General features: G+C 39.2%; 5 protein-coding genes and 3 long non-coding RNA genes across 41 annotated transcripts; 5 read left to right on the top strand and 3 right to left on the bottom strand.

The window, feature by feature from the left end:
* The first annotated feature begins 6,732 nt into the window (after positions 1–6,732).
* On the top strand, positions 6,733–7,302 carry LOC133220913 (uncharacterized). The gene is made up of 2 exons (XR_009727812.1): positions 6,733–6,869; positions 7,136–7,302. It is a non-coding gene; the product is annotated as an uncharacterized LOC133220913 (long non-coding RNA).
* A 1,932-nt stretch (positions 7,303–9,234) lies between these two features.
* SORCS2 (sortilin related VPS10 domain containing receptor 2) lies at positions 9,235–554,595 on the top strand. 9 transcript variants are annotated; one of them, XM_061369703.1, is made up of 28 exons: positions 9,235–9,592; positions 189,184–189,251; positions 316,772–316,871; positions 444,793–444,957; positions 449,072–449,145; positions 460,742–460,806; positions 462,937–463,055; positions 467,127–467,216; positions 478,553–478,732; positions 483,487–483,633; positions 484,993–485,095; positions 495,247–495,323; positions 503,020–503,111; positions 504,531–504,638; positions 517,650–517,770; positions 519,133–519,266; positions 519,894–520,022; positions 521,401–521,572; positions 525,008–525,194; positions 528,947–529,080; positions 530,242–530,365; positions 532,136–532,248; positions 534,467–534,592; positions 538,648–538,747; positions 539,608–539,710; positions 548,631–548,776; positions 550,942–551,021; positions 551,346–554,595. In XM_061369703.1, the coding sequence occupies exons 1-28, from the start codon at positions 9,257–9,259 to the stop codon at positions 551,367–551,369; spliced, it is 3,417 nt and encodes a 1,138-aa protein (XP_061225687.1). In that variant the 5' UTR covers positions 9,235–9,256; the 3' UTR covers positions 551,370–554,595. The 9 variants fall into 9 exon arrangements, with proteins under 9 accessions (XP_061225687.1, XP_061225677.1, XP_061225702.1 ...); XM_061369693.1 differs by having other exon boundaries at positions 548,631–548,788; XM_061369730.1 differs by lacking the exon at positions 9,235–9,592 and adding an exon at positions 99,546–99,759 and having other exon boundaries at positions 548,631–548,788.
* On the top strand, positions 122,898–123,752 carry LOC133220910 (uncharacterized). The gene is made up of 2 exons (XR_009727811.1): positions 122,898–123,098; positions 123,678–123,752. It is a non-coding gene; the product is annotated as an uncharacterized LOC133220910 (long non-coding RNA).
* Positions 554,596–567,107: 12,512 nt separating the features above from the next.
* On the bottom strand, positions 567,108–688,170 carry AFAP1 (actin filament associated protein 1). 4 transcript variants are annotated; one of them, XM_061369755.1, is made up of 18 exons: positions 688,046–688,170; positions 634,200–634,328; positions 629,019–629,116; positions 617,249–617,357; positions 608,765–608,976; positions 605,609–605,788; positions 596,235–596,327; positions 594,635–594,719; positions 591,078–591,227; positions 587,042–587,253; positions 585,275–585,420; positions 581,401–581,518; positions 579,592–579,852; positions 578,185–578,299; positions 576,509–576,673; positions 575,719–575,909; positions 574,849–575,010; positions 567,108–570,696 (listed from the first exon to the last, which is right to left on the bottom strand). In XM_061369755.1, exons 2-18 carry the CDS (start codon positions 634,324–634,326, stop codon positions 570,670–570,672), a joined length of 2,451 nt encoding a protein of 816 aa, XP_061225739.1. In that variant the 5' UTR covers positions 634,327–634,328; positions 688,046–688,170; the 3' UTR covers positions 567,108–570,669. The 4 variants fall into 4 exon arrangements, with proteins under 4 accessions (XP_061225739.1, XP_061225757.1, XP_061225749.1 ...); XM_061369773.1 differs by lacking the exon at positions 688,046–688,170 and adding an exon at positions 683,300–683,317; XM_061369765.1 differs by lacking the exon at positions 688,046–688,170 and adding an exon at positions 643,012–643,029.
* A 10,254-nt stretch (positions 688,171–698,424) lies between these two features.
* On the bottom strand, positions 698,425–835,758 carry ABLIM2 (actin binding LIM protein family member 2). Of its 17 annotated transcripts, none has more exons than XM_061369539.1 (22): positions 835,531–835,758; positions 796,383–796,526; positions 783,969–784,152; positions 775,122–775,237; positions 771,058–771,184; positions 769,336–769,429; positions 754,510–754,597; positions 751,238–751,296; positions 746,865–746,942; positions 742,073–742,219; positions 740,354–740,386; positions 737,854–737,974; positions 736,008–736,106; positions 730,552–730,653; positions 729,160–729,213; positions 725,158–725,210; positions 724,429–724,564; positions 716,712–716,770; positions 714,697–714,751; positions 713,285–713,349; positions 712,978–713,058; positions 698,425–700,185 (listed from the first exon to the last, which is right to left on the bottom strand). In XM_061369539.1, exons 1-22 carry the CDS (start codon positions 835,544–835,546, stop codon positions 700,072–700,074), a joined length of 2,025 nt encoding a protein of 674 aa, XP_061225523.1. In that variant the 5' UTR covers positions 835,547–835,758; the 3' UTR covers positions 698,425–700,071. The 17 variants fall into 17 exon arrangements, with proteins under 17 accessions (XP_061225523.1, XP_061225540.1, XP_061225531.1 ...); XM_061369556.1 differs by having other exon boundaries at positions 725,158–725,207; XM_061369547.1 differs by lacking the exon at positions 835,531–835,758 and adding an exon at positions 803,843–803,873.
* A 12,506-nt stretch (positions 835,759–848,264) lies between these two features.
* Positions 848,265–882,085, top strand: SH3TC1 (SH3 domain and tetratricopeptide repeats 1). Of its 7 annotated transcripts, XM_061369510.1 has the most exons (18): positions 848,265–848,421; positions 854,169–854,309; positions 856,867–856,941; positions 859,091–859,218; positions 862,016–862,121; positions 863,810–863,953; positions 864,605–864,767; positions 865,415–865,488; positions 866,340–866,535; positions 867,426–867,553; positions 871,130–871,171; positions 872,734–874,419; positions 875,092–875,272; positions 877,616–877,766; positions 879,888–880,010; positions 880,303–880,453; positions 881,230–881,426; positions 881,657–882,085. In XM_061369510.1, the coding sequence occupies exons 2-18, from the start codon at positions 854,285–854,287 to the stop codon at positions 881,885–881,887; spliced, it is 3,801 nt and encodes a 1,266-aa protein (XP_061225494.1). In that variant the 5' UTR covers positions 848,265–848,421; positions 854,169–854,284; the 3' UTR covers positions 881,888–882,085. The 7 variants fall into 7 exon arrangements, with proteins under 7 accessions (XP_061225494.1, XP_061225475.1, XP_061225516.1 ...); XM_061369491.1 differs by lacking the exon at positions 848,265–848,421 and having other exon boundaries at positions 854,097–854,309; positions 872,761–874,419; XM_061369532.1 differs by lacking the exon at positions 848,265–848,421 and having other exon boundaries at positions 854,097–854,309; positions 872,734–873,111.
* Positions 882,086–911,435: 29,350 nt separating this feature from the next.
* Positions 911,436–913,273, bottom strand: LOC133220908 (uncharacterized). Its single transcript, XR_009727810.1, has 2 exons — positions 913,127–913,273; positions 911,436–912,162 (listed from the first exon to the last, which is right to left on the bottom strand). It is a non-coding gene; the product is annotated as an uncharacterized LOC133220908 (long non-coding RNA).
* Positions 913,274–913,354: 81 nt separating this feature from the next.
* HTRA3 (HtrA serine peptidase 3) lies at positions 913,355–938,878 on the top strand. Its single transcript, XM_061369472.1, has 9 exons — positions 913,355–914,295; positions 923,610–923,709; positions 925,446–925,668; positions 926,311–926,505; positions 929,025–929,057; positions 929,713–929,827; positions 935,555–935,603; positions 937,308–937,403; positions 937,915–938,878. The coding sequence occupies exons 1-9, from the start codon at positions 913,872–913,874 to the stop codon at positions 938,078–938,080; spliced, it is 1,401 nt and encodes a 466-aa protein (XP_061225456.1). The 5' UTR covers positions 913,355–913,871; the 3' UTR covers positions 938,081–938,878.
* Positions 938,879–983,888: the final 45,010 nt, after the last annotated feature.

Raw genomic sequence — 983,888 nt, 5'->3', positions numbered from 1 at the left:
TGATTTCCCAAGTATCATTTCAAAACCAGAAGAAATCAGATTAGGTCCTGTAATCTTATAACCACCAAAAGCTTTTGCAAGTCTAGTCAGGAAGGAGAAGATGGTGAGAAACCTATGGGGCCTAGAGGGATGCCATAGAAGGACTCTTCGTCAGGGATGGTAGTGATAGGACAAGGGGTAATTGGTTTAAACTTAAGCAGGGTGAGTTCAGTTTGGATGTAAGGAAGAAGTTCTTTACTGTGAGGGTGGTGAGACACTGGAACAGGCTGCCCAAGGAATTTGTAAATGCTCCATCCCTGGCAGTGTTCGAGGTCAGGTGGGATAGAGACTTGGACAACCTGGTCTAAAGTGAGGTGTCTCTGCCCATGCCAGGGGGTTGAAACTGGATGATCCTTTGGTCCTTTTCAACCCAAACCATTCTGTGATTCTATGAAAATCTGCCACAGCACTGAAAAAGGAAAACTAAAATGTTGAAAAATCATGAGAATGTCCTTTAGAATAAGACATTACAATTAAATTCTTGAGTCTGTTTTGTCTTCCAATATCTTGAGCCTAGAGGATTAATTTATTTCGTCTTTTGGTCTTTCTTTGAAAACATGAGGACTGTCACACTCTAAATGCCAACACAGAGATTTTTATACATCTTCTGATGCTTACGGCTGGAGCTCTAAAAAAATATTGTGAATCTATAAACTGCTGTATATGCTATATATATTGTTTCCTACTGACACGCATTTGCTCTGATGTACCTCTCACACAGAACTTATTCCCAGTTTCCAAGTGAATGATACAGCAGGAATGGAAAAACACAGAAGTATCCCAGACTTCCCTGCTTTTTGATAATCCCGAAGAAAATTGAAATAGCCACTCGTGCCAGATTCCTAAAGGCAAATTCGTTTTCTAAAGTGTTTAGGCTCTTGGCTCCAATTGATCTTTGTGGAAGTTAGGAGCCAAGAGCACTGAAAATGCCTACCTGCATCTTTACAGATTGAGGCTCTTTCAAGATTCTGGATCAAAGGGAACTTCAGGCTGGCATTGTTTGGGATTGGAGAGAAAATATTGCATAGGAAAGAAAAAAAGATAAGAGAAAAAGTGCTTTTGTTTCGGATATTTTTTCATCCTGCATGTTTGTAAGAGGTACTGATAATGGGCTTCAGAGAGGCTGTGCAAAACAGTTTGATATTTATCCAGCAGTTTGTTTATTTCAAGTTAGTAAGGTCGTCCTGTATTCATAGGACAATACTAAAAGGGACCTTTTCTTTGGGGAAAGTGGTATTTTGTGTTGATACAAGTAACCTGGTTTAGTGCATAAAGTAAGACTTTAAGATGCTACAGAATGTGGGTGGTATTCTTGTTTTGCTAGCTCAATGCAGAGCAAGAATGATTTAAAGGAAATTGATGTTTAAATGTAGAAATAGAATGGATAAGGGGAGCCTTAGAAGTGTGAAGTCCTTTGCAAGTCCTTCAGCTTGTGATTCCAAAGCCCTCCAGCCTTTTACTTACACAAAACATCTGCCTTCAGCTGTTCCATTTTTCCAGGAACAATAGCTTGGAGAGGAATTGGTGCCAGTTTTCTTTCATGTTTCTATTAGTTTAATTTTCACTATTACCCATATGGCTTTGAAAACTGGCTTCTCCAAAATGCGTGCTGGTCAGGTTCCCTGGTATCTGATAGCACACATGTTTTCACAGTGCTACATTACTTATGATAGCTTGCTTTTTTGGGGGGGAAGGGGAGGAAGACTTATCTTTATCTGTTCATCTAGATCATGCAAATCTATATTGGAAAGAAACAAGGGGGGGAAATGACATGAAAAGGAATAAGCCAGCTCAGAAAAAAAGTACTACCTAAACAAAACTCAGGTGCTGTTCTGCTAATTATTTAAAGTGGTTTCTCCTGAAGGGTTTTTGTTTAAGTAAATCTATTTCACAGATTGAAATAGCATGACCTTCTATGAGTTTTAGTTGAGTATGTCTTCTACACAAAACCTTCTCATTTTTGTTGTTTTGGCTTTGCACCAGCCATTGCAGTATCTGCAAACCTCAGCCATGAGACAAAATTCAGCAAACTCCCTATAAAACTTACAGCAATCCCCTTCCCCATCCCTTGCCATAGGCACACAAGACCGTAAAGTTAATACCCAGTCCCACACAAACATAAGCTGACATGCTTGCAATAGAAAGGATTTGCTCTGCTGGTCAAAACCTATGAATTGGAGACTACTCACATCTGCATTCCCTGCTAAGCTCTTCCCATGAAGAGTTTGAGAGGGTTGACGTAGCTGTAAACATGTCACTCTGACTTCCCACTAAACGTTTACCAGATGGGAACATCTCCTCTTCGAGAAATGGTGCCTTCAGGGACCCCTTGCAAAAGACCAGAAGACTGATTTAGAATGGTTTGGGTTTAGTTGAACTTAGCATTGATTTATTTGTCTGCTACCATTTTCTCAGAAATGCATCCATATTAGCAAAGTGATGAATAAAATGACACTGGTAAAAATCCTGGTAAGGTTAGATCAGAATGTGAGTGGTTGGCAAGACATTAACAGTGTTCAAAATAAAAGGAACTGCATTCCTGTACCTAGATGAAGCTGACAGTAAACTTGAGAATTACATCCCTCACACCACAGTTCACTTACCTAAATACCCATTTTTTTACTCAGCCTTCCATATTTTCTCAAATAAATTTCTTGATATCTTAGGACAGCAAAAGCAGGAGTGCAAAGCTGTTCTGTGAAAAAACAAATTCCCACAGTCTGCCTTAGCCACGTGAAAGAAAAAGCTCTTGTTCTGTTGTGAGCTCTTAAGGTGTAGACAATTAATCCAACTCTCTCAGGTTTTCAGAACTCTCCTCATTAATTGTTGGTGAGAAATTATGAAGGCTGAAGGCAGATAATCTTACAACAGCCACCACAACGTTATGCCTCACCATATGTTTTCCATTCAGACTAAGCCACTCTTTCAGGCTCTGTGGCATAACAAATCTATACAGGTTAGTTGTGGGGCTTTTTTCCTGGTCAACGGAAGATCAAACTTGATGGGCTCAAGGCAGCCTGTATTCATTGTCAGCCTCTTTTGTAAGTGACAGTAATTTTACAAGTTTGCTTCTCTTGCGTTTTGTGAGCTAGAACTAGAGAAAATTATAGTAAGTATTTACCTACTTACTAGGAAAAGCCCTGCATAGTGCTGAGCTGTTCAGTTGCTTTCACTGAATGAGATGAAAGCCAATGGTGCTCGAAGGATGAGGTTTCTAGATAACCTCAGTAACCTGTTTTTTTAGGGGCTATTTGCCTATATAACCTATATAACCTATATAAGCACCTATAATGGATGGTTGTGCCATTTTTTTCCTGCATACATGCTGTCTGCTAACTTGATACTGATAAAATTAGAAGTTAGTTACTCCCTCAAATTTACAGCTCTTCCAATGTTTTTCTCATAGGTGTACGTCAGTTAGTGTACTCATACCTGAACACAGCTCTCCCTAATAATCAGAGATAATACACTATACTTAAATCCACTCTCTTTTCTATTGTTCAGATTCGAACAGGATAATTGAACGTGTACTTTGTCTCTTAGTCAGTCCTTCCTAGAACAAAAGCAGCTACTCACTTTTCTTCAGAACTGCCCACAGAAGTAGAGGCTGTTTTTTCTAGTGACAAGTACTGCTTCCTATTTATTGCTGCTTTCTTCTGTGAGCATCTGGGCTAGCTGCTGACAGCAATGTATCAGTGAATTAATGCGAACAAAACAATCTGACATCTGCTTGATTTTTTTATTCTCTCAAATGGAACAGCTATTGAGGAGAGTTTTAATACATCTACATTTGTTGGCTATGGAAAGATACATTTTTGTTTTTTGTCGTTGTAGTAATACAAATAGAAATTAGTTTGGACCCTGAGAGGCCTAGCTAAATAAAACCTCTGCTGATTGGCATGAGGGACATCAGGGTATATAGCATGTACAATAATTTACATGTAACACAGGAGAAAGCTTTTTTTGTTAATTGTGTTGCCATTTATTAATTTGTTAGTTTAGGCTGTGGTCAGAGGGAGTAAAGAGGCTGGTTTGGAGTCAGGCATTTTGATAAGACACATATCAGATTAAATTATTCAGAATAACTGATAATAATAACTAATAAGCTGTTCTGCAATAGCATAGCCAGCAGGGCCAGGGCAGTGATCATCCCCCTGTACTGTGCACTGGTGAGGCCACACCTTGAATCCTGTATTCAGTTCTGGCTCCCTCATTACAAGAAAAACACTGAGGTGCTGAAGTGGGTCCAGAGAAGGGCAACAGAGCTGGTGGAGGGTCTGAAGAATAGGTCTCATGAGGAACAGCTGAGGGACCTGGGGTTGTTCAGTCTGGAGAAGAGAAGGCTCAGTGGGGACCATATCGCTCTCTACAACTGCCTGAAAGGAGGTTGTAGTGAGGTGGGGGTCAGTCTCTTCTTCCAAGAAACAAGTGATAGGACAAGAGGAAATGGCCTCAAAGCGCAGCAGGGGAGGTTTAGGTTGGATATTAGGAAAAATTTCTTCACAGAGAGGGTGCTCAGGCATTGGAACAGGCTGCCCAGGGCAGTGGTGGAATCACCATCCCTGGAAGTGCTCAAAAACCATGTAGACAAGGCCTCAGTGATAGCTTTAGTGGTGGTCTTGGGAGTCCTGGGGTAATGGTTGGACTTGATGATCTTAAAGGTCTTTTCCAGTCTGGTTGAGTCCTGTTCTGATTCTAAGTTGCTCTCTTGCATGAGCATTTTGCTGAAAACTGCATGTCACTGTGCTCTTCATGATGTCGTTAACATAAGCACAATGTAAATTAGTTTGTATCTAATTAATAAAATAAGGTATTCTAAATATATTTTGATACAGTGATTTAAATCAACCTTAAAAAGAGGTAAACAGTCTATAAGGAGCATGCTTAAATGGGTAATCCTTCTGTGATTTTCTACCATATTGCACATCTTCAGTCATCTTGCATTACCAACCTAAGGCGGCTGTGTGAGACATGTAACAAATCAGTATCAATATCTTTATTTGCAAGTACCTCTTAGGGCCGGTAGCAAAAGGAGTATTAGCATTGCCTCTTGGTTTCTGCTTAAGCGAACTTGCAGCTTTCTGTAATACTTTCAGGGTTTAATCAGAAATGAACATGGTAAAATTAAGGTGCATTAACTGAAGCCTTTTTAATCTTAATCTAATCTGACAGTCAATAAAGATGGGGTAGAAGTTATTAATATATCACTAATAATTCTGCCATTAACAGGAATAAACTTGCCTTGGATTTACAACACGCATTCGTTTTCAAGTTTACTTCTGGGACTACAGGAGCTCAGAGGTATTTGATACTAGGTTATTTGGCTTTCTGTCTGCTGAGCCAGAGTTTATAGGAAACATAAAATGTGACAGAAATTTAGGGAAGCCTCTGTTTTAGCAATCCTTAAACTAACTTTTCAGCAAGCCTTAACAAGTTTCATTCAAACAACTTTGAAACTGGGAAAGCCCTTTGCTTCTCAGAGTCGTCTCTTACATTGCTCTTACATTTGCTTGGGTTTTCCAGACGAAATTATGCTACGTGGTCCGTAAATCAGCTTTCTTCCTTTAGTAACATACTCGATGTTAACAAACTTAGAAAAATCAGTAGCAGTTCTTTTCTGTTTGCATTTCAGCTGGAATAGTCACAACAGAATTAGAAGTAATTAAATATTCTGGTCACGCTTTGGACTAGAAGTATGTTATTTTGATTGTCCTTTGCATAACCAAATGTTTCCATGAGGCTGGATCAACCTTTGTTCTCTCTTTTTCTACAGAACCTACCTAACACAATTGGACCCTGACCCGTGATAGTCTGCTCAACACTCATATTTTGAACCTACACTGTCATTAAGCATACACAATAGTGATACAATGCAATACAGGTATTATTGCTACCATCTCCCTATTCTAGAGCTACAACATTGTATTATTGTGTATTAGATATAATAAATATGTGTTATTTATTTGATTGCAAAATTCTGTAAGTTTGTATTCATCTACTTGATGTAAAACTGGCTTCAACAACCACTGGAGAAGTGGTCAGGTAAAAGCCTTTCACTTAGTGGCAGAGCCAAGAGATGGGGCAATATTTTCATAGCATTGCCCATCCATCTGTCTTGGTTATGATTATCTCTAAAGGAGGGAAAATAGAGAAGTAACTTTTGGTTCCATTTAATCCTTGACCTCTTAAGAGCCTGATACTAAGGGATTCAATTAGCGACAAGCACAGTGGTAGGTTAAGTGATTCATCCCCATCTACTCAGGTCTCGCAATTCACACAGAGAAATAAGAATTACATCAATTTCTCTCTGTCTTAGCATCCTTCCGGTGAGATTTTTAATTGACTTGCCTAAGAATAAAAAGGCCTGTGCAATTATTCTTTGTCAGTGAGCAGTCAGTTGGGCTGGGTGTTTGTCCATCCACCTTGGTTAACATCTTCCGAACCTGTAAGACAATGTCAACTAAACTGGCAAATGGGGAGGTCACAAAAATAAATGGCAAGTTTTATGAGTGGGCAGACAAGGAGGACTTTGTTAGTGGATTTTTTAGGTTCCTGTGAAGATACATGGGAAAGATATTCTGGAAGTGGGAAAAGACTGAAACAGACTTTGTGCTTGACTATAAGATGCAAGGCTGGAGGAAACTAGACTTCATTAGTTCTAGAGTTACTTCTTGCTTTTCCTTCTCTTTTTAAGCCTCATCATAAGAAGTATCAGTTGCTGACATATATAAAGAGTTAGACTCTTAGGAATGTGGATGTTACCATCTCTTTTCTTAGCTGCTGCTCAGTGAGAGCCCTGCCTGTTGAAGACAGCGGTGAATGCAAAATGGGTAAGTATGACAAAGTCAAACTGTGTTCATTCAGGTGAAGCATGCAGATTTGTATGCCAGTTTTAACACGCAGGGACTTGGGCCCTTCCATCTATTCTTATGAAATATGTTGAGTAATCTTCACAGGACAGGCCATGATGTTAGAATAAAAACTATTGAATTTCTAATAATGGATAAATCACCCCTTCTCACTGGTTGATATTATTGTGGTCTGTCAGTGTTTGCTTAACACCTCAGCATTTTTTCCCTTGTTCCTTTTTGTGCAGAGATGCCAAAGACGGAAGATGACTCGCTCAACATGCAAGAGTTACCCCAGCAGGAATCACTTCCCACTCATGTGTCTTCTGTGAGCAGTTGAATCACTGCCCAATTTCTGTGCCCCTGAAGAACATGTCCAAACAGCAATGATTCAAACAAGCATTTGACCACCAGCTGTCACTGAGACCAGTTTGTGAGAGACAAGGGGGTTTTGTCTGGAAAACTAACTTTTCGACCGCTTAAAACCAGGTGGTTTTCCGCTTGCAAAGGATAGTGTTTCAGAGGGTAAGACACTGTGAGGAAACTAACTGCAGGCAAAGATCACTCTCATCTCATGCTCATGTTTCACTTCAGCTTCTGGTGGGCTGGGGCAGTTGGTGCTGCCTGCCCATGTTCCTGCTGGCTGCTGGGCTTGGGCTGGAAGGGTTTTGGGCAGAATCTCCACAACTGGCAGCTATAGATTGCCAGAGGAGGCACCATTTCATCTGTTAATTCAGAAGCTGTGCTGGAGGAATGAGGAGGAAGGCTGTGCAGAGGCAGTTGTGAAGCTATGGGGTGCACTTGGAACTCTGAAAGAGGACGTTGTTGGGAGCTGAGGGGAAAAAAGTGGGATTTTTTTCTGAATTATTTTTATGTTTAATCTTTATTCCTTTTGAAATGAGTGAGTCATCCTTAATTTGAAACTGCCCTATAGCTTGAGCCACGACAGTAATAACAGGGCAGGTTTCCATAGGTCTCCTAGCACTGAAGGTGTGCAGCTACGATGTAATCACATAGCTTGTTCAAAGTTGGTTTTATGTGAAGTTGGGATGACCAGGTTACTTGAGGTCATTATGGCAGTCATCACAGGCCTGTAAATGCTATAGTTAGACCTGTGGATACTATTTTTTCTATTAATCTTCCTAGAAAAAGCCTTTGTAATCCTAATTTTCTAGGCCATTAGGGTAAAGGCAGATTACAACTAAAGCTGGTTTACTAACTTCACTCACATTGGTTTTACACAGTACAGATCTCTCCTGTTAGGTGTCACCAAACTCGTCTGCCAGCAGCTGGAGTCTTTACTTCCCTCAGTGGTCTTCCACATGTATTTTCTGACATTCAGGCCTGAGCAACTTTATGTTACTGTCAAGTCAGATACAGGTTCAGAACTGGCCCTGGACTGTGCAGCAGGTTGGAGCAGGAGTCCTCGGGAGATCCCTGCCAACCTCAATTACCCTGCGATTCTAACCTGCTCCCTCTCGCAGCATCAGACCGCTTCACAAGCCCCAGTCTGTTCACAGTTACGCAGCACACTGCGGTGGAGTAGGAGGAGCACCCCATCCATGATGCCTAAAGCTTTGTCCACCACTTCACCTGCCTGCTGTGGGCTCCTGCACACTGCACTGACCCTGCTTTGCCCCCTCCTGGCCGTGACCACAGACGCTGCTCTGAGCAATGCCTCTATGGACCCCTCACAAGTTGCGAGTCCCAGGTACCCGCAGTGGTCAACGCTGCGTTAGCAGCTGGCTCTGAAATTTGCAGTGAGGAGCCTGGTGCCTCCCAGGAGCCGAGGGGCAGAGGGGCCGGCCGGGCTCCCAGGCTCCACGGAAACACTTCCCGTGTTAATCACAACAACCGTATTTCTGCACCTGCTTCATTCGTTCCTCTGCTACCAACTGCGCCTTACAGACCCCCTCTGACTTTACCACTGCAGCCTCCTGGGGCTGCCGGCTACGCCATGGCCATCTCCTGTGCCCAAAGGGGCCGCGACCCTCGGCCTGGAGCGCGGCCGCCCCGAGTGGCTCTGTGGGTTTTCCCGGAGCGCTCAGGAGAGCCCTTTCCGCGCAGCGCAGCGAGAAACTTCTCAAGCGCCCCGCTCTGCCGGTGCCCGTTCCCGCCGCGCCGGGAGGGCCCCGCCACCGCCGCCGCTCCCCGGTGTCGGCCCGTGGGTACCAGACCCACCGCATCCCGCGCCCCGCCGCCGCTCGGTGTTTCCGCGCGGGCCAGCAGATGGCGGCGCCGCCCCGGCTGGGCGCAGCCCCGCGCACGCCGCTGCCGCGCTCCGGTTACAGCCCTCCCCCGCGCCCGCCCTCCGCGCGGGGTGTCCCTCCGCCACCTCCCCGCTGTCACTGCCGCTCCGCACAGCCACCATGGCGTGCGGCGGGACACGCGTGTGCGCTGCCGGGGCTGCGCGCCTGCCGCTCCTCATGCTGCTGCTGCTGCTGCTCGGCGCCGCTGCCGCGCCGCGCTGCGCGGAGCCCTGCGGCCCCCCGCGCCCCGCCGGAGTGCTGACCCGCGGGACGCGCAGTCTGACAGAGCCAAAGCTGGGCGGTGGGGCGGCGGCGGCGACGGGGGACAGCCGCTCCAAGAGAGCATCCTCGGCGGCGGGCCGGGAGCAGGTCTCCCTCATCAGCACCTCCTTCGTGCTGAAAGGGGACGCGTCTCACAACCAGGCGATGGTGCACTGGACGGGAGAGAACAGCAGCGTGAGTGCGAGGGGCGGTGCGGGAGGGCTGGTGGGGTCCCTGCTGTACCCCTGCCCGTAGCCCTGTCCCTACCCTGCCCTTACTATTGCTTTGCACCCCCAACTCGCGGGGCGCACCCTGCCTCTGCCGCCTGCGGTCCGCCGCGCTCGGTGCGGCTGGAGAGCGCTGCTCCCGCCGCCCGGTCAGGGGCGAGGGGTTCCCCGTGGGCCGCGCTCGGGGCTAGCAGCGTCCGGTGAGGTGCCGGGGGGAGGCGAGGAGCCGCCGGGGTCGGGCCGGCCTCACTCACCCTCCGCTTGGAAAGTTTGAAAAGTTTGCGGGCGCGCATCTTGCGGAGGGGCCGGGTGCGCGGTGCGCGCCGCGCTGCGAGGAGGAGGACGAGGGGGGCGAGGAGGAAGGCTTGGCCCCGGCGCGGCGAGGCGGTGTCCGTGCGTGCCCCCGGGGCTGTGCAGGATGGAGCGGGGCGAGCGGCGGCGCGGGGATCAGCTCCTCCAGTCCCGCGTGAAGTCCCAGGTTAAACTGTAGGGGTTTAATCGATCCACCTCGACCCGCTCAGCCCCGTGTCATCTCCCCCGCGCCGCGCTCCGCTCCGCAAGCGTCTGGGGCGGGAGAAAACCCCAAACCAACCCCAGGATCAAATAAAGCGCAGCCCCAGGCTTGAGGTGGAGGTGAGCGGCAGGAGCGGGCGAATAGCGCTGCCCGCGGAGCTCCCGCACGGCGCGGACGGTGTCCGGGGGTGGGGCTGGGGCCGGTCGCTGGGTCCGGAGCAGCAGCAGCGCTCCGAGGCGTTTTACAGCCTCTTCGATGGATGGGAATCGCGCCTGAGACCAGTGTTATTGCGTTAGAGCATCCGTGGTCACAACTTCTCGCAGTTGAAGCAGCGTGCCTTTATTACTCAATTACCATTTTAGACAGCAGCGCTCATGGTGAGCACCTATAATCTGTGTATAGCTCACTTTCGATATCAGCTAGTCTTCATTTCTTCATATATTGAGCCATTACTGGTTGTGTATTTACACAGGCAGTTTCAGGGATTTGCTGCTTCTAATTTAGCCTTCACTGAAACACTATAGCATAACAGTGGGTGTCTTAGGTAAATCTTACATAGCACCTTGCACGTTCTGTGTAACTTCACAGGCAAGAAAATATCGTTATGAAGGGTCAAGATCAACTTTCTCCAGGAGGATTTTAGTGTTTCTGGAACACTCCCGAGTGTTTTTACTGCAGTTCAGCTAAGCTCCGACTCTGCTTGAACTTTGTGAATTTAGCATAAAGTTTACTTAAACTTGGCTCAGTTCAGGGAGCTTGCGTTACACTGCTCATATGTATGTGAATGATCGCCCTTTCTCTAGGATCTCCTGTCCTGGTTTCTGCCTGTTTGCTTCGGGGTCGACCCAGACATGGAGCCTCTGAGGCTCTGGTGGTGAGGGTGCAGGGATTCCCTTGATCACACCGAGTGCTTGCGTTAGTGCTCTTGTATAATCAGGTGTCAGAGTTGGAGTCAGCATCATAAAGCTTGACACTTGCAAAGGCAGTTCTTGATTTGCTCAGGGAGGAAGCGTAAGATGATGGACATTTTCTGTGAAAAGAAAATGTTGCAGACCAGCAACATCAGCTATTCTGATTTTGTCCTTCCTCCATTTCTCTGCGGTTAGAGTGCTGCTGGGTTTTGTGGACAGTGCTTGCAGGCTGTTAGGACGACTTCCTTGAAGAGTTCAGTATTAAAAAGTTGGCATAAGTTCATTTTTTAACATAAAAGGCAAGTAACAGCTTTCATGCAAAGCACTCAGCACTCTAAAAGGAATATAAGTAGAACCTTGCTAATCCACATTTATGACTAGTGGTCACTCCTCGCCTCTCTGCAAAGATTTAATAACAGATGCTGCAGTCAGGGCTTGTATTGCTAAAATGTTATTTTTTTCACAGTGTGCCACAGTTTACTTAGGAGAATACTAGCAAGCAGTCTCTTCAAAAGCAAAGATAAACAGTGACTGTCAGAATGAATGCAAGTGGTTACAGTCTTTGCTGCAACTTAGTTCTTTTTTGTTTGCTTAGTTGCTATCTGCTAATTCAGTTTTGCAGGGTAATACTCTCATCCTGAATGCCTGCAGACCTTCCCTGAAATATTTACACATTCAATAAAATATACTTTTGCAGAGTTATGTTAAAAGTTATGTTGCTTCCTCTGCCTGCCATCAGGTGATTACTGTCAAGCTCGACTGGATTTGAACCAGTGACCTGGTAATGAAAGACTCTTTGCTGCCTTACCCCAGATGACAGCAGCCAGTCTTTTGCACTGGATGTTTTACAGTACGACTGTCAGCATTTTTCTGCACTTTCTTTTCTTGTTAGCTTTGCTTTATTGCATGCTTCCTGAAGAAGAGCTGATTTTAACAAAGGCTTCCAGAGAAAACCGATTTGTAAAGACAGTCTGTGGCATCTTTCTTTTTTTAGAAGGAGGAAGAACTACACTAAGCCCAATGGAAGCAGGATGGGCTTAAAGGGTTTGGAGAGAGTTTTGCTGCCTGTATGTATGTGAGATTAAAACAGTTGAAGATAAGTACCTGATCCAAAACTTATTTAATGTAGTCTTGACTGTTTCTTTATATAGATATGTATGTATTTGTTTATTTACTTATTTTACTCAGTGTTAATTGTTTGGAGGTAGAAACACTAAAATGTGGTGCTTCTCAAATTTACCACCTTATGCTGTCTTCTTAAATCTGTGGTAGCTCTTGCCTTCCTGTTGAAGCACATGGTTGAGCTGTGAAGTGCTATTCTGTCCCACGCATGCTGCAGGCAAGGGGAGGACTGTCATTCATAACAGTGGGGTTTTGGATCAGGCCCTGCAAACCTCAGGAGGCACTAAGCAATCTTAAAGTGTCACCACGCACGTTTGGCACCTCATTGGAGGTACTCAGCACTTTGTAAACCAAGGAGCTAAACTAGTTCCTTTACCCTTTACAGCTGCGTGGCTGAAAATTTGACAGTGATGAGCTCCAGATGACCATACATCCTCTTAAACACCTCTCCTAGTAAAATAAATGAAGAAGAAATATTCAGTAGGATTATTCCTTTGAGCTCTGTGATGGAGAGACAAATAACCACAAAAATGGAGGGGGCATCTGCTTCTCTGAGAGATGCTCACCTGCATGAATAGCTCATTGGAAGTGCTATCATGGAGTAGTCATATGTGTGGATCAAGGGCAAATAAATAAATTTGAAAGGGGCAGAGGTTAGGCTGAATGGGGCTTAAAAAAATTATTTACATCTTGTAAATCCTCCTGTGCCACAGTAATAGGAGCGTGTGATTTTTCGGTTGCATGAGATGTCTTAAAAGAAATTAAGGAGACTATAAATTATATCATTCCTTTCTCCTCCCCTTTCTTTTCTGTACTGACATGTGCTTTATTATCCTGTCATGATGTTTGTGAATTAGAGAAATGGTGGTTTTAATAACACAGCAGAGTATATGGTCACACTGATTGTAAAGTGAGCTGGAATAACTGGGAAAGATCACAGTAAACTTCCTTTGTCAAGAGGCAGCTCTACAGGGAGGCATGCAAATTGCTTCCTGTTTTGTGTCCTCGTTACTTTTATTCTGTACTCTAATAACTATTTATAAATTCCACAAGTGATAAGCATGTCCCTGACCTTTCCTGACAGTGTGATGCATAGTTAAAACCATCACTGGCAATGCAAGCCTCGCAAAGCTGGTCCTTGTAACATCAGGAGTGTATCTGGTTACTGAACTCCTACAATTAGCATTTCTGCTCTCTGTCCCCTATGCCCACAGAAATCTGTTGTGTACTGTTACTTTCAAACAAAGGCTCATGCAAGTGGAACTAATTTCCTTTCCAGTCTTAAAATGTAAACTGAAGACATGACAGGTGGGTGGTGGAGCACACCATTTACTCTGGGAAGGGCTCGTGATTGACATTTGTGTAACTGATAAATAACATGGAGTTGTGCATCGGAATGTATACAGGTAACGTGCTTAAGAATAGCCTCTTACTGTGTTAAGCTGAATACGCACGTTCCCAGATTTACTAAAAATACACCACCCTTTCTGATTTGGGCTTTTAAAAACCCTACTTTTCCTTAGAAGAGAATTTACAGTCATTCTAGGAGCTTTTTTTTTTGGGGCTAGGTAAACAACTTTCTTTGCAAAACTATATTCTTTTTGATCCTCCTGGAGAATTCCCATTGTGCATTAATACTGGCTGATTTAAAAAAAAAAAAACAAAAATCAAAGCCAAAGCAGAACTACGGGGAAAGCGAGACTTGTATTCACAATTGATTTTGATTCATGGGCTGCTCTTCATGCTGTGTGCAGACTGCTAAAGTGTTGTGAACAGGACTTTGGCCAACTAGTTCCAAGTCTGCTGTTTCATGGTGCCAGCATTTCCTTTTTTTGTTTATTGTCAAAATACTCAGTCCATGCAGGCCGTTAGTTGTTCAGCGAGTTGATGTTGTGATCCCTCATAAATGTCTGTCTCTTTGTTATGGAAAATAAACATAAATACACAGTTTTTCCCAGGCTTAATATTTAGCGGCACCTTATCAGAGTGGAAGCTTTATTGCACATCTACAGAAATTGCTGCACACAAAAACTTCAGCTGATCCAGTCTTGCCTGTATTTGATATTACAGATACTTTGTTTAATTTAAAAAATATTACTCTTTGTGATACAGTTTCATGATCTATGGTTTGTGGAGCCTGGTGATCATTAAATGTATTCTTCTGGCACATACTGTATTTAATTGGTTTTCTGTTTTGTTCAGTTTGCAATAAATTGTGCTGAGGGGATCTATAAAAACCATTGACTTCAATATTACCGTAGCAGTATCTGTAATGGTAAATGTAATTATCTATCCAAACTGGGCAGAAGTCCATTTGTGGTAAAGTTTTGGTGCTGTTTTTCTGGAGTAGCCAGGCTACTTCTTATGAAACTAAAGCAGATCAAAAAACCTGATGGCTCAGATCTGTGATAAATGGCAGATATACTGCAAAGTGAAAGGCAAATTTCCCATAGGGAGTTTGTTTTTCCTTTTGAATTCCTTGAGATGATAGTGCGACAAAAAGCAAACAGAAACCAAACCCAGTAATCATATTGGAGTGGAACAGCGGAATCCCACATGGAAAGTGGAACGATTTAAATCTGACTGGAGTAACTTAGGAGTTTAACATCTTTTCCCCCTTTTTTTTATTTTTATTTCATGATGTAAAGTTTGTGCCTCACTTCGTTTATTTGCTTCTACCAGCCTGTTTCCCCTCTCTTCCAGTCCTGCAGCTTGCTTGTCATGTTGCTGCCTGCTGAGCTCTCTCCACATTTCAGGAAGTTCCAGCTGCTAGAGGGAAAGAGAGAGCACCTCTTCTCATCCCCTAAGTAGACAGTTAAAATTGATACATACTTCAATTAGTGTGTGTGTCAAACCTGCTTGAAAGTCTTCCTTCATGCTCAGCCCTCCACACCTGCATCCATACCTGGTTTTACCTGGTTTGCTGGTTTAACTGGTGTTACCTGGTTTACTTAGAAGTAAACTTCTGGCTGCCTTAGCTTGAGCAGGTGCTGCTGTGCCTGCACTGGGAAAAGCTCAGTTGAAATCTAGGAGGGAAATTAAGCAATGAACACTAAAGACAGACATGGGATTGAAATCCTGTCTCTGATACTGACGATGTATTACATGGGCATGATAAACCCAATCTGGCTTAATAACAGTCATTAGATACGTGTTTAGGGTGTTGACTTCAGGTTCACATATCACAGTGGAACCTAATACATTCTTCCCAAGGTTGACAATGTTAGGAATCTACTGGTAGAGATCTTTGGAGAAAGAAATGAGGGCACCCCTCCTGATTTTATTAAAATTCATTAGACCAGTAGATTCTTTTTTGAAAGAACAGAAGGGGAAAATGATGAGCTTTTCAGGAAAACTGTAATGGTTGTGCTAAAATGGGAAGTTCTGTAAGATATGTACCACTTTATGACTTTAAAGCATGAAACTGCCCATATTACAGGAGCTTTTATGCCAAGCTCTTTGTATGTCCAAATATGCATGTCCATGTCTTGTCAATTAAGACCGAAGGTTGTTAGCATAAGCACAGCTAATCTGCAGTGCAATGCAAGCAGGATCCTTTTCATTTCTGAAAACACAACTTTGAATGCTCCATCCCTGGCAGTGTTCAAGGCCAGGTTGGACGAGGCCTTGGGTGGTATGGTTTAGAGCGAGGTGTCCCTGCCCATGGCAGGGGGGGTTGGAACTTGATGATCTTAAGGTCCTTTCCAACCCTAACTATTCTATGATTCTATGATTAAGCAAAAGCTGGAAGTATAGGTTGAAAGCATTCTGCAGTATGTGACTGCTCGCCGTAGCTCAGGATGAAACTTGATGACGTGCAACATTCCTTCAGCATTTTTATTCTCATAGTCTTACATTCTTTACCAGACATTCCCATCCCCAACCCCCTGCCCCAGTAATAATAATTTTAAACTCTTAACAGATCACCAGCGACAAAACCACTTGTACCTTACTTCAGCCACCAGGTCTAACCTTGGACTTCTGCAGTAGGGTGGTGGAGATGGTCCCTGGGTTGATCTCTCTCTAGACAATCTTAACAGCCATACTTGAGAAAGCTTGGTGGCGTTGACTTCTGAAAACATGTATCTCTCTCTGCATATTGGAGAGGGGTCTAGATGACTATGATGAAACACATAATTCAGTTATCCCTGACCCAAATACCTGGAGTTTGTTGCTGCTGCAGTTCTTTCCTTCCTTCCTTCCTGTAACATGGCTGATGGAGGTTCAGTAAGACTCTTTTGTGGTGGGTATTGCACAACCCCAATGCAAAAATGCAGATGCAGCTATAAAGATTTTATAATTACAGTTTTATCTACATGCATACCCAAGAAACAGAATTGTATGCTTAAAGGATGTACACTGACAGAGATTACACAAGGTCTCAATTTCAGTGCAAGGGCTGCTCCAGCAGCTGTTTAAGCATTTTTTTCTTCCTAATGGCTTAGAATATTCATGCATAAGCAGTCATGGAGGCAGAGCCTGAAATTTTCCCTCTGCCTTGAGAGTTAATGAGGAGTTTAGAAACATGCCCCCTCTTCATGAATGTGCATATGTAGGTATGTTTTTCTCTCTCTTTTGTCCAAACCAGTAGATCTGCAATGTGCCAAGAAAAAATGGAACAGTTTTAGCAGTAAGTGTTGTGAGTCTGTGCTCTGGCAGGAGGTGTGTGTATATCGGCTCTCCCTTGCAGGAGGGGCAATGACACCCTTCTGCTGGGTGAGCCCTCTGACCCCAGTGCTGTTGTGCAGAGGTGGGGAGGGCAGTGTCACCTCCTGTGAGAAGCTGTGTTTCAAAGGATTTGCCACTGTGCGCTCTGAAATGCTCAATGTCATAGGTGTGTGATGACACATCTGCTTTGGTAAGGTGAGTGGAGAAGTGCTGTGCTTATGAATCCTATTGGATTTCAGCAACCCTGGGTGAGGCTATTGAGGAAAGAGAGATGCTGACTTGCTGCTGTCTTGCAGGACTCAGAGTGTGTGAACCTCAGCAGAGCTGGTACTCGCACAGCCCTGTCGCCGTGTCTGAGCTCTAGAGCAGTGCTGCAGTATTCACAGTGATACCTAAGGGAAATTGAGGTTTGGCCAGAGGTAGTGTGAGGTTCCAAATGAACAGCTGTTGGGTTAAATTGAAGCTGAGTAGGAGTACCAAGGAACTTTGCCAGTTACCTTGCCGCTATCCTCTGAAATAGCACTTGCACTGCATAGGTGATTTTGTGCCTCAGTTTCCTACCTGCAATAATAATGGTGCTTCCTATGTCTTAGGATTGCTGTTACTCTAAGTAAGCTGTGCACTTCAATATAAAAGTAATGCTTAATACCGTAACACCTAAAAGAGGCAGGACCATAGAAAATCACATCTATGGTTTCTTTGTTCCTTTGACTGCTTCACAGTACAGTCTAGGGATTAGAAAAGGCTTTCACAGGTCATGCAAACTTATCTGCTTATTCTGATGTTTGTTTTGATCAAGGCTCCTTTCAATGTGTAGTCCAGTTTAATTTAAATGCCTACACTCTGGCACTTCAAGATCGTTGGATAGACTTAAGATTATGTGACTAAAAACATTCTCAGTGAAACTTAACCTGTATTTAACATGAGTTTTTCTGCCATTGTTTACCAGTATAGTGAAATAACTGTGCTTCTGTCTCAGTGTTTGTACCCTTCCTACTCTTGCAGGCTAATGATAATTCACAGAATCCCAGAATCCCAAGGGTTGGAAGGGACCTCAGAAGATCATCCAACCCCCCTGCAAGAGCAGGGTAGCCTAGAGTACATCACACAGGAACTTGTCCAGGCGGGCCTTGAATATCTCCAATGTAGGAGACTCCACAACCCCCCTGGGCAACCTGTTCCAGTGCTCTGTCACTCTCACAGTAAAGAAGTTTTTCCTGATGTTCACATGGAACCTCCTATGCTCCAGTTTATACCCATTGCCCCTTGTCCTATCACTGGACATCACTGAAAAAAACCTAGCTCCATCATCCTGACACCCACCCGTTATATATTTGTAAACACTGATGAGGTCACCCCTCAGTCTCCTCTTCTCCAAGCTAAAAAGACCCAGCTCCTTCAGCCTCTCCTCATAAAGGAGATGTTCAACTCCCTTAATCATCTTTGTGGCTCTGCGCTGGACTCTTTCAAGCAATTCCCTGTCCTTTTTGAACTGAGAGACACAGAACTGCCTCTGAATAACATTTATTTTGGCCTTTAAAATTATGCTATGTTGTAGCTCTCTTATTCTAGCTCTTTAATTGCACCATCTGCATAGGACAGTACCTACACCTACATCTACACCGTGTATTTGACTGGTCCATTGTTAGAAATGTACATACACACAGAGGTTATTGTTCATTTCTGGCTTCCCTCTATTCTCTAATGTCATCATGATTATCTGTGTTTTCTAAAAAGAAAACCTCAGAACAGTAAATATTTCTTAAGTCATAAAAACACTTAAATAATCCCATCATTAGCAAAACAGCTCATTTCTGTGGTTTCTGTGCAATAACATTGTTAAAAGTTTTTCTACCAGATAAAGTAGATGCATTTAATGTTTAGGTTTTTGAGTTTTTTTTACCATTCTTTTTATGAACTTTGGTTCTAACATGGTCTTGGAAGCTCACAGGAGTTATGATAACTGCATGAAGTGTCACAGAAGCATATTTCCAAGCACCAGCTACTGCCATGTGTCCTTATTCCTACAGAGCAGTAGGTCCATGTTCCCTGGCCAATGTGTTCAGTTCTAGGAGATGGCAAGCTGTACTCTGAAAACACATTTTAATCACTGTTACTGCCTCTTCTCTGCTCCCCAGACTGGCAGTGCCACAGGGTGAGAGCAATCTTCCCCCCACATATATATGAGCAAGATGTGTACAGGGGCTGTGCTCTGAGTTGCTGGCATGAGGTGCTTGTGTAATGCCAATAAATAATGATGACTGCTGAGGACTGAGTTGCTCCACCTGTGAACTCTAGCAGTGTGCAGCACGCCCCCCCTAACCAAGCTGCAGCAAGAAAAAGTTGCTTTTCTCACGTATTGAAGAACAGCCTGTTCATGGTTAATGCATTCCCATGCTTGCCTCCACCAGCAATTGTCACTGCAAGACAGATGCCGAAGGGGAGGCAGCTGGAGGGTGAGAGGAATATGTTGGAATCACTCTTTGAGCTTTGGGCAGTGTTTCACAGTGTTAAATGTGACCGATTCTGAAGAAATAGTTGTTTCTTCATTGAAAACACAGTTGTATCAGGGGATGGTAGATTGCTGTAAAATCCTCCCGGGTCTAAATAGAGTAAGAGATTTTTCCTGTGTTTGCTAGCAGAAAATATACCTTGTAACTTGCTCTTTCCAGAAGATTAGAACCACCTGTGAGCATAAGGTGTCTGCATCTGCAGTAGGACTGGTTAAATCTTGCCATTTATAGAAAGCAGAATATTCCTTTCTTGGTCCTTCTTTTATGCTCCTAGGTATATTGTTGGGTGTTCAGTGTAAGTAGGCATCAGTGTGTAAGAGCATAACCCTGAGGGAACTTGTGAAGCTGTTTGTAGCGGCAGCTCATTTTTGTGCATGGTTTTTTAGTGGCTCCATGGAGGAGGCATAAACCCAGAAATAAACCATACAAAAGCAACGTGCCAGTGTGCACAGAGATCTTTGCCAGTCAGGTACCACCACTGGCAGTGAGCACCCATCAGGATGTAGTGCACATACACAGTGCTCCATTACAGAGCTTATTACAGAGATCATGAGGTGAACTCTGTAGAGATTTGTAGTAGCAAATGCCTGGAGATGTTTGGGGACGTGACTGGTGATACTGGAGACCCCATGCAGCTGGATGGCGTAGAAACACTAGTGCTCTTTTGCCCAACTCACCTCAACCTGCTGAGATCTGGCAAGTGGGAAAGGAAGTCAAAATCCAGTGACTGGGATTTTGATATGTGCTTTTGTATTTGAATTTACAGGCTTTAATCTCAATGATTATTAACTAAATAAATCCCAGTATCTTACTTCATGGTAGGTTGGTATTAATATACTCGTGTCTCTAAGTTCCCAGTGCTCTTTCTGAATACTTTATGGGGCCCTGTTGAGGCTAGTAAGGGTTCACATTAGATTTGGCTGCTACATACTGGTTTGTGGATATGCTATGTGAGCATCATTCCTTCAGGCCTCTCTCATTTTAGTCTTGTAAACCACACAAGTTTAATTGATATGTATAGGACTTTGGAGTACTTGAGTGTTGTAGTGTTTCATGTGGTTAGAGCATAGAAGCAAGCAGGCATATGAACTAAAAAGCTTTTCCAGGCTCAGTTACCCCCACAAAGGCAGTAGGACTTCATCAGAACTGCAGCTTTTGATTTAGAGGGCCATTTCTTATTTTGCTAATTTGTTTGGCTTTTAATCAGTGGTTTCCTCTGCTTCCCAACCACATAATGGCAAGCATGTCAAAAGGTCTCAGCTGCCTTTAGAGCAGTCTTGAAACATATTCTTTACCCTGAGTGAGTACAAACTGAACAGCAACGATGCAAAACATCTGTGTTGGGAGTATGGTGGCTTCAGAGTGCGTGCTGTGTCCCGAGCACCAGTGACAGACTATGGAGGACTGACAGTGAACTTGGTGGTGCTGATTCTAGGGGGTAGAGAATTGGAAAGCTGTTACTGTTGGTGGTTCTGAGCTTTTCTTTCCCCATGGCTGGGGGAGGCCAATGCTGTAAGAGTCAGCTGAGACCTGATCTTGTTCTTTTGAAGTTTCCCGGCTCCATAGGAAAGCCAAATATGAAATAATCCAGAGTAATTTTTTCCTCTCTTGTATGTGACTTAGACCAAGGTGCTGCTGAGCATGTGGAGGAGGGAGGAAGATGTGTGGATGAAGCAAGTGTGCCCATTTTTTGGAGCAAGGAGCCCTCTATCAATGTTTTATTTTTCTCTTGGTCACGGATATTATTAAACTCTGTCTAAAAGCTCTGTAAAGAAGAGAAGCAAGAAAGTACAGTGTGCATCAACTGGACATCATTTTTGTAGCTCCATGAAACCTACTTTGTGATTTGGTTCCCACCAGCTTCTGCAAAGGAAGATACAAAAGGGATGCATTCCCCTGCATATAGGCTGAATAGGGCACCTCTGCTTAAAACCTGTAAGATGTAGCTCAGCAAACACGTTTTCAGTTCATAATGAAATACATATGTTCATCTTCATGCGGCATCTCTCAAAGGCTACTGTGCAGAGCACTGAAGGCCACTAACAAAATCTCCTTTTCCTTCCTCTTCCAACAGCTTTAAAACAGATGTTTTTTTATAAAGTGAGCTACATTTAGCAGGCTTTAAACCCTGGTATTCATTTTAATAATCTCATTGCTCCTGAAGAGCTCTTAAGAGACAGAGTTGTTTAAATTCATTGTATATGCACCTTGTGCCCTGTGTTCCATTTCTTTATTTAGAAAACCCTTGGGGGAGAAGGTTGATACCAGGCTACCATATTTAATCAGTGTGAGAGCTAGGTTGCTGGCTGGTAAATTATCACTATAAAATGTTTTCTTTAGTTTAGCTAACTGCAGAAAAGCCACTTCCTAAACTGCCATGAAGTGGCACAACTTAAGAACTGAATGAAAGGCAAGCTTCTTTGTCAGCGGGTGGACTTGGTTTGGCTTGATCAGTCTGCAAGCACGCAGGAATGTTGGAGCTGCTTTTGTGTATGCTGCTGAGGCAAGAGATGTTTTATGAACACTGGAGCTACATGAAAAGAAGACCCTCCGCTTCCTGTTCGAATCAATGTCCATATTATTTTGAGGGATTACATCTTGGCTCTAATGTTTGTAACTGCAAAGAGGCTGTTCCTGAAGATGGGAATGTAAGGCTAGAGAAGGATATAATCTTTATCTTGTCTGCAGAAACTGCCAGCAAGTCTGGTTATTGCATTGCTGTATTTTGTGAAGTGTATTGAGGCTCCCTGAGGGAGCAGGGCTCAGTCCAGCGTGATGTTTCACAGGGGTCGGTAGCTCAGAAGTCAGGCCATTGAGATGAGAGCACTGAAATTCACTTTTAGGCATAGTCTGTGTGCCAGGAAATAATATAAAGAGTTCATAGTCTTTGATCCACAGCCTGTTGTATGTGGATGGTTTGCACAAAATACGCAAGCTTTGATATTTTTTTTTCTAGCAGCTAAATAGACTTGTATTTATTAGGTGAAACTGATTGTCACAGTCACTATTGCTCAGTGAGAAACTCTGCTCCCCTTTGGGCAACTTCTGTGTCTGTCCTTTGTTTCTGTTACTTTTCTGTCTGCCTGTTTTGTATGTCTCATTCCTCCTTTCTTTTCTCTGTCTCTGTATGCCTCCTTTGTTATTCTCTCTTCATTTCCTTCTCTGTATTAAATCACCTTTCTCACCCCTGAGGGCTTAAATAGCATCATCTTCCCAGTTCCATCTGGAAAAAAAAGATCTTCAAAGACATAGTTAGTAATGACACAGACTTGTCATCAGTTTGGGAGTTGCCACTCCACTGAATATAGATGTTCACACTTGGTCATGTGTTGTCTGCAGGCTTGGATAGACAGGGCAGCATTGCTAAAGGAAAACCTGTCCTTATGGCAGTAGCTATAGCTCTAGAGGACAGCAGTAGCAGATGATTAAAAAAGAACATTGCCCCCAAAATACACGATCTCAATTGAAACTGGCCTGGGAGCAGTGTACTTCACCTCATGCCCCCAGCCTAAAGCTCTGAAGTGATCTCTTAAATTTACCCAGGGTTAGTTTTGGATTGCCTACATGAAGTGAAGTACACTGATTTTGTGTCAGGCTTCACGGGTGAGTTTAAATGATCATTAGAAAGGAAAGACTCAAATACCCATTTCCAATCATCCATTTTGTAATCTCCGCATGCTATCTAATAAGAATTTGTATACTGCCCATCACTGGAATGACTCTGCTGCTCATCCAGGTTTAATTGAAAAATAATCATAATCTATTCAGTGTTAGATTTAATGCATAAAAGAGGTATTGTGAGGAAAACACAACTTCTGAAATGTCTGTTACTATGGATTTTATTGTCTGGATTGAGTTCAAATATTAGTGCATGTCATCCTGATATTTGGGTGATGTCATTCTGGTATGTGACTTTGCCAAGTATGCCTCAGTATTGCTATTTGCAACCTATAGGCAATTAATTCTTTCTTCCTTTAAATGAAATGAAATATTTACAAGCTGTTACTTATTGCAGGAATCCAAATGAATGAAGCTTCTTTTGAAAACAAACACAAGCTGAGGAAAGCAAAGACAGCAAACGAGTGGGAAGCTGTCACACGAGGGACCCTTTGCAGCTCTGTGGCTTTAGCTGAGCCTTGAAAACATGGGAGTCAAAAGCAGGAAAGTGCTAAGGTCCTGGTTTCTGGCATAGGTTGTTGGTTGTGCACTTGCTGTGCAGTCACTACAGTTCATGGACTGAAAGATGATGAGCAGATTTAAAGTGCTTTTATCTGACATGAAATTGATACTGTCTAACGGGAATGGCTTCTAAGAGGAACATAAAGAATGTCTGCGCCAGGCTAGACCCGTGGATGTCTAGGGAAAAGCACCAGGCTCAGATGAATCTTTTGTGATCCTTCACCAGACAGCTTTTCCGGCCAGCAGCAATTTATGGCTCAGGGGTAACTGTAAAAGCTTTTCAGGTGCAAGAAACATACCTTGTTTATAAACATGAAAATGAGAGGGAAGGGGAGCTTACAAACTTCAGTACAGCAGCTAGCCAAAATTGCTAGTACTGAATTCCTATCGATTACATCATCCTTTCCCCAAACCTAGATTTTGGGGTATGTTCTCTGAGTGAGGTAAATTTTGTGGACCCGTAGCTACATTTTAGAGTTTCAAAGCCATTTCTTAGTATATTGATTGTAGTAGTACTTCAATTCCAACAAATTACATTAAATAGCAAGCAGACCTATCAACACATAATTTAAAGAGCACTTGTTTCTACTGTAAGTCTCTCACCAGTTTGGGAAGTTTAAAGGGTATCATCTCTCTTGAGTGAAGGTTGTTTCTAGAAAGATGCATGGTAAAAGTAGTGTTTAGGTCTCTTTTTGTTTATGTGGAATTTATTAAAGCATCTTTTTAGAAGTGTTGGATGACACTACTATCATGTGGAAAAAGTAATAAGAATCCTGAATGTCTCTCTTGGTTATGTAAAGCTGAATAAATGTTCATTAAATGGACAGCCTCATCTGAGCCAGGATTAGTTTTGAATTCAAGCCATTATTCTCTTGGCACATAACCAAAATAGTAGATGTTCTTATCAACAAGTGAGTCTCATTTTTGATTTATGGAAGTTTACCTGGGACTATTCAAATGCCTTACCCTTTCCAAGTGTTAAAAATTGCCTTTGATGTCTCAGCATTTGACTTTAAACCAGCTGATCTTCTGATGTGCTGTATAATAAAGTTGTTCTGATGCATACAAGAAATTCTGCTTGTTCATTCCAAGTTTGCATGGCATCATTAAGCCAGGCTTTTCTGCAGTAAAAACTGGTGATTCTGTTAAAGCAAAAAACAATCCTTATCTCCTGAGTTACTTTGAGGCCAATTACTAAACAGGCATGGCCAAGTTACTTAGATTTTAAGAAGAGCTGAAGGTGAATTTTGGAAGTCTTGCTAATTCTTATGTACTCAGTTATTTACTTATTTAATTACTCAGTTATTTACTTATTTAAATAGTTATTTACTTATGTTGCTCAGTTCATGCTTTTTAAATAAAGATTTCTAATGTTCTCTTTTAATTTTTAGTATTGTATTGAAGGATATCAGTAAAAAGGTTCTGTTATAGTAGACTGTCTATAGGCTCCATGGGAATCCGTGCTGTGATCAGATTTCTTAGCTAGAGTAAAGCAGCACCATTTCACTGACTTAAATTTCACCCATTTTAGGATTCTTAGCTTTGATTTGTCTCACAGTTAGTGGAACGTTCACAGTAATAGAAAAGAAGAGGTGCAGGAACCTATAAAATGAGGAAAAGTAAACAGAAACAGGCAATATCACAGGAATTAGGTTTCAAATGTTGAATTCCATACTGTTCTTTCTTGCTGTTTTTCCTCCCTAAACATTCTATATTATTGAGCTTAACTAGAAAAACCAAGTTATTTAGCTTGAGCAGAGGTTTGTTGGCTTTTGCCTTTCTTTGTCTTTTTACTCTTTCTTAGTCCTTTACCTTCCTTTCTACAAATTGGTTAATTTAATCTTTCTAGCTGCTGCACTGGTTTGTTCAGTATCACTAGGGTCGGCATGATACATATGAAAGGCACATCAGCTGAAGGAAACTAATATCCCGATCAACTTACCATTGCTGCAGATAGTGAGAAACCAGCTGGCATGAGTGAATTGATTTCTGCATCAGTCTCCTTGCAAAGGTAATCAATTCAGCACTGAGAAATGAGATCTGAGTCCTTATCACTTTTCTCTTGTAGAAGACTCCCTATATCGGAGTCTCATTCTTCTGAATTCACTGATGCACTCTGCTGTCACTTAGCCATGAGGGCAGTGGCACTTCATACAGTGTTACCGAACACAAAGCCTGTGAGGGGCAACAGCAGGCTTCAGTGTGTTTTGGATCAGGTCCTTGGGCTGATGCTGCAACAACGCTAGTCACTATGAAAGGTATTTAAACCCCAGAGTATTAGGAAGGATCTTTCACGCCTTGTTGCTAACAGCGTGAGGTACATCCTTGTAACAAAGCAGGACCACCTCTATTTGTAGTTTTTTAGTATACCTAAAACTGGTATAAAACTAGTTTTCTAGTCTATGAACGATGTGCATGCAGATAATTCAGAGGAACAGAATTATCATAGTTTCAGCAGACATCACTATTGCATCCACGTGGGAAATACCATGGTGCTTTCCTTCTGCTGCCTCATTTTTTTTTGGAGAAGGAACTGTAGTGCATCAAAGCGGGTCTTCTCTGTAATAAAAACGTTCAGGGCGCTATTCTGTATAACTTAGGTAATGGCTTAAATAGTCAAGTTAAAGAGAAAATAATTAGAAAGCTAATTTGGATTCACCCTTCCCTATTATCCCTTAAAATAAGTTGACTGTAGAGTTCTGTTTCAGCTTCATTTAGCTTGACTGTTGCAATGCCCTAACTCCTTGTGTGTCAGACTGTTCTTGTTTGGCTATGAAGCAGGGCTTTTGTGCTGCTGGATCAGGGCATGGAGCACTTACGGCTTTTCCAGTACCATAGAACCAGGAGCAAATAAGCTGACATGGGCTTACACAAGGGAACAGACCTGCTCTACTTTGCTCCCAAAGGTGACCTTGTTTTTTTTTGCATTACACAGTCCAGTATTTGTATATGGTATCACCGAGGCTAACAAAAGGTTGTCATAGGGCAATGTTTATGTCAGAAATTGTGACATTTACTTGTTGATGGGATAGTATAATGTCAGCATGCCATGGTGCAAATGTCCTGATTTTGTGATGTTACAAATTGTTGTGAAGGATTAGACTTTTTGAGAGGCCTTAATGGATGTTGGAAAAATGAATAGGTTTAGACTGATTTTATTTATGTCATAGTTAGGAACAATCAGAAGTTTAGAAAACAAAGCTTGCAGCAATTTGTATCACTTTTCATTTTTGAAGGGTCTTTGCTAATGTCACAAACTTTAATCATTATATACATGATGCTTCCTTAGCAGGCAAATTTGTTGAGTCATCATGCTTCAAGGGTGCTCAGGAGATGACAATTCGTCAGTAGCTACTGTGTTTCATTGGACCATTCTCCTTTTGTAGCAGACTGGATTTTCCTATTTTATCCACCAAATAGAAGGAGAATTTGGAAAGTTTCCAGTCTGTCAAAGCATAAGTGCAATAGGAAGTAAGATAATTTGGTTTGTATTTGTTCTGTCGTTCATTCAAACCTTGTTAGAGGCAATTGTAAAGCATACTGAGCAGTGCTGCTTACACCTTATCTACAAGGCAAATTCAGCTGTCATGGTTGAGCTTTGTTAACACAACCACCCAACCAGGAGTATATTTGGTATTGCAGTGTATTCCTGGGCAGATCCCTGTGTATGCCTGAGACATACCATAAGAAATTGAAGGAAAAGATGTTCAGTAGTTTACAGAAGACATTTAAATAAAATTAAGACATGTAACTTGTGCTGTAATTGGAACCTCTGAGAATGTTGATTGAGTTTCTTAAATATGAAGGGAATATTCTAATGAGAACTGAAGGCTGCAGCTTTATCTTTGGAAACAGTGGATTTCTGCTTCTGTGGACATAGACTGAATGGAAAATGTATTTGACCCAAAATAGCCAAAGGGATATTCCATACCATAGAATGTCATCCTCAGTATATAAACTGGGGGAGTTGGCTGGAAGGGGCCAATCCCTTCTCAGGGATGGGATGGACATCAGTCAGTGGGTGGTGAGCAATTGTGTTGCTCATCACTGCTGTTTATTGGGGGGCAGGGTTTATCCCTTTTCTCTTTCCATAATAATAATTATTATTATTTTAATTTTATTTCAATTATTAAACTGTTCTTATCTCAACCCACAGGTTTTTACATTTTTCCAGTTTTGCTCCCCATCCCACTTCAGAGGGGTAGTGAGTGAGCAGCTAAGTGGTACTTCGTTGCCAGCTGGGGTTAAACCACAACACCAAGCACAGAAGAATTAAATCATAGATGTGCTCTTCAGGTGTGGTTTCTGGATTTAATGATGAAATTTGGTCTTAGACAGGCCTAGTCATACTTCAGGGTGGCAGTGGCATGCAGGCTTATTCTAACAAATGGGTCAGAAAGCAAGGTGTAATAGCACTAATGGGCAGTATCCTGCCCTCTCTTCCTGAAGAGCTGTGTGCTTCTAAGCTGCACTTCAGATGAGTGATTTTGTATGGAGCTGCTTGCCACTGGATTTGGAAGAAGGTCTGATGAAATCTGTGGTTTCTGTGTCTGTATGTTCTCAGCTTTGTGTTTGCACAGAAATACAGTTTTGTGTATGTGAAAGTATATACACAGGTGGTTTCAGGCAATTTATCTGTAGAATTTGTAGATTAAAGGCAGAAGTTTGAGTTGCTGTTCTTTGAAAACACAGGTAGATACAAATACAATATAGTGTGTTCTCTCAGAATATTTTCTAAGTGAGACCAGGATGGGCAGTCCTGGACAACTCGACCCCAGGAGCCAGGGGAAGCCGGTCCACTTATGTCAGCTTTAACTATGGCACTACTGTGAGAGAACTCATCCACACTCTTCTTGATATGCTTGGCCAATATTGCACTAGTGCTCTGTGATTACACCAGGCTGTAATTTGCTGCTAAGGAAGGGAAACTAAAGAAAACCCATACTGTTTGGTGGAAATGAAAAGTATTGAACAAACTTTGAACAGGTTTCTAATCAAGATATTTTGACATGAGATACTTTTTTAAAACCATTTGGTCTGGAACTGATCCAAAGCAAGTCTTTCTCCTGAGAGTATTCCTAAAGTAGAAAAAGGGTAAGCCTCTGTTTCCATAGTTTCTGTGTCAGTTCAGACTTAAGGTGAGCTGTGATTTCTCTACAGAGAACAGTCAGTGGTTGCAGTGTGACATGGTTCTTGCAGAAATGGGAAGTGAGGCAGGTCCTGTTGTTTTTGCATCTCTTGGGCTTCAGGAGAACCACTTTTGGTTTGCAGGGCTGCCAGAGGCGTTGTGTTCAACCTTGAGCAGGTAACTTGAATCTTTCTATATCTAAATGTCACATCCGGAAGTCTCGTTCCACCTCTTGGTTATAAGGGCAACATCAAAGATCAGGAAGTGTTTGGATACTTTGAAAATGTGTGTGATCATGTTACCATAGGTAAACAGAAGGGAAAAGAGAGGCAAGCTACACAGGAAAGTTATTTTTCTGATGTTAGTCTGATATAAGAGAATCTCATTTTACAGTCCCTTGTCCAGAGCTTTCATGTGGCTTTTCATCCTACGTGATACTGCTCTTTAAAGGGTGTCCTGTAAAAACAGTGTAATGACTTTTCATTTACGTATATTGAACCTTGCATTAGTGACATATACTTCTTAGCAAGCCACTTTTTATTTTGATACGTTATTTTTTTTAATAATAACATCTAATTAGAAAATCATTGGGAAATTTCACCTTCCTTAAAGAATGTTTGGGATTTTAAAAGTTTATTTTCTCAACCATGTATTTTTTAATTGTAATTTGATAAGAGTTATAAATTTCTTAGAATCATTGCATACATAATAATTTGAAATGTGTCTGGCATTAGTTCTGTAAAAACAATCTGGATGTTCTCTGATCTGGATCTACAGAGCCGTAAAATATATGTGGCACTGTATTAAGTTTTATAATGCTCATTACTTCAATGTTGTACCTGTTGAGTAGAGAATCACCGAAGCAGATGAAGAGTATTGCTCTTTGAGCAGCAGAAATATTAGGAGTGCTTTTAGATGGCCCCTTCTAGATAGGAGTTTCACTGCAGGGCTCAGCAAAGAAATAATTAGTATTTAAACTGTTTGTGAAGGAGTATGACTGATCCTCCAGAGCACAAGAATTACAGATCAGTGGAGTGCTGCAGAATTTTTCTTTGGGCAAAAAGAATTGCCATATGAGGACTACAGGATATAATAAGAGATATCCATGGTCTAGCAAAGTGAGCTTAAAACTTGACATAGTAGGAAGCTGTTTCACATGACTGTCATTGTAATTTGGGGCAATGCTCTTTGTTGCTGTTACAGTTGTTAGAGCTGTATTAGCAACATAATCTGTGTGTCTATAAAATTAACAGTGCCTTCATATTTAGTTACTTTCAGGGTCAACTGCTAAGCTACTTAAACAACAGATTTACCCTACCTGCTTTGTAATCACTGTAATTGGTACTCTGAAAGGCTGGGGATCTCCATCTGTGTTGTACAACATCAACCAATAATGAGCTCCAAAGGGTTAAACACTTAGGTAGTGCTAGCTTACCTTCTGCGTATAGATATAGCCCTAATAAACCTCAATATTTGTCTTGATGTCTTTCTATTTTTGAAAGGTAATTTTATTTATGATCTGTAGAAAATGTGTTTATTTAACAGGCATTGCATTAGCATGGTCATAAGGTGTTTAGTATCAAAGGATGACCTGCTTTGAAATGTACTTCAGAGTGGTAGAAGTGCCACTATCCACTTGGGAGGGTCTAGGAGAAAGTCATGTTAATGTTTTAAATTTAGAATATGCCATCATAGTGTTCCACTTCCATTACTGAAGTCCCAGTTGTTTGGTCTCAGTAGATATGTACAGGATATGAAACAGCCATAAGAAAACATGGATGTTTGTGGTGGGTGTATAATCTTCAGCTCAGCTTTGGATGTACAGTTTCTGAGTGTAAGAAGTCATATGCATTGCCTCATTTATGTGAGCAAGCCAGGTCCACCTGTCTGTTGCATGGGGTCAGATGCTTTGCAGTATGCTGATTTTGTGTACTCCCAGGTTATAGCCCTCTTAAAACAAACCCTCCAAACACAAGGTTGTTTTGAAATCAGCTCATTTCACTGTACTGCAGCTCTGCAACCATTGCACTGACACAGCTGAATGGGCATTGGACACAGGCAGCGGGCTGAGAACAAGTGGCCAGAGCAGTAGGGAAACAGAAACTTTGGGAACATATTGAAGGAATCAGTGTATTATGACACAGATTCCTTAACATGTAGTTTCCTACCTGTTTCTCTGGGTAGCAGTGCTGTCTTAAGCAGCCACAGTGTATTTCCAGGCCCATACAAATCCTCTCAGATGGTGTCAGTGTAGTTGTTTGTGGAGAACTGAACCGGAGAATTGATTGTGATAAGAAGAACCTGGACAGCTGCATTAGACTGTTTTCTTTAATGTCTGATTTAAATCTCCCTTGCTTCAGTTTACTTCTTTTCCTATGCACTAGGGACATGGGGAAAAGTTTATTCCCTGTCTCTTTTAATCAAGCTTTAATATATCTGGAAAAGTTTATTATGCTTCTCCAATGTCTTGTGTTCTTTAGATTTAAAAACCTCAGCTTCATTGTTCACTTGGTGCTCCTTTTCTAGACCTCTCATCATTTTTACTGCATTATTACAGGCTCTCTCCAATTACTCCATATCAGTCCTGTGATGCTGTGGCATGAACACAACTGAGATCTGCAGGCTGGAATAGAAGTTTCCTTTGTGAGACTCACAGTCTGCATGTCTTGCAGCCTCTTCATCCATTACCCTAGGGTGCCATACTGCTATGAAAAAGGGAGACATTACTGTCTTGTGATTCATTAACACTCCCAGCCATTCTTCTGCTGAGTGTACTTTGTTCTTGCCTGCTCTGATTAGGTGCACTTCAGTATTTATGCGCATTGACTGCCATCGTTCCTGCTGAACGGCACCCGGCCATTTCTGATCATTTTTCCAATTTGTGAAGATCAGTTTGAGCTCTCATCCTGTACCTCAGTCTGTGTGTTTCAGCTTGGTGTCATCTTCGGATTTAATAAGCATAGCCACTTCACGCAGATGTTAACTAATACCAAACTAAGGGTGTTTTCCCTTGCAAACCCACTTGAGAGAGTGGGTATCTGTTGCCTCTTTGCTATCCCTAGGGCCTGTTACTCTGCTATGTGAGGGAATTAGATAATTTTAATAGTATCTGCTTTTGGGAATTTCAAATTGGACTTCACTCATTGCTTGCACACAGTTTATTTAGTGATAGCTTCTAGAATTTTTCTGGGAATTGATGCTACACTGACTTCTTGGTGTATCCCAGACTCCTCCTACACCTCCTTTTTCTCTAAAAGTATGGCCAGTGTCTCCTTTTCTGGTCATAGGAAATGCAGCCCAATTTCCATTAGTTCTTTAAGGAGTGAAACAATCTCAAAAGTTGTGGCAGTGTTTGAGAATCTGAGGATGGAGTTCATCTCCACCTTATCTATGAGTATGCTTCTGTTGCCTTGCTCTTTGTCAGAATACTGCCTGAATTCTTTCACCTTTCTCCATCTCCAGGCTCCTGTTTCTTTTCAATGCATTTCACATTGCCATCACAACTCTTTGTGCAAGCTTGTGTAAACCAGCTGAGTGAACTGATTTGGGTATGAGTAGCCCTGTAGTAGTTCTCCACAATGTCTTTCCTTTTCATGCTTTGCATGACATCCTCCCACCCCATCCTTTAACACTCACCCCCACACTGGGAGAATCACACATGGAGAAGTCTGTACCCAGAAGCAACTACCAGGAAATTTTGGGAGATGCTGCATTCCATTTCCAATATATGTCTTCTGGGTAGCTTTGTTCACTGTCTTGATAAACCCCAGGAGTTGAATTATTTTCTCTAGCTGATTAAAGTGATGTACAAAGACCAGAATCTGTGAGAAAAACATGAATTTCCCTATTTCTGTGGCCTTTATTTCACAAGACAAACTCTGCTTTGAATTAGTGCATCTGCATAGTGCTGTTAGGTTTTGCATGCCACTGCTTGGATGTTCTTCCACACTGGCATATGGGCACGCAGCATATGTCCTCCCACGCTGCCTCCCACCTCTGCTTTACTGCACTTTTACTGCTGGGCAGTCTCCTGGTCTTTCATAATTTGTCTTTTTTCTTTATATCTTCTTTTTATTCCCCTGACACTTCTGGCATTTTGTTTCTCTCTCCCTCTGCATCCTTAATTCTTCAACCTGCATGGTTGCATTTCTGGATTATAGACATTTATAGGTAAATTTTTGTGTGAGCAAAATACACAGCTGGTAGAAACAAGTTCTGTTCAAATACAGAAGGATCAGAAGCTCTGTGTGCATGTATACAGACATACTTACATCTCAGTTGAAACACTTTGCAGGTTAACCTCATTTATTTTAGCCCCAGAAAATCATTGAAATGTTTACAGATAATGACCTCTATTGCCTTGGCTGTATGTTTACTTTCCTTATGGGTTTGCGCGTATGGCCAATATGAAATCTATGTTTCTGGAACTGTACCTTCAATGTTCCTTAGTGTGATTCTGATTTTGATCTTGGAATAGGGCATATAAGTGCTATGGCAAAGCAGGTAATAATATTCAGCAGATGATAATGCATTAAATATAGGAGTTCAGAAGCAGGCTTCTCACTTCTATTATTTTTACTGCACAGCTTTTAAGTGTCTCCGTGTCTTCCTAGGCAGGTATCTGGAATTTATTGAGAGGAGTAAATTCCTTCTGGGTGTTTACAGGAAGAAGTGACAAGTGTAATTTGATGGCATTGACAATTACGTGATTCCATTCCTGCTGGTGAATCCAAAACAACTTCTGAGAGCAATATGAAATTAAGTTACGACCAAGCACAGCCACTGTGAGTTACAGTGAAACCAAGAGTTTGGTTAAACCTTCTGAGCTGCAGAATTTCTTACAGAGACATTCAGACAGCAGGAGAAAAATAGCAGAATGTTAATGAACTTTATGTCTAAAAGAATTAAGCTGATTTTTCAGATAAATAAAAGTTCATAGCTGTCTGAACAGCGCAAGGAAGAAACTTTGCTGGTGCTCATACTAAAGCATAGCTGCTGACAGCATGATGAAGCTGTTGAGGAAAGCTTTTGAAGTGTAACCAGGGGCACAGGGGATACTAGTGAGCAAAGTGTGTCTGCCGTGCACACTGGAACACTGTGGTAATTACACACAACATTAGGTAACTGTTCCTTGTGTAGTTCATGTTGATGGTTAGGTGGTTGTGGTTCTAGTGTAGCAACAAAATGCCTCGCTCTCTTGCATTGGTTTACATTGCAGGTTGAATAGTTTTCACAGACAGCTAATGGTACCTATGAAGGTAAAAGACTGAAAATGGCAGGGCTTGCCCCTAAGCCTGAGGAAACTGAAAAGCTGAAGATTTGTATATTTCTGCATATTTCCGTACATTTCTACAGATGTCAGTGAAGCTTTATCAGCAGTTGTGTACAATGTGCTGGGGAACCTGTGTTAAGAAACACTGAGAGCTGTAATATGAGAATTACCACTGGTAGGATCCAAAGACTTCACTGAGGGCTGTACAAAGACAGCGCTCTTCAGGAGAGTGCAAAAGGAAGGCTTAGCATGCCAGAAAAAAGAGGTCTTGTGTCTTTAAAAGATCCTGAAATACTTGGCATTACGTAGTTTTGCTGCATATAAAGAAGGCTCAGAATTTGACATTGTCTGTTTCTTAATACAGTCAGCAGGTTTTTGGACCTCATGGTGCTCTTGCTGTAGGAAGAAACAAAGGTGAAGTTTCTAGATATCAGTTGAAGGCTCTGAAAATAATTTGGGAGAATGTTGGGGGAAAAAGAACAGAGGAGATACTGTGCCAGTGGGAGTTGCCATTGTGATTTTAAGTCTGCCACGTCTCTGAGTTGAGCTCTGAGGCAGTGTGGAGTCATGTTGAAAGTGTGTGTATATTTAGAGATGTGGGAGTTTTGTGATGGGGAGAAGTGATGCTGTGTTATGGCCACCAGGCTCAGTTTTTTGCTTTGGCTTTACTAGCTCCAGATTTGATTTTTCAACAAGTCCTGTAACCAGTCTCTTCCTTCACCTGGATAATCTACCTTATATTTTCTTTTTGATCCTTTTTTATCTATTCAGATAAAGCTTCAAGGAAAAGGCAGTTCCTTACCATGCATTTCTGCAGCACAGAGGGAAAAAGACTCCCAGTTTGGGCAGGGTTTTGAAGTTCTACAATGTGGAGAGGAGATTTTACCAAAAGCAAAATTGATGCAAATTATTTTGCCTGCTGAGCTGTAACAGATCTTTAGGAAAAGTTTACAGAAAGAGCACTGGCTCCACTTGTCTAATAATCTATGCTTCAGTAGTCTGTGTTCCCACATATGTTCAGCTTCAGGCTGGATAATTAGTGTTGCCAGTGGTTATCACTTTCTTGTAATAACTCATATCTGTCCTGGGCTAGAGGATGCTAAACTTTTGTTCCCTGTAAGGGTTGCTGTGCATCCTCATGCCACTGTATATATACACTACTTGAACAGTAACAATCTCCCTCTGGACTTCCTCACTCTTGCTTTTCCATGCCAGTGAGAATGTTTCAGGGTTTTTGAGAGAGTGAGTGGGTGATACACTTCACTGGGGAATGAGGACTGTTAAGAGGAGGTCATGCTACAGTATATCTTTAACTTGGGCAGACAGGACTTCCTGTCACCTACAGAGCATATTTTAAACCTCCAGGGTGGGAAAAAATGCCTGTGCCTTTATTTCCTGAGTTAGAGACATGTCACAGAGGGCAATGCAGCATATAGAGCTTAACAGGAGGGTTTAGCCATTGGTCCATATCTGCACGCAGCAGATCAGCCTGTGGAGCTGCAGAGAGCTTGTTTGAAGATGGTGCTCTCTGTGCCTGCACAGCAGCAGTGGCTTGGAGTATGGGCACAGGTATGGCTCCACACTGCCAGTTTTCTTGGGAGAAATGGCTAATATCACAGCATCCAGTTGTGACTGATGAAGGAGGAGAGGGAACAGCAGGAGGCTGTTATTATAAGTTCTAATTGTAAATATTCCTTCTGTTTGTCTTTGTTCTGAATCTGAGTCAATAAGGAGCAAGCAGTGAGGAACGAGCAGAAGTTACGAGGAAGATGTATGGTGTAAACTGGGCCCCAAAATGTTTACAAGATCACACTTTGATTTTTAAACAATTGCTTAAGCAGATAATTTATTGATAGAACGACATTCCTTGAGTTTGAAAGTGATTTACGATTTATACAGTAATTGAAATGGCAGTTACTTTATCACACTTAAGTTTATTGATTCCATTAGTACCTTGACCTCCTTTCTGCTGAACCACCAGTTTGAATGGTTGTGCTGTGTGGGATAAATTAAAAGGAAAAGATGCCATTTTCCTAACTATGCAGGACCCAATTTTCCACAATAAATAAAGAAATGAAAGCAAACATATCAGTGTAACATGAAAAATGGCAGGAGAAATGATGTCTTGAATCTCTTAACATTTAATGGATTTTTCAGAGTAACTTTGTGTTCATCAAAGGGTGCCTTTTCTGCAGGTCAGTGATGGATGCTGAGTTTGCTCATGCTGTTAAAGTAGCCAGCATCCATATTGCACCAGTTTGAATAACCAGAAATCCAGCAGAATATGGAAACTGTCATATGAATGGGAGAACAAAGCCAGCTGGAAAGTGATTTCTATATGATTCCATTTCATAGGGTCTACATGTTCCATAACAGTTTCTGCACTTTTATTTCCCCTCCAAAAGATCACTCATACTTGGGTGATGCTAAAAGCTGCAAAATGAAAACGTTAAGCATTGGTGTATAATGAGAGCAGAAAGGTAGAAATCACGGAAAGAAAGGAATCTCTTTTTGCTTATGTTCTGCTGGGGCAGCACCTCCCTCCTCCTCTGGCACCATTAGAGCAAGCTGCCTTCTGTAGTCTCACTCAGTCTTATCTCACCTTGTGGAAGATAGTGGCTTTCCACATGAAACACTGCCTGTAAGAGGGGAGCTGCTGCCTTGCCAGGAGCAAGTGATCCTCCATCTCTGTCTGCCTTCCCTGTGAGCTCCTGGCATCATTCAGCTTGCAGCACTTCCCCAGACGTGTGGTATGAAAGCTAGTGGCCTGCCATGGCACTGAGTGCTCACCAGGTCTAAGCAGGGCACTAAGGAGTGAACATTTTGGCTTCTGCTGCCTGTCCCTTAGATTGGATAGGTTTTCTGCTTTTTTCCCCTTAATCACTGATGAAAGTCAGCCAGACTGAAAGGACATGTTTTGCTCTTCGTAGCTGGGAAACAGAACAAAACAAAGTAAGGATTTGGCCCTTGGGATAATTGAAATGAGAATAACCCACCATTCTGTGCCTGGTGGGGTGGAAGGATAGTTAATATTTTTACCATCGATGGTATATGCTGTGCTAACGGATGTGAAGCTTTAACAGCACCTGTAGGATATTCTGATCATTTAATCATGCAGTTCTGAAAAATAAAGGGCTTTGATTACAACCAAGGCTCCATATAATGTTATCAAGCTAATATTCAAGGTCTCTTAGTAGCACTTGGGGTACTGGTAGAAGAGGTGTTTAGCAAAGTCATCCTAGGAGCACCATATTTTTAACAGCCTGATTTGTGCCTGGATTACCACAAAGTGAGTTTTGACATGATTCCAGGAGCACCTTTTCATGGGATTTGGCCCAGGCATGCTGTGCTTTCACTGGAGTCAGCCTGGAAAAGCTGAATGGGAGAAACTGGGAACTGTCATGCTCTTTCCAAAAGGTTTTTAAAGCAGATTTGTTTTCATCCTATTGCAAGATGGAAACTTTTGGATGCAGAGCTTGATTTAGAGACCAAAGGGACTGCGTAGACTCACATTTATTAAATTGTGATGTGAGTTGGGCCATATGGCACAGAAGCAGAACAGGGGTGTTGTGGAGGGTTTTCTGCGGGGATCCAACTCTCTTGCTGTGACTACAGTGGAGTTATTACCATTTTATGGTGCAGACATGCTCAGATGCTGTACTGAGAAGTTCAGTATAGTAATCTGAACTGGCCTGAGTTAATTTATTCTGTATGACAACAACCACTCTGGCCATATTACGAGGTTGGCCTCTTGTCATCTTTTTTGATTGTGGTACTCTAAATTTGGACCATCTGTGTGGAGTTGTATTAGTGTTGTTGCTCAGAAGTTTACAAGCTTTCTAACAGCCAAGTGGAAAGGGCATTTCTCATTATTGTACCGACGGCTGGGACATGAAATGCTTGTCGTTGTGTTCACAAATGAGCGTACAGATTTTTGGCAAAGCCAAGGAGTCAGATTCACTCATGCAGATTAAGGTTTTACAGTATGTCCAAGGGGGTTGTATAAAGCCAGGTGGAACCACTGGGTCTTCCATGCAAAACAGGGAGTAGGTTTTGGATAAATGATAGATTTGGCATAATATTTTATCAGCCTTTTTCTTTCCCCATCAGTTTGATTAAAGAAGAAAACAGGATCTAATTTAATTTCCTTTCCTCCTCCCTGTAAAAAGCTGTTTCACTGGCAAATTGGAGTGATGAGGATTTCTGAAAATTTTATCAAGCAAATACTTTCCATCTGACAAGGCTGAAACTCCAAAGTTGCCAGGAAACCAGGAAGCTAGTGTGACGTTAATTAGAGGAGATGGTCTGGCTCTTGCTTTTGCCATCTAACTCCATTTTTCTATCCTTGTATCATTTCACAGAGAAAGCCCAATAACTATTTTAGGTTCAGTAGCCAGCTGATTGTCTTGTATTTTATATTGCATAGCATGAATAAAAAAAGAGTTTATTTGCAGAAGTATCATGATGTATTTGGCTGTGCTAGCAATGAAAATACAGTAAACTTTTTAGTTTTGATATGCTCTGAGCTTAAATGAGAAAAGGGGGAATAGTGACCAAAAGAGTGGAAGAGAGCATAAAACTGGAAGAAATACCTTCCACAAGCTCACTGTTATTATTTTATTAGAATGATGATTAGGAACTAGTGTGAATACTCTGAATACAGAAAAGGTAATTTTTCCCACCTCCTGATTTAAGGAGATGCATAAGGATTTAATTAAATATGCCTGTAATTTACTGTATAGTGTGCATTCAGCATACTTGCTCTTTGACAAGTATCCAGCTCTGTTCACTGCCAGCTAATTCCTAATCAAGTAATAGAGGAGGCTGGAAGGAGGAGGCTGCTCAGCAACCTCTGGTTGAGCTTTTGACAGGCTTAAGGGGGGCAGATACAGAATAAGCAAGAGGAAGCAGGATGCTACAGGAGCATGGATGCTGGGAGGGTGGAGCATGCTTCAGTCACTTCTTGTGGGTATTACTTACACCTTTTTCCTTACAGGATCGTTGGTTAAATGCATAAACGCATAATTGGTTAAGAGCATAAATGGTGATAAAAGCAGTGGATTTAGTGTCTTTAGGTGGGGTGTTGATACCTGTCTCAAATGAAGTGATCCACTATTTCCCTGGCTCAAGACTGTAGGACAGACTTTTTAGAAGTGGTGGTTTTGGATTCATCCATGTTGTCTTTGTTGCTAGCCTGAATATTATTTACTTTTTCAGTCATTTAACAGTCACTGTGGTGACCTCCCACCTTTGTGGGGCTTGAAAACACCTGCTGTCAAAAAAGAAACCCAAAACCAAATTAAGTTGAATTTAAGCTGAAGCTTCTTTAGCCTTGGGATCACAGGGAGTGATTACATCCATTGATCTGCAGTGTGGATCTATTAGGACTGCATCTTCTAAAAGGAGAATTAAACCACATGTTAGAGAAGAGTTTAACCATTCTATGGAAAAAAAATCAGAGCAATCTAAGTTTAGAATGTGCCATAAAGTGTATAACTTTTCCTGAAGTATATATATATATATATATATATATGGAACTTCTTGAGAATTTTGGTTAGAAGCTTGACTTAAATGCAATCCTTGAAGTCATAGTAATAGCGATCCTTTGTGTTTGATGATGGCTGTCATAGTTTTAGATCAGTAGAAGCCAGATAAAGTGACTGATCTTTGGGAACTTGAGCTGCTTTTGCTTTGAATCTGTAAAATGGGAATAATGATGCTTCCTTATGTTTGTATATTATGTTTGTTATCCTAAGAATTAATTCTTTAACATCCAGTTGCTGGTGATGGGAGGCGTACAAGTAAGAGGTGGGAGTATTGGTGTCGCATATGTTACATATATACTATATACTATATGTTACATATACTATACTATATGTTACATATGTTATATATATGTTATATATGTATACTATATGTTACATATATACTATATCCAATTGGATTCCATGGAATGCATAGTGATTTTTTTGAGCTTTTCTAAAGTTTGGTACTTATGTATTATACCGAGATGAGGGCAGAAGTGGAATCTGAAGTTCTTGTTCTTCTTCAAGGCTCAAGTTAACACGACTCTTCTTTTGGAACCTGAGACATTGTTCTTTCCAACCACATTCCAAGTTAAAACAAAAGTGCAGTGTTTTCCATTGTCTCCCAGTAGGCATTGGACATGCATTGGATGTGTGCCTATGCCTTGATTATGTTATAAAATGCATGTAAGGGCAATAGCTCTGGTTTGTGTTAGACAGCTGAGTCCTGCAGTGTGCCGGACACTCCTGCCAGTTCTCAGTGCCCTTGCCATGGCTCAGGGTGTTCAACATGCCCCTTAGGACTATGTAACTAAGCTGAAATACATTGCAGTGCTCAATATTTATATCTTCATTATACTGGTTTTTCTTTCCCTCCCTCTTCCTTGTTAACTGTTCTGTTTGTCTGGCTTTGGGCTCTGAATATTCTCATGTCCATAACTGATTCTAGGTTGTTAACGAAGTTTTCCACTACCTGTCTGCTTTGTATTCCCTAATGGGAAGCCTTCTATGTGAGAGTAGAAAACATCAATCTGTGAAGATCAGGTGGGCCAAGAAGACTTTTTCCAGCCAAATTAATTTTTAATGGTGCATTGATTCAGTGTTTAGCAGTTTATATGCCAGACTGCATGAGACCCTTTGTCCCAACCCTAATGCATTTCCCCTTAGCAGTCACTGTTTGTGCACCTTTTTTTTGATGTTTTAATTTAGGACCTTGAAATGCAGTGCTGCTGCTTCATGACATTTTATTTAGTAAGAGTGGATTGTGTTGTTTATCAGTGAACACTGATATTTCAGTGAAACTACATACATCCCTGGTGTGCCATAATGTGCATGCTACTGCTCTTTCTTCTGCTAACATACCCTAAGCACAGGCAGTGTGCTCTGTACACATCATGTGGATTCAGAAGCACTTTACAAACTTGTGTGAATAAAATTAATCTTCTAAAATATATGCTTAAGTATTGAGATGAACTTTGCTCTTTTTTTTTCCTTCAGAAGCTATATTCTGCTTTTCACCCTTGCAAAGACCAAATTTCTCTTATGGAAATAAATTAAGACAGCAAAACAAAGAGTTTTTAAACTGATTAATTATAATAATATTTACAGCTATTGTTGTAAATATGTAAGGTTTTTTGGATACCCATTTTTATTTATTTTTTTTTTAAAGGATCGTTTGAAAGGACTGAGAACACAGTACTTTTGAACCTTAGCTCTAGGTACGGTTGCCTGAAATGGAGCTAGGTGTGAGTGAGTTCACCAGTCACTTTTAAAAATCTACTTCTGTCTGATGTTGAGAAGCTTTATTTGATGTCCTTGTTCAGTAATGCTGATGCCTTTTGCTTTTCTTAGCTTCATTTAATCTCTCTGAACAGGGGGCTAAAAGAGATACACCTTGTTGGGATTAATACTTTTGAAAGACTTCGAATACTTTACAAATGACACCACTAAAGTATTTATTTATTTATTATTGTGGCCGCTGGTGGAGACATACTTCACCTTTCTGTGTCTGTATCTCTCTAAAATGAGCACAGTGATATTATTTGGTATTAATCTATATTTTTCCTGTGGGGAATGGAAATACGTGAATGAAGGTAGAAAATTATGTTGAGCTCCCCCTTTGCAGGTTTTGTAGCATAAGAGTTCCCTCTGCCTCATTACTGTCCCCTTAAGATGAAATTTTAAGCTGTTTCCCTCCCTTGTTTGGAAGCTTCATAGCAAAATATTCCTATTAACATCACATTTGTGTTCTGCGTTATCTCTGGTGCTGCTGTGCAGCTGAGAGGTGCAGGCGTTTCAAGCCAGAGTGAGTTTGTGACTTGTATTCATATTCAAATTTTGGTATCAGCTATCTATGAAATTATTCATCAGATTCCTGTGTGAATGCTTTTAATGGTTTAATGTGTTCAGCTGATAACAAACTGCATGCTCAAACGTAATGTTGCTCTTTTTAGACTTGATTAGACTCTATCCTTGATTGTGATTTAATGGCTGTTCACAAGCTTGTTCGCTCTTGCTGTTGCATATTAAGTACCAAAGGATCCAGCCAGGTCTGCCAAAGTCTTTCAAGGGACCACAGTTCCTTAAGAGAGATGAAAAGCCCTAAGTAGGCTACTGTTTTGATTCAGGACTTGGATTGTATTTGACTGCTCTTGATCACCAAAGATTTTGTCCATAAATCCCTCTGGAAATGTTTAAGTGCCCAAAGACATGTCTCAGTGCTGGATTTTACTCTCCTAAAATGCTATTTAAACAATCAAACAAAATCCTTTTTAAATCAATTAGCACAAGCAATAGTAGCCAAAACAATTCCAAACATAAGTTGTATTCACTTTCTCCTTCTCATATCCTCAATGCCTGAGCTGTTGTGCCAGGAAAAGCAGCATATGACTAGAATTCAGCTATTTCTCATCTGCTTTGTGCATCATCTCTAACATCTTGTATTTGTGCATTGTGGGTACTTGCATGGCCCCAGTTACCGTAATGTCTGCTTCTTAGCATATGTTATTTTTCACTGTGCCCTTACAGAAGTACCAATAGACCTAACTCTCAAACAGAAAGATGCAGGGATTTCCATGATCTGAACTCCTATGCTAATGCCATTAGCAGTTGCTTTTCCCAGAAGTATCTAGTCTTTGCTTAAACTAGGAGATGATTAATAAAAGTATGACAGTGACGCACGAGTTAAGAGACTGTTTAAGCTTGGCTTGAAGTTACACTGTAGTGAACAGCACAGAAAGGGATAAAATGCCTTCAGTAGTTTTCTGGACAAAGGGTCAGATGAAAGAAGATGCTCACGAGGCAGTGGGAATGTGGGCCCACAGAAGTATGTTGATGTCTTCTAGTGATGTCCTCCTCACCTTTGGCTAATTTGTCTTTCATAACCCCTAGTGAACTCATGTTCTGTAAGAAAATATCTGTAAGTATAAATTAGCTTTTAAAGTGTAGGTTGAAGACACCTGACCCTCAGGTGACGTTGAGAGTTTCAAACAAGAGCTGATTTCCATAGCCTTCATTAAGTGTTGCTTTTACAAAGAAAGAAATGGTCTAAGGATTTTCCAGTGCTTCTTTTATGCCAGCAAGTTTGTATTGATTTCCCTGGAATTATTTCTGGTTTACTCCTACTAGCTGAGAGGAGTTTAGTTGCCAGTTCCTCTCTTTCCTTTCTCATGTCTGGCTGTGATTAATGTATCTGTCACAAGATTGCAAGATGATGGTTCCATTTTAGTTGAAATACGTGCCTCTGTAGATCAGCCAGGTAGGCTACACTAAGGCACCTGAAATTGCACTAAGTACTTATTTTAATTCCAGTTGTAATGCCTGAAACTCTACTGGCTCCATCTCTTAATGGTGTGAACTACAGTTAGCTCACACCTGGTTGCACACCTGTGCCTGGTAAACATACCAAGCTCGCTAGCCTTTAATTAAGCACATTTGAAAAGTAAATGAAGAAATTTGTACATGAAGGAATGATTTTGCTGTAATAAGTAATGTGGTGAATCACAGTTACAAGGGAAAAGCCATAGGAAAGATGCAATTCCAACCCCTGGTGAGGAGGTGCAATTGACTTGTTTTGAATGTAGCCTTAAAAAGAGTCAGGTACTTGTACCCTGCTTTAAAGCACTTGCAAAAATTAAAACCTCCAACATGCTGTTCCCATCCAAGTGGCTCTTTTGTGCTTGTATTCAGCCCCATGACTTCATCACTGCCTGCTAAAAGTCCTTCATTTTTCCATGGGGAAATAATCACCAGCTGAAGTGGATCAAGAATTACTTTTACGTGGATCATACTCAGCAACAAGTTTAATTACAGCTGAAGTGGCAGATATTCCCCTCGTGACACATCCTCCTTTATTGGCATCAGAAGAAACCTTTAGCAGTGGAGCAACCCCTGATTTCTGGGAGAGTGTTTTGCTTTGCTGCTGCTCTGACCAGCTAACTCTTATGCTAGCCCAGCTGCCCCTTTCATCTTCCTTTCAGGAGAGAAGCAATATATATATCTTGTGATTTAATTCATACCCAGCACAAGGAATGGTAGTTTAAAATCAGCAAAATATTCTGCAAGCTTAAATTGCATGATAATATTTTATTAAAGCGGTGACTGGATTTTGTTCAGATATGAGGTAGACATTTTTATTACTTATTAATCAAATCCCAGCTATATCAGGAACATGATTTAATTCCTACTTAATAATCCTCTAAATGCAAATATTGGAACTCTTTAAAACAAGCTAAATATTTTTTCACTTGAGCTTGATGAAGCTGATTAAGAAATACCTGCAATAAGTTGTTTTAGTTCTAGTGTCGACTGTTTGTTTAATAAAATAAATTACCACCTCGGGGGAGTATAGCAAGAAACACTGGAGTATGCTAAAGGTGAGATTTTCAGAAGCACTTTGCAGTGGCTTAGCTGTGAATTTTACCCTTCACTTCAAACTGTTACCCTTCAAAGAGGAAGGTGAGAGAAAACACCCAGTGTCCATCTTGGATAAACAGTACACGGAGAATGCAGAAGAGTTTTTTTCTCTGTGTTCTCTATAGAATCTTTGTTCAGCATTGCTATGAAATCCTCAATGTCTTGCTAAATTCAAAAGTCTTCTGCCAAAGGCAAGGACAGGTTAGACTAAGTGAGCTGAAAAACAGCTGTTCTACTCACTGGCAGTACTTTATTGTCTGTGTCTTGTTAGCTCTTTGTTGGATTTGGCTCAGTTCCTTGAGAAACAATCCCATCTCTTGAAGAAATAAACCTCATGTTACCACCTTAAAATAATATGAAAAGTACTTGATTCTTATTATTACATTCCTCCCATCTTCTTCTCTCTTTAAGCTGTGTTGTTAGGCAGTTTTTACGTTGGCCCCTTTTGGTACTGAACCGGATACCTGCAGTATTTTTCATTGCCTCATCCCCTAAAAGCTAAAGCATATCACAGTGCTTGCCAGAAGCCATTTGAGCAAAACTTTACCAGTTTATCCAATATCTTTAATTAATATGCATATGCTTATGTGGAATGGGTGGTGTTAAAAGATGCTTTGGCCAAACTAAGCATCGTGCCGTTGTTTTTCTCCACAGATCTCTCCTCCTTTGTGCGCTGAACCTCTGTTGAATCCTAGCATGAGTCTGTGAGTCCTTCAGAGGGTGGGGGATTCGGGTAGTTTGCCAGGGGCCTGAGCCACACCCCACCTTCTGGAGCCTGGGAAATAACAGGCCGTGCTAGGCAAACAATGTGGATCCAATTTGAAGTCCGGGAGGCAAGGATGTTCTGGGACATATCAGAAATGCATAGCTTTTAACCCCCTTTCTCATGCCTGGCTCTTGCTGATGTCCTCGAGAGCACAGTGATCAAACATGACACACAACGCGCACTACTTCAGCTGAGGATGGTGATGCCGGGGCTGGGATTTACTGCCTTAAATTTGAATTTTCCCTGGTTTTGTGATAGACGGGGCATAGCTCTGTATTGGTGCTGGTTCACTCGAGCGTATTATGCATGCTGAGAGGGAATACAGCAGCGCTTCCCAGATGCCCCACGTGGCTTCGGCCTCCCAGAGAGCAGGGCATGGCTGGCAAGCAGCGGTGTTTTGCAAGCTTATGTTCCAGCAGCTATTCACAGCCAATAATTCTGCACAGCACCCACGCTGCAGATTTATTAGTTCTGGTTGTAGATAAAATGCAGTGTGAAAAATATCCTGGACAGTAACTGTGGGTTCTTTTCTGTTGGGTGCATCTCCTAGTGTCACACACTGTAGGAGCATAGAGTGAGTAAACTACTTGCTAGAAGAAGTAAACTTCCTCTGGAAGTTCTTTGCTGGAGAAACATGATTTAATTGCCTTTGGGAAGTGGATATATTCATTTCAAGACCCTGCTTGTTAACTTTCCATGCAGAAAGAAAGAGTTTTCCACGCATGATCCTTTTCATGGAGATCGAAGAGCTCTCTCCACATCTGCTTTGGCTAACTCCTAGTTCTGTACTATAAACTCACAGATAACTCTGCATTTGCACACTGAGAAGGCTTTGGTTAGGCACAGGCACTACAAGTGAGGTCGTCTGGTTTCATGTCCAGTCCTTAACCTTGACTGTCTTTGCAGCCTTAAATAAATCACTTCTGCCAACATTTTTTGAATGTTGATGTCTGAAGTTAAACATCCAGGTTTGTAGTTAAGCAGGTATGTGGGACTGCTCTGATTTTTACAGACACCAACTCCTACAGTGTCTTTATGTGCTATATTGTGTGGGGGTTTGCAGCATTACTGAAAACTAAATGTGAATTTAGGAGCGTAACAGAAGACAGCCAAGTTTGAGAATGTCAGCCTTGACCTACACAGGCTTAATTTTTCACTTGTCTGTTAAGCTATCTATAAGGCTTACCTGGCTAAAGGGGAGGACAGGACTGATGGACAGTGAGCCTGCTGATTGTGGAAGTGTTTTGATCAATCAGTACCTGGTATTTTCTGGTTTATGATTAAAGGCAGTTATTGTTATCATACAAGGAGGGAGATTTCTTCAGACCCGTTGGCCAAACATAGCACAGTTGTTATGTGCAAATGTAGCAATCTAATGCATTTCTGAATATCAACATTGTGCTGTTAAGCACAGCCTGGTTTGATCGACCCTCCACCAAAACAGATTAACTGCAATTTCTGAATGAGCAGCAAGATATAGCTTCTTGGAGACGTGCAATATCATATTGATAAGGGCTCCTTTGTGGTAGCCTGGATTCATAAGCACGCTAGTTCCATGGGCTGGGGCAGAATGCTTGAGCATTTTATTAAAGAGAAGAAAAAACTTCCGTTGTTGTGGTGAAGTTTTGGGTTACATTCCAGTCTCAGTTTTGTCACGTTTCTCTGCCATAGAGAACAGCAGAGCTTACAGCTACACTGGGGGCTAACTTTGTTTTCATCACGTGGGGACCAAAACATAGAGCTCTCCTTTTAAATTCCTCTGGTCCAAGCTTACAGAGGCAAGGACACATTAATCTTGCTTCATAAAACAAAGGGAGTGAGTTCCATGGCATACTTTAAAGGTCTGTATTTGATTGTAAAAAGTACAGTTACAGCTTTCAGGTTGTTTCAGAGTTAAGCTCCAGAGCGTGCGTTGTAAAAAAGAAGTTCCCAGTGAATAGAATGCTGTTTGCAGGCAGAAGTTTCTTCAGTTCTAGTATCCCTCTTCCTTCCGTTTTGTGCGTGCTGTGAAAACTCTGCCACTTTTGGGGACAGACCAAAGTCTGCTGCAACTTTGTGGAACGTATCAAAGCCTGCTCTTGTCTTGCTGAATTCAATGGGAATTTTGTCTTTAAATGTAGTGGCAGCCCTGCTGGATTCCTTCTGTTATAATTTATTCTTTAGGGAGTTTATGTCCAGAAGTACTGACTGTGTCTTGCTCCTAGCGAGTTACACAAGCTGACTGCTTACCACCCTTGGAAGGTGGGGTTCTTTGCTGTAGAAGATTTCAGTTTAAACAGATAGACATAATTGCTCAGAAACAATTTTTCCCTTGGCTCCTGATAAGACTGTCTGAAGTCAGGCTTGGTTTGGTTTGGTGTGCTTTGATACAGAGGTGTGACAGTGCTTTTCACATAGTTAGGTTAACACTGGAAGTGGTGTCTATTTTGATTAACATGCTGCAGGTTTTGTTTAACAGGTAGAGAACCAGTACAGTCACAGAATCATTTTGACTGCTAGAAAAATGCTCTTCAAGCAAATGGGTTTATCAGATACTTGATCAATCTTTCAAAATCCAGCTGTTGAGCAGAACCACCACGGGCAGTTGTGTTTTCTGTGGCTTTAAATAATGTATCAGAAAGGATGATGACTTTAAATACATTCACTGTCTGTGGTGTTCTTTTTGCTCCAAAGCCATGAAGCTGCTTTGCTCCAGTTTTTATTCAAGCATCTTGTGCAGCAAAGGGCTGTGTGCGGTACACAACTGCTGGAATTGTTTCTTTTTTTAGCTAAGAGATTGGCAGCCACTTGGATGAGTCACAATCATGAGCCTAATTTTAGCTGGTATGTGTGTGTTGGGAGAATCTACCAGGGACAGTTGCATCTCAAGGGTTGAGAGAGGTGAAGTGAATTTAGTTTTGGGGCTTCTTAGAAATCGGCTTTTGTGTTTGAATTCTGTTTCTTTTCTTGTGGGTTTGTACAGTCATATTATATGACCTTTCTGTTGGAATTTACCTAGTTTCTTCACCTTCAAAGAGTCTGTCAGAAGGAGACAATCTAATGTGACAACATCAATACTTTGATTGATGCTTGTTTGATGTGTTTGACTTGTGTTTGTATTTTGATCATAATGAAGTCCAGAGTTTAAGCTGCCTGGTGTGTCCCAGTTCATTTATTAATTTATCCATACACAGCCTCAGTAGGCTTCCTTTAGCTGACCTGCGAAACAGTATCCTGGAAGGTGTGGTAAATTGCAGTTTGAGGGGAGTTCAGAACACACAGTCAGAGCCCTCCTGTCCTTCAGGCTGCATAATCTGGCTGTCAGCAATCATGCCACTGTTTGGTGGCTGCTACTGTCTTTTTAATGCAATAAAGGTTTTTTGTTGAGTACTGCATTTTGCTCTATTGGTCAACCTCCATCAAAGTAACGCAACCTCTGGCAGGAACTGCTTCCTACTTCTGGCAGCCCGTCAGGAAAGCAATGTGAGCAGTGATACCTGCCTTTGAATGCTGTGTATGTGAGAAAGAAAAGGTGTGTGCTTTTTATGGCATCTTGCTGATCTCTAATGGATTATCCCAATTTCCTGTGAGGCAAAGGTGTCAGACTGGATTGTGCAAGGGGATGGAGGCCAAGTTGTCATTTACTGTCTGTGTTCAGAAAAAGCCATTAGTACTAACCCAAGTCCCTCCTCTTCTTTGTGTTCTGCTTAGCCTCTGTGTGTGCCTAGGTAGTAAACTACCATATACTGTTTATAGAGAATGCAGAGGCAGTGTATCATTTTCCACTTAATCAGGATGTTCCTAATCGGGAAATTGCTCAGAGAACTAATAAAGCCAAATGTACTCAATAACTACTGTTTAAAAGACACAATAATTTTGCTTAGCAGGAGCATCCTCAGGTGATTTACAGGTACCTGGGCCATGTCTCATTTTTAAACTGAACGTGGTCTGGTTTATCCTAGGAGAGTTCTTACTTTTGTCTGAGTTACAATGCAGGGAATGTTTGTCCAAACAACCTCTCTCAATGTCTCTTCTGTACCACACAGTCAGTCTCCTCCAAGTCATTGCTGTGGCTTGTGGGCAAGCCCTGCTTCTGCTCCAGACAGAGCCACTTCTTTCTTTATCCCAAGGAGTCTCAAGGCTGTGGTCTGGTGGTGGTGATGGTCACACATAAGCAAAACTTATGCTGAGCGCAAACACCTTCTGGCCCTGGACACATGTTCCTGATTTGTGCTGCTTCTTGTGTTGTCCTGGCAAACTATTTGTTCAGCTGTGCAGCAGCTAAATCTGGATACTGATCTGGCTGAATAATAACCTGGGGGGGTGGGGAAGACAAGAAGAGAGGTGTCTCATCCAAATAGTTTCTCTAGCCTGGTTCATGATGTGGCTACACAAACAGCTGTACAAGCACAAAGAAGGGAGTGGTGGGAATAAATGGGTGAGGTTGGGATAAGGGAGGCTATTAAAGCCAGTACTGCTGCCAGAACGTTACTTGCCAAACTACTTCTCAGCTCCTCTGTTTTCTTGAACATTTCCTCACATCTGCTCTGTCACAGTGAACTCTGGACGTTACCACTTCTGTGTAATGACATGACAGCTGGACTGGTTCAGACAAAGATTGCACCTAGCCCAATATTCTGTCTCCAACAGTGGCCGTAATAAACAGACAAAGGGGGCAAGAAGGGGACAAACATATCTGATACCTCCATGAAAGTTCTGTCAGCCTCAAACAATGTTTAGCTCAGGGGATTTGTTGAACCTGACATAGCTCATTTACACAGTAACTCTCAATGGATCTTTTAAGTACTCCCCTGAAGGCCACATAAAATCACATTCATGACATCTTTTGCAAGAAGTCTTACAGTTTTCCTACTCGGGATAATCAAGAAGTCCATAGGCAAGGCAGACTCTAGTACCAACATGAATAGGCCTGAGATCACTCTGGCCTGGAGGGTGACAGTTTTGGGAGCAGCCTGAGACTATCACACAGCTGCTCAACAAGTGTGCCCTCCAAATGAGGGTAGCTCCAGCTGCTAGAGCGCATCATGGTTTTCAGGCTGTGTCTAGGGATGTGCTAGGATGTGTGTCTAGGATGTGCTGGCATAAGCCAAATGTGTGGGTGCCCTCAATAGCTTCCAGCACAGGCCAGTGAGTTCCAATGCTCAGACATGTTCTCTGGTGCTCTTTAATTTAAAGAAGGAGGTGCAGCCATGATGCCACCAGTGAAACACATGTGGACTATTGTCATTAGGATATTCCTAGGTCAGCATTCTTAGCCTCTGAGGGTTTCAGAAGGAGGGTGATTTCCTGGAGGAGGTGATAATGCTTACTCAGTGTGCTTAAATGGATAATTCCATTGAGTCAGGTGAATCCGCTGAGACAAGGCTGTGTAGACTAGGGCTCATTTTAAATGTTCAGTGACGTGTTTGATGGAGATTATAATTGTTGATAGAGCACATGTACCCATTTACTGGGATGAGGGAAAACTTTCCATCTCTTTTCACATGATGTTCATCATGTTTCTCACAGTAATCCGTGCTTGGCCTTGCGAGGTAGTCCTGGTCAGTGCAGTGCTGCCTGAGCCACCTGAGTTGTTTTGTCAAGGTGGAACACATGGGCAGAGAATAGAATTACCTAGTATTTATTTGCACATTAAAATCTTATTATGAATAGGCTGCATATTCCTTTTTCCTGCTCCCTTGGGATGCGATTCCCTCTTTGTAAGATACTCACAATTTATGTAAATTATTGTGATTGCCAAACTAATCAAACCAAGGACGAAAGCAATCACAGGCACTCATCTAGCATCCAGCTTCCTAACTCCAGCCCCCACATTAGCTTCAACTTCATTAAAATATATATGACCCAATTCAAGAGCTAATTTGGATGAAACCATTAGGCTTCTATCGTCATCACTGGTAGAAGTCTGAGGTTCATTTTCACACACGAGTGAGCAGCTGCAGCTTTAAGATGCATGAAGGTGATTGCTGTGTGTGTGCATATGAAAGTGAGAGGGAGGTGGCAGGCAGTGGACATACTCTTCCCATTTCTGTAACAGCATCATTTCATAAGGTCTTATTTGTTCTCCAGCTGTGGAATGCTGGGCAGGAGATAAAAATATATGGATGAGTTAAACATGTGAAAGGAATATTGAGGCTCTGAGAAGGGAGAGTGGCAAGATGCTCATATTGGATCGCTATTTTAAATGACTTAACTTCAAAAGAAGGCTTCAACAGGCAGTTTGAAAAAAAGATCTACACTTCAGAATCTCAAGACATGTTTTAATCCAGCAAATCCAAGTGATTTATCTCAGTAATTTCCCAGTCTTGGGAAGGATGCCATGACTAGATTGTGTCAGTAATCCCTACCGGCATGTGTGGCTGGCAGAGGATTTCTTCCCTGGAGGCACTCTCTGGAGTATCTCCGGCCTGATGGATGAGTCATTAGAATCTCAGTTTTGTTTGTGCATTTGATCAGAGATCATCAGGTAGCCGTCAGTGTGATTGACTAACTCCGTGCCAAGTGTCAGGCAAAAAGAGACAAAGTGAAGTAAAACAAGTGACAAGAATAAGCAACAACCTGTCTTTACAAATGAGTTGTTCTCTTGGCAGCTTGACAAATTGTACAGTGTAACTGAAAGTTGTAGTTAATGTGTTACATTATTTCAAAGTATTCTGTTATGAATTGCTTACATTTAAATTCTGCCAGATAGAATGCTTAATGATACCAGTACAAATACAATAAAATTGACATAAAAACGCTGAGGCAGTGCAAGTGTGTTGAGATTTATTTCCAAATAAACTTGCAAAGCCCTGTTTCAGCATTTTTAAAAGTAATTTGACATTTTTGTTTTCTACAAAATAGAATGTAATAGGAGAGTTTTCGATATAAATGGACAAGGAGGAGAAAGGGTGGGATTGGGAGCAATTTGTTTGCCCAGAGAAAACCTCCTCCAAACTTTGGCTCAGTAGATTTATTTGCGTGCCATACCAACTGATTGATCTAATATGTCTATCTTGAAACAGTCATGTTTTTCCCATCCTAAGAAAACCTGATTTCTTTTTTCTTTCAGTGTGATCAGAATTACTTTGGTTTTGTGATATTAGGAACGCGTTTTAATAGGACATTTAAATAAGGAGTATCTCCATGAACTCTGGTTTTGTTGCACAATTATACACCAGGAATGTTGGAAGAATTTTCTTCCAATCTTTTGTTTTTCCTGGCTGGTTAATGCCTTGGGAGGGCTCAGAGCTTTGGTGATTGTCAGGGTTTATCCATGGTTTTAGAAATTACTCTCATTCTATAAGGAAATGTGAATCATGGTTTATTGAGCAGGGGCTGTGTTCATTTATTATGACCGCATTTCAAGGTCTTATAATTTGTTTCTCACAGTCTGGCCAGTCAGTGTCTTGTACATGACTAGCTAAGGATATAGCTTGTAAGAAGCTTTGCTTGAAAAATTAAAGTATTATTTTAAACAATTGCAGTTTTACTGGTGGAAGTCCCTATGGCGATATCCTTGTTCTACAGTGATCTTCACCCTGCCTTTTTCTTCCTAGACAGACAAATGAAATTTGTGACTAAATTGCAATATTACCCTCTGATTCCAGAGTGAGCGTCCCCACATGAAGAGCTATTTGCAAGCAATCAAGTGGCTGTATTTTGAAAACTTGCTGTGAAGGTGCTTTAAATGCCCTTGTTTTGTTTTGCTTTACAAAGGACTCGGAGTGTACCTTGTCAGCTACCATGCCTGACCAAGAGTGCTAAGTCAATCACATGCCATCATTAAAAATGTCCACTGCCCATTAAGTTGCTAATATTCTATCTTGGGCTAAGGTTGGATGTTTGCAGCAGGTTACAGTATGTAGGTGCTTTAGGTTTCCTGTCACGCTTGTTAGTCTGGCACAGTGTGAAGGCACACCGTTTCTCTTGGCAGGTTCCGACTGTAGTTTAAGCACCAGTTGTATGGCAGTACGTCTGGGTTGTCTTCATCACTGCTCATGCTGTGGTGAAGTTTTGCCCAGGAATCTCTGTGAGAACGACAGCAGACAGCAGGACCAATTTCCATAGCTATCAATTCTTTTACAAGAACATGCAAACAGTAAAGGTGTTTTTTTGCACATGGCATTCTTCAAGTTTTAATCTCATCCCTCCTGATGATAACTGCACGGTTGTTGGTAAGAAGCATAGATTGCTGTTATCATCATTATGTTGAGGCTTGGGGGTAAGCTGCTTGCTAGTTGCTCTGCTGAAAACAAGGCAGCATCTTCTCGGTGTCACTCTGATGGGGCTGGTACTCTTCCTGCTGAAGTGAAGGCTCGACCTCATGTTTTGGTCTGATTTAAGCACCATTTTCATCAAAGGTCTGTGACTGTCCTAGTGTAGCTGATGTAACAAGTTTCTTTTTCAAAATGGGTTGATACTGGAGTTCAGGTAGGGGCTAAGTGATTATGGCCTAACAGAGATGAGAACGAGCAGAGACTATTTAAATAGAAGATTACCAGAAAGTTATTAAGAATATAGGCATTGCTTACCCTGAAGATATTTACCTGTTCTGCAGTAGATGAATTTGCAATAACATTTTAGTGCTTGTGGCAGCTAGCACCATGGGAACTTTTTCTTTCAGATACAGCCTTTGTATCTCAGATTTTAAAAGGCTGTGATACCCACAGAAGCCAGTGTGTGTGTGTGTGTGTGTGTGTGTGTGTGTGTGTGTGCTGGAAGCAGTAGAGCTGTGCTCCCTAGTACACCCCACCACAGCTGCAGTGAGGCTAGTCGGTTCCTGCACAGCCAGTGGCTGCATTGTCTGACGTGGGACTACCTGCTCTGCAGCTGGGGATGTGATTTCAGAGAGGAGAGGAAGGGAAGGGAGCTGTCTCAAGTGATTCCCTCTCCTGTAACCTCCAGCCAGCCCATTCCTGTACAGGGTCCTCCACTGATGAGAAGCTGGTTTTCTTTTGGAGAACATATACCCACTGGCTTCATTCCAGAAAGTATTAGACATGACAGCACTTCTGAGATCTTTCATAGAGAGCTGTAGGTGGAATCTCTTGGCAAGAGTTTAAAAAGGAAAAAAAGACAATTGCACTAACTTCATTCTCCTCCCCAATTTAAAAGAACTTGCATGTTGGCATTTTCTCTTCTAATTTCAGGATGAAAACTAATTCAGAGGTGATGATGATAATGGTTGATGGCTTTACTTTGTTATATAGTGAGTGTTGTGTTATCCCTTGGTTCTGTGATTTATGGTTAAAATAAAACTGCTGACAGTCCTGAGAATGCAGGGGAGGCTTGGCTAATGTACATATTGAAATAAAATATAAATAGATGAAAAAATATTACATTCTTTATTAGTGTTTTTCTTTCAGGCTAATTTTTCTGAGGCAGATAATAAAGTTATGTTATCTGAATTGAAACAACTGTATTTAGAATACTTTATTATGTTGTTGGCTCCCTTTTTTACTGGATGTGCCCAGACTTTTAAAACGCAGAGGTCATCTTAAAGAATCCCACCATTGCCTTAGTTTGCAGTTTAGCTCCTTGAAATACTGGCTGTGTGTATTTTGCATTTAGTAAATTAATCTGTTAAGGAAGCAAGTAATTGAGTATCCAATTACTATGGATCAGGCACCAAACATCCTAGTATGTTAGATGAAGCATCAATAACAATCTATTTCATCAGCATTTCTTAGTGGTGAACTAGCTGCTTGGAAGCAAACGAAAGCATACACATGCAAATCCCTCTCTCTAAATGTTTTCAGATGATGTGACTGAAACACAAATGTCTTGTGCAATAGATTTGTGTATAATCAGGGAATTTGTTACGTGGAAAAAAGCTATATACGTGTTTGTTTGTGTTATATGCGTCTGAATGAGATTTATGGATCCCATGAGTAAGAAACACGTTATAAAATCCACACACAGGAAAATTTTGTGTATCTTAACATTAAAGCTGTGCTGAACACTGGCAACAGTCCAGAATCAAAACTGTCATGGTTTGTATGTGTCTGCCTGTTCCCTTCTTAAAGATCCTTTAAATCTTTGCTTGAGAGCAGATTCTTGCACTCGTTTTATACAAGGTGCTGCCAAACTCTTCTCATAGTGATCATATTAGAGGCCATGCAAAACAAAACAAGTATTTTCACTGGGAATTTGCATACAGAGTGACTGCAGAACAATTTTCCTACTTTTCGTGTGTGTGTGTGTGTGTGAAAAATGTTCCTGTTGCAGTTGGTGAAATGGATCATGTCTTACTGTGTACTGCAGAAGAATGACAACATACATGTATTTTTGGATGAGGGCAATAAAATGTAATGACCTTGTCACATTAAGATCATCTTTCTTAATATTCCTTCATTTGATTCTAAATAAACATGCATCAGACAATTGTTTGCCATTGTAAGGATCTACAGAATATTTGTGCTGGGCATATTGTTTGCATATTTGTTTAATAAACTTCAATTTGGATTCTCCAGGACAAGTTCAACTCTTCTAGATTACTTTCAGACCTTTGATCTTTGACAAATCCTGAATGTGGTTTGTGTAGTGTACTGAGATAAAGAAGATGACATTGCTCTTATTCTGCTGTCTTCAGTGGAGTTCCTTTCCATTTACACCTCAAGAACTTAGATCAGAGTCAGGTCATTGGTGTTTGGAGCCCTGTTTTTAGTTTTTTCTTTACTAGAATCCATCTAATGATATTCAGCTGCTTGGAAATTTTCAAGGGAGCCAAAGTAATTATTGCTGGGTGGTTTGGGAGCCTTTGCTATCTTTGAACAGTTTTATTTTGAAAATAAAATTCTGCAAGCTAATTTTAATGGATTTCACACAGCTCTGCTTATGACCAAAGGTTTATATTACTTATACAGCCTGAGATCTCCCAGCTAGTCCTGGGAGGTGTTTAACAGAAGAAGAATCTATCCCTCTATGAACCTGTAAAAACTACTACCACCACAACTCTAAACAGATGAAGAAAGCAAAACAAGTTAAACTCAAGTCAGATTCATGTCCCTCTCCAGTCAAACCCTTCAGCATGTATTTGACTACAGACATAGGTTTATTCCAGTTTTAGTCAACAAGTCACTTACTTACTTACTTAAGTGCATGACTAAGTCCCACTGCATCACCATGAACGGTGAGCGTGGGCATTGTGCTTTGCTGACTTGGAGTCTAACATAAATGCAAGAGTCTGATAGTGTCGTGTGTGTGACGTTGGTGCCACAGTAGTTGGGTGTAAAGCCAAAGACTAAGGGTGAATCATCAATATCACCACAGCAACAAATTTCTTAATACTTAAAACCTTTGTCTCTCATGAGACAGAATCTCTTGTTGCACAGCTGTGGTAGAGTGGTAAGGAGGTTTTTATTGGAAGGAACCAAGCAGGGAGGCTTGCATGTGTTGAAGTTTCAACCAACAGCTCTGCTTTGCTTTGCACAGGAGATCTCAGTTTGGACTTCAAGTCCTGTGGTTACCTCCCAGGCGCTGCCCTGGAGCTCTCATGCAGTTGCAGAAAGCTGCAGCCATCCTTGCGCAGATGGATGTGTGAGGAGAGGGGCACCAAGTATCCTGCTGCTCCCTGGCACCCACCTGCAGTCCAGAAAGGATAAGACTTTGTTAAGCTCACAAACTTTTGTATCAGTGGCAGCTACATCTAAAGCACCATGTAGGTCCATGCATGAGATTAAATGGTTTGCTGTACCAGTTTCTCAAATGGTGAGATTCAGTACCTGAATTAATTACAATGTAAACCAGGAAGGGGAGGACTCATCTTCCTGTGTGTGTTTCCCACTCAGAGAGATGTTCACTGAAGCAGACATCTGAAGTACTTATTATTTTTGAAATAGCAAAATAAGTTGATTATTTTGAGAGAATACAACTGTTCAGAATGAGCCATATTTTGCCTGTGTTGGGATTTGGATGATTGTACCAAAAACTGAGGCTGGTATCCCTTCCAGTCTCCAACAGGGTGATGAACTTTTTAGAATGGGTTTGGTGTTGTCCTGTTCTCCTCACTAGCATGGGTACAAATGTTGCTTTGAAGACTCTAAAAACAAAAGATACTCTCTGATTCTTTGCATAGTGATCTGTAGTCAGTCAGAGATTCCTTATGGGGTATAGTTTGTCAAACACCTGTCAGTCATGAAATATTCTCTGCTTTGTTGAATTCTCAAAAAAGGCATAGGATTCTGCTTTCAACCTTGGGACTTTAAAGTGATTGAATAACTATGGTAAGTCAAGTGTTGTATGAGGCTTTTTGGCTACTGTATGCTTTTTGTGACATGGATGAAGGCACTTGAAGCTGAACTCAGACCAAGGGTCAGAAGAGGGGTTATGATGAGATGGACATCATTGGAGTCCTTTTTTCCCCCTGTAGTGTAGATTTTGGTAATAGAGCTCTTGATGGTGGCACAGAAGAGATTCATTGCTTCTTGTGAGCAGGAAGGCATTGCAGGTGTAGCAAGGTTGGGTGCCCATATGAAGAGTTGGTTAATATTCTTTCATCTGTTATGGTAATTATTCTTCGAGTTTTCTTCCTATTCCTGAAAAACAGCAAGAGGAGGAGAATATTAAAAGCTACGGTGACTATTCCTCAATTGTTGGCTTTTGCAGTATATGACTCATGTTGTTTTCTACCTCAACAAGTTTATGTGGAGGTAGTAAAGACATTTCTAAATAAATGTTGAATGGGGGAGAGAGAAGACAAATGACCACCACCCCAAGACAGTCTTTGTCCTGGTGGTTATCTTGTGGATCTAACTAGGCTCGTTTCCCCAAATTTATATGTGGCCAGCTCATCTCTCTCTTTGGTTAATGACAGTCTTTGTCCTGGTGGTTATCTTGTGGATCTAACTAGGCTCGTTTCCCCAAATTTATATCCATCTATAATTGGAAGTTATGTGGCAGAGTAATCCCAGTCTTGATTCTGTGCTCTCTCTCTGAATTAAATCACTTGAGACAGTTCGAGGTGAATAGGGGCAGTGCTATCTAGAAGCTGTAATCTTCTGCATCCTGCAGGAAATAAGTGCTCTTTCCTGGATGTCCCCATTGAGAATAAGAAGCTTCCTTCCTCAATGCATATAGTTCAGTTTTATGGTTTATGTTTACGTTAGTGTCTGTTAAACTAGGATTTTGTGCCAGAAGAGTGCCCGCTGGTGCTGAGAAGCCTTTCCAAATGCTCTGCCCAGCTCTTCCAAGCATATACTGTTTTTAATATCATACAGTCTTTGGAGTTCACTGGCTTAACAGGCTTCAGCTGACTTTGGCCTGGCAGTACTTCTACAGTATAAATGTTAAGCACATGTCAGCTCAGCATTTTAGTTCTGGGGATGAGATTTTATCCAGCTTGCAAATTCTTAGGGTTTGCTTACTGACTGTAGTTGATATTTTGAAGTGCTGGATGTGTTACACGGTGTGTTTGCCTTCCACGACTGAATATCTGTAAGATTTGCTATCATGCGTGTTTTTTTTTAACCAGTGAAAAAAAGAGAGAACACTCTCCTCTGTGTTAATGGGTGTGAAATAAAAGGTGGAAAAAGCTGTATGGCACAAATCTGTTAACACAGAAATGCATGGGAGAATTAGAGAACATGTAAGAGGACACTTTCCCTGGGTAATATAGCCTGTAGCTTATTGCTCTGCAAAGCAGATGATGTGTTAGCTGTGCAGCTCAAGAGACACACTTCGTTTGTAGTTTCTGATCATCTGAACCAGTCAAGACCCTTATGATTTCTTCATCTTGAAGAAATAATGACTTTTTTTTTTGTCTTGAATTAGCCATTACATTTGTAGCTCAGCAATATTTAAATAGTGCAAAAACTCTCAGAGCTTTTATTACTTTTTTGATGTACATTTTATAGTCGTTTTTTGAAGCAGAGTAGTCCTTTCCAGACACAACATAAGGGTTTGCTGAATAGTTCACTTTTAATTCCTGAAATGTACATTTCTAGATATATACCTGGAGATGAGGCAAATGTAATACAACATTATGGTTTTCTTTTCAGCCCACATGATTAATCTTTTCCTCATGATATGGATACAACATAAGATTTATTAGTTTCAATTTATCAGGTCAGTAATGGCCTTCTCTCCAGATGTAATATATTGAGCTGAACAGACAGCAGACTTTTAACATTTCTGTCTTCTAAATTGCTATTTATGTGGAGAAGACGAGTCAGTGGATTGTGCTGGATTCACATTTTTCCAGGTCTTTAGAATGGAAGACGCTAGAGGAAAATAAACTTATGAGTGCCTTCTGGGTCTAACTGGCAGAGGTGGGTTATTCTCTGCCTACACTAATATATCTTAAGATATTCTTTGCTGTCCACGAGCTAATAAATTGTACCATGTGCTATCAGGGGAGTGTAAAATATGACCTCGACAATTTGATATTCTTTTATATTTAGGGCTAGGTAAGACATGGCTTCTTTATTTACTGTGAGGATTCAGAAGTAGTCTCATATTTAATGGCAGGTATTGGTTTACTAGGTTTTTTATTCTACCCTGAGGGGTTGGAAGGAGGAGTGCTTTTGCTCATGCATGAAGTAACGGCAAACAAAATTCTCAAATCCCAGGAGCATCTACAAGTACATCTCTAAATCAGCATAATCTAATTGGTGGTCTTTGGGCTAGTTGTACAGCTTGCTTTCTGTTTCCCCAAAAGGAGCTGGAGGAGATAGGGATTAGCTCCTCCTGTGTGTGGAAATGCACTCAGGTGTGTCACCCCTGAATCATCTTGGTCTGTGAGAAGACTCACAAATCTAGGATGTGTAGCCTTTCTTATATATGAGGTTTTATTACTCTGTCTTAAATAACCATGTGACCTGATCGATATCAATGCCTCTCTAGCCTCTGATAACTTCCATTAAGCTTCACGGTGTTCATCATTTAGAAGCAAGTTACTTACATAAATGTTTTCCAGCTTTAGGATGAAGCTTCCAGTGTTTTAACCTTTATGCCAATGACTTGATTACAGGTGTCAGTGCAGTTTTTTGCAGTAGCCTTTTATCCACATCACCTCTTTGTCCACTCTGACCTTTGCTCCCTACTTCTATGATTCTCTATCCCTCTAGTCCCTGAGCAGTTATGGCTGCTGTTCTTGCACTCATCCAAGTCAGCCTTAGTGAATGCTGACGAATGAATATGTAACCATGATTCCTCTCTACCCCAGTATTTTACTCTGTATTCAAAGCTGCTTGAAGAGCAGGGATGATCTGAACATCCATGTGTAGGTGCAACTAGAAGCATGTATCACTATTTTCAGAGTTCCAGGAGCTCCACGTTATTGTGCCTCTACCTGTGCTTAGAGGTTGAGGCCATTATCTTGAAGTAATGTTAATTTTTAAGCTTCAAAATAAAGTGGGGTATTTGTTATATGGTTTGCTTCTTACCACGTAGATGGCTTGTGAGAATAACAGTACTTTTGATACTGTGGGGATTTCTGGTTGCAAGGTCACCTTTCCATAGACAACCTAGGTGGTTTGGTCTTTTAACAAAGAAAGCACAGGTTTTTAACATGCAAATCTGCTAACACAACATTTGTGTTGTACAAGTCACAGTGCAAGCCTGGCCTGATGCACTGAAGTAGCAGGTTTTGTGTGTTCTTTGTACATGGTAATGCTAAATATTTTCTACTTCCTTATCTTTTTATACTTCTAGTATGCAAAATGACAAGGCAAACAGAAAAAAATGAACTGATAAGAAATGTTAATTGTTTGAACAAATAATTTAGAGGACTCTTTCATTCTCAATCCAAAATGGAGAGGAGTATTTCAAATACTTTGTGAAACAGTTGAATTTCCTTCACAGCACTGAAGGTTTTCTCTGGCTTGACTTGTTGAAAGGATCTGCTTTGTGATGCACCTGAACTCTATAAGCCTCACTGGGAATTTGGTCCATTCATGGAAGACACTTCTAATTTATTAGCCTAGTGTATTCTTAGAAAGAAAACTTCAAGATGTCTATGAAGGATTTAGTATGTATTGAATGAGTACATGATTTGTGTACTGCAGAAAGAGAGGAACTGATTTATCTTGTGATCTCTTGCCTATACAAAAGCTTGTAGTATGTTAACAAGGTTGGGATACTGTTGCTAGCACATATTGGAGGAAAGCCAAGCTCTGCTCGTATTTGGCTTCAATTCTAGTAAGTAATTTTTGATTATTTCTATTAAATTATTTGGTTTCTGTAATTCCTTAATGCCTTGATAATGCAGAGGCTTGTGCAGCACACCTGCAATGTCAGCTTCACGTAATAGCTACTACTGGGAAGGAACATAAGAGAAAATAGTAGACTAAAAAGGAGTAGAATGTAAACTTGCTGGTTTCACCAGGTGGTTACATAGGGGTTTTGTGGTGTGCTTGTTCTCTAATATATTCCTGTGTTGCGCACTTTGCCAACACCTTCAAATAAAAATAATAACATTTTTGAAGAATAAATGATCAATTTTTACCAAAACAGCTCTTCAGGACTTCTCATATTGTTTAATTTCATGTTGGGAGTGCTGGCTGCACTTGAGTCAAGGCTGCAGCTCTTCCCCACACCATATCAGGTCTGTGTCTGAAATCCATTTGGGATTTGGTACCATCCAAATGAGAAGGGGTATGGCTAAAGATGAAGCGAGATTTAAATTGCCAGTTTCAGAGCATGAATGTGAGTTCTTTCTTTTATTTTTCTTCAGTATCATTGTAGACTTTCAGTGGCATCTGTTCATTCAAAATAACCCTTCTTAAAGGGACAGAATTATGCAATTGCTGTAATGCTTCTGCTGGGTTTGCTGACAGAGCTGGTGTATCTTTAAGGGTTGTGGCTGGGAATGAAGCTTCTTCTGTCTTGGGCAGAGAAGAAAGAAATTACACTTCTTAGTGGAGATACTGCATAGCTGTCCACAGTGGAAATCTTCAAAAGGGGGGAATTGTCTAGTGAATCATAGATATTAATGCAGATGCTGATTTCTTTTTCTGGCTGTCTCTACTAATTATCTAATAGGGAACTACCCAACCAGAAGGCCAGGCTGTTGCTTTCTAAGCTTAAGATACTTGCATTGTTGGGATCTATATATAAAGCTGCAATTGATAGGATGATCAGTTTTCTGCAAGCAAAGAGATCACAGGGTATGTAATAATCACTTTGTGTATATGTAGCTTGTTGAAGTCATTAGAAAAATGATGGCATCAGCCTTTTTATTGCAGCAGTTGGTTTAGTTAAGGCTTTGGCTTGCAATATTATCTCAGGCAGAGCAGATAAAGCAGCTGTTAGGGTAGGTTCACTTGTTCTCATTTGCAAGGAACTTGCCCCTGTACTTGTTTATTTTCCAGTGTGTGAGGGAAAGGCTGAGAGCATAAGACCACTAAGTGGCCGGAGATGGTACCAGTCCATTTCAGTTTTCATGGTTCATGGTTTTTTACTATGCTTTAAGTAGTTAATCTGAACCGCTGATGGACACACACATAAAGCATGTGCCTCCCATGCTATAGCAGATGCTACTGTTTGCATTCATCTTTCCCAGGTGGTATATTGGTCCTGATCCTGTAGCCTTCTCCCATGTTGAACAGCCCTTCCTGGCACAGCAGGACCTTCTCTGGAAATACAACTTTGTGCGTGGGAGAACCTGCAGAGTCAGGTTGTGATGTCTGCTTTAACTTCTCAGGTGCTTCGACTTCTCCTGCTTATTGTTCAAAGGCAGCAGGAATAAATATACGCATGCCAGGATAAAGACAGACATCGTGCAACTCTTCTTTTCTTTGGGCATGTATGATTTGAAGGGTAGATTCTCAAGTTTATTTGAGTTTTGGGTGTTTGTTTGCTTTTCGTTTTAATTAACTTCTTAAATCCTCTCTGGGTTTTGAAATACACATAGTTTCATTTTCAAAGGCACTGGATATTGGATCTCCTGATGTGAGACGTCGAGTACTTTCAAAGATTTATATAGGTAGAGATTTAGAAATCCAGTTTAGTTTCCAACAACATATGAAGCTCAAGATGTTTATTAAGCTTTATTTTTAAAGAACAATATCAGTGTGCATTTACATCAAGATCATTATTTCTTTGCGTTCATTAGCATATAAATGAAACATTCTTTTTTTCTGCTTGTGGTGGTGATTTTTATCAATGCTTCACCTAGAAAAAGTTTCCCCCAAATTGTAGTTTGTGTTTGGAGTTAAAAAACAGGCTTTGGCAGATTTCTTTTGACAAGGGCTGTAATATTTGGCATCCAGCCATTGAAAATACACAATCCTTGCTGCTTTGCTCAAAGCTGCATTGTTCCTCGAGAGCAGAACTATCGTGCAAGATCATGGAAAATGAGGGGATTGTAGAGGCAGCTTGGTTAAAGGCTTTGCAAATTTAAGACAAAGCTTTAAAATATTTCTGAAATTAAAAAGAAGTGTTCATATACTGGTGAGATGTGTTTGAGTAGACTCCTGTTTGCCATGGGTGTCTTCATAGTCCAATACCCTGCACTAAATGTGGACAGATAGAGCTGGATCAGATCTGTACAGGAACAATAGTCTGCTATCAAATTTGCTTCAACAAGACAGTTCTTCTGTTGGCATTATTAATTAAAACTTGGAGGCTTCCCTTAACAGTTATGACGTTCAGAGGGAGAAAAGTGATCTTAAAAATAGCTTGGCCCTAACTCATGTAGACTTTCATAGCTCAGCGTCAACATCTTGAACTGTATTAGAGTTAACAGGGCAGTCATATGGTCTGAGAAATTATGTTTTGTTCCTTGTAGATAGCTGCTTTCTCCCTTGCTTGCATCTCTTAAATGATCCACAGCTGCTCTGTGTAAAATCAATACAGTAATCCAGTCCGGAGGTCCTAAGGTGTAGCAGCAGTGGCAATTATGCTGTGACAATAGACTTCTAAAATGTGTGGTATGGCCTCATTACAATGAACAACTTTAAATATACTGCCAGTTTTCTGAGGTTCCTCTGATCAGGGCTGAGCTGGAGCGGAGAACTTAAATCATGACAGCTGCTCCATCTGAGTAGTCCAAGCAAATTGGTCTTAATGGTGGCAGCTAGAGTGGTAATGAAAATCTGTTACACCTATTGCTTGGTGTAGTGGGGCTTTGGATACCATGAAAGTTTGTCTTCAGATGAGAGAGGGGATTAGGATTAGTTTAAGGCAGACAGAGCAGATGGTTAAAGAAAATTAGCCACTCTGTTTCAGGGGAACAACAGAGATTTCAGATGACTTTGTGCTGCCTTTGTTGCTTTTTTTATTGTTGGCATTTGCAAAGATTGCTTTGGATGTGTGCATATCAATAAAGAAATTTGTAGTTTATGCAAACAAGGAGTCTAGTTTGCACATCTATCAAAGATAGAGAAGATATTTAAGCTGTTAATGAAATGAAAACACAAAGATAGAAATAAGACCATTTAGATATGTTATTATTGTTTGTGATTTTCTGCCAGAGACAGCCCTTGGAGTTGTAGCATTTTGCTGTCTTTAATATAGAGATGTAGCCACTGAGACAATTGGTCAGAGTTGGAAGGTACTTAAATCAGAATGCAGGATTGCCTGTTGAGGCTTGCAGTATTAGAGGACTCTACCTTCATCGATCAGATCAAGATGAATGGCTGCAAAACTGGATCTCCTGCCTCACTGAGCCACACTGGAGGGTGAAGGATGCAGGCAGAGGAATTGTGCTCTGGCTTGGCCATACCACTCTAGCTGTAGCCTTAGGGCTGCTGTGGCCATCCCGAGCCCTGTGTCTTTTGGCTGAAGCTAAACTGCCTCATACCTGAAGAATTCAAGATAAAGGAATGTGTGCTCTAGTCTGAAGTAAAAAAGTGTTTCTAGCTGTCAGTGCAGTGTATCAGGCATTTTTTCTGCTCTAAGTTAGCTTCAGGTTCACATGGGAATTAAAAAGGTCAATCTCTTGAAAAGCAACCGAGAAGGCGATGGTAAGTTGCTCAAACAGGCATCCCTCTGTTTCTCTGAAGCGTAATCTATCAATCATTTCCCAGCCTCTTTCTTTGCTGTCACAAGATGATGTACACGAGGTCTGTACATCAAACTTTTAAGTGCATCTGTGTGCTTCTCTGCAAAAATAGGTTTCAGATGGCTTGGAAAGTGTAATTTTAGTGAGCTCTCTCCTTCGCACGTGGCACTTTGTGTCTTTATAAAGTCATGACCAAGAATTTAACTTAGTTTTAAAACCTGTTTTTTTAAAAATGAACAATTGTTAACAGAGAAGGATGGCTTTTAAGCGGGCTTCTCTGCTAAAAATGCAACCACCCTCCTAATATCCCAGGCCTCTTTGTTGCCCATGTTTCTCTAGCAAACTGTCTTTGTCAATGGGTAGAAAGTTTCTATGGAATTGATTTGCTTGACAGCATAGCAGGGGTGTCCAAAATAGGTCAAAATACACTATTGCTTGCCATTTTTGAAAGGGCAACAGGCTACTGTAAGTTTGTATGTCTCACTGCAGCGAAAAGGGATCTTGACTGCCTCTGTACTTGCTGGAGGATTGACCTACAGAGCCCCATTATTCACAGCAAAGTGAGCCTTAAAAATCCCATTCTTTATTGCTTAAACTGATTAGAAGACCTGCACCTTTTGCAGAGCTTCTTGTAAATCCAGTTCTGTAAAGATAAGTATCTAGGTCAGATGCTAGAGGTACTGTCACCTGTTGTTTCAAAGCTATAGTATGTTTGAAAACTCTTATAAAGTGGGATTGATATAAGGAATACGGTCGGTTTCTAAAATACTCATTGAATTTAACCTGTAAAACTCAACTTCCCGCAGGTTAACTGATGATTGGCAGCTGGTACCTCCATCTCAATGTAGGCTGACATGAAAATCCTCAGAAAAGGCAAAGAAAAATTTCGGTGTTCTCTTTTATGCTATTCACATGCCTTCTGAGCTCTTCTCATTTACTTCACTTCCTTCGTTACATTACAATATCGAGCTTAGTGCTCTGTTATTCAGCAGTGCAGGGCACCTGGCTGTGTGGCCTCCTTCTGCTGCTAATGAGCGTATTGATTACTGTGCTGGTGAGATTGTGGCTGCTGGTGCAATTCCTGCATTGGGTACATCCAGCAGAGCAGGAACTGTGGGTAGCAAGGGAGAGAAAGATGTGGCGTGGCCAGAAATGATGTGAACTCCATAGAGCTTACTCCTGTGTACAGCAGCTTTGCCTGGGTTGTGCAGAAATAAGACAGCAGATGTGTGCTTGTTAGGACAGGAAACCTGTCCTCCTGCAAGAAGCACCTTTGCACCATATGTACTTTGCTGGTGACAATACCTTTTTTTGCTGTCATGAAGTGATATGTGTTGCTTTGGAAGTCAGTTTAATGAATCAGCTCTCTGTAGGACTCTCCAGATGATGCGTCCTACTGATATCGAAACACATGCATTCTGCCTCTTGCTTAGATGTTTCTTCTCTGACTTCAAGAAAAGAGTGTGTAGGCAGAGACCTTGTGAAATTTCAACAACCTGTTAATACAGGTGCTTAAATGCCTTTAAAATCTGCCCCGTGGCTATTCTACTCCAGGTATTCCTTCAGTAAAATGAAAAGATAATCGGGATTAATTCACTAATGGAAAATGAGTGGCAATTGAGCATTGTGTGAAGGACAAAAAGTAATTTTCAAGAATCCAAGAAATGTGAAATTCTCATAATGCCTTTATAAGACCAATGTGAAATCCGTGAGTCTGACCCAATGGAGGTTGTAAAGGAAGGAGGATTTCCACAAACTCTAAAGAAACAGTGTCCTCCTATTGGCAGAACTCTGAAGTCCTTCTTTGCAGAACCAATGTGAAATCCGTGAGTCTGACCCAGTGGAGGTTGTAAAGGAAGAAGAAGTTCCACAAACTCTCTAAAGAAACAGCATCCTCTTGATGGCAGAACTCTGAAGTCCTTCTTTGCAGAAAGCAGACTGACAGCATTTGTAGGTTAAATGAAATGAATTAGCAAACAAGTAATTATATTTGCATGTAACCTTGTTAAGATAATATCCTGTCCATCCTAAAGCTGTCATATTAGACGCATTTAATCTTTGTGACGCATGGAGTGGTATATTATGTTTGACAGCTACTAAAGGAAGAAGGACGAGAGCCTGTAATTGGAATGCTGCCGTTGGATAATAATGATGAGCACTTCTCATCTTCAAAGGGTTTTCAGCTTCTCTAGCTAATCCACGTATCTGCTGAGTGGGGAAGGTAAGTTTTATCCCTCTTTTACAGATGGGGAAACCAAGATGGAAGAAGAAACACCAGATTAGAACATGAAATGCCTAGATGCTAGTAGTGCCGTGTAAAAACAAAGTTAATTTGATTTGTGCACTCGTAATGAAATAAATGAATTGTTTAGATTTAGATTACATACATTGCATCAATCATCCTGATGTTTGACCCTTCAAATATAAAGTCAATCTCATGCACTACCAATATAATAGGTGTTCTCTAGTAATCATAGCACTATTGAGCTCAATATTCTTTATGTAAAATGTGCGGAGTTTCTGAATGTTTGCTTTGGAAGTGAAGATCAGATCCAGATATAGAATCTGTTTTGTAATCAGTGGAGACTCAAAAAACTAGGAAAACTATCACCCATTGCACTGGCAAAACTCTTGCTGGGGTGTGCAGCTTCCTGAACAGTTTTGCTTGCTGGATTTGCATGTCCAGTCAGTTTGAGGTTACTTGGTTATTAAAACTAAATCGGTTGCTGAAGTAGATATCTTCCTCTCCTGAAGTGATTGCTTTGGTGTTAAACAGATAGGTGGTTTAAAAATAACTTTTTTTTTTTTTGTTTGTTTTAAGCCTGTAACTTACTGGAAGGTGTTTAAAAAACCAGGTTTGCCTACCGCTGTTCATACTTTTGACTAGATTTTCTTTATAAACAACAAAAGGTGGGGCAGTTATTACACATACTATTCACCCCTGTGTGATTCTGTAGGCCCAGTAACTAGTACCATATACATTACATATTTTAATAAAAAGTTCTTATTTAACGAAAAAATAAATACTAAATTGTTTTCTCCTCATTTTCAGTGTAGGAAGGCTTCCCCAATGTCACCAAATTTTAATGTACAGATGATCTATAAACTGAGCTCTACTGCAGTCCCCATTGGAACCCAATGGCTGAACTTTATGTAGCTGGTGAACGGACATGAAAATACTGACTGATGGTGTTTCTAATTACTATCTAACTGAAAAATGTTTCATATGTACAAAAAAAAATGCAAGGAAAAGTTGAAACATTTAACAACCTTATTAATAAAACCAGAAATACGCCTTGTTTCTTTTCACTGCTAGTCTTCCCCTTCACTTCTTTTTACCTTGTAGCAGTAATTTTTTGTGTAGACACCCCTTCTCCTTTTGTTCCCTGTTGTATTTTATGGGGAAATTCCTACATGTATTTGTTCCCCAATAAAAGAAAACATTTTCACTTAGTCTTTACCTGAGTTCTATTGGCTGAAATGACACCACTGTTGAAAATCAATGTGCAGAAAGCCAGATCATTACTGAGGTTTTCTCTTGAACAGTTCATAGAGACAGCAAGCTCAGGAAAACAGCCCAAGTAAACTGCATTGTGATTGATTTCAAGTACATCTGATGGCGTATAATTGTCTACCCATTCATTTCTTTTCATTCTCCTCTCTACATGCTTCCTCTTTTGGGATCAAATATTCAGTAGCAATAATCACAAGCAGCAAGAATAAAAAAGGATGTATACATAGAAATGATCCCTTGTCAGTTTTGATTGCAAAAATAAATAGCAGTAACTTTATATTTCATATATATTTTGCCATATTCCATGATAGCATCAGCAGAATCCTTGGGAAAGCCCTGACTCCACTTTATGTTAACTTAATAAAAATGCGCACTTTGGCTTATATCAATGGTTTTGCTCGTAGTGGCATCGAGAGTAGATTTTCAAGTGTGTCAACATCATCACCAATATCTTCTCCCTCTTAATTTGTTTTAAAATGTGGCAACAGAATCAATACTGGAGGGGTTAGGAACCCAACACTTCTGGGTGGTTTTTTTTTCCCCCCTTCTTTTCTCTTTTTTCTTTCTTATTTTTTTGATTGTCTTTTGTGGAGCTCACCGAATCAGAAAATCCGACTGGCCTTTTTGAACAGAGCATTAATTGTGAAATGTGGTCTGATATTTACTCGATGTAAATCCAGACTATTAAATTGATATAAATAAACTTCCTTCAATAGGAGTCCAAGTTAAAATACATTTAGATTTCACTCATAAACTTGTAAATTTGCATTAGCACAAACTCTGCTGCAAACTCTTAATATGAGAAGAAATTGGTCTCTGGCTATCTGCCCCAAGCCATAAATCTGTTTTATAAAATCATAACTCTCCTTAAAATACTATTATGAAATTATTTAGCAGATTTAATTATTATATAGATCTATTAATTATCTATTAAATAGATTTAATAGTATTTTTGGTTTCATTCACAAACAAGTACTGTAAGGCTAGCGGAGCAATTGTTTTTGGAACGTTGGGGGTTATTTAATTAGATAACTGTTATCTTGCCTATACCTATACTATCGATAGGTATAACATGCCTTTAAATTGCTATCACTGTGCTGAAAGGATCTGTTGTCCTGAATGTGGACCTTTATTGTTTTATAGTATGGTCCTTGCTGGAAACTACTTTCATACCCTTGAGGAGATCATCTGAGCACTGTGATTTCTTGTCAGTGTTTATTCTAACATTGTATGTTACTTCTGAGTTTTGTTTAGTCCTAAATTCCTTTCTCAAATAATGCCTTTGTCAGTATGTTGTGTGGTTCTATACTTGCACCTTCTCATTGTGCTATAAGTGTTGAATTTACTAGTGAAAAACTCTGTTGGTTTTGTTTCTTGTCTTTTCTTGTTGTGCCAAGCCCATAAACTCAATTTGAAATGTGAGAATTAAGTTATGTTCCTCCTTTGTCTGTGTGGCATGCGCGTGTGCTTAAATCTGTCTCCAATAAGAGATAAGCTTCCGCAGGAGGAAGGTTCATTGACTGTCATCAGAAAAAAAATGTCCACGTTTTTCAGATTCTGCCTTCAGTGCCCACTGAGGGTGATGGGCCTGAGCAGTGAGAACAGGGTTATGAGAGATTAAAGCAGTAATATTTTGTTTTGCTCAGGTATGTCTCTGCAAGGAGCAGGTGCCATAGAATAGAAGGTGTTGTTTTACTTTGAAGCTCCTCAGAACAGAGCAGTACTTTCACATATCTAAAAAGTCATGTCTGCTGTTGATTTTATAGGAAGGTCATTATGCATTTTCTAGCTATTCAGTTTCTCCTTTTGCACTCAATTTTAGGTGTTCTAAATACCTCCCTTCAGTCCCTTTTGCTTTTCACATAGTGAATTGTTAACTATATTCATGTTTCCTTCTCCTTCCTTCAGCTCAACCCTCATAGGTTTAGTTTGCTGTGTTACTTCATTGCAGGTGAGTTGCTCCAGCTCTGATCAATTTTTGTTACTGTCTCTTAAATCTCTCTAGCTTATCTACATCTTTCAAATAATACTATGCAGTGAAGTGCTGGTTAGCCAGTGAGATTTGGGTCAATACAGCCTGTTAGTAAGTGGTTTAAATGTTTTCAGTTGTGTTAATATGTTGATACAAGTAAATTTGATCAGTGCATATTGGGAGTGCTATTCTGCCATTCTGGATGAATTCTTGAATCCATTTCACAAGGGCATAGGAGTACTTTGTGGTAGAGAAGGCCCTATCCACATTGACACCTTCACAGATAGCGAAGCTTTATGGAAAACAAGAATGAATTGGTTTCTGATAAGAATCATAATGGCATTAATTAATTATTTGTATTAATTTTTTATTACAAACTGACATTGTGAGTCTTTTTGTTGTCTCAAAATGCGTTCTCATCAATTAAGCAAAATAGCACAAAACAGAACTCATCTCTGGTTTAAAGTAAAGGAGACAATTTGAGTCTGATGTGTGGACCCGAGATCGATATCTACATTCTTGTATTCTCTCTCCTTGTGTTTCAGGGAAGTTCAGAGAAAAAAAACAACCTGTGGAATTTGACTCTGAATCCAAGATAAAATTCAAAACTCAATTCACTCCCTGTATTTGGTGAGCTTGCAGCCTCTTTTTCCTTGTATTTTGTTCATTATTACTAAGGTTTTTCTACAGGAAAGTCTCCTGGCATTAACCTTTTTTTTTAAGCTGTCACTATGTCAGAAATAAACATTCTGGCGTTACAGAAGGCACTTTGAGGTGTGGTTCTCAAAGTTAAGGTTTGGGGTCATGATAAACTCCTTATAGTTACATATCCATAATCAAATAGCCAGTTACATTCCTGGGAGAAAGGCTCTTACAATAAATGTAACAGCTGATATTGCACTGTGTGTGACTAACCCATAGCTCTGTTCCAATTGCATGTTAAAGCACAGGAACACACACTTCTGGCTTTATCCGCTTCCAGGCACAAAATTACATCTTGTTCCTCATTAATAATATTCTTTTAAAAACAGTGCAAGCATGAAGACAAATTCTGGACTTATAATGATATTCTGGAGCATTAAAGATACTACAGGCTTCTGATCCTGTTGTGAAAAGAGCAAGCAAATGGAGAATGTCTGTATCAAGAAGTCAGTGAGGTCTTCCTGGCTACTCTCACGCACGCTTTGTTTTGGTGCGTATGAGTCTGTACCACTGTGCTCTGCATTTTAACTCCTGTCCAACATAATGTATTAGTTTCTAATTACACTGCTCTTCAAACCAGCTTAGATCTCCAGGCTGTTTTTAGAGGTGATGGCTATTAAGCCATCACATGCATTAGCGCAGAATATCAATCACAACAGTTGTTTGTTGCTGAAAACACAGAATCTGTGCCATTCATAGAAAGGTTCCCTTGTTCCTGTGACTGCCTTGTACCTATGAAATTTGAGAGACAGACTCAATTTCTTTTTCCTCCACAGATTTTCTGTGCAACTGTGGGCAAGCCTTTCAGGCTCATAAAAGCACTTGGTGCCTAGGACTTGTTACTTGTGCAATTTCTTTCCACTTCCCCTATGTTTTTATTTATTTTTTAATTGTAAGATACCAAAGTAGTCCCTTACACGGACAGTAGTGTTGAGAAATGTCTCTGCCCCAGTCCTTTTAATGACCTGGTGACCAGGGGATCTTTTACCAAAGCAAGAGTTGCAAGTTTCACTGTAGGACCATTATCTACTGGATGAATGTTTTCTCCATTGTATTAATACACAGAACTGTGAAATAACGGTGAGAGCAGTGAATGACAGTAAAAAAAGCTGAGTATGATGTATGTAAGTGTATAACTGAATGCAGAATCAGCTCCTCTCTCAGGGAGCTTTGCATTTTGCTTGTTGCTTTCAGTGGTTTAAATATACCAAATAAAACTTGTTCTGCACAACTTCTAGTGAAAATAGGAAAGAAACTGGTTTGAATGGGAGCCTTTGCCATTGGGATAGAGTGCTCTCTTTTGAGTTCTTGGGAAAATGCTTTTGGGAAATCTGCATATTGATAGAGCCAAAAAGAAATCATAGAGAGGCCGTAACAACAGCAGTAATGTTGGAAGCAAACAGAAGATGTTCTTGAAAGGTAATGCAGGAGGACTGAAGTGCAAGATACCGGGCAACCTGTCACAAGAATTGTTCTCTTCCTGCCACAATGGTTGTATGTACTAGACAGAGGGATGAAAGACTAAAACTGAGTCACCTGTGGGGAAGACAAAAAGGCGTAAATCTGTCAGAGACGTCAGAGTTGATGTTTCTAAATTTAGCCTCTTACACTTGTCAGCTCCGAATGCTGCAGATCTGTCAGGGAGGTTGGCCAGGCTGGGACTAGCTGGACAGGTCTTTGTAGGGGAAATACGTGTGGTTCTTATACTTAGGAAACGACTACTATGAAAACTGCCTTCAAAAATGGGGCATCCCTACTACAAAGCCACTATGCTTGTCACCCGTTTCAAAGGATCTGCTCAAAACACCCAGATTTCGTCTTCAGTTCCTTTTTGGGTGTTTTGTTTTTCCCCTTCTCTGACAGAGTTGTTTACATTTCGTTGCTGTGTGTTCTTGCAGGCTGTTTGGACTGTGTAAAGGACCTGTAGCAGAAAAACGTCTAATAATGTGATGTGCTCAGTTCTTGTTAGTGCAGTTGCCATCTGTGTGAAGGGAATTCTGCATGGGTGGCTGTAGGTGTGAATTGAAAAAAATGAGGAGGAGGTGAAGAAATTGAAGATGTGGTGAATGTGAACAGAGAAATCAGATTGTCAAACATTCCTTGTCCTGTAGCATAAAATAATTATTGATGAAAGTTTTACTGTGCAGAAAATCTGTTTTGAGCTATGTGCACATGAGCTTTTCCTTTCGGTGTGCAGATTGAAATGATGTGAGAAATGCAGACTCTTTTAGAAAGTAGCTGTTGATGATAATGGCACTAGCCTGGAATTTGTTTCTGTTTTTTGTGAGTTTGGCAGAAAAGGCTAGAAGAGCACTGAGCATCCTTTGCTCTTCTCATGATGGAGAGGACTGATCTTTTGCACTGCGCTTGGGTTCCTTCGACTCTGCAGAATAGATTATCTGTTGCTTTTTCAGAAAGAAGTTACAATAATTGTATTGATTGTCTTTCATTTGACTCTTGACTGAGAGGAATAAAAAGCTTCAGGATTATTGATTTAGTTTTGCACTCAAGTATTTTACTTTTGTTTTCAATCCCCAGAGGACCTAATCCCAAGGCCATTTAGGCAGTTGCATAAAGCCTTAATGCAGTAGTGATAATGCAGTTTTGGTCTTCAGGAGCCTAAATCAGCACGCGGCCCATGCGTCTGTCTCCTTGCCCAGGCATTTATAACTATATCATCTGAGAATAAACCTAATATGAATTAAGAGAAGTTAAAACAAATAGATTTGTTTATTCTGCCTTTTCAGGAACTGTTTTTTATGCACCTGAATGACTTCTAGATAGATCCTTGCTGTATCTATCCCTGTCAGTCATCAGCAGCAGAAGAGCAGGAATTGAGGGCTAGGGATTTTCAAGTGCCAAGCACATCTCGATCTTGCTGCTACTTAAATGTTGTATCTGTCATAATAGAAACGATAAGTGTACTGTGCTTTGGAACATCCATGAGTAGGAGTTAGGCAATGTTGTCATAGTCAGCACTTAAATGTTAGTGTTTATATGTTATTTTCTTTTCCTTCCACCCTGTTGTGCATCCCCAAAGAAAGAACAGCTTTGACAATACCAATCCAGTTCTGCTGAACCCCATACTAACTACAGAGGTGATGCCTGGCTCAGAGGCTAGAACTGAGAATCCTTTTTTCAGTCTGTCAGTGCTTCATTGTTTGTGGAAAAATAGGATTTTATGTCTGATTCCTCCAGTTCCTTTACTTGGAAAAATAAACCTGTGAATGTAAACAAAATTTGGTTGAGCAGAAATATTTAGGCACAAAACACAGTAAAACAAACGTGTAGTGCAAGATGAGCACTGAAACATGCCATTAAATACATCAAGTCAAACTTATTTCATACATTAGGGTCTTTTGAGCCCTTGTGGATCAAAGACCCCACACAGAATTAACACAACTTCTGTATCTGGCAGCTTATGCACTGTGCCTCTATATGTAGTGCTGGTGTGTATAAGAGGAAAGGAGCGAACACATGAATTGATTGTTTATATAACAGGGTTCATGTGTTTGATGTCCCACTATTAAAATCACACAATCTTGTAATAAGGTGAGTTTGGCTTAGACTTCTTGGCAACATTTTTTTCCACCTCTTTCCACCATCTTTGCATGTGTTACATTGGTGCTGTATCCCTCTGCCACCTCATTTTCTCCATGTTGCAGGTAAGGCATATTAAAAACTAGGAAATGCTTTGAAACAAAAAGACATTTGCGTTTATAATTGTTTTATTATATTAAATTTAGCTTCCACTCCACTCTGAAATAGCCTTATGCACACCAGAATTTTGTGAAGGTTATAAAATGTGCATGTGTCCAGGTCAGCTTTGTTCTCTTGGACAAAGTTTCTTCTAGGATGGTTGGTAGCTAATAGTATTTGTAAGATATCAAAGTAGTCCCTTCCTAGGCAGTAGAAATGTTGGGAAGTGTCTCCGGTTCTCTCATTTTACTTTTGACTTTCTGGATGACCTTGGCAAACCTTTTCTTTTCCTCATTTTTAAGATAAGGAGGCATAGTTCCTGTGCACAATGCTTTCACATCTCTCCATGACAAATGCTGTGCCATTCCCAAGTTTTTATTGTCATCCAAGTGGTCAGTAGTATACTCTTTCCTTGAGAACGCTAAGCTCTCCCCAACCTGTTCTTTTTTTTTTTTCCTCCAGAAAAATTAAGTACATATATGTTATATCCAGGAACCTCCTAGTACTTTAAAAAGATCAGGGGATAACATTATCTCTGTTTTACAGATGTAGCAGTGGAGAATCTCTAAAGAGCAAGATTCTTCTTGGAGATTATACATCTTGCTCAGTGGTCCAGGTTCCTGTATCCCAGCAGCTTTAATAGCTACACTACTTTTCTACCCTTTGTAAGAGAGAGAGGGATGAAAAAGCCATCTGCTGCTTGTGGTTGCTAGGGAGTTGCATGCTGCCCTCAGGTTAGGCTTATCCACTTTCTTTCACATTTGTACTTGTTTGGGCCACTGCTCTGTGCTGAGCTAAAGTTGATTTGGCTCTTGTGTTTTTTCCTCCCCCTCCCAGTAGGATGGCAACTGGACAATTCAAGGTGGGCTGCATGAATTAAACCCCCTTAATACATACATGCAGAAAGGGAGAGTAAATGTTGATTTTGTAAAGGTTTACTCTACTACTTGTTTCTTGTCTGGGGCTTGCAGCACAGATGAGGAAGAAAACTGCTTTACTGAAGAATACGCACACCCGAGACACCGGCAGAATACTGAGGTTTATATAAATCTGCTCATTATGGCTCTGTGGGGAATTTCCAAGTGTATTAGCATTTTTAGGTCCTCTTATCAGCACTTCAAAGATAAAGTGGTGTGAGATGAACACTTCTCCCTTAGCGTGCCGGGTTTTACATGCACGGTGCACCCAAAATAGGTAGGGAAGTCTAAAAGGGGATTTATAAGTAGATGTTAAAAAATGTGCTGAATTATTTTCCTATGGTTTTTAATTATAGTTTGTCAGACGGATTCTCATAATCACAAGCCAGATAATCACTGGTGGTTTATTTAAAGAAAGAAGAAAAGACAAAAAGGCAGGCTGGGTAGTGTTTCCATGAGGTACTGCCGATGGGGGCTCTGTGTGGCTCCCTCATGTTTATCTCCCTGCTCACTGTCGTCATGGAAGCCCAGAGCTGACTGGGAGATCCTGCTCTGCACGGGACTGGATTACTGACCCTAACGCAGGGAAAATTGAATGTATTAAGCAGCAGCCACATTTTCAACCCTAAGAACTTCACAAGGAATTTGAAACAAAAGGCCAGAGCCCTCTGAGGAGATTTTCATCACCGGGGGGGGGCTCATTTTTAAAAAACAAATTAGCATCACCATAGAGAGGCAGCTCCCAATAACCAGAAATCAGAATACAAAATGAAAGATTTTTTTCCCTTCTCCTGGGTGCTGCTTTCCATCTTTTTTTTTTTGCCAGTCAAAGGAGCGCTCTTGTCTTAGACGTAGCTGAGGTGAGCTAAGCTCTGACCTCAATGCAGTTGATTGCACTCACATTGGAAGTGGGAAAACTAGCGACATCAGAATGTCTTGCCAATCCCTGGGTGAAAGATAAAAGAGCCTTATTCTTTTATAGGCAGTTAACAACAGCGGTCTCTTGATTTATATGTATATAAATTCACGAAAGGCCCATGAAAGGAGAAATCTACAGAAGTAGATCTGTCAGGGGTAGATAGGGTTTTCTCCCCCTCCCTTCTCCTTTTCCTCCTGGTAGCAAATAAAGTAATTCACAGACTTCTGATAAAACATAGAATTCTGTAAAGACCTGTGAAAGCAAGCTTATGAGCTATAACATCTTGACTTGCATGGACTTGCATGTGGAAAATGTGGATGTCATGTCCCTCAGGATAAGGAATCACAGGATCACAGTATCATTAAGGTTGGAAGGGACCTCTGGACATCATCTGGTCCAGCCCCCACCGGGAGCTGTAGGGAGAAGGTTAAAAGGTTTGCATTTGGAAATGCAGAGTGTGTAACCGACAGAGGTAAGGCATGGACTTGACTCCAATTTGCTGCTTTGTCCAGCAGATTTGTGTTGCAGCAACTGGGCGTTGGGTTGCACAGTGAGGTTAATGGCAGATGTGTGCCTGTGTGTGAGAGGTGGAGGGCACAGAGCAAGCCTGGGAAGCTTGTTTGGCCGTTCTGCCCTCTGGGGTTACAGCAGAATAGCTCCTGCCAAGGAAGTCTGTGGGGACTGTGAACTGAATTAATGCAAAATGCATTTCACCTTCCTTTTCCTACCATAGATGCTGTCCCCTGAGTTCAGCGTACATCTTTTGAGCTCCTCTAAGGAGCTGTTTTAGCCTCGTTGCAAACAGTAGCGGATTTATAAGTTAACAAGCTTATATTGATGAGTGTTTTCTCCTTAAGCCTGGCTATCCAAATGTAATAATACTCTGCAGATTTTTCCCTGAAGGGTGCCTGTCACTTTGGAGGATATGCACTAAACCTGAAACAACACAAAGAATTATCAGATTTTAATGATAGCTGTTGTCGTATGAGATTTTGTAAGTGAAGCATGCATTTTTGGTGCAACCGAACCAGGAGCAGCCCCAGCAGCACTGCCACTGCTTTTGACTTTTTACTGTGGAAAAGTATTAAAGACATCTACAGTTACTTTTTTTTTTTTTTATATGCAAACTGCTTTTTAAGCATTAAATAATTAGTCCTCCAACAAATTTATACTCAAAGCTGAATTTGTCCCAAGGCCTCTCCTACCTTTCAGATTGTTACTCAGTTTCTGTCATCCCAAAGTAATTAATGCAGAGTTCTATGTTGATCTGTTTTTGATGGTATAGTACCTGATAAATTGTAGTATAGAAATTAAATAGTTAACTGCTTCATTTACTTTAAAGGATTATATGCTACAGCATCCTTAAGTCTATTTGTGTGTTAAGTGGGGGCATGTGTCTGTACAATTAACAATACTGACAGTATTGTTTCCTCACCGAAAGCTCTGGTTTTGGACACTGGAGAACAATATAATAGGAACCTTTTACTGTAAAGTTGGTGGCAAAATACCCTTTTTCTGCTGTGTACATTGGACACTTAAAGGTCACGCTTGTCGAGAGCAGCAGCTTTGTTTTCCAACACAAGTGAGGTGTTTTGTCCTGGTTTATTCATTTTACTCTGAGGAGCGTATTGTGACACTTGTGATGTGACTTTGCACTGTTTCAGTTTGGCAAGTGTTGGGTGACATACTCTACAGCCGGCAGGGACTGAGGCAGAGAAGTGCAAAACACCCTGATGTGATTGTGATAAAGAATGATGCTGAATCACTGTCTACCCTGAAGAAATCTCCAGCAACACAGTTGAGATTAAATGACAGTAACTTCTCAACTGTTCACTTTCTTTTTAGCATCTACAAGCCTAAGCATAGGTTAATGATGGGAAGTGGGATAGCCAAAGCACTGCATAGGGGAAGATAATAATGGTAAATCATGACAGGAAAGAAAATGAAACAGATATTTTTTTCTCCAGTGCCAAAGCTATAAGGGAACATGGGGGAAAAAAGCCCCAACCCAAACAAAAACCCCAACAAAAATCTACACTGTGATTAACATGACAAAAAAAGCAGAGATGCTGGCATTCCTGTGTGTGAATCCGGAGAAGACAGTGGTGACAAATGGACAGGAGACAGCCCCCAGACATTTGCTGCTGATTAGGAGCACCACAGAAGAGCAGCTGTCATGCCAATGAAATATTGTGGAATTGAAATGAACTTACAGCTGGTTGGGGTGCCACCCCTCATACTACGCTTTTATCACTGCTGCTCCAGGCTCCTACTCTTTACCTAGTCAATGCCGTGCCTCTATCTCCCTGCATGCATCCCATTTAATTAGATTCACTTTAAATCAAAACGGGGCTCAGTTTCTGCAAGCCTGTGTTTTATATGGTGGCGAGGCCTGGAGCAGACTGGAACTGCTCTCCTCAAGCACAGCTGAGATTGGGTAGGTTATCACTGGTACAACTGTGATTCTAATCAGATAATAGCTATGAAAGTTTGGAGACCACTAGCTTTTAAAAGCTGCTGGTAACCCTTTGATTTCTGCTCTTTGCTTCTCTTGCCCTTCTTTTTCATGCCCTTTTCCCTCTAGTTCTGTACAGAAAGCTTGTTAATATTTTGTTCAGCTACCAGCTAGCAGGATGAGGCTACAAATAAGGGAAATAGTTCTCCTGAAGTAGCTGTATCCTTAAAAATATGTCCATATATACTTAAAATGCTGAACCTTTGTATAACGTGTAAAATATATTTGGAGATCATTTAGCTCAAGCTGTGGTGTGAAAGGTAATTCTAGTTGACTGCTGGGAAATAGGAAGTGTAGCCTCTCATTTTCTGCTTTCAGTGCTGAGCTATTCGTGGAATCTGCAACTTCTTTTTTTTTTTTTTTTCTCCTCTCTTTTTGGAATTATAATGGAATAATGGAATTATTTTCCATTATTCTCTAGATTCAGCTGCTTCGAAATCCAAAGGAATAGTCTGGATTTAAAATATTGCCTCCAGGAGCAGAAAGTCTGTTTTCCTGTAGGATGGATGTTTTGCTCTTGAGTCTATTAATTATGGCCTTTTCTTTCAACAGGAATAATTGTGTTATTAATAGTCTTTTCATGAACAGAAGAAAGGGCTCTTTGGAAGGAGAATGCTCTTGCTTCACAAAAGGTTTCTGATAGCCTTAAGGTGGATTTATCTGGTGAAGCCTTGGCTAACCTTCATATTAAACAGACAGAAGCAGTTTAGGGAATTTGGGGATGTGAAGCAAATTAGAAAATAAATTAAAAGCATTATAGCTCAATAGTAGAAATTAATGCAGCTGCCGTAAGCTTCATCCTGAGAGAGTTGTCAATATCTGCAAAGCCTGTGCTATGGGGAAGAAAATTAATGTGTATTTTAACATTTGTGTTTTGCCCCACAAGAAGCAATTTGAAAGAGTCGCCTGTAGCTTTGATGGCTTTCCTTATCTTAACTCCTTCCACACCAGTGCCCTGGGTGTCCTCTGGGGATTGCAGAGCAGAGGGGCTAGCAGCCCATCCCAGGCAAAGCATGTTGTGAATAAAAGCTGTGCAGAACAGATGCTGATGACAACACTGATGTCCAGGCTCCCCTCTGCAGCCGCTCCTTCAGGCTCCCGGCTGTGCAGGTTGTGGCAGGCTTGCTCCAGCAATTTCTCTGTCTTGCAGATGAATAGTTCGGGGATAGAGGCATCAGCTGAATCTGTACCCAAAGAACAACAGTCTCTTCTGTTCTGTTATGGTTTTGTTAGTGTTGGTGGGAGAAGAACACTAACTTCCCCCCCCAACACACACACATCCCAGCCTTCTGCAGTGCCATTCCCTCTGCAGTAGCTCTTTGTGTCTGCTCTTGTCAATGGAGATTTTAGTATTGCCTCTTTGCCCCCTGACACCTGGATGGAGGCTCTACCAAAAAAACAAAGAGGGCAGTGGCATGTCTCTTTACTTATGGACCAGAGAAGGGAGTGCTGCTCATCCTGAACCAACATGAGGCAAACTTCCTGAAGCAGGAAAGAGTAAGATAGAAGGAATGTTGTTATCAGCATGGATGGACTCATTCAGGGTGGTTACATCAGAATTGAAGATATTAGAAAAAAACATGTTAAATTGCTGATTGAAGACTGTATGGCATTTGTGTTCTCGGGTACTCTTAATGTAAACAGGAATTGATAACTGTTGTTGCTGTTGTTATATGTTATATTTTGATTGCACTGGACACTCTTAGTCAGATCTGGTCCATGGGGCTCTGACAACTGTGCAAACACATAGTAAATGAGAAATTACGTTCCAGGGAGTTTGTGATCAATGCAAGATGTTTCAAAGTGTATGAAGGGGTGGAAGCTGGTGAGGGCAACCATGATATGGCCTGTGGCTGCCTAGGTCAGACCCTACAAGGGTAAGCAGAAGGAGATGTTAACCTCAAGGAGAGTTAGGAATCTTTCAGCTGGTCCTGACAGCATTCACAGGGCTAGATGTGTCAGAGAGTTTGAGGAAACAGGACAAATGGCCATTTGAGGTTGCCATTACTTGTATGCTGGAGCATACTGGAGTTAGACAAGTAGTGGAAACGTAGGCTGTGCAAGTACTGCAGGGGACAAGGAAGGTATCCTGGAATGAAGGCCACTGGAGAGACTGCAACAATAAAAAAGATGTGTCAGGGCTTTACTATGTTTGTCATGGAGAAGAGCTGGGTGTTGTGAAAATGACAATGTGCCTGCTGGGTGCATACTCCTCCTCTGTGAGGAGGAGGTTGCCATCTGTGGCAGAATATGGCAGCAGAAGAGCTGGAGAAAATTGGTAAGTTTAGCTTGTTTGCTGGTATCTATCCTAGAAAGCTCATGCCGCAGTTGTAGATAGGATAGGAGATACTTTTCTAAATTTTAGCTTGCTGGATCCTTTCAAGGTTTTTTGTGTCTCTTAATTTTTAATAAAAAGAATTCCTTGCTGTCTTTAATACATGCTGCTACTCTTTAAACATGAATTCTTATCCTAACACTGTGAAATAGATTATAGCATGCTTCTGGCAGAACATGACTTGCCTCCAGAGTAAACAAGGAAACTCATAATCTTGAAAACCTGACCTTTGCTTAATTTCTTCTTACTTGCTCTCAGTATGTGTTTCTCCTGTAGTCTTCTCTTTATTTAAACCATGAGAGAGTACGAATGTTATCTTTGTCTTTCTGACTTCTGTAAGGTATTCGGTGAACTTTGGAGGCCTTATCATTGTCTGTGTGAGACAAAGAGTTTGGGCAGGGGAGATGAGGAATTGCACGTATGTGGAGAAAGGGGGAACAGAGTATTCAAAACAGTTGGACTGAAAAATTCTTATCAAATGAGAGCTCACTTAGGGATGGTAACTCTGCATCTCATAGGTAGCCTAAACTTGTTGCAGCCTATGCTATGAAACTGGGCAATTTGTTTGAGCTCTAAACATTATGGATGGGGTAAGGAGGCCTGACATCTGACAGTGGGTGCTAATGTCTTTATTCTGCTGCACCTGAGACCCTGACATTCGCCTTCTAGTGCTGCTGAAAATGCAGGTCAATTAATAGGAGCAGAGTTCTCATTTCTGATCCTGTATTTAATTCCCTGAAGCTATTACTGCCTTGAGGGAAGGGGGGGAAAGTGAAGAAGATAATTAGACTTGACCTTGCACTATGGACTCGTGCAAACTGTTGGATTAGCAATGAATGCTGTCAAAGCTTGGTTTGAATGCGGCGGGGGAACATGACGCACTGTAAAGCATGTTGCTGAATATGCAAGAGAGTAAAAATTGAAATGGAAAGGACAAGAGAAAAGCAGAAAACAAATACTGAGGCTGGCTCTGTAAGTGCGATGCTGTCAGGAGTCAATGTCTTTTTCTTTTTTTGTCAGAACATCAGTGATAATCCGACAAAATGGTGCTTAATGCAGAGAAACAATTAAGTTGGGCCTTCATAGCCTAAATGATTAAAAAGACAAAACAGGAAAATCTAGGAATTACACTAAGGGAACAAGTTATAACAGAACTTGTAATGACAAGCAGCAGCAGCAGCCGTTCATCAAATAGATGGAGCAAAGCAACTGATTCTGATCGGCTTTGCTTTTCCTTTCCGAGTTCTCGCTGCACATTCGCTCACATTATCCTACTATTAGAATTTCCAGCTTCCATTTTGGTGTGGATTACAATGGCTTGAATAAGTCTTTTTTGGAAACCATCTGGCCTTAGACATCAAAGAACAGCTGTAGATAGAGCTGGCTTTTAATGTAGCTAAAGTTCATGTCCCTGTATAAAATAAAATGGAGCAGTGCCCACATTGATGCTGACGTGGTGACATTGAGCCTTGGGGAATTCAATTTCTCATTTTCAGTTTCTTTGCCTTCAGCCTTTCCCCCCATTAAGGATTCTGGGCCAAATCCTGTTCACCCTGCTTGTGTGAGAATAGTTTTTGCTGTCAGTAGGATTCTTCGCTTGCATCTTCAGACTGTATAGTCTGTGTCCTAAATTTAGGCATTGTTCAGCAAGTGGGGGTGAAAGGAAAAGAAGGTGATATGAAACCCAGTGTAATTCAGAATTTTGCTATGATTTGAAATTTGCTAAATGCTTCTTTTTGTATAACTCTGTTTGAGGCTGGAGATCCACAATCTAAAGCAGTTCAGCAAAATGAAACATGCCAGAAAGCATTTCAAAGGGTGAAACCATAAGGCTGGATTCTGCTCTTGTTTGTAATGGTGTTAATCTGGAGTGATGTGCATGTGTTCCAGATTTATGTAGCTGTTGCAAGCAACTGTACCCAACGTAGGAAATGGAACGGATATTTTCAAGACCAAGGAGGGAAAATTTGAAAGTTTGACATGATTTATGAAAATGTATTAGTTTTCTGAATTCCTAGGACTTAGCAGTAGCATTATGGCTCAGCTGGAGCTGTAACGTGGAGTTAGAACATTTCAAAGGCAGCATTAACAGGCAGGCTGCTTCCAAGAACGAGCATGTGATTGTTGCTTTCCCTGTGTGTGGGTCCACAGAAAGGAGAGCAGTGCCAGGACCCTTTCCTTTTCTTCCCTTCCTAACCGGGGGCTTTGGAGCACTGAGTGATGCTGACCTGGCCCAGCCCCACTGTGCAGAGGAGGAGAGCAGATTATGAAAAGATTGGTTGTCTAAATAACCTCTTCTGGCTTTTGAGAATGCAAATAGAACCTGGGAATGACCTGGCTTACTGATCATCCCTTTCTACTTCAGTTCCTGTAAGTAAAAGTACCTGTAGTCCCTGTGTACTCTGAAGCAAGCAGAATTGTATTATTTGTGTTACTGCTTTAGTAATGGCCTGCACTGTCAAAACAGAGCAAATGGGAGTGAGCAGTGATGGAGAAAAGTAATCCCCTGTTTATACCAGGTCATCTTCCATAGCCCTCTGTGAAAGGAACAAAGAGAAAGTGAAGGCAAGGGAAGAGGGTGCTGCAGAAACATGTTTCAATTACTTTATGAAGGAGTAACTGTAAATGTTCCTCTTTAAAATTTGCTAAGCTTCATTGATTTAACACAGCAGTCAACATGGGAATTTTCCCCCTGAGCAGATAGGTTACATTACACCTGACCTCTTCCCTGCTCTTTCTTTTATTTTTCAAGAGTGACTTTTTAATAATGATTTGCAAACCAAAATGAGATTCACTTTTGCAAGTGCTCTCCCTACTTCCCTGTATTCTTTGGCCATTGAAGTAATTGCTTGTAGGAGTTAAATATATTAATGTTATGAAAAACCCCACCTGTATATCTAAACTCATGTCCTTATCCTGAGCAGATTTATTTTGAAGATAAAGTACCCTTGTGTACAGTCTCACATTTAACAAACTGCCTTGACCTACAAATATTCCAGTGAACATTAAATTAAATAGGTATTGGGCTGGATGAGTTGTAATATTTTGTACTTCCTCCATGCAGTTTCTGAAAGTTAATCCAAGCCCTGCTTCCCTTGGGCTGCCAAGGTAATGAGGACCAGGAAAAGAGGAAAAAAGAAGAAGAAAAAAAACCCCAGCAAACTGCAGGGTAAAAGATTATTACAGGAATGAAATGCTAAAAGGAGACGTTAAAGTCACTGCCCAGTTACACTGCAGACTTATACTTGGATTATCTAATGAAAGTGCAATGAGAGGGGTAGATGTGATGTATTTTAGGTGTGATGTAAATGTAAATTATGTGATTATCACCCTACATCTGAGGAGGTAACAGTGCTTTAGATATATTCAAGATGATATACAAGATATATTTTGTATTTGACATGCCATAGCTACTGGGCCAGTTGCGGAGCTGGAATTGACTTTCTGTAACCTCAGAGTGAGGGACTGCAGTGTTTGTGCCAACAGTGGAGCTGGGAATGGATACTCCCTACATGCACTGTTCATCAGGGTAAAATTACAGATGGCATACAATGTTCTGGTCAATTAGGGCTGAAAACAACCTTCTGACTGCTGAAGATTTTCTGCACTCTGTTTCAGTTCTGGCTTGTATCGGGAATATGGGTTGCCTGAAGGGGGGCTTTCTCTGGCCTCCTTGTTGTGACATTTCTCTGAATGTCTGTGCCTTGTGGTTAGACAGCAGTCAGCAAATTGTATTAAAGATGGATTCACGAGCTTAACTTGATCCTAAGGAGCCAGATTTCATATTTGTCTGCCTCTTTCAGAAAGAAACAGGTTGTGATTCTGAATTACCTTCTGGAGGCTAGGTTTCTCTTCTGGAGACTTTACTGTCTGTGGGTGCATTCAGAGTTGAGTTGTCTTCCAGTCCCGTAATTTGCTTTGTGGTTGTCTGCCCAGGAGCCTGTCTTCAGTGTGCAGGAAAGACACCTGCTCTAGCTATTCTAGGGTCTTTTGCTATTTAACCAGTGACTTTCCAGAGTTGGGCTTTCTGGCAACTGAGTCTAATTTTTCTTTGCTCTGTAGTTCTTCAGGGGACTCCAGTTCAGCACAGGTGTTGTTGCTTTACCAGTTCCTGTAAATCAGCTGAGCTATGGTGGCTTTCAGTGAGTGCTTGTCCGTGAGTCTCAGCCCTTAAGTATGCCCTAATTGCTTCACAGAGATCTTTGGTCTGATCTCAGTGATTTAACTGACTGCACTGGCTTGCTATCAGCTCTCTTTGTTTTTCAATGATGCATTAGTACTCAAAGGCTAGAAATACACTTGAAGTTTTAAACAGTTTAAATCAGTTGCTAGTCCTGGAGCAAGCTTGGGGTTTTTGTTCATCCTAAGATTCAGTTTACTGTCTTTCCTTATTTTCTTTCTTTTCTTTTTTTTTTCTTTTTTTTTTTTAAAGCCAGAATGTATATTACTTGATAATTTGATCAACCCTGCAGCAACAAAGGCCAGCCAGTGCCTCATTGCCTGTTGTGCCCCCTGGTTTGAATAGTAACAGCACATTTTCATGCTGAGTTTAGATGAATTGGCTCCTGCCTGTGTGTGCTGGGTAATGTCCTTTCATATTCTTGGCATTGGTAATGAATAGGATTTTGAACACAGCTTGCAGATGTTAAGGCTTATTGTAGGAAAAACCCTCACAAAAACTTTAAGCTTCTAATATGTGCCTAGAAGCCAAAAAGGGTATCAGAATTATGGTACTAATTCAGTTGCTACTGGTTGCTTGCTAGATCTCTAATTGCCCGTACAAGCACTTCAATGCCTTTGGTGATAGGTGACTTAACTTTATAGTTCCCAGATTTTTTTTTCCCCTGTCCTTTTGTCCGTACATAAGAGAACTTCACCAGTCTGCTTGCTTTTAGAACTGCGTTTGTTTTTTAAATCCCAGATACCTTCTTGAACATTAGGGGTGTTCTTGCACCTTCATTAAGATTGAAGTTTGACTTGTTTTTATTCTCCGGAAGTAGGAAAATAGCTCTGTTAATGATACCGTGGATTACTATAGAAAGCCTAAAAAGCCTCCACCAATCAACTCAAACCAAAAACCTGACCCCCCCCCAACCATACTAAAATGTCTGTTGCCTGAAGATAATTAAAGCATTTGTCACCTTATGATTTATTATGTATTTGGAAAACCAGAAACTGAAAACAAATTTGCATTGTCAAAAGTATGCACTACTTACTTTAACAGAGCGTATTTCTGAATAGTGACACCAATTACAAACAACTAACAACTAACAAATCTCCTTTTTTGAGGAATTACTGCAATTTGCAGATGCTGTTTGATTTTACAACAGAGAGTAATGCAATTGAAAAGCCGGATTTAACACAGACGGTTAAGGGGGAATCTTTGTGTTGGGGTGTTTTGGCTTTCTTTTTTCCTTCTTTTTCCAAGAGAGAGATGTTTATTTCAGCTGTGGATTTAATCCTTCCTTCAAAGGGAGCTGGGGGATAAAGTAAATGCCAGAGAAGCACTATGGGTTTCTACTGTACTTCTGCTCTTTGTTGCTGCAGTGCTAAACAAGTTTCTGTTAATATGGTGGTGCAGGTGAAAATGCTGGGACTTCATTAACAGTCCTGCTGATGAAGTGTGAGCTAGAATAAAATCCAGCTCCTCCTCTGTTTGCCGAGTTAGATTTGCAGGCCGAGCAGAAGCAGAAGGCAGCATGCCCTGCTCATGTTGTTCCGCTGAACAGATTTCACTGAGACTCTATGTGGGCAGTAGAGTAAAAGAAAAATAGCAATAAAAATGTGAAATCTTTACGCAGTCACATTTCTGAGTTAAACCAAACATCTGAGACCTTCAAAGTGAGACTTTGCAGGCAAATTACAATGGGTCATCTGTGCTTTAGCCAAAATATACTGAGAAAAATACCTTGAGAATGACACATTAACAAGGAAAAGGTAAGGAAATGAACACATCGTTTTACCTCATAGCCTCTGTAACCCGGCACGGTGCCAGAGAAGGGGTCAGGCTCTGACACAAGCGTGTGTGGTTGTACCACTGCCTGGTTTGCTACTTCCTTAACTCCTGCAAGGGTAAGATGGATGGTCTTGTGGCCAACGACCTCTTGTAGATCTTACAAGAAAATATGAATAAATTACAACGATTTTTCCAATTTCCTGACTAAAATGAGTTTTAAAAATTGGAGACCAAACAAAATATTTTAAACCAGGTTAAAACCACTGTTTGTTTTTTTTTCTGCCAACTGGTCCCTACTCTCGTGTGGGAGTAAATTCGGTGATGTGTGGGTGCTGCTGCAGTGAGATGGTACGAACAGACAGGGAGTGTCAAGAGAGCCCTATCTAATTAAAAAGTAGCCAGCTCACTGAAGAATTGCAGTAGGTTATAAAGAAAAACCTGTTTTTGTTCTGCCTTTCACAAGCTCTCTGGTAGAGCTCTTTTCTAAACGTTGTTTTACATAAAACAATTTAACTCATATCAAAAAGAATGGCCTAACATGTTTTTTAAGAGAGATGAACAAACAAAACCTTTCCCAAGAAAGAGAAACACGTCTAACCCTTCACTGTTCTTTAGTGTGACAACACACAGGAAAGTGAAAACCAAAAGAATATCAGTCAGAGGAAGGTGGTAACTACGGAAGGTCTTTAAAAGATGGTGTTTCTTGTCTCTTGGTAATACAGTCGATATAGTCTCTAAAAGCTTTAAGGCAATAAGAATTCCTTTAAATAGTGGAATAGCTTTGAAATTCCCTTTCATACCTGGGTAGAGCAATACTAAATCAAGAGACAGCATCATTTTGATGAAAGAAAAGGGGTGCCTGGGTGGTTGTCTGAGCCCAATCCTTTTTTCTTCTCTTCCAAGAGGTCTTGCTAGCTGGAAGTCATGTGAGACAAAAATCAGATTCTGCATCCATATTACCTTCCTAGAAAGATCTTTGCAGATCTGACCAACACCTTCCTTTTTCCCTAGGAGTCGCCAAATTCTTTATTGTTCTTCACGCAGTTGTATATACAGGAGGCTTTGCTTATTTCCCAGGCCAGACTTCATGATGCATGAAACTTAGGTCGTGAGCACTGGTGGTAATGAAAGACCCATGGTGTGTATGTTCTAGGTTGTTAACTTGGCTATCTGGGCAGAATTCCAGCTTGGGTAATTATGTGCTGTCTTACTGACTTCTGTCAGCGGCTTCTGTTGGGTAAGGTATTGTATTCAAGTCTTCCCCTACATGAGTGTGTGATATTAATTGCTCAGTCTCCTGGGCCTGCCATTCCAAGAGCTGATTGCTGATTTACCCTTTGAAAAATCACTGATGATTTTATCTGTCTGTCTTGTAGCCCCATAAAACCATCCAGTTCTGAGAGAGCACGTCCTCAACACTCACTGGAAGTCAAGTCCTTTCAGTATTTCTCATTAAATTAGGCATGTGAAATCATCAGTTATATTGCAGAAATGAAGCTTTCAGCAGAAGTTCAATGATTCCTGGGTGGGTTTTGTTCAGTGGGAAATTTCAATGCATTTATATAAAAAAAGAAGACTCCTTTTTGACAAAACACCTCCTCTTCCCCACCAGTAATGCTGAATTTGCCAGAGAATACATGTATCTTTCTGTCAGAGAAGAATCAGGGGGAACTGCAGTACATGCTAAGTCTTTATTGGAAAGGAGTCAGTTAGTAGGAGAGAATTCTCAGTGCTATCACTTTAATCTATTTATGTATTTATAAATATTGACATTATACTCCACTGTGTTGCCTGAGTGTTGAGAGCTTTTGAATATCTAAATCATTAATATTGTAACAGGTTCTAGTTTTAGGAAAATTATACTGCTTTTTATTCCATCAAATGCTTTGTGAGAGCTGTATTTTGTCATCTGCATGCTCTGCTGCAGATTACTGCTAAGTACCCAATTCCTGAAAACACTGGAGGTGTAGTTCTAACATCTTAAACTACTCAGAGCAGAGGGCTAAAATCCGGTCGAGTTTTATTGGAGAAAGGCACTTCAGGATGACCGTGATGAAGTTAATACAGCAGAGATTTTATATCTTATCATCTGCAGCAAGCTGTGTTGTCACCAAAACCATGCTGCTATTGTGGCAATAACGTCCTTGGGCATAATTGCTGTAGTTTCTTGAGGAACAAGGGTGGAATTTAAGAATGAATATTTCCAAACCCATAGGATAGGTATTAATGGGATTAGATATATAAATCTCATGCCTCTGGAAAGAGGGTACCTACAGACAGCTTCACCATCTGTACATCTGATGCTGGTATTGTTGACTGTTTACACAGACTTTGCTTTCTGGTTTTGAGAAGAATCACAGCAGTTAATGTCATGGATTCTGAGATGCCAAATAAACAGATTATTTCCTGGTTTTCAGCTGTGTTTTTACCTTTTAAAGTGAAAAAAGAGGAGAAGGTACAGTATGTCATCAGATCTCATTAGGAAACCTCTGTGCTATTGGGGTGGGACTAGCAACAATTCAGGAGCATTCTTAATCCTTTGCTGCTATAAAGAACATAAAAATTACATTAGGTGTTAGTGTAAACTTCTTCACTGTGACAGCCATTGGTGGCTAGGCATTTTAACAGGTGCCCAGACAAATTGGGGGATCCCACTTTTTGGCCAGGTACAACCCGCAGCAGCCTGCTCTAACTTGGAAGCTGACCCTGCTTTCAGCAGGGAATTGGACCTGATGACTTCTAGAGATTCTTTCCCTTATATTCTGTGGTTCTTCATAATACATCTTGCTATTTGGAGCTGGATTTATCAGTTGTTATTCCACTAAATTCACTGATCTGAAAGATCTGTCCGCATGCCATTACAGCAGGTGGAGATGTTAATTTTGACTTCAGTTGGAATTAGTACATGTTCTAAGTCTCTGTAGTCCTGTTCCAGTGCCCATTAAATCAGACCTTTTATGACTCTCATTCATTTCTCTAATTTCTCTGCTCCCTTTATACGTGTGACTTCTATATGTGTGTAGGAGGCAGTTCCATACTATGACTGTATGGAAAAAAACCCCACTATTTCTTAGCCTGAAAGTTTATCTACTTTTTTTATTTGTATTCCTTCTCATTGCCTTCCCTCTGCTGTTTGATACAAGTTTGTCAGACCATTTATATGAAGCAGAAACAGTAAAAAACCCATCTTGAATAAAAGAGCTTAGTACGTAACACCGGATTGGGAGCTGTCAACCATGACAGAAGATGAAAGTGTTGCAATTTAAATAGGCGTCCTGGGCAGTGTATTTGTACCTCATCCTGGATGCTAATGTGCCTCGGCTGTGACAGTAAAAGACATTCTGCATGCAGAAGTTACAGCCTCTTCCAAGAGCAGGACTGGTGTGCAGTGGATTATTTCTCAAAACTTGCTGACTAGCAGCAAGCCCTTGGCTGGCTTAACAGCATCCTTCAACCCAGCTGAGGAGCTTGCCCGGCGGTCTCATTGCTCCTGAGAGGAGCCAGATTTGAGCTAGTGACCTGGAGGTGAAAAGCTCTGTATTCCATTAGCTGTTCTCTGGGGGATGTTCTGTCTTTCCAACTTTAACTGTTTCAGGATTGCTGTGTTTTCTCTGATGGCTGCGTTTGGCAGAAGTGAACCATTGATAAAAAAGAAATCAGACCCAGTCCCCCAAGGTTTCCCCCCTCACCCTGTCTACTTGTATCTTGACAGTTTGGATAGTGAAGAAATCAGTTATTTACTATCATTTTACTGCAGCTGAGCAGTAAAATGTCACAACATCTCTCTAATATAATCTTTAGCTCCAAATTGTGCAAGACACTGCTTTAAAATGGCTGGAAATATGCATGACTGCAGCAAGCAGAAAAATTGTAGCTAACAGCCTTGCAATCAAGTCAAGATGACTATATATAAATATTTCCTAATATTTTCACCTCTTCTATTTTGAAAGCAGTATTTTTTCTACTTGTAGGCTGGATTCTTCTTGTGGGTTTTACTAGCATGAGGAGGAAAATTTGGCTGCTGAGGTCTGTCCTTTGCGGTTCTCACAGTTTTACAGTTGCTAGCTGTGTAACCGTTTTTATTGCTGGCAGGTGCTGCTGAGGTTTGTTAGCGCAGGGTTGAGTGGGACTAACCTCTGAACTGTCTGTAACAGCTAGAAATCTTATCAATTAACAAACAAGTGGAGTAATTATCTTAGCACTTTCTACTCTGCGACAGTGGTTATGGTTTCACTGCATCGATAAAGGCAACCCAGAAGCTGCCCTTCAAAGCAAACGCACAGGCAATACCAGCAGCAAGCTGGCACATGGAAGCACAGGTCTCCTCAGGGTGCATCTTCTTGAACCTGCTGGGTGCTGGGGCCTGCTCTGTCTTGCCTAGTGGAAGGGGGCGCATTGTGTTTGTAGCCACTTCACAGTCTCCTCTTTAGAGTACCTAGCCAATGACATGACCTCCCTGGGTGATGGAGATTGGAACATCTCTGAGTCTATACAAGAGATAGTTTGTTTCAATAAAGATAATGTTGGCTGTAAAAAGCAGATAGTGGACTTTCCCATGAGCCTAATTCTTTTTCCCTGGAGGGTATATACTATAGGAAATTAGTTTTATTCCTGGCATTTCTGACTTGAATGATGAGTGAGAATGGGTGATTCTACTTGAAAGAGCAGATGATAAAAAATGAGTGCTGATATTGATATATATATTTTTAACAAACCTGCTGAATCAATTCTGTTCAGGTGCTCCTGAGTATGGCCATATTCAGTAGCCTGTTAGAATGAATCCAAGCAAGACATCTCTTGCTGTGTATGGAGAATCGATTTGAGCGGATAGTGTGGAATGTGGGAGTCTGCCACTAGAGCCGTGATACCACCAGTGGAGCTGGATGGCATTCCCTGTGAAGCCTGACAGGGTGCCTCAGTACAGTATAGCTCTGCCAGCTGCCTCTCTTCCATGGAGTGTAGCACAGTCCATTTAGATTCAATTTTGTTTTTCTTCTTTGATGAGTATTTAATAACCATTTCCAAATCTCTGCACAGTTGGAAAGTGACATTGTCAAGAGCAGGTGCAGTCAGATGAAATTATGTGGTAATGCTTGCTTGTAACAGTGCTGGGAAGAAGTAAAGCGGAAAAGTTTTATTTCCTTCAGGGCAGAGCCGGCTAAATGGAATTGAGATATCCTGAGATAAAATAATTACCCTCTTGGTTTTGGCTCACTTGCCATCATAAGAGAAATGGGATGGCATTTTCAGCTAGGAATAAGTCATATATTCTCACCCCAACCTTGATACCAGCTTACTGCACCACATGGAAAAAGTCACTTGGACAGATGCTGAGTTTACTTGTTCTACAGCCAGGTGCTTATATATGCCACCTAGGTTCTTAAGGCAAACCCACAACTCTGCTTTTGATTCTGGACATTCAACATTTACAGCACTTGCTGTTTGGGTAAATAAGTTTATTCATACAGACATTAGGGACTGAACATTTTAGCTTTATTTTTGCTGTAGGAACTCTCTGGGCTGCTGCTAGGAAAATCAGTGGAACCTAGAGGTGTTCAGCATCTTCAGAAATGATTCCTTCGGTTTCTTAGTTTCTACCTGGTTAAACTGGAGGCAGTAATTCTTCTCTCAGTGTGTTGTTTTGAGGCTTTTAATCAATTAGAGCTGGGTACTGCAGGATATCGAACATCATGTGCTTTGATGGATATTAACAGATGAACAGGCAGAGCACCTGGTGCAAGAAGGGATCTTAATATCTGCAGTTGCTTTGAGGTCTTTTCTATGAGATGCTATGCAAGTGTTAAGGCTTATTAACATCTATCTTAATGCTAGCAATCCACTGCACTGTCAGTGGGGACTAGCTGTTTGTGGCAGTGTTCTTTTATTCATGATATATTTTACTGCCTTTTCTCTGATCTTTTCCACTGACTGTTTCATCTAAATGTTTTGATGAACTCTGTGAGTGCTCGAGAGCCTCCCTTCTTGCAACTCTCTGCTATCCTTTCTCTGTTTTCTTTTTCTGATACTCCACCTTTTAGCATTGCTTTGTGAGTGCAGCAAAACAGCAGGCACAGCAATCTCTGTCCTTCAGAGCAAAAGCATTACAGGGGTTAGGTGTTGCAAAAATACACATCAAATGAACAATTCCCATTAGAAAATCAGTTTGTTGACTGAGGGAAAGTAGCTGGGGAGGAAGGGAAGAAAAAGGCTTACTTAAAGTTGTCCCCTGTTAAGACCTTCTTAGTGTGAACAACTGATGTCTGTGGAAACTCTCTAACCTCCTTGCCTTAACCATGAACCTCTTATTCATTGCTTCAGCTCCCTTTTTGCTAATAGATGGGTTAACTCAGTAGATGGCAGTCTCTTTCCTCTGAGTCAGTGCAGAGAGGCAGTGAGCGGAGCTGTGAAGTGGTTCTGCAGATGCCCTCTTTGGGAGAAGATACGAAATCCACACCCTGGTGAACTTGGGTCAGGCAGGATTGCTGCCCAGATTTCATGAACATAGGTGTGTTCCAGCCCAATGGATGTAGCTTTCATAATTACATCTCATCTTTCCAAGTTAACAGTTACTATCTTTATTATACCATAAAGTCTGAAAACAATACAGACATGAGATACAGGCCTTGTCTCACTAAAGGTAGTGTTACACTGGAGCTCTCTTCATTCAGATATGGAAGTGGAAGGGGGGATTGATCCAAACCTTGTCTTTACCAGATGCTTGTCCAAAAATATGAGAAAAGGCCTGTGAAGGTAAGTAATGTGAGTAAAACCCTAGTGACAAATGACATATGAGGAGATGTGCTTCTGTGTGCAGCTTCTCACAGAGACAGCTATTCTCATGGAATAAAAGCTCTTCTTCTATTTCATTCATATTGTGGTAATTGCAGCAAAATCCTGCCCTGTGTTTAGTATAACACCAAACATAATTTACTTTGTGCTTTGTTGCTAATTGAATGCTTAACATTTTATTAAAGTATTTTGCAAAGAAATGAAATCTAGTGCATGTTGCTTGATTTCGTGTTAAAATATTGAAAAGTTTCACTCCTGAATTAATGAATTAAGCTTAAAAAGCCATTCATGAGATTTAAAAAGACTCTTAAATGTATTTTGAAGTTGGTTTATTTTTGGCTTTTGAGTGAGGTTTTGTATAGTTTGACTTATTCCAAGAGAAATCAGGGGTGCTTTTAAACACTGCTTTGTGTTGTCTTCATGTTAGCTTAAGGAAGCAAGTCAGTTTTAGCTGCAGACACCATCATACCATGAGAGAAACTCAGTGCTGGAATTTCCAGTTGATGGTCAAATCATACGATCCTAGAATGGTTTGTATTGGAAGGGACCTTAAACATCATGTAGCTCCAAACCCACTGCCATGGGCAGGGACACCTTCACTAGAGCAGGTTGCTCCAAGCCCTGTCCAGCCTGGCCTTGAACACTGCCAGGGATGGGGCAGCCACAGCTTCTCTGGGCAACTTGTGCCAGTGCCTCACCACCCTCACAAGGAAGAACTTCCTTCTCTGTAATCTAAATCTACCCTCTTTGAGCTTAAAACCATCCCCTCTTGCCCTGTCACTACATGCCCTTGTAAAAAGTCCCTCTTTTGATGCAGCCCAGGATACAGTTGGCTTTCTGGGCTGCAAGCACACATTGATGGGTCATGTTGAGCTTGTCAATCAACACCCCCAAGTCTGTTTCCTCAGGGCTGTTTTCAGTAATAGTAAGTAATAAATAAATGAATAGTAGGCTAGATTTGAAAACTGTGTGGGTTTTGTTTTCTTTCTTTTTTTTTATTCTCATTAGCAAGTACAGTGACCAGAGCATCAATGTGTCTGTGAGACAGTGAATCCATTACTAATCAGACAGCTGCCTGTTATACCAGCTGGAGTTTGTCTAGACCTCTAGCTTTCAGTCTTATGCAATGTGTGCTGCAGTAGTCAGGCTTGCAGGTCATATACATATGGATGATCCTTGTCTCTCTTCCATTAGTATAGAAGAACATACATGTCTGAATGGATTAGTTAGAGTTCACTCTAAAATGTCCTTGCTTATCATTTTTGCTCTCTGACCTTAAAAAATAATTATAATATAAAATTAGCTGTTAATAGCTCCAATTTTGGAGCCCCTGGATACATTTTGGTTAAGTATTTTGCACCCTGGATTTTGAGATACTGTACGCTGCGATGGTATTGCCTGCTTCAAATTCTTCTGTCTCGTACCTGTCAGTGCATCATTTTATGCTCCACTAAGTGGTGGGAATAGCAAAACCATCTGTTTGTTACTCCTGTAGCTGTTGTGTGAAATATGAATGAAATATCTCATGTCTAAAAGAGTCATTGTCAACTGAGTCCAGCTGGTACTCTGCTGGGTATTCTGCCCAGAGTCCGGTTTCTTCCTTCAGTTGCTATGCTTATTCTCAGCTCAATACTTCTGCAAGTAAATGTCTAACCTGTGATTCGAGATTTTCTGTTTATTCACTTTTCCCCTACATCTCAACTTTACGGTTGAGATCCTTGCTAAGACATTAGCTGTGCCACAAAGTCATTTGATTTTATCCTCGAGGCACAGCTAAGTGAATGTTGTATGCGCGTATACCTACAAATGAGGGAGAGGCATTTCTTATGTATTACAGGAAGTTAATGAATGTTTTAAAGAACTCTTTTTTTTTTCCCCACACTGTCTTTGCTGAAATAACTTCCATCAAAAGTTTTCTCCACCAGGTCTAGTGTTACATCTCCATCAAAGGTATTTGTATTGTTCTTTCTTTTGGCAGAAAGAATTGTTCCTTGGGAAGTCATCATTGTCAGTACCGCGCAGATCAGATGGCAATGGATTCTAAAATAGCAGGTTAATATCCCTGTCTGACAGGATTAAATGCTTAACAGTGATTCTTGCTTTTACAGCTATCAGCGTAAGAGATGCCATATGCAATGATAAAGATGTGACATTGTTCAGGTTGCCTTTTGGAGAATGATTAAATGACATGCTTAAATCCTTTGTGGCCTCACAGGTTTTATTGTACTGAGTGATACAGTGGAACAGAGCAGCTAAAGCTTATGTGAGGAACAACAGCTAAGCACGTATCTGAAATCCAGTTTATACTTGAAAGTTGCAGGAGGAAGGAACAGCACATGGAGTTTTCATTTGCAATGAAGAAACTGAAATGTTGTAAATCTGTTTCTGGTGTAAGCTTTCCCACAGTCCTCATGAAGGCACTTATCCCTTTGGGCTGAAAAAGACTGGATGAAAACACATTCAGTAAAACCTGAATCTGCATCATCTGTTTAGACTTCGGGGTAAGATTCTGTTTGTGAATGTAAGTATCTGAATAGAGTTGTCTACATGTGAAGTAGGAGTTTAAGCTTCTATTACAGAGTCAGTAAAGATCTCATTATAAGGATCAAAAGCTATTAAGCTTCTAAAGCAACACAATCTAGGGCTGTTCAGCTAACCAAATTTAAGTGCCTATTTTAGGATAAGCTGAACAGCTGACATGGACTCTGATGACTGTAATGAGTGCTCAGATGACTTCATGTCTGAATGCCTATGTGTGGCACCTACATATAGGTGTCTATCTGTGAGCTGGCTCCAAGTCTCTCTCTATGCAGTTTACAGTGACACAAACTGGAGCATTGCAACACAACAGAGGAAGGTTTGGCTTGTTGATAGAGCTGTCAGGGTTGGACAGACCCAGAGCTGAAGGTGGGTTGTTTTCTGAGTACAGTTGTGTGGGCTTTAATGTTGTACACCCGAGGTGCTGAAAGAACAGCTGAGCTGTAGGATTTTGAGACTATCATAGGCATGTAGGTACTGAAACAGATGTTGGTGTCTAAATATCCTGAGGATTCAGGCCTTGGCACTGGTCACTGGTCACTGACATTGTATTTAAAAGCAGTGTTTGGAGCGGTGTTTTGGTCCACTTATAGAATCATAGACTCATAGAATAGTTAGGTTTCGAAAGGACCTTAAGATCACCAAGTTCCAACCCCCCTGCCATGGGAAGGGACACCTCACACTAAACCATGTCACCCAAGGCTCTGTCCAACCTGGCCGTGAACACCGCCAGGGATGCAGCATTCACAAATTCCCTGGGCAACCCATTCCAGTGCCTCATCACCCTCACAGTAAAGAACCTCCGCCCTTATATCCAATCTAAACTTCCCCTGTTTCAGTTTTAACCCATTACCCCTTGTCCTATCACTACAGTCTCTAATGAATAGTCCCTCCCCAGCATCCTTATAGGTCTCCTTCAGATCCTGGAAGGCTGCTATGAGGTCTCCATGCAGCCTTCTCTTCTCCAGGCTGAACAGCCCCGACTTTCTCAGCCTATCTTCATACGGGAGGTGCTCCTCTCCCCTGATCAACCTTGTGGCCTCCTCTGGACTTGTTCCAACAGTTCCATGTCCTTTTTATGTTGAGACACCAGAACTGCACACAATACTCCAAGTGAGGTCCCACGAGAGCAGAGTAGAGGGGCAGGATCACCTCCTTCGACCTGCTGGTCATGCTTCTTTTGATGCAGCCCAGGATATGGTTGGCTTTCTGGGCTGTGAGTGCACACTGCCAGCTCATGTTAAGTTTCTATTGCTAGCATAGAATTAAATAGTCATGCTATATGATATTCATACTAGGACATTGCAGAAGACAGTGCTGGGAGAGATCTCAAGTACTAAGATGGCCATCATCTCTCCAAAGTCAAATCAGCTGAACCAGTATATTTGGAGAAGGCCTTGGAAGGGTGGAGCATGGTTCGTAAGTGCTTGGTGGCCTCATCTACCATTATCCTACTGATAGTGCTGTTGATCTGTTACAAGTGTTTAAGGAACTTCATGTCTGAGTTTTTCTCCAGTATGGAGGTAGGAAGAGTGCTTACTCTGGTGTTTCCAGCCGTTTGGCTGTTAATCTGTAATCCCTTAATATTTTTTAGTGTCATGTATTATTTCACATATAGAAATGACATCATTAACTAACAATATTAGGGATATGATAATTCTTAGATTAGATTTTAATATAAGATTATGTATTTTTTTTAAATGAGAAGTTGCAGCTGTCTGGCATAGGCCCTCTGCCATGAAGAGCAAAACCTGTGATACTTTTGTTGTGTAGCCTTAGGAGATCCCTGTAACGGGAAATTAACTCTTATATAATCAGGAGTCTAACACTTCACAGTAGGATAAAGTACAAACCTGTATTATGTGCAGTTTCCAATCCTGCAGGACTTGAGCAGGTTTGGGTCAGCCCTGATTCCAAAAAGCTGACTTAAAGTTCAGAACTCTGGAAAGCTGCTGATGTTTTCTTTGCTTAATAAAGCAAACTGTAAGTCAAGCATTTAATCACAGCATTCTGGTAACAGGGGGCCTGTTTTAATACAGCTCTTTTATTGGCCTCTTTGTAGTTCAGAAATAATAAAGGCGATCCTGGTGGATAAGGTGATTTCAATGCAAGTCTCATGTGGAACCTTTCTTTTCAGACCCAGGCCTTGTATAACAATATGAATCACCGTCACGAGAGCTGTTCTGATCTATGGTGGTTTTTCCAGTAGGGAAATAACCTGCTGAGTTTATTAATGTTTGTCTAATTTACATCGTTAGGGTCATTTTTTAAATAGCCCTGTCTGCTTGCTTTACTGCCGGCACGTGTTGGGAGGAGGGATGCCAGAGTGCAAGCTCTACTCATTTGTGAGTGGAGTGGAAAGCTGAGCCTTGCGTCCCCCCAGGTGCTCTCTGAGCAGAGAAAATCTTCCAGGCTTCAGTCTCTGAAGGCCTGCACACCACCATACGTGTATGTGCTTCAGCATGGTTTGTGAGCTCTGTAACAGCAGGCAGGGAGATGGGAGAATGGGACTTGTGTGCTCAGCAGGGAGATGACACAACACCCATCTCAATACTTCCATCCTTCTTCTTACAGGTGTTGCATATATCAATTAGTGAGGGGGATTTTTGCAGCAGGCTGGGCTGGTCATTTGGCAGTGCCTGTAGAATTCAGTGTGGTCTTCCTTGTGCTGCTTGGGGTGAAGAGGGAGCCCAGCAGTGGTGCTGCGGGATGCTCTGGTGTTTCTAAAGGGCTTGTCCAGCTTCTCTGAAATGCCTTCTCCTCTGAGTGACAGAAGATGTTTTTCTGTGTCATTGCAGGAGACTGTATCAGATCAATTACTACCATTCCTAGCAATAATACAGGTGAGACTATTTAGTTGAAAAGGCTGATGTAGAAGAGTGAAATTCTGGTGGGGACTTTTTTTTCCCTTGTTCATTTTCAAGGCAGAACAAATGAAAGGAAAAGGCAATACTACAACTGAAATCTAGCAGATCAAGTTATGATCTTTGTTTTCCAGTGAAAATCTGGACTCTCTCTTTAGTTTGCTAGCTACACTGGACTTACTACAGTGAGACAAGGATTTGATCAAACTGCTGTAAGTTTCTATGAACTGTTTTTAATTGATGTCTGTCTCTCTGTCTGTATATGCATGTTCAAATGATAAGTGGAAAGTTGCCTGTGTTTGTTTAAAATCATATTTCATTGTTGTAGTGACAGAACTAATTCAGTTCTGCAGTTTCTATTACTAAATCTTTTTACCTGAGATGGGCTGAGCTTATAGCATCTGTTGAGTTTACCAGCAAGGAGCAGTGAGGTGCAGTGTCCTGTAGTGCACCCAGCCAGGCAGGTACACCTGAGGCAGAGATCAGGAAAAATCTGGATCGCTACTGTTTCTGAGTTTATATTAAGTTTCTGAGTTAAACTTGACTCGTTCACTAGTACAGCATTATATATAGATTCCTCGGATAAGTGTGGTTAAATGACCAATTCTCCTTGTGTAAATATATTGCAGTATTTAAGGTTTTGAGGTTATTTGGATTTTGGATAAGAAGGAGCTCTGAAACAGCTGTTTAATCTGGTACACTGGCTGTCCTTAGTTCTATATTAGACCGTAAGGAAGAAATTACAGGCAACATATTTCTTCTTTTTCCTGGGCAGGGAATTTTTTGCCTTCTCTTTGTGTGGACAGCTGCTCAGCTGCAGGTAAAAAACATTATAGTTTATGGGGCTGCCAGCTGGAGCCAATTAAAATCTAATGGACCAGAGTTGGCACTAAAATATCTTATTCTGCCCTAGCAATGTAGAGGTTTTTTTCTGCTGCTTATACATGATTTAAAAGGTTTACAGTGTTGTTAAGAAAGAAATTTAGTTCCCATTTGCAAACCAAAGACATGTTTGAATTTAAAACCTGACACAGAAATGTTACAATTTGGGTCCTTTAATGAACTCGTGGTTCTACGGAGTGTGAAGAGTTGTGATTGAGGGACTTTCTGTGCCTAACGGTGTTATCCCCTAAATATATGGGATGGAAGCAGAGTATAACTTACTTTGGTCATACCTAGGAAAAAATGCAAGTCTTGAGAGAGGATCTGTCTTTTAGTCCTGACTGCCTCAAGCAAAAGAAAGCTAGGACAAGACTAGGAGCTTGAGTTACAGTATTGGAGAGTGAAAATCATTATTATTGAGAGTAGCATGGACAAAGAGATCTGGATGGGCTGTGCTGGAGGGACAGAAAAGAGAGTAAGAGCTCAGCAAAAAGATTTGATTTTTGGAAAAAGAATTTAGTTCATGTGAACTGGAAGAAGGTGTTGTTTGTTCTTGAGCTGTATGATTGAGGCTAGCCTCTCAGTGTAAACCTAAGGGCTTAAAAGGCGATTATTAATTTTTTTGTGTGTTTCCAAAAAGAATTATTTTCAAAGATTGAATTAAGAGGTTTTTTTTTAACTGAGTTTTGAAAGGGGGGAGATTAATTTTTCTTTTTTTTTTTTCCAAAACATAGAATTTCACCAACACTGCATAAAATGTGGCTCATGTAGGCAATTTTTCCATCTAGAAAGCCTATTTCTTTATATACTTTTATATTACACTATACTGTAATACTTATTTCTTTTTACTTAGGTGCATTTCACTCCATGTATTCAGTGAGAATATTTGATCAGTCAGCAACCAAGGTTTATATGATAAACAGGAACTCAATTGCTTATGATTGTTTCTCTACATTCTTAAAGGTTCTTCGGAGCACAAAAGATACCCTGATACCAGGTACAAAAGTAATCCTGTAGATGAATGAAAAAGGAAGGAGATGATGCTTAAGGTATAAGCTTGGAGCATAATGTCCCATGGTTTATGCAAACAAGCAGACTGTGCATTTGAAAGACTAGTGTGAATAGTGGTCATTTGAAAGTGGGCATTGAATAAGTGGTCAAACTTAGACTCTGTTTCTCTGTTTGCTGTTCATGGGGTACATATAAGCTGCTTTTAAACATTCTGCCATTTATTAAAAGAGTCCTGTACTCAAAGACTGGTCAACATGGCTGATTTTAATTCTGAACTGACCAGTTTTCACCCAGAAATGGGCTATTTTGTGTGTGTGTTCATGCTGTGGGTGGTCAAGTTGCTGTAGAAGGAAGTAAAGAGGATAGGGAACAGCATGAAAGAACATGAGAAATACTTGAGTTTAGAGATACTGGTATGAAACAGATTATAGAACAGAACTGTGTATTTGGATGAGATACTTCAGAATGTCAGAGGAGGGTCACAAAATCTAGGGTCCATTATCATGGTAATGGTAACCACAGACAGTTGACGTTTGCCTTGCTTTGACTTGTCATGGTGTTTCAGTGGTTCCTGGGTGACCAGCCTTCTTGCAAATGAAGTACTTTCCACTGCTGTTGGGATGTAGGTATTTACTTGCTGTCTTGACTTAATGCCAACCTCAGATCATCCTGAGGCACATTTACCGTCAGACCACTTGGAGGTGATGATGCAGCATTCAGAGAACTGTCCTAAGTGGAATGAGACTAGGGCCAGGCCTATTTTAGTCCTAATTTTCTACACAACCTGCCCCCCCCAGCCCCCAGTTTTCCTTTTCTAAAGCCTTTTGGAGCAATTTCCATCTCTTTTTGCAAAAAAAAAAAAAAAAAAAAGAAAAGGAATTGGAAGTAGTTTCATAGATCTTTACGCAGTTAAAACTATCTAGTTCTGCTCCTTATGATAAATTCAACTCCTCTCACTACAGAAACCAAGGGTTCAGACAGAACCGGAGATCATACCAGCTGTAGGGTGAACCTTGGGCACAGGACTATGATATGCTCTCAGGAAACCATTGGAAATCCTGCAGAGGTGGAGTTTTTATGCCTGTATCACAGCCAGAGCACTTCCCTCTCTGAACTTGTCAATGTGTCACTTACAATATGCATTAAATTTAATATTTGGAGGGACACACAACTTCATAATATTAATAAAAGCTTCATAATGTTAAAGAGAAAGCTATAACCTAATTGGAGGATGAATGTAGACTTTTTTGGCTGCTCTTCAGGCAGGAGATTTATTAGGAGACCTGTAGTACTCTAATTCCTAATCCATCTCCTTTCCCCAGCTTGCAGTAAGTTACTCCATTTGCCTCCCTCTTTAAGGAGTGCTCTTGAAATGGGATCTTTCTATGTACCTGGTTTTTAGAGAACATGGTGGAGCAAAAGGAAAAAGAAGCCAAACCAGAATATGGATGATTCATAGTAAGAACTGTTGAGGCTGTAAAAAAAGCCCTGGTCGGGATTCTGATGGGTTGGCATATCTCCTTCCACATCGATAAATTTGTCACTGGTGGAAGTGTTTATTCCTTCGCAGTTGTATGATTTATGCTGGACCTTTTGTACTGTATATGTGGACCTATAGCTCATCCTCGAACAGTAAAAGTTGAACCCTGACTAATAGAGCCCAGTGACTATCCTGCAATTTATGCAGGATTAGTATTTTAAAAGTGTAGTGTGCATGATTTAAGCAGGATTTGAGTCTATAGCCATGGTTTGTCCTTTGCTGTCAGCAAAGCCATCCTAAGTTCATTTCTTTAAAGGAGCTCCAGGCCAAATGTCAGGAAAAATTAAATCAAGCAGTGATGTAGTTCCTTAGGGAAAACGTATTTCAATTGTGAGGTATTCATGGATATAATATGTCATCCTGTAGTCTGTGACTGTTGGGTGTTCTTGCAGGCAACATGGCTTGGTAATTGCTATTTGTTAAGAAATTTGGCTCTGATAAAAAATGACCTGCCAGGGAGAGAGACAGTTTTGTTAATTTTATTTATGAGACTTTCATCAGAATTGGAAGGATGTGTGTGTGTGGTGGCAAATCCTCCATGATACAGCATCTTTTATTCAAGAACGTTGGTTTTGTCTTCTAGCAAGGAGACAGCACAGTGACTTAGAGCTTTGTCTTCTGCCATCTGAGAAACAAGTTGGACACAAGCCACTTATTTTGCACAGCCACCAACATTTTGCTACCAATTCGTCCCTTCCTGAAGGCAAGTGTAAGCAAATTCTCTGTCTTTCCAACAGATGTGGGACAAAGCTAGGCTTGTCGGATCAGCCTGGATCCAAACCTGGAAAGAATTAACTTTACCCTCTGTAGTTTTGTTTTCATAGAGAGTTTTTTTTTTTTTTTCTCCTTTTTTTTTTTTTTTCCCCTGGCATATTCTAAATAAAAAACTAGACCCTTACAGTTGAGGTTATTCTTTAGTGTGGATACCTGACCAAGGAGCAGGTCATAATTAGAGGTCTGGCAAATTGAGATGGAGCCATAAACTGCCTTTCCATGAGACACTTCCCTGCTCATGCTGTTCTATTAGCTTATTCTCCAAGCCTTTCTGGGGGCATAAGGGCTTGCAGTGGTTTTGTTCGTCGTCTTTAATTACAAATGATTTAACTTTGTGCTCTCAGTAGCTGTAAGTACTGATGTGTAGCATTCAAATGCCCACACCATTCTTAGCCACTTTATTTGATTACTGTGAAGCATTACACATGGAGTGCACACATAACTTAGGAAGAGAATTTTTTCAGGTGCAAATGGACATTTAAATCAGAAGAGGCTGATGCACATTTGATAGCAGCATCCTTCCAGAATGAAAAGATTTATCACCTATTGAATGGTTAAGGAACAATAACAGACCTGCTCCCTCAGCTGGCCAAAATCATTCTATTGCTTTGGGCTTTAGCTACCCTCTGACATTAATGATCTAACCCAGTATTGTTCCTATATCTGAGGAAGAGAGTAACGAAGCCACATTTCATGGATCTATTTTAAAGACGTGAGAAAGGACCAGATTCTGCTTCAGCTTGTGCCACTTTAAGTCTGGAAGAGATGAATTAAAAACCTGAAGTAATTTTAAGCAGAGCACTTGTGTTATTCCACAGTAACACTTCCTTAGCCGGAAGCTTAAAACCAATGACAGAAAAAGATTGAATCATAAGAATTTCTGAATAGTTTCATTGTATGCCAGCACAATGCATGAGATGTTCTGGGTAAGGAAATAGGTTGCATGGAGTTTTGAATAGGAAAAAGCCCTCTTGTAGTTAACTCTTTAGAGCCTGCACACAAGGGGCAGCTATAGGTAGGAAAATTAAGGATGGGCTGTCACTAGACAGGTTCTTCTGGCCCTTGAATGTCTTGCAAGCCAGTCGTTTTGGGGAACACTATTATTCATAGTCTATCTGCAAAATAGTTCTTTTCACATCAGACTTGGCTTTTTTATCTTATTTTTTTTGCTGCTGAATTAAAAGAGTCTAAAATTAAAAGATTTCTGATAAAAAGATTCAAATTAAAAGATTTCTGCTGTTGAATTAAGAGATCTAAAGGAAGATAAATTTTTTGTTGTATCCCTTAGTATTCATTCTTCTTGTATGTCTTGGAAGAATCATAAATACCTTGGAGTCTGTTGGAACTAAGGTACCTTGGGAGACAGTTAACCATTGCCTCTACTCTGAAAAGGAGGTTGGTTGACAGGTCAAAGTGCATCTTTCCCATAGCAGTGAGCAAAAGATTTTAATCAGGCTATCCATATGACCATAAGGAGATGATCTCTTTTCTGGGTGTCAAGGCTGGTTTTGAATTAATCAGATCTTTCCAGATTTCATTAATGGTGGCTTTCCTTTGTTATATTGCTGGAATATTTCACTTTCAGTTGTTTTAGTAGTTTTACCCAGGTCTGCGTCATACTGTGTCACCCACAGACATCAATTTAAACTCTAGATTTCAAATGAAGATGTTACATAAACCCTAGAGTTACTAAGAGCATGCGAGCCTCTCTGTTGATTAATTTCTTATATAAATGCTTTATATATTTCTGATATAAATGCTTTCCTAAACAGCGGTACTGTCTGTTTAGACCAGTACCTAGTGTTCACAGGTCTTGGGGGAATAAGCATTCACTTCAATCTTTTCTTCCACAGGCTCTTCTTAATTTTGTTTCCTACCAGTTTTTCTGTCTTCTTTGTTATTGCTGCCTGCAGTATTTTAATCCTTTGGTTTGTATCCTTTCCATATATTTCTGTCTTTCTGCATTGGAACCAGTAACGGGAATTACTCAGTTTTTCCTAGATAGTTAACTTCCTCAGCTTTTTTGTTAGTCCCCTCATTTATTTCCTATGTTCTCTCTCTTTTTATTCATTGAGAGATTCTTTCCTTTATCTCAGTTATATTTTATGCAGATATAATGGAGAAATATATTTTCGCTATCTTGGTTATATTGGACATGACATGGTGCTTGTAGTAGGTGTTACCTCCTGTGCAGTTGTTCAGCAATACCTGCAGGTATTTCCTTCCTTTTTAGAGACTCCTTCATTCCCTATTGGCCCTGGCTGAGGCTCTGAGAGATGGGAGCTCTCACTGAAGCTAGTAAGAAAAGGTTTAGAAGCAAAGAAAATCATGATCTGCAATTGGTAAACGAAGCAATTTGCTGAAGAAGGCTGAAGACAGTAGTTGGTAGTGATTCCTCCCCATTCTTTGACAAAGCAATTTATGCTGCTGTTGTCAAATGTTGTTCTAGGTAGACTGGCCTTCTTGGAGTCACAGGGAACTCCCATGTATGTGCCATCTGCTTCTGACCTGAATTTGCTTGTGGGAGCTGGGGAGAGCAGAACCCAGGCCCAGCTTATTCTGCAGATGGCAGTGGGAGCTGCACCATCTCCTCTCAGATCAGTGAGACCTATCTGCCCAGGCCTGCAGCTTCCTATTTCCTTGCGTGTATCCTTTGAAAAGTGCAGTTAAAAGTTTTTAGACTCATTTATGTAGTGTGGTGCATAATGATAAATACTTTTTTTTTTTTTACAGAAGCCATTTGTAGCACAATGGTTATGTTGCACTTTTATTTCTGAAGGCTTCAGAGATTCTTTCCGGGCCATATGACTCACAACTTTGAAGTCGCTGAGCAAAGGGTCAGGCCCTTCTTCACTCAATAGATGCTTTCAGCTCCAAGTGCTACTAGTACATTCAGGGCTAAAAATCTTCTCTATTGAAACAGCTGTAGCTTCAAAATGTCGGGAAGCTGCATTAACGGTTCATTTCCTGCAGTGAATCATTTTGGTTATGAAAGTAAAAGAGTTGGGGACATTTAGGGGGGAAAAAAGAGAATTAGAAAGAAATAAACCCTCTCTGGAATGGATCTTTTTTCCCCTTTCTCTTCTGTCCCTCTCCCCCTCTCCCTTGGATAACTTTATCCCATCACAGCAATAAAATGCAATGATATGGAATAATTATGTGTTCCTAAGCTTCTCCAATTGATCTACTGTTGTGAAAATACATTCAGTAAATTCACCTGAATGACTTTGGACAGCAAAACACAAGGGCATTATGAATAAAAGAAACACTTATTTATCTGATATAATGGAGTGTTGTGACCACAGGAACGTCATTGTCAACCTCTGTTCATGATTAGAGTAGGTTTGTTGTCAGAAAAGCGGATGTGTGGTTCAGAAGGTGACTGCAAAATTGACTTGTGAGGCTTCATGTTTATTCCCTCCCTCTACTTTCAAGGCCTTAAAATTGAATTTCGGGTTTGAAAATGAAGTGTTCTTCTGTTACTGTTAGCGGGAAGGTGATTTTGTTCTGAGAGAAACCAAATGGCAATTTTGCTAGGTGAAGAAAGAGGAAAAGTAAAGCCCAGCCCCCTTCCCTTGATTGGCTTTCTGTTACACTGATATTTAAGATAGAATTTAGGTGTAAGAGATGCTGAGATTTAAGGGAGCAGATACTTGGAAAGAAGAGTGTGCCATTATTAATGATTTGCTTCTATTAGTAGCTACATTTTGAAGCAGCGCTGTCTTCCCCAGGCTGTATTAGCACAGTAAGCAATGAAAAGAGAAAAATGCAGTGTCATAGACAAAAAGTGTAGTCATTAGTATTCCACTATTTTCCTGCAAGTGTTCATCTTCTGCATTTGTCAGCCATACTTTAAAATACGAGGTAAAAATTGCTTAAATGTTTGCCAAATGGGGATATAGGAGTTAGGAAATGCTATAATGAGACGTTATTTCAATCCATGAGATAATATATGTGCTATGTAAGACACAGTTTGATATTATTAAGGTATTTTTGCAGAATTAACGTATTTCACAAAGACACTGTGGAACAGCCAACAAATATGATATATTGCAAATAAGGTCCTATTGTTATACTGCTGGAAGTAATACATTTATACAGCTCGTGGTTGTTTTTCTGTATACATTTACCCTTCAGTGGCATTTGGATTTTTTTCCTTGTGTCTTTAAACAACAAAGGAACTTCCTGTAAAAGCTCAGAGACAATGGAAAAGAAGGAAAATCTAAGAAAAGAGAGGAGGCAACAGAACATTGCAGAGGGTGGGTAGCAGAGGGGAATGCTCCTTCAAATGTAGATTTCTATATATTTTAATTTCAAGAGTATAATTTAATGGGAGACTGTAACTGCCAAGATACAGAGTTGCCTGAACTAAGAGAAAAGGAAACTTTTTTTATGCTTTCAGTTTTTACACTATTGAAAACTTGGAAATTTCAGCAGAAAGCTTTGAATTTTGTGGGTTTCTAATGAAGTGTTTGAATTTCAATCTAGCTGCATCCCTCTTTTTGATTTCACTACTGAGAAATGAGAGGATGTGGAAAGATTTGGCAAAAGGAGGAAAAAACCCAACCCTTAAATAACTGTGGAGATTAAAAAAAAGAGACCTAAATGTTTGTCTAAGTAGCAAAATAAAATTTCCAAACCTCTCTTCCTTCCATATTTTTAATTACAGAGAAGTCCATTTTTGTCTGCAGACACCTACTTCGAAAAAAAGATTGACTAGCTCTGTTTGTTAGATCATTCTGGTAGAAGTGAGAACACTGAGCATGTTTCTGAATGGTGTGACATCTATAATTACCCACACAGGGAATAATTTTTGCGTAGAGGAATCTTCAGTCCAGGTGTAAAAGACATGGCAAGATCAAGTGGCTGGAAACCAAAGCCAGATGAATTAAAGCAGGAGGTAAAAGCAGAGGTTCATAACAAGGGTGTGTGTGTGTGTTATCCGTAGGAATGTCTCATCGGGGAGTTCTGCTCTGTCTCCATCACTTGATGTCTCACATTGTAGCTTTCTAAAAGACATACTGGAAGAAACTGAGAGATTCCTGGGGTTTATATGCTCCATTCTGTCAGAGGTGAAGTCAGATGAGAGATCACAGCAGTCCTTCTGGTCTTAAAGTCAGAATCTACGGAACATATTTCCAGGCAGCTTTGTGAGTCTGTCCTCTGTGGCTGTGAGATTCATCCTACATGCTGAGCTGGAGGAACCAGAAGTGTTGCAGAGAAAGGATTATCTGGCTGTTTTAAGGAGATAGTTCAGAAGACCTGCATAATCCAGTACAGCATGTGGTACAGTCAGGGCTGCCATGTCATCTGTGAACCGGTTGACAGCTGCCTGTGTTGGCTTATAAATGCATACAGCTGGGACACCCTCATGGCTGCTCTGCATGTGCTTCTCCCCTATCTGTTCTCATTCCCACCTCATCCCCAACAAGCTGGTGAACACACAGAAGTGTCTTCGTTTCCCCTCTTCCATGTGAAGAATGTACTGCTCGTGTTGCTGCAACCCACTTCTTGAAGAAACCTTCATTTGGGAAAAGGAATTTTTGAGCCCAGCAATACCCGTTCTCTTCTGTAGCTTTTACCAAAGATGCTAATTGTAAAGCCAGGGAGGGCAAGAAAAAGGTTATTTGTGAGGTGGGCAGCAATTTACTGATGAGTAAAGCTGTCCTGCTGAGATCTGAGGTCAGTGCTGGAGGATGTACATTTTCACCTGGTTTTAATGTTGTGTGGGGTTAGATGTGGTGTCACCAACACTTCTGTCCTTGAAGAAATGTATTGTGTGGGTCATATCCTGTGATTTCGGGTGAAGAATAGGTAGAAGAGTCAGACTTAGCTGCCGTCATTAGTTACTGAGTTGTTAGCAGCATCAAAAGGAAGATATTGAGCAGAGGGTGAAATTCCCTGAGTAAAAGAGGTTGTTACATGTGAACAGGAAGGTTTTATTTTAATAATAGGAGGATGACTGAAGAGTTAAAGTTATGTAAGATATTCAGGGCTAATATTCAGAGCAGCTGAAGGAGTGCAAGTGGGAGAAGAATTTTGCACAATTTTTCTTGGTTCTCTATCACTTTGAATGCAGGGACAAGAACCAGAATAGTAATACAGGTTTGTGGACTAGGATATGCAGTTCCCACTCATTAAATAACATGGCTTCACAGTTGTCCAGTGGATAAAGGAAAAGTAATTTTAGCTTCACATTGCATAGGGGGGAGATTGTGACACCTGAAATTTACCTTTGTTTCCCTCAGTATAATATTTGACCAAGAGAGGAGCCGGTCTTAGTCTCAGGTCAGCTGCAGGTGACTCTTGACTCTGGTTTGCCTGAAGTTATGCCTGTGTGATGGAGCAGCCAGGGTAATGTTCTGTCTGCCAGGGTCCAAGCCTTCCCAAAGGCAGGGGAAGGGACATTGAGTAGAGCAGAGGTGGTGACTTTGTGCCAACTCAAGACTTGCTTTTGGGGGGAGACCTCATAGTGGATTTTTGCTGTCTCAGTGATCAGATTAAATTGCATGCTTCAAGAGACTGTATTAGTTAAACCTTGATACATCAGAAAGTTTGTGCAAGATTAATCAGCATTAATACTGTGCCATTAAGAGTTAAATTATTTTCCCAGAGTCTCTGAAAGGAATGGAATCAGAGCCAAGATTTGAAGCCAGCGTTTGAAGTCAGGTCCTGCAGTTGGACAGTGAGGCTCGGTTCTCTTGTCCTGGGGTTCAGAGCAGCTAGGTAGCAGCATCTATTCTTTGTAATATATATATTCAGAATATCTGCACAATTAAATTGCAGCACTGATCCTTGAGCAGTTGCATTTGAGACCTCACTAGACTAGAGGATTCAGACGTTAGTAGATTTTATGCTTCCTAAATTGATTTTATAATTATGTTTTCACTATTTCACATTTTCCCCCTGAAATACCAATATTTGATATACTTTCTCCATCTGTCTCTGTCTGTATTCAAATGGCTCATGAGGTAAATTTAATCTCTCTGTTGCATCATTAGATTCAACAGCTTGTCAGCATTTCCATCCTGAGCAGTGTTATGGAGGTCTTTGTAGCTCATCTGTGTACTAGTGAAATTTGGGCTTAAATGACTAAGATGTGAGTGGTTTCCCCCCCTGTTGCTTATGGGTAATTAAAATAAATTGGTATGGAATGCATTTTTAAGTTTGAGGAAGACTTAATGTTTAGGCAGGGAATTGCTTAGGAGGTTGTTTTTTGCTGCTTACACTTAGATAAAGCCTGCCTCATTAGTGCAGTTTGCAGTTATTGTTAATTAGTGCATGCAAAACAAAGTAAGGAGATTCCCTAATTTTCTTCTAAATTTCAACTACTTTGAACTGGTGTTACTCCAGCACTTCTAATAGAGTTGCTGTAGATTTACCCTTAATGACTAGCATGGCATCCTAAGTAATGCTCTCCAAGTCATAGGTGTTTGTTGCTTAACTCTGCGATCTTTAGTTGCACTTAGTATCTTGGGTCAGACAAGGGTGTAGCTCATCCCCTGTGTGTACTTTGGGCACCTCCATTTTATTCCAGGTCTTTACTGCTGTAAGCACTCTATGCCTGGAGGGAGCAGATTTACACAGCTGTGTGTCCTCTTACATGCAATTAATTTAGGCTGTTCACCGCAACAACACATAGTGAGGCAAAGCGTTGACCCAGGGATTGTGGCAGTGTGAGGTCTGAACATTGTGCTGGTACCTAACTCAAGATACCCTCACTTGGAATAATTTCCAACTTCTGCTGTGATTGACCTTATTTGTGCCATCTCATTCCTCTTTTCAAAGCTAGCTATGCCCAGTGTATGTGTTAAGGAAATTAAATTAGCTGTTGAAGTTGCAGTTCAGCAGCCCTGCCTTGTGTATGTACTTCCACGCGTGCCTAAAGAGCAAGATACATGATTACTCAGTGCAAGATTAATTCTCCAGGAATAAGTAGGACAGATGTAAAGGTTATGAAGACAAACAAGCAAATGTGGCCACTTAAGGTGTTTTGAAATAAATTGTTGCCTACAATAAGTACGTCCGGGAGGGATCTGTGGTGTGCTGAGGTGGGCAGAGTTTTGGCACATTGGTGCAGATTGCATGATATCTATTACTAAGACTGACATGTGGGATCATTAGAGATTAAAAGTAGATGTAAAACTTTATATGGTTCCATTCACAATGCAGAAAGTAGAGACCTAAATGAACTTTACTTCTATTTCCCAGAGGGGTTTTAAATGAAAATAACATTAATGAGGATTAAAACCCCACACGTTTGCTGTATAAGAAGCTGAAGCCAGCTTGTAACATTTGTGCCGTTCTGCTGCAGTCACTGTCTCCATTTCGCCACTGCCTGTGCATCATGCAGTGGGTTATTCCAGTGTGGCTGCTGGAAGGAAAGAGTTACAAAATCTTCTTAACCTGATAATAGTCTTAACTCTGCTGGCTAACGATGCCCAGCATCCAGTGGCTCTCACTGTTGAGTTTATAGCAATGTATATTCTCATTAGTTCTTCTGGCAATTTGCTGGGAGTAGAATTTTGCACAATTTTTCTTGGTTCCCTATCACTTCAAATGAAGTGACAAGAACCACAATTTGCTGGGAGTTTCACTGAGAAGTGACGTGTGTTACACCAGTGCTGTATGTAGGACAGTCTTGGGCCCCTCTAGGTATTAGATGCTGGACTATCAAGGCTAATAAAACACCTTCTCTGAAGAATCCTGCAGGCTTGAGAGGTTGATTGTCAGCAGTCACATTCTGAAGCTGAATTTCTTTACTTGCTTTGTGCTTCCTTATAGAATCATAGAATGGTTTGGGTTGAAAGGGACCTTAAAGCTCATCCAGTTCCAACACCTTTGCCATGGGTAGGAACACCTTCCACTAGATCAGTTTGCTCAAAGTGCTGTCCAGCCTTGACTTGAACACTTAGTGTCTTAATAGGTGTGTTAGTAGCACAGGTAGGCACCAAATGGATTTCCAAAAGTGCATTTGCTTACAAAATAAATTTCCCATATTTGGTGTTGGATGAAATGCTGACTCATCTGAAATCATCAGGGCCAACATTTGAGTCCAGATGTTTCCAGTTCTTATGCTTGCCTCTGCTCTTGGAAGGATTAGGGATAGTTACTGGCTTCCGTACAAGAGCTGAAGATGAGCTCTCCCTTTCCACTCCAGTTCCATGGAACGCTTTTTTTCAGGAATTGTCCTGATCTTGTCAGAACCATTTACTGTATACACTTTTTGCTCTTACTCAAGCATAAATAATATTACTTTTCAGTCATCGGTTGCATACACATAGCGTAATTCAATATTCGGAGAAGTAGAAAAACTCTGAAGTGATCATGGCTTGTCAAGAATTTCAAGCTTTCAAAATGAACTTTTGGCAGAGGTCTAGGATGAAGGGTCTGAGTAGGAAAATAACAATTACTGCATATCTGCTGTCACTGTTTCTGTGTTTGTTCAGTGTTAGTTTAGCAGTAAGTAATGTGCTTGTTTCTGTAAACAATGTTTATTTTATTACACTGTGGTACACAGAATAGTTGCAAAAGTGCTTGTTTGGTTTTAATTTCAGAGGAGAGGTTCTTGCTTTATTAGTAGGTGGGATACTTGTCAAAATAAGGAACTAAAACCATTCATAGGCTGGCACCATGAACCCAATCTTCACCTTGTTTACAGTTATCAAACCATTGCTTTGTGTCTCTCTCTTAAGCTCACAGACATCTACTGAGTCAATGACATTGCATTTGTGTACAAAACTGGTGAAGGAAAAGGGTGCTGACTTCAGTGGTGGTCTTCCAGATTTGCTGAGGTATTGGTAGATTTGATTGCCACAGTCCTTTTATTGAACTCACTGAATATACAGATAACTATTCAGCAGGATACAGGGCACTGCATAGTAGCCTTGTGCTCAACTTGTTCTGTTTTATGAGGGAATGAAAACTAGTGCCTAAACTAAAACAAGGAAACCTGTAAAGACGTCTTCAGTAACTTAAAATGAGTAAATCTGCAGTAAAATTAGTAAATTGCAGTACAATTAGTAAAATTGTCTAGACTTGCTTTAATGTTGTGTGTTTTGCCAGTTGAATGAGCAGCATCTTTACATGATGTTTAACAAATAAACTGTATGAAAGAAGATGCCTCCTTAAGGTATGAAGCAGAGAAGCAGAAAACTGTATTGGTGGTGTTGTCTCAGTTCAGCTGCAATCTCTCTCTGCTGACTAAGGAACATTATTGTGTGATCTCCTGGTGAGAGTGGTTATCATTAAAACAGTTAAATTCAGTATGGCTCAAATCAAGATAGAGAATTTATGCAATAGTCACACAAAGGATCTCTGCTGCTGCTAGAAGTATCTATAACTAAGTAGCATTACATTTCAGATGATGACAAATCCAGCCATTCTGACCAAAAATCTTATAGAAATACAAAAACTATGGATATGATGTATTAAAAGTGTCCACTGGCTTCTATTTATGTAACTGAAATACAGCTTGTATGTAGAACAGACTGGTGCCAAGCCTTATCTCAGTTTCTTACTTGAATCATTTTCCTTTTTCATCTTAAAGGCTGACATATTTTTGTCATTAATATCTTTGTAGTACTAAAATATTTCAGATAACAATTCTAACTTGATTTGTGGAACTCAATTGTAGTTACTTCTTGGCTTTGCCACTTTGGGTGAAGCTTAAACTACAGATAAGTCAAAAATGAACGGAAAGAATTAATTGTCCATTAGTATTAGCTTTGCATATGGAGGTTACTGGGGAGTCCACTGACAGCCATGGCTTCTAGGGCTTGTGGTGGAATAGGAATCTCAATCCAAGAGATTCTCTACTTTGTTTTAGCCTAAGGGAAGGCAAAACCAGGCTTTGTTTTAGCCTAAGGCAGAAGGAAGTGGTAGCTGAGTTCTGCTGGATTGCCACAGGGAAGTGGAATTGGGCTCAGTGCAGCATTGGGAGTGACAGGCATCCTTGTCAAAATCCTCATTGAACACTCAAGAGAGGTTTCAAAGAGCTCAGAGACCAACAAAGAGGTGGACTCAGTAAAGGACTTGCCCATAGGGCAGTACAGGGAAGATTTTGCTTCATTTCTATGCACTTCTGATTTGTTCTACTTCATTTGTTGATATCAGTATGAGGTTACATTTATTTTGCATTTGATATGATAGAGCAACTCTTCTCAGCTTTTTAGGAATTTATTCAGCTTTCTCTAGGCATCTTGTTTCTAAATGTATGCTTTCTCTTGGTGACAGATGCTTGGAGCTGGCTTCCTAAAGGGAGAGGTAGCAGGAGGTGGGAGAGTTAATTAAAGACAAGAATTTGCCTTCTCTATAGAGAGGAAGATCAATAATACCTTTGATTATTGCATTTCTGTAAATGATTGAACACATTGGTGGCTGAAGCATGCTAAAGCCATGTGGTCACTTCACATGGACGATCAACACGTAATGCAGGGCAGACAAGAATGACATAAATAACTGGCTTTTTTGAACACGTGGCTGCTTCTTGCCAGATGCAATATATGGGTGGCTTTTAGGGATTGATGGATGAGCATAATTTTATGTGTGGGAGCTTGAGCTAGAATGATAAAATTGATTTTAAGGTTAGCTCTACTAGATCAAGTACCAACTGCAGCTGGGCTGGTATACTTCTAGCTCATCAGTGGTGAGAAATAGGAGGAAAATTCAATGTTTTCCATTCTTTTTTACCTCCTCCATTAGATTTATTTTGTGTTCAGTGATCTGTGAGTGCCATCCTTGCCACTTTTTAATCCCCCCCCCCCCCACATTCTTCTTTCTTATGTATTTTATTAATTCATCTATTTTCTGTTTATTAATTCTCCTTTCATTGCTTTTTGGAATTTGGTTAAAGAGGTATGGAGTCTGACATGGTGACTATGCAGACAAAATATGAGCATGTGGCTGACATTTCTTCTTCTATTGGTGAGCCCAGTTCCCAAGCTTTTGTATGCATCAGAAGTCCAAACTCAGACCTGATTTAGCAAAAAGCCCCTAACTCTGGAGTGGGCTGACTTACAACAACAGGACAGAAATATTCCTAGTTTCCTATCAGCTACAGCTTTGAAATGTAAATAAGTTGGTATTGATTTTGTGTGTGTGAATGTGTGCATACCTGCATACTTCCTTTCCCACCAACCAAGCGTTTTACAGTTCTCTTTTCTGTAATTTTTCTTCCCTTCTATTTTCTCCAAGGCCTTTCTGCCACTTTCAACACATGCTGGATGCTATGGAATAAAAATCCACGTAGACATAAGCACCTTAAACTAGCAGCCTGCCCTTTCCCTGTTGTGTGGGCAGATGCACAGACCATTTGAAGACAGTCTAGTTTGAGAAGGGCAGGTTCAGAGGCATGACAGAGTGTTTGAGAAATAAAGCTCCCACTTTCAAGGACTGGGGCAGAGGTTGGATGCCATCTGGATTTCTCTTCCAGTTATCCTTTCTAAAATTTCAAATTTGAGGTTGAAACCTTGTTCCAGCTACTTCAAAGTCATTCTGCCTGCAAAAGTTTCACAGCTTAGGCTGGAGTTACTGCTACGACGGAAACTGCTGTTGTTGGCTTTGAGATCCTGTGGGGTGTTCTAGCCAAAATGCTCTTGTTCCTTAAAAGCTGAAGTGGTGAGTTAAAAGCAAGCCATGGGAAAGAGTGTGTAATGCTTTTAAAAAGTCTAAGCATTTCATGCTTATTGAATTTTTAAAATCAGTGCATTTTGTTGTTTTTTCCCAATGTTTAAAAATGCCATGCAGCATCCAGAACCCATTTTGTAATTAGTTATGCTTATATTAGTTTATATTAGATGCTGGTGGCATTTACCTGTTCCACCATAAATTAGTACCTTGTTTGATACAGAAATGAACCAAGAAACCATTGTGATTTAGTAGGTTTGCTGCCTAAATATGCAAGTGTTAGTAGTAGGTGAAGAAAATATTCTTTATCACCCTTTTGCAAATAGGGAGTATAGGCAGTGATTTGGACTTAGGTATTCTTCATCCGCTTAAGGCCTGGATCCCCAGGAGCAGAGCCCAGATTAGCAAATATGAATGTTTCGTATGACTGGGACTGCTGCTGAACAGGTCAGAATTATTCAAAAATCATGCAGAAGGCAGCCTCCCCAAATACCTGCAATGTGAAGTTAATCATCAGTATTCTAGCCCCTGTTTTACTGGAAGGATAACTGACAGAGAAGTGAATCAGGCTTTCCAAGCCAGACATCCCCAAGATGGATTATAAAACTAATGTAGGAATTCTTTTGCTTTCACAGTATTTCCCTGCCCAACTTTCACCACTGAGAGATGAACAGAATCAGCCTTAAGTATTAAATGGCAGTGCTTAGTTAAAAGGCAGGTATGTGAAAGACTGCAAGCTGCTGTACGCTCTTACATGATCAAGCAGCAATAAGATTCCACCACTAAATAAAAAATGAATACATCTGTTAGTGTTGAGTTTTTCCAGGTTCAGACTGTGAAAACATTGGCATTTTGGTCCTGCATAGCCTTAGAACCTAAACCACATAGCGTGGGAATCTGGTAACATGGTATTTTAAATTGTAATTTCTCTTTCTATTTATTTAGTTTGTATTTGTTCCTATCTAGTTGCAAAACCCAATAATTTCTTTTACTGTTAGCTTTGTTAACACTTTAATTGATCTTGAAGTCAGATTTTTATACAGCAGCTTCTGCTTGCTAACGTTTCATTGAGTTGGTTTTAAGGCAAATGAAATCAACCTTTTTAAGAGTGGTTTTTCTTTTTTAGTTATCTTTGATTGTGGTACCTAGAATTGTCTGAATGCCGCTTTTGGCACTAAACATTTAGTTCATTTCCTTCCTTATTACAAAACCACTTTCTGTAACAGGATTGTCATTTATTTCAACTACAAAAAATGTTGTGTAGCATTATCAAAGTAACCACCTGGAGTGCTATAAGTAATGCACATACATGGAACAGAACTCTGCTCTTTATTACAGATTTTCAGATGCAAAGTAGATGCATGTCAATTTGAAATAACTGTTGACTTCAATAGAGTTGCTTAAGATTTATACTTGTGTAATTGAGAGTAAAATGCAGCTTCATGTATACCTCTTCTAATAGTGCAGCAGTATTGTGTGGTATTGTGTGAGAAGTAAATCTAAGCTTTATTACTGTCCAATAAATTATCTGGTAAGCACTATAATTAAACTACAAACCAGTTCATTAGACTCAGGCAGTATCACTGGATTAGTTCTAATATATGATAGGTAGTTGCAGAATGTGAGTGGCTGATTGTGAGTATTATTGCTGTGACAGCAACAGTTAATTCAAATAATGGTGGAACTTTTATAGATGAGGTTGTGTGACAGAATTAGTAAAGGCAGGTTTGCTGAATAATTGGTTCTTTCTTGCTACAGTAAGTCATTGATTTCTATTCTCTTCCTTCTCCTCCTTCCTCCTACAGGTGTAATAATCAATCTGATAATATGTGTATAACGCCTTGAGACTTTTCAACTACAGCTGTAGCATGAGTTGAGTGCCTATTGGTATAGAGCAGAAGAAAGGAAAAACCAAATCCTTCCCCAAGCTGGCAGGTGGGCGGTTTAGGAGGTGTGGGTTAGGGAATAAAGCAAGGGAATGTGCTCAGCTGGAAGCAGCAACCAACCACACTGGTGCAGGCAGAGCTGGGGCAAATGGGGGGTTCTGCTACAGGCCTGCTGAGCTGCTCAACCTGCTCCTGATTTTTTTCTTCAACAGAAGTTGCAGCTTAATGTAGTGCTTTCCGAGTGTAAATTGCTACAGTGTTTTACATCTGTAATGCCATAATTTCTCAGCACATGCTTTCAGAGTGTATATCATGATCTAGTACATAATCCTATTTAATGTATTCTTTTAATAGCACCAGACTCTCGGGTTGTACTGCCAGGTTCAAATTGATAACCCTTATTGTAATAGCCATTTTAAGGAGAAGTGAAAGATGTGAATCAAGCCACTGGTTAAAGTGGCTTGATAGGCAGTTGTCCAAAGATCAGATGTAGCTCCAGACTCTGAATTAGGATAAATCAATTTTCTTGTACAGTAACATTTCTCAGAAAGTTTAGAGTTGAAGCTATATTTAGTACCACGAGGGCCCCTGCTTTGATTTTGTTTTTGCATGCTGAAAGCTTTGATTGGACCTGTGTGTTAACTTGTCATCACTTCAAGGCAGTGTTACATAGATTCATCAATACTCATTTTCCTGTGCCTTGCCTGCCTGATGTGTTCTGCAGCAGATGGAGGGGATAACAGCTCCCTGCTGCTGATGTTACTGCAGTCCTATGCTTCTCTCACAGATTCCGTTTTTTGAATGCCATATAACTGTATTTAGGAGTTCAGTCACTTGGGACATCTACTTTGCAAACTCTGACGGTGCTAAAACAAGGCTTCTGAATAATTCTTAAAACCAACATTATTCATAGGTCTCTGTACACTGGAGTGACAGGTACAGACTGTGCAGATACAAAGAGAACTGTTTCTCTTTTACATGCTCTGTGTCATACCCTCACCATTGTTGTATCTTCTGGATTCAGGCATGATTCCACCTGGATTCTAGAATTCCTCTAATATTTGGCTAACCTTTTGAGTTCTGATTTCACAGAATAATGAAACATAGACCCAAACTCTGGTGTGTATGAGGTGTCCACACAGCTTGAGGAAAGTGAAAGCAATTATTTAGATTATATGCATGTTTTGGTTCCTCTGTTACCAGCATGTTATTTTGTATTGGATTCTTGAGAGTTGAGAAAGTCAAGCTTTTTAATTTGCACTCTGGAGGATTCTTGCAGATGCTTTTCAAACACTTTTATACTCCAGGAAGTCCAGACTGATCTTCTGCCAAAATCCAGGAGCTATTCCCCTAGTTTTCCTGATAAAGCAGACAGTCTTTGCTTGGTATCCAGTAACCAGGATGTAGATGAGTATAATGAAATATGTGCTGCTCTATTACAATCTATACTGATTGGATAACATTTAAAAAACTCAGTGGCAGTTCATCATTTTAGTCCTGGTCTTACAGAGGCACAAGTTTAGGTACAACAGATGACAGCTTAACACCCTGTTTAGATATATAAAATTCGAATATTTTCCAAATCTGTAACTTTATGCCTTGATTCTGAAAAAGAATTAGGCACATGTTAGTTTGATTGTGTACAGACTTCTGTCATTCTTCATTTAAATCTGGGTAAGGTTTTAGAATGACAATGTTTTTTGTTTCATAATTGTTTGTAATATGCCTAATGCAATCTGATATATACCTTTTACAGCATTTGGATGCTACTAGCTGAATTCAGCTTTGACTCTGGACGTTTGTGTTGCTAAAGCATCAGTTGCTGTTTACACAGGTGCTAAATAGCATTTCCTTTTCCAGGTGCTCCATTATAGACCTTTTCTTACCGTTGCTGACTGCAGCATCCAGTTACGAAGAGCTCCTGGGTACCACTGGCATGGTGCTTTGATAGTTTACATAGAGATGTTAGCGAGTTCTTGGCTCCAAATTCTCTTCATGTTTCCAGTTCTGCAGCTGATAAAAGCTCTTCTAGAAAAGAGCAAGTGTTCATTTTTTCTTGTGAAAGTCATGGATTTGGCTACGCTTTATCTGGGTTTAGACTTTTTCTTCTGAAAGGACAACAAATGTAGATTTATGGACAATTGACTCTGGCACCTGAAAAGAGGTTGTAGCGAGGTAGGGGCTGGTCTCCCAAGTAACAAGAGACAGAACAAGAGGAAACAGCCTCAAGCTGCACCAGGGTAGATTTAGCTTGGACATTAGGAAAAATTTCTTCACCAAAATGGTGGTCAAGCATAAGAACAGGCTGCCCAAGGCAGTGGTAGAGTCACCATCCCTAGAGTATCAAAAAAACATGTATATGAGGCCCCTGGTGACATGGTTTAGTGGTGGTCTTGGCAGTGCTTGATTAATGAATGGACTTGATGATCTTAAAGGTCTCTTCCAATGTAAATGATGCTATGATTCTATAAATTGTGGAACAGCATGCTACATCCAAACCTTAAATTGAATTAGTAATATTCAGTTCCTGCAGGATTTTTAAATATAATTCACCATTTCCTGGCTTGATTAGCCAGGATTTATCTCTTATGTTAGTAGAATGAAGGTTCCCCTAGAAAGATGCATATAAAATGATTTAACAAATAATGTGTATAGTTGCTGTTTGACTCTTTGATAATTGTTGTGGTTGTTAATCCTTAAAGATCCAAGAAGCTATGTGAAACTAATTGGGTATTTTAGAGCTCTGCTATGTTTATCTAACAGTTTAAGTACTCCTAAATTTAGTTTGACATTTACTTGTATTTAAGAACTGGCAAATAGAAACTGATGTAATTAAATGAATGTATATTCTTCCACGCACAACTGTATGTTGTTTTAAAAACAGTTATATCAGTTCAACTTGCATTTGAATGTTTACTTATGGAAATTAAACCTACCTGAGTCAGATTTATATTTTAAGGGCAACTGCATGGGGCCCAATAATGCAGAAATTACATTGTTTGTGATATGGACACAGTGGAGAATGGAATGACTCTAATTGGAAGGTAAAGCAAATTGATTTAAACTGCATGTAGTGATGCTTAATTCAAGTACACACGCAGTAGGGTTGGTAAGTGGTAACTTCTTAAGTGATTGTAACTCCATGACTCTCGGTGAAGTGTCCATATCTTCAGGAGAAACTTTAGGGCTCAGACTTGTAATCTGTTTATTACAGCTTAATAAATTACCATGCATCGTCTGAGGCACAGCAGTGAAAGCCCAGAAGCATAATCTACCTTAAATCTCTGTAAGAGGTTTGAGCTACATAGGATTACCTGGCTGTGGGCTAAGAGTGCACATAAGGATAACAGAATTGTGGTAACATGAATTTGAGATGATAATGAATAGTGTGTAGGGGTACGTGTTTCTGTGTTTTGCCTTGTGCATTAAAAAAAGTGGATTGCAGCCACCAGCTTGTAAATAAAGAAACTGTAGTAGAATTCATCCTGTGGTATTCTCCAAAGCCCATAAAATCTATCCAAAGGTATTTATTTGAATTTTCTTTGCAAATTCCATTAAACCTGTGTTTAGAAGCTGAAATTATAGACCTTGGTGGTTTTCAAATATGTTAAACTTTCAAATCATTGGAAGCTGCTACAGGTTGAGCACTTTTTGAAAACAAGCCACGTGTTTAGGATCTTAATAAGATGTGTGAGCCTAGTTTTAACACCCTCAGGATATGGTCCAAAGTCTATTACATTAATAAGATACCTTCCATCTATCTTAAAGATATTACCTCAGTTTGTAGTTGATTCTGAGCTATTACTGCATATTTAAAAATAACTTTTTTTGAAGACTACCTCATATTGCAATGGAAGGGCTCCTGGAGAGGTATTCATAGAGAGTGCTCACCTCTGTGTAGCTGTAGAAAACAAACCAGTGACTCAGGTTAGGAAGAATTGTTCAGGGACAGAAGTCTGTACAGTACAGGTCAGCAGGTGAAAATGCAGACTCTGTGTAACTGGTAGCTTTTCTGTTATTTACAGATGTAACATCTCCTCTGAATTATTAAAAAAGATGATAAATGGTAAACCCCAATATTTTGACTTGAGGTCCTCTCTGCAAGGTGACACAGTGCTACCAAGTCACCTTCTGGTTCCCAGCAGTATCAAAAAGTAGTCTAAAGTACGTTTGTTTTACAATAGTGCTGAAGTTGTGAAAGGAAAAGAAATCGGGACGTCAGGACTGCAGACATCCTCCCATTGACTTTAATCCAGTCTTTTTAGTTAGCACAGCTCAAGCTGTTGTAAAGAGTTGTTATTTTCCCAGTTGGCTGGATGGTGTGAAGTAGGTGTTAAGACCTTTGTATAAGTCTTCCTGCATGTGCATTTATCTTCCCTTACAAAACCATGGAACCTGATGGTGCCATATCAGCTTTGGGAGCCAAAACAAGCTCTCTCCCGCTGAAGACTCTTTAGGTGACTTCAGGGGCTCATGGTTGGTGATGCTGTACCTGGTCTGTTGTTACCCTGAGGAAGGCAGGCTTCACTCTGTCACTCTGTCATCTCTCTCCATCTGAATCTCTGGTGTCCTTTCTATCTGAGTGTATGGGGAAACAAGTAAGTAGAAATCTGGAGCAGTCTTTTGAGATTTTAGCAATTTAGGGCAATGCTCTGGTTTTCTGTTTCTTAGATTAAACTTCTTTCCAAATATAAGTACTGTGTGTTTAAAATTAAGGTACATAAATTCAAGACAAAGTAGTTGTCTGGAATTATGTGGGTTTTTTTTAGGAAATGAACCAAGATAGGATCTTTCCAGTCATGTAATAGAATATTTTTGATTAATGCATTTAAATAGTCAAACTCAGAAATGAGGAGACAAATGAGATAACATTTGATGTGCGTTTCAGTTCATTGCTGTCACCATGTTCGTAGACTTATAATCATGTCTATGTACTGGTGTACTGTGCTAGTTCAAAGGGATAGCTCTGCCATGGAATGCATTGAGTGAACACACGCAGTTGGGAAGTGTCTTGGAGTGAGTCAGAACTGTGTATTTAATATTGAAAGATTCCTGTAATGCCATAGTCATCTGTAAATACTAAGACTGATAATGAATGTAACTTCTTTGATGCACAACAGTTTAGGTAACAACATAGGCTGGGTAAAGAGAAGGTTTTGTTTATTTTTTCTTTCCAGGTTGCACTTATGTCCAATAATTACTGAGCAGAAATACCAGACTGAGCAAGCTTCATTGTAATCTTTCCAGAGATGAATATCATTTCAGGGAAAAAAAACCCCAACAATCCACATAAGCAATAGAACACGTTTCTTTTTCTGAAGCTAACAAATAAGGAAGAGATGGTAGAAGATTAAGGAACTAAGAGTTTCTAATCAACCCTTTACTCAGATTTTTCCTCTTTTCACTTATAAATTGATTTTAACTTGAGAAGCCTCCTTAGGTATTTCATGTCCAGCTCAGGTATTCTCTGGCTCTGTTTTAGAACACAGAAATGCGTTTGCATTGTCTTTTTGGTGTCATCTATTTTCCTGCCCTTCCAAGGGAAGCTGCTCATTGGCACTATACAGTGCTGCTGTTACAATGTTATCCAGGTATGAAAAGCCTTTGAACCCCTTTATCCATGTGGTCGAGTCTGACTTTTTCTCGTAATTCTTTTTCATGTTTTCTTATTCAGAAAGGGTGACAAATGTCTCTTTCCTAGAAGCTGAGATCTGAAACTGCGTAGCTTTTGTAGCTGTCCTTCATTATTCTGCTAGGAAGAAGAGGTCAGGCCACTTAAAGATGATAAAGACTGATGTATCACAGACAGGGTCAGAAGCAGAATTGCTTCATTCTCCTAGAATTATGTTAACTCTTGAGCTGGATTTTGCTTCAGCTTCTATTCTGTATGGCAGTATTTTATCTGACTTTCACAGAAAGTGTCTGCTGTCAAGCTGAATACATCACCTTAGTCACTGATTACATAAATCTGTTTTTTTTCCCACCTATCATCACTTTGTGAACAGCTATCTTACATTTCCCTTCTTCAGAGTTTCAGTTTTTGGTTCACTTTACTTCCCGAGTTGCATAAAAAGTCTTCCTTGTAGCCAAAATAGGAATTATAAAATTTCAATGAGTAAACTTTCCTACAGTGTATCACGTATCCATTGGTGTCAGCAAATTCAGTTATGTGAAGTACATGGCATGGAGACTGCTCTAAACCTGTACTGATGGGAGGTTTGTCAACATCCTCTTCTGAAATCCTTAGTGGAGAGAGAGCACTTAGCAAGGTCAGGGTCAGGTAGTGACTGTGGATAGTGACCTATATTACTGCTTAGTCCTTGCATGCTGAGTCTTTCGAAGCCAATGACTCGAAAAGGTAAGTCCTAGGATGTCCATGTGCAAGATCAGATGGAACCATATTCTGCTCTGATACAGAAAGACTGACATTGTTGCAATTTTCTCTACCAGTTCCAGGCCTGCTGAGGTATTGTTGGTCTTTATTGTTAATGTGCCACATTTAATAAAAATAACTACTTCTGTTCTGCTTTAATGCTTTGACCCAGATCTGACAATTTCAGAATCGTCTGTTGCGTAATAGTTTCTCCTCTCCTGTTGGCAGGTTCTGCACTTTTGTTCCAGGCAGAGATGTGCTCTGCTCTGATGTAGCACTTCCCAGATAGTGCCTCTATACCATAAATATATTAATTCCAGAAGTTCCTCTCCAGATTTAGTGACTCTCTTACCCAATTTGTACTGGCACCATCTTTTTTATCCATTTCCTTCTGAAAAGGTTCATAAACTACCAGTGTAGTTGCCAGTGAATTGACAGCAAATGCATAGAAAATTGAGTCAAAGTCTGGAAGGTCCTGATAGTGGCACAGTCTCCTTGTTGCAAAGATCTAGTTGTTGAAAACCAGCAGATAAAACTGAAGCTTTCAAACTGAATATGGCTGCTACCTGGAACAGTTTAATCCTTTGCTTTCTCTCATATGGTAGTGAAAGAGAATAGAAAGCTCATTTTTCATGTTCACTTCAGTGGTTCATAATGAACCATAGTGCAACAGATTTTGGGATTCTATCTGAAGTGGTAACTTCCATGAGTTTTTGGTCATTTTTATATCAGAGAATGTGTCTTGGTGATATGGAAATTGTTTGTTGTTAATCCCTATATATGTAGGATGGAGTTTTCAAAACTGTCTAGTATAGTCTGCTCCCATCAAAGGTAGTTTTACCTCTGGCTTCAGTGAGAATAGAATTATGTGCCTATTTTACATGCTTTTAGCAATCTAGTTCACTAATTGGTTTAGATTTAGATACATTTATCCCTGGCAAATGCACTTAATAAGCATCTTTTTACACATGTTCCTTGACTGTATCCCATGACCACTATAACCTTGCTAATAAGGAATTATGAACTTGTGATTTTATCTCACCTAACTTTCTGCTTTTACCATTTGATAACATTTCTGCCTTACTTGAGCAAAGACTTAAAACATCTCAAGTCTTAAAGGAAATTCAGTGTAAAGAATTCCTGAATATCCCATTATACAAAGAATACACAGAGGGAATAGTTATGGTACCATGAGGCTTAGTATGAGAGTAATTGAATGGAAGATAGTATTTCAATGGTAAGATTTATGCCGTATAAAAGACTTGACTGAGTATTGCCTGCATTGAATAAACCCGTAGGTGAGATCATCAGTTAGGTAGTCACAGAAATGACTGAACATATCTGTCTCTCTCCTTGTTATTCTCTCCTTCATTCTTTGCCATTCTTTTCCTCTAGGTCTTCCTATTCAAATTCACCATGCAGAACAGCTGCCCTGGGCCAGCTCCTGCTGAGCTTGCTGATGGGAGAACATGGATTCTTGTTGCTTTTCTGTGGCAGGTTGTGGGTGGATGTTGGACATAATGAACCCAGACAAATAAAAAATAACTTAAAAATATTCTAAAACCAAAACAGAGCCTCGAGCCCTTTTGGGAAGGGTGGGATGGTGTTCTGGGAAACTGCAGTTGCTGTGTATTGCATCCATGCTGGCATCCGAGAGGAACGGTTATTAGAGCAGGACCTAGAGCATCACACCTGCAGTCCAGTCTCTGTGGGACCAGTAATTACGTGTTAATTAACAAGTCTGGAATGAGTGAGAGTTTGCATGTCAGCAGATAATCTGTATAGTGACTAATAAGCTGCAGAATGTTTTCAATTAACAGGCTTGAAAAGGAAATCCCAGTGAGTGTTTTGCTTGGTTGGGAAAGGAGTGAATGAATGCGCTCTGTTGTTAGGACCCTCAGCATAGGAAAATGGCAGATTTAAAAACTACATTGTAAAGATTAAGATCTGTGAAACACAAATGCTCAAGTTACTTGCTACTGCTGTGCACTGATGGAATCATACAGAGTAAACCTCAGTGAAATGAATTTTTTCACTTGATTAAGTAAGAGCAAACATGGAAAAAATCCACTCTTGCATAGGTTTATTGAGGCATTTTAGTAGTCTAAAATGTACTTTTAATACAAGTTTTTTAATGGACTGAAGTAAGGACAGCTCCAGAATCTGTTCACTTGGGATGGAAACAATTGTTGCAATCTTTCTTTGACACAGATTCTGGGAATCATTGACTATCCTTTACCTCTTTTGGGCTTTTCACTGTGATCTCCAGGTGGCAGATTCATTACATGTTTACGTAGTAATGTAAGGAGAAAAGTTATTTCCCCGTGACCTGGATTGTCTGTTTTGCCTTGACTTTATTCCTGTTCTCTCCATGTTTGCACTCATGACCAACTCTTGGAGAGGTATTTTCCAGAGTTTTTTGAGCAATTTTGTAATCTTTTGTCTTTTCTTCCCAGAATGGTATCACAAGTGCAGGCAATCTGGGACTCTATTTTTTAAATAGCTACAAGTAAGGAGAGCTCATACAAAGGAAGAATGATTAAAACTTGTTTGGAATGTTACAATTTATAAAAGTGGACTGTAAAAGCTTTCTCTTAGATTGGACAATTTAAGAGCTTCAAGATATATGGTGTATAATTTTGAACAACTTTCAGGGACTGCAGATGGATCAGAACTGGTCAAATTAACCTAAAGGCATGGATTTCAAGTTAATTCTGGATAAGTGAATTGTATTCAAAACTACAGTCAGACAGAAGATAATACACTGTGATGGCCTTGATGTATTTAGTAGTATTGTTATGGTGATATGCTCAAAATATGAGTGATGTTTAGACTTGTGAATATCCAGAACTAACTGGTTCTGGATCCATGTTGTGCAGCTACTTACAATGTTTTCTCCAAGTGAGAATGCTTTTTGGTGAAGAAAGTCTGACAGAGACCTGCTTTGTCACATCCTCATCTGCTGTGGCTCATCTTCAGCTCCCCCCAGGCAGGATCTGAGTCATGCAGAGCCCACCCTGCCTGGGCTGAGGTACAGGAGCAGGAGTCCAAACTCACTCTTGAGCTATTGCCACATCATGTATCTCAGATAAATGAACATTTTGCAGCAAGTGAAAGGTTTTTTTATGATCTTGGAACAAGTGCAGCTTGGATATGAATAATTTCAACAGTTGTAGGTTTTCTTCTTAATAATCATCAGTCTTCAGGTTGGCAGTAAGCTGTTGGCTTGTCAGAACACAGAATCCCTCATTTTCATCCTGGGTGGTACCCCATATCCCATGGAAATCATTGAACTTCTGCTTGTAATGTTCAAGGCTTGAGTTGCCCTTTATGGACGTGTCAACCTCAAAGACACTGCTTCCCTCATCTTCCCTCATCCCACCCCATCCCTCAGAATGCTGCTGCTGCCACGCTTAGGGAGTAAGGCAAAAGCATATGGAAAGGTACTAGGTCATTTCCATGTGGTGAGAGGTAGCAGAGTTGGGCTGGTCACTTGTAAAGTCCAGACACTGCAAGAAATTCTTCCCAATTTCTTTCCTGTTTTTCTGCAGATCCCTTCCTGTCTGCTACACTAAACTGATGTTGGATCTAAGAGGTCTTGATCCCATCTAAGGCATCATCTCTTTCATCGAGTTAATTTTTTATTACCTTGTAATTAATTTGTTAAGCTCTCTATAGTACGTGGTAAGAAACTGAACTGGGTGTACAGATTTGGCCAAGCTTCACCTAGAGCAGTCAGGCAGGTGTTCTGCCATGGCAGATAAACTATGATCCTTGACTTCAAGCCTTTTTAATTATCATGGGGCTTATTAGTGCTAACCTCCATCAACTGCATACTAGCGGGTTGTTTTTAATTAAATTAATCTAGTTCAAGATCTTTCCCTCCTCCAGCAACTTCTGAAGGATACTTGGGCTTGTAATCACTCATAACAGCTTGCAGAACTTGTAGCCTTCTCCTGTCGTGTTAAAGACAGGATTGGTTGGAGCCTAAGAAATGGCTTATGTTTTTCATTCTGAAGACAGCATGCATCTAGAATTATGTCTTCATAGGTAATTCAAGTTGTGGCTGTTGTGTTAGGCACCTCTGCACACTGTCAGGCAATACAGGCACCGTGGAAGACTACGAGCATCTCAAATAAACAGTTGACGTTTCTAACACATGCAGACCATTATGTGTATAAACATGAAGATTTTTAAATACATTAGAGTGACTGTAAATCAGTTGACATCAGTGGTTTCTGTCAATAGAAAATGTCGTTGTGGTCATCTCATGTTAATCCTTCTGGTTTTCCATCAGTCTGACAGCTGTCCTTAGCTTATTGCTGAGGATGTTTGTAAGGTGATGACAAGTCATATTATTCCTCCCTAAACATGGTTTGTTCCAGATTCAATTAGTGTAATGTCATTATTTTAACAGTACGTGTAGTACCTCCTTTTGGGTACGTGTAGAAATGATCTAATTACTTGTGATTCCTCTTAGAAAGTACTGGGTGCATTCCTGCCTCCCCTGCAGTTTGACAGGTTATGCTATACAAAATGCTGAAATAAAGATGCCTTTGAAGCAATAGCAGCAGTTGCTCCACATTGTGTTTGACATTGCTGTACCACTGAATGAATGGACAGGATTTTCAAATTGCTATGAAATAAAAACACATGGAAGTGGAGCGTAAAGGACTTAGACTTTCAGATGACATTTAACTTCTCTGTACCTGTTTGTGTTGTTTGCCATCACCCATGTGACTTAAATTTTCTAGAAATCCCTCTCACAAATGTCTTTAAAATGCTGGGAGACACCTGGATCTCAAAGAACTGTAAAGATTAGCAAATACTCTTCCAAATCCTGGAGCATTCATACCACTGACTGAACTGGGGTCATCACTGTAACTTTAAAAACAGGCTCTCAAACTGTGCCATCTCAAAATAGAAGCAGTTTAGAAAAGCTGACGCTTTCCCAAGGTCTGTAAAACCAGCTAATCCCAGACAAAAGCTGGTGTCCTTAATTCATCTCTGTAATTTCTGCAATGTTAATGCCTCTTGTCCCGGCTGTCAGTGTGGCTCCACAATGAATCTGCCTGTATGCCGTTTGCAGAGGCAGTTGGGATGGTGAGGGATTCCCAAGCTGAGGTGGCTGGCCAAATCCCACCCTGCTGTCTGCTGCGTGAGAGTGCATTACCCCAGCCAGGCTGGGGTGGCATGCTGAACCTGCTGGGTTTATAACTAGGCATCATGAGTCAGACACTTTACTGTTAAAAGTGCAGAGTTTCAGCTATTTAATTATTTGTTAGCCATAAGAATCTGAGGATTCATGAACTGTCTCTTTTGAGGAATGCACTGATTTCATCAGATAAATGTTTAAAGTGGGGCTGCGATAGCAACCAACCACAGCAGAAAATATTTTTTCCTCTGAGATAAAATGCTTTTTAAATATGTATATATTTAAGAGGTTATCTTCTCTGTCTAATTCTGGGCACCCCTGTCAGCAGCAGGCAGAATTGTAAAGAGGAAACCCTCAGTGGATTCCTTTATTTTCTTGTGAAATGTGTCAGATGATAAGCAAAATGTAACTGGGTATTTATTTTACTTTTCGTCTGTCCTGCAAACTGTGGAAGGCAGTAAGAGGTAGATAGAGCAGCAACAGCCTGATAAGCATTGCTTTTCCTTTTTTGCCAGCTTTCTGTTTATACTGCTTTTGAGTGAATACTGGGATAGAGACCAAATGTCTTTACTCATCTGGGAGATTTCAGAGCTGCTGAGAATAAACTGGTGCAGAAAGCAACTCCTTGATTACAAGATCTGTAGGTAAATGTTACCCTTGCAATAACTGGCATTTCCCCTCCATCTCCTCTGCAGCACATTCTGTTCTAGCAGTGCCTAACAAACAATAATAGCAAAAATAAGGCATATATTTTACACTGGTTATTTTCTGTCTTCTTACTGAAGAGGACGCATAATGGAATGAATCTGGCTTCCCATCTGTTGCTAGGTGCAATTCAAAGTGGCAGTTTTGACCTATAAAGATTTGGCTGGTTTGCGTCATGCTTACCCTAGAGACAGCCTCTCCCCTTTAATTTCTCTGTGTCTCCATTTTCCATCTGTGAAAAATCAGGATAACACTACTTTTCTACTTCACAGAGATTTTACAAGGACACATTTATTAATGGACACAAAGCATAGGCTCTGCATTAGACATCACACAAATGTCTGCCTAAAAACTTGCTGCTACCTTCAGAAGCCAAGTTGGTTGACTTTCATTATGTGATAGAAGGTGTTGTTCTAGACTGTTATGGATTTCCAGCTCCTAATTTTGCCATTTTTATACATGTGTGTAGCATGATACTTGCAAGTCATCCAGCTGAATTTGGTGTATCCCATTAAATCGATTGGGACACCCTAGGGGTATAAAGTTAGAAATGGATTTAGATGTTGCAGTTTTGAGTCTCAAAATAAGAGATAGTGGGACCGCAAACTGTTGGATTGGAGAAGGTGTGTGTGAGATACTTATTTACCTGAGAATAATTTCCTCAGAGCACATATATCTGAAGTTGTGGTTGCCTGTTGTATTGGAAGTGAAGTAGTTCTTCAGTTAAGTTCATAAATCAATAGTTCTCTGATGCATTTTTGCAGTCACATGCAGGTCAGGTTTAAGCAGTTCAACATGCCTATTTGAGAGAAGATGTCTCCAGGGCATGTGGACTGATCAAAGCAATATTTTAGACCTGTACTAAATTATGGACTCAGTCGTGTAAGAGTTCAGGGAATGGGTAGGGGTATTTTAAGGAGTCTTGGCTTTATGGCAGCAAACCTTCAGTCCAGACTTATGGCATTTCATACCTGTTTTTTTCCCAATGTGATTGCTGGAATGACAGAATTTAAACTCAGCAGTGGTAGTAGTTTTGCAACTGAAGGGTGGACAGCGCAGCAGCGTTTCTTGCAGGTTACAAGACATGGTCCATGAAGCTAAATGGATTAATTTCCTCATTGGAGTGGCTTTTATCTTGGAAAAAGTGGTGTGTGTGCCTACTAAACTTCTATAACCCTTGAAAAGATGTGTGAGTCCTATTTCCCTGCTGTGCTAAGCATGGATAGCACATATACTATAATGCTAGAATTAGTGGGGATTTTGGTGGCTCTTCCTGGGCTTGCAGAGGCAGCAAGATGCAGCCTGTGCCACAAAGGCAGGTGGAAAACTGTTATAAGGTCTATTAAAAATCGTTGTCATATTTCATATTTTCCACGTTTTACAAACTCTGTTGCATTATGTAGGTATGCATGCACATGCTTTGCAGAAGATGCAGTCTTTTGTTGAGAGCTTCATTAGCTAAAAACCCACTAGAGCTACCACTCTACTTGAGTATCTCCCCTTAATTTTGTTCTCTGTGGCTTTGATTAATTGTAGGATTTTATCCTTTTCAGGCCTAGCTACCCTTTAGGCATCTTGTTGAGAGAATTTTTTTTTTTTTTTAAAGATAAAATGAAGCTGCAGCAGAGTTTGTGTTTTTTCCCCACCTGTGTTTAGGAGCATGATAACAAACTGCAAATAAGTGGCAAATTCAACTTTAATTTAAAGTGTATTCATTTTAGCTAATCAAAACCCACAAGCCCCTTCAGTGAACATCAGTAACGTGGAAGCTGCTGTTGTGAGGTTTGGCAGTGACACAGCTTTTGAGAACAGGAAATAGAAAGATAGAGACAAGGCCTCATCCTGCAAGGCTTCACTCATTTGAACAGCTCTTCTCATTTCCTTAGGGCATGTTTGCCTTTAGCACTGCCTTCCAGTGGAAGGGCTCTTCATTTTGCTCAAAGAATGGGGTCAGGAGGAGGTGACTTCTCCCTGTGTATGGGGGAGCAGCAGGTTGAGCCGCACTGAGCCTCCTTGCACTCCTGCTTAGCCTGAGAAACAGCGCTTAGGCTTGACCATGTGAGCTATCTCATGGCACCTCGTTAGCATGGGATGATGGTTTTATTGGGGGAACGAGTCATAAAAAAGCTTCCTTTGGTTAAAAATGAGCAGTTTCATTTTTGTGCGATGACAGCCTGATACTGAGGATTGAATTTTTGCATTAAAGCTATTTCTCTGTGTGCGTGCAGACAAGAGAAGGGAGCTGTGGATACACATGCCTAGAAAGCAGCTGCCGCAGGGGGTGAAATCAAAAGAAAGAAAACCTGCTGTGTTTTTTTTCTCTTTTACTTTTTAAACTGCTGATGTTTTCACTCTCTGTCAGCTCAGTGGGCATCTCTTCAAGGAGCAAAACCCTTGTGTGGTAGTCCTGTCCCTGAATCTCACTTAATAAGTGATTATTTGCAACTATGCATGAGTGAAGCCCCAAGGATGAAGGTATCAAATGTGGTTTTTTGACTGCTAGTTGTAAAGCAATTAATGCATTGCACAGTCCTGTATCTTGCCATCGTGGAAATAGAGTCCACAGAAAGTTTCCATCTTGCCTGTTCCAGTGGAAAAAGCTTATCTGGGAGTGTGAAAAACTGTATCTACACCGCCCTTCACATCCTTCCCCTCCAATCTAATACCAGTGCTTAAAAATCAGTGCTCACCTTTCATGTGAGCATCCCAAAGTGCTTTGAAATGGGGAAACTGGAGCAGAGAGTAATGACATAGTACTCCTGGCTCCTATTACAATGTACTTATTTCATTTTTCTTTTGTATCTTGTTAGATAGGAAGGCCAAGCTTGTTTTTTGTGGACAGTTCATGCTATAGTCATGCCCCCACCCTGCCCAGGTCCTGAGGCCTCGAGATACTACTGTAACGTAAATAATACATAACAGCAGGTTACCTGGTGAGGCGGGGCAGAGGGAACAGAATCCAGGCTCCAGGGCATGTTTTCCTAGCCATTAGAGCAGAATGCCTCCCTAGTGTTGGTTTTCATTATTGACATTATATTGACGTTTAGGGAAAAGCCACAGAGAAGCAGCCACGCATTTGCTGAAAACAGCGCCAGCATAACAGTTGTTAGATTTACAAGCATAGTGCATGCGCAGCTCACCCCAAAAAAACATGATTATCTACAGTCAGTCATGAGCTAATACGTCTGTCACTGGCTAACCACAGACATGCACGATGAAGAACATTATCTTCAATACTAAAATGACAAACTTCTACCTGACAAGTCAGCATAAATAAATACACGTGAGAAGAGATATGACTCAACCTCGTATTAATTGCAGTTTATTCTTTGCGGTGACAGCCAGTAGAGGGCACTGGTACAGAGTATATAGTGCAGAGCTAGGCATACGCTTTCTAAGAGCCCAAAGAAACCCACACAACTCGGTGTGACTCACTGCCGCAAATATGTTCCAATTCTCGCCACAGTGCTTTTTCCACCAATAGTTGAGGTCTGCTTGAGCTACCAGCAAGTGGATTTAGTTCTTCAGCACATCTTATAGAGCTCATGCTTTAGGTCGGGTCATCTGACTGACAACCAGAACCATAATTCTTGTGATAGAGGATTTTCTGCTGCAGTAGCAAGCATCTGCAGATGCATTGGGCTATCCATGCATCCATAACTGGGATATCCATATGTAGTATCCATATTTAGACATAAAGTGGAAAAGGAGGAAAAGTTTTACATATCATGTGCATTTTAGCTGCCTTGATTGGAGATGGACCTAACTGGAGATACCTACATTTCTGTCTTCATTGATTAAGATTTTAGGTGCAGCTATTCTCTGTGACATCCCTACTCACCTAGATGATGTGATGTCCATCTAACATATAGACATACTACCTGCAAGGGAGGACTAATTTAAAAGGGGTATTTGATGTCGTGGACAGGTTGGTAAATGAATTGATCTACTATATGGACCCAAATTTTCATATGAGACAGTATGGCCCTGAGGTCCTGGACCATTCTCAGCTGTGTATATATATTGAATATTGTATTTTTATGTGATGACTCTGTTTATGTCCCATTTGTAAAATAACTAGCACAGTAGTGTCCAGGTTGTCATCAGAGCCCCTGAGCATTGTCATGTCATGAATAACAGAAATGCCATTTTCACCTAGCAAGCCCATCTCATCATGTTCTTCTAGGAAATATCTATGTTTTAAGCAGTGTCCATTGTTAAGCCTCATAAAGACTGCAAGAGGAACATTGACTTGCCACTGAGAATATTGAATCTTAAAGCAAATAGATCAGTTATGGTCATTTTGGGGTGTTTTGGTGCCTTTGTATTCTTCAGGTTAAAGTGTTATTTATTGTTGGTGTTGTTGAACTGATTTTAATCATAGGTAATATCTTGCAGCCATTGGATGGAACATATTGAGTAGAAAAATAAATTCAGTCTTACAGAATGATACTATAAGAGCAGTTAAAAAAGGTCAAAGATGGAATTTATTTTCTCTCTGTTGCTGGAACTCCTGTGTTTGAGTGTTTAGAAACTTGATATGGCTTTAGAGCAAGTGAATAAATCAGAGAAAATCTGAAGTCTTATACTGGCAGTTCCTGAATACCTCACTGAATAGCTTCTCCTTGGAGGTACATCACTGAAAGGTAAAAGGTGTTGAGTATCTTCAGCTATTTGTGGATGTATAACAGACTGGAGCAGGATAGAATAGAATTCGTTCACAAATTAGTCACCACAAGTGGTTTTCAGTCAATCCACAGTTTCTGCACATACTAGAATAATAAAGAATGGGGATGTGTGTATCACAGGTCATAAGAAAAAACCTGAAGTGTGTTATATGTTCACATCTGTCAATCCTGCTCTTTATGGAGTGGATGGAAAATAGCTGAAGAGCTCATGATGCTGGTCCCAAATGACTCTATGCATGACCTTGGAAGTCTCTGAGGATGGTATTTGATTCTGAACATACATTATTTTTTCTCTTCAATCATCAGTTTGGCATTGCATACTTAAGTTATTACCCAGTTTATGTGAAATGCACAGACTCTTCATGACAAGACAAAGCCCTAAGTAAAAACCTCAGTGTCTCACAGCAAATACTTGTTAACAAAGCAAAGTTCATACTACATTTTCTGATGATGATGTTCTGGGGCATGTACATTTAATATCCTATCAATGCCTGTAATTAATATGAGTGCCCGTACTCAATATGAGGGTGATAGGAAGACTAAAGATATAAAAATATTTCATGAAACCTACTAATGAAAGTTAGGGTTTTGTAGATTGCTCCCTGGAACACGAAGATCTGTTGAGAAGTGGCATGCGATTCCTGTAACTTGATCAGGTGAAGCTACTCTTACAGGAGAAGGAAAAAGTCTTCCGAGTTGATAGAGTACAATTTGTTAAAATCATAATTGGTGATTACATTAATTTCTTGACAAATGCTTTCAACTGTGCCAAAATAGCAATTCACTTGTGGATTTAAACAAAATGCTGACAACTGCTGATGACTGATGGTAAGTATTTTATTGAAGACTTTAAAGACTGTAGGTTTAGTATAATCTGGCTGGGACTTCCACTGACTTTGGTGGAATAGGTCCAGAAAGTACTTCCCTATTTTAGGGAGAAAATACTTCGGCTTTTTCTCTAGTGTTTGTGATGTTAAAGTTACTAGAAATACTTTTACTTTCTTGTTTATCTTGTTCTGTTTTTTTTCTCTCAACTAAATGGAATTTTAGTTTTATCTGATCTCTTGAAGAGGTAACGTTTTAAATATGGAATTATTAATGGAATCTTAAAGTATCAGAAATACTTAATTTACACAAGATTTTAGAAAGCACTTGTTCTTTATTTCTTAAATACTATGTCTGCATTTCAGATTTATGATACCCATCCCTGTAGACGAGGAAGACAGGGAAATTATTCCAAGTATTCATTTATTTTTTACACTGAAGGATGTGAAAGATTGATTTGGTGTTAAATTTTCTACAGATGGTTTAGGGTGTATATTAATCTATGGTGGGTGCATGTGTGTGTAAACCTTCACTATTTGGAAACAAAATAAACCTTCTTATAATCTGTAAGAGTTTTTTTTTTTTTTAAAGGACCAAATTCTTTTCCTTGTTGTTCAGCAGAAAGGGCTGTGTTTGCAACAGGACAGCAGCAGTTCTAGCACAGTTTCACCAGATGTGCAGGACCGCCTTTGTTTCACTTTGGGGTGGTGACTGTTTTTAAATGGCTTTTCTATGTCAGGCTGTTTTGATATTCAATAAGTAATTTTAAAAGAGTCTAGATTAGGATGAATGCCCTTAGTAAATGTGTTTTAAATAGGATTGAAATGCTAATTCTTTTTTTCTGCATAGCTCCAGGTTGTCCATCAAGTCATATTTTTTGTTAGATTCAAATTCTTCCCTATGTAAAGTCACAGGGGTCAGCAGAGTTAATCCGTGCGAGTGTGTTCACCCAATGTCATTTTTGGTAGCTTAATTCATGCTTAATTGTTCAACATAATTACAAGGAGGGCTTTAGTGATAGTGTATGAGAAATAGTCTCAATGAGCCATTGCTAACACCATGGCTCCACAATTGAAGCACTATATCACAGGCTGCTAGATCTGGCATCAGAGTACTTTTTTGTTAACTAAATAAAATGTGATGTGAGTAGATTTGGTGCTGAGCTCAGCCTGCAACAATGAGTAACTTTTGGCATACCACGTTGAGATTTCTTGCTCCTTGTATCATTTCTCTTTGCCGTGAATAATGGGATTCTGTATAAGTCATCTCTACAGTAGAAAGAGTAGGCTGTCAAATAGGCTGGTGTATTTCTGCTTGGTATCTGTGTACTACAAATGGACTATAATACTATCACAGCACTGGGTACTGTTATAATTGCATTAGAGAGTCTGCTGCTTAAGGGTAGCATTTTCATAGTGTGTGTGTTTTGGGGGGTTGTATGATTTAACTTGGGCACCAGCATCTCTTAAAGAAGACTAGGCTGGCTTAAACTGTTACTGGAACTCAGAACACTAAAGAGAATGACACCACCAGCAGACCTGGATCTTTATAAACACTGACCTTCATGCTATTGTTAAAAATAACAAAACAAAAACTTGACACCAAATCCTAATGAATGAGATCTTTGCATTAATTTGGAGAATGTGATACGATTTTGTAGACCTTTGCCAGTGCTTAGAGTAATTCTCCACTGAGCTGTGAAAGGAAGAGTGCAGTTACTGGTGTAATAGTCCTTTTCTGAAGTGCCAAATACCTTTCAGTTCAGAGAAACATAGAATAGTTAGGGTTAGAAAAGACCATAAGATCATCTAGTTTCAACCCTCCTGCCATGGACTCCTGACACTAAACCATGTCGCCCAAGGCTCTGTCCAATCTGGCCTTGAACACCACCGGGGTTGGAGCACTCACAACTTCTCTGGGCAACCCATTCCAGTGCCTCATCACCCTCACAGTAAAGAACTTCTTCCTTATATCCAATCATTTAAATTTCCCCTGTTTAAGTTTTAACCCATTACCCCTTGTCCTATCACTACAGTCCCTAATGAAGAGTCTCTCCCCAGCATCCTTATAGGCCCCCTTCAGATACTGGAAGGCTGCTATGAGTTCCTTGATCATGGCCATTGTTGGCCCTTTGCTGTCCAGTGAAAGCAATATTAAAAAATATAAATATTTAATGTAAATGGTAGTATGTATTTGTAAAAAGAACAGGAAAAACTCATTCCTGCTCTGTAGGTTATCTGGAAATACAGGATATTGTGTATGTTATAATGTGTCTGTTAGGACGTAAACTTGCAGTAGATTTGTATTCTCTTGTCTTCAGCTGGTCATGATATTTTCATTCACTTCTCTGTACTGCGCACAGATTCCTGAGCTTCCCTTCAAGCTATTTCATTAAATGTTTGATCTAGTTAGTCTTACTTAAGCATGAGCAATCTAGGGTGAGTTTCTGGTGTATTTTCATTTGCCAAGGTCTGGAGTAAAACTGTGTTCAGCTGAATTAGTCTGGATTTGTGTGGTAAAGATCACAGCCTGGTCCCTACTAGTAAACAGGAATTGTAGTCTCCCACTTGATTCATGCACAATGTTCTCATTATCCTTAATGGATGTTGGACACATATATTAGGAGAATAGACCTTATTAGGAACTGTCTGAGAAGTGAAATGAAAATGGTAATCACTTTGTCTTGGATGACGTATTGTATTTATTCTATGGGATTTTAAAGGATATTTTAGTATTTAAATTATCCAGTGCATTAGAGAATAGTTTAGATGGGCTTTGGTTGATTGACAGTGCGGGGTACATTTTAGAGAATTATTATACACGTTGGGACGTTGGTTTTGCTGTGAATTATATTATTTTTTGAGATGTAAATTGCCATCTCTCCCAGGAGGCAGAAATAGTGTGCTGCTTATTTGGTTATTACCAATAATTAAAGTGATGTATGAAATTAGGCTCAGGTAATGCCATGAAACAGGACAAACCTGCTTGTGTCAGGGAGTTCAGAGTTCTTGACAAAGCTGCAATTCTTTGTAGTAAAATAAACTGGGTACCTTGTGGTTCATATCCTAGAAATCACCGTTTCTGCATAAGAAGGCCAAGTAGTTTGGCAGAGAGACAAGACAGCAGAGCCGTTCACTGAGATTGAGGGTGGATGTTCTCCAAATGGGAATTAAACTAATTGAAGAACAGATGAGTGGACTGGAGCTATTGCCTTGCCTTATTCTTAGCTGACACAGAAGACTGTAATTTTGAATGCTGTCAATCCTTTAATTTTACTCCCTTGCCATTCAGCTCAGACAAGGCTGTGACTGGAGCAGTGAGTACCTACCCGAGGGCTTCAAGGGAGAATTTGCTGCCAGCTGAATAGTGCAGAGATTTTCAGGTTACATCTCACTTTTCAGATCACTGGGCTTTGTGGTCAGGCTGTAGGAGGGAATAAGGTTAAAAGAAAGATCAGTGGGTCTCCTTGTTGTTTGGACTTCATGGCTTCCTACCAGCAGCCCCGTTTTAGTTAAGGTGGTATTTTTGTCCCCTGGAGAAGAGAAATCAAGGCAAAAGTAAAATGATGTTTGTTACAGCTGATGGGAAACAAATTGAGTGCAGTGGAGTGGGTGATCTTTATTGAGGACTAGGTGGCAATGTCACATATAACTCTATGTGCAGAGCCTGGCATGTGTAAAGATCCTCTTCCTAACGGGAGCAGGGGAGGGTTGTCACACTAGATGGATGGAGTGAATGTGAGAGGCCTGGGGATCTCTTTTGTGCCTGTAATTGAGAATCAGAAATAAACTATTGATCTACAAGGGACAGCAAAGAAAGTTTTGTCAATCAGCTGACAGCTCTGTTCAGGAAAAAAAAGACTTAAGTGTGAGTAAAGTGTGAGTACTATCATAGAACAGTTAGGGTTGGAAAGGACCCTAAGATCATCTAGTTCCAATCTCCCTGCCATGGGCAGGGACACCTCGCACTAAACCATGCCACTCAAGGCTCTGTCCAACCTGGCCTTGAACACTGCCAGGGATGGAGTGTCAGAGTAGAGTAAATTGTTTCTAAACAGAGGTGGGGGTGTTTGTGCATGTGCATCCTTAAATGCCCTAAGCACAATGTGTTGGCCAGAAGTACTGGGATGGGATTTGGAATAGGCTAAATTTCCTAAATTCCAAAAAAGACAAATATGAATCTACTGCAGAATAAAGACTTAAGTTAGTTTCTTTTGTAATAAATTGTCTGCAGATGTTTTATGTATAATGTTTTAAAAATGGAAATGCTCTGCAACATAACCATGCTACTTCTTACTGAGGTCACCCACTGGTTTGAGACCACTTATTATCCAAACAGTGGAAGGAGCATCAAAAATGGATTTCTAGCATTGATTTTTGAATTTCTTTTGGTTGTTGTCATGGGCCTTACAGGTATTATCTCAAAGTCTTGCATTTAACTATAATTACAAAGCATTTACATGTTCTTTAATCCTTTAATCTTTAAATCTTTAAATTTAAAATTTAAATTTAAAGATTTAAATTTTTAAATCTTTAATCTTTAATTTAATAAGTGACAATGTGTAGTCATAATTTAGGATGCTGCAATTGAGCTGTGGTAGGAACCTACAGGCTCTGGGGCCTCAGATTATAAATCTCAGTGTTTGGGGAGTGCAAGCTAAAGTTATCAATGTGGCATTCAAATTCTGTGGAATTAGGGACTATCCAACTAGTGATCTTTCTAGGTAAAACTCTGAACATAACTGTAAACCAAACACAGACAGGGAGAATGCAAAACGTGCAATACTGCATCAAAATGACTGTGATACCTAGAGTCTCTATTGCCAGGCAGTGATGTAAATTTATTTAACATCACAAATAAATTTGTGTTTATTTGGCAGTAACCGGTAACTGCCAAACAAATATAAATTTCAACATTATTGAGCCTTATCACGTGTAAACTGAAAAAAGAACAGTATTCTCTCCAAAGCGTTATTTATAGCATGAGCTGGTGTATTGATTGGATATCCTCTCAACCAGTGTTTTTATTGACTTTGTGTTCTTAGCTGTTCATCATAATACTTATTCCTTTCCTTGTTCCTTTTTCATACTTTGAGACAAAAATGACATTTCATCTCCATAACAATAGGACTTGATGACTTTTGCCTAAGAAAAAGATAAAAACCCTGAGAAGTTCCCCAATCCTTTAAATTCTTGATTTGTATTTTTCTGTATCACTTTCCCCAGCCTCCTGTGCCTGCATCTTGATGACCACTTCCTTGGCAAATCAAAAAGTCTTCCTGCTGTCAGAGAAACTCCTTATTTGTGACTTCTGTTGTTTGAAACAATTTCTTCACAGCTCTCCACCTCATCAGCTCATTGGTTATTGACTTATTGACTGTCCCTTGTCCTTCACATTTAATCTAAGAACCTATCTTTCTCCTTTGCCTCTTTCTGTGTCTTTATTTCATTGTCATTCTGCTCTGTCTTGGTATCACAGTCATTAATTGTGTAATCTGAAGGTATAAAACAGTAAGGGCTCAGTTTGTTTGGAAAAACCCACAAACAATGTCAGATGAAGTTTGTGTAATATTTGCTCTATTCTGTTAATTACCAAGGCTGCTTTTCTCCTGGCAAAAGTGAGGCTCTGTGTCTGGAAATGTTCCCTATCAGCCCCCAGTTCCATTGTGCAAAGCTGCATCTTGAGGTTGGCTTGTCTGTGTTGATTCTGAATATGTAGATAGGGAAGGTGGACAGCCTTATATTTCTATTTCTGTTAGATCAAATGAGGATCATTTCTTCTCCAAGGAAAAACCAAGCAAGTATTATGCAGCCGTTTGCTGCGTAATACTTGTATACATGTAAGGAGAAACCATCACAGGAAAATATCTTGATCAGGAAATATTTATAGCATTTTTCTAAGGCTGAAACTTTATTATAGTGCATTATTGGTATCTCTTGCAGCAGAACAGTGCTGATGAATGTTTTTAACTTAGTTTGACTGAAATCTTTGGGAATAATTTCAGAACCGAATGTAAACGGAATGAATTTAAGTGATTCTTGTGATTATTACCCATTTCCACAATACAAAATAGTGATTTGTGGGTTGTATCACCAGGTGCATGATTGGTTTACATCCCCTGTGGACAGATGTCGATGGCCATCAACAGCATATCCACACCAAGGTCTCTGTGACAAAGTGGAGGGGGGTTGGCAGCTAAGGCAGCTCTGCCAATAATGTGGGTGAAGAGCAAAAACTGTTTTTGCTTAAAGAGCCCATATAGAGTTGAAGGGAAATTTGAGCTGCAATGACCCCTGTTAACAATAAAACCAAGTCCCTTTGAACCACATTGCTGCCGTGAGCAATTTTTTTTTTTGCCGTCATACAGCAGTGTATCTGTAGTGGCAAAACTTCTCCTTATGCACATGTGGCCAAAGAGGCCAGGGTCAGCCCCAACCCTACTTGAGCTTGCTGTGCCTATTGGCACTCTCGCCTGTCCTATGTGCTATGTAAACAAGAGCATTACTTTTCTGTCACGTGAAATGGCTTTGGTATTAAGGGATTGTGCTGTCCTGTGGGCAGGCTGCATTTCAGACAGCATCTTGGCACAGAGGAACTATCTGATCTCAGGGAGTGATGTTTTCCTCTGCTTTTGAGTGTATCATATGTTTTTCTCAAATGAATTTCTTAGTCTGAAAGTGATGCCATGGTGTGTGGATCAATACTGTTCCTCTGTGGCATGGTGTATAGAATGCCAAATGTGTTTGGCAATGTGTTGTTATAAGGCAACTTAGCAGAGCCAAGAATCCTGCAACCACCACTTTCATTAAGGGTAATTATCCTTGAACAGCTGGGATAGGAGCAGGAGCCTGAATGGTAATTAGCTGCAATTGATAGGAGATGGATTTTCAGGCTCCTGCACCATTTCTCTCTCTGTTTAAAGAACAGTCTGAGGGAATTGTGATAAATCCTGAGCCCTTGCTGTTGGAGAAGAGCTATCTGCCTACTGATCAGCTCAAATAAGGATGTTTTTTGCATGACCATGTGGTCTTGTTGCAGTGAGAAATCATCTTGCCCTTGGATGGTTTGGGTCTTTGTGGCAAAATTAACATTTTCCTGTCTGTTTTCTCAACAGATGTATTGCTTTATTGTTGAGTTTTATGTTGTAATAAAGTGAAAACCACTGCAGGTCTGTTTTAATTCAGTAATGTTATACAGGTAGAGAGATGTGTATGCGTGTCACCAGTGAAAAGAATTACCAGACTTGTAGAACCAGGCAGATGCAACCTCAGTCACAGATAAGATTGATGTGTTTCTATTCATCATCAGCATCTTCAAAATATATAGTTTCAATAGAAGTTTGGTGCTAGATTTAAATGGAAGATAACTTCTTATTTTTTAAACATTTTTTCCCCACAACCTTCTTTGGTATCATGCTATGGTATCAGTAAATAGCATTGGAAGAGCTTGACAAGTATGTCCTTGCTGCAACATCTTTTCATTAAATGAGAGAATTTGTAAAGAGAAGAAAGAGAGAATTAGAAAAGCTCTTATCTTACAGCACAAATCTGATAGACACTTGATCACCCCCACTCTGTCCTTGGATAATAACAGTTGTCCTTACCTACTAATGCTTATCTTCAAAACTGTTTTCAAGTATGTGTTAATGAACTCTTGGAGCACTACTTAACCATTAAAAATTGTTGCGTGATGGAAAACTGAAGGTGTTAGCTAGCACATACTTTTCCTGTATTGTATCTCTTTGTAAAAAAATACTTCTTCATGTTAATTTGGAAGTAAAAATAAAGATGCTTCAGTGCTTTGCAAAGGACCCCTGAGGAATTGTGTCAGTAAGAACCAAGGGCATACAGCATGTCTGTGTTAGATGATGGATCTTGGATGGGTTTGTCATGGATGCACACTTAAGTTGTTTCCTGGTTGCCCAATTGTATTTTGCAAATGACTGGCATTTGTCGTGTACTATGTAGAAAAACTATTGACTCCTTTTCACATTGTTTGTGAGAATAAAGGATAACAATCTCTCTAAAGCAGGTATAAGTTTCATAATATTAGATTTGACTGTGTATACTTAGAAATGCCTTTTTTCTTGCTACTTCAAGCTTCTTTTCAGTGAGTTAAGGTTTTCCTGTTTTCTGTTGAAAATCTAAAACAATGGGTTCATTCCCTCCTCCAGTTCTAGCAGAATTTCAACATATGCTATTTATGATGCTATTGAGAATCACTGTTGCATTGTATTGGTGGGAGTGGAGAGGACTCCAGCAGAGACTGGGGTATTTGAGGAGACAGGCACAGGTCAGATTTTTGCTGTATGCCTTGAGGTGAGTTCTTCAACTTTCTGAACGCCTTTTTTTGAAGTTTCTGCTTCAAACCTCTCTAGAGGGGGGCCATGCTGATCTAGCTGCTAATCAGTAGCAGAAGTTTTCATCACCAGGTACATTTCTTTCTTTGATAATTTTCCTCTGCAAACCACAAATTCCAGTAGTTCATGCTGCTTCTTTGCACAGAGGAGAAGGCTGTATGAAGTCTCGGTTATAGTGAAGCCTATCAGAGAAGAGATGTCCTGAGCTGAAAATAATGATCCATTTATGAATAACATAATTTGTCCAAATACCTTCTTTGCAGCAACTCTTCTCCCTCCCCTCATCCTATTTTTTGGCTATTTTTCCTGTCCAGCAGGTATTTGCTTGTAGGTTGTATGAAGTTACAACTTAATAATTGAAATTCCTCCATTTGTTGCCTACATATAGACCCCCTGGTGCCTTGATAAGTGCTCCATTACCCGGGAATTGTCTTAATTATGTTCTGTAAGTCTTTGTTCAAGTCACAAGTCATTTAATCAGGGTTTGGGCCCAGCAGGTAAACATTTTCACATTAATTTAGGTTGCTAAACAGAAACCACGTAGGTCTCTTGAATGCTGATAACTTGCACTTCCTACTGAATTAAGCCGGAAAAGAGATTATTTCCAGCATTTTGAAATTTAACGTGATTGCTGGTTAAATGACAGGGTAGGCTTTTACTAGTCTCTCTGCTTGAAATATATGCAGTATTATTTGGATAGAGAGAGAAGTCTGTTAAGTGTCTGGTTTGCATATTTAGAAGGGACATTGGGCATGTGCTGATGAAAACACACCTGTAAATTACTAACGACCACATCTGATCAGAAATGACTAAACATGAAGGTTTGTTGTCCTTCTTACCTGTTTTATATAAAGTAAAATAATAAAGCTGTCTTAAGAATCTCTATTATTCCTTTGTGCATGCAGATATGTACTATAGCAAATGCTCAAAATACTGTAGATACTGAAGGTATTTACAGGTGAATGATTTTTCTTTTATCCTTTTATATAAGGGCATAACTTTGTATGTATCTTCATTTACTTTATTTTCCACCCTCCCCTTTCTTTGAAAGCCACAGAATCTTTCTAATTTCTTTGCTGTCATTATCATAAGCAGCTTTGTCCTTGTCCTTACTAACGAATGACAGCCATTAGAAACCCAGAGTTTGCAAAATCTGTGCAGGACTATATACAGCATGAATGGCTTGGCTCCCAGGGCTGCAGTGCTGATGGACTCAGAGCTTTACAACAACAGACTTGTATCTTGACCAAACTTGGATGCTCATATATAATAGAGGAAAGTGTTCCCCTGCCAACCCATATCCAGCTGTAAATCAGACAGTAAATAAAGCTAACATACAAACAAACTAAAAGATCTCTGAACATATATAAATGTCCTTTAGTGAGAAGAGCATGCCCACGTCCTGTTGACCGATTGAGAAGATGGTTGTGAGTTGGACATGAGCACAGCCTCAGTTTCTGATGATGTCCACATCGATTATGATGATGCCTGAATTTCTAGAATCTTAATTTCAACAGGGTCTGTCAGCAGAAGCATATCTTGTATTAAGAGTAGTTATGGTGGTTTATGTAGCAAACGTCAACCTTGGAATTGGGTTTTTTTTGTAGCTGGAACTGGGGACTCCTGTTTATTGTATCTTGAAGTATGTGCAGTTTTGTTTTATAGTCATTTCCACCATTGTTAACTGTCCACCTTTGGAAAATGTTAGCTGTTTTAATCTGAGCTAATAGTGGTGAATATCAATACTTTTTAGTGCAATACTTAGGTTTCCATTCTGTGACTTTGTTAGTATAGAGCTTGTGACTTCAGCACAGTGACCTTATTCATAGAAAACATTGAGCTTGCAGAAAAACTGTCAACAACAGAATCTGATTTTTGTTAAGATTTCTTTGGGAAGACATCACTTCAACATGCATCTGCATCCACCCATTGTAAAAAAAGATGATTTTTTTGTACCTAGGTAAAACCAAGACATTACTGCCGAATGTCATGCTACTTATTCTGTTAGGGTTTATGAATTGAAATCTATTTAACTGAATTTACAATTAAAATCTAGATTTTCATTGGTGAATCTAGCTCAAAATACTGTACACACAGGGGAGGGACTGGAGACATTGGACACTGTGGAAGTGTACAAGAAATGCAACCTCTGGCTGACATCTTCTGCAAGCCTGAGGCATCTGTCAGCAAAGCTGTACGTGGGTGGACTACTTAGTCACCAGAAGGTGGGTGGCACTGAAAATAGGTTTGTGAGACTGACTGTGTATGTGAATTATACAGATTGTGGGGGTATTTGTGGGAACTGAGGGGCCTCTGTTGTAAGGACACATAAATAATGGAGATCTGGGCTACATTGGATAGAAAAGAGAGTAAGTGCTTAGAAAAAGGGTACTGGGTGCTTCAGGGGTAGGTTGTACAGCTGGATTTGGAAGAACATAAGGTTGCTAAGTCAGCACAACAGATCCTCAGCCTGATGGTGGTGCTTCCATTTCCCTGTGGCCTTTGCTAGTAAGCACTAGGCAGCTCATCTGAAGTTCCGGTTGCTTCCAAGCAGCCAGCCATGATGTAGCTGGTTTCCAGATGGTTTCCTCTGTTGTTTTTTTCCTAAAGAATTCCCACTCCTTCTCTCTATTTGCTGGGATATGAGGGTATGCAAGCCATCTAGATCAAAAGGGGACAGAGCTGACAAGAGTTATGGCAGCTTTCTCTTCGGCCTGTTCGTCCTATTTGTGAGCTGATCTCCACATGCCTTCCTCTTCTGCATGTCTTTGTAGTCATTTCAATGGGACAGTGTTTCCTGTAGTAATCATACATTGATATCAAAGGGTTTACTGGAAGTCAAGAAGCATCAATTGTATCAGCAGTAATTAACATTCTTTAAATCCTTGATCCTCGTCCATAACAACAGAACATCAAAGACCCTGAAGATAAAGGAGCAATAACATCTAATGGTGCAGAGACTGCCATATATCTACATTTGTTTAGTAAGAGTTTGAAAGCAAAACTCGAAGTTCTATTATTTTTATTACTTACAGGAATCCAACTACTTTAATCTACCATACATACATAAGAAGTGTATACTTGCCCACTAGTATGAGGAAGAGCAAAGAGATCATGGTTAGGCAGCAAAAAGGCTTTCTAAAGACTCACACAAGTTGAGGATTTGGGTTTATTCTGCCAGTACTTCAGAACTGACACCACACTGTATAGTGAAGAATGCCAGAGTGTTACCATCTTTTCCTCCCTGCATCCCTGTGGGATGGTTCATTTTCCACTTCCTTTCAGGGAAACCAGAAATGGTTTTTGATGTATGGATTCCTCCATGTTTTTAATTACCAAGAATAATCTAGCTAGCATCCTAGTGCATATATGAAAGCTTCATGGCAGAAAAATAGAAAAAGGGAAAAAAAAAAAAAGAGGAGGATATATTCCATTCCCCCTGTTATTCGCATTTCAGTTACTGGGCCACTACTTGCTGGTAAGGCATGCTTTTGTTTCTTTAACAATTCTTTCATATTCAGGAGTGGTGTCCTTAAGCCACATGACATTGTTACGTTATTTACCTGTGTGCAGAAAGGATCATTCCCACCCTTGTTGCCTCCTGAATAGTTAAACCACAGTGGGCCATCTATTAAGGGAGGCCCAAAATAATCTATGAGGCAGGGGGGCAGACTGTTCAGTACTGGTGGGTGTCTGGAAGAGGTGGCAAAATCCTTCTGTGAACATCTTGTAGGTGTCATTCAGACTCAAAGCCTGGAATAAAGCTTTACTGTCTCCCATATCAAGCTTCTTACACTTGGAGGCAGTTCTAGTGTTGACCTTGGTTATTGAACAGGCACACTTCATACAGTAGTTCAAATTCCTCTTTTTTTTATTGTATGAAGGTTAGTGGACCAGGCTGAAATATTATGTTTCACTGCTGTATCCATGGTTGTTTTAACCCATTTATTCTTCTGCAGCTGTTCCACTGTGTACTTGGAGAAGATAGCCTTCCAGACCAGCTCACATGAATGGATAGGGCCTCAGGAAAGGTATTTTTCCTAAAAAGTACCAAAAGCCCACCTTCCCAAAGTCCCCATAACAACAAGAAAACCCACCTGATAGCCACATCTGAATAGCTACAGATACAGGGTTCTGCACTGAGTGTCTGCATGGAACTCTGCCCAGCAAAAAATGTCTGCTGTACTGTGGAAACTTCCCTCTACTGTTCTAGGTGACCTTATTGAGAGCACAGTCCTGCAAAACTTGCAAACAGAAGCAGATTGTTAACTAGATCAGTAGACTGAACTGCTATTGAACTACGTGAGGCTCAGCAGCCTTAGTTTCCTTTGGTAGATCTATTGATGAGCCAACACTAAAATTTCTCAAGCTGTTTATGCTTCATGTTGTCAGAAGACCAATCTTTTTCATTCACTTCAGATGGCAGAGCGAATTCTAACCTGCATTTTTCTTCCCAAGTTAGGATGACACTGAAAAACATGGATTCAGCTAGTTTCTGCTGCTGGCCTAGTGTTTCAACCCCTTTCTCTCCCCCTCCCAGCTGCACCTACTAATCACTTGCAGTAGTTTCGCTTACCCAGCCTTTATCTTTGTCCACCTGACATCAAAATCTTGTAGAAACAGCAGTCTCAGCTAGAGCTTTTTTGCTTAAAAGCACCCTTCCAGGTTCATTGCAACAATATCCTTAGGGACTTGGCTTGATTACACTACATGAAACTTGTTGGAACCACTATAGTGAGTAATTGATCACTTAGTAAGCATGCTTAAAGGTTTGAGAATGAAAGAGGACTTCTTTGGAGGGGCATCTGGTAGGATCACCTGAAACAAAAGTAAGGGGTGTTTTTTTTTTTTGTTAATATTCTGGGAATTCTTATGATGCTGTCATCAAAGGTGAACTTTCTTTTTTAATGCAGCAGTATTAGAAATAGTGGGTATTAAATGTCTATATGCATATATACAGTAAGCAGATCCTTCTCATTCTCCTGTGAGTAAATTCCTCTATTGCAGAGGCTGGTGATGAGTTATGGTTAATTTTTAACTTGTGGAAAGTAAAAATCTCAATTTATTCCTAATTCAGAAGTTTCCCCCCCATGCATAGACTTGCTTCAGGGCCTCATGTCAGAGCACACTGTAGTTTTGCCTTCCTGTGTCTGGCAACAGGTATCTGGGCAATTCCTCATGTAGGCTGCTCTACTAATTGCTTCTGGTTATCCTTCTGCACCAGCTACTTCTCAGTTCCCTGGTGTGATTTGTCTGCAGTTCAATCTCCAGTGTTCTTTGACTTCACATTATCTCTAATGTCAGCTGGTTGGGGACTTGCCTTGTAAATGATCTTTCTCATCTCATCTTCAGGATACCAGTGACTAGCTTGCACATGGACCTTTTCTGTTTTCTTAATCCACTTTCCTAGCAGTCATTTCTTCAATTGTTACTTCTGGTGTGAAGTAGTTGCCATGAGGCTAAGAATAAGAGCCGATGTCTTTAAGAAAACCCCAGCTTCAGCATCTACTTTATAAATCTGAGTATCCCTTGTCTGTAGGTTTGTGCGGTGTGTTTGCATTGCTCACCAGTGCATTAGGAAGCCCCCTTGCTAATTGTGAGCTGACTTTTCACAGGCAGTCTCTTATGTTTTACATCTGGGCACAGAACTCTGGCAGACATGCCCTTGCCAGATCTGGCACAGCTGGGTTTGCTTCACTTAAGCAGTCTCTTAAGACAACTGGCATGAGGAAAACTGCATGAAAGTATTTGGAGTGCATACAAATAGGCATTCAGAATTACTCCTCCTGTCTGCCTTCTGGCTTGCTATCCCTTTCAGTTTCAGAAAGCTGGTCTTTTCTGCCTCCTCCCCTGCTTGGAAGTGCTGTAAACTTGCACAGCTATCTCTAAGACCCACTGAGAAACTGAAAGCAAGAGATTTTGGTATCACTGCTGAAAATTCTGAGAAATACAATGCAGCTTTTTCTTTAGTATTTCCATGTATGGAAAGTGATAAGTCCAAAATTCAGGTGCAGACATGCTTGGTTTGATAAACATGATGAGTAAATTTAATCTCATGTGGAAATGCTTTTGTCCTCTAAATTTACTAGCAGTACTCAGTAGTTTGGAAAATCAGAATTCTTGAACACAAAACCATACCATTTCAGCATAGGTAGGATGCTACTATTTGTTATTTACTGTAATAGGTAACTACTGTCTTGTTACCCACCTGTAATGCTAAGATACAGGTCTGCTGGGGTTTTTGGCTGGGTAGGTATGGTTCCACTTGGCAAATGCATCTGGCTTTCTGGTTTAGATCACCCAGAAGTGACACAGCAGATTATACTGGTAATTGCAGCCAATCTGGTATGGAAAAAGTGAAGAATTTCAGAATGTAAAAGGAGTAAGAGGGAAGAAGAGTATTTTTTATAAAAGGTTACTCTTTACCCAAAATGATTTTATCTGTGTGTTGTATTGCAAAGTTGGAAAAAGCAAGGGCCCAAGTATGGCTGGGGCTCAATAGTGTAATTTTGAGGGAGAATAACAATATTTCCCATTACAAAAAGAGATCACAACCCAGTTGCACTGTTGTTACACTAGACATGTAGAACCATTTAATGTTGGAAACACTTTGCTTTAGAAACCTAGATTTAGCAATGAATGAATTAACGTTCAAGGCCAGGTTGAATAGAGCCTGGAGCTCTGTCTGGTCTAGTGTGAGAAGTCCCTGCCCATGGCAAGGGGATTGGCACTAGACAATTTTAAGGTGCCTTCTAACCCAAACCATTCTGTGAAATAGATAAGCCAGGAAAGGAGAAAACAGAAATCCAGGTATCATAGAATCATAGAATTGTTAGGGTTGGAAAGGACCTTAAGATCATCAAGTTCCAACCCCCCTGCCATGGGCAGGGACACCTCGCTCTAAACCATACCATCCAAGGCCTCGTATTGGTGGTAATTGCATCATTCGCAGTAATCCCAATTGCCCAGCCATTAGGACAGAGCTCTTGCCAGGCAGATGAGATAAATAAAGCAGTTTTGTAATGAGGGGTTTTTATGCTCCTAAAAACAAACTTGCTAAGGGTGGAGTGTAGCCTAGATAAATTGCATCATATGCTCGTGTGTTGTACTGAACCCCACAGCAAAAAAACCTGAAAGCTGAATGGGTTTCTGTGCCTCTTCAAAGGCAGAGTAGGTGTTTGGAGGGCAGGCTGATGGGGGTAACAAAATCACTGCAGTGTTCTACCAGGTGCCATCTCTAATGTGGCTCAGAGCCAAGCCTGAATGAGTTTCCTGGCCCTGTATCCCCATGCATAACTGTGGTTCCTGCTGCTTAAGGACCCAGCTTGTCTGCACAGCCTGCCAGCATCTCCTCACTGCCACAGTGGGCAGAGGCTGGTCAACAGAGGTTTCCCACAATGCTGGAGAGGAGCATGGGGCTGGAGCCAGTGCTGTTTGCCATCACTGTCTGCCATCACCCTGGTGAGTGGTTTAGGGAGGATGGGCATATGCTCCAAGTGCTATTGGAGGCAGGCACTGATTATGAGAGGCTGGAGGTTCCTCTCCTGCACAGCCAAATGCAATTTAGTCTATGCCTCCCAGAAGCTGAAATGTGACCCAGCTCTTCTGGAACAATTTAGCTTTGAAAGGCTGTACATCCTGCCCACAGTCGTTCAGCTTTAGACAGCAGGAGGTCTCATTGGGTCAGGATGCATTGAGAGTGTGCATGGCCTTGGACTTGGCTTAGTTTTCCTGGTTTTGAGAGCAATGCTGTGCATAGTTCATAATATACAGAGGGAAAAAAACTCAAATGTGAGCATGGTTTCAACGCTGCTTGTCTCAGTGAAATTCCTTTTCTCCTAAACTCAGAAGCTAGCTCCACATTGGAGGGTTAGCGATAGGGGAAAGAGGCAGCAGGAATAAGCGGAGGCACAAACCAAACTCCCGTGACTTAGAAGATCTCTCTTGACGTTGTTTGCCATCATCTTCACAAGGGGACTTGGCTCATATGTTGAGAAAACCCCTGTGTTGTCCATACCTACTGTTTTACTGTTTGTTTGAAAATTTCTCTTTAAATTGATTGATCCAGTGACGTGAATCAATCATAAGGTACAGGAGCACAGGGCAGTGGTCTGAAGAGCCTGCTGGCTTACAGAGCTGAAGGAGTTGTTGAGGTTGCTTTTGTTTTTTCACTCATCACGTGCTATAAGGACTAACTATATTTTTATTCATTAAAAAAAGACACTGTTGTTAGTATTGCATTGCCTGGAGCTGTTGCATACTCTTGCAGAGTCATTGGGCAGTCAGCCCTGATTTTTATTTCTTTGTGTATTTTTACAGTAGTGAGAATGGAGGCTGGAGTTGTCAGCCCTTTAGCTCTGAATCGAATTCTAAGTCCAACACTTAATACTGAAGGAGAAGGAAGAGCAAATCAGATTTTTGTAAATCAGTTTTTCTTTTAATAAAGCAGTGTACTATTTCTGTAGAGGAGAAGGTCTTCAAAAAGCTGTTCTTCCCAGGTAACAATACCTCCAGCTTGGCATGCTAAGATACAAGCACGAATGCCATCTCAATAGAAACAACCATTCATAAGAAGTACATAACATGTAGGTAGAGGAGTGATGTGAAAGCAGAGGTTGCAGTATTCTGCAAACTGAAGGTGTCCAAAAGTCAGGATATTAAACTTATTCAGAAATCAGTAAGCATCTTACTGAGTCCCTACATATATGTATATATTTTAATCAATGTATTATATACAATCAGTGTAAATATAAACATATAATCAGTGTACATTGTATTCCTGTCAGTGTTTACTTTCTGACCTATGAACACCTGGAGTTTACTTGCTGAAGTCTTTTGCACTTTGCTTTGAGATTAAATAGTATGACACAACCAGATAGAATTTATAAAATAAATGATTTTCTGCAATAGGTGTTTAATTGCAGTGAAACCCATAGGTCAAAAATAGTAGTTATAAACTACTGATGCTGAATTCTTTTCCATTTGGTAAGGTCACTTAAAACTTCTCTCTGATTCGCATTTTATTGATGGAGAACGGTAATATTTACAAGAACGTAGGTGAAATGGGAGGCAGAGAGGAGGAAAGTTGCCTTTATTTTATCTTTTAAAGTAAAGAGAGCTCGCTGTTCCCTCTCACTGCTTGGCTGAACAGTGTTTCCCACAGATGCGATGACCTCTTCCTACTGTTTCATTTTATGTTAGACACTGAGTGCGCATCAGCCGGAGTCAAGGTTATTGGCAACCACTGCCTTTTGAGATGGAATATAAATCTCATAATCTAGAACTCAGAGAAAATGTTCCCTGGATTTCCCTCGAGAGCACTAATCCCTATTTTTAATTGGGAAGCAAAGCTTTAAAAGTATTTTATTACGCCTCATGTTCCATGAAGTAGAAGAGTAATTTGCACAGAAGCAGCTTTGTATTCCAGTGGTAGTGAAGGAAATGCTTGAAATGGGCATAAAGCTTGAACAGAGATGCATTTCAAGTGTGCTAAACAGCTTTTAGGAAAACGCTGTTGCCTTGCTGTGGTGTTGGTTTGTTTGTGTGTGGATTTTCTTTATTTTTAAATGTACATATTCCTCAAGAAAGAATAGGTTGTATTTAAAGAAGAAATCTACTAGGTGCCTCACTAGGAGGCCTATTACCAGTTGCTGGCTTCTTCACATTTTGATTTAAAGCCTTAGAGCTTTCATATTCTGAGCATATCTGGAAATATTACCATGCAGTTCAGGGTCATTGCAGGATGTCTGGAGTTTAAATTTGTTCTGTGCTCCAGCATTTTTAAAATACTTTTTTAACAATGTTAATGCATTTCACTGGGAGAGAACTGTCAGAACCATCACTGTTTCTATTGAAGCTAGCATGCCTGCGTGATGCTGTGAACAAACTGATGCCCACAGTTCTCTTGCAGTACTAAGTTGTCTTGGGTAATGCTCTTCACTTTGCCCTCAATCCCCCTCCAGCAACACATGCTTTATAGCCCCTGTAGATGTGCATGGCTGCTGTAAGCTGGATGCAGGCAGGCTGTGCTGAGACCACAGACATGCTCTGATGGCTTTTTTTATGTAGAAGACACACGTCCCTGGAGGATTTTTGTGGGCAAAGAAGTTCAGTTGCTGGAAACCGAAGGATAGTTGTGCCAAAGACAAACTGAAGTAGTTTTGTCATCTTGCAGCATAGAGCTTTTTAATTGCAGAGGAGAATGCTATATTGTGGTTTAGGTTCTGCAAACTGGATCTGGATCTGCAGATTGGAAGGGTTGACTTGAATGTCTTCAGAGTCTGTGCTGTCAGTAAGTGTCCTTCTAAGGCTGGCATTTTTTCTGTAATTCCCCCTTTAATACAGAACTATTAACTTTGGAGCTTGCAGTCTCTCTGTCAGCTTCGGGTAGTGAACTTTCAGCTAAGAAATTTTGAATGCAGGCTGTTGCAGAAATACAAAAGCCTGAGCTAATTTCTTCTCATATACTTAAAAAAAAAAAGGATGAAAGGCTTTCCTTACAGCATCTCTAATAAGTTATTTGGATTCTACATCTCCCTCTGCACCTCACAATAGAGACTAAGCAGTCAAGTCAGGACTGATTTTACCTTAATAGGAAATATGTATGTTTCCAGTAGAAAAGAATCTTGAATTTACTTAAATTCCTTAGCAGCTCTTAAGTAATTCAAGGCATAGCACATCCCCTGTAGATCTGATAGCTGAACCAGCTAAAAACACAATTAAATTTAATAAAGTGTAGATTTGAATCACAGTTTGGCCTGAATGTAACCCTAAGGTAAGCGTCTTGTATTAATATTTACAATAGATATCAATCACTGCAATTAGTAATAACACTAATGAGACAGAAGCAAATAGTAACCTTATTAAAATTCTCATTTCAGTAATGTAGTGTGACTCAGATATTTGAAGTGAAAATGGATGCACACTGATTAAATTTGAAAACTCATGCTTTTGAGTCTTAATCTTAAATGTCCTTATAGTTTGATTTGACACTAAGTTTCACAGTTACCTACAGTGGAAATGCAGATTTCTATTAAAATAAATGGTGGTCATTCTTGGAGGTGTTCAGGGCCAGGCTGGGATGCGGCTTAGAGCAACCTGGTCTATTGGAAGGTGTCCCTGCACATGGCATTGGGGTTGGAACTAGATAGTTTCTGAGGCCCCTTCCAACCCAAACCACCTAATGATTCTATGATCAGGAGAAGGAAAGCTAGAAGATCTGGTCTTGTAGCAGACTCCTGCTGGAGCAGGTTTGGTTATCATTTCTCTCTGGGGTTGTCTAGCAATTCAAGTTTAATTTTGCATAACCTAAAGTAATTAGGAATTAGGAATATTTATGGTAACCATAAAACAGGTGATGATAGTATTAGATGTAGTATTCGTAGCATCAGGTGTGGTAAATATGTGGTGATAAAAATACTGAGTTTTCAGGTACTTTCCCTACTTTTCTAATCAAAACAACACTATAAAATAGAAGTGCTTGATTTTGTATTGCTGCTATGATCTTTCTCCTCACTCAGACAGTAAAAGTGTACAAATACTTCTCATATCTTAGCCAAGAAATGCACATTTGAAAATGGATTCTTAGTAGTTTCTACAGCATCTATTCTCCTGCCAGGAACCCTCTGTTCTGATCCTGATTATTTTCAAGCTGCAATCATGTAAACCATAATGATGATGAAAGATACTTGGTGCTGTAAGTAAGGATCGTAAACAAGAGTAGAAAATGATTTTCAGTGCTGTCTTGTGCTTTGCAAGCTTAACAGCATGAGCTGTTTCATGACTGCAGTATTTGCAAAAACAGTCTCACAGTTTCTTTTCTATCTTTTCATCTTAGACAATCTCTCCATCTTCTTTTTCTTCTCAATTTCAGACTTTCTTCCTTTCTACAAGACCTATAGCACAGAAGTCTCTTGTGAATGCATCATGCAGAACCTTCCTGACTGTAGCAGAAGTGTCTGTCCTGTTTGGGGTTTTTTTTATTGTTTGTTTGTTTTTATTTTAAACTATAGTAAGGAAAGGATCCCTTCTGTTTATATCGTATGGGTTGCATACAAAGAAATGAATCAGCTTCTGTCTGTCAGCTGTAAACCTGTCACTTCTGTTATTAAACACGTTTTCTGTAGCAGCAGATGCTGCAGTTGCTGCTGCAGCCAGCTCCTGTAGGCTGTCTATGTTTGGTAAGTATGGAGAAGTGCAGTTTGCAAAATTCTAAGTAAAATGCGGTTTCTGAGCCACTGCCTTTGGTACTTTGCCACCAAGAATCTCCATTATTCCTTGGTTTTGGAGATATTTCCCCTCCAGCTTCCTATTCAAGTGTTTACCGTCTTAGAGAATTTTCCCTTTTTTTTCCTCTCTTTCTGTTTTCCCTGTAATAATACACTCTCTTTGGCTGAGCAGACTTCGAGAAGGCCTGGTGAACACTGCTTTTCTGTCTCACCATTGGACAGAGTATTTGATGTTGAGGTAACCCTTTTAAAGGGGTGTTGTGTTTTGTTCAGGCCATTAACATGCTGAAATGATTGCTTATAGAATAAGAAAGAAACCTGTTCTTGGTCTTTGGGAGTTTCTGCCTCATGCTTGCAGTCGGATCTGTACAGGTAGAGATGTTTTCCTCCTAGAGGATAAATGATGTCCATTACTTCTGTGTGGATGTACAGGTTTGGTGGTTTCCCTGCATCTATGAATACAGTTGGTGAGAGCTGATGTCCCCTGGGTACCTATTTCATGGCCAGTAGGAGAAGGTTAGCTTGGCTTTTTAGCTGGAGAGGTAGCATCCAGAAAAGCACAACTTTTGACTAAGCAAAGACTGGGCAATCTGAAGGTATTTCTGTACATGTAAAATGAATTTCCTCTTCCCTCCTCTTCATTGCACCTCAGTTCATGGGTTAGGCACACTGGCTTTAGGGTCCTGCAATACTGTGAAATGTGCTGTATATACACTTTATATGGGATTATCTAGATTTGAAAGTTCTTTGGGGAAGGGATCTTTTGAGCTTAGTGTTTGTGAAGCATCTAGTACAGTGGGTTCAGTTAAAGACCTAAAGTGCAGTATCATCATGAAAACTAATGGCCTTTCAAAGCTCAGGGAACAGCTTAAGTAAAAACAAACTAAAATCTTTACCTGTCTTGTACCCACCTTTAGGCTCACCATCTTGTCAGAAAATCTTTGCATTTAAATAGCTCCAGATAAAAGCGGAATATACAGAACAATTATAGAGAAGATGCAGGGCTCCATACTACTTGGCTAGACCAACCATCATGACTGTCTTCCCTGTCACTCCTATTTATTTTCGCATGCTTTCAGATTGCTTTCATCCTTCCCCATCAATTTGAAAATAGGTTATTTCCTTTTTTTCTCATAACACTTCGGAACTCCCAACCTGTTGTTAGAGGCCCATCATTGTTCTCTTGAGTTTAGGACAATTTTCCTTACCCTTGATTGGACTTTCATTGCTAACTGGGAATTTGACTGACAGGAGGAAACTGCAATCGTGTTTTTGCCTTTCTTGCCAGTGGTTTGGAAGAGAAATTTCCAAGCCATTGCACAGTGTTAATACCTGTATGTACCTCTTACTGGGGTTCCATATAAATTTGGTCTTATTACTGCTGGCTTTCGTTTTGCTGATAGCTCCTGCAAGTCTTTCCTTCACAGGAGATGTTTTGGTACCTTAAAACTCATTTACATCTGGAAATCATGCCTGCAGACTTATGAAAGTAAGATGGTAATCTTAATCAGATGACTGATTAAAAGTAGTCTTTTTGTATTCCAGTTGAAGAATTCACCATCTGTGATCTTTAATTAGGCTTTACACTAATTAGATATAACAAAGCTGCATAGTGCCATGTTTGAGGAAAAATTTATTAGATATAATATATGGCTGATTTGGTTTTATGGCTCAACTGTAGATAAAATCCTCTTCGCATTTCCTGAACATCCATGTTTTCCCACTCCTGTAGGTTTAAAGAATTCCCTTTTGGTCATTAATGGCGTTATGTCGGTTGCTATAGTGATACCGATTTCCTGTCTCAGATTATTGTACTTCAGAGGTACATGAAGCCTTTTAATCTTCTGTATTTCTTCCTTTCCCATTTCAGTCTTTTATTTTACAGATGCACTTACTCAAGGACTGAATTCCTATATTGTTGGGGTTTTTTTCCACTATCTGGTGGAAACTAGAATTAATATATACCTTTCCCTCATAGGACTAATGAAGATTCCTGCTGCTTTATTCATACCCTTGTTCAACATTTCTCTATATCGAAGCCTTAAAAACCTTATATTTAGTTTTGTTATGGGTCACTAACCTAGTGAAGCACAGGCTGTTCACCTTGACCAAATCAAGAGCAGCTGCACCCAACCAAGTGGAATTCGCACATGGATGAAAAGCAGCTTGTCGGTCATGATAGATGTTATGTTGAATGAGATGCTACTGAAATTCAGTGTAATTCAAGGTGGGCCAAAGCTCCATAATAGAACTTAATGGGGACTGAACCCCAGCTGTGACTGTCTGCTGGTTTGGTGATACATGTAGTAGAAAGAAACCATAGAGCAGTATTAGCTGATCAGTGTTCCCTTTGTTTCTCACAAAGTTTGTGCAGTAGTTGAATTTCCTGTAAGAATCAAGCTGTTTATGGGGGGTTGTCACTGTTGGGTGTTGCTGTATTGCTTCTCATCCTCTATACATCCCTTTGAGGGCTGCTCTGCTGAGAGATGGGTATGCACTTGGAGTGTTAGTCTTTTGATGCAATATTCCCGTTGATTAGGTGGTCTGCATTTGAGCCTTCCTGCAGTGTGGCATTGCTAGTGTAACCTTGATCATCAGCATTTATGGAATTTGGTATGCTGTGTGCAGTGGGTAACCCTAAGCAGCCTCAGTTCAAAGGTCTCTATTGCTAAATGCCTTTCTGCTCAGGAATCACTCGTACAGATGAATGATGCTATTTCAGATCCTAAGAATTCTGTGGAATCAGGCAGACTGCTAGAGTTTCTAAGCAGCAGGAAAAAAATCATTACTGAATAAGGTTAAAAGGAAAAGATTCCAAGTGGATTACTGGATTTCTGAATGGGCAAAACGTGTTGGGGAAGGTGCATATAGAAAACATTCAGGAAAGTCAGGGAAAGAAAGAGATCTGTGTAGCCAGAAGCAAGTGATATGTTTTTATTTTAGCATGCTAAAACAGAAGGAGAAAAGAGAAACAAAGAGGACAGATGTGTGTGGATCCCAAGATGAATTCATATCCCATGGAATTATACAAGCATCATTGCCAGCCTACTAAACTGCTGTATAAGTGAGAAGGAATGCACAATATACTCTTCTTTATTAATGTCTTTCTCATTTCTATATATGTTGTTCTACCCCGTTTTCTTTATAATTTAGGTACTCTTCTGATTTCTGTCCCTTGATTGCCAGTCTAATGTGGTGGATTTATGCTGTTTGTTCAGCAAGATTCCTACTTTCCCAAATTCCGTCCCACGTGCATTTAGCATAATCTTCGTTGGCACTTCCACTTGCTGCCTGCTTGTTTAGCTTTTTCTCCCAGAAAATTAGTTCAGTTCTGTTTTCCTGTGGGGACAAAAAAAACTTATTTCAGAGGTGGAATTAATTAAGTCTTCTACGCTATAATAATCTTGTCCAGGATACTTCAGATGTAGTCTGTTGTCATTCCCTTGAAATCCATAAGTGATGCTATAGATTGGTGGTAGAAAAAAAATGGGCTTTCTCATGCTACTTTTCCAGACAATAGAAGTTTCTGTGGCTGAACCAGTTGGCAGCAGGTGGATCCCAAAGCAGTATCTGCACCACACCAATAACAACTATTTCCTTTGGCTGCCAGAAACTTACCCTATGGTGTTGTCTGGTTTATTATTTGTATTGGTGTTCTTGGGTAGCAGCTTGCTTGCTTCACTATCTGTTTTTAGCTGCCTGTGTGTGGGCATAAAACCCATGTGAGGATCACTCTACTGTGGTTGTAAAAGCAGAAAATAGATGTATTTTCATCTCTCAAAAGATCTTTAGATCTTTTCAAAGAGAAGTGAACTGTGATTGTGCAGGGTGAAAAGGGTCTTGTGCTTTTTAACTCCTCTATGATGACACAAGGGACAACTGTATTTCTTTCTACTTTTTCTGTTCATTTTATTGATGCTGGGAATTCAAGGCTTGTCTGGCTCAGGGGAATCCACAGGATTTATCTTTTCTATCTTTTATTTTTTACTTATTTGACTTCATCCCTATGATCGGTTTAGAAGTATTTTTATTAGCTTTTTAACTCTAACTGAATTGTGGTGCTGCCTCTCCACCTCAGCTGCAAGAGTATTCTGTAACCATTTCTCAGAACCTGGGAGAATATTGTAAAAGAAGCCAGGAAGAGCAGGTCAACCAGGGTATGAAAAACATTAAACTTTCAATTTTTTTCTTGCTTTTTAAATTTGAGGTAGGAGGAGAAGACCTAGATTAAAAATAATGTAAAATGAGTATTTCCCTAGTTACAGGCAAGGTAGTAAGTCAGATCCAAGGTCAATGCAGGAGCCTCAACTATGAGTTGATGATCCAGAGCAATGATCCAGAAACATCAGGGAATGGGAGTGGGAACAGGCACACCTATGATGCAGCTCAGGCAGGATCATGCGCTGGAGCTGAAATGAAGATACCAAGCTGTGGACAAGAGGGTGCATGGGTTGGGGTCTGAGGTGAGGCTGCCCAGAGCAAATAAAGCCTATTGGTGTCTGAGGACCCTGATAAATTTAACTTTCTTAAAGTGTTTGCTAGGAGAACCTCACAGCCAAAGTTACTGTGACAGGTTAGAAGTGCCCAGTAGAGCTGAAAGGTGGATAATATTGACTGTTGAGAATGAGTGAACACTTGCTTTCAAATGAAGCAATTATAAGGTGATAATATCATTGCAGCAGTGGGCTGGATGAAGCCTGTGGAGACCTATGATTCCAGTTCTTGCTCTCCTCTTACCGAAACCTCTTGTACAGTAGAGGAGCTGTGGAAGGGAAAAGATAGTTCTATTTCTTAGGAAAACTGAAAGAGATGATAATTGCAACTGAATTACTCTGAAAATAATCAATGGACTTATATCACACTTGCTACAAAAGCCTAGCTTTCCAAAATGTTTTTGTGCTTTTGATCTTGGAAAGGAACTGCAGGTGATATTCAGTTCGATTTCATACCAAAATACCCAATTTCAGATAGAAATCAAGTACTGCTGCTAATAAAGAACTTAAATTGCTGATGTTATAATTTCTGTAAAATATATGGATGCAAAAGGAGATGACAGTGAAGAACCGAGGTCAAAAAAATCAGGTTCCTTAATTCTATCAGACTAATCGTAAAAGTACCTGGTTTCCCAAGTCATTTGTCTTTCAAATAGAAGACTCTTGTGGTAGGGGTATCTCTTACACAATGCACTTGGCCTTCTGCCAACAGATGAGCGCTCCAGATTGATACTAATGAAAGAAATATTAATGCACCGTAGCATGTCAGTTATCTTGAAAAGGTCTCCAGCAACCATTTATCACTGAAATTTCACATCTTGTAACTGGGGACAAAATTGTGCTGCATGTTAGAATAGTTCTGCCAAATTTGATCCATCATTAACTTTCATTTGTTGATAATTTGAACATGAATTTTTATTTAAGTTATGCATCTTTGTCAACTTGATGGAAAAGTTCTGAACTGCCGTGTTGTCATTGATGATGAGTGATGCTGTTTCACAGCTGACACTCAACTGTATTCTGAAATGGTTTAAGGCATATAATTCCAAGGAAAAAAGCCTGAAACCAGGGAATTTATTTGTTGCATTTAGGGGGGAAGGAAGACCTTTATGGTGTAAATTGGATCTTCAATTACTGAATCATGCAAAGAAATAATGTACAGTAGGGTTTTTTTTTTCTTCTTTAACCTCATTGGTGTGGTGGCTTTCATTGCTAGGGTTACCAGGTTTCCAAGCAGAAAAGGAGAAAGTGGAAAGGTAACACCAGAGTAAATTCTGTTCATCTGCTAGCTGGGTTTGAGTGACTCGGATAACATACCTGAGATGCAAGAATGAAAATGAATCCATTGTAGGGGGTGTGAAGCAGTCACAAATCTTGGCACTAAGGAACATTGACATCAGTTGCCTAAGACTTCAGATAAAGGCAACATCCCACAGGGGTTTCACTAGGGAGGTTCAACACAGAAGCACCCCCCACCATAATATTGTGGGAAATCCTTTGGCTAAAGGACTTTGTTGGACTTGTGCAGTATAGGATGGCTACTCCTTTTTACTACTACTACAGGATAACATGTAGTAGTCTATGGAAGTATGTATCTTTCTGTGTAAGATTGGACCATTGCAAAGCTCATCTACTTCATTTCCTTGTGCAAGGCATGCTTTACACAACAGCTTAGACTTGTGGGTTATTTTTTGTGGTGATGTATCTTTTTTAAAGTTCTCAAGTAAAATTCTAGGTGGCATGTAGAACTCTGGTCAGAAGGAACTTGGAGAAGGCTCATACGTAGTAGACTTTAATCACAGTTCAATATATTTCTGTAATGTGCTCAGATACAGTTTTCAGGAGTGTGGTATAAGATGCCTGTGTTGAACAAACAGAATGGAAATCAAATTGAATGTACTTAAGCAACCATTAAATAATTTAACAAGCTCAGGTGACACTTTCAGATGATATGAATTAAAACCAGAATGAAAGAGACAAGAGGGTTAAACACTGACTATAGCTGTATGAAGTGCCTTGGAAATGAAAGCAAAGCCTTGGTATTGGGAAGAAACAAACATGTTTTCTTTGTGGAAAAGCTATGACTGACCTGTATTTAAATGGACAGTGCAGATGAATTCGCCATGCCAAGCTCAGGATTGTTGTATATGTTTTATGGCTGTGTTTGATATAATTTACTCTTCTGAGAATCTGTAGCTATATAAAGGCCACATGTAGCCTTTCTCATCACTTGGTATAGGGATTAGTCCCTTGCATCATAAGTCAAGAGGTCATGGTTGTCATCATTTCTCCATTATCCAGGGTACTGAGAGGTTGGCATAGGCTTTGGATAATGTACCTCATCCAGGATATGTTTGGCATGTCATTTAAAGACCCTTGAATCACTGTACTAGGCTCCCCAGGTTTTTGGAAAGGCCAGTTAGCTCTGGTTGTGAACATAAAATGCCTCTGTTCTGCTTCTAGACAAAACCTGGGCAAGAAGCAGCAAAAATGAATTGTTGAGTCTGAACTAATAAACCTTAGCGTGCCCTGCAGAGACCTGCTTCGATAACCCTGTACTGTTAATTGGCAGCTTCAATAATTTGACCATGTCTGAACATAATTGACAGAGTTGCCAGCATTTGCACCTCTGTCATCTTGTCCCAGCCTTATAGTGATTAACCTCTGGTTGTCACTATCACTAGGAGTTGTTCTGATCCCCACTGCAGCAAGCCTTGTGCAAAGAGGTGCTTTTTTGCCTTGAGCATGTGAAGTCCTGGTGTCTGTCAGAGGTTGTTGTACTGGGTGTAGGGTGGAGACAGTTCTGTTTCTCAACCATTGTGCTAAATGAAGACCTGGCTTTGTGTGGTCTTATGGTGGTATCTCTTTAGGGAACCATGATACTTCATGAGGGATTTCTTTCCTGTTACCCTTAGCTTTTAAAGCAGAGAGGCAGCGATACTACAGCAGGCTGGGTTTGGAAAGAGTGCTACTGAGGTTCAGTCTCAGTATGGGACTGTCACAAATGTATGATGTCAAGCTGCCTATGCTACCTGGTGTTAACATCCCTGGAGACGTAATTTATCTGTTCTTTTAAAAGCACCATGGTTCATTAGTGGTACATGAAGAAAGTCACCTAAGTAATATCTCAGTTTGCTTGGGTTTTGGCAAGTTGAGTATGGCTCTGATAATGGACATATGAATGCCTCTTCTTATCTAACAGCAGTATAAAGATCTCCAATGCATGTATCTTAGTAAATAGTAAGAAAAGCTTTCAAAGTTTCTTAATAGTTTATTATTTTCTAGGTAGTGTTTAAATGATTCTAAACCCCATCTTACAAGTTTTGTTTGTATTTCATGTATTTTTTTGTACATCATTTTGGATCTCTTGATATCTGCAGTTTATTGCTTCTTAATGTTAGCATATCATCTACTTAATCACCTCCCCTTATCTACTAATAGCATTTAGAGTTGTGCTTCATGTTCAGGTTTGTCAGCAAAACAAACGTGTGGGTCATGAAAAACAATAACCCAAACCAACTCCAGAAAAAAACCCAAACCATTTCTTCCCCTCTTTTGCAAGAATTAAAGAAATATAAACATCAGACAGTGTGTGTGTATTGCAGGACTCTGTGATATGTATAGCCTGAGGCACTATTTTGTTATTGTGTAGAGAATGAAGATGCTCCTTTACTTCACCTGTGTTGGAAACAGGATTTGAATCTGGCAGTCCCTGTTGAAGGAAGAAGTTTAGGATGTTTTTCTAATGATGATGCATATATTTCATTTAAAGTAACTAGCAAAGGTTTTGATGAAGCTTATAAACATAATATCAAAAAACCTATGTGATCTTAACATGAAAAACTCCATAGTAGGAATATGACCATTCATTAAGAAGCCACTCAGCTCATCAGTGATTAAGTGGTGTGATTTAGTCACCTTCATTCTTGCTGCACCATGGAAACCATCTGGATACAGAAACTTGTGTTTTTTGCAGGACAAGTCATGGTCAGTCATCTTAGCAGTGAGGCATAGGGGAATTGTGGAATTTATTTTGCTCCAAATGTTCTGTAAAAGGAACAATTTATGTTTCAGTTGTTACAAACTTTTTGCTTATTGATGGCATAATATAACTTTTGCAAGAGAAGTGATCCTTGGGGAAAACAAGAGTAACAGTAGACATTGTTATAACAAAATGTTGCTTTCTGTATTCAGCGTGGAGGTTCTACCTTCTCCCCTTACACACATTCACAGTTCACCTAAGTTTGTTATCAATTCGGAGTGTTGCTATTCTTGCCTTTGGGGGTTTAGAAAAGAGAAAATTAAATGGCAGGAATCTTTGTTACCCCTTAATAGCTGAATACACTAATGGGGTCCCAGGCTGACAGTGTGTCTGGACGTTTCCCACTGAAAAGCAGATAACCTGAATGGGGTCTGAAATACGCAGCTGGAAGGTGTAAAGCCAGGTCCCTGCTGGTGTGGTCAGAATTACACCTGTACAACTATGGTCAGTTGAGGATTGCTGGGGACTGAGTTCACCCATACTTGTGTCTCCTCAGTGTGAGCACATTGCTCTGAGGCTGTTGTTGCTCTGTCCTTGTGCCTCATTTAGGTAAGGGAAATTTGTCTGGAGCTTTTATTGCACTGGAGCTGCACAGCAGTGAACAGCCTCTGACTGCCTTTGGATGCTTGTGACAAGGTCATCTCGGTGCACAGCCCTGGGGAAGGCTTCCTGCAAGCTCCGGACACAGCCCTCTGTGCTCTCTTCCCCTTAGTCCCAGCGCTGTGTGATCCCTCAGCAAAGGATCGTGTTGGCCAGCACGCTGTTCCTCTGTCCCCTCCGGGAGCTTGTTGCTTCTCACAGGTCAGTGTGAGTCAGAAATGAGAGCCTGGCTCTGTGATCGTTAATCCCAGATCAGGGGCTCCTTCATCATCCAGCAGCCCAAGTGTGATCTGGAGCAGTGCTGTCAAATTAGCCAGGCAGTACAGCGTGAAATCCGTGCTGGCTTCGTGCCTGATGCTGGAAGACAGATGTTACCTGATCCATAGGGGTGATTGGAATGGTGCAGGCAGATAATACCTGAGACAACATAAAGCTTGACAATGGGAATTAACTTTTCAGCATTTACTCGTCAGATTTGAACTGTCAGGGTGACTTAATACTGGAGCAGTGCTTTGATGGAGGTTTTTTAGGAGCCTGAGGGGTAGCTCTGCTGTAGTGTCAAACTGCAGCCTAACTTCCTTCAACAGCTGTTTATGTAAAGCCGGTGGTGAAGGTTTGGAAGAAAATGAGTGGATAAATTTCCTTGACTGCTTTTGAAACCTTACCACGAGAGAGGTCTGTACGCAGTGGGTGCTGTAGCTCTACCTAACCAGCAATCAGACTCCACTCATCTCAATTAGTGGGCAGTCTGAGCCTGGCTACCAATGTGCCGCCTATATGCAGTGCCATTAAAAGAATCCAGTTGCAAATGAAGCACAACTTGGCATATTACTGAATACTTTGTTTTCTTAACTTTAATTTTTTAGGCAATTTACTGTAATTTTGAGTTTCTTCCCATTTCTTTTTCTTTCTCACAGCAGGAGAAGGAGATTACAGTAAAATAAGTTTTTCCTTCACATTATCAGCAACATGATTTGCCATTTTAAGTGCAATGTTTGTAGTCTAGCAATGTGTTAGATATGTTTGTAAAAGAAAGGAATGCTTGGAAATACCACCAAAAGAAAAATTAGCTGAAGTGTATATTTTACTGAGTTTTGTGAGGGAAATCTAGTTGTAAATTGGTGCAAATAATTTGCACAATTTGAAGAGCTGTTTAATACCTTATAGCTAGTTAATACTCTCCCTTCCAAATCCTGACCAGCTGCAATGGAGCATCATTTCAATAGATAATTTTACAGTCTGCAGAAGAAGGGGCTCAAAAGTAATCACTGAGGTAGATGTCACAAAATCACAGGATTGTTAGGGTTGGTCCACAGCAGGAACTCGCTGGTGCAGATAACTTGTGTAAATTTGAAGACTCATGCTTTACAAAATTATCTCATTTTGTAGGCTGAAACTACGGCAACTCTCAGAACATTGTCTTAAGGATATAAATTGGTCTTAAAGGATGAGTGGAGGAAGGGCTGCTTTTCAGCATACAGCGCGCTACTTCAAACTTACAAACATTAAGGGGAGACTTCTTGCTGTAACATATCTGGCATCATCCTCTTGAAGACAGGTTGTTTTTCTAGTGTGACTTGCTGTATGTTGTGATTACCAGGTGTTACAGCAGTAGGATGTATCATATTATTTGAGATTTTTTTTAAATATAATCTGTAGATATGCTAAATGTCTTGTGGACCGATGACTTCAAGAAGTTGGTGTAGTTTTCTTGTTTTTTTGGGTGCTTTTTTTTAAACCACCAGTACTTTCTTTTTAAAATTAAATGATCAAAAAAGAAGCTGCAGCTTTAACAAGGTATAGGGGTTTTGATAAATTCATGTAGAATCTAATAGGACTGACTGATGCATCACAATGGACTATATAAGTGATCACATTCATGTAACAGGATATATTAATGTACCACTGGCTGAGTCTGGAGAGAAGGAAAGAAAAAAGAATCAGAGCAGCCAATTTTGGTTTTGTGGGAGGAATTTTATACTAAGTGCAGCTGTCAGTCTTATCATTCACACTGAGACATTCTTAAAAGCAGAAACTAATCAGTGTAATGAACATATATTATGGGGGTGAGGATTAAATGCTGAAATAAAGTCTCTGTCTTGAGGTTTTTTGTGTTTTTTTTGGTGTTTGTTTGGTTTTATTCTGTTAAAAGAAGCCCATGACACCCCTGATAATTACAGAAGCATGACAGAACAACCTCACAGCATATCCAATTACACTTAGAAATATTGTGTGTTTCCAAGGTGCTACAGGCATGTAGGAGATCATTAAAAAAAAATCCTTGTGTGTGTTATAAAAGAAATCTTAGTTGAGCATCAGTTAAATGGTACTCTTCCTTATTACATCAAAACTCAGCCACATCCGAAGGATTGTCTCCTGCTGTAGGAATATCAGGATTTAAAAGTGGACTAGTAAAACCCCCTTGTTGCAATGCATTTTTTCTTTAGGTCTAAACTGCAGCTGATAAATGTTGTTTGTTAGCCCACATTTTGAATGGAATAAAAGTTGGTTTGGAAGGAATTGCTGCTGTCTAGGTCAGCAACACAGTTGTCCTTTAGAAAATGAATTGAGCCCTAATTTAATGAATACTTGATATGTGCCTGGATGCGTTGCTGAATCATGGTTTCTGTGCTGGAAGTACAGGCTTGGCTCCTCCTGACTCCCCTTTGGGATGTCAGAGTATTGGCTGGATGGGATTCCGATTCTGGGAATCTTGCACACTTAGACTGAGCTTTTTTTGTTGAGGGAATATCTTGTGCAGTAGCAGAACTATGTGAACTTGCCTTTCCCTTCTGTGGCACAACTAATATATTTGTTAAATAGAAGCCTCTGTTTCCGTGCTTCCTAAAGGTCAGATTTCTGTCCCCTTTGAGCACCCTGCACAGGGTGGTAAGGAGGGACATTTTAGAGTTTATTATGAATATTTGAGAAAGTCACCATTGAGGGTTGGAAAATGTTGCTCACAGAGCTGAACAAATCCATGCTTGTTGCAGAGAGTGTGGCCACTTGCAGCTGCATTGCTTTATTTCACTTTATTTTTTTCCAAAGCTATGGGTCCTTTTGCTCTGAACGGTTCTGAGGCCTTCTCTGTGTGTTTGTGTCAGTTTAACAATACTGACACTTTGTCAGTGCGTTTTGGTTTGCTTTTGTTATTTGTTTGGTTTAGTTTTTTTTGATGAGCAACTTTAGGACAGTGATTCATGACATTTTTGGCCATTAGCCTCCATTGTGGTTTTCACAATACACCATTATTTTCTTTCTTCTTCCTGTTGGGCTACTAGCCCAGATTCCTTCTACTTCAGTAGCAGGATGGATTTAACAGAAATCTCTCTGGGCTCAAAAAGAAAAGTGATGCATCTCCACTTGCTCTACACATGTACATCTTAATAAGAAGAAGTTTCTTTAATAACTTTGTTATGAGTGTGGGGGTATAGATTCAGTCTTGTCTTTTCAGTCTGTTAAATGTTTCATGTCGGTGAATGTGTTCAAAAGAGTTAATGTTATCTTACAGCCGAGTGACTGTTTGGGGTAGGTCCTGCTCACTCATTCTGCCATACGGCCCTGCTGCCCATTCTGGCTGCTCCACCTCATTGCAGTAGGAGATGTGAAAGACATGCTTTGCAGCTACAGCCATGGTTGCTCTGGGAAACCAGGCACCCTGTCTAAAAAGTGTCTCCTCTAAGTTAGCAGCTTTGCCTGTGAATATACAGGCATGAGAAGCTGATTTGGGTAATAAGAGATTCCCATGGTGGACTGGGAACCAGCGTTACCTAGGAAGAGACAGACCAGGAAGAAGACGGAGATCAGATGACAAAGATGTAGTGATTTTAGTCTTAGCATTGCTACTCTATGGAGTGCTTGATGTTGAATCCTTTAATTTTGCTAACCACTGTGTATTTCCTTAAGATCTTAGCTGAGGCCAGAATTTCATCACACTAAATGCATGTCTGCTAGAAAGCATTTGTCTCAAAACCCGTAATGTTTTAGCAAACCAAGCGGTATGTGTGGAAAACAAAGACTTATTGTATCTTTACTCTGCTCGTGGGGAGCTAAGGTGAAAGAGACTTCCCTAAGAGGCTGAAAATTTACCATGAGAGGAACTCGATCTGAATTTTGTGTGTTCAGGATGTGAGCCTCTGCATCAGTTCCCCTGTTCTCCTTATTCTGTTTGACCTGGCTTCTATCCCCTCCCTCCACAGAGCTTTCTGTACCCCGCTTCTTTCCACTTGTGCAGCTGAATTGAGCACATTCTGCTTCCAGGCGGAATTCCTGTGCTGTGGGGCAAAGCTCTACTCATCAGTGTTTTTATTTGCTGGTGGAACCGGCTCATTTTGTCAGCTATGGAAGATTTTGAGCTAGATCGTCTGTGGTATGAGGAGGAGAATAAAGATGGGGGCTGGGAAATGCCATAGATAAAGGCTTAAGTGGTCAGAATTTAAATCTTAAATTGCCAGTTGCATGGCTGGCTAGAAAAAGGAAATGTGGGAAGAAGGAAGCAGTAAACATGATGATTAAGTGGATCTTACTCAGAGTAAATTATAGCATTCATGAATGAGAGTCTTCTCTTTAACAGAGAAATCATTAAATGTTAAACTCACACTATTTGTGTTTCAGTGCGTTTCATTAGGTAGACTTGCATGCGCAGAAATATCCATTCTAATTAGTATTGAAAAGAAGTCTTGTGTACAAAGCGCTGCCTGGTAGGTATTTTTGCGCTCTCTCTCAGTGAACTCATTTTATATGATGATGATTTCCTGTAATTTTTAATTAACATGTCTAAGTTAGAGATGGGGAGAATGATCAGTGTTTCATTAACTGCCTCACACTTGGAGATCTATGCAAACCTGATTGATATGGTTGCTACAGGGTACTTTGTCAAATGAGCCATCCTGACACTACCTTTCTCCCCTTGCTTTCCAGTTACATGAATTTGAGTGAAAGGCAAGAATATTTCTTGTTCCCTCTCTGGGGAAAATGATTGGCTCAACTCTCAGCATCACGATTAAAATTATACTTGCTAGTCCATAACAGATACTCCTAAACTCATAATGTTTAATATGAAACATTACTAATGCCTATTGTTGATACTGATTTATTTGACCAAATATACAAATGGATTATAGTATCTCACTGGAAAAAGTGGTTGAGATATGTGAGTGCAGGACAGTCTAGTGGTAAAGGTGATGTACTTATAAGGCTCTGGTCCCACCTCTGCCCCTAACCTGCTTAATGACTGAGACCAAATCACTGGGTACAATATTAGTATACTAAAGAAAGTCACTCACTAATGAGTATGACTAATAACAGTTTCTTCCTCCCTCAGAATGACTGTGTTCATACTGAATGTTTTTCAAGTTTAGGTTAACTTGTAGTTATTGTAGCTATAGGGTTTCTTTTGCCATACTGTGATAATGAGAAAGGAAATGAAAAGAGCAAAGGTAAAAAGGAGCTGAAACCCAGCAATATACTCAGTATTCTGCCCACAAATTATGTCATGAAGCTGAGTTGGATATTGTGAAGTCTAAGTAGAAATGCTGTCTCTGAACTTCCTTTATCTAAAGGAAACCAAGACTTATAGTCTGCTTATCATAGTAGGAAGAGCTAACTGCAATAGCAGTGATAGAGTTGATACATTATAAATTAGCCAAATACGTTTTTATGAAGTCATTATTAAAAGGAAAATAAAAACTTTTTCTTTGTAAACTGCTGAAAATGGTTATGGTATTAAAATATACTTGGTTTCCTCCAAAATTTTGGGCTTAGAAATTTGATCAAGAAATCTTTTGTCTTAAAATATGATATTCACGTGAGATATTAAGGCACATGAAGTTAATTTAAAAGCAGTTCTTGTGATATAGAATTACAGAATAATTGAGGTTGGAAGGGACATCTGGAGGTCATCTGGCCTGCCTTCTGCTCAAAGCAGGACTTGTATCAAAAGTGAGATGAATTCATTACGGTTTGTAAGTTGTTAAATGTGCCTGGTCCAGGCACATTTTGAGATCTCCAAGGACCTCAGTCTCATTGGGCAAGTTGTTCTAGTACTTTCAGGGTGAAAGTGTTCGTCTTTTATATCCCACTGTCATTTACCTTATAGCTTATGTTTTTCCATCTCTTGTTCCCAGGTGTTGGGAAGAGTCTGTTTGTCTTCTGTTTATGTAGTGGAAAATACTGCTATAGTTGTTGTCATTAGACAAATGGAGTTCCCTTACTTTTCCTTATCTGTCAGTTTTTCAGCTCTGTAACCATGTTTCTCTACTGGACTCGCTCCAGTCTCTCAATTTTTGTTGCAGCTGGGTTCCCAAAACCAGGTGCAGTATTCTAGACTTGTTATGTAGTTGGTAGTGAGTTGCTGAATGATAAATATCAATGGTAGCATCCCTACAGCTATCTGGATGTAAGGGGACTTAGTTTATCTGCCGAGCTTGCCATGAGAAATTAAATGCAACCTGGAAGGATGAGTTCCACAAATCCTTGCCTTTGCACCTTGTATTCCAGTTCTGAGAGGAAAAAAGAAGCAGATGGGAGAAAAACCCAGTTTGAGGAAGGGAGGAGGGCAGACAGCGCTCAGTTGTAATGGTGGTATTAAGTACAAGTTCTAAAGCTTCATTTTCCTGGAGAGGTGATGAAGGAGTGAGTTATGGAGGGATGAGTGAGAGTATGTCTTCTGATTGGAGCAAGCACACTGCAGGCCCTTAAAGTTGATTGAAACACTGGGGCCACTTTAGTGCTAAGCATGATGTAATGCAATGAAGTTTCCTCTTTTAACTGTCTCCAGCTCTGTAATTAGGAACGTAACCCATTGCGTTATGAGAATAAAATTTATTTTTCCTGATAGGCTTTTCAGTGTTGGGTAAATATGACAGTCAGAACACATGGTGTTTTCTTAAAAGCTGTGAATTCAAATGATGGCTTGAAAAAAGGATCTTGAGTGTTTACAATCCAGGGGAGGTCTGTCAGCTACAGAAGTTGGAGCGTGTTTTCCACCAGCTAGAATAGCCCATTTGGGGCAAACGACAGAAAAAATGAAGAAATAAATCTCCCTTGAGGAATCAGGGGGGCCTTAATTCACAATTTAGTAAAACTCATCACCTTAGTTTCTAGGCTTCAATTCTGAGTCCAGCACTAGTCAGTATTTCCCTGCTGTCAATCACTGATGTGAATTTTGCTGTTAAGTTTGTAGAGAGCATAAAAATTGCTAAAATAATGAATGTTGTTGCAGGGATAATCTGAAATGGGTGATTGGATGACAAAGGTCCAGCAAAATTCATTTTAGTACCGCCAAATGAAGAGCTGTAGATCAGGGAGTAAAAAAAAAAATGCATAAAAGACTCAGGGTAGAAAGATGCTTTGGGAAGTAGCAACCCAGCAGTCAGTGTAAAGGTATTGAGGTGTAGCTTGCTCAACATATACTTAAATTGAATTGGTATGGCAAAGAGGGCTCATGAGGTTTGTTCTCAGTGCTGAAATCCCCATCTGTATTTATGAACTGAACTTGGAAGGTCGCTCTCTCTTTCATAACCCCCTCTCCCCTCCTTTTTCTTCCTCCCTCCTTGTCTCTGGCTGCAGACTTTATCTTGACAAACTTGCTCTTTCTTCTCCAGAAAATCAGTCCGATTCTACTGGCAATTAGCCCAGGGAAGCAGAGACTGGTTAGACTAATTATTGCTGGAGGTGTAGGTAGAGGTCTACGAAGCCTAAGGCTAAACAAGAGGAGACAGATTAGAAACAGCTCTTTGGAGTCTGAGAGATGAATAATGTCTGGGCTTGGAAAGTTGTTGGATTCTTGGGGAGAACCTGGTGGTGTGGATGAAAAAATGCTGATTATTTTTCTATGTATCTGCATTCCTTTAATCCCCCCTCCGCATGTCCTAATTTTATGAGGCACGCTTGCCAAGTGATCTTTCCCTTTTAGGAAAAGAACAAAATGTTTAACACAGCTCTCCAACAGCAGCACTGTGCTGGCTTATCCAGAATCGCTATTCATGGAAACCTGTGATGAGGCTCCTGTAAACTGTCTGTGGGCTGTCCATAAAGTTTATATCAAGTACGAGTTGTAAAATTAACTTGTCATTGCCCCTGGTAGCTGCTGTTGTTCAGATCTTGGTGCCACCCCTCAGAAGTGTCCTCAATTCTAGAGCACATACTCTGAAGATAAGGAGTGAAAGGTGGGGAGAGGACCCACAAAAATGATCCAGATGCTGGAAAATAAGCTTTATGAGGTGCACTGAGGGGAGGGGGGGGGGTGCGTGGGGCTAGTCATTAATCTTACCAAAGAGGTAATGCGATTGCTGTGTGTATTTCTATATGGAGAACATTTGTCAGCAGGGGCCTTTTAACCTCCTATACAAGAGCAAGAGAAGATCCCATAGCTCAGCATTAAAGGTAGACAAACTGACCAGTAAGGACTAGGTAATCACTTCTTTATTCAGACTTTGCATCTGGGATACCTTCATTTATTCCTTTCTTCCAAGGGCCATTTGAGTGTCTGTAATGGCCTGAAATGCCAAGCAGGATGATAATTACCTGACACCTCAGAGCATCAATCCCCAAGAGGTCAGGGGAGATCTCTTTTCCTCCTGGACACATGATCGGCTCTAGTTGCAGTCCTACCTGCCCAAGTGCACACACACATACCCCCCTCCCCCCTCCCAGCCTGGAATAAGACACTGCCTGAGATAATGGATGCAGAGAACCTAGATCTTTGGCTTATCACTTCTTTATAAGGACAGCCTTCAGGAAATACAATTGTGTTTTGTGCTTTGAGGGCTGTTTCCACTGTCCAGAATTGTTGCTTCCTCATTGCTCCATCAAAAGATCATCTTCTTACACCTGTGTCACAGGCAGTTGTGACTGGGAATTTTCACCCTATTCCCCCTTCCCAGTATAAGAGCAAAATATCAAATTAGTAATTTGGCATAAATCACATCATGCCTGTTTCTGATGCATAAACCTTCAGGAACAATCATAGGATCTTAGAACATGAACGATGTTAGGGTAAGTTAGACTAGGGATACCTGTTGGGACCTAGAACCTACATTTCAGTGAATGGAAAAGCTGGACAACAAAACGCCTTAGAAGCTCTCCAAGATGCCTAAATACGAAAATAATTCACTTCAGAGAAGAAAGGAGCCACTGATGGTTTTGTTTTGATTGTTCAATTTCTTTTTAGTTTAGGGAAGAATAACTTTGTCTGCCACCTTAGTAAACATTTACCTCATAGCCTCCATCCGCTTGGATTCAATATGAATTTAGGCAGAAAATATTTAGCTTTTGTGATCTTTATCTGCCATTGTTTGCTCTCAGGTCTGTTATACTTTACTGCATTTACTGGAATTAAGGTAGTAGTTGCAATTTCTCCAGGAAATACGAAATACCTATTTCCATGGATTTGCAGCTCAGTTCTAAGCATTTTGGATAGGAAACATTTAGCTACAGGCAGTTATTTAATTTTTATTTCTGTTCTTTTCCTTTGGAGTAAAAAAACCTTCTGAAACTATAAACTAAACAGGTTGTTTTGGAGGCTGATTTCCCCCTCCCCTTTTCATTTTTGGCCATGCCTCTACCCCTCTTCTAGTTCAGTGGGACAGACCCTTTTCTCTAGTCTGTCAGTGTGAAATAACTGAAAATCACTGCAAAGCTAAATGGTAATGAATTATTAAAGACAGATGCAGAGAAATGTATCTCTAATGCATTGTTTTGTGGGGAGAGGAGAAAGTTGCTTTTGGTTGGGTTTGTTTTGTTTTTTCTTAAGAAATACTTAGCAGCTGGTCTTGATTTTAGACAGATCCATTCCACAAACTTGCGACTAAGCCGCTTCTCAGTCACAATAGCACTCCTGGGTGTGGTGAGTTGGGTGTTCAGTCTGCGGATCTCAGCAGCCTTGTTCACATTAGCTGGCCCTGCACAGCCACAGACTCTTAGTACACTTTGCTCTGAGAAAATACAAGTAAAAAAGGAAGGGCAGCCCTAGGTACCAAAACAGAGACTTGCCTGGGCTGTGATCAAAGACCCTGCATGTTTTCCTAAGCTGTTTCTCTTAAGGCACTGGGGAGTAAATATTTCTTGGGGACTGACAGTTCTCCAAATAGCTTAACCTGGTGAGAAAATGGACACTGCTTGAGTTGGATAGGAACCAAGGAACTGAACTGATGTGTTTAAGCATCTGTTTTCCCCTTCCTGGTTGATGTGTTTCTCTGCTAGCACACTTAATGCCTTTTTATTTTATTCATGGGGTGTTCACATTATTTCCGGTATCTGATGGTTCTTATTTTTTTCACTGTCACTCTCGGTGTCCTTTACATCCATACTCTGGACCTCCTAGTTAGTTTGTTCAAAATATTTTTTGTGATCTTGTGCCTTAGTGCACTTGATTAAAAGTGGTATGTGTTACATCGCCTCCCTGAGAAATGCACTTGAGATGCTTCTGTCCTGACTTGGGGAAGGGAGAGGGAGGCTACAAAAAATATCAGTTCAGGTAAATTGCTGTCTGTTTATTGCCTCAGAGATTTAAGGCCCACCTTCTCTGTGTTAGGGAGTATGGAGGAGACTTGATTTCTTTCCCTGCTGCTAGAGAATCAATGCCCTTGAAATTGCACAGGTTTCTGAGCAGGGTGGTTTGTGATAGAAGTAGGAAATCTCTGGATTGAGCTAACAACTCTCAGCACTGAACTTCGACACCTGTAATTACTTTCCTCTTATAGCAATAATAATGATGCTGTATTAATTAACTAATACTGTAATGCTAGCTTATTTTAACTCTGAAAGAAAGCCTGAGCCATCTTGATCTGTATTTTTTCCTATATTGTGCACAAGAGTTTTCATTGGGATACCATTCACATGTTTGACTGTTGCTAGTCAGATTTTAGCTGAAACAAACTACTGTTTCCTTATTTTGACACTCTTCCTGAAGAAATGTCACTCTTTTTCCCACTGGGAGAAAGAGAGTGTATTGGAGTATTGGCAGGGAAAATAGATCTTCCTTGACTCCCCTTCCTCCCCCCCATAAACCTTGATCAGCTTTTGACATGCTTGTGTCTTCAGGAGATGGCTGAGTAATCTTGAGTGGATGTTTTATTCATTTTATTGTGCCTACAAAATGAACTTCTACAAGGCTATTTCTTGGGCTGGATTGAAAGCATCTTTTCCCCTACTGCTTGCTGCTGAAAACTACCGGCCTAATGCCCAATCTAAGATAATGGGATTGGGAGAGGTTGGAATATTATTTCTGAGCTGATGAAAAGATTTCCCCTCCTCCCCAAAGGGGGGGTTTTCAAGGAGTTGAATGTTTTGTTTTAGCTCTATGGGTGATATATTTTTGCTTGGGCTTTAATCTTGTAAAATTCTTGCAAAATACAGTATTTCTAAAAAAAACCCTCAAATATATGTATGTGGTCATGGGTTGACATAAGAGGTCTCAGGTCATTTCCAGTAGCTGACCTTCTCCTTTACACTGGGAGTGAACTTTTGCTTTAAGAAATGTCTATTCAGAGAGATCTTCAGAAGTGCAACTTCCTACTACAGGATAAAAAGCATTAAGTGTAACCCTAGCTGTTCTCTTTGAGTAGTCTCATGTCCCTTATAACCTGGCCTTTAATGTCATACATTTGTACAACTATGTGCGTTTTGTGGAATACATACTGCGGTTGTTTCTCCTGTGCGGGGAATATATGAGACTTTTGCAAATACCGGTTATATCAAAATCCGATCCTTCCCTTCAGGAAAGAAATTTCTAGATCTGATTTACTTTTAATATGTTTAGAATGGGCTTAATCCAAATTCCCATTAGTTTAAATAGGGTTTGGATCAGGCTCAAAATAAATGCATGGGTACGGAAGGGTGAGGAGGGAGCAAGAAAAATATCCGTCTGCTAATAACGTGGAACTGAAAAATTGCCATTGGTTTGGGCTGTAGCCTCTCGCTCTGGTTATTAGTGCCTTTCTGTCATAGCATCAGTTCAGCCCCAAACTCGAGAAAAACAATTTGCAAGAATTAAAGGTTCAGATTTTTTTTTCTTTATTTTTTTTGGGGGGGCGGGGGGATAAGTTAATTTCCATAAGAAAAAGACTCTTGAGTTGTAAACAGAGCAGCTACGCTGTAAGTTTCAGAAACAGAATATAAATAGAGACAGGCATTTACAGTACAAATATAGAACAAACTCATTAGAAGAAAACATTGGAAAATAAATATCATTTCCATAGAGATGCTCAGTATAATGGACAACAGTAAATGTTCTGTACACTGTACAGAAGTTTTAACTATTTAGTAGTATTAAGTTCTGTAATAAAGGACCTTGACATGAAATACATCAGTCAGACATGCCACTTTGAAGAAATTAAACAATCTGGGGTTTTCAGTGGTTACAAAAGTAGCCTGCTGCACCTTCTGAGATTAAATGTAGTTGCATGAGTTTCTTCTTTTTCCTCTAATTTCCATTTGTTCCTTGGCAGAAAGGCAAGTAAGGGAAAAACTTATTTTTCCCATGTTGAAAATGTTGACTCTTTGGCAGAGTTTATATTATGTGTCATATAGGACATCTGTGGTATAGAAGCACATAACTGTACTTAAGACCTAGCTCTGTGAAGTGTTGGTGCATTGCTCTGAGTTGTGGGTACCAGTGTTAGGGAAAGTGGTCTTGAACAGATGCAAGACATGGGTCTGGGAACATCATCTTTTGGAAAAGAAGATCCTTAAGCTGAGTGGCACACAGAATTTATGTCTGTTTGTCCTGCTTTTCTGTTTGCCCTCTTCTTATATGTTGTTTTTTGCTCTGTTTGGATTTCTTCCACAATTTATTTAAGCATGGATTCATCCAGTCATTCTAAGAGGGTCAAGCTTGAAGGGTAGGTCATCCAGCATGATAAATCAATAGGAGGAAAGAAAAACTTCTGAAGGACTATTCACATAGAGATAGGTAAAACTTATCTCCAGAAGTATGTCTCTAGAGGCTGGTACATCCTAAGTTAGGTGGGATAAATCAGAGGGATACATCTCTGCCTCCATTTCCCACCTGTAAAATAGATGGTACTACTATGCTATGTTTAGGGAATGTGAGAAGCCTGAAATTACTGCATTTCAGAAAAGAGCCATGGGAAGGTGGTGTAAGCATTAGAGTTCAGAAGTGCTGTAGGCATGAATTAAAAATGTTTTGCTTCCAAGTCTTCTGCTGATTAGCTGTTGTTACCTGTCCATGTATCTATGAAGACAAAAAAGTAACATGAAGAAAGACGTTCTTAATAGATATCTAAAACAATCTGGGATCACAGGGCGAGAGACTGAGCATGAGAAATACCAGTCTTCGAGGGGGAGAATTTCACATTAAGACTTTGTTATTGGAACTGCTTTGCAGCCGTTGCCACGGCCTGCTAAATGCTGACATACAGAAACTGTCTCCAAAGAATCTGTTGAATGCTCAACTCCTTGCTGGAGTAAAATAAAGAAATACAGATCTAATTTATCAGGATCTACAATCTTTTCCTGCTTGTATCTACTTCTTCTGGAGGTCATTTAAGATGTATTAGAGGTTTAAGATTGGAATGCGAGGCTAATTTGAAACCTGGCTCTAAGGTGACCCATTGTGTTAATATTCTCCATACTGGTTAAAATAAAGCATAGCGTCCTGTGTGACAGGATGGCATTAGGTAGGGATCCAAAATGACATGGCATTGCCTGATGAAATAGCTGTTTCTTTTCACAGGTAATGCTGTATAATTCCCCTAGCTTTACTGGCCCTGTGGCTCTTAAATTAATGAACACCTAGGGCAGAAGCGGGGTGAGGAAGTACAGAAAGCTGGCGAAAAGTCAGTGCTCACAGATTGGAAACCTCCTGGTTTGGCTTTGGACTGGATGTAGGGAACTCTCCAGCACTCCCCTGGCCCTTCAAATGTTTTCCTTGACATATTTGGCCCCTGACCAATTTTCCCAACTGCTCCCAAGCCCTTTCTAATAGTCTCCTAACCCAGTTGGATGTTCCCTCAGCTCTTTTGTGCTCTTTCCATTGGCACAGATACGAAGTTCTGCTGCTTCAGGGATAATGTTGAAGATAAATGTGCTTTCATCCTTCTTCCTCTCAGAGGGGGTCATTCCCAGTATTTTACAGTAGCTGAATTCTGTTAATGTCATTTGAGGTGTTCCAAATCTATGCTGAATGTGGCCACAGGGAGCAGACAGGCTTGGCATTTGAGAAGGAATGGTCCCTTGTCAGACCATACAGGGGACAGTGTGTGAATACTTCTGCTGAAATTAATTATTTTACCAAGACAAGTAGAGATTAAATGGTTAAAATGAAAGGCAGATGTAGATAGACCAACTTCCACCCAGTAAAAGGATGATGAGGAGGTGGCATTTGGCCTAGTCTGTCCCTGCATGAAGCTACAGAGCAAATGGTCCTTGTTTGGAGAGACACCTTGGCCCACCCCACTGGAGGGGGTGATTGTGTTGTGGGAATAAAGGACCTTTTGTTGGTGTGTTACTCCTGGGCAATCTCCTGAATATTTTTCTTTTGCTCCTTCTCCCTTGCCCCCTGCTGGTTTTGTATTGGTTTTTGTTTTTCTTTTGTCTTTGGAATAAGGGGTGTTAAAATACCCCTGAGTATGCTAATGCTGTTCAGTACAACACTCTCTATTGCAAAAGGTGTGAAACAAGTTTTGCAGCTGCCTCTGCTATGTCTCTGGTCTTCTGAATGATATTTTAATCAGCATCACTCTGCTATAATGTAACTGCCTTCATCTTCAGCATGTTTGCCCTGGCAGTATGCCTTTCAGGAAGGAGTATGCTTTTGTCCCCTTTGGTAGATCATGATGGCCATGTTTATCTTATTTATAAAGAATGAAGTCAGGTCCTATAATATTCAGGAAATATAAAGTCCAGTGCTTAGTCATAATTAGAAGGATATTAAGCATTGGCATTCTTTGGATGATCTTGATGCAGCTTTTAAGTCCCTGCTCCCATGTACAGTCTTATAAAGCCTCCTTATGATTTGCAATTAGGTCTTATTTGAGCACTGTGAACCATTCTCAGAAATAATTAAATGCAATTTTGAGGTCAGTGTAGGTTCATGCAACCTCTGATAAATATGTTATCTAATACAATGATATTTAATCCTGTGGTTCTGGTGAAGACAGAGCAGCTGTGAGGGAGAGTATCCAGTATGAGCATATCTGCCAACAGCCCTGCGTCAAATGAGCAGTCTTCCCAGCTTGTGGTATCCTCTGCAGATGTTTCCATGTGTCTTTCATAATAATTTCTTCTTTTTTGAAATAAAGAAAATTATTTTTATATGGTTATGTCAAAAATAATAATTAAAAAAATCTCTGACTTTGAAAAAGGATTTAGTGATGCAGATTGGATGCTTGCTCTGAATTTCTGTACTATTGGGCAGTAACGCTTCATGATAGACTGGGAATATTTCACAAACAGCATCTTAGATTTTATCTTTCTCTGGTAGTGAATAGCTATGTAACTGATGGCCAAGGTGATCTGCCTATCCATAGTGCTGGATTCCTGAAATATCCAGAAGAGAGTAAAGATGTTTTACATATGTCTTCTATGGACAACAGCAAAGTTTCCTCTTGAATTTTCATCAGAATGGAAAAGAATATTCAGACAATAGATTTGCTTCTGCAAGAATGATTGTTAGTTCAATTTAGAATACATTATTAGAGGAGATAAGTACTGCTAGTCTGTACTTCAGAAAAAAATTACAATTAGGAGTCAAGCCAGAGTAGGAAAACAAATATTCTTGCTTCATGCTTTAGAAATTTATCCTCTTGGCATGTTTGCATATGTGGTTTTAAGAGCTTGTCAAATGCTATGTTAAATATTTAAACCTAAAAAATATTCCAGTTATGTGGAAAAGGCAGTGGAGGAGAACGGGAGATTTTTGTGTCAGAGGTGACACTAATTTGGGCTCTTTGAAAAAGGACAGGAAGTTTAATAGAGCAAGTAGTTAACATGTTAGGCACTGCTTGCTAAGCTGCAGATTTAAGCTACAGTTTTGGGTCTGGTAATTCTGCAGCCTTCAGCTGAGTTCCTGTTTGCTTGAACGACCTTTGTATTTGCAGGGTGCCCCAAAATTTCAAAGCTATATCTAATGATTATAGAAATGAGCAACACCATGAATATGTTGGGGTAGCAGCATTCTACATTGGCTGAACAAGTTTACGTATGCTTTGATTTTTGAGGACTGACCATTAAAAGTTACAAACACAATAGCCTCTGTCATGCTGTACCACTGAGAAGCTTGTGCCTACCCAAGCAGCCAACTGCTACAAACTAAAGTAAAAGCCTAACTGCCTGCATTGCAAATTACTGAAGACTGGAAAATACATTTGGGAAGCATCTTCACGTATATACTTCCCCCATTATTATACTTCTGTGGATTTTGTTTGCCAGTGTTCTAGGTTGATCTGTGATAAGAACCAATGTGGGTACTTCAGCCATATGGCGTGCGCTCTCTCTTTATCTGTTAAATGCAATTGAAATCAGTCAGTGGATTTGGAATTATAAGGTAGGGATGAACAGCCAAAACCACACACACACACACACATATATACAGTGCATATACAGTGTCATTACATAAATGTAATATTCTTCGGAGCTTGCATTGAAAATCTGACGTCAGTTCATGATGTGAAAACTTCCTTTTTCTGAACTTGGACTATAGACTCTTAAAGGCAGTAGATCATATTTTTGTTCTGTGTTTGTACAGTGCTAACTCAATACAATCCTGTTCTGAGCTAGATAGTGGATTAACTGTACTGGATGTCTTAAAGTTACTCTTCTGTATAAATGTTTGCAGGGTCAACGTGTATAGTATTCCATTTCAGATGGTTTTGAATCCGGTAGCAATCACAGCTGCCACTTTCAAGACTATGCACTTACTGAACTCTTGTGGATAGAAATACCTCTTAGAGAAAAGGAATTGAGCCATTATTGTGTCTTACCTTGAATTATGAACAAATTTGCTGCACAGAATTATTACTAATGCTTAAGACAAGTGCATTGGTCCGGTCAGTGACTTCATACCCAGTAAGTTCTCTCTTCTCCCAATACAATTTAGTTGGAAGAACTATAAATCAAATTTTTAAGTCTTTCATGTTAAGTCATGGGTTGCTTTTATGAACTTTATTGCCAGAGAGGAGTAGAAGCTTATGTAGTGAATTCTTAATAGCTTTAGTAATGGTCTAAATGTCTCTTTTCACTTTTCATCATAATGCTGCAACAGAGTAAACCTAAATGCTCTTTTTTTTTTCACTTACAGTTCTCCCAGTGTAATCAAATTATTGCGAAGTAGTTAATAGTATTATGGCAGTTAGTCCATGTAATAGACTTGTGGTAATATAGCTTAATAGTAACAGTCTCTTGGTTTTACTTTTCTTGTAAGAGCCTTTGTTTTAAATAATGAATGTAAAAGCTAATGTTGACCTTAGCATGGTGATTGAAGAGCCTGCTGCTGCAAAAGGGGAAATGGCTTAAGGGATTGCAGCAGTATGTGGTTGCCTGTACTTTTCCAGGGAGTTTTTTGATTATTAGTTGTCAAGAATGCTTTGGAAGTATGGGGTGTGGTGGTGATGAATTTGTAGGCTGTGCTTAGAACATCTTGATCTCCCTGAAGTAGTTACAGTTTGCAATGAAATAGTTATAGTTTAAGAAGCTGAAAAGGTGACTTAGGTTGTGTTCTTGAACAAAACAGCAGCTTATGCTCCGGTCACAGACAGTATTAAGTACCTGCTCAAGTGACTCTCATAAACACTTCTCTTGATTTCAGTGGTTCATTCACATAAATTAAATTAAACTGATGTTAAAAACTTTGCAGGAACTTGAGTCTGTCTGAGCAGTGTATTTTCTACCTGGCTCTGGCTACCCACAAGTATTTACAGCATGCTCTCACCTTCTAATAAACTTGTGAAAACACAGAAACTTGCAATCAGAACTCGCAAACATACATTTGGAAGTACGAGTCTCTTGCTATTAAACTTCTGAATAGATGCCAAAAAAATTTACTTCAAATCACAAACGGCAAGGGTCAAATAATGCTTAATCCGTAAGATCTCCATGTAGACAGCGAAAGAGGGATCTCTGCTAAGGATGTCCATGAAAGAAAATATCATGGGGGGAGCATGGAGGAAAAAGGGGGGAATTTTTTTCCAGAAGGCAATGTTTAGGAAGAAAAAAAAAAAGGATTATGACAAAATCTTTACAGAAAAAGAAAAAAACCCCAAACCCCAAAGATAAAATATAAACGCCAGTGAAAGTGATTGATCTATAATTCGTTCCTTTTTCCTTTCTTGCCCTTCTTAGCTGACATGGTGATGAAAAGAGAGGATTAAAATGGGCTTCTTTAAAGCCAAATTTTTATTAGGAAATGATTAAAAGCACATTGTGTCTCTTAAAGTGAAGTTTTGCTCTTTTTTGGCCCAGCCTTCTGCAAAACATTTTCAGAAGAAAGCCAGAGAAAAGGAGAGGGGAAAAACGTAGATCCTTGTAACTTTTAATAATTCATGGATAATATCTGTGGAATTTTCTGTTCGTTTTCTATGTCCAGCGTTCACTGAAAACCCAGTGTACTCATGAAGACAGGTCTACATCCAGAGTGGATTTTTGGGTCAGAAACTGCTACAAATGTTTTGCTTGGAGAACTGTTTTGCACTATAGCTATCATAACAGTTGAGAATCCACCCAGGCAGGAACTAAACGATGGAAGCAGGGAAATAGCATGGGAGAACTAAGATAATCTTTGTGAACCACCACTTTCCCCACTGCCTTCCAAAAAAGAAAGGTACACAAAACAGAATTACAGTTATTACCTCCACTGAGATCTTCCAATGCACATTGCGTATGACTTTTTGGAATCCTACGGGCTTTATCTTCCATACCTTTACCTATCTGGAAAACTGCTGGCCATCTCTGGCTTTATAGAGGAGTCAAGGCCTTTAGCAGTGAAGCAAGTACTACAGCACTAATTTTGTGACAAAAGCTTTTCCCTTTTTGATTTTAAATGTGTGTGGTGTGATGCGGTTGGGGTATGCCTGCCATGTAGTAGCAAAATAAAACAATTTATTGGAAAGAAAAGGGTGAAAATACTGTCTCCTGAATTCTGTGCAGGGGACCTGGCAGAGAACTGGAGTAAGATGCTCTGTTTATTCTATTGTTCCTGAAGGCTCAGTGGTCTGTCACCTTGCTGCAAAGGGGCAGAAGATGCTGAGATCAAAGCAGGCGGTGGAAAAGTAAGCAGAAAGCTGTGAGGTGCAATACAGACTGCTCCTAAGAGAAGTCTGTGATTCTCAAATACAGAGCAGGGGATTTGTTCCAGGCATCCATGTCTTTATTTTCAATCAAAGTATGTATGTATTTTCATTTGTATTTACTGAAAACCCCAAACAACCAGAATTCTGTGAAGAAGTAATGCCTAGGGACTTTTATTTCAGGGCAATGAAAGCAGAATGGATACTATTCTTAAGTGTATTTGTCCAGAAGCACCATCAAGTGTTCATTGATCCCTAGCATACAACAATGACTTCCTGTTGCCACCTCCACTGACACACTCTGGGGACTAACTCAAAGAACTGTGGGTGAATTTAAGATGAAAAAGTTAAAAATGGCCTCACAAGTCTCCTCATAAAACAGGAATTTGGATGGACAGGGGGATCTCTAGGTAACCCTATAAATCCCTCTTTAAATAAAGAATCTGGTAAATCTAATTCTCCTCCACTTCCTGTGTTTATTCTAGCTATAAAATAAATCTAGCTTTGTGAAATTACTTTAGCTGTCCGTGTCTGATGGTAGTGTGAGCTGGTTAAGAATCATTGTTACTGTGATTATTGTTCTGTTGCTGTTGTGGTTCAAACCTCTCCCCATCTATAGGCCACCCAAGCGCTTTCACTAGGACAGCCATGTGTATGAACCATTGGCTTCCATCCAACCTGTAAAATGCTTGTAATGATGGAGTCCCATTGAAATGAAATCAGTGAAACAGGGCTGTGCTCTTAGAAATGATGCACAGAATCCAGAGATCCTGCAGATCGTTATTTCTTTATTATGAAATGATTCCTTCTGTTCTTTGGATCTGTTTATTAGTTGAGAAATACCCTGTTGTTGTTAGCAGAATCACCTGAAAAGATGCCCACAATCCAAAGGGCAGTACTGTAAAATCTGTTCAATAGCTGACCTACATTTTCTGGATACTGGGACGAAATCCACTGGCACAGCTGAAATAGTGGTCAGCCCCCAGGCAGCCTCATGCTTCTTACGTTGACACAGGATTCTGGTAACAGTGTTTAAGAATTAAAAGATGGCTCATTATGGTTTGGGGTTTTGTTTTTTTTTTTGTTTGTTTTCCCTACTAAGTAATTCTCCCTACTTGTGAAATGCAAAATAAAGAATTTTAATTTCTAAATGAATTTACCAGCCTAATTAGAAAATGCTGTCATGTGTTTTTTCAGAGCTGTGACACAGATTAAGGCACCAATCCTGCAGTATACATAAGGCATCTTACTGCACTGGCTCTCCCCAGTGAGAGGTAATCTGTAGTTACAAGAAAGCCCTTGATTTGAAGTGTGTGGAGCAGCAGCAGCAAAGAGGTGGTTCTACCCCTCTAGTCTGCTCTTGTGAGGCCCCACTTGGACCACTGTGTGCAGTTCTGGTGGTCTCAACATAAGAAGGACATGGAGCTATTGCAACAAGTCCAGAGGAGGGCCATGAGGATGATCAGGAACTGCAGCACCTCCTGTGTGAAGACAGGCTGAGAAAGTTGGGGCTGTTCAGCCTGGAGAAGAGAAGGCTGCGTGGAGACCTCGTAGCAGCCTTCCAGTATCTGAAGGGGTACTATAAGGATGCTGGAGAGGGACTCTTTATCAGGGACTCTAGTGGTAGGACAGGGGGCAGTGGGTTCAAACTTAAACAGGGGAAGTTCAGATTAGATATAAGTAAGAAGTTCTTTACTGTGAGGGTGGTGAGGCACTGGAATGGGTTGCCCAGGGAGGTTGTGAATGCTCCATGCCTGGCAGTGATCAAGGCCAGGCTGGACAGAGCCTTGAGTGACATGATTTAGTGTGAGGTGTCCCTTCCCATGGCAGGGGGGTTGGAACTGGATGATCTTAAGGTCCTTTCCAACCCAAACCATTCTGTGATGCCTAGATGAACTGTGGGTAGCAAGCAATACAGTGAGTCCTCCCCTGCTTCCTAAATGTCTTAGAAGAAGTGCTGAGGTACAGAAATGGTTTATCTGGAAGGTGCTTTGAAGCTGTTTTCATAGGGGTTAAGTTCAAGGCAGGTGGATTGAGAGTAACCAAGTAGGTGGTTTTGTGTGTGCTAGTAACCGGTTTAATTCAGGAATGTAACACCAGGCTTACCCTGTGGCAGGGTTGTTCCAACACACATTGCTGAAAATCATCTGAATTTTAAAAGTAGAATGTACAGGGATGAAAAAGTTGGCTCAGTAAGGTCAGGATTCAGTCTCCAGTTCTGCATGAATATAAGGAAACAAAGCGTAATCTCTTATATCTTTGGCTGTTTTCTTTAAAAAAACCCAAACCTCCCAGGTCAATTTTTGTGGCTTAAGAGGAATTGCAATTGTTCAGAACACCACAGTCTGAAACTTTTTTCCTTAATAATTGGAGCCAGTAGATGCTCCCAGTAGTGAAGTTTCTTTCTTTTTCTCCTTAATTGCAAGCACCAGCAGAAAGCTGTATTTAAGACACAGACAATAGAATAAATAGCTGACCTGATGGAGCGTGCTTGGGCTGTAGCCAGGAATCTCATCAGTGGATGCTCTTTCCTTTGGGAAATGGTTGTTTCTCTTGGCTTAGTAAGTCTTGTAGTAACCTATTTAAAAAGAAAAGATTTTTTTTCTTTTTTCTTGTTTTATTTTAAACCAAACCTTTATTTTTAGAAATTATCAAATTCCAACAGAGTGGTCTGGTAGGCTGTAACTCTTTTAAGAATAGGAGAAAATACTACTATTTGTGTGTTATAGATTGGTTCTGCTTTTAGTTATATCAATATGCATCCCAGAATATGTGTTCTGAATTTATTAGATTTAGATAACCCTGAGTGAGACTGATATTATAACTCGGTTCTATAAAATGTTGGGTTATTTCCAAAGTGCCATGTGTATAATACCCATAGTCTAGAATTCTCTCACAAGCTCCAGCATACAGAGGCTGAAGCATAAATTTATCCTCAGCATATTAATTATCTGAATAATCAAAGTGAATGCCTACAGTTGCTGTTCGCTGAGACTTCATCTGGTGGTCAGGGGCAGAGGAAGTGCCAGCTAAATAACAGCTTGCTCCAAACTGTTGGAGACTGACGTTGACCCCACATTAAAGAAAGCCAACAGCTGTGCAAGGAACCAGAGGCTCTTCCTTTTCTACCCCTGTGGGGTTGCTATGGGAATGTGGGTATAAGAACCATTAATATGGACTGGCAGCAAGTGAAGGAAATCTGTTTTAAATGATCTAAATATAAACCATAGCGTTCAGCTTGGCATACCAGTCATGGACTGGTGCTATACCCTGTTTGACCAGTGAATTTGTCATATGTAAAGCAAATGGAAAGTGTCTCTTCTTGACTCTTCTTAGTGACCCAAGATGTTTTATTTGTAAAAGTTCTTTATATATGTTGTTGACTGTGACATAGATGAGTAACTTAAGGAGCGCAGAGGGAAAAGAAAAAGAAAAGTGATTCTTCTAGGAACAAAAAATGACAGTTATGAAAGTTGCATTTCTGATCTTGGAGAGAGGACCAGAGCTCATTTTCTGCCTGAATTTCTTATCTGGATAATCAAAGTTAATCACTGTTTTTTTAACACTTTGGATTAAAAAAATTGTCTGTAGCTGTTCAAGACAGTTGCCTCCTAAATTTAAACTAGCAACCAGATTGGTCCTTCCTGCTGAGAAAGTTATACAAATTGCTTGGGGGCTGTCATGTGGTGGTGGGATTTATGTGGCTATTCCAACTCCACCGCTCATGTGAAACGGGCAATCTTTCACAAAGTCACCAGGTTTGCAGAAAACTTCAAGTGCAGAAATCACTCTTCTCGGAGAAAGGAAAAACCCCAGTCTCTGTAGGCTAAGAGGTAAAAAATAAAGTGAAATACAATTCAGATTTTTAGGAGACTCACTTTCGAGTTCACCAGAATAATGCTGCCCATGATCTACTTCTGTTTCTTACATTAGTTTGCATATATAAATATATTTATTCTCATTTTCTTTTAGGTGATCCTGATCCTTACCAAGTATTATCATACTGACATGGGGAAAGTGCTGGAGAGCTCTTTGTGGAGGTAAGTTCTCTGCTTTTCCTGTAGCCTTCCCCACTTTCTGTTCTCAGAACAGATCTGTATCTTTTTTTTCCTTTCTAAACTGCTGCTGAGTTGAGTTGGTAGCTTATTGATTTTAATAGATCAAGATTACTTATATTGTCATTAGCTTTTAGTCCTTCTCTTCCTTAAATGTGATTCCTGAAGTTCAGTAACAGCTTGAAGTGGGTCTTAACAGTGGAGACAAACAATGCTAGTATAAGGTAACTTCCTAATCCCACTTGGCAAGATGCCATTCTTTTTCTTTTCCTTAGAAATTTTGTATCAAAGTTACATAAAAACTAAGGAACACTTATTGTGTTGGGATGTGTCTGTTGGGAGATCTTGGTGCCTTTGAGTACTGTACTGAGGTTAGTAAATAATCCTGATTTGGAAGTGGTCACGATTGCCTGGATGAAATATATCACCGGTGCAGGTTATATTGTGTTTCACAAGAACTGGGAATATATAGTAATCCAAATAAATTTCTAAATTGATTATCATTTCCTTAACATTCATAAATTAGGAGATCAGTATGCCTGTTCCCTGTGTGTGCACAAATTGCACACTGAGGTGTGTAACAGCACAAATCCAGGGCTAGGATAAGCCTATATTATAGTAGTCATAGTGGTTACCTTCTCACGTGTTAATTTGGTTGTGCTAAGTAGACTTTTGTGCTCTTATTTTCTGTGCACCTGTATAAGTCTTCCACCAGAAATATTTGCTAGACCCATCAGGTGTGCTTCAAAAGTGACAGTATTTTACTGTTACTGATAAACATAATATTGCTCCAGTATTTGCTATGGTAGTTTTGCTGGGTTATCTGAAGCGGTAGAAACATTCTGTCTGGGTATCTTAGTAGCTGTTATAAATGACAGGAGACTTACTTAAGGAGTCTTACGTGAAATTCCTATGTAGCCCATAAGCTTCAGGCATAGAAACAAATAAGTTATCTAATACCTTGTGGCATAGGTATTTGTAAGTTTAATACTTCTCAAGAGCTTGTATGGGGACTCAACCTTCATCTGTGTGTAAGGAGCTTTACAGAAACAATCCAAGCAAAAGAACAGGCAAGGGAATAGGGAATAAAAGTCTGAGACCAGAGCATGCTGCATGCCAGCCTTGTTACTTGTGAAGGAGTCTGCGTTGTTTTAACTCTGTAGGATCTCTCATAGTGACAGTTTACTTTGCAATACCTTGTTGCAGTACTGGTGGCTGAAGAGTACAGTCTTGTCCAGGGGCAGTGGTCTGTGCAGCACAAGGGTATTTTCATGTAAAAAAGAAAGTTTTATTTATAAAAAAGGGGTGTTCAAAGGAAGTAAGAACAAATGGATACTGCCTGCTATTGACTCGGGATTAGCCTTTTCAGGGCTATGATGGTTCATTTGTAATTATCCTTTAAACTTACAAGATGCAGAATTAATTGCACATTTGTTCTGTTTTAATTTTTGGTCCAACATCTTGTGTAAAGAAGACAACCAAATGGCAATTTGGATACACCCATAATTGCGTAAACTCGCATTACTTTCCTGTTATATGTCCCTGGCCTATACAACATGTGCAATATGTTTCAAGTTTTGCTATCCACACTTCAGTGCAATCTATCATAGAAGTCTTTTAAACTTATTCAGTCAGACTCTTGAAAATAAACTCTCTGCTCTTTTGAAATAAACATAAAACAGGCTTCAGATAATGTTGCTTTCTTTTGAGAACATAAACACTTCAAACAAGGTCATTCAGACCTTGCTGACAGCTGGTGTAAAGAAGAACTGGTGTGAACTGCATTCAAATAAAATTGATGCTAGCATGCATCATAGGGAAATCAGGCCTTTTTACTTACAAGTAGTAGATGTACCAGATGCTCTGGCTGTTTATAAAACTAGGATGGAAAAGCTGAAAGGAAGTAAGTGCTAAAGAGTAGCACTTAGGGCAGGGGCAGTAGCTGATCCATGCCTAGTTATGCTCTGCTCTGGGCTCACCTCCCTTCCTGTTCCTCTGCCCACTGTGGTGTAAAAGTGGCACTTGTGGTTGCCAGATGGGGGGGAGTTACAAAGTGCCAAGATATGGAAAAGCACACATGAGACCAACTAATGCAAAAATATCAAATGTTGCCTCTCTCTGTTGATATGTAGCTCATTATTTATACTAAATCAAATGAAAATAAACACTGAGTGGAGCTGGCTGAGAATGCAAGGAGCTTCTGTGATTTTTTCTCCGGGTAAAACACTTGGGTGTGAATTGGTAAAGCTCCCTGTTTGCTGATGGAGCCAGGATGTTGCGCTCACATCGGCAGCCTGCCCAGAATGCACAGTGAATATAGTTTTAAACTTTGTTATTTGATTCTTTTTTGCATTCTTCTCATTTGCACCAGAACCAATGTACAGTAAAAGAGATATAAAAAATGGCATAGGCTTTTTTGTCAGTGAACAAAAGCCATTAATCTTTGTGAGGTTTCTGTGCCCTAGTGGGAATCCTGTCCAGTTACTTCCTGAATCAGCCCAAAGTTTTGGGCTTCTTTTTTTTCTATTTTTTTTTTCTATTTTTTTCTATGCTATTCTCTTTTTCTTTTTTTTTCCCCCCTTTTTCTTCTCCTATCTTGGCTGCCTAGATCATACCAGACACTTAAGGTTCTCTAAGTGAAAATAAACCTGTTCTAGAAACTGATCAATCCCCACCAGTTTAGTTTGTTAATGTTGCTCATCCCCTACTTTTATGTTGTCAGTCAATAAACATTATCCTACCTTGGCACTTATTGGTTATTTTGTTTCTAGTAACTGAATCTTTCTCTGAAACTCTTAATCTCTCTTTCGCCCATCACTCAGAAGAATTTTAGTTTTTATTTCCTTGCTTCATGGAACAGGGAATGAGAAGGGAAGGGTAACTCAGTGATCTGGTGATGCTTATTTGTTCTTAGTGACCTTGGAGTTAGACTTTCGACACTAATGCAAATGATGGGGAAAAACACCAGTTGGAGGCACATGCCGAGGGGGGCTGTATTCTTTTTTTGCTCATGATTTTCTGTGTCTCTGCAGAGCAGTGTTAATTTGTGTAGGTAATTTATGCCTGCCCACACAAGGCAGGTTACAGGACTGGGAGGCCGAAATTTTTATTACCTTGGAATTCTTTCACTGTTGAATAAACAGGGAAAATAGTGCTGGATAATGCAAGTTTGAACTTTTTGCTAGTAGCAGCCATGGGTGGTTACACTGAACAGGTGGAGGCATAAATCTTGGTGAAAGCATGTAGTTAGAAAACATCAGGGTGTTTCTGGTACTTTGTTAATTTGCTTATTAAGTAATTGTTAAGGTTGGGGTAAGCTGTATAGTTATTTGGCTCAAGAAAAGGTAGGGAAATAAACAGATAACATTGGTTGCCTCTTGAATGTTAATTAACTTACTGAGAAGGAGCAGAGGATTAGTTGCAGGTTTATTTTTAGAGGTTTCTAAACCCAGTACGTCTTGGGAATACAGTTTGGTTGTTCTGTTAGGCCTCATTAGCATAATGAAAAAAGATAGTGTGACCAAAACTTAACTTAAAATGTGGGTACTAAGATTATCTTCACATATTTGTACATATAGTGAAGATACTTTGCATGCTAACACTGTTCCTGTCAGAATCCACACACATCTTTCTCCAGCACACTTACAGTATGAAGGAACTGAATCAAACCATTTAGGATAACAGATACTTGAGTAGGTGTTTTCATATACTTTATGGACCAGTTTGTGCATAAATACATAGGTGCACATATTATGCAACCTCAGGTGCCTCTTGCATACGTTGCATGCCTGCAGAAGTATGCACTCGAATCTTAACTATTGTAACTTTGAATGGGTAGCCACTGAGAAATTAATGCTAGTACTTACCTGTGCAACTGAGTTAATCATAATAACATCTCTTGGAGATAATTATTATTATTACATTTTATACATGGGACAACCAAGTTGGTAACTGATTGCTGAAGGTTATGCAATGACTCGGCATTATGTGGCCGTAGAATTGGCTTAGGGTCCTGTTTCTGGTACGCATGCAGTCTTCCCCTTCTTAGCTTAATCTAAGCAATGAATAATAGATGCTGATGATGATTGCTAATAAAGTTTTGATTGCATATTATCAAGCTGTAATGATATGATAGTGCTAAAGTGACTTGCTGTGTAATTGCCATTGTTCCCAATGGCATCGCCATGTTGTTATTGCTTCACCACAGCAAAACAAATGGCATTATTTGATGTTAACTGCACTGTTAAGTCCTCTTAGCATTGTATGTTGAACCCTAGGAACTCCTATCATCAGAGATGTTGGAATATTTTGTCACATGTTGTCAATAATGAATTGCTAAATGAAGAAACAGACTTCCCTGCATGCTTAAATATGGTTGGATATCCTATCAGAATTTCCTGGGACCCTTTACTCCAAATGCAGCCTGAGGAAGGAGTGAAGTTGCACTGCTGTGTGAGCAGGTTATGAGTCCAGGTCAGTGGCTGGGCAGTAGGAAGTGGTAGCCATTGGTTGAGCCTCACTAACAGCATAAGAATTGGCAAACCTCAAGGAGTCAGGAAAATCCTGCCTTTGGCACAGCTGTTTTTACCTGCACCCACAGAAAGCCACAAATGCAGGGCAAGACCCATTTGTACAAGTCCACCGGCCATCGGTAGCAATGAGTGCGCAGTGACTGCATGGTGCTTTGGGCATTTAGCAAAGGTGTATGCCTACACTAAGGTTAAAATCCAGGCTACAAAGAGCATTAGATTCTTTTAAGGTAGTGAACAACATATACAACATATACAGTGAACAACATACCACTCAGGAAAGTAAAATTCCCATAGTGTGAGAAAGCAAGTGTGGGCATTTGTTTCCAAACTGTTTGGACTTGTAGGTGAAACTCATTTCACCTGTTTCCTGGAATTCTGTTAAAAAGTAAAATAAAGAACCCCAGTAAACAGTCTGGTGCCCCAGTGAAATTTTTTCTTGATGTGGAGTGCTGCTTAGTAAGTGAGCGACTGTGTTCTGCAACAACTTGCACTTCCAGATGGTCTCATATTGTGGTTCTGCTTTGAAAAGTGACTGCAGAAATGGCCCCAAGGGATAGAGTTACTGTGTCTGTGATTTCCATATCAAATTTGCTCTCTTTCAAAGTAAAAACAATAAAGAAATGACTTTCTGATTATTAACCCAGCAAACTCAGCTTGGGATCTAATGTCTAGCTGTGCTTTCTCTGGCTAATGTATCATCCTGAGTAATGCAGCTTCTACAATCAATAGGCTGCCATCCATTATACCTGTGTAGCTCTTTTGTCTTCCTATTAAATCCTTATTTACACCTCTTCCACTGTGAAAAGGTTTTGGACAATATTATAAAAAAGCAGTCTTACAATTAGGGTTTTATTTCTCTTACTAAACAACAGATTTTTCTGCTGTCTTTGATCATGTTTCCATATTCACCTAATAGCATTACAAATACCTTAATTATCTTTTCTGCAATTGCTAGTACTCTACAGGGCATCATTATGAGTTGATTTGTGCAGGAAAGTCTATTTTAATTTTATTTTGGACATTTAAAATGAGCTGTAAAACCATAGTTAGGCTGAAATCTACTATACTCACTTTCTATCAGCAATGTTTTAATATGGATGTCAGGTAAGAAAAATGTGTAAAGGACAAAGGAAATCAAAGTAACATGTCTTCACAAGCCTTGGAATGTACAAGATACTTAAGAGTTGATATTGATGTTTCTAATGGGCAGTGATATTGGTTTAGGGACGCAAAGGGTGGCTGCCGATGTTGCAGTGTTCTCTTGTAGCATATGCTGTAATAGATACACAATCCACCATAGTCTTTCCTAGGACCCGCCACATTGGCAATAGCCTTGCTGTTGCCTTGATGCTGCACTTATCCTTTCACATGTTATGGCTGTAGCTTTTGGCTGTTCAGTAAAGGAATGAACTTCAGTCATGGATGTTGGAAACCATTCTCTGAATCGTGTCCTGCAAAGCCCCCTGAAGGAGATGTCTTTTAAGTGACTCTCCAGGGTATGGGACTTAAGGAGGTCCGTTTATGTCTGTATTACCATAATAGCATTTTAGAAATATTTTCATGTCTAGTATGGATGAAGGTCTGAATTCAAAATAAATACCACAAGCAAGTAAAAACTATCAAAGAACTCTATCCAAAAAATCTTTACTGAATATCTATTGCTTACGTATGAGAGCTGTGTCCATAGCTATGCTTCCAAGTCTTCAGCAACTCAGAGTGGTTGATGGTAATTTTGAATGTTTGTGTGTTTCTACACTAGATTATGAATACACAAAGAATATATGACATAAGATCCATCTGGAAAACTGTGATTTATATAGTTAGGAAGGCTCTTGCTTGCATTATGTTTATGTTTGCTGGAGCTGTTTGCAGCATGGATAAATACATCTTGGAGCATGGGAGTTTTGCTACTTTGCAGGCTATTTCTTTTTTCTTTTCTTTAATCCTCCTGGAAAATGAATTAAATCATTGTGGGATATATTTCATAATGTGAGTCAATTTACTAAGAAAGAATAAGCATTTCTTTTAAATGGTTTAAGAAACCTGTCCTATTGTCTGAATAACTTGAACCTAAGTCATAGAATTTCTGATTGCTTTACCTGGAATTGGTGCCATCAACATTTTTTGTAGGCACAGAGTATGTGGGAATTGTACCACGGTTTCTCGTTATAAGTATTCATTTAGGCTGGGGCTGGTTATAGAATGAGAAATCCTTCCTACCCAAAATGCATCCAGATCGGTAGCAGTAGGAAGTTCAGGAAAACCGCTTCACTGGTGCTTTCTCAGATCTGTCATGGTATCTTATGCCATACAAGAAATGATTATCTTTGTTGCTAGGCTCGGCAGACAGGTTTAAGGTGAGGAGTAGAGAAACAGTGCATTAGTCATCTGTGAAGTTTATAACTTTGGAGGTGGTTGCTTTTGCCCTTCCTCCGAGCATAAGAAAGGGAAGCTTGCCTTGGCACTGCCCATGATCCACTTCTATATGATCAGAAAATTGCAGTCTCAGGGCTTTTATTGTGGCATGATTCCCCTGCACTAAATTCATATAAAAACAGTTGAGCCATCAGTTTTTGGCTAATCAGAAGTACTTTGCTGCATTGTCATCCATTAACTCCCACTGTCAGCAGACCAGCACAGCAGGGAAGTGGGGGCCCCATAACCTAGAGGCAGATAGAATGACACCATATATATATTAAGCAGTGTTTCTTTTGCCACTCTGCAAAATGGAATAAATAAGAAACCACAATCAAAGCAGCTAGTTGCATTGCTCATCACATTTTTATGATGATAAATGAGGTATAAAAACCTGAATAGAACATATTTTTAAAACCTGAAATGGGTGAAGTCATGGCTTAGGGTAGCATATTGTAAAGTAGATGTGACACTGCAGTCAGCAAATAGTGATGTTGCTGGTTCCACCTTCAGCCTACTATGTGACCTTGCTTGAAGAACCCAACGTTCCTGTGCTTTCCTTCACTTGGCCTTTGCCCATTTTGTCTCTTTGGAATATAAGCAATTTGAGGAGCGCACTGTGTAAGTGGAGTGGGACCATCTCAGTGCTGGAGTTGTAATGACGCATTAATACAGATAATAAGAAGGAGCTATAATGTTTAGGGATGTTTAACGTTTGTCTCCTGAAGGTTTTGGCTTGAGCCTGGGAAAGACAGGAAACCATCAGAGAGTGCTGACATACCATGAGACTTATCCGGAAACACATACTCGTAGTTTCACAACAAGGCACTTTGTCATTAGTTGCCTTTCTCAGCTGCTGTTTTGAAAATGCTGTTTTGCAACCCCCTGTTGCTTCTTTTAGTGTTGGGCACCTTGTGTCACTGGTGTGGTATGTGTCGTGCGAGCAGCTTTGCTTGCTTCTGTACTATGTGTGGTTTGCTCTAGCACATCCCCTGCGAGTGGATTGCAAATTAATTTGGTTGTTGGGACTGAATGAATGAACAGCTGCATAGTTAATTATGCAGAATGGTATAGAAAAATGTAGTGTTAATGTTTTATATTCTCATTATCCCTGCAGTGTGGAATATATTTTTCAGTGTGAAAATAACAAAGGCAATGCTTCCCACATGTTCTTTATTATGAACTTTGTATTGTTAGGCAGCTTTCTCTGCTTTAATTTGTTAGGGATTGGGACAATTAAGAACTCCATACAGGCCAGTTCTTAAAATGTAAAAATAATCTTATGTGCTGAAGAATTTGGGAGTGTAGGTAGTTTACAAGAATTAAACCAATTTAACAGTAAGATTTAAATGTGTTGATTCTTTTTGGTGCTCTCAGATATAGAAGGTTAGTTGAGAGGTTTTCCCTCTTCTCCCTGAAACCTCTCTTTGAACAAATGACTGATAATTAGTCAAATGAACCTCTGTTCCAGTTACCTTTGGATTTTTTTTTCTTTGCTCGATTTGTTTTCATATCATATTTGTTTTTTTCCCTTCCTACTTCTGCTCCCCCTTTTCCCTTTAGCATCACTTCCTCTTATTGCATATAAAGCAGGACTAGCAACTTACCTTGCTTCAACGAATAGCCATTCTTGACTAACCTTCAAAAAAGATAGTTCAGTTCCTCACCAGTTTTCTCTCTTGGCCTTTTTTTTCTTGCAAGCTGTTACCCTAGGTCTTAGGGTAAACAGCCTAGGCAGGCCTGACTTCTCCAGGCCAGATTGGAGAAGCTCCTTTTTGGGTGAGGTGTTAAGTGCCTACCAAAAGTCTTTGCATTTTTGCCTGTCATGTCAGCTTCAAGGCTTGCTTTTGAAGCTGTTCCAGAGCAAGCGTCCTTCTGATGACAGTACTTTTCCCTTTGACAGACTAGATATTTCCATGATGTTCGAGTGTATATTTTCTACCATAGCATAGAAATTGCAATTTCAGCTTGGGGGGATTGGTGGGGATACCTGTTATCACCCATTTGTCAGAAAATACCTATGTTAAATTGTATTTATTTTCTTTTTTCAAATGAGATATGCACTTTGCCAAATCATATAGTTTTTCTTGAAGAGGGTGCATGCAGTTCAAATTATTCCCCTTTGTTAAAAAGACGTTGCAGTATCGGTGAAATACAGACACCTCTGGGCAAAAGCCAGGGAAGCAAGTAAAGCAGATACACAGTAAAGTGTGCTTTCTTAATAAGCACAAAAAGACTAACAGTTCAGCTCAAAAGCATCTGCATCAGTCAACCTTTTGATATCCAGGCTTTCAAGCTTTGCTTTCTGGCAAGAAGAGGATGTATGCTCGTGCTTTCTGTATGATTCAGATAGTTTTCAGTAATGCTGATCTGTCGTTAGGATTACTGGTTGTTCTGAACACTTCAATGTAAAATGTTAACACATGGGAGACAAAATGATTTTAAAATTTACTCTCTTCCAAGAATTTAGACTTATCACTGTTTTATCTTAATTCTTACCATATGCTGTCCACTCCTTAATTCTCTAATGTCTCTTTGGGATTGAATTTAAAAATAAAGTTGTGCTGTTCCTAAGTACACTGGGCAGAGTTTGAGATTTCTCTCCTTTTACCCAACCCTTAGGCAGTGTCTGTGCTAAATTGTGGTCTCTCAAGTTTCAGTAGGTTTTAATTTGATTTTTCTTCAACCTGATGTAAAACTAGGAAAATAGTAATGTTTGACTTTGTAGCTTTATTTTAAAATAACTGAAAACAAAATATACATGTGATGGAGTTCTGCATGCGTGATGATTTTAGATGCATAATATATAAGCTCTCAGTACTATTTTGGTGCAATTTTCAGCTTAATTCAGACTGCTCTAATGTGAAGGATGCACCAGTAAAATGCTACTTCTCTGTGCTGTGAGAGGGCAGCACTTTCTTGCAAAGTGAATAAGCCCAGAGTGAAAACTCTCATGCCTTGGCTTTTGATATGGCCTCAGGTAAATATATGAATCTGTCGGTGTTCCAGAGTGGAAAGCATGCAAGAAGCACATTTAAATAAAATTAAAGAAGGGAAGAAAGTTAATTATTTAAAGATCAGAAAAGTGTGTTGCATATATGCTACATAAAGCACCGTGACCTATCACAGCATTACCATAGTCAGGTCACAGTTAGAGAAGGCCTTGACTCCTTGCTTAAATATACTTTTGCCACAACATCACTCAATATCAGTTAGACACTGGCACAGGTTGCCCAGAGAAGCTGTGGTTGCCTCATCCCTGGCAGTGTTCAAGGCCAGGTTGGATCTGGCTTTGAACAACCTGGTCTAGTGGAAGGTGTCCCTGACTGTGGCAGGGGGTTGGAACTGGATGAGCTTTAAGGTCCATTCCAACCCAAACCGTTCAATGACTGTATGATCTCTTAACGTGTTCTGGGATGTGAAATGCAGGGTTGGATTTCCAAGAACTTCACAGTGGTAATAGGACTTGGCTTCTCAAAAGGCATGTTAACATTTGTAATGTATTTCAATAAGTAAATATGAGTAAATACTTAAGTATCAAATCATATTTGATTTCCAGGTTATCTGGAAGTCTTGGTACTTCCAACTGCTTAAGTTTTTATAATTTTTTTTTTGAGTTTTCATCTTGGGAATTGATACACATTGGCATTATTATAATAAATATTATTTCCTTAGCATGTTTTGTAGGCCTGGGAATAGGACATAAATTTGCTGATTCCTGGTTAATCACTTCTGTAACTGCTTTACTGGGAATGTTCTTCCATGTTACATGCATTCTGGGAATGGTTTTGATTGCAAGGCAGCTCTGGTGGTCATCAAATACAACACCTGCTCAAAGCATGGCATGATGTAGAACTTAATCAGGTCATTCATGTCCTTGTCCTGTTCAGTTCTGAAAATCAGCTAGGTTGGAGATTGCACAGCTCCACTGAGCAACCTCTGCCCATGCTTTGCCACTCTCACTGCGAGGGGTTACATCAGCTGGAATTTCCCATTCTTGCAGCTTGTGCTTGCTGTCTATTTCCCTTTCACTATATATGCTGGTACTGTCTTATTTGTAACTTTCCTTTAGATACTGGAAGACTGAAATCAAATTCTCCATTAGCCTTACCTGCCAGACTAACCTAACCCAGCTCCCTCAGCTGTTCCTTGTACATCATGTGCTGCAGTTCCCTCACCATCTTAGTGACTTAGTGACTCACTCCAGATAGCTGATCTCTCTCTTCTGTGAAGTGACACAAAGTTATTTTATCCCATTTGTAGAAGTGGATTGATCTGTCCAATGGGCATCCCTCTCTGTTGCTCTTCTCACATAAAATAGACTGTGCTTGCGTGAATGGCTTAGAATAGTTACTTTATCTGAATTCAAAAATAGGTGTGAAAATCCTTAAATGCTGAAATAATTAACAGGAGAAATCCAGTTTCTTTCAGAATTACTTGGACACCCAAATGTTTTTGTTACCTCTTGAAAAAGAGAACATCGATCTTGTTTGTGCTGAACCTCTCGACGTAAGAACAGTGGGGATGCCACGTTAACTTTTTGTCCTCACTTTTGTTATGCAGTATGAATTCTTGATAGGTTTTGATTTAGTTGCTGGTACATTATTTATGACATCTCTTGGCTGCAGCTGCTGTAATCTACGAACCAAAGCCAAGGCTATTGTTTCTAGTCATAGAATTGTAGTTTGCTGTAGAGCAACTCCCAGGTAATTAGGCAGAATATGCTGTAATTGGTTGTAACGTGGGCTCTTCTAAATAAAATGTTTATCAGACTGCATGGCACATTTAAGTAATTTCTTTTTCTTTTGCAGATTTGTCTACCAGAGGTAAACATTACTGTGGCCACAATGTCAGGAACAAAAGGAGAATTTGTGCCTTTTAAAATTATTTTAAATGATCCTTCGCTTAGGGAGTTGTTTGGTTGTTTTTTAAGTGAGAATATTGAAATACGCAAAGCATGGTTTTTGAAGGCAAGAATTCACATACTAATCCTGTGGTGTTGGTGAAGCTAGTCTTACTCCAAGAATGTAGTTCATACAGCAGTTTTCACTGCTATTGGATTTACAAAATTTTGGGCAATTCTGAGTCATCTTTATCTTGACCTATACTTTTGTACATGTATATTCTTGATTGGCAGGGTTTTAAGGGTCAGATATAGACACCTGAAATTGCTGAAGTAAAAAATGCTGATTTCTTTATAAAGAGGTTCTGAAGTAAGAAGAACTTCTGAAATTTGGTGGATTTCTTGCTTCTTGGTATCTTCCCATCAAAGATGGATTCTTTTGTGGAATATGTGATGGACACAAGTTAACTGGAAACTTTGAAAAGGAAAAGGCATGGAATTCAGCATTAGCTCTGACAATCAGAATGTACAGTAGCCACCCCAAAACCTAGGAGAAGCGAATGGATTTGCCTCAATTCGTGCAGCAGGCTCTTGAAACAGTCTTTGCCACGTGAGGAGTCAGCTCTGGGGTTGGGAAACAAAAGACACTAAAATTGCATTTGTTTCATTGAAGGTTGTTCCCTTGAATGTGTTATTTTGCCATAAGGGAGTCAAATTGCATTCATTCCATTGAAGGTTGCTCCCGTGAACGTGTTATTTTGCCATAGCGTTTTGTTAGGAGAGAAATTAAAGAATGAAGGGTCAAAGCTTTTCTCTTTTATGACTCTACCCTGTTTTATGTCTGTATGTTGAGTTTGATTAGCTAATGGGAAAGAAGCACTGGTCCTCTTTCTCACAGGTGGTGAAACAAAGTGAATTGCCATGTTACACATAACAAAGCCAATGTTGGGATGACACTAAGGTAGTGCCTAGACCAGACAGGAATTGTTCCAAGTTTTGTTTTGCTCTATGGAATGCTGCATGTTCAGTATTTCATTTTCCTCTGCACTCTGTCTGTGAAATTCCTATGAGAAGTAGCAGCTGTTTTTGCTGCTGTGCTCACAGAAGGATTTCAGCAAGTCAGAGTAATTTCTCTAGCAGAAAACAGTCCCTCCAGAAGAACTGAACTGTGTGGTGTCACCCTTGGGGACAAGCTAAACTACATGGCCCTCTACCTTCTTTCCTTGAAAGCAAACTGTGTTTTACAGTACAGGTGCAGGTACCCTACCAGGGGACAAGGCAATAAATTGCTTTAATTGGTGTAAAGAGTGCTAGAACTTTTGGAGCCACTGGGGCTCTAATGATTTGCAGTTTGCAAGTCAGGTCCTGAAACTAGCACTGGACTTTAACTGCAGTTTGTACCAGTTGTGGATTTGTTTAGAGCAAACATTTGTGGGATGCAGTGCTATTTATTATGGAGGTAGTAGTCATCTCATCTGCTTCTTTTTTCCCTCTGCTTGGTAGGCTCCAAGGAGGCATTCCTTGGATCACTGCAGTATCTGTTCCACACATGAAGCCCTGCAGCAGAAAAAGAAATAAACTCAAGCTGAACAGCAGGAATTTTCTCATCTTGACAGTTTGCACAGCAGAAAGTGGGTGATCTTACTTGGGGTGGGAGGAAGACAATGTCAACTGTATACAGGTTAAATTATTCTGGGTAAAAACTGTAGGCTTGAAAGGCCTTGGGCTTCATGCATCTGATGGTGATTGTGCTGGTTTGGACATTGCAGTGTAGAGAGCTGGCTTGTTAGAATGAAGTCTCCTCATCCATTTGTTCTCAGCTCCCTGACCTGTTCTTTGTTCTGTCACAAGCAAGGATCTTTGACCTTCATGCCTTATCACTCATTTTGTCACTTAGTGAAATGGACAGAAGACTTTGAGGCACACTGGAGGCAAAGTGGCTCTGGAGTAGATTCTTGGCTCCTATTTCCTTCTGCATTTGATAGCAAAAGGCAAGAGTCCCAGTGCTGAATGGAGTCCTTCTCCCCCAACTAGGCTTAACTCAATCCTGCCTAGGCAGCTGAATGGCAGCGAGGCATGCTCTTGCAGAAAGGCAATCAGAGATCTGATTGCTTTCAGCTGTCTGGGGCCACTGCTCAGAATTTGGACAGTGGCATCTGGTGCTTTCATATTTTACTTTAAAATCATGACATGACTCACCCAGAGTCTTGTAAGACTCGCCAGCACTGCTATCATGTGCCTTAAGTTGGTCACTGTATTTGTTCACATGCTAAATAAGTTAGTGAAGTATTTCCATAAATGATAAACAACCTAATTTCCAGAGGGTGCATGTTCAATGCTTATTGGCTACCAAGTTCTTGCCTCTGAGTACTCACAACAGGAATTACCCAAAATTTTTATCATCTTTGAAATTAAATAGTGAGATATCCGTTAAAAAAAACAACAAATAAAGAATATGTACTGTTGGTCAAGTATTGTGTTTTAGTTACTGAGCACCTAGAACTCTTGGTATCTGGTAAGGATGACAACTTTATGCAATGGAACAAGAAGTATCACCAAGAAGAAATGTAGAAATTGGACTGGTTTTGTTGATTTCTAATTTGTTTTTCCACATCTTTACCAAAATTCTGCTTTTTTTTTTAGAAATTACTTGGGAGTCTTTGAACTGATACACTCCACTTCACTGATTCTTTTCTGTGTCATATTCTGGAAGTTCACTGTCTCTTAAAATTGATGTTTCCTGATACTCATTCCCTGTTAGAGAGGTTGGGGGTAAAGCACAATGCAATACAGATAAGGTACAGGTTAAATATATAAAAAAGTGGTTAATTCATGTATATTTTAAATTTAATTGGTGTTGAGTAATTTTAACTGCCTGGAATTTAGTAGTCATCAGTATCAGCCTCACTTCTTGTCAACTTTTTAACCACTTATTTGACAGTAAATGCAAGTTATTGCTGATTACAGTTATGTGTGACAAGAAAGAATTGGCAGTTATGAGGACTGGACTGTCAGAAGAGCTTTAAGGTGACCCTTTAAAACCAAATTCAGCTTAATGGAATGCTGTTTATCTGGAAACAAGAAATGTGGGGTATGTGAGGTACAAAATATGCTGGCATATGGTGGAAAATGTGATGGTAAAAAGGCTGAGGGGATCAAGGAGGTGACCTTCATCGTTGTGTCTTGGGTAATTATAAGCTTCATGTAAACTGTATTCATGAGTAGGGAGAAGAGCAGTATCTTGCTTTCTGTGCATTCCTCTGTGATGGTGATAATGAAATACACCAGGGCCTCTGTCTGTACATTCAGGTGTGTGTAGAAAAGTGGAAGAGAGTCACAGGAGCATTTGAAAGCTGCAGGAAATAGCCTGCTGTGAGAGATGTGCAGAGTTCAGTCTTTTTGCTTATCAATGGGAAGTAAAGGGGTCTTTAATGGTTAAGTTTACGAGAGGGCTTGATGTGTGCTCTGTTCAACCCTCGGTGACCCCAGCTGTAGCCAGTAGGCAGCAGGGAAAGGCCAGCCGTGTCTATTCATTTGTTTTCTCTTTCTGATATCCCCCATCTTATCTATTTTGACCAAAACCACCCCTCTGGCTTCTTGCTCCTTAGCCAAACAGATTTCTCTGTAAACTATTTTCTAGTGGTTCTCCCTAAAATAGGAAGGGAGACAGTAACTGCTCTGCTGGATGAATGTGTTGGCATGTTCATTCCTCCGTTTTTGCAGGGATAGGATAGAGGGAAGAAAGGGCAAAGAATACGAAGAGGCAAGCAAGTCATCACTATCCTGTACAAAAAGCTTTTTAACATCCTGACATGCCAAAAATGCTTCTTTTAAACAACATTAACTTAGTTTATAAATTTCATCCTACTTAAAAATGTAAATAACACCACGTTGGAAGAGTTGGTGATCTCTGTCTGATCACTCACAGCAAAGTTAAAAAGATCAGAAGACCCACCAGAGTCTATGCTGATTTATCTTCCCATAGGCAGCAGCTGCAGCAGAAGGACCAGGGAACTGATAGAAATGTAGGTATGAAATACATTCTTCTCCTTGGATGCTGAAAATTTGGATCAGAGCTTTGGCCATTAGCACGGTGATTGCTTTTATTTTCTTGTCTGTTTAGATTAATCAATATTAGTTTTTAAAACACTGAAATGTCATTAGTCAGTCATTTTAAAGCCCATGTGGGGTAAGAAAACATCATCATCTTTGTGTAATAGACAGGAAGGAATTCAGACTCAATCATGGGTAATGTTCACTGAAAACCTGAGTAACTAAGGTGTCTTAGCCAAGCACAGTGTGTATGGACCATTTCTATGTGCCTTCTGGCACTCCCAGGCTTTGGGATTTCCTTCTGACAGTAGAGGCAAGGTCATCATCCATGTAGTCTGTCACTTTGAATGGGAATGTTTTCCCAAGACAGCTTTAATTAAAAGGAAAAAAAGATATTTCAAATTGAAAGGTTACCAGCAAACACTGCATGAATGAAAACATTAAAAGGGTGAATCTCTCGCATGTCTTCCGTGTAACTGTTGCTTAAGAAACAATGCCAAGAAGGAGGTGAAACGCCCCAGCCTTAAATTGGTAGCATTTAACAGTTTGAAATACTTTAATTGACCATGTACTTGTTTGAATGGGTTGATGGCTGGGATGAGAACAGGTGACTTGCATGATTCTGAAAAACTTTAAATTAGTAACTGCAGATTTTGTTGAGGTTTAAACAGAGATGTTATAAAATGTTGTTAGCTCGGATGTGGGGCATTTATCTGACTGGAGATTGCATGGCATTGGTAGATTTTAATTGCCAATTTTTGGGTAACATCCATGCTGGGTAAGCAGTATTCTCTGATTTGAAAAATTACTCAAGTTTTGCTCTGAATTGCACAGTTGCATTTAGATGGTTTGAAAGTTATTATAATTTTAATGGGCGGGGGGGGGAGGGGAAGCAAATCAAGATGATTCCTGCGTTAGAGGACACGGTTCTGAAATCCCCTACTATAAATCCCCTCCAAAACCCTTGTGCATGCAGAGAAAGCTGTTTAGGAGGTTATTGTTTTATAAAATCTTTTACGTTTTTTCCTTCTATCAGATTAGGAGTGGGGGAAGGTGTGAATAGACTCACTGGGTATGGTGAGAGTCAGAGTGATGTAGTGCAAAGCAATATTAGTCTTCTCAACCACACATTCATCGTTTCCAGCCCTGTATTCTTTGAATTTGGGATAAGGAGACGTTGGGTCCTTATGAGTCAGCTCTGAGCACCTTCTCCTTTAGAAGGAAGATAAGGAGGAAAAATAGATTCTTCAAATAACATCCATTTAAATCCTTTGGAAGTTATATTAAAAAGCAGAATCACTCCCTGGAAAGCTTTTGCCATGTGAGAATTGAATTTAACAGGCTAAGCTTTTTGTGATAATAATTGCACAGCTAAGGATGATGCAAATTTAATGGCTCTAATCAGATGAGGTGAAAGAAAGCAAACATTAGGTTTATGCTTTAATTTGTGATTTGCTCTACTGTCGATTTTTCCATGAAAGAAGAAAGGTGTATTGTGTGCGTTCTTTCTTTTTTTTGCCTTTTTTTAACCTAGAAAGTTTTGGAAACTATTACTCAAATTGAGGGCTCTTTGTCAACATGAACTGATTCCAGTTTTAAATGATACATTTTACAACATTTAAATTAGTTTACTGAACATTATAATCTAGAAAATGAGAATGACCATGGTAGGTCTCAAGAGAGTAGTGAGCTGGACAGTCCTTGGTCTCTGCCAGTAGCTCATATCAGATACTTATGAATAGTAAGAAAACAACACAAGTCTGTAGTGGAGTTTTAAAGAATCACATATTTCTAATTTTTCCCTTGTGCCCTGTTTGAGGTTAAATAGAGCAGTACTGAACACAGTGTTAAAAGTAAGGGCACAATGAAGGGGCTAATAGAGGGCTGTAATAGCTTTTTCCTGTTTTGATCTCTGTAACCTTCTTAAAAATTTGTGAATGTATTTCTTGAATCACTGTTGCAGTTTGTGCAGATTGATGCTTTCATGGTTTCCTGTATTATAGCACTCAGGTACCTTTACAGAATGGTAGTAGGCTGTGCAAAAGCCTTTGATTTGTATGTAATGTTAGAGCATCCCTTTAAACTTTTCAGTTGTGGATTTCTTTTGCCATTTTAATGACCAGTCATTATCATGATGTTCATCCACAGCTTGTCATACTTACTACCTTACTTGATTATTTAGTTGTTGTCATGGTTTAAACTCAGTCAGCCACACAGTTTCTATTCCCCCTCCCCCCTTTCTTCCCCCCCCCCCCCCCCCCCCTTCCCTGGTCCCGGAGGGATGGGGAGGAGAATCTAAAGAATGCAACTCCCACGGGTTGAGATAAGAACAGTTTAGTAACTAAGGTATAACACAAATCACTACTGCTACCACCAATAATAATAATGATGAGGGAAATAACAAGGGAAGAGAATACAACACCTCAGCACCAGCCAACCGATAACTCCCCCAGCCCAACCAATCACCAACCAACCCTGCAGTGTCCTAGCCCTTCTGGGTAACTCTCAGTTACCTCCTGGGCATGACGTGCTGTGGTATGGAATACCTCTTTGGTCAGTTTGGGTCAGGTGTCCTGTCTCTGCTTCCTCCCGGCTTCCCCTCCTCCCCGGCAGAGCATGAGGCTCAGAAAGTCCTTGGCCAGACCAAACATTTGAGCAGTAACTAAAAACATAGGTGCTATCAGCACTATTCCCAGGCTGAAAGTCAAAACCACAGCACTGCACCAGCTACCAAGAAGGATCAAAAACGACTGCTACTGCTGAACCCAGGACACTTGTCTTTGTTTTACTCCTTTGGATGATGTAGTGTTATTGGCAGGGTTTTGTCACTTTCTGCCTGTTTCTACAATTATGAAGACGTTAAATAGGACTGACTGAAGTACCTTGTGGCACACATTTGACTTTTCTCAATAGCAAAAATGAACGAAACTTTATTTTTCCTGTTATTTAGAATTCCTTCAAATGAAGACTTCTTTTTTCCTTTATCCTCTAGCAGTATTGTTTTTTTAGCACATTTTTTGTGGGATCTTTCTGAAAGATTTTTAGAGTAGGCTATTTGGTTGAATTTTCCTTTTTATGTATTCACTGAGTCTGTCAAAAATGAGGATGTTGATGAGTCATGCATTGTCTATCAAAAGCCATGTTGGCTCTCACTTGGTATCTCTTATTCCTCTGTGTGTCAAATAATGGAATTGGAATAGCTCTTACTAATTTGCGTAGTGCTGACATCAAAGGTTACTGCCCTGAAGTACCTTTCTAATTGCTCATGGAGACCTTTCAGAAATTGGATTCCATATTTGCAATGTCCATTTCTCTAATACAAACACTCTGCAGTCAATGGCTTAGTGATTTTATCCTGTGTTCCTTTAGAACATTTGGATGAATACCATCTGGTTTGGGCAGATGAGTAGTGTTGATTTGTGTAAAATGACTTTCACTGACACTTTAATATGAGACATATCTTAATACAGCAACAGCAGAGAAGAGCTTTGACGTAGGAACTTTTCAAAGCAGCTTTGGGGTGAACAGAGATGCAGAACATCAGTTTACTTTCTCTGCTGTGGCCTGAGTGCTGGGTGCTGTTTTCTTACCTTGCTTATGTGGTGGCTCTGTAGATTGCTTTACGTATTTTAGTTAGTTGGCAGAAGATTTATTATTAGAGTGCCAACTTTTTCTAGTTTTTTCTAGGTTTTCTTATTTTGGCCTAGTGCGTTATAGCATTATCCTTCTGAGGAATTTTTTTCCCCTGTTATTTTCAGCTGGACAAAAATCCAGGTTGTTAAAGTTTTCTTTCATTCACCAAGTAATGTTTCTTTTTAATCATGCCCTTTTTTCCTGTGGTTCATTTTAGGTAGCAGGCACTTGCACTGACATTCTATTCCACTCCTTTAAAAGGACATTTCTGATATTTTACCTATATCATTACTTCTTTTAGCTTTCTTTTCTTTTTTTTTAATCAAGCTTCCTCCTTTTTATGCAAGAATCCTGTTGAACCCACTCCCATTGTGGATATTTTGGCTTCCTTACTTATGCACAGATGTTGACTCTACATCCGTGCTGATCACAGTTGCAGAGTGACTCACTGACAGCCCTGCTGAGACCCGGTGAAGAGTTGCTTCCCCTTGGAGTTAGTTTCCTGGCTGGCTGCTCATGAAGCAGGGTCTGAAAATTTGCTCTTGGCATCGTGCCCTGATACAACATTTAAGCAATCTACGTGGGGTCGTTGAAATCTCCAATTACTGCTGTGTTTCCTGATGGTGTAGTCGTTGAGCTCACGGAGCAAATCGGAATTGCTACTCCCATCCAGGCTGGCCACCACGGCGGTGGTATTCTAAATATTGCAAACTACGCTTCCAGCCCTCTGTGGGACTGAAATTTCAGTCCACAGGGATCACATGTTACTTCATACAGTTAAGTTATTTACTGGATTTAGCTTTAAGCATTTCCTGATGGATAGTACCACTGCTAGCTGTTCTTTTTCTGTGTTCCACCCCTGTCACCCTGTCCCCCAGTGTTTAAGCAATCTACTACTTTTTTAGATATTTAACATTTATATAGGAGGGCAGTTGTCTTCTGGTTTAATTTTCTAATTTTTTTCATTTTTGCTTAAATTGGAGTTTCTTTAATCTAACTGCTTTTAATTTGCTATTTCAGATTTGCCACCGTAGAATCATAGAATGGTTTGGGTTGGAAAGGACCTTAAGATCATCTAGTTCCAACCCCCCTGCCATGGGCAGGGACACCTCACACTAAACCATGTCTCCCAAGCCTCTATCCAACCTGACCATCTCTCCATATCTCCTATTTTTTTTTGCTTAAGAATATAGTGTTTGACTCCCTTCTCAGAAAGATGTATCGTGCCAAAGTGTATGTCCTTCCGTGCCTTTCAGCATTCTTTTGCAGTATATCTTTTCTTAATTTGCTTTCTCATCATGTGGCTTTCATCATTATTGACTTCCAATCTGCTAGTAAGTAGAAAGATAAGTAGAAAGCTGCATGATTTTTTCTGTAAAAGGAAAAAAAAAGGCAAGTGATGCTAAACATTATCAAAAACATTGGAGATGTCAAAACTGTGGCAGCACGACATTTCATTTTAGGGAAGATGGTCCTTAACTCAAAAGCATTCCTGCCTTTCTCCTTCATTCCAGCAGCTTCTCTGGGAAAATTCTCACCAAGAGTGAGGAAGCCTTTGTAAAATCCTTGGCCATGTGTTTTATGTACATTTGTCATCTGGCCTCTTCCTTTTCTCTTTATTCCTTTCTCTTTTTCTTTTTAATTATACATATCTAGTAAAAACCAAGTTGAAAATAACCAGAATTCAGTCTTTGACTTCTCTGGTGAATAAAAACAAAGGTAGTGCACATGAATAAAACAGACTTTGCATGTTTGCAGCAGCTTCCCACACTTTTTCCATCTAGCAGCCAACACTTTCTGTTGGCTTTTCAATTAAAGCTCTCTGTGTAGGGATGGGTTTGCATCATTTAAAATAAAACTGCTGTTTAATGCTTCACAGACATTACCTCTAAACCATTATTATTCTTTAACTTTTATGGCTAGCAGCAGCTTAGTCATCTGGATTGTAGTTTATCTCACTACCACTTGTGCCTGTAATAGATCCTGCCTGTCTATGATTAGAGCAGCGATGTTTCGTAGTCCTTTCCTCACTGTCTGTGCCTCTCGCTTCTGCCTTTCCCTGTATAGGGAGACATCTCTTAGGTTCTTTCATCCAAGAAGAAATTTCTTCTCCTGCTTATTTTTTTTCATGGTGTTTTAAAATATAAGTAGAAATATTAATAAAAGATCAGCATTTCTAAGAACAAATAAATTTCTTGATGCTTTCTAATAGGGTAATCATAGATCAAGTTTCCTAGAAATTTCTTATGGATTCCATGCACTGCCAAACATAATTTAAGATGTTTTTAAGAAAAGGGATTTTATTTGGTTTTGCAGTAGTAAAACTCTGTCGATGACCTTGCTGTACAGTGGAAGGTCCTTTCTTGCTGAGGAGCCCACTGCAAGAACAAGTCTTTGTATCCAACCTGTCAGGCAGAGAAAAGGAGGAAGCCTTGTCCCCTCATCCTTGCTTATCTTTTATCAGATGTACTCTATGTCTGAGGAAGACGAGAACATAGCAGGAGGTGAAAACTTTAGGGAGGGTGAAAGGGGGAAAAGAGGTGGGAAGAATTCCTAGGAGACTTATTTCGTATTTTCTCTTCTTTTGTTGCAGAAAATACTAATGCACAAAATATAAATAAATGCTATATGCCAGCTTAGCCTTATTTCAGCCTTAGCCTTGTATCAGCCTTAGCCTGATTAAGGCTTATAGCATCCTTAGATTGTTCGCTTGTGTATGTCACCTCAACTGTGTGTATTATGGGGTACATGGTTGCACTAAGAGGCTTTGTGCAAGTGTAAAGTGCTTTGTAAGCAAGGACTGATTGTCTTTCCTTTGAGGTTTTGCAGTGATCCTTATCATCAGGACCAAAACTAGGTCTGAGCACCAGAGTGCTTTTTAATTGGCTTCTACTGCCAGTGTCAGAGGCTTAGGATGGGACTTCTGGGTGTACCAGATATATACAGAAAATGTGTTTTTCTGACATGAAGTGGAAATCCATTATGTCATTAGCAAATCCATTCTGTTATTAGTGGTGGAGCTGTAATCACTTCAAGCTGTGATCTTGTTGGACCCCACCAAGCAAGCACAGCTGGACCAGACTTTTCTACTGCTATAGCAAACATGGAGATACGTGCTAACTGTAATAGGGAGAAGAAGTGGACACCAAGTAACTGATACTGCCCTTTGAGTGACAAAAATTGATGCCAGTGCCTTCTCTTTGGTAAGGTGCTAAATAATTATCTTTTGCTATTAGCAAGCCAGTCTTTATAAAATGAGAGGACTTAGCCCTGTTATCCTGGACAGACTTTGACTGCTACATGCACATTTTTGTGACTTTTTAGAGATGTTGATCACAGATAATGGTGATGTGATACTGTGTGTTTGTATTTGTACATTTCAGACATGTATACCACTTAGAAGTTCATTGTACTCTCAAACAGAAGAAATAGCACAGATTCAAGAGTTCTAAACTCTTAACAAGAAAAGGTATGAATAGAAGCAGTGGCTTCAAATTGAAGCAAAAAAAAAAAAAAAACTAGAAATCAGACACACATTTTTAATTAGAAGCATAATTACATGCTGAAACAAACCAATCAGAGTAAGTGATAGAATCCTCTAGTCAAGACTGAGTGTCCTTTAGAAAGGTGTGTGGTCAGAGAAAAGTTACTGCCCTCTTGTTTAGGCATGCTTGAGCAAAACACTCTGGCCAGCTCCTGCCCTGGCTGCTCCATCAGCCCTAACATCAGAAGGAAGAAGCAGCATGCCAACAGAGTAGGGATGGGGACTGCTGAAAGAGCTGAACTGTGCCAGCCTCTGAGGAAATTGCAGTGATTGTCCTTGTATTCTAGCACACTCTGACTCTGTGTGTATCAGAGAATGAAGGGAAATAAGGTTTGAACTGGCATTTTAAACTGTTTTTCTGTTCCTTGAAACACTCTATGTTCTGCCTGACATTATATTGGCAGCCAGGGACTGCCAGCATCCCTGGGAGGGGGAGGAAGAACCCTGCCTGGAGACTACGTGCGCACGACAACTTCCAGCAGTTGTAGGATCTCTCAAAGCTGCTGATGCTGTCCATCTTTTTTGTTTCAAAATTGTGCTTTGAATGCATTTCCTTAAAGCTCCAGGAAGACGTCTTAGAGCTCTTAGCACAATAGTGTGCAAGATTTTATGTGTATGGTACTGTGGGAGACTGTGAAATGTATAGGAGCTCTTGGGGGTGGGGGTGTGTGCCTGGTTTTGTCTCAATTATTTTTTCCTTCTTTTTTTTCTTGTGGTATAGAGATTACACAGGAAGTAAAAATACCCTTCCAGCTGTTTTCCCAACTTTTAAATAGATTTGGAAGCTTCCTATGAAGTCACCAGTCACCTGGTTACTTACACATAAATGTATTCCTAAACATAACAGGTTTCAGATTTCTGGCTGAATTCCTCTTTGCCTGTGTCAGAAAAGCCCCACAGACTACAGACAGCTGGAGCTAAACAGAAATAATCACTCTCTGGAAGTGCCTTTACTGCATATGGCAAATGGACCACAGTTAGTTAACTGCTTTTTAGGTTTGTCTGTGTAGTTTTTGAGAAGTCTGTACACAATAGTAAGACGTTATAAGTTTTAAATTACCCTTTTTGCTACTTTTCTTAGAATCAAAGAGTAATCTGGAGTTTTGGAACTTATTAGCAGGGATCTGAATCCATTTGTTCTGCTCAGCAGAAACTATCCAGAATGTTTAGCAGTACTACTAGAAACAGAAAAGCAAGGAAAATACAGATACTTAAGCTTCAGTGAAGAGAGTTGTAATTAACTCCATTTCCCTTTTCTCCACTTCACACGGTTTTCACTTTTTTTTAAGGGGGAGCTCTCCTCTAAATTCATCAAGTGACTTCAAGCTTCAGACATTCCTATTAGGATTAATGCCTAAATTAGGTAGGTGGTTGCCTGAGGTCATATGTATAGCTAATGGAGATGAGTAGAAGTCTCCAGAGGTTGATTGGGAGCATAGGAGTGATGAGCTGACCATGGCAGTTGCCTTTTTTTTGTCCACTGATTTCTGCAAGTTGAATGTTAAGTGGGATGGGTCTGAATCAGAAGAGTCCCATTGGGAAAGGAAAAGTCAGTAGGTACCAGCTCTCTAGTTCTTTTCTTTTGGAGATGGTGATCTAAGGTACATTTAGAGGAAAGAAGGAGACAAAAATAGAATATGAACAATTCTGGGGAAGTGGGATTAGTGAAGTTCAGCTTGGTGCTTTGTTGATCAAGAAACAGTAAAGAAGGTAGGAGGGATACAGTGGAGAATGACTCAATCATGGAGCAGATCAAATTAATATTTTCAGAATATGATGCTCATGTCTCGTTCACTCCCATGACTTAGTCCGTGCAGGACATTTCAAGAATAAGGGAAGATTTGCTGATTGTATATTGTATGCTCAGAGGTCTTGCTAGGTAGGTGATGATAACCATGACTGTAGTCTTTTTGATGCAACAGGGATGTTGCTGCCACTGCTTCCTGCCTTGTTCAGTGAGTTGCTAGATTTTTCCGTCCAAGAAGAAGTATCCAAAAGACATGGATGCTGCAGTCCTCTCCAACAAATTCCTGGCTGTCTGGTATGAAAGACCTCCTTTTCTTATGAAAGAAACAGCTTAGTGTGCCACCTCCATCTGCTGGTTGAGCAGATTGGCAACAGGAGTACCTGAAGTGTTTTCAGAAAGAATTAACACATTAAGAAATATGAGCAGGAGAGTAGAAAGCATAATATACACTTTAACCTTGCTGAAAAATGTAATTTAATCAACAGTTATTAAAAATTACAGCTTTCCCTTGGATGATTTAAATAATCATTTATATTTTTGTGGCGGGATATAATTACATATTGTTTGATTAATTGTATAAGATATTACTGTGGAATAACTCTTGACTGATACAGGCATATTGGTATATTTATACTACTGAAAATACGGTAAAATAGGCATCTTTACTTGGACAAGGTATCACGGTTTGTTTTAAAATTCAACCATGTGTAAAGCAATTCTATAAATTGTATATTTTACAGACTCTGTATGTTCAGTTTCTGACAGTTTAATAATTTCATTGTTATCCTTAGGCTGTAAAATTACTTAATTGCTAATGAAAATGTTCAGCCCACCTGAAAAAATTTATTACCTAAGTACTTCTATTAAACACTTTCTGTTCTGTACAGAGCAGAGGAAGTTCTCATTTTTAAACTGGTTGTCATTGAAATATTCATTTACTGTTGCTACACTTCATCATTTGAAATGTGCTCAAAGGAGGAACTTAGGAAATGTATTTTCCTTTTCAGACTTTAGTACATAAAATAGTCTTGAGTGGCATGCTGATAACCTTCAGGGCAAAGGGATTTCTTCTGTGCCCGAATAATGGAGGTGCATGTTCAAGGCTTTCCTGGAGCAAACTAGAAACCTTAAAAAGGGTAGAGGTGAGCTGTACCAGCTGGCAAGCTTTCTTGGCAGGTTGACTTCACTTAAATATCGTATTAATGAAGTCATGATCTATAACTTTGGAGTTCAAGCATTGAAAAGTGCATATTTACATATTTTAAAATTTATCTATGTGAGCATATTGCAAGCATGTTCCTGAAGTTTAGGGTTCAAATCTTCAGCATACTATTACATTGATGTAGTTTCTCTGCTGTTTTAATCTATATTCAAAGCAAAAAAAAAGGTAAAGCTTCTATGAGCACTATCCTTTCCTTATTTCTAGGTAATACGATTGATATTGATCTATACCTTTATTCAAACGTGGTCTTCTTGTATGCATGTGTGTATGGAACTACATAGAAAGGTAGAGATGTGAATTTCTTAGCTGCACATTTCAATGAAAACCAAAGTGATACAAGATTAATTACTGTCATCATCTTTGATGTCTCTCTTTAGGGTCACTGTTTTGCATCTGGATATCATAGTGACTTTTTTGATGGAAAAGCAGTGTGGCTTCATCTTTACTGAATCCATTGATTTAAAAACAGGGAGAGTCCAGCAAGTTTCAACTGTGGGCAATATATTTTAACCACACAATCAAGGATGCAGTTAATGTAATTAATTCTGTTGTGTTTTTATTTTTTTTTTAACTAGAGGACAAAATAATAAAAAAAACCCCAAACCAAAATAATACGAGTGCTTTAGTATTTTGAAAAACATTGGAGGTATAGGCAAGATTGTTTCTAATTGTAAGCAAGGAGCAAATGAGGAAGTTATTACAGTAAGAATAAATTGAAAGTGAACATAAAGCAAAGGACAAGGTTTCTCCTCTTCCAGAGTGGCAGACAATGTAGTTAGTATTATCTAATTGCCACATCAATCGTTTGGACTACAAAAACTTAATTCAGTAAGGAAATCTTTAGTGTTTGGACTTAAATGCACCGATGCTTAATTTTCAGCATAGTATGTGTGAATAGTTCTTCCAAAAGCAGCAGGATACAGGAAGGAATTGGGACAAGTGTGATTGACTATTCATTCTTTAAAAGCCATCCTTAAATAAAGTCCTCTGTCCAGTCTTCGTCAGTTTGCAGACTCTAACTGACAAGAATATGTATACACTATCAAAAGGAATTGCCCTTTTCATGAAGTCTCGTACAGGTGGTTGTCTGATACACATCCTGTTACCCCATTTGAGTTTTTCTCCTGTGAGAGGAGACAGGTTTGCCTTCATGGCAAGTATCTTCTCTCAGTAAGCACACCTTTGATTGAGACCATTTCTATCTTAAAAAAACTCAGCTCAAATAGAGATTGAATAAGCAGCAGCAGATGTGAAACATTCATCCTATTAGAATATGCAGTATGTGGTCTGGTACTGCAAGCAAGAAAATAGAATACATAAGTGCACTTTGAAGAGTAATAAGTCAACCTTTTGACAGAACAGTTGATTGTATATTCCCTGGTAACATACCACTACTAAGAACTTCAAAACCTATTATTTGTTGCTGTCTGTATTGGTAAGAAATATTTTAGCAATGATAAATCCTGTGAATGTTGGGTCAGTGGGCCTACTAATGGTGCTTTATGCTAGCTCACACTTCAGAGGCACTCACTGGTATTCCTTCTTCAACCTTGCCTATGGGAAACTTAATTTAAAAAATGGGATCCTGTTTCACTGCTCCAAGATTTCAAATCCAAAGAGCAGAAAATTATACTCAAAGGGATCTGAAAGGATATTCTGGTATGTCTGACACAGAAATGTCTGGTTTTGATGTCTTTTCCTGGAAAGTAAAACTCATTCTTGTGATACTCCTCAGGCTTTTGAACCTTTAAGCCATTCTTCAAGCCATAGATTATTTGAACAAATGACCCATATGTCTGTAGTAGGTCCTTCCTACAAGGGTGATAGCACTGAAGATTTTTTTCTTTTGTCTTCATTTTGTTTCAAGTGAGAGTATAGAGTTATGTGGATGTCCAAAAGAGGCTAACCATGCATCATGTACCAGGTGCTTTTTGAAAACTCTGAAGGGGAAGATCTACCCCAAGTCTGAATTGCAGCTGTAGTTGGCGACTCATGGGATATCTGGTGTCATCTTGGCTGAGCAAGCCAGAGGCAGGATTCCTACCTTTGAAAATAGTGCCTAGAATGAAGCCTTTAGCTCCAAGAATGAGATCACCAGAGGATAACTGTGTTACATGACTAAGTTGAGGAGATGATGTAAATTGAGAGCTGATGAGGAAGGAAAGAAGCCTACCCAGGGGTCCTTTACGCTGCTGAATTTCTTCCTCTATTCAGTGCCAAAACTGCACGTACAACACTCAAGTTTCTCTTCTTATTACTGTCTTTCCTTGGAAGAAGTACATTTGAAATTCGTTATTACATCTTTAGCCTGGGGATCTTGGGAACATAGACCTCCTACCAGATGAGACTCGTATGTCCATATGCTACAGAGTGTAGTGGAGAGAACAGGTGTCAGGATGAAGCTGAGCTAAAGGCATCTCCAAGGACATCTCCAAACTACCCTTGGTCCAGTGATGGTGTTTTAAGGAGAGACAGCACGGCACAGAGGTAGTGCAAGTCTCCTGACAGCAGATGAACATGAATTCTCTTTATAGGGAGTGGAAATGGATTTGTTTGTGTGTGGTCTAGTCTCTGAGACTTCATTAACCACAGTTTAAAACTCACAGGAAGGGTTGAATGAGCTGTAGAAGGAAGAACATAGAATCACAGGCATGTTGGCTGGAAGTGACTTTTGGAGATTATGTAGTGCAGCCTCCTGAGATCTTTGCATTGGGCAATTTCACCATCAGCAGCTGTGTAAACTGAGGTGAGGAGTTACTGCTGACGTGTCTGTGGGGCTGGGTATTTAGCTTATACATATGCATATGATTTTCCATTTTCTTATTTTAGTACTGTTTCTTTTCCTTGTAATAAATGTACATTATCAAAGGCTTATGAGAGGGATCAAGCCACCGAGGTGTACTCTTATAAGTAAGAACTCTTGGATGTTTTCATCCTTCCACCTTTTCTGCTTGCAAAAGTGCTCTAAACAAGGATTTCAGTACATGGCTTGAGCCATTTGACTTTGAATGAAACTGGATTTTGGGAGGGTTGTTTTTTTTCTAGAAGAGACAATGTCAATATTTCTCCAACATGTTAGGTGAAGACAGATTGGTTTTAGTCTGTCCATATAAGCAATAGAAGTGTATATATGAAGAGATAAGGGAATTAATAGGGAAGTGGACATCAGGCTTGCATACTCACAAGGCACTCCAGGATTTATTATGTATCAGACACATTTATCCCTAAAAGTTATTTTGAATATAGGTAATAAATGAGAACTCTCTTGCCTGTTTCTGAAATATCTTATGGCATCTGAAAGATAAATCTACTGGTTTTGAAATATAAAACAATCATGGGAGTAAAGGCTACCTTCTGTCTGCAGAAATGGTTCAGTGAAAGTCATGGTGGCAGCAGTTTCTCACCTCAACCCCGTTTGGAAGGACTACCTTTAGTAGAGGCAGGGCACAGCCTTCGTTTCTGTTGCCTGTTGAAGCAGCTAGAGACAAATGATGGGCTATGTCTTTGAGGAGATGAGTTTGCCTCCATCAGGTCTGATGAGTTTTACTTTAATTTCTGTTATCTAAGGATTTGTCTGGAAGTTGCTGGAGGAGTGTCCCTGTTTCTGTATGTACTGGAGTTAGGGATTAGGGCTGATTATTTCCAGGATATAAAAGTGAGATCCCAGAGCAGGGTGGAGGATACAAACTGTTAGTCTTCTGTATCTTAATATGGTTCAAGATTTTTTTTGGTTATTAGAGGGATCCCCACATTGACAGGGACACTCAGCTGAGTGCTCTGGTGTGTTGCCATTTACTTTCATTTGAGTCTCTTCTGCAAAGTAATACTAACTCTTTCAAATAAATGTTTTAAAGCTACAGGATGTTCCCACACTGACCGAAACCCAGGGGATTGTCTGTTTCCTGTTTCCTCGTACAGCAGGAAACACTATTTCTACCTCTTTCTTTCTTTCCATACTGTTTTTTCAAACAGTACCTATTGTCTCAAGCCATGCATGACCTAGGAACACAGCACTGCCAGCCAGTAACCCAAGAACTCAGCATTGCAAGTACTAAGCACAATGAAATATTTTCCACCCTTTATTTGGCTATACAGTGATGGATGGAAGGAAAAATATTATTTTGCTTTAGGAAGTGGTGAACCTTTTATGCTCCATAGATTAACTTGCTGTACATTCAGAACTTGGTATATTCTGGCTTGTGAATATCCTTTCTTGCTGCTAAAATACATGGACCTGATACTGTGTCCTTAAAGAAGTAGTATTTAAGGGCTTAGGGAATGTTCAGAATGTCAGCTTGAGCCTAGAGATCTGTCTCCTCTATTGTTATATTTAAGAACCTGTAAAAACTCTGGGGTTTGGCCTTGGTCTCAGCAATTCTTCTATTTCTTAGGTTTATTGAAATGAGTCAAAACCTTTCTGGTTTTATCTTTTTTTTCCCCCCTTTTTTTTTTCTCTTTTATTTTGTTTTCTTGTTTCTGTTATTTATGAACACTGCTTCTGCTGTCAGGGCACAAAAGTTTCTTTAAGGAAATTTATTGCTGAAATAAGGAAAGAAAATGAAATTGTGCAGGCCGCTGGTTAAGACTTATGGACAAAGAACATACGGACAGTAATTACTTTTAAAGCCTCTCTGGAAAATATAAAATCTCTTGCTATTAACTAAACTGCCTTTAAAACTAAAGAAGGCATGTGCAAAGCCTGTACAATATTGTTGTGTGTGTCCATGTGTAATTCTCTGTAGATTTTTTCATTTCAAGTCTACATTTGCAATTCTCTATTTCTTTCCTCTTATTCCTTTAAAAGACTTTCAGTTCCTGTTTAGACAGAATTCCACTACAGAGTTTAATTTTTCATTTGATTATTGTGTTTTGTTATAGTATTTCATGAGCATTTTGGTTAGCCTAAGTATATGTGTTGATCTGATTGATTTATAGTTGGAGCATGTATCCTACTATAGACAGTCCTTCCTTTGCAATGACACTTCTGGTAGCTTGCAGTCTATTTGTACTTTCCTTGGTAATTCTTCCCAGAGGTGGGATTTAAGGAAGGAAATGAAGCAAATCTAGATTGAGACTTTTCTTTTGGATCTCCTCTGTAGTGGATCAGAACAAATCCCTAAAGTTAATGATGCACTCAAATGTAATGAAAATTTGGATATTAATCATCACTGGGAACCTATGTTCTGTGCTCATTAAATAGCAAATTTGGTAAGTGCTTCCCATTCCCTTATGAGATACTAGAACAGCAGGTAGGCACCAAGCAGTCAGGTCATAATGCAAATTGTATTTGAAGGTAGAGCAGTGCATATTGTTTTCAATGAAAACTCAGATTCCACTTTTACTGCTGTAACTTTAACATCGTAAATATGCAAAACTATTTTATCATATGCAATACAGGATTTTCTTCACTCTTGTAAGAGAAAGCCTGGACTATTTAGAAAGACCATTTGTTTCAGTTGACATGTGAATTAGATTGAGAAACAGATTTCAGGAATGAATTCAAGTGGCATTAGAAATAAGCGACTGCTGATATCTTTCCTGATATATTAGTGAAGTACGCCTTCTTTAATTAATTATATTTGTATAGAGGTGTGGAACGTGCCCTAAATCTCTGGGGTCATACAGGACTCTGGCAGTGTTGTCAATCCAATGCATTCAGAAGTTGGAAACAAATTCAAGTTAATCCATTTTGAATTCTTTTTTTGCTTGTCTTTGGGTATTTTTGCCTTTAGGACCTTTATTTTGAATGCTTTTTCTAGTTTCATGAAGAACAGAAATTTTTATAATGCTTTAAAAAAAGAAAAAAAAAGGCAACCCCCCCACCTAAACAGCTGGGATAGTGTAGTGATTATGTATCTAAGAGGTCCTTTAAAGGAACTGTAAAATTTCACAATATGAACCAGAAGATAATTCCTACAGCTAGACCTGTGTCATGCCTATTCCTAGGATAGGGTTCCTGTCTCTCTCCATAATGCCCCACACCTGGTGCAACCAAGGTACACTGAGTTATGGTGTAGCTGTTTCCTACTCTGATGGGTTCTTATGCAGCGGGACCGTAGGAGGACATTTCTAATCCAGCTACAACTTATTTTGCACATTGCTTCATCTGCTGCCATCCTCCTTCCTGGCACCAAATAGCTCCAATCTTGTAATGTGTCCTGGTGTGGGGCTGTCAGACGCAAAGAGACAGGATAGACTTGCAAATTTTAAACAGTGAGGGCTACATATAGATTGTGTCACTGAGCATGTCTGCAGAAATAGAGTATGTAGGGTTGAGAAAGTTGGGGCTGTTCAGCCTGGAGAAGAGAAGGCTGCGTGGAGACCTCATAGCAGCCTTCCAGTATCTGAAGGGGGCCTATAGGGATGCTGGGGATGGACTCTTCATTAGGGACTGTAGTGGTAGGACAAGGGGTAACGGGTTAAAACTTAAACAGGGGAAGTTTAGATTGGATATAAGGAAGAAGCTCTTTACTGTTAGGCACTGGAATGGGTTGCCCAGGGGTTTGTGAATGCTCCATCCCTGGAGGTGTTCAAGGCCAGGTTGGACGAGGCCTTGGGTGACATGGTTTAGTGTGAGGTGTCCCTTGCCCATGACAGGTGGGTTGGAACTTGATGATCTTAAGGTCCTTTCCAACCCTAACTATTCTATGATTCTGTGATTCTGTAAGTGTGATGGTTCTTCCACCATGCAAGAAGTCTAGCTTTTTATATTTTGCATGGGCATGTGGTGTCCCCCTTGAGTTATTGTTCAGTTCAGATTATAGGAAGCACATGACTGATTGACAAATGATTCAAGATCCATGTGTTGCATTAGAGAGAAAAAAAAAAAGCGGCAGATAAAACCTGAGTGGTTTTTGGATAATCGTCATAGGGCACTTAGGAGCAAAGCAGGTACCACAGTGAGTTTAAATTGTTTCTTCTCAAACCACTTTAAAATTGGAAAAGCAATATCTATGCTAACCTGTAGAAGGAAATTGAAGCTCTGTACATCTGAAATTATTTCTGGAGTTAAAACTGGTTTTTAGAATACAAGTATGAATTCACAAATGCATACATTTTTAAACATGCAGTCCTCCCCTGAGATTATAAGCAAGCAGTTGGATTTGTGCCGTTGAAGTCCCTGTAAACTTTACGTATCACATGGGTAGGGTTTTGCACAAGTGGATCTGGGTTGAAATCTTGATTACCTTTGTTCACCTGAGAGGTTTGATGCTCTAGGTGCAGGATGCTGCAGTTGACTGCAGCAGCTGTTGAGTTGCATGTACATAAGGCTTGCAATCCCAAGTCCTGAACTCAGTATGGATGTCAGAGGCAGTATTTTTGGATGCTTCCCATACATATTGTAATATATTATATGTTTAAGTCTGTGTGTCATAAAGATAGATATTCCAAATGCTTTAAAAATGCAAATCATGTTAGAATATGCTATTTTCAATACATATTCTTTACTGGCTAATGTAATTTTGAAAAAGACCTTATACATTTTATATATTGTATATATATTATATATACTTATGTTCTTTTCTCTTCATTAAACAAAAATTAAGTTGAAAATTAGTTTCTAAAGGCAAATACCATGCTTGTACTCAATTGTGTCTTAGAACATCATGTATTAATGACTGTAAACATAGAGTTTTTTTAAAAACAAAGCCTCTGAAGTTTTTAACTTCTCATTTTTCCTGATCTTATGCAGCGGTACGAATATTCTTACTTCCAAATGGTGAATGGGAAGTGGTGGAATCAAGTAGTGTTAATTAAGCAGCAGCGCTTTCTCATTGTTTCCATCTTTTGATTTAAAGAAGAAAAGTTTGTTTTGGAAATATTTGCTGTGGTTTTGTTTGTTGTAGGTGCTAAGCAGCTCTCCTTCCAAGGCTGGTCTGAGTTTGCAAAACTACTCACGCATTTTTATACTAATGAACTTAATGTTTGATTTTCTACAATCTTCTTAACAAAACCCAAATGACAGTAGACTATTGAAGATATCCTTCTAAATCCTCTTCTCTTTTGCAGTTTCATACTGATCTATGTAATTTATACAATGCATATCTGTAATTACTTGCTTAGTTCGCATTCTTTCCTAAACGCCATCTTGTTTACTTGGTTCGTATGCAGGAGAGGACCTGGGAAGACAGTGGTCTTATTTATCCTAATGATATAATAACACGTTTTAGTTCAGTTGTGTACCTCATCAAATGTGTATGTTCCATTCTGTAAAAGGAAAAATCAAAACCTCTTTTTCTAGTATTTAGCATGAGTTGCTTTAGTTGAGTCTAGGTCTTAAAAACAGATCTTTTGCCCTGTAAACCCATTTGTCTGTAATTTACTAACTATGAAAGCCTGTTATTTGCTTGTCCTTCCCATCCTGTGCTGACTGACTGGTTTGAATTTCAGGAGTAAATGAATTTGTGAGCAATAGTTTGTTCCATTCTGGCTTTAAGCCTTAATGAGACTGTAATGTATCCAGGCTGAGGTTTCTGTTTGATCTCATAATAGTAGGAAACAGACGAGTATATTGCATTAATCGTTAACGGTTGCTAATATGTTTGTTTCTCCCTGTTCTGACAGAATCACTGTCTTCATGCATGGGTTGGAGTTAGGCACATAGCAAAACAAAGGTTAGCTTATCTTAGTTATGTCACAAGCAAAAAAATACATAGCTGTTTATGGAGAAGGCTGGCCATTTTTCATATCTAGCTCTATAGGAGTGGAAGATGGGTCAGTACTGTGTAGAATACTAGAATGTCTTTTTGGGAACCTCCTCCTCCTGTGAGCTGCTCTGCAGGCATGACAGAGTGATGCCAGTGGAGGAAGTGAGACGCTTTCAGTCATGCCCTGTGGGAATTAATAGTCTAGAGCATTGTGTTGGAACTGATGACACATTAGTCCTCTGAAAGTTCACCTATAGTGTAGTGACTCTGGTGCTCTCTGAATTCATTCCGGAGACTCAGTCATTTAGTTCTTTCATAGGTGTTGGAGTGAATTATCTGTCCTGCCAGAACAGACTGAAATTGAGTATACTTCCTGTAGAAAAATCACAAAATTAAATTAAACTTTAATCCCTTTTGAATCTTTACTGTAAAGCTTGATTCCCCTAACCCCCCCCCCCCTCCCCCCCAGCTTGGGCTGCTGTGGGACAGACTCAGAACTGGGGAGTGGAAAGCAGGGATGGGAGGGCAGCCCTCAGCTGGAAATTGGGTTTTTGGATAGTGGCCAGTCATGGGAGAAAGCCAAACTGAAAATCATGCAGAAGTGTTAAGGGCTCTGAGCCTACAGACCTGTGGCACACTAATGTAAGCTAGGATAAAATGCTGATCTGAAAAGGTAATACAAAATTTGTTGTAAGACTTATGGATGATGAAATAATATGTGCAGTGAAATGGGAAGCAATCTTGGGCTTTTCAAAAACATTGGGATGTTGTGGGGTGCTTTTTGTTGGGTTGTTTTTTTGGGGGGGTGGGGGTTGTTCTTTGCAGGTTAAATAGGACTTTAATAATCTGCAGTATATGTGAGCTGCAGATTCTCACCATGTGCTGGCTGCTCAAGTGTAAGGGTGCATGGTTTGTGCAGCTACTTTGATTGTTTTTCAAGCGTCTGTGTGATTTAGCTTCTTGCTTTGCTCTCCCCCTCCCTGTCCCATGGATGAAGGCTGTCAGCTCGTGGTAGGAGAGAGCACTGGAACTGTTGCAGACCATGTCATGGTGATCTGGAGGTGGACATAGATCTCATCAAAAACAGTCCCTGGGAGTCTAAAAGTTTCCAGTGTAATTTGACTGCTCAGCTTGCTTTCCAGAGACCCTGTCAGCAACACTTAACTGTGATGCTGATAAGTACTATACAATGTCATGGGTGTTGTCTAGAGCCAAATCCTGATGGTGTTGCATTAGATTTGATCATGGGAATATACATTCTCTAAGAAACAGTTCTGATTATTAAAAATAATCTTCTCTTGCAGCAACATTTGGCTGGCAGCTATATAGACACTTCCCAGTAACAACACAGACGGCTTTATTTGATTTTGAAGGTTCTGCTGCCTGAGTTCATGCTCCTTCCCTGCCTTTCTCCACCCGATCAAGGCACAGTGGGTTTCTGCAAGAAACCTTATGCTTTTTGGTGTCTCAGTGACAAAGCAGATAAGGAAGTCAAGTGTCTTTTCCTGGCATACAAACATTTACTGAGTAGAAGAAACAGTGTGTGGGGAGTATCCAAACATTTATAGAGGGAAGAATGGCTGTGGCAGCTGTACTGTATTTTATAGCTGTGATAAAGATAAAATCATTCTGGTGCTTTTTTGAACCTAAGGAAATGATTTAGTAGAGAGGGAAAACAAAAAGCCATTATCCGGTGTATATGAAGAAACCCACATGCATGTGACATTTAAATTCTAGTGCAACAATTTTGTCAGGTTTAAAAGCTGGGAGTGTTTTCCTTTTGACACACCATTCCATGGGGACACACGGAGCAGGGCCTTGCAGCCAGAGCAGGTTCTATGCTTGGTGATGCCTTGTGTTTTAAAGGGAGTTCAGGATTAGGTGATCTAGTTTTCAGGAATGAGTATTTAGCAATAGGCTATCTCCTTTCGTTGAACCTTTGTCTGTGTTTGAAGCACTGGGATAACGTCACAGTTCGCAGTATGTTATTCACAACATCAAGACCCGCCTGGACACGTTCCTGTGTAACCTTATCTAGGTGTTCCTGCTCCGGCAGGGGGATTGGACTAGATGATCTTTTGAGGTCCCTTCCAATCTCTAACCTACTGTGATACTGTGATACTGTGATCTCTCTGGCACAGTGAAAATATTAGAAGATGCCAGATGGGTGGTTTGATATTGTGGGCAGATGACAGGGACTATGACTAAGGCTTATGGAGATCCAGTCATAATGGAAACCTTCAGTAACAGAGGCTGTATATTTGTCCAGTGCAAATGCAGTGAAGAGTTATCTCCCTGTAACTCAGAGCATTAGCATCCTGTTGAGTAGGCAGAGGGTTGTGGAAGCCACTAAATGAAGGCATTCATTACTTGTTATATATGCTAGTCTTTGCTCGTAATGATGGTTTATTAGTCTTAGAAACAAGGAACACATTTTCCATATTGTTCCTTTTGAAAGGTTTCTTCGCATGTGATGACTAATGTTTTATAGCAGTTTGGTGTTTTCTTTTTTTCTTTACTACCTTTAAAGGCACTAAAGGTTGCTAAATAGCCTGCAAAAACCAGTCTGCTAAGTTAAGGGACGTATCACAGGATTGTGCCTAGCCCTGAATAAGGAAGACTAATCAGATAAGAACAAAATGCAGTCTGTTTTTTCCTTGTGTTCTGGGAGATAGACTAGGTGAATAATCTTCTAGTTCAGGCATAAATCCTGGGTGTTTAGCTCTGCTCTGAAGTTTGTACATGGTGCCGTCAGAGGCTATTCAAGGAGCTTTATCTATTCATCTCCAGAGGATCTCTATGACCAGTTTTGTGCATTTAGGAAACACGAGGCATCGGGGTCAGTTGTGGCTCTGGGAGAGTGGTTCCCTGATCCCCTCACATCACAGACAGCCAACGTGGTACACAGGTACTGCATTTGTCAAATCCCATGCAAGGTGCTCACTTTTGTGCAATCCTGTAGGATGCTGTTCTCTGTTTATAATTGTCATGGTCTCAGTACAATTATGGTCTCCACCAGGGCCACTTGGAAAACATTACCTCTCTTTCATGTTATATTCTGACATGCTGAAACTCAATACAAGAAGCATGTAAGTGCCGGATTTGCTATGAAGATATAAGCTGTGCTGCATGGGATTTTAGACCCAAAGGAACCACCAGCAGATTTAGCTCTAATTTTCTTTAGAGGAAATAATAGAAAAAAAGAATTTTTGTTATACCCAAATACTCTATTGTTCAGATTCTAGCTTTTTTTTTTTTTTTTTGTCTTCTGGAGATCAAATTCTTAGTGCCAGAGGGCAGGAGAGATCACAAAACCTTCAATACTTGATACCCTTGGAATAATGGGGAATTTATTTAGGTATGATTACATGAGTCCATCAGAAAATAACGAATTCATAATACCATTTTTCTAGTTTTGACTTTTGCTTGTGCCTAATCTCTCATGTGTGGAATAAACTAGAATTCTTTCCTCTTTTATCTTTGAAGTAAGCCTAGATAGCTGTGTGGGAGGGAGAAGGTGTAGTTTCTGACCTCAGTGGGTGATTTTGGAAGCCCTAAAATATGAGCTGCCAATAGCATTATTTTCTTCATGGAAAACTGAAGTAATTGCGACTCTTTTAGGAGAAAGACAAGATACTCTTGTTCTCCTGTGACCTATGAAGGAAGAGAGATGAGCAGGCAGAGGTTTTGGAGGCTTTTTACCTTTATAGTCTCTCTGCCCATGAAAGTCAAAACATGATCTTTCCTGTCCAGTGCAGCAAAGCATGTTAACTACAGAGAATCTCTTCAAGAAACTGCAGGGGGAAAACCAGAAAAATAATGAGAGAAATACATTCTATAAGAAGAGCATAATTTACTTCTAAAGACTTCAAGCAATGCAAAGTCCCTTGGTAAAATATTTCAATTTGATTTTCCCAGCTGCAAAAGTAATCAAAAGCTTCTTTCAAGGTTTAACTTGCTAATGAGATCCAGTGGCTGGAAGTTAGTTATGCCATTGTCTCCATGATTAACTATTTCCATCCTGTTATCAGATAGCTTTTATGTGTGAAAATACCTGTGCATAGTGATGAAGTCAGCCTATATCATTCTCTTTGATGAGCTGAATGTGTTGTGCTTCCTAAGTCTCACATCATAAATCATGTTTTCTAGGCTTGAGTAATTTTTTGTGACCCTCCTTTGAATGTTTTCCGGTATTTCCACATGTTTCTTAAATTGTGAACACTGTGCTGGTATTCTGTCAGAGGTCTCACAAACGATATATAAAAAAGGTGAGATTTCGATTTGCCTAACTTTGGTTTCCACCCCTGCCCCCTCAAGAATGTCATAAAAGCTTTTCACTGGAAGTTTCAAGACATTTCTCATCCTTCTCTTTCCTCCAGATTCTCCTTTGATTTTTTTATCTCACACGAAAGCTGTTCTCGAGGTTCCCAGAGTGGGTGGCTATCACAGCAGTGACCAACTGATAGACTTCAGGCATCCAGCTCTGGAGGCAGATATTTCTTTTTCTGTAACTCTGTAGGAAAGATAGGCTCTTATTTTAAAATCTTTGACAGGCATCTAAACTAAATTCCTTAAGCAGGCAAGTCAAGTCAGTCTTAAAGTTCCCATCAGGCACAGAAAAACTCCATTCTTAATTCTCCTTGTGTTGCCTTGCATTTGGTTCTATTAAAATTAATTCTGCTAGATTCTCCTTGTACGCCGTGACTCGGATTGCTTCCCAGGCCACATTTTCTTCCCTAAGAAGCTGTCTCATCTACAGCTGTTACCACAGATCTTATATTTTTGATAAAAATAACTTCAGATGAAGAATGAATCCCTTATGGCTCCACTAAATGAGGAGTTGTCGGTATCAAGAACAGTTTGAGACCTGTGAGTATACTGCAATTGAATCCTACTGAAGTACACTCTGTTAATTCCACATCATCATTTTTTAATTGAGATGTCATGTTGTACTAAGTCAAATGCCATGGAGAAATCAAGTGCACCATAGCATACAATTGCCTTTGTCAACCAGACCTGTTATCTCTTCACAAAAACACAATAGGTTTGTTTTACAAGACCAACCTTCCATTAAACTAACTGATTGACATTAATTAGATATTTAGCCTCTAATTCTTTGTTGATGAATTTCCAAATTAATCACTTCTTTTACTGAATGCTAAATAACCAGTCCAGAGGTCTGTGGCCTGTCTCTTTTATCCTTGTTTAAATATTGGATCTCCTTTGGCACTCCTTTATTTCTTTGGAATTTCCCCAGTTTTCAAAGGTTTGTTTAAAAAATTAGTATTAGCAATTCAGGGAAGCTCCTCAGCGTGTCCTTTTAACACTCAGGGGGATGTGTTATTCAGGCTGCTGATTTGAACATTGTTTATTTTTAGCAGATGTTGTCTAACATCCTCCTGTATTGTATATGGCAAACTTTCTATTCCATCCACAACTTTGTATGAGGTGAATGCATCCTCCTGCTTCATTCTGAATACAGAAGAAAAAAATCTGAGCATTTCTGTATACTTTATGTCATCCTTTAAAATTTTATCATGAGCTTCTGGCAGATCTCCTATCTTTTCTTCCTACTATTATATTATCTTTAATGCACTTTCATTCACTTACCTTTCTTCAGCCTTATGAATCCACATGCTCTCTTTTTTTTCCTATGTGTGTCTTGTATGTTCTAGTTTCTAATTGCTAATTCCATGTCTCATTTTAAGCAAGATACTTTCTTGGCTTTTTTTTTTGTTTGTTTGTATTTGGATAATGATGACTTTGGGGAATTTAGAAGTTTTTACTTGTAAAAACACCCTCGCATTTTGTTAAAAACTTACAACTTACATTCATTTTGTTCATTTTCAGGTTTTGTGCCAACTGTTGCTTTAAATTTTTGGAAAAATGGTCCCCCAGCGTTCTCAGATTTCCTGTAAAATATGTGCTTGTGCTTTTAGATAGAATTTGTTTTTCCTTAGGGACATGTTTTGCACAAGGTAAGTGCAGTCAAGTCACGATGCAGTGTGATGTTGAGCATATTTTTAAAGGGTTTCACATTCAAGTATCTGAAGCAGATTGTGGGTGATGAACCTGGACTTCTGGGGTTCTGACGTGTTGATTTTGTCAGTGGATAAAGGCAAACATTTGTCTTTGCTAGAGCTTCCTTTACTTTTCTTGGCAGAGCTGAGCCAATCAGCTGGTGCAGAGCTCATGGAGAGCTGTACCTCTGTGCCAGTGTGGAGGCTCCATGCTGTCATCAAGCTCCAGCAGCTGGTCTCTGCAAATACGACATCCTTTTGACAGTACTCTGTGGTATTTATATGTTATTACAACGAAAACTGTTCATTCAGACCCTCTGGTTTTGTAAGCTGTTAAAGCAATGTGATAAATCTCCCACTTGCTGTCCCTTCTATGTAAAAACTGCAGTGCTATTAATAATGCTTTCTATTCTCCCCATGTTTTTGTAGTTTTGGGTCTATTAAGATGTACTGACTTCCTATGACATCTTCCATGTGCCACTATGTCTTCCACTTCAGCCCTCAGCAATGTTTAGTCTGTTTGCCAGAGAAGAGCTCTGTAGCCCCACAGGTTTAGGTTTCCATTTAGGAAATGCTATAGAGGAAAATCAAATACCCTGAAGCGGTTGATGCCCGGTGTGAACCCAAGCATGACACGGCACCCTGCAACAGAGGTTGTTTGTGATGAGGCTTCAGTCATTCTTTCTGTCTTCTTCATTGTTCAGTCAGTGAGACTGTTGTGGTAAAGATGACTTTATTATGAATACAATTATAAATTTTCTTTATGTTTTTTTTTGACCCTTTTTAATCACTTTAATCACATCCCTTCCCTGAGCTGCTGGCTGCTGACAGATGGACTTTGTTTTCTAGCTGTCACTGAATGTTTGGAGACTGAGTAACCTTGTACTTCAATCACATCTTCAGTGCTTGTGTCTCTAATAGAAAATTGATTGATCAACTAATTGATAAAATCTGGCTAGAAACTCACTAAAGTGCTTGTGGGCATGAAAGAGGTGAGGAATAAATGGAAAACCTATTTATTGTAATTAATCCCACAAAAAAACAATTTTAAGAAACAATGCCTGCCTTGATGGCATGGAAGCCTACACATATATGGGCAAAATAGCTTTATATAATGTTTCTTATTTTAGTAAGTGGGAGTTTCTGACTTGCTGGAATGGCTTGCTTTACACTGTTTTTGCTATGCAAGGTAGAAGAAGAAAATGCTGGAGTCCTGGCAGCTTGAATGTGAAGTGCACTCACCAGTGGTGATGCTCTTGCAGGCCCAAGCACAGAAAATCTGGGCTGTTCCATTTCTTGGCTTAATGCATATATTTGAAGTAAGGCCGAGCATCAAGGTCAGTGGCAAAATTCAGGGCCTGAGACATGGGAGTGAAATGGAAAGGAGCTGCAAGACATCAGATGTGTAATTCAAAGTCTTACTGATTTTTATCTCCTCCTTTGTCTGTTGGAGTTCAGGAGAAGCTTTTGCCCTTGCCTCCCACTTCCTCCCCAGGAATGGCAAAAGGTCGTTTTGACCTGTAAAAGCTTTGGAGTTGGAGCATGTATGTGCATGTATGGATGATTTAGTATTTCCTACAGCTCTTTGTGCAGCACATGATATGCTGCAGTTGATTCCCTGGGTTAAAAAATGAACAAAAAACCCCAAACCAACAACAACAACAGACCTCCACCAAACCAATCAAGCTCTTCTTTCTACAGTAATTTAGTTTACTTGTTAGAAGTAAACCAACCACTCTTTGCTTGTCTGATTTTAAAGCCTGAACTGTAACAACAGTCTTTAAGAGGTTTAATTCACTGAGATGCCAAACTATGAAAAAGAAATCAGACGATAGCAGTGTGAAATGCAGCTCTTTCAAGTTTGTTAATTATTTCATTGCCTAGATTAGGCAGTGGGATAATTAACTAAATAATATGCTTGATTTCCAAACTCAGACGGCTTCCTCAGGTATGCAAACCTCCTAGTATTTCCTCTCCATCTGTCAAATTTTCTGCTTTCCCTATAGCCTTTCCTGACAGGATTTTAAATGTCCTCATGCGTTTTCAGTGAAAAAAAGTTTTCTCTGTGTTGACATTTAAAACTTCACGCAAGTTAGTCAAATGTAGACTAAAATTAAATAGGGGAGTAAATGCAGACCTGATAATTTAATATTTAGTTCACTTTAACATTTTATTTTTTCTGTGTGTTACAAGATTTCCCCCTCCATAGCAGTAAATGCTGGACTCTTATCTTTGAACTGAGGCATTTTCCCCACAGTATGTGTGCTTGCATTTAACAAGGTTATTTCCCATGAGCCAGGCTGGGCAGCAGTGGATACTCGCTAGCTTGAGCTGTGGTTCACTTCTATCCCTAAACAGGGCTATTATTATCTCACTTTGTCATCTTTAGCAGGTGTACTTTATAGATCAGATATAAAAGATGTATCTTCGGAGGGGGTACAGGACGTTTTCTTCCTAAAAATCTTTTGATTCTTCCTGTCCTTTATGAATAGAATAGGACTACTGCTGTTACTGCAAGTGCCACATTGAGTGGCAAAGAAGCTCATTCAGTACAGGTGCTTCCTATCTGAAAATGTCTTGATGGCCCTCCTGGCTGCTTTGGGTATGCCTGGCTATTGGAAAACCAGGAACAATGTTGTGAAGATTTGGCTAAACTTAATGTAAAAAACAGAGGGAAACTTTTTGAAATTAAAGAAAGAATATGCTTCTGTCAAACTGTCTTGGATTTTGTAAAAGAAGTATTACAATATTTTATAGCTCTATTACAAGAATGAAATAGGATTAGATTTAATACGGAGAGACTCTTCAAAGAGTTTGTCTCATTATGCCTCTGTGTACCTTGAGCTGTATACTGTCAAGTGAGTATATTGTGTCATGGAAGTTGCAAGTTCAGTTCAGGATGACTTCGCTCAAATTGCTGCAAACACAATAGGTCTGGTTCAAGGCTCTTATAAGCTCCTCAAGTCTGAATGTTCTAGCTAAAGATATTTATATCTCATTCCTTTGAAGGCCAGGGTAGTTTGTTTGTTCTGCAAGAAAGCTTAAGACTTCTTTTCTCCTTTTCTATTTGTTTGATAGTGTGTTTGCTTGTGTTTTGTTGTTTGCTTTTTTTTTCTTTAGGTTTTTCTCACTTCTGCACAGTCATGATACTGTCAAAGAAACAAGTTCCACACTCATGACTTCTGTTACTTAGAGGTGGAAAAGAACATACACAAACATCAAAAGCTTGAAACTAAAACTTGAATATCCAATTCTAATTTGACCCAGGTTATATCTGCAGTAAAACATTGTGTCACTTTGTAGCATTGACTACTTATCATATAATAAAATGGATAGTGCTGTAAAAAGTTCAGATTGTCAGATACATCATACATTTATTGCAGGCTTTGAGTGCAATATAAATTTTCATTCACAGGCGAGAGAAAACTTGTCAGTCTGTGAAATTTTTACATTCTTTCAAGTTACATTCTTCAGACTTAGGGCCTTTGAAATAGCATTCAATTCTTACAACTCAAAACCTAGCTGATATGAATATTTAATATAGGAAATTATATTTAATGTTTGGAATACATTAGTAATTGCTGATTATTTTAACATGAAAATGTGAAGTGATGTTCAGGTTAACCTTGGAGAGCTGGCATGATGTGAGGGAGTCAGGTGAAAGCCAGTACTGTGTAGGATATGGGAGCCTCTGGGCATGAGTCTACAGGTGGACTCTATAGGTATCACACATCCTCTGCAGTACCCACAGCTGGTGCGTGGTGCCAGGCTATAACAGAAGCCCTGCACTGAGACCACAAGTTCCCCATGCTGGGGCAGGGCAGTCACAATTCCAAACTGATTTTGGGCAGGCTGGCAGTTACACTTGCTGCCTTTAGAAATCTGCTGGTGAAACCAACAAAATCTGTTGTGACTGACTTCAGCTGCGTGTGGAGACTGAACTAACAGAAGAAAATGCCTTTTGCAAGTGCCTCCTGGGAAAGCAGCTGTGGGAGGGAAGAGAGAGAGCAGGGCTGCAGAGCGTGCTAATGCAAGGGATGCTTTAGTGGGAAGCCTTATCTTAAAACATTGAGTTTTCCTAGTGTGTAGATCAGGGTCCAGCCTACCTATGATTTTCTGGACAAATCATAGGATGGTTTGGATTGGAAGGGACCTTTAAAGACATGTAGAACCAACCTCATGCAATGAGAAGGGACATCTTCAAATAAGGCATTTTTTGTTTAAAAGTTCAGTCTTGTTGGAGTTTCTTACTTCGGTTTGTTTATCCGACATCTTTGCTTTACTGAGACAGGACAGGAGCCCCTGCCCTGAGCTCTGAGCTGCAAATGCTCTGAGAAGTGAACTGCTTCACCTTTAACTCCTGGTGCAGAAACTGTAGTCCAAATACAGCATTCAAAAGCATGCTGTTTCTGTGGGAACTTCACCTCACTTTGTACTGATGACACAAGAAAGTAAGAGGATATTCGGAAGTCAGAAAGGTTCCTTTGTTTGAAAGCTTTCAGTAAGAAAGCAGTAAGGATGGAGAATGATGAAAATGGCCAAAGCAAAACCTTGTCAAAATATGTCTTCCACCACTCAGCATTTTTTCATTATTCAGGCATTATTGTATGGCATTATTTACATATGTTTGTGTAAATACATTTACTGCTTAAAGCTGACACATTTTCTCTTTGTTTTCTGATCCTGCCTTCCCTTCTTCATCCCTATTACATTAATACAAAGAAATTCATGTTCCTGGAATTCAGACCCTAAGGGATGAAAATAGTGTCATACCCTTGCATGTTATCATTATCTGTACCCATATATGGGTGTAGATATAGATTTTTATTATGAGTAAATCTTTCTGATGTTCCAGAATCCTTGCTGAGAGCTCTTTGTTAAAAAGGAAATAAAGGGAAATGTGAAAACAGAAAGACAAAAGTTGGGCTTTGTCCTTTGATATCTTAGAAATAAGAGGTCTGTGTCTGGAAAATTACTGCCTTCTGAGGCCTCCCTCTGCTTCAGCTAATCTTTTAAAATTGATGCTGATGCTCACTTTTGCTCAAATCTGGGAATAAAACCTGTTCTAAAGATGACCTGTGATCTGATTCTGTTGTTTTGTTGTTTTTTTTTCTCTCTGCTTCCTCCCCTTCATACAGAGCCTGCTTGTAATGGGGAAAAAAATGGTCACACAGCTAGTTTTGAAAAACATGAAACTAGGTAAAACTGAGAGCATTTTGAGCAAACTTACTTTGTTCCTTCATTTTTCTACTAGTGCCATGCCAACAACTTACATGCAAGCCCTCTGTCTATCTGTCCTGGGCTCAGCAGTAGCAGTCATTTTTTCTCCTTCTTGGTAGCTGGTGCAGCGCTGTGTTTTTGACTTTTGGCCTGGGAATGGTGCTGATAGCACCAATGTTCTTAGTTGCTGCTCAAATGTTTGCTCTGGCCAAGGACTTTGTGAGCCTCATGCTCTGCCAGGGAGGAGGGGAAGCCAGGAGGAAGCAGAGACAGGACACCTGACCCAAACTGACCAAAGAGGTATTCCATACCACAGCACGTCATGCCTGGGATGTAACTGGGAGTTACTCGTAAGGGCTAGGAGACTGTGGGGTTGGAGGAGGTATCAGTCGATGCTTGGCTGGGCTGGGGGGTGGGGTCGAGTTATCAGTCAGCTTGTGCTGAGGTGTTGTATTCTCTTCCCTTGTTATTTCCTTTATCATTATTACTATTGGTGGTAGCAGTAGTGATCTGTGTTATAGCTTAGTTGCTAAACTGTTCTTATCTCAACCCGTGGGAGTTTCATCCTTTTCGATTCTCCTCTCCGTCCCTCCAGGAGTAGGGGGAGGGCAAGAAGGGGGGGAGTGAGTGAATGAGCTGCCTGACTGGTTTTAAACCACGACACTAGCTGAGCAGGTCATCCATTAATTCTTCTGATCTTAGTTTTGTAGGTTGGATGGATATGAAAATCTACTGAATGCACACATATTCTTTGTAATAGAAAGTGAATTGGGGTTAAGCACAAATTTGTGTACCTGAGTTCTGATTACAGCCCTGTCAATTTTAACATGAGAAGCTGTCTTAAGTTCTTCTTGGCCGTTTTTCTGGATTATACTTTGTTCCTCATAACAGAATTGTTATTCTCATGATATTGTCCCTTAATTGTCTTGATACCTAAATGGGATTATATAGCAGAAATTGAGATGGGTACACTGTTGTGCCAACAGTGTGCAAGAGAATTAGAATCCTTGGATTGTGCCCAATTTCATAGGAATTTCATTTTGCGAAACTAAGGCAACATAGTTGTGATTTATGAAATGTAAATCCTTGTAAAAAAATGGAAGGTGTTCAGCACAAGGGATTTTGAAGGTCAGTGTCCTCTCACTAACAACCAACAGTGAATGCTTAGGAAACAGTATGAAAACAAACAGGTTATACATTCAGAGACATCTCCCGCCTCTGCCAGCAGTCAACATTTCAGACTTGCTGAACCAGAGGTTGCATCAGGATTGCTGCAGTCGCTGCAGCTATTCATGGATCTCCTTTTCTGGTACAGCACACAGGAAGAAAACATGTGAAAGAACCAGTATGGTAAAAGTCTGTCCAGTACACTTCCAGGATTACTCACAGGCAGAGGAATCTGCTGCCTCTGCTATGAGCACATCTTTAGGAAAGCTGTCAACTGTTTTCTATAACATATTGTGCTATCATATATCTTTCATGCATATGAATTCTACTGTACCACCTCTATGAAACCTCGTGTTCCAAATCACATTTTTCAAGAGGATTTATCTTTTCTTTAAAGACAAAGATTTGGCTTGTGCATTGTATGTCCCAAGCTCTTGATTTCCAACTCTGTCAATGTTTTCCTTTGATTTTGGACAAGACTGTTTATCCACTTGTGGAAGCAGAGGTAATAATATTTTTCTATGGAGATGAATTTAAAGTTTTTTAATGTTTGAATATATTGCACTGCTAGGTCTGTACTATATCATAATATTTTATTCATGAACTGGACAGTGGATAAAGCTTAGAGTACAACAAAATCATGAGATACCACTTGGGAGCCAGCTTATATTTACCTAGTGAGAATTCAGCATACAGCTGAATAGCTCTGTCCTATCTAGCATTTCAGAAATATACATCTGAAATACATAGACCTTTTTATTTAAACAACACTTCATTGTGGATTTTTTTAAAGTAGAAGTAAGACATTATTTACATCATATCTGTACTTGCAAAGAACAGGACTCCTATGGAATGATGGTTAGATACGGTCTGAATTTTCCTATGAGGTGTTAAACTCCTTTTCTTTTAGGCTTTGCTGCTGTTCTTAAAATATAAAAAGCTCTTTGGTTCCACCAGCTTGCAGCATCCGTATTTGCCTGTTTACCCAATGTAGCGTGCCAAAGTCAGTTTGTTGGTTCCAGCTCTTCTAGAAACTCTTGAAAGAGCCAAGCTGTATTTTTGCACTGTAACATGTCAGAGAAATAGTGAGTTATTGCATTTATTTCCAAGTTGAAGTGCGATGCAAGAGGCTGGTTCTCATAATGTTTTCTTCTGGTCTAAAGCACATGCTAAAATGGGTGTGTGCTTGTGATGCACAGAGAAAATTATTCCCATTAACTGACATAAATGGCAACTTGCATGTGGGTGATGGTGAGCAAATGCTTCTAAAATTAACTATTGAAATGTAATAATAAGATAAACCTGTTTCATGCTGTAAGGTTCCTGTAGGATTCCATTCTCCCTGATCTGAAATGTGGAAAGGATGTTATCTCCTTACAGCTGCTGCTGCTTCCACCTCCTGCTTCATGGGGTGATTCTTTTTTATGATGGCAACATTTTTTAGAAGACTGGGAAAATATAGTACATTACATCAGAAAGAAAGATTACTCATTTGTCTGGCTATTTTTATATGGCCATTTATCCTCTGTTGTGGTGTAAATTAACTGAAAAAACCAACTGTAATAATCAGCAATTACTGATACTCTTGCAGCAACTGAGTCAAAATTGTATTGTTCCTCCTTGCATTATTCTAAAGGATGCATCATTCTATTCCATTCTTTCCTGTCCTGTTCTATCCTGGTTGGGTTTTTTTGTTTGTTTTTCTACGGTATTACATTACTTAAATGTTAACACTGAATTTAAATGCAGCAAACGGTGTAGTTGGAACTAGTGCAGAGCTACGCTGTTTCGGTTTCTCTGTGGCAGCTCAACTGAGCTGTACTGAACTGAACAGCCTCTGTTTTCAAGTTCTCTATGAAAAAAACTGAAAAATACTCTAATTGTTGACCTTCACAGTGAAAAAGCCAGCGCAATAACTTATAATGTCTCCTACTATATATACTGTGCTATTGATCTGTGGGGCCAGAAGTGTAGATAACAGCAAACTGATGGGCTTTAACAGCAATTTATTGTAATAGCTAGTCATGATTGTTTGATGGCTCCTCTCCTCCTTTTCTTTCCCTCCTGTAATACTGTCTCATCTGTATTTTTGCTGCATATCCCCAAGTCCACTGGTTCATCTCATCTCCTTACTAGTGTCTGTTTAATGCCAAGTGCCTGAAGTTTTACTCCCTCATTAGATAACCAAAGAATTTTGTATGCACCAGGACAAGCCACAGTTTTTCCTAATAGCATCTTTGCAGTTCTTCTCTGGGTCAAGTTCAATAGAAGAAAAATATTTACGGGATAATAATTTTAAAAGTTGTTTGTATCTTCAAAGTAGTGCAAATTCTGTTTTGCTAAGAAAAGAAGAGCTGATGGGGACTTACTTGTATGTATGCTAAACCAGAGTTTTTTGCATCTTTGCTCCTGATTTTGGTCTTGGCAGGTTACGAGCTCTGCAGGGACAACTTCATAAATGCTTTACAAATCTTTAGTAAATTAGGCTGTAAGCTACATCAAAGTCACATTTGATCTTTTTATCTAGAAAAACCATGGCTTGCTGCAGAATTTCATGGTGATTGACTTAGATGATGGTTTCTATGCTGGCTACTATAATCTCTGGTGATGCAGATGGAATAAGCCATTATCTGCCATTCAGCTTATGGAGATGCAGAGTAGACAGCTCCAACTTGGACAGGCAAGGGCTGAAAGTAATTTTTTGGGAAAAAATATAAAGCAGCTATTGATCAGTGAATACTTACTTTTGATGCATTTAATCATTCTCATAATGCACATGGTATTAAATGGATCTGGCAGGTTTTATTTTATAGATACAATGTTTAAGGAAGAGATTGCCTAATTTGAGTGGCCTGAACTCCCACCAACAGGATGTATGAAAGTGTGTGTCTGCTGAGAACTAAAACCTTGAAAACACACACACTGTGACAGGGAATGACTGCAGTTGCTGTAGGTGGCTAAATCACAGTAGGGAGCTGCTGTAACAGTTTGTTTTCATGATTTCTGTTAGTTCCTGAGTCTTTCCAACACTGATCAAACTAAGTTTTAAGGGTGGGTTTTTTTTTTGCCAGTATGGACAAATGTTTCTTTGCATGTGAAGGGAAGGTAGTGGCGCGTCCTCCATATCAGTATGAAAAAACCCAGAAATTATTCTTGTCATTCCCTGTCCTCTATGAGAAAAGATAAGGCAAAAAGCTTCTATGGACATGAGAGGTTAGAGTAGACTTGTAAAGTAGTTTCAAAGGTTAGTGATTTACATACAGTTCCCCAGATTTTGATTACTGAGCATCAGACTGTAATGATAGGTCAAAGCAGAATTTAATCCAGATACTAAAGAATGCATTTGACTGTGAATTATCAAATTGCTGACTGTGTTTATTCCAGCATTATACACTAGGTTTCTCTGCAGCTCTGCAGTGAAACAAAATGAAGCTGATATGCGTTGTTCAGGTATGACCATTCATTACTTCTGATGCAGGTGATTGAGGTCAGGCTCTGGGACCCGTAATGGCCACTGTGCTAGTGGACATGGGTAATAGAGGTTTCCTTCCACAGGTGAAATATGTTCCATCACACAAGGGCTCTAATGAAGTCTCGCCAGCACTATATGGATTCTGTTTCTAGTGCTATGTGTAGTATAACTATGAACTGATTTATCATGGGCCTGTATCACTTGTTTGGTTTCATTATATCACTCCAGACACAGAGATAGTCTGATATAACTTCTGGATCAGTTATTTTGCACTAATTTTATTGGCTTTTGAGTTGTGCAATGTATTGGTTAAAGCACCTTCAGAAGATCTTTATTTTCCATACATTACAAAAAGAGAAGATAATATTCAGTGCAACTGCACTACCTGCTAAATCCCTTAATGGAAGAAGTAGTTATGCAGAGAGTTCTAGTAATGGTTGCAAAGTATATGGTTTAGTGTGAGGTGTCTCTGCTCATGGCAGGGGGATTGGAACTGGATGATCTTAAGGTCCTTTCCAACCCTAGCTTTTCTATGATTCTATGTTTTAATTTCTCCTTTCCAAGACTTTACAAAGGCTGTAATTGTTCTTGGTGTCTACCTGAGAGTGAGGGTTTTGTTGATGTGAGGTGGGGAATCTAGCTTCCTTTGTTTTAAACTCAAGCCAAAATTATTTAGTCATTGTACATGGGAAAAAGAAATAAAAAAATTGTCCCATTATAAAGAATTAGAAAATTTTGAAAAACCTAAATAAAAATAAGTGAAAGGTAAAAATTGGGATTGAAAAATCCTTCCCTTGGAAGTATTAGCAGCGTATTTTAACTTGATTCAGCAGTGAGAAAATGTTCTGGGTTTTGTTGTCTAATACATCTCTTTCCACTCTCATATGTCAGTGTTCCTAGTGACATCTGTCTCAACTACACATGCTTGAGTATCATTCTCCATGAGTTATTGCTGTTGCCTGTTCTGTGCCATACTTCTAGTCATACTGTTTGCTATGCATTTAGAGGGTGTTCTTCTCAGACCAAGAGAAAAAAACCCTGTGACTCTAGCATGACAGGTTTCCTAGACCTTTTAATTGAGCTTTACAGTTTTTCTTAAATGTGGTGGATTTTTACAGTTCACTAAGGGCAACCCCCTGATCTCCTTAATAATTTATCTAATGGACAAAATTCATACCAAAAAATGTCCCAAAGAACATCAAAACAAAAGCATGATTTGCATTGGCCCAGTATGTGTTTTTCTAATGCTGAGCTTTGACTTTCTTTGGCGTTAGTGGGGGTCTGGGACATTTTTAGCTTTGATTGTGCGATTTGAGTTGGTTTGAGAGCAGTCAGTTATTGACTAATTGTTTGAGACAGTTTAGATTTAAATCAACTTAGAAAACCAAGTGATCAGAAATCACAGTTGCCTGCTTTCTTAAAGCAGGCTGTTCACAAAGCTCTTTTAAAAATGCAATTTAAGTCTTCATGATATTATGCTTGTTAGTTCTCATAATAATAATAATTTCCATTTGTAATACTAGCGTGCAGTTGTTACACTATAACACTGCTCTGGATAGTATTTACTCAGTGTTTCTAATTGGAAGAGCTTAAAGCATTTCACAAAGCATTAATAATCCTTGCAATTGCCCTCTTAAAGGAAGTATTCATAGCCCCAGTTTCCATATAAAAGAAGACAGAGGCATTGAGTCATTCGCCCTGTGTTATAGAACAAGCCAGTGGCAGAGTGGAAATATAACCTGTGGGTCCTGATCTCTGAGAAGTGAAATAAATCTTGTAACACAGGCAAATGTTTTTCACTGCATGGGAATTCCTTTATATGAACAGGGGGAATAAGATAAGTCACAGAGGTTTTATGACTGAGTGCTTATGGAATTATGTACTAATTTTCTTGAAGTTTTTCTCATAGCTGTTTTTTTCTTAGTTCTTTTTGAAAACATAGAAATAAAATTTGCTAATAGGGCTTTTTAAGACTGGTTTTCTTTTCTATTGTTTTTTCACTATGGTACTACAAAAAAATAAAAGTATGTGCAGTGCTTTTGTGAGCATTTGAATTGTAGATTAGTATTTAACTGTTCAGCTGCAATGATATCAAGCATTACCAACCAGGGCTGACACAAGTGATATGGAAGTACAGAACAATGCAATTTCTGCATCTTCGAGGAGATTCAAATCATTAGCTCGTGAGGAATAAAGTATATTTGAACAGATATCAGCCATATGAGAATAGACACTTTTAATTGAGTCAAATGCTTAGTCTTGAATATAAAAATGCTTTATTTGCATAATCAAAGTTATGCTGCTGTATCATTTTTTTGTATGTGATAAGTTTTCTGTATTCAGAATTATAAAAATGTGGAAGTGCAAATTCATGTTATGGTTTTAATAATTCACATGCTGTAAATGAAGTGTATAGTTTAGTTTGTTTAAATATTGGTTTCTCAAGAAGTATAACAACTTAAAAATTAAGCTTCATATCAGGAAAAAAACCCCGATTCTGTGTTAAATGGGAATAGCTATCACAAAGAGATTGTGTCTAAAGTTTCCTTTCTTCATCTAGCAGAGGGCATTTTATTCTCAATTTCTACTGAGCAAAGAGAGATTATTCCAATCCTGTCCATGGTCTGTGCTGTATTGAAATAACATTGATGGCATTTTAGAATATCAGAAATGTGCAATGCAACTGCACTTACGATCTTCTGCCTGTGGTATTGAAGAAAAGGTGTCTGGTGTTGTATTGGTTTCTAATATAAGACTTTCACAAGTTCATTGCGTTACATTGCTGTAGAGGTACAGCAGGAAACAAATGCTATTTTATAGCTCCTATGGAGAAAATAGCCTAAGATGGTGCTCTGCTCATCTGATCCTCAGACCTGTGTTAGCACAAATCATTTTTCTGCTGTTAGTGACTTCTGAAAAATGCCGTAACTTCTCATTACTGTGGTACTTTTTAAAAGGAAAAAATACTCAGTTTTATAAAATAAGTGTAAAAATAAAAACATGCACAGCAATGGCCTCAATCTCTTTCTGTGCGGTTGGGTACATCACTGAAAATAAAATCTCTGTCAAATGCACTTTAACTGGTTCTCTGCTGTCTTTCGCTTATGAGAAAGGAGTTGTTGGTATTCAGATTTTCAAAATCAGCATTCAGGTTGCAGTGCTGCATGAAACGTTATAGATTTGAATATATTATGAGTAAAACTGTCAGATCTACTTCAGGAGAAACAACTAATACTAGTTGCAAGGCATGTTGTTGTCATGACAAAATCCAAATGTTAGGTTGAATATACCTGATCTAGTGACCACTAATCTTTGTAAGCTTCTCGTTTTGAGACTGTTGCATGTTTGTGGCCCATATCTTAATAGCAGCCATTCCTTCACAGGCAAAAGAACAAAACATCAACAACAACACAGTTTTCTTTTAGAGATATACCTTAGAAGAAAAGTCAAGTGTTTAAGAGGAACAGATTCAAGATTATGAATAAGTATAAGAAGTGATGAGAGAAAGTGCAATTACACTTTCAAGTAACCAAATCGCTTTCTCTTGCTGCTACAAGAAAATCTGTATGTTGATCTTCCAGCAGCTCATGATTGCAAGGTGACAAATGATGCAGCTAGTACAGTGTGTAACATCTGAGTAACAAACACTTAAAAAAAAGCATGGAATGAGTTAAGAGGTTTCTTTGGTATCTAAACTGGTTGAGACTCTGAAGAACTGAGCTTGATAAGCTTTCCAAAATGTGCTGGAAAGTTTGCCAAACTGTAGGAATTGCTAGTTCTCCAAATATCATGCCTTGATGTAAATCTCGTAGTCTTTCTGGGCTTGATTTCTTGACTATATGACAGGGAAATCCATGGATTTCTGGAGAAAGATTGTTTTGCTTAATCAGGTTGGATTTGATACATTCTTTGTTTCATTCACTAAACATTTGTCATGGTGCTGCATTAAAAGTGTCACGTCAACCTTCTGTAGCCTGTGCTTTGGTTATACACCCTGCTTGCCATGTTTCCTTGAATTTTATCTTTATTAAATAATCTTTCAGTCTTTTAAATCACTCTTTTTAAGGGGGTACTTCTGTCACTCTAAAACTAATCTTATACCCCCCTCCTCAAACCCTATTCAGCTCTTTAATAAATGGATTTAGCCATTTGGATTAAGCATAAAGCAGACTAATTCTGCAGCTAGAAATGGATTTAAACTTGTACTTTAATATTTTACTGAACCCTGGCCTAAATGAATACATTGGTTCCAACTGAACTGTTTCTTAATTAGTATTCAGACACTGGTGAATGAATATTAATTTCTTATTAGCTATTTTTGGATTAGGTTAATAAAATTACTGAGAATTTCATAACGCACTGTATTTGATATTTTCACTCTTAGAATCATAGAATAGTTACAGTTGGAAAGGACCTTAAGATCATCAAGTTCCAACCCCCCTGCCATGCCATCTAAGTATCTGAGGGTTTTTGTCAGATCTTTTATTTTGTTTTTCTCCTTGATAACAACACCATATTTTAGAACTAAAGCTGTGTTTAGGATTGGACTCAAATCATACAGTGCTAAATTTCGGCATGTAAAGAGTTCAAGAAAATAAATCCTTTGTTTATCAAAGGCTATAAAAGGGACCTTGACTGACCTTTACCTATAATGTCATAATCATGACTGTATAGCATAGAACACCATACAGGATTTCAGGTGAAATAATTGATGTTATAAGAGTTTAGGGCATTGGAACAAATCTGTTCACTTTGGTTCCAACAAGTAGGAGCTTTGTTAATTTTCAAATATATGTAAGGTGCATCACAATCAAAATGTGTGACAGGGATAGGTGTATGTACACAAACAGTTAAATGATTGTATGACTTAGGTAAAAAAAAAGTTTTATAAGATGGATTTGTTAGGATTACCTTCTTTCAAGGTCTGAGCTGCCTGTGCACTGGGAAATGTAATGCAGTTTGGCTCATGAGTCTCATTCTCTCCTCCCTCCCTCCCCTTTTTCCTTCAGTTCCCAGCCCGAAACCTGAAGCTTTCCCAAATCCATGTCCAATCCACAGGGATAAGTTGCTGGGAGTTGGTTGGCTTTTCTAGTGAAACACTGCTGGTCTGGGGCATCCACATCTGTGACCATGACCTTCCTGTGAACCCTCTGACAAGTCTGTTGCCGTTTTTCTGTGTTTCTTTCAACATTTGTGGCAGAGATTCACTAACTCCATTCTTTGGGCTATGGTACTTTTGAAACATTGCTTTTGCAATGTCCTTTTCCCCTCATCCACTGTTTTGCTCCCTCCTCTTTTCTTCAGTACCTGGACAGTATCGAACTGGTATCTGCAAACTGAGTAAAAGCTTCAGAAGTCCAGACATTTGTAATATTTCTCAGCTTTAATGATGAGGATAAGTATGTTACTGTGAGATACTAAAGACAACTGGAGCCGTAATAACATCAGGCCTGAAAAAATGATCATTCTATCAGTAGAACATTTAATTTCCAAAAATTAAATTATGCAGCATTTCCAGATTTATAATAAAATAATTAGCGTATGCACTTTCTCATTATCGACTGGTTTGCTCCAATTTCTTTATATGAAAGGGGCTTTGTCGTTTAGTGGGAAGTCATAGTCAAGTCTTACACATTTTATTGTCTCAACTTCAGCTCCAAGAATTACATGTCTACTTGGGAAATGAATTCACAGTACCAGAGGCTGGCAACCTTCCAGATTTTAATTGCTTACCAGTGAGGTTCAGGGCAGGCTGTTCTTCCTCGGGTGGGAAAGTGAAAAAGAAACAAACCTCAGTTGTGCTGAAGAAAATGAAAATCACCTTCTTGAAAAGAGTAGTCACTGATATATGAAACAAAGAAGAACTTCATCGCAGTTACCACATAACTGGGTAACTAAGCAAAGCTGGAGCTGCCATTGTATTTAGCCAAGTCTTATGGCTTTTTGTAACAAACTTTGGGCAAAGAGAGGTAGCTGATGGGGGAAAAAGGGGACTAAAGACCAAATAAGTGGGAAAAGTTGAGAGGAAGGATGGGCTAAAAAGCAAACTGTAGCAAACCTGAGAAGCAGCCCTGAACATGTTAGCTGCAGTGTAAAGGTACTATGCAAGGAGGTCGAGTGATGAGATCTTTTACTGAGAGCCAAGAAATATGGATTTCAATCGCCAGCTGTCCAAGTGCCTTGTTTCTGATATGCTGTCTGTAAAGAGAGAATATTTTTCCATCTTTTGTGTAAATATCTCTTTCTCTTTTAAAGAAGTATTTTCTATTGTATAACTTCATATCATTGCTTTCATGGCTCCATCTTGTAGTGTGCAAATATCATAATATCAAAAAGGTAGTGAAAATAACAGAGTAAAGGACTGGTGAAGGATAAATATCTGAAGTGAAACAGTAACTGTAAGTGTAGGAAGTTCCTTTCAATTTATTGCCATCAAGCTGTCTAGAAAACATGTTATTTATTTGATACAGCTTCAAAAGGGATCATTGGTGCTTTGAGGACGAGGACAATGGCATTGTGTTTCACCTGCTGACACTATTGCAGCAGCTACAGAAGACTGAGAAGGGGATGAAAAGGAAAATAGGACAGTGTTGAACAGGCTCAAGCTGGCTCTTGTAGAAAGGGTGATTTCACAAAGTGAAGTAGTTAATAGGTGATAATGAATTTTGTGTTTTGCTACAAAAGTGGGTAGAGAACTAGTGGAGCTTTATTAGGAAGGATCTTTATTGCAGTGTGTGTGAATAGATGGAAAATAACATGCTTGAATTTGGATATGAGCAGCTTGGGAGACTGTGGAGGAGGTGAGATGAAGTAATCAACAGCTGTAGGAAAGCTTGGCAGCTGGAAGGGTGGCTGGATTGGGGCAGTGGTTTCTGTTCCAGGACTTGTCCAGGAGCATGGACAACCTGACATCTGGTTGTTTTCTAATGAAACTCAGTCTCACTTCATTGTCTATCCAGAGCTTTCCTTTCATACCTGCTAACTGTCTTATACTAACATATGAGCAACTGATGTATTTTTCATTATTCTTTGAGTTGCCAGCCTGGTAAAAGCCAGGAAAGAATTCAGTACAGTTTAGCCGAGGGAAAAACATTTCCATGCAGTGCAACAGCAGTAAAATATATTCACCAAACAAGAGGAACCATACTGCTTATGTGACTTAAGATCTCTTTGTCAACACTTATGTGCTCTGATAGGTGCTGTTTAATCTCAGGATTCTAATAATATGTGTGCTAAAAAGGGCTCTAGTTATATTTGTCAGATCCAAAACTTTTTATAAGCCTTGCTATTCATTCACTAATGTTCACACTAACCAATGTTCATGCTTGTTAAATGTAACACTCATTAAAAATATATAATCCATATTCATCACTTTAGTTATCCATCACAAAATCAGATTAATAGATCTCCATACAATTTTACATTCTTTTTACAGCTTAATGGAATTGATCCATTATTTAACCACTGAGCGTTGCCCATCTGCACACTTTCATTTTTTTTCACCAGTTATCACCCATTAATGAGGGACAAAAAGAGTAATGCTGATAAATGTATTGGAAGATCTTCAAGATGTTGTTGCCAAGAACCCTTGTAGAGCTTGGTCAGCCTTCTGAGTCACTGCTCTGTGCTTTTGGCTTCTTGTGCGTCTCTGGGGTTGATAGTCCTCTTTTGGCAGTGCCTGAAAAGGATGTGATCTCTGTGTTTGGATTAACAGATTCCTTTATTATGTCTGATGACTTTTCATATTTCTCATTTTAATCCATTTTTAAAAGTGTCTTGGTAGCTTCTTTCCCATGAGAAGAGATCTGGTTTAATTGAAATACTTCATTAAAGAGATCTTTTTTGTAAATATCTCATTCTTTCTGCCAATACTACCATATAAATATTGCATTGTTGTGTATTTTAAAATTCTGTGTATCTGCGAGAGGCAGGATATTGTGTGTGTTTCTATTCCAGTTTATGGTTTCTGAGCAGACTAACAAGGCAAAAGACAATATGATGTCATACTTAGCTTTGACAGTTAACAACAGCAACTAACTACAAGAATATCCTTCACTGATTTTGTTCATCTGGGTTTAGCTCAGGCAAAACCTTCACTCTAAGGAGTTTTTCTCTCAGGATTTCCCTATCTGCATCTGTTATCCATTCTAATTGTTTTTTACCTTGAACATCTCCAGAGGAGGTGGTTGCTGAAAACCAGTGTGTAGCCTGCTGGTCCCCTAGACCTGTCATCACAAGGCTTGGGAATAGGGTCCAAAAGAGTCTAAAGTGTTAACAGCTTCTCAGCCACTGTCAGTGCTAAATGATGGAGTTGTAGGAGAAACCCTTGGCAGTCTGTTCACCTATTCACAGTCAGCAATGAACTAGCAGATACACAGGGTGCCTCAATTCCCAGGCAGTTCATGCCACTCAGTGCACAGGGATGAGCAATAAATACTAAAGAGACTTAAGAGTTTCATAGGAAGCACTAAGGGAGAGCTGTGAAAAAGGGGTGGGGAAGAGGTAAGTCTGGGTCTGATCGCTGCAAAACAAAAATTGCTTTCCAGTGTCTGTGTAGGCTTGTACAGCTCATGATTAATTTTCTCTCTGTAGTGTTTTCTCTGTGTGTATGCAATTCCTTTGGTGAAAGACTGACATTTTGTATACATAATATATTCTTTTAACAATGCTATTTAGTAAATAAAACATGTTCCCTTTTATACTTTTTGTCCTCCTTAATGCTTCATTTTGGCCCCACACTTTGTTCTATTTTACTTACCAAAGAACTGCTTGTTGAGGATATTGTCAGTGGGGATGCTGGGCAGGTGATGTGCTGGGGAGGACAGCAGGGACACCTTTTGCTTATGACCTTCCCTCACTCAGCCGGTGCCCCAGAGGTGCTCCCAGAAGCGGTGTGGTGCCCTCCTGAACCTGCTTCTCACCAGGTGATGGTCTCAACTGGCTGCGTATGGAGGCAGGTCTTGAGTTTTCTGAACCTGCTCTTTTCCTCCCATTTTTCCTCTTTCTTTCTACCTTGTTTCTTGCATCTGCCCTCTGGCTTCCATCCCAAGCTGCCTCCCAGGAGTGGTTGTTAAGAGGAGTGGGTGCAAGCTGGGCTTGCCAGCCGTGAAAGGTTTTCACATAACCTTGTAGGAGGCTGAAAGGTGAGAATTGTTTTTCTTGTTCCTCAGTAAACACTTGAGCAAAACAGCTTCGACAATGAACTAAACCTTCAGAAGTGATACTAGAAGTAAAAGTGAGAATTTTCCACAGTGTGGAAAATATATCAGCAACATGTGTTTTAATTACAGGAAAGCAAACAAAGAAACCCATGAAGTCTGCTGGTTTTTGATTTGATGATAGTAGCTTTGTGAATTGCTGAGACAGAAGTGTTGCCATGCTGTGAAATCATCATGTACCCCCTATGTTTCCCCTATATCTGTAAGGCAAAACAAACTCCACTTGTATATTTACCTAAAGCTTACACAACCACTGTCACAAACCTCTTCACAAACCAGGAGCTGATCTGAGTTATCAATCACAGAAAAGTGAGGTGCTTTAATAACAGAAAAATAAAGAAACCAACAGTAGATCATACATCAGTATTTTAAGCATTAAGCAAACATAATTCATACACATCTTTTCCTAGTCGTACATTTAGCAGTATATTTTTTTTGTGTAGGTTCTGTGATGCAGTGAATGAGGTTAGTTCACATGTTGTCCAACAGGACATGATTTCGTCTGCATGTTTTTAGCTCAGGAGAAAGTGATCAGATAACCTGTATGGCTAGGATGTGAGCTTTGTCCTACAGCTAAATGAGAATGAGCCAATGTGTACTGACCTTTCAAAGTGTTTGGACAAGCTCTTATATTATGAACATTTTCTTCTAATGTTCAGGGGTTTGCTAAGATTACTGTTTGCATTTCCTATTCTTATCTTCCTGCCTGCTCAGCTTTCATATTTCCTTCCCAAATACATCTTTTCCCCATGTCCTTGTGTCTTTTTCTATGTCTTTTTTGCCTGTCCTTTCTAATTTGAATTTCTTTGTTTTCTTTCAGTATTAAATAGCCTCACCTGCATCATTACCCTGACTTTGTAAAGCTTTTCAGGAGCAGTCCCCCTCTGAGGTCCCCTAATGTCAGAAATGAAATGTAACAAAAGAAGAAAGAGGCCAACTTAATGATAAATGCATCTTTCTGAGTTTCAGTATTTAGCCTGGGTTGTTTCATCAGGGCTGTATGCTTTGTTCATACAGCAGAGACACTTTCTTGAAGAACTTAAAGGCTGAAAACTACAACTGGAGAAAGCAATCGGTTAAAGAGGTTATCATGTACAACCACAGTATGTTGGACGTGTCGGACAAAAAATGTTGTAGGTTTTATTTATAGTGTAAATGGCAATAGTGGGTCTTCAGGAGGGATGTGAGCTATGAGAAATCAGTAGAGGAATCATTTGTTTAACTTAGCTTCTTGTATGTAAGAGGCATAGGAAGGGAGGGAGTGAAGTCACGTTGATGGTGGAGGAGGGAGGCAGGGGATCAACTTCATGAGAGATCAGGACAGTTCCCTGGTCTTTTTGCTCCAAGTTCAATGGAGCTTCAAACTGCAACGAAGAATTTTGGATGACAGTCTGGCTTTTCAAAAGATGAAGGGGTTTATATGCTCCTTAAATATTTAAAGAACATAGGGAGCACTTTGAAAAGACTAAGGATCGAACTAGGCAATTAAAAGAGAAGATTCTGCTGAGACCTTGTTTTTAAAGATGTACTGAAGAGGTAAAAAAGCAGGCTAGTCCAAATACTTAGTACACAGAAGACAGCAGATAGTAATTGCTTTAAGCAAATGTGTGTTGTGAAAGCAGTGCAAAAAGGTCAGTTCCCAGTTTGCCAATGAGAACCTGAGTACGGTTGTGCATGTTTGCATTAGAAATCCACACACTTGCATGGCACCTCTCGAGACTGCTGAAATTAGGTGACTTGTTGATTGACCAGCATCATTCTACTTGGACAAAATTATCTCATCCAGCCTCTGCCCATCCTGTCATTGAGAACTGCTCCCGAGATTTATTGTGCTTTGTAGGTTTTTGAAAACTCACAGATTTTTTTTATGGCTGAAACCCAAACAATAAGATTTATCAATTAACAACAGCCCTCCCATCCCTCCAGCTACCACAAGGAATTTTGTCCTGAATTATATCTTTGATATAGTTAGTGGTACCTGTGATGTGCTTCAGAAGAACATAAATGGGAAAGACATAGGCCATTCACTAGTGCATATTCACAATTGGAAGAATCCTAGGAAAATAATTGGCTTCAGAAGACTTTTGATTTGTGATTAATTATTCACAGCACAATTTCTCTAGCCCATTTTGGTCTTAAACTTTAATCTCTTCAATTTGTCTGGTCTTCGTTGGTTTTATTTGTAAGTTCATTAAAATTAATCTTTCTGAAAAAAGAATCTAACTTTGAATATTATCTTGCTTTTGTGATGAATGTGGACATTTTGCTTTGTTACATGCGTATGTAATTGGGGGAGCTGCATATGAAAGGGTAGTTATGTAGATTAGATGAATGTACAATCAGTTATCTCTAAGCGTAATATGTTACACAGCTTCCCTTTTAGAAGACAGTGAAGCATCTGTGTGGACACATTCCACAGAGCAGTGCTGCCTCCACTTTGCTGAACATTTTTGTCTGAAGAAGATAAGATCTCTACTATGAATGGCTTCAAATTATTTGTAATTGGATTGCAACTGCAAAGCTGGGGTATGCTTTAGGTTCTCTGTTTGGTTTCTAAGTCCTCTTAATGTCCTGTGTGTTTGCTGCTGGGGTTGCACAGGCATTTTAATGATCAGAAATTCCTCTGGCACAGAACGGGGGTTTCTGTGTCCTTCTTCAGTTGCTTGCATAGTCCCCTATGGGGGTGCTTGTGTTCGTGCAGCTGCGGGGCGAGTAGGGCAGAGCTTGGGGCTGCCCAATAGCTCTGGGAAGGGGAGCAGCGTGCAGCCAGGCTGTTTTTTTTTGCAGCAGCTTCTTGATGAAGCTCACTTCTCTCAACAGGAGTTTTGGTATAAAGGCGGAAGCATTGCTCTGTGTCAGGGAAGCTGGGCTATGGACAGCCTGCATATTGACTTCTGAGAGCATCATAGAATCATAGAATGGTTTGGGTTGGAAAGGAACTCAAGATCATTCAGTTCCAAGCCCCTTGCCATGGCCAGGGACACCTCACACTAGACCATGTCAACTTGTCCAACCTGGCCTTGAACACCGCCAGGGATGGAGCATTTACCACTTCTTTGGCAGCCTCTTCCAGTACCAAGAGGTACTTTTATCTAGAGAAACACTGCAGTTTGTCAAAGGCAGATGAAAGGATGGCTAACATGGGGTGCTTAGGATGATATTAGTGTTAACGAATTTAGCTACTAATCAGGATTGACACCTGGTTTGCTAAAGTGGTCCTTTAGTATGTTGACTGACAAATAAAAAGTGAAATACTGCTTTGGTAATTTTAATATTCTTATTCTTACATTTCCTCTGGTGTATTTGGCTGGAAAATGGCATGGGATCCTCTCTGATTTGGGACTCTGTTTTATAGCTATTTGCCTGAGTTTCATTTGCCTTCTTTTGATCTCTTTAGAAGTATCTCTGTATCCCTCAGCAGATACATTCTTGATCAGGTAACAGTGTTTCATCTGAGCCTTTTTCAAAATTATAATGATGTGCTGCTAGTTCATATTCCAGGAGGAGTAAGTATCACCTCGTTTTAGTTGCTATGAAATTATTACTTTGGTTTTGCCCTCTGTATAGATTTTAAACATGCTTTATGGCTCAGCTGAATATAGTTGAATTTGCTTAGCCCTTTTTTGTGAACAAAACAATAAGCCTGAATTAATATTTCTTAATTAGCTGTTCCTAGTCTTTGCTGATAAAAGTCACTTTGAAAATTAATCCGTCCAAGGTTGCTATAGTGCTAGAGATGCTCATTAGATATTTCTGTGCTTAAGACTGTTCCAGATGTTCCCCCAGTTTTTAGTGCTGTTATTAGGAATTCCTGACAGCAGGTGGGGCATTAGTCCTCAGGACAGCAGATCTGCAATTTTGCAGCTGGCCATTATGGACTGAAAGCAGGGACAATAGGATGGAAGTGTGTAACCAGCATGAAGGGACATATGGCATGTGCTGTTTAGGCACTCTGCAGCCAGCTCAGTTGACGATTGGTTTACTTTCTTCTTGTGTTTCAAATCTGTACTTGGCATGAAGGAAGAAGAGAAAATGTAATGCTTTGAGGGTCTTGTGATAATGAACCTCACTGCAGAGCACCCTGCTTTAACCTATTGCACATCTTAGTGGAACATTTCAGAATTGCACGAAGGCTGGCTTTTGGTCTTTCGGCCCTAAAACCTGGATGCAAGGGTGAAAGCCTCACTGCTCTGGGGTGATGGAACCTCCCATATACAGGTAAGGGGATGTTTTGCAGATGAAAGGAAGAAGCTGGAACTGTGAGAACTTCCAGTGGTTGGCTGGGTATGGACAGGGGACAAGTGAGGAGTCATAAGACGATATGGGTGGTATAAGATGAAACACAGTGCTGTTCTGTGTGGTCAGCTTGCTTGTTCCTCTGTTCTGGGGATTTTAAAGGTGGTTTACAGACACAAAGTGGTCAAGCCTGAAGTGAAGTGAATTCATGCCAGTAGTCTTCCTTTTGGGTAAGATTTAAGGGATCCCGCAGAGATTCTGCAGGGAAGCATCTAATATCCAACAAAAAGGTGCAAGCCAGTACCAAATGGCTCTACTGCAGGCTAGCAGCACATACTAATGCGTATTATGGAGGGACAGCATAATTTAAAATGCAAAAAGAAGATGGGTGTTTACCTGATGTATTTATCTATCTCATCTGGGGTTTGGGTGATCTTATAGGGTTTTCTCTTATGAGATACCACCTAATAAGAATTTGAAATGGTCATTTTGCCTGTTGGGGATAAGTGCCATTTACATCTGAGCTGAGAGACCTCTTCCCAGGAAAGACATTCATTATTTTTTTTTGCTGCTAAATAACACTTGTACCTTTACATGCAGATCATAGCACATACTTTCCTCTCCTTCCTGATGTTTAATATTAGAGTTTATAGCATTCACGGCTGGGGGGAAAGAAAACCTTAAACCCCTCTTGAATTAGCCAAGTATTTATCTCAATATTAATACCTTAGAAATACAGACACCACAAGCATAAGGGATCCCAGATTAATCCTAACATCTTTTGACTTTCGGAGTTTGATTTGATAGGTTGCATTATGGTGATTGCCTAAATACTGACCCTATCTGCAACCGTGACAGTTTATTCTTAGTATTCTGCTCTAATGGGAGTAGAATTCAACTTTTCAGAGGTCTCTCTTGACTTAATATTTTTTAGCTTCCAGAAGTTTTGTTGAACTTGAGATTAAAAAGAGAGACATGATATTATCAGGCAATTAATTTTATTTTTTTTTCCACAAAACATGGTTATCAGCTCAGCTATTTACATATCATCAATGTAGAGATAAGCAAATATTTAACTTCAACTGTACTTTCTTTGCCAGTTGCCTCCATGAACAAAATTTTCAGCTGGTATATTCAGATTTTCACAAATTTAAGGATTTGCTGACGGCAGGGGCTTTAATTTTTGTATTGTTTGCTTGGATGTATTTCACACTGGAGATGGCTTTAGAAACCTACAGTATCCTATGTCTAGAGAGTTAAACCTGCTTTGAGTGTGAATACATTGGCAGCATTTTCTTATAATGGCATATTTAAAAAAAAAAAAAAAAGAAGGAATACTGGAAATCCTTGATTATCCATGCATTAATATTTCCTGCAGAAATTCTGCCACTTTGGACTTCAGGTAGTAGGTGGTAGGAGAATGATCATTGTTACTCTCATGGTCAATGGCTTTGTCTTGGTTCTCTGTTTCTCTCTCCACAAACATATTGCATGTGAATCACTGCTCACCATGTGTCCCAATATTGTAGCCAATATCATCCTTGTTTTCCTTTTACCCCAGTGGGGTGAAATTGGGCAGTCAAATGGAAACTTAAGGTCCTTTCCAACCCCAACTATCCTATGAAACTCCTATTCACAGTTTGCAATGAAAACCCTAATGAAAATGGTCCATCAATCATTTAGTTTGCCCTTCATTCCCACTGTAATGAAGACTGAGAGGCAACATTAGCCTATCTGAAAGGTTTAAGCATTTGAGACTGATCTTGAATGGGATAAGGCCATCAGTGATATGATACAGGATTACTAAATGCTTAAATAAATAACTGATGTCCTATAGTTGTGTTAACATAACAATCAGTCATACGCAGTACTTCTAGGTACTGTATTTAAATTTCATTATTGGAATACTTCTCACTGCTGGGAGTTTTGTCTATTTGCTTGAGAAACATGGGAAGGTTGCTTATTTTGGCTATCTTAGATTTTATTGTACTATTTATAACACTATGAATGTTAATGCAAAGTAAGGCAGGAATTATTTTTTTAATACCTGTAAAATAAAAATACTGCTGCTTTGTGTAAAGTGTCATCAATCAGTGTTGGCAGCATTCCTTGTAGTAGACGATCCCAGATCCAAATCACACTTAGAGAGTTGGATATCAGTTTTCTCAACCTCTCAACATGGTGTCATGTGTTTGGTGTCAGGCATTGGGCTATATCCACAGCTTGAAGTGTGAATTCTGCATTCATGATATATGGAAAGTGGAGAGGAATTTATGGTACAGTGTAATTTCTATTTTTCTTTTACAGTACTTCTTTCAAAACCTTTATAATTAGGATGGAGCACCTATGGAAACAAACATTGATATTCAAAGGGCTTTCCATTATAAGTGTCTCCATTAAGTAAATAGATGCAAGTGTTGTAGCAAAGCAATTTGTTTTTTAGCTGTATAAAACAGCAATGATTTGTGCTTATTGAATTTTAAAAGCCAAAAAAGTTAGAGCGGAAGTTAGGAAATCGCTATGCAGTTCTTGTTCACTGTTACAAAAAGTTGAGTGATGCATACAAATAGCACTAATTAATTTTTCAGTAGGAAGCCAACACTTCATGCATACTGATACTTCCAACACTGGCATGAAATTGGTTGCACTGTTGCTGTACTGGGAGGAAGAGGCATCGCTGCAGGGAATTATAATGTGTGTAGAAAGGTGTTATGCAATCAGCACTTCTGGGATCTGCAGTCTCATTGTCTGAAAACATTAAAAATGGGAAAATGTATCATTCTGGTTTGACCTGTTACTTACTTGGGAAAATGGATGACATTCAAGTGTAATTTTCTGATTTCTTTGCTTCAGGTAAATTAGGCTATGATCAGCCTGTAAGAAGTGGAAAGATTACTGTGGTGCTTGAGTCAGGGTCAACAGCAACCTCTAGGCAGCATAGTCTTTAAATGAGCTGAACTTGTTGCTTGTCAGTAGAGCAGGTTTAATGTGACATTTTTCAAATAAAAATAAGACTATGTGGTTTTGTAGAATTCTGTTTAAAGATCTGTGGAGTTCTTTTCTTCCTGTTAATGAACAAAAACTCGGTACAGGGCTTTTTTTTTCTGTTATCAGGCTGCAGTATTCAAGATAATAAGCTGTTAAAAAACCCTAAGAGGTAGTTAAAGGCTGTGGCTCTTAATGATACTTTTCTGCATTTAATGTTTTTTCTAAAGCAGTGCCAAGCAGAAAGGTATGGGAAATTCAGCAGGAAGCTGAATTGATCATCCTGATGATAGGGAGAGTAACTTTTCTGAAATGTTTTTACAACAGAAAAATGTTTTAAAATAACAAATGAGTCATGACAGCTAAAACTTCAGGTCGTTGAGGCAATGCCTCTGCTTGTCCTCTGTGTGCGTGAGCCCCTAAGTACTTTTCACCTATGGATGACGGAACATTCAAAGTTACTATCAGTGGATAGAGCGTAAAAACATCGGTGCAGGGCTTCCTGCTGTCACTGTCACTTTGCACTTCCCTTTGGTATGGCTCTACATACTCTTCCTAGGACAGAAGTACAATCTGCAGTTAGCAGTTGATGAAGCTTCCATCCTGCACCAAAGAAAATCTTTCTGTAGCTCTTGTATGGCAATAACTTCAAACTAATTTAGACTGGGCATGTTTGTGGCTTTATAAATTGACCAAATTGTGTTTAGGCCTTTGAAAAATGTCTTTGACTTGGCTGCAACCTCTGGGATGATTTGTCCCCATCTAGAACAATTAGAAAGTCTCTTTCTTCCCCTGCCTGTGTCAGGGTGCTTACTCTGCAAGCTTCTACTGTAATCTCATGTTTCCCAGGAACAGGGTGACTCGTTATTGATACATACCACAACAGACAGCTGGCTCAAAGACTTGATGATGTTGACCATCCTGTTGTGGCACAGAATCATAAAATTTGGGGTGTTGTGAAATAATTGCTATCAATTTCAGTGACTGCAAGTCAGGTATTAGAAATGTAGAATACAATACAAATTTCAGTGTTGATGTTTTCAGCACCCTCTAGGGAAAGTGATTTCTAGCTCCCTCCAAGCCTTTCTTTATATCTTCTTTAGAAAGTTCCCTGTTGCTTAATCAGCTGATATGGAATAGTTTGGAATATTTCAGAATTGTCTTTTTGTAATTCTCTCTATCAATAGCAATTCATCCTGCCAGGGAAAGTGCTCGATTAGTTTTCACCAACCTGATGTATCAGGACCATTCTTAAGTACATTGCCGCTATGAAGGTCTGAGAGCAGCAGGAAATTTCATTTCACAATTCTGGTGCTGTAATGCATAGCCAGGGCCTTTTTAATAGTGCAAGGCTTTCCCCAGCTGGGAAATTTGAGCCAAACTCAGAATAAGTGTTTCTGATGATTTTTCAGCTCTACTTACTTGCAACAAAACACCCAACACCCAACTGAACAGACTTACTGCATAATATTACATTTCTTGATCTGCTCTGTTAAGGTTTGGGTGCATTAAATGATTAAATGACTCATTCTTTATACTAGTCAGAATGTAAACTGCTCTGTGGTGGTAGGGTAGAGTTTCTCCTGATGTAAACAGAGTTTAGTGGGAAGAACAAGATTCAAGTCCTGCTCTTTGAAGAGACAGCAGAAAGTTGTTGCTTTTTAACTAGACAGTGCTGATTTTAGAATGATACCAACTCAGAGTAGCACAATTTCTATCTGAAAGTGGAAAAGGAAACCAGTTTGGCCTACCTAAACAAAAATTTATTGTCAGACGGTAAGGATGGGGTAAGGTAACACTGTTGAAAGTGATATTTTACTGTTAATGCTAGAGCATTAATAGAAGTATTGAACTTCCTATAAAAAGTAATCTCAAGATTTCAAATGTGTTTTATAAACACAATTCTATTTGCATCCCAAAGCTTTTGAGGAAAGTAATTATTATAGTAAAACAAAAGGGGGTGAAGTGGTACAGTTTTTAAGAGAGAGGATGGTTTTGTCACCTCTCACTAGACCCCTAGCCCACTAGGAAAAGTGTGCAGAACGAAAGATTTCTTATGAAAGAAGCAAATCTGAGCCTGATGGTTTGATCCCCTCTCTGACTGAGTTATATTACTTACTAGTTTTATCCCACAGTGTATTTTCTCTTACTGTGTTTTACCTGCCCCATATGAGATCCTGATAGGGCCTGATGCCCTGTTCTGCATGTGGTAAAGACGGGTCTTTGTGTAGAATTGTCCTGGGTTCAGCAGTAGCAGTCATTTTTCTCTTTCTTGGTAGCTGGTGCAGTGCTGTGTTTTGACTTTCGGCCTGGGAACAGAGCTGATAAAAATGATGTTTTGTCTGGCCAAGGATTTCATGAGCCTCATGCTCTGCCAGGGAGGAGGGAAGCCGGGAGGAAGCAGAGACAGGACACCTGACCAAAGAGGTATTCCATACCACAGCACGTCATGCCCGGGATCTAACTCAGAGTGACCCAGAAGGGCTGGTAGACTGCAGGGTTGGAGGAGGTATTGGTTGGTGCTCGGTCAGTCTGGGGGGGAGGCAAGTTACTGGTCGGCTGATGCTGAGGTGTTGTATTCTCTTCCCTTGTTATTTCCCTTATCATTATTATTATTGGTGGTAGCAGTAGTGATTTGTGTTATACCTTAGTTACTAAACTGTTCTTATCTCAACCCGTGTGAGTTGCATTCTTTTTGATTCTCCTCTCCGTCCCTCCAGGAGCAGGGGGAGGGCAAGAAGGGGGGGAGTGAGTGAATGAGCTGTCTGGCTGAGTTTAAACCATGACAAGAATGAATCTGTGTAATGCCTTGTGTGGCCAGGTTTCCCCCTTCTTTGACAACATCTCCATTTCCTGAGTATGACACTGATGCAGACTGTCTGATCTGCTCCTATTAGACTTTTGTCACTTGGATTCTTCTCCCCAGTGTCATGTGGCAAACGATTACTAAGGCTATTCTTCTTATTTTTCATTATAACCTAGGCTTTGTAGATTGCATTTCTCTGTAGAGTACAGTAGGATCTCTGAAATGCCTATCTCACCTTGTCTCTGTATTTCTCATTCATGAACAATTTTATCACTGCTTCTATTTCTATTAACTGTAAGTTTATACTATCAGTATTTTTTAAACTGATTTAGCTGTTTTCTGAGTCTGTGACCAGCTTTAATATTGACCACTTTTAGATTCAAGCTATTGCTCCTTTTACTCTCTTCTACCATTAAAAATAATCCCTAACCAGAAGGGGTTATTCTTGGAAGGTTTACTCTCACCTTTTCTGCCAGGTATAAACAAAGCATGCCTTCTCCTCTGGGCTTTATCTTTACAACCCTTTCATTGTTTTACTCGCCTGCTTTAGTTTTCTCTAATTTATTAATGTCCTTTTTGTAATAAGTGCCCAAAATGACATGCAGTACTTTAAAGCACAGGTGCTAAATAATTTATTTTCTATGAATAATTCAGCCCATATTCTGTTAATGAACTGGTCCTGTCTCCTCAGAAGCATCCATTGTTTATAAGTGTGTGCCAAATTGTACAAACACATTTCACATGATGTCCTGTTGAATAGTTCAGCTTCTTGGTTTTGGTGGTATATAACTATTAAAAGTCTTGTCTTACCACATTCTTCCTAAGTTAAATTGGTGCAGAGAGCTAACATCTTATGAGGACTTTAATAGTAGTTTTACAAGGTCAGCTCAGCAGCAAATTTTCATGAACAGAATCTATGCTATTGGCCCATCACAAATGTGAGATGAGATTTTTTGCCTCCCTTTCAGATGAACAGGCTTAATCTAAGACCTTGAGTACAGCTGTTACTGCTCACGAGTTTTCAGCACATACATCTGTATTTTTGGTTGATGGCTAAACTTAATTTACCCTCAATGTGTTCCTAAGCAATTTAAGCTAAATGGAAATAAATATGTGGCTTAAGCCGAAATAAGAGCAGATACAAGCACCGTGCATGGGTGCAATGCACTGTTGCCATCCAGTCCTGTCCGTGTGCCAGGATTGTGAGAATGAAATTTGTCAGTACAAGAAAATAGGATTATAGAGAGACATTCAGTGAAAAGAAGCCAGGGCAAGCCTGCTAAAACAGGCAAATATTTTAATTATCACCAGAATCCTTTATCTGTTCCCGTAATCATAATCTGAATCCTGTTTCAAGAATTAAAGCAGAAGCAGCATCAATAAGCAGTCTTTTCACAGATACTAACAAATGTAAAATTTGGAGTGGTTGCATTCACAATAATATCTTTAAAAAATGAAAAGATTTAAAAAAACCCATAATGTAGAGATGTAGCTGGGACCTCATCATTTGTCAGTGAGTTGGTGAAGGATAACACTGCATTACATGTTCTGTTATTAATCTGCTTGCCACAGTCTGTGGGACTGGAGACATTGAATTTTGACAGGGACATTGAATCTTGTTAACAAGCTGTTACAAGAATATTCTAAGGAAGGTATCACTTATAATTATTTAACCAGCAATTTGTTATTTTGATTTCGTATTAGATGGTTTAATTGCCTAGACTGTAACATGTCTGGTCAAGGCCATCTTCCTCTTCTGTACTTTGCTGTCTGCCTTGGGTTGTGTGGTACTGATAGCGCAGTGGTACAGCAGCACTGAAATTCTGTATGAGTCCTATAGATGTGTTTTCTTTTAATTCAGCCACTCCAAAAAACCCAACAAAACAATATGTTAAACTATAGATTTTAAAGAGTCTTGCAGCATGTAATGTACCTGAAACTATATTCTAAAGGGAAAACTCAACAGACTTTGGTCCTGAATCTCAGATTTTAATTAGGCAAATCAGTTGAAAGGCCTCTGTCCGCAATCTGAATCATTCTGGTCTTGGTAACTAACTCTGATTTTAGGCTTCCTCAATTAAGGAGGCCATTTTATAATGTATTTCAAAAATAATAGAAAAAATTATATCCCATTCCTCATGATTATAGGACATGATATTTGTATGACTGATGGGCTGAATTTGACTTTTAGTAAAAAAATAAATTACAGCCATAACTATGAAATCTCTGTTTCCAATTCCCAGAAGTGTTCATCTATTGTGTCTTAAGGACATAAAATCTGAAAGAAGATTTAGTACAGAGGACTATACTTCAGAATTAATAGAATATATGAAAGTATTTGATTGGCTAGTGTACAGATTATTACTTCTTCAGAGTTCATTTAAAGCACATTGCTTCAAAATAGCAATATGTATAACACATTTAATTATGTTTCTTTAATGACAGCAATAAAATAAGTACAAATCATTTCAGTGGCATTGATAATCAGCAAGGGTTAAATGTCCCAAGAAGTACTTTGTGTCTCAGTTGCTGTGCCTGAAAGAGATGTGGTAGTTTAAAAGCTTGGAAAAGCTTTGGCAAGTACACAAAAGTCTGCTTTAAGGCATAAAGATGAGAAACTGTATCAAAATGAAGATATGGGATGGAGTATAGGGAGATATTCACATTTGGATCAAGAGGTAACTGAGAGCTGAACAAATAGTTCCTGAGAAGCTTTGAGTCAGTGTAATGAAAACTAAGCACATTACACTGAATTTTAGTACAAAAGCATAGCTTGGCTTTGTCATGGTTTGGCAAATAGAGAAAACAAAACACTTCAGAGATTTGCTTTAGTGTATCTATGGTGGCATGTAGCTCCCAGCACACTAGGATTCACATTATTTGAAATTCTTTGTGTTAGATGATGATAAAAATGCTTTCTGTTAATGCATAGGTTTGTGAGCAAGATTATTTGGTGAACTGATATAAGTAGGTGAAAGAAGGCAATGTTATTTTCTACTTTTAGCACATTGGGCCCGATTTTGTACTCCCTATAGAGTGTTACTGATTCAGTGTCATTTGGAGAACCTCGTAATAACAGTTAAACATGAACTTTCAAATGTGAAATGGCAATAATGCATGACTTTTCCCCTGATTAAAGATAATATTTAGTTAATATCCCATGATTATCTTTTAAAGACCTGTGGGTGCATGGATTATTTTCAGAATAAAGTCTTTGAAACATTGTACTGGTTATGCTATGTAATCATGAATTGAGAGTAAGAAATAGTAGCATCTTCTGTAGGAAACAACATTTATTGTTTTATTATTTCTAAAATATAGTATATTCTAAAAGTAAAGCAACTTGAATCCTCCAGATTAGAGGGATGTTGAGAACTCAGTTCAGGAAAATGCACAGAGGACCTTAAGTGTGATCTCCTCAGCTTTCAGCACTTTTAAAACCAAAATCAAAACAGCAACAAAACTTATTTAGGCCTTTTAGAACTGTGTGCCCTGACGTCACAATAGGCCTTGGCTGCCCTGACCACACTCCCCTAGGGCTTCTCCCATTCCCTGATTTCAGGCCCAGGAGCCGCATTTCAGCTCAGCCTGGGAACATCTGTGGACTTGTTGGCTGGACCTCAGACCTGCCTCATCACCGTGACGTTGCCTTGTTATCTGGACTCGTGGTTGGACCTGATCACCATCCGCAGGCTGTTCAGCTCATTTCACTTGACATGGTAGGATGGAACCCTGGTCAGTAAGGCTCTTGCCCTGCTGACCTTGTCTTTTAGGGAGCAGCCACTCCATTCATAATTCCATGAATTTTACAACAGTAAGAATTACCTCTGCATGTATTCAAACACTGCAGTCCAGTGTTTGAATAGTTGCTTTAGGTTCATTCTATTATAAATCATAATTTAAAATAGGAAAGGAAAGAAGACAAAATACAGAAACTATACACTTTTTTGCCTGCTTCTGCAAAACGGTTTAAAGGGAATGTCCTATCTGAAAAAGGATGTCTGAAAAAACACTTTTCCTTATACTGGTGATTAACTTCCGGCTGGGAAAAGTGCCATTTGTCCTGTTGGTTTCTGAAACACAAATCTGAGAATGAAGAGGTGTCAGCCCATCCGTGGAGAGGGAATACATGGGGCTGAAGAGTTTCAGAAGATCACAGTCAAAGGCTTCTTTGGCATCATCAAAACTGCAGTAAGTACAAAATTGCATCTATTACATAACTACAGTGCCAGGGATGGTTGAAATTCTTCCTTTACAAGGTGTTTTGCCTCTGTAATTTTTCTGCTATTTTGTTGTGTGTCTCTGTAACCTCTTGGGATGTTGGCTTTGATTTTGTTTCTGAAAAAAAGAAAAGCCAACAACTGAACAACCAAACACAAAAAACCCAGACAAACTCAAAGAGGTCCCTGTTATGAAAGAAAAGCAGATGATTAAGCAGTTTTGCAAAGAAAGACTGTACATTGATCATGCCAATTTAGGGTGATTTATAGCAGAAGATACAGCATTTTTAATCCAGTTAAGTGCTGATGAATAGCCTAATCCATGGAGATTTTGATGGGTGAATATGTAAAGGCCAATATATTGAGCTTCAGGCATCTTCAGTGTGCTACTTGTTTTCGGTCTTTATTCTTGTATTCATGTTAAAACAAGAATGGGAAATTTGGCACCCAGGATGCTGGCACAGGATGTTGTAGAGCTTTTCAAAGAGATGCAGCAACTCTTCTTCGATGGATGATGCTGCTTGAAAAATGTTGCCGTAGCAGCATAACTTAATCAGTTTCTTCTCTGGGTGCCTCCTTGTTTCTTTCTGTGTGTTGTTACTGCCCTAGTAATAACAATTGGCAGTTATTTTTCTAATGGAATTGTTTGACCGTGTTACAGCTTTTACCATTCTAGTCATGAGATAGCATATGAACACCTCCTTCAGCATAGCTTTGCATGCTGTGCAAGGGCAAAAATAAGTGGCTGGCACTGAGGAGCTGATTACTTAAGGTGCTGTAGGCAGTATTGCTGGTGAATGTGTAATTGCAGCCTAACTCCCATTGACTTTCAGGCCTTGTCACTTGTGCTTATGGAAATCTGAATCATTGTGTATGGCCCAGTAATAATTCCTGTTGTAGGCTACCAGCATATTTAATCTGACTACTTGGTGTTTTCAAACTGAAATACCCGACCTCTTTTTAGCTTATCTGTCTTTATGTGACTCCCTGCATTGACAATGGCTTATTTCCTCTACCATGTGAAGACTGAGATACAGCTGTAATTACTGGTTTGCTCGGACATTTTGGAGGACCTGAGTTACTGTAAATAATTGCATTAAGTCAGCACTTCCCCTGATAGTGAAAGCACATGCATCACTTATCACAGCCTGCTCTCGTTTCTTCACCTGGGAAGAACTGAGTTTTTGCAGATTACCGCCGTTTAACAGTCCTCAGTCTTCTTTCAACTCCTCTGCCTCCGCTCCAGAGGGGCCATGATCCATAGTGTAAGAGTGTAAGACCATATTCGTATTCATAAATTGAATGTATGAAGTGTGTAACTTGAAGTGAAATTGAGAAGAGGAATATGAATTTTGGAAGAGAGGAAAAAAGCCTTTCAGATTCATTTAATCTCTTTTTGAGATTCATCGTTATAAGAGAATACCTAGAATAATGTCTTTTATTAGCTTGAAGATCATATTGCTTGCGCCTTATATTTAGTCATCCTATTGCTTTCTCTGAGGCTATTTGAGAGAGTAAGAAATGAATCAGTGTAACACTGTTCAAATCTTGCTGTATGTAATGCTCAGAATTATATTTTCAAGGTTTTTCATCTGACTTGGGCTGCCTTATCAACCCTTTTTGTTTTTAATTAGAAAAGACCATTTAACATGGTTTTCTGAATCAGCTATGGAAGCTTGCCATATTTCTGTGACTGACCCATTAGCAGGCTTGAGACCACAGTCTGAGACCCCATAAGAGTGTGAAAATAACTTTCCACGGTTTGTTCTGAAACTCAAGGTGGGTTTCATTATAGTAAAGATAATAATGTTCTTGCTTCATGATCTGAGAAGGTTAAGCAATATCTCAGTTCTCTGAGCCAAAGACAAAATGCATTTATAGTCTTTAGATTAGTTCAGGGCTTGTTTGTTAATATATAAAGAGCTTCTCCCTCACTTGCTCTCTGCCCAAGGTGATGTTCAGCTCATTATCAGCTACTAACAAGTAGCTCTTGGCCTATGCTAGTTCATTGTCTTTGTATTTTGAGGTGGATATTGCTCCGATTCTTTTATGAATTTATTTTTTCAGTTGTAAAAATCAGATGAAATAAACATTCTAGAGATTTCTGGGCTTTGAGGAATTCAGTCAGGTTTTCATTATTTTATGCTTTTACGTAAGACTTTATGCCAATAAAATACATCATCTGTCAAAGATTACCTTTCATCCTCTTTTCTTTTAAATACACAATTACACTTTATAATATAGTATGTAGAGTTTCTCATGCAGCTGATCGAAGTGTGATGGCTCCCTTTTGGCTTGTGCAGCAGATGGTAATGGAAGTCTTCACACTTCATTTGAGCTTGAGCTGGGGTCTTCAGCTGTGGCATGCATAAAGTGAGCCAACATGTACTGCCCACTGTGTTAAACAAACACCGTAAAGCTAGATAAGAGTCTTTCCAAGACTTCAATAAGGTCTAAATAAACATTAAAGAGTTTGAAAAATACATAGTCCCAAGATGTGCTTAATATTTATGAGCTGCAGATTTTCACATGAGCTGGAAAAGTTTGAATTAATGAAATGGCACTGGTTCAGCTGGTGGTGCTGAGACATACATTGACTGCATGTAAGCAAATAAAAGCTATGACTGATGCATTGTTTTGTGGCCACATAGTGTCCTTCCAGGCTTATGTAAGATATTGATAGAAATGTTTCATGCCTCCAGTATATTTTACCCCAGTTGGAAGTATATTTATTTGTGACCTAGTAATTAGCTCTACTGAAGCTGGCACATATATTTTCCCACTTTGAAGGGGACATAATGTGTGTGCAAAGCAAACAATTTGTTACAGTGTAGAAGAGACATAGATGAGTTCTTCAACTTTCATTTCTATGAGAAATATTTTATGGGGCTTGCAGCTGAAAGCCAGTCTCAGCTGCTACTGTGGAGTGATAGTTGCTCTGTAATAAACTTACAGTGCTGTCATAGGGTGAAATATATAGATGTGGGCACACAGTTGTGTTATAAATTTTGGATCCTGTGTTTTTTCAGACTCACAGCTTGAATCATGGGCTTTTTTCGGTTTCCTTTCCAAATTATGGGAGGGTAAGCCGATTCCCCATTGTACAAAAAAAAAAAAAAAGCCTTTGGAGGAGAAAAGAGAGACATTGGATCCTGAGCACAAAAAGGTTTATAACAAACAGTAAAAGGAAGATAAGCAGGAAAAAGGAAAAATTAAGCTACAGAGCTTGAGAGAGTCACTCCATCAAGCATAGAAATAGACTTGTTCTTCCCCAGCATGCCTGTTCAGTCTATACTGTTTCAGGCTGCTGAATACTCTAGTCTGTCATACTTCCCAGGTCTGGCTTGTCTGTGGATTTTTTTTCTTTTGATGTGCACAGCAAAGAAGTCTTCTCCAGAGGACTGTAGTAATAAATGAATAGAAACCAGGACATCCATCTTAGTTATAATTATGACCTTGCAACTTTTCAAGAGTATTGGAGGGATTTCTTGCTCAAAAATTCCCTAGAAACTGCTCGTTCATAGTAACGATGTTCCAAATGAAACTGGGAATGAACTATTCATAACCCAAGGTCAGTGAATCATCTACACTAGTTAGCTGTGGAGAAAAAAACATTCTTTAATGTAGATGCTGCTAGTATCTTAATAGTTTATCTGTAAACATGACATTGATGCTCAGAGTGCTTCCTGAATTATCATTTAACTTAGATACATGAAGAGGGGGAGTCTTCCATCTGCATCATATTCCTGTCTTCATATTAGTCATGGTTAACACTGTCACCCGTTATTGGAGGCTGACTAAGCTGTGCAATATTGAAGGATACTGCATCCCTTTTGTAAAACTCCCCTCCTCTTCAGGAGCTTGACAGCTTTATAGTGCCTGGGGTAACAAAAAAAATTGCTTTAGATGTATGTGATACTGCTTCCACAGCAAGAAGCATTTGTACATGCAGGTTGCATCCTTCTTGCTGTGCAGAAGCAGCCTTGAAGCCAGACTTAAGATCAAATTCATCACCTATATACTTCATTTTCTCTAGTGCCTTCAAGGTTGCCTCAGAGGTAACCCAGGGGTGTCTTCTGGGAACTGCTGTCTCAGCATACACTCAAGCATATATTTGTTTGTATGCAGCCTGTCAGTCTCCTGTGGCTCTGACACATGTGGAACAGACATTCATGCAGTACTTCTTATATGGTTACCAGGTTTATGTTCCAAAAATATAGATGCATTTCTGCAGTATCAAGAGTTCAGACTGTCCACACACTAAATGTGGAAGGATGATGCGAACCTAAGTATAGGCATGGCCAGGGCATCTCTAGTGGGACCAGAGTCTTTCATGAAATAGAAATGATAATAATAAAAATGGAATTGGTGGTGAGAGGCTGTGTGCCATCCAGGCCTTGGAGTATAGAGGCAATACAAACAACTTCAAGCTAGGCTATTGCTGCTGCTGCTTCTTTAATTTTTTTTCTCATTTTCAATATGATGTCTCCTGTGGATTTCCACATCCACCATCTCTCTACTGCTGTAGAGCCACCCCAGGTGTATTGCGTTCAGAAGTTTTGCTCTGTATTCTTTTGTGTAGCTTTCCTTGCTGCTTGTATTATTTGAGCTACTTCTGGTCAAATATGTCAGTCCAGGTAAAGGAATTACTTCATGCCTCAAACCTTAAAATAGTAATAAAAAAGGAGTATTGGAGAGGGAAATCAATCTTTTGCCTTAATCATATCTGTTAAGTCTTCACCAAGCTATCTTTTGTTTGTAGGCAGAGCCCTACACCTACATTGGAGCTCCTGCTAGCAAGGGAAAACAAATAATCCCCTAAATTTAAAAAAAAATAGAAAAATCAAACACAACAAACTTTTTTTTTTACTGATAAAATTACCTTCAAATACATGGCATGTGCCTGCCTAAACAGTACAATATAAGGAGTAGCACAAGGGTGAGACAGGAAAATGTTTCAGCAGCAGTATCTTTCACTGAAGCAATCAGGAGTCACATTACCTTCCCTACAGTCATTATGATAGCAGTAGGACTGGTTAGTCTGGCAGCTGTCCCTAAGTGTGCAAAATGAGATACAGGCACAGAGAAGAAAACCTTGTGTGAAGAGAACACATCTCTTAATTGAGATGGGACTGAAAGTGAAGGAGGTTTTATGAGAACACCTTTTATTATCTCTCTCTGCGTCATGTACAAGAAGTGACCTGGAGCACTATGTTTTAGAAGTATTTTCCACTGTTAGCATAAGCATAGAGAATGGCATAGCACAGCAGCCAAGATGTTAATGTGCATTGGTAGTATATGCAAATGCTCTAACAGGAAGTTTTATTTATATATACTGCTATCAGTCTGGTGGGAATCAAAGCTAATAATGTCTGAGCTGTTTAGTTGTTTTCTGGGTAAATGAAAAATGTCCAATTTAGGAACCTGATAGTACATATATTACTTTTTTTAGATGGAATCATTTAAAATTGATCTTATATTGTGTTCTAGAAGTTGCTTTGCCACTGAAGACACTTGCTCTGTTCTCTGAAGAACTGCCATGCTAAATGAGGCTCTGTTTACTGAAATGGTACAATTTTTCTGCTAGAAAATGGGGCGTTCCTTTTCTAGCTACTTGGAAGCTTACTCTCTAAGGAAGGGTCCATTACTCAGGCTAGTTGTCCCGATTCCAGCACCATTTTCTTAATCCAAAAACAAGTCTTGAATTTGCAGGACATAAGAAAAAAAAAAAAGAGGAGGATTGATGCAGCTCAAGCTGGACAAGAAGAAATTAAAGCTTGGCTGCTTTGAAAGATGGATGCCTCCCAACAGGAGCTTAGAGAAGAATTGCATGTAAGAATAGAAAGTGGGGATAGGTTGCTGGGAAACGGATTAATGAGCTGGAAGATAAATTGAGAGGAAAAATTAAACAGCAGATAGACCCTGCCTTTAATGTCAGAAAGACTGATGTCCAGTTCCCTGTAAGTGAAGAAGCTGTGAGTAAAACTGCCATCTTAAATCCTCATGCTCCTGGTTTCCAGACCTGAACGTGTTCTGTAATTACATCTGGTGGTGAGGCAGGCTGGGATATGTTGTGCTGCATGGGTGTCCTACCTGCTCATGGTGATTTCAAGACCTGCCATAGTGCATGGATAATGTCACTCATAGCATTACATGGGAGAAAGGCAGAATTGGGCCCTAAAATGGGAAGATTACCAGTAGTGTGCTCTTTTAAATCATGTTTGGATGCATGTACCTTACTTCTCCTGAGCAGATGGGAAATTGTAATGTTTCCTGATATGTTTTTAAGGGGAAAAAAATGCTTTCTTAATTGATTTAAAAGTTTATCTGTAAAAATGAACTGCCGTCACCTTTGAAAACAGACTATTAGGATGCACGCTGTACATGCACGGGTACAAAATTAAGTTGTCATCATTTTATGTTCTACACATTTGGGACTAAGGCTAATTCAGTATTAGATCACTAGGGAAACGTTTGACAGTCACAGGAGTCCTTTTGTTTGCCAGAGTAGTGGTGCTGGTACACCATTATGAGTGAGCCAGTGGTGAAACTTGAAAGCAAGAACATAATTTTGGATATGCATTGGAGATCTACTGTAGATTTTCAGACAAAAGGAGAACATTTGGAGAGGCAACAGTGGAAAAAAGTAGATTATGGAAATGGGTCATGCTCTTCAACATTATGTATATAATGCCTGAGGGACTATCCTGGAAGTGTTTAAGAGCTGGAAATGTAATGACATGGTTATGGATGAAGCAGCTCTGCTCATCCAGTGGAGCAGAAATCACATACATCACTTTTCAAGAGCAAGAGAAGACAGCCGCAACAAGAACTGAAGTGAATTAACAGTTACATACTCCACAAAGCTCTGCTGTGCCGAGTCCTTTTGTGCACATTTCCCAAAATTCAAGTTGTAGGTTGGTTTTGGTTTTGTTTTGCAAAATCTTGCATGCTGTGATTATACTTTCAGTTCACCTGATGCAAATTTAGAGTCAGGCTGCTCTGTTCAGTAGTTACTTGCCATTTCTAATAAGTCAACTGAAGCAGCGTCTGGCCTCCATGGATATTATACATTTGAATGCAGAAGAGAGCAATTGTGTGAAATAATACTCTTGTCAGAGCATAAGAACAAGAATGTTAACAGGAAGGAGGTCATCCTTCTAAACTTATAAAATTGCATTAGATTAAGTCTTCTAAATTCTGCCCTTTAACCCAAGCAAAAGCTAGCATGGGATTGAATTTTATAGGCTAGATAAATGGGAAGATGAACAAAGCAACCCAGCTGAAAACAGGCTGACGTGACTGTTTAGAGAGTGGTATTACTGGGGTTTTTTTTTTGCCTAAGTCTGATCACATTGATCTCAGTGGTTCTGCATCAAGGCTACAAGGGGCTAGAGATGGAAATACTATGAGAAGCTTGGGCAAAAGCTAGATGACAGGTGAGTTAAATCCAAAACTATTTAGACCATATGGCTCTAGGAGGCAAAGAAAAAAGAAAGGGAGGGAAGCAACACCTGAAGTATAGCATTTTTAGACAATGTGGAATACTTTACTGATCTATTTGCTCATCTTCAAGGTGAGAAAATGAGAGAAAAAATAGTAATTTTTTTTTTAAACATTTGAATGTGACTTGAGTAATTCTGTTCTTTGTGCCATTTTCCTCTTGTCAAAATAAGCAGATGAGCCCTTTTTGTCCTGATGGTTGATACACTGCACAAACTGCAGCCAGAGTTGGGAGGTGCTAAAAAGCTTGGCTTTGAAAATACAGTTAACTGCTTTGCTGCTCCAGCTCCTCTGGTCTGGTATTCCGACAAATGATTGGGAACAGCATCAGCTTTCACTGGGTGCTCTGAGATTCCTACTTTCTCTTATTGTCTGCTAAGTTATCAACAGTCATGTGCCTGGTGAAGCACCTGGTTAATCTTTAATTCTGTAGTGAATAATTTCTCCTGTCTTTAGCACTAATGTAATATAATGGGTCTGACCTTTAATTCAGACCCTGGTCTTGTGAGATGAAATAAAGCATAATGTTTTTTTTCACAGTTCTGGAGGTTCCCTATTTACTATTGGCAAGTGTACTATAGGATCTCATGTCTTGTTATCATTGGGCAGTTTTAGGAATTTTTATTAGAAGTATTTAGAACAGTAATAAGATATACCGTTTGTAGAAGCTTGTGTATAGCATCCTGATGAAGCTTCACCCCTTGAAGCATCTCAAGGCCTATTATTAGGAAGACAACTGTCTCAAGTCAGGTAATTGCACCACTTTTCCTCACTCTATCATATGTAAAAGTACCAAGAACCGCTCCTATCCTTCAACTGTTCCCCCCCACACACTCACTATAGTCCTTTGATTAATAAGATATTCACCTTGAATCAGGTGTAAAAAAGGAGCTGAATATAAATTTGCAGGCATAATTCATAATTCTGAATTCTCAGATCCCTCATGAAAATGAAATTCCCCCTTGCAGACATTGGAAATGTATTACGAATAATTTCAGTTGAAGAGTATGAGAGAAATACCATTGTACCTGAAAATATATGGCTGAGGTATATATCTCCTTTCCTCTTCGACTTTGAGTAGGAGTTTGCTGTTGGAGATGGCGGTAATTGCAAAAGCCCCATTGCTTTCAGTGAGGCCAAAGTTTCGTGTTAGTGGAATCTTGTTGAAGGCAACAGAGACAATTGACTTATTTTCTTTTCTTCTAGTTTAAATGGTTGTTAGATAGAATATTCCAGTTTCAACTTTAAGAAAAGATGGGAGAAGTGAAAGAAGAAAATAAAACAGTGAAGGTTTTCTTCCCTGCAAACCAGTTTTAGTATCTGTAATCCATGAGAATGGATAGAGGTGTACAATCCTCATTTATAATCCCCCCAGATGGCCCATTCTGAATTTAGTAAGAAACTTTAATATTTCCCATTAATTTCACTGTATGTCAAAAGGCAGTAAGTTTCCATCAGTTGGTGTATTGCTAAGACATTGATAATTTACTAATTTATTTCCAATTAAACATGTTCTCATTTATGGATGTTTCCATTTGTTTGACTGCCAAAAATGTGATGAGATGCAATTTGTTCCTGAAGTGCCTTGAAGTCTATAACATATCTGTCATCTTCAGAAGCCAGTGGGGAGATTCCTTCTTAATTTTAATAGGAATTGGATTGATGCAAAAATTATTTGGCTGTAAGACTTGTTTCTGTTTTCTTTTTACCAGAATATATTGTGGGTTGTGCATTTTTTCCCCATCTCTCTCATTACACATTATTTGGAAAGAGAAACTTTAAGCATTGTGTGGTTGGGAGACAGAAACTCGGCTTTTCAGCTCTTAATAAGAAGTATTTCTTTCTGTCTGAGGAGACTCATTTGTCACCTATGCGGACATTTCAACTTTGTCATGGTCCACAGTTGCAATTAATATTGTTCCCTCTATTTTTTATTTCTTTTCAAGAAAAAAAAGTTAAGCAACTGAGAATACAAATGCAGAATGTTAGGGGAGGGTTGGGGTGAGCATTTAGAATTTTGAGTCCTTCTTAAAATCTATAAACAGATTACTGACCTCTGCCCTTTATAGTTTCTGAATGGAAAAATAATTGTGCTCTACAGGAGTCTGCTTGTCCTAATACAAGTTTAGAGTCACCACACTCAAGTCACAAGTGAATCCATAAAGATCATACCTATCTTTTAAACAATGAAAGTATAGATTATATTTGTTCTGGAGAGAAGGGAGAAGTCCATGAAATGTGTGTGGTCAAAAGTCTGTGCAACAGATGAAAGCTCTTAATTTATACAGCGGTCATGATTTTAGGGGATAAATGTTTATAATCCCAGATGGGAAAAGGTCTTCAAAAATAATTTTGCAGTCATGGGATTGCTGCTCAGAGAAGAATTATTTTCTTTTGGGCATTCCTTGACTTGTAATTCAGTTAAATACGTGTATGTACACTAGTAGTAATTTAACACTTTCCTTCTGTTATGCCTTACAGTGGTGGAAAAGGGCTTTAAATTCTTCTGGTTTTCCACCTCCATTGGTTCCTCCAGATGTTTGTAGTAGATGCCATGAAATGATAAAAAGATTAAGGTTTTAAGCAATCTCATGATGGAAGTTTTCCTAGCAATAAAAATTCTAATTACACATTTTCAAGACTACCTTTATTTCATTTTCAGTGCCCTCCTTGTAAGGTCTTTTAAGGCATAGATTTGTTCTTTTTTTTTTTTAACCCATTTTAGAGATCAAACAAATGTTCAGTTTTGTGGTTATTAGGCAGACTTCTTTCAGTTTTCACTAACTGCAATGTCCTTACAAATATTGGAATACTTCTTCTATCTTTTTGTTACATATTTTTAGTTGTGGAGCATATTTATTTAAGTTTATTCTGCATTCTGGGTTAATTAACAGTATTTTAAGTAATCCACCTTTTGTTAAAATATCTGAGGTCCATTTTTTTTAACTACATCCCTTTGAGGACCTGGTCATGATTCACTGCTAGATCTGTAGAGCTCACACAATATAGTGTGACGGAGATGAAATGAAAGTTAAGCTTCTACACTGCAATTCATACAGTTGCTTTAATGAGCAAAATGCTCTCAGCGTAACTGAAGCAGGCAGCTCACAAATAGCTGAGAATTGTAATTGTAAAATTATGCAGTCCTTCAGAGTTTATCTTCTTTGCAAGTGCTGTTGAGGAAAAACGTGCCTGTGGATTCACTCTGGAGAGCTTGTGAACACATACCACGTTCCTAAGGCTCACTGTCAAGATCAAGCAGCAGCTCCCACCAGATTTTCATGATGGGAAAATATCTCATGGGTTGTAGTGGTGTAGGAGAGCACTGCAGGCACGGGAAGTTTCTAAACATAAAAGTGGTTGAAGTTATTGAAGTCCATGTTTTGGTATTTTTACTCCAAGTAAGTATTTTAAATAAGTAGGAGTAAGTTGGCAACATTTGCCAAAAGTTGTTAGATACTCCATGATCTAATCTAAATGTTGATGATGTAGATGTCCACATTCATTGTCTGGATTTCTGATTTATGTGTGTTTGTAAAAAGATTGTCTGTGTGCTATTAACATAATCCTAAAGCAGCTTTCCAAACCAGAGCCCTCCTATGCCTTTTTTTTTTCTTTGTTAGTGATAAAGTGAGCCCAGGTGACGGGTTCAGATGTTGGCATTTACATTGTAAAGGCATAATGTTTGGCAAGATGAGTCCAACCATCAGCATGGCAAAGTCAGAAACCCCGAAATCTTACTTGATTTTATTATTCAAGCTCACTTCTTGGCTGAGAAGGCTGTAGAAAGGCCACAGAATATAAATTGCAAATTAATTTATTGCACTTGTGTGGAAATGGGCTGTATCTCATAACATGTTTTACGGAAGAGTAACTTTGAGTTCAGTTATTAAGACTCTAAACCAGTGGGGAATCACATCCGCACAAGAAGTCATTTAAGCAGCTATGATGTGAGAGTCACTGACCACGGTGCAACACGAGTAAGAGCTTAGACCCATATCCATAAGGGCCATTACCTGCAGCAAATTAAGGAAAGTTGTCAAAACTAGAGTAAGGGGAAGACTTGAACAGCTAGAGTCTCCTTTTGGAATTCCCAGTCATATCCACTCATTGCAGAAGTGGGATTCAACTGCATGAAATTCAACAGCAGCTGGAGTTTCTAAAGTAAGAATGATGTTGAGCGTAAAACCCAGATACAGAGGAAGTTCTGTCTGGCCTTTACGAAATAAATTACTGATAGATTTTCCTTTAGTTACTACAGCCAGTTATGCATATAATATCAGTTGCTATATTCTATACCTAGATACCATCTTACTTTTTCTTAAAACTGATAAAGGCCTAACCGGAGGCATCTGAAGTCAGCCAACACGACATTTTCATCCCCTTTTTAAAAAGTCAGATGAAACCAGTATTCTGTCATACCCATGATGCATTTCCACATTTATAAATAAACTTCAGCCAGGTTTTTGTTTTGGGAAGGATAGCTTTTTCTGATCTGAGTTAGCTGTATGTTTTTCTACCCTTAGGATTTTAATCACAAGGGTGTGTTTTCATTTTAGGCTTTCATTCCGAAAGACACAGGATATATCTTTGCTGTAATTAGGAAAACAGGGCTTTGTGCTGGGATTTACATGCAGCTCCCGGGTGACTGTTAGAACCAATCCATAGCTTTCGTAACCCTTTTCCTTTGGGAAGGGGAAAAATATTTAAAGTACCCTGCTCAACTCTTCTGTTAGTCACTTCAGTAGTTTCTCTGGGCTTAATGCTTACCAGTAATCCCAAAAGAGAAGGGCTAGGCCTGGATAGAGTATGATAATAGCCTGACCTTGATATAGCACTGAAATGTTAGAAAACATGTTATAGAAAACTATATTAGAAATATGAATGATTTCTTATTTGTGGTGATTTTTTTTTTTCCCTCCCAATTTTTAGCTCAGATTATTCTGAGGCATATGCTGGTTGTTTTCTTGTGCTTCCTTTTATAAATGGAGAACTTGTGTGTACTCATTAGTAGTAAACTGGGGTAGGACTTGGTATTTGTTTCATTTGATCTCAGGTTTGCTTTTCTTTCGAATACCTCTCCTTTGAAAAAGTTTATAAATATCCTGACCAATTTCAGTAAAACTGCAAGGTCACTTGCAAGAGCATTGACCAGTTCTTCCTTCCCTAGTAAATCTGAAGTTTAACAGCCTCTAAGCAGCCATTCTCTTCAAAATATGTCATCTTTTTTTTACTCAGGATGTCCTAATTTTGCTCAGGAAGGAACACAAGAACTTTGTTCTGCTCAGGGCAGGGGTCCTGCCAACCCAGTTTCCTTTCTCCGGGAAAGATCAGTACCTTATGGAGGAATAGGAAAAATGAGGCATTGAAAAGAAGCTTTAAAGTACATTAATATATTGAATTTATTCTAGTTATTGGTCCAGGCAATCTGATTCTCCCTTAACAAATAACACTCTGATGAAAGAGTCTTTTTCTAGGGTTTTAGCAGCCTTACACAGTGATTAGCTCTGTTTATATGCTAAAGCATAATAGATACTATCTAATTTTATCTCTAGACTAATAAATTGCTGTATGGAATATAATATTTTGATAAAAATGCAGATGTAACACCTACACTGTCCTCTATTAATAGTAAAAAGTTTTTAACTTGTTAGGCCCATGTACAATAAATCTTTACTGTGTTTGCTACAAACAGGAAAAATTCTTCAGCTGTTGAAAACAACTGTAAATAATGTCGGAGAAAGCAGAAGCTGACATAGATTAAGTGACCTTTCTTATAAAAGGAACAATAATTGTAAATTAAAGTTTCAATTACCCAACATACCTATGGATCAATATGTACAGATTAGTCTCCTGTTGTGGCAATAAATACTTATGGAAAGGTCCTATCTACAAGAGGAGTTTCTTTTTTAAGTCCTCTTCCTCAGTCTCTGGGATTTTGTTTGCAGTTTTACAGCTGTAAATTCTTTCATGGAATTGTTTGTGTCCCCAAAACTAAAATTTCCTTTCCTTATCTTTATTTCTGTTGATGTTCCTTTGGCTTGCCTCCATTCTCCATCTCTCCTCCTTTCCCTTGCCATTGCTTGCTCTGTTTTCCCCCAGATCTCTTTGCTAGCAAGACTCATGTAATCAGTTTATGTTCTGCTCTCTGATGCTGTTTCTGATTTTCTCACTTTTCATTTCCACAGCATGCTCTTCATAGAAAATAATTTCTCTTTATTTTTCCAGTCTGAACTTTGATCTCTTATTTACATCTTGAAGATTTTCCCCATTCAGTACGGAAATAAGCTGTCTTCATTCATACCCTTTCTGAAAACGGTTTTCCTGTGTATGATTGATACTAATAAGCCATGCAAATTATTTTTAGGTATTCTTAACATGATTTACAGTTTAAGATAAAGTTGTCTTCAGCTCTGTAATGTCTTATGTGTCTGTCTTGTATGTGATTATAGCTGCCCTGGGGCAGCGTTCCTGTCTTTGTTTCTTTTGCATGCAGCTCTGAGCATGTTACCATCACTAAATGAGTCATTAAAGACTAATAGCCAGGGCATTTCACTTCTCTGTTTTCTTAATTTGAGCCTGTGTGAAAGGTGATTCCCTTTTTTCACTATCTAAAAATTATCTTACAGCTACTTTTAGTCTCAGCCCAATGGAAGCAAACAAAGTATTTTGTCAGCAGGAGCATTTTAGATAAAACATACTGTTGGCATGACTCCTAAATCTTGATTTAGAAGATCTTAGAACAGATATTCTGAATGGTTTCTAAATGAAATGCAGGGAATGATATTCTGTGTTTGCTTCAGGGAATGACTGACATGCAATCTAGAATTTCTTCACAGTTGCATAGTTATTAGTTTTGATTTTAATGTGAAATTCAAGCCACCACTATCAGTTTGATTAATGGGGTAATACAACTTGTGACATTAAAATAAGTTTAATGTTGATAAAGATAGCATTTTCCTAGGGAGCTGAAAATATATTCCAGTAACTGCTGAAGAGTTATGAAGTCTGGTCTCTTGAAAATGTTAGCATGATTCTTGAAGTTACAACTTTAAATAATACTTGTCATCTGAATATTTGCAGTTCTCTGCTCTGTAAGACTTCACGCTGAAATCTTAATATCTGCAGGGACAAAGAACTTTGTTACATAAACTAATTGGTGATGAAGAAAGGAAAAGGGCATAGAATTGACATAAGAATAAGCAGAAATGCCACTCTTCTTGAAATCCACTGGTTAGAGTAGTTCTGAAAAATATTTCATCTGCAATATGAAAAAAGCATGATGGCCTTTTTATTTTAACATTTCATTTTCTTTTCATGAACAATATGTAATATTTTTTACTATTATGGTAGAACAAAGTATTGTCTATTTATAAGCAAACACTCCATGTTCTATATAGGTAAAGAATGGAGTTACAGAGGGAGGCAGCGATACTCCATATGAAGTGTAGTTTAATACACACTATTCCAAAAGGTGATGTTCTTTCAACTGTAGAGGTGAAATGGGGAAAAAGGAAGAAGATTTAGGAGGAAATTAGTTTGCATAGTATTATATTATATATAATTATATATATAGTATTATATATATTATAGTGTGTATTAGTGTGTGATAGATGAAAGTAGGGTATGTAACAGGAGGAATGGTAGAACTGGACCCCTCAATGTCAATCTGTCATTGTAGAGATAGTGATAAAAGTACCAAAAGAGCGACCTCAGTGATACAGTCTCTATGTGATCCTTTTATGTAATATCCTTTTAAGTATTCAAGCAGTGTTTTTTAAAAATACAGCCTTTCATCTTTCCTAGGCAGATCAATCTGGCCATCATTACACTGTAATCACAAAAATAGCATATTTTCTCAGTTGGAAAACAGCAGTATTGGTGGGACGGCTGAGAAGATCACCACACTAGATGCTCATCTCCAGACAAACAAATATGGTCATATGCAATTAATTTAATTTAATTTAATATTCTTTTGTTTTCATTGTAGAGTAGAGCTATACTCTGAGAAAAATAGTTTTGTTAGCTGTGAAAACAGTGTTGATTCCCATGGGCTGTATTGAGAAGTTGATTCCTGTTAGTTAATACTTCTAATGCGTTAACATAAAGTGCTTCTCCATGACAGAGGGAGTCCTTTGTGCTAGATTGTGTAGGTGTCTCCAAGTATTATGTCTGTGTGAAACTCTGACTTTGTATTCTTACCTGGCAAGAGGAGTTTTGATTGGGAAACCCCCAGATTTTGCCCCCATTTACAGCTGCAAACATGAAGAACAGAGAAACTAAGCAATTTTAAGGCCACAGAACTAATCTGACGAGAGAACTAGGACCTTCTGAGCCCAGAGCTTAACTCCATAGCAGGAGTGTTATTGCTGCCACTCTTGCAGCACTCCACTTGTAGAAAACTAATCTTGTCCATGAGGCATGCTACAGGGACATTAAGATTAATGTCACAAAATACTGTAAATTTTAGGAAATAATATTGTCCTCAGTATTGTCATCTTGCCTCCCATGGAACCAGATGATCTTTAAGGTCCCTTCCAACCCAAACCATTCTGTAATTCTATTCTGTGATTAATCTAAACTTGTCTTTAATAGCCCTTACAGATGCTGTGGTTTTAAATGCCCATGGTTTAGGGAAGACTGGTTTGTTGGTTTAGTGCTTATTTAAATTCTTTTTGGAAAATAAGGAGCCTCAAATGGCAAAAGAATGCATGCTTTATTGTCAGTTTTCTCCAAAATAAATTGACGGGTTCAAAGACTTAAATTCTTACAGCCCTACTCTCAGTTAAGACTGTGAGCAGGCGCAAAGGGATTCATGATGACGTTTGAATAATAAGATACTGCACAGAATGAATGAAAATTTCAAATTCCAGCCCTGTGCTGTTAGTGAAGTGTCAATGCCCCAGAGGCATATAAAACTGTGGCTGAAAAAAGGCTTTGAAAAGAAAGCAGAATACAGACAACTGTGAACGAAGCTTTAAAGGTACAGAGAAGATGACTTGAGTAGAGTGAAAGTACAGCTTGCGTCTCTTCCCTTCTCCCCACTGATATTTTGCTCACAAGCTTTTAGGAAACAGCAGTGACAAGTTAATGCTTTGCACCAATTAACATTTTCTCTATGGTAGACTTCAAGGTTTCTGCATTCTTGAGGAAGCTGAAATTGCATTATAATGGTGGTGTTTAAGTTCTGTCATCTTCTTATGCTTGTGACAAATGAGAACACATTTGCTTCCGTAGTTTCACTTATCTCATTCAGTGGTGGTCACAATATTGACTGTCAGCTCCCATGTCTGGTAAGCAAAAGGGCTTTTATTTAATTGCATCTGGACTGGTACTATCATGCCCTAAATCAAAAACATTTTCCAAGCTTGAAGCACATGTTGCATTCATTTCACTGAATTTTTATTTCCTCTTTTGAAATTCGAAGTCCCATGGGGTGGATTTCCATCATCTTGGTCCTGTGTAAGAATTTCTCTGAGACTGTTGGATCCAGTATCTGCCTCCAGACAAAGTCCATTCTTCAGAGAAGCTGTTGGTGTGCTGGCTCGGAATTGACTGATGCCATCTGTATGTTGATTTTCACATGCTCTATGCGCTTATGCCCTGAAATATGAAAGTTTTCTTTATTATACAGATAAAATCAGAGCAGAGATATGTGGAATTATATTACTTTTCTTGGTGTATAGTATTCAAGTGTAATGAATCTTTATTTTTTGCTTTTTAATCACTAGCTAGTGGTATGGCCAACTTAAAAATGAAGTTGAGCCCCAATATGTTTTGATGTAGCAGTGCATCAGGCTTTACTATTGTATCTTTATATCTAAATGAATTCTTCTTCCTATTTCTATACTTGGTGTTCTACATTTTTATGTCCACGTGCAGCAGTTTTATGGTTGAGAGACTTTTTTCTAAAGCAAATGATGAATGTGGCTTTACTCAAGAATTTTAATGCAACAGATGCATTCACTTACAGTAGAACCTCAAAGACTCTTTGACAGCAAAATGAAAATATATTAGTTTTTTAGTAAAGGAATTCTAAATTTCTTTATAACTTAGATAAATGCAACAAAATGTATTTTTGACATCTCATAAGTTAAGTTGATTCCAGTACAGTTGTACATTGTTAAATATGATAAAAGATAACATTAAGTCTTTGACTGGAAAATACAGTACAGAACAAACTGGAATTGATTTGTTCTGAGGTTTGTTTTTTTTCTTCTGTAGCCACATTTTATATGTGATCAGCATGATTTTGTGTGAGTTAACTGAAAATCTGACAGAGATTACAGGAATACGATTTTTTTTTTCTTTGAAGTGCAAATACAACTATGAGATAAATCACTCTGATTAGATGGTGGGCATACTAAGCCTGCTACAACCACATTGCCTAAGCCAGCAGTCAGACACCAGTGCACAGTATGATTCTATGTTTCTACTAGGTCTCAAATTCATTATTAGAAACAATTGTATGAGTTCTTATTTTTGAGAAACCTGACTTGGTAGCTACACATATTTGGGATTCCCAGTGCAGTGTCACAGTGTAACTTTTTATATGTTATAATTGATTTTCATCAGTATCAGCAATGTATTTAGTGGTGACGTTGTTATTTCTTACATGTTTACCTCTGAATCAGCTGCTTGTAGGTGCAGCTTTTAACAGACAGCTGGCTAGCTTGCATTTACTGCAGTGTCATTTTATGAGATTTGTTCCAGAAACAACTGGGAACATAAAAGTAGCAACAGATCCTGGAGGGTCATTCTTTAAATGGTCCTTGCAGAAAACTCAAGGGAAAAAGAATAGTGAAGTGAATTAATTGCATGTACTGTACAGCAAGCCCTTCAATGGTCATTAGTTGTCTCTTCATCAAGTTTTTAATACTGTCCCCCAGAACCAGGGAATTTGAGAATTGATTTTCCTGGTATTTTAACCCAGATGGTAATTGTAGTTGGTAATAATAATTGTAAAATTTTGTCTGACAGTCAAAAAATAGTAAGAATAGCAGATGAAGCACTTTCAGAAGGAATAAAGAATAGTGAGAATGCCATGTCTGCCCCAGAACTGCATCTATTCATATACTGCATTTTTTAACATGTGAATTTCATTAAATTTGTTTTATCTTCACCTATTACTATGTTCTTGAAATGATTTTATATCTCTGCAGATGCTTTGAATTTCCATCCTTCTGTAGTTGTATCCAGTGCTCTGTATACAAAGCAGATTCATCAGTAGGCTTTAAGACAAATTAGGGTTCTTGGGGGCTTCTTGCAAAAGATGTGCAGTGTTTATTTTGAAAGTGGAATGTTTAAACACTTCATGCCAGTTTCTGTTAGTAAATACAGAGATAGTTTAAACTGTCCTATGTGAACATCCGAACACATCAACAATATCTGGCTATTATTTTTGCATTTTACCCTTTTGCCGAAACCAAGCTGAGAATAGGCCCAGTTCCAGACAACACTGCTTGTCCTGTTGAAAATATTCTGTTGATCATCTGATGATTGGAATTCCCTAGGTTCTTTTTGGTTTTAAATCAGAAAAGACTATCTTTTATTCATTTGTCATCCCTAATTAGTAATTGCTGGTAGTGTAGTCCCCTAAACATCTTTTCCCCATTCCATTGTGTATAGTTAGGGGAGGGGTTGGTGCATACTCTATTTCCCAGGTTGCCCATACCACTGGGGATGATTGACTACAGTGTTCTGAAGAGCTGGCAGAGTAGTTAGTGATTGTCTCCTGAGAACTGGCTTGGGGCAGGGGCAGGGGCAGGTAGGAGCAATCAAAGTTTAGGACTTCAGGCGTACATTGCACAGAAGTGTCTATGCTTTTTGAGTGGTGGTGGTGGACACCTGGCTTCAAATGGATGCTGTGTAATCTGTCACCAGCTTGGGTCAAAGACGGGTTGCAAACTTCAGCTCAGTCCTGACCACGTGGACCAGATGAAGACCTCACCTCTGCCTCACACCCCTAATCTGGGGGCATTTGGTAGGGCTTCATCATGCAGTTTATAAGCACTCCCCCTATGATGCATAAGCCAAATGTCACAAAACTGACAGTTAACCCACGTCCTGCTGGGGTTAAGTCAGCGTACATTCACATGCTCTTATTTCTAGAAGGATTTTCATTTGTTCACTTCCATGGTACTGTGCCTGTAGCAATATAATGCAGACACCCAAGCCAAGCTGGCTTGCTACAGACAGGTGTATTTATTACAGGAACAAGTCAAACCTCCCACAGTATCTGATGATTTGGGGCTTTGCCCTTCTTGGGAATGTGCCAGCCCCTCTCCTTGCTTTAGATGATAATTGGCTCATTTAAAGGATCTACTAAAATGATAGACTAGGGACTCTTTCAAAGGTGATAAAAACAATTATTGGTGCTAGTAGTTATTCTCTTTTGTCATATTTTCCTTTACAACCTTGAGAGATGTGGAACAGGATGTAAGAAGGATTTTTTGTGTGTGGGTGACTTTATGTATGTATTCACTTTCATTAAGAAATACAGGGGTCATATTACAAAACGTGTTACTAAGATATTAGTTGACGGTATTCAGCCTTTCCAATGCAGACAAGATTGAACACTGCTCTAAGTATGTCATTGATTCTTCCCAAGATGTCATAATGTTCAATGTTTCTCATTTTTCATGTGTAAAATCAGAAAATGTGCAGAATTACTGAAATGCTCATTGCTGAAACATAAAGTGTAATTCAGGAGCAAGAATAAATGTGGATCAGTCTAAACTACATAGAAGTACTAAATTTATCTTTACTTCTGTGCAGTGAACGCACAATCTCTTTAGCAATGTGTGCAGGAGCATGGATGCAGCTCCCTGTAATTTGCTTTACTCATTGTATCGCTTTGCTTTATTGTTTCTGTATGTATATGCTTCTAGAAATAAGAAAGATAAATTCAAAATGACTCAGTCAACAAATTGGCTAAAAAGGCAGAAATTGTCAAAAAAATTGGCAGAATGACAGGGTGGACAGCATTATAAGAGTGACCATTTTATTGCAAGAGAGGTAATGAGCAGGAAATGAGGCAGCAAAGTGATAAGGTGGAAAAGAGTAGATGTGGAAAGAACGATGCAAAAAGAAGTTATGCTCTTGAGCGAGAAATTACATGATGATCTATGAAATTAGTGAGGAAAGAAAGATATGATGAAGTGAAATTGGATTTAATGAGGTAAAAGGAAGGTGATTAGGGACAGAAGAAAAATAGAATTTAGTGATGAGAAAATCCTATTAAGTTATCCAATGAATCTTCTTGCCACTCAGAGTTTTCCCATCTTTCTCTTCCTTCTCCCCAGGATATTTTCCAGTGTAGCTGTGTCAATATCTAACTATACATGAATGCAATTTTCTATATGAAGCATTTCACTATCTCTCTATAGGACCAGGAAGAAGATACAAGTGTACTCCTGGCATGGAGTCATAACCTTCAGGCTTGTAGTCTACATAGAGTGCTCGCGCTTTGCAAAGGCTGTGTGTGTAAGCGACAACTTTTTGAGGGCTTTTCTGTTTAGGATGTTTTTTGAGGGGGGTTATATCCATTCATTATGTCTAATACTATATATGAAATAACTGTCTTTCCATTTTAAGTTAAACCTCTGAACTTTGTATCATTCACTTGATTTTAACGTCGTTCAGTCATATTACAGCATTTTAAAATCCAAGCAAAATAGATAGGAACAGAAATGTAGTGTACACAGCAGATGGCTTTTCATTAGGAAATGATCAGTTTATCTGGATTACAATCAGAAGGTAAAGTTCACAGTATTTGTGCTGTCTCTTTGGTTTATTTTATGAGTTAACAGGAAAATTCAGCACTTCATGATTTAACAAGACTACTCCTAAGACTCCAAACAACAGCAGTCGCTACTGCATTCTCAATGTGTGACCTTTCTGCTTTGACGTCATGTATGGCAAGAATTTGCCTATAGGTTAAAATTTGATATGTTTGGAGAGTAGGATGGAAATGCCAACAAAATTACATATTATCCACAAAAAGTGGTTTAACAAAACATGTCTGGAAAGAATTCAAGGATAATTCACACTTTTGTGTGAAACAGGGCTTTCTTCAAGTCAGTGATCTGGTAGAGATGTATGGATGTGATGTGTATGTGGGGGGGTGGTGTCCGAAAAAGCAGTAGAACCTATCACAGAGTAGTTAAACTGTAGTTTGATTTGCATATAGAAAGTTCTCCTGTGAAGTTACAGTAGAACTGATGCATCAGCTAAAACATCAGTCCTAAAATGGTGTGTTTGCAGAGTGGAAGACAGCTAAATTGACCAGCATTTCTGGAGGTCTCCTGCTCTTTTAGGGATTACTAATGAACCAGTTTTTAATGTTTTTGTTTATTTTTCCTGTGGCAATAGTTTTAGACCTTCTAAAAGGCTTTTTGAAGACTCTTTTGCAGGAAAAAAAAAAGATATCCAGGAACTAAAGTTAATTCAGTTGTCATAAAAGAAATATGTCGGTTTAGTCAAATCATAAAACTCTTGGAGCATACTGTTATGCTTATCCTACAAACTGGGAATACTGAGCAGAAATAAATGTGTAGTAACCAAGTCTTACACCTCTGTGTCCATCATGGAAAAGCATTTTGAGTGCTTTAGTTCCACAAGTCTATTTGTTCAGCTTGAAGTACATTTCAAAACTGTTCTGGTCAATTAGATAAGCCTGATGTTGCTCAGCAAAGCTCTCAGTTTTCAGTGCCATAAAGTTGCAAGGAAGTTCCCTTAAGCAGTAGTCTCTATGACACGGAAGGTGCTGAAATCAGAGCTGAGCAAGCTGCTTTCATTTCCTACAGTATCTGGGCGATAACCCTGTCTCCCTGTGAATTCATGTTACTCACCCATTGTCATGATGAAGATGCAGTTGGCAGCATTTTAGAGAAAACAGAGACTTAACTAAGTTAGTTAACTTAGTTAACTTAGTTAAGAGTAGTTAACTTAGTTAACTTAGTTAAGAGATCTAATATTCAAATAAAGCCTGTGTTACTAGGATTTTGGAAATCTGTGTCTGTGAGTATGAAGTAAGGGCATTCCTAATGGCTGTGAAAAAAGAAAAAGATTATAAAGTAATGATTTGAAGAGAGAAATAAATGTATATTTTTAGCTCTGTGCTGTATCTGTTTCTTAAATGTTTGGTATTAACAGTAAAAACTGCATATTAGTCCTAAACCCTCTTTACTGGGAAGGTGATGCACACAGAGGCTGCTATGCCAGCTGGTTCTCCAGCCATATTAGTAGTCTGTGTTTGTAGTGATGGACCAAACACCTGTTCTTCTACCTACCAGTGATTCTTGCATTAGGTTTCGAGCAGGTTCCTGCGGTGTGTGTGTACCAAAGACTGAAATCATATGTAAAGAGAAATTTGAAAAGAAGGCTGCAAGAAAGAAATTTTTAAGGAATATAAAATAAAACGCTATAGCTTTTGAAAGGTAAAGGAAGCTTGAAGTGGTGAGAAAAAGTATTCTAATTTATAATGAAAATTAATTATGCATTCATTGCATTTGAAGAGGTCAGACATGATGAATCTAAATTGTACATGAGAACGAAGGCCATCTTTTATATTAAAGGCATTACAACAGGGTGATATGAGGAAAGGCAGAGAAATAAAGGAAGCAAAAGGGGAAAATTGCAATACTGAGGCAATAAGTAATAAGAACATTAAATTGAACAGATTTTTTTGTGACTAAATTGATTCATGATTTTCAGGCAATTCAAAATAATGGTAATTTATTAGCCATAAAATTATACTGGAAAAATGTTTAAATCCGCTCAGAAAGTTAATAAAAGAAGGAATTTCAAAGTGGGTTCTCACCGGCTTGCAGCAACCTTTACAACTTCCATACAGGGGATTATTTTTTCCTTTAAACTTTGTTCCTTTTTTACATGCAGTTGCTATTTGTGCTTCTTGCTTTAATGGGGAAAATACTGATTTATTTTTTCTGTCTTTTGCTATCTCCTGTCACATCTGTCCTGCTTTCACTATCCCATTTCATTTGTGAATATAGTATATGAACAAATTGATTAAACACAAGCCTGTGTAAATGCCGTATGGGATAATTAGCTGTAGGGCTAAAGCAGAGTATGTTGCTCCACTTTCTGGGTTACTGGAGCAGAGTGTTTTAGCAGGGTTGGACTATACTGAATAGCAGCGGTAGAAATATAGCAATACCTCCCTGCTTAACACTGTTTTAATATGGGTATTCTAGGGTGTATGAAGGTATTGCAATACTCAGCTACCTTTCTGTTTAGCAACTCAAACACTTTGGACTTGGAGATCCTATAGCTTTCACATGGAGTTGGGCGATACTTATATTGGTATCTAAACAGTGCTGTCAGACCCACTAGTTTATTTTGACTCAAGGTATTGCTATGGAGCTTGAGAAGACACAAATAGCATATGTGTAGTAGTGTGCCTAGGAAGTCAGAAACTCACATGGATTTTCCCAGCAAAGGCATACCTTTAAGGAAGTTCCAGGTAAAGGGAGTCCTTCCAGAATTTCATTTCTATAGCCATGAGGTAAGCATTGTCAGTAGCAAGCAAAATCAGAGCTTAGCTGTTAAAAAGGTACAACAGCAAATAGTAAATTGTCACCTCAGGCTTTTACAAAACAGGACATTAGAGAAATAAAGAGTATTTTTCCCCAGAGGGTGGTTTGTTGTACCAAGTTTTCCATTGGGTGCAAGGTTACCAGAATAGGATAGTGTACCAGATAATTCTGATATAGCAGCTGTTATGATTCACTGGTTTTAATATTTGAGGCAAGCTTCTAAACCATTGTATGTAACCTAATACCATTATTGTTTGTTTTTTTAATCAAAGACATATTCTTCCTTTATTTCCAGTCTATACTGAAAGTGGACCCATAATTCCTATAGCCACAATTAGATAACCACAGTTAGGTTGAATCAATGCCAGTTATTCTGAAGAATATTATACTATAATTGTGGAGTATGGCTCTCTGTCCTGACAAATACAATTACCACTGGAACCCCTGTCTAAAGTCCATCTAATTAATGTAATAAGTTATTTGCCAATTAAATATTTAACACAAGTATTGTCCTCGTATTTCAGGATCCTAAGTGTTCAGTGTGATTATCTATTGATTATCAATTGATGACTAGTTACAGCACTGTGTTTGGTGAAAATCCTAACAAGTGTAACAGCCAAGAACAGCGTTGTTGGGCTTTTAGTGCATGGTATTTTTAAAAACCTGATAAGGAGTGCCAGGTTTTCATGTTGCATTTTCTTTTCCCTTTTATTTTTCTATTTGTCACCCTCATGATTATTATTATGAGGGTAGAAAATGTGCATGACATGTCTCTTTATCCCCAAAGCGCCTGGTGTTAGTGACTTCTCAAGTTTTGCGTTGCATTTTGAACTGACAAATGGTTGGGCACAGTTCTACTACATTCATCAGTGGTGTAACCACTCATCAATGTGTCATTGTTTATTTGAGGACTTCACAGTCCACTCCTTTAACACTGAAAAACTGATTTACATTGATTACCATTAGGAAGTTTCCCTTTGCAAGGCAGTTCTGCACAACTGTGTGTTAGGCTGCTACCACCTGTGGCTCCTTATTTGCTGTTGGCTTTACAGAGCCCAGGTGTAGTTCTTGTGTGGTTCCTTTTGATGAAGTCTGAGTACCTTGACTGATTATACATTATCTTTAAATCAGCTTCCTTTTTCAGGCAGTTAGTGCACGGTGTAAAATGAGGTTATCTACAGGGAGCTGTACTGAAAACAGGCTTCCCTTGTCAAACAAGCAAGTCTAGCACAAGGTTACAAAACACACCATTGCGCTTTGACTTGCTTATGTTAGTGCCTTTGCATTATCAGTCAGGTTTGTCAGCTTTTCATTTGCCTCATGAGCAAAGTTCTGGGAACTGGGTAACCAAATGAAAATAATACTCTCCCTTCTCCATGAAATTCATTAGGTAGTTTTGGGCAAAACAGTTGTAGATGTCCAAGAGAAAAAAAATACTAACAAGAACATGGTCTAGTCTCCTAACAGCAGACTAGATCAGGGAGAAATTTGCTTCTTGGGGAGGAAATACATAATATATATAGGACAAGCTTTTCCTATTTTCCACTTATCATTTTAATGTTCTCCAAAGGCATAATTCGATTCCAGTTGTTACTTAAATCTTGCCTTAGGTTTGACTTGAAGATTAAAATCCTGTCCTTTTTCAACTTCTTTGGGGTTTTAAACAGTGACAAAACTTTGGGGTTTTAAACAGTTTCGGTGCCAGTGATTCTGCCACTTTGCTGGCCAGTCTGTTCTAATACCTGATCATCCTTTCAGTGAAGAAATTTTTCCTAATATCCAGTCTAAACTTCCTCTGGTGCAGCTTGAGGCTGTGTTAATGTTTTCAGAAAAAAACAAATACCTGTATGTAACAAGCACAATCATATTTCCTGTCCTGACGAGTACTTATGATTTCCTTGTTTTCCAATTTTATATACCTCACCCAGTGAACATACACCTTCCATTGCTGCAACCACTCCATTCCTTATACAAAACCAGTGTGAACAGTTGTGACTTGTCTTACTGTTTTGGAATTTGTATATTTATGTTTTCTTGTATGGCAGGGGATTTGCATCCAATAGTTGCCATACTTCTATCCCATCACTTTACATTCTTCCACGAGAAGCAGAAAATAATGTAAAGCAACCAAATAATCTGCTCATCACTGACAGCAGAACTTTAGAAATGAAAATGCTTTTTTTCCACAACTAACCCGCATACCCTTTCTCAAGGAAATGTGAGAGCACTTGTGCTATGAACTGGACTCACCTCTGCTGAACCGATGTTAAAAAGGGTTCTGTGGTTGCATTTCTGGGGCAGTTCCAGTGAAATTCTGGGAGCTATCCAGCTATCCAGCATTGTAAAACAGATCTGAATTTGACTCATTAACATGTTTTTCTTCAGATGCAAGATTTGATATCACTGATGTGCTACTGTAGCGTGCTGCTTTTTGCAATTGCATTTGTTCCTTTGAGGTTGTGTACATGACAATGACGTACTAGGTAGGTCAGACCCACAGGGGTGTATGAGAGTCAGGTGGAGACTACTGTGGGCTGTGAGAGTGCGTGTGACCCAGAAAGCATCTCAGAAGTGCATTTACTCTGTGTGCTGATGACATACTCACTTTGTTTTTTCAGGAACTCAGTTACTCATTTTCCCACCCTATTATATTCATTGGACAAGTTCCACATAGCTCACGATCAGCAGAAAACTGAGGTCATACCATTAACATTTTTTGGCATTAATAGCTAATTCTCATGTGCTTGGGGAGATATTGGCCTATTAATGCATATAGTTATCTCAAAGGTGGGTGCCAAGATGATGGTGCCAGACTCTTTCCAGTGGTGCCCCGTGACAGGATGAGAAGCAGTGGCCATAAACTAAAACACAGAAGTGTCACCTCAACACAGGAAGAACTTCTTTACGTTGGGGGTGATAGAACACTGGAACAGGCTGCCCAGGGAGGTTGTGGAGTCTCCTTCTCTGGAGACATTTAAAACACACCTGGAAACGTTCCTGTGTAACTGCTGTAGGTGGCAGGGGGAGTGGACTAGATGATCTCCAGAGGTCCCTTCCAACACTAATGATTCTGTGATTAGGTTCTAGAGTTCATATTGTTTTGTATGGTATTGTGTATATCTAAAATATCCCTATAAAGATAATTTTATTATTAAAATGGCTACTATCTAATGAAGGAGGTGTTTGGGGAATTTTGAGATTAAGTCAATATTCATAAGGTTGGGTCTTTATATCACAGCTTTGTGCTCTGCCTTGCATTGGCCTTGTGGAATCCTTTTTCTCAGCAGTCCTTTCCTTCCTGTCATTGTCCTCAGTGACACTATTCCAAACTGGCTTTTTCCTGTGGACAGTTCTTGCTCTCCCAATCACTTTTAAAGGCTTGAGTTGGGAAGGAGACTGTTGTGTATTTGGGTGATTACAGCTTTCATTTCAGGTGTGCAAAGCAGATATTGAACTTCCAAGTCGTAGATTATTTTTCTACTCATTCACCCATACTAGATGTGGTCTGTACCAGGACCTGCTTTGTTTCATTACCTTTTCTCTCATTATTCCTCAAAAGCAGAAGGGCATTGCTTCACCCACTGTCTGCTCCCGTGATTCAGGGAATGCAGAACCAGGAAGAGTCCACAGGACTTGTCTCTGGACAGCTGTATTTAATGATGCTCTTAGATTTTCAAAGAACCTGTAGTTAGAATTATTATAATTTAGTCCTTACAAACACTCCTGTGAACATTTCATAGCCATGCCCAAGCAGTTCTCCATGTTTTGTGCAGAGAAGGAAAGTTGATTTCAAAGGAAAGGTTCTGTGACTTTCTGGATGGCATCCTGCTGCTTCCCAACCATTTTTTTGTTAGCCTTTTTTTCTTTTTTTCCCCTCCATCATATATTAATTTCTGTCTCTTCCTCCTTCAGAGACAGATGGTGAGCTGGTGATACTAATGAGCTCCCTGCTGCCCAGGGAAGGCAGACTGAAATGCTTTGTGTTCTGAGAACTAACAGGCTGAGCATCCTCACTAAGGATGTAACACATAAGATGAAAGGTTTGATGCACAAATACTGTAGCAGACTTTTTTTTTCACATGCACCTATGAACCGTGTTTCCCCAAGATAACGACTTCCCAAAATGGCTTACCTAACAGTCCGATCTAACTGTGTTTATTGGGGTATTACTGTGAATGGTACAATAATCCCTCTCTTTTATGGAGATGGAGAGAGCATTAGGTTGTGGACACATGGCAATTGAATGGCCTGCTTCTCTGGCGTTAGCACACTCAGAAATAAAAACAAAGAGCACCTGCTGTTCCTCAGAATGTGTCTTTGAACATTATAAAAACTTTCTTGGCAGAAAGCCACTCTTTTCTGGGCTGAATCTAAAAAGAATGCACTTAATTACAGGAGCCGCAGACCTCTAAGGTAACAAAATGCAATTATCTAGGGATTCATGATGGATTCAGTTATGCCTTGTTTAAAATGTAACAGGATTGTCAACACGGACTTGCAGTAAGGATGCGATTAAGGAATGATCCAGTTGGCCTGGAAGTCTAATGGCTGCAGTCCTGTGGCCAGTTCAAGGCTGCCTACAAAGTTCTCAAGTGGTGGTAGTTATGTGAATTCAGCATGATCCTGTGGAGTTTTTCAAATGAATTGGTAATGATTCTGAGAACTTCTGTAATGGATTCATTAAATGTTCTCTCTCCAGCAGAGATCACAGAGAGAGATGTGTCCCTTTCTCTGCACTCAGCAGAAAGACTATAGATGCAAGATGTCTAATTGAGGGAATGTGAGACATTCACTTTTTGTGTTTAAAACCAAATAAATACTAGTATCCGAGTACTGGTCTTTTAACATGAGATCTCTTTCTCAAGAAACAGCATTTTGCTACTAGAACTGAGACCATTAAAAGATCCAGAATTTGCTTTCAATTGCTACATAGAAATATACCACGTAAATTTGAGGGATGGGTAGTAAATCTAACTCTAACCTGATCAGCTATTATAGCTGATAAAGAGATGTTGGTCTCTTATCAAAGCAGGTGCTTTGATATCTGTGATGAGTAATAGTACCCAGTCCACATTTAAGTTAATTACTGTATACTAGCAAGTAACAGATGTGCTGCAGATGGCTTGGGTGATTAAAATAAAAAAGCTCACAAATGAAGATTTTACAGGTTTGGAAGCTAACAATAAATAAATGTGTTAAAAAGCACTATATCAAAACTCAAATAATTTAGTAATTGAACTAAAGCTCTATTTGTTTCCTTATTATCAGTCAGTTGCTGTGAATAGGTTTAAAACAAGAAAACGAGTTACAGACTTAAACAGAGGTGTTTTTCCCATTTGAATTTGCTAGTACTATGCCAGCATTTACTCTGGGAAAATGTGTGTGTACTCTCTTCTTGATTCTGTGCTTTCACCAGTTTTCAGTAAGAACGTAAAATAAGGGTCAGTCTGAAAGTGGCTGACAGTCTCTTTGGAATGCACATTTACATTTACTGAAATGAAAGCTTTTTACAGGAATGCACTGGTTTCACCAAGAATGCTTTTACAAGTGTTCTGAATTTATGACTGGAAATTCTGCCCTGAAAGGAGATGTGTAGGCAGGTGAACATTAATCTCAGAAAAAGCAAGGTGGTCCTGTAGGCAGTGTAGAATAAAGCTGAACCAGAGGTTCCCACAGGACTAGTGGGTATCTTCAGCATAAGGTGTTTTGCTCTTCTGGGATGTTGCTTCTATGTTTTTTGTTGTTTCGTTTTGGGCTTTTTTTTGAGAAATACCTTGAGTCTTAATTCATCCTTATTTTCATCCTAATTCAAACCATAGCAATTTATGGTGTCTCAGAACTTTCATGTGACAAGAAAATGGTTTCCTGCATAGCTGTGAAAGGCGTCATTGTAAGGCGAGAAAGATTGTGAAATGTTAGTAAAGGAAATGATACAATCTCAGTAAGTTAAGCATGTATGGGTGGGTTGGCCCAATTTCCAAATTAATAATAAAAATTTAGACCAACTTGCTGTGAGATGTGATCAAGGAGAACCACTTAGGTATGTGACGTAGCATTGAATTAGCCTAAAGGAATCTAGTATATTCAGTAGCATGTATAGGAGATCCATCATACTGTAGCACTCTGAACTGGATTAAAAGAAAGAAAATTAATCTTGCTGAAATTGTTCATAAGTAAGTTTTTGTTGCTTTGTTGTTTCTTTTTCTCATGAGATCACAAGTGATACTTTATCAGCAAAATAGCATATGAATATTTTAGTTTAAGAGAATATTTTTAATATTAGGTGAAATAACTACTTTTCAAAAGTGATGACTTTGCATTGATATAAAGGTGAACTTCTGATTTCTGGATTTTGATACAGCTGTTTTTGCAACTGCTTATTAAGGGGGTATCATAAACAAGAAAACTCAGCCTCTACTATTGGTGGTTATAGTTTGCTGTGTATAAGCAGAATATCAGATAACCCTACTCACTGCACAGACCCATGCAAGTTTCTTCCCATATTTTAAGGTATTCTACGTTTTATTCTAGTAAACCTGTGCACTATATACTCATTTACACTGTATTCACATTTAAGCAGCTCTGGTAGTAGAATCACATAACACTTGCTTATGTTTTCTTCTTCTATCCACTGCAAAAACAAACTTCTCACTATGTTCCCCTGACCTTCCTCTTTCACTCCTGCCATACTCCATAGTCATTTCCATGTTCTTCTTGGAAGGACAAGGGGCAGTAAGTACTTGCTGATGAGGAATTGTGTGACTGTTATTGAGCCAGTGGCTGCTGCCTGCCAGACCCCCTCCTGGCCTCTTCCATTCCCCTTTCCCTCGGTGGAGATGCTAATTGTATCTGTGGCTTTTATCCAGCTATTGCTATTCATAAAACCTGTAGAAGTTCAGGATTTTTGAGAGCTCTCTTTCTCTAAAATCTCTTCCAAACTCCATTTGGGACAGGGAAAGGAATTGAAAGAGAAAACAAACGATTCCCTAAGTCTTCTTTCCTTAGGGACTCAGATTAAAAATGTGTGTCTAAGGGCTTTTCTCACACAATATCATTCAAGCAGAATGCACCCTATGGTGTACAGCTATAGTGGGGAAGATTAATTACGGAGGTGATCAAGAATTTAAAACAGTGCTTCTACTGCCATGTGATAGTTTTGGCGTTGTATTATTTCAGAAATGGAGTTTTCATTTGTTCAGTCATTTGTTTATATGTTCTAGATAGTTGTTACCTGTTTCCAACTGTTTTCCCTCAGGTCATACACAGAGATGATACAATTATGTGCATTTTTATGTACATATATATATATATGTCTGATATTTATTTGAAAAAAGTGTTGCACTGTGCAGTGTTCTGGGATATCAGAAGGTAGGCATAAGATGTACTACAAAACTATTTCCTTGCAGTGTTCTCTCACTTGTTAAATTTGGTTTCTGTTAATACTTTCTATTAGTTTGGATTGCTGGATATGGTGGAGCATTAAAGAGCTAGACAGAAAGTGCAGAAGAGCAACATTGCCTTTTCCTGAATTTGCATCATGAAGCACCTTCTTAGAAATAGTTTTTAAATTTCTGTTATGTTATATAAAGAAGTCCTTCCTTTCCCTTTAGTTGTGAGGCAAATGCCCAGATGCACAGAAAGATGTAAACTCAAGTATTTAGGATTGTTTAAGCTTTGTAGTTTGAGCATGTGCTGGTGGCACTGTGTAAACCTGGGAAACTCTCTCCCAGTAAAGAGAGAGAAGATGCCTTTTCAATGCTGAATAAACCACCTCTGTTTTAAACATGGAAAAGCTTTGGTATTTTGGATTTAATGAAGCCTAAATATGTCAACATTGGAAGCTCTTTGCTTTTGTTAAACAGTTGTCAGTCTATACTGGCTGGCATTGTTGTATTTGTTCTGTCAAAATCCTTTGCAGCTCATCATTTCCCAGGCTATATGGATTCAGCTCTTCAGGCTTGTCTTTGTATTAGGTTGTTCTGTTTAGTTTTAGGATGAGCTATATTGGTTCTCTATTTTTTCCCAAATGTCTTGCTATTTCTTTTGTTATGCATCCTACACGCATTGATATAAACAATTTATTGTGAATAATTCTTTTGAATAAAGCTAGCACAAGAAAAGTGATAGATTCAAAATATCAACCATGAAAGTTCAGCTCATGTAGATATTCTAATGCAATCTGATCGTATTCAAAATCGGCTTCTGAATGTCCAAGACTACAGCTATTCTGAACAGAAGCACAAGGCTTACATGCATATGGAGCTGGATTGTCTCTACAGTCCCAAACCTGAAATCGCATGAGCTTGCTCTGCAAGGGGTTATGGTTGTTGAAAGTGTCAACTCTGTAATCTTCTATGAGATTTCTCCACCAAAAATAGTTATAGTCATGAAGCCCGCTCGGGTCAGTGTCTAGAAAACGTATTTTGTCCACAGTTGCTGCAGTTTTTAATTTCTCTTTTCTGTGGTTAGCCTGCAATGGACTGCAGTAAATCACCTCCTTTGCTGTTGCATACCACATCTCGCTTGTAAGTACAATGCCAGAATTATAATATGAATTGTTAATATTCCAATGCTGAAATACTGAAGTTGATGGAAACTTGGCATGTAGGATGATGGGTTTATCACTATGAGTTCAGTAAAAGGCATGCATGTTTTATTGTTTTACTTACTCATTTTCCATGAAGTAATTTTGGAATATCCAGTTCTTTATTTTTGTCCAAAGGTTTTGATGGCCTCCTGAAAAAAACCCCCAACATCTAGGGGTTGATAATCAAATAAAGCTACTAGAGAGGAGGTGGAAAGGTGGTCTAAGTTCTCTCTGAGAAAGTCATTACTGTTTCACTGGGAAGAAAAAAGGAGAAATGAGTGGGGTTCTCTAGAGACTGTGTGTTCGGGGTCAGTCAATTTTTATTAGTGATCTGGTTGATAGTGTAGGCAGCGTATATATTGGATTTGTAGGTGTCATGGAGTCTGAAGGGCTTTGTAAGCATGGTGGAAGACAAAATTGGAATTCAAAACAATCTTGGCAAACTGAGGTAATAATTGGAAAAAGGGAGGAAATCAATTAGTGAGTATAAGGGCAAACGGTTGTGCTTCAACAGGAGCTTTACAGCCATTGATCAAGTGGAAATTTTACAGAAACAAAATTTGAGCATTAAAATGGAAAACAAACTGAATTTTAGTTCTGTTTTAGTGATGCAGAAAAGCCGAACCTCACATGTGTATTTGAGTTTACATGCAAAAGACACAAAGTAGTCCTTCTGGTCAATTCAGATTTGTTGAGGCATCAGATGGGAGTTAGCATCAGAGATGAAGGAGGGTCTAGCATGTGACCTGTGGCAAAGACCAGATGAATGTGACCTCATAGCAGCCTTCCAGTATCTGAAGGGGGCCTATAGTGATGCTGGGGATGGACTCTTCATTAGGGAGTGTAGTGACAGGACAAGGGGTAATGGGTTAAAACTTAAACAGGGGAAGTTTAGATTGGATATAAGGAGGAAATTCTTTACTGTAAGGGTAGTGAGGCACTGGAATAGGTTGCCCAAGGAGGTTGTGAATGCTCCATCCCTGTCAGTGTTCACGGCCAGGTTGGACGAGGCCTTGGGTGATATGGTTTAGAGCGAGGTGTCCCTGCCCATGGCAGGGGGGTTGGAACTTGATGACCTTAAGGTCCTTTCCAACTCTAACTATTCTATGATTCTATGATTCTATGAATGTGGGTTAATTATTTTAGAGAAGAGCAGTCAATGGGTGATGCGCTAACAGTCTCCAAATATATTTTAAATTGTCAGCAAAAAGGATACAGTCTCCACACGCATAGTGCTAGATGATGAATAACAGGCTTACATGTTATAAAGGAAAAACAAAATGGAAATTACGGGAAACTTTGCAAAATGATATGCCTTTTGGATTATTTTCCTGAGGAGGTTGTAAAATCTTTGTTACTGGAGGTTAATAAATATATGAAAAAACGTCTGTTAGGGATGACAGAGAGATGCCTTGGTTGTGGTGGAAATGAATTAGGCTTCCTTTGAAGAAACTTGCAGACCTGCAGCCTATGTGGTTTGCTTGTTGTGATTCTAATGGAAAATTGATATCAGAAAATAAATTGTAGGGTTTAGGGTTTCTTACTGCTTTATGTACTTAAAGCCTGAAAATTTTCACACGTACAAGTAATATTGCCTATATTTAAGTGATAAGAGGGTTTTGTAAATTAGGCAGATCAATACTAGTATGCCAATCGATAATTATTTAATGTATTTGCAATAGATTAAAATCATATGTTATTATCCCTTCAGTATGTGGTAAATTGTATCTTCCTTCTGGAGAACTTCCTTTTATTACCATGCCTAAAATCCCTTTAATCTACTCTGACATCTTGATATAGATAAAATATATTGTGAGTATTATGGCTTTTTTTCAAGTGTCAGATTTATTCTTATTACTATTGTGACCTCCTGAATGTGGTGACTTGGAAAGAACAGTACGAACATGAATAGGCTCCATAGGCACATTAGCCTGTGAGGCATCAGAGTTTACTTCTAACCTTTGTAGAAGTTTGTACAATAAAGCAAAATTTGCCTCTGTGGCTTTCGTGTCATTCATGCTCATGTTCTGTTCTATATGGCATGATACTTCTGTGTAAAGTAGTATAAATTCAGATGGGAAATAAATGTGAAGGAATATGAGAGGGATAACCTACGAAAGGATCTAATGGGAATTTGGGAGATGCAAAGTTTTCAGTTCCTTTATCACTGATTACCTTGCCCAGGGTGGAGATGGACATGGCAGAGCAGGCAGGGTGTGCCCTGTGGTGTTTGAGGTGGATGGGACACCTGAATCAATCCTCTGTTGAGGTGAGCAGTTCACCAGTAATCCAGTGGTCAGCAGCCATTCTGCCTGTGGCCAGGACTTTGCATTTTTCATAGAGGAAGCAAGTTTTTGGTCCTGTGAGGTGCTTCCTTCATGGCGGATTATAAATGTGTTCGAAAAGCGTGCTTAGATCTGCAGTAATGGAAGAATTGAGGAGTGCAACACTTTCACTGAGAAGACAGTTATTTTTACAGTAGTTCTATACAAGAGATAAATATTTTTAGACACTGTGGCAGGGAATTGTAATCCTGACTGCTAATTGTGATTTATGCTCAAATCAAGAAGCTTCTTTTAGCTATTTCATGCTTTGCGTTTCTGCCCTAATGCATGTTTGATTCCTTTTGTTACCTTAAATATCCTTCATCTTTTTAGATTTGGAAGAATGGATAATTTCCACCAAGCATATTTGTTCCAAATTGCTGCATTACATCATCTTCTTATCCCAGCAAACACAGTAAACAGTTATTTCTGTCAGCTCTCCTGAATCCCCATGCAATGCTGTAAATTAATTTGGTATTGTACATAGATGTCAGCTCCATTATGAAGGTAGAACACTGATATCTAATTGCTGAGCTTGACATTCACTATCATTTTAAAACATGAAAAGCTATCAATGGCTTTAGTAGTAGCAGTAGTTCACTGCAGTTACTGGAGGCTGTGAGCATCACGTATGGTCCTACTTCAGGACCAGATTTGGAGCTTGGTTTATGTGACTGTCATGTTGTGTACAACCATTACCACTTGAGAACATTTTTAGACAAATATGAACACTCTCCAAATACGTGTGAAGAAGAGGAGCCAAGATGTGTTTGTGGTACTGACTGATGGCATTTGTAATTTTCTGTAGAGAAATCAAATTATGAAAGCTGAAACATTCTAAAATATATTAGAACAAGTAATTCCAAAGTTAAGATTGAATTCAGGATGTTTCCAATCTGCAAAACACTGTCAGAAAGGCACAAGTGTGGATGAGATGAAGCAGCACTTCTCCTGTGGTTAAGTTTTATAGGGACAGGTATGGTGACAGTTTTGCATCTCCAATAAATGCAGCACACATCACAGTTCTGCTCAGTCATATTATGGCTTATAGTTCTGTTCAGTCACTTTTCACTTCAGAGAGGAGCAGTGTGTTTGGGGAGTACTTAGCCAAAAGGACATGCATTATTTAGTGCATATGCAGTGCATGAGGATTGATTGAGAGGCCTCATTAAAGAGCAGAAAGCTCTCTTGCAAGTAAGTGATCAGGTGAACTAAGAAACCTTTTGAACTGCTCCCCCTGCATGCTTCTGTTGAGTGGGACTCAAGTTGTTGGGGAGAAGAAATGATAATTTTTGATTTTGGAAAGAATTTTTGCTTTGAATAGAAATGTTCTCAATGTAAGTGATTCTTAACCACTTGGATAAGCAGATTTCATGATGAAATAGTATATTTGTGAAAGTCTCTCTATACTGAATGACAATAGGAAAATAAGATTGACATTTTGAAGCACTCTTTAGAGAGTGAATTGTTAAAAAGTTCCATATTAGCAGGGATAGCGGTAGCTGGTAAAGAAATGGAAGGATAATGCTGGAATATTTACTGGGTTCTGGATGAGCTAGTGGCTTTCCTCTGGAGCACACAGTGACCAGGAGCTCTGGCTTCTATGATAAAACTCTGAGAAGGGCTGTTGTCAGTAATCTTGTCTCCTGTGAAGTCTGCCTTATGTGTAGGCAGACTTAGGATTCACAGTGTGGCAGTTAAACAGAATCAGCCCTGCAAGTAGTTGTTACCACATACTTTACGGCATCTAGTGCCAATTCTGGTTTTCAGATCACTGTTTTTTGAAGCTGAATTTTTCTTAGGAGCAAACCAAGACTTGGTAATCTGCTCCCATCTGCAGGTGCTTATTCTGAGATTAGGAGTTGGCATAATTTTTTTATGTGGATGGTGTGATTTGGTGGACAATATTCCCTGCAACACGGAGCCTGTTAGCAAAACTATCATCAAGAATGGTAGTGTTCCTTTCACACCGAGGATTAAGTGACAAGCCAAATGATACCATTGCAGAAACAGTGATGGTGGAACCCAGGGGTCTAACTGTGGCTGTTATTTTTCCCTTAGAAGTCTTCCCTATATTTGTATGTGAGGTTGCAATTGATTTTGGTTTCAGACAGGAAGCATATGGCAATGGGCTGTGGAGCTGCAGCTTTGCTGGGACAGAGAATACCCAAGGAAGCCACACAAGTAATTGCATCTCTTGTTCTGCTTGAGTCAAGCAATGGAATATTGCAAATTTTCTGTGAATATTAGCTCATGATTTGAGAATTTATTCCAGTCCTGTCTAGACATGTCCTGTGTTCATTTTCTACAAATAAACTTCAGCAGGATTTGCTGCACTAATACATTTTAGGTATACATTACAGAATGCTTGAGGATGGCAATTGGAATTTATTATCACAAATGCTTAGGGCAGAAGTCTGGTTCTACAAGTTGCAAGTTGATCAGGCAAAAATGAACTTAACAAGTTATCTTATGCCATGGCAGACCTCAGGTGTTTTATAGGTAACAAGCTACAGGTCAAGAATTACTTTACAAATAATCTGAGAAAACTGTAGTTAATTTTTTCAGATAATTTACAAACAGAGGAGTAGTTTGTCTGTATAAATATAACAATGCAATGTTCTATGATATTGTGTACTGAGATGAATTTAGTGCTCTTATACGTAGAAAGCATAGGGCTTGATTCCAAGTGTTTTGCATAGATGCCTTTTTACTAGGGACTTTGAGGATGGACTGTTCTCTGTCTCAGCATTACTTCCTTTCCTGTATACAACTTTGCAGAATATTTACCATTTTCAAGGAATGCAATTTGTCTCACCATTCTGGAGATTCACCCGTCTTTGTTATAATGGAAATGAAGGTGGTGAAGGTGGCAAGTGAATTCAGGGAGGATAGACTAAATCCAGAGTAAGTACACGGAGATGATGCAGTTAAATAAGCAGACTGTTGTAGGTTTAGATGAACAATTTTCCAGCCATCTGTTCTATTTTTCTCCCCAGAATTGATAGCAGAGTATCAAAACTGTTGAATAGGTAGTGATAGCTATAAGAAGTTAATAGAAGCTGTAAGCTCCCTATCTAGTGGTTCTCGAACGGTAAATGTGGACCACCGGTAGTCTGCAAGTTCATGGGGCTTCATAGTTGAGCTGTGGAATGACATTGCAGGCATGATGTTTTTAATTAGAAGCATAAATTATAGTTTTAAAAAACTTAATTTTTTTAAATATTCTGACAGAGGTCAACTTAATCCAGAATGTTTTGATCCAGTTGCCTGCAGGCAGCATATCTGATACTTGAGGCATTTCTTTTCTTTTCCCTGAGGCAGGACAGTAAGTTGACACCAAGCACTGATAATGCTAAAAAGGAACATAATAGAAAATTCCAAAGCAAAACCAGATAGGCCTTCTCTGTGTGCCAAGGATTCCAGACTTTGCTCTCAGTACTATTAGTGATGCTCTGGCTGCAGTTTAGATAAAATCTGTGCCTCACATGTCCAGCTTTCAAAATAAGGAATAATGTATTCCTTTCTCCTTGCTGATGCTACGCACAGAGTCTTGTGTAATCACTGCCAAAAGATAAGAATGAAATGGGAAGAATAAGTAGGAAAAAACAATGCTGCTCTGATGGGGAAGGCAAAGAAAATAGGTATAAGAGAAAGATTGTATGTGTAATTGGTGCTTTAATAATTATTTGAAATGTGATTACTAAAGGTCAGCCATCTCCAAAGGCAAATTTTGCTCTGCTGCTTGTGGGCTTCTAAGCCTGGGAGTGAAGTTAGGGAGGAGGCTTACAAGAAGCAGGAGGCTTACATGAAGTAACAAATAGGGATGGGGTGCACAGCAGAGGATAGCAGATCATCCATCTCAGGATCTTAGCTCTTCCAATGATGACATCACATACATCTCTAGTTATCATATAGCTGACAGTATTGCTTATTCACTACAGCTTCAAGGCATAGATGACCCTGCTCCATTGCTGCTTCATTATACCTCTGCCTTTGCATAGCTGTTGCCAGAGGCATTGGGAAGCAGCAGAACTAATTTCCTACTGCATTCTTCTGTGACATTTGACACATTCACTAACAAAGACATCTTATTGTTTTCCTCCAAATCTATACCTAAAGATTTGAAGACACAAGTGCAAAGCATAAAATTGAAGCCTGAAAATCTGCCTACAGTATACATAACCAAAGCTGTATTCACTTTTAAGATACTGCATTGAAAATATGACATAAATGTTCTTTCCTCTTAAACTTGACAGTGTAAAGTGTGTGAAGATGTGACAGTCTGAATATGGTGTTATTTATTATTATTGTTGTTGTTGTTATTTAGTAAAGCCGCAGAGCTGAAATAAGTAACTAAAACCTCATAATAATAAGTAGGCATGACGCATGGGTTGCTCATAAAGTGTTTGTTCCATTAATCCAGTTCTATCGTGTGGTTTGAAAGTAATTACATTTTGAATATCAGTGTGAATAACTTAATGGTTTGGAATCACTTGAAATCTCTTATCAATCCATCAGCTAATATCCCTTACTTACAATTTGCATTCTTAACAGAATAAGTGACTCAAAGCTGCTTTATATTTTACTTCTTTTTTATAGTCATTTGCACCTTCCTTTGATCATACGGTAATAGCCTTTACTTTTACATCCTTTGGATTCTTTGAGGCAACAGGTATGAACTTCATTATCCTTTATGGAGGCAAAAAACAGAGGTTTCTCTATCTCTTGTAACGTTAGAGGACATTTGAGGAATATGAAGCTCAGTAGTGTCGAATACACATTTATTTGTCTATGTAAAATATGCAAAATCTGAGCATCTGAGACAGATCCTAAACCTATAACAGAAAAAATGAAAATAAAATTAGAAATTTTAAGTGCTAATCAAAATGCTGTCCACAGATAGCTGCTGAACAGGCCATATGCGGCCAATGCAAATACAGGTGTGACGTGACTGTTCATTGTTATGCTAGATTAGTCAGTTCCTGAAGACACAGCACTAATGTTGGAGGACAATTTCTTTGGGATTTGATGGGTCATCTGATTATCATATTTTGTATTATTCTTGCTAATCTTATGCTGTAGAATAGGTGAATTTGTAAGCAGGTAAATAAGGGGAGTACCACTATATTGGAAGGAGTTGGAACAAAGGATCACTTTTCCTCCTGAGATAGTTATGCAGCAAAGGGTCTTTAGCAAACACAAAAGAAAATTATTGCCAGATGTAATTTTCTGTGTAATGTTGCTAATGAGGGAAGGAAAGGGTTACCACAGAAAAAGATTTCCCTCCTTTATTTTAGAGTATATTGGGTATTTTTGTTGTTCTCACATAATGTGGTCTATGTTGGCTTCAAAAAAATAGTGAGTGTTCTTCAATTGCAAAGAAAAAAAAAAAGCAAACCCAAAACCACAGCAAAGAATAAAAAGTGGCTTAATAATTATTTTACTTGTCTTTAATCATAAAGTGGAATAATGAAATTTGTCTCTCCTTCTTAAAGTACATTACAGATGACCCTACTGTCCAAATTCATTTACTATTATTAGATCTTTTCAAACCTGAGAAGTGCTGACACCCTGTCGTTAATACTCTTGTAAATTCTGAAGTAAACAGATTTCAAAGACATTTGACTGTTAGTGTGACAACAAGGTCAAAGAGTTGAATGACAAGTCCTCCTGGTACAATAAGACTACCCATCAATCAGTTTTACTAGCAACTTCTTAATAAAGAAAAGAGATTAGAACATGACAAAATAGTATCTTGCAAAATATATGTGCATGACGTCCGTTTTGGTATCCTTGAACTGGCAATTAATATGATGATGATTAACTATTACATATGGTCTGGAAATATGGTAGCCTCCTGTAGAAGAACCTCTTCTGCAATTTAAAACTTGTGAAATTAGCACTGGATATTAAAAATTGGAGAAAATATAAAATGCCTACATATGAAAGGCATTTATGTGAAATGACTTCAGATACATTCAACAGTCAAAATATTATATGTGTGATCTAGACATACTGTGAGGCTTTTCACTTGGTCATTATCTCATAATGATAAGGAGATAATGATGAAAACAAAAGTCAGTTCACATCCAGCAATCAAGCCTGATCCAGTCTGAACACAAGATAAATTTGCATGTAAATTTACTTCATTATGTGAAGCTGAGTCAAGGAGGGCAGACTGCAGTCTGCTGTTTTCCATTGGGTTAACCACAAATGTGGGGCAATAGGTATTTCATAGAGTGACTGCTTCTAACCACCCTTGTTTTGCTTTCTCCAGTGACAGTGGCAGTCTTAATTCCTTTGAAAAGGACTGCCTTGGAGTGGATGTGATTTGGAAATAAGAACAGCAAAAGTATCTTAGTCTCTCCCCAAACACTGGCATGTTGGGTTTGATTTTATTGGTACAAGATCAAGCTGGTTTCTGAGTTGTGTATACAAGGTACTTAATAAAATATGCCTAGTGGGACTAGTAGCTAGCATTTGGGATCTGTACATTTATTTGTAGAGTAGGGGTGTTGTACTAAACTTTCATTATGAACCTGAGGCTTGACCGCATGTACCAAAAGGTTTGCCAAAACTTTCATGGTTAAATTCCCCCAAGGTGGTGGTTTTGAGTGGAATCAACAACAGCAGGAAAGGGGGGGGGGGGGAAAGCCAAAAAAGCTTTCATTGGGCAAAACCACTTCTTTCCCCCTATCCAAGTAAGCTTGACTGCTTCAGGCAGTTGAGTAAAACTTAGTTATATGACTGCACAAAGAAATGTACTTATAATGCTTCTGTGCCGTCTTTCAAACTGCAAATACAGAATTGGGGATATAACTGTAATTTCAGACTTCATATCCAAAGCTTGTGCAGGCCGTATGCTGTAGGTGCTTTGCTTATCAGTAAATGTGTATCTTTTGTTGGCTTAACCAATACTGCTGCACAGTAGGGTACTTCTTTGTCAAGAGCAGACCCCAGGCAGAATTCTGATTCCACTTAAAACAAAATGACAGAGCTTTTGTTTTTAGTATTTGCGTTTATGTTTATAGTGGTGGACTTGGCAATCCTGGGGTAATGGTCGGACCTGATGATCTTAAAGGTCTTTTTCTATGTTGATTCTATGATTCTACTTACTCCCATCAGGTATTTGTACACATTAATAAGATTTCTACTGAGCTTTCTCTTCTCCATGCTGACCAGTCCCAGCTCTTTCAGCCTTGCCTTATGCAGTAGATGCTCCAGTCTATAATAATCTTTTTGCTGGCCTTTGTACAGTATGCCAATGTCTCTCTTGTACTGAAGGGCCATGGTACTGCACATGGGTCTCACCAGTGCTGAGTGGTAAGGATCACCTCCCTTGGCCTGCTGGCAATGCTCTTCCTGAGGCAGTCTGAGAGACTGCTGCCCACCTTTGCTGCAAGGACATGTTGCTGGCTTGTGTTCAACTTGATGCTCATGAGGATCCCCCAGGGCCTTTTCTGCAAAGCTGCTATCCAACCGGTTGGCCTCGAGTACATACTGATGCATGGGGTTATTTCCCTCCAGATGTAAGACTTTGCACTTTCCTTTGTTGAGCTTCATGAGATTCCTGTTTGCCCGTATCTCTACCAGATGTTATAGTCACTGATGCATCAGTCACTCCTCAAAGGTTTGTATCATCTATAAACTTGCTATCATCATCCCATGGATCTCTTTCCCATCATCCTGGAAACTCTGAAGTCTGCTGACCTCCACCTGCTGCTCTTTGCTTGGTGACCTAGCAAAGAAGGAGCCTTTCTCCTACTGTCCCAGCCTCAGTGAGAGACCCCAGACACCCCAGCAGTCGCTGACCATCAGAGCTGCATCCTCTGCTGGCAGCTCCATCTGAACTTGAACGGTAGATGCTAGGAGAAACATGTAAAAACCTTCACTGCTACAAAAAAGAACTGGGTCATTTTTTAAATCTTGTTCGTCTCCCCTACTGCCAGACAAGAATGTGATTGGAGTTTTTGCCTTCTGGAGTGCTTTGTGTTACTTTGAATGTAGAGAACTATTCTTATTCTGTGGGGCTTGTTTTCACTTTCATTTGAAATTGAATGCAACAATTTATAGTGGACCAAGCTTCCATTAAGAGCAGTTAGTCATCATCAAGTGAATGAGTGTATTAGTGTGTCACTATGGTATATATCAACCCTCTCTCCTATAAAGCACAGTGTCAGCTGTGAACACGCTCTTTGTGTGACTTTCTTTTTACAAAATAGATCCAACATGGCATGTATTCAGGCTTCTACCAAGTACCATCTCCTTACACCTTTATTTTTACAACATTCATTACCGTGGAGTGGAAGCACCATAGGTCCATGCGAAAATGTTAATAGCCATAAAACTGCCTGCTTCCTGTAGTTATTACTATGAAGTGTGATCTTCTCTGTGTGGAAACTCCTGTGTAAATGTGGGTATTTGTCTTAGGATTCTGTTTCCCAGCAAACCTGTGACATGGTGCAAAGTGCACTGCATTTGCAGTGGCTGGCCCCTCATAATCTGTCAGCTTAATTTATGGGAACACTTCAAGGCACCTTCTGCTGCTAATGGTATCTGAGTCCCGCAGAAAAGACTGGTTCTGCCTCCTAACTTTAAGAGCCATGATGGTGGCACTGTTTGTCTCTTTTCTGGATGTTTTTTGGATTTATGTCTGGCCAAGGGTTTGGAAGAGCTGCTGTAAAAGCAGAAACATCTGCTGAGGCTTTATGTGCTGCTGGCTTGCCAAGTTCAACAGCAGGCCAAGCTACAGCTGATGGGCTCAGCCCTCCCCAGGTGTCACTGCAGTTACAGGAGAATGACTGCAAGGGAAATTGGCTGCTGAAAGCTCTAAACAAAATAAACTAAATAAGAAAAAAAAAAAAGCTCCAGCAATTGTAGAAGGCTATTAGGAGATTAGGGCTGGGATCATTAGCAAGTAACAGGAAAAAATCCTGCTGAAGTGGTTGTGAGCATCTGAATTCCTGCAGTCGCCGTGGTTACTGCATCATACTCTGGTCCCTCCCATCCTTATCTGCAGGCTATCCACTGTGTTCTGAAAACTGCCCATTCAGGTGGTATACAAATAAGGTGATTTTAAAGGCTGCTAGAAAAACCTGATCTTGTTTCACTGAGTGTTTTCATTACTTCACATGTATCATGTATCCTAGGCTGCATCAAAAGGAGCGTGACCAGCAGGTGGAAGGAGGTGATCCTGCCCCTCTACTCTGCTGTTGTGAGACCTCACTTGGAGTATTGTGTGCAATTCTGGTGTCCTCAACATAAAAAGGACATGGAACTGTTGGAACAAGTCCAGAAGAGGCCACGAGGATGATCAGGGGACCTCCTGTATGAAGATAGGCTGAGAAAGTTGGGGCTGTTCAGCCTGGAGAGAACAGCTGTGTGGAGACCTCGTAGCAGCCTTGCAGTATCTGAAGGGGGCTATAAGGATGCTGGGGATGGGCTCTTCATTAGGGACTGTAGTCATAGGACAAGGGGTAATGGGTTAAAACTTAAACAGGGGAAGTTTAGGTTGGATATAAGGAAGAAGTTCTTTACTGTAAGGGTGGTGAGGCACTGGAATGGGTTGACCAGGGAAGCTGAGCCTTGGGTGGCATGGCTTAGTGTGAGGTGGTTTGGAACTTGATGATCTTAAGGTCCTTTCCAACCCTAACTATTCTGTGATTCTATGTTTCTATGTCAACCTCATTCACAGGCAGGCATGGTATGGCCCATGGGCAGGTGTTGTTTCCAAAATGAACAGTGAATTCAAAATGATGCATTAAAATTTCTTGTAAGGGTTTTGTTCCTGATGCAATTGTAATAACTTAAAATAATCACTTATCTGATATGGGGGACATAGGACCTGATGAACTTGCGCTGCATCTGAACACTGCTCACCCTCCATCTGTGATGTGCACTAGCAGTTTAGGACAAGCATGCCAGAAAATCCACAACAGACAACCACTGGGCAGTTGGTGGCTCTCTAATACACTCAGTATAAGGCCTGATACCTTCCAAAGTCTATATTTCTGTATTGCTTACTGTTTAGGATAGTTTTGTTCTTTATACAAATGTCCAGCTACTCCTTTAGTTCTGCCAAGCATTTGGCTTCAGGTCCAGAGTACCACATCAAATTACCAACAAAACATTGACTTCATTTAACTTTTTATAAAGTGCTACAACTTGGCCATATAATTCACTCCCCCTCCCACCTCCCCCTGAGCAATCATAAAGTTGAGGTCAGCACTTCAGCAGCAAAAGCAAAAATGTCTACAAATGGAGTTAAAGAAGAGTTCCACTTACTGAAGAGTAAGTAGCTGACTATTATAGTTGGCAGAGCCCATTACTAGAGGAATATATAATTGCATGTGAACATGCATAGACAATTTATTAAATTATTATCAGCTCTTCTTAAATTTCATAAATGTTCTTGTTGCAGCCAGATCTATGCAGTGGTTACAAGAAAACTTGCTGTTCTGGTCAGAAAGCACAAAGCCAAGTTCTCTCTTCTCATACATTCCCAACATCCTTCTTGCCTTCCAAGGCGCTGCCTGACTGAGAATGAAGTTGTTTCAGAAATATTTCAGCTGTGTATAGTGGTTTAAATAAAAAGCTGGGGCTGTGGGAAATACCTAGCATTTTTCCATGGTGGAAAATTTTTATGTTCCTTGCAAACCTCAAGAAAATCTTCTTAAACCATCCTTTTTCCCCAAAGAACACAAGTATGTGAGATGAGAGATTTTCTTTTTGCAATTACTCATTTCCAATCACAGCATCCATAAATGAGGAATTGTACTGGAAGTGATATAAAGTTGTTTCCACTTTTGTCAATATTTGGAAAATTGCATTTTAGCACCAAAGGCTTTTGGGTTTTTTCCTTTTTGTTTTACCAAAAATTTTCAACCAGCACACCTTTTCTTCAAAGAAAGTCATTTATTCAAATTGGTGGAAGGGAATTTTTACACTATGTAAGAGGTGAAGTATTCATGTCTTTTGTAGGTGGTAATTAAGCAGTTAATTTTGTTCCAGCACAGCCCTTTCAGAAATAATAAATGTGAGCTTGTGAAGGAAAGCCTTTTTATTAAAAAATATACACCTAACAGTAAAATTCTTCCTGTACTCTGCTCCAGCTCGCATTTTTATGGTACACCTCCCTCCCAAAATTAATCATTTTTGTAGCACTGTGTGAGTTGCCTCTCAGTAGCAACCCCCTCAAATGCTCCATGATATATACTTTATTCCTTGCTGAGACCTACTAATGCAGTGCTGGATTTGCAGCTGCTGAAACTAAATCTGCACATGTCTGTTTCTTAGGATAAATGCTTGCACAGTAACGGTTGGGTCCATGATACGTGGAATTCAATTGATCCATCTCTGCTTCCTGCAATGTCATTCTCATTTTCTATTCCCTCATTTAGGTACCTACAACTGTTTGCGGGACCAAGCTGTAAACAGGACTACTAAAATTATCAGCTTAAAAACAAATTTTCAAAACCATTTATTTGAACATGGATCGTTTCAGTTGCGTTGTTTTTAACAGGAGCAAACGGCTGGGTAGAAGGATGTTGGGCAGTTTTTAAAGTGCCCCCATGCCCAGCTGTGTCCTGGAACTGCACCTCAAGGGCAGCCTGCTGCATTGCCTTCTCCAGCCCTGCCTTGCTTGCAAAGCTGAGAATGAAGAAATAACAGAGAGCTTTTACTTTTCACAGAAGTAAGACATAACCCTGCCTTTCTGGCAGCGTCTTGTCTGCTTTGTCGCTGTGACACTGCTTGTTTCATGGTTGAATGGGTTCATCACAGATATCTGTGTACTGCAAGCATGGCTACAGGCTGTAGCTTCCAAGACGTCGTCAGTGAGGGCTGTCTGTTGGTGATGGAATTAGTGCACCAAGGCAGTAGATTCAGAATAGGTGTCTTACCTAAACTAACGCTTTCTGGGAGAAAAGGTGACGGCTGCAGCTAATAGAAGCTCATGTGATGTTCTGCAGGCCTGTAAAATATAAAGGCTAATTATTGGAGCTGTGCAGCAAAGTAAAGAAGAGCTTGAAAATGTAACTGATAAGCAGGGCGATTATAGGCTAATGAGCAGGAAGTTTGTGGTATATTGAAGGACTAATGAAGGGCTGTAAAAGATAATTATAGTGGTGTACAGTGAGGCTATGCAGAGTAGGAATGTTTAAATACAGTACCAAAAAGATATAGTGTAATACTACAGATGCAGTGCAGCTAACTATTGGAGTCTGTGTGTGTATATTCTTCAGGCTAAGTAATTAACCAAAACCAGTGCATGATAAATGCATAACAGAAGATACCAGTAAGGGAAAACAATATAACAGAAAGTGTGTATTACATAGCTTGAATTTCTGTGCCAAATAACAGTCCCATCTGTATTCAGAGCTCTGCTTATCGCCTTCCATGCTCCCTCATCAGAAAACATGAATGGTTCCTGTACCAAGCTTTGTGTCTGGACAGCTCTGAGACAGGGTAATTCCCCAAAAATGTAGGCCTCAAAACACTTTCTGCAAAGGTAATTGCAACATCAGGATAGAAAGTTGTAGCCTGGCATGCCAGCAAGGGCCACAGTCAGCCCAGGTACCGTGTAGCATTAGGGGAGCCAGTTGTCAAACCCTCAGGGGAGAAGCCAATGCATAGCAGTGTTTAGGAATTTTCTTCCTTGATTTTTAAGTAGGTTGGAAAATAAGGTTATATCCTACTCTTCCCTGGGAAGTAAGGATCTGACTCCCTAAGGTCACCTAACAGAGTAATCCTTGCCTTTATTATCAGCTACAGAGAACCGGTTTTCTGTCTCAGTGCAGCCAGTTGAGCTGGATATACTTCATGCATTGAATAAAAGTCCAGTTGTAGAATTTGTGATGCTTTGATCCTCCTCAATATGAATGTGGCTGTTCAGTGTTTTGGTTACAATTGTTTTTTTTTTTCTGTGGATTTTTTTTAGGTCAGTATTTTACAATCAAAAATGTATCTACAAGTCACTAAAAAGCCACTGCAAGGGGCTGCCTGTCCTTTATTGCGCTCCTATGGTGTGACTGAGTCTGTAGGGCTCTTCATGTGCAAATAATACCTGTAAAAAGGGGAAGGAATCTATGTAAGTGTATAGATGCAGAGTTGCACCATGTTCTGTACTCATCAGATTATTACAGAACAGGGCACTTCAGCTAAAAAGGCTGTTGTGATAATCCACAGTTCTTAAAAATACCTCTGTTATCAGCATATGTGATGAATATATGTTACCAGTAGTGGGTTGGTTAGTAAAAACAGGATACACTCATCTTCATAGTGCTTTTGGAAAAAACCCTCTGCTTAAATGTGAAGTTTCTAAACTGTTTATTTGTTAGCTCTTGCCTACACCATTGATTCTTCAGTGTAAAACTGGATTAAGGAAGCAATATTTCTGTATTCCTGGTTTTGAGAGGAAAAATATGTAACTTCAAAAGGCTCAACTTTTCCGGAAAGCAGAGAGGGAGGTATTTTCACAAAATACTCCAGCAGAGCTTGCACGTGATGAGTAATCTGTTAATTGGCTTGCTAGGAGTCATACTCTTCTGTAGCCTTTGAAGAAACTTTCATCTGCATGAATTCCTCAATACATGAGTCAGGTATTGGAACCGAATGCTACAATGTGTTTCTACTCTGAAGAAAGGCTTTGGGGTTTTGGAGGTTTTTTGTTGCTGCCTAAAAAGATTTTATGAGGCTAACCAAAGTGTCTGCAATTTCCACGTTGTACATGTAAGAGCCCTTGAAGTCTTCTATGCTGTTTAAGTAAAAAAGATCCATCAGTGTGCCACTTCTTTAATGATATTCCTCTGGTTACTTCCCTTTCAATAAGTTTATCCTGACATTTGTTGTTGGAACTTTTCATGTATGGGTTTTAGGTACTCTGTCAGCCAGTTCTTCATTACTCTTCTGTCCTGTAGATACCTATTTTCCTTACAGACATTCGAGGTATAGGAGATGCTGTTGTCTCTTTTCAAGTGAGGGACCAGAACACAAAGGAAATGGTGTTACACTGTCTGTAATAGAGCAATACCATGGATTAATTTCCCTTGCACTTTAAAGTTCATGGTGTAAATACTTTTAGGGTGGTGAGGCACTGGAATAGGGAGGTTGTGAATGCTCCATCCCTGGCAGTGTTCAAGGCCAGGCTGGATGAGGCCTTGGGTGATATGGTTTACAGCGAGGTGTCCCTGCCCATGGCAGGGGGGTTGGAACTTGATGATCTTAAGGTCCTTTCCAACCCTAACTATTCTATGATTCTATGATACTGGATTGTTCTTCTGACCAAAAGGAGGTGAATGTGAGAAGATGACATTTACAATACCGTCTAGAGAAAATTAGGTGGGAAGAATTCCAGTGAGTGTTATGCACATACCCACTCTTCCTTGATTCTGTTATGTGCATCTCAATCAAATATTTGTTAACAACTTATCAATAATATAAACCACCAAATCTTTCTATAGTTTTTTTATTCCTTCCTCCCTTCCTTCCCAAAGGCTTTCGTTTTGTTCCATTAGTTAAATAATCCATAAGAAATTTGAAATCTCTTCACTGTTGTCTTCTATGGTTTTTAGCTGATCAGGCTTGTACCGTATGGTTCATTTGGCTAGAATGGAGCTTGAGATAATCTTCAGGAAGAAATGGTAGAGGAAATCTGATGAGCATGTGTGTTCCAATCATTCTCTTTCCAGTGTGTCTCTTCAATTCATTAAAAAAAAAAAAGAAAACGAAAACAGGAAAGGAAGCATTTGCAGTTCGCATTTTCTTTGAGTATGAAATTTGACTTGGGGATTCAATTTTTGTCTCTCTACAAATTTAATCAACATCTTGCTATATAAATTTTGATGTTTCTTATAGATATTTTTTAGCATATACTTGTAAGCATAACCTGGAAAAGCAACTAACAAAGCGCAGTATTGAATCATAGGTGTGAGTCATGAGTGGAAAGCTGCATAATGGCACTGAAGTTTAGACAGGCAAACATTTGGTTCGTGTCTCTTTTGGTATCTGTTAAATTTCTTCTTCTTTCTCAATATTTCTGATGGAGGATGTCCAGACTCAGCATTTAGGTACAGTTCCAAATTATGTTGGGCACAGATTTATTTTAGCTCACATATAAAAAAAGTTACATTTTTAAGGGCAAGACCTAAACTTCCTCAGAATTTAGGGGCTTTGAAAGTTCTGTTTCATCAGGGTGCATTCTGTACTGCTTGGAAGTTTTCCCAACTATTATTTGAACTCACAGTATTAAAACAAGCCAAAAAGACGTAATTTCATCTGTACTGTAATATCATTGTCTGATTTTGATGATTGTGACTGGAATATACCTTGTTACAGAAACAAGTGATTTTTTTCCTTAAAACAAAAAAAAAGAATGGCACGTATTTCAGCAGATGTACACTCTTTCAAAGAAGCTATTACCCAGCTGCAACCCTGTCAGATACAGGTTATTTGATGTCTGAATCAGTACATGAGTAATGTTGTTCCAGCATTGGTAATGGCCCATCACCTGAATACTGAAAGATGTGTTTACTACGAGTCCTTCGCTGAATTTTGCTCTACTAAGAAACATCCATACAATCTGTAGCCCGTAGTGCACAGGTGGATGAGCAGTAGCAGGAAGCACCCTGTGGATAGCTAGCTATATCACCCGCAATATCTCGCAGAAAGCCAAAATGCTCACTAACTGCATCCAGATCACTCAGAACTGCAGGTCAGGCCCATCTTTAAGAACTCAGACTTTACACTTCTTGCTCTGATTTATGGAGTTCTGCTGTTGTGCTAACACTGCAAATAAGCCATGTTATAGAAGGATGTTTCACTCTTATCGGGTACATGTATATCCTCTTTTAATTATACATTGGAGTATCTTTTCATTAATTTTTAGGAAGGAAAGGGAATGTATTTATCCTGATAAACACAGGTGGTTAATTGAGGTTTAGTTTGGGTTTTCTTCCCCTCTCAATACTTCTGGCACAGCAAAACCAATCTTTTTATGACTTGAAGGCACAAAGGGCTCCTCCTCTCTTGAGTATGCTACAAAACACATTTTGTGCTTCTTAATAAATTCTTTAAGTAGGCATGAAGTGAGATCCTATACGTCCTCCCCAGCCCTGTCTGTAGCCCAGTAGTGCAATTACAGGGAATTCTGTTCTAGCTGTGTGCTACAAAATCTTAATTCTTTATATATGCAGAGTCAGGAACTTGGAACCTATATCTAAAGTAAAAAAATTGTGACCTGTTTTCTCTGGATTATAGCAGATTTGGAAAACCAATTATTTTTGACAGTTCTTCACTTGAATGATGTCCTTGAACTGTGTCCTTTTGTATGTGAGTGTCTCAAAGGGTAGCTGACATTCCTGAGCTCCCTCACAGCTGGGTTACAGTAAAAAAGTTTTGGGAGTCTGAATAACTTCCTTTTATTCAGACTTAAAGCAGATCTTCTGCATAGCCAAGTCTTCCTGCTTAGGCATGGTGTACCTTTATGGTTATGCATTGGCCTGTTGGCTAAGGTTGGAATTGGATTTCTTTTTTTTCCTGTTAAAGTAGCTAATTTGTACCAGCAAATAAAAGATTTTTAGCTATAAAGCTTTTCTACCTTTGTTTGAAAATACTGTTGTTATCTTAGTACACTCTATTTCTTGTAGTACTTTTTCAAAGTCACAAGAATTAGAAGAGGAAGTTTTAAACTGGGGAACTTTTTCTCTTTGAAATTGCTTATCGTCTCTGTGCTTCCTGCCTGTACTTTTTTCATACCTTGATACAGTTGCTGCCACAGTCCCTCCTGCAGCGTCACTCTCCAGTGGTCCCATTGTATTAATCCTGGAACTGCCTCTTCAGATAAATTGGATCATCTTTAAGGTTCAGAGAATTATTTCAGGATGTTATTGCTGGGCAAGCAGCTGACCTGATATTCTTTCCTCAAAGAGAATACATAAGGTTCTCTTTCCATCATACATACTTGTTCTGCACGATTCCAGTACCTCTGGCTTGAAGTCACTATTTTAGTCTTTGCTTTAATTTCTTTTCTGTCAAACCTCCAGCAAATTAGGTTTGGTACTGTCCATCCTATTCCCCAATTAGCTCAGTGCTGAATACCCAGTGCAATTGTATGTATTTGATTTCTACAGATTCATTTGTCTGAACTGAATTTTTATGATTCCATTAACTTTTGCAATGCGTTGCTGTATATCTGCAGGTGAAGCAACATTACGGGGGCGGGGGGAGAGGATGGATCAAATCCATTCAGGTATCACTATAAAATAAATAAACTCTCAACTTTAGGCTATGAATGTGGTCTGTGTGTCACAGCTTATGCCCAGTAATTTTTTGATGTTCCTATGAACTTCTGCAATGACTTCTTTGGGTGAGAACTATGAGACAGCAGAGCCCACATGGGAGCAATGAACATGGTAGAGGGGCATAAATCACTGCATAGACAGTCCTCAGTGTCACATGGGGAGGGACAGAGGTCTCATGCTTGCTGTCTTGGACATGAGAGTTGCTGCATGTTCCAAATTGTTTGAATAACGCAGAGGTACTGGGCAGAGCACTTTCAGCTTTGTTAAAGGAGATTGTTATTCCAGTGGAAAAAAGCATAGTATAGAGTCGAAGCCCTACCACCAACCATCTGTCTGAGGGATGGCTTCTTGATGGAGAAGGGACAGGTGCCTTAGATGTGTCTGAGTCCCCTTCCAAATGCAAAAGGAAAAGCTGTAATATGGGGAGACCATATGGTTCAATTTAATCCTATATAGAACAAATGAGGCTTCATCCAAAGTGATTTAATTTTGGATGTGACTTGCTTTGAGTTTCACTAACTAGTGTTTTCCTATACTAACACTTTACTTATGTGGTTTTTTTTAATACTAGACATTGCCAATCCAGGTGCATAGCACAGATGCCATTTTTCACTGCTGGTTTTTCAGGAATATGAAACAACTTCTGCAGAGTGCCCACGCTTGAAATATTCATAGGTTTGTGTTTATGATATACTGAGGGCCAAGTGCTGACTTTGTTTTTATTCATTGAAAATTTAGTGATCGTCTGAAAAAGAGCTGGAGGAATGGTTGGATACCTTTATGAAGTATGAATTCTGGTAGAGGTCCATTGTGAGTCCTGGAGATCTCAGGCCAAAGTGCTCTCTTGTGCAACACCAAGCTCTGAAGTCAGCTCTTCTTTTTCTGCATAGCCGAGGAGGTGCTGTTTGTACTTGCTGATAAGACTGCTCTGCATAGCTTTTTTTTACCACCTTGTGGGTGGTGATGGAAAGGTTTACGTGTTGGGCTTCTGTCACTCCATGGTGCAGTGTCAGGATGAAAACTAGTACCACACAGAAATGTCATATGCAAACAGAACTAGACATGTTGATTCAAACCTAGAAAATACTCTTATTAAGTGGTAGTTTTCTTTCAATAGCTGATGAGCACTGAAAAGAGCAAAAGCATGGTGGAGAAGCATTGAAAACAGTGCTAGGAAGTGGGTTTTTCTTGCTGAGTTCAAATGCTGAAACCTTTAGAAGAAAACACTTACAGATGTTTGATTTCTTTCAGGTCCTCAGATTTTGGGACATTATACACAAAGTTGAACCTACAGCCTGGGATTGCCACTGTTATTGACAATTTCTACATTTGTCCCACCAACAAAAAAAAGGTACGTGGCAAAAGAAATTACATTTTGTAGTGCAGCTGAGATTGTGCATTTATGTGTTTTACAAGTTTTTGAACTACAGGGATGTGGTTTTCACAGAGTTGCAGGTCATCTTAAGTGCATTTGTGGCATATTGAGGTGGGATATTTATTCTTCCTGAATAATATTGAAAGGAAAAAATACCTGGATGGACTCTGAAAACTTCTGAGGCCATTGAATCCTGGCAATTGATCTTCCCTGGAGTTTTCCATCGAAATGAAAAAAGAACTCCTGTAGGTTTTCACACATCCACACAAGTTGTGGGACTAGCATTCAACCTCTTCATCCTTTATGTACAAAGTGCTTTGCGTGTTCATTCCTTAGTATAAAGATAGGGATTGGGCAGGCTGTCATTGAGAATGATGTTTATTCTGTGTAAAACCTTGATTAAAAAATCAAAATCCCCTTTCTTTGAAACTCTTAAAAAATGTTCCTGCATCATTACCAAACTAAAAAGCTTTTTACGAAGCCCAGGAAGATTAAGTAGACTTTATAAGTGAGAGTGAAATCGACCCATTGAGTGTATTTACAATGGATGTTATATTAGAAGCAACAGGAAGAGCAATTATGAAACAAAAAAAACAACAAACCTTCTGTGTCTGCTAAGTGCTTGTGGTTTAAACGGTAAGAATTGTGAAATACGTTGTGAATAACACAAGCACAGTAGGTTATTTATGAAATAAGAATTTTCTCTTGATAAGGGCCTTTTAACTCCAGTGTAATACAGAAGCATTGATTTCATGCAGAGGCGACTGATTGGAAGGACAATGTTAGTTGTGTTTATCTGTCTGTTCTGCTTAATCAAAACTCAGTGGAACTCAGCGATGCTGCCTGGATGGTTAAGTACGTGTTTTATTTCTCTTGAGATTGTCTCTGGAGTTTCTGTGCCCAATCTATGCTGTGCCTGAGCTCGGTAATACATTTTTGATCTGCTGCAAAGTCAGAAATGATGTTTTTGCTTCTTGAAGTGGAACTACCACCAAGCACAGGGTTTCTGCAGATTGTGTGTCTCAGAGATAGCATCTCCTGGTGATTTCAAGTCCAAAGGAATAAACCCCCAAATCTTTACTCATCTCGGTTTCTGGAATAAAGGCTAAAAGTATGAGATGGATGAGAGCCCTGTAAAGGTTTTTTCTCAGGTCACCCAGCTACTATATAAAAACCTGCACAAGCAGAGTGGGTCAGTGGCAATGTGATTATGCCAGTTGTCTGACAAAATAGTTGTGAGATCACTGCTGAATTTTAACCCTGAAGGACACACCAGCATACACAAAAAATCTCATGTTAACTTTATCTTAGAAAAATCTATATTCTGCTCAAGATAAGGTCTTAGAATTGCATGCCCTGCTTAGTAAACTAATATCATATTAAAATCTATCCCTTGCAGAAAGTTCCTTTGAGCCAGTAATTGCGCTGTTTTTATGCTAAGATTTGCTTTTACAAAGATGTTGTTCAATAATATACAAACAACAAAAGCAGCAGAGCAGAAAGGATTTCTAGGGTCTGTAAATGATGCCAGAGGGAGATATATTTATACATGCAAATGTACATACAGACACGCATAGATGGCATAAAAATGGTGAAAGCATCGTGGTAAAATGCTGTAGGCATTCACGCTGGTCTTGGAGGTCTAGCATTGAGTAGTGCAGGCATCCCATAATGTAGCATGTGGGAGAAATAATCTGATATGTATCCTCTGTTTTCTAAACCAGCATTATAATTGTGATTTGAAAGTTATGCACATGATTCATGGAGTATGGGATTACGCTTTCCATAGTGTCAATCTGGAGTCAGCTGAACAAAGCAAATTCTTTCTACAGAAGAGAAAACCTAGGAGAATTCGACTTTACTAAGCTAAATTATCAACAAAATAGTTAACATTTTTATAGGGCATATACGCTGTTAGATGTAAAAATTACGTATTTGCTTTAATTCTGTTTGTGTAATGTGTCTGGGAAGGAGTTGAATGAACACACTGGGGTTTTTCCCACTTTCAGAGCATATTTTAATTTTAATTGGTGTTAATTCAACTGATGCATCCATCCTTCTGTTTATATGATTCTGGAAAAGAGGCTGCTAAGCAGTATATATTCAGGCTTTTCATATTAAGAGAAAACAAATGTTGATTGTGCATACACTGACTTATTAGTTAAATGGGTTGAACACTTACATTTCCCAGCTGTCACAATAAAAAGTAGCTGCATGTTTCTCCAAACTAAAAGGCAAGATGACAAATGTGTATTCTTGGTCGACAAAGCACGCAGAACACTTAAGATAGTAATAAGGATATAGCCTCTCCTGTACAATATTTTAACTGCTGATACTTGAAAATAGTATAAATTACACGATTGCAAAAGGGTATTTGCTGCAGCTATAAAAGCATTTTCTGAGATGCATCTGGCTTGAGCAGTGTTTGTAAGCACTTATAGGTAAATGCAGTCCTACAGCATTTTGACATTTGTCTTTCAGAGTGAAACAGTTGGTAGTGAAAGTTGTCAAAATACAGTATGACTACATTTACTTGCAAGGAGTAATTCTATTGAAGTATCTGTTTCCTTAGAGACCTTACCAGAATATAGAGAGCAGAATTATCTTACACTTCTATTAGTACAAGTTGGCAAATATGGAATATTCCTTTCAATATTGTCAGTAGCTTCTTCAGAAAAGTTACACTGTGAAATTGTAGAATATGAGTCTGTACGTTGAGATGCATCATCTCCCAAGCATGATGTGTTCTTTCCTTATAAGCAGTGTCACCATTCAGTTTTATTCTAGTCAAGCACCACCAGAGCCCTGATGTAACCTAACTGCATCATTTTGCTTAAGACTTCTGTCCAGGACTGCTCTGTTCATCTTCAGATTTTCCAAATGCTTCCAGAAGTATGCTTATTTCAGTAATAGAATGTTTTCTACCCTTGGTTTGCTAGTGAGTGGATTGCTGTGAGAGGCAGCCCTATGCAGAAATCCCAGATTTTATTCACACACAGCTGATGAGCAGTTGCCTAGTTGACAGCCAGGGAGCTATTAAATCAAACAGAACTCAGTAGGCTGAAACAGTCAGAGCTTTCACTGAGCTGTTAGCTAGAAGTCACTGTCTACTGCAAAGGTTCATGTAGCACCACTGGAATCAAGCCATACAAGGGGAAGATTTGATGGGCATTATTTGATGGGATGTGAATATGTATATGTGGGAAAAGTTCGAGAAACAGAGTGGAACACTTGAAAATTAAAAACATGGATGGAACAATCACTACGAGTCGCTATTACAACAGTGTTTGAGCTATTTACTTGTTAAATGGACGCTAGGAGTGAGAGCTTTCCCTGGTTGAGTAAGTCCTGCTATGTTTGAGAAACCAGGGCTTTTTCACAGTCTGTTTATAAACAGAGCTGCATTTAAAAGTGTAAATGTTATGTGGTTTTCATTGTCTAATTCCTTGTAATAAGTCAAAGGCAGTAGTGTTGTTACTGCTTTGTTTAAGCAGTAACTCTCTCTTAGATAACAGACTATGAATGCATTTTTCTATCTAGTTGGAGAAGAGTTCTCTATACAATATGGAGCAAAGTTTGGTTTGTTTTCCATTAAAATTTTGCAGGCACTTTCTTTGCATTTCTCCATCCTCTTCTCTGTATAGAGTTAGAGAGGAATCTTCAGCTCTTGTGGGTTAGACACGTTGTTGTCTTTGAATACTTTTTGCATGCATGTCTACCAGAACATTGACGGATATAGTTTGAAGCTGCCTCTAAACCTTTTTGTTTCAGTTCTGCTCCCTTTGACCTATACATTTTTAATAGTTAGCACCTGGAGTAGGTTGTGGTCAAATGTTGCACTTCACTTAAAAAGAGAAAAATAAAAAACCAACACAAAAATCCCAGACCTACAAACCTGGGTAACAATACAAGCAAACACAGTACACTGCCATGGCTAGTGTGTAGGTTTGCCATAGTATGTAGGATATTTACCTGTCAAGGTAGAGGGTGTGTGGGCTAAACGGGTGCACACTCGAACAGACATTCTGTGTTATTATTCTATCCTATAATTTATTTGATACTTAATGTAGAGATCTCAGTTGAAGTTTCTGAGATTGACCTTACACTGTGATTTTGTAGCCTAATGTGCAACTTTCACATTCTTTTGTGCTCAGGCATACAGTTATTCTAAGGAAAAATAGTCCTGTCTTTACTGCATACTTATTATAGATTCTTTTGTTCTGTTTTTATGAATTTCCTGTCTAAAACTCATTAATCATAAAAGCAGACCAACATCTACCAAAAGCTGTAATGTTAAATTAAGTTTACTGTAGTGAAGCCAAATATAAAAAGAGTAGTTGGTGGGAGTACAACATAAAAAAAGATTTATGTGAAAATGGAAAAGACCTATGAGCAAGTGTTAAGAGACCATTGTGCATGTAATTCTGCACTTGAGAGACATCCATTTCCCTCCCAGTAATTCTAGGAAGAGAAGGAATCCAAGCATCGTATTTTCAGCAAGGTTTTATTTCCTATTATGATGAGCAGGGGTCATTGCTTGGAGAAATAGGAGTAGTCAATCAAGATCATGTAGCAGAAAGCAGGTCTGAAGCTACCCTCAGCACCTGCGGCGATGTGTGCTGCTGAGCGGGTAGGTGGTCAGAGAGGAGCCGTAAACAGGAAAGCATAATGTTCCATGCCTAGAGGGGTTTTAAGATCTGGAATTTTTGTTTAGTCTGAAAATAAGGACAATTTTGAAAAATTTAGACCAGGCTGTCATTTCAAAGCTCTTTATTTTAAAATATAGATTGTTAGGCACAAACTTAAATCTCAGCCAGACATCAGAGAAAATTCTAAAGGGGTGGTGGTAGGTTTACAGTGCAAGGCACTAGGCAAGTTCATGTTTACCTTGCCCAGCCTGCCCGTGGGCTCACTGACCCGAAAGTACTTCTTCATTCCTTCTCTGCTTGAGATAACAACTGGGACACATGTGCACACATCCCCTAAAATAGCTGATCAGCATAATCATTGTCTGTGGCGTGTCTAGATCTGAGTGAGACTTGGGCTTTTCTCCCACATGACAGAGATTTTCTTGTGTCCTAGCTAGAGCTACAACTGTCTTCTAATCAATAGCTGTGAAGATCATAGAATCATAGAATCAGCTAGGTTGGAAAATACCTTTAAGATCAAGTCCAACCATTACCCCAGGACTGTGAAGTCCATGCACATCTATTTTAATGCTATGCATTCCCATGACAATATCATTCTGTGAGCTTCTTGCAGAATTAAATATAAAAAAGAGGCAAATTATAATATATAGGATAGTTTCCAAAAGAGAAGATATCTACATGAAGAGTGAGTAGAAAGTTACTGATTCAGGGTTGCATGAAATCTGTGACAGATAAAACCATAAAGGAAAAGGTGATTATATTAGTGGTGCTGAATCTTTGCAAAAGGAAATAGAAGAGAGAAGCTAGTTGTAAAGAGTAAATTATAAAGGGGATTAGTAATAAGGACCATACAGTATTTAATAAGTATTTAATTGTTTGCCAAGAATGCTAGGATGAAATGGGTTCAGCTGTCTATAGAACAGTCAGGTTTTTGCTAAATTGGCAACGATGATTTTTATCTGTGATTAATTTAGCTTATTTCTATCTTCTATTGCAATTATCCTGTGTGTTGAGATTACTTCTGTCTATTTATTTACTAAACATTACAACATGCCCTGAGGCATATATCAAGGTTCCCATGTTACAGAAGGAGGAAGCTGGGAACTCTTTCATCTTAACTAACCGCATCAACAGCTAACAGATATGAAAATATTAAGGATGTCATATGAAAACTTAAAATAGTTTTTGAAAAGAGATGTGTAATACCATTTAGGAGGTCTGCAAGGACAGTGTACAGTAGGCATATTCCCCAGACCACCCAAAAATAATGGTATAATGCGTTTGAAACATATTCATCATGCTTACTGATGGATCTTCTGCATCTTCTGGAGACCTGCACGTTTCCTCCTCATTTCCCCAGTGACGGAATGGCAGCAGGAATCCCAGCTTTCATGTTTCATGCTCTGCTAGCATTTTCCAATCTACTGATGTGTCAAATTCTGCTCCTCTTCACTGCAGGTTTTCGACTTCCCTCCACTTGTGCTGACCACACAAACTCCTCTGTCTCTGTCAGGAGCAGAGTTGCAGCAGGATTTTTTTCCCCAGGGTTAGTGTGGAAGCCCAATGGAAATGAGCAAGGTTTGAATTGCAACCATGGCCATTTTGCAGGGCTGATGTGCTCAGCCCACTGAGAATCCCCTTGGCTACTGCCCCTCTACACTGGCAGGAGTAAAACTGCTGCTTAAACCACTCAGCTGCTGCAGGCTTGCTGTCATGGGACAAATACTTGCACAGGACTCCTAAACTACTGTGAAAGTTAAGTATTCCAGTGATTTTGTTTATTCCAGTCTCTCTGTGGCATTTACTAGAAGGGATGGATTGATGCTTACATGTCTCTAATGCTGAAATTGGGGCTCTGTTCTCAATAGCCTCAGCATGCTGCAGCAGCAAACTTCTACTGAAAAGGCAGGACCTGTGTGACAAATACTTCTTAATGATATCCTTGTGCATCCTGTACCCATATTTGAATACAGTTATAAAAAAATTTATGCTAATATAAAATGGGATCTTTATTTCCCCCCCACACACACACACCATGTGGTTCTGCCAGGCAAAGCTTCTTACTCCTAGGAACTAAAATCTCTTGTGTTTAAGCCATCTGAACCTCCTTTATGGTGGCCTCTTTCAGACTTGTGCTAGAGACAGATTTTTCCATCTGTGGAAGTAACACACTAGGTTGCTCTCGAACCTTCATAGAAGAAGATTGCTGTCCAAGGAATGGTGGATTCTTCATAACTCCTGATTTGTTTTTTTGAGGAGGCATCTTGTGCAGACTTGTTTGTTCTGTGTGCAGCTGGTATTTCTCTCTTCCTCCTCTTTTTCATGATGATTTTTTGGAACATATCACCACCTCTTCCTGTCCTTCTGTCTCTTAATTTCTTTCCAACGCTTTCTTGTTCTCCTGCTTTTTTTTTCTTCTATTTCTGAGCATTACTCCTTTCTACACCTCGCAAGCAGATCCTGGACCACAGTAAACCTTTTTCTTCCATAGTTATAAATACTAAAGAAAAATATTATTTAGAAGAACATAGCTAGTGGTCTATGTTTCTATTAAAACATCACAAGTTTCTTCAGATAATAATAAATCTGCTGACACATCCCTGAGTAGAACTCATAAAATTAGTCTCTTAAACAGCAGTAGTAGGATGATTCCATCAGGGAATTGTTAGCCAGGAGACCTAACTTCAGTTTCTATGACCTTAAGCAAGCCTGACCCTCTCTGAAGCCTGACTACCTGTTGCCTCGCACCATGTAATATCCTTTGCATTATGCAGAAACACTGTGACATGACATGATTTGACAGTCTACCTTCTATTCCCACATTTGTTAGGACAAGGGGTAATGAATTGAAATTTAAACAGGAGAAGTTTAGGTTAGATGTAAGGAAGAAGTTCTTTATTGTGAGGGTGGTGAGGCCCTGCAACAGTTTGCCAAGAAGTTCCCTACCAAGGAAGTGGTAAATGCTCCATCCCTTGCAGTCTTCAGGGGCAGAGCCTTGGGTGACATGGTGTAGTGTGAGGTCTCCCTGTCCATGGCAGGGAGGTTGGAACTGGATGATGTTAAGGTCCTTTCCAACCCAAACCATTCTGTGATTCTATAAATGAGGAAATTAAGCTACTTGCTCCAAATGGAAGAGGATTGATTTCTGCTGCAATTGCTGGATCTACAACTTACAGGTTTACAAACTCATGCTGTCCTCTAAACAGTATTATCACTCTGGACATTGAAATGGCTTTCTGATTTGACTTTAAAATGCTCTTGTTCTTTGCTAGAAGACACTAAGTCTATGCAAGGAGATCCGGTGGAAAGCTCTGGCAAGGGGAATGCCTCTGGTAGCACTGAGGGATTGTGGAGTGTTTATCTTGTAAAGCTTGGTGTGAAAAGCGCATGGCTGCTAGTTTCATAAAAACCTGTGCTTTTGGTGTAACTATGACTACAGGAATCAGACTGGGATCCCTGGGAATAAGCAAACGTCTCTTGTCAACCTAAGATATTAAATGCGCTGGAGTTGTTCTCTTTTAGTGCTAATATATGTCCTGTTTGTTTCACTCAGCCATACCTGTGAACTAATTTTTTTTACACATTGTATCACTTTATAGGATTTACTGTGTTGAATTGCTTTTACAGGTTGTGATGCAGTGCAGGCGGGCATATATTAGTAGGGGTTGCACTAAAGGTCCTAGTTGGTCCATGAGAATAATAGCATCTCACACTTTATTCTTCCTGTGGCCTCCAGCAAAGGCAATAGTTCTTTTGCTTGCTACAGCTGATTGTTTGAAAAATGCTTTACTGTTGTGCCAGGTGCTGTAACACAGGAGCAGGAGATCTAGGCCTTTACATCTTGGCTACACAGAGTCTGGGGATACAGGGTTTCTGCTGGGCTTTAGGATGGCAAAAGCCTAAGGCTCCTCTGAAACTTTCCCACACTGTGTATTATTACAAGGACCAGTCAGAACTTTTCACTTGACTTAAGTGAAGTCTGTAAAACTGTCCTTTCTGGAATCAGATGCCTTCCAGGAGGTAGTAGTGTTCCATTCTACTATAGAATCATAGAATCATAGAATAGTTAGGGTTGGAAAGGACCTTAAGATCATCAAGTTCCAATCCCCCTGCCATGGGCAGGGACACCTCGCACTAAACCATATCACCCAAGGCCTCGTCCAACCTGGACTTGAACACTGCCAGGGATGGAGCATTCACAACCTCCCTGGGCAACCTATTCCAGTGCCTCACTACCCTAACAGGAAAGAGTTTCCTCCTTATATCCAATCTAAACTTCCCCTGTTTAAGTTTTAACCCATTACCCCTTGTCCTATCACTGCAGTCCCTAATGAAGAGTCCCTCCTCAGCATCCCTATAGGCCCCCTTCAGATCCTGGAAGGCTGCTATGAGGTCTCCATGCAGCCTTCTCTTCTCCAGGCTGAACAGCCCCAACTTTCTCAGCCTATCTTCATATGGGAGGTGCTCCAGTCCCCTGATCATCCTCGTGGCCCTCCTCTGGACTTGTTCCAACAGATCCATGTCCTTTTTATGTTGAGGACACCAGAACTGCACACAATACTCCAAGTGAGGTCTCACGAGAGCAGAATAAAGGGGCAGGATCACCTCCTTCGACCTGCTGGTCACACTCCTTTTGATGCAGCCCAGGATACGGTTGGCTTTCTGGGCTGCAAGCGCACACTGAAGCCGGCTCATGTTCATTTCCTCATCGACCAACACCCCCAAGTCCTTCTCTGCAGGGCTGTTCTGAATCTCTTCTCTTCCCAACCTGTAGCTGTGCCTGGGATTGCTCTGACCCAGGTGTAGGACCTTGCACTTGGCATGGTTAAACTTCATGAGGTTGGCATCAGCCCACCTCACAGGCATGTCAAGGTCCCTCTGGATGGCATTCTTTCCCTCCAGCGTATCAACCGAACCACTCAGCTTGGTGTCATCAGCAGACTTGCTGGGGGCGCACTCAATCCCACAGTCCATGTCAGCGACAAAGATGTTAAACAAGACTATAAGTTGGTATATTGTAAGAACGTATTAAGACCACTTGTGAGTTGTACTCTGCCATAAGATCTAAAAATTTTATACGAACATAGATGATTTGGTGTCTCCTTTTAATAGCTTTGGGAAGTCAGAAGTGGTCGTAAGATTTCTTCTACAGATGCAGAAATAGAAAGATGTAAATGACGTGCCTGGGAAAGAAATGGGGGAAATTTAATAATCTGCCATCTAAGTCAGCCTCTCAGCTTGAAGGAAAAAAATTACACTTTTGCCACTCAGCAAGTGTTGAAGGCCAGGTTGGGCAGAACCTTGGGTGATGTCATCTAGGGTGAGGTGTTCCTGCCATGGCAAGGGGCTTGGAACTAGATGATCTTAAGGTCCTTACTAACCCAAACCATTCTGTGATTCTATGAATTCATCTTCCTAAAAATTAAAAGAAAGCATTCATTAGCTCTTACGTGGTGTTGCCTGCAGTGGTTTTTCAGACTGAAGGTGCTTGCTGCCTAAAGAGTAATTGCTCTAAGATTATTCTTGCTGCATAACTGCTTACTGTTTCTGGTAACTTTTCAGGAGTGTAGTTTGTGCAAATGTTCAAAGTAATTTGAGTAGTCAGAAAAAGCATTATGATTTAGCCAAAGAGCAGCACAAATGGCAATGTGGAACTCACATGATTGAGAAAACATCAGATTAAAAAAAGGCCTAATTTTCTTCACTAAAAATAGAAGACATAGAGACACATTCAGAAGTAGTTTTGAACATAGGGAAGTGGTGGATTCCTCAACACTGGACACTTTTAGGGTTTAGCTGGAGAGGATGCTGGGACATCTAGTCTAGGCTGTGCTTTGCCTAGATGACCAGATGGCCCTTGAGGTCCCTTCCAACCTGGTGTTCTGTGATTCTATGATTCTAAATCAAATGCATTTTTACCAGTTCAGGGGAGACTATGGCCTTGTGGAAGGTCTGTCAATACTGTACATATTTTCAGTAGTCAAAGATATGAAAGCTTATTTTGAAGAAAAAAAAAACCCAAAGAAACCAAAACCAGTGAATGGTTAATATCTCCAGAATGAAGGACAGAAATCTGGGAAGTATTTTCAATGTTAAGATCATAATTAGCTTTAAGTAAGGACCAAGTAGGCTTTTACACTTTTTTGAGTTATTATTTTGGAAGACTCAATAGGTGAACACACAAAATTGGATAAAATATTTAGCAATGCCTCTTCTGAGACTAAAGATGTGACTTCTGAGCCAAATTTCTTAATAACTTTATTGAAAGCTAATCTGGGATGATTATGAAGTTTTAAAGCTTTCCTGCAGTGTTAAAGGCAATTTGAACTTCAGCTTTAAAAGGTTATACTCAGAAACAGAGAATGGAGCTGAATTTAGATCTAGGACCTTAATTTTATGTACTCTGTCAGAAAATACTTGCTTTATGTTTCTGCACAATTCATAGAATTCACTTTTTAACACTTATCTACTATAAAACAGTCACCATGCAAAATATGGCAGGATTAGGATAAGGTCAGAACTATTTATTAATACTCTAGAAATTTCTGAAAAAATTATATCCTGACTTACAGCTGAAAATAAAAACCGTTGGAAAAGAGATGATGGAGCCAAGATAAGGAAAATGAGATGAGATTAAGTGAGAAATTTTGTTTAAATTGTGACCTTCTTAAAAGCATGTCAAGGTTTACTTAGAAAAATACTAAATATTCCATATTAAAATTAACATTTGAATTAAGAAATTTGTCAAAATTGTCTGTTAGAAAACATTGCCTTTGCCACTTGGACATTTTCTGAGCAAAATGTATTTTTTGTGAAAGTGCCCTGGCATTTTAATAGCCAGCAAAGTGCCAAGATCTTACACATTTCCTTTCTCTGGTAGCTGATATATTTTTCATTTACAAAATATTTGTAGCTCTTATTTTATCCCAAAGCTAGAATGTATTCTGCTTTACTTATATATTTTTCTGTCCATTTTGTTGATTTGTGAATAATCCACTTCCCCTTTTAAGCTATGATGTTAAGAGGCAAATTCAATAAGCTTAAAGTCTGCAGGTGACACTGCTGAATTTCTTTTCGCCTGTATTCAGTAGTCCATGATTTGGGTAATTGCTGGTTATTTTTCTTGTTTTTTGAAAGTTTTTATAGCACAATGGGTTTTGTTTGTGGTGGTTTTTTAGCCTCTGTCTTGTCTGCTGTCTTTGACTGGAGAAATTACTGCGGCTTGTCAGGGGCTGAGGTTGGATGCTTCGCTGTTCCTTAATACTACTCTCTCATCTGCCACTGCATTTAAGCCATGTTCACAAACATAAGCTAAATATCACCCAAGCAAAAATGAGAGGCTTTCTCTTTAAACATCCGTGCTAGCAAGTAAGTTTATTTAAAAGTCACCAGGTGATGTAGTGGCAGAACCCAAAAGTTTCCCTCTCTGCATTCTCTGCAGGTCAGTTTATAAGCTTCAGCTAACAAAATTATCCCCAGAGACACTGATTGTAGACTGGCAGTGACGTCTGCTGTGGCAGGGGCTACAGGCTTTTGCCAGAAATCTCAGAAAAAGCCAGTTGTAGTAGATCTTAGAAAGATGAAGAATAACATAAAACGCACAATAAATTTTCATTCCACTTCTTAATCCAGTAAATATATGTTGATGGCTGCACAGTAAGATGTTATTGTGCTTTTTCCCTAAGGGTTCGAGTTTCCAGCTTATTTTGATTTCTTAAAAAAACACAAAAATCAGGAGGAAACCTCCAATTTAGGCTTACCCAGTTCTCTTGTATTGTGTTATATGGTAAGGGGTATTCCAGCTTCACCTGCAGCTGTTCTTTAACAATGTACAGTGGTGCAATCTGGCCTTTCATGTGTTTTGAGTATTGATTTTCCAGATAGAGAGAACTGCAATAATAACATGGGGAGGTCTGGCATCTCTGTGACCTGGTTTGCTTTTATTCCTTATGGCTCTAGGCAAAGCAGTCAGTTCCTGGGAGCAGTGGGCTGCTGGCAACAGCATGTCTCTCCCCAGTCTGCTTGTGTGAAAGCCCTGGTGTAACTGGCTCTCCTTCCAGCTTTCCTTTTGAGCTGATTTCCATTCCAATTCTCATTTTCCCCTCTCACCCTTCCAGTTGCAGATCAGCCTGGCAGGCACTTTTCCAGCATTCAGCTCATCCTGTATTGGTGGGCAGCCTTGCACTGGCACAGCATTGGAAGCTGGGGGAGTTGCACATGGGATGAAAAATTGCCTATCAGGTGCAATTTTGGTCAAGAATCATCTCAAAATGGTGCTCTGCTTTCATAACGTATTGTTTCCTTCAGACAAAGAAATGCACTGGCATCTCTATGTAAATTAATTTCTTCCCTTTTTAAAGCTCCAGGGTATGAATCCCATTTACATGGGGGTACCATAGAATCACATGATCATAGAATCATTTAGGATGGAAAAGCCCTTTAAGATCATTGGGTCCAACCATTAAACTAGCACTGCCAAGTGTAACACTACACCATGTTGCTAAGTGCCACACCTGCACATCTTTTAAACACCCCAGGGTTGGTGACTCCGCCACTTCCCTGGGCAGCCTGTTCCTATACTTGACAATCCTTTCCATGAAGAATTCTTTCCTAATATCCAACCTGAACCTCTCCTGGTGCAACCTGAGGACATTTGCTCTTGTCCTGTTGCTTGTTATTTGGCAGAAGAGACAGACAGCCACCTTGCTACAACCTCCTTTCAGGTAGTTGTAAAGAGCGATAAGGTCCTCCCAAGCCTCCTTTTCTTGAGATCCCAGTTCCCTAAGATCACTGGTAAAGCTATTAGTGATCTGAACAAGGGAATCAAGTGCACCATGGTGATCGTGGATTCCAAATATCAAAGACAAAAAAAGTGATGATGGTTGCTGTGGTGTTTTTAATCCTGCTATGATCCTCTTTATATGAGACTAGTTCTACATGAAGAACCTGTTATCCAGACTAACTCCTCTCCATGCCAAAGGAATGACAGTACTGGGATGAGTGATGCCTCATGGGACTGAGCTGGTGACTGATGTCAGTACTCAAGATTTTTAAAGCTATGTGACCAGATGTGTTTGTAGTCTTGGATATGTTTACTCGATCTAAAAAAACATCCTTGTCAATAGGGTTCTCTCATGTGAATGATGCTACTTGCCAACTATTTCAGAATACAGTATAATGTCAATATTTGTTCATTACATGTAATGGTGGGGTATGCAATATTTATGGTCTTTCTATAAAGATTACTGTTGGGAATAGCAGAGTCACAACCAATTATAAAAGCCAAATCAGTTACTATACCTTGGTTGGAATAACCTAGCTCTGCATTAGAAGTATATTACACAGTAAACAAAAGGCAATTGATGCCTATTTGAGGAGACCTCACTCATTTCAAAAGTGTCAGGAGACAAAATAAGTTATTTGTGTGGCTGAATCACTGAACAAAAGAGAAGCCATTTATTATCTGAAGTAACAGGACAGCATATGTTTCACTGCAGTGTGGCTGGCAGCCCAGAGCGTTGAAAAATATGTTCTTGTCTTCAGAGGAGCATAGGCATCAACTTTGTGCATCTCAAGAGGTGTTAGAACAACATCTAATGAGTAAAGTTGCAATCAAATGAACCTTGCTAGGGAAGAGCAAGCAACATATTCACGTTTTTGGCAGATAACATTATACTTTTGCCTATTTTAATCAGAGAAAATCTGCTGTGATTTCTCAAAAGTTTTCTTGAGCTTTACATAAAGAAAGATGTGCTGAGCTGTTCTGTCTCTCACCCAACCATCTTGACGTTTAACCTTAGAAGTGAAAAATAAAAGTTAAAATACAATTTGTATTTTAGCTTCTATTCTCTTACCTATAAAAAATTACTGAGCTTGTCACCTAAGATTTACTGAGTTAGTCACCAAAGGGGAGACCTGTGGAACCTGAGTTTATTCTGGAAAAATTAAACTGTCAATTTTTATTCTTACCATTTTGAAGAACACTTGACTGCCAAACAAATATCCTGAGGAGTCAATTCTGCAGATGCACATAGTCCTAAATTTGTCATGTTTGTGTTCAGATATGCCATGCCATCTGTCTTTATGATTATAAGTAACCTATTACATGTAACCCTTTGGGTTCTTTAGAGTCTGTAATTTGCGATAGAAGATATCAGAGATGCCCACGTTTTTAGCAACCTCACACTAATAAAGAAGAAAATATGGTAAGCATTAAAGACTTTTTATGCCCAGCAGATGAAACACTGTGGAAAATAGTCAGTCCTTGTACAAGATTAGGATGAAAGGGGTGTGAAATAGTCCTTATGTTTCTAGAAGGTTGAGCAATATCATCACCAGTGCTAGTCAAGGATGAAGGACTTCATTTGCTGCTGCTGCTACAAGCAACCCAGTCAAAAGTGGTAGCAAAGTGTGCGGAGGGGTTATGTGTTTTGGTTGGATTTGTAATTCTATTGTGCTATCTGAGTAAAAGGCATGTGGTAAAGGAGCCCAAAACACTGATTCTTCTCTGGAAGCATAGAGAAAGAGAAACAGTACTCTGCCCATATTCGGCTGGCTGAGGCTGGAAGCAGAAGTTGGTTCCATGACACTTAACTATGGATGAATCACTGGAAGAGCCCCATAGCTGGGACTATGGCACAGTAATTAACTGAGAAATCCATGACCATGTTGATTTCAAAGGCTCAGGGTGTTCTGGTCTTCTAGAGTAATTAACAGCTTTACTGATTGAACATGTCCACCTAGTACTATTGTGAACCAGTCAGTTCTTACCATGGTGCCATGCAGTACTCGTGCATGTCTACTTAGAATCAATTGCAGCAGCATGTAAAAAGAGATAACTTGGAGACCTGATCATGTCTTAATTTTCTTTTTTTGACTCCTCCATGGCTGTAAGCAACATGGAAGAGCATCACAGGCCATGTGTTGCTCCTCGTGCTGCCTTATGAGTTGACTTAATGAGATTGGTAACTAGCTGAATTGTAAACTAAGTGGATTTACTCTTCAAGATGTAAGTGAAGGGGCATTTATCAAACTATTGTACAGAATTTCTGCTATGTTTACTTGTGTCACTTCATTCACATGTCATCACCATTCTCTAAGCTTAAACCTTTTGTCTGCCACTAGAACTTGAGTGTTAAAATGATTTCTTAATTGTTCTGTGCACTATGAATATCTTTATTATCAGATTATATCCTTATGACACAGAATATAGCTAGAAATGTATGATATGCAATATAAATATGGCAAGAAGTATCACTAGAACTCATCCTTGATTAAGAATTTATTTTTCTCTCCTCTTAACAAGGATTGACGGGATCACAGGCCATTTCATTTAAGAGGCTGTATGTGAGAGCTTTGTTGATTTTTAATTTTCCTCCATTGATTTTCAGCATCCAGAGAGCACTTGTTCTCTAATGGCTCTCTCTGTTGGTGTTTGTTTGCAAAGTGAAGTAAAAGATAAATGGCTTTCAGGGTAATACCTCTCCAAGGGCTTCCACTTGAGAGCTAGTGGCTATTAGGAGAGCTGCAGTGTTAGGAAAGTTCTGTGCTCAAACAAAAGCATTCCTGAGCCTCTAAGTGTGGTAAAATTCTTTTTGACCTGGTGTGACAGTGCTATCTAGCTGATAAATAAGTCTTTGGTAGAAATAGCCCAATTTGTTCACATTTTTCTATGAAAGTGAAATGTTCTGCACTTTTCTTAGTAGGGATTCAAATGTTTACCTTGCATGTGTTTTTCCCCAGCAAATAATTGAAGGGAAGAAGGGCCACTGGTATTTGGGTACTTATAAACAAAGATTGATATTAAAATGCAGTTGGGTTTTGGCTGTGCTTAGGTTGAAAGTCTTGGCTTGTCTATTGGAAAACAGTATTTTGAAGTGAGTATAAATTTAATTTTTAAAGTCTTGGCTTACATGGAAATATTAAGCTCATCTATAATGTAAAGTTGTTTTCCATTTGGATATTTCAAGCCTGCTTGTGCGTTGTTGCTGTGATACATTATTGTGTTGTGTAGCAGTGTTCAGTCTTATGACCACTGCTAATGAAAGGGTCCTGCTTAGCACCCCTTCCCCACTGCTTTCTCAGACCAGGTGTCACTATTTAGAAAAGACATATCCTCACTTCGGTCTTGATTTAGAAAGCTATGAAAAAAGGTGTGTGAGGCTCTTGGAGCTCCAGGGAGGTGATCCTGTGGGTCCTGAGCTTCATCTCCCACAGGTGCTGGGCAAGATCTCTTTCTGTCTCCTCCTCCAGAAATGATTGCTGTTCATTGCCTTAGAAAGTTGTATTTGTGTGAAGATAACCTTAAACAGCATGTACACACATACTGCAGTGTGTATTTTTATACGTTCTAGTTGTAAATTTGGGCTAATACAAATTTTTAAGTGAGCTCAGTTATTAAGCAGATGCTGCTTATAAAGCATCCATTTCTTAGTTAAGTTTTCAGCTTTTCAAGTGTCATGTAAAATTAGGAAGAATTTTGCTTAAGGAAGCTGTGACACATTTTTCTGTTGCTGCCTGCTTCTCGTGCCACTTACATTGAACATAATTTAAGCAGCTTCGGCAACTGTCTGGAGTAAGATGTGCATTCATGTCTGGATCAGTACTGAAAGAGCTTAACAAACTACTCTGTTAGCATACAGGTCTGAGAAATGTCTCAGTCTGAAATGAGGAAAATCTATAAATCCTGGACTCCTTTCTCTGTTCTGCTGCTGTGTCACTGTGTGTGTCCAAGATGAGAATCAAGGACAGTTTTCTTAATGGTCCCCTCATGCTGAATTCCAGGTTGGTTTCTGTGTTATGCTTTGGCAGAAGTTTAAACTGTTCATGTTTGTTGTTAAGCATATGGATGATGCCGTTGACTTCATTTAAATGCATAAGGTTAAACATTTGCACAATTGCATTTGGGAACTGGGGAATAAAATGTAAGGCACAAAACCTGGTCTTTATGAGAGGAGCAGGACAGTAACCTCTCCATATCTTAATTTATAAATGAAGAGTTGCTTTCTTTCCAAGCAAAGGAAGTGACTGTTTTATAGCAAAATGCTGTTTATCTGAAGCCTTCCCTTATCACTTTCTTTAACGTCATCATTCCTGGTGGCTCTGTGTGCCACAGGGCACACAAAAGTCTGTTGCTGGAAGCTTGGTTCAAGTTTCTGGGTCTTTTCCTTCTCAGTAACCAGGCTTATTACATCACATGTGCTTTTGTTTTGTTTCTTCAGTGCAGCTTGCAAGGTGACCTCTGCTGAGATAAAAGGACCAAAACCACTGTGGATTTTCCTGAAGCAACATCTTTAGCAACAATGGGCAGTTCATTGTTCAGAAAGCAACTGCACACTCCAGAATAGAACCCAAACCAGAACAGAACAGACCTGGCAGAGCTCTTGATTTTCTCAGTCTCTCCTTTATTGCGTGTGAATTGTGGCAGTGTTGAATCTTAAAACAGAGCAGTATGTATAGTATAGGTAATGACACTAGTAATAGTTGAGAAAAAGCATTGCCTTATTTTTCCTGATGAATTTAAGAAGTATCATAATGTTATATTACTGGTTGACTGTTCATTGGGGGCTCTTCTGGAAGAGCTTGAATTTGTGGCTGTATCTTCAAAGTGTGACTCAGTGTAGTTTGCACTCAGGTAAATCTGATGTGAATGGGTTTGAACTGCTGCCAATAGTAAGGGCTGTCTTTAGCTACTGTTATGAGAAGCACCACCAGAATGGGTAAGATGACCATGCTTGGACCATGCAGAGGTGCCATGGCTGCTCTGTAATGAAGGGTCATGAATATGCTGGGGATCAGTCCCAGGTCCTCCTTCTCCAGAAACAGATCTTCCCTCTCTCCTTCCCCCTAAAAAAAAGGGGGAGCAGCAGGTTGGGTTTGGAGGGGCTTTTCTCACAAAGAGAAAGTTATATCCCCAACTGACTGAAATGCAAAGTTGTGTACCCAAGGAGCATTAAATGGGTTGAGTTCTGGTGTTTATTCTCTTTGGCTTTAAAGTGAAGCCTGGTGGAGCAGCATTCCCGCAAGAGAGGTGGTGGAGCTTGTCACCTGGGATGGTGCGTGTGAGGCTGGCTGCTCTGCTTGCACTGTAGGAGCTCTGTAGGGATCCAGCAGTTTTTGGTGAGAGGGGAGGGTAGTGTGTATTGATCTTTGCATAGCTGTGAATAGCTAAATTGAAAGTCAGGGAGTAGAGAAATAACACCTCCATCTCTTGTGGAAGTGGGAAATAATAGTCTCTGTTGTGGAGGTAACTTTTTAATTTCACTGCAATAGAAGACAGAAGATTTTGTAAGTAATATTACAGCATTTCACAATTCATAAATCAATATATGTTCTTAGAAATGGGGATGAGCAGGGGGTGCCTGTGTCTTTATATTTAGCAGTGGATGCCCTGCAGTATTTAATGGGAAACAGGTAGGGGAATAGTCCTGGAATAAAGCTCAAATGAATGAAATAGTATTTTTCATAATAGTTCTTTTTAATAAGGTGCCTAACAAGGGAGTTGAAGGGGGGCACTGGAGTGGTTTGAAGCTGAAAATCAAGAATTTTTATGGAAATAGGCTCATTAAAGCTGTCTGTTATAGAATTGCAACTGTTTTTCTATGAACATGATATTTGTTCAGTAATTGAAATATGATTCTTAAAAGTATACAGTCAGTTTTCTGTTTTGGTTATGTAATTCATAAATGTCATTTTTAAATAGACTTATACTGTGCCCCAGGAAACCTGGAACTCACCTCCCTGCTTCTTACTGGTCTGGTAATGTAACCAACCTGCAAAATAAAGGTTCATTTTATTACTGCATTTGATTTTACTGCATTTCAGGCAACTGTTTCACCAGAATTTGGTAAATTACAGATGTTAGTAAGCAGAGATGTGGTTCCACACCACAGTGTGTATTGTCTAATGTTCTTCTGTACCACAGCGTATATTGTCTAATGCTGGTCTGCACCACAGCATACGTTGTCTAATGTTGAACCAGACTTAAGCTGCTTTAAGATCTTCACATTATTTAAAATACCTTCAATGAAGTAGTAACATTTTTAATAAAATATTTTTAAAATAGTTTTTTAGAAAGCACTTCTTTCCCTTAGAAGCTTTTCTTAGATTTAAATAACAGACCTTGCTGTTCCCTTTGCATGCAGGTTTGGGGAAGCCATGTGGCTGCTTACTGTAGTTATTCTGTCACCTTTTCAACTCTCCTATTAATACTTAAATTCTAGAGAGGACTTAGTTTTTACTTCCACCATTCTGAATTACAGGCTTGGCTTAAGGAAGTCTATACCATTTATTCCAGCTTCAATGCTCAATGTTACAGTGAAGCACAAGGCAGCTGCTCCCTATGGGTTAGAGAGCTGTGAGTCAAGAGGGATCCTGTGACTGCTGGGTCAGGGAGGGAGATTGCCAGGCACACCCATGGTGATGAGGCCATGGTCAAAGTGGTCAGTCCTGGCTGTGGCCTCTCCACAGGGCATCTGGGAGCCTCCCTCCCTCCCACCACAGATAGTTTCAGCCTGAGTTACCTATTCTGTTAATGCCATCAGTTAGCCCCCAGGCTGGTCTGCTTGAGCAGGCGGCTGCAGTGGAGACCTCCTGAAGCCTGCTGGCCTTCTGGGGTTACTGAGTGCTGCACACATTCAGAATTCAGTTCCATGGTTCTTCCAGTCAGAGGTTATGATTTACTTAATGTGTTTGTATTTTACATGTCCAGTTGTTTAACTTAAATTCAAAACTGCTTAAGACTCTCTTTTGGATAGGACGGGGCCATTTATGTATACAATCTGTTTATATATTGTAGAGTTAAAGACACTATGAGAAAGGAAAATTCTATGAAGCATGCAGTATAATCCTTGAAATAGACACTCTGAGTCTCGAAGTTATTGGTTTCTCAGGGCTCACTGTACAAAAATGTGTTGGTTCAATCTTCCATGTAGCCACAGACCCCATTTTAAACATTTATTTCTCATTTCCTTGGTATCCTTTCTCTTTTGTAGGTATCTAAACAAAACTTTTTTAAAGTTGTAGTATTCCCTTCCTCTTCATTTCCTGACAGGACAAAAGATTGCTGCTGTTGTGACCCCCCGAGCCTGACTGAGACAAGAATCCGCGCCCTGTTAGCATCCCAGATTCTCTGGGGATGGAAAGCTGTGCTGTTGTAAGCAAGATGACCCAAGTTCACTTGGTTTAGTTGCATTATGTTTGTTGATACTGGTTCTTTTGTCACTTGGCTGACTTGTCACTTAACAACCTTCTTGTTTTGAAGTCTAGTGTCAGACTGGAGACAGTCTGAACCCGAGGAGGCACTGGTGATCTGTTGTGTAGGAGTTAAGGGTGTCTGAAGCTGTGGTTTGCAATTCAGTGAATACTTATCAGTTCATGTGGCAGATGCCATTAGTTATGGTTTCCCTTTAAACGAAGGCTCACAAGTGCCTTCGTACCAGGTTCATTGGCAAAAGAGAAAGGCGTAGCGTGCACATGGAGTATTCAACACCTTCCAGAGCAGTCCACTCTCCTATAGATTTATTTTTTTTTCTATACATTGCATACTTTGCTGTTTATTGTTTGCTTTTTTTTCCCCCACCTTTTCCATATAATTGCACCTCTTCCATCTTATTTTGTTAAGAATGTGGATATCTGGTTTCAAGTTTTTCATTCAAAGACATCGAAGCACACTACAAACTAGTCTCATCATCATCATCATCATGGCTTGACTTCGCGAACGAAGATTTGGGAAGGGCATTTACCCACGCTTACTACAAGCGCGCTGATGACTAAGAAGGCCAATGTGGGATAGGCAAATCCGGCTACAAAAAGCACAGCAGAAGATCTCCTTGGGTGGAACAGGTGGGACACGATTCTTCCTGCGTTGTCTTTTCTCCTCGAGACTAGTTCTTCGTGAGCTCTCAAAGGAGTCAGCGGCATTATGTATGGTGTGCCTCCAAGTCTCCCAATTGGAGGCCAAGGTGGACCACTGATGGTAGTCAATATGGCCAAGGCTAAGGTATTGTTTCAGGGAGTCCTTGTATCTCTTCTTTGGGGCACCTCTCTTGCGGCTACCAGTGGCAAGTTCACCGTAAAACACGATCTTGGGGAGGCGGTGATCCTTCATTCTAGAGATGTGCCCTGCCCAGCGCAGCTGCAGTTTCAGCAATGTGGCCTCGATGCTGGTGACCCCTGCCTGTTCGAGGACAGTGACATTAGACACATAGTCAGTCCAATGGATGTTTAGAATTGTACGGAGGCAGCGCTGATGAAAGCGTTCCAGGAGTCGCAGGTGATGACGGTAGATGACCTATGATTCAGACCCATATAAAAGAGTAGACAATACAATGGCTCTGTAGACACTGATCTTTGTACTTTTCTTCAGGTGTTTATTACACCAGACTCTTTTATGGAGTTTTCCAAAGGCTCTATATGCCTTTGCTATTCTGTTGTCTATCTCTCTGTCGATCGTGGCATCCGAGGAAATGATGCTTCCCAGATAGCTGAACTGCTGAACTGTCTTAAGGTCTGACTCGCCGATGGTAATATGGGGATGGCGATAATCTTCTTGGGGTGCAGGTTGGTAGAGGACTACTGTCTTCTTCAAGCTGACTTCCAGCCCAAAAACCTCAGCCGCCTCCGCAAAGCAAGATGTTAAACGCTGCAGAGCTGCTTCTGTGTGGGCAACAAGGGCGGCATCATCAGCAAAGAGCAGTTCACGGACAAGATGGTTTAGGGTCTTAGTGTGGTCCTTCAGTCGCCTTAGATTGAATAGGCTACCATCGGTACGATATCGAATATAAATGCCGTCTTGTTCGTCGAGGTCTGCTGTAGCCCTTTGGAGCATCATGCTGAAGAAGATTGTGAATAAGGTCGGTGCGAGAACGCAACCTTGTTTCACACCATTGGTTATTGGGAAAGGCTCAGAGAGTGCATCGCCATACCTGACTTGGCCTTGCTGATCCTCATGTAACAGAATAATCATTTTCAGGAACCTGGGGGGACAACCTAATCGTTCTAAGATCAGCCACAAGCCTTTCCTGCTCACAGTGTCAAAAGCTTTGGTGAGGTCAACGAAAGTTACGTATAACCCCTTATTCTGTTCTCTACACTTTTCTTGCAGTTGCCTGAGAACAAATACCATGTCTGTGGTACTTCTATTAGCCCTGAAACCACACTGACTTTCAGGTAGAAGTTCTTCTGCGATGGCAGGTACTAGTCTGTTCAATAGTATTCTTGCAAGAATTTTACCAGCAATGGAGAGCAGAGTTATACCACGGTAGTTTGAGCAGTCTGACTTGGCACCTTTTTTCTTATACAGAGTGACGATGATTGCGTCACGAAAGTCTGACGGTATTTTGCCTTGTTCCCAACAGCACACAACTAGCTCATGAAATTTAGCGTGGAGTGCTTGGCCTCCATGCTTCCATATTTCAGGTGGGACTCCGTCAACCCCAGCTGCCTTGCCAGTTTTCACCTGCTGTATGGCCTTAAGAGTCTCTCTCATGGTAGGGGCTAAATCCAATTCGTTTTTCACCGGATGTTGCAGAATGTGCTGGATTCCTTCGCCTTGAACTACACGATTAGCACTAAAGAGGGTTTGAAAATGTTCAGACCAACGATTCAGGATGGAGATTTTATCTGTAAGAAGCGTTTGGCCATCTGCACCAAGTAAGGGGCTTTGAACCTGGAATGTGGGTCCATACACTGCCTTCAGAGCCTCATAGAATCCTCTGTGGTCACCCAAATCTGCACATAGTTGAGTCTTTTCTGCTAGGCTGACCCACCACTTGTTCTGGATGTCTCTAAGTTTCTGTTGGAGTTTGCTACATGCAAGACGAAAGGCTGCTTTTCTTACATGGCAGAGTGGCTGAGCGAGGTGTGCTTGATGAGCAGATCTCTTTTTTGTCAGCAATTCCTGGACCTCCTGGTTGCTATCGTCAAACCAGTCTTTGTTTTTCTTTGAGGAGAACCCAATGGATTCTACGGAGGACTGCAGGATGCTGTTTTTGATATGTTGCCAAAGCGCTTCAGGAGAAGAATCTGTAAGTTGGTCTTCAAGCCTAGTTTGAAGGTTAGCCTGAAAGCTGTCCCTCACAGCAGCTATTTAAAGATTATCAACATTGAGCCTCCTCCTCGGAATGCCTTCCCTCTTAGGTTTGGGCTTGAAGTAGAAATTAAGTTTGCAACGCACAAGGCGGTGATCTGTTTGACATTCTGCACTAGGCATCACTCTGGTCTGGCAGACATCATGAATATTTCTCTGGTGCACTAAAACATAATCAATAAGGTGCCAGTGTTTAGAGCGAGGATCCATCCAGGTTGTCTTCCAGCTGTCTTTCTGCTGGAAGATAGTGTTGGTGATGGTAAGCTGTTGCTCTGCACAGAACCCTAGTAAGAGATGACCGTTATCATTGCAGCTGCCAACACCGTGCTTGCCTAGTACTCCTTTCCAGGCTTCAAAGTTCTTTCCTACTTGGGCGTTGAAGTCACCAAGGATTATGATCTTATCTTCTCTAGGAACTTTCTGAGTGAGGTGATGCAGGTCGGAGTAGAATTTTTCTTTTTCTGCAGGGTCAGCTTGCAGAGTTGGAGCATATGTGCTGAAAAGAACAACGTGTTGCTTATTGTGCAGTGGAAGACGTAAGGAGATAATACAGTCGGAATGACCTATCGGCAAATTTTCAAGTTTAGAGATGATGGAGTTTTTAATCATGAAGCCGACTCCAGAAAGATGACTTTCAGTTTTGGGTTTGCCTGACCAGTAGAGTGTATAGCCAGCACCATGTTCTTTGAGGCTACCTTCCTCATGAAGGCAAACTTCACTGAGTGCAGCGATATCGATGTTAAGACGTGACAGTTCATGGGCAATTAGCGCAGAACGGCGCTCAGGACGCCCACTGTTCACTGTATCAAGCATGGTTCTGATGTTCCAACATGCGAGTGTCAATCTGGACACACCTTTGGAGGCAGGTGTATGCCTTTGTCTCTTTGTTTTTAATTGACCGCAATAGAAGAAGCCCGTTGGCCGCGGCTAGCCAACCAGGTGGAGGGGGAGATGAGCTTTGGTTAGGCCACCTTTTCTAGGCCTCTCTCCATATGGAGCAAGCAGTGCTGTCCTTGAAAAAGGCTGCTTGGTCATTCAGGATGCTGCCGAACAAGACTGTCATCTCCTGGGTCAGACTTGAGCGACCAATGTCCTGAACTGCCTGCATGCAGGGTTGGGTCTGCGACTTCCAGTGCACCTTATCACCTGCCGTTTCGTCCCTCGCCTGTCGCTGCAGGGCTTTGCAAGTGTGGGTAAACCCTTCGGGCCTGCGCAGTGGATTTATTTTAGGTGAGGCACAGCGTGTGCAGAACTGGCCTCACCCTTTACACCTGAGGTTTATCTGCCAGGGCCTAGCAAGCTTGGACGGTGACAGCAAAGTCCTCAGGTCGTAGGTTTAATTAGAGTATCCTTCTCTTAGATGGATGGCCTTACAGGGCTACACGAGCTCCATCTGCCCGGGTTTGAAGTTGGAGTTGTCCTTCTCCTAGGATGGTTGCCTGAAGGCTAGTGAGCCCAGCCTGCCCATGGACACACTTTGTCTGACCCTTCATTTGAGAGCTGACTGGCATGGGAGACCCTACCGGAAGCATAAGCCACCACCAGCATAACTCCCAACTTCACAAGGGCACGCAAGCTCTTTCCCCACGACAAGGGGGTGTCCGTGAAAGAGACAAACTAGTCTAACCCATGGCAAAACTTCATGTGAGGTGCTTGATTGCAATTTTTCATGTAAAAGGAGACAGAAACAGGTAGACACCATCACGGTGGGTCACAGCCTAAGTGCGACGGCATCAGGGATTGCTTGCAGAGCGCTGATTGCATGGCCATTAATAGACCATGTTCTCAACCTTTAGTTTCTTAGGCATATATCTTTCCTGTTAGTGCATGACCTGCTGGCTCTTTAGCTGTTCACACAGTGAGTTGGAGGTCGACTTGTATAGGACTTTATGGCCTTTTTTTTCTTCTTTCCCTATAGTCTCTTTAAAATAGACAAGCTGTGAGAGTCTGCAGTGTACCTATAGCAAAAGTACATTCGTACAGCACATTTGGTGACCCCTTTGAACTCTCCCCTTAAACAGTAGAGCACCTACTGATGGACTTTGTGTTGGCATTTTCATCAGGTTTCTGAAGAGGCAGCATTGCTGACTCGATCGGTAAACCTCGGTTAGATTTACTGATTACACAATTCTCTTTTCCTGAGACAAACAGGGAGTTAGCAATTGCTCAGCGTCCTATAGTTTCTAGCAGCTATAACCAACCATTCCTGTCAGTTTGCATGTGTCATGAGACAGGATTTGGATCACTTCAGGTCTCTTTCCTTCTTCCTGCACTGTTGTGAACTAGTGGACTTCCTTCCGCAGACAAGGAGAAACATGCTTTTTACCACCTGAGCCTCCCACTGCCCTCTTCAGAGCAGTGACCACAATGTGAAACAAATGTGTTGAGATTTTAAAGGGGTAGGTTGTGGCAGCTGAGTGTGCTACCTCAAAAAAGACATAGGCTGTCTCAATATACCATACTAATCCTACAAATTAATCATAAATTGAGTTATAATGCATCCAATTGACTTACTATTGCTGACCTTAATTTCATTTCTGAATGAGAATGTAAATTTTGTTGCCTCCAAGACTGTGCTGAAACTGTGAGATACATTATGTGTTGTTAGCTCCCCAGCTGTAGACCTGCTCTTTTCTTGTACGTTGGCAGACACATGAGTCTGTCGTTTTGGGAGTCTTAAGTCTCCAGTACCTATAAAAACTTCGGGTTTACAGTAAGTGTTGAGCCTCATGTGCAAACTAAACGCCAGTCAAGAAAAACTGGTAGTTAATCAAGGCTATCTGGCTATCTTCAAACTACGATGTTACATGTTAATTGTCAAGTCTCTCAAAACTTCTTTGAGAACAGTTTACTTGACTACTTTGGTAAAACAGTTATTCTCCTCTTTGAAAATGCTGGTCATGTATGACTTGGAAAATACGTGCTAAATAACACAAACCAGTTAAATGAGAATTTCCATTCCCGCAATCACATTTTCCCCAGAATTGCTATTGCCTTTTAGTAATCTCTTTACTGCTGTAAGAATGCTGCAATTACTGAACTAAGGTGTATTTAGTGAAGATCTTCCTAAGTAGCTCTGTAAGAGGTATATCCTTCTTTAATTTATCTGCCTGATAGGGAATTACAGCCATTGTCTCCCTGTTTCCTTTCTGCTGGAGCACAGATTCTCTGTTGATATGGACAAAGCTTCATTGATAACAGAACTTGATTTTGAGCCCTGGCTTTGCTATGTCCTCTCCTGCACTTTGGTTGCTACTGCTGCAAGAAACTTCTCATCAGCTTGTATAATTTGTTTTGGTAAATGTAATAGTTTGACCACCCTCTTGCTGGGTGTGCAGATCTGATATCCCTGGAAAATCTATGGAAGAGAAGGGAAGGGTTCAGTGATGCAGAACAGCTGGAATTGCCTTCTCTTTGGGATTGGGGGTGAGGGGTGTGGTGTTTCTACATAATTTTGGTACTCCTTGGGCTTGATTCTCCCTTGTCCTGAAACCTGCTTAGTAACCTTCAAAATTGTGAGGAGAAGCTTCAAGCATACAAGTACTCCATCATCTCTGTGACAACACAAAATGGAGGCAGCAGAGAAACAAGGCTGGTTTTACACAGCAAAGAGAAAGGGTTTGAGGATCCTAATACAAGGATTAACAAATGTTCTCGAGGGTAGAAACAGCCCAAGTTTCCTAATGAGCATTTTACTGCATTTCAGGCAACTGTTTCACCAAAACTGTCATCTTTGCTTTCTTTGAAACAGACTGACCTGCAGCTGAACTGTGCTAAAGCATAGTTTTAACAGAATTATACCAGCTGTTAATAGAGATTTACAAAAAAACCATGAGCTGGATTCACAGCTGGTATAAATTGATGCAATTACATTGCATTCAGGGGAGGTCCACTCATTATATGAACCTGAGGGGGCTGGTGTTTGGGGCTTTTCTGAGGCTGATGTGCAGCATGTGAACACGGTTCTTGCCATGTGCTGTGCTCCTTTGCTTACTGTGAGATGGTGCAAATATCCAGGTTTAGAGATTCCTCTCTTGGATTTTGAAGAGTCTCCTGAATTTGACCTTTTGCTACCTCTAATGCTTCCAAGCTCTTGAGCAGCACAGCATGAAGACTGTTTGCCTGGCTGGAAGTGCACCAGCCAGATACAGGTACGGAACCTCCCTGAGGCAGATATATGTATGTTATTTCACTTAATAGTGTAAAGCTACTTAAAAGGTGGTCGTGTTTTCAAGGATAAACTTTATTGCAACATGTTGAGGATGTTTATACGTAAACGGTATCTGCATTGTGGTTTTAGCCACTGGTTTACAGGTAGGTGGAAATAAGGGGAAAAAATAGGTGCATTCATCTTTTCTAGGTTGCCTGCTCCTTAGGAAAACTCTCACTAAAGCTGTCTTCTTTAGACAGATTTATTCCCTTTAGATATTTGTTGGTGGGTTGTTTTTTTTAAATACAAGTAAACATTTTAATGAATTACTTAATCTCTTTAAGTAGTTATCTTGTAGTACTTTTAAATTACAGAATTCTTAGGAGATGAGTGCTACCTGAAAAAAAAACACCTAAGCTGCTCTTGTTAAGAACTACATTTTTCAATATCTGTCATAGTACAACGCCTGTGATAAGTGGAGGCTTTTCCCTTGTTACTTTAGCACAGTGAAGTAATAGCTCTATGATACAGGTGCTGTTTATTAGCCCTTGCTAATAAACAGGTAAACAAATCTATGCTGAGGACAAACATCTTTAGTTCTATGGATGTCTGAACAGACCTTTTTTTTTGGATGATTAGTGCATGCCATTTCCTGTTACAGCTAGAGTGAAGGGCAGCCAAATGCTAAATGGGATGTCTCAGGACATAGATACCAGTTTCAGAGACAGCATTAAATTCAGAAAAAAATGTACCCTTCCTTGGACTGATAGCATTCATGGGGAACAGAAAGGAAGCCAAACAAAAGAAACAAAAGCAGAATCCCCCCCCCCCCCAGTGAAATACTTCTGTATTTTTCTTTAAAGATTTTGTGTGTGTACCTCCTTTAAAGCTATAATTGCCTAAGTTACATCCCTCTCCCAGTATAAAGCATTCCTTATAACCAAAGAGAGCTATTCCTTATGTGTGAGATAGGAGTGTGTGTATTTCTAGCCTGTTTTAATATGGTTTAGCAGGTGAACAAGGGAGCAGAATTACTTTCATGTGGCCAGGTACTCCTTGATGGAAACGCAGCAGGTGAACTGCTGGCCTCTAGTGGTAAATGGGGAATAACCTGAGAGTGTTGCTATCTTTTGCTCACGCTGTGTGTTCTGATGTTACTTCATATAAGTTATGCCGTAATTTGAAGTATGACTGAGACCACTGCAATGATTTAGTTTCAGTTACATGAATTATTTTCAGTCTGGTTCAGATAATCTTAAGATGGAATACCCTTCACTTTTACTGTTGTAAATAAAGCTCAAGCTGTGTGCGAGCACTGGAGGAATGAATTTTTTGTAGCAAGAACCAAGGGCAGAGTTATTTTTAAGAGAATATGCAACGAGTATTTTATAATTTCTCTGAAGAGGGAAAGCCTCTCTGGCTGCCTGTGGCAGAGAAAACTATGTGATTATAAAACATGTAATTCTTTGAAGATAATGTATTTTTTCTTTTCCAAGTGATTCTATAAAGAAATATGTTTTTTTCTGGACCATACGGGCAGCTTTCTCTTTCTGCCCTTAATGAAGAAAATAATACGAAGGCCACCTTGGTGGCCTATAAGTAAGTTCTGTGTTACAAGGCTGATCTCTGCCCTACTATGACTGCAGAAGCTGCAGAGGGGATGAGCAGCAACATTTCCATTTTTCTCGCATCACTGAGCTGTGGTCCAGTCCAGCCAGAGTTGCAGTGGTGCTCATGTGAGCTCTCCTGATGAAATGTAGTAGTTGTCACATGGAAATGGTAACCAAAACATGCTGAATCTGTCTCGCAGTCTCCAGGACAAATGTTCATTGCAGCAATACCTTAGAGGGGTTCAAAAAAGAGAGGAAAGCACAAACCTGTCAGGACAGCTGAGAGGAGAAGCATCTCGTTCATTAATCCCAGAAGCAATTAGTGTGAGAAGTGAGACATTTAGTGTTATTAATTTGTGTATTGTCAGCTATTTTTACATTGCTTTAATTGTATGTGATAAATATATCTGAGGTAAAATTAGTACCAGATACAGTTACTTTCAGCTTAGTTTGGTTCTTTTTTTAAAGGATAGAAATAATGACACTGAATTCTGATGACAGAAAATGGTGGAATTCTGAGGTTGAACCAAAGAATCTGTGCCAGGGTAATACCAGAATGTAATTATTCCCTCGCTCTGAATGGTGAGTTACACTTTGGCTTTGAGGTTGAGCTAGTATTTTCTGGTTAACCAAGACTAGCTGCCATTTTTGCAAGGATATTCCCTTGTAAGACCTCATTCATCCCTTTTTCTTCCCTCTTCTCAGTCACTGAAGTGACAGAAAGGATCTGCTTACACTTATATGCACCTCAATAACAGTATTTGCCAAACGTTTCCTGGCAGGACATTTTGTGCTAAATGAAAGTTTCTCTTTTTTATCCATTTACTCCCCTTTATTTGTTTGTCTATTTAGAGATATGCAAGTTATCTGCTGGGTTTCTGGGTGTGTTCTATCCAGCAGAAGGCAACATTGTGGGTGGAGAAGTCTCAGAAATGTAATTTACTTTCCTGTATAAAAGATAACTTGTGGAGCAGATGGTTCAGCTGTAGAGCCCAGCTTCTCCCTGCTTGCCCAGCTGTGGTCTGGACAATTGGACCTAATAGAAGAAAACAGCAAAAGTAGCTTTTTTAAAGCTAAAACCTGCAAGAAGCTTGAACAGCCAGGTGTTGGTTACCCAGCACAATACTTGTGAAGTTTCTATTACAGTGGAAATATTAATGTTTAATGTTTGCCTCTGAAGCCATCAGTATTTCAGCAGCTCCGGAGTCTTTTGGAACCTTTCCCCAGGGTGTCCCCACCTTGGAAGAATATGTGGCTTTACTGTAGCTGCTGGAGATCAGGCTTTGTGTTTTGTTCTTAGTGGTGTTCCCCTCATTCACAGGGAGCAGTGGCTTGGAAGAAAAGACTGATGCCCCTCCTGGCATTCATAATACAATTTCCTTCCATTTACAGGGTCTTAACATTACTTACTAAGCTGTGCAGGGGTTGATGTCAGTGAATAGCTGGCTAAGTCATTTTTTAGTTATTTAACATGTTGAGAATAAGCCTGAAGCTGTCACGTGAGTAACGTCTATATAGGCTTTTTCTAGCTGCAGTCATTCCTAATTTCTGTGCTATATTAAAGCTAAGCTAATAATAGTACTTTGGGTGATACTTTGATGGGAAGCTTTGTTAATCCATTTGAAGAAGAGAACTAAAGAAGTTGGTTAATTCAGTGCTAGAAATGTTAGAGGCAATGATGCTAAACTGGAGATTGAATGAATAGGTGGGGAGCAGCTAGCTGTTTTCCTAAAGTAGAGAAAATAACTGTGTGTAAGTCTTTGCAGCCCATTAACTGGGAAATAGGCACAATAGCTGTGTTGTTATAGCTGGAGCTACTTCTTTTCTTATTTAAGAGAGGAAGCTTAGTCTTTCAAGTATAAACTGGTTGTTAAAAGTGAGACTAATTGTAAGAATGTGGGTACAGTTATTCAGCCCCTTTGTCACATGTTAGTAGTCATTCCCTCACTGAATCTTTTTTTTCAGAAGTAGCCCATCATTTAAACCAAATTAGTTAGAAAGAAGGAGACTGTGCTTGTTGAGCTGTCAGCAGATGATGTACAAAAGGGGAGGCCAAAATAAGGTAAGGCCATCTCCAAGCTGCTTGCTGACTTGAGAGAAGACTGGTGGCAATGAGAGCTGCATCTGGGAGGAGCAGACGATGCTGGTGAGACATACTGGAGGCTATCAGAAGGCTGCTCTATGCAGAGTTACGTGTCAAATACATCTGTGGAGGAAGAACCAGGTCCATTTTGGTTGGATCCCTATTGATGGACCCCTATTGATGGAATCGGTGGAGCTGTCATGACAATAGTCACTGCAAGACTGTAACCCTCTAGATCTTACTGATTTTTCTGTTAAGTTCAGTAGATGTTAACTGATCGTAAAATTAAAACATAAAACCAGTGTATAGAATCATAGAATGGTTAGAGTTGGAAGGAGGCTTAAATATATATACGCTTTCTTAAAATTAATGGGTTTATGTTTGTAACAGCAAACTGATAATAAATATTGTTAGTATATGTTGACTTCTGTAACTATGCTTATTTTAACTATGTTTGTTTTTTCTTATATGTGTTAGGAGTTGCAGGGCAGTATCTTAAGTGTATCCTTCCAGGGTTATTTTGTTTACTTTCTTGCTTTTTCTTACCTTTTGGCGTCACTCTATGGAGTATTTATACCACACTATATAAATTCTACTCCTTATATAAAATAATTTCGATAAGCTTGAAATATATTTTGAAAGGAAATACTTTACTGAATTCTGTGTATTGTGTTTTATTTTGTTTGGTCATACTGAATAAGGCTATAGAGGAAGAATTGTATGTTATATGGTATTGTTTACTGTTAGTAATAGTGGCAGAGAACAGCTTTATATATTTGAGCAATGTTTCCTTGGCTGAGTCTGCAAAAGCATCAAGGACAGCACAAGAGAGCAACAAGGGTGGAAATAGGAGACACAAATGCTGAAGAAGATGGTGAAAAATGAAAATACATTAGTGCAAAGAAACTGAACTTGGGGTAGCTTTTTGTTGCCTTCTCCGTAAATCCCCACATTTGAGGGATAAGCTACTGTGTGAAGTCCTGTGGCAGGAAAGCTGGTGCATATTACATTTATTGCTGACTACCACTATCAGCTTTTCTGTGGCACTTCCTATACAAGCATTTTGGTGTAATTCTGGTACAACTTAATATAGAGAATCTATCGCATAGACCTAGAGAATCTTAACCAAGACAGGTTAAGAGGCTCATCTGGGGCTGTCCGGGGTGGGAGGCAGATGCAGAACCTGGCCTGTGGGAGTCCCCTGTCTCCCCCATGTATCCCATGGTGGCAGACTGTGGTGGAAACAGCACCTGTGCCTCTGGGTTGTCTGTATTCTTTTGATTGCAGATTGGCCAGTGTAGAGTCTCAAAACATGTCCTGTAAGTTACCTTCACAGAGGTGTTGTGGAGACTGCCAGTGCATGTTACCCTGGGAAGATACTGTCTGTAGCCTATGTACAATATACCAAGGGAGCAGAGCCAGATCTTCAGCTTGCTTTACAGTGGCAAGTTTTTGTCCATGTATCGAGATTGGCTACTGCTTTGGATCTGAGGAAGGTGGTGGGGTCAATGTCCTATATTCTCTGTATCCCCCTTTGCTGCAATTGTACAGTTTGCTCAGCATATATGCAAGCAGGTAAGCTCTTCTTTTCTATTCCTTTTTTGATTTCTGTGCATGTTTTGCTTTTTGCCCTGCTTCATACATAGATCAAGTGGTAAACCTTGAAAGCAAACGTGCAAGGATAAACAGATTGTCCACTCTCTGTATCCCTTGCAAACAACACAGACTTTGAAATGTTTTTTCAGTTACAGCTAGAAATGTCAAAATAATCAGCGATTGGAAAGCTACTGCTTTGTATTAAGGGAAAACGTTGACAGAATTTTCACTAGCATCAAGGCTTTTAATGAGCAACTGTTAAGGAAGAGAGGACCAACACAAATTACTGTATTGCTCGCTGGGATTACCCTGTCAGCTATAGTTCTTTTCAGAAAAGCAGAAGAACATTTTTATGGTAATTAGAAATGTAAGATGTACTGAGGACTGAGACTTTCTTTTTACACTTGGAATATGAAGCTTCCAATCATCCTGAGCATTTGAAAAAACATTTCTGCCACTGTGTTGAGAGTGGCCTTGCAGATGTGACATAGTTCCATTAATGAGTCAATGGCAGATCATTGTCCTAACCTTGTCCTGGCCTCCATGTCACTCACAGGTGAAGTGCTGATATCTTCAGACAGTGTAACTGAATGAGATGCCTCTTCTTGAGATTTCTAAAACTCATACAGTCTTTAACCTAGTCTAGTTATTCTTGCAGGGGCAATGGAACAGGGATACTTGTAGCAGTTAGTGTTGAAACTAAGGGGGATAGTCCCACTTCTCTTTTTATGAAGAAATAAAGTTTTTATGAAGAAATAGAGCAATCACCAGCTTTATTAAAGGGACATCATTGCTCACTGATCTATATACTGTTCAGCTGTCATGCTTTATGCTTTCTTTACTGATTCCACAGTCACTTTCCCAAGTATAAAGGCTGTTTGAGACCTGTGCACAATGTGAAGTGTTTTGGTTATTTCTAGTACACAGACCACTATAGGATAGCTCTCTGCAAGAATTGGGTTAATACTGGGACGAAGTCAGAAAAGAATGCCAGAGACCAAATTCAGGTTCTGTGAAGACGAAAAAACTTGGTAGGTGAACTAACTTATAGACATCCTTGTTTCCCTGAGAAAAAATTGTCTTGGGCATTTCTATTGTTGCTGTTTTGGTAGTTTTGTTGTTGTTGTTAGTATAGAAACAGATTCTTGTGTCGCAACTAGTGCTGATAAAATTTTAAGCAACACACAGAAAAAATATAAAGTCAAGGGGCTGTGCTAAAAAAACAAGAGTTACTTTCTCTGTACTCTGGCTCATTAATCTTCCTCTCGTTTCCAAATGATACTTCCGACTGACCTTCCTGAATATATGATGATTTTAAAGAACTGTCAACAAAACTTGAAAATTGGATTTGCGTGTATAAATCCAGAATATTTTTTTTATTAAAACTTTTGGGGTTTTCTTGTGATTATATTATTGCTAATTTTTAATTACTGTGTTTTCATTGGGGCCTCACCTGTAGGAATTAGATTTGAACCTCCTAGCAGTAATAAGGACTGAGTTGTTTGTTCCTGAATTCTTTGGTTGTACATCCTTATCTCTTAGAAGGTGACATGATCTGGCTGTCCCTCAGGTGTCAAACAAAATGAGAGCCTTCTGATTCATTTTGTGTTTCAGCCTAACAAATATTTGGTTATGTACTTAATGAAAAAGATTGCTGATGGATGCTCTCGCTCTACTTTCAGTTGTTATCTGTGCTCATTGATCCATGAGAGTGGTTTAATTACACCAAAACCAAATATCGATGGAGGTACAAAGAAATAAATCTTTTAAATCTGTATGGTGTAGTTCACTGACATAACCAAGTTTACCGCCCTTCGTAAGACTACCTTTAAGGTTAAAATGGAGATACAATGTGTTGTGTGTCTGCATCCTTCAGTATTCACATTTAACCTGTCTATCATTACGTTTAAAATTACATGCTGAAACAATGAATTGATTTCTAGAGGATAGCTTTGTAGACTTCACATGATCTGTCTTTGTGTGATATGCCTATATTGGGTTTATTTGCTGTGGATTTATTTTAGGCACACTTAAAATAGCAAGAATTAGCTATGAAAGAGTAGGAAGTGGGCTTGTGTTACCCAGATGACATACCAAAAGGTTACTGACTGAGATTAGCTCTGTCTTATAGCTATCAGAGTGGCAACATTTTGGTTGAGTGGGAACTGTAGGCTTTGTTCTGTTTTGCTGCAAGGAAGTGCATTCTGGAGGTTTTTCTTGAGCATAACGTATTATTCAACCATCAGAGTCACCAGCTGTGTTTTCTAAATTGTGGGACTCAAGACACTTGTGTGCATGTGAGGCAGAAGGGTAATTGATGTTTAGGTCAGTACCTTGAATGGTCTCTGAAAATATGGTAGTTGTGTGATCTGATTGTTGTAATCTCATTTCTTGGTTTAAAAAGTGAGATTTTTGGCTGCATTTCCTGGCATTCTGCTGAATTGCTGGGTGAAAATACAGTAATTTAGATCAACTCACATTTCTTTAACTCCATTTGTGAATTTCTCTAAGGGCTGGATAAAGCCTTTAATTACAAAGTAGCTGTGGAATAAGTATCCGTAGGAAAATGCAGGTACCATTTATAGCTCAGCTACATCACCTTTATGGCAATCACGCTTAATGTCAACTAATGAGCATGGTGTTCATGAGAGAGTAGATATTGGCAGGATAACACAGCTGTTGCTGCAGCTGTAAAAGGTCATTGGATTTTTAAGCTTTCAGTTAGGGATCAGCTACTTAAATGAGCAGGAACTGATACTTCAGCTGTTATCATTGTAAAGTCACTTATATATGTACAACCAGTGAAAATCTGACAGCTTCCACCTTCATGGCAATCGGGATAGCAGACCTGACCTTGGTGGCTCTTAATGTCTCTGCATTAAGTGCAAGGCAGACACTGCTAGAAGTGTTTCATGTTTGTTGCCATCCCCATACACTCACCAACTTCTGAAATCAACTCACAGATTCAGCTATCCCTTCATTTAAAACAAACCGCTACACCTCTCTGTTAAACAGTTATCAGGCCATTTTAAAAGTGATTTTGTGCCCCTCTCTAAATGTTAAGGTGTTCACTTTTGAAGCTGAGACTGAAGTGATCTCCCTGGAGTCAGATGGGAGTTGGGTTGTGGAGATGGAAAATAAAACTTGGGTCTCCTGGTGCTGGTTTGATGTCCATCCAGATGTGCTGTCTGCACCAGTGGTGTGTGTCCAGTGTTTCCACTTTGCTTCTGTATTTGGTTTTATAGTCACATTCATAAATATTGCTCATCTTGTTTCCTGCTAGACCATTTATTGTACTAAAATCTGTGCCGTGTTACCCTTAAGCTGAACTTGCGGGTTGGTATACAACAATCCAGTGTTTATGGCTCATTTAACTTTGCAGTTTTTAAACACGGTTATTGATACTTCTCTGTCATTTATTTCTAATTGCTGCAAGGACTCAGTCATCCTGAGTGAATTGGACAGAGAAGTAGCTTGCAAAATATGAAAAAAGGGTGAATGATGGAAAAGCTGGTTGTTATCCTGCATCTCTAGCTCCTTGTGATTTAGGAAAAGCAGCAATTCTCCAACTGTTTATTTTGGTTTTGTTTGTTGGTTTTTTGTTGTTGTTGTTGTTTTGTTGTTGTTGTTGTTTTTTCTTAACTCATTTTGATTCAGTGACTTGGAAGAACCAAAATTATTGCTGCCCTAGTTCTGTAGTATTGTACACAGTAAGCTGGATTCAGAAGTGATGTGAATTTTGTTATTAATTGCATACCAGTAAGCCAGGAGAGAGGAGGGTCTCACTTCCTTCAACTACAGCAATCCAAAAAGTTAGGAGTTTAGTACATTTCTGTTGTCAAAATGAATGAAAAACCAATGTCATCTCAACATGACGTGCCATAGAAGTGGAATGAGAGAGAGTTGAAAGATTTAATTGAGCAACCTGGTCTAGTGGAAGGTGTCCCTGTCCATTTCAGGGTGGTTGGAACTATATGAGCTTTAGGATCCCTTCCAACCTAAACCATTCCATGATTCTATGAATTGGGAAGTACAGAGGTCACCAGCTTTGTATACACACTGAGGAGATCTTGAGGCAGGATTTTAGAAATAACTGGTGAAGAAGATTTAGAAATTGTCATTTCATCGTCATTATTGATGACTTCTTTGTGTGTGCTTGCTATTAAAACCTGAAGCGTCTAATCCTATGTTAAGTTTGCTCTTTTAAATCAATACTGCCAAAGGAGATTTTTGCTTATAGAGTTCATTTTATGACTGACAAACAAAAACTAACAATGAGGAGTTCCTTATTTCCATCTGCATTTCTACTGTGTATCATAAACTGGCTTGAAATGATAGATGGATGCTATTGATTGCTCAGTCGTTCATGTCTTGGGTATAAATTGCTGTTATTATTACTCTTAAAAGTATGTTAGGTCGGCATTTGAGTGTCTGTTTCTGTTGGTACTTCTCCTTGCATCAAGAGGCAAGTTGAACACCTCCCAAAGCAGTAAAATGCAACTTCTGAACTTGGGGAACTGTGATACAGATTGCAAATTGGTGTAATGAGGGTGCAGCAGTACAGAAAAAATGGTAGGCTATCATGTATTTGGCATGATCATCACATGCCTGGAGATCAGCAAAATGAAATGGGGATATGTGATGTAACTTTTAGTTTGTTAATAACTGATCTCCCTATAATTGCAGTCTTTTGTCTTTGGAAAAGCCATGTTCTTTCTCAATTGTGTGTGCGCTGTTTATCTTCAGGACCAAATAACATGGGGAAAATAAAATCACCAAAACAAAATGAGACACAAACCCCACATGTGTACATGCATGGCAGATAAGACTTGAGCCCCATCTCTGCTGAAGTGACTTTTGGTAAGTTGAAGTAATTTGGTTGGGATTTTCTTGGAAAACTTAATAGAAAATACTCAGCTAGAAGATATGACACCGTTTAAACAGTCTTCATTGTTTTTGACCATTTCATCTTCATTACAAGTGTTTGCTGCATGTTCCCCTCAGAAGGGTTTTAATGAAGTACAATCTGTTTCTTTTATTTTTTTTCAAGATATTGAGGATTTTCTGCAGATATGGCAAATAGAGGACAATAACAGGTTTGTGTCTACTGTTACTCTAATAGAGATGTTAAAAATGAATAGACAGGTGCTCTCTTGACAGAGGTAATTCTGTAGATCCAGACCACTTACAAGTCATTTTGAGCTAGGTAAGAATTTGCAGTGGATATTATTTTAATACAGTATAGTGGTATGTTCCCTGAGAAAGGTGGCAGTTCTAACTAGAAACTGTGGTCAATAAGGTATGATTGAAGTAATTGAATTCCTTTAGAATTAACTTTTAATGAAAGTCTCAATGTGATTAATAAGGAAAGGAAATTCTTCATAAAGGTTATATGTTAATAATATTAACACTTAAACTGTAATGAAAATAATGAAAATTATGATATATTTGTAAAACATGAGTGCCTTCTGGAGTTGCATACCAATACATGCTTTCTGAAGTACGTAATCAGTGGGCTACTCTGGTGTGCTACACATCAGATTTGGCAGCAGGTGTGACTGTCATCTCCTTTCTGAAGCAAGTTAATTGTCAGTTGTTCAATTTAACACATAGGTATTTTCCACTGAAGATGAAATATCAGTGGTACCTGCTTGATGGGAATATTTAGATTCCATGGCTCTTTTAGTAAAGGTGGATTTTTTTTTTTTTTCTCCCATTAAGACTGTAGTCTGCTGAAATCTGTAATTGTCAGGCACATTCTTAGCTGTCAGCTGACACTGTTGCAGAAGCTGGAGCTTTTCATTGGCACTGTATATGATTTTGAAGCCTTCTGGGGTGCGCAAAACTGCTGTGTTAAAGTATTGCTAATGAAAACGTAAATGCCAAAAGACACATTATCCAGGGAAATTCAGATCAGCAGAATGTGCAGGTCTACGTGGTGATCCTTTGTGGGAAGCAGCAGCAGTAGAGATCTGGGTATTGAGATGAGCAGCGTTGGCTTTTGACTCTTCAAAGTGTCACAGATGGCAGGGTGGCAAATTAATAGTTCTTTGAGAAAACAGTTGTGTGTGCTACTGGACTTTTGACAGATGGGTATCTGCAGTAAGGCCTGCAAGCTATAGTTTCCGCTGCTGCTGTTGACTTATGAATTCAGGGGAGTTAGCATTGGATCAATAGGGATTTCGGAAAGCTTCAAGACTTATACTGGGAGGTGAGTGAGTGATATCCTTGGACATCCAAGAGGTTACTCAGTAATGCATCAGGCAAAGATATGAATTTCTACCAGAGCACTGATATGAAAGAATGAACTGTGCAGCCTGAAAATGTGAATTTTTCTCTCTTCAATAAATGTGCATGTAACTAAGATTCTGTTAATTCAGTTTGATAACTGGATCAGCAGTTTCTGTGGTAACACCTAACTACTGGTAGTGCTGACAACAAAAGCAGCAGTCTGTTATTACTCCTGAAAGCCAAAAGGCTGATCCCTTTGGTTCTGTTTTCCATGTGGTGTCCAAGGCCACCACTGATGCCTGTCTGCATCTGTGGGAGCAGCACCCCATGGATCTGCCAGGTGTCCATCAGGAGACGCATGTGTTGAACCACCTGAGCTCCTGGAGGGCTAAAGGAGTAAAGGCTTTAAGGTGAAGACAGATGCCACAAATTGGTACTGACTTGTTATGAAAGAAATTGGAAGGGGTCTAAATCTAAATCTTGATTAAAAAAAATAGAGAATGGCAAGGGACAGGTTTTGCTGTACACATGGGTGCATATCAGCTCATGTTATGGTCAAATTTTGACTGAATGCCTGGCAGAGGGGAACCCTGATTGCATCTGGACCTCTATACAAATCTGCACCAAAATACAGATGTATTAATTACAATCTTAAAAGCAGCAACTGCAGGCGACCTCAACATGTTTAGAGAAAAATTTAAATAATTACTGTAGATGAATTTTCATGTTCAGAAATGGTTGAACTTTCAGGTAACTCAGTTTTCAAACACTTGTAACTTTTCTTATTGCACTGGATCAATCAGCAGAATGTCTAATGCCAGGGAGGAAATGTTTCACTGACAGGCTAAGGGAGAGAGGAGAAACTTAGAATTCTTTGAGTAAGAAGCAAGACAATTCGTTGCTGATAGTACTTTAGGAAGTGTTAAGAACAGCCTGTCAGGTGCATTGGTGAGGGCATCTTCTGGGCAGTACTGATAGACAAGGCTAATAAAGCCAGGGATGAAGAACATGAAAGAAAGTGTTTGGCAGGCAGCCACAGGCAAAAAGTTCATCTCTGTGTTTAGAAGTGAGTAAAACTGCAATTGAAAGAAAGTGGGAGGGAAAAACAAGGCTAGATATGTAAGAACCACTAGAGCGCTGATGTTGTTAGCACAGGAAGCATAGGGCTGCATATTGCACAGGGACTGCTCAGAGCCTCATCCTTATTTCATAGTGTCTGAGACCAGGAGGGGGAGAATGAAACCATGCAAAGTTCAGACTGGCTATTAAATTATGTTGAGTAATGTTGTGCTGTGCCCAAGATATTCTCTCAGGCCAGTTCTGCCTCAAAGAACTTCACACTACAAGGAAATGGGGCTAATGCATAGCTAGTGCCTGAAGCCTCAGCAGTGGCAGAAGACGCCGCTTGTTCCAAATCTGCACTGCACACCTTGGCTGAACAGTTCTCAGTTGTTATAGTCCAAGGTGATATTCCTCCCCAGTCCTGAATTTCCTATGAACATGGAAGAGATGAACCCGTGAACTTAAAAAATGGCTTATTTTCACTGTTATAGCATCATGTATTTTAATTTCTGCTTTTAGCTATCGTATCCTAAAATATATCATCAAAACTGAGCCTTTTTCTTTCATCACATCTTTTCCCTAAGTACAGATAGTTTGCTGTTGCTGAACAGATTGATCTCTGGAGACCTTACACGGTAAAGCTGACTTTTCAGCCCTTAGAGCATTTCTGTGACTTTTTTGTTTTCCTTACAGTTCTGTGGCATTATTGCATTTGACACTTGAGCAAATGTATTTGCTAACTACACCCTGCCTTACCTACCTAATATTCTGTTGTTTTTTTTGGTTGCCTACAAATAGAACTAGTGAACAATCTACATAAGAATCTATGTGATCTGTGAGGGTGACTAGTTATTAGGAGATAAAGAGCCCTGAATGATGTTTAATGATATACAACTGGGCAGCTTGCTATTTCCTGAGCTCCGTACAAAACAAGTGATTGTGAATGTGGGGCTGGCTTTCTCAAAGACTTTCTGCTGGCTTAGTTCTGCTCCTGTTGGGGACCATAGTAAACTTCTCTTCATAGCCATTGGGAGCAAAAGCAGGCAATGAGAGCTTTAGGAAATCCCACCCACAATTAACAACCAGAAATAATTTCTTAGCAAATGGTTGTCTTGAGTTTCCTGTTTTAAAGCTAAGCCACCCGCTGGGAGTTTGATTCTGTAGGACTCTGAAGATGATGGGGGTGAGAGGGGAAATTCAACCTAAAAATAACTTAGAGGAGCCCTTTCATGCCTCAACAAAGGCACAGTTGTAGAGCTGTCATTTCTGGACCTCCAGAACTGAGAAATATGTTGAATGCTTTGGAAAGAGACTATGTGTACATAAGCACATGCATGTCTGCTTTGGATGTATACTCATAAACTTTGTGAATTTTTGCCCTCCTTGGGATGAATTAGAAATTTATTCAAGAATCTGGATTAGGCTTTTCTGCAACATCCTTATTACATTTATTTCTTTTTTTAATAGGTATTATCTAAACTACTACAATTCTTGAAGACTGTTGTTATCTAAGCTGTTGGGAATCTTTTAGTTACAGTTTGTAAAACAGTGAGGCTGAATACAAGCCAGTGAATGGTTGTCATAGCTGTAGAAAAAGCTGAATTTTCAGAAGGAATCTGAGGTGCTGCTTTGTAAGTAAAGCAATAGACACAGGACTGTGTTGAGCTCGGCACTTAGGCCAGAGTTAGTCCTTATCATCTCCACTAAATTCACCAAATCCATGCTAACTTCATGGTGTTCATGTGCTTATGTGAGAGCAACCTATGGTGTCCTATTGCTTGCCTTACTCATGGGTGGATTAGCAAAGTTCAGCACTCAAGTTGCTGCTGACTTGTGACTCCCAGTAGTGCATCAGCCTGGAGAAGAGAAGGCTGCATGGAGACCTCATAGCAGCCTTCCAGTATCTGAAGGGGGGCTATAGGGATGCTGGGGGTGGACTGTTCATTAGGGACTGTAGTGATAGGACAAGGGGTAATAGGTTAAAACTTAAACAGGGGAACTTTAGATTGGATATAAGGAAGAAGTTTATTACTGTGAGGGTGGTGAGGCACTGGAATGGGTTGCCGAGGGAGGCTGTGAATGCTCCCTCCTTGGCAGTGTTCAAGGCCAGATTGGACAGAGCCTTGGGTGATATGGTTTAGTGTGAGGTGTCCCTGCCCATGGCAGGGGGGTTGGAACTGGATGATCTTAAGGTCCTTTCCAACCCTAATTATTCTATGATTCTGTCTCCCTCTGGCTGCAGCATCATTAGAAGCTTATGAAAATGTCACTTGGGAATGAGGTAGCCACATTCCATGAAGAGTTAACATCCTCCCATTTGTTTTAAAGTGTGATTTTTGCATTTATTTTACTTTAAGCTTCCAGTAACACACATCAAGCCTTATTATAGGAAGGATTTACAGTCAGAGGCTACTTGGAGAGAAGGATGTAAGCATTCCTGCTTGCTTCATAAAGAAGCATATTAATCTCACTCTTCCAGGCCTTTGTAAACCTTTGCCGTGGATAAATGATATTACAATTCTTCAAGCATGTAGGGAAGTGAAAGCTGGTTACTTCATTTGTGCTGTCAACTATCATTGGCAACATAAAGTCTGTATTCCTACAGCTGCTGACAGTTTGTAGAAGTTGTGAATAAAAATATGCAATTTTAGTCAAATTCTCCTGCCTAACCCCAGCATGCTGTTGGCAGAATATCCTATTTCTGGGTTGAATAGAATAGATTTGATTGAATAATTCTTTTTTGAGCTTAATATTTCATCTTTCTTCCTGTTCTTTCAAGGCTGTAAGTAAATGCATGTGATCATTTAGGCATTATCTTACAATAAAAATCTGTTCATTCCCAGATAAGATGCAAGAATTCATTTGTAATTTTGCTCAAGTTTTAAATCTATACTTATGCGTATCTATCATTATGCAATGTAGTATTTTTATCACTGTATTACAAAACCTTATAATTGCACTCTAAGACTAATTTCAATAAGCGTTCTTTGTGGCAGTCATTGCTGACTTGTCCTATAAAAGGTAGATTATGAAATGCATTCCATTCTTGCTTTCTGGAAGTCATAAATAGAATCATAAATACACCACAATAATACAAACTCTAATTCACATTTCTGCGTAATAATGCCAAACATGGGTGGTTATTTGTCCCCTGTAATTTCCTGGCTGTATTTCCTCTAAATGCCAGCTCTACCATTTTTCTATATATTTTCATTTTCCTAGCTGAAGGAAAATGTCATTTCCCAGTAGACAGAGTCCTCTGTAAATAGAGTGAAAACAGAAATGTAAAATGTCAGCAACTGTTTTCTTTTAAAGAAGGCCATCTTGTTTGTGCACTTACATGCGGTGAGCAGGGAAAAGGAGTTGCATTTTTTCTCCAGTATTGCCAATACCAGTGATATTTCAAGCAGCATTTTTAATTTGTTCTTCTCCAGGGGCAGACTGGTATAAAATGGTGATAATGAATTATTAACAGTTTTTAACAGAGACGCTGCCAGTTCACAGTGGGCCTGTAATCCATGGCTGGGTCCTGTGCTCTTTGAAGGAATATTACTTTGTTCTGTGCAGTCAGTGGGATTTCAGCTGGAGTCAGCTGACTTTCAAGAAACAGCTGTAGCAGGCTGAGATGGTATCATCCCTGAATTGTTCATGCTTTGCATCAGAGGTTGGGCTGGAAGACAGTTGAGGTAGCAGAACAGATCACCCAAGTGCTGTTCAGTACCTATCTTTGTTTAATCAGGTCTCACTCAGTAATCCAAGTCAAGCCATCTGAGTCTGTGCTGAAGAGGAGGAGGGGTGTTTATACAGTCAACTCCTCAATCAGCAGTAGGAGGGGTGGTCTCCACCTGAAGAGTTAGCAAAGAGCCTGTACAAGGGCAAGGCTTACACTTGTAGAAATGTGTAGTCATTGGAATTGACAGCCTTTAGTTTTTCTTGGTTTACTTAAACTTTACTTTCTTGAAGAAAAAGTTGGGGAGGGTGAGATTTGTACTTTGGGGTTCAGATTAATTAAAAAGCCCCTACTTAACTATTTTTTATTTACTTTTCTAATCTTACAGTTTAGTCTTTCCCTGTAAAGGACTGTCATTTTGAGAGTGCATTTCCTTCTATCTAGGATGGGAGCAGTCCTGTGCTTTGTCTTGTCAGTCACAACAGAAGGACCACATGCCGTTCCATACCTGTAGATTAAATATTGTCCTTGTCTGTCTACAATTAGGTGGGATTATTTCAGTGTTAAAAGCTCAAACACACAAGTTATTGTGCTAACATTGCATCTGACAGTCAAGTTATCTTTAACAATCTCTCACTGCATATTAAGTTGTAGTGCATTAATTTGCATTTATTATGGTCTAAGACTATGCACGCTGATGGTTGCTATGTGTCAGGTAACTTGGTAGCTGAATAAACTGTAATAACTGGATTTGGAATCTAATCCCAAAGTGAATGTGTGCATGAAGAGTATTGTTATTGATCTTTATTAGAGTATCTGTGTGCTAAGAAACGAAGGATTACATTAATAGATGTGATCTGCAGTAGATAGAAGTCACCTGCTTAGTTTAATATCCTGTCTCTAAGAGAAATTTGTTTTGGTTAAACATCAGTATCTCGCAGCAAGGAATTAAGGGGAAAGATTTAATCTTTCATATCCTTTATTTTTTTTTAATACACCACCAGTCAGTTTTGTTGAAGGACACTTTTCTGTCATGAGACAGTACTAAAGCTCATTCTCAATATAACTCATTATTCTTGATGCATTAATTATGCATATTCTTGTTTATTTCCCTTGTGGGATAAACACTATCAGCATTTTCAAATCCCACTTCAAAGGAAGAATCTCTGTTTACAAAGAATTCCTAAAAATACTGGTAATCTTAAAACTATGTTCCAGACAAACTCTTTGGTAAATGTAACATTACTATTATAACAAAGCATCATAGAAAAAGATGAAGTCAGAATATAGTGTCTTTTCTGTTCATTTACCTGATGCTGCTACCCTTAGGCTGAAGATAGCTGGAGTTAGTATGAGAAAATCGATCTTTTTATGCTTTGGAGGATAGGGAAAGGACTGTGTATTTCCCATAAAATATGCAGTTTGTGTGTTTGGGATTCTGAATGGAGATGCTGGACTGCCCAGTTCCTCAGCAGCGTGTTAGAAATGAATAACAAAGGGAAGCCTAAGTCAGGCAATGCAGTCACTGGAAGAACAAAAATAATATGCATATTTATGAGAATAAATAGGGACAGCATTTGGACTACTTCTTTTTGCTGTCTCAGTTGCTTCTTCCAGTTACAGCATCCCTTTTTATCTGTCTTTGTCTTTCTCTTAATTAATACTGGTGAAGTCATCCTCATCCATGTTGTCTAGACATTTATTTTTATAGTCAAATATTTTAATCTTTTAAAAAAATCACTTTGCCTGATGATTGCAACATGCTCTAAGATGGTACAAAACCCCCTGGTTATGTTTGCCTTAGGCTGCATTGGGTATATTGAGTACCTGTAAAGTAAGTATGAATCAAATTACTTGACTTAGAACCCAAACCTTTGTGTAATGAGCAGTGGGAGCTATGTGACCTTGAGGGTGGATAAGGGTGTATGTATGTATCAGCTCTTTGAACATAGAAGTGGCTTCTCTGTAAAAACCTCAGACTCTTTTTTTTTTTCACATCTCAAAACTTTAATATTTCGATTAGAAGTCTTCTATGCCAGTGGTGGTCTTTTAGATTATTTCTTTTTATACTCAAGCACTGGCACTGAATTTATTATTGCAGATGAGAAAAAGCATTAGAATGCATGTCAGGATGTTCTTCAAATCACAAGATTTGTTTAGATTGCTGTTGCTCAGGCACAATGATATTCTGAAAGGACCAAGACATTACAGTAATATTAAATTAAGCTTTACAGCTTAACATATTTCTTGCACAGTGGTAGATGACTTGTCTTACAATACAAATAAAGTCATTGGAATTGATTATTGGGTATAAAAATAAAAATAAACTTCCTGCATCCTTGCAGAATTGTGGCCTAACAATTATTACATCCTGAATAAGTCCTAGATTTAAGTACCTCTCAAAACTTGGCTTTCTATTTGGGAGATAGATCTGAGCTGTCTGACTTCTTGATGAAATGCATTTTATATAAACACTGATAAAATAAGTTTAATAGGAGCAGTTGTTTCTATCAGTCAGCATTCATTTAAAAACTTGCTTCTGATTGTCAAATTCCATGTAAGGCTTAGTCAAAACCTGGTAACTGTTATGAAAAGATAGGTCAGAAAGTGGCAACTCATGACCAGCGCAGGGGCAAGTCAGAAGTTGTTGGTACTTCTGTCTCTATGATGCTTTTTATTGTCTATCAAGGAGTCAGTAGATGCAACAAGGGGAATATAAATAAATAGTGCCTGTGTTGCAGGACCATGGCTCTGTGCAGCAGGGACTGCAGATACATTGAGGAGTCTACAGAATAAAGAAGACAGAAAAGGACCAAATCTTTGACATGTCTTTGAGTGTTCATTCCCACTGGAATCTGCAATGAATTGTTGTCACTGTAGAGTAACAGTTGAGGTTACATGAATTTTGTAATAGGTGAGGCAAATTCAGGTAAAATGGGTGCAAATTAGACACATTTAAATTTGTGTTCTATAAATATAATTCAACTTTTAATATGCATTTTTTGCAGACTTTTCATTGATTAGTATTATCTTGCTGCAAGAAAATAATTCTTGAAGACCAACTAGAAGACTTTGTCTTTTGTCAGTGAAAATAACAACACAAAGTTAGTTTGATGGGGAAATGCAAAACAGATGTCCTCCATTTAATTTATAAAGGCTGAATAAATGCCAATTTTGCATATTCTCTAATTAGCTTAAATTTAGCAAAGATTACTACATCTTGCATTCCTTGCTCACTGTTATATTAGATGAAACACCTATTTTATTCCTTGCACACAATTGTACAGTTAAATTACTCCCTAGCCATTATGAAGCCATCCTTTATTCAGCTTCCCTTATGGAAGCAGCCAGTTTCTATATTGGTTCACTATTTGGGCCCAGGAGTTATGGTGATGGAGCTCATGTTTGACTACAATTAAGCTAAAGGGATCAGTGTTCCATTTCTGCCATCTGAAGGCATGAGCAATAATTGCTATAAAAATCCCAAGGATAACACTAGAGCTTCTCGTGGGTAGTATCTCCTTTTAGTGTTGGAGAAATCATTGCAACTTCAAATGTTTCCCAGGAGAGTCTGAGATTTTTAAGAGTTCTACTAGCAATTACCCAGTTACTTAATGATTTAAAAGACACTGAAGTTGTATGGAAATGCTCAAGAAATTAAGTAAAATTGGTAGTAGGAGATTTTGGAATGGTGTTTATTCTATAATAAAGTATAATGTGTTTTGACATACTTCAGTATGAGAGTAGTTAAGATATTTAAGAATGTAATTCTTAGTAATATTTTTAATCTTTTTTTTTGTTTGTTTTTGCTTCTTTTCTAATATTTCTCTGCTGTTAACCAGCAGCTGAGAGAATTGAAACTTGGTTAATTTTTTCTAATTCTCATATGGGGAGAAAATGGAGAACTTTTTTAAAAGACAAAGAAGAAAGGCAACAGCAATTAGTTAAGCTTGGAGAACTTTCCCCTTTCTATTCTTTTTTACTTCCTCTTTGGTTGCATTGCTGTATGCTTCTGCCGTGGTTTAAGCCCAGCCAGCAGTCCAGAAAATCATGCAGCCGCTCGCTCACTCCCTCCCCACCCCTTTCTCCCCCCACTCCCGGAGGGATGGGGATGAGAATTGAACAAATGTAACTCCCATGGGCTGAGATAAGAGCAGTCCAGTAACTAAGGTATAACACAAACCACTGCTGCTGCCACCGGTAATAATAATGATAAGGGAAACAACAAGGGAAGAGAATACATCCGCTCACCATCCGCCGACCGATACCCAGCCTGACCCCAGCAGTGATCTAGCCCTGCTGGGTAACTGCCCCCAGTTTATATAGTGGGCATGACATGCTATGGTATGGAATGCCTCTTTGGCCAGTTTGGGTCAGGTGTCCTGTCTCTGCTTCTTCCTGACTTCCCCTTCTCCCTGGCAGAGCATGAGACTCAGGAAGTCCTTGGTCAGACTAAACATTACTGAGCAACAACAAAAAACATCAGTGTTATCAGAGCTATTCTTAGGGTGAAAGTCAAAAACACAGCACTGCACCAGCTACTAAGAAGGAGAAAAATGACTGCTACTGCTGAACCCAGGACAGCTTCTGATGGTTAAGCTGTTGCTTTTGAAGGCACTTCTCCTCCTGAACTTGGTCGTCAAGCTATTCATGATTACAGTAGCTGTTTGTTGTATTTGAGTGTGTTTCACTGAGCTTGTTTTGCTGTTTGTTATACTCTAGAAGTAAACGCAGGCATGGTTCCCAAATCACCATTTGGCAGCAAGAGTTAATAGAAGCACCAACCTCACAATGCCCAAACCAAGTTTTCTAACCATCTCCTTGCTGGTGCAGACCTTTGAGTTAGAAAAGAGCTGTGTCTGTTGTGAGAAGTATTTGACTAAAGGCTGCCTTTTAGAACTAGATACTTGAAGGGGCAGTGTGCTGCCTAGTGCTTTCATATATCTAAAGGTGTTATAATGTGGACCGTAAATCTGACCATTGTACATCACAATTATGTCACAGAATCACAGAATAGTCAGGATTGGAAAGGACCTTCAGATCATCTAGTTCCAGCGCCCCTGCCATGGAGGCAGGGACACCTCACACTAAACCGTGTCACCCAAGGCTCTGTACAACCTGGCCTTCAACGCTGCCAGGGATGGTTAGCATTCACAACCTCCCTGGGCAATCCATTTCAGTGCCTCACCACCCTAACAGTAAAGAACTTCTTCCTTATATCCAATCTAAAGTTCCCCTGTTTAAGTTTTAACCCATTACCCCTTGTCCTATCACTACAGTCTGCCTTAGTCGATGAGGAATGGGTTAAAGACCAGTTGATCAATCTGGACATCCATAAATCCATGGGTCCAGATGGGATGCACCTGCAGGTGCTGAGGGAACTGGCGGAGGTCATTGCTAGACCGCTCTCCATCATCTTTACCAAGTCTTGGGAAACGGGAGAGGTGCCTGAGGACTGGAGGAAAGCAAATGCCACTCCTGTCTTCAGAAAGGGCAAGAAGGAGGACCCGGGTAACTATAGACCGGTCAGCCTCACCTCCATCCCTGGGAAAGTGATGGAACACCTTATCCTTGGTGCCATCTTAAGGCTTATCAAGGATAAGAGGGTTATGAGGAGCAGTCAACATGGCTTCACCAAGGGGAAGTCATGCTTGACCAATCTCTTAGCCTTTTATGAGGAAATAACACGGTGGATGGATGATGGTAGAGCGGTGGATGTGGTCTACCTTGACTTCAGCAAAGCGTTTGACACGGTCTCCCACAGCATCCTTGCGGCTAAATTGAGGAAGTGTGGTCTGGATGATCGGGTAGTGAGGTGGACTGTGAACTGGCTGAAGGAGAGGAGCCAGAGAGTTGTAGTCTATGGGGCGGAGTCTAGTTGGAGGCCTGTATCTAGTGGAGTGCCTCAAGGGTTGGTACTGGGACCAGTATTATTTAATATATTCATCAACGATTTAGATGAGGGAATTGAGTGTACTATCAGCAAGTTTGCTGATGACACTAAGCTGGGAGGAGTGACCGACACGCCAGAAGGCTGTGCTGCCATCCAGCGAGACCTGGACAGGCTGGAGAGTTGGGCGGGGAGTAACTTGATGAAATATAACAAGGGAAAGTGTAGAGTCCTGCATCTGGGCAGGAACAACCCCAGGTTCCAGTATAGGTTGGGGAATGACCTGTTAGAGAGCAGTGTAGGGGAGAGGGACCTGGGGGTCCTGGTGGACGACAGGGTGACCATGAGCCGACACTGTGCCCTTGTGGCCAAGAAGGCCAATGGCATCCTGGGTTGTATTAGAAGGGGGGTGGTTAGTAGGTCGAGAGAGGTCCTCCTTCCCCTCTACTCTGCCCTGGTGAGACCTCATCTGGAATACTGTGTCCAGTTCTGGGCCCCTCAGTTTAAGAAGGACAGGGACCTGCTGGAGAGAGTCCAGCGCAGGGCAACTAAGATGATTAAGGGAGTGGAGCATCTCCCTTATGAGGAAAGACTGAGGGAGCTGGGTCTCTATAGTTTGGAGAAGAGGAGACTGAGGGGTGACCTTATTAGTGTATATAAATATATAAAGGGGGAGTGTCACGAGGATGGAGCCAGGCTCTTCTCAGTGGCAAACAATGATAGGACAAGGGGAAATGGGTACAAACTGGAACACAAGAGGTTCCACTTAAACTTGAGAAGAAACTTCTTCTCAGTGAGGGTGATGGAACACTGGAACAGGCTGCCCAGGGAGGTTGTGGAGTCTCCTTCTTTGGAGACATTCAAAACCCGCCTGGACACGTTCCTGTGTAACCTTATCTAGGTGTTCCTGCTCCGGCAGGGGGATTGGACTAGATGATCTTTTGAGGTCCGTTCCAATCTCTAACATACTGTGATACTGTGATACAGTCTCTAATGAATAGTCCATCCCCAGCATCCCTATAGCCCCCCTTCAGATACTGGAAGGCTGCTATGAGGTCTCCACACAGCCTTCTCTTCACCAGGCTGAACAGCCCCAACTTTCTCAGCCTATCTTCATATGGGAGGTGCTCCACCCCCTGATCATCCTCATGACCCTCTTCTGGACTTGTTCCAGCAGTTCCATGTCCTTTTTATGTTGAGGACACCAGAACTGCACACAATACTCCAAGTGAGGTCTCACAAGAGCCGAGTAGAGGGGCAGGATCACCTCCTTCGACCTGCTGGTCATGTTCCTTTTGATGCAGCCCAGGATACGGTTGGCTTTCTGGGCTGCGAGCATACACTGCCAGCTCATGTTCAGCTGGAATAACATTCATTTGGCTTTAAACCAAACAGCTTAACTCTTTCGGACAGAAGCAGACTTATAACATTTTCAGATAATTCATCCATCTAGACTTTTATCTACTGTGAATAGAAATGCCAGAATTTATGCACTTGGCCACACTGCTGACAGATTCCTCAGGATGCTTTGAAGAAATCTGACAGCTCCAATTTAAGTTTACTAATGTGATAAAATGTTTTTTAAAGGGAATAAACATTTTATATGGGGAGATGCAGTCTTGCCAGGGAAAAATGTTTGGCTTTACGGAAACATAAAGCAAACAAACTCTCCTCCATAAAATAACATGACTTTACAGTAGCATCATTAGAGAAATTTATACAGTTAAATCTGCTGAAGAAAGTGAAGGATTCCACAGGCCATTGGACTTTTGGGGCAAAATCCTGAAATATTCTAGCAGCATCCAGAAGTATTCTACCAGAAGAAAGGTGAAATTGTGTGACTTTAAAAAAACCCAAACCAACAAACCCCAGAATCCACAAAACCTAAAACCAAACAAACAAAACCCCCAAAACAAACACCTCCCCTACTAAAACAACTTCTGTTCCCCCCCCCCCCTTTTTTTTCTCTTCAGTTTGCCTAAATTAAGCATATAATTTTGATGGAATTGAAGTGCAGGACAATAATTCTGAGAATGTCGCTAGGTGAGTTAATCACTGGGAGTCCAGCTCTTCACTAGTAGTGTTATTAATGTGTCTATGCTTTTACTGCTGTGCTAGCCCAGAGGTGCCTTAGTCTCAGCTGAGCTGAATGTCTTGGCACCTACCTGATGCCTGAGGCAGTGCGTGGCTCACACAGCTGGCATCTCACTGTTTAATCACCCAAGAAAATAACCTACTAGGTATATTCAGCACAGGTCTAACCTATACTGCAAGTGTTGGCTAGTAATTGCTATGAGTGGTGGTTATACCTGTAGGTAAGGAGTAAGAGTACCAGTCCACGCAGTAGAAAACCCGGATCTTAGGACTGCATTGGAGGGAATCTAAGCCAGAACTTGCACTTTTCAGAGGTGTCCCTAAATTTCCATTTTCCTAGGAGAGTTTCTGGTTTATACCTAGTGATCAGTGAATATGAAATGTACTTCTGAAAGCTGGGGCCAAATCCAGGACTTGGCCTTCACAGGTAGTTCCCCAAAGAGGGGACCTAGAGTCCTGCTACTCCTCCTTTGTTGTCTCTCTAAATCTCCTCTTGTTTACCCAGTGGCCAAGCATTTATGTGTGCCCTTGTCCAGTTTGGCTGCAATGCGATAGGTGGCATGCTCTATAATCTTATGGGTAGGTTACCATATAGTATAGTAAATAGCAATTCTTACATCCCTTCCTCCAACTTAAAAAGAAAAACCTGTGCTACTTCAGTTTATACAAAATGAACCATTTAAGTTACAGGCAGGCTGATAATCTTGGTTTTCTGTCAGCATCAAGCTGGAAGCTTTTGCTCAGTGTATGATCTCTAGAGGTGGTATTTTTCAACATTTTCTCTCAGTTACTTTAGTTGCACTCTTGATCCTCTGCCCTTTTTAGTGTACTAACAGTAGCTGAACTCTACTCTAGATGCCTTACATTTCTACATTCGGGCTAGAAAGTGGGTTAAAAAAATAATGAAAAAATTAAAAATTCAAAAAAATTAACCCAAGGGAAACCTAAATGCCAAGACACAATATTCATGTGTTTATGTTTTTTTACCCCTAGAATCAATATGTCTCTGTATGATAGAGCATCAACTCAAGTGTCTTTGCACCATGCTTCTGCTTACAGAGCTGGCTCAGGAAACCCTGGCGGGGCACTTGATTAGACAAACTTTTATGCTTCTAAAAAAGCATGGTTGTTAATTCTGCTTTGGCAATTAGGTATCTCAACACCATTTGTGGACGTCACCAAAGGACCATCTTGATACCTATGCTGGAATTAAACACATGTTTTCATTCTCTTCTGCCTTTCTAAAGTATTTCTAAGGCATTTCCATGAGGCAAGTAACTTAAGCTGTGAAAGTTTTAGAAGTAATTAAGTTGAAAATGCCATACAGTATGAACAGAATTTGAAGACATGGTTCAATATTTTGTTTTAAATGGATTTATAATTGCATATGGGGATTCTTTGCTTTCACAGCCCTGAATGGACAGGAGAAGAATGACAGCATATGTGGGAGTATTGATTTTTCTATAACTAGACTATTAAATAATAGCAAAAATGCACCACTTGGTAGATACTGCTAAGGACAATATCACATTCATCTGTCACTGTGGAATTAAAAGAAGTTTTGAACTAATACCTCAGCTTTTGATATAGATTTTTATGGTCTTTTTTTCCTTTTTTTTTGCTTTTATAATTGGATTAGAATTGTTGCACTTGTAACCTTTTTAGTAACTACTCATTCATGTATTGACATGTGTATGTGTTTTATTAGTATCAGCCTTGTGGCGCTAGGGCTTGTGCTACCAACAAATGAGTGGCTCTCTAGAAATGCCTCTCAATGACTGCAAATTCCAAGAAAACATATAATTTATTACAATATTGATTTTTCATTTTTCCCTTACTTGAATTTAGCAACATCTCTTCATTTTGACAGCGTTGGGTATTAAAACCCTCTGTTCAGGTTCAGGTGGAATATAGTTCAGTCTCCCTGCACAATGTTTAAATCACATCAGCCCATCTACAATGTCTTTTATGACTGTCTAGTAGAGTTGTGGGACATTGTGTTGCCTATAATAGTTGTATTCAGTGAAAAAAAAAACAGATCTTTGCTTAATGAAACTACCATTAAACTTGTATTGAATTAGTACCATAATAAGAGGTTGAAAAAGGTGGTTATGATTTTGTGAGGTGCTAGTTCATATTTTATAAATGGAGTTTCACTTTTTAATGACAAAAGTGAAAAAAAATCATTAAGCTAGGTGATTATATTCTTCACTGGTTTTATCCTCTTTTCTGTACTTTAAATATTTAGGAATAAACAAAATGTCTTAAAACTTTTTTTTCTTCTTTTTTCCATCATAGCAATTTCTATGTCTCCCTTATTTGAGATTTAGACATTTGTAATCAGGAATTAAGAATTAATAGCATCATATAGATAGATAACATATTGGAACTGGAGAGCAGAAACATAGTATTTCATCAGTAAAGGTCTGAATTTCTGTGTAGATACAGCATGCGAGTTGGTAAATAGGTAATTCTCATAAACGAATGCAAACCTTTTATCAAAAATGCGTAACTGGTATGAGAGTAATGTTGATCCAAAGATGGCCTTTGTGTTCTCAAAGTAGTTTGTTTAACATTTATACACAAGAGGTACTATTCTGACTTTGTTGGTGTGCAGAAAACCATATAATTGTTCTATGTTATCCTGAGTGATGAAGTTTAGTGCATTTTAGTCCTGGTAACACTGCTGGGAGTTTCATGTGAGAAGGGATATAACACGTTCTTCATGCAGAGAAATAGGTAGTTTCCAAACACAACATATTAAGGCCTAATCCTGTGCTTGACTCGTGAAGTGTGTCTCAAGTGGGACTATTTGTATAGGTGAAGGTAATCATTTCCAATTCGCTTTTTCCATAGATACAAATACCACGAGTTAGAGTATGTGTGATTCCAACAATATGAAGGTGCTCACTTAAGAATTTTTATTTTTATTTAAAATAAAACATGCTTCCCAACTCTATTTTTTTTTTTTTTTATGTTTTCCTGAGAATACCTAAGCTCAGCAGGGGAAACCGTATCCATATGAACAGTCCTGTTAACATCCAGGTTTGTGGCTAATTATGCTGCAGCCAAACAGTGGCAAAGGCTTACGTTCTCAAGGGATTTCTTCATGGATAGGTAGTTCTGATTTTCCCCCTTCCACTCCATCCTCTGCCTTTTCCAGTGTTTTGTTGTTTGGGGTTTTTTTGGTTGTTTGGTTTGGTTTTTTTTGTCAGCATTTAAGCTCTGAATATCTGTTCCCTTTAATATAAATGGTAACTTTACACATTAATAATAATTTTTAATTCAGTGGGGACTTCCTGTGGTTTTAAGACTTCATATCGCCCTCATTCTCTGGGGCACGGATTACTTGTCATCCGTGACAGTGGAGAACATACTGTCAACACTCTGAATAAACAGTAAGTAGTAAATATTAGGCTTAGATTTATCAGCGTGTGGAAAAGTCCAAGGGTTTCTTGGTTTTGTTTTCAGTTTTTAAAAAAGACACACTGCTTTTCTCCTTGTGCTTAAGTAACTCAAAACTGGCAAGATGGATCTTACATTATCCTTTCTGAAGTACTTTCTTTTGGAACCTACACTAAGCAGGAGAAAGATCATCACAGACATCTATTTTTTAAGGAGGTATACATGACAGAAATGACCAGTTAGAAGTGAAAAATGCTGTTTCAACTTGACCTTTAACACCTATCCCCAGATGATGCTTTGTGAATAGCTCTGTTGCTTTTCACTTTGGAAAGTCTTGTTTTAACCTAATGTCTGCTTGGCATGTGAAGGCTCTCTGCAGTTCACATCCTCATCATGGGTGATTCATTTCTAATAATACAGGCTTTGCATAGAAATATTCTGGCAAAAGTTGTGTTGGTGGTAGTAACGATCTCTGTGGTGGTGAGTTGGATTATGGTTCTTAAGTGGGGACAGCAGAGATCTTTAGCCTCTGGATGAGGTTTGACTGCATTTATCCTTTTTGTTTGCCCATTTTCACTCTGAACTGTAAGCATCATTCTGTTACTAAGTTGTGCATCTCTCCTGCAAGGCTCTATCCATGCTGCACATAAACCAGGATGACCTTTTACTGAATCAAATTCAGGATGTCTCAAGAATAATCACAGTCTTTATACCCTAAAAATACCTTTTTTAAAACAAATCAAGTAGGCAAAGAAACAGATCTTTTCTGGATTGTTATGTGTTGTCTTTCATACTCTCCTCTCCTTGACGCAGTATGTGTAATCGGGTTTAAGTTAGTAATGTGAACTTACAGCTGCTGCTTTGGGCCTTGCTGGTGCAAACTTGCTTTTACTTTGTATAGCATGTGGTGAAGTGGGAATGAGAACCACCATGATGACCTGACTTCTCTTCCCCTCTCCTTCCTGGTGGCATTCCTAAATTACATACGGAAGCAGAATTGGTTGAAGCAACTTAAGCAAATAATTTAGGTCATTTTTTTTAATCTTTCTGTTAAATTTATCTTCACCTTACAGAAGGTTGCAGCGGGAGGGAGATGCAGATGCTGCCTGCTACAAAAGGAGGCTGGAAGGGAGTCTGAGCACACTAAATGGGGATAAGGAGAAAAATAAGCTGAAAGTCCATTTTGAAAGCTTTTGAAGCTTTATAATCCATTTCTATCATAGGCTTTTGTGCTGTTTAAAAACCCATGTCAGGGCACCTTGTTCAGCCTCAGATCCTGATGATGGCATAAGGTTAAATTAAAAAAAGAAAGTGGTGTGAAGTTGTAGTAACTCTAGTAGCAGAAAAAGGTTGAAGCCACAGGGGTGAACAACAGCTGACATATCAAAGTGTAAAGTATGTTTTATCTTGGTTCTCAGTCCTTTTGTAGGATATTAATGGTTTATTTGAAATGCAAATGAGAAAAGATGAAATTTTATTGCAAAACCATATTCCACATCAAACTTTGATGTCTGATTATACAGAAAGAGCTTCTAAAATTTTTCTGCAGTTTTTAAAATCAGCTCAACATATTCTTAAAGGGGCTGCATTTATGATAAAAGACTTGGTACACAAATAGCAGTTGCTGCTTTAAGTGCAGTTTCCTATTCTCCAAAGCATCAGACAAGAGAATCATTAAGTCTCCTTTGTTTAGGTTTAGTGGAAGGAGAGGGCTGGAGGTGAGTAAAGACATTGTGGTAATTTTTCAGAGGCTATTTTATACAGCCCTTTTGTACCACCTGACTGTGAATCAATACTACTTTATTGAAAAACAAACAAGCAAAATGAAAACCCAGGAAAGCTCCTGAGCGCAGCCGCCTGCATTGCCTTTGGGAAATGAAATCTTCCTTCAACTTTCAGCATTTGCACAGAAGGGCAGCAATGCCTTTGAGATTAACATTAAATTTTAGTTCTTTTTAGGACCATTCTAAATTGTTATTATTTTTTTTTCTACTTGGAAAGATTTTACTTTTTTGTTTAATTTTTTTATTCAGTGCTTTGTTCTTGCTCCCTTCCCTCTTTCTCTGCTTTCATGCCCAATTCCCTTATTTACAGAAACATAAATGGCAACCAAATTGTCATTGCAAAGCAGTGAAGTATTCTTAAATGACATAACCTTAGAGAAACTCTTGATTTTGCACTTTGAGTGTCTTTTCTGTCTGTTTTCCTGCACTCAGAAAACATTACTGAATCAACAAAGTAGTAGAGAATTCAACTCTTAAGTCAAGCTGGGAATTGTCAGGCTGAAATGGAAGCTTTTTTCTAAGGAAAGAAAAAATCTTTCAACAAGTTATCATAAAAATGTGACAAAGCTGTGATAATTTGTGAATGGAATAGCATTGATTTTAAAATGTCATAAAAGTAAACATTGTTGGCCCATTCTGCTAATCCTATTTTGATTAATTTATTGGGTAGGATTCCTCTTGTCTAAGGTGTAACCCTCACAATCTCAGTTAATTGGTGCACTTTTAGGATGCAGTTCAATTCATAGAGGGAATGTCTAAATTTGTTCCTTAAAAATGCATCTCTTTATTGTCTAGAGAAGCTTGGGTGAGGTCGAGGTATTTATGTCCATGTCTAAATACAGAAATTAGGTTTATGCTCTAACTTGACAGCATCCAGTCAAAAATAGAACTTGACATCAATTTAGGCAGCTGAATTCAGGCTTCTATATATTGTGCAACAGCTGCCAAAGAATAAACAAATATTCAGAAGTTAATTGAGAGAAATACTGAGAACATGATGGTTATGATTTTAGTAAAAAACCCAAGAAAAGGCGGTGTTTTACCCTCATCTTTGCTATTTGTTCCGATTACTGCATCAGAAAGACACGCTGGAGAAATAGAGTGGTTGAAGGAGAAAATGAGAGTGACAGGGGTATGGAGAAAATGTTCTTGTATGAAATGAGATTGAAAAGAGTTGGAATACTTAGGAGGCACGAGTAAGAGGGAAACAGTAAAACTAGCCAAAGTAATGATTACAGTAAAGAAAAGCAGGATGGGAATTGGTATTTTATTTTTAAGGCTTGAATAGAAGAACAAGGAAACACTGATTGAAACTGGAAGGAGGAAATTGAAAACTGATGGAAGAAAATACTTTAGTCATGCATTGTGTAATTAATCCATGGCAGTCATTTCCCTAAGATGGCATTGTTGCTAGTGTTTTGCCAGCCTCGTCAAAAGGGACTAGAAATATATATATGGGAACAAGCAAAACATCTACCATGATGATAATATGCAAGATTCCCCTTCCCCCCCCACCCCCAAAAAAAAGGGACCTTTGTATGTTTTCAAAGCAATTTCAGTGCTCCTAGAACAGCATCACTTCAAGATGATTTCAGATTTCACCACTTCTGAACCAAGTAGAAAGTAAATGGTTTTGAGGAATCTTTTTTCAATAGTTAATTTGCTTATGCAAAATACATATAGTGTTTGAAGCAATCAGATTGGATATTGCTTGGTTATCATTTGCTCTCATTTATTCAACTTTATGCAAAATCCGTTGTGGCCTTCTGTCAGAATGAAGGCATGTTTTTGTTTGTGATATATTAAGGGCAAAATAGCAATATTTCAAAAAGAGTGGGCTAAATCAGTTTCAGTATATTGTCAGGCTGGGAGATGAGCTCAAAGGAATCTCAAAGCAATTTAAGCAGGTTGCAGCCTTTAAATGCTAATTGGGTTTGTCTGCAGTGTTATTGATAGAGCCTCTAAGGAAGAGAATGAGAATTCATTATTCTTTATATGAATAACCAAAGGAAGAGGAAGTGAATTAAAGGGAGATGCACTTTTTCTTCCTAAAGTCTAGATTTGTCAAACCTATTTCACTCATGTCAATCTTCTGTCTACTGGTCAATGTAATGTTTAGATTTTATTATGTTTGAAGATCATTTAATATTTGTTGCAAATATTGGGTCTCGTCTCTTAAGCAGGTAGCAAAAATGGGATTTCCTGTTGATGGTTCTGGTTGTTGGAGGAAATGTAGCAATGCAGTCCGTCTTTGCTGTCCTGTTTGGGGTATTCCACAAGGATTAGGTGATGTCCTGTTCCTCCGAGTTAAGAACAACTAAGTTTTCTAAAAGCCTAAAGATTGTTTTATCTAGGAGCTGCCTTCAAGGTGCTCTTCCAACCCTATTTTAAGTCCCTCTGTGCCTTTTTTTGTCCAAGAAGATCTGGAATTTCTGTCCTTGTCTCATTGCCCCCTCCGCTTGGTAGCATTGCAGTGTGATACGCAGTTTCCTGGTTCCCACCTCAAGATGAGATGGGGTTTGGGATGAGAAGGCAACACGGAAGCTTCCCACAGTCATTTTGTGGTTCCCCGTGGAAACAGTAGGGGGATACCACTTCCATGAGGGTATGGCAAAGATGTATAAGGTAGCGTGCCGATTAGAGGTGGTGGAAAGCAGTAAAAACGGAGATGCTTGGGGTTTTTTGCATCTTAATCTGGAATGGTATTCTGGCTGTGTGCACTCCTCTCCCCTTTCTCAGTGTATCTTGCTGTGGTTCAGCCCTTGGTGTTGTTACTAACTCAAAATTTCCACAAAGCTGCTGTTGCTGCTGTGAGTCTGTGAGTGTTGAACTGAGTTAGAGTGTGATTTGGAATGAGCAAGAAGGACTTTAAAACTGGGAGCAAGGGCTGTATTCATTAGAGCATACCAGCTGCTCTGTTTTGATGTGAAGGGTATGAAAACATCATCAAATGGGGAGATTAAACCAGGTTTACAGCTGCTTTCTTTTACTTTCAAAGAGACTGCTGTACTGTACTGGCGAATCCCTGTAATTTTGAGACTGGTTTGAAAAGGGAAGGCCATTCATCTTTAGATTTATTTTTTTAAACCCTGGGAAAATGGATGTCATTGAGAGGACTATTATGTTTCACAAAATTGCAGTAAAAACTGGAGAGCATCTGCAAAGACTGTACTGGATACTGTATGTTCATACCATGGATAGCTGTGCCCAAAACTTTTTGTTACAGTACACAACACACCATACCCCTCCTACCATACTCCTCCATCCCCCAATTTCAATGAGGATTTTTCTATTCCCTTCTTTTTGCTTTAAATCTGTTTTATGAAAAGAGCTTGCAAACTGTCAGAATCTCACTGATGAAGTGTGTTATTTTTTTTTTAATATTCCTTTTTATTGTGGCATTGGACTACAGCATATAATTATGCTCTCTTAAACCAAAAAGCATTTCCATGTGGCTGGACAAAAGTTAGTGCCCTTCTTCACAGTACTGTGGACTAGAGCGCATATGTATTTCTTGGCATTCTCTCTTTAATCTTAAATTTAAAACAGAAGAACAACAAGAAAAGCTGTAGTAGTACAGAATTTGTTGCTTCAGTGATTGTTTTCCTACATATCACATCCCTTCCCAGCTGCTTTTATAGCATCTCTCCAGCCATTCTGGCTATACTTGCTTCTTACATGTCTTCATTCTGTTGATACAAGTATCAGCACCTGCCAGGGAAAAATGGTCCAGCACAATAGCTCTTTATCTTCGTGCATCATGAACCTGTCTTTGAGGCCTTACACTAAATCTCTTAAATCCTTTTGAGGGGTGGGCGCATGGCAAATAAGGCCCAGTTGGCAGTGGTACTGAAGAAGTCATGTTTCCTAAAACTTCCAGGCTTCCATGGGATGTAATGCTGGCTATCTCCCCTGAAAATCAGTCCTTTTGTTTCCAGACCTTAATGCAGATGTGTTAGTGGGAGTTTCTGCTTGAAGTTTCTTAACCTTCATGCTGCCAGATGCATCAATTCTAAAGTAACAAAAATATTTCCTCTGAACTATTCAATTCTCTCAGCAAAATAAATCTAATGTACTTCTGTCTATTGCGCTCTATTATTAAGTACTCTATCTATGGCATTACTAAGTGAGGAGCAATAGTAGTGTAAGTAAAGAAAATGCAAAAATTGTAGCTATTTCTGCATTCAGGCCCTAAATGATGCAGATTTGAATATAATCTCTATACAAGACAACATATTTACTTGGTAGCTGCTAAATGAAGAGTGGATGTGTATTTAAACTGAACTTGGTTGGAATTCTGCAGGCACTGAACATAGCTAGATTCATTGTAGCTCTTTGTATTATAGTTCTTGAGGAGAAAATGTTTATGTAAAGGAGTTGAAGAGAGTTTGTGGGATTATAACTGTGTGAAACACAAACTCTGAAACTAATGAGGATACTTGGCCAAGTTTTGCACTATAAAAATTATGGCATAAAGTTTTGTACTCTAATTTGGTATAGGCATGTATTAATCATAGTAAATCTATTCTGCCTAGCAGGTAACCAGAAGTAGGCTAAGAAAAGCATGGTTATCTTAAATTTTAGTTCTCCTCTGTGTGTCATAGTGAGTGGAAGGCCAGAGAGCATTTTCACCTGGTCTGTTGAACCACTGAAGCATCTGTCTGTCATCTCTAAATGATGCTTATTAATTGCTGTCAAACTGAACCGTGGCGTAGAGTTTTCCAGAGGGTTTTTTGGACCACTTTATTATGAAAGCTTTTTGATACTATCTGTACGCAGGCATCATGATTATGATTAACTATTCTTTTGGTTGCAGTTCAACTGTGATCAGATTTGCAGAGCACATGAAGTGATCACACTCAGTGTGGAGGAAACCAAGAAAAAGTATCAGTGTGACTTCAGAAGTGATGAAAGTGGGAGCAATAAAAACACATGGCTCGTGCAGAATGAAGGTTGATTTCCAAATAGCTGCATTTAATTATCTTTTTGTCATTGTTTTAAAACTTAAATGATGTTGATGTAAATTTGATGAGAAAGCAGAATATTGCTGTATCTTAGTGCCTGGCATGCTACAATGAACAGAAGTCTGGTTTTAAGTGAGTTTAAAGTAAAAAGAAACCTATTCCTTTGTCCTTGTTGTCACCAATGGTTTGCCAGTACCTATAGCCCTGAACTTATAATAATTTCATTTTAAAAAATATTAAAAAAAAAAAAGGGGCTTGAGAATGGAAATGTCATAAAAGAAATTTCTTTCTTTTAATGGCAAAGTCTTGATAATCAGAAGAAGTATTCATAGATATGTTGATGGTGGCACTAATGAAAACTTCAAGATTATTGTTTACTGTCTTTGAAATGGAGACCAAAGGTTTCCTTTACCACCTTTGTCTTTGCCTTTAAAGGAGATGATTTTTTTTTCATTGCTTTCCAAAGGGAAACACCACAAACTGGAAACATTAGCAGAGAGGTTCATTAAATGAATATGATGGTGTTTCAAGGCATTAAAAATTAGCCATACATGTGCAAAATGACTATCTGCTCTCCATTATGAACCATATACTGCAATTAATTGGATGGCCTTTGAGAATATTTCCAGCCATCTGGATATCTACAAAAATGGTGGAAGAGTTTCATCCCTTCAGGGTAGGGTGAAAAAAAAGGCAAGCTTGAGTTTAATATCAATTAGTGCTCTAACATCTGTTACTAGAACTAATAGTCCATAAACATCAGAATTCTCAACATCAGACATTAAAGGTTGGAGCGTATCTGGCTTAGCATTAGTAGTATAAATATTATGCATCTAGCTAGGGCTGATTTTCTAGTGTTTTTGTATAGTCAATGGACAGAGGCATCTATGGAGAATGATTTGTTATGTTCCAAAACAGATGTCTAAGATAACTCAGAAGTTGCCTTATCAAGGTGCCTACCTCTCTGCCATGACATTAGTGAGGAATTAGGTGCTTGTCTCTTTAGACCACTATGGTGAAGTCAGACTAATTTTAATCTAAGTAACAAAGTGCAGCTTATTTAAAGAAAAATAATAACAAAAAGAACAGTGTGGGGTGATGATGTATATCTCATAGCAGGTATAAGTCAAATGGCATAATGGGAATATTTTAAATCAGCGTGGCTTTGGAATTATTGCTGTGTAAGGAAAGGGTAGGGGGGAAAGCTGTTCAGAAGCAGTTATATAACGCATGCTGTTATAGCTGGAATACTATACTATTATGTTTGTTTGCTTCTTTGATTTCACTTTTCCCTCTTAGGTCTGAACCCCAAACAGAACCACGCAGTAGGTATTGTCTTGGCTGTTTAGGTCCAGACAGTTTTTAGACTGAATTTTTTACAGCTACTCAAGCATAGGTGCTGATGATCCTGTGCTTTAAGGGTAATTACTATTTTCTCACCTTAACAGATTTTTTTGTAAGGAAAATTAGAGCACTCCTATCTCCATGCTTTCCCAGTGATTTAGCATATCCGCAGTGTATTTGAATTGTTTATTAACCAGATGCTACTTATATTAAAAGGGAAAAGGTAATCTACCATGCAACGTGACCCAATACTTGCTTAAAAATGAACTGAATTTGTTCCAAACCATAGTAAATAACATGGGCTTCTCTCTTGGGCTTTCCACTGAAAATTTCATGCAGAGCTTATAAATGTCATCTCTGTGTCCGTATGCAGTTTGTACACATGCTGTTTTGTATAATGAGGTGTCTTGTCAGTCTTGGACAAAGTTGGGATAGTGTTGTAGGGACAAACCAGAGTTCCTCTCTCTCTTTTTATTTATATATAGAGATATATTTAATAATTCAATAGAGATTCTGTAATTAGATCTGGCTGCCTTCTGCATAGATCTATTGAACGGGTTAGGTTTTCATGCATAGAACTGGAGACTGGTTAAGACTTGTAAAGAGATTAAGGGACCAAAGGAAGCAGACCTCTTGGAGAATTTGCATAAATGCTTAAACAACTTGGTGATTAAACACAAAGTTTAACTAAACCATTGCAGGCACTGCTGTAGCTCATTCTAAATGCATATTTATATCTGAGTGCTTTCAATATAGTCATAAATCTGACTACAGGAGCTAAAGCTGCCAATAAATGCAATAAATGTGGAGGGGTTTTTTAGTTATTCTCGTTTACAATTCATGGCTGCATGCAGATCACTGTAAATGCTCAGGAAAGTATGAGTGCTGGGGGAAGACCTAAAACTTGGTTCTCTCCACATGCTCGCTTGTATAAAGGCTATGAAGGGTACCATAAGACTTCAAAATTTTATGCCATGCAAGCCACAGGAAAAGGCATGGTCCTTACATGTTGAAATATTGAAAAAAATGCAACTTAAGTATAATTACCATAGGTTTTGTGTGGTGACAGTAGTAATAGTAACATAGTAGTAACATAATACAGACTCAAGACACCCTTTTGTCATCTGTTTGCCACTAAAAAACATCTGTAACTTCTGTGCCTGTTTTGCTGTTAAACCTACCCAGAAAAGTAGCACTGAACTATAGTTTTGTTCTTTTATGTTAATGCCCAGTGTTACTCCTAGTGTTTGGGATATTTCCTTTCATCTTTTCTTCTCTCTCTTACAGAGCAGGTAAACACTATATATTCAAGATCAAACCATCACGATGGAGAGGGTTCAAATTTGGTGAAAAGAATTCACTCAGTTTCTATAATGATATAATATGTATTGGTAGTTATGATTTTTGAAACTACAGTATGTATATACTGGAAAGGCTGAATTTCGCCATGATCTTATGAATGTTAAGTATTATAAAACAGTGCTTTTCTTTGTGGTGAAGTTCTAATATCAACATGCTGTTGCAATGTTAAAAGCACATTTTTTCTGTAGAAACAGACGGGTATTTTTTTATTAACAGAAACGTTCAATAATTTATGTGCTACTTTGAATCCTATTGTAAAACTACTCAATGAGCAGGTTAAGAAGGCTGTTGGGTTTGTGTAAAGAATTGTGTTCAGTATTTCATTTCTTTTATCTTAAGCCTTTGTCCTTACCATTGCTGCTTCTCTTGTGTGGTGCCCATACCTTTCTGACCATCAGCTTCTGTCCTCCACTATTCATTCTCTGTTCTGTCTACAGAATTTCCATTCCTGTAAAAACATCCTAACCTTCCACAGCTTACTCTTAGTTTTATATTTTATTGGAGTCATGAATTGCAGAAAAATGGCAAATTTGCACACACTACAATGGAGGGAAGTAGAAGTAAAATTCCTGTTCTCCACTTAACATATTGGCAGATATTCCCTCTTGACCCATCTGCTTGAATAGTTGGACATTCAACCCTCTATTCTTTCTTTAGAAACAGTGTTTCTTTACTGCTTGTAGCTTTAGGCAAAATTCCTTTACCCTGTTTGCACAAATGTCCAGCATGAAATAGTCCCATTATAGTCAAAAAGGTCACTGATTCATATATTTCTGTATTATTTATTTTCTGTTCTGTAATGTGACAAATTGACTCTCAAGAATTCACAATGAAGAAATTAAATGTCTAGGCTCTGCTGATCTCAGAATTAATGAAGTAAAGACCATCAATTTTATTGTGGATAGTGCTGTGTCGATTAGCAAATTACTTTGTTATATGCATGATTTGAGGACAGTGAGAAGATCTGAAAGGCATCAAGAAAAATTAAAGTTGGTTATTTCTTTCTCAAATCAGGATCTGTAGTGGTACTCATTGCAATCAGTGTATGAACCTTTTCTCCCAGCTGCAGTATGTTGCAGGGAGGGAGAGGAAGTAATTCTGCTGCATTGATATTTTGCTGGGTTGAAATGTTAATAAATGTGAATTAATTTTGGTTAAACTGTGAAGATCAGGAAGGTTCTATTTGCGGATAATTTGATTCTAAAATGTATGCACTTGCTAATGATACTTTCCTTTTAAATGTGGTAAACACACACAAGGCACTTTTTGCTGTATCTCAGAGAGGGTAGAGATAATTTTGGTAAGGAGCCATTGATATTCTGTCGGGTTTTACTAGTAATCAATAGAAAAGGTTGGCAGCAACATCACTTATATTAGCACATGGTTTTGCTTTGGTTTTCCATTTATTGAGGAAGCAAATAGTTCACTTATAAATTGTTGACAGATCCTCACTATTCTTATGACTGACAGTGAGAAGTCTTGTCAGACCGGTGTTACCAGTTAGAATCTATGTCCAGTGTGATGGTTTGATTTTTTGTTTTAATGTAATTTTTTTTACCAAAACATCTGCAAAGGAAGATCAGGTCGTTGGAATTGGTAAACTGGGAGCATATATCTCAGTAGTCATTGAATGGTAAAAGTTGAGCTAAAGGTAATTGAGGGTGAAGCCAGGAATGCTGTTGTTCACAGACAGCAGAAAAAAGGAGCTGAAGAGGGAAGCAAGGAGGAGAAGAAAATTGTTTAGCTGGGTATCAGTGGGAGAAGACTGCATTTGCAAAGATCAGGAAAAAGGAATCTGCAGTAATAATCTGACAGTGCAATACATTGAAGGAGACTGAATAATATGAAACAAAAGTAGTATCTTTAGATTTCATATGCAGTGCCTGCGAAATGGAGATGCATGATAAAGAGGTGCCTGAGCGGAAATCTGGGTCTGAACCAGGGTAAAACAGTGCCATCTCCTAATCCAGAAGCTCTCAAGTTGCTGAACTTGGCTGAGTTTTGTTTAATAAGACATAGATTTTACGAAATAAGCCAAACTGTTCATTCAGAAAGAGTTTAGTTGGTTTAAGCATGTATACAGGTGAAATTTATGGCAAATTGACATCAAGTTATAACTGATTCAGGTTAAACCAATTCAATTTCTCATGAAGACTGAATCTCAGATGGGTCAGCTACTGGAACAAGAGATTAGGGCAAAGTTTTTCCACAAAGAGAACTTCAAGATAGTTGGCAGTTATGAAAACTAAACTGCTTGCTGATGGTGAAATCAAATGTAGGAACTCTGTTCTCTTTTCGTCTCTTGGCCTTAGTGATTTGCGCAGAGTCACTCTCCGAGTCAATGGCAAAGCTAGAAATAAAACTGAAGAATTATTGTTCCCAGTCTCAGGCACTAACCACAAGACAATCTTTTTCCTCATTTCCCTTTTAATGGACTATACTTGCATTTAGCATTCCACACCAGTCAACAGGGAAAAATCATTGGTTTCAGTTAGACAAGCGTACTAAAGAGGACCTCAGAGTTTATGGATGAAAACAGCTGTAAAAATGCTCTGTTTTATTATTATTATTTATTGTTTGCAAACATGGAAATTCAATAAAAGTTTACAGATAAAGGAGGCCCAGCACAGGACTTAAGTTTCCCATTATTTATTTTCTGTTCCAAAAGCAATATGCATTACTTAAAATATTTGTTGGTGTTGCCAACAATTTTCTCATACGTATTCTTGGAAAAAAGACATTAAAATATGTAATAACTCATTATGAAGAATTATCTTAAATTATCCTATTTTCGTTCGTAGCTTCTCTTCCTCACCTAGTAATTGTTACATGACTCTCCATGTAACAGTCTGTATAACGGGACTTTTTAGTGTAATCAATACCTGTAGTGCTGAGTAATCTGTCAGGGGTTTTCTTTCATTTCCAGATCATTTTCACTAGTCTGAATGCTAGCTCAGTTCTCCACCCTGAGGTCAGTTCCCCAATTTTTAAGTTGATTTGTCTTCCTGTCATTGCCAATCAGTATGAGTGAGTGGTGGGAATGAGTTGTACTATCAAGTACCATTCAACAAGAGCAACCCATAAAAATTAATGGCTATATTTTTCTATTGGGGATTCCAATGTGAACCATATTTGGCAGCAAACATTTACACCATGAATTGAAATAACCGAGAATTGAGATGAAGAGCTAAGCTAACAGGTTATGAAACTTCATATAGCCCAACTGCACAAGTTCGGCAAGGACATCACAGCATGATCAGCAATGGGTAACACAGAAGATTATCTCCTTGGAGACATAGTCACAAAATAAAAGATATCTGCCTATCTAGGAGAACCTGGCAGTGGTTGTAGCACTACAGCAAAAGCATGGGGCAGCTAAACACCAGGCAGCAGTATTTGTTTTGCATTTCAACTGCCAGGCCTGTGAAGGAGCTGCAGAAATGAGCATGTGCCATGCAGCTCACCATGGAGAGATTAAACTTCAGCATGTGTGCAATAATGAGGCTTGAGGGCAACACTTCATCATGTTTAGGAATTGCCAGTTGCACGAGGAGAGGACCTATCTCCATGCATTCAGGGTGCTAGAGGAGTGCTTTATCTATGTAGTTGCAGAACAAAGACGCAGTGCTGTAAAATACTCATCGATGCTTCTAAAGGCCACAAGGCTCTGCAGCAGCCAGTATATACTTTTACATTCAGAATCTCTAGTACCTGTTGTTTGTGGAATGAGCATCTCTGAGTGAGCCCAGGGTGAGAAATCAGGAATCAGGACTGATTATACATTAGATGCTAAATGCTGGTATCGCTGAGAAAGGGTGAATAAATTGGCATGAGCAAGTAGTGCAGCAGTGCCATTGCAGAAATGAGACAGGTACTTTTGAATGCTGTGCTTGGTGAAGTAAATTCGTACACAGGGGCATAGCACATGCACTGGTATGTCTGGTTTTGCTACTTATGCTAAATTTGAAAAATGTGATAAAAATTACAGTTTCATACAAGTAAAAGTGTATTGGTGTGCCTGAAACTATGTGGAGCTGCTTGTTGTTAATCACGTCCACCCTGTGCTTTTCTGATTTAAAAGGACTTTGTCTTCTCTTTGTTTGTTTATTTATTACCAAAAGATTGAGTATATAATCAACCTCAGTTGGCCAAGAAACAGCAATTTTAAAGCCTCTCCTTCTCGGTCATTTATGTGACTCATATACTTAAGTTTTGTTTATTCTTTAATGCTAAATCCCAGTAGAGTGAGGAAAAAGGCAAGCAAGCAAGCCTCAGAACCAAACACAAACCACAGTCAACAAGTAACGGAATCCAATAGCAAATTTCAAGCTTCACTTGACTACAAATTAATTCTGCATTCTAACTATGCTCTGGGTCATTAACATTCCAGTTTCTTTTGTGTTTTCTGAGTGCTGCATTTAACTCTAATGCATCCCAGTTTATTTCTGCATAACCTCATTCCACTGAAACTTTCCAGTAACGGGCACCAGGATTGGGGTTTTTTTTGCATTAAAAAATGAGGATAAAGTAAGTGTGAATACATCAGTAAAAATAACTTCCCCCTTTTTTTATTTGCAAGCCATTTGGATCTTTTGGAACTCTCTTAAAAAACATTAACGTTGTTATGCTACTCCAGATGCTTTAGAGAGACTTAAGCTATTAAATAGACTCAAGCAGGAGGGGAACCTTCTGTGACAGCAACAGTACAAGGCTTGTCCGGCCAGATTCCTTTCACCCTCGCCACCCCTTAGGTATAATTTGTAACTTGTAATCTGAAAATAACATAAAGAATTGTTTTTAATGTGATGATAAAGTACAGTAAAAATTACTGTCTCTGAAACTGTCATGTACTCTTTTTAATATGAAGTACAAATGATGTAAACTGTCAAGCTTTGGGTTTGCAGGCTGATCAACTGGAGTAAAATCTCCTAATCTCCAGGTGCATGAGGTTTTATGCATTCCTCTAAAGTATTAGACCACAGCAGGAAACAGATGAGGATGATCAGTGGCACTTTAGTGTAGCAATTCCCAGCAATTCCCTGAAAAATATGCATTTAGGACTTGCAGCCGTGGAATGAGTACACTTATTTAATGCATTTCTGTTTTTTTCCTTGGATGAATGGTATTCTAAAAATGAAATGTCTGGCAGACTACAATATGAAGTGTGGGACATATTTTTTTGCTTTGCTATCCTTGAATAAAAGGTGAGGGATGCAATGTAATTCTTTCATTATGTTCTGCTTCATGCACCTCAGTCACAAATACATAATGGAAATTTGGTGTGACTCGTGTTGCCTTTGCAAGCTGCTCCATAGCCAAATGTCAGGGGACTCAACCTGACTTCATGGCGCTGCTCCTGGGATTATTGCTGCATTTCATATGGTGACTGGGTAATGTACAACACACAAGCTATGCGTGGAGTATAACCTAGTTTCTCCCACTTTCCACTGAATACCTTGAGTATGAGGCCATAGAAGTTGCTCACTCTGCCTGCAAATACCTTCTCCTTTCTGATGTGTGACCATGAAATGCATCTTCACTGCGCTCTCCTGTAGCCTGGTGGACAGGCATTCTGACTTACATTCCTCCCACTGAATTCTAGACACTTAACTGAAATGTTAAAAGGATCTTACCTCGGTGATGAATGGAAAGAGAGAGAAGCAGTTCTCCAACATATTTACAGGTGAATCGCCCATTGGATATATGAAAGCACACACATACATGGCTTCTCAACCCAGAGAGATCCACAACAAATTCTCTTGAAGTTTAGGGAAGCACCTAGAATTACATGGGGGAAGACTAGCCTCTCCAAGATGCGTGACAGTGGCTTTGAGTTTCTTGTACCCAAGGAAGACCCAGAACCCACTTTTCCATTCCTGGTCATATATGCTAATCTACAGGGCAGTGTGCAAGCATTTATTGTTGCTCGCCATTGAATGTGACTTATAAACATGAGGCTTACCTGCAGATGTGGCACCTGGATCTCAAGTCGAGGCAGCCAATAAGCCCTTACTCAAGTACCTTTGCATGGCAGGAATTTGGAGAGAACCCTGTTGTCTAGCTGTAGGTATTCCCTTGCTCATTTTGAGTCTTTCTAGGTCATTCTTTGGAAATGCTTACTGCTGGTGATCTATTTTTTTTTTAATTTATATTATTTTTTAGGAGATACAGAGTGTTTGGTTAAAAGCAAAGCAAGTACATGTGTATATTCCTGCCTCTCTCTGTGATCTCGCTTACATAGCAGAAACAATCACAGTCATGGACTTAGCTGAACTAAACAGGTTTTTGACACATACCAGACCTCTTCAGGTCTTCTACCTGGCTCTCCTGCTCTGCAGTGTGAGGGGCAATACTCTTTTTGCTCCTCCTTCCCATTCTGGATGACATGAGTGTGAGCAGTGCTGGTTCCATCTGCAGGAGATTACTAATCATTTCTGGCAGCTTGACATTAGTAAACCCATCACAGCATCAAATCCGGGTGCTGTGAAAAGGAAATGCATCTTCTTAAAGCTCTTAGCCTGGAAGACACAATTCAGTTGCAATGCAGATATTTCTGCTAGAAATATAATCTTCTTTGCTCAATTTTACACTGAAGGCAGTCACCTAGCTGCTTTTATTTGGAGTTCTAAGTCTGTAGTAAACTGTATAACTTAAGCTCATTACATATCAATGCAATACGTAAGTCATGGTCAACTGAAAACAAGCCAGATCTTTGTGTATCTGAAAAAATTACTCAGGTGAACAGAAAGATCATGTTTGTGTGATCTTTTTTTCCCTTACTGTAAGCATTAAAGAGTAAGTGAAATGCCAATTGTTAATTTGCACTTACGCCATTTAATATTGTTAAAACTCGCTGGTTTTGAGAGCAATCTAATAGCACAGGTTCTTCAGCACTGTTTTTTCTTTATCTGAAGAAATGATGTAATAATATCAGAAGCTGTTACAGTAGCATTTTGGCAAGTGCAGTATGAAGTGTCTTGCTGTAAGTTGAAGTAGAGCACATGTTAAACATGCTTTGTCAAGCATGGAGGTAAATGGCTTAATGATTAAGGAGGTCCTGAAGTAGGAAATGAAAACTGTCTGTTGATTCTTGTGATGTCGCTAGTTTAGAATCTTTTTTAGAAACTTCTAAGGAAGTTTCTAAAGGTATTTTGGGTGATTTGATGTTTTATTTTTAAATACTGGTGAAGAAGTGATCCTCGGTATTTTGTAGTAACATAATTCCCAGGGCGTCTTTTTAGTACAGCTCTTTTACAGATCTTGTAAATAAAGCAAGGTGAGCATTGTCTCTCTCAAGAAAGATAAGGGGTCACCACTGATGCAAAACTTATCACCTGAGCTACTACTTGTGCTAATTACACCTCTGTTCAAAGCCATGGTGGGTTAAGAGCTGTTTGGTCTGCTGTGGGGCAGAAAATACACATACAATCTTGCATGTCTGCAGAAGAGTGCTTTCAAAGACTGTCCTGGGTAAAAATCATAATAATTTAAAGCTTGATAAAGTCGATCCATTAAAAAGTTCAACAGATAGTGGCTGCAGCATGCTGAAACCTACGTCACTGAAAATTAGGTGGGTTTTTGAGTGTTAAGTTTCTATTATGCTTAAATAAGTGAACTATTTGAATAATGACTCAAATATGTCACTTATTTAAGCATAATAAAAATGATCTTTTTCTCCAGCTCTTCAAATGTCACAACTGTATTTCTAAGAAGAAAATAGTCAGGGATTAGGAAGCCTAGGTATTTTAGGTTGCATGAAAATTGAATCAACTAAGCATTTAAAAGTGTTCTTCATTTTAAATTGATAGCTTATATATTCATTCTACGCAGGACTTCAGCAGTTCAGTAAGATTTATTGCATACTCCAATTCCTGGAAAAATACTGGAAGAAGTCACTAAAAATACCTGTAAGCACCTAGAAAACACAGAGGAGATGAGAAATGGTAAACATACACTTGCCAAGAACAAAATGTGTCAAACCAATTTAATTTTCATCTCCTGTAGAATAACAGGCCTTGAGGGTAGAGGACAGGCAGTAGGTGTCATATATTTTGACTTCAGCAGAAGAAATTACTGTAGGTGGATAGAAAATGGTTGAAAAAGCTATAATAGGGGGTGTTATTAATATTTCACTGTCAAAAAGAAGCATGTGTTTAGAATGTGCTTATTAAATCTGTAGATGACACCACCCTGAGAAGTACTGTAAGTTCAGAATAGTAAAGAAGATCAGGAAAAAAGTTTTTAGCTGATTACATAGGAGGAGGTACCTGGAAAATGTAATCATCTTGCAATAAGTAGGGAATGTCTTGGTTTTGCTGAAGTTTACAATACATTGTGGCTGAATAAAAAGTAAGGCAGATCATTGCATTTGCTGTTTTTCTTGGTGATTACAATTGAAAAAAGATTTGATTTTCAGTGTTCATTTTAAGTGTGATATTTCTGTCTAATGATTTGTGTAGGAGTCCATGCAAATGAAAAGGACATATGTGTTTAAGAAAAATTAATATCTTATACATAAAACTTTAAAGCTATCTTATATCACAACTGCCTAAAACTTCAATTTCAGTGTTGCTACTGATAGCTTTGCTCTACCCAGCCATATGCTTTCTTTTATTAACTGATATTTTATCAGTTAAGTGGGCAACATATAACTTATTTTATTATTTGAAAACACCAAAATAGAAGTTCTCTAATTAAGCAGTTTTCAGCTCTGTGCAACAGTGAGAAAGCAAGTATTCTTGGTAAAGTAGATCAGCATCATATTTGAATATTGTTGCTAAAAGGAAGTTAACCACTTTGTTGCTTTGTTTTTAGACCCTTTGTTACTTCTGATAGAAGTATATTAACATCTGTATATACATCCCAATATACTGCCTGTACGTTTATTTCTATATGTATGTTAATTATCCCTGAGAGCCTTTCATTTTGCAAAAGTTTATCCTTAAAACCCTCTTTTAGGAAGCTACTACTATTTTAAGAAAATTATTTACTTACGTTCACGAAAGCAATATGGAAGGACTGGAATTCAAATCCCAATTCCCTTAATAATGTTGTGTTAACCTCATTACGGAAATTGTATGAAGTGTAGGAGCACGATGGGGTTAAGTAAAGGATTGGTGAACAGTTTCTTTTCATCGAATCAAAAATACTGGGTTTGAATGATCAAGACTCAGCAGAATAATGCTTCCAAAATTTGTTAAAATTAAAAATAACTTGTGGAGAATATTTTTTTAATATAAAACTGCTGTTACTATATTAGCATTTCATTTGTTGTGTTTCACAAGACATTTGTAACTTTAATCCCGTTAATATGTTTCACCATCTTTTTGTTAGTAAGATTGTTTTTTCTTCACTGAAATAATTATATTTTCTTTAATAAGATGAACTTTTAATGCGCTTTTGGCATGAATCAATTATTAACAAACCATTAATGACTTGAATCTCTATGCATTTCTTTCTCTTAAAGGAGTTTTTGATAGATCCTGGCATTTGAATTTACTGTAGGATTTCCAACATCATTCCTAATAAGAAGAAATTAAAAAATCTAGTTAGACTGTAGATGATGTTTTTTTTTTGGTCACCCTTTGATACATTTATGAGGCAGTGTAAAATTTGTATTGCTAGAGAAGCTAATTCTTTCAAGCTGTGGTGAAGCCTACGTAATACCACATATTCTGTTTTCCTAGCAGAAATTAGCAAAATTGCAAATTGTATCCATGTATCTACCTGTCAGAATGTTTGTGTCATACTCAAGAACTGATTCACTCTTTAGTGGGTTGATGAGCTACTGTGACAGTTTTTGTATTGATGCTTCACAGGTCTGAGTCTGAGTTGAACTCATATGGAAACAGGAGTTCTACTTAGAACTTGAAAATCTACGTTGGTAAACTACAGACCTAGACTTCTGTCTCTTCTGTTAGAGTTACAAAGGAGATAGCATGAGTATATTGGTGGTTGATTTAATATTATCAGTGATCACTCGTCAAATAATAAACATGCCCTGAATTTACATGCAAGGTCTATGAAAAACGTGTATGTTCCAGCTCTCATGGGTAGGTGGATGCTCAGTGAAAATACTGTGTCTGGGTTTCTTTTTGCAGCATTGATTATAGAGTTGGGAAAAAGCGGGCAAACTTTTGGGCTGTGCCATTCAAAACAGCAGTAGCAAACTTCAAAGAGAGTGTTATGTCAAGATTTAGTTACACTGATATCATATATACCATTTGGGAGAAGATTGTTTGGTACTTGTGAGATGGAGTAGAAAAGGCTGAGTTGTTCTCTCCAAGGAGAAAGAAATCAAGACTGTAGGAAGATAAAATGACTTTCTAAAAGAAAGGGACTTCTATGCTAATTGCTGTGTGCAAATTTAGGATATCTGACAGTGTGTTTTATCTGTTCACAGGTACTAAGTTATACCAGAGACTTTTTGTTGGCCTCCAGTGGGTTATTGCACTTAATTTAAGTCAGTGACTTTTCCCATTTAGTGAAAGTTGGAGTTCTAACTCTGTAACCTCTGTATGTAGCCTGCTATTTCATAAACAGTGTTGCTGGGAATGGAGAATGTAAAGTCCTTGAGTGGTGGCTTCTCTTGGATCATTTTGTGCAGCTGGAGTTCTGTTTCAATATAAAGTTGATGCAAGTCTTGGAGTTGTTTGCTTCAAGCTTACAGAAAAAAAATGAGTTTGCTTGATTTTTAGATTCTCTTACAGATTGGAAAGAGACAAGTGGTTACAAAACCACTTGGTTAGGATCTACCCTGAAGGAAGGGACTACCTTTGGTTCTAATTATACCTACTTGATTTTAATGACTTTTGCGGGGAGCTAAGCCTTCGCTCCTGTGTAACACCTACTCATTTGCTCAAGTCTAGCTGTGCTACCAGTTCCATTGAGTTAACTGGGGCTACTTCCAGCTTTACAGTTGGAGCACTGAGTGTGCTATGTGGGATCAGGCTGTACATAAACTGGAGGTCTTTCTTGTTTTCCCTCCTCCCAAATTACTGTATGTTATTAATGAAATGGTGCTGAATGGGTGACCTGACACAGCCTCATTTTAAAGGAGCTCCAGCAAAGCAGAGGATCTAACGTGTCTGTATTGCAAGATAGGCATTTTTGTATTCTACAACACGTCGTCGTTTCTTCTTCCACTGCATTATGAAGACAATGTTATGCTTAGGTTTGGGCCTTTTTCTGTGCTCGGAAGTGTTGCTGTGTGTGTGTGTAATCCAAAGAGGTGTTCCTGTGCCCTTACTCACTTTGGTTGGATGTTGAAGATGTTCTCATTCCGAACCATTAATTTAACAGGAAATGCAGTTGTTAAAATGTAGCCAAAGGTTTTTAGAATAGACTTCCAAGAGGAGCCTATGAAATAGCCCGAGGAACTTATGATTGGTCTGGATTTATAAACTCTGTCGCTGTATATATCTTCTTGTTACTTCCAAAAAGCTTGTCAGTTTCTTACTTCAAAGGTGCTGACAGTTTCTACTGTGGTACAGTTTGAGTAAGCCTGCAAACATGCAAATATAGTTCAAGATAACCTTTTAATAACACTAAATGCTGATTGATCACGTTGAGTGACAGAGGAGGCCATGCAGGGCTAAACCAAAGTCTGGAGAAGATTCTTACCGCTTTATTTGTATTCCTTTTCATTGCTGCTAAATGGCAACGTTGTATGGGGAACACCTGCTGACATGCCCATGTACTATGGTTCTGTGACCGTAGGGATCGTGCTTTTTGAAAGCATCTTTTCTAAGCAATTACTGATGCTGTGTATCTTATAATATAGCCATTTTTATTATTTTCTGACTTAGTTGCAGGACATTTCAGTGTTTACGTTGCTTGCTTTCCTTGCTCTGCCTGCAGTAATTCTGTCCATTCTGGAATAAGGAATCGTGAATAGTTTCCACATGTTTTTTGTTTTGATAAGTGCAATTTTCTGCTTTTGGTTGTGTTTTTTTTTTTAAGATATAAAGCAGTCCAGCATAGAGGATGACTCTAATGTTCAGAAAATTGCTGTGTTACTTTAAATGCGGGGTGGGGTGGGGTGGGGGGTGGGGGGGTGGGGTGGGGTGGGGGGGTGGAGTGGGGTGTCACTGTTATGATGCAAATTAAAAAGTTCTGTCGACTGATACCATTAAAAGACGTTTTTTTTCTTGGGGGGAGTTGTGGATTTTGGTCATTCAACTATTTCTCAGGCTATGCTTCTTGAATGCAATCACTGCTTTCTCTGTGGGTGCATTGAGCTAGGTATTTTTATGGATTAGTAAATTAATATAGTCTTTGTTCTTGCAGTTTAAGGAGCGAGTAAACATTCTTGCAGTGATATTTTTAGGCACATCGTTTCCTAGGACAGTGATTTCAGTTTTGCTGACAAAAATGAGTATAATAGGGGTAAAATAGAAAATGATGTTCTAAAGTGATTTGCTAAGTATTAGTGTTAATTTTAACAACATATATGAATGGTAATTGATATTTTAAAATATTGTCAACTATAATAATACAGGCAGACTGCATAACATGTGAAACCTTATTACGTACCTACCTTATAGGAAGAACCCTTCAGCTTTCAGGATGCTTAAGTATATGTTCTCCATAAATGTAAAGTTAAGAAACTGTCATGAGTCATGGCAAGAACCAGTACAAGGATTGCAGGCTACCATACATTGCACTACTTGCACTTGTTGCATTTGGCCAGTACAATAACCACATGCGTGGATTTTTTTGCCTAGTCCGAAATTACACTGCAGTGGCTCCTGCAGCAGCCTGCTCGATGGAAATGGGGTCAGATGCAGAAAGGTTGAGCATGAGAGCTGAGCTCTAGCACTAGCAGCCAGTCACCTTGTCTCTAGCATAGAAGCCATACTGCTGGGTGCACCGTAGGAAGACTAAGGAAATAAAGCTACATGTCCCAAATGAAATATCGAGCATGTTGGGCCTGAGGAGTTGCTGAAGTACATGTTCACTTGTCAGCTCCTTTGCACAATCTAATAGGAAAAAAATGAGGAAAATAAGTCTTAAAACAGGAAGTTGTCTTCTAACTGTAGTTTGAAGGAATCTTCTGAAGATATTCATGTCTTCTGTGGGTGAAATATTTGCTTAGGACGTAACAGAGACCAGTGCTGTCATAAGCATGATGTCACTGTGACTCTCCACTTCTGCTGCAGCTGTCCTATTGCACAGTGTAGGGCGTGAGAAGCAAAAGAGAAAACAAATGAGGAGGAAAGAAAGTACAGGAATTATATGAATTCTTGTGACTCAGCTTCTATATTAAGAAAAGACTGTTTACTATAAAATATACGAGTGGTCTTGCAAGCAAGGATGCAAGGCTTCATTATCCTCGTTCCTCCCTGCTCCATCCTCTCCAGCAGTACTTTCATAGTAACAGCCACTTTGACAGGAGGCATGGATTTGAATCCTTGTAGGTACAGGATGAAATTGGACAGTGGACAGACAGATAGGAAAAGCATCACATTCACAGGCCCTTGTTCTCATGGGGGACTTCAACCACCCTGATATCTGTTGGAGCAATGGTATGGCCTGGCACAAGTAATCCAGGAGGTTCCTCTACTGTATGGAAGACAACTTCCTTCTGCAAGTAATAGAGGAACTGACAAGGAGAGGTGCCATGCTTGACCTTGTGCTCACCAACAGGGAAGGACTCCTTGGAAATGTGACACTGCAGGGCAGCCTTGGATGCAGCGATCATGAGATGGTCAAATTCGAGATCCTCAGGACAGTGAGAAGAGCATGCAGCAAGCTCACTGCCCTGGACTTCAAGAGAGCAGACTTTGGCCTCTTCAGGAGCCTGCTTAGTAAGGTTCCATGGGATATAGCCCTAGAGGGCAGGGGGGCCCAAGACTCTTGGTTGATATTCAAGGATCACCTGCTACAACCTCAAGAGTGTTGCATCCCAACTAGAAGGAAGAGCAGCAGGAGGGCCAGGAAACCTCCTTGGATGGATACAGAGCTGCTGTGGAAACTTCAAAGGAAAAAAAAGGCTTATAAAAGGTGGAAGCAAGGACAGGCGGCCTGGGAAGAATACAGGGGTGTTGTCCATGAAGCTAGGGACCAGGTTAGAAAAGCTAAGGCCCAGTTAGAATTAAACTTGGCTAGGGATGTTAAGGATAACAGGAAGGAATTCTGTAGGTACATAGCAAATAAAGAACAGACTAGGGAAAACGTAGGCCCCCTCAGGAAGCTCTCAGGTGAACTAGCTACACAGGATTTGGAGAAGGCTGAGGTTCTGAATGACTTCTTTGCCTCAGTCTTCTCTAGCAAAGGCTCTGACTGCACCACCCAACTCTCGGAAGGCAGACGCAGGGACTGTGAGAATGAAGACCTTGGGCCCACTGTAGGAGAGGAACTGGTTCGAGACCATCTTAAAAAACTGAACATGCACAAGTCCATGGGACCTAATGAAATCCATCCATGGGTCCTAAAGGAGTTGGCAAATGAAGTTGCTAAGCCACTGGCCATCATATTTGAAAAATCATGGCAGTCAAGTGATGTTCCCTATGATTAGAAGAAGGGAAATATAACCCCCATTTTCAAGAAGGGGAAAATGGATGATCCAGGAAACTACAGACCAGTCAGTCTCACCTCTGTGCCTGGCAAAATCTTGGAGCAGATTCTCCTGGAAGGCATGCTAAGGTACATGAAAAACAACAAGGTGATTGGTGACAGCCAGCGTGGCTTCACTAGGGGGAAATCCTCCCTTACCAATTTGGTGGCCTTCTACAATGGGGCTACAGAACTGATGGACAGGGGTAGAGCAGTTGATGTAATCTACCTGGACTTGTGTAAAGCATTCAACACTGTCCCACACGACATCCTTGTCTCTAAATTGGAGAGACATCAATTTGATGAATGGACCACTCAGTGGATAAAGAACTGGCTGGATGGCCGCACACAAAGAGCTGTGGTCAATGGCTCAATGTCCAGCTGGAGACCAGTTACGAGTGGTGTCCCTCAGGGACCGGTGCTGGGAGTGGTCTTGTTCAACAAGTCCACAGGAGGGCCAGGAGGATGATCCAGGGACTGGAGCACCTCCCATATGAAGATAGGCTGAGAAAGTTGGGGCTGTTCAGCCTGGAGAAGAGAAGGCTGCGTGGAGACCTCATATCAGCCTTCCAGTATCTGAAGGGGGGCTATAGGGATACCTGGGATGGACTCTTCATTAGGGACTGTAGTGGTAGAACAAGGGGTAATGGGTTAAAACTTAAACAGGGGAAGTTTAGATTGGATATAAGGAGGAAATTCTTTCCTGTTAGGGTGGTGAGGCACTGGAATAGGTTGCCCAGGGAGGTTGTGAATGCTCCATCCCTGGCAGCATTCAAGTCCAGGCTGGACAGAGCTTTGATTGATATGGTTTAGTGTGAGGTGTCCCTGCCTATATGGCAGAGCGGTTGGAACTAGATGATCTTAAGGTCCTTTCCAACCCAAACTGTTCTATGATTCTATGACTTCAGTCTTCTATTCTGTAACGACTGGATTTTGTGCTGGTTGTAAATGTTGCTAGTACTTTGAAAACACCTATCAGACTGAAGCTCCAAAGGCATAGGACAAGAAATAATCCAGTTTTTTGAAACTAGCTGGTTTTCAGTGCCATGATACTTTTCCAGCAAACCTGGGTGGAAAAGCAAAGATCTGTAAAACAAGGGGAAGGAGGAAGGATCATGGCCAGGTTGTCAGCTTAACTCATGTTTTAAAAAGCATTGGAACAAATATATAAATTCTTTGTAAGCAACTGAAGATTAGAATGATGTGTAATAACTGCAATCAAGAAATCAAGGTTGATCATGGGAAAAATGTGTCATATAAATTTAATTCTCTGTTCTGACAGCTTAACAGTTCTGAGAGAAGCCCTAGATGTCTGTATGCATACACATCAGAAAAATCTGTGAGGATGGACAGATGAATCAAATGGGACTTTTTAGGAGCCTGGCTTCATACCAGTTATTATTCTATATTTTCATTAAATACTTAAAAAATAGAGACTGTTTATTCAGTCTTCAAGTGACAACAACATTAGGAAACATACAGTGATGTTTGGAAGGTAAGGTCTGAATTCAGTGAATATAAAATCATTCTAGTCATTCTGTTACTGAAGCGGTATGGATAAAATGAAATTACCTTTGCTGGATTGCTGTGTAGAAAGGACAGATTTAAACTTCTTTATTTAGATAGGAATAATTAACTGTACAAGCACATGATGGGTAATAACTCCTTAGGCATCAGCAGTACAAGAAGAGATGTGGGTTAATAGTCAATTTTAACTTGAACTTAGGTAAACAATGTCTTGTCAACGATGTCAGACACCATCTGGAGTGTGTGACAGGAACATTGTGTTAAACAGCAGAAGGAATTCTTTAGTCCTTCTTGAACATCCTGAAGTCAAAAATAATGTGGACCAATTCAGGAGAGTTTAGAGAAAAACAACGAAAATCCTGAGGAGTCCGTTAGGAAAGAAAAAAACCCCGATGACTGTTAAGAAAAGGTTGAAAGAACTGGATTTTTATGAATACAGAAAAGGTAAGATTAAAGTGTCATAACAGCTTTCAAATATATAAAAGGTTGTTGCACAGAGGTGGAGAATATGTTCCCAGTCTTTCACAGAGAGATCAGTGAGAAGCAGTCCAGAATTGCAGCAAGGAAGATTTGGGTTATACATCAAAAAAGGACTTCTAACAATAGGGATGGTGAAACTTTGAAGCAGGTAGCCTGGAGAGAATGTGAGTTTTCCATTATTTCAGGTTTCAAGAGCAAGTATCTGTGCTTGGTACTGGGGTAATACAGCAGGAACACAGGGAGCTCAGTGACCTGGGGTAATAGGTGCATATGAATCTGGTGCATCGAGTAACATCTATTAGTTTTACATTGGATTCTTGAAAACAACACATTTACAATTGAATATTTGTTACATGATACTTGTACATGAAAATACTGGGATGTAATGCAGTTAAATATGCATTGAACCTGAGAAGATGAGCATAACTTATTTGCCTGTTGTCTCATTCTTTTGTGGAAAGACAATTCTACCTTCTGGTCTTTCTAGAAGTGGAGAACAAAACTGAAATGCTTTTCTTATATTTCTTCCTAAAATGCTTGTTCAGCAGTTGACAGCTCAGAGCATGACACTTCCACTGGAGAGCTGTAGTTGTGTCCTAACCCCATCCTAATGGCACCCCTGGGCCCAGTGGTTCTTGGCCAGTGCTTGTTATTGACTTTGATTTTGCAGAACCTGACAGTAAAGGGTCCTACAAATTCCAGCCTTGTTATAGTCTTGTTTCTACGTCTGTATGTTCTTTAGCGAGAAGGGAACTTCCCCCCTTCCCTCCTCTTGCTTGTATAGCCCTGGCTGGGATAGTATTAAATGGTCTTCTTAAACATCAGGTCCAAAGCCACCTCTCTGCTTGGTCCTGCTTTTGTTGGGAAAATAGATCTCTTCTGGTTTTGTTTTTCAACAGCAAATGGCTACGCTTTAGGTCAGAATGTTTATCTGAAGGGCACTTCAGAGATAAAAAGAAAAATGCTGTATTTATCTTGCAGTAGCAGCAACATCCAGCAAAAAATGCAGCTGACTCCCTTGGCTCCTGTGCCTGAGACACAAACAAACCAGCCATAGAAAGCAGCTCATGTTGCTATAGACTCTCAGTTTAAGCACTGCCTATTAAGGAATATATACATGGCCAAGTTTTGCTTGTCTTCCTCCCTCAGGATGAAAAATGACCTGGCTGGTTTTCAGTCACAAATGTTCCCAGTCCCAACAGAAGTAAAAGCTGTCATCTCTCTTCTCCTTAAGTTGGAAAAGGACATTCATCAGCTCTTAGCATAGGGTGCCAATCGATAGCTCCTATGTTGTTAAAGCCATTCAGAATGGTAGCTTCAGCATAGGTGCAAACCAGCTTGATGCAGTGCATAAAAAGAAAAGCATCACAGTAGGAAAACCTCACTAATTTCAGTGTTAGAATATTCACTATTAGCCTACTTAAATAACATAGATCTAAACCATAAGGTTTTCTTCTTCTAATCCAAAACAGACTTAATTTTAAAACCCAGAATGAATTTCTCACATTTCTTATCTTCTGAATACTTAGTTGCCTCAAAATTCAATTTGTCACTAGCTTAGCTAGTGCTGTATGCATCATAAGCTGTGACAGAATTGCTGGTACAACCTGGGCTCTTCAGGAGTAGCTCAAAGACAAGAAGGAGGCGGATGCGTGCTGCTTCACTGAATTTCTGATTGTGAACTGATCCACAGTATGTGTCTGAGCCTCTACCGCAGTATCCTCCAGTGGCAACATTTCAAGTGACTGGAATTAGTCTAGGATAAATACATCAAGTCTTTTGGCAAATAGAAACTTTCTTTGCTCAAGGAAGGTGAGAGAAGTAATAGAAACTATTTTTTCTTTCAGTAATACTGGGTCTTTCACCAAATTTGGCCTGTGGAGTGTTTTTTTTCTTTGTTTAGTTTTATTTTGTTTTGTTTTCAAATATATGACAAGCTTCAGTTCCTTGCTAAGACTGTTCTTTTGAGACTTCTTGAGCATCTGTGACTCTATTTTTTCTAAATTGCAAAATAAACTTTACTTTTAAAGACAGGCCTTCTCATCATTATGCAAAATTCTGTTTAATCCCAGAAGTAATAGCTCCTGTTCACTAGATAAAGAAATCATATCACATACGCTAAAGCACATGTAAAAAAAAAGTAAAGTTGGATTGTATGTAATCTGAGAGAGATCTGAGGAGTTTTTTTCCACTCACAGAACTGAGATAGGAATGTTTACTTCCCATATAGCAGATGAGTGCTTTAACCTATGTGTATGGGATGGTCTGTCTTGATGAGGCTTTAACTTCGGGAAGATCTAGGTAGTCAGATATGTACTGAAAGTTTCATGCCCAGCACTAGTTCAGGATTATAGGTACTCTTGGTAGTGATCACAGAATGCTTGAGGTTGGAGGTCATCTGGTACAACCCCACTGCACAAGACACTTGCCCAGGACTGTGTCCAGACAGTTTCTGAGCATCTCCAATGATGGAGACTCTGCAACCTCCCTGGGCAGCCTGTGCCAGTACTTGGTCACCCTTACGGTGTTTCCTGATGTTCAGAGGGATCATGCCATGTTTCAGGTTGTTCCTGCTGTTTCTGCTTTTGTAACTAGGCTCCACTGGAAAGAGTCCGGCTCTCTCTTCTTTGCATTCTTCCTTCAGGTATTCATAGACTCTAAGAAGTTCCCCCCACCCTGAGCCTTCTCCAGGCTAAACAGTCTCATAACATCATACAAAACTCAATTATCTTCATAAAAACCCATTAATCTTTCTGTTTATGTGTCAGTCAGATTATTTACTGACCTGAAAGCAGTTGTACCTATAAAAATCCATTGAGAGCAGGTGGCTTGACAGGTTAGTAAAATCAGAGTTGAGTACTATGTGTTTGAATAATTTAATATACAAAGCGGTATTTCTGGTGATAACAAGCTTCTGAGCAATTCAGCTTGACTTTGAGATCCCAGATTGAGTTTGGAGTAGAGGACTAATAAATAGTTGTAAAAATCTGAAAGAGAATGTCTTCTGTTACAAATTTTTGCAGTCATATCTATAATGCAATTTTCACTAAATATATGTATATCAGGATAAGCAGGAATGTTCTTTCCTTGTTCGGACAGATTTATCCTATGCTACAGGGAAATCCCTGTATCTTATCTCAGGTTTTCTTCTGTGGTACCAAGGTATTATCAATCATATTACAGTGACATCAGATGTTGTTCTCTTCCGGAGAATAAATGCACTTGCATTAGCAGATCTTATGTTTTCAAAGTGAATGTTTTCAAAGTGAAGCCTCGAGATATCCTTTTCTTAATAAGAGCTTGAATTCTTAGATCTCATTATTCCTTATGTTTAAAAGAAGTTGTGTTAAAATTCAATTCTGTTAGTAAAAATTGCTAATTGGTTAAAAAAATCACTTGTATGTGTAACACCTCTAATATTGCATCTTTTTTGGTTCTGACTTTGATTAAAGGTGACTTAGGGGGCTGTTAGAAGTGGATTGCATGGAAAGTTTTGAAGGAAACCCTGGTCTATGACTCAAAGAAGACACAAGGCTATAATTCTTTCATTGATGAAGTCCAGCACTGTGAGATTTGACACTTGAGTTCCCACTGTATTCTGTACATGCAGGGTGGATTTCTGATAAATGTATGTGCTGCTCTCATCTGACATGTGATTATTTTAGAGGATATATGAAATCTCTATCCATTCTTGCTGTCTGTTCTCGGGATGTTCTCAGAGTAAACAACGTCTTCTAAAAGTTTTATTGCATAAATTAAATTGTAGTTAAAGAGGAGCTTGGTGGCTTATTACTACAGAAGAAATAAAATTGCTTTTTAATTGGTAGTAGCATTGAGAAATACGTATGCATATGTATGCATGAGAATTTTATAGTTATCCTAAATGTAGCGTTTCCTCTCTTCTTTAACACTTTTTAATAAAGAACAGTAAGGAAATTTTCCTGCAGACTGGTTGAAAACCGGCTAATGCTTTATCATGACTTTGCCTTACATGGGCAATGTTACTGGTGAGAAAATACAATCTATTCAACTTGAACAATTTTTTACTGAGACTTCAGTCAGTTTAAGGAAAAGACTAAGTAAGCAGAGAAGGTAGTGTTCTGAGACCTGGGTAACTTAAATCGTCCTTTTGCATCACATACAGAGCAAAAATGCCGGAGTGCAGTCTTGTTTTTACGGCTTATCTTAATGTTTCTTCCGTCATGCAGACTAGTAGGTATTTTATTTCTTCTCTCTGAACAACTCTTTGCTACTGGCCTAGGGTACATCTTCAGTTAAGGAGGAGTGTGTTGGAGAGAAGTCAAACGAGCTGCAATTCCTTATGAGCATGAGAGTATCATGGCTTGTATGACATCACATCTGCAAAATATATGCAGGAATTTGGATGCTATGTGATTTGTGGTTTTTGGGATCTGGGTGCAGGTTGGACAGAGCCTTGGGTGGCGTGGTCTAGGATGAGGTGTCCCTTCCCGTGGCAGTGGGGTTGGAACTAGGTGATCTCAAAGTACTTTCTAACCCTAGCCATTCTATGGTGACAGGATATTAACCCTTAGAACTTCAGCTGGGTTCAAGGCACATTATACTGAGCATTGAACATTTTTTACAGCTGGATTAGAAGAATGGAAAATATTATTACCATGCTGGGGAGTGATATTTTGCACTTGGTAGTTGTTGGATTTTCTGTTGAGCATATGGTAAGGGATGGTTGCAGGTAAGGGAGAAGGCATTGGGAATTGCAGGAGGGTTCAGAACCTGATCATAGCCAAATTGTTTGTCAGAGAAATAAGAATGGGTTAGGCAACTGAGTGGTGGGTGTGTAACAGCTGCTGCTCTGAGGCTGTAGGAGCTGTGGAGAGGAGAAATGGTTAATAATAAATCTTTCTGGTGTATTTTTCAAGTGGATTTTGTGTTTTGTTGTCAGTCTCTTTTAAGTGTCCACACTCATTCACAGTCTCTGCAGCTGCAGTTACCCATCTTGGTAATGGCTTCTTGGGCTTTTAAGTAATACCAGAGTACTAAAACCTTATTAGCATCTAAAGCCAGCAATTAAATTAACAGGCAGTACCCCAATATTTCCTCCTACTGTAAACCAAAACAATTCTTTTTTTCTTCAGCATCAAGGAAAAATTTGCTTATCTTTATTTTATTTGGCTCAGAAAGCAAAATAAGAGAGGCACCTATACTGAATGCCTGCCAATTTTTTAAACTGTAGAGGTCGTTGTCTCAAATGAGTAAAAATCAGTAGTAACCCCAAGTGCTATTCAGTCGATTTGGGAGTTAGATGGCAATTTTCAGTTACCTGTGGTTCACCTTGCAACGCATGTGTTCATACAGAGCTGGAATCTTTTGCAGCATTATAAAAAAGTTGCCACATATTTGGTGACTGTTTTGTTGCTTGGAAGCTGTACATTTTGAGGAATTTTGCATATATATGTGTTTTTAAACTGTTTTCAAGAAGTGCAATCTTTTATCAAAAGAAATACCAAGATATGACTATGATTTATGAGTATGGTAACAGGAGATAGTTTTCAAGAAACACTAAGCCAAACAATTTAAACTTCATACTGCATCAGATTTTAATGGATTGTGACTTTTACCTTTTAAGGTTCCTGGCTTGAAACTAGTGACTTACTCTATAATATAAAATATAGTGTAAAAAAAAAAAAATACTAGTTGAACCTGAGAATAATAAGTGGTATTGTATAGTCTACTGCACTGATTTCAAGCTAGGAGTTCTGATGATCCCTTCCCTTAGAAATCTCTGAATCACTGATTCCCAAGTAATAAAAAAGCTCTGGCAAAACTAAACTAACAATGACCTCTCAAATTCTTATTAGAAATAAATTGGCAAAGTTAGACCAAAAAGTGAAACTAAGCTTCATTAGAGGAAGAAAACTTTTCTGCAGTAGATTTGGAAAAAAACAGGGGACTAGAAAATCATAAACTTTTCATGAGATCTTGGCAGTTACATCTGGCTTGTTCTATGTTCCTACATCCCAAACTGAATAAGCAGTTGGCACATAATCTTTGTTACAGTAAGTAGAGCCGTATGTGTCACTGCTAATGGGCTCTGTTGAAAACTTTGTGTTCAGTTCTTTAGAACTGACTGGATGATTTTTTTCAGTTTTAGATTTGCCAAAACTAATGGTGAGTTTCATTTGTTTCCTATCAGACTTGACCAACGCTGACTTAAAAGGATGGCTGCAAATTTATCCAAATAGTCTCTTTTTGGAATTATTTTCTTCTGAGTCTCTTTTCTGAGGTAATGATAAGTAATAAGTCTTGATCCCATGTTAGCATGGCTATAATTCGTCACTAGATGTTGTACCTGATCTCTTCTTCAGGGTTAATTTTATTTATTTTAGTTGTTTTCCTTATTCATTCAGATGTTTATGGGGATAATATTGCTTGAGTTGCAGCTGCCAGAATAGGCCTGTCAGTCCATCAAGTTAGGGGTCACTTTATCCCATTCATTGTTTTTTTTTCATATTGATCACCCTAAACAGGTAGATTTCTCCTGCAAACTGGTTTAATAATGTTGTAATTTATTAGTTGCCTGCTCATTCGTGAATGGCGTTGAACGCCAGCCTTTCCTGTCATCCCCATCTATTGCTTTTCACACCATTTAGAGGATCTTTTGGATTTGTAAAGGTTAGGGAAAGTAATATTAAATGAATGGTAAGAGCAGAATATCCTGAGAAATAACAGATGTAGAGGAAATTCCATAAGAAAATTCTTATGTCTAACATAAAAACTATCTATGACATGAAATGAAGTGATAGTAATTCAGTGAAGACATCAAGAGAAGAGAGTTCTCCATTCTCATGCTGTTCATTAAAAAAACAAATGTGTCAGAGCTCTACTTTTTTGGAGGAAGATAGCTGTTGACCACTTGAATTCAACAAGTGACAATGTCAAACTCAGACCTTTTTGGAGGTAGAGGGTGTTATAGGGTGAAGAATATAAGACCTGAAAGAGTTTGTGAGGAAGGTGTAACTGCTGCAGCTGTTGTGTTGCATTTTAAGGGAATTGTATAAATTAATAAATCTTAGGACTGAAGGCCCATTAAATTTGATTACACAAAAAAGACCACAAATGTGATGAGCTGAAGAGCTTGTTTGGACTGCATAGGCAAAGTAGCTTGCTTACAAGATGCTTTGAACATTATTAAAATATTAGATTATCAAGTCAGAAATTCTGATTTAGGAAGTCTGTAATGCCTAAAATGCAGAAGTGCTTTGGATAATATACATAAGGATTATAAAATGTCTGGTATAGTGTTGTGCTTTAGACCCAGCTGGTAATTCAGAATCATGCAACCATGCACTCACTCCCAAGGGTGGGATGGGAAGGAGAATTGAAAGGATGTAAACCCCACAGGTTCGGATAAGAACAGTTTAATAGCTAAAATAAAATAAAATATAGTGATGATAGAAAGAATACCAACAATAATAGGAAACAGCGAGAGAAGAACTGAAAGCTCAGAAAGCACAAGTGATGAACAATACAATTGCTCACTACCTGCTGACTGATGCCCAGCCCAAAGCAGTGATTGGCAGCTCCAGACAACTCCCCCCAGTTTCTGTACTGGGCATGATGTGCTGTGGTATGAAATACCCCTTTGGCTAGTTTGGCTCAGGTGTCCTGTCTCTGCTCCCTGCCACCTTCTTGTGTCCCTCCTCACTGGCTAGGCATGAGAGACTGAAAAGTCCTCAATCGGGGTAAATGCTACTGAGCAACAACTAAAACATCGGTGTATTACCAGCATTGTTCTCAGACTGAAGCCAAAACACAGGGGTGCCCCAGCTACTAGGAAGAATAAAGAACTGTTACAGCTGAAACCAGGACATACAGCATGAGACAATGTTAATAATAATAAGCAATCTTCAGCAAGAGACATTTCCTGCTCATTGCAGGCATTTGTTTAAGTTATAAAATAACTTATTTTATGTTTAAATATAATTTTCTTGTAGGGGCTTCTGTAACTCAGAGCATCTGTAATTTCACTAGGGAAAAAAAAAAAAAAAGAAAAAGAAGAAAAAAACCAAAACCAGTAATAACTGAACAAGAAAGTTCTCATAAAAGTCATTTCCTGGTACTGTAGGCTGTTGAATCTGGAAATTGTCTTATTTTGGGACAAAAGCCAGCACCAAGCTATACATCTGTACAAAGACATTTTCTTTTGTGTTTTGTTTATTTGCTTTTTAAATTCATGCTGAATCAAGTGCTGCTCCCTCTCTGTCCCTGACACCTTTTTGATGTTTGTTTTTCCCCTTGACCCTTTGCAGAGCACAGTATAGGCTCCCATTTAGAACAGGGGAATGCAGTGATTTTATCCATAAGTTTTCTTTTCAACTGCTTGTCATTCTCAACAAGGGTGAGGAGTTTGTTGCTATCTAATTGTGGTTGGCTTTGGAAATGAGCTCCATCATTTTTACACAGGAGGAGAACCCAGGATTCCTACATGGAATGGATTTTCTTGGTAAATTAAGGCAAATGGATTAATTGTGAAGGTGTGTTGCCTGTGTGCTTCTCAGTGAGGTATTCTAAAATATAATTCAGAAATGATCCCTTGGCAACTCTGTTGTGCTTCAAGGGGAATTATTTGTATGGGAAACACTGTAAATCAGTTTGCTCAAGTATGTCATCCATGATTCCCACATTCCTAGTTCTCAGCTAGGCACAAGTTTATTCATCATGACTCACTTGGGAGGTTTATAATAATCATAGAATCATCTCCCTTTTCTCCCCACCTGTCCTGTCTGACCCTTTTCTTCTGCTAATCAGTGACTGAGATGTTTTTATTTCCATGAATTTTGTCATTATGGTGACTCCTCTGGAGATAGGGCTGAGTTCAGATAATTCATTTCAGCTCAGAGCTCCTGACAAGTGCAGAGCAAGACAGCAGGGAGTGATGGAAATTGGCATGTGGAGGACTAGAGGATAAGCAATAAATTTTTAAAACCCGAGTGATGAAGATCTGGGGACACACAGGGAAAGAGATGGCAGCAAAAATATTTCCAGAAATAGGACAAGTTTTCAAGTCGTGGATTGGAAACAGTAGGACATGTTATGATGTCCTAAATCCCTGCTGCACCTTTAAAGAGACATTGCATGTGTGGCTTCAAGAAGGGCAGTGTTAACTGAGTAAATTCTTTATTAGATTGATTTCTCTTTCATATGCTAAAATCTGTTGCTACGATATTGTATGTATTTCACTGGTAAGTTCATGAATTTGTCACATCAAAACTGCGATCTTGAAGGATTTTTACTTGTGCTTAGCTTTTTAGTACGCCATAGTTTGCGTTAATTGAAATCCTCACAGTGATTTCTAAGTTCAGAATGTAAGAAATACAATGATTTAGCAAGCTGGCAGCGCTAACTCCTCAGGATTGCACTTACTTTTTCTTGCAGTTTACAGCACACATAATGCATAAAATTGAAATCCCAGGAATGTGCTCAGCCCACAGTAGTATGGTGTTGGAAGGTGAGTTCAGCTGACATGTCACCTTCAATTTGCTGCAAGACATGAGATTTTTTTTTTTTCCTCAGGTCTTTTGTGGTTTTTGTGTTTTTTAGTTTGTTTGTGGGTTCTTTTTGGATTGTTTCTTTGTTTGGGGGGATTTTTGTTTGTTTTAATTTGTTTTGTTTTGCTTTTTTTTTTTTTTTTAACATAAATTGGATGAATCACAAGGAAAACTTGTCTGAGGTCACCCAGGAAAGTTCATGGTTCAGTGCCTAATTTTCACTAGGCTTTTTGTCCTCTGATTTAAATACCTGATTGCATGGTCTCATTAAAAATGAACTGGACGCAAGAACATATAGAAATCCTATCAAAAACAACTGCTGCAGTTGGAAAGTTAGGCCAGCCAAATGGTAAGCTTTCATATCAAATAGAAATGCAGTGGCTTTCAATTGAGGCACACATAAATAGTAGATTTACATTGCTAAAGAATGTTTTTTATTATAAATTAGTTCTTGAATGTACAGACGGATATCTTTTTACCTTCCTTTTAATTAAAAGTGTATTAGAATCCAGTAGGTGCTAATGATCTCAGGATGTAAAACACATTGAATTTTGCAAATTAATGAATCTACAAATTCAGTGTTTTCGAGAAAGAAAAGATAATGCAACTCCAAATGTATTTTAGTTCTCTATTTGACAAATGTAGATTAATATTGAATTAAAGGCTTCCTAGAATACTAACAAATGTTATTTGATAAATTTCAGTAAAGTTTGAGATTCTTACGGTAATGTACGATAAATTGCAAATCTCATTATGTCGGTCTTTAGAAATCCTTTCTGAGAAGAAAGTAGATGGTGATTATAATGCAAATTGTGATGCAAACAAAATATTGGCTAGTAAGGTGCTATTCTGTTTAGATTTTATGATTCTTATTTTCTCTGATGAACCTAGAGCATTCATTTTGAAAACAAACAGTATTATGGAATTTCCATGCCCGTTGTACATCAGGTTAAAGTGCTGCTTTTTGAGTTTGCAGGTTTTTCCCGTGTAATTTGTGAGGTTGCTTAAAATGATTCCATTTAGCAGTGGAGATACAGAAGAGTGCTCTCCTCTGAAATTTTTATATTCTGCAGTGATTGCTTAGTTTGAAGAAGTGGAAGAAAAGGTGATTTGAACTGGTGTGACATGGCTTTCTTGGATTCCTTGGCACCTCTTGTGGCCTTAATTTCTTTGGATTGGGCTTGACATTCCTATTGAGCTGTCATCCTGTCTCTCTCCAACACGATGATGCTCACGACAGCTTTGACACTTTTTTTGTCATGACATGGTTGTCAGAAGGGTAACTTTTCCTCAGAGTATGCAGCACATAATGAAAATGTCTTTATGTCCAGGATGGACTCCCATGGCAACAGCAGCATATTCTCTGAAAGGTTAATTACAGTCATGTTGATAAATGAAGAGCTCCAGGAGCTGTGTGGTGACTAATCCCATCTACCTGTGCCTGCCACTGAGGTGGTGCTTGGTGTGGGAGAGTGTATCATACTCTACGTTTTGTAATTACGCAGCCCATGAAGCAACACTTTTTCCAGCAATCACGGCAAAGCAAATTTTAGCAGTGTTACTTTTGTGGACTCAAATGAAGGGCATAGTCCGGGGGGTGCCCCATTGATGTCTGGTGTGGTAGGGGTAGAACAGCCGGTGCCTCTGAAGGACTTAATTTGGGTATTTTCCTTGGCCAGCTTGGGAACCTGGCAGCACCTCTAGCTGGCTATTTTGTGAAGATTTTCTCTGGTTTCATTAGTGTACAAATGTAATGTCAAAATTAATGGCTATTCTTGAAAACAGACGAATAGAAGGTATCACCTTGGAGTTTATGAGCAGTTTGTTATCCCTTCCTTCTTTTTTGACCCCAAGAGTCTGTAAGGAACTGGTACACAAATGAAAAGTTTCAGACCAAATCCTTAAAGAGACTTACTAGAATCCACTTTATTGGTATCTGACAACAGATATGAGAAAGTGTAATCTCCATATCAGCCCTACAAAAGTATCAATGCATGATAAATATGTTGAGAGAAAACACCTCTGAAAGACCATGAAGGGAAATCCATAGCTGTCATCTTTAAGCTGTGACTAAACTTTTCAAGGACAGAAGGGATTGCCAGGTGAGATTTAATAGATGTATTTTATATTTCAATTAGTTACTGTGTCCAGTTTCACTTATTGAGTATCATAGAATATCTCAAGTTGAAAGGGGCCCGTAAGGGTCATTGATTCCAACTCCCTGTTCCTCACAGGACTACCTATATTCTCGATACTACCCATATCCAAAGATACCTAGTGTCTTTGTTATAATGGTCACCATATTGAAGTTCTACAATTCCCTTTTGAAAGCGAAGACTGATTCAGTAATTTTTTTGTTTTCATAGTGTCATATGTAGGTAAAATCCTTAGTAGTCTAACTGGAACAAAACACAGTTTTGTTTTGTTTTAATTTGCCTGTAATAGGCATCCTGGGAATATATTCAGGTGAGGCACTGTGATGCTATTCTGCTATTCAGTTCCAGCACAGATGATAGTAGAGAGGAGTGTATGTCACAGGATTTGTACACATTGCTGCCTACTTTTTATCAGGCAATGGCTTTATTTATGAACAAATGTGTGCAGATGTGGAAGGAAAAGCAAATATAGTTGAGCCAACAAAATGTGTACTGAGCTTAGCCATGCTTTTATCCATTCTCCTTTTCTTTCTTTACCAAGTTTGATTTTATGCCCTTCAGAATAGCCTCTATCCATCTTTAGGAAGTACATTACTGTTTCTTTCTCACACTGTGCAAGCGATAAATACTAACAAAATTTCAGCTGACCTGCACTGAGACGTCAGGGAGACTGGGTCAAAGAAATTTACTCAGCAAAGTATAAAAAAGCCTCACATAAGTTGATTGGAATTTTAGGCTTTTGAAGAGTGCAAACACAATTTGGAAATGTATTTGCGAATTTCCTTGTGGAAGTAATCAAGAAGTTGGAGAATGTTTAAATTGGATGTACAGAAACTTTGATTTTTATTTTTTTCCTCCTTCCTCATACCCCTCAAGGAAATCTGTTTTATAGAGTCAGCCTTTTAAATATATCTACTATGAAATGGGATGGCTTGGTGCTTATTTCTTAGTCCAAGCTTAGATCATTCCAGTGATGGATGAAGAATATTTGGTTACCCTGTTTCTAGTGTGATCGAAGCCTTGTGAGAAGTGATGGTGGGAATAGTTAGCAGTATGTTGAAGGACATGACAGAGGTCACTTTTTAAACAGTCTAAGTTCTCTCAACATTTTTTTTTGTAGCCACACAGTTTATATTGAAGCAGAACAGGTTAAGCCAAGTAGAGGACCACAGAAATACACATGAGCTGGATGGGCAGTTATTATTATAAGTAACCATTACTGGAATAATCTACAATAGTCATGTTGTAGATAACCATGCTGGTTAATAATAATGTCATTCCCCAGTTTTAGTTTGATATCTGGAAAACAAATGTAAAAGCTGCATTGAAACAACATGGGAAAGACATGCCAGGTGTTACTGCTTTGTGTGGATAATGTAGACACAGTGTTGAAGTAATGCTTTTGGACAGCTAAACAAGTATGTAAAAATTTGTGTATGGTCTGTTTAACAGTCATTTTATTTCCAAAAACTTTCACGTTTCCTTGGGGAACAGGATACGGCCACCGGAAAGAAATTCACTGTAGCTATACACTCTTATGGTGATAGGGAGTGACTTCAAATGCAGGGAACCTCATCAATAGGTTTTGACCCAAACCTTCACTTGCCCTCACTAAGGTTTAGTCTCCAGACTTGTATGTAAAGGCTGGAAAAGCACATATGTTTACACAAAAGACATGAACATTGGTGCTAAGTAAGTGGCTGGCCTGCTGCCATCTTTGGGTAATCTACTACAATAGCATATGTTGGCAAGAAAACATGTTTATGTAAATGACCAATTTGTAGACAAGGAATGCTGAGTGGGATTTGTGTCGTCTGAGCATGCCTGATATTAGAGGGCTGGAAGATTAGCCTTGTCAATAGTAATTACTCTCTCTTCCTCCAGCCCTTGCAGGGGAAAAATGATACTTCAAGCACTTTGCTGCTCACTACCTGCTGCCATGTGATAATTGCTTTGGCTCAGTCATACCTTAGTTAAAAAGTTACTGTTAATTTGTCTACAAAGAAATGCACACATGTCTTAATGGAGGTCAAATCATAGAATCACGGAATCATGTCGTCACTTGCTAAAACTTTAATATGAAATAACTGAAATTTCCCTTGGTCTTTGCTTTACTGTGGAGATGTTGGTCATTAAGTTTTCACACAGTTGATTTCCATATGCAGAACTAACTGGTGAAAGCAAAGACTATAGGATGATATGTAAGGACCTCAAGGGATGGCATGCAAAAAAGATGAATGTATATATAGAGGTAACACTTTGCAAGTAAGATAACATATCAATTGCTTAGCAGCTATAGCTGAACAAAGCTCAGCAATTTTATTTATTCTACTATTTTTGTATTTTGGGGGTGCTGGTCGATGAGAAAATGAACATGAGCCGGCAGTGTGTGCTTGCAGCCCAGAAAGCCAACTGTATCCTGGGCTGCATCAAAAGGAGTGTGACCAGCAGGTCAAAGGAGGTGATCCTGCCCCTGTACTCTGCTCTCGTGAGAGCTCACTTGGAGTATTGTGTGCAGTTCTGGTGTCCTCAACATAAAAAGGACATGGATCTGTTGGAACAAGTCCAGAGGAGGGCCACGAGAATGATCAGGGGACTGGAGCACCTCCCATATAAAGATAGGCTGAGAAAGTTGGGGATGTTCAGCCTGGAGAAGAGAAGGCTGCGTGGAGACCTAATAGCAGCCTTCCGGTATCTGAAGGGGGGCTATAGGGATGCTGGGGACGGACTCTTCTTTAGGGACTGTAGTGGTAGGAAAAGGGGTAATGGGTTAAAACTTAAACAGGTGAAGTTTAGATTGGATATAAGGAGGAAATTCTTTCCTGTTAGGGTAGTGAGGCACTGGAATAGGTTGTCCAGGGAGGTTGTGAATGCTCCATCCCTGGCAGTGTTCAAGTCCAGGTTGGACGAGGCCTTGGGTAATATGGTTTAGTGCGAGGTGTCCCTGCCCATGGCAGGGGCGTTGGAACTTGATGATCTTAAGGTCCTTTCCAACCCTAACTATTCTATGATTCTACATCTGCTTAAAGACTTTCACCGAATTTTGGACCCAAAGTGTAACAATTTAATAAGCAATTTTCAGTTAATACTCCAATAAACCCCTCCCCCCCCCATAAAGCCTTAGTAAAACTCAAATCTGCACTGATTTGCACTGAAACAGATATTTCAAGTGATTTTAAAGAAAAATAACTGAGGTTGACTCCACTTAGGTTACTTCAGGAAAAAAGATTTCCTAATATTAGCATTTGTAACACATCATCTTCTGTTTGGAATTTATAATGTGCAGGGATACTTGAATAATTTGCTTCAGGTTCATTTGGTTTGCTGAAATAATAACTATATTTTGTTCTTACAAATCAGGTAAATTTTATGTTATTTCAGATTTGGTTGCCATGTTAGCCACTAACAACCATTTGCATGCTTTTAAATCAGTAGTAAATGCATGTAGATGTCATAGATGCAAGCAGTAGTCGTAGATGTATTAGTAGATGCAAGCAAGTGCCTTTAAATCATCTAGATGTATGGAATGAGTCAACTTTTATGCATCAGATATGAGGTTACAATTCTGTTTTCATTAAATTGCCTAGTTAGCATTGCTGTTGGTAGCATGTCAGTAAATGCTATTGACATATGTGTGTGTGTGTATACGAATATGTGCACATATATATATGTATGAATCTCAAAATTACATGGGGTTGTAGAAGAAATCTGTTAAGATCTCAAATTGATCACGTTTGGCCAAGAAATTTGGCTTCTTTGATCCCTGACAACTCTTAACTCCCACTTCAGAGAACATCACCATTAGGTATGTATCTGAAGGGAGGATACCTTGGCAAAAAGATCAGTGTGTGGAATGGTGCCAATGAAGAACAAGGGGTTTATATTAGCTGTTATTACAGTATATATTTGTTTTAATTTCTGGTTGGAAAAATGATTTGGAGAAAACCTGTCATTGACTACATGTAGTCTGCTTTGGCTGAATCTTTCAAGAAATATGTGATCAACTGTCTTAGGATATATTGTGGTAAACTGTGACTAGTTTTTGTCCAGTATTTCCTGGTCTTTCTTTGACTATGCATCCTGCTAGTATGTAGGATGTTGTCTCCACTTGCCTTTTCAGTGTTTCTTAGCATTACGTTGTTACTGCTTTGTGAATTTCTGTATTGTGCTATTTTCATTCTGAGGCTGAAAAACAATTTATACTTTTAAACTACAAGGTAAGAGCAGTAGTTTGATTATAAGCTTGATGGAGCTAGTGAGTTTGGTTCTGTTAAAGGTTAAGTAAAATCTGACTGGGAAAGGTAATGATGCTACAAGACAGTGCAGTCTTAAATTTCTTCCAATATTGCACAGGAAGGAGTGATTCAGTTAACTGCAGTTGTCAGTGCACAGCCTTGTGTGTGTCCTTTTGGGGGGAAGGTGGGAGGGGAAAGGACAAACTAGTGTGTTAAGTTCAAATTACGTTTATTCAGAGAATATTACCATTTTCAAAAGCAAAACAGTTGTGCCCAGGAAATGTGTTGGCTAGCTGTGGTCTGGGGCATCATTACTAAGCATTCTGTATTGATTTTAGACATTTTTCAAACTGTCATAATTCTTACTTTGGAGAGTGATTTTCCTCTTTGGCCTTCATCCTCACATCAAAGTCTAAACATCCTGATTGCTTCCATGATTGAGGCAAATCTCTGTGGGAGATTTATTTCAGTATACATCTAGCAGATAGGGTGGTGATTTCTTTGCCCTCATAAGCAGATTATGTAAAAGCAGGCATAAACTGAGTCTCATTAGTGCTGGATATAGGGAGGCCAGTTCCTTCATTCTCTTTCCACCAATAATTAGCATAAAATGTTTCTCCATGCTCCAATCTGCTTTTATGATCTCTTTTTTCATAGCTGACATAACTCAAATACAGTTTATGTTTAAATGGTGCTCCGTATTACCAGAGTGTTGTACAAATCATTAACAGTCCTTGTCATTACCCTTTCGTTTTTGTGATGAGAAAGGTATCATCATCATCTTTACAGAAAAGTCTAGCAGACAGGAATGTGAAGAGGCTTCTTTATCCTGATTCACTGGCAGAGAGTCAGTCCCAGATAATGACAATGCCTGGAGTAGAGCGAGTGGTCACTAGGGCGCAGTTCTGACTACTGAACCTTGCTGCCTTGCTCGGAGGATAGTTAAGACAGGATTTAATAAGAACTGCTAGGTGGCTGGAGGCAGCTACGTTAGGAAGTGAGGCAGTGTATATTGCAAGACGCATATAGCTGTTATATTTTCTTGCCAGGGAAGTGAAAGCATAAATATTCAGCCAGATTTCTCTTTATTTTTAGCCAGTTAAGGGGACTATACCATCTGTTTGAAGCTAGATGTCTGTGAACGGAATAGCCATTTTTAGTTGCAAGACAGTTTCCCTCTCCTGTTCCGTTGTCTTAAGCAGGGGTATGCATCAGATTTCTGTAATTCCTCAATGCACTAGTCCTATTTTCCTGCTTTGTATCTACCCAGTAGGTGACCATTTTCCAGTTAGTTTTTTCAGAAGTGCATTTGTTTCAGTTGTAGTGAGAACCACTTTTTAAGTAAGGAATCTGATTGCACATCAAACATTTATTTTGTGACTCCAGTGAAGCCCTGCTTGAGCAGCTTTCTTCCAATTCACACTAGCCTTTAGACTGCTTTTGTGTTACAGTGAAAATTTTTGTCACTGGTATATGAATAAAGAACTGAAGACAAATGACAGATGGGGATAAAGCACTATAAGTTGGGTTGAGAAGTAAACATTTGTTTTGTCTCTTCCTCATAGCTTAGCATAAATGCTTCCCATTTAGCCTATTACTTTGACGTCCTGTATTCTTAGTGTCTGACACACTTATGTCTCATCGTAATTTGACCAACATAACCCGAAAGTATTAGCAAATTTCTTGTAGCTGCATAATATACCTTTCTGTGAAAGATAAGCCTTTCAAGTATGTACCCTATTAAAAGAAAAAAGCTGAAGGGGAATATGAAGCTGTGCATGGTGCTTTTGGATTCCTGCAAATGAAAAGTCCCAAGGACTTTGTATAATGAAATTTTGTCATCAAAAAAATTATCTAGCTCAAATTCTTCCCAATTCCATATACCATGTAGCTGTAGTTGTCAGATAATACAGCATACACCTAGTTCAGCCCTTGACAGGCTTGTATGTGTCTGAAAAGTTGAATGGTGAAATAAAGTATGATCTCTTACCATAGGAGGTTCCATAGTTTGAGGTCTGAACAGAATTGCCAAAAACTGTCACCATGGGTTTCTGCGAGGGTAACATCTCATGCTGTGGGTCAAGTTCATCCAATCTGACAGGTTTCTGTTCTAGTGTAATGAATAGTTTGTTTCCTGACTGGCTGTGAGAATAAAATCTTAAATCAGGATTTGTAGGGGGCAACAGAATATTTGCTTGAATATTTATTCAGGTACTGATCATGTTTGTTTTTACCCTCTGCTCAGGTCTGGAAGTTGCCCTTATCTGTGTTTGTGATACAGTGTTTAACTTGGAGATAACATACAAAAGTTTTTCAGTAACTCTCCTCCTATTATACTTCATATTCAGCCTTGTATTCTTGGTCTAATAGTCACATTCTTTCCAATGGATCAGAAATGCAGCTCTTCCAACACAATAATTGTTACAGCACTGGTTTCCTGCCTGAGTCACTGATCTATTGTACAACTGTCTACTGAGGAAATTTCATAATTTCCTGAAATATTCATCACTGAAAGGGAAAGGAATGGAAAATCCTTACAGTAATAAAGAGTAGTGGAAGTATGTGCAGAAGAAAGTGAACTTTTGTTTTGCTCTTCTTACTGAGGTGTTTTATTTTCCTCCAAATATTTGTTTTCTTTAAAATCCGGTGGCCTTTAGTCTAGAGTTTGTTTTACATAATTGATTTTTTGGCAGGGAAACCGTAAGTGACACATCTAATGTATACTGCAGGCATCTGTTCTTAGATAGTAAATCCTGCTAGAACATTTTAAAACCTTTCAACTACCAGATGGCTGTATGAGTTTAAAAAAAAATTCTTCATTTTGAACCTGAGCTCAGGGTATCTCAGTCCAATCATTTTGTTTGTGAGTTCTGAACAAAGCATTGGGGAAATACAGGAGTAAAATGTTGCTCAGTTTAATGATATGTACTCATTAAAGTTTTCCTTTTTCTAGGTACCAACATTTAAAGGAACAAGTCAGAGTGGTCTATTTAATGATGGGCTGGTTTCTGTAGCATTACATATTTTTTTTGAGTTTGCGGCAGTTGTTTGATCACTTGGGAAATAAATACTGAACTTTCATATTGAACCTGAAGGACCTAAATCTGCCTGGCACAAAGTGCTGTGTCTTACCCAGTAGAATCAATGTGTCTCTTTGTGCCTCTTAAGATAAGGTCATGGTTTAACTGGGTTTTTGATTTAGAGACATGCTGTTTAGTTTAGGGATTCCTACCATTGGTTGTTTGAAAAGCAAAGCCATCACCAAAACAAAGGAGAAATTAGAAAAGGCCTTTATATTAGGCATTAATTACTTTAAATATTAGGTTCATTTAGAGTTTTAAAAACTTCATTAAGTAATCACAGTAGATACAGTGCTGAGTCACCCTGTTTGATTTTTCTATTGCTCATCTTAATTAACCATAACAAGGAGGATTTTTTAAAGTCTGTAAATGACTTACAGGAACATGCAGCAGTGGCATTGGTGTGCTTAGATACCTTTGAAAATACTGTATCCTCTGTTCACTGCATGCAGTGCAGTGCAAATGATGAACTTTACAATTACATAGGGCAAAATGTGCTTCAATCAACTTAAGCACTCGGATGTATTCAGTAATGATGTTGGTAAAATCTTTTTGGATCATAAGCATTGCTTTAAAGATATTAAAAATGGGTTGGTGAAACCACAATCAGCCTTGAACTCTTGGTGGGATTTGGTGTGACACTGTCAGTTGTAAGCAGAACCAGAAGTAACAGGAATGTTTTGAACAGACAGAGGAGTTCAAACATCCATAAATAATCAAGAGAATGGAATTGACTTTGACTGAAGTTTGGGTTCCTATACGGTCTGCAGTTAAACAGAATCTTATGTTTTGCTTTGCTTATCTGTTGCATGAGAGCCTGATTTGAAGATGCATCTTCCCATATCCTCCACTGGGTTTTGATTAGGTTTCAGATGAATCCCACATGGTTATTATGAAGGTTAATAAGTTAATGTTTGTGCACGCATAGAAAATATAAGGTAATCTCTACCCAGTGAATATGTTAAATTTAGATGCAGCTGAAGTCCAGGTATAGATGGAGAGAAGGGAGGTGAACTGTTATGGTAAGCTACATATCTACACAACTGTAACTGTGTCATGTGGTTCAGGAATATATACTGCTGCGTCTAATGATAATTGCAGAGCTATAGCCTCTTTAAGCTTCATTATCCAATAAATTTAGCCTATCTGAAATAAGTCTTCAAAGAAAATCTAATGAGGGGCAGCCTCTGAGAAGACAATCATTTCATGCTTTTTGTAGCTCCAAGTATGGTTTTATTGTTCTTTAAAAAAAAAAAAAAAAAAAGCTCTTTCTTTGGAGAAAAAAAGACTTTCTTTGAGTTACATAGGTATTGTGTTATGCTAAGTGTCAGGGATTCAAGGGGAATGCTTCAATTTTGTGGCTTTGCTATTTGCATCTAGACTAACTAGTGATGCTAGCTTGTGGATTTTGTCTTAAGCTATTCTAGACAGGCAGAAGATCTGATTATCTGCAAGCATGTCCAAAGACCAGCTGTTAAAGTATGGTGGCATCATGGAGTGAGATGCCTTCAGGTTAGCTCTTGTAAAACTTTATTCCATAACTGAAATAAATACAGCCATATTGCATTTGAGTTCCCAGTCATTATATGCCACCTTTGAATCTGAAGGATACCCTTTGGGTGAGGAAGCCATAAAGGGAGGATGATGAAGGCAGTGGAGGGATGGACTTGGAGACTATTCAAAGGAAACCTGTGTTGTGCTTAAAATAGTGAAACTAATTAGTAGTATTTTGGGCTTGTAGAACAGTCTATATGGGCATGTTAAGAGAGGAAAAAAGCTACACTCTTTAACTTACTAGTGGGCACTTTTAAAGATGCTTGGCTTCCTGCTCAGTCTGACCCTTCCCCATAGAGATTAACTTAAGAGACTGTAGCATCAGAAGAATTAATTGTTTAAATAATATTTTAATGTGTTTTTCCTTGGAAGTAGAGATACTGTTAAACTCTGCAGTATTTGTTTTGTTGGGTTTGTTTTATTTTTTTAGCAGAAAACTATTGCCAAAAGGCTGATCTCATCTTTTATTACCTGACATTTCTTTGCCTCACTTTTTCAGTGAAGCAGAATTGAGATCAAAGAATACAGTGAACATTTTAGGTAAAATCAGGGACAGCTGCAAGGTGTGTTTTACAGTCAAGGAGGACCACTTATCATCTGTGCTACTAGGAGCCATGTGGTAGCTTCTGTATCTATCTTGCAGAAGAAGTTAGAGATAACCAGAGATGCTGAGAAACATTCTTTTAATCTTGCCTCCTAAACCAAAATGCCTGAGAATTGAACAGAAGAGCTTCTGAAGTGCTGTAATAAATAAACATATCTGGCTGTGGATAAAGTTGGCTGGACGCATCTTCCTCCAGAGATGAAAAATGCAGTCCTGTGCAATAGCCAGAGGGACAAGTTAAGGGTGATCCAAGCTGCTTGCAGCCCCCAGGAGATATTAACAATCTCATTTAATGCTTACATAGCACTTTTCCAGTGTTTAACTAGATTACTGGAGGCATGTAACTTAAAGGCTTTGGGTGACTTAAAACAGAAGAATAGCTGAAATCCTTTAAAATAAAAAATACCCATGAAAAGCACAGTGCTTCCTGCATAAATCTCCAGCTCCACAACAAAAGCATGATAAAGAACAAATACAACCAGGATATAGAAACATTCTACTCCTTATGGACCTACCCTAGAAGCGGAGCACTCAAACAGGAAAATATGAAGACATGAGCCCTCTCAAACTTGAGCTTCAGCAAAAGTAGCTTGTTATGTACAAAGCATACATCAGGATATACTCAGCACTCAATCAAAAACCTAGAGATGGTGTCATATTAATAACAGTGGTAGATAAAGGTGTTTTTTTCATCATGATAGCAATGAATTAAACTCAAGTTCTTGCTAGGCAGCATGTGATCTGGCCCTAAGACATTTGTAAAAAGGGCAATAAGGAAGACATAAAATAAGTCTGAAATAAAGCCATGCTATGTGAAAAAAGAAATATGTTGCAGTTTGTGAAGTTGGTAAGAACAGCTAAAAATTTACTTTTACCTGAAGTAAAAGTGAAGAAGTTGGTGAAGAATTTTGATGGTACAAAGTAAGAGTCCCCTCCCTGGATTCTTTGCAAACTGATGGACCTAAGAATTGGTTCATGTGCAAAACACAGAGCAGCAACATTCTAAACAAGCCTCCTGCTATTATCAGGTACAGATAGGATAGCAAGGTTTTGAAGAAAATTATACCAGACACCTTTTGTAACCCAATAGTAGCAATGCATTATTGCCAGCAAGTACTTTGGCATTATATACCACATTTAGAATCTGTACATTAAAATGGACATATACCAAATCCAAGGGGTTATGATGTGTGTGTTGTCAAAGGGATGATCTAAGTATTTACGGTTGTCATTAAAGTTGCCTAGTATTTCCTAATATGCGACTTACTCTTCATTTGCTTATAAGTCTGACTGGCTTTAGTTTGGTGAAATTTAGACTGAATTTTTATGTTGCTTATCTGTTATGTGAAAGGAACATATCATCAAAGTCTCATTTGTAAGATGTACCTAAGAAGCTGAACCAAGTTGTACAAGCAGTGTCAGTGTTAAGTTTTGGCAATTACCACTCCAGTATTTTTGGTCCATATCTCTGGGACAGGAGTGTTGGAATATTAAGAGCTGAGTAAACATGTCTGTGCTGGCCCAGGTGAATTGAGCTCTGAATCAGTTATTTCTGTGCCTTGTTCACCAGAAAAATGAATCCTGGAGGCCTCTGTCTGCTCAAGTGCACTCCTGTGCCTGAGGCATTCCCTGTTCCTTGAGAAGGAAGTGCTAAATCCTGTGGATCTCTCCTCCTGTGTTGTACGTGCTTCACCCTCCCATGCGTATGTGGCAATAGAAGTATTATTTGTTTTTTCTTCCTGCTCCTTCCTCCAGCTCCTAAAACTGGAGACTTGAGTCTGATGGTATTTTAGCCTATCTTCTGAAGAATGTATCCTTTCCTGAACATTTGTCCTTTTGACACAGGACAGTTATGTAGCAGTTGAGTTACCTCTTTAATCTTTCCCATGAAGTACAAGTGAAAACAAGTGTGGTTTTATTGTCAACAGATAATATGTTGGAGCTCAATTTCAGTGACTTTCCTTACCATATACATTAGCATCTAACTCCAGAAACACCCTTACTGGATTCATTGGATTTGCTCATAGAGTAGGAGGTCTCTCACCATAAGTGAATGCAGAGAAGTGGTTCCCTAGCACTTGACCAGACAGAGGATCTGGCAAGAAAAAAAAATTGAGGTCTTCATTATTTCTTTCTGATTTTTTACTTCTGGCAAGTTCTGTTAAAGCTACAAGGAATTCATAGGAACATGGAAAGAAGAAATACTGAGGTAGTATATCAAGATTTGGCTTCTCTTGGTAAAGGAAAACAGACATTCTGATGCTAATAGCTCAGCACACTGCAAGTACAGCAATGCACAGGCCATGCGAGCAGTAATGTGTATGGTTGACCAAACAAATATAATTGTGCTCAGTCAACCTGATGAATGGTGACACATGACGTGTTCCTTTCCAGCAAGACACGCTGTGCGGTTTCATCATGCCACATTGCATGGGCCAGTAATCAAATGCTTTTGGTATAGAAAATCAAGTAGTTCTGTTGTAAATATTAAGGAAAATACACTGCAGCTATATTTCTGCTTGATGTTTTTTGCATCCATTTTTCTGTCAGGTGAAACTTGTTTCATTTTATAAACCTCAAATCACTATCCATTTGAATATGCATTGTCATTTAATCACAATCTTAGCATTTTCTTTTATTTGCTCCTTGATTTCTTGTGTTTGTTTTTTTTTCTTCAAAGTGTATGTGAAACCAGAAGACTATATTTTGTTTTCAATAAGTCTTCAGTGACTTTATTTGTATTTTTGGAACATGCATATACAAAGATTTCAAGGTCTCTGTGAACACAAAGGGTGCTCATAGAGATGATAAAAATTCAGTAGGTGCTCCTATAAACATCCAGTTACATCTGTGTATCTACTTGCATGTATAATTATGCATGCAACATTTTAAAAGTCATTCAGAATTGCGGTTATTTCACAACTGACAAAATGGTGTTCATCTTAATGCTTCAAGAGTGTGCTTGGCAGTATGTCCATTAGTATAAAATATAGGTAGCAAGTTTATGATTGCAAAACCACTTCAGTCCCTAGATAATTGGGAAAGCTGATAAACTGTAGACAGTATAGGCACCACCTTGGTAGCAAGAGTACCTGTCTATGTCAATTGTCTGTCTACTCAACTGTTGGAAGCATACCTGCCCTTTGGGGACCTAGAAAACCATCTTTTCCTTGGTTTTAGTTTGTTTGGGTGGGGATTTTTCATGGAAAAGGTATAGAAAAGCAATATTTCCATGCCATAGTCCATAACCAAGCTGAAAAGAATGCTAGAATCCTCTTGTATTTTCTTTATGACTAGAGGAGTGTTGTTAACAGCCTTAAAATAACCAGTGTTTTTTCAAAGAATCTTTCTTTCTTACTGCAAAACATTTGTCTGCAGCAAATCAACAAGCTCCAAAACTTGCATTTTGCTTAATTTTTTAAGGAAAGGAATTTGGTTCAAACTTCACACAGAGTTATTTTCAAAATGCTAAGAGAAACTCATAATTTTCAAGATTAGAATCATACTACACCTTCAGGACACTACTATTCCTCTAATGCTAATAGAAAAGGTTTATTTTGTATGTAGGGTATTGAGTTCAGTGTTAAAAGTCCCTCATGTTGAAAATAGTCATAATGGTGTTACTGTGATTGAGCTGTATACAATCAGGTAGCTTAGTTGAGTCTCTGTATTGTTGCTGTTTGTATCAGGATAATAGAGTTTGGATTTTAGTTCAGTAATTTCCCAGCCTGTTTATGAATATGCTGAAGCATTTTACATGTTACGCAGTCTTAATACTTTTCTTCTGAATTATTATACAAACCCAACGTTAAGTTCATTATCTGCATGGTTTTTGAGTTGGTGCTATTTTACACAGATATTAATGGGTATGGTCTTTGCGGGAAATTGATTTTACAACAGAATTAGAAATTAGAGCAACAGAAATGATGCTATTCCCAGTAAGTCAGTAAAGGGTTTGCTGGAGTTAGATTTTTCATGGGGTTTTCTAGCAAGTGTTTATATTTGGTGGTTTATTCTCATGGCAGAGCTCACTGAGAAGAACTTGGTGTCTTCATTTTTGTTATTGACACAAGTCCTTCATATACTACTGTGAAACTGAAGGGACATCATCCTCCCAATGCCTTTTTCTTTTTTTTTTTTCTCTTGCTATTCTAAAATGGTGTTAAACTGAAGGATGTGCTCAGTGGATTGCTGGTTGATTTCAGGACTTTGTGTAGCTTCCCTGTCAAACGACTAATTTTTCTCTGGAATTTTGGTGGACAAAATAGGTTTAAAGTTTTTTAAACTATTTCAAAACCACACTCCAGCCAAACTTTACACTTCTGTTCCATCCTCCTTTTATGAATACCTGCTGAGGTGGAATCTTATTTTTATTTCTTTGATGTTTTGGGCTTTTTTTTTCCTGCCACCTTGATTAAAAATGCCAAATGGCAACAAATACTTGTCCCAGACTGTATCTGCACAATATTTTTTAGCAATTATGTAATCTCTCTGATTACATAGGCTGATTATAAAAGCAGGTGTTCATATCAATTACATAAAACAGCTTCCCTTTTGCAAATAGCTGTCACGAAGGGGCAAATTGTGCTTTCATGCTAGTTTAATTCCAAAGTCACTCTATTAAAATGAATGGACAGTCTTTGGATTTCAACCAAGATAAGGTGTTTAGTGAACAGTTCAGATGACAAACTGACGGCCATATGTATCTGGTATCTTACTGTATAAATATTATTTCCCCAGGTGTTCTCTTACAGCCAAAGAGAATATTTTAAAGTGATTGTGCAGAGGTCATTACCTGAGATACAAATTAAAGAAAGGAGCTTTATAAAGTGGAATTTTTGTTTGTTTGATTTAAAGAGTGGGATTTTGAGGTCTGGTCTAAACAAAGTATTTCATTTTGTTGATATCAATGGCATGGAAAATTTTCTTGGAATTAGGCCCCAGGCAAAAAAATACAGCGTATTTCAGGAGCACCATTTATTTGCTACAGATACCTCTGCAGTTCCTAATGTGGGTAATGGTCTTCCTTGACAGCTGCAGGCCTTTCTTCAGTTGAAATATAGTTCCATTAACACAGAGATGCATTGAGGCTCCTTGGATACTAATGGTGTCCCAACATCTCCTGATAAGACCTGAAGTATTCCTACCTCCCCCATAGGAGATTCATTTGCTGTGATGCTGAGTAGGATGGTGTTAGTTTGTCTCTCACCAGTCCCTCTTGGTTTTGGGTTGTTCTGCTTCATGAGATGAAATACATTTTTACATGCAGTGAACCCTAATCTAAGGAATAAAGTTGCATCAGTTTGAAGTTTTACTCTACATTACAGTGTTTTTTTATGTAACAAGTATAGGCAGTACAGTATTAAAAAGACGATTAGTAGAGATCTGGGGAAAAAACAGCAATCCAGCAAAAACATGTCAGTGTAAAAATGATGTTAGAAATCTACAGTACTATCACGTGCAGTTTCAGCAGTGTTCTCTCTTAAGAGACTGTTGTAGTGGCCTCTTCTAGCCTTAAGAGGTAGGAATCTGTGATGTTTATAGTTAGGAAAAAGGCAGCAATTGTTATGTATTTTTATGTAAAGTACTTCTAAAATTTTTTTGTTGTCAATAACTTAATGCATAACTGACTCAGCTGTTTACATATGAGTTGCAGTCTGCCTTTTCAATCAATTCCCCCAACAAGTATAAGCCTTATAATAGATATGTTTGAGCACTGTCTGGTGCTCAGAGTTAATACTAAGGCAACGCAAAGCATTTTGTGATTTTCTTGCAGGGCTTCATTGTCTTTTTTATATCACAGAACGAGAAATAAAGGGTTCTATCTTTAAGGTTTTCAAGGTACTTGACTTTTTAGGCATGCTCTGCATTTGAACAGGAGCACTGCTTAATGGTATTTATTATATTGCAATCCAAGTTTATTGCACTAAACCCAACACTCTCATGATTTGAGCACAGCTGAGTTGATTCTGTTGTCTAATCTGTGAATTCATAACCAACTATACAAATGATAGCTTATCAAAACTTGATTAAGAGGTAGAGACTGGGGAGGCAGGATAGGAATCTCAAATGCTACACCTTTTGAACTCTTGCTTGCAGCAAATAGCTGATAGTTGTAGGTTGCTATCACAAAGGCTTGAACAGACCAGTGGTGCACATCAGTGTCAGCTGTGTAACAGCAGTGATACCTGCCTCTCAGTTACACTTATCTCTGAAGGTTCATGGGTACATACTACCTTCATAAAACATACTAAACATGAATATACATAAGCATGCACAGAGCTCTGTAAAAATTTGACTATTTTGTATGATGGTGAGTTGGAAAGTTACAGATGGAGGATATGTGAAGGGGGGTGAAATTCAGAATAATTTCTGAAGAAGTGGTTATTCAGAAGAATAACCACTTAATAAATCTTAACTTTTGACTCTAATGGATGATGATTTGACTATGTAACTTTAGGTAGGTTTGAGTTGGAATAAATGTCAAATATAATTCAGTTCACACAGCAGTGTGAAAAAAACCGTTACTTCTCTTGGAGAAAGCCTGACAGCCCAGCTTTCTTAAAGGGCTTTTCTGTCTTGCTCATTTGTTCTCTCTTTTTAATGAAGGCTTTCACAATTGACACTTCCTTAACAAAAGGTAACACAGGTCATTCTATTAAACAGAATATTCTTCCATCAGCGACATCACAGCTGTAATATGAAATCAGAAACTATTATTTCTCTTTCATCTGATAAGAAAGGATAAGTTGTTACTCATAATAATAGTGTGGTGCTATGAAGTGATGTCTGCAGTTTGCAGGTGCTTGGTATTAATGGCACATGTTGAGAAAAAGGTATTCAACTTCCATTAAAAAGAAAGATAAATAAATCTATACATATATGTGGTTCTTGCGTGAAACAACAAAGGCACTACATTAATACCCAGTTCTGCAACAGACTTCACACTTACAGAATCCTTATGGGAATGGATCTGGGAGATGGTGGGAGAGGAGAGAAAGGATCAGAATTGCTTAATGCCTCTGATTAAGATCAGATTTTCAAGAGCTTAGAGTATCGAGTTCTGAGATAATTGGAAAATGTACTCAGGGGGGCACAACAGGAGTTGCTGTATGTTCAGCATTTTTTAAAACCTTGCCTTGTTTGCATGCTTCAATAGAACATTTTCTGAAAGCTGGTCTTTTTCTCCATCAGTTCACAACATGGAGAGTGATGGTAATATTTTTCCCTTGTACTTCAGTCTATTTTCTTTTCTGCATTACAAATGATGGTCAGGATTTGTCTCCCATTATTTGTGGACACATTTTTGATCTGCTGTGGTTGATACAGACCCATAAAAATATTCAGGAGTCCTTCAGGTCCATCTGTTGTATTTTAGCCTTCTGGGGCAGGATCACTCTGCTTTTAATTGTTGGGGATTTCTGAGAAGACAACAGTATGTGTGCCAAAGTTAGGAAGAACGGGAGTGTTGGATTTGCTTCTGATAGGGGAAGGACCAAACCAGGGTGGGCTGAAAAAGGAACTTTCCCTCCAAGTGCAATCAAGAAAGGTTCAAAAGCAGGGAGACAAAGGAAGAGCCAAAGCAGAAAGTTGTAGGAGCTGGAAATGCTTTTGACAAGTGATTCAGGAAGCAGCTGTTTTGTCAATAATTCAGCCATGTCGAGCCAAGCTACCTCCAATGCCACTCCTTGTTGAATGTTGGGATATGAGTTAAGTCAGCATCGTACTGAAAAGAAAGCAATAAATATGTTTGAATAGCAGGGAGCTGGGTTGAACTACTAAGGGCCACTACGAAAACATAATAAAAGATTTGTCTTTGTAAAATGTAGCAAGTTCTGTTCTGGATGAAATTAAATAAGCAAGACTGACAGATAGTAAAGACATGATGGAGGAGAAAAGCACCTGTATTGCTCTCAGGTAAGACTGAGATTCAGTTTGTTACAGAAAACATGGCAAATAGAGATTGGTGAAAATTGAATTATTTATGGATAGAGTAGGAACTGTGAAGAAAAATCTTTCCTGTTATTGGCAATGGTTTTTTTATGCTTCTCTTGAGGTGATTAAGAAAATCATTTTGGTAGTCCAGTCTGAAGATAAATTTTGACATTTTCCAATTGTTCCTTAATTATAGTTGTTTATGACTTGGGAGAAGCTGGCTGTATGGGGTGTGCGTAATGATGATATCCCTTGTGATTACTCAGAAGACAGCAGGACTTATAAGGTCTCCTGCAAATTTTATCTACATGAATTGTACAAAAGCCACTCTGAGATATAGTATTTCTCAAGCAGCCAAATACTGTTCTTAAGGGGTTCTTAAAATTACTCTAGGAAATATATTTTGTATGTAGATAAAACCAAAATAACTTAAATCTTAGAATTATGTATACTGCTATATTTCTCTGTCATATTTTGCTGCCGTGGTATGTATTTCCTCTTGCAGTGTAAATCTGTAGTATTGATTTGAAGTAAGAATCATACTTGACTTCCCTTCATTTTAGCCATTTTTACAAGATGACCATTTCAGGGTGGAAGGCTATGGGGGGGTGGAATACTATGCCACACAATTAGTGCTTTCCTAATTGCTTTTCAGAATTGAATAGATTGAATTCAGGATGGCTGCTGGGGAGTGAGGGAGACAAATATTCTGATTATTCAGCAGGATTTGCAAATCATGCATTTATTTGCAATGGGACTCCATGGGTCTTCAGCTCCTGCTTTATCCTATTACTGTAAAGCCCAATGGGGAAACTTGTCTTTGCAGAAGACAAAAGTTTCTTGTGATTTGGTCTAAGGGAACACTAAGAACTGCCATCAGCCTTTTTGTCTTCCATCTGCAAGGGACACTCTTGACCTTGTATTTTCCAGAGTGTGTATATTGTAATAAAACTTCAGACTGAGACTGAAGTTCCTCCTTGAAAAATATTTTCAAGGATCTCTCTGTGCTCAGGCTGTATCATTCCATTAATTCAAATAAACGGATACAGAACTCAACATCCAGAAACACCAGTAACTCTTAATGAAGATGGAATGGCTTTTTTTTTGGAGGCAAAGAATGGTTTATACTGACTTACAGTCAGCGTGATTTTACATGATGTGGCTTTTGATTCCTTTTCTGAGTGAATCAAGTATGGTTCATTCAGAATTTGTAATTTAATGGTGAACGCTGTGATTCTGCTTTTTGTTTAGAGTGGTGAGACTGATAGTGGTAATCACTAGGTCTAAAAATATGTACATTACCTAACTTGCAGATCAGGAATGGGGGAGGGATGGAGTGTTAGTACAAGTGTTAACTTTTCACACTGAATTGAGTACCCCTTGATAATATGAAAGTCACGGAACACTGGTGTGCTATAGAGGATAAACCAGCTCCAACGCCTGAATTCTTATACCCCTGAAAGCCAAGACATCCATCACAAGCTGTTTTACTTCAACAGATGGTCACAGCAAACCTGATTCTGCAACCCCCTCTTACATAAGAAAGGATTATTTACTTCACTAACACACTGAATATATTGAAGTGAAGAAGGACTCTATAGACCCCTATCTTGAACTGTTTGGGATTTTTTAAGATCAAATAGATCTGGACTTCATAGCTTTAGCCACAGTTGTTTACACCAGAAGATGAAATTGAACCCGATTTTATAGCAAGGATTTTATTTTTCAGGGTAAGTATTTGTATATGTTAGACTGAGCTTCAGCAGATTTAATGGTCTTCGTGTTTGGCTGTGTCCTTTCTAGAGGGAACTAAGAAGTTGAATGAGTGGAGGTTACATTTAGATTAAAGAAAATCTGCTTTTGAGACTTCTTTGGACAGCACAGATGATGTTTCTTTTTCTTTACTGTACTGTTTGTTTCCTTGTTCAGTGTCTACTGCTATTTTGATCTACATTATGTCCATGACAACTGTTTTACATTAAACGATCAAAATCCCAGCAAGGAAAATGAGAAGAAGCCCAAGGGTGAAACCTGTTTGATTTTTATTTTTGAGAAGCGTAAGTAGAGATATTCTAAAGTGCTTACAACAGAGGACAGTTTAACATTAAGTTTAATAGTTTAATTCCATCACTGTAGTCCTACAATGCATATAAGTATTATCTCCATTATAAAGCACAGGTAGTTGAGTTAAACAGCCCTCCAAATCTTACAGTGGATTGCTGAGAAATCTCGTGACACTCTAATGCCTTGGTTTGCTGCCTGACCATCACAGCCATGCTCTTGTTGGGATCTAGGAGTCATCTTCAGGTGAATCCTGTTTGAACTATCAGTGTAGGAGTTCATTGTAATGTACCCGTCTATGGCCAGAGAGGCATTTTTGTTGTTCCTTTTCTAGAGTGTAACTTTCAGCAGAGAGGTTGCAGAGTTCCATCTCAAAATACAGCAGAGTTTGCATAACTTCAGGGTCTTGTGTTGGGGGAGGAGGCTTTGTGAGCCTGTAACTTTATTACAAATCTTATACTGAGAAAAAGCTGTGTGATTCCTGCAGCTGTGATCTCTGTTTGTGAAGTGCCATGTGCTTTGGGAAAACAGTTACCATACCTTGTCAGCTTGCATTATGCTACAGAATTCACAGCAAATTGTATTTGTTACCATCACTGTATTGTGAATGAATCTTTTGATGGTATGGGGATTTTTCTCTTGTATTTAACCAAGTGAGTATGGATTAATAACAATCACAGCTGATTATTTTGCCTAAGAATACAACAGCTGGGTTTAGGAATAGATACAAATAATACAATGCATTCTTAAATTCTGAAGGTGAGTATAGACAGAATACTGACATAAAACCAAACTGGTTTTCATTATATGAGAATTTAGAGTATCAGAGGATCAGCCATTGCTGTCGTGCTACATAATGGGAACTAAAGACCATGAAGTGCTTTCCCAAGGTGCCCAGATCTGATAAAGTTACAGGGCAGCAGAGAAATCACTTTAGCTGCAACTTTTGATGGAGTTGGAAACCAAATCTGCACTGTATTGAGCCATACTGCACTATGTTGAACCACATGGCCCCAGTTCATTGAAGGGTGTTTCTGTCTTGTAGATGCAGGTTCCATACTCCATAAGCAGCTCTGGCCTAAATCTGAAATCTCAAATTCTCTCAAAACCCAAAGACTAAACATAGTAAACAAGATATTCATTTATTTATTTTTTTTATATTAGGAGAATACTGGCATCACGCTGCAGCTGTTCTACTTGGTTCAATTTCTCTAAGTACATGTACTGGTTACTTGTACCCTGAACAGGGGCTGCTGAAGAGCAGGGGGACCTTAAAGTCCCCCAGTGTCACCAAGAGAGAAAGGTGGGAACCAAATTAGCAGATCTTACCTGGGCTTTGACAAGTTGGCTGTGTTGTTGAGTTTGCAGGGATTTACCATTCCCTGGAATTGATATGGGCCACTCCAAAAACATAGCTTCAACTTCTTGTTTCATCTTGTTTTAACCAGCTGTTGGCAATATGATATTTCTTAGTCAGAGCTTGTCTGCCAGGTGAATAGCACAGCTTCTCAACAGCTTGCAGTGATTGCTGTCAGTTAACATGGTGCCACAACAGGTTATTTGGGCGTGAACCTCCACTGTTCTCTTTTAATCTCTTCCTCCTTCGCTGCAGTGATTATAACACCCTGAATCCCATCTAACTTTTCATTAATGCCCACTGCTGTGGTTGTTTACAAAGTCACATTCATAGCTCCAGGATGTTTTCTGCATATGATGGTGAAAATGAAGGCATTGTGTAGCTCATTTGAATTACTTTGCTGTAAATATTTGATGTCTCTTTAAAAATTGCCAAGTTTTCATTTAGGTGTTAAAAATAGTAGAACTGAGCTCGGAAAACAGCAGTTCTTAGTACTCTGTTTTTTTTTTTTTTTGCAGCTGTATTTATTTATTTTTATCATGGTTGCATCTGCAGACAAAGGCATGATTGAGCTCGGCACTGCCCAGATGTGAAGCAGAGACTGTCTTGCCCTGGGCAGCTTGTAATCAGGCTGACAGAAAAGTGGATGTGCTGAAGCTGTCTAAAAACTTAGCTAGGACTATAGGCACGCTGACTGCGATGGGATCCTTTTGCTGCATTGTTTATGTTTTGATACTACTATTTCTTCATCCCCAATCATCACCTTGATTTATACAGCTAAAGCTCACAGAAATTTTGATTTAGATTCCTTTGGTTCTGTATAAATATACAATGTTGTTTAGTCATCAAAGACAAATTATTTCGCAGACCACAGAGGTCTGTTTAGAGGCAATTTGGGAAGACTAGCTATCCTCCAGAGCAACCTCTCTTCATGAATGAGGTTTATTTTTTTTCTGAGTTTGGGGTATTTTGGGGGGCTTGTTGGTTTGGGCTTTTTGTTGGTTTGGGCTTTTTGTTGGTTTGTTTGTGGGTTTTTTCATTGTAAATGTAGCATATTTGGTGTCTTTTAAGTCCCACAGGCCCATCCATTTTCAATAGCAATCGAGTTATAATTTATGCCTTTACAAACTTTTTCTTGTCTGCTTATTAGTCGTCTCAAAGAAATGCTTAGGAACAAGCTGATGAAGCGAGATAGATTTGACTGAGACACTGTTGGGCAAGAGAATAAATGACCCACTTCCATTCTTCCTTCTCCCTCCCCTTTCTTTTTTTGTTCTTTTTCACCTTCCTTCCTTCCTTCCCTGCCTGTCACCGAACTGTTTAACTTGCAATAAATTATCAAGAACTGTTAGTAAATTAGTTTGCCACCTGGGATGGGCTGTTGATTATTGTGTGATTTCTATTTACTTTTCTAGAATGGGCTGAGGTCTCAGGAGACTGCTTCTTTCAAGAAACTCACTTGTAGAAATGACAAAAGGCCTTTTTTTTTTTCTGGATATAGATTATACTCAGAGGTTTTAATTAAATTTAAATTATGTGAAAGAGATTTTTCATATCTCCTATTGTTTCTCTTTTTCTGCCTTATCCTTTATGGCTAACTCACACCACTCAGCCTCTGCCCACTTAGTTGTGTTTTTAGGAGCATTACTTCAGATACAATCAATATAAAAGATCAAAACCCTTCTTACGCTTTTTATTAGTGGCTAACCATGGACCATGGCTTCAATGGATTAAAACATAAGAGGTGAAGGACAAGGTGTCTTGGAAAGTGCACTGGCAAGGATTTTCTAAACATAAGCAAGTATGCTCTGTTTGCAGGACTAATACTAACAGGGGACAAAGATGTAAATTAAACATTTCTAATTATAACTGATGCTAGAAAATCAAGGGTGGAATCTCATCCTTCTAATGTAGGAATCCGTGATCCTGCCTGTCCTGGGTTTAGCAGTAGCAGTCATTTTTCTCCTTCTTGGTGGCTGGTGCAGTGCTGTGTTTTGACTTTCAGCTGGGAACAGAGCTGATAAAAATGATGTTTTGGTTTGGCCAAGGACTCTGTGGGCCTCATGCTCTGCCAGGGAGGAGGGAAGCTGGGAGGAAGCAGAAACAGGACACCTGACCCAAACTGACCAAAGAGGTATTCCATACCACCGCACGTCATGCCCAGGATGTAACTGGGGAGTTACCCAGAAAGGCGAGTGTGGACTGCAGGGTTGGAGGAGGTATTGGTCAGTGCTTGATCGGGCTGGGGGGGCAAGTTATTGGTTGCCTGGTGATGGGGTGTTGTATTCTCTTCCCTTGTTATTTCCTTTATCATTACTATTATTGGTGGTAGCAGTAGTGATCTGTGTTATACCTTAGTTACTAAACTGTTCTTAACCCATGGGAGTTGCATTTCTTTTTGATTCTCCTCTCCATTCCCCCAGGAGTAGGGGGAGGGCAAGAAGGGGGGGAGTGGGTAACAAGCTGTCTGGGTGGGTTTAAACCACGACACTGCCTCATCAGAATGTTAGGGTCTTGGACTTTACCTGGGCATCTAGCTTTTTCCAACACAATAGATAGAACCTCTGAAAAAAAAAAAAAAGCCCAGAGGGCAACTCAGCCTTCCCAGCTTCAGTGCCTTCTCTTTGCTCTGGACTGTCAAGAGAGCAGCGTTTGTGGAGGACAGTGAGGTGGTGGTTGTAGCCACATAGCCTGCCCCTTAGCACAACAGGTGATCTGAGAAGCAAAGGAGAAGGAAAAACAGTGAGATAAGCTGAAATTCTTATCTATGAATACGAACATGTCCGTTTGAAAGGAAAGAAAGGGAAAGAAAGTAAAAGCATGCAACTTTCAAGTCAAAGAGCTATGTTCTAATGCAACATCTGTGCAGTATCCATCTGGGTCTGTCAAACACTGGAACTGTGATTCCCAGAACGATACCTAATTACCAACTGAGATTAATTGTTTTCATCCTACTTGTCTAACCCAGGTTATTTAAGACTGCCTGTTCAAATCTGAAGACATACAGGTCTGTGTTCTGTTTGCTCTGTATGTGCATGTCAGTTGAAGAGTAGATTTAATCAAAAACATACATATCTGCACAGCTGAGATTAGAAATTGGCTCTGGAGCAGTAAGGCATTCTTCCCGCATGGAAATTAACTCCAAGATACTGAGACCGCTGGAAGCATCAGTACAGTGTGGTCTTAAAGTACGGTAAAGAGATAAAATGTATTATTGGCAGGGGGTTGGAACTAGACGATCTTAAAGTCCTTTCCAACCCTAACTGTTCTGTGATTCTATGATTCTGTCATTGGAAGTGGATTGTGCTTTAAACTGGAAGTTTGAAGTTACATTGCAAAAAGTGGGGATTTTTGGATTTTGTTTAGTTTGTTTTTTCTGTTTGTTTGTTTGTGGTTGTTTTGTTGTGTTTTTTTCCCATAATGACGGCAGGTATTTGTATGAATGCTGTTTTTATTAATACTTTATTAATACTTATTTTGCTGACAGCACTGGAGGAGAAGGGGGTGTTGATTTTTAAGAGGGAGGAGTTGTTTTTTTGTTTACTCCTAAAGTGTATTTTGTTGATGTGGGTCTGTTTCCAGTAGCCCCATATTTACTTCCAATATGCTTTAAATATATTTCATTTAAACAATGAAATAAAAATGTGAATAATATGGAGATTCTGAGGATAATGGCAGACAGGGTTGGTTTTTTTCCTCCTTTCTTTGTGGAAATACAGATGGTTCCTGCCAATATACCTTCTTCAATATTTTGTTCCCATTCTTGAATTTCTCTGTTTTTTTAGTTCATAGAATCATAGAATCATAGATAGTTCCTCTGCTTCTCTTTTAAAACCACCTGTAAGCACATATTTTTATTCACATCTTGTTGCTATTGATGTGAAATGTAGAGCAACTGTGATGTATGTAAAGTCTCACAGACATTCGTGTTACAGCCTCAGGAATCACTGCAGAATCTTGTAAGTGCCAACACGGTGGTAAGACCAATGTTTTGTTTGGATTCTGATTTAGATGAGGTCAGTCCCAGGGTCTGTAAAATGGTCAGTTTGCCAAAGTTCCAGCTGACTGAGAACAGAATTGGTACTCCAAGACTAACCTCGGTCTGCTGTTTTTAGAGCTCTCAGTGGCTGTAGTCATATAAGGGAAGAGAAACAATATCACTTGGATTTTCTTTTTTCAGTATCAGCCATAATTCATAGCTGAATCTCTAGCAGCTCCTGAAATCTTCCTAGCTGCCTTCTGTGTCTGTAAACATCCGCAGTCAGGATCCCGCAGTCTCCCGACTTCTCATTTTCAGAAAATATTGTGTTAAAAAAGATAAAAATCCCCTGGATTAATTACAAACTTTTCATGAAGATTAAATGTTACTGAAAATGGGGGTTGGTACTAGATGATCTTAAGGTCCTTTCCAACCCTAACTATTCTATGATTCTATGAGAGAAAAAGGATTAGTAGAAATGTTTGTGCATTCATTTAATTTCCTTTCCTATTCACTTCTCAACTTTTCATTAAAATGTTCTGAAAAAGAGCCAGAATCACATGCTTGGGAACAAATATAGAAGCAATAACCCTTGCCCCTACATTTCACCAGTTTAGCAAATTGAGCAAAAGATCATTTTTTCTATTTCTGTCTTGGTTTTGATGACGTGCAGCCTTTTCTTTCTCTCATATATGAGAACGTGTACAGAATTGCCTAAGCTTCAGTAATGACAGCATTCAGCTAAGATACTGAGACTCATAGTGACACATGTGAGTTCTCTAACAACTGCTCAACAAAGTCAGCATCTCTGTCCTAGCATATTTATTTTTTTATCGATGTGCATAAGGTGGAACAGTCCTAGAGGGAATATCCTCTCCCCCTAATTCCCTCATGGGCTTTAGGAGTCATGCTGGTAAATTTTCTGATGTAAGTTTTCAGCAATACATTTCAGTTATGGCAAAACGATGCTTTTAAACGCAAAAAGTGTTTTATACATCATCTTTCAAAAGCTCCAGTCTCCAATCTCAAGTACACCTGATGAAGACTAGCACAATGAGTGTCAGGTATGTGCATTTACTAAAACCCTACCTCAATATAAAATGGGTACTTCAGAACTGTAAAAATCTAAGCCCTGATGGAGAATGGTTTATTATCTACAGTGCTGCTAGAATCAGGCACAGCAGTACTGTATGCTTCTGAATATAAAAGGTCTATTCTTCACTGAAGTCCTTTTTCTATTAATGAGATTTGCCTTAATGGGACCAAAAATTACTTTAAAAGACATTTCCTTTCTGCTTTTTTAAGAGCTTTTTTTTCCAGTCCATTTGGACTGGATATCAAAGATCAGGGGGAATCTTTCAATAGCAAGAGTTTTTATAATTAAGCTTTGTAGCCTACATAATGGGGATATGGCAAAAGTGAAAAATAATTACTGTTTTCTGAGTGCTTCCTTCTGCTGCTCTGACTCCTTTTCCTTCACACTTCAATTTTTCCCTTCAAAACCACATAATCAGTTGTGCCTTATATATGAAAGACTTGCTCAACGCAGCTCTTTCCCCCAGGTCTGTATTTTCCCCTGTGGTCTAGGACAGAAGAGCTGTTCAATCTTTAACTATACCCAGATCTCCATTAAAGAGAGTACCTACAGTTCTCCAAAGGAAGCAGGTGCTTCCGGAAGGGTAAAGACTTTACCAACAAACTTCATAGCGCCAGCTACCTGTTTGGATATGGGAATGGGGAAATTCAAAATGCAATATGAGTCACATCTGAGAGACTTTGTAGGTGATGCTAAGATGGTTATGGTGCTAATTGTGTTCCAGTCTTCAGGAACAGCTCCTAATCACTGGAGCCTTTCACAGCTCTCAATGATTTCAGCCAGCTGCTTCAACAATTTTGGATGTAGCCCATTTGATTGCATGAACCTGTGTGGTTTTGCTGTGTATATACACCCCCCCAACCCCCCACCATGTCTGGCAAATGATACTTACTCCTTATGATTTGTAACAGAGTTAAGTACACTGATCTGCATAAGAAGTGCTCTACAGAATTGGGAGTGAGAGGAATAAATATGCTGAAGTTGGTGCCTCAACTGGCACTGGGAACATTATGGTTTGGCCTTTGGCTTTGAGAACATTAGGAACCCGTTGATTATTTGGGATTGGAGGGGACAATCTGTGCAAGGTGGGATTCCCCAGGGTAGTGTTTTGTGATCTCCGTTTTCTAGTTTTCCCAGAAAATTCTTATGTGGCCTTATAATAGAACTAAGTTTCATAATAAAAAAAACAAAAGCCACACCTGTAATATTTTTAAGGCAGATGAGGATTTTCCTATTGCACAAGACAAGGAGGTCCTGATCAATCCCATATGACTGATATTCTTAACCACCACAACTGCCTTTTTCTTCCTTCATATTTTCTCCTCATCCACTACTTACTATTCATGTAATTTCTCTTTTAGTGCAGTTTTGCTGCTGACAAATTAATGGCTGGAGACTAGGAACTGTTTGACCTCTTTCTTCATTAAATTAGATCAACATACATATGCAGTCATTTGTTGTGCATCCATTATCTTGTTTGGGAAGCGTTGTTTTATATTTTTGCTTTATGATCTCTTCAGGCAGAATATATTTGCAGGTTTATTGGATGTCTGCAAAATAACTTAATGGATTAGATTAGTCTGTGAATGACCATGTTTAAAAGATAAGTATGTGCCTGTATTAGTATTTCCTGTGTGGGAAATACTAATATTTGTGGAGATGTTGGTGAGAGAGTAAAATTCGCCCATTTCTGTTGTGCAGTCCAAACCCCTTCATTTTCTCTAAGACCCACAAATGTTCTTATTTTATGGACAATATAAAACCTGGTTAGGGAACAGAATTGGTTCTGTGCTTCCCTGCTCAAACTGCTGATCTAGAGCATACCAGGAAATACTGTCTGATTTAGTTCCTGGTATACTGGCATGCATAGTTTTAACTGAAACAATTTGCATATGTAAATATATGAATATGATGAATATTCCACAAAACATCAGAACATTAAGTTTTGCTTTTATTAGATTTATGAACTATACAAAGGCTACGTTAAGTGATCACTTTTTCTGAAGAATTAGCAACAACCAGGCTAACACTGAACCTTGCAGGAAAACCAAAGGGCTCTTCTGTTTACACTTTTAACAAAAACAAAAAAGTAGTATCTGTAAGAAATAGTATTAGGATCCTTTATGCCAGCCTTGGGTACCTAATAAAGCTTGTATTCCTCTCAATGTAAGTTCAGCCTGTGCCAAAAGATCCACTGTGTATACTAAATATACTTCTTATTAATTACTTGCTTATAACAGTACCAACATATTTTTCAGAAGATAAGCAATGCACGTGTAGCTTAACTCTGCAGCATGGGTGCAAATAGCAGTAAAAAAATTAGTTATTAAAGAAAGGACTGTCTGTGAAGTTGCTGAATACTGTTTTTCCTCTCCCTCTGCTGTGACCTTTGGCATATTCATCCCTCTCATCATATTGCAGGAATACCGAGTTTGCTTAATAGTTCTAGGGTTTCTTTAAATTCTTGGGCTGCCAGCACCAGTTACTGCTCTGAAATGGTTTTGAGCAGAGCATTCCTCATGAAGGTTTGGCCTGCCGTGCTGGTCAAGTGGCAACAGCTTTTTTTGTTCCAGCAGGTCATAAATGGATGAGAGCTGTTCCCATGGAAGCAGAGGTAATGACCATTTTGCTTATCCTGTCTGACAGTTCTCTAAATAAGAAGATTGAAGAATTGACCTGTAATTGGTATCACCTAGAAAGCTGGCATAGTTAGCATCGTTGAGGTGTTTGGTTATACAGATCTGGCAGATTCAGATATATGCAGGTTGCCAACAAGCGTAACAGGGCAGGTTTTTCAGGCTGGTCATCAACATCAGTCAGAATTTTTGTAGCTGGTTCTCTGTGGGCATTCATTAATATGACACGTAACAACCCTTAAGCTTGTTTCCACTATGTTGGGTGCCCTGCAGACAAAGCCAAATATTTCAAATACGTATTTCCAATATTTCAAAAGGGGCTCTTCAGGAGAAAGTAAATATGAATTAGAGAGGAAGCTATGAATGAAAAGTAACACAGTGTTCTAGGATGTGTGTACATTCATATATATATATTCCATCAATGTACATTTATGTAATTCAGTTACACAGAGATGCTCATTTTCTAGCTCTTGTTAATTCTCGGTGATAAGCTAGTTATTAGAGTTATTACTAACTAACATTTGTGATGAGTGATATTGGGTGCAACTTCCAGGGATAATCTATAAGATTAAACTGCTATTTGGGAGGCATTTTCTTTCACTTTGCTTGGAATTATCCTGGGTTGATTCTTAGATATTATTATATGTTGTCCTCCTCAGCATAAAAAGGACATGGATCTGTTGGAACAAGTCCAAAGGAGGGCCACAAGGATGATCAGGGGACTGGAGCACCTCCCATATGAAGATAGGCTGAGAAAGTTGGGGCTGTTCAACCTGGAGAAAAAAAGGCTGCGTGGAGACCTCATAGCAGCCTTGCAGTATCTGAAGGGGGCCTATAGGGATGCTGGCGATGGACTCTTCATTAGGGACTGTAGTGGTAGGACAAGGGGTAATGGGTTAAAACTTAAACAGGGGAAGTTTAGATTGGATATAAGGAGGAAATTCTTTCCTGTTAGGGTGGTGAGGCACTGGAATAAGTTGTCCAGGGAGGTTGTGAATGCTTCATCCCTGGCAGTGTTCAAGGCTAGGTTGGACGAGGCCTTGGGTAATATGGTTTAGAGTGAGGTGTCCCTGCCCATGGCAGGGGGGTTGGAACTTAATGATCTTAATGTCCTTTCCAACCTTAACTATTCTATGATTCTATGATTTTTACCACTATGTAAGTAAAGCCACTGTATTTCACTCTGCAGCTTTGTCATTCTTGAGTTATCAGGTCTTTCATACCATCCAAGATAAAAATCATAACCCTTGGCAGTCCACTTTGTATGTTTTATGAATGCTGTCTGAGAAGCAATCATTTACAATTGGGACCAGGTGCTAGAGTAATTTCTGTTTCAACCAAGCATACCTAATAACACATAAATAATGTAAATTATGAAAACAAGAAAAAATAGATGAGTTAGTTACTTAATCTGAAAAATGTTGAGAGTACAACTGCAGTACTGTTGAAGCTCTATGAATACTTCATAGAGATTGGCAGTACTGCCACAAAGAATATTCCTTTTCAAAACACAGGTAGGCATGCAGGTTTATGGGATGGTATCACTAGCAGAGTGGTGCTGCCCTGTGCCCGGCAGCCTTGTCTCCAGTTTATCTAAGACCCTTCATCTAGGCATTAATGTAACATGTTCTTAATGCAAATTATTCGACCTTAGTGGGGATGGGTCATAAGTTTGCATTGTTAAGATTTTGGCCTGAGTGACTCCAGCGCTCTTTAGGATTGAATTGCCACAGCCAAATTGTCTGTGTCCACTGGAGGGGACTAAACAGGTGTAGGTGGCTTGACCTCTCAGTGTATGACTTCTGTGTGCTCAGATGACGAGTTTCTGTTCTTCGATTTCTTACTCAGCCTGGTTTCTTCCTTCAAGGTCAGCTTAGAGTGTGGAGGCATGTGAGGAGTCTTGATTTCTGACCATACGGAGGTTATAGAATTAAAAATTGGTGTGTCTTATCTGTCTTACAGCTTGCTGCAGAAACCTCTGTGGCAAATCAGATGCTGTGAGTCTAGAAATTTCTTCATGATGGACATTCTGATTTGTTTTTTCCTTTTTTTTATTACTAGAGAAACAGAAAGGAAAATAAAGGCTAGAATTACAATTAGGACCAGTTGCTGAAGCTGAAAGAGACAGCACAATTGTAGTATGTTAGAAGATTGCCTTGTTTTAGAGAAAGTGCTGATTAAGATCAAATTCGTCCTGAGTTTACATTTTGATTGGATCTAAACTGAGGGGAGTGGGGTTATATTTCAGACACAGTGCAAATGATGCATGTTAATATCCTGTGTTTATTGCCACTTGAAATTACAGCATAGCTTTGAATTGCTGCCATATCTATAGTTAAGACTCCCAAGTAATCACTGTGATTATTCCACATCTTTATGGTAGAAGTGGAAGTAGTATGATACAAAGGATACTGTAACCTAAGTTGTCAGAGCCTTTTCATCCTTTGGGGCTCAGATTGTGATTCCACCCAGTAGAGGGAATGGTTAGATGTACACATTGGCCAATCATTCCTGAAAGAGAGATTAAATAAATGGATTTAGTTATGTTATTTTCAGACTTATTTGGCTTTTGTATTACCTCCTGCCTCACTAGCTTTTCCTGAAATGAAGAAAAGCATGGCTTTTCTTTTTTTGGAATGCTTTAATTCATACGTTGGCACGGTGCGGTATTTTTCATTTTTATTAGAAATCTTTTTTTTGCTTTCCTCTCTGTTGATCTATAACATGTCTTATAGTTACTGATTTTATTTACAGTCCATGGGATAGTTCATCTCCTTGAAATATTCTTTTACCTTTGCTTAACTATTTGAAGTTGTAAATTTACATCTGATCTGAGTGTACACACATATGTTACTGTGTTTTATTTAGCTGATGGTAGATTAAGAAGTGAGGTCAGAGTAAACACTAAAATATAAAGTTACAGTTTACTAAGAAAATACAAGAAGAGTTTCACAGGAGGGATAAATGCTCTGTAAAAAGTTGTTTAAAAGAAGCTTAAATGAAATTTAGATGTGATTAAAATCTGTTCTGGTTTTTGGAAATGCAATTGTTCAAGCGAATAGTTGTTTATTTTGAGTTCAAACCCTTAGCGATCACTGTTAGTTGCCTCTCCAGATAGTACATCCCAGTTGCATCCCTTCATCAGTTGCTAGCAGGAAGGTTTTGCTATTTGTTCCACTTGCAAAGTAAATAAAACTTGTTATGGAAAGCATTTAAAGTGAGTACAATATTTACTCTGGAATATTTTCCTCAATAAGTAGTGTTAGCCAGCAGGCAAGGCTGAGCACCCAGTGTGTTAGCTGTGGGTAGCAAATCTGTATGCTTGGCACATGATGATCAGTTTAAACTATTGAAATATAAATCAGAACACTGAATGAAATTCAAAAACATTTCATTAAATGAATTATGATGTGTGTGAATAAAAGTATAGTTAGGGACTTTGCATATATGCTTAGATGTCTACCGTCTTTAGGCTATTTTTTTCCCAATAGATTTAACTACAAAAGACACATAATATTTTTGAAGGACAGGATTAGCAAATATCACATTGTGTTTGCATTTCATTATAGTTAGCGTTTTTGTTACCATTTCTGCAAGCCGCTCTTTGGTCCTCATTATGAAACCCAAGACATGCCTATACTCAAGTCTCAGTAACAATGAAAACCACTCCCAAATTTATAATCCTCATTCCTTCATTATTTTGAAGCCAAAATTAGTTATTTTTGGAAGTGTAAGATTTACTGGGCGAGAAAAAGAAAGCAACACAATAGTGCTGTAGTCCAGAGATTAATGTTCTGTACAAGTGCAGTTCATTCCTTTTGTGGAGTACATGACATACTAATTTGTTGTCTTAGTTGTATATGTTCTTTTAAACATTAACAGGAGAGAATGAAGAGATTGGTATTTACAGAAAGTGTTATTTGGACTAGAAGACTGTATCCAAAGATATTAGGTTTTCTATATTGAATTACTACCATACTGCTTCCAATGATGCAGCATGGAGGTACTTGTACACACTGCAAGCTAAGCATGAGTTTCAGGACCAACTTTGTGCTTGCATCAAAATATGAGGACGTGCATGGACACAGGCATCATCAGGAATTGTGGAGCTCCTGTTGCAGTCGCGCTTGTGGAGTTTGGTTTAGCATAGGACTTGGTCCTTCTTCCTGTGATCTGGTGAGGAACCAAGAGGAATGAGCACAGATACTCTGTGCCCCTTTATTTCTAAGGTAAACTAAGTATTTTGAGCCTGAGTTGCAGATGGTAGTGAGGCAAGGAAAATACAAATCTCCATGCTGGGCATAAAGGCTTCTTCATTCATCCTTGCAATGCAAGCAAAAGGACAGGGCAGCACATACAAGCCACATTCAGTTTTAGGTTGGTGCTGTGCCCTCTTGCAGAAAACCTGCCAAATTAGTGTGTTACAAGAATCTTTGAACCCTCTATCTAGGCCACCAGCAGCATATGTGGAGCATGTATAGTAATAAATTAAACAGATACTGTCTGAAGAGTTTACCGAGAGATGGGAAGCCATTGCATACAGTAGGAATAAAAGATGGCATTTGTGATAATCTCATTTATAGAGGCTTTCCAAGAAAAATACTGTTTCCTACTCTTGGGCGATGTGTATCATTAAAATAATACAAGATCACAGCACAGCTATAGGCTATTACCTTGCACTTCTGACCTAGTCACCCAGCTAACAGAAGCAGATTTGGCTTCACATAGGCTTTAGTTTGGGGTTGCAGCAGTGGGCCATTGACCCAGGACTATGTGCAATTCTCTGTCTTGTTCAACAATGTGATTCAGTATGTGCCCCATTTGAAGTATATGAAAGCTATGCAAAAATTAGTGCAACTGTGTATGAGCTTCAATTACAAGTGCACATGCTTAAGTAACCTGTCAAATTAGAGCATCTACAAATGTTGTATTTATAGTTTTTTCCCCCAAGACCAATTTCATTAAAAGCTCAGTCCAGCTGTCAAATCTGTGTAATTCATTAGAAATTTCAAACTTCTAACTTCAGCTTTACTCTAAAAAAGTGTCTACATAAAAATCATACTAGTTTGTCTAATATATTTCATTCTCTGTATTCTCATTATTGTAATTCTGTTTGCATAACTCATTGCCATTTATCCCTGTAAGCAATTTACAGTCACTGTATCATGGTGATCAGTATTCTGTGGTGTTTTCCACATCATTTGCTGAATATTCTAAAAACATTTTGAATTCAGGATTTTTTTTTTTAATTGTTTTTGAAGTACAAGCCAAATAGAGCCCAGCTGGGCTTTGAAAATCCGTGTTTTGTTTCTAGGTTACCAACTGGGTCTGTTTGATCTGGAAGGACAATAAAAAAATGGATCCTCACATTGGCATTTTTAGAGTCACGCTATAACGTGTTGGCCGGCTGTAAAATGTAAAGAAGTTGAAAAGAGTAAATTCTATTTAAATTGGGGGTGGGGGGAATTTTTTTGTTGCTGAAAGCCTGACACAAAGTTCACACAAGGAGACATCTCAAGCTATTACTATGTTTGAGTTAAGGCACTGTTTGGGCCTGAAAAGGAAATACAAGCAATTGATTGGCATATTTTTCTGCATCAAAGTGAATTGTCTTTCTCCAAAGTGTGTCAGCATGAGGAGAATGATGAAGCAGTGGAGAGATGTTATGAACTAGTTCTTTTTCCTGCGTGATTCTTCTGATGTAACTGTAGCAGTGATTATTTTTGCATTTAGTATTTATAAAGGCAGCCTTACTAGGTAAGGTATTTATATGGGTATGTTTAAAAGAGTCATTACTAGTATTATTTCTTTATTTGTTAGTCTGGAGACTAACATGACTTCATGAGCCTTGCACAAGGACCAAAATCTAAGGCAGTCATTTTGAGTAGAGATGGGGAGCGTGATCAGTTTGCTGTGATTTGCAAGAGAAGTTATAGAACTTAACATTCACATGTCTGAGGGAAGAGTAATAGGATCTTGCAGTCCTTAACCCTTACATGCTTTCAGTTTCTCGTCCACATAATTTTGATAGGTAAGGCATGAACAAAATCTGATATTTGCACAAGAAAAACAAGGCTGTGTTGTTATGAAGAAAACAGTCTTCTGACTGTATGTTGTCATTCTTGTCTTTTAGATAATTCTTGTAAGTTCTTCCCATAATGACCGTGACCAAAGCCTTTTCATAAGCATGGATGAAGGAGCCAGTTTCCAGAAGCAACCCATTACTTTCTTTGTGGAAACTCTCCTTTTTCACCCAAAAGAGGAAGACAAAGTACTTGCTTATACCAAGGATGGCAAGGTAAGGCTTGAAGATACTGCATTTGTTTGAAATTTAGGAATTATTTAGATAAGGGGATGCAAAACAGTTTTGATATGCTGCTTAGTGTTGGGTTTTATGAAATATCAGTTGTCCAGAAGGAAATCATGTCTTGGCTTTGAGATTTATTTAGATATTGATTGTCTTCATGTCCAAATGCTTGTTTATAATGTAATTTCAATCTTAGTGGTTTTGGCTGATACGGATATTGGTAATACTTCTCCTCCTGCTTAATATTGTTAAATAGTACTTCTGAAATGTGCTCCTCCCTAGAAAGTGACCATAAGCAATTTCCCTGTAATTTATAGTGTAGTAGAAAGTTAATGAAGCTGAAATAGTGCCTCCAAAGGCCGTTCATGGAATGTAAAAGTAATATAAAACAAACCGCACAGTAGTACAGCAGAGGAGTATTTGAGGAATCAGTGAGTCTGTAGAAATGTAAAATAATTCTCTCTCCTATGAGGTATTTCTGCTGCTTTCAGATTCAGGAGTTAGCATGTTTGTAAATTTTAACCATTTTCCAGATTTCTTCTGGTAAAATTGTAGTTATTTTCCTGGCAGGGTTAGGTTAAGCACGAATGAGTGTGCGCAGTCTGCGTACAGTTCATCTTTTTTCTCACAGTGTCAAAACTGCAGCTGTAAAGTCACCGTATTCTGGTGCTGACCATGGTCTTGACTCACCTCCATTGTTGCTCCTGTTTTAAACTGAAATTAGTAGCCCATTTTAATCCTTGTCAGACTTCACAGAGTGTGCATATTTTGGTGGTGAGGTTAGTCAGAGACAGTTGCTCATGCTGCAGCCAAATATTACACCATTTTCAGTGATTTTATATCAAGTCATCCTTTAGGATGTTTTTTGGGATATGTAAGTTAATAGCCCATCCCAAAGCAATTCAAGTTTACAGGCATTTGCAAATAAAGATAAAACTAGAATAAAATATTTACCAAACCTGACTCAGTCACAAATTACATTAAATATTTTACTTAGCAGTTTCAACTTGAAATCCTAACACAATTAAAAATACATTGGATGCAGGTTATGTAAACAAAATACTTCAGGGAAGCCTGAAGTTACAAAAAGCCTATATTATGACAACATTTTTTATTTCAGTTTGAATTTTGCTTCTAATGATATATATAACTCCTGAATTCTGTATAGTTACAGAATGGCAGAATCTTAAGTATGAGTTGAAAGAACTGTACCAAAGAAGTTGACCAGCCCACAGCAAGTGATTAGAAATATTTGCCAGGAAAGAGGAGGCAAAAGCACAAAGTGAAGCATTTGCTTTGGCTTTTTTGATGACTTATGCATATTAAAGAGATTTTCAGGAATTTTATGTTTTTATAATCTTCCAAAAGGAGTGATGCTGTTATTTGCCAAACTTAAAATGTGATTGGACAAAAGAAACCCTGCAAAATAGTCAGTAAAGGATAGATCTGCAGGAGTAGCAGGAAGGGTTAGGTAATCTGCTGGACATTAGAAGGGGTCAGTCACAAAGATTTACTGGACAAGTCTTACAGCTTTACGTAAGATGTGTAGGAATGAAGGATGCCTTTAGTGATAACTGAGTCAGTAACCTGCTTACATTTTGTCTAAGATCTAACGTAGTTGGCCTTAGAAGGGAGAAGGAAGATGAAGGGATGTTGGCAAAGGAAAAGTTGAAAATCAGAACTGTAACTTTACATGAGAAAAGGTCACTGTACTAAAATTAGTGGTCTTGAGAGTGTTGATCTGAATTTGGCCTAGAGAGATTGTATAGTCTAGAGTTTTGTGTTAAGTAACTTTACCTTCGCTGGAAGAAAGTCGTATCAGGATGTACCACAATCTAAAACTCAGGGGAAGCCATTACCTCCTGATACTCAAATGATTTCTTACAGAGGCACTTTTGAGAATACAAGGAGTACAGGATCACATCCTTCATAAATAGCAGTCAGCAAGGGTTCTCTGTCTACTGGAGTCTCACAGCCTTTCTCACAACTTCTGATTTGATTTAGGGCTTATTTTATGCTGCAAAATATTCATTTGGAACCCTAGATTTTGTTTAAATAAACCTGTAGCCTCTAGCTGACACTGTGAATGAATGCAAATCCAGTCATTATGGTTGGATTAATCTATTTGCTGCCTCAAATCTATATTCCCTTTTTCTGATTTCCTCAGTTATAATGAATAACAGTCAGCCGTTCACTGAGTCTATTTAAATGCTTCTACGTTATTTTTAAAACTCAACAAGGATGCAGTAGATTTTAATTGTTCATTTGGAAGCTGAAAGGATGACAAAATGGCAAAACAGAGAAAAGCATTTTCAGGTTTTTTTAAAATCACACATTTATTACATGGGTGATAATAAACAGAAATGTGAGATCTAATAGATTTGTTTACTGAAGCCTGAGATGTTAGCTGTATACTAATATAACTGTTTTCACCTCATACCTAATTTCGTTTAGTAGTTTTACCACATTTATCTGTTAACACCCAAAACACTTATGGGTATTTCTTTTTAATTACAGGAAGTTGAATGTGTGCATGTTAGTTACACGTTATTTTTTATTAATTTCCAGTACTGCATTAGTTAAACCTTCCTCTAAGTTAGAATATATATATTAGTCCTACTTCACTCTCTCTTACAGTAAGCTTGCATGGGCTTCTCTCTGCACAAAAGCAAACTGTTCATTCATAAGCTCCCAGACTTCAGTCTTAAATGCGTGTGAGGGGAAGTAATTTGAGCTCTGCATCCCCATCATTAAAGCATTTAGTTCTGAGGGCGAAAACCTTTTGATCCCTGATCACTTCTGTCTATGCATTGACTGGGTGAATGCTAAAGTAAGCAACCTGAGTCCTGATTACTTTCTTACTCAAACTGTGGTCTACCTGCTTTAACTGTATGCACAATGGAGCAAAACCCAGTCGTTGTGAAGTGCAGAGTAACTGGGAAATACTGGTTTATCTCCAATTCAAATTTTAGTAAATTTAACCTTAGAGTTAATGGTAAGCTACCTCAGCCTTTATCTTTACATATAAATATTGCCAGTTTTCTGTAGTAATGTGGGGGAGGAGTAGTGTTTTGTCATTGAACCTGTAATTTTAAACCAAAAACATTCCTCACTAGTCCTCATAAGACACTTCTCCCCCCCCCCCCCCCAGCAATCGGTGACTGAACTAGTGACTTATTCCCACAGCAAAGAACAGTTTTATTTGCCTTTTTTTTGCCTATTAGATATATTGAGAGAAAACCCATCATGTGTAAATTGGATCAAATAAGAAATGCATGCAAACAGCAGGGGGCTTTAAGTCTGTCTTTTTAGAAGTTTGATATTTCCTATTTTAACTAAAGGAAACATATTATGAAGGCAAATGGTGAAGGACAAAGATTTTTAATAGCTGTTTTATATTCCTCTTTATTTTGTGGGAAAACAGCTTTCATCTCCATTGTGCATGGATATCCATCCATGTCATTAGCATTTGGTTAGAAGGAAGTTTGAGCTTCCTCCTCCTCCAGGCCATCTTCTGCATCACTGTTGAGTGACCATTTCTCAACAGGTCACAAATTGGTATCCTTGATGCAAGCGCTCAAGTGTCTCTCTCATCAAATCTCTTAAACATTTCTCTAATATCTTTTTGGTCCTATTTTAGCAGATTTTGAAATCCATTGACTTTCTAGTTTACATGTGTTTGTTGGAATTAAGGCTTGAAGCATAAAGGAAGCATTTGTGCTTGTTTGGTCAGTGAATGGGAGAAGGGAGAAGGAAGGTGTAACTTTTTGTGTAACCATGCTGAGGTAAGAATCTCAAAATTAAGACTTAAATCTCAAAAAAAAAATGTAAGACTTGAGGTGAACTGTGAATTGTTTTCATGGGAAACAAGAAGACATTGTCACTGAGTTTTGTTCATTCTAGATTATATTTAAAACAAATATTCTCCATGAAAGGTTATTACTCTGAAAAACGTCATGGAGAGTTCCTGGTAATTCTTTGTTTGTTTTTTTGGTCTTTCTTATTGGTGTAAAGTCTGTCATTTTAACAGTGACATAAGACTTGCCTCAGAAGATGTACAACATTAACAGTTGCCTATCATCTTTTTTCCTTCTCTCTTTTGTAGGTTTATGCATCCATTGACTTGGGGAAAAAATGGATTCTTCTGCAGGAAAGAGTTTCAAAAGATCATATTTTTTGGTATGAAGTCTTTTATTTTGCAAATAAAAAAATGTATTTCATTCTAATCAAGAAAGATGTTTTCAGACATGCTGATGGGGAGTGTGAGCCTTGGAGTCTTTTGCAGATTATGTCAGCATTGCTGCATCCGCTATTGCAAATTCCTACTCATGCCAGTGATCATACAGAGTGTCAGCACATATAAGGGTTATAGGTCTGGATCTGTGGAGCCCAAGATTTAAAGAGGGCTATAATGTCCAGTGAAATTGCTTTTCATTTTACTGGTGGAATTGATCTTTGGAAAGGAGAGCAGTGTTTTTGTAGCGGAAAGTCCATAACATTTTTTTTTAAGAGAGGTTGAATCAGACCTATTAACTGGAGCCATATATAAACTTACACTATTAAGGAAATTGATGAAACATATGACTTTATCGAGTACACATACATCAAATTATTTCACTTTCAGCTCAAACATTTTTCAGTCTCTCAAGATGTTTAAGAAGTGTTTTAGGCAAGTTGACAAAATGTTTGAGGAGTAGATCAGTGTCTTTTATATGAATTAAATGAATTTGAAAAATGTGTAACTTTTTCAATACCAAAATTAACCTTTTCATAGTGTTTTACTTAATTTTATATTTTAATATTGTCAGTTTGCATGCTCAACATTTATCTAATTTCTATAGAAAATACAGAGAATTCCCCCTTTCACTTTTTAGTTCAGTGTTTAAGTATGGACTGTGCAGAACTGTATCATTACCAATTTTTTATTATTTTTTTTTTATTACAGGATTAGTCATAATATGCTAGACACTTTCTGTCCCTAAATGACTTTTGGTTTTAGTTTTAGAATGACTCTAATCCATGTCAGTTGTGTACAGTATAATTAGCCATGAGTCTGTGAAGCCATATCTGGCTTTTAGCAATATTTTTGTGGTGTGCTAATGGTGTCGCCAATATTGAAATGGATATACCTGATCTTGGCTGCAAGATTTACGATGTGTTCATGCTGTGATCATCCTTGTTCTTCAAGTATTTGTTTGCTCGTGAGTTGAAATAGATACTCATTCTGGCCGTACTCAGGGAAAGCTAAAACCAACAAAACCCAAAACTGCTTAAACTGCTGATGAGCTTTTACAGTACCTACAGAAACATTGGGCACTATCCTAAAATAGAACTGAGGAAGTCCAAAGGTGTGCTGGCACGTGTGCTGATGCTGATGCTGGGCAGGGGGGGAGGTTGTGACCGAGGGCAGGGACACATCGAGATGTTAAACCCTGTTAGAAAGAGCTAGGAGCAAAAGACCTAACCTGCCATGGTGCCCTGTTGGTGTAATTATCCTTGGACATATCAAGGGCCTCTTTTTCAGTCAGCAACCTACTTATTGTCCATACTTTTAGAAAACCAGCCTGCAGTTGCTTTGTAGGAACACCTATTTGATTTACTCCAGTTTGTTTCAAACTTTTCTGCTGAGATACTTGGGTCAGCCTGACACTTTCTTCTTACTTCTGCAAAATACAGCCTCATTGAAGAAGTTATTTCTACACAGCAGCTAGAGTTTCACAGACGGTGCAGTCTGCAGGTCTCTTAACTGTCACATGGAAGAGTATAATCATTTAGAGGTAGCGCAGTAGGTCAGAAGTGTCATGTCTCTCTTAAACCCGATTTTTCCTTAGCAAGTTTATACAAGGTGTAAATCAGGAGGGCATGTGGCTCTCGGGTTTTAATCAATAAAAAAAACTTCATATGCATTAAGTCTGACAACCATCAAAGTCACTAGAACAGTGGAAGCCTCTCTCTTGCAGACTTAATTTAATGGTGTTTTTCTTATCTGAGTCTCTGTATGTGTAGCGCACTTAAATAATGAAAAATGCAACATACCACTGAAATATGTGTCATTTTTTCTCCTACTCAATCTGTCAATGTTTTTTGTATTATTAAAGACAGAAAGTGCATGTTCAATGCTAAGTCTATTTTGCTGTGTTTCAGTACCTTTATGTGTTTCAGTATTCCTTATATCATTCAGACACAATCAGGGGAGTGTCCTGGAGCTTTGATAGGAATAACTGCCATGTAGTATTTCAAAGACATGGTTGTTCATAAAAATCACATTCCTCTCAGATAAGAATAATAAATCCTAACAGTCTGTACATTTATAACCTTTAGAAATCTTTGATATTTTCTAGGCTTTTGTTTTGCCATTTTCTATATATAGACCATTCTGATTTCTCTCAAGAACTGTATCAGCCAGCAGCAGCAATGATTTGCGAGTAGATTGGTGCCTCCTCAGTACCTGATGATCCTTCTCTTAGGCTTCCTTAGACGTAAAGCTATATAAATATACATAAATATTTCTTACTTCCATCATATGGGACATTGCAATATACAAAGAATCTGCTGTGAGTGGAGATGTGTCCAACCATGTGAGTTGGACATGGTCTTCCAGTAGAAATTTGTTTGTCATTACATGAAACTTTCCACTACTTTAAGGCCTTCATCACCCAAGTAATCCAAGTGCTAGGCAGAAACAAATACTTGTGTAGTTTTCAACAGCTGTAAGAATATGGGCTTTGTCATACCTTGACTTTTAGGACACTAAGTCCAGTATTATCTTCTTGACAATATATAGCACCTGATGTGTTAAAGATTAGTGAAATGAATTCAAATTTTGCATCTCGCTATAAATGAGGGTATCTTGCTGATGCTGGTTGTTCCAAGAATGTTTTACTGGACAGACCTTTAGCAGATGTTTCTTACTTGATTTCAGTTGACTGAGGTTGGTAGTGCAGCCTAAGATTTTTATTTCAGCCTGGTAACTACAAATATTGTCAGCCATAATATTTTCCTGTGCTTTGTAAAAACATTTTTTCCAGTGCCTCCAGCAACAGCAGCCAGATCTTCATGCAGTTCCCAAAGAAGCATTATTTTTACTCAATGAAAATGTAAATGCAATTAATTTAATGGAATGTCTTATGTATTTATATTAAGAGAAGTTCAGTAGGGACTGAGTATTTTAAACTGTTTATGTTAAGATCTTATACTGTAGATTTATAAGCAATATATTTAAAACATCTTCGAGGCTTTATTTGTTTTTCAAGTGTTCTGGACCATCCCTTAAGTATCTTTGCAGATTTAATGTATGGAATAGGGTCTTTCATGGAAAGGTCATTGGTATCAGTGGAAAGTGTATACTGCCATCTCTTGTTTTAGGAACACAGAATACTTTCTTCCCATCTGTGATATAGTGTGGCATTTTCTTACCCCCTCCCAGCCATTTTCCCAATTTGTTTCATTTATTCTTTTGGAGAGGAAAGTTGACTAATCCTTCATAGCAGTTTGTCTTCTCTTACCATCTTAGGAGGCAAAACAGACTTCCTAGAGAGATGGTTGATGCTCCAAGTCTGTCAGTGTTTGAGGTGAATGGACAATGCCCTTAATAACATGCTGTAACTTTTGGTCAGCCCTGAAGTGGTCAGACAGTTGAACTAGATGATTGTTGTAAATCCCCTCCAACTGAAACTATTCTATTATATTCTAAAAACAAACAAACAAAGGAGCTGTAAGGCTGCAGATAGATTTAAATGTAATTGCAAACCAGCTACATTATAGAATTTTGTTTAGTTTTATTTGATTGATTTGTCATTTGTGTTGAAAAAAAATATATAGGAAAAATTACTGTTCAGGAAATACAGAAATACTGAAGAGAAATAGTTCATTAAAAATCTTTGTTGATATTTCAAAGAAAAATTAGGAAATATAGATTTCATGATTAATAAAATTAATCCTAAATCATGCTAATTAAAAAAATAATTTTTTAATCAACATTTAGAAAATAAATCTGTTATTTCTGTATAAATACTAGCTAAGATTCAAATCCTTTTTTTTATTTTTATTGTGGAAACCTTTAATTTTGAGTAAATTATTTTGCTTTAAAACTAAGAAACTTTGATTACCATGATTTCGATTACAGTTCTGCTTCTGCATACAAACTGTAACTGGCCATGCAGCATTGCCCCAATGTGATGATTTCTGTTCAAGTGATATTATAGTACCCATCCTTTATGAGTACTTTTTCCAGTTCTAGGTGTATTTACAGGAGGGAATGCAGAAATATAAGACATAGCACAGCCAAACATTAAAAAAATAAACACCACATGGTATGTAATTGGTTTTATATATCAATCCCATTTTTAAAAAAGAGTGATGAATTATGTGGTAATCCTTGAGGCCAAGAGTAGTGCAGTTTGGCATTCCTCTGGCTTTGCTGATATTCTTCACAATCCCCAAGGTTTTTATGCCATCTAAGTTCCTTCCAATTGCTCAAAATAGTAATACATAAGTGAAGAATAGTTTATGAATCAGCTGTCTACACCATCACGAATATACCCCAGGACGGTGAGTCATGAATCACTAATTAGCAGAGAATTAAGCCCAGCACATTTCCTTTATGATTCTGTCTAGAGTATTAGAAATACTTTATTCCTGACTTTGCTAGGGTATGGAATCCTGTACTGTAGGTTATCTATTACTCTGAGTTTTAGCTATAGGTTCTCCATTTCCATGAGAGGTGAGAACAGAAAAATAAAAAATGACAAGTTTATTTGGGTAGAGCAGTTGTTCTCAGGGGACCAAAGTTCTGTTCTCATCATGAAATCCCATACGAGTAATCAATCACAGCTGTACCCGTTAATGTCAAGTGTAGTGGGTTCCTGGCTATTCAAGTGTCAGATGAAAGAGGAGATTTCAGCAATGTTATGCCCTGAAGGAGAAAGAAATGCAAAGAGGATTTCATTGAGCCTTTAACATTGGATTTTTTGTGAAAGGTTCTTGTGTGGGAAGCCAAGAATCTGTGTGGGCAATCATTCTTACACTGGGATGGTATTTGTTCTGTTTCTATCTGTGTGGTGATGCATATGACTGTATTGGGTTTGCATGGCAAGATATGGTAGTGGGAGTGTTCAGGGCTTCTGTGAGAAGAGACTGTCGAACAGAGCCAGTTCCAGTTGGCTCCAAGACAGACCCATCTCTGTCCAAAGGTGAGCCCATGAGCCACACTGGGATGCCTCTATGCTAAAATATTTAAGAAGGGGTGAAAAAGCTGTGCAACAGCTTCTGGGAGAGAGGAGTGAGAATATGTGAAAAACAGCCGTGCAGACCCCCAGGTGTGTGAAGAAAGAGGGCAGGAGGTACTCCAGGATCCAGAGCAGGGATTTGTCTGCAGCCTGTAGTGCAGCCCATGGTGAGGCAGGCTGTCCCCTGCAGCCAATGGAGGTCCACGGTGGAGTAGATATCCACCTGCAGCCTGTGGAGGACCTCAGAGCACTTAGATGTGCCCTGAAGGAGGCTCTGATCTTGTGGAAAACCCACGCTGGAGCAGACTTTTGCACAATGAGTGGTTTAGCGTCACTCAAAGACTGACCAGGAAACATATTAGCAGGAGCAGTTTTACTGTGATTTATAAAGGCACAACTAAACAGAATTTGATGGCAAGGTTCACTCTATTATGTATTACATGGATGAAGCATATAAAGACAAATTGAGGTAAAATTGAGCTAAAGATGATTGTATCAGAGACTGAAGGCACAAAGGGTAAAGGACACCCTTCTGTTTAGTCACGATGTTCAGAACAGACCCCTTGCTTTCTAAACTGACAGAGCCTAGCTGGATCTAGTCTGAGACTTGGTCAGTTGTATTCATGTAGAAGGTTACAAGTGTCATTCAGCAGCAGTTTAAAGTTTTAAGCTGGATCTTAAGTGTGTCGCTAGAATTTACTATGACTGCTATGACAGTCTATGCATGCATACACACATACAAAGACACATAAAAGTATACGTATTAAAAATTCCCCTTGAATAGGTGAAATATTTGTGTTTGATTTCTCAGTGGGTGAAGGCTGAATGTTGAGGAGTGGGATATTCATGATGGAGAAATTCGTGAAGGACTGTCTTCCATGGGTGGGATCCCATGTTGGGGCAGGGGAAGAACACAAGGAGGAGGGAGCGGCAGAGGCAATGCATGATGAACTGACTGCCACCCCCATTCCCTATTCCCCTGTGCTGCTGTGGAGAGTGGAGAAAAAGAAGGAGTGAAGTTGAGCCTGGGAAAAAGGGAGGCGTGGGGGAAGGTGATGTTTTTAGTTTGGTTTTCATTTCTTGGTATCTTACTCTGTTATTTATTGGCAGTAAATTTAATTGATCTTCCCCAAGTCAAGTCTCTTTCACCTCTGATGGCAATCGGTGAGCAATTTTCCTGTGCTTATTTCAACCCAGGAGCTTTTCTTCATCATATTTTCTCCCCCTGTCCTGTTAAGTGGGGAGTGATAGAGCAGCTTGCTGGGTACCTGGTGGCCAGCCAAGGTCAACTCACAGCAATGACAAACACTCCAGCTCTGTTTGGATAAACGTGGCAGGAAAAAAGCATTTAAGCACAGGGAGGAAATAAGTAGCAGCACATGCAGGCTGTGTACGCTATGACATTGACTGAATCACTGAAGGCGGGTCTTTCAAAGCAGATGCAAAGATTGCAAGGCCTGAAGCACAATCAGTCTCAAGCTTATATGAATCAAATCATAGTTTTGTCTCCCTCAGTTACCAGGTTGTCAATACCATTTTAAACTACTCAGAGAAAACATTTGCGTGCTTTTGCCTTGCTTTCTAAGCAAAGCAGTGCTCTTCAGTCAATTGCTAGAAATCAGCCAATATAAACTGGGAATTTGTTACCTTCTGTATAAACTTAATATTCAGAGATTATGAGAGGGGCAAATTGAGGAGACTGTCAAGTATTCAGGTGGCTTTTGATTGGAGGCTCCTGCACATCAGTGACCAGGTTTCAGATGTCCTGTTTGAAGGTGTCTCTTCATTATTATGCATCAAAGTGAACTACATCAAATATTTAACAAAGAAAGGGATCCATTGGAAGTAGAGAAAATACGTGTCCATGGCAGGCTGTACTTGATTAAATGTTTGCAGGCAACTGTTCCCCTACAAAACAGGCTTGGGCTACTAAAAACAAAGAAAAAAGTTGCCTGCTTGAAGTAAAATCAAACCATTATTGCTATGTAAGGGACTGATGCTTATGATTCAGATTTTGAGATGTGAAGTGTTAGATGTCAGTGGTAATTTTTGTTCATGTATGTTACATAAATATCTAATTTCAGTGAAGTATTGGTTTTAATACTGCGTGCAATTAGAGTTAGAAAGTACTGGGGCAGTTTGTGAAGACAGTTGAATAAAATTGAAAATATTGACATAATGGCAAAGGTCACATAAGTAGATTTTTTAACATGAAAATTCTAAATTAGTAGAATTTTAGTATGGTTATTTAAAAATATAAAATACCTAATGGTCATATCATAGAGTGTACATATATACACAGACTAAGGCAGATGCAGAGGGGCTTGTTAGCCCCCTCCATTGCACCATTTTCATGCTGATATAACGCTGTTAAGGAATTACCTGGTGAGCGCTAATGCAGAGACTTTAAGGTCATACAACAGATAATATTACAGAAGAATCTCCCTTAATTCCAAAAAAGTATAAACATAATAAAGGGCTCTAGTGTCCTTCAGGAGACAAAATTCAGGCCTGAATGGAAACAAAGATGCCTTGATTTCTTCTGCTTCTCATTGTGTTTTATTAGATACATCTTTCTGACATAAACATGCGCAAACACTGCACTGGGGCTGAGGCAGTTTCACCTCTGCACCACCAAAAGGGGCTATTTTGCCGCTTTTCTTCCACAGAATTGGAGCACAACTGCTGGCACAATCCCTTGATTTAAGTAAGAGAAAACTAATCCCTCCAAATAGTTCTAAGATTACATTCTGCAGGACTAGTTTTCCCAAAAGGCTCAACATGGTGTCAGACAAGCATCAGGGAGATAATAGAACTTGTGTTCACAAGAAAGGAAAGGAGCATATTGAGGCTGCCTATATTTACACTACCCTACAATCAAGTTGGGCTATTTTAATTCTGAAGTGTTGTAACCATGCTGTTACGTGATCTGTAGTGCTGGCGTATTGCACTTACTTTAAGCAGCATGGTATATTTGGTCAAGAGATATTTCTTTTCCTAGAGGAAGAATTCTCTGATCTTAAAGTTAGTCTGAATTACATTGGAAATGTTAATGTTTGAATGTAAAACACTAAACCAGCCTAAACCAGAAGATCCTAAATTCAGTGGCCAGACCTCCTTTACTGAGGTAAAACAAAGAAAGAAAGAAATAGTCCCAGACTGCTGAGATATGAACATTTTCATTGCAAGCTACTGTGAGAAGTCAGGGAATTCTAACCAAGCCAAACCAAAAACCTTGCTGAAATTAAATAAAAATAGTTCCTGAGAAAGTTCTTATTCTACTGGGGGAGGAAGTCAATGCTGAAATGTCACCTACAAAGGAAGAAACTTAGATTATCAGGGTCCATTGAGTGTGTGCTTTATAAGACAGAATAAGTCCTATCCTAAAGCCAGCTGAAAAACAGTCAATTGTGATTGTGAATGGATGTGTGGGCACAATCCTCACACTGGTATAATGTGTTTATGTTGTGGTAGTAGTAAGTTTGTAAATGAAAATGCATTAAAAAATTGTCTTAGATTTCTCCCTCAACATGAAAAAAAACCAGATAATTGAGCCTTCCTTTCAAGTGGATCATTTCCTGTATATGTTTCTGTATGTGCATTGTTTGCTTTTCATTTTAAGAAAACTATACTGCATGGTTAGAGGGACCTAGACTGTGTTTTGTCTACGTAGTGCCATATGACTTTTGCCTTGGTTCATGATTTGCACACAAGTGAAATAACAGTATTGCTTTAAGTACTGTTTGCAGAGGAGTCCACTGAAATGAGTAAATTAGTTTATTCTTCAGGGATATAGCTTCAAGTTCTCTGCATTTCTTATATACTTTTCTAAAGATTTTCTTAATAGGCATAATAGATGGGGGGGGTTATCAATAAAAATAGAAAGGTCTATTCCTAAGTGCTTGTAAAGCTGTGTAAAGGGACTTTGAAGTTTGGAAACTCTGCTCTATAGCTGGTATTCAAAAGTAGACTATTAGGGTGTAACGTCTTCAGTGAGCAAACAAGATTCTCTTCTGTTACTAGAGTAGTGAAAAACACAAAGCATGTTTTTGAAATAACCTGCTTACTTAATTTTTGCCTTTCAGAATGGATAAACTCTGCACTTAAAGGGTGCATCTCAGATGTTACATTTGTCTAAAGTTAGAGATCTACAGGTATAGCTTAATGATCATTTCTTTTGCAGCCTTATGGCTTACATCTTTAAATTAGAGACTTCCTAATGCTGCGGCCTGGCAGGTTCAATTGGACAGCTGAGGTGGTGAAAGAGAAGCAATACTAGGGACACAGAATGGGGTGGCTTAATCTGGCAGAGCAACAAGAAATGCTTGTCAAACTGCAGCATGAAGCTGTTGTACTAAATGTTTATGGTCAATGGACACTGCAAGAGGTGATCCAGCTGGTTTAGGAATAGAGGACTTACCTTTTGGAACTGTTCTCATGGTTAATAAAAGGTAGTTTTAAAAGGGAGGGGTAGGAGAAATGTCTGAACTTCAGGGGCAAAGAGGTATTACTTTTTCCCAGCTGGACTAAAAAAACCCTTCATTGTGATTTATTCACACCTACTCAATTGAAAACTAAAGGAGAAAAGTGGTCTGAGTTGGAAACTTTCATTTTCTGTGTCTATAACAGTGTTCATTAAAATAGATCAGTTACAGCCTCTTGCACTAAAATATTACACTGAAAACAAGATTAGAGGCTACTTCTGCCAGCCATCATGGTTACGAGGACCATGGTAGACATGAGATTGTTATCATTCTAAGCTGTTGAAAGAAATATGAGAAGGTAAAGATATTGACAAATATCTTAAACTGTGCATATGAAATCATGTGTGATAAGTTATAGACATAAGAGGTTATTTCAGAAGTACCCAAAAAATATTTGTGCATTATTGATACTGATCACTATGTCAGGCTGAGACTCAGGAATTTTCAACCCTGAGTTTCTGTTAGTTGGTGGTTCAGCTGCATGGGGCCCAGCACAAAAAGTAAAATATTCATCAAATGTAATTTTCTTCCCTCAAAATGCTGACTGCACTTGTTTGTTGTTGTGTCTAGAAAAATTTATAGAGCACACACAGCAAAAAAGTTCACATCCCTTGTTTTTGCTCATATCCATTCTTATCAGATCTCAGTGAATAGAACATCTTCTCTGACTTAATGTGCTGCAAAATACTAGAATAGTTCATGTTTCAGGGGCCAATTTCTTGGTGAATGCAAGATTTTTCTGAGCATTTACTAAAAAATTCCCACTACAAGTTTCCCTCACATCTTGTGGTTTGGCAGAGTCTCATCCCTCCTCCTCCCCTTCCTTCTTTGGACTCATCATTTATCTGATTAGGGGAAAAAGAGCCTATATGATGACTTCTGGTTGTTATGCAGTGGAAATCATCCAGCCTCTTCCCCCTGGCCTGTGTTCCCAAGGAGCCACCAATTACTGAGTCTGAGTTTCAACTCTCCCCATAAATCAATCCTATTAAAATCATTAAACAGTGATGTAATTTCAGTCCAAAGTATAGCTTTACTGCATTTGATTATTAATAATTGTATCAAAATGATAATTTTCTCTTAAGTATTTTAATGGGCTTTTTTAATATCTGCATCCAGCTGCACTTTATCAATCAATGTGTCTCCTTTGCATATCTTCAGCTCACATCTGCTGACTCAATGGACTCTTACCATGCCTGTGAAGAGCAGTGTGGTTGTGCTAGTGTGCTGGATTCTGCTTCACTTAGTGGCAGAACAGCTGTCAGCTCAAAACTTTCTTCGCAGAATCTGCCCAAATAATGATGATGGAAGGGCCAGAAAAAAAGTGTAGCTGGGGCTGCCATCCCCAAGTAGGGATGGAAGAAGCCCTTAGGATAGAAAACTCACCTTTTGGCTTTTATCTTATATCGTCTTGACTTGTATCATCTTTTGAGTATATTTGACAATGGAAATATTATGAGAAAATCAGATTGTATTCTCATTGCAGCTTTTATTTCTTTCCTTCCTTTCTTTCCCTTCCCTTTATCAGAGTGACATCTTCTCTTCAATATACTAACCAAAGATATACCAATTTGTTATGAAAGCTACATGTCAAGTGTAAGATACTTCTAATAAGAATGGAATCTCAGACTTTTTTAGCACTAAATCTGCCTTGTAGTCTCAAATGTCAAACATAATTGTAAAAAGATGCTCTTGCTCTTGCCAGTCAGTGCATGTGAGTATGTGTGTATCAGTATGTGTACATATACCTCTCAATATATTTCTCAGTTTATGATTACGAAGATTTGTTTCCAGTTTTGTACCTATTACATTTCTCCAAGTGATCTTATTTGTATGTATATTTTAGTAAAAGACATTCTGACGAAATCTGAGAAAACATAATGTCAAGTACAGAAAATAATAGTTTCCATCTAGATGTTAGTAATAGGACATTATAAATGAGGTTTATTTTAATTTCCTAGCTAGAATGTTAAAGCTGGTTAGTCTGAAATCCTCTTTTCTTTCATCCACATAATTACTATTCTGTAGCTGGCTCTGCATAACTTGATTATATTATGTTCTCAGGGCTGTTGCTGGAGTTGACGGAGACCCTGATTTAGTTCATATGGAAATCCAGGACCCCAGTGGAGGTATGCAAATGAAAATGTTATTATCAATTGATACCCTAGTGTATAGTCATTTCTCTTTGGTTTAGAGCATACTTTTTGGATTGTTTTTAAACCTAGTCAGAAGAGAAACTGCAAGTCAGATTCATTCTCTGTTTATCTGTAGTCAGCAAAGCTGTCCCGTGATATAAAAATATAGTATAATTTCAAATTTACTTGTTTTCCACTGCAAGACAAATTGACCTCAAAATGCTATGCTCTGTTGAAAATGTCCATTAATAGTGCAATTTATTCTGGCAGTTAAACATTGAACATATTATCCTGATTTGAAATAAAACTGGCAATGCAGTGTTAGTGCTGGGTAAGGGTTTGTTAAAGCGAATGATTGCATGTGCCAGTCTGTCTGCGGTAACCACCACCTCCCAGAACTTCTTCATGTTACAGTATCCATTTATTTTCAGGAGGAAAATAAATGAAAAAGAGTTTAGCAGTCAGGATGTGCTGTACTAAAGAGTCACCACATTTCCAAAAGCTTGTACAGTTTCTTGTTACCAGCTGTACTCTCGAAAGATAATTGAATTCCTTGAATCAGATCGTCTAAGTTTGTGTGCGCTCTTAAAAATGAGTTGTAAAGAATGCACAGTTTGACTTTCCCTAATCCAGAAGCTTTTCTTCATTTCAGTCCTATTAAAAAAATCAAAGTTACCATGTTAAAATTTGGATGGCAAGGTTTCTAAATCCTTTAGCACTGAGATTTCTGAGACATACTGACTCCTACACAGCCCCATCAGTTGCTCTGTTTAGAGACAGTGTAAGAAGATACTTCAGGAGGTGAATGAAAAGTATCTTTTTTATTGAACAGAACCAGCAGAAAAATTAAAACTCTCAGAACTGTCTGCTGGCTGGGTTCTCAACAAACGGATTTTGGGCACTTGTGTTCAGTACATGCACTGATTTTAGCGGAAAGACCTTCTTTGTGCTACCTGTCTGATGAAGAGCTGTGGTCCTTGTCATGTGTACTGTTAATAACTACAAGACTTTTTGACAGCCCATTGTGCTTGCTCAAATATCCTCATGGTGATGATTTGGACATAAGCAGGAGAGCATAGATTGACTCTGGCTGCCTTTTAAATAGATACAGATTTTAAAAGAAATATTTGTATCTAGTATACCGGATTAGCCTTTTCTAATTAAAAGTCGTAAAATGTGGAATGCATTTCCTGTCATACTGCAAAAATAACGAAGGATACAGGGATGCGTTATTCACTCCTTTGTACTGTTTCTGGAGCATGGGGAGAATTGGTGATCTGGATGCAGGATTGTGTATATAACATTTTTCTCACTGCACTTCGGAAAGTTGCTCAAGTACTTTGTGCTCAGAAGCTTGTGACAGAAGGTGAGCTGTACAAGGAGCTTGCATCTAGGGGAAGGTCTCCGGGCCACAGCTGGTGTAAGGTACGATTATTGGCTCTGCTCTCTAAGAGCATTGTGCATCGAAGAAGCGGTGATGCTGTTCTGACAGCACCTCATTGGTAGCTGAAGAGGAAGACAGAGGCCATAGCCTCCACTGATATAAATCAGTCCAGGCTTTTTCAACAAGGTATTAACTCTGAATATAGAAGTCTTGCCCCAACAGAGCAGTTCCAGTGGTCTGTTAAAAGCATATCTTAACTTTCCTACAGAGCTTTGAAAATAGCCTTTAAAATTCTGCACACTGTCTATTAAACAGAGTCTGATTCTCTTCTCGCTCATCACAATTTTATAACATGGTTGATATATTGATTTCAGTTATGTTGTGTCAGGCTGCTATTTATCCAAGTGAATAATACGTCTCTTTGCATAGGTTAAGTGAGAAAAGAGGCTCCTATTATCCCCACCTATGAATGTCTCATTCATCTAACCCCTAATCTCTCTGGACCAGCAAAATTTGGATAATAACAGGCTGCCTCCCAGGAATGATCTGAAGTGTAAGCAGTTAATATATTCTCAGTACCTTGGAGATTGAAAAACTCTTGTATGAGGGTTTAATATGATAATTTTGCAACTAACTCACCCGGCAAAGGCAGCAATTCCCCTACATGAATAACATTTTATACTGCTTGCTTCTTCATCTCTTGATAGCCCTGTCATATGTTTCTGTCTCTGTTCCCTCAGGTTATCGCTACATCACTTGCCAGATTCAGAATTGCTCTGATAAGACAATGACAGTCCAGTTTGCTGGTGGCACTGATCGGGATTCCTTAACTGTGCAGGATGACTACATATTTCTTCAGGTACTGCCACATCTTGGAGACTCAGCCCATTTTCATATTCAAAATTAAAATCTTACACAATGCAGCTACACTGTAATTTAGTAGCTTGGAGAAACCTGCTGCAGAAGGAATGATGATAGATAAATTTTACATGGAGCAAAGCATTCCGTTATCAGTCAAAAAATCCAAAGCCTCTTTAGTTTGTGCAAACATTTGCCTCTTTATCTGATTGATTTTGTAACTGACTTAGCTTTAATAGCATGAAGATTTCCAAGTGGATTGTGTGGTTCAAAGTTACTTGTTGTAAATATGTTTGTGTTTTAGGCAAAGCACAAGCCTTTTGTTTTTAAGCTTGCAACCTCTTCTGGGTCCTTTCCAGTACTTCCATAGTACAAAGTTCTCTGAGAAAAGCACCCAAGGAAGGCTACTGAGAGAATAGCTTCTTCTTATGGATTGATTTTGCTGGAAAAAAGCTTGCATGGGTGTGCTTAGTAAGCAAAAGAGTGAAATGGCTGTAACTGAGGAGCTCAGAGCAACTTGGAATAGAATCATAGAATCATTTAGGTTGGAAAAGACCCTTAAGATCGAGTCCAACCATAAACCTAACGCTGCTAAGTCCACCACTAAACCGTGTCCCTGAACACCATGACTGCACCTCATGATGGTCGAAATCACACTGGGATTATTTCATTCCCAAACTGCAGATCTGCATGCAGAAAGCTGGGCTGGAACTCTGTCAGCTTCACGGCACCAGTACAGCTCAGGCACACCTGAAAATGTTAGAGTATGTGCTTGGGACTTGTGATTTGAATCTGTCAGAGCTACAGACTTCTCGACGAATAGCTAAGATCTTCCTGTTTTTTTAAGATTTTATAAGGGAAGTTGCTTGTGTTTTCCTTAGTGGTTGGCTCTCATTTTTCCCTTACTTTGGTATGATTTGCTTGTTGCAAGGCTTGTCTACTTACTGACTGCTGTGGGAAAGCAATATCATTGCAAAGGATAGGTCTCCCCACCGCTGCCATGGTGTACAGATTGACATCTTTGCATCTTACCCGTCTTGTGACTGTTTCTTCTAAAAGGATGTGTAAATTAATTCAGACACAAAATATCTGTCTTCCTCTTTTTTTGGCACAGAAGCTTCAAGGGCCCACATGGTTTAGAACATTTAGCGCCACAAAGAAACAGAAAAATGGACTTGGGAAATATTTTTTTTGAATAAAAGTAATCATTTTTGAGCCCAGCTGTAGCACCTGTGGGACTTGTTTTGCTCAAAGGTATTTTCATTTGTGGTTCCCTCCCAGGCACACTGTAAAATCCATTTCACAGTGTGTAGATGGTGTGAAGTGCTTCTCACCATGTGAACTTCCCAGCTGCTGTGCTCAGCAGAACACTGGCTACTTCCTCTTCAAGCATTTGTTTTGCCAGATGCCTTGTATAATTGCATCTTGAGCTGTTGTTATCCTGTCTCATGCCAGGCATGGGCAGACACAAAATGGAAGTGCAACCTGGAAAGGTACACATAAAGTAATAGCCAGTGGCTACTACCAGAAGGGTGCCATTGTTAACGTAGTCTCCGTAGATCTGAGACATGTTGAGGCCAGTAAACGAGATGTGCATGTATTCCACATAAAGGGGAAATATCTCTAGTCTTTTTGTTTCGGACTTATCTGCAGTACGTAACATAAATCTTGTTGCTAAATTGGTTTACAGTTAGCCATATCTATATTACTGGAGGATAGAAAATAACTCTAGGATCTTACAGTCACATCTGAAGTGCAGCCACCCCTGAGGTGTGATGCAGGACCCTACTTGCCTGTTCCAGTGAAACCACACAGCAGCTGCACATCTGACAAACAGCATACTTTTGAAATCATGTGGCAATTCTTTTATCACTAAAATATTGCTATATAAGTTAGAATATTGTTTTATAAGTTAGACTAGGGACTTCTCTAAATATCACAGCAATATCTGTCAGAAAGAAGATGGAACAGAATCATCTGTGGAAAAGAGAGCAGAGTTTGAGACTGTCTTATTGTCCCTGGCACTGCTCACATCCCCTGAGCTGTGCAGCTGTGAATTAGTGCTGCAGGTCTGCATTAGTAATCCTGGTCCAAATCTCAGACTTTCATGATCTTAAAGGAAGATCTCAACCCCATTTCTTTAGTATGTCTATACCCATGAAGATCAGGAACTTTCTAATACTCATTTCCAGTTTGCACTGACAGTCAGACAGCTTCAGAGGTGATTTCAGTAGGAGGATTAAAGCTTCAACACTGTTTTTAAGCACACACCAGCCTTTAATGTCAGTGAGACTAGACATGGCTTGCTGCTTCAGCTCTGATTCTCTGCTGCCTAGCATCATCTTGAGTCATTTAAAATGAGTGACATTAAAAAAGCACATAATGAACAAAAAGGCTATAGAAAGATGGATAAGACTGCTATTTAACACTAATTAAGTAAATGGTGAGGTTTTTGGTTTAATCCATCATTTACTGAATCACATTTCTAAAGGGCATCACATTCTTTCTAGCACAAAAAAAGAAATTGATCTAAAGAAAGAGTGAAAATGATGACAATATTAAATTCTTTGATATCTTTAAAATATTCAGTCAGGTGGACCTGCTCTCATGCATCAACTCTATTTTTGCCAAGTGAAGACAAGTTTAGGTGTTTCAGGATAAGCTGTCTTCCAATCAGGTTCCCTTTTTAAATGCAAAAGTTGAAGAGAAAAGCAGTGAGATTGGAGTAGGATATTAAATGGATTTCCTATGTCAAAGAAAGAAGATGAGCCTGTGCTTCTGTTCCACAATCTGATTTGTCATGGACAACCAGAGAAAAAATTTGGACATTTCATTTCACTTCTTCCATTTTCTTTTTTAACCCATGCATTCCTGCCAGGAACCCACCCTTTAAGAATTTAGTGAAAATGACTGAATAGCCAATACCCAGTGATCTGACGGAAAAAGAACATGAAAAATATTGTGATATTATTTACTAAAGGCTAAAACCTTTGCTAATCTCATCTGATGGTGCTCAAGAGACTTAACTGGAAATGTGCCAATGTATGTACAACCACAGATTTTGATGTTATGTTTCTGACTAGAAAATCTTAGTGAGGCTGTTGGTTGAGTATTTTCATCTATGTTAATTAGAATCAACCTTTTGGCACTTTGGAACAATATTTGCAGTGGAGGTTATGAATAAGGTAAAAGTCTTAACATGACCAATCTGTCTGCTATTACAAAGAGGAGAAAGGGCTAATGGGTAAGATTCATACAGCGGTGTACCTTTTAATGTGTATATCTGTTGGCTTTCTTTAGTGAAAATCTTCATAAGCCCTCAAGTATGTTATGTAAAACCTAATTTGTCTTCAGTTCCACATGTGCAAGAAGTTGAAATACATGTTTTACCTAATTAAGCATATAATTGTGTCTTCAGGGTATGTTGCTGACTTCCAAACTGACTGACCAATGTATTCAGAGTTATATCATATCTTCCATGTGACATGTCAGCATCTTCCACTGGCAAATGTTTTACCCTGTATAGAAAATATTAGTCAAATGCATTGAATTATTTACATACTGTTAGTGTGAATTTATTTAGCCTTTTGTGTTGTGCTTTGAATTTTGTTGCTAGAATACTACTTGCCCTTGAGGTACCTGGTGTTCATGGCCTGTGTGCCTCTTCCCTACCTCTTACCTGGAGGGTGCTGCTGCCTGAACTTCTATGAAAGGGCAAAGATGTGTGAGGCCAGTGGGTGCAGATATACGAGTGAGGACTGAGGCAGTGAGATGCAGAAGTCTCAGGTATCACTCAAGACAGCTGAAATGGCAAAAGAGGGATTTAAATCACTTCTTTCTTCCTAAAGAGGAGGAGAGCAAAAGAGTTTGAGTTTGTTTGGGGTTTATTTTTGTCACAACTTTGATTTATTCTCTTAGGAGTACCTTGTGGAAATTCCTATCATGCAAGAAAAATAATAGCCATGTGTTTCAGTTGCAGGTTAGAAAGCCTGCAGGTTAGAGAGTCTTCCATCTCAGACTCTTTAGATTTAAAATAAACTATCACAGAGTTCAATTTTTTCCTTTGTTATAGACAACATCAGCAAATCGGACCAAGTATTACGTCTCTTACCGTCGAAATGGCTTTATACAGATGAAGTTGCCAAAATATGCCTTGCCAAAAGTAAGTATACAGATTTTTCTTTCTATTTATACATTTGTCATCATATCCTTCTACCTAAACTGGTTTTGTTCCGTTCTTTTTTAAACTTCATTATTCTGATATCACAGTTTCCCTTGTAATTATTTCTGAATCCTGGTTGTGGTATATTCTCTAATCTACTGTTCTTATTTTTATTCCAGCAATGTAGTAGCTCATAAATTATAGAGGGTAAGAATATATGCTAGCTTATTTGCCATCAGATTCACAGCAGTTTCTGAACTTTGCTTCCATGAAGCAGCGCTGCACACCCAATGGCAATGTAATAATTTTGAGTGAGTGATCTTTCAAGAATCAATGACAGTTTAATTCCACGTGGTGCTATCTGGTATAAGCATGAATAGCAATATGAAGAGAATTTTACCAGTTGATGGTGCTCTGTTTCATTAAAGAATCCCAGTTTGGACTTTAATTACTTAACAAAAACACAAGGATTGTTGAGAGGTTCATTCAGTCTGGCATATTTTTATAGTGACAGGGTTTCTGTATTTGCACAGTAAAGTAGCATTAAAGCACAGACAGATATTTACGGATGGTCTGTTTGTTTCCTAACTTTATTTATCATTAGAAGGCTTCTGCAATCCTGAACTAAAACTACTTGGAAATTTTAAAGACCCAGCTGGATAAAGCCCTCAGTAACCTGGTCTGGTCTTGCAGCCCACCATGCTCCTGAGGTTCCTGCCTTTTCGTGTGATACTGTGTGGTTCTGTCACTTACTTAGCAGAGAACTAAGACATGTTATCTTTGCATATGTTGAATTGCACGGTTTTAATTCATTGCTCATCTAATGAAAAACAGGGATTATTGTTAATATTGTTCTAAAACAATGTGCTTAATAGCGGTTTTTTCATCTTTGACTTTTTTTTTTTTTTTAGTCCAAATGGACCAACTGAAATCTGGTTTTAAATATAGAGCATATTAATGAAATCCTCAAATCAAATCCTCATCTATAGTTGAACAAGAATATGAAATTAGGGTATTCTAGTGGCACTACAGATGGAGCTTTATATTTATCTGTCTATTTTGACAAGAAATATATAGCTAACGACAGGTAAATAAATCAACTCTTCCACATAACTATTTCAGTGTGTCCTGGGTTCAGCAGTAGCAGTCAATTTTTCTCCTTCTTGGTAGCTGGTGCAGTGTTGTGTTTGACTTTCAGCCTGGGAACAGTGCTGATAACACCAGTGTTTTTAGTTGCTACCTGGTAATGTTTACTCTGACCAAGGACTTTGTGAGCCTCATGCTCTGCCAGGGAGGAGGGGAAGCCAGGAGGAAGCAGAGACAGGACACCTGACCCAAACTAGCCAAAGAGGTATTCCATACCACAGCAAGTCATGCCCGGGGAGGTAACTGGGAGTGACCCAGAAGGACATGGGGTTTTCTGGGTCGGGCTTGTTTCGGCAGGTGGTATTGTATTCTCATCCCTTGTTACTTCCCTTATAATTACTATTATTGGTGGTAGCAGCAGCGATTTGTGTTATACCTTACTTACTAAACTGTTCTTATCTCAGCCCATGGGAGTCACATTCTTTCAATTATTCTACCCATCCCTCCGGGATTGGGAAGGGGGGAGGGAGGGGGGAAGGAAAGAAAGACGGAGGAAAAGGGGGGGGAGTGAGTGAATGAGCTGTGTGGCTGGGTTTAAACCACGACACAGTGTTTTAAACAAATTAAGAAAGAAACAAATTAAGACAAGGTGAAAACAGGGAGTCAAGGGTGGCTGTGGGGGAGAAAAGGCATTTGATTAAGATGAGCTTAGAGAAGGGGAGGAAGGATGTTTCCGTAAGTGATTTTGATGCCTTTGTGGTTTTTTTCATCAATACCCAAATTAGTGATGTAAAGCATGTGTTAACTGGCAATAACTTTAATCAGGTGACATTCCTCAAGCTGCCCTTGGCAAATTTCCTGAAGAAGTGCCAGCACATTAGTGCAGGTGTTGAATGTGCTTTGTGTGGGAAAATACTGTGTGTTGGGAAACAGTAGGGCAGAAATTTTGTAAGATAGACCATGGCATTTCTTCCTTCTGTTTCTGGATGGCCTGTGGAGGAGGAATCTGCACTTTTCCATTGCAGCTGCCTTCTCACACCCAGTAATCTGCTGCATTTGGCCAAGGCAGCACTGTCCTTTCTGATTCTGCTGTCACATAGAAGATGAATATGCTAACCCAGCCTTTCTGTAGTTGTACAAAGTGTTATGATTATGAATGTTATAGATGGTAGTTCACATTCCACGTGTGAGTGATTACTTCAAGCATTCGGGAAAGTAAATTATTTTTAACAAATTGGATGTGTATTATACCTCCTTAATGACACATGCCTCTGATTTAATTATCAATATCGCAGCACACTGTATTAATAAAGGGCTTGTTATTTGGGTTCAGATCTAGCTGTCTGACAGATCAGAATGAATTGGTGGAGGCTGCCAGAATGCAAGAACTATAAGACTGTTGTCCTAATAGGCATCCACATTTGTAATAAGCGAACTTGTGTCAGTTGTGAAGAAGAGCAGCAAATATTATGGGAGGGCTGGAGACAACTGCGTACAGTGGGTAACCTAGATCTGTGTCCCGAGGAGCTTTCCTTGGAAGCAAAATCAGTTTAAGAAGTCCTTCACAGTCATTTATTTCTGCAGTCCATGAGGGCTTCTGTTGTGTTTGTGGGACTGCACTATAAATAAGATGAGCGTAGTGATCTCAGTGAAAAATAGCACTGAAAAAAGTGTAATTTATTTTTCAGAAAGGCAGATTAAGAATCATCTTTATTGCAGTGAAGAAGCCTCCTCAAGGAGACAAATACTGAGTCGTAAAAGTGCTTTAGTAGAGAAAGACCCACCATAGTTGGGAGCTGAATCCAAATTAGAAACCAAGCTCAACTTCTTAATGATGTTGGTGATTATATATTTGAAACTGTGCTAAGGAAAGTTACAGATATTCTGGGTTTTGAAGTTTTCAAATCATAACTGAGTGCCTTTCTGAGAGATTTCTTCTAACCACATAGATGTTATTCACTCATTATGCATCTTATAAAATACATGCATCTTATATATGCATCATATAAAATATGCAGAAATAATTGCTGGTAATTTCTATGTTTGGAAAAAAAGCAGAGAGCGAACTAAAGGATCTAATAATCACTTTTATCCTTAAACCCATTAATCTGCAAAGGGTGTTTAGTTTACTTGGCATATGCTCATCCTGAGTGCATTTCTGACATACTCAAAAAGAGTCAGGCATAACATCCCAGTGTTTGTGTCATATGTAGTCTGGATTGTTTGAAATGGTGCTGCATGTGGAATTCTGTCTTCAAGAATATGTTTTTTGTTTATCTGGGGTCTTTTTTTTGTTTGTTTGGTGTTTTTTTCCCCTAAGCAGATTAACTCCAGGCTTGACTGAATAAATAAATTGGAAGTTAATAGTTTCATTTTGGATAGAGTCAATAGCTAGCTTGGAAACAGGATGACTGTGTCATTTGGAAAGGGATGGTTTTGTATTCTTCCTAGTTCAGGCAGTACCCAATGAGTGGAGCAAAATAAACTGTATCTCTTTAGCATTTTGATGATGCCTCCAAGAGAAGTTTCTTTGGTATCTGAACACAACAGAGCTGAAAATTTCACTAAGAGGGCCTGGAAGCCAGATGACCATTAGAGCACTGTTAAATGTAAGAGATTTTAACCTCTTCTTAAAAGATACTTTTCATACCTTCACATTACAGCTGAAATTTTAGACATTGAAGTAAATAAGAAGAAATTTTTTATCACATCATACTTTAGTGAGGATCATCTGAGCACAGTTGAAATGTACTTACCAATCCAGTTTGAACAGAAGGGAAAAGATTCGTGTGAGCAAATTACTGATGAAATTCTATTGATAAAATTACTTTGCAAAGAATCAGAAAATCAGCACGTAAGGAGTGCAACTAGAACATATGACTGTAGAGTTGCTACTTTTACGGTGGTAGGAGATAAACAGAACAAAAGAAATCACAAATATATTTCTTTTTTCTTAAGACTGATTAAAGCAAATAGTTTTTGAAAGAACTGAGTTTCAGTGTTTTTAAGTATTAGACAATGCCTAACCAGTGGATCTGCTATAGGCTTTATTTCATTTTATTCAAAAGAATTGAATGAGGCTTCAAGAAATCTCTTTCCAAGTGGTCTCTGTAAAGTGCTGCGTGTCACTGACCAGAGTTTTTTGAGCAATGATTGCGTACAGGGATGGAAGACTGTAGCTAAGTAAGAGGATACTACAGGCTGGTCAGGGATGCGTCTGACGTTAGAAGAGCTGTCCTGGCATACCAGCCTCTAGCCTGAAGGATCAGTGCTGGGCTTTTCAGATACTATTCTTTTGCTGCACAGATGTATTTCATAGTGGTTGTACATATGGAGATAGAATAAACATTTTCAGACTGAGCAATTAGAAAACATTATTGATGTCGCATTTTCCTTTTGATATGAAGATGTTGAAAATCTGCAAAAAAAATGAAATTGTTTTATATTGTTTCTCTTTCCATTTATGTTGTATTTTTCCAAACGTACCCTCAGTGAGTAGCCTAAAAAGGGATGTTCGTCTTCAAACATATCTTGAGGCCTCTTTACTTGTGAATCAAAGCCTCCTAAAAGTGGCTTCCAGCTGTGCTTTACATGTGCTAAGTTTCTAGGCTCCAGCTCCACAGTGCCACTTACATCACCTTTTTGTAGTACATATATGTACAGAGGCCAGAGTCATTGGTGACCATCTAATGAACAGGATTCAGGTAAATTTTGTTATATTTTAGTTTTTTTCTGTGCTGTTAAGAGCTAAAAGAGCTCTTAAGAGCTATATTTATTTTTATTTTAGTAGCTTGTTCAATACTAACACTACATTGAATCACACAGCTGTCTTCTGAATTCAACTGGAGTCATGTGCCAGCTGCTGCTGCAGACTGGTAGCAAAGGTTGGTAAAAACATATTGAAGGCTGCCTGGATGCTCCTCAAAACAGAAGAGAAAATTCAGAGCAGTTGTTTTAAAAAAAAGGAATTGTTTTTTATACTACATCCCATTTCACCAAGACTGTTTGTTCTGTGCTGCTAAAACTAGATTATAAGTTAATAACTTGTAGGAAGGCAATATGAAACGAAAATCAAGCCAAGAACAGCAGGATTGCATTTTTGTGTTGAAATGGCTGGCTAGGCATGCAGAAGTGTTCCAGGGACTTCCAGCATTCCCCCTTGGGCTGTTCTCAACCCGGAGCAAGGGCTCTGCAGCCCATGCTTGGAGAGCAGGTATGTTCAACAGCACAAGCTGCTGCTCTGTCCAGGGAGTCATCACACTTGTAATTCACAAAAGTTCCTGCAGCTCTGATTGCCCTCTCCCAGAGAAGTGTGGTGTGGACAAGGATGAGTACGTTGGGTTCTGGTCCTTATTCAGGATGTTGAGTCATGCTCTAATGTGATCTGCAGGAAAACTGGGAACTAGTTCATTCTGAGAGTTTAAGCAAAAAATCTGTTAAACAAATTGCTGACCAAACCAAGGAATCTGTTACAAATCATAGTAGTTTCACTGTTGGAATTTGGAATAATTTAATTATTCTGAGTCTCCTTCCCACCTCTTGTAAGTAAACTCCATTGATAATTACCTCCTTTTATGAACTGATACAGGGCATTCATTGATTCTGCATTTGTTCATGTCAGCTACAAAAGCTTAATGTGAGAGCTCTATTGTCTGTAATATCCTACTGCAATTCAGCAAGTTTAGTTCTGTAAACCTATGGTGCGGAAAAAGCTTCCTTCATCTATTTTTATCTCTGTATGTCTTCTCAATCTTGTGAAATAGTCAATAACATAAATTTTTTGATGGTAACAAAAATAAAAGAGAATACAGGGGGAAAATAAACAGAAATAAAAGATTAAAAAGATCCTGTTGCCTTAGAGAGAAGTTAGTCTTTCATATATTCTTGGTAATAGGATTCTCCTATACATGCCTTTTCTTAACTCCATATATGCTTTTCATTTCATTATCACTTTGTGCCCTCCTGAGGGGCTTGAAACAAACCCACCTCTTCTTTACCTTAAATCTGAAATGTGTCACTGTTTGAACCAGAGGGGTTTTTTCCAATAATAGACATAGCACTTTCAAGAGTAAGATATTTGAGCAGTTTTATTCTTTATCCATAAATTGCCATCAACCTTTTGAAGCATATATTCCGTTCTCTGTCAAGCTCCATCTCGCTTTTTCAAGGATTCTTTAAATGGGTCCATTTGTTAGCAGCAGAAATGGCAGGATTGATTCCTGCAGCCCTTTTGTTAGCAAAGTTCTCTTGAGGCTTTGGCCATGTGATGATTATGAAGGACTGAGGCTATAAGGGATCATTTAGCAAGGCTCTTAGTCTCCCAAGAACTGTTTCTCTGCTTGGGTAGCCCCTTCACCACCTCTGCCATTTGCCGCTTTTGAGGCATCAAGTTGGTCCTCTGTGCCAGGTAGAAAAGCATTTTGCAGCTGTAGCAGGACTACTTATCCATTCTTCTGAAAGTCCATTGGAATGGCTGTTGAACAAAGAATAAAGAGGAAGAAAATAGAAATACAGGTAGCAGTGATATTTGATGCAGGAGAAATACTTTTTTCCCGAACAGTGTTATGGCAGTAGGCAGTTAACTTGAGCTGTAGCAGCTGTATGGATCCCCAGTTGTACAAATCGATCCAAGGTAGGTTCAAGGAACTGTTCTTTTCTTCACAGTGTAACTCGTAATTGATTTCTCTCCTTGCACTGTTTTACTCAGCTGGACAAGGAAGATTAGGAATGTTATCTCTGGGATATGTGCCATCCGGTTACCTTGAATGTACTTAGGAGTTTACAGGGGTATAAATGTGATGCATTTGGAGGTCAAGGCTGAGACTACACAGCCTTGAGTGCTTGCATCTGTTGTGCTTCTGATACATTTACTCAAAAGAAAGTGTTTTGCACAATACAGCTTGTAGCATTTCAGAACTGTACAAAAGCTTGCAGCCTGAGAAGATGAGATAAAGTAAATAGAGAATACTGGTATTTGGGAATCAGTCTATTGCTGATACAAATTGCCATTGGTGAGCTTCGGGGGGGGGGGGGGGAGATGTGAGAATGGCAAGGGAATGGATGCTTGGGCAGCAAGACATGGAACAGAGAAGACATGGCAGACAGGACAGAGCAAAGGTAAAGTAGTAGAGATGAGAGAAGGGATGCCCATGAATGAATGGGCATGTGACAGAGGAAACAACAAGCTTGCTACAGGAAATCTGGAAAATGATGCATTCTTGGGGCACCTGAGAGTTCATGGACTCTGATTTGAGCTTGGAAATGAAAGCACAAGAGCTCAAGTACTGAAAGTATGCACAAAAAGAAGTCTGGAGATTAATAAAAATCTGAGTAGTGACAGTAAGGAATGTTCCAAATCCTGAAGATCTCTCACATCAGTAAAGAAGATCTTTATAAATGAATTTGAATAAACCATGTGTGAATAGCATAATTACAGAAAAATTAGATGATCAGCAGGACTTTGACTAGCCTGCAGACATTGGAGGGAGAAAGCAGGAGTTCTAGCAAGAAGGCAATTACAGTAGTCCAAGCATGAAATCACCAAAGAATAAATGCTTTCCTTACAAGATTTGCTGAAAATACAGCTTAAGGTAGTGTCTGTGGCCATGAAATAGATAAAGCAATAAAACCTTGCATTCCTTCTATGAAGCTACTTTTTCTTTCTCGGGTGTCCTTACTATTTAACTCTTTTGTGACAGTAAATTCTGTGTGGCAATATTTGCTGACATCCCATCTTCATGTGCTTGTCATCTGTTGAACAGTAGCTGGGCTGAAGGATTGGACTTGGCACACTGAAGACATGGCCTCTGTATTTGTCAATCAATGTCTTCTTCCTCTTTTTAAATTCACTGTTCCAGGATAAGAATAGTACAAGAGTGACAGGACTTTGCTTTAGCTAGATTTTCAGCAGTCTGTGTCATCCAGAGTTTTGAAAGTTAAATTTAAGAATCAGGCATGAAACTTGCAGTTTTCTTTACTTTGTCAATTAATTTTCCAAGAGGGTTATATCATGACTGGGCAGAGGGTGTTGTGCAGGGTTATTGTAGGGCTGGTTTGCTTCCTGAGGGAAAAGAAATCATTGTGAAAGGAAAATAGTGGTAAGGCTGAAATGGAAATCTGAAAATGTAAATTCTGAATGGAAGGAAGAAATTCAAGACCATGAAGGACAATTTCACTTGCTAAAGCCAGGATCTGTTATGTTCTTGCCTCAGGAAAAAAATTGGTATCCGGCAGTCTGTATGTACAAATCTCTTTCTTGGTAACAGTCCCTGCCAAGAGAAAACTAAACTGTCCAACCCCTCTTTCCTTCACCTGATCCCTCCAGAATTAATCTTCCTGTCCTTCTGCACCACACAGTTCAGCTCTTTTGTGCATTGTTTCCACTGGCTCGGCAGCTCCTACCTCACCCTGAGATACGAGAACCAAAACTGTTCCCTCCTGACAGCTGTCACCTCTGTCACCAATGGTGCTTGGGGCAAGGAAAGTGCCATTCACTGGAGTTTTGCATTTGTTTATGGTACTGTATAAATGTTTTATTATAAAAATCTAGCTGGTAATTTTGCTGAAAGCTCCTGGCATCGCATTAGAGTAGGGGTTTTATAGAGATTTTCACAGTAAAAGATAACTGTTTCTGCATTTCTTCTTCTGACTTTCTGCTTCATTTCCATCCTTACATATTCGATAATAAGGGGAAGTTTTCTCATACTGCAAAAGAAGAGATGAATTCAGCATTAGGTGCAGTGTAACGTGGGGCTACTCAGCCTCATGTAGCCCTGGTTTGAGGCAGGAGACAAAGCATTCCCTACACTTAAGAAGCTTTTCAAAAAACCTGTTGGGATCGGTTGTGTTTTGCAGACATTTCTGTTAGACCTTCTGCTTCTGAGTAATTTTTGAATACAAGGAAAGAGCAGCTATTCATGGGATGCTAAACAAATATCTACTTTAGTACATAGTTCAACATGAAAGTCTTTGAAAACAGCATTGAGCTGTCATTGATAGGACACTTCACTGAGATTCTTTGAGATGTCACGTGTATAAATACTTTACATTTAACTAAATGATTACTTAATAACCAGCTTTTGTTCATATTAAATTTTTTCATCATATTATTTTCTTTCTAATGATGTCTTTTTTAAATCTAATGACCTCAGTCACATCGTGCACATTGCCTGAAGTGTGACTACCCTGCTTTGCCAAGTATTCCAATGTGCACTGTTACTCACGTTTTCTTCATTCTTAACTAGATTCTCATAGCATTTATTTTATTTCTGTCTTAGAGATCTAAAAAGTTTTTTAAAAAAGAACAGTTTTTTTCCAAACTCATTTTCTCTTGACATTTTGGTAGCTTTCTTTAATATTCATTCCTTTGCATTAGTTATTTTCTCCTGTAATAAGATGACAGAACTGGATATAATGTTGTGGTTAAGCACCAAAATCATAAAGAGTTTACAAATTTAAGTCCCTGTGACTAGATGCCATTTCATATGTAGTCCCAACAAGTGCCTTTATGCTGCCATATCATATTGCAAACTAATCTTCTGTTTGCTAAGCTTAGTTCAGTGTTCTTACTTCCTGCTTTATTTCTTCTGTTTAATATTAGTGTTCAGTTCTTTTCCCCAGCTGTGCTTTTTTTTTTGTCTAAGAAACAAGTTTGGAGTGAAGAAAAGTGAAAGCAAGCTGCTGCAATATCCATGCCTGAAACTCTTAAGAAATGAATGCAGAATGTTGATTCTCATGTTATTACTGTTGAATATTTCAGTGGCTCTGTCTACATAGATAAATTAGTCTTATATACTATAATACACATGATCTGTGTGCAGGATATGTACTGCTTCCTATGTGTAACTGCTTCAATTATATCTGATTCTCTGTTCTGTGTTATGTTTCACCCTGGACAAAATAGTTCTGAATTCTCTAGGAACCTGAGAATTATTTTTTAGATTAGCTTTGTTTATGTTGTTTCAGTCTTTCATTGACTCACATCCAGATCCTGGAAAGCCATTTACTGTTTTTCCTATTTTTTTTTTTTATTTCAGGAAATCATTCCTCATAAAGTCGAAGCAGAAAAGCAGATCACAGCTTTTGCACACTCATCATTTAGAATCATAGAATCATAGAATAGTCAGGGTTGGAAAGGACATTAAGATCATCAAGTTCCAACCCCCCTGCCATGGGCAGGGATGCCTCACATTAAACCGTGTTACCCAAGGCTCTGTCCAACCTGGCCTTGAATAATGCCAGGGATGGAGCTTTTACAACTTCCTTGGGCAACCCATTCCAGTGCCTCACCACCCTCACAGTAAATAATTTCTTCCTTACACCCAATCTATACTTCCCCTGTTTAAGTTTTAATCCATTACCCCTTGTCCTATCACTACAGTCCCTAATTAAGAGTCCACCCCCAGCATCCCTATAGGCCCCCTTCAGATACTGGAAGGCTGCTATGAGGTCTCCACGCAGCCTTCTCTTCTCCAGGCTGAACAGCCCCATCTTCCTCAGCCTGTCTTCATATGGGAGGTGCTCCAGTCCCCTGATCATTCTCGTTGCCATCCTCTGGACTTGTTCCGACAGATCCATGTCCTTTTTATGTTGAGGACACCAAAACTGCACACAATACTCCAAGTGAGGTCTCACGAGAGCAGAATAAAGGGGCAGGATCACCTCCTTCGACCTGCTGGTCACACTCCTTTTGATGAAGCCCAGGATACGGTTGGCTTTCTGGGCTGCAAGCGCACACTGAAGCCAGCTCATGTTCATTTTCTCATCGACCAGCACCCCCAAGTCCTTCTCCGCAGGGCTGCTCTGAATCTCTTCTCTTCCCAACCTGTAGCTGTGCCTGGGATTGCTCCGACCCAGGTGTAGGACCTTGCACTTGTCATGGTTAAACTTCATAAGTTTGGCATCAGCCCACCTCACAAGTGTGTGAAGTTCCCTCTGGATGGCATTCCTTCCTTCCAATATATCATCCGAACCACACAGCTTGGTGTCATCAGCTAACTGAAGGTTATCTAGAATTTTGATCTTCCCCATGCTGTTTTGTGCTTTTATACCCTATAGCCAAAAGGCAGTGACTGACCACCTCAGAGTGGTGGGATACAGCATGTTGCTTAGTATTGAGTTGAGAGATTGCTGTTACTGAACTTTCAGATGCATATTTCGTCCCACCATAGCAAAATCTCCTGGCCAGCTTATTGATTCTAAAATAGAAATGATGGAAAAATTAGCAATTCTGTGTCTCATTTTTTCTACAGGATTTACAGATAATCAGTACAGATGAAAACCAGGTGTTTGTGGCTGTTCAGGAGTGGTACCAGACAGACACGTACAACCTGTACCAGTCTGACCCGCAAGGTGTTTACTACTCTATCCTTCTGGAGAATGTCCGGAGCACAAAGCAGCCAGAAGAGAATGTCCTGATAGATATTCTGGAGGTAGGTCTTTATCTTTTCCAATGCATGTAGTCTATGTGAAGTTTAAATTCTTTTTATTCTGGTTATAAATATAATTAATTTTACATTAATATATTTTCACAGTTATCTTTTATATAAAAGGACTTATCAGTAGTGCATTACTACTTACATGTTTCCCTCTTGCTGTGCTAATGTACTGTGTGCTCTAGGACTTGGTAAGATGTTCCACAGATGTGCAAAACCACAATTAGCTGAGGGTCTTTTTCAAGATATTGAAAAGTGAAGGTGGCAACAGAATTTGTTATTGAAGCATGAAGTTACACAGCTGCCTACATAGAGGTTTTTTTCCGCTAGGTGACTTAGTGATACACTTTCTGACTTAGGTCAGCACATCTTTTAGCCAGTTGGGTCTTAAAAAGTGATCCTGTGAGCCTTGCGCTCCATGTGTCATCTCTATCAAGTGGAGAACTGACAAAATTAGATACTGGACAGCAAATCCACTTGCTTTCAGTAGGTATCTTGTGCCAACAGCATTTGGTATGAGACAAACTCTCCTGTAAACAAATTTATTTTGGATTTTAGCATCAGCGTACTTGGCAAAGTAAAAGACTGAAGAATATAGTGTTTTGGAATAGTAGCACAAACTGTTCTCAATTCCATCTGTTGATGATGACATTTAAATGTAGTAAGCGGTACATTTGTTCTTGTTCTGTTCTTTCTTGCAGCACATAGGACTGGCCATTATCAGAATATTAAAATAATGGATGTTAGGGCTGACCCAGTTTGTCCACTGTTACACTCTAATCTGCCTGGTGTTAGTTAATTAAAAAAGGTAAATAAAAATCTCTATGAGGGCACCAGATTTCTTTGGATACAAATCATATGCTTACAGAGTTGTTAAATGGCTGTAATTAGACTTCTTGGTGAGGGATAATGATAGCAGTTTTTTCCCTCTTATCTCCTCTATCTTTGTTGATCTTTTTCTTCCCAAATGGCTGTAGTAAACCAAAAAAGTTTTATAATTATCACCAATTATTGTCTGGACTCTATCGTTTTATAAATGAGGCTTCCTAATGAGGGAAGCTATACATTGTGTGTAGCCACATTCCCACAAGGTGATTTATTGAGAGCATTAGTTTGCATCTCTTTGCTCCTGTTCACTCCTTCACGATATGAAGCTAAAAGGCAGTCAGGTACGATCTCTACTCCATATGTCACAGGTACTATGTAACTTCAAGTGAGTTTGTACAGAGATGCCACCCCTGGCTGTCCTTTTGTCTGTAAAAGTTATTAAATTAATTCAGTTTCACTGGTGATTTCAGAATTTCATAGTCTTACTGAGAGCATATTTGATAATGCACAGGAGAGAGAGATCCTCAATTATTGTGTATGCTGGATCCATATGTAGGGTTGCATTAAAAAGAAAATGTGCACATGATAATTGAAAGACAATACACATGGAGCCATACAATTAAAGTTTTAAAGCTGTGTTTGGAACAGATTTGCATTATAGGAGAACACTTATATTTGCTTACAATCAGAAAGCCTACAGCTTTTTTAGATAGCTTATACAATAAACAATTAGTGTTCATCTTCTTTACTAGAATGTGTTCAAGTACTCGTGTACAAGTAATGTATGGGTTGTTCGCACAGTATAAAATAGCCAATAAATATAACACATATTGCAGTTCTTGATGGGGTATTTTTTGGTCTAGTCTAGGTTTTCTCTCTGGGCATTTTAATACAAGTATCCCCTCTTGAGAAGAGGAGTCTTTAGTGCAACACAGAGACAACAACTGTCCTCAACAGCTGACAATTTCTCTTGCCATCAGTGCATAATTCTACTTAAAATTTGTGCTGTTCATCTTTGTTATCTTCTGCTGACCTCACTTAGTCTTTTATGTATACATCTGCTACAAAAAAATCTTCTAGAGGTTTCTACCTGTCTGCATTAATTTTCTTTTACGTGCTTTATCTTTTTTATATCGTATTTCTTTTCATGTTGTGTGTGTGAAAGGGGAGGAAAGAAAAGGAAAGGAGGAGTATTAAGTGGCTGTTCAAAAGGAGCATGTCCTTGAAATTGTATCAAGCGATGCCACAGTGAGCCAGTCATAAATTTGATATAGGCATATTTACAAAATGGGCATACTAATGTAATTCATCTAGACTGGATCTTGCTGTGACTCCTCATATAGATAAGAGCTACACAAGTCACAGTACACATTATTCATGCTTTATTTCCCAAACAACAAATTGTATACATTTAAATTTTAATCACAAGCTTATCTAGTGTAGCACTATTTTTTGTATTTCAGTAACTGCTTCTGCTAAATACCTTTGGGCCATCTGAACTGTGCTTCTTGCTACCAATAACATAGAATATTTTTTGGCTGTAAGATAAATAATGTAACAGTACAGCTATTAATGTGTCACAAATTACATAGTCATGGCAGAAAACCTGTTTAGAAAACAGGTTTGTAAGGTACAAAGTGCTTTTCTAAGAGTACTAGGGAAGACGTAACACCTGAACTGCTGTGGAAAATAGCTGCTCTGAGAAATAATCCAAAAATCCAAAGAAAATCAAAAGAAAAACACTTTTGAATTTCCTCATGTTTATCTGTCTGGGGCAGCTACTGGAGTGTTCATCCGAGTAACTGAACACTCCACAGGGTTGAAATGTCTTCATTTCCATAGCAACTTATTAATGTCACTCTTTTTCCCTTCTTGGTAGAAAGATTAAAATCTCCCAATTTTAGATTAGGGAACTAAGTCAAGGAGGAGAAAGTACAGAAGCATTTGGGTGCCTCAACGTCACAGCTGAATCCAGAAGGTAGATATGGCATACAGCATTTACAGAAAGAGTCAGGCATGTATGTATGTCAGTCACAGGACAAATAACAGAAAATCCTACAGAGGCGGTGGAATATAAAGCTGCCATTTTTTACACACCATAATTTTATGTTAGTTAGATTTTTTAGGCTAATGCACTACTCCAAAAATTGTGAACTTGCTCTGTAGATAGATGCCTGAAACTTTTGTACTATTTCAAGCATTTCATTCAAAATACAACTGCTGAAGTGCTGGTTGGCTTTTATCTTATAGAGCAGCAGTGAGAGAAGTTAACTGAGATAGTGGAAGAAACACCTTTCTGTGTCTGATGGATTCAAACACTTATGTCCCATATTGTAGAGGGGAAAGGTTATCCTAGTGCTTGGTTAGCTGGGAGTGGGAATGGAGAAAAATTTGAGCCTGATTCCCTTTGATGATTATATGAAATCATTAAATATTCATTAAACAAGAATGAGAGGAAAAAGAGAGGAAACAAAGGTATTCATGATGCAGCACTGTTTTTACCATCCACAAATGAAGATGGAAGCCTCAGTTGTAGTTCCTGATCTAATTATTGCTTAAATATTTCATGTTGTGTTCACTGGAAGAAAGATGCACAGAAATTGAACCCCAAGTCTACACCCCCACATAAATGTTTGAACTGCCAAGCTGCCTGGCTGTGCCATCTCTGGAAGGTACATGTAATAAAGCCCTAGCATGACAAAAATGCTTTAAAAGTAAAGGAAGCATGTTCCTAATTTCTTCCCTCCCCTTTTCTCACCTGCACTGCAACACAGTTGATTTTTATACTTTGTTTGACTTGGAGGCGATTCTGAGCTTCCAGCACCCTGAATAAGTGAGCCAACCACACCTGCATGTGGTTTAAGGAAGGAAGTGCTCATGAAAGTGTGGGGTATTAAAATGTCTATACAGAACTTAGTTATCTAAAATTATATTTCCAAGTTCAAGGCTGTTACCATAACCAGCATAACATTTTTATTCTCTGTAGATTTGGGTCAGGTCCTTAGGAAAAAAACATATATTTATAAACAATAGTTATCATATCTGTAGTGTGCTGGAACGGATGCCTTCTCTTCAACCTAAATGCAAACTTTTGCAAATGAATGTCAAAGGGAGTTAATAACAGGTAGTTGGAAGAAAAGGAAATGGTAAGTATTTAAAATACAAAATAAAAAGTAAGTACAAGGATGAATCACATCAGCAAGAAGCAAGTATTTCTGGTCATGTAAAGAGCTGGCTGTCTTGTGCATTTATTTGTAATGAATGCGTCAGTTTGACTACATGTCAACACATTAGCAGGTTAGAGAGCTGTACTGTGTTGGAAGTGGTGTATGTGTTGTTATACATTGTCAAGTTATTTCTCAAAAATTCAAGAAGCCTCATAAATAATTGCAAGGGAAACAAGAGCACTCTTAAGCAAACCTTCAGATTTAATCCAAGTTCTCATCTCATGCCATTGGGTGGAATTTTAACACAAAATAACTTCTTATGGCTAGAACTAAGCATACTAAGGTGTGATTCTTACAACTTTGACACTCTTTAGTTGTAATATGTAATGGAGATTGTTTTGAAATAAAATAGCTAAGTTTGCCCAAGAAACTTTTTTCTTTTTCCCCAGACATTAAACAAGTGAAGGGAAGCTAAATGTGTAAACTACCTGTAATTTGATCAGCCTTCTGACGCTGAATGAACTGTGTATCCTTTTGAAATCCACCTCTTTCCTCCTCTTCCCCCTTTCTCACTTTCCTCTTATCCTTTTGCCTTCCTTATTTTTTTTAAGGTATCTTTCACTTTCCTAGTGGAGAGCCTACCTGATGTACACAGTCAAGAACCACAATAGCAGTAATCAGGGATAATCCATGTCAAAAAAAATGTGTGCCAGTGTATGTGCCAGTCATTAGCTCGCTCTCTCTCATGTGCTTCAGGTCAGAGGTGTAAAAGGAGTCTTTTTGGCCAACCAGAAAATTGATGGGAAAGTTACAACTCTGATAACCTACAACAAAGGCCGTGACTGGGATTTTCTAAACCCTCCAGACATCGATATGAATGGCAAGCCGACAAACTGCAAACCTGTAAGTGGTTCTTTTTACCCTGTCCTTTCTTTAAAGTTCACAAGGATTATTTGTATATGTGCAGTAGTTCCAACAGTCTGAGAGCTTTGTGCTATTTACCATCCAAAATACCAGGCAAATCTACTTGTATTGCATAAGCAGTGGTTTCACAAGTGATTAGTCCAGCCACCTTGTAGAGTGGTAGTCAGGACTCTCTGTTGCACTGCATTTCGTATTTTAGATCACTTTGACACAGAGGACATTTTTTTTTGTCCATCAACCGCACAACCCAGTTCAGAATAATCATGACAACAGTCACTTTTCCAGGAGATAAGGGGAAGATCATCGGGCTATAAGAAGCTTACCAACACCTTTTCTCTTTTCATCTTTCTTTCACATTTTTATTTCATCTAAAACTAAGGTAACCCCTTGGCTCCCTGTAAAAGGGAACTTGTGACAGTTGCTTGGAAATAACAGCACAGTTAACTGCATGAAAAAGCCTTTTTGTAAGATGATTTTATTTCAGTTGTGCAGCTACCTGTAACATTTTGTTATTTTTTGAGGCTATGTGAAAACCTTGTCTTTTTCTCACCAATTCTCTGCTCCTGGAGACTCCAAGCTCTGCATTGCTGGATGAAATAAATGCTTTTAGTCCTGCCACTGCCAGAGCTCTGTTTTGATCCCCCTGCACATAGCAGAAGTGGATGGCTGGAGCTGCTGGCTGCCTTTTGAAGAGTTCAAGACTATGCTACATGGTTCAAGCCTGCAGGGCCTGATCCAGAATGCTCTGAGATGAATGGGAAAATTGCAGTGGCAGCAGCTTGCAGGCAGTGCTGGCAGCCCACTCCTGGTCAGATTGCTGTGAGCAATATGACCTTTGAGTACCACTGCACGAAGAGCAAGAAGCGGTAAGGTGTTTAGCAGGGAGAGATGATGGGGTGTGGCCAGAAGTCCTCATGCTATTTTTCATACCACTTTTTTTCTAAAAAAAAAAAAGAAAATTTCAGTACAAACGGTTTTAATCATCATTTACCAATTGCCTGGGACCAACAAACACGCAATACTTGTTGCTGTTGGTTAACATTCTTAAGCAATTATTCTGTCAGAAGGGGTTTTTATGCAATAATTTCATCCTGAATTATTTGAGTTTGGAAATCTTTTTGTTGAGACAGTGGCACACTACACAGACTCCACCAGAGATTCTCATGAGAAAACTAAGGCTGATATTTCAGACTGGGTTTTGGCTCCATGGGAAACAACTATTCTCTTTCTCTATGAAGACGTGTTTGCTGAAACTGCTCTCTGAATGGGTTTTCATTACTGTAGGATCATAATTATTACACATAATTTTTAACACCTGTTTTGTTCTTCTCCCACAAGCCTGACTGCTACCTTCACCTACATCTCCGCTGGGCAGATAATCCCTATGTGTCAGGAACAGTGCATACGAAGGACACTGCACCAGGGCTCATAATGGGGGCAGGTAAATGCAAGATATTATTTTTAAAGATCTGAGATGTAGCAGTGGTTCTTTTGGTTTATAACAGTACCGTGCTACAAACATTACTGAAATTAGGTTTTCCCTGCAGAATAATCCTGTATGGAATCTTCATGGGATCTTCCAGTATCTGAAGGGGGACTCCAAGAATGCCAGAGAGGGACTCTTCATTAGGGACTGCAGTGACAGGACAAGGGACTATGAGTTCAAACTTAAATGAGATTTACTTTGGATATAAGGAAGACGTTCTTTACTATGAGGATGGTGAGGCACTGGAACAGGTTACTGTGAATGCTTTGTCCCTGGAAGTGTTCATGACCAAGTTGGATGGGTCTTTGACCAACCTAGTCTAGTCGGAGGTGTCCCTGCCTGTTGCAGAGGGATTGGAACAACGTGATCTCAAGGTCCTTTCCAACCCAAACCATTCTATGACTCTATCTCTTAATCAGACAATATAATAAAAGTTGATTGAAGTCTGAGAACTATGTCTTCTATGACAAATCTGTAACAGTCACCTGAATACTTTATGCTTCTCTGCTGTGTAGTATCTCCTTCCCCATTAGTGTGGTAGTAAGTAGTAATGGTGGCTGAAAGACCTGGTGTGCATTGCAGGGGGTTTTTTTTCTCTGGAAGCAGGGCCTCCACCAGCATGAATAACCCAGCAAGTCCACTAAACTGATTTAATGGTGGTCAGGCCTTTTTTTATTAAGCCTAGATACAGATAATTTGTCTTCTAATTTTTATTAATTCCTTTCTGGCTAAAGAGAGATGACATGAAAAAATGTGTCTCTGTATTAGGAACAATGCTGGTTGTGGCTTCTCCATTATAACATACATATGGATGAAGCCATGGTACTGTGAAGTGGCATTTAATAAAAGAAATTCCATTGCGGTGTTAACTACTCATCAAGAAAAATATTCACATAACTCTTTTTTACTCTGTACCCTTGTGATTCATCTATTCATTTAATTTAATTTTCTGTTTCTTTGTTTCAAAATTATTGAAATCTTAACTGTTCTAAGAGCCTTTTTAAAATTGCAGTATTTTATTCTTATGTGATGGATTATATTTAGGTGATGTACACACCATGTACTGCTTCTGTTTTCATAAAAATATATCTGTTTTTAATCAGTAATGGTTTCTGCCTTACCTTACACTAGTCTCTTATAAATGGCTTACTAAATTGAAAATTTCCTAAGAATATCAAAGTGAGTATATTTGATGTTTAAAGAGAATGACAGCTGCCATTACTTCAATGTGACTGAAGATTTCAAGCTTCGCCCTAGTTTATGTAGAGCTTAAAGTATTTTACTGGATGCAGAACTCCCTAGTGAAAAGCTGCTATGTTTTTATTGCCATGAACAAGACTAAGAATTTATGCAATGCCCTTGTAGATACATTTCTATTAGGTATTTAATTTATGAATTTCAGTACTAAGAAAATAACTCCAATCTTGAGGTTGTTCTTATTACATAAATTTACTCCTGTTCTAATGTAGGTTCTTAATTTTTGGCCTAATCATATTGTATCTGAATGTCTTCTAGTAGCAAATTAAGCAGTGAGGTTTAATTAATTAGACCATTACTTCTATTTCATTTTTCTCTCTCTTTGTATTATAATCTGATATCAGTGGTGAATTGATATTCATTGAGATGCTGGGTTATTTTTCTTTGGTGTGGAGTTTTGTGGAGGTTTTTTAAGTGTACTGTTCTGTGAGACTATATTAGGAATGGCAGGTTGGTGAAGAGTATTTCTCTCTTAATTCCTGCCTATAATGGGGTTAGATTTTATCCCTGTGCGGTATTCATACCATGCCAAGTACATAAACTTGTTGACTGCTTTCCTCAACATAAACATGAAGGCGTCTTTCTGATGAAATCTAGATATTAAAAACTGAACTAGTATTTTAAATATGACTTGATTGTGGAGCATCCTATAATGTAATGGACATGACAGAAAGGCACCCTCACTCCTAGGTGGCTAAAAAGCTGGTAAGGATGGTGTTAAAGTGGGAAAAGCTTGCCCGAGAGCAGTTCAGTGCATCCTTTCTCTGGTAGAAGGTCATATGATTGCAAACACAGCCAAGGGACTTACTTTGGACTCTTGAAAATATTGAAGAGCAGCTGCATCTCCTTGCTAGCAGACGACCTGAATCAACTCTGATTTTGACTTACATTTACGTTATTTGGGTGCTCAGGTGATCTGGATTCAGTGCACATGTTCAGTCTTATCTGGAAAACCTGATATCCTTGTAAACTTACGCTTCTTATCAGGAATACTTTACATACAATGAGCTTGAATTTCTTCTGGCTTGCTCCTTGAAACTGATAATGCTATGCAAATCAACAGACACACTAGGCTCTTTACACAAACAGAAATCAGATTATTTGGGCCACATCACACACTGCTGGAATTTTACTGTAATATTTAGGGAGAGCACATCTTGAAATGGCTGAAGATGACACAGATCGGTGAATGTCATTGGATCGCACTATGTCTAGGAACCATCAGTGCCTTGTGCTATGAAAAACAGAAATATGCATTCTGAGGGTGAACTAGGTATGTATTTGCCAACAGAGACAGGAAAATAAACTCTGGCAAAATACTGTACAGCAATGGTATTAATAGGAACGTGTACAATTCTGATCATCAATTTTCAGGACCAGTGAGTAGATGCTAAGAAGGACTACTTGGCAGTTAATGGAAATAACAAATATTTCATAGAATCATAGAATAGTTAGGGTTGGAAAGGACCTTAAGATCATCAAGTTCCAACCCCCTTGCCATGGGCAGGGACACCTCACACTAAACCATGTCACCCAAGGCTTCGTGCAACCTAGCCTTGAACACTGCCAGGGATGGAGCATTCACAACCTCCCTGGGCAACCCATTCCAGTGCCTCATCACCCTAACAGGAAAGAATTTCCTCCTTATATCCAATCTAAACTTCCGCTGTTTAAGTTTTAACCCATTAACCCTTGACCTACCACTACAGTCCATAATGAAGAGTCCCTCCCCAGCACCCCTATAGGCTCCCTTCAGAGACTGGAAGGCTGCTGTGAGGTCTCCACGCAGCCTCCCTCAGCCTATCTTCATATGGGAGGTGCTCCAGTCCCCTGATCATTCTTGTATTTACAAGAGGAACCCCATTAACTGAGAAAAGTAAAGGACAATACAGAATGTGATTTTTTTTAACTTGAAAGTGTAACCATGGGATAGAAAGAAATGATGTAAACAAGTGGAAAAGAACTAGAAACTAGAAATCAGTTTCTGAACATAACAGCCATGAAGTTCATCCTCTCAATGAAAGCACTGTGACTATCAGTCAAAAAGCAGAAACCCCACCCACCCAAGCAAACAACTCTTGGACACGGAGTTTAGTCACTTTATGGGAAGCTTACACAACACAGCTGCTTGCTGTAATTGAAAACCTGGCCTGTGACTTGAGGACAGTTTTGACACTGTGCTTGAAAATCAGATCACAGAGACTATTGAGTATTGTTTTAATTTAGAAAATAGTTAAATGGGTCACAGCATGAATGCCTAGAGAATATGAGAAAAATGCAATAATAGAATTTTAACATTGCATCTTTTAAAACTCATATTTACAAATAAAATTTCCACTCTATTAAAGTTGCATAAATAGTTCTGAGGAATGCATATTTTTAGCTTATGTATGTATAAATCGTGCAGACAGAATGTTAAATTTTATAGCTGCATATTAAAGTGCTCTTTTAAATAACTGTTTTGCTCCTTTTAAGAAATGTAATAGGATTTTGCATTCATATTTGATTTTTGTACATTTTAATCTTGGCAACAGCTTCTATTTTTCACAGCATCCGCTATGAAATGTGTGTCAATTGATGTGCAAATTTTTACTATAAACTTGTGAAGGACTTTTCTATGAAAAATGCTTAGAGAAGTGTAGATTTTTCAGGTGCTAGTTTACAATAATTGTCTGCTTAGCTTCCAATCCAGATGGCAAATCAAGCAAGCAGTAAACTCTGTACATTCGCACAAATTGAGGGAGTGCTGGGAAAGTTCAGTTTTGTTTTTGTTATATCAGGCTGAAATACATTGTGATAAATTTCTATCATTTTTCACGAAAGTAACATTCCAGGATGCCACTGTAAAAAGGGTGAGGGGACAGGGAGATGATTTCCTAGTGCATTCTGGAGTGAAGATCCTGCAGTTCCCTTAGGTTTTTCTCATGTCAGCATGTTCCCCCATTCTGATGGTGTGAATCACATCTTCAGCTTGCCAGGCAAAAAATGTCTATCCTGGGACATTTAAACACAAATTGGTTGTATGTTTGTTCCACACTGTGACTACGAGTTTACAAATCATGAAATTTTAGGTTATTGTGCATTGATTGAAGGGATGTTATGACTGCATTAATTAAGAGTAATCTAGCCAAGGCAAATCTCTCTCTTTGGAGTAGATTTCTGCTTGTATGGTAAATTTAAGTGTCTGGAAAAGATTTTCCATGTTAGAAGGATTACTGAAGTGTTGCATACGGGAATTATTTCTTCTCATAGTAAGCATATCTAAAATAATATATAAAAACATGGGTAAATGCAATGATAAGTAGTGCTTAAAACATGTAAATTAATAATCAATTGTAAATTAATCTCCCATATTTGTGTGACCCAGTAGGAAGCAGCCTAAATGCCTTTAATTAGTCTTGAGATCTGTATGTATTTTTCACAGCTGCGCCACCTTTCAAGAGAGCTTGGCTGGCCACCAGTCATTTCCAAATACATTGCTTTCTTTCCCATCCCTGTGCTACCAACTGCTAATATGGCATGTGCAAAGTTACAGATAGCTTGGAAGAACTGTGTTGAACAATAATTAGTACCCCAGTATTCTAGTTTTTGGGACTGCTACACTTGCAGGGATGGAACATGGGATTTTACCCAGTTACTTTGAAATTAGCCTTTATTCAGGACAGGTAAAAAAAGCAAAAGAGCATTTTATATATCCTAGAGCATGGTTGGAAAAGGTTTATAAGAATGTAAGCAACAGAAATGAAAAATGACTATGCTTAATCAAAAAGTCCTAAGTGCAGGCCAAAATGTTTACTTTTGTTCCTTAAATTGAAGAAAGAACATGTCAGAATATAACAGCTGCAGAGTCAGATTGGCTCCATCTAGCAGAGTATCCTGGCTTTCTTAATGACAAAAGCCTTTAGGGAAAGTGTTTAAGAACAATTCATGATTCTCCAGATCATGCTTTGGGCGAAGGCACATGTGAGACTGTAGGCAGCACCAGGTTTAATTCTTCTACCCTGTGCAGCTCAACTAAACTATCATACCTTGGCCTTCTATCCTCAGGCACATCCGTCATGACCAGGGGCATGCCACACATCCTCAGTTTCATCACATGAAAACACCATTTTCATGGCCTATAACATAACCCTCATGTTATATCAGATAATTTGAACTGGGGATTTGGGGGGAGCCTCACAAAAATACGTCTTACGGCCATGGCAGCACCACCTGAGGAGAGCTGGGGCTGAGTGCTATGTAGTGCGAATATGATGGGGTCATGCCACCAGACCTTGGCTGCAGACAGTCTGTGGCCTTATTTCATGTACATGTGGTGTTTGCAAATAATGCCATCCTTTTATACCATACAAGGTATGAACCTCTAACAATGCCTTTAGCAACAAAATAGTTAAAATTGGATGAGAAAGCAAAGTTGAAGCACACGCAGCAATTGAATGGTCTTCTTTCCTGTTCCTGTCATTTAGCTACAAAAGATTATAGAATAACGTAAGACAAAGCTGAGAAGCTTCTGTATTACAAACAAAACTTCTTGAAACTAGATAGCAAGAGACTGTGTCATGTGTTGGAGAAGTTTCAGGCCATTTAGATCAAAAAGTGATGCGAAAATGATACCATTTATAGCTCTGGCTAATACAGCCTTGTCATGGTTTAACACCAGCCATCAAATAAGCATCACACAGCATCACTCACTTCCCCCTGCAGTGGGGTGAGGGGAAGGGTAAAAGTGAGAAAATTTTGTGGTTTGAAATAAGAACAGTTTAATAATTGAAATAAAGCAATAATAATAACAAATGTAATTAAAAGGAAAATAACAGAGATAAATAAAACTCAGGAATGACAAGTGATGCAAATGAAAACAATTGCTGAACACCAAGCAACCACTGCCCATTCAGTCTCCCAGCAGTGCCCCTCCATGCCTGTCAATTTCCTCCCCAGCTTTATATGCTGAACATGACACCATATGGTATGGGATATCCCTTTGGTCACTGGGGGTCAGCTGTCCTGGCTGTGTCCCCTCCCAGCCTCTTGGGCAACCCCAGCCTGCTGCTGGGGAGGTGTGTGAGGAGCAGAAAAGGCCTTGTCTCTGTGTAAGCACTGCTCAGCAGTAATGAAAACATCCTGAGTTATTCACTCTTTCCAGCACAAACCCAAAACTTAGTCCCTATTAGCTACTATGAAGAAAATTATCTTTACCCCAGCCAAAACCAGCACAAGCCTGCAGTTGATTACCCATTCCAGATGCAGTAACATTTTCAGGATGAATTTGAATTGCTTTCAGTGTATTAGGTTGCCTTTACTTCTTACAGCAGATGGATTCTGAGATATAACACAGACCCACTAAAGTGATAGAAAAGTTTCCATGTTGTAGTGGCACACCTGAGGAGTTACAGCAGATCTTTACAGCTGTAGTAAAAAGCACAGATTTTGGTGTGATTCACCAGGCAAAGAGCACGCTGAAGTTTGTGGGTGTGCAGCACAGTCCGAACACTTCAGCACATGCTGGGAATGGTACTTACACTGTAAGTGTTGGCTTCCAGGCTTGGGGTTGAGCATCATTTAGCTGTTTCTCACCTTCCGTATCATTTGGTAATGGTGTTGGTTGTGCACGTGTTGGCTGCCACACTGACCACAAGTACAGTTCATAATTCTCAGGGCACAGAAACTTTCAGGCTGTCTCAGCTCTACTTTGAGTGCTCCTGTGACTTTGCAGTTGTTTGTTTGCAATGTTAATAATGTCAGGATTGTTTTCATTTCATTTGATGTGAATTGGAGCTGTTGTAAAGGGGTTTATGGTGTGCTATTACATGTGCTTTGTTTAGCTAGTTGGCTTAATCCAGTAACATGGCACACTGTGAGGTAGCTAGAGGCTAAAGTTACATGCTTTGTTTTAAATCTCAAAAAGAACAGAATGTCCCAAATCTTTGAAGTTATTTTTAGAACATAAAAAATAAAGTATAAACAATATAACTTTTTAAATAGAGAAAACTCATAATTCTTGTGTGACACATGTTGAATAGGAAGGTTTGCAAATAAAACTGTGATGAGCCTGTTAAGTTCTTTGAAGGCTTAGTTTTATTCTGGTTCTACTTTTTCAGGGTAACTGATTTTACAAATATCCTTGCCTTAACAAACTTAGTCACACAGCCCTATGTGTTCCTATGGAAATCTCAGTCTGCCTGTCACCTCTTGAGATTTGGCTGTGTGGTTGCTTCCCACTGCAACTAGCCTTTGTCCTTTGCAGGAGCCACCCTGCCTCTTTGGTGGTACAGATTTGCTTCTTGCTGCCTCACCTGGTTTTTCTTTTTCAGTCCACCAATGCTTTTTTTAACAGGATGTTGTCTGTAGTACCCTCATAGCAAACCGCAACTTGAAAGGTTTTATTCTCTCACACAGAAAGGGGTTTCTTATGTGCTTGAAGCAGTTTTCATAAAGTTTGCAAAACTATGTACTATAATAGGGTCTCCTTCAGAATCTGGTAATGGAAATCATAGCCTATATTAAGGCACAGAACACTGTCAGCAAGCAAGAGATCCTCCAGGCACCACTTCTGGGTTTTCATCCTTCACTTGGGGATGGACTACTTTCAAAAGCCAGAGAGCACTGAGGTACTTTTCCCCAAGGCAGTACACCAGCCTTTGTGCCAAGTTTTTCAGTTCTGTTTTTTGGAAAGAATGGCATTTCTCTGTAGTTGTAACTGAGTCCACTAACTCCTTTTGCTGATTTACCAAGAAAAGGCAATAAAGGTAAAGTCAAAACTAGAAGTCATGTCTGTCTTGTTAGAGAGCTGCAATTATAAACCTGTTGCTAATATCTTTTAGTCATTACCGTATCAACTGAATATAAAAGGCTTTCTAATGAAGTACAAGTTGATGCTGTTTAGTTTAGAGACCAATTCTCCATTAGCTACGCAATTTACCACTGCACTTTTAAAAGTGCAAATCCATAGCAATTCTGAAAATAAAGGCCTTTTCACGCAAGTAGATTTCAGTAAGCAGTGAAAAGAGGTAAAATAAACAGCATTTATCCAGGAGCAGAACTAATAATGCCTTCATGAAATGTATCTGTGTAAAGTAGACTGAGAGCAATACTTCATATTCTAACAAGCAAATAAGTCCTTAGCTAGCCCTAAGAAAAGGTTCTGTGAGTAACTGCAGAAACCTATACCAGTAAAGGTTATAGAGAGGGAAGTAAGAATAACAAAATAATGGCTAAATTATTTGATAAATGAGAGAGCGTGAAGTCTGCTGTAAAGATGAAGACCCAGTAAGGGGCAGTGGCATCTTCTGAAATGTTAGGTACAGCTGAAAGAAACAAACTGACTCTTGTTAGCTGCATCATTCAAAATAAATATCCTAATCTTGCCTAGACTATATTTAGGGTTAAAAAATGTAGAGTTATACCATTAAACAGTAGAGCACATGCAATCTAGATGGTCCAAATAGAGCATGTATTTTGGGCCATGTCACTGTCATTCTTCTCATGAACCTTTTAGCACTAGTGAGTACACCCTGAACAAATAGATCTGTTTTGGTGGTTAAACCCAGCTATTTATATAACACAGCAGTGAAATTTCATACTGCTATCCTAATCTCAAGTGGTTTTCTTTCCTCGTCTTTTCTGCTTTAGCGGATCTGATAACTTTTATCTTATTTCTACTGTATAAGCATGCAAGCCATATATTTAAGTCAAAATCCCCTGGAGGGTATCATTTACAAGGTGTATTGTACTATGATTGCTTCTCCCCTAGAACACTGTACGCTGCCTGTTGGTTTAATAGTTTGCTGTTTGAAATACCATGTGTTAAAAGACGGAGATCTCAGGTAGATCTCAATTTGGGGTTGCACCTACTAAAATCAGTTTCCACATGTTTGTTTTAACACTTCTGTTTGCTTTGCAGCAATCTGCTGCTCCTCGGTGCTTTTTGTCAAAATATTCACTAGCTTCCTGTTAATATTTAGGTAAATCAAGTAATTCTGCTTTATATTTTTTTACATTTACATACTTATTGAAACCCTCCCCAGCCCCTCTTTTCAGCGTCATTTCTCCAGATTGTAGCTTTTGCTACCACTTCGTAAAGTCTTGCAGATAAACTATTCTTTATTTTAACAGTTGAAGTTCAAGCTTAATAATTTTACAGAATGTGATTAAAGTTAAGGCATGGCTTCTGCACTTGTGGGCGTTTCAGTCATGCATCTTAAATACGTGTTCCTTCAACATAATTTTTCAGTGTGCAGCAGCACAACTAAAATCTCGCTTTGGCCTTTGTGTTTCAGTATTAGAATTAATCCTGTAAAATAAGTTAAAAGTGTACCTATATTTTCAGAAGGATGTATCTAGTGCTACCAGAAATGATGGAAGCCTGCTGATCATAGAATCATAGAATAGTTAGGGTTGGAAAGGACCTTAAGATTGTCAAGTTCCAACCCCCCTGCCGTGGGCAGGGACACTAAACCATATTACCCAAGGCCTCACACTAAACCATATTACCCAAGGCTTCGTCCAACCTAGCCTTGAACACTGCCAGGGATGGAGCATTCACAGCCTCCCTGGACAACCCATTCCAGTGCCTCACCACCCTAGCAGGAAAGAATTTCCTCCTTATATCCAATCTAAACTTCCCCTGTTTAAGTTTTAACCCATTACCCCTTGTCCTATCACTACAGTCCCTAATGAAGAGTCCATCCCCAGCATCCCTACAGGCCCCCTTCAGATACTGGAAGGCTGCTATGAGGTCTCCACACAGCCTTCTCTTCTGAGTTTAGTTCTTGCACTGACCTGGAATCTTCTCACTCCAGTCTCTCTTGCTCCTGTGGATACAACCCTTCTTTCCTCCTGTTTCGTGACAGGTAACCTGGGCTCCCAGCTGGTTGAGTATAAAGAAGAAATGTACATTACGTCTGACTGCGGGAACACGTGGCGTCAGGTAGGAAACAGAAACCATCAAAGACACCTGGAAGAAATTTTAATGTACCAAATGTGATGAATTTTATAATGCTTACTTAATGTGTATATACTCAGTCTTTTGAGGAAGGTGACTTATTATCCCCATTTTGCTTAGAAACTGGGAGAGATTAAGAAGATGATTTGCAAACACTCAAATTGGTTGGGCTGCAGGTTCTGCGGAATTCAAGTATTTTGGTCTCTTTAAAGATCTAAGTATTTTACCTAAACAAAATAAATAGAGTCTGCTTAGGTTTTTAATAATGTAAGTAATCTTCCTATGCTAATAATGAAGTGGACTTGGGCTAGGTCTTGCAGTAAAAATATTCCAAGCTAAAAGGCATGGTTTAGGTATGAAGTATGAAAATTGGTGTTTAAGCTTAAACTTTGCTCTTCAATGAAACTGAGAAAATGAAAAATTGTTAAACAAAACAAACAAACAAACAAAAAACCCCAAACCTTTGAATATCTTTTAGCATGATTTAAACAATTCCTGAACTACAACTGCCAAAGTATGAAAAATAGAAGTATCATACCACATGGCTGTAATGCCGTTTGAATTCTGGATGTCCCTTGCTTCCAATGTCTAGTGTCAATTTAAGCTTTGTACCTTTATTATGTATTTTTGACTCAAATGCTCTGTCTCAGTGTGGTGGATCAATCCTGGCTGGAAGCTGGGTCCCCTGCAAAGTCGCGCTGTTACTCCTCAATTGGACAGTGGGGAGCAAATACAATGAAAGGCTCATGGGTTAAGAAGAACAGGGAGAAATCATTCCCCAGTTACTGTTATGGGTAAAATAGACTCAACCTGGGGAAATTAATTTATTACCAGTCAAATCGGAGTAGGATGCTGGGAAATAAAATAAAATCTTAAAACACTTTCCTCTCACCCCTCCCTTCTTCTCGGGCTCAACTTCACTGCTGATTTTCTCTCCCTTCTCTCTTTAGCGTGGGTTGTGGGCAGTTCATCCCACGATGTTTCTCTGCTCCTTCCTCCTCAGGGAAGGATTCCTCACACTCTTCCCCTCCTCCACCGTGCGGTCCTTCCCACAGCAGACAGTCCTTCATGAACCTCTCCAGCATGAGCTCTTCCCACAGGCTGTAGTTCTCCGTGAACTGCTCCAACGGATCCCTTCATGGGGTGCAGTCCTTCAGGAGCAGGCAGCTCCAGTGTGGGTCCCCCACGGGGTCACCCGTCCTGCAGCAAACCTGCTCCAGTGTGGGTTTCTGTCTCCATGGGGGCACAGGCTCTGCCAGGAGCCTCCTCCAGCATGGGTTTCCCACAAGGTCACAGCCTCCTTCAAGCATCTCCCTGCTGTGGTGTGGGGTCCTCCGTGGGATGCAGGTGGAAACCTGCTCCAGCAAGGACCTCCATGAGCTGCAGGGGCACAGCCTGCCTCACTGTAGGCTGCATCATGGGCTGCAGAGAATCTCTGCTTTAGTACCCGGAGCATCTGCTCCCCTCCTTCTGCACTGACCTTAGTGTTTGCAAGGCTTTTTTCACACATTCTCGCTCCTCTCTGTGGCTGCAACTGCTCCTGTGCAGTGACTTTTCCCCTTCTTAAATACATTATCCCAGAGATGCCACCACTGTCACTGAGGGGCTTCGCTTTGGCCAGTGGTGAGTCCATCTTGGAGCCAGCTGCATTGGCTTTATTGGACATAGGGGAAGCTTCTAGCAGCTTCTCACAGAAGCCGCCCCTGCAGTGCAAATCCATGCAAATCCAGTACACTCAGCAGTGCTTAATCATGGGTGTATTTTCTTTCTTTGTGTATATAGCAATAATGCATAATATGATCTAGAGTCTACTTATAATGCATATCCATGAGAAAAAAAAACCCAAAACACCCTCAAAGTGTGTCAAAAAGTCATTTCATTTCAGTTAAAGTAGTGGGTTACTGTTCAGCTGAAATAAAATTAAGGTGTGTTACTTTCTGAGAACAAGTAAGTGTGAAAATGTTCCCACTAGTGTTACTGAGCTTGGGGAGTTTGAGGTTAAAAGAGGAAAATGCAGACATTATATTGCTAATGTAGGGTGCACAGAAAGACTTTCTGAAAGAAATACATTATTTTTGTCATGATAATGTCCTTTGTAGCTTAAAAGATAAAATTTTATGCCAAATTCCTTCTTGAAATCTAGCATATGGTACATAGGTGTTCAAATGAAAAAGTCTTCCAGGATTTACAGTGGGTACTGTGTTGTCTAATACTTCACAAAGGCCTCTCTAGTAATTTATTGTCACCATTTGCCAAAGTTCTGTAGGTTTTCTGGGGTGAAAAATAAGGATAATAGAGTGAAAGGGATCAGATTCATAGTCTTCCTGCTTTTTATTTGTGAGAAGCTCAGGCAAATGATAGGTGATGAAACTTGACCTTAAGATGATTATTCATGCTGTAAAACCATAAGCTGATCCCTCATTATAACAGTAAAATGAAAAACACCATTGCTAGCTTTATTTTAGTTAAAACTGCTCTGAAGCCTTTTAAAGAGCTTATTCAATCTTAATATTTGTGATCAGAATGAAAATGTAGATTATATGTATTTTATACCCTCACTGTTCATGATCAAACAAACAGTTCTTCCAGAGGACAGCAGCGCATTTCCTTTCTCTGTTGGAGTTCATGCAACAAAATACAAGGGTGATATAGGAATTATTTAGACAGTAAATTACAGGTCTCATGAGCTGGCAAAAAGCAGAGAAAAGCTCATGTTTTGGCACAAGTCTTTGGGTTGGTTTAAGTCACTGACTTGGAAAGTGCAGTTGTCATTAGTGAGTGCCTGTCACCTTTCTCACATGCCACACATGATGTTGCAGAGCTGTCTACAGGCTAGAAATGCGTGGAGTGACAGAGCAATGCAGAAAAGTAAATATAAAAGACTTTAAAGAAAAGGCAGATCAACAAATTAGTTAAAAGCTTACCTGAAATAACAGCAGCATTGGTTCATAGGAATATAGGACTGGGACGAAGGCTAAAGATCATATGTTTCAACCACATGCTCTGAGAAAACATGAAACAATACTAAGAACCTCTCTAACAGAGGTTTGCCAGACCTGTTGTTAATACTTCACTGTACAGATTCTGCAGTCTGGCTATATGGTGTTTCACCATTCTGCATAGTTTTTTTCTGAATATTTAACATAAGATGCCTCTGCTCTTTGCTGTTGTTCTTGCAGCTTCACCAGTTCTGAAAGATAAGTTGATTTCTTCTTGTCTTTAGAGCAGAGTGGCTTCTGTCACCTTTGAATAACTTTTCAGATGTTGAAAGGTGATTATCATGTCCACTCAGAGTATAGGGGTTTTCACCTTGGAACGAGCTCAAGTCCCCTGATTTTTCCTAATGGTTAACATTTCTAAAAGTGCTTTTCCTTTTTGTTGCTCATTGACTGGACTGCCTCATATGATGTCCCTGTCCTGAAGCATGGTAAAACTAGAATTACAGATTTTATCAGTACTAACCAGAATGAGATTACTGCCCTTGATGTCTTGGTGTTACTGGCATCGCGTTTCAGATTTCTCCTCCCTGCACTAGCATCATGTTATTGACTAAGATTGTTTGTGATTCATTACTGGGACCAGTCCCTGAGTTCCTGAATTTGTAATATATTCTCAATTTAACAATGACCTACTTATCATTTCCCTTCCATAATTTCATATGTTAAGGTCATATGAGAGTTCAGAAGACTTAACTAGGGTAGGATACACAGATAGTGTTTATGGTCTAGAAATAAAAGAATACCCAAATGAGAGTTTTGTGAAATTAAGTAAATAACAGTGATAAATGGAAAAGTGTGGGAAAATAATAGAAGATTGGCAAGGAGGATCGTAAATGTGCTCAAGTGACTTGCAGCTGGGGTGTCAAAAAACATATATATCATACTAATTGTAGTTTGGCCTTGTGTGTTGGACAAGTAGAACATCTGTGTTTAGATAACATAGGCCTGTGATAGACTGAGAGGCACCCTATCAAACATGCTTGAGATTCCTGTGTTGCTGTGAGAAAAATCAAAGCACAGTGGTAAATTACACCTGCAAGAATTCCTGAAAGTCAGGTGAAAACAGTAGGTACAGTGATCCTCTAGCATGGACTGAGCAACGCAGTGTCTGCATCCCTGTTTATGTGCTTCTGTTTGAGTGCTGCTTCAGGGGTTGCCCCAGTTGGCGAGGTAACAAAGACAGGTTTACTCTGCTTCTCATCCATGGTTTTGTGGTTACTGCCTGTGCTGGCTCACACAAAAAGTAAAAACAAGGATCGTTATTATAAGTAGCCATAATCCAGCTTGGGCTAGCTCCAGTTCTTCTGCCCTTCTGTTACATGATGCCTGAGGCACTTGTAAGTGTCTCTTGGAACTATTTCTCCAGTGCATGCCATTTTAAGGAAAACTGATTTTTTTTTGCCTGTGTTTTGTACAACATTGTACTGTAAATAGCAGCAGTTTAGGAGCTGATTGACAAGTAGCTTAAATGTCCATGCAGCAGCAGTGATCTGGCTGCAGTATGGATAGGAGAAGGGAATCTCACCTTTACATTATCATGAACTGTGTGGGCTTAGAATCATTTAGGTTGGAAAAGACATATTAAGGTCACGAAGTCCACCCTTTAACCTAGCAATGCCAAGTGAACCACAAAGAAGTAGCCTATGAAATAGCCTCACTCACAGGACAGATATGTCTCTTTTGAAGATATCTCTGTCTATTACACCAGGAAAACAATATCATAAAATTCATTAGTGAACATAATATTGAGTCAAATAGGTAAATAAATCTTTTATCTGGGAAAAATGGGCTACCTTTGAAGACAATTTCAGACCCTACTGGTTTTAAACCTTTTTTTTTATCCCTATGGGGCCTGTTTTTTTAAGTCTCGATTTTCAAAATATTTATGCTACTTTGCCAAATGCTGAGGATGACCTTGTGTTATGCTTAATGAAGCACACTTCCTTTGAGTGTGTTTCATTTATTCTTAGAAAAAATATTTCTGTTCAGAGTTATGGTTGCCACTGCTATTTCAACAGCATGTGTTGCAACGCTTTGCTTGAAGTAGGGTAAAAAAGGAAAGAGAAAAGTATGGCTTTCAAAAGAGATGGATTGAATAAAAGGAAAACATCATCAAGAAAAATCCTTTCACATGTGATCTGCCCCAGAGTAGCTAATATAGCAACAGAATGATCAATTAAGCTAATATGGTTACACCGAAACTCTGTTGTATGCCTAGGAACTGAATCTAGATCTCTGGTGCTTTAGTCCAGTGTTTTGTTTGTTGGAATATTATTTCTATGTGTCAGACCTTTTTGCATCAAAGCAGTTTGGAAAATATTTGTTTAGGCAGGAATACTTATTTTTCTGCAGATATCTTAAGAGATGTTTGGCAACATCTTTACACACAACTGGAAAGACTATAGTTGCAGTCTCTTACTATGGGAAGGTCCAGTTGGTTAAATCTGTGTAGAAAAAACTGCTTCCAGATTTGAATTTAGAATTGGATGTCACTTGGTGAGAGGAGCAAGTGACTTTGGGGAATTTTTGGTTCCTTTTAAAGCTTCTGTATCTCAGAGTAAAATTGTGTAGCGTGTATTTCTCTAGCATCATTTAAATGTGTTTACATTGATTTAGTGGAATTCTTCTAATTGCTCCCAACAGATATTCTGGCCTGAAACAGCTGCTGAAGCTGTTAGTACAGACACAGGAAAAAAAAGTTTAGAGCAGAGAGTGGAGAGGGAGGAGATGGAGAAAAAAGAAGTTGACATGATTATAAAGCACATACCATGCTTGAAAAATCACAGAAATAACCTGATAGAAATATGTTATAAAAATCCAGTTCTGTAGTGCCTGGCTATTAGTAAGGATCATAATAAATTTACTATCTGACTTTTGTTAGGGGAGGGACATTTATCAGAATTTGTGCCTGACTGTGAGAACACATATCTCATATTCCTGGGTTTGAACTTCAGCTCTGACACAGGGATCACGTCTGCCTAAATCCCTTGCAAACTGTTTGTTGTGGTTTTGTTTCCAGAAAGTAGAGGTATATATTTACTTTTGTGCATGAAATAGTTAATTATTTTCAGTGTACTGAAGATGAAAAGTTGCTTTCATAAGGAATTTCATACATTTTGGGTATAAAATGTTTGAAATGTTTGCAAGAAGAGCATGATACAAAGATGGCATTAATACACCTGTAATGTGTCAGCTGTGCTTTACAGTGTGCTAAAGCTGGGGCCCTAAAATGGTGCATGAGGAAGTGCCATGGTGCTTTTCTGAGAAAACCTAATTTGACTGAAGCGATGCAAATACCAGCTTCCTTTATCTTCCGTATGATGGCGAGGCATTTGGAGACTTCGTGTCCCAGCATATTCTGTTTCATTTTGATTTGAGCAAAAGTTCAAACAGAGTTTAGAGGAGGATCAAAACTCTACTTGCTTATCTGACTCCAGCTGATCTCATCCTTTTGAAGTGCATCTAAAATTAATGTCTGTCCTTTACTGAATTCTCTTCTGAAATATGCAGCTGTGTGGAACAAGTAGATAGGACTGTAAATGCTTCATATCAGGGTTTTGCCTGTGAAATGGCAACATTGAAAAACTGATCAGACACTTGAAGCCCTAGGATCCCCATAAAATACACTCTTATTAGATGAGAGGAAGATTGAATTCTCAACTCAAATTAAATGCTTACTATTTTGAAGTATTTGTGAATGTGATGTAAGATACTTCCCCCTCCCTCCAGTTCAGTCTTTTAAATGCAGCATTTAGTATTGCTAAAAAAAAAGAAGCATTTAGTACTGTTAGTATTTTTTCATTCACAAGGCAAAGGAAAGCTAACATTTGTGGTTTTCACCTTTGCTTTCTCAAAGCGTGTACGAGTCTATGTGTTCACCTATTAACTGATAAGTCTGTGTAGTAACGCTCACTTTATCACCTGCTGTTATGTTAAATGAACTTTCACAGATTAATAACATAAGTAAGTCCTGTCTTAAAACAGATCTCACATGTAAAAAAGGGAAGATATCTACCTGTTCGCTTCTTTTAGTACTGCTAATGACCTCCAGAAGTGACTGAAAATAATTTGGGAAATTCAAATCTTTCATACAATTAAATTAATATTACATGTATTTTGGTTCAGAACTCAGAGCATCCTCTGTGTGCAATCACAGAAAGTTTCAATTTAAACAAATCAATGACACTGGAAATGCAAAAAATATTCTTGCACCAATTATTTGAAGTTCCATAAAGTCTGGAGAACATGTGAGAAAGTCACGGACAGCCAGACTTTCCCTATTTTTCTAAGAATTAGACTGCAAAGCATTTTATTCTGCAAGATACATAGAATATGGCAAATACCAAAGTAAGGTGATAGGTCACTTGGTGATATATAATAGGAAGGAATGCAGAATGCATACTGTGAGAAATATATGCTTGGGCTAAAATCACTTTAGACAGTTTAATCTGACTGTGATTTGAACCTGAACATTTTCTGATTCACCTGCTTACCTTTTTCTTTTACAGCTGGGAGAAACATAAGAGTTAAACTGACTTTTATGTCCTTTTCAGTTTGAAGTGCGGACATTATAAAACATATAAGTCTTTTAATCCTGGTTTGTTCATGCATTTCATTCCTGCTGTTCTGTACATTTGCTTAGCTTGCCTTTTTTTTTTTTTTTTTTTTTTTTTGACATGTAGGTCTTTGAAGAAGAACACCACATCTTGTACCTGGACCATGGTGGAGTTATTGTGGCCATCAAAGACACCTCTATTCCTCTGAAAATACTCAAGTAATCCTGCAGTCAATTAGAGTAGAGCTATTGTGTATTCTAGACCTCAGGCAAAGCTCATAGTTTCAGATGAGCATTTCAATGTTATCCTGTATGAAACACAGGTGGGGTCAGCTTAAATTAATGTTCATTAAGTCAACAAAATATAAGTAGATATTTTCTTAAAGATTACTTTGTGGTGCTGCAGTACATTAATCATAATATTTTTTTCTTGCATCAGTGTAGGTATTTTTGCTTAAAAGGCTCTCTTGGTACTCTGTAGTACAAGCCATGTTCAGCATGATTGTTACCTGCTACTGATTTGCACCAGCAATGCAGGGCAATGCTGCTCAACCTATGATACATATGTGGCTTAGATATTCAGTCAGGATAGTTCATTCATATTGTAATAAAGCTCTGTCCCATCCAGTGGTCACATTAGTGAAGACTTGAAGAACAGCCTTGAGTTGCTTTGTCCAGAGGAGTACAATGTAGTCTTTGCGAGCCAGGGGGGAAAGGACTTATGGGTGCTTATGTGCTGCGTAAAACAGTATGCAAGAAGCCTGATTCATTGAGATATTTGTGCATAAATTAACTGTGGTATGCATAGCTCCTGTCATATAGTGATAATGCAGCCAATAGCTTTCTTAGCTTGTTTGGTAGGAAGGATTTGCTGCAAAGCATTTTTTATAAAATACCAAGTTTTAAACTGCATGATAGTGAAGCAAAACATGGTAAACTTATGTAGTGGTATACAAAACTGCTGTCGTTGGCATAAAACCCCGAAGATACCTTCATCACTTCTGACTAGGTTAATTTTTGTGTAATCGTCTATTCACTATTATGACTTAAGCTATGTACTTGGTTAGCTAGAATAAAGCCATCATTAACTATCCAAAAGACCTGGAGGAAGCGTACAGAAGAGGCTTTGATTCATAAATTCTGGGTGCACAGAGAATTTGCAGTATGTTTTGCTGATTCATCAGCATCTTCTACAAATTTTGAAGTGTACGGTAGCATCTGTGAAGGGCCATCATCTTGGTGCCTGCAGTTACACGTTTTAGCAACTGGGCTGTTTTGCCTCTCATGTTTCACTGACCTCTGCTTCACAGGTCTCTAGCTCAGAGACTACTAGAAACAATGAAGTGTAAATTAACTTCTTGAACCTACAAGGTAGCAAGATAGTTTGTTGACAGACCTCATGTTTTATCCGCCTGAGAATTTCCATTGTGGCAAATTTATTATACACCTTCTAATAAAGATGTGAACCCCTGGGTATGTTTCTGAGAAAAGATCACATTAATATGATATACTGTCTAGGCATATTGTATTTTGGTGATAGTAAATCCTGGGTTTTAATAGTGAGGGGATTTTTTTGTTTGAATAAATGAGTTCTGTTATGTATAGCAGTAAATGCAAAACATTTCCGCTTTTTTACAGGTTCAGCATAGATGAAGGCCAGACTTGGAGTACACATAACTTTACTAGCACATCCGTCTTTGTAGATGGATTACTTAGTGAACCTGGAGATGAGACACTGGTCATGACGTAAGTTTCTGGTTTCATCTCCTTTTCTCGGTGTGCTCTCTGCTTACGCACTGGAGCCTATTTTAAGCTATGGGTATTTGAGATAGTGTTTGTCACTGGCTTCTGCTTCTTACAGGCACACAGACTCTTAAACTGATGTCCATTTTTTTTCTCTTCTCTTCTCTCCAGATTCTCAGGCAGACTTCAAATATGTTAAACACCTGTTGTCTTCATGGTGTACACAACTATATTGTTGTCCTAGTAACTAGCATGTAGTACTTTGAGTAAGCAAACATTGGTAACAACTACATGTTTTTAGTCTATGCAATGACTGAGGCAAACACTGTGAATAGAGTTATAAATAGCCAAATTCTGCAACTCAAGCCCCTGGTTATCTGTCTTGTTTTTCTAAAGGGCCAGTGACATCTGGATCTGGGCTGCAGGTTTTGCTTCATCTCTAGGATAAATGCTAACATTTTAGAAGTGTCTGAGTGCTCAACACACCTGTCCAGTTAGGAAAGAAGTCAAAAAATGTTGCCTGCTGCAGGAAAGGAGGATGCGGTCAGAGATGTGCAGGTTGTTTTCTGTGCTCCTATCAAAACAGCTTGTGCAATCCTTTATGTTGGAGCAGTCCTTTATGTTGGAGCTCAGTGTGTTTCTGACATGCTTTGTCTTCTGAGAGTTACAAATAGAGCTGCCTTTGACACGTATCAGTAGCGGTTTCCTCAGAAAAATAAAAGAAATAAAATAACCCAGCATGGAGCTGTGTAAAGGATCCTCAGCAAAACAGAAATCCTGCCGAGGCACTTAAAAGCAATGCACCAAGTTTATACTGCGCAGAGGTGAATTTGGTCAGTTTATTCTTTCTTTCTTTCTCTATTGCCCCATTTATCCTCCAGTTATACACACATATATATATATATATATATATACTGAGAAGAAGAGTATTATCCACCCATTCTCTCCTTCTCTCAAGTATGTTTGTTATGGTATAATATATGCTATGCAGAGAAACTTAAACCTCTGAATGAAGGATTTCCATTGATTTCAGTGGAAGTAGAAGAAGCAAAAGCTTATCCTAAACTGTACTTACTGACAGATAAAACTCATACTGGTGTAATGAATACATGCTCTGGGTTGTTTTTTATTATTATTAAATATTATTAAAAGCAGTGATTTTGTGAAGATGTATTTAAATAACCAGGTGAATGGGTTAAAAAAGCTCTTGTAAAATATGATTCCTTTTTTAAATTATCCATCTGAAATATGTAAAACTGTACCTAAATTTTGAACATGAGCCTAGATTGACAAAAAAAAGTATCCTGTGTCTTCTGTGTTTCTAAGTGCACTCTTGACTACAGCATTTCAATGTCAGCCTTGTAGGAACTTACTTTGCATTTAGTTCTACTGAATATAGAGGATGTCACACACTTAGTATCACTGACTGGCCCTGAAAGACTTGCAGCATTCCTGCCAGACTTTAAAGATAATGAGAGGAATAAACCTGCGCTGTTTCCTTGTTGCATTGTGTCAGCTCCCTTGTCTCTCCTACCGCCTTTGATTGTGTTTTACCTCCAAGATCATGTTCTCTGCTAATGGTGCTCTGTCTGACTTTACATCAAGACCTTTTGTCATTCTGTTTGGCTTAGGACATTTCCTCACAAAACTTCACGCTTTTACTGAGTTCCTGTGCATGACTTAATCTGCAGTGATTTGCTGCTTTTCAGAAATGTCATCCACTGATATACTCCTGAGGACAAAAAAAATCAACTATGCCATCTTTTCCATTTTATTAGGTAAAAAGTGTTATTTCTTCTGGGTAGAAGATGGTAAGATGAACTTGTGTATTGTAATGGAAACGGTGTCTTTCACCCTGAGGAATCCCCAAATCCATTACTAAAGACCTAGTCTGACATTTCTCCCTTGTACAGGAATTTAGATTTTGCCCTTTTGTATGGAGTTTGCTTGAATAAGGACTTTGAATAAAGAGTCCAATCTTAAAATCTGCATAAATCAGGAGAGAGAGCATAACCCTGAAGTGGGAAGGTAATAACTGGCCAAGTCTACAGTGAAATTGTGGGACACTATTGCATTTCAGGCTTCTAAAATAAACTCACAAAAGAGTCAGAGAATATTTTACTTGTACAGAAAGTGGCTGTGACCATAGGGTAAAATCCTGGTTCCACTGAAGTCATCTTAGGGATTTCCTTCAAAGTATTTAATGTATATATATAAAAAAACAATCTACAAAAAGGTCATCTGGAAATATGTTAAGGAATGTAGTAACGTGTGTAAGAGGGACTTCTCATTCCCAGCATGGTGACTGGGATGTTGACCTGACTTGTAAGGCACTTCCGTTTGTATTCCTATTCTAACTTCCTAATGAAGTGGTCTGGTAGATTTGCTGAAGAAACAAGGGAGTATGAACCTGCTTCCCTCAAGTCCTCATTTCAGAAAGTTTTGTGTTTTCTCCAGAATGGAATAAAACAAATGTCAGAAGTTCTCATAAAACTGGGTTGTCATCTGCCAGTCAACATTAATCTAAATCATTCATCCAAATCCCCTGCAGTATTCAATATATGTACACTCAAATGCCAAGGAAAATATATTTTATTCTGTTGTGTTCTGCAATAGACCTAGTTAAGACTTTTAGGAGTTTTAAGTGGTAAAGTACTCAGAACTTTAAGAAACTCATTCTGTGTAAAAATCAATTTCTAAATAGATCTAGTTAAGAGTTTTAGAAAAGATAAGCAATAAAGTATTCATAAAGTTTAGGAAACTCAATCTGTGTAAAAGTACGTTTCTAAATGAAGAGCTGAAATCCACCATTGGACGTGCTAAATGAGCACGTAAGATTTGCTAAGAAATTTTCTTTACTGATATATATTCATCATTTCATACATATTTGCTCATATTATTCATATGTATATTCAGCAGGCTTTGTTTTCTCTAAATTCTTTACAGAGAAAAGTTACTGCAACCTAGTGTTATACTTAACAATATGTTATGTTTGAGAAAAACTACTTAATAATGCTGTATTGAGTAATGGCCTAACTCAGTAGAAAAAGGAGGATTTTTTCTGTGTCTGAAATATTGATCCTCTTCAGAGGAAGTAGTTCATATAATGAAAGTTTCAAACCTGTTAAAGACTTCTAAATCATATTTCAGCTTCTCAAAGTGTTTCCCAAACTGGGTTATTTAGATTGCAGTGTAAACCCAGTAGGCACGATCACCATGGTCCTGCAGGCCATGGCCCCTTTTAAAAGGCGAGTAAGAGGTTGCATAAAAGGACTGCTTTTCTTTATGTCAAGTAGAATCAAAATCTTCCTTATCGGTAATTTTATTTTTTTCCAGAGGGATTTTTTTCTAAGGTCTTGTAGAGTAACAACTTAAGATGCTGCTGGGAACTTTATGATATCTTTGAACTGCAGAACTCCTGCATGTGCATTTTGCTGTCTTGAAAGTCTGTTGTTCCTGTTGCGTTCCTAGGTGATAGTGGAAGCAAGGAAATAGTCTTAAACTTACTCAAAACAGGTGGATATGATATTAACAGGTGTTAGGGAGAACCATATGGATTTTTGCAGCTGTAAATTCTGCTAGGAATGTCAACCTCACCTTTAACAACATCAGTAAAAGTCAACATTATGTGTATTTGTGGGGCTTATTGTAGTGCCACATGTGGCAGCACACTGCCTTTGCTGTTTGAGTAATCTTCTTAGGTGGAGGTACTTCTCAGTGCTGTGAATTCTTCACTTTGATCTTTTTCATACTGCAACTCTTAAGAAGTGTGGGTAGTGGTAGATAAAGCCTCACTATGTAAAAGAGTATCTGATTTCCCAAGGCAAATTCTAGGTTTTGTTTGCAGCTAGTTAATCTCTTGTTTGAGAAGCATTGCTCAGTTATGAAATGATTGTTCTACTCTGCATAATGAGGAACATACCTGGCAATAGATAGAGAAAACTTATAGAAAGACAAGAAGAGAATGGTGATAAAAGCATTGAAAAAGCAAACCAGTTACTCTACTTCAGTCTAATCTACATACCTGCTAATCCAGCTGTACAGATGTCTGTTTATTGTCAAGTATAATGCCTTTACCGTCATCTCTGTAGACACAGATGTTAGCAGAGCAAGTCAATGCCAACCTGGGGTCTTGAAGCCAAGACCATGGGATTGCCTCTGTCTCTCCCTCTGATCAGAAGAAGTTCAGAGGGTAAAGCATTGTTTATTTCATTTCTTTCAATAGCTTTTAAAACATACTGAGAAGCATGGGAACATTGTGCTTTCCTTGTCTTCCTGAAGCCCATATTTAGGGCAGACCTGGAAATATATCTGAATATGAGGAACTGAAAGGTTAGGAATCCATGTCCTTTATGAATCTTTTATCACTTTGTCCCTACTTAAAGGAGAAGGACAGAAAAAGGGTGACACTTGACTTTTTCATTCAGGTGGAGTTTTTGTGTCATTTTGAGCCCCTGTCGCTGGGTGCCTGCAGCTGTGATGCTCTAAATTTGCTTTCAGGGAGACAGTTCCATTTTAGTTTCTAGTTCTAATAAATGGTGACGATGAGGTAGACATTAGAAACTTGAACCAACACTAAAATATTTTGAACGTTTTACTTAGTTTTGGGGGGGGTCTTGAACTCCATTTTGCTATATTTGCTATATTCCTCTCAAAATGAAGGAGCTACCATTTAAGTGAGCACAGGCTACTCACTCTGGCTTTGCCAGGTGAAGTCTGAATGAAGAATTTCCTACCTGTGACAAAAGAGGCCTGATTTTTAAATATGTAAGTTGGGGGTTGGGTGGGAAGTATTAGCTAAGGAAGTAACTGTAACATTTTGCTATTATCTCAGATTAACTTGATTTGAAGTACGATGACAGCAGAGAGCTGAATGAAGCAAAGCTATCCTCTACAATGCCATATGTTTCTCTTTAATCTATTTTGTTCACTGTCCAATTTGTATTTACTTCTGCATAAGGCATCAGGCTAGGCATTAAATCTGCAATATTTTCCTGACAGCTTTCACATTAAAACTTTGTTCTTGGACAGGAATTTACCAAGTAGATGGAAAAAAAAAATGTTGGAGATAATTAACAAACGTTATGGAGCCACTGAGCTTCTGGATAAAATGGGAACAGGCTCATTCTGGTCCTCCACAGCACTTCTAAGAACTTAAGTATTCATTTCCCTTCTTTTTCCTCTGAAAAGGAGCTGAAAGCAAGATGTTTAGGCATAAAAGAATGAATGGCAATTGGGGGTGGAAGGGTAGAAAACAAAAAAAAAACATATTTTGGTTCAGTTTCAACTAAATTGTTTCCTCTCTTATTTTTCACTTCGGCAACCAAACAATGTAAAATCAAAACAAAATAAAAACCCAACACTCCTTCTCTTTAGTGCATTGAGTGTATGCATGTGTTTGTAGCGTAAGGCACCTAAATCATAAGTGTCTCAGCATATTTGCACATGATCTGTTGTGTACACAAGCGCTTTTCATGTGCAGTTGCTTTATGCAGGCGGGTGTCCACTTTTGCACATGGAAGCATTCATCATTTCTGGAGTTGCAATTTAGTAAGGCCACTGAAAATGTGACCCCTGTTACGTTCTTTTGGGGAATTAGAAAAACATGCTGAATGATAATCTTGATGTATAACAGACTGCAGCTTGGATCTTACGTTACTTTCATCCATTTTACTAGTATGAACCCTTTGACTTACCTTGTTACTAATTTTACAGTGGTGTAAAGGAAGCAAAGACAACTGTTAGAAGGAAAGCATGGCTATAAAGATTAATCTGTTATTTTCTTTTTGAAAATGGTAAGCTTTAAATAGCATTTTAGGACATAGTCATGGCTAGCCTGCTCTTCCAACCCCTTGGGAATTCTGTCATTACTAATGTTACTGCCTCTGTGAGTTAAGGAGAAAACTACCTGTTGGTAGTGATTGCCCTAAAGATAAAGTGTGTGCTTCCATGCCACAGCCTCATCACTTTACTCCCTCAGCTTAGTAATTTCTTTACAGATTTTGGCATGGGGAGATCGTGTCTCGCTGTATGTTCAAAGGCACTGTAATAATACGAACTCCAAGAGGCAAAACAAAAAGATTGTGACATGTGCTTTTCTAGTTATATTGTCATCATTTGTGTGAAGGTCTAAATGAAGCAAAGGACTTGGATCTTTGAGTTCATCATAAGTTGGAAAGAAACTTCTAATACACTAACGTAAAAGGTAACTGAGAATCTTGCCACTGGTTTTATGTAAATGGCCTCTGATATCTAATGAAGTATAAGGTAATTAAATATTTAATATGTAATTGCAGCTCTGTTATAAAAATTATCAGGGAGATGTGATAGTTAAAAAAAAATTAATACATTAAGTTCACTGACAATTATATTTCCTAATAATATGATTTACTACAGGAAAGCAAGACTTATATGGGGAGCAAGATCTAAATACCACTTTTATTGTAGCTGTGTGACTACTTCCATTTAAACAAATAGTTTCCCAGAGATAGATGGACAGCTGTTAAAATAATTAACTAGTATCTCTGAGAGTCTGGTTTCCTTTCCTATCTAGGTCACATACTCGTTGTTGAATGTTCAGGTTCAGATCCGTAAGGAATGTAATGTACTTGCCATTTTGCACATAGAAGTTTGGGCTGGAAAGGACCTTCAGATCATTTAGTTCCAACCTCCCTGTCATGGTCAGGGATGCCTCGCACTAAACCGTGTTGCCCAAGGCTGTGTTCAACCTGGCCTTGAACACTTGGACATATTTGCTGCCCGGAGGAATTTAGAGATGTTATCTAACATAGAGCCATTGAGATTGCCCATACACCTGTATGTACTGTCCTCAACTGACTCTGATTCAAACCCTACCTTTTGTGGTCAGTTTTATACATTTGAAGGCTCTCCCAAAAAAAATAGAGGTCCTGTTCCACTCCCAACTGACACGTTAAGTTAGCAGAGTGTGTCAATAGAGCAGTCAGCTTACTGTTTCAAACATCATGGTTGTTGACTAAGTCATATAGAGGAGAGCAAAAGCCAACACGGCACTTGGGAGATTAAAGTAACGTGTCTAGAATGAGAGTCATCTGATTTCAGGCAGAAGTAGCTGTGCATCACGCAGTTGTCATCACTAGTCTTCAGTACAACTGCAAAACTTGGACGATTTAAGGTGCTGGATTATACATCAATTAATTGCACATGTGCTGTTTTTGTGACCTTGGTGGGATAGTACAGCAGGATCACCCCTGCCACTCCATGGTCTTTGAGTGTTCTCACTCATCAGTAAAGCAAAACTGTTGCAGGTTCAGCTGTGCTGCTCTGAGGCTCCTTAAAGCCATTCTCTTTGTCCAGAGATAACATAGCTAATGGCTCAGGGGTAAAGCAGCATAATACAACAGTTCAAGGTGTATTTATATGGGATGAGATCAATGATATGGAACTCTGTAGCTCAAATCCATCTACTGTGGCAAATAATGTTTTGATGCTGTGAAAACCTATGAACAAAGTCCTGAAGAACATATCAGAAAAGCAACAGAGGAAGGCAAGTATAGAAGTTATAAAAAGTTATGGCTGTGACACCTGAAGTGAGCAGAGTGTTGTCAAAATCATTTATCCTGAATGAGGTTATGGAAGCTGAATATTTACGTGGTAAGTCTCTGAGAGCCTCCAGCATCAGCACCAGCATAGCTGAAGTCAGGTTGTTTGCAAATGATAAAGGCAGCAGATGACTACTGTGCATCTGAACTAGGAAGAGCTATCGAATAATGCACTTTTTTATTGAATAGAAGTGTGAATTTAGTGGAAAAGATTATCATTGCATATAATTTATGTTTTATTAGCTCCCCCTGATTATGAGCTTTATCAGGAACAGAAATAACTAGCAATCTTCCAGCAAATAGCTTAAATGAGTTAGCTTAAAAACTACATGTAACTGTCTTATCTATCAACTGATGCAGTCCAATTAAAAAATTATGTGCTCATAAATGAACTAGAAATGAATGTACAAAGTTGGTTTGGCAACTGAAACACTGAAGTTAAAATTATGGCTCACAAATTCTTGCAAATAAAACTAAATTAATTTCCAAGGTAATTGGAATTTCTTTCAAAAATTATTTATCACAGTGTCATCTTTCATAGTTTCAACAGAATTTATTTGATGGCTTTCTAATGAAATATAATTAATCAGAGGAGGGTTTTAGTAGCTTATGAATTACTATCATCTTGATATTTAACTTCTAATCATCAGTTACACTTGCTGTACCGTTCCAGTTTTTTCCATTCATATGATTTTACTGGACATATATATTTTGCACCTGAGCAATTACATTGTGATTGCTGTTATGCATTGCTTTATTGCAGCTCATATTTTTGTCTAATCCATTGACTCCTACTTAATACATGCATATCTTTTTTACTTTGGAAAAATACTTCTTTCTTGTTCTAATAAGATTTGGCAATACATTTAAATGGGCCTTTCTGGTGCATGTGCAAAACCCCTTCGTGTTACCGCAGCAACAGCATTAATAATCATTAAGGCTTTTTTGTCAAACAATTGGCTAGGCTGGATTCCTTAGAAAATTTACCCCAGGAATTACAAATCTGTATGACTGCATTTTTCATGAGATTTGTGGCTGTGCTGGTACACTTCCTTGAATCTCAGGATTGTTACTGTAAGGCAAAGAATGATGGAATCAGTCGTGCAGTTACTGTGCTCTGTCAAAACATGGTTTTCAGTCTGTAGACTCGGAATAGCCCTAATGGAAACGAGTAATTTTATTATTTTTTTTTTTTTAAGAGGCTAGACCAAGAAGGAGAAAAGTTACTTCTGTCTCACTAAAAATCTACAGAGGAGAGGCTTATAGTTCACCCACTGAAGTAATGCTTTTGCTGTATACACATATAGTTTGTATGTAGCTTCTGTATTACTTTAGGAGAATTTGCATAATCTCTAGAGTAATTTATATATGTTTTGTAACTTTATATAGGATGTGGGACTGGGCAATATAATCTCAAAACTCTGGCTCTAATCCTGTTGTTTCACTAATTTCTTGCTCTAGTGAGGGAGAATAAACAACCTCAATATTTTGTATCATTACCATCACAGAATCACAAAATGATTGAGGTTAAAAGGGTTCTCTGGAGGTCATGACTGCAGCCAACAGGACTAGGGAAGTAATAACCCCCCTGTACTTGGCACTTGTGACGCCACATCCCAAATACTGTGTTCAGTTTGGGGCCCCTCACTACAAAAGAGATACTGAGTTGCTGGAACTGAGGTTGTTTAGTCTGGAGAAGACAGGCAGGACCATATCACTTTCTACAGCTAAGTGAAAGGAGGATGGAGCAAGAGGTGGCTGATCTCTTCTTCCAAGTAACAAGTGATAGGACAAGAGGAAACAGCCTCAACCTGCACAAGGGGAGGTTTAGATTGGATATTAGAAAAAATTTCTTCTCTGAAAGGGTAGTCAGGCATTAGAACAGGCTATGACATGGCTTAGTGGTGAACTTGGCAGTCCTGGGGTAACAATTGGACTTGATGATCTTAAAGGTCTTTTCCAACCTAGCTGATTCTGTGATTCTATGATCTTTTCTAACCCCCCCTGCTCAAGCAGAACCACCAAAAGCCAGCCACCCAGGACCTTTTCCAGATGGCTTTTGAGTAACTCCAAGGTTGGAGACTCCACAACTTCCCTGGGCAGCCTGTGCCAATGCTCAGTCACCCTCACAGTAAAAACGTGTTTTTCTGATGTTCAGAGGGAACCCCCCATGTTTCAGTTTGTTCCTGTTGCCTCTCAGCCCCAGCTCTCTCAGCTTTTCATCATAGGAGAAGTGCTCCAGCCCCTTCATCACCTTCATGGGTCTTTTTGTTGGACTCCTTCCTGTCTGGCCATGTCTCTCATACTGGGGAGCCCAGACCTGGACACAGCACTCAAGTGTGACTTCAGCAGTGCTGAGGAGAAGGAATTAGCAAATTGTGCAGCTGTAACTTTCTAAGTTTATTGATTTTTGTCCTTCCTGGGTTTTACCCTTCTTCCAGGTCTCTTTGAATACAACTCTTTAACCTACAAGACCCTCTAAGGCATTTTATTGTACTTCTCATCTTTATCTTTTCCAGAGAAAAATTCACTTCTTTCAAACTTTCTTCATTAGTTATATTCTCTAAGCAGCTTATGAGCCATCCTTGCCCCTCTTCAAATTCATTTTTAGTGGGTGTGTAAATATGCATATAACATGCATATATATCTCCCAAATTTTAGGTGTTTGTTATTTGACCACATGGGTGTTAATAAAAATATTGGCTTGTGGACTCATCATATCTGTGTGAAACTTACCTCAAAATATTTCTGTGTTTGATGACTCCTTTCTGAAAATGGATTCTTCTAATTGCATATGTACTCCTATTCCTTATTACGATTTTGTCCGCACTGATGCTTTCTTTTTTATCTTGTGACAATGTCAGCTAGAACTGTGTTACAGTTTTAACAAAGATCAAAATATGCTACATTTACTCTATCCACTAAGCCAGTTACCCTGTAAAAAAAGTAAATTACATTAGTTTGACATGATTTGGTTTTGGCAAATCCGTGGTGGCTGTTATCATTTTAATTATCTCCAAGGTGTTTATAAGTGGGCAGCTTAATAATTTGTTTGGTATTTTTGTGGATACCAAAATTAATTCCTTAACTCCCTGGGCTCTGTTTTGCTGCTTTGTATGTATGGTTATATACACGCACACATATACGTCTTTCTGCTCCCTCCATATATATATATGTGTGTGCATGCATGCATGTATATATACATATATATATGTGAAATGTTTCCCTTTCCATACTCATCTAGAATCACTCTCTGTGAGGTCTCAAAGATAATTATCAATAGTTCAGTGATTATTCTGTTCTGTATGGAACTCAAGCATCCATCTCCTTTCCTATCCTTTTCTGCCTAACCTGCCTGAAATAACTAAGACAAATGACGAAAATGTCATTTATTCATAAAAAATACCTTTCTGAGTCAGGAGTGAAGATTTGACAGGACTTGGCTCCTTGTGCTTGGATGTATTTGTTGATAAATGAGTTAATAAAGGAAATGTAACCAGTTTGTAAAGATTTGTGGTGTCTAAAGAATGATTTTTAAGGAGGGTAGCTGTATAAGCGCATAACAAAGTCTGCCTTATTTTAATACCTTGTATGGAAGAAAAAATATTGTAAAAGAAAAAAAATCAGGTATTTAGCATACAAACGAAACTTCATGCATGTCAGCAAAGCCAGTCGTATTGAAGCAGGCATTGTGGAAAAAACATGAGACCACCTAAGTAGTCACTTTATTGAATATGTAACTACAAGTGATTAAGATTATATGGTGACAACAGCTCTCAGGATCCAGCTGAACCAGAAAAAGAGAATCACACCTGTAGGTCTCAGTGAGAGAAATGGGACCACACACCTATGTGCACATATAGCCACATTGTTTAATTTTTGTGTATTGTTTCTACTTCTAAGACATGGGTACATTTAGAAGGAAAGTAGATGCTTCAAGTCCTTTAATCTCAGAGCCTTACAAGAAAAGAGGAAGACATACAAGGCTAAATGCAGGTTTCTATTTAGTTAAGTGTGCTTCTGATGGTAAAGTTTCCTGTGAGCATGGATTGTTCAGTCACTATAATGTGAGCAGTGTGGGTGATAATCTGTAGATATTTACATCTCTGTGCTATAACTGAGAAGCAAAGACAGGAGAAAGAAAATGGGGAAATTACTGAACATGTTTAGTCTCTACAACTATTTTTCAGCCTGTTTGCTAGATTTCAGAGCTCTACACGCATCAACCAGGAAGGATGCTTAGTATGATGACATTGCCTCTGTGCTGCAGAGAATCCATTTTCTAAGTTCTGATGTACCCTAGTTTCACTTTGAACCTGGTATTCAGGACAAGAGAAAAGACTGTGCACAGCAGGATGCTTTTAGCAAAACTGTACCATTCCTGCTTTGTCTGGATTTGGACAAAACTGAGGGCAAAACAAAAGGAATGAATTAGTTTAGGGAATGCTACTAAATCTTGAAACATGAACTCTGTGCAGTATGAACTGCACAGAAATTGTTGGCTTCAAAATCAAGCTTAAATTCTTTGGCAAGTAAATCACATCACATAAGCCTGATACAAACCACAAATACATTTGACTTTTGCCCAAATAGAGTCTTTATCCTTTCTAATTTGTTGCTGGATGTCATACTTAACTGTTTTGTTTTGGAAATAAATGTTCTGACTTCGAAAATTTTGGCTGCTTTGAAAGTGCAGTCTGGTTTTTAAAGCAATGAGATTTCCTTTCTTTTTTCCCCTCCTTCCCTCAAAGAAATTTACAGTTTGTGACTGTTTTTTAATATATAGGACTAGCTGAAATGAGGAGGAGACTCAAGAGTTCCTCAGAACAATGTGTAAATGCAGTGTATTCCTTAGAAATTAATACAATTTCATGATACTGCTGTGAGGTTAAACAATAGCAGATTGCCATCTGAAATCTGTAGAAGCTAAAAACAAAACCAAACCTCCACAAACAAAAAACCCCAAACAACTAACTGAAGAAGTTGCCCTATAGTCACACAGAATGAGTGACAGAGCTGAAAACTGAATCCAGTGATCCTTGATTCTGCTTCCTGATCTGATCTTGTCAGAACCTGAGCATCCTGTATATTCCACATTACAATATAATAGACAAAAATGTTGGGCTCCAAATTAGAAATGGTAGTGGTTTTCCAACTAAATTACTGGATAATTTTGCAGGGGAAAAAAAAACAGCAACAGCAACAAAAGAAATCTATGAGCTATGTTTTTTTTTCATTGTAAAGTTTTGTGGACAATTAGTAAGTGTTTGCTAACTAAGACTTTGAAGAGAAATGAAAGTGGAACAAAAAATGCGAGGGACTTTTAAGTAGGGAGCCATGACTGTAGAAAGGAAAAGACAGAACTGAAAATTTGAATCTCAGATGTATGGTATTTATTTGCAGTAAGTTTTTTACTTTTGATCTTTCTGTTCAGAGTCTTTGGACATATAAGCTACCGTTCAGACTGGGAGCTGGTAAAGGTGGACTTCAGACCATCCTTCCCCAGGGAGTGCACTGATGATGATTATGAGTCTTGGGAGCTCACAAATCTACAGGTATTCACAGCCTTATGTTGACTGCCACAACTTGCATAACTTTTGTATTCATGTAGACCTGTGTGCTAGGAAAAAGTTTTCAAACAGCATTTGGATGCTACATCCCCAGCTTTGATCTCCATATGTTGGTATTTGCTGATTTTACAAGAGTTTAAAATGGGAGAGGATTTTATGTTCCCTTCAGTTGTGTGATCTGTGTCCTGGGAAAGACAAAAGTGTATCTGGTGGTTTGCCATAATAATAGGTGGTCCTGCTGGGTTGAGAAGCATATACCATAAACTAAAGTGTGTAATATTGATTGAAGCAATTTCAACATGCGTTTGTCTGTTCTGCCAACTTTCGTACCACATACTGTACTCATACATAAATTGCCATGAGTAAAGTCCATTCCAGAAGTAATTTAAGTTATCAGTGGACCAATCAGGTAATGGAGTCGAGTTGTTTTGGGCAATACCATTTCTGCAGTAATGCATTAAGGCTGTGCTAATCCTGGTGTTCTGGCCAAATGCAGTTTTGGGAAGCCACATTCTCTATATGATGTACTGATTAAATGGGGTTTGGTTTTTGTTTTGTTTTGGGTTTTGGCCCTTTTTTTTCTTTTTTTTTTTTAATTAAATGAAATATGTCATATAATTCATAATATATTAATCATAATTTTGAGTATGTTTTGCTTCTTCCAGTACATTTGTTCTCAATCTCTCTGCAGGGTTGGGTTTTTTTGGCTTATGACTGTGCTTCTCCAGCTTTCATTTGCTAGTTCTCATGCCTAAATTTACACTATTTCTTTGGGAATGCTGTGTATTTACAAGGAATGTTATGCAGATCTGAACCTAAAGAGTAACAATATCTTGGGGTATTGGCATTGAATTGTCCTTCAGAAATTAGAAACTACCAAAATGACTTTGACAGAGTACTGGCAGCTGCCTGGTTACCAGTGGAGTGTGTGCAGATAGTCTTCATTCTACCTGTGTCCGCATGGTTAGTGCTTGTTGACTGCTGACATGAGACGTAGTGATTTAGCTACAACTTCAGCCATCTGCATCTACGCTGTATTTTTAAAAGGCCAGTTGTAGAGTTGTGCCCAGGTTGTGCACACGTGAAACATGGTATTGAATTGAACTTGAATTTTCAGGAACATCTTTGGATTTGTGCCCTGAAATATAGTGTACTTTACAACTGTAATGGCCCATTACTGTACAGCCATGGATAAGAGAGCTTTCTATACCTGCACATTTGCATATGAGAGAGTTTATACAAGTTTATAGTCTTGGTAGCAAGACCAGACTTTCTCAGAACAATATAAGGTCATATCTGTGTGATGTAGGTTACAGTGTGCAATAAGTCCGGTGCTTTGATGTTCAGGGTGATCGTTGCATCATGGGCCAGCAGAGGAGCTTTCGAAAGAGGAAGATTACATCATGGTGCATTAAAGGGAGAAGTTTCACATCAGCTCTCACATCCAAAGTTTGTGAATGTGTGAACTCTGATTTCCTATGGTGAGTCTGTCTGTGGACCTTTTGATTTATTGATAGTAAATAGTTACTTAGAGTTTGAGATGGATTTATTTTCTTCCTTTTGCCTCTAACCCCACATACCCATGTATAAACAAATAGGCAGTCCGTTCTTTGAACAACATGTTGCTTTTGCATTTGCCTTTGATTAAAAACACTGCCGTGTTTTAAGTATTTGTTTTACCTGACTGAACAAATCCTGAAGTTTTTCTCTATTGATCAAGTCTTGAAAAATGACTATTAGATTGATTTGTAAGGCAAGCAAACCCTTTCTATTTGCATATAAAGCAAAAAAAAAAAAACAACTCAAAACCCAACCCAGAGTAAACAGATTGGTCTGAGTGGCAAAGAAAACCTGTTAAAAATCTAGACCGCCAAAAGAGTTAATTTTGCAGAACTGACAAAGTAATTGCAACCAGTTTTTCTCCAAGTGTACACAAGTCCTGTTGACATTAGACTTAGAATGAACTGGCTTCGCCAACTTGCATGTTCATCTGATAGAATAATACCAAAAAATGGTTTTACTCTTAAAAAAGTTGCCTCATCCACCCCAAATGAGACTGTTGAATGAAGTGGTATTGAATTAATACTCTTGGTGTTGATTTTTTTCAGTGATTATGGGTTTGAGCGCTCCGCACCTCTGAAGTCAGAGTCCAGCAAATGTTTTGCTGACTTTTGGTTTAACCCAGAAGCACCTCCTGAAGACTGTGTGCTGGGGCAGGCATACACCAGCAGTACTGGGTAAGCTGATTTTGCGTTTTAATGGCTTGCAGAGCCTTCCAGAGAGGAGGAGAACATTCCGACCAAGGGCCACAAAAGTCATTTGAAGGAAACGTAAATAAGGCAAACTGGAAAAACTGGGAAATGTGGAAGTTCTGACTCTGATTTAGAACACGTGCAGAAGCTGCCTGCTAACTAATGAAAGAGAAATACTACTTTACACATTCACAGCAGTTCAAAAACTAATCCATTTGAGAAGAGGGGGAGCTGTCTTATTATTTTTTCCTACAATTTTTTGTGATGTGTTGTAGCCATCGTTAGGAACGTCCATTCAGAGCCTTTTCTTTTAGCCCTTTGCTTGGGTTCAAACCAATTTTCAGTTTGAATTCAATTAAGTACTCTAAGGAGCCAGAACCTCCCACTTCACTTCTATAGGGGTAAGGACTTCTGTGGAGAATGGATTCTTTTCCTGACCATATGGGCCACTGAGAATCAAAGGAAAGCTTCAGTAACTGTAAACAATATAGCATAGAATATACAGTACAATGTAGTCTGACGTCTGTGCTGAGAATAACTTGCAGCTGGCATCTATTCTGGCTTATCATAACATCATCTCTGTCAGTTGTGGAGATGAGGACCAAACGATGAAATGTCAAATCTGGCAATAGAATCACAGTCTCTGTGTATATTTGCCTTACCAGGGAAAATGATGCCTTTTGGGTTGTGGCTGACAGCTGTGGTATACAGAATAGGAATTCAAAAGAGTGAAATCTGACTCCAATTTTAAGGGATGTTTAAGAATAACATACCTGAGTGAAAATGATGTGTAAATAATTACCGTACACATCCTATATTCCCTTATTATTTCTTTATAAGTGTTAGGTTTTTCACTCTTTTATACTGCTATGTTAAATAAATGTTTTAAGCATTTTAAGAAATGCATAGATTTGAGAGCAGCAGTTAAACAATTGGCTCTGGGTTAATGCAGAAGCTACTTAGTCTAATTTCTTCCTCTTCTTTGGGGGTCGAATCAATACCTCCATAGCATTGAGGACTGCAGAACACTAGGAAAGGGTATGGCAGTGAGGACAGCAGATGACCTAGCTCCTGGAGGGCTGCTCAGTCATGTTTCTGAGTTCAAAAAGGCAGACTCTTCCGATGCATACAGGTGAAATCATTATTGTGCTCTACACCCTCTTTCTTCAACAGGTTTCACTCAGTAAAGGCAATATCCCTTATCAAAGTATTTGCATCATTAATTCATTTAGGTCATCTGTAATCTTGTCTGTTTGTGAACCCAATGAATATTCATTAGCTGCCATCACACTCATATTCAGTGCCTCTGATAGTATTCTCCTCACCTGTGATTCACTGTGCCCACTGTGTACTGTTTTTGCAGGTACAGGAAAGTTATTTCTAATGTGTGTGAAGGTGGTGTAGACCTGCAGCAGAACTTAGCACAGCATATGTGTCCACTGATTGCTCCCAAAGGACTTCAGATCAGCATCAGGGAAGAAAGCCTGGCCATTAAGCCTGGGGAAGACATCACCTTCATTGTCAGACAAGAGCAGGTAGGAATGAACACTGGCTTTATGAGTTTCATCACTACTTTTAGGGCTCATTTCCTTCCTCCCTGCTTTGCTGCTGAATAGAGATTAATTTGTGCTTGAGACAAAGATGAATAACTCTCTAAATATTGGAACTTCTGTTTTCAAGTGAACCAGACAATGCAGTAAGCTCAGTAAACCACCACATTCTGTCCACAGAATGGGATTTGTCTCCTCAGCAGTGGAGTCAGTAATTATTCCTTAAAGGCAACAGCTTCTTGGAAAATCAAAGGAACTAAATTACCAAAGTCTCCTTAGACTGAAAATTTCAACTGCTCTATCAGAGAAGAACAGAAATGCAGACAACATTTAATATTCTGATTTAAGTGTTTTTGAGAATCTGCTTTTCAGAAAGGAATTGAGGGAAGGCTTTACAGAAATCAGCAAAGAGCACAACAAAAGGACGTTTATTATATATTAGTTGTGTTCCTAGAGATATGGATTCTGTTTCTGTTTATTGAAAGAGGCAATGCCCTAAGGCCCTGACCAACAGCAGTGAGTAACTTTAGGATGAATTGTTTGCTGTGGGTGTATTTCCTAACACTTGTTTTTTAGCATTAGGCTATAACTGCTGTGCTCAGGTTACCACAGTGTTGTACTTCCTGGCTAACCCCACTGATTTACAAGAACTTGAACAAAGTTCACACGTTTTGGCAAACCTGTGCAATATAAATCGGGCACTTGGGATTAATTTCTGTAATGGAATCAAGAAGGTTATGTGCAGAACACTGGGCTGCTCAACACTTCACAAGCTCTCTGTCCCAGTGCTTGTAGTGCCCCAGCAGTTTGTGTGGCAAGTTATGCTGCCTTCTCTTTTTAGGATTTGTTTGGAAATGTTTATTGTAAGAATAGAGCATTTGGTTGCAATTTGGACTCCTAATGATTTTGACTGGCAGTTTGACTTTTTTTCCTACTGAAGCTTTCAGGAATCTCTGTGGCAATGCTGCAAGCATTTAAAACTATTCAAAAATCTTCAGAAGTGAGGGATCTGGAAGGGAATCCCGTGCTGTGTTTTCTGATGAAGTCTTTGCTCAGTACATAGAAATGGAAGGCATATTTAGAAGAAATCTAGCAGTTTGCTGCCCCCTATGGCTATGAATAATATATTTATACTCAAATGTCCTGAAGTGGTTTTTAGGATTTAATCTATACAACAATGTCTAAAGAGAATTCGTAACATTTACTGAGTTTAAGAAACAGCTCTACTAGGATAAACCAAAACATGCCGCTTTCTCTGCTGAACAAAATTAGTTTACTTGGTTATGTTGAATGCATGTTACTAGGTGCAGGACATTAGGAAGTAAAGAAAACAGGCTTTGGTATGTTTTAGCAATTTACAAGTGACCTTAGAAATAATAATAATAATATATAGTTATAATTATTTTTCCAAAATTCTTTTGGCTGATTGTATAAAAACAATGTTTTTACAATCATCTATTTTGATTTTTTACAATCATCCATTTTGCATGGAAGAGGAAGCCCCAGTTCCTTTTAAATTTAGCTGTGTTTTTCCTCTGTGACTTTTTTTCTATCTGTCCACTGTTTGCTGTCTTTTCTGGTCAGGGAAACAGAAAGTACCTTGGGATTTTGAAGACAGCACTCTCACCTCAACACTGGGGAAGCTGTTAGGATAAAACCTTAAGAGAAGCTTGCATCCATTGTCTTTCAACACTGGTTTCTGTCTCACCTGGAAAAAATATGCATGTGTACTTGTTAGCATAAGAAAGAGTGAACAAGAAGTGTTTGCAAACCAGTATCACCTAAACAGATTCCACTTACTGGCACATTGCTGGCAAGAAGACATCTCATTTGCATTAAACTTTAATAACATTATCTCCTTTGCTAAATTCTAGTCATCTGTTGTCAAAAGAAAGATGTTATTTGGAAAAAAATACAGTGAAGAAGCTTTTAAGTTCCTTATGCGTGCTGAAATATGGTGTTCAGGTATTTGATAACCTTATGGGTTCCTTATTATGGGTACTCTTTTACATTGCAAGCAGTGCTCTTTCATCTGATAAAATATAGAAGAAAATCAACAAAACTGCAAAATGATAAAAAGAAGAAATAATAGTATGCTTTCCTTCCCTCTATAATGCCACGGTACGTAAATTCTAGGCTTTGTTGCCTCCTTTGATTTTACATTAATGCTGACTTTTGGGATTATGTTTTGATCTAAACCTGTTTCAGAGCATGGGTTACAGGGAAGTGATTTTTGAATACTTTGAAGGGTGTCAGCTTTCTGCTCTAATGGCCATTCAGGTCACCTGATTAGCATATGGATATATATATTCCTTTCATAGAGGCAATGGAGGGTTTTAAACCAAGACTGTTTTCACAATACGAAGTATTTTTTACCCAACCTGGACATGCAGGCTGTTTTAATTGTATGACTGTAATGGCTGTATGCTGTGGTAAGCAGGGAGTACCATATTGCTGAAGACTACTGAGAATGCAGGGGAGCTCGCTGAGGCAGTGCTGCCGGGAGTGTTGAGAAAGTGTTGCTGCTAGCAGTTGAAATGAATTTTTGTTTGACTCCGTCCGCATCACCAGTTGACATAGCAAAAGCCTGACTTCTCTCCTGAGCGGCCACACCATGACATGAGTGATGGGCATATGTTTGTCCTCTGACAGTAGTATCAGTCTTGTAGTATTTTAGGCCTGAGTTTAGGAAGACAGTGTGATTTAACGGAGCACTTAGCAAAAGTGCAATGAAATAAATTCTGCGAGATGCTTGACATGACGGAATTAGTTGGCTGGACTTTTAAACCCTTTCCCAAACCCAGCTCAATAATCTGCTTCATTAAGCATGCATATGGCATTCTAAACATGCAGGTAGCTCTGTGCAGTGTAGTACAACTCTGCACAAAGATCCCAGTATGGATCTTGAAGGCCATGTGGTTAAGACTCCAGTGGTCTGCTTAGAAGGTGTTGTGAAGAATGTCTAAACTAATTAATTTTATTTTATAATTACATAGGCTAGAAGTTCACTGGATGAGTGGTTTTTCACTAAAATAACTATTTAGCTGTTTGCAATCCAATGATCATCACTCCACATCCTGGGGCTGGGCTGCACCATTATGTTAATGTCCAGCTGCATTGAGACAAGAGTGATGGTTTCTGTGTCATACAAATTGGTTAATGGCTTGGGGTGTCTTTTTTTTTTTTTAAGGTAGCACCTTAATGTGAAAATTTGTGTTTTTTTCTATTAATGCACACATGACCTGTTGCAGTAAAATCTTAGCCATGGGTATGGGGATTTTACTGTAACTCTTGCAATTGAGTCAGAATATCTGGCTGAGGCTAGAAATGCTATTGTGGTTCAGGAAATGGTTATAATCATGTGTTCTGTCTATTTTGGTTCTGGCCATTTAAAATATTTTTTCTATATTTTCCTTTTAGGGTGATGTATTAAATACCAAATACCAGGTAGATCTTGGAGACGGCTTTAAGGCGATATATGTGAACCTTACGATGACTGGAGAGCCCATCCGTCACCACTATGAGAATCCTGGGATTTACCGGGTCTCGGTGAAGGCTGAGAATGTGGCTGGGCATGACGAAGCTGTGGTGTTCGTCCAAGTCAACTGTAAATCAGCTCTTTGGTTTTCTAACTTTTGCTGCAGTGTAAAACCCTCACGACAACTATGAAGTAGTAAAGAAGCTCGCTAGTCACAATTAGGAAAAATGGATATTCTTTTTCAGTAACTTAATGCAGCCTTGCGGTACTGTGTATTGCAGAGGCTTGCAAGCCTAATGCATTAGGGGGTCAGAGTTAGTTTTGTTTGGACTTGGGAGAAGGATGTTGCATTAATCTTTTAAATAGCAAGCATGCCTGAGTTCAGATCTTCAGTTTGATCCATCTTCCTGACTCAAGACCCTGTTGGCTGTCTTAGCAGCTAAAATTTAACACTCCAAGCTATGTCTTTTTAGGAGCTTGTAGTGTGAAGCAAGTGAACAGACATGTTGAGAAACATATGAGTTCTTGTATGGTTTAAAAAATAATCAAAATCTCAGTGTTTCTAAAAGTCACGCTACTCATTAAAGTACTAAAACCTAGATTTTAGGTAGCTAATTCTCACAAAGTTTTGAAGTGATACTTTTATATAACTTTGTGTTGACAACCAGTATTACTTGACATAGACTTCTCTCCCTCTCCTTAATTAAGACCTTAAAAAAGTCATCAAACAGATTTAAAAGAAAATAATAGCATGGCACAGGGAATACCATGCACCATTGCAAGCTTAATGTACCTCAGTCATCTCATAATTGAAATGAAGAAGGAAAGTTATAACTGGAACTGAATTTTCTTCTTCCTTTGAGATTCAAGACAGCTATTGCTTTGCCTCTTTTCAGATGCATCAAAAATTCAGAAACAAGTAACATCAAAAGAAAAGATACTCATCTTGCATTCTCCAGGTGTTTGTTTGCCTCTGTTGTGATTGGCATGTCTTCCGTCCTAATCCCAAGGCAGTAGAAATCGCTAGAGCCACATACAAGGCTGTGCACATACCTGTGTACTTTATGTCAGCCTGCCTAGTGACTGCTGATGTTTATGTATTTTGCTAATCAGAGTCCTTAAGTTCAGAGTTTCCAGTTCTGCTTTGATTAGCAGATGGAGACCAGCCCATTAATGCTAATAGCCATTCTCTATTAAAATCAAACAGAATCATTCAGAATTGAATTATCCACCTCAATATAATTACCTGTTTCTTTTTCTGTTTATATTTTAAATTATTTTACACCTCCAGATAAGTATTTAGGACCAATACTTTTTAGGAGCTTCTAGGTACTTAGAAGTAGATTAAGCACACCAACAGTAGATGTACAAGCAATGAACGGCAAAAAACTCTGAGGAGAGCAGCTCACCATTCAGAGAATGACGAGTAATGATGGAAAGCAGAACTGCTGCTTTCTCAAAATGTGCTTCTGCTGTAGCCTTCATCGGGATAAACAGTGAACATAAAAGATGTTGATAGTATTTTATACAGTGGATTTGCAAATTACAGAAGCAAGAGGTATTTTTGTGTGACTGATGTGTTAAGAGGACTGGTGCTGAAGAGGCAGCTGAGCACTGAAGCAGATGCGGTCCATTCCTGAGCTTGGCTGTGGATGCAGCTCATGGTCTAGAAGACTCATGGAAGCATGTCATCCAGCCTGCTTGAATAAATGTTTTTGATATGATTTGCTCTTTTTGATTTTTTAGGAAAGATTTGAGGAAATCAGCTAGCATAAATTAAACTGCAATTTCTGCATTCTAGAGAAACTCATAGTCATTCAGGGACACTTTTCACTGTGGAATATAGTGAAAACAAAAATGTCCATGAAGTCCTGCTTTCACTCTATCTCCAGCTGATATATTCTGAGGGAATTTTTTCAGGGACAAATAGCATAGGGAATATTTTTTTTTACTTTTGACAAGTTCTATTGCTATGGGAATGCCCTGTAATGCAGGACATCATCCAGATCACACAGTTTACAACTTTTTATTGAACTGTAAAAGAAATGAGAGTAAGTCTGATAGTATAAATGTGAGTAGGTAACCCAAAATAGAGAGAAATGAAGATTTAGGCCTACATTTTCTTTTTCATGATACCATAATCTCTATAGTATGAATAATCAGGAAGCTTTGAAAATTACACTGAAATTGTAGCTCTGTTAAGCAGAAATCCTGGTAGTCAACTTCATTCCTAATTCTACACAATTAAGGGTGCTACAAAGCTTATTCAAATGCATTATGGAATTGTGTGACTGAGACAAGCAGAAGAACTCACAGTAATTAACTCTGTAATACATAGGAATGGCAAACTTGAAATAACAGCCATCGTTCACATACCACATGACTTCCCTTCTAAAAATTTTGGAAAAGAAAGTAACCCTCAGGAGCAAAACCATATCTCACAATGATCAGTTTCCTCTGGGAAAACGTAAATTTATGGCAAAACTAAAAATGATGCAGATCCGTCCAGGCTTTCTTTGATTTACCTCATCAGAAGGAAAATCTATTTCTAGGAGGAACAAATTTTCCCTCTAAGCTCTAGTAATAGGAGAGGCATCTTAACTCACCTTTTGTAAAGAGGTTATTGGATAAATCATTTGTTTAAGCATCAAACACGCCTTGAGTTCACATAGGTGGTTAAAGAGTCATTGGAGAAAATGCAGAATGAAAGTAGAAACTAACATCTGGATGAAGCAGCACACAGGCTATTCAAGTGATGTGGAGAAAGGGGGTGTGCACAGCTCAGATAACTTGCTCTCAGGGACGTTAGTCAGTTTATTAAGATGAATTTACTAAAAGAATTTAGTAAAAATTAGAAGTGAATGGGCAATGGTTCAGTTCATGAAAGAAAGAGCAATAGCAAGGCTTTAGACCAGTGTTAATATCCTTTAAGTCTGCACAGGGGTTAAAGACTTTGTGTGAGTTAAAAGGTATTTATAATGGAACAAAAATGGCTGTCTTAGTATTCATTCTGTGTAATAAATGCATGTTGGACCATACAACCGTTTGATATCCTGGATAGATGTTGCAGCTGAAGTTAAGAAATTTTAGTTACCACAATATGCTATTATAAAGCTTTCACCCTCAGATGTTCTGAAAAAGATATACTGAAAAACCTCCAAGGGAAAGATTTTCTTTCAATAAAATTACCGTACTATGAAACAAAATACAACATTAAGCAGCAGATAAAATGATTGTAATGATGCATTTCTTTCATACAAGTAATAATGTTTACAGCCTCCATCGGCAGAAGTTCACAAAGAAATAATCTCACTCTAAGGCACATTTTGGAGTACAGAGGTTATCTATTTTGATTTCCAAAAAAATATTCCCCTGATGCACACATCTATTTTAAAGTATGCGTTAATGAGAGGTTTTGTGTTCTGTGAGCCTAACAGCTGATGTTTTATAATGAAAATGAGCAGTCAGCAACATTCCTTTTTAGTTTCTTGCTTTTTCTGTAGCAGTTTCAGGTTTATTAGATTTCTATTCATTTGATCATTTATTACTTAATGGAAAAGAAAAAAAAAAAGCTGAAATTGCTTTTTCCCCACTTTATAACCAGGACTAAACCAGTGGATCAGAGAGGTACATATTGGTGATCTGTCTCATTGCTTTAGGGGTTGTTTTGTGGGTTGGTTTGTTGGGGAGGAGAGTGGGAATGGTGTGTTGAAATGAGGTCCTTCCAATTATGCCTGTAGTTTTCAATACAGATGTAAAAGCAGGAGGGAAGGAAAAGTAATTTCAGGACCTTATGGTGTGCAGCTGAGAGGCTTTGGGGAAAAGAGTCATTAATAAATTGATAGATTCTTGTTCAGTGATATTTTGGGAACTTTGTTCAGCTCCACTGCAGGCTTTAAATCTAGAAGTGGTTCCAGTTGTGGGGAGAAACCAAGAGGTGAACCTGACAGCCATCATACTGCCTAAGAACCCTAATTTGACAGTCTTCTACTGGTGGATAGGAAACAATCTACAGGTACATGAATGGTTTTGACTGAGATGATTTTCAGTCTGTTTCTAATAAAGGTTGAGTGGCAACTTTTAATAGAGGTACTGCCATGTTGCATGTCTTCTTTTAGAACATCTTTCATTCCAAATAGCCAGTTATGTCTGGTGGGAAGCAGTATCTAACTTCACTTGGTTAATCGCATACGTTTAAAATGTTAATTTCCCTTTATAGCTACTTAACTGGAAATGGTATTTTCTCTTCTAGAATTAGTTTGAATTTCTAAATGACTTTCTTTTTTAGGGAAACAACAATTTATTCTGTTTCATTACCCGTGGAAAAAATATTGTGGAGGAGGGCGCACTTGTGATTATAGCATTGGTGAATGATGAGACTTTGATTTATACCTTTTCATGTTGATATGAGTGCTGTATATTCACTGTATAGACAAATATTTTCTGAGAGCTTAAAATAAACTGGCATATCAAAAATAACAAAGGTCTAAGAGGATATGAAAACAGTGAGAGCACTCAAACAATCTAGTGATATTCATTTGGGGATAGAAAGTCTAGATAAACATATCTAAGAGCAATAAATATCCAGGTATTTCTATTGGGAATATTTCTTACCTGGCTGGGCTGGCTGGGTTAATTTCTTTCAAGGTAGTTCTTTCAATAGCAGATCTGTATCTGTTCACAATATTGACTTTGCTATTGCTAGAACAGCCCACTGCAGATCGATATGACGGGGTTTTTTAGTTCATATGGATGGTCATCAGGGAACAGAACATCTCAGCTCCTCCTTGGAGATTATGGTGGACTGGTGCACTTTCATGTTTGTGCTCTAAGTCGACTGAATTAATTCTTTTAACTCTGACATACTCTACAATTTTTGAGGCAAATGACTTGTTACATATGATCTTATAGGGATTGTTGAACCTGCCTCAAAATTACAGTGGGACCTGAATGAATTCTTCCAAATGAAATGTTTGTTCCATACAGCAGCTATTCTGTTTATAAAAGATCCTTTAGGGAAAGAAACATTCCCTATTGAGAACTGTGATTGAACGATTCGATAAAATGTTGATTAATTGTATAATTGATGTGACATTTTTAATGACATTCTCTTAGGACACTGTACCCATGGTTATTGCTGAAATTCTATTTTAAACTTTTCTGTGTATTTTTAAAGCCGCTCCTTACATTGGAGAGTTTTCTGGTGACAAAGTTTGCTGAGACAGGTGACATCAGAGTAACAGTGCAAGCTTCCTGTGGGAGCTCCATGCTTCAGGACTCAAAAGTTGTCCATGTTTTTGGTGAGACTTTATTCTTAATTTTGTTGGGGTTTTTTTGTTTGTTTCATGTGTACTTGTTTCTTATACCCCTTAAACCCAGCTCTGACACAACTGAACCTGTTGTAAAATTGTATCTAATGCCACATATAATTCTTAAAATTAGAGGGATGAACTGTCAATAGGTAGCTCCATGAGGTTGAACAGCATGATTGTATGGAAGGGCTTAATCTGAAACGTTTTGCTTTCTTTGCTTCTTTCAGATCTTACTGTGGTTCCTGTATGCTATATGTAGCAATAGTGCCTAGAAATTTTCTCAGTTTTTAGATAAAGTAGTTTAAATACCACTGAAAAAAAAATTATTTCTGTATATGCTCTCAGAATTGAAAACAATATGAAATAATTGCTTTTTATCAGAGTTGCTTTGGTGTTTGAGAGTTTTGATCAAGTATAGCTCTGCTGTAATTACTGAATAACCCTTCAGCTTTTGTTTCACATTGTGCCCTGGTGTGTTTTGTTGTGTCGTATAATGTGGTGGCAAGGTATAATATACTGTGAAAAATGTAGTGCCAATGAATTATTTACATTTGTATTTGTGCTGTCACATATGGGAATTGTGATAAGTGAAAAAGCTGCTTTCTAATGCAAGCTAAAAGCCTTCAGATATAAAATACAAAACATGATACATCTCTGTTGTCTGAAGAAGATTCTGTTCTTTTTTGCTTTTAGTACGCTTATTAATTTAAAAAAATGATAAAAGACTCCTGCTAAATGGAGCTTTTGTGGACCTTCTCCTTTCCTAAGATAAATGGATTTAATGTTTATGCTACAAGTTATAATTCCATCTGCTTTTTTAGAAATCTTTAGAAGGCTTAGTGTGACTAGATCAATGACTTTGGCTTTCCAACACTCCTTTTGCTCTTAATGTTGGCCAATCTTGATAGTAAGAGCAAGAAAATACTGGCCATGGGGGAAATAAAGAAGTCTTTGGAAAAGAAAACCACATTAAAGTACAATTCTGATGGAAGTGTTAGGGAGGCCAGGTTTGCCTCATGCATTCCAGAGGATCTCTTTCTCTGCTTTGCATTAAGTTCTCCAGGTGTTCATCCAAGGAACCTATATGAAGAAATGGAGAATTTTAGAGTCTGTTCACTGAGGAACAGCTTGTTTTTTAGTATTTCAGATATTTTTGAAAATTTCCAGAGAAACACTGGTTTTATTATTTCTAAGAGGGCAATCGTTAGCCTTTGTTACATCATTTCTGTTCTTATTTTCATAGCTATTTTATGGAGTATGTATTCATTTTACATGAAAAAAATGTAACATGGAATATGTTACAAGGAACATGTAACGGGCAAAAAAACATATGCTTATGATTCAGTGAGAATAAGATCCATTGGCACATTTCCATTACAAATAAATGAAACCAACCATATTTCTGCGGTGTATTGTCCTAAGGAAAAAATACTGGTAATGTTATGACCCCAGATCACATATGTAAATTTCTTCGGGTTGTTTTTTTTTTTGTTTTTTTTTTCTCTTCCTGCTTTTTTGTCTTTAGGCAGAAATTTGATGATGTTGACCAAACTACAGAAAGAAATTGAGTGCCTAACAGGAGTGTAGTCTTGCTCCATGCAAGAGTACATAAACCCAGAGCAGTGGGGTTCCTAGATACTGCAGCACTGCACAGCAAATAATGCCTAATTATATATTTCATCTTTTATTTCTACAAAACTGTTTTTGCAACCTGGTTTATTATTTGTTCAAAATTGTTACTTTTTGTTCTTTTTCTAGATAATTTTCATGTTATTGCTCTGAAGTTTACTAAGCACCTGGACATGTACAACCCTGACATACCAGAGTGGAGGGAAGACATAGGACGGGTAGTAACACGACTTCTTGCAAAGGTGCTCTTTCAGATTGCTCGTAAAATGATCCCTCACTAGTTGTAAAGCTTGAAGGTTAAGTTAATGCCTTCCCATTTGGAAAAAAGGATGCAGAGCAGAATAATAAAGTGAACCTCATGAGCCACATTTTAAACAAGTTTGATCCTAATGTCGCTTTTATGTGCAGGCTGTAGATGTTGATGTTGTAGCATAGACAGTCTAGGTCTAACACAGCCTAATTGGCAATTAATGCTAAATATTGCTCTTAGGGATTAGACATAAACACATTGGTAAATACTGCTGACTCCAAAACAGGAAGAATATCTTAAATGTGATATCATAAAATCATAGAATAGTTAGGGTTGGAAAGGAACTTAAGATCATCCTAGTTCCAAACCCCCTGCCATGGACAGGGACACTTTCCACTAAACCATGCCACCCAAGGCTCTGTCCAGCCTGGCCTTGAACACCGCCAGGGATGGAGCATTCACAACTTGCCTGGGCAACCCACTCCAGTGCCTCACCACCCTTACAGTAAAAAACTTCTTATATCCAATGTAAACTTCCCCTGTATTTAGAAGTTAAGCAAAGTAGGAGAAAGAGAAGGCTCCATGAGGACATTAGTACAGCCTTCTGGTACCTCATGGGAGCCTACAGGAAAGCTGACGGATGACTCTTTGCAAGGGCATGTAGGGATAGGACAGGGTAAATGGCTTTAAACTAGAATAAGGTAGATTTAGAGACATTAGGAAGAAATTCATCACTATGAGAGTGGACTCTAGAACTGGTTGCCCAGAGAAGTTGTGGATGCCCTGTCCCTGCAAGTGTCTCTGCAAGGCCAGGTTGAATGAGGCTTTGAGCAGCCTGGTCTTGTAGAAGGTGTCCCTTGCCTGTGGCAGGGGATTGAAACTAGGCGATATTTAAAGTCCTTTCCAACCCAAACCATTCTAAGATTCTGCGTAATATAAAAGACATAGTCTTTGTATAAAAACAAAGCAGAATGAAAGAATTTACAGTGCCAGTTTTTAACTTTGATAATTACACATAATATATAGGCACACTATTTGTGCAGCCGGTTTATTTTTTTGAGATTACAAAAGAAATGTAGATTGGCAGCAGCTGAATCTTGTAGGTTAAATCAAGTACAAAGTCATGCAGCAGCACTCAGAGATAAGTGAAAACTATGAGCTCTAGAGCTGTACTGTTCAGGAACGTACACTGCCAGCAACAGGGCATGCCCACACAGGCTTTTGTGAGGGCAATAGCACTGAGGTGCAGGTTGACAGTGTTCTTAAAGTATTTGCTTTTAAAATTACTTGTCTTTTCCAAGATTTGCAGTAGTGCAAATCAGGCTGTGGAATTTTGGCTTTTATACCATTTTGTGCCTTTTTTTTTTTTTTTTAAGGTTCACATCAAATATCAAATTAAATTAATTTCCCACTTTTATCAACATAAACCCATTCTATAGCCAGTGTCAGTCAAACAAATATTTTACTCCCTTATACAATAGCCATTGCATTTTAATAATTACTGAATCATTTTCAAAAGAATATGAAAGATTTAATGGAATTTCAGAATCTGTTTGATAAAGGCTATAGAAAGTGCCAAGAGTGTTGTCATGAGAGTTGTGTGCCTGTATTCTATGGCACATGGAGGATTTGGGGGCAAAAAGCAAAATTTGCACAAGCTACATTGAAAAGAGATGCACTTGATTTTCAATGTGGGATGCAGGTATCCGTTGCAATTTCAGGAACTCAATCTAGGTGCTCTTAGTGTTACCCTGGAAGACTTTTTCTCTGTCCATTAAACACAGATGGAAAAGTAGCTTCCCTAAGCTAAAGTTAGCTGCAATGAATATGCCCTTCTAGGTCTACTATGTGTCTGAATGGCCCACAGAGGTCCTAAATCAGTTAGGATTTTTTTTTCCTGTTGCCCTAGAAATGCACAGCCATTGCACAGTTTTGCTAACACTGCATACCACTTGATTTGGCTTCTTTGTATGATGCCACTAAATCACTTTAATGCGATAACAATGCTAAGCTCTTCTAGTCTTCAAAGAGCAGCTCACATTTCACTTGTGTTTGGCTTTGTTCATGTTTTAGCTTCTGGTAGAATATCCTCTAAAAAGTAAGGATCTGAATACCAAAGACTAAAAGACATATGTGGAATTACTCATGTGTTTTCTCTAAAATATAAAGCACACTGTCCAATAATTTGCCATATGCCTTTGTCTTTACAGGAAACAAATATACCCGAAGAAACACTCATGACAGTTGTGAAACCTGGTCTGCCCACAACTGCGGACTTGCATGTGCTTCTACCAGCAAACCAACCAAAAAGGAAGAGAAGCGTAACTAGTGATAAGGTAACCAGAGCAATGTATGTCTGGCTAGAACAGTCTTCATCCTCTTTTGCAGTCACTATACTCTCATTGTCTTTATGTAATAATTAAAAGGTTTTCCCTACCTATGTAAAGATCTCAGTCCCACCTGACAAGATAGGTGTAAAAGCTAGCAACCACTATGTCTGCTGTGTTTGACTATCTAGACCAGCATAATCTAGTGCTTACTGGTATTAGTGTATTTCACAAAACTAGGTAATACTCATCTGATTTTTAAATAGAAAAAGCAGTGGTGATATGTCAGTCTGTGAAGATCCGGTAGAGCAGTGTATTTAGAACACTGACACTTCTAATGAGGGACAAAGCATCTCTGCACTCCTTTCATAAGCAAATTAGATTTCAGGTCAAACAGAAAAAGAACCTTGATAGTTGACCTGTAAAGAGCATTGAGCAGGTAGTTTCTGTCTTTATGAGCAACAGTCCTTTTCAGTTGGCAATAAATAAATATAGGAAACACATGAATTAAAATAAGACATTAGTTTCTGCCTTATTATTTTGGAACTATATTTCTTCCACAGGAACATTTGGCACTAATAATTTATAGTAATTGTCCTTTTGCTGTGATAGAGAAGGAACAGATCCCAACCCTTTGCCTGTATCTAGCAGTTCAAGTCATGCCAAAGTATGACAGAAAATATAATAATAATAATAATATTAATAATAATAAAAAGCATTATAAAGAATAACAATGTAAGGTATCATTAATTCTGAAGGGCATTTTGCAACTTTTTCAGACAAGGTCATAGTATCCAAAGAGCTGGAGAAGTAGTTAAGATGAAGCTCTTTATGTGAAAACAAAGCCAGTAGATTATGTTTGGAATTTATGGAGTATGGTTTGGAAAGCCCAAAGGAGTAGGTTGAAGTTCTCAAAGTATCTGAACAGGTGTCTTACTTTAAAATGCACAGAATAAAGTGTGAATGCAGTTTCTGAAGGAAATACTTTTGTCCGAACATATATGGAATGGATGTCTTTATTAATTTGAGGGAACTGATAGTGGTAGATTCTTAGGTTGTTCAAACATATTATTTAAGTACGAAGTGCGATGCATGTTAGTATCCTTTGTATCTCAACTGTTATATTAGCATTGTGCTTTAAGGCACCTTAAAGAATATGCTGCCTTAAGGCTTTTTTTTCATATTTGTTTATGAAATAGCCTGCGAGTTACTCCAAAGCATAAAGAAAAGCAGTTACATGTTGCAAATTATTTGGAAAATTGATTTCAGTGGGACTACGGGGAAATTACAGTAGTTTACCAAGGAACAGTTTCTGTAATACGTAGTCCTGCTTTAGGCAGCTGCCTAAATTTCTATTTTTATATTGTAGCTAAGGGGCACTACCTTATTTTAGCTATTGATTCGTGCATGTAAAATTGCTGATTTAGAATTGAATGGCACAAATTTCAGTACAATATATGTTGTGGCTCTACTGTGACTCAAGAAATGTCCTAAAAATGCCCCCTATGTAAATAAACTTACGAGCAGTAACTGGTTAAGTCAACAGGAAAATACTCATAGTGTCCCTTGTTTAAAGATTCAGTACATTCTCCCAGAAGAGAATCTTGAAGGTTTTCATCATGTTTAACTGGAAAGATGTGCTTTGTCATGCTGATAGTGCCAGTTCTCAAAGTCAGTGTTATGACAATATTGTGATGACTCACCAATGCAGAACCTTTTCTGCATATTTGGAGGTGTCCATGAAATCCTTAACATAGACATATTTCCAAAATGTCTTCCCTAAAAGAAGACCTATTTGTTCTTGGCCAAAACTCTTTTAGATTTGGGATATTATGTGATTTCAGAAGACCTTGGTCAGGCAGCAAGCACGTATTTGGTGGATTCTATTGCTATTTTACAGATGTGGTACCAGTGATTAAATTAGTGGTCTAGAACAGGAATCATAACTGATAAAAGTAGCCAGCAATAACAAAGATCATAAGTTGGAAGTGCAGTAGTAGGAGCCCTTTGGGTAATTCTGACAAAAGCCCTTTTTCTTTCAAATTTATGCATGTAGAAATAAAAGCTGATTGTGATTTAACCTGGTTTTAAGAACACAGCAATTTCATTCTAATCATTGACTCCGGAGGAAGACTCAGTTGCTTAATTTATGCAAATCTATTACATGTCTAATGTCAGGTGGGATGGGTCTAGTTAAAAGAGTCAATTAACATGCATTTAAACTGTAGTCTGGAAAGCAGTGGCTCTGAGGAAGATTTGGGGCTCTTTCTAGATACACTACTACATAAAAATTCCCAGGGAGTTGCTTTGGTAAAAAGGAAGCCCCACATGCATAAGAAAGTATGTAACAGTTTGAAACTGTCATTATTTTTACGTTGTTACACCACAACGCAGGAGTCACTTTGTTCACATATTCAAATATTATAATTGAAAAGGATGTAGAAAAAGAAGATAGAAAATTCAAATGCTGGTATAAGACCCTTAGCTTAGAGAGTCTAGAGAAGACCTCTACAGAGTAGATTGTTTTTCATAAATATTGGAGAGGTGGCATCGTTGTGTTCAATAAATGCCTCAAGTACTGAAACAACCATCAATCTAACAGTGAAACAAATAAGGCTGGTGGTTCACATGAGATTCAAATTTTCAACCTGTAAGTGTAGTTTGAATATGCTTGGGTAGGGAGAGAAATAATGGACAAGTGTTAGTCACTTAAGCAAAAAAAAAGAGCAAATATTTGGTTCCTCAAACACATGCCAAGAAAATATGAGGTATCCAAAGTTATGGACCTTGGTAATTTCATTTACTGTCTCAAAGTCAGATTACCCTAACATAGTTGGCCCTCTTGCACGGTATAGCACGAACATGTGAACCTGGAGTGATATCAAGTAACTATTTCAGTGGTACCAGCATCACTTTAAAAGATGCTAATCAATATATTATTATCACTGTATTATTATATGCTTATTGTATCTATTCTCTTTTCAGACTTTGGGCAAAAAAAGATAAATACTTAGGAGCTATCCAGAGTAATTTTCTTGTAAAATAACTGAGGTCATGATCCCATCACCCTTATGTTGAGTCATTCTCCCACAAAAAATGTAATAAAGTCAGTGGAATGGCTTCAAAAGTTAACTATTCCTGAATATGAGTGAGGACTTTTGTGTAGTCTATGACCATAACAAGAGAGACTACAGGGATTTCTATCTATTATATGCAAAGGCTTGTCAAAGATGAGCACCATAATAGATAATATCATAAAAGAAGTTACTCATGAATGTTTCATGGATATAAAGCATATTTCTAATTTGGCATCCTGTGTGAAGTCATGTCCTCAGTTATAAGGTATAGAGTGTAAAACTAGCTTTGATCTTTTAGAAAATTACCCATGTTGAAGACACAAGCAAGTAGAAGGGAATATTCAGCCAATTTGTCATCTGGGGTTAGGATATGATAGTATATTTAATGGTTCTGCTCCATAAAAATGTGAGAGACCATATTTTATTATCTATCCACTGGAGAAAAATAGCAAGAATCCTGATTTTTTCCACATGGATGGATGTATATATTTCTACAGAGTATTGTTTGAAACTAGGTATAAATGTGCGCCATATCATTGTAGGTAAGAAAGTGAGGAAAATTATGACATGTAGTTCATTATCCAATACCAGTTACTTTTCACAGCAAGAAATCTAGGTGACATTGCAGGTTTTCTTCTGGTAGGTTAGAAGAATGGAGAGGTTTTAATATGAATTATGCATTGTGTGAGTTATGACCAGGTAAACCAAGCAGGCAAATGATGTGGTGTCTGTCACATACTGGGTAAATGTAAAGGATTTGGTGTAAGCAGACAGATAGATTTAGCTATAAATCAGCTTTTACGGATTGTAGACTTTGGCATGATTTTTAAACACTGAATTTCTGTAAGATTTCAGCTCATTGTTGACAAATGCTTTTTTGAATTTCTTGCCATTTAATGAACTAGGGGTTTTCCTTTTTAGAACATTGAGTGACTCAGAGTGGAACATAGTGCAAGATGTCTGACATTCTCTCTGTTGTATTTTCAGAGAATAGCAGCTATAAAGCAGGCCTTGAATGCACACAACATCAGTTTCTTTCTGAGAGGAGGATACTGGGTCTTAGTGACATTAGCTGACTCCAGTTCAGGTAAATATATACACAAAGCTCACAACAGAACAACCTTTGGATGCTTATTTGAGTTTTAATAAGTTAAGTAGAAAATCTTCATATCAATATATATGTCTACATACATAAATACTTACTCTGTATTTGTTATGTATAGATGCACACATAAATATGTGTATATACATGTAAATATGTCTATATATATAATATATAGAGTTCCATCCTTTTTGTTTGTGTATCATCTCCCATAATTTTCTTTATTATTTCAGCATGCTGTGGGAGAACAGCTTAGCTTACCACAACCAATTTATGTAAATATGGGTATGATATTTTATCTCTCAGCTCCCTCTAGAAAACAAAGCTCTTTTATCTCGTCACTAATGTGGAATCGTGCTACAATCTTGCTGTAGTACCTCATCTGGTTTAAAGGACTAACATTCGTTAGCCAGCATAAAAGGCTGGGATTGAAAGAAGCCCATGTTTGTTTCAGCCTTTACCAATGTGGGACCTTGATGAATTAATTGTTCAGAGCCTTAGTTTTTTCTTCTGTGACATTAATACAGCCCTGCTTTTGTAACACATATACTTTGGGGTATGTGATCATTTCCTATGATAACTTTAGATTCTGAGAAAAAGACCCGCTGTGTATGCAAATAATTAAATCTTCAAAGTTGTTTGTTGTGTTTTGTTTTGGCTTTGGTTTTGCTTGTATTTGTTTTTAATTGGTCCTCTGTCCTTCAGTCACAAGTCACCAATTAATTTTGTGTTGTTGCCTTCTTGAAGAGGGTACAGATGTAGTAAAACGGAATAGAAAAGAAAGCCCAAGAATGTGAGTGATCTGAGAGAAGACGTGCTAAGTTGTTGGGTTTTTTGTATTTCAGACTCTCAGAGGATTGGAGGAGGCAGTGGCTACTGGGCTATTGTGATTCTCTTTGTTATCTGTCTAGTTGCAGTTGGGGCTTTCATCCTCTACAAGTTCAAAAGGCAAGTAAACCTTAGTCAACGACGTACACACTTTAAGAATTAGTTTTATCCACAGATCAGCAAAACAGAGTTTGTTTGTTATTTAAAAGGTTCCTTGAAGAACTGCAAAAGTCCACTGCTTTGAAAATCATGTTTTTTTCCTAACTTTTCAGGCATCAAGGTCCCATACTGATGCTTGGTTTCACTTGCTGTGGTCCAAGATAAATAGCAGCAACATGGGAACTATGTAGAGTTTGTTCAGCTTGTCTAAATAATATCATCAAGAAACAGAGCTGAGCTAAAATATTATTCGTGATTAATTCCTACCTCATTACTCCTAGCAGTTATGAATAAGCTAAAGCTTTCGGGACAAGGAATGCGTCTGCAATGCTGATTTGCTTAAAAAGGTAGTTTTATCAAAATGTGTAGTTCTCTGGAGTTTCTTTTTGCACTCATTACATTTTAATTGCTGGGACAATGCCATATAGAATGACTGACAGAAATAGATTAGCATTAATTTCACACTAAAGTTTGTTGAGGGGAGAAATAATTCTGAAGGTGGACTTTATGTAAGACATATTCTCAAATTTGGCAAGGGATGCCATGCCAGCCTTTGACAATCCCATAAATCTCTAGTCTGCAACTGATTTTAATCAGAGCTACAAGGGTGCTAGGCAATTTAAAGGATTTTGTTCTTGCTCATGAGTCTGCGTTATCATTGGCTATGCTCTTGGCATTTTTGTATCTCTGGGGCACTTAGAAGTTCTTGAGTTTAAGCATACTGGAAGCAAGTCTTCATCAAATCCTGATGTCCTTAGTCAGTGAGGATTCCTTTGATTTGTCTCATTTTTTAGAGATTGATTTTTATGTGAAATAAATGTAAGTTGTAGAAATGAGTGCAGCACTGAGTTAGTGATAGCAGTAAGTGTAGGTAGCATTTAAACAAGAGTTTGTTTAGATATAGAGTTACTAAGTCCATATAAAGCCTCCCGTTTTTCTAAGGATCTCTTCATTTTCCACTGCAGCAGCTAAGTTTCTTATTGCTCATACGTGCTGATTTCTTTAAAGGACAAAGTGCAGACTGTCAGGCTGTCTACAACTAAATAAAATTCCATTTTACTATTCTAGGTGCCTGCAGCAAGGAAAAGCATAAAAATGGTTGATGTGGTGTAATTATATTATTTCGGTAGCAATAGATGGAGGATTTGCTGTTTGTAGTGTGCGATCATAAAACTTGCTTGTGATATCTTTCAAAAGCTGTATGATTTATATCTTTTATTAGCTCTTAAATGAGAGCAATTAAATTACAGACACAATTACTGCATGGCAAAAGAAGTATGAAATATTTAAGAAAGGAGGAAAAAAATTATGTTCCTTGAGTTCTTTCTAAAATGCTCAATGAACCATTGCTTTATAAATAGAGCTTTTACTAAGGAAGAAACTATAGTACAATTTGCAAATTGCGAGCTTTAATGTCTCTCACAGTTCTATATGTAATTTGTGAAAATCATTTGCATTTAAATTTTGTGGGGGTTCAATTTAGTTGTGAGTGAGAAGAATCGTGAGAGTTATTCAAATGTTTATCAGTAGCCTGAAAACTGCGGTTGGCATTGATGAATGACCATGCAGGAGTACTCAATTTTAGTCCATTTCATATCTGCTTCTGAGATATTTGACAGAATTATTTTCAAATATTCCTGCTCATCTTTTCCAAGATGGCAATTTTTGTTGTTGTTGCATCCTTTATTTGCAATTTGATCCTCAAAGAATATTGAGCGCCTGATTGGTGCTGCGTTTGAAAAATCAATTTCCCCCGTGTGCTCCCTGTGAACTCCTCTCCCACCCAAGTCTTTAATCCCTTCAAAAAAGTCTTTTCCGTGTTTATAAAGATGGATGTTTCATTGCTGGATCCCCATGGAGTGCTTACTTGTGAGTAGAGTTACTTTAAAGTCAGTACAGTGAGTATGTAAGTTTACAAACTCGTCCATAGGGACCGAGGCTATGAAATTGAGTGTCCTTTATAGATACAAAGGTTGCAAGTTGTAATGCACAAAGACAGCTTGCCAGTATTATATGCCTGTATATTAAAAATTAATTTGCTGAAAGAATGCCATCAGCAACAAAAATTGGTCCATTTTAGAATATAATTTCAGCAGAACAACATTTACTGGGCACTGTGGTAACTCAGACAACACACACAAATATAAAAATGAGTTATTTCCACTTAGAGGCATGTATAAGGTGTTGAAATGTTAATGATGTCCATAATTTTTATGTAAGATTCACAAAATTAAGTAGGAGATGGAAGACATTTGCTTGTGCTTTCCTTTTACTTATGTAAAGTCAGATACTCCCTTCAGAAAAGCGTTAAAGCTTTTTTTCCTTCAAGTCAGAGAAATCTTTATTATTTTTAGTTTTATCACTACATTGATTGGGTCTGCAGAACTTGTAGATGGCACTGGGGCACAGGAAAAGCAGGTAGTTTGCAAAAGATTATATGGACATGCCTTGGACTATTCTCTCTCTATTTCTCCCTCTCTTCTGGCCTAGAAGACCAATGTTAAGATTGATACCTGAAAAGATGCAAGATAGAAAGTCTGGGTTGCAATTAAGATGGTGACTGCATTGGCAGGGTGGTTACAGCTTAATATGTGAGAGCATTTAATCTTTTTGCAGTGAGTCAAGGCATAGGTCAGGTGAAAAGTAAAGAGAAAATAATAAGCTTCTGTATAGACCATAGTACAGCTTCAGTAGAAAAAGGAGAAACCTGCTCAAACTGCCTAATGATTCTGGAGTGCCAGGGATTGGTTCCTGTCCCCAAGCAAGAGGCTTAATTTACACTGATTTATCACTCAGAATTTTGAGATGAAAGACAGTGTTGACAAGATATCAGGGACTAATCTAATAATTCTTTTTTATGAATCTTTCAGGGTAGTCAGGACCTCTCTGATGAAACTTGCTGCTCCTGTTTAATTTCTCATTTTCTGAAAGCTGCAGTACCCAGCACTAAAAAATGGTGTCCCTCACAAGAAGTAAATCTCCCAAAATTAGTTTTTAAGAAAGCAGTGATCTAAAAATAACAACCATGCATAAAATTATATGTCAGATGCCTCGTATGCAGAAAACAAAGACAGTATTTTATCTAATTAAGTAGGGAGGGTAGTGGGAAAACAAAGGCAGATTCATATAGAGGTGGTGGGATTTGGGCTGATTAGTTACATGCATAGTAAAAGCCAACACTGTCTCATCACTCCTGAAGGAATTCCCATTTTAAAGAAAAGATTAAAATTGTGTCATTTCTTACTAATCAGAACTAAAATTGTAGGGTCTGCTGGATAAGCAGAGCTGTCATGGCTGTCTAATAACTATTAGGTGACTGTAAATTACATTGGTTCTCATATGCCCTAATCCCAAATAATTAAACACTGGCTAGGTATACTGCTGTCCTGTGTTCTTATATGCAATAAAATAGTGAACATTTATCATTTCATCTCCTTGCCCCTACTTTATCTAATGGTGTGTTTGTGCGTCCAGCCACTTATCACTAGGAACATACGCTTGAAAAACTGGTGCTGGGGTCTTGGGAGCTCATGGAGCAATTCTTGGCAATCCCGAGAGTCACTCTCTTGGTTGCTTCAGACAAAAGCAAAATTAGAAAGCCAGAAAGTCTTGAGACACATAGGGTTTCGATCCTCTGTGATCAGAGTAGATAAACAGTTCAGATTAGGGCTATGTTTATGTAGTAAATGAAAAGTAAATGTTAAATGGTAAGTGCTGATGGTTTTAAAGACTAATTCTGGTTGTATCCCACAAATGAACAAAGATAGTTTAGCTACATTTGGGAGGATGGGGGGGGGGGGGGGGGGCGGAATTTTCAGCATGGGAGCAAGGAGAGGCAATATCCCAACTGCTAAAGCTGACTGTGGCTATGGCACAGGATGCAGTGCAGACAATGAACATGGACGGCTGGCAAGCCAAGAATAATGTGCCTTTTCTTTGCTCTTATTTTTTGAGGGTGGAAATCACCAATCTGATGCCTCAAGCAAACAGTATGTTACAGTACTCACTAATATGCTTCAGTTGTTTAAGCATCCAGGTAAAATGGACTAGAGCTGTTTCTTTTGACCAGAACAATATGAAGCAGCTGGAAAATATATTTGAGAAGTCAGGTCTATTTTTTAATGCAGATCTGGGACTTTCATATATTTTTTCTATACCATACCATCTTTACTAAATTAGGTTCAGGAAAAACACACTTCTTCTATTCCCTTTGAAAAAATGTTTATATTTTTTGTGGGTTTCAAGTTGCCATCCAGGAAAGATTTCTTCATCCTTTCACAGCAAGCTTCTATGGTGTGCGGTGCTGGCCAACAGTATAGAGAAGGCAAATAGCACTGTCTGTACTCGGCAAAGTGGAGGGAAGGAAAAATGCATTTTAGCCACATCAAAGCTGCCATGTAATCATCATGGAACTGAAATCCTTTTCTTATTTTTTACATCTATATAACAACAGGATATTAGGGTAGCCAGAGCAGAACAAATAGCTGGCTTTTCTGCTTAGGTATTTTACCTGGTTAATAGGAGCAAATTTGGTTCTCTAAAAGATTATGAAAATCTTCAACTTTTAATCTGTATGCAGACTACTGCCAGGGTACTTCAAGCTGCATGCTTTGTTTTCAGAAATCGATGTGAATCTACTTCAGCCAAATTTATACCATTCTGTGTGTATTCTTTTCCCCCCCACTACTGTCAACTGCCACTTTTGGTAAATGAACCCCTTCCCTGGTCATTTCCACAATCTGGAGCAGAACTGTGTTATCTTTCTGCCTCATTGACTTACTGTTTCATTTTCAGTCTCTGAAAAGCTATCTTTTTGCGCACCTTGCTTATGCTACTTTTATATTCCACGAGAGCAAGTTTAGTCCCAGTCCATGTCATTTACTTATAAAAAAAACAGACACTAATTTAATGATCCATAATATTTCATAAAAACTTCCTCAAAAATCAAAGTAATAGCATCTAGAAAAGATTTATGAAATGAAAGAGGCAAGTAAAACAGAAGTGCCTTAAAGCACAAAGTAAGTCATCTGAACATTAATCCAAGCATAACAAAGACAACACCACAATAAAGTGTTCTATTTAATAGATTATTATTGTTAGTTTTATTTAAATTCCAAGAGAATGCCACATCATTCCGTGTCCTTTGCCATGTGAATATGTTCCTATTTTTTTTTTATACTAAGCAGAATCTTAATCAAGCCTCTGGAAAATGAAAGAAGTTTCATAAAGGCCAATGAATATTGGCTCCACAAGGAAGGAACTGAAAGCCAAATAAACTAGAGAATTTAAACGAGTGGGAATCAATACCTCATCCCCCTCCTGCTGTTCCTTACTGCTGAACATTTTTAAGTGCAAATAGTTTCAGGTATGAACTGATTAGAATTTGTGAATATCAGGAAGAAAAGAAAAAGAATTTTCTGGATTATCTTCTAAAAGGTGTAAGACCTGAAGAGCTTGGTGAAAGCCATGTGCTGTGATGTTCAATAGTAGTTCTGTGCAGAATTAGGTCTCCAGTACATATTTTTATGGTTCTCAGAGCAGGCATGAATATTTCTTCTTCTTCATGATTGAAATAAAATGCTACAGAGAAAACAAAAGGATCTAAAAATGTAAGCCACAGAGTACTGCTCAGCAGAGGTAATTGCCTCCAGTGATGGATATGTGAAGCACATGCATTTTGCAGCTGAAGAGTAAACCCCCAAAAGAATCTATTGCATAATCTTTTTCTCTGTACTTATAAATGTGCTTTCAATTTTCATATTGGTGATATAACTCTTTTGGGTCAGATTTCATGTCTTGTCATGTTTTCACAGTAGTCTTTTATGTAGGCCGAAGCTTTTCAGCTCTGCCTACTTCAAACAGTTACATTGCTTCCTTAAGAAGAGAATGCACGTCAGGGTACACAAGAGTTTCTCTTTGTGTAATTAGAGGTAGCAGCTTCTTTCCTACATATTAAAGCAGTGAAAGGCAACTGAAAAATTTCCAGAGTCAGGCCCATCTTTAGCAAGGATTCGGTATCCACATCCTGATTTATTTCACAGTGCTGTTGTCCCTTATAAGCAGAACATCTGGCACATGTGTTTAAAACACCTCTTGAAAAGGCTTGGACTATCATTTTCTTCAATCTGGTTGAGTCTCTTGCATGTAAAACTGAACCATATGAAACACGTAGAGATCTCTATAGTGTATAAAAGGTCAAATGCCTACAGTATAAGCACAAGACCTTTACAAGACCTGTGATTCTCTCCTTTCCGTTCATGCTCTGTGTTACAATCTAACATGCTTTCCTCTGTATCCATGAGGAACAAAGAAAAGTGTGGGAGAGTCACTGATTATCTCAACTTTATTGCCTTCCTTGGAGGATCTATACTTAGCAGGATTGGGCTCACAAAGTTTAGGTGAGTGAGAAATAAGGACTCATGCCTCTTCTCCTTTTACCCGTAACTCATACAGAAGTGCTCTTAACAACAATATGTTTAATGGTTATTCGTGAACTTGTGAGGTTTCTTCCTTTAGGAACCCCTTAATGCATTTAATAGTACGTGTTGTGACTGTGAGGTCTCTAACTAGTAGATCTTACCAGACACATGAGTTGAAGCCTCAGGATTTACACTAAAGGACACACCTTGTTGAGCTGGTTTCAGACAGGCTCTTCAGGCTGGGCAGACAGCTCTGTTCCCTTTGCTTAACTGCAGAGGTCTGATGTGCCATATGGGTTCAAGATGGATAACATACTTATTGTGTCAAAAATATTTTGATGATGCCACTGATGGTTCTACAGTCTGTCAGAAGTTTTGAGAAGGTTCCCTAATTATTGCAGAAACATATGTGATAATTCTGCAGATGTGTTGCAAAAACGTTCTTCTGGGGTTTATTTCCCTTAGGCATTCAGCAGTGGACTGAAAGTGAGCAATTTGACAGGTTTGATGTAGGTCTGATTGAGAGGGATATTGTTTTCCACATGACTGGTTTCATTAACAAAGACATTAAAACAGTCTGGAGTTACTGGCCCTAGAGAAAAAAAATCAAAATTAATTACCTAATGTATTTGTTTTGGTAACAAGGAAAGTCCTTCCCCTTTTCATCGTGGCTTTTTTCATCCAGTTAATAGGGGAAGAGTTGGCTTTATGTATATATTTGTGTTCGAGGAATCTCTTGAAGTGGTCATAATAGTGCAGCATTGTGGTGTTAGACCTTGTCTGCATTCTTCTCCTTTGTATTTGGTTAGTACTTTATTTACTCTCAGCTCACAGAGATGCAGAAATATATATAATTTTTTGTGTGTTTGTATACACATACCTATATAGATCTCTGTGTGTGTACACATATAGGTATGCAGTATGCAATTAATCCTTTGAATAGTTCAGAATAAAGGCCGGAGATCTATTTCAGTTGTCTTTCATTTCTTAGCAATTTTGATTTATTCTAAGTATTCTGATGCAATGGAAGTTGCTGTTCAAACTAGTATGCTGCAGTAACTTTTATCTCAAACTAAAATGATGCCACCTGGTAAAGAATCTTTCTTCTGAAATGACATTTAAAGACAGGTCATCTTCAAAAGCCTTGAGAAAACAGAGCACCCTGTGTATTTATCCAGCTTTCAACCTGCTGCCAGAATATGGAGCAGGAGATGGTTGTTTTTAGAAGCATGTCTACAGATTAGCGTCACTTTTTCTATTTTCTCACTCTCTAAAGGAGCTCAGCAGAAACCACAGCTTAACCTCAGCAATTCAACCATGTTTTCTGTTCTCATTGTCTGCCCCTTGCAATAATCTGTGTTTAAGCACAGACTTTGACAGCCATGATCTGCTGTCATGCTGATCGAGCTGTCAAGCTGCTTCTTGCAGTGTACAGTGTGCAACTCCCTAATCAGAAGTGTCTGCTTGGTGCCTAGGAGAGGATCTCCTTATGTGCTCAGGCAGACCGCACGTGAATGCAGCTACAGCAAAGGGTATGGCTCTCAAAAAATGTTTAAACCATAAATTCTGTTGCACAGTTAGAAGTCCCTGATTATTCTGTTTGATTTTACAAAGTCTAATTTATTAAGTTAATCTAGTTAAGAAGTCTTTATCAATACTAAGACTAAAGGCTCCCAATCTCAGACATAGTGCTAATTGTTCATTAGAGCTGATAGAGCCATTTAATCACATGCTTTTTGGTTTTCTAGATTCAAATCAGTATGAACGAATTAATTAAATGCTGTCTGCTATAGAGAGTTTTTGTCTAATTTATCAGTTTCCAGTAGTCCTGGGCCAAACTTTACACTCTGTATCCTTCAGTGCTGCCTGCTTTACTTCTCTACCCTCTCCCATCTTCTTATGTGCCCTGACCAATGCCGTTTTGCCTCCTTACCTCTTGGTCCTGGCCTCCTGGTTCTTCACTCTCTGCTCCCTTTTGATTCCCTGCCTCCTGGATTTCTCCTGCTTCCTCTCCTCAGTCCTAATGGAGCATGAGAATGCTATTCGATGTGTTCACACTTCAGCATCAGCCCACCTCACCAGGGAGATGTGGTGATAATTGTGACCTCGCTTGATGTTTGCAAAGACACCTGAAAACAGGAATGAATACCTGTTTTTTATTTTTTTTGCTTGAGTTCTTAAAATCGTTTCTCTGTGGTTTTAGTAATTTTTTTAGATTATTGGTCATAAATTAATGCTTAATTATTATGTTGGTATGAACATTGTGATAAGACAGTTAAAACTGACTGAGAATAAGGAGCTGGTAAGTTTAGGTTGTGAGCACAAAACTAAGGGAGGGTGGGATTGGTGCTAACTTGTGATTCTGGAACACCTTTGGTCTGCTGAAGCTCTGCTCTGATACCAGCATGTGCGCAACACAAGGGAACTCTATCACAAGATTCTTTTCTCCTTGTCTGATATAGGAAACTGCCAGGCAGAAATGTCTATGCCCAGATGCACAACGAAAAAGAGCAGGAAATGACAAGCCCTGTTAATCATAGTGAGGACACCCAGAACATCATCCAGGGTGAGGAGTTTATTGATGATGATCTGGACTCGCAAACACTAGGTAACGCAAGAGGTAACTTCATTTTTAGTTTATAAATTTTTATAAGTAATTGATTTTTAATTGATATTTTCATTTTAGCTTTTTTTTTCATTTTCTGCTCAGTCTCAGGAAGAAGCAAATAGTACACCACTAACAAAGGATTATCGGAGTTATCTTCTTTCGGCTTGCTTGTGATACAGACCTATGTATGGATGTCATGCTATATAGAGGACGAGTACACAGATACTATATTTTCATGTTAGGAGACATACTTAGACATTTTTAGAGAGAAATTATATTTGGTAGAACAGTATATAATAAGTAACAATAATCCCCTGAATTAGTGGAAAATGCAATCTGGGCTAGAAGGATTTGTAGAGTCAAAGTTTCCATTATTTCAAATGGATTGAATCTAGATCTGTTGCTTTATTTGCCATTGTACTAAAGTGGCATTTAAAATTTTTATTATTAGAAATGTTACATTTATTCCTGTATAAAAAGTATCATAAGTCTTCCCTATGTAGCTAATTTAAGTAACTTTCCAGTGTTTATGGGGTGGTCATAAGGAACCCATGAGGGATACTTTCCGTGAATATCCCTCAGTGCAAATTACTCCAGTGTCAGGTGGAAGCATATATCCTGGCACCCTGTGGTTATTTTTAATGTAACATGGAGTGCTGATCTATAAAGTTCATTTCTTGTGAAATTTACCATTGTGTTCAGATTGCTTTCAGGTCACAGTCTGAAAAGTGTAGGACAATGGAAAAAGCTCCTCAGTTCCATTTCTACACATTTTGTGGAAATAAATCAGATAACCCAAAGCCTTTGGGATTTGTAGCAGTAGATTGATGGTGTAACAAGCAACTGTGATGTCTTCATGAACCCATGGAAAAAGATACAGTTTAGCTACACCAGAGGTAGCCTGGGGAAGGACAGAACTTTGACAGAAAAGAGATTTCTTTATCTTGTGTTTCTTGTTTATATTTCTTGTAGATATTTTTATTTTCATTTGCTGAACTCTGTGCTGCTTCTAGGTTCTTGGAGGTGTTAGCTTTGAGCACGTGGAAAGAATCCAGCCTCTTTCTTTGCTTTGCGCATTTATATCTTTTCTTTGACAACCTTTGTGTTTGAGTATCATTGTTTTTTCATTCAGATTTTGCAAGACGACCTTGATTGCACTCCTGACTTTACTGGAGTTAGTTCCAAAAGCAAACCTGGAAAAGCAAAGTCTATGTTAAAATTGTTTGATCAACTCATCTCCAAGGTCTTTAAAGGAGAAGGTTGAATGCTAAAAACTGCCTTGCAGAAATGCCTGTTAAAATGGAGCATTCAAATGCATCTAGTAATGTATAGAAGCATAACTACTTTTAATGGTAGAAAGTCCCTTATGGCCTATTTGTATAGGGCAGCTTGGGATGATGGAATAAAGAAATGCTGCCCTGATTTGTAATGCATTCAGAAATAATCTCTGTTTGCCCTGCACACCTTACTCAGAGAGAGAGAAAAAAAATCTTCTGTCTGGGCAGAGCGTTATTAGGGTTAAAGAGTGCAAGATCATGATGTTTTGCTGGGAAACTTACTACAGCAAATGCACTTCTCAAGGTTATTTGTGCTTCTGCCAGGTTGTCAACACCAGCAGCATTTCCAATAGAATGTAAAGAGCTCATTTCTGTGGATGATAATCATCCGTGTATTGTCAGCTACCGTACAGCTTTTAGACACAAGACTTTAATACATAAAACCATCCTTCTGCTTGCTGTACTGCTTTGCTAGTTGCAATATTTTCCACTAGCTTCAGTTTTGCTCAGTACTGCCAAGAAAATATTCCTGTTAATGATACTTTTCTGTTTTATCTGGCCAGAGAATAAAACATGCTGCAATCTCTGCTTTATTAAATCCTGGTTTATGACATTATTTGCAGAAGGTTCCTGTATTATGGAGATCCCTTCTAGTTGTGGTGCGCTTTCTCCCTCCCTATTGGGAGATGTCAGTAGCAGCCTCTGCTCCATGCACAGCAGGGAGTTGCAGGCCTGGGTTTCTGTTTGTTCTCTTTTCATAACTTTTGAATTTCCACAGTACAGTATTCCCAGACTCACCCATCCACTTTTTTTGTTTTCTATATATTTTATGTTGCCTACTTTATCGCAACCCCCACCTTGGGACTCCTCAACACCATTACCTTGCAGTGACTCCTTCTGGGAGAAGTGGCAACTTGAACAGCTACAGAGTTCCCTTATTGCTGATGCCGGTCAGTGTCCAGTCCCAGGTCAGTGGCATGTCGAATGGATGCCTCAGGTTCCATTCTCCTCCCTCACCTGCACCCCTCGAGACAACTACACCTTTTTAAGCCACAAAGAGAACCAACTTATGCAGTTACTGGGATAGAAACCCTAGGAATTCACCACAAACACACCACCATGAGCAAAAGCTTTGCGTGAAAGTATGCTGTAGGGACATGGAGCTGTTGCACCTGTTGTTTGATAAAGCCACTCTCTTCATGCAATTGACTTGTCCCTGCAATAAAAGAGGGATTTAATGTGAAGTGCCTGAAATACACTAACGCTGGCCTTTTGTTTCTATATTTTTGTAGGCAATCACTCAGGCGTGGTTTTGAGCATCAACTCCCGAGAGATGCACAGTTACCTGGTTAGCTGATATTTACAGCTGAACACAAAAATCAAAAGACTCTTCTCTGTATTGTTTTATTTTTCCCTGGTGATGTCACAAAATTGCAAATATGGCTGTAAATGCTGGTGGAGAGGAGGTTTCTTATCAGTCCTGTGGAAAAAAAAAGCCCATCATCGGTTACCGAGGGAGAAGGATAATACATCTTGTAGTTCACTCTATGGCCTGGGAACTCATTACAACTGAAACTCAAAATATGGTAGCAAATTTGTAGCCCTAGGCACCTTCAATGCCACCTTATTTCTTTTCTGTTTATGCTTTAGTTCTTTATGGTTATTTTTAGAAGGATTGACTGTAACTTTCTAATTATGTTTTTGAGGTATTCAGCTGAAGGGTTGAGACTTTTCAGCCTAAAAAGGTGATTTTTACACAAGTGACTAGACTAGAACAGGTGGTTGGTTGATCACAATGATGGTTTTTTTTTAGGAGGCCAAGTGTTTCTGTACTGGGAGAGAGCTGAGTGAGGAAACAAATGCACTCCTAGTTGATACAAGCTCTTAACTTAAATGTGTCAGACAATCTAATGAATTTAGGCTTAGGCCCTTCTGTGGCTTAGAGGAAGTAAAGTGTTACTTATAATACAGGATAATGCTCTTGTAAGTGTAGCAAGTCATGACAAACCATCAGCACCAGTATCTCTCTCAGTCCCACCCTGTGTGAAAGAAAAACACCAGCTTGATGCTATTTCCAGACCAGGTGCCTTCACTTGCGGACAGTCACTTCAGTTGCTCTCTTCTTGTCTCCTGAGTGAGCATCCCCTAGTACGATGGCAGCTGCCAGATGAGTTATCCTGTACAACCCCATGCTGGTGGCCTGTCTCTTTTTACATTCCCAGAGAGCATAAATACCTCTTTTATGGCGCTTTCTTTGTATGGTTATTTTTTATAGATTTCCTGTAAGGGCAGAAGTGCCAGTTAGGTCAGAGCTCTACTCCAGGCAGGACTGGGTCGCGCACTGCCATCCCCTTCCCACCCGCATCCTTCTGTGGGGTTTTCCTTGGCTGCTTGCCCTTGCAGGCAGGGGTGGGCAAACCCTGATTTGATCTTTTCCACTCGGGTTGTTTCCACAGTCCGGAAGGACATGGGGAGGATAGGCTGATTTAGGGATTTGTATTTCCTTTCCATCACCACGGGGTGTCACTCAGTCCATACCACTGCTGGCCCTGATTTCTGCAGGGAAGGCAGTGGGGCTTCCGAAGGAACTTCCTACAGAAAAGCTTGTATGTCAGGTCAGAGTTTCCTAATCCGAATTTTGTGAGTTGGACCAGACTTTCCGAGTACAAACCTCTGCATCCCTAGGGAATGGCAATGCAGTGAATCCACACCCTGCTGTTTTTTTCTGTATGGTTTATAGAGCCATGTTGGAAACAGGCTGTGGTGTGATGAGTTTAAACATCCAGTGTTCTATTGTGTCACAGATATCTGGGATTAGGATGTTTCTCTCAGAAACCTATATAATCTCTTCACTTTTTGCCTTCAGTAGAGAATAAATAATTCTTAACTTACTGAATGTCATACTGATGCTAGTGACAGGCTCATGCACCGTCTTACTTAAGGAAGATACAGATAGGTAACTACATCTTTTTGAATAAACAAACAGAAAATAACAAAATGCTGGTAAACCAGAAAAGAACTGTCCTAGAATTATCGTATGCATTGGAGACATTCTTCTATGTAATTGTGAGTATCCTAGAGCATATTGTCATCAAATGCAACGGACTGGGATGTAATAAATCAGTGTAGTGCTGTAGGCTCTCACAAACCCCACAGGATGTATGTGTAAAGCACAAGAATATCTAGATTATAAATTTACTGTAAGGAACTACTGGAAAAGTTCGAGTGAAGATTCAGAAAAGCGCTTGCAAACTGCTCAGGAAAATAGTTTCTAAACTTTCTGCCTATTTAGTTGTAGAGCGCCGTGCAAACTGACTTATGGAGAAGCAGTGCTCTAGCTGACTGTTGTGTGCCAGACTCTATAGAAATCCAGGGTGCTACATGTACCTGAGTTTCCAGAAAAGAAATGCAAATGCAAAACGTGCCGTGCGTTGGAAACTCTTGGGACTGTTGCACCAGAGGCTTTCCCTTCTCACCAGCTCTTTATGCTTTTTCTAGTGGAAATGAGCTGGAGCAGAGAATAAAATCATATTGCAAACAGCTAGTTTGTTCCTGTGAAATAAATCTGAAGTGGGTTATTAGTATAAGGCAGGTGAGTGGCAGATTAGTGTCATGGACAAGGGATGGAAGTTCTAGCTTGGGGTTGTTCTCCCACTCTGTCTCACTAGCAAAGGACACTGCTGGAACTAGGTCACACATCTAGTTTATGCTTTAACAGGTACTTTTATACATCTAATACAGGGTGATTTGTGTCTCTGGTAATAGGAGTCTTTTGGAACACGGCTGAATATTTAGCTGCTTGGTACTCTAATTAACACTTAGCACAATATAGTGCCTGTAATAATGTTTTTTGATGCTTATTAATTTGATTCATGCAGCACTCCTGTGAGGTTGGTTTGTCATGTCTTAAAACCACTGTTTTCTAAAGAGATGATGGTATTGCCATAACTGTGTTAACAATACCCAGCGGAAAATAAAGGAAGTCTTTGATTCTCTGGCAAGAATTACTCTAAAATGCATTATTTTAAAACTGAGAAAATACCGTTACCATTTTCCCACTCATAGTGTCTTGGTTTATCTTTAAATTAAAAGTCTCACTAGTGCTAGGTTTCAAATATCTTGAACTGAATCCATGGCATCTTAGCAAATGCTAATAATCTTTCATATGTATCTAAAATCCTGATACACGTGTATACAAAAACACGGAACTGTTTCTATGCACAAATGCTAGTTACACATGCATGCACACACATGCAGTATTTGTACATATTCCAGTTGAATTTTTAATGAAGAAGGGTGATTTGATGTCTAAGAAACAGAAGATGGCTGTGGGATACCTGGATTTTGTACCCAGACTTTGGGCAAGTTACTTAACTCGTATGTTTCTCAGTTTCCCCACCTGTAAAATGGGGATTACAGTAATTACCTCCCTCACAGCGGTATTGTGAGGCTAAATTAGTTACTGCTTGTTCAGGTTTGCCAGTGTAAAAGAATTTTGTGAGCATAAATTGTTAATAGTTTTACTTTCTTTGTTTTACTTGTATTTACTTTCTTTGTTTTACTTGTATTTACTCTACTGAAACCAGCTGCAGTTATGTATAAATGTGAAAAATGCATAATCAAAAAAGAGGTACATCACTTAAAAAGGTAATTTTATTTAAAAACTGTTATTGGAACATATTGTTATGTGGTAGCATTGCAACATTGGCTGTGATTTTGTTGTTACACACCAGTATCTTACTTTTCTGCAGTTATTTGGTCCAAAGCCTTATCATGATGTACTGTGAGATGCAACACTGATGTTGAACTACAGTGAAACCAACAAAACTGGCAGTGTATTGGCCTCATTTACATCTTCTGGTCTTAAACTCTGTTGTGTTTGCAATTTCAAAAACACCCTGTACTTTTCAGAGTGCTTCAAGCAGTACTGATGTGCAGCATTCTAATAGAATCATCAAGATTTACAGCTGTTATCTTTGCTTTCCCTTTTGACACTGAACATTTTAGGTGGTTTTGGGTCCATCTACATAAAGCGCTTAGAAATGCTCAGAAGACATTTAGGAGAAAGCCACACACAGTGTAAAGTAATTCCCCAAAAATAAAAGCAATATAAATCATGCGTGTTTTTATACCCTATAGAAGAGGGTGGTGAAAATAACTGTGAAGAAATAGAAGGTACCAGCCTGAGGCAAGATGTTATCTCAAATTCATATCCAGTTTCTTTGAACTCTTGTAGGTTATTCTCATTGAATTAAATCCTTCTTGATGAGTTCTCCACTTTCAATGACCAGCGTAAAGAAGAGTAAAGTGTTTATTCATATAAAGTAGTTGATTTGTTAAATCACTGTCTTCTAGACAGACAGACAAATCAGTGCTTTGCTGTTAGTAGTTACTAGTGCAAAGCAGATTTCATCTCACCAGATTATGATGCTTAGCTGTGGTTTAGGTCCAGTGAGACATCCCTTTTGTGGGAATACTCTATCCCTGTATGCTGTCTCTTTAATAGAGGTCAGTAGTGTGAAATTGCCATGGTTTCCATCCTCCTTCCACAAGTAAAACAAAGAAATGTGTGTGTGGGGGGGGTGTTATTATCCTTAAGAAATTAAATACGTGCATTTGTTTGCAGTAACATTTTTGATGATGAACCACTGGTTCTGATAAGCTTTGAATTTCTAGTGTTATTTCAAGTCAAATACAATGTTGCTAAGTTGATAGAATCGATGACAATTTCAGTCATGGATTTTTCTTATGTTTCATATAAAACAATGTCTTGTAATTTGTCATTAATGAGACTTTGGGGGAAAAGGAGACTAAAATTTTTATTTCATTGCATAGTCCCTGACAGTTGGAGTTGTTATTGTATATTGATTGATACCGCTGTATTGTTTCCATCTTCATTTTTATTTCAGACTTTTAGATGTGCACATTTCTATCAAAATACTGTGTTTCCACTGGGAAGAAATTTATAAGCATTTAACTTTATAAATATTGATTTTGAGATGCAAAGTTCTGTTGTGTTTTCTAAGTCAGTCCAAAAAGCTGCTTCCTGGCTCCTTTTCTCTGTTCTAGTCCCAATTGCACTTTGCTTCTACAACTTTCTTTACGAGACTGGCATACAGCCTAATCTTACTAGTCTAAGTCTAACTTCTGTTAAAATAGCACTTAATTGCCTAGAAGTAGTTACAGGATCTGCTTAGACGTTTTTCCTAATGTTAAGTCTGTGTGTTCACGTTCCTTATTTCCTTTCAGTATTAGCCCTCTGAACGCTATTAAATGTGTGCTTATTCCTGTCATGGATATATACGTAACGTTTTTCACATTTCTCAGACCCACAGTTAGCTTTTGCAACTAAAATGTTTCCCCACAGTCTTTGGGAAATGTCAAGATGGACACTTTTAATTTTTTAATCTTCTAAAATCTGTCAAGATCTTTAATCTTTCACGTATGTTGCTTAGAAGATTATATGTACTATCAGGGAAATAAGGACCTGTAATGGTACTTCAGGATGGTGTGAAGAGTAAAGAGTTGCATTCCTCTGTGCATTTTTTCCACCTGAAATTGATACCTACAGCAACTTAGTTTCATAATTTTTTAATATGCAAGATTTCATTTCTGTAAGTCTTCAGTCCCAGCCTTTTTCCTTCTGTTAAATGGAGTAGCAAATTATATTAATACAAATTGTGGAGACATGTATGACCAAGTGAGGAACTTTCATTCTTTTAATATCTTTTTTTTTTTTTCCTTTTTTCCTTATGTGAAGCTTGTCAGAATTACTGTTTTCAGCTGGTTTGTGTGCTGGTAGCTGAGGTGATCTTCTGGAAGACAGTACATAAGACAAAAACACTGGAGGGCTTAGGAATACGTACTCTGTAGAGCAACAATATAGCTATATGAACAAAATCCTTATCAAAGAGCTGTTATGGTTTGTATTAAAATGCATTTTAAAATACTATCTCTAAAAATACAAGTTCTTATTTACATACTCTTTGTCTCTCTCCTTGCAGGTTGATTTTCTTTTAGAAGTGACATTTACTAATCCTGAAAAATATTTGGATTCTTAACCTTACCCAAGTAATTCTGTTTAAAATTATTTCTTTGCAACACTTGAAATCATTACACAAACTTGAGCTGTATTGGTTGAACTTAATTTCTGAGTTTCTGTAGAATTTGCATCTTTACACCGATTTGTTGCGATTCAGTGGACTTACAGCCCTGCTGGGCTGCAATAGCAGAAGCATCAGCACATGATGCTATGTACATAATATTCCTTTGTTGCCAGGCTTTCCAAATAACTTTCTTAGCATGTCTTGTATTTTTATGTTATTTGTTGCTAGTTTTAGCCAGCTTTTGAACTTATATTTAGTTCTTACTGACAGTGTCTGCTCTTGCAGAGAGGGCAAGAATTGGCTTATTTTTTTTTATTTTTTTTTTTAAGAAAAAGTGGGAATTCACTCCATTTGCTTATTAATTAAAGCAGTTTAAACCAGAAATCTTTCTGAAATGGTGAAAGGGATGGTTTTTAATGAGAGCAGCTTATAGGAAAGCAGCAGACTTGTATCCACGTGGGTTTTGGATGTTCTGGTTATAGATTATGAATAGTCAGGACTATGCAGAAGGAGAAGTGTACACCCCAAACATCAGTAACATGCACATAAGCAGTTTACAAATGATAAAAATAGTCTAAAGGATTATATTTTGATACACCACTTTTATGTTCCAGATTCACAGAAAGACATTTAAATAATTAAGGTTAAAGAATATCACCACACACATAGGAAGATGCCCAGTTCACTAGCTCCATTTCCTTGTAAATACACTCCTCTTTGGGATGTATCTTTGGAGATGCTGAATGCTTCAGGGATGTAACCTGCATTGTTTAATGCTTCCAAAATTTTGCTAAGTAATTGGAGACTCTATATAGAAAAAAAAAAAGTCTGAATTTCCATTCTCTTCTGTTTTTCTTTGTTTCTCTCCCTCCCCCTTTTTTGTCCTTTTGTTCTTTTTCATTAGCACAGCTGTTTGTTGCCTCCTTCTCCTGATCAGAGTTCTGCGTAGTCCATTTTTTAATTCCTTGCTTTTTGTTTTGCTTTATGTTCTCTTTCTGTGTTTTTATTTGGCTATTCACCGTACTGTATCCAAAGTGATAAAAAGCAGAATCGCAATCTCTTCCCCATCCTGTCTCTCCTCTGAGCTCTACTGTATTATCTGAGTCAAGGTAGTTCCCTTGTGCTTTGTCTCTCTTCAGTCCATCCTTCCTGTTTCTTTACCACTTTTGATTCTTCTAACCTATAACTCTTAATTTTTGCTGTTATTTTCTCTAAATCTTTCTGGAACTCTTCTCTTTTGCCTTTCCAGAACTTCTCTCAGCTGGTTGTCCCAGACAGCACATAGTTCTAGTTGGTGATATGGGTGAGTCTTGTACCCCCAGGAAGAATACATAACTAGCATTCCTCTTTCATCCATGTATATATTGAGTTTGCTGTCAGTCTGTAGTGGAAAATGCATATTTAAATGACAGACTGCTATAGACATTATCTCCCAAATGCCTCTTCGTGCCTTACTTTAGGTTATGGGGTAAGATGTGGTATTGGCATGTGTTCCCTGGAGCACAGCAAGGACTGGGAAGTAAAGAACTGCAGCAATGTTGGGCAGAGACTTTTTGGCAAACCATTGGGCTGCATTTGTATAGGGGAAATAGGAGCCCAAGCTAGTGCATAGTCTATTAGATAAATTGTTACAACCTGAAGCTGAAGAATAGCTGAGGTAAAGACTTTCCATTGCTAATAGAGGAGGAGGACCAGGGATCATTCCTCTTGGGAGCAATTTGACTTGTCAGATTCGTGGGACAGGTCTGTCTGTATACAACTTTCCTGGAGGCAAATGGATTGCTTTCAAGTTCCATAAAATACAAGTTTAAGCAAAGTCACCGGATAGGTTTGGCAGAATCTCCTTGTTTGAATAGCTTGAAGAAGTTAATGGAAATAAGATAATTGAAAAGCTCAGTGGTATCTTCGAAGGGTAAAGCCTGTGTTGGAGAGGGAGTATATAAGAGATGTAGGAGGGAGGGAAGCACAAGACTGAACAGGGCAAGGGAAAGCTGTGAGAGAATCAGTGTTACCATTGTGTATGATCTGCCATGAGTTGTTGATTTTGTTTTGCTTAAGCCTTGGAGCTTACTTTAATTCATAATGGCAACTATTTTCATTTTGTTGGTTGCATGCAGAGACTTTAAGCCATTAATCTAGGCAGCAGCAGGAACATGTGAAATTATCAGCATTTCTATCTATAATTTAAGAGGGGTCTGACTCACCAGCAACATCCCACTTGAGGTGCATGGAAAAGAGGTTGCTTCCCAGGAGCCAGGATGGACGTATGTGCACTCCAAAGGTAGCTCCAATGTAGGTTTACTTCTAAGATGATTGTAGGGCATTGCTAATTGTTTTTCCCTTAGCACAGCACTGAGCTAGGAGACAAGGGGGAAGAATTATTTTATAGGATCTGAGTCTTGGATTTATACTGCTTAAACATAATTTGCTAGAATCCCTCTGTGAGCTGTAATTTTGCGATGTTTAGAGAGAATGAATGGAGTTGGTACAGTATTCCTGAGGGTAAACATCAGCCACTGGGGTTCACTGAATATGTGACTAGAAAATTTAATTTTAGGAACAGTGTTCCTCCGTTTCACATACACACGAGGCATTTGAGTGCAGCTCTCTGTGTATTTGTCACTGAAGAGCTGTGATTTATTTTCTCATGGGTGTAAGTCATGGGCTGCTCTTGCTGCAGTGCAGAAGGCTCTGGAGGAAAAACGTAATCAAATGGAGAAGTATACTTAAATTCTCTGCTCTTGATCCCAGTTTCTTAAGAGCTGCTTTTCTCTGATTGTGGCTCTGCCAGTTGGGTTGATGTTAAAAGGGGATTAACTCGTTTTTATCCTCTTCTGTGTGGCTGAGGAAAAGGTACAAGAAAAAAATTGCAAAGAAATAACAGATTGGAAGATGTGGGGGGAACTTGGTCAGCTGGCAAGGCACTGTGGGAAGCTTCCACTTTGGTTCTTTACTTACCAGTTATAAATATAAGTATGTACAGTTACTGTGACTTACCTTTTCATTAACTATAGATATGCTTCTTTGCAAAAGGGAGGTGGTTCTAAAGAGTATCACTATAGTATATTGCAAGTGTGGTTTTAGGAGGCATAAACTAACGTCCAACTTCACCTACATGAAATTATCGTAGCATCATTGCTCTGTATTTAGGAAGCTGTACTAGGAACATCAGTTTACCCTGGATTAAGTATTGGAGGAAGATTTTGAAAGATAATGAGAGTTGGAGTGGGAGAATTTACCATTTTAAGAACAAAGGATTAATGCTGGTATATTTACAGTGCATCTGTGCCTGTTTAAGCACAGGTGAGTCCAAAAGCTCTCATTTCAGACTCAAACAGATAAATCGTATAGATTTTTCTGGCATTACCCATGTGAACAACAGGAGAAAAAAATGGTAATTAAACCAAGCCCAAATCATATTTTTTGGCTAATTAGAGCTACAGTTCTTGGTAAAGGTACGAAAGCCAGTAAAGTAAGAACTAGACATAATTCTTTTGAAGATTCACAAAGTATTTCTTGCTTCCCTGTTGTTCATGTAGAGCTTTATTTATTTGGTATTGCAGAGCTAAATTCTGCCCTAAATTATGACCATGCAGTTCCACAGACCTTCTTGGTTCAGCTTTGTGTTATGGAAGAAAGGTGCTCACCCACAGTGAATTTGAGATGCATCTGCAGGCTAAAATCAGTCTTCATCTTGCTGCATCTGTACTCACACAGGTGACCAGCTGATTTTTCACCTGTAACTCTTATTCCCGTGGTTAGCATGAGAGTACTTTGGATAGGTGTCAGCTAAATACAACCAATATAGTTTTTTAGATGCTCTTAACTGCTTTTCCAGAATATCATCAGTAAAAGTTTAATGCTGTGTTTCTAACTGTATTTCTGACAAAGGGGCACTTCCAGTCCTTGTAAAGGCTCTTAGTAGTCATCAGTATGCTATAGTCCATCCCTTCAACACACGTGACTACACAGTCCTCTCCCTCTGCCTTTGTGCATTCTAGTATTTGTGAAAACAGAACATGCCTTTTCCTAATTTTGTTTCAGGAGACCTTGACTTCGAGCAGGCTTCTTTGTATACGGTATCAGGGCTCAAGGGAAGAATGAAATGAATCCACAACTGGTCATTGTCATAAATGGGGAAAAATGCTATTTGTATATTTTTGTAAATATGTAACATTTAATGGCAGTTTTGTAGTGACGTGCTGTTTTTGAGAAAAAAAAACAAAACAAAACAAATAAAACCCAAGAAATATATGTTTGAATATGCTTAATGTAACACTTAACTGTGATTCAACTGCACAATCAATAGCTAAATCAAAAGTCTTGTGCAATATGTAGTGCACACACGTAACCAAGTATCTGTTAGTGATCCACAACCAAGTCTTTGGCAACTTTTAACGATGGTGATGAACTGTGCAGTACAGATTATCACAGTCTCTTTCAGCTTCTCAACATGTAGCAGGCAAACTACTGTATACATACCTGTGTACTCCACTGCATCCAAAGGTATGCAATTGTCCTGAGAACCTGCACTACAGGTTTTTCTTTAATAAAATTTGGTTCTAAACTGTTGGTTGCTTTGTTTTTCTTGTGAAGCATTTCACGGCATTTGTAGAGCTAAAATGGTTGAACCAGTCCCCAGTTTGTGTGTGTTTTGATTTGTTAGTAATAAGTGAAATATTGCTCAATTTCAGCACCTCTGTACTCAACGGCTGGAGCAAAGCTTCATCCCCCTCCACTTCAACCACTCCACTCTATCCTCCTGTAGTGCAGCAGGAGTTGCTGCGGTATAATTGGTGGAGGGTGACACTCTGTGGTGAGACTGAAGTCATGCAACTAGAGCTGAAAAACAGCTGTTCTGTTGCCCCAATGAGCCAAAGACTGAATATTTCTCTCTAGCTAAAGAATCAAAGACTTCAGCAGGTTTCAGCCTTGATCTCCCTGTAACAGACAGCCATAATCAGAACAAAGCTGTGTATATTCTTCTTCCCTTTTGGTATAGTTATTCCAGTGTCTTCCATTCTATTGGCTTTTCATAATACTTGATCCTTATTTATTCTTTTTTTCTTTATTAACTGCATTGTCTTTCCTCTCTTCCTGACGAGTTTCCTGTGCTGTATAGAAGCTTCATTCTCCATGCAAAATTGAGTGGTCCGCAAATCAAAACTTGTCCTTAAGCTAGGCTTTATCAGGCCCTGGCCCTCAAAATGCTCTCATACTGATCCTGGCACTTCTTAGCAAAGGTCATTGAATTACTAAAGTCAGAATATGCTGTGCATCCCTGCAATCTGGCTGTTCTTCCCTGCTTCAAAGTTTTCAGGTGAGCTGCTACAGGCTTAGCTCAGATTTAGAGTTAAACACAGTTTATGGTTTGCTGATAGGTAGAGGCTGCCCTGCTGTTTGAGCTTAGTACTCCCAGGGAAAGCCTGACAGAAGAGAACTTGGTGGTTCTTTTCACAGCCTAATGGCCACAACAGGGTGATGAAGAGATGTTGTGGTTGTGGATGTGCCATGTGAAGTCTTATTAAACCTCATATTGGACAAAGCAGCAACACAAATTTGGATTGGAACTAAATGATCTTAAGGTCCTTTCCAATCCTAACCGTTCTATCATTCTATGAATAAAGTGTTATCTATCAACGTAAACTATTATCTGCAATTATTATTTGTATAGACTACAATGAAGTTTTAATGGGACAATGAATGGAATATTTATTCATAGGTTTTCGGTATATTTTGAGGATCAGAAGATGGGCAATTAGAAGGAAAAATATCAAAACTATAAGTTTAAAATTAATTTTCTCAGTCTGCCCTAGTTCTCATGGTCCCTGCTGAAAGACTTAGCAGCCAGAGGAGCCCCACAGTATGTGCTTATGATCCTACTCTGCTGCACTCTGTGCTAAATGTGAGACTGGGCTCAGAAATGGAGATTGAGGCTTTCCCCCCTTGTGTAATTCAGCTAGAAAACATTCTGATGGTTGTCATTTTAGGTTCTCTAATCCTATATTGTGGCTAACTGGGACTTTAAACTGGAGTTTATCAGTAGGAAAAGCAGCCTGTTGAATCTCGAGTGACTATGCCCCATTTTCCAAATTTGGTGCTCTGATATAAATAAAAGGAAATTAAAAGAAACCCTGAATTCTCTTACTTTCAGTGATGCTCCCATAGCTTTTTCACAGGAAAGCTCACAAGTTGGAGGCGCAGGGGTGAGAACAGACATGGATGAGCTGGTCCCATTAATGAGATACCAAATAAAACTTGCCAATAGTTAACCTGAAGGGTTACTTTATTTCAGAAACCAATTTCCATGGAAAAAAAAAGAAAAAAAAAAGATAATCACTTCACTTGTTTCCTTTTCTGTCCTCATCAAAGCCATATTAATTGCTACCCTATTTTGAAGCCTAACTGGTTTCAACATCATCATAAATTATGTCTCTATAATAGAACTTCTGAGTCATAAACACCAGCCAGTATTTTTTCCTGTTTTCCATTAAGGCACAGATTTCTTTTCCATTTTTTCTTTTTGTGATTTATGCCTTGAACGATGCTTTGCTTTCATGTGAATCCAGCTGCTATGGTGAAAATGTTACTGTATTCTGACCCTCATGGTTTCAAAAGCTGAAGCAAAATGAGACAAATGCTGCTCAGTGTATTTTTGATGTGATAAAGGGATCTGTTCTCGTCATTACAGCATCACACCAAAGCTGACCTCGAAAAAAAAAACAGAAGGAGCAGTTCATGCTAAAAAAACAAGTTAAAAAAGTAATAACACCAAGGAATAATTCAGTGACAGCAATTATCAGCCTACTTAAAACTTAATAATGAAAACAGGAATGAAGCTTTTCACTTAAGGTCACTGCAGGGCCGTGTAGCTGTAATTATACTGAGCTATAATTTCACAAAGTCTAATAGGAAAATTATTTTCTTGCCATCAGGAGAGATTATTGAAGATGCATATCTATGGTGTAATTTAATTATTTCAGTTATCTAACGCATTGCAAAGGAGTGGTACTGCATTGTCTTGATCTTAGGACAGATGCTTGCTTTAAAACTCACATTGAAAAGAATGTGATACGTTATTTTGTAGGAGAGAATGCTTTTATAACTGCTTGTGGGAAACGTTAAATAGTCATCTATAAAAGAAAACAGCTTCATTCATTTAGCAATAGCAATAATGGCAGGAGAACAGGAGAAGCACATGAGGACACTTACTTACCCAGTGTGTGCTTCCAGCCTCCATCCACCCCAGAGCAGATCTTTCTGCTTCAGGGGTAGGAGCTTGGTTCTTGATAGCCTTCAGTAATTATTTTCTGCCGTGAATTTGTTCATTGCTTATGGACCTGTGGAAGCTTTTAACTTCTGTGAATTTCTGTGGCAGCAAGTTCCATAGCTGAATTGGCCACTGAGTGAAAGTACCTCTGTAGTTGTTTCAAATCTGCCTCATTAACATCCTCAGAGTTTGTACTGTTAGTGACAGGGGCTATTTCTTTCTCCATTCTACTACTGATTTGCATAACATATTATAAAATATTCTCTTCCTTCCTCAAGACTGTATTTTTTTACACTGAGGAGACTTTATCTTTGCTTTTGCCTTGAATTTCATTGTAATATGTAATATCAATAACATTTCTTCCCATATGGGAGCACTGCTAAGTTTTTTGATTTCTTTCTTGCCCTTGTACCTTCACCCGTATGAGTTCATCAATATACGACAGTCAGTGCCCATACTTGGGTAATGTTCTATAGGTGCTAAATCAGATGATGGCAGTATCAGAGATCCTTCCATCTCTGATGGAGGGTTTTCTTTTTTCTGTGGGTGGTTTGGGATTTTTACCACTTGTTTGTGTGAGTTGTGCATGTCAGACAGGGTCTAGAGCTATTTGCTGTATTTTAGACCACAGAATATTTGCCAGGGTTTTTTTGTTGTGTTTCAGTTTTTGTGTTTTGTAGGGCTTTTTCACCCTAATTATTGTTACTATGCCATACATGAACCTAACTATTTTGGCACTAAACAGTGTCTAGATTGGGGGTTTGGGAAGGTTTTTGTTGGTTTGGGGTTTTTTTCTTCTTACTACAGGCAACTCTTTCTAAATTTCTTTATATTCAATTTCTTCTGATGTTTTAATTGCTGTTGAAGTTGTGACAGATATTTCTGCAAGTCATTGCAGTTGGGTTCTAGTGTTACTCTCCTGACTATATTAGCAACAATAATTTTTTCTGTTTTTTCCAATTATTTCTGAATCTTGTGATATGCACAAGGCTCAGACTCCAGCTCTGTGGCACCCCAAGGCTGGCTGAATAGGCCAAAACCACTTGAAACAGAAAATTGTTGCCCTGTTTTTTTGTTTGTTTACTAACCCATTATTTATCCTATTGGGCCTTTTGCTTTTCTCCAGTAGCTTCTTAAGCTTCCTTAGTGACAGACCACATCAAAAGCATGTTGAAGAAATCCAAGCAGAATATGTTGTTTTCCTGGATGCTCACTAACCACCCCACAGACCTCACAGCACTTTGTGAGGGATGACACCCCAGTATAAAACATATGTTGACTCTACCCCAGTACAGTGATTTCTCAGTCTCTTCACTACCTCTTTATTATACCATCTATCATTTCGCCCATTACAGCTGTAAAAGTCCTTGTTCCCTGTCTTTTTTACCCTTCTTCATTAAAAAAATAGTGTCACATTTGCCACTATTCATTCTCCAGCCAAGAGCCCTTCTTCGTAAGGCCCTGTGCTTAAGTACAAGGGTCTGATGGTGTTCAACCTATGCATAGACTCAGAAAGAATATCTAAAAGGAACTTCTTAGCATTAAAAGGAACTTAGCATTAAAGCACTGCAGCGCTTACAATGTGAATGCCCACAGCCAGGAAAAAAACACAACAGTGTAAGTCAGGTGTTGGTGGAATCTTTCATATCGAATTCCTTTGGGATGCAACCCGCTAGACTAAATATTAAATGCAGCTTACACAAAAACTCCTATGATGCTCTTTAAGGCTTTTTTAGACCATGAGCCTAAGTAACTTAAGGTATTAGTCTTCTAATTTTTGCATATATGTTATTTCCTGTAATAATAAATGGTATTCTATAGTAGAACTATTCTAAATATATATTTTTATACAACATGTCCTATATATGTCTTTTCTACAGACACAGAAAAATACTAATAATTTGCTTTGCTTTTGAAGGCTTTTTAATTGACAAAAGGCAGTGAAGAGTTATAAAGTGGACAAAAGCTGTGTCTACTTGAGAGACAATTCCTATTATACTACCATGACAGGTTTTACAAATGCTGAGTACCTTTTTCTCCTGAGGTCAAGGAGGTTGTGAGTAAAGGAAACCAATTAGATTACTTTATAATACTGCTTCTTTGAGTCTAGTAAAACCAAATGTGTTTTCTACTTAAGCATGACATTTAGTAATAATATTACTGTAATGGGAGCAAGTGCCAAATCTAAGAAAAGCAGCAAGGAGTAATTATGACTTAACACTTCTCAATTTCATCTGTCAGTCATCTATAAGAATTGCTACATTCACTGTTAAGTAGCCTAGTAATTAGCTCAGTTTGATTTTGATCCACTTTAATTTCTTAGGGGTAATTGTGAATATTTTATGTTTTACAGTATTGATGTCGTTGACATCTAAGCAGACTGATAACAGTAACACAAGCTCAGCAGTAACTTCTGCTATGAGCTCTAAATACGTTGAATTTCCATCTGCCATTGCTGGGCAAGCCCTTATACTCCTTCAAGTAGCAGAAAGTCATTGCACAGTTAAATGGGAACAGAACTGATACCAAAAACATACTAATTATGACCTGTCCAAGTATTTTTCAACTGACTGCCATGGGAGAATGGAACTTGGTTGAGGATCACTATTGTGGGTGTCCTGCTAAGGCGTCACCTACTTATTACACTGACAAATACTAAGAAATAACAATGCAAGTACTTCTTTTTTTTTGACAGGTATTTTTATTAATAATGGTCTTGGATCTGTCGCGCCTGTCAATCAGGTGCCAGTCTTTTTTCACACTCTGCAAGACTTTCTGAAGGATAAACTAGAAAGACATAAAGTTAGTTGAAGCTACTAAGACACACATTGAAGGTGGGTCTATTTTGGAGGCTTTTTTTCTTTTTTGTTTTTAAACAGAAGTTTCTATGAATGTGTGCCAAAAAAACTTAAATACATTGAGAAATACAGTAGAAAGACTATATTTACAGTCAATTATAATGGGCACTGCCAACATATCCAATAACAAAAATAAAACAAAAACTTTTTTTCATGTTTCTTTCATGCTTTTTTTTTTTTCACAGAGATTTTTTTCTTTTTTAAATATGATTTTGTTTTTTTAAAAAATACAATAAGGAAATAATTACATTCTTAATATGAGAACATTATCTTACAACATACAGCCTGGGCCAATTAATTCGAAAGTGTCTTTTTAAACAAAACTCGATCCTAAAGTAAGTAATTCTTCATTTGAAAAATCAAATTGCCACAATCATCTCAATAAAAACAAAACATATTTGACCCCCCCCCAATGTTATGATTTGTTTTCTTTTAAAAAAAGCATCACCCATAATAAAAACCCAAACAATTAAAAAAAAAGCACCTGGTACAGTTAACAGGAGTTTGTTGAGGAAGCACAAGTGTAATATTTCCTTAAAAGACATAGAAATGGTTTAAAATACAAGAGTTTTCCTTTAAAACAAAAGTCATGCTGCTCTATTGATGACTTTGCCTGGTGATCGTGAAATCTAAAACTGGTGAAAATACAAACTGTTGCTTTCTATAAAAAAATTGTGCAGCAACAGTGCTCTTCAAGAAAACAGAGTATATTTCACAGCACCAAATGTGGTCTATAGAGAGGTTATTTTTTCCCGAGGTTTTTTGTTTTCCTCCTTTGAAATCTTTGGCTGTTACATAGACATGTCACTAATGCAAATTGCGATGGTACCAGTGCACTTACACATTAGAGACATACAATTACAGTATGTGCCAGGTTGGGGGCCGTGGTGGCTTTATGGAGCCTTTGCTCAAGGAAGGGCAGAAGATGCTTAATTTTGCCTGCTGCAGTGGGTGGTATGGGTGCCAAGGGTACTATAGGTGCTGAGGGCAATCGGCATCTATGGTAGAGCAGAAGGCTCTGGCACCGGGGCTGGGCTTGTGAACATGGCCCAACACGCCATAATTTTTGTTTGCACACTTCTGTCTCAGGCATGAATTAAACCTATTCTTGAAAAGGATTTTTTTGTTTCAATGGGATATAAGGGGTGGAAGATAGAGTAACAATATTGGGTAAAGAAGACAAGTGATTTGGCTTTTGACTACTCTTCATTACTTGATGCTGGACCACTTCTTAATGGCAACTGTTACATCATTGCAAACATTGACTAGAAGCCTAATTGGCATCATAAATATGTACAGATATAAATTAAATATTTATTGAAATATACAAATAAATAACTTAATTTGAAATAAAAAGCCTAAATGAACTTACTTTTGCTTCAAATTTGTTTCTGCTAATATTTATGGGAACTTGATACTCTTTAGTCCACAGTCATACAGCACAGAATGTGCCTTCTACTTATAGAGTTAGTAAGTAAGCAGATGACCTAAAATAATATATAAAAAGATCCTGTTTTCAGTGAAAACCACACTGACACTTTGCTTCCCTAGTGTATCTGCATTCCTGTGGCACTTTGTACAAAGCATAGTCCCAAGAGGCAAAAAGTCTTTTCTCATATTGGACTCCATTTCTACTCTGCTGATATTAATGGATCCCTGGCACTAATTGCATTTGGGACCAGCACACAGCCCTGCATTCTAGAAGCTATCAGGTCTTTCTGATGGCTTTTTGCTTTCAAATGCCACCAGCTCCTGTGGGAGGTCCTCTGACATCCAGCTCAGCTGAGAATCTCAGTGTACCCTTCAGGAGTTACACACAGCTATTCCTCAAGGTAAGAGGCAAACTGTAGGCTGGGCCATAGATCCTTGATAACTACTGTCTTGCCAACTTCTGTTGTTTTAATCGCAAGTCTTAACTAATGATCTCCAGCCCAAACAGCTGTGATTACCTCAAATCTGAGTAGTATTTTATTTTTTTTTAATTAAAGTCATTTTCTAGTCCTCAAAGTCAAGAAGGGAAAAATCTTGAGAATGTGATTAAAGGCTCTCCAAAGGCTTAAACAAAAACCCACAGAGGAAATATTAAAAGAACCCAACTAATTATATGTGTTTTTCCCTCTCTCTCTCTCTCCTGATTTTTAAAGCCAATCTTGAGATTTTGAAGGACTTCAGTTGGCAATTTACTGCATGTAAGTTCTCAGAAGTGACATGGATGGAGACAAAGAAGAACAGATTTTTATCATTTTACAGACTAAGCCACAAGACACTGTTTCCTAGCAAACAGAAGTGAATACCCATCTGAGAAAAATCCCCAATTATTTGTGAAATCGTGTATAAAAGAGTCTGGAAATAACCATCTTTTCAGTCCATTTTCCTCAAAAATAATAGCTGAGGTCTGAAAAAGTGATGGAAACTAAGTACAGCAGTGTTCTATAACTCAAGTTTAACAATACTATATTATAAAAAAACAAAACAAGACTGACTGCATAAGCTATTCTGAATTGCTGTTATCTGTTGAGGATTAATTTCAATTACGCTTTCTCTTTTTCAAAAAGTATAGAAAAGACCGAGTATCTAAAAATATCTGTTTGCCTTTTAAAAAAATCAGGAACAAGTCACAGTTCAACAACATGACCTTTGAAAATGACTGGTACTTCAAAATACTAAGAAAGAGAATGTACTAAAATGCATGGGTTTTTTTCAAAGATTGGCAGCTTTTTATCTCCCTATGACAAAAACATCTGTCTACAAAGTATGAAATGATTCACAGCTGAGTCGTGTCATCCCATGGTCTTGCACCAGCGTAGAGGACAGCGGCACTGAAGAGCTCCTGTCTTCCTGACCAAGCAAGCCATGCCATTTCTGTGAACACATTCTTCAGTTTTCTTCTGCCACGCAAACAGCTAACTGCAAAGAGACTGCCAATGAGCAACACTTTGCTCAGCCATCTCTGTGGCAGACCTCAAAAGTCAGTTTTAACCTATGAGAGTTATGATTTCATGTCAATCTTAATGCACTCGTCTTCAGTGGTGTTCAGTTAATATCGCCAGTCAATGCTGTTCTAGCAAAGAGAATTTTCAAGTGTGACTTTATGATCCTTTTAAATTACTGTGGTTGGTTTGGTTCTTTTGGTTTTCATTTTTTTCTTTACCAGTGACATTGGAAATAGAGTTACAGCTAATAAAAAGGGCACACATAGTTACACAGCAATACAGTAGAGGGAATACAGGCAAATTAGCGCCAAGCTACCATCAACTTAACAGAATTATAAAACCTCTTATGTTGTATCGCTTGATACGGCCTTTCAGATGAGTATTTTGCAGCCTATGTCTTGGTCCATATTAGGTAAGGCCTTTACAGGAAGTGAGTGGTTTTGATATGTTTATGTTCCATTTTTCATCTCCCATTCCTGGAAAGAGGGGGAAGAAAAAGATACGGAAAATGTTAGAGAAATCAGGATATTCTACTGATGTCATCAGATCTACTAAGCTGGCTGAGGTCAGCAACAGTTTTTCCATTAATTTTGCTGTACCCAGCCTTCTGCCCAGAAATTAGTTAGGGAACGCTAACAAGTATGTCCTGATAGTGTCTGTGCACAGCTTCCACCCCTCTGCAGCTATATTCAGCAACTTTTTTCTACTGCAGTGCAAATAAGCTGTGTTTGTTTTGTGCAAAGGGTGTTTATGGAGCAGATTCACACACCACAGTTGGTGTGAAGTACTCAGCTGGAGCTGGATAAGGACAGGCTGATTTTGCATCTAGGACTTTCTAACTTACTTGCATGAGACAGCAGGAAGCACTCGATTTAGTGGTTAATGCTCCATCCCTGGCAGTGTTCAAGGCCAGGCTGAACAGAGCCTTGGGCAACATGGTCTAGTGTGAGGTGTCCCTGCCCATGGAAGGGGAGTTGAAACTGGATCTTAAGGTCCTTTCCAACCTAAACCATTCTATAGTTGTATGGTATCTGTCACAGCTGACAACAAGTGATTGCTTTACTACTTTTCAATTTTTTATTATTAAACTCATGGCAGACATACATTTCTGTGCCTAAAAAGGACAACTTACTGAGGCAGAGAGACTTACAGGCAGGGTAAAGAAAAACAAGTTAGTTTACATTGCATTTGTTTCCTATATACATAATCTAAGTTGAGGTATTGCTTGTCAAGTTAAATCACTTTGCCTTTCTGTGCCTCAGTTTCCCCACATGTTAGCTGAGGACAGTGACACCTACCATTCACATCAAAGAATGTAATCTATAATGCTTTCACCCATGGCTCATCCATTTATTGCCATTTCTTCTGCTTCACAAGTGAAGTCTACGGGATCACAATAGCTAAACACCCAGTTAAATCAAACTTGAGTGATACCTAAAGTATTTCCTAACAGTATTTAGGAGCTGAATCAGGATGAGCTCAGCTAAGGACATCCACACTGCACCTACTCCCTGGATCACACACTTACAGCCATCAGGAACTAATGAAGATACAACAGAATTGGCCTCCAGCTAAAGTAATCCCCATGGACCTATTGCCCAGCTGCTCCTAGCCAGGCACTGGGGTCTACAGATTCCCACAGAGCTACTCTGCAGGCAGCCTTCTGACTTGGCTCCCAACCTGAATTCCAGAATTTAACACTTATTCCATAACATTTAAGAGCTGTGACTGAAAACCATTACTTATGCATGTAAATATCTGTTTTGCCTGTTGAAAGCAGTAACAGCATTAGTTTGGCTCAACAGCTGCATAACCATGACACCTCGTCAACCATTGTAAAGCAGCAGTAAAGGTCACAGTTGGTGGCTGCTTTAGCAATAGAAGAATAAAATACCTTGGGTTTAAGCAGGTAGACAATAATTTATTTAATTTTTGTCTTGTGGGTTTGGGGGTTTTATTCCTTCATTTAAATAGTACTTTTATTAAAACACAATATATTTAACATATTCCATTTTACACTTGAAATTATGGTAAAGCTAACCTTAAAACACAGTACTGGTAAAAACTAGATTGCTTTAAAAAGTCTATTAATGTATATCCCCTATGTACACACTACCAAAGCTATAAAGGAAGTACTTGGCTAAGCAACCAGGAGGAGAATTTTCTTGAGCGTTAAATAAGACTTGAAAGCAGTAGCCTCTTTTGCAGGTGCAGAAGGATATTTTTCTTTGTTTCCATTTCTCCAGCAGGTTCATGCCAATAAAAGAACGTTTAAGTCAACACTGAAAGCCTGACTGGAAGCTGGGAAACTGGGAGAGCTCATTTTCTTTTCCAGTCCCTTAACATAAACAAAACGTAAGCTGCTGACATTCACCAGTCCACCAGTTTTGAAAACAAATCAGAAACAATCATTGCCGCTTCCTTCCTGCACATAACAATTTGGGCTTAGTACTTCATTTGAAATGTGAAATGTTTAAATAATTGTTTTTCTTGTATAGCAAGGATATTTGGGCCAGTTTACTGCTCTAGGAATGCTAATGCCTAATATAGTTTTCCACATTTTAATACAGTCACCATTTCCAGCCAAGTAGAGATTAACAAAATTGCAATTAAAATGCTTTTTGGCTTCTAAAAAATGTGTTATTACTTTCTAAAAAAAATAAATAATAAAAGCACAAGTTACAAACAGAAAAGTTATAACAGTATGCATATATATGTATATGTACAGTATGGGTATGTCCTAAATGTGTCCACTTTCTTCTCTATTTCCTTCTTATGTCAGTGCATCAGAGAGGAGAGAGATTTTGATGAAGCAGCTTCCTAACCCACTGTCTCAGGTGCTTCTACCCTAGCAGAAGAGCAGTGCAGTGCTGTGGGCTCATTAGCACAGTGGTGATGTGAGGGTGGCTGCGAACACAAGGCTGGCTGGTGATAGACTCAGCACCTTCGTGCAAGGAAAGAGCAAGAAGGGAGGCACTCAGTTCATTCAAATCCATACTGGGAGGGGGGGGGGGGGGAGGGAATTAAAATCTGACATTTTGAACGCTTATACAACTCCCTCATAACACTGGGAGATTTGCCAGTTGCTGAAGATGCAAGCGCAAGCACAGACGTGAAATCTGTTTCACTCCCACATATTGCACTGACATCCAAGCATGGAGAGCCAAGTTCTGCTCTGGGATACTCACGTGTGACGCCCTTAGCCACATCTATAAAGCCTGGCTCACTCGTAACTGCAAAAGGCCAAAAGAATTGAGAGCCAAATTCCACCCTCGCACATGTACAGTTACCTACCCCCCCAGTAGTGGGGTGTGCTGCAGATGCATACCTGATGGCAGACTTTGGCTGCAGCTCCTTGCAAATGGGCTGAGCACAGCTTGTGCTGCGCTATCTAATTCAGCAAAATTTCACTCAGTATTTAGTGCATGAGGTTTTAGGAAAAAGCTGTTAAAGCTAAATTGGATACTTTGAGTTGTTTTTCCCAGGATGGGAATTATGCTTAGTAGCTCCATATCCTTTTTAATTAGCCTAATCTTATATCCAAGATTCCTCTACAAAAGAGCATGACCAAGCTATCACGCTATCCAAAGCACAGCAATATCAAACAGCACAGCAGGGTTTTTCCTGTATGGTGTATACTGGGCATAAAAAATGTACTACAGCTGCAAAGTATTCTTTCACCAAAAATGTTTAGGTTTTTATAGTGCCCTGGTTTCTCCCACTGCACAGATTAAATGGCTGGCTTTAATGTGCCTGTCCAGTGGGTAGCACAAATCCACATTCATTTTGTAAGAAAGAATTGTGTTCTGCTAGACCACATTCCCTGTGCTAACATGGAAATGTAAGATGAAGTGTACCATTAGAGATGGTATCTTTATGAGACAAATTAGATTATAATTGGATAAGCTTTAGAGCACTTGAATCCTTCTTCAGGTTTGAAAATCAAGCATCTAACTTCCAAGTTAAATAGAACTGAAACCTAACCTGTTTAAGCAGGTTTTATAGAACTGAAACTTTGACAGGTGCAAGGTCCTACACCTGGGTCGGAGCAATCCCAGACACAGCTACAGGCTGGGCAGAGAAGAGATTCAGAGCAGCCCTGCAGAGAAGGACTTGGGGGTGCTGGTCGATGAGAAAATGAACATGAGCCGGCTTCAGTGTGCACTTGCAGCCCAGAAAGCCAACCGTATGGTTTAGGTGTGAGGTGTCCCTGCCCATGGCAGGGTGATTGGAACTTGATGATCTTAAGGTCCTTTCCAACCCTAACTATTCTCTGATTCTACAATTCTATTATGTTGAGTGTGACTGTTCTTTGTTGAATTCAAATGAATCTGGCTAACTGGCAGAAAAAGCAGGCGATGCCCATGAAAAGGATGGAGGAAGTTCTCACATAAGGCATAGCAGAAGTAATTCATGGGCTGGGCAATGTTAATGAGAGGTTAAACAAGCTAAGGGGAGAGGAAATGGAGACATCGGGATGTGCCAGAAAACCAAATCATTTGAGATTATGTTTTTTCATTATCTACTATATTTAGCTGCCCTCTCTCCTTTTCCCCACAAGCAAATAAATTTTTTTAAAGGAGTAAGAAAAAGGACAAAAAGAGAAAATTAAACATAAGTGTTCTTACCTTTGCTTTTCGAAGGACATGGCCTCGACATGGAGAATTATTTGAGGAGGGAGGTCGCTTTAGAGCTGCTGCGCTGTTCACAGGTATTGAGCATTCAGTATCACTGGTATCACAACTGGAGATTGGGGAGTTTTCCAAAGTTCGGTGCTTGAAAATTGGAGACTAATGAAGAGTGGAAAGCCTACAGTGAGTTTCCTTCAAGTAGTCACATGGGCAATATTTTCAATCTACACTTAGAACTGTAGGATGTTTTTAAAGGAGACCATATTCATAATAAAGATGGATAAATAAAAAAGACATTAGTGCAAAAGAAAACAAAACAAAGTACACATTTTGTGATGACAATTAAAGTTTGTTTTCTGTGATCAAACAACATTGGGTTATCTGAAGGAATGGACACATTCCTCTCTGATCCTTCTGATCGCTGCATCTGACACAGATGGATAGCATAAGCCAGGACTGCCATGCTCCATTATGAACACGTGAGATGCAGCCCTTGCAAAGCACAAGTAGTCTCCATCACTGCACAATGACTTGGTACATTTAAATCTTGCTGGACTGGAACAAAATCTCAGTTCATGCAGTTTTACAATCACTGAGGACAATGAGGTGTCAGCTTTTGCATGTTATGCTAACACACACTGCCTATGATTCCCATGTCTACCTGCTCCCTGCTGCTGTAGAAAGTACACGAGATTTAGGTAAAGAATGCAAATAACGCAGAAAGGCATTTAGTTAGTTCTGCTCTTGTTTCCTGGGCTTAATAAACCTTTCGAGAACACTCAGTTCCCACTCATTTCACGGAACTGAGAATACAGAGTACTCCCAGACGACAGTACTGGGATTTGAGCTTTTAATGCCTTTGCATACCTGTGGGCTTGATGTTCCTGATTTGGGCTCAATAGCCAAGCCCAGTGTGATGCCACCAGCCAAGGCTTTCTTAAGGCTCTCCTTCACCTCAGTCAGTTCTAGCTCCAAGTTTACACGTTCAGCCTCCTTCTGTTTACACTCCTCTTCCAACTTCTTCAACTTGTCTTCAAGAATCACTTGGGTCTTCCTGCCTGTCACCCACAGGAATGTTATTATTTTAGCAAGAAGCTTAAATTGACAATTGCAGAAATTATTTTCTTTAAAAACATAAGGAACAAGGTCTCTAAATGTCAAAGACATCACAAAAAAGTTACCTACTTTGCAAAAACAACTTTTTTTTTAATGTAAAACATGTAACAACTGCAATAAGATATTTTCTTTCAGGTGCCTTAGCAAGATTTCTAGTCTCATTTCAAATCAGTATTTTTCTGTTATTTTTCCATGTCATCACAATATAGTTAGCCAGTCACAATAAAACTGTTCCCATGTTCTGCTTGTCTGAAATCCACATCAGTGTAATTTCGTGTGTATGTACATATATACACACATATAAAAAAAAATGTATATAAGTATATACATCTATAGATACATAGTATAAATACATACATACACATTATATATTTATGCAATATTTACATTACATTCAGAAAGCAAATACAGACATCACACAGTATTGTTTAGCATCAAAACCAAATCTCCTGCAGTGGCTTATCTTCAGCACACAATGCAAAGCTGTTTGGACAATTAAGCCTATCCAGGGCAGAGTCGAGCACAAAATAGAACCTCATACCAGCATTGACTTCAATGGCAGCACGTAGATCTTTTCTTTCTTTTCGGAGCTGGGCCAGCCTATTCCGGAGTGCCTCTTTCTTCTTTAGCAGCTCCTCCTCTTTGCTTTGTAACCTCTTCGCATCTGCCTCCACACGATTCTTGCCATATTTGTACTGCTCCGCATCTGTATGCATTAGATTCTAGTTATTTATAGCCCAAATTAACAGAAAAACTCTAAACTATTCCCTGAGACTGAACACCATACAAAGTATGCCATGGCTTGAGAAGCCAGTTTGCCATCCTTCTTCCACTGGATTTTTCTCAAGGGCCATGATTCCAGCTGAGTTCTGCAGCATAGCTACAGAAACGATAAAGGATAGTGTTTTCGCTTTTACATGGGTCAGATGAGAAGTACCAATTACCTTACAGTACCTTGGTTTTCAAAACTGGCCTTGCCTTTGTCTGTAGTTCACAGGAAGGAAAGGAGGTTCCTCTTTAGTTCTGAACCCTTGATTTTTAATTGGAAGGGGTCAGAGGAAAAACACATTTGTCCTTTTGCCTGGTTTCCATTCCTACTTCAAGTGCTTAAAGCACGTCTTTTTTCACCAGACATAAAACAATATAAACATGTTCTCACTTTTTTGATACTTGAGAGTTTTCTTTTTGTAATTTGCCATATAAATGCTTTCATTTCATGGTTCACATGTATTTGTAGTCTAGCTTATATCACAGCCGCTCTATACCTCTGCTCCAATTGCAGACTCGAAGAAAACAGGCCAGCTAACAGATCACTTTGTCTGTCTGCATATCTAAAGGAAACTCAAGGACACTAAACCATTCCTGACAACTAGCTTTAGTCGGTCTTTGGTAACCGAGATGCCTTTACTCCCACAACTATCTTTTCTAGTACCAACTGACCTGCATAGTTAGAAAGACATACTTTTTTTCCTAAAGCTTAACCCAAATTTCTCTTGTTGCCATTAAATCCATGAATTCTTAAAAATTCATAATGGGATTAAAAAAACACATTCATCCCTTCTCTAGAAGAAGCCATGCTTTTGACTCCATATTTAAAAAATACAGTTACAGCACTTTTTTGGCCTTGTCTTCTTTACACAAACCAATCCCTGTTGGGAATGTCCTAGAAGCAATCAACCTACCCAGAAGAATCCTCTTTCTGAACATGCCATTCATTAACTGTAATCTCCTCTCTGTGAGAATGCTTTTGGGCTGTGTGGTTGTCTTTGTTATTTTGTTATACTGTGTTATACAATTTTCTTTTTCATAAGTGATAGAAGTAAGTTCACTTTTGGGCAACATAATGTTCTCATGTCTCCACCAGCTCCTCATCCTCCTCATCCAATGGGAATACAGAGTTATTCTTTGCCTCAAATGAAGATTCGTTACCCTTTTTTGTTTTCTTGCTGCCCTCTTGACTTTGCAGCCATTGGTCCACATTTCATATTTATCATTCCTGACATGACAGCCTTTTATCTTGGGGCATGGCTGGAGTAGTAATGAGTCACCAATGCACACAATATCTCCTTTCAAACTCTTAGCGGGTAGCTTCTGCTCAACCTCTCAGCCACAGAAGAACCACAGTGGTTCTTTATCTTGTTTGCTAATATGACAGCTATTCTGGGTAGCCTCATGACCCCATTCACAAGTGAGGCAGCAGTGAGGAATGATACTTACTGGATGCAGTGCGCTTCACACATGACACCGATTCAGATTTCTTTGGCTGGCTATTTAGAGTTCTCCCTTTTCCGGTGATGCCATTAGCAGTCACAGGAGGCTTCTTGCCTTTAAACTGTTTGAAAACAAAAGTACAAATGGGCTCCAGCTATTCCTGTGCCACTAGCATTACAATCACCCTTGCATCAAGGGCAAAGCTTGACAAAAAGACACCTGCTCAGAGAGCTTCAATAGAGTGCATTGATTGAGCTGGAGATGGTGTTTCCTCCAGAGATGTAGTCTCTGTTAGCTTCCTGCTCAGCAGGAGCCACACCAGCAATCACAGAAAAACAAGGGGATGAACTCCCCATCACTGGTGGCATCACAGTCTCCAAGTTATTTAAATCTCTTACATTTACTGTATTAAGAAAGCCATTGTTAGGCAGAAAACTGTACCTTTGAATAATTTTATACAGTAAAGCTTCTTGAAACACAAGGTTGTCAGAGTTAATTTCATACAGAAAAAACACAATGGGATTTGCCACACAAAAATTTAACATTATTTCTTATTTACTCTATACTTGTGCTACATGTTTAGGTTTTTTTTTAAAAACAATATAATTATTACACATCTTTAAATGTTAGGAGTTAACACATCAATTTCCTCTTATACAACCTCTACTTACTAATTTCAAGGGTTTCTCACTTTAAAAAGCCCTTCACATAATGGTCAGACAAGCTCTAAAGATTACTAGAAACAGCACATTTCATGCCAAAGGGGAGTCCATTTAGAGGACTCCCCTGCAATGAACTGAACCTTGGGAAGAGCCACACTTTCTGTGGCCACCCTCAGAAAGCAGCATAGACATAAGCTTAGGTTTTTTTCACAGGCAGAAAATAACAGGCAGTATATCTAAATATGGTATATACACACTACATACGATATAATTTAGTGCATATATCTATAATACATGTAATGATACATACGTATATTCACTATATATATAACATAGTATATACAATATACAGATCAGTATAATTCTAGAAAGGCAAATTTGCTGTCACAGCGAGGTCATACTTCACTTTCCTTTTTCTCATTACTCCCTAAGCCAACAGAACGCAGCTAGATATGCATTCAGGCTGGGTTTAGAAGGTCACATCTATTTTTTTTGTTATTATCCACAATCTGTAAATCATCAAGAACTTGTGAGGAAAGCCTTTCCTAGGCACCAATACTTCCACAACAGATTTTACAGCTTAGCAAACTTAAGTTGCATTTGCAGTTGTGCTCATGCCTAAACTCCAAGTGCTTCAGTTTTGTCCCTAGCACTAAGGGACAAAAACAGCTCAGTGCCCTTAAGATAACAACCAGATAAGCAGAACATCCAAAAACCAAAAAGCTTTGTGAAATATTAAATAGTACAGTACCTGCGAGCCAGATCCCCTCCCCACAGCAGAGGTATTAGTGACAGACTGAGCAGAAGACAGATTGGATAAGACAGGGTATTTGTAATGGTTAGAGGAGAGTTTGTCAGTAGATGATAACCTATTGGGTTTTCTGTCAGCTGGCGGATAGCGTGCAAAGATTTTTGGAGACGGCAAGTTATCGTACAGGCCTGCGTTATCATAAAGCATTTCTTCTCCAATGTTCCTGCTACGAGAAGAAGGAAAGCCATCTTCTGGTTCCCACTGCAACACACACACTTTGGCAGTTAGTAAACAATACACCATGCAGAACTTCCTACGTGATATTAAAACATTAGTAATTCCCTTGACCATAGCAAGTACTTGGTGTTTAGCAAGCATACGCTCATTGCTTACACTTGAGTCAAACTATTTACAAAGCTGAGGAGGACACAGTGTGGAAAGGAAGTGCTGCATTACATAGCTCATAGTCTCAGTCCTGTGCATTTTCCATTGTATGAGCAAACTGGTACTATCCTATCACCCTTTGGGAAGGGGGGCTGGAACTAGATGATCTTAACGTCCTTTTCAACCCTAACCATTCTCTGATTCTCTGAGTTATTTGCTGCACCTTCATTTGTTAGCTGTAGCACTGAGAAGGCACAAGCTGACTGTGTTAACAGAGGGATACTCACAGACTACACAGATGAATCTGTGGGATTACATCTGGTGCATGAGTTGTTAAAAGTAATATGGCCTAACAGCAGAAGCCAAGAGTGTTTTACTGGTGGGTTTTTCTCTTTCTTCAGGCTATATGTCTTTCTAGTGAATACCAGCTGTTGGTACACTAGCATTACATTTTATTTGCTGGAGAATTATTATTCTGATCTAACTAGCAAAAATACCTACAGACTATTCCTTCTTTTTTTTTTTTTCTTCCTTTCAGAGAAATGGAAAGCTCAACTCAGTCATTCATTCAGTTAATCTTAAAAGAAACCAATTCAGTTGCCAAATATCCTTCCTTAATCCATCCTGGCTGTGGCAGTACACTATTCACACAACGGCATGAGCACATCCGCACATCCAAGAACTACACATACAGACTACTCACCACACACGTGGTTGTGCGTTGTTCTCAAGAGGGGCTTTGTACCATCTTTCTGACATTACTAAGACAGAGGACTGAACCTGCAGTCCACTTTGCACTTTAAAACTCTGAATTTCTCTTCAGTTTAGCCTTAGTGGAGGCCTTTATTAAGCAGCTCAAACCAAGAGCTGACACAGGTTGTAGCTCCCCTGTAAATCTTCCTGAGTACCACGTACTGCCATGGGTTAAAATCCACTATGTGTTAAACCCTATTACACATCTGCCTACGATCAATTTATGAAGATGGAAGTGACCACTGTTGTCCTCCTTTGGGGTGGGCAGTACCTGCTGCTATGAGGAATGCAGGCCCAGGGAATAAGAAGTATTTGGGTTTTGTTCGACTGACACCAAAATATGCCTTGTGTAACTAAGTAAGCCCTTCACTTTGACAGGTCCAATGTGATCTAAAAATTGCCCCCTCAAGTGAGTATTATATTCAAGGACTTGGCAACAAATTGTCTACAGGCAACTGCTTTCTCACGTTGGCTCACGTGCAGGTTAATGTAAACAATATGTCCCACACCCCTCATACTCTGTAGGTGTGAGAAGTTTGCAGCCCCAAATAAAAAAAAACCTGGGAGTTCATTTGGAAACTGCCCAGTGGGGCTTTTTAGACAATATAATTTTCAGATGTCCATGCGCTCAACACATGCAAACCGTTTGTTCTGTGCAAATTCAATTCTTACCGATCCATTTATGCAGGGAACATCATCATAATGAAGTGCCATTCCACTCGGACAGGCGTAGCCATTGGCAGTGCTTCCCCGATAAGGATTTGTAGATATAACCCTTCTGTTCATGAAACTGAAAAAAGAAAAAAGAAAATACAATAAAACCCAGCACTTAAAACCTAATTCTAAATGATGAATCAGTGGTATGTTCCTTGTATCTGATCATGGAGCCTGGAAGCACATATTTTCTCACTTTCCGCAGCATAGTTTTCCCTCTTTTGCCACTCACATGTCACTGATAGCAGCCAGTATTACAACATATGTTCCTGTATTCCATTCTTGCAGTAGGGATACAACTATGTGAAAGCCAAGAGGGCAACAGCTGTAACTGCTCAGTGGCATGTTTACATGGAACCTGCTGTTATAAACCAGCTTCCCAGTGTCCCGTAAAAGTTCCCTTGTTGTCTGCACTGGGGAGAAGCAGGTGTTTCTGGGTGCATGCACGCTCAGGGGGACATGAACTTAGGAACTAGGAGAAACAAGAATCAAATCCAGAAAAAGAAAAGGAAAAAAAAAAGTGGAATTCTGATGAATTCTAAGTTAGCATATCTAAAAAACTTGCTGAATAATTACTTTCTTAAAATCTGGGAATTTTTCTTTTCCAGAGCAAAACTTTTGGCTGGATAGAATTTGCATAATGGCACTATGCTTCCCAACTCTGTCTGGGTAATTGCTCATGCAAATACACTATATGCTCATTCTTGCTTTGGTTCACATGGCATATCTGAGTCCTCTGGAAACTTCAAAAAAAGATTTATTTTGTTTTATTTTATTTTATTTATTTTTTCCCTCCCCTCTCCCCCAAAAATCAACCCTGTAGCATGTTTTACTGCAGTTCTGCAGAACACATGCAAGATATCATGGATTACTTTGGGCTTGCCAAGATCAAACAAGGCAGGAAACGGCAGAATCACGCCCAACAATGATAACCCCAAGGATGAGTTTTCCTTTGTAGAAACCAATGAAACTGAATGAGATATACAGTGAGATTCCAAATAATTCATATAGCTTCAAGTGTATGTCAATGAGAAAACAAAGCTTTCCATCCCAAACAATGGAACTATTCAGCCCCTGTGCTGACATTCATAAAATGTGATAAAGCACTACTAAAGTAGAGAGGGTCTTCCATAGCGCTGGCCGGAGCTCAAGAATGCAGTGGTTTCAACAGTTGCTTTCTTTTGGCTAGTCTGTTGAATTTCTCATTCAGAGTGAGACAGACCTCATCCAACTGTGGCTCACCTGAGCTGCAGGAGACCTGGGCTCACAGGAGGGACAAACCTGCCCAGTTCAGTGTGAGCCTTTCAGGGCAGTGCAGAGATGGAACAACTGTTAGACAATTAGAAGCTTTTCTTACTTCGAACAACCAAACAAAACCCCAAGATAAATTCCATGATTAAATAATGTTTTTAACATTATCATATTTCACACTTCATTAGATATTACTAAAGGGCTGCATTTGTTTACTGTTCCTCTTAACAAAGAACATTACTCACAGTATCACAGTATCACAGTATCACAGTATGTTAAAGATTAACCCAAAAACACACCAACCCCCCCACAAACACCAAAAACACAACAAAAAACACAACCCCCCACCCCACCCAAAAACCCAAAACAACCCACCCCCCACCCAAAACCCCCACCCACACCCCAAAAACACAAAACCCAACCCCCCCAAAAACCACCCCCACCCCAAAAACCCCAAACACCCCCACCCCACACCCCCAACACCCAAACACCAACCAAACCACCAATTACTCAAGTGTTTCTGGTTAGTCTGAAGGATCACATTTGGAGTTGCTATTGTACTTCTTTCTATTTAAGTAGCTTAAAGGAGTGATGCATAATATCTAGGTCTGAAAACTGGGCTATTCATTCATGACATCTGATAACGTCTGTAGAAACTCCACCACCAAAGGAAACTAATATTTATCTCAGTATCTGCAAACACTTCACAAGCATTATTTCACTAAGCCTCATTAATCCTGTTTACAGATGCATTCGTGCAATTTAATTGTATTGTGAAACAGCTAGATGGGAAAGGAAATAGAAAAAACCCTGCTTGGAAGCATTTTTCCTTCAGCCTTTCTTAGATACCTAACCATTTAGATGAAGAAAACTGATGGCACTATTAATGAAGAGTTGATCATTTTGCAAAGTATCAGTCTCAGGAAACGAATAACCAATAATCCAAAGTGAATGTGTGATAATCATAGCTTTAATGGTAACTGCAGTTAATTTGGAATACTGATATTCGTTCTATAAAGGGCAGCAATATTATTTTACTAACACTTCAGTATCATTGTAATTTCTCCTCATTTTCTAGGAGTAGTTGAAAATCAGCAGCTACTTCAGTTGCTTATCAACAAGCTCTTAGAGCCTTTTAAAGACACCCAATGAATTTCAACTAATTCGTAATAGGGGAATTCTGCTATTTTGCAAGTTGTTTGACATTCCTTTCTAATATGTGGCCTAGTTGCATATGTTTTTTCACTTGGCTCCAATTAATATCACATTTGCTCAGGAAAGGAAAGCCATGAAGTATTCGGGGGAAAAGGTTTCCATTCTATTTCTTTCTTAAATGTGGTTATTGCTAGATGCTGACTGAAGCAAAAATACATGTCACCACAGGATAAACTTTTTGAGCCCTATTAACTTCAAAACAAATATTCACATGAGTTTGTAAGCTAAGTGCATTTTGATTCTATCAAAATTATCTGTTTTTTCACAAAACTTGGCTTGTGGTAACACCAAGTCACTTTGATTTCTATCAGAAGTCATTCAAACCAGGTCCTGAATGAATGGAGCTGCATGTTTTCCCTCCTTAAAGCTCTTTTAATACCTTGCCAACAGCAGAAGAATCTTCTTTTGGAAAACACATATGGAATGTGATTCTCTAACGTATTAAGTCACACACATTACAAATTTGCGTTTGGGGTCTCATTTTGCAGCGAGGGTTGACACCTTTGCAGGCTGTCATCTCAGGCCACCCACTTTCTGACCATGGGAAACCACAGGGAACTTCCGTGTGAGGGCATTCCAACTCTCCCAACTGTTCCTTCACTCCTGTTTCTAAACAACCCCATTTACCCAAGGAAAAATGACAGTCTTTCCCACCAAAGACTGCTTTAATGCTAACCTGATTTGAACATGTAAATCACTATATATGCTGAGTGTGCATTACTTTTATGAGCATGGAATCAGTAATGGGGAATTCACAGCACTGTTTTGCAATTTAAATAGTTTCTGTGCTGTGCCTTAGACACCTTCCCAATTTCCACCTCCAAAATTAAAACCCAGAATTTAATTGGACTGGGGTGAGCTTGATGAAGTTTTTAATAAATCATAAAGATCTTGAAAAGGAAACACTGAGAATACGGTGTTCCAAGACTCAAATTTGTCATACATTTTTAGTGTACATCATATATTGGCCCATATATCCTGTATATGTTGGCTCGTATATCCTGTACAGCAAATACAGCCAATAGATAAACAAGAACTATGTAGCTGTATATTTCAGCATATTTGTTCTCTTCCAGGGATACTTCTAAGACTTCAGGCGAAGTAAAAGATTAAAATGTAGCATTTGATGAGGAAACTTACTGCAAAAAGGAGTAAAAATGTGAGTAAAGTTGAAGTGTCCGTATCTTTTACAGAACTTTTATAGGATGCCAACACCATAATCATAAACACATCTAACATGATGTGATGCTGAAACACTTCATAAGTTCAGTATCTGGCAATGGGGGAGGTGGATTTTGATAAGCTGTGTTGGCACCGGGGTTAACATGCAGATATAAATTCTTAGAGCACTGGAAATGCCTCTCACCAGAAGGTTTGTTTGGCAGCCTGAATGACACTTGCAGTCATTTCCACGTCAATGTAGTCATAGTGCAGAGCTCCAGGGTCTGTTGATGACCCAGTTTCTGCCAGCAAAATTCCTATCCATCTGCCCATGTCTTCAGAGGAGGATGCCTGTGAGGAGAGGGTAAGAACATAGGTCAGGTCTTTACTTGCCACCGACCTAAGGATTATTGCAAAAAGGCACATTCTTCTTTTCTTTGCTGACAAATTGCTACCATATTTTACAAGAGGCTCTGGTTTCTCTCTGCCAAAATCCTAAAAACATAGGATTTCTTGTTAAATCTTCTTTGCTAGAAGGAGTGCATATTTAGTAAGCTATGTGCTCATCAGTTATGATGCAATGCAAAGTGGGCAATCTCTAAAAAAATAAGAAAAATAATTGTTTAAGGCTAGCGGATTTAGATTCAAGTCATGCTTATTTTAGACTTAAGAAAATTGAAAGCTATAACAGAATTATTTTCCTCTGCTAGGCTGGAGGCCTTCAGTTTGCATGAATTCTGAAAGGAAAATGTTGGTGTTAAGTAGAAATGAGGAGACGGGCAGAAAGAACAAAATAGTGGAAGGTATTCTAATGTAGTTTTTGAAAAATACCACTAAATTTGTCTAGATGATAGAATTCATTTCCATAATGGCACAAGTAAAGACATGAATACTATTAAAATAATTTCAAAGTTTTCATATTTTCCTTCAAGTCACCAATTCAAAAGTTAAACATTAGCAAGATAAATAATGGAAAAAAGAGGGGGTGGAGAGGAAACCGGGCAGTTTCCAAATTTCCTGTTCTTTTTAAATATTTCATTGCCTTTTACAGTTCCTTGAACTGCTATTTTTTTTTCAGCTTTTTTGAACTGCTCACATGTAGCAGGCCTAGTTGCAAGGTATGAATATTGATGTGACCTGCAGTCAGAAACCCAACACTGTCAAAGTGTCCATACAGCCATTAAAAGCAAAAAGTTGCCTCCTCCTATAACAATAGTTAGGGCTGGAAAGGACCTTAAGATCATCTAGTTCCAACCCCCGTGCCATGGGCAGGGATGCCCGGCACTAAACCATGTCATCCAAGACTCCATCCAACTTGGCCTTGAACCCTGCCAGGGATGGAGGATTCACAACTTCTTTGGGCAACCCATTGCAATGCCTTACCACCCTCACAGTAAGGGACTTCTTCCTTATATCCAACCTAAGAGATGGATTTATGACCTTCTTAATGAAAGCAGCGTGCTAGTATGTACATATGCAGTGTGTCAAGAGACTCACCAGATTGCTGGCACACTGTATTTCTCACTGCAGAATTACCTCAATACAGATACAGACTGAATAAAAGGAGTTCACATAAGTAGCAGACAAATGAGAGTTAATAGCTCTAGAGTTCCCATCAACAGTGATCCATTATTTAATTATAGCTAAGCTATCTACCCAAAGTAATTATATCCCTGATTTAAAAGTGTGCCTAGACAAGGAGCAGGGATATTTTAGTAGCAGGTGAGGGGAAGGTCAGTGTGGAGAAAAGCAATTTACTGAGAAGATTTCTGAACTGCATTAAGTTTCAGTTCTCTCTTTGCTGACAACTCAATATTTCTCTTCTTTTTCCAGTGTTTATTATACAACCATGCAACAATATTATTCCAAAGATGCTTTTTCTTTTTTTGGAATGGCCAAGTTGTAGGAAAGTGCTTCTCTAATACAGTTTGTGAGTGTTCCTACAAGTCACAGCCATTAGCAATCAACACACCTCGAGCACAGCAACTTCCTGCCCATTTCGGAGCAGGCGGAAGGTCAAAGGATGCTTCGAATCCAGCCCCAGGATGACTTCACAGCCACGGAGAGGGATAGAAACAATGTGCGTCTTCAGATCTGTTCTGTCCTTGTGGAAAATGAGTTTATTATCTTTCACTCTGCACCAGCGCTCACGCCAACGGTTATTTGAGAGCACATTGAGATATCCTGCAATAAAATGAAACGTGAGGTATTTTATTCCTGACTTTTTAAATACAACCAAGAAAAAACTTCCTTGTCGGTGTAGTGCTAGCACTTAAACTACTTATTTCTTTTATAATAGAAAGTCCAGATGGGTTTTAGGAAGACAAGTAAATGACCCTGCCCACTTCTTTTTATTAAAGCTTTCACAGTGCCAATAATCTAGGAAAAAGCATACAAAGATGTGATCCTGCTCATGTGCCAATGGCTGTTCTGTGTTAGTTCCAGCAGCAGCTGGATGAGCAAGATCATGCCAATACCTAAGACTTTAGTAAGAATGGGAGAGGGAGAGTGATAAAAAGGTACATACACAACTGATGTGCTCACACAGAAGACCCACTTTCTCCATGGGTAATGCATTTGCTAACTGTGGCTGACCAAAATTTGCTGGCAAAATCTCAACTCATATTATAAAATTAAGTGATAGGCTACCTTCTGTAACATCCAAAATCAGTGGTTTAAAGACCTACATAGCATTGATGCTATATGTTTTAATTTCTTTCAGAAAGAAGAATGCACATTTGGTTTGCAACACATTTAAAGCAGAATTTAGAAGATCACTACTGATGCCAATAAAAACAATATTCACATTGATTTACAATTCAGGATGTAAATGTATGAAATTTAGCTAAACTTGAAGACAAAAGTTTAAACAAAGATTATTTTTCTTTCCAGATTAATACAAGACCCTTAGAACAAATCAAAATTTCATTAAAAAACTGCCCTTTAAAAAAACCGCTTTTTTTACCATGCTCTATACCAGATACAGTGTCTAGGCATATAATATCATTAAATGAGTAGTTCTTCCTTCTCTGTCCCATAGCAACAATCATTCCAGACTCAAACATTAATATCAGGACAATTTTCTTGCCTTATTTAGTCAGGGAATGAAAAAGAAAAAACAAAACAAAACAAACTTCTGCTTCTACATTATAATAGTACATGAATTCCGCATGTTGCTGCTTCCAAACAGGCTATGAGGAGGGAAACAAATGATATGTTGAACAGGCCAGAATTTATGTAAAAAAATATCTTCAGTCTCAGGTCTGATTTTCATTTAATCCTGTTGGATAGCTATCTCTTTGGTTTTCATTGAAACTATGACTTATCATTAATTTTTCTGCGTTTTCCTTCCAACATTATGGTTCCAATGTCAAAGCTTGATCCAACAGGATATAGCAGATCAGAATTCCGCACATCTTGGAAGGTGCCATAAAAAAGGAGGATGTGCACAACCCTCTGATTTTTGGCTCCTTGTGATAATCACACTCCTCAGCTCTTCTCCCCCCTCCTGTAACAAAACCCTGTATAGCTTTGCATTATACTATAATCCCTAGAAATGGAAAACCTTGCACGTGCAAGCCAGCTGGCTTGTTTTGGAGTGAGAGTCCTTTTTTTCTTTTTTCAGACAGCACTTGTTTTTTCCCTCTGCTCCCAGCACAGCACTCGGAAAAGCTCTTCCAAACCATCCAACTTCAGTCGAGCTAAGCAGGATCCCATGCCTTTCCTCCCACATATCCTTATGTAAACCTTCAACAGATGATATGACCAAAATGGCCTGTTCCCTGTTGAGGCATTATCATTTCAGCTTAGCCCAGGTGGTCAAAGACCAGGATTCATAGAATCACAGGGTCACAGACTAGTTAGGGTTGGAAAGAACCTTAAGATCATCTAGTTCCAACCCCCCTGACATGGGCAGGGATGCCTCACACTAGACCATGTTTTCCAAAACTCTGTCCAATCAGGCCGCCTGTTCTTGCTTCCACCTTCTATAAGCTTCTTTTTTGCTTTTAAGTTTCTTCAGCAGTTCCTTATCCATCCATGGAGGCCTCTTGGCCCATTTCCTTCTTGTCAGGATGCAATGCTCCTGAGCTTGGAGCAGGTGATCCTTAAATATCAACCAGCAGTCTTGGGCTCCCCTGCCCTCTAGGGCTTTATCTTATAGAACATTACTGAGCAGGCTCCTGAAGAGGCCAGTCTGCTCTCTTGAAGTCCAGGGCAGTGAGCTTGCTGCATGCCTTTCTCACTGTCCTGAGGATCTCAAACTCCACCATCTCGTGATCACTGAAGCCAAGGCTGCCTTGGAGCATCACATTCCCCACCAGCCTCTCAGTGTTGGTGAGCATGAGGTCAAGCATGGCACCTGCCCTTGTCAGTTTCTCTGTCACTTGCAAGATGTTGTAGGGAAGAGCTTTGCCATGACTCCAAGTGCAGGTGGGGTTTAGTTGCTGGGTGTCCCCTGCATCCCCACTGGGATTTTCCCTTTGTTCATGGGAGGCAGAGCCTTCTAAAATGTGAAAAACCTTCAACTAAGGAACAGCCTCCCAGAGGGCACTGAAATGAGCCAAATTTCTGGTTGTGAGAAACTCTTCAGCAAAGACTTCCTGCAATGACCAAAGCCTAGACACTTAGATATTTTCCTATAAAATCTGCAAGTGGTGTTGAGTACAGCCAAATACAGGCAACAGTAATGGCTATATCCGAAACAATGATAGAAATACTAAGAATTAAATTATACAGCTGTGGTTAACGTCTCACATAATACAGAATAATCAATGGAGTATGAGGGCCCGGAAGTCTGAGTTTTAATGGAAGCCAGATGCTTCGGACAACTCATCTGGCTGGACACAGCTTTTCCCAGCTGTTCTTTTGGTTGATAAATCACATCTGTACTTAGCTGATGTATAGACATATATACACACACTTATTTAATCAAAGATTGCTTATGTGAATAATTCCCAAAATGTGGCTTGAAAGCCACCTGTGATCTACAAAGCTCTCACTGGTGGTCACGGATCTGCTTCTTTCACACTGGGCAAGCATCTGTCACACCTCATGTGCCCATTAGCTCTCCCAGCTGCTGCCTAATCACAGATTTCTGGGTTTCCCAAAGTTTTCCTAATCAGTTGAAGGGGAAAAGGCAAATCCAAATTCAGAATCTGGTGCAATTGCTTCACGGCTTGATTTCTATGAAGCCTCTTTTTGGAAGGGACTGGGAGAAGGGTGGGTTCACCCTTATTCACATATGGAAGTGTTACCTAATACTGGAGTACCAAAAGGCAAACAGGAGAATGTAAACACATTGCATTGCTTGAAAATACCAGAGCTGTGAGGACATAAACTAAGTGCAGTGCACAAAGTCCTGAATTCTGAGCAAACATTAACAGCTGAGATACAAAACATAAGCATTTCTGCACGCTTTTTTATATACTTCCTTGGTGCTGCCAAGCACTACAGCTGTTATATGGAGTGATCATCATTAGGAGTTAAAATAGCTTCCTAGAAATTTGTTACTTCATTTAAGTCTTGCCCACAATTAAACAAAATCAAATCACTTTGGCTGAGGCCAGTTGGCTGCTGTCTTGATTGCTATCCCATAGAACCTCACCATGACCCATTATGAAAGACTTGACCCCTTCCCAAGAACTTCTTCTAATTCCTAGCCTAAATTTATTTTATGGTCCAGCCCATATTCATTTTATATCCATTTGTTTGAAAACAACTGATTTCTTTTTGCTTTTTGTCCACGTTTCTCTTCCCCCTAACCTTTGCAAAGAGCAATGATACTCCTTCTGAGCTTATGCTACTATTTTATTTTAAAACTCATTACTTTTGTCTCTTTTCAGATGATAAGCTCTTAGTTATTCTACTCTCACAGAATGAGTGAATCCTTCTGGTGCTGGGGGAAGAATTACAGCAATAAAAGCAGTTTTGAAGGAATTTCTAGGCTAGAACTTTATAAAATTTTAGTCACCATGTGCATTTAAGACTCAAGGAGAAATATCACTTACCACATGTTGGGACATCTTCTTCAGCTGATGAGGTCTGCTCATCTGTTGAAGGCTTTTTCTTTCCTAAACCAATGATCTTCGTTATTTTTTTCCCCGTTACTTTAGTCACAGTGCCCTTGGCTTCTGTTTTTGAACTTTTTTTCCTCTTCACTATTAAGAAAGCAAAAGTGTGTATTTTAGTGTGTTTAAATCAACCATCAAATAGTGAGAACCTGCATAAAAACAGTTGCGCATTCAAACAATTCTGTGCAAGATGAACATTCATTCAAACAATTCTGTGCAAGATGAACATTTGTACAGAAGCTGCAGACTGCAGTGAGATAAACATTATATGCCCTCTCTAATGCAGATGCTTATAAATAACCTCTGTGCTATGAAAATCATGGCTTTCAGAAGGATAAGAAAAACAAAAATCAAGTACAAATCAATTTAATTTAGCCTAATCAAGCTGCAAGTCTCTTTCCACACTAGTCACCACCTGATTTATCAGTATGACTGAGGTACCTGCATATAAATTTAGCTCATATACACAAGAATAAAAATCCAGTCAATCTTCCATTGTTCTTAAACATTCACCTCAAAATACTTCAACAATTATATACACAACAAAGACAGAGTACGCTTGCCTAGCAAAATACTACTGATATACAATTAAGTTAAGCTACCTTATCGTAAAGATAACAACAGACCTTTTAGAAAGATAAAACTTATAAATCAACTACTAACAATTAAATTAGTTGGATCAGTATAAGCATTATATCTAAAAGTTGGCACTCCTTGTGATCATGAGGTCTTGGCAAGAAAAAGCTCTGACACTTCAGTAACGTCCAGCCTATGCTTCCATTAACTCAGTATGATACTACTAGCATTATGGCTCTGTGCACTGAGGACTACGGGTATCATTTTTTAAAGTATCTGCCTGACTAAAATCTTAACAAACCAATTTAAAACAAAACCCCAACTTTGTCAGATTAAGCAATTAAAAAACAAACCAAAACAGAACAAACAACTTTTTATTTGCAAAATGGAACAAATGAAATAAACCTTCAGAAATTGCATTTAGTGGCCTAATTTGAATTCCCTCAATGGAACAGAAGTCCCTCTGCTAACTGACAGAGTGGTAAAAATATCCATTAACTTGCCCTGATACATGATTTTGATGAAAAATACATCTAGCATAGTTACTGATTGAGCTGCTGTAACTTTATCCCTGACATATCAATTCCCATTGCAACACAGAACATTTAGTGCTTATGGACTTGTGTAAACCAAGGAAAAAAAAAGGACACAATGTTTATATGAAAAATGACTGTATGAATTGATGAACTAGGAAGAAGAATGCATGGGAAATAGAGAAGCAGTTTGGGACTCACAATGGGATAATTTATCATATTTAGTTTAATCATTAGGAATCATGGCACATTATTTAGAAATGCTATTTGTAGCCAAGACTGTACACATCTGTCACCTGCTGCATGCAGTGCTGAGGGGGAAAGGGAGCTTTTCAGGCACAGATAGCTGTACACCAGCAAACTCTAATACAGCAATGCGTGTGTACAAGAAAGGTCTAATTCTCTATTCCTAAAAAGAGTGCTAACAACTTACATTATGCTCCCTAACATGCAACCACCCCCTGGGTTTAAAGGAGGAAGTCTCCAGACATCCTGTCTGCTCCTGTCAACCTCCTGCCTAAGTGATCACCTGGATGCAGCACCAGCCTGCAGACAGGTTTCCATCCCACCAGCAGCAGCCAATGACTGACTGTGACTGTTGAGTGGGGAGGAGATGAAAAACATTGAAAAAAGACAGACTGAGAAAAACTCATCTCCTTTGAGACAGAAGTCCAACGGAATCATGAGCATGATACTCATGAGCATGAACACACACAGTGGAATAAGCCCATTTCAGTGGGGGTTTTGTCCTTTCTGTCCTATCTTCTCCTCACACTGCTGTTTTATTCTCCTGCAGAACTGAGAGGCAGCAGAAATAAGGCCTTCATGACTTAATCTTTTCAAGTCTGAAGAATATACTGGCAGCTGCCTGACTGTCACTGCTTTTTTTTCACAATAGGTTTTTCTCTTCACTTCCTTCCCCATCACAAAACAAGCAGCTGGTTAAGAGCAGCACAGAGGTTGGCAAGTGGGTGATGGCTGGAGACAATAGCTCTCCAGCGTCTCCCTTCCCACGTACTCCATTAAGCTTTTCCTATCTACGGCTTAAAAAATAGTGTGACTTCATCCAGAACCCTTTAAGATGGTACCACGGTTGTTTCAATCTTTCTGCAGTCATTAATGCATAGTATTTTTATTTCAACATGTTAAAGGTCACAGTTTTCAGAAAGAAATTATATTTTTATTACCCTTCCTGAGACATTGAAGCTGGGCTGCTTTTCCAGCAGCACATGATCCATCAGCATGCCTCCTGCAAGGCACCTGAGCCACTAGGCACTTTTGGACATCCTGGACAACACAGCTTTTGGATCACAGATGTTTCTCAGCAGGTTTCAAAGACTAAAACAGTACCTAGCTTTTTCAAAGCTCAGTAGATTTTATAGGGTGGAATCTGACCATGTACCACAACTTCTAGAAACCACAAAGCCTGACATTGTTCCATACTGTTGGGTATGTCAGAGATCTGCATAGCCAGGAAGTGTTGGAAAACGACCCAGGGAGAAGATCAAAGGAAATCAGTCAATAGGCGAGACAGCACTGGCACCAAGGCCAGTATTGACATTGTGCTCACTGCAGCTCACATTACCCTTCATCTTGACAGATACAGAAGAATGTCTTATCTAAGTGATACCATTACTACATGGCAACTTAACGAAGTCACAGGTTTTCTTCCACTTTAAAGAGGAGGGAAGGGGATGGGGAAGACAACATAGGGGTTGAGTGTTTAGGTAGAACTCAGACAAAATTCCCCACGGTTTAGGATCTGCCTTTGTTAGATTATAAGGACTACAAAATATGCATGGCTGCAAAATAGCATATGTAAAATTTTATACATATATACTCACAAATCCACTGATATCACATTGTTATATATGAGTATTTTAATATAATCTTATAGAATAGCTTTATATATATATGTATTTGTGTATACACACATATATTTAAACTGTGTATCTATGTGTATACATACTCATATATGAATGATTCTTTCCTTCTAGTACTCAGTGACCGCCTTTTTCTCAGAAGCTGTACTGTTTATGTTGCCACTATAGTTACGATTACAAAACGCAACTGCTAGTTGCCTCTAGTGGTCGCTCAAGCTCTGAAAAACTACTTTTGAACATACAAAAGGCCAAGCCAAAATTCTGTTTTCTGTTCCCTTACTATTGTATTGATTTCACCTGCACAATAACATCAAGTGCCTTATGGTGCTGCAAAATTTTAACGAATCACTCTTAATACTCTTTCAAGTTAAATTAAATTCTAATGAAAATATTCAAAAGCTTGACTGCCTATTTTTAAAATACAATGCCAGGTATTTCACTTCCAATCACTCCCTATATGCACATATTATTTAGACCAAGCATCTCGGGATCCGAGACATACCTTGTTCCTTTCCGTTGCACACAGTAGTGGTGCCATTTTCCACAGCACCCTCCCCATCCGAGCTTGGCCTCTCAAATGACAGCTTCTGTAGGAGCAAAGAAATTAGCTGACATACAGTGTGGGCACCTTCACCAAATCAAGTGTCATGAGTCAACTTAAAAGGATGCTTACTATGAAATAAAACACACCGCAAACTCTCACCTACTTGGAAGACAAATAGATAATAAAAAAATCAGTTTTAGTGGCCTTAGAAAAGCACACAAACAATAAAATAGGTCTATATTTGAAACTGTAGTCAAAATAGTGAACTAATCCTAATTCAGTACCTCTTATTACATATCTGTAATGAATTTCTAGATTCTATATGTCGCTGTTTATTAATCTCATAAACAATGAAAAATTACATGGATCAGACAAGAATAATTTTTAAATTATATCTTTAAATAAAGCTTCATATATATATTTACAACTTACCAGAAAATAGTGCACTCCTACAAGGTGCTTCAATATTCAGTATGTGCTAAAAAGAGGCTTTTGAAATAAAATTTTAGCAGTGATTATTCTGTAATGGTTGTGTATGAGATATGGGATGAAGCAGTACAGAGCTTCCACCAGCACAGTTTTGGTAACCATATTACTCATGAGTGGTGAATCCATGAAGATGTACAGATTATCACAAAAATAAACAAATGAGAAATTTTGCTGCACTTTTTTATGGCATGTGTTTAGAAAACCACCATTTTATGACGTTTTCAGTTACCTTTTTAATACTGTGCAGGTGTGTGCCAGCGTGCTTTTGCATGTGAAATCACGAGGATTGAGCTGTCATGGAGTGTGCTTTGCTCTTATTTTTCCAGGCCAAAGCAACATAACACTACTGACAGTGGTGTCCTTCCACCATAGGGGTAGAACATGCCATCAGGAATTTGGTGACAGAACCTTTGTCTAGTGGGAGTTTTAAGCACAGGGTCTGCTCACATGGATGCCTTAGCATAGCAGGGGCTTAAATTGGTGCTGGTAATGTACTGATCATTCACTTTAGAATTGCTCTTCCTGCTAATTCTTGCTATCATATCCTGCTGAGTCAAGGCAGCAGCAGAGACAACCACATAGCCAAGTTTCTGTATTAAGGCACAAATGCTTGAAAGGTTCTGCCAAAACAATGACCTCAGCATGCCCAGGGAGCTCTTCAAGTACTAAATTCCCCAAAATAAAAGACTGTCCCTTAAAACTTTTCTGTAATCTTCAGCTATTCTTCCTTGACAGTCACATCCCTTCTTGCTCTTTGTACTTGATGGAGAGCATCTCTGCAGCACAGCACAGGTACCAGATCTGCTTAAGTCTTCACCCTTCTGAATGGCTAAAGTGAAGCTGCTAATGAGTATGAGCCAGTCTGCTGGTTGATCATGACCAAATAAATAGGTGTGGCAGAAGTATTAACTCTGTAGGATGGGTGCACATATCCAATCAAATACAACACAGGGACTAACACTCTAAATCAGTAGCACAAATCAGCCAGTAACTACATGCAGTGTCTAGAGGTGCCTCTTTAATAAGTAACCATAAGGAGTTTTGCATTAAAGAAGATTTATAACTTTACCTTCTCCAGCTCTATCTTGTGTACTGGAGAACTAGACAATGGTCCATCGGAGTCTACAGCTCCCGTACAGTTGCTGCACACATCTTTTATAACCTTAGGAGACAAGGCAAAACTTGTTAATTGTTCATAAGGCACAAATCAGAGAATTTATATATGAATGTGAAGAGAGATGGGAAGGAGAATCACACAGACATGTATTAGGCTGGCAGGTGTCAGGAGGTCTGCCGTCAAACCAACTTCTCCATGCTGCCTCCCTTAGTTATTTCATGTATCACCTGGAGGAGACACAATGTCTAGAGGTGGAAGGTTTCAGTTTCTAGATAAGCTAAGCTCCAAGGCTCTCCTGAGTAACAAACCAACAGCGCTGCTGATTTCCATATGCTAGTTTGCAACATGAACTCAGCTGACACAACAAACTAATTTCATTGTGATGATGAAAAAGTGGTATTAAATCCAAGGTCACTTAAGTCAAAGGATAAGAGTTTTGCATAATATGCTATCCAGCTGCTCTTTCTTTGCTACTGAAGAACTAACGAAGTGCTGATCAGCTTAATACTGTGCAATGGTATTTCACAGCATTTTTCTATTATACTTGCACATTGACATAAAGGTATAGGTCAAATTGTGAATGTGTTTGTAGGAAATGGGGATGGCATTGTCTGCTTTTAAAAGATTACAGAAAAATCCATAACCTGGAATTCACTGAGATTTTTAACAGAATTTGAGGAACTTAAAACCCTTAAAATATCTAAATGTAAAAACACATGCTGGGTAAAGACAGTTGATGATTTCCCATGGACATAAGGTTTTTATCTCTTATGAGGCTACCACCAGCCCATTATGAGCCTAGAACTACTTGTGCTGATGAGAACATGTCCTGATTCTCCATCCAGATTAATGCCGAGGGGGTGCTGAGCTCCAAACCACTGATTACACCCATGCATTCATTCAAGGACAGCAGAACCAAGCAAGATAAGAAAGAAAAGCATCCTACTCTACTGGAAGCATTACCGCTAGGCATGAAAACTCTCCCCTTTACATGTACATGTATGTTTACATATCCAGCTCCTTCTTTTACACTGTTTACAGCAAGCTCAGCTGGCAGAGAGGAGGATCTGGCCTGAGAACTCCTAGTTCCAGGGAAAGCAGCAATCCAGCTAAGCAAACCAACAAACAATGTCTTTTTAGTTTCAAACTGTGTTATCCTGATGTGGAAACTACTAAAGAGCTAAAGATGGCACCAAACAATCTTTACACAGTACAGAAGTTCCTTTTTAAGGGTGAAGCTAAACAAATCAAATGTTTGTGGACTTACAAAAACCCTATTGCTACACTTCATGAGCACATTATAAATTAAAGGCATTATTTGTCATAAAGAAAGATCAGTAGCCCCATTTTACAGATGGAGAACTCAGGAACAAAAGAAAGATTAAATCACTCACTCAGTGTCACATAAAAAAATCTGAGCAGAGCTGAGAGATGAACTTGTTTATTCATGAACGAGTATCTTAAAACACTTCAGCATTTCTTCTTAACTGGCTGAACTTCCCTATATCTTGTCCCAGAAACAAAAGCACAGTATTTCATGGCACTTGTCATCCTTTGTAACAGAAAATTTACATATATCTGTTGCAGAGCATTTGTACCTCAAAGTTAAATGTAGCTCTAATTTCATTAAAATCACAAGAATTATTTGCATGTGTGCTGTTTTATTTTCAACTGCTGGTCCTCACTATGGTGTAAATACACTGCTGTTTTCTTCCTGAAGAAAAGTGACCATACAGTTTCTGGGAACATTTATTTCTGTCTCCTGCATGACCCTGATTCAATGGCTCATGTTTTCAGCATCTGCTCACACCACACAGTTAGTTAATTTTGGCAAAGACAGATAGTAATGGGAGTTACAGACAGAACAGAGGGAAATGATTTGGCAGCACTAACTGAATAGTATGTGCAAAGTCATGCACTCAAGTAAATCCGGTTCTTATCATACCTCACATATTTAATGAGAAGCTAAAGTGTTTAATTGGGTTGTAATTAAATTTTGATTAAAAAATTGACACACTATTAAATGAAAGTTTGTGGCAAGATCTGCAGTAAAGGCATAGTCAAGGATCCAACACTTCATTTGGGTTCAAGGTTCACCGGCAGAGATTTGCTCATCACCTCCTATGCGCAATATAATTATGTTCAACGCACAGCATAAAACTCATACTTCTACAGCTCACCAGGATGAAATGCCTTTACTATATAATGATTGCATGGATGCACTCTCTATAATTACGTTTGCAGACAGCTGCCATTATAAATCTGGTTTTCACATGCTTATAGCTTTAACTCAAAATTTTAAGAATAAAACATTCCACCAGTGTTGCCAACCTGCATAATTTCAATCACAAGATTCAGAGTTCTTGTCAGTTTTTTCTATGTTCCATCTTCTGGAGTCATAGGAAAACAAAAGATCACTATTTTCATTAAAAAATAGTTGTGAGTGAGAGTAGGGAAAGGAGGTCAGCAAACTTTTATCCATTGCAATGAAATGAAATGAAATGTGTGAAAATATGAGTAAGTGTATCTCAATGGCTCCAAGACTAGAAACCAAATGAAAGGAATACCCAAATGTGTTATTTTTAATAAAATGGTATAATCTGGAAGGCTGTACTGCGAATACTTTGTAATGGTGCATACTCCATTAATAGTTTTAGTTTTCTCACACTTTAGAAATGGGAAATCATTCCCTTCTTTTTTTCACCACAAATGCCTTTGTCTGTTACATATACAGAGAGAGAGAGTGATCTGCCAGGAAAATCAAACTGAGATCATAAACTGACTATGTACTCAAATATTTAAAATACACAAGTAAATGTAATCAGAAAACTGAAGACCTGTCATTTCTTTGGATAGCCTCAAAACTAAACACATTTTAAAAAATCTTCTGTTATTCCATCACAAGAATTTTAAATACCACAATTACCATTACAGTCTTACAATTAGCAGATTTCAGAACTGCCACTGTCAAATGCAGACCTGGAAAAAACTTGTGCAGCCTGAACTATATTATTATTTCTTATTTATAGAATCATAGAATCATTTAGGTTGGAAAAGACCTTTAAGATCATTGAGTCCAACCATTAACCTACTGCTGCCAAGTCCACCACTAAACTGTGCCCCCAAGTGCCACATCTACACGTCTTTTAAATACCTCCAGGGATGGTGACTGCATCACTTCCCTGGGCAGCCTGTTCCAGTGCTTGACAGCCCTTCTGGTGAAGAAGTTTTTCCTAACATCCAGTCTAAACCTCCCCTTGTGCAACCTGAGGCCATTTCCATTTGTTGTCCTATCACTTGTTACTTGACCAATCCCCACGTCACTACAATCTCCTCCCAGGTAGTTGTAGTCAGCAATAAGGTCCCCCCCAAGCCTCCTTTACTCCAGGCTGAACAACCCCAGTTCCCTTACCCGCTCCTCATAACACATGTGCTCTAGACCTTTATAGAAACGCCTTGAATCTCCAGCTGGATCAGGTATACACCAGTGTATCACACTGAGTGCAGTAACATGAGGAATAGAGGGAAAATATTTGCAGGTAGAGAGCTGAAAAGATTCCCTGCCCTGAGCCATTGACAGTGACGGGTGAAGTCAGTGGAATTTCTGCCATGTGGTGTGTCTGGAATATTTCTCTCTTTAAAAACTATCTTACCACACAAGCACTAACATTTACTGTAAAACCCTCAGACTTTCACTCACCTACAAATTTCTATAATTCTTGTCTCTTATTTTAAGTGATACACCAGGACAGGAGGCCCTCCACTTATTCTTTCTATACGCAAAGTCAGAAGAATCAATTAGGTTTTTCAGCTACCTTCAGAGTCAAGCTGTAGATGAAAAGCACAAGGCTAGACAGTAAAACCAGAAAGGCTGCTTGCCAGCCAGATCCTGCCACACACAAACCCAGCAAATTCTGAGTAAAAGTGTTGAATGTGTAGATGGGTCCTCGTGGTTGATCTCTTTGGGCCCTGGAAGTCATCCTGCATTCGAGCAGCTTGCAGGCATCTCTCCTGGTGGATACCATGGGATGAGTTCAGGCTGCAGGCTGATGTGATTACAACATCTCTTATTTTCATGAAACTCACAGGAAAAGCTCATACTTTTAATATGATTAAGTTCAAAGATGATTATGGAGAAAGCTGATGGCCTGACTGCACATTTGGTTCACTTCGGTATGTAACCAGGCTAGAAATCCACAAAGTCAATCCCCCACCCCCAGCTTGTCTACCCCACAAGTTTTGGAAATACAGGCATTGATAGAAATGGGACAAGCTGTATCCCCTGTCTCCATAGCTTAACTCTGAAAATAGCAATATGGTAAAGCTGAAATCTGCTTATGCACAACATAGCACAGGGAGAAGAGTTTGGCCCCAGGTGTAATCCTTTATTTCTCATTCCTGAAACACTTCTTTTTTCAGTGCTGGAGGAGTACTGACTTTCTGGGACTCCTTGTCATTTTGGCATGACTAAATTCTCATTTTCTCTCTTCTGGACTCTTACAGATTACATTTGTTAGTATCAATCTCCTCATCCTTAAGGGAGCACCAAAACTCTCTTAGGATTTTGTACAGAATAAATGCTCGAATGATTTTCCCTACATAAATTAGAGGAAAAGCAGAAATTATCCACATCATAGCCTGTGCTTTAAGTCTCAAGAAGAAACCCCCCCCCTCACCTTTTGTACTGGAAAACATCATTTTTAATCATCCCTAGCCTGAAATGATTCATCTTTCTGTCTTATTGCTGTTTGAGCAAAGTGGGGGTGAGATTCTAGCAGACTAGCAGCCAGCAAGCCTATCTTTTGTGCCTGTATAACAACTTAAAAATATTTTTCTGACACATTCAACCAAGACAACCCCTATATTATTCCAGTGTAATTACCATGAATATTGGTACATATGGCTGATGGACCAGACAGAGCCCAGGGAAGAAGGTGCTAGGCGACTGCAAGGCCAGAGGTGCCCTGTGCAAGGGGAGCTGCATCCCCAGCCCAGTGTGGAGATGCAAGACCACACGTCAGGCTGTAAATCTGAGCTAACTATGATTTAAGTAATTTTCAATCCAAAGCTGCCAGTACAAGAGAGGAGGAACACTATCTAGTGGAGAAAGCAGGGCATCAAGTCTCAGCACTCCTGGGTTTTGCTCCAAGATCTGCTATAGCTTACATCTGTGATTTTAACCAGGAACCTAAAGAAAACTTATCACTGAGAAAACAAGGAAATTGAATGTTTGTGGTTCTGTTAATTGGTTTTCTTTGTTGCTCATTTATTTATTTATTTATTTTAATTTATGTATGCATCTGCTGGCCACACACAGACACACTGATTCACAGCCAAGTTGGGGTCCTCTAGTTTTGTCAAAGCACACTGACAGCAGTCCTGCAGGGTGGTCAAAGCTCTCATTCACAGCTTAGTCTATCAGATTTGGCCCTAAATAGGTCCGATGCAAATATAGTAACCTTGCCATTATTTGAACCCAGTTATCTAAAACCATCTCTTTAAGACAATAGGGGTGTAAGTCCTGCGAGGTTTAATTTAGTTGCAAAGCCTTCACTGCTGGTGATGTAAAAGAAAGAACCCAGAACCTAGCCTGCCTGTCTTGGGACACAGTATATATACTTGCAAACTAACAAATGCTAAATGGAAATCACTAGTACCAAGTATGCATCCCCAAGCACAGTTTTTCCAGTCAGTTATTAAGGCATAATCATTCAGCACTTGACTCTACTCAGCTATAAAATAGAGATAATAACCTCTTTGGGGAACATTACTTAAGCCAAGAAAATAATGTTTGAAGTGTTTTGAGATCTCTGGCTGGAAATTCCCATAGAAAGTAAAAGCAGCCACACAATGTTTACAGTTACAAGCTCAGTTTTGTGCCGCTTTAAACTGGTAAAAGAAGAGCACTGTCAGTAGTTTATACTTCAGAAAAACTCAGTGCACATCAAGACTGGAGCCCAGAAGTTACTTGATTCCCCTCGCTAAGCTCAGGGCAATGAAAACAAAAAGTGGTTTTCAAAGACTTTTACGAGAGACAGCATGCAGTTATTAGAGATGGAAACCGGGTGGGACAACAGGATTAACAGCTCTATGAGGAGTGTTGCAAGGCCTTTGCACACCTCGATACAGTCACAACCTTGATTTTCTTCTCTCTTCAGGGCATAAAATCTCTTATTACAAGTTCAGAACTGAACACTGTCAAAATGATAGATGATTTAACGTCCTTTCCAACCCTAACTATTCTATGATTCTATGAAGAAATGTATGCCTGAAAGAGTGACTGCTCAGTTACAGACCCTCCACTGAAGAGATTGCTGCAAAATGGCTGCACACTGCAAAATGAAGAATTACCAGAAGGTGCCTAATGTTAGGGAAAAATGAAAATCAAGGCCAGTAACCCAAAATGATAGGTTACCTCTCATGAGTGATAAATCAGAAATACATTTTTGCCAAAGGCAATGCAAAGAGGAAGAGCAGGCCTTGTGACCAGACACCATGACCATGTCCTTCTACTGGTTTTCTACAAGAAGCTACTCCAGAACTTAATTCCTTTGGCATCCATGTGTTCTTAAGAGCAGATTTATGTGGCTTAGTCTGAAGGTCCTGCACACAGAACACATTCATCTGTATGAATGAAGCCACTAAACAAGCACCTTCTTATAATGTCATGTTCTTAGTAGTCCTTTTATTTTTAATGTAGCATTTCCCAGGGATGCTGACAAGTAGGTGTAGTTTCACCAGTCTGTGGGCTGTGCTGGGACAAACGGGCAGATTTAAGACCTTACTTGACCACAAATGCACAAAAGCACACACAGATGCACATATACTCAAGTGCGCATGGAAAAAGATCATTTTTGGGTCAGAGTGTGTAACTGCACATATTTTTTTATGTACACTTTTGTGGGAACATTTTAGGACTCAAGTGAGGAAAATTCCACCACTTCATGTTGCCCACCATATTACAGCTCTAATGTATTATCTCAGCTCTAACCTGAATTTATACTACTTATTCTCCTTGCTCTGAAATCTTGACAGGCTCTTTGGTGACATCAGCTATCTTTTTTTTTCATCAAGCATTTGTTAGCTGGTAAAACTGAAACTCCCTTTGTGGTTTCCAGTCTAGACTTCAATTTACACTGAGTTTATCAGCTGGGGTTTTTTGGTGTCATCTTTACAAAAAAAGTCTAAAATATTCTGCCTTTATTTTGCCGTGTGTTCCAACTGATATTTAAAAATTCCTTGCTTATATAAACGTATTTTATACTGATTACATCTAACCTGAAAAGAAAGAATATCTGGTTTAGCTTTCATGGGAAAATCTGGCCTCCAAAGCCATTTTGAGCTTTTCAGGCTCAAAAGGAAAGCTTTACTTTGACACTTACAAGTGAATTAATGAGAACCCATAGATCCTAAGCGATAACTTGGCTCCAATGGCACGTATTAGGGTTAGTGATCTCTTAGTACTATAGGAACTTCCTACACAAAACCATACATGATTTTCAGAAGCTCATTTTTTATAAGGCTCAAATGAGCAAAAAATAGCTATTTTCATATTAATAATAAAACACCCCTTAAATTTTGCTTCATTTTTAATTATACAAAACCCATTGCTTTTTTTTCTGCAGAAAGCTGTGCTCCTTGAAAACACTGGAGCTGTTGCAACACCTAACCATTTGTAGTTAGCTGTTGGATAGGCAAGTTGTACTGCACAGAACAGTGTGCTGCAGCAGCGCTGAGGGCTTGGAAGTGAGCATACAGTAGCACTGCCATGTACTTGAAAGAGTTTTTATTAACAGAGAGCCTTGCAGCAGGAAGGAGCTAAATAAAGCACTGTCAGACTGTCTCCAAATGCTTTTCAGATAACATACTGTCCAGGAATGCTTTATGTACAATTAAAAAGACAACCATTTTTATGAAAGAAAGTCTGATAACTGCCAATGAATTCAGCATTACTAACCCCAAGTTTAGAACAACACAGGAAATAATGATGCAGTTACTATGATCTAATGACAGCAGAATTCCCTTGGAAAAGAATATGACTTATGACTCCTTTCATTCCAATCAGTGTTTTGAAACTCTAGGTGAGTTAGCGGGACACTTGGATTGCGCTAGATTTTAAAACGTAAAACAAGACACTGATGTTAGAAGAAGCCTCACCAATACATATCTGTGGTTAGTTTCTATTAAAAAAGACAATAGAGAGTGCATTTTCTAAGCTAAATTTGCAGTCAAAAGCAAACACACACAAACTGCAAACCCCCAAAAGGTATATTCAGTATTGCAAAATAGGAAATTACAGATTAATTTCCCATTTAGTAAATTAGCCCTCAGCAGAACTCATAACTCTTGACTGGCATTTTATGTCTCCTTCTTCTGCAGAAAAACTATTTGCCATCAGGAAATTCCTACGTCTTTAATTTGATTGTATTTGGAAAAATACAATTTATTCTTAGAAAAATAAGTGCCATATAAGGTTAGATCAGAGCACAGCATGCAGAATGCCTGATGAGTCTTATGCATTCAAAAGGCTGGATTTCAAAGTTTTAAAAACAAGCTACTGAAACTGCAGTGATGGTTTCCCACATTACTTCACTGACCTCCACATTTCAGACTGGCAAAGTCCAACATAAATACTAGTATTCTGGTTAGGATCTAAAACTGCAGTCCTTGTGTTGGGATTTTCCACATTTGCAGACAATGAACAAAAAGGAGTAAAAGATTACAAAATCCCGTTTCTCAGAAGTCTGCATTCCCAGAACAAACCATAACAGATGATACTCTGCTAAACCAGGATTAGCAAACTTGAGGTGACTTCAGGAGGTTGAAGGACGTTTCTCCATCTAGAAGAATTCAAACAGGTATCTCCTCAGAGATCCTGCTTTAAAAAAAAGATTACTATGATGTTGTTATCCCTATTTTGCAGGGTAGATTATGACAGCTATGCAATACACCATTCCAAAAAGCAACCTGGGTTCCAGTCTCCTCTACACCTTAGGGAATTTCAATCTTCAACTCACTACTAATAGCTTTCTCAAACATGACCTGAGGATGAAGATGGAAAGGAATTGCCTCTCCTCTCAGTTGCAGACTGTTGTGTAATTAGCAGTGAAAACCATATGCAGCAGCAGCACCTGTGTAATCCTGAGCTGCTGATTGCCCAAGGAGTTGCTTCGAGGCCTGATTCTGCAGTCCCAAATTACATGGGATTTAAATGGTCTGGATTTGACTGAAAGTTGAAGTCTTATCTCAGTTTTTAAGAGTAATTGAACAGGGAATGGAAGCACTTTGTGAGTGGAAAAGCTCTTGGTCAGAAACCCCGCCCTTACCTTTAGCCACTGTTCTGCCTGCTCCTTGCTCTGCACTGCCAGAACCAGGGCATCAGCTCCTTGGTGCGAGATTTTCAGTTCATGCTTCTTCTTTTTACTGTCTTTGGGAATGTATGTGATACTGCAGTCATTCAGGAGTAGCTCCATCTGGGGCTGCTGGTCCTTGGAACTTTTGTAACACTAAAAAATGGTAAGGAAGGTAAGTTCAAAAGTTAGATAACACCTTTCTGAACCTTGGGGAAAAGATTTTATTATATAGAAATGCTATTTTTTAATATTTCTCATGCACCCCTTTACCACATACCACAGAGTTCAGCCAATGCCAACTTTGCATTTCTCCTTCTCATCCCCTCTATAAAGCAAAATTACTTCCAGACTGACATTAATAGACTTATTTTAGGACAGGTACAACACATGGAGCGCATTAAGCTTCTTTGCGTTAACCTTATGACTCAAGCTTGACCTTGATCAGGTTGGAAAAGACTGATTTAGGGTATCTGTTCACACATAGCAGCAGAATAAACTTGTGCAGTTAAGGACTTTAAAGCCCAGATGTTTACCCTGCCCTCCAGCAACAGCCCTACTTATCTAGGCAAACTGCATCAGTCCCTGCAGCTGCAATTGCAAAGGCATGGACACGTGCTTTACTTAGCTCTTCTTTTTCTTAAGAAAAGTAAAAAAAAATTGTCAGTGTAGAAAGGGGGCAAAGCCCCACTTTTTCAGCCAATACAGTTTCATAGTCATTGCACAACACTGCATAAATCTCCATGCTAGTTTACTTTGTAAGCTCCTGGCTAAAACTACATAACCTATATGATTTTTTCCCCCTCTTTAGTAAATGCTGCCAATGCCATTTCATGCTGGATCTCTGATGACCTGCACTGTATCTAAAGTAGTGATCTAAAGATGAAGGGTTACAACACTTAACCTATAGTCCCAGTCTCTATTCCTACCTTCCAACACATCAGTACAGCTGTGGCTCTTAAAAGCTGTCATAGTACCAGATTACAGACAGCATTCAACTGTGCATATGAATGTCCACTTTTTTAATACACTTATGTAAATTGGCCTTTCACTCATTCAAAGACGCATGAAGGCTATAAAGGTGTCTGATAATATAGAAAGTATCTGATAACAAAGAAGACTAATTAGTATATGCATGCATAGAATAGTCAAGTATAAATGTGAACAGAGAAATGCACATGAACTTTTGCAGGTCTTCAGCAGTATTCACATCATGATGCAACTGTCAGAAAGACAGTAGCTGTTAAAAGTGTGTTATAAACACTACAACTTAGGCTTTGAGCAAAGACACCCACTCTAAACCCGCCTTTGCAAATCACTCATAATCCGCCTTTCTTCTCCAAAGCCCGTTAACTCAAAGTTTGTCCAGCATGGTCACAGATTTTAAGCATGTAACATTTAAAAAGACATTAAGTTTTCAAGCTATGAAATCTTGAAAACATGTAACATTAGTGTATTTAAAAAGAAATAAACAGCATATCATTTTCTTTATATTAATTTAAACATCTTATTTATAATTATACATTACTAAGCCTGAAGTATTCCAATATTAAAGGTCTTTAAGTGAAAAATGATTCCCTTGTGAAAAGTTACTTCTAATGTCTAATTCTAATTAAAATATTTGGGGGTTATGATGACAGCTGCATTCATAACACAAGCAAGTACTAATCCCTAAGAACATATATTTGTTTTACTTGCATATCTCATATGTTAAATGTCTAAGGCCTCGTTCAAACAATAAACTAAACTTGTGTAACTTGGTCGTTAGACTCCTATTGTGATTTTTATTTTCTTAATCCCCATTACAGAATTACTGAAAGACAATCCCTGTAAGGAAAAAAAAAGCTTTTCAGACCACACATGTGGCTAAAAGAAATGAAAATAGAAAAAAAAATATTTCTATACAGAAGCAAACATAATTGTAGAAGAAATATTGTATGACTTCAGGGAAAAATCTGTTTTGTTCCCTCTTTCTTTTCTTCAAGCTGTTATCAGATGGTCTTGAAAGCTGATCCTGATATATGGTGATAAAAATGTGAACTAAGGATAATGGCATTACAACAATATAATAAAAATTGAATCAGATTCTTTTTGACATTTAAATAGAGGAGCATACAAAAATGTAACCCTCACTAACCGCTGAAATCTAGCAAATTCATTTCAATTATATTTTCAGAAACTTCTTACCTCTATTTCATATGCTGTTGCTTCCTACACTGCCATAAACACAAATGAACTTGGAAATTGAACACAGCTAAGCTGCATTGTACCACTGTAGAATGATGAGGTTCTACAGAAAACGTTCTATCACCAGCTTCTAACATTAGCTAGATTGTGGTAATTACTGCTTACATAATTAGTTACAACTGTTGGAAACACCAGATAGGAAGGCAGGAACTGCCTGAGAACCCAACCTATTTATTACTGTAAGCACTAGTGCACTTACAGTGACACAGAAATATCTCTTTCACTCAATTAGGCTCTCTTTTTAGAAAATAAAAAGAGATCTATGAGTAGATAATTTACTAACTTATGGAATCTTTTACTGGTGCCTCCAATCAGAAAGAAACATAACAGATTTGCTTAAGGAACAAATACATTCACTTGTTTCTTTTCTTTCTATACTGCAGCTGTGCATCATGTGAATACTGCATCTGTAATTACTGCAGAACAGATGGCAAAGGTTTAGTTTAAAGTGTATACATTACCACGGCATATGCTGCCAAGTGAATTCTCAGTCTAACAAGGGACTTTTCTCTCCAGCAGTCTGATCTAACAGTTCATACACAAAGCTCCCTATGAGATTTTTTGTCCTCAGGGAATGAAAGATTGGATTTACAGTTTCAGCATTTTCTTTTTCCAAATGAAATATGTTAGAATAGGCCAGACTTTCTTTCCAGTATCAGGGAACTGCCTGGGTTTAAATGCACTAAAAACCAAAGTTCTAAGTGGCATAATGATGCATTTCTAATTTCAGCGCTGCTTCGGTAAATCATGACCAAACTCTTTGGTAAGGTTACTGTAGACTTGGCCACTCTTTGCAGAATATATTCCAAACCAGAGTCCTGTAAAAATAAATACATCATCTAAAAGGTATAAAGAAAATACAGATACATAAAAAATAAAAATTACCAGTAGTTTGTTTTCTTTGATAACACACAGCAGTTTCGTCCATTGGCCAAATCGTTTCTTTCTAAGGAGGAAGGCACAGATTTTGGCATCCTTCACCAGATCCATAGAAGCTTCCTCAGAAGGCCACTGATGTCTCATTTTCTTCCCCTTTCCATCCTCCTCCTCTTCATCATAAGATTCATAAGAGCTGCTCATAGCATCTGAGTCATAATCTTTAAGAAAAGTGTAAAAGTGTCAAGTTAAAACATTTAGCCATGAAGTGTACTGAAATAACTCAAAATCTCAACAGGCTTCATTTTAAGTTAAGGCTTTTGAAAGTCAGCAATGAACAAATTACTGTTTCAATGCTAAGGGGTATCGATACATTAAGTTGAGAAAGAGGTGAAGTTCCACCATGAAACTTTATAGAAGACCCATACTGACACCTTAGGCATTTTAATTGAAATAATAGCTAGAATTTTAGGGCGTGTTTTATTATCTTCCAAATATTATCCAGCAGCTACCTTTACCTTCACCTAGAGAAACCTCTACATCTTGACCTATTGCATAATGCAAAGTGTAGGCATAGAAATATCAATATTAGTACAGCATATCAAGAAACAAACACTGAGTATGACAAAGGTCACAAAAGTACATGACATTTCACATAATTCTGAAGCGTTCTGCAAAAAACATTTGCTATGTTCTTAGCCTGAAGAGTTTAATCCTGCTCCAAGTTTGATGATGGAATGGCAAGATTCCTTTTTAATTAAACAGTCTATGTCCTGGCCTTTTATTTTCAACAGTGCAGTCAGCTCTAGCAGTCCCCTCAATTACAAAGCTATTACCATTACCAGTGAATCCTCTCTTCCTCCATCCATATTTATTTATTTGGGTGCTGTCATGGTTTAAACCCAGCCAGATAGCTCGCTCATTCACTCCCCCCTTCCTCCCTCTTTCTTTTCTGGGATGAAGAGGATAATCAAAAGAATGTAACTCCCATGGGTTGAGATAAGAACAGTCCAGTAACTAAGGTATAACACAAATCACTACTGCTACCACCAATAATAATAATGATAAGAGAAAATAACAAGGGAAGAGAATACAACAGCACCCGCTGAAATGAGTCTGACCGAAAAGAGAGCCCTGTGCCCTTCTGGGTAACTCCCGGTTACCTCCCTGGGCATTACTTGCTGTGGTATGGAATACCTCTTTGGTTAGTTTGGGTCAGGTGTCCTGTCTCTGCTTCCTCCCAGCCTCCCCTCCTCCCTGGCAGAGCATGAGACTCACAAAGTCCTTGGTCAGAGTAAACATGGCTTAGCAACAACTAAAAACATCGGTGTTATCAGCTCTATTCCCAGGCTGAAAGTCAAAACACAACGGTGTACCAGCTACTAAGAAGGAGAAAAAATTGACTGCTACTGCTAAACCCAGGACAGTATCCACCCCTTATTCCATACCATTCATGTCATGCTCAGATCCTACATTTTCAATATATCATTGCTCTTACATATATATATATAGATCCACATACACACACAGACAGAGAGGAAGAGATCATTTCTTAGTGCATGGACCAATCCCTATAATGCCGCCGAGTCCATTTGGTCCGTGATGTCAAGTTCCATCTCTTGTAACAGTCTTTCAGGGCAGGAAAGGCTGTGTGCAGTGTTGAATCTTTGCCTGCTGATGCTGATCGTTTCTTTACTGCAGAACTTGTCTGGTTCTGTCAAAGTTCATTCTCTGTTGGGATGATGGTTGGAGGGAAGTCAGAGCTAGTCGCTGGTGACCTGAAGACATCTGGTTGATGGGCTTTAAAAATATTACACGGCAGGCAACAGCACACAATTAAGTTCATTGGCCGTTTTGCCCTAAAATCAAATCCCCTTGAGGTATACATTGAACATCCCCATCATCCCGCATTACCCACCAAGTATATCCGGGTCCCTGAGCAAATGCAATCTCACGAGTGGGTTTGCCTTTACCTGAAGCGGGAATAACCCAGACTGTCTTCCCCAGCAAATTCTTCATGTGCACCACAGGAACTTTGTCCCCCTCTACAACATGTAAAAGTTCTGATTGGGCTGGGCCAGCCCTGTTGCCAGATCCTCTGGTGTTGACCAACCAGGTGGCCTTTGGTAAGCGTGTATCCCAATGTTTGAAAGTTCCCCCACCCATTGCTCTCAGTGTAGTTTTTAACAGCCCATTGTACCGTTTGATTTTCCCAGAAGCTGGTGCATGATAGGGGATGTGATATACCCACTCAATGCCATACTCTTTGGCCCAAGTGTCTATAAGGGTGTTCCGGAAATGAGTCCCATTGTCTGACTCAATTCTCTCTGGGGTGCCGTGTCACCACAAAATCTGTTTCTTAAGGCCCAGGATAGTGTTCCGGGCAGTGGCGTGGGGCACAGCATATGTTTCCAGCCATCCAGTGGTTGCTTCCACCATGGTAAACACATGGCACTTGCTTTGGTGAGTTGGTGGCAGTGTGATATAATCAATCTGCCAGGCCTCCCCATGTTTGTACTTCAGCCGTCATCCTCCATACCAAAAAGGTTTTAACAGTTTGGCTTGTTTAATTGCTGCACATGTTTCACATTCGTGAATAACCTGGGCAACTGTGTCCACTGTTAAGTCCACCCCTCGATCATGGGCCCACCTATATGTTGAATCTCTGCCCTGATGGCCTGAAGTGTCATGGGACCACCAGGCCAAAAATAGTTCACCTTTATGTTGACAATCTAAGTCCATCTGAGCCACTTCAACCTTAGCAGCTTTATCCACTTGTTGGTTGTTCTGGTGCTCCTCAGTGGTCTGACTCTTGGGTACATGAGCATCTACATGGTGTACCTTCACCACCAGGTTCTGCACCCGGGCAGCGATACCTTGCCACAGTGCAGAGGCTCAGATGGGTTTACCTCTGCGTTGCCAGTTGCTTTGCTTCCATTGCTGCAACCACTCCCACAGGGCATTTGCCACCATCCATGAGTCAGTATAAAGTACTGGCCACTTTCTCGTTCAGCAATGTCCAGGGCTAGCTGGGTGGCTTTCACCTCGGCAAACTGACTTGATTCACCCTCTCCTTCAGCGGTTTCTGCAACTTGTCATTGGGGACTCCATACAGCTACCTTCCATCTCCGATGCTTTCCCACAATACGGCAGGACCCATCAGTAAACAAGGCATATTGCTTCTCACTTTCTGACAGTTTATTATATGGTGGGGCCTCTTCAGCACGCATCACCTCCTCCTCTGGTGATATTCTTAAATCTTTGCCTTCTGGCCAGTCCATGATGACTTTTAGAATGCCTGGACAAATTTTAGAATGCCTGGCATTTCCTATTGTGTAATTAGTGCAGCCCATTTACTCCATGTAGCATCAGTTGCATGATGTGTAGAAGAGACCCTGCCTTTGAACGTCCAGCCCAGCACGGGCAACCGGGGTGCCAGGAGGAGCTGTGCTTCAGTGCCAATCACTTCTGAAGCAGCTCAAACCCCTTCATAGGCTGCCAGTATCTCTTTCTCAGTTGGGGTATAGCTGGTCTCAGATCCTTTGTATCCCTCACTCCAAAAGCCCAGGAGTCGACCTCGAGTCTACCCTGGAGATTTCTGCCAGAGGCTCCAGGTAAGACCATTCTCCCCGGCTGCGGTGTAGAGCACATTTTTTACATCTGGCCCGGTCCGGACTGGTCCAAGGGCTACTGCATGAACTATCTCGCGTTTAATTTGCTCAAAGGCTGCTAAACCTAGGACACTACTACTGCTAAACCCAGGACAGGTGCATATATATATATATATATGCTATATATATATAATATATATAAGCCCTTCAGATACCTGAAGGCATGCCTGTTACCCACTGCATATGCTCCTATGGAGGAAAATTGATTAGAATATTTTTAACAGCTGAAATTTCATTTAAACATTTCAAGTAGACTTTGATATATTTTTAGGCCATAAGGTGGAAGATAAATCTCTCATTTGCTTTACCTAGGTATTTAGGACACAGTTGGGATGTAGGAAGGAGACCTGGGACAACTTGGAAGAGGACAAGAGGGTAGACTGCTGAAAAGCTCATTCTACATGAGTTCCTGCCTTTGTACATATCCAGACCTCACATCTCTGAATCAAGACTAGATATTCTGATCTGATTTGTGTCTCCATAGGAGTGCACAAAACAGTGTAACTCCATTCCAAAGTGAAATGAAAATAAAATCTGAAGTTCTGGAATAATATATTTCATTATTATTTATTTATTTTAATTAATTGCCAATTAATGTTCAATATTGCTACAGAGCATTTGGTTTGGGGCAGCTCCATATGGGCAGGTGATAAAAGCCTCAGATGAGTACCCATGGGAAAACACTACGATTTTTCACTTGGTTTACAAGAATTAAGAGAAAGGTGGAAAAATCTAGGGTAGATGTTTAAACTGACAGATATGGAAATATTAATTCCAGAGTACTTTTTTTTGCATATTTGTTTAAAAGAATGTGTTAGATCTGGTAGAACTTGCTGCTTCATCCATCTCTTCCTCCTTCTTCTCAATGAAGCAGGAAAAAAGCCTAAAAAAACTCCCATCAAAACCAGAACAAAAACATAACATTCTCCCACCAGATCTGTTTTTGGAGTGGCTATCCACAAACTTTCACACAGAAACATCAGGAAATGCTTGAGAGATCAGTTACCAGTCTCAATCACACAGTAGCATGCCAGCCTTTTTGAAACAGAGGCAGAATGATTTATGTCGTATTATATGAAGATGGAAGGTCTAGTCATTAAATCAGCATCTTCCAGGTCTTCCCCCAGAGGCACAGGCTAAGGGATAAGCAGCCACAACCTGAAGTTGCTGTATCTATGGGAACTTGCTCTTTAACACCTGCCTTTCCCTTTTCAGATACTTCGGTGCCCATAACCTCCTCATCCCTTCTTCAAATTCAGCAGTGACCTTTGTTTCAGCTATGCCACTGTCACAGTGTTCACTTTGATGTTTGCTCCATTTCTGCAGTACTTGTTTACCTCATTTGTGATTTTGTTCTAGTTTTGGCAGTATTATTATTCAGAAACCAACTTTTTTTCTTCTTTTTTTTTTTTTTTTTGAGTTAAGTAGCATAAGACATCACTAGCACATGCTGACATATGGACATATTGACTATGGAAATACTATTCTGGCAGCTTTTTTCTGTTTAATTACTAATGAGATTTATCCTCCAAAATTGAGAAATCACCTTTTCAAAGCGAGAGTGTTTGGAGGTTAATTTTCATTAGACCAACTTGAAACATGACTGTATAGGAGGAAAACTCCTCAAATACAGTCTTCCCGAAAGTGGAGCAGGATTGTTTTTCTAGACTCTGAGTACACTCTGAAGAAGGGACAGTTGCATGAAAGTGCAAGACTTTTCTATCAGAGGATGGTCTATCTAATATGCCTTCCCTACCTCTGTTTTTAAGCGCATCAATCAACAGGATTGAAAAACTTAAATCTGTTTTAACACACTGTTTTTCGTTCCTCTTTATGACATGATTTAACTTCTTCATACTGCAGAAAATAAGGTTTCACCTTGGATAAAATTCTTAGTCATCTCTTGGCCACGTATCGAAAAGTTGCTTTCTTCATACCATACAACAATCTCGCATTCTTTTCAGCAAAGTTACTGGGTTAAATCACTGCTTTTTCCTCACAACATTACATTTATTATTTTTGTTCTTACCGCAAGTTTTACCAGTTTCTAAAAAAGTTAACTGCAGAAAGTGCTGATTGAGACTTAGAAGTTGAGATTGAAATTCTGCATGTTAAATATCTTACAGGTACTTCCTGTATGGCTCACAAGCAGTCCAAGTGCAGATTTCATGTTAGCCATATGTTGTATGATCAGCAGAGGGACTCTGCTGGCACAGCAGTTGCAGGTTCATCCAAATCTCTGTTTATAGGAGGATGAGAGCCAGTTGGAACTTCAGAGGCTCCCATCCGCACACAGTCTAATGGTATCTCTGGGGAAATGCTGCCATATCCTGCCCATTAACTACTCCTTATGTTTCTCTTCTTGGGTTTGTAGGACTCTTGGCCAGAAGAAGAGTTTGCTGTGTGACTCACACCAGGAAGGATGACCACCTTGGAGTACTCATATCATTCTGGCTGAAACTATGCTGCCCTTTGCCACATCCCGCTTCTATTCATTGTTTCTCCAAACTGCTGTATCACATCCAAAACAAGGCTTTCAGGCTCTGAGACACAAATCAGCATGTGCAGAAAACGTGAAAAATGTCTCTCCAAACTAAAGTGGTTTTATTAAGCCTATTGAAGCCTCAAAGACTTAAGATGCACTGATACAACAAGGTCCAATGCTGCTAATCTACTTTTTGGGTTTTTTGGATCTGCATTTTCTGATTTTTCTAGATTTTTTTTGGAATTGTCTTTTGATCCTTATCTTCCCCCAAATTTTTCACAGGTAAGGGATGAAAATGTTAAAATGGACTTTTTCATTATTTGCAATAGCAAATTTCCAAAGTCTGTGACAATTTAGGCATATTGCACAGATCGGTAGCTTTTAATAAAGAATTATCAGACAAGGCATACACAGTCCTGTTTTCATCTACATGCAACTGTTTACAGACAGATTACACGGACTAGGTGAAGTTACAGATACTTCATTTTCACAACCTATATTCTGCAGTTCCTGTCCACCTTTACAGGTAGGACACATGGCATGTAAGCCTCCTTGCTATTAATAACATTACAAAAGTATTCCATAAGAATATTTATGTAAGATAATGACATCTATCCCAACAGTTGTTTAGCAGTTTATTTGTGCACTTCTTTGTAATGTTCTTCATCTCAAACAGACTGAACAGCTAAGGTTACATCTTTGGTTAGTACACTACTTTAATGGCTTATTTTAATCACTACACAAGTGGATTCAGTGGAAGTTTTGCTTGACTGGGGATATATTACTAATGGCATATTGAAGCGGAATACTTTTAGCACAAACTAAAATAAATGATATGGAGGTCAGGACATAATAAACCAGAGCAAAATCACAGTTAGTGAAATCAGTAGTGAGCTACAATAGCAGAACTTTTAATGTCTGTATATATATGCTTAAATTATGGAATTATGAATGAACTTTTAAGACTGATATCTTAAATATTTTATGGATTTGGATGGCTAAGTACAATAAATCAGTTACATATTTCATCTTTTTTTCTTCTCCTTAGGTGATCCTTTAGCAGCGCTATTAATATTTGTACTATTAACTTTTTTATGCCTGAGCATGGCTCTTGTTTAATGACAAAACACAAATCAGAAGTTCACTGGATTATAGGGTGTAGTAGGACCACCCTGCAGCATTCAAGGGAGGAAATGAAGAGAGGAGTAATTTTGCTGCTCTGCTAATGTTCCTTCATAACAGTATATGAAACTCCTTCTTACCTTGAATTTGTTAGGTAAATTAAGAGCTGCCAGATAATCTCAGTTTGTGAAGAGTACAAATGGATAATTAATGTTCTAACGTGACTCCTATGCATGTTTTAAGAACAGAGATATTTTATTCACTTGTTCAAATAATAAAAGTTGCCATAAAATGGGCGAAGATACGCCTTTAATCTCTGGGCCACAGAAAATAATGATTAATGATAGATCAGCCATACATGAGTAATAAATTACTCCAGCCAAGAGAAAAACAGCAAAAAGAAAAATCTTTGCAATGTTTTGGTACATAATGTCCTGTTGATTGACCCTGCATAAATGCTCACAGCAGTCATTTCAGCGTTCCATCGGCATGCTCTCAGTATAGCTCCACTTTGAATAAGGTTTTTGGATAAGTACTGAACATGTTGCAGAAGGACATTCTGGTGGTCAGTTAGGAGGTAGCCTCTGCCTTTTACACTAAATAAGTAGTCACAAAAATACTGCCATATGCATCAAACATGGCTTGTGAGAATCAGTATGACTGATTTATCCCTTGCCACAATTTGCTATCAGAAATGCTGCATATGACATGTTTTTGATAATTCCTTTTTTCTTATTATTTGTCTACTTTAGCAAAGATTTCAGTACAATAAAGGCATATGAGTAGATCTGCAGATCAACACCAGTTTCTGAGACCTCTACATTTACAATATCGCCAGCTCAGAGGTGTTTACTCTGGATGATGCTTAACTCTGGACTCCTGATCCAATGCCCCCACCACATTCATGGTTCAAAGCTATGGATTTGGACCCTTTGTCTCCAAGAGCAACTGAAACATGTTTACGTGCACCTAACTTGAGTTCCAGGTTTAGCTTCCTCTAAAGGAGCCTGGTTTGTCCACACCAAACCAGTTCTGCAAACCAAACCAATGCATGGCCAGGGCCGATAACCAGAACCATCCCCAAATGGTCAAAGCCATGCTTGTGACACATCACCACAGCACTAATAGAGATGTGGCTGTTGAGAACTATAAAGGTTTAAGGACACTGGAATTAGCAATTGCTCAGAAACTGGAATCTGGAAATATATTACTCACTGGAAGTGATGTACTCAGGAGCCTTCCCAGGACTAAGTGGCACTGCCTCTTCGTAATAGCCTTCAGGAAGGGAAGATGTTGGTAATGGTGGAGGCCCATTATCTGGTGGCTAAATGAAGAAAAAAAAAAAAAAAAGAAAAGAAAAAGTGATTACAGACCAACAAACTATTAAATTAAACGTGGTCAGAACATCTGTTCATGATAAATGCTAATATTACCAGCGTTACAAACCCAATGGTTGCTCTTGTGATTGTTTCTTTTGCTATCTCTGAAGGCAAAACTCTCAAGGGGTGAATCAGACATCCTTTGGATAAAGTGTGTTTTGCAGGGTAACATCTTTTAGAAGGGAAAGAAGCCTAAACCTCAATTTCCTCATACGTTGTTATAATTAAATAAGTAAAGGAAGAGATTTGAAGCCACAAAGTGCCTTATTTAGGCTTCATACTGTAATGATACATTTTAAAATTTAGTATTATTGTCAAATTGTTAAAAAGAGATAGTTCTCTGTTGAAGAACTAGAAATCTAAAGGGTCTATGTAGGAAAAAGATTTCTGTGCATAGAGCATTTTACAATGTTAAGGCTTACTTATAAGTATTTTACACCTGAAATTATTTATATTACAGCAGCAAATAACAGTTTGGTTGGACACTTTATTAAAGTTAAATAGCCTGGGCTGGCAGAGATCAAGGACAGATAATTTAGACCATATTTTTATGATCGTTTTGGCTTTCAATAGCAAATCAATTCTTAATATAGACATTCATTTTAAAAATGCTATTTCTACATAGTGAAAACTGAGCTAGAACCAATGAAAAGTTTGGAAAATCAAGAAACTATTATATGATAAAATAAATATTTCAAATACCAGGTCAAATTCTAAAATGTTTATTTTCTAAATATAAACCTGTTTTAAATTTAAAACTGACTGACTGCCGGTATGTTGATATAGTAACAAAGTAAATTCAGTACTCCGTGACTTCTTCCATATGACTTTGCTGTTCTATTTCCTTAACAAGTACCAAAACAACTGTATTTTATAGAACTCATTCATATTTGCCACAGGTTTTTAGTTCCATATTTTCATATTACAGAAAATACTGAAGTCTTTTTCCAGCATAAGTGGTTTATTGTGCAATTACCAAAAATAAAACTCATAAGCAAAGTCTCATTTCTGCAATAACATTTTTTGCAATACATCTTTCTCTTTTTTTTTCTCGTAATGAAAGAGATGTAATGGTGTTTGGTTGCATTGGACTGATCCAGTCTAAAGTCAGAAAATGAGCAGAGATACTGAAGTAAGAAACTAGCCAGGGCTTTGCTCACAGTCAGATACAGATACTTCTGGATTGCAATTCAGGTGGGCTGAACAGTCCAGCAGAGGCATAGAGCCTTCTTCCACATAATATAGATGAAGCCATAGTGACTATATTCCTCTTTTGCTATAGACTTAAAGTTACCAAAGAGGAACTTGAGCTTTATCAAAACGTGGCATTAGCTGTAATGGAATTAATTCTGTGGGCACTTTCAGGGCTGAATTCATCTTTGCATATTTCAAAGCTAGACCTCTCCAAATTTCATTACTGATTACGAACCTAAGAAAGACTCTAATTCTTAACATCAGCAAGACAAGTCCCACTTTTAGGGTGCTCTGTAGTTAAACTCATATCCAGTAGGTTATTCCACCTTTCAGGCAAGTGCTTGCGTATTCCCAATGTGCAGGAAGGCAAAGAGATAGTGTCTAAACCTGCACTTCAGATCATCCAGCACTGACTTCCCTTTGTGTACTAAGTAAAATTAGAAACTTCCTCATGAACAATGAAACAAATCACGACTGAATACAGACATTCTTGGTCAGACTGAGAATTATACCAATATTACTTCTATATCAAATGATATACCCAACTTCATATGTCACACTCAATTACAGATAAAAGACGACAAATACTGTTATCTGCAATGTGAACCAAATGAGTTTTCCTCACAGACCAGTTTTACCAGGTGAATTATCTCTCAAAGAATCAAAATAATGGAAAAAAAATTACTTTTAGTGTAGTGTTCCTGAATTCTGCTGCAAAAGTCTTCACATTGCAAATCTGCGCAATATCCTAAAATAAATGAATCTTTCAAGGATAGCTGCTGCTGTGAAACAGGTGTAAGGAACACAAAATATACTACTCTTGGAAAATTGTCAGCAATTATTAATTTTACCCTACACACCTGCAGACATCAGCTCTGTGTATCCTGAACTGCTAGACACAATACGGGGAACTGCCTTCAAAGAGTTTGTATTTTCTCCCTTTATGTAGGAGGGCAGAGCCTTGCTCAAGTGAGCTGGGGACAAGGATGGTTCCTGGGGCAGTGCTGATTCATACCACCCCTTTCATTAAACAGACATATTAATACCTTGGTCTAGCCTTAGACTATTTTTCCAGCCAGGTGTATATACAATATATGAAATTCCTATCATTATTAAACCTAACTCACCCAGGAAATACCCATCCCAAGAGTCATTCCAATTTTGACTTGACAGCACTGGGGTTTCAAAGCAATCTTTTATCCAGAAACAAATAAAAGTTCCAATAAAGATTGGGAGTAGGAGGGGGGAAATCCTTGTTTTTAGACAAAATGTTATTCAGAAAGAAAGAAAAAAAGGAAATGAAACACAAATGGTGCTTGTCTGAATTCGACCCTGCTGGAGCACCAGTTACTTCATACAGCTGGGGCGGGCTGGTCTGTGCAGCCAACATCAACACAGATGGAATCCATTGCTGAATTAACTGGGCCCTCCTCTCCGAAATGCATTTTGCAGTGCTTGCCATAACAAAGTTGAAAACAATTATTTTATATTTTAAAAAATTATTAGGAGAAACAGAAACATCAAACATTAAATACTTTCTGATTAAAGCAAGGCTGCTTTAATATTGAAAGAAAATCCAGCTGATTAAATACAGAATACAAATATCTCACTCAAAATCTCTACCATAAACAACTACATCTGTTGGGAGCTATGGAATATGTAAGAGTTTGAGCATCAAGAAATGTAAAAAGTACATCTGAGCATTCTGGTATTACTTACTAATATTTACAGTGCTATGTTTTTTTTTTAGTATTGCTTGTTGTATTGTTTAATTCATTCAACTCAGCAATTTTTTAGTGGAAAAATTTTGATGAAGTTATGAATTATGAACTGAAATAATTCTTTATTCAATAACTTCTCATTAGTCTGTCTGAAAAATAAAAAGGACATGAAACCCACAAAACTATTTACATATTCTATAAAAGGATTAAATCTCAAAAAAACCCTAGAACATGTGTAGTTTGAGTGGTATCTGGAGGAAAGTCCTGGCAACCTGCAGAGAGGCATTGGCACAAATGCTAAGACTGGATTCGTGCATGGGATGCCCAACTCCAGTTTAGAGGAGGGGTTGTTGTGAGAAACACACAAATATAAGAAGCAATATTTACTTGGATAATAATACTCATAATTCTACCGGACACTATGAAACAGATTCGGTGGAAATATTAATTTTATGGCATATTACGGTCTTCTCTTCCACTTGCCCCTCTGTGTTCCACAAATAAACTGTTTCTTTCTCTTAGGAGATAAATTACTTTAATTCCCCCTTCTGTCCAAGGATATCCAGCAAGATAGGCAGTAACTTTTTTTTAGGGATAGTCTAGCTAATATCTGCTGACTATATGGAAGTATATAGTGTGAAAAGCAGTATGAAAGACAGAGGAAAATAAATGTCATCGTATAGGGGCCTGAGGATATAAAATCACTTTACACCCCAGTGAAGACTTACACTCTACAGGAAATAGAAAGAAACACCTCCCTTTATGCAGTGATTTAGGACGTGGAGATTTCCAGTGCAAAGCAGTGACTTTAGCAGAAACTGTCAGTACGCTCGTGCTGCAGGCAAAGGCTGCCAGCAATTCAAGGGCCATGCTTGCATGTGTGTTATTAGATCAACCACCAATTCAGATCCAGCCGGACTATGAAGCCAGCTGCTACGTAAGCCCTCAACACTGAAAGCAGCAACATGAGACTGGAAAAGTGGTCACACACGGGTGATGCATAATAAAGCTATTCAGAAGCCAGCAGGCAAATGTGGGCTGTCAAGAAGAAACCTTGACACATGCACATGCCATTTGCTTTGGAGAAACTTAGACCTAACCTCTGTACAACCCCACTGCATCCTCAGCCTGGAGGAGAAAGAGTGCTCACACACTTATGATCCTTCTCTCCACATGTAAAAAAATGGATGTCCAGAAAGCAAGATTAATAATAAAATCTGAGCATGAATACAACTGGCAAAATTACTAACTGCAGATTTCAACTAGGCTTTGTCATACTGCTGTGAAAGCTGGAAATTGGGCCTTAGTACTTGCCATGGACTTGGTATGAAAGCAATTAGATAAACTCAGAATTGCTCAGGCAATAAATGGAAGTCACCATTTACTGCCAGCAGTTGAGGACCTGAATGGATCTTTGATTTATTCAGGACAAAAGTGCTGACTATATGGGGTGCTAAGACGATATAGAGCTATGCAGGAGCGAAATACTAGCCTGAGGGTAGACAAGCAGAAGCTGAGAAGAATTCTTCATTTGACCTCAGCTCTGTATTCTAGGGTTATTAATTTCTCAGCTTGTCAGCCAAACTCTACAAAACCAGGCACCAAATAATGTGAAAGAAGTCGATGAACCTCTCTTTTCCTTTTCTGAGTATATCTGGCAGAAGACAGCAAACCAGCCAGCCAGACACCAAACTCAGCATTTTTAATCAGAGTAACCCTGTCAGTCCCACCATGAGGTGGGTAACACAGCTGCATGACAGGCTGTTGGTACAGTCCCACCCAATCACCGCTGAGTGTACCCATCCAAGTACAGTGCACGGGACATCAGTGCTACCTGGAAAAAAAACTAAAGGAATTGGCCAAGAAATCAGCAGCCAGAGTCAGACATGATGGGAGGCCCAGCACCCCACAAGAATCCTACAAAGAGCTGGATGGGTAACCCATTAGTTCCTGCTGCAGTGCTGAGCAGATAAGGGCAAGGAGGAAATGCAAGCAGAAAGCATTGCGAGGTAGAAGATAAGTGTAAGCACAAGCAAAGGTTTTCCTTAGCTTTTCCTGGACAATGACTTGAGCAAGCTTAAGAGTAAGATCAAAAGGAAGTACTTCGCATCCTGTCCTCCTGGGAGTGGAGGTACATCTGATACAGACTGAGAGCGCCCTGGCTGACTCAGGGGTGAATGGCTAATTAAAGGTATCGCTGGAAAAGTGCTTAGCATGTAGAGTACAGTGACCATAAACAGATCACAGCCTCACAAAGAACAGTCTGATGATGGGAAAGAGATCTGAACAGACTTGCTCGAATTTAAAGAATGAGTCAGGGCATACTATGGCTCTACAGCTTGATCAGAAGATTGTCTAGAGATCATTTACACAGTAACCTCACCAAGAACTAAGTTACTATTTCACGAACACAAACATTTCACAACACATATGATTTCTGATTAGATAACTTGGCTTAAGCAATAGGAAGGTAAATATGGCAGTAAAGAGGACCAAATGTAAATAGCAAGAAACTCACACAGTATATCGAAAAGCGTTTCAATCCTACTCTAAACCTGACCTGAGCTCATCCTTTTTAAATACAAATTCTAGTTAAAGGCAGTCAGGAACAGCTCATTCTGGCAGCTTAGACATGATGAAAGCTTTGAAATATGGTGATGTTCCATTGTTAAAAAGGCATACTATAAGGGAACTGAGAAGGAAATTACTTTAAGTAAAACTTTTGATACCATTTGCAAATGTGAAATAAATGATCAACAATAATGTACCAGCCTCAGCCAGGGGAAATGGAAATGGCGACTACAGTGTCCTGGCAAGACACAGCCAACACAACAAAGAGGCTGCAAACATTTCTTTCTCTTTATTCCTTATGTAATCACAAATGATAATTGAAAGTATTTCACACAGTATGCCCAGGTGGCCAAGAAGGCCAATAGCATCCTGGTTTGTATCAGAAACAGTGTGTTCAGCAGGAAGAGGAAAATTATCATTGCACTGTATTTGGCACTGGTAAGGACACACCTCAAATCCTGTGTTCAATTCTGGGCCTCTCACTACAAGACAGGCACTGAGGTGCTGGAGTGGGTCCGGAAAAGGGCAATGGAGGTGGTGAAGGGTCTGGAGCTCAAGTCTGATGAGGAACAGCTGAGGGACCTTGGAGTGTTCAGTCTAGAGAAGGCTCAGGAGGGACCTTATCACTCTCTACAGCACCTGAAAGGAGGTTGTAGTGACGTGGGGGTCTGTCTCTTCTCCCATGTAATAAGTAATAGGACAAGAGGAAACACCCTCAGGTTGAGCCAGGGGAGATTTAGATTAGATATCAGGAAAAACCTTTTCACCAAAGGGGTTATCAAGCACTGGAACAGGCTGCCCAGGAAAGCAGTGGAGTCACTGTAGATAACGTGTAGAAGATGTGTAGATGGGGCTCTTAGCAACATAGTTTAGTGGCTAGATTAATGATTGAACTCTATGACCTTAAAGTTTTTTTCCAACCTAAATGATTCTATAATTCTATGATTCTATGTCCTGAAGACTTTGCTGTTCTGGTCACTCATGATCAAACTTTAACATGAACCTTACAGCAGGTGCATGGGAGAAATACTGATGTAGTTCACTAGGATTAAACTATACATCAAAATGAAACTGTTAGAGCCTTTCTTATATGCAATGGACTGAAATGAAACCTGAGAGAAATATGACTGCAATTTCAGAAGATACATGAGGCACAGGTATGAATGTGAGGAAAGAAAATGATATATTTAAACACAAGAACAAAGGCTTGCAACTAACTTTGGGATGGTGGAACAGCCTTTCAAATTGAAATAGTGGGTTAAAGAAACCTACATTCTAGAAAATAGATTTTGGCACATTTCTGAAAGGTTAATATTTAATTTATTTATTGATAAAATAATAAAATATTAATAATTTTATTCTTTAATAATTGCTTGCAGTAAGAGTGACTGCAGTAAGTAATCAAAAAAGCCCCTTTAGTTGTTCCTTCATTACAGAAGAATTTGTTGAGATCTGTTCAAGCTGAAGCTATTGGCCAGCTCAGAATTAAACAGATGAATTTTTGTTCAATTCTTTTTTGTGGCTTTTAAAAATGTCCTGCAAGAAAAAGGCTGCAAGGCCAATACGGTCCTAAGATTTTGTTTTAACATGAACAGAGAATAATAACAACTGCTTTTCAGTGTCAGAAGGAAAAACAAGATGAAATAAAAGGTTCGCAAGTACCTGCCTAGCACATGAACCCTTGCTTTAGTTATGGCACTAGCCTCATTGCACATTTTAGAAGAAGCTTAAAGACTGGCACTTTTCTGGCTGTTGTTCAAAGAATGGTTAACGTAATTAGTGATATATCACCTCAAAAATCCTTCTGATTTCTGGATGATTCTTTTCTTCTCCAAGGACAGCATTTTCTAGTATCTAAGAGTATACAAGGCAGCCAGATAAAGGGAGGCTGTCAAATCGCTTCTCTGCAGTAAGAAACCCATATATATGAAACACTCCTACAGACTGACTGTGTATGTTGCAGGACCTATCCTTCTGATTTATATCTACAGGGGTTCTGGCACCTTGCTGGACACTTGTTGTGGTTAAATAATTATTAAATTGACAATATTCCAGGAAAAACAAAACGTATACTCAATTTTACTGTGAAAATCATGAAAAATAGCTAAGTGTGCTGTTTGTATTTGATTTTGTTGGACTGCAGAGTGAACTGAAATCACCAACTGTCAGACGTAATATGACAACCAAATGCTTGGAGGCTGGAAGCATTCTGTCACTGTCATGCTGGGCATAATTCATGCCAGTAATCCTCAGGCACATCTGAGCAGCAGGACACACCGGATGTTATCCTACAGCCTCAATGGAAAACATATTTCAAGGCAACTTGATGATAGAACAATGATGAGATCCCAGGTGTTAAACCACCAGCAGCACTTAGAGGTACACACAGAGCCTTGGCTTTGTTATCCCACCAAACTCATCGTCTACCACTGCTACTTGCCTGTCAAGAGCAAGGAAACATCATAACAGTACCTGATGATGTAGAGATGGAAAAAGCAAGCTAAAAGACACAAGCCCTCTCAGTAGAGTCAAGAGGAGAGAACTAATATGACTATTTTAAACAGGGTGATCTCCTCTGCTATGGAGCTAGGCAAAGCTTCCCTAGCTGCTGGCACTGTATGCATGCTAACAAGCACATCCTAAAGCACCCAAGCAAATGGCCTTTCAGTTCTGCAGCAGGACTCCCAAGCTGCCCTTATGCTCACATTCTTTATCTGCAGCTTTTACTTTGCCAGCCATCTGAAGCAGCGGTATGCAAAAGCTAAAGCAAGTGAGGGTTTGTGCTTCCTAAGCCTGACAGAAAGTCTGGTAGCCCAGATGTAGGCAAGGGAATGCACACAGAAAAAGAGAATTACTAACAGAAGGTGTACATAGTGATTCACTCTATTCAAGTAAAGTACATGCGAAGTCCAAATTTGTCCCTCAATTTTAAGACCTGGTCTAAAGCCCACTGAGTCCAGGAAATCTCTCCAGGCTTTAATATGTTTTAATACCTGGAGACTATATTTAAACTATTAACAGCATGTTTCTAAATCAAATTAAGTTTACACTCTTTGTTCATGGGCTGATGAATAACAAAACTGATACAAGATTTGGCCTGAGCAAATATGCAGGTCTATTTACAGATTTACAAAGGAAACCTTGCACAGCACCTGCCCACACATACTTCTGTCTCCTGGCACTACTTTAAGGAGTATTGAATTCCTTCCACCCACACATCTTTACATAAGTAAAAGCTTAAACATCAATTCAAACTAAACATTTTTGAATACAGAATCCCTTGAGTGCCATAAAGGGAAACAGTGGTGTAAATGAAACTTTAACTTTCATCATACTCAATAACAGCGCATAGTGCATTTAAAGTTATTGATTGCCACTTCCAGTAAATTCTTATGTTCCACGAGCCCACTGTGTTTCTGCTGGAGGCTGAGACCACCATGTTATTCAGCAAGTGGAAAATGTTTCTGTCCTGAATGGCTGAGAAAAAGAGATACCATACAACATGACTTCCAATTTGCTCTGTCAAGAAGGGGAACCAGGAGCAGAATTCCCTGTCCTTTAGTGGGCTTAGGAGATTTCTTTTACTTGACTATGAAAGCATGGTCTATGAAAAGTGGCTAGGAAAGGTAGTTCAGTATTTCTGTCACAGGAGCATTAAAGGAAAGCAAAATTATATCTTGGCCACTGTCACTGATGCCTCAGCCTGATGTAAAAAGGAAGACAATATATGAAAGCCTCTGATCATACTAATAATTGAGGGGCTAATAAAGAGGCATCTAATAGGGAAAGGTTTCAAATAAACAGCTAAAGATCAATTCCATTAGTTCAACATGAGGAGGAGTTTTTAAACAGCCAGACTGTGGTTTGAGCTTGCCCCTGTGTTCAAAAGCCAGAAAGCTGATGGTTTTGTCCTTCCTTTCTGACTCCACCTGACTTTTAGCAGGACAGCAGCAGCCTGTCATCTTTTTCACAAATTACAATGTGCTACCATCTTAAAATAGATCATAACCTGTATCTGGATACTGCAAGTCAATGAGAGCCCTGGGCCATTTTGTGGCTGATTTCAAAGTGAGACTGACACCAGAAAGGGAGGTGGAAACCGCCACGGCCTGGCGGCAAAAAAAGGAATTGCAGAAAAACCGGCAAAAATCAGCTTCCACCACTATGGAAAAAACAGGTCAGCTTGGTGACCTCACTGAAAGTGTCCGCAGCACTACAGGCAGGTCAGAGGGGATGGCGATGTTCAAGCTCCACTTTGCCAGGCTCAATATGGGAAGGTCATGCTTCAGATCAACCAGTTCTGTGTCAACTTCCATGGTAATTCCCACTGGATCTCAGAAAAGTATTTTTGTTACTCAAAAATGCAAACTGAACTACTGCAAAACCCAGTGTTGACCTGCTGGACCTAATTCATATTTCACACTATGCAGCTGTACCAACTTTCAGGGAATTTACACATTAGTGTATGAGAAAGAAAAAGTAAGTCAGTTGTCTCTATAAAAACAATTTGAATCTTCAGAGCTAATTTATTAAACTGAACCTACATAAACATGAAAGAAGGAGAATCTCAACCGGCTTCAGTTTATGAAGCCAGCACCTAAAGTCTACATTTCAAAGGCATGTGCATTTTGCATCATTTTCCTGCCTCTCATCAACCTATTCCCTTGTAATTTATGCTATATGCATCTTGAATTAAAGAAAAATAATTATTTTCAGGCACTATTAACCATGAAATGAATTCTCCAGGTTGTACTGCATATTAATAAGACCACTTTTGCATCCATTCAAATCTATGCATAATTATTTTAATGCATCCCTTTTAGTTGAATTTTGCTACAGTATATATACCAGGTCTGGATATGAATGCTTCTAACACAAACATTCTCTTCCTATAACGACTGCAGCATATACAAATCTTGTTCAGGTCACAAACCAAAAGCTGGCAGTGCTGAGGGATAAACTATGATTAAGGTATCCTACATAATACATGTTTGTTGGGTGTTTTTACTTTCTTCTGCAATACACAGCACTATTCACCACCAAATAAAGGTAATTACAAAAGTATTATGAAAGGCTGGCCAAGAGTTTGGTCTGATAAATTGGTTCTTATGCTCATAAACTGCTACTGGCTTATATAAGATATATATATCTTATGTATCTCTTAAAACTGGGCAGAAATGGAATAACAGAGTAATACACTAAAATCAAGCAGAATATCAGCCATTCAGTTCTGCCCCTGTAAGGTGCATCTGTACTTCTCAATTCAGCCAATTAATGTGATCCACCATGCATTGTCCTTCTCACCATGCATAAAATTTCCCACAGATGAATAAAATTATGGATAATTTTCAGTATTAGGGCTAAGACCATGTCCACCTTTCAATGGGTTAACCCATGATTTGCTTCTGCTTCGCTAAGAAAAAGCTGAAAATGTTTTCTTCAAATCTCCTGTGAAGGCAGTAATAGAGGAGCATTAAAATATGTTTATAGTTTATTTTATAATAAGACAGCTGCTCCCAACTGGAGGGATTGAATTACAGATCTCAATCAGTATCTTTGATATAAACATCTCCAAGAACACGCACTTCTGCTTGTTCTGCGGGGAATTTCCTACCCAGAGGCTGAGCACAGAAGGGTACTAAAGACTTGGATTTCTTACAAACAAGAAGTATTAATCCTTCATTTTGAAACTCTGAGCCTTCATTTTCCAGCTATCAAGAGGGAATCTTTTTCATAATGCTTACTCCTGGAAAAACTGATCATTAAAATCATAAGAAACTGACTGGCACTTGTGGGCTAGGCCAACCTCCAGCACAAGACAGGTCAACCCTTGAAGTTAATCTTAAATTGCTGACTTTTGCCAATTGAACTTTGAAAATTGCCAAAGACTGTGCTCCCACAGCCTTTGCAGGTGATCTGTTCCCAAGCTTATTTCATCATAGGGCATTTTTTTGCCTTCTCTTCTGCAAATGGAACCTGCTTCCCTCAAGCAGAGTGGAAAATGATAGGTATAAGAATTTCCCTGGACCTGCAGGCTCCTTCCCCCTGTAACAGTTTGTTGTTGCTTATCACAAATATTCTCTCTTACAAATATATTTATATATTTAGATTAACACTCACCAGCCACTGCTGAGGTATTTCTGGCAGAGGCATTTGAGGAGGCGCCGGCAAACTGTTGGTGACTTCTTGCTTCTGTACATGTTCTTTTATTTCTAAACCTGTAGAAGAGCAACAGACATCACTTGACACGTTGGTGGATGCAAACAGGACATTTTTTCCACATGTGGACACCATGCCTGACTGTCACACACCAAAATCTGGCATGCAGTGCTGCTCATAGCCTACCTCCCAAGTGTGGTGATTGAGGCAGGACTGGAAGAATGCTGGGAACTCAGGAATTTAATCAAGCAGAACAAACACATACTTGCTCTATATGATAATGACATATATGCTATTTGGATCAACAAATACCAGACACAGAAAAAATATGCAGGAAATCGTTTTGAACTGCCTATCCATCTGGAACTGAAAGATTTAAACAGCTAAAATTCAAACATGTTGCCAGGCATCTACCATATAGATAAAACCATTTATGGAGGTAAGACGTGAGCACACTTGTGAACACCCTAATGGCATTGTACAGTGAATAAAACAGTCAGCCTGTAGGCAGTATGGGGCTGGCTGCCTTTTGCCAGAGGAGACAAGCACATTTTGGATGGGCAAAGCCATCAAGCAGAAGTGAGTTCAAAACCACCTTTCATGCCAACAGAGTAGAAAAAAGGGCAGAAGAAGAGATCCTGCCTGCCTTCCTTCCTGACAGCGACAGTGACAGCTATATGGCCAAGGCCACAGTGCCCATGTTCCCTGGGCACGATCCTGTTGCCACAACCATCTCTGATTATGGAGCCATGATGCAAGTCTGCACAAGTCCTAGGAGATGCAGTATGGTGTGACATGCCAACCTGCAGCACGCTGTTGCTCACAGGAACACTTCCCTAAACAACTCACCATTAACTCATCCCTCATTTCTTAAAAACAATCCAGACCTTTCCAGGTGAATTTGGAGAGGTAACAGGAAGCTAACACAAAAGCTGCTTTGAGGGTCCTTTGTATCACTGTTACATCTCCCTCCCTGGGGAAAAAAGGAGTCACCCACTCATTCTGACATTTTGGCACACTAATTGCATCACAGTTGAACTCACTTCATAGGAACATGATGTTTATTTTTCTAAATATTAAAAGGGAGATTAAGATGCATCTCCCTAATGTTCTGGCAAAAATTCGGTCACTGGATTGTACCCTGCTCACCCCTCAACTGAATTTAGCTCCTAGTGTTTAGTTTAGGTTTTAAAATATATATTTACATAGTCAAATGGATGTCCTTTGGTCATGATCATATAATTCTTGAAAATGTAATCAATGATTAAATGTTTCTTGTCATAATACACCAGTCCCACTGGCTGTGAAGTCAGGGATTGAAAACCAACACTGATAAAATAAACTGCCTCCAAGGGCTACAGATTCTCCTTTCTTCTTACAAATCAAAAGGGGAATTAGTCCTGGGAAATATTGCAATCTTTTTTTTATTTTCTTTTTTTCCGAGTATAATTTTCACTTTCTCCTCTTTAAGTAGGATGAATCCATGTAATGACTGCTACCCATATCCAAGTCTCCCATGCTTTACATAGCAACCAAAAGTCAAATATGAAGGAAACTAGTTTTCCCCCAATTTTAAACCATGTGCATTTAAGCAAGAACCTGCCCTAACACTGATTTTCTTCTACCAAGTCAAACAGCAAAGTGAGCACTATAGATTTACAGTATCAGGTCCCTTTAAGGAAAACAGGCAAAGTTGACAGTCATATTAAATGACTAAATCTAGCAACATTTCCTACTCCAAAATAAACTATTTGTGTCTTTGTTTTTAGAAGAAAGTCTAAGTTTCAGAAGGAAATGCCAAGTGTTTTCTTCAGACCTATAATACATGGGCATGCCAAGACTCAGGAAGAAAAATAAAGTTTAGAATTTTGTCAGCTCTTCAGAGTAACCACTGATTTGGATATGAGGCATGTTGAGGCCAGGCATCTATGACCTGAAGAACATATCTGCCTGGCCTAGTTCTCTGTGCTTAAAAGATATTAAATGAAGAAAACAATGTGTGTTTGAGAAATGGAACAAAACAAGGCAAAAGATTTCTGAAGAATTCCCCAAGTAAGAAATTACTGACTTATAGGTATTTTACAAAAAAGAAAAAAAAAAGAAAAAATAACCAGACCATTATAGTAATTTCCACACCTTTACAAAGAAAAACATAATTGTCCATTTCCAGATGTTATGAAGAGCCCAGCCAGTTCCCAGTTGCCCAGATCCTCTATTACTGTTCCCCATGGTTTGCTCCAGCAATCGAAATATCCTGTTGGATTCACATAGTTGATTTTTGCAAATGCATATGAAGAGCCTGAACTCAGCACAGTCCTCAGGCCTCTTAAACTGTGCCAGCGACCCAAAAGTTCTTGTGGAGCTATGTGGGTGTAGTAAAACAACGTTTTGCAAAACAGACTCCGAATGACAGTTCAACTTAGTTACAGAGTACTGTGGGTTTATGCATCGTTTATTGCTTTTGATTTTAATGAAGAGATGAATAGTTTCAAAGGGATGGGAGTACTGAATGTTATAACTGATAAAAAAAGCAGCAGGGTCAGATTCAGTAAAGTACATGACTCCCTGGGTAGTTTCACACACACTTGAAGCCAGCACGGGAAAGCAGAGCTCTCAAGAAGGCATTTCCTCTCCTTCCCTGCCTTGTTCCTGTCCCTGCACTAACCTCTCCTTCATGCCAGCATAAGCATGTGTGTAGCCTCAGGTTGAACCAGACCAGGGATGTGACACCGGTTAGAACTAAACCAGCAAAAAAACCAAAAAAGCAAATAATGCTTGTGCTAGCAGAAGGGAAGATGCAATCCAGGATGAGCAAGAATGAGTAGCCTGGGGAGAGAAACAGGATGCTTTTTTTTATAGGCCATGCTGGCTTAAACACTATTTAAATTGCAGTTCCATAAACTAGAGTTTATAGACATATAAAGTATAGTCCTATGACCTCTTGCTTAACTGAACTATGGGATTTCCTTGACTTAATTCTTGTTTGAACCAGAGCATATCTTTTAGCAAAATATTCCATTCTGATGAAATGCCAGCAGTGGCATGCAGAGCTTACGAAGTTCTTCCATGAGTTCATAGCTTCAGTGCTCAAAACATGTGCTTTATTTCCACTTTGAAACAAACATTTAGCCATTGCACTTACTGTTGTTAAGTCTAAGAGCTCATTCTCAGTCACTCTTTTTCTACATCAAGATTAATTATGATGCCTCATTTAGGTAACTTGAATGCATATTTCTGGATCCTTCAAACACTTTTATGACTTTTCTTTGAAATGTCTAAATTTCATCTCCTTGAATGTAGACACTAGAAGTAGGTAAAATGTTCCAGCAACAACTGCACTGAGCTAAACTCTACCACTTAATAGACGGATCATCTATGGAGCTTGCTAATGGATGGATCCTGTAATAGGATGTAGTGGATCTTGTTATATATCTCTAATAGGCTTTAAAACCAGAATGGTATGTTCTGAAAGACACAAAGCTATGGACCTTGGGTCTTTTTATCCTTGGCCAAATCTGAAGTCATAAACTAAACATGCCTATGAAGGTGCTCTGGTATGGAGAAATTGTTATCCACAGGGTTAAAATCTCTCACCCTCCAAAGCAAAGGTGAAGGGTGATGATTTTGAACTGTTTGTTGGGAACAGATCTTTGGCCATGCTAACTCACACATCATGCCTAGGAGCTGATGGAGGAGACACGTCAGCTCAGGCCAAATCCATGCAAAGGACCACTCCATATTTTACCAGCATAAATAATTGAGTTCTAAGGTTCAGAAACATACCCAGCACTGCTAAATTTACTGCTGGAGCTGTAGCTCTAGTTGTACAGCTGCAACATTATCCACAGTCCAGAAGGAAAGGGTATGACAACCCTTCCCTGTGTTTGCAAAGTTGTCCACAGAACGTCACTGGACTTCTTGAGGAAGCCTAATGTTTTTCTTAATAAATCTAGTTGAAAAGATTACAAGGAGAACATGCAGTGTCAAATCAGAATTACTGAGGTTATTTTGAACTGTAAAATAAAGCTGTTTCTAAACATAGCAAATTGCGGGTTCTCATTTACGGATTTTGGTCTGGGGGGTTTGTTATATTTTGATCAGCTTTTGGAGCATGAAGCCTCCTGCCACAATATGTGAAATCAGTACCTGCTTCCTTCTCTCAGTAGTAAAGTAAAAATAGAGATGGGTCTTTAAGAATGTCAAAACAGAAAGGAGGACAGCCATTATTTTCAAGGTAATCTTGGACTTGAATCCTGTGGCAAAGTGATTTCTTTACTGAAGGGGGAAACACTGCATCAAACGAGACCATAGGATTTCAGGATGGGAGAAGAAAGAAATGAGAAAAGCAGCTGCTTGCAATGTGGCATTTTTCTTCAACACACTCTGGTATTTTTCAAACAGCTAAACTGCGGGTTTACACTGACAGTATTTCCGTCAGTGTCAACTATAGGGGAGACAGTGGTCTTATAACCCTGATGCCACTTTCACGCAGAAAGGTGTTTTAAGGAAATGTAAAAGTACTGCTAGAAAAAATACTGAGGAATAATCTTCACATAAGCTGTATAGAAAAGTCACTGTACACACTGAATCATTTATATAGCATTCAGTTCCATAACCTTCATGGAGACAAAAGTGATTGTGCAATCAAAATGGTTTTAGATGGGAAGAAAAGGGGGAAAGCGTATATACCTCTAATTGCAAAATGCAAACCAAACATACTGGAAACCTTAATATCAAGCCTTTTGATGGATTTGGGTCATTTGACAGAGATGCAGCATGTGGTGCCACACATGTACAGAACTGTACTGTGGGCAGCACTCCCTGATACAGTATAAGTTTTCCATCAAAACTCATAAATAGCACTGTTGCCACAAATAAAATGAAGTAACCGCTCTCAGCAGAAGTGAACCATGTAGCACATAATTTTGTGGCTGGATTCACCCGTGTGCACCCAAGATACTTCCAGTATGCCTTGTGCTATATTTTACTGCTGAGCAGGAAGGAAAAGGCTCAGGAAAGTTACACTTTGGTTTCACCCCGTCTTTCTGTCTTGCTTCGATTTGTGGTTTGTCTTTAGCCCTTAAACCCATTTCACTTATTCTGTGCATTCTGCAAGCAAGAACACCCTCCCTTGACACTGACCTTTTGATGACTGTATCCTCAGGAGAATGTTCGTTATTACTGCCTTCTTCTCCCTGACAGTAGAAGTTAGATATTCATGGTCCAGAAGTTCAAGAAACAGGCGCAGCTCGACTATTAACTCTTCCATGGCTGAAAGACAAAGAAAGATAATTACTTTTTCTCAAAAGCCCCATTAGAAAAAAAATAGCAGAATTAATTCTCATTTATTTGCATTCATAGTGATTTTCTAGTATTTCTTTAAAAATGTACAGTTCTCCCTGCTGGAAATGGGCTATTCATTAGTAAACCCAAGAGAATAGCCCATTAGTGAGCAGTACTGGCATTAGTAGTAGTTGCCTCAAAATTGGTGCAGAAAAGACAGTTCTTTTCACATAACACATCATCAAGCCAGCACTAGACAAGAGTGCAGGAGTAGTGGCTATTTGCTTTTTTATCAGTGCCACTTGGGTTCCTCTCTCGTTAACAAATAATTTGTAACTGCAGAACGGGTTTGGTAAAGCTTCTAGACACACAGATATTTTCATAAATCTTCAGGGAAAGTCTCTCTTTGCCTCATCTTACTGTTCTCTTTGCTGTGGTAAAAAAGTGCAGGTATTCCTTCTTTACAGTGATTTGTCTTTCTTATAATTTCCAAAGACAAGCTCCCAACCCACTGCATAACTTCTTACTACTCCCCAGATTCCTGATGATGCACTTCATATTTCATCCTGTTATTGCAGACCTTGAGGATTTCCAAGTCATTCCTAGAAAAAAAATTACATTCCTTCTCTGTATTCCAAATGTTTTTTTCAAAGTTTAATCTACAAACTTGATTGATACAAAGCAAATTTCTACTCTTTTTCCTTTCCAATTAGGCAAATTCTTGCAGTGTTTTAATAACTGCAGTAGCTCAGGCCATAGTTATAAACACATTTGTTACAGCATCATACGATACCTATCATAGAATCATAGAATAGTTAGGGTTGGAAGGGACCTTAAGATCATCAAGTTCCAACCCCCCTACCAATCTAAACTTCCCCTGTTTAAGTTTGAACCCGTTACCCCTTGTCCCATCACTACAGTCCCTAATGAAGAGTCCATCCCCAGCACCCCTATATGCCCCCTTCAGATACTGGAAGGCTGCTATGAGGTCTCCATGCAGGCTTCTCTTCTCCAGGCTGAACAGTCCCAATGCAGCAAGTTTATGACAAGCCCATGGTATTGAACCTCATTTTCATGCTTCTGTTTTCTCATTACCCTTGCAGCCCAGAAAGCCAACCATATCCTGGGCTGCATCAAAAGAAGGGTGACCAGCAGGTTGAAGGAGGTGATCCTGCCCCTCTACTCGGCTCTCGTGAGACCTCACTTGGAGTGTTGTGTGCAGTTCTGGTGGCCTCAACATAAAAAGGACATGGAACTGTTGGAACAAGTCCAGAGGAGGGCCACGAGAATGATCAGGGGACTGGAGCACCTCCTGTATGAAGACAGGCTGAGAAAGTTGGGGCTGTTCAGCCTGGAGAAGAGAAGGCTGCGTGGAGACCTCATAGCAGCCTTCCAGTCTCTGAAGGGGGCCTGTAGGGATGCTGGGGAGGGACTCTTCATTAGGGACTGTAGTGATAGGACAAGGGGTAACGGGTTCAAACTTAAACAGGGGAAGTTTAGATTGGATATAAGGAGGAAATTCTTTCCTGTTAGGGTGGTGAGGCACTGGAATGGGTTGCCCAGGGAAGCTGCGAATGCTCCATCCCTGGTGGTGTTCAAGGCCAGGTTGGACAGAGCCTTGGGTGATATGGTTTAGTGTGAGGTGTCCCTGCCCATGGCAGGGGGGTTGGAACTAGATGATCTTAAGGTCCTTTCCAACCCTAACTGTTCTATGATTCTATGATTATTCTGAGATTCATTGGTCCCTTTGCTTAAGTGGGCTTGTTAGTTTTCATCTTGGACAGAACAGTTCACATTTCCATACTTTCTGTACCTGATGACACTATCCTCATAAAAAGATAAGGAGAAACATCCATTTAATTTCAAAGCCACACCTAGGATCAGTATTAGCCCTATCCTCATTCAAAATGCCTCTAGTTAATTTTTTCTCTACTTAATCATATTTGTTTTGATAGTCTTTTCAAGGCCTAGCAGGGTGACCGCTGCTAAGCCTCTTCAGACCTCAACAAAATACATTCTTTGCTGCTTACTCCCTTACCAGCTCCTCCCTACTCCTAAAACATTTTCTGATACAGTTGTTTACCCAAGTGAACCTGGAATTCTTCCTTTTGTTCCCAAAAACTTGTTTGATGTTTAAACAACCCTTGGTCAAGATGTATTTGTTTTATGCTATACTTGAAGACAGCACCATGCAAGGAAACCTGCAGATGTCAGCTACAGGCCCCTTTCTTGTCTCCAGAGGATGAAGATTTTCCCATTTATTTGTGGACTGTACCTGCAAGTACACTCAGGCTGCTCTCAGAAACCCAACATACTCCTAGCAGGGCAGAGAAGACGTGCCACCTTGCAATATCAGGGCAGGATAACATCTTAACAAAGAAACCCCTGAAGAAGTACATTTGGGCTTTCTGAAAGACACCATTAATTTTTAAGTATATATCCATCCTGCCTAAGATTTTTCTTGGTCAATATGTTATTCTATTCAACTGAGCAGTACTGCTGCCATTATCTAAACTGACCACAGTTTCAAGAAGTATGTTTCTTAAAGATTTTTAAAATACATAAGCAGAAAGAGGGTATCCAAAATGACAACAAAACTGTCAACATCACTTCATAATGTAGCTCATGAAACACAACCCACGGCTAAAGGTAAATTGTTTTGCCATCACACTTGTAGCTGTCTAAGCTGTCTAGAAGTCTGTCAGAAAACCAGAGTATTTCACAACAATCCTATTACTTTAGCGTTGTTCACATTATGGAGCAACCACATATTTAGCTCCAGCATACAGCTTTCTGAAGCAAAAAGGTACGGGTTCAGGTTTGAGAAGTGGTGAGTGATCACAAGGCTCAAGGACATAAAAAAAAAGAAGGAGGACTTATGACCAAAAAACCCCACAATACCAATTTTTTTTTAATTAAACTCATTAGAAACTAGATGTATATTTCAGTAAGTGTATAATGATCTTTTGGTTTTAAACGTGCTTTGAATATAAGATGCATTAGTATTGCTATGAGTTTTAATTATGGAATTAATTATTATATTTATTGCAATATCTATTATAATACATGCATCTCAAAAGCTATTATTACCTAGAAAAAAAGCTATTATTACCATACAATGTAGGCAGTCATTGTGAAATCTAATCAGTATACAGTACAAGAAATATTTATTTTTCAAGTAGCTCTACAGCCATATAAATTACTGTCAGTAATTGCATGCGTTACTGCACTGAAATTCCTTTGCAATGGCATGGTTTCTGCATTCTTTAAGGCAAGGGACTGTAAGTAGGCTGAAAGTGAGCTCTCCCTCTTCCTTTTAACCAAAGTATACCCTATGCCACAATAGCTCCATCTCTTTGATGAGAACCTTCACTTCTGGGAAGGAAGAGAGAAAAAGATGAAAGCACCAGATACCATTGAGGTGCACAGTGTAATAACTTTTCAGTTATTAAAAATTATAAGATCCTTGTGCTTAGGAGTTTATAATCTAACATAAACATACAGATTGTAAAATAAGAAGTGAGAACAGCAATAGGGAGTTAGTTATAAGGTGAAGAGACAAGGAAGCAAGAGAAGAAGAGATAGGAAACCACTGCTGGAGAGACTTCTGGGAGCTGGCATCAGCCCAGATCTCTCCTGAGACTTCATCCCATAAATGTGTGGCCCTCCTCTATGTCTTTGGAGGAAATCTGCATTGCAGTCACTGGTGACCACATCCCATTGACCTACGATGACTAAGCCACCTAAGTTACTGGAACCAGTTTAACTGCCCCCAGCAGAGGATTTGAAAACAAGCCTTGGTTAGAACTTGTGATAGCAGTGAGAAAATGTTTAAAACATCTCAAAACCACTGCCTGTGTAACACATTCACTGTAACTGCATTTACATTTGGCCTGTTGTCCAGCACTGTGGTTCAAGTATCTGATGCATCATAAAGAAATACAGAGCATGAGAAGACTTGCTCTTCTTGACATTGTAAGCTTGCAAGTATATGACACAGACTTCAAACAGGCAATCGTAAATGCTAGTTTAAAACTTTAGTATGATAACAGAATAAAATTGTCAGCAGGTGTTGTAAAATACTAGTTATAGACACTGCTTCTCTTATTTTTCCACCATGATTAAACTGGGGTTGTATTTTCTTTTCTAGAGATAACAGCATCCATCACAAACATCAAAGTGTGAAGGGAGGAATTCTGAATTTAACTCTGTATATATGCAGTATCAAACATGCAAAAATGAAGACGGAAAACACTGCTCAGAGCTAGTGAGAAACATTCTTCAAGGTCAGGTTGGATGGAGCTTGAGTGACATGGTTTACTGCGAGGTGTCCCTGCTCATGGGAGGCAGGTTGGAACTAGATGATCTTGAGCTCCTTTCCAACCCAAACCATTCTATGATTCTATGATTCTTCCCATGTATCTGAAAAGCGCAGGTTGGAAGGGACCCTGAAGATAATCTCATTCAAATCCCCCTCCCACAGGCAGGGACACCTTCCACTAGACCAGGTTTCTCCAGCCTCTGTCCAACCTGGCCTTGAACACTGCCAGGGATGGAGCAGCCACAGCTTCTCTGGGCAACCTGTTCCAGTGTCTCACCACCCTCACAGTAAAGAATTTCTTCCTAATATCTAATCTAAGATTCCCCTATTCCAGTTAAAGCCATTACCGATTGTCTTTTCACTACATGTCCTTGTAAAATGTCACTCTCCTCTCTGAAAATACTGCTGTAGAGTGCATTCAAAGTATTCAAAAGAAGGAACTAAAAACTCTTTTTGCTAAGATGGTAACAACTGAACTTGTATGTACTTGGGGATAAAACAAGTTTGCCTGTTGTCAATCTTTGGCTTACTTTCTGAATTAAAGAATCTTCTTTTCTCCTTCTTAGAACTGTAATGATGTGCTCATGAAAAGTAATGGATCTGAATAATTGAAAATCCACATAATGCATATTTTCAGTAAGCAATCATTACATCTGAAATGGAGACTAAAAATGAGAGGGTGATGCAAGTCCCAAAGAAAAACATACTCCTCCAGTGAGAGATTACCCTTGGAAATCTGACATCACCACAAAATAAGAATAATAAGCAGAAGGCTCTCAAAAAAGGGCCAATTTATCTGACAGTTTTGGCTATATTCTCATTGCCAAAGGAATTACTTGTAAGTGGCAGGTGGTGAAAAGCAGGGTGGAACCCAGGGATGGTAATCACAACAGTAAGCAGATTTTAGCTGGACTGAGGAGCAAAATCACATTCCACATTAAATGATGAGAAGTTCATTCTATGCTCAACAGGAATTATAGGCCCCTAATGGGCTGCTGCAATTGCCATGCACAAATAAAAAAACAATGATACATCCAGAAGGGTTTCCAAGACTGGCTCTCTAGAGTTTTAGTTTTTCAAATGACAGCACATAAAAACTACATATACAAGCCAGCAACAGAATACACCAAGGTAAAAATAATCAGAGGAAGGCAATTACATCACACTATAGTTTTTGTTCCAAACCAGAACTAAAATCAGCTGGGACTGAAAGAGCATGATGATGCAATTATTCCAGATCTACATTTATGGGTACTAGCCTATAACCGTTTTTTTAGGAATATAAAGTTTTCATTTACAATTGCTTTAAAAAAACCCATAGGAGCAATGCTATATCGCACACGTGATTCCAAGGTTGCTTAAAGAAGAAAAGACAAGGATGAGCTTATTAAAAGAATGGTGAGATTGGTTTTTTTGGTCACTCACAGCAACTGCAGTATCTCTTAACCTTGCCATATGACAAATGACCCGAAAGTGTTTTCCAGTTGACTAATATATGTTGAAGAAGTTTTAAAGAAAAAGAAACAGAAATCCAGAAAGAATCACAAGAGGTATTTTTATTAATTATTGTCTTGTCCACACAATACAAACCCACACAAAGTAAATACTTTTCCATGCTTTGCCCGTCAATCATAAATGCATGTAGACAAATATGCCAGTATGCAAATCTATCATAGAAATATGAATTAAAATTGAGCTTCTAATTTTTAGATCTTCTTGATCAGCTCCTTGAACATTGCTGAATCAAATTTCAATGGGTTTGTATCCTCTGTTCTCTGTCTAGTTTGTAATTTACAGATGTTAAAAGCCAGAACAGACCACATCAATGAGATCCATCAGAAGAAATCACCTAATGTGACTTTCTGTAGAATACAGGACAGAGACTCACATCTAGCTACTCCTCTGTTAGTGGAGAGATTTGTATTTACCTAAAGCACATCTTCCAGGAAAGCAAAAAATCTATGTCAGCATTTTGAACCCTACCTTTATGGGGGACGGAGATCCCACTTAACTTCCTGTAACAAATTTGATTTGAATATTGATGCAAATCATCAAGTTATATATGAAAATCAGGTATTGAGAATAGGTGTATTTGAATTCAACTACAACCCAATACAAGCAGGCATACACACACACAAGCACTATATTTGGTAACCACTAAAAGGTTTTCAAAGTTGATGTCTCAGCCTCAACCTTGCCTTTATGGTCATTTATTTAATATAGCATTGCAATAAAATACATACCTAAGCCTATAATAGAATCTATCCTCTGAAAATGTTCACGCTGCAGTTTTATACTGCATAAAGATGTCTTCTAACTTATAAACCACATGGGCCAATTTCAATACATATATGTTCTCACCTCTTAAAAATCTAAGCCTCCATATTCTGTTAGCAATATTAGGACTTTCTTCAGAACAAACTTAAAGCTAGTGATGACTGCCTGGCTGAATGATTAAATATAGCTCTGTTTTGAAATCTGATTAAAGCCTATTAAGATCCAATGTGTAAAAACTTTTTGAAACACAAACTCTCTCACCCTGCCAAAAAAGCCTCACTGGCATTTGGGTACACAAGCAACAGTGGAGAAACCAGACATATGATTTAGTTTTGAATCAAAACCAGAGTGTGAACTGCATGTTGTACCCATTTCGATTGAAATAGTGTCACCATCCTTAGTTTTGGATGTCATAATTTGAATATTTTATTAAAAAGCTCATAACAGAACACCACTGGGGAAACCGTGTCTGTATTTCATAAAGGTATAAATATCAGAGAGACTACAAAGAATATAGAGCCTTAAGGGGACAGAAGTCTTTATGAAGAAATACACAAAATCACTTTGACTCACTTCCACTCAATCCTATGATGCAGTAACAAAAGCCCAGTAATTAATGAATAAGTTCGTTTCATGACTATGTTATCATTATCCAGGGAAAAGATTTCGCACAGAAATACATAAAATCTGGAAATAGCCACTGATAGCATATTTACCACTAGGAAAAACTTTTTCAGTATCTTACCAGGAACTAGACGAAGCCTGTATCAAAATCCTATCCACCAAGAAACAAAAGGCTTGCTGTGCTGTTTGAAGAACACAGCATGAGAAGACAAGACTTTTGACTAGAAAAGTTTTCTCTTGGTTGCACTGGCCCTTCTTTGCCCTAATAATAATAGTGTACAAGGTGTGACGAGCTCTACCTGTTAAGTATGTTAAAAACCTGCTGCAGAAAGTAGAGATTATCATCTTAGAATTATAGGAAAGAATGGTAAAATGTATGAAAAAGGAGTGAACCCTAAATAGTAGATGAAACATGGAGCAAGTAAAACACGTACAAGGATTGTCATTGGTGTTTTAACATGAAAATAATTATATTTAAGCCTCTCTAAAAATCACAATAATCATCTTTTGTTTAAAATTTGGAGCTCCCCAGGCTGTCACAAACTCTCTTTCCAGACGGCTTGGGGCAAGAGAGGCAAAACACAGCTACTATAAACTCCTCCTGTCTCATGCATATTTATGATCAACCTCAATGAGTGTCAAGGGATCATTTCAGCCACAGCCCACATGTATTCCTCTTTTTCTTTTTTCCCTCTGCTTCAGTTTTCAAGGAATTGGCTTCTACAAAACCAGCTTTCTAAAAAAACCACCAGAGCTCCAAATGCTGCTGTTGCAATACTTGGGTGATAAAACAAGAGGTGAGAAAGCATTAAGGAATGTTTGGACAAGAAACAAGCTGCCAAAAATCCTGCTCAATCAACTACAGACATACAATGAGCGACAGCAGTGCAGGAGTGTAATCCATTAGCATAAGGTGGATGGATAAAGAGTTTATTTTCTAAAGGCCAGAGGAGTTCCTAAGCAGTGCCACAGCCTTTGGAGAGGAATGCCTCCCGTTACCCAAGTTCGCAAGCTCATAACAGAAAAAATGGAATAAAGAAAAAGAGAAAAGAAAGAAAAAGGAAACAAGAAAGAAAAAAAAAAGACATGAAAAAAGATAAAAAGGAAAAGATAAGGAAAAAATAAAACAAAAAAAAACTAAGAGAAAAAAGATAAAAGCAAAAAGAAAAAAAAAGAACAAAAAAGATCTAAGAAAATAGAATTAAAGAAACAAAAGAACAAAGAAGAAAATGCAAAGAGAAAAAAATAGTGCTACAGCATTTCTTTTTATTTAAGTACTAGTTATCTACACTGAACTCATGTTAGCCAAAGAAAAAAAACCCAAAAATCCACAATATGATAACTAACTACAGCAACTTATAGTGGACTTTTTCAAGGTGCTTAAGGCTTTCTCTAAAAATATATTTTCCACATGAGGTTTCTTTTATTCCCCAAATAAATGCAACATACCTTGTAAAGCAAACGAACATGGATTTCACTCCAACTGCATGCCCTGCAAGCGTCTCACCCTCCTGCCTCTGTCCTCACTGTGGGCATTAAGGTTGGGTTTTCTTTTCAGGCTCCCATTACCCTACTAGGGCAGAAAATGGAAATTTCTTGCATTTAGCCATCTCCAAATGTATCAACTGACATCATCTCATCAGGACAAGACATTCCAGGTCTTGCTTGCTGGCTCCTGCATTAGCTCAACTCCTCCAGTACTCCAAACCACAAAAGATAAGCAGCCACTACAGAACTAATAAATGGGCTCTGATTCCACAAAAGAAAAGTAGCTCCCTCATGATGCAAAAAGGAGACAGAAAACCTCTGGTAGGAGGTGAAAGTCTGCCCCAGGCTCTAAGTCCCAGGAGGAGATGAGGCTCAGTGAAGTCTGAGAAACACAGAAGGAGATAACCTGTGGTTGTGAAAAGAAAGCAAAGTGTTGCACTACGCCTTGTGAGTTCTCTGCTCGGGTCCTCAGCTGCACACAGATCCCTTTTTAGGATTTCTGTCAAAGTTATAAATAATTACATATCCAGAAATGCAAGGCAGTAAATTAATGAAGTTAAGGGAATGGAGAAACAGAATAGCAAAACAATGACAAAGAAATACAAATATGGCAATGATAGGAACTGCACAATATAATTTGTTGTGTATTCAGCAATACAATTTTTATTATACATGCCAAACACCAAGCTTAAAAATTGTTCAAGGAGTCTTGAGTCTGATCATGGCAGCCATACGTGCAGTACAATCCAAGAACAGACTGCACTCTGTGAATCTGGTGCTCTAGGCTTCCAGTTTGCAGCTAATTTAAAGCCAGATTCAGAAGTTCTCACATTTTTATGTGATGATGGAAAAAAAAGGGGTGTGGGTTTTTTTTTGTATCCTACAACACTTTTATGCCACAGTTCTCACTTCTGGGTCCCCTTGGAGTACTGTGTACAGTTCTGGTGTACTCAACATAAGAAGGGCATGGAACAGCTGGAGCAAGTCCAGAGGAGGGCCACAAAGATGATCAGGGGGCTCAAGCACTTCCCGTATGAAGACAGGCTGAGAAAGCTGGGGCTAAGAAAATTCAGGAGAAAATTATCCAGGAGAAAATTCAGCCTGGAGAAAAGAAGGCTACATGGAGACCTCATAGCAGCCTTCCAGTATCTGAAGGTGGCCTATAAGGATGCCAGAGGGACTGTAGTGATAGGACAAGAGGGAATGGGATCAAACTGAAACAAGGGAATCTTAGATTAGATATAAGGAAGAAGTTCTTTACTGTGAGGTTGGTGAGGCACTGGAATAGGTTGCCCAAAGAAGAGGTAAATGCTCCATCCCTGGCAGTGTTCAAGGCCAGGTTGGATGGAGCCTTGAACAGCCTGGTCTGTTAGAAGTTGAACCTGCCCATGGCAGGGAAGTTGGAACCAGATGATCTTACGGTCCCTTCCAACCCAAACCATTACATGATTCTATGATTCTGTTATGCAATGAGTAACTTCTACCATATATTGCTTATTCTCTGATGTTCTTCACAAGGGGAGAAGCATGTTCTGATTTTTATGACTGGCTTTTTAAAATTTCTTTAAATAGACGTATAGATTGATACAGATTAATGATAAGAAAGTAAGACCAAAGAAAAATACTTTACGCCAACAGAGAGCAGAATGGTGAAATCTCTGTTCATGTGGAAAATAGACAATTTCCCACCTTACCAAGAAACTTCCGTCTGCTTTGGTGTCACCCATTATTCTTATTTTGGGAATTTAATTATGTGAGATGTAGATTGTATTAAAAAAATAGACCTTAATGTAGCTTTGAAAGTAAAGCCGCACAGGTAAAGAAACATAAAAATCAAAATCTTATTAAAGAAAAAATAATTCTGTAGATTCAGCATGCACACACACAACATCCATCACTTTGCAGAGCTTCTTTGGTGCACCGTCTACTTGGACCAGTCTCTGACACACAAGATCTATAAATGTAACCATGAAATATATTCTCTATTGAAAACATGAATATATTCAGTTCAACAATGGATTCAGCTAGTTGTGATACTGTAGGAATGTTGAAATTCTAAAACGGGGAATTTCAATTCCCTTTGCCCCTTTCAATGGGCAATTTTAATTCCCTTGAATGGGAATAGATCATTTCAATTCCCTTTGGGTTCTCAAGTTAGCTCTCTCAACTACATCCATGTCTCTCTATTTTCTCCTCTTTGTGGCCCTCCTTCATGATTTTTACGTAGACAGGAAAATTAGATAAACTTTCAATTTTTTAGTTTCTGACAAAAGAAAAAAGCCAAGCTCAGCCACCCAGAGACACATTCGTTTCAGCTCCTCACTCAGACCACCTCTACAGCATGCAAAACAAGACTGACCATAGGTTCCCTATGTAACCCTACTGTGCCAAACTGGCCACTGTGAGTGCTGAGAGCTTGAATTAGGTCCAGATGCCTCTGGGCTTGGACAGAGACTGCTCCAAAGGAGGGCCACAGCAAACACACTAACTGGAGGTAAGGGATCAGGCCAGGAGAGGAATTCACACTTGCTAATGCAGCTCCACAGAGCAGCCTTCAAAGCCCCATTTTGGTCTCCATAAATGTGTTTACAATGTGAAGGTTATACTTTCTCTCTAAAATCAGATCGACTTAGCAAGTACCTTTTAGAAATCTATGAAAATTTAAGTCCCAGACACTAAGTTTTATTTCCTTAAAATGGGAAAATTAGACATCAAAAAAGTAATTCTTTACATATTAGAAGAGGTGCTAAAGAATACTCTAGTAACTAGCCGGTTCCATAAGTCAACAGAAATTTTGCCAGTTGAGCTAAAGACTGTGCTGGAATTCGAAATGCTATTTTGTCACAAAATCTCATACCGCTGCCTTTAAAAATATGAAGAAACTTCTCCATCTAAGGTTCATTGCCTTCATAAAACATGGGCAGTATTATCACGATGGGGCCTAAATGAAGCATGCTATAGAGGAAGGATCACAAATGCTCTGTAACAATTTTCATGAACAGATTTAGACTGCACAGATCTGGTGTAAGAAGTCACCATGTCACCCGGTGACCCATATGAAATACACTGATTGCAAAGCAAAGTATTTTCAATTACCAGAGTACTGATGTATGGTGAGTTTTGTCTCCAGCAGTGATCAGGCAGAAAACAAGGTATTAAACCATTACCTTTCAAAAGACTTAAGCATTACATGGTACAAAACAGAAACCATCTACTCCTCCTATAATCATCAGTAAGTGATACGTCATTGTAACTACTGACTGTATAGTATGTCATAAAATAGACAGAATCACGGAGATCACTGAAGTTATTTCTTTATGGTAACCTTCAAAATGCATAGTCAGATCCTGGCAACATTAAATACTGGGTATTGTACAAGCTTTCAAAGAAAACTCCAACTTTCATACTATCAACAGTTACTCTGAAGACTTATGGTGAGCTGGACCTGCAGAAAGATGAAGTGCAAGGCTGGACACTGAACTGGACTACAGCACTCTTCATTCTGTGTGCAGGGATGTTTCTTTATAGTACAGAATTCTAGCAGAAACTTTTGCCTGAAAAAATGTAGATTCTGACAAATTTATTTAAGTATTGTTTGTGGGTTTGTTTGGGGTTTTTGAATATACAATCTTCCTGAATACAGAAATTTGACTTAAAATTGAGTTTCCCTCATCAAACAAAATAAACATTAATCTATATTCATATTCTAAGGATATAGAGTAAAATAAACAAATAAGCAAATTCCCCTCACAAAAAAAAAAAAAAGAAAACAGGAGACAAAAAACCCACCCTTATTAAAATCTGTGGGTCCTTATATGGTGTAGTTCTCATGGTTTCAGTGATGCTCAACTAATTCATTGCAACCTAGGGTTTACAGCTAATACTTGTGTGTTACGGAGATTTCATTTTAATTATGGATGTACTTTGAATTTGCCATGAGACTGGAAAACATATGTTTAACAAACAGTAATAAACTGCTGCCAACACCTTTTCCTCAGCTGCTCCAGCCACCTTTGTCTTCTATCTGATCAACCTCACACCTCTTCGGAATACAGACTGTGCTAGACAGGCTTACCTATAAGATCTCTGGGAAAAATCACCTCAGTGGTTCTCCCTCCCCACTTTCTGCTTTCTGCACATTATCCAGTTTTTCTACATCTGGTTATGCTGCCCCATATGTTTGGAACAGCCTCCCTTCTCCCTGCCAAGCAACTTCCCTCTCTCCCATGAAATCCCTCTTTCTTTCAGCAGTCCCTTCAACAATAATCCTCACATTCCCCCTCGCCTCACAGTTGTGCCGTGTCTCGTCATGCAGCTGGTTTTTTTATCTACCTTTAGGCTGGACCTTGCAAACATTTTCCCATGGTAAAAAAGAAAGTCCCAATCCTGATCGGTTTCACAACAGGATGAGTCCAGATTAAAAAAATAGCCCGTGTTTTAGTTATTAACATCTAAAAGGCAGTAATTTCACTCTTGTGCAACAGGAGCAAAGGAGACAAACAGTCGGACATCTATTCCTCCTGCCTGCCACAGGAGGATGCAGCACTGAGGACAGCAGAACAGGGCAGCTGCTGAGACGTACCCTGCCACTAGCACAGGCAACTGCCTGGCTGGCTGCGCTTGCTCCATGCTTCCGTTTCCCAGCTGGCCCTTTCCAACAGGGAGGTGATATTTACAATCATCATCATCAATATCTCATCATCATCATCATAGTTATTCCATACAAGAGTATTTCAAAGGATGTATTTCCAAAATGCTACCATTGCCAGCAGTTCTCACCCTGAGTCTGCATGCATTTTTGAGGTCAATGAGATAATTTACCATTTGTAAAGTGCGCTGCCACAGAACTAAGAAGCACAAGCAACCTAAGCTTGCATCTAAAAACTTCAGATCTGGCTAGGGGAGAGAATAAAATTCTCTTTATACATATCCTCAGGGTATTCTCCCCATGATTGCCCACTTGTATCAGCTGATGGGTACCATAAAAATGGCCCCTTGAACCCAGAACAAAACAAAAAATTCAAATGACACCTCTGAGCATACTTCAGCAATATCACTTGGACAAGGGAGCCACATTTTATATCTAGGAGGATCACAGTGACTCTGTTTGTCCTCACCAGACTTCTGTCATAGCTGAGGGAATATCTTGGTCAACATGAGCTTCACCAAGGGTTGGCTGTGCCATAGATCTTTTGCCTTGTATTGCTGGGCAAGGTCCTGAATGGCTGCTTTAACAATATTTGCCAAAAGGTGCTTCCCAGTTCTTCCTTTACTCCTGAGTAACAAAGAAGATGCACTGCCAAGTCTTCTCCAACTCAGGCAAAAACTGAGCACCCTGCCCCCCCCCCCAAAAAAAAAACACACAAAAAAACCCCAAAACCCCCAAGGATTTTGGTTTATAGCAAGTTTGCATATTTCCCTGGGTTTATTTGCTCTGTTTTTCACAGACTTATAACCTAACTAGGAAACCACAGACTGCTGCATCTGTTGGTCTCAGTTATTGTCAAAAATGTGCTGACTCTATATAAAAGTTATATCATTGCATCATAGCACAAAGAGCCCGTGTCACTCCCGCAGCCGTGCGCAGAGAAGCTCTGTGCAGCATCCCTCTGCAGCCAGGCTGGGAAAGGACCAGCTGGTGCGACCAAGCAGCAATTGGGCAGTGATGGGGCCCACCAGCTCAGCCCAGCATTGGCCACAGTTATTACACAAAGGTAAAAGCTAATGGATGGCAAACATTTGCATCTTTGCCTTGTCTCACCATCTGCTTCTGCTGCTGCTCACTTGAAAATTAATACGATGGTTGCTTGAATCAGAAGCTAATGCTACAGCTGTCCTGCTTAGCATTACAGATGATTAGACTACACTTGCAACTCTCTTTGCAAATCAAATGGAGCGACAGTGGTCTGTAATTTGACAGGATCTGTCCTTCATCAAGAGAGACCAAAATACTTCATTTGCAATGGTAGATCCTGAAAATAAATTGGACTGAATCTTCCTCCTCCTCCTAGCCTGTGTTCCCTTATTTTCCCTTATTTTTCTTCCCCCATACACTTTCATCAGACCTAAAAAGTAAATCAATAAAGTGCAAATCTCTTTCAAAGAGCATTAAAAGCTCCTTCACAAGCAAATGCATGGAAAACTCAGGACTGGTCTTGCTTGTATAAATTACATCTCCTAGCCCTGTTTCTAGGGGCTGTTCGCCAATCACGGACATTAAGGAAACTATAATTGCATTTTATCTTCTCAGTCATTTATTCCTAATAGTTTCCTATTTGCATCTGATTTGCACTGTGTGAAGAAAAGCAGAAATGTGAGAAGAATCAAGTATGCACTGCCATAAAATCCTTGAGGTTAGCATAAGCATACAAATCCTTGTTCTGTGGCCTTTAATCCAGAGAAAGTCTCAAAGAGGTATTCCCTGTGTATAAATTGCAACATACTGGTTTTAGAGAAGGACTAATTTCACAGGCTTCAGGGGAAAAACTGAGATAGATAGAAATCTGTTCTCTTGTTTCCCATGTAAGACATGCTGGAAACTGCTTGTAGGAACATTATCAAATTGAATATTTTTAAAAGCCTCTTGGTAAAAATTATTTTACCCTACATGCACTTTTCATCATTCAAGTTAGAAATTATTTACAGTAAGAAAGCAAGCAGGGAAATCTACTTTGATAGGTTTTATGGGAATTCTAGAGAAATGTATGCATCTAAGAAATACTCCCTCCTATTCAAAGCAGTTTGAAAATGCAGTGAAGAAACTTCTAAGAAGACAGTCTGTAACCATTCTTTTCATTAACTATAGTTTGAGAACTGTGGTTATAGCAAAGAAGCTGCTAAAACTGAAAATAATGTAAGAATGGGTAAAATGCTCCATCATGTCCTAGTCCTTTCCAGTATTGTCCCCCCATCTGCAAAGGGTCACGACACATACGCACATCAGCAAGATGACCTCCTTCACCTCCTAGCAGCAAGAAAATGACAGACGATTGGCAAAAGGCAGAAAGTGCCAGTGGAAAAATGAAAACTATTTAAATAAGCCTTTGTTTTGGAGCATTTGAGAACGGCAGAAAGGTGCTTCATAAAGGCCAGGCTGTCCTGTGAATAGGAAGGAGCATGAGAAGGAAAACAACAGAGGGATGGGTCATTTGGCATCCATGAACCTTAACAGTATTACTTGAAGAAAACAAAATGGTTTATCTCACTTAAATAGTTTTTATAGGAAAGATTCAAACATGCACTTCTGGTAGAGTTTTCTTCTATGCTGCTTTAATCTGTCTTCCCAGGATTACACCTTTTTGCCCCAATTTTTCTTAGAAAACATATAAAGAAAGGCAAAATCAGCCTATGCATTCTTTTAATTCCAGATGGCAAAACTGATAGTCAAGTCAGGAAATTAATTATGATGAAGAAATGGATTCTAATAAAAATCTTTGTAATTTTTCAAAAGACTGAAGCAGGAAAGCAAATATCAGCATGTGCCTTTTAGAAAGTAATTTACATTCTCAAAGCACTGTAGACTATTTCATTTTTCTATCACCCTTTTGGCTTACGAAGTAGCACAGATAGGAAACTGAGGCAGGTTTAGTACCACAAAGACCTTCATGAGGCATAACTCAGTGCTGCCACCAAAAGGAGCAGCCGTGCATACTTTTCCCAAACCCAGGCTGTCATTCCTGCCTCTTCTCTGGAATGGCACATCTGCTTGTGCAGCCACAGGATGGACTGGAGCCAGGGACTGATACAGGTTTTAGGTGCAATACCTAGTTATGCTAGAGTAACTTTGTTGTACAACACCACCACAGATCTACTTATACCTGAACTAATGCTCCATGGAGCTTCATGGGGCTGTGGTCCCTAACTCAGACTGTTTATCCTAGGATCAGGCAATAGTGGGAGATAGCAATATGGAAGAACCAGGAAGTCCTCTGTGTCCTATTTTCTAACAAGGAGAGATAGGACATACCGAGGGCTGGTGTCCCATTCACACTGCACACTGGAGTTCTATTCACACCCTAAAGCAGGAATGCCTGCCCCTCCTGGGGACACTGGCAGAAGATGGGGAAAATTTCACATTCTGCACTTCTCTAAATCCACAAATTTGGTGACAACATCATTTTAGTCTTATAACATCAAATTCACCCTATAGACCAAATATATCCATGTTGAATGTGTAACACAGAACATTTGGGACAAAATCTGATCCAAACAGCGTTTCTCTTAACAATTCCCATTAATGGCAAAGTTCTCCCAATGCTAGTGGCTGCTGAGCTAGTCTAACCCTTAGCACATCTGAAAATCCAAATCAAGCTGTAGCTTTTTCAAGATAATGTGACTCATTTTATCCTTTTTTGCCAGTGTTGTCTATTTTTGTCTTTGGCTTTTGTAATTAAAATGTGGATCTATATCATGTGACCTGGAAGCAGTGAAAAGTCCTTAAGGACTTCTTAAGGAAGAATTAGGTTTCCCTTACACATTTAAAAAGTCCAAAACCTGATACAGTAAATTATTAAGATATTTGTATTAGAGAAATAGGAAAAAAAATGGTTCAAAGCATACAGAATTTCCTATTACACTAGTAATAACTTTAGCAATATTTAAGTTTATTAATAAATTTACACCACTTTGCATGTTTCCCTGATGTTGCAGGGCTATCGTAGGGCCACTGCCCTGTGAATGTGGCAGAATGGAGCTGACTCTACCCATGCTGCAGCATGGCTTGACCAGATGTGAAAAATGCTAATAAATAATAGTAATGATGATGATGATGGCAGAACCATGTAAGCATTCACGGTTTCCAGCCTCTCCTCGATGTGTACCGCCAAAGCGCCTCAAATGGCTGGCGAGAAGTCAGAGGCTGACAGCCATCCTGGCAGTGCTCTCGGCCCCCGGGGCCCCTCACCTAATTACCCTGACATGGAGCAGAAGGATGTTGTGCAGCTGCCAAACCAGGAGGTGCAGGCTCAGAGGGACCCCCAGTTTCAGCATAAGATGCTCCCCACTGAACACAAGGAGTGTGGCCTGGGAGGACAATCAGGGGCCATGCTGGGCCCCCAGAGCTACATTCCTGACTTGCACTAGCCTGCAGGCAAATGGCTTACCTAGGTCCAGGAGCAGTGAGGAAGAGGATTGGATTTCCAGCCAAACCAGAGATTATTTGCAGCATGGATTAATTAAAACTACTTGGATTTCACTTTTTACTCTCCCATGCTGAGAAAGAAATGCGTCAGAATAAAAAAGCTCAACAAGGCAAATGCATCTCATCCACCAATGTCAACAACAGATTGCTGCATGCGCTAGGGTGCAGCCTAGCCGTATGCGGCTAGTGCAATTCTGACACAATGACACTGACAAAAACTACTTCACAGGCTACAGTGAAACTGCATCCCACTACATCAGCTTGGCCTGCAAGTCTGGAACTAGAAGAACATGGAGAAATAAAAGAAGAGGTGAAAATCTTAATCATATTCAAGTAAACCACACGTGTAAGTCTGAAATGTTCATTATGAAATTCCAAGCAATGGTCTCAGTTCTGTGGCACAGAGAGACTATATTTTGAAATAATGAAAGAGCAAGGGTGGAAAGGGGGCTTGGAATAAGAGACAGCAGGTGTGATTATTATTTGGAAAATTCTTATACACTTTATCCTTCAGAGCACTGCATGAATATTCATTAAGCTTCCCAGTTTAGGAGGTTTCAGATTGGGGTGATGTTATCTTCCCTTTATGGAAGACAAAGAAAGGCATACAAGCTCGGCTTCAGACACCTATGTCAAACTTGACTGTAGCATCACCATAGCCTCATCAAGTCTTCTAACAGTTACCTTTCTTTAAGGTAAAAAGAGCATTAACTGACTGTAGAGAAAAGCAATTGCTTAAGACTACTATAAAAATAAATGAGAAAGCCAGAGATGAATTCAGAGCTCTAAAAATTCCATCCAGTACCCTAGTCCTTTGGGAACACTACTTAAGTGTAGCAAGTCATGAGCTAGTAATATCATTGTTTGAAGCTCTGGTAGCAGTTTCCCATGGCATGCTCTGTGAGGGCACAGTTCAATGATCCATGAAGCTGATCAATGGAGCAGTGCTGTCAGCAAAGCTTCAAATTAAAAGCCGAAAGAAAAGGGTTCACTGAGCTCTTGACACAAATTTTAGGTTCAGCAACAGCTGAAACCCCCTCAAAACCCCTGCTCTTACCTCCTGGTGACATTTTTCAGGAAATAGCCTAAGTTTGGAAAATAACATTTTGTCAGGGAATGTCTTGTAAGCCCCATATACTCTGATTTGCAGTTGAGGACTACGATAGCAAACACCTCCCTGAGTCTGAGATTGATACCTATGTAATATGCTGTGCCCCAATACCTTTGCTTCACAAAAAAGCAGACTAAGGAAGATACTAGAAGACTCTGTAGACCTGCTCCTGGTTCTTCATGGACTCATGAAATGCACTGAAGCGATATCTCCTCTCTGTCCTCTGGGTTCCCCATCAATGGAGATAAAGGTAGTAATTTTAAACCCTGTTATTTTGAGCTAAAGATAGATAGATTAGATAGATAGATAGATAGATAGATTAGATAGATAATCATTACACCATGTTTTTTAAAACACACATATGAAAGCAACATAAGAATTCTTGCGTATGCCATCTAACAACTCAATGGTTTTTCAACCATGCAAATCTGAAAGCACGACAAGAAGAAAAAGTGCTGCAAATGTAGTTAACCAGTGTATGACCCAAAGGTCTGCCAGCAAGCAACCAAACATATCTGCCTTATTTGTCCAGTAATTTCTAACTTTCCCTGCATTAAAATAGAAAAAAAATTGCTATTTATTCTCATTTCCAGTATGTTCCTTTGAATAAAGGTCACAGGAAGGCTCATTGGTACCCTGGCAGGGTTTAATCTTCTAGGTGGTCTAAATAACGGTGAACTTTCTGCATATGAACAAATAAATACATATCTTAAAGCCTTTACCACTTAAAAGTAAACAATATGAAGCTAAGTAACATAAGAACTTTAAAGAGAATAAAAACAAATCAAAGACTGAGGCAATACAGATGGCAGAAACCTGAAAATATAAAGTCTGGGAAAGGGAAAATTGGGTAGAAAGTTTAGGAAGGAGCTCTGAGAAGCTGTTCTCCACACCACATTTTCATACAGGGTGGCTTAACTGTGGAAAGGGTCACTGCCATCATTCACCCACCAGCTGGTGCAGAAACCAAGAAATGCCCATTCCCACCAGCTCTGCTGGGCTGTGGGGCTCCCCTATCAGTCCTTCCTGCTCTTCCACAGCATCACCCATGTGGAGGAGTGTGTCCCTCACTTCTTAGTGACACCCCAGCAGTTCCAGATGTGGTCCACAGCACCTCCCCAGGCTCCTTCTGTCACTGACGTCTTGATTCCACATTCTATCCCATGGGGTAAGAAGGAAAATTGAGTGAACACATATACTTTATGTACCACAATGAGCAACAGAACAGGGGATGTATGAACAATGGGACAGGAAACCCACTGATTTTTATAATGCTACTTGCTGCTCACAGAACCCATTCATAGATGATTAAGATGCTTAAGAGATCAGCCAGACTTGCTTCAGGGGAAAACCAAAAACATAATCCATTTCTCTGGAATCGTATGTAAGGAAAGAAAAAGTGTAAAGATAATGATGTAAACCAGGACACTGGGATTCTATTTACTCCTCTTGATAATTAAACAGTAAGAAGTTAGCAAAACTGAAAGGCAACAAACACATAAAAGGAAATTATAGGAAGTTGTCATATGAAAAGTATGAATATAAATTGTCAGCAAAGATACAAAGAATAATTTTTTTGCTAATAATTTTTGATCCCTGGGTAGAACAATAGACCAAACAAAGGTATCGATTTCTCAGGGGTTAAGATGAAACTTTCCGGAAGGGCAGGTTATGCCAAGATCACCGAGCAGATGAGGTAAGAAATCCTCTTGTGCATTTGTTAGATGAGGTGCATCCGTGCACTCAGACAAGGGCAGAGAGGAGGAAAGCATTGCATTTGCTTTGGGAGCATCTTAGTAATATTTGATTCCATCACTATTAATTGTCCTTGGTTTTGCCCCTAGACTTGGAGCATGCCCTGGCGCCAGTGAATCAGCAGAGAAGAAGACAAGGCAGGAGCTGAGTATGAGGAATAGTCTGGGTCATAGTTTATTTGTTTATTACTTTGTGTTTCACTTACTTCTATGAAATCCTTTTCTAGTTTGCACGCTTTCCAATGGCATCGCCTCTTTGTGTTTTCTTACAGATTCTGCATCTCTTAATGAGCCTCTTTGCTGCCTTCTGGCTTTGAACAGCCTGCAGCCTTATCTGTCTTGGAAATATTTATTCTCTTCGCAAAACCTTATTTATTGTTGGACACTGGTAGTGAGATTAGTCTCTCCAGAACACAACTGTGGATACAGTCCAAACCCCCGTAGAGTTTACAATCCAAACATTCACTCAGCAGAAAATCCTCGTTAGCTCTGTTTCATCCCTGTCTCCTACCCCCTATTTATTTTGGCATTGTAAAAGAATATATACTGTGTTCTTGAAAACAGAAGTCTCCTCTATAGTAGGATTTAGGTACATGAAAGCAGGTAAAGCGCAATTTTGGTGAGTATTTTTATTTTCACAAAAAAGGAGATGCTGAACTGCATGCGACAGCCACCAGCTTCACCTCCAGAGCAAGAGGGATGGAAGAAGCCCCATACCAGAAATACAAAGTTTCCCAGTTTGTAACATGACAGTCTTGTACTGAGCAGTTGTGAGGCCCTCCAATGAAAGGCAGCTGTATATAGGCACATACATATTAGACCATTGCCAAGGATCTTCAGGAGCTTGAGAATCATGTGAATTCAGCCCCCTATTCCACTCCGATGGAGGTATGTCTTGGTGTTCTAGAAGGAGGTTGTGAAGGGTTACATGACCATTTTCTCAGCAGGAATCACATGCTGTGATGAGGAGCAAGTGATCTGCACATCCTCAACCATCCTTCTCTTTTCTCCTCAAAAGCATGAGAAGCTGCCACACCAAGAGGAGTGATTTGCGATATGCTAAGCATAAAAGGCAGGATCGCATGGGGTGGCAGGAGGCCCCTTGGGAGCCAAAGACCTGTTCAGAAGTCTTTTATCAGGACAAATTACAAGACCCCACCAATCTGTGGTACTGAGATAGAGTCAGAAGGTCCCCTCAGCCAGTGCTCCAGAGCCATTTGCTCATGCCTTCAAGGCACAAGAGCATTTTGTTTCACCTCAGAATACGACAGCATTAAACGTTAGAAAAAGATGCCCTGGAAACTTACCATGTAGCTTACCAGCAAATATCCACCTTTTGGCAGCCTTGTATATCTGGAAAGGTCTTTCATTTAGTTTAAAAAAAACCCCAAAAGATTAAAGAACTTTGTACTGAAGGAACATACACACATTCTTACTCACATCCAGAAGGAAGTGTGACTTTTCAGGAAAAATGAACATTCTGCTCAGGCAGTTTCCAATAAGAGCCCAGAAGAATGAGTATGCTACAAGTCAGATTCATTAGAAGTAAATTAAAATCATCTGTCATGAGAAACTTCCTTTTTCTTGTCTAAATTATTGTCCTGAAACAGAAATCAATTTCAACTGTACTTCAAAACAAAGCAAATAAAAGATTTTGAAACTTGCACTACCTCCCTCATTGTAGTATTTATAACGAACAGAAGTTATTTATTCTGGATGGTAAAAAATTAACATTCTGCTATTATTTTTGGCTGTTTTGTGCATTTTTAAACAGCAATGCATTTCATTCCTTTCAAATGCTTATTAATTTTTGGCATCACAATACCTTTAGGTAATTGTGTGTATAGAAAGATACTGTCTTTACATCACTATTTTATGTATATTTTAAAAAATGAATCTTATTGATTCACCTTGAAATTCCCCAAAAGTTCAAACTTTTCAGCACTTTTAAAAACCTGGCCCCTAATATCACTTAAGATATCATTATATATTAAGCTGTTTGGAAACCAGGGCCTCTCCACTTAATCATAAACACTACAGCTAAAGTCTGACTGAAGTAATCTGCCAAATGCTATGCAGGAGCTGGTGCCAGTTAGGAAGATAATCTAATTCTCTCTGCTCCCAGAGCTGGGCTTTATCCATGGGACAATTTTTCTTTGGGTATTTTTTTTATGCTAATTTGGGGCATTTTGCCTTTGGCTTGGAACACTTTCTAAGTAAAATAAAAACACCAATTTGGACATAGTATTAGTGCCAATACCATAACATACTACTTTGATATGGTTGAATGTGAACAAAAAAGTTAAAAATTCCCATTACATCAAAGAGACAATTACAATATAAGGTATAGTCCTAAAAAGCCTTCTCTTTCTTTCAGGCACGTGGGAAATGTTGCTATGAACAGATCTGCAGAACCTATAGCAAACTCAAAAGTTTAACTTAAATCATCTTCCTATGTAACATCTAGCTAGAAAATCAATTCCTGGTCACTCCTTCTCCAGTGTGATTGTCGGCTGCTGGGAAACGATGGGTCTGTTCTGTTCCCAGCTTTCTTGTGTGGATTTCTGGCATTTCCCTGCGGTGAGGACCAGACTGAGCAGTTACAGGGTGCCTTGGTTCAGTGCATAGGGAAAGGATTCCTTTTCCTTGACTAAGAGCCATCTCACCCTACACCAGCTTAACTGTTAGATCTGGGGCATTCATCACGGAGCCAACCAAGTCACTGGTAAAGCAATCCAGTCAGGTGCTGTAATCTTCAGGGCTGCTGACTTTAATTTTGCAATGACTCTGCAGCTACTCGATTTCCAGCTGGTTTTTGTTCTGCTTGCTGATGTCTGAAGTCAAGAATGCAATCTTTCCATAGTCAGGTTTAATCACAAACCTCACTTATACTTAAAAAGTGCATTCCTCCACTGTTTGTTCAGTGGTACTGCCCTGAATTTCATTAGATAATTTATGACAGAGGGCAGTTAAATTTTGTGCCAGAAGCAGTTCAGGTCACTCTTATTTTAAGAGGATGTTTTGTTAACGCAGAGATACAGGAAAATTAGAGGCTGTTTTCATGGAACTGATTTCTACTGTTTTATTAAATAGTTCCTGCTAGCAGTTTTATATTAGACCACTGCCTTTTGCAAACTGCAGGCCACATTCTGGCACAGGCTACATCTCTGAGACACAAAATAACTCTGCCAGGATCTGAGCCTCTCTCCTACAGACCCCATAAGCACCCTGTGCATATGTCCATAGACAAAGCCATGCCTTGAAACTACCCTTCAGGCTGCAGGGCAGTGCTTGCTTCTTTTCTAGTGCTGAAGTAGTTAAGGAAAAACAAAAGGTTCCTAAAAGTAAAAAACATAGTTTCAACTTAGAAACAGAGTTCAACCTGGGATGTTTCGGAAGAGAACTGCTGGAGTGTGAATGGCAGGTGGGGAACCTTCATCTTTACTCTCTGTTAAGGTTTACTCCTACAAAATACTAAGCAAAATATACCAGACACATGCATAATTATCTGAGTTCATGGGACTAATCAACTGTTTCAGCACGTGCTCGTTTAAGACTCAGTTACTCAGAGATTAAACCCTTCTCTTGGCTCCTTAGAGAGCTGGTACATAATCTGGCAAGACGACATCATTTCATCCAAGTGCAGCAGGACACATACTGACACTCTTTCCTGTAATCATACCCCTCCCCACCCTCTTCCCCAGGACAGCTAATGCACCAAATATATCAGCATGGTACTCACATCTCAAGCAAATCCATGACATTCACACTTCCCCCCAACTAAGGAGTGGGAAGTGCTAGAGTGCCTGAGGCAATCAGATGCTGCCTGGATCTGGAGCCAGACAAAGCTCCCCATCCTTCCCTCACTAGCCCAGGACCAAACTGCACTGGCCTACATGGACACCCCATCACTCACACTCCAGAAAAAGGGTGAAGTTGGGGAGCTGAAGCCTTTCTCCACTGTCGCAGCACTGATCCTGCTCAGTCAAGGAAGGAGTCAGCGCTTGACTATAGGTTTCCCACATCTCCTCTAGTCTTGGTGGTTGAAAACTGGTGCAAGACTCTTCCATGTGGTTCAGTCCTCCCATTGCATGCCAAAAACTATCCTCAGGCTTAATACACTTTTCCTAAATCACTGCTATTACTATATCTGTCGGTAAAATTTTCTCAGTAAATTGAATGAAAGACACATCCAGTTTGCAAATCAATTTCCCCTTTACCATCTATGGCTGCAAAAGATCCCATCCTGTTAATCTCGCTATATTTCAAAAGCCATTTAATTCCACATTTTTGCAACTACAATGGCAAATGCATGTTTGGGTTTTTTTTTTTTTCAGTTCAATCTGTTTAAGTTCATTTAATTGAATGCCAGTGATGGGCTGTGCAGTGATCTTTTTGCAGAAGACCCTGGTCATCAGAACAAACCTTTTCATGAAGAATCATAGGCCTCAGTAACATTGCCTGACAGATATAGCATATTGGCAATAGTTGTATTATTTTCATCATGTTAATACCCAAAAGACTGCAAAATGGGGTGAAAATAACAGAGGTTTTATTATACCCAAGAGGACAGTACAATACTTGAAGGATTGGATGCTCAGATTGGCTTTTCAACATATAAGCTCATCTGCCTCTCGTATTAATTTCAGTGTTAGTAGAGAGTTAATTCTATTCCATTCTGGATCAAGATTATGTTTATCTCAAGGTTTTATTCAGACACAGACACAGTAATTATAGTGAACGTTATTCTACTGCGTCTGAAATACAGCTCATTCATGAAACCTGAAGTCTTCTTTCTAAGAGCCTGGCAGGTATAGCATGATAATGGAATAGGAAATTCCAGAGGATGCTTCTCTAACAGACCTCAAACATGATACTGAGACAAAGTTTTCTAGCTAAAAAACTTTTTGCATCCTAGGAAGTTGCATTATTTTATTTATGTATTGAATTACCTCCACTAGAAATATATTTTCTGCATCAGTTGCAGAAAAAGCATTTTACTATAGATGGCTGTAAATAACTGGATGAGACTTTCAGCTCATTTCACACTAGCTAGAAACAGCCTCAGCCATGTTAATGAATTTGAGGTTGGCTGGATTTCAACTAATAACCTAAAGATGAACAATCCTACATATCCAATTACTGAGTCCTTTTGAACAGACACTACTAGACACTTATCTTTGTATCCAGAGAGAAAAAGAAAAGCATTCTCAGACAGGCTGGCAGAAACCATTGATTTGGCACTGTCTGAATTAAACACTAGATTTACTGGTTTAAAGAATAGTCTAAAAACTAGAATTGCCATCAAGTCAAACACACATAAAATTGTAATCTATTCAAAATTTTTACTATAACCTTTCAAATGACATGCCTGACTCAATTTTCAAACCTTTGAAGTGCAAGGAAAGCTTGGTGGCCAATCAAAATTATATCCAGTAAAAGCAAGTTCTAATACAGGATACCAATGGTAGCAGTTTCCAGTGATGGCTGTGTGGTCCAACTTTCCTTTCTTGCTCTTGAGCAGCTACTGAAAAAGTTCACAGACTATTGAGATTCTGATACAAGTAAGTAATTTATGAGTAAACTGCTTTAACAGAAGAAGCATTATTTGGTAAATATGAATTGTAAGAATAATAAATCTGTAGAGATTGTTTACGATGTGAGTGCTAGTTAAAATAACTCCAGACTACATGGCACCAAAAAGAGAGTAATCAAAACTAAAAATACAACAAAAACAAAGAGATGATGATCTACTATTATATATTTTAAATGGTAGGTTTTGAAGTAAATACAGCTTTCTTTAAACACAAAAGGTTAGTCTAAGACTGCTTGCTATTCTATTTTACTTAACTACTTTGCTTCAAATTTATAGATGTCTGTTGCTATTACTGAACTATTCCCTTCTTAATGCTGCAGTGAGAATGTGCTTCCTATCCTGCAAATAAACATACTGTATATAGCCACAGAATAGTACAAAACCAGTGATAAATGAAGCATTTATCATCATAACTGGCCTAAAGGAGTTAATAGTTTAAGACAGAATATGAATATGTGGCACAAACATTGATTTTCCCTAAAGTTCTGTTAATTCTAAAGACACACAGGAGAAACCACTCCTCTTTATCGCATACTTGTGTGGTCATGAACAACAAATGTACTATACGTGTGCATGTGTACTACTGTACTTTAATCTCAGTAGTACACAGGAAAGCATATTACACCTCAAAGACATCCTGTACATGTCCAACTGCCATACATATCAGACAGATACCAGATAAAAACGAAATCAAAATCTTAGGGGTTTTGTGGAGTCTCAAGGTCTAACAGAGCCAAGAAAGGAGTTACCCTCAGGGTGGGTACAAGACAAGAATTCAGTGTCATTCCAGCTCCACTTAAGCTGATCTACAGATGCAGTAACACTGGTGGTTTTCAAGATTCATTACTCTATAGGTAAGGAACCATTGGCTTCAAGATTCAGACAAGGGAGGCTGGATATTTAGACTGAGACAGGTTCTTCACAGTCTTCCAGTACCGCCTATGCTGATATTATTTACAGTCTCTGAAAACACTAACACATTGGCACCTTCTTTTCACAAGCACTGTAACACATTGAAGTTCTTTGATTACAGCCATAGAGTGGTCAGACTGCCAACATACCCCTTTGAACTATCACATCAAACATTTAACGCAGCCTGCTTCTCAGAAAGGACACCAGAGCCTGACTACTGAGAATATAACTTCTACAGTATGAAATCATCCAACAGCTCCTGTACAAATAGACCCTCATGTGCCACATTAGCTGGTACCATAGAGTAAATAAACTAACACACTGATTTTATACACATAACATTTTGTTAACATTGATGTATTTACTCCTTGCTTTACTCCCACCTATGAGAAGATCCAGCTATATTCCTACAATATTTAGCACAATGCAGTGGCAGCAAGAAACCAGTTTGTCACCCCTTTGCAGTTGTGTAATCTTTCATTCCGCATCTCAGCAATTCTGGAAAAGTGCAGTATCAGTAACAGATTCTGCTTGTCAGGAATTGTCAATACTTGCCACCAAAACACACATATACAAAAGAAAACCCCAAAACCTAGGGAGTAAATATAATAGAAAAAGCATCATGTTATTTATGCCAAAATCATGTAGGACACATTAAACATTTGGACATGGTGGTTCACACTGTTATTGAAATATTTAAGTAAGAGAGGTGAGAGTTTTTGGATGTTCTTACATTCTCACAATTTCCAGGGAGCACTTGACCCTTATACTAAATATACAAACTCAATCCTACACTGTCTCTCAGTTCCCTGAAAAACTAAGTTTTGGGATTAGAAAACCAGTACATACTTATCAATGTTTTTTTCTAATATTAGAAGATACTACATTTCTTTTGCAGTAACTACTAAACAAAGCTATTAACAAAACAATGCAGTCTATCTCTGCCAAATCAAATCAAACCATGCATCTCCATGTAAGTACAAGTAAAAGAAAGAAGGCTCCTCATGGACTCTTCCAGCATTACACTTACACAGCATCTGTCATTTGAAAGGGAAAAACTACAGGAATCTCCTAGAAAGGGACTAGCCTCTAAATATTCAAACAAAAATGAGAAAGAATCCTACTATTTGCAACTCAGAAAAATTTATTACTCTTACCTCATTATTACTAAGACATTATCATGGCTCTTGCAAAACATTCCAGTGGCCTTCCAAACTGGAAAACCTGCCAACTTCTTCGACTCAGTTGCCATAAAACGTTTGTAAATTGCTGGAACCAGATCCAAATTTTGTTTTACAAAAGTATAAAAAGGATATGAGTAAAACCGTGCATTGATTCACTGTGAATGTAACATATGTTAAAGGGTTTCCGGGTCCTGTTACTCATTATGAGAAAATAGCTATCCAGATACGCAGATATATTATGGTGGCTCTACAGATTTAGTCTCATCCTATTGTTTTTGGTAGTTTTCCCTTTCATCTAATCATCTGCATCTGGATTTTCCCTAAGTAAATCCATGTCTTCCAAAACCAAGCAAACTAAAGCAGTGCCATCAATAAAAGTGTGTACTTTCTCTAGTAATACTAACCACATGCTCTGCTCTTTATCAACAGAGCAAATTAGACCACAGAGAAAATGACCCTTTGGACTTCTCAAAAATTCAGCTCTATTACTATGAAATTTGGGGTATTTTTATCCTTTCAGAAGAAAATTATGTTGAAATTATACCCAGGTTCTACAAACAGCTAGAAAAGAAACTCAAGGGGATCTTTTTATTCTTATTCAGAATGTTTGTGTGAAGCTCTCTGTGAGATTTACAGCTTAAATCTGTTGGAGACTGCTCAGTAGTTAATACCTTCCATATAATCAACCAACCAATCATCATGAAACTCATACTTAAATACCTGATAAAACATGCCTTTTGCTGCAAGAACATCTGCTTTATTGCTCAACGGACTAACCCGGCTCAGGTGTGGGAGGTCTATCAAGTGCACATAAGATACCTCTCACCTTTCCAGATGGGTTTTACAAAACCTTATGGGAGCATATCTCCATAGCTCACCACGGCCTTTCAGGCACATACAGGAAATACTGGGAATACACAGAGTAACAACTCATTCTGTTGGCCCCCATCCACAATGGGAAGTGGCAAGAATAGAGGCCCATGTCTATGACCTACTCAGCTATTACCTTACCTGCTCGCCTATACTGAAAGCAACACCAAGCTTCATTCAGAGGTTTTAAAGTGTCTATGGGAAGTGAAGTAGACAGCTTCACACCTGGGCAAGTGTAGGAGTGAAGTCTGCAGAAGATGCAGCAGCTAATCATGTCCATCAGTCCTTCCTGAAGCCTCAGCAGTCCCAGAGCTGCAGCTTAATAGGAGGTAACACAAGGCTTAATATTACCATTTGGCACAGTTATTTTTTGTCTGAACTAAAGGCCAGGATTACAGACATGGATATAAAGAAAATTAAATTCTTATTTCAGCCTGTGATATTCATGTAATGTGCAACTGGGTTTTCTGAAATTCAGGAAGCATCTTTTAGAGAGTTCAAGTTTGGGCAGTGTCGGGGGAGTGAAGAGGCTGTTTTGATCTCATTTGTAAGGGAAAACATTTCCTTGCTTTTAGTGTCAGTTTTCAAAAGTGAAGGAGGTTGTTGGGGGTTTGTTCTGGTTCTTCTTTTTTTTTTTTTCTTCTTCTTTTGGGTAATTATTTTTAATTTTCAAAAACTAAAGTGATCCATTGCTTTGGAAGATGGTGTGGAAGGAAGGTGTTTTCAAAAAACATCCCAAGATCCATTTAAAATAAACAGGATAAGTTCAGGTTAGATATAAGGAAGAAGTTCTTTACTATGAGATTAGTGAGGCACTGGAAAAGGTTGCCCAAAGAAGTGGTAAATGTTCCATTTCTGACAGTGCTCCTGGCAGGCTGGACAGAGCTTTGGGAGACATGGTCTAAGAGTGTGAGGTGTTCCTGCTCATGACAAGAGAGTTGGAACTAGATGATGTTAAGGTCCTTTCTAATCTTAACTATTCTATGATTCTATGAAATAAAACCTGCATCTCTTCTGTTCCATCATTTACAGGGTTTTTTGCCTGCACACTGATTTTGTTAACATTATTTTTTAGTTTCTTTTTTTCTCATTTGACTGTTCTGTAGAACAAACATTCACTCTCAATCATCAACATAAAGCCAACGTATTCTCTGATTTTTTTCCCTCATTATATCCCTTCCACAACACAGTTTGTTTTTAATGCTCACCACCCACATCAAGCTGGTTTTAGGCAGCAGTTCAAGGAAATTCAGGATTTCACTTAATATTCAGTATTCCTCTCTCTAAGGAGTGGTGGTGTCATATTTCAGCTTTTGCTTCATGTTTCCCCTTGTCATGTGTCTCTGTGTGTTTTTTAAGACACAATTTAGGCAGAATCTATTTCTGTGGGCTTCAGAGTAGGAAAAAAGTGCTTTTAGCAAAGACAAAGAGAATGACAACAGGCAAAGATGCAAGAGCTGAAGAACCCAAAAGGGAAAAATATTAGCAAGGGTGTGATTGCCACTCCAAATCATCATTTTCAGCCCCAAAATGTTTATAAAAAGTGGAATCTTAGTCATTATCTCTGGCTTTTTGTTTTTGTAGCTAAGTGATTATATTTAACACAGCTTGAAGTCAGTCATGTTTATACAAGTGCGTGGGTCTAACATGAAAAACTGAAGTCTGCCAAAAGTAATTGTTCCATAAAAGTCACTGAAAGTTTTCATGCTACACCAGAGGGGGCAAAACATGGATATTGGTGTTCTACTCTAAGAAGATAGCTGAAAAGGAAAGCTGGACATTTGCTGGTTGTATTTCCGTGCAAAAGGTATTTCTACGATACTTCAAAGAAATCCCTTTTTGTCCTAAAGCCACTTCTAAAGCTGCAGCCATCAGAGGAAGCAGGATGAGACAACAGAGGTGGAAGGGAAGAGGGACAGACCGCAACATCAGACTGAGATGTCTGCTCAGCCTCTCCAACATTTGCTCCTTCAACTGTTCAGTTGGAAATTTTCCTCCAGAAGAGTTAGGCTTTAATAATCACTGACTTGTGGTTAGCTGTGTGTACATTATTTTGAGCAGGCTGTCTTCTGCAAGTCATATCTCTCAGAGGCTGCATCTCATAAGAGTGAGTGGTGGGCTGACTCGGAATAACGATGTACTCTCATCAGGGAGTGAGAAGTGCCAGCTGCTAAGAACTGAAAGAAGGGAGCAGTGAGTGTGTCCCAGCCTGACAGCAGCTTCATCAGATGGTCATCTGTAATTTCTGCCTGTTTCAGAGGCAAATGGGAGGGGCAGAAAGGAAAGGTATTACTGTCGAGAAGAGCTGACAAAGCAACTAATCCGGCAGCTGCTATCAAAGGTATGTCAGTTTTACTAAGAATTGCAGAATTCAATTTCAACACAATAAAAGAAGAAAAGGACAGAATAGTTTTAAATATGAAATTATATGGAAAAGCTCTAGGTGAATATGAGACTGTGATGTGAGAAAACAGAACTAAGGATATGAAAGTGAAACAATATTATTTAGCAGTTAAAGATTTCTCTAAGATGTCAAAACCATATTGCATTACTGTATGACCATCAGACTCTATTCAAGATGGGGAAACAGAAGCTGTCAGGTCACTCTCTGAAGAGAACAGCCAAGAAATCCAATCTTACCCTTACGAAAAATGATCTTTACTATGTTCAAGTCAACTTTGCTAAGACATTATTAAGTATTAGCCTGAGGAAAGTCATTATCAAAAAACAGCAGAAAATAGATCTTTTGGGTAGAAGGTTAGAAAAATATGGGAACAAACACAACCTAAAGAGTTCTTGCTCAATCTAATAATATGGCTGAAAGAAACATTGCAGAAGTGATGCTCATCATTCTCATCCAAGGTGATATCAGTTATACATATTTCATTCTTCATGGAAGTCTGTTCAACCTTTGACTTCTGCTGACAACTTCCAGTCACTGTTAACATAAGAAACGAGTGTTTCTAACATGCACTATCAGTCTCCTTTTCTGTGTTTTAAGCCCATTTTTTCTGGTTCTCTCTAGAAGACAAGGGGAACACATTCTCTATCTCTTTGTAACAGCCTTAACATATTTGAAGACTCATATCATGCCTCTCTTCAGTTTTCTCTCTGCTAAGCAACTGAAATCCCATCACCAATCTCTCACAGGTTGCATCTTCCAGCCTTCCGATTATTCCTGCTGCTTCCTTCTGAAACCTCTCCAACAGTACATATTATCCCTCACGTGCAGCTCCCCATGACACACTGCTCCAGCTGAGGCCTTCCTAAGGTTATCTGTGCCCAAGGGATTATTTCCCATCTCTTCCAAACAACACTCCCAATCAAATATTTACTTGTTTTTCTGGCAAAAGCATGAAATCAGTCCCTCAGACTTGGCCAAGACGCGCCTGTCACATCTGCACATCTTGCAGTGCGTGCAGTTGTTATATTCTTGCTACAGGTAAGGCAACAAAATTAAAGGTATCACTTACTTTTAACTTGAATTGTTTCTATTACATAAACACACAGAGGGGAGGAACAGGGATGACATACTACGGTGGTACTGGCCTTCGGGCTCTGAATAAGCAACACAAAAAGAAGTCTTCAGGGTTTCATCACCAAATTTGTCATACCAAAGATGAAAACCAAGTGGGAAAAACTCACCCTAATTGCCTAGAATAATGAATCTTATTGTCATTTTGGCATGAGACAAGATGTCAAATGTGCTGCAAACATCCCATCTGGCAGCTGTCTGAGGAAATTTCTTTGCTCCAGGTCGAGACCCCTTCCCACATGCCAAGATTTTGAAGAAGACCTCCTCCATGCTACAAAAATCAGTTTTATGAGAAGCAAAATGATGGAAATAGGAAAAATTGCAAATGAATGATACAAATGAAGTGCTTAGGAACCCAGAAGAGCCTTCAGCCTGGATTTGCTACTTTTCTGTTTAAGCAGTGTTTGAGTAAACAGTGTCAGCACATAGGGGAAAGAACATGACATAATCTATCACCTCCAGATATTACTGCACACCATTTTAATCAGAAAAACAGTCTGTGTCTGTCTGAAGTATTAATAGTGACAATATGTACATAGCCCAACTGCCCTTATCCTTTCATGGTATTAAAAGTTATGAAGAAGAAACACTGCTTTCTTCATATGTAGTAGCTATGTAGTGAAGATATGTAGTAAAGATACGTAGTAAAGATATGCAGTAGTTTGTAAAGAAGTGAACACATGACAAAGCCTACTTATGGAGTGGAGATAATAAGTTATAGGCTCCTTTCTGTTTATCCTGAATTGTTACAAAGGTTCCAGCAGGAGAATAAAAACAGGCAGAATATTTACAGAGCGAGGCACTGTACAGGCCCTTCGAAATAAACTCATCTCGAAAGGATGACACAAATCTCCTAGGTTTTGGAGGCACATTGGCACGAGTGCCAAGGCTATCACTTTCCCTGTCTCACACATGGAAGTGACACCTGTCTTACTTCAGCTGATGAGCACTGTGGCTGAAAGAGTCATGTTAATGCAGAAGATCCCTATTTCTGGTTAGTATTTAAACATCACAGCAGGTCAAGAGCTAAAACACAAGTAGTTTAGCCATGCACAGGTAGTATTAACTTCAGCTGGCCATGAATGGTGCACCAGAGATCTTAACCTAGCAGGGTTTGAAAGGCTTACCAGTAAACAAGTCTGTGAATAACCTCAAGTAACACCTTTTCCTAAGAATCTCCTCTTCTTAGTTTATCGTATAACATAATTTTCACAGGAAATAAGTGTTTCTCATCAATGGTTAAGATCTAATCATGCTAAGTGCTGTTTAAGTAGGAAGAAATCAAGTTCTTAAGGAATCTGTCTGATGTTTGTCAGGAAGTAGCAGTTATTTAGACATTGACTGTGACATATCATCCAAATAATATACCTAGGAAAGTCAGAAAAAGGTGATTTTGACATTGCTAAGAGTTTAAATTCTTAAGGTATTCATCTACTTCTCTTTAGATTGTCAGCAATTAACACACTGTGTGAGAGGATGGGATGCATAAGTGAACATAAAATATCCCTTCTGTTGATGCTCTCTCAACTTCCCCCCCTCCCTTTCAGGATGCTCACAGGGTGCTTTCAGATTAATGTCTCTAATCCCTCATTTCATGCCTTTCTTTAGGCCAACATCAGCATTTTGGGACCATGGGGTGAGCAAGAGGAGGGCACAGAGCCAGCTCACTGTGTGCCTGCAAGAGCTTCTGCTGGTGCCCAGGCAGGGCAAGTGCAAGGAAGGATGAACTCGATCATGTCTTTCAGTAGCAGTATACATTTACATTTAAAGCCATTGTGAAACAGCCACTGCTGTAGATACTATACAATGGTTAACACCGGAAGGGACCACTGTGCAAGGTCTATGCCTATGTATATGCATATATGTGTGTATGTTCACACACACACAAATATACATGAACATAAATGACTTTCCTCATGTTGCTGTGGGAAGAAACATGACAGCTACTGCGAGGCAAGTGGTGGCAGGAAGCATCTCAGTCTCCTGGGTCAGGCACTTGGGGTATGGCAGGAAAGTCGCAGCTCACCCCGAGCTCCTCAGAGAAGAGTCCCTATTCCAATGGGGTCTCATTTGTTTATGTGTGGGACTCAGTAGCTATGTGGAAGCAAAAATAAACATGTTTCTATTACGCAGTAACTCAGCTTCTTGGAGCGCGCATGACTTAAACATAGAAATTTTGGGCTGCATAGACCATACTGCAGGAAAACACCTGAAGGTAAACAATGGTATTTATTAAACACATATGCAAAATACTTCTGTGGATTGTATGTGAAATACACTCAGTGCTCTGAACTGCTGAAATTACCAGAGGCAATGTCACCAATAGCCTAAACGTTATAATTATTTTCAAATGAAAGCAATAGCTGCAAATAGGCTCACATTTAGCTTTCTCCTCCCTGGGGCAGTGCATTCCTAGCAGGGGTGTTTTCCTGCATCTCTGTGGAAAGCATTAGCTGCTCTGATAACAATGCAGCTCTGTGCTTTTAAAGACTACAAAGCAACCATGCAAACAGCAGTAAAGTTCATTTGGAATATTTCTACGCGAATTAAACAGTTCAGTAGCATTTTGTGGTTTACATTAGGGACATTGTTTGTTTTCCCTTCTGAAATTTGCCTTAAGGTCATTAAATACAAAATCAGTAAAGGGTTGTTTTGTTGTTTGGAAGTTTTTACAGGAATAATGAACCAGTGGGCTACCACACCTACCCTTTACTTTAACCCTTTTTACCTTGTGCTTTTTTTTCTGATAATTAAACAGAAGAGAATGATGCTGGATAAGCAAATGTAAAGGAGGAATGTACACAGTTACGCACATCTTCACATTTCAAAGAGACCTACTTCATTTCTTGATGCATTTTAACTCTCAGAACATTGTTCTCCAGGTGAAACTGAGTATAATACAGTTCCCACTACACATTTTTTTCCCAGAAGTATGGTTCAACCACATTATTCAACACTTACAGAAGCAATAATAATGGAAAATGCCTACATAATCTGACACTGTAAGATTAATTTAATGAAACTATTCATGCTGACATGTAACAACCAAGAGAAGTCAGCAATTTTTTAAGTACTTCCTGGCAAGGTTTTGGAATCCACAAGCAGCATGGCAAATGAATGTAATATGGAAAGGTGGAAAGCTTTGGTGCTTCCTGCATATGATAAAATGGAAGTACCTGAAATCCTCGGAAGAAATCCCTCCTGAAGGCTTTCAGAATTCCCCTGACATTGGTTACATATGATATTGTATTTCTAGTTGCTTATCTGTGGATGTCACACAGTATAAATGCATGCAGACTACACACACCTGCATTCATATACAAGACCAGCTGCTCCTAACAGTTTCAGTAACTATCTTTCCTATGACACAGGTATTGCAATTCATAAATGTGGGGTTTCTGAATCAGGGGTGGGGCAGTACAGTGTAAAGGTATACATAGATTGGAGTGTCATTTCACAGCACAGCTTCTCTCAGCCATCCTCCACTGACCCAAGAAAAGAACCTGGAGTATATATGTATATTATATATATACACATACACATGTATGTATATACATATTCTATGGGACACTGGTAGTGGGATAGCAATAGAAAGGGGCGGAGTGATGGGAACCAGCTAGTCATCTATTAAGAAGCTGGAGCCAATTCTCCCCAAATATATTTATAGTCAGCAAGTGAGGCTGCTTGAAGAAAAAAGTTAGCTGTTTTCACCCTTTTGAAACTGAGAACCTGTGCTCTCTTGATGTAGGCTGCTTTTATCCCAGAACTACACTTGCAATACACTTTACTAGATTACTAGGTCAGACCTCACTACTTCCCAGGTGCAAGTAAGTTTTAAGACAAGAAATCCAATCCAAAGTAGTAATTGTTAATATTCTTATGAAGCAAATAGGTAGTAGCACTTATATACTATATGGCTGCAGGTATAACCCAGTGTCTCCCAAAGCAAAGCCAATAGTGAAACGGAGGCACCTCCAGAAGACTGTTACTTGCACTTAAATTCTTAATCCTTGCCCAGTCCTTTAAATTTTGTTGCATCTAAGGTCTTTATAAGAGATATCAGCAGTTCTCTAGATAATAAGATGAGGAGGGTTGTGTGAATATCTACAATAGATCTGTTTCTACCAACATGTGTAGCAACTTGTAGTGTTTTGCTAGGGATCTGGATACAGTTTTTGGGAAAGTACAGAAATACCTACCAAGGCTTGATGCCTTCATTTAGCTCCATCTTGCCTTTCTGGTTAATATGGAATGCTAACATAAACTCCAGCTGCTGAATATATCATAAGCCCTTGTAAAGAACATGTAAATGCATGCTTGCCTAAACTAAACAGCAACCATGTGGTGGTCTACACTTGAGTGTATGTGATGTGTTTATGAATAGCACTTTCTAATAAATCCTTTACCTCTCCAGCTCTTAATAATATTTAGCTTATCTCTTTCTTTCAAGAAAAAAATATTTAGGTAAAACAATACAGCAATAATCATCATGTTTCAAACAATAATGAATCTTTGTGGGAGGTCACCTACAGTAGGTAATATAAATGAGATGTAGCCAGATAGCAATTATTCAGCCTGAAGCAGTGAAGAACTACATTCTTTATAAAAATAGCTTCAACTGGTTTTAAGTCTTTGAACTATTTTTAAGACTTAAACAGCAACAGAAGTCAGTCAAAAGCTGATACCAGTAAACAAATGTCAACAGGAAAAAAAAAAATATAGAACATGGGTTATGTACACTGTGCCTTAGGGGTGAAGTTAGCCCCAGGATGAACGAGCATCACAAGATGCTTTGCATCTTGTATGTCTGCAGTTTTATTTGACCTGCTGGTGTGATGATAATACACAGGTTTAAGTCTCTGAATTTTCCCAATGGTTTCAATGGGAACACATGCATGTGTAAAAACTTTGCTTGATTTGGTCTCACGGACAAACCCTTATTTTTATAGGTGTTCTTTTCCCGATGGAGTTGAGTGCTGTTGCATGTTGATTTTCAAGCCATCTCAATGTAAATCTCCTCAGGAAATGATATGGAAATTATTGCCCTACTAAACTACCTGAGAATGATAAATATATATAATATGCAATGCATTTAATATGTAATATGGTATACAATAAAAACCAAAACAAATCAAAGTTTGGGTAAATAACAGCCTTTTAGGAGATCAGCCTGCAATACAATACTTTATATATGGATTTCTGCTAAAGAAAGCCATATTTCTCAATCATGTGTATCTACACATCTTGTCCAAATCTCAAGTATATTTACAAAAAAATAATGTTTTGGCAATAAATTCAAGCTACTGGTTCTCCCTGGACTTCCCTTCAAAATCCCAAATCCCTGACATTACTCAGATGTACAATTCATGCTTAAAAGGATTAGTATATTATTGGCTACACCCAGACCCTTCCCGCTTCCCAGAAATGATGGCTTCTAATGTGCACCTTTTCCAAGGATACAAGCAACAAAATTTTCCCAAATTCTAGCTGCAGTTTCCCATATGATAACTCCTAGACCTCTATACAGTCAGTTTCTTTTTCACTTTTCCTGTCTTCAGAACATGTTTTTCTGTGACAGCACGATTTTCTTTTTAATTTTCAACAGTGGTAATAAAGAAAACCATTTATTGTTTTTAAGTTTAAGAACCTTAGTCAAATCTCAGCAAATGCAAGATACCTTAGTAAGGCACTGAGCACAGCAGTCCAAATAAAAATCTCACAGTTGAATGAACCAGGATTTGGTATATGAATGATCTTACAGGAGACCAATATGGCAAATTACTCATAAAGCAGAGAACTAAAATTATACAGCAATGCCCAGAAATACACCACTAAGTATTTCATATCATAAAACTAATATTCCAAGAATCTGCCTCAGCCATCAATCCTGCATTTCCAGTCTCTTTTTCAAGGATGTTTTCATTGAGTCCCATGAGCCTTCAAAGCATTGAAGTAGCCATGCAGACATCATGACAAACTTTTCTCTAAGCATCGATTAAACCCAGATTAAGACTACAAATAAGCCACCTATATATGCAAATCCAAAGAATGATCATCTTGTTTTAAGCCTCTTGAATAAATTATTTTACTTCAGCAGACTTACTCATTTTATAGGGTTGAAAGTAGGGAGGCAGCCCATTTGAGCTTTAGAGGTGACATTCCTTTGACTAAATGCCAGTGCTTACAATGCAGTCATCTGTATCTCAGCTAGTTGCCCTAGGCTCAACGCACAGTCAATGAAGAAATATAGGCTTCCTAAAATAGACATCTAGAACAGATCAGTTTAATTACATCCTAGAGAAGTAGATTTCTATCCCCTGATTGTAAAGAAAGTCTACTGGGAAGGAGCTCAGCTGTAAACCTGCTCTCCCGTGTGTGGCTTGAGTCTGGCAGGATGTATGCCACTCTAAGTGCCTATCAGCTTTCACATGCCTTTAATTTGAAAATCTGATCCCATGTTTACTAAAACAAAAGTGAAAAGGACCTTTCTTATTACAGTAAAGCTATTTAAATATAGTTAGAAAGATGTTTAAATAGTCATGTTACATTCACATATATATTTAATAGTAATATTATTACTTACCATTTTAATGTCATCCTTTACGTGTGCTTAACCAGTTTTACTGAAAATAGAAGTAAAAGAAATATCTAGACCTACATTTTCTGAAGTGCATATTAAGTGGCACCATTGGGAGCCACAGTTGAGCTCACACAGACTCCTGGGTTTCTGACTAACTCAGCATGCACGACACTGCTGCTACAAGAACCAGGGACAGACAGGACTTGTGAACATACGACATTTAGCTTCATATTCCCATTTTTCAATACAGATGGTCCAAGTGAGTGCTTTCTTAGTGCCTTGCAAGTACCAATAGTTGAGTCCTAATTTAGAAGTGAATAGATTAAAACTGTTTCTCCCCAGTTCAAAAGCACATTTCCAAATGCTAATCTTCAAGATTAGTAAATGTAACATTACTTCATGAAAATGCATTCTCATTTCAATCTCAGTTTGGCTTCCTCCTGTCACAGCCCCACCACAGATCTTTTTCTCCCAGTCTAAAAAACGTGGTGTAAAAAACATAACATACGAAAGAAAACATATGATGCTTAAATGAAAGATTTCATCCCACTGTATCAAGAGAAGGGAGGAGGGAAAGGAAGCACTTCTAGCTCACAGCTGTCAGCCATGTATCAAGAACAGCCAATGCGACAAGCCACCACAAACATAATGAAAATCATTTGAACAAAGAGTATGCCTATTCCCTCAAGTCCCATGGATAAAAAGGGCAGGGTTTTGCCCTGCACTCAGTACCTTTGCTTTTCCTAACCTATCAACACCAGTTCAGTCATGTCAATTTAGCTCCAGCCCTTGAAGTACACTGAATAATGCAGTTATATATGACCCATCACTACTTTTCTATATACCAGTACTGCTCTTATACACCTGATGTAGATAAGGATCAATGCATTACTTCACAAATCATGTTACTATTTGAAGTCTTTCTCTTCTTCAATCAACGTCCAAGTTGGTTGCCCTCTGCTTCACTTTGCCTTTGGTTGTACGTGTCAAGTTGCATTCCATCTTTGAAGGACAGTGATTGAAAGGAAGCTGAAATGAAATCCCCTACATAATTTCTAACCCCAGTCTTTTGATAAGAAAGCAGACCCAAACAAATTTCCATTGGCAAGACTCTGTGTTATAAGGCATACGTATTTATGAGAAAACCGCTACACTGGAACACCTTGGTCTCATTCCTTACGAGGGGGCACTTTATCATCATTTGTATTCTAAAGCAATTTGTCAGGATACTGACTCTATCATATGCAAATTCAATCAGATCCACATACTCAATCAAATACAGCCTCAGGCAGGGCAAAAAACCCCACAAAAGAATGGCAAACAATCATATGGAGGATAGGGTACTGCTCAGCAATGAATGTGTATCAAGTCCAAAAAACCTTCAGTCTGGAGTAGGCTTTTGCTTAAGAACAAGCACAAATATAAATAATAATGAATATCATTATTTGGGGGAGGATATTTAGAAGTAAAGTGATTTCACTGTGGAGACAAAACAGGCTAATGTTTTCTAAGTCCAATAGAAATATTGTCATCTTTGGATGATGCAGTTAGATTAAGCTCATCCTACACTGTAAAGTGCCCTGTATGAGTAGATGCTGATAGACGATCATTTGCAAAAGCAGTTATCAATCACAATTGTAGAATCATAGAATAGTTAGGTTTGGAAAGGACCTTAAGATCATCTAGTTCCAAGCCCCCTGCCATGGGCAGGGACACCTCACACTAAATCATCTCACCCAAGGCTCTGTCTAACCCGGCCTTGAACATCACCAGGGATGGAGCATTCACAGCTTCCCTGGGCAACTCATTCCAGAGCCTCACCACCCTTACAGTAAAGAACTTTCTCCTTATATCCAATCTAAACTTCCCGTTTAATCCTTACATAGTTTCATGCAAGCAAGCTCTTGCACTTTAGTACATTTGAAACCCATTCCCGGTTCAAAAAGCATGGCTAAATAGGCAAAGTATTCACGTATTTGTGATGTTTTAGCATAGAAAATCCACTCTGGTTCAGGGAAGATAAATATAAAATGTAATGTTGTGGGAGTGTGTGGAAAGGACCAGAGTCGCATTTTAAGCAAACACAGTTCCAGTCAGATTTCTACCAGAAGACTTGTGAATCTAGCCCAAGTTGCTGAACCAATTGGGTGGGTACAATGCCCTGGGTTCCTTCAGTGCCTGTACATAAGTTATTCATTTCACATTATAAAAAAAAGTAATCACTCATACACTGGTGACTTAGAAAAGCTGTTGGAAGTTTTTGTTATGGTTGAGTAAATCCTCAGAGGAGTTGTGGGTTTTTTTCCCAAATTTATTCAAATATTAAAATTTATGGCATGCTTACATTTAAAGTGACTTTGAAAAGCAGGCAAACACGCTCATTTCTAAACAACACTATTTTGTTGCTGTTGTGTCTTGGGGCAAGTTCTTTGAAGCACAGACACTTAGAATTGAAATCAGTGCTCTACTTTAAATTTTCCATTCAGAAGTTCATATTTTTAATCTAGAAACTGACCTAACAAATATCTTGAAAAAAATCCTATAATACCAATACAGCAAAAGACTAGTGACACATTATTTATTATTTATCTACGCAATACACAATTCTTGCCTAGAAAGACTCCAAAAATGGATGCACACAGGGAGAATGCAGAAGAAAGCCTCTGGGAAGATAAAAAAGCTAGAGCAATACAAACCTACCCAAGTCAATCTCTTTGCTAGTCTCAACATATATTTTACGGTTGTTCAGCTAGCTTAGTAAAGCTATTTCTTAGCCTTCACACTTGGAAGAGATAAGATGCAGCCTTCTGATCCTTAAATTAAAGAATATGTAACTTTATGCTGATGAAGCTTTTAATCATCCAGGACACACAGTCTACCACTGTCAAATTTGAATTCAGTAACATAATTCCATGGTAGGATCAGATAAAAAGGAAAATAATAGCACCCTCAGAAGCCCATGTTCGAGTAATCTTCACCACTAGTCACAAGCCTGCAGACAAGCTGAATGCAAAACAAGATAATGGCAGCAGACAATGAAAATTCTCATTCAATGGGCTCTCTGCTGGCGTTCTGTGATTTCCCAGCAGTCCTATTATTAGGGTCCCAAGTCCCTGATCTTTCTCTTATTAGTCAATGACAAAAAATTCACTTGCTGTAGGCAGAGGAAGAGTCACTACAGGCTTGGATGCTATTTCATAAGCACAGGAAGAAAGAAGCATAACTTTAATTATAAATCCAAATTAAAAATTGATAACATTATTAAATACTTTACAAGGTTTAGTACAGTATAAATAATAATTCCACAGGAAAATGTACTTTATATGGAATCAGCAAACACTGAATGTTTATTTTTCCAGGTGGCTTTTATCATTCTGTTCTTAACAGTTTGAAATGGCATTTCACCCCCTTGTGTTTTGGACAACTTCCATGGGTGAACATGGAGAGTCTGTCTCCTCCTTACAAAAATCTCATTGGGAAGAAATTCTCATTTTAATAAAGAAATTATTACAAAAAGGAGTTTAACATTTCCTAGGTAGGGTTACCTTGGAAAATGTTCAATAATCACAATTCTGAAGAATTATGCCAGTAATAACAATTTCTTCAACCCAAGGAAAAACCTTATTGTCATGTCCTTTGTCTGCTTTCAAGTAGTTACAACCTGACAGACTTTTATAGCAAGGTACACGTGCTCAATATTATTTTGTGCCTTTCTGAACTATGCAAGAATGCTCTTTATTATTGACTGTAGCAAAATCAGCCTGTGAAGTGCTACAGTACACACACAGACATGCTTCATTCCACCACTCCCAGAGCTGATAAGAGCCTTCTAGAATGATACACATACTTTTAACTGCTTCATTGCATTGGGTGCAGCTGTACTGAATAGGGAAAGGACTATTTTGGCATACAACTGTAATGAAGTGAAGTGATAAGTGATCAAGGCTGGCCATCATGGCCTACAGCTGACCCTAATGAATGCAATCAAAGAAAGGCACACGTATGTACGGAAAGTCCCAGCACATCTCACATCAGTGGGATAATTTGCACTGCTATTCTCCACTGACTGATCAGGAGATAAGTGCAGCCTGTAATTTTAATAGCAAATAGTATAGGATTACGTGACACTGCTCATGTAAGGAGTCCAGAGCTGTAAAAAAGGAGAGTGAGATGTTTGCTCTATAGACTGCTTGACAGAAGGGGCAGGTGAGCTAGGGCCTGTAACCTGCAGTTCAAAAGTGGTGTGACAAATGTCCTTCTGGATATAACACCTACCATTGCTCCAAAAATTTAATTTCCAGGTAAAGTAGATAAATGTTTGGTTACCCCAGAGTTCGTAAAGTCACTTGAGTTGCAGGAGTTAAGATGAAAGCATATAAATGTGGGGAGACTACAGCAAAAAAGGGAAAAGATGCTATAGGATTGTTGCACGCTTCTCTCTCTCCTGTGCACTTTATTAAAGCAAAGATTATGGCTTTATACTGGAATCTTGGGACTCCCGAGGCACTTGCAGGGCTGATGAGAGGTGACCAGTCTACCAAAATTCTTACAACTTCACTATTTTGCATTTAGGCAGACTAAGTCAGTTCTTTCTTTCCCTCTGCACCCTCAGGATCTGCCATTTCCAGTTCCTACTCCCTATCCCATCCCATGAAGTCATTAATTCTTTATGAGTTATTAGCATGTAAAGAGCTGCTCTAGGATATTCCAAGTGCTCTGTAGGTCACTGATAACAACCTGCTATAAGGGCACACACTTCTTCGGTTATATATATCACTCAAGCTATAACATGAGCAAGAGCACATTCCTGATACGTTGTCTCTGGGCAACTTTAGTCCTGGCTCAGCTGGGTGACTGAACCATCCAGGTGATGCCTCCGGGCCAAGAACAGCTCTGCAGTCACAGTTAGGAAAGCTGCGTACCTTCATTTCATGTATCTTTACTTTCACATATTTACATTTACATTTTGCTCTGGGGTTATCCAGATCCTAATTCACAGACAAAAGCACCCAGAGCTCAGTAGGAAGCGCCCTTCCCTACAGTCATGTACGGCAAAAGGGCTGGAGTATTTCATAAATACTGCTTCACTCTCTGAAGGGAAAGAAGAACTTAACTAGTGTAAATGCAAAGACTGAGACTACTTCAAGCACACTCACACCAAGCTAAGGTTTGATCCCTACTTGGCAGAGTATTCTTTATTTGGTTGTTTTTCTTTAAAGCTGGCAGAATGACAACCCCAGAACAGCTGGGGTTTTGTAAGGACTGGTATGTCAGGAAACCTAGCCCAAATGACCCCAAGTTTCAAAGCTGGATTTCACCCTTTGCTCTCATAAAGTACAATAAACTTCAGGGCAATCTGAGTTTGCACTTAGATCTTGGAGCCTGCAGATGTGCTGACCATAAACCAGAAAGGAATCCCCAAGTGCAAGTACAGCAGAGCTAGTCCCGTACTGCTTAAAAAGATGTAACTGTGGTAGGAAAAAGAGGTTGAAGGAGTTGAAAAGGGTTGAAGAAGTCTAAAAATCCCCTAACATCATAGCTCTTCAAGACAGCTTTTACTTTCCTTGTAATTTAATCAATTTTTCAGCTGTTTCCTTTGGGAAGTCAGTAAAATGAGCTTTTAACACACACCTGTACTTGCCCTTGGGTTGTAGAGAGCTACTGTTTACAGGGAAGCCTTCAGTATAGCTTATTTTTAACACTCCAAGTACTTTTAAAAGTTACATAGTACCTACTTGTAGTAACTATAAGCAAAAGGACAGAAAAATGGGAGATATGGGAGAAGATAAGGTCAAAGAGGTGACAGCTCTCAGTAAGGTTTTCCACATACACAAAATCCAGATGGCATTTTGTAAACAATAACAAAGGAGAAGATCCAAAAGGATGTGAAGGGAACTGCAGTGCTGAGAGGCTTTGAGGCTCAGTCATTGCAGACAGACAGACAGGAACAGTAGTCACCGAGAGACTAACTGGGACTTGAGGCAGGCTAAAATTAATTGTTGTGCCTTTTTGGCTCAGTGGATATAGTTTGATCCAGACCAGCCCTGGGATTGGGCTTGGAATATGGTTGTCACAGGGGGAGGGTGTCTTGGTAGCTTCAGGTCACAGCAGTAGAGGTCAGTGAGAGGGCTCCTTTTGGGGGCAGAATGGCTGATTTGGGGTCAGCACACTTATACACTTCCCAGGCTGACTGCTGTCCGCAGGGGCTCCTGTTCAGCAGACCAGCATAAACACCCCAAGCGGTAATCTCACCAACATCAAATAAAATGATTCATTTATTCAAAGCTGAGTGTTTGCATAAACACTTCTCTGAGCTCCAGGGAAAGAAGTGCAGGAGACTGAGAAGCTGCAAAAAAGTGAACCAAGGACAGCAGAATGTCCCAGAGAAGATGAGAAGCTCACAAGCCACAGGAACAGACAAACTTTCCCAGAGAGGGAACAGCTCTTCCTTTCCCCAGAGGACACTTGTTTTGTTTATCTGAAGTTCTTGGTGCATGCTTTCAGCTCTCTGCCTGTTCAGGGGCTTGTTTTCTTTAATTTCTGAAGTAAGAGACTTTTAGGTTTTTATTTTGTTTGGGGTTTTTAAGGTCTCCAAATGTTTGAGGTTTTTTCCTTTTAAATGAGACCTTACTTCTTAAATGTCCCTTTTTTCAGCCCGACTCACTAACCTTGGAAATAGGACTGGTTTTGTAACCAAGTGGGGTCCCATCCATCTGCATGCAGCATTATTCATACTGGCCCTCATCCAGAATTTTCCCCAAGACTCTTCAGGGTGGATTTCATTCCCGTTAAGCTCAAAACAAAATGCCGCGGCCTGACCTAGCCTCTGTCTCCTTTCAGCTCTTCCTGAAGGACCCACCATGCACCCATCTTCCCTTGTCCAAGGAGACTCACAGCTTTTCCTGGTTCTAATGGCAAACACATGGTGCAGATAAAGGGATCAAGCAAGAAGAGCTCTCTGTATTCACAGAAGCTTCTCAGCCTGAATATTATTTTCCCCACTCCAACAAGCAAATCTTTTCCAAAGGGTGTTTTCTGATAATGCGTGTTAAAATCAAAGTTGAAAATCAGTTAGGTCCTAACATTTTCAGGTCTTTATTTTCTCCCGTCTGTATCTCCTACAGCCAGCGACACATCCAGTAAGTATTTCACTCTATTCCCCAGCATGGAGTTGCCTTACAAGAATAAATCCCACTCTTCACAAGGCCAATTTCTTTCGGTTTGATCTGTGCTAAGCCCCAGTGGCAGAGCAGCATCAAACAGTGGCCCCTCTGTAGCTCAGCTCTTGGCCACTGCTGCTCCGGTGACACTCAGCAGTCCTGCTTCTTATCTAACGACTTTGCCTTTTACATTATCTTGTTTTCAACTCCTGCCATTTTATCATTTCCTCATTGTGGCCCACCCCGATTGCAGGGCTGAAACGATGTCCTTTCCTTCAGTCTATGCTAGCAGCAGGCAGCCAGCTGGTTTGCTCCTTGCTCATGAAGCAGGAGCCCCCAAACAAAGACACAAGACTGAGCTCCTGAGGCTGATTCCTGCTGGCAGCTTCCCCTCTCTTCCTCATCATCCTGATGTAGTGGGACTGCTTATGCCTTTGGTCTCTCAAAACCCCTCTACCAAGCAATTGTATAGCTGTGGTGCCTGGCTGGTGGACCTTGTGGTCCAGAGTTGCAGCCTCTCCTGGCCCCATCATCCCCTGCTCAGGCAGAGATGCTGGGCTCAGACCCAGGGGCTGATGCCCGATCAACAGTGAGGACAGGCAGCACTGATGCACAGCAGCCAACAACACCATCGAAATCATACAAGGATGTCTGTCCAACCCTTCCCCTCAGCTGCCAGAATCCTCTGGGGCAGCCCCAGTGTTTGAAGATGGATGACATGAAGTATTGTCTTGGGTAGGTTCCTTTTCCCTCAGGTTCGATGGTCCCTAGAGCAGGGCCTGAGAGCTGCAGCAACTGCCCTGCCTAATGCCAGTTAGCAGCTGGAGCCGTAAAATCTGTCAAACTGACAGGGCACACACAGAGGAAAGCCACAATAGTCAGTCTTTCCATAGCCAGCTAGCCAATTCACGTGGGGTTTTTTTCCTGACAGATAACCATTTTGCTAAATGTATTTCACATTTTATGAGCATTCTCCTTGCACCTGCTATTGCACATTCCTTACAGCATTTCAAGCTTCCTTGCCCAAATCTGGTAGCAATGTAGTTTCTACGAAGAACTGGCTGATTAAAACCCACTAGAATTATACATCATAGCCTGCAGCTGGTCATCAACATTGCCAGTTTGAAGCTAAGGGTCTTAACATTTTACTTGATAGTATAACAGTAAATACACACTTATTAGCAATTAGCCATTTTTTCAGAAAACCTGTGTGACAAAGGCAGCTCTAATATATATATGACCTATATACCTACCTGTGATCACATATATAGCTGTATATATCATATATACAAAAATGTATGCCCATGTTAGAATTACGTATTAGCAGTTCTGCCTGTCCCACTGTTTCTTGCTCTCCCATCTACCCCTGGAGATGGGACTTTGCCCGCAAGGGTCCCAGCTTCCTGCAGGGAAGCCAGGCATGAAGTGACAACCTGTCACTGTACTGAGCCTTGGAAAGTTTTACTTGATGCAGCTAAGAAAAGGAAAAGCTATTGGAAAAGCTGCTAGAAAAAAGAAAGCAAATTACTTGGAAAACAGCAGTGAACTTGGTGTAACAATGAAAAAACCCATAAAAATCAAAGAACACAAAATGTTTTAAATTTCAGTAAATTCCAAAACCAGAAGGTCAGTAGGGAAAACCGACCAAACACAAAACAAACAAAACACAGGGTGTTAATAATGTTTTGCATGTTTAAAAATGGGATGCTGCAGCTGATCGGTTGACCTTGGACACTACGTTATAAACTTGACTCCAAATGAGCTCTAGAACAGGCTGCGAAGGCACATACCTTCCTACAAGAATAGCAAACTGAGAAAGCTATGTTATTTCACATGAGAAACAGAGAAGTCTGAAAACACTTCTTTATTCCCTAACACTTATGTGTGCAGAAAACACCTAAATCAATCCAACTGCATCAACTCCTTCTTAGTAAAAATAATGCTGAGGCCTAGAATGAAACTGGAGAGCATCAACTGTGAAAGACTGAAGCTGCAACAGCTTGTGAATGATGTGCCAATGCCATTGAGACCAAGTGGAAATCTCTTCTACTGCTTTACAATCGCCGTATTTTATTAATCAGCCGAACAGCACATGGTAAAATTGAAATCTGCCTACAAAGCTGGCACATATGGGAAAAGCTCGCTCCTGGTTCTTTTATTTTAAACAAAACCTACAGTAGCTCCCATTGTTTGTTTGTTTTTTCCCCCAGACTAGACAGCATGTGGCTTATGAGCCACACTGATAGATGCGATAAAGCTCCTGCCAGATCTGATTGATGATGGCTCTAGGAAACGCTGTGAAGGTCACACTGTAATTCTCTCCTTGCAGCTGCTCTGGGTAAGAAATGGTACAGCAAAATAGAATCTGGATCTGCAAATTACTAATAACAGGGAAAATCCCTCCTTACCTTGCCTTCTCTTCCAGTTTTGAACAGGAATGCCATGCACATGTGAAACCAATGAGAGACCAGTTAAGTTTCAAATCGATAATTAAACATACTTGAATGGACAAAAAAAAGTCCACCCACAGCAGCTGGCCAGATATTGGGCCTTTATACATTTGAAGACATTGTACAGTAGTTTAGCATGATAGAAACATATTAAATAACTTCTACTATTTGTTTCTCTGCAGAAGTGAGATAACATACCACTACATATTCTGTGTGAAGGACCCTATCTGATAACGTGAATACATGAATTTATACTGCAAAATTTGTTCATTTTAAATGAACCAAACATGCATGCTGATTAAAAGTGGCTACCAGCTGAGGACAAATTCAGCAAGACAAAACATCAGTCAGTCAAGCAGGCCACCAAAATCTTGTTTCCCATAAAAAAGTTGAGATGCCATTAGGACAGTGATAAGAGACTTTGGGGAATTCACAAACATCATATAATGACAGTCCCCTAATGAATAATATATATTTACTGCGACTCAGCAATTACCTCACATACACAAAGTGCTGGGTTTCTTGGGGGTAAAATGCTGTTATCTTTGAGACATCAGCTACATTACAGATTAAATTTGAAACCACTCGTGTACTCTTTTCTGGCACTTATTATTAATCTATGGAAATACTTTTATTCAGCATTTTGTACTCATAAAGATTTTGGCACAATAAGGCCATTACCAACATCTGTCCTAGAGAAAGAAGAGCCTTTATATCACTCAGCTCAAAAATACATGACAGGAGTGAGATGCTGGCAGCAGAAATCCCCCAGACAGTTAAAAATCCCACCACTATGTCACCATGAAAGGAATAATGCACTGCTTTTTTTCCCCAAATGTGTGTTTCCTTCAATTTAAGGAAGAGATTTAAAGAAGACTGTCCTATGCAGTTTTGCTTATTTTACTGCCAAACATATACCATCAACTTTTAAGATACCACTACACGTAACGAAAAGATACAAAATTAAATCTATCCGCAAAGACCTCTTCAGGGATTCTTCTCTTGATTTCCTGATGTAAAATATACAACAGATATTAATTCATCCTTTTCACAGCACGGTATATTATCCCAAGGCTGCTCTAAGAGAGGAGATCACCATCAACTCAATTTGCCATTCCTGTGTGTTAAGGGTGCTCAGCACCTTGAGCAGTCAAAGCTCACTAAGCACCATACATCATGACCAACTTTCTGTTAAGGTGGAAGTGGGGTGATGGATGGCAGACAATTCTGGGTTTCTGCCGTTCAGGATTTCAGGTTTTACCATATTCTAGAAAATAGGGCTTATGTCGCCAAAAGTTTGTTACCTGCTAAGGGATATCTCCCTTTCCACACACTCCACTTATGTTCCTGCAATACTATTCATTAGCCTTATTAGCATCAGCATGTATTTCATGACCTAGAGAATCAAGAATTTACTTATAATCAGAGAGTAAGAGCAATTAATCTAATTTATTTTACTAATTATTAATTTATCATTTAATCTATACATAGTATTTTACAGTGCTGCTGCATATGCAACACAAATGCAAAACCTCCACATGTACATAGAGGGGTAGGTGTGGTCCAACAGTTGCTCATACCTGCTCACAGTTTTCCTACCTGTTCATAGTGTTGACAGACTATTCTTTGTATTGCTTTATACAGACACTTCCCCAAAAGACATGGTGTGATATTAAAAACGTAAGTTTGCTCTAAGGCCAGCTCAGGATGCTTCATAGTAGAAAAGCTCCTCCTCATAAACTTCAGTAGATAACCTTAATAGGTGTAGAATAGGAGTACCTTCAAGACTGAGTTTTTTCAGTCCTGGTTCAGAGTTCACAGTAACTCTTAGTCCTTTGGTTGACTTTCATTTTTCTAGTGTTATTTTTGTTGGAGTTGATTAGAGTTCAACTGGAAGCCTAAGAACTTTTTGTATTAGCGTATATTAACCTGGAACAACACCTACTGAGTAACAAACTCACCTGCCCAGCCCAAACAGACAATTCCTGTCCCAGATGAAACATGATCAATAAACTGATGAATCAGAGGAAAACCAGGATCATACCAGTAGGTAGGTGTCATTCACATCTAAAACAAGTTGAACTGCGTAACTGGAAGAGATGCATAAATTCTCTGAAAAGCTGACACAGCAGGGTTTGGTGTGACTAAAACCATAATAACAGAGTGAACTAAACTGCAGAGGGGTTTGGAAGCACAAGTCCTTGCATCCCACCCTCCCACTTCAGCAAGAGATCTCTTGCTAATGAATATAAAGCACTCCTGTTCCTCCTCCTCCTCGCCCCCTCCTCACAAAACAAAGAGCGCAGCTTGGAACAATGCCATTCACCAGGCAGGATCCCAGATATCATTCTCCCATTGACTGTCGCATCAGATAGGAAACTTCTGAAAATGGACAGAAATTGAATCAGTCGACTCCAGATTGCATAAATCAGTCCTGAACCACTGGCACTTTGTCATGGGGCAACGTCTTACGGAAATCTACAGTGAGCAGCAGGGCAAGACAGTTCCTGGTCTGACCTTACAGCAGGTTCTCTTTGTACCACTAAAAGGAACAGCACTATTAGTCATATGTGTATCAAACACAGCCTGCCCCCAGTGAGATTTATTATTTTTATGTCTCTGACAGCATCCTTCCAATTTTGACAGCTTCAGGAGATGAAAATGAAAAACCTCACTAAGACTGTAAGATTTTAAAACAGTGTGAGTGTGCCTTTGGATGTTACCCCTCCTTGTTGATACTGCTTCAAGAAACACTGTAGTTTCAACCCCTCATGTCCTCCAAATCCCTTCCTCTAAAAATCTTCATGAGACTCACGAACAACACATACTACTTTGAATTTTGCTGATATATTTCCTGGGAAACACCAAACAATGCCATATATCACCAAAGGCAGTGAGTGTCGGCTCATTGTTCTGAGCACAGGCTTGTCACTGTCATCGCTGGGTGCCCAGAACACACAAAGAAAACTGCACTGCTTATTTTCAGAAACCATTTCAAATTGTTCTTAAACCCACCTGGAGCCCTATAGCCCCAGAGAGACAGGACAGATCTCCCTCTGGCTCTAATGCAGGATTTGTACCTCTTACACCCCACTTTCAAAAGGATAATGGATCGTTCAAAAGAAAGTAATTGTCTAGCTCTTCCCATGGAAACCACCAGGAGGCATAAGGGATGATGGAAGGGCACCAAGTGCCCATATAGGAGAGCACTGATGGATGGATCCATCTGGCTGGCAAGCTGTTCCCTTGTGCCTCTGCACACACCCACCCTTCCTGGCGAAGGAGAGAAAAAGAACTTCAAAATACTGCTATTTTCATGAAAGAAAAAGGTGTCCCTGTAACACTTGGAGCAGACAGAGACAGAGCACCTGCAAGGGTGAGATGCTAGGTATGGAAAACACAACTGAGGGCCAAAGCAAGCCGTTTTCCCATGGAACAAAACAAAGAACTGCACAAAGAACGGCAGATCAGTCAGCTTAAAAAGCCCTGGACTGCAGTACAATATTTAACTGGATCTTTCTGGCTTTGAGATGTATTGTTTTATAACCAGATCTCAGCTCAAAAGTCACTGCAAAGGTATGACAAAACAGGCACAGACACACCAAGTGTTTGCATCAAACTGATCATATAGGATCCAGAGGACAGATTAGCTAAATACTTCTCTGCTCCTGACATCTGCCTTGTCTTGCCTTTCAGAACCTGTACTCATCCATCTACACTGCCTTTCTGGGCAGGTGAACGCCTCGGTTTCCAAGAGATGCCTGCCTGAATCCATTCACCTCCTCCAAGTCCAGAGCTTGCCGTTTATAAAGCAACGCCTGCTTTTGGCTGTTTATCAGGCTCTTTGCCGCCTGTTATTTTCCTACCGGCTAGATCTTTGGCAAGTTTTCGCTATCCCACACACACAAGACACAACGCACACAGAACCAAGAAAGTTACAGTAGAGCTTCCAAAAAAACCCTCAGTGGAAGAAATCAAAATACGTCGCTGTGAACTGAACCACCGGCTACCAATCGCAGGCTGCTTTTTAGTTTTAACCTCTCTGTTAAACAGGAAATAAAAAGGAGGGGATCAGACCGGGAAGCCAATGGGATAAATCTGGAAGGATGGCTCTTTTCGCCTTTGCCCTTACTGAATCCAGAGACTGTAACATGATGCAATCTCTCGGCTACGATGAAACGGGTTCAAATGGCAAAGGCTGGAAAGAGACCACCTCTTCCCACCCTAAAAAGGCAGAGAATAATGAAACTCCCAGCTGTACAAAGCAGTAGCGCGGTTGCCAGGCTCGTGCCTTTCCCCGGGCAGGGATGATAGTTTCGGGATGGCAGACAGAGGTTTCATCCCAGAGGATCTCAGTCAGATTTCTGCTCTATCAAGCCCGGGCACGGGCAGCACCGTGCAGCGCTGCCAGAGCCCGGGGGAAGCCGAAGGGAGCTGCCGCCGCCTGATGCTTCGCCTCCCGCGCAGCTTTTTCCATGTGCTGCTCCCGGCCAAGAAAACGAGCGAGGCTTTTTTTGCTTTTTAGGCTTTTTTCCAGTAAGCCCGCACCTTTCTTAGCATGAGGCTGCCGGGAGCAGCAGCGGAAAAGGTAGAAAAAGACCTTTTCTGGATCAGCCCTTCCCCTCCCTCTTTCTTCCCCCTCTTTAACCCTCCTCGCCCGCGGAGCCGGGAAGAGATGCTGCGGGGCCGCGGGAGCCCTCCTACCTTTAGGGCTGTCCTGCCGCTGCTGTCGGCTCACAGCGGGCTCCGCGCAGCTCCGGCCGCGCAGCGCAGAGCCGCGGGGCGCAGCCACCGCCGCGCCGGGGGCGGGAGGGGCGGGACCGGCACCTCCTCCCGCCCGGTCCCACCGCCCCGAGGGGCGGGGCCAGGGGCCAGGCGGAGCCATCGAACAAAGGGGGGATGGAGGGGTCCGCAGCATCCCGGGGGGGGGCGGTGTCGGGGTGCGGCAGACCGCTAGTGCAGGGCAGGAGCGGGGCAGGTGTGTGCGGCATCCGCCGGGAGCAGGCAGGTGAACCGAGGTGACCCCAGCGAGGCAGATGCTGGCAGGTCAGACATGGGTTCCTGCCCCCGAGTAAAGCATCTTTGGTGGAAGGAGGCTTTTTCCCGGAGCAAATGCTGAAATACTGTGATACCGTAACAGGAGTTTCAGCGCAGTCCCCCCCCTTCCCATTTATACCCAGGAGATGTTGTAACCCTGACACTCAGCTGTGGGAACAACCCACAGCACGGAACAGGAGCACACTGACCATAGTATCATCTACTGTAGGGTGTTTGTGATGTGCTACCTCTTATTGAAGCATGTTGCCATTTATCTAAAATCACAACTTAAGCCCTTCTGTTGAAACAGATCCAACATGCACAGACCCAACATGGATTTAAAACCAAGTTCTGTCATCTTTGGTCAGATTGATACAAGACAGGTTTAAATCAAGAGTGCAAGTTGAGGCAGCTTATGTTGGTTAAGGTTTATATTGATTAAAAGTATCCCCCAAGAGCTTAAAGCAGGTCTCAGTTTTTAACAGAGGTGCAGGTTAAACCAGTGCAAACTTGCACATGGACAAGGTGTGTAAACATGTTCCAAATGGGACAAGTTCACGCATTTATTTTCTTTTTTGTCCATAAAGAAATTAGAAAACTGAGGTCAGAGGGGAATGTTGCTGAAGGAATAACATTAATTAAGGCAATGATATTTCTTCACCTTTAGTCCAGCCGGGTGTTAGAGCATCTTCTCTTTTACTTCAAGTCTAACAGCTGGATACACAAATGTACTGGTGGAGCACTCTATATGCAGTCATTTCAACAGGATGATAACACAAGTAATAGGTTCAACTAGGGAAAATTTTAGTTATTGAGCATTTACACTACATGGCCAGCCAGGGTACGCATGAGATCTCTGTACCCTAATCCAGGAGTGCTGAATTCACAGCTCAACCTTGTCAGGACAAATTACTTAGCCTAAAATCTCACTTTCAGCTGTTCTCTTTCTTGTATGCCTTTGGGTATAGACAGGGAAGGACTTGCCTCCTGGATGAGCTCTTCCAACAGCAGCAGCCTGCTCCTACCTGCCTTTTTTCATTCTCCTTGCTGGGAGCTGGCAGGAGTAGGGTTTGGAGTAGTCAGAAGCAGTGATTTTTCTGGCTATATTAAAGGGCTTAGTCAGCCTTGAAAAATTAAACCATACTCCTCTTCCCCACAGTTCAATCACTTTCAGCTATTCCTGTCTTAGAGCTACTTGATTTGCATCATGACCTGTAAAACTTGATCACTAGAGAGAGCAATCCAAAAGTTTGCTGTAAAAGCACAGCCTTTGGCTGCTCTGTCGCTTAGAGTATAATCCGTGCACATTACCACTGATTTGTATGCTTGCAGCGAGCACTTCCAGGATTTGGTAGCTTTACTGCCTCTGTTTTGGTAAAGTTTAATAACACATTACATTAAATAACACTTCAATGTGTAGCCTCTGCTTGCCCTAAGACACTCTGTGGCATCTCTGCAGTCTCTAAGCAGGGTGCTTCGCTCTAGCAACACTGCAGAGTATTTCTCCCACAGAAATGTCCTGAAGATGTTAGGAAGCTGATCAGCAAAGAATCAAAGATGAGAAATGGTCATCACAAGACCGGCAAGAAAATAAGTGCTTTATGTCCTGTGCCACATGAGGAAGTGAGATAACAAGAGATTTGTCCTTAGGCTGTTGGAGGGATTGGCAAGGAATTCTTGTATACTGGTAGTAACGCCATCAGGAGTAAAGAAGGGGCCATCTATCACGGAGACAAACATCAGACAGCACAAAGGGATCCTCTTGAAGACAAATTCTGTCTAAAGCTGAAGAGCTCAAAAGAAGCTTTTTCTTATATGAATTTTTATTTTCCATAATGCTGCATTGTAAAATGACATCCCCTTCCCCCCCAATTCTGAGTTTGTCTGTGTGCATCCTGTAAACTGCTTCAGCTGCAAAACAGACCTTAGTGATTCAGTGTATTTCTTTCCCATGAGTATTCAATGACACTATTTAAATTCAGATTCCATTTTATAGAATTAAAAGGAACAGAACATAACTCACCTTGAATACAGTATCATCAAAATAAATCAACTGATTACTAAGGAATTTCTTGCAGGGAAACTGAAGTCACACCATTAATGGGAAACCTGTGGCTCACAGTAACTGTACGCCATACTTTGCACTCAATAAACCTCTTAAACTAATCCTCTAACACAAAGTAATAAAAGGCAAATTTGTAAAAGTGGCCCTGTTTGAAACACACATTCTCCGTGCTTGAAAATGTGCCTTCTGTCTTAAAGTTTAAGACCAAACATGCATGCAGTGCTCCAAACCCTACCTGTGTTCTCAGTAACTCACAATACATTTCCACTCTATCAAAGGTAACTTCATTACTGTGGAAATAGTCTTCACAAGCATGACTTGATGTAGTTTAGTCATCTATTGTGTGTTGGATGAAAAAAGTCACGAAAATGACAGGCCATGTTTATTATCCTTAGGATGTGCTTAGAAGAGTTATTATGCATGTTTTAAGATACTATTTTTCTCTTTGGAAAATCAGCATTGTATGAAATCTGAGAAACACAGGCATGAGGAATAAAATCTCCAACCATTTGCTGTGATTTATGTCTTGTAAGGAGCTCCAAGCAATTTGGATTTGGCTCACTTAAATAATGTAACAAGGGAGGAAAACAGTACTTTAAGCATTTAAAAGTATGGGTCAGTTTTTAAAGATACACTCAATTCCACTTCAAATCTGCCTTGGACTGAGTCCATAAGCACACAACTCACTAGTTTAAGAGGCCCCAAAACCTCAGCAACATCCTGGTGAGAAAACAAGCATAAGAAAAACTATTGGATGATGTGATGATTGGTATCCTCTGAAAGACCAATCAATACTTTTCAGTAAAACCCTTCAAGATGCCTGTACAGGATTAGGGAAGGATGGGGGGGAGAAGGAAAGTGCTCAGTATCTCAAAGTGAAATCATACCTGTTAGAAAGATGCTGTATGGTCTTGTTATTCAGTACCAGAAAGGCTGTCAAAACAACCTGTCTCTTTAGGGGGGTTTGTGGCGTGTTGAGGGATTTTTGTTGTTTAAGCAGACACAAAAAATCTACAATTGACAAAATGTTGACTTTATGTAGAGACCAGACACTGCCTTGTGCAGAGCCAGCATGTCAGGCAGGGGAGATGAGGGCTCCTTGGAACCAGCCTTGATGCGGCTGCCTCCTGCCATCTCCAACCTCCTGCCCTCGTATTGTGTTGGCATGGGGGAAGGGACGGTCTCAGGGAACAGCGAAAAGCAGGCAAAAATATAGTGCAATTTGGGCTGTCAAGAGATGGAATGACATTACAGTAATTGCCACTCTCCAGTAAAACATAATGATGGCAGGATTTCAAAAACAGAAGGCAAGTTATCGCTTTTTAGAACAAAAATCTTTTTCTGCTAATTTGAAATTGTGATTTTTCTGTCAGGCAATCATCAGCGTTTCTACAGCTGTTTCAGACACTTGAAGCATTTACAAATATAGCAATGGAATAAATAGAATATATGTCTTTTATGCACAGCAAGAAGCTCTTGAAGTGTTTTGCTTGGGGTTTTTTTTCCTTATCATATACTGTGGTCCTGTTATGGCAGAACCTATTGTAATTAATACTCAAATACTCAGCACCTTTCTCATTTTTTAAAAGAAGAGTATCTTTTTGAACTATCATCTCTTCAATAAGTTGTTTTGATTTTTTTTCTTGGGTCCCACATTCCAGGTTCACTGGGGGAAAGTGGGGAGTCACATTTTACATATACTTTTAAAATCTGTTCCAGGAATCACATAGTGCTAAGTATATATGTGCCCCCAAATCACTTCTACAGGTAAAACTTTTAACAGGAATGCTATTCAGTTTTCTGAAGAAAGCAAATTGGACAAAATGTGCATTAAAGAACCTTCAAGAAGAGGGATTATGAAGCTTTTACATAATGCACGGTCCTCTCCTTACTCTCTATACAGATGGGTCTTCTCCTGGGTAACAATACTATTTGCAACTATCATATCATCACAGAGTTGTAAAACATCTTAAATTAGGTTCTTCATTGAACTGCTAATTGACTTTGAATGAGGGCAGAGGGAATACATACAAAAGGATAATACATATCTTACAGAATCACAATGTGCAGCTAAAAGTAGTTACTTCCCATTCATATTCTTCTGTTTGAGCTAAACCTAAGCAAACAATCCCTTGTTCTGATTTCACTTTTAGAAGAGATTCTATATAACTTGACCTTCATGGTCTTGTGCAGGTAAGGCTGCCAGTGATTTCAGTGGGCTTAGCATTTAGCGCCTGACATTTTCAAAATGCTAACATCCTTTTATGAGCTGCATATTAAAACCCCAGCACTGCTGAAAAGTAGCTGTACTGTTGCGCAGTACAAATTTTAACAGAACAAACAAAAAGCCTAGTCTTGTCACTTTTCTTATCTGTTAAGGTTGAACACACTGGAAGAAGATTTCCTGTAAATCTCACTGCCTTGCCCATTTTCTTTGTATTCAAGCAAGACTGGGCCAAAAAATGGAATCTCAGCCCTTCCCTATCCTTCACTGTTCGACAAGATATGAAACTCTATACCTCTCTATACCTTCCTTCTCCTTTATCATCAAGATCAGGGAACAGCCAGTTCTTAAACTTTATCATCTGCCAAAATAATACCTGTGTAATTCTGTTGAAAATCTAAACTATTCGGATAAACCCTCTGTGCTGTTTTACAATCTCATTACTCTTCAGTTGACTCACTGTGATACATGACTCGTTTTACATGAGTAATTTTCTTACTCCTTCAAGAAAGCTTGGCCAAGTTGGCTTTTAATGGTACTTTCAAAATTAGCAAAGCCATACCTATTTCTGCTCCAAAAACCCTTTTAATTTTTTCCATTTAAGCCATCTAATTAGAAGGATTTTCAAAGAAAAAGACCTTATTTATGGTTGGGCATTTGCTACATTAATGATTAGCTTCTGTACAGTGTTTGGAAATCAATGTGTGATAGAGTAGTATCTTTGTGAGGTTTGTTTTGCAAGTATTAAGCCTCTGTATTTATTACTGAATTTCTCACAGTAGATTTTTTATCATTTTTTAGTAAGGGCTCAAGAAAATTTTCATAAGTATTTTGAATTTCAGAATAATAGTAGTGTTGCCCAACTGATATTAGTATAGAAATACTAATTTTAGTCATCTCCTGAATGAGGCTGCTTCAGAGGTACAAAGGTAAGAAAAGTTTAAAAACCATCCACAGACCCTGGAGGAAGGTATCTGCTTTGAAATTCAGCACCTCATAATAACCAACAGCAGCAGAGTCCTTCCACTGATGACAACAGGAGAACGTTCTGCTGCAGAACCCTTTAATTTTAGCCTTTATTCAAAATAAGTTCCCCCCAGAATTTCAGCTCATGTTCTGTACTTATATTCTCTTCTGTGCCACTTAAAGTGGAATAAAGTATTTCAGTAGCATTTGATATTGCACTATAACAATAACCAGTTATTACAGTGAAAAAAAAAAAAGGATTAAGGAAAAAAAATGCAATGTGAACAATTTGATGATTATAAAGTGACTCATAAAGTCCTGCAGGCACTTCCATCTATCAAAGACTAGCTGGGAGATTAAAAATGTCTAGCATGAAACCAGCAAAAACTGGGGAGCCGAAACTGTCTGTGATGTTTCACATCCATAACTTGAGAAAATTGGTTTTTAAAGTCTGACTAGCAAAATAGTCAAGAGACATGAGGGGTATTAGCCTGGTTCCCCAACTGAATTATTCCAGGCCAGAGAACTGGAAGGAAATTCAGACAGACCATTAATAACCTCAATTGTTTAATCTGCTGTCAAACATGGTATCTGTTTAATTATTCATTAATAGAAAAAATATAGATAGTACTGTAAAAAATTATAATGAGTCTTATGTCAGAGGTCAGAAGCATGTCCACGTGGGAGGAAAAAACCCAGCAACTTGCAATAGTGAGATCAGCTCAGCCAGGGCTTCATCATAATGTATATTTGTAGCAAAAAAGTCGAAGTCATTCTTACCTTTCTTCTTCCCCTGTAAAAAAGATGTTGCAATATTTGACATAACATGGTGAATATAAACCAAATACTGCAATGCCTTTACTCTGCCAGACCACGTCCTGAATACAAGGTAGAACAGGCTGAGAGGAGATTGCAGAAGAATTATCAAGGGCAAAGGAAGGATTCAATCTTGAAAGAAACTGAACACACTGCAATTTTTAGTAGAGAGATAAGTTAAAGGATGTAATAAAGGAATGCATCAAAGCAAGTGGAAAAAGCAGGTCAACAGCAAACCATCCATGATGTAAATGTAGCAAGGTTCAGAAACAGAAATCAAGGATATCCAGACTTCTTCTAACAAATGGTAAATACACCAGAGCTGAGACAGCAAACTTCTTCCTTAAAGCTTTGAGTCATTAGATTTAGATTACATTTAGATATGTGGGACACATTGCTTTTGTCTGGGTTTGGTTTTCTACTGATCACTGTGGAGCTGCTGCTGCTGGGCAGTCTGGCATGGAAGGACTGCTGGCTGGACCAAACTTCTGCATATATTTGTTCAACCATTTAAAAAAAACATATGGAACTACTTGGTTCGACTTGATGATCCTAAAGGTCTTTTCCAACCTAGTTTGTTCTATGATTCTACTTACAAACACCTGTGTGCATGGTAGTCAAGATGTCAAACACGGAGTGGTAGGAAGATAACGTGAAATCATGACAAGAGCACTTAGAAAAACACAAAACTACTTCTCTTAGCTGCAACTCACAGAGATGGTGGTTGTGAGAGGAAATAATAACCAGCTGTACCAACCCAGCAAGCTTCAAACTGCTGTGAGTGCTTCATTACCAGAGAAGTAAACTATTGAGATCTAACGTTTAAAATGAATGTAGTTTTACTGAGTACCACCTTTTCTGACATGGCTTTTCATAGAATAAAAAAAAGTGAGAATGAATACAAAGACTCAAGAAGCCTGAGCTGGCACCTTCTGTGAACTTTTGAGGATTTTGCTATAGTTCGGACATGAATTGAATATGAAGAAGAAATGCAAGGCTCCAGTATAATTTTACATGTACAAGAGGGTTGCAGTCTGTCACTGTGATATTAAAAACAGTTGTTTTCAAATACTGAAAATATATACTGAAAAACGGTAGCCGTGTGTGTGACCTATCACATTGGTCAAGGGGTAGTCATTGGGAAATGTTAAATACATGGCTCCTCATCAAAAAGAGGAACGTAAGATGAGGCATCCCTCTTGGTCTGAACTGTATCTTTTTTGTTCATGTAAAACTAGCCTTCTCTCAGAGGGTTACTGGATGCCAGGTAGCTTTTCACAAGAATGTATTTTCATGTTTCTGTAATTCCAGGTTTCAGAGTTCTCCCCTGAACCACAAGGAAAAGAATAGCAGAAGGTCAGACAAAAATGTCCAGCCTTCTCAGACAGCTATAATGGTAATCTGACATGCCTGGTTTCCTATCTGGAATCATTGGTCAGATATTCCTCAGCAACCACAAAAATCCATATGTTCCTTTGTCTCAAAGACTATGATGATGAAAGAAGTTGGCTCTTTCATTGCTGTGTTTGAGACATGCCTTCTTTAAAATACATGAGGTGAGAATTAGGTCATACATCAGGGTTGTCAAGAACAGCTGAGACACACAACTCGGATCCAAGCATGAAAATGAAATTGCTGACAAAATTCCCTTGCTTTTTGTATAGACATCACAATAGGTTACTTCAAGAGCTATAGTAATCCTTTTGAGCTGCACAGCCATGTCCATACTTACTAAAATGCTGAAAGACAGCATTTCCTTGAAAACAAGACCATGGAACAGTATCTTAATACCTCTAAAGAGTATTATCTAAAAAACAGCTGATGATTTGTCGAGACTCTTGGCTTGTTACTGCCAATGCAGAAGCACACTATCAGATGGAATATTCTGGCAAGGACTTACCTCATTGCTCTGAAATGCATTTTCCATTTCAGAGTGCTGTTTAAGATTAGCATATGGAACTCTAGAAATAAACCAGAATATTGATTATGCACATGTTAGTCTATTCACATTTAAGAAGACATTTTTACATTCCTGAAAGAAGACTACATGACTAAAATTCCGATTTGTAGTTTTTAAATTGGAAAAGCATGATAAATTTTAGAAACAGAAATGTTGCATTCTCTAGAATACTGTCTTCTGGTTTACAGCGTTTAGGTGATGCACAGAAAACACTTAGCGATAAAGTGAATTACAACACTACTCACTTTATGGACTTTTTACACTGGTATATTTGGCTAGTGCCAAATCCAGCATACAATATCATACTGTAAATGAGAATTTAGGCTAGAAAGTATAACTAAATAGGTCAATACACTACAATAGATGCTTTAAATATAGAGTGATATACCTACACGTACCATCTGAAAAACAGAACAGCTTATTGAGTTATGCCACCTCTGCACAGAACAGACATCTACAGACCATTTAAACCTTTCAGGAAAATGAAATAAGGAGGACACACAAGAGTACTTGTTCATCTAACGTCAGCAAAGGTTTTGTGCGTGGAAGCCAAAATTCCTTCTTGGTTTTGGCTGGTAGAAGGAACGCAAGTTGATAAACTGGCTGTCTTCTAAAACATTTTTGCGTGTTTGGCATTGAATATGTGCCTGTTTGGTGACTAGTATAATGAACACAAAGAATTACTGTGTTAGGGAGTTTCGTGAGATCTGCGCAATTCAAAGTACCATCCTGATGGCTTGAAAGTGATTTGGTAACGTGGTCTACCAGCTGCCAGTGATTATAAGACTGGTATTCCACCAACTTGGTAAAATCTGGTTTATTTTTTTCACTTACAGACTGTAGGAAAGAATGAATTTAATCTAAGATTAGATGCTTGCAATGTGTAATTCTGCAGTTGTACTGGCTTTCTTTATATTCTGTGGGCAGAAATAAAATAGATAAAATTCATATAGCTTGTTCTGCACACTAGGATGTGATTGAAGTGTTTTTTTCTCTTCACTGACTATAAAAGGGAGCACAGAATGTCAAACTTGTAAGCAAGTACAGATAGATGATGGGGTACCACTCTTAAGTACATTTGTGCATTGTGATAAGAACTGATGTTCATGAACTAAAACATCTCCATCGGGGTATGTAAAACAAGAGTTGTATCTGATTTAGTTCAGGTAGGACAAGGACCTTCAGGATACGTTTTTAGGGCTCTTGACATTCTAACAGACTAACTCAAAACAACATAAATGGGTCAGAGTTCACATGTTCTCACTGTCCTCACTTGTCATCAGCCATACATCTGCATAATACAGTACAGCAGCATAGAGCTATTAATCATGTGTTGCTTAGTAATGCACATTTTCCTTCCAGCACAGGTTGAATCCTACACCAGTACAATAGTTTCTGTGCTTACCATGTTAAAATCATTATTAAGGTAACATATTAAACCTGATCTGCACTAGTATATGGAATTCTTTGATCAACCTGCAATAGTTTTGCCTCATTGAGAAGACACTTGCAATCAATCTAATGTCCCAAGAAGGTTTAGATGAGAAGAGTGGTCTTTATCAATGTCCAACTTACTCATTCCGCATCCAATTGTTCTCCTGGATTTAGTTTTTCATAGTACCCATGGACCTTGCTAATCACACTTTAGATTGGCCCATTTCAGTGTGCTGCCAGTTTTCATATGTAGGCAAAATAGTAAGCTGTTCTAAGGTTGAAAACCATCATAGATGTTGTCTACATGTGATCAGGAGTTCTGAATTAAACTGGCTAATGGTTCTGCACACTGAACATTACCAATAAGCAGTTATTGCCTGGTGAGATGTGACAATTGCTTAATGAATTGCTTAAATCATGAGCAACTTCATAGCAACTTGACATTCAGAGGTACAATTAATGCCCTCCTTAGTGAGCTTATCGAATGCAAAATACATGTTATTTCCATTAATATAATGGGAAGATCCTATCCAGAGCAGCAGTACAATCTAAAAATTATGCACACATTCATAACAAAGTCATTCAGTTATTTCTTTGTTTTAATGAATTTTTTTAAACATTTGTATCATCAGACAAAACACGTAGGTCATGAGAAAATATTTATTTCCAACAGCATGGACTTTCAAAGTTAGTTCGAAGAAGACACATTCAATGCTATGATTTTTCCAATTCTGAGTCAGTTGAAATAGTGTGTTGTAGTGCATATATTAACCAGTTACTTTAAGGAAATGCAAAAAGACATAGTGAAGTAGGAAGTGAGCACAAACATTCAAGGCCGTAAAAATGCAGAATACTGACACATGGCTGAAAAATGTACTTTTTGTTATGCTCTTTTAGTATCACACGAAACTAGCAACTCACTTTAAAACATTCTTTGTCAGCAACCATACTTCTGACCATATGAAAGTATTATATTTAATACAGTCTTTCAGCTGGAAGAGATATTAAGGTCTAACGCTCATATCAAATGCTTAAGATTTTGTTAGCTTTGCTTGTTATTTAAGATAGTTCCAAGGTACTGCATCAGTATCACATAGGTTTGTTTTCTTTTAAATTGATTTGCACAGAAACATGCGAATAATAGTGCATGATGGTTTTATATATTTGATTATAATTGGATGTACTATTGATAGAGCACACCAAGCTTTTTTTGTTACATTTTATGCTGAACTGTTCCACTTCTACACCTAACAACTGCCATCTCAGTTCTCATGGCTTACTTAGCATGTAAAGCCAGAAAGTGGAGAAAGTAAGAATGTCTTTAATTAGGACATATATTAATGAAAATAATTCTTTTATAGATAGATATATCTATCTACATATAATTAAGATTACATGGTGTTTTTATCAGCATGAAATGTAAAAAAAAAAAACTTTTCAAAAAACCCCAAACTAGCAGGAAAATAGTTAACTGGCATGATACACTCTTAAACCAGTTTTATATAAGGCTTCTGTTTTCCAGATGAATAGGACTAAGTTTTTAAGTAGTTCTGTATACATTTTAGTCATTATGTCTGTTTTATGTCACAATATATTCTTAATAAAATAAAAACTCTTGTGTTGTAATTAAAGATAGCTAGTTACCTTCTAGACAAATATGACCTTCCAAAGAGTAGGCTGTGTCTAAATATAAGAATTAAGGTGCTTCCATATTTTTGCTTTCATTCTTAAAAAGTACCACACATAAACAATTGCAATAGTTGCTTGAGGACATGCTGTTCTTTGGCTTTTACCATGTTTTTAATAGCATGTAATCCCCTGTTATAGAATTTTTTATTCATTACTTACTTGATTTTGTAAAAATTGTGTTGTAAAACTTAATGGAACAAAATGTTGGATGCATTTCCTTTGTCACAGCTACACTTTTTTTCTCTTCCTTTCAGAATTTCCATTTGCATCAAGCAATAACTGCAAGCAACAATAAATTTAAAGCTAGATTTTTTTGCACGTTGTAAACTGGGTAGGACCAGGAGTTACTGACAAAACCAGCTGGTCATGCAAAATTAGCAAATTCTCTGTATTCCAACACATTGCCATCTAATCTGCCCTGTTTCCCCTGACACATACTAACACAATGAAGCTGGACAATGGTTCAACAGCAAGTGCATGTGATAGTTCTGGCAAGACTATTTTTGTTTTGAGTAAGCACATATTTTATCTGGGAGGGTCTAGAAAAGCAGGGCCTTTTTCTTCAGATCATTCCGCTTCCAAAGTGCCAGACGATCAAATTCCTCAATGCTCATTTTGAAGACTTCCTGGAACTCTTCAGGAGATAAATGCCTCTTGAAAATGAAAATACAAAAAGTATCATTAAGCTCATCTCTGTGCAGCAATATTTCTTCCCTAAGTTTTAAAACACACCGCAAAATAATGAATAAGGATTTGCGTTTAAATTCCCAAATTGGTTCTAGAAAAGGCTGCATCAAAACCAAATACGCTCAGAGTAGCTGGGAAATGAAATTATTCATGGCAGCAATGACTTTTGAAAAAAAAAATGTAATCTTTTCAGTACAGTTCCAACTGAGTAGAGCTATGGTTCTCAGGGGAAAAGATGTGTTTATACATGGTGCTTGATAACAGAGCACACTGAGACAAATTTAAGTTATTCCAGGACTTTAAAGAGAATGATAACAATGTAATTTCAGAGTTGGATTTATTTTGCCTTGATCTTTAATGAGAGTGGTGGACACCACACTGGTCCACTAATAGCAGTCTTGTAACAAAGGAGAAAGCACACTGCTAAATTCTTAAACCCAAAAATGCGCTCAACCATGGGGACATACTCATATCAGAAGTCTAAGCTGGATAAAGTTTTGTTGTTTTTTTCTTTTTAGATGCCAAGAACTACACTTTTATTTGAGGTTTTCATGGTTCATGGTTTTTAAAAAAAGAGAGAGAAAAGAGGAGAATACCAACATAAAGAATTGGAAGGATGTAGGATAACAATTGCCTAACAATTATTTGTACACACAGAGGAAAAGCAGAAAAGATAAATGTGTGAATAAGAAATTAATATCATACAAAATTCTTCTGATATTTGTGGACAAGCTCTTGCTCAAGCATTTCAGTAGTACCAGTTATTGTTCTCTCTTTCTGATGTGAGAGCACACATTGCCTAAAATGGCCAGATTCAGTGCAATGAGAAGTACAAATTGCAATTTTTAAGCATGGACTCTTCTCTTCCACAAAGATTTGTTTGGAACCTGGGACCAGCCCTGCAATCTAACCCTCTCATCCCCAGCTGAGCTTTTGCCTTGCAGCTTCCCAGAAGCAGTTCTCCTTCCCAGCACATCCAGGCAGCTCCAGCCTGAGCACCTCAGCGCCTGTTGAAGGACCCTCTGCATGCAAAAATTATGTCCTCCAAAGCTGCTAAGCACAAGAAATGCTTGGATATGCCTCACACAGCAGATCAGGCTCATCACGCTATAGACAACTGTGTTATTTCAAGAGAAGGATATTAGCCTTTTCCTTTAATCTTACTACCTCCTGGCTTCAGAACTTCCCAGGATATGAGAAACCTGGGTTCAATGTCCTCATCGCTTGGAGGAGGTTCAAAACCACCATCTAGTCCACATTATTCATGTTAATCAGATGCATGTTGGTAAGCCACCCAGAAGGGTTGTTTTAAAGGAGATATATTCCTTGCAAACATGAATAATGCTACGAGCAAACGTTGAATGCAAGATGCTGAAGTCGGGAACACAGTGCTCGCCAGGGGAAGTGGAGCCACTGCGTAGACTGTTTTTATCAGTTATTCAAATAGGTTGCCTATCATTTGAAGTGGATCCTAGCATTGCCTGGAAGAGTGCTTGCTATGATTAGCCAAAACTATGGCATGCATCATGCTAATACACCCTGGTAATCCCACAATGGTTTACCTGAGCAGAATGGGCACAGCCACATTGGCCCTACTTACAATGTTGTTTGGTTTTTTTTTTTTTTGGTAAATTTTAAAGCAAAATTTTACTTTCTTCTTATTACCAATGAGTTTATCTTTGCAATGTAAATTACTCCAGGAAAGCTAATTAAATTGTTTGCAAGAAGTCGCTACATTTAATTACCTTGAAGCTCTTGGGCTCTTGTAGTTTCTTGAAAAAGGACAGCCTTGGTCTTTTTTCCCTTGAGATTCCACAGATGCAGAACAATAGTGACTAAGACTTTGGAACTGAGCCTTCATTTTTCATTTGACCAATGACAGCAAGCCACCATAAGCACTATGCATAGCATGGAACAAACACGCCATGCATATTTGGCAAAGGAGATCCTGTTTCGCATGGAAATGAGCAACATCTGACAATGTACTTTAGAAACAATATCTCACTGACAGAATTTAATTCTACTGGGTTTGGAAAGAAAAAGTAACTTCTTTCTGTATTGATTTCCCCCCCCCCCCCTATATTTTCCTGGTAACCCAGTGGACAAATGTGAGCAAGCTTAATTTCAGCATGTCTGTAAATTGTGGGATTGAAAAAGAAGTATGGATGAGCAAAGTGTGTCATATTTTGGTTTCTCTTATGTTCTAGATTGTGGATAAGACTTGAGCTGTGCTCTCATTCAGGAGAAAGCAGTGACAAACTGTAGCTCATACTCAAAGAGAAAATCAGAAAGCCTATACCCCGCAGGTAAATCCACTCTGCCTATCACCTAAAACCACAGGAAACGTAAAACTTCAAAATAAATATTTTCACTACTTTTTTTCTTGAGGTAAATTACATCATGTCTTGCTAGAAGGTGCTGTGGTCTCATTAGATTCCTTTCAGTACTGAAATTCAATGTAGGGAGAGTCAGCAAGCCCTATGTCAGGCCTCGGACCTTTTCTTCAGGGTGCCAAATACTCGCTACATCTTAACCTCCCAACAAAGCCTGGAATCAATCTTAATACAAGCTCTGCAATTCCCCCTTTCCTCTCCAAGGCCATACTTTGCCATTTATCATTTTACTTTGTCCTTGAGCATAGCAAGCTTTCAGTCCACATACATCTATCCAAGCCAGTATGAATTAGATGCGTCTCTGCTCCTCTGGTTGTACTCAGATGACATCACCTTCATTCCTTTCATGCACTCATTTCCTAATAACACTGAAGTTTTCTTTTACACTGGCACCACTTTTTTCCTCAAAGAAGTTCTTAGTTGGTGTCACATGTTCTAAAGCAGTTGAGATGTAGTATCGGGAATGTATCAGCAAAGACTGAGATGGGGGAAGCACAAGCTCACTAATTTCCACTTCCTATTCCACTAGACAGTTTCTTTGCTTTTAATTCTCCTCCGCATACTGTCCTTCATCTCAAGGACTAATAACCAGACTGCAATATTAGCAAACTTTCTTACTCCATCAATGCATTATCCACATGGAAAATTAATTCTAGTAGAAGGGAGCACTTCCCCTTTGGTCTGAACCCTCTCTGAGGACACCAGTCTGTCCTCAGTGTAGCATAATTCCCACTGATTTTCTTGCATCTCAGAAACTTCAACCATTCCTTCCTTAAGCACAAGGGGCTCTAGCATTGGGGCTGACTCTAGAAGCAGCAATGATTACAGTGCTGTCTGCAAATTTTGGAATAAATCTTGATCCCAGAAAGATGTCATCAAACTGGCAAAGCTTCAGATAAAAGTAACAAATGTAATCATGGGTTGCAGAGTTTGATTTATGAGGAAAGACTAAAAGGACTAAGTATGTATAAGCTTAGCCAAATGATGACTAAGGAAAAGTATGGTAAATGTCTACAAGCATTTGAAGGGTCCAAACACCATGGGAATAGGCCAGTGTGGGAAGTTTATGTTCATACTTTTCTTCCTATGTGTGATGTTAAATTTTGTCTACACTATTGTTAGGACTTTCCTAAACCTTATAGCTTTAAGAGGGAGAGCTCTTCCCAAACAAAGGCAAAGAAAATGACCACTAAGAACTCAGCTTGATTTATCTTTCTTCTCAGCTATTTGAATGTTAATGTGTCTTAACTGAAGCGTTACTTTGTCTCATTAGTTAAACAAAAGAAGGGAAATTGAAAATCATGCATGGGGAATAGGGAGGATATTCATCTTGAGGTATGAGGGAAGATGTGTGTATAAAGCTACTTTACAAGGCCAAGAACATTTTTCTTTCAGGACTGGATCAGCTTAAAATATCCAGCTATGTTAATAGTGCATCATTGGGCCATTAAAGGAATGGCCAAACTTATTAGCAAAAGTAACATTCATTCCTTTTTTTTACTAGTGTTAGCCTTGTTTACATAGGAAATCTGGGTGTTTTACAGTGTGCTAGTAACCGATTTTTAATTCCCTTTGTGACAATCTGGCTGTATTTAGGCAGCCTACCTCAATCTACTCCTCTGCACTGCATCAGCGGCAAAGCTGGACGTGTTGCCGACACTGAGGAGAGTGCAGAGGACTAGATTAAGGTCCCATTCTGCCCTCAGTTTGAACTTACTATTTAAGAAAGCTCAGTTTGGAAGCTGCATTGTGATGTTAACATGATGCTACCTGAAAACCTTTCTAAAAGATAAGGTAAACAGTTTAAAGGCGGTTCTTCCCTAAAAAGACTGCTATACCACAGCTCACAGCATCATATCACCAGCGTTTTGGATATATTTAAGCATGAAATTGTCAAACTAGAAAGGACAACTGCCTCATATTGTTCTGATAAAATTGTATTAATCTGAGGCTTGTAAAGTCAATAGTGCTCAATCTTTTGGTCTGGATAGCATTTTGTGTCAGCCTGCATAGGAAATCAGAAAAACAGTGAAACTCAAGTTCAGTGAAGTGCTGAGGATCCACCAGATGTGTCCATGGGTCACAGCAGTGGATTTGTATCAAAGAGGGGAGATCTCCAGAAGCACAATCTCTCACCTGCACTGACAGTGTTTTGGATTAGAGATACGGGATCACAACCATGGGATCTCACTTTGGGAAGGCCAAAGATGGCCTGCAGCTTGGGAATTGAATGACTGCTTTAATTCCTCACCTAGATGCTACCTATAGAGCACAGCACTATGCAGAGTGACAACACCTTGCACTAATTATGTAGCTAGCTCTCCCAAAACATACAAACACACAATGGAAGAATTAAACTACAAATGTTTCTTATTAAGATGTACACAGCAAAGCAAGGGCTGAGCTAAACCTCTGCTGCAACACAACCACTATAATGGAAAAGCCTCACGCTCTATGAAACACACCCATTAAAATGAATAGTACAGATATGCACTCAGTTTTGGGTCTCTCAGAACAAAAGTAATTAATTTACATTCAAATACTTGCTGCAGTGTTATCTCAGAAAGAAGTGATGCTTTTCAATGTAAATTAATGAAGCTTGCCTCTATTTCTCTGTGACCTGCTAAAAAGCCAGTAATCATTCTAAATAGAGTTATAATGTTTATTTATTTCAATGAGATTTCCTTGAGTATAATTGTGCTTTGAATGAAATTTAGAGATGTTAAAAACTAACACTTAGGAATATGGCATTAGTGTGAATAAGTCACAAGAGGGAAAATTGTAATTAACTCACAGCCATGCTGCAGTAAACTGTGACTAGGTCATCCTGCACAAGCATGTTTATTCCGGGTCAGTAATTGGATGGGAGTCCTCATGTGAAAACCTGCTGATGTAGGAAATTCAGCTGATACCATACTTCCTCATGAGTCAATACTGAACCACTGAACCATCACAGTAGATGGCAGGAGGTGATGAGTTGAAGAAAAGACAAATCGAAATCCTAATTCCTAGAGGTCATTTAAAACCTCAGGTTTGTTCCTGTTTTGCTCTTTGTTACTCTATGTTCACAGGAAATAACAGTTGAATATTCCATTGCCTTTATCTGAATCCATAGTGAATCTTCCAGCTAGTCTCTCTCTGAAGCACCACTGTGCACTCTGTTTCATAAACTGTAATTCTGAATAGTTGTCCACTTTCATTCATTTTTGTTCAGAGTACTTGTAACACTTTTGATCTCTGATCTACCCTTTCCAGAATCTTCAAAACACAAAATACTCAAACTAAATCGGGATTTACTGGGACAGGTTTATTCGCAGGTAAGCAAGCATTCATGTAAATAACCAAATCTTAGCTCTTCAGGGTAATACAGAGGCTTTGCCAGTGGGACAGTCTTTTCATGTATTAAGATTTAGGATGTCAGAGGTACCTCAACATTTGGAACAATGATAGCCTCTTCCCTTCTCCAGTTTTAGTCCTCTCCCCTTGCCCTCTCTTCCCTCCTCCTGTGTCTCCCAAAATTAGCCCAAATACTACTTTTGGATGCCCCCTCATAATTCCCTGGAAGATTTTCTCTTCTATCTATTGCATTTTGAATACTCAAGGTTTGCACTCTCCACCCTTTTCTGTTGCACTGCTGGAGTGCAGCAGGTTTTTCAGAGATTTCTTCTAAGCCCACTGCATGGCTAATTACAAAGGTGTAGTTAACCATGTGTCATGTTTTCCAGGAGAGTATTGAATGATGTGCTCATCCGTGGAGTAATTAAGGCTCACACTTAATAAATATTTCAAACTATTAAGTAATTATGTGATAGGGGAGGGAAAGTTAAAAACTGGCATGAGTTGCCATCTAATGAACTTCAAAAGGTATCAAAAGATAACTAGAGCAGCTCCACTGACTAGAGAATGAACCAGGAGGTGCTGCAGTTTTGGTCCTGCTAGATCAGGGCACTCACAACACAGAACAGTTGGAGCACTTGTGCAACTAAGCCCTGGCAGGAGGTATAGATCCCCTTCTCTCCTCTGCTTCCACATAGCAATGTGGGTCCCCAAAAGGCTCCCAGGAAAAGTAAAATAGTAAAATCACAGAATGGTTTGGGTTGGAAAGGACCTTAAGATCATGCAGTTCCATCCCCCCTGCCATGGGCAGGGATGCCTCACACTAGACCATGTTGCCCAAGGCTCTGTCCAACCTGGCCTTGAACACTGCCAGCATTAAACTTCCCCTGTTTAAGTTTTAAATGTAGAGTAACAGAAGCAGAAGGAAAGGAGTCTGAAACCCTTTCCAGTGCTGATGTCACCCCAGACATCTATACAGGGCTCCTGGATTTGTGGCTATATCTCATTTAGTATTTTAGGGTATCATAAAACTTCACAGAGTACATTTCACTAAGCACTCCTATCATGTGGTACTGAAAATCCAATGTCTTGTGAAATCACACGGCACAAACAAAATACTCTGTTAGTAGCATTGTACAGGCAACATTTTCCCCAACTGAGTCATTCATAAATATGCAAGAAACTGATAAGATACAAGTATTTCTCTAAGGGGTATCAATATATTACCTACACAGTGGTACAAGCAGAACATCCCTGAGAACAACCTGTGCCATCAGTCTGCCATTCAAACAAATGAGCCTTTTCAGACTGACATGTAATCACCTTCAGTGGACTGCTGATAAAAATGTTAAATAGTTAAGAAAAGAATTCATAAATAAAAATATGAATCCTAATGAATTATGAGAATATTAGAAGATTTTAAGTTTCAAAATTTTCATTAGATTGAGGCACAAAATACCTTATTCTTAAAGCAGATCCTCCAGTTTCCCTTAGTTTGGGCCCTAGTGCATCTGTAATATAAATGCTCCACATCTAATCTGCTTCCACAGCATTTCCACTCTTGTAGGGATTAACTTTCATACATATCACATCATTTATAATGCATATTTTCATTTGATAACGGCTCCTTTCATAAGGGCTTTGAAAACTGGTAGAGACATCCACCACTGATCATAATATAAGCACATGCCTAGAATAAGAAACACCACACAAATGTTTTTCAAGTCAAACAGTATGAAGGTCCACCAAAGTCAGTGGCCTGCACTCCTTCACTCCAGGTTACGAGCTTCGTCATGAAGAGAGCCCATTACCTCAAATCAAGCCCCAAACTACACTTCTCTGTGTTAAAACACAGAGCATGCCAGTTGTTCCCCACCTGAGCTCTGGAGGAGGTGGGACACACAACATTACTTGTATGAATGACACCTAGGAGATGGGGCTGTTATAAATTCACACTCAGTTACTGGAAAACAGTCCTAAAAAGTTTGCAGCCCAAGTGGCTGGGACCCAGGGTGGCTGTTGAATAAAAACTAGTGGAAAAAATGTCATCCCTCAAACAAATCCAGACAAGCAGTTTCAGTAGGAAAAGCATGTTTGAATTAATGTGAGTGCTCTGTTCAAACAAGACCGCACCCATGTTTAAATCTCTCATTTCTGTTTACAAGAGAACAAGGTGGCAGATGAAGGTTTGCTACTTAACATTCCAGAATACTTTTTTCCTTAGCGATTGTTTCAATGTATCCTTGCTAAACAAAGGATGAACAGGCTCAAACAAAAGTGGAATAATTTACTTTCCGCTGCATTTGGTAGGCATGAATGAATAATGCTTTTAGCTCTCTGACATTCAAAAGAAAAAGGCTGAAGAAACAAAGATACATTAAGATAAGAAAACAAAAAATGAAAACACTAAAGGATGGTCTCCAAATGGAAGACTCTGACTATGCTGGCTTTCAAAACTACCAGCCTGTGACCACAAAAGAAATCTTATACTCTGGGATAAAAACAATTTCAGGAGGGGAAAGAAAACAAAATCTATGCAGCTGGGCATGAACCATCAATCTGGATGTGCAAGCACTGAGCCATATTGCTGAGACTGAGCAACAGGCAAGAATACCCAAACTAAGACAAAAGTATCAAGTGCTTGCTTTTAGGAGCTGAAGGCCTAAATCATAAAAGGTAGTCAAGTATTTAAAAGAGTTATCAAGATTTTCAAAGGTGTCCATACGCTCAGCTTCCTTAAGGAAAACAAAACAAAACCAAACCAAAACAACAGGCCACATAGAACATCAGGAAACCAGCAGGTAAGAAATGTGTTGATGTGTACCATACAACAGGGTCCTGGAAACTGAGGGCTTAAGTTGTCCAAAACAGGGAAGTTTGCTCCAGGGATCTTTAAGCCTCTGCACGATAAAATGATCCTTTTGACAAAATGTTCCAAGATTATGGTCTTTTTCAAATGCAACAAGAGCACCAAGTAATCCTATTTTGTAATTATGTTAAGGCTTTTTCTTCACAGAATATACCAACCTAAGCAAATTAGGGATTTACGGAGGTCTTCAAAGCAGGACCAACTTCAAAATTAGACCAAGTTCCTCAAGGCCTTGTCCAGCTGAGTTTTGTATGCCTTCGGGGATGAAGAATCTACTGTCTCTTGGGCAACCTGTTCCAGTGCACTTCTCTGCCAATAAGGAACTTTTCCCTCGTATCTAACTGTAATTTCCTCTCCTGCAACTTGTGACTGTTGTCTCTTGGCCTTCCAGTGCCTAATTCTGAGAAGGCTATAACCCCTATATTACAAAGGTGGGCTGCTGACTTACGTTCAGCTCTATCAGGACCATCAGATACTTTTCAGCAGAGCTGTTCCCCACCTTGTGCTGATGAATGGCATTATTCTGCCACCAGTGCAGGAATCTTCATCTGACTCTGCTGAACTTCATGAAGTCCCTGTCAAGCCATTCCTCCACTCTTGGCCAGGTCCCTCTGAACAGAGACTCTGCTCACCTGAGCATCAACTGCTGTTTCCCCAGGTTTGTGTCATCTGCAGATGCAGTGAGGGTGTAATGCCTCTTCTTCACCCAGACTGTATAATCTAAACTCCTTTGTTGTTCTGCAACATTATCTGAATTAACTTGTTCTTCACCATTTCCCATGAAAATAGCTCATGGGAATTCTGTTCCACTTAGCAGCATTAGAATAACGTTAGAATAAACAGCACTATGCTAGACAGAAACTTCTAAAAATGTTCCTGTGCCAAATCTTTATCTAGTGTAAATTCCTTGCATTTCTAATCAGCTTTAATACTAAATTAAGATCTAGGCTACTTACTCAATATCCAGAGCACCAGTAACGCATTTAAAAATCACCACATCATTTATTGCAACTAGTTCTCAATGCTACATGTATTAATTCACCTCTGGCATAAACATCTCCTGGGGGAGCATGAGGAACTGGGTACTTCTACCCCACTGCTGAGTTAGAATAAGCAAACAAAAACATGTTTCCACGTTTGGATATATGTGCTTTTGAAGAAAGAATTCCTACTATTTGAATGTATTTATTACCAGTTGAGCCTTCCTAATCTCTAGATACCTCTTGGGCTTAGAAAAATACGCATTTTTACAAGAAAATATTTTTATAATCCTTAAAATAAATTTCTTACACAACAAGCATAATCTAAAAAATACTCACAATGGAAGCAAAGTCAGGAAAACACTACCACCCATTACACCCCACCCTCCTGCAGTCCTTGACCATTAGCCAAGGCCTTCATTGCAGCCTCCCTTAATTTGACCCGAAGAGCTAATACCATTTACTTGAGTTCACTTTTCATGACAGGAACACTCAATATAGGAGAGTTCCCTTGGAAATGGGAATCAGAGACAAACAACAGCGCCTTTTCCATGACATCTGTGCTGGATCATTTGAAGTTCACAACAAATTCTGTTGCAGAAACAGGAGCCTGCTTCAAGTCAACTTGCAAGAGCTAAATAAATCAAACTTACACAGATTTAGTTGCCTTATTGCTATTAAGTAGACCAGGGAATCAGAAACATCACATGTGAGTTATTCTAATCATACTGGACACTGTAAAACTGCTTTCAGGTTTGATAGTTGGTACAAAACATGACAGTTCTAGGTCTCTTTTCACTGACTCCACCTGTACTCTGCCCACAGGCATCACACTCAGGAGCTTGTTCTGATTTGAAACAGTAGGAGCAAAATTGAACAGAATAAAGCTGGAATATTCAAACACAGGGTTTTTTTTTTTTATTTTGTTTTAATTTTCTAGACAAATCACTCTACAGTCCGGATATTGGCTTAGCAGTGCTATCACTTTTACCATTTCTGTAGTCACAATCCAGCCCTTTCGCAAGTGACACGGTTGTGCAAGATGGAAACAGATCAGCCGGCAAGTCAGTCTGCTCAGAGAGAGCACTTGCCTCCTAGAGATCCGTGAGCACCAAGTCATACTCTCCAGTGCATGTGACAGGAGCCCTACAAAAAGTAATATCCAAACCTAGTACCTGTTTCCTGTATTCCCAGCGTTGCCTTAAAAGCTTAAAGACAGGAAGATATGCCAGGTAGGTCCCTCTACTAACGGATGGGGTGTGTGTGTTTTTAATCCTGGTATGTTCCTATGTAAAACTGTAAACCCATGTCGTCATGGGCTCCCTGAGTCCTGGGTCTTGCCCAAGCCTGAAATCTGATGAATGCACAAGTCAGCAACTAAGTTACAATCTTTTTCTTCTTCTGCCACAAGAGAAAATAATGATAAACTGCTTTTCTATGCAAAGCTACTTATTTCCAGCAATTCTGTAACGCAGAAGGAAGGGACAAGGAGGAGGTAAGAAGCCAGCAGGGAAGAAGCCAGGAGGGAAGAGAACAGTTTGTGCCTGTCACTCAGCTCTGCATATGGTTCGAATGTGTAGATGAGCTGCTGCCTGTGTTTTTTCCAGTAGCTATAATCCTATTAAAACACTGATAATTTAGTTGTTTAAAAAACTACCAATCCCTAATAAATGTAGGATCATCTACAAAGGAGTCCTTCCTGCAGACACACATGTTTAACATAGTGCAGCGATCAGTGGGATCAGTGTGGTCCCCTTATCGCTTCTCTGGTGCAGGTTTGAAGCAGATCTTGTTTATTGTTCTTTATTTGCAAACCTCTGAGAGATCTTTGAAGTGGTTGGGCTTCTTGAGCCATCAGGTACCTGGTGAGATGCAGCCTGAGCATCTCTGGTGTTAAGCAAACAGTGATCCCAGCTGAGGACAGTGGATGAGTTACAGATCATGGCAGCCAGGACAGGCACAATCCATCCAAAGCAAACTATACGCTGCCTTAAAAAAGCAATTTGGAGCTGTATTTTTGACTCAGACCAGTCTGATGTGTTTAAACAAAAATTCTGTCCTTTAGCACACACACACACGCACAAATATATGTAAAAAGGATCCTTTACAGAATGAGTCCAGATGAGTATTCCTCCCACTCCCTGCTCCTTTTTCTGGACTCATGGCTTTTATTATTGCTATTATGACTTGCTATACCCCAGGCTTAAAACAGCACACGTTTCAGGCCATTTTTTACTCTCAATCAAATCAATACCACTTGCTGGGTAATCAAGCAACAAGCACACTGAAGTGTTTAAGAACATAACACCTTTTCCAAAATATGCTACATGTATAAAAAATTGGTAAATTATCCTTTTAAAATTAGGAACTTTCTACTACTTCATAGTTTTTCTTTTTTTTTTTTTTTTCTTCAGGTTAAAGGTTCTTTGTTCTTTTCCTGTCACATTATCAAGTTAAAAATATAATGTTTATTTAAATATACATCTTCCCGAAAGTCCAGTAGTGTTAGCACACAATTTTCACTGAACTATCTCTTCTTCTTGATAGTAATTCACACAAAGATATGTTAGTTTAACAATTTAGGTGAGTCTTTATTCAGTCCTGTCATTACTCAGTCAAAAAAAATCAACCTCATGAATTTTGCCTGAACATCAACTTCAGGATTTGGCCTTTGGAAATTAATCTTTCTTTATGATAAATCGTAATGGCATTTTTTCAGCTTATGCTGCAACTCTTTGAGAGAGGGGGATGCTATAGCAAATCTGTGGATCACACACCCAAAGGACAGACTGAATGGAGAGTGGACCAGAAACATAGGTGCATATAATTGCAAGATGAATGGAGGTTTTTTTGTAATGCTCATGTTATTTCAGGATGATGATTTTATAGGAATTAAAACCCCGTTTTCACCCATCCCGTTCCAACTTTCAATATCTTGTACAATCATCTAAAACTAATGGAATCTTTGTAAAACTATCTGATCAGGCATTCATCAAGTTTTTCGCTGTTCTTTTTTGGTTAAATTGACTACATACTAATGTTTTTAAATAAAATATAATATATAATGTTATTCTTCTCTTCTCTCTTCTTTCATTGCTATTACTTGGGCACAGGAGTACCTAAGATGGCAAACAGACAGGACGAAGACTCTCAAAGCCATCAAGCAAGTATCGTTCCTACCTCCAGCCTGGTCCTGTCCACGTCCTTAGGCAATTTCACACGAACTCGGTTTGTTACAATAAGAGTTTCATAAGGATAAATCTGTTAAAAAGACAACAGCATATGAACTCCAGCCATATCCAATTCTGATGTGTGGAAATGACAGTGGGGGGAACTTACTAATTTAAATGGTACATTTCTGCATCCCGATTTGACAAGTATTTCACTGAGACAAAATTAATAAAATAAAATAAAATAAAATAAAATAAAATAAAATAAAATAAAATAAAATAAAATAAAATAAAATAAAACAAGGAACACATGTAACCTTGCTAGGAAGTGCTGAATCTGATTGTTCTTCCAGTGGTGGAAAAGCCCTTCTTACCTTGTATTCTGCAAGAGAATGAGAACAGGTTCATAGTTTAGAATTTAAAAGCTTCTTTTGAAGTCACTGCAATGAATATTTAGGTACATCAGCAATTTGCTATACTAACACATTTCTCCCTTTTCAATAGTTGTTGGATAATGGCATGCCTAGTAAGCATTTGACCCCCATGCTCTGAATGCCTACTGCTGAAGTAATAGTCCTTGTCTTTGAAATCAAAGGCTCATTACAGAAAATCCATCTCCCCATGCTATTGAGTTACACAGTACGTCTGGCAAAATTGGGAATTTCTATTTACAGGAGACTTTTGTGGAGTGTTAAGTCAATCTGTCACCCAAAAGTCCTGCCCTTATTGCTCTTTAATGAAAATAGTTAAAAGATTTGCATTATTAAAGACATGCCAGTTTGAGAACGTATATGAAAACCATTGAGTAAATAAAATATTCCAAGATGCCAATGTACTGCCCTTTGGCTGATTTCACTTTTCTTCATGATAGTGAAGAAAAGATGATTTGGGGGTGTGGGGACAATGACACCTGGGTCTAACCTAGTACAAGAGTATTCTAATAAGACCAGTATATGACTATATATGACATGACTACCGCAAGGTCATCTATTTACAACGATGATTAAATGCAATAATGATAGCAAATATTTTCATAGACATCTTTATGGTCTGAAATGAAATCAGAGATAAGTCTATTTTAAAAAATCTGTATCTCTAACTATTCAAACATAGAGACAAAGAATCGTGTCAACACAAAGGCATAAAGAGAAGAATTAGAGTAAGATTTCTAAAATGAGATTAAGTGTCTTGGAAGCAAAATCCTACTCTTCCCCATTAGCAGATAAATGTTCCTAAATTGCCCAGCTCTATTGAAAATTCCAACCCAAGTTTCATATTAAGTGCACAGTCCATTTAAACTGTAACAAAGAAATGAATGCAAATGAATTCTGCTTTTTGGATTCTGTACATTGTAACCACACTGTAGCACAAACAGGAAGCAGAGTGGACATATTTTTTTGAATTAGATATGTCTTGAAGAGGGGAACGATTGTGTGAGAACTCCTCTTTGATACAAGACCACCATCACAAAGGCCGTCACCATATATTGAGGGTACTGGCATGGTTGAGGATTCAGCATGGTTACACCACTTGATGGCGCAAAACTTCAGTCAGGCATTTACGTTTGGTTAGCTAAAAGGAAGATTCTCTGTGATAAACATGGTATTGAGCTGGGTCTCTGTCTTGTCATTATTACAATCTCAGAATAGAATTCTTCATGGCAATATGTTAAAAAGCATCCTCAAAGGAAGAAAACAGTAAGTGAAGTGGAAATGATGTTTCAATGTACCTTTCGTGCCCCAGCTTGCCTCCTGGTCCGTTTCGTATTGGCCCATATTTTCAGGCTGAAAGAGAAAGAAAGAAGCAGTGTAGCAGCAAAACACACAAAACCACTCTGCACATTGTTTAAAGGAAAGAAAACCAGCTGGTACCACACAATCAAAATATTGACCCTTGTGAAAGAGAAAGAATCAAGTCTCATTCAAACTCTACTTAATTGTTCCCGTAAGTTAAGACTGAAATTGTCATATGCCTTTCCCTGTGATTGCAGATGTCTTGCTGCCATCATCACAAACCAATTACGCTGCACTGAGGCTTGTCTCATTCTTCAGTCTGCCTCACACTGCTGATGCCACTAAGACCAGGGAGATCTGCATGTATGTACTACAGCTTTGAGTGACCCACTGCCTTTTTTCTTGCTGGCTAATGCTATGGTGAAAAACACTATAGGAGAGCAGAAAAGCACTATTATATGATTTTTTTCCCCTGAGTGTCATTTTTGCCTATTAGGATATCACCAGTGTGCACAGCTATGCTCACAATAACCTGCAAGGCTCCTTACTGTTTGGTTTTGGTTTATTTTGTTATGCAGCATTGGGCTGGCTGATTTAAAAATGACAAACCACAAAAACTGGCATGAACCTGCAATCCAAACAGAGGACATCCATTCTGAGAAAAATGTTGGCCTCAAGGATTTGACCATGATAAACCTTTTCACCTTTCCTAGTTTTCGCTGTGAGGTTGGATGCTTAGGCGGGGCAAATGCTGCCATCTGCTGCCTTCATATTATATTGCATGGCATCAGACAACAATTATGGCCAACTTCACTAGTGATGGAGTTTACTTTGGCCTCATCTGTGAGAACCCTCCTGATGGTTTCGGTGCCTACCAAGTGCTGTGGCTGGGTGCAAGTCGGTCCCTCACTCACTTCATGTTACTGGGAGCTGTTATGCTGAAAAGTCAGTAAAACACTCTTCATTCAGGTCAGGTTTACCTAGACCCTTCTAAATTCCTAAATCACATTTGATCAAGTTGCAGTGCTATCGGTTCCTTAAGAGAGGAATTTAAGCAATCAGGTATTGAAGCAATGAAGGAACAATTAGCCTTGTAATATTCACTCAAAGGGATGGACATTTCAGCAGCTACTGAAAACTACACTTAGCTGCTCTCTGACAGTTGCTTTTTCATAGCTCCTTCCAGTGACCTGCAGTTTGACTCTTACAACTGGGGAACTTTAATCCTGCTCATGTACTTTTACAGCTTTCAATTCTTCTTTTAGAGAAAGGAGGGAATTTGAACGAGGTCCTGTTGATGCCATTTAGACACAAATCAATCTTCAAAATGTAAGTGCACAAGCATCTATATACAGACAGCTTATCACTATTAACCATATTGGGTTTGTACTTAAATATATATGCCATGAACCGAGAACCCACAATGCCAGACTCCACAGAGACTGCAGTGTCAAAGATGCCTTTTTCCTAAAGACATACAAAAACTATAAAAAAGGATTAGAAAAAGAATGCCTAGTCTGATTGGATCATAATTTTGGTATATATTTTGCCTTCTAGATTGCTGTCTGCTATTTTCTTTATACTGCTCTCTCAGTGCCTTAAAATATGACAACTCTGTGTATATACATATATACACACACACATGCATATCAGAAGGTTTAAGAAATGCAAGTGGGCTGCTCCACCTTTGCTCTAAGATAATTTCTTGCCTAATTATAGGCCTAGCCCTTTCTATCATTAATTCAAGCTATACTGTGATCTATTAATATGTGCAGCCTCTATGTTTTGGACCTCTGTTTTGGGAGGAAAATCAAGATTCCTAATGCTCATGATGGACACAATTAAAAGGAGGAGCCTCAGTCTGTCCTACCCTTGCAGACAGACAAGGGTATGAATCTGTCAGACAGGGCTGCAGCCAAAACACCTTTGAAGTGTAGATTTCCAACTAGTTACTAGGCTGCCTACTTATGATACACTACTGCCTGAAGAATGCATTTAAATGTATACCTACCTGATGCAAGCCATTCTTTCCATAGCCAGGTAGAGAAGCAGATTTAGCATATGGAAATCCTGTAAAAGAAAACACACAACTATGTTTTTTGCAAGTGTTTTACAGCGTACTAAGCCACTGAATTGAAGAAAACGTCCAGAAACAGCAATTACAAGATCAAAAAGTATGTTCTATTAACAGGGTGAGACATTACTGAGTAACGCTCATCTTTTCTCCATATTTAATGAACATGAACATGTGTGACAATGTCTATAAATAACAGCATGCCAGGGTGCACTCATCTTACTGGGCAGGACATGAAGAGAGGTGTGGGACTCATTTTATGGAAGCCTTATGTAGCTATGCGATGCAAAGAAGATTTGAGAGCTTGTGTAATCTCTGCCCTCTAATTTGGTATTAAAACATAACTTGAAAATAGGATTAAAGGTGCCATCATTTTAGAGTTACATCACTTTTGATCATGATACACGTGGTCTGGTTTTGTTTCTTAAAAAAGAAGGGTTGGTATCCTAGCACTTTAAAAAATCCACAAAATTATTTCATTTTTGTTTTCTTTAAAACTTATTCTACTGCTTCAACTAGGAAAAGGCACACATGAAGATATGACAATGGATAAAGTGAATCAGTGAGAGTACAAACACTCTAGAGAATGCAAGTTTTAAGATAGACAAGATTGACAGTGGTGTTACCATGAACAAACTGGATGGAATATGGTGATGAAACTGTGTGCAGTCACTATGAAACAACGGAAGAGCCTTACTTTTAATACTGAGAATCTAATATGAGATTTTGGAAATATCTTTAGTCAGTGAAAGGACAAAAGTCTTTCATATTGGCTTTTGGCTAATAAAAATAATGCTGTATGCAAGCCAAATTAGTTTAAATTAAACAGAAGATGAACAAACACGTGTGTGATAAAGATTCTTGATTCCAGGAGAGGATATTTTGATAAACTGATGCAAAGAGTTACAGACATCAGCTCAAAGAATTGAATGCACAACACTTCTTTCTGTCAAAAGTGTTACCAATCTGTGTCCAAAGGGGAATGCAGGAAAGGAATCCAGACCCCACTGGATTAATACATAGCCTAAGGAAGATCATTAGGCATAAGCATACAGAAAGAAAAAACAAAAGATGGATCAGGAAAGAGCTCACAATGTGCTGAGATAAAGTAAGAACTGCCAGAAGTCAAGCTAACTTAAGCACTGAAAACGATATTAAAACAAACAGCAAAAGGTTTTCCAGCTATCCAAATAAAAAGAGAACAAGGGAAGAAGAAATGGGATTACTGGGAGTTACACTATGTCAGCACACAGCAGAGGTGAAAGGTAACCTAGGTACAGCTCCAACACTGAAAGAGTATTTCACCTTTGTTGTAAGGAGCAAAAGGTAGAGTACTGAGTAGGAAGGGGGGGAATCTAATGGAGGAAGGATACACCAATGAATCATGGTTGTGATGGAAATATAATTCAAAGCACTTAATTGTACTTAAACAGAGAGCGATAAGCTCACATTGAATTGTAAATCCAAAACCTGTCACCAGTGGAGAACTGCAACTACAGTTTTTATATTTAAAAAGGGAAAAAAGGTAATAAGGAGCTAACAGTTTGCTCCCAACAGAAAACTTAAGTAAAGACTAAATAAAAACATTGAAGTAAACAGAAAATCAATTATACTCACATAGTTTTTAATTGGTGTGACATAAGTTAAAGGGACATTGACAGACTTTGTGGCAGCTTTCTTTAAGAGAAATAACTTCTGCACATCACACATTTTATCAGATCTGATGTCATTACAGTTTTTGGTATTTGACTGCACATGGAATTAAACACAAATCTGGAGAATATGGAGTTTATCAGAGGAATTTTAGGGTCAGTAAGGAAATAATGAAATTAAAAGAAATGGGTAGTGAGAACTCAGCAGAGCTGACAGAGAAGTGTCAGCACGGACTGGTGTTGTGTTAAAATCACCTCCAGTTTTAACTAATAACTGGGACACCAAAAATAGTAATGGGCTAATAAACTTTCCTGTTTATACAGAGTTACAAAGCACTGAGGCAGGAGGAAGATTGTGATATCATAAAGAACTGGGATAACCTTGAATATTAATGCATAGAAATGGGTATGATTTAATAAATCACAGGAAAAGTCATGCACTTGGGGACTAATAAATACCCCAGACTTTTACAGTTTAAGCTGAGAGCTCATAATTTGGAAATGATGGTGAAGGATACAAGCTTAGATATCACAAGATGACTCACAAGCTCGATCACAAGATGACCTTGAGTTGCTAATACAAGTGTTTAAAAAAAAGGCAAAAGTTTGAAATATCTGTCCTGAGACATCACAGATATGGAAAAGACAGTATTTTCAGACAGTGACAGTTGATCCTGGAAGAATCCTTGTGCTGTTCTTGTTCATCTGTGTTCAAGTGGGCCAAATCAAGTCCACTAGGTCACTGGCCTATTGGATAACTAGGGCAATGAAAGCTCATCACAGGAAAGGAGATTTGATAAATTTTACTTATTTAAGCTACTAAAATGAAAATGGTCTATAAAAGCAAGTGTTTCTTTAGATACGTAATCAATCACCACCCTCACAGGGGGTTTCCACATCTGATACAGGGACATAGGGGTGACTACTGAAATAGATAGATCACTTGGCTATTCCAATCTGGAAACTAAGAAACTTATCATTGCCTGTTATTTGAATGGCACTGACACCAGAGGGAAAAGAGTATAACAGTGTGAGGTAAAATAAATGTATGCAGAACAGAATCCCTGCTTCTGCCTGGAAGAAGATGCTGGTGTTGAACACCAGTGCAGAGTTCAATTTCTTGGCTTCTTGCCTACAGAGAAAATGGGTGAGACAGTTTTGTTCTAAAATACACCAAGGTAAAGCCCAGTTTGAAACCAAACGGGGCTCACTCCAGCAGGTTGCAGCTGAGGAGCTGCCTCCAGGCTGCCAGAGCTGAACCACTGCTGCAGGCACAGGAGACCTCGTGTGGCCGGCTGGAAGAAATCCAAGAGGCAAATAAAGCTGAAATAGCCCAAAACAAGCTGGCAAGACCCACCGACTCCAGTGAGAACTGTGTTTCACTTAGCTTCTGTTTCCCATGAACTTCGTTACAAAGCTAAACACTTTTTATTTTGCTGCTTTTTTTTTTTTTTTTAATATAAAGGAAAAATGCAATCCGAGGAGCCAACAACCACATACTGCTCATTATCGCATCTAACCATTACAGTAAATTTTCTGGAGTAACTAGCCAAGATAAAACAATCTTGCTCTCTAATTAGGCACTATCTGAACATCAGCAACTCTCTGCATGAATATGGCTCCTACTTTTCCCAGTATGATATTGACTTTAATCTGGATATTCTGAGGTTGCCTCTCAGCACATCAGGGACACAGAACATCATGGGTTATACACCCTGCCAGCTGTCTGCTTTCCTAAATTTGCAACACTTAAAATAATGAATTATGGTAAATGTTTGATAATTAAACATCTACATATACAGAAACAAAACACATTTACACAGGCAGATGTAAGGAGATGCAAGCTCCACTGTAGGTGCCTGCTAATTATATAAGCTTTGTACTAATGTGCTTTGTTGTTAGATGTATTCTTCAGGGCACACAGCTAATTTAATGTGGCCAAATATGCTCCAGAGTAGAATAAGCCTTCTCTGGTTTACTCAGAGGTTGGGCAGATGAATACAGGGTTGTTTGTACACAGGGTTGTTTGCACAGTATGCTTGGACACATCACCAGAGACTCACAGTCTGATGCCTGTTACCCTCTACTTTGCCTGTAACCACTTGGCACCCAAACTATACCCCCAAAAGTTTATTTTCTCTGATACTCACTAACTATGCCACGGAGATGGGGCTGAATGTCAGTTATCCACCATAACTGCAAAAGGCAGACAAGCTACTACTCCATCACGGCTTGACTTCGCGAACAAAGATTTGGGAAGGGCATTTACCCACGCTTACTACAAGCGCGCTGATGACTAAGAAGGCCAATGTGGGATAGGCAAATCCGGCTACAAAAAACACAGCAGAAGGTCTCCCTGGGTGGAACAGGTGGGACACGATTCTTCCTGCGTTGTCTTTTCTCCTTGAGACTAGTTCTTCGTGAGTACTCAAAGGAGTCAGCGGCATTATGTATGGTGTGCCTCCAAGTCTCCCGATTGGAGGCCAAGGTGGACCACTGATGGTAGTCAATATGGCCAAGGCTAAGGTATTGTTTCAGGGAGTCCTTGTATCTCTTCTTTGGGGCACCTCTCTTGCGGCTACCAGTGGCAAGTTCACCGTAAAACACGATCTTGGGGAGGCGGTGATCCTTCATTCTAGAGACGCGCCGTGCCCAGCGCAGCTGCAATTTCAGCAACGTGGCCTCGATGCTGGTGACCCCTGCCTGTTTGAGGACAGTGACATTAGACACATAGTCAGTCCAATGGATGTTTAGAATTGTACGGAGGCAGCGCTGATGAAAGCATTCCAGGAGTCGCAGGTGATGACGGTAGATGACCCATGATTCAGACCCATATAAAAGAGTAGACAATACAATGGCTCTGTAGACACTGATCTTTGTACTTTTCTTCAGGTGTTTATTACACCAGACTCTTTTATAGAGTTTTCCAAAGGCTCTATATGCCTTTGCTATTCTGTTGTCTATCTCTTTGTCGATCGTGGCATCCGAGGAAGTGATGCTTCCCAGATAGCTGAACTGCTGAACTGTCTTAAGGTCTGACTCGCCGATGGTAATATGGGGATGGCGATGATCTTCTTGGGGTGCAGGTTGGTAGAGGACTACTGTCTTATTCAAGCTGACTTCCAGCCCAAAAACCTCAGCTGCCTCCACAAAGCAAGATGTTAAACGCTGCAGAGCTGCTTCTGTGTGGGCAACAAGGGCGGCATCATCAGCAAAGAGCAGTTCACGGACAAGATGGTTTAAGGTCTTAGTGTGGGCCTTCAGTCGCCTTAGATTGAATAGGCTACCATCGGTACGATATCGAATATAAATGCCGTCTTGTTCGTCGAGGTCTGCTGTAGCCCTTTGGAGCATCATGCTAAAGAAGATTGTGAATAAGGTCGGTGCGAGAACGCAACCTTGTTTCACACCATTGGTTATTGGGAAAGGCTCAGAGAGTGCATCACCATACCTGACTTGGCCTTGCTGATCCTCATGTAACAGAATAATCATTTTCAGGAACTTGGGGGGACAACCTAATCGTTCTAAGATCAGCCACAAGCCTTTCCTGCTCACAGTGTCAAAAGCTTTGGTGAGGTCAACGAAAGTTACGTATAACCCCTTATTCTGTTCTCTACACTTTTCTTGCAATTGTCTGAGAACAAATACCATGTCTGTGGTACTTCTATTAGCCCTGAAACCACACTGACTTTCAGGTAGAAGTTCTTCTGCGATGGCAGGTACTAGTCTGTTCAATAGTATTCTTGCAAGAATTTTACTAGCAATGGAGAGCAGAGTTATACCACGGTAGTTTGAGCAGTCTGACTTGGCACCTTTTTTCTTATACAGAGTGACGATGATTGCGTCACGAAAGTCTGACGGTATTTTGCCTTGTTCCCAACAGCACACAACTAGCTCATGAAATTTAGCGTGGAGTGCTTGGCCTCCATGCTTCCATATTTCAGGTGGGACTCCGTCAACCCCAGCTGCCTTGCCAGTTTTCACCTGCTGTATGGCCTTAAGAGTCTCTCCCATGGTAGGGGCTAAATCCAATTCATTTTTCACTGGATGTTGCAGAATGTGCTGGATTCCTTCGCCTTGGACTACACGATTTGCACTAAAGAGGGTTTGAAAATGTTCAGACCAACGATTCAGGATGGAGATTTTATCTGTAAGAAGCGTTTGGCCATATCCACCATAACTGCAAAAGGCAAACGAGCTACTACTATTCCATGGCCAACAGGGCACGTGACAGACTACAAATATTCAGAACTAAATAGGAAACACTGAGTAAAGAAGAGATCACATAGGATGTCCATGAGTATTAAGACAGGTGGCTGAACAAAATTATAAAGGAAAAGAAAAAAATAGGAAATGCAAATAACAGGAAGATAAAACTTCTTTAACTTCATTTCTGTGTTACTGCTCTTTGGTCAACATGGTCAATTTTCAGGAGGGATAGAGAAATGCTGGCAAAAAGCAATGAAAAATGAATGATACAACTTATATGGCATCAACACAGAGGTAATATTGACACTGACAGAGGTGTGAACCACTTTTTGCATTTCTAGTTTTTATAGGTCCACATTCCCAAGATAATAATAGTAATAAGAAAAAAAAAAAAACCCACCATAAAAGAAATGCTAGTATAGAAGAGTGACATTGACACTGTACGCTACTCCTGTGTAACACAGTTCTTGGTCGCTACATACATCTCCCTACTTAAAATCTGTGTACAAGGACTGTTGTAGAAGGTATTAGATCAATAGAACTATAGAAAATAGGACTACAGAAAAGTATTAGATCAACTCCAGGAAGCTCCCAAACACACCCAACATGTGTATTACAATTAAAGGTTTAGATGTCCAGATGTTAGGTGTGTGAGGGGGTCAGACTTGGTTTCACCTGCACAGGGAACCCTACAATACACCTTGTGCACATGCATGTGACGTCTGGTGAGGCCTAAGGAACCAAATCCCTTCAAGTTAGCCAGCAAGATGGATGATCCGAAATAACTTTTTATCTTGTTACAGCCTTGCGACAGACTTTGTACCATCTGTTTTTCCTGTTCCTTTCATGGCTAAGCCATAATTTCCTTAATATAAGCTGATGGAGCCAGCTATCACATTACCAAAATGCCCACAAGACTGACATCCCACTTCTGCTGCCAGACATGCCTTGCATTGGATGCATTCTTTTGGAAAATTGCTTCCCCAACTTGTCTACCTCAGATGACCTGCTACAGCCACATGGTGCAACGGAGGAAGCAGGGAGAGGAATGGCCCAGATATCTGCTAAAATTCATTTAATATTTTTTTTTGTTGTTTACCTAATCTAAAAGTAAAATTCAGACCCGATTCTGATGATCTTTTCCTTCACCTCCTGACTTGCTGAAAAGTGGAGTGAGAAATGTGTAGACCACACTTTTGGTACTGACAGCTAGCCACGGGTGTATTGTCTTCAGACCAGTATTTAGTAACAAAATTATCCCAGTATTCCACCTGGGATTTCAGTGAACTTACAGGTATAACTGTGAGCAATGATAATACCTATTCTAAGTTAACCTTTGGAGCAAAGTGCTCTTTATGCTTATCACGATACAGAAGAAATGGTTCTACTGATATTCAAAATTCATGATTTGTGTCAAGAGTTACTGGGACAAGCCAACAATCTACCATCTTGTCTACTGAAAATAGCACATAATAAATACTTTTATGCATTAATGAGGGGCAGGTTTTTGTGGTAAAGAATGTCTGCTCTTCACAGAGACAATACAGCATTTGTACAAACAGTGCTGCCTCCTTCACTAATTTGAAACTATAAACAGGCTTACTACTGAAATCTGAAAGCACTTAGTACTTACAAGCCACAGCAAAACAAATTGACAAAGAGGTGTAATTATGATAGAGATATGAAACATGAAGCCAACAGGAGAGCTGTGTGGACTAGGCTGTAGCTGGGCCACCTTCTCTTGCCACATTCCTACTTGACAGTGCTGGCAGGCCAGGGGATGCAGTACTCACTGGAGTAACCGGCAGTCTCCTGTGCCCTCGGGAAGTTTTCTCTGTCGGCAGCCAGAGACAGGGACCGCGTGTCTGAATCCGGGGAGTTAGTTCTGGTGTCCATATCCCCCTTCAGAATAAGCCAACTGGTCTTCAGCTGGAAAGAGGAGAAGCCTGTTTAACATCTGAATGAAGCTCTCCTACCTCACCTGCCTAGAAATTGGTGAACTGACAGCATGCTTATGTTCAGTGAAACTTGTAGCATCCTTTATCAAATTGTCAAAATTGACTGTATCATGACTTAGACGTCACAGTTACCAGAAACATTTAACTTTAAGCTAGGCTGAGGGTAGCTGCTCTGTTAATTAAGATGCTCACTGTGCCCCACTTTTGAAGATGCAGTCATTTTCTTGTAACTAGTCTGCTGTTAATATTTTTCTTCTATGCTAAAATGCAACCTAAGTAAAAGTCCACAAGCTTAACTGAATCACCAAAGTATATACTGAGTGAAAATCCATGAGTTTATTGCTCTTAATCTCAATATCCCTTCTCTCTTTACTGCAGAATGTAGATTCTAAACCCTCTGGGTGCGAGATTAAGCTTTTCTTTATTTCCTTGGAAAGACCTAAAGCAGTAATGATTATTTCAGTTATGTGAAATAAAACCTCTACATATGAATATGTTTTAAAAAACACTTGCTTAAAGAAAGATAAATAAACTACTTCCTTTTGTTTTTTTTCTCATCAATACCTTTTTACTGTCCTGATCCATGCTTCCATCCTCCCCTTCTGATCTTCTTGCTGCTGGAAGATTAATTTAATTTTAAAAATTAGAACATATTGCATCTTTTTTTTTTTTTTCTTTTCTGTTTTGGCTGTTCCAAGAGTTAAAAATAACAACAATGAAAAGAAAAAAAAAACGGGAAAAAAAATTTCCTGGCCAGACAACTTGATGTGTAGAGCTATAATTTCATAGAACTATTTAAATTGTCTTGAAGTTATTATACTAATACTCATCTTTCAGGTATGCACTGAATTCAGACAATCTATTCCTGCTGGATTCAAGCCTACCTTTTTAGGAAGAAACTACTTTGAAGGAATGGTTGGTGGTAAAAAAGCCTACAACATAACTTAGGGACAGATTTATATAGTCACTGCTCACAGCGCAGTCATTCCCCTGTTCTCCTGTGTTACCATGACCATGAACGTACGTACGGTTACATACATATTTTGTGGTCTGCACACCTGGGTCTCCTATGGAGGACAGGCAGTGATGGCAAATTGGAACAAATTTGGTATTACTTCTTTATGAAATCAGCAAGAGAGAGTGTGTCAGGCTCTAGAATTCACAGTTCTTTGACCAACCTCTTTTCTGACTATATTGCTCTCTTAAAGAGTCTTTCAACAACAACAACAAAATATTGCCGATATTTTACTGTTGGTTTGTTCTCTTGTAACTTTCCATCTTGCTGAGAAGAAATTTAGCTGAAAACCTAAAAGCTACTCATTAGATAGTTCTGAACAATCAAATGTGGTTTTCATTGCCTTTTATGTCCCAGAGTATTCCAAACACCTAGTTACACCTCAGAAACTTGCAGAAAGGCTTTGTGCCAAATTTCACATCACTTCAGATAAATTCACAAATTCTGGGTCCTACTTGCCTTTATATCACTTAATATTGTTTTGGGGAGAGTTTTAATAGTACACAAATGGAGTAATGCAGTGATCTAGCATTAATTTTAAGCCATGAGAACTCATCATAACAAGGGATTGTCTGCAATGCCTGAATAAAAGTGCAGCACAAGAGCCCCATGCAATGATATGTAGTCAGAAAACATATATTACTAATAGAAATAGTATGATAATAATAAAGGCTCAGATTAGATTCTTGGAGACAAAGGTGGGAAGATTAAACTGCACCATCAGAAGCGCTGCAACACAAGCAGCAAGTTGGGAACAAATCTGCCCCCTCTGTTTCCCCCACTAGCATGTTAGGAGAGGATCTGTCCTTTATCTAAATAACACGGGCAAAAGGCATTTCAGTGCTGTTCAGTTTCATTTTCTGGTGTCGTCACACAGATCACATCCAGACATTAACTGGTTTTGCTGAAGAGGTGATACTTAACAAAAATGACAAACTGCAGTAAGGAAAAAGACCTGGGGGTTAGAGGAGAAAATCCGCAACTGTGGGTTTGGATTTTTTTTTCTTTTCCCCCTCAATTTAATGTAGCAAAACAAAGCTGGGTCATAAAATAAAAGTTAAATTATGAACAAATTCAAGGTTTTCACAGTTAGTTAACAGCATCCTGACAAGAGCGTTTTTTTCCAAGATGGCAAACTGCTTCTCCAGGAAATAAATAGAAAGAAGTATCCATATATGACAGGTGAAAAATAAAGTCCCTACATTGCAAGAAGTACTTAAATCTGGTTCACTGATGTTTTGGGAGGCTCCCGCACTCTTCACTTTCCGACCTTGGGTTTCAGCCTGATCGCTCTTATACCCCAATTTTTCCACCACCTTTTTTCATTCTGGAATTAGGTGCTTACAATAGAAACACAGAAGGTGTAGATACAGCAAATCTATTGGACACTGCTGCAACTGAAACCTTTAAAGCCAAATGTTCTGGAAGAGCTCCTTGCACTTTTTCTGTAAAGAACATTTTTGTCCTTGTTTGTTCAAAGTTGCTCTCTTCAATGAAGGAATGCTCTCTGGCTCCTTTTCTGCATGCGTTAGTTCAGTGTCCCATTAGCTTGAGGAGCTGAATCATCAGCTGCTCACGTGTTCATGCTTTAGCCAGGACGACTTCCAGAACAAAAGGTAAGTTTTATTTATTGGTTTTATTTTTAATTTCTTTTTTATTGGAAGGAAAGTTCACAGATTTCTGTTTGTTTAAGTCAGAGTAAATTATGGTCTGCTCTTCAGCAGAAAACAGAGTGTGCATTTTCAATGTAACCTTTCAGAGCATCTATAATCTATAAATAAAGTTTAAAACATATATCCTTGTTAGCTTACAGAAATTGCTGACTTGATAATTTAATTCTCAGCTCACTCCAGTGATTATAAGGAACAACTCCATCCAGCAGTGCAAAACTGACATAATCCAGACTTCGACTGCTTATCTGATGGATGGAAAATTGAAATAAAAGTGCCTGGCCTGGAAGAAAAAAATGCTACCACTTAGAATCCTCTTTTCAAACCAAAAAGTCTATAAAATTAAATGATACAGCCGGGATACAGGACATTGGATCCATGTTGTCAGCCTGTGTAAATCAGTGAAGCTATGCTGATTTACACCAGATGATTGTAACTTTGCATTTGCTCATGATCTTTCCAAATACCACTACAAAATGCAATTTTTCCCCTTGTCAGTAGCTTTTTTTTTTGCTCAGCCTGAAGCTGCCTCAAGTGATTTGCGTATCTAAAGATGGAATTAGAGAGCTTGGGTAGACTGTAAGGTCGAAAGATTACATTAATTCATGCACTAAACCAAACAGATCCTATCTTTTTGCCTGAGAGGTAACAGTAGTTTGTCCAAGATTAGGACACCATGAGCACAAAATGTCTATCAAAGACCGAACACCTAAAGTGCCCTAAAACGCTAGCAAGTCTTGCTTTGCTCAAAACCATACCCAGAAAAACCACAAAGGCTATCTAAATCTTGATGATCTGCATGTGCAGTTACTTCAGCATGAAGTTCCAGTTATAGTGAACATGTACAGGCTGACTCACTCAGTTGGGAGACACTAGCTGACAATTTTCCTTCTTCTATTGCTGTATCAGAGCCAAACTAGAACTTCATCCAAACCAGAAATAACTGTTGTTTTCCATAAAAGATAGCATAAAGATGATAACTACCTGAAAGCATAATTTTTAAAACTTCTGCACTTTTCAGGCACCTTTAATGCAGCAGAATCCCTACATATTTGTTTCCAAAGACTAATGGTGGAATTCATTTTGGGAAAATGAATTTCCTATTACTAATCCTGTACCACAAAGCAAGATCTTTGTCAAACATCACTGAGAACATAGTAGGCAGGCACTGACGGCAACACAGTGATGCTCATTAGTGAAATATTAATAGAAGAACACAGACTTTATATTTCTGTTTTTCATATTTACTAGGGTCTTAAGTCAGACTCTCAGTGGCAGAAAACATCATGTATTTCTTTGTGTTGTTTAGAAACTCAGACAGCAGCCTTGTTGCCCAGTCTACCAAAGGTTTTCCAATCACATCTTGCTGATACTACCATCTACTTAATTTGTTCCTAACTTCCATGGTGGGACTACATTTGTTCTTGGTGTTTTACAGCTTAAAGAACTTGCAGATGAAAAGTGGATATTTCATATACACCAATTATCAATGACCATTTATTTCCTCAGCAATGTAGAAGTCAGAATTATTTAAAAAACTTAGGTACCCCAAGGCATGGTCTGAAAACAGGAGAGCAACCTTCAACATTTACATGTTTTGTAGCATTCCATAAATGAGAAACCTGCTTTGAAACTAGTATAAGCTCTGAATTACCAAGACAAATGAAAATATCATTATCCCAGTTTTAGAGAACTTACTGAGTCCTTGGACAACATATACAAAATGCTATTTAATTTTCTCATTACTTTTCTTCCTTTTCTACTTGAGATTTTAGGGACATAATGAAATGCAAAGACTACACCAAACAAACTTGGAAGTCAATATGCATTTCTTTACAAAGGCATGCAGATAAAGCTGCAACAGAGAAGAGCAGACTGTACCATGCTGCTTGTAGATAGGAGGTTTCCTATAGATGTTATCTTTTACGCCAGTGTCTAAGGAAGAGGAAAGAGAAAGGAAAGAATAAAAGAGTAAGAAAGCAATTCAGACAATGTTCTTTGCCTCCTCTCAACAACACTAAAAAGTACAAACACTTCACCAAAGACTTCAGCATTCATTCAGTGGTTTGTCATTCACTGGTTATTACATGAGAACGAACCTTTATCCGTCATCTTTATATATATTTAAAACATTGTCTATAACATCTATGCAGCATAATCCCTCCTAATTTTCTCAAAGTGCTTCAAGACACCCTGAATGGTGTCAATTTGTTGGAATACATTGTCTATAACATCTATGCAGCATAATCCCTCCTAATTTTCTCAAAGTGCTTCAAGACACCCTGAATGGTGTCAATTTGCTGGAATACCAATGTCTATTTCATAGACAACAAAAGCAAACTGGCTACACTTGCCGCTACTTAAAATAAAACTCATGCGCAGGTACAACAGACTAGTATTATAGCCATGCTTGAAAAAGGAATTTCTCCATTAATTATTAAAACTGTACACATTCAGATATAGATGTTTATATTTGAAATGCTCAATATTCTTACAGAAAATCCTACAGTTTGCGTATATTTTTTATTGTGTAGCTAACTCAGCCTTCCAGGAAATTTTTAAAGCCCCCAGAGCCACAGTCCGTGGTTCTCACATCATGTTGTACAGACATCAGATTTACTTAGTATTACAGACCTGAGCTGGTACAATTGTTCATTATGGTTTCTTTACAGAAACGTTAGCCCCTTAAGCTAAAAATGAATAAGCTATTCCACTGAGCAGGTAGATCTTCTTAGCAGTCAAAAAGCTAAACAGTGCGGACATAAATTTAATGCGCTTTTTGACCAAATGTGAACGTGAAAACAGTATAGTACGTATGCAAAGACACAGCCACAGTGAGCCTCCTGGAGTTTTAAAGTCTTCCAGCTATTTTCAGTCGATGTTAATATAACTCTAATTCATAAAGTAGATGGATAAGAAAAAAAAAACAACAAACCCAAAACCAAAAACCCTTTTAGCTTTCTCTCCTGCACAGAAATTCAGCAGACCTATGCAGCCATGGCACTATAAATAATTGTACCTTTGTAGGCTTAATAACACTTGGCACTGTGTGCCTCCTCTAACACCTACATTTTTAACATCCACAAACACACAGCCCTCTAACTTTATTTCTGAGATGAAGTTTAACAGGTAACAGATTTGCACTTATCAGACATTTTCTTCTCTTGAAGTTCGAATTCACAGATTAATGAAAAAAAAAAAAAGTATTACATTCAGAAGAGAATAAACAAGTGTCATCAATCGAAGATCAAAAGCTAAGCAGTGCATGCCTACCTGGGATATGGAAATGCCTAGGAGCCTGCTGATAGACAGAAGGTGAAGATTTGCTGTCTGAGTACATGGATAAGCTTGGAGTGCTCCGACCACTTTCACTGCCTCCAAGGGGAAGAGCAAAGAAAGCAGATAAAAGAAAAAATGGAAAGCAAAGTAGAGTATTTCAAGCATAAAAGCTTGTTCAGAATGACTTGTTAATCCAACAGTTTCAAATATGATTTTTGTGAAGCCCATTATTTTTCAGAACAGTGTATTGGCTTAGTCTTCAAGCATCTCACCAATAATGAATATCTGAAAGATAGTATCAGATTAAACTGCCCCACTTTGAAACTAAAACTTCTTTTTTAACAGCACTTCAATGAAGAAAATAGAAAGGTAAAAACATTCACAGCCTTGCAATGTGTTTTGCATAGCCTTAACTGAATAATCTATCAATCATGTTTTTCAAATGATTAATGCTATGGCTCATGGCCTCCCCTGACACAGTAATGAAATCATTCAGTGATGTTTATCTCAGGGCAGGACCAGACTAAAAAACAGATGTTCCAGTAAAGTCAAATAGTCCTGCATATACCAGTGATAAAAACAGATGTTGAAAATTGGTTCTTAATTACAAACTTTTTCCCACAGGTAACATGCCACAGCTCTATTTATGCAAACAAGGTTGGATTATCAAGTCATAGATCTATAATGCCATAGTCACTTCACCAAATTTCAAGATATACAAAGGATTGATGTGTATTCATTTTTACACTTGTTTTGTCAAAGGCTCATTAGGTGCCACGTATTTTTTCCTAGCTTATTTCCTCGAAGCACACTCTATGGCATTATAGTGCTGCTTGGCAAACAAAAAAGTAAAGCTCTACTTTTTTGGGACTTGTAAAATCCTATTAGTTTACAGCACTGTTAAGCAGCTGGAAGCCAAACATGACATTTATTCTGACATAAAATGGTTGTTAATTCACTGTTATTGTTTTAGTGTGGATGGAGCACAAATTTAATGGCTAGTAACGATGTAATTATAGCAAGTTTTTTTGGGGGTAAAGAACGTGCAGCAGCTCAGGGATACTAGATCTGTAACTGCGTTCTGACTTCAGGGAAGGGGAGTTTTATAACTATAAAACTATTGGATTACCATAACTCTCTAGTCCATGCCCATGGAGGTGGTATCTGCCTGTGTTGACAAACAGTGGGTGCATGGTCAGCAAAGCCAGCCTTGACGTGCACCTCTGAAGTCAGCTGGGTAGTGCCACTGCATCCAGCAGGAGCATAAACAAGCCATATGAGGTCAGAAAAGTGTGCTGTGTATCTCATGATGATACACTAACTAATATCTTCTAAATTGCGTGCCTGTTATTTTCACAGTTGGTGAAAAATTAAAACTCAAAAACTTTTTAGCTGTTACCATTGTGTAGTCAGTAACAGTGATTTCTCATTGAAAAGTGTAATCTGAGCAGTCGAGAATTGAAATTGCAACTGCACTTGCTGACAGCCTCTGGTCCTTCCAAACGGTAAGGGAAGAAGTATGGAATTACTAAAATCCTGATGCATCACAACCACCTTGTAGGCAAGCTGTCCTCAGACAAGGAAGCAGACAGTTATTCAGTTTCTTGATTCCTGCTTTGCTCTTGGAAAGAAAGAAATAGTGAAAGGCTTTCAATGTGCATTTATTAATTCCTTCTTTCTTTGCTGCTTGTTGTCCAGATGCCTGGCCATCCCTACCAAAGGAAAGATACCTCACTGTTGCTCCCAGTTTGAATGCAAAGAGCAGTGGTAGACACTTACTTAAGCAAGGTCACTTACGACTCCAAACCCCTTAAAAAACTTGTCATTCATTCAAATGTGATGTTACTATTGGAATCTTTATATTTAAAAAGAAGAGGAAAGTTTTAAAGTGATTTTCACAGTGTATGAATTCCTCATTTACTTAAAAACTAGAATATTATTAAAAATGTATATTCATATATGACCTGCATGAACAATCACTCACTGAGCAACCCAAAGTGCTGGTATCATACACACCTAGGGTCCTTCTTTAGGGGTAGGATAGGTCAGCAAGGAATCAGAAGGAAGCATTGATTAAGAGGAATAAACTTCTAAGAGTACATGATACAAGCACAATTACCAGGAGACAGCAAATCTGCAGACTTCTCGATGCAAGGATCTGTGGGGAGAGGTTTTCAAAGTCATCACATCTAACTTGCTCAAAACAGAAGAATTAGATGAAATGGGGGAAAAGGTTCACTCATACAAGCTGATGCTCATTTAAACTTTAATTCTGCCACTGATTTGGACAAACACATTAGAGGAGTTGTATTTCACATTTTGCATACAAAAACAAGTATTTAATAACAAAGCAAACTGAAGACCCGTGTAGAAATTTCATGTGATGGCACTACCGACAGTAATTTCATCTAGCCTATAATTAAAATCTCTCAAATGAGACTTTGCCAAGAATCTCTCTCTTTCAAGATTTGCCTGGTATACACTGAATAAGAACTTCAAAGAAGGTCTCAGAGAAATTGTAACTATCCCCAAAGAGTGATTTTTCAAGCGTTTGGGTTTTGTCTTGTGCCACAAGAAGCTGCAGGCTGTGATCTGCTCTACTGGTGACTGCAGAGCAAGAAACAGAATCATGAACTCTTCCCTGGATTTTGTGTAACTTGGAAAGAATCTTACTTTGAACTTAAGTGTCAACCACAAAAACTTCCTTGTGTCTTTTGGCTGCTGACAGGGTAGGCGGCTCTTAACCTTGTGCTTATGGAGCCAACTGACCAGAGCTCAGACCATGCTCCCTTTTCAAGGGATTGTCAGGAAAAGTATAACATTGTTTATATCTCTTTTCTTGTCAGCTTTTATCTTATCTGGGAGGATGGGAAACTTGATAACAAGTTACATTAAAAGCTGTCTAAGTTCAGGACTGAACAACAGATACCACTGGCCTAATGAGGGAAATGTCAGAGCCTAATCCTGAAATTGGATCCTTTAATATCTCTGCACATGGTGCATGAAGCAAGACAAAGTTTTTTGAAGTTTGATGACTAATTCTTTTCAAGCTTTCAAAGCCACATAAATGGGCTTTGGAAGCTGCGCTCCTGTTCTAGAAAGGCAAGATGCTTTCCACCACATTTTAAGTAAGTATTTTTCAGCAGGGCTCAGCACGGTTCACTGATTCCATCACCTCAAGAGTTACACCAAAGCATAGGTACTAGGAATATCACACTCTATGACAGTGAACTGTGAAGCTTACTTGAACTGAGGTTTTCACAGGATTTACTCTGAAGACATTCCAAGAGAAAAATCCTTAAAAGAGCACAACTAAATCATATGTCTGCATGACAAAGAACAGTTCACCCTCATGGGAGCTTGACTACAGTGTTCTGAAGAGAGAACAGGAAGTCAGTAATCATATTTTTTTCACTGGAAAAATGATGAACCGTTTAATTCTCTGGTAGAATATGACACAAACTCATTGAAATCAAAAGAAAGATTCTTCCTGGTTCAATTTCCCAAGGGAAATTAACATTTTCTGTCTCCTGGAAGCCTAAGGAAACATTTTTGATGCAACTATGGAGTGCTGGTTTTACAAAGATTACTTCCAGTATTATTAAGTGGTGTATGATTTTTGGATTTAATAATTTATTTTTTTTTTTTTTAAATGAGCTTGATTTCACTTTTAAAAAACTGAAAATAAAGAAAAAATAATAGAGTCTGCAACTCAGAGAAAGGAATTAAGGGACCTTGAAGAGGATGGGACAAATCTGACTCCTTTTGGACACAGTGTAAGACATTAACTCAGTGTAAAACAGGAGGTAATCTATACATCTCTGCAGGGCTCAGGTTAGCTACAGGAAAGGGATAACCGGGCTCGCCTGCCTCACAGGAGCACTGTGAGGCACTACAAGATACTGCTTGCAAAATATTTCAGCTCCTTGATTGAAAGTGTTGTGGAATCACAAAGCATCATTTTAATCACATTACTAATAATTGTTTGGGCACAAGGAGGTGCTACTAGAGGATTTCTTTCTCCAAACAGAAGCACTAAGTTATTGCTGGTGTTCTGAGCAACATCAGGTAGCACTGAACAGAAACTCATTTTAACAGGAGTGCTGCTAAGCAACTACAAGCGGGCTTTCGAGTAAGAGCTTGCCATACAGCGAAATCATGCACTGCAGCACACAAAAGTGTTTTTCCTTACTCAGTACATCAGGCTGGATAACATCACCCAAATTTAGAGAAACAGATCAAAAAAACCTGCTCAATAGTGCCTCAGAGAATACCAGGGAATGTGCCAGCCTTCCAGAAACGTGTGTGTGGGTGACTGCTTTGTGGTTGTGGGAAGGAGCTTTTCAGGTAGATTTTAAAATGGTAAGAAATAGCTCAATCTCATCAACTTTTGCTCTCAGAATTTCTCTTAGGGATCATATTTGGAAGACTCAAGCCTGATTCTGTTCCTGCTTATACCAGTGAAATTCAGCTGGCTGTGGGCAGAGCTGCTTTTGAATGTGTTAGGGCCCAATGAATATGCATCCATTATTTTTCCAAAGGCAATGAGTGCCTGCTATTCAGTTGAGTTTGCAAGTCTGGTTCCTGCAGAGGGTCACTTCCTTTTCTGTAATGGTTACAACAGCAAGAACAGTTTTGCTTAATTACGTTAAACAGTTCAAGAGAGTCAAGAAAAAGGCATTGAAAATGTTTGCCAGTCATGTCTCTGCCCCATTGATACTGCTACTAGAGAGGGCAGACTCTTTCAAAGGAAAGACACATGGGGTAGCTGAAGGTCTCCTCTTTCTGACATTTAACTAACTAGCTAAAAAATATAGCCTTTGCCTCAGAGGTTCATGGCATTCCCCTGTACTGTTTCATGAGAACATGGAGTTCATTCAAAGTTAATATCCACTGGAAAAAAACAAAAAAAAAGGCAAGGAGAATAGATTCAGTTACTATGGTTTAGGCACAGATTATTTCCTAATCAGTGCAGCTTTATCGATTTAACCAGTTGATCTGGCATATTTTTTGGTAATGCTACAAATAATATGAAGGATATCTAAATGTAGGTTAGAAGATTAGATAACTGATCATCCAGTGTTGGGTCCAGTGTATAAGCTGGTTGAAATATTCATTTAGCATCACCAAAATAAACGTAAAGACTATATTTTAGAACAAACCGATTTCCAAATTATTCCCTCCCTCATTTTCATTATGGAAGCTAATTCCTTCCCTCCACCCCTTGGAAATACACTTAATTCTCACTGGAAAGAAAAAAAAAAAAAAAGCAAAAATAAGCCCCATACCCACTCAGTTCTTCAAATTTACACAATACATCAAGAAAGCACTTGCACAAAATTAAGACAAATTTTATCCAAGTGGAAGCCATGCTTGCACAGACATAAATGTGAAACACATCTGAATAAGTCTACAGTATCACAGCACGGTTTTGCATTCCTGGGCCTTACCTTTGAAGAAAGGGATGTAATGATGTCTGAATGTAGATGTAAGGCTTGGGTGTTGGGGCAGGGAGATGCAGCTACTGGTACCAAGACTCTGAGTACCAGCTGGGGGCAACAGAGAGTAAGTGAAAATAGGCTATTTAGTTCACTTACTGAAAGCCACAAATTACAATGCCATCCTTTTTTCCAGGAACATTTTCCTCCTGATGCTTAGAAAACATATAGCTGATAGGTGAGACTTCATCTTTCTACAGTTATTGCTAAAAACAGCACAGTGGCCATGCTATGCATTTGGCCAAGGTACATGGGCTTTCCACAGGCAGAAAGAGTATTATAGAAAACACTGATAATGTAATGCATCAGAAAATATTCCAGAAAAGGAACCATAAAAAGCATAGCTGCACTCAGGGGAAAATCTGCATATTCAAAAGCTGCAAGAGGGAGTGATATATGCTTGTAATGGTATAATGAAATGAAATGGGGAGAGCCTTGTCTCTGCTGAGAACTGTTCTATGAGTGAGCCCAGTTCTCCCTGCCATCAGGTGCACACTGGTAGGATCTAGTTCACAACGCACCAGGGCACTCGAGTGCATGGCTAATTTAAGCATTTGAAGAAACATCCTGAAGTTATTTGAGCTCTGAGAGCTAGACATGTGGTTAAGTAAATTGAAAAACATTCTCAAAAGTAATCTCTGCGTTGTTGTAATAATATCCTGATAACATATTTTGGCATTTACTAGCAGTGCCAATTACAATATCTATCTTCTAAATTTTCAATGAAAATTATTTCATAGAATTAATTTGGATTTTCTTCCATCTTTCCTCCTTGCTTTAACAATGTGCAGCTAAGCTTAAGTATGACATAGCTGCCATACTTCCAGTGGAGACTAATCTTTCTGCTATTTAATAGATCTTTGATACTCAATCTCATTTACACTTTGTCAAAGACTTTATCTCTCTATATATATTGCTTATATAGATATATTATATATCCAATTCTTGTTTCTGTTATTCATAAAATCTTCATTTCCACTGGAAAGATTAAGAGCTCCCAATTTACAAAATGGTTTATAATTACAATATACTCCCAAAGAAATTAAGAGACACCCCCCAAAAAAAATAATATAAATGCTCTGTGTTTTCCATCCAAATGATGGAGCAGATTAAAATTAGAATGAATTTTGAGCAATGTAGTTGATTATTTCCAAGGATAAAACTCTGTACAGTGCCCAAATATGAATGGCTTTGGTAAGGGACTCCCATGCAAAGATTAAAAGGAGGTGATCCTTCCTCTCTGTGTGACAAGAGGACCAACACAGCTGCTACTACAGCCCAAAGCTGCAATAAACATTGCTGTATGCTTCTCGACTAAACAAACTTGTCCTTCAAACTCCAGCCAATAAAATCACTAGTTATTCTCCAGCTCTTGCATTGTGGAGGGGAGACACAGACCATAAGCCTGCAGTACAAGAGGGGCTTGTGAAGTTACTCAATCACCCTACCGGCTTTGTGTGCGTTCACAACTATCACACCACACCTTGAAAGAGATGGGGACTGAATGTGTAGCTTCAGGCAAGATGGGATCAGGATTAAGTTCTTTAAACTGTTCTATCTTCTGTTTACAGATACATAGAAACAATCTTTCTAGACACCTGTTTTCATTTTCTTAGATGATTGTTCCTGAAACACTTGTTTCCTTTCTCCCCATGGGAATCTGTTCACAGTAAATAAATCACTGTAAACCCACTTTCTACCTTAAACCCCTGTCATTCAGAGCCTACCTTACTTTACAAAATAAGATAAAAGAGTAAACAAATCTAGAGAATAAATAAATAAGAGTGCTTTCCATTACCTGGTCTGCTGTAATGCTGAGGAGAATGGGAGGTTGGAGTGTAGCGACCATAGCCCAGTGAGCCAGCAGAGCTAGGACTTGACGTCCTGTACTGCTTGAAAGATCTGTCATCTTGGTCACCCTGAGAGGAAAAGAGGAAATGTATGTCATCAGGGAACAGAAATAACTTCTGAAACAGACAGAATATATGATTTTGCACATTTCTGTGCCATGTAGATGGAAGTCGATGCTATTGTAATGCTCCATGCAATCCCAATGAAATGAGGTGGCTTTCAGCCGTAAGCTCCTCCGCTGCAGTGTGACTGAAAGAGTTCTGCCAAGTGTCAGAGAATGGTCACGTTCCCAGGAAAGTCAGTACATACACAAATTTAACACGACAATATAATTTGAAAAGAACAGAACAGTGAAGAGGTGTTATTTCAGGACAGTATAATTCCCTGACCATACACAGGTGGGTGGAAGATGAGAACAGGTTAGTATGGTAGTACTATGGTCACTTTTGTAACCCTATGAATGGATGCACAGTGGTTACAGGCAACATGAAAATCAGCATTTATTGGCTTGATTACATCACAGAAATTACTATATCTGCTGTATAAATTGCTCAGTGTAGTATATTACAACAGTCATTACTAGCTAGATAATTGATAGAAACACTCATATATAGCATTAGTATCAATGCTGCAGCATTGCGCAAAGCAAGTCACACAAGCCATTTCCGACTAAACGCTTAGCTTCAACGACTTAAAACCTTATGAACAGTCATATTCCAAAAAAATGCTTCCCTTCTCCTATTCCAGTAGGAGTGAGTGAAGGCATTTAGGTGCTAGTCACTTGTGAATACTGGGACATCTTCAGGCATCCATCCGTATGACTCTCACTGGATCATTCACCATTTAAACATACAGGAGATCCTACTTAGCCCCATCATTACTATCCAAATGACTATCAGGACAACTTAATTATATCCATCAATTCATCTTTAGATAAACTCAGCTTCTCTAGGTTTATCCTTGACTCTTTAGAGATGTGCACTGTTTTCCCATCATCAGTTTTTCTTCTCTTGTTCACATGTGCTCCATCCCTTCCACCTCACCCCAGACTAACAGACTGCATTTTCAAAAATGGAAAAATCAGTTTTATATAGTGGTGAGAAGCATTATTGCTTTAATATCAATTTCAGAAGGAATTACACAACACCCGCACCCCCCAAAAAATTGGAAAACTGATGCTTTCCCAAGCTTACAACATTCTGTAGACATTCTGCCACCAACTCCTCTATGCCCAGTTTGAGATGCTTCCCTCCCAGTGTAGCTGCATTATTTAAGACTCACTCAAACCCTTGCAAGGAGAGTTAACAAGCAGTACAGCAATGTCTCTAGAAAGTCTCGTGATGTTATTTAAATGACTGTTAACTAATTTTCTATGATGTGCCCAAGTGTATGATACAGTGGATTTTTCCTCTAATAAAAATCCCTGCAACACTGGTGACAAGTTTGCATATGATGATGCCTGGGCACCTGATCACAGACTCTTTAGAGAAAGAAAGCAAGTATGACGAAGCTGGATAACATGGGAGCATTCATGTAACACAAATCATGACAGCACCAAATTCCATACCAGTGCCACTTTAGGAATTTAATTGGTAGCTAATTTAAAGGAAATTATTACAATCTTCCAAATCACCAAGATTTAATATTGTTTCAGACCTTACCTTTTGCGCATTTTGTGTCTCTGGAAGGAGCAATCAAGTGAAATCCAATATTAAATAAAGCACATTTTTATTTTTAAACTATCAACTAAATTACATCCCTCTTGGATAACTTCTCTGTTTAATCAGTGCTTATAGTGATAGTTCGTGTTTTAAAATCCTTAACAGATATTTGCAATTCTCCACTATTAAAAAATAATTGTGATACATAAAACTGAGATAATGGAGTAATTAGTCAGGCCTGTGATGTATAATTGAGTTATTATCTGGGAAACTATGTGAAATGCTATCACTGCTTCCAAGGTGATGTTTTGTGAAACAGTGACTGGCTTTGATCACACATTGAAACACACCTAGAAGCTCAGGTATGTGCAAGTGATGTAACAGTATGTGTTACAGTTAACTGTTTGTGGTAAAAAATAAAAAGACAAAGAGAAAGCTGTGTTGAGCATTAATTCAAGTTAACCCATGATAACAGCTTATATTGTAAACATAAATCATATTCCCCAATGTAATTTATTTAGTAGAGCTTGAAGAAGTAACCACCATACAACCTTTATTTTGGAAAGCAGAAACATGGATGACAGTGGAGGCAGATGTACACAGATGACAATCCAGAAGCAAAGCGCGTATTCAACACAAGTAACACAGAAGAAAACAAATAAAACCCCATGCACTGTAGAATAAGGAGGCAAACCCCACATTTTAGACACTGCTGGTTATCAATATGACCAGGTTTATGCATCACAAAATGGGTCAGAACAGGAGTACAAAGGCACTGGGGATTACCTCAGTAGGTGTTGGAGAGAGCAACTGAGGTGACTGCAAACAGCAACACACAACAAATTAGTGATACAAATCCATGCATGATGTTATTTGTGAGAAGAACTACTCTTAAAATATCAGTATCCATGTGTAATACATGATACAGTTGGAAAAGCACCTGTCATTTAAGTTAGGCCAAGTTTTGTTTTTAAGTAAGTAAATAAGGAATGAAATACAAATAATTTCATAGGAAGATTTTGCTGATTTCTTTACTGCAAAATCCGGGGGTCTAGTGAGGCCAGTCCTGTTGCCATTGCTTTTCAGTCATTTTCCTTTCAAAATTAAATACTATGTTTGGTTAGTTGAGCAAAGCAAATCTACTGAAACTATAGTGGCTGCAAGTAGCACCCAGGATGCTGAAATCTGGAACACAGGGTTTATTCCTGCCCTGGTAATATCAAGGATATAAATATTTGGAGCAACATAAAAATGTGCAAGCTGGATTGCAAGCACAGCTCAAAAGCACCTTGGAGTGGGTGCAATGCCTGAGTCCTCACAGGAGGTGGGTGGGAGGTTGTTTAGTCTACACACCTCTCCCAAGCTGAGATGTAAATGGGCAGTTGAGGAGGGCAACAAACTATCAGTGCCCATGAGTTCTGATATAGAAAGTAAGTGTTTATACTCCATAGGTTCCATAGGGCTAGACAGCAGCTTTTGGTTTTGTGAAATCAGAAACCTAAATCCCATTTAAATCCTTTACCAGATACAATCTTAATTCTTTTAGGATGCATTATAATGGAGCTACTGTGGTTCAGAATTGTAGAGACAGGGTTTGGAAGACAGTCTGCAAAATCTAACACATGTACAGCTTTTATGTGAAAGTAGTACTGAGACTTTAGTGGTAATGATTAAGAGGTTATTACAAATAGCATGGTTATTATTTATAGCATTTATTTCACTTAAACCTATAGAGAACAAATGAGATTTCCATTCTAGACCAAGCATATCTTTCTAATATAACTAGCATATCTAAGAGGTTTGATTTGTAAAAACGCATCTAAAAGTATAGGAAAAAAATCAGAACTTCAGGTGAAAGGTAGTTATGGTTAGGGAAAAAAAAAAAGCTAACTTGCATGACAGGAGTTATATACAAATATGCTTCACAAAAAACCAGAATTAGTATTAGATTACGTTAAATTTCACTAGCACAAACTGCATCATATTAGCACTGTATATGAATAGGTTGAAATGCATGCATGACATGAGGATGAACTTTAGTAAGGGACAGTTGAAAGAAATCTGTCCTTGGAAAGTGATACCATTGCTGTGTTATGAAAATAACATGGTACACTTTAAGGAAAAAAAGAAAAATCACGAAAGACATTTGGCTTCGCTTCTGATTTTTTCATTATAATTAGCAATGGCTCCTGTTCCCTACCACATGCATGAACTCTTCTCAGAGAACAACATACTTTAATTACATGTCATCTGCTTAAAAAATGATCACAGAAAGTTCCACAGACTAAAAAGTGAAATGAACGTCACGCTTGTTTTCATGAAAGGCCTTATGAATGAATGGATGACATGATTCAATTAACTGAAGTTATTTGAACTGTATTTGAACTGTAACTCTTCAAGTTGGTGGGGTTGTTGTTTTTTTTTTTTTTTTGAAATTATGCACATGATAATGTTGCACATAAAATCTCAAATTCATAGTAAAAAAAAATACCCATGTTTCAGTACCTCCCCGTAACTATGCCTGTCATCTGAAGAGTAACTGATATATGGAGAATAGGAGATCATATCTGGGCGGTCAATGTTATAGATGGCTTTATTTTTAGGAAGAGCAGCCAAATCCCTGTAGTCAAGAATTTCATCTCCAAGCTTTGCCTAAGAAAAGGAGGAAAGAAAGCAGTGAGAATAAGAAAGAATATGATCAGGATACAATGAGAAAAGACCAGATAAGCATAGGTAGAAAAGTAATCATAGAATTAAACCACTTTTTCTGTTTGTGCACATTTAAATATATTTACTATACAATGCTAAATATTACTGTTATCTTTTTCTATACTGGTGCTTTCTACTTTTCTTTGCCATTCACATTTGGTTAATGGGAGTAGCATGGCATTATTCCAGTTTTCTTGGTTATAACTCACTTATTGCTAGCCCGAGAAAGACATACTGGGGACAGATATTGTCGTGTCTTTTAGGCAAAACACCCTTCATTTTAAAGTGGTTTTGGTGTGCAGGGTTCCACTACCATAAGCAGAACTGAATAATCAAATGCATATTTCCAACACATAGTCTTCAGATGATGAAAAACGTTAGTCAGGTCTCTAATTTTTCCCATTCAGCTGTGTCCCACAGCTTCATCTCCTTTCCTGACTATGTCTAAGTGGCCCTTAATTATGGGTCACAAACCAGCAGATGATGGATTTGCACCATGCTGGATTAGTAGGAAGATCATAGATGCCACTTAAGTAAAGTTCAAATCCTTTCAGGAGACTCACACAGCCAACAGAGGGAAAGGACTGTGTCACTCCCCATTCTCCTCTTACTACACTTATTCCAAGAATATAATTATCAAAATGCCACTTTTGCACAGATTATCCTTAGGATAATGGCAACTTGCACCAAAACCATGCCCAGCACAGTGTCTTGTAGAAACAACGACAAGCTGGCCACATGAGGAGTGGAGAAACAGGTAGTGTCATTGTGTCACTCCTAGCTCAGGCTTTGCAGAAGATAAGAATGATATGCTCCTTGTTGGCAACAAGATGAGTGAATCTTACTATTCTCTGAATATCTCTCTATAATCTGCTATAAAACTGTAATAATGTTTTCCACATGCAAAAATATGAAAGTATCCAGGATTTATGCATGCAGTGTTAATATTTTTTTCTTAGCATGAGCTAAAAAAAGTTCAATAGATTTTCCAGGGAAGTTTTCTATTAGGTTAATCATACAGGAAAAAATTAATGTGACAACTTTCAATTTTCCATTTTTCTAAAACAATGTATGAATTTGTGCAAATGTAAGCAACATGGAAAAGAGGAAGATTCCTATTCACTAAGAATGTGGAACAAAGCTGCCATTACTATCATATATTCTCATCCTCAAAACTAATGAAAAAATGTCTTTTAATCAAATATGTGATTCTTCAGTTGTCTACAGATCTCGCCTTCCATGCAGCTAGTTTAACAAGCTAAAAAGCAATGCAATAGCCCTTTGATGGAAACAAATCCCTCCCTACTGAGGGCCAGTGGCAAGGTCTGATGCAGAGACAGGTCATGCAAAGGAGGAGTCTATCAGGGCTGTTCCAGGAAGACTTTGGGCAGCATTGTACCTACAAGGAAGACCAAGGAGGCTGCGATAATTTCTTTTCTAAGGTATGCAGGGCTGCAAATCCCATTCTATTGAACCCAAAGAAGTTCAGAATTGCAAATATTTAAATGTGAATTACGGTAATTTTAGCCCCTATTTCTCCACATAGATGTGCAACTTGAGATCCTCCCACTAGACTTCAGAACTGACAGGAGTAAAATTTACCCAGTTATGTAACTCTCTTCAGTTTAATACCAAAATGTAGGCAAATTTGGATTCAAGAGCCACCTTAGAGATACAGTTTCTTTCTCAACACTCAAGTCTACAAACATCCAGCCTACATTGTTTTTTGTTTTATTTACTTTACCTATTTTCAAATACGCTAGGGAAGGCTCAAATTACAGATAAGAGGCTTCCAACCATGTCTTCAATAATCTGGTATTTTGGATTCTGTTAAACCATGCTCTAATTCTTGAATATCTATTATTTCATTTGGAACATGTAATTTTTCAGGTGTATAAACTGTAAATATAATCTGTATAAAAATATGCGATTTCTATTCCCAGGATGACAATGTACAACACAGCTATGTAACCTAACCTAAACCTTCAAGGTCTTCATATTGGGTTGGAACACCTAATTCTAGCTTCATAAAATATAGGTATGTATAAAGAAAGACTTTTGTTCAAGCTTCATTTAATGTCATAATTTAGAAATCAACTGATTTTTAAGTGGTATTTAGGGACTCTGAGAGGACATCGGCACTAGGGTGAATTTTAGTCTGGATATAATGAAGCCATCACTAAAGATCACGAAAAGATGTCCATCAGCTTCGAAGGGCATAGACCTATACCCTTTCTCAGTCCAAGAAAACACCGAAGTCTTGTATCAACAGCTGAAGAAAAAGTGGAATGGCTTTAGTAAACCATTGGTGAACCACACCCAGGTTTAATCAAACATGCGTTCTTCATCTTTCTCTAGCAAACCACTTGACCATGACCAGAAACACGTCTCCCATGAGATAGCATGCTGTTCAGAGCAATGGCATGGCTGACTTGATGCCTTTGAAAGTATGAACACCACAAATTCATGGTTCTTAACCTTTAACTTTTTTCTCAGAATTCCCTTGTGCCCAACATGGTACTTCACTGAGCTCACCAGCTGTGAAGGCACAATTTTACTATTGGTTTTAAGGGTCTGAATCCATGCTACTGCTGAAAGCAGCTGTCCTGTGCGTGCCTTGCCACTCTGCTCTGCCTTCTGTTCTACATTAGTATCACAGGACATTCAGACGGCTGCGTCTTTTCTTGCCTCTTAGGTCGGCTGGAGGTTTTTCCTCCTTTATTTTTTCAGCTGAATCTGGTCTCAAATCTGACTGATCTCTGTGTACCCACCAGTACTAGCATCAAAGAGGAGACAGGAAGACATGGCCAGGGAGTGACAGGGCTACATGCATGTGACCTTCCTTTCAGTGGTAGCATGAATTTAGGTTTGGTAAAAACAATCATGAAAGCACCCAAGTTAAATCTCGATCATGTATGTAAGTCATTACACTCCTGTAATAGAAAACAGATGCAAAAGATAGCCAAAGAATCATTTTGATAACATAGAAGTCAAATAACATGTTTTTAATTCTTTTTACTTTCCTGTTTGTGAAAGCCAAAATAATATTTAATCAATCTCACAGCTTTGACAATTAAGCAGTCAGAGAGGAGACAGATACAGCAAGAACTTGCACGCCTCTGGGGAATCTTTTTTCCTAATTGACTCATATTTGCTAGACAACTTTATTTTTTTGCAGTCTCGGCTGCCTCTAAAGTATATTAAAGAAACAAATGTTAGAGCTGTGTGCTGATTTAACGATACCCTTTAAAAAAAATCCCCCCACTCTGGTCCCTCCCCCTTAAAAAAAATACCCCAAAAAAGAGACTGGAGGTTTGTCCTTGACTTTTAGCTGCCAGTGAAGCATATTTAAAGCTGTAATCACAAACATCAAGAAGAACACTACTACCCAATAGTTAGATAAATGTCACTTAAAAACATAAATCATAGAAGAATGTTCATGCTTATGAAAACAAAGAATTGGTGCATGGCTGGAGAGATAGAGACCATCTGGTCAAAGAAAGTGCTCACATGACAATGTAAGCACAACGATTTGTCTTCAAAGTATTTGAGGCGACAGTTATTTTACTGGGAATATATGACTGGAATCCACCAGCATGAAGCTCTACTAGAAGGAGAACTCAAAAACAGCAATGAGCATTTACATAAGGGGCAGTTCCTCCACTTCTTCTTCAGCCTTACTTTCATAAAGTTTAGATTGTATCCAAAATAATTTTTGCTTTAAGGAAGAAGACACATTTGGCTGCAAGGCACTTTTTCCTTGTCTTACTGTAGTAGATAAAAGCCCTGAGTCTTTGTAAGAATAAGCTCTTTGGCAGTCAACTGTATCTCCAGCAATTTCCTCTGCATACGGTATCCAGTGAGAATAACCTGCCCACCTGACAGATACTTGGACAGGATAAAGAATAGCTCTGGCAATACTAAAGCTCTCCAGGAGATCTTTGAAGGGATTGTGCCACTCTTGTGCATATTTTTTACCTGTTGGTAGTTGCCTTGGGGATTTGGCCATGACCATTAGCTACAGCAATTATTACAATCAAGGTACACCTGGTATTGAAAAAAATACCCTGCATAAGCTTTTATCATAGTTGTTATTTTAAATTCTCTCTATGAGCTTTCCAGAGCTAGGACTTCTTAAACCATAAACACATCAAAGGACCTCTGAGGTTAGAGACTGGCATTTGTCAAGGCCCCAGTCCTGCAATCACACACGAGTGTTTTCATAAGCTTGATTTAGACAAGTTGTGTTCAAATTTAAGCTTGTAATCTACCTGTGGGCTGTACTGTTTACTTAAACTTTTCTCTTTAGAAAGCACTGTGGTATTTTGCATGCTTTGGTATAAGCCAGCTCCAGTTGTAATATAAATGCTATAAATACACTACAAAAACCAAGAGGAAACTACCAGAATTCTTTTATGGCAAATGCAGTATTCAAATATTTTAAACATGAGAAAGTAAATTCTATTTTAGACGAGTCGCCAGCTGCAGTGGTTTGGAGACACCAAGTTTTTACACAATGTGTTAAACGTAGGAGGAAGCACAGGGTTTTCCACATCCCACAGACTGAATTTCACTGTGAAATACTCACATAGATCACACGGCTTGGGGAACCTGATGTACTTGAAGCAGGTACAGAAATAATGCTCTCAGAGGAAGTCCTCGTTTCCTATGGCAAGAGAGGAGAAGTGAACCAGAAAAGAAACAGAGAAAAGGCAGAGTAAATGTAACTGTTACTTCAAAAGGAGTATGCAAAATATTTCACTTCATCACTTAAAAATGGCTTATTTCAGCAAGCTCAAAACACACAGGCATACCAAGGAGTGAAAAATAGAATGCTTTTAGTCAATCAACTTTTTTAAAATGCAAAAGTTACTTATCACTTTCTTTTCTCCTCCCTTCAGAATGAATTGGCCTGGAGCACTTCTGGGCTGCCAGGACAGCCTTTGGGCACTGTCAAGGACAGGTCAAGTTACAAGATGATACAGTGGCATTTTTACTCTAAGGTTATACTGTCAAACCAATCTACATTGCTTCTGGGAAGTGTCACACTACTGTGCCATTCACTCAGAGGAAAGAGAACAACATTATGCAGGGCATCCGAATCACACTCTCTAATCGTAAGATTACCAGGTTGATTTTAATAGTCAAATGGGTTTGCTCTGTTTTCAATCATTCTGGCATTTAGAATGACAGATTTTTATTGCTTTCTTTTTGCATCATCCTTTATGATGAAAAATATAATTACTTTTAAATAACAAGGGCTGTTATTTAAAGGGTTATGAGATGTGATGTTATTAGCCATGAATGAACAGACCTGACACTCATAATTGAAGATTAAACAAATCTTACCATGAAATCAATAGGTTTGCACCCTATTTTACTCAGATATATCAATTCTGGGTAAATACTCTTTCCCCTCTATGGGAAAACCTGCCTCTGACTGCAAAAAGTACCTATTTTCCCATGTACTCAGAATGACCATCATTTACTGCCTCACGAACAGCTGACACTTTTTACCTAGAGATTACAACTGTTCAAACCTTTAAAAGGTTTTTAGCAGTATTAAGCTGTCAGGTTGCATCCTTCCTACTGCTCCAGTCTCTATTTGAAGTATTTACTTGCTTTGATAAGCAATATGTGAATATATCTGTACTGTATTGTGTTAGCAGAGCAAACAAACTAAATGATCACAACTATCCTTCCACTGACCTTCTTTAGCCCAAATAGCCCCGTGGCTATCTGAGACAATATGTGGAGGTACTTATCCATATAAAAAAATAACCAGTTTAATTGTTTTGGCATGTCTGAATGGGGTTTTGGAATTTTCTCCCTCTCGTTTTCGATTGTCTGAGGCTCTATACACACTCAGAAAGTCCAAATGGACAAGAATGGAAATAAAGAGTACTCTCTGAAAAATACTTGTGGTTGCTGTTGAGATGACCATTTAACACAGACAGTGTAATTGCGCTGCTCTTCTGCATAGTTAAAACACACTGCAGTTTTCCAAAACTTGTGTAAATGACATGAAATGTCATCAATGCACAGCTGTCATGTAGAAGCCACACTTCTCTTTCATGATGTTTTGACAGGAGGCCTAATGCAGTGGAGCAAAAAGAACCAAACCTAAAAAAACCTGCACAATTCCAATGTTTTAAACCCTGCTGAAATCATGTCATTTCTGAATAAATACTGGGATTCCTGAGATAAAGCTTCAGAGCTTCTTTCTGTGTCATGTGGATCAGTGGAGTAAGTTTTAAGATTAGAGTGTAGCATGCCCTTAAAACACAGAAAATACCTGGCTGAATGGCTAAATATATTTAATAACTCTTCATGAATTCCTGGAGTTTTTTAATAATCTTTCCTCAACTTGGAGGTGCCATCTTGTTTTTAAGAAGGCCTATAGGGATGCTGGAGAGGGACTCTTCAGCAGGGACTACAGTGATAGGACAAGGGGTAATGGGTTAAAACTTAAACAGGGGAAGTTCAGGTTGGATATAAGAAAGAAGTTCCTTACTGTGAGGGTGGTGAGGCACTGGAATGGGTTGCCCAAAGAAGTGGTAAATGCTCTCCATCCCTGGCAGTGTTCAAGGCCAGGTTGGAGAGAGCCTTGGGTGACACGGTCTAGTGTGAGGTGTCCCTGGCCATGGCAGGGGGCTGGAACTGGATGATCTTAAGGTCCTTTCCAACCCTAACTATTCTATGATTCTACAACTACAATTGATTAAAATTTCTTACTTGTGCAATCCAAGTCTCGTCTTAATAAGATATTTCTGCAGATTGATTCTGTGATTCATTATGCTATTCAGGTACTCCCACAGTTTTTCCCATTTCTCCTCCCAGTGATTAAAAGTCACTCATTCCATAGATCGCACATGCTCTTTTTTCTCTGCCCAGTCCATTACCCCTTTTAGCATTCCCAGTCTATGCTTGCTGCACATAATCTAGATTTTGCAATAAAAACTCACATCAGTTCACTCCATTGCCTCTGTTCAGTTCTTTTCTCTCTACTACACAGTTTTATTCTTTCTCCACTTATTATTCCTTTATGCCTTTTGATAATATTTATTCCTTCTCTTGCTTAATTTGATTTTTCTGTCTTTTCCAGGTTTATCTCTTCTTTTTATAATCTCACTCTCAATTTTTCTTTTTGCTGTCATTCTTTCACATCTTCTTTCACACTTGCACTCCATCTCCAAAGTTTCAAACTGTACTGCCACTTACTCTTTCTGCCATTGTCACCTACTTTAATTACATGCTGTGCATGTATGTACATAAATATATAGAAAGATAACTTTAAAAACAAACTGGAAAGGTTGACCAGAAAATTTCTCAACCAGTATATCCCATTCCCAGCTTTATAAGTTAGCTTGAAAAGTCTGCAAGTACCCTCTTTGAAATATCATTCTTTCTTCTTGGTTTATTCTTCCAATAATAAGTGTAAAGATCAAAAAGGATGAAGAAAAACAAAGAGAAGGGAAAATGGCTACACTTGGGAAAACGCTTTGAGTTCCATTCCAGCTTTTTTTTCCCCCACTCAGGCAAAACTCCCACTGACTTGCAGACACAGGTATCTTCCTCTCTGCTGGGGAAGGGGCAACCTCTCAGTACTCAGACAAGTGAGTCAGCCTTTACACAGTATCTTACAAGTGCACTTTCTTTGCCATTGTGAGGAAAAGGCAGCTAAGTAGGAACCCAGTACAACCTTGTCTGTGGTCTTTCTTTAAAGGAGGGAATTGGAAAACTACTATATTTTCAATAAATTACATGGGGTTTTAGCCTTCAATTTCAGCTACTCAGCTAGAATAAAATCTTTAGGAAGCCTGAAATACTGTTTAATAGTATCAGGCTGAATCAACAACACTTAAAGTATTTTTATAATTTAAACCATACATTTTATATATACATTGCATAATTTTAAATATATGTTAAACCAATACATTTCCTACTAAAACACTACATATTTGATACTCAGAGCTCACCATGAAGAATGCCAGACCAATCGCTTCCCATACAAATGGGTAGAAAAGATACAGCCGAGATCCTTCAGGGTAAAGCCCAAACCAAATTTTTTTTCAAAACTGTAATTTAGTCAAAGTTGCACTTGCTAAAACACCACATTTGTAAACATTCTTTTTATAACTGCTGCTTCCTGCTGTTCTGACTTGCTCCATGTGCCTTCTGTCCAAGCCTGGGTGAATCAAAGCAGAGCTTTTTTGAACAAGGGTACCACACGTACCACTTGGAGCATCAGAGAACATCAGAACTGAAAAACCCCATACTTGGCCTCTGCATTAAATGAGATTGTTGTATCTCAGCCCCACCAATTCAGAGGGATCATTTCCTAGCTACAGATTAATTCTTCATTTCCTAGGGGCAGCTTATTCATCTGCTAACCTTGTAATTATTAAAGTTGCCAGAACTCCCCCCTTTTCCCCTTGCACACAGACAGATGCACAAATCATCCAACTTAAGGAGGTACTTAAAGCCAGAGATCAAATTAAGTTGGGGCTGGCTTGCCAACATGTTACAAACAAATAATAAAAAAGAAATTCCAAGGAGATTTTTTTGTTGTTGATGAAAAAAATAAAGAGAAAGCCCTCTGATCTTTTAAGTGCAGAGCCACATAAAAAAGGAAGAGGTCATGAACTGATCACATCATAAGACAGAAGTTAAAAATTAACTTTTTTTTTCTTATTCATATTTTCACATTTTTCCTTATTCAGCTTATTCATACAGCTCATAGGTCACCATTCCCCTGAAGCTGTAGCTTTAATCACTAAGTAAAAGCAGACTATTTATATTAAATTATTACATTAACCTACTAGATTTTCATAATTTAATATTTGAGATTACAGTAGTGAAAAAATTAAAAAGCCAGTCCTCCATGCCCACTGGAAAAAAAAGGGACAGAGAATAACGTGATAATGGAATAACAACAGGTATTATATACAGTCTTTTTACCTTGTTTTTTTCTTCAGCCTTTGCAGCCTGTCTACAAACTGGATGCCAAATGGATGTACCTGGAAAGTAAAGTTCTGCTTAATTCTGTTGCCCAATAAGAACCTTAAAAAGATTAAAATAAGAACATCATTAAACCTGCCTATAAGGTTTTATAAATCACAGCATACTGATTCCAATCCCATCACCATTCCATGGATACTTTCAAAGCTAAAACTGACAACTTCTCAACATCAGTAAGCTTAATCAGATACATTTTAAACACTCGATGCACTTCAGAAAGCTACATGTACTTCAATATGCGAGATCAGTATCTATAACCCAAGTCCTAAGAAGTGTGATATGGGATCTTTGGAGGTCTTCCAGCCCAACCTCTTGTTCCTAGGAGGTCCCATTATAGCAGGCAGCTCAGTGCTGTGCCCAGTTGGATTCTGCATATCTCCAAGGATGCAGAACCCACAGCATCTCTGGAAAATGTGTTCCACCACCATGGTAAATTTTTCTTTTTCATGTGTGTAGTCAGAATTTCATGTTCTCTTGCTATACATAATCTTGTAATAGTCTGGCCCAGGTCATAGTAAGTAGCACAATCTGATGGGATGAAGCAGCATTTAACACTAGCTGAAAATCCAGTCTTTCTGAATTATTCACTGTACTGATCTTGCACTTCCTATACATTTGTCTCTCATAAGTCAAATACTAGAGAACCAAATACGTTCAGGGAACTATCCATCTTGGAGAAAGCAGGAAATACAGAATGAACCAATTCTCTACTTCATGTAAGTACAGAAGATAGGATTATGAATTCTAGAGATGAAAGTAAACAATATGTGTGAGAAAAACTTAACAGCTTTGTATTAATAAAAAGGAAAAAAATCTTTTAAAAAGCTGAACACAATGATAAATACTCAGAATTCAATTGAAGTGGAATGTAACTATACAAAAGAACAATTTGTAAGCTTTAATAGCAAAGAGGAACCTTTATATTTATGTAAGTCTGAGCTCAGACAAGCTACAAACCAAAGCTTCCACACAGTTAAATAACGTGAGTGTAGTGCAATTTCTGCTTGGCTAAATGGGAAGCTGAGAACCTTTGTGTTTAAATATTTAATGTTTATACTGGGTGGAGAGCACCAAGAGGAGTTATTGGAAATGCTTTGTTTTCACAGCAGTTTGATAGTTTTTTAACCAGTGGATTTTGGAAACAAGATAGAAACAAAAAACTATTTCCCAGAAATAAGATGGAGATCATTAGAATTTATTTCACAAAACTAACCCAGATGAACCCAGACTCATGCAGTAAGATACTACCTGTAAGTACAGACCAGACATTATGTTTACTAAGTTTCTGAAGTTTTTTGGGCCTGAACCACTAAAGAAATGTCTGTATAGCACATTTAAATTCAATGCTAATTTATCTTCCAATTGCGAGTAGGTCTTAGCTTGCCCACTGACAGCATCTGTCCCAGGTGCTTCATAGGTTGACGTAAATCTTCCCAATGGTATTAAGAAGTATTCAGATCAACTTTTTCTTAATTACTCTTACCTGTGGTCAAGCAAAACTGGGAAACACTTTCACACAGAAGAACAAAGGCCCTTTCAAACAAAAGTCATCTGATGGATGACCACTGATGACTCAATTTCTAAGGAACATGCAACACCTGAAGGAACTTTAGTAGTTTATTAAGAGGATGAAGAACAAGTTATAAAATCCTGGGCCTCAACATTTTTTTATCTAACACATCAAGTAAGGCAGCCCAAATACCTAATCACAGATATTTCATTAAGTTAAATGGAAATGCTCTTGATGTGAAGATAAAAAGTATTTGAGAGTAAGCTGGTAACAATGTCTCATGAATCAGAAAACAAAGTGATTAAGAAGGGCCCAAATTAACAGGACCTGAGCATACTTTGTGATTATTTGAACTAAAAATCAGCACAAAACCTAACAAATATCCACCATTACAACAAACTGAACTTAAAAAGGAGATTCATTTGCAACCCAGCTTCAAAGAGTTTGAAAACTAGAATAAAATTTGTAGTTTGGTATCGTTTTTTAAAGCACTGATTTCCCATGGGACTTTAGTACTGCTAAACTACTTTGCAATTGGATGAACCACAGCATTTTCTGGCTCCCAAGGGAGAATCCATGAGCACAGACCAGGATCATTATGTCCTTTAATGAGCTAGTTGCTTGTTGCAAACTAAAGTGACAATAAAATTGTCATTTTAAGTAACGTACTACATCATAATTAGATTTTACCCAGCCCACTGTTGTGTTTTAAATAAAGTCTAAAGTTCCCAGCTTAATGTACTATTTCAAAGTATGCTTCTAGAAAACTGGGCAACTGCAAAGTTGTAATACAGATCCGGACAAGCATGTGATTTTAGGATAACACACCAGCCCTACAGTTCCCACATCCTACTGAGCTTCTCTTTTCTGTTTTCCTTTGACAAGACACTGTCAGTCAAAGACACAGGCAGAAGCCTCCCTTTTCTTTGGTGTCTGACCCTGTATTTAACTGTGCAGACATTGTTTTATTTGATCAGTTTAGTATGGCTAAAAGTTGCTGCATATAAAGTATAGATTTTATCTCATACCTATGTTAACTAACTTTTTTCCCCACATTGAATGAATTATTGTGCAAGCCCTTGTCCACTACCACTGCAATTCCCTGACAAGAAACTGAATTTCTCCTGTGCAAGCTTATGGCTGTGTAAGGTATAGACGTATTCTGTGGTAAGGGCTTCAGCTCCATGGCATCCTCTTCTCCACTCTCTGAGGACACTTAGGTCTGACTGAGGGGAATTCAGGTAAGGACCTTCAGATTTTCTCCTCATACCCAAATGGGCGATGAGTACAGGACTAGTCTTAGGACTGCAACAGCAGTGTTAGGGAACCTGATGTCCTACATGCATTTTAACTTTCATCTGGACTATTCATCACTGCAGAAAAACGCCGCATTTTTTCAGTAAATGGAACATTTTAATAATCTTCACTGTCAAGCACTTTCCTTTCATCTGCAGGAAAGGACTGTTACCACTCATCCTTCTGTGATTCACACTTGCTACTGGATTTTAAAAGAGAAAGAAGTAGTAGGTGAGTAAGCAGAAATGGTTTGGTTTTGCTTTTCCATTGCACTGTTCACTTTCTTTGGTAGCTATGAAATGAGAATACGGGCAAAAGAGCTCAGCCATGCTAACAAGTATGGGCAAGAGGGCCATGCTGCCAAGTGTGTTTTGTGTTTTGGGTTTCTGTTTGGTTTTGTTTTTACCTTGAAGATACATTTCTTCTCCTTCTGCAAACATCTGATTGCACCTGACACATCGTGCACACGTTGGGTGATAATGTTTTTCTCCTGCCTGTTTGGAAAAAAAGGTACAGATGATTAAGTATACTGATCAATTTAGTGTCTTCACTATGAAGAGTTTTTCTCTCATCCTCTAGAATATGACTAATTAATCAGTTAATGTCAATTAATTCAACAATCTCCTACAATCACAATGCCATTTTTTTATTATAGACAATTCATGACATAAAATGAAATAACGGTCTTGCCCACACAAAACCAAAATTTAATGTGCAATAGTTAATTCTCTGAATTTACAGAATGGAAACAATTTTATATAGCAAACACATATTCCCTGTAAACAACCATGGTGTGCACCAAGTGCAAGGCAACTTAGGACTCACCTAAGCAAGGAAGTTGGGAGGACATAACTTTGAGCACGGATTTGCAGCCAAACCCTTATGTTCCTCATGACCCCACTGAACAAAGAATCTCAATGTACAGCAAGAACCACCTCGTGGAAGGAATGCTCGTAGCTGCTTTGAAAGTGTCTTGCAGGTAATGTCTACTAAAGGGTTTCCATGAGGAGTGTGTCTGGTGTGACTATAGGTCTATAAGATCAGAGCTGACACTTCTGGGTACTGTGCACTAAGTCTCTTGCACAGACAAGCCAGAGCTTTGTCAGTTGTTCTGAGATTAGTCCACAAAACTTAATGCCACCATTTTCAGTGATTAGAATGAGAATAGGACTGAGCCCTAAATTTGCTCAGAACACCTCAGCAACTCATCAATTTTCATAAATTCAAATTACCTTATAACTCCATTAATTTAAACTGCTTCACCACTGACCTCTATGTGTTTCTCAAGAGGAGACATCTACCTGCTACAACGGAGCAAGGGTTTATGTCAGAACATGTGTCACACAGACAAGTCTGAAGTTAACCTCAAATGATTATCAGACAAAAAAGATTATTGGATCAAGGGATTTATGAAAAGCTCAATTTTGGTAGCTTGGGCAAAATTCAGTTCTATGGCTGACTGTGGGTAAACTTGTTAGCTCCAGTTCCCACAGTCAATGACAGCAGCATCGCAAGGCAATGTTGGCTTGAGCCAGTGACAAAAATAGCATTCAGTGCTTTTCTAAATGAACAATGCAGGCCAGCCCCTCTAAACTGCAGCCCTACCCCATCTTTCAGATGACACCCACAAAACAGAGTTCAACAGCCCAAAGCTGGCTCTTGTGCATGCTCCCACCACCCTCATTCTTCAAAATGCCTATATAACTGAAAGCTTGGCATCTTCTTCCTCTTCTGACCTCACACTATTCTGTGCTGGATAGGATGGCCATGGTTTAGGTGGATTAAAGTCAATGCCGCTTCTATTATCAACAAAAGCCAGGTGATCAAGTAACTCTAAAACTCACAGCTAAGTTAAACTAAGTTTAACTTAAAGTTTAAGCTAAGTCTGACTTCAAAAGAAATTCTCTTGGAGTTAAAAATAAGCAAATTTCGATCCATGAAGAATGTCTCACAACCTGCTTATCTGAAAAAAAGTTACAAATGTTTCTAGGATTTTATGTGCCTTTAAGAAATGACTATTAAGTATTGCCCCTCTGTCTTCAGTGTGTAAACATGTACATTCTCCTAGAAATTTAACACTTGTTACTACAGGGATGACGTGTGTTACTCTTTTTTATTGACTGTCAAAACTTTCAGAGGTATTTATATGGAAGAACATCATCTGTGTCTGGAAGATATTTTGCTGTTCACAATATCAAACAGAGGAGTATGGTAAATTTTGGTTATAGAATGTCCGGGTTTACTTCATCAGTGTTGACTTGATTCACCCCTGAAACCTGTTGCTGCATTTTAAATCAGCAATAAGGAAGAGTGACACATCACATCAGAATTGCCATTTTCAAAACAGCCTTCTTCCAGTTCACTCTTTTTGTTATGGTGCCATTTGTACAGACTGCTGAGTGATTTCTGCAGCTTTAGATGTGGAAGATGGTCACTACTGCATCAACACCTTAAAGCATCAGACCATGAAGTATGGGCTGATGCTTTAAACTGGGCTTAAACCTTGAGTTTAAAACTGCTTGCCTGAGTGCAGGTGTTTAAGCACAGAAGGGTATTTAACCATCACCAGACAAACACAGGTTTGGAATATCAATCTGAAAAGAAATATCATTTCCCTTGGAAGATCTGCACTGAACAAGCAATGCTAATGCAATGCACCGCCTCAATAATTCAATTGATTTATCACAGCTGATAGTTTCCAGACTAACACTTTCTAGGGGAATTAGATTATTCTTTTGCTGAAATAAACTGTCAGAATAGATGTGTTCTGATATATCAGAACCTGGATACATCACAGAATAAAATCTATTTCCCAAAATTTAACACTACAACCAAACACATAATTTTAATACACTCCATATAGTAGCTAATATCTACGAGATGTAGAATGGCACAGAAAGACCTCTTTACAACTTAGATACAATAACAGAAAAATCAGAGGAGAATGGTGTAGTGATCCCTTTTGCTGATGCTCATTCCAGGATAACTCCAATGGATTTTGAATAATTACCCCTGAATTAAAATGGGTGATACTCAAACTTTTCATATAACTCTAAGTGCTGCCAAATGGGTTTTATTTCCCTGTTCTAATTGTTTTTAATTTTGGTCTTCTAACCAAAGCACAGAAGACAAGATATAGCACTCTGCACCACCTTAAGTATTTAACATAGATTGCACCATCTTTCTAAATAAGTGATAGCTGAACCTGAGGCTAGAGACTTGATACAGGGATTAACTAATAATATTCCCTGATATGTTTTACAGTTACCCAGATTAGATACCATAAATTATGTTCAGACCTAAGACCTGGGTGTGTTGGGTCTGAATGTGAATCATAACCTCCCCTGGGTACACGCCACAAAGGCTTTCATTAGTGCTCCTCTCCGCTCTCTCTTCAGACTATTTCAGGGGCTTCACCTCCTAGATGAACAGGAGGGTCCAGGGAACAGGGTCCAGCAGAACACAGAAATTTTATAAACTTATGGCAGCAACTGTTTTATGTTTTCAGTTTTGTTGTAATAATGGCCTTGTTATTTTTCCTTTTCTTGGTTATATTGATGTGAGAGAATTTAACGCAGCAAACAAATTCCTAACCATATGGTTACTTTTTCTTTGCACAGTTTGAAAGCTTAGTTTGACAGATTGTTGTCTCAGTGTTTCATAAAATATCAACACACACTTAGCACAGAAGAATCGACATTCATCTCTGGGAGATCTTCTAAGGTTCAATTGGTAGCTTGTAAGAAACCTTCATAATATCTTACATTTGCTTCAAGACATCGCCAGGTCTTTGTGCTCAGGCATCCAGATGTGACAATAGTATTATTATGAAGATCAATTTAAAGATTAATCCTGAACTGAGATTTCCTCAAACTCGAATAGCAAAGCATGTCCTTAGCAACACAGTACACCACCAACAGTTTAATTTCTCTTCAAGTGACTATACTAGCTTTTCACAACCACCTAGTTAAAGTCTTGGTGTGTAGTTCAAAAGTGGAGTCTAAACAGTCTTTAATGCTCTGAGACAAAGTATGATGAATTACTTCATTCCCTTTGAGGGCTGCTTTCAATGGTAAATCTTCTCTGTACAGCAGGCAGAACCTTCTGGGCTGGGTCAACGTGAGAAACATTCTCCCAGCGGGACTGAGGACTTCCTTGCAGTCCTTGCCGTAAGCATGGGGTCACTGTAGTGTTGCTACCTGTCCTACAGCACAACAACAAGTACAGCCATCCTTCACTTAGAACCAGGAAATTCTACAACAAAGTGCATACAACCACCTTTTCTAATTTCTCATGACTTCAATGCCTGAAGTAGACAAAAGAATGAACCTGATGTGACAAATATTAATCACATCATTTAAAGCACAATTTGAAGACAGTAAGGGACATTATAAATCTGATGAGAGTATGAACACCATGCCTGAGAAACATGCAACACTAGCAAAACCAGATTAATTAGTGCCGAAAGGAACAACCTTAACTAGTTAAGGTTGGGTTTTAAATTAGCTGTCACCACTCAGGAAAAAGATACTACATTATTGCGAACAGCTCAGCAAAAACCTCTATTCATTCTCTAGCTGTGGCTGCAGTAACTGATGAAAGGATAGAATCTATAAAAGATGATACTTATAAAAATTGTAACTCTATCACAATGACATTGCTTGTCTGGCCTCTCACACCGTTGCTAGGAGGGTGACTGATGTAATTTTTTACTGCAGTTGATGAGTGACAACTGCTTATGAATTGACACATGAGGAATTGAACCAGAGCAGCCTAAAGCTCAAAGCGCAAGCTGAGCCCTGGAAGGAAGGCTCAAGATTTCTAATGACTCTCTCAACAGTCTAACTACATCCCATCTCACTGCATTACTCAGTAAAGTAGCTAATAAAGGAAGAAAAAAAGTAGACAAAATCATTTAATATGTTTTCAAGTCATAACTATTTGGTTCCTTTCCTGAGAAGGAAGATTTCAGTAATCTTACCTTTAAAAAAATTTATCTTGTTATCAAAATGCACAGTGGTAACTGACATCTTGTACTGCTGGGAGTAAATAGTATGTGGAAGTGAGAAAAGGTTACACTGCTGCAGTGATTCAATCATATCAAAGCATATTTTCAATTTTAAGGGTACTATAGTGTGTTATTACCACTGACTGTTACCTGTTAAGATAGGTCCAAATCCTGCCTCCTCATACTGTAAAATCTCCAAATGAAGTCCTAACTGTATCTTATCCTGAACAAAGATAATGGAAGTCAGACTACAAAACACTGAGCCTGCTGGTATGCCAAGGCATGGTGTAGTTGCATGAGCCAGAAACAAAGCCCACCAAAGCCTGTGCATTCTTAGTCAAAAGCCTTCTGCACAGAACAATTCTGTTGGAGAACTGGGTCATCACCAAACAACGACCTGTTCAAGCAAAAGGAAACAGAATAAAGCAAAAACCTGCTGACAATCAATAAGCCTTTCAACCAGGCAGCTTCTCACCCTGAAATGAAGGACTAAAGCTCTTAAGCTCTTACAAAAAATCCAGGACTTGAGTGCTGCTAAGTGTAAGGGAGTTATTATTTGGGATGGGAAGGGGAAAAATACTTAAGTACTGTTCTGATGGGTAGAAGTTTAAAACTTCAATAAGATGATAAATATTTCCTGAATAATTTTAATTCACATAGACATTCTTATCCATTCATTCATTCGAACGCATTGAGATTTCTTCAAGTGCACTTCACAATACAGCTAACAGTAGAAATACAATTCAGTTTAAAGTCGGGAATTGTGTAAGTTCACCGCTGAATGATGGAATAATTCAGGTTGGGAAGGACCTCAGGAGACCATCTAATCCAACCTCCTGCTCAGAGCAGGGTTGATATTCAATCAGATCAGTCTGCTCAGGAATGTGTCCTGTGAGGTATTGAAAAACTCCAAGGATAGAGATTCCATGATCTCTGAGAAGATTGCTCCAGTGCTTAGTTATCCTTACATGCTCGTAACTCTGTCTTTGCATCCACACAGTGGCATATTATGTGGACTATACTGGCTCCATAAACTGTGTTCTACAGGGTATTTTCAAATTAGAGTGATGATATTCAGAAAATCAGATGACCTTTTCTTGCTTGAAGGAAAATACTCTGCTCAGTTATCAGACTTAAGTGTAACCACATAAAATCTGCACCACATTTCTAGCAAAGCCAGCGTTTTGCATATATTACAGAAGAACTTGAAAGACTACTCAGTATTCAGTAACAGTTGTATACAATAATGGTTAAGTCAGTAAACAGCTGTCACGTTATCTACTGGGCATGAAGGCACAGGCAACATGATCAAGGCAGAGGTATTTGGCAAAATATTTACTGCTTATGTTAAAACAACAGTACTGAGGAGAGAAAAGTGTGAGACCCAGGGGATAAAGAGACAGTTATGTGGAGGAAAGCACTTACTAATTCCCTTAGTCACAGTAGACCTGACTCACCATTGAGTCACTTCAGCAGCGTGCCAGGGTAAATGAACCATATTCAATAGGGTTTACACCAGTGTAAATGTAATGTTTTGAATTAATTCTTCTGCTCATCTTCTCCATACTGGATGCATTTATCATCTTACTAGATTCCAAGAAACAATCGTGAAATGTTCAATACACGCACCTGCAGCATTACTTACAGCTTCAGCTGCCTCGCATGTACAGTTATTTCATATTGTCTTGGTTCTGGCTCATCCCTCTGTACTTTGCAGAGCCTTGAGACTTCCCACCCACATCTGAGTCATTTTTTACTGCCTCCCACACACTCTTTATTCTTCCAGGTATAAACTGCAGATCAAATGTACCAACAGGGACATTTATCTCGGAGCGATAGTAACTGGGTTTTCAGAGAGAATTTTCTAACGCTTGTGGAAGAAATAAAGAAAACCCCAAAGCCCAAAAAAACACAATCACATTAAAATCCTAAAGGGAATAATTGAGAAAAAGAAGGAACAGAAAGAAAATTCAGTACTCTTATAGCTGTAATTCTATTCTGCAACATCTGCAAGCAAGTTCTGACTCAGGAGCAAATTCAGCCCTGCTGCAGTCAGGCAAAAGGTGGAAAAGGCCAATAGTGTGCTTTTTCTACAGAATCCTGTACCTGATCTTGTAAACCAAAATGGTCTGTTATGCATAAAATCACTGATTTTGCACTCCGTTACATTTTTTATGCAATGAGTGATCTGCCATTTTTGTCTTTTTCTTCTCAGCTCTGCAATTTTTTCTTGCCACCCACTGAGACTGGAAGAGGCTTTTGTTTTCCATTTGCTCAACAATCTATTTCCTTCTTTTCCAGTTGCCTCTTCCACTCCTTAAAACACTCTTACAGGCCAAGACAAGCTGCAGCTGGCTCTCATGTCTGCCATCCCTTGATAGGGGAAAGGGAGTGCAGAAGGAGAAAGATGACTTGCAGACATATTCCCCTTTATCTTCAACTTCCCAGCTGTGCATTAGCCCACCCATTTTAGACAGGAGGAATGAAGCTGCAACCAACACTGAACAGCCTGGGAGAGAAAGTGTGATTTATCAGAAGATGACAGCACTGGTCATAGTGATCTAAGCTGCAAACATCTGAGGACAGAAGCTGTCTCTCATTCTGTGTCTGAATAAGGCCTGTTATTTAGGATCCCCAAATTTAGCTGGATCTAGAAATGCTGCTGTTGTATGCAGAACTGATATTAATAGTCTTTCCTGGAAGTAGAAAGTTGTTACTTTCAGACTCATCCACACATTTCAAGTTCAAGGTACTATTCAGAAGTTCTTACTTTGAGGGTGGAAAAAGAAATCCAAAGAAGCACAAAAAATTCTGAAGATTGGCATGACGAGAACTCTTAAAGATACAAGAAATAAAACTGCTTTCCTGCTACTGCAGACACACTGAACTGTTGTCACACGGGCAAGAGCATTCTGGAGATATTTTCCTAACAGAGGCAATGGTCACTAAGTGCACTTACTGCTGCACCAATGTCATGGTTACAGGAGAGAGCTGGAGGAGGCACCTGTGTTTTTGGCTGTATCGTGGGTTGGTAGGTACAGGGCACTGCAAAGCAGTGGCTTTGCTGACCACAATGTACCCCAGGTGTGAGTCAGATCACCAGAAATTAAAGAAATTATACAGAGCGATGGGATGAGGAACTGAAGGCATCCAAAAAGTGCAACATTTACATTGTCAAAATATTCAAATGCTGCCAAATAGTAACAGATAATAATGCATCACCACAGCGACACATTGCTTAGAGAGGCATTGTAACAGATATACTGTAAGCTGTTTGTGTCTGAGGCTCAGAAGGTATCAAGGTGACTATGAGAACCACTGCTCTGATGCTTTAATTAATTAATTGAGATAGTTTAAGATAGGTAACTGGTATTATTTTTTTGTATAATCTGAGAAGGCAGTGGACACCATTCACTGATCTGTCTGGCTCAAGAGTCTAACTGTGCAAGAAAACCCTAACACATACAGAACTACACAGGCACAAATGCACAGCAGCACTACTGGAGACTTCTTCCATACATATGAGAGAAATCTTCAACAGAAAAGCAAGCAAGCAACTGAAACAAAAAAACCCCACAAACGCTGCAATAGTAATTCATTGTTCTCTATTAACCAGAAGTTCAAATTCTGAACTTCTCGTTTGTATTATTCAGAAATAGTTTGCAGAATCCCTTACTTTGGTAAAAGTACAACAGGCTTAAGATATCACCAAATGCTACTCAGAGCTCTTCTACAATAAACATAAAAACTGACTTATAGGGTAAAAACTGTGCAAACAGTTTCTTTTAATATGCACTGTTTTTTCCTAATTGTTTTTAATGTTCAGGTAATAAATATACAGAGGTGTAGTTCTATATCTTTCTGGAGAAGGAAAGGATGAGGGTGGGATAAAGATAAGAGGAATATATATAAAACAATATAATTGTACTACAGAAAAGGCTAAAATCTAAGGTTAAAAACATTTGCATTGCTGTTTATATGCTTATTGACAGTATTTTTAATGATGCTTCTTTTAAAGCAGAAAGTCTAAGTTAACTGTCGATTAACACTTACCCAGCCAAGTTCAGATACTCTGCACTGATGATCAACCTGCCTCTGCAAACCAGCAGCCCCAGATGAATGCAAGCAGCACTGAAACAGAGACTGTTCTCAAGCTGCAAAATGCCTTGCATCTCAGCAAACGCTATGCATTAAAAGTGCTAGTTATTGTTTCCTACCTTAGACGGTTTCCTTTTGCAAGAGCTAATGCTGATTTATTTAGATGTGTCTCTTTCCTTCTTCTCTCATGATAGGAGAAAAACTGGTGTAGAGAGCAGTTTCTAACTGAAGACTAGCACTGACACTTGGATCCTTTTGCTGCTCTGACAACCTTCACACGGCTGCCCATGCTACAGGAAAACCCTTCGTTCTTACAGATTGAGCTGCGTCTATTGCACTTTTCAGTATTAGTGCCTACATTATAAGCTGCTGCTCAAGTACCTTTCACACATCACTAGGTTTTGTTGTTAGTGAAACAGCAGGGTAACAGACATTTCAGAATGAACCATTCTTCCACACTGCAGGCAGAAACTGGTACACCCTGCTATAAAGAATTAGTCTCGTCTCTCTGCTATACTGAGTTTCATAAAGGGAAAGGCAATTGATTTACAAAGTAGATGTGGCTACAAACAAAAGTGGCTTAACTCTAGGGCAAAGCAAAACACACATACAAAAAAGAATAATTTTTAATTAATAAATCTCTGAGTTATAAATGGCATCTAACATATAAATTGTCATTTCTAGTCTCATTCCTGCCTAATGCCTACCGCATTCATTCCTTTATTTTAAGGTAGTGTATACTTGTGACTAAGATTTAAGAAAGATTTCTTTATTATACTTTGCTAGCCATTTACACATACTTATAATCCAGAAAAATGTCAACCCTTTCTTCCCCCACATATACTGAGAGCCATGCTACCATGTCAGGACATCAAACACAGCAATGGAACCCATCCTTATGTTTAACAAGTGAAACCAGCACTTGTAAAACACATTTACACCACAGCCATGTAGATGTAAATCATAGGAAAGTTGTAGACAGAAGTAAAATCAAGTACTGAAGATACTCCTCAGTGCTTACAGAAGCAGTTGGGTTTCATGTAACTAAGCCCCAAAAGACCTTTCCAAAAGCATAACTTCCAGTGTGCTCCACTGTCAACTTTTATTCACATGAAATGCAGTGGAGGTCTAGCTTGTTCATAAGCTACCAGTAAAGCTGGTCATAGAGGCCTTCTGTCAGGCAGCTCAGCCTCCTAATCACTGGGCTGCAGTTGCCTAACCAAACAATCACAGTTGATCCCTCACAGCATATATTGCATTTGCCATCAAAACACCCCAGAAGGTTTTCTTCGGGTATGAAAGCTTCCTTTAACAATGTAGGAAATCATCAGCTGAAACAGCAGATAAAGGGAAACACCCCCAGCTCGTATCTTACTATGGGGTGTCAATATCAATGAATCCACAGGACAAAACCCACACTCAGTGCAAGATGTATCAGAGAAAGTACTTTAGAAACAGTGGAAGAGGTTACTCCAACTGCACAATGTGGTAGTGATACATCATCTGGTGTACAGTGTTCATGCACACTGACAGAACGTGGTTCCAGCTAGCAACATATGGTGAGAATGTCCCCCAGCATCACCAGAAGAGCCTGGGGCTGACTTTATTTTTTTGAGGGGTAATGGTTTTTAAGTAAGAGGGGAGATTCAGGCTGGATGTGAGGAAAAAGTCTTTTACAATGATGGCGCTGAAACACAGACACAGGTGGCCCAAAGAGGTGGTGGATTCACCATCCCTGAAGACATTTAAGGCCAGGCTGAATGTGGTTCTGGATAACCTGATCTAATTGAAGATGTCCCTGCTCATTGCAGGGGATTTGGACTAGACAACCTTTGAAGACCCCTTCCACCTCAAACTATTCTGTGATTCTGTGGTTTACAAGCAGAGGAGAATTTGGTTCATTCAGTTTTTCAAAAATGAAAGTTGAGAGAAACTAAGGTTGTTCTCTATAACTTATCTTTAGACTTCATCGATTAAAAGAGAGATCAAAAAAGCTAAAAATCAAACTGTATGTAAAGAATTAGTAACTATGCACAGACTATTTAAAATAGAGGTGCCAGAACTGAATTAAAGTTTCTAAATACTAGATGTTAAGGAAACACAGGCACATTCCCCAGGAGAGAGCATAAGGAGGAGTCACACAGCTTCTCCACACACTTCAACAGCCTTCCAAGCCTCTGCATAGCCTGTTGTGTGGGAAGGACTGGGAGGTAGGCAACCCACCCCTGCTTCCTCCGAGCAAAAGACAGCTAGAAGGCTGATTAAAAATCATGAAATAAATGGGAAGGGTTTTCCTGATTGAAAAGGATTTGTATCAGGATCTGAATTAGCATGTGAAATACAGAATATTTTTAGAAAAAAAAAGGCAAGTACACTTATTTTGTCTATTTTTATGACATGCTCATTAGCGCAAGTTCAGATTTTAATTAATAAATAAGTGCTTGTGATAAAGAAAGAGGAAAAAGTATTTTTAGTGCCAAATGCAGAGAAATAGATTGCAACATGACAAAAGGGAGATGGCTGGTTATAAAAATCAACAGCTTGTTATTTTAAAATGGGTTTATTTTCTGTGTTATTGCCTGATTTTAGCTATTCCTGGATTGGGAACAGAGCTATAGCATAAGCACTAGAAAGAAACCTTTTTCTCCCTAAAGGTTTTCAGTCACACAGCATTTTTAGTCAAACTATAAACTCCAGACACCTCTTGATCCTCATTTAAGTCAGCAGGTTTATCAACATGTACGGTCAGGGATAAAACATAGCAATTTCTAGGAGAGGTCTGATGCTGCATTGAACAGTGCTCTGTATGCTTCCTGAGCACAGTGAACCTTGCCCATAAAAGCACTGGTGGGCAGGGGTTTTATAAAAGAACAGCAAAACTGTTGCCTCTGAAAGCAAAAGAAGAATTTATGGTCTCCGTAAATTAGCTGCTTGGCCCTTTTTGTAGCATTTCCAGTACAAGTTCCCTGGGAGACTGGGGCCAAGCCAAAGTGGACTGGAAGGGAAGAAAGAAACAAGAAAGGAATTCTAAACAGAGCTATCCTGGGTTTAAGCTCATTTACTACATGGAATGAATCTGGCCTTAACAAACTGGACTGAAGGATGAATTTAAGTAAATCATCACTGTATTTGGCTGGCAACCTACAAAAACAGCTATATTTTTATAAGTTATCAGTAACTCACACTAACTGACTTCTCCTTCCTCCTCGGCTGAATAAACACTTAAAATGAACAAGTGTTGGAAAGGGAGATAATATTATAAAATCTGGGCACACAATAATCATGGAAGCAGCTGTCCTCCTGACAGTATCACAGAGATCAGAGATGGAAAAAATCCTATTAGCTCATATAGCCCCTCCCTTTGTCACTGCAGGACTGTTCCCTAACATAGATTTTCCAATGCCTTGTCCAATCTCATTTTAATACTAAGTGATAGCTTCCAGCAGCTCCCTTGGGAAACTATTCCTCTGCCTAATAAGCACTGCTGTCAAGATTTTTCTCCCACTTTAATAACAATTGGCCCTATTATTTCTGTGTATCTCCAGATTATTTTCAAGATGGTAAAAAGGAATATTGAAGTTTTGAAAAATGCTTCAGGATTCCAGACAATCCCACAAAAAATACATCCTATAATGAGAAACAGGTATGGCTACTTTTTACTTTCTTTCTGTCTTCATGACCAGGAGAATTACAAACATATCAACGAGCGACAAACACACACTGAGCTTGATACCAGACAGACGGAAGAGATCAGCCTCAATTGCAAGCCTTTTGAACAAGTCCATCTGCTGCAGATGAACAACAAATGACTTAACCATGTTAGCTACAGACATGGTCTCTGCGTTCTTTCAAATCTGCTTGCTTAGGTCATGACTTTTAGTCTATCTTCCTAATGAAATGAGGTGTGCACTACCTCCTCACCTGACTGCTCTCCATGACCAACACTGAAACTCAATGGCCATTAAAGTGATTCATTAAAGAAGTCAAAAGGCTCATGGAAATCACAGGCTGATCACCATGCAGAGTGTCATCCCCTGACCATATAAACAGGCAGTGGGAATGTAAAGAAAGGTCTTGAGATATTTCATTGGGAAACAGAGGGGATGGGAGCAGGTATTTTGGGAGATATCATGAGGAGCAGGACCTACTGTGACAGTGGAATGCTAGGACACAGCACATGCACTTGTATTCAAGCTTCATCAGTTTTGTTGCACACAAACCAAAACTGCTTTATACAATCTTATGGAAAGAAGATTATACACCATAAAGTTTCCAGGTTATTGTAACAAGCCTCCAGACACTAAATAACATTGTACCTGTTCAAATCCATTGCCTGCCTCGTACTAACTTCAGCCTAGCTTTCCTGCCTGTCAGTGACACTATCTGACACTGCTGTTCTTTTACAAATTGTGAAAGTCCTTTCTCTTCATCTTTTGCTAAAAAAGGTTTCAGAATCTTGCATCAGTGTTTTTTCCACAGCTAAATGCCACAGACTTCAATCAAAGCTGCTCCCAGCCTGCACCAGTACCAAAGAAAAGAAAATCACTGTCATCAAAATAACACTGGGGAAGGGGAGAGGAGGTGGGCATATACATGCACTAACCAAAAACATCACTTAGAACTACAAAGACATATGTAATCAGTCATGGTAAAATTCCTACTACAGCTTTTCTCAAGTTTGTTGCTGGTCCATTTATAATCAAAACAAGGAACTCTGCTCCTGTTCAGTATGCTCTCACCAAGCAGTTAGAACAAACAGGTGTAGACACATGTGCCCCCGGGTCCCAGAAATCCAACTCAGTTCTGTTACTGTCCAAATCTTTTTATCTTTTTTTTTCCTTTCATCATCCACAGAGCCAGTAAGGACCCAATTCTTACCCACTTCAACCCACATGCTATTGTTTAGCCATACTGTGGGTAAAATATTACCAAATAAAAACGTATTCTAGTGCAGATATTTCAAGGCAAGAACAGGACAGAAAAACACAATATTGTAAAGCCAAAAGAGACAGTATAGAAATTGGAGCTTCTGTTCTCCAGTCTTAATCACTCCTTGTAGCCTGCTGTGAAAAAGTGCACCTCTAATTTTCTATAGCTTTGACCATGACACTCTTGCCTCTCCATTCAGCTGTCTCCCTTATTGCACTGAATGTAAGTTGACTGGCTTCACTTCCAAAGCCCACCCTCTCTTACCACCTTTCCTTCACTGTCAAAGGCTGGCATCTCTGAAAACTTATAGCAGCTTCCACTGGTCACCTCTGACATTTCTGATATTTTTTACATGTTTTCTTCTGTTTTGCCTCTTCCACTTGAGAAAGCTGCTTTCACACTCTTAGACACCAGCATTCTGAGACATCTGTAAAAACATCTGATAAGAGACAAGCCTCCCATGCCTAACCCTAACATTGTATCATGCCATCTAGCATGGACTCGTCGTTTCCTTCTAGTTGCTTCTCAGTTCCTACCTAGCTGTAAGTGTCCACCACTTGGATAGTTAAGTCTTTATACGACTCCCATCAGATCTTTCTCTGATGGAAGTCCTTTAGGACTTCTCCAGGCTTTCTTAACTGAGGAAGAGAAAGGTGAACTGAGTGACATGGGGAACCTCTTCCTAACTATGCCTAAGGCTTCACAAAATACAGAAAAAGGCAAAAAGTAAAACTGGATAATCACTGAACATAGGATAACAATACAAGTAGATGCAAAGATAAATTCTATTAAGATCAAAAGAACATATTAATTTCTCAGTGCAAAAAGACATTTCAAATGATTCATTTTAGTTTTACAACAGCTTCATCCTAACCGTTTGGAACATAAAACAGAATCAAAATGCAGAAATTGCAAAGGACTTTAGCATAAGTGTCAAAATGTGCCCAATAACCCAGTCACTTACTACTTCTGCTACCTGAACATTCTCCAGCACCACAAACATCCATTTAGGGAGTTCGTGTATTACAAAATCATTAACAGAAGAAACAAAAGAGAATTACAGAGGAAGTTCCTAGTACTCCATAAAGTAACATTAAACCTTTGCATTAAAACTCACTTGTAAGCATACAGCTACACCAAAAAGAGCAAGTCTCTTTGTACACTCTGAGATATTTTTGCATGACAGGTTCTCCTTACCTCAAGCACTCTGCCTGTGATATACTTTTCACAATTGTCACATCTGATCCCAAACTTTGCATGATAGTCTGTTTCACAATATGGAACACCATCCCTAGGAAAGAACAATAGGACATACACAGATTGCTTTTCATAGGCTTACAGATTTACTGATTTACAGCTAAAATTTGTTAACGCTTCAATACTTCACAGGGAGTTTATGGACTTTCTCACCTCCCAGACATTTTTATTTATTAATTTTGTAAAGAATTGAGTAGTTAATGAACTATCCTGGCCTGAGTCTACTGCAATCCCGCTTTCCTGCTCTGTCACTGAATTCAGCCACCATCTTTGCCCTTGTCACAACACTTAGTCTCTGATACCCTCACACCATTTTTTGGTACAGTATTACTCATTAACTTCTTCTACATTTTTCCCCCTTTTTTTTGAAAAAACAGTTATTTCCACATTTCTCTTATCAAATTTAGACCACAACTTTATGACATTTTAGACTTAGACTATTAAGCCAATGAATGAAAATAAATAGCTCTAAAAGAAACTGGAGACTCTTCTCCTGTTTCAAAGTACAAGTTACACATTGTTAAATATATTTAGTGTGTTATGCTAAAACAGCCCATGATCAGTCAGATTTATTAGCAGAGACATAATTTTATTCAACATTTCCCTGGAGAAACATAAAAATTAATTTTCTTGCATACAAGTTTGATTGCTTCAAGATGAACCTATAAGTTATCACAATAAATAATTGAATTAATTGAAGATAGGATGTTTCTTCTCTTGAGTTATTTTGTTTGGCATTTAGCTTTTTCAAAAAGAGGATTTAATGGTAATTATAACTTTAAAATTTATGGGGTTTTATTGTTAAATAACAAGCAAAAAAGAAAAAAGGACTGTAGCAAACTACAGCAGAATAGCAGAACATCAGAGATAATGCACAACCTTTATTTGAGAACACCCTTTTATTATATATTGCTTCTCCCCTGCAAGCTGTGAAATTAAATGCTATACTCCTATTAATCTAAACCCAAATAATTGTTGAAAGTCAGTTGGGACACTGGCTCTGAAACTCCATCATCTCTGCCCACTAGTGACTGAGTTATTTAGTTGTTTAAGAAAATTTCATCATATCAACACACTTCTCTGAAGGAGAAATTAATCCCAGGTGCCTTGGCCAGTGAAAGCCCTGTATCTCACTGCACTGATATAAGTGTTGACATGGGACTTGGTCTCCATGTGTGTTTTGTGCTGCTTCTCATTGCTGTCATCACATCCAGTCCAAATCTGACAGCACGAGGGTCTGGAGCAGCAGAAAAGAGTGATACGTACCTCCTTAATCAACTTTTGGAGAACATTTCTGCTTATGTGAATCACATGAAATGATAGTATGTGCTTGTCCACATAACAGCATTGCACAAAGTCAAACACAGGTAACTAAGAGTGTATCTATGGGCTTTGTAGCATACCACACCCATTCCTTTCTATAGGGTAGCTGTTTTGTCAAGTCCTATTCCAGAGAAATACACAAATTCAACTTTTACTTTTCTTAATTAATATTTTAATGCTTCTAATACAATTCAGTTGATAATTTAGATAATAATCTCTAATATTTATATACTCCCAAACATACATAAGCAAAAACTAAAGGATATGCAATGCTAAATTCATTATTTGGTATTAAAAGAATGCTGAAAATAAATGAAAATGCTTCTCTATTTAACTTACTTGCTAATGTACTCTGCATTCAGTAGCTTGCCACATGTATTGCACTTAAAACAGCCCAAATGCCAGTGTTTGTCCAAGGCAACCAGTGACTGCCCATTTTTAATTTCTGAACCACAGCCCCCACAATCTGCAAGAGAAAAATCCAATATGAGTGAATCACAGGCTTTAGATGGCCCCGCAACAATACAGATTACTGCAGTACAAGGATCCATCGGTGTCCTAGTAACAGCTTTGTGCAGTCTCTAAAGCTCACTGCTGGCCGCTCGCTGATGGATGACAAGTGGCGCTGCCCCAATATTGCCTTAACATTTCTAGAAGACATGAATCTTTCAAAGTAAAAAAATAATGACTTAGATTTCCTGAGACTTAGGTTTTATTTTAGCACATTTATACAGTGTTTAAAATACACAGTGTTGCCAATTTTGTTTTCAAGCACTGTAAATCAGGCCAATAAAATTAATAACAAAGGCCTAACAGTCATGAGATTACAATGAATAATTCATTGTCCATATTAGACTTTGTTTCTGGGTCTGAAAGCTTTACTTAGTATTTCAAAATTCTTTTTGCAACCATGAAAAATAGCCTAAGCTGAAATTCTGATGTGAAATTCTGTGGCCAGGAAAAATAACATGAGGGGCACTACAAATTCCTGAGTAGTAGTGACACTGCAATATGTGAATGTGATGGCTGGCTATATATTTATGACTTACAGAATTTCACTTATATAAAGCTAAAAAAAAGTAGTCAAAATTCAATGTAAACCATGTCATACTGGGTAACATAGGCTAGGCTATGTTGGTTAAACATAGCTATACTCCCCGATAAAAGTAATTGAGAACAGGACTTTTGTGGGGGGTTGGTTGCTTTTTGTTGTTTTTGTTTTATGGTTTGCTTGTTTGCAAACAATAGATGCTTCTGACTGTGCTAGGAAAAGACAAATATACCCTCAGATTCCACAGCAACAGTCCACCAGTGAGCACCCTGTTTAGAAATGCAACACAGGCATGGGATTTTAATCTGGTTCAAAATATCCTAAATGAATCCTTACTCTACAGGGTCCAGCTTTCATTCAGTCTTCACTCTAGGTTCCTGTTTAAGTATAGTTTTCTTTAGATGTTAAAACAGTGGAAAAAATAGGGATAAATATCAGTAATAAATTGATTCTGGTATCAGTATCTCAGTAACCCTTCAATTCCATACAATTATATCATCCAACTTATGTGAAACCATATATATATATTTAGGAATTCTTCATGTATAACAACAATTTGCTACAGAAAAGACAAACCCCAGGAGTCATTTAGAGATGCCAGAAGAGAAAAAAAATAAATAAAACCACAACCATGTCTTGCATAGAAGAGAAAGACACATAAAAGCATTTAAAAAAAAAGAAAAAGATTTACCTAGTTATTAAGAAGGAACTCCAAATGTAGGAGCTCATTAGAACATTTAAACAGCCCTCTTAAAAACTTTCTGATTCAAGATTCTATTTAGTTGGTTATGTGACCCTAATGAGACACTCTGTTAGTGCAATTGTAAATGCCTCATTTCTGAGTGCACAACAGTAAAGGACAGTTCTTATTTTCCTTTAGTGGATTTGGAATGGATTAAGGGAGTAATAATACGTCTTTCTAATGTCACCATGTGACATTCCCTAATAAAAGGGAACATTTGGGTGTGTGCCTGGATTTAGTCCCACAAGAGAATAAATACTGCAGTATTCTGCAGTATCTATTCTTTAACTGCAATCAGAAATTCATTTGTGATCTGCCCTGCACTGGGGGGTCATCTGGTAATCTAATTTAACCTCACTAGTTGAGGATTTATTTCACAAACTTAATACAACACCGTGTAGTATTCAGATATCATTCACCATTTGACTGGTTTAAGCTTGGGTGGTCAGAAATGAAGCATTCTGTGAGCTAATTCTTTATTTCCAACTGCTGTTTTCTCTGTTAAGTTCCAGATAATTAAAAACAAATACTGCAGTTGCTATGCCAACAGTGCCTATTGATGCAACATCCTTGTCTTCCTGTTTTGGATGCAACATCCTTTGGTGACTCACCTAATTTCAACCCATAACTCTGCAGAACACATCATTTTCTGTTACATGTTGATATTCTTCCCTGAATACTTTTTCAACATCAACACTGCCACAAGAGTTTTTCACAGCTAGAGTTTTACAAAGGAAACAACACAGGTAGGTAGGTATTTGCATAATAGTAAAAAAATAATCAAGGACTCGGGCAAAATGCTCGATGTTCTTCCTTTCTTCTGAATGGAATGCATAACACAGGTCAAAACCAAAGTGGGAGGATAAAAACAGGAGTGGTCAGAGGGAGCAGTGATGCTGGGAGCTCAGTGAGTTCCCAGAAATCTCCTGAAAGCATTCTTCAGGTCAAGTCAGAGATAGATGGGCTGACAAATAATACACATAGTATGTATTGGGCAGTTCTGAGCAGCCAGGAACAAACCCACGGGTCAACATATTACCATCCAAGCTTGAACCAAAACTTAACAAATTCCACTGAAATCTATGGGAATACTTCTTCCATTTCTAACGAGATATAAAGCAGACTTGTATTTGAGGTTTAAATACCTGTTTGAGATTTTATCTGGGGAAAACCTAAGCTTCTGTTTTCCAAGGTTAGGTTTTGCCACAAAGATGTGCTACCACCTTTGAGGCAAGTGGTTTGCTTAGTTTTGCAGGTACCTGTGCACTGGGGAGACTCAGTGCAGTGACCTGAGAGAACTGGGGAGATGCAATGCAAGAAAAAATCATGTGTGTGTGTACAGAGGGAATGTAAATACATTAAATGATTCTGTATCACAGATAATCAAATGAACTTGTACTGCCAGTACTCAACCAGGCAAATAATGTCCATTAAAGTCAAAGGCACTTTCCCCTTATGACAAGGAGACAAACAGATGATAGGCCATTAAAGTATGGATCTGCAAATGCAGCCAGCCAAGATGGCTGAGGATGATTGATCTCTGGAATAAGTGACAACAGAAACCACCTGAGAGAAAGAGCTATCGCCTCTCCACAAGAGAACGGCATTAGCAAGAGGGAAATCAGCATAGCGTCTCTTACCACATTCACACAGGAGCTTTTGCTGACAAACTACAGAAAGAAAATGGTGAAAACTTTTGTAGGGAAATGTGTGTGTGGGGGGGACATAAGGAAAAAGAATTGAAACCCCCAAAAACCTCCCCAAAAGGGAGAGATTTCTCCCTGAAACAAGCTGTTTTGCTTATATACAAAAATGAGCAACCTATGAGGCCCTTCGTTACCCATGACAAATCCAGCTCAATGTGATGTGATAGTCATTAAAAATACTTGTCTTCTGCTGTTTAATTGAATTGCTGTTGCTGTTTAATTGCATACAGACATTGGTTGACAGTTAAAGCATGGTGCTACTTGTGAACAAATCAGCAGAGGAACAGAGTTCAAAGCAGCAATGACATTCCATGATCTGTTGCAAAAAAGGTGGTATGAAAAGACCACATTACTTCTGTGCAGTGTATCTTCTGATAATACAAGATAGAACTGAGGTCAAGGCAAACGTCCCTCTTGTCACACTGCACATGTTAACCCCTCCTGTGTAGTATTCAGCCATGCAGTCCTGTCACTGATATTTTCTGAACCAATATTGGAACACTTACAACTTATTAAATATCATGCTGGATTTTATTTTAGCGGGAGTTGGACTAAATCCTCAAAAAATACATTTATATTATACCTTTCCCCAAATAATCTCATTTACTCCAGGTTTAATCAAATGCTTTTATGGGTATTGTTAACCCTATAATAGCACCATTTGCTTTTCTTTTTAATGTCACACTTTCCTTGAAAAGTACCATATATGTTTTCATGTGTATTTCTTGACACCATTTATGCAGCATAGTGTGTAAATTATAATGATAATTGTCTAAATTAGTGTCTAAATTACACATAGATTTTACTGAGGCTGTTGTGTTTCAGTTATGCATATTGGTGTCAGATTTTGTTCTTTAAACCTGCAGAGCCTACGAACAACAGAAAAGAAGAAACCCCTACTTACTCCGCAGGTTCTGCACAGGGAAAGAGCCAGTGCTGCTGGAAGGGGGCAGGGAACATTTCTGGCAGATGCACTCCTTTCCATTAAAAGTTACCCGGTCACCCGCAGGGAAAGGCAGCCTACAACAGAAGAAACAAAAGCAAACAGGTTACAGTCTCATGCCTTTATAGAAACTAATTATCTTTCCACAAAGAAACTGATTATTACTCCGGTTTCTTTTTCTCTGCTTGCCCAGTTCTCATTCATGATTTTTCAGCCACTTGGAGGCTCAAGTTTCAAAGGGACACATATCAAACAGACAATTGCAAATACAGATGTTACCTCTACTTAGAAGAAAGAAAAGATCTAAAGATACAAAACCACACTGAGCACTCAAGTCCAAATCCTTGTGCATCTAAGGAATGCAGTATCAGCAAGGGTTGATCACTAACAGGTTCAGTTACAGAATGAAAATAAAATTAGCATTACAAGGAATAAGTACAGGCAAATACAGCTTCCTTTATGTTGTTAAAATGCTGCATGAGAAAGATGACTAATATATATTAATAAAACACTTCCCCTCCCAACTTTTACCATATCAAAGTTCTTCTCTAATCTTTATGCTCAGAAAGCAAATGAACTCTCACAGGAGAAAATCTATCACAGTTATAAACCCCAAAACCTCTACATTATTTCTTTGCTCTACTCAACAAACAGCTCTCCTTACACTTAATGAAATCCTTCCTTTTTATCAATGTCCTTAAAACAAAAAGCTTTCCACTGTGAGCTTTCTCGTCTGGGCACAGAAACTGCTGAGGTTTTTTCCTCTAAGAGGACCAAATAGACAAATTGCTTCATAATGCAGCAAACGACAGTGAGGATTTAAAAACAGATTTCACCCCACCCAAAGCTCATGTCCAGCTAAATCCCAACTGAGCTATCAAAACATGGTTTAAGTGGGGCATAAACATAACACAGGCCTTCTGCCTCATGGTGAAGTCCAGCTGATCAGATGATTTCATTAACATTTCATTACAATTCTGCATGACATTCCCCTACAACCGCTATTCAGATACATACCAATTGAGAGGTTTTCTTCATGACAAAAGTTGCACAGATACTTCTTGCTAACAATAAACTTTATTTTGCTCCCTAAACCACCCAAGAGTGGCTTATTCTACATTTAGGTTCCATCTCATAGCAGCCTTCCAGTATCTGAAGAGGGCCTATAAGGATGCTGGGGGGGGACTCTTCATTAGGGACTGTAGTGACAGGACAAGGGGTAATGGGTTAAAACTTAAACAGGGGAAGTTTAGATTGGACATAAGGAGGAAATTCTTTCCTGTTAGGGTGGTGAGGCACTGGAATGGGTTGCCCAAGGAAGTTGTAAATGCTCCATCTCTGGTGGTGTTCAAGGCCAGGTTGGACAGAGCCTTGGGTGACATGGTTTAGTGTGAGGTGTCCTTGCCCATGGCAGGAGGGGTTGGAACTGGCTGATCTTAAGGTCCTTTCCAACCCTAACTATTCTATGATTCTATTTAAAATAAAAGCTTTTAATACTTGAAAAGTCAGTAAGAGCAATTCCTTTGTTTCTAAATAATAGTATACAGAGTACGTATACATCATTGAACAGCTAAGGCTGGAAAGGATCTCTGGAGGTCATTAACTCAACCTAGAAGTTCATTCAAATGAGCATACAAGCATTTGAATAAAAAATTAGTATTGGTCCCTGCTATACAAAAATGATGTGGACAGGTGGAGAGGGTCCAGAGAAGGGTGACAAAGATGATCCAAGGACTGGGAAGCCTGACACATGAAGAAAGGCTGCAAGTACTCGGTTTGTTTGGCCTTGAGAAAAGAAGGCTCGGAGAGATCTCATCACAGTGTTCCAGTATTTAAATGGTGGATACAAAGATGATGTAGATGTAGATTCCCTTTTTACAAGGAGTCACATGGAAAAGAGGAAGGGTAATGGGCACAAGTTACTCCTGGGAAGACTCCAACTGGAAACAAGAGGAAAATTTTTCACAGTGAGAACAGTCAGCCATTGGAATAACTGGTGGATACCCTGATGTTGGGCACTTCTAAAAGTGTGGCTGGACAGGGTGCTGGAACATCTAGTCTATGTTATGTCCGCCAAGAAAGGCTGGATCAGATGATACTTGAGGTACCTTCTCACCTAGGATTCTATGATTCTAGAAGAGAAAAACAGAATAATCGACACTCTATGGCTCAGAGCAACGTAGGTGAAACCCACAAAACATACCAAACCTCACAGGGACTGCAGTAAGCCACAAAGTCTCCTTAGAGAGGAGGGCATGTAGGGGCTTTCCTAGCCCATAAACATATCTTGGTTTAATTTCTAAGAGTTTAGTAGGTAATTGCAGTGCCCTTCCACTTGGATGGGTGAGGGCAACCATTTCAATTCTCTATTCAGTTTTCCACATGTGTGAGGTATATTGCTTTAAGAAAGGAAATCCTCCTTGAAAGCTGTCCACCCAAAGGTACAAGCAGAATTTCTTTCCCTTGCTGGTCTTCTAAACCCACAATTAAAAATCAGAGTTTGCTCCGCTATCCTGAATTTGTATATGACACATTTGCCAGTGTTTCTGTATAACATCTGACCTCTCCCTTTCACAAGCAGCCCTGCTCGAGGATTTCAGCACCAGTATGAGTGAAGGCACAACAGAAGGTGGTAACAGTCAATTAACAAGGTTTCAGTTTCTGAGCTCTTTAAATTGTGAGCATGACTATATATAGCATGGGAGGTTAAGAGCACAGTATCTGCCTTTGAATACAATATCTCACCACCAGCACCCACTGAACATTGCTATGTATGGGTTTTAATTAGGTCCTTATCCTTTTAAAAATATTCAGTGTGATTTTCACACTTGGATAATCTATTTTTAAAATGAGAATTAAGAGCATATTTAGAGCAGCTCTCTGAAATGACTTGTAGGATTTTAATACATCTTCTGTGATTCATTTCCCAAGTAATTTTGTTTTATCCACCCAATTACAATATTTGTAAAGCCAGGAATGACTGGTTTTACAATTTTATTGTAAAACAACAAACTACCCTCAGTCTAATCCAGGGTAACTGTTTGCTGACACCAAAAGGTCTGGTCATGACTGATCTTGTCCTCTGCACCGTGCCTCAACCTATTGCACTGTGCAATTCAAGCTTTTTGGGGCAAAAGAAAATACTAATTTTTTTTCAGATATGACAGATGGCCTTCTGTTTTTTAAATTGTTGATCTCTCTGTAGCTGAACAGCCAACTAAATTTGATATAAGAAAATTAACAGAAGCATATGGTCAGCCTTGTGGAGAGAGCAAAGCTATTCATTTCATAGCAGACTGCAGTTACACTGGGTCAGGTGTAATGTCAGACTGCAACCTAAGGACCTACAGGATCAAATTCTGCTTTAACTTGTACCTGGTACAATCACATCCCTCAAGGTTGCTCCACAGGGACAAATTTGACCCCTGGTGTTAAACATGATGATATAAAGTGGACATTACTTGCTATCTACTGTCTACATGAATGTCAACAAGGGCAAATGCTAAGCCCTGCACCCAGAGAGGAATAACCCAATGCACCAGTACACCCTGGGGGGTCAATCAGATGGAAAGCATAAAAGGATGTGTAGGTTCTGGTGGACACCATGTTGAACATGAGTAAGCAGAGTGTCCCTGGAGCAACGAAGGCCAATATAATGTGCATTAGTGCAGTCAGCAGACCCAGGAATAAGATCTTCTCTTTTGTTCATAATTTGAGAAACACCATATATTGATATCTTGATAAATAGATTCCCTTTAGAATCAAAATCTCAAGAAGAATACTCAGTACAATTTCTAATCTTTAGCCTCAACATCCAGGCAAAGCAGCCAGCTTCAGGAGATGCTTTAAGGAGTACCCAGTACTGCTTAAGTGGGAATAGAACCCTTGAGAAATTCGGCAGCACTAAAAAAATGAGCAATTAAAAAGGATTCGCAAACTCAGTCTGGCATGACTGCTACATTTCAGAATGAACTGAATTTTTACATTCAACTGCCTATCCACAATGAACTCCCTTCTTGAAGATAACAGAAACACAAATGGACTGAGAGAAGCTTTAGATCTGGGTTTGGCATAAAATCCTTCAAGAATGTGTAACTGCCTCTTGCCCCTCCACACATTTTTTACCTCTATTCAGCATATAATCAACTTTTATCAATATGCTGTTTCACAAGAGAACTTCCTAAATTAAGATGAAACGTAATACTTAGATATCCAAATTTTCTAAAGCAAACACAAACCTGTTTGGTTATTAATATGGAATGTATGTGCTAATCCATCCCCAGCTAAGAGTCAAACTGCCCTTCTCTTCATTATTTATGTATCACAATAAACTATATTTTCCCAACTTTTCATTATAAGAATCATAGAATCATAGAATAATTAGGGTTGGAAAGGACCTTAAGATCATCAAGTTCCAAACCCCCTGCCATGGGCAGGGACACCTCACACTAAACCATGTCACCCAAGGCTCAGTCCAACCTGGCCCTGAGCACTGCCATGGATGGAGCATTCACAGCCTCCCTGGGCAACCCATTCCAGCGCCTCACCACCCTAAAAGTAAAGAATTTCCTCCTTATATCCAATCCAAACTTCCCCCGTTTAAGTTTTAACCCATTACCCCTTGTCCCATCACTACAGTCCCCAATGAAGAGTCCCTGCCAGCATCCCTGTAGGCCCCCTTCAGATACTGGAAGGCTGCTATGAGGTCTCCATGCAGCCTTCTCTTCTCCAGGCTGAACAGCCCCAACCCTCTCATCCTATCCCCATACAAGAGGCGCTCCAGTCCTGAAATTAAAGGGATAACAACTATACACATTCCTCCAACTGGGTGTATAAACTCTCCCCCTCACAACTTTACCAATTATATCCACCCATAAAACCAAACCCCAGATTTTTGATACCCTATGCACACACAGCCCATCAGTAACACTGAAATCACAATCTATGGACACCATACATCTTATATAGATGTATTAAGCATATATAACTTTTAACACACTAAAACTTCCCATGGGCATGTTTACCCATTTGTTCTTGCAAGACTTAATTTTCTGCCCTTTCCCATCCTGCATAGGAGACATACAGTCCTGCCTCTGACAGCCATATAAGAACTATGTGCATGATTTTAATAAAATACAGCTTCTATTGCTACAGATAGCATTAATTTTGGCCCTCTTTCTATTTCACTTTCCAAGCAAGTGAGCCTTTTGAAGGAAATATCTTTGGCAGTCCTCTGGAGGACACAGCCTCATCCAATTATGGAGCTGTAAGAATAAGATTTCTCACCCACTTCCCAGGAATTCAGACTAAGCAGTTAAGCTGCAACATTTTTCATTCTATGCTGTTTTTCTTCTACTCATTTTTAGTTTAAGGCATCACAAAACACAATAGAAAACAAGTTTCATTGGACTATGAACAGCACCAGAAAAAGAAGGGACTAAGCCCTCAATCCTTATGCCAGCAGAGCAAACATGCCATAAAATGTGAATTTGTTTAAGGGCCACCTGGTCAATGCAAGTTAAAGAGAAACAATCACAGATGATTGTACTTTTATCTGTATTTTTTATACTATACTTTTAAATGTTTTTCTCTGCACACTAATCAATCTTTTTCACCCTTTGACCTCGGCAGCCCTGGCCTATTGCATCTGAGTCCCAACGGATGCCCAGGGATGGGTTGGGTTTCTGACACACAAGCTTTTTCAAAGAGGAGGGCAACAGGGAATCCAGCACTTTTCTGTTACAGTGGGGCACTGGGCACTTGGAAGTAGTAATACCAGGACTCCAGAAGATGAGTGGGCTTGAATTACTGGGTTTTTTTTCCTCACTGCTCCAGCTAGCTGAATGCACATTGTATTTTCTCACTGATTGTACCATCTGAAGCAATATACACTTCCCACCAGTTTCTATTCAAATCTTCTCCAATAAATAAGAAAGAAAGGAGTTCCTGCTGTCACTGGTTTACTATTCAATACAAGAGCAGTTTAAAAGTGTTACTTCAGAAGCTACAGAAATACGGACTATAGAAGTGCTCATTTAAAGCACCTAAAAATCTTGCAACGTTCTGGAGACCACTGTCATGAATACAAAGCACCTTCTGCTGCCAATACGTCCCTACTGAAGTTGGTAAGAGCCTTGCCTGGTTGCCTTGAGAGCAGGATCATCCCCACTATGAAGCAGTCACCACCTATCAAGTTCACACCTTTCTGAAAGTCAAATTTCTAACAGAGCATCCACATTACAGTCCATCTGTAAAAGGCAAGATCAAACGCAGTTTGTCTTATCAGCCAACTGCCTCAGACAGTGTGATCTGGCCAGTTATTTGAGGTTTCTGCCCACCAGTAGGAAATGAGGAGACAAATGACATTCCTGACTCTTGCACTGAAGAAAAGGCTATGGTAAGAGCTTTATAACCCTGTACCCAAAACCATATGGCTCTGGCTTTCTGCCTTTTGACATTATTGCTTTAAACAAATAAATTTTTTTTCTTGCTCAAACCAAATGTATTTATAGTCAGCCCACCTTACTTTAACTAAGGATATCACTCAGTAAGATAAATGCTGATGATGTTTAGATAGGACACACTTTCCCATAAAAACTATGAATTATGCCTGGCTTGCAAAGACTGGGGTAATTGAAGCAGAGCTGATTTAGGGCAGTTGAGGACCTGCTCCAGTGTTTTTACTATAAACAGATGACAGGATTCTTCTGTTCCTCTGCACCACAAGTCAGTGTTATAACCCCCCTGGGAGACACTAATTGAATCCTGCTAGTCAGCAGGTCATTAGTTGGCTCTGATGAAGACAACATGATTTTGTGTGTCCTTCTAAGGAAAGCAACAGAAGCAAATCTGGGTCTCTCTAATGAAGCTTTACATAGCAGCAATTAGAAGCAGTGAAATAGCTTTTAATCCAATGATTTAGGTATACAGAAGGAAATCTCCTGGGTTTTTTTTAGTATGAAATACTTTCGTATCAGGAACTTGATTTTTAAAAGCTTCAGCTTGTCTTCAACATACATGATCTTTTGTAGCTTGTTCCAGAGTACTTTCACTGTATTGCAATTCAGCTCACCTGAATTGTTAGGTACTGTGTAGTCAAACAGAAAAATATTCCAAATTTCCAGGGAGATGAGACAAATTTTTCCCCCAGTCTCCAAAACATCAGCGGAAGGACTGACTAAATACAGCTGGAGTTTAGTATATCCAACAGCCTGACTGAAACCTAAGCTAGGTACCAAGCTGCTAAGTACAGTAACATTCAGGTAAATAATTTATGCCTGAATGCTAAACCCAATGATGTGGCTGAAGATACAAGCAAATACAGCAGCAAAACAGAATCAACCAGGGTTTTTTTCCCTTCTTAAATGATAAACTACCTCATTTTAGAGAGGGTACTAGTGCTAAGAAGAAAGGTACTGAGAATTAGCTGTGCTCATCTGCAGAAGAGCTGTAATACCGACAGGTTGCAGGCCAAATGCAGTGCAGCCAGCCATTAACACATAAGACCCACACTTGCACTATTAAATCATTTTTCTCCTATTAAGAAATGATACATCTATTTTGGGCTTTTTTGTTATCTTTACTCTTGATGTTTGTTTGAAACAACCAAAAGGAAAAAAAATCTCCTGTTAAGCCTGGTAAAACTTGAACAGATGGAATATAATAATGGCTTGTTAGTTTCAGTCTTCCCCTTAACTTGGCTATTTAATTATTCCTGCAATTGATAAATCAAGATCCTGCTCTGGACTGTGGCTGTCCTGGAATTTGAAGTCTTCCTTCTGCACCAGCACAGGAGGACATCTGAGCTCAGGAGCCCCATGAGCTGCTGCAGCAACATAAACACATTGGTTTTGGAGTGTACAGTCACCTGGATGAGGCACTAATATGTATAGTACCTACACGTGGTGCATCAGCACCCTGTTGTGCTTTCCCTTTGAACACAGGGTTGCTCTTGTACTGCAAAAGGTTCAAGTTTAACGAGAGAAACTACTACAGCATTTCCATTTGCTCCAAACACTTTAACAGTGAATTTCCTGAAGGTTTGGTGAACTTGAAAGTTTCTTCCTGAAGTCTTCAACAGATTTTTTTGTGCTGTTTCCACAGAAGAGGATTAAGATGCAGGTCAAGCAGACATCCATCACTTGTACTGCAAACATCCCCATCAATATTGAGTTGCAACGTCAAACATACCCCCGAGGGGAATGATCCCACTGAACTACACTGGGCTGTAGCAAGGGAATACCTTGTGTGCTGCATCACTTGTCACCTTCACAGCTGCCGGAGATCCTCGGTGATCCACATGTACATAACTGTCTGTGAGTCCAGGACCTTTCTGTCCTACTTTAAATGACTTTCAGAGTTTCTGGGAAGCACCACTGTGAAACTTCAGTTTAAATCTATTAATATGGTATCCAGTTAGGTCACTGAAGACTCAGCCAGTGGCACTGGAATCCTTTGTAACTCCAGTCAAAGACAAAATAGCAGATGCTGGAGAAATAAAGCATCATTTGGAGCAAAAGGTCTGACACATGGCAGTGGCACGTGGCAGAGGCAGTGGCAGTTTCACAAGTACTTTTTAAACCTCATACATAAAGACACCATATAACAGAAAAAGCATTTGGAAAAGAGGGAGGCACTCCAAATTTCTGTCTTTTTATTCTGCTATTTTTAAGGAGTGGAAAATTGAAAACTACCCCCTTTCCCTCCTTCCCCTTCACACCACCCCCCATCTACAGAATCTTAAGTTTGAACACCTGGCATTGGTCTTTCAAAATCTAGCTTTTACATGAAACAACGCAGAAAACATACCTGCAGACAGCACACACAAAACAGTCTGGGTGATAGGTTTTGCCCAGTGCTGAGACCACTTCTCCCTCAATGAATTCATCACAACTGAAGCACCGTGTGCCATAGAGTCTCTGGTAGTCCAAAGTACAGATGTAGTCTCCCTGTCTCACAAAAAATCCTCCTTGAGCCAGGTCACATCCACAAGCTGTAAGAAAAGAAAAGGCAGACTCAGAAGGCTGGAAACCCAAAGCTCACTTTCTAAGACAATGCTCATTTTTCACCTGTGGTTCCTAGTAGAATACTAAAGCACTTCAATATATGGGTTTATGACCACAGAACAGTTGTGCATCTATAAAACACCTATTTAATAGAAAATTATACCAGTGATGTATTTTGTACACTAATAGTTTAGATTTATTCCATGTAAAAATATTAACCTCAGTGCAGTGGCTGCAGGTACAGAGTTAAGTCTTTAGGAGTTTAGTTCAAGGCTGGTATATACAACACCCATCATATTCAATGGGTTAAAGGAAATGCATAAGGGATATAAACTTGTAAGATCTAAAGCACCAGTGACACAAAGAAAGGTTTCTGACAGATTACAGTTGTCTAATATTCCTTCTGGCCACAAAAATGGTTGAAATACTGCTCCCTCTAAACACTGAGTGTGATCTGCTGTAAAATTCCACAGGCTCACAAGGTTCTTCTTTAAAATCAGACCTCATATTGACATGATAAACATCACTCACCACGCTTGAATTGGAGGGATCTCTACAACCATCTGCTCCAGGAAAAAGCAGAGTTTATAATCCTAGCTGGCAATTTATAGATTTTAAGCTACATCCATAGGAAAGAGTTAAGGTTGATTAACCAAAAGCTTGTAAGACTTTTCAGGGGCTTCCTCCATTGTACCAGGGACAGAACTAGGCTGGCATTTTCAGAACATGTAACTCTCCCATCTGACAAGTCTGGCTGACATCATGCAGAAGCAGACAGGGATGTAGAAGATAATCCTCATCCCTATTGACCAAGACCTTTGAAAACAGACTTGAACTAATTTATTCCAGGAGAACTGGAAATCAGAATGGTGATTCTGCTGCTCTTCTGACTACTATTTTACTCTAAGTCACAGCATCACACTTGTTACTACGTGCTTCTGCTCCTGGGGATGTGCGTGTGGGGAAGTGCTTCCAGCAGCAAACGGTGCTTACAGTCAAATGAGGCTGAACAGATGACTGCAGCAGTGTCACTCCTCGCATGCAGCCCACAGAAGGTGAGTGGGAATGTTGCTCATCAAATTTGGGTTGCACATACAAAACACTGCAGAGCTGCTCAGTGCCTTGGTCCCAAAATAGCAGATGTACCTAAATGTTTCACATGCAAGACTGAGATCTCTTGTTAGGTATCTGAGAGTCCAATGGGCACATTGGTTTTTAAATGTAAAGCCTCCCAACCCACACTAAAGCCTGCTTGGAATCCCAGGATCTTGCATCTAAACTATGAGAAATTAACCCAGCAGGCATGTTCAAGGCACAAAATAATACATACTCACACCACAGAAACCCAAGAATCACAGGATCCTGAACACTCACTCAAAACCACATCCAATCACGCTTGTTTTACCATCTTTCTCAGTAGACAGAGAACTCAGCATAGGAGACTGGGGCTCAAGGCCCACTTTAAATTACGAGTGGTCATTTAAAAAGTGGTACTTCTCCCTGGACATGGCCCCAACCACTAAGTGACAGAAAACAACAGTCATACTAGAACTATATTGCTGTATTACAGAATAGTTAGGGTTGGAAAGGACCTTAAGATCATCTAGTTCAAAGCCCCCTGCTGTGGTCAGGAAGGCCTCATCCTAGACCACGTCGCCCAAGGCTCTGTCCAACCTGGCCTTGAACACTGCCAGGGATGAGCATTCTTTGGGCAACCTTTTTCAGTGAATGAAGAAAATCAGAAGTAAATCTGGAGCACAGGAGGTTACATTCCCCCTCTTACACACTGACTTTCCAGGATGAAGGCAGTCACATTCCCACAAGCCAAATACTCCTCCCTTGCTCTTTACACATCACTCCCCCACCAGCTATGCTCCACCAGCCACAACTCGAGTCACAAATGCTCTCCTGCTCCTACACTCTTTGAACCATCGGATACCATTTAACTCAACACACAGCTGACCATAGAACACAGGGAGTCCAGTTTAATTACTGGCTTGGATATTAAAACAGTCTGAATTTAAAGCTGAGAAGATCAGCTCTGAAAACAGACCCATTAGCCATCCCTCAGGCAAGATGCTGTGCCCCTTGCTGTTACTTACATGAGCAGTGACCCTGCCTAGCTGAGATGATCCTGCACATGTGCAGAGACAAGGAATCAGGGAAAGGGAAGCTGAAGGAAGCCTAGGGAGCATGTTTGAAGGCAACTACCAGACCTTACTCTCCTAGCATAGGAAATCAGACTTATGTCACAGATTCACTCCTACCCAACACTTGTCAACCACAATGAGTATCTGGAGGTAGGGTTATTTAAAACCTCAAAAATGCTTCCAGCCATTACTGATGTTCTTCTTAGTGAAACAAGAAAAGCACTGCAAACACAGCACTTGCAATAATGAAGAGACTAACACTGAGTAACTCAGCTGCTTGTCTTGGTACTACTCTGCACACCAAGGCAAGGCCCTATCTGGAACAGTTACAAGCATTTGGAGTAATTTTTAAGTAGTGAATAAGTGTTTGTCTCCTCTTATGGTGTCTGGCAACAAGCCAGTAGCTGGATGTGCTATGGCACTTGAGACGGAAGATATCCACACCATTTCTGAGGAAGATACCTGAGGAAGGCTTCTCTAACAACTCAGTAATCCCGCTCATCAAGATGGCTTGCAGTTACCTGATACCAAAATACTACATACAGATCTGAGGGGCTCCTTTACTTGCATAGAACCAGGATACTTTTTTCCTGGCCTGGTATCTGTAACAGCACTTGCAGCACTGCCATTTAAGCTGTGTGATTTCACAGTCAATTTAACTCCATAATTCTTTATTGCCTACAGCCTATAAAAATGTGACCATCTTAGGAACCTAAATATACATAACTCCGTGGGACCTCGACAAGCTCAAGAAGTGGGCCCATGTGAACCTCATGAGGTTCGACTAGGCCAGGTGCAAGGTCCTGCATCTGGGTCAAGGCAATCCCAGGTATCAATATGGGCTGGGGATGCAGGGATGGAGAGCAGCCCTGTGAAGAAGGACTTGCGGGTACTGGTGGATGAAAAGCTGGACATGAGCTGGCAAAGTCACTCACAGCCCAGAAAGCCAATTGTATCATGGGCTGTATCCTAAGAAGCATGGCCAGCAGGTTGAAGGAGATGGCTCTCCCCCGCTACTCTACTCTGGTAAGACCTCACTTGAAGTACTGCATCCAGCTCTGGAGTCCTCAGTACAGGAAAGACAGGGACCTGCTGGAGAGGGTCCAGAGAATAGCCACATAATCACCTCTCCTAGGAAGAAAAGCTGAGAGAGTTGGGGTTGTTCAGCATGGAGAAGGCTCCAGGGAGACCTTATTGCAGCCTTTCAATACTTAAAGCTGGCCTATAAGAAAGACTGGTACAAACATTTTAGCAGGGCTTGTTGCAATGGGACAAAGGGTAATGGTTTTAGATTAAACATTCAAGGTTAGGCAAGACTGGACTGAGCAGCCTGATCTAGTTGAAGATGTCCCTGCTCACTGCAGTGGGGGTTGGACTAGAGGACCTTTAGGGGTCCCTTCCAACCCTTCATTTTCTATGAAAATAAATAGCAGAAATAGCAATTAATTAATGCACTTTAAGTATATTACTATTCCACTATTGTGTGTCATCAGTATTCCATTTGCACTGTATGAATATAAAATGCATAGCTCTGTTCCTTGCTGGCAAATTAGCCAACTAAAAGCAGATTAATTTTTTGGCTGTGTACTCAGCCTGAATATCAGCTGTGTCCTGAGAGGCTCAGAGGATACTACACTACAGCAGGCTGTAACAGTAAAATGCACTGAATTTTCTCTCATCTAGAAAGTGATATTTTGCTTTAAGCTTGCCAGACAATCAAGCAGTTTGCTTACATGTAGCTGCATGTATGAAGTCTATTTTATTTTCCTACCATTTGTTGCCTAATGCAAGCAACTAGGCATGAATCCAACACAGGAGAGAGAGGCAGAGACCTTGAAAATAAAAGAAGGAACAAAACGCATCCACAATGTTACAAGGAAAGCAAGAAAAAGATCTCTGCTTGCTCAGAGATAAATGAAAATTTTCTTCCTCTGCAGTGCGGCTTTCTGTCCATTTCTAGTATTTTCCTCCATCTCCAAGATGGATGTTGGTTGCTAAGACCCTAAGGATAACATGTAATACGCTGTTGACATAATTCTCTTTTGGCAGCTAAATTTCATGCCTTCAAATGCCATCGATGCAGTTTGGGAGCTCATTCTCCAAAAGCCCATGATTATATCCGGAACACATCTCCTGGCCACTATGCCTGTGAGAAGCAATAGCAACCACCTGCCAAATATCCACCACTACAGTGCTGACTTAACTTCAAACTGAACCACAATTACTTGGAAGCGGTCTAAGCCTGTTTCCAGAAGATAACTGTGACTGTGATACTCTTTGTCTCATGGTCTGGTGTGGATGAGTCCAGGTAAGCTTTCCATGAAGGCTTTGGGGAAGTCTTCCCCAGTTTGCTGAGCATGCAAAGTCTGCATGGTATGATAATAGCAGCTCATTAGCCCTCTTAGTCAATTCACACCTGAAACATCTGTCCATAGGTGAGGCAGTAGCAAGACAGAATAACCTTTCATTAGTAATAATACATGTAATCCAATCACTCTTCCTAGGCAGGAAATCTAAGTCTTTTTAACCAGAAATCAAGTATACTCAAGCCTGCCAGTCACCAGCAGTGTTTAACTGTAATGTCTGAAATACCAGCTATAATCTCAAGGACTGGATTCTCACCTTGTTTTGTTATAGTCCATGGTAAACAAGAGCAGTTAAACAGCTAAAACAAGAGCAGGTAAACAAGATGCAGCTCCAGAAAAGTCTGGGGCAGACCTGCTGGCCCCTTCCCTAGCTCCAAACCAGGAACTGCAGGAAGGCAGCCACATCTGCCAGAGGAAAGCCAGCAACTTTCTGGAGCGGAAAAAATACAAAGAACTGTGGGGATGTATCATATCCATCTTATAACACCTCACCATGCATGTGTAGCGTTGATAAAGATGTAAAGGATACAGCACACAGCACATATTCAGCAGCTCTCAGGACAGACTGGCTATGATACCCACAAGTTAACTGATGGAGTACACACTTAAGTGCAGGAAAATCCTTAGAGATTCAGAATGCTTTTATGAGACTGACAAAACATTAGCGATTCAGGTGTACTAACTTAAATTGAGAGTTTGGGGAGTTACCTCTGCACTATGTAACTTGACTCATATAATTAGTGAAACTACACATCTAGTAATTTCTGCATTAAAAAGTGCATTTACATTTTCATTTCCCTACTGGAAAGCAGAATTTCCCAGTAGCTTAAAGACAGTGATACTGTTCTATAAAAGCACTCCTATAGTGTTAAGGGTCAGAGGATCTCTCACTGCACAATATATGTAGCTGTTCCAAGCTACCAAAACAATTCCCAGGAAAACTGGAACAAATGCCTTGTTTGTAATTATTTCTCATTTTAGGAATTAATCTGGTTGTTTAAAATTTACGAGCATGCTAAAGAGGTTTAAGAAACAGAATAATGTGCTTTAATCATTTTCAACCTAATAGCACCTTAAATGTTTATGATGAAATACTGTTGTCATTTGCCAAACTAATTAAAACAGCTAGCTTTAAAAAAAACCACATGTAAAGCAACAACACTAAATATTTTCTGATTTTTCATAATGAAGCTTTGTGTGCCAGTTACAGGTTTGCAAGTGAAGTGCTTGCTCTGACTATACACAGATACGGCAGATGGTCTCGTGTTAATGACTCGCAGAAAGCGGGAGGTGGAACAACACCACCGTGGCAGTGATGAATTTTACGCAGCTCTGAGTCTCCACACAGGCTTCATATCACCTTAGTGCATTGAAACTCCCAGTAACTACTCCAGCATGCTGGCTGTATCCCTGCTGTACCCCCCGGTGAAAGAGCATGGCACAGATGGAAAGGCCCCCTGCATAAAGGCATCCTTGCACTGACAATTTTTGCATGGAGAAAAACATTACCCTAAGAAGAGAACATGAGCTATTCGATGGAATTACAGGCTCTTCATGGGTGTCACGTTATCTAATGTGGGCTGAAATTATGCATGCCCAGAACTTCTTTATGTGAGCAGTACCTTTACTGCCTGCAAAGCTTGTTACCATCCAAAACTTTAGGCATAATTTTTAAACACATTCTATTTTGTTCCAGTTCTACTTTGATTTCAACTTGGGTAAGATTTATAGCTCTCCATTTGTTTCATGTCCTTGTCTAAATCTACCTCAGCATTCCCAGCACAGCCAAGCACCTCTCCTGGCTACCTCTCTCCTCCCCATTAGGAACCACCCCCTACAACGCAAACATCTGCACGTGGCTGTATCTGTGGTTTGGATCATCCCCCAGAAACTGCAGCAAGTACTTCTTTGAAAATCCTATCCATGTTTCGTAAATAGGGGGGAGAGCAAGGCAATGGAAAGACTGAAGAAAAATATAATTAGTAAGAAAATAAAGCAGGGGTATTGTTTAGCATTCTGGGTATAAAGCCAAGAGTAAGCATGTATAGCTTTACCATGCCCTAAAGATTTAAATCCCTGAAATGTTATGCCTTTAAATGAAATAAGTCAAGTTGGAAACCAGAAATAACAGAAACTTGGACTCCTGGGGTGGAGAGTTAGCTAATCTTCGTGGAAATGTTACCACTACTCATAAGCATGGTCCCTCCTCTGTCCCTTTCATTACACTTTACTAATATTGCTTAAAGTCATGACAGATTCTCTTTAAACAAAAAAAAAATACATGGGACTTTGCATGAAACATGCCACAAAATAAACCTTTCACTATAGTGCTGATGTGAACGGTGTACAACCAAGGCATGAGGGGCAGCAGAATGTTCTTTACGAATACAAAGAAAGGTTGTAACAAGAATTTGATTAAAACAAAGAAAACAACTGCTTTCTGACTGTGAGAGTTCACTAACTGACTAAATTTTCTTTTTCATGCTTTAGTTGTTGAGTTGCTTTTAGAAAGTTAGTGATTGATTAAAGTTTAAGCTTAAAAATCTCAAAACCACAACACAGAACCATTGGCCACTGCATTAAATTACTTTTGCATGGATAAAAGTTGCCATCATTATTTCAGTGAAATAAAGTATTACGCTAACATGACATCGGTTAAGTCAGCCCCAAAACTGCTATTCTCTCCAAGCCAGACTATGAGCATTGAGTCACAAGTATAGTTTTTCCTATTATACTGAGTTAATACAATCTGGGATTGAAAATCCTTAAGGACTTGGGAAGCAATGGGCACATTGCTGAGCGTGCCTGATGAGCAAGAGCCCCTATGCTCATCTCCAGGGCATGAGATGCCACACATGCCACCAGCCACTACTGCTTGGCCAAAAGTTGGGACTCTGAAATCTTACTAGTGAGCTTCCCATAAATGACTCCCATTCTGAAACGTGAAACCCACAGCTATGTTCAAATGCGAGTCCTTCAGATTACTCAGCATAGCTTTTAACATATTTATATCCTAGCAGATGCATTTGATACAACAAACAAATCACTCCTATTACCAAGTTACTTGATTTTTTTTAAGCTTTTCATGAAATATTCTGTCTTAGCCTTTCCCATTAATCTGCCTTCACGATAAATGATGTAAAACTGGGTTGTGCTGTATGTTCTACTGAAAAAAATGGCATAGAAATAATATATCCACCCCAGGACCTTTTCACAATCCCCAAAAAATTGCAGTGCTACAGGAACAAGATGTTATCTACTGTGAGGGTGGTGACACACTGGAAGAGGTTACCCAAGGAAGCTGTGGCTTGCAGTGTTCAAGGCCAGGCTGGATGGGGCTTTAAGCAACCTGGTCTAGTGAAAGATGTCCCTGCCTGTGGCAGAGGGGTTGGAACTGCATGAGCTTTAAGACCCCTTCCAAGCCAAACCATGCCATGATTCTAATTATAATCAGAAACACTGATTATTATTAGAATAATCCACACAAAATCACATACCTAAGCTGAAGATGTGATATGCTCTAACAGGTTTATTAAACAAATAGATGAAAATTCATAGGGGAAAAAAAACATACTTGAAACTGCTAGCTGTGCTGGCATGGAAGACTGCATGTGCTGCATTCATAGCAAGACAGCAATCCAGGGAATTTTGATTATGGGCGCAACGCATAGATATCAAGGCTGATATTACATAACAATCATGTTTTTATATCTGTGGCTTGGATGGCAAGCTTACTTCATTTCATCAAGATCAAACCAGTAAAGTACAAAGACATGAGTTATGGTTCTTTTCACATATGAGTAATCTTGTACAAGGAACAGCTTTTTGTGGGATTGCAGGCATTTTCCCATTTAACAAGGGTAGAGGTTGCATGATTTTTGCATGGAAATAGATTTGCAATTCCCTGTGAACTGTCCATTATTAGGTCTGCTAGAGTGACTATATAAAACATATAAAGCTATAGAAACACTGGGCTCTGATTCACACTTCCAGTATTTCCTAAATACTGCTTAACATAGCAGTAACACAGCTTACTGCTACTTTGGAAATGCCAGGGTTCTTTCACATCACAGGAAAAATAAATACTCCACAAAACCTCCTAAAACAAGGTAATTTCTATCATTGTGAAAGGTCAAAGAGGCCACCCAGGATAACATAATCACAGCACCTACATCCCTCCTATCTGCAATCCTATGTTAGTCTGTCTCTCTATGGGCTCACTAAATTATGCTGTTGTAACCCAGCTCCAAGACAGTATTTACCTCATACCATATCCTGCATGAGAAGCAGTCCTGAGCTGACAGACACTCTCAGAATGAACTAGACAACACAATTTGCTTTAATTTGATAGTCTGAGTCATCACCATTTGTCATTTTCCCTGGTGCTTTCATTACAGCAGCAAGAAATAAGAGAATTCACAAACATTGGAACCAATGCCCTTGAAGTCTAATGAATGTTCGCCTTATTTTTCCAAAGGAAACCGCTGCTATTACAACTACATTTTTACTAAAACCAATTAAAATGGGAGATATTTTAAAGTAAAAATTGAGTAAAGATTTGAAGTGAGGCTAGATGGCGTGTTCCCTACAGCCTTTTACTATCACATCAGACATGTAACTAAAGAAGAAATAATATATAAAAAATAGCTATTATAAGTACCTTATTTATAATGCCCATTTACCTCCATATGTCCTATTAAACTTTGATACTAAGCAAAACTAGCAGATGTTCACAGCATTATTATTTTTTTATGTGTATCTCAAACTTGAATAATAAAAATGGTTTTATTTTTTTAAGCTTTTCTTAGAATTAGTTAGAATCATTATCTGGGGAACACCAGAAGAACTGGATGGGAATGAATGAATTTGTACTGACCTTCCTCAGTTATACAATTTAACTTACATACAAAAGGCACCTATATACTTGCTGTTACCATTATGAAACCCAGAATCCCCATGGGAATGATCAGATGGAAGTTTGGCAATATCAAAACTACCCTTCTCTCCTAAAAAAAAAAAACTGAAGCCATTAATGTCTCCGCCTCCCTGAAACCTCATAATCTGTCCAGCACTATCAAAGAAATTGTTTCACATCTCAGACTTATTCAGAAAGGTAAGTGTGGCTTCTTCCAGCAGAGTATCATCTATCACTGATCAACTCATTCAAACAGATCTCTAATACCCCTACACACCCTCTCAAGCCATGGCCATTTGTTATTCTTCTTCACAGGCTGTTTGACGGTTTGTTGTCTCCATCATTGTCCATCTGTAAATACTGTGAGTAGGAATGTATTTTTCTGCAGTTTTACAAATATCAAAGGTTTCTGATGGAGGCTATGGCATGATTTAATACAGAGGCACTCACCCTAGGCAGGCAGATTAGCGTGGCAACACTGCCAGCCCACTCATAGGATTATCTGTCCTGGGACTGCCCTGGGGCTGCACTGGATGCTGGACGCACAGTCTCTTTCAGGGTGCTATCTTTGGCAGACGAGGTGAGAGGGGGCAAACTGCATTTCTGAGTGCTATCAAAATAAATACACCACAGGGAGGAGTCAACTGTAAGGTAAATATATTCCCAGGATCATCCCCCTGCCCATCCACAGCAGTCTAGCAGCATGACAAGAAAAGGGGTTCGGAAAAGGAGTTGTGGCACAAGCCTCTCCTCTAAGGCTGAAAGTGGTCAGCTGACCAGGAGAACAGAGTACCACATTTTGCTAAACCCTAACAGTAACTATAGTTTTTCAACCACTGATTTGAGCACATAATTAAAAACACAAATCACATTTGCCTAACCTAATTTTTTCCCCTTCATGTTACCTAGTGAAATGTGGGTTCAGCACTCTGTTCTGATTCTAAACTCTTCTCACCTAACAACACGGTAAATCCACACTAGAAAGCAACTTATGCTTCTTAAGTAATAAATAAAACACAGAAAGAAAACAAATACCATAAGGATGCCAGCAAACTGATGGAAACCCTTGAAAAGTGATAAAAGAAATTATAGCATTTAAATAACTGGGGGAAGGAATCAGCCATGTGTGCAAACTTAGCACTTAGCAAAATGATTAGTAAGGAGGAATAGAAGTACTCCAAGCGCTTTGACACCACAAAGCAGTTTAACCACACGTCCCTGACACTATCTCCTGTGCCAGCTGAGAGTCTCATGAGTAGCTGACAGATGCTACCCTGTTTCTTCCTTTTTAACACAGTGAGTTTTTCTCATTTTATCCAAGATCTGACTGAAGTGAATAAACTCATCCTTATCTCTTACAGACAGGAAGGGGCAATGCAGCTTCTAAAGCGCATTCATCATCATCTTTTGCATGATGGGGGGGACAGCCTCTGCATTGCCTAACTTTGGGATCAGTGAATAGTGTCAGAATTTGCTTGCTGCGTTTGTGGATGAGCTGGCAATCTCTACAAGCAGATGCCCTATGAAATGAAAACATGGATACATGACTGTGTTTTGTTGCTTCTGTAGCACTTGCCACTTTTTTCTCATAGCAGATCTGTATAAAAAGGGGCTTGGATTTCATCAAGATAATTATATGGAGCATATACCAGCATGCTACTGAGACTTCATGCAGGAGACAAGATTCCTGAATAGCAAATGAGCTGCTCTCTTCCTGAGTTAGGTCTGAAATCTAATTGGTAATAAAAATTTACCATAAGAACAGGTAGCTTTAAAAGAGTTTGAAAGATGTACGTATGGGCTGTGTTCTGCTTTATATACCATAATGGTTCTGAATAGGTGACCAAAGTATTTTTGCTGCTAGTTAGGATACTGCACTATGCTTATTTTTCCTTGCTAAGTAATTTTACAAAGAAAACAATTATTGAGCTGAACATTTAATCCTGTCCAACTCATTAAAGATTTACTCAGGTATTGAATGCTACATACTTAATCCCATGGGATTTATAAAAATATCAGTGTCACTAACAAATAATGACAGCTTTCTTCCTTTTAGTTTCCTTCAGATAGGAATGGAAATAGTCACATTTAACACAGCTGGGACCACAGCCATGCCATGCCATTTGAAGTACTGCTTAATAATGAAGCAAGCAGGTTGTGCAGCAGTTAATATTTACTCATTTGTACCTTCAAAACAAATTAGATCTTTGCAACTTCCACATAATCATTCAAACAATCAAGTATGTACAGAAGGGTTGTTGGATTAATAGATTCCCTGTTTCCCTGACCACCTTTCTGCCATTTGCAATGTGTTAATATTAGATCACCAGGCACCGACCTGGATCAAACCCTGTAGTTCCCCCCACAAAATGGAAAAGCACAGAAGATCACACTCGGATTCAAACATCACAGCCCAGCACACAAGAGTCTGAACAGACATGGCTATGGCCTGCATTAGAATGCTGGAAGAGAGATAAAATCTAAGTTTCTTTGTAAATGCTAATTTGCTTCTCGCCCCACACTGTGTTTCACTATCAGTTCCCCCAGCCTGTTGTTCTTCAGGTCCTGACTCTACAGTAAACTCCATAGGCTAATATCCATCCAAAACATACTCCGCTTTTAGGATTTAGGATTATTACAATCTTACAGTAAGCAGTCATAGAGTTTACAGTAATTCTTTCAGGCATGAATTAAATTGCAAAATGTTTGTGAAGTTTCCAGGACCATTAGATTACATGCCCAGTGCTAATGCCCTACTCAGAGGAACAGCTCTCACAAACACTTACCTTTGCAAACAAAGCACTTAATATGGAAATACTTGTTCTGAACTCTCAAAACTTCTCCTTTGCACGGATTTCCACAGGTATTGCAGAGAATTGCAGTAGTTGATGGCTTCTCCAGTTGGCTATGAACAGCCTGGGATTGTGTTACTGAAAGGGAAAACAAAAGGCAGAGTGTTTTAAAGGCCATCAGTAGCATCTTCTGCAAGAGCTATAATTAATGACAATTCACACCTGGGACAAAACAGGTCAAGCAGATAAAATAGTTTTAACTTCTGATATTGGCCAGGACAAGAGAAAATACCTTCCAAAGAGCTGAGATAAGCTTTTCAATTCATAACTTTCAAAGCTCAAGTCTGCAAACATTTCAGACATGAATCAGAATTACTTACAGAGAAAAGAATCCACATGTTCAGGTCTTAAGGGCCTCTGCGTGAATTTCACAAAATGCATTTATCACATTTTCTCTTCAGGAAGTCAAAGACTATAGATAAAAGCTATATTTTTTAATCCAGAATACCTTTAATGAGACTTAGTAATAATTACACTGTGAGCTACTGATCTTTAAAGTTCAAGGTAATTGTCTTTTTAACTGATTTTAAGATAGAAATACACTTCTGTAGATGTTTTGAGTTCATATTACTGAAACACTGACATCTCTGTAAATGCCAAATAAATCTGATCATTGAACAAAGCCTGCTGTCATTTTATAAGTAAACCATGATTTCAAGAGATTAGGTTTAGCCAGGTTAGTAAAATATTACGTGCATTAAAAACTTGCTGCCATCTTGTGATGTAAATTAGAAATTGCATTCATTGGGCTGTTAACAATAAGAATACAAGTTGGCATCCCCATGGGTTATGTGGAACAGTTGAGACAGGACCTTATTCTCGCAATTCTATTGAAGTTCTTACATCAATTTTTTTATCACAGTGTATTTAAGAGTCTATAGAGCAAACATCTCAGCTGGAACACATAACAGATGATACCTAAATCAGTGAGAGAGTCATCCAGCTTTTGTTCTCCAATATTTGACCTTGCTGCTCTTCCTCCTCTATTCTCACTTCATCCCCACGGCCAGCACCTAGTGGTGGTACTTAAAAGGCCTTTCCACATCCACTGACCTGAAGAAGTCAGTATTTCAATGAGATGCTGAGCCTCCCACCTAGCCTTTCAGGGGAGTTTCTTCACATTTTACCCACAGATACATGGAACTGGGCTGCCGATGGTAAATAATGCCCATAGCTTTATTCCCCATCCATCAGCATTCTGCCTTGTCTGCTGAAATTACACATCCTGGATTGTTAAAAAAGTTGTGCTCAAGGCAGTGTGAACTTTGGAACTATTACTGAAGCCCTGCTTATAATTAAGCACATCTCCAATAAAAACAACACAGCATGACAGGCAATTAGAAGTTTATGGAAAGACAGATGTCCAGATTTACACAGTGCAAACAGCACACAGAGTCCAAGCTAATATGAGGGTTCGACTTACTCTTCAAGAGAAAACAGAGGAAACTCTGAACTTTGAAATACTTAACTTCTGACATGAGAATTTGTCTTTACTGTAGCCTGCCCAAAACAAACTACCCACCCTGAAAAAGAATCAACCCTGTAAGAAACCGAAGCATTTTCCTGAGTTACTCAGTAAAGTAGCTACTAAAAGTTTATAACTATGGACAAAGAACTTCTGCTCCCTCCACAATTATTAACAAGCATCACATTTGTAGTATTTAATTCATGGAACATTTGACTTTAAAAGAGCTGACCTCACCTTGACCATTCTGGACTAAAAAAAGTTACACGTTTGAAATGCAAAATTCTGTTTGGAATGACTAAACATTTGCCTTTTCCTCATGTTTTACTCTTCCCATGGCTAAGGCTTTTTGAATAGTGTCTCTTCAGAGGCATAAGTGACTGGCCAATGCGGTGGCCTGCAGATGGCTGTGTTCTCATGCTGCAACCTCGTGCTGTGGTGTGCCCCATGGGCAGGGCAGTAACACAGAGTCATAGAGCCATAGAATGGTTTGAGTTGGAAGGGACCTTAATGATCATTTAGTTCCAACCCCCCTGCCATGGGCAGGAACACCTTCCAATCAGACTAGGTTGCTCAGAGCCCCATTCAACCTGGCTGCAAGCTGGAAGAAAACAGAAAGTTTTACTTTCCATGATGCCCATGGTGTTCAGTGTCCGGAGACACAGGGCAGGACAACGTCACACATTTGCTTCCCTTCAGGTCTCTGGATCAAAGGTTTAGAGTTTAAAAAACCCAAATACTCCCCTATAAAATAAATTTCAAAGGAAAAGATGCAGTATTTCTGTTGGAATTCTGCCATTCATCTTGAAGCAACACAAATCATATTTAAAACATTCACGGCAAACAGATGCATAATTATTTTGTTTTACTCAGTTCAGAACTAAGCTACTCACTATCAAACAAAACTGCAGCGGGTATATACAGTGCCTTTGGGTGCATTATAAACATGTGCTACTGAAGACAGTTTTAAATACTTATTATTTCATGTAGCACCACAAAATGATTAATATTAGTTTTACATTTCAGTATTTTAAAATATATTGTGTTTTATGTTGAACTTGCAACTGCTGACAATTTTGAGAAATGAACTATATTAGGGAACTTCACATTTTAACTTATGTTTCAAATCATGTAAGAAAATGTGCTTACATGGTAATTTTCAGCATTCTACTGTTATGCCTTTATGTATCAAAATCAGCCTTTGAGGCAGCAGAAGATACCATCAACATTTAACATATGAAATAGCAAATTACTGATGAAATGTAATGATCTGAGACTACTCACCCGATCAGAACTAAAGAGCTCATTAAAAATTAAATGCTTTTATTATACCCTGATTTGTAGAACTGAATTAAACTAGAAATTTCCTTCTTAACTATAAATGAAGTTTTCTATGCAGAAGTACAAATAAATGCCCAATTATCCAAATTTCCCTTTCTCCCAGACCGCATTCTGCTTTGGCAGAGTTAATCTTCACCAATCCTCAAACCCTAAGGAGATTTAACTGCACTCATTTTTTGACAAAGGTAAAAAATGGCAAGAAACGAACTAGCAAACAATTTCCACGGCACTTTTTTGGTGTGCAAGACCTGTCTGCTGGTGATGCCACTGCCAGGAATCTTGCCAAGTATCCAGTGCTCACGTATTTCTGATGTCACGTCTCAGTTTCTCTCCAACAGGCGAAGCAGTACATAATTCTGCAGTTCTGGATAAGGAGCAACTTATTGAATTAGCAATGGTTTGTAAAATTAGTCAGATATGATATCCCTCAGATTTACTTCTATACTGCTTGCTCAAGACATATGTACATGCTGCAAGCGTCACGGGGAAGAGGGGACAGTGGTATCACTTATTATTAAAGCTTCATTATACACTTTATGGCACCTGTAAAGTGAAGTTTCCAGTGTGGATATAACTTTGCCAAACTACAACTGTTCACATAGACGCTATTCAGATTTGGTGTTCTCGAGCTCATTTCTTCGGGGAAAATTTCAGACAAACTGCTTAAGCTTTTTCTAAAGGTGGAAAAAGGTTAGAATATGATATATTGTTTTTCAATGTTAAAAAGAAAGCACAGCACTTTGGATTTGGAAGAACTTGGAGTAAAGGCTGAAGCCTGACAAAGATGGACACTGTGACAGGCACAAAAACCCATCCCTTTGAATAAGAATGGCTCCTTTGGCATTACTGTACTAAGTAGGATTTAACAGAATTGGGGACCAGGATGAGGTGCCAGGGTTGAGGATGAGATTTGAGCGAGACAGAAGCGTTTGGAAAGCAGCACAAGGCAAGCTGATAGTGGCGACAGAAGGGAGAAGATTCCCCCCGAGTCCTTGGTCATGCTCCGCAATGGAGCCTGGGATGGAAAATGTCACCCTCTCTCAGCCATGAGCAGACTGCTGAGGGAAATCAAACCCTTGGAAAATGATCCTGTTTTCCAAGGGTTTGACCAGCCCACAAGAGAATGACAAACCCCTTTGCTATCAGGCTGTCCGACAGCCAGATGAGAGAAATCTTCATGGTGGGTTACAGAACTGAGAAAGAAACATATGGCCACAAACTGCAGAATTTGATACAGTCCAAATGCTTGTTCCAGTTTGGTGCATTTTGTCTTAATTTAGAGTAAGAACCCATAGAAGCCATTGCTAAGCTTAGAAATCAAATACTGAAAGTTTAAAAGTACCATGATTAAGAATATACATTCAATATTAGGTCAGACCTCAAGTATGAAGCTAATAATGAAGACTTTCAATGGTTTTGTTCAATATAAGGACACAAGGCCACATTTAGTCTACATTATTTAACTCTGTTCTGACAAATCACCTGATTAGATTTACTGCTCTTGGTGATTACAGAAACCTGACATGACAAAGAGCCAAAGGACACAATTATAATCATAGAACCTTAGAATGGTTTGGGCTGGGAGGGACCTTAGAGATCATTTAGTTCCAACACCCTGCCATGGGCAGGGGCACCTTCTACCAAAGCAGTTATCTCAAAGCCCCATCCAACCTGGCCTTCTGTGATATTTCACATGGTCATTTAAAGTGTACTGTGAACTAAACTAGGGGTAACTTAGAGAGACAACGTTGATGCCAATAAGTATTTTATTCCTAAAGAACATGTTTTTATAATCCAAACAATTACATCTCAATGCAGGGAAAGTGCTAACTCCTCACAGCGTTTCTGTGGATCAACAGTGTGGAACCAGAACCTGCAGGCCACAGTAAAAAGAAAACCAAAGGAGCTGGGAAGGGTCCTCTCCCCTGTTATTTTTGTTTTCATCCAGTTCTACAGGCTGGGTTGGCTCATACAGATAAAATATCATTTGCCTTCAACAGCAACCCTCCATCAGCAGCTTTTAGCTATATTAATTTTCTTTAGCAACTATCAACACTACTGGCTCCTGTATAAGTTCACCAGGAACATCCCTTTTTACAGCCCATTACATTCACTTCATGAGATGAAGATATTTTGTTCTGAGGAAAAGAGAAAACATTAGTATCTAAAATTATCACTATCAGCTGTTTAGTTCATGAAAACATTCAGCTTTTTCAACAAAGGCAGAGGCCACATTCTAGCTCTGAACCAAAAATGCTCAGCTCTGATAGCAGATATTATTCTGCATGAAGGGGGTTGGAACTAGATGATCTTTAAGGTCCCTTCCAACCCAAATCAATCTGTGATTCTATGAAGGAATTAGCAGCAAATATCTCAGTGTGACACTGAAAGCTTTCATCTCTATAGCCAGAGGTGGTTACGCAAAAATCAAAATGCAGATGAGGCCCAAGTAGCATTTCCTGACTATTTGAAGAACAGAAGTATTGATTGCTGAAATGCTGTATCAAGTGATCTGTGGAGGGTGTGGTGCACAGCAGCCCAGAGGGGAATTAAATTTGCAATCTTCTCTGAGCAGGATTAAAGGAGAAGCAGATGAGCGCAGCAGCACCGACCAGAATTAGAGATTGGAGTTCAAGTTGGTTTTTTGCCAAACCTGCCTTGTGTCACCTCAGTCAAAACACCCAGGGTTGGATTTAAAAAAACCCAGATGAAAGGAAAAGAAACAAGCATTTGAGTGCCTCTAAATATTCCATGAACTCCTGGGTTTAGGTGCCTAAATCTGGCCCCTGCTCCATCTCTGTCTTGTGTCTGTGTGTAAAATACAATGACAAGGAGCTCTTCCAGTGGTGACGTGGCGGTAAGGATAATATAACACAATAATAAGTAATACAGTAATATGTGCAACGTTCAGAGAGCTAAATGGGTGTGAGCTATAAATTTACTTTAGATAAGGGGGTTGGCGGGGGGTATTTTCCCTTAAGAACTGGTGATTCATTATGGAGCCTTGTGGGGGCTTGAGACCTCGATGGTCCTTTGCACAGAAAGGAAGAAAAAGAGAGTGATTATGAAATAGTAACTCCACAAGCTTTCCCCATCCATCCATCCATCCATCCACTCTCTGCAGCAAGGAAGAGCAATTCCCTGGGCACAGCCCTGCCCAGCCATGCACCCCAGTGCAGCAGGGCAGAAGGGAGCCTAGTGTGCTCAAAGGGATAGGTACCAAACCTGCCCAAGGAGCTGACATGTTAGATGCTCTGTAACATTAAATAACTGGTTTAACTTATTTCTCAATTAGCACCTTGTGTTAAAAGCCAGGCAAAATGTTTGCATGATTTTCCCTATAACACAATGCCTTCAGTACATCTCACAACAGAAGAAGCAGAAGAACGGGAAAAGCTGAAGAAGTTTTGCTTTCTATGTCCATGTTACACAGTCCCACAAGTCCTCCACTTGGCTATAGAGGGCTGAACTGTCACTCATGAACTTGAGCTTGCTCCCTTCCCCAAATGAGGCTTTTCTGCTCCAAGTGGGTCTAGCCACTGCACCAGAAACACTCACTGCTCTTCCCAAGACCTCTGGTGGCTCCTACAGCAAAGCACTATTGCTGATTCTCTCTTTAGTTCCTATACCACAAGGCAGGCAATTCATCAAATTCAATAAATCTTTATGTTAATAGGTCTCTATTTAATTGAATTCATTCATGAAGTCCAAAATATAAACTGAAATGGTTCAAGAATCACATTCCTTTCTGTATGTATACCTGCTTCTATCACTTATAAACAGCCTTTCCAGTGGCACTAAGGAAAGGATTGCATGCCTTTTCCAGCACCTCTTATGGATCACAATCAGAACAGAGACCTATACCTAATACAGGACAGCAAACAGACAGCACAACTGAAGCAACCTCTGCTTTTACTGCTAATTACAGAGTTTATGAGATCAGCGTCAAAGGAGAGAGAGGTGTTACCCAGCAGAATGTGAATACAACTATGTGTAAAAGATGCAGCACAGCACAATTATCAGCATGCAAGAGCTCCAAATCTCACCATATGCTCAGTGCAGAATTCACATCACGTAAACAAGCCTAGCAGGAGGTAACCTCCTGCCCTCATTATTATGATAAAATATTTACCAAATTCAAAGGCAGTTAGTAAAAATCTCTGCTAATTTTAGGAACCGTTACTGTGGCAATGTAAAGGCTATTTTTGTATGGGTTTAGTAAGATTATGGTCAGAAAGAATATAGGAACAGCAGTCCAATATATCTGCATAATGCAATAGGTATTGTTTTTCAGCACAACCTAATACGAACTCTAAATTCAATTTAAATTAACTGAGGAAAGTTTTCAAACCGAGCTGTCAGCTAAGTGCCAGCATCATTATAATTCCCAAATCATCATTCATATAATTATATGAAGCTTAATGTCAAATAAATGTTTAACCATCTTCCTCCACTCTGCTGCGTTTCCACGTAAACACACAATAACTATTCTCATGACGGTATCAGTGATTTAGTCACCACAGCTCCGGATGAAAGACAAATCATTTCAGGTCTAGGCCCTCCAAAATGTGGAGTCATCACACTGTACCTGTATCTTCCAGCATTCCCGCATTAATTCCCTTCTGAAGGGGAAATGCCACCAGAAACACTGCTGCTGCGTGGCCGGCCAGGGGAGAGGAGCTCGGCCGGAGCAGCAGGGGACTGGGGGCTGGGGCAGCTCTGACACCAACATGCTTGGGGTCAGATGACTCCTGCAGCACCCACACACAGCAGGACAGGACGTGAGCCAGCACCTCACTGCCGCCGTGTAAAAATAGCATCCTGCACAAGACTCAATATTGTCACGTCCATGGGGCAGGGCACCGCTGGCAGAGCCCCGGAGGGACCGGACACAGGATGTGCCAGCAATGGCTCTTTGCATCAGGTCATGCCACCCTACATAGGCACTGAGGGTGCTGCTTGGCACCTGGGGAAAAAAGGCTTAAAGGAGGAAAACCTTCAAGCTGCAGGACCACAATTTAAGAATACAGGCTGAGGTACTGAGGTATGATACTGCTCTGGTCATCCCCCCAGGCAAGGCTATCCCTTCTCCATGGAGCAGGAGGGCACAGCACTAGTGTCAGGAGATGCTGTGAGCTTGTCTCTCTCCCACAGGTGGTCATCAAGATACCTGGAAGCCAAAAATCTCTCCGTGACTGTGCATACAGAGTTGCACTCTGTATCACTGGAATTACAGTGATGTGTTATTTAAAGCAGTACTTGCTGGCCCAGTTACCATGTGAATACTCCATGAGGATTAAAATCTGGAGTTCTCACTTGCTTTGGACTAAATTTGTACGAAGGCAGTAACATGGCTTGTGCATTGGAAAGGGGACTGCTGGCTTGGAGAACAGCTGGCTAAACCCAAAGTAAAGTGCTGGGATAGGGACAGGAATTCACCACCCTGTTCCACAATGCAGATCACTTTTCTGCCTGCAGGCTTCACAGAAGCCAAATGCTCTCCCCTCTCCATCACTCACCACCCTTTACCCAGTCAGTGTCTGCTTGCTTACATAGCAGCAAAGATGCAGTGTTTTCTCCTCCAGCAAACAGAAACCAGCCAGGGGTGTAAATGTGAAAAGAGGCCTCCATGGCTTCTGGTGCTGCTGGGGGAGGGCTGTGAAAGCACCACGATTTGTGTAGCACCACCCACAAAAAGCACAGCAACTTCACTCTGTTGGGCAGGTTGAATAACAGTTTGCACTGAATTTTGTTAAAATCTACTGAACTGATCTAACTTGCATGTACATCAAAGGGTGAGTCTCCGTCGACCTCAACAGTCAATGCCAATTCATGTCACAGAAAGTTCAATACCTTCCACTCTCCATCAAAACCACAAACTATTGTCTAAAACATGAAATACTGGGGTTTTTCTTTGTTTAAAAGAAAAGGGGGGATTATTTGTGTAGAATAAAGTGCAATTTTATGGCTTAGTGAAGCTCCTATCTCACTACAGCTGAAGGGTTATAAGCACTATATAAAGAGGGGGTGGAGACGATTCTTTCTTTAAAAAAAAAAAAAGCCATCAATGCTTCAAAAGCATATATATGTCATTATGATCAAATCTGAAAGTATCTCATGATAAGAGGCAGAAACAGCTGATAGTTTGTAGATCCTACAGAAATGCCCATCACTTACAGCAGAAATCAGGAACTCTCCCAAATTTCATAATGTTTCCCTTTGGTTTATTACATACAGAAAAGGTCTTTACATTTTGTAATGGATATGAAACAAAACATTTTTTTGCCCAGTATTTTCTGCCAGGAGCAGAAGAGGATTTCATAAGGCAACTGAAGAGCTTTGACTTCAGAAATCTATATGGTGAGTACACTGTCCAGGGCCATGCCAGATGTGGTCCATAACTCACACAGCACCCAGCTGACATGGCCTGACACCTGACAGTCCCATGTTCTGCACATTGAATCAAAACTATGAATTATTCAACTTATAAAAATTCTTACCTACATGTTACCTTGCAGCAACTGACTTCTGGCATTAAAACCTTATGGCAGGATTTTATATTGCCCAATACTATTGTGCTGTCTGTGTGAGGCCAGATCCATCTGCGCACTCTTTTGGATCACCATCAGCCACCCTGCCTGAGCTCTCCAGATATTTGCAAGTCTTGGCCTACAGAGTTTTTCCCAGTGGCTACTTCAGCTTGGCAGAAACACAGAAGGCACTTCACTAAATAGCAATACTCCAAAGGAATGTAAATTAATAGGCAGGAAAAGCAAAAACTCTTTCACTCTAACACAGCCTTTCCCTCTGCTCATCAGGATTTTTCCTTTTCAAGGCTAAATGTTATATAATTTGCATATTACTGTTATATGATCATAATGCAGTCAGAGTGTACTAATTTGTATTTACAACAAGTAAATAAATTTACAACAAGTGCAATCTCTGAGCTTCCCCTGTGGTCTCACCACTTGGCTACAGCAAAGCAGAAATAATGCTTGAAGAGCTCAGAAGGGTTTGATGGTGTTTCTGTGAAACTCCAGCATCACTCATGAGCTTTATGGGCACAAAGCACATGACCACTGTACTCAGTGTGATGAGCTGGCTCAGGGGAGCCTTACAAGAGACAGCAGTGACAGCAGCACAGAAAAGACAGCTCAGACACTGCCTCCTGACACTGCTGCTGCAAATGATCCAGGAAGCAGTATAGCTTTAAACTGATTTCTCAGATCAACACCTCCCAGGCACCTGCAACTCCCCTGTTATAAAGGTAGTAACAGCACACTGCCCTCGCTATAGAAAAGGATGAGGCACTTGGCTTCTCTTACAACTTTAAGTGAAGTTCTGGTAGCCACAGCAATGCCCTCACCCATCCTCTGTTTCCTTCTGCCAAGGTTACATGACTGAGGTCAATGCCTTCACTGGTGTCTTTGCAAACAGCAGTCAGGCAGCTTAGCAACAAATTTAGGCCACTCTGGAATGGATTAGTTGGCTGCAAACTCTTTATAGCTTATGATACCATTGGTTGTAAATGGCATTTTAAATAGATTTCAGATCTGTTCCTAATTAACTCATGTTTTTTTTCGTGTATGCACTTCCCTCTTCCCAGTAAAAGTTAAAATGAATGTCAATTGTAATTGAAGGTGACAGACAATATATATAGTCAAACTCTGCTTCTGCTCTTCCATGTTCACACCACCTCACTAGACCATTTTGAGCTTTTTCCATAGCCAGTCTTTGAAAATGTTTAGAAACATTTATTTTCTTAAATAGAGAAGAATGCAGCTGTTTATCTTCACTATAAAATATGGAGTCATTTATAAGCAAGCATTTCTTAAAAATCAAAGCTAAAACACCTGAGATTTTGGGACTCAGCAATATACCATATGTATGTACATGCTTGCAAACCGCAATCCTTCTGCTACTTGGGATCTGCATATTGGTTTAAACTTTAGGATGCCCTGTGTGGAGTCAGGAGTTGGGCTCAATGATCCTCATGGGTCCCTTCCAACTCAGGATGTTCTATTTTATGGAACTATCCCCCTGGGCATTAAGTCACTCAGTTTCTAACCATTCACATGTATGACTGTTTAATAGCCAATGGAGACTACAGAGTCCAGTGTCAACAGAGATCAACAAATTTATTTGCAGAAACAATCAGTAATTAATGAATTTTACTTTTAAAATGCTGGAAAATCCAAGAAATCATCATATTTCATAGAAATGCTTTCAGTTGCAAAAACTGGCTGTGTTGCCACTTCATGTCATTTTTGCCTTACAGTGGTTTAAATCCAGGTGAGTGCTCATTTGAATTTTCTATTGAGGATAATATGATCCTGAACAAACAAAAATGCAATAAAATTAAGTATACCTCTGTATGTAATGGTAGAGGTTTGGGCAATGCTTTATCACTAGGACAAAAAAGAAATTATGAAATAGATGTTTCCTTTTACCTGTCATCATTTACCAACTGAACTTACAAGTTCCTTGGTGGTTGTGTTTAAAGTTGGCACTACTGATAAATGTTCCTTGCATTTATGATCCAAATAAAGATGAAAAACATGGGAGAAGCAAAAATGAACAGTAAAAGGATAAAGGTTTAATAAGAAAGAGTTGGATAAATGGTATCTCTAACCTGAACTCATGTCTTCCACCTTTCTCCCAGCCTCTCTTGCATCAGTCCCATTCTGGCTGGGAATGGATTTGCAAAGCCACCCAATTGTGCCCTTGGTGACCAGTCGCATCCTACCAAAACCTGTCCTGCTCAGAAACAGCTTCAATTTAACCTCCCTGTTCTCAAACACCTCCATCCTCAAGTCCACATATGAGAAAACACTTCTCACCTCCTGCACAGCAATAAGCCATCTTTATTTGAAACACACACACAAACAAGGCACACACAAGAAAAATAACAACCTGTGGGCTCCTGTGGTACAGGTACTGAAGTACGAGACACTGACAATGACTTATGAAGTAGGAAAACTTAAAATGCAGCATCAGGCTGAGAATCCATGCTGAGCTCTGCCTAACAGAGAGCAGGCAGCTGTGCTTGCTCCACCAGTAACTGGGTCATGAGTCCTTCTCTGATCCCTGCTATGTCTGGGGAATAAGGAGCTTCCTTCAGCCTGAAGTTTATGATGATAGACCTCCTTTGCTGGCCAGCAAGTCAGGCGAATGAAAGCAGAGCTTCCCTCACTCCCAGCTACTTTCTCACAAGGGGAACCTCTCTACAGCAGACCTAGATCCAAACCCCTTTTACTCCCCCAACTTGAATAAGAGCACCATCTAGTAATCTTCAGAAAACTGTACACATGAAATAGCAAGCAGCAATCAAACAGAAAGCCTGCAAAGCCTTTAGCAGAGATTGTATAATGGGAAAAAGTGGTTCATCAAACACAGAAAAAGGGTGCAAGAAAATCCTTAGAGGACAAAGAAAAGCAAAGCCTTGTCTCATAATGAGGTGACAGAGTCCTGACATGTCCAGAAAGCTGTTTGCAAAGTGACACAGGCAAGAGGGCAAAGGGATACAGTCCAGTTAGCAGCAAAGGGACAAAGAGAGCCATCACAATGGAACCTCAGGTCACACGCCTTCAGAAATGAACCTGCCACACAGGGAACCTGCTGACCTTATAAAGCTGATAGGGACGGCAGGTAACAAAAAGAGTAGACATCAGATAAGAAAAGATCTGTTTAAGTAGAGGTCACAGGCGATGATTTAGTGCTGCAAAAACTGCCATGTAATAAGGATAATGCAAGCAATTAACAGAAGGTATTCGTTTCTTAAAGGTCAGGTGCTACAAGGGACTAATCAGAGAAAGTACTTGAGAGTGTGAGAGGGAAACTTAAACCATCTGCTGAATAGCTAGCTGTGAAGATGGGAAAGTGAACAGCATAATGGGATGTATTGTGCTAAGGGAAGGCATCCTGCCTGCGGTAGAAATGGTACTGTAACAAGAACTGCTCTGATAATATCCAGACTCCAAGCTGGGCATTTCATGCAAGAAAAATCTAAGAAGCAAAACGAGGCAATAAATATCAGCTGGTCTGCCAAAAATTGCACGTAGGGGAGGAATTAAACTACGATATGAATTTGACATTCAGGGGATCATGTGAATGGTGCAAGAAAGATGACAGGCATTGCAAAGACACCAACATCATTTTCTAGTATTCCTCTTGGAAGCAAATTAATGCATGGAGCAGGTTTTAGGGATGGAATTTTCTGTGTGGGCTGCTGATGCTACATGCACACAAAGAGATTAGGAGATCACTAAATTTCAATTTATTATTGTTTTGCATACAAAATTACCAATTAAGTTGTCTTAATCTACAGAAATTCTGAGTGTTTAAATGGAAAATAACTAGTATTAGCTAAGTAATTAGGCAGAATAAAATGATCTTCTTTGCTTTCCTCTGTTCTGAAAAGTTATGCAGACACTTATAGTTCTGCAATCACTGGCCACCTATTGTACAAAATTATCAGATAATAATGTGGGTTGGGTGCTATCTAGACAAAAAGATTCAACCTCTCATGTGTTTTAATTGGAATCCAGAAATTTAACTTTGGGGGTATCTCAAGGGAAAAAGCAATGTATTCACACAACAGTCCCACTGCCCCTCTACCTCACTCACCCCCCATTCCGCCCTTTCTCCCCCCGAAAAACTGGAAGATTTTGAGAATTATGAGGCCTGGGACTTGGATTAAGGGAAGATTCATGTGCCTGAAATCGCATGGACAGATATAAGTCCTAAGCTGCAAGGCTGAGAACCTCCTTCTCACACCTGCTTTTCATCACATCCAAAGGCAGAGCGAGCTGATTTTTCACATCTCATTTCTCAGCCATCCACAGAGGAGTGCAAGGAAATGCCTTCCCTTTTCCGTATGTAGTGGATGGTAAAGCACCTATATGTGCCTGCTTGTAGCTTGAATCCTTTGTGAGAGTGCGGGGTACTGAGTGCTTTATTCTGTGCCACCCCACAGATCTGAGAATCTTCCATTTTGAAGAGCTACCTTCCTTCTTTTCCAAGAACACATGACTATGTTGACCTTTCTGAATCCAGGGCACATTTGTTGGAGGAAATCAGAGGAGACACTTATACTGGGCTGCCTTGCTGCAAGGCCCACCTCCCGCAGCTCAGCCTGTCTCTGGTGATGGCACTACCAGAACAGGCATGCATAGCCAAACACATGTGCACAAATCATTCTTCACAAAAATAAATTGGCTATAGTTTCCAGATTAGGCCAGTCTGGTGAGTTTAACCCCAGTAGATCCAATAGGGAGCTACAGCTGCAAGTTCCACTTACTCAAGGACTCAAGTGTCGTGAGTCTAACCCCAGCCTTTGCATGGACAGCTCTGTTCACATTCACAAAGGTGAGATGAAACACTGCAATCAGGTTCAGCATCTGAATGCCAAGTGCAAAGCCATGAACAAGAAACCTGCCCCGGCAGGCAGAGGGTATTTTAGACACATCCTCATCTTCAGCTCTCCACATCCCATGTGCACGTGCCCAATTCCCAGCAATTTAATCCTTGCATTTAGCCCACAGTGACCATGCCAGAAAACATTTTTTCTGCCTGCTTTCCAAATCCCATTCTCTATAAGAGGATGTAGCTGCAATGCAGCAGGTCAGATCGAAAGCCTACTTAAATACAACCATTTTGGTTGATGACCACTGAGGAATTTGTCAACAATGTGGAGTGCCGTTCTGAAAGTTAAATAGATAAAGGCGAAGTCACCATTGGAAATGTGATGCTGCTGGCCTTCCCCCTGTTCTCAGTGAAGCCAACCAATAAAACTATTATTGACCTTGGTGGAAGATCAATACAGCATTAATTAAATATGAAATTAACAGCATTAATTTCATACCTGAATTCAGACAAAGTCGATCTTAGCAGTTTACTCATCACTACCTGAAAGCTCAGCCTTTCCCCCTGTTCCCCTAAGGTTACAATTTCTCATCAGTAACATCTGAAATGAAATTATGTCCCTGAGCTCAATTTAGTACCATGAAACAAACCAGAAAGATTGTTTTGTCTTCTTGGAATACATCTAAACTCATTTATATTCCTTATTGCTTAGTTCCACCATAAATAGCTACAAAATTTTAAGAATCAGTTTAAGAAACAACACTGGACTCTATGTCTGTTGCTTTTCTGCAGCTCTATGGCTGCCTGATAATCACTCCTAGCACCTCCACCAGTTACTCAAGCCACACTCCTACCAGTTCCTTCATCTTCAGGCCTTTAAGATACAGACAGTTGTAACCCTAAATCAGAAACTGGCATTTTGGTGCTATTTCCTTCTCCCAGGTCTTTAGCATTTATGGGGTTGCACCCTCACTCAGCATCACTCTTCACACTTGTCCTGGGTTTAGCAGCAGCAGTCATTTTTTCTTCTTGGTAGCTGGTGCAGTGCTGTGTTTTGACTTTCAGCCTAGGAACAGAGCTGATAAAAATGATGTTTTGGTTTGGCCAAGAACTTTGTGAGCCTCATGCTCTGCCAGGGAGGAGGAAGCAGAGAGAGGACACCTGACGCAAACTGACCAAAGATGTATTCCATACCACAGCACGTCATGCCCAGGGTGTAACTGGGAGTTACCCGGAAGGGCTGGAAGACTGCGGGGTTGGAGGAGGTATCGGTCGGTGCTTGGTCGGGCTGGGGGGGCAAGTTGCCTGTCGGCTGGTGCTGAGGTGTTGTATTCTCTTCCCTTGTTATTTCCTTTATCATTATTATTATTGGTGGTAGCAGTAGTGATTTGTGTTATACCTTAGTTACTAAACTGTTCTTATCTCAACCCGTGGGAGTTTAATTCTTTTCGATTCTCCTCTCCGTCCCTCCGGGAGTAGGGGGAAAGGAAGAAGGGGGGGAGTGAGTGAACGAGCTGCCTGACTGGTTTTAAACCACGACACACTGATATTTGCTCTATCTGTGTCACTGAATGGAGGAGGGGAACAAGCACATTCCCTGGCTTGGAAATGAGCAAATGTTTGGAACTGGGGAAAAACTGTTTAGAAGGAATTTCCACAGCTTATTTCTCTTTCCTTCCCTGGTACAAACTGAATAGTAGTAACAATGCCTGCTTGGTATAGCAACACCAAAAAGCAAAAGCAAGATAAACTAATGAGGAAAACAATGGTTCATTTTGCTAGCCAAGCCACAACGAGTCACCCTCAATTGTTAATTGAATTATAATTTACTAACATTCCACTATATGAAAGTGTTTCTAAAAGTATTACAAACAATAATTTAAAGACCTTTCCAAAGGTTTTCTTTCTTTTTTATGTTGTATTCTGAGGTCTATAAAAATGTCTTAACTCTTGAACTATAAAAATGAACTCCTGTTTTTTATTTCCTCTACTTAGCTTGGCATTAAGAAGGCATTAACTCTTGTTTTATTACAATCATATAGTTACTTCAAATATAAATAGGTATTGATGTCATTGAAGTGCTGGTGCTAAAGTCATACTACCTTACACAGGTGCAAATCAGTTAACATTGATGAAGTTGTCACAGTATTTCTTCTTAGATTCAGCTACACACATACAAATCTAATTGTCCTTCACCTCCATCGGATACATCAGCATGTTGCCTCTTTTCACATTCAGACTACACAATTTCTGCAGTCAATTATCTTTCAACACCACATTCATAGGAGAAACGTGTTATATTCACACAAACACAACCCTGGAGCGTACAGCCACTGTGCCACTTCTTACACAGCTCTGCAACTAACAGTTCTGCCATCGATGGATAAATTTCTGAGCTATATATACACATCTTTTGGACAGAGTTTTGTGCTACTTTATTTGTGAACTGCCAACTTATTCAAACAGCAAAGGAGTTTTATGTCAAACTGAGTATTTTATTCTGAAGCTTTATATTCATCTTTTGCATATAAAAGGGGAAGAAGCAGTATCAATGGATAAAATTGTGTCTTATTTGTAAAAATAAAGGAATTGCAGACCATTTTCCTAGGGAATGTACAGAAATGCAATTCAGTAAAGAACAGAGGAAAATGCAACGCCAAATCCCACGTTAATCTCACTCCCGTGATTTCACCAGGTTCGAAACACAGACAAATTTCATTGTGTCAAGGGAACAGTTAGTGGGGTATGTGTAGTCTAGGGCCAAGAAATGCTGGAGCCTGCTAGCCCCAGATGGCTTTTGCACAGAGACCTTAGTTTAGAGTAGGTGTTCTAGGTCTGGTCTCAGTGCTATGTCAGGGTGAGGGTGCGGTGAGCACAAGCAGAAGATGCCATGGTCTTCACATTGTATTGTACTTAGTTCACTGGGAAAGAAGGAAAAACAGCAGGATCAGGGGGACCTCATCACACAGTGCTGCACTATTTCAAGAGCAGCTACAATAAGGATCAAGGCTCTCCCTTTTACAAGAAGCCATATGGAGAAAAGAAGGGACAATGGGTATGAGTTGTAGTGGGAGAGATTTCATCTTGAGGTAAGAAATACATTTCTCACAGTGAGAACAATCATGCGCTGCAACAATGTCCCCAGGAACATGGTACCCATGGTGCCTCTAGTCCCCATTGCTAGAGGTTTTCAAGATGCATTGGAAAGTGTGCTAGGTAATCTCATCTAGGCTCCATTTACCATGAAAGGCTAAACCAGGTGATCATTTGAGGTCCCTTGCAACCTGACTCCGCAAATGAATGCAGCCTTGCATGATGAAAAATGTGATTCAGAAATTCATTGCTGTTCCCCATGGGGGAAAACTGAAATATGGTTGGAGGAAAGCACCAAAGAGCACTTTTCAAGTCAGAACAGGAGAAAACAGAAGAAACTGTTTAAGGTGCCTTCTTAATCTAAACTGGCTTTTAGTTTCACTGGGAGTGAACCCGGTGAGTCCTCACATTTCATGCAACAAATACAATTAAACTAAAGTTGTAGGCAAGGCCCAGTGAACACCATCTAGGTCTGCAAAAGTGTTACAAAACCTTTATTTTCCTCTGCCTTCAAAGAAGCCTTTATCTCTGTGCTTAATACGGAAAAGCCTATCGAGCTGCTGTGACATGGAGGTTGGCAGCCCCACTGAGCAGATGTAGGTCACTCCTCCTCTGCACAAGGGCAAGGATACAGGGAGCTTCATCTGGCTGCAAGTTGCTCCAGTTGTCAATAATCTTGCCAATTCAAATGACCTACTAAGACCACAATTGCATAGGATGCTGTTCCTTGACCTATATGCTGCTGAAGCAAGACTCGGTCCATTGGGCCATCGTTGACACAGCCATCCTGGTTCATGGACTCAGCTCATGACACTACATGTTTTACCACATCCCCTTCTTGCTGCATGCACAGCTCTGAGGCTGTTTGTGTTCACAGTCATTTCTCCTTAACCCCTTCAAGCTTCCTTCTGCTTCCCCACAAGGATAACTGCTCATGCATGGCTTTGGTCATTGCTGTTGGCAATATGTAGAAGCAGGGTAAATTCTCCACAGACAAACCTGGCGGACCATGAGATGTGGGGATGCATCCATACACAGCCAGCAAGGAGGGTGCGTGCAACTCCCTGGTAAGCAGGCACACTCCCCCCTCCCCAAACCCACACACAGTTTAAGACAAGACAGGCTGTGGCTACGAAGTACTGGGCTCAGCCAGAGGACACAGCCCAGAAGGCAACTTATTTGCCACAAGTCCTGTTTATCCCTAATTTCTCTTCGTTTTCCCTACAAATGCTCCTCCCTGACCCAACTTGATGCTTCCTTTCCCCACCTTAGATCCTGCTCCTGGACATCTCCCTTCTTCACACTTTCCTTCCACCAGCCCTGAGGCTTCCCATGGAGACAGAGGCAGCAAGCCTCCCTTACTGTTTTGCAGCACTGCAAAACATGGGAGCTCTTTTTACTCTTCCCCACTTCAGACCATTTACAAAAGGAGCATGAGGACACAGTTTGGCTCTTCTCTACTTACGTATTACACAATATTGTTTTTAACAAGAGAAAAGCCCAACTTCAATTTGACACACAGAAGGAACAAGAGGTCTGTGCTACCACAACACATTTCCAGTGATTATTTCAAAACCAGAATATAAGCAAAGATAATTCTCCTCCTCATCCAAAAAGTCATAAAGTAAATGGTGACTCAGTCAGTAAATACCCTTTCTATGGCATGCCATTTCTCTCTATCAGTTAGAGTGACAGCCGTGCTCTCACTGAATTAAAAAGGACAATTCTGCTTTGTAATGAATGAAATCAACATTCACTCTAGTATGACTCAGTTTTCTGCACTGCTAGGCACTATCAGTATTTGTACTTCAGAACCTTTAGTTTTAACAGTGTTTCCTTAGGAAGAGGCCTGAATTTCAAAAAGTTATTTTGCTTTTGGGTACTCGCTTAAAACACAGATGTGAACGTAGCACTGAGCTGCCTAGGAAAAACAGAGTCTAATGAAGTTAATCTGATCAAGCTGGAAGAAGTGACCATCAATTTTATATTCAAGGCATGATATGCAACTCTGTGAAAAGATCAATGAGGTCCTGAGGGGATGAAAAATTATAGGATACGATTGAATTACATCAGTAATACAGTTTCTTACATAAGAGCTAGAAAAATGACACAGTAAGGGCTAACACATTAAATAGACAAAGAACTAGGAACAATTCCTTAACGTGATCCAATATTTACATTTGTAATGATTTTAACTACAACTGTCACCGGGGCTGTGCAAAATGAGACATCTTCAGGAATCATCTTCGCTGATTAACCAACTTGCGTACACAAGCCTGTGACAGGTTAGGTACCAAAGGCATAAGTCTCTAAATTAGCTACTGTGACTTGCAGAAACCCTTAATTCGACTTAGCTTCCAGAGTCACTAATTCTCACAACATTATTCATACTGTCAATCATAAATCAGTAACATCTCTTTAAGCTAGTCTACTAGTAATACTTTCCTGTATCATTAAGCAAGGAAATTAAGTGCTATCTCAATTTCAGTCCCTCTTCTAACATTGAGCTGAAAAAGTTGAAAAGTGTGGTCTGAATTTCAGTCTGGAAGATGGGAATGACAAGCACTTATGCCCCAAGCCACGCAGCTTGATGACCCTCATCATGTCACAGTTTCACTGTCTGACACCATGCTGACAACCTAAGGCAAAGAGGTTTTAACACCATGCACTGTATGACTGATTTCATAACAACAATGCTTTTAGACAGCTTTACATTTCCAAAGCAGTCTGAGGAAGACTAACATGGCATCTCTTCCAACTGCAGTTGTAATCATCAAAGGAGCAAGCTTCCACTTCTTCAACTCTATGAAAACATGAGTTTTGACTGGGTGAAACTTCAGCCTTCCCTGGTTTTTTAGCGTGGGAGTCATCTCGCCTAACTCCAAGCATCCAGTATTAGGCAAGTAGTTAAAGTAGGTTTCTGCTATCATAAAAGAGACAGTAACTTCCCACCACGAAGCCCAGCACTGCCACTGAAGGCTGGCACAGAACTCTGGAAGTGTCTCCTTTCCACTCAGTGTTGGACTAGCTCAGGCTAGACACCTAATGTTGAGATACCAAAAGTCAGATGAGATAAATCTAAACCCAAGTGTGTAACTGCTCACTGCTTCCTGTGCTTGCTTAAAGTTCTTGTTGGGATTGTGAGTTTCTTTATTTCGTATGCAAACCATGTCTGAATCTCCTAGATCCCACTGTCACTCTGCTGTCAGCTCTGCTGATCTTCCTCATCAATGCTTCTTGTGATTCCAGAGTGGGAGCCCTGTAACCATGTGAAAATCTCATCCTTCATTAAGAACAGAAAAATACAGCTTTCTAACACTCCATGTCAAATTATTTGAGAATTGTGTTTAATCATTTCAAACAAATATGGGCTTGGGAAGCCAGATACTCTAACAATCTGGGGAGGCTGAGAACACTTGAGTATCAACTGTCAAACCATTACTTCAGCAAGACACTGTACCATTTTCTTCCTTTCTGTGCTATTTTCCCCCTTTGAGTATCTGCATAATTATGAGTTTCTAATTGTGAATTACATCAATTATTGTTTATTTCATCTTTTTCTAGCCTCTTTCTTTTATTTTCCTCTACAGACATGAATCTATTAACAGTCTTTCATATTTTAGATGTTCACGCTACTCAAGTGTATACCAATATGAACATAAAGAATGAAAAAATATTAGTGAAGTATTTCAGCTGTATTGAACTCAACTGAAATACTTCTACGTATAGAGTCAAAGACCTTCATAGACATTTAACTTGTTGGGTTTGGCAGATAACACCACAAAGGGATCATAATTACTCTGTATGTCTATAGGTGACAGCTTTTGTTTCCTGAAATGCCAATAGCAATGCAAGTTTCATCAGAAGTAATACCCAAACAAAATCACTTAGCAAGTACATTGTGTATGAAACAATTTGCAACTGTATTTTATTCAAAGGGAAAATATTATATAAAAGGGTTTAAGCTTGCTCTTGGGCAAGAATTAACATTATGTGCCATTGTAGAATAAAAAGGAAACATCTTTAATCTAATTAGACAAGTCTCTTTCTAAATAAGTACTTCCACCATGTTACAAACTCTTATTTCCAGATTCTGATTACGTAAGTACAGGATATAACCGAATATTAAATAAACACACAAACCAAGTCTGTCAGGTAGACTCATATCAAAACTTTATAGAACAAGTGAAAAAGAAGAAAAAGAAATCCCCCTCTTTTAGAGGAAGGTTTATAAAACAATAGAAAACTTCTGCGTATAAACACCTGGGAACTGCTGGCAAACAGAGGTACTGTCCTGAGGACAGAGAAGAAGGATCAGGGGAAAGGCAAACCCCACTGATTACTAATCCCAACAGGAAGAGCAGAGCCACAGGTTCTCTGAAGTAGAGAAACAGCTGAAAAGGGTGTTTCTGAATCGGAAGATTGCATCCTGGGTTTTTGCCCTCCATAACAAACCTGGTCTTTCTTCATGTTCTTAAGAAGATGCAATTTAGCAAGGAATACCAGCATTTGTTGTCAGCTCTTCCTCTTAACCAAAATAATTAAAAGTGCCCAAATGCTACCTATTTGTGAAAAAAGAGCAATACTGTGCCATTCTGTGCTTATTATTACCTTAAAAAGCTATGATTTTTTGTTAATATATTCTTTGGTTAAGATGGTGTCATGGAGGTTTTCTATACAGATAGTAATAATATCTTTATTAATAAATACTCCACTAATACAGTGCCATTCAGTACAGCACTTGAGAAAGCAGCATAATCTGTGCACCTCTATTTCAAGACCATTTTCTGCTGTGCTCTACAATTTGCTTTTTTTAAGTCTTCATTTAATGTTCTTTCAAATTGCAGGTCAAATCCATCACCTAATTCATGCCATCAGACCAAATACTGTCAGCCTGCTAGCACAGTTATACCTATATAAATGAAATCAACACTTATTTATGAACCGATCAGGCCAATTCCAGTTGTGAGCCCCACTTAGCAGCAGGGAAAGGTAAAGTAAAATTGCTGTAAATCATCCCTTTGTCCCCTGGGGAGGCAGCCTATGTGTCCAACACTATAGCACTATAGCAGCAGTCCCCAAGGACCCATCGGCAGACTGACAGATTTCCCACTTTCATATTTGGTCTGTTAATAATTATCAGAAACTGGGAAAAGGCAGAAAATAAACTAATTATAACCAATCTGAAAGTTACTGAGACAGAGGTGTTCATTCATTCTGCATGTTCCCTTTTCAATCAGTGAGATTACATTTGTACATAGGTAGAATTATAACAATTGTTTTGAGTGTATTCTACTCATACAGCAAGATTCAATTATTTTACTTTAAGCACTGATCCAAACCCTTTCAAATATACCCAGACCTACTCAAAGGCTTTAATGCTTATGGGTTAATTCTAAATGCTGGTATGCATCAATCATTTATTGGTTGTATGATGATTAGAAAATGTAGTTTTTAAAACTTGAAATTTCTCTAATCTTTAAAAAAGCTCCTTTTCTTCAACACCTTTTACAACTGTTTTACAGACAGTTTTATAAAATGAGATAATACCTCTCCTATCCAGGAATTCACTGTATATTTTACATTCAGTCCACAAGAAAATAATGGTCCCAAGATTCAACTTTAAATCAAGACACTATCTTAAAATTGTCCTAGTTATAGTAACAACATATTAAATTAAAAATGAGAAGCTAAGTACTCTACTTTGCAGAAAATCTACAGAATATTGGAAATGTATTGTCTTTATTCTCAGGTCAGCTGTACAAGAGATTAAATATTTTAATTATCTGTCACAGAATGGGAAATAGAAATCTTGAATCCATTCAGCTGTTCAGTTTATGACCTGGAGAATTAAATCTGACCGCTCACAAAGTACATTTAAGCATCACACACACCCTAAGGCATAGCTATGATTTTAAAACAGCCATGTAACTCCCAGCTGGTATATTGTTATGCTACAGAATAGCTGAGTTTCCACTGAAAATGTGCATGTGTCTGTATTTTTTGGAAGTGCTGCATTTGAGTCCCAAAAGCACTGCATTGCTGTCCTGAGCTAGCTTTAAGCACAATTTTAATCATGCCACAGTCAAGTTTAGCACTCTTACATGCTATATTTAGAACCACAGAATAATTTAGGTTGGAAGGCACCTCTGGAGGTCATCCAGTCCAGCCTCCTGCTCAGCATGGATCCAACTAGATCAGGTTGCTCAGGGCCTTGGCACAGCCGTATCTGAAACCCTGCAAGGATGGAAGGCTACCACTTCCCTGGACAGCCTGCTCCAGGGATTTACCACATTCTTGGAAATCTTGTTTCCCTTATCTAACCAGAATTTATGGTGCCACAAGCAGTCATGGTGTTGACTCTCATCCTTTTGCCATGGACCTGAGTCTAGGTCTATCTTCTCCATAGCCCACCAGTAGGGACATACAGTGATTTTCTCCCTCACCCTCCTGAAGGAGCCTGGCTCTCGCAGTTCCTCTTCATACACTAAGCCTCTGACCATCCAGGCAGCCTGCCCATAGACTTGCTCCACTTCATCCCAATAAACCAGACATTCCGTCTAACATCCCTCTCTAACATGAACCTCATCCACAAGTGGGTGAGGGCATGCATTTTAAAGTAGGGTCATTAAGATTGGCCTTCTAAACTCATATTTAGCATCTATCAGAAGTAACATGGTGTTCAGTGCAGCTGAGCATCTTTAACTCGCAGCATCTTTGCCCATCCAAGTGTTTCTACAAGGCCACCTTCATCATATGACATACCATATGTAATAAAGTAAACCTTTTCTCTCTGGATCTGCCATAAGGAACTTGGGATATCCACAGGGAGGGACAACATTTCTGACCTAAACATGCAGCTTTAAACCACCGGATTCTAACAGAATATAAGCTAATTTTAGGTGTGCTCATGTATAAAAGTATGAGTGACTTTTTTCAGACATAATGTCAGAATATATGTCCCATAGCGCTATCAATCATGAGTGTGCAGATTTGCAGCAGTCTGGCCTGAGGACTGACCCTGAGAATTCAGAAGGAATTTCATTACAATTCTACAAACCAAGTATTAGACATACAATGACCCTGGTCAGCACCCGGCTAAAAAGTCTCAGCAGAGCGGAGAAGCCACACTGTCTTTTTAAATCTAGTGGTACACCAAACATACAAAGAAACCAAGGGGGTTTACAAAGTTACATATTCAACATTGCAACTGCTTTAGAAGCCCAGATTTTGTTGTAACAGTAAATACCAATCCCACTTAACCACATATCCTACGGGTCACAGGCACTACTGCACAGTTATCTCGTTTCCAGCCTCTACACCCTGCACAGACTGCTCACAATTTAAGGAACAGGCACTGTGATTAACGCCCCTAATCTGGCTGCATTCGGATTTTTGCTGCCTCTTTGACATGGGAGCTCTGGAAGTCTTTATTTCAATGTAAGAAGTATTGTTAAGTCCCACATTTTCATCACAGCCTTGAAATACGTGGTGGTTTAAATTAAGTACCATCACTGTGAGATAAGTGATCATGCAGCAAGCTGTTATTTCTTATTTTAATTCAGTTCTAGCTGTCAGAGCTTCAGAAAGAAGTTAAAGGCTTTTAACATTCTGAAAGTTTTCCTCGTCCCTTTCCTGTATGAACAACATAAAATCCAAATAGTTTAAAAGTTTAAAGTTTAAATAATTTAAAAGAGGCTCCAAATTGTATCCTGGTTTATGACTATAGATGCTACCGCTTGCAATTTCTCCCTTTTCTTGTGTGTGTACATGGCCTAATTGACAGATCTCAGGGATGTGCATAAGGGTTTTGCTTCTGCTTGTATGCTATCTGGTAAACTGATTCTTTTAAACAGTGGTTTTGAGTTTTCTTTAAACAACACAATATCATTTAAAGTCCTAGAGATACACCACAATACTCTGCAGCAAGAATGCAAATGCAAGTTCTGTTGCAAAGCCACCTTCCCAGGATGCTGGGAAGAGCAGATAAAGTAAGCAGGGCAGGTCCACTCACCGATATAACCCCAATGACATGGAAAAATATTAAGGAAAAAAATAAGACTCCCACAGCAAGTGATATCCCTCTTGGAAGCACCAGAAATGGCCCCTTCATTCCACTGATTTTACCAATGTGGTAGTGGAAATAAGACAGTGGTGACAATGCCTGCAGCTAAGCTTCTCCTACCAAACCAAGGCATGTGCCCAAAGCATGTCACCAATGTGACTGGTATCAAGGGACCCAAAACTGGCCTCCAGACTTTCACCACTTGGAGCAAATCCTGACCTGCTGGATCCATCCATTAATCTTTTGCCATAATACTTAACTTTCCAGCCTGTAGGCAACTGACAGAGCAGATGCTACTAGAATGACTAAATGCATTAAATTAAGTTTAATTCTGATGTAGAAAATGTGTCACACTAAATAGTTTAGTATGTTAATGTACCACTGCAGCAACCTACAGCAGTCTTCGGTAATTTTGTTCTAGACATATCTGCTTATGGATTTCATTTAAATTCATAACTAAAACCTGTTTTCTTGCTTCCTACCTACATTTAAGTGTACTCTTAATTTCACCTTTAGTTTTTTCAGACCGAATGAACAGAACTATTTTCTCAAATACTTTAATGACCTAGCGTATACTACCTACAATTCATTTGCATTAAAGGACATAAACAAGATGAGACCTTCCAGAATTAGTTGTTCTGTTAATAATTTGAAGCACAACAGTTCATACATGAGGGGGCTCCAAGGGGCTCAACCTTAAAGAATAACATAGAATCACAGAATGATTTGGGTTGGAAAGGGCCTTAAGATCATCCAGTTCCAACCCCCCTGCCAAGGGCAGGGATGCCTCACACTAAACTATGTCACCCAAGTCTTTGTCCAACCCGGCCAAAACTTGACCAAAGCTGTACTTGGAATTGGTCTCTGAATTATATTATCAATAAAAATCTCTGAAATCTAAAATATTATTTGAACCAAACTTTTAAATAAAAAATTCTTCAAATTTTCAATTCTAATTAAGGGGCAGCTTTTAATAATTGCAGCTTGAAGTTTATTTCTTATATTAGTATGTAGTTCCTTATGCTTCAATGGGACTATACACAAGACAGAGCGTATCTGTTCTGAATTTGAAAACTGTTCATCTCAAAAACATCTCAGGAATCAATTTTAGAATAACTTTTGAACTGTTACAATGAGTGCTACAAATGAGGTATTCCAAGCTGTAACCATGAATAATGTCCATGTCAATCTAAAGGCACACTATAATGCCTTCTAAATTTAACTCTTTTGTGGATTTGCATCGGATGCTGCAGAACCTTATTAGCTTGACGAACTGTAAGCATGTATTAGTAAGATTAATCCTCTTGCATGTAGCTGCACTCCTTTGATAACTCAGCATCCTTAGCATTAGTACTTCTGGCTTCTTGAGACTGTCTGGGCACACATTAGACAAATTTAATGTGCCAGTGTCTTACCCTAATGCTCTGCCAGGGCACATTTTCACAGGCATTCCCTATGGGGGCTGTAGGCTTCAGGGCTGGCTGCTGTTTCATCAGTGGCTTCATGTCAACAGCTCTGAAAATAACCTACTTGAATTTCTTAAAATAAACTATAATATAAAATATTAATTTTGGAGTACATATTTCAAAATATAGCTTCTGAAATATATGCTTCTGTGGTTTGAAGCCCAGTTAGAGCCAATTATTGTATGACATTGAGGATTTCCTGCAAAGAAATACCTTTTTTGCATTTTTCTTTACACCAGGCCCATTCAATCTGATGGTGGTCAGAATAACTCTCCTTGCAAACAAGACTGCAATGACTCATATGCACAAAAAGCGCAGGCACAACCCATTGTGAGCCACCTTTGGAATAAAGGCTAAAAGTTGGAAAAAGCCTTCAAACAACATAGAAGCTGAAATGGGTTTGGTTTAGCAATGCAGTTCTTCATAACCATGCTGTACAAGAGCTGTGCTGGTCCCTGGTGGAAACAGCTCTGATCACGGAGATGTTCTTTCCCCCAAGTATTAAATGATACCAATAGTTACACTCTTCCAGAATGATAAAATGATCAAAACCTGTCCCTGTGCATAGCAGGGGGTTGGAACTAGATGGTCTTCAGGGTCCCTTCCAATCCTAACCATTCAATGAGCCTATGAATATAGGAACTTGATACTTCTCTACAGAGAGCATCAGGGATCAATCAGTCTGGTGCACTTCAGTTGATTTTTTCTTAAGATGCACTTGATTGTTTCAATGTCTTTTGAACAGAAGTGCTATGTGTGGCTTGGAGTATGTCCACTTTATCTAGGCAGATGTACCCAGTAAACAAACTTGACTCAGCACAAGGCCTCAGGACTGAAATAATCTTCACCCCAGTAACTGATCTTTCAGCTCACCAGGGCATACAAAAGCTGACACGTGTTATCGGTCTAATATGGAAAGGATCACAAATATTTTCCAAATTACCTATTGGGTTCATGCAATTATGACTGATGAAAGCTGCAGAAATAGAAAATTTGGAAAGTTACCTCCTTCCCTGTTCAACTACCCAGCTGGGAAAGGGAGATGGGCAAGCAGAGAGAAGAGCAGGGGTTTTTACATCTTTCTGCACGTATTGTAACACTGGCCTTTGGGGAAACATTAACATAAGCCTGCCTCTAGAGGAAGGAGCTGCATGTGATCTCTTTGCCATGTTACGTCACCTTCAAAGAGCTTTAAACAACTGGCAAGTGACAGTGGCAGCTGCTGGCAGGGGTCTGCAGGGCCAGGCGCCACTGTGGGCTGCACAGATTCCTTGGTGGGGCTGCACGCTCGCAGCTCGGCTGCCAGTACATGGAGCCTCTTCCTACCATGTAAAAATAAAACCCCAACCTTTTCCAGGGTTAGGTTCTTATGGAATTATTATTACGTGTGCGTTTCACACGTGCAGTCTTATCTGGTGGGTGACATCAGTTCCAATCCTGATTTCTTCTTGGAATGAAATCTGCTCATGGATATGATCCAGAAAGAAACAGCAAGGAGGGGGGAGTATTTAGGCTGCCTGAGGCATGGAGTTAACAGCAGGAAACTGGCTTTGTTGCAGTTGGTTTTTACAAGCCCAACTCTTCCCTCCCTTCTTCACTCAACAAGCTAAGGACCAGATATTATTTTTCAAAACTTAGTGGAAAATGGCAAACAAATTAAGCTTTCATTTTCCTTTCTTATTTTTGTAGACAAAAGAACATGGCCACTCTTGCCAATGCCAAAAATAACCCAAAATGTATTAAGCCTTATACACATGAAATCCCAGTGACCTAATGGATACAACATTTGATTCAGGCTTTCATGTTCCATTTTCTTTTTCCTCTTGACTAATCCTACCAAAGTCACAAATCTGACTTTTCCTGTGCGTACAACCACATTCCCTTCTCTTGTGAGAGTCAATTGACCAAAAATGCTGTTAAAAACCTACATATATTTATTCAAACACGCAGTACCAAGAGTACCATAGTGGAATTTTGCCAAAGAGAAATCCTGATATTGGAGAACATAAACGTAGAGGGTCACACATCCTACCAAAAAAGGAAGGAGTTCCTGCAGAACACGGCTGAATTTTCCTAAAGAGATGATGTTATCTTTCAGCTTGGGACTAAAAATAGTATGGTTGTTTATACATCCAAACAGTACACAAAGCTGGAGACAGCATCTCCTCCCAAGAGTTTACAACAACGTAAACGACAGTCAAACGAAATACAGTGAATACAACAGCAAGTACCATATTCATTATATTTATATTTTTGTACTTCAAAGAGTTTTCCATTTTTTTATTGCAATAATTTATCCACTCTGTGAATCTTTAGGATTCCCAAAGTGTGCAACAAAAACTCTGAATACATTGACAAGAAGTCTTTAACACTGACAGAGAGATGTAAAGGTCATCTCTGAAGCATCAGAAAAGATTTCTGCCTAGAGACAAAAATGAGTGAAACATATAGGGTGCCTTGTTTACAGGTCAGTACAACAGCTCTCCTGGATGTGTAGCTCTATGTCCATCCAGAGTCCTCCCTCCCTCCTGCTCAAGTGCTATACATAGCTGCCAAGCTGAAATGCCAAAGAGCCTGTGACCAATATAGGTTCTTTGGTAACTGTTAATTCTTCTTAGTACCATAATATCAATGCAGCAGAAATTCTTTCCATATCATAACTTTTTCCACAGTACAGCTACCTTAATTTCCCTAGGAAATTAAAGGGGGGCTGCTTGTTAAACTTCAGTCCTTTGCCTTCCTGCATGAGTCATGACCTGCCACCTAGATCCACAGTATGGAGCCACAGAGCAGGCTGAGAGTAGGAAGCTTGATCTAACACATCAAAGTCTGCTATTTACCCACTGCTAAATTCTCTGTAACCAACACTGGATGCACAACTCCTTAAAACACATTCAACATTCACCGGTTCACTTATGAAAAATAGGTTCAATTAGAGAAAAAAGAAAACCATTTTAATTAAAGAAAAAAATATATAAATCGGTACAGCATTTTCTAAGCATTTTCTACAGAAATGGACTGTCGGGAGAAGTGATAGGTTCATTATAGAATCATAGAATCCTAGAATGGTCTGGGTTGGAAAGGACCTTAGGATCACCTAGTTCCAACCCAGTGCTAAGGGCAGGGACACCTTCCATTGGACCATGTTGCTCAAGGTCCTGTCCAACCTGGCCTTGAACTGCCAGGGTTGGGGCATCCACAACTTCCTTGAGCAACTTGTTCCAGTGCCTCACCGCCCTCACAGTAACGAATTATCTGTAATTGTCTTGAGGGAAGACAGCTCTGGTTTTGCAAACAACTCAGTATTGAGTTGAAAACAACCAGTTATACAGGGAACTGGTAGAAGATTAAGTTGAGCAACTGAATTTGACCCATAACCTAGATAATGTCATAAAAATAGTTTAGATAAATAACTAGAATTAAAGATGAATTTCAGAACTGAAACAAGTGAGCTTTTTGATGCCCACAGTGCAAACAGTTTATAGAAAAAGCTTCCATCACCCTATTAAATACATAACTAATTGACCTTAGGAAACACATGTATGAGATCACCATTACCAAGACTGAAGCTGAGACTAGCTCCAATATATAGCATTCTTGTATGTTTCTAAAATATTCAGTACCTTCATATTGAGAAAGGCTCTCAGAAGCTGCCTTTTTCTATTTCATAACAGGACAGGTAAATCAAGAAAGTATCCAACCAACATTATGGCAGTTTCTGACAGCTCTAGCTTAGCAGCTAGGCTGCTTCTGCCAACTTAAATTTGCAGCTTATGCTGCTTGCTGCTTTCTAAAATGGGCACAACTATGGCATGCTTCTAGATCTATGCAGATCTTATGTGCTTCCGAGTCAAGATGCAGAAAGCCCAGCCAAGCATTGCTTCAGAGCTGGCAGCATCATCCTAATGTCAGCCTCATTTTCTTTACAGGACACTGGCCATATCATTCCCACAGAAAATCAACCCTGACCTTGGAAAAAAGCTCAGACATATCATCAGCTAAAATCAGAGAGCTATGAAAAGAAATGTGAAATGGGTGCCTATCACTTCAGCAGGTTTCCTGAAAATGCAGCATATCACTTAAATCCAGAGAGATTATTTAACCCAAAGTTTAGAAAAACAGGAGTTAAGGGTCCTTAGTACAATCTATGTTTTATTCTTAGGTCAAATCCAATTAACAATATAGACACAATCAAATCTATAGCAGTCTAACTGGGAAGTTCTATTAAGATACAAGTAGAAGTTTATTGTAAAGCTGGCTTTCTGCAGACAATGAAATTCAGACCACACAACCAAAAATGACCTAAAATTCAGCACTGAGGTGATGCATCCCTTAGTACCACCTTGGAAAACATTCAAGACCAAGACAGTCACCATTAGCCACTGTTATCATTAGTTTCCAGGTCAGGACAATGGGCACAGCTGGACACAGGTTACTGAGCCACAGAGGCCTTTATTCTGAGCTGGTATAGACAGTATTATGATCTGAAATAATGACAATTTATGTGTCATACAGCAAACTGAAACACAAAGAAGAGAAGCCTTAAAGAAGATGCTAGAAAAGCTTTGGTGTTCTCACAGACAACAAGACATTAAGACAGCCTCTGAGATGCTTGTTATCTTAGTTTGGTACCATGAAAAGCTGTGGCTAGAATAAAGATGTTAAAATGTTAACATCTAATTCTGTACTAAGGACATAAATAAACATCCTGGTTTCAGAGTGACAAAACACTCTGCAGTTCACAGTGATTTCACCTGTGGGTGATGGATGCTTAGCACTTCTCAAAGTCCCAATGTGAATGGAGAAGCCAGATGTTCACACCAAACTCTGAGTCCAGGCGGGGCTCTGCAGCTGCATACATGTAACTCACAGAAGTCTGCATCCTTAGGCAACTGTTCAGCAGATATGTGGTGCATAAATCCTGCTTATCCACAGACCTTGATGCAGGAGAGCTTACAAATGTTCATACATGAAGCTGACACTATTTTTTCCTGGTTTTGAGCTATCAAAACAAGGCCAGGAAGAATGGTTGGTGAATGGCCTCATAAAACAACCAAGATTAACCGCAGCTCAACAGAAGATCTACAGTCACGCTTAAGGATGGCTTTAGATACCTACAAAAAAGTTTGGACCAGAAGACCAGAGGACCAACTCATGTCAGGTGGCTGAAGACCACAACTCAGCTCTCCTTGGCCTTATATTCTGCAGATGGAACAAAAGCAGATCTCTCTATACACAACACACTCAAGTGATGCACACAGCAGCTCCTCTCACCATGGTCGCTGCATGAACCCTGGTAGGATTTGGGGCTGGACTCTGTTGACAAAGTGGGTGGAAAGGCTGTACTCAAGTGTACACTATTAGTCATGAAGACATTCAGGACAGCACACAAACCAACACTGCTCTCTCATCACCAGTATTTACCTTCCACCTGCGCTCAGGCACACTCCTGTTGCTGCTCCAAAGCAAGGTTTTATTTAGCCTGAGCAGGGCCAGAGATGCTGAGCACACCGAAGCTCAGACCACGAGCAGTAACCCTACGATTGGCACTCTCTGAGCCTGACTTACAGCCAGGTTAACAGACAGCAGAACAGAGAGCATATGTGCAAGTCACAGGGGTGACGTGTTGGAGTCACTGCCAGACACTCGCTACAACTCACAGTACATAAGCAGCCCCAGCTGTTCCTGATTGCCTTCTCTCCCAGTTACAGGATTTGGCCGCAAACCTTTTTCCATTCCTGTCTTCCTGTCATCAAAGGTAACAGTGGCAACACAGCCCACTTACATGGCTCCCTTTAGTCTCAGTGCCCTACACAATGAAACCTTAGAGATTAGGTCTTCTGTATCTGTGTTGTGTCTAAAGTTGTAACCGAGTGGTTGCTTTAATGCTGCTGGTATTGCAAAGCCAAAAGAAACACCAATGCAAACCCATCAAGACCCCACAAAGCCGAACTTGTCAGCTGGACTCTACCAAAAATCCTCAGTAGTCTGTTACAACATAAAGAAGAGAACTACCTATTTGACTTGCAAGTCCCAGCTAAGCTGCAATACTGAGGACATGAGGAAGAAAAGAAAGGTAAAGGATTTGTAAATAGAGCCAAGTAAATGAAAGTAACCAAGATTAAAATAAAAAGGAAATTGTAAAGAGTATTTCCCATGAATTCTACAGCATTGGCATAATTATAAACTGTAATACTTGCAGCAATCTGTGATGTAAAAACGTACATGAATAAACTCTCAACCGAGGTAAAAATAAGACAAAAAAAAAAAACAAAATGGTTTGTGAACTCTCCAAGTTAATCACTGCATATAAAGCTGCCTATTCATTTAGTCCTACTTAGCATTCCTCAGCAAAGATCCCAGTATATATTCAGAAATCAACTAGTAAACCGCCCTATGTATTATTCTAAAATTCCCTGCTATACATGAAACCTCAAGTCCCCTATGAGGAGAAGGAGGTATATGACCTATTTTCTAAAGTGACAAAGGCTCTTGCATGACACTTGTGAGCAGAACAGGTTCTGTGGCTTCTTCTTCATATGATATGGATCAAACTAACTCCTACTTCACCAAGGATTTCACAATACGAACAATGTCACAAGGATTCAATTTCACTTTGTCATCTTCTGAAACAGACTTAAACAGGGGAAGTTCTGGTTAGACATAAGGAAGTTCTTTCTGTGAGGGCAGTGAGACACTGGAATGGGTTACCCAAAGAAATGCTAAATGTTCCATCCCTGGCAGTGTTCAAGGTCAGGTTGGACAGAGCCTTGGATGACATGGTTTAGTGTGATGCGTCCCTACCCATGGCAGGGGGGTTGGAACTAGATGACCTTAGGGTCCTTTCCAACCTGAACCATTCTATGATTCTATGAACACAACAACTGTATGCTTAGCGCTCCACATTTATACTACATCCAATTATTTCCCTCAATAAACCAGTACTAGAGAGTGTTCAATGAAATGACAGAAGAGCGACTTCAAAGCTTCCAAGCAACTGGCCACTGCATTTGAGAGTAGCTACTATACAGTAACAACTGACATATGACACTAGCAAAAAAACCCCATCTGTGTTACAAGAATATTCAAGTCTCTTTAAATATCAGTAGTGATTTCTTACAATTAAGGACTGTTTATTTTTTATAGCCAACTGCATTTAGACTTTGTTTTCCTTCAACTACAGGTCAAGCAACTTGTCCTATAGAAGAGGGAGAATCTCCAAAATAGAGCTATTGATCAATTTGACTAACACCAGTAGAAGAATTACTTGCTTTTAGAGAGAAAGGGAGAAAAAATGGCTCCTAAAGCAGACAGAAATATTCATTGAATGGAGTTTATATTCCTCTCACATGCCTTTCCAAAATGGAAAAATAAATACTTGTGCTTCATGCAAAACAATGCTCTATCTAGATTACAGAGCATGAATATCAACTAATAAGCTCTGAAAAAAAAAAATCCCAACATTTCAGATGATAGCAGTTTAAGGACCTTCTTGACACATTGTTAATGGATCTCGACACGGGGAATAATCTAAATTCAGAAATACTTTCCTTAAGGTTATATTTAAGGATGCAGACAGCGAGCCAGCAAATTGTCCAGTAATCTCAAGGGCCCATCCACTGCCCTGCACATGACACCAGGCTTGGGTAGAGACACAGCTCTGCTGGCTCTCTCATCCAAGCACTTCCCCAGCTCTGCTGTGAAAAGCCCCAAGCAGCACAGCCCATTTCCACACAAATATGTTTAATTCATTATTGTGAGTGCTGGATGCTTGGTTTGAGAGCCCAAGGTCCAAAGGTGAGTTAATAGCACCAGCAATCCGCTAGCAGGACTGGAAAATGCAGCGGTGAGCTTAAAAGTTAACAACAACCAAGAGAGATGCGATTCCATTGCTAAAAGCCTGAATTTGTGTAGTGTGGAGTGGGGATGATTCATCAAACTAGGCAAAACTAAAACCAGGGTTTCTTCACTTCTCCTTGAACGTTGGCCAGCCCATTGCATAGAAAGCGGCAAGACAGGGAAAAGTTAGCCTTAGTAGCCATGCTTTGAATAATGCTTCAAATGTTTGTATATTTCTTTAGCCCTCTATGTTTTTAAGACAAAGTTGGTTATTGGGCATTAAGTACATAACATTCTGAGAAGGAAAAACGAAAGTACACTGACCTCAACATTGTATTGCAATAGCAGTCGGATGCATAAAGACACCAGCCACAGGGGATGCTTGTTACTGTACAGATGCTGCACTGCAAACAGACAAGCTGGCAAGAAACAGACCTCGCTCAGAAAGCCAAATATCTGTTCTGTTTTATTAAAGCAGAACCATCCACCTTTCCAGGGATTTGCTGCAGTGCTGGGGCAGCACATGAAGGCCTGTGGCAGTCAGGACGTCCTGCAGTTCAGAGTTACCAGCTGATTTACCATCACCTATTTCTTCTGACCTATTTTATCCTCTCGTAACTGTGCTATACATTCTTATAATCCAAGAACATGATGCCATATAACAGATGTCATACACTGAATTATAATCTTTTTCTACAGAGCTGTAAAGAAGAATCTTCAATCAAAACCTCTTAAATAATCCTAAAATATGGCTTCCTGGTTTTTTACAATCTAAGAAATCATACAGTCTATGCAATTCAACTTCAGAGGAGGAAAATACCATCAGGAAATATGCGTCATTACTTATTTTTTCAGGGAAACATAGCTAAAAAGGCAACAAAATGAAGTAGTTTTACTTCTGTTTAATTACAAAACCTGGAGGATTGCACACTAGAATCTGCACAAGTTCATTAGCTGGAGAACTCCAAAGCAAGTCGAGCCCTTCAAGTAATTCAATGCTCTCTTCTTCTAGTGTTCAAAATAAAAGGCTGAAAGTAAAACACTGTATCTAACTGAATATATACTGAAACAGTCATATTATTGTCTCCAGAGATTATTCCTATCAGCATAACTGTATGTGAACACTGAAAAGGAATTAAGTTGCTTCTAAACAGAGCAGAACTCTGTGTGACCAACCAGCATAACCTCTTTTGTAACCAGAATCACTGTGTTCCTGCTCCATTTGTGTTGTGGCACTCCATTAGCTGTTCTCTGATCCATGCTATCAAATCCTCCCTTTAATAGTTTAAAGACTAAATAGCCATGCAAATTTGTGTCACGACATTTAATTTAACCTAATATAAAATAATTCACCTACAATGTAATTAGCACCATCTTACCCTATTTCTGGGAATTGATGGGAACCTTGTTTTACCAATCTCAAATTTTAAACCTGCTCTATTGTTCTTGCTATGACTTCAAGATGACAAAGAACTGAAATATTAGACTGATAATGATATTATAAACATACAAAAGTACATTTGGAATCCTAAAAGCACAGCCATGCCATGTAAATTTCCAAAGCATAAAAAGCATTGAACGGGGTCTTTCTTAGGAACAGCTTCAGCCAAGATCAATGGTAAGTATATGGAAGAGATGAGGAAAATCACACTCAGAAAAATCTAATTACAACACAGAATAACAGAATGGTTTGAATTGGAAAGGACCTTAAAGCTCATCCAGTTCCACTCCCTGGCCATGGACAGCAACATCTCCCACTAAACTAGGTTGCTCAAAGCCCCAATCAACCTGGCATTGAACAGTGTCAGGGACAGAGCTTTCACAACTTTCTTGAGCATCTTGTTCCAGCACCTCATCATCAAAGATTTTCTTCCTTACATCCAACCTAAAATCTCCCCTGTTTCAGTTTGAACCCACTACCTCTTGCCCTATCACTACCGTAATAACTCATCTGCACTGTGCTTTACTATGCCACATGATCGTATGCTTTCTAGATTTAAAATTATAGCATGGGTCTGCAACTCATTAATGTGGAATAATGGTTCAAAGTATGTACTATTTAGCCACTTGAAATTATATCACCTCTATCTATGTGTGACAACCAAATCATGGTTACCAAATATAAGCATTTCTATATCTAATGCTAAATCTTACAGTTAAAAGAGCAAGGCAGCGTCACAGGGTATCCTGAAACCCTCTTGACACAGATAGCTAATGATATGTTGCATCAGCAGAAGAGGGGACACAGCCTGAGCAAAGGTTTCTGGCGCAACAAGCACAGACCCAGGACAGTTTACTCCATCTCAAGATTAACAGGAAGAGCAGGTATTTCTCCTGGGTTACCAAACAGTGCAGCAATCTCTTGAACCTTGTGTGGGGCTGATTTTAAGACCATACTGCACCCTTATTTTCTTTGCAAGACCAGAAACATCTTTCTGCTACAGTAAACACCAAACACCAAACTTTTGAATCATAGCTTTCCCATAGTAATTTTGGTATAAATCTTTTGGAAACAGTGACTTTAGTCAAATCGTGGCATTGAATTTGCTGTACAATACTTGCCCCATTGATGTTAATGGAAAATTTCCACTGATTTTGCAGAATAGATGTGGGCTTCTCATGTTCAAATCACCATTAAAATTGATTGTAAATAATTTTACATGTCCACATGGACATACCAAAAAATCACAATTTGGGAACACCAGAGCTAAACCTATACTTAAATCCAATACTCCCCAAAGTGCCGGTTATTCTTTCAAATGAGAGCACAGAACTCTCGGGGTTTTTTTCCACTCTCTTTTTTCCCCAGGATGTTATTTTTATATCTTGGCACTGTTCATTTTTGCTATTTCATTTACACCATGTTTGGTGCAATTACAGCAATAGAATTGTGTCAAGTCTCCTCTGCACTAGACTGTTATGCACTAAGTCTACTACCAGGTTTATAACTACTATTTGATTGGCTTTTTAAATAATATAGAAATACAACTTTGGACTTTAATATTTCCTCTACCAGCCTCAGTTGTACCAGTACAGAATTTAAATGTTTCACAGTATTTCATATTCTTCAGTTCCAAATTACAGACCGATAACTGAGGATGGGATTCTGTGCTGGAATTTAATCATCTCCATTGCAGATGTATGTTACCATTTGCATTAACCATCTCTGTTCTCTTCAAAGACAGAGAACAGACCCAGGATTCCCACCACATGATTCAATACACCCTGCAATACACACTTACTCTGCTCTTGCCTGCACCTATGGGTACCCGCCTTGGCCTGGACACTTCCCCAGAAAGGACATCTCATCTACAGACCCTGTGGGAATGTGGATAATCAGCACACATGGAACCATCTACACCTTCAGCAGACCCAAGAAATGTTAAATTAGGCTCTTAGCTGAGGTCTCTGGCAGGTGCCTGACCCCAGGTCTCACACTGCTCTAACAGGGAGCTTGTTTTCCTCACTGTTTGTGCTAAGCTCCCATTTGGCTCGCTGTGAGGATGTGATATGATTAAGCATGTTGACATACAGAACCACCACGTAATTGTAGCTATTCAGTGTGTCCTTGTTGTTGTGGCAGAGAATATATTTAGCAGCTGTAGTTACCCTCAGAAACGAAATACACAATCGGCTCCCGAAACCTCCCCCTTTCCCTTAAGCACAACCCTGTATTTGCCTTAAGGACTGTAATATTTTGCCATCAGCTGTGCTCTGAAGTAACCACCCCCCGCTGCCTCACCATGCAGATGAACGCTGAATTGCCGGAAAACCCATTTCCAAGTCAGTTCTCAAATTCTGCTTGTATCACAGGGTAAATTACTCCTGTATCACCCTGGGCAACTGGAGCCCTCCGGGTGTCAAATCCCGCCTAGGGCTCCGCGAAACCTCCGCGATTTTCACCTTCTCCACCGCCACCAGCAGCAGAGGCCGAGTTTTTAACGCAGACACCCCCGTCTGAAGAGCCCCGTAGCTTCCACCCCTGGGGTGCCGGGCAGCGGGCGAGCAGCACCCTTCCAGCCAACGTCACCGCGGGGCCGGGGTGAGACAGACACCCCCGAGCCCTGCTGCGGGGTGCCGCCGGGGAGCAGGGACAGGCCAGACACGGGTCCCCACGGCTTCGGCCGGCCAAGCCCGTCCCGCGGGGGTCCCCGCCGGGGTGTGGAAGACGCTGGGGGCCGGGGCGGCGGAGCTGGAGCCCCCCGCACAGGGTCCCGAAAGCCGCAGCAACTCCCGCCCGGCAGCGGCTGCGGCTGTCACAGCTCCCCCCGAAGCTACGTGCACATACACTCGCGTATTTAATACGGGTTTAGGTTAGCAGTGTCAAGCCGGCTCCCCCGCCCGCACCGCACCGCACAGCAGCGCGACGGACCCCAGCGGGGCAGGGACACCGTCCACCTCCCAAAGCACAAAGGGGACCCCCAGGGACTGCCCCCCTCGGCCCCTTACCTGTGCCGGTGCTCATGGCGCGCAGGAGGCGCCGCGCCCGCCGCTGCTGCTGCTCCCGCTGCTGCCGCCGCCCGTCACCGCGCCCCCGCGGGCGGCACCATCCCCGCCCGCCGCCGCGCAGCCCGCAGCGGGCAGCGCCGCCGCGCTCCGCCCCCGACGGCAGGTGCCGCGGAACGGCGCGGAACGGCGCGGCGGGCACCTTGGGAAGTGTAGGCAGCCCCGCTCCGTGCTGCGGCCGTGGGGGGGGGGACGACGACGACTTCGGCCCTGCCGCTTCTGCGGGCAAAGCTGCTGCAGCCCCCCCTTCTCCAGTCTCCGACAGCAGCAACGTCCCCGCCCGCCGTCCCCCAAGAGCCGCAGTCTGAGCTCACCTTGTTCTCCGTCCATCTCCTTGCTCTAGGCTGAGGTCTTCCTCTGCGTTTCCATGCCCGACCTTGTGTTTGTTTCGCATGATGCTCGAACAAGGCAAGTTGGTGCACAGGTGCTTTAGCATGTCCCCAGGAGGGCCAGAGAGTGATGGTGAGGATGTTTGCATCATTCCTCGGCACATCTTATGCTCCAGGCAGCGATGCACCTCACGGAAGGTGTTTGGCAGCAAGCCTAGTTGTTCAGGAGGGAAGGTAGTCCTCTGGAGCAGGTGAACACTCACCGATCCTTCATATTTGAAAGTACAAGGATGCACAGTGTTTTATTAAAGCCAGCTTGTTCAGTGTTTCATCAATCTGAAAATCTGGTGTATTTCTGGAGGAAATAATGTTTTAAAAACACCCAAACATCTGTCCTAACAAACCCAGCAGGAGCTAGTCGCAGTCAGGTAAACGTATTGCACAGCTCCGCTGATGCTGACTTCAGACAGGGTTTAGGGCAGCTTGGAGTTACTGTAATAGCATGAGGAAATAGGGTATGAAGACTTGCTGTGCATGTATATGGGTGTGCTTACTGTGCTCTTTTCCAGCAACAGGTATCTAAAAGTTAAAGTTTAAGTAATAGTTGTAATCATAAAAACCTACTGACCTTTCCTATCCAGCATCAGTGACTAAAGTAAGATAAGCCCTGTAGCAGTGTTTATATGTCCTGATTTGATAGGGAACTGTGGTCCTTTGTCAGTGTGAACTGAGAACCCCTGGAGATAATTGTTGCCATTGGCAAGTATGTGGACCTCGACTCAGAGCAGCTGTATGGAATCAGACAGTCCAGTCCAGTCCTCCAGTCCTGGCAGTCACCTGCTGAGGGGACTTCCTGAGCCAGATATGTGTTCTTTGTATTGAAGAACCTTCCATGGATTTTCTTCCATTGTCTTGTCCCATTATTGTTTGAGCCCATGAATTTTTCAAGCGATTACAACATCCTGTGAGAGGGATTTCACAGCTGAGCTATGTGTGGTGTGAAGAGCTAGCAGCTTTCGCTTTCAGCCTCCTATTTACTATCTTTATTTGATTCCTGCTCCTTCTTGTCATAGAAGAGATAGCAAACATCAAATAATTTGATTCCCTATTCATTTTCTCTGTGTCACTTATGCATTTATACTGCTCTGTCAGATTCTACCCTTCCTTCACTCCTACTCTAATTACTCATTGCTTAAAACTGGTGACTTGTAAGCTCAGTGCCACAATCCTATCTGTCACTTTCTGTGCTTCGTTTTGGAGTTGCATTGTTGATTCTTTAGCATCATGTTTGCTAAGCGTTTTATCACCTGTTTTCCATCCTGCAATCTTCTACCACCCATTTTCCATTGAAAGCTCTCCTGAGCTGCCCAGCTGTACTGATACATGCAGCTGAGTTGCATTGGCCTTGTGGAACTTCACTAAGATGCAGGTGATGCATGAATATCCATGTGTGGATGCATCTTAGGTATCTCACTAGTAGAAATAGGCAAATCACCTCAGTTGTGGCTGTGAACCAGATGGGTATCTTGCCTGTTCTGCATTCATTCCAATGAGAGCTGGCTTCTAGAATCACTGCAATGTGTTTTTAACCATGAACTATCTTTGCATACAATCATGAGTTCAGGACAATCCTTGAATGATGCTAGTAAGCCTTTGGCTAGGCAGAAGTGTTGCTTAAAAAGCTAAATTAAACATAACTTGTTATACTGAAGTTGGTGGGCCTGCAATCAGTACTGGATGTAATGAAAATGAAACAGCTCTGGGCACAGGAAGATTTTGGAAGTTCTGCTTACCAGTCACAGAAACAACTTCAAAGCCCGGGTTACTACCACAAGTGTTTATAGTGCCAGACTTTAGGGGACACTCTAAGAAACAGGTCATGAACTCCAAAATTCTCCTTGCTTAAGACAATGCCAGCTGCCATAAGCTTAATTAGGAGACCCCATGACCCACAGAATAGTCATGTTCTACCACTGGTAAGACCCCACTACTCCAGCCGACGAACCAGGGAGTAATCGTAGATGACATTAGCATTACTTGGGAACAGATCACAATTCAGTGTTTGAGTGGTCTATGGTAAAAAGGGCTGCAGAGTTTATTCTGAATTCTGTTGGATTTTATGTTCTCCTTGTTCTCCAGACATTGTCTTTTCTGTTAAGGAAGTTGACTTTGGAAGTGCTGATAGCAAAGGTGTGGTGGAACTGTTGGCTTCACAGTCAAAGTGAAACCATCTGGAAAGAGTTGCAAGAATGCTTTCATTAAATGATTTAAACCAACCATCCAATCTCACAGATGAAACAGCTGACAGGGCTCTGATCTATCCTGAAAACAGGGAGATATACACATCAGGACACTGTCAGATTTAGTCCCTTGTTACTAGCTCAAATCTCAGACTAGTAGGCAGTCATCTCTTGATTTTAATTTCATTTTTAAAAGCAATCAGCTTGTCCAGCCACTGCAAAGAAGGCTGAAAAGCCAGCCTCTAAACTGTCAGCACTTTGCACCTCTTCTGTCATTACTGGAAATTGAATTGGCACTTGGCAATCCTGATGATCCTGCTTCTCCCTTCACATCCTCAATGTCACCCCAAATTCTTTTAAGAGCATCGTTATTTTTTGGAAAAGCTTAAAAACTTTATGTGAGGCAAAAAGTTTACTTTTCAGTTTATTTCTCCACTAATAATATCTAGAAAGTGCTATGGAAGACTTTATGCTGCACTTTACTGTCCCTGAGTATTTAAACTATATGTGTTTCATAAGTACATTCATCCATCCTGCACTGTATTGAAAAAGGTCTCCATTATCTTGAATTCCTAACCATCCTGGTTATCAGAAATGCATCCTCATCATTTAAGGGAACATATCTTCATTATCTTCCCTTGACATAAAAGGGAATATGGCTTCATGTAAAGGAAAAAGAGCAAGCACCAAACCACAGCAATCAACGTAGTGTATATTCATTCACAGGTATTAGCATTACACTTGACTGCGTGCTTCTGTACGTTAAGGATACTGGAGATTTATGGACAAAACACACACCCTTGCAGAAGCTGGTGTAGCTCAATATCAAGTTTGGTTTTCTCCCCTGTGCATCTGAATGAAGTTAACCACATCAAAAGGCATTTTCCTTTCTTCATTTTTTTTACATTACTTCAAAATTGAGAGAATCCAATTGGGGTAATATTCAATTAATAAAACCATTATTTTAAAACCTGGTTTCACAGCAAAGTTGTCACACATTATTTTTATTTAGTACTTTTCTTGAAGCAGCAAAAAATCATGGGGTAGTTTGGGTAGGAAGGGATGTCCAGCTGAAGGGCTTCTTTCTGATATTTCTGATCTTTCCAACAGTGGAGAGGCCACAGGCCTCTGTCTCTTTGTCTGCAAAGCGTTGTAGGTCATTGCCAACTGAGCAGGAAAGGGGTCATATTTTAAGAGAATCTTCATGATGGAGAGCCCAGCAAAAGGGAGAGAAACCAGAACCTGTGCACAGGGAATGAAGCAGAACCTTTTTCTCTTGAGCAAAAAAATACTTGTGAAAAAACCTTCAGCCAGTTGTCAGAAGTGATTTGCATGCTAATCCAGAATATAGAAGACCACAAATCCAAATAGCTGCTTAACCTTACAAGGTTGGCATTTGGCTTCATGTTCAAAGCTGACATAGTATCACAAGACATTTAAGTCAAATAACAACTTGGAGTGAAACTTAAAAGAGCAATTAGTCAGTTTGAGCTGGCTATACTATTAGTTGCTCAAATCCTTCTAAAAATGTCCTAAATGGTTATCTCATGGAAAACAAAACAAACCAAACCCCAAAACAACAACAGAAAAACCCCACATAAATTAGAGTCTTGTAATTAGACATCAAATAGTCTAATTTTATGTCTAATGCCAAATCTGTGTTATGACAGTTTTTGACATTAAAGCTACTATATCTGGGAATTACTGGTTCTGGGACAGCTGCCAAAATAAACCACGCTTGTGTTTGTAAAACTGTGTGTGCCTGTGACAGTGTTACCTCTCTATCACCTTACTTTGTGGTATTGGTATGACATTGATAGTAAATGAAATATAAGTCAGGTCTGCAGTTCGAGAAGAATAACAGGCTGGGATCTTAAAATGAGATTCTGGGTATGGAAATAAATTGCCAACTATTCACTGAGCCAGAAGTACACGTGTTTATAAATAATGAATTAGCGTGAAGCAGCTGTAATGAAATAATAACGTAGCACTATATTGAGATGTCTGCATCGCACTATCAAGATGTCAGTAAACTTCCAGGCGAAGCTCCTCTCACACTGTGGGCAGAATATAAATATTGCATCATCAGTTATAACTTAGACATCAATTACCCATTACAAACCTAAATGCACTATGATCAAATAAAACTCCCAGGGAAACTCTGAAAACAGCAGGAATGAAATAACATCAAAGGGAACAATGGCTGAGGATGAAAGAAATCTTTGTTGCAGTGAGACAATCAGGGACTGTTCTCTCATGTCAGCAGTCAGCTTTTGGGAAGTGGGTCAGAACAAATACATTTTAATATCACAGACTGCTGCATGTGACAGGAAATCTAGCAGGTTATGATTAACATCACAATATCATTTATACACAAGAATGACAACCACCCAGGTTACAGCAATGGAATGCGCAGAAATACAAATGCAAAGGACGGTTTGGGGAAGAGCCGAGCCAGAGCGTGAATAATACAAAAGTCACTACACTTGCAAAAACAGTGGCAAAAATGAAATTTTAATGAGAGAATGGCAGATGAAGTTTGCAGGGATTTCAGTGCAATTTACACAGTCTGCGGAACCATGGTATCAGTACTCCTGAGTGTAAACATGTAAATAATGTTGTGCTCTCTGTAGTAAACAAGCAAGAAGTATACTACTGCCCCTTTTGTGCCTTTGCAGAGATGTTAATGCTTATTAAGCATATTGTGATCTCTTGTAAGTGTAACTCCTTGGAAAACTACTCTTTATTTGAAGCTACAGCTTGTCGCTTGTAGGAGATGATATTACAATCCATTGGCCCCGAGTCTATTTAACTCTATTTTGCAGTACAGGCTGATTTCTTATTGCTCACCCTACATTGCATCTCCAACACTGTTCTTATGTAAAAGAAAACCAGCATCATGTTTTCTGGGTGACAAAAGTCTCCCACAGCATTGTCTGTCAGTGAGGCTTTGCCTGATGAGATGCGTGACAGCTTACAGAAGCTTCTGGCACACTCTGCCAGGGAGTGTACCTGGGCAGGCAGGCATTAGACCCTGGAAAAATGCAGCTGTGACTGAATACTATGTGTGTCCTCAGCTGTCTTAAACCTGTCTTGTACCATCAGTTTTGCTTTCCAGGCTTCATACAAAGTGAAGGACCCAGTCTGTATGTCATGGCCTGGGCCAAGCCTACCTAAAAGATAACTTAAAGGTTTTGGTGAGGTTTCTGGATAACACGTACAGATGTTAACTGGAAAATAAGAAGGAATAGAAACATAATGTTGTTTCTTTTTCTTTCAAACTTGGGAAAAGTAGAGAAAATGCCACTGTATATAAGGAATGGACATGGCACATACTGTGCATTTAATGGAGCTAATACTTATTATAATTTGAGGGTTTAGCTACATGCCCTTAAATGTATTAAGAATCTTTTAATACAATGCCCCCATACATTCACGTCTTAACATCACTATTGTCTGTGACGGCAAATGAAAGTACATTTCATTTCATCAAAAATCCATAAATGGGATTGTAAAATGGTTCCAAGACCAAAATTCAGACTAGAAGGATCTACAGCTTAGATTATTTTCAGATCCATACTGAGAAAAGCTCCACTGTGCCTCAGATCTTTTCTATTAAATAGAAAATCTTTCTTCATATTTCTCAAGACTATTGTTCGCACTATGCTTTTTATAGATTTCCGTCTTCTGAGAAATTCTTCCCCACGCACACCAAGGCTGGATACTTCAGAAGCAGAAAGTGTTGTGCTTGTTATGTGTATTACCATCTTTTTATATCTGTTATACCTTTATATTTTTATATCTATATTTTTTATATCTTTTATATCTTTCTATTTGTGGTGTCTGTGGCCAAGTGGTCTAAAAGGATAGGTATGAGAGGAAAGATCTTACTAGAAGTTGTAACATATATCTACAGATAAAGCTGCAAAAAATGGACTCCATTTTGCACACGTGAGCCCTTCTTCAGGTCTCAGCTAGAGGGCAGCAGTAATTTGGAAGAATCCCAATTACTTTGCTGGTTTTATACTGATGCAGAATTTTAGTTATTTTTGAACTCAAAATCATCAACATAGAACTTTCAATACTGTAGACATTTAGGTGCCTGGAGATGTTAATCCAAAACTATAAGAAGATAGTATTTTGAGCTTCCTTGATCAAAGGAAAGCTCCTCATATGCCATGCCTGCCACCAACATTTCATTCTGGTTTACACAGAAGCCACTAACAGTAAACTGTGTCATACCTCCTGAATGGCACAGAGATTAAAAAGTGATATATCACAGTTCTGCAATTATTTCTAGCCTAGTGGCTATCATCATTTTGGGCCCTCCAGCTATTCCTTCAGATGCGTTCTTCCGCAGAGCATCAGCAGAGGAAAAAGTGAGCCTTCGTTTCTACTGAATCCATATTTAATCACAGAATCATAGAATACCAGGTTGGAAGGGACTTCAAGCATCATCTGGTCTAATCTTTTCAGGTAGAGAAGACCTACACTAGATGTCCAGGCTGTCCAGCCAAGTCATGAAAGTGTTCAACATCAGGGAACCCACCACTTCCCTGCAGGGATTATCCCAATGGCTGATTGTTCTCATTGTGAAAAAATTTCTGTAGTGTCCAACTGGAATCTCCCAAGCAGTAACTGGAAAAGACTTCTCCTCCCGTCTTTTCCAGGTGACTCCTTATAAAAAGGGAGCCTCCATGTTCTTTGTAGCCACCCTTTAAGTACTGGAACATGGTGCTAATATCTATGCTGTTGAAGTAACTTTCCCCCACTTTGGATGCCTATGTAAGTCAAAGTTTACTTCCTCAATACCAAAGCTAGCTCAAGAGATATCTGCATTCCATGTATATTCAAGCTCCCATAAATAAAGTTCCCTCACCCTGCATTTTCTAGCACTAAGCAGAATCACCAAGCAGATGGGTGAAATTTCTGTGCTGCAAATTAAGTGTTTCAGTGCACAGCAAAGGACTGTAAGTGCTTCTCTGTTAGAAGTCTTTTTATCCACCCCAGAAGTGCTTTAGCACCCTAGTAAAAAAAGAAGAGTGTGAATATGTGTATAGAAATATAAAAATATATTTCAAATAGCATACATTTATGCAAACCCTTAAAAGGGAGAAAGAATTGGAGCAGATCTAAATATTCACTGCTGCTACTCCTCCCCATTCTTTTTTAAAACCAAGCAGCCATGGCTTTCTGCTCTACTCCTTACAATAAACTGCTTCAGCTACACTGACATAGTTTTCTCTGTTTTAAAAGCTAGCAGAAAAACTATGACAACCTAAGTGAGAAATCTCATTTGGGAAGCAGTCTTGATTAGTGCCATTTTCTGAATGTGTAACATGGAAAAGATTTCTTCGAAGGAAAAGAGAGATCAAATTCATTTGAGCAACATAATATATAGTCTCTATATATCACTATGTACATCCTGGCTATCTATAAGAAGGTTTCCTTAAGGATAAACTCTTCTATCTGCAAACTTCAAGCAGCTGGAAAAAGTTAACCTTTAATCATAAATCAGTTCACCTGGTTATTAAAGGAAGTCATTCCTCCTCTTCCCCCCATTTTTTAGTTCAAACAGCCTGCAATGCTATAAAAAGTGGGATTTTAGCTTGTTGGGGGTAAGAAGTATTTAATTATCTTTTTCTTTTAGCTGGTGTTCTAAGGGGGTTCAAGTGTCAATTGTGCTGCATGTAGGCATTTGTTTTCCTTTTAATAGTTGGAGGTTTGAAGAACAGAATTACTGTTTCCATGTTCAATGTGTTATCCCAATTCTGAAGGCTTGGTTAGATGTTTTAGGAGGCCTTCTTTATCAAGTGGTTTGTTAATCCCAGTAAATGAGATAAAAGAAATTTAAATTCACTTTAGAAATGGATACAAAACCAGAGAAAGCTCATTCCCTATACTGAAGCCTGTGAATACAAACTGTCTAAATGCTTTTGGCTTTGGGTGAGTGAGAAGTAAAAGCTTTCTGTGCCATGTGCAGCTTGAAAGTCTGTGCCTAATTTGAGGAGGTTCTTATTTCTATAGGGAAGAAAATAAATCCTGGTGACCTTGAGAGTAAAGGAAGGAAATTATTAGTCTTCCAAGTGGTAAGTAACAATATTTATTCTCAGCTGATGAAGTTATCTTAGAAGGTTTCTCTCTCTCTAATACATGGAGGCCTATGGTCCATGTCATGGCTGAGGCCACACAGGGAATCTGATCGCAACTTTCTTGCTTGCTGTGATTTGGATATAAGCCAAATTTGTTTCCCTAGTAGGACCATGTTGGCTTTTTATTGATGGCTAAAAATGTTCTTGAGTAAGTAATAGTGGCTCTCAGGAGCCACTAACCTTAGGAGGAAGCTCTGTCAGGTGTGTACCATGTTATTGCTTGTGCTGAGGACTAACACACTCAGTAACATCTATTAATAACACTTGGTAAATGTAAGTAAACATACCTATTATTTAGTGAGTGGGATAAATAGCTTAGGAACTGTTTAAGCAGTGTAACAGCTGGATGTTTTGACTCAGCATTTTCCTGCAGACTACAAGGCGACAGCATTTCCGTACAGATGGATGACAGTATATTTTTCTTTTCATGTTTTCTGTTTTTCCTTTCTGAAGCAGACTATGGAGCTGGTAGTGTGTTTTTCAGGACCTGGGGGAAGTAAAGCTATCTGAGTTCCAAACAGGCAGATGAAAGATGACAGGACTCCATGAAAAAACACTTTAACTCTTTAGTTAATTCTATATGTAGTTACTGTGGAGAGATAACATGCTAATCAAAAGGAAACATATGGGTAAACGTATTTCTGTGGAATTTGTGTGTAACTATCGTGTGAACATAACATAACCCATGTATGCTGCTAATCCTGCTAAAATCAATATAACTATTTCAGTAAGTTTGCTAAGTGAAAGGTTATCACTGTGAGTTCACACTTCAGGCTGGAGAGATTTCACATCTAGGGGCTCAAGTGATAATTCTTCGTGAACTTTGCAGTACATATTGTGTTATGTTACATTTCTTTTTAAGTGAAAGTACCTCAGTCACTGGATAAAATAAGAATTGGTTGAAGCTAATTTACCCAAGAAAGCAGTATCTTGTGTGATTTTAAACTTGTCATGCCAGCTGTAAATAGTGAAGAATGCTAATTTCAGCAAACTGTGAAACAAAGAGGTTCTTTAATGATAGGGTTCAGCAAGGGGAAATGAGCTTTGTAACATTAAGTGGACTTGAGATGAAAGAGATCAGATAGGAATTTAGTAAAGCAGGTAAGAAGATCTTTTCTTGCTGAAATCTGGTATTTGCTATTAATTATCAGTCAAACAACTTACATTTCACTCTCCTTATGTGTTGAATTCAGTCCCTTTGGCAACAGACTACTCTTTCATAGGTATGCACCTAGCTGTGATGGACTAATAGTTATATTGGAAGGTATAATTGGCCTTAATATTAAAATTTGTTGTTTTTCCTAAACCAAGCTGCTGTAGCAAAAAGCAGTCAGACAAGCATGCAGCTGCAGAAGGGCAGACAAACAGGATGATGAAAGCAATGCCAGAGAGAGACAATTAGAGGAAATGTCTTGTTTTAACACACAATGTCCCCTGCCTTTTGTCAGCTTCTTTTAATAATCCTGAAAAGATCAGGGACAGCGCAACATAAGCAAGGCCATTGAGTCTTCATGAAACTTTAATAGTTTAAGGTGGCCTATGCTCAAGCCTGTCTTTCTGCATAAGGAAACCTGAACAGGGAGCACAATTTCTAGTCAATAAAATGTAGTATAAGGGATGAGATTAGTAATATGGAAACCACGCTGTGCTACTTTTGTGTTTTTCCTGTTTGCTACAATATATTGGTCTCTGGAGTTATGTCATGAGAGCAGCTGTTCACCTCTTCAGTTTCTGTAATGCAGGTTGGTACTGTTTCATTAAAACAATGAGAAGTCCAGGACCAGCATTTGATGTCATTAGTCTGAAGCTGAAAAGATTGTTTTCCTTGTTTCCACTTAAACCACATATCAATATATGCCTCCAAGAATTGAAGTACCTCAAATGGCATGATTAAATGAGCTTTGGTGTAAAATCACAGAGGAAGCTGAAGATTCCTGATGTAGTTGAAGAGTCCCTGATCACTGTAGGAAGGGCTGGACTAGATGAGCCTTGAAAGTCCCTTCTGACCGAAACCATGGTATGATTCTAAGCAGGTATTGAAAGGGGAGTTGGGAACCTGGAGTTCAGTTGTTGCTCTTTTGTTATTAGTTTCCTTAAGTGAGTTGCATTTCCCCTAACTTCTCTATAGTAAAAATTGGTAATTTGTTTTAATTTTTTTTTTTTTTTTTTTTTTTTTTTTTAGATTTTTGTGACACACTAATTTGTGGTAGGTTCTACAACTTTTGGGCCATAAAAATAGAGGATGGAAGATTGGCATTCATATAGGAAAAATACACAGTTAGATGATTTTGTTTGCTTTGCAAACCTACCTTGAGTATACATAAGAGGTGATAGGAATGCCAGTGAAGAACTGAGGTTATAAGATGTACTAAATATAAAAAGTATATATGTTATAAAATGTACTAAATATACATACTAAATAAATGTATTAAATATACAAATAAAATGTGATTAAAGGATTTAAGCAGTCTTGAAACTCATAGAACATCAGTCAGTAAAACGGTGACAGAAATATGGTATTTCATGCTGTTGGCATAGCTACTACATAAATTAATTAAACCTGAAGTGACATGCTTTGTGTACTGCACTATAGTGCAATATCAAATTAATTCCAGTGAGAGGAGAGCCCTGTGGGATGATTGGTTAGTTGTGATTTTTACAGTTATTTGAATACCTTCCAATTTCATAATTTCTAGAAAGATGGAGAGTTCCCAAGCATACTGCAGGAACAGATTGGTCAATCAGTGTGAAGTAGCATTTATAATTCATACTAACATGGTGTGACAGGATGAAGTAAGGTAAATGAGAGCATGACTTGTAATTATTAATACCTAGTTTATAAAGTCTAAAGCTAACTTTTAAGTGCATGTTCCTTGAGACAGGTTAGCAGGGGTCATAACCAAGGTCTCTAAGGCATCTGAAAGGTCAGGGTTTTTTTCTGTTCCCCCTGGCAATAGTTGTAGGAGAGCAGCAGTGCTGTATGGGACAACCCATCATCTCAAATCACATTCTCCAGGTGCTGCCTGGTCCCACAGGTTCTCTGATGTGTCTCAGGACAACACCCCCTACCAACACACCTACCACGTGTGGTCAATGGCCTGATACCTCAAACACTGTGATGCTGCTGACTAGAGATGTCTGAGATAACATATTTTGGGGTGGACAATGTGTTGTTCTGTTCTCATGTAGTGCCTGCTGCAATGCACTTCACACCGATGGTGTGTGGGGTACTTGGGGATCACCTATAAGAGTATCCAAACAGTGACTAACTTTATGTGAACATTACATTATGTTAGGAAGGAAGACAATATGCAAACATCTCAAGGTGTGGAGGACAAAAAGCAAGCAAATTTGAAATAGGATGGATTATTTTCAGTTTCTCTTGTCCTTGCCTTTGTGGGTCATTTAGGGTATAGCATCTGGATTAGCGATAAATTCTTCTGACACAGAAGATATGATTTGCATATACTCCACAACGGACTTTCTGAATTCCCAAAACTGATATTTAATGCTGCATAGTGCATGATAGATCTGCAGAACTCTACACTTCTGCAATATAAACCCAAGTGTATCAGTGTCAGTTCATCAAAGAAGCAAGTCAAACAGCTTTTTGTAGCTGGAATGATGGCAAGAAACCTAATTCTGTGATCAAAAGCAGAGGGGAGATAAAACCTGGTACTCCATCTGAAGGACTATTTGTTACTTTGTCTGAACAATGCGTGCTTAACACAATGGCCTGGATGTGTCTCATGAAGCCTTTTAACCACTAATGCAAAATGCCAACATGAATTATTGCTTTGAAAAGCAGGAGTGTGTGAACAAACCTTCCAGCACACTTGATCTGTTTCTGCTTTGCATAATGAACTTTAGTAGCTCAACCCCATGCTCATGAGTGTTTCTTTTTTAAAAAACCTGAAGTTTTTGAATTAACAGTATTGGTTAATAGACAACTTTTTGTACTTGCCACGTCCAAGCCAGGCTGTGCAATCAACAGGAAAGATAAGAAGGTCAAACAGGAAGAGCTGTGCTGGAGTCAGTTGTGAGCAGAGCTGAGTAAGGCACAGATCTGTGTGCTCTTTACCAGCATGTTATAGTAAATCAGACTTGGAAAAGGTAGGAGAAGTCCTGTGTTCTATATCTGCATGTCTGTCTTTCGCTCTGTTTTAGGTACTTGTGGTCTGACTAGGTTTATTGTTAACATGTTAGAATTGCAGCCAGTTAACCAGGAATAATTTCAGTAGTGGTCAATACTTTGGTCTGTCTGTAATGAAATGACTGGAAAATATATGTAAATGTGGTCTGTCATGGTTACAAGAACCTGCTGGGAATTCCTGTTCTGGTCTGTATTCCTTCTTCTAGGTAGTGTTGTATGAGACTGAAAAGCTGTTCAGTAACAAAAGCATTCCTTCTACTTTATTCCTCTGCACTAGCTGCCACAGGCCAAACTCTGTCAAACCTAGCACTCAAAATGAAATATTAAGATTCACAGATGCCTTTTATAGCTTTCTAAGTGTGAGCTGTTTTTTTTTTTTTCAGAGCACCTCTAGAGATTATGCTTATTTTTAATCAGCTATGAAATTGTGGATTTTAGCCTACAGTTTTCCATATCTAAACTTGGAAATTCTGGACTTATGGTGCTTTCAGAGCCGGAGTGTGAGTGGAAAGTATGCTATGAGATGAATAAAATTAATTGTAAGAGAATGAGAAAACCTTTAAAGAAATCTGTTGTATCTTTGCAGCTTGCTAGGGCTTTTTTGTTTGTAGACTGACAGTGAAGATTGATACTGCTTGCAACACAGTTTACTAAGAATTGCTAACTAACCTAAAGTTACTTCAGTGATAAAGGAGTCATTCTTCCCTTTTGGAGAGTACTCACATTCCTAAGTCTGTTTACCCTGATCACAGATTTGCTTTACCTTTCTGTAATGCATAGCAGCACTGCAGGAAAAAGTGTTCAGTGCTGCATGTACAGTACATAGTATGGAATTCTTTTAATTCATGCCTGTGGCTGAAGTTCATAGACAGCAAGGCTGTGATTTACTTTCTCTGAGGACAAAGCTTATAATGGCTGTAAGACGTTTGTAGCCTAATACACAAGATGTGAAAAAAACGTGAGTTGAAATTGGTGAGAAGGAGTAATAAAATAACTATTCAAGCACCAGTTCAGTAAAATGACCTAGATTAGTTTATGGCAGCATAGTTGCAGGACTATGCTATTGTACGACGTGGCATGTGCAGGAGATGTCCTGATGTCCCTGCCTATGGCAGGTGGGCTGGAACTAGATGATCTTAAGGTCCTTTCCAACCCTAACTATTCTATGATTCTATGAGATAAAGCAGAACAGAGGATCAAGAGTGTGCACACAGTCAAATGTCCTTTAAATCAGGCAATGCAGGCTTCAGTAGCTGTCTTCCCTGGTTTGGAGCCCTGGATGAACACAGTGCACTACAGAAGATGAGTAAGAATTTGGGGGTCACCAGAGATGTGTTGACTCAGGTACAGCAGCAGTTGCTGGAAGACACTTTACATTTAGAAGCATTGCCCTGCTCCATCAAGGGCTGAGGTGAGGTGAGGGAAGAAACAAACCATATCTAGTGGTCATTTTATTTGCATGAGACAGGAAATGATGCAGAGAGGAGCAATGACAGTAACCTTGCACCATCCAGGTTTCCAGTATGTATGGGATAAATTAATTCAAGTTTACATTCACCTCTGGATTCTGTTTGTCCAGCACTTCTATAGCACTCCTGTATGACCACAAATAATCTTTGTCTTGATTTCCATCTCTGTAAAGCTAGAATAACTGTATTTGCCACTGGTAATGTGAAGCTAGTCATTAATAAGTTGTCCTGAGCCTTCTAGAGGGAAGATGAGTAAGAGAACTATTGTTTTATTGTTTTGCATGCAGGTTTTAGACAACTAGTTCAAGTATTTTTATATATTTGGTCCTATTCTCATACTTAGAAATACACCTTTAAAGAGAGAGAGACAGAACCTGTTCAGTAGATGTTAAGAATTTTCTTCAACCTCCTTTAAAGTGGAAAGGAGTTCATGGGAGAGAAAGCATTCCTGTCATCCAAATCTGTTTCTAAAACAACAACAAAAGGCAGAGGAGTGGAAAGCAGCAACAGGCAAGGGGTGGGGGTGGGTGGTGGAAAACAACTTCAAGCTAGGGAAATGGAAAATGTTAAGCTATATGTTTTTTCTTCTGGTCAGCTGTATTTTGAAAACACAGATAGAAGCACTCAGTGAAAAGGAAGTAGCCACAGAGGGAAAAGCATGATAACATAGTTGTTCTATTTAACTTCCAGCAGGAAAGAAGTGTCTTATTTCCACCTCATGTTCAACAGCTGTGGAATACAGATCTTTCCAGCTTGCTGTGCTCTGTGAGAAGGCAAGGGGAAGGTGGAGTGATCTGCTGAGCCTTGCAGGCCTGGAGAGGTGATACCAATAGCTCTGTGCAGTGCAGCCTGTCCAGAGAGCTCAGGCCACGGGGAAGGATGAACACAGTGGCACAGTAGCACTCCTCTAGCAGTTGTTGAGCTGTCCAGCGTCTGCCTCTCCTTTCTTGCTCTGCATCCCCACTTTGAGTTCCTGTCTTAGACTGCCAGGCTCCCCCCCAATCAGTGTAGAGTGCCACCGCTTTCTTGCATGGCTTTTCGATAGAGGTTAGTTCCTGATTTAGAAAATGGAAAGATCATTAAGTTTTATGTTCAACATCATGCACCAAATAAAGATTTCTTAGTCCAGCCTCAAAGACCATGAGATAAAATCATTTGTCTAACTACTAAACACAGTGCTTTTTCAGTGCACATAACTAGCTCTTACAGTGTACCTTTACAGAAGACAAACTTACTTCTCAAGGTGTTAGCCCTGTAATCCATTTTTTCATGCTGTATTTCTTCCTATTAACAAATGGCCAGTTACTAGTAAGTATAATGGTAAATTAGCTTTATAGATTTATGAAAACTCTCTAATGATGACAGTGACTAAAGCACTTGAAGTTTAATAATCTCTAGATCTGTTTTATAGTGGATAAATGTTTTTCTCTGATTTTGTGCCTATGAGTCTGTTTTAATTTGTACTGGAATGGTTAAATAATTGATGAGAAAGCATCAGCGTAATAAATATGGTGATCATACCATAGCATTGCTTGTATGTTATGATTTTGCTCCTTGGGGAGCAAATGACTGTCAAAGATGAATAGTAAAAAGATGGTGATGTGATGAAAAAATTCTATGAAATCTTTGTCACTTGGTACCCAATTTGTACCCCTTAAGATACATTTAGATGCTAAATAAATATTCAAAAGCACCTAGGTGGACTATGTGCCTAGCTACAGGAAAGTTTACTGTTCTCTGAGTTTATACAGAGCCACATGGGTTGACATTTGATAGTTAAGGCAAACATTAAAGATAGGAATCTGTAGAGGAGAGCATGACTTAACAATGCTTGAGGTCTTTAATTTTCATCCTGTGTATCTTGGAAGAGCCAAGAGAAAATATTGATAAGAACATACCAGTTTTGCTTTTCTTTCACTTATTCTGATGATTCTTTTTCTTGGCTTCGGCTCTGGGATACTATAACTGAATCTTCTTAAACAGATCATATCCATTTTGATTTGTTCAGATGTCCTACTTGCTCTTGCGGCACCAAACTTTATAGGTTCATTCACAGCTCTGTATATATGTTACACTTACCAGTAGGCACTGATGCAGAGGACATGGAAGCTTTCTCTTCTCCAACTCAACTGAATTCTAAGAGTCCAAGCCACAGTATATTTGTTTTCCTAAATTTTGTTCAGAATTATATTTTTGTCTGTAGATAGGAGCTGATGGAGAAAATTAATATTCTGAACACTGAATTTCACTTCTGGGATTAAGGATATTCCTAATCTAATAATAACAACTAGCTGTGGGTTGATAGAGCAATGTAATTTAAGCCACCACCTTTGGAATTAAATTATCCTTAAAATACAGTATGTACATTTGCATGACCAGGAGTTGCCAGTATTTGCAAAACATATGCAGAAATGTGTTTATTTCTGAAGTATGAAAGTTACAGTGCATTACATATTATCCTGATACAGCACTGAAAATAATGGTCTTTGCTACTATCACTACTTTATGGAAAAAAACAGCTATATAAATGGACAGGCATATCCGTAGCAAAACGAGTTTGTTCTGTGGTAGGCCTGTTTTTTTAATCATTTCTAACTAGGTCATCAAGTCTGATAGGCAGTTTTTCAGAGAAGTTAGCAAGAGAAACTCTCTCGTTAATTTACGTGCTTGTGGTAGATATGATTATGGTTTAATTCTCTGAGTTGGTCATACCAGCAGGAAGTATACCTCATTAATTTTTCTATAATTGCATCACATGCTTCTATCTATATTTATTTTATTGTTTTTTCAAGTGCTCCGTGGGCTAAAGGCTTCAATGACTGCAAACCAGTATGAAAGTTTTGCAGACAGATCAATGCCTTATCCTGGGTTGTCTGCTGTGGCAGACAACCAGGAGTTGTGATGTTCACACTGGCACATGGTTTACTCGGGTTTAGGGATCTGTGACATGAAGATTGGAGGGCAAGAAGTGTTGGAAAGCATGTATATGAAGAACCAAGCCAGAACATTGTGCTTTGGGGTACCTCATTGCGTGTTCAACAGAGGAGGGTGAAATTTCTTGACCCATTTGAAGGCAGATTGTAAGGGGTCACTAAGTGACCAAGCACTAGTCTGAGGTTTTGGTAGAGCAGAAGTAATCTTTCATCAAAAACTTCAGTTTTAACCAATTTCTGCTGTAAAGAAAGCAAGAGAGGAAATGTTACAAAGACTACAAGTTTGTATACTCATAATGTAACTCATTAATGATTAGGGCTGGAGTAAGCACAGAGGAATTTGGATTAAGTCCAAGTGACAGAACTAAAACAATCTATCCAGTGGCTTTAGGAAATCAATTAAAGAGGCATGTGAGAGCCCACTGAGGAAAAGAGTCTAAATAGCAGTGGGGCATGTGCTGGCTACATGAGTCACGTCCTTTCCAGATGCATTGGTCTAGTCTGGCTGCACATTTTCTGACGCTGAAATAGTTTGTGCCTCAAAAATGGGATTGTAGGATGTCTCGTGTCAGTGACTATAGAGGGGGCAGTGAAGCTTGCGATTACTTGCGCCCTACTTCCATTCTATTCCTTTTTTCTGATGTTCATGCCAGTAACAGTCTTGCTGCCAGACTCTGCCTCTAGCTTCAGTCGATCACTCTACTGCTTTACTGCAAAGAAATCTTTGGATCCATGTATGCCAGTCTTTCTGCACTGTGGGTTCCTGCAGAGAGTTCATTCTTCAGCTGGTTTTATAAAAACCTTCCTGCTTGTTTGAATTAGGAACATAGTACCCATCCATTCTTGTCACCCTTAGAAAATGATGTTTTTCCCCTGCATTGCCTCTGTTAATGTGAATGATGCCATTCTTTGGAGGCTCTGTGTTAAAGCTGGCCAAGGATGAATAATTAGCAGTGAGTACAAGTATGTTTCGGGCCTTGGACTGTGGTGTTAGTCAAATCTATTGCTTCGTTGCTGAAACCATGATGCCACCTGATTGCAGAAGCTTATTCTAGGATGAATTTGGGTGTTATAATTCCACTGAAAGACTTATAAAGCCAGTATTTCATTTGTATTACAACTAAAAATAACTCCTGCAGGAGAGGACAGCTCTTGAATATGTGCATGTGTTCTGATTTAAAAAAAAAATATTATCTATATTTTTCCCCTTAGATTGTTGGTAATGTTAACTGCAAATTATGGAGAGCTCAGCAGCAGCAGGCAGCACATCCATGCTCAGCACTAATGCCGTCATCCCTGGTCTAGAGGGAAAGCAAGACAGAAACTTAGAGGTTAAAGATCTGAAGCAGGGAAGGTTTGGGTCTGACTGGAAACATGCAGAGGCCAGTGATGCCATCAGCCCTGTCAGGGATGGAGTCAGGATGGACTCATTGCAAGAACAAATGGGTAAGACCTCAACTGGTATATTCTGGTCATTCTGCTCTTTTCTTTGTGTTTAAATTCCTGTGTTCTTTAAATATTGCTCACTGTAAGCAAGCAGAAAACTGTCATATGTTTTTCAGCTGAGATTTTGCTTTTTAAATGCAGCTACAACTGTTAAATCAACAAAGCAAACAGTTGTATTTCCTCAATCGTAATGCTGCATAGATTGGATTATTAAATGACCCAATTGAGTATAGGCTTTGTGCAAATGGTTTATTTCTTAGGATAAGATGAAAATTAGCAGAACCCAAGAGCTAGAACACTGAAATAAGTTCTATTTCTAGCACTTTTTTGCTATAGTCTTTAAGATTCAGAAGCAAAGTTGAGTTAGACTATATGAATCCAGTTCAAGTAAAATTCTTAGGAATTTTATTTTTTTTCCCCTTCATCTAAAGATCATAGAATCTTAGAGTAATTTGTGTGGGAAAGGGCCTTAAAGCTCATTGCTTCCAGTCCCCTGTCATGGGCAGGGGCACCTTCCACTAGACCAGGCTGCTCAAAGCCCCATCCAGCCTGGCCTTGAACACTGCCAGGGATGGAGCATCCATAACTTTTTGGGGCATCCTGTTCCACTGTCTCACTACCTTCATAGTGAAGAACTTTTTCCTAATGTCTAACCTAAATCTCCCCTCTTTCAGTTTAAATCTATTGCCCCTTTTTCTGTCACTACATGCCCTTGTAAAAAGTCCCTCTGCAGATTTCTTGTAAATTTTATTCTAAATTATATGTCCTATAGCTTAAACAATGTCTTTCTGTTTATAACTCAACTCTGCTGACATCAAAGTTTACCGGGTACCGGCATCCCACAGCAGTATAGAGTTTCTCTTTAGCTTGCCAAGAAGTGTGCAAGTCATTCAACAATTAGGAATGGGGCATGGAGTTCATGTTAAGTCTTTGAATCTAATTAAAGCATTCAAAACAGTCTTAATGTTTAAAAAGTATTTCTAGTAACTCATGTTTTTGCTTATATTTAATAGCAATCTATTTTTAGACAAACTCCCATAAGTAATAAAATGCTTGCTCATGGTTTTTTGCTTTCCTCTAAAAGTAATAAAAGTAGGTTTAGTTTTAAATAAAATATTACCTGCTGGTTATTTGTCTTGATAAATATCTCTCAGGGAAAGTCCATAGCTGGTAATAATAGTAATGTCAAGGTCACATAGCAAAAATATGTTACTTAATTGTCCTTATCAACTGTTTAGTGATGATCAAAGTGATTGATAACATGTTATTTAAGTTTTGACAATTGTTCTCTTTGTAATTCCAACTAAAACGAAAAGTAGAACTACAACTATGTACAGTCTCAGAAGCTATGGGGAACAAATTTATGATGTTTCTTAAACACATTCAGCCTACACTGCAGTGAGCTTACTGTCAAATTTCTGGTTTAAAACAAATATCAGAGTTCAAATAGATTAAGAAATCAAACAAAAATCCCAAACCCTGTCAAACACCCAACCAAAACCCAACAAATACCAAAGTGCTTGGGAATTCGGTTTCTAATTCTAGTATACGATAATAATTGGATTTAAAGATGATGTTTTTACTGCTTGCCACCTTTTTTTCTGAAATAGGAGAATTCTGTGTCTATGTATCCTTATTTATCTGCATGATTTTGTTCACGTAACATCAATAGATGCATTCAAGGGAAGATGCAGAAGATTTGTAGTAGGACATGTAGTAGGGCATTCTAAGTTTCTTAAAAGCTGCAGTGGCAAATGTCTTTGGATGCATGAAAAGTGTCTCAGACAATTTTTCATTTCTTGGAAATATCAAGCTTTCTCTTCATAGTTTGTTTGTTATTTGGTTTGTTGTTGTTTTTTTTTTTTTTTTTCCCCGAAGGAATCTTTAGAAAATGGAATTGGTTGGAGTGGGTGTTTCTTCAGCATGAAAATGTCAAATTTACAGAAGGACTGAAAGATATGTGGGCTGGAAAAAAAAATAATCAGATTGCTCTTTACATAAAATACACTTATGTTGTTTTTCTAAAACTTCAAATCACTTGTTTTAACATTACCCCCACCCAAGTATTAAGCTTATGACAAATAGAGAATGATTATTTCTCTCAGTGTACAAATCGGTACAAGGCACTGGAATCATTGAAGCTTCAGTGGTATAAATTGGCAGTGGAGGGTACTTATTATAGGTGCAAGGGAAGAGAAAACAAAGTTTCACCATTGCTCCCTCCCAAATGAGGCTTCAGCTTCCTGAGAGGGCATCTTTCCACAAGTTCTCCATGTCCCTGAAGATTCACATTAGAACGTTGAAATCAAGATTTAGCTTCCTCCCCAGTAGGAGAGAAATGATCTGCAGATACTTCTTGTGGGTTTGGGGAATTATATAGCAAGAAGGCAAAAAACATAGTTATTTTCTTTTAGTAATTATCCAATGCACCAAATGCTTTGAAAGCGTGGGGTGTTTTTGTTGTTGGGCTTTTTGTTGGTTTGGATTTTCTTTGGTGTGTGTGATTTATATGGACTTAGAAAATGCACTTACCTATTCCCTTCATTTATCATAATAGAATGTTCTCAACGTGAAACGTGCATGAATGTCAATTCAAGGATCCTTCCTAGTCAAGCAGAGACTTTTCCAACTGGTAAGTCATTTTTTTTCCCACCATATCTTATAAATAATATGCTTCTCATTGCTTACTTTTTTTGAGACAACTGTGTCAACACTTGAAGTCTTCAATCCTGTAAGCTTTATAACATACTTCAAAGAGCTGTGAAGTATCCAAATTCTACACAAGATTTGTTGAGAATTTCTTATAAAAAGAGAGAACTGCTGTAGAAGCCAGAAACTATTTATGGATTATATTGTAATGGCCAAGAAAAAAGAAGAAAAGCAAATGAAGTTTATAACTAATTTCGCATATGGGTTTCAGTTCTTCAAATTCCTCATTTTTAAATTTGTGGCCTTTTGAAGTCTCTTATTGTTAATGCTGTATTTTCAATGAAGTTGCAATTGAGTGCAGTTCTTGAGTAAGTAGATACAGCAGCCGTCACTTCTGGAGGCCTCATGACCTTCTCTGTGAATTGAGGCTCTAGTCACATTTCTTTCCTCGTGGAGGAAGAGAAATAACCATCAAAAACCATCACTGGGATGTGCCCGGCTTTCTGGCTTGACCTAACAAATCACATCAGTAGCAGACAATCTCCCCCAGGCATATGGTTATTCGTAGTTAAATTATCTGTGCTTATGTACCTGTCTGTCTCACTCTAAAGATTTTGGTTCTTAACTGGTGGTATGGATGAGAGCTCACAGAAGCAGACAGGAAGATTACTATAGGTGTGGTGGGGTTTTGGACCATGCTTCATTTCTGTAAGACATTATGGAAGAAGCAGCCATATTTCAGTTGTTCTAATTCAATGTAATTACTTTAGTAAGATGAATTTTATGTAAGACTTAAATGTTTACCTGTAGAAACACAGTTTAACTTGGGATCAACTTGATTATGTAAAATAAAAAAATTACTTTTTTTAAGTAATAGACTTGTGCCAGTATCTTTTTATGGCTTTAAGTAAAATGGAAAGGTCAACAATACTGTTACCTAACAGTGATCTCAGTAAAATTCAGACTCTAGTTTGCACTCTTAGTACTACCAACTGACTACATTACCACAACTTAGAGAGGCTTCGTAGTCCAGTAACACTGCTTTATATTTCTGAGCAACAATTCTTGAGCTTAAAGTAATAAGCAATTTAAGAACAAGTCATTGTAAAACTCCTGGAGACATACGTAGGAAGCCCTCTGGAAACACATTAAGATGCAGCATATTAGACTAGAATGTGAAAAATATCTATTTTACCTGACTAAAAGGTGGAAGTAATAGGATGTGGAATATTTCAGGATGTTTAACAGTCTTATTTATTGCTGGAAGCATGACCTATTTACACACTTGCAATTGAGATTCTTCCTGAGTGGCTTATTGGCTTATATGTGCCCATCTGGATATCTGAAAACATGAGTATGATTTACTGTTATTGAGTTAAATTAAGACATGCAGAATGAAAGCATCTTTATTAAAGATCTTTATCTGAGAGAAGTTGGCTGGAACTGTACCCTTAGCTGTAGTAAAAGATTGTCATAAACAGATGTCAAGATCTGAGCACAGGTTTCTAGCTTCTTTCAGATATACTAGGAAAATCATGTGAGCTTTTAGTTAGAGCATTTGTCTTTGCTGGTACTTCTCAACCAGCTGAGCTGAGAAACACCTTTTCAAAATGTTCAACTTCTAGAAGCTTCCTGAAGTAGTGGGGGTGACGTGTCAGATAACCATGAATTTGAGATTACCATGAAAATTTGTTGAATTATCTGTATATTTTTGGTAGGTTATTTTTGCAATTCCAGTATCTGTTTGCCTTGAGCTAAAATATGCACAGTATATATGGAAATCTGGGCATGTTCTTGATGTCCATAGAGCTGTCTATTTGAGAGGTTACCAATCTGCTTTTTTTTTTTTTTACCCCTTCTCTCTTCTCCATTCGCATGTGTCAGTTGTCTCCCAACATTTTTAGACTTTCAAATAGCCCTTCTTTCGTATAGCTGTGCCCTTTATTATGCAACTGGAAAAAATCTTGCTTCATGCTAGGCTACTATCCCTAATGAATAATAAAAAGGAAAAGAAACAAGCAGTAAGTCTGTGAAGCTGGAAAAAAAGAATAGTTCTTATGTGGATTGTATAATTTTGAGGGATTTATGGTTTTTCAAAGCTGTAAGTGCTGTAAATGGATATCCTTCTCCAGATATATCCTTGAAGTTAACGATGGTAAGACGAAAGAGCGGATGTCCTGATCCCAGACTACAAAGACAGCTCAGAGGGCAGCTCCGTCTTCTGGAAAATGACAGCAGGGAGGTGATGGTGGTTTTCAGTGTAAGTCAATTGCTTGGGAATTGTTCTATTTATTTGGAGAACACACCCTGTGCTACTGAAACAGCCCGAGAGATATCTGGTTCCCATGCTTGAATTTCAGTGACCAGTTTCCCATGGCCCAAAACTATCTAGAGACACTAGAAATACTGAGCCATTGAAAAAGACTTGAATATCAAATAGACGTAAAATAAACCCAGCTAAATAAGGCATTGAAGGGTTTTAGAGTAAAAATGTTCTGCTTTGATTTACATCAAGTGAAATAATACCTTAGCCTTGGCCATATTGACTACCATCAGTGGTCCACCTTGGACTCCAATCGGGAGACTTGGAGGCACACCATACATAATGCCGCTGACTCCTTTGAGAGTTCATGAAGAACTAGTCTCGAGGAGAAAAGACAACACAGGAAGAATCGCGCCCCACCTGTTTCACCCAAGGAGACCTTCTGCTGTGCTTTTTGTAGCCGGATTTGCCTATCCCACATTGGCCTTCTTAGTCATCAGCGCGCTTGTAGTAATCGTGGGTAAATGCCCTTCCCAAATCTTCGTTCGCGAAGTCAAGCCATGATGATGATGATGACCCGGGAAGCCTGCTGCTAAACCAAATAGGAAGTGTGAAGGAGAATAGCACAAATATTTGACTTCCTAGAGCTAGTTGGCCATAGCTTTAAATAGCACATAAGAGCATTGGCCAATTTTTATTGCTATCTTTATTTTGTTTGTATATAGGAAGCCCATCCTCTACAACCAATGAGTTTCATTACATATACAACTTAAAGTCTCCTCTTCCTTCTTGATGAAAAACCAGGATGATATCATTTGAACTTTGGTGTCCCTTTTTTGCCTGAGCCATGAGTTCCAAACTCCTTCACTATGAAGTGAAACTGAAACATTTAGTCATGAATTTGACTGTCTTGGGTGCATGTGTTTCTACAAGATTTTCCTTTCATGTGTTATGAACTCTCTACCACCAACCTGCTGATTTTATGGCTATGCTCCAGCTGATCTCCCCTGGCTTTCATTTAGGGGAAGGTGGATAAAGGGAGAAGGGATCAGGAGGAGAAGGATAAACAGCATACCAATAGACAGATCTGTGACCTTATTAGAAACAGACTGGCAAAAAGACTTTGAAGGAAGCAAGATTTATAATGATAAGTTTCCTTAGAATGATGTTTTGATATTCAGCAGTGCATAAAGCACTTGAGGCTGAGGTATTTTAGCATGTTCTGGCAATTTATTAATAGATTTCAGGCTCTTGTTAATATTTAATCGAGTGTAGAAGGGGGTATGCAGAAGATCAAAGCAGTGATGATGCATGCATGTTGAAGAGGCTTAAATTGGACTTCTGTTTTCAAAGAAGAATTTCTATTAATCTATTCCTGTTGTGTGAATTGAAAATGTGTAATTTAAACAGAATTGAGATCTTTTAAAATCATCACATAAGACGTAAAACGTAGCTTCATCTTGCCAGATTACAGAAAATATTTGAATGATGATTCCTCCCCTTCTTCCCCCCTCCAAAGTTAGAATCAGTTTATTGATCAGTCCTTAAATACTTCTAAGATGCATTTTTGATTTTGATGTGATGGGAGTAAGGGTATAGTACTGGGAAATGATGCAGTAGCATTACACCAGTTAGCTTAACACCTGATTTATTCTTTGACATACTGTTTCAGACACTTCTCATAAATTGCCGCAGTTCTTTGTATTTTCCTGAAAGACAGTAACCAGCATCACTGGAGAACCCTGTGTTTCAGCTACTAATTGAAGTGCAACCAGACTGTGTTACAGCTTTCTGGTTGGAATCCATTAAAATGTATATCTGTTGCATCTATTTGACGGTTTATGTAGTTCTCCCTTTTAGCATTTCTGAAATTCCTCATGAAATCCGTCATTATAATTTACAACAATCATAGCTCACCTTTCTTAAATGCACAGTTTAATTCTGTTCTATCTAGCAGCACAAACCAGTACAAATGAGGAGAAAAGGATCTTTTAAAAAAAACAACAACCCAACCAATCAAAAACCCACAAAACACCCCCCCCCCAAAAAAAAAAAATAATAGTCCACTACATTTAATTATCTTAACCGTAGGAAAAGCCAACTTAGGGCATAACTGATCAATGTCTCCTCTGGAACAAGATAAGCTACCAGGGAGAAGGTTTAAAGGTGCCTCATACTCTCAAATGTGAACAGAACTCTGTGGATAAGCTACATGAGGACGCTATGGATCCTAAAACTTCACAATAACTTAAATAACCTACAGAAATTTTAACTAAAAAAACCCACAAACAAACAAAACAAACAAAGCCAAACCAACAAGCAAAAGATACTTTTTCCACTATTAAATATTGATGCCCCCTGGCAAAGGCAGTTCCAAGCTGTAAATTGCTCTGTGATAGAAGGGCTTTCTTGGAAAGTACCAGTAGATGCTTGCCCAGCTTTCACACTCCGAATAGAGAGTACTGGCCACTATTTATAGATGTGTCTGAGCCAGACAGGACTTTAATCTCACTCAGTGTGGTCAGTCCTGAAGTCTTTACTTCTGTGTAAATTAACCTCACTAGAACTGCTGGTACAATTGGTAAGAAAAAGTGAGATTAAAAATTGTCTTACTGTATGTAGTAGATAAATGTTAAAGAACAGGTATTTCATACAGGTAAAACCCTGGGTGATTTTTTTATCTATCTTAATGCATAGCATTTTAATGTGTTACCTAGTGATTACTTGTGCTCATATATAGTATAATTGCAATTAAAATGTTGTTTTGGTGTTTGTATTTGTTTTGGATTTTTAGGAGTTGTCTGCCAGGCTGCTATCTATTCATAGTGATCAAGATCTAATAGTGGTGACGTTTAAAACTTTTGAAGAAATATGGAAGTTTCTAACCTACCATTCACTGGGTAAAGCTGTTTCACCATACAACAGTTCAATATGCTTTTTTTTATTTCTCTGCATGCAATTTCTGATTGACTGGGAACATGTTGAACAGGATTTTGAGGTTCTTGTATTAACTCCTAATAGCAGTTAAGTAGTGTTCTTGAACTGGGTACTAGAGAACTAGGGCTGGGGAGACACTCAAACCTCCAGGAGAACCTGCCTTTGTCCCAGAATAGATAACAACTATCGTTCCTGGCAGATGTTTTAAGTAAGTTAAATACTGCAGAATCAGATTGTATCTGCTTTCCAAGCAGTCTGTCCAGGGCTTTTCCTAAAGTCTAACCTGTGCTGCAACTTGAATGCTTTTACAGCTTTTTCTGATCACTGCAGACATGTGGAGGTAACTCTTTCTTTGCACCATGGAGACATCTAACCTGCACATCCACTGCGTTTTCACTAGGAAAATCAACCGTAATTCCTGTCATCCTTCACAGAGTGTATTTTCTAGATCTCTGCTCATGCTTCCAACTGGGCTCTTTTGCATATTTCCTGAATAGCTGTAGAGTTGGTAATGCTTCAGAGGAAATATCAAGTAAAACAAAGATTGCTTCATATGCTTTGCCTACTTCAGTTTTGTTTCTAAATCTGAGCATGGCTTCTGTAGCAATATGATGACACTGATTTGAGTTTCACTTTTTATATCCTATAATTTCACAGTTTTTTTCTGAGGAATAGGATTTGAATCAGATCTTTGTCTCCATTTTGTTCACCTGATATTTTTGTGCATGGAGAGTTTGTGTGCATTACTATTGAATTTGCCTGTTTCCATCAGAGCAATTCAAAATAAAGATTTTTATTTTTAATATCATGCTTGCTATTTACTTCCTATACTGTATTTTAAAATGCTCCTTAGAGAACTAGAAAAAAATATTTTCAATCCAGTTTTGCAGAGAAAGCATAAGAAGATGAAGTTTCTTCTTAGGTGAGGCTGTGGCTCATAGGGAATTGATTCAGCATCTTCTGAATAGCAGAGTAGCACCTTAATCACTGATCTGTCCACCTTTCCTCTTTATCATAGCTTTTTACACACAGGATTTGCAAATGTATTAATATTGGCCCTTTAATAATCTATCTATACCATACTGATTATGATATACCACTAAGTCTTCCTGTAACATCATGTAGCTCTGAAAGCCCTAAGGTAAGGAGACCCAGTTTCCAAGGTAATCACTCCTTGTGATTTACATGACTCTGGAAAGCAGCATCATCTCAATCCCAAAAATATTCCAGGAATCTGATAGCCAGGCACAGTATCTGTATTAATTGGCACAGCTGAATCAGGCAACAGAAATTTATGAAGAGGCTATTTTTTGAGATGATTTCAGGTCATCTCTTATTAAGTGATGCTAAACACTTGTTGCTCAAAGCTTGCTAGTGATTACCCCAAACTGCAAACCTTTTGAATATAGCTAAGCTAAGGGCAACCCACACAAGGGGAGGACACAGTCTGCTTTTTCAGCAGGATTAGACACAGAAAAGTTGTTTGTCTTTTAGGTATAGGTTGTGACAGGTAAGCATTAAAAGTAGCTGTAATACTGGGTAGTAAAATTAGTTCTTTATTTTGATTAAGCAATAATGAAGTTATCTGAACGGCTGACTTTGTGAAATGTTATTATCTTGTGTAATACTGCAAAGAAAAACATTTTTCTAGGTTTTATAGACCATTGCATGGAGAACTTATTCCTAGATCAGTCTTTCTGGCTCTGCTCTCAAGAGGAGGAAGAAACAGGCATTAAAGTCTCTATAAATGAAAAATCACTAAATTTGATGTACAGAAGCCTGCTAGTACAGGAAGGTAAGGAACACTGTACATACTAACGCTAAATGTAGATAAACACCTTTCTTTAAAATTCCAAAATCAAAATATTAAGACCTATTTAAATATAGATTGAAGTTGAAATTTGAATATATTCACCCATATGCACCAGAAAGAAAAAAAGAAAGGGAGAAACACAGATTGGGTTCAGTTGGATCATAAGGGGATTAGAGAAATTCCTGGACAACTGGTCCATAAATGCATACCAAATGGATTAGGGAGGGATGTACTTTCTAATTTGCTTAATATTATTGCCCATTCTGAAGATGTACAGGAGAGAGTTTACAGATGGTTGCCAGGCTCTTATGCTTCTCCTAAATAACATGGCCTCATGTGACCATCAGAAACAGAATGATGGGCTCAACAGATCACTGATTACTGCAATAAGAATGTGAAAAATGGTGCAGCAGCAGAAGATTGCACATCTCATCAAACACACCCTTTTCTTAAAGGGAAACTAAATAAGAAAGTATCATCTTGTCTTTGATCTGACAATCAAAGAAAAATCTTGTGGAATCTTAGGCTTTTAATTTCTAATTAATGTTACTGATGGTCTTGAAGCCAGTTTAAAGTTTGTATGACAGTAAAACATTATGTAAAATGACATCTATTCCACCGGTTTCTTTTTAGGGGCATTCTTTGGTTTATATCCTGACAATCTGATAAGACAGATAACAGATAATGAAATAAACAGTTATTTTGAGACTGGGGCTTTTACTGAAGACATAGCAGGTGTATCTGTGGATGGTGACATGTCTAATGCTTCTGTGGAGCCATTGATCCCTTTTCATCAGTAGGTACCTGACTGTATATTTCATATGCATCTGTTTCATATGTACACATCTGTCTTCCAAACCACACAAATGAAACTAATCCAGATGCCTGTAGAGCATCCAGCCCCTGTAGAGGGGCTTTTCGTAATAACATCTATTAACATTTATAGTATAACATTAAGTGAAAGTTTTCAGTTTTCAGGATGCTTGGGAATACAGATGGAAACAGGTGGCTACTTGGAAATGCAGAAAACAGACTAGCAGTGCTTTTACTCAACACTATTGACAGGAGCCATCCTCTTCCTTAATGCAGTTTGTTTCAAGGTCATGCCTAAGCTCATAGTTGTTATAAAGCAAAAATTACATCAATTGTCTCACTTCAGGAATCACCAGGAAATTACACATTCTTGATCCTCTTAGTAGTTAAAAAGCTAGAAATTTTCTGTTGTGCTATTTCTCCCTACCCAAGGTCAACTTTCTCAGTCAGGTTTCTTTGACAAAAGTAACAATTACTCAAAACATAGCTGTGTCTGGACAGTGAAAGATAATTGTGGAAAGAGTGCATCTGTTTTTAAATGGATTTGAAATATCACTGTTGTCACAACATTTAGTAAAATGGTGTATTTTATACACCAACTTCAATGTTTTTTTTTTTTCCTGCTTTCAGATGGTTTCTTAAAGGGTATTCTGATCCTATGGATTTTACACTCAAAACTGAATCACAATCCATCAGGAAAGTTGGTAAGAAACTCATTCAAACGTCAGAATTAAAAAACCTCCATACTTATTCCTTGTTTTTGTTAGGATGGATTTTAAAGGGTTCAATAACTTTTTTGCATTGTATTAGAATGGGAAAACAGCTTTCAAAATTGCACTGCAATGAAATTAATGAGAGCATAAATCTCTGCCTAAACCCTAAAGGATTATCTCTCCCCTTTTTCCTCCTAAATACCATACTAAGCAGATTCACAAAGTAGTAAAGAGTAATTAAATTGAGGATGCCTGTTTAGATTTGATGACAAACTTTAAAATAAGACAATGAGCCGATGTAATTATTGTGGACCTTTCCTATGGATATTGCTTTAATATTACCAGAGTAATGAAACTTATACAGATGGTCTGAGGTTTGTGATTAAATGTCTTATTTTCTACATACGTATCAGTCTTAATACTGGTATATAACTGCATGTTTATCCAACATGTATTTTATTAATTGGTTCAAGTATTTTTACTCTAGCCCATGTTCAGAGCCCTTTATAAGAGGGGAAAGTAGGGACTTGAAACATCTCCTTTTATTGCTTCATGTTGGAATTAATTAGAATTTTGAAAACAATTTAGACTTGCCTTTTTAATCACTGGGAAACTAGTATCTTTATGTTATTTACTATTCTAATTGCTCAAATGAAACCTATTAGGTTTGGATGCTTTAAATCTTGCTGCAATGGATGTGACTCTCATTCCATGAATTGGAACTCTTGAGTTCCACAAATGTCTGCTGCTAAATGCACTCTTCTGATGAGTTATTACTTTATTAAGTGTATTTGTGTTAAATTACTTTGTCTGCAAATATTACTTATCTCCTTATCATACAGAAAAAGGATTCTGTCTAGCTGTGATAAATTATGAAGGCATTGTGTTAGAAGAGATGAGCTTCCAGGAAGGGGACAAAATTGAGATTCTTGGATATTACATTGAATGCATGGAGTGGTTTCTTGGAAGACACGTGTTTACTGGCCAAATAGGTTTTGTAAAGACAAGTCATGTTAAAGTGGACTTATCTGGAAATAAGTAAGTGACATATTTAACTCATAAACAAAAAAAAGACTTGGTCTCTTGAACTTTAAGATACTGAATGTTGAAGTCAGGTTTGCTTATTTTTTGTTTTGTTTTGGGTTTTTTTTTTTTTTGCTTGTTTCATTGAGAATTGTCATAGTGAGTGGCAGTCAAATCAAATGCAAAGAAATTGGAAGATGATATCTGCTTAAATGCTGGGAAGTATTATCAGTCTGTACCAAAGTTTCTTGTTGGCAAAAGGAGTTGCTGCAGTTATATCTGGCTCAGTTTCCACTTTCTGGATTGCAAGATCCAAGAAGCTTTACTCTTGCAAAAGATTCTATTTTTGCTGGTCTCTGAAGGTCTATGTGTAAAAAGCATTCAAGTTCTGGTTTTGCTAGTACCCTTAATTACAGGCCTTGCTTTAAATGAGGTCCTCTTACAAATAATTGTTCCTAATGTGGACAGAAACCTGCAAAAAGTGTGCATTTCAGCATGCATTGGCACCATGTAAGTAGGCTGATCTTGCTACCATGTCTGGACTGCTTGCACACTGAAACAAGCTCTTAATCATTGTTTGCAAGTACAAAGATGTGTAACTTTAAGCTTATACTACGAAATCAATGTCATAATGTCTTTAAAGATTTATGTTTTTAATGAATTCTCATAAAATGCTATACCATAAACCAGCCATAAAACTTAATCTGATCTGACAGAAACTGTTAGCTGCAAGTATAGCTACTACCAGTTTGTACATATGTTTATGAATATGAATGTCACTGACTTTTAGCACAAAAGGACCTATAATGTAAAGTTTGTATTAGTCTAACAAACTCCAGTTTGACTGAGCTCCTCAATCCAAATCTGCTTTCAGCCATGTTCAAAGCTTCTCCTTTCCTTGTTAGGACACAAGACCTGGATTTTCTTGAAGCAGAAGAGCTATCATTTTTTTGCAAAGAAAAAGATTTGGAAGAAGTAATACAGTTGTTGAAACAAACATCCATCACAGATGTTTGCTCTGTGTACAGAATAGGTGAGTCTTACTCCTTTTTACTGCATGCAGTTCCTATATCCCTCTTAACTTTTTTCTTATTTCAATGGGATTCCAGTCTTTACAGCTATCTTGAAATATCTTGGTATTCAGTTTGATCATAGATACGACATGTAAAAATCCTTTATATCATCTTTGCTACTTTCCTGCTGATGGAAGACCTTTCCCAGCAGAACATTTGCAGATCTTCTTTTGTCCTTCTGAGTGAATTAAACAGCAGGGTTTTAACAATTGAGCTAAACAGATCTTCAAGCTTTCATATATTAGTGTGCTGTATTATAAAATGCAGTATGTTCACCCAAATACTGCTGGCTTTTTATTCATCTTGGGAAAGTTGGCATAATAATTATTGCAAGCTGATGCAAACATACATATTTTCATGCTTGATTTAACTTTCAAAGGTATAGATTTTGGTATTTTCCTATTCCTACAAAGAAAAAAGATATATTCTTCTAGCTACATTACCTGATATAGCTGTTATTTCTAAGTGAACATTCTTTACATAAACTCAACTGAGATAATTGAGGTTTCACCTTTACAGATTCAGGATAAGGTAGTGTAATATAATTGTCTTGTTGAACTGAGGAGAAGCAGCAATTTCTTATCCCACTACAGGCGCCTCTGAGGCAATATGTAGGCTTGTCAAATATCTAACAGCTTTATCTCCTTTAATGCCATCCTAGAAGACAGGCCCTTAGGCTCCAATTTGAAGGGAGCCATGTATAGATTGGACTCAGGTGCATGGGTTTAATTCTGTAAATCTATGCGTGTGTGAACAATAGCCAAGGCTTGTCAGATCTGAGTTGCAAAATGCAACTCATGTCAACATGCAAAATGACTCCACATCTCACCTTCCTTGCCCAACAGAAACCCTGAGAACAGGCCTCAGACTTCTATTAGGTACTAAATCAATCTTATGGGCTTAATAGACACATTGCTATTTTTGCCTGTTGCACATTTTTTCACCAAATCTCATCTCCTCCCTAGTCTTTGCAAGTGCTAACTTCTTTTCACATCTTCCTCAGCTAACAGCACCATCATTATCACTTTTCTCTCTTAAACTGCACTGTTGCTAAATGTAAATTGTCTTACCCAGAGCTAGCATTTCCAATATTCACTTAATATTCACTGGCTACTCTGGATTTGGAGAAGGCTGAGGTTCTGAATGACTTCTTTGCCTCAGTCTTCACTGGCAAATGCTCTGACCACACCACCCAAGCCTTGGAAGGCAGATGCAGGGACTGTGAGAATGAAGACCTTAGGCCCACAGTAGGAGAGGATCTGGTCTGACACCATCTTAAGAACCTGAATGTAAACAAGTCCACGGGACCTGATGAAATCCAACCATGGGTCCTGAAGGAGCTGGCAAATGAAGTTGCTAAGCCATTGGCCATCATATTTGAAAAATCATGTCAGTCAGGTGAAGTTCCGGATGACTGGAAAAAGTGAAATATAACCCCCATTTTCAAGAAGGGGAAAATGGATGACCTGGGGAATTACAGACCAGTCTCACCTCTGTGCCTGGCAAAATCTTGGAGCAGATTCTCCTGGAAGACATGCTAAGGCACACGAAAATCAACAAGGTGCTTGGTGACAGCCAGCATGGCTTCACTAAGGGGAAATCCTGCCTGACCAATTTGGTGGCCTTTTATGATGGGGCTACAGAACTGATGGACAGCGGTAAAGCAGCTGATGTCATCTACCTGGACTTGTGCAAAGCGTCCGACACTGTCCCACATGACATCCTTGTCTCTAAATTGGAGAGACATCAATTTGATGGATGGACCACCCGGTGGATAAAGAAGTGCAGGGATCCTACACCTGGGTCGGAGCAATCCCAGGCACAGCTACAGGTTGGGCAGAGAGGAGATTCAGAACAGCCCTGTGGAGAAGGATTTGGGGGTGTTGATTGATGAGAAGCTTAACAGCAGTGTGCTCTCACAGCCCAGAAAGCCGACTGTATCCTGAGTTGCATCAAAAGGAGCATGACCAGCAGGTCGAAGGAGGTGATCCTGCCCCTCTACTCTGCTCGTGTGAGACCTCACTTGGAATATTGTGTGCAGTTCTAATGTCCTCAACATAAAAAGGGACATGGAACTGTTGGAACAAGTCCAGAGGAGGGCCACGAGGATGATCAGGGGACTGGAGCACCTCCCATATGAAGACAGGCTGAGAAAGTTGGGGCTGTTCAGCCTGGAGAAGAGAAGGCTGCGTGGAGACCTCATAGCAGCCTTCCAGTATCTGAAGGGGGCATATAGGGATGCTGGGGAGGGACTCTTCATCAGGGATTGTAGTGATAAGAGAAGGGTAACAGTTTAAAACTTAAACAGGGGAAGTTTAGATTGGATATAAGGAAGAAGTTCTTTACTGTGAGGGTGGTGAGGCACTGGAGTGGGTTGTCCAAGGAAGTTGTGAATGCTCCATCCCTGGTGGAGTTCAAGGCCAGGTTGGACAAAGCCTTGGGTGATATGGTTTAGTGTGAGGTGCTCCTGCCCCTGGCAGGGGGGTTGGAACTAGATGATCTTAAGGTCCTTTCCAAGCCTAACTAGTCTGTGATTCTATGATATTTTATTGTGTGATTTGAGTAAATGGGTTTTTGATTCTTTCCATCTACATCAATCTAACGAGAAGTATTTACTGATGATCAATTCCACAATCTAATATACAGTGCATTGTCATGACTCCTGTAAAAAACTCTGGCATTTGTCCACCCAAGTCAGGAAAGTATTTAAAGAAGGAGGACTGAGAAGCAAATAGTCAGTGAGAGGCCATTCTTAAGGGCTAGTAAAATAGCCTTCCATATATCCTTCATACACTCAGTGCCAATTATGTTGCATCCAATGTATGAAAGACAGTGAATAGAATCCCAAAGTGAAGCATGACAACTGAAATGCTACTTTATGTTGATCTATCTGAAGGAGATATGTAAATATTCTACAGATGTGCCATGTTAAATGTTTAAAACTAGATCTATAGTAGTAACGTCTACAGAGTTTAAATATATGCCTTTTAAAAGAAAAGTCAAAGGGATTTTTCATCTATATGTTGTTGGAATGGCCAGAAAACTCTGACACTCTTATCTATGCGAGCTATGTTAAATAATTATCCCCTTTACCTTCCTCTCAAAGTGATGGTAAAACTTGCTTCAGTAGTATTAAGAGCTTTTTGTTACCTCCTCTTAGAATAATTCCATACAAGCTACTCCTATCTATGCTGCCCATTTGTACTTCAGTGAGGCAGTGATGCATCCCTTGTGGAGAACACATTGGGTTTAATTCCAAGTGCAAAATGCAGATGTCTCCCCACCTTACTGAGCAGTGGTAGGTGCATGATGATAAGCATGTAGAAATCAGGGAATTCTATCAGCAGGAGGGTAAGTCCCTAGTATCTTTTAGCTTTGGGTCAAACTTAAAATTTCTTCCCTTCTAAATTTCCACAACATGCCCAATCCTTCTGACATAGAAAATTCTAAACTGAAAAATAGCCTTATTTTAGGATAATTAAAACTGAAAAGGAACTTATGTGCCATAACTAACATGACTTTTTTCTTTCTTACAGACCAATTAGAAGAACCAGAATTTCAGAAAGCTCATGAGTGTGGTAATACTTCATATGCTTTTTAAATAAAATTAATTTTACATTAAAATAATGCAAATGTTGATGGTTTTGGCATCTTTGCCAACTTTTCTCCTTCTAATGTCTCTTTGTATTCTGAAATTTCTTCTCTTGTTGTTTGCTTTCTTAGGTTTTGCTATAAGACATTGTGGGTTTTCACTGATAAAATGTCTGTCTTGGACTTTCCTATTCAATTGCAAACTGCATGATCTATTTCTACTTCTGTGATACTCATACATGCACCACCCCCCAAGCCCCCCAATTTAGTAGGGCAAAATACTGTTTATGGGGCACCTGCAAGTGTTGGATTAGAATTCGAGCAGATGCTCCATCTGCTAGAAAACTTCATCCCATAAATATATTTCTCAAAGGAGATATTTTGATGAGGATGCAAAATTATTTCCCTTTGACATTTAGTTGCTAAGCTGTCCCTATCATTACTTGTAGTGCATTTTTCTAAATACCATTTTTTGTATTTATGATTTTGCTGAATGGTTTTAGAAATGAGATTCTAAGAAAACTGAGCTCTAAATCTGCAACTTCAATAAACTCCTGTCGATATGCAGCTGTAAACTTTGTCACTGACTATGACTACAAACTATATTCCTACTTCCTGCCCTACTACCTTGTCTGAATAACAGTGGGAGGACTAAAGAAATGATGGCATGTTTGCCATTTTTTTATATTTCTAAGATACTCAACACTGTCAGTACTAGGAGAGTTTAGATCAATGACTGACTGCATCGATTGCCATAACTTGGCAATTTTGAGAAAGTTAATCTGTGCCAGCAATAAATCAGGGTTAGTATTTGATTTAAAGTGGAAATCTTATTATACATACTACAGGCATGGCTGGCGACACAGAGATAATGTGGACAGGAGAACAGGACCTTTGCAGGCATCCTTGCAACACCCTAAATAGCTCAGTCTTGCTCGTCCTCCCCCTCCCCCCCCCCCCCCCCCCCCCCCCCCCCCCCCCCCAAGCTTTTTATCAGGACATCAGCATACTTTGCTCAATTTACATGCATGCTCGAATTCACAGTTCCCTTAAACCTGAAGTCCATCCAGCAGCCACTACCACTTCAGACCTGGGGTCTTTCCAGATTCTGGTTTTCTCCTCCTGCTTGAAGCTAGTCAGAATTGGAATTCATTTGCAGATCTCTTGCTCATGCACACACACAGAGTACAGAGAATATACACTCAGACACAAACCAGTTCAAATTAATGCTGGACTTAAATTGGATCAGTGTTGGATCAGGCACAGGGCCTGGCTAGGCAAGTGTACTGATCAGCAACTGCTTACATGTAGCAAGTCCTGTTTATCCTCACTCCTTCAGTCTCCCCCACTTGTTTCTCCCTGAGCCTTCTTGATCTCTCCCTTTCCCCACTTTTGGCTTGTCTCCTAGACATACTGTTAAGAAAGTGCAGTACGTTTACATGATGTTTTCCTAACAGCATCTTCTACTGATAAATATTTTGTTGGTCTATGAAAGAACGTGTGTATGTACGCATGAAGTTGTGATCTGTAATTTATCTTTGAATTTCAGAAACTCCATGTTCGCATTCTAGAACAGGATTTACTAGCAAGAATGGCAAGATAGAAGAATTCCTGAAGAACTTCAAGAATTTGGAAGCCACTTGGGCAGAAGAGCCAGCTACTGCAGGAAACAATTCTGCTAGCTCTCTGAATAAGGAAATATTTCCTCCACCTGGAGCACCTTGTTTCCACATACATGAAGATGATGCTCAAGCATCTGACATCTTTGAGTCATTGTTACTCTTTTTAAATAGGAAAGAGTATGAGAGAAACTTCAAACACCTGTATGATTTTTCTTATCCCTTTATCAACAGCATGTTCTATGGGTTTTCTGAAGAAGAACTGGTTAGTTTTCTTAGATTAGCACGGGAAGCAGCAAAGAAAGCAGGTATGCCCTGGGCACTAGCAAGGCTATGCTTTCTCTTAGGCAGGCTTAGTGTTAAAAAGCTGAAGTTTTCCCAAGCACGGGTGTATTTTGAGGAAGCTTTGAGAGCAATAGCTGGAGGGTTTAGTGATTTGTACTTTCTAACTGCTCTTTATACAAATCTAACAGTTATCTACTTGACACAAAAGAACAAAGAGAAATGTGCTCATGTTTTTGACAAGGCTACAGCTCTCCTCATGGGAATTCCCAGCTACATTTGCAGTACCGACCTGGAGTCGGATATTCTAAAGTATGCTCTGAAGAGAACGATTCTGAGCCAGAACAAACATGCAGAGGTAAGGGCATGCTTTCTCCTGGCAAAACACTACAGTGCACACAAACAACATGAAGAGGCTCTACCATTCTTGGAAAGGTTTCAAGTGTTGCTTAATGACTTGGGTTTACAAAACAACTTATCAAACAACTGTTATATCAAACTAGCAGAGTCCTACAATGAAAAGTGTTTGCCACACATTGTATTAAGTTGCTTAAAGGTCGCCTCTACCCAGAGCTCTGGTACTTTAATGGATTCCTTGAAAATGATTGATTTAGTCATCAAAAATGCTTCCAAGCTCTATGGCCTGAGGAAATACAGACCAATACTCCCAACCCAAGTGGCACCTTACCTCATACAAGCACTTTCCTCTGTGTTTACTAATGAGCAGCAAGGACTATGCAGCACTATCTATCTTAGCTTAGCAAAACTGTACAGCCACCACAAACTGTATGGAAATGCCATTGTTTACATGATGAAAGCACTGGACTCTGATGTTTCTGCTAAGCCAGAGGAAATTATTAACTATTTGGTTTCACTTGCTTGGCTATACATTCTTTACAGGCAATATAATGTGGCTTTAGCTATCCTAAATGCTGTTGTAGATTGTTCATGGAGCAGTGCTCAACAACTAGGCAACACTTATAATATGCTTGCTATTGCTTTGAAAAGAACAAACAATACAAAAGAAGCTGCTGAGAGTTACTACAAAGCACTACATCTTTCAGAAGAGACTGATACGATCCATAACCAGGCTATAGTCCTGGCTAATTTTGGGACACTCTGTCTGCAAGCAGCAGCCAGCAAGCTGGCAGAACATTATTATATCAGGGCAGTGAAATTGTTCTCCAAGCTTCCAAGTATGGACTACAGCCAAGAGTTTATTCAAGTCCTCCTTCAGCTGGGATGTTACTATGTTGGTGGAACTCAAAGAGAAAAAAGCAGGTTTTACTATGAATGGGCGTTTCTAGTTGCAATGGAGACAAGCCATCTGGAAAGTAAGTATATTTTTTGTCTTTCAGGTATGTAATGTGCCTTCTTTGGGGGTGTTTGTTATATAGGTATGTTTTAGTTGTTCCTTAAGCAACATTTTTATGCCCAGTTACATGACAGCTATCAAAATGATTTAAATCTTTACTCTGTCCCATAATGGTGGAGAAATAAATAAGTGTTGGCTTCTTTTCTGGTGGTACTTTTGTCAGAAATTATAGAGAAAATAAAATGTTAAGGAAAACCTAAATAACTTAATCAGTAAAAGGTCTAGGGCTTTCTATGTTCAATAATATTTACAATGGTTCTACTGTTGGTAGTGTAAACAGCACTAGACTTGAGTTTTAAGGGATGAAAACAACTAGTAATCTGGATTACTTTTGCATGAAATAATTGTATTTAGAGGACCCATGCTTTATTTATTTACTCTCAATATTGTGACTAAGGCAGTTTATACAATTGAGTGTTTCATTATTTTTGAGATCAGGTTTGAAGTAACTTCTAGTCTTTGTTATCTTTGGGAAAGAAGAAACTGGCAGTGGAATCTTCTTATTATGACTTTTATATTGTTATTCATTGACTGTGATGTGATTTGTGGAAAGATAAGAATAAATTATGTTAAAACTAATTTAACATTAATTTTAAAATAGAGATTCATGTTAGTATTTCTAACCTCATAGGTCAACTACAAGCAATTAAACTGCTGTGTCAGTTCTACAGCACAGTTGTTCCCAATGAGGCTCAGTGTGTCATCTACAATGAATATCAGCTATCTTTAGCCAGGAAGATGTCCAACAAAGCTCTGGAGGGACAAATTTTGGAAACCATTAGTCAGCTCTATTTGTCTTTAGGAACAGAAAGGTAAGATGTGCTGAATGACTTTGCTTTTATTCTGATTGTAACTTTTCTGTCATGCTAAAGGATCTCAGTTTGCGCGATAGCTGAATGTGACTATTTTTCTCTGCTTTGACAATATGCATTATTGGAATTGCAGGGTCCAGTGGTAGCAGAAACTTTTATTGTGGTCGGTTTGTTTTCTGTTTTGTTGGGTTTTCTTAAGTAGCTATGATCTCTCAGAGGAGACAAGATATTCAGTAGGGATTAGCACCACTTTGCAAACCAAATAATTTCTAAAATCTGTGTAAATACCTTTAAAAGGTATCGTATATCATGCAACTCTTGATGGCTGCTATAGCTCTAGGGTTATTGCTGGCAGGTGACTTGTTCACAATGATAGATTTTTACAAAACACTTTTTCCACTAGAAACCAAATGACATATTCCAAACAGGTCACACATCACATTGTGCATTTCTGTTTCTTTGAGGAAATTGTTTTTTTCAAAACTTAAAGCAGTACAAAGCCTATATGTAAAACTGCATTGTGTCAGTCTCCAGAAATCCCTATACTGCTCTTGTTTTCAGAATACCAATTTTTTTTACTTTGATTAATGGAAAATGGACTACACAAGTCTAGTTATAATAACTAACAGGTGCTGGGGAAATGTACAGGTTTCTTTAGACATTTTTTGAGTGTTTAAGACAGCTTTGATATTTTTCCTTACTGTATCTCGCTTTAGGGAGTCACTCTAGATTCAGGTATTTTCAAGCATGCCTCAGAGTGGAAAAAATATCCTCATCTGTGGAAAGAATAGATACTTATTTTAGCTTTAAGTGGCTACAGTTCAAGCCACTAACTTTTCTAGTATATCACCTAATTTATTTTACTTTAACTGCTGTTTAATGGTATAGTTGGTTAACATCTTTTGGAGAGGCTGAAGACAAAGGAGGTGGCTATGATTTCAAGCTACCTGGAATTTGTAGAAGGCTTTCACTAGCTGGAGAAGCTGCTCCTTTGTGTGCATGTAGTACATGGGATTTATATAGCCCAGAAGCCTGGCTCCCAGATGTTGGCTGTATAACCTTAGTAGATAAGGTTACAGTAGCCCATAGTTTCATGGTATTCTTTGAGTTAACAGCTCTGAGTAACAAGGATATGTGTTTAGGATGAAGTAATGAAAACAGTGATGTCTGTGGTGTCACCACCTTTATTGTAAACTACTGTGGTCATGCCAGGGGAAACAGCCTGACCTGTTCCAGCTGCTGTGCTGGGTAACGGGCTGGTATATGCTTCTGTGTGCTGTAAAAGCAAAACCTCTGAATTGGAGATAGAAGTAGCATTCAGTAATTGGGCTGAGTTGGACTCGTTCAAGTACCTCGCCTTTCCTCATCTTTGTAGCTTGTTAGCAAAGACTGGAAGGCCAGGCTTGTTCAGTTGAACTTCACTTTCTGTTGAGTGTAAAGGGAGTGACCAGTCAATTTCTGTAAGAATCAGAACGTGGTAAAAACTTCCCTTCCACTCCCCTCAGATGAGGTACCTTGTTGAGACAGAACTGAAATCTTGATAGTATGAAGTACAAGGGAGTGTGTTACTTCCAGATCTGTTTCTGACCTCTTTGGAGATCTAAGTATGCTGTTCTAAAGATACACTCTGTAAGGATTCACTGTAGCTGTGCAGTTCATGTTATATTTTAATATATTTTGCTTGAAGGAAAATGCATCATGTCAAGGTGATGGGAATCTAACACAAGACAGAAGGATTTAATAATTCTGGGATTTCTAGGTTTGGTATAAAGCACCATAAGCTCAATTAATTTGATAAGTCTTCCCAATAAGGAGCATGACTACTTTCTGAGGGCACAGTGTCCTTACTCTTGAAAATTGCACTGTCCAGTGATCTGATAATTTAGGTGCTTCTAAAACTGGTCCAAGTTTTTCTGCAATTGCCGATTAGTCTGAACTGTGCTTAAGTCAGAGCCTAGGTGTTTTTAGTAAAAAATATTTACAGCTGCAATTCCATTCTTAAGTTTTCAGGAAAAGTCCTTAAATTATAGAAGAGCTAAAGATGAAGAAGGATTTTTCCCACCTGTCGTTAGCCTGGGGCAGGGAAAGGATGCATCTAGATGAGGCCATCCTGAAATAACATAACGTGATAACAATCTAGCAGGCAACATAACTGGAACAAAAAAAAAGGAAAGGGAAAGAGACTCAACTTGCTAGTTACTAGTGTAATATATATATAAAATTATAATTTTGCTTTGAATAGGGGAAACAGCTTGTCTTTAACATAAAGCTTTTCTCACTATGAAGAAACCCATTTGCTAATTTGAAGAGCCCCTCAGTAATTAGCAGTTTTCCCTCTTTCAGGGCTTACAGGTCAGCTCTGGAATATACCAAAAGAAGCCTTGGAATATTTATAGATCTGCAGAAAAAAGAGAAAGAGGCACATGCTTGGCTACGGGCAGGAAAGATATATTATGTTCTGAGGCAGAATGAGCTTGTGGATCTTTACATTCAGGTATGTTGTCAACACTTAAGAGGCAAGCACATCTTGTCAGCATGGTGCAAGTGGTATGGTAAGAGAGTAATTCAATATAAAGATCTCAGAGATTTTGCTAACTGATGATCTGAACATGACATAGTAATGACATCTATGTAATGCTCAGCAGCAGAAAATGCTTTTTCTGTTGGTGCTCTATTTTGACCTGTTTCTTCACTCTGGAAAGATGTTTTTGGGCAGCAACCTTTCTTAGTGCCTGCTTTGTTGTCAGTTCTGTGTATTGCATCATCTTTACCAGCTCTGTAGTACCACAGCAATCAAACCATGCATGCTGCATGCTGGTGGGTAATAAATAATAATCGTCTTAGCATGTCAGTTTGTGGGAAAGGCCCTCAGGAAAAGAGAGTATCTTCTTCAGGAAGCATTTCCAAAACACCTAAAGCTTTCCTTCTATGGCTGTGCACAGCATGGCATAGAGCCAGCTAGAGCTGCTGCTGCCTTTGGCACAGTGAGAATAGAGGCATGTGGCTTGCACACCTCGGCCTCCCACTCCACCACCACCAACTGGGACTTGCTGCAGCTGCTACTGCTGTGCTAGCACAGTCTGAAAGGTGACCTGAAAGTGGGATCTAACCCTTGTGGCTGCTGAAACTGGATGATCTAGGGCCTTTCTCAGAGTGGCACTGCCACCTGGATCTGACTGTTGTCCACGTAGCTCCTTGCCATTCACTGAAGTATTTGGGGAATTAGGTTCTTGCTGTTCTAAAGGAGTTAAAAATACTTCTCTCCCATCTGCCTTGTAGTGCAGGATGTATACAGAATCCGATACAGTGATATCTGAGTCTTGGCTGGTGTACCAGTAGTACCAAAACATGATGCCTAAATAAAATAATCAGACACCTGTTAAGATGTTTTAAAAAATAGGTCTACAAAGCAGGGAAACATAGGAAACAAATTCCTGTTTAAAATGGACTGAGACACAATACATGGGACCACTTCATGGGGTTTTTTCCTCTCAATTAAGCTACATTTAATAGTTACCAGGAAAACTGAATACATGTGTTTACAAGAAGGGACTGTGCTATAAGCCTGTCATTTCTTTTAATAAATAACTTTAGCTGATAGCCCTCAAGGCAGTCACTTGGTAGTACAAAATCCAAAGCAGCATGTGGGATGATTTTTCTCCATCTGCTTTATTTCCTCAAAGGATGAGTAGGCCAGGGACAGGCATGTGTATTCTATACTGTGCAAATGTGGTACCTGGTATTTAGAGCAGAGAGTCAATGCCTGTCCATGAGGAAAGTCTCAAAGCAGGAATCAGCCCTCTAAAATGTTGACTGCTGGGCCAGTACTTTGCCCAGGCCATCACATCTTAATTTCCTTGTAAAACACAACTTCTGCAATATGATGCAATAGAGTCCTTAGATGCCTGAATCCAGAATAGGTGGAAAAGGGTCAATGCCTTTGTGCTTAGCTAGACCTGGACTTGTTTTAATTGAATATAATTTGAAAACCAAGGATCACCAAAGCAAGATTTTTAATCTTTCTGCATGTAAAAGTCCCCTTTCTTGTTAGCATTATATTATTTCTCATTATCCTATAGCTGACTATCCTGACATTCTTGCTTTGAGGTAGATGCATGCAGCCTTTCATGAAATTCTTTTTGCTAACATGGCATACATTTATTTCAGAGCAGAATAGTGGCACTACATTTATTTACAGAATTTATGTCACAGGCTTTTAAATCTGCACTGTTAGCAATATCTAACTTACAATTTATCATAGAAATGAATTCTAATTGCATCTAATTCAAATTTAACATGTGGCAGCTGTCAAATACACTATTTTAGTGTCACATGCTGACTAAGGTAGCAGGATAATATTGCCTGAAAAATCGAGACCATAACACTATATGTGCCCAGGTTCTTATGTTCCTTCCCCAGCAGCTGCCACTGGCCTGCTCAAAAGCAGGGTACTGAAAAAGAGCACTGTCTCACTAAATACAGCCTTTCCTGTCTGACAATGAGAAGAGAGGCCTTAACAAGATCTTTTTCAATTGCTAGTATTTATGATTTCTTTTAATCAGGAAGTAACCAAGATTTATTTCCTTATCTTCCTCACCCCCTGGTTTCTTTTCAGGTTGCTCAGGATGCTGCTCTTTACACAGGAGATCCAAATTTGGGAATGGAACTGTTTGAAGCTGCTGGAGACATATTTTTCAATGGTACCTGGGACAAGGAGAAAGCAGTGACTTTCTATAAGGTTTGTGCAGTTTTTCTACTGCATTGACAGTTATGTACCCTGCTGTCACAGCTGATGTTCTACCAGTGCTGAACCAAAAGCTGATCCTCTCAGCAAACCATTCCTAACCTACTGCAGCTGAGCACTTTGCCATGGTGTTAAGAGATACCACCTACTTCAACTCCTTTTCTGAGTGTAGGATATGTTATAAGCAAAGATCAAAATGAAACCAGAAGTTGCTTGACATAAATGGAAGTCTGTTAGCGCACATCTTTTGCTTCAGCTGTACCAAAGTTGCTGTTACATGTTTCAGGACAGGGCTCTTCCACTTGCTGTTCAGACTGGCAACAAAACCACCGAACTCAGATTATACAATAAACTGGTGGAACTGTTGGTGAATCTGAAGGCTTATGAGGAAAGTCTGGAATACGCCAAAGCATCTCTCGTGCTCAGTGTAAATCTAGGTAAGAGCAATTTAAATTATAGATGACTGTGACTGGTACCTCTAAAATACAACAGAACTCAAAACTGTTTTCTTCCTCTGCATTCAGTCTGATTTCTTGCCAGGATTTCGTAACAATACTATCATTGCTATTTTTGCCTCTATTCAAGAACGAACAATGCTCCCACTGCCTCTTTTAACTCCAAGTTCTATGGAAAATATTTGGTAGAGCACAGAACTAAATCTGGGATTCTAGATCTAATCTGAATGTTGCTTCTAACAGCTAAGATGTAATACTGATGAATAATGTAATCTTCAAAAGGTTTTTGAGTGTCTAGGGCTAGTTTCAAAAATTACTGCTCTTAAACTCTGAGAGCTGTTCAATTCAAGCTTTGTTCCCTGCAAGCGCATACTAGTGGATCAGTCTGAGAATCATCTTTTGCCATAATTTTTCATGTAATTTATGGACTGGGAGGTGCAAAGGAGTCTTTAATCCCATTAATTTGCTTTCATTACTTTTGTATTCATGCATAGGTTGTATATATCTAAGCATGAGATTAATGTAGTGATTTGTTAAGAAAATATCAGACACTTTTAAATCCTACGGCAGGAAATTTGGGGATTATGTAGGTTTCCTCTTAAAGGGTGGGTTTTGGCCATGTATCTCTTGAGCAAATAAAAGTTCAGCAAATGCCATCTAGAAATAAAACAAAAAATAGCATAGACGTATTCTGATTTGAGATGATTTGACTATTTTGTCTCTTTGGTTTTATCCTGACTTATACATTATCTCATTAGGGAATCAGCTAAATGAGCGAATAGCTTATCATCGGCTGGCTGCAATCCATCATCATTTGGGTCACTGTGAACTAGCTGAACACTTCTATTTAAAGGCCTTGTCCCTCTGTTCCTCTCCTCTGGAGTTTGAGGAGGAAACACTGTATTACATGAAGGTGTACTTGGTCTTAGGAGACATTATATTCTATGAACTTAAGGTAAGAAATATTAAAAACTGCTGCAGAAAATGTTTACTTTGAGTCACGTTTCATAACACCAGGTTTTACCACAATCCATTTCTATGCATTTAGAATGTAAGTAATAACACGGGAAAACCTACTGAAGTTTTGGAGTCTGTTATTCTTGTTTGATACCTAGTAAAATGAGCTTGGATGTCCTCTTGCACTGGTTGTGCTATAGAAAGTAATATCTTTGTGTCTCATTTCAGGACCCTTTTGATGCAGCAGGCTATTACCATTTGGCACTTGCTGCTGCCATGGACCTAGGCAATAAGAAAGCTCAACTGAAGATTTACACAAGACTTGCAATAATCTACCATAACTTCCTTGTGGATCGGGAAAAGTCTCTCTTCTTCTATCAAAAGGCAAGAACCTTTGCAACAGAGCTGAATGTTAGGAGAATAAATCTAGCTCCTGATCAGTATTATAAGAACTCATGAGCATCTTACAACTACAGAAGTACCTAGAGAAATATTGCACTGGCTTTGTAGGAGAATGCAGAATGCATTCAGTGTCTCATTATGCAAGTTCTGTAAGACAGAGTTCAGCATCACAGACTAAATTACCAGTTTATATGACAGTAAACTATATTTCATTGTCTTCAAGATATGCCATGTTGGACTTGTTTGAGGATCAGGCTGTGATTTGGTTGGTCTTATTCAAAGATTCAATGGTCTTATTTAAAAAAGCTTTTCTTTGCTCTGTTTCTGCCTAGCTGCATACCAGAAAATTATCAATGCGTAGATGCAATGAAAAGTATTTAATAAAGTGTTACAGAGAAAAAAACACTCCATATGAATTATGGCTTTCTTTGTATGGCCTAGCTCTATTATTTTAATGACATCAAGTAAATACATATGAGCAAGCATGTTAGGTGGGGTGTTTGAGAACTGGTTTGGACCGGTTTCCCTGACATCACCCCTCACTTCCTATCAAATTCATCTATTGCGGTACTTACAGGCACTACTTAAGATTTGCCTTCTAATTCCTGAATATAGTTATGCACATGTTGTCATAACTAACCGGAGTCATAACCAGAACTGAAATCTCTAGTGATATATCAGTTGCAGTTTTGTGGTTATCAATGGTAATGTGAAGGGCCCCTTTCCCTGTTTTCTCAGCTGACCCTTTTCAGAGCTGTCAGTATTGTCTGCAATGATTTATTTCATTTTGGATCATCTTACATATAACTACATTTTGTTCAGAAAAAATATACTACAGTTGAAAAAATTTTAGATTGTTCATTTTTAGTTTTAAGCCTTTGTGCCTCAAAACACTTTCATACCAAAGCTATGGTTGAAATGACCTACTAGATCATGCTGTATATTTTGAGGAGAAATGTCTATGTCTTGAGGTCTGATATCTTGCAATTAAATACTCAGGTATGTTTCAATATGACGCCTTTTCATTTCTTGTAAGACCTTCATATAGAAACCACTATTTTTTTTAGAGACATTACAAGGAATTGAATTATGGAAGTGTCTTTGGAAGATGCACACACTCTCAGAAACCAGCTAGGGATCGTTGGTTACATGTACTTCATTTGCTTATACTGTCAAACCAGGGGAAAGGTGCAAAAAACAAACTACCAACCCCCCCCCCATCTACGTAGCAATGTAACCTTGCTTTTGTTCCTTTGTCTAAAAACCTTTCTTTTCTTAAAATCTGTCATTCCCAGCACACTCCGAGTGCTTTCCATATGCATTCAGGAATCTAACTTTTGGTATCTTTTTGACTTTGTGAATGCTTCATTATTTTTTTATGTTTTATTTCTTCCCTGTGGGGAGATAGGATATCTAATTGAAATAGACTGACATTTGGGATACTCTCCAGGGAGGGGGAAGTGCGTCTTCTTCCTCAGTGAGTGCTGTAAACAGTAGTCTATATAACAGATAGTTGCTACTCTGATGATAGCTGTTACCTGTCAATTACCTTGAAGAGAAGCTTTGACTTCTTAGGTAGGCAAGGCAACTCTTCACAGTCTGGCACTTGGCTAAGAGGTTCAAAAAGTGAAGTCGTGCTTCAGAACTATACTTTTGAGCTTAAACAATTTTTATTTGCTATTTCAAGAAGGCTCCCTGCTCAGTGAACATTTTTTTGTTTGTTTTATCACTATAAAGAGCTTACCTGCTCCTCTGTTTTCAGCTTCATGGTGAGGATTAGATGGCTAAAAATAATAAACATGATAGTGCTTTGCCTCGTAATTATGTGGGATTATTAAATATGTCTCTGCACTTTGTTTTTAATAAATAAAAAAGTTTTACTTTAGTAACTCAGACCTTTGTCTTGATTGTAGAAATGCATATACTGCTCCAAGCAATTCTGCCCACAAATTTTTTTGACACTCACAATTGGACTGGAACTAAGCATTAGGTTGAAAATTTTACTGTTTCAGTGTCTTAGGAACTTACATTGAATACTCAGAGTGTCATATTCTCCTACTAAGCATGGGAAACGGATTGCCCCATTTTCTCTTCCTTGCCTTGACTGAAAACTCAACAGAATTTCTGCAGATCTAGGAAAATTGTGGATGTTGCTCTCAGTTCATTAACTTTCTTTTCAGTACTTGGCAGTCTAGTTTCCATTTCATTTGGCTTTTAAACTAGAGATAAATTTATAACCTCTCTCTGGCTGTGATTGCTGTAATCACAGGCAGTCTCTTTGTATTCTGGGAAGGAAAGCTGCAGTTTCTAATCTAGAATTCTGTTCTGCTGATAAGACCCATCTTCATTTTTGCGTTGCTACTTCATCTTGTTGCCTTGATTCCACAGTGTTTTTTCTTTCATAGCACTCCAATTCTTTATTATTAATTTATCCTTTAATGTTAATTTGTGCTTGAGCAGTGTATAGCATACTGAATTTCTTGTCCATTCCCTTCAAGCCAATTGAATGGCATACAAAAATGTATATGACTTTTGAAAAGGTAATACCTGAATTCTTTCCTTGCTCTGATGACACAGGAATTGTATGTTTTTCTATTCAGTGCAGTTAAAGTGAGTCATAGGCACAGGATTTCAAAGAACTGAATTTCTATCAACTACATAAATGGAATTTTAGGTTTTTGAAAACTGCTTCAAAACCTGTTAGACCTTTAAATACATATTTTTCTCCAGGAAGCGCAACATCATTTTACAATTCTTTGATGATAAATGCAATGCACTTGAACAGCAAAGTTTGAATTTACAAATTCTGAATGGAACTCAATATGGGCTAAAGGATTTCACTGTGAAGTAGATTGCTTTGATCAAGAGTGGTAGGATTAATCTTTCCTTCAGAGGACAGCTGTTAGATAGCCCTATTCTCTTTAGCATCAGAGAATTATCAACTGTCCACAGTGTAGAAGTCTATAGGTGGGTAAGATGAATCTTACTTGCTATATATTCTTGTACAAATCTCTATAAATGGAAGTCTGATTATTTGTGGTAAGAAACTGTTTTCCCATAGCTGTTATGTAAAGGATAACTGGTGCAACATTCTTCTAACTTAATGAAGTGAAAAGGCAGAACAGCATGGAGTCTAGATGCCTCCTAGATAGGGTGTAAAAGGCATATCTCTGCAGAGTCTGTTAGAAAAAGAAAGAGAAGAAAGGACTCTCAAGGATGAGGTATTTAATAATTGGATGGGGGAAGGAGCAGGGAAGGATATAGGAAGCAGATGTAGATTCAGAGGGCGTCTACCCAGAACTAATTATATAGTTAGTCAGCAGCAAAGTTTGATACTCTTAATGAGCGAAAAAAGCCCTGCTGAGCTGTTAACAGCTCTACAGGCACTTGCACACTGTAGGTATTTCTGCTTGATTTGAAATAACAAGGTTCTTCCAGGCATGCATGAACTGGTACTTGTGAGCAGCTACATATCTAGAACCCTGTCAGATATAGAGCCAGATTTGTGCTGGTTTCTCTTCTGGGATGATGTACATTAGTGTCACCACTTCATTCTTTTTAAATGGGATTATAAAGAAACAAAGGGTAGTGATGCTGTTGTGGTATGGAATACTGAATTACTAGAAAGGAGTGACCCCAGTCCCCATGATTTCCTCAGCCTGTAAAAGCTAACATTTCTGAAGAGGAAAATACAGAGTATCCTTCTCAGTAGGCAAGGAGCCTGTCCTCTTGCTCTATCCCGGTTAGGTGAAAAGACATGCCGAACTCTGCATGCTTTCTGAGTATGTGTAAAAGGGAGCACAGCCCGGTCCTCTCTTGGCTAAGGAATTCACTTTGTAAGAAAGGAAGGCTGGGCTCCATCACCCATGCTCTGAAAGGCTTGCATTAAGCATCTCTGCATAAAATACCATCTTCTTGAGTAGAAACTGGCACATAGGTTGTTGGGTGTCCATTAGACTCCTTTTTACTACAGTAAGATCTCCACTGCTTTCTCATGTCCCTGTTTTTTGCACCTTCCTCCCAGAAGATAAGCCTGCGTTATGTTGTTGGTTTTTTCAGGGCCTAATCCATTCAATTTTAACGATTTTTTTTGCAGGAACAAGCTGCAACTTTTGCCAGCCACGAGAGCCTCTAGCCACGCGGTGGCACTCTCTAGCTTTGCATCAGTGGCCTTCAGAAGGTTAAAAAAAGGAATTCAGAGACCTCCATTACCCTTCCTTTCCATCTAAAATCTAACATCTCTTAAAAGAAAACAAACCCAAAACTCACTGAAAAAAAAAAAAATTCAGGAAATGTGAAACATAGAGCACAGAGTATAATCTCTGTGCTCTGTCACAAAGGAAATATGCTCCAAGAAGCAACAGGGCACTTGTAGGGAGTAAAAAGAGTTGAGGGTAATAATTTTAAACTACTTTGAAATGCTTAAGGTTCCACAGACAACCTAGAGAAAGTTGGCTGCACTGAGGTAGCACAGAGCTTTATTTGGCAATATGAAAACAGAAGTGCAATAAAGGATGCTGTGGTAGAGAATAAATGTAGTAAATGGGGTTAGAGTCGGGCACATGCTGTTGGTGTTAGTTTAAAAATGACTAATTTTTGACAGCTGCTTGTTTTGTGAAGAGAAATGCCATATGAGTTGCTTTGTGTAAGCCTGGCGCTATACTATTCTAGGCAGTGACGTTCAAAATACTTAACCTATGGAACAAAGCAATCTTCTGAAAACATACCAAGGACGTTATCAGAGTTAGTAGCTGTTTTCCCACTTATGTAAATTGCTTGCCTGGTGTTTGTCTGCTGAAGTGCTAAGGAGATGTTTCTCTAAACTTAATGCCTTTCTGCCCTCATTTTGCCATTTCAGATAATGAAGGTAGAGAAAATAATGTGTAATTTCTCAGAATATTTAGCTCTATCTGGCACTTTCATCACTGAGTGGCAGGGTTAAGCTGCCATTGCAGTGCACCGACATAATAAATGGACTGTATCTTTGCATGAAAAGCAAACCAAACAAAATTACAATATTGTAAAACTTGCATGTTATTTAGATGCTGAATTACTTTATGGAGTTATGTGCTGGGAAACTTGAAAATTTTGAGCAGGTATTTTTCCTGATGCAGCAGATGTACAAAATCTGCCTGAAGTACCCTTTCTTTGCCAAGTCAACAGAAGGGAATTTCACCATCGCACAGAAAACATTTAATTTTTTGGAAGTTGGAATGAGTATAATAAATGAAGTGGTTTAGTTTTTCTAAAAATAACACTGATTCTTGCTGAGTGTTTCCTGAAATATATGTAACGCTCGTGGCTGGTGTTAGATCTTTGTGTTCTATCAGTTAGGTTATTAACTGGGGGACAGAGAAACTTCCTGGGGACCAATCCATTCCCAAAATGGGGAAAGATTTTATCAAGAATTATGGACCATTATCCACCTGCTCTTATTTTGCTTAAAGTGCAGATGCATTTCTGTGTGCCTGCCTTGTCTGAGATATGCCATAGTTGTATGTTTGAGACACGAGACACCTGGTTCTTTCTCTCCCTTGAGAAGGAAATTTAACGCAGCACCAGTGTAACTAGGCACTTTTTGTAATATCAGAAAGGAAGAGCATACAGGTATTAGGACATATAAGCGGACACCTAAGACATGGCTGAAAGTGACCTTGAACCAAAATATTGTCTCCTTTTCTGGAGTTCTTGTACATTTTGGCCTTTGGTCATGAATAATTGGGTGGGATGTTTTTAGGAGAATTGGGGGATTAGGTCTACTGATGTATTGAACCTCCAAGTTAATTTCTGCATTTTTCTATAATTTCTCTTTAGCAATTCATATCCATTTAATAACATATAAAAATTTCCAAATACAGCTACACTGTTCAGTGGCAATGCAGAAAAATATCCATATTTGCTTGAAATTCAAATGTAAATTAATTACATTCAGTCTCTGTTCCTTTCAAAGAGTATCTTCAGCCTTGAACAATCTATTAAGGCAATTTTATTCTCAATTCAGAATTTAATTACTGAGCATGATTATAAAATGTGGTCAAGATGTTTTGTCTCATTTTCAAATTTTAGTACTAACTATGCACAAGCATCCAAATTATAAAGAAACAGGGTACTAAAATAAATATATTCACTCTACCTATGAATCTATTCCCTAGAAACTATTAATGTACTAATTATCAGTATTGCTATTGAACTTTTAAGTCTTGGCACAATTCTGTATTTACCTTTCATAGAGTAAAGTGATATGAACTGCAATTTTCTTTAAATCCTGAAGCTTTGTCTCATTGGTCAAGACTTACATGGTATAAAGACTTAGCTAAAATTAATGTATTCTTGTACCAGTGAACTGAGCTCAAGAGAAAACACTTGTGAATTGCTTACCAAGTAATCTGAAGTGTTTTTCTTTTATGCTCTGATGTAAGTCTGTCAATGATACACTGTATAAAAGTTCTTTTTTCCTGTTCTTCCTGCATACCAGAGATAATACTAGTCTTACATGGAAACATACAGCTGAGTAAATGTGTTGTTCACCAAGAAGTAATGATAATGACTATAATATTCTCTTTATTATATGAGATAGCAGCCATTCTTCAAATTTCCCATTTTATGTTACTTAATGATAACTATAGGTTTCTTAAGATCTTGGAAGACTCATAAGTACAAGAAGCTTCAAGAAAATTGAGGCATGTGTCAGCAAGTATCTTAGCCTAAAAATCTGTCCTTTACTAACAAAGTTTAATTAATATCTTTGTTTCTCACATATTTTTTTTTCACAGATAAGTGGATTTTTTAGGTAGAATCACTTTAGATTATCTATTTCTTTTTTCTGCCTACTAGTTGATCCATTTGTGTCTGTGATTTTCTGGGTCATTTAATGGATGACAACCCTTTCTTATTAAATCAGAGAAAAGTTGTCCTTATTGCACCTTTTGCCAATTATGTTCGCTCTATTGCTTTCCTTTTTTAGACACCATTTTTACTTTGGTTTAGGTCTGCCAGGCTTTTCATCACCCTTGCTGGATGCTGGGTGTCTGCCACATACCAGTTAATGTTGGAAAAAAGTCAATCCTATTTCTAAGAATGAGCCTAGAGAAAACTGTACTAATTGGTCAATGTTTATTTTAAATCAAATGAAGTCTGGTTACCTGTTCTCTGTAAACTTTAGTGGCCAGAAGCACAAATCAGGGTTGCTTTAAGAAAGTATTTTCTCCTAAAGAAAAAAAATATTCCTGTCAAAAGCTTTTAAAAATTATAACTTGTGTAGGAACAATGTTTTGACACATGCTACCAAAAATCTATGCCTACTGAATAAACTTGAGCCACTTGCATCTTGTGGGGGTGAGACAGCTCTACCATGTGTATACTTCACACTCTTACAAGGGTGAAGCAAATAAACCTATGAGACTTCCAACAGAAAGTAAGATAAGAGCTTTGAGAAGTGTGAACAGAGCTTATCCTCTGCTCAAAATGAGGAAGGGAGCTACTTTCATGATGCTGCTGCATCATACCCAGTCTCCATACTCACAGCAATCATATATAAGATTCAGAATTCTCTGTTGCTTTTTGTTAAACAGCCCCAAACACATACTTTTTAATTGGTAAGAGGTAAAACTTAAAGTAGTGCCCTGAATATGTTTCTTTATGGCTTTGGTTTTTGCAATGTGCAGATATCTACAACTTTGCAAGCTGCTTGCTTTGTGCTTCTGAACTTTGCTTTAAAATCTATACCTGGATTACCCAAATGTATTTGTTGATCTTTTCTGAACTCATTTTCTTTTATTTTAAATTACTTTTGATAAACTAATCCTGCATTATGTATGCTGGATATGGTTTATAACAAGTTAAATCTAGTATAAACTTAGACTGAACTTCCAGAAATATTTATATTGCTGCATTTGGACCTCCATGTTCACAAGTTAAAGTTTTATTTTACTCAGTTGCTGAGACATGGAATTCTGATTTAGACAATAAACCACAGTTCACATAAATCAGTTAAGCTCCATTAAAATAAAGCCCCAGATTTGGGTCAAATTAAGAATTTGAGATTTGGCTAAAGGTCTATAGTTAACATTATGTTTCCTTGCCACAACAGATTAAAGATAAGTGCTGAGATCCTGCATAAAGGCTCAAGTTGAATGGAGTTCTGGAAATAGAGACTGTATGTGGGCTGAGAGACTGACTCTTCCTCCACCTGATAGCTGCTGAGCATCTCTGGTGGGCAGCTTGGTTTTCCTGTGTGAGAGTCTGGAGGAGTGGACTATGTGGGCATAGACAAACTGGAGAGACTTTCTCAGCACTGTGTTTGGGCTAAACTGTGAGGAGCACATCTCCATAGGAAGTAGAAGTTTTCACATATTCCTACACATCCTTCTTCCTGGTTGTCCTTTCAGTGAACTTACCCTCCCCTTGACCATTCTACACAATATGAGAGTTTCTACTGGAAGGAGAGCTGCAGATTAGGACACGTTTTACTGGATTTGGTTTATAAGACCCATTAGAGAGGTCTGATTCTGCAAGCGCATGGCCTAAAACCAGTTTCTCACTTTCTTATAGTTCAATATCTTATGGAACTTCCTATACTATCATAGAATCACAGAATGGTTTAGGTTGGAAAGGACCTTAACATCATCTAGTTCCAACCCCCTTGCCAGGGGCAGGGACGCCTCACACTAGGCCATGTTGCCTAAGGCTCAACAGTGTTGAATGCTTTGCACAAGTCCAGGTAAACGATGTCAACTGCTCTGCCCCATCCATCAGTTTTGTAGTCACCAGAAAAAAAGCTTTCTGAAGAAAAATTCTGAAAAAAAAAGTCTATAATCCTTCATTGGCTGATTTGTATTTCTGCAATTGGAGTCTTCTCCAATACCACAATTTGTAAGCCAAGATCCTGTCTGCTTTGTTTACATTTTCATGAAGCTAATACTTGTCTGATTTTACTAGAGAGTAACTTTTAACAATTTCTGCCTGGCTTCTTTTTTACTTTTCTTGTCATCTTTTTGTCATCAGCCTTGCACAGTTATACTATATCGAAGACTATCAATGGGAGGATAATTTTGTCCTGCATTTGATTTTATATAGTAGGAAGACAGAAAATTGTAAAATTGAGCCTTCATTTCCCCTGAATTAAGGGAAAATATATGGGAAATTGTGAACTATTTTTATTTCTCAAAAGTGGTATTAAGGCATACTTTCACATATTTTGGTGTAATTTAGGAAATTTTAACGTATAGCTGAAATAGCTTAATATAAAGGTTCAGATTAAGCAAGCACATAAATTTTCAGTGTCACTCAGATGGTTTAAAGTAGTCTTGTGAGCATGTTAACAATATGCATCTGGTGTTGTATTAACGTAACAATGTGTGTGGGATATTCAAGTGTTTTTCCACTGTGGTCAAAGTAGTTTGGAAAATTCAAACATAATGAAAACAGTCTCATGACACTTAGAGATCCTCTTCCTTTCCCCCTTTTTATCTAAGACAGTCTTAATACAACTACTTTTGATGACTTTATTTAATAAAAAATCAAGCATAATCTCTAGAATAAATTATGCAAATAGCTCTTGTCAGTCAGAAAAATATCTGTGCATTGGACAAGCACAGGAGAGCAATGAAACTTTAATTTTTTCATTGCATCTTCAAAAGTAGTGTACTTTTTTCTCATGGTATTGATTACTTATGCCATAGCAACTAAAGAATAAAGCTCTTAAGCCTCTTCCTGTACTACCAATAATACAGTTTAAGCAAAGAGGCTCAAATTGGTAACTGAGAATGTGTATGCCAACAAGACTCAATCATTCATTAGCTACATTCCCATATGAAGTTCTTGGTAAGAACTACATGTACCAAAAAAATTACAAAATTCATAAGAAAAAGTACAAAATAATAATAATAAAATTACAAAAAGATGGAAGATTGCAGAAGCTAGATTTGGTATATATATGCCTATTTTCACGGTCTTAGGTAGTTTTGTTCCCTTTCTCAGGCTCAGAAATTCTTCATGTTGTATTTTTACAAACATAAAGTTCGTGTTAGGATTTTAGCCTTATTTTTTATGTTGCTTAAAGTGATTGCAAAACTTTTTTTATACAGTAGGAGGATTGGGACACTATAGATGATAGGTGAAAACAAGGATAATTGTTATATCTCATAGAATAAAGTAACAAAGTTACAAGCCTCGAGTTCCCCAGGACTACAGGTTTAGTCAGCCAGGTATCAGTGTCTCAGGTATGCCCAACATCTGAATTTTTACTATCATTTTTAGTTGCTGTATCCCATATTATAGGGTGTGGTGGAATATCCATGTTTAAAATCATCAATATCTTGAGGCAATACTTCTGAGTAAATGGTGGGAAACAAAATGGATTAAGTTCATCCAGCTTTAGAAAACATCTGAAAATAACCTGAAGCTATTTTTCTTTCTTTCAAATGCTCAATCTTTTAAGGGGAGGTGGCTCTTCTTTGCTGGGTGGAGTCAAATATTACTTTTCATTTGGTGCATACTCTACTGTACATTAAAATCATGCTCATTCTTTAACTTCATCTTTCATGAATAAAAACAAACTAATAAAAGCCTTTGGAAGAACTCGCCATGCGAATAAACTATTTCACTATTACAGAGGCTTAAATCATCACTTAGAAATAGCTTTATGTACTTGCAACTGAACTTATTAAAATAAAAGATCTAGTTACAGATTTATTTCACACACCCTTTTCCAAAGAACATTCAAATTTGTTTCAATCCCTAGAGCCTACTCTTGGATGGACGTTTTTATTATTATAGAGTCCTCTAGAAAAGCATGAAGTCTTTGTGGTTTGAATTTGACAACATTGTAATTCCTGGATTGCTATTGTCCTTAGGCTTTGTAAAATCTGTAGTGGTCACTTAGGTACCCAGCTTTGTTTGGAACCCGCAGGACCTCAGAAGTGGGATTTAATAAAAACAAAGCACAATATATGCCACTGGCATGACACTGGCAATAGGAAATACCAAGATGATGATAAAGTGTCTTAGAACTCACACGTCAGAGTTTGCCAGGATAAGTACTTTAAAGAGACAGTGGATGAAGCTGAAGCAATAAATAACAAACTATTTAAAATAGTGTCACATCATACATCCTCTTTCACAAGAATGTGATGAAGGCATGCAATTTACTAAAAATTTGAAAATAAGGTTTTGGGACTTCATGCTAGCAAAATGGAAAGGATTTCAAACAGCAATCCTTAGAGAGGTGCTTCTGGGCATCTGAATGTCTATAACTAATGGTAACAAATTGAAAAGGTCTAAATGCGCTACTGAGAGTAGGGTAAGAATTCAAATCTTGTTGAGAAAGGAAACTTGTGTTAAAGACCTGTGTTATGGAAAATAAATATGGAATTGAGAATAGGTGGCTGGTTGACAGAAGAGGATGAGGAACTGTAATAGGTGACAAGTCAGACATGAATAAACATTTTGCTGTAGTGTAAAAATGGCAAACTTCAAATCATCAGAGGAGTTACAGACAACACACAAATTTATTCTCTGTCCAGGACGATCCTCTATGACGAACTGTATCCAGTTTAGGCACAACACAAGAAAGATGTTGACAAATGAGAGTACAAAGAGGAACAGTAAGACTGATAAGTTTAGAAAATATGAACTTTGAGGAAGGGTTGAAGGAACAATGTTTGTTTAGTCTAGAACAGACTGAGGGCAGACATGACAGTCATCACAATGCAAAAGACTTTAACAAAGAAGATAGCTCTTCTGATCTGCAGGGGAAAGGGAAATAAGATTTATACTGTGTATTTTCATAATAGTAGAGTAATGAAGTACCAGAATCTGTTACCTAAGGGAAGTCTCCTTCATTGCAGCTTTTAATAATAAGTTAGAGAAAAACTTTTTTTTTTTCATATTTTTTTATCCTGGTTGTAGGTATTTCTGCCTCAGGGCACCAGGGTTGCACTGGATCCCTGGAGATCCTTATGATCCCTTGCATTTTCATGCTTTCAAGATTTAACTTGACAAAATAGAGCGGCTTATGCTATGGAGGGATCAAAAGACCTCTGTCTGTAAATGTCCCAGGGCCTAGTGGGTATGAGCCAAAGGAGATGGTGATTCAGACTCTTTTATGTCTAGCTGTCCAACCACTAAAAGGCATTATTTCATTTGGTTGTGTTCTGTATGAATAAACCATGCTTATATCACTATAGTGAGAGATAGGGGAAACCTGTTTTCTTTCAATTTTGTAAGGTTATAGTCGTTTCTTTGGTACTGTCAGTGCTGATGTGTCTGTGACCATTGCCAAAACTGTAAGCATACATGGGATTTAATCAGGCTGAAGAGTTCAGAAGAGATGTTGAATGGTGCTTATACCAAAACACTGGATTGATGCTTAGTAAGGAATCCCCATATCCTACAGTGACTGAATAGGCTTTGGTATACCCAAGCTAAACAATAAAAAATCTTTTTGGAAGATTTAGCTTTTTCATTGTATTATTCTTGTGCTCAGACAAGCTTAGTGCTTGTGAATGAAAGCAGATATGACAGCAAAAGAGACAGACATAATTTCTTTATCTGCACAGGCACAGCATGAAATACAGTGGCAGTGCTGATGCTAAAAGGCTTTCTCAGTTTATGGGAGGATAGTTTTGTCTTCAGGCTGATCAAGAAACAATTACTTATCAAAACTGACGATTCTGATAGTGGTGCCTGTCCACTAGGAAATGAGATTGAGAAAGGAGTGTAGGCTAATGAACAGCTGTCACTAAAGTCATGGACTTTAAATCCATAATTTAGAACAGAAATGTAACATCCAATGTCCGCTCAGCAATTCATTTCCACTACTAAAACATTTTTTACAAGCAGAAGTGGTTTATAGGCACATTTTTATTTCAGATGAATGTAAGGCTCCCTAATTTTAACTGAAAAAATGCAGCTACTTCCACAATTTTACAGTATTTATCAGGAAGAATAAAATTCAATAGTGGATCAAACATGACACAATTTGTTCCAGTAATTTTTCTTATGTTTCTGCTGGCTTACATCTCTTTTCTATCCCTCATCCTCGATGAAAATACTTCAAAGTACTATTGTGTCGGCTAGACTGATGAATGAATAGGTCGGATATTAGGCACCTGACACCAAAGCTCCAGTACTCCAAACTCATGCTTATCAGCTGCCAAAGGATTCTGAAGTCCATAGACACACATTTGGCTACTGGATTCTCTTGACTAGATGTTCTTCCTGTGGTATAACCATAGTTCCCACATCATGAGTATCTCAAACTTAATTTCTAAGTCCTATCAGGGTCTGCTAACAAGACATTCCTTTGTTTATTTTGGTTGACATCTCCATCCAGAAAGCGGTTTCAAACTGCTTAATAAACCAGTCTTTTAAAAAAAATAACTGGAGGAGATTGCTCTCCCTAACCGTCAGGCACTGTTGATTTTGTGGAAGAGGTAACAGAAAATTGGGAATGTTCTATCCATATGTTCCTAATGGGTCAATAAGACTGAAATCACAGAGTCGTCTCTGGCTTTATGATTTACCATAAGCTGATAGGCATCACTACTGAATGCCTTAGCACTCATCCTGAAGTCCCAGATAATCTTATGTGAGCTTTGCACTTCCTAAAGCAGGGTCTTACTGGAAGAAAAGTTTGCTTTTGGAAGTCACACCAGTAAAACAGCAGGGCAGCTACCAGGTGCCTACCTTTGCTGGCCCTCAGCTGTATGAAAACCACAATGATTCCAGTGTTGTAAACTTCCATTACACATCCGATTGACTTTGTTTATTGACCTACAATGGCCTTTCAGCTTTGGGCACTGTGGTTTGAAGTTGACGGCAACTCAGGCAAACACCCTAAAGACTAAAAGACAACTGCTTTTTCAGTGAGTACAGTGTTACTCTAGCAACACTGTCAAGTTTACAAAGATACAACCAACACTTCCAGTATCAACTCAATAACATACAATAGATTATCTGTATCAGTACGTCACTATCTGTATCACTACACCTCCAAAAATCTAGACTAATGAGAGCTTTCTTGTGTTTAGTTGGAAGAGTTCATGCTACTGTACTACATTTGCCAGCTGAGAGATTTGTTGTCATTGAGTTTGGCGTCCTATTTCAGGTATAAACCAAGAAACATACCCTAGAAAGTACACCATTTTTAGGCACTGAGTTTATCACTTTCATTGCCAAGGAAAATATTTCCAAATCGAAAACCACGCAAGCTTTATTCTCATACTTGTTGAAAAAGAAAATTTCCACTGCTATACAAACACACCCGGGAGCACAAATCCTCAGTGAGGTAATGGCAAAGCTCAGAAGCAAGTCTGCAAGAACTGAGACTTGCTTATGTGAACAAAAAAAATATTGATTTTATAGGCTGGGTGGCTGACTGCTATCTTACACATAGGCTAGACAGAAGCTGGCAATAGATTTTTTTAATTATTGCATTCAGGTTTTAGTTCTGTTTGCTGTTATTTATAAATATGCCTGTCAGAAACCTTTGATCTTAATTATTATCTCCTAATTACTCTTACTGAGATCCTTTAGTTGTAATGGATATCTGTATTTGTGCCTGAGACTAACGAACAAAACGACAATGCTGAGGCTATGGTTTGCAACAATCATGCTTGCCCTTATGTGGCATAAGGGAGAATGTGGTCCTGGTTCTGTTATTAAGAATAACTACTTTACTACTGTAAGTAGTTTCTGGATTATTTTTTTTTATTAAAAAAATTACTCTCCTTTTGGTGAAAAAGTGTATAAAATATTGGGAAAATAAAGTATTCAGTGTATTTAATTTTAGAAATGTGCAGAATTTTTGCCTTTCTATAGAAATGGTAACTTAGTGAGGACAGAGGAGCGAAGACTGGTAAATTCCTTTCTTTGCCCTTCTGTTTTCACTGCAAATGTACTTTTTTAATTGAGTTGTAACCTGAAAATCCAACAATTCCAAGTGCACCCTCAGGCAAAATGGCTATTACCACATAATATATAAATATATTTACATTTATATATTATATAAAAGTCATATTTTATATATTTTTATATATTTTGTCTTTGGGTTTCATAAAACCAAATTTCTGAGGACAATATGATCTTTTTACAATGGAAGATTTCTGTGGACTTATGAGCCATTTTGAGTTATGAAATTATACCAGTGTTGATTGTATTTGTCCATGGAAAATGTTGACTTACATCACCAAGCCTAAAAGAAAACAAGCCCCATTTTCTGTAGGAGAGAACTATGCAGCTGGTTGTAAGAATAACAGCTTATGTAAATGAGCTTCTAACCTCTCACATAAACAGTTTCTGGGATCTTTACCAGGATTACCCAGATGGTAACAGAGCAGATACCACAAAGAACAGAGATTCCTAAAGCCTGCAAAGAGAATCAAGAATTGCCCCTAATAGCTCTGGAATGAAATTCCTTTGATACAGATGTCTACGTACTCTTGGATGTGCCCACAAAGTTGTCTCTGTAGAATGAAAACCATAATCACCTTCCCATAATAATTATAATCTAATAGAAAAGGTGACACAACTATAGAGAATTAGAAGCAACAGCTTATGATAGATGTGAGCAATAGAAAAAGCAACACCATACTGGAGCTTCTAAGAAAGTCACAGAGCCACCAGTGAAAGCAGAATGAGTAAGGAACACATTCAAAACAAAATAACAAACCTCAAAAAAGCCCTTAAATGACCATTATAAGTAGCACAGCATACACTGCAGAAATCACTATTTCACAGAAGTTTATGGCTACAGAAATTCAGAGCTTCTTTCAGTCCTTCTGTTCAAGTCTGGACAACTTTGACAGAAGTTACGCATAAGGCAGCTTCGTCACAAGCTCTTTGAGAAAGCAAAAACATAGATATAAGAAAGAAGTTCTTTACTGTGAGGGTGGTGAGGCACTGGACCTGGCTGCCCGAAGAAGTGGTAAATGCCCCATCCCTGGCAGTGTTCAAGGCCAGGTTGGACAGAGCCTTGGGTAACATGGTCTAGTGTGAGGTGTCCCTGCCCATGGAAGGGGGGTTGGAATTGGATGATGTTAAGGCTTATTCCAACCCAAACTATTCTATGTATACATATCTGATTGGTGTTTTATCTACAAGAAAACAAGGCACCTTTTGAATCAGACGTGTTGAATGAAAAGTGAGACTTTCCTCAGCCTACCTGAGTGCTGCTTTATTAGTCTCTGAGAAACAGACATTTAAAAATGAAGAATACACCGGCAGCAAGTTTAGGATAGTGTAACTTAATTCTTTATTTATTTTTTAAGATGATCTCTGCCTCCCTGTGAAATCTATAATGATAGCACTGGACTAAAGGATAACAAGTCTAATATGAAAAAAGCATACAAAACAGATGAACTATGTATATGATCAAAAACTGGTAACAATTTATCTGTCTATAGCATGTCAGATAATTTTTAGGTCAAAACCAAAATGAAAGACCAGAATTCCTACTACAGCAAAATTCATTATGCTCCACTATAACATGGTAATTTTTGGAATTATTATTGTGTAGAATAAATATTCTCCTATCTATCAGGGTTTCAAACTCAGTGGAGAGGCCTGACCCAATGCCAAATGGAAAAACTAGTACAGACTTGAGTTGAAACAGTCCTTGGAGAAGGAAGCTTGGTGTGAATAAAGCTGCTTCCTTATGGTGTGGCTTTCCTTGAATGGGTGCATATCTCCACAATTAAAACTGTTTTCATAAGAGAGGTACATTAACTGCTGCTGGTCTTAATGAAGCAGACATACTGAAAGTCCTACATTACCTTCTTTGCTCTGTGGCAAAAGCATGGTTGCTACATCTCAAGTAATCTCAGAACTACTTGCTGAAGGGCTTTTAGCAACATTCTTGAAAGAAAGAGTGAGAAGCAAGAAATATTTATAATTACAATGTATAATTTGAATATCAAACTAGGATATTGAGGAGAATACTAGCAAAACTAACACAAATGTTGCTAGTGTTTTCTAAAGGGGAGAGATCAGAGCAGTTCAAAGTTCTTAGTTTCACACACATACACTGAAATAATTTTAGGTTCTGTCTGAAATTATAATTTCTTCCATCCCACAATCTGATTGGTATCATCAGTTTGGTACTGGTGCAGTGGAATGGAATTGATGACACAGGAGGATCATTGCCCAACCCAAATGAGTCTATGTAATCAATTTTTTAGCTAACACAGATTTTCCTGTCTCTCTGGTAATCCTTGCTATGCAGGATATGTTCCTTTCTTAAGGGAAGAGATATTCCTTACATTTAAAAAAACACAGCCCTTTGAATGCAAATAAAATGACTAATGCCTCTTGAAGCTCATAGTGGTTCCATGCAGTAACTTAAATGAGAGGGTCTTAGTTCATCTGTGACTGAAAACCAAAACCAGATGGATTAGCTTGTTAGAGTTCTCACAAAACAGAGCTACGAGTTATGGTTATGGTGGGGAATACATTTCTTTTTCAGTTGCCTTATTTCAAGCTTTACTTTCAGCTGTTTCATTATACTAGGCTTTTAGAAATTTTTTGCATCTAATCTCTTCTAAAAAGTTTTACTGAGTAAGAGGGAAGGAGAGATGTTATTTTTGAATCTAAAACTGTAGTTAAAAGATGAAACACAAGTTTGCTAGGGACAATTCATAAAACCTACATGTTCTACTACTCTTCTATCAAAGAGAAGCCTGTGTTAAGACAACAGGAAAGAGATATTGGTCTCCTTTTAAAAGCATATTCTTTTTGAGTCTGCACAAATTTAGGACTACTGCTGTTCATTGTTCACAGTGTTAACATGAACATGCCTAGTGAAACAAAGTCATCGAGGGGATTTGGCAAGAAGATACCAACAGTGTGGATTGCAATGGGCTTTATCAGGAAACTGGCATTTAGATAGAATCATAGAATCATTTGGGTTGGAAACGACTTCAAGATCATCTAGTTCCAACCCTCCCGCCATGGGCAGGGATGCCTCACACTAGACCATATACCCAGATTGGTTAGGACACTACAATTGTATGCATGGCAAGAAGCGCAAATTTATACGTGTAAGAAAGTTTTAACAGGCAAATGACATGTATTGCATTTCAACTCAAAAATGCATTTTTTGGGTTGTAAAAAGCTTCCGCTCTGAGTGTTCTGGCAGCTGAAATGTGCTTTTGAGTCCCACTTCTGTTCACACTGGAGTGAGTGGTAAGGCATCCACTGCTGTCAAGTGAGGGAGTGGATTTATTGAAACATTCAGCGTGTTTTCAGAATGCTCCAGCCCCTCTTAAATATCTTTGTATCCTGTAAGCAGTGTGGATGCTGACAGGAAAGTCCCTGACAGAAATTCCTGAAAAGGCTCATCAGGACTCATCACAACATCTTTCCACTACATAATATGTCTCAACTATAACTGTTAGGGTAACTGCCATGCCTCAGCCCTCTACTGTTTGGGTTATTGGAGCTAGAAAGCTGAATCAAACTTTATGTGTTGTACTATAAAATCTGAGTCTTGCATACATATCTAGTATCAATTTCATTGGGTTTATTTGGGATGTAGATATCTATCTACAGAACGGAGATACCAAACAGCCATTAGATGAGAGTAAGCTTTGATTCTGACTAGTTTCACTGTTATTTAAAGGGAAACAATGCAGTCTGGATAGTGTCAATATGCAGCGCTATTCAGTCTCACAAGCTGTTACCTTTATTACACATAGCTGAGCTGATTCCCGACCAAACCCATGGAAAGACTGCCAGTTCTGTGAAAGATGAACTAAGTCCTCTCTAAGCTCTCAAACGAAACAAGACAATGCATGTGACTCCTCCCACCTAAATTCAAGGACTGAATTCAACAAGTATCAGTGCAGATTGCGATTGTTACCACCATGTATCAGAGGCTGCCAGGAACAACATGGCATATGAGAAAGCTATGCCCTTCTGGAGTGTCAGTACCCTTTCACGGAACAGATAGAATACCCTGGAGCAGCCCAAATAGCAGTAGATCTTAGCAGTCCTAAGAAGTTTCAATGTACATGTCTATATGTAACTTGGGTGTCCAGGGTAATCTTAGTATCAATGGAGTTAACGTGTATCAGTAAAATACAGAGAATTGTTTAATCTGAAAGCAGATACCCACATTTGATCAAATGAATTACATCTTAAACTCCAGTGACAAAATTCATCAAATGAACTAAACATTCTGCTCTTCTATAACTCAGTCTGTAACAATAAAAATAGCTGAAGAGCCTTTCTTTTGTGGTTGATCACTGACACTATGCTGGAGTTTTCGCTTCTCTTCCAGGGCCTCCAGATTGATACATAAGGATTTTCTCTCCTCAGAGAACTCTTATGGCTCTCCAACTCATAGAGTTTTCTTTATCTTCCCCAAATTGAGTAGAGCTGTTTCAGTCTAACTATAGACTTGGATATCTAAGGGAGAGCTGTCAGACTGAAGAGCCAGACAGTTTATTAAGGCATCTAAGTTACCTACACATTTTGCCTTTTCACTAGCTAACTCAGTTTCATCTTTCTAGTTGTGTTTTGAAAGCTGCATTTGTATCATGGAACCTGTGACAACTCCGCAAATTTTAGCCTGTTTAGAACCTAGTTACCAGCTGTTCATTTAAAGGCTTCTAAAATTGTAAGGCGCTTCCTTCAAGTCAGCTGCTATACAAACTTAAATTATGATCTCTTCAGGTCTTGCAAAGCAATACAGGCCTAGAGTGGCTACAATCTGAATGGAAGCCGTGATGATCTCGAAGAACTGCCAGGTGCTGCAGGAGAACCATGGTAGTGATTCAGAAGATGGCAGTCTTTCCTTCAAGTCAGTATCAAAATAGCGTCCAAGGTGTGTCAAAGAGACTCTATTGCTGAGGAAGATAAATCTGACTCTTGGTGACTTGTGTCCAATTAAAGATCCCATGGAATATTTCACAAGAGGAAAGACATTACCCTCAGTGTCCTGGCCAGATTATACAGTATTAGTAAAAACAAATCTAGAACCCTTGTATCTAGTTTTGCATTCCTCACTCTGAATTGGGTGCCAGGATCTCTCCTAGTGTCTTCTGCATCCAAATGAGTTCCACCAACTAAAAGCTGCATAGAATTATGCCCTAGAATCAGTTGCTTTCTAGATCTGGTGTCAGCTGTTCATTGGGAAATTCACCAGGAAGAAGCAGATGGGCTTTGGTTCTGGTTTGGTTTTGACACCATCAGGTGAGTGGGAGTTATTTGAACTCCAAAGACAGAAGTGGAAATCCAAAAGCAACTTAAATCCCAAGTGATTCTGTCCACAAGCAGATGGTTTTAGACCACTACGATTAAAAAGCCTGTATAACAGAGCATCAGTTACAATAGAAAAACAGATTTTTGGCACTCAGTGCATTTCAAGAAAAAAGCATTACAAAAATGAGGAAAAAAACATTTTAGAGTTGCTAAATCATATTTATTCACTAAATATTGATACCAGATGAGTTGCTGGTTGTTGATAAAAACATTTCAGCATGATAAATGCTTTCATAGAAAAGTTTTTGTGAAACATATTGTAAGATATGGAATGCTTAATAGAAGAATAAAAGGCAGAACAGGTTGGTTTATGAACAAGCAAAACTTTTGACAGTATCTTGATCACGAGACATAGGGACAAATATCATCACAATTCAGTAGGCTGGTTGTACCCTGAAGACTGGATACAACAGACAGACTTGACTGATTAGTTTAACAAACTAAAATTTTGGGATACTTGTACTAAGTATCTGAGATACCAGTGTGAATTTGCACTGAAAGTCACTTGTTCCTAAGCTATCTGACATACAAATATGCAGCAAAAGCACAAGTATTTACAGGACTTCACTAGAATTATCCTACTCAGCTGAATATCCTAAACACGATGGAGGAACCATCTTTCACATGAACTCTTGCATTTTTATGGTCAGAGAAAATGACGGGAGCTATCAAAGACAATTGCTTGTCTAAAACTTTAAAAAGGAGATGCAGGTTGAAATTCCCTGAGTGAAAGCAGTCCAGAATTCTGTTTCTTTCTTCCAAGATGAGTTCTGTATAAAACATGAACAAATCTCCTTCTCCTTCAGCACACCTTCTGAAGAAAAGAATTAGGTAAATGTGCAGTCAAAGATGACACTGATATGCGTAAGTGGCAGAAGCAACTTCAGTCCTGAACTTGTTTCACTACAGCGACTGCCAACAAGCAATGTCATACTCAGCCTGCTTCTAAAATTCTCATCTAGCTGATTGTGAGGAAGTCCATCTCCTCTCAGTTGCCCGTGTCTTTGTGGCACCGTGTAATGCCAAGCACCTCCTCTACCACCTCTGAAAACTGACACTTTCCCTAATCCTACTAACAGAAGATTTGTGGATATCGTGGTTTAAGCCCAGCCAGCAACTCAGAACCACACAGCTGCTCATTCACTCCCCCCCCCCCCCGAGGGATGGGGAGGAGAATCGAAAGAATGTAACTCCCACAGATTGAGATAAGAACAGTCCAGTAACTGAGGTATAACACAAACCACTGCTGCTACCACCAATGATAATAATGATAAGGGAAATAACAAGGGAAGAGAATACAACACCTCACCACCCGCCAACTGATACCCAGCCCAACCCGAGCAGTGATCTAGCCCTTCTGGGTAACCACCCCCACTTTCTATACTGGGCATGACTTCCTGTGGTATGGAATACCTTTTTGGCTAGTTTGGGTCAGGTGTCCTGTCTCTCTTTCCTCCTGGCATTCTTCTGTTAGTGCATTCTTCCTTCCAAATTATTAGGAATGGCTGGGGAGACAGGGACCGGACCACGAAGCTCTGAGACTCTTTGAGCTGACTGAATGGCAGCTCAACAGAGAGAAGAGTATGGCAGTTGGGACCTGACAGCTTCACTGCTGTTGCTACTGAATATCAAGAAACTGGCAGATACATAAAGAACCTGTCCATCTAACTTATCTTGCCAAAAAAGTCCAAAATTGAAAGGTTTGTCTGTGGACACTCTTCATGAGTCTGTACACTGAATTTCTGAATCCTTGTTTTCTCTTGCAACCAAGAACACCATGGTATTTAAGTTTCTTTTCACATTTGATCTCAACTGCAAATACTATTATATTCATCTTGCTCTCTTCCATATGCAGTCACTGCTCTTTCCTAATAACTCTGAAATGCAGCTGCTCCATGACAAGTAAAGGATGTGAAAACAGGCATGCATGACTCCTTGACTAGCAAAATTTTCCAAAGACTGGGCCAGGAGCACACAGAAGTCCTTGGGATAGCAGTAAATATACATTCCCTTGGGTTCTTTGGAGTGGAGAGAAAACAAGCATCTTTTTCCTTCCTCACATTAAAAAAAAAAAAAACAAAGAAAAAGATCTGTACATTTCCAAATACATTTTATGCTCTGATTTCACTGTAGTAATATGATTCAGTATTTCATTATGCAAATTCCTCTTAGGGCACCGATTATTTGCTATTCGTCTATTCAGTCATCACCAAAAAATACCCATGACAGTCTTAATCTATTTGGTTAAAGCACATTGATAACAAGAATTTGGTGACAGTACTGATTAAAACAGTATTTTTCATACTGCAGGGTATTTCATATAAAAGGCAGTTCTTGGCCCTGAAAGGAAGAGGAGTGTGAAGCAGACGTGAAAGTGGTACAACACCCATCTGTCTTTCAGTGTGGCTTTGATAATGATACACAGAATTTCAACAGGCACCTATGTAGATGGCATGGCAAGCAGAGAACCTTGTCATGACCACTACTGAGTTTTCACAAATAGTCATCCGTGGAGACAAACCAGAGAAAAGTGATTAACGAGCTGGAACAACACGATCTTGACGAGTGCTGTAGTTTGTGCTACAGTGTTTCTTCACACTGCACACATCTGTCAGAAACAGGCTCATGAAATCATTTGCCATTTGCTTTATCTGCAGAAACATTCTTTGTATGCTGACATCATGAAAAACGTGCCAGGGTAAGCAAATAAAACCCTGTGGCAAACAGCTTGGTCTAACAGTAACACCTGTCTTCTTAACTTGCTTTAGCCACTTATTTCACAGGGCTAAGCTGATAGAAATGTCTACAGCTTTGGTGAGAAGGACCAAAGAACATCTTTTCAGGCTAACCATTTCACTCAAAGTTAGTCTGAGTCACAGCGTTAGGCAAAGAGCTCCTATTTAAAATGCAGTAGTGGTGGCAGGATGAGAAAACTGCTGCTTCCAAACCAGCAGCACTGTCTAGCATGAGAAAAGTCAGTTCAGAAGTGCCCTGTTATTCTTCAAAGATCTGTTTTAAGTCACCATAACTGAGAGGACACTGGCCCTTTGGACTGACCTGGAAATACCACACTTAGGTTCTTAACTTCTCCACACTTGATCCACTGCTCTCTATTTTATGGTTTCACTTATCCTATCAACCTAGGCTCTTAAGTTCTACTAGCTCCCCTCTTCTGCCATCATTCTGCTTTCACAGGGAAATCTGAGGCAGTGTTATAGTCTTCCTCATTGTGCTTGTCTTTTTCTGTAATTTCTCAGTATTATCTTCAAGTTCTAGGACTCTAACTTAACCCAAAGTTTCTAATTCTTTATGGCAAATCTGGAAAAAGTGGTGCTTTTCTTAAAACATTAACTACTGCAGTAACTTGAGAGTCTCCATTCCATACTAAAACAATTTTCTAGCTCTCATTTCATGGAAGGAATCTCAAAAACAGTGCTCCCAGGCTTATGAAAAGGAGACTATACAAAGAAACAAAATATAGAGTATTAATTTTAATACTCAGCTCAGGAGCTTGAAAACTTGAGATTGGCAAGATTCCTAAACCTACCTTTCTTCAGCAGCCTTCCTTTGCACTGATTATTTAATTAGACAAGTTTGATGCAAAAAGGATTGTGTACCCAAGACAGGCACCATTTTTATGGTCAATCCCCTAACCTTTTCCAACTAAAATTGAGTAAGTTGTCCTTTCATGGATTAAGTAGAATAAAGCTTTCTTCATTAATTTAAACTTATTACATTAATTTGTAGAATTCATTCTGTGTTTGTTTCTATATTTAATTCTACAATTCTGTTTCCGCCTTACAGTCCTCACCCCTCTTGGCACCCACTATGCAGACTGTCTCACAGAAAGATTGGCTGATACCCAGTGACATCCACACCACCCTTCTACAATGCCAAGCCACCATAAAAAGATTCATAAAATCTGCAGGCCTCTGAACCTTGTTACTCTGCCAGCAAGGAAAAAAAACAGTCACAGAAATGGGGATGGTATCAACAAGAAAAAATCGGGAAGAGATGAAAGACAGGAGATTGATCTTTTTTGATCATTTCAGAGAATATTCATAGTTATATATTGAATACTTAGTGATACCAATAATGACAGCACAAACGGAGCAAGTTAGATTCATACATGAAATTTCAACATGTAAGAGAGTAATTTACATGAAGTCTTTTGTTACTTGCTGAATAGAATTTAATACACTTGGTATACCTCTACTCGCAGTACATTCTCCTCTTGGAAAGATTCTCTAATCTTGCCAATCTTTCCAGGAGATAATACATGCCATCTGGAGGAAATGTTTCTTTACCCCCACCCTCCATCTGCTATATATTTCTCTTTGATCTCCTCACCCTCAGCACTTTATCCTCTGATCATCCCTTGACCTCAAACTCTAGCTGTACAACCATTCTCACTTTCAATCTCACTGTATTCCTATTTGAGTTTTGCCTTGTGGTTTTATCACAATACTGAAACTTACTAGTCTTCAATAGTCTTAACAAAATCCTTCATCCCTAATTCTAATCCACCTCTTTCTTTTCTCTTGAAATTCTAAGTGAGCTTCCTAAATTAATGTTGGGACTTCTGCTATCTGATTGCATAACCTTTAATCAGTCAGACTGTCTGCATTACAGTAACAAAAGCAGAAAAAAGGAGGAAGAGAGTTCAAGATCCTACCTACCCAAGGCAGAATCAGTTCTTTCTAATTTTTGAACAATAACTATGTAAGCTACCTTGTAAGGAAGGCCTTAAAAAAAAACAAATATTCCACATCCTCTCCACAAAACTCAGATCCAGTCCTTTGTTATCTGTATATTTAAAAATATCAGTCCCTTTGTATTTAAAATGGTCTTTGTAGTATCAGTCCTGAAGTTCCCTAGCATCATTTTGAGTCTTTTTCTTCTTGATCTACCCCAGGCAACAAAGAGAACAGTTTGTTACCCTCTTCTTTCAGCAACCTTTTACATACTTGAATGCTCTTACAGTGTCCTTTTTCTGTCTTCTTTTGTTTTAGACTAAACAATTTCAGATCTTTAAAGCTTAGCTTTAAGGCAAATTTCTAAACATCTAATGCTTTTGCACTCTTGTGGATTCTCTCCAACTGATTCGCATCTATTTTGAAGCAGCAAATCCAAATCTAGGCACAGAATTCCAACAGAGACCTTACCAGCAATGAGGAAAGAGGAAATATGGGGGGTGGGATTTTTTATAGTTTTTTTGTTTTGTTTTTTTTTTGGTTAGCGAGATATACAAATGTTATACGTATTACAACAAAGGAGAGATTTGGGTGGTTCAGTGTGTTTTTTCACACTCAATGCATAGGCTGCTGGTCTTTCATAAAAGCTTGAAAGCTTGTATGTGGTACTGTACTGAACCAGAAAGGCCCTTTTTCATTACTGGATTGTCTGTTACTGTGCTGAAGTGTAGTGCTCTGCACTTGTCCTTATTGAATCACACCTTGTGTACTGGAAATAGTTCTCCATTTAAAAAAGAATAATTGAATAATTTTTTATTTGAATTTCTTTTCTATTCTTTTGCCTCACAGCCAGCTGCAGTTATAATAAGAACAGTGCTGAACTCGAGATATGTTCCTACGGAAATCCCTGACATAATTTCAGTTAGACTATGAAGAACTCACAACTTTTTGGACAGCAGGATTCCAAGAAGTTATACATCATGAAGTTTCACTCAGACCTGAGTGTCTGAATGAAACACTTCACTGTTTGGTTAGAAAAATATTATCAAAGATGGTATAAAAAATACTAGTAATGGCAGTATATGCTTATATACTACAATCTACAAAAAGTCTACAATCCCTATTATTCTACTATAGATGAAATTAAGGTTTGTGAGACATAGTGCATTCTTAGTCATAATGTCTGTTAAGTATTACTTTATGGTCTTCTGGAGGCTTGTAAGCCAACTTTATTTTCACTCTACTGTGAACTGCACTTCTGGGTTGCTTCCGTCAGTTCATTAAGAGCATTCTAAGGTGACATGTATTGGGCTCAGCCAAGCAGAAAACATCTAAAAGTGACTCTTTCCCTTTAACTCATTCCTGTCAATTTTTTTTCTCTTTAACACACTGTATTCCTTTTGCATGTGCCAGGATCTTGCAGGGTATGTATAGTCACAGGGACACATCAGCTGGGATGAAGTTGTTTTAGATTCCAAGCAGTTGTTCAAAGCAGAGAGCAGAGCAGAGCAAAGCAAAATCCCATTTACATTTGTGTTTTTCTCCTATTCACTTGGCCATGTATTAGAAGGATAAGGAGTTTCTATGACTCACTATCATTTCCATATGACTGTTCCACAAATTCGAATCACACAGAGAAATCTATGAGCTTAAGCAGACATACGGTGGGTCTGGCAGCATGTCTGAACCCACAAAAGCGTGGTCTGAATTGAAATAAGTTTCTCTTTCTTTCAGATAACCACACACATACTGAACTGACAGCAGTTGGTGTTGTATCTTTCTTTGGAGAGCTAACAGGAGGTAAGGAACATTACAGCAGTACTTTTAGAGAACTACAAACTTGGTCATCCTGCTTAGCAGTGGCTTAGCCTTAGGTCTGCCTCGTCTTACCTACTGCTTCTCAGCAGCTAGCTGCATTCTGCAGCTTCAGCCCCAGTACCTCTTGCCAAATGGCCTTTCACACAGTCTATGTCCTATTAATGGGATGTTCCAGAAGCCCCTATAGAAGGGTGAGCTGCAAAGCAGAAGATCTGCATATGATGATGGATTTGGTAATTCTTGTCTTTTTGATTCTCATAAAACTAAGGCTTCTTTTTTATCAGAAAACTGAATCTTCCAGAGTAGATAGAATATCTACCTACAGCACCAAAACATCGAAGTCAAGTCCCTGCTCTTGACTAGAAAGATCAGAGAACTGAATCTGAGTCTTCCAAAGCTCAGAAAAACAAAACAAAGCTCTGGTTCTTGGATCTTGTGGAGGGGATAAACAAATGGGTCTTTCCCTCTTTCATTCTCCATTCTTCCCTCTTCAAACACACATTTTGACAGAATCTACCCTTTTACACACCCTCACACCTCTAACAGCTCTTCCAAACACACAAGTTGCCATGCTTTGTTCCTCTGAATACCTTTCATTTTTACGAATCAGTATTTTCTAATAAAAAGAGGATGTCAGACAGGGGCTGTTGCTCCCAAACACCTACTCAAATATACACTTACCTTCTCACTGCATACCTTATATTTAAAATCTGAGATAGAATTCCCCCTTGTGCAGCTAGAAAAAGGGCTGTTAGGACTGTGACAGAATTTAAAGCATATGACCAGTTCTGTTACTAACGGTCTGAATTTCCTCCCTTGAAGCATACCAACACAAACTGTTCTTTTGGCTAAAAGCAGAGTGAAGAACAGAGCAGGCTGTGGCATTTCCTTCAAATCATCCTGTCTCTGTGCCAAAAGTCCACCTTTTTCTCTTGCACTGAGTGCAATGAGTTCAGAATAGCTGTGTGTCATGTTAGAGGAGAATAAACTCTTGATTTTTTTTTTCTTAATTTGCTTTCAATATACTTTGCGAGTATTTCCTGAATACATTTTTTGGACTCCCTAATACTTCAAAAAATATTTATTGGCACCAGTTTGAGCAGAACACAGAGAAGAAAAATGACCCCTGCTTTCAACTACTGTTAGGGATGGGGGAAAAAAGGAAGAAAATATCCTTAAAAGCATATTCCTGAAGCACAGCTTGCCTGGCTTATGAAGGCAGCTGAGGAAGTTCTCACTTTGTTTGAACTTACGTGTTTGTGAAATTGTTATTTGTCCCTCACTTCTTCTTTTCTTCTGCAGTGTCCAGTCTTGAAAACAAACTGACAGATGTTCTCTTGGATCAGCTTTTGAGACTTGCAGTGTCAAGAGTGCAAACAGACTTTAACTGTTTAGTTCAGGAAATGAGATACAGGCAATCTGATAAATAAACAGTATTTATTTCTCCAGTTTAAAGTGTGCTTTGGATTTCTTTTCAAAAAACTCCTACGAAGAACTGAGGATGAATATTAAACACGTGCTCCTAATTTAGAGACCTCAATGGCAAGGTCAGAGTGGTCTTTAACTTACACAGTTTGTGTTGTGAGGTTATATCAGAAGTGAAAGCTTCTGAACTTTAACCATATTAAAGAAACAATAATAAGAAATTTGCATCACATATAAATTTACTCCAAAGAAACTTATAAGATTTATGAATACACAGATAAATTAGAATAATAGAATTTAGGACAGTGTGCAAATTAGAATACTTTGTGATTTAAATCAAGACCACAGAGATTTAAATCACTAATACCTAATTACCCAGTTTCAACTGGGACATGACAGAGTGGAAAATGTTCTTATACTCAAGTGATTAAGTATGTGTTTTAATGGTTTCAGGGTCATAAATTTAGATTTAGGTAATATTTAAATGACATTTCTTTTACCAGCATCATATATATCCCCAGTGTAGCACTAAGCCACCATTTCACTACGTAGTGAAATGTGCCACCCTACTCCTCTGTAATGGCTATGTGGACTACACAGCACAGTACAGACCAGTGTCCACGGTTCCAACAACACATATGCAGCCAGGCAGAAGAAGGAATAACCAGGGACCATAAACCTACCCTGCATGTACCCCACGAGATGCAAGCAAGCAGGGACAATGGGACAATTAACTTCATAAGAAGCCAACACGGGCTTTGTTGTGAGAAAGGGGAGAAGAGGGCTTAGAATACAGTAGATGAGTTTTGGAGCTAACTCCTGATACTCTCCTAAGGGCACAGCAACAACATACTTCAGTGTCGTTTGGAACTTGTGTAAAACCACAATTTGTTCCTCAAGAGAGAAGACAGATACTCACTGAGTCACCAGTAACATTTCCTTTGCTTTGGATTTGTCTTGAGGTGCCTCCCTTCCAACTATGCAGTAAGCATCATTTCCACCAGACAGAGGTGATTCAGAACCCATGAACGGTCATTTTTCCAAGTGATGGAGAACTATTACTGAATGAGTTATCATTTAAATAGCTTTTAGTGCCACATTTTAATTTTGAATTAATTCAAATCACAGTGAAAGATGTTCAATAAGGAGCACTGATTCATGAAACTTCTTACCCCCTATTCCCAATTACCTGACATTTGGTGTGACTTTCATGTTTTTCCTAGCCTTACTCTCTGCATCACTCTTTTTTTTTTTTTTCTTTAATAATGATTTTTGAAAGAAATAAAATGTTGCAAAGACTGAGGTATCCCTTATAGTTCTTATTTTATCTCTTATAATAAACAGGAAACTGATCAGTACCCATCAGAATATAATTAAACCCCAGTCCTATACATAGGCTTATCTGAGAAAAATCATGTCATCTGTTTTATTTTGGCTACGAGACAACAGTCAGCAAAAAATACCTTTCAGATTGTTTTTTACCCTAAATTAATGAGATGCAGACTGATAAGCCAATTATGAAAGATTCTGTGAAACTCCTTAAACTCATCAGTCTTAACTACAAACTTAACAAACCAAACTTAAACTACAAACTCTGCAGTTAAGGTTGCTGTATTTCTCTGTCCATATTCATCCTGTTTTCCTATATCCCGCTTGATGTCTCCAAGTGTGAGTACAGAAAGAGCTAAGATGGATACCAATATAGCTATGAAAAATTCTGTAGTCTAACAGCAGTAACTCACAGACTGCTATTTGTAACTTGAAACATTTTCCCCAACCTCTTCCCTGTAACTGTCATCATAAATAATGAAAATATTCATGTTACCAACACAGGGAGCTTGTTTCTTTCTGATCCATGTTTTAGACCTTTTAATTTTTATTAGTCTCCTGTTTCCTTAAAGGGCAAGTTTATATTAAAACACTGACATTTTTCATCTTTCAGATATTGCTCTATAAATAAAGCTATTTAATAAATCTTACCTTTTCAAGAAGTGGCAAGATGTGTTCTATAGCAAAATTTTGTAATTTTCTTGTCACAGAACATGTGTGTCCTTAGCTATTACATATTCTTGGGGTTTTTTGCTATAAATTAAACTGCAGCTGTTTGGAGAAGCCAGTCTTGTACCAACTCTGCCCCTATAACAGAGGGAACAACAAATCACTAACTGTAAGAGGGGATTCTGGATGACGCCTCCTGCATCCAAGAGATAATGAAGACAGCATTTCTTATTTCTCCCTTCTTACAACCCCACAGCCAGATGCAGCTGGTTCATGCCTACTTAAACCTGGTTCATGGGATCCCATCAGCTTGACACAGCACTTTGTATGACTGCATTAGCTTTATCCGTTGCATGAAGAAGGAACTGCAGGGAGAAATCAAGGCCGGACATGTCATAAGCAGCAAATAAGACTTGCCAAGTTTGGTACAGGCTCCAAATGAGCTATGTCAAAGGTCTTTCTCATAAAGTCAACCTTTCTCCAAGACAGCTCAACCCATGGCTAAATTAATTCATTTGGAAGTTATGACTGGTTAGTACCTCAGAACAAATGTTGCTGCTAAAAGATGGCATGCACAAAGTTTACTCTGCATGTTATGAAGACTGCATAGGTTACTAGTTAACAGAGCTTGATAGACACTGTTCCACTTGACAGAATTACTGAATGTGCTAAGTAATAGATTAAAAAAAACCAAAAAACCTAAAGAATAAAGGCTTTGGAAATACTTCCTTTTTCTCAAAAGCTACCAACTCTTATGTTGAAGTAATAATGGCAGGGAGACAAGTGGATCAGCTTTGACAGTTGAAAAGTGTCTTGTATTACTTTCCGTGATGCCATGTGTGAAAAGTGGCTACAAGGAGCTGTTTCATGTGTCTCTGCTTCATGAATCCCTGCAAAAAGGGACTCATGGCCAGATGCTGTTGTGTTTAATACTACCACAGGTGCTCGACCTCCATTACCCTTTGGTGGCAGTGGTGACAAGAATCTTCTTTAATGCCTACAACATTCAAGACAAGCATGAGGGAAGACAAAATGGCTGCCGGCTTTCTGCCCCCCACACTCACACGGGTCACAGCTGCCCTTGTCACATACAGTCCCTTACACTTATATGCTTGTCCTTTTTAGCCCACGTCTGGGCTGCTGGTGCGGGTGGATCCTCGCACCAGGGCTCCACCCGAGCCCTTCTTCCCTCGGGGCTGTGATTTACCTCCACACGAGCACCATCTGCCCCGTTGCCAGCTAGCTGAGGGTAACGCTCTGCCAGCTGTAGTGAGCCTGCCCACCCGGCTCCGCCCGCTCCCCCCGTCCAGACAGAGGGCTCCCCTGAGCCAGGCCCTCCCCGGCCCGGCAGCCCGCCCGCGGGGAAGCCGTCCCTCCCCGGCCGGGGTGGGGCCTGGCCGTCGCTGCCGCCGCGGAGCTCCTGTAGCTGCTGCTGGAGGCGGCGGCGGCCACGGGTACGTCCCGCATATAACCCCGCCGCTCCCCTCGGCGCCGTCCTCACAGCTTTCCGCGGCCGTCTCGGGGACGGCGCTTACTTTGCGCGGCAGCTCGGGCATGGCTCGGCGCCTTACCCCTGTGAGCTAGTCCCGCGGAGCAGCGCCTCGGACTGAGCTGGCCTCGACTCTGCGGCTTTATACTGAAGCCTCCTTCCTTCATCTCTGCTCTTTCCCACTCCGCCTGCTGGAGCTCTGCTCGGGGCAGAAGACACTTTCCCGCCCGCGTGTGCATAAAACCCGGCTTTCCCTTCCCTCGCTGCACCGTGATAGCACCTTCCCCGCCTCCTCCCCTCGGGCCGGGCGGGCTCGCACCCCTTCTCCGCCGCTCTCCCCGCCAGCAGCCCGCCGAGGATGCGGGTGTCGCTGCTGAGCCCGTTGCTCCTGCTCTCACTCAGCGGCAGCCCGGGCGCCGGGGAGCTCTCGGCCGCCCGAGCTAAGTGCCCGACCCGCTGCGATGTCTCCAAGTGCCCCAGCCCCAGCTGCCCCAGCGGATACGTCCCCGACCGCTGCAGCTGCTGCCTCATCTGCGCCGCGGGCGAGGGGGACTCGTGCGGCCGCAAGGAGGACCCGCCCTGCGGGGACAGCCTTGACTGTCGCTACCCCATGGGCAAGCGCTTCGCTAAGGGCGTCTGCCAGTGCAGGCTGAGCGCCCAGGTGTGCGGCAGTGACGGCCGGACCTACGACAACATCTGCCAGCTGAAGGCGGTGAGCCGCAAGGCGCTGCAGCACGGCCTGCCCGCTGTCGCCCAGGTCCAGAAGGGAGCCTGTGAATTCGGTAGGAGCATGGTGGGGCCTGCCCGTGGGATGGAGGGTGGGCAGCTAGGTTCAGGCTAAGAAAAATCCCGGTTTTCGGTGATCTGTGAAGACTGGGTGACCTCAGGGTCAAGGCGTCTTGCCCGGCTGTTAGCATTGCTGTGGTGTGGGGAAGGGGTACTCGGGTCCTTTCTGAATGGCAGATACCTTCCTTGATGATCCTCAGTGTGGGATACAAGTTTGGGAAAGTTTCCTCTCAGTAACATGGCTGTGGACACCTTGGCATTGGGCATGCCGCTGCTGCAGCGCTCCCAGGAGCAGGTGAATGCGCTTGACAGCATGGATGGGAGCTCTGTGGAGGGCATTAGTCTGCAGGGCAGCAGTTACATCCTTGGCCATCACCTCTTCTCAAGGCCAGATGTGCTGGCAGGGCAGCAGTACAGTGCAGTACAGTACATTACTGCCAGCATCATGTTCATTTCATGATGTTGGCACTCACTGCTGAGTCATTTTGTGGCATTGTCCATGCAGGCTGCACTGCAGATCCGTCACACTATGGCCCACACAAAGCAGAGCAGGGACTTGGGGACGCTTGTGCTTTGGTGCCTTCTCTGGTGGTATATGGGAGGTTAGTTGTATTCACCTTCTAGGTATCTCTACTCAGAAAATGCCTCTTAAAGCCAAACAGGGCAGAAAACACACCAAGTAGTATCTAAAACACCTAAACCATAGTCTTTTGCCTGTTTTGTTTTCACAAGAAGTTTCGTGGTCTTGTAGAGAATAAAGTGTGAAATGTTGATATTCAGCAGATCAAATGGTCTTCTCTTTACAGTAATGTACTAAGGCCTGTGGTCAGATATTGTGATGTGCTATGACAAATTCAGGATTGATGGTTTAAATTCAGAAAGTTTAGTAATCACTTAAGTTGGTAATTTTTTATCTGTTCTTTAGTATTAAAGTTGTTCATTTTATGGAAGTGTTAATGCTGCTGATATCTTTTCACACACTTACTGTTATTTTAAGGGTTTCCTTCTGCTACCTTTCTCACAATGTTCCTGGAAAGAAAAGTCAGATGCCTGGTGGAGTTTTAAATCATGTATTAATGTTTCCATTATGTCAGGTGAACCCGTAACCATCCTGTTCATTCATAGTTAGCAAACTTGCCAAAATTACTGGGAGAGGTAGATTTATAACCTTCCTGTGAATTAGGGTACCTTTCATGTGTCACAGTCTTGAGAGAAGGTAAGCTGTGGTACAGAGACGGAGGAGGTCAAATGGTATTCCTAGAGTTCCTTTAGGAGTATCTTGTCAAAGCCAGGGATTGCTCCAGATGCTGGCCTGGGCCTGCAGCGATCAGTCTCTCCAGTACTTTGTAGCTATAAATTGCTGTTTGCCTGGTTCCTTTTCACATCAGCAGCCATGAGCTTTAATACTTGTAATATGTGGTTGGAACTGGTCCATGTGAAATTAATCAGAGTGTAACCAAAATGAGTGAGCTAGCCTGCATCTAAGGGCTTACTGAGTGCTTGGGGTTTGGTGTAGATGACATTTTATTTAAGGAATCCTCCTGAATCTACTGTTAATAGGCTTAGGAATTCAGAGCTCTGATGTAGAGGTTACTTTTTTTTTTTTTTCAAGCAACTATTTTAGTGTTCACTTTATTTTGTGTCCCAGAAAACCTCATCTTCTGGTTCTTTGTTAAGTTTAAATTTTTTATTCAGTTCTACAGCTGCACAAACTGAAGCTCAAAGAAACCAAGTGTCTTGCCCAAGGTCAGGCTGAGTTGGTGGTTGAGCCAGGAATAGACTCAATTATGGTGTTGTTTTTTTTAAAACAATAACATGCAATGGCTGTAATGAGAGGTTTAGAACAAAGTCAACAGTTTAAAATTACTGTCAAGTTTCTCTCTTCTCTGTTCTTGAAAGGAATCTGGCCTCAGATGACTCAAGAGTTTGAAGGGCTAAGCTAGTTACAAAGTTAATCCAGTTTTACTTAACCATTCCTGTATTAAACAATCTCAGATAACAGTAGCCTTACATAGTGTGACTTAGGCCATTTCAAGACCATGCAGTGGCACTGAGGAGCAGCTTTTGAAATGTCTGCTCCTGTCCATTTCCAGTTAGATTCTGTCTGTGTTAAAATAGGCTGAGAAAATTTAGCTGTATTTTCCTAGTGACAGAAGACTGGTGGATGGAGGTGCATGAAAAAGGAGTAATAAAGGATTCAGGAAGGAAGGGAAGGGGGAAAGAGGTGCCCAGAATGACTGCATGATAATTCAAAAACTGACTGAATGTAAAATATTTTTTTCCTTGTTGAAGTTCTGAATTAGCTTGAAGAACACCATTCCAAGATGCAAGTTCTAGGTATGCTGTGTTAAAGGGGGTGTGTGCTGCACGGATATACAGGAACTCTGGCATTTATGTCCCTCAGTATGCATATGCCCTGAAAGCTGTTACTCATATAGTTAGCTTTATGCACCTGAACAAAACCATGGACCTCTGAGATTCTAATAGAATAGCCTGCAGAACTCTTAGGCACATTCAAACTATATGCTACAAATACTATTTTTCTTTCCTCTTCAACACTAGATACCTTAATATATGGTAATTTTTTGAAGCAGCTGGCCTTTTCCTGCCTTCTGTCACCTGCTGTGAGAAGGACAAGCTATTAAAGGCTAGCGTGTATCTAACAGAATAAACATTTATGCAAGACAGCCTCTGTCATCAAAGACCAGTTCTTTCAGAGCTCTGTTTCTCACTGCAGCAAATATAGCAGTGCCACACAGAGATCTGTTAAAGTGTCCTCACTCAACATATTAAGACAGTCACCTGCAGTCTATAGCCAATTTATGTCAGACTCTTTCTTGCACAAAGGGCTGTTTATGATCTCTAAGTACAACTTTTCTTGGTACAGTTAATAATTCTCTTCAATGTTTTGCTAAAGGTTTCTGTGAAGACAGTTCAGATCTTGAAAGATTTGTATTTTCTCACCAAGGATGTGGAAGCAAAAAGACCTTTCTGTTTTTGAAATTAAGGGTGCTATTTGTCAGTGCAACAAGGAAAATTAAAAGATGGATTAGAAAACCTTTGAGGAAAGAAGTCCCAGGAAACAAGCACATTGTTTATAATCCTTTGCAGGCTTCTGCCTGAGGATGTGTCCCCTCTGTACTGTTTAACTGAAGGCACTTGCAGAAAACGGTCATGCTGTAAAGCTTCACCCGTGTCAGTCAAATACTTGCAAGACAGTTCTCTAAAATAAATGTTTGAAATATAGTTAATGCATGAGCAGAGTCTTTGCACACATTTCTGTGTGGGGTGTTTGAAGTGTTCCTGTACCTAACCTTGAAGATACAAAGAAAAAACTTAGGATATTATTACTTGCATATCTAAGAATTTGAGCCAGTAAGAGATGCTGAAGGCTTATACTGTATAACTGTCATCAAAACCTTACAGCTGCCTCCAGCTGTTTTCAGGGAAATGAAATGCAAGGTATTGACTAAATCCACAAACTCCAATCACATTCCTTTACTGATTGTTTTCTTCATGCCTGAGTTTGTTTTGAGCTCCTGCAGGTGAGGATGAATGTTGTACAGTGTTTGATGTATAATTCAGAGAGTAGCTCTTCACTGTGTTGTACAGGATCACTAACAGGAAAGATGTTCTTGTTGCATATCCTTATGAGAATCCTTGGGAAGGAAGAATTAAGAAGCATCTGAAGTCAGTGAGGCGGCGAGGTGTCTGGAAGGCTTGTGTTAATCTGTCTCTGGTCATTGTGATTGCTGTACTGCACAAGAAAACCACTTTGGTGTTGGTTAACCAAATTGTTTTAATCTGTGCAGGGTAGATATCCATTGTATAAACAAGTTGCCCAAACCATAATGTGGCACTAAACTCACCGAGGCTTTATGGTCAGTGCACAGCTATGCAACTTGATCTTAATGCTGAATTCATCAGAAAAGCTGCCCATGAACCTATGTTTCCAACAGATGTTTCTGTTTTTTAAGCAGAGATATTATAATCTTTTATTTGTCTTTCATTTCTTTCCATGAAAGCACAGTAGGGACAGTGTTTATCCCTGGTGATCAGATCTGCCAGGTTGCAGTCCTCCCTTAGACATAATAATTTTGCTGAACACACAGATCTTTTCTGAAGCTTGGGTTAAAAGGGGAATGGGGGATCAGCCTTAAAAGAATGAGTTTCCCAGGCTCACGAATTCTTAATGAATATAAAATTGTGGATTTTAATATGATGTATTGTCCTTAAGAAAGCACTGAATGTGATTTGATTTAATTCTCCAGGGAGTAGGTTGGCAAATATTAAGAAACATTCAGTCTTCTGCAAATACAAATCAGTCTAGCTTTATTGTCTTCTGTGGAATTATGACAGTTGTTTCTACTGATTTTTTTTGCAGTTGTCTTCATACTAGGTTAATTCTACAAGTCTGTTGGAGTTGTTTCTGGTTTACAGTAGTGTTAATGAGATTGGGGTGAGTCTATTGTCTCTTCAAGAAAGTAAACCAAGTGCTGTTAAATGAACTCATAGCCTGTAGGTAACACTACTATTCAGGAAGAGTCTTAAATTGATAATAAAGATGCTCCTACCTGATAGGCACTTACTTAGCTTTAGCCGTGTAAGTCCAATGTAGTTGGAGCCCATAGAACTGGAAATGTAAGATCTTATTTTATGAAATAGGCTGAACATCTTTAACTCCAGTTTATGCACTTACATCCAAATTTGGATTTTGAGTGTTCTGTGAGAGGAGCTGGAGAGCTTCTGGAGATCTAATCACTTAATTGAAATGATAGGATAAGAGTTCAGAGCTGCTGAAAATCTGGTTGATTTCTGGCTATGGAGCAAATTGGGAAAATTTAGTTCTTTTGATTAAAAAATTGTGTAGACAGCTAAAGACTCATACACTATAAATTTGTTTTTATTTCAAGTACAACCTGGTTGCAACACCTTTGATACCTTGTTTACACAACAGATAGTTGGATTAAATTATGGCTTTTTGCCAAGATAAATAAGCTTTGGTTAGTGTGAGATGATTTTGAACATGCAGTAATAACATGGAAAGTAATCCATGTTATTGAGAGACCTTTGAAAAAATACATGGCAAATCTCAGACAGTTAGTAGGTCAAAATGCACAAAGCTGCTGTAAACAGCTTTTACATTCACACTCCAGCAGAGGTCTGAGAGCTACAGAGCTACGTGAAACTGCAAGACAGCAAGAGTGTCGGGGAAAGACACATGTTCAATTTTATGTTTTGGTAGCAATAGTAGCAGCAGATAGTGTGTACCGACTAAACCAAATTAAAGCATAGATTGAAGGTCTGACAAAAAGCACCGATTTTTACTACAATTGCAACACTTGTTTTCAGGGTGATCTTGTACAACTTGCCAGTGTTGGATGCCCCTTCCTTCTTCAGTTTTTCAGGCTGCAGTGTCTTCCTTTTAAAGCATATTGGGAACTTCTGATGAAAACAAGATTAATAAATATGCACTAAAATGTGCAAATAATAAGCAACATTTCAGTTCCCTTAAATAGGGCTGTTCAGCCTGGAGAGGAGAAGCTTCATGGAGAACTCACAGCAGCCTTCCAGTATAGAAGGGGGCCTACAAGGATGCTGGAGAGGGACTCTTCATCAGGGACTATAGCAATAGGACAAGGGATAATGGGCTCAAACTTAAACAGGGCAAGTTCAGGTTAGATATGAAGAAGAAATTATTTACTGTGAGGGTCATGAGGCACTGGAACAGGTTGCCCAAAGAAGTAGTGAATGTTCTATGCCTGACAGCGTTCAAGGCCAGGCTGGACAGGGCTTTGGGCAGCATGGTCTAGTGTGAGGCATCTCTGTCCATGGCAGGGGATTGGAACTAGATGATCTTAGGGTCTTTTCTACCCCTAACATTCTGTGTGAGAGAGTAAATGTTAGTTTACCATTACATCAAGTCCATAGTTTGAGTTCCTGGCATATCATGTATGTTTAAAGGTTCTCTTCACTCCCAGCGTGCAGAAAGTGCTTCAAGAGAGAGCAGTTTCTATGAAGGCATCTTAACTTTGTAAGTCAGTGTTCATCAGTATTTAGTCACCACCAGACAATAATAAAACCAGCTCATCTCTAATCAGACCAGTACATCTTCAGCTACATCCTTCTTACAAAGTCTGCATGTCTGTTATTCCTGATCCTCCTTTGCTTCAGATTTCATTTTACTATATAGTGCAGATTTGGATTCACCTTCAAGTTTGAGTATTTGCATCTTCTGACCCCTACAAGGAGGTTCTGGACTTCAGCTTGCACTAAGAAACGCCTTCAATATGGCATAGAAGGAAGACAAGCTTTGCTTTGGTTATACAGTCTCCTTTCGGTATTGCTGTGTTTTATTTTCGTAAGCTCTTTCCAAGTTTGGATTAATTCACCACTTCTTCCAGACATTTTTCTCTCTGTCTGCTCCAAATCTTACCTAGAAAGCCACTGCCACCCATGATGTTTACATGATGGCTAGTCAGGACTGGTGAGTTTTTTGGCAGACGTTCTCCTCTTTTGGCCCTGTGCAATGCGGTGGCATGGACAGAGCAGTTCAGCACTCGGCAGATGCAAAGGGATTTAATTGCCCTGACTCACATAGGGCTATGCTGATTTACACCAACTGAAATCCTGCATTCACCATGCTTTCCCCACCCAGTTCTGTGCTAGTCCATCAGCTGAGGGTCTAGCCAATGTACGCATAGATCCATGGTCATATCTGTTAAGATAAATGTGATGATAATGTTACATCCCGCCAGTGAACACTGCTGTGTGTGCAAGTATTCCAAGTCATGTTAGTAGACTTCAAAGGATATCCTGCAGTGTCAGGCAAGCTGCTTGAGACCTGAAGGTGAAATAAATCTTCAGTGGCCCAGTAAGGAAAATAAATAATAGTATACTATGCTTATTTGACTTCCCTCTGTGGTGCTTGTTTGTGGTGTGTCTTTTAAACCAAGCACTGAATTGAACATAATCAATTGGTTAGATTTTTCTAGAGTGTGAGAATGTATATAAAAATAATAGATGGAATCTGGTCCTGCCAAGTTGTTCCTTCTGTTTATATGGTATCATATAAATTTAGCTTGCTAATGTAAGCTTGTAAATCCCATGTCCAGTAACAAGAAAAGGAACTCACGGACTTCTATGGAAAAATGCCTAACTATCTTGATCTGGTTTCTTCAATACTTTCTTCCTTGGTACCAGTGCTGGGTCCATTCCTGTCTTTGCTTCAGGTGTTTTGGATACTGTGGTGATGTAATACCTCTCACTTTCTGACTTTGCAGGTCCTCTAACACTTTATTGTGAAACCTTTATGAGAGACTACAAGAACTGTAATAACTAGTTCTCTGTCAACCACTATCTTACAAATTCACTCAAAGATTATGTCAGAAACATATTTTTCATAAATAGGTTAGACACCATTATGCTCTAATCTTTATATTTGTCCCTATTAATTTACTAGTGACAAGGTTTAATGGTCAGTAAAACACCTGTAGATAAGGATCAGTGAAAAAGATCTTTGAATTAATTACACAGAATATAAAATTCATAACAAGGCTCTTAAACTTCTATTTTTCTGTGTATGTTTCCTTTTTGTGTGATGTCTCCTACCTAATTTCCTTTTAAAAACTTGTATAAAGGGCAGCTGATGACTCATTACTATGTTATGTGATCTAGTAATAGGCAAATCTGGAACCCTTAAGAGCAGGTGTTGACTTGGTGTGCAAGACCTACTGTGAAGTAAATTCATCCTTTAGCGTGAGTTGAACTTAGAGCAGATCATGATAGCACAAAGCTTCACTTCCGACAAGCTGATATTATTTAGAAATTAGAACTTAGAGGTTCTGCCTCCTGATGAAATGGCAGAAAAAAAATTTTAAATCCTGTGCTAAAGTGTGCTGTTGCACCATTTTTGAAAAAAGCCAAAAATATTATTGCTATATCCGATTGCAACTTGTTTACTCCCTTCCCTAGATCCCATAGTTAATTTTAAAGCATCAGGCTGTGAATGTGAAAGATTGCTGTTTGAGTGTGGTGATACGTCCCCTAACATGTGTTTAACATATGCAGTGATATGTCCTCGTGTATTAGGGATTGCAGAAAGTATGATATTCTAGCACAAGAAGTACTATTACTTTGAGATATTGTGATGTTAGAATCCAGGATGTTGTGACATTAGAAGCCAAGTTGCTGTGAGCTTTTTTCCTCTCTGTAAGATCTTCATTCCACAGAATTATATTCAGTATTCATAAATGCTGTGTAACTGCACTGGCTTTCATCAGAACACTTAATATTTAGTAGTTTATTGCTATGCCTAGCTGCCTGCGACAGCTTAAATGGGAATTTTAAAAGCTTTTTAGGTTTCGTTTACAGAAGGTTTCTGATGTACATAAAAAAGTTTACAAACTTGGGCTCTAAAAGCAGTTCCAAATGCTGTGGTTGTATTACATGGCACTTGTTAGACCACATCTAGAATGCTACACCCAGTTTTGGAACCCTCAATACAACAAAGGCACTGAAAACCTGAATTGAGTTCAGAAGGTCACAAGGGTGGGTTGGGGGGGGGGGGGGGGGAGATAGGGATGGGTGTATCTCCAATGAGAAAAAGTTGAGGGAACTGAGCTTGTTCATCCTGGAGAAAAGAAAGCGTCAGGAGGACCTAGCAGTGGCCTTCCTGTGCTTGTGACAAAGCTATCAGGAGGATGCAGCCAGGCTCCTTACAGTGAGGTGTAGTGGAGAAGGCACCATGGGCGTTAGTTGAAATATGAGTTTCAACAAGAGAGGTTCAGGCTAGATAGAAGAAAAGGTTTTACTTTATTGAGGACAGTGAAACAGTGGGACAGGTTGCCCAGAGAGTTTCTGGACTGTCCATCCTTGGAGTTTTGCAAGTCCCAACTAGACAGACCCTTTTGAGTTTCCTGCTCTGCCTTAGTAGCAGATCCAGCTTTGAGCAGGAGGTTGGACTAGAGACCTCCTGAGGTCCCTTCCAACCTTGCTTATCCTATGACCCTATGCGGTTTAGATAACAATTAGTAGTTGTCCTGAGAAAAATACTTCAGACAAGGATTTTAGACTTCCAAGGAGGTCAAACAACTTACAGCCAAGTGATGCTGATGTTTAATTTTATCAGGATTAAGCAAAATGCTGGATAAATTTTGAACAATCTTAGTTACTTTGATTCCTTTTCCAATACCTGTTTGAAAACTGTCCCAGTAGGAGAAACAGACCAATTCAAAGCGTATTTATCTCACCTACTTGGTAAAAAAGGGTATTGTCTTATTAACATATCCAATTCTTTCTGCTAGTATAGGTCACCTACAGTCCAGCAGCCCAAGATACAAATTCAACTTCATAGCAGATGTGGTGGAAAAGATTGCACCTGCAGTTGTGCACATTGAACTTTTCCTCAGGTAACACTTTTCAATTCGTTGTGTTTTACTTACATTGCCTAACAAAGGTCTACAAGTAGTAACTTTCATTTTGAATTCTTGAAGTTCACAAAATACTCTGAAACATTACAGCAGACTCATTTTTCCAGAGAACCATGAATTTTGTGTGTTTTGTTCCTGTTTAATAGATATATTTTATCTGGCTTACAGTATTTCCAGTACATACTGTATGCCCTAAAATAAGTCCATGTCATCTTTGAAGATCAGCCTTCACTAAAATGGGCTGCTTCTTGGATTATGTTTATTATCTCAGTTTAAGGAAAACAAATCCTGAAAGTAGGGTGGCAAAACATAAGTCCTTGATGCTTATTCTGCTTTCAATAAGAGGTGATTTTATTTTGGCAGGAGAACATTAAGAGGTATTATGCTGACCTGGTGTAACCTGTCTAAACACAAAAATGATTTCTGATAGGAAAAAAACGTAGTAAATTTGCTGACCAAAACATACCAGTAGAAAGTGCACTGAAGCTGGAGCTGAGTCAGCAAGTTTAACATGGAGTACTCAAAACAACCTGGGAGGCAGGTTTAACACTGAGTGCTCAAACCAACCTGCTGTCAGAAGAAATTATGTCAAATATTATTTGTATTCCATTACTTGAATACTTTTCTGCTTAGAGTACTCTAATTTTATATAGGTTTAAGAATTTGGAGAATATTTACAGGCTTTTTTTAACATGCAAAATGGAAATAATCAGGTTTTCTAAAACAGAGCTTTATGCACATAGTGACTGGGTTTTTTTTTAAGAGAATGCTATAGTTGAAGATGTTAAGATCGTTGGAAATGTAGTTGAGATTGTTTATTCTTTCCCTATAAGTAATGTTTGTTCAGCAGCCTGCTGGGTGCCAATTGTGGTACTGCCTTCTGCCCGGAATTGGCTCCAATTCTTTACTGCTGTATAGTCCAGAACTTTCAAACAATTTCCTAATAAGGACCATATCTCAGAAGAAAGAAGAATTTGTGGACCTTTTCTCATCATCTACTGCCCAGGCACTTTCTGTTCCTCTAACAAATCTAAGGTCATTGCAGAAGTTGTTCACAGAAAAGTCATCATGCTTTAAACAGTTTATAAAGCCTTTTAACTATCTCTATTGCATCAGATAATGTTTCCCACCAAGTTTTACCCATTGTTAGTGTGCTTCATTTCTTTCACATTCCCAGTCCTTCCAGACATGATTTTCCTGCCAGTCTACACTTTGGCTTCATGATTCCAGGAGACAACACCTCTTCCTTTACTCCTTTGTCCATCTGCAAGCTTCCTTCTTCCCTTTTTCCCATTAGAATATTGATCCATTTGTCAGCCCTACTATTTCCTGTCATTATTTTCTTCCCATATAGAAGCAGCAGCTGGTGGGATCAGATGGCTCCTCCTCCTTCCTTTTTTGTCATCTTGTCTCTTTGCAAGGAAATGCATGAAGGTAGAATGGGAAAACAACGGAAAAAGACTCTGCCATCTGTCTGAAAATCTTGTTTCTTATCCCCCGGCTGACTAAAAGCAGTCACAATTTTCAGCAAAGAGCCCTCTGTCATCAAATGCTTTGTTATTTCTCAGGGTGAAATGTGGTACCTAATGTTATCTGCTGTTATGAATGGTACCTAATGAATGAAATGGTACCTAATGAATGAAAATGGTACCTAATGTTATCTGCTGTTAAGTTATGCTTCCCTTATGAGTTATAATTACTTGCTTTTTGTACAGGCACCCTCTTTTTGGGCGAAATGTCCCGCTTTCCAGCGGATCTGGGTTTATTATGTCCGATTCTGGTTTAATTGTGACCAATGCACATGTGGTGTCAAGCACCAATGCTGTATCAGGGAGACAACAACTGAAAGTGCAGTTGCAGAATGGAGATACCTATGAAGCAACCATCAGAGATATTGACAAGAAATCTGACATTGCAACAATAAAGATTCACCCTAAGGTGAGTGGCATAAATAGATGAATGAATGAATTTGGGAACCCTATTTTGGTTTCATTTAGTACAGAATGATTGGCTGGAGTATATGCTTAGGGGTTCTTTGGAAATATATCTGGGGAAAACAATATACTGATAAATACAGGCCTTGAAATGTTTCCTATCTTAGAATGAAATGACATTGTCTTCTGTGCTAGGAACTGCTAAAAGTTAAGGTTAAAAAATGCAGTCCAGTTAATATGTGCTCAGATTCTGCTATCATTACCTGATAATCCAGGCTATTCTGACTAATCCTTCTAGCTTTGTGCCAGTACTTAACCTGCAAGGCGGTATGTAGTGTACAGAGTGTGGTCAGCTAGTTTGTATGTTTCGAGGAGGAGGAGGGAACAATCTGCTGGAAAACAGGGAAATCTGTTTCAGAATCTTGCTGGCCTTTTATTTCTGGATGAAATTGCAAGGTACTGTTGCTAGCAGTTTGTTTCTGAAGACAGAATTTTACCTGGCATAAGTTTTGGGTATACGATAGTGAGTGTGTCTTTTATCAATGTAACAGATATACCTAACTTTTTGCTAGTTTTTGATTTTTCCAATCAGATTATTTTCATGTATAAACTAATACTTATTTCTTTTTTTCTGTTTTTATTTAAGAAAAAACTACCAGTATTGTTACTGGGACACTCTGCTGATCTGAGGCCAGGAGAATTTGTGGTGGCAATTGGAAGTCCATTTGCCTTACAGAACACTGTGACAACAGGTATTGTCAGCACTGCTCAGAGAGATGGCAAAGAACTCGGCCTGCGGGATTCAGACATGGATTATATTCAGACAGATGCTATTATCAATGTAAGTACTAGGTATGTAAGGAACTGAGTTTCACAGTCCTAGGATGTTGAAGCCCCCACCTTCAGCAGGGAAGTGTGCGCTCTGAGAGATGAATCCACTAAATAAAAGCAGCTTCATTTAAAATTAGTAATAGGGTCTTCTGTATATAAAAGAGTGTCTGTAAATTGCATTCAGGCGTTAGTGTTGTGAAATGTCTGATAAATAAAACTACCCTCTTTGAGGTTGTCTGTGAAGATGTTACACATAACAGACCCTTCTCATTCTCTAGATCTCCTGCAGTAACACATGATTTATAGACCAGATGTAAATCAACACATTTCTCTCTGTTTGTTCAACTAATCTGGCCAAGGAAGCTGTAGAGTAGAGCCAAAGTTTCTTTCATCTCCATGCATTAGAATCAGATGGAGTAGTCTGATAGTATCTGCTTCAGTTTAATAACATGAGACCCAGGTAAGAACTTCAGGAGAGGACTGTGTTTCTGTTGTTCTTGTTTTCCCTTTGCACATCACATATTCCAAGTAAGAATCTGTATGTAAAATAACACAAAGTTTGAGATACAGTTTGGACTTGAGGGTCCTAGCATTGTATTTTATATAGAAATACATGACAATAATGTCTCTTCAGAGCAGCTTGGAGGGATCCAGAGAGCTTAAGTCCTTGGGTGTGCATATAACTTGTACTGATTCTAAAAACAGCACTGCATGCATATCTGAGGTAGAAAATGACCTGAAATTTTATGGCTTAAATCTGTTACACATTGAAAAGAAAATATTTTCAGGATTTATTTGCTGGACATCTATGTCAAATTTGATGTAGCCAGTCATAACACTTAGTGTTTTACACATGTGAAGTGCTTCACAAATGTTTTATTGGCACAGACTTGTTGAGAAGTTGTGTGGAGAAAGAGGGTGCTAAGATACAACATGAAAGTGAGCTTCTCCAAAAAGCTTTTATATGATCCAGGATCTGAACCTCTTCACATATTTAATTGAAATTTCTCTCCAGTTGTATAAGGAGAATAGGAAAACTTTTTCAGAATGAGTTACTTAGGAGCATACACCAAATTAGTGACAGAGACAGAATTAGAACATGGGATTCTTGACCTCACGCCTATACACATTCCTCAAGATCAGACTTCTTGCTTGTATGTACTTAGGCATTCACTGCCCTCAAAAGCTAATGAGCAAGTTCAGACAAGGAGAGCAGAGTGTGTGTAAATAGTGACAGCAGAGGAGGTAAGGTAAATGACAATATATTTGAATTGCTTTGCCATCTGAGACCACAAGATATGAAGATAGTCCCTGGCATAGAGATGCTTTGTGCTTCGCTAATGCACTAGTTTTCTCCTGAGAATGGGAGGAGTTTGAGAGCTGGTCTATTCAGAGCATTCCTGTGGCTCAGCCAAGACTTTCCTGCAGGAATGTGTATGCAGCTGCCTTCTGAGAAATGCTGGGACAGCAGCAACATGGGGCAGGAGAAAAGAGAGCCATAGCTCCTAAATGGAGATACATTGCACATGACAAAAGTTCTTTCATTATCACATCCTGCAAGCAGAGGACAAGTGAAGGAAAGAATATGTTAAGGAAGGCTGAAAAATCTTTAGCTTGGTTCCTGTGTATCAGTCAGACATAAAAATTGTCTAGCCTTGATCACTGAAAAGGTGCAATTTAAGAAACTGATCTCTGTTTAAACTCAAACTTTGAAGCTGTTTTAAAAACTTTAATGTCTGCTTTATTCTTCTGAGGATTTATAAGGTTTGCCCAGTGCTATCAAAGTATAAACAGTTTATATGGCTCATGTTGCTGTCATGCATCACTAGCTTTTGTTTCTTTTGAGTGCTAAGTTGCTGCTCTTGGCTGTTCAGTAGACCTACTTGAAAACTCAGAAATAAATTTGAGACAAGCAACTTCTCCAGCTCATTTCCTATAGTCCTGTTGGATGTGTCTGTTGAAGGCCATTAGGTATTAAGCAAATTTGAGCTGCTCAGAGCTGCTATATGCCCTCCCTAGAGAGGGCTGCATGCCTATGGTTACTAAATCAATCCTTACATAGTATCTCTCTCATAGCAATATGCCGTGATTAAATATGTAAAGCACTGTGTTCTCTTCAGTGGAGAATTAGAGACTTTACATTATAAACCAAAGTGAGCAGTAAAACTACTTAAGAACTGTGCCTTATTCTGGTGGCCTTTAGAAGAATATAAACGCTTGTTTTAACTGTTAATGTTTCTCCTTAAACTTAGGGTCTGACTATTGAAGTGGTAAGTTGCTGCTACTAACTTAAGGCCTGTATCTGAAAAGAAAAAAAAATCTAATCATAAGAGATGTGAATGGGTAGGGTAAGACCTGTGTGTATTCTGTGGTCGGTATTGTGTTCTTCTGTGCTGCCTAGGAAATAACCTGCTTTTTACATTATACATCTTTTAATTTACTTATATAAAAAAAGATACTGCTTGAAATGAAAATTGTATTTCCTGCAATGAAGCACCAATTTATTGTTCCCTTATATCATTTTTGCAGTACGGCAACTCTGGAGGACCTCTGGTTAATCTGGTAAGTCCAGGTGACTTGGTTTTAATGTTTTGTGTCAAGAGCTAGTTTGAAGTAAGCGGGAGAATACTGAAAAGATTCACAGGTCATAGCAGCTTTCATTCATTCAAGCTAATGGTAGGCAGATACCCTGAAGCCAATACAAACTATGCAGATCAGGTTCATACGCCGTTGGAAAACATGTTCCTATAGAGCAGAGGAAATTTTACACAGCAGTAAAAAAAAGGGGATATGGTAGGAACAGTCATACTTGTTCTCCCCATGGAACCTGGGATGCACAGCAAAGAAGGGACCTGGTCAATCTGCACAACTAATTTTAAAATAGAGTGCTTTAAACCAGGAGTGATTTTGCAGGTTAGAGAATTATGGCTGTAGTGGTTACAGTGGCTCCACTGCCTGCTCAGTGTAGGGAATCTCTTGCCGAGTGGTGGGATGGACCTTGGATGAACAAACTGTACTCTAATCTCTCTGGCTAGCACAGTGAAATGTGAAAGGGATTGTGAATCAGAGCCCAGATCCTCCCTTACAACTAATGTTTATTTCTTGAGTGATTACAACACTCTAAAATTTCTTACACCAGCTTTTAACAGGAAATGCTAGGCAGTGAGATGAACCCTGTCACTTGGGACTGAATTAATAGGGTACTGTCTCTCAACAGGATGGTGAAGTGATCGGGATTAACACCCTGAAGGTCACAGCTGGGATTTCTTTTGCTATTCCTTCAGACCGTATCACTCAGTTTCTCACAGAGTCACATGACAAACAAAGTAAAGGTAAGGTCTGCAAGAAACAGTGACATCTTGCAATTATTGTCCTGACCTATCATTAGAGTGCCAAAAGACACAGCTCTAGGATCCTATTACTGAAAGGAGCAGTGTCATTTTACAGTGTAGAACACCATAGACTTGGAAATAGAAAACAACTTCACAGAAGACATTTTATTATTCAACCCCCCAGAAAGTAGACAGTATCTGTATAGATCTGGGAAAAAGGACTTCTGAGGATAGTGAGTACACAGATGAGTCATTACAGTCTCAAATGATCTTGAAAACATGTGGTGACCTGCTCAAGGAGTCTTATCCTCCTGTTTCACATATTGTCCAAGCGAAAAGGAGATTAAGGTGTACTGTAGAGAACAAAGTAAGAAATTTTAAAACAGTTTTCTACAGATGGAGTGTAGTGTGTGCACATCATCAGTGGATGATCTTTATTTTGCTATGGTCATCTATGTCATTACTATATAACTGGATATTGTGATAGACACTCAGACCCCAGTGGAAGAAGAGCTGTGTGCCGATTCCTGAAGAAATGTGCTGGGAGGATGAGGGAAAGGCAGAAAAAAAGAAAGGCCTCTGTACCAAAGAGCATATGAATTTAAATAAGCTGACAGCTGCAGTACTCTGGACTTTTTTATATGCTTGCCTTGCATCTGTCACACTGTACTGGGTGTCATCCTAGATGCTGCACAGCCAAAGCTGATCTAGTAATGCTTCAGCCAGATCAAACCTTTTCTTTCTCTTTTGCTTGCCAGTTTATCTGTCCACACCCTACCCGTCTTTTATCATGGCTGCTGGCGGCTGCTTCTCTTGAATCTTTCTGGTATTAATCTTGTCTTTTCCTGAGTTCATCCAGTTGCTGATGCCAGCACCATTGTCCTCTCCGTGTTCTCTCAGATACTGTTATTTCAGAAACTTCCCTTAGTCTGAGGTTTTAAAGTTACACATCCGCTTGTATATTTGAGACCCTCACAATTCCGAGGGGTCCCCTCATCTGTGTTTTACTGAATTCCCCAAATTAGATAGTTTTTCATGTGTTGATTGGGGCTGGAGGAGGTGTTGATGAAAGAAGCCCTTGATGCAAAGACAAGGAGAGTTTCTAGGAGATACTTTCACCATATTTGAGACTTTGTTTGCATTTTTTAGGCCTTTAGTAATAGTCCTCAGTTTTGGTGTATAGGCATTATTTATTAACATAAAGAATTTATGTAAGCATCTTGGGATGTTTTTATCGTGTTTTCTTTTGCTCCAATTATGTTCCAGTAATTTCAGTGGGATCCGCCCTTATGATACAATTAGGTCATGGAAATAAGTTCAAGGGTATTACCACTTTGCTCCAAGTGTCATATTGCCTGAAGATGATAAAGTTCCCTTAGGAAATGGCTCTTTCCAGATACTCTGGCATATAGGAGATACTGTCAACATTGTTTAATAAGCTTGATGTTGGTCTTTTAAATCTCAGTTGATCAGATAACCATCAGTTTCATGTAGAAGTCCTGTCCATTATATGTAACTGCAAATGTATGATCTGCTGTAGTACAGGAGCAGAGAGGAGGAAAAAGGAAGGAGCGGATGTCGTTTGAGTAAAGAATTTGCCTTGATTATCATTAAGATTCTATATTACCTAGTGCCTGGGTAATACATTATCATACCTAATATAGTTTTGACCAAAGATTTACCACACTCTGCATAGACATACTTTTCTGCTGAGTGGCTTGAAAGCCTTTGCTAATTTTGGATTTACCAGTAATGATGTTAACCTCCTTTTAGAGTTAGGAATTACTGAACGGGTGCATCAAGTTAAGTGTTTCCATCTATATCTCAAGTTTTACAATCCGTGTGTTCTGTCATTACCTCTGAAAGTCATCTATACACTTAAGCCTTGACTGATTTTTACTTCTGTGCCTTTGTTAGTATCCCATAGGAATTCCTCGGTTTTAGTCTTTGCTCTGCCATCTATTCCTAGTTTAGACTTGAGCATAAAAGTGAAACTAGAAAGTGTTGAAATATGGATCCTCTAGAATGAAAGACAGTAATTTAGTGATTTGACAAAATATTAAAGAGAAAATCAAACCTAAGAAGTCAGCCTGGCCCCTCACATAGTGCTAACAAAAAAGTGAATAGACCTAGTTTCAGACGGGCAGGGAGAAATGGGGGAGTTCTGCATTGGCCACATCCAACAAGTCATTTATATGAATCCATATTTGCATCCCCAGAATGCTTTATTTATTGTGTTGAAACTATATGCTTACCTATGTATTCGTGTGATTATTACTGATAATTAGTGCCAATAGTCATGAGGGCTGCTTAGGAGGCTTGCTGGGTATAGATTCAGACTACTGATTAAATTCAGCTATGTAGTTTATATGGAAGATACACTGCACATAATATAGCATTGTATACTTGAGCTGTTTTCATTGTTTCTGTTGGCAGTGGAATATCTTTCTTAAATGCTTTCAGGACTGCTCATTTAATTTGCAGTATGATCTAAGTGCAAAAGGAGTGATCAGAGAAGTAGGAGTTTTGCCTGCTGCTTGAATAAAAAGTGCAGGGTTCTCTTCTTCACTTGGAGACCTTGGTAATATCATGGCCCCACTGAAATCAGCTGTGATGGGGATATTCATGTGCCAGTTATTCATGCCCGTAAGAGTCTTGAGTACCTGACCCCTTAATTTGGACTTAACAATTCTTTTTGCCACATTATAAAAGTCATAAACACTTTGCCTTCAGCCTGTGTTTATGTCTCTGGTTAGCATCTCTACTGTTACAAGTTTCAGTAAAAAAGAGAAAAGTTTAACAGTAACGCATATGTTTTCCTTGCTGTGGAACAGTAATCTCTTTAAATAGTGAACTGCTTCTAGAGACTCAGGATCAGCTGCTTGTGACTTTCTATGAACACAAAACAGATTCAAGTTTAAACTAGTGGTTGAGGCTGGTTTGCTTGTCTTTGTACCACTGGAATCAGTGTTTAATTTGGCATGGTGTTTAAAAATGAAGTGTGATTTGAGTATCTCTCTGCTGCACTGTGCTCCAGCTTTAAGCGAAAAGTTTCATATTTGTTCAACCTGGTTGTTCCAACATATTAATCTTTACTACTGGGACTTCACCCTGGTGACATGTTTCTTAGGTTTATAACCTCATTTTTATTCCACTTCTCCTAATAATTTTATCTTCTGCATTGTGATTGTACAAATTGCCAGAATGACAGGTTTTGAGACTTCTTTTATTCACACATCACATGTAACATGACAGTGATAGTTCCAGGTGCCACATACTGTTCTGCCAATGTGACTTAACCCTAGCTTCAAAAGGCCTATCCTTAGGGGGTGATAAAAAGACTACAACTGGTAATAAACTGGCCAACTTTATTTACCTCTAATCATTGTTGATGAAAAGTTTGGGGTTTGTGCAAGATGTTTGACTCAGTTAAATAGAATAAAATGGCCTTTTGCTAAACAAGAGGCCTGAAGGTTTTTTGCCTGTATATTCTGACGTGAGAAATGGCTAGAGGGTGGGAAGGAAAGGAATCTAGGCCCTGCTGTTAAAATTATCCACAACTCGTAATTAGTAGCTTGACTTTATAAATAGCCTGCCATTTTTACAGTATGAACCACTATTTCCAGTGTGGCAAACTTACTGTGGAGAGAGGGCTGAAGACTATTTTGAATTTTAATGCATGAACTAGAGTGAAATAATACCCTAACCTGCCCAAAGCTGAAGGTAGAATGAGACCTTTAGTTGTGAATAAGTTTGTGGTTACCAGATTTTTTCCCCAAAAGCCTTATTTTTATATGAATCATTGGCCACTGGGGAAATAATTCCCTCTTAACCAATGGCATTTCTGTGGTTTTTCACTCTTGCCCAGTCTCCTCCTTGTTGTTTTGTTACTTCCAGATGAGGTTCTTTTGTCCTTTCTTTCATTGTCATTTTTCTTTCATGTAAAGATTCATAACTCAGCCCCCAGGGCATGCTTTGTGCTTCTCCATATTTGTGCATCACACAGGCGATGACCAGCAGCAAACCGTTTAATGGAAACAGTAAACTGTCACCAGTCTGTCATCTCTGTGGCTCTTGAAGACAGCTTCACAATTTTATCTGTCTACATTGCCAGGGGGGTGTATTTTCAGGTGGGAGAATCATGTTTGGGTATTTTTAAAAAGTGAAAACTTCCATTTATGCCATGTAGAGAAGCACTGTGAGTGCCATGCCAAAGCTTTTGAGGCTTCAGTTCGAGCAAATGGACTTTTTCATGACACTCTTACTATAGCTGATTCTGATCTCATTAGTTTCACATTAAAATAGAGGACATTCAGAACATTGCAAGGAAAAGCAGGGCTGACAGTTACAGTTGTCAGATTGTTTGTAGTGTAGTAAATCCAATGTTTAGTCGTCCACATTTCCACTGACGCTAATGGTAGTAGTGGACATGCGTAAGATTCAGGTCTAATTCCTTTACTTGGGACTATTTTTCTTGGAAAAAAACAAGAGTTAGAGGAGACCATGTATATCTTCTTTTCAAGCTTTTTCCTCACGTGAGAGCATGGAGAAGCTCTAAGAAATTGTGAAGTAGTTACACAGGAACAAGTAAGGGAAAATAATGTTTCAGACTGGATATAGCTAACTACTGAAGCACTCACTTCAGGAAGTCATCAGACTGCATTTTTCAAATGACAGCTGTGCAGTGCATGTCTGTGCATGACCATTAAAAGCTACTACAGCCATGTGGTGCTGTCCCTAAATGAGTGACTTTTCACCATTTAAAATCCTATAGCTCTGGCTAATCATAGAGTAGTTTGTGTTGGAAAGGATCTCTTAAAGGTCATCTAATCCAGCCCCCCTGCAATGAGCAGGGACATCTTCCACTATACTTCCAATCTGACCTCAAATGTTTCCAGGGTTGTGGCATCTACCACCTCTCTGGGCAACATGTGCCAGTGTTTCACCACCCTCATTGTAAAAAATTTTTGTCTTAAATATAGTCTGAATCTCCCCTTTAAGTTTAAAACCATTATTTCTTCTCCTAGTGCAATAGCCCTACTGAAAGCTTGTCCCCACCTTTGCTGAGAGCCCTCTTTAAGTATTGAAAGTCTGCAATAAGGTCTCTCTAGAGCCTTCTCTACTCCAGGCTGAACAACTCCAACTCTCTCAGCCTTTCTCCATCGGAGAAGTGCTCCAGCCCTCTGATCATTTTGACTAAGGTCTATGTTTAGGTTTACTTGGGGTTATTTGTTTTTTTTGGTTTCCTAAACTTGCTTTTTCATTCTTTGGGGTAGAAATAACAAGCCATTTGCATCAGAATCAGTGTGAGTCTTTTGGTTATCGTTTCTCTGAAGAGTGTAAATGTTAATTTTTTGAAATCCCATTTCTACATTTTAATGAGAACAACATATGATTAAATTGTCTTGACCATTTCCAGATGAAATGGTAATCCATTAAGAATTTTTCATTTACTGAAGTCATGTGATACTAGATCACAGAAATTTTCCTGAATTTCCTGAAGGACACCTCCTCTCTCTTACTCTCCGTTGCAGGGAGAGGGATTGTCATTCTGTACACCAAGGCTAACCAAAATAAAAAATTACCCCAGTGAAGATGTATATGATTTCTGTTTAATTTTGTTAAGAGCTGATACATCCTGTTTTAATTGACAGGTATTTTGGGTTATCAAAGTAGTTATTTTTGTCAGTGTTTGCCTAAGTTTCATAAATACCCTCTTATTTTCAGATGGGAAGAAACGTTTCATTGGCATCAGAATGCTGACAATAACACCTGCGTAAGTACTATAGAAAGTAATCTGTGTAATCATGCACACAAGATGTGGTCAGTAGTTGGTCAGAACTTCATTCATTTTTCATTACAAATCTCCAGTGAATCCAGAAGTGTGCATTAGCTTCTATGAAGTCTGCAAACATTTTAATGAGTGGTGGAATACATGTTCTGACTCCTGGATACTGATAATGGTGGATGCTCTGTTGATAGCTTAGGGAAATTAGGAAGGAGGATTTTGGTTCTTGATGAGCACATCTGGAGTCATACTAAGTTTTAGGTGACATTTAAACAAGCTGCTGCTTTCAGGTGACTGTGAGTGCCAATGACAGATTAGCTGCTTGAGGGTTTCGTGTAGTTTTATCAGTGCCAGTGGAGGCTGTATAATGTGAGATTTAATGCCTAACCATTAACTGAAGAGAGAGTAGTTGCTAAAATGTAGAACTAAAGCTTTGTGCCTCCATTTTAATGAAGCCAGAATGTGGACACCTTCCTCTAGTTCTTTACTGTCTTTTCTCTTTGTGTCTTTCTGTTACCCAAATACATTCTGGGGTAACATCTTACACCTTTCATTATTATATCTATGCTGTTTCTCAGCAGTAGGCACATTTCCAATGTGGCAGTAGACTACAAAATTAAACCATTTCCAGCCGGGGTTGTAGCAAAGCCGTCTTTGTTTATTGAGTTACACTCTTGCAATCTTCCTCAAAGGGTGAGATCCTCAGCTGGAACGGATCAGGGTAGTGGCATTAGCATCACCTAGCCACCACTGAGAGACACTCAGAATGTTTCTGTGCATAACTGTGAAGTGAACATGATGTGAAAATTGACTGCTTTTGCAATACCTAAAGAATCAATGTAAGATATATCCAGGCCTGATTTCACGAAAAGACTACTTTCCTTGATGGGTTTACTTTAGTCATTGAATTGTTAGCTTCCTCAGTACAAAACCAAGTGAAGTGAAGCTATGCACAGTCATTTGGGCTTGGTTTCCATCTGGGGGACCCCAGGTTTTCATGATGGACAGCCAAGTCATCCATCATTAGTTTAAAGCCCTTTCTTTCTAGAAGTGGTTTTTAACCGACACTGAGCACACACTTAAAATGATGTCATCTCCTCAGTAAAGAGGGGATGTTTTTAGGGTCTTTATTTTGCAGCTGGTTCCTGTCTTCTTTCTTTAGGAAAGGATTCACAGTTCCTCAAGAAAACTTGAGGAAGCTGAAGTTTCCTTGAAAAACTTCCACAGATAGTTCTGGTCTATCTGATGACTGAAGTTATAAAAAACTATATTGTTCTAGATAAAGACAAATTAAGAATGACTTGTGAAATAAAAGAAGTGAAATAGTTGGCAAAATTCTGCCCCATCACCAGCATTAGTTCTTCGGGGCAGGAATGTCTTTTGACCCTGCACAGTACCTAGGACAGCGAGTGCTGCTATCCTGTGCTCTTCTACAGTGGCCCTGTTCTGCTGCTGCAAATAGTTAAAAGTCAGATTCTTGAAGATGTATGAGACCATTAAATATAGCATGCTTGGCACAGGTAAGTAGTTTTTTTTTTTTGCATTCTCATCAAAAGAACAAGGGCAAACAATTAACTGTTAAGTCATTTAGTTTTGGTCACACAAAAAAAAAAAGGTAAATAAATAAATGTTTTTGAATGCTGCTGGTTCTGTAGTGGAATCAAATGCTATATAAATTTGTTTTTCTGCTAGCTTGGTGGAAGAACTGAAACACAATAATGCTGACTTTCCTGATGTCAGAAGTGGAATTTATGTACATGAAGTTGTTCCAAACTCGCCTTCTCATAGGTATGTAAAGCACATTGTTTTCTTCACAGTAAATAAATCTCCAAATAGATACTGGTAGGTAATACTTCTGTTTTTATTCAAGTACTTTCTCATATCAGTCTTGATTTTTATTTAAACAATTAAAAATCATGCTTTAGGTTAAAAAAAAATAAAATTAAAATATTTGTACTGAGATCCTACTCACATCTACAAAAGTGTGAAAAAGCACTTCCAAAAATTATTGTAGGAATAGTGGCTGAAGGTTTCTTCTGTTTCTCCTTTTGCTGCAGTTTTGTGGAAGACGGAGAAAGCTAGACTACTTGTTTTTGCTGTTTTAGAAGAAAATGCTCAGTGAACTAACAGAAGCCTGATTTTGCATTTAGAAGTTATTCTTTTGCAGTCAGAAGGGTGAAAGTCCCCTTCAACAAAAACTAAAATAAGTAAAAATTCATCACATCAGCCAAAGAGGTGGTGAATAGTTTTTCTCTGCGTAGAATGTATATTTACTGCCTTTTTCTTCTTGTCTGTGCAGAGGAGGGATTCAAGATGGAGATATAATTGTTAAAGTCAATGGGCGTCCTTTGATGACTTCCAGTGACCTGCAAGAAGCTGTGATGAATGAATCACCTCTACTACTTGAAGTTCGAAGAGGCAATGATGACTTGCTATTTAACATTGAGCCTGAAGTTGTTATGTAAATAGAATTGAGGAAGCTCTCACCATAATTAAACTCACTTATTCTGGAACACTAGATACCTCCTTTACAGCTACAGTAATAATACTTCCTGTTGACTAATGACAAGGTGGACTAACTTAATTGCCTGAGCCATTTCTGTACATAGTAGCTAGAATGAATTCAATTGTGCCATTTATAGATTTAACTCAAGTGAAATTTAAGAACTGTGTTCTGGGGAGGAAAATAAATTTTGGGTAGCTGATAGCAATGGGGTCCACTTCCGATTCCTGCAGGTTCCGAGCAGTTCTCCATGTCTTTTGAAAGACCAAAATACAACGGGAAGTGAGGAAGAATGTCGAAAGGGGAAACTATTCCTAAACTAGTCATGGCTGCAGCAGAACCAAGTTATTGCAATGCACAGTTGAGCTTTTTTCTTTATGTCACTTTTTCAATGTGAACCTAGTATTGGCAAAGCTTGTATTTGTTCTTAGTGCTTCTATGCTACGTGTTAATGCAGGTAGATTAAATCTGTAAATATCTGAAAGGAACAAAAATGGTATCAGGCTATAGAGTGTTACACCTAGGTCATGCAATTTTGGAATATAGTAAATGATTCTTATAGAATTAATGCCTTATTATACATAAATCAAATCGATGTGCCGAACAAAGTTAAGTTTGAGAAAGTGCACAGTTTTTTTAAGAATTTGATACAAATTAGTTTTGCATCTTACTGGTAAGCTTTGCTGTAAAATTGTTATACTACTTTTGGCTTGTACTTTGTATGTTTCTACTGTAAGGAGAATAAAGTTTACACTAATGATGTGTTGTTGTAAACCTCTTTTTAAGCAAGTATGTCTTCCCTCCCTCCTCTGTCAGACTGGAATAGACTCTCCCAGGAGAAAATTTTCACATGGAAAATTGGACCCTGATGTTACAAAAACTCTTTGCAGCCCTATGGCATAATTATTCTGGCTTTATTTAGGCTGTGTTTAGAAATGCTTTCACACAAGTAATTTATTTACACTGTTTTTTTTCATATTCAGGGATGATGCTTTGATGTCATTTAGAGAGTATCTAGTTGAAATCCTGTTGTCTTCAATTCTGCCTGTACGTGACAAGAAGCAGAAAGGAAGCACTATTAAGCCTAAATTACAGTTAGAGCATGTGAGACTTCTATGTAAGAAACTAGGGACAGTAATTGCTAAAAGCTAAATCTGGATCTCCCAGGTAGCCTAAACAGCACAATTGTCTTCTTTAGCGAATATTGCTACCATTCCCAAAGAAAGAAGTACCTTCATCTGGACCATCTTCTACAGCAACTTGTACTTGCTAGACATGTCTTCGGTTGGCTCCTTTTTTCATCAGAATATCTTTGGGGCAGGTGGGACCTTCCTTTCAGATTGTCTTCACATCTAGACTTTCTGTCTATACCAGCTGTTGTGTTTGTGACAAACCTTGCATCTTTGAGTTTGTACCATACCAGACATGGAAAAAAGCAATCTGTTCTTTACTTGCTGGCTGGCTGTCACTGCAACTATTCAGTTGTAAGGTGAATGAGGTATACTTCTCCTAAAAGTGAATACTGTTTCTTTCCATCGCATTTCTGCCTGTAATAATGGCATGATGCCCATGCTGTCAGAAAAAGAAGAGCTGTTTTCACCCCTCCAACAGAATGTAGTTGTACCTGTTGAGTATTCCAACTCTTTTCAGTTAAGATACCTTAGCACCCAGGCTTGCAAAAAGCATAAGCATGTTCTGATCTTAGGATAGCTGGCTGTGGCATACAGGAAACTGTCACAGCTAAAATTAAGCCTGTCCATATGTGTGTACCAAGTTAAGACTATATGTACAGCTTGTGAGGAGTGTGTCCATTGATTAATATTATACAAAATATTTCCAAGAGTTTTTTGCTAATTTTTTCAGATTTTTTGAGCAACAAATTGTTAAGACCCACAGAGTGATCAGCTTCTCTCATTGTAAGCAAAGCTTTTTGGCTTCCAGATAACACGGTAATGATTTTGAGGCAAAACGCATAATAACCTCTATTGCAACAATACTGAATAGTCTGTAAAAGCATTATTTAAACTGAAACAATACTGTGCTGTTGGCACTGGCCAAGTGCCTTGGCCTTGTAATCATGACACTGTGTGGAAGGGAGAAAGGCTGTCTCCTTACTCATCAAGAGCTTGCATTTTACCAACAGTTCCTCAGCTTTGTCTGAAAGTCTGTGGAGCTCACATAAAACAGTCTGCAAGTGCCATTGCATTGAAGGAGATTTCACTCTGAGGGAATAAAGGTCAAATGGGATTCTTTCAGAAAGAGAGCATTGTCATTTCCTTTGGCCACAGGAGCATCTGTGTCAATTCATCTCTTGTGTGACCCTTAGCTGCTGAAATATGACTTTATTAATTGCTACTCATCTCCCTGACATCAGCCGGAGCTGCAGAGGTTAATTGCTGTGTCTTCAGATAGAGTCAACATCTACTGACGCCAGCAGTTAACATTCAGTCTGTAACACAACCTTGCTATCTCTGTTTCTGGGCAAAGAGAAAATAAGATGTCAGTAGGTATCACTTTAAAACAAAACATTCAGTTGACCTACCTATTATAAGTGGTTACTGGCTGTGTCTCTCCCAGGGGGGCAAAAAAGAAGGAACAGAAGTGTGATTTTGATCTCAAAGAAACTGAACTGATAGCTACAGCTTTTCCAAGTCAAGGTTAGGTCAGCAAGATGAAAGCTGTTGATGTTCAGACTGCAATGAGGAGTGCAGAGGAGGCCATAAAGATGCTCAGAGCTCCACAGCACCTCTCCTATGAAGACAGAATGAGAGAGTTTGGGTTCTTCAGCCTAGAGAAGAGAAGGCTTTGGGGAGTCCTTAGAGCAGTCTTCTAGTTTCTAAAGGGAAACTACAAGCTGGAGAGGAACTTTTTACAAGAACTTGTAGTGACTGGACAAGGGGGAAAGCTTTAAACTGGACAGAAGGTAGGTATTAGGAAGAAGTTCTTTACTATGTGGGTGGTGAGATGCTGGAATATGTTGCCCCAAGAAGCTGTGGATGCCCTGTCCCTGGAAGTATTCAAGGTTGGATAGGGCTATGAGCAACCTGGTCTAGTGGAAGGTTCTGTGGCAGAGGGGTTGGAACTGGATGATCTTCAAGGTTCCTTCCAACCCAAAACGTTCTGTGATTCTGTGATATTCATTACTCCGACCCCTTTTTTGTTACCGTGAAGATTTCTAAAGCCACTTTGTTATTTCTGCAGGGCCCAGTCAGTAAAATAACGAAAGAGAGAGATCGCCAATAACAATATGAAAGACATGGGCATTGCAGGGTGCTTCTGTGCTGCAGTCCAACAAGGTTTGCTGCAGTGGGTGCTGCACACACTGGCCAGCAAACTAACCACTGCAGGGGAGCTCCCTCTCACCTACCCTGCTCACTGGTGCCTGTTGTGGGGCTAAGCAAGTTAAAGACAACTTTCCAGGCTCAACATTTAGTAGAAAATGGGAATGAGCTAACATCATGCATAATAAAACCATAGAATCATAGAATAGTTAGGGTTGCAAAGGACCTTAAGATCATCAAGTTCCAACCCCCCTGCCATGGGCAGGAACACCTCACAATAAACCGTGTCACCCAAGGCTCTGTCCAACCTGGCCTTGAACACCACCAGGGATGGAGCATTCACAACTTCCCTGGCCAACCCTTTCCAGTGCCTCACCACCCTTATAGTAAAGAACTTCTTCCTTATACCCAATCTGAACTTCCCCTGTTTAAGTTTTAACCTGTTACCCCTTGCCCTATCACTACAGTCCCTAGTGAAGAGTGTCTCCCCAGCATCCCTATAGGCCCCCTTCAGATACTGGAAGGCTGCTCTGAGGTCTCCACGCAGCCTTCTCTTCTCCAGACTGAACAGCCCGAACTTTCTCAGCATATCTACCTTCATATGGGAGGTGCTCCATTATGAAAAACCATTCATAAACAGAGATGGTGGCTGTTAGGAAGACAATGTATGGGTGAAGTAGAAAGCAAGAAAGGGAAACAGCACAGAATAACCAGAAAATAATTATATTCTTAGAAAATACGGTTTTAAAAGAAAAGAAGGTATGGCTGTTGTTAGTTTGTTTAATGTAATTAGATGGGCATGACACTGGGCCAGATAGCTGTACAGATGCCAGGTACTTGAAGGCCCCTTTCTGCAGGGATGGCACCCTATATTTATATCTGTACCCTACCAGCAGCTTGGAATGGGTAACATCCTAAAACACAAGTGGCAATCCCCAAGAGGGACCAGTAATGAAGAGTGAGCCTTTAGGCTGTAGTCACTGTGACACTTGTCATATTCACCAAACACCCTGTAGCTGCTCCTATGGCTAACTATTTGTGGCTATCTGTTCCCCTACTGCACAAGTGCTCTACCACGATTGTACCTCTGATATCAGTTTAAAAAATCTGATGTTACTGGAAAAAGAGACACTTTCTATTTACAAGCAAGTTAGTTAAAACAAAGAAATTCCTTCCCTTATAGGGGTTCCTTTAATTCTGTTAAGGGTTGGACATGACAAGAGAAGTGCATGAGTTTTGGGGCTTGCTTGTATGTAAAAGCAACACAGAGCTCTCTTGTGGTCCAGCAGTCACACCTGCTGCAGCTTCAGGAGTTCTGGCCTGTGGGCATCTGAAAAGGCTTGGAAAGGCAGCAGAAATCTGTGTTACTGAGGAGCTTCAGTGATCACACAAAATCAGTGCACAGCTAACCTCTGCTTGCTGTACTGTCTTCTGCACAAGCTGTTCTGCACAACACATAACAACCTGTAGTCCTTCCTTCCTGTACCTCTCGTGACTGTTGCTGCACCAGCTATTCTCTGCAAAGTTCTTCCACGTGGCTTCTTCTAAAAGGGCTGTTTGGCACTTCTGCATTTTGCCCTCCGCAGCAGCTGCTCTGTTTGCTGTTCACTGGTTTTGCACCAGCTATTCCATACCACCATATACCCCAGACAGCGGTCTCACGCTCTTTTGATTTTGTTTTGACTGCTTGTTTCTTGCTCGAGGCTTTGTTGGTTTAGCACAAATCTGGAAGAAAGAGGGCTTTTCTTTTTTTTTTCTTCCCAAGCTCTGAAGTCTGGAGTGCTGCATAATACAAGGGCAGTGGGCTGATGAAAAGTTTACTTAACCACAAGACACTGTGGGATATAGAAGGTGATGTTGCCTCTGTTTAGGCACTACCAGGCAGACACTGCTCTTCAAACACATGCAAGGTTAAGCAGTTCCCCCAGAGGGGGTCTGTAGGGATAGTATGGGTATGCTTTCTGTACCCACATACAGCTCTAAAGTCTGAGGATTGCTTTGAAGTAGGAGGAAGACTTTAAAAGGGAAGGGAAAGGGGGTGTAGTGTGTTTATTTTATTTTACTCCCCTTATTTACTTGGGTTTCTGTAGTCTTCATTTAGCTGGATGTGCCTGGGGAACATATCCAGGTCTGTGTTTATTCTGATCCCTCTTCCCACAGTAGCAGATTATTTTTGCAGCTTTGGTGTTCTGCACGTAGTAGATTCAGTCTTTTATGCAGACCTTCCCGGTGCTTGTGTGGGGCTTTGCTGCAGGAGAGCTCTCCTGGTGATGCCATGGGCTGTAAACTGAGGCAGAAAGAAGAACCACCAACTAAGGCAGAGTTGCTTAGAAGACCCTGCTGGCTGGCTCAATTCTCTGTCTTCTACCAAACATAAGAGGCAGTGTTCATATTTCTAATAAAAGATGCACAGCAGTATATTGACTAGCAGTGGATTAATGCTTGGGGAGCTCAGAGCATGGCTCCAGGAGTGGAGCTTCAGCTGCAACAGTAACAAACAAACCAAAAAACAAAGAGGAAAAATAGATTTATTTTTTCTCCTTTGATTTTTGTCCTCCAGCAAGAAAGGTCAGACAGAGCAGGTCTCCCCCCATCCTCTCTTCCTCTTCCCCTCCTTGTCTGTCTAAAGGCTCCCCCAGAGACTGTGAGAATGTCAATGTTAAACAGCATTTTCCCTATGGAGATCCCTGGAGAGTAAGAGAAGCAAATGCGTGCTCTTTCTTTCTTCAACAAACACTGGCCAGGCCTTCCCAAGCAGCCAACTGAGGCATAGTCAGGAAAAAACAAGTTCTTAGAGGAAACAGTCGCCAAGGAAAATAATTGGGCAGCATGAAGGGTTTGGTGACGCAGCTGCGCAGCTGCTAAGTTCAATGACTTCTCAATTGCCTCCATCTGAAGTTGTGCTCCACTAAGAAATGATCTTCTACCTTCGTAACTATAAATAGCTGGGCATGATGATTTGCTGCTTGGGAAATGAAACAAACCCAAACCCTAACAACTAGCGCAACACACAAAAAGAAACACAAGAAGCCTTTCAACTATCTCCTCAGTAAGATCCTAAATGTCAAAAGAGACGGTGAAGCCACAGAGTATAGTACTAATGCTTTTGAAGATGACTTTCTAACATCTTGGTTGGTAAAGATGATGTGCAGCCTTACAGCAGTTGTGCCAACTGGTCTGTCCTCTTCCTGAGCTTGTGTCAGCCTCCTTAGGGTTGGTGTCACATAGACTGCTGGTTTCATCTGAGCTATCTGGCTAGATGTCACTTAGTGTTAAAGGAATGAAATAGTACCTTTCATCTTCTCAAAAAGTGGAAGTTTGAAAGAGTTGTATCCTAAAAATATTTACTAGAAAGCCTCTTTCCTGTAAAGAGGGCCTCAGATGACCAGAATTGATGTACATGTCTGTGCTGCACAAAGCACAAGTTAGGTGAGATGATTTCCAACCCTACAACCTCAAGCTGGTTTCAGAATAATGAAGGTTTTGCCTTTGGTTACTAGTTAAATTTCAATCCTAATTTTGAATGAGTAAAAAAAAAACCCCTCAACTTATTCTCATGTCCAGCAGAAGTAATATATCAAGTTCTGGGGCAATGGGGGAAATGAACTTTCTGAATGTGTTAATACATGATATTTCATGGTATTGTGTTGGCTTATCTACAAAAACAGGAGTTAAACTTTTCAATCGAAGGTAGTAAAATGATGGATCCCACCGCACTCAGGTGTTAATCTCACTACACCATGACGTACCTACCACAGCCACCTACCAAAGTCATCTGATCAGAGTTTGAAATGCATTAATTGCACTTGCCTTTTTAGCTGTTTCACCTCTAAAGCTCTCTCCCATCTAGAAATCCATATACAAAGAACATAGGAAAATACACCTAAACCACCAGAAATGCTCTCAAATACCTTTTTTTTTTTATGTACATAAAAATGTCTGAGTTTGAAAGTTCTTCGTGTTGGTAGCCTTTGTGATGAGACACCAGTACTCTTTCCCCCTGCAAGTTATTCAGGTCACCTCCTGCAAGCTGTATATCCCACTAGAAAACTAGCTATTGTTTACATTAGGGGTATAAAGCTGCCAGTTCTGCCTCTACAGAAAGAATTCAACCTCTGAAATATATTACTCACCTGGGATTAAATATTGCCATTCTGACTCATAAATCTCACAATGAAATCCCCCATTTAGGGGAAAGCAAAGAAAATTTTGGGGCAGGTTAAGGGAGTTTTGAAAAGCCCTTTACAGCTTCTCAGTGGTTTGGGATCTCAGATGTTACATGAAGAGGAGAAATCAGTGGGCAGAATCTGAGAAGTGATGAGAGGTGCAGTGATAAATGCATACCATAATTTCACATTTTTTCCCCCCAAAGGTCTGTACATATGGTCTCTGTTTTTGCTGGGCTTGTTGCAGTCAATTTTCTGACTGCTTTTGAGATTTAAGGAGAAGTTATCTGATTTCTTGCTGATCAATATCTTTATTCCTATTGGTATGCTGCTAAATAACCACAAACAGAAATCGAATATGGTCTGAAAGTTGAGAGAGCTGCTTTGGGGTTTTGTTGGGTTTTTTTTTTTTTTTGCTTCACATCTGTAGCAGCAGCTGCAGAAAGACACATGAGTAAATCGTGGCAAATTGAAAAAGAGAAGCCTCTGAAAGCAGCCTGGCAAACTTCTGTAAATCACCACCCCCCTTCAGAATAAAGCAAGCTTTTCTACAGCTCAGTTATACTGCTGAAGCAGTTTAATACTTGTGTTGAAAAGAAAAATAGCAATCTACACAGTTTGCACTGGTAGGCATTACCAATTTGCCTTAACTTGGAACAATATTTGCAAAACATACTTTTCAAACTGTTTTACCCTCAAAAGTGGTAGGTAATTAAATAAAAGCAGTCTTTTCTCAAGAGGAAAGCCTTGTGTGAGGTTTTGTTTTTTTTTTAAATGGACAGCATTTCCATAACACAACATTTATTTTGCATAGTACTAGGGAAATTTGACCCAACAGAGTCAATTGGTAAATGCTGTCAATGCTAGTGGCACAGGCTCAGGTTCTGAAATGAAAGACTAAGGCATAGGGGCTGTATAAAAGATACCTGGAAGTTAGCTTGTCAGATAGCAAAACTCCTCCATGGACTTTGAGTAGATTTCTGTAACTGCTGGCTGGTGCAGGTCAGGCATGCATTTACCTTTATATGTAACTGTGAAAGCTCTGAGAGTTTAAAGCACTTGTTGTTACAGCAGCCGGGGAGAAGTTATTAACCACACTTGCTGATAGCAAAGGCCATCCTTATCCGCCTCCATCTGACCAGGTTTGAGAACATGCTTCTGCAGATGATAAATCAGCATAAAATATGGAGTTTCCTTTTCTCCAGAAACATCTGAGTCTTGTTTAATGCCTCCTACGTTCCTGTCCTAACATGTGAAAACTTGCTGCAGCTGCCATCCTGTTCAGGTCGATGAAGTTTGGGGGGTAAATGCAAAGAGATACTTAAGCTTCAGAAGGTCAGTGAGGTAGTAAGGAGTTGTGCAGAAATGAAAAGTCAGAGTGAAATTTTATCTGTGCACCATCCTGCTTTCTTTATTACCATGGAAGGAGAAGAAAGAGAAGAGAAAGGCAGTCATGGCCTGAAGCATCCGCTATCTCTTCCTGGGGTTAGGAGCGGTTGGATCATGCAGAGGTTTATTTAGCTGTCTGTGACTTTATACAGTCCCATTCCCAGGGCATTTGAGGTCCAGAAGATGTAGGTGGTATGCCATGAATACCTTATAGATTGCATGACTCACTGTGTGTGGCTCATGAGTACTACATTTCCTACAGACTGACCATAAGACAAAATTTATATGCATGTGACAGTATCTGACACCACAGCGCTGTTTTTTGTCCTGATTTAGGGGAGAAGAAGTTAGAAGGTAAACATCTGTCTTGGAGCAAAGGTTTCCCACAAGTTCGCCTCGACACTTCCAGTCACAGTCATGCATTTTGATAGTCATTTCTCTCCTTAAAAACACAGCAGCAGCTCAGCCAGAAGGCAATCCATTTACATCACAGAGTACATAGAGAACCTGGATAGAAGGTAGGGTGAGAGGTGGCATTTTTGTTTCACACATTACAAAGCATGCGAAGTAGATCGTATATCCAAATTCCACACTCTATGTGAGTAGGAGGTAAAGAAATCTTACCAACATCTGGCAAACAAAAGACAACTATCACAAGCATATTTTTACATTGTGCACAATTCATTGTATTTTTAATGGCAGCTATACATTAACAATATAGGAAAAGAATGTGGTTTTACTCTGTAGCAAGCATCTTAAGCTAAAATTGCACTGTTTTGAGAATCTGCTTCATGTCCAGTTTTTAAGTTTATACAAAATAGGAAAGAGCTGCATGAAATTAAAGCTTACTGCTTAATGATGTGTAGTAGAAGTCCTTCTGCTGTTAGTACTAAAAATACTTCAGCTCATTCTCACTGATAGTTCTCTACATCCATTTGTGCCAACATCAAAAAATAGAAAGTCACATTGATTGTAATATAGTACACAGAGTAGGCTTGGTTTAGATTGAAATTCCCCCTAAAAAAAGTAAAGAAAAAGCCAGTCAGTGTGCTGTTTAACTTTGTGTGTGTGTATGCACAGAGATTAGGAGGATTAGGAAAGGGGGTTTAGCAGCGTACAGAGCATTCTGGGCTAAACCCAAGATCTAATCCCATGGCTACAGCAATAGTATTTTGAAAAATCATTTTTCAGCTGCTATGGTAAATGTTTCTAAAAACAGAGGAGAGGTTTACAATCTGTTACAACAATGAATCAAAATAACTGTGCTCATTTTCCAGGCTAAGTCTCAAGAGCCCCGGTAAGCACCATGTTGGCTCATTTGAAACAGGAGAATGACTGACAGTGCAATGCAACCAAAGACCTGAAAGAGAAAACAGGTAGAGTAATCATCCATTAAATCAGTATTCATCTACTCCTCAGATTTCCAGTCACTGGAGCTGGGTCTGCTTAACAAATAAGTGTCTGTGGGTCCAGTATAAGGGCACCATAGAAACCTAGAGCCTGATGTTAAAAAAAATCTATGAAGGAAAACATATTTGCTTGAAAATTTTGCTTGAAAGCATATTTGCTTGAAGTTAAGCAAATGATTAATACATTGGTGAACATGGAAGTCTGGTCCATGCTGAAATTCGCATTATGTGAGTATTAAAACATCCCTCCAAATCTCTGCAAGCAAGTGATCACAATTTGCTAGTCAAACACGTATTTCATCTGCTATTGGTAGAAGCCTTGATCCATAGTAGCCCCGATCTTATGAGTGACGATGACATAGCACACATGCCTAATTAACTCCAGGTTATATGCTCTATAAAACATACACAATGCATTCATATGTATTCATTTTGCATGCATTATGCAGGCTACACAAATATAACAGGGAATACAAATATATTAGGGGAAATTTGTATATTATACAAATATTAAAAGGGAATATTAATGTAAATAAGAATATACAAATTGCAGAAATATTCACCAGGAAATACAAGGATGAAATATTAATTCTGTGGCTAGCAAGCATTAAAAATCTGACCCTTGGAACTTTAAAAGAGCTGTCCGTACCCTTGATCAGTTAAAAACACTGGTGGAAGCACTGGCATTAATGGGGAAAACATCATTGATCAGATATTTTCTTCTGTGATTAGTACTGAGATATTTTCAAATGAGATGATACTAAATCTATAAATACTAAATGATAATAATGAAACACTTTCCAGTTTAAGAGTAGCTGAGGATGAAGTTAGCTGTGTTTAGAGCTAGGCTTTTTTTCTTCTTTTTCCCTTTTTGTTCTTTTTATTCTTTTATTTTATTTATCATCAGGTTCAGATAACTTGTAGCTGTTCTCAAAACTGTCTAAACTGTCTAACAGTTCATGTTAACTTTCTAAAAACCTTAGAACTGTGGTGATGCTCCATGAATAGCTCCAAGTGTCTCTGACATTTTTAAGGGCTTCTAATTGATGAACACATAAATAAGCATTGAAGGGTAGATTTTGATGGGATTTTAAAGTCAGACTAATAACTTTGCAGCTGATAAAATGAACTCAAATTGGGAATGATAAATGTCTGGAAAAAAAAGGATGAATTTGATTGCATTTTGTGCAGACCACAGGAATGAGAGTCACATGGCAGTAAGAGGGCAAGGGAGGAGGTGGTAAATAAACTCTGACTTTAACACAGATAAAATGTTTTATCAACTTACTTGAAAAGTAGGGGGTTTGCAGTTCAGATCTGCTCCAGACTGTGACTGATGCTGAGCTAGTTGGTCACCTCCTCCTTTGCTTCATTTCCTGTATGCGTTAGATGTAACTGGTAGCAATGCCTAACATGAAGCACTCTGAAATCTCAGACAAGATTATACTATCAAATTGCAAAGGCTGCCTCTATGTGATTAAAATGCCATGAGACTCTATGAGCCTGTGTGGTCTGCAAGAAGATAGATGTCTAGATGGGCATTGCCTCCCCTCTGATGTTCACTCTCTCCACTAAAACCTTAGTTCAAAACTATGAATATGTGCTTTTATAGATGTGTGAATTCAGTGTCTCAGCAGGGTAAAGGCAATGTGCCCAATCACTCAGGGTGATGTCTCTAAGCATGCTAATGTTTAATTTGGACTGGCTTTCTGCTGAAAGTTTAAATTTCAATTTTATTTTATTTTATTTTATAAACCTGGTAAATCATCACCCATTTTCCAACTTTTTTTGGTTTTTTGGCTCAAACTCATGTTCTATGTTTCCCCTTAACCAGAATCAATTTTGTTGTGATTTTATTTGCTGGGTTTTTTCTTTTATGTATGTTTTCTTTGTCTCAAATGCAGTCAAGTCTGAATAGAAAATGCTCATAGGATATTAGGATTCTTACAATTTAAAGTCAGAATAGTAAAAATAAAGTTAAAGCATCCCTTAGAACATTTCTTTTTTAACCTTTGTAATCTAATGTCATACTTTTGTCATAAGAAAAAAATCGAAGCTAATATGTCAAACAAGATAAATTCAGTCTTTCCACAATTTATCCACTTTCTTGTACTTTTTGAGGTTAAACGTCCAGTGTTTGAGTCAAAAATGGGAGAAGTTAAAGGGCTCCCTATTTTTATAGATTTGATGGGGAGGAAGACTGGAAAACCCAAATAAAGTTTGTTTCCAGTAAGAAATACTTAGTGAAATGTAACCTGCTGCTCTGTTAATTATATGGTACAAAAAACTCGAAGCAACTCAAAAGATATTTACATTAATGCTTAAACATATAGGCTTATTGATTAGACTATTTGTCATTCAAGACAATAAAAGAATAAAAAGGCAGCAAGAAGTAAAGGCAAGATCTGACGTCCATGGTGATGCTCGCATCTATGAGCTGTATCCAGTGCTTGAAACATGATGCATGTCCCAAATTGTTTTGAACAAGGGAGAAGTCAGCCTGTGGTCAGTAGCTAGCTGGCCTGACTGACTCTGCTGTGGAGTAATGTTACTGAGCAAAAAATCTGCCTGTGTTGACAGATCTTATCTGCACAATGACAGCAGACATTTGTCTGAAGAGGTTAGGTTTTTTGGACAACAGCCTTCTTTATCAGCCAGCTGCAGAGTAGTCAACATTTGAGCAACCAGGAACAAGAAAAATCCCCATAAACATCTTTGCACCTTAACAATGTGTTTGATTCTGGAAGGTCTGAAACATTTGGGAGCTGTTGTGGTGCTAGAGCTATGAAAACCAGCTGAGGGCTTTAAGGTGCGCTAGAAGTGGCTGCGAGTCACCTGTCAGCCTCCTCGTAAATCTGTTAGAAAGCAGAATATGCATACTGGTATTCTCTGTTTTAATGCATAGAATAACATAGCAACAGGTGACTTTAATATAAGGCAAGTAATTTGCACCTTATCCAGTATAAACTCATCAGGCAGCTCTTTTAATACAGGCAAGACTTCTAAGCAAGCCAGTTTTGAGGAGGAAAATAGAAGACAAGATTTATTCCATTTTTTTGATTCATCAAGATACAAGTAAGCATCCAACCTTTCTGCTAGTAAAGCATTCAGAAGACCCATTAGGGATCATACTGGAACTGTACGTTATGGTTTTCACCAGTTGGTATAAGTCGCCAAATTAAATAGCCTCTAGCCTCGTGATCCCTCTTTCCACTCCCATCCATTGTTTTTTGCCAAGCTCTTTTCCAGATAGTAGCAGCTGATAAGCTTGGAGAAATGTCAGGCAAAGAAAAGGAGGATTTATGAACAGAAAAATCTGAGACATTCTAATTTTTTAACAAGAGTTCCTACATTTCTAATTTTTTAACAAGAGTTCCTACATTGCTATTACCAGTACGCAATACTGTAAATCAGGGGGGGGGATGTAGTGAGGCAAGATTTATTCATTAGCTTATCATGAAGTGAAGCTAAATAAGGAATCTTCATTATTGCATGAAAAATTGCCTCAAAATACACCTTTTGTAGACACCCCCCCTGCAAACTCACATTATCCGATCAACATTGATGAATTCTATTTTCAGTGGTGACACTGAGAAGCAATATGAAAAAGGCAAAGAGTACCTTCAGACACTGGTCAATCACTTCCCTCTGTTGAAAATACAGACAAGGTACTAGTCTTTGTGATTACAATTACAAGCTCCTAGGAACTGGACTAAGAACAACAAAGTCCTTTTGCATTTGTCATGAAACAGCTATAATTTTATGTGAAGGAGGGACCTGGGTTTAAGCCAAGTGACCAGCTGGAAAATCTATCGCTAGCTTTAGGATCTGTATAAATTACTATGCTCACTCCTTCTGAAGAAACAAAGCTAAAAGTGTTCGGATCCCTTTGAAACATTGCGGGAATCAAATTGCAAATACATCAAACCAAATGGAGGGCAGTCTGGTCCTGTCGTGGCCTATATTATCCTATTCTAGTCTTTTTTATGTCTTGCCCTGTCCTGTCCAGCCCTTAATGTGGTAATAAATAAAAACGTGAGTAGGCAGTAATAAGGTGTTATTCTCTGATACTCTTCTCAGGGAGTGCATAGAGTTGTTAAAAGGAATATAGTTATGTAATGGCCTGTAGTTTTTAGTTAAATAAAACAGAGTAAGTTTAACCTCTACAAAAATGTTGCCCTCAAATCAGAGGAGTTTTGCCCTGATCAGGATAAATTCCTGAACAGCTAAGGTGTATCCTGAATTTTAAATACACGTAGCTCTGATATTGACTGTTTGGAGTAAAGAGATTGGGACATTGAGATTCATTAAAGTATGGGATGAATCAAAGTTGTGCCCAAGTTGTCATTGAAGAGTATTTTGCACTAAAATTTCCCAAATTATGAAGAATTTTAGACTGGGTAGCCATTGCTGCTGTTAAAGTGAGAAATAGTAAAGGCACAAGTAGCTGTGATGACCTGAAAAATTACTTGAACAGAACACATGCTTCCACAGAAATAGCCTAGGTGTCATCTTCTTATTTTTTCCTAAGCTAATAAATGGGTATCTCAACTATTAAAATCATTACTTTTCTATTCAAAATACCAGATCCAATGTATACTTAGAAGAAGATACCATAGCAATATCTGGTCCTAGTCTCTAATACTGTGCGAGTTTGTCTGGCTGCCTCAGATGTGTAACTACAGAACTAGCAAAACTGTATTTTCAGTACTGATGCTGAAGCAGGATAATTTTTTGTTGTTTGAATCAATACCAAAGTCACTTTCATGATGTTTGCTGTGAAGCTGGGTATACTGATAGAAAAATTCCACTTCTGAGATTGCCTTTGGTCTCTGGTAGCCTGGAGACACATTATTTTGGCCCACAGAGAAATTATTCCTGTGACATCTCTTGCAACAGTACCTTATTATTCAAATAGGATTTGAATAAGTAGATAGATCTTTTTAACTCTACAAATTGTGGAAACTGTTTCTTTACAACAGATGTTTTGTTCCCCTGGGATAATCTTCCAATTAATGGTGCCCTTTTATAAGAATGTTTTTTAGAATGAGGCTTCTTACATCTGTGGCTGAAAACTGAAAATATAACCATAGCATCTTATTGTTGCCTTGAACCTTGAGGCTGTGCTTCTGCAATTAGATCAGCTCTTTTTCCAGTTAGTTTTCTAAATCCATTTATGGTGGTGCAGAAGGCAATATGACCAATAATGGAAGATTAAGAAGACACATAGAATAGCCTTAATGCAATCCTCAATAGCATGTAATAAAGTTCTATCCTTTAGTAAAGAGTAATCAGATCTCAGAAAATAGCCTTTACAACCTTACTTTCCACTTCTAAATAAAGCAGACATAGTTCTGATAAGACTATTATTAGGATTTTCCTTTCTGGGGCATAAATGATTTCAAATCCCTCTTTAGAAAACTAGACATCTAACTGCAGCATGTACTGCAGTGAGTTGGGTTCTGTTCCCTACTGTGGCCTGGAACTTCTTCAGAGCAACAATTGATTTCACCCTGTGCATGCACAGCCTGGAGTCAGAGCCCAGCTACTACTGAACTCTAAATAAGTGCATTGACTCACACACTCACTCTGACTTAGCCTGGGTTTGTGGTTTGATAGATTTCCCAAAAGCTTCGAGAATTTAGACTGAGATGTTTTGCGTGCCTGGCATATGGCTTAATACACAAGCAGGAGTGTGGGAATACACTTTTTTCTTACTTCTCCCTTATCAATAGTAAAAGACTTCATCTGTGAGGTTTTCTAACATAGACCAGAGTGCAACAGTGGAGCCACAGAGATTGAAGTCAGTGAATGTAGGTAGTCATGGACTGAGCAGTTCTGGGATCAGTCCTATGGTTTGCATGTAAACCCTTATCTCCCTCTCAGCTTCCTTGATCTTCTGTTGAAGACCTTATCCCAGTGTGGGCTATGGGCAGTATCCATCATACAGCATCCCATATAGCAGATGTGCTGCAGTCAGCAACATGCTTACTCATTAAGAGCAAGGAGGGACAGCTTCACTTTTGTTCTTACTGGAACATGAACATTATGGAAAAGGTTGGGTTCTTTTTTTGGTTGACTGTTTTTTCCATGTCTTTTATTTCTTTCTTTTCACAAAGGAAATGGATTTATTTCCATTCAGACCAGTTGACCTTTAAGCTCTCAACAGATCCCTTTCACGAATTACAGTAAATAAATACATTAGCTAATTGCACTAGATGGAAGAATGGGAAAAATGGAATTTCTTACTCAGTGTCCTGCAAGTGCTATGTGATTCCTGTCCCAAGGGGAAAAGCATAGACCTGACTGGGTTAGATTAAGATCACTAAGAACTGAGAAGCTATCTATCTCAAGTCTTATCTGTGCTTAGGTACTGAGTCAAGTATTGCAGTAGTGAAATCAATCTATCTATCTATCTATCTATCTATCTATCTATCTATCTATCTATCTATCTCCTCAAGTGGGATTGATGCTGCAAAACATCCAGACTCCAAAGATGTGCATACCTACAGCTGCATCTCTGCATCTATCCTATCAATGCAGTTGTGATAAGTATTGTCATTAAACCAAAACCTATGCAGAATGTCAGTCTTTGCTCCACAGCTTGCTTGCTCTTGAAGAGGTGCTATGATATGATATTTTCTGGCTCCTTGAGCTGGTTTCCTCTTTCTTTAAAAAAAAACAAAACCAACCAAACAACAAAGACGTATTTAGGAAGGAATACAGTGTTTCAATACAGCCCACCTGTGACTACCACTTGCCGAGGATTTGTGGAATCAAGCTTTGATCGATTAACTGGTTAAGGGAGTTCAAAATAACATCTCTCATCTCCTAGTAAATTGGCTTAACTAAGTCACTGTCAGGGGAAATTATGAAAACTGTGCTTTTGTGAGAAAGAGGGCTTGTCATTTCTGAGCAAGGGCATAGCAGCAAGCATGACTTTATCTTAGCAGAATGACTTAAGCTTGGTCCATAGGTCTTAATGAATGTATGCAAAGACAGTTTCAATTGGATGCTCCCCAGGTGCTTGGGAGCTATCACAGTTCTCAATTATTGTCCATTTTTAGAGACCTTTCTCTGAAAGCCATGGAAGTGAGCCCTGAATGGAACAAAGTCTTCAATCAATGTGAAACGCTCTCAAGAAGACGTTGTCCATACACATCCTTTCTTCTTTGTGGGTGGCTCCAGGAAATAATGATCCTATGTCTTATACAGAGGCAAAAGGGCAAGACAGGGAAAAAAGTGGACCCAACTATAAGTATCACTGTAAGCAGCTTAGGGGATGAAGGTAATGCAAACACAGTTCTGTAAGATGGAAGTCACTTTACTAAAAGCATCTGGCACACAGAGAAATAGGATATTTTGGCACCATCAGAAACTTTATCAAGACTTATCCATGTAAGGCTGCACTGATTGTTATTTATAGCATCAGCTTAGAGGGGGTATGGAAATTTTACCAGGAATCACATTAGTATCAGCATGAGAGCGTGGCCAATCTCACTGCTCTAGTGATTGTATTCATTCTATAGCACAGTGTTAGCAAGCAGCCAGGGAGAAATCTTTGCAGTGCCTTTCAGCCTTATTATGGAGGAAAACATATGAAAATGGAGAACAATACTGACCAGGCAAGACCTTTCATGGACTGTTACAGAGTCACAGACTCTCTGTATCTGACATCCCCCCTGCCTTCCTCTCCAGTGCAAAGCAGATTTCTATTTTCTTCAGAAATTAAGCCATTGGAAAGGGGAAAGTTTCTAGGGATAAAGTTTTAAAATCTGTCATTGTTTTCAACAGAGGAGAGCATACTATTAGCTGAAACAGTCAAGGAATGACATACACCATTAACAGATGTGCAAGTTATCTACTGCCAGCATTTAATGTGATGAAATCTGGCATGAAATGGTTTTAATTGTAAACCTCTTATCACTTTGAGAACTTTCCAGTCTTGCAGGCACTTATTTTCTTCAACTAGGTCACCTGATAGTGAGCCAAGTCAAGGAGATGGCTGGACTGTTGTTTAAACCAAAATGTTGCTAATTATTACTGTTGCCTATAAATACAAACACCACTATAGGTGCACCTATAGCTCTGACTTACCACTAACTTTCTGGTAGTATGTTTCTGCTACAGTCTCATTTTGAATCTTTGGTATGGTCATGGGTTTTGCTTCAAAAAGCCCTTATTCAGGTCTGAGCAGCTGTGTGTCTGTCACACCAGCTCCTGATAAGGGAAAAGCTGAAAGAGGCTTGGTTTTCAAAGGGTTTGAAGTGCTGGTGTGTATATTTGAGGGCTTTGGTACTTAGCATGTTTGCAGACTGTATCACCAGAGAATTGCAGAGAGGACAGACTGAACTTGAGGAGTCTCAGTCTGTGTAAAGAATAGAGCTACAAAAATGTTCCTGAAAAGAAAACTCACAGCTTGAAGTGTAGAATTTTCCCTATGTGCTTGCTACCGCTAATTATCTGCATTTAATAACATATCCAGGTTTTTACATTTCAAACTCCTATGCAACCTGACTTTAATCTATTGGTTTTATATCAGGTTGATGAGTGGCAAAAGACATGCAACTGCATTGTATTTTGAAATTCTGCATTCCTGTGGGAGTCTGTTAACTTTCAAAGGTTGCTGTTCAGGCTCTAACTGAACAACTTGTTAGAAGTTAATAGTCTGATAGTTTGAAGTATTATGCCTTAGCTGAATTGGATTTAAAGAGGTTTTTAATCAAGGTTTATCTTGCATTCTGTATTGTCCTTAGTTGTTTCATTTAATGGACTCTTTACTGATAGTAAACTGAATGATAAAGCACACGTGAAATACAGCCATGACAGTAGTTGAAACATCTGATTTAACTTGTCTGTCCAGTTTGGTGCAGTCATTCCTGATTACTTTACCTCTGAACTTTTCTTCTCTGTGGATTAATTACCCAGGAAAACTGTTCCTGACTGTCTCACTCATAGCTGGAGTGATACTACGTTCAACCACTGCATCCATCCAATTTTTTTCCCTTGGGCTAAATGTCAGTTTAGTACATTCTCTTTTCTTATACTTCAGATATTACAGGAAAAGCTGAACTGTCTAGGCCTTGAATATGCTATTTTCAGGTGGGATTTTAGCATGAAAGTTTGCTTGCTCCTTTATAATAGCATTCTGATCTGTTCTGCCATTTGCAACAGTTCCCTTTAAGTCTTTATGAGGGCTAATTAGATCTACTACAACATTTGTAGGTCTGAATTGGGACTTCAAAATTTATTCTTCTTGATTCTTCCCCCTTATTGTTAAAAATCAGATGGAGTAACATCACATATTTTCAAATGACTAAATGGTATCTTTTTTTCTCATTGCCACTGCTGAAATCCTTCTCTGTCCTTTATGTATGACATTGCTTCCTCTCGTTGACAGTATTACATTTGCAGACAAACTTGTAGATTCCTAGTAGGCATTTTTTATTGAGAAATTACCTGCAATATGCATTTGTCTGTAACTCTGAGTGTCTCTTATTTCCTGTCATGTATAATCTGTTTCATTTAAGATTAAGCTTCTGCAATCAGAAAATTCCAAAGGCCCAAAGACCTTTCTAAATTATTCTCTTGTAAGATGTAAATAGGTGAATGAAGTTCTGTAATCTTGTGTTTTCTGGGCCACAACTGTTGAAAAGGGAATCACCCTGTTATTCTCAAATGAGCTATTAAATAAAGATAGAGGATTGTGTGGTTCTGGTTAATTGCACTCGAAGTGTAGCAGACAGACGTTAAACATCCTGTGCCTCCCATTTGTATAAACATTGGTTTGGAGATCAGTAGGTTTCATAGTCTTCAAAATCCTCAGTAACCACCTGGCTACCATTAGAAATTAGACTTAGAAGCTTAACTTCAGGGCATGAGTGGAGATGTGGGTTCAGGATCATTCAGATGTGGGACATGACTTGGGAGATGTGCGCTCAGGATCATGCCCAGGCAATGATTAGAACCTGAGCAGGAGGGACAGCTGGCAGCCAAAGGGATGCTCTTGACACAAGATAAGGACAGAGGGAGGGGATCAGAACATCAGAAGGACCAATAATAAGAGTCAACAGCAGTGTATTTATACCATGCAAGTCATCACTCCTTTTAGGTCCTTAAAAATTTAGCTGGAATACAAAACCACAAAAGAGACGTTTTGCTTTCACTGAAGGAAATTATGGTTCCTGCATGAACACTTCTAAGGCCTTTGTGTCATATATTTAGGAATGCCTAACCTAAGTTAGGAAAAGCATTATTCTCCACTGACTCTAGGGAATGAGAGCTTCCTAAGATAGGTGTTGATGGCTAAGTTATGAATATCATCCTTTGTAACTTGTTGTTGGGTACCCATTTGAGTGTTTTCAGGGAGAGAGCGGCATTATGGTTTAACATTGGAGTTCAGATGTAGGAGTTAGGGATAGGACATAATTCTCAACATTATGTATAGATTCCCGCAGAGATAGTGACAGCCAAGGAGAGAATTTGATAACGTAGGTAGGGGAGGAAATGCCATTAGGCAAAGGGGGAATGTGGGGTAAGGTGGTGAAAAGGAACAGTCTGAAGGATAGAGGAGTGTCTGGCAAATGTTATATAACTGATATTAGTCTGGCCAGCTTTGGGTACAGAAGAGCCAAACCCCAGAGCAGGCTCTGGTAAGGACCGCCCAGAAAAAGAGAACTGGAATGGAAAAAACTTGTGAAGCACTTTCCGACTGTCCCAAATTCCTTTGTCAGTAATGTGAAGTGCTCTTTACCGATTGCCTTGGAAGGGGCTGGAGGTGGTGAGGTAGCGTCTAAACTTTAGCATATACCTAGTAGTGCTCGCGCATGCGCAACTGAAGAAGGATAAAGAGGAATCCTCAGCAATTCTGCAGAGAAAACAAAAAGTTCTACTTAATTGCTTAATCTTCGCTTACCAGCACTAAGCCCTTGTAAGAACACTCAGCTTGTTGTCTCCAGAAAAGACGTTACCAGCGGAGCAGCTGTGGTGTTTCAGTGAAGCATCTAAAATTAAACCACATGAAGCTGTCTTAATTTCTTATATTCCCATTCCAGTAAAGCCTGTTTTCTGGTTCAAAAACATCTTGAGTGCTCTCAGCTTTTCATGACCTACATTCCATGCATTAGATAGTCTCGCCCTGCCCCCCCCCCCCAGCAGTGACAGACACCCAAGGACAAAATGTCCATAATATTTTCCCAGAAATAGAGATGATGCATGTCTGAGTCAGGGGCAGAGAAACCAAAGGGTGTATAAACAATAAAAACACTGAAAAATGGAAATGATGCAAAAGAATCTGCTGGAATTTGTCGCCTTCATCATTTCACTTGAACACTCGGTATATTCAGTATTACAGTGGTGTTATTTGCCTGTCAAAATCTTGGAGTTGAAATAATTATTGTTTTGGCATTCTAAAGATATTGTTAAATTAGGCATCTTTTTTTGTTCTATAATTTTCTACTGTGGAAATTGATCTGGCAATCATTTTTGATGTCTATACAATCATAGAATCAATTATTTTGGAGTATACAACAAATGTGTGATGATGCAATTCTAATTTTTTACCTGAATACTTATTAAATGACATCTATTAGCCTGACATATGAGGGTTTTAACTATATATTAGCTATAAATTCTTGAAGAATGGCTAAGCAGGGTTATTATTGCAGCTGCAAAGCAGAGACATAGAGATTTAAAGACAACCCAAAACAACCAACAATGTTGTAGCTTGAAGATGATGACAGCCAGAAAATATGTAGCCCCCTTAAATGTCTAAGCCTTCTTTTCTGTCTTGATCTGTAGAATTAAGATCTCATATTTTGGAACACTTAGCCCCTCCCAAAATGGGTGGGTATTAATCTGTTGGGTTTTAGAAGAAGAACCCAAATGATGAACTTCAGAGGGTAAAAAAAGAACAAAGATCTTTTTAGCCAAGTGTCCTTCGCTTTTGAGTATCCAGTAGCATCTTATAAAGAAAGAGAGTAAGAATAGGGCAAGTAATCAGTAATATGTAGTCTTTGTATTATTTTCCCAGCAAAATATTCCCCTGTAACTTAGGGAATTTGAGCTTTAGGTTGTATCTCTGATTTTGTCTGCAGTAGTATACCTAAAAAGACTTCCTTTTCATTAATAATAGTTGCTATAAAAGTATCAACCAACAAATTCCCTCTTTTAATATATCGCCCCAAAGCCTCTGCAGAATATTCTCAAAGTCAAAGTACTAGACTGAACAATGAAATCTGGTTCTCCCTTTGGGGTGGTGCCTTCCATTCAACCATACTTGGTTTGGCCTGTTTGGTTACATCAGCTCACGGATGCCTCATTACAGAGTCTTCATTCTTGAAGGTTTTTGAGACCAGGTACAATGAAATTACAGGTGGTTTGATCCAACATCCTGCAGGTATGGTGAGCATCCAGCTTCCAGTGGGAGGCTGGACAAGATGACCTTCAGAGATCCTTTCCAGTTAATATTTCTATGATCCTGTGATGGCTGATGTGGTTGAGAGAACTTAAAACAGAAATTTCACTTTTTGTGGTGAGCCATTTGTAACACTTAGGACAGTAACTGGAAACTGGATTAATCCAGTGTAATAGTATTTGTCTCTGTAGTCCCATCCACATTAAGGAGAAGTAATTATTGATTGAGCTAGTTCATCCACTTGTATTAGAAAATCAGTTGCACATACTTCAGCAGAATAAGCTGGGTGGCTTCAGTGGTTGGATGGGAAAGTGTTTAATCAGAATAGCAAAGTGGCAGTGCTCCAGCCACTGGTTTGCTGTGACTCTGCTACAGAAGGCCTTTATGCCTCCAGTTCTGTGTCAAAAAAATTTGGTGTTTAGATTCTGTAATACGTTTTGTAAATATTCTGCTTGTCACACTAATAAATGGGATTTCTGTTTTGAGGGAAGTCTGTGGGCTGTGGATGTTTCGGATAGACCAAGTAAACTGAGATACCAAGTTCTGTTACATGCAGAGACAAGAGATTTCATGACATGAATCTATTCCACAGGTCTCTGACTTGGTTTCCTAAGAGAACTTTGATGCCTTTAGACACCATCAGTTTTAGTTCACTGACCCTCTGAGTGCAAAGAATAAGTACATAGGCTTCCTTTGAACAGCAGCGGGAAAATCAGACATCTTGGAAAGTACATAATACATGTATTAAGCAAGGAGAAGATTAATGCTAACCAATAGGAAAAACTAAGAATGGGGGTTTTATATGTTATAAATACTATCCCTCTCTAGAGCATAGACTCTGGATTCAAGCCTACAGAATGGTGTATCCATCCATGAAAGAGCCTGGGGTCTTCTGTGGGTAGACATTCATATCTGGTTTCTGAAAGGAAAATTCTCATGCTTTTCTTTAAAACTAGGAGTCCTGAAGATGGAAGGGATGCTCTTGTTTTATAGTTTATTGTATGCTTTAAGTAATTGCCAGGGAAAGAGCTGGTGCAGACAGGCACTGAATGTAGGGTATTCTGAGTTGTTCATACTAGCTACCATTTCCCTGACCACCTGGGCTGGGCTGTGGAGAACTGAAGCTCTCCCTCTCCACTGTGCAAGAAGGAATCCAAGGTCCAGGAGGGAACAAAGACAGAAGAGGTGTGAAACTTGCAGCTGGTGTGGAGAGAGGGGTCTTGGGGTTTGGTCTCTTCTGGAACAGCTAAAATTTGCTCTGAAAATTCTTTGAACAGAACATGGGAAGAAAACTTGTGCTACATACACAAACAGTATTCTGCCTTCTTTAGGATTAGGATTTCTTGAGATTAGGGATCTTTTGAAATTAGCTGTTTGGACCTCTTTGTGCACAACTGGAAGAATGTTTTGTTCCTCTATCCCAGATGGGCACAGGGCAAGCAGCATCTAACCTGAGACATTTGGGCATCAGTGCCTTTATTCCACCAAAATCCTCACTTCAAGATCCAAGTTCCCAGCTGGTTACAGCACTCAGTGAGTTGCTTAAATCTATACTGTTTAAACCAAAGACTGAATCCAACATCACTTCATTCGAGCTTACAGTCTTGCTGCTCCTGAGGTGTGTAGTACTGCTTCAAGAAGGAGCCTGTGGGCTCTTTAGTTTGTGGATGATTTCCTCCTCTGATAATTGTTCTCATATTTCCCCTATTTCAGGAAGGTGAAAAAGCTTGTCTAAGAAAACCCAAAACAAGCAGAGCTTGATCAGAATCCTAGCAAGTCACTGAAACCTTTCTGTTGAACTTTGCAGTATAAGCCTTGGAGTGCAAAGACAAAATATAAGCTGCTTTAGCTCGAGTAAGCTTGAACTTTTCTGCTGTAGACAAGAGGAAGGATTTAATTCCATGGAGCTGAGTTTTCTATTTGATGCCGAATAAAAAGGAAAGCTTTGCTGGCACTGGTGGACACAAAACTGTACAAAGTTAGAGGCCAAGCTAAACAGTGGAAAAAACAGTGACTGACTCTTCTTTAGCTCAGCTGAAGGTGAAATAGGACCTCAGGTTTTTCCAACCAAAAGGAAATCTGGAGTGTGTTGGTTTTTTTTTTTTGATTTAGTGCACAAAACTCAGAAAAAGTATCTAGAATGGTTTGTAATTTTCTCCTTTGGTTTCACAGATAAATAACTGAACACTGAGGTGAATGCTGGGCAGCACAAATTCTGGTACCCAGAATAAAATTTCTTATACCAGGAAGAGAGAGAGGAAATGTGTGAAGAAAACAAAATAATGCACAAGGAACAGGAGCTGTATGTGTCAGCTCATGCAGAATCTTTTAAAATGTCATAAGTACATTTGGAGACCAAACTCAGACACTGACATCTTAGGAAATAATTCTTTGAGCACAAGCATTTTTCTTCCCTTGATGTCATGCAGGACTTTCCACAGGCCAACTACATCATAATGGCATCAAATGGATAAACAAAGGCCTACTTATTATTTTTCTACTGACTTCTGAGCTTTGGACTATGTACTATTTAAATTCTTTCATTTGTTCATTGTGTTTTAGGTCGTGTCCCAGCTGGAGTCATGAGTTAGGTGACCGGACTGTGTGAATGCCCTTTGTTTGGTTCAGTGCAACATCAGTCAGGTCTCGGCATCTGTCAGTGAAAAGTCACCATAATTCAAACAGATATGGAGGAGATGTTTTTAGGTGCTTCCTCTGGTGATGATGGAGACATGAGGACAGTTAAGTCCACCAGAGGACTGGTCACAAACCTTTTGGCAGTGCCATATTAAACTGCAGTGCCCGTTTCTGACTAGGCTTGATTTCCTATTTCTTTTCTTGTCGGAAAAATAGAGGTATTTCTTATATGGCATTGCTGAACTCAGCAGAGGCTGTCAAACACTTAAATAATTTGTAACAAAAGTAAATTGACATAATTTATAGGGACCAGCTGTGAAGGAGAAAAATGAGCATAGATCACCAATGGGTTTCACAGCTACTATCTGGCAACAGCAAATGATGAGATTTAGGAAGCTGGGTATCCATTACAGGCTAAAAAAAGTATGTTATGACTCCCAACTTGTCACTTTGTGTCTCACCTTCTCCAGTATGTTCCTATGACTGCATTGATTCCCCTGGGCTTCTTATTCCATGTAATTCTGCCAGCCCCAGTTTCCATCCTCCAGCAAAGATTTAAATCTTTGCTCACTCATTTTTAGAGCACCATTCCCTTCACTGGTCTGTTCCCAGTCTCAGTACACCATTTCTCCTCTGCTTCCTCACATCCAAGTTCACGTTTCATCTGCATTTGCACCATCTAATTTTCTGTACCAAAATGTCTATGCCCCAAAAAAGGCAGAATCTGGAAGAGACAGATACCTTATTTCTCATTCTGAAAGCTCAACACTACAGGAGATGTAAGAAGATTAAGACTGTTCAGTGAGGACAGAATTGGTGCTATTTAGCTTTTAAAATGGAAGCTGTTTCTGCTGAGCCCATTTAATCTGTGATGCCATAGAAGTTTATCTTGTAAAACTTTGTCTAGGTTGGGTGGAAAACATGTTTCCTGTAAGAAACAGTGAAAACATGCTTCCTGTAAGAAAGTTATTTTCTCTCTGTTTCCAGCACATGTGGTTGCACAGACTTCTAGATTCTCCAAGAAAATGTCTGTATACTTTTATCATTGCAAAAATGTTCAATTTTCACAAATTTGTTCTTGGAGAAAGCTGAGCAGTTGCACAATTTTGGCTGATACTTCCCAGTAAAATTCAGCCTAAGGCTAAATTTTCTGAGCAACATATAAAATTGCAGTCCAAATTGTTCAGGCCTGGCAAAGCTGTAAGACGTTGAATATAGTGTTAGGGAAGTTTAATAGTGGGCAGTGCTACCAACTCCACCTATAGGATATCTTAAATCTAGTATTAGGTCTATAAATTAGGTCATACTAAAATTAGCACTAAAACAATAGCAAACATGTTTTTATCAAACTTGAAATGTCATAAAAATCTTTTCAGCCTTAAGCTGATAGATAAACATAGGTTCTGATCTTGCAGTACATCCTAAGCAGAGGTAGAAGTCAACGCTTTTCAGTTGCAGTCTCAATATTCCCACAAGAGCATATTGGTAAAGCTTCACTGCCTTGATCTGCTAAATAAAGTTTCTGTGAGAGTTCCTGTGCTTTGCAGCTCATGCCCTGAAATCTCTGCTCAGTCATTATAATGGACCAACTCCCACTCAAGTCAAGCTCCCCCAAGATAGTATTGAGTAATAACTGAATAAACACCTCTATGGGTAGAAAGATTTTTACTGCAACTCTATGCCTGTAGTGTAGTTTCTATGATGTTTTGATGATAAAGGAGAGCAGGATCAGGGTGTCCATATGGAGGTAGGAGTAAGACAGCAGTGTAATAACATCTAGTAGATGTACATTCTTTCTCAGTTGCTGGAAAGCAGCTGTTAAAGGGGTGAAAACAAGGAAGAAAGAGCACAGTTGTTTAAGACAAATAGGTCCCCTAATGTTTTCCAAAGTTTATGTTGAAATTGTGGTGTGCAAGCAAATGGATAATGGAATGAAAAGGTACAGATCAGAATGGGGTCTTATTGGCAAAGCCAGTGGACAAACTGGTGAAAGAATGGGCTTCTGTCTCTCCCTCACTCTTCTCCTTCTCTCTTCCCTCTCTTTTTTTCTGCCTCCTTCTTTCTTGAAATCGAGATTTTTTCAGTGTCTTGAAATGCCCATATTGTAGCCCAGCTCTCATAGCTACCACCAGAACGTCTTCTTGATACTTTAAGACCAGCCAAGATACCCCCCCACCTCTCACTCCCCTGGGTTTAAAGGAGCCTTATGAAGTTGTTTATTAGACAATGTTAGCTAATCCCCAGCCCTCCCTTGAATTCTTAATGTCTTTTCTTCTCTCATGTACCTTCTCCCTTTCCACCTTATGTTCTTGCATGACGTTTTTGGTTACTTTATAAAAATTTATTTTGCCTGCCTAAGGCTTCTATACTACTTCTGTTATCCTATGGCACAGATACAGGTGTAAGGTCACAGCAGAGGCATCAGTTTGCTGGATCAGGTTGTGTTTGATGAGATTTTCAGGTACCTTGAAATGAGTTGACAACTAAGGGTTACCAACTAAGGCAGTAGCTAGCTCTTGACACTGGTGTGGGCTTATTCTGCAGAATCAGTTAGAAAACACAAGAACTCTCCAGCCCCAATTTTGTTGACAACTATTTTCCTCCCTGAAGAAGTTGATTACTGTATTTAACACACTATCTAAAAGACCGTAAAACAGCATGCTTATCCTGTGCAACAACCCTCACAGGAACTGGTGGAAGAAGGAATGAAGAATACGATTAAGTAGAAAGCTTTGCTTGATGATTTATTCTTGTCTTTATTTATATTCTTTATTATCCTTAAGAAATTATAAGACATTTCCAGTTGAAGTTGTTGCTAGGGGACTAGAAGGCTGCTATCTCAGCTTTTACTGTAATGCTGCACATCACCAAGATCATGTTAATGTCTTTGGGAGTCTGGTTCTAGTTCTTCATATCAGTGGAACGCAAAAGCGAATGCTGGTTCCTTTTCACTCCTAAGTGCTGGTGAAAATTTCTTGCTCTGACTGGCTTAGGGAAGAAGCACTTCTCTATAGCTCCCTTGTCCCACTGATACAATGGAAATCGCTGCACTTCAGATGCTTTTCTGTGGGGTGTTGGGTTGTTTGCCCCACTGCAGGGAGGGGGCTTTTCTTTAGATACAGAGTTCCTGCACGTATGAATCAGGTTTTCAATTGCCTCCACTCCTCTTACCAGTAAAGATTAAGGTGAAAAGAATCAAGCAGAGATTAATTTCCAGAGTGAAGAACCTTAACTCCCTCTCTCACTGATTATTACACAGTAAGCCTTTTGAGAACAAACACTATTTTAAAAGAAACTTTTGAACAAGAGGAGGATTTAGCCCTTAGAGTACAAAGGGACTGCATTGGATAAATCAAGGATAATCATACTAAACTAATTCCCCCTCAGAATGCCAACTTTCCTGAAGGCATTTAGAAGACAAAAACTGATAGAAATCAACTATGTTTCTAATAATGCAGATGAATGGAGCCCAGGACTACGAATTCTTGAGCAAAATGAATAAAGGCAATTTCATGCTGGCTCCTTGGCATGATGATAAAATAGAAGTTCTGTACTGCTGTACATAAAAGGCACATGAGTATTCCTGAAATCTACAGTCATCTCTTTAACCTGTCAGACTTATTTCCACTATCCTTGCTGTGCTGGGAATGCTGGTTTTTAACACTCCTTAGGCTTTGTGTTCTCCTCAGAATGACATCTCTGCTAAAATGAAGTGGCAGTATTAATATACAATAGGAATTCAGAATATTTGCTGAAGCTGGACTTTATAATAGCATGGCATGGAGTCTCATTTCATAAATGAATTAAAAAGGACTTGAATCTACACTTGCAAGTAGGCTGGCAAGCAGACAAGGGACCATAAATCAAGTTTAATGATAATGGCAATGTACCAATTTGGAAGGGAAGATGAACATAAGGAGTATTGCAAGAATTGGTGCTAGGCCCAGCTTTACTAAAAGCCATTATTTATTATGTTAATGGAAACTAAAGAACACTGAAGTCAAAGCAGTTGCCAAAATCTGCGGAAGATGGAGAAGACATCTTGCCTAGCATCAGCTATCTGAGTATTACTTGCTTAGAAAATTTTAGGGATTTAAAATCTCCTGAAAACAAAGAGAAAAAGGTACCTTAAAAAGAAGTGTCAAGGCCAAGAGGAAAGATATACTGTCTAGAAGCACTTTTCTATGGATTTGGAAAAAGGCCAGATGAGTGTAGTAAAGTGACTGAAGTACTTTCAGGATGAATAAATACAATTAAATGTGGAAAAAGGTTAAATTATTTTCCCCACTGGATTTGCTTTGGACTGAGATGTACAGCTGGAAAAAGATGTTTTGAAATCATAGTGTCAATAAAGAAGTTTTAACAGAGATCAAGAAGTAAAAATCAGCTTTTAAGATTAAATAGGTCCAGAGTCAAGTGTTTTAGTGCTTCATATGTAAAACTCAGGTAGGTTTTAAATAATCTAATTGCAACAAAAAGAAATGTATGTTGAATGTGAAGAATAACTGTATGGAATGGGAAGGTAAAGAACTAATCAAATCATATATTGAAAGGTCAAAAAAAACTCCAATCAAGTTTGGCCAGATGATGACTAAGAGGGAAAAGAAAACCTGCTAAAAGAATTTATTTAAAGATGAAAACAGCAAGGGGAGTGATAGCCCAAGGGGCATGAGTAAGGAGGATGAACTCAGTGTAGCTGTAAGCTGAGTATTAAAACTATTGCTTAATACTAAATTTCTTTAGATGCCAAAATATTTTGCAAGAAACAAGATGGAAGCCCAATAACATCAGAGTTGTGGGTTGGTTTGTTTTTTTTTTTTGGGTCATTTTGGTTATTTTAAAGCAGTTTTATAAAATTATTACACCATGTTGTGGAGTGTGTTCTTATGCTAATTATGGCATAGGCAAACTAGAAGTGCAATGAAATATGAACATGGCCCTATAAAAGTAGAAGAGTGGCTATCAGTGGTACTGTAGTAAGTTTTGATCACACTCTAATGCTTTCCCAAGGGAAAATGAATGAGACAGAAGAAGTGACGAAATCAACACTCCAGTCTAGTGGTTGGGTCCTTTCCCTGAAAGATTGGAACACACTCTTCCAATTTTACAGCATTTAGGAACTGTGCATCTTATTTCTACAGTATCCATAGCAATTGGGAAAGACATTTGAACAGGTCTTACAGCAAGGACCAAAACCCAAGTCCACTCTTGCAAAGGAATTCTTTAAACCAAATAAAGAAGGATTTTCTCTTGGCCAAGGGAATCTTTATAACTCCAGGGAAGTTGGCTGTTTAGAAGGGTGTATGAAGTCATCCTCCAACAGTTCAATGTTTAGATCCCATTCCTGAGACACGTGTATTTTATATTCCTTAGGCTAAGAAAACAATTGGAAATAGGTGTTTCACAGGCTGCATGAGTGCTCTGCCCACTGCATTATTGGATGACAAACCAACACAACTGCCAAAATCTTTGTTGGCATTTCCATGATGAACCCTGCTCAGTAGACATGCTGTAAAAATCTTTAATATATAAGAGAGATAGAAGGGTATTAATTGTCTTCTGATGTAACTGATGTGCTGGACTTTTCTTCATTATCAGTTCTACAGCATATGTGGCTTATGTTGATCAGGTACATAAGTTACTGGTGAAAATGGAGATGTCAATGGGCCACAATTTTGCAGTGAAGTAGCCTGTGTCACACATTACATAGAACCATAGAATGGTTTAGGGTGGAAAGGACCTGAAGATCATCTAGTTGCAACCCACCTGCTGTGGGCATTTGACTTTATATTGTTGATTGGGAAACACATAACATGGCGACAGCAGCATCTGCCTGGAAATTCACTGGAAAGAATACTCACACAGTTAATAAAAGCTCCTGAGCTGACTTTCAGGAAGCAGAAGTGGAGAACTGGTATCACTAATGGCTACCTACTGGCCCTGCATCACCTGTATTATTAATCCTGAAATCCTTATTGTCTGGAAACTGTTTGCTTTGAATATACTCAGGAATTCTGGACCCTGTTTCCACCTGCCCCAGAGCAATTCCCTGCACTGCAGGTCATCCATGAAACATCACAGAATTCCTGCTTAGGGTTTAAAAAAAAAAAAGCTTTTGCCTTTAGTAGCTCTGTTTGGAATTTTATTGACTGGATGTAGCAGACTATTATGTCACTTGCCCTATAAAAGTACACAAGCTGTGAATAACATCAGAGATTAAAAATAAAGGCTAAGGTCTGCAAAGGAGCTTAAAATACGTAAATCCAAAGCATAGATCCATACCTTTCAAAGCAACTGAATTCTCATCAGTGCAGATTTCTAGATGTCTACATTTCTGGTGTTGGACATATGGATTTCATTCAAACTCCTGATAGCAGATCAGTAAGTATCTAAGTCCTCTCAGGGTTCTTAGGCTCCACATGTTTTGTCAGTCTTACTTGTGGTATCCCTTGTCCTCCGGGGCATGCTCTCAAGACAGGTTACCGTTATGCCTGGAGCAAACTTGGAGGAGCAGGTGAAATCTCTTGTAAATCTTTGACAGAGCAGTGATTAAGACAGACCATGGATGAAAATCCATCCAGTGTCTCTTCTGGCCTAGACATTTTTGCTGAGATCCACATATGCTCATGTAGGTCAACCTAGTCTCTCCTGTCTATAACTCCCCTTGGTCTTTGGTGATCACCTTCCATAAAAGTGCTAGCACATCTCTGTTGGGCCAATCAAACCATTGGGCTGTTGGGGGACAGACTGGCTTGGGCACCCTGGAGATTTCTTGATGGATTGTTTCACTTTGCATAAGCTGTTGGATAATCACTGTGTAGGGGAGGAAAGTAAAGTGTTTCTGTTAATCATTGATAAGGCACTGTGCCCAGTGTGTTGGCAACACAAACCTAGCTTCCCTGCCTCAACAAGGGTTCTGATCACACGGGTATTTGTCAGTGAGAGGGATCTTCATCTTTAGTGTAATTTGTTTTGTGAGAAAACTGCTGTGTTAAGCTGATGACTAATTCTAGGCAAAAGTTATCGTGGGTCCTAAGAAAGAGGATCAACCCCTTACATTCTCTGGAACATGGCAAGTAATCCATAGGACAATGATGCAATAGAAAGCAGATATGATCTAGGTTCTCACAAGTCTGGGAAGTTTCTGATTCATGGGGCTGAGCGGGAGTCCCTACCCACCATTCTAGGGCTGTGCTAGACTGAATTAAAGCAACCATTCAATAGGTTGTGATGCAGAAAACAACTGAATCTCTGAGCAGGCACAAGCTGGCCATGCTATTAATGATCAGGGAATCATAGAATCATGGAATAGTTAGGGTTAGAAAGGACCTTAAGATCATCCAGTTCCACCCGCACTGCCATGGGCAGGGACACCTCACACTAAACCATGTCACCCAAGGTTCTTTTCAACCTGGCCTTGAACACCACCAAGGATGGAGCATTCACAACTTTCCTGGGCAACCCATTCCAGTGCCTCACCACCCTAACAATAAAGAACTTCTTCCTTATATCCAATCTAAACTTCCCTTGTTTAAGTTTGAAATCGTTACCCCTTGTCCTGTCACTACAGTCCCTAATGAATAGTCCATCCCCACATCCTTGTAGGCCCCCTTCAGATACTGGAAGGCTGCTATGAGGTCTCCATGCAGCCTTCTCTTCTCCAGATTGAACAGCCCCAACTTTCCCAGCCTATCTTCATACAGGAGGTGTTCTAGCCCTTGATCATCCTTGTGGCCTCCTCTGGAGTTGCTCCAACAGCTAGGTGCCAATCACATGAAAACCATCAATAACATCATAGGGACAGTTTTCATGTTGCTTAATTAAGTGTACCATCTTCATCATAGGTCATCCCAGAGTGGATGTTTAGAAAGCTCTTACACAGGCTTAGACAGCACTTGATAGATTCAAAATGCTGCAAACAGCCCTTCCACTGTCTGCAGGGTGTGTTTAAAGTGAAGCTGAAGAAGTGGGAATTGAAACAGCATTCCTTGGGTGGCTGGATCTGCCTGTCACCAGCTATTGGCAAGGTAGGTGCTGTGTCAGGGATATGCTTGCCTTCAAGTTTGCAGTTTTAGACAGTGTTCTCATCTCAGATCTTCATTACCCTGATCTTTCATGTTATTACTAATGATAAAAATGTTTCTTTCTTTTTCTATTAAAGACCTGCTGTCTAGCTCAAAGCACATCTTTGCTTTTCTGAGCACTTGCTAATATCTACCTGGGCTATCGTTAACGTAAAAATCCATTTGCTTCTACTCAAGTAATGCAGTTCGAATATGGTCTCTGCAAAATGTAATTCCCATTTAATGCTTGGACTAGACCTCATGAAATAAGATGCTAAGAAAGATTTACGAGTCACCAAGGCTCACGCTAATGTGCTGATAGCTGTGGAATTTCATATATTCAAATAGAAGTACTCACAGCTGTGGCAGGAATTTCCTAATTTGCCAAAAGCCCTTAGAAAATAACCCTCCAAATAATGCTAACTGAAGGTTTAAGCTATATATGCACACTTGATTTTTTTTTCCAGTTTTTAATAGTTCTTACAATCAGGAAAAAAACAGTTACTGAATCATCTCCATATGCAAAGATACTTCTGAGGATGGAGCAACCAAGGAACACTGAGGACTTTTCTGACTGCTCTGCCCTGGGAATTCCCCTGGGTGCAATCACCTGATAGCTTCTGCCCTGTAGAACAGCTGCTGACACATCCAAGGTCCTCTGGGAACTCTCCTACTGACTTATATTCAATTGAGACTTTCCTCATCTTCTAAGCACAACATAAAGAGCATAACAGACCAGCTCCTGCCTTGCATACCCATTTGAAATATTCAGTGATATTAACTGAATGTTTACTTAGGTAAAGGGTGCAATGTCAACTTCATTATTAAACATAATGGAGGGTTTGCAGCAATGGAAAGGTGATTTACGAATATGTCACATGTCAAATCCAACTTTCAGGTTTTTTTGGTTCACTTGATGTTATTTCAAGACATTAAATGGATCATATTCTATGTTGCTTTCTGCAGAAAAGATAGATTGCAGCCCACTGTCATGTTTCATCCTTAAAGTAAGTATTCAGAAGAGTGATAAAGTTATTTGTGGAGACAAGCTTATAATCATTTTGCCAGCATTGCTTAAGAGTGTTATTATTTTTCCAGTGTATATGTATGCTGGCATAATGCTGGTTTGGACACAGTTATGAATGTATATTAATTAAAAGTTTGTAACAGTATAATTCCTTCCCTGGCCAAAATCAGCTATACAAGTGTAAACATATGTAAGAAGGCACAACTATGCTTATACCATTACTGGCAGCAGTTGAAGCAGGATGGATAGCCTCTTGTCTAGGTGAGCTTCATCTCTTCAGAATACACCAAAATGGCGTCAACCTTAATGTTTAGAGATTTCACCATTTTTGGTGAAGGAACTATAAATCTCTTTACTCTCCTCTGCATTTGGGAAATAGTCCTTAAGTGAGCAAGTTTAAAGAGATTTCATGCTGCCAATAGAGGCATTGGAAACACTGGACTTTTTGCTGCATCTTCAAAAGCAAGTTGTGTCAAGCATGCCAAGTGTTTGATGTCGGCAGTCTGACACGAGCACTTGGAAATGTGTTGTGTGTGATCTGATTTTGGATACACAAGCATTGCCGTGCTTTGATGAATCCTTGCTGGTTTTGTTCTTTAAGGGAAAGATGACAACAACATCAAACTTCAGCCAAGAAACCTCTATTCTATTTCAGCTGCAGCCAGAGATCCAGCTGCAGGGTAATGAACCCTAGGACATTCAGATAAAAAAGCCCCAAACCCTACCTAGGTGTGGACTGGCTGGTTCACATCTGGACTTGGGGAGTGCCATCCAATGAAAGAGCATTATAAACCTGGCATTTCTGTGATAATACATGGAGTTAATTTAGGATCAGAAGCAACAGTTTCATGTCCGAACTAGTAAAGGCATACAGTACAGATGCAACACAAAGACATCTCAAAAGGATCTGTGTTTGAGCTGGTTGCCTATCCATCCATAATTATTACTAACTAAAGCAGTGGGAATTTTATTATAGCAAATTATTGTATTTCTTTGATCAGAAGTGAATATGTAAACCCAACTAATTACTTTATAATTTATGGGTTGTTGGAGAAGAGGCAACAGTCATTTCAAGGTCTGACCCAAAGTTCATTGGAGTCTGTGGATGCTTTGCCGTTGTTTTTCCTGGTCTTCTTTTCCACCCTCTTAGTAAGTCTGTATGTGAAATGCTTGGGCTTTCATGATTAATTATGTTGCTCAGATTTCACGTTGAGATGGAATGAATTCATGATATCAGCTTGAGGAGAATAAAAATCACTCGAGAATTCTTCCAAAGCCATTTGGGACAACCCATCATAAAATGAGGTTATGTATTTTCAGTCCTTCTTACTGTAGCCAGTCAGTACGTGTCATTACGAAGAGAAGCACTTGAGTTAGGATAATTTCCAGTTCACTGTATGTTTTCAGGAATTTGTTGCAGCAAATGAAAAACCAGTCTCTCCTAGGAGGAGAAGGAGCCTACTGGACATCACTTGGGTGTGTGCACTTGGACAAGCTCTACAAAACAAATATCTTCCAAGGGATCAGCAACATCAGATGCTATTCAAACACTGATAACAGAAATGTGCTTTGCACACAGGCAGTTCAGAACAGGCCAGGCTACATTTTATCCTTTGCATAACAAATGTCTTTGCAAGTGCAAATTCAGCATTCAGTCAGGGCTTGTGGTCACAAGGAAGTCGTCAGTTCTGTTTTCCCTCTTTCCTGTTTTTTTTTCCCTTTTAGTTGCTTTTATTAAAAAGCTCTTTTGTAATTCCTAGAAGACTCTTCTCATTTTATTGCTATTTTTAGGATGAATGCTGCTGCAGAATGTTGCTATCCAAAATGATCTCCTGCAATGTCAAACTTTGCTTCATTTACAATTTGTTTTAGAACTAATTCTATATTTAAATACTGATTAGCAGAAAAGCACTGAACCATTTTCATTAACATGTCCTCAGTGTAACATAGTGGCATATATGCCATTATGGGCTTTATATTTTAATCGTTCATTTTGTTTGAGAGTAGCTGTTTGATGTGCAGCTATTTCAAGCCAATTCTATTTTTCTAAATCCTTCTAATCAGACTGGATAACCTGCTGGCACAAATATTTAATTTAATCAAATCACACTTGTGATCATTTTTAGTCTGCACTGTAAGTTTCAAAGAAGTCTTACACACATGAAGAAACTGCTGTTACTCACATATAAACACAAAGACATTAACATTTGTCTTCTACCTCCTAGACAGCTTGTGTATACATGCTCCAGTACAGTTAAGTAGTTTGATGTTTTGAACTGAGTTTGGATATATAACAATGCTGAGTCTGCTCCTCTCTGTAGCTCTAATAGGATATTCAAGGCCATATTTAATAGAGTGTCCCATATTTAATAGAGAGGCTAAATTAAGGCTGCAAACACAGACTTCCTAATGGCTTTATCAAATTTTGGCCACAGCAAAGAGAGAAGCAAAACACTGCCTGTCCCTTAGGGGCTGAGCTCCAGCCTCTGGGCATCCTGCCTGTGCAGACATCGCTGTGTGTGTTAAAAGCCTTAGTGTCCAGGGTAGGGCTGGAGATGGTGCGCATTGAGCTGACACTTGCACAGTGGGGCTCATGGTGGGTGAAATGTGCCCAGTGCCACGGTCAGGAACCAGGAACCACTGAGCACTGGAACCCCACATGTGGTCTTTTCTGGGAGCTGCACAGGGGCCATTGGGATGTCATCCCATCAAGATGTATCATCTGGACTACCGGACTCAGAGAGGATTTGTGAAGAATGGTTGGAGATAGACCAGGTTGAGCCAACACTGACCTTTTAGGTTATATCCTAATGACTACAAATTGGTCTAGGAAATGAGAAAAGTGGGCTGATATTACTGGTTTTTTATTTATTTGAGGGTTTCAGACTGTTTCTGAAGCTAAGAGGGCTACTGGAAGGCTTTGCATAGGGCCTTTGTGATGAAGCAAGCATGGATATGCATGTGGAAGACTTTATAATGAAAGTGAGCTACCAGTAAAACTTAGCTGTTTCCAGGGTTAACAGCAGCTGAAGGAGAGTTTTCCACATCACACATATGAATTTAGATTATTAAGCAATTTTTGCTGACTTTGTTTGAGCTACTCTTTAACCTCGCTCCTTGTTTTTTCTCTGTACTGGGGATATATACCTCCCTCCCTGTACCTCAAAGAGGGGTTTGATATCTATCTTATATTACCTCATCCCTTCCGTCCTTCCCACCAGTAATGATTGCTCCTGGGAGAAGTACTTAGGATTTTGGGTGGTCCAGCTTTGAATGATCTTGGACCCAAGAATCAGCCTCTTTCCTTATGGGACTGCTTCACATCCCACTTCATTTTTGTGACAGAAATTGTATTCCAGTTTAAATTTTCCTTTTTCCTAAGTTCATTCTATGAGAACCCACCTAATTATACCAGATAACCAAGCCAAATCCAGTTCAGCCAAATTGATGCTGGCTAAATTCAAGTTTGATGGGTCTAACTTCCTTTGAGCTTGGAAAAGCACCATGCATGTGACAGAGTGATAAAGGAAAGACCCTAATAGTGTTGAACTGGTTTCCTGAGTCCTGAGCACCTTCACAACTTGGTATGAACCTGTGTGCAAGCTGATCCACATCTCCACAGTCCATACAGATTTTCCATCAATTTGATTTCCTTCTGTACAAGCTGCTGCTTGCAGAGATAAAATAAAAGCCCCTGTTTTTCAGCCCTCTGCTATTTACCACAACTGGAACTGAATCTTGTTTCCTCTCCCTGTTTCACTTCCTGAGTACAGGCTACAGGTAAATCTGAAATCCTCTGTGGGAGACCACAGGCCGCATGCAACATATGCTGAGCATTTTGAAGTGATTCTGGAAAGAAGTTTAGAGTTTATTAGAAGATGGAAACACTTTTGTTTCTAATGTGCAACTCGGGAATTGCAAATCTTTCATGGAAATCCAAATAGCTGGGATAAAAAATTCCAACAGCCGAATACCCCTTGTAAGGTTCAGGCCTGGCATTTTAATTCACAACTCCCTTTCAAGGTGTGACTTTCTTCATTCTCTCCTTCATGTCCTCGAAGCAGCATTTTATGTCAGATGCCTACTGAGAAAACCTGCTGCTTCTGCTCTACCAGGGATTCATGCACCCTTTTCCCCTCCCCTTCCCAAAACCAGGGAGAGGGTTGCTTAACATCTGACACCTACTGTTATAAAAGAAATTATATCATGGGAGTTTGGCCATGTCTGGATTGTTTCCAGGGCAATTCCTAGAGCAGCAACTGTGAAGGTCCTGTAAAAACACCAGCCGTAAGCATTTACTTGCTATCCTGTGCCATTCCCTTATCTGTGAGCAAACTAAAAATAGAGATGAATTATGGGGCTCCAAGTAACCATGTCGAGTGGAGAGTTTGAGATGGTGTGTATTTAACAAGAGATGTTCTATAATTGAAACAGAAATAGTAAGGAGCTAAATATAGGCTTTTTAATTTATTTGGAATCTGGAGCTGGCAGTTTTGTCTTTATGGTATTTGTACTGATTTCCTTATTTGAACCAATGTGAAGTGCTTGCTTTCTTCCTCCAGACTCCAGGCATTTCAGTGTGCCAACATTTTGGCTACACATCTGAATGGAATAGATGGCAATTGCAAGTTAGTATTTAAACCCAAACTTCTTTCCCCCTAGACAAAGTTCCTGTGGAGAAGATGGCAAAAAGTAGTGAACCCCCAGAAGATGACAGAGGGAAGACTTACATTTTTGCCATATCGATTCTTTTTGTTTAACTTTGATGAGCAAGTCCCACGTGGTGTTATTTTTGCTGTGATTGCAGAGGTACACAAGTTACTTCCTCCCATGTGCATCCTATGCCAGAAGTGCTCTGAGACACCTGAATCTGGTGTGTGCTATTTATTGCTGCCAAGTCAAGCTAGAAAGTCCTCCTGTGTGATTTCCCTCTGGAAAAGCTCCCGCAGAAATCCCCACAGCACACTTCCCCACGTGTCATAGATGTTCCCTAAGTTCTCCTGGGCAAACAGGAAGAAGCCTGCTTTTCTACAGGGCAGAGGTTGCAGACACAACAAAGAGAAAAGTGTGCTGAGTGAAGCATTGCTCATGGATAGCTGGCTGTTACTGGGCAATACAGTGTGTGGCAGAAAAGAAACCAGCAGGACACAAAGCATAATACCAAGGTTTCTCAGTTCACAAATTGCTTGGTAAAGGGGCATTAATCCACTGTGAGTAGTTCTCTCAACTAACTCTAGCTGACTAAAAGTTAGGTGTCTAATTTCAGTCTTCCTCTATGGGGATGAAGAGGATTCATCCCATCTTAACACATGATCGTTGCTGCCCACTGGAAGTGTGCCACTCTACTGACTGCTGAAAAAACCTGTTCAGAGTCAAAGAATCCAATCCTAATAACATAATTGCACACAAAAACCTCAAAGGTCAACGTGGGCCAAAAATTAACTTGAAGGCATCCCTTTAGGAGAGGATTTGTACAACATCTTTCTTTCCAAAACAAATCATTTGGTTATAAATACCAGTGCTGCTTCAGTTCAATCTCAACAGAAATACACAAACAAGCAAAAAGAAAGCTTTTCATTAAAAACTGCTATTACTGAATAACAGGATGTGACTTCCCACCATATCCTATTTCTAGCTTCAGGCTTTTAGAAACTAGGAGTAGCTCAGTTGCAGCAGCAATTCTGACCGAGCTCTCTGGTGATGGAGCTTTCCAACAACAGCAGGTTTAATCTGCACCTCTCCGTCAGGTCTGCCAGTGGGTGAGTTCAGAATGAAGTCAGGAGGGGCAAAGACATCACTGCATCATCTCTCAGCCCTTCGATAAAAACAAAGAGCACATACTTGGCAGCACTTTAATTTCTATGGTTACTGATGAATAACAGCACAGCTGGGGAACTGTTGCTACAACCCACTAGCAAAGATAATTTAAGAGGTCACACTTAAGCAGATCCATTACAAAAGCACTGTTTTTTTTCAGGGATAATAAAACTGAGGACCATAGGTTGTACTCTTTGGATGAGTATCAAGTGGACTACCCTGCTAGTCATAAATTTGCCCTCATTACTGTCATTGTTTAGAAAGCAGTAGAAAGAAGGATGGCTCTTTATTAAGACACCAAACCAGGGCTGGTGGTTTCTGGGTGAAATCTTGATTGGAAATACGATTTGCTTGGATTTTGTCACAGTCTCAGAAGTTTATTTCTCCCATGCTAATACAGGCAAAGGCTCCATGCAGCTTGGAGAGCCTTTCTGGCCAGGAGACCTGTATCATGGCTTCTCCTCTACCAGGGGGACAGTGATACAATTTTCCAGCAAAGCCGGAAAAAACAATTGAGTAACCCTGAATGAGAATTGTTTCTGAGCTCTGACACAGACTTCTTACATGACCTGAGAGAAATGCTTGGTTTGTGCTCTCAGTTTGGATCTGTACTTCCTATCCTAATTGGGGTACCAGTCATTGAAGACATGGTAACTTCACTGCAATACAATATATCTTATTTTATAATTCTACAAATTTGAAATAATTGATGGAATAGACTTTAAAAGACTTTTGGGCTTTTTCTGTTTTCTTTTTTTTTTTGCTCAGTGTCCTATTCAAGAGGGATTTGAAGGCAGAATTACCCTTCTTTATGACTGCCATGCTTGTTGTCTTGGGTTCAGCAGTAGCAGGCATTTTTCTCCTTTTTAGTAGCTGGTGCAGTGCTGTGGTTTTGATTTTCAGCCTGGGAACAGTGCTGATAACACCAATGTCTTTAGTTGCTGCTCAGTAACGTTTACTCTGACCAAGGACTTTCTGAGTCTCATGCTCTGACAGGGTGGAGTGGAAGCTGGGAGGAAGCAGAGACAGGACACCTGACCCAGGCTAGCCAAAGAGATATTCCATGCCACAGCACGTCATGCCCAGTATATAAAATGGAGGCAGTTACCCGGAAGGGCTAGATCGCTGCTGGGGTCGGGCTGGGTATCGGTCGGAAGGGTGGTGAGTGGTTGTATTCTCTTCCCTTGTTATTTCCCTTATCATTATTATTATTGGTGATAGCAGCAGTGGTTTGTGTTATGCCTCAGTTACTGGACTGTTCTTATCTCAACCTGTGGGAGTTACATTCTTTCAATTCTCCTCCCCATCCCTCTGGGAGCGGGGGGAGGAAGTGGGGCAGCGAGCGAGTTGTTGCGTGGTTCTGGGTTGCCGGCTGGGCTTAAACCATTACACTTGCCAAGCAAACCCATTCCTAAACCAGCCAGGAACAGCAAAGACTTTTGGAGTTTCCTTTTAGTTTTGAAGATTTGAGAAAGTAGCATGTTGTCAAGGAACAGAACAACAGTTATTTTATGTTTGTGGGTAGAATTGTAAAGGATACTATTAAAAATATGAAGTAATTGCTAACATATTCAACCTGTGAGTCGATCTACAGAGACGCATAGTTGCTGTCAATGCAGATGTTGCAATTTTACATTTTATTCAGTGTATCAGAAAAGATAAATGAAATCCATATAAGTCCTCTTGCAAGACTCCTCTTTCTACATATTGCCTCTAGACACACTGGAACAAGCACATCATCGAGAATATAACCATTGACATCAGCAGAGTTTCACCTGGGACAATTTTGGCCTACTTCTGCCAATTGCGTCATTACCCTCAAGAAACGCTGAACAATCCATTAGTGGCAGACAGCTGAATTTCTAAAAGAGTGTGTAACCTAACTCCAACCACCGGCACAGTAGAAAATACTCTCAGTAGCTCCTCTGGGCAACCAAGGACACCATGAGATTGAGTAAATAAATACAAACAAAGAATGTTTTCCAATTTGCTCTCCATCTGGAGTACTGGACATTTTTCCAGCTCTGAAACCGAGGCACATTTGCGCACACTGTTAAAGACAAACCTCTTTACCTTCTGCCATGTTTGATGATGCCAGTGAATTTAAAGAGTGTTTCTATAGACTAGAGATTTTCCTCTTTACACAGCTCTCAAAGAAGAAGACAATATGCCATGGGGTGCTTCAGTTTTGAAAATTCCTGCTTAAATCTTTTTGTTGCAGCTCAAGACAAAGGTGAAAGTATTATTTTTGTGTTATTTCTTTCTTCCTAAATGCCTATTTTCACCTACTGGTTACATTCCTACAAATAACTTATCAATGCCAGGCACTGCTCCCAGCCACAGGCGCCAAGGTGGCTGGTTGTGGCATTGAGCTGCTGGAGCAGTGGCTGCACTGAGGTAGCTGGGAGCACATGGCTCTCCACCATATTGACTCATACCTTTTGTGTTAGGCTCCAGATAAACAGGTTGTCTCCTGCAGACCTTGCAGTTTAACTGATGTGTCCAATATCCAATATAGGAGATTGGTCTTAGATGGCAACAGAATTTTCATTTCTTGAGACACAAAAAAATGAACTACTCTGAAATGTTGTTATAGCCCTTATCTTCTTTTTCTCTCTGGCTCATGGTCATATTTTTTCTCAGTGCTTCAGGAGCAGAGGGACTATCACTCTATCAGTGGGATACAATTTGTTCCCCCATGATGGCTGAAAGGGGAAGAGGCTGCAGGAGGAAACTTACAAGCTTGTTTCTGGATCTCACCAGAGCTGGTTGGGTGCAAGTGCAGCAGATCAGGGGACATGTGAAGGCAGACTCACAGGTATCTGCCCTAACAAAGATTTGAATCTGGAAAGGAGTACCTTTGTTAGTGTCAGCAGAGAATGCTGCTCATTTCACCTAGCTATAGACCTCTGAAACAGCTGTTATGAACCATACCATTCAGGCACTTGTTTCTATTAAGTGATTATAAAGTGATGCAGGATGATCACCTCAGGTACACCATCCAGTTAGATGATACATAAGACCAGGAGAGGCTGGTTCATACACCAACCCATTGTGCTAAATGTAGGTCTAGATGGAAGGTTGTTCAGCTCATAGCTTGATGAAGTATTACAGATTATAAGTGATTTCCTCACTCAGGCACTATTTCAAAGAATAAAAATCTGAGATTAAATCTTTTATTTCTCCTAAAAGTCCCTCCACAACCCAATGTATTCAACACCCCATGGCCAATGTCCAGCTTGCAGACTGAGCCCAAGTTCTCCTCCCACCCTGCCTGATTTACATCTGAGGAAGACCTACTTGTTCACATCACAGAATCGGCAGTTTTGGCAGTTCTTCGGGAGTCGGGATCTTGCCCAGTGACGTACACCAGGGACAGCATTTGTGAATATTCCTGGTAGATGCTGACTAACGTGCACCTGCTGCTCCAACAGGTCCCAGTCAACATACTGGTTGCCTGGGTTTGCTGTTCGCTGATGTGCTGATTCATCAGAGCCTCTCCCATTGTGTTCTGGTACGGTCTTCCCCTTTCTCTTGGAACTGAGTCCAGACCCTATCATCTCTAATAGCACAGGCTTCCCAGGAAAACAATTCGCCCTTTGCGAATCACATCATAAGGCAGGCATTTGATAGTCCTCCACCTCTGGTGATCTACAGAGGTTCTGTGGAAATAAAGGAGTTGAATCATCAATTTCAAAAATGTTTATTTAGTCTGTAAAAAAGAGCAAGAGTAGAAAAAGGTTTTTATAAATATACTGTACCTGGCCAGTTTGTCCTCCTTTAGCCAAGTGTAGCCAAAGACTAGAGAGGTGCTGATCAGTAGGTGGGAGAAAGTTTGTTCCTTATACATATATATATATATATATATATATATATACCAGTGTGTCATTCTGTGTAATAACTACATTGCTAGTCAAGCAGTTAAGCTTAGGGGCAAACAAAAATCCAGTAAGGGCTAAATAAATTATACAGCAGCCTAAAATTTAGTTGAGGCCATAAGCAAGTAAGTATGAAGGAAGCTGCTGCACAGGAGAGTGCTGTAAATCCCCGTCAAACTGTGATGTGGGTTTTTCATCAGATGTTGTCTCTCCATTTAAGTAGTAGAATAAATTACAAGTAAAGGTTAATTTGATTCTTGCTTTCTTATCTTCTTTCTCTCTATTTCCTTACTTCTGCAAAGAATAAAATTGCTGGTGCAAAAGAAACAACTGCAATAGCAGTTTCTCACTTGCTCTGATTCTAGGAATAAAGATAAACAGGTGCATGATGATGTCCTTCACCTCCTGCCTGTCCATTCAAACCAGCAGCTGCACACCCATCCATGTTAATGTTTCTCTGCATTTAATACCCCTTTGCTAATGATTAAGCTCTCCAGCAATGTCTTAATTTACAGGTGACTGATGAAATGCACAAACCAATATCAGACTGAGACGGTTCTAGTTTTTCTTTTAAAAACAGAAGCTATTCAGCCTGGTGAATATAAGCTGATAGAGCTTGGAATTGCCGTAATGCGCAGAGACCCTGGTCAGAAATGTAGCCTCTCTGGAGATGTGACGCAATAATGAAGTTGAGCACACTCCTTTAGTTCATCATTCAGCCAAGCAAATGCTCTGTGCTGTGGGCTTTGCTGAGCACAGAAGGAGGTGGAGACCATGGGCCAAGTCTAAACTTCAACTGCTGAGCTGCAGCTCTGCTTCTGACACCCCGGGAGGAATGTAGGCCTACTTTCACTGGGAGAGATGCCAGCGCCAGTCAGAACAAGTAGTAAAGACACTTCCCTGGGAAGAGCCTTTCAGACATTTCAGCTGGACGTTGTCCTCCCCTTCCCTGAGTCAGTACTTCAAAGTGCCACCTTCTTGCTGGCAGCATTGTTTTAAGGACTCAGCCTTATCCAAAGAAGAGGGTTATGGGCTCCACAGTATCCTGGGTGTCAACCACCATATTAAATTAGTCTCTGTATCTTCAGGGAGGAGGAGGGCTTTGGATAGATTTCTGCAGTACGCCTCCCTATTAATAAGTCCTGTTCATAATATATGCAACTTCTTATATTTGTGTTCTTGTATGTGATACCTTTTTCACCTGTAGCTGTGTTATGCAGGTTTGAGTAATGTGATAATCATGAGTTAGTTCAGCACTTCAAAAATAATGTCAGAATTAATACTGGCATTTTTGAAAGGTGCATTGGACCATTTAGATTGGGACAGCAAATGGTCGCCTGACTTAAAGCAGCTTTCTTGCTATAAGTGTTTCAAGGAAATATGTTTGTCTTGTTGTGTGAAATAGCTAAAAGATCTTAGGGACCATTTAATGATTATCTACACTGTAAGGAGATAAATAGGGCAAGAGAAAATGAGCTTTCCAAAATTCAAGGAAATATAGCATGCAGCAATGGTAATTCAGCACAGAGCTTACACAATAGATGTGTTTTTTTTCTTAACAGAACAAAATAATTGAAAACTGACTTAGCCCCTTAAATAAACCAGTGACAGCTGGGAAAATCAGAAGATTGGCCCTCTGTGCCTGTTTATAGTAGATTTTGGCAGCAAGATAGTTGATGCAGTCTCTA

Source organism: Neopsephotus bourkii, unplaced genomic scaffold (genome assembly GCF_033783945.1).
Source record: "Neopsephotus bourkii isolate Nb327-2 ecotype Australia unplaced genomic scaffold, CSIRO-AGI_Nbou_v1 NB_144, whole genome shotgun sequence".
NCBI lineage: Eukaryota > Metazoa > Chordata > Aves > Psittaciformes > Psittacidae > Neopsephotus > Neopsephotus bourkii.
Note: the sequence above shows the minus strand (reverse complement) of the source record. Positions and strands in the feature narration are given on the sequence as shown.

What these genes read in the sequence shown, in the direction of transcription:
- HTRA3 (XM_061369472.1), top strand. Translation starts at nt 913,872, where the DNA reads ATGCGGGTGTCGCTGCTGAGCCCGTTGCTCCTGCTCTCACTCAGCGGC. An exon ending in CAATAAAGATTCACCCTAAG is followed by an intron (nt 925,669 to 926,310) that starts GTGAGTGGCATA and finishes TTTTTATTTAAG; the next exon opens with AAAAAACTACCAGTATTGTT. An exon ending in CCAAACTCGCCTTCTCATAG is followed by an intron (nt 937,404 to 937,914) that starts GTATGTAAAGCA and finishes TTGTCTGTGCAG; the next exon opens with AGGAGGGATTCAAGATGGAG.
- SORCS2 (XM_061369686.1), top strand. Translation starts at nt 9,257, where the DNA reads ATGGCGTGCGGCGGGACACGCGTGTGCGCTGCCGGGGCTGCGCGCCTG. An exon ending in AATCCAGGACCCCAGTGGAG is followed by an intron (nt 460,807 to 462,936) that starts GTATGCAAATGA and finishes CTGTTCCCTCAG; the next exon opens with GTTATCGCTACATCACTTGC. An exon ending in ATTCCTCTGAAAATACTCAA is followed by an intron (nt 503,112 to 504,530) that starts GTAATCCTGCAG and finishes GCTTTTTTACAG; the next exon opens with GTTCAGCATAGATGAAGGCC.
- ABLIM2 (XM_061369539.1), bottom strand. An exon ending in AGGCTGAAGAAAAAAACAAG is followed by an intron (nt 746,943 to 751,237) that starts GTAAAAAGACTG and finishes CTCTTGCCATAG; the next exon opens with GAAACGAGGACTTCCTCTGA. An exon ending in CCCCAAGCCGTGTGATCTAT is followed by an intron (nt 742,220 to 746,864) that starts GTGAGTATTTCA and finishes TCCTTTTCTTAG; the next exon opens with GCAAAGCTTGGAGATGAAAT.
- AFAP1 (XM_061369755.1), bottom strand. Translation starts at nt 634,326, where the DNA reads ATGGAAGAGTTAATAGTCGAGCTGCGCCTGTTTCTTGAACTTCTGGAC. An exon ending in AGGAAGTTGCTGTGCTCGAG is followed by an intron (nt 585,421 to 587,041) that starts GTGTGTTGATTG and finishes CTCTCCTCACAG; the next exon opens with GCATCCTCCTCTGAAGACAT. An exon ending in TGTGAAGCGCACTGCATCCA is followed by an intron (nt 576,674 to 578,184) that starts GTAAGTATCATT and finishes TAATGCATACAG; the next exon opens with ATGCGGAGCAGTACAAATAT.
- SH3TC1 (XM_061369482.1), top strand. Translation starts at nt 854,102, where the DNA reads ATGGAGAGCTCAGCAGCAGCAGGCAGCACATCCATGCTCAGCACTAAT. An exon ending in AGCAGAGACTTTTCCAACTG is followed by an intron (nt 856,942 to 859,090) that starts GTAAGTCATTTT and finishes ATCCTTCTCCAG; the next exon opens with ATATATCCTTGAAGTTAACG. An exon ending in GTGGACTTATCTGGAAATAA is followed by an intron (nt 866,536 to 867,425) that starts GTAAGTGACATA and finishes TTTCCTTGTTAG; the next exon opens with GACACAAGACCTGGATTTTC.